General features: G+C 36.8%; 20 protein-coding genes, 3 long non-coding RNA genes, 1 other non-coding gene and 1 pseudogene across 44 annotated transcripts; 16 read left to right on the top strand and 9 right to left on the bottom strand.

Moving 5' to 3' along the window:
• Window positions 1–5211: 5211 nt before the first annotated feature.
• On the bottom strand, window positions 5212–53427 carry LOC114240770 (uncharacterized). Of its 9 annotated transcripts, XR_016325006.1 has the most exons (6): window positions 53222–53427; window positions 50690–50922; window positions 49903–50604; window positions 43373–49223; window positions 23627–39331; window positions 6438–13939 (listed from the first exon to the last, which is right to left on the bottom strand). It is a non-coding gene; the product is annotated as an uncharacterized LOC114240770 (long non-coding RNA). The 9 variants fall into 9 exon arrangements; XR_016325003.1 differs by having other exon boundaries at window positions 23627–38613; window positions 49903–50922; XR_016325004.1 differs by having other exon boundaries at window positions 23627–39586; window positions 44130–49223; window positions 49903–50922.
• Window positions 16646–23112, bottom strand: LOC114252338 (uncharacterized). Its single transcript, XR_016325009.1, has 2 exons — window positions 22609–23112; window positions 16646–17488 (listed from the first exon to the last, which is right to left on the bottom strand). It is a non-coding gene; the product is annotated as an uncharacterized LOC114252338 (long non-coding RNA).
• Window positions 53428–57836: 4409 nt separating the features above from the next.
• On the top strand, window positions 57837–60260 carry LOC114252521 (heat shock protein 68). The gene has a single exon (XM_089736785.1). It carries the CDS (start codon window positions 58207–58209, stop codon window positions 60091–60093), a length of 1887 nt encoding a protein of 628 aa, XP_089592911.1. The 5' UTR covers window positions 57837–58206; the 3' UTR covers window positions 60094–60260.
• A 3637-nt stretch (window positions 60261–63897) lies between these two features.
• Window positions 63898–96972, top strand: Pmp70 (ATP binding cassette subfamily D member Pmp70). The gene is made up of 15 exons (XM_089736784.1): window positions 63898–64159; window positions 65250–65504; window positions 67694–67763; window positions 74292–74389; window positions 83770–83950; window positions 84642–84711; window positions 85929–86023; window positions 86752–86869; window positions 87603–87700; window positions 88356–88548; window positions 89291–89420; window positions 90285–90459; window positions 92029–92202; window positions 92532–92636; window positions 93900–96972. The coding sequence occupies exons 1-15, from the start codon at window positions 64053–64055 to the stop codon at window positions 94032–94034; spliced, it is 2004 nt and encodes a 667-aa protein (XP_089592910.1). The 5' UTR covers window positions 63898–64052; the 3' UTR covers window positions 94035–96972.
• A 2476-nt stretch (window positions 96973–99448) lies between these two features.
• stx (ubiquitin-like domain-containing protein stuxnet) lies at window positions 99449–103968 on the top strand. The gene is made up of 5 exons (XM_089736783.1): window positions 99449–99876; window positions 99996–100083; window positions 100232–101733; window positions 102441–102528; window positions 102721–103968. The coding sequence occupies exons 1-5, from the start codon at window positions 99677–99679 to the stop codon at window positions 103144–103146; spliced, it is 2304 nt and encodes a 767-aa protein (XP_089592909.1). The 5' UTR covers window positions 99449–99676; the 3' UTR covers window positions 103147–103968.
• Window positions 103969–107465: 3497 nt separating this feature from the next.
• On the bottom strand, window positions 107466–112978 carry Sec61alpha (SEC61 translocon subunit alpha). Its single transcript, XM_028170277.2, has 10 exons — window positions 112890–112978; window positions 112686–112753; window positions 112391–112456; window positions 111783–111993; window positions 111197–111358; window positions 110665–110760; window positions 110405–110571; window positions 109985–110125; window positions 109067–109315; window positions 107466–108009 (listed from the first exon to the last, which is right to left on the bottom strand). The coding sequence occupies exons 1-10, from the start codon at window positions 112894–112896 to the stop codon at window positions 107746–107748; spliced, it is 1431 nt and encodes a 476-aa protein (XP_028026078.1). The 5' UTR covers window positions 112897–112978; the 3' UTR covers window positions 107466–107745.
• A 2139-nt stretch (window positions 112979–115117) lies between these two features.
• Window positions 115118–120794, top strand: Tsr1 (Tsr1 ribosome assembly factor). Its single transcript, XM_028169683.2, has 9 exons — window positions 115118–115676; window positions 115745–116015; window positions 116101–116839; window positions 116973–117482; window positions 117591–117857; window positions 118558–118647; window positions 118854–118961; window positions 119351–119471; window positions 120622–120794. The coding sequence occupies exons 1-9, from the start codon at window positions 115580–115582 to the stop codon at window positions 120768–120770; spliced, it is 2352 nt and encodes a 783-aa protein (XP_028025484.2). The 5' UTR covers window positions 115118–115579; the 3' UTR covers window positions 120771–120794.
• Window positions 120795–121327: 533 nt separating this feature from the next.
• Window positions 121328–140275, bottom strand: LOC114247652 (uncharacterized). The gene is made up of 9 exons (XM_028180696.2): window positions 138071–140275; window positions 137332–137498; window positions 135493–135610; window positions 133552–133705; window positions 132827–132951; window positions 131741–131843; window positions 130198–130299; window positions 124866–124963; window positions 121328–123588 (listed from the first exon to the last, which is right to left on the bottom strand). The coding sequence occupies exons 1-9, from the start codon at window positions 139609–139611 to the stop codon at window positions 123456–123458; spliced, it is 2541 nt and encodes an 846-aa protein (XP_028036497.2). The 5' UTR covers window positions 139612–140275; the 3' UTR covers window positions 121328–123455.
• A 3771-nt stretch (window positions 140276–144046) lies between these two features.
• On the top strand, window positions 144047–147204 carry LOC114253483 (catalase-like). Its single transcript, XM_028188377.2, has 2 exons — window positions 144047–144582; window positions 145326–147204. The coding sequence occupies exons 1-2, from the start codon at window positions 144475–144477 to the stop codon at window positions 146763–146765; spliced, it is 1548 nt and encodes a 515-aa protein (XP_028044178.2). The 5' UTR covers window positions 144047–144474; the 3' UTR covers window positions 146766–147204.
• A 15576-nt stretch (window positions 147205–162780) lies between these two features.
• On the top strand, window positions 162781–164818 carry LOC114252678 (catalase-like). Its single transcript, XM_028187260.2, has 2 exons — window positions 162781–162985; window positions 163224–164818. Exons 1-2 carry the CDS (start codon window positions 162878–162880, stop codon window positions 164676–164678), a joined length of 1563 nt encoding a protein of 520 aa, XP_028043061.2. The 5' UTR covers window positions 162781–162877; the 3' UTR covers window positions 164679–164818.
• Window positions 164819–169107: 4289 nt separating this feature from the next.
• LOC114240820 (catalase-like) lies at window positions 169108–171184 on the top strand. The gene is made up of 2 exons (XM_089737089.1): window positions 169108–169330; window positions 169572–171184. The coding sequence occupies exons 1-2, from the start codon at window positions 169223–169225 to the stop codon at window positions 171009–171011; spliced, it is 1548 nt and encodes a 515-aa protein (XP_089593215.1). The 5' UTR covers window positions 169108–169222; the 3' UTR covers window positions 171012–171184.
• A 1170-nt stretch (window positions 171185–172354) lies between these two features.
• LOC149500290 (uncharacterized) lies at window positions 172355–174764 on the top strand (annotated as a pseudogene).
• A 75495-nt stretch (window positions 174765–250259) lies between these two features.
• knockout (Stork-head domain-containing protein knockout) lies at window positions 250260–468212 on the top strand. Of its 2 annotated transcripts, XM_028186933.2 has the most exons (10): window positions 250260–250667; window positions 310945–311100; window positions 374206–374401; window positions 423935–424032; window positions 434019–434179; window positions 439007–439200; window positions 462250–462477; window positions 463076–463099; window positions 463984–464138; window positions 465446–468212. In XM_028186933.2, exons 2-10 carry the CDS (start codon window positions 310969–310971, stop codon window positions 467321–467323), a joined length of 3066 nt encoding a protein of 1021 aa, XP_028042734.2. In that variant the 5' UTR covers window positions 250260–250667; window positions 310945–310968; the 3' UTR covers window positions 467324–468212. The 2 variants fall into 2 exon arrangements, with proteins under 2 accessions (XP_028042734.2, XP_028042742.2); XM_028186941.2 differs by lacking the exon at window positions 463076–463099.
• Window positions 468209–470405, bottom strand: LOC114252498 (uncharacterized). Its single transcript, XM_028186974.2, has 2 exons — window positions 470104–470405; window positions 468209–470030 (listed from the first exon to the last, which is right to left on the bottom strand). Exons 1-2 carry the CDS (start codon window positions 470143–470145, stop codon window positions 469302–469304), a joined length of 771 nt encoding a protein of 256 aa, XP_028042775.2. The 5' UTR covers window positions 470146–470405; the 3' UTR covers window positions 468209–469301.
• A 2725-nt stretch (window positions 470406–473130) lies between these two features.
• Window positions 473131–495173, top strand: Cds (CDP-diacylglycerol synthase). Its single transcript, XM_028186961.2, has 10 exons — window positions 473131–473343; window positions 473441–473565; window positions 474529–474625; window positions 475547–475723; window positions 482087–482279; window positions 490066–490232; window positions 490721–490873; window positions 491640–491768; window positions 492409–492543; window positions 493056–495173. The coding sequence occupies exons 1-10, from the start codon at window positions 473269–473271 to the stop codon at window positions 493146–493148; spliced, it is 1344 nt and encodes a 447-aa protein (XP_028042762.1). The 5' UTR covers window positions 473131–473268; the 3' UTR covers window positions 493149–495173.
• An 8519-nt stretch (window positions 495174–503692) lies between these two features.
• spz5 (spatzle 5 Toll-1 receptor) lies at window positions 503693–543439 on the top strand. The gene is made up of 8 exons (XM_028187707.2): window positions 503693–503892; window positions 509740–509804; window positions 538481–538626; window positions 539497–539705; window positions 540422–540734; window positions 541858–542031; window positions 542549–542722; window positions 542901–543439. Exons 2-8 carry the CDS (start codon window positions 509754–509756, stop codon window positions 543070–543072), a joined length of 1239 nt encoding a protein of 412 aa, XP_028043508.2. The 5' UTR covers window positions 503693–503892; window positions 509740–509753; the 3' UTR covers window positions 543073–543439.
• On the bottom strand, window positions 523714–523820 carry LOC114241096 (U6 spliceosomal RNA). The gene has a single exon (XR_003624557.2). It is a non-coding gene; the product is annotated as a U6 spliceosomal RNA (small nuclear RNA).
• Window positions 543440–548586: 5147 nt separating the features above from the next.
• Tet (Ten-Eleven Translocation (TET) family protein) lies at window positions 548587–701597 on the top strand. 4 transcript variants are annotated; one of them, XM_089736700.1, is made up of 13 exons: window positions 548587–548793; window positions 568439–570296; window positions 574854–574994; window positions 623655–623741; window positions 663703–663720; window positions 680739–680918; window positions 689945–690014; window positions 690214–692907; window positions 692991–693130; window positions 693753–693981; window positions 695311–695589; window positions 696577–696805; window positions 697155–701597. In XM_089736700.1, exons 2-13 carry the CDS (start codon window positions 569154–569156, stop codon window positions 699340–699342), a joined length of 7398 nt encoding a protein of 2465 aa, XP_089592826.1. In that variant the 5' UTR covers window positions 548587–548793; window positions 568439–569153; the 3' UTR covers window positions 699343–701597. The 4 variants fall into 4 exon arrangements, with proteins under 4 accessions (XP_089592826.1, XP_089592828.1, XP_089592827.1 ...); XM_089736702.1 differs by lacking the exon at window positions 623655–623741; XM_089736701.1 differs by lacking the exon at window positions 663703–663720.
• A 2382-nt stretch (window positions 701598–703979) lies between these two features.
• On the bottom strand, window positions 703980–724012 carry Pdss2 (Decaprenyl diphosphate synthase subunit 2). The gene is made up of 7 exons (XM_028187228.2): window positions 723414–724012; window positions 722997–723128; window positions 719227–719421; window positions 713732–713868; window positions 708392–708552; window positions 707375–707566; window positions 703980–705805 (listed from the first exon to the last, which is right to left on the bottom strand). The coding sequence occupies exons 1-7, from the start codon at window positions 723731–723733 to the stop codon at window positions 705644–705646; spliced, it is 1299 nt and encodes a 432-aa protein (XP_028043029.2). The 5' UTR covers window positions 723734–724012; the 3' UTR covers window positions 703980–705643.
• A 4385-nt stretch (window positions 724013–728397) lies between these two features.
• Gogat (glutamate synthase) lies at window positions 728398–808688 on the top strand. Of its 2 annotated transcripts, XM_089736705.1 has the most exons (44): window positions 728398–728622; window positions 740201–740310; window positions 742132–742262; window positions 769310–769479; window positions 770432–770517; window positions 770652–770703; window positions 770800–770922; window positions 770993–771102; window positions 771604–771701; window positions 771939–772190; window positions 773625–773746; window positions 774719–774841; window positions 777368–777534; window positions 778259–778387; window positions 779031–779187; window positions 779856–780033; window positions 780704–780808; window positions 781860–782123; window positions 782364–782451; window positions 782999–783118; window positions 783913–784040; window positions 784470–784594; window positions 785574–785718; window positions 786671–786879; window positions 787269–787414; window positions 787938–788047; window positions 789083–789216; window positions 791296–791481; window positions 791662–791810; window positions 792803–792939; window positions 793059–793185; window positions 794274–794422; window positions 795476–795617; window positions 795986–796216; window positions 796365–796630; window positions 797621–797757; window positions 798614–798697; window positions 800750–800940; window positions 801116–801325; window positions 801954–802079; window positions 803098–803186; window positions 803705–803875; window positions 804325–804411; window positions 804744–808688. In XM_089736705.1, the coding sequence occupies exons 9-44, from the start codon at window positions 771656–771658 to the stop codon at window positions 804872–804874; spliced, it is 5361 nt and encodes a 1786-aa protein (XP_089592831.1). In that variant the 5' UTR covers window positions 728398–728622; window positions 740201–740310; window positions 742132–742262; window positions 769310–769479; window positions 770432–770517; window positions 770652–770703; window positions 770800–770922; window positions 770993–771102; window positions 771604–771655; the 3' UTR covers window positions 804875–808688. The 2 variants fall into 2 exon arrangements, with proteins under 2 accessions (XP_089592831.1, XP_089592830.1); XM_089736704.1 differs by lacking the exon at window positions 770652–770703.
• A 1011-nt stretch (window positions 808689–809699) lies between these two features.
• On the top strand, window positions 809700–857604 carry Baldspot (elongation of very long chain fatty acids protein baldspot). Its single transcript, XM_028175208.2, has 4 exons — window positions 809700–810302; window positions 823674–823811; window positions 850507–850728; window positions 852861–857604. Exons 1-4 carry the CDS (start codon window positions 810103–810105, stop codon window positions 853225–853227), a joined length of 927 nt encoding a protein of 308 aa, XP_028031009.2. The 5' UTR covers window positions 809700–810102; the 3' UTR covers window positions 853228–857604.
• A 1179-nt stretch (window positions 857605–858783) lies between these two features.
• kri (uracil phosphoribosyltransferase krishah) lies at window positions 858784–862032 on the top strand. 2 transcript variants are annotated; one of them, XM_028175505.2, is made up of 4 exons: window positions 858784–858994; window positions 859294–859486; window positions 859877–860044; window positions 861293–862032. In XM_028175505.2, the coding sequence occupies exons 1-4, from the start codon at window positions 858867–858869 to the stop codon at window positions 861473–861475; spliced, it is 672 nt and encodes a 223-aa protein (XP_028031306.1). In that variant the 5' UTR covers window positions 858784–858866; the 3' UTR covers window positions 861476–862032. The 2 variants fall into 2 exon arrangements, with proteins under 2 accessions (XP_028031306.1, XP_089592835.1); XM_089736709.1 differs by having other exon boundaries at window positions 858905–859043.
• On the bottom strand, window positions 862023–1064776 carry Lmpt (four and a half LIM domains protein limpet). 7 transcript variants are annotated; one of them, XM_028174743.2, is made up of 11 exons: window positions 1064460–1064776; window positions 1001322–1001407; window positions 929758–929905; window positions 929404–929620; window positions 929219–929322; window positions 928948–929091; window positions 895414–895614; window positions 891154–891328; window positions 865157–865326; window positions 863928–864114; window positions 862023–863544 (listed from the first exon to the last, which is right to left on the bottom strand). In XM_028174743.2, the coding sequence occupies exons 1-11, from the start codon at window positions 1064505–1064507 to the stop codon at window positions 863387–863389; spliced, it is 1638 nt and encodes a 545-aa protein (XP_028030544.1). In that variant the 5' UTR covers window positions 1064508–1064776; the 3' UTR covers window positions 862023–863386. The 7 variants fall into 7 exon arrangements, with proteins under 7 accessions (XP_028030544.1, XP_089592833.1, XP_089592832.1 ...); XM_089736707.1 differs by lacking the exons at window positions 1001322–1001407; window positions 1064460–1064776 and adding exons at window positions 948488–948724; window positions 984183–984427; XM_089736706.1 differs by lacking the exons at window positions 1001322–1001407; window positions 1064460–1064776 and adding exons at window positions 948488–948713; window positions 984183–984425.
• LOC149500289 (uncharacterized) lies at window positions 994409–996286 on the top strand. The gene is made up of 2 exons (XR_016324984.1): window positions 994409–994605; window positions 995127–996286. It is a non-coding gene; the product is annotated as an uncharacterized LOC149500289 (long non-coding RNA).
• Window positions 1002311–1004588, bottom strand: LOC149500288 (uncharacterized). The gene has a single exon (XM_089737033.1). It carries the CDS (start codon window positions 1003022–1003024, stop codon window positions 1002311–1002313), a length of 714 nt encoding a protein of 237 aa, XP_089593159.1. The 5' UTR covers window positions 1003025–1004588.
• Window positions 1064777–1092302: the final 27526 nt, after the last annotated feature.

Genomic DNA, 1092302 nt, shown 5'->3' with positions numbered 1-1092302 from the left:
TGTGTGATTTGTTTTATTTTGTCTATTTAGTGTTTCTTCAGGTTTAAATGTGTAATAACAGTGGTTTATTAACTGCTTAATATCTGTGAAAGTGCACAAATGTGGGAAAATGAAACAAAACCGCTGAACATAGCTTCTCGGGATCCTCCAAAAAGTCCACTGAAAAAATCTCAGTAAATGACCACCGTTTTACTGAAATTATATTTCATCCCATATGATCTCATGTCATTTAGTTTCATCCCAGTTGTCTTAAATTAATCATATTCATTTCATATCACTGCATTTTATCATTTTTCATAAAAATAAGAATATAAATTAAAATAAGACATGACTTAAAAGTTTTAGTTACCAGGTCATAAAATCCCTTAAAAAAAAATATCCTGCATGTATACTGTGGCTTAGAACTTACTGGCAGGAGCGTGAGATGTCGAATTGTGTGAATTTATTTATTTTGTCTACCTACTTTGTTTTTCCAGTTTAAAAGTGTAATATTGAAAACTTATTATTGTAACTATTGAATTGTCAGGATATTCCCGCCATTTGCCCTCATAGCTAGGTACTTAAACTGTTTGATTTTGTTCTCTTTCACCTTTTACGTAACAAACATGGCTTAGATTTTTGTTAGAAAAGATTTGGCTGTATGGACCACGTTCCCTTTGCCGATACAAAATATAAGCCTACAGTTTTTTTTTTAATAACAATAATTTTAACTTTATGCCACTTTCAAGTAAAATACTTACCGCACAACAAGTACAAAGTCCACCTGTTCCAGCGGAACTATTGAGACATATTGAGATCGAAAATTGAAACTATTGACAGACGATCTATCCAAATTACGGAAAGGGGATGGCCCATTTTCGGCCCAAAGCGGACAATAGATTATAGAAAAAATACTTTGTGCATTAATTTTGTCATAAATAAATATGCATTTACTTTCTTGCAAATAAGCGCCACTATAGTTTACAATAAGTAGTTTAAAAAAAGTAACTCTATTGAAAAAACAAGGATTTTTATTTTTGCGGGAAAAATATTGCCAGCTTCAAATCCTTTTACGTATGAAGTAAATATTTTGAGTATATAAATAAAACATATAAATAAATCATTTTAAGTATTATCATTAATCAAACGATTTTAATGGATTTTATGCACATAAAATAACATCGAAGACATACCCATTGGACTTTAACTTGTAACTATACTTGAGACCTTAGAACTTATATCTCAAGGTGGGTGGCGCATTTACGTTGTAGATGTATGTGGGCTCGAGTAACCACTTAGCAACACCAGGGTGGCTGTGAGCTCGCCCACCCATCTAAGCAATAAAAAAAACTTTACTAGTATTGTTATTTAAATATGTACAACTAAAACAAAAACATAAAAAATAATGTGTACTCGTAAAAAAAAGATTAAGATATAAATCAATTATCGGTTATTTAAAAAAATAATCGATATATGAATTTCATGTAATTATTTTTCTTTATACTGACAACACTGAATTTAATCTCACTGACTGACACTTCGCTTGCTGCTTGTGGTGTTGTGCTTGCGTACAAAATGGATGTGTTCTGATTTTTCTTCGATTTATTTTACTTTTATCAATAACGTTTCATACTACGACTAAAAAACATTGTGTGAATTGTGGTTTTACCCTGACCGAGATTTAAAACCGTGTATATGCTCTCCTTTGCTATTTTTAGATGATACTAATTGTGTATGAAGATGAAGAAAATATAGATATTTAAAGAATTAAGTGTGTTTTTATACCCTATTGGATAAAAATACATTAGGAACATCTTAAACATTAAGAAAAGAAAAGTTCTTGAAGTATCTCACAATCCGACACTTATTTATATAGAAAATTAACCTCAAAACGAGTTTTTATTTTTATTATATTTTTTATAATAGTGGCGTCAATTTCAATATATTTTTTAGATATCCAATACATTTAAGAATTTGAATCAGTACATTTTTATAGTAATAATTGATGTCCATCTTGGGCCTAGCACACTATGGAGAGTGGGCAATCCCCTTTTCATCGTATTTATGGTCTTCTAAGACATTAACTTGAAAATTATGACATATCAAGGATCGAGAACATACTTCTCACTGTGGTTAGATACTGGTGGTAGGACCTCTTGTGAGTCCGGTAGGTACTACCGCCCTGCCTATTTCTGCCGTGAAGCAGTAATGCGTTTCGGTTTGAAGGGTGGGGCAGCCGTTGTAACTTTACTGAGACCTTAGAACTTATATCTCAAGGTGGGTGGTGCATCTACGTCTACGTTGTAGATGTCTATGGGCTCCAGTAACAACTTAACACCAGGTGAGCTATGAGCTCGTCCCTTCATCTAAGCAATAAAAAAAAACACCTGGGGGGCTGTGAGCTCATCCACCCATCTTGGTAATAAAAAAAAATCCTGACTAGGTTCATCAAAATTAAAAAAACATACTTTATCATTTTTATTTCGGGTTAGGTACTGTGCGTCTTTTTGGTTCTTAAGCTAAGTTAATATTGTTACCAATTTCATGGAGGGTGTCATGGCATCTCAGGAGTGTACCTAGTATACAAAATATGATTAATAGAGTTAATTTGGAATTAAAGTGGATAAGAAAAAATACATCACGAATCTCATCAACGAATCTCACAACCCAGATTGTGATTAGACAACATTTCTATCACCTCCTTAATAGGTATAGGGTATAGTACTTATCTCTAGTGCCCAGTAAGGACCATGAGTTAGTCGGCCGGCCCACTTCTAATAAAATGCCATTGAAAGGTGTATTAATAGGTAAATCAGATAATTCACAGGATTTATTCAATGTAAATAAAAAAGAATAGGACCGTCAAATTTTAATACAATGGCAATGGCTATTTACGCTATAGTGCATAAAACGTAATATCTTACAGATCTGGCTTTTTTGTTTTTGTAAGTGGTTAATAACTAAGGTGAGTGACACAAAACTTCCCACCGGTCTCTCCCAAGCTCTCCGGTCATCTTTCTCGTCGAACCCGTCGCTTGCGACGAAGGGCTCGGCGAGTAAATAATAGTAAGTAGCCCACAGACACAGCCCACTGAGTTTCTCCTCGAATCTTCTCAGTGAGTCGCGTTTCTGATCCGGTGGTAGATTCTGCGAAGCACTGCTCTTGCTAGGGATAGTGTTAGCGAAGTCGTCAGGTTTGAACCCCGTGATGTCACCTACCTATTAGGTTACGCTGACATAGCCTCTCATGGGTATCCAGCTTAATAATAATCCTAGCTCTTGTAGTTTAGAGGCCGCCTATTGTGCCGTATGGGGTTGAGCGTTGTAGTGTAAGAGCTGCGGGGACGAGCGATTAACCAAGGCTGGCCGGAGACTCGTGAGCTTCTCCATTATTGTGCCCCGTTCCCCACAGTACACATCCGTAGTAATGCTGGTACCATTTGGTAGGAAACTGTGGTAATTAATCTGGCACTAAACCAGCAAACACTGACAATGAGGTTTTAGTGGTAAGTTTTCGTTTGAGACATCGAGGCTAGGTACTGTACCAGAGTCTAACCAATATGATGACCGTTTACAATTATTAAAGTTAATCAATTTTTCATCGCAAGTGACAGTGCGGTTCCAAGCTCCTTCGTTTCTGTGACTACTAAGCAGCGTCTGTTAAGGCACACCTTCGTTCGTCGCCCTAACGACCTTGCCAATTTCACGAAAATTTAGCTTTTTTCCCCTAACTATTCGCTGGTAGCCTAAAGAACTATTCTAGCTACGCTGACTGGTAACTGAGCTCACGGGGCTCAATCTGAAATATTGGGCAAACACTGGCCCTAGAAAAAGCAGTGCTTCACATAATCTACCACCGGAACGGAATCGCGACCCACTGAGAAGATCCTGTGAGAAACTCAGTAGGCTGTGTCCATGGGTTAGTTCGCTAACGTAGATAAGGACGGTGCTTGAAGAGCTTAAAATCCACCGAAAGTGGATCTGGGGGATTTGACAAGACAGTCATGTTTCAGGTCACGGCGGATTTACGTCGTCCCGTCGCGTGAATCGGATATGTAATTAGCGGCGCCCAAGATAAGAGAGTTAAGTAGACCAATATTGTTTTGATGCTAACCTTGAAATCTGCTGCTGAGTCAGTACTAAAATGAGTATCGTCAGCTTCCACTATAGCCTTTAATTGGTTGTTTATGACCACATTTTCGGATAATTTAAAATAACATGAATTTGAGTTTATAATTAATTATTATCAATACAATAAAATACGTTTCAAATCGCCAGTATTGTAAAAAGGCTTCGTGGGTTACGTCCTATTTCACTGCATTGTGTAAATTGCACAACGTGTCGCCATCTGTCGTTGCCAATTAGAACTATTTTATTTGATAGCAATTACACTAGATGTCAGTGTAGCTATTTGCTAAAGTTTCCACTTGAGAGCATTGATGTATTAAAAAACCCTTGATAGCCACAGACATAAAAGGAATGCCATTTTGAAACATAATATGGTCGAAGCTTCAAATATAATATTTATTGTATTTATTGCTCCTGCAATTTTAATCATAACAAATACTTATTTGCGGTAAAATTAGTCAGAACGGCAGTAGGTATTTGGGTAAATAAGCGTGCGCAACCTACTTTCATTGTCACTAGACCAATTAAGTACATTAATTTAGTGGAATAGTTTCAAGATCCATCGAATGGCATACCTACTTTTCTTCCTGTCTCTTAGATTAGACCCAGATATAATCAAGATACTTAGTTTTGTAAATGAGAATACTTAAATTCGTCGACTGGCTTCCCGCACGCAGCTTTGTCCGCTTGGAGACGCATCGCGTTACACCTGTACTCAGCAGTGGGATGAAAGGTAGCCTGTAATATTTCTCAGGGCTCAGAACTATTTCCATACTGTCAAAATCAGTTCAGTGGCTTCTAACATCTAACTATATAAAAGTAAATTCCAATAATAATGCTGGTGGTAGGTAGGACCTCTTGAGTCGACACGGATAGGTACCACCACCCTGCCTATTTCTGCCGTGAAGCAGTAATGCGTTTCGGTTTGAAGGGTGGGGCAGCCGTTGTAACTATACTTGAGACCTTAGAACTTATATCTCAAGGTGGGTGGCGCATTTACGTTGTAGATGTCTATGGGCTCCAATAACCACTTAACACCAGGTGGGCTGTGAGCTCGCCCACCCATCTAAGCAATAAAAAAAAACTTTTTTTTTTTTTAATTTTATTCCTATGAAATAAAGCCTGTATTCTGCCGTACAATATATATGGCTCTTTCTTTCGGTTTGAATTTTTTTCAGGAGTTTTATGATATACGTTCTTATTGCTTATATGGGTGGATGAGCTCATAGTCCCATAGCATAACTCATAAACTGGTCACCGGAGCCCACAGAATACGACAACGTAGATATCGCCACCCACCTCGAGACAAGAATTCAATCTCAGCTTTAAAGTACAGACTCCCCCACTCTTCAAACCGAAACGAGTTACTGCTTCACAGCAGAAATAGGCCGATATATTTACTTAGTATTTAATTTGTTTAGAGTGTAGGTAGCTAAATCTTGACAAGAGAGCGACACTACCAGGTAAATATTATCGTTAAATTAGAATAAAAACACATCACTGCGCGTACCTACGTACCTACCTCTTATTTATTAAATATTTAATCTGTGCGCGTACCCAGCCATATTAACGCTATGAAGTCGTCGTGGTCTAGAGGATAAGACGTCCGGTGCATTCGTATTGAGCGATGCAACGGTGTTCGAATCCCAGGCGGGTACCAATTTTTCTAATGAAATACGAACTCGACAAATGTTCACGATTGATTTCCACGGTGAAGGAATAACATCGTGTAATAAAAATCAAACCCGCAAAATTATAATTTGCATAATTACTGGTGGTAGGACCTCTTGTGAGTTCACGCGAGTAGGTACCACCTGCCTATTTCTGCCGTGAAGCAGTAACGCGTTTCGGTTTGAGTGGGGCAGCCATTGTAACTATACTCGAGACCTTAGAAAGGTGGGTGGCGCATTTACGTTGTATAATAATATGTCTATCTATGGACTCCAGTAACCACAACACCTGTGGGCTCGAGACCTTAGAACTTCATCTGAAGGTGGGTGGCGCATTTACGTTGTAGATGTCTATGGACTCCAGTAACCACAACACCTGTGGGCTGTGAGCTCGTCCACCCACCTTAGCAATAAAAAAAAATACCTAATTGGTGCAGGGAGTTCATGTCCGGGCAATGGGGTTTGCCCGGAAACCTGCTCCGTACCCCCGTAAGGGGTACAATGACCCTTCTTACTTACTTAATTGGTGTAGCGTTTTGAAACCTATTTCACCTTCATTTCACTATAATTACGATTATTTTATTATGTATGGTAATTTCTATTTTATCCATCAGGTGAAATAAGTTCCGTGTTTTATGGAAAGGAAATAAAACAATGTAATAGGTTTTAAGGAAAGTTTATTTATTTATTTTATTGGGTGTGCGTTTTCGAGTCGTTATCGCTTTAACTATATTTTACATTTATTTACGAATTATTTTAAATTTTTTACATTATTTTTACTTTAAGAATTTGAAGATCGTAATGATTTAACGAGGCAACGATGGAAACCATTTTAAAAACAAAATACCTAAGTAGAGAGAAAACTAACATCTCATAGCCACAAAACTATTCAATAACTATGTATGTGTATTATACACCACATATGTTATACACCAAAACATACAAATAAAACCTTTTTAATTCATAACAATGCACTTGCGGGATAACAAAATACATTAATGCAGGTTTCACAATTTTATCTGCTGATATTGAATACAAACTGAAAAATGTTAATGATAAACAAACGAAGAAGGTTTTAATAAAAAAAAATAGTGCAGAACTCTCTATACATATTCTTGAACAATTTGAAATAAATGAAAGCTTTTACAGAGACCAGCCGACAAACAAGCCCAGCAGATTAGACCACCACAACTAGATTTAAATATATTTTTTTCAAGAAATTAGCAAACAAGGGACATAATTACAACATAAGACACATTTAACAATTTTTCCAAAAAATCTATATATAGATAGTCGACAGCTAAATGAAGCCGAAAAAATTATAGATAAAATTTTGGAATCCGGTGCAGATAGAAAAATAATTTTGGATTTTCATGTTAGTATTTTTTTTTACTTTGTATATTTTTGTTTTTTCTTAAAGACAAATGACGCGTTTAATTTTTGAATGTTAATCGTGTGAAATAAATTAATTTACTTTTATTTATTTATTATTTTATTCTTGATTATTTTGGCTTGATTAAGTTAATATTGAAGAAATCCCATTGACAACCACCTCTAAAAAATACTGTTCATAAATTAATATTTGTAACATTTACAACATACCTTTTTTTGCTCGTTGAGGCAAATTCTATGTGTATTGTGAATAATAAAAATACTCTTCAATTTCTTTGAGATTGGGCTTGTTGTAATGGTACACAAATCTCTCGTACAAAACTACATAATATCATCTTTTCGCATTAAAAGTGTACAATATCCAAAAATATTCGAAATTGAGTTAATATGCGGAATCATTTGGTATCACCAGTATCACCAGTACCATTTGGTATCTCATAAATACTGTCAAAAGAGCGTAGTTTAGTTTTAGTTTTTTTTTTGTTTACCTATGTTTTGACTACTATGAACAAAATTAATACATAATATTATCTTACTTTAAAATACAGATAATGTAGCTATTAAAAAATTAAAAAATAAATGTTGCAAACATGGTTAATATTAAAAATATCACATCTTAAACCTTTAAAACACTCTCCTGTAAAATTAGTAAGTTTTGAGATTATACAGTTTTAATGCGAGAAGACGATATGTGGTTAATTATGTATTATATTTTCAGACCATGTAGTACTGAGTATGAGTAGGATGTTCTTCAAAATGCAGCGTCGTATAAATTCAGTTTAATAAACTTTTTTCTGGAAGTCGCGGCCATCTACAGACAGGCTCAGGATAAATACCCGCAGTCTCCTAGTAGCAATTTCTTCCTGTTTTCACGATGGCAATTGCAAATGCCATAATTTCCAGAGTCAAAATCTATAATCGTACTTTTGAATACGAAAAAATACATTCTATCAACAGATAATACAAATTAAGACATAGTTACTTTGAAATATTTATTTATGAATGATATTTTTGGTTGTACTTGCGGATTTCTGTACCTTTAAAATCTTGCAATTTTTATTTATTTTTAAGAGCAAAATATTTCTTAGACGAAATCAAAATTTAGTGTGGAATTAGTACTTCTTGTAAATGTTTGGTTTAATCTTCTGTTAACTTGTCCATAAAATTAATAAAATGCATTTGGCGTTGATTATCCTGTTTATAAAAAAAAAAAAAAAACATAACTATGCTTTATATTGCAGAAATGGGAACAATATAAAACACTTTCGTTAGTTTGTTTAAATTCCTTTCTCAATAAAATAGGTAGACGATATATTTTTGGAATCGTATGGCTCTTTCTTTACCTTTTACAGCACCCAACTTCATTGACTTTTGTGGATAATAAAACCAGCATCACAAATTATGTATTTTGAATTTTTATGCGTATAACGTACAAATTTTGTGAATTGTTATTTAATTATTTTGCACGTATTTTAGTTTTCTAAAATATGTCTTAATATTAAAATTTCATGTTCATATTATTTTTTTTTTTTTTTTAAAAAAAAAAAAAAAATGTTAATAATGTTTTTAATCTATTTTGCACGATTTTTTTACTGTTTTTTAAATTAAATTTGTTTTTTTGTATTATTTTTACATTATTATTTATATTGTACTGTTTTCGAACAAGATTCAATTTTTATTAGTACCAAATATTTTTAACTGATTTTATTATTATTTAAATTTAATTTAATTTGTTTTTTTAAATTTAATTTGTTTTTTTTTTGGATTATCTTTATATGATTATTTATATTGTACTGTTTTCGAACAAAATTCAATTTTTATGAGTACCAAATATTTTTAACTGATTTTTATTATTATCAGATTTTACGCGAACCGATGCACACCATTTTTTAAACACTACCGCCGGTTCGGAACCTAACATCCACTGAGAAGAACCGGCAAGAAACTCAGTAGATATCTGCCGCATGACACTTATATTACATTTAAGCGAACTTAATTATAATATAAGCTTTGAAGTTTAAAGCAGGTTATTAAAAATTAAGTTTTATTTGTTGAACGACTATCTAACCTAATCTGTAATCCTCCTAATCTGTAAGCACTCATAACAGCGATAGATACTTAATTTTCAATAACCTTATTCCCTAGACACTAACCTAACCTCCTGCTTCTTTAGAAGTTAAATACATATTCTGTAATATTTGTTCTTTGTAGCAAGCATCTTATGTATTCTTCTGTGATGTTTAATTATGAATGAGATAAGCTAGATGAGTGTGATTTTAACGTAATATTTGACATACCTAGTCTATCTAATATGTATGTATGTGTTCCATTATATGTAGTCATAATATTGTTAATCAATCATATTTTATTGTTTTTTAAAACAATGTTCCACAGTTACCAAATAAAATACAGAAGAATGAGATATAGATTTATCTGAAGTTTGTTAAAAAAATTCTAATAGATTTTCCCAAGTTTGTTATCGTTAAATTACAGCCTCATCAAGGTAACTATAACAGTAGATCACTGTATGTGTAGTGTTTTATTAACTTATGAATAACTTAAAAAAACCTGTTGCTTTAAACCACAACTTTAGCTGCATACATCTAATTAAATATTTAACTAATCTTTTTATAATAATTTCAACCTAATCCTATGTTTATTCACCAAATTAAGCATACAGTTTTTTGTTTAGCAACCACTTTGCAGCTTAGTTTTCTGTACACACCTCCAAAATATTTCCTAGTCATATACCTGTCCCTATTACCCTGTGCTAACCAAGCTTGGGCTCTCTTCGCTTATCAAATATTAAGCAACTAATTTTATTTTAAAAACCATTAAAAAACTATTCCTAAAGGATCGACCTAAGCTGGGAGATACCTTTTAAATACCTTTTATTAATCTATTTTCCATCTAAAGAATATTATGAAAGCTTTGTAATTAAAAAAATGACTTATAATTTACCTGACTTATTAGATCTTTTAAAAAAAAACCTATTTAGTCATCGCCCGGTATATACTGCATTTAGTTTCAAATCCTGAAAATAGTACTAAAATCATATTTTTTTACTACGCAATATATGCATAGTGAACCTGAAAATCATTTGTTTTAATTGAATAAAAGATATGCTACTACTATTAGATCTTTATTTAGGTAATTTGGTTTGGTGATTTTAAAATTTACACAATATTTTATGCATCACAAAGACAAGTTTTTTAGCGGAATAAGATTTTAAACATTATATAAAAAAAAGAGGATTTACAAAAAAAAAACATTGTTTAAAACTAAAACTGTTTTCACGCCTGCCTATTTCCACTATAAGTCGGCTCCTGAACGCAAGGTATTTGAAATATCGCTGCCTATCGTATCCGTGCCACGAAAACCCTGCCTGCCGACTCCGAGATAAAAAAATACATCTGAAAATCAAACATTGTAAACAATTATTGTATCTCCTAAATCTAGCTTTCGTTTTCTTTTTTGTTTTCTGATTTGGTTAGTTCCACTTAACTATTGCTCTTTGAATCTAACACACCGGAACCGGATTTACCGAATTGTTTTATTCAAATTAGGTGGTGTTATGTACTAATTACCCGGGTTAATTTTGTATGTAGTAGTATAGTAAAATTTATCCTTGCTAAAGTTGCTTTTAACTTCATTTAATGTCGAGTTATTCACGGTGTTTAGATTTTTAGAGACGCCAAATTAGTTAACGTCGTATTAATTTTAGCGTAAAACGTTATTGGTTTTGTTTTTAATTAGCAGTCCCAGAGTACTATAATATTTATATTATTTTTGGTAAACTATAATATACCTTGAAATGTTTAGATAACTTTTCGAAAAGTTACGATGAAACATTAACGCTGATCACTATTTAAGGAGCCCCCCGCGTCCTCAACTCGTCTCGAGATCTTTAAGTTTTGTTTGCCGGTAAACGGGATACGAGATGCAACCAACCATCCGCCGGTTGAACGATGAAACGATGCAATCATAACGGGCTCTGCAGAACAAGCGTTGGCAAATAATTACATTAAATTATAATGTTATTTGTTAACGTTTACAGCTTCTGAAATATAAATACTTGGAAGGATATATTTAATATTATGTTTTAAATGATTTTAAAGCAGTCGAATCAAACATGATAATGTTCGGAACACCATGACAGATAGGTACCTAATAGTTTGCATGCGACGCGTGGTTATTGTACTCTAGGTTATGTTAAAAGCCAGGGCCGTTGGAAATATTTTTTACAATAATAGGTACTTTGTTTTATACATCCCGATTTAGGTTTTTTTTCGGTTTTGCTCTGTAAATAAATCGCATGGATTCAGCTGTTGAGATAATCGAACGAAACTTTGAAATTAAAGAATTTAGCTTTCGCGAGAGAGCTAGCTAGCTACCTAAGGGTGCTAAATCTGAAAAAACTTTGAATATTCATGCCATTTAAATAACCAGTGCAACGTGATGTTCGTTCATAACAGTTAACTCAATTAACAATCCGACAATCAAACAAAGTAATGCAAAGCCCAAAAACCAATATGTTCACATAACATACACACGACAAGTGCCCATTGTGTTAAGTGCACTGGATGCATTGTTAACGCAAACCACTAATTGATATGTGCAATTTAATTTCACATCGGATGAATCTGCAAGCAAGAATTCATTTAAATCCAAGAACTATAGATTGATTCTAGTTATAAAATTTAATTGGACTAGGTAACAAATATTTTCGGTCGAAACTTGTTATAACCTTATATGTACTAAGCAATTAGGCCAAACACTCGCTAGAAGTCAAAATTGTATAAGTTTACGCAGCGGTGCACTGATGGCTTATTTAAAAGGTATTTATGTCGATTTATCGTTTGTATGAATTCCCCAAGGAAAGTCAATATCAATCACGTTCACTTCAATAAAACTCAATAATGACGCACATATAAATTTTATCTCTTTCTTAAGTTATTATCCCGACTCAATGCATTCATGAGTCATAAATAACGATAAACCTACCAAGAATACCACAACGTCACATCTTTACAGAAATACCATAAACCAGTACATACATATCTGTACACTTATATAATTACATATATATCCAATATACATTAAAATAAATATGTATAAACAACCAAACATATTATTATGTAGCTATTCATTAATATACGATTGATAGAACTATCCAATGGAATTATGCACAAGTATATTGAATGGTCCTACAAGGCTATATCAGCTGAATTTTTTTTTTTATATTTTATGTTTACCTGTCAATAAAGTCAGGATTTATTTGTAAAGATGATTACAACAATAAAGATCAATAGATGGAAATTTATTGTTTTATCACCATTAGTTTTTATCTTTAATTTTTAGCCAATAATTCGCTATCAACTACTTTTAGATTAGCTAATACCAAATTTCTGAACAAAGTAAATAATTTCGAAGAAGACTTATTTTAATATAGAAGCTAAATAGCAATGACCTTTGGTAATTGAACCTATTCGCGTCCTATTGTAGTTTTTTAGTTCCGTAATTTTATTGATAGTTTGATAACATATTATTATTTGTAAACATACTAATTAGTATTTTTTAACTAGAAATCATATTCATGCCGGTCAATCGCAACGTTTTTTAAATAAATTCGTTATCAATACTTTTAGATTAGTTAATGCCTGATTTCCGATCAAAATAAATAATTTCGTAAAAAATATACATAACTTGTTATAGTTCCTTGTTGTATAGTTCCTTGAATTTTTTGGTAGTTTGATAACATAATTGTAAACATAGTTATTAGTACCTTTTAACTAGAAACAATATTCACACGGATCAATCGCAATGTTTATCAAATAATTTGTTATCAACTAAGTTTATATTATCTAACGCCAGATTTATGAACAAAGTAAATAATTTCGAAAAAGAATTAAATTTATATAGAAGCTAAATAACAATTATATTTTGGTAAGTGAACCTATCCCGTCCTATTGCAGTTTTTTAGTTCCTTAAACCTTTTGATAGTTTGATAACATATTATTATTTGTAAATATACTACTTAGTATTTTTTAACTAGAAATCATTTTCATACCGATCAATCGCAACGTTTTTTAAATAATTCGTTATCAATACTTTTAGATTATCTAACGCCAGATTTCTGAACAAAGTAAATAATTTCGAAAAAAAAACTAAATTTATGTAGAATCTAAATAACAACTATCCGTAGGTAAGTGAACCTATTCGCGTCCTATTGCAGATTTTTAGTTCCTTAAATAGTTTGATAGTTTGATAATCTATTTTGTAAACATAGTTATTAAGTACCTTTTAACTAGAAACAATATTCACACCGATCAATCGCAATGTTTATCAAATAATTCGTTATCAACCAATTTTAGATTAGCTAATGCCAGATTTCCGATCAAAATAAATAATTTCGTAAAAAAAAAAGAAATATATGGAAGCTCAATAATAACTATATTTTGGTAAATGAACCTAATCGTGTCCTATTGCAGTTTCTTAGTTCCTTAAACCTTTTGATAGTTTGATAACATATTATTATTTGTAAAGATACTAATTAGTATTTTTAAACTAGAAATCATTTTCATACCGATCAATCGCAACGTTTTTTAAATAATTCGTTATCAATACTTTTATAAGAGTTAATGCCTGATTTCCGATCAAAATAAATAATTTCGTAAAAAGTATACATAACTTCTTATAGTTCCTTGTTGTATAGTTCCTTGAATTTTTTGGTAGTTTGATAACATAATTGTAAACATAGTTATTAGTACCTTTTAACTAAAAACAATATTCACACCGATCAATCGCAATGTTTATCAAATAATTCGTTATCAATACTTTTAGATTATCTAACGCCAGATTTCTGAACAAAGTAAATAATTTCGAAAAAAAAACTAAATTTATGTAGAATCTAAATAACAACTATCCGTAGGTAAGTGAACCTATTCCCATCCTATTGCAGATTTTTAGTTCCTTAAATGTTTTGATAGTTTGATAATCTATTTTGTAAACACAGTTATTAGTACTTTTTAACTAAAAATAATATTCATACCGATCAACCGCAATTTTTCTCAAATAATTTGTTGTCGACTAATTTTATATTATCTAACGCCAGATTTCTGAACAAAGTAAATAATTTCGAAAACATATAAATTTATATAGAAGCGAAATAATAACTATCCGTTGGTAAGTGAACCTATTCCCATTCTTTTGCAGTTTTTTAGTTCCTTAAATGTTTTGATAGTTTGATAACATATTTGTAAACATAGTTATTAGTACCTTTCAACTAGAAACAATATTCACACGGATCAATTGCAATGTTTATCAAATAATTTGTTATCAACTAAGTTTAGATTATCTAACGCCAGATTTCTGAACAAAGTAAATAATTTCGAAAACATACAAATTTATATAGAAGCTAAATAACAATTATATTTTGGTAAATGATTCTATTCCCGTCCTATTGAAGTTTTTTAGTTCCTTAAAATTGTTTGATAGTTTCATAGCATATTTGTAAACATAGTTATTAGAACCTTTAAAATAGAAATATTATTCACGCCGATCAATCGCAATGTTTATCAAATAATTAGTTATCAATACTTTTAGATTGGCTAATACCAGGTTTCTGAACAAAGTAAATAATTACGAAAAAGAACTAAATTTACATAGAAGCTATTAATTAATAACTATCCGTAGGTAAGTGAACCTATTTACGTCCTAGTGCAGTTTTTTAGTTCCTTAAATATTTTGATAGTTTGATAACATATTTGCAAACATAGTTGTTAGTACCGTTTTACTCGAAATAATATTCATACCGATCAACCGCGATGTTTATCAAATAATTTGTTATCAACTAAGTTTATATTATCTAACGCCAGATTTCTGAACAAAGTAAATAATTTCGAAAAAAAACTAAATTTATATAGAAGCGAAATAATAACTATCCGTTGGTAAGCGAACCTATTCCCATTCTTTTGCAGTTTTTTAGTTCCTTAAATGTTTTGATAGTTTGATAACATATTTGTAAACATAGTTATTAGTACCTTTTAACTAGAAACAATATTCACACGGATCAATTGCAATGTTTATCAAATAATTTGTTATCAACTAAATTTAGATTATCTAACGCCAGATTTCTGAACAAAGTAAATAATTTCGAAAACATACAAATTTATATAGAAGCTAAATAACAATTATATTTTGGTAAATGATTCTATTCCAGTCTTATTGAAGTTTTTTAGTTCCTATTATTTTTTGATAGTTTCATAGCATATTTGTAAACATAGTTATTAGAACCTTTAAAATAGAAATATTATTCACGCCGATCAATCGCAATGTTTATCAAATAATTAGTTATCAATACTTTTAGATTGGCTAATACCAGGTTTCTGAACAAAGTAAATAATTACGAAAAAGAACTAAATTTACATAGAAGCTACTAATTAATAACTACCCGTAGGTAAGTGAACCTATTTACGTTCTAGTGCAGTTTTTTAGTTCCTTAAATATTTTGATAGTTTGATAACATATTTGTAAACATAGTTATTAGTACCGTTTTACTCGAAATAATATTCATACCGATCAACCGCGATGTTTATCAAATAATTTGTTATCAACTAAGTTTATATTATCTAACGCCAGATTTTTGAACAAAGTAAATAATTTCGAAAAAGAACTAAATTTATATAGAAACTAAATAACAATTATATTTTGGTAAGTGAACCTATTCGCATCCTATTGCAGTTTTTTAGTTCCTTAAATGTTTTGATAGTTTGATAACATATTTGTAAACATAGTTATTAGTACTTTTTAACTAGAAACAATATTCACACGGATCAATTGCAATGTTTATCAAATAATTTGTTATCTACTAAGTTTATATTATCTAACGCCAGGTTTCTGAACAAAGTAAATAATTTCGAAAAAGAACTAAATTTATATAGAAACTAAGTAACAATTATATTTTGGTAAGTGAACCTATTCGCATCCTATTGCAGTTTTTTAGTTCCTTAAATGTTTTGATAGTTTGATAACAAATTTGTAAACATAGTTATTAGTACCTTTTAACTAGAAACAATATTCACACGGATCAATTGCAACGTTTATCAAATAATTTGTTATCAACTAAGTTTATATTATCTAACGCCAGATATCTGAACAAAGTAAATAATTTCGAAAACATGTAAATTTATATAGAAGCGAAATAATAAATATCCGTTGGTAGGTGAACCTATACGCGTCCTATTGCAATTATTTAGTTCCTTAAGCGTTTGGACAGTTTGATAACATATTTGTTAACATACTAATTAGTACCTTTTAAGTAGAAATAATATTCACGCCAATCAACCGCAATGTTTATCAAATAATTCGTTATCAACTAATTTTAGATTATCTAACGCTCAATTTCTGAACAAAGTAAATAATTTCGAAAACATGTAAATTTATATAGAAGCGAAATAATAACTATCCGTTGGTAAGTGAACCTATTCGCGTCCTATTGCAGATTTTTAGTTCCTTAAATTTTCGATGACTTGATAACATATTTGTAAACATAGTTATTAGTACTTTTTAACTAAAAATAATATTCATACCGATCAACCGCAATTTTTCTCAAATAATTTGTTATTAACTAATTTTATATTATCTAACGCCAGATTTCTGATTAAAGTAAATAATTTCGAAAAAGAAAAATTATACGGAAGCTCAATAATAATTATATTTTGATAAGTGGATCTAATCGTGTCCTATTGTGATTTTTCAGTTCCTTAAGCTCTTTAGTAGTTTGATAACATATTTGTAAACATAGTTATTAGTACTTTTTAACTAAAAATAATATTCATACCGATCAACCGCAATTTTTCTCAAATAATTTGTCATTAACTAATTTTATATTATCTAATGCCAGATTTCTGAACAAAGTAAATAATTTCAATAACAAAGTAAATCTATATAGAAGTCTATTATCAATTATATTTTGGTAAGTGAACCTAACCGTGTCCTACGGTAGTTTTTTAGTTCCTTAAAATTTTGGTAGTTTGGTAACATATTTGTAAACATAGGAATTATTACTCTTATACTAGAAATACTATTCACACCGATCAACCGTAATGTTTATCAAATAATTCGTTATCAACTAAGTTTAGATTATCTAACGCCAGATTTCTGAACAAAGTAAATAATTTCGAAAAAGAAAAATTATACGGAAGCTCAATAATAATTATATTTTGATAAGTGAACCTAATCGTGTCCTATTGCAATTATTTAGTTCCTTACATATTTTGATAGTTTGATAACATATTTGTAAACATAGTTATTAGTACCTTTAAACTAGAAACAATATTCACACCGACCAATCGCAATGTTTATCAAATAATTCGTTAGCAATACTTTTAGATTAGCTAATGCCAGGTTTCTGAACAAAGTAAATAATTACGAAAAAGAACAAAATTTACATAGAAGCTGCTAATTAATAACTATCCGTAGGTAAGTGAACCTATTCCCATCCTTTTGCAGTTTTTTAGTTCCTTAAAATTTTTGGTAGTTTGATAACATAACTAGACACAATATTCACACCGATCAACCGCAATGTTTATCAAATAATTTTACATTATCTAACGCCAGATTTCTAAACAAAGTAAATAATTTCGAAAACATGTAAATTTATATAGAAGCGAAATAAAAACTATTCGTTGGTAGGTGAACCTATACGCGTCCTATTGCAATTATTTAGTTCTTCTGTTAACTTTTCCATAAAATTAATAAAATGCATTTGAGGTTGATTATTCTGTTTATATATAAAAAACATAACTATGCTTTATATTGCAGAAATGGGAACAATATAAAACACTTTCGTTAGTTTGTTTAAATTCCTTTCTCAATAAAATAGGTAGACGTTATATTTTTGGAATCGTAGGGCTCTTCCTTTACCTTTTACAGCACTTCATTGCCTTTTGTGGATAGTAAAACCAACAATTCAAATTATGTATTTTGAATTTTTATGTGTATAACGTACAAATTTTGGGAATTGTTATTTAATTATTTTGCACGTATTTTAGTTTTCTAAAATATGTCTTGATATTAAAATTTCATGTTCATATTAATAATGTTTTTAATCTATTTTGCACGATTTTTTTTAGTTTTTTAAATTTAATTTGTTTTTTTTTGTATTATTTTTATATTATTATTAATATTGTACTGTTTTCGAACAAAATTCAATTTCTATTAGTACCAAATATTTTTAACTAATTTTTATTATTATCAGATTTTACGCGAACCGATGCACACCATTTTTAAACACTACCGCCGGTTCGGAACCTAACATCCACTGAGAAGAACCGGCAAGAAACTCAGTAGATATCTGCCGCATGACACATATATTACATTTAAGCGAACTTAATTATCATATAAGCTTTGAAGTTTAAAGCAGGTTATTAAAGATTAAGTTTTATTTGTTGAGCGACTATCTAGCCTAATCTGTAAGCACTCATAACAGCGATAGATACTTAATTTTCAATAACCTTATTCCCTATTACCTAACCTCCTGCTTGTTTAGAAGTTAAATATTCTGTAATATAAATATTTGCTCTTTGTAGCAAACATTTTGTGTATTCTTCTGTGATGTTTAATTATGAATGAGATAAGCTAGATGAGTGTGATTTTAATGTAATATTTGACATACCTAGTCTATCTAATATGTATGTAGGTGTTCTATTATACGTAGTCATAATATTGTCCATCAACCATATTTTATTGTTTTTTAAAACAATGTTCCACAATTACCAAATAACAATACAGAAGAATGAGATACAGATTTATCTGAAGTTTGTCCAAAAAAATCCAATAGATTTTCCAATAGTAACTATAACAGCAGATCAGTGTATGTGTAGTGTTTTATTAACCTATGAATAACTTAAAAAAACGCGTTGCTTTAAACCACAACTTTAGCTGCATACATCTAACTAAATATATATCTAATCTTTTTATAATAATTTAAACCTAAACCTATGTTTATTCACCAAATTAAGAATACAGTTTTTTTGTTTAGCAACCACTTTGCAGTTTAGTTTTCTGTACACACCTTCAAAATATTTCCTAGTCATATACCTGTCCCTATTACCCTGTGCTAACCAAGCATGGGCTCTCTTCGCTTATCAAATATTAAGCAACTAATTTTATTTTAAAAACCATTAAAAAAGTATTCCTAAAGGATCGACCTAAGCTGGAGATACCTTTTAAATACCTTTTCTTAATTTTTTATTAATCTATTTTCCATCTAAAGAACATTGTGAAAGCTTCGTAATAAAAAAAATGACTTATAATTTACCTGACTTATTTGATCTTTTTTTTAAAAAAAATCCTATTTAGTCATCGCCCGGTATATATTGCATTTAGTTTCAAATCCTGAAAATAGTACTAAAATCATATTTTTTACTACGCAATATATGCATAGTGAACCTGAAAATCATTTGTTTTAATTGAATAAAAGATATGCTACTACTATTAGATCTTTATTTAGGTAATTTGGTTTGGTGATTTTAAAATTTACACAATATTTTATGCATCACAAAGACAAGTTTTTTTAGCGGAATAAGATTTTAAACATTATATAAAAAAAAGTGGATTTACAAAAAAAAAACATTGTTTAAAACTAAAACTGTTTTCACGCCTGCCTATTTCCACTATAAGTCGGCTCCTGAACGCAAGGTATTTGAAATATCGCTGCCTATCGTATCCGTGCCACGAAAACCCTGCCTGCCGACTCCGAGATAAAAAAATACATCTGAAAATCAAACATTGTAAACAATTATTGTATCTCCTAAATCTAGCTTTTGTTTTCTTTTTTGTTTTTTGATTTGGTTAGTTCCACTTAACTATTGCTCTTTGAATCTAACACACCGGAACCGGATTTACCGAATTGTTTTATTCAAATTAGGTGGTGTTATGTACTAATTACCCGGGTTAATTTTGTATGTAGTAGTATAGTAAAATTTATCCTTGCTAAAGTTGCTTTTAACTTCATTTAATGTCGAGTTATTCACGGTGTTTAGATTTTTAGAGACGCCAAATTAGTTAGCGTCGTATTAATTTTAGCGTAAAACGTTATTGGTTTTGTTTTTAATTAGCAGTCCCAGAGTACTATAATATTTATATTATTTTTGGTAAACTATAATATACCTTTATATGTTTAGATAACTTTTCGAAAAGTTACGATGAAACATTAACGCTGATCAATATTTAAGGAGCCCCCCGCGTCCTCAACTCGTCTCGAGATCTTTAAGTTTTGTTTGCCGGTAAACGGGATACGAGATGCAACCAACCATCTGCCGTTTGAACGATGAAACGATGCAATCATAACGGGCTCTGCAGAACAAGCGTTGGCAAATAATTACATTAAGTTATAATGTTATTTGTTAACGTTTACAGCTTCTGAAATATAAATACTTGGAAGGATACATTTAATATTATGTTTTAAATGATTTTAAAGCAGTCGAATCAAACATGATAATGTTCGGAACACCATGACAGATCGGTACCTAATAGTTTGCATGCGACGCGTGGTTATTGTACTCTAGGTTATGTTAAAAGCCAGAGCCGTTGGAAATAATTTTTACACTAATAGGTACTTTGTTTTATACATCCCGATTTAGGTTTTTTTTCGGTTTTGCTCTGTAAATAAATCGCATGGATTCAGCTGTTGAGATAATCGAACGAAACTTTGAAATTAAAGAATTTAGCTTTCGCGAGAGAGCTAGCTAGCTACCTAAGGGTGCTAAATCTGAAAAAACTTTGAATATTCATGCCATTTAAATAACCAGTGCAACGTGATGTTCGTTCATAACAGTTAACTCAATTAACAATCCGACAATCAAACAAAGTAATGCAAAGCCCAAAAACCAATATGTTCACATAACATACACACGACAAGTGCCCATTGTGTTAAGTGCACTGGATGCATTGTTAACGCAAACCACTAATTGATATGTGCAATTTAATTTCACATCGGATGAATCTGCAAGCAAGAATTCATTTAAATCCAAGAACTATAGATTGATTCTAGTTATAAAATTTAATTGGACTAGGTAACAAATATTTTCGGTCGAAACTTGTTATAACCTTATATGTACTAAGCAATTAGGCCAAACACTCGCTAGAAGTCAAAATTGTATAAGTTTACGCAGCGGTGCACTGATGGCTTATTTAAAAGGTATTTATGTCGATTTATCGTTTGTATGAATTCCCCAAGGAAAGTAAATATCAATCACGTTCACTTCAATAAAACTCAATAATGACGCACATGTAAATTTTATCTCTTTCTTAACTTATTATCCCGAATCAATGCATTCATGAGTCATAAATAACGATAAACCTACCAAGAATACCACAACGTCACATCTTTACAGAAATACCATAAACCAGTACATACATATCTGTACACTTATATAATTACATATATATACAATATACATTAAAATAAACAACCAAACATATTATTATATAGCTATTCATTAATATACGATTGATAGAACTATCCAATGGAATTATGCACAAGTATATTGAATGGTCCTACAAGGCTATATCAGCTGAATTTTTTTTTTTATATTTTATGTTTACCTGTCAATAAAGTCAGGATTTATTTGTAAAGATGATTACAACAATAAAGATCAATAGATGGAAATTTATTGTTTTATCACCATTAGTTTTTATCTTTAATTTTTAGCCAATAATTCGCTATCAACTACTTTTAGATTAGCTAATACCAAATTTCTGAACAAAGTAAATAATTTCGAAGAAGACTTATTTTAATATAGAAGCTAAATAGCAATGACCTTTGGTAATTGAACCTATTCGCGTCCTATTGTAGTTTTTTAGTTCCGTAATTTTATTGATAGTTTGATAACATATTATTATTTGTAAACATACTAATTAGTATTTTTTAACCAGAAATCATATTCATGCCGGTCAATCGCAACGTTTTTTAAATAAATTCGTTATCAATACTTTTAGACTAGATAATGCCAGATTTCTGAACAAAGTAAATAATTTCGAAAAATAAAAAATTTATATAGAAGCTACTATATAACTATCCGTAGACAAGTGAACCTATTCCCATCCTATTCCAGTTTTTCAGTTCCTTAAATGTTTTGATAGTTTGATAACATCTTTGTAAACATAGTTATTAAGTACCTTTTAACTAGAAACAATATTCACACCGATCAATCGCAATGTTTATCAAATAATTCGTAATCAATACTTTTAGATTAGCTAATACCAGGTTTCTGAACAAAGTAAATAATTACGAAAAAGAACTAAATTTACATAGAAGCTATTAATTAATAACTATCCGTAGGTAAGTGAACCTATTTACGTCCTAGTGCAGTTTTTTAGTTCCTTAAATGTTTTGATAGTTTGATAACATATTTGTAAACATAGTTATTAGAACCTTTTAACTAGAAACAATATTCACACGGATCAATTGCAATGTTTATCAAATAATTTGTTATCAACTAAGTTTAGATTATCTAACGCCAGATTTCTGAACAAAGTAAATAATTTCGAAAACATACAAATTTATAAAGAAGCTAAAGAACAATTATATTTTGGTAAATGATTCTATTCCCGTCCTATTGAAGTTTTTTAGTTCCTTAAAATTTTTTGATAGTTTCATAGCATATTTGTAAACATAGTTATTAGAACCTTTAAAATAGAAATATTATTCACGCCGATCAATCGCAATGTTTATCAAATAATTCATTATCAATACTTTTAGATTAGGTAATACCAGGTTTCTGAACAAAGTAAATAATTAAGAAAAAGAACTAAATTTACATAGAAGCTACTAATTAATAACTATCCGTAGGTAAGTGAACCTATTCCCATCCTATTCCAGTTTTTCAGTTCCTTAAATGTTTTGATAGTTTGATAACATATTTGTAAACTTGGTTTTAAGTACCTTTTAACTAGAAACAATATTCACACCGATCAATCGCAATGTTTATCAAATAATTCGTTATCAATACTTTTAGATTATCTAACGCCAGATTTCTGAACAAAGTAAATTATTTCGAAAAAAAAACTAAATTTATGTAGAATCTAAATAACAACTATCCGTAGGTAAGTGAACCTATTCCCATCCTATTGCAGTTTTTTAGTTCCTTAAATGTTTTGATAGTTTTATAACATATTTGTAAACATAGTTATTAGTACCTTTTAACTAAAAATAATATTCATACCGATCAACCGCAATTTTTCTCAAATAATTTGTTGTCGACTAAGTTTAGATTATCTAACGCCAGATTTCTGAACAAATTAAATAATTTCGAAAACACCCAAATTTATATAGAAGCTAAATAACAATTATATTTTGGTAAATGATTCTGTTCCCGTCCTATTGAAGTTTTTTAGTTCCTTAAAATTTTTTGATAGTTTGATAACATATTTGTAAACATAGTTATTAGAACCTTTTAACTAGAAACAATATTCACACGGATCAATTGCAATGTTTATCAAATAATTTGTTATCAACTAAGTTTATATTATCTAACGCCAGATTTCTGAACAAAGTAAATAATTTCGAAAAAGAACTAAATTTATATAAAAACTAAATAACAATTATATTTTGGTAAGTGAACCTATTCACATCCTATTGCAGTTTTTTAGTTCCTTAAATGTTTTGATAGTTTGATAACATATTTGTAAACATAGTTATTAGAACCTTTTAACTAGAAACAATATTCACACGGATCAATTGCAATGTTTATCAAATAATTTGTTATCAACTAAGTTTAGATTATCTAACGCCAGATTTCTGAACAAAGTAATTAATTTCGAAAACATACAAATTTATAAAGAAGCTAAAGAACAATTATATTTTGGTAAATGATTCTATTCCCGTCCTATTGAAGTTTTTTAGTTCCTTAAAATTTTTTGATAGTTTCATAGCATATTTGTAAACATAGTTATTAGAACCTTTAAAATAGAAATATTATTCACGCCGATCAATCGCAATGTTTATCAAATAATTCGTTATCAACTAAGTTTAGATTATCTAACGCCAGATTTCTGAACAAAGTAAATTATTTCGAAAAAAAAATTAAATTTATGTAGAATCTAAATAACAACTATCCGTAGGTAAGTGAACCTATTTACGTCCTAGTGCAGTTTTTTAGTTCCTTAAATGTTTTGATAGTTTGATAACATATTTGTAAACATAGTTATTAGAACCTTTTAACTAGAAACAATATTCACACGGATCAATTGCAATGTTTATCAAATAATTTGTTATCAACTAAGTTTAGATTATCTAACGCCAGATTTCTGAACAAAGTAAATTATTTCGAAAAAAAAATTAAATTTATGTAGAATCTAAATAACAACTATCCGTAGGTAAGTGAACCTATTCCCATCCTATTGCAGTTTTTTAGTTCCTTAAATGTTTTGATAGTTTGATAACATATTTGTAAACATAGTTATTAGTACCTTTTAACTAAAAATAATATTCATACCGATCAACCGCAATTTTTCTCAAATAATTTGTTATCAATTAAGTTTATATTATCTAACGCCAGATTTTTTAACAAAGTAAATAATTTCGAAAAAGAACTAAATTTATATAGAAACTAAATAACAATTATATTTTGCTAACTGAACCCTTCGCATCCTATTGCAGTATTTTAGTTCCTTAAATGTTTTGATAGTTTGATAACATATTTGTAAACATAGTTATTAGTACCTTTTAACTAGAAACAATATTCACACGGATCATTTGCAATGTTTATCAAATAATTTGTTATCAACTGAGTTTATATTATCTAACGCCAGATTTCTGAACAAAGTAAATAATTTCGAAAAAGAACTAAATTTATATAGAAACTAAATAACAATTATATTTTGGTAAGTGAACCTATTCGCATCCTATTGCAGTTTTTTAGTTCCTTAAATGTTTTGATAGTTTGATAACAAATTTGTAAACATAGTTATTAGTACCTTTTAACTAGAAACAATATTCACACGGATCAATTGCAATATTTATCAAATAATTTGTTATCAACTAAGTTTATATTATCTAACGCCAGATTTCTGAACACAGTAAATAATTTCGAAAACATGTAAATTTATATAGAAGCGAAATAATAAATATCCGTTGGTAGGTGAACCTATACGCGTCCTATTGCAATTATTTAGTTCCTTACGCGTTTGGACAGTTTGATAACATATTTGTAAACATACTAATTAGTACCTTTTAAGTAGAAATAATATTCACGCCAATCAACCGCAATGTTTATCAAATAATTCGTTATCAACTAATTTTAGATTATCTAACGCTCAATTTCTGAACAAAGTAAATAATTTCGAAACCATACAAATTTATATAGAAGCGAAATAATAACTATCCGTTGGTAGGTGAACCTATACACGTCCTATTGCAATTATTTAGTTCCTCAAATGTTTTGATAGTTTGATAACATAATTGTAAACATAGTTATTAGTACCTTTAAACTAGAAACAATATTCACACCGATCAATCGCAATGTTTATCAAATAATTCGTTATCAAAACTTTTAGGTTAGCTAATGCCAGGTTTCTGAACAAAGTAAATAATTACAAAAAAGAACAAAATTTACATAGAAGCTACTAATTAATAACTATCCGTAGGTAAGTGAACCTATTTACGTCCTAGTGCAGTTTTTTAGTTCCTTAAATATTTTGATAGTTTGATAACATATTTGCAAACATAGTTGTTAGTACCGTTTTACTCGAAATAATATTCATACCGATCAACCGCGATGTTTATCAAATAATTTGTTATCAACTAAGTTTATATTATCTAACGCCAGATTTTTGAACAAAGTAAATAATTTCGAAAAAGAACTAAATTTATATAGAAACTAAATAACAATTATATTTTGGTAAGTGAACCTATTCGCATCCTATTGCAGTTTTTTAGTTCCTTAAATGTTTTGATAGTTTGATAACATATTTGTAAACATAGTTATTAGTACTTTTTAACTAAAAACAATATTCATACCGATCAATCGCAATGTTTATCAAATAATTCGTTATCAAAACTTTTAGGTTAGCTAATGCCAGGTTTCTGAACAAAGTAAATAATTACAAAAAAGAACAAAATTTACATAGAAGCTACTAATTAATAACTATCCGTAGGTAAGTGAACCTATTTACGTCCTAGTGCAGTTTTTTAGTTCCTTAAATATTTTGATAGTTTTTTAACGTATTTGTAAACATAGTTATTAGTACTTTTTAAATAAAAATAATTTTCATATCGATCAATCGCAGTGTTTATCAAATAACTCGTTATCAATACTTTTAGATTAGCTAGTACCAGATTTCTGAAAAAAGTAAATCATTTCGAAAAGTATCTAAATTTATATAGAAGCTACTAATTAATAACTATCCGTAGGTAAGTGAACCTATTCCCATCCTTTTGCCGTTTTTTTGTTCCTTAAAATTTTTGGTAGTTTGATAACATAACTAGACACAATATTCACACCGATCAACCGCAATGTTTATCAAATAATTTTATATTATCTAACGCCAGATTTCTGAACAAAGTAAATAATTTCGAAAAAGAACTAAATTTATATAGAAACTAAATAACAATTATATTTTGGTAAGTGAACCTATTCGCATCCTATTGCAGTTTTTTAGTTCCTTAAATGTTTTGATAGTTTGATAACATATTTGTAAACATAGTTATTAGTACCTTTTAAGTAGAAATAATATTCACGCCGATCAACCGTAATGTTTATCAAATAATTCGTTATCAATACTTTTAGATTAGCTAGTACCAGATTTCTGAAAAAAGTAAATCATTTCCAAAAATTATCTAAAGGACAATGCCCATTTTGTATGGGCGTTTGGGCCCCTAAAAAAAGTTGTACTGTCATGATGGTTTTAACTTAATTTGATAGACAAAGAAATATCGTTTCATATTCAGAAAACGATTTTTATATTCTCACCCAGGTTTAAGAATAATATCTGTTTTTTTCTGCAGCTAAAATTAAGTTGTTAAGTGTTTTCTTCGAAATCAATAATCGCTCTCATCATTATTTACAGTATTAAATAAGTTTATTGTGGTTAATGTTGCTAGAAATAAGCCCTTACGTACATTTTATTATTATTATATCCTCATATTAATAATAAAATGAAATGAAAATCCGGAAGCCGGCAACAATATTGTTGTTGTTGTTTTTAAATTCACCAATAAGCAGGCAAAGATCGTAGCCTATACAGCCTAGTCTGTCGAAGTTATATATTTTTTATGTCAATAAAAAGCCGGTGTATCTATTTTTATTGCTTTTTGGGAGTTTTGACGTCAACTCGACGAATACCACATTGACTGAGCATGAGTTTACGCAGACCTTTTATACACAATATTACAAATACAAATAATACAAATTACAAAATAAACTATTAAAAAAACATTAAAATAAAACTTCAAGTGACGCTTCACTCGGGTTGCTGCCAAAACTCTCTGATCATATTATATATAATAAGAATAGAGTAATGGTAGGCCATTGAGATTTTTACTAATGGAATCATTAATATCTAAAAATATTAAATAAAATAACTCATGGTTTTAAGTAATAATTATCATTACAATATATAAATATTGAATTGAACAAAAATAAACTAAAAAGTCTGTGAATTATAACCATTAGCTTTTTATTTGTTGCTCAAGTCACAGACAACTCTTTCGTTTGGCAGCATATAGGTTTACTATAAGGCTGTATGGACTGACAAGCCCTTTGCCTATTGAGGAATTTAAAAACTATGGCACTAAGTTTTGGGATGTTATCAAATAAGTAATTAATTTTTTTGTTAAACAGTACCTGGGCGAAAGAAATGTTGATGCATAAACTAAACAACGTAAAAAAAAAAGGCATAGTTTTTCAAGTACAAATAGTTTAGACATAAAGTTGGCCCACTTTTGGGCATTGTCCTTTATATAGAAGCTACTAATTAATAACTATCCGTAGGTAAGTGAACCTATTGCCATCCTTTTGCAGTTTTTTAGTTCCTTAAAATTTTTGGTAGTTTGATAACATAACTAGACACAATATTCACACCGATCAACCGCAATGTTTATCAAATAATTTTATATTATCTTACGCCAGATTTCTGAACAAAGTAAATAATTTCGAAAACATGTAAATTTATATAGAAGCTTAATACCTAATAACTATCCGTTGGTAGGTGAACCTATACGCGTCCTATTGCAATTATTTAGTTCCTTACATGTTTTGATAGTTTGATAACATATTTGTAAACATAGTTATTAGTACCTTTTAACTAGAAACAATATTCACACCGATCAATCGCAATGTTTATCAAATAATTCGTTATCAACACTTTTAGATTAGCTAGTACCAGATTTCTGAACAAAGTCAATAATTTCGAAAAATAACTTAATTTATATAGAAGCTACTAATTAATAACTATCCGTAGGTAAGTGAACCTATTCCCATGCTTTTGCAGTTTTTTAGTTCCTTAAAATTTTTGGCAGTTTGACAACATAACTAGACACGATATTCACACCAATCAACCGCAATGTTTATCAAATAATTTTACATTATCTAACGCCAGATTTCTAAACAAAGTAAATAATTTCGAAAACATGTAAATTTATATAGAAGCGAAATAAAAACTATCCGTTGGTAGGTGAACCTATACGCGTCCTATTGCAATTATTTAGTTCTTCTGTTAACTTTTCCATAAAATTAATAAAATGCATTTGAAGTTGATTATCCTGTTTATATATAAAAAAACATAACTATGCTTTATATTGCAGAAATGGGAACAATATAAAACACTTTCGTTAGTTTGTTTAAATTCGTATCTCAATAAAATAGGTAGACGATATATTTTTGGAATCGTAGGGCTCTTCCTTTACCTTTTACAGCACTTCATTGACTTTTTGTGGATAGTAAAACCAACAATTCAAATTATGTATTTTGAATTTTTATGTGTATAACGTACAAATTTTGGGAATTGTTATTTAATTATTTTGCACGTATTTTAGTTTTCTAAAATATGTCTTGATATTAAAATTTCATGTTCATATTAATAATGTTTTTAATCTATTTTGCACGATTTTTTTTAGTTTTTTAAATTTAATTTGTTTTTTTTTTGTATTATTTTTATATTATTATTAATATTGTACTGTTTTCGAACAAAATTCAATTTCTATTAGTACCAAATATTTTTAACTCATTTTTATTATTATCAGATTTTACGCGAACCGATGCACACCATTTTTAAACACTACCGCCGGTTCGGAACCTAACATCCACTGAGAAGAACCGGCAAGAAACTCAGTAGATATCTGCCGCATGACACATATATTACATTTAAGCGAACTTAATTATCATATAAGCTTTGAAGTTTAAAGCAGGTTATTAAAGATTAAGTTTTATTTGTTGAGCGACTATCTAGCCTAATCTGTAAGCACTCATAACAGCGATAGATACTTAATTTTCAATAACCTTATTCCCTATTACCTAACCTCCTGCTTGTTTAGAAGTTAAATATTCTGTAATATAAATATTTGCTCTTTGTAGCAAACATTTTGTGTATTCTTCTGTGATGAGTGTGATTTTAATGTAATATTTGACATACCTAGTCTATCTAATATGTATGTAGGTGTTCTATTATACGTAGTCATAATATTGTCCATCAACCATATTTTATTGTTTTTTAAAACAATGTTCCACAATTACCAAACAACAATACAGAAGAATGAGATATAAATTTATCTGAAGTTCGTCCAAAAAATTTTCCAAAGTTTATTATCGTCAAGTTACAGCCTCATCAAAGTAATTATAGCAGTAGACTAGTGTATGTGTAGTGTTTTATTAACCTATGAATAACTTAAAAAAACCTGTTGCTTTAAACCACAACTTTAGCTGCATACATCTAATTAAATATTTAACTAATCTTTTTATAATAATTTCAACCTAAGCCTATGTTTATTTACCAAATTAAGCATACAGTTTTATTGTTTAGCAACCACTCTGCAGCTTAGTTTTCTGTACACACCTTCAAAATATTTCCTGTCATATACATGTCCCTATTACCCTGTGCTAACCAAGCAAGGGCTCTCTTCGCTTATCAAATATTAAGCAACTAATTTTATTTTAAAAACCATTAAAAATCTATTTCTAAAGGATCGACCTAAGCTGGGAGATACCTTTTAAATACCTTTTCTTAATGTTTTATTAATCTATTTTCCATCTAAAGAATATTGTGAAAGCTTCGTAATAAAAAAAATGACTTATAATTTACCTGACTTATTTGATCTTTTTTTAAAAAAAAATCCTATTTAGTCATCGCCCGGTATATACTGCATTTAGTTTCAAATCCTGAAAATAGTACTAAAATCATATTTTTTACTACGCAATATATGCATAGTGAACCTGAAAATCATTTGTTTTAATTGAATAAAAGATATGCTACTACTATTAGATCTTTATATAGGTAATTTGGTTTGGTGATTTTAAAATTTACACAATATTTTATGCATCACAAAGACAAGTTTTTTTAGCGGAATAAGATTTTAAATATTATATAAAAAAAGTGGATTTACAAAAAAAAACATTGTTTAAAACTAAAACTGTTTTCACGCCTGCCTATTTCCACTATAAGTCGGCTCCTGAACGCAAGGTATTTGAAATATCGCTGCCTATCGTATCCGTGCCACGAAAACCCTGCCTGCCGACTCCGAGATAAAAAAATACATCTGAAAATCAAACATTGTAAACAATTATTGTATCTCCTAAATCTAGCTTTTGTTTTCTTTTTTGTTTTTTGATTTGGTTAGTTCCACTTAACTATTGCTCTTTGAATCTAACACACCGGAACCGGATTTACCGAATTGTTTTATTCAAATTAGGTGGTGTTATGTACTAATTACCCGGGTTAATTTTGTATGTAGTAGTATAGTAAAATTTATCCTTGCTAAAGTTGCTTTTAACTTCATTTAATGTCGAGTTATTCACGGTGTTTAGATTTTTAGAGACGCCAAATTAGTTAGCGTCGTATTAATTTTAGCGTAAAACGTTATTGGTTTTGTTTTTAATTAGCAGTCCCAGAGTACTATAATATTTATATTATTTTTGGTAAACTATAATATACCTTGAAATGTTTAGATAACTTTTCGAAAAGTTACGATGAAACATTAACGCTGATCAATATTTAAGGAGCCCCCCGCGTCCTCAACTCGTCTCGAGATCTTTAAGTTTTGTTTGCCGGTAAACGGGATACGAGATGCAACCAACCATCCGCCGTTTGAACGATGAAACGATGCAATCATAACGGGCTCTGCAGAACAAGCGTTGGCAAATAATTACATTAAATTATAATGTTATTTGTTAACGTTTACAGCTTCTGAAATATAAATACTTGGAAGGATATATTTAATATTATGTTTTAAATGATTTTAAAGCAGTCGAATCAAACATGATAATGTTCGGAACACCATGACAGATAGGTACCTAATAGTTTGCATGCGACGCGTGGTTATTGTACTCTAGGTTATGTTAAAAGCCAGGGCCGTTGGAAATAATTTTTACACTAATAGGTACTTAGTTTTATACATCCCGATTTAGGTTTTTTTTCGGTTTTACTCTGTAAATAAATCGCATGGATTCAGCTGTTGAGATAATCGAACGAAACTTTGAAATTAAAGAATTTAGCTTTCGCGAAGAGGGCTAGCTAGCTAGGGGTGCTAAATCTGAAAAAACTTTGAATATTCATGCCATTTAAATAACCAGTGCAACGTGATGTTCGTTCATAACAGTTAACTCAATTAACAATCCGACAATCAAACAAAGTAATGCAAAGCCCAAAAACCAATATGTTCACATAACATACACACGACAAGTGCCCATTATGTTAAGTGTACTGGATGCATTGTTAACGCAAACCACTAATTGATATGTGCAATTTAATTTCACATCGGATGAATCTGCAATCAAGAATTCATTTAAACCCAAGAACTATAGATTGATTCTAGTTATAAAATTTAATTGGACTAGGTAACAAATATTTTCGGTCGAAACTTGTTATAACCTAATATGTACTAAGCAATTAGGCCAAATACTCGCTAGAAGTCAAAATTGTATAAGTTTACGCAGCGGTGCACTGATGGCTTATTAAAAAAGGTATTTATGTCGATTTATCGTTTGTATGAATTCCCCAAGGAAAGTCAATATCAATCACGTTCACTTCAATAAAACTCAATAATGACGCACAATTTTATCTCTTTCTTAACTTATTAGCCCGAATCAATGCATTCATGAGTCATAAATAACGATAAACCTACCAAAAATACCACAACATCACATCTTTAGAGAAATACCATGAAGTTCATGTATTCATATGTTCATGTTCATATGTATGTACTGGTTCATGGCATGAACCAGTACATACATATCTGTACACTTATATAATTACATATATATACATTAAAATAAATATGTATAAACAACCGAAATATTATTATGTAGGTATTCATTAATATACGATTGATAGAACTATCCAATGGAATGATGCACAAGTATATTGAATGGTCCTACAAGGCTATATCAGCTGAATAATTTTTTTAATATTTTATGTATACCTATCAAAAATATATAGGTCAGGATTTATTTGTAAAGATGATTACAACAATAAAGATCAATAGATGGAAATTTATTGTTTTATCACCATTAGGTTTTATCTTTAATTTTTAGCAAATAATTCGCTATCAACTACTTTTAGATTAGCTAATACCAAATTTCGGAACAAAGTAAATAATTTCGAAGAAGAATTATTTTAATATAGGAGCTAAATAGCAATGACCTTTGGTAATTGAACCTATTCGCGTCCTATTGTCGTTTTTTAGTTCTGTAATTTTATTGATAGTTTGATAACATATTATTATTTGTAAACATACTAATTAGTATTTTTTAACTAGAAATCATATTCATGCCGGTCAATCGCAACGTTTTTTAAATAAATTCGTTATCAATACTTTTAGACTAGATAATGCCAGATTTCTGAACAAAGTAAATAATTTCGAAGAAGAATTATTTTAATATAGAAGCTAAATAGCAATGACCTTTGGTAATTGAACCTATTCGCGTCCTATTGTAGTTTTTTAGTTCCGTAATTTTATTGATAGTTTGATAACATATTATTATTTGTAAACATACTAATTAGTATTTTTTAACTAGAAATCATATTCATGCCGGTCAATCGCAACGTTTTTTAAATAAATTCGTTATCAATACTTTTAGACTAGATAATGCCAGATTTCTGAACAAAGTAAATAATTTCGTAAAATAACTAAATTTATATAGCAGCTACTAAATAACTATCCGTAGGCAAGTGAACCTATTCCCATCCTATTCCAGTTTTTCAGTTCCTTAAATGTTTTGATAGTTTGATAACATATTTGTAAACATAGTTATTAAGTACCTTTTAACTAGAAATCATATTCACACCGATCAATCGCAACTTTTTTTAATAAATTCGTTATCAATACTTTTAGACTAGATAATGCCAGATTTCTGAACAAAGTAAATAATTTCGAAGAAGAATTATTTTAATATAGAAGCTAAATAGCAATGACCTTTGGTAATTGAACCTATTCGCGTCCTATTGTAGTTTTTTAGTTCCGTAATTTTATTGATAGTTTGATAACATATTATTATTTGTAAACATACTAATTAGTATTTTTTAACTAGAAATCATATTCATGCCGGTCAATCGCAACGTTTTTTAAATAAATTCGTTATCAATACTTTTAGACTAGATAATGCCAGATTTCTGAACAAAGTAAATAATTTCGTAAAATAACTAAATTTATATAGCAGCTACTAAATAACTATCCGTAGGCAAGTGAACCTATTCCCATCCTATTCCAGTTTTTCAGTTCCTTAAATGTTTTGATAGTTTGATAACATATTTGTAAACATAGTTATTAAGTACCTTTTAACTAGAAACAATATTCACTACGATCAATCGCAACGTTTTTTAAATAAATTCGTTATCAATACTTTTAGACTAGATAATGCCAGATTTCTGAACAAAGTAAATAATTTCGAAGAAGAATTATTTTAATATAGAAGCTAAATAGCAATGACCTTTGGTAATTGAACCTATTCGCGTCCTATTGTAGTTTTTTAGTTCCGTAATTTTATTGATAGTTTGATAACATATTATTATTTGTAAACATACTATTTAGTATTTTTTAACTAGAAATCATATTCACACCGATCAATCGCAACTTTTTTTAATAAATTCGTTATCAATACTTTTAGACTAGATAATGCCAGATTTCTGAACAAAGTAAATAATTTCGAAGAAGAATTATTTTAATATAGAAGCTAAATAGCAATGACCTTTGGTAATTGAACCTATTCGCGTCCTATTGTAGTTTTTTAGTTCCGTAATTTTATTGATAGTTTGATAACATATTATTATTTGTAAACATACTAATTAGTATTTTTTAACTAGAAATCATATTCATGCCGGTCAATCGCAACGTTTTTTAAATAAATTCGTTATCAATACTTTTAGACTAGATAATGCCAGATTTCTGAACAAAGTAAATAATTTCGTAAAATAACTAAATTTATATAGCAGCTACTAAATAACTATCCGTAGGCAAGTGAACCTATTCCCATCCTATTCCAGTTTTTCAGTTCCTTAAATGTTTTGATAGTTTGATAACATATTTGTAAACATAGTTATTAAGTACCTTTTAACTAGAAACAATATTCACACCGATCAATCGCAACGTTTTTTAAATAAATTCGTTATCAATACTTTTAGACTAGATAATGCCAGATTTCTGAACAAAGTAAATAATTTCGAAGAAGAATTATTTTAATATAGAAGCTCAATACTAACTATATTTTGGTAAATGAACCTAATCGTGTCCTATTGCAGTTTCTTAGTTCCTTAAATCTTTTGATAGTTTGATAACATATTATTATTTGTAAACATACTAATTAGTATTTTTTAACCAGAAATCATATTCATGCCGGTCAATCGCAACGTTTTTTTAATAAATTCGTTATCAATACTTTTAGACTAGATAATGCCAGATTTCTGAACAAAGTAAATAATTTCGAAGAAGAATTATTTTAATATAGAAGCTAAATAGCAATGACCTTTGGTAATTGAACCTATTCGCGTCCTATTGTAGTTTTTTAGTTCCGTAATTTTATTGATAGTTTGATAACATATTATTATTTGTAAACATACTAATTAGTATTTTTTAACTAGAAATCATATTCATGCCGGTCAATCGCAACGTTTTTTAAATAAATTCGTTATCAATACTTTTAGACTAGATAATGCCAGATTTCTGAACAAAGTAAATAATTTCGTAAAATAACTAAATTTATATAGCAGCTACTAAATAACTATCCGTAGGCAAGTGAACCTATTCCCATCCTATTCCAGTTTTTCAGTTCCTTAAATGTTTTGATAGTTTGATAACATATTTGTAAACATAGTTATTAAGTACCTTTTAACTAGAAACAATATTCACACCGATCAATCGCAACGTTTTTTAAATAAATTCGTTATCAATACTTTTAGACTAGATAATGCCAGATTTCTGAACAAAGTAAATAATTTCGAAGAAGAATTATTTTAATATAGAAGCTCAATACTAACTATATTTTGGTAAATGAACCTAATCGTGTCCTATTGCAGTTTCTTAGTTCCTTAAATCTTTTGATAGTTTGATAACATATTATTATTTGTAAACATACTAATTAGTATTTTTTAACCAGAAATCATATTCATGCCGGTCAATCGCAACGTTTTTTAAATAAATTCGTTATCAATACTTTTAGACTAGATAATGCCAGATTTCTGAACAAAGTAAATAATTTCGAAGAAGAATTATTTTAATATAGAAGCTAAATAGCAAAGACCTTTTGTAATTGAACCTATTCGCGTCCTATTGTAGTTTTTCAGTTCCGTAATTTTATTGATAGTTTGATAACATATTAATTATTTGTAAACATACTAATTAGTATTTTTTAACTAGAAATCATATTCATGCCGGTCAATCGCAACGTTTTTTAAATAAATTCGTTATCAATACTTTTAGACTAGATAATGCCAGATTTCTGAACAAAGTAAATAATTTCGTAAAATAACTAAATTTATATAGCAGCTACTAAATAACTATCCGTAGGCAAGTGAACCTATTCCCATCCTATTCCAGTTTTTCAGTTCCTTAAATGTTTTGATAGTTTGATAACATATTTGTAAACATAGTTATTAAGTACCTTTTAACTAGAAATCATATTCACACCGATCAATCGCAACTTTTTTTAATAAATTCGTTATCAATACTTTTAGACTAGATAATGCCAGATTTCTGAACAAAGTAAATAATTTCGAAGAAGAATTATTTTAATATAGAAGCTAAATAGCAATGACCTTTGGTAATTGAACCTATTCGCGTCCTATTGTAGTTTTTTAGTTCCGTAATTTTATTGATAGTTTGATAACATATTATTATTTGTAAACATACTAATTAGTATTTTTTAACTAGAAATCATATTCATGCCGGTCAATCGCAACGTTTTTTAAATAAATTCGTTATCAATACTTTTAGACTAGATAATGCCAGATTTCTGAACAAAGTAAATAATTTCGTAAAATAACTAAATTTATATAGCAGCTACTAAATAACTATCCGTAGGCAAGTGAACCTATTCCCATCCTATTCCAGTTTTTCAGTTCCTTAAATGTTTTGATAGTTTGATAACATATTTGTAAACATAGTTATTAAGTACCTTTTAACTAGAAACAATATTCACACCGATCAATCGCAACGTTTTTTAAATAAATTCGTTATCAATACTTTTAGACTAGATAATGCCAGATTTCTGAACAAAGTAAATAATTTCGAAGAAGAATTATTTTAATATAGAAGCTCAATACTAACTATATTTTGGTAAATGAACCTAATCGTGTCCTATTGCAGTTTCTTAGTTCCTTAAATCTTTTGATAGTTTGATAACATATTATTATTTGTAAACATACTAATTAGTATTTTTTAACCAGAAATCATATTCATGCCGGTCAATCGCAACGTTTTTTAAATAAATTCGTTATCAATACTTTTAGACTAGATAATGCCAGATTTCTGAACAAAGTAAATAATTTCGAAGAAGAATTATTTTAATATAGAAGCTAAATAGCAAAGACCTTTTGTAATTGAACCTATTCGCGTCCTATTGTAGTTTTTCAGTTCCGTAATTTTATTGATAGTTTGATAACATATTATTATTTGTAAACATACTAATTAGTATTTTTTAACTAGAAATCATATTCACGCCGGTCAATTACAACGTTTTTTAAGTAAATTCGTTATCAATACTTTTAGACTAGATAATGCCAGATTTCTGAACAAAGTAAATAATTTCGTAAAATAACTAAATTTATATAGAAGCTACTAAATAACTATCCGTAGGCAAGTGAACCTATTCCCATCCTATTCCAGTTTTTCAGTTCCTTAAATGTTTTGATAGTTTGATAACATATTTGTAAACATAGTTATTAGTACCTTTTAACTAGAAACAATATTCACACCGATCAATCGCAATGTTTATCAAATAATTCGTTATCAACTAATTTTAGATTAGCTCATGCCAGATTTCCGATCAAAATAAATAATTTCGTAAAAAAAAAAAAAAAATATGGAAGCTCAATAATAACTAATTTTGGTAAATGAACCTAATCGTGTCCTATTGCAGTTTCTTAGTTCCTTAAATCTTTTGATAGTTTGATAACATATTATTATTTGTAAACATATTAATTAGTATTTTTTAACTAGAAATCATATTCATGCCGGTCAATCGCAACGTTTTTTAAATAAATTCGTTATCAATACTTTTAGACTAGATAATGCCAGATTTCTGAATCAGATTTCTGATCAATCGCAATGTTAATCAAGTAATTCGTTATCAATATTTTTAGATCAGCTAATGCCAGATTTCTGAACAAAGTAAATAATTAGAAAAAGAACTAAATTTACATAGAAGCTACTAATTAATAACTATCCGTAGGTAAGTGAACCTATTTACGTCCTAGTGCAGTTTTTTAGTTCCTTAAATGTTTTGATAGTTTGATAACATATTTGTAAACATAGTTATTAGTACCTTTTAACCAGAAACAATATTCACACCGATCAATCGCAATGTTTATCAAATAATTTGTTATCAACTAAGTTTAGATTATCTAACGCCAGATTTCAGAACAAAGTAAATAATTTCGAAAGATAACTAAATTTATATAGAAACTAAATAACAGTTATATTTTGGTAAGTGAACCAATTCGCATCCTATTGCAGTTTTTTAGTTCCTTAAATGTTTTGATAGTTTGATAACATATTTGTAAACATAGTTATTAGTACCTTTTAACCAGAAACAATATTCACACCGATTAATCGCAATGTTTATCAAATAATTCGTTATCAATACTTTTAGATTAGCTAGTACCAGATTTCTGAACAATGTAAATAATTTCGAAAAGGATCTAAATTTATATAGAAGCTACTAATTAATAACTATCCGTAGGTAAGTGGACCTATTCCCATGCTTTTGCAGTTTTCTAGTTCCTTAAAATGTTTGGTAGTTTGATAACATAAATAGACACAATATTCACACCGATCAACCGCAATGTTTATCAAATGATTTTTTGATCATCTTACGCCAGATTTCTAAACAAAGTAAATAATTTCGAAAACATGTAAATTTATATAGAAGCGAAATAATAACTATCCGTTGGTAAGTGAACCTATTCGCGTCCTATTGCAGTTTTTTAGTTCTTTAAATATTTCGATGATTTGATAACATATTTGTAAACATAGTTATTAGTACTTTTCAACTAAAAATAATATTCGTACTGATCAACCGCAATTTTTCGCAAATAATTTGTTATTAACTAATTTTATATTATCTAACGCCAGATTTCTGAACAAAGTAAATAATTTCGAAAAAGAACTAAGTTTATATAAAAACTTAATAACAATTATATTTGGTAAGTGAACCTATTCGCATCCTATTGCAGTTTTTAGTTCCTTAAATGTTTTGATAGTTTGATAACATATTTGTAAACATAGTTATTAGTACCTATTAACTAGAAACAATATTCACACGGATCAATTGCAATGTTTATCAAATAATTTGTTATCAACTAAGTTTAGATTATCTAACGCCAGATTTCTGAACAAAGTAAATAATTTCGAAAAAGAACTAAATTTATATAGAATGTAAATAATAACTATCCGTAGGTACGTGAACCTATTCCCATCCTATTGCAGTTTTTTAGTTACTTAAAATGTTTCGATGATTTGATAACATATTTGTAAACATAGTTATTAGAACCTTTAAAATAGAAATATTATTCACGCCGATCAATTGCAATGCTTATCAAATAATTTGTTATCAACTAAGTTTAGATTATCTAACGCCAGATTTCTGAACAAAGTAAATAATTTCGAAAAAGAACTAAATTTATATAGAATCTAAATAATAACTATCCGTAGGTACGTGAACCTATTCCCATCCTATTGCAGTTTTTTAGTTACTTAAAATGTTTCGATGATTTGATAACATATTTGTAAACATAGTTATTAGTACCTTTTAACTAGAAACAATATTCACACCGATCAATCGCATTGTTTATCAAATAATTCGTTAAGAATACTTTTAGATTAGCTAATGCCAGGTTTCTGAACAAAGTAAATAATTACGAAAAAGAACTAAATTTACATAGAAGCTACTAATTAATAACTATCCGTAGATAAGTGAACCTATTTACGTCCTAGTGCAGTTTTTTAGTTCCTTAAATATTTTGATAGTTTTTTAACGTATTTGTAAACATAGTTATTAGTACTTTTTAACTAAAAATAATTTTCATATCGATCCATCTTACTTTTTATCAAATAACTCGTTATCAATACTTTTAGATTAGCTAGTACCAGATTTCTGAACAAAGTCAATAATTTCGAAAAGGATCTAAATTTATATAGAAGCTACTAATTAATAATTGTCCGTAGGTAAGTGAACCCTATTTCCATGCTTTTGCAGTTTTTTAGTTCCTTAAAATTTTTGGTAGTTTGATAACATAACTAGACACAATATTCACACCGATCAACCGCAATGTTTATCAAATAATTTTTGATCATCTTACGCCAGATTTCTAAACAAAGTAAATAATTTCGAAAACGTGTAAATTTATATAGAAGCGAAATAATAACTCTCCGTTGGTAGGTGAACCTATTGCCATCCTATTGCAGTTTTTTAGTTCCTTAAATGTTTTGATAGTTTGTTAACGTATATGTAAACATAGTTATTAGTGCCTTTTAACTAGAAACAATATTCACGCCGATCAACCGCAATGTTTATCAAATAATTCGTTATCAACTAATTTTAGATTATCTAACGCTCAATTTCTGAACAAAGTAAATAATTTCGAAAACATATAAATTTATATAAAAGCGAAATAATAACTATCCGTAGGTAAGTGAACCTATTGCCATCCTATTGCAGTTTTTTAGTTCCTTAAATGTTTTGATAGTTTGTTAACGTATTTGTAAACATAATTATTAGTACTTTTTAACTAGAAACAATATTCACACCGATCAATCGCAATGTTTATCAAATAATTCGTTATCAATTCTTTTAGATTAGCTAGTACCAGATTTCTGAACAAAGTAAATAATTTCGAAAAGGTTCTAAATTTATATAGAAGCTACTAATTAATAACTATCCGTAGGTAAGTGAAGCTATTCCCATTCTTTTGCAGTTTTTTAGTTCCTAAAATGTTTTGATAGTTTGATAACATATTTGTAAGCATAGTTATTAGTACCTTTTAACTAGAAACAATATTCACACCGATCAATCGCAATGTTTATCAAATAATGCGTTATCAACTACTTTAAGATTATCTTACGCCAGAACAAAGTAAATAATTTAGAAAAAAAAAAACTGAATTTATGTAGAAGCTAAATAACAATTATCTTTTGGCAAGTGAACCTATTTACATCTTATTGCAGTTTTTTTAGTTCCTTAAATGTTTTGATAGTTTGATAACATTTGTAAACATAGTTATTAGTACCTTTTAACTAGAAACAATATTCACACCGATCAATCGCAATGTTTATCAAATAATTCGTTATCAACTAACTACTTTTAGATTATCTAACGCCCGATTTCTGATCAAAGTAAATAATTTCAATAACAAAGTAAATTTATATAGAAGTCCATTATCAATTACCGTCAAACGGGGTTAATAGGAATCGAGGGGTGAATGGGGATAAAAATGGGATTGAAATGTTCGTATTAATAACTATGAAAATCTACTAGCCATAGCCTATAAAATGGGAAAAATGTATAGAAGAATAGTTATTTGTTGAACCGGCAACACTTATTTGACATGAAACTAAAAATAAATTGTCAAAACATCATTCTGAAATTGCCTGTTTGAAAGTACCGTTGGAGCTCATCATTTTACCGATCGATTTAAACTATGTTTTTGTGATTTTTGTATTGAAACAACTATAGCAGCGAGGAGGTTATTTATTCTGGAGTCTGGATATCATAATTTAATTAGAATTGAAAGGCTTTTTAAGTCATAAAATTATATTTTATTAAGACTCATATTTTTTAACATAATCAGAGGTTTTTCGGTACGTCTCGGGGGTCCTTAGGTACGACTGAGGGGTAAATTGGGATGAGGTATTTAATAAAGAGGGACGACGCAGTACGTCAAGAGACGGTAAAGGGACTATAGGGACAGGGTTGTCACTTTATGTATGAAGTACCTAATTACCTATTGGTGAAGTAATTATGAACATTTTGAATTTATAGTCCCAGACGCAAATAGTAGTGTGTTATAATTTTACAGCTTTTGGCTATTTATTCGTGTTTATGTAGGCATTGTAGCTCCTAAGTAGATGAATCGATTTCGATACTTTACCATCGGCCGTTTTGAAGATCGATCGCAACTTTTTTTTCGTAATGGATGAAAGGATTTAATAATGTGTCGGGAGATTTTTAAAATTACGTTTATCTATTTTATTTTATGAAGATTATTTTCTTTCAGATTCCTAACTTCCAATAATACCGCGAACATAAAAACCAAACCGAGAAAAAAATTATGAAAGATATGATGAGCTAGTCATAGAACAGGCACTAAATGAGTACAACAGTACTAATCAATCGTTAATAGATATTGCACAAAAATATAAAATCGCCAAATCAGTCCTTCATAATTGTGACAGCCCTAGCAGTTTTTCCCTATAATTCCAATTATCGTACCTAATAGCCCCATTTCGTGTTTAAATAGGGAAGGCCTATAATTTGAAGAAAATTTTAAAACTGGATGCTTTACATGGTTCCGTGTAAAGTCCTTAAGAATCTTCAGGATGCGACTCAAATATTGATACCAATATCAATATAATATTTTCAGCCATTACTAGTGATAAATGAACTCAAAGTTCAATTCCGTATCCATTCACCCCGTTTGACTGTATATTTTGGTAAGTGAACCTGACCGTGTCCTACGGTAGTTTTTTAGTTCCTTAAAATTTTGGTAGTTTGGTAACATATTTGTAAACATAGGAATTATTACTCTTATACTAGAAATACTATTCACACCGATCAACCGTAATGTTTATCAAATAATTCGTTATCAACTGATTATAGATTATCTAACGCCAAATTTCTGAACAAAGCAAACAATATCGAAAAAAAAAATTATATGGAAGCTCAATAATAATTATATTTTGATAAGTGAACCTAATCGTGTCCTATTGTAGTTTTTCAGTTCCTTAAGCTTTTTGGTAGTTTTTTTTTTTTTTTTTTTTTTTTTTTTTTATTGCTTAGATGGATGGACGAGCTCACAGCCCACCTGGTGTTAAGTGGCTACTGGAGCCCACAGACATCCACAACGCAAATGCGCCACCCACCCCGAGACATAAGTTCTAAAGTCTCAGTATAGTTACAGCGGCTACCCCACCCTTCAAACCGAAACGCATTACTGCTTCACGGCAGAAATAGGCGGGGTGGTGGTACCTACCCGTGCGGACTCACAAGAGGTCCTACCACCAGTGTATAGTAGTTTGATATGTAGTTTGATAACATATTTGTAAACATAGTTATTAGTACAGTTTTACTCGAAATAATATTCATACCGATCAACCGCGATGTTTATCAAATAATTAATTATCAACTAATTTTAGATCATCTAATGCCAAATTTCTGAACCAAGTAAATAATTTTGAAAAAGAACTAAATTCATATACAAGCTAAATAGTAACTATCCGTTGGTAGGTGAACCTATTCGCGTCCTATTGCAGTTGTTTAGTTCATTAAATTGGTTGATAGTTTGATAACATATTTGTAAACATAGGAATTACATAGTACCATTTAACTCGAAATAATATTCATACCGATCAATTTCAATGTTTATCAAATAATTCGTTATCAATACTTTTAGATTAACTAGTGCCAGATTTCTGAACAAAGTAAATAATATCGAAAACAAAGTAAATTTATATAGAAGATAAATAACAATAACACTTTGGTAAGTGAACCTAGTCGTGTCCTATTGCAGTATAATAGTTCCTTAAATTTTTTGAAAGCTTGATAAAAATATTTGATAAATAGTACCTTATAACTCGAATTAATATTCGCACCGATCATCCGATACGATTATCAAATAATTCGTTATCTACTTACTACGTTTAGATTGTCTAACACCAGATTTCTGAACAAAGTAAATAATTTCTAAAACAAACTAAATGTGAAAGTTAAATACTAACTATCCTTCGGTAAGTGAACCTATTCGCGTCTTATTGCAGTTTTTATTCGCTTTAACTTTTTGATAGTTGGATAAAATATTTGTAAACATAGGATTTAGTACCTTTTAACTAGAAATAATATTCACACCGATCGACCGCAATGTTTATCACATTTGCTGATTTGCTGAATTAAATATCACTTTGTCATTAAGGCAGTACAATCCAGGCGTATCATAGCTTGACATATTTTCTCCTTAATTTGTATACAATATAAATATCGGATCGCACCATAGACCAGGTTTCCTACTTCAGTGGAACGCACGCATAGATATTTGACAACCAATATATCAATCCCTTTCCATTAATTAAGTAAGTGAGCAGGTAGGTAGATAGATAGGTGCCTATTTAAAAAAATCTAAAATACGCTATTAACATAATATTGTGGATGTATCTTGTCGATCCGAAACCGTTATTTAAATACGTTCTTTAATTTGAGGGGAGAGTTTACCGTATCAACGGGATGAACAGTAGTTGTTTGGCAGTTACGAAACCCTTGGAACATTGTTATAGAAAAAGGTCTTTCCTTCTATTTTTTTCGTAAAATTTCCAATGTTTTAATCGATATTTTCCAATTCGGGACGGAGACAAATATAACGAATCAAAAACCATGAAAATCGGTCCAGCCCTTCTCGAGTTGTAAATGTTCGAACAAACCCGACCTTGTTTTAAAAATTAAGATTGCTTAATTGAATATGCTTAAGTTAGAATTCCCGTATGTAAGTTGAAGTTTTCCTAATTACAAAACGAAAACGAATGAATAAATGATAGATATATATTGCCTACTCATATTTTACTCTGTTATAGTCAGAATTGTTTTTATAAGAAATTAGCTACCTACCTATATCATTTAAAAGTAATTAGCAAAGTGATGTGCACTTTCGAACTAAATATAATGTAAGTAATATCTTTCATAATTTAAATTTTACGAACCACATAATAAAGTCCATTTCATGTAATCTGTAGAATATCTTTGGATTGTCTTAGATGCACAGAAACATTTATGAAATATTTTGTCATCATTATTGTTGTACTAATTTGTTAAAGCACTTACATGTACTGGCTTTATTCATCATAGATTTTTTAAACTAGTTATAATTTATGAAAACAAAAAGTTACTCAGGCAATACAGATGTGTATGCCTTTTACAATTGGCCTTATTTCCTGATTCTATGTTTTCTTAAGATTGTATACAGAACTTAGTAATTATCTTTATCTTATTTAAACTTAATGATGTTTTTTCTTGCTTTAATGTTTCGGTCAAGCCAACAAAGACTAAAATTATAATTTTAAAGAAAACAATGAAGCACTTATTATAATATAAATTTTAATTTCCCTCAAACTACAATGATACCTACTGTTATGAGTTTTTTAATAAAAAGATTTTTAAGTATACTATGCGTAATAAATAAAATTTCATACTACGATAATTTTGGTTATAAACATGGATATACATATGAAAACAAATATTATATTGTACAATTATATTCAAAACATTATATTCATCATCAGTAAATGGTTAGTATTTAAAAAGGATAAACATAAAATTAATTAAAAAATCTTTGATATTCTGTCCTATTAATTGTTTCAATATTGTTTAAATATTAATTTCTAACCCTCACTCACTGTTGTTCCAGCATCAGTAAACTACTACTATGGGTTGGAATGCAAATCATATTGTAATCCACGGGATTTCACTGTAAACATTACAATACCAATCTTTAATTTTGTCAAATTCAGTTTGAGTACTCTATCAAAAAATAAATGACAGTTATAACAGAACACCATATAAGTACTAATATACATATACTGTATACAATAGTTTTCAAAATTTATGGTAATCCCCTCATTCTTATACAAAGTTATATATAGGCATAGTATGTCTACTTATAAAATAGATTTATGTAATAGCTTATAAAGATCATGATTTAACGAAAATATATTAATTCTATATGGAAGGATAATGCTTTTTTTAAACTCAATTTTTAGAAAGTTTTGTTTGTGTAGACATTGTTTTCTAAACTGTTATTGGTACTTTTCTCTAAATATAATAAAAATAAATTATTATAGGCAACAAACCGACAACTAAACATGCTAATCAATAAAATTTTCTTTTTTTGTTCTGCTTCTGCTTTTGCTTAAAATGGCAATCTTGAATGTAACTTAAAATTTTAAATGTTTTTGAGTACCTTTTGAAAATTCATATCTTTATTATAGCCCACTCCATAAGTACATAACTGCTGAACATTTCATAAAGATTCATTTATATTTTCCTGTTCCTTGTTTGTCTTTTCAGAATTTGAATTCAATGATCTGCATCTTCTGTCTCAATGCCAGTCGGAAAATACATTAGGTGTCAACAAAAATAGTTTTACTAAATTTTCGTAATTTTACTCAAATTTACTGGTTATTTCAATTTCATAATATTTTATTGCACACATCACATTATAATCCCACTATTCTGCACTTTTCAAACATTAACTAGACATATTTTTTCACTCCATCAGTATCAATTCTAGACAGATTCATTGTATGGCACCAGAATTTTGAACTATTTTAACGCTTTTAATAAAAACGCACGCACTTATTCAAATATTAAGAATGGATTTGCATTTCACTGACAACTTTTATTTCAGAACACGAATTCCTACTACCTACACATTTTAATATATTGCAGCAACAATTACTTTCATATTAAACGATAACACACATTCAACAGACATCCAATATATCATTTATAAATTATAAAGAATAACTGCAATAAAACCACATCACAAACACGCACTTGTGTTATTAGGTATATTTCCGATAATCCGTTATTCAGACTGTACCTACGTCTGTACGACATAAAAATTTCTTTAAGCGATTAAAACTCTAATATTTTATTAACAACAAATTTCCTCGTGCACGAAGTTCTTCATTTATAATTTAGTTATATTCTGCAGGAACAATACAATACTTCCAAATAAATGTGGGTTATAAGCAATGAAGATTAAATGTGTTTTAATTTTCATAAACCTTTAAAATGTCGAAACCTCCTTGTTTTAAAATCATTTCCATTTTATTATCCAGTTTAACCGTGCATTATGCGATTTACTCAGGTATTTAAAACTTTTTCAAATTCGCTTCTGAACTACCCGATACCCACGAATGGTCAACTTGTTAGAGCTACCCAGCTTGTTGAGAATTAGTTATGGTATAAAGTAACCGGCAAACATCGTGAGCAAATGACCTTGGCTGCGCAGAACCGAATTTTAGATCACTTTGGTGGTGAGGGTGAGGCGCGACGGCAGGGGAAATCGTATCGAGCGCGTTATTGGTAGATCAGTCGAACCTTGCGTAAAGTACGCTTGCGTACAGTGAAAAATCTATCGTTATTAATCGTTAAGTTATATTTTATTATAATTGCTTGTTGACTTTGTTGCCATTGCTATTTGTTGAGTGTTTGTTGATTTTTTATAAAAAATACACTATGCCGCGACAAACTGGTGGAGTATTCAAAAGAAAGGGTAGAAAAATTGTGTACGACGTATATTGCTTCATTATAAAACAGGGGAAGAATGATATTATGGAAAAAGTAAAACAGACTTCGGAAGCAACAAAAACATCAGTGAGTACTGTTAGGTGCATTATTAACGAAGCTAAAGGCTCTGGCTTGCTCATCGTGCTTGGGACTCCGGGTAAGAAAAGATCAGGGAAGAAGAAAGTTACCGGAATGGATAGTTTCGTTCAATCTGTAATAAAAAGGCTTCGAAAATTTTAACGAATTACATTTTAATGGCTCGGAATGAAGTTTACGACGAATTATGAAAGAGCTAGGCTTCAGATGGAAAAAAAAAACAGAAAATAATCGGAAGCTGGTAATTGAAAAAAGTAACATTCGATTACTACGAATCGAATATCTTCAAAAAATAATTAATTATAGACAAAAAAAGAAGATCGAACCGACCGAGTCGTAAACTACACCGATGAGCCCTATGTCGACTTAACACGATGATGGCGACTCGGGTGATGAAAACAGTGATGATGATAATGGTCAAGATTATGATAACGAAAAAAAAATTACAAATACCAGCTTCGCTTCAACTGAACGAAGACCTGGCAACAGCTCTAGTTTTGACTTAATAGAAGGAATATCTATTTTACCCCAAGATTAAATTGTTACAATTATTAACCTATATTTTTTGTTGATGTTCTAATAAATATATAAATAAATACATATGTTGATTTTAATAATTTAATTGCATTATGACGCAGAGTAAATAATATTTTTGCACGTGAGTGTACCAATGCGCAAACTTACCCCCACTACGTCAACAAATGCTCAAGAAGTTTGCCGGCTATTATACCGAATTACCATTCATTCTAACGATGACGATAATGATCTTGATTGTAAAAAAAAAGAAACCAATTAATTTTTATTGCTGTTTTGTGTTTATAAAGTTTTCATAATATATGTCATGGTTTAAATTAGGCTAGGGATATACGGGTTTAAACATCTGTATTACGTATTCGTTTTCTTCAACGAATAAGACTAATGGATAAAATGTTTTGTCTTTCATTTCTGGCATTTTCTAATTGTAAATTTATGGAATTCTCGTATTAATTCTGTTTCGTTCCATTTTAAACTTCATCTACAGGGAAAATTATGAAAAATCTTTAGCCTTCTGAATTTATTTAGTCTCTTTAATGTTATTAATTTGTTTTAGATTTTTATTTTACTATTTACTCACAATTGTGTTTGTTAGAATTATATTCGTTTTACATTACATTTTTTTTCAGTTATACGGATTTCCACAAAATCTGCAGTTGTTAAAACATTTCTTTTAAAAATATTGACTATTCCAGACAGGTTTAAAATGTTTTTTCTACTTTGAAGTTATTCCATATCCAGTCCAAAACGCTCTATATTTTCATCAGACATCTATGTTTTGTCAAAACATTGTTTTGTAATTTCCACACCTTTTTAAAACTTATTACAAATCAACACATTCGTTTTAATTAATCCTTCTTTCGATGATTCTCTTATTGGGTCAGCACTTCGAATCTCGAGTAGTAAATGAGCCAAACGATATTGGTATTACATAAATTTAATAATAATTCGCGAATAAATATTTGATATTGTCACGTAGAGCTGAAATACCGGAGATCTGTAAGATCTGTAATGAATTATTAATTATTAATCTATTAATCTTAATTCTGCTGTTCTTCTTTTCATATTATTATTGAAATTTAATAATAGTAACATTTTTTGGTTTTTAATATTTCCTCACTTCAATACGTGATATACAACTTAAATCTGTATTTACCTATCTAGAAACTAGTTTGTTTCATAATTGGACATTTTAATGAATTTGTTAAGTTATTTAAGTATCGATTGGGAAAAAAAGTTCCGTTATTCCTTTTATTTAGATCCGAAAGTATCAACAAATTAAAGCTGCTGCAACTACGCTTTTATCATAACGTATATCCGATATTTAGCATCTTTCATTTTGGATTTTTTCAAGCATTTTGTTCAACATTATTAACGATTTTTATATTTCGTTTCATATTTATTCAACTGGCTTGTGCTACATATGCTTTATTACTTGTGCTATGCTAACATTTTTTTTTGTATTAAAGTATTAGATATACTTTGGACTGTTAGATATTTTTGTTTCGTTCGTTCACCTAAAAACATAAAAAACATTTGACTGTCCAGAAATTTTTAAATTGTTTTGCAAATTCGTCTAAGACGCGTATTAATCGATTAGATTTCTATTATTACATAATATGAAATAGATTAGACCTAATAAGATTATGATGTCGGGAATTACAAGACTATGAGAAATTACTAACGCTTTTTTCCTAACAATGGCTTGTCACTTTGAAAATGATCTGCTACATTAATTTATTGAAAATTATACTTGAATTAAAATTTGGATGTATCAGTCTGTGGCTTGTGTTCTTCTTATCTGATCTGATATGCAGCCTAAATTTTTCCAAAAATATACGAGTCAAAATAAGTCCTTCCTTGAGAATCCTAAAATCTAAAATCCTTGAAAGGTTTTGTTCAGTTGGGTCCTATTAAACTGGTCAAATTCAGGTGTATTCTCAATCCAAACCATAAAATTGTCTATTAGTAAAATTTCTCCCCACGAGTATTTGTATGTACTCAAAAATGCAATTTTTTCCAGTAACGTCCTGTAGTTTTATTATTTCTTCTAATTATATTTGTAAATCCCAACAGAATAATACTACTGTAACTTTATCCATGTGAAAGCATCTTAGGTTTGAAATCAAGTTTTCATTTTAAGTTTTCTATTCATACTTTCTAATAATATGAGATAATTTTTTTAATCTAATAAATGTTTTTTTCGACTTAGTACGGCAACATTTTAACTTATTTAGTCACTTTCCTATGCTCCATGATCCATATCTTCACTTTATTTCTCATTTTAACAAATTCTGACACCGTATCTTCAGAGCAATGGTGATTGTAATCATACAGATTTAATTTTAATTACCTTGTTGTTAGTTCAATTAGAAACTGCATTTAACCTAAAAAAAATATGTTTATTTTTGGGTTTTCAAGTTTCAATATCCACTGCAACTTAATATATTTGTAGATTGTTCAGTAACATACCTATTACAATTTAGATGTTTCTCTGTTTTTAAATATTTTTCAACGTCTTTTCCACTCTTAAACTGCTTTAGCTCTTATAAAGTGCATAGTATTTTAAAATGCATAAGAAATGGTTCATTTCAGTTTTTTCTTTCGTAGTTTTCAATTATGTTCACTAATTTATTCATTAATTTATTGTTATGTTATTTTCATCCATATAACTTGACAGTTTTTGTGCATAGGCCTGCTTAGACCTGTTACAAATATATTCTTCTCGTTTTTCAAGTTATTATTGTAACATACACATATATTGCATCACGTATGTTTACAGTCTAGTTAGTATTCTGTGTGTCCATTGTATTCTGTTTATATTTCGATGAATGATTTAGCCAATATAATTGTGAATGAAAACCTTAGATGCAACTAAAATATTCTCAGAAAACATATTATATACTCGGAGTTATGCTGAGTGTATTAGTAAAAATATGTATAACTACCTTAGGTAATTAGGTAGTAATATTGTTTTGAAATATTAGTTAACATCAATACAATTTGAAGCACTTGTGGCTGATGAAGTGTATTAGAATCTCATACAAATCATGTGCGATAAGTAAATTTTAATCTGTTTTGAATCTAAAATTCTTATTCTAAGTTCTAACAAGTTTAGTCCCTGAGTTGAAAAATATATTAGATTTCATTTTTACTGCGACGCGGCTCCGAATTTCGGAAATCTATATAAATGAATGAATATATAAATGAATTGCTGTTCGTTAGTCTCGCTAAAATTCGAGAACGGCTGGACCGATTTGGCTAATTTTGGTCTTAAATTATTTGTGGAAGTCCAGAAAATGTTAAAAAAGTAGAAAACTATGAAAATGCTCGGAATTAAATAAAAATAACAATTTTGTTTTTCCTTTGATGTGTCCCCCGTCGGACGGATTCCTTTTGTTTGTGTTAAGTTCATTTTATACAAAAGTTTAGGTATTTTATTTATCAATTGAGGCACTACGAAGTCTGCCGTGTCAGCTAGTTATTTGATAAAATTTTCGATATTTGGATAAAATTTCCAGGTTTCGAGGACTGTTTTTTGTACAATCTAGAGTCATCTTGTTAATGAATTAGAATTAAAATTTCTAAAAATATTTTAAATGTTGTACGTCATACATGTGTAAATATATTATATACGAACATAAACCATAATAAAATAATAATGGAATCTTAATTAAATAGGTAAACAGAAACAGTGGTTCTGGCAATCCTGCAAGGAATGACGCTGTGGTAATTTTGTTTATCGTTAGCACTCCATGTCTAGTTAGCACACTTAACATGCGTATACCTTAATTATGTGTTCCTTTAAAACACCACGTGTATAAAACCGATAACATCTCACTATTTCTATGTACACTCTTAAGCAAAGAGCTACCTACCAAACACCAAGCGTTTTACATTAGTAGAAAAATGCTTATAAATAAAAGTTGCCTACAAAAATCTATTTCTAGAAACGTTTCGATTTGTACAATAACGTAAAAGGTTTTGCGATTGATGGTAATTACAAATTATTTAAACCAGGTGAAAAAGCAGCTGTTTAGGAAAAATAATATTAATTAGTTAAATGTATCCATGGCTATTGCAGGTATTTTGAATTCAAGAAAAGTGATTAGTAGTAGTAATTTAAAAGGTTTTAACTTCACCGACCCTTTCAAATAACTGAATGTCATTTTAATTGATTTAGATGAAGTCAACGGTAGCGTTTTTAACAATCATAATGTTCTCAATTTCGTTTACATATTCAGACTGATAATTTGAAATATTTCGTAGATTTTTTGGCATATTTTACAACTTAGATTAGACTACCTTTTGTCTTCAGAACCGTATTCCAAACAATTTTAAAAGATTGCGATTTGTAATATAGAATTATAATCCTAACATGTAAATTCATCAGACTCGTGTAAGATCTTTGTTTTCATAATAACGATATACTTTTACGATATAGAAAATAATTAATTACCTTTGCTTAAGCACAACTGCCGTATAAATTTATTATTATTATTATCATATACTTTAAAAGTACTCTTTTTTTAGGCGATTCCAGATTTAGTTTTGATTTTGGTCTTTGGTCTATTTTTTTCTTCTCAATTTGTAATTTGTATTAACCTCTACAAATTTCCTAGGCTTTTTCTTTTTTTAAATGTACTTAGGTTATTTGTTAGTCAGAATCATTTTTGAAAACGTTTGGAATTCTACAATAAAATCTAAAAGTATGTAACGTACTATGGACCTCTATTAAATTTTACTTTGGAACTAATGAAACTTGCAATATTCATAAAATCTAAACTAGCATTTGCGCTTGAAGTGTTCGAATTTTCTAACAATTGTGTTAGTGCATATTAAAATTTAATGACATTAATCAATGAAATGCGAAACGGCAATAACAAATAAAATCTGAATAAAGTTAATATGTCGTACCTACCTACCTATAAATGAATAAGCTCATAAGGGAATTAGAACTCTTTAAATTTGAATTTACAGAAATACGATTATGTATTTACCTACCTTCATTTATTTTCCAACCTTTTTTCTGTCCCAGGTTTCTACGATATCGCGAAAGGTTCTACGCAGTAATCGTCAACCGGGCGATGACTCCGCCATTTTGATTTACGGGATTCTCGGCTTGTTGAAATCTACGCTATTATCGTTTCATTATCAAGAAAAAGAGCAAGGGGTGTTCTTTTCAAATGCCTACATTTTAGATTAAGCTCCTACCAGCTACAATTAGCCAGTCTAGAACTACCCAGACCTCACCACTACACCGTGAAAAGGTATCTCAACTGAGGATCAAGCTACAAGGGGTATTTATACGCTTTGTTTGCCGCAACGCCCCGCGCATCTGCGTTATTATTACGCGACTATATAAAGACGGCAATATTTGCGTTCAGAAGAACGATAGCGAGTACTGTTCCAATTTTACTGATTAATAATTCTAGAGCATTCTATACTTTGATCGATTGTTAGACTGAAATAACGCTATAGGTATAAAGAGTACGAACGATCTGTTATCGATCGTTATGTTATAACCCGACTTTATAACACCGAACTCAATTCCCCATAAGATGAAAGGTATAGAGGCCTTCTCAAATTTGATTCGTAATAATTCTAGAACATTCTCCAATTAGTTAGACTGCAACAGATATACGAGTAAGACGAGGATGCCAAATATTGATGTGATTTGGAAAATTCCATGCCGATGTTGTCAGTGACAAAATAAAGATTTCTTTTTGAAATTTCCAAATATGTTCGGTACAATTTTACAACACAAATGTATTACAATCGAGTCATTTGGAAAAATATTAGAAGCTATAAATAGGAAAGCCAGTTTTAGCAAAAATAATTACACTCAACTATCACTATAAGTTAATATTTTTTACATTATAGGATTTATGTCAAATACCAAGAAACATTGAGACGTAGACAAACAAATTTTAAACTTCAATTTCAACAACAATCATAGACCTATAAAGTAGGGACACGACATATTGTTCTATACGTACAATTGCTTATATAAATAGCACCCATTTTGAAGGCACATACATAAACATATATCTATCTCGTTCTTACTCAGCACTTTAACTCGCAGGAAAACAATATAACAGTATTTCAGTGCGTACATAAAATGAAACATGAATATACGTAAATATCTCCGTCTCCGTCTAATGAGGCCGAAAATCCGCCATGTTTAGCGCGCCAAATGTCATTGTCACGTCAGTTCGGCCGTCTGTTTTGGGTTGTACATTATTTATTGACTTTGATATCGATTTAATATGATTGATTATTTAAAATTTCATAATTTATCATGCTTAAAACATACAAAAATAATAATTAAAACGTATTTTATAGGATCTCAAGAAAGTCAATGCCCTAAAACTATTATCTATATGTATTTAAATTCATTATGGAGCCCTCATCCGAAAAATCCATTTTTCGGTCGGAATCTATTGATCATGACACTAATCATAAATACCACTTTAAAATATGTCATCAAAACATATTTAGACATTCTGTTTAGATATTTCGGGAAAAAGGCTACCGACAAAATCTCTACGGAACTATTTAAATAAAATAGTTTTATTCCGCAGTGAGTAAAACACTATTGTAAATTCGTTAAATATTTAATAATTAAGTGATTTTAGAGAGGAAGTCACAAGGAATGACGTTTGTAATTAATGAATAAATGTTCTGTAGGTGTTTTTTTTTCACGCGGTCCCTTGATAAGTTTAAAATTTTAATCACTCTCAAGCGAAAGTGATTCAAATGTTGCGGCGCACCTTCCTTGGGGTGCGCTGCGGTAGTATGTTACGGACTTTAGAGTCAGCAAAACAATTAAAATAGATTGTTACAGTCTAAGAAAAACACGTACTCAAAATACGATAACATTTAGCATGCTAGAAATGGGCTGATGGCTTTGAACTACGCCATATCTTTATGTTTTGCGACAAACGACAACTTTATAAAATCAGTGTAGCAACTTTTAAAAATCATCATATCGTTTACTTGGCAAATTCGAAGAACGAACTAGTCTTAGATTTCACCCATCTAAATCATATCATATTTGCACATAACAATATACCTACTTACTTCCCATTAAAGTATAAATTCTACAAATAAATAATACTCAACAATATTTAAAATAAAATGAGCCAAGAACGTTTATCGATAAAACCTGATAACATTGAAATCTTTTGTACAGCACTAAAGCCGCCATGTTTTGTGGCCAGATGACGTCACAGCATAGACCTATATAGTAGGGACACGACATATTGTTCTATACGTACAATTGCTTATATAAATAGCACCCATTTTGAAGGCACACACATAAACATATATTTATCTCGTTCTTACTCAGCACTTTAACTCGCAGGAAAACAATATAACAGTATTTCAGTGCGTACATAAAATGAAACATGAATATACGTAAATGTCTCCGTCTCCGTCTAATGAGGCCGAAAATCCGCCATGTTTAGCGCACCAAATGTCATTGTCACGTCAGTTCGGCCGTCTGTTTTGGGTTTTACATTATTTATTGACTTTGATATCGATTTAATATGATTGATTATATAAAATTTCTTATTTTATCATGCTTGAAACATACAAAAATTATAATTAAAACATATTTTATAGGATCTCAAGAAAGTCGATGCCCCAAAACTATTATCTATATATATTTAAATTCATTATGGAGCCCTTGTCCGAAAAATCAATTTTTCGGTCGAAATCTATTGATCATGACACTAATCATAAATACCTCTTTAAAATATGTCATCAAAACATATTTAGACATTCTGTTTAGATATTTCGGGAAAAAGGCTACCGACAAAATCTCTTCGGAACTATTTAAATAAAATAGTTTTATTCCGCAGTGAGTAAAACACTATTGTAAATTCGTTAAATATTTAATAATTAAGTGATTTTAGAGAGGAAGTCACAAGGAATGACGTTTGTAATTTTACTAACGAATAAAATATGTTCTGTAGGTGTTTTTTTTTATCAGGCGGTCCCTTGATAAGTTTAAAATTTGAATCACTCAAGTGAGAGTGATTCAAATGGTGCGGCGCACCTTCCTTGAGGTGCGCTGCGGTAGTGTGTTACGGACGTTAGGTCAGCAAAACAATTAAAATAGATTGTAATAGTCTAAGAAAAACACGTACTCAAAATACGATAACATTCAGCATACTAGAAATGGGCAGATGGCACTGTACTACGCCATATCTTTATGTTTTGCGGCAAACGACAACTTTATAAAATCAGTGTAGCAAATTTTAAAAATCGTTTTATCGTTTACTTGGCAAATTTGAAGCACGAACTCGTCTTAGATTTCACATAATATCTAAATCACATCATCTTTGCACATAACAATATATTTACTTCCTATTAAAGTATAAATTCTACAAATACATTCATACTCAACAATATTTAAAATAAAATGAGCCAATGACGTTTATCGATAAAACCTACTAACATTAAAATCTTCTGGGCAGCACTAAAACCGCCATGTTTTGTGGCCAGATGACGTCACAGTGGCACGAATTTTTTGTTGACGTTTCATTTCCATAGGTTTCCTACTTCAGTGACAACAATGCACTTAACCGAAGGTGAAAGTTAACCCAGATAATAAAGCCGCATATTGTACTTTGCTGTTAGAATTTTTTCTTGTTTTTCCGTAATTTTTTATGATGCAAAATAAGACTTACTTTACTTTAATCCTGAAAAAAAAGTGGAAAAATAGGTCAATGCTCGTTACAAAATATAGGTAGTATTTTATTTTCTTTTTAACTATACATTTCATGAAGATTTTTGGTTTGGTGCGAAACGAGTGATTTACTAATTAATTTACAAACGAATTTAATGTTGCGCTAAAATCATATGTCAAATAATTTTTGTGTCTAGATATATTTAAAATAAAATAAAAACAAAACACATCGTCAAAATCACGTTCATTATATGACAACACTGCAAACTACGCAGTTATCAAATTACACGAGATGGAGATATAAGGTAAAAAGAGATAGCATATAAAGAACATTCTAGAGCATACAAAATCTGATCAGGGATACCATACCAAAGAACAATAATCACAGAATGGATAGGATTTTTTTACTTTGATTTATAACACGATGGAGCTAGGTGATTCTTACGTAGTGTTCTTCTAGTGGTGGATAGCGATAAAACTTGACTCGGGATTCGCCGTGTGCCAAATCAACAATGAATTATGGCGGACCGACTTCTAAAAAAGGTTTTTCGCGGCTAAGGCATGTAAAACCACGATAGCGAAACCAGGTAAAATCATGTCTTAGGGTAGCAAGCGCCTCAGATATTTAGGGTGTGACTGGATAAAAATAAATAGCCTATTCGCTTGCCCGGATTTTATGAGAGATAAATATTAATTCAACGTTTTGAAATTTTGGATCTTGTTGTTGCCTAAAGAACAAGACCTACTGTTCTAGTTAACTGGCTTACTGGTTTCAAAGGATGTAACAATGTCGATGTTCAAATTCCACGCACAGATGCCAAGAATTAACAAATAAAAAAATAAAAGAAAGTTACGTGTACGTGCAAGCATCGCACATTAACAGTATTTTGTTTCTTTATATGCGTACAAAAAATCCGTCAGAAATTAAGTAAAATAAAACTTATTTCAGTTATTTTTACTGCATGATATCCCTAAAAGACTTCCTATCTCTGTTACTCATTAACATCTAGTTCTGTCTTACAAGGAGGAAAACTATTGGTGTAAATTATAGAATTTCTAGAACACACCTCTACACACCGAAGTTTGATAGGCGTTTTGAGAATTTTCTACAATGTGCTCGAACGTGATTGGCTAGCTGGTAAGAGTATATAAGCATGCCGCGAGCGCGGGAAAACATTCAGTACTTGAAAACATAACTGAGAGAGCAAAAGTAAAACGGTGTAACCACCGAAGAATTTAGACAAGTGATTTTTTCTACAAATTAATTTGAGATCATTGAGTGAATTCTACAGATATGCCTGCTATAGGGATAGATCTTGGAACTACATATTCATGTGTTGGAGTTTGGCAACATGGAAACGTGGAGATCATCGCTAACGACCAAGGAAACCGGACTACACCCTCATACGTTGCATTCACGGACACAGAGAGACTCATTGGTGATGCTGCTAAAAATCAAGTAGCACTCAACCCTAGTAATACGGTGTTCGATGCGAAAAGACTAATCGGTCGCAAGTTTGATGATGCCAAGATACAACAAGACATGAAACATTGGCCATTCAAAGTGATAAGTGATTGTGGAAAGCCCAAAATCCAGATAGAATTCAAAGGCGAAACAAAACGTTTTGCACCTGAGGAAATCAGCAGTATGGTGTTAATAAAAATGAGAGAGACCGCTGAAGCATATCTTGGAACAGCAATACGAGATGCAGTTATCACCGTTCCTGCTTATTTTAACGATTCACAGCGCCAGGCCACAAAAGACGCTGGAGCTATCGCTGGTCTGAATGTGCTTCGTATTATAAATGAACCGACAGCAGCAGCACTCGCTTATGGATTGAATAAAAATTTAAAAGGCGAACGAAACGTTCTTATTTTCGACCTCGGTGGTGGAACATTCGATGTTTCCATACTGACCATTGATGAAGGTTCATTATTTGAGGTAAAAGCCACTGCAGGCGATACTCATCTAGGCGGTGAAGATTTTGATAATAGATTGGTGAACCACCTAGCTGAAGAGTTTAAACGGAAATACAAGAGAGATATAACCAGCAATCCTCGCGCTCTTCGCCGGCTTCGGACTGCAGCTGAACGGGCGAAACGAACATTATCATCGAGCACGGAAGCTACCATTGAAATAGATGCTTTGTACGAAGGCATTGATTTCTACACTAGAGTATCTCGTGCACGTTTTGAAGAATTAAATGTTGATCTGTTCCGAGGAACACTGGAACCTGTCGAGAAAGCTCTGAAAGATGCGAAACTAGATAAAAGCTCTATTCACGACGTAGTTCTCGTTGGAGGATCGACACGCATTCCAAAAATACAGAGCATGTTACAAAACTTCTTCTGTGGAAAGAAACTAAATCTTTCAATCAATCCGGATGAAGCGGTAGCATACGGAGCTGCTGTACAAGCAGCAATTTTGAGTGGAGAGCAACACAGTAAAATTCAAGATGTTCTTTTGGTTGACGTCGCTCCCTTATCTTTGGGCATTGAAACTGCCGGTGGTGTAATGACAAAGATCATTGAACGCAACGCTAAAATTCCATGCAAGCAATCACAGACATTCACGACATATTCTGACAGCCAACCAGCAGTCACAATACAAGTGTACGAGGGCGAACGGGCCATGACCAAGGACAACAATATGTTGGGTCGCTTCGATCTAACTGGAATTCCACCTGCACCACGGGGGGTCCCAAAGATCGACGTGACATTCGATATCGACGCCAACGGGATCTTAAATGTCTCCGCTAAAGAAAACGGCACTGGCCGCAGTAAAAACATCGTTATTAAAAATGATAAGGGACGATTATCTCAAGCTGAAATCGACCGTATGGTAGCAGAAGCCGAACGCTATAAGGAAGAAGATGATCGACAAAGAGAAAGGGTAGCAGCACGCAATCAATTGGAAACTTACATTTTCAACGTTAAACAAGCCGTTGATGATGCCGGTGACAAACTGAGCGCACAAGACAAAGAGAGCGTGAGAAACGATTGCGAGGCCGCCCTACGATGGTTGGACAATAACACGCTAGCTGAAAAAGATGAATTTCAGCAGAAACTAAAGGATCTTCAGCAAGTTTGTTCACCAGTCATGAGCAAGATCCACGCTACGGGTAGTCAACAGTATTCACAGCCCAATCGTTCAGGGCCAACGGTTGAAGAAGTTGATTAAATATTAAAATGACGAATGAAGTTCAGACTGATTTCAGTATTATATGCTTTAAGTTCCTAGTCAATGATTTAAGTTAATTGTAAATATTAGAATTTATGTTATGTTTTTACTTTCAAACATTGTGTTTATGGACTGCAACAAAAAATAAATAGATTTTAACTTTTGAAGTTGTTTTTTATTGATAATTTTGTATATTAAAATAGTTCTAAATTGTACAATGAAAATAATTTATTTGCCATAAAACAGTTGTATATCAAAGGGTAGTTACATAGAGCCGAATGCAACTTTATACGATAGGTAAATTAAAGATAATAAACTAATCGTTTACTAAAAATTACATCCTCTCAAAATCAATAGACTTCCCTATTAAAAATCGAACTTAGTTTAAATGCCGTCTTGGGACAAATGAAAAATTACGCCATCTCTTAAATCGTACATAAATTGAATAAATAGAAGTAATGAGATTTTCTATTGCAAATGTAGACAGTTAATATAAGGCCCCACCATAGACCTATATAGTAGGGACACGACATATTGTTCTATACGTACAATTGCTTATATAAATAGCACCCATTTTGAAGGCACATACATAAACATATATCTATCTCGTTCTTACTCAGCACTTTAACTCGCAGGAAAACAATATAACAGTATTTCAGTGCGTACATAAAATGAAACATGAATATACGTAAATATCTCCGTCTCAGTCTAATGAGGCCGAAAATCCGCCATGTTTAGCGCGCCAAATGTCATTGTCACGTCAGTTCGGCCGTCTGTTTTGGGCATAGACCTATATAGTAGGGACACGACATATTGTTCTATACGTACAATTGCTTATATAAATAGCACCCATTTTGAAGGCACACACATAAACATATATCTATCTCGTTCTTACTCAGCACTTTAACTCGCAAGAAAACAATATAACAGTATTTCAGTGCGTACATAAAATGAAACATGAATATACGTAAATGTCTCCGTCTCCGTCTAATGAGGCCGAAAATCCGCCATGTTTAGCGCGCCAAATGTCATTGTCACGTCAGTTCGGCCGTCTGTTTTGGGTTGTACATTATTTATTGACTTTGATATCGATTTAATATGATTGCTTATATAAAATTTCTAATTTTATCATGCTTAAAACATACAAAAATAATAATTAAAACATATTTTATAGGATCTCAAGAAAGTCGATGCCCCAAAACTATATATATATATTTAAATTCATTATGGAGCCCTCATCCGAAACATAGATTATACACTTAATATATTTGAATCCGAAATATCGGACACCATTTTTCGGTCGGAATCTATTCATCATGACACTAATCATAAATACCTCTTTAAAATATGTCATCAAAACATATTTAGACATTCTTTTTAGATATTTCGGGAAAAAGGCTACCGACAAATTCTCATCGGAACTATTTAAATAAAACAGTTTTATTCCGCAGTGAGTAAAACACTATTGTAAATTCGTTAAATATTTATTAATTAAGTGATTTTAGAGAGGAAGTCACAAGGAATGACGTTTGTAATTTCATTAACGAATAAATGTTCTGTAGGTGTTTTGTTTTATCAGGCGGTCCCTTGATAAGTTCAAAATTTGCGTGCGGTGCGGTAGTGCGGTGCACCTTCCTTGAGGTGCGCTGCGGTAGTGTGTTACGGACTTTAGAGTCAGCAAAACAATTAAAATAGATTGTAATAATCTAAGAAAAACACGTACTCAAAATACGATAACATTCAGCATGCTAGAAATGGGCTGATGGCACTGTACTATGCCATATCTTTATGTTTTGCGGCAAACGACAACTTTATAAAATCAGTGTAGCAAATTTTAAAAATCGTCATAACGTTTACTTGGAAAATTTGAAGCACGAACTCGTCTTAGATTTCACATAATATCTAAATCACATCATCTTTGCACATAACAATATACTTACTTCCTATTAAAGTATAAATTCTACAAATACATTCATACTCAACAATATTTAAAATAAAATAAGCCAAGAACGTTTATCGATAAAACCTACTAACATTAAAATCTTCTGGGCAGCACTAAAACCGCCATGTTTTGTGGCCAGATGACGTCACAGTGGCACGAATTTTTTGTTGACGTTTCATTTCCATAGGTTTCCTACTTCAGTGGTTTTGGGTTGTACATTATTTATTGACTATGATATCGATTTAATATGATTGATTATATAAAATTTCATAATTTATCATGCTTAAAACATACAAAAATAATAATTAAAACGTATTTTATAGGATCTCAAGAAAGTCGATGTCCTAAAACTATTATCTATATGTATTTAAATTCATTATGGAGCCTTCATCCGAAAAATCCATTTTTCGGTCGGAATCTATTGATCATGACACTAATCATAAATACCACTTTAAAATATGTCATCAAAACATATTTAGACATTCTGTTTAGATATTTCGGGAAAAAGGCTACCGACAAAATCTCTTCGGAACTATTTAAATAAAATAGTTTTATTCCGCAGTGAGGAAAACACTATTGTAAATTTGTTAAATATTTAATAATTAAGTGATTTTAGAGAGGAAGTCACAAGGAATGACGTTTGTAATTAATGAATAAATGTTCTGTAGGTGTTTTTTTTTCACGCGGTCCCTTGATAAATTTAAAATTTGAATCACTCTCAAGCGAAAGTGATTCAAATGGTGCGGCGCACCTTCCTTGGGGTGCGCTGCGGTAGTATGTTACGGACTTTAGAGTCAGCAAAACAATTAAAATAGATTGTAATAGTCTAAGAAAAACACGTACTCAAAATACGATAACATTTAGCATGCTAGAAATGGGCTGATGGCTTTGAATTACGCCATATCTTTATGTTTTGCGACAAACGACAACTTTATAAAATCAGTGTAGCAACTTTTAAAAATCATCATATCGTTTACTTGGCAAATTCGAAGGACGAACTTGTCTTAGATTTCACCCATCTAAATCATATCATATTTGCACATAACAATATACCTACTTACTTCCCATTAAAGTATAAATTCTACAAATAAATAATACTCAACAATATTTAAAATAAAATGAGCCAAGAACGTTTATCGATAAAACCTGATAACATTGAAATCTTTTGTACAGCACTAAAGCCGCCATGTTTTGTGGCCAGATGACGTCACAGTGGCACGAAATTTTGGTTGACGTTTCATTTCCATAGGTTTCCTACTTCATTGGGCCCCACTAATGGTGAGTTTTTAATTTTTTTTTATTGGAGTTTATGGCCTGGTATCTAGACCTTTAGGCCAACTAATGGTGAATGGTCACCGCCGCTCATGGACGTCAGCAACGCCAGGGACACAGCCAAGTTGCTGTTTATCTAACCAAGTGGCGGGAACGCAAGGAGTGAAGTTGTGTGAATTGTTTTATTTTGTCTATTTAGTGCTTCTTCAGGTTTAAATGTGTAATAACGGTGCTTTATTAACTGCTTAGAATCTGTGAAAGTGCATAACTGTGGGAAAATGAAACAAAGCCGCTGGACGTAACTTCTCGGGATCCTCCAAAAAGTACACTGATAATGTCTTAATAAATAACCATCATTTTACTGAGATTATATTTCATCACATATCATCTCATTTGTAAATTTAATTCGTTTTTAATCATTTATGTTATGTTGCGATTACTTTCCTTCGTTTTATTATTATTCATAAACTGTAATTAATTGAAACGGCGAATTTTAAATATTTTATTACTTGACACTGGCTAATGCACAAACCGTGCCGGAGCCAAAAAATAAAGTACAAGAAGCTAAGGTTGACATTAGGACTTAGGACATTAAATATGGAGCATAGATTATACACATAATATATGATTTAGTTTATGTGCTAGATTGTTGCATAGTGCGTGTGTTGTCTTTCCATTTTCAAGAATAAAAGTTTAGTTAATGTTGTGCTGTGTGTTAATCAATGTATTTATTTAACTAATAATTATGGCACCGAATTTAAGTAAATTAACGCAACGGACAGACGTTAAAGTCGGTATTGCTGTCTCCGCAGCTCTTGGTGCTTGGATTATCCGGAACTCCTTTAAGTCAAGGTGAGTTTACTGGCCTCTTGAACAATTTTCCATTGCTTTAGTTGTTTATACTATACCTGAAACTCTGAGCCCCAATTAAGCGTGTAAAATCTTCAGATTTATATGTTGAATTTCCTTTTGACCAATTAAAACGTTTTGCGCTAATCATGATAAAATTGGAATTTGACCTAGAAGTGAGATAAAAATTAAAACGTGGTAAAAAAGACTAAGTTTACTAATATGTTTAAATCTATTAATATCTTATTATCACCCAAATAACTTTACAATAGTCATAATACAATAGTGTGGTCAGTACAATAATTTTACAATATAGATTTTTGTATTTTCTGAAATAATTCAATTCTTGAATATACATCTGGTGTAGAATCCGCATTATAGAGAGAATTTTAGTATATTTATGAGATGATACAGGAAAAATAAAAAAGAAACCTTGGTTAGCAGTGTGCATTTAATTGTTATACTCTCTCTGTATCAGTTTTATTATATGATAGAATTATTATAGGTAATTGATTTTTCCCCTGCTTAATCACTGGTATGAGCCTATGAGGCTATTCCAGTTACACTCTGAGCAAGTGAGTTGACAGAGTCAACCTCAAAGAATAGCTAACATTAGCCTTAACAAGAGCAATGCTTCACAGTGTTTTTACTGATGGTAGGAAAACTTGTTAGCCTGCACAGGTAGGTATCACCACCCTTCCTATTTCTGCTGTGAAGCAGTAATGCATTTCAGTTTGAAGGGTGGTGCAGCTGTTGTACTGCAAAAACGACCTTATAACTCGTCTTAAGACTGGTGCAGCATTGACATTGTAGATGTCTATGAACTCTGGTAACCACTTAACACCCCATGGGGTGCAAGCTTGTCCAATAAGCAATAAGAAAAAAGAAACTGAGAAACAACATTCCTTTATCTATAAATACCTCATTCACATAAAATAAAACAGGCATATGTTTGGAAATTATGTTAGGACTATTTGAATAAAAACAAGTACATTCTCACAGTTGTAGAATATTTAAGAGTTTATAATTCATATAAAGCATGCTTGGAAACAAAACTTAACTTACTTATTAACTTAAAATAAATATTTTTTAGAAAATCAAGAAATGACAAACCCGGCCGTCTTTCACCCGAAGAGCAGATTCAGTACATGATCAAAGAAAAAGACAAAAAGGGGCCAAAAGCACAAGTTGATGCTAGATTTTTAGCAGAATTTAAAACACTATGGAAGATTATGATGCCAGGCTGGTGGACCAAAGAAAGTGCCTTCATGGCGTTGATAGCCATCTCTCTAATATCCAGATCCATGTGTGATCTGTGGCTAATACAGCAGACTACTTTGATTGAAGGGTGAGTTGAAACTATAGTCTTATTATTTATTATGAATTAAATCATTTTAAAATAAACACTGAATATGACTAGCATTTTTGACAAACTTCCTTTACAACTAAGTCCAGTGCAACCTTAATAAAACAAACCTGAATATAATGATGTCCTCGATTTAACAAATTTTTATTAACCTGCTGAATTGTCCATAAGAGTTGATGTAAAATATACCTTCACATTGCGAAGATTTCTTGCGAACAACCTCTTTACTCAACTAAATTTTCAAAAATTTTCAATAATAAAAAAAGATGTAAATACCTCTAATTAATGAATTTTCTCAACCCAAAAACTATATAACGGTCCCACCAATATGACCCTAAATCCCATAGTACTATGTCAATCAGTCTCATTGGGTTTGAGAAAAGTTGTTACCTACCTAATTGTTTTTAAATATAAAATATATATAGTAATTTCATAAAAATGTGTTTTCATTTATTAGTAGAAGTTTTTTGCTATAACAAGATGAGTTTAATGATGAGGTGAATAAAACTTTTTTACCTCATTATAACAAATGGTAGACCAACCTAACCTAAATCGCGAACCAGTTATGAGGACCATGGTGGGTTGGAAGAAGCCGGGCACGTGCTTAGCTGATGCCGCTCCACTAATCCTCCCCTGCGGCCCGGATTCAACTCCATCCCCCGAGGACATAAAACAAACCTCAGTTTACCGAATTACTTGATATAACGAGTATTCACTTGTTCCCTTCCGGTTTGTTATGTATTGTATTGTTAGGTTGCACTGTATTTATATTTTAAATTCTAATAAGGCAGTTCATCCACTCTAGATTTCTTAATTAATTTTAAATAAAAATCTAGTTTTATCACGATTTGTTGTACGTTGATGATAATTACTGCTTTATATTAGTATGCATTATACTGACACTTTAAACTGTATAGTTTGAAGTAAATACAACAAAAAATAATGTAAATTAACTTGAAAACCCTGTAAAACAAAGAATTTTAATTATTGTTGCTTTTGTTGACTAGTTTAAATTATTTTTAAGTATTTAATGTACTTTGACCTTCTTAATGGTTAGTGTGTACATTTAAAAAGAGGTTTGATTCCTTTTCACATAAATAATTCATGAGTCATGACTAGTTTTTCGAAATGCATGCAAAACTCTTGGTTTATTTTAAAATAAATTATAACTTCAAGGATATCTATTTTATATGTCAGCTACATTAAATACTAAATATCAGCATATATTATACATCAAATGCTGTTTGAAAATAAACCCAATGGCCAGCAGTATGTTGACTGAGTCCTTAGCATGACCTGGAAGCGGAGGCGCTCGCTGCGGATTACGCGTGGCCATACGGCCTCCGCTCCAGGGGGGAGACGCGGCCCGGCATCGCGGAAGTTCAAGCGCGGAAGCTGCAATCTCGGCGTGCCGTGCTCGAGGCGTGGTCTCGCTGCTGGCGGACCCTGCCTACGGGCGACAGCCCTCGAGGCGATCCGCCCTGTCCTCTCGAACTGGATGAATCGCGACCGAGGAAGTCTCACCTTCCGAGCGACGCAGATTCTTATGGGACACGGCTGTTTCGGTCGCTACCCGCACCTCGTCGCCCGGAGGGAGCCGACGCCAAAGTGCTGCAGTGGCTGTAACGAAGTCACGGCGGCGCACACGCTCGCGTACTACCCTATTTTCGCGGAGCAGCGCCGCGTCCTCGTTGCAAAAATAGGACCGGACTTGTCGCTTCCGAACGTCGTGGCTACAATGCTCGGCAGCGAAGAGTCCTGGCAGGCGATGCTCGACTTCTGCGAGTTCACCATCTCGCAGAAGGAGGCGGCGGAACCAGAGAGGGAGAGCTCTTATTCTTTCTCGGCGCCATGCCCCCGCCGCCGAGCCGGGGGTCGGAGGAGGGCGTTCGTCCAGTTCTGACCCCTGTGAGGAAGCAGTGTCCTCCAGGTGATGGTCACGGGGCGACTGAGGAGGTTGAGGCTGCGCCGCACGCTACCGTCACTCTAGCGCGCTGGCATCAGGAGGATGGGACGACAATAATGGCAATAAAAATATGTTTAGTCAATTGTTTTATGCTAACCCTATTGTCATGAAATTTTGTAAAATCACAAAAAATATCCTTTTTGCTAATTTTAGTGTTTCACAATTTTGATACTTACAGATAGAAAATAAATTATTCATTGTACAGGTCAATTATCACAATGAACCACAAGGAGTTCAAGAGGCTATTAATCCAGTTCTTCGGATCAATGCCACTGGTAAGCAATTTTTTCTATAAAAATAATAACCGGGAACAAGTCACACACAGTCGTCTAGGTCCAAACTAGGACTCCTTATGGGAATCAGAGACTGATATACCTACGCATGTATATTGTACTGTTAGGATTGAATCACACCGGAATGGCAGCGACCAGCAGCGTTGCGGCTAGCACTTAATTTTAAACTGTATCTACTTAAAAGATCAGTATCGCTTGAAAAGCTTGAAAAGGACACAGCCGCCGCCCGCCCGCGGTGAAGCGAACAGCCGCGCGCCACGTGCGTCTTGTCGGTGGTTATGCCGTATATAATAATAATAATAAGCCCATTTTATTTCCAAAAACAAAGAAAGAAAAAAAAGAAAAACACCTTATCAAATAAAAATTACAAAATTAAATATAAACTTGTGTTTGGAACCCCATTCGGGTATAGGCCTCCTCCAGCTTGCTCCACCCTTCCCTATCCTTGGCTTTGTTTCTCCATTCTTTTCCAGTTCTGCCGTATATAATAACGTATAAACGTATAAAATATTTAACGTACGTACGTAACGTATAAAATATTTAATATGATTGTAATATTCGAATCGTAATTTTGCTATTAGCATTAGCAGTTCTATAATAAAATTAAGCCTACGATCTCATGTATCAAGGTTAGTTGCCCGATGGCTGCCTTTTTTTGTAACCAACTTGGTAACAACACAGGCTGTGAGATGATTCTACATAAAAAATTATGTCGACGGAAAATAATTGCGGCGCAATAGTTGTTTACATTATGCGGCAAATTAACTAAGTGGCGGTATTTACATTGTTGATGTGTTTGGGCTCCGAAAAACACTTAACTCCAGGTAGGGCGTGAGCTCGTTCAACCATTTTTTTTTCCCCTACCTAAACTGGTAGCCTGGAGCGGCTATTCCAGCGTAACCGAACACGAACCCTAGCAAGAGTCGTGCTTCGCAGAATCTACCACCGGATCGGAAACGCGACCCCACTGAGAAGATCCGGCGAGAAACTCAGTGGGCTGTGTCTGAGAGTTAATTTACTCGTCGAGCCCTTCATCGCAAGCGACGGGTTCGACGAGAACGGTGACCGGTGCTTGAAGTACCTAGAAGTACCGTTAGGGATGGATCGGGAGGATCTGAGATGACGTGTTTTGGGCGACGTCGACTGCTTTACAGTCTGTCCGCAGGATCGGGAATGTAGTTACCGGCGGCCACGATGAGAGGGTTCTCGTGTCGTGCCGCTTTATCGAAGTGGCGCAACCATTTAAGCAATAAAAAAGTTCGATTTGACTGCGGCGCGGCACATTTCTGTACGGACGGACCGACAATACGCTCTGCACAATAGTATTTACGTAAATTTCTTAAAAGTATTCTTTAAAGAAATTAATAGCCTCTATCGTTCTAATGACTTGAAATATAGTAAATATAATACAAAATTCTAATAAAAAGGAAAATCGACTTCAACAAAACAAAATAAGAATATCATAAATGAAGTCGAAGTCAATTAAATATGCATTATTTAGGAGAACTCCCAAAACTTGTCAGGTCTTTATAAAATTTTAATTGGGACAAAATGAGCAGCACAGCTTTCTAATTAAAAAATTTTTAGAATCGGGCCACCAAACAAAAATTTAAGTTAACATAGTAAAAAAAATATAAATAACCTTTTTTTTTTAAAGTTATGTAAAATGGTACTGGATAAAAAAAAATCAATTCTCTATTGCTAATTTCTTCTTTAACGACGAAACTGTTTCTGCAAGTGGGTGGGTACTGTTTGCTCTAGATAAAAAAAAAATATTATGGCGAGTATATTTTGGTGAAGGCGATGCTCAACTTTGGTGAAGCATATTTTTTCACTAACAATTACACAAGAGCATTTCTCGTTGACCTGGATTCATGGAAGTTATACGGTTGAGTATAGCACATGTAAAGGGTCTGAAAATATAATAGTATATTTGCATCTTTCACATAGTAAAAAAAACATATTTGTATACAACAATACTTTTTTTTTATTGCTTAGATAGTTGGACGAGCTCACAGCCCGCCCGGTGTTAGGTGGTTACTGGAGCCCATAGACATCCACGACGTAAATGCGCCACCCACCTTGAGATATAAGTTCTAAGGTCTCAAGTATAATTACAACGGCTGCCCCACCCTTCAAACCGAAACGCATTACTGCTTCACGGCAGAAATAGTTAGGGAGGTGGTACCTACCCGCGCAGACTCACAAGAGGTACCACCACCAGTAAAACAAACCTACTTAAAAAAAGTTAAACGTCATTAATATATGTCAAATAAAACATCGGTCGTTGCTAAGAAAACGTACCGAGGGGCAGTAGGTAAATCTTTTTCGACTGCAAATCTAAGTTTGTCTTTGTAACACGAAAAATTAAAATGTTCAAATATCTTATTATCGCATTTTTATATTAAAAACTAGCTGACCCGGCAGACTTCGTAGTGCCTCAATCGATAAATAAAAGACACATCAAGGGGACATATCAAAGGAAAAACAACATTGTTTGTTTTTATATAATTCCGAGCTTTTTTATATTTTTTCACCTTTTAAACCTTCCCTGGACTTCCACGAATAATTCAAGACCAAAATTAGCCAAATCGGTCCAGCCGTTCTCGAGTTTTAACGAGACTAACGAACAGCAATTCATTTTCAAAGACAGTGATTATTAATTTGACTGACTCGGTGGTGCTGTAGTTGGCGGCCTTGATTGGTGCACCGAAGGTCATGGGTTCGATTCCCACATCGGGCAAACATTATGTGATGAACAGGCTGGTTTGCTCTTTGTCTGAGTGATTATTATCCACTATACTGTGTGTATATATGTTAACGTAACTGTGTTGATCAGTCAGTGTTTGATACCCATAACACAGGGGATCCTAAATTAGGGCCGGATAACCGTACGTGAATTGTTCCCACTTATTATTTATTTATTTATTGGTTTTTATTTATTTTTTATTTTTATTTATTTATTTATTTAATACAAGGAGAACCAACAGCCAACTAACAAAGTATAATAATATAACAAATAATAGAAACAAAAAGCCAATTAAAGGTTCTCACCAATATAAACAAATTAAAAACACTAGAGAAACAAAAGCATAGAAACAAAAGAAAATTAAAGAAAATTTAGTTTTAGCTGTCACGTTCCTCTGTAAATTGTTTTTACTTCTGGTTGCGAATCTATCATTACATTTTATGAAAGAAGCAATCAAAAAATTAATTATTCAATGAATAATAATTAATGATAACTAAGTAATTAAATGTATAATGTATTCGTGACAAAAACAAAAAGTGTAATTTATAGAAATAGCCTGTCTTCTATTCGAATTAATTTCGTTCTTTTCTGTGCGACGTACATAATCTATACATATAAATAAAATTGCAGTGTCTGTTTGTAATATTGAAATAACCCGCTTTTTACTACATGCATATATGAATATATATACGGTACATACACCAAAATCACATTTTTTACAATTTTTGTCTGTCTGTTTGTTCCGAGATTACTCTGGAACGGCTGGACCGATTTTGACGGGACTTTCACTGATAGGTAGCTGATGATGCAAGGAGTAACTTAGACTAGCTTCGCCCCGTGGCGTCACCCGCTATACGACGATAACCGCGCGTAACATCGCGGGACTCAACTATTCAATAATAAAATTTAATGTTTTCGAGGCAAAGCGAGAGCGGGTCGCTAGTTACAATATAAAAATGCAACGCGAGGTATCCTTGGATTCATACCTATTATCTTAAATAATCTGTTACCTACTCGTTTCATCACAAAAAAATGTTCATTTTATTTATTGAAGACAAGGTCATGTGATACATAATTATGAGTGTAGTTATAATTGTATTGTTTAAAACATCGAGCTATAAAGTGGTGCGGCGGTAGCTGTAATAGAACAAACGATATTTGAACATTCTCTGAACCAAAATGTTTGTGATAAGTTAGCGTATCGAGGGGTAAACAGCTATTGGGTTTAAGCAACGTTTTTGTAACTTTACAGGAGAGCCATTTAAAGTTTAAAATTTGGAAAAACTAACAATAAAAAAACTGCTTCAGAATTATAATGGGGTATAAAATTAATTGAAGTTCTATTAAAAAGATCAAACTGTTGATACTAATACCAAATAAAACGCACACAATTACTTACAAAGATAAATGTCGTGTGTTAAACGAAATGTAGCTTAAACCAACTAGCTTTTCATCCCTCTCTTTTTCCTCTACTTAATCGCTGGTAGCCTTAGAGGCTATTCCAGCTACCCGCGGACGCGTAGGAGAACTCCCGGGCTAACCTTAGAGAATTTGCTAACACTAGCCCTAACACTAGCAAGAGCAAGAGCTTCGCAAAATCTAATACCGGATCGGAATCGCGACTCCCTAAGAAGATCCGACGAGAAACTCAGTGGGCTGTGTCTATGGGCTAGTTCGCTCGTCGAACTCTTTGTCGTAATCAACGAGTTTGATGAGGACGGTGACCGGTGCTTGAGAGGCCTAAAAGCACCGAGAGCTAATCCGGGCGATCCGATAAGACATGTATCGGGCGACGACGACTTTGCGTTGCCCCGTCGCGGTCGGATAAGACACCCCTCGATAAAAGTCTCGAACAATAATTCTCGATTTGTCGTTATCTCTAAAAGTGATTATTGCGTTCCTTGCTGACTTCAACGACGGGTACTCACTATCGCATGGTTGCACTATTCGGTTACATCTGAGAGGTTATATTGAGCGATCCATGAATAGGTTGTTCCTTTTAATGGGCCAGATCACGTCTGGTTCTTCGTTATTAAGTTCTTACACTTAGATTTACGCAGTTGTCTTTAACCTCAGCTACTGATAACTTCTCTCCCTTACGAATGTAGATGTACAGCCAAACGTGGATCAATAATTAAATGCACGCTGTTCTAAAATTATCCCCCATATTATCAAGCAGTGGATTCTAGAGCAATAATTTTGGTTATCAAAAGAACGGCAGGCAGTATACGGGTAATGTCGGACTACTATGACGGTGATGATCACTTATTGTTTAATAGTTAGTCAGGAAGAAAAGACTAATTAAATCACCATTTAATCCTCCATCAAATTAATCTTTTCGAGCTTTTTCTTTCCTAATATATCTTTTGATGTTCGAGGCGAGATGTAGACGCGAATATGCTCTAATTTTTTTAACAAATTAACAACAAATAATATTCCCTCGACGAGCAGATGTAAATAGAAAATAACAATAATGTAAATGATTTTGATGTCTTTTCACTTTAGTTGAAGCTAGCATAACCCACCAAGGTTACTAGTAACAGTTAGGAAAAAAATATCTCGTCTGTCTCATGAATTTTAGCTATTTCAAACATACACATTTTGAAGTCAATTTAAAAAGAAAAATACAGATATTAATCTTACTCGATTACATACACATAATTTTATTGTGATCTAAATTTTAAATATAATTAAGATATATAAACAGTGTGTGCAACCATCCTGCATACCTCGAAACAGTTTTTTATTTATTGCTTAGATGGGTGGACCAGCTCCCGACCCCCTTGGTGTTAAGTGGTTATCGGAGCCCATTGACAACTACAACGTAAAAGCCACCACTCACCTTGAGATATAAGTTCCAAGTTCTAGTTCTAACAGTACAACGGCTGCCCCACCCTTCAAACCGAAGCGCATTACTGCTTCACGGCAGAAATAGGCAGGCAATGTTTCAGTTGTACACACGATAGACCCTAGGTGTATGCAAAGAAAATGCAAAAAAAAACAACAGGTCTTAGGGAAGTCGTCGTGGCCTAACGGATAAGACGTCCGGTGCATTCGTATTGAGCGCGATGCACTGGTGTTCGAATCTCAGGCGGGTACCAATTTTTCTAATGAAATACGTACTCAACAAATGTTCACGATTGACTTCCACGGCGAAGGAATAACATCGTGTAATAAAAATCAAACCCCCAAAATTATAATTTGCGTAATCACTGGTGGTAGGACCTTTTGGGAGTCCGCACGGGTAGGTACCACCACCCCGCCTATTTCCGCCGTGAAGCAGTAATGCGTTTCGGTTTGAAGGGCGGGGTAGCCGTTGTAACTATACTGAGACCTTAGAACTTATATCTCGAGGTGGGTGGCGCATTTACGTTGTAGATGTCTATGGGCTCCAGTAACCACTTAACACCAGGTGAGCTGTGGGCTCGTCCATCCATCTAAATAATAAAAAAATAAAAAATACACTGTGTTTATTTTAATTAATTATAATACCTAAGCATGTGTGTGAAGATCTGTAATTGACTTTGTGAAGTACTAAGATTTTTCAAACAATAAAATAATTGGCATTGTTCTTTCTTCTCTTCATTTTGCAGAAAAATAGAGGACAATTTCAGGGCTCATCTCAAATAGTTACGCTAACCCATAGTGAATGCGTAATCCAACTTGAAGCATGAGGCTGAAATCGAAATCGCGATTAAATAAAAGTAAAAAGGGAAAATTAATAGATTTTGTGACTAAAAATAAAATTAATTTTGTTACAGATTTCACTGGTGAACAACGTCTTGAAGTGGAGCATAGGTGAACTAAAGTTGAGGATAAGGACCAATTTATCATTGCACCTTTACAACGAATATATGAAGTGAGTAAATTTAGTTACACGTAAAACTGCACCGCGGAGTTCTTAAGCTACTTAAGCTACTCTGTTTCTAGACAGAATTTAACCCTCTATTTTTTCTATGTAAGGTTTCAAAAAGGCCCTAGTTTTTCCATTTTCATTAAAATGGGTTCATTTTTGCTTATATTATGATTCAACTGTAACAAATACAACGTAAAATTTAAGTTATTTTGATGTCGAAGGTTTCATATATTGAAACAACGTCGCTTAATGAGTTATGTTTTTCTTCTCACAGAAAATTTCCTCGTAGCATTTCAGTAACTTTTTATGCTCCTTTTGTAGTAGAAAAGCGATCTTCATTGGGTACTATTGTTCTGTTCTCTATTTCTGTTAGGTTTGCAATCGTCATTTGATTTTCTGATTCAGCTGGATCTAACGAATCAATTTATTCAATGTCTTGCTCATGGTGACCCATTTCTGTAAGCTCGTCAATTGTTACCTCTTGATTGGGTGAATCCAGCAATTCTTGAACGTCATTAGGCTCCTCTTTTAAATTGAACTGTTTGGCAATATCGACCACTTCTTCAATTATGCTATGAATGGATCTGAAACTGCCCTACGATATATTTGAACCGATCGTAAACGGAACACTTAGAGGGAGGAAAGCGGATTCGCATAGCCATCAAAAAGAAAAACCGTGTATCTTCGAATTCGCGAAAAACGGGGTAGCGTAAGTCGGCGTATTACTACTTCACTTTGAAGACTTACTATAACCGGTTACTGTGCGAGGATTCTTGATTATACGTAAACTACACGTAACTACGCGTAATCACGAATAGTGTACTGTGGAGTTAACTGACCTTATCATCCACAAAATTATCATCCATTAAATTAAACGAACAATTCTAATGTACTAGAGGTCCCGCAGTAGTCGAAATTCGATTATAATTAATTGGAATTGTAAGTTTGTACACTATTATGATTGTATTTTATACTTCTATAATCACAAATTTCGCCAAGACTACTCTATAAAAAATATTAACAAAGACAAATAATATTTCTCAATTTGACAACAGATGTCAAGAACAAAAGTTTGACAATAAATAGTATGCATGCGTGTGTGCGTCAGATACATGGTATGTAATGTGTATAATGTTTTCTTTATTGATGTAATGTATCTTTTATGCATTATTTTAAAGAAATATTAGCATTGTGCACTTCTTCTCTATATTCTCTATAAGTGTGGAAAATTTCATACCCCTCCGTCCGCGCAATTTTCGTGAAAAGGGATACAAAGTTTTTGTTTCACGTATTAATATATAGATGCTTATATGAAATGCTTGGCTAATTGGAAGTTCTTTGTCTGCGTAATTTTTTTTCTATAATGGCAATACAATATTTTGAACAGCAACACATCTTTCGCATTCATCATTCAAATAACAATATTGTTCATTGCTAACCCCAAAATGTGATTTTTTTTCAAAGCAACACATTATTTAAATAATATTTAACGTTGACAAATACACACACATCAAAGATTATTATCATAGTAAATTTAATCTTTCGATAATACGTCGTATTATAAATGGTGAAGATTGTTTTTGCCTTTGACTCATCAATGCTCGATAAACAAAAGCCGTTTAGATTAATTTTACACTTTGTACGTAGTATTAGAATACAGAGGATTTTACACGGGGAATCCAACAACTTGAAAATGTACTGATATTTAAATTGTCGTCATAAATCGTAATTGACAGAACGTAGGTACTCAATCAAGGATATCTATTGATAATACAAAACTAGAACAAAAGTTAACAGATTAATATTGCGATCAGTTCAAAGTACATTTTAATATCATATCGATTCAATTATTTAAAAAAAGTTAGACATTCGCATAGTATTATTGAATCGATTGTACATTGCCACTGGACTTCGTAATGTGTGCACGGTAAACTTGCCGCAAATTTCGTCATATTATGTATTATGCAAATAATATCGTACTCTAGAGTCATAATTCAGCAACGAATTTCCTCTGTTATTGCTGTCATTTTTTAATTTTTTGTTTCATTTTATAACAACCAATACGATTTGTTCTTCTTAGAAGTAGGTATATTTTTAATCCTCCATAAAGGCAGATGGGCTAATGGTTCATATTTATTTTTTGTTAACGTAGACAGATGAACGAGCCGTCCCACCTGCTGTTGAGTAGTTACGGGTTTACATGGACGTTGCAACGTGAATACCGCCGTCCAAGTTGAGACTTGAGGCCTTGAGGTCTCAGTTGTTTAGTAATTACGCATACTAGAAGTTTTGCAAATTAGATTTTTGTAACACCATCTCTTTCGTCGTGAAAGTAATTAATGAACATCTTTTATGTAAAATACGTATTTCATTAAAAATAGTGTTACCGGTATTTGAACACCGGCTTTGCGAAATGTCATCTCGTATTACGTGTTTAACGGATTGGCCCATAGAAATCGCAAAATTAAAGCCGTCTACAAACTTAAAACGTGAGGTCGAACTATCAGTTGTATCGTGATTGTGGCAGTCTTATCAATTAAGCCTTAATACATGGCTGTAACTCATCAGATTTTTTTATTTTTATTGCTTAGATGGGTGGACGAGCTCACAGCCCATCTGGTGTTAAGTGGTTACTGGGGCCCATAGACATCTACAACGTAAATGCGCCACCCAACTTGAGATGTAAGTTCTAAGGCCTCAAGTATAGTTACAACGGCTGCCCCACCCTTCAAACCGAAACGCATTACTGCTTCACGGCAGAAATAGGCAGGGTGGTGATACCTACCCGCGCGGACTCACAAGAGGTCCTACCACCAGTAAAAAGTAGACAAAATAGGCAATAATGGCGGTGCTGGCGCTTACAACACGTTCTACCAGCACTAGATACACTAGAACATGACAATCACTATACTCTATTCCAATTATAAAGTCCCTTTTGACACTTCTCAGAACGTAACTCTTCACATTACGCATCATTTAAAATAATAATCATATTTTGTTCATGGTCGTCAACATCATTTAAAAAATACACAATCAATCTAAATCATTATACAATTAATTCACACACACAATAACATAATAATAACATCTGTCTCATGGGACTTCGTAATTGGAATAAAGTATAACAGCTATTTTTATTTACTGGGACGCTAACAGACCTGTAATATAGAGACTTGTTGCCTACCCGAGATCCCCTTTAACCTTTTTCATTGATTGTTTTATTCACGTTGTAAATGCCCGAGCATTTTATAATTAACATTATGAAATTTCTAATTTCTCTTTCTTTTTCTTGAATTTTCTTAAAGTTGCTTTATTTTTTTTTTCATCTTTGAAAAACTACGTTTGCGTCACGGAATAGATAATTAAGGTATCACCTTATTACGGAATAGATAACTAAATTTTTTTTTTTATTGCTTAGGTAATATCTTGATTATCTATTCCGTGGCTTGCTTTAACGATCTTACAAGTAAAACGTACTGCTACAGACAGTCGATTCGTGATCGTTGAAGACACGCATCAATTATTTTTCATATGTACTTTATTGTATTATGAAAAAAAATGCAGCTCACCCCGAGAACATTCTAGAACGTATTAGAATCGCAAGCCGAGACCAACTACAATTTTTCTTTTGTAGCCTTTGTAGGCAGACCTGTACGGCTCCCCTGATGGTCGTCACCGTTACTCATGCTAATGCAGTGGGACAGACATGCCCCTGCCTACCCACATGTCACAAAATAGGCAGGTCTACTTCAAATCAAATACTCATCTAGTCTTATTAATTAACTAACTTCTTCTTCTCACTCTCACTCTTGTCAGAGTGTCGTGGTTGCGCTGACGCTGTATGTGCAGTAGGACCTGTTAGGTCGCCCATGCTCCCAACGCCCGCCCTCCAGGCAATGCGCTTGTAGGACTAACTAACTAGTCTAATTCAAGTACACTCTGTCAAAAGACCTAGAAAAATCAGTAGTGCGATTGAACTTTGATAATAAGCCAATAATAGAATTGACTAACCCGGCCTTCAATACAAAAGTTTACACCCGAAATAGACGGCACGGTGATATCAAAAAGTGTCATATCATATAGTCCAGTTAGTGATACTACAAAATGTTAATTCCATTTTACGATTCATTCCACCTTAATATTCATTATGGTTGAAAGCAATGACCTATGTTGGCTTGCAATTACATATTCTGACTTATACGCTTTGAATTGAAAACCTATGAAATCATTTAACTGTAATACACTGGTGCAATGGTCGTTCGATATGGACAATATCCCTGATGTTCGATTCTAATTCATGCGCAAATCTTATCGCTTAATCCGTGTTGAACCTGTGACGTCATTTTACATAGGAAAATGAATAAGAAAAATCAGAGATTAAACCCAAAGCTTCTCTTCTTCAACCCGTGTCCACCCAATGCTGAGTGTAGGTCTCTTCGAATGCATCCCATTCTCTTCGGTCTCTTGCCTTTCTCATCCAATCTCTACCAACCACTTTGACGACCAGGTTATCTGACCACCTCGTTGGCTGTCTGCCCACGTTACGACTTCCAGTACGAGGTCTCTACTCCAGTACTTTTGTTCCCCACCGATTGTCAGTGCGATGGCTGGCGATGTCAGTGCGATGGATGATATGTGGCTGGCGTACTTCTACTTTTTCCAAGCAATCATTTTGGCTATGTCAGTCAAACCAGTTCTTCTGCGGATTTCGGTATTGCGCATTTTATCTCGTAGAGAAGTGCCTAACATAGCCCGTTTCATAGCTCTTTGCGTGACTTACATTTTGGTCATAATTTGCTTTGTGAGCGTCCATGTCTCGGCCCCATACACCATCACAGTCATAACACATTGCTCGAATGTCCGACGCTTCAATTTCATAGGTATATTCCCATTTAGTTGTAATGTATAATTTAGTATGTAATGTAATGTTAGGTTGGGGAAAAAATCTTTTCGCATTATAGTATGTATGAACTTGTAATAAAATCTCTTTGACTATACTATTTGTATCTGGTTGATTTTGGTATCATTAAAAGTTAAAATTTTAAAGAAGATAATTCCAAATTCAAATTAGGAAAATGTGTGAATTTTATTTATTTTTCGTACTGTCAAGGTGAGTGAATGAAGAAATTCCATACACTTTAAAATTAGGTTAACCTACTACAAAAAAGGTAAAAATTCAACGCACTAAAAATTTACGGTGTTTATGGACCTAGTGCAGTGTCTGTGAGAGTAGCACAAATTTTGTTTAAGCGTTTTAAATCCGGAAATTTTGATGTCAAAGATGCACGTCGCTCTGGTCGCCCTATTACGGATAAAATGGATGCCATTTTTGAAAAAGTGGAGCAAAATCGGCATATCAGTAATTAAGACGTAGCTGAAGAACTGGGAATTGACCACAGACCAGTTTTGGCGCATTTGAAAAAAACTGGGTACACAAAAAAGCTCGATATTTGGGTACCTCACGAGCTCACTGAAAGAAACCTAATGAACCGTGTACTCATTTGTGATTCTTTATTACGACGTAATGAAACCGAAGCATTTTTGAAGAAGCTGATAACTGGTAATGAAAAGTGGATCACGTACTACAAGAAGATGCGAAAAAGGTCTTGGTCAAAGACCGGTCAGGCTTCACAGACTGGCGAAACCAGGGTTAACTCGCAACAAGGTGATGCTGTGTGTGAGGTGGGATTGGAAGGGCATTATTCATTATGAGATACTACCACTAGGCAGGACCATCGATTCTGAACTCTACTGTGAACAAATGATGAGATTAAAGCAAGAAGTTGAGAGAAAGCGGCCAGAATTAATCAACAGAAGGGGTGTGGTTTTCCATCATGATAACGCTAGACCTCACACATCTTTAGCCACTCAGCAAAAATTAAGAGAGCTTGACTGGGAGGTGTTAATGCATCCGACGTATTGTCCTGACCTTGCACCTTCAGATTTCCACCTGTTTCGGTCTCTTCAGAATTCTTTAGGCAGTGTCAGGTTAACATCACGAGACGACTGCCAAAACCAATTGTCGCGGTATTTTGATCAGAAGCCGCAAAATTTCTATAGTAATGGGACAAGATGGCAAAAAGTGATCGAACAAAATGGTACCTACATACTTTAGTTAAATGTAAATAAACAACATTAAAAAAAGTTGTGAATTTTCTTAAAAAATACGAAGAAACTTTTTCCCCAACCTATTACTACTATTTATTGTTCCAATTTCTATCTAGTCAGGCGTTTTTAGTATCTCTACACGTTCTTGGATAAGTTTTTCAATATCACTAAAGAGAGGTCTATTGTTTGCCTTAGGTGTTTTAGTTCTAACTTGTTTAATTGCATTTTGTATAGAGACTACGAAGTGCTCATTTATGATAATTACGTCTGCAGACTTCAGGTCGTTTTTAAGGTTTTGCGTAAGTTGCTTTTTAAAATAATCTGACTGCCTTTTTTTTTTTTTTTTTTTTCTCGGGCCGGGGGCCGAACCTCCTACGAGGTCCCCGCGCCTAGGGGGCGCGCGGGGTATGTGAGACTCAACGATCTGCAGGTGTTGAGAGCAGATCGCGGGCCCAAGGATTTTAGGGCCCACCCACTAAACGACTCCCCTGCACTCTTACACCCGACGTCCGATCTCCGTCCGGGGTCAGAACCCGTTCAGAGTAGGGGGGTTCCCGCGGTCAACACTACAACCAGACACGCGGCGCCACCCCGAGGACGCCCGACCGACGGGTCGTCGAGGCGATAGTCGACGACCAACGACGTCGGTCTCCGCGGTACGGCGGCCCTACCAGGCCGCCCGAATCTGACTGCCTTACCCTAACCCTAGCCTAATATTATCCAAAAAAATTATCAGTTCAATAGATTATTTCTCTAGGTAATAATACCTTTTGTTTGGATCGGGCGCAAACACTAGTTTCGTAATAGTACGTGTTAATGTGCATGTTTGTATAATAATTTGTATGGCACTGAACAAACATTACGCGTAAATGTGTAATTATAAACCTGTTGTTTTCATTAAACAACGATTTGAATGGAAATTTATTTTTCTATAGACTAGTTGGGTAATTTTGAAGAGACCTATATACCTATATACCTATATACCTATATACCTATAATTATATCCACATATTGACGAATAATTCTTTATTTTAGATTATAATGTACCTCGAGCTTATATTAAAAGGTTATCTATTAAAAAAAGCTGAAAAATAAGTTTTAGTGTACTTTTAATCTGTATTAAACTTTAAAATCGCATCGGGAATCATATGTTGTGAAATATAAACGAACCATCTGTTTGTAACGGCACTCGACTTGCAGTGACAAAATTAATGAACAACGTTATCGAAGTCACAATTTTGAAAGGGAAGTACAAAGGCTTGTAAAGGAAGAAGTTTTAATTCCACGGATTTCTTTGATTCCGAACCAGCCAGTTGTAACAAATCTAATGGTATCTAATAGGCAGCGGCTTAGCCTCGGTACGCAGCGGCTTAGCCTCGGTATGCAGTGGTTTAGCTCTGCCCCTATCGTTGCTGACGTCCATGGGCGACAGTAGCCACTCACCATCAGGTGGGCCTGGTCGTATCCTAGTCTGACTATAATGGCAATGAAACAAAAATAAATATAAAAAACACAACATACGCACCATAAAATGAAACTAAGAATATTGTGTATGATAGAGCACTATAATAATGAACACTATGTTTTGAATAATATATGTTTAAATAATTATACCAATTCGAATTCAGTATTCATAGTTAAGACTATCGGTTCAGGTAGTTTGTATATAAATTAGACGGTTTAATAAACGTGCCAAATAACGTCATTCAATATATTATCATGACGTTTATCACGACGCATTATCACTCTTGCGTTTAGTATTCCATGAACAGCAAAATGAACCAACCTGGCAATACTGCAAGGATTAAAAATTAATAAACCCTGTTGACCACCGTAGTCGTTTAGAAAATCGTTGTCATAATGTCGAACCACTTTCACATCGGGTGACCCTTAAAGAGAAAATAAGCCTAATAGGCTTAAAAAATCATTAGGGTCCCCAATAGTGAGTATTTAGTTCACGCTGAACCAAAGGCTTACTTTTCGAAGTGGAGGTCAGTATGCTCAGTGCGAGTTTCTTAACGTTCTCGATAGCGTAAAAGTTAACCCAATTTTGTATGCAGTTGGATCAGCGCCCCTAGCGGCAAATGTAGGCAAACGGATCACATTCCATACAAATATGAGCTAACTTTTACGCTATCGAGAATGTTACAAAACTCGCACTGAGCACACAGGTTGTCTTATCAATGGGTTCCGGTAACCGCTCAAGTGGACCATGAACTCGTTCATCCATCTACACATTTAAAAAAAAGTACCGATAAAATTTCGCCTTTTGTTCATGGAACCACTTTCTTCGAAAAATTATAAAGGTCGTGGTTCTGTTTAAAAAGACAAAAAATCTGCAGACGGCTCATTAACATATGAGAATTATGACGTCATTATGAATTCGTTTGATTATGGAATCGTAAAAATGGGCTGGGACAACTGTGTCGTACTTTGCTTACTGTTTTGGTACTGTATTTTGACCAGGCACTGCCCCTGGTTTTAAGTGATTATCATTTTACTGGTGGTAGGACCTCTTGTGAGTCCGCACGGGTAGGTACCACCACCCTGCCTATTTCTGCCGTGAAGCAGCAATGCGTTTCGGTGTGATGGGTGGGGCAGCCGTTGTAACTATACTTGAGACCTTAGAACTTATATCTCAAGGTGGGTGGCGCATTTACGTTATTGATGTGTATGGGCTCTAGTAAACACTTAACACAAGGTTGGGTGTGAGCTCGTCCACCCATCTAAGCAATAAAAAAAAAAGCGTATAACATCATAACATAACATAATAACATCAATTCCTGCCCTATCGACTATAGATAAAAATTATATAAATTGGCAAAAATCTTATTTTCCAAATTGAATAATGGGAAAATCTTATCAAATTAGTGTATTGTCATCGGTCCTTGATAAATCTACAAAGTTTGTATGAAATCTGGCCGTTTAAAGTGGGTCAAAGTCGCGTCTAAAGGAGTCAGTTACAAACATATGTACAAGTGAAGCTAATATAAAGCGTGTAAAAACACCGATCTTCTGATGCTATTTTGGTACGATGGACCTTTAATTACAAAAATAAATGTCGCTTAATAACCATACAGCCTTTCACCCCCCGATATAATAAGCTCCGCCGATAATAATGGCTCAAATTCATGAATATTGCGGTCTTGGTTTTTTTTCATCACTGTTATTTCTAAGTCGTGGAGGCTGTTCTTGAAAACAATTTAACTACATATTTCGTTATCTGCTGCTGATTTAATAATCGGATCGCTTTAATGCTTATAATTTGTTTACAGAGGCTTCACGTACTACCAAGTGACGAACTTAGACAATCGGATATCAAACGCTGATCAGCTCTTGACAACTGACATCGACAGGTTCTGTGAAACCGTCGTCGATCTATACAGCAACATCAGCAAACCGCTCTTGGATATCTCAATATATTTGTACAGGCTCACTGTGAACTTGGGTGCATCTGTGAGTAACGAAATATATTTCGAAAGGTTGCGAAACTTGTTTAAAATGTCGATTCTATATTGGTATTTACGATCTCATTGCGACCTTGAATTATAAAATTGTAAATTGCAATGAATTTTTCGTTAGAAAATAGATCGCAAATAGGGACCTGAGCTAAGATTTTCCCCTGTGTTACAGGCTCCGGAAAAACATATGTATTAACCGGTGTATTACTTTAGTTACGTTGCACGATTTTCATTTTTATATCCTCTATTAGCACGTTGTAGCGTAGGCCATCGCATTCAAAATTAATTATTTTCAGAAGCTACTCTCCATACAGGTTCCAATTCCAACCTTAAGTCGCCGTCCCACCTTCTTATCTAATGCTTATGCTTTTGGTGACATTACCCTTCAGACTTTTGCGATAGCGAAGAATTTAGCCAGTCGTATCTGACACCTCTGTCGAGATTCTAATTTTATATACCACCATCATTACGAATACGTATTACACTACTAATGAAAACTAGTAGAAATCTACTAGTGGAAATCTTCCACAAACAAATAAATACATATGTTGAAAATACTGATAAAATGATTAGAATTCGTTAATTAACAGACTTCATATAAAGAAGGAGATTCTAAATTCGGAGTGCTTATCGTTTTAATATCAGACTTAATTCGTAATTGATCTATTATTATATTTATGTTTCAGACGCCCGGAATTATGGTGGCCTACCTTCTGGTATCGGGGGTGTTGCTAACACACTTGCGGAAACCAACAGGTACACTGTACATACTGCTATATATTTGTTTATTTCATTGGATCATTTCAGTCCACTGAGTTTCTCGCCGGATCTTCTCAGTAGGTCGCATTTCCGATCCGGTGGTAGATTCTGCGAAGCACTGCTCTTGCTAGTGTTAGCAAACTCTTGGTTTGAGCCCCGTGAGCTCACCTACACGTTAAAACGAAGCTGAAATAGCCTCAAGGCTATCGCATGGGTAGGGAGAAAAAACGAAATTTTAATACGAAACGGTAATAATTATCAATTGAACCACACGTTACGTGCCCCATTGGGGTGATCAAATTTTGACATAGTTTTATGGTATGTCGTTCTGACAATCATGTGATTTACTAGTCGTTGTGCGAGACCGTATAGACATTTACCATGTATAAACACAGCCATGGGTTTTGTCGCAAAGTTGTCATGGCTTACTGCTCGATGAATAGAACAGCCGTGCCTCAATTTTTTTTTCCTACCTAGCTTAGAGCCTTGAGAGGTTATTTCAGCGTAACCTTAACTAGTAGGTGAGCTCACGGGGCTCAAACCTGACAACGTTGCTAACACGAACCCTAGCAAGAGCCGTGCTTCGCAGAATCTACCACCAGATCGGAAACGCGACCCACTGAGAAGATCCGACGAGAAACTCAGTGGGCTGTATCTGAGGGTTAATTTACTCGTCGAGCCCTTCGTCGCAAGCGACGGGTTCGACGAGAACGATGACCGGATGCCAATACGAGTGAGACCGCGCACTTAGATAGGTAGTGAAACTCGCGTTGTGACCTCAAACGACTCCAATAACCATTTTAAACGAAGCTGGTCGAGAGTCTATATTGAGGGGTGAAAGGCTATTTGGTTGAAGCGACATTTTTGTAAATTGTAAAGTTACCCATTTAAATTTTAAAATTTGGAAAAAATATCATAATAAAAAAACTTCTTCGGCTATTTAAATGGAGTAAACTTGGTTGAAGTTTAATTAAAAACATGGAGCTGTTGATGCTAATGCAAAAAAAAACGCACCTTTAATTAAAAAGACAAATGTTGCTTTAAACAAATAGCCTTTCACCCCTCGATATGCTCTTCTGAAATATTAAATAAAAAACCTCCACCTGAAAAAAAACAACTGTATTGTTACAATAAATAATGACAATTCTAATTTATTGACAACTTTTATATTTATTTATGCTTTGTTTATCGATAGTTACCTCATTTGTTTACAGCAAAAATGACAGTTCAAGAACAGAAACTCGAAGGAGAATATAGATACGTCAACTCCAGACTCATCACGAATTCAGAAGAAATTGCTTTCTATCAGGTTAGACAATGTGGCTTCCTATTGACATTATATTGTTATTATAGTTCCATAGAGCTAACATTTCATCAAAATTAATATTAAATTTTAAATATTCATTAATAAATTAACTGAATTTAACTTTTTTTTTCATTGCACATGTAAAAATTAGAACTGATCTGATAGTTCAGGCATTATGGATAAAGATATGGCAAAACACATGGAGTAATTTTATCATTTGACACAGTTTTGTTATAATGCGAAGTTAAAATGATTGACTCTCCCAGTTTTAAAAAAAATCGTACAAAATATATGAAATGTGTCTAAAAACAAAAACAGTTGTGAATGGGACATCTGATAAGTTTCCGTAAACAACTCCATATATGTATTTCTCTAAAGTTTCCATACTGTGCAATCTCATAATTATGTTCTAACTATGAATAATATTACTTACCAACTGAATCGTTATTTTAAATGAATTTAACTATCATTAACAGGGTTTATTTGTTTTTAATTACTACACTTATTTAAAATTATAATATTCAATTCAATGCAAGTTATTGTGACGTCATCCGAGGCCAACGAGCTAACCATAGACACGACTATCATGAATATAATGGACATATTTTAGTTTATGAAAATATAATTATGAATATTTTACAAAAACAGTGCACGGAATTAAGATTTTTTAAATTGTTTTTCCATTGGTGTACGCTTCTTCATTTATTTCAATAGATTTTGTTCGCTAACAGGGTAACCACAGAGAGCGCTTAACAGTACTGGCCAGTTTCTACAAGCTGACCAGACATTTGAGAAACTTCTTAAACTTCAGAGTGTGCATGGGCTTTCTCGACAACATCATTGCTAAATGTAAGTATTAAATCTCATTTTATTAATTCATTAGGTTTTGTCCGCGTCACCGTCCGCATGGAATAGTTACTTTGGGATAACGCTAAATTTTACCCGCAACTTCATTGACATAGCAGTTGAAAATATTTTTTAATAATAGAATGTTAAGGGGCTATTTAAGGTACCAAAATCACCCTTTTTAGCCGACTTCAAAACAGTATTAATTCGTTACATTTAATTTGCATACTGTTGAATTTAATGTAAAAAACTTAATAATTAGAATTTTGTGTTTGAGATTTAAAATTGATTGCCAGACTGTCTATCTAATATTACTACCAAAAAAGTATGATTGTAAGCTTGCATGTGTACAATATTGAAAAAGTTTCTGGTTTAATTTTTTATTTAAAGAAATAAGAGAATTAAAGACATCTTACAGCACAAATTAATAAATATTCAATATAAATTTGATTAGGAAATTTGAAGTTCAAAATGTTTTTTTAAAATGTTACGATACAACTACTTACGAACATTATCAAAATCAAACAGAAAATGAAAAATTGAAAATAACAACTTTATGAATTGAAATAAAAATGACAGGATAATAAAAGTAACAACTTTATTAATTAATTTTTTTTTAAATTTAAATGTCAGGACTCTAATAATATACAACAAATAACCCTAGCATAATATATTTTCTTGAAATCTTTTGTTAATAAAGACTCACAGTAAATTTAATTATTATTTTTATTCCCAGACATCGCCATCACAGTAGGTTTCTATGCTGTGTCTAGGCCGTTCTTCGTCAAGGACCACAACTTATTGACTACGAGTACAGAAAACGATAGGTTTAAGGTATGTTACTTCTAACATGAAGTTGGTATAGCTATAGCCCACATTTTTTTATGAATACATTCTTTATGGATTTTGTTCAAATAAACAATCAAATATTGGCCTAAGTTCAATTCAATATATGACTACGAATGTAATGCGAGCATATTTGAGTCTCCCGCCTCATGTGTCGTTACAAGTGCTTTGTGTGAAAGCGTAGTGCTAGTTCCGCGCGCACTATAAGCTGCTTTCAGACTACGCTATGCTATAGTGCCATATAGTATAGCAAACTATACTTAGCCAATAATATATATAGTACAAGTACAGTGTTTTTTTTAAAAGAGATTTTATGACCTGGTAACTATGACCCTTAAGTCATGTCTTATTTTAATTTATATTATTTTTATGAAAAATGATAACATGAAGTGAAATGAAATGAAGATGGTTAATCTTGCCATATAGTATGGCAGCCTATACTTAGCTAATAATATATAGTACAGTACAGTGTGAACGTGTCCATAACAATGTATGGCGTGCGATATTGTTGTGCTATGAGCTATATACTATATGCTATTATATTATAGTTTAGTCTGAAAGCGGCTATAACCGTTCGCCGTAAAGTCCAATTTTAAACTGACACGTGAATAGGTGTGTTAACCTGAATTGGTTTGTGTTCCAGCACTACTACACGTACGGTCGGATGTTGGTTAAAATGGCCGAGGGGATCGGACGGATCGTGCTGTCTGGTCGCGAGCTGAGCAAGCTGGCCGGCCTCACGTCCCGGGTCACGCAGCTGCGCGTCGTGCTGGACGACATCAACAAGGGCAACTACTCGAGGACCATGGTCGACAAAACGTCACATAGTGCCAACGGTAATGTATCTCTGTTATCATATGACCAAATCCGACTCAACCAACCCTGAAAATGGATGACGCTGAAGCGTTTTGCCTATACACTACGGACCGTATGGCTTAGATGGGTGGACGAGCTCACAGCCCACCTGGTTATTGGAGCCGATAGACATCTACAACGTAAATGCGCCACCCACCTTGAGATACAAGTTCTAAGGTCTCAAGTATAATTACAACGGCTGCCCTCAAACCGAAACGTATTACTGGTTCACGGCAGAAATAGGGAGGGCGGTGGTACCTACCCGTGCGGATTCACAAGAGGTCCTACCATCAATAATGACATGCTCTATATCTATATATATAGTATCAGTAAGCCGTAACGAGTAGGTCGTGCGCGATGGAGAGCGCAGAAGGCTCTGAGCATGAGCCCGCTTGGAGCCTCCGTCGGTGCTATATGACGATATCCGGGTAGAATCAAAACAGAATTTCGAGTTCGACTTTCGAATTTCGACTATTATATAGTCAAATACACAAACCTACCAACGATTCTAAAATGTATTTAGATTTAAATAAAAAATACTACCAGTTGGTAGATTTCCAATTTGAAGACTGCCAATCGCCAGTTGGTTTGGTTAGTTCTAGTTTAAAGAAGCCCCGCCCCGCCTAGCTTGATACCTCTCCTATCTCCGTGAACTGAAGACGGCGGTCATCTGGTCTTGTACAAGAAAATACTAGATAATTTATTTCATGGTTCTTTTTCCAGGCCCGCCCAGGCTGTTGGCTCCGGGCGCCGGTCGGATTATATACCAGGATAAGATCATAAAGTTCGATAAAGTGCCGCTCGTCACTCCTAACGGTGATATCCTCATTGATGAGCTGTCCTTCGAAGTAAAGTAAGTTAAAACATTTTTATTTTTTTATTGTAGCAATAACGTCGTGCCTTGCTTTTGTTGCCAGTGTCAAGTTTATAAAAACCCTTAATTATTAAATACTGTTAAATAAAAAACGAAATGATTCGAAATGACATGAAGCTGATTAATTTGAGACTGTGATCAATTGGGATCAAACTAAATGCAGTGAGATAAGATCCGAGAGATGAAAAAAGAGATAAGATCAGTAAGAACGGAACCACCATTTTGCTGAGAGCTTAAATCTTTTGGAATAACCTGAGAAGCCACGTCAAGCGGCTTTTTTTCATTTCCCGAAATTTGTGCACTTTTATAATTTGCTAAATAATTAATAAACCACCGCTATTACACGTTTGACACTTAGCGCCTCGTTGGCTCCACTAGAGAGCAAAGGGTTTTTAGCATGATGACGCTAAGGTGCGATGGAAACGTCGGCGTTGGCAATCGTTATCTATGGTTGAACTACTGAGACGATAAAGCTATTTTTTACATTTTTATTTATTATGATGAGAGCTTAGAGTTGATTAATAGTGTATGAGTGAATTTAAGTATTAAAAGATATAGTAAAAGAATACGTATTAATATAACTACCAATGTCATTGAACGAGAAGTTCCTACAAATACTTTTACGATTTTAATTTCTAATATATGTACTCGTATATTGTTTTCGTAGTCACGGAACACTGGACTAAATTTTTTGTAATTTTTTAAACCATAATCCACTTACTCAGAATGAATTTTATTAAAAAATAATTTTATACAAGACTTTCATGACTAAAATTTTTTTTTACAATTAACTATCAGTTTCACTAAGCCCGCATAAATATTGATATTTAACTACATCCGCAGGTCGGGTATCAACGTGCTGGTGTGCGGACCGAACGGCTGCGGCAAGTCGTCCATGTTCCGCCAGCTGGGCGAGCTGTGGCCGATATTCGGCGGCACCCTCACCAAGCCCCCCAAGGGGAAGCTCTTCTACGTCCCTCAACGACCGTACATGACTCTGGGGACCTTGAGAGATCAGGTGGGGAGTACTGTGTATTACGTCAGGCATCGGCCGCCGAAACTATGTTTTTTTTATTTTTTTTATTGCTTACATGGGTGGACGAGCTCACAGTCCACCTGGTGTTAAGTGGTTACAGGAGCCCATAGACATCTACAACGTAAATGCGCCATCCACCTTGAGATATGAGTTCTTAGGTCTCAAGTATGATTACGACAGCTGTCCCACTGTGGTGGCTGTGGTGGTACCTACCCGCGCGGACTCACAAGAGGTCGGTCCTACCACCATTAAAGTATGTTGCGTTCTGATTTTAAGTATATCACAGAAGTTATTTCAGTGTGCTTAGTGCGAGTTTTTTAACGTTCTCGATCGCGTAAAAGTTAACTCAAATTTGTATGCAGTTGGAACAGCGCGCCTAGCGGCAAACGTAGGAAAACATTCCAACTCCATAAAAATATGAGTTAACTTTTACGCTATCGAGAACGTTACAAACTCGCACTAAGCACACTGAACACGCGTTGAATACTTCACTCCCACATGGAGCAGGGATCCCAAAAAATACCAACATCTTCCATTCGACTCCTCTCAGAGACAAGACGTTCACATTACAGGGAGCCCAGTCTCTTTGGAAAATTGTAGTCTCTATACATACTCTAGCACATATTAGTTTTTTTAAACTATTATTCTCTTTAAGGGTCACCCGATGTGAAAGTGGTTCGACATTTATGACTACGATTTTCTAAACGAGTACGGTGGTCAACAGGGTTTATTAACGCTAACCATACCAACACTTACTGGTTCTCTTTTTCTGCCATAGCGGGTAGATAACAGCTTACGACAACTCAAAATAAACAAAACAAAAGGAAATAGTTATAATACCTGTAGATCAAGTGGTCAGAAAAAGTCATGAAGTCAAATGCGCAAAAGCAATAAGATGATACGTGCATTTTCATTGCGAAAGTTCAAAATGGGTCATTTGACCCATTATGGTATGTTTAATGTTAATACAGAACAACCTAAGTATAATCGTATCAAAATTCAAACTCAAAATCATTTATTTCAACTTAGATGTCAGTACAACACACTTGTTTAATGTCAAAATATAAATAACAATGTTAACTCTACCACTGGTTCCAAAAAAAGCCACAGTCCTGAGAAGAACCGGCGAAACAAACTCAGCGGGCTTTTTTTTTGCTTTTTCTCAAATATTGACTTTTTTTTTTAAAGAAGTATATTTACAATAAACTAAAAAATACAATCAAAAAAATCATAATAATAATATTGAAAAATGAAAAGGCCAGGAGCGAACGCCTCATTCCCACATAGTGCCATCTAGTAAATAATCTTTAACTTTATAATATGCCTTGTTGCACAAACGTTCCTTGACAGTTTTCTTAAATCTATGAACTGGTAGTAATTGAACATTTTGTGGGATCTTGTTGAAAAGTTGTACACCCAGCCCCCTAAAAGAGTTGCTTATTTTCTTAATTCGAGCCGCCGGCATCGCAAGCCTATGTTTGTTCCTAGTGTTCACATTATGCAAATCGCATATACTGTATACGTATAGTGATGCGCGTTTGTCTCGAGCAGGTGATATACCCGCAAACGCGCGAGGAGATGGTGCGGCGCGGGCGCTCCGACGAGCAGCTGGGCCGCTTCCTGCGCATCGTGCAGCTGGAGTACCTGGCGGCGCGCGACGGCGGCTGGGACGCCGTGGAGGACTGGATGGACGTGCTCTCCGGCGGCGAGAAGCAGAGGATCGCTGTCAGTACACACGCGCACTGCTATAGATGGGTGGACGAGCTCACAGCCCGCCTGGTATTAAGTGGTTACTGGAGCCCATAGACATCTACAGCGTAATTGCTCCACCCACCTTGAGATATAAGTTCTAAAGTCTCAGTATAGTCACAACGGCTGCCCCACCCTTCAAACCGAAACGCATTACTGCTTCACGGCAGAAATAGGGAGGGCGGTGGTACCTACCCGCGCGGACTCACAAGAGGTCCTACCACCAGTAAAAAAGTTTTGAGATTATACAGTTTTAATGCGAGAAGACGATGTGCTGTGTGTTACAAAGCGTCGTGTGTCCGCAGATGGCGCGCCTGTTCTACCACGAGCCGCAGTTCGCCATACTGGACGAGTGCACCAGCGCCGTGTCCGTGGACGTCGAGGGACAGATGTACCAGTACTGCAGAGAGGTGTGTCTCCCAAATCAACTCCTAAATGAGCTGTTATCTATATATTAATACGTGAAGGAAAAACTTTGTACCTATCCCTTTTTACGAAAATTGCGCGGAAGGAGGAGTATGAAATTTCCCACACTTATAGGGAATATAGAGAAGGAGTGCAGAATATTAATATTTTTTTAAATTATGCCTAAAAAATACATGAAATCAATAAAAAAAACATGACACACACTACCATGTATTTGACGCACACACGCATGCATACTATTTGTTTATTGTCAAACTTTTCTTTGCAGTCCGTCAGTTATAGTCTATCAAATTGAGAATAGATTAAATATTGTTTTCTCTTTATTAATAAATATTAATCTAAAGTGTAGTTTGGACGATATCTGTGATTAAAGAAGTATTTAATAGTCTTTGAGAATAGAACCATAATAGTGTACAAACTTATAATTTCCATTAGTTATAGTCGAATTTCGACTACCAGGAGACCACTAGTCTATACTAATATATAAATCTACAGTGGTTTTTACAGATGTTCCGTTATAACTACTGAACCATGCATCCGATTGACCTGAAACTTGGTATCCATGTAGAAAATACATGCACTTAATGGATAGGCTAATATTTATATGAGTGTTGGACTTCCTAATAGTATAGACAATAAATAATAATGTTAATTTTAGTTTATTAGTATAATTTAACGGTAATTAATTAGTAGTTTATAAAAAAAAAAATTAAGCATCTTTGGCCTTCTAACTTGCTCAGAATGACTTAACAAAAATATTAACAGAATCATTCTTCATAAAAAAAAATCTACTTCTGATGTTGATACAAATATAGGAATTAGCAGGAGAATTATTAGGAGCGGTAGGCAGCGGCTTGGCTAGCGGTAGGCAGCGGCTTGGCTCTGCCCCTGGCATTGCTGAAGTCGACGGGCGACGGTAACCACTCACCATCAGGTGGGCCGTATGCCCGTCTGCCTACAAAGGCAATAAAAAAAAATTAAAAAAAAAATTACTAAATATACTCGAAAACACGAATCAATTTATTGAGTAAAACATTAATATTATTTACACTATGAATATAATTATTGAGAATTGCATATAAGGTGTTTTATAAATCAACACCTTTGAATATATCCCAGTAAAATAAATTTCCTCCTGATGATTTCTTGGATATTCTAATGTTTTCAGATTCCGACATTCGCTTTTAAAATTTCGTATGTACTGTAAATAAAATGAATATTTTTTATTTTCATTATTTTGAACACAGATGGGCATATCGTTGTTCACCGTCTCGCACCGCAAGTCGCTGTGGAAGCACCACGACCACTACCTGCAGATGGACGGCCGCGGCGGATACGTCTTCGAAGAGATCGACGCCGAGACGCAAGAGTTCGGATCGTGATCGAACGGAATCGTAATTATCATATTTAGATTTAACATTCATTCATTCATTCTTATTCATAAACTATGCCAAGGTGTTAACGGTTGATAGGAACTGAGCACGCTGCCCTACGCCAGGGTTGCCATTGTAAAAATATATCGATGCTCCAGTGTCAGTGGCAGTATTCGCATCGTCCATTGATACCTGCTCAACACAATGAACACGCCATCTGCGCCACACTAAATATAAAACAACTTGAACCATCACTTACTGTATTGAAGACAACATCACACATGATCACAACGAAACTATCACGAGCGGATCGCGTCCACCGGCGGTCGGGCAGAGATCGTCGATCAATCGTTTCACGATTAATCGTAACGAGAAATCGTTCGGCCTATGACCTGTTCTAGTTTATGAATAAGGTAGTAACATGACCAGAACATTTTAATTATATGACATTAATATGATATGACATCTTTGTGATGGAAGGAAAATATAGAATGTTTATTTATCTTTTGTTGTTAAGGTTTATCATGTTAATTTTTTATTTATTTTATAATAAAATATTATGGACTCAAGAATTGAGCGCTGTAACAATTTTTAATTAACTTTATATCCAAAAATGGTGGCGTTTCTCTTATACATATAAGCATATATATTTGTATCCTAGAACTTAATTTTTTATTTACACTTGTTTTGACTTGAGTCCAGTTAAGTAGGTCACAATACTCGTCGATAATATAGACATATAGTATGATTACATACAAGCCAAGTTGTTTAATATAAAACATTTGTGGAAATGCTAAAAAAAACACATGACAGTCTGTTATGAATAAAATAATACTACATTATAATCTTTACTATGTAACTGCAAGATTTTCTTGTATTTTTTAAAAATGTCATTTAGGGAATTTGGTATTGAGGAAAAATAATCATATTGAGTCATAGACATGTATCTTTTCTATATCTCATTTGCGGTTCTTATTTAAAAGAAAAACATTTTGTGACTAATCACACCCTTACAGTTCAGCTGTGTCAAGACAAATGTTCGAGGTTGCACACTGTATAGTACAACTATGTGTTCAGTTCTCACTGAGACATGTTCGATATGTACAAGTATTAAAGTAGCTTGTTTACTTACATTCATTAATGTCTTGTGTAGTTGTGTTCAAACCGCAAACAAATTTCTCAGTGCATAATATTTAAACAAAAGTAAATGAGTACCTCTAAATAGTTATGCTGCCTGTTTGACAGGAAGGTCGTGGCGATGCACTAGCTATAAAAAAAAATGTAACTGCACTGTGTCGCAATAAAAAAAAACTTTTGTTTCCATAATCACACACGCCTTATGTTTATGATACTACCACAGTTTATGATACGTTAGCTGAATCATTTCGATTAGCAAATATTTAAAACCTAAAATATAAGCCGTCTGAAACCAGAACCGGACTTGATGGTAGGAACAGCATTTTAAGCTCACACTTAATTGTAGAGTTTATTTTTTCAAAACACATCAAATTTACTTCTAAATTAAATAAAAAATAATCCACAATTATTTAGATGGTTTGTAGTAATTTGTTGTGGTTAGTGTGAGCTTAAAATCACATCCCTATCAATTCGGGTTCCAGACTCAGGCAGCTTAACTGTATAGTTGTAAAAGTCTAATAAATTGAATGAAATGTTTCAGTAACTGAAATAATGTTACTTTATTTACAATTATTGTATATTGATTTATTATACATTTTATTTGTGATTTGTTATGTGATATATTCAATCATGATAATAACATATTTTATCAACTTTACTTTGTTACATTTATAGACTATTTAAGAGATAAACAAACATTTAATTGTGTATATCCAAAAATATATAATATAATTAATAACATTTCTAATCTTGAAAATTATATTTAAATACATAAAAGGACTCATTATGTGCATAATTCAATTGAAATAGTTATGAAATTGATTAGGTTATAACCATTTTACAGTACAATCTCAGTGCTAATTTTTTTAAGTGACAGAATTTTTTTTAGAATAAGACCTAGTACTTTCAGCGCATGCGTGCGACGCTCGTCACCTACGTACGTACTCGTGCGTACTCACACGCAACGAGTGATGTAACATATTTGCTCTTTTTTTTAAATGATATACTCAGGACCCTCATATGTCCATGTCCAATGTCACTGTTACGAATAGTTGAATTTGATTTGAGATACGAATAAAAAAGTTTATTGTCCATTTCCGCCACCTGTGTACAATTACATTAATACGCGTTTAAGTATAAAATTAGATAAAGGTAGTTTAAAAATAATAATAAAACCTTTTAAATAGCAAACCGAACTAAGAATTAAGTAAGTTCATCTTTTTTTTTATCCTGTTGATATTGTTCAGAATGTATTTTTTGTTTTTTTATTATATTGTCATCGTGACGCGTTCTTGATGCGTCTGCATAATTTTTAGTTTACTTAAACAGTTTTACTCCCTAGGACGTCTTGAAGTAGTTTATGAAAATGACTTACAAAGATTCCGTTATATATATACCAAGCTAATAAAAGCCTGTTAGAGACATGTTATGAAACATATATTCAGTTGTAAAGACGTGTGAAAATGTTAATGTTACATTAATATTATAATTTATTTTAATAAAAATTACATGACCTATTAAATATCTCAAACTCATGTATTGTACTCTTAAAAATGTAATAACTAGATTATCCTTTTACGTTATACTTGTTGATTAATTTTGGATTTATTTCTATTAAAGTAATAAATTTGGACACAAATAATATTTAAAAACAGTTTGAATAGAGTCGATCGTATGATACTAACCTCATGTACCAAATCACTAAAAGTGTTTGTTGCAACAGTTTGCTGTGATAGTCGTTAAGTTTTATGTTGGTTTTTATTCGATATGCGGGTGCTGGGGTGAATAAAACCGGTTGAGGGAAGATCAATATTTGTTTTATTTTACGAAAATGTATGTAACCAAACGTCATTAAGAATGACTTCAAACCACTAAATCGTATCGTAATCGATGAGCGGCATTTGGTGTCCATGGACCAAAGCTTCTTCTTAGTGGAATATTTCATTGCTAAAGGTCGTGTCCCTGAAAGCCTTTCGTGGCTCTTTGTACCATCAGCTTCCATTTGCTTCGGTTTTCGGCTTCTCTCAGGGCGGTCGCAACAGAGAGTCCAGTGAGCGCAGTCATCTGATCTGACCAACGGTTTGGTTGCCGGCCGGCGGGTGTTTTCCCTTCTACCTTGCCCACCACAGTCAATCTTTCAAGGTTGTCTGGTGGCCGCCGAGCAATGTGACCAAAGTAACCAAGAACCTCCTGGTAGCAAATCGTCGACAGTCTCGTTTCTATACGAAGTTTTTCGAGGACCAGAGCAAGCGGTTGATAACCAGGGTACAGCGTGCTTACCGGTCTACGCCAGTACATAAACTTCTTGTGTGTAATGGACGTCAGCAATGCCAGGGGCACAGCTACGCCCCGGCATACTACTAAGAGCTCTCCGCAAACATCGTTTAAAGGACGTATTATAGCGATTGAGAATCTCAGTGGAGATTCATTCATTCTAAAGCCGGATCGTACGTGGCAAACACGTTCTCCGGAAACGCTCTGTTGATGAACACAGAGGTTCCAGGTGGTATGGATGAGCTCTGCTCCGCTGGCGGAAGGTGCGCTGGTAAAAACGGTTTAAAGGGGTCATCTCGAACGATACTCCTCATAGAACATACAGTATAAAACACAGACAGAACCGAAGTCTCTCCGTGGATCCAGATATTTCAAAGGATCTGTGTGCTTAGTGCGAGTTTTCTAACGTTCTCGGTAGCGTAAAAGTTAGCTCATATTTGTATGGAATGGGATCGTTTGCGTTCGTTTACCGCTAGGGGCGCTGTTCCAACTGCATACAAATAGCAAAATTAGCAAATCCCTCCGGCTCCGGGCTGAGCCTTTGCTGGCGCACCTCTCCTGGTGAAGTTGGAAAGGCCTCCGGGCCACCAGTAATCCTTCAATCATAAAAAAAAGATTTCTTTGATTCAACAAAAAAATTTAGGAGTGCTTAATCTTTGTGGTCTGACGTTGTCTTTGGTTCAGTACATAGTTAATACACTTGTTCAATATAAACGTAGACAGTGTTGCACTCTATAGAAAACCAACGTCACCTCTTTTTTTCGTACCTATGCTGATAGCCTTGAGAGGTTATTTCAGCTTTTCCTTGATGTGTGGGTGAGCTCACGGGGCTGAAGCCGGAGTTTTGCTAATACTGGTCCTAGCAAGAGCGGTGCTTCGCAGAATCTACCACCGTATCGGAAACGCGACCCACTGAGAAGATCCGGCGAGAAACTCAGTGGGCTATTTCTATGGGTGAACATCACCACAATTTCAACAATGAACACGCAAATATCGACATCATCAATTAAGTGGTGTACATAATAATGAAATTTCTAAAGCCAAATTTTGTGAAGTTCAAAAAATACAGTAAATTGTCCAATTAGCTAGGCGTCTTTAAATAGGCAAGCGTTCGAGTTAAATTTACTATCCGATTCTCATAAATCTCAGAGCTTAAAGACAAAAGTCCGGAACTAATTAATATTTTGGAGTTTACCTCTTAAGATTCGATTACATTTAAAGATTTAATACGACAATTTCATTTTTCGTTAAAATTTAATAATATGATATCTATACTTAATATTATAAAGAGGAAAGATTTGTTTGTTTGTTTGTTTCGAATAGGCTCCGAAACTACTGGACCGATTTGAAAAATTATTTTTCCATTAGAAGCCGACATTGTCCCTGATGAACATAGGCTACTTTTTTTTATTTTTTATTTTTTTGTTTCATGTGTGTTTTAATGTTTCCGAAGCGAAGCGAGGTCGGGTCGCTTGTATCTTATAAACACTGAAACAAAATACCTACTTGATATATCACATTTAACTACATATTAAGTTGGTGTCTATACCAAAATTTGGTACCAATGGATTTGGCATTATTGCTTAAATAAGTCTTTAAGTATTATTGTTTAAGTCTATAGGAAGCCTACGTGACTATTTAAAAGCTGGTTTTGTTTTTGTATGACATACCTAGTACAGTTGATAAATATATTATTTAAAAAATCTTAAGGCATACCTATGTATCATTTAAGAGAGTAAGCCTCACGTGAAAGAAACTTCAATAATCATTAGTCATTTATTTGTATTTCCCGCCAAATATGAACGATGGGCGTCGTGTGACGTCAATGGATCGTAGATACCGTTTCTATTTTCACAGATTTCCAAAAAAATCATAAAAATAACTTAAGCTCCACTTTTTTAAATTTTTTATTAATTAAATATTATATTTATAACTATCTTTTTTTCCAAATACTTTTATAATCGTAACACTTAAGCCATATAACAAACATAAAATCCCTCTTGTTTTAATTGAAGACAGTGTAAAGGATCGTAGAATATCGTATCAGCTGTTATGAAAAAAAATTAACGGGATATCGCGATAAAATTGGTCACACCGACGACGGCCACATCAAAAAACTGGGGGTCTGGCGTGACCCTGTTATTTCTATTCTGCAATAAAATAGCTGTGTAATCTTAGTTATCTAGTGTGTGGTTTTTTGTTGATTTATTATAATTTGTAGTGTAATACATGTGTAAAATATGGAACGTGCTACTGGAACCGAAGTGTACGGGTGTGGCTCTACCCAAAGCACGGACATAACTTTGAATATACATACCACCACGGGTGGTAATTTTTCCGTGAGTTTGAACGGCAAAAGCACCGTCGAGCATCTAAAGAAACTAGTTTCAAAGAAACTAAAGGTGTCAAAGGATCGAATATGCTTACTACATCGCGAGAGGTGAGCCCTAGAGAGTAGACGCCAAACATCTATTGTCAAACATATCACGGAAATATGTCGATACGATGACGCATCAGCGTCAGTCTGATGGTGTATTGACTTGCGTTTTATCTTCGCAGACAATTGAGGGACGGCACGTTGGAAGAAAATGGACTGATGGACGGGTCGCGGGTCATCCTACTACCAAGCGTCGAGACCGGATTGCTGGTGAGACATTTCGTCACAATAACTTGCCATTATCACGTGTTTCAAAACAACGTGAACCTAATCAGTGTTCATTTATCTATGAACAAAAGCTTGTTTCATTACTAACTAATGAGATTCATCAACTAAATTATAGAAATGTTATTTTCAGAGTCAAAGACCCGAGAATACAGTGATGCAAGCATTAGAGTCCTTGAATGACACCCAAGTCAATGATTTCTTGAGTGGTAAATCACCATTAAATTTGACAATGCGCTTGGGAGATCACATGATGTTGATACAACTTCAGCTATCTACCCTACACTCCAGTTCTTGTCCTAGATCTTTAAGGAATTCTGCAGCTGCAAAAACCTCTTCAACTTCTCAGCAGGCAGCAAGTGATAATAAGGATAGTAAGGATTCTAACCATCAAAATAACACACAAAAATCTGAGCCAGAGACCAACAGTCCTGAAAAAGAAAAAAGTAATTCTGATCTACAAACACATGTGTTCCAAAAACATGATTTAGAGTTATTACAGAATGCCTTTGATCTATATCGCTCTATGGCTGAAGAGAAATATGCAAATGCTACAAAAACAGAAGCAAAAAATGACAAAACTGAATCATTAGACGGAACTAACTGTACTATACCAGATTTGTCGAACATAACTGTAGAAAATGACCAATCACCAATTAAATCACTCTCCAACATGGTGTCTAGTCCTATTGATACTTCTGCTACACCTACAACAGAAACTAGAGATATGTCAATTGTTAATTCTGTTAAAAGTAATTTACTGGAGTTACTATCACAAAACAAATCAAATAGTGAACCTGTCCCATCAACAAGTGGTATGACTGATAAAGCATGTCCTTCAACATCATCACATGCATCTGATAGTTCATTTAGTGATGACAATGACAATTTCACTGACCAAAGCTCGTTTCTTGCTGAGAGTACAATAGATGAATATCCTATGGAAAATCTCTTCAACAGTGCCGTAGACAAAGGCTTGTTTGGAGACCAAGATGAATGTATGCTGGATAGGGAGATATCAAATTTGGCAACTACTAGTCATGGACAGGCATCAAACACAGGCACACTACCTTCCTTTCAGAGTTTAAATGAGCCATTGAAAAATAAGAGATTCCAATATTTACTTCATAAAACTTCCAAATTTAAACATCCCATAGGACAAAATAAACAAAGAGCCTTCATGCAGTCTGTTGTAAACAAACACAAGAAGAGAATGCAATCTAGACAAGATAATATAGCAGCTCAACCTTCAACATCTCGAACAGAACCATATATAACAAACCCAAGGAAACTTATACTACAGCCAAGCAACAGCAATGCCGACGATCAAGCCACTCCTTCTACGTCTAAACAAATATCCTTCAGACCCCCTGATGCGCCAAAGAAGCCTGCTAGAGTGTTGCCCACACCCACAGTAGACACTAAAGCACTAATAGAGGCCTCAAAGAATTTGACTCAGAAACTGAAAAAGTTGTCAAAGGAAGTGTTAACAAACAAAATTGATCTCAGAACTGCCGAAGAGACTATGCGGTCCAAGATTGGCCCTGGTGCTGTGATAGAGTCCATGAAACATCATGGCAAAGGAATATATTCAGGAACTTTCTCAGGAACGCTCAATCCTGCACTTCAGGACAGGTGAATATTACTTATATAGCTATATTTTAAATTATAGGTTGATAGTTTATGATATCAGAATCTGGGCATATGTTTATGGCCGTTTGATAGATAACAGGATTATGTATCAATTGTATAAAATAATGGCTATCCTTCAAACTAGCAACTATGTATACTGTGTGGAAGAAACAGACAAGTTGATGGTACCTATCTGTACAGGTTCACTAGTACAAACCTGTTATCATATTAGATTTGTTCAATCTTGCAAACTCATTTCAAACAATGACTGCAGAGTTCAACTCTGCAGATAAGTAACAATTTTTTAAATGAAAGTTATGCTAATTCACTCAAGTTCATAATTACTTCCACAATGGATAACATCATGTAATAAAAATCAAATCTGTAAAAATTATAATTAGCAGATTACTATATCTAATTAAACCTTAAAGATTTCCAACTTTCAAGCACAGTGACGGCTTTCAAGTTTTGATGCCTATGGGCTCCGTTAAACACTTAGCAGAGAGGTTGTCTTGATAGAATAACTGTCTATGCCAAAAGAATTTAAATAAACTAATGTATCTGTGCTGATGTAATATTAAAAATGAAATCTTGCTTGAGTATTTAATAAATTTTTGTTCTTATTTTCTCAAGGTATCAACGATTGCAAAGCAATTTATGCTTGTTCAGCATATTGTGCCGTGATTCATCAATAATTTTGTTTGTTCTAGATATGGACGACCAAAGAGAGATATATCTACAATTATACATATTCTGAATGATTTATTATGTGCAACTCCACCTATTGCTTTAGCTCAGGTAACTAAATTTACATATTTGAAGTTTAAAATATTAATAAAAATTATAAATCCAGAGGAAATTAAAAATTGAAACACTGAAAATAAATTGGTTTAGTTACATCAAATTTTAACTGCTTTGTGGGGTATAGATATGAAATGAATAATATTTGAAGGAGTATTTATAATATTGTTTCTATAATTATGTTTACAGAAGGATCCCAGTCACTCCTGTGCTAGTACTGAAGAACAAACCAAATGTGTAGGGTGCAGTCAACCTTCATGCCTATATGGACAATGCGACGGTCACCTACCTTCCACATCCACCGACAAAAAAGACTGTTCATGCAAACTGACACACTGTCAGTGCATTAGACTCGCTCCTGTCACCTGCGCCAGTTGCGTCACTAAGCCCCCCGATGAAATATGCAAGAAATGCGACACAGCTAAAGCTCTAGCCATTGAAAACTCAAAGACAAAGTGCAAACTAGAACAATTAAGGCTCGTAATGCAACAGAAGAAACAGAGACGAGAGGCGAGAAAGTTAAAGACGATGCCTTATGCAAATACAGCCCCCAAAGCAATCTCTTCCCCGGAACAGCCACCTGTTATAAAAGAAGAAATCGAAACAGTTGCCTAACCCGCGATTTGGCCGCAAGCACGTGTGAGGCTGATGAAAATGTTGCTTGCGTTTTTCACACTTATGAATAAGAAACAAAAGGCCCCGGGAAAAACTGAAAAATTACAAATCTAAAGTGTTGAAAACATACATGAAATTGACAATATGTTTGGATTCAGCTTATCTCATGTAAATAGTTTTTGTGCCTAAATTTTACAGAATGAATTTACGTAAACGTATTCTACATAGACGCCTGTGTAAACAATGTGCGTTGCCGAACACAAGAGCGTCCTAAATACGCTAAATGTGAATTCATGCTAATATCATTGTTCTCTGCACATGAATAAACGAAAAGTGCTTTCTTTGTGTAAAAATAGAGAGTTGAAATGGAGCCTCGATGCTGTTTCATAATGGTTAAACTAACATTGAGTTTACGATTCTAAATTACCATTTTAATCATAAGTTGAAGTAGTAGATTTAAAATAATTAAGTGCTATTATATGCATGTACAAATTGATTAACCTAGCGAGTTCTGAAGTGATAGTTAAACTTAGTTTTAACCAGTCAATGTTATCTTGCGCAGTTGGTGTGTGCCGTCTAAATTTTTTGTTATCTTTGTTAAATTTTAATTTTTTTTTGTTTGTTCGAGAACACGCACTATTTATTATTATAATATGATGCATTAACAAAATCTGAATAGTTTGTGAGAATATTAATTTCTATCCCTGTTTTAAATTGTTTTTCAGGCAATTAAGACTGTCCCATGATTGGCAATGTTTTTATACTTTGTTTCTTTTATCACGGGTATAATATTGTTGAATATAATAAATGTTTTCTCCATTATAATTTTGTTTAGTTCCTTTTATATTACCATTTTTATTTGTAAAAATCAATGCGTGATGTATAAACACCAATTATTATAAAAAGCATATGACAGCCTTTCGAAATTGATTCCTTAGAACTAGCTTTGTAAATACATAAGTTAGCTAAGTATTCAGCTATGAAGTGCTTTTCACATTTGTATATCATTTAAAATTTTGATGTTGAATTGCTTAGAAATAATTTAGCATTTTAATGTGAATAATAGAAGATAAAAATACAGATAGAGTTATTTAAGTCAATGCAAGGAGTTGAAATTAAAAATAATAACACCGACGCGGAATGTTATTATTTCCTAAAAATCTGTTAATATTGTTTTTTTTTTTCATGAAGTATTTATTGATAGAATTATATATCACACTCGCGTACGTTAAAAATTTGAAATTTCGATTACTCGCGGTCTAATTTTGTATCTGTGCACCAAATTCTCGCACAAATTTATTTCAAAAAACACGTACGAATCTATAATAATATTATTCAAAAAAGAATATAGGAATGCATTAAAACATATAATATAATAGGTTTTGTTTCTAGATAGTTTCCTAGTTTATATTGCAGGAAATTATTGATAAATCTTATGTTAATAAAATATCTAATGAATCTCCGATATAAATAGGACGTACCTTGTGTAGCTGACAATTCTATAGGCTGCTTGCAAACTGGATGTTAGTGACGGACAAACTTTTTCATTTCGAACTATTCAACTTGGACCCAACGTAGCAATGTGAAAGGATAATTTAAAGTGTAATGGGATTAATAATGCGTTTTGTCGCCATTATGTGTAAAAGTATTCATAATCATATTATTGTATCAGTACGATATATGTTAAATTCTACTAATTTAGGGACGTTATATTTTCAGTAAAGTTATATAGACTCAAAGGGTATGCCGTTGAGTCTATATAACTTTCTTCATAAGGTCGAAATGAATTTAGTTTTGATTTGTATTTTTAAATCACTAGCCGACGTCCGTTATAATCTCGTGCTTTAGATTAAATTTCAACAATTCATCTTACTAAACAACATTTAGGTACATTAATACATTAAAATAATTACCAATAAAATCGTAGTCCCTGATTTTTCATTCCAATTTACAGTGTACACAGGTAAATGAATTTACGTAATTTTAGTACTGTTTTACCAACGAAAAGTAAAAAGCAAATACGAGCCATAAAACTATTAAGTAGGTAAATTAAAGTACCTATTGAACGTAACGCCGCGCCATTAGGAATTGATAAACGAAAGATAGTTTTCCACCTATCGTAGGAAACCTAGATTTCCCCAGGAACAAGGAATCAAATAGCAAGAAAACATTTCGTTCAAGGTAAACAATGCAACACGAATTTGCACTTTTTTAAATTCCAGCAGATAAGTTTAAATAAGTAGTTGTTGAAGTACTATAGATACACGTTTCCTTTTGGATTTTTGTATTGTGATATTTTTACTGTTTTTGTTATAATAGCCGGCAAACTTCTTGAGCATTTGTTGACGTAGTGGGGGTAAGTTTGCGCATGGTACACTCACGTGCAAAAATATAATTTACTCTGCGTCATAATGCAATTAAATTATTAAAATCAACATATGTATTTATTTATATATTTATTAGAACATCAACAAAAAATATAGATTAATAATTGTAATAATTTAATCTTGGGGTAAAATAGATATTCCTTCTATTAAGTCAAAACTAGAGCTGTTGCCAGGTCTTCGTTCAGTTGAAGCGAAGCTGGTATTTGTAATTTTTTTTTCGTTATCATAATCTTGACCATTATCATCATCACTGTTTTCATCACCCGAGTCGCCATCATCGTGTTAAGTCGACATAGGGCTCATCGGTGTAGTTTACGACTCGGTCGGTTCGATCTTCTTTTTTGTCTATAATTAATTATTTTTTGAAGATATTCGGTTCGTAGTAATGGAATGTTACTTTTTTAAATTACCAGTTTCCGATTATTTTCTGTTTTTTTTTTCCATCTGAAGCCTAGCTCTTTCATAATTCGTCGTAAACTTCATTCCGAGCCATTAAAATGTATATCTTCTTTAAAATTTTCGAAGCCTTTTTATTACAGATTGAACGAAACTATCCATTCCGGTAACTTTCTTCTTCCCTGATCTTTTCTTACCCGGAGTCCCAAGCACGATGAGCAAGCCAAAGCCTTTAGCTTCGTTAATAATGCACCTAACAGTACTCACTGATGTTTTTGTTGCTTCCGAAGTCTGTTTTACTTTTTCCATAATATCATTCTTCCCCTGTTTTATAATGAAGCAATATACGTCGTACACAATTTTTCTACCCTTTCTTTTGAATACTCCACCAGTTTGTCGCGGCATAGTGTATTTTTTATAAAAAATCAACAAACACAACAAATAGCAATGGCAACAAAGTCAACAAGCAATTATAATAAAATATAACTTAACGATTAATAACGATAGATTTTTCACTGTACGCAAGCGTACTTTACGCAAGGTTCGACTGATCTACCAATAACGCGCTCGATACGATTTCCCCTGCCGTCGCGCCTCACCCTCACCACCAAAGTGATCTAAAATTCGGTTCTGCGCAGCCAAGGTCATTTGCTCACGATGTTTGCCGGTTACTATACTAAGTGAAAGTTGGGGTTCCAATGGAACCGTTTCTTATAAATGTGCCATATAAGTATGTTTTTCAGGCACACAAATCGGTTTAGATTCTTATCTTAATTATGTACTGATACTTTATTTTATCAACTTCAAAAACAATTTGTTGTACAAAATGTTTCTACATTAAAATTTTTTGCTCTGTCATGGCGAAATAAATTTGTAAAATCATAAAATATATATCTTTGCTGAGATCTCATTACAACTTACCTTGGGATATGTAACTTGCATTTGAGAATTTGGTTTCTATTATTTTGTATTAAACATAAATTTTGTTACCATGGTATTTTAGTTGTGAAAGTGAAATGTTTTGTTAAGATTTGGTGGGAAATCATATTTTTTTTCCTTATATTTGAGTGTTTAGTGAGGGGAATAAAGTTATATAACACAACTATTTCGTTTCATTTATTTTAAAGAATATCATAAAAGAAATGAAAAATGCTGCAGCAACGAATCTTCTAATTCCAATCTAACATGTTTATAGTATAATTAGGTATTATTATTCAGACTAATGTTGCCGAGTCATCTTTAAAGCAAAACATTGACTGGCAATAACAAAAATTCAAAACAAAACAACACATGTTCATTCAACACAAATAAAATACATGTGTAGACTAAGTTTGTTAAGACATATTAATATAGTAACAAGTATTGTCTATGATAAAGTTTTATCACTGTAATTTATATAGGTACCATATTACAGTTCTACGATTCAAAAAGTTTACTTCTTTATGCCTATGTATAAGCTATGATAAAATGCTTAATTTAAGTTGGTGGTAAATTTCAAAATACTGAGAGTATAAATATATAGAAACAAAAAACATATTTGTAAAGTATTTTTTATTATAAAGTTCATCTCATATAAATTAGCACATCATCCACGCACGCGCCGCCACGCACACAACACTACGCCGGTAGGAGCGCTGCCTTCAACTCAACAAATATTAAATCTTAAATCTAATTTTTTCGATAAAGTACAACGATGCTTTCACATCCAACACTACCAGATATGAAAACGTACACCTAATGATGTCGATTCAGAGCAGAAACGACAATAAAAACGGAGCTGAACGCAGCGGTCCGACTGCCGCTATCGTTACGAGACTTAGAAGAGCAGTGTGCTCATGCCGCCCATCTCCGCTTGTTCCTTGACAAAGATCTCGAAGTACTGGTAAATGATGGTGACGGCGAGCAGTATCCCAGTTCCGGAGCCGATGGCCCCGAGGAAGTCGGCCAGCACTGACAGAGCCCCGATGCACAGTCCTCCGAACGCGGCCGCCGTCGGGATGTAGCGGTTCAGTTCGTGGATCATGGAGTTGTCGCGGTGACCGCGCATCACCATCTGCTGTTCCTTCAGTTGTTTCGCCACCTAAACGACATTTCGTAATTATTCAAATAGTCATTTTAATGCAGTTTGGCATAAATAAACTAAAAAGTGTCATTTAAAACATATATATAATAATAGGTTGGGGAAAAAGTTTCTTCGCATTTTTTAAGAAAATTCACATTTTTTAATATACTACATTTAATTAAAGTATATACGTACCATTTTGTTCGATAACTTTTTGCCATCTTGTAGGTAGGGACATGATCCCATTGCTATAGAAATTTTGGGGCTTCTGATCAAAATCATATCTGAATTATCTTCTTTAAAATTTAAACTTTTAATGATACCTAAAGCAGTAGATACAAACCGTATAGCCCAAGAGATTGTGTTACAAGTTCATACATACTATAGTGCGAAAAGACTTTTTCCCCAACCTGTTATTATAAATATAATATTTATCGCTTGTGACGATAGCTGCAGCGGTCGTTATTATATTGGTTAGATCTTAGTCTTAAAATTATTGGTTTAAAGACATCTGTTAGCTCTCGTCATTTTTCATTCATTTCATTATTCACACTGAACCTTGAAGCCCGAATCAAATAATCAGAGGTTCCTTGATGTAAAACTATATGTATTAACATTTTCCATTACATAATTACATATAGGTAACTAAAAACTTTAAAATATTTATATTTTTGATGTATCTAAGTCTTACTGTAAATAAGCGAAGTTTGAATTCAGATAATGCAATATCATGAGCAGTATTTGAATTGCTTATAAGTCAGTATTTTTAAACTATTATATAACTTCCAGCTTCCAACTTTTCATAATATTTGTTATAATTAATAAATAATTAGGTAAATAGAGATATTATGTCGTCTTTGATTGTGTACATTATTTTGATTATTCTAATACTATATTAATAAGTTTCAATTAATAGGTAAGAATTTATTTCACATTTTTAAGAATGGGCAGTGTACGAGGTTTGCTGTTATTAGAATATTGATTGCAGTAATTGATAATTTGATAATTTTAAGCAATTGACACAGTCCTATTGATTGCCTAGCAAAGACAGGTCAAGTGACAATTGGGAACTCACATCTTTGGCTGAGGAGCCAGACACATCGATCCAGGTCTTTGAAAAGAAGGCGCAAGAGCCTAGCATGAAGAGCACGTAGAGCAGGGCGTGCACGGGGTCGTGTGCGATGTGTGCGAGGGACTCCGGCGGGGACAGGTAGTAGCACAACCCGCCCACCGGGGCAGCTCGCGCCGGGCCGCCGCCGCCCACGTCAGCCCAAACACCCAAAACGTTCACTAGGAAGTTGCCGCTGAATTTTACTGCCAACATCTATATTAAAAAATAACGGTATTATAATTTCTCTGCATAAAATAACGTTCTTAGTCTCATTAACTGACTCAACACTTATTTGTACTAACTACATTTGATTGAATTGATGTTTTCAATATTTCATTTAAACATTTACCGTAGTTATATAATTTCTTTTGTTTAAATAGGCCCTTCAGACTTTTCTTAATTGTCATGAATTAACTAGAGATTTGGAAAGTATTTTCCCCACAGAAAATGCATGGTTTGCATAGTATAAAGAATGATAGAAATAATTAATATCACATTAATGAATAAATGATTTTTTTCCACATTATTGTAATTGTAATGACTTACAGCCGGACAGGTTATAGTAAGTTATACACTAATTGTAGACAAATAGACAGGAACGAAGTCAAATCCATTGTCATATTTGACATTAAGTTAAATTAAAAATTAATTGAAATGTTGAGAAGAACTTAAATAGACATATTTCAAAAGAACAACATTTACAAGATTTAAAAGTGAAGTGAATAAAAATATAAGTGCTTAAGAATAAAATAAACAAATAAAAGTAAAGAAAATACATTAGTATATCTATTCTAGTAATGGTTTGTGATGACTGCAATATCAAATTTAATATGTTGTGAGTGTTGTAACAACAAATATATTTATGGTATTTCAAATTTTTACCTGTGAGATGACATAAAGATTGGAGACAAGAGCAGACTGCAGAATGATGGGTATATTAGAAGTGTAGAATAGTTTGATTGGGTATGAAGAATACTGTCCACGATAACGAGCAGACTTGATGGGCAAATCTACACGGAAGCCCTGTGTACAATGAAACATATTTTTTTTATTAACTGTAGATATAGCTCTTTAAAAGTTAGATAAAATTATTAATTTCAATCTTAAATTCATAAAATATAGCTTTTTTTTGTATTGGTGATTTGGTATTTGATAAACATTTAATAATTTAAATGTCATTATTAGTTATTTGAAAGGAAAATTTTAACTTTTTTTAAATAATTTTTAAGGACTATTTAATTTATAATATAATTTATCATAAGTTGCCAGCAAATCTAGGTTTTAGAGTCATCAAATTCTCACCTGGAAGTATATCACTATAGCAAAGACAAGAACAGTGGCTAGTAGATTCATCAGGTTGGGTAGATTTTGTCGATAGAAGGCTTCACGGAGAGCTCGCACTTTGTCTGGACGTGTTGCCAACAGATGGAACAATGCTATCACAGCACCCTCGAATTCTGTGCCGCGACCTGTATTTACAAAATTATTATTATTTTCTTATTTCCTTTTTTAAGAGTGGTAAAGGGTAATTTCAATGATATGTATTTAAAATTACAACTTACCAGTGTTAACAGTGGCTGGTGAAAATGCCTTCCATACAATGGTTTCACAGATGTTTGTAGCAATAAACAGAGAGATACCAGAACCCAAGCCATATCCTGAAACATAAATAAATCATAAATTATTTAAATTTACTACCAAAGTAATGCATGTACTAAAATACATTTGATTTTTTTTTAAAAGCTATGAGATTTCAATTCAAATTCGAGTTCTAAGTGAACTTGGTTGGTTGGAACGAATTTGGTTTTTATCATAGTATACTCAATGTATATGCAATAGTGATGAGCTTTGAACTAACTGGATAAACTGACTGTTGATCTGCCAACATACCATAACTGTTTACGAATTTTTATTCGTTCTACCTTCATAAGTTTTTTATTAAATTTGATGCATTTACCTTCCTCATCAGAGTTTATGGTTAGATGAGTGAAGTGGATAAATGACAATGTTAATGATAATGTTAGCAGAAAAATTGTCAACAATTCTCCGGTCTATGGAAGGAAAAAACAAATGAGCAAAGATATTTTTACAAACCTTTCTGGAGCAATTCATCGAGCAACAACACAATAAGACCGGCCACAAACAGTTGTATGATAATGAGGAGGCACACTCCGGCACCAATTTCACTGGGTTCGCCATACATTCCAGTCATTACATAAACAATAGCCTGACCAACAGTAATCACCATACCAAATACTGAAAATACATATTTCGTTATTTATTTAGAATCAAGCCGAAAGTATATGTGTATTCACTTATGATGATTGTTTAAATATATTTCTTTTCCAATATTTAATACTGTTGCTGTAACCAAAGGCTAATAGTAGTAATAGTAATACATAAAACTAAATTTAAAAAATACTTCATTATGCTATATGTAGTTAAATAGTTCTTGCACACACACGAACAAGGATCTGTCAGCTGTTTTTGCTTTAGATGGTGGGAAAATTATTTATTTTTATTCTATCAAATTAACATTTTTGCCAGTTTCAAGACTCGTAAGACCTCATTTAAATAAGTCATTTAAAAATAATAGCTATCAATAGTATGTTTTACTTGAAGCACCAATCAGATCAATATGAATATTTTGTAAATTTGATTATAATGAACCAACACTTACATTTCTGTGCACCATTAAACAAAGCCCTGTCTTTCGGAGTGTCACCAACTTCAATGATTTTAGCACCAGCAAGCAACTGCATGATAAGTCCTGATGTTACAATAGGTGAGATACCAAGCTCCATCAATGTCCCTCTATTTGATGCAAGAATTACACGGATCCAATAGAAGGGATCGGCACTGTCTGATGACATTATACCAAATAAGGGAATCTGAAATTGAACATATTATTGAAATAATACCTAATGAAATACATATCCAATGTTTTAATGCTAAAAATCCTAAAACTTTATCATTTATTGTCACTTAATAGTAATGTACTTAAAAAGTTGTGTATGTGGCATTTTATAGAAGGTCAAAAAGAAATCTGGAAAATATATTGAACAAAGTGGTTTTTTTCTGCTATTTTTATGCCATTTAAGCATTAATTTTATACCTAGTTTTAATCTACTTCTTCTGTAGTCTAATAATGTACTAATGTTTTAAATTGAAAGTTCTGTATAACAATATTTAGGTATAATTTTGATAAACATAACTTAATTAATAATATACTTATATGATGCTTCATAAAATATAGACATATGGTACATATAAGTGCAAATTAATTACCTGGCAGCATACTAAGAAAATAAATAATGTGATTGCTGTCCATAATACTTTCTCTCGGAATTGAATCTGGAAAATAATACATTCATTCAGAAATTGAACACACTATACAAAATGTTGGCACCATTTACAGTTACATTTAGAAGAATAAGGTTAGAAAACTTTCACTCGATAACTTACGTGGAAGATTGGTGAAATGATTGTAAAATACGGAAATTTCGTCTAGCACTGTACTTCAAAGTAAAGGAGATGCTGAGCTAGGGTTCAATCTAACAAAATAGATTAAAGACTAAATTACCTTACGTTCTGGTTTCGCTATTTCTGGCAATATACTGCAGAACGGCTTAATTACTTCCAAAAATTTTACTGCAAATACATCAAACGCAACATTAAAACATAAGTTTAATACACAGTCTAATCCGTAAAATCACGCTAATGATTTTAGGAGTCACAGATTCGAATTCATACACAATATTCAATGAAAACTTTAAACGATACTCACTTCCCATTTTGATTTATTGCGATTTAACTATCCTAACTAAAATATTAACTGATCAATCCGTTAATAACCATTCAACTTTTGTTCATTAATAACACTCCAATAGGACTTTTTCACCGAAAAGAGTCTGCGCAACGCCGCCAACGAGCTGTCCGCAAATGACACGTCCACAATGTCACGTCACGTGACCTGTGATGTTGGCGTGGATAATGTTGACATCCTTACCCCAGACAACATGCTACCAAGTAAAAATATCGTGTGGGAAATTCATTAAGTTGCATACATTCGTCAACATCAAAAATATAAGAAGTACAGTACTAAAAAAAAAGCCATTAAAAAAATATATCAACGTCTAGAACGTGTTTATTCATTGGTATCCCACAAACTCGAGAATTGAAATGAGTTGGTTACACATTATCATTTTATGCCGTCTTTCATATTAATCAACATCATTTCATTTCACTTCATATTATCATTTTTCATGGAAAAAAATTAATAATTATATTATATAAAAGATTAGGCTGTATAGTATGATATATTTGCCTGTTCAGTTGGAAAAATAAAACTACTATTACTGGAACTAAACATAAATTCATTTTTATTTATATACATATTTAGAAACAAATCACGACATTTCCGGTCACCGTCTTCGTCGAACCCGTGGCTTGCGACGAAGGGCTCGACGAGTGATTTAACCCATAGACACAGCGCACTGAGTTTCTCGCCGGATCTTCTGAGTGGGTCGCGTTTCCGATATGGTGGTGGATTCTGCGAAGCACTTCTCTTGCTAGGGCCAGTGATAGCAACACTTCCAGTTTGAGCCCCGTGAGCTCATCTACACTTGAATGAGAAGCTGAAATAGCCTCTCAAGGCTATCAGCATAAGTAAGGAAAAAACGACATTTTGCTGAACGAATCAAATTCCATTTTTCATCAAATTTCGTCCATCCCTTTCTAATAAAACACAATGTTTGAATGGTTCTTTGATACTTTTTATACTTTTAATTACTCTGAATTAATTAAAATAGCCTTTTTACAGTAAAATTTAAGTTCATGGATTAAATATTTTATATTCTGCAGTCCTTGTTCGTATATGAGTAATTCTGACCTGTAGGACAAACTCAATAAAGGGGGAGAACAAAATAAATGGTTTATGCATATGAAACATCTCTAGAAAACTCAGCAAGATTTCAACAACAAGATTCATCACTAACAAATCCATCTTTTTTTTATTGTTTAGATGGGTGGACGAACTCACAGCCTACCTGATATTAAGTGGTTACTGGAGCCCATAGACATCTACAACGTGAATGCGCCACCCACCTTGAGATATAAGTTCTAAGATCTCAGTATAGTTACAACGGCTGCCCCACCCTTCAAACCGAAACGCATTACTGCTTCACGGCAGTAATAGGAAGGGCGGTGGTACCTACCCGTGCGGTCTCACAAAAGGTCCACCAGTAAGTACCACCAGTAATTACGCAAATTATAATTTTGCGGGTTTGATTTTTATTACACGATGTTAATTCTTCACCGTGGAAGTCAATCGTGAACAATTGTTAAGTACGTATTTCATAAGAAAAATTGGTACCCGCCTGCGGGATTCTAACATCGGTGCATCGCTAGATCCGAATGCACCGGACGTCTTATCCTTTAGGCCACGACGACTTCAAAATTCGACATCTTCTGAAACTGCCGTTTTTGAACCAGAAATAGTTTATAGTTCCAGTAATCACGCTATAAAACCCGATCGTGTACAAATGAATAGACAATAACAATAGTTAAATTAAAAAAATATATATGTTTTTTAAACTGGCGGAAAGCAACGTTCAGCAATTTTGTTTCATTTCCCTGCTTAAGAGACTTTTGCTAAAATTATATGATTACCTAATAACTTGTAACCATTAAAAACTGTATAAAGAGGAAGAATTTCTAAACTGAGAAAATGAAATCGCTTAAATAATAATCGTCCTAAAATTAAGTCAAAAGGTCCCTAATTAAACTGAAATGCGCCGCTGTCTAAAACTGTTTTAAATTAATTTAAATATGTAATTCCTTTTCCAGTCATTTTGTTTAAATTTCATGGAAAAGACATGGCTAACCTTTATTACAAAATTAATTATTATTTAAGTTATTTTTCTTTTGCCTTTTCAATGCAGGAAAAGGGAAAAAAACGGATGTAACAGTTTTGTATTATCTATGACCGGTATATTATCTATGACCAGATTGGGACTTTTTGGCGGGAACGCGAGGAGTGAAGTGTGATTTGTTTTATTTTGTCTATTTAATGTTTCTTCAGGTTTACATGTGTTATACACATAATAACGGTGGTTTAATAGCTGTTTAATATCTGTGAAAGTGTATAAAGTTGCTGGACGTAACTTCTTGGTATCCTCCAAAAAGTTCACTGAATAAATCTCAGTAAATGATTACATTACACTTAGATTATATTTCATCCCATATCATCTCATTTCATTTCATTTCATTTCAGTCGATTAATGTCTCAAATTAATCATCTTGATTTCACGCCATATTATCATTTTTCATAAAAATAAGAGACGTGACTTAAAGGTATTAGTTACCAAGTCATAAAGTACCTTATCAAAAAGACTGTCAACATGTGCTTTTTTTATTAGTAAATAAATTCAAATTGAAATTCGCTAGCTTGCATTTAAGTTTTGAAAAATAGTCAAAATGCAACAACCACATCGACCCGGCCATTTCAAGCAGAGCAATAAAACTCACAAATCACGCCATCGCTCAAAACGAGGCATCGCCGCTGCTGTAAAAGGTTAGGATGTTTTCACTAAACCTATAAAATCGCTATTATAACTTTATTTACCTAAAGCTGTGTTTCAGGAAAAGTCAACTTGAAAGAAATTGTTCGACGTAATCGTCGTGAGCTTAGAAAAGACGATCGCCGTCATCAGGCTTCACAAATTCGCAAAAATAAAAGGGAAGAGGTTCTAGCTGCGAAACGTGCTTTAGGAGGCACTAGGAATCCGCCGTTTCTAGTTTGTGTCGTTCCGCTTAATGCGCAACTCGATGTAGGATCGGCACTCGCCATTCTGAAGACCTGTTCTGATGGGGCTGTCGTAAACGAGTCTGAAAACGGAATTGTACACATCGGGTATGTTTATGTTTGTACTATGAACATAAAGCTAGACCTCAAAATTGACAGTAATTTTGCTGAAAATAATTATTTATCATTCTAGGTTGCCAAATTTCAAACAGCGGTTTTCGTTTATTTGTCCTGAAGTAGGTGACGACTTTGCACTTCTTGATGTTTTAAAAATAGCTGACACTGCCCTCTATGTAAGCTCAGCTTTAGAGGAACCAGTTGATGAATGGGGAGAAAAAGTTTTAGCACTCTCTATGGCCCAAGGAATGCCTACCCCTGTAGTAGTAGCAATGGATATAGAGGGAGTCCATCCAAAGAAACGCACTACAGAAAAACAGAATGTTCAGAAATTGGTCTCAAAATGGCTTCCAGAAGAAAAGGTAATGCAATTAGATAAAAAATCAGATGGTTTGAACTTGTTAAGGAAAATAGGAAATCAGAAACGTAACATAATACATCATAGAGAGAAAAGACCCTATATGCTGGCTGAGGAAGTTGAATATGTACCGGATTTAGAAGGTAACAGTGGTACTTTAAGAGTATCAGGGTATTTACGAGGAATGGCACTTAATGTCAATGGACTTGTTCATATTACTGGACTTGGTGACTTTCAAATGACTAGAATAGAGGGTTTTGAGGACCCCCACCCATTTCATTTGGGGAAAGAAAATACTAATGATGATGGTATGTATGCTGAAGTCACAAAAATGTCAGTTCTCACAGTAGCTGATCCTGCGAAGCAAGAGAGTCTTCAATCAGAGAATATGCCAGACCCTATGGATGCAGAGCAGACCTGGCCAACTGAAGAAGAAATTGAACAAGCTAATTTAGAGGTAATGTAAAAATAATTGTAAAAATATTGTCAAGTATATTTTGCTGGAGAGTAGTACATCTTGATTCAAAACATAAAGCGTTGATGTATGTAATACAAATAAATAATTACAAAATTGTCTAAACTGTTTACAGACACAAAAGAAAAAAATCAAGAAAGTACCCAAAGGTTGGTCTGAGTACCAAGCTGCTTGGATTGTCGAATCTGATGCCGAGGAAGATGGTGATGAGTCTGATAGTGGAGATGAAAAAGAAAACGATGAGTTTATGTCTTGTGAAGATGATAATTCTGATCCAGAGGACGATAAACAGTTCAATGATATTGAATCTGTTACCGAATCAGAGGTTGGACCCACAGATGAGAAGTATGATGCCACAATAGACACTCAGGAAGAACATGAGATGTTGCAGAAGTTAGCAGCTGCAAAAGAAGATCAGCAATTCCCTGATGAAGTTGATACCCCGCAAGATATCCCAGCTAGAGAGCGTTTTATGAGATACAGAGGACTAGAGTCTTTCAGGACATCAGCATGGGATGTAAAGGAAAATTTGCCTCAGGATTATTCTAGAATATTTCAGTTTGAAAACTATGAGCGCACCAGGAAGAGGGTTTTTAAGGAACTCGAAGACAGTTTAGTTAATATGGTAAGTAGAGTATAGAAAACATTTTTTTTCAATATTCATGTTGTGTTCGTTAACAGTTTAATTTATGTATGGTATTGATTTAATACAAAACCAAACATTTTATTACAGTATGGCTTTTATATAAGAATACATGTAAAAGGTGTTCATCAAGATTTATGGAAAGCCTTTAGTACAGCAAATCCGAATGCTCCATTGGCTGTTTTCGGACTTTTACCACACGAACACAAAATGTCTCTGATGAATGTAGTATTAAAACGCACTGGTGCCTGCAATGAACCTATCAAGAGCAAGGAAAGACTTATATTCCAAGTTGGTTATAGAAGGTTCATTGTGAATCCTATATTCAGTCAGCACACCAATGGCAGTAAGCATAAGGTGAGCTTTATTAAAATGTAATGTACAGTAATATATCTGGCAAACAAGTGTTAAACAGGCCTATTCGCTCCTTAAACATGTGTATAAAGCAGGGGCTCCCAAACTTATTTTGTCTACTGCCCAATTTGAGAATAAATTATGTTTTAACCCATAGAGACGCAGCCCACTGAGTTTCTCGTTGGATCTTCTCAGTGGGTCGCAATTCCGATCTGGTGGTAGATTCCTAGAAGCACTGCTCTTGATAGGGCTAGTGTTAGCAAATTCTCTCAGGTTGACCCCGTGAGCTCACCTACCTACCTACCTACGTAGCTGGAATAGCCTCTTAGGCTACCAGCGAATAGGTGGGGAAAATCAGAATCTACCACCGGATCGGAAACGCGACCCACTGAGAAACTCAGTGAGCTGTGTCTGTGGGTTAATTTTTCTCGCCGGATCATTCGTCACAGGCGACGGTTTCGACGAGAATGGTGACCAGTGCTTGAGGTACTTAAAAGCACCTTTAATGGATCGGGAAGATCCAAAATGTCCACATCATTTTGGATCACTTAAGGAGCAGTTGATTAGCTGGGACAGGTGAAGTTAAGGGGGCTAATCAAATAACTATGCAGACTGAAGCCCTGGCTTCATTAGTATCAATCATTGGTCTAATTGTTTATGTAATTAATAAAATAAGAAAAATAAATATCATATTATGTTGCAGTACGAGAGATTCTTTCAACCAGCATCAACTTGTGTTGCATCTTTCTTTGCACCTATACAGTTCAGTCCATCTACAGTGCTATGCTTTAAGGTTTGTTAATATGTATAATTATTAATATTTAGATATAATTTTTTTTTTTTTTATTGAAATTCATTATGGCCTTTGTTAATATATTAGCACCAGTTTTTTTTCATTGGATCCATTTATATTTTTCACTATTTTCGTCCAAAGATAGTTACAGTCTACTAAATTCACCTTAAATTATATTATTTAATCATATCATATTGTGATTGCAGGAAAAAAAGAACACAAAGCTGCAGCTTGTAGCAACTGGCGTACTACTCTCATGCAGCCCTGATAGATTAGTTATAAAAAGAATTGTACTCTCTGGACATCCGTATAAGGTACTGAATTCAACAGTAATATCAAACGCAGGGCTGTTTTAAATGTCTCATTCACACTATCCGTCCTGATAGGAATGTCGAGGAAATCAAAAAAGCCTCTCAATACTAGAGGCAGCTAACTTGTTTCTCCCGCGGATCTTATAACGTAAGATAGGAGACTTAGAATATATCTCCCATGCCCATTAATGTCACCCGTATTAATGATTATGATGAAGTCTGTGTAACTTCGGGCGTAATGCCTACGATCTTTTTACAATGGGCATTCACGTTCCGCTTGCATAGCAAACGGTAGTACAATATTAATCTTAAAGTATTTTCTATCTGTCTGTGAACCGCCCAAATAAACACCGTAATAATTTGTTCTCTAATAAAATTAATTTGTTTTGCAGGTTCATAAAAAGTCAGCCGTCATAAGATTTATGTTCTTTAACAGAGAAGATATAGTTTACTTCAAGCCCTGTAAACTAAGATCGAAGTATGGGCGTACTGGACACATCAAAGAACCTTTGGGTACGTTTTATATTGTGTATAATTGAAGACATGAGTGGACAAATTATCTTTACTTAAGAACTATTTTTAAGATTTTTGGGTTTTTACATTGAATGGTGTTATGTGCCTATACACCATATTATACCTTAAAACGCCGGGTTTAAAGGGTATTTTTAGAAATTGCATGTGTTGAATGAGTTGTGTACGATAAAAAGTATAAGTAACAAAAGGTTGTTGCCTGTTTTCTCAAAATAAAAAAATTGTATCATATTCCTGTCATCCCCTCATGTCTTCGATTAAAATGTGTAAAAATATACTAGTACGATAGAAGTTGCGTTTATATTGTATAATTGTTGTCCCTTCAAATAACGTATGTTTCACACCATTAGCAGCCATGATGAATATTCAACACGTTCTGGTTTTTTTATATACCTTCTGATATAAGATTATCCCTTCATTGTTCTTATCTAATGGACAACCAGCCTGATGAACTGTGAGGACGGGATTTAATTTCTTCTTAGTGTCAGTAGCTGGGATTAAGATGAATGGTATACTATACAGATAAGACATAAAGCAAGAGGTAGCGCTTCCAGCATTCTGAATTCTCTTCCCACTAAGACGACCAATCCATTCCACTAAAAAAACCACTAACTCGCTCTGGTGGATTCTATTAAAAATATTATTTAAGAACTAAATTACCATCACTATTTATTATAAAATGAACATTTTTTATTAGCAATACAATAAGTAAATATTTTCATATTTATGATAAAATAATAACATCGATTTAAAACCTATTATTAATAATTACTACACACGTTAAAATATTTAAATTTGTAGATTAATTTTAACATTCATGAGAAAAATAACTAAAGTATTTAACTTTTTATGCTGACATGTGATAGTTAAGAAATAATTTTTTTTATATACTGATGACCAACCATGCTACTAACAAAATAAACTTTTTCTAACTACTAAAAACTACTAAACACTACTAAAAACTACTAAAAATAAACTTTTTCTATTGTTCAAAAAAAAAAAAAAACTACTAAATTTAGTGGTAAAACTACTGAGTTGGCAACGCCAGCAAGAGGTATTCCTTACGATCCATAACAGTGCAGTCTTGTGCCATAACAATATTACAAATAATATCATCTTACATTCATTTTAGGTACTCACGGTCACATGAAATGCGTTTTCGACGGGCAACTGAAATCACAAGATACCGTACTATTAAACTTATACAAACGAATCTTCCCGAAATGGTCCTACGAGAACTGTATAGTTACAAGTAAAGACAATGATGTTGTAATGGAGTAAACTAATATATTTATGTACTGTTAATACTTGTTTTATTTTCACCAAGGCTAGAACAATGATTTGTAATTGTAAAAATTCAAGATACAAGATTCACTGTGGTTTAAGAGCTTTTGATATAGCCACATCGCAGGATGTGAACATAAGTGAATAACGACGCTTGAAAGGCAAACGTGACTAAGCGACAATGCGTTAACTTTACAGTAGACTAATTTAAAGTTGAAATACCTGAAAAAATTCTATTTTAAGGAATCTAGCTGTAGGATTGAAATAATTTTAATAGACCTAGAAATATATATTTTTTGCGCATCGAATATGGTTATTGCCTATCATTTATGTACAAAGCAGTTATTGTCGCTTAGTCACGTTTGCCTTTCAAGCGTCGATAAGATCTACCATCCAATTTAATGTTTCAAATATCTTGGGACGGCCAACCTTTATTTTTATTACAAGTTTATTCTCACGTCGATCTTAACTTCAATAAGGATATCGGTATTCATCTTGTGGGCTCCAGGTTGGAACAAGAATTGTTTTTATATCTCATGAATAAAACAATAAAAGCATTTCCACATCGTTTATTGACACACGAAGCGCGAAGAGCAACACACAGCGGAACATTCGTCGTAACTAGTCGTTAATCTCATTCGAAGGCAGTGTGATGGTGACACTTTAGACTTTACAAAAAAAAGAAATATTGTTCTGTATTCAAATATCGAATGTATTCACATAAAAATCTTTTATTCATTTCACTCAGTTTTTTAAACACATACATTATTTTACATAATAAATTTAAGGCCTTTTTTTTGGAACGAAGTTCCTTATCGCGCGTTGTGAAAGGGGGCTAGACGGAAAAAATTCTTACGAAAAGTTGTCACGACACTTTTTAGATCCGTCATTCTGACCAATCAACGTGTAGGCGCTTATCGCGTAAGATTGCTCGTATCCGATTGGTGCGCGTAATGAGTACAGTTTCTCGAGATAGCGTTTCAACAATAGTAATTTAGTTCATAGTATTGTTTTTTTCTTCTTCATAATGCCGTAATTTATTATTATAACTTTAATAATTAATCGAAAGGAACTTCGTTCCATCCGGGTGTCCCTTGACACCTCTGAAGTTTTTTTATTCATCTATTGATCGGTGCTATTAAGATTTTTAATAAATATATACGTATCTTCTTGGATAGACAGAAAGAAAGTTTTAAATAAAGTATTTGCAACAAAATATATTATTTGATATATTAATACGATTGAGATGTTCGATCAAGTTATTTACTTTATTCTATTTAATTTCATTTTATTAATAGCGTATTTTTGTTTTCAACTAAAAACGTTAATATTTCTTAAAATAAAATATTAGGATGTAAAAGAAAAACACCTGCTGGGTTTGTATAGCAGGTTATAGTCAGGACGTCACTGATCATACTCGACATCTTCTCAATGTGTCGCGATTCTTATCAAATCAAATCAAATCAAAAAAGTTTTATTCAACATAAATGAAAGTACATACTTGTTGAACGTCAAAAGAACTACTATCCATTGGTAGATTGAGCGAAGCACTACTCTTGCAGGAACCAGTGTCAGCAGATTCTCTCAGGTTGAGCCCGTGAGCTCACTTACTTATCCGCGCGTAGTCGGAAAGCCTTAGGTTACTACTAAAAAACTGATATTATCACACTGGGTTATTGTAACATTTAAGTAGGTATGTAAATAAAATTTCGTTTCATTTCTACGGAGTCAATGAACACCGCACATCCTTTTATCTATCTATCTATCTTGTGCTATCGTGGGGTTGCTAGCTTTAACTACCTACAAAAGAGTTGGGAAATAACGAGTAGTAAGAGATGTTTAAGAGACTTTAAAAACAAAATATCAAATATATAGGATAAATAAAATTGGAAGGTAGTTTGTTAATGAATGTTGTAAAAATATTTCTAATAGATTTAGTTCTTTTTTTTTAATATGCCTCAAATTATAATAAAAGAGGAAACTCATTTCCAATTGAACAAAAACAATGACAAGAAAAAGTTCAGTGAGTGATTTGCATAAAAGATTAATATGTGATCTGAATTCATTATATTTAAAATTGAACATGTTAACGACAAAGAATTATCAGTGAAAAAGCAAGCATGTTTTTGTACACCATTTTGGTGACATTAATTAGGACATTGTTACGAGAGAGATTATTCTAATGACTTCATTATTTAAGGCAAATTTGCACGCGTTAAAATTAAGATAATTCATTTCTACCAGAACTTACTAGTTCCGTAGTAATTGATTCGAAATTCAATTCTTAGCCCATTAACCTAAATTTTGTTAGCGTATCGCTATCAAAATGTTATAATGTGTATTCTATTAAATAATACTAAAGTTATTCGCGAATTTCTGCACAGACAAGAAATAAGAACTTTTTAGTATTAAAAGAAAGAAAAAAAAAACACAAATTGATTTAGGCATTAGTTCTGCCAGCAACATAGCTAGTTCCAATGTCAATCTCACATAGAAATCTCTTAAATCTGCAATCTCAATGATAAACTGCCAACAAGGCATTCTAATCCTAAACGTCCTGAATTATTTTGTTTTTTAAATATTTTTTATCATAAATCCCAAAATATAATAATTTATGTATCTGGCCAGTGTCAATGGAGGTTTTACTTTAATATTGTGGAGGGCACTCAAATTTGTTCGGGGTTAGATTTTAGGTTTTTTATTGCGTCGTTTCTTGGCGTCGGCGGAGTCGGCGGGCGGGCGGGCCCCGGCGGGGGGCGGCGCGCCGGACTTGCCGTACAAGCTGTTCAGGAACTCTTCTAGATTCGGTTCGTGGCTGTACATTTAAAACATATTTGTTTTGAATCTATATATATAAAAATGAATTGCTGTTCGTTAGTCTCGCTAAAACTCGAGAACGGCTGGACCGATTTGGCTAATTTTGGTCTTGATTGTGGAAGTAAGTAAATTTGTGGAAGTCCAGAGAAGGTTTAAAAGGTAGATAAATATGAAAATGCTCGAAATTAAATAAAAATTACAATTTAGTTTTCCCTTTGATGTGTCCCCCGTCGGACGGATTCCTTTTGTTTGTTTTAAGTTTATTTTATACAAAAGTTTAGGCCTTTTATTTATCGATTGAGGCACTACGAAGTCTGCCGGGTCAGCTAGTTTTTTATATGTTTGGGACTGAGAAAAGGATAAGTTTTAGGACTCACTCCGTAGTTCGTTGATGCACTATTCAATTTTCTCACTGGCGAGAGTTATATGTGCTCATTGATCAACAAATTACAATTTTATTGTTTTTGCACCGGCACCATGTTTTTGTTTTTTTTTACACACACTCTTCGCGCCGTTTTCATACGCGTAGTTTTTATTGTAGTGTCAACATGTGGCGTGGATAGGGGATTGAGGAAGGAATAAGGAAAAGGAAGTCCCAAAAATTAATTAAATGTCCTTCTTCAAACGAGGCTTGCGGAGAGTACTTAACGGTAGGCAGCGGCTTAGCTCTACCTCTGGCATTGCTGACGGTAACCACTCATCATCAAGCGGGCCGCATGCTAGTCTGCCTAAAAAGGCAATAAAAAAATCCTAAGCTTATCCGTACCTAATATCACCTTATAATACCGCAATATCTTATATACATATGTAACCTATCTTAAAAGAGGTTAATTTGTTACAAAGATGACATAATTGAAAATTTGAATATTGAGAGATTAGAAAGAACATAAGAAATATAAAAAATATTTTTTGAATTGTAAAATATAAAAAACATAAAAAAGTGGTGATGCAATAGTTTTAAATGTTGGTTCTCTTTATAAGAGCAACTCAATTAGTGCTATAGTTTTACTAAGATAAACTGTATTTTGATGTAAATAAAATAATACATTATTCAAAACATATAACTGTATGTGTGTGTTACTGAACTCCTACTGGACCGATTTGAATGAATTTTTTATATGCGTTTAGGTGGCACCCTGAATGGTTTAGATTCACAAATCAGCCTAGCAGATGGCGCTGCAGTCGGTATCTAGTTACGTATATATTTGTTTTTACTTTACCACCGAAATTTATGAAATACCCCCCCTTTGACTAAGTGACAAGTCGCGTACGTACTTGTCGGCGGTGGCGGCGGCGGCGGCGGCCTTGTTCCCGAGCACGATGCGGTACTGCACCACGTGGCAGTCCGGACGCAGCTGCCTCAGGTTCTTCTTCTGTACATACAAGTTTATTAATAAACTAGCTGTACCCGTCCGCTTCGCTGGGCATTTCAAATTAACATTATTATTTGTCACCCCCACAAATATTCTCATCATTAACGCCCCCGCAACTGGTGTATGGAGTCCAACACTCATATAAATATTAGCCTATCCATTAAGTAAATGTATTTTCTATATGGATACTGTTGTGTTAGCGTGTATGGGGACAAGTGATACTCAAGACGGCCAGTGACACACTAACATTTATTTCAAACATAACATATCCTCCCTTAACAATTCAAGACGTATAGGTAACAATAAACTAAACTAAACTAAAATAAAAACATAATAACTAAACAATTATATCCTATAACAATTTTAGTAAAACTGTCTATAATTAACTTTAGGACGGTTACGTTTAGGAAACCTGGGCTCCCTAATAATTTGAGGCTCCAAGCTCGCCTCCTCAGCCTCGAAGAACAGATCTCCCTCTTCAGACTCTTCAGACTGTGCGGGTCGACGCACTCCTCGCGTGACAGTCACGTGGCTCGGTTCCGGCGGCTCCCGATTCGGCTGATAGTCACATGCACTAGAGAGCGCTGTACGGCGGCTCTCCTCACTCGCACTCTCTCCGTCGTGTGTGTGAAGTTCGATGCCGCTTCTATCTTCACAAGGCGACGACATCGACTCCGGCGCCGGACTAGCAGCGGTTGGAGCAATCGAACTGCTCAAGTCAAAATCCCAGGGTTGAGTGGCACCATGCTTAGTTTTGCACGAAAAGAGCTGCTCAGAGTGCCTCTTCAACTGTATTGAAGATTTAAAGTCTTTTACAATATATACGTTTTTACCGATTCTCTTTACTATCACACCTTTACACCACGTATATTTATTATTACCAAGATATTTTTTGTACATAATTACTTGACCTTGCACGAAATTCCTAACTTCCCCTCCTTTCGTTTTACTTTGCGTACACTGTTTAGATGCAACATAATCAGTTAATGAAGCAGATGAAGGTGACGGCGGCGAACGCGGGTTCATTAAATCTAAGCGTGATCTTAATTTGCGACCAAACACTAACTGTGCCGGAGACATTCCTGTTGTCGAGTGAATTGAGTTTCTATAATCGAAAACGTATTTGTATAGTCGCAGTTTATTTTCCCTAGCATTTGTACTACTCAACAAACAAGTTTTGATTCCCTTTTTTGCAATTTTTACATAAGCTTCGGCTTGTCCGTTGCTTGCCGGATGGTATGCTGGCGAAGTTATGTGAGATATACCGTTTAGTGTACAAAAACTAAGAAACTCCTGAGAACAAAAATTAGTACCGTTATCCGTAACTACCGTATGAGGTAGTCCGTATCTGGACATGTACTCATACATTCTTTCAATGACTGCACTAGTAGTTGTGGAAGCCATCTCGTAGACCTCAAGCCACTTGGAGTACGCGTCTACTAGGACGAGGTACATCCGACCATTCAGCGGACCTAGAAAGTCTAGGTGTACACGGTAAAAGGGTTGCGGGGGGTATTCCCACGGGCACACCGGAGTGCGCGGCGGAGTCGGTCGTAGCTGCATACACACCTCACATGAGCTAATCATATTTTGTAGGGCGTCGTCTAAGCCTGGAAACCAACATCGAGATCGAGCTTCAGCCTTTGTTTTAACTATGCCCATGTGTGAGGTATGTAACTCTGTTAAAACGCGGTGACGCAAACTCCCTGGTATCACCACTTTATGACCCCTCATAACGCAACCATTTTCAACGGACAGTTGCAATCTACATAAGTAGTAAGGCTTAATTTCTGCACTAATAATTTTTTTAGGCCACCCGTTTTCAATATACTTAATGACTTCACGTAATATGCTATCATTGCCAGTTGCGTTACGTAATTCAGTCACCGATATCGGGAGTGCGCCTTGCACTACGAAGCAAACATAGGAGGCGCTGTCGAACATATCGACATCGACCGCTCCCGCTCCGCACCTGGTCCCCCCGCCTCGACCACCGCACGCGCCCGCGCCGCCCGGTAGACTCGCACGAGACAGATAGTCCGCACTATTATCTGCACTCTTCACGTACTCGAATACATAATTATAACCACTTAGAAAAATTGCATATCTTTGAAGTCTGTTTGCCGAGACTTCTGGGATGCCTCGTTGTGGGCCAAATATCGAGAGAAGCGGTTTGTGGTCCGTCCTTAGTATAAATGGATTTGACCTGCCGTACAAATATTGATGAAATCGACGAACACCGAATATAATCGCAGTTGCTTCCTTTTGGATTTGTGAGTACCTTTTCTCGGCGTCGTTAAGCGTGCGCGAAGCGAAAGAGATAGGTTTTTCTTGGCCATCGGAACTCACCTGTGATAGGATAGCACCCAATCCATTGGGTGACGCGTCTACAGTTAGAATTATAGTTGCATTATGATTAAAATGGGCCAATACATTATCGGATGCTAACAATTTCTTGATTTCATTAAACGCCTTATTATGTAACTTAGACCAACGCCACTTTGTTTCTTTTTTTAAAAGTTCGTACAATGGCCCGAGAATACAAGATGCATTCGGTACAAAATTCCTATAATAATTAACTAAGCCTAAGAAAGATCGCAGTTGGCTAACATTCGTAGGCGCCGGGGCCTTTAATATTGCTTCCACTTTATCGGGTGATTTCCTTAGCCCCTCTTTATTAATGGTAGACCCTAAATAATTAATCGCATCTTGAAAGAACTGACATTTAGACTTCTGTAAAACAAATCCTGCGTCTTGCAACCGTTGTAGGACCTGATGCAGTCTCTCAAGATGTTCAGAGTCATTGCGACCCGTTATAAGCACATCGTCCAATAAACACAGCGTGCCGTCCAGGCCCGCTAGCACTGTATCCATAGCTCGCTGGAAAATTGATGGCCCACTAGCTAACCCGAACACCAAACGCGTATACGCGAAGATCCCTTTATGTGTATTGATACAAGTTAATTTTTGGGATTCTTCATCCAGACAAAACTGTCCGTAGGCCATAGACAAATCTAATTTAGTAAATTTCTGGCCTCCGTATAGTTTAGAAAACAACTCGTTTACGGTAGGCAACGGATACTGTTCTACAACTAACTGCTTGTTTATAGTAACAGAGTAGTCCGCGCAGATACGGACCGAACCGTCACGTTTCAGTACCGGGACTATTGGTGACGCGTAGTCGGAATGTTCGACTGGTCGGAGTACTCCCAGTCCCACCAAACGGTTTATCTCTTTTTCTACTTTTTCACGCAGAGCAAATGCGACCGGCCGTGGTTTAAAAAATATAGGATGAGCACTTTCTTTTAATCTCAAATTAACTTTATATTTGTTAAATTGACCTAGCTTGTCCGAGAACACAGCGGGATATTGTTCCTGAATTAATTTCAACGTGTCTCGGGTAGTGGCACATTTATATACGGGCGTTAGCTGCAGTTGAAATTGCGCGATGAAGTCGCGGCCCAGTAAAGGCGGTCCACCGTCGCGCACCACGTACACGTCGAGCTGGCGCGCGCGACCCCGCCACTCCACTAACAACTGAGCGCGACCGGCGCAACCTAACACGTCACCCGAGTAACTTAATAACTTCTTATTTGTGCTTAATAAGGGAATGTTTTTAAAATGTTCGTTATATGTATCTACGGACATAACGGTAACAGCTGACCCACTATCAATCTCAAAGTTCATTCTGATACCATTGACACACACGGCTTCGATTAATGGTTCACCTCGCAAAGATCGAATGTTATAAATTTTACCGTCGTCATCGTCACCTTCATCGTTCTCCTCCGTTACAACATAATTGACTCTTTTGCACATTCTACGCAAATGCCCTTTTTCGTTGCACTTCCTACAAGTGTAACTCGCAAAACGACACTCCGCGGCTTTGTGATTCGAATAACCACACACGGAACACTTCACTTTTGCACTTTGAGGTACACTAGTCGGAGAACGTTTGCCTATTTTGTACAGCTCTGTAACGACAGCCTCGGTAGCAGCGCTTGCAGCAGCAGCCGCGCGGGCGCTGCGCAAGCTCTCGGTCAGCTCCACAGCCATGGCGAAGGTCAGCCCGGCCAGCTCCTGCACGTACATTTTTTCTTTTTCCACGCCCGGCAGCATACCCATAATGAATCGATCTCTTAATGCCTCTTCTACATTGCTGAAGTCACATTGAGCAGTGAGACCTCGTAACCTCGCAGCCCACTGTGATGGTGTCTCCTGGGGTAGTTGTGTGGCGGCATAAAAACGATGACGCTCGCCAAAACCCACTGATTTTGGAGTGAAATGGTTGTCCAAAGCACTAACTATATCTTCGTATGGTACTTCTTGAACTTCTTTAGGCAACACGAGATCAGCTGCCAGTTTGTAGGTAGATTCGCTGAGTGTGCTAAACAATATGGCCCGTCTTTTGACTCCTGCTGGATCTTTCACCACGTTAATATCGTTCGCGATGAACCACTGTGTGAGTCTGCATCTCCAAGTCTTCCAAGTTTGCGTATTATGGTCGAAATTACTTAAATTTCCGAAAGACATTTTTTATATTTTTTTTAGTGTGGGTACCTCGTCGCCAATGTTGTGTTAGCGTGTATGGGGACAAGTGATACTCAAGACGGCCAGTGACACACTAACATTTATTTCAAACATAACAAACAAGTTTCAAGTCAATCGGATGCATGGTTCAGTAGTTATAACGGAACATCAGTAAAAACCGCGGTAGATTTATATATTGGTATAGATATAGGATACGCTTTTATTAGCTTCAGGCGTATGTATGTTTGTAACGGAATCTTTGAACATGATTTTGACCCCCTTCAAAACTTCGGATTATCGAAATTCGGTACACTTATTAAGGACCGATGACAATTCAATATTAAAAAAAAAATGAAAAAATCTAACAAAATACGCTTTTATAGAAAATCCAACTGAAAAATAGAAAATAAATTTTAATAAATTTGAATTAAAAATAGCGCAAGAAAAAATGTTTTTTTTGGTAAAAAAAAGCGTGGGTTGCTTTTCAGGATATTATCAAAATAACCCTTCTACTCATATTTGTTCATAGAATAGTTTAACTACTGATCCCATGCACCCCGCGCTTTTTTTAAAAATAATATCATTTTTTAAAAATGATAATTCAAATTTATTAAAATTTTTAGACCAAGACTTTAGAACGACTTGGCCGTCCTGACCTCGGACACATTATATATATATATATATATATATGAAAAGTTTGTTACCTGACAGCTAGCCCACTGGGTTATCTGGTAAACGGCTCCGTCCATGCAAGCGTAGTACATCACCAGGAGACCCATCAGACTAGACTCCGCCCAGATATCACCCTGAAAACACAGAGACATGTTCTTCAAAACGGGTTCACAGCGATTGTAACAAAGATATCATACATGATGTTTTGGCATTTTTAAATTATGTTTTTTATTGTTATTATGTTCGAATTGTGAAATGTGTTCAGGAGTGGTCACAGAAAAATTAGCATTAGGATTACATTCGTTTTAACATATTATATACTCCTAAAGGATATTTATTACTTGTCATCTATTGATCATACAACATAGTACCATTGAGAGCGGAGTTGAGGTTGTTGGGAGGAGTAAGAACTGAAGTAGGCTTGTGTGAGTTCGCAGGGGTAGGTACTTATACCTAGTACCTTGCCTATTTCTGCCGTGAAGCAGTAATTCGTTGTAAGTATACTGAAACCTTAGAACTCATATCTCAAAGTAGGTGGCGGCATTTACGCTGTAGATGTCTACGGGCTCCGGTAATCACTTAACACCAGGTGAGCCGTGAGCTCGTATAACCATTTAAGCAAGAAGAAAAAAAATTACTCAAAATAATGAAGGTATCGGTCCTATTTTTCGAGTTTGTCGTCGCCGGTTTGTGCTTTCTGGCCTTCTATTAGATCAATTATTCTTAAGAGATATTGTCATATCTAGTATAATAGCCGGCAAACTTCTTGAGCATTTGTTGACGTAGTGGGGATAAGTTTGCGCATGGTACACTCACGTGCAAAAACATTATTTACTCTGCGTCATAATGCAATTAAATTATTAAAATCAACATATGTATTTATGTATATATTTATGAGAACATCAACAAAAAATATAGATTAATAATTGTAATAATTTAATCTTGGGGTAAAATAGATATTCCTTCTATTAAGTCAAAACTAGAGCTGTTGCCAGGTCTTGGTTCAGTTGAAGCGAAGCTGGTATTTGTAATTTTTATTTTCGTTATCATAATCTTGACCATCATCATCACTGTTTTTATCACCCGAGTTGCTATCATCGTGATGAGTCGACATAGGGATCATCGGTGTAGTTTACAACTCGGTCGGTTCGGTCTACTTTTTTGTCTATAATTAATTATTTTTTGAAGATATTCGATTCGTAGTAATCGAATGTAACTTTTTTCAATTACCAGCTTCCGATTATTTTCTGGTTTTTTCCACACAACAAAACACTCAACAAATAGCAATGGCAACAAAGTCAACAAGCAATTATAACAAATAACTTGACGATTAATAACGATAGACTTTTCACTGTACGCAAGCGTACTTTTGGGAGCAAGCGGAATGAGGGCGCAGTGCGGGACGCAGGGTTCGACTGATCTACCAATAACGCGCTCGATACGATTTCCCCTGCCGTCGCGCCTCACCCTCACCACCAAAGTGATCTAAAATTCGGTTCTGCGCAGTCAAGGTCATTTGCTCAAGAAGTTTGCCGGTTACTATACAATCAATATACAGTAGAGTGTAGGCCTGACCTCTTTGGCGGAGTGTCGTATCTTGCACTGTGCGCAGTATCGCGCCGCGTAGCACGGCCGCTCCGTCTGCACGCGCTTGTGGCGCCGCCCGCAGTTCGTGCAGCTGAACAACACTTCATGATTACTTAATGATCGCCTTGGCCTAAAGGTATACCAGGCCATAAACTCAAAAAAAAAAATGATCGCCATCCACAACCTGTTGGCAACTCCAACATTATATATTGTATGGAAAATAAAATTATATGACTGGCAACATGGTTGATGTCAGACGTCAATCTCTTCCTTTTTTACTTTTCACCGTAAGCGGACGTGTTTATCGTATTAACAAAATATCAAGTGTATAAAAATACAAATAAACCGTATTGCAACACAAAGCACAAGTTTTCTTTATCATCAGCAACCGGCCCATACAGCCCTTACCAAAACACAACCCTCAGTGTATTGACTGCAACTGAATCATTAAACATGAAAATTTAATCACGTTACTCTAGTGTTCGTGGCCTAATGAGCGCACGCACGGATGCGTCCCGGTTTGAAGGGTGGAAATTGAATTACTGGTGATAGGATCTCTTGTGAGTTCGCACGGGTATGTACCACCACCCCGCCTATTTCTGCCGTGAAGCAGTAATGCGTTTCGGTTTGAAGAGTGGGGTAGCCGTTGTAGATGTCTATGGGCTCCAGTAACCACTTAACATCAGGTGGGCTGTGAGCTCGTCCACCCATCTAAGCAATAAAAAAAAAAAAAAAAAAATTTGAATTGTGAAAAGCATTCATATACAAAAAAAATTATTTCATTTACAAAAAAAAAAAAGAAAATATTTTGGAGCGATCTTTAATAATTACATGTTATGTGTTCAGTTAAGATTTTCCACCGTGTTGTAAACACTTCAAACACACAAACTAGGCAAGAACAATCACGTCCAGGGCAAAAGGACCAGAAAAAATTTAAAAGATTGTTGCTTATTGTTGGGATGACGTCACGATTCGGTATGTCGTATGATTGCGACGTAGTGCATTAAATAGGCTTGCTTTTCGGTATTTTTTAAAGTTGCCGTATAGTGGATGCCGTATGATGAATGTGGTTACCGTATAGTGTTGGCCGCGAACTCCATCTTGTGGTGCAGCTGTGCGAGCAGCGCGTTGAGCTCGGCCCAGGCGGCCTCCGCGTGCAGCGACTCCGCGGCGCGCCGCCCGTACGCCTCCCGACGCTCCTGCGCATGCGCACTGTCACCACCCCACCACCCCACTCACTACACCGGAGCCGAGCGTGTGGATGTTAGACCGTAGCTTTTGTCTACGGCATTAACCGAGATAGCCTTTATGCTGTGTGGAATCTATATATTAATATGTGAAGCAAAAACTTTGTAACCCTTTTTACGAAAATTGCGCGGACGGAGAGGTATGAAAATTTCCACACTTATAGAGAATATAGAGAAGAAGTGCACAATGCTAATATTTTATTAAAATAATGCATAAAATATACATTAAATCAATAAAAAAACATTACACACACTACCATGTATTTGACGCACACGCATGCATACTATTTATTGTCAAACTTTTGTTGTTGACGTCTGTGGTCAAATTGAGAATAGATTAAATATTGTTTATCTTTAATCATATTTTTCTATAGTGCAGTCTTGGCGAAATTTGTGATTTATGAAATAGTCTTTGGAAATAGAATCATAATAGTGTACAAGCTTACAATTTCAATTAAATATAGTCGAATTTCGACTACTGCGGGACCGCTAGTAACAGCAAATGGACAAAGCAAACAAGTTACCGATATAGTAATTTGTGTGATCACTAACCGGTTCTCCGATGAGATCAAAGGCATGCTGCAGTATTTTGAAGGCCTCTTCAGCCCCCGGTTGCTGGTTTTTGTCCGGATGAACAAGGAACGCCTGACGTCGATAGTAACGTTTTATATCTTCATCCGAACAGTCCACGCTTACGCCGAGAATACTGCAAAGAGTGACATCATTTATGCAATACTTGATGTAAATGTCCAACTTGTTTCGTAATTACGCAAATTATAATTATACTAGCGACCCGTCATCGCTTCGTTTCGGGGTCTATAATTTATTATTGATTTTATTGAATTTTGTGAAATACAAATCTGAACATAACTCTTTTTGCGGCGTCCGCCAGAATAGCAGTTTTTTTCCTATTTACCTAACACTGAAGTGTTCTATTTTGGGTAATTCACACTACATCTTTATAAATTATAGCCTATGTGTTATTCTGATATGTAAGCTATATTATAGTAAAGTTTCAGCAAAATCCATCCAGTACTTTTTACGTGAAAGAGTAACTCCATACATTCTTACAAACTTTCCCATTTATAATATTAGTAGGATAAGGAGTTCTTTCATCTTTATGAGACGATGTTATTCCTTTATTGTAAAAGTCACCCATTAACATTGGTTCAGTATTATAATACTACTAGCGGCCCGCCCCGGCTTCGCTTGGGAAGTAGCGCACGCGATGTAAAGAATTTAGATAATTTTTTTATACATTTTTTTCTTATTTATTTATTTATTACAAAAACATACAATTTTAATCATATTAACAAATATTGAAACGATGTTATCTGCTGTAGTCATAGACTGTGTTGCAGATAACAACGCCAACCCCTACACACAACGAACAATAACATATAAATTTAAATATTTCATAAACACATTATAATAATTAATTTTAGATACAATTATCAAATTAAAACAATATTATTTCAAAATCTAGAAGTACAATTAGTGTATGTGTGTGTGTGTGTGTGTGTGTGTGTGTGTGTGTGTGTGTGTGTGTCGTGTGTGTGTGTGTGTGTGTGTGTGTGTGTGTGTGTATGTCTGAGTAGATAGATCTGTGTAGATGCGTGTTAATACCTAATATATAAATTGCTCATTACCAAAAATGTGTAAAAATGTGTAATCTACTCCAGTAATTCTTCTATATCTTCGTATGTAAGGGAGAAAAGCCATCTATCAATGATAATTTTAACTTCTTTAGAAATAAGTGGGTAAATATTTAGTAATTTATTTATCTTGTTGTACAGAATAGAGCTTAAATACCTATAGTGAGACCTGACTACATTACAATTTGCTACATAGATTTTGCACACTCTGCCCTGACGACGAGTTTGCGAACAGATATTAGGGTCAAAAACGAGTTCCAAATGTTTACGTAACAATGTGCTCCTAATAAAAGATTGTCTAACTCGAGGCACTTTGCAGATATCATACAATTCCTCCGTTGGAAACCTTATTGGTTTTTTAGATATTACTTTAAGCACGGCTCTCTGTGCTCTTTCCAATCTAAGTAATAATCCTTTCTTACAGCCTCCCCAGACGACAATGCAATAGGTTATGACAGAGTGTGCCAAAGCATAATAAACCATTTTCAGTATGTGGAGATCGCATGATGTTCTTAGCTTCCGAAAGACAAAGATAAGCTTTCGTACTTTTCCAACCAAATCATTTATATGCTCTTGCCAAGAGACATTGGGTTACATTATTGGAGTTTCAGTAAGGATCCCTAATTTTTTTAAAAATATAATAAATATCGCCTATGTCACCCGGGGATAGCGTAGCTTTCCAACAGTGATAGAATTTTTTAAATCGGTTCCGTAGCTTTGGAGCCTATTCAGTACAAACAAACAAACAAATTTTTCCTCTTTATAATATTAGTATAGATGATTACTTAAGATGAAAAAATTAACATTCATATTTATATATTAGAGAGCCTGTAATTACCTGTAAGGATCTTTCCCTTTGCATGCGAGCAGTCGTTTCATGGCTTCCTCACCAGTGGCGGGCAATGGTATGTTGGCATTTAACTTTGTTGAGTCATTTCCATTTTCCGCTTCTGTTTCTGTAAGATATTATTATTTTATGTAGGTCGACTGACAAATAATTGATTTCAGATATTCAAATTGTTGTTATTCCATATTTCAAACAATTATCTAATATATAAAATTCTCGTGTCACAATGTTCGTTCCCATACTCCTCCGAAACCGCTTGACCGATTCTCATGAAATTTTTTATGCATATTCAGTAAGCCTGAGAATCGGCTACTATCTATTTTTCATACCCTTAAGTGATAAGGGTTGTCCACCCCTAAGATTAATTTTTTATTTTTTTGGACAATTTTTTTTTGTTATAATGAGACATTATGTGGTTGAATGAGGTATTGCTATTTTTATATTCCTTCATCGTTACATGCCTCTTTCACTCATCTACCACATCCTTACACACTTACAATAAGTTAGTTTTTTTTTCTACACTAGAAATTCCCTAGAAATCTTATATATGGCAAAACAACATTTGCCGGGTCAGCTAGTTCTTGCATAAATAGTCATGAACATTGTGTAACTTTTCTGTTTTAAACAAATATATATAAATTTAGCTTTATTCACAAAAAAGCATGACAAGGCTTCACTAGTGTTGCACACATATTTTTTTTATTGCCCTTGTAGGCAGACGAGCCCACCTGATGGTGAGTGGTTACCGTCGCCCATGGACTTCAGCAATGCTAGGGGCAGAACCAAGCCGCTGCCTACCGATATTTAACTAAGACCTTTAGATCAAGAGAGTACGTGGCAAAAAAGATCTCAGGAAACGCACTGTGGATGACCGCAGTGGCTCCAGGTAGTATGGATGAACTCTGCTCCAGGTAGTAGGGATGAACTCTACTCCGGAGTAGTATGGATGAACTCTACTATTAAGATGTCTTTAACGTATGATGATTTCAGTTAAGTTCATGTAAAAAATTATTATATTTTAAATCTTTCTTATATTTGGTAGCATAACACTATATGAGTCGTCTATTATCAAAGGTGGCAATCTGTGCATTTGGACAAAAAAAAGTTATTGATATGTCAATACAGATTGATTTGAATATAATTGTCTCCTTCAAAGAATACGGTTCAAAACCTGCATTAAATAAAGGTTAAAACTTAACCTGTTATTTATCTAAGATGTCGTTCAGAAGAGTTTTGTGACTGCCAATGGAATACAAAGTCAATAATTCGTTTTTCTGATTTACCAGTGATTATCCAAAAGTCACATTGCCGGCTTTGATACTAGTCGACTCATATGTGGATTTTATTATAATTCATACAGATATGAAGAGGTTAGTCTACAGCTACTAACAAAACAGTAAATACGACTGTACGACAACCATTGATAGCTAATAACTATCAATCGATATGCATTGGTAATAGAAATAATATATGTAATTCAAACTTAACTAACAATTAATTAAATTTTATTTATCTAATCGAAGCTTTTACAGTAAAATTATAAAATTTATCTATTGTCCTTAGTTCTTGAGGTGTATGCATTTTTTTTAAACTAAATTGGACATCTTTAATTCAGTTAAAATGAAGTTGAAAAATTCTATCACACACATCAAGCTAAAAAATATTTTTCAACGGCTAGCTTGATAAAGTTAATGTTACTGTAAATATTAGCTATGCGAGTAACAATTTCAATACATTATATGCAATAAACTGTCTTTATTCATATGCATATCCAGCAATTAGTACAAATTATACTGTATGAACATAAAAAAATATCAGGATCTAGCATACCTTTTTTGAACCATTTCATTTTTCTCCAAAAACCAAACCATGTGTGTCCTAGTTTTCTGTCTATATACGATAGGTATTTATTGTCTCCAATCTTCGAAAGCCATTCCTTGCTGCTGCGCCATACTGCTTGGGAGCTCACATATGTTTGTGTGAATACAGAAGTACATCTGGAGATAATAAGACAATTTACATAGTAATATACGAGATCATTTAAATTTGTAGATAATTGCAGATTTAAAATCTATGGCAATAATAGCATGTAGGGTGTCTTGTGATCTCGTACATACAACTGACACGTAAAATTTGGTTTTTAAAGGTGGGTGGTGGCTTTTAAATTGTTGATATTTCAGGGCTCCTGTAAGTACTTAACACCAGGTGGACCTCGAGCTTGTTTAACTGTCTATGTAATAAAAAAGTAATGATTAAGTGTATTGTTGCATTACTGAGCTTTTTCTACATATATCCAGAGTAAGTGCAAGTATTTGATGATCACTTTGTTGGTGCAACTTAATAAATAAATAAATTTCTCAATCTCACACAACTAACGTTAGTACAACTTTTTGCTAATATGGATGGATGGATGATTGGATTCCTTCTTTTTCCTGGGTACATTTTCACTAAATATATTCTTTAAAGAAAAATGATCCTATAAATATTCACATATTATTTACAAGACCTTAAAATAAATTATTATACAATTTCCAGAGAAGTATGAGTTAATTGTATCTAGTATACTTACAAGTCAAAGGACAAATGAAGACTCATGCGACAAATATCGGAGAGCAAATAGATAAACCATATGAGAGCCTTCCATGTTGCTTCACCCCAATGTTCTAAATAATTTTGAGCCAGTCCTAAATATGCTGGTTTATTCCTCCTGGACTTACATTGATTCCCCTTCTTTTTGTCCTGGGTGGGCTTAGGGATTTTATGATAGCTACGGTCTTTTTTTTTCTTTGTCTTGACAGCTTCATTCATTTGTTCCTCCTGGAGAATAAATTCTGAACTTTCAAAATCATCATCAAGATTCAAATCATCATCCAGAAAGTTAAGTTTGTTTTGTTTGATTTTGGTATGATCACTTTTTTTTTCTTTTTTCATTGGCTTATCTTGATCTTCTATGAACACAAACTGGCTCTCATTGTTACAAGTGTAGCTAATTTCTTCTTCATTTGTAAAGTCTTCAAGTGAAGACCATTTTCGGGATAGTGAATTGCGTTTATTTTTAGTTTTTTTGTTGGAGCGTTGTTGCTTTTCATTGTCATCAGTGTTGTGGTCACCAGACTCACTGCCTGAAGATAATGTTGTCGTTTGTTTTTTGTCTGTTTTTGGCTTATTATCTTCATATTGTTTACCACTATACACTGGCTTCTCATGTTTTGCATTTGTTTTGATGTTAGTTGGTTTTGTTTCAGGAGTTTGAGATTTAATTTTACGGTTTGTATCAATGGTGTTGACATTTTTGGTGTTCTTAGCCAGCACATCAGAATATGAAGGTCGCATTGGCTTTACTTCAGCAATAATTCGTTTTTTGTTACTTGTGTCAGCTAGGGGACTGTTCTCATTCCTTTTTGGAGACTCGGGTTTTATAATTGTGCTTTTAGATTCAATAATAGGATTAGATGGTATATTTAAATGGGAAGCATCTGGGTGATTCAAAGGATAGTTCTGGCCAAAAGGGGAGTATGTGCCTGTAGAGTTTGGCTCTAAATTACCCAATAAATCTTTTAAGAAATTAGATGTAGGCTGGGCATTTATATTTTCTTGAAATGCTATGTTTTGGTTTAATGTTGTAGGTGTTCCTTGCATATTGTTGCGGACCGAATAATCTTGATTAAGTGTAAAAAGGTGCGGCTGCGACTGTTGTGTGTCACAGATACCTTGATTGTGGTTGAACAACTCATACTGACCGGATACAGGAAATATCAACTGTTTGTTGTTTTCATCATAATACACTCTAACCATTTGACCGTTACCCAAATTCAACATTGCATTTCCGTAGTTTTGGTTGCGAGGTATATTAGGTATATTGTTGAAAATCTTGTCTTCTACCGGAGCCGCAGCGGCTGTCTGCGGGCTGTAAGCGTGCTTATTCAAATAAACATCATTAGCGAAACTAGCATTCACATACATGTCGTCATTCATTACATGTGGATTTGGAACGATTGTTGGTTGGTTTAAACCAGGCGTGGAACGATTTGCAGAGTTTTCAGCATGATAATTCCATGCGTTATGCTGCATTTCAGTGTATCTTGGATCATCCTTTGGCGACCTTGCCATTTTTGGTTAACAACGAACACAATAAGCTTTAAATGTACTGGCGATAAAGCTAACTTGGTGTCATTTAACTCAAGAATTTAACATTTTATTATGATAAACTGTAATGATGGTAATAACTGTATTTTATTAACGTGTATTAGATTTTACAAATAAATTGACACTTTTTAGTTAGGAGACCATAACTTTTTTGTTTTGCTTTGTCCGTTACACAGGCAAAGGGAATATATCTCATACTATATAATCTTTTACAATTAAAACTGAAACGACTTTTATATATTGTATGAAAAGTGAACATGAAAAATAAAACTAAAATAAATTGAAAAAAAAAATGTAGAGTAAACTTAATCTAAACTGCTTTTACAATTTAATCTCTCATTCGAATACTTAATAGTTTTTGTGGTCACAGACAGCAGTCGTCGTAACAACAAAGTCGAAGTAATTTTTTAATCTCGTAATTCGATTAGTTTTAGTCGAATGGTTATATAACGGGCCGTTGATAGTAAAATATCATCTGTTTCTGAATTATAATAGTCTAAGTAGTAAGTATTCATACTACAAAGGCTACAGAGCTGTGAAAGAAGAAAATGAAGAAATCCTCTCCGTATGGAAAAAAAATGGTCTAGAGGAAATTAATCTCGAACCTAGATTTCTTCTTATGAATAGGATGCTAAATCAAAACAATTTTTACTGGTGGTAGGACCTCCTGTGAGTCCGCGCGGGTAGGTACTTGTCGAACCGTTCGTTCCGATATCGAGTCGAGGGAACGCGTTTCCGCCCCCGTCACTTCACACCCGGAGTCCCACAAGGCTCCGCCCTCTCCCCGTTACTATTTAGTTTGTTTATCAACGATATACCCCGGTCTCCGGAGACCCATCTGGCGCTCTTCGCTGATGACACCGCCATCTACTACTCGTGTAGGAAGAAGGCGTTGCTTCATCGACGACTCCAAACCGCAGCTACTACCATGGGACAGTGGTTCCGGAAGTGGCGCATCGACATCAACCCCACGAAAAGCACAGCGGTGCTCTTCAGAAGGGGTCGCCCTCCGAACACCACGTTGAGCATCCCTCTCCCGTCTATGCGCGTCGACACCTCCGCCTCCGCCATTCGCCCAATCACGATGTTCGACCAGCTCGTACCGTGGGCCCCGAAGGTCAAATATTTAGGCGTCACCCTCGACAGAAGGATGACATTCCGCCCTCATATTAAGGCGGTACGCGACCGTGCCGCCTTCATTCTAGGACGTCTCTACCCGATGATATGCAGGCGAAGTAAAATGTCCCTTAGAAATAAGGTGCTTTTAGGTACTTCAAGCACCGGTCACCGTTCTCGTCGAACCCGTCGCTTGCGAAGAAGGGCTCGACGAGTAAATTAACTCTCAGACACAGCCCACTGAGTTTCTCGCCGGATCTTCTCAGTGGGTCGCGTTTCCGATCCGGTGGTAGATTCTGCGAAGCACGGCTCTTGCTAGGGTTCGTGTTAGCATCGTCGTCAGGTTTGAGCCCCGTGAGCTCACCTACTAGCCACGGTTACGCTGAAATAGCCTCTCAAGGCTATCAGCTTAGGTAGGAAAAAAAAAAGGTACCACCACCCTACCTACTTCTGCTGTGAAACAGTAATACGTTTCGGTTTAAAAAGTGGGGCAGCCGTCGAAACTATACTTGAGACCTTAGAACTTAAATCTCAAGATGGGTGGCGCATTTACGTTGTAGATGTGTATGGGCTCCAGTAACCACTTAACACCAGGTGGACTGCGAGCTCGTCCAGCTATCAAAGCAATAAAAAAACTGCCCCCACATTACACCCCGCCTATTTCTGCTTCACGGCAGAAATAGGCAGGGTGGTGGTAACTACCCGTGTGGACTTACAAGAGGTCTTACCACCAGTAATTACGCGAATTATAATCTGTGCGGGTTTGATTTTTAATGCACGATGTTATTCCTTTACCGTGGAAGTCAATCGTGAACATTCGTCAAATAGGTACGTATTTCATTAGAAACATTGGCACCCGCCTGCGGGATTCGAACACCGTTGCATCGCTAGATACAAATGCATCGGGCGTCTTAGCCTTTAAGGCCACGACGACGACGACCATTCGTTGCAAATTGCTTACAGGTTCTGTGGACAGGAGGAAGAAACCCTTTTTCATGTATTATGTGTTTTACGCAATGTCTTAAGCATGAAAAGATGTTCACTGCTCAGAGAGCACATTGTCTGTCCCGAAAAGGCAAGAATATCTATCCAAAGAGAGTTGTCGAGTTCAAGCTGGGTTTGTGGCTGTATGAATACTTTGGGGGAGTCGTATCAGAGCCGTGTGAGCCGTAGTGACAGTTTTTTTTTTTTATTGCCCTTTTAGGTAGGCGAGCATACGGTCCACCTGATGGTGAGTGGTTACCGTCACCCATGGACTTCAGTAATGCCAGTGGCAGAGCCAAGCCGCTGCCTAGTTACACAAGATAGTTCACAGTTCCATCTCCGTTAGATGCCAGTAATAATATTATTGAGATGACTTTTAAAAGAAGCGATTATAAAAATTTAACCTAAGCTGCAGTAACAGAAATTATCGTAGCCGCCGCTGACTACTCCCGGAATCCTGATCACGCAAAAGCCAGTTACCGTCAACGCCCTAGACACGTCCGTTAGGATCCATCAGATCCAATAACTCTTGCATTAGACGCCTTCAGTTCTAACGCTAAGAACAGATTTGGGGACCCCGGCAACCGTACTCGTCGATCTCGACAAAGAGTTCGATGTGAAACCTAGCCCATGCAAACGTCTGCTGAGTTTCTCGGCGGATCTTCTCAGGTTCTCGATTCCAATCTGGTAGTAGATTCATCCGCGAAGCATCTGCTTTCGAGTTGTTAGGTCTCTTCTGAGGCGCTCGGGTAGCTGTTAGCAAATCCCACCCCTCCTGGCTGAACCTTTGCTCGCCCACCTCTCCTGGTGAAACAGGAAAGGCCTCCGGGACACTAGTAATCATTCAATCGTGCAAAAGTAAAATAAATGTGTCATGTAATGAAAAACAAAACGAGTTTTTCATGTGATAGTATTGTATGCAATAATATTTTTACATCAACATGTTTTCGAATGATAAGGGCTAATAAGTCGTGACAGTAATTAACTGAAATGTGATTAATTTGAAATGCCTTACTAAATATTTATATTTATGTAAATTAATGCAAATTTAATTAAACTTATAAATAAAGTTTCTTTTACCTTTTTGGTGTGTAGTTTCACCATGATGGGTGAACATAATAAAATAAGGCTTACTTATTTAATATACCTACTTAACCGGGAGGCAGTGACTGGGTTTTTAGCAACTACCTGACTGCCACAGCTGCTTTTCCAGTCGATCTATCACTGCATTGACTGCAATGAAAGACTGAACAAACAGGCTGTTGCTGTGGGCTATATGTCACATTGAACTTTTCGATGAGTTCGTCGATCTGCGCTTTAGTTGGTAGCGTAAAACAGCCCTGAAATTGTATCAGGAATCCAGATCATCGAGCTATGAAGAATAAGTTACGAGTACTTGAATTTCCTTGATTAGGGTATTGACTGGCCAAAGAGGGCGTTAAGGAGGAGCTGTGACTTTACTTCGACCTCCTTTAATGCGTCACCTTTAGAAATATTGGACAGTACGGTAGGTTTTTACTAATCTACACTGCGTGAATAGAGTCTTAAATGCCACGAAGGGGAACTAAATAAACAGCAGCCAACCGCAAAGATATACTATAAAAAAACTGAAAACATAATATGTGTGAGTTCTGTCTTCGATTTTTTTTCTTTCTCTACCTATGTTGAGAGCCTTGAGAGGCTATATAAGCGTTACCCTAGCGTGTAGATGAGCTTTCGGGGCTCAAACCAGAGGTGTTGCTAACACTAGCCCTAGTAAGAGCAGTAACTACTTCGCAGAATTTACCACCGGATCGGAAACGCGATCCACTGAGAAGATTCGGCGAAAAAATCAGTGGGCCGTGTCTATGTGTTAATTTACTCGCCGAGCCCTTCGTCGCAAGCGACGGGTTCGGCGGGACGGTGACCGTGCTTGAAGTACCTAAAAGTACCGTTAATGGATCGAGAGGATCCGTATTGACGTTGATTGTTTACCATTCGGTCCACAGGATTGAGTATGTAATGTCTTCGAGCTATTGTTACCTAAACTATAATAAATATTAAGCCTCATTGTAGGCAGCATCCTTCAGTTTGCCTTTGAGATCGTCCGCCCATTGTAGTTAAAAAAAAATGTATTTTTTATCGTACTATTTAAGTTATAAGAAGTTACATAAGCTATACGAAGTCCAGCTTTGTTTAAAAATGAGAAAACCACAATACTAATTAAACAAAAAATGAATACAGCAACAATTACTTTATTTATTAGAGAATAAAATTAAGTACAGAAACATAAATAGTGTTTTGTTTTTATTACATTTTCAGTTTTAACTGAAACGAATATCCATACAATTGTAAACATTTATATAAAGTGCTCAAAACAAAACGGAAGATATTCATTACAACGATATCGCAATGGTTAGACAAAGTTGTCTACTTATAAAGATCAGATAGACCGTTCACCTTGATTCGAACAGTTAGCTGTCTCCGGAGAAGTGGTTTCGATCACTTAAAAAACTATAAGAGCTGTTTTGTCACTTTTACATAATAATGTTCATAATAGGTTCTTGTACACTGCGTGTATTAAATTTGTAACAATTGCCGCTTGAGAAATTTCATTGCGCTCATAAATCAGTCTTGGCCATTCAACGACAAGGTCGCAATACTGCAGTATAAAGTCTGATCGTTAGACGTCGGACAGATTGTTCCAGTTTTCGTAAAATGCACTGTCGTGGTGCTTAGTGAGAGATAATGTTGCGTTTGACGATAGCGTTGCTTGCGATGGCCACGGTGGCAAAAACTGGGAACGAGCCAGCGCCGGCAGCCCAGCAGATAGTCGCGTTCAAACAGAGAACATCGGTAAGTTAGAAGGTTTTAACATAAATTTACTATTTTTTTGAAATAGGTTATTCCATACGGGACTGTGTTAGATGGGTACTTGTAACTGTATTTTGGTATTCTAAGCCAAGAGATTTTGTATTAATTTTAAATTTGTTTCATTTATAGTAAAAAGGTATAAATGTCTACAGAATGCAGAACTGTTTTATAATATACCTAATAGGTTGGGGAAAAAGTTTCTTCGCATTGTTTAAACTGTTTTGTGGTCAATTCCCAGTTCTTCAGCTACGTCGTAACTATTGATATGCCGATCTTGCTCCACTTTTTCAAAAATGGCATCCATTTTATCCGTAAGACCAGAGCGACGTGCATCGTTTCCGGATTGAAAACGCTTAAACAAAATTTGCGCTACTCTCACAGACACTGCACTAGGTCCATAAGAATCGCAAATTTTTTTCGCGGCTTGCGTTGCATTTTTACCTTATTTGTAGTAAAATTTTAAAATGTATCGAATTTCTTCATTAGATTCACTCATCTTGACAGTACGAAAAATAAATAAAAATCACACATTTTCCTAACTTAAATTTGGGATTATCTTTTTTAAAATTTAAACTTTTAATGATATCAAACCAGCTAGATACAATACAATAGCCAAAGAGATTTTATTACAAGTTCATACATACTATAATGCGAAAAGACTTTTTTCCCAATCTATAATATTTGATTTCAGCTATTGATAAAATATTATGTGTGGCTTATTCCAGGGACCCATCGGTATTATGACAACGAGTGCTGGATCGCCGATCGAACTCAAAGATGCGAGTAACACATTGAATTCAAATCTCATATTCAATGAATATTTTATGGATTCATTAACTCATTTAGTACGAGAGAGGATTCCCGAGAGGTTGGTGCATGCAAAAGCGGGTGGAGCATTCGGTTATTTTGAAGTTACGCATGATATTACGAACATTTGTAAAGCCAAATTATTTAGTAAAATCGGAAAGAAAACCCCAGTGGCAGCAAGATTTTCTCCAGTGGTAGTCGAAAGGGGAGGTACTGACACTTCAAGAGATGCGCGCGGGTTCGCCATTAAATTTTACACTGAAGACGGTAATTTTGATATCGTGGGATTCAATACCCCCATGTACGTTTACAAAGATCCACTGCTTTTTCCGACATTTGTACGAGCTCAAAAACGAAATCCAGCTACTAATTTAATAGACGGTAATACGCTGTGGGATTTTTTGACGTTACAACCGGAAAGCTTGCATATGTTTTTGCTTGTATTTGGGGATAGAGGCATACCAGATGGGTACAGGCATATGCCAGGGTTTGGCATTCACACTTATCAAGTTGTCAATGAGAGTGGAGAGAAGCACTTTGTTAGATTTCATTTTATTCCTGACGCTGGTATTAAAAATCTAAACTCTAAACAAGCACAGAAAATATCCGGCATTGATCCTGATTACGCCACCAGAGATTTGTATAATGCGATAGGAAAGGGTAAATTTCCGAGCTGGTCTGTCAGTATCCAGATATTGACATTAGACGATGTCAAAAATGCACAATTCGATGTTTTTGACGTGACAAAAATATTACCCCAAGATGAATTTCCCCTAAAGCCACTCGGTCGTTTTGTTTTGAACAAAAATCCGACGAACTATTTCGCGGAAATAGAACAGTTGGCGTATAGCCCAGCAAATCTTGTGCCGGGCATTTTGGGTGGACCGGACAAAGTATTCGAAGCTAGACGCTTAGCTTACAGAGACGCTCAATATTACCGGTTAGGTGCTAACTTTAATAAAATACCGGTAAATTGTCCGATTCAAAATCACGTACTTGCTTACAATCGCGATGGTCGACCTCCCGTTAAGGATAATGGTAAAGATACCCCCAATTATTATCCTAACACGTTCAATGGACCGGTGCCTTACAAAGATGAGAATAGAGTTGACCTTATCGAGATATACCAAGATGATCCTAACAACTTCGATCAGGCTAGAGAGCTGTATATGAACGAAATGACGAAAGAGGAACGAAGCACACTTGTCGAAAACATTCTGTATAGTCTTGGTGGTGCTATCGAAGAATTGCAGGATAGAGCAGTGAAATTTTTCACAATCATACACCCAGATCTTGGTTACAGAATATCTCAAGGTCTAAAAGTGAACCGAACGTCGTACTACTGGGATGATGAATAGCTTAATAATAATTAGATAAATTATCAAGATCAAAACACACACGGTCATCTGGACCTAGATCTGTATTTAGGAGGTAGACACTTATAAAACATACTTATATATACGTTTACATCATGCATATATGTGTATGTACATACAAAGGTCTAAATGTCGCTAATGAACATCCAGATACAGAGCGAACAAATCTCTCGTCACCGGAACGTTTGCCCGAAGGGGGAATCGAACGCACAACCCCAATTCATAATACTGGTTAATTAATATTTTACCAAAAAAATTGTTAATTGTGGAAAGCACGCTTCAACGTCATAACGTTCAATGTCTTTTTAGCAATGCAGTTAACAAACCTTGATTAAAATCTGGGTCAGAAAGTTTTAAATGACCAATAACTAAAATATTTTTTGTATAGTTTATGAATAAATAATATGTTAATAGTGTGGAATTGTTTTTGTTTTATTACTGACTAGCTGACCCGGCAGACTTCGTAGTGCCTCAATCGATAAATAAAAGACCTAAACTTTTGTTTAAGATAAACTTAAAACAAACAAAAGGAATCCGTCCGACGGGGGACACATCAAAGGAAAAACAAAATTGTTATTTTTATTTAATTCCGAAAATTTTATATTTATCTAACCTTTTAAACCTTCTGTGGACCTCAACAAATAATTCAAGACCAAAATTAGCCAAATCGGTCAAGCCGTTTTCATGTTATGTCGTGACAACGGAAAACGGGTTTCATTTTTATATATATAGATTAATAGTAGTGTTAGGTTTTTTGGCTCTTCAGCGAAGAAGGCGGAGTGGGTGGCGCGGTCATGTGGCTTCCATTGATCTCCGTAGGGGCCGTCGTGTACCGGGTGCGGGGGCACCCGGTGTTCGGCTGTTGGACGACGTCCCGCGGGATCTTCCCGGATCTTTCGGGAATTAAATCCCGTCCTATTATCAGGGCGGGTACCGACGAACGCGGACTTTCGGCCCGCACTATGCGGTACGGTACCATGGGTTTCGTGGAGTCGGAGTCGAGGAGCTCGATGGGGTTCCGGTAGTCGGTTTTGCGGGGCGGGTCTTTCGTGGTTGAGTAGTCTCCCGGAAGGAATTGGAAAATCTTTTTTAATGGAGACTTCGGAGTCCGACATATACCGGTCTGTTACCCACCTCGACCGGGTATCCTTGAACAGATATCCCAACGTTAAAAAAAAAGATTAATTATAATCTTATTTTTGACACATTTAGTACAATACACCCATTAAATTATAAACATTATACAAATGTAGGTACAGTAAAAACGAAACAAGCTACGAACGCTGACAAAGCTCCCGACCAGAGATTAATAGATGATAAAGATGATGATAATAGATAATAGATAAAGTTATATTTAATATAGAGCCGAAAACTAAAATTATATATCACCGGCAAAGTGGAAGAAAAGAGGCGAAGGAGCCGTAGTCCCATGTGCTGGTCTGGTCAAATTAAGACGACATTGGACTCCAGTATCATTGTCACTATCTACTGCTCAGAGGATAGGAAAGTATGGAACAACATAGTCTGAACAAAAATGCTCCGTAAAGGTCACGACCCTTAACACTGAGGAATACGATGCAAGGAGAAGGAGGAGAGCAGAAAAGTCATTTAAAAATAACGAAACATCTTGAGTTAATCTAAAATTCTATTAGAAAATTCTCATAGAAATTCTAAAAGGACCTTTCAATATTTCTTGTTAGTAAAACTTTTTTTTTTTTGATCACGTTTCGCTTTGACTACTGCTAATTTGAACTCCATAATTAGAACTTCACTTATCTACGCTTATCCTTCTATTTGATAGCCTATTTTCTACTCTGACGTACAAGCTATTACACTGTGAAGTTACAGCTTAAGAAACCGTTTGGTACTTTTTGCATTAGAAGAGGAAGAAAACTTCGGCCTCCGTCACAAACTTTCGCATTTGCAAACTTACTGGGAAGTGATAAATAAAGGATGTTAACATCAGAGAAGGCGGCGGTATCCAGTGGGAATGTATCAAAGCGAAAAATGTTTAAGAACATAGCTGGTTTTCAATATGGTTATTTTTATTTTAGTCCCTCATCGTAATGACCTACGATCGACTAGGGAGAGAAATGATGTTCAAATTTTTTTTGCCTTGTCTTGTTTTTATTTGTGTTTTCCTTGTAGTCCTTGTAAGCAGACAGCACACGGTCGACCTGAAGTTGAGTGGTTACCGTCGCCCATGGACATCAGCAATGCCACGGACTAACCCAGGCCGTTGTCTACCGCTGAGCACTCTCCGTAAGCCTTGTTTGGAAAAAGACACGTCACAGCGCTTGGAAAGCCCCGTGGAGGGCAGTTCATTCCAAAGCCGCATGGTACGTGACAAAAATATCTTTGGAAACGCATGATTGACTTTAAATAAAAACTATCAGAAACACAGACATGACATGTAGCGCCTGACAAAGCTACAAAACCACCTCTCAACAAATTGCGATGACTTTTAAAGTGCGCATCCTTTTGTATGGCGGTTTTGTTATCAGCAGTATTTGGAGAACATTTGAAAAGTTAATAACGAATTAATTGTGTACTTGTTTTAATAAGGCATTATGATGTGTTTGTGATATATTATTGCATTATGATGTGTTTGTGATAATATATTATGATTATAAGTTCCAAAAATACTTTTTTTTTTAGGATTGAAGGATACTGGTGGCCCTGAGGCCTTTCCAGTTTCACCAGGACAGGTGGGCGAGCAAAGGCTCAGCCAGGAGGGGTGGGATTTGCTAACAGTTGTCCGAGCGCCTCCGAAGGAGACCTAACAACTCAAGAGCAACTGCTTCGCGAATGAATCTACTACCGGATCGGAATCGCAAACGGCTGAGAAGTTCCGGCGAGAAACTCAGCGAGCTGATGCATGGGTTAGGTTGCACGTCGAACTCTTTGTCGAGTTCGACAAGTACGGTTACCGGAGTCCCTAACCCTGCTCCTAGTGTTAGAGCTGAAGGCATCTAATGCAAAGGTTATTGGATCTGATGCATCCGTAAAGACGTGTCTAGGGCGTCGACGGTGACTGGCTCCTGCGTGATCAGGATTCGGGCAGTAGTCAGCAGCGGCAACGATAAGGCGATTATCATGACGCATAACCTTATCGACGTACCGTATGGTACGACGAGTACCGTTCCGACGCTGACTTCATGTATTTCTGGATTGATTCGAGGCCCAGGTCGTCCTGTAGGTCAACGTTCCTCACGAACCACGGAGCCCCGACGGCTAACCTGCAAAAGCGGGATTGTGGGGGTTGGAGGGTGTCTATATGTGTGCGGGCCGCGTGAGCGAACACTACACTCGCGTAAGTCATGACGGGCCTTATGCAAGTTTTGTAAAGTGTCACCTTGTTCTGATGGCACATTGTACTCCGCTTACAGATCATGGGGTAGAGAGTACCGAGAATAAACGCAGCACGGTCGCGAACTGATTTTATATGCGGGCGGAATGTCATCGATGCATCCAGGTAACGCCCAGGTACTTGACCTTCCTGGGCCAGGGTATGGGTTGTCTAAAGAGAGTAGTCGGGGGTGTGACATTGCTCGTATCCGATTGGTCCGCGTAATGAGTACAGTTTCTCGAGATAGCGTTTCAACAATAGTAATTTAGTTCATAGTATTGTTTTTTTCTTCTTCATAATGCCGTAATTTATTATTATAACTTAAAAAAAAAAATTACAATTCGTTCACTAATTAATTGAAAGGAACTTCGTTCCATCCGGGTGTCCCTTGACACCTCTGAAGTTTTTTTTTATTGCTTGATGGGTGGACGAGCTCACAGCCCACCTGGTGTTAAGTGGTTACTGGAGCCCATAGACATCTACAACGTAAATGCGCCACGCACCTTGAGATATCAGTTCTAAGGTCTCAAGTATAGTTACAACGGCTGCCCCACCCTTCAAACCGAAACGCATTTCTGCTTCACGGTAGAAATAGGCACGGTGGCGGTACCCACCCGCGCGGACTCACAAGAGGTCCTACCACCAGTGATTAAGGTAACTAGGTACCTATCTTTACTAACTCCGTTGATGTAGCGATTGGATGTGGATCTTGTTCTCTGATCAAGGACTGCCACTTGTTTGAACAACGCTCTTATGCGGGGCGACGACTTGGCGATCGCGTGGTTTCGAATTCCATGGCATGAATTGTAAAAAACAAAAACGGAAATACAATGGTTTTCTTATGGATATCCGTGTTATCAATAGCATAGCCATGAAGGTGTTTTTTTTTATTGTCCTTGTAGGCAGACGAGCATACGGCCCACCTGATGGTGAGTGGTTACCGTCGCCCATGGACTTCAGCAATGCCAGGGGTAGAGCCAAGCCGCTGCCTAGCGTTGAGTACTCTCCACAAGCCTCGTTTGAAGAAGGACACATTATAGCGCTCGGAAAACACCGTGGAGGGGAGTTCATTCCAAAGCCGGATGGTACGTGGCAAAAAAGATCTCTGGAAACGCACTGTGGATGAACGCAGTGGCTCCAGGTAGTATGGATGAACTCTACTCCGGTGGCGGGCGGTGCGATAGTAAAAGCGAGATGATGGAATCATCTTAAATAATTCCTCAGAACACTCCCCATGGAATATGTGGTACAAAATGCAAAGAGAAGCGAAGTCCCTCCGCAGACCCAGAGGTTCCAAATGATCCTTGAGAACGGGATTATCGACAATCCGAACGGCCCTCTACTGTATGGAGTCAAATGGAAGTAGTTGGTATTTGGGAGCCCCAGCCCAGAGGTGGGAACAGTACTCCACGCGAGGCCAGACTTGTGCTTTATAAAGCAAAAGTCTTGGACAGGCGTGAAGTACCGCTTCGCTCTGTTCAGGACTCCCAGCATTTTGGACGCCAATTTGGCTTTGCCCTCCAAATGACTCCGAAACTGGACATCGCTTGAAATGTCGACCCCAAGTATCCCGATACTCGTGGAAGGTTGCAGGAGTACTCTTTGGAATTGTGGCACCATGACAAAGGGGTCCTTCTTCGCAGTGAACGCGCAAACTTGTGTCTTCAACGGGTTGAATTGGACTAAGTTCGATTCACCCCACTCTGAGATTCGCCCCAGAGAATTCTCCACTTCAGACACTAGCTTAGATCGTCTCTTTTGCACTACGCTCCGAGAAAGACTCTGATGGCCAATATATCACGCATCCCCCGTGTTGTCATCTACATAGCAATGCATGCTATCAATAGATAGCATGTCATTGATATACAGGATGAAAAGCGTGGGGGAGAGCACCGAACCTTGTGGAACGCCAGCGCTAATGGTCATGATATCGGAGCAGTTACCGTCTAGAACGACCGTGATGCTCCGTCCATCCAAAAAGCTAGCGATCCACTTGCAGAGTCCCTCAGGGATTCCGTATGATGGTAGCTTCGACAGAAGTACCCTATGCTAGACCCTGTCGAAGGCCTTCGCGATATCAAGGCTCAGAGCAAGTGCCTCGCCCTTGCTCTCCAAGGCTCCAGCCCACCTGTGAGTAAGGTATACAAGAAGATCGCCGGCTGAGCGACCGTGACGGAAACCGTATTGTCTGTCACTAATCAGCTGGCGATCCTCAAGATACTTCAGGAGTTGTATATTTAATATTCGCTCCATCACCTTGGAAAGCAAGGAAGTTATCGCGATAGGCCTATAGCTCGATGGGTCCGACTGGTCACACTTCTTGGGGATAGGGTGGACGTGGGCGGTCTTCCATGAAGACGGAACTCTGTTAGCACTATACAAGAGGCGATACAAACGCGTTAGCGCAGGTGTCAACTCAGGGGCGCACGTTTCCAAAGCCACTGCAGGAATGCAATCTGGCCCACTCGACTTATGGACGTCCAGAGCCTGGAGGTCTCGCCTGACTGCATACTGCTTAAAGCAGATGTCAGACAGAGAGCTATCACACCAGGGGATGTTGGGTGGTGTAGCACCCCCCTCATCCATAGTGAAGTTCAAGGCGAAGAGCTTGACCAGAAGGTCAGCCTTCTCTTTCTCACTATGGGCCAGACTGTCATCGGACTTACGTAGTGGTGGGCGACAAGACTCGCAGAAGTTGCCTTCTGTAGCCTTAGCCAGCGACCAGAAAGTAGGGCTCCCAGAGGGATATCCTTTCAGTCGCTTACCAATTCTGGCAACTTGCTCCGACTTCGCCTTTGCAATAGTCCTCTTATAGGATCTAGAGGTGGCGTTAAATTTCCTCTTCTCCGAAATGTCGGGGTCCTGGTGTCTCTTAGCATCATTCCATGCCGCGTATGCGGACCATTTGAGGTGTGCAGCATCTCTACTGGCTTTATTATACCAGGGCTTGCTGCGATCCCCAACGGGCACCTCAGAAGAAGGAACGAATAATTCCATCCCCTGAAGCACTAGCCACAAGAGGGACAGGTCCCGTTGCTCGAGGCTCCGAAGCCGACGACAGCAGACATCCCCCCGGATAAACATGCACACCCCCGCCTTACGCAGGAAGGTGTGCTCCAATGTGTAGCCGGAGTATTCGAGGTACAAAGTGTCATCCGGGGCAGATATCTGCGTCTCTGTCAGGAAAAAGAGGGCAGGCTGCGCCGTCTCAAGGTGGTGATGTACGGCGTCAAGGTTGCTGTGTACGCCCTTGTCATGGCTGAAATCCACATTCCATCCACATCCGCCGAAAAAACTTGAACACGTTTGCTCTGCATGCTCCAAGCATCACAAAGACTCACCTCCATCTAGGAGTAGGAAAGGAAAGGAATAGAACTGACTCTCCAACCCACATGCCGCAACACAGCTAGGCTATTTGGCGGCGGATTCCAGTTGGAGGGTGGTCGCCAGCCAGTCGAACAAGGTCCTACCACCGGTCGTGTAATCGACTCCCGTTTAGCACCACCAAGGGGTGTCTCGCGCCCTATCTATCAGATCCAATAAGTCTTGCATTAGACGCCTTCAGATCTAATGATGAGAGCAGGCTTGGGGATCCCGGCAACTGTACTCGTCGATCTCGGCAAAAAGTTCGACGTGAAACCTAATTCATGCATCAGTCTGCTGAGCTTCTCGGCGGATCTTCTCAACGTTTCGCTATTGTAATCCGGTAGTACATTCATTCGGAAAGCAGCTGCTCACGAGTTGTTAGGTCTCCTTCGGAGGCGCTCGGGTTGCTGGCTGAGCCTTTGCTCGCCCACCTGTCCTGGTGAAACTGGAAAGGCCTCCGGGCTACCAGTAGGTAATCATTCAATCATAAAAAAGTAAAATAAATGTGTCATTAAAAACAAAACGTTTTTCATGTGATAGTATTGTATGCAATAGTGTTTTTACATCAACATGTTTTCGAATGATAAGGGCTATTAAGTCGAGACAGTAATTAACTAAAATGTGACTAATGTGAAATGTCTCACTAAATATTTGTATGTAAATTAATGCAAATTTAATGAAACTATAATTAAAGTTTATTTTACTTTTTTGGTGTGTAGTTTCACCATGATGGATGGGTAGAACATAATAAAATAAGGCTTGCTTAGTTAATATACCTAACCGGGAGGCAGTGACTGGGTTTTTAGCCACTACCTAAATGCCACTTTTCCAGTCGATCTATCACTGCATTGGAATTTATATCTGCTGAGAAGTGCGGGCAAAAGACCGAACGAGTTGTTACTGTGGGCAAAAAAATGTCACATTGAACTTTTCGATGAGTTTGTCGATCTGCGCTTTAGTTGATATTAGCACTTGCACTGGCAAAATAACACTGAAGTTGTATCAGCTATCCAGGTCACCGAGTTATCCAGGATGAGTTCCAAGTACTTGACTTTCCTTGACTAGGGTCAGGCCTACGTCACTCCGTGTACTTACACGCTATAATTACCTACCGCCCGGCCAAGCGGTCTCGGTTTATACCGCTCGAGTAGTCTCTGCGTGTGACCATCTCTAGTCTCGGGCCGCTTGCGGACCATATTCAGTGAGGTTTTCATAAGCGAAGCGAACGCACGTTGTTCAATTTTATTCGTACGCGTACCTAAGATGCCGTCTGGTGCCTTATGTGCAGTAGATAGGTGCAAGTCAAGTAAAAGAAGGGATAAACTCCTAACATTTTTCCATTTACCTGTCAATGAAGAAAGGTAAGTGATAAACTATTACTATTTTTTGTCGTTTCGACACAGATTTACATATTTTTGTTACATAGAAACGTCGTATTTACCTTAAACACTATTTGAACAACGTTTAAAAAAGCTATTTTTACTAGAATAAAACTGTGATGGTATTTGAAGGACAGTCGCGCAAATACCTACCTACCTACGAAACTTCCAACACAAGTCGCGCGGCGCAGTGACCTGTCTTAGCTTGTCCTGCTGTTAGCGTAAACAAACAAACACGGATGATTCGGTTTTATGCGATTTGTAAAAAACATATGTTTTTTTCTTTTTTTTTTATGATTGAAGAATTACTGGTGGCCCGGAGGCCTTTCCAGTTTCACCAGGACAGGTGGGCGAGCAAAGGCTCAGCCAGGAGGGGTGGGATTTGCTAACAGCTACCCGAGCGCCTCCGAAGGAGACCTAACAGCTCAAGAGCAGCTGCTTCGCGAATGAATCTACTACCGGATCGGAATCGCGACCCGCTGAGAAGATCCGGCGAGAAACTCAGCGAGCTGATTCATGGGTTAGGTTGCACGGCGAACTCTTTGTCGAGTTCGACGAGTACGGTTACCGGGGTCCCTAAGCCTGCTCCTAGTGTTAGAGCTGAAGGCGTCTAATGCAAAGGTTATTGGATCTGATGGATCCGTAAGGACGTGTCTAGGGCGTCGACGGTGCCTGGCTCCTGCGTGATCAGGATTCGGGGAGTAGTCAGCGGCGGCAACGATAAGGCGATTATCATGACGCATATCCTTATCGAAGTACCGTTCCGACGCTGACTTCATGTATTTCTGGATAGATTCGAGGCCCAGGTCGTCGTGTAGGTCAACGTTCCTCACGAACCACGGAGCTCCAACGGCTAACCTGCAAAAGCGGGATTGTAGAGATTGGAGGGTGTCTATGTGTGTGCGGGCCGCGTGAGCGAACACCACACTCGCGTAAGTCATGACGGGCCTTATACAAGTTTTGTAAAGTGTCACCTTGTTCCGAAGGGACATTTTACTCCGTTTACAGATCATGGGGTAGAGTCTACCGAGAATAAACGCGGCACGGTCACGGACTGATTTTATATGCGGGCGGAATGTCATCGATGCATCCAGGGTAACGCCCAGGTACTTGACCTTTCTGGCCCAGGGTATGGGTTGTCTAAAGAGAGTAATCGGGGGTGTGAGATTCCTCCTCCTAATCCGGGAGGAAATCCGTGTGGAGCTTCCCCTCTGAAATAGCACCGCAGTACTTTTCGCTGGGTTGATGTCTATGCGTCATTTTCGGAACCACTGTCGTAGGGATAGGGCTGCGCTCTGAAGCTTCTTCGCGATTAGGGACTTGTTTCTACTGGAATAGTAAACAGTCGTGTCGTCGGCGAATAAAGCTAAATGGGTCGGCGGCGACCGGGGAATATCGTTAACGAATAAGCTAAATAGGAGGACAGAGCCTTGCGGGACTCCAGCTGTGAGAGGTCGTGGGGAGGAGCGGGTTCCCTCGACTCGATATCGAAAAGAGCGGTTCGACAAGAAGTCCCGTATGATGAGCACGAGACTATCCGGCACGCCCATGTTGAATAGTTTGAAAATCAAACCGTTGTGCCAGACTTTGTCGAACGCTTTTGCGACGTCGAAGAAGAGAGCTCCCGTGTATAACGGTTTTGGTCGATTAAGCCCCACAAGAATGTGCTCCGTGAGGCGGTGCACCTGTTGAACGCATGAGTGATTTGTACGGAATCCGAATTGTTCATCGATGAGAATGCCCTTGGATGAGACGAAGTCTCTGAAGCGTTTGTAGAGCAGACGCTCATACAGTTTGCCTAGAGACATGAGGAGGCTAATCGGGCGGTAGCTCGTCGGATGATTTTTTGGTTTACCGGGTTTATGTATGCCGATAACGTCCGCTTCTTTCCACACCGCGGGAAAGATACAGTTCGCCATAGCGGCATTGAAAATAGATGCCAACATCACGATGAGTTGGACGGGTAGAAGTTTAATAACGCGGTTGGATATACCGTCGGAACCGGGAGCCTTGCGAGGACGTAGGTCTTTGATCAAGTCTTTAACTTCCATCGGGGTGACGGGTGGTAACGCATCCGCGGGTGGCAAGGAGACTCTGCGTTCTACCTCACTGTCTACTAATTCTACATGAACAGGGTCCACGGATTGAGTGCTGGGCGTGCACTGGGTTTGCAATGTATCGGCCAGCAGCTCTGCTTTTTCGTCATCATCAAACGCCGCGAGTCGGCCTGAGGGGCCTACGAGGGGAGGCATAGTTACTACCGTATCCGATTTGAGAGTACGAGCTAAGCGGTAGTAAGACCTTTGGGAGGGCGCGAGTCCTTCTAAGAAATCAGACCATCTGGCATCTCGGACTTCGGCGATGCGAGACTTTACGTCGCGTTGTAGGGCACGCATTCGAATACGATTTTCCGCGGTAGGATACCTGTCGTAGGCGCGTATCGAGGCGTTCTTAGCTCTAAGGAGTTCCCTAATATCGTCGGACAATTTGAAGCGGTGAAGGAAGTCCTCCGCTACAACTTGTTTCGATGATCTATTTAATGTCGAGGTGATGTGTGACGTTAAGATGTCTATGGCTTCAGCGGTAACCTGAGGAGACGGGGTAGAGTCCGGGTTAAACGGGAGCGATGGTGGATCAGATTCAGCCAGGCTGATGCCCAGCGTGTGCCAATCCACCACAGTCCTCGTGACGGGAACGGAATCGGGAGCGGGACCGAGCTTCGTAACGACGGGACGGTGGTCTGAATCTAACTCTGAAACTACTTCGATCGAGTGTGAGCGCAGAGTTACGTTTTTTAATAACGCTATGTCGAGTATATCCGGGCGATGCGCGATATTTAGCGGGTAGTGAGTCGGGGTTAGCGGAGCGACGATATCGAAGGCGAGATCATCGACTAACGCGTCAAGCCGCCTGCCATTCGGGGTTGTGGTGTGTGAGTTCCACCTGATGTGTTTACAATTTAGGTCGCCCGCCAGAATGACAGAGCTCCCCATGCCGAGCAGCGCCTCGATATCACTGCTTAGAACGATCTTATCCGGTGGAAGATAAACGGACGCGATAACGATCGGCGCGTGTCCCGTCAGTGAGATTCGGCACACTGATGCTTCGATATTAGCGAGCGCGGGAGGATCGAGCGGGACGCAATGCAGGGCTCTTCTATAGTAAATGACGGTACCACCACCACGAGCAGAGAGCCTGTCGTTCCTGACCATGTTATAGTTCGCGATTTTAGGGTCACGGCGCGCGGGCTTAAGTAGGGTCTCCTGCACTAAAAATATATCAATTTGATAGTCACGCAAAAAGTCAGAAACCTGATCACGTTGATTTGCGAGACCGTAAGCGTTAAAAAATCCTATCGTTACGGATAGGGGCTTTATTCTACTTATATACGCCATTGATTACCGGCGGAGTGAGGGGAGGACGTACGTATTTAATGACGCGTATACGTCGGCGTATTCTTGCACAACGGCGATAAAGTGTTGTGCAGTGGAGGCAGCGCGAATGGCGTCGCCCAAAGCGTTAACGCGTTCAAAGTTGATCGACTGAAAGAAGTCGATCGCTAAAGCGAGATTGTCGGACGCGGTCGGAGGGCAAGTCGCGGGAGAGGGACGAGTTGCGGGGGCGGGACGAATCGCGGAGGAGGGAGTTGTAACCGTGTTCGTGTACGGCAGCGGTTTCGCCCAAGCCGAGACACTGGGCACCGGCGCCGGAACGAACGCTGGCTTAGCCTGCGACACAGAGGGTGCCGAGGCTTTGATGTCTGGGCCGGAAGCTCGGAGGCGGTTTTGGCGGGCGACGCGGCGATTTATTTTCGGGGCTCGGGGGCATCCGCGGTAATTTGCGGGGTGACCCTGTGTTTGACACAGGACGCAGCTAGGCGGTTCCGTCGCGGTTTTTTGATCGCGAGTGCATAGGGCCGTGGCGTGATCGCCTAAACACTTGACGCATCGGGGGCGCGCGTGACAGTTACGGGAAGAATGCCCGTATAATTGGCAGTTATGGCACTGGCTAGGTGTGCCTTTCTTGTGTGGGGTTTCGACGGCGATTCCGGAAAGGCTACAGACCGTTCGGATGTTGAATATTTGCTTACCCTCGGGGGTAGGCTGGAGGGCGACGAGAACCATGTTATATGGCTCCCTTCCGCGACCTGTGTGCATGCGGTGTACAGAGTTAACCGGTAGGCCTTGTTCGAGAAGGTCGGCCTTGACGAGCTCGGCATCCAACTCTTTAGGGATGCCACGTATGACGGCACGGAGTTCGCGCTCCTCCTGGAGCGTATACGTGTGGAAACTTATACGCTCCTTACGGAGGTAAGAAGAGAGGGCCCTATGGTCGTCGGGTGTTCGAACCTTTATTTGGATGCCGTTCGCGAGGTTACGGGCATTCGTGAAGTTGATATTTTTGGCCTTAAGGGCCAGGGAAACTCGATCCCAAGCTGCCTTCTCTTGGAGGATTACCGGGGGAGGGGTCTGGGTTTTATTTAGTGCCACCGGACGCGGCGACGGAGTGGCTCGGGCTGGAGGCGCAACGGGAGTCTGAGGGCGGGGGCGCGACGCGTTCGCGGCTTTGCTAATTTTAGCGGCCGCGGGAGCTCGAGACTCCGCGGCACGCTTCTTACCCTTTTGTACCAGGGTGAATCCATCCGTCGATGAGGCGGGGGCGAGGTCGACCTCCATCTCCGAGTCAGAGTCGGAGGACGAGGAGGCGGGCGCAGGTGACCTACGAGCAGGTGTTTTGGAGGGCGCGACGGAGGCCGCGGATGATCGCGCTGCTGGAACGGTGGCCACGGCGGACGACGCAGCAGTTTTACTCGCCAGTATAGGCGACGCGGGAACGGCAGGCACGACGGAGGCTGCGGTGCTCGATGTAGAAGCTTTGCACGCAGGTACAGGCGACGCAGGAGCAGCGAGCACGGCGGAGTCTTCGAGAGAGCTCGCAGTGTGATTGGCCTTAACATATATGTAAGTAGGTACCTAAGTCTTTATGTAAATTAAAATTAATTAAAAGATGTTTGAAATTATAAAAAAATTATTATATTGCAAAGGGTTAATTTTCCATGATATCTTCAAAGAATTCTTGAGCTCGCCCAGTGTTATAGTTAATAGTAAATTGATAAATGTTAATAACCATTGAATGTATTTATTAGTAAGTATTGTTTAATCATAATTATACATTTTTGGGATTGTCTAGTTTGCGAACTATTATAAATTCGTCATATCTGTTTATCTGTCCGTCTGCCTTATCTAGGTACCGGTCTCTTTCCTTAGACCTGTCCTATGTTTAAAATTTTTTTTTCAGGCGGAAAACCTGGGTTGAATTGATTACCATGCCCGATTTAGCAAGGCCAAATACCAAGCCAAGAAGTCATTAAGTGTGTTGTCTTTATTTTGAAAAGTCCGTGATTATTTATAAACCTCAATTACGACCTGACTGACGCTTTGCCTACAAAACTGCTGTCATCTCTACCAACTACTTCAAGTGCCAGTACTGAACCAGAATCTAAGGAAATATCGACACAAACCAAATATTCAAATATTCGCGAATTCTCGCATCGCCGAAGTCCGAGATGCGAGATGGTCGGTTTGCTTAGAAGGACTCGCGCCCTCTCAAAGATCTTACTACCGCTTAGCTCGTACTCTCAAATCGAATACGGTAGTAACTATGCCCCTCCTCGTAGGCTCTTCAGGCCGACTCGCGGCGTTCGATGATGATGAAAAAGCAGAGCTTCTGGCCGATACATTACAAACCCAGTGCACGCCCAGCACTCAATCCGCGGACCCTGTTCATGCAGAAATAGTAGACAGTGAGGTAAAACACGGAGCCTCCTTGCCATCCTCGGATGCATTACCACCTGTCACCTCGGTTCCGACGGTATATCTAACCGCGTTATTAAACTTTTACCCGTCCAACTCATCGTGATGTTGGTACCTATCTGTTTTCAGTGCCGCTATGGCGAACTGCAACTTACCCGCGGTGTGGAAAGAAGCGGACGTTATCGGCATACATAAACCCGGTAAACCAAAAATAATCCTATGAGTTATCGCCCGAATTGCATCCTCATGTCTCTAGGCAAACTGTATAAGCGTCTGCTCTACAAACGCCTCAGAGACTTCGTCTCATCCAGCAGTATTCTCATCGATGAACAATTCGGATTCCGCGCTAACCACTCATACGTACAACAGATGCACCGCCTCACGGAGTACATTCTGGTAGGGCTTAATAGACCAAAACCGTTATACACGGGAGCCCTCTTCTTCGACGTCGCACCGGACAGTCTCGTGCTCATCATACGAGACTTCTTGTCGAACCGCTCTTTTCGATATCGAGTAGGAACCCACTCGTCCCCGCGACCACTCACGGCTGGAATCCCGCAAGGCTCCGTACTCTCTCCGCTCCTAATTAGTTTATTTATTAACGACATTCCCCGTTCGCCGCCGACCCAGTTAGGCTTATTCGCTGACGACACAACCGTTTACTATTCGAGTAGAAACAAGTCCCGAATCGCGAGGGGCGCATAGACATCAACCCAGCGTAAAGCACGGCAGTGTTATTTAAAAGGGGAAACTCACCGCTTATTTCCTCCCGCATTAGGAGGAGAAATATCACACCCCCGATCACCCTTTTCGGCCAACCCATACCCTGGGCCAGGAAGGTCAAGTACCTGGGAGTCACCCTGGATGCATCCATGACATTCCGCCCGCATATAAAAACAGTCCGTGATCGTGCCGCATTTATTCTTAACAGACTCTGCCCCATGATCTGTAAGCGGAGTAAAATGTCCCTTCGGAACAAGGTGACACTTTATAAAGCTTGCATAAGGCCCATCATGACTTACGCGAGTGTGGTGTTCGTTCACGCGGCCCGCACACACATAAGACACCATCCAATCCCTACAGTCCCGCTTTTGCAGGTTAGCTGTCGGAGCTCCGTGGTTGGTGAGGAACGTTGACCTACGCGATGACCTGGACCTCGATTCAATCCGCAAATACATGAAGTCAGCATCGGAACGGTACTTCGATAAGCCACCGCTGACCACTCTCCGAATCCTGATCACGCAGGAGCCAGTCACCGTCGACGCTCTAGACACGTCCTTACGGATCGATGAGATCCAATAAATAACCTTTGCATTGGACACCTTCAGCTCTAACACTAGGAGCAGGCTTAGGAACCCCGGTAACCGTACTCGTCGAACTCGAAAAAGAGGTCAACGTGCAACCTAACCCATGCATGAGTTCGCTGAGTTTCTCACCGGATCTTCTCAGCGGGTCGCGATTCCGATCCGGTACCTAGTAAATTCATTCGCGAAGCAGTTGCTCTTGAGTTGTTTGGTCTTCTTCGGAGGCGCTCGGGCAGATGTTAGCAAACCCCACCCCTTCTGGTTGAGCTTTTGCTCGCCCACCTGTCTTGGAAAGGCCTCCGGGCTACCAGTAATCCTTCAATCATAAAAAAAACTACGAAGGAGAACACAATAAACAGCAGCAAACAGCAAAAATATTCTACGCTATAATGTACATACGCATTATGTTACTATAAAAAAATTGAAAATATAATGTTTGAGTTCTACGATTCCTACCTATATCGAATTTTTTTTTAAATGACTTCAAACTATAATAAATATTAAGCCTCATTATGGGCAGGGGCCTTCAATTAGCCCTTGATCGTCCGCCCATTGTAGTTTAAAAAAATCTATTTTTTATCGTACTATTTAGATTATACGAAGTCCTGCTTTGTTCAAAAATGAGAAAGCCACAATACTAATTAGACAAAAAACGATTACAGCCACAATTACTTTATTTATTAGAGAATAATACTAAGTGCGGAAACATAAACAGTGTTTTGTTTTTATTACATTTTCAGTTTTAATTGAAACAAATATCTATACCATTGCAAAAACGTTATAAAGTGTTCGTAATACTGCAATATAAAGTCTGATCGGTAGACGTCGGACATATTGTTCCAGTTTTCGTAAAATGCACTGTCGTGGTGCTTAGTGAGAGAAAATGTTGCGTTTGGCGATATCGTTGCTTGCGATGGCCGCGGTGGCAAAAACTGGGAACAAGCCAGCGCCGGCAGCTCAGCAGATAGTCGCGTTCAAACAGAGAACATCGGTAAGTTAGAATGTTTTAACATATATATTTTTTTTTGATATAGGTTATTCAATATGGCACTGTATAGATGGGAATTTGTAATAGTATTTTGGTATTCTAGGCCAATAGATTTTTTATTAATTTCAATATGTTTTTTTTGGCGTACAAAGGGTTTAAAAAGTATCTACAGATTATATATTTTTTGTAAAATATGTTTTATTTCAGCTATTGATAAAATATTATGTGTGATTTATTTCAGGGGCCCATCGGTATTATGACAACGAGTGCTGGATCGCCGATCGAACTCAAAGATGCGAGTAGCACATTGAACTCAAATCTCATAATCAATGAATATTTTATGGATTCATTAACTCATATAGTACGAGAGAGGATTCCCGAGAGGTTGGTGCATGCAAAAGCGGCTGGAGCATTCGGTTATTTTGAGGTTACGCATGATATTACGAATATTTGTAAAGCCAAATTATTTAGTAAAATAGGAAAGAAAACTCCAGTGGCAGCAAGATTTTCTCCGGTGATAGTCGAAAGAGGAGGTACTGATACTTCAAGAGATGCGCGCGGGTTCGCTATTAAATTTTACACTGAAGACGGTAATTTTGATATCGTGGGATTCAATACGCCCATGTACGCGTACAAAGATCCACTGCTTTTTTCATCATTTGTGCGAGCTCAAAAACGAAATCCAGCTACTAATTTAGTAGACGGTAATACGCTATGGGACTTTTTGACGTTGCAACCGGAGAACCTACATATGTTTTTGCTCGTATTTGGGGATAGAGGTGTGCCAGATGGTTACAGGCATATGCCAGGGTTTAGCATTCAAACCTATCAAGTTGTGAATGAGAGTGGAGAGAAGCACTTTGTTAGATTTCATTTTATTCCTGACGCTGGCATAAAAAATCTAAACTCTAAACAAGCACAGAAAATATCCGGTATCGATCCAGATTACGCCACCAGAGATTTGTATAATGCCATAGGAAAGGGTAAATTTCCGAGCTGGTCTGTGAGTATCCAGATATTGACATTAGACGATGTCAAAAATGCAAAATTCGATGTTTTTGACGTGACAAAAATATTACCCCAAGATGAATTTCCCCTAAAGCCACTCGGTCGTTTGGTTTTGAACAAAAATCCGACGAACTATTTTGCAGAAGTAGAACAGTTGGCGTTTAACCCAGCAAATCTTGTGCCGGGCATTTTGGGAGGACCGACCAAAATTTTCGAAGCAAGACGTTTAGCTTACAGAGACGCTCAATATTACCGGTTAGGTGCTAACTTTAATAAAATACCGGTAAATTGTCCGATTCAAAATCACGTAGTTGCTTACAATCGCGATGGTCGACCTCCCGTTAAGGATAATGGTAAAGATACCCCCAATTATTATCCTAACACGTTCAATGGACCGGTGCCTTACAAAGATGAGAATAGAGTTGACCTTATCGAGATATACCAAGATGATCCTAACAACTTCGATCAGGCTAGAGAGCTGTATATGAACGAAATGACGAAAGGGGAACGAAGCAGACTAGTCGAAAACATTCTGTATAGTCTTGGTGGTGCTATCGAAGAATTGCAGGATAGAGCAGTGAAAATTTTCACAATCATACACCCAGATCTTGGTTACAGAATATCTCAAGGTCTAAAAGTGAACCGAACGTCGTACTACCGGGATGATGAATGGCTTAATAATAAATAATTAGATAAATATATCAAAACACACACGGTCACCTGGACCTTAATCTGTATTTAGGAGTTAGAGACTTATAAACATACTTATATACCTTTACATCATGCATATACATGTGTGTGTATAAATGTCGATTATGAATATCCAGATATAGAGCGAATACATCTCTTCGTCGCCAGAACGTTTACCCTAAGAGGAAATCGAACGCACAACCCTAATATAAAATACTGGTTAATTAATATTTTACCAAAAAAAATGTTAATTGAGCACGCTTTCGCTCGTCCGCCCGGTTCTCGCGGACTGGGTGGGCCGCGACCGCGGATGCCTCACCTTCCGGCTGACGCAGATGTTGACCGGCCATGGGTGTTTTGGCCGGTACCTCTTTAAGATAGCCGGAAGGGAACCGACGGCGCAGTGCCACCACTGCGCGGACCGCGACGAGGAAGACACAGCGGAACACACGCTGGCGCGTTGCTCTGGATTCGACGAGCAACGCGCCGCCCTCGTCGCGGTCATAGGAGAGGACCTCTCGCTGCCGCGCGTCGTGGCTACGATGCTCGGCAGCGACGCGTCCTGGAAGGCGATGCTCGACTTCTGCGAGTCCACCATATCGCAGAAGGAGGCGGCGGAGCGAGAGAGGGAGAGCTCTTCCCTTTCCGCACCGATCCGTTGCCGTCGAGCCGGGGGCCGGAGGCGGGAATACGCCCGTACGTCCCGGCCTCTGTAGGTGGCGGCTCCCCCCGGTGAAGGTCAAGGGGCGACCTGAGGGGGTGAGGCCGCGCGGCGCGCTACCAGCACTCTAGCGCGCTGCCGTGGAGTGAATAGAGCGACCGGTCGACGGTGTATCGCGTCCCGACCCGGCAGGCTGGTTCTGGTCCAGCGGGGTATTCCGGGACACCAGCGGCACAGTCTGGGCGGCCTGACGGGCTGCCGTACCGAGACAGCCGACGTTTCAGAGCCTTCGATTCGCCTCGAAGGCTCCGTCGGCTGGGCGTCCTTGGGGTGAGCCGCACCGTCTGGTTGTAGTGTTGACCGCGGTAACTCCCCTACCTCATCAGGGTTCTGGCTCGGAGGGGATCGGACGTCGGGTGCAAGGGAGTCGTTTAGTGGCTGGGTCCTAAAATCCTTGGGCCCGCGGTTTGCTCACAACACCATGCAGATCGTTGAGTCTCACATACCCCGCGCGCCCCTTATGCGCGGGGACCTCGTAGGAGGTTCGGCCCCGGCCCGAAAAAAAAAAGGAGAGCTCGCTTTAACGTCATAACGATCAATGTCTTTTTAGCAATGCAGTTAACAAACCTTGATTAAAATCTTGGTCAGAATGTTCTAAATAATCGATAGCTAAAATATTTTATAATATACAATAAAATCTATACTTATACCTAGTCAGGTCATAAATTCTGTCACATGTTTAATGTAAAATAATTGAAACAAGTTTATTCATTATGTAACCATTCATATACCAAAATGAACTTAACAAAACATAGATTCTTATGATACTAAAGTTTATTCAAAATCACCTCCGTGATTTTGAATACAGGCCTTCAATCTGCGCGGCCAGTCGTCTTGTCATTGAACATGGTATGAGAAACAGGTTCCACAAGGTTCGTCAGGACTGTATTTTGATACACAACTGCATTCGTTTTTACACCTTTCTCACAAAAATGTACCTCTGTTAAGCCCCAATAAGAAACTTCCAACCTTACCATGAGCGAGGATGGAAAATGACCTCGTTGGACACGCGGAATACGGTTGCTCGCTTCTTCACTACTGTGTGCGTACACCTTATCATTTTGTTTGTTGTAGCTCTCTTCTACGGTAAAAAATTTTTCATACGAAAAAAGAATTTCCCGATATTTTTTTCCCGCGTACCGCTTCAACAAAGCGCGGCATCTCTTCAGTCTCAGGTCCATTAGACGAGCATTCAAACGATGTCCTGTTTTTCTTCGATATGCCCGAAGCCCTAAGTCTTCATTTAACACCCTTTTCACCGTGGTTCTGCTTAACCCCATCTGAAGGGCCAACAGTTTCTGCTTACGTTTGGGATTTCTTTGAATTCGCGCCTTCACAGCTTTTATCACTGCTGGAGTCCTAACAGACCGAGGGCGACCACTTCTTGACCTGTCATCTACACTAGAGTCTTCATTGTATCGTTTGATGGTACGATAAACGAATCTTTTGGTTATATTCAAATTTTTCAGTATGTTAAAAATTTGGATTGGCGCGTAACCGCAACGATGCAACGCAATAACTGCAACACGGTCTTCTTTAAGCGTCCACTCCATATTTAAAAATGAGTAAAATTCTAAAAGTATACATTTTTATTTTATGAACAATTCGAAATTCGAATTCAATAAACTTTTTTGTGGCCAGCATTCTAAAAGAAATTTTTTTACTGTGTGACAATACTTATGAACTGACTAGGTATAATATAATATTATAAAGAGGGAAGATTTATTTGTTTGTTTGTTTTGAATAGGCTCCGAAACTACTGAACCGATTTGAAAAATTCTTTCACTATTTGGAAACTACACTATTCCCGAGTGACATAGGCTATAAACTTTTTTGCAAAAAATTAGGGATCCTTACTAAAACTCCAATAATGTAACCCAAGGTGTAAAAAAATTACCTAAAATATTCTTTACACCGCGTGCCCTGCGAAAACTATTGATGATAGAATAAAATAATGTACTACGACTTTGTAGAACACGTTATTATTTACAAAAAGTGTCGCGACAGCATATGTCTAACTATTATAGTTATGCCGCAATAAGTGTTCTTTTATTTTTTTAAATAAAACAATGTCGTTGAAATTTTTATTAAAGACCCGAGCGGAGCCGGAGCGTGCCGCTAGTATCTTATAATTCGCATAGTTTATGAATAAATGATATGTTAATAGTGTGCAATTGTTTTTGTTTTATTACTGATTCATAGTAGTGTTAGGTTTTTCGGCTCCTCAGCGAAGAAGGCGGGGTGGGCGGCGCGGATACGTGGCTTCCATTTATCTACCGTCGCGTGCGGGTGCGGGGGCGCCCGGTGTTCGGCTGTCGAACGAAGTCCCGCGGGAACATCCCGGGAATGAAATCCCGTCCTATTATCAGGACGGATACCGACGAACGCGGACTTTCGGCCCGCACTATGCGGTACGCTACCATGGGTTTCGTGGAGTCGGAGTCAAGGAGCCAGATCTTCTCAGTGGGTTGCGTTTCCGATCCGGTGGTAGAGTCTGCAAAACACTGCTCTTGCTAGGGCCGTTGTTAGCATCGCTCAGGTTTGAGCTCCGTGAGCTCACCTACTAGTTAAGGTTACGCTGAAATAGCTTCTCAACATCAGCATGTTTTCAAATGATAAGAGCTATTAAGTCGTGACAGTAATTAACTGAAATGTGCCTAATTTGGAATGCCTCACTAAATATTTATGTGTAAATTAATGCAAATTTAATGAAACTATAATAAAAGTTTTTTTTTCTTTTTTGGTGTGTAGTTTCACCATGATGGGTGGGTAGAACATAATAAAATAAGGCTTACTTATATAATATATACTTAATATACGTAACCGCAAGGCAGTGACTGGGTTTTTAACAACTACCTAAATGCCACAGCTGCTTTTCCAGTCGATCTGCTGAGAAGTGCGGGCGAAAGACTGAACGGCCTGTTGCTGTGGGCTATATGTCACGTTGGACTTTTCGATGAGTTCGTCGATCTGCGCTTTAGTTGGTATTAGCACTTGTACTGGCAAAACAACACTGAAGCTGTATCAGCTATCCAGGTCATCGAGTTATCCAGGATGAGTTTCGCGTACTTGATCTTCCTTAACTAAGGTGTTGACTGACCAAAGAGAGTGTTTAGGAGGAGCTGTGGTGTTACTTTGGTGCGGGAGTAGATTCACGTCTACCCTCCTCTTATAAGGGTTAACTCCAATGCGTCACCTTCAGAAATACGGGACAGTGCGGTAGGTTTTTACTACTATACACTGCGTGAATAGGACCTTAAATACCACGAAGGAGAACACAATAAACAGCAGCAAACAGCAAAAATATTCTACGCTATAATGTACATACGCATTATGTTACTATAAAAAAAGTTGAAAATATAATATTTGAGTTCTGTCTTCGAACTATTCCTACCTATATCGAATTTTTTTAAATTACTTCTAACTATAATAAATATTAAGCCTCATTATGGGCAGCGGCCTTCAGTTAGCCCTTGATCGTCCGCCCATTGTAGTTTAAAAAAATCTATTTTTTATCGTACTATTTTTAAGTTATAGGAAGTCTTGCTTTGTTCAAAAATGAGAAAGCCACAATACTAATTAGACAAAAAACGATTACAGCCACAATTACTTTATTTATTAGAGAATAAAACTAAGTGCGGAAACATAAATAGTGTTTTGTTTTTATTACATTTTTAGTTTTAACTGAAACGAATACCCATACAATTGCAAAACGTATATAAAGTGTTCGCAATACTGCAGTATAAAGTCTGATCGGTAGACGTCGCACAGATTGTTCCAGTTTTCTTAAAATGCACTGTAGTGGTGCTTAGTGAGAGATAATGTTGCGTTTGACGATAGCGTTGCTTGCGATGGTCGCGGTGGCAAAAACTGGGAACGAGCCAGCGCCGGCAGCCCAGCAGATAGTCGCGTTCAAACAGAGAACATCGGTAAGTTAGAATGTTTTAACATAAATTTACTATTTTTTTTAAATAGGTTATTCAATATGGGACTGTGTTAGATGGGGATTTGTAATAGTATTTTCGTATTCTAGGCCAACAGAATTTTTATTAATTTCAATTTGTTTTTTTTTCCATAAAAGGGTTTAATAAGTATCTAAATGATGATTTTTTTTGGAAAAATATGTTTAATTTCAGCTATTGATAAAATATTATGTGTGATTTATTTCAGGGGCCCATCGGTATTATGACAACGAGTGCTGGATCGCCGATCGAACTCAAAGATGCGAGTAGCACATTGAACTCAAATCTCATAATCAATGAATATTTTATGGATTCATTAACTCATATAGTAAGAGAGAGAATTCCCGAGAGGTTGGTGCATGCAAAAGCGGCTGGAGCATTCGGTTATTTTGAAGTTACGCATGATATTACGAATATTTGTAAAGCCAAATTATTTAGTAAAATAGGAAAGAAAACTCCAGTGGCAGCAAGATTGTCTGTAGTGATAGTCGAAAGGGGAGGCTCTGACACTTCAAGAGATGCGCGCGGGTTTGCCATTAAATTTTACACTGAAGACGGTAATTTTGATATCGTGGGATTCAGTACGCCCATGTACGCGTACAAAGATCCACTGCTTTTTTCATCATTTGTGCGAGCTCAAAAACGAAATCCAGCTACTAATTTAGTAGACGGTAATACGCTATGGGACTTTTTGACGTTGCAACCGGAAAACTTGTATATGTTTTTGCTCGTATTTGGGGATAGAGGTGTGCCAGATGGTTACAGGCATATGCCAGGGTTTAGCATTCAAACCTATCAAGTTGTGAATGAGAGTGGAGAGAAGCACTTTGTTAGATTTCATTTTATTCCTGACGCTGGCATAAAAAAACTAAACTCTAAACAAGCACAGAAAATATCCGGTATCGATCCAGATTACGCCACCAGAGATTTGTATAATGCGATAGGAAAGGGTAAATTTCCGAGCTGGTCTGTCAGTATCCAGATATTGACATTAGACGATGTCAAAAATGCAAAATTCGATGTTTTTGACGTGACGAAAGTATTACCCCAAGATGAATTTCCCCTAAAGCCACTCGGTCGTTTGGTTTTGAATAAAAATCCGACGAACTATTTTGCAGAAGTTGAACAGTTGGCGTTTAGCCCAGCAAATCTTGTGCCGGGCATTTTGGGAGGACCGGACAAACTCTTCGAAGCTAGACGCTTAGCTTACAGAGAGGCGCAATATTACCGGTTAGGTGCTAACTTTAATAAAATACCGATAAATTGTCCGATTCAAAATCACGTACTTGCTTACAATCGCGATGGTCGACCTCCCGTTAAGGATAACGGTAAAGATACCCCCAATTATTATCCCAACACGTTCAATGGACCGGTGCCTTACAAAGACGAGAATAGGGTTGAACTTATCGAGATATACCAAGATGCTCCTAACAACTTCGACCAGGCTAGAGAACTGTATATGAATGAAATGACGAAAGGGGAACGAAGCAGACTAGTCGATAACATTCTGTATAGTCTTGGTGGTGCTATCGAAGAATTGCAGGATAGGGCAGTGAAATTTTTCACAATCATACACCCAGATCTTGGTTACAGAATATCTCAAGGTCTAAAAGTGAACCGGACGTCGTACTACCGGGATGATGAATAGCTTAATAATAATTAGATAAATATATCAAAACACGCGCTTCAACGTCATAACGTTCAATGTCTTTTTAGCAACGCAGTTAACAAACCTTGATTAAAATCTGGATCAGGAAGTTCTAAATGATCAATAGCTAAAATATTTTTTGTATAGTTTATGAATAAATAACATGTTAATAGTGTGGAATTGTTTTTGTTTCATTACTGATTAATAGTAGTGTTAGGTTTTTCGGCTCCTCAGGTAATAAGGCGGGGTGGGCGGCGCGGACACGTGGCTTCCATTTATCTCCCGTCGCGTACAGGTGCGGGGGCGCCCGGTGTTCGGCTGTCGGTTCGGTGAGGAGTCCGGTATGACTCCCGAGAAGACGGGATTTCATCCCCGGGATATTCCAAATCCGAATCCCGTCTATCAGGACGGGTACCGGCGAACGCGGCCTTCCAGCGCGCACTATGCGGTACCATGGGTTTCGTGGAGTCGGAGTGGAGGAGCTCGATGGGGTTTATTCTTGCGTTTTCATTGGCGTTCTATTGTTTAGGACGTTTAAATCTTTCACTTTATTCTTGCCCACCTATTTCTAGTAGCCTCTAGGTGTTATGGTAGCTTCACCGGACGTGAAGGCAAGCTCACGGGGCTCAGCCTGGAAGATTTTTACACAGTACAATGTTCAAAATGAGTCGTCCTTAAGCACCTTAGTCATCCACGAAAAATGTAAAACATTCGAATCCTCCGAAATAATATAATAACCATTAAACAGTTAATATTCATTAATAATTATCTATTTAACGTAAATAATTTAATAAAGAGCAGAAAACCAAAAAACTCATCACCAGCAAAGTGGAAGAAAAGAGGGGAAGGAGCCGTAGTCCCATGTGCTGATCTGATCAAATTAAGACATTGGACTCCTGTATCATTGTCACTATCTATTGCCCAGAGGATAGGAAAGTATAAAAGAACATAGTCCGAACAAAAATGCTCCGTAAAGGTCACGACCCTTAACACTGAGGAATACGATGCAAGGAGGAGGAGGAGAGCAGAAAATCATTTAAAAATAAGGAAACATCCTGAGTCAATCGTTTCATAGAAATTCCAAAAAGACCTTTCTATATTTCATGCTAGTAAAACCTGACCATGTTCCGCTTTGACTACTGCTAATTAAAACTCGATAATTAGAACTTCACTTATCTTACGCTTATCCTTCTACTTGATAGCCTATTTTCTACTCTGACGTACAAGCTATTACACTGTGAAGTTACAGTTTAGGAAAACAGTATTGTAACATAAAGAACGCTTTTAGTAGTATTCAGAAACAATACATATTGTGGTTCTGGATAAAACACCTTTGGCTAATGATGGTTGCCATCGACGAAAGCGCCATCTACAAGTTCAATAAACGTCATACGTCAAACCACATTGACAGCAAAAACGTCATTCTATGTCATTTGTGTCACTTCATATTATTCATAACTTTCGAACGTAACGAACTAACAGCTTTTTTTGTAAAATCGAGGGTATACGAAATTATACACCTTTTTTGTAAAATCGAAAATATACGAAATTATACAGTAAAACGAATTCTCTTTTGGATATCCTCCGTTCCTGCGTCTACATTTGAGAGAGATATATCATTTTTAATGAAATCAAGGAAAAGATTCCGTTTTTATACCCATTTTTGTATCAGTGTTATAGTTTTTCCAGCAAGTTATTCTTTCTCTTAAGACTCAGAGGTAGCTGCACTTTTTTTTTATTTTTATTGCCCTTGTAGGCAGACGAGCACACGGCCAACCTGATGGTGAGTGGTTACCGTCGCCCATGGACTTCTGGAATGCCAGGGGCAGAGCCAAGCCGCTGCCTACCGCTTAATACTCTCCATAAGCCTCGTTTGATGAAGGACATGTCATAGCGCTCGGGAAACATAGTGGAGGGGAGCTCATTTCATAGCCGGATGGGACGTGGCAAAAAAGACCTTTGGAAACGCACTGTGGATGATTGCAGTGGTTCCATGTAGTATGGATAAACTCTACTCCGGTGGCGGGTGGTGCGATGGTAAAAACGAGATGATGGTATAATCTCGAACAATTCCTCAGAGCACTCCCCATGGAACATACGGTACAAAATACAGAGGGAACCGAAGTCCGTCCGCAGACCCAGATGTTCGAAACGATCCAGCAGAGAAGGGTACGCCTAGCAGGGTGATCCTCTTGGTCCATTAACTTTTAGTCTTGCTATCCATAGCATTATAAAGACCGTCAAGTCTCCTTTAAACCTATGGTATTGGGATGATCGCAGAATAGATGGTCCCCCAGATTCCGTGCTAGACGACATCAGACTTTTATTTCCGAAGTTGCGAGATGTCGGCTTGGAGGTTAATACTGGGAAATGTGAGGTGTACTTTTCTACTGAAATATCAGCAAGCGTAGTTAAAGATTTTCAGGAGTTGGTTCCAGGTATCAAAGTTTTGAATGAAAGTAATTTCATTTTGTTTGGCTCTCCAATATTTCAGAATGGAGTTCCAAGTTCTCTGGAAATAAAAAGATAGTTAATGTCGTCATTGCACGGCAACCTATTGAGCTTATCATCTCACGTGGCTCTCGTCTTGCTTCATTGTTGCATTTCGATGCCTCGTTTGACATATTTGGTAAGAACTTGTCCAACTTGGCTTTTCACTCAAGATGTAGCTCAGCTTGATTCTTTGATGGATACACTAGAGACTATTTTAAACGTAAGCTTGGATGACAGACAATAGTGCCAGGCTGTTTTACCTATACGTCATGGTGGCCTGGTAGTGTGACAAATGGAGCGTATTGGGCTCGCTGCTTTCCTGGCTTCGTGTTGTAGGATTGTAGACCTTGTTGCTAGCTTACTGGGTACGAATGGTGATGGATCTACGATTCCGTTTGCGAGCGAGGCTTTGGCGGCTTGGGACTTTTTATGTCCGATTGAGGCGCCCCCGGTGAACAGGAGCTCGCAGAGGCGTTGGAATTATGTGTTGTGCAGGCTGACTTTGTGAACTTTGATACCAGACGCCACTGGTGTTGAGTTAGCGCGTCTGAGAGCGGTCTTCAGACCGGAATCTGTTGCTTGGTTACAAGCATTGCCTTCACCACAGTTGGGGATATTTCTTGATAATAACTCATTGAGAGTGGCCACGGCTTTGAGACTCGGTTGTAACATTTGCGAGCCCCATCGATGTGTCTGTGGTAGTATGATGGATGCCACCGGACTGCATGAACTGAGCTGTGTTAGATCGGCTGGCCGCTTCCCGAGACACCATGCACTTAATGATATTATTCGACGTGCTTTGGTCTCCGCAAATATCCCGTGTGTGTTGGAGCCACCTGGCCTCAGCAGGTTGGATGGTAAGAGACCGGATGGTTTGACTCTAATTCCTTGGGAAAAGGGACGTTGTTTGTTATGGGATGCAACCTGTAGCTGTACGTAAGCGGCGTGTCACTTATCCGGGACCCGGCAATGTGCGTTTTTTGCTGCTGAGGCGTCGGCTAAAATGAAACATGCCAAGTATGCTGCTCTGAAATTTACATACCTGTTTATTCCAGTGGCAGTGGAAACGGCAGGTGTGTGGAGTTCAGATGCTAAAAATTTATTGCCGCAATTGGTCACCGCCTCAGAGAGCGAGGCCACGATCCTCGGTCTGGGTCGTACCTGGTCCAGAGATTATCCATTGCTATACAGCGTGGCAATGCTGCTAGCGTAATGGGTACTTTCGGGTCGGGTGCGATCCAGACTGGCTTGTTTGACTAGCCGATGCTATGCGCGCATTGCTGTTTGCGTGGACCTATAGGTCACTCATGACGACGCTTGCAGCTGAAAGTAAGTGTTATACTTTTTGACGAAGCTTGTTGCTGATAACTCTGTTTCTATAATCTGACGAAGCGTGTTGCGGATAATAATATGTTTAAAAAAGTGTTATTTCATTATTGCGAAAAATAAAGGGTAGGTTAATAATAATAAATTAACTTAATCTGTTAAGTTTAAGAAACCGTTTGGTACTTTTTGCCCTAAAATAGGAAGAAAACTTCGGCCTCCGTGACAAGCTTTCGCATTTGCAAGCTTACTAGGAAGTGTTAATAAAGGATTTTAACATCAGAGAAAGCGACGGTATCATTCTCCACTATGAATGTATCTAAGCGAAAAATGTTTAAGAACATAGCTGGTTTTCAATATGGTTATTTTTATTTTAGTCCAAAATTCAAATTCAAATTCAAAATCATTTATTTCAACTTAGATGTCAGTATGGCACACTTGTTGAATGTCAAAATACAACTAACAATGTTAACTCTACCACCGGTTCCAAAAAAAGCCACAGTCCTGAGAAGAACCGGCGAAACAAACTCAGCGGGCTTTTTTTTTTGTTTTTTCTCAAATATTTTCTTTTTTTTAAATAAATAGAAATATTCACAATAAAAGAAAAAACAAGTCAAAAAATACAATTAAAAAAAATATTATAATAATGAAAAATGAAAAGGCCAGGAGCGAGCGCCTCATTCCCACGTAGTGCCATCTAGTAAATAATCCTTAACTTTATAATACGCTTTGTTAGCACAAACGTTCCTTAACAGTTTTCTTAAATCTATGAACAGGTAGTAATTGAACGTTTAGTGGGATCTTGTTGAAAAGCTGTACACCCAGCCCCCTAAAAGAGTTGCTTATTTTCTTAATTCGAGCCGCCGGCAACGCAAGCCTATGTTTGGTCCTAGTGTTCACATTGTGCAAATCGCAGACTCTGGGGAATTCTTCAATGTTTTTACGCACATACAATAAATTTTCAAAAATGTATTGGGACGCTAAAGTTAATATTTTGATTTCCTTAAACTTGTCCCTCAAGGATTCCCTCGGGTGCATATTATAAATAGCACGAATAGCCCTCTTCTGCAGGATGAAAATCGTTTCGACATCGGCAGCATTGCCCCATAGCAAAATGCCATAGGACATAACACTATGAAAATAACAAAAATAAACCAGGCGTGCCGTATCTTTATTAGTATACGTTCGTATTTTTTTTACCGCAAACGCTGCAGAACTAAGTCTTACTTAGTCGCTGCAGAAGTAAGTCGCTAACTTGCATATGTGAGGACCCCACTGCAGCTTGGAATCAACTGTTATACCAAGAAAAACTGTCGAATCCACAAGCTCCAGTGTCTCTCCACTTACAGTAATGTGGTGTGGTCTGGTCTCGATGGATTAGACGAGAGTAAATAATACGTCCATTCAGTTTGAAGGTTCGGTTTATTGTGTAAAATATGTATTTAGTTACAAGACAGTAAGACAGTAGTGCTGAAGAAGCACTTTAAATAAGGCTGTATACACACTTGAATGTTTACACACTACATCACCCCTGTTATTTGAAAAAAAAAAAGATGAAATGTTTTTTTTTTTTTTTTAGTAGTATCTCTGTTATATAATTATTATTACACTTAAAATTAATAAACAACTATGGTTCCGAATACAATTTTGTCCTATTCTTATGAACTATGACATTTTTTCCATTAATATTAATTTTAACATTGGGCGCAAGGTCTTCTATCACAATATATGGGCCAGTGTACAAAGTATCCAATTTATTTCCTATCTCATTTTTCAACAATAGTGTATCACCTGGTTTGTATACAATGGGATTACTTGACTTATCATAATTTAATTTTCTACGTTCTTTACTTATAATTAAATTATTTCTTGCATCTCTTTGAGCTTTTTGTAATCTGTATTTAAATTCCAACATATAATTATCAAAACAATACAGTGGTTCTACAATATTACATAAATTATTAGGTAATCTACATACTTGACCAAACACTAACTCATATGGTGTATATTTAGTCTCTGAATGTACAGTAGTGTTATATGAAAAACACCAATACTGTAACCATGAACTCCAACTTGAAGGATGATTATCTGTTTGGATTCGTAAATAGGCTCCTAACACTTTATGAGTATTTTCTAATGATCCAATACTTTGATGATGGTAAGCAGTCGCAATTGTTTGTTTTATATTTAAAATTTTGCATAAGTCTGACATAACCTTAGAAATAAACTCTGTACCTCTATCACTTGCAATTTCTTTTGGAATTCCGTATCGTAAAATAAAGTTTTCCACAAATGTTTTAGCAACTTCTGTTGTTGTTTTAGTTTTTAAAGGGTATGCTTCAACGTATTTACTGAGTTCGCACTGCAATGTTAAAATATAATTGTAGCCTAAATCATCTCTATCTAATGGACCTACAATATCTAAGAAAATTTTCTCGAAAGATGATGATGCTGTGGATGTAATTTTTAATGGTTCCCTATGCATTTTTGTGTATTTTTGTTTTTGACACTTGCTGCATTTTTCTACATAACATCTAACATCTTTTTCTAATGATGGCCAATAATAATATTTCCTAATTTTACTTATCATTCTCCGAACTCCTATATGACCACTACTAGGTAATAAATGAAAATCGTTAATTATTACTTTTTTATCGTCATCATCATTTATTCTTTGGACGTCCTTTATAACACATATTCGAGGAAATTCACGCGATTTATTTTTAGCAACATATTTGGTTATACTTTCAATGAGCTCTTTATTTTTACGCGTTTTCATAATTATTAATTCTTCAATATTCAATGTTTTGCAAAATAATGCCATCTCTTTCAATAAATCGTCTCGCGAGTTTACTGATAAAGAAGATGAGCTTGCAAATACATTATTTTTACTTTTACAATACACGAAAGTCCTATTCCTTGAAAAAATTAACGAATCGTCATTATTTTGTAAACTAAGTAATCTGAGTAATATGCGCAGATTTCTTTCCGGTAAAATAATTAATTCTACATCCGTATCACATTTCTTGAGTACTTCGGTAACTTTAGGCTGATCAGACCTATTGTCATTCGAAGTCTCAGTACTAGTTGTCAAATCAGTTGATTGTTGATTTTTTCTGAATTGTCCTCTAGTCATTACATTTATGACTTTATTAGTCATTTGTTTTAACTCGTCTGAAGTCAAAATAACTCTAGATAGTGCGTCAGCAACTACATTTTCTTTTCCTCTGACATATTCTACTTTAAAGTCGTATTCCTCCAATAAAAGACGAAATTTTGTTAAACGACTGGATGGATTTGACATGTTAAAAATATAAAGCAAAGGCCTATGGTCAGTTCTTATTACAAATTTTTTTTCATATAAATATGGCCTAAAATATTTTATTGACCAAACTATTGCCAGAAGTTCCTTTTCAATCGTTGCATAATTTAACTCCGCTTTATTTAAACTCCTACTAGCATACGCGACGGGTTTTCCGTTAGAATTACTTAACACGCTGCCAATAGCAAAACCTGAACTATCTGTTTGTAAAATAAATTCATTTTCTTTAGAAAAATTTGGATAATCTAAGACAGGCGGACTAGATAGCAACTTTTTAAGAGTTTCAAAGGCATTCTGACGTTCTGTAGTCCATTCAAACTGAGCCTTCTTTCTACATAATTTGTTTAGTGGCACGACAATAGCTGCAAAGTTTCGAATAAATTTCCTGTAATAGTTACTAATTGCAACAAAACGTTTGACGTCATCCGCACTCGTTGGTGTCGGATAGCTTTCGATTACTCGAATCTTTTCAGGGTCGGGCAAAATACCTGAGGATGATATTACATGTCCTAAGTAAAGAATTTGTCGCTTTAGAAACTCACATTTAGACGGATTTAATTTTAATTTAACTTTTCGTAATCTGTCAAAAACAAACATGAGGTTTTTATTATGTTCCGTCAAATTTCGGTCAAAAATTATTAAATCGTCTAAATAGATAATACATTTTTCGTAATTTAAACCCGACATAGCAACTGTCATTAATCTACTAAAGGCAGATGGACTAATTTTTAGCCCCATCGGTAATCTACACATTTGGTACTGCCCTTTATCTGTCGTGAACGCCGTATATTTTCTAGATTCTTTTGAAAGATTACATTGATAATAACTACGATTTAAATCGCAATGGCTAAAGTACATAGAACCTGATAGAGAATCTAATATATCTGTTATATTTGGGAGAGGAAATTTGTCGTCCTGTACTCTCTCGTTTAACTGTCTGTAGTCCACCACTACTCTCCATTGACGCTTACCGCTCTTATCTAACTTTTTAGGAACTAGCAAAAGAGGGCTAGACCACTCACTGCAAGTTTTTTCTATAATACCTTCTCGTAACATATCATCGATCTGTCTATTAAGTTCTTCCTTCTGCATAAACGGAATTCTGTACTGTTTTCTATACACAGGCGTAGCATGTTCTTTTAAATGAATAGACTGCTCGTAAACGTTCGTAACACTTAATTTGTCACCTGGTAAATGAAATATGTCCGAATATTTGGCACAAATTTGCTCGATTGACAACTTTTCTTCTTTGTTTAAGTATGAGCCTACATTAAGTAATGAAAATAACGTCCGTATTATCTCTACATTAACATCCGAGCTTTCGTAATTACAAAATTCATAGTTTTCTAACCTATCAACTTCAACTTTATTCAAACATAAAGATACTTCTTTGTCAGTAGTATTTAAAAGTCTTACAGGAATCCTACCATTTTTCGGCCTAGCTACCACACTAGCCAAAAAAATACCCTGTCTTATCTCCTTCGGATAAATGACACAGTCATAATTAATACGCGTAGGTATGAACTTAATAACTTCACACCTCGGTCCAATAATAAAATTACAATTATAATAATGTAAAGTCAATGAAACTCTACTCTCTGCGACTTTGAGAGATAAAGTATTTGAGTCATAATCTATAATTCCACTATATCGTTTAATAAAATCTTGACCTAATATACCTATCGACTTACATGGTAAATTCCTAAATACGTAAAACTTATGCTTAAAAATAATATTCCTGAACTGTAATGCTAAATAAACAAATCCTACGGACTTTAAACTTCCACCAATACCATGGATATTTAAATCGCATTTATGTAACTCTAGCTGAAATAAATCTAACATATCATAATTAACACACGATAAAGAGGCCCCTGTATCTACTAAAAATTCTAACTGTATGTTATTTAAACTTAAGTTTACCCAATTAATGCTATCACAAGTAAGAACTTGATTAGGGACGAAAAAATGCTCCCGAATTCTGATCCGAAAAAATATCATTACGACTATTTTCTGAAGTCGGTAAATCATGTCGTTCATTTGCAATAAAATGATTTAAATTTCTATTATTAGAATAATTTGCGTAATTGCCACGATTTCCACGAACATACCTGGCGCCGTAACTTGACGCTCCTCGTCGATATACCTGAGCACCTTGGGTGCCTCGCCACGTATTCCTTGACGCAGCAAAATTTTGTTGCGCATTATGTGGCTGTCTAATACCTCGAAAATATTTAAATGAATTTCGACCACGAAATCCACGATGACCAAAATTATTAGTGCGAGTAGACCGACGGTTATATGACATAATGGTCTGACGCTCCGCAGTTAAGCTAGTTTCATCTTCGGCTACTCTAATGGCATCCTTTAAGGAGGTCAAATTACGTGCTGAAATAATTGTACCTAGCTTTTGACTTCGTAACCCTTCGGAAAAACATCTAATAGCGTTCCTTTCATTAAGAGGACGTAATACCTCATACGCTTTCTCATCACCATTTGCCTGAGAAATAGTCAATTCTACAAACAACTTCTCTATCTCTTGAGCAAACTCTGTAACTGACTTTTCACCTTGCCTAGCCTTCTGTAATCTAGACTGTAAAGCAGTATCGGACTTACGAGTAAGTAAATATTTACGCATATCTTCTAATAGCAACTCAACAGAACTATAAGAAGTAGCTAAACGCATTTTTGCTCCGTTCGTTAATCGGCTCTTTAAAACAAAATTTATTAAAATTGTCTTATCACCATCAGCAAGCATTGAGTCATACAATTCAATCGCAGAAATTAATTCACAAGTTACCTCTTCATCACCGGTCATTTTAGGCAATAGGCTTACAGCCGTCTTTAAATTAAACTTTTCACCCGGCACTGACATTGTGGCAAATTTATTTTAACTCTGACTACCACTCGAACTAAATTCCAATTCAATTTTTAAAATTTTATCATAACATTTGTTTATACATGAACATAAAAATAACAATTCTTTAGACACATCTTTAGGTAAAATACTTAAAATATTTTTAAACGACACATATAAGTTCTTAGCTTCTAAAATCTTATTCTCAAAATTACTACCTACTCTTCTTGAAGGACCTAACTTAGAAATAGAATCCGTACAATGTTTTAATTGTTTATAAATATCTGATAATTTTAATTCTATACTCATAGTCTAGTTCAATAAGTAAGTATTAAGTGCCTTAACAAAAAAAATAAAAATACAACTAGTTAAAACTACTTACTAAAACATATAATATTTAATAAAAGAAATTAAGATGCGCGAAGGTACCGATTACGACTTACTTGTTGGTCACTCTTACACCTTGGTTTCTGGTTCCTCATGCTCTCTGATTTCCCTACGACGTCGGTAGCTGACACGCGCGAGGACTCGTTCCAAAGCGTCACTCCTCAGCTGTTTCTGCATCCAGTTGATGTGGCATCGCTTGTACAGGCAGAAGAATCCGATCAGCACCGCCAGCAGCATACAGGCGCATATTATAGACAAAAGGATATTGTTCGTCTGAAGGTGTTCCGCCGTCGCTTGTGCGTGATTGCTCCCGGCTCCAGACTGCGCAATGACCACTTGTTCTTTACTTTGCGTTGTGCCCATGGTCCGTTCTTGGTTGGTGCTCTATGTAGCTATAGAGTAGCTATCCTGGCATGGTCGCCATGTGGTGTGGTCTGGTCTCGATGGATTAGACGAGAGTAAATAATACGTCCATTCAGTTTGAAGGTTCGGTTTATTGTGTAAAATATGTATTTAGTTACAAGACAGTAAGACAGTAGTGCTGAAGAAGCACTTTAAATAAGGCTGTATACATACTTGAATGTTTACACACTACAGTAATATTAGTGTCTACTTCTAACATTAGGTGTGGTAAATTTTATACATTTTGTTTTTTTGTTATTTAATAACAGATTATTAACACTAAACCAATGTACCACGCGCGAGATAGCATCATTCACATCGTCATAATCTTCCAAATGTCGTTTAATTTTAAACAATAATGATGTATCATCAGCGAATAATACGACCTCGTGACGGGTTTCATTAAACTTAGGTAAATCATTGATATATACAAGAAATAGGAAGGGACCCAATATGGAACCCTGAGGAACACCCATATTAAGTAAGACACCGGAAGATCTCGTTCCTTTAACGTTTACCTTTTGGATTCTACCGGATAAATAAGATTTAATAAGTTCTAATGAAACGCCCCTAATACCATAATGGTGTAATTTCCTCAACAATGAATTATGCTCAACACAATCAAAAGCTTTAGATAAGTCGCAGAAAACCCCAAGGGCATTATGCGACTCTTCCCAAGCCTGAAAAATATTTTTAATGTGAACACCTGCATCAATAGTTGACCGACCTCTAGTGAATCCATATTGTTTATTATGAAGCAGGTTATTGGAATTGAAGTGATTCAAAAGTTGTACCAAAATAATTTTTTCAAAAATTTTACTCATGTATGAAATGTACTGAAATGGGCCTAAAGTTAGAGGGGTCAAAAGTACTACCAGATTTAAATAAAGGTATTATTTTACTATATTTCATTAGATCAGGAAACACACCACCATCAATAAAGTCATTAAATATTGTAGCAAGGTAAGGTGCGATTATATCAATAATGGATTTTATAACTTTAATTGAAATTCCCCATAAATCACCAGTTTTCTTAATATTAATGAGCTTGAAATTATCAATTATGTCCTTTATATCAATATTTGTGAACTTAAAGTTAACACTGCATTTATCAACATGATCTTGCAGTAATGATTCGGCGACGGTAGGAGATGAAATTAAAGATTTTGTAGTAGAAGCTGGGATATCAGCAAAGTAGTGCTCAAAGGCACTGGCCACTTCTTGATGAGAAGTTATTATTCGATCATTGATTTTCAAAGTTAATTCAGCATTGCTGTTTCTGACATTCCCAGTCTCCCTATTAATGATATTCCAAGTCATTTTAATTTTGTCATTTGCATTTTTTATAAGATTGCCTAAGTGCAATGACTTGGCCAATGTACAGACTTTTTTAAACAGCTTGGAATATTTAGAGACATACTCATGAAATGACTTATTATGATTATGTATATGATTTTTCATGATAGAGATCATATAATCTCTGCCTACTTTTGTGAATTCCAACAATCGCCCATTCATTGAATGATCTTTTATTATGTAAGATCAGAGTTTTAGAAGTAAAGATGGCACTAAATTCAGAATTAATAACATTAAATAAATCCATGTAATGAACATTAGGATCTTCACTATAACAAACATTCGGAATTTTTGCCAAAACTTTACCTCTAAGCTTCTCCAAACGTCTAATATTAATAGGAACAAACGGTAGCTTTCTTGTACTATTAACATCTGAAACAGATTTAATTTTAAAAGATAAGAATTGTCCACTGTGGTCTGAACTTAAATGATTAATAACGCATTTATGTAAAGGTTTTACATTTGTGAAAATATTATCTATACAGGTTGCCGATGTGCTAGTTATTCTTGTGGGCTCTGAAAATAGATTGTTAAGGTTATATGTTTTTAACAATGTTCTGAGTCTAATAGTGGCATTTGTATTTTCTAATAAATTTATATTAAAATCACCACAACTTAAAACATGTTTATTAGAAACAGAAAGCTTTAATAAAACACGTTCCATTATATTTTCAAAAAAATCATATAACGAATTCGGGGGCCTATACACACTTACAACAATGAATCGCTCAAGCTCTACACATGCCATTTCAATAATCCGTTCCACAGAGAGGCTCACAACGTCTCTACGTTCCTTACATTTATAATCTTTATTAACAATGATCAGTGAGCCACCTCGTATAGCATTCTCTCTGCAGAAGGAACTCACAACCTGGTGATTTTTAAAATTACAATTTACTTAATTCATATTTTTTAAGCCAATGACACACATAGAACACATAGAACATTGACTTTATTATAATCTAAGAACAAATCAATTTCAAGTTCTTTACCCATCAAACCTTGTAAGTTCTGATGCACCAGGTTGATCACAGTTGTTTTCAAAGAAATATTATTTGTTGATGGGCTGTGTCCAAATAAATCATATTTACTGCAAGAGGTAAACTCTGTTGTCTTAGTATTTAATTTAAATTACTTGGAACGGATTCCAAATTAATAGATGTCATTTTTTTTTTCCTGCTCAAAAGAAGCAGTAGGTTGATTAGCCAAATTCATGGCTAGATAAATGTGTAAAAAATAATGTAGCGAGTTTGCTACTTGTCTAAAATTGTAGCTACCTAAATAGTATTTGTTAGGTTTTGTCATTATAATACATTTATTTTTTATCATGCAATTAATGTCAATAAATCCTCCCTCCCTCAAGTCCCTCATCGTAATGACCTACGATCGGTTAGAGAGAAAAATGATTTTTAAAATTTTTTTGCCTAAAGAATATATTGTCTTGTTCTTATTTGTGTTTTCCTTATTGCTCTTGTAAGCAGACAGCACACGGTCCACCTGGTGTTGAGCGGTTACCGTCGCCCATGGACATCAGCAATGGCTGAACCAAGCCATTGTCTACCGCTGAGCACTCTCCGTAAGCCTTGTTTGAAAAAAGACACATCATTGGAAAGCCTCGTGGAGGGAATGAACTTCCCTGAACTTCCAAAGCCGAATGGTACGTGACAAAAAGATCTTTGGAAACACAAGATATATTTTTTAAATAAAAACTATCAGAAATACAGGTTGTAGGCAAGTCGTGTAGCGCCTGACAAAGCTACAAAACCACCTCTCAAGAAATTGCTATGATTTTTAAGGTGCGCATCCTTTTTTTATGGCGGTTTTGTTATCAGCAGTATTTGGACAACATTTGAAAAGTTAATAACGCATTAATTGTGTACTTATTTTAATAAGGCATTGTGATCTGTTTGTGATATATTATTATAAGTGCCAAACATACTACCTTTACTAACTGCGTTGATGTAGCGATTGGATGTGGATCTTGTTCTATGATCAAGGACTGCCACTTATCTGAACAACGGTCTTATGCGGGGCGACGACTTGGCGATCGCGTGGATTCGAACTCCATGGCATCAATTGTAAAAAAATTATACCACACTGTTCTTTAAAATTCCCAGCATTAGACGCTTTTGTGATCCGATGTTTTTGTTAATATGAATAAAATTGCAAATTACTCGTTAATACAAAAACGAAAATACAATAGCTTTCCTATGGATATCCGTGTTATCAAGAGCAGAACCATGAAAGTGTTTTTTAATTTTTTTATTGCCCTTGGACGCAGACGAGCATGTGACCTACCTGATGGTGAGTATTTGCCGTCGCCCATGCACGTCAGCAATGCCAAGGGCAGAGCCAAGCCACCACCTACCGTTTTTATCATAAATAAAGCCTTAGCTAAGTGAATTATAAAATGAAGATTGTCTATGAAAAGAGCTAGTGAAAAACGAAAAAAAATCCTAATCTATGGTTTCATAATATGTGTGTTGTACGAAGTTAAGCCAATGTAGTTTGTATTTGATAATCTGACCGTAAAAACACTGTAATGTCAAATGTTATTTCTACGCTATTTTTTAAAATAATTTAGTGTACGACTGTTGCCTCACACCGTTTTCCAAAAATACTTATACTATACTACTATATATATTATATAACTATAATTTTACTGGTGGTAGGACCTCTTGTGAGTCCACGCGGGTGGGTACCACCACCCTGCCTATTTCTGCCGTGAAGCAGTAATGCGTTTCGGTTTAAAGGGTGGGGCAGCCGTTGTAACTATACGTGGAGACCTCAGAACTTATATCTCAAGGTGGGTGGCGCATTTACGTTGTGGATGTCTATGGGCTCCAGTAACCACTTAACACCAGGTGGGCTGTGAGCTCGCCCACCTATCTAAGCAATAAATAAAAAATAAATAAAAACTATAGTGTACATTAAAATTGCTCTGCAGAAACACTATATTCTTCCTACGAGCACGAGAACCGACTATCGAATACGTCACGACACTGTAACTATGCACGAGAAAGTCAATCACACACTTTTATTTCGATATCAAATAACAACTAGCGACTATCGAGACGCTCTGTTTGGTATAGAAATAGATTGTAAACAATCTATAGATTATAAGTAATATACACATGTAACAATTTAGAATTTTTAATATTCCACTCTTTTTTTACAAATATAATATCGAGGGATAAAATACTATTTGGTTCGAGCGATATTTTTACAACTTTACAGGAAAAACGTTTGAAGCTTAAAGTTTGGAAAAATATCATAACAAAATAACTTTTTCAGCTATTTCAATGGAGTAAACTTAATTGAAGTTCAATTAAAAACATCGAATTGCTAATGCTAATCTATAGTAATCTATACTTCTATACTAATATTATAAAGATTTGTTTGTTTGTTTGAATTGAATAGGCTCCGAAACTACTGAAACGATTTGAGAAATTGTTTCACTGTTTGAAAGCTGCACTATTCCCGAGTGACATAGGCCATAACCTTTTTTGAAAAAAAATTAGGGATCCTTACTAAAACGCCAATAATGTAACCCAAGGTGTAAAAAAAATACCTAAAATATTCTTTACATCGTGTGCCCTGCGAAAAATATTGATGATAGAATAAAATAATGTACTAATACTTTGTAGAACACATTATTATTTACAAAAAGTGTCACGACAGCATATGTCTAACTATTATTGTTGTGCCGCAATAAGAGTTCTTTTATTTAAAAAAAACGTCAAATATCTTTGAAATTTTTGTTAAAGATCCGTGCGGAGCCGGAGCGGGCCGCTGGTACCAAATAAAACGCACCAATAAATGGCGCGTATAAACGAAAATCAAACTAGATGATGACCGAGCTTTGCGCGGTTTTTTTTTGATAACGCCATCTTGTTGTGTCTTTAAAGAGTTTAGTTGCCCTCAATTAAGAAAAATCGTATTATTATTCGCCAATAGATGTCGGGAAGAGTTGATTATTGAAAACACGAATAAAACAACATTTTCTGAAAATAAATCGTAGCTAGATCGATTTATCGCCCCCGAAATCCCCTGTATACTAAATTTTATGAAAATCGTTGGAGCCGTTTCCGAGATTCAGTTTATATACATATATATTAATATACAAGAATTGCTCGTTTAAAGGTATAGGATAAGATACCCTTTCGCCCCTCTTTCTGTACTTTCTGCATTCAAATAAGTTTTAGTCTACCGATTCCTCAGATGAACCAATTGTTGAATCTGCAATGTATAATTTTATCTTAGTTAAAGGTAACAACAGATTAATTAATTTTTATATTTACATATTTGGATTCCGTGTTTATAGAAGAAAACTTTGGTCAGGTACGTAAAGGAAGTAGGTAACTACAGATATAATAAGGAGTGTATAATAAAGCGATAAAATAAAAATTGTAAGTAACTTAGTTGCATATTAAGCATATCGTCGCTGTCAAACCAAAATCTGTTATGTGCAAAAACTCTATTTTGAATTAACGAGTAAAAACGTTTTCGTATAAAATTTTATATATGAAGGTGAATTTTTAAAACTATATCACATGAAAGCTGTAGATAAATATTAAAGCTATAGACACATAACAGTTTTTTTATACGGTAGATAGGGCTGCAAACTATACGAAAAAGTAAAAAATAAAAAATCTCAAAAACGTGCTCATAGCAGATTTTGGTTTGACAACGACGATATTCAAAAAAACATCCTAAACGAACCATCCAATTAAAGAGTAACAATTTAATATTTTCAATATAATGTGACACTAATTTGAATTTGTCGAAAGACGGCAAAACTTTCAAACTTTAATTGAACGTGGGTCATAATAGCTTTCGATTACTATTTTGATAGGTCTTTAAGCTTAATTCCTCTACACTAGATGGATTATATCATAAGTTTCATAAATCGATCAATAACCATAGGGAAGTGCACTCTATTGGACATTTTCGCAAAACCGCAATCACATTTGGAGGTGTCACCTCTATTCAAGCGGAATAAATACTTAACGACGTATGAGAATTAAAATGTGGCCAGCTTTGGATTCGTTTCCATGTTATTTTGTGGGATTTAGAGGTCTGTATACCTACTATTCAGCCTAACGAAACCATGTGTCATTGTTATTAATTTGTTTTTAAATCAATATGCTATATATGTAGGTAATAGGTAGGTACTTTACTGGTGGTAGGACCTCTTGTGAGTCCGCACGGGTAGGTACTACCGTCCTGCCTATTTCTGCCGTTACGCAGTAATGCGTTTCGGTTTGAAGGGTGGGGCAGCCGTTGTAACTATACTGAGACCTTAGAACTTATATCTCAAGGTGGGTGGCGCATTTACGTCGTAGATGTCTATGGGCTCCAGTAACCTCTTAACGGCAGGTGGGCTGTGAGCTCGTCCACACATGTAAGCAATAAAAAAACACACACACACACACAGACACACAGAAATAGTACCAATAATAATAGGAGCAACCGGAGTAATACACAAAAGTCTATAGAGATACATAGATAAACTAGATGCGAATATCAACACACATCATGCAGAAACAAGCAGCCATACACACAGTCACCATCATCACGAAAGTCTTGGGAGATACGGTCTTCGTAGTAGGGGAAACTGAGCCACCCTTTCCCTGAGGGTCTCGGGGCGGGAGCTCAGTAAACCGAGCCTAGAGCTTGAGCAGAGGAACAAAATAATATTATATCTATATCTATACTAATATTATAAAGAGGAAAGATTTGTTTGTTTGTTTGTTTCGAATAGGCTCCGAAACTACTGGACCGATTTGAAAAATTATTTTTCCATTAGAAGCCGACATTGTCCCTGATGAACATAGGCTATTTTTTTTTTAATTTTTTTTTTTTGGTTTCATGTGTGTTTTAATGTTTCCGAAGCGAAGCGAGGGCGGGTCGCTAGTTTTATTATATTTCTACTGCCACCATGCCTTTATAATTGCAAATAACTACAATAGTTAAATTAATTTCTCTTCATAAGCGTACAACGGTTCTACATTATGTATTATATATATCATGTACATACTAAAAACTTAAAAGTAATTTCACTAACATGACATAACGTATGTCCAAATATCCAGTCGCCTAGTCCGGAGTCGTATTAATTGAAATTGTGAAACTAAATTATGAATCAAAAGTGCCTTGTTTAATGATTAGATGTAATCTGCTTGTATGCAAATAGGCAAACCTTACGAATGCCATTCGTATCCGTTCCTCATCTGATTGGTTTCATATTATATCGTCTATTGTTTATACTCTTACGGTATATGTAATGTTGCGAGTGTTTGACCCGCATAAAACATGATAGTTCGTTTTAATCTCTTATTTTTTATGTAGTATTTCTTATTTAGGTAATTGTAATATGTAATTATTTCTTTACTGTTCTTTTTTTTTTTTATTGCCTTTGTAGACAGACGAGCGTACGGCCCACCTGATGGTAAGTGGTTACCGCCGCCCATGGACTTCAGCAATGCCAGGAGCAGAGCCAAGCCGCTGCCTACTGCTAACCAAGCCGCTGCCTACTGCTAGCCAAGCCGCTGCCTATATGCTGCTGTTCTACATCTTTATACTTATTTGTTGTTTTAATTTAATCAAATGTTTTTTTTTCGTACAGAAATAGTTTTAAGGTATACAATTTTCTGCTAAATCCTTTATCTATACTAATATTATAAAACTGAAGAGTTTGTTTGTTTGAACGCGCTAATCTCAGGAACTACTGGTCCGATTTGAAAAATTCTTTCAGTGTTAGATAGCCCATTTATTGAGGAAGGCTATAGGGTATATAAAATCACGTTAAGACTAATACAAGCCGAGCGCCAATAAAGAATGTTTCAAAATCGTTTTTTTTTCCTTTTGAGAACCTGCGCTGCGTTCGCCGCAAAAACGGTCAAAGTTTCGCTAAAATAATGTATGACAGAATTGTTCCCTTTTAAAAGATCTAAAAAAAAGTCCGCGACAGCATATGTTAATGTTGGCTCACTATAACGTTTTTATGCTTACCAAATTTGTTCTAAAATTAAGCATTATTTGTGAACTATTCTACGCGGACGAAATCGCGGGCAAAAGCTAGTCTGTCAATAAAAGTCCAATCACAATTTGTATGGAATGTAAAATTTTGTAGGTAGGGAACAAAACTTTAACTGAGATATCTCTGTAAAGGGCCTAGTTAGGTAGGGATAAAAAAATTAAATAATATATCATAAGTAAAGTGTGTCTTCGAAATCAAGAGATCATATACGCTTCGTGTCTAGATACTATATTGTGAATAGATACTTTTTATTTAATTTTTTTGTTGCTTAGGTTGGTGGACGAGTTTACGGTCCACCTGGTGTTAAGAGGCTACCGGAGCCCATAGACAACTACGACGTAAATACCGCAACCAACCACGAGACATAAGTTCTAAGGTCTCAGTTTTTACACTAGAACGGCTGCCCCACCCTTCAAACCGAAACGCATTACTGCTTCACGGTAGAAATAGGCAGGGTGGTGGTACCTACCCGTGTGGACTCGCAAGACGTCCTACCACGTTCTAAAGGAGGAAACGAGACCTGTTTCCTACCCCCGTAAGGTAGTACGACGATCCCACGACGATACTATTTAGTTTTTTTTTTTTCTCCTACCTATGCTGATAGCATTGAGAGGCTATTTCAGCTTCGCCCTAACGTTTGTAGGTGAGCTCATGGAGCTCAAACCGGAGAGTTGCTAATACTGACCCTAGCAAGAGCAGTGCTTCACAGAATCTGCGACCGGATAAATACACTACAGTTTTAACTGTTTACGATTCAATTGTTCAGAGTAGACGAACTGCGACTAAAGATCTTGAATAAATTCGAACAAAATTGTTATTTTTTTTAATAACCATATGAAACGGTGTATTTTAATTGTCGAAAGAAACATTCTATTGTTGTTAATTTTATTATTTAGAAGGAGAAATAATCTCTTTACTGAAGACTTTTTTGTGTAAACATGATCTTTTTTAACTGTGCTTTTGGCACTTGTCTTTTATGTTCGAGGTTCTGTATGCTTAGTCTATGGTTTTTTTTTTGTTGGTACAAATCACGCACAATCATCCGGCCCCAACTAATAGGATTCCCTGTGTTATGGGCACAAGAAACTGACAAACTGCAACATTCATTCAACAACTGGAGCATTAACTAAATACCGGGTCGGTCTGATTTCAATTTAACAAATTTTAACCTCTCATAAAAACTCTGCCCCCTTTAAGTCGCTTTCAGACTACGCTATAATATAGCTCATAGCACAACAATATCGCACACTATACATATATTGTTATATACACGTTCACACTGTACTGTACTATATATTATTGGCGAAGTATAGGCTGCTATACTATATGGCACTATAGTATAGCGTAGTCTGAAAGCAGCTTCACTAATTAATGACAGTGGTTATATCATTCAACATCCTCAACATCGTATAAATGTTCATAACGCATTAATGAGTTTTTCTTTTAACTCAACATAATAATATATAGTTTGAATTGAAAACACTGAGACATGTAGTTCCTTATTGGTTTTATGTTCATCTATAAAACGATTGTCAGTCCATTTACTATACTTCTTCTTCTTCTTTGTCGTTTGTTCATTACTGAGGGTTTTGATCACCTTGGTCCAGTTTTTGCACCAGCTTCCTCCAATGTTGCCTGCATTCGGCCTGCTTAATGGCGTCCGGGACGCTGGTGTTTGTGGCATCCTTGACAATGTCCGTCCACCTGGTTGGCAATCTTCCTCTTTCCTTCCACGTGACCTACAAGTATAATTTTTTCCAAATTCTCAGGATTTTGTCGGGCCACGTGTCCGAAGTACTTGAGGAGACGCTGTATACAGATTGTAGATAGACGGGTCTATCTACAATCTGTATACCAAAATTATTTCGAGACATTAAATCGTTAAAACAAATTTTCACACAAAGCCAAGACAATTAGACTCCTATCTTGTGTGTTAAGAAATATTCATTAGACTTATATGGATGAAGATAATCATGGAGCGGAAATCCGTGTAGTTATGCGCTACAGTTAATTATCTTACGTGTCGCTGGTACCTGACACGCTGAGTTCAATTTAGAATAGTGTTAACATAATACCGCGTGACCTGTTGATTGTAAGTCAAACAGTTGTTAAATAACAATCGATTTGACGCAATCATTCGTGGTTAGGTGATGATATGATTGTCTATACGTTAACTTACGGCTCACCTGGTGTTATACCGTTATAGGAGCCATCAACAACGAAAATGGTGCCTTGTGACACGAGTTTTAAGTCTCACTTGTATAGCGTAGCGGCTGTCCCATCCTTCAAGCCGAAATGCATCACTGCTTTGTGGCAGAAATGGGTCACCTAGGAATCTACATAAGCAAGTATTTGCTTAACTAAGCTAAAATGTGAATTGTTAATAAACTGCTATTTTTTCCCTACCTATGCTGATGCTGAGCCTTGAGAGGCTGTATCAGCGTTAGCCTAGCGTTTAGGTGAGCTCTCAGGGCTCAAACCGGAGGTGTTACTAACACTGGCCCTAGCAAGAGCAGTGCTTCGCAGAATCTACCACTGGATCGGAAACGCGACCCACTGAGAAGATCCGGCGAGAAACACAGTAGGCTATGTCTATGGGCTAATTTACTCGTCAAGCCCTTTGTCGCAAGCGACGGGTTCGGCGAGGACGGTAACCGGGAACTACGCTATTTACAAGACAAGTGTTGTATCACTAAATTTTACAAGCTATTTTTCATTCAATTTTAACGTTTGTTATTTGATGAGATATTAGAAAATTATTATTAATTGGTCACTCGCAAATCATAATACGGTAGAATGGATGAATAACGAGTGATTGTAATAAGTTTGTTTATAAATTTTATTGCATTTCGCCCTTTGAATGCTATGTTACACCAAACGTGCATTGCATTCATTCTTTTATAGGCACTCTAATGTAATAATAGTATAATTCTATTAGGCCAAAAAGTTCAATAGAGGGATTAAGTAGATTCGTATTTTGAAAGTCCTTATAGCCTACAGCATAAGACGCCTGGTCCATTCGTATCCAGTAATGCTACGGTGCCGGTGTTCGAATCCCGCAGGCAGGTACTAATTTCTCTAATGAAATACGTACCAAGCATATGTTCACGAGTTGCTTCCACGTTGAAGCAATAACACCGTGAAATAAACATCAAACCTGCAAAAATAATAATTAGTTTAATTATAGATAGGACGTATTGCGAGCCCGCACGGGTAGGTACCACCATCTGCCTGTTTCTGTCGTGAAGCATAATGCATTTCGTTATGAAGGATGGAGCAGCCGTTGTAACTTATATCTCAAGGTGGGTGGCGCATTTACGTTCTTGATGTCTATGGGCTCCAGTAACCGCTTAACGCCAGGTGGGCTGTGAGCTTGTCCACCAATCTAAGAAAAAACAAACAAAAAAAAAACAAAGTGGGTTACGTCATTTTCGTTCATGATGTCTACGTCTTATCACCACTTGGGCCAATCCATGCAAGCTCATCAAACCATGCAAGCGAAAAAAAAGTCGAATTCTTTGAAATATTTTTTGTAGAAAAGGTCATATGTGGACGCTAGTCGCCTGATAATTGAATCTACCACTAATAGACAACGATAATACCCGTAGCGGTAACTTAGCTAAAGAAGTACTTAGCGTTTAACACTGCATAAATTCCGATGGCTTGTGGCTTCGAAATTAAAATTAAAATATCATTCTTTTCACCATCGTGCACGGCCGCCTTCCGGTGCGTTGCACAACGTCTACCGCAAACGCTCTGTTTTCACTAGAAAGCCGTATCAGATATGTGTAACTGTAGATTCCATTGGATTATACCCGGGGCCCTACGACTAGTAATTAATATGCGTATCTGATCAATGAAATCAAGTATTCTGTATTATATTACTCTTGGAATCGTTGTCGATATACATGAATAGCTTTAATTAACTTCAACAATAGGGCAGTTGACTTTGAGAATATAGAAGGATTTCACAGTACATTTGGTTTAAGATATGTATAGAATTAAAAAATCAGTTGTGACGTAAAAGACTATCTTGAAATAAAAGTTTCTTGCATTTGGAAAGGTTAGATGGTAATTTAAATTCATGGTTTAATGAGTAAGGTAGTCTAGTTAGAAGTATATCGAGCTCGTGGTTTCAAAAATCTTCGCCGGTATATAAGTAAGAGCAAGCGATGGACTAGAAAGAAAACCGCGAATGAGCCCGCGGTTATTCTATGGGTTATTGAAATTGAAATTAATTTTGGTATTTAAACTCATATTTATCTTATCGAATTCTGGGATTAATACAGGCTATATCCGACTGATTCTGACCCAATGGGGTATTCCGTAGGATAGACCATTCTAACCGGCGCTATCTAGGCGGGCTCCGGATAGCCTGCCGACCGAGAGGGCTGGCTGGTGGTCGTGGCGCCGACGACCGCCGGTCCGGCGTCCCGAGGGGTAGGGTGATGGGAGAGATGTGCTAAGCTAAGTGTCCGAACTAAGCGCTTCACTTTCGCCCGTCTGCCTTTTCATGAGTTCTGTCTCATGCGAGGTTTGGATGCTGGTTGTTGAACGACAGGAGGTTTTAGTCTGGCGATTCCCTCTTGCCAAAAAAAAGGCTGTATCCGATAATTTTGTACTTATTTCGTCGCCGATTGTATTTCTACTCGGTTTATTATTGTGTAATAAAAATTGAGAAAATCGTCGGAGCTTCAGACGAAATTTTCTCGGCAAATTTTTATGTATACATAAATTGTTTGCATTATCCTTGAAGCGGTACAAATGTAAACATGTTTCTTTATATTTGAGGCCGTCAGCGCAAAGGTGGCCTAAGCTTACCATAGTTAGTATGGAGCAATAAGGCTTAAGTTTTCATGAATTTTAATTTTAGTAGGCAAAAAAACAATACGCGCAAAAATAATGTTTACAAAGCCATCTGTTATCTATGGGTGAAACAATGGATAGGCCGGTTTTGGATTAAAATTTATTGTATCTATAGATATAAAAATGTATTGCTGTTCGTTAGTCTCGCTAAAACTCGAGAACGACTGGACCGATTTGGCTAATTTAGGTCTTGAATTATTTGTGGAAGTCCAGAGAAGGTTTAAAAGGTAGATAAATATGCGAATGCTCGAAATTAAATAAAAATAACAATTTTGTTTTCGCTTTGATGTGTCCCCCGTCGGACGGATTCCTTTTGTTTGTTTCAAGTTTATTTAATACAAACGTTTAGGTCTTTTATTTATCGATTGAGGCACTACGAAGTCTGCCGGGCCAGCTAGTTTTAAATAAATTCCAATATACATATAAGCTTGACTATAAAAAAGTGTGGGCTAGGCCACTTTTGCGTTGACGGCTTCGTTTCAGAATAGGTGCCGTTCGTGTAAATCAGCTTGCGCGTGATTTAATGTTGTTTGTCGCTCGTAGCTCATTACAGTGGCAAGTGAAATATGTTAAGAGTTCGTGTACGCGCTATTCGTATTTACAGTTTTGAATGCAGTGAAGTGAGTTCACAGGCCGTTTACTGGGAGTTTAATTCTCGTAAAAACAATCTCCGAGTCTAATCCACTTGAAATTGGAGCGGAGTATGAAGTAAGGTTGCGGATCACGATGTTAAATCTTTTTAGGTTTTAGTATAGTTCTACTGTACATTATTGGTTGAACTGAAAAACTGAGTTTACTTCGCTGGAAATTGTAGGGGATCGAGTGGTTAGTGTCCTGGTTTGAGACGCTATCTTTCTGAAATATATTATGTATACTAGCGACCCGCCCTCGCTGCGCTTCGGAAACATTAAATTTTATTATTGATAGCTGAGTCCCGCGATGTTACCTGCGGTTATTGTCATACCGTGTGCCGGTGCGTGCCGCAAGACGAAGCTAGTCTAAAAAAGCCTAAAGCCTAAGTTACTCCTTATATCATCAGCTACCTGTCAGTGAAAGTCTCGTCAAAATCGGTCCAGCCGTTCCAGAGATTAGCCGGAACAAACAGACAGACAGACAAACAGACAGACAAACAGACAGACAAAAATAATAAAAAAATGGTATATATACTGTTTTATACATACTTACGCATTTAGTAAAAAGTGGTTATTTTATTATTACAAACAGACAATTCAATTTTATTTATTTGTATAGATTTGCGGTTTCTGGATACTCATTCTTGACACGCGTGTGGGTTTGTTTGTGTTTCCGCAAAATTGAGGAAATGCGTTCGTTGAACTTAGAACAACACCTAAGGATCATGTGTACCGTTTACAAGTGGTAAATGTACGTCTCTCTCATTCTGTCACACGCTAAACTCTATAGTTATCTGTGTGTCTCTTTTTAGTGTTATTTATCCATCGACTGAAATTCCAAGAGCATTATATGAGTTTTTATTTTAACTAGAGGTCCCGCAGTAGTCGAAATTCGACTATAATTAATTGGAATTGTAAGTTTGTACACTATTATGATTGTATTTTATACTTTTATAATCACAAATTTCGCCAAGACTACACTATAAAAAATATTAACAAAGACAAACAATATTTAATCTATTCTCAATTTAACAACAGACGTCAAGAACAAAAGTTTGACAATAAATAGTATGCATACGTGTGTGCGTCAAATACATGGTATGTAGTGTGTGTAATGTTTTCTTGATTGATTTAATGTATCTTTTATGCATTATTTTAAAAAAATATTATCATTGTGCACTTCTTCTCTATATTCTCTATAAGTGTAGAAAATTTCATACTCCTCCGTCCGCGCAATTTTCGTAAAAAGGACACAAAGTTTTTGCTTCACGTATTAATTTAAAGATATTGAGTGAGAAGACGGACTATCTTCTATATACTCGCGGGTTCTGCCGTTCCAAAACGCTAGTATTGATTGAATATTAATAACGACTTTTTGCCAAATTTTGACTTAGGATGAATAATGATTACTGATAATAATTATGTTTCAAATTAACACGATATACCTAGTCAGGTCATAAGTATTGTCACACAGTAAAAACTTTTCTTTTAGAATGCTGGCCACAAAAAAGTTTATTGAATTCGAATTTCGAATTGTTCATGAAAATAAAAATGTATACTTTTAGAATTTTACTCATTTTTAAATATGGAGTGGACGCTTAAAGAAGACCGTGTTGCAGTTATTGCGTTGCATCGTTGCGGTTACGCGCCAATCCAAATTTTTAACATACTGAAAAATTTGAATATAACCAAAAGATTCGTTTATCGTACCATCAAACGATACAATGAAGACTCTAGTGTAGATGACAGGTCAAGAAGTGGTCGCCCTCGGTCTGTTAGGACTCCAGCAGTGATAAAAGCTGTGAAGGCGCGAATTCAAAGAAATCCCAAACGTAAGCAGAAACTGTTGGCCCTTCAGATGGGGTTAAGCAGAACCACAGTGAAAAGGGTGTTAAATGAAGACTTAGGGCTTCGGGCATATCTAAGAAAAACAGGACATCGTTTGAATGCTCGTCTAATGGACCTGAGACTGAAGAGATACCGCGCTTTGTTGAAGCGGTACGCGGGAAAAAATGTCGGGAAATTCTTTTTTCGGATGAAAAAAATTTTACCGTAGAAGAGAGCTACAACAAACAAAATGATAAGGTGTACGCACACAGTAGTGAAGAAGCGAGCAACCGTATTCCGCGTGTCCAACGAGGTCATTTTCCATCCTCGCTCATGGTATGGTTGGAAGTTTCTTATTGGGGCTTAACAGAGGTACATTTTTGTGAGAAAGGTGTAAAAACGAATGCAGTTGTGTATCAAAATACAGTCCTGACGAACCTTGTGGAACCTGTTTCTCATACCATGTTCAATAACAGACACTGGGTATTCCAACAAGATTCGGCGCCAGCTCATAGAGCGAAGAGCACACAAGACTGGCTGGCGGCGCGTGAAATCGACTTCATCCGGCACGAAGACTGGCCCTCCTCCAGTCCAGATTTGAATCCGTTAGATTACAAGATATGGCAGCACTTGGAGGAAAAGGCGTGCTCAAAGCCTCATCCCAATTTGGAGTCACTCAAGACATCCTTGATTAAGGCAGCCGCCGATATTGACATGGACCTCGTTCGTGCTGCGATAGACGACTGGCCGCGCAGATTGAAGGCCTGTATTCAAAATCACGGAGGTTATTTTGAATAAACTTTAGTGTCATAAGAATCTATGTTTTGTTAAGTTCATTTTGGTATATGAATGGTTACATAATGAATAAACTTGTTTCAATTATTTTACATTAAACATGTGACAGAATTTATGACCTGACTAGGTATATTATTTCGTAGCAACACAAGAACTGGTTTACTGGTGGTAGGACTTCTTGTGAGTCCGCACGGGTAGGTACTACCACCCCACCTATTTCTGCCGTGAAGCAGTAATGCGTTTCGGTTTGAAGGTTCGAAGTCGTCGTGGCCTAAAGGATAAGACGTCCGGTGGATTCGTATGTAGCGATGCACCGATGTTCGAATCCCGCAGGCGGGTACCAATTTTTCTAATGAAATACGTACTCAACAAATGTTCACGATTGACTTCCACGGTGAAGGAATAACATCGTGTAATAAAAACCAAACCCGCAAAATTATAATTTGCGTAATCACTGGTGGCAGGACCTCTTGGGAGTCCGCACGGGTAGGTATCACCACCCCGCCTATTTCCGCCGTGAAGCAGTAATGCGTTTCGGTTCGAAGGGTGGCGTAGCCGTTGTAACTATACTGAGACCTTAGAACTTATATCTCGAGGTGGGTGGCGCATTTATGTTGTAGATGTCTATGGGGTCCAGTAACCACTTTACACCAGGTGGGCTGTGAGCTCGTCCATCCATCTAAGCAATAAAAAATAAAAAGGGTGGGGCAGCCATTGTAACTGTACTGAGACCTTAGAACTTATATCTCAAGGAGGGTGGCGCATTTACGTTGTAGATGTCTATGAGTTTCAGTAACCAGTTAACACCAGGTGGGCTGTGAGCTCGTCCACCTATCTAAGCAATAAAAAAAAAGAATCAACACAAGACAAGATCGCGTGAAAATCTCATTCATTGAAGATGTAAATCTTAGTTAGTAGTTCGCATGCGTGCGACCTGCTTTTACTCATAGGTATTCTTAGTCTCTTAGTTCATGACGTGACAATGGTCTCTGAATGTGAACGTACCTTTATCTGGAACGCACAACGTTTTCGACTTGTGCGGAAGTGTCCGTCTTAGGGTCGATGAGAGCCGTGCTTAATTTTGCTTAAATGTTCGGTTTTGACTGGCATTTGTACTAATGTGTCGAAACTTTGAAAGCGGTTGTAATGTATGTTAATTCGACCTCGATTTAAAAGTTTGTATTCTGCTAAAGAAGTGTTTTAGTACTACTTATTTGAAGATACTAGGGGTATTCAATAAAAAGTGATAATGAGTGTGACACAAAATTATCTTTTATTAAATGTTATTATTTTATTTTTCGATATAGTCACTTTTCAGGTGATACTACACTTTGTAGATATTTTTTAAAGCTAAAAAAATTATAACCCATGAGATATTCCTTTAACTGCGAACCTTTGTAGGCCGCGGCTTGACTCTACCCCAGGCATTGCTGAAGTCCATGGACGACGGTAACCACTCACAATCAAGTGGGACGTATGCTCGTCTGCCTACAAGGGCAATGAAAAAAAAAGAAAAATAAAATAGGTAGAAATTACTAGAAACTAGGTGTGAGTATGAGGATGCTCCATCAATTCCAAGCCAGATTCTTGAATGGGAGCTATCACAGCTCTAGACTTGTGCGTTATTGTGGACATTTATGTAGCGAGTTTGTCACGCCGTTGCTTGCGTATTTCCTTTTTTTTTCCGGCAGCGGGCCAAACCTCCTACGAGGTATCCGCGCCTAGGATGGATGCGGGGTTTGTGGGACTTGCTGGTGTGCAGATGCTGGCAGCGGACCGCGGGCCCAAGGATTTCCTAGGGCCTTACCGCACCAAGCGACTCCACCTTGCACTCTCACATCCGACATCCGATCTTCGCCCAGAGTCAAAGCCCGGTCAGAATAACGCGATTTTGTTATTTGTCCTGAGTACAAAGTCCCCGTAATATGTAGTAGCTCCATTACCACCCCTTGGCTGTTCCAGAAGAAACAGTACATAATCTTGCCAATGGAAGTTAAAGTATAGTAATCTATCTATATATAACTAGTCAGGTCATAAGTATTGTCACACAGTAAAAAAATTTCTTTTAGAATCCTGGCCACAAAAAAGTTTATTGAATTCGAATTTCGAATTGTTCATGAAAATAAAAATGTATATTTTTAGAATTTTACTCATTTTTAAATATGGAGTGGACGCTTAAAGAAGACCGTGTTGCAGTTATTGCGTTGCATCGTTGCGGTTACGCGCCAATTTAAATTTTTAACATACTGAAAATTTTGAATATAAGCAAAAGATTCGTTTAGCGTACCATCAAACGATACAATGAAGACTCTAGTGTAGATGACAGGTCAAGAAGTGGTCGCCCTCGGTCTGTTAGGACTCCAGCAGTGATAAAAGCTGTGAAGGCGCGAATTCAAATAAATCCCAAACGTAAGCAGAAACTGTTGGCCCTTCAGATGGGGTTAAACAGAACCACGGTGAAAAGGGTTAAATGAAGACTTAGGGCTTCGGGCATATCGAAGAAAAACAGGACATCGTTTGAATGCTCGTCTAATGGACCTGAGACTGAAGAGATGCCGCGCTTTGTTGAAGCGGTACGCGGGAAAAAAATATCGGGAAATTCTTTTTTCGGATGAAAAAATTTTTACCGTAGAAGAGAGTTAAAACAAACAAAATGATAAGGTGTACGCACACAGTAGTGAAGAAGCGAGCAACCGTATTCCGCGTGTCCAACGAGGTCATTTTCCATCCTCGCTCATGGTATGGTTGGGAGTTTCTTATTGGGGCTTAACAGTGGTACATTTTTGTGAGAAAGGTGTAAAAACGAATGCAGCTGTGTATCAAAATACAGTCCTGACGAACCTTGTGGAACCTGTTTCTCATACCATGTTCAATAACAGGCACTGGGTATTCCAACAAGATTCGGCGCCAGCTCATAGAGCGAAGAGCACACAAGACTGGTTGGCGGCGCGTGAAATCGACTTCATCCGGCACGAAGACTGGCCCTCCTCCAGTCCAGATTTGAATCCGTTAGATTACAAGATATGGCAACACTTGGAGGAAAAGGCGTGCTCAAAGCCTCATCCCAATTTGGAGTCACTCAAGACATCCTTGATTAAGGCAGCCGCCGATATTAACATGGACCTCGTTCGTGCTGCGATAGACGACTGGCCGCGCAGATTGAAGGCCTGTATTCAAAATCACGGAGGTCATTTTGAATAAACTTTAGTGTCATAAGAATCTATGTTTTGTTAAGTTCATTTTGGTATATGAATGGTTACATAATGAATAAACTTGTTTCAATTATTTTACATTAAACATGTGACAGAATTTATGACCTGACTAGGTATATATATAAAAATGAATTCCGGTTCGTTAGTCTCACTAAAACTCGAGAACCGCTGGACCGATTTGGCTAATTTTGGTCTTGAATTATTTGTGGAAGTCCAGAGAGGGTTTAAAAGGTAGATAAATGAAAATGAAAATGCTCGGAATTAAATAAAAATAACAATTTTATTTTCCCTTTAATGTGTCCTCGAAAAGTTTAGGTCTTTTATTTATCGATTGAGGCACTATGAAGTCTGCCGTGTCCGCTAGTTAAAATAAAATCCGATATCGATCGGTTTATTTGTGAAAAACAGAAGTATTCGTGATTTGAATTTCGCAATAGATACATAAACAACAAATTCATTACAGTAATATTACTTATTATTTTGCAACTACGGCTATTAATTATATAAACAAGAAAATATATATACATATTAAATATGTAGTTTTATAATGTAACGAAAATAAGGTCAGAATCGCTAAAAGTTTCAGCTATAATTAATCTTTCCGAAATGGTATGACCGTGCGTGGCCGAGCGGCGTCGTGATTCGCAGTTACGATTTCTGGACCGTATAGATTAATTACCAGATAGCATGTTGTTGTATCTGACACAATACCCCCGTGTTATATAAGAACATGACATAGCTTTAGGTTATAGACGCACCGAGAGGTGAGCGTCAACGTTGTACCGACTACGTGAGCTTTTTTATCTTCTTGTAGCCAATTTTTTTTTTATTGCTTAGATGGGTGGACGAGCTCACAGCCCACCTGGTGTTAAGTGGTTACTGGAACCCATAGACATCTACAACGTAAATGCGTCACCTATCTTGAGATATAAGTTCTAAGATCTCAGTATAGTTACAACGGCTGCCCCACCCTTCAAACCGAAACGCATTACTGCTTCACGGCAGAAATAGGCAGGGTGGTGGTACGTACCCACGCGAACTCTCAAGAGGTCCTACCACCAGTAACCTCAAGGGGTCCTACCACCAGTAATCTCAAGAGGTCCTACCACTAGTAACCTCAATAGGTCCTACCACCAGTAAGGGGTAAGTCTCGGGTTATTCTAGATTCACTGAACTAGTAGGTTTGCTCACGGGGCTTAAACCTAACGACCCTAACCCTAACACTAACCCTAGCAAAAGCAGTGCTTCGCAGAATCTACCACCGGATCGGAGTCGCGACCCACTGAGAAGATCCGGCGAGGGATTCAGTGGGCTGTCTGTGGGTTAATTTACTCGCCGAGCCCTTCGTCGCAAGGGACGGGTTCAACGGGAACGATGATCGCTCCGTGAGCTATGAGTTATGACCGAGCTAAGCCGTTTGCGATTAGTTTAATCTTCTCGTTGTTTGAGATGCTGTACGTGTTGAAGTAATTGGTTGTTTGGAGCAGGATGTTTGTTTGCTCCGTAGTGTTTTGATACTGCCTATAGTTGAGTCACCTTAAGACAGAGGTTATTGCTACACATAAATAGGCGGAATGTTTTAGTACCTACCCGTGCGGCATTACAGTGCCCTTGCAATTGTTACATCTACTTCAAAATTTATTCTTTAGATACTATATACTATTCCATTCTAATTATAGAAGATAAATTATAAAAGTATTGTTCTGAAAACAATGGAATTTCTTTAAAGCACTCATTATGCCCCGAACCTTCCGGTCCATTGTGAAATGACCTCACGATCTTCGGCACATCATTTAAACACACTGTCATCAATATACTTCAGCTTGTATTTGTTATGCTAAGTTGGGGTTAATAACTATATCGTTCCTGTCTCGTTTGCTATGCGACTCCAATTGACCGCATGATTTAGTTCGTGAGAAATTCTGCGATTATAACACGACATGTGGAGAAAACGGATAGATCTTACACGTATTGTTGTTAGATTAAACTAATATGTTTAAATGGTCAGTACATGCTTTCTACGGTCACGAACCTCCGACCTATGTTGATGGGGGCGATGCTTTTGTGTTCTTGCATTGTCAGTCATATTTGTTTTAAACTTTGTATTGGTGTTATGAACGTTGATGTGAAATCGTAAAATTGTATGTTCTTGAATTTGTATTTAAAAAGCTAACACGAAATCACAGTACTTCTGGTGTTATGTAGTAGTAACGTCATAGCGTGAATGGCACTATGCCAATTTGAGACATGGAGTGAATACTTTACTGGTGGTAGGACCTCTTGTGAGTCCGCACAGGAAGGTACCACCACCCCGCCTATTTTTGCCGTGAAGCAGTAATGTGTTTCGGTTTGAAGGGTGGGGCAGCCGTCGTAACTACACTGAGACCTTAGAACTTATATCTCAAGGTGTGTGGCGCATTTACGTTGTAGATGTCTATGGGTTCCAGTAACCACTTAACACCAGGTGGGCTGTGAGCTCGTCCACACATCTAGGTAATAAAAATAAAAAAAAGATCGCTTTTGAAACTTTTTTACGTTGCCAAACGAATATATACTATATAGCAGGAAGTACAAGTAGATTTCGTGGGCCTTCCGCTATCTATGGCCGTGGATAATAAAATTAAGCGGCTCGTTACATCACAATTAAAACTAAGTAACTGGCCTATTGACACAACTCGTTTGTGAGATAGGTCGTTAATTAATGACTTTATAAATTAGTTGTAACTGAAAGACGTTTCATATTCACGAACACACACACACGGAAAGTTTGCGAAATTCGCTTTTAATTACGAACCGTTCATGAAGAAAGGGGGATTAAACGAGACCACAAGAGAAGCGTTAGCTTTCTAATAAAAAATTAAACATCAAAATCGATTCACCCAGTCAAAAGTTATGAGTAACAAACATAAAAAAAACATTGTCGAATTGAGAACCTCCTCCTTTTTTCAAGTCGGTTAAAAAGAAACTTATTTACAAATATCCCTGTCGGGTCACAAGAGGTTTATAGCCCTGACTTATTGTTCAATTTCAATAATGCAGCGCGTGCGCAGTGCACAGTGTATGCGTGCAGTACATGCTTCGATTCTAACTTTATAAATGTTCAGATTCACTGCCCATATTGCCTGTCGGTACTTGGTTTCAGCAACTATTATAACCCAAGCACCCTGAACTGCTGGCAATAGTCCTGTACCCAGAATTCTTTGTCTAAGGTTAACTATAGGGTTAACACTTTTTATATGCTTAATTTTTACATATTTATATCATCAGGCCACAGTCGTCTATTGCTGGACACAGGCCCCTTCCAATTTGCGTCACCGAGTCCGGGTTTTGGCTCTTTTTTTACATCCAACCGACGATATTGATTGTATAAAACGATCCCACTAATTTTATAACGTGTATATAACGGCTGATAATATCTACACACGCAGCACAGATTGGGTTTCATCCGCACTTCCCTCGCGCGCTGATTGTAATTACGCAATTCGGTTCCCATACTATGTTATGTATGATAGTTTAAATTGTGCTTTTTAATTGAATATAAAAAAGCGCAAATTTCGATAACTAAATTACACAATAATGTTTGTTGGGCAAGACTCAGAGCCCTTCGATTTACAGATTTGAATTCGTACTATAGACCAGTAGTATTATTAATCTTTTTTCGTAGCAGCACATTATTAACCATTTCAAAATTTGGCGGCACACAAAGAAAAATATAAGTTGTTTACTAAAATTTTTAAAGGTAATAATTCTTAATCTCAAATAATACTTACCACCAAAATAACAGTATTTTCATTAAGGGATTAATTAAATATAAATAAAAACATTATTTTTAAGGAAAATATTAAAATGAATTTTCAAAGTTTGCCGTTACCTACATAAGAGTGCAACGAAGCGGCGATTGAGAATCACTGTTATTGACAAAATTCAAAGTCATCCTGTGAGTAGATAGATGGTTCATGGCTCCCACGGACTTAAGCGGTCCTTAGAGATTAGCTTAAAGTCTGTGTCAATAGCTTTGGAATATTTTGGACACTTTTTAGTAATATAAAGTTTGGTACGAAAAAATATATGTTATAGCGCAGAAAAATAATTATGAATTTCATTTCAGAGCCGGATAGTATGTGGCGGAAAAGGTCTTTAGAATCGATTTTTGAAATGGACCGTGAAAGAGCGCAAATGCCCAGGTGAAGTGGCGTGTACGGAATCATTCCAAACAATTATTCCTAAAAATGTTCTCTAAAGTGGATTTGGTAAAAAACACAGAGATATATGAAGTCCCTCCAGAACCTCTACAACCCCACGGGGGACTGCGGACGGTCGGCGACGGTGAGAGGAGCGGCAGCGGCTGGGGAAGAAGAAGAAGAAGAAGGAAGAAATCATCTGGGGGGGTCGTCCATCCCTCCCTTATATCATGGGGATAGACCCGCCCGATCACCATCATCACTGCCACAACCAAACTCATCACCTATCGAACAGCATCACCTCATTGTAATCATCGCTTCACTATATCAGTACATCACCTTACAAAAACGGCCAACAGGCAAAATCACCACCCCTGCCTCGTCAGGCAGGGAGTCCAAGCCCGGGTAGAGGGGATTGCCCCGAGGCCCGAACCGTGCCTCCGCAAGGGGACACGAAGACCCAACGAGAGTCTCTCCAGAGACCTGCTATGTTACTATGAAGTCGCTCCTGGAAGATCTACTGGATACACCATGGATACAACTATTAAATTTTACTGAAATTAAATGAAGCTATTTCCATAAATATATGACAATAGGTACCGGAACGAGAAAGCCAAATATCATACTGAAATAATTGTCGATAATAATAACGTTTGAGTGGCAACCGCTTGGCAGGAGAAGACCTGGTCGCCCTGTACACACTTGGCGACGCACCGTAGAGAGTGAGATGAGGACTGCCAACGTGACCTGGAGTGATGTCAAGGAGCAAGCGCAAGACAGGGTAAAGTGGAGACAACTTGTGAGGGCCCTATGTACCAGTGGATACCCTAGGACTACAACAACAACAACAACAACAATAACTAATTATGGAATGGATAATTTGTTTTTTATTATAACGAAAGAAAGATTGGACTCTAATTCTAATACTTGTAACTTAGTTCAACACGATTGAGACACGATTACGTAATAACAAATGATAAGGACGCTGCCTACTAGTATTACAAACAGTTAAAATCAATTGTAAAATTTTAATTATGGTCGGGCACAATATGCGTCTAATTTGAAAAATCAACTGTGAAACCTTCTTGCCTTATTCATTTGTTTTTAACTCAAAATTACGCCAATGTTTGTTCGACTAATTTACTTTTGTGTGTGTGTACAATACAAGTTCGTGAACGGTTTTCCAAAAACGAATTTTATTGGCGCTTTGTGAAATTGTTTGTTCGTTAATTGAATTTAATCTGTGGGTGTATCGCGGTTTCTTCACTATACATTTTTCAATTGCCCAGGTATAAACAAATTCAAGAAGGATTTTTGCAATATGTTTATTGTATATGAATGTGTTAGAAGAAACTGAATGTGACACCTGTGACAGAGAAGTTGAGAATTGTGCGTGGGTAGGACATGTGATGAGACGAAATGATAATGTGGTTGTTAAGAGTGTTTTAACTATGAATGTGAAATGCTTTAAAGAAAGAGGTAGACCTAAGAAAAAATGGATGGATTGCGTGAAAAACGATATGTGTAAGAGGGGAGTGAGCGAATAAATAGTATATGATAGAGGAGTATGGAAGAAGAAAACATGTTCCGCTGATCTCAGGTAACTGGGAGAAGGGCAGGAGAATGATGCTTATTGTTTTGTTAAGGTTGGTACATAATTTTGTTTCTGATCCGAGAAAATCGATCGTTCTACTTTAAGCAGTATGTTAAACAGATGTTTTTATTTAGAGCATTATTTCATTAAAAAAGAGGTAGTTTAAGTAAAATTAACTGTAATATCTTACTAGTAGTTATCATAATTTTGGAACAAAGTTCCTTATGAGACAATGCGGAGGGGTACCTTAACCAGGGAAAAACGTCCGTAACGTAAGATTTTTATTATTTTTATGTATAGTCTTAGTATGATGGCTATACAGTGTCTAATGTATAGTCTACGTGATGACGGTTATTATTATTCATATAAATAGCTGTTTCTTTGTATATTATTATTATATATTTTTTATAGATCATTGTGAATAAAATAAAGTTGATAACTTTGTAAAGTAGTTTTTTTCTTTATCAATAAAAAAATTATAATAAAAATTGTATACCCGAATAATTATTTTCTTTATACCTCGAATACAACTTAAAATTAATATTTTTGTAATAAGCAACTTTGTTTCTATCCGGTGTCCCATGACACCACACATCTTTTCATAATTATATCTATTTCTGTCACGAAACGTTTAAGCATTTAAAGAGTGGGTCTGATTGGATGGAGACTTCAACCTTATGATACAAGGTTGACATACCCGTTTTTAGGTCTGTAGGCACTAATTCGATCCACTCTCAATGCTTCAGTCCACGTTTCTATCCACATAGCCGAGGATAGGTTAGTAATGGTGCAGAATAATACAGGAGAAAGTTATTAGAGGAGGCCACAACCCTCAGCATTGAGGATTATCGAAGCAAGGAAGAGGAGGCACTAATAGGTAATGTAAAGAAATAACACTCGATGCGCTATATTTCAAACCCATCTAGAGAAGTTGTCGTGGCCTAAAGGAAATGCGACTGCGACTGTGAATCTCGCAAGGAGATACCTAATTTTTAAACGAAATACATACTTAATTCATATTTACGAATAACTTCCACTGTGTTTCACGTATCGTATTTCATCAGAAACATTGGTACCTGCATGCGGGATTCGAATACCGGCATAGTTGCATCTTCTGCGAAGCACCACTGCTGCTCTTGTTACCAAATTCTCTCAGGTTGACTCCGTGAGCTCACCTACCCACGCAAAGCTGGAATATCTCTTTAGGTTACCAGCGAATAGGTGGGGGAAAAACAAGCTAGCTATGTTCGTTAAACAGTTTTCTAGTCTTTTCCATTAATAAATCAGCGACATAGATATATAATCGCAAGACCACTCAGCTCAGTCCTATTACAATGACGTCATCGATCAAAACACATTAATTTTCATCAATTTGCGTCAATACGTATCAATTGACCGATAGATAGATGTCTATTATCAAATCTAAAGTTATTTGTGAGCATTAAAAAGTAAAAGTGAAACGTTTATGAACGCGTCCGATACAAATTGGCCTATCATCGAAACTAATAAAAATAATTAATACCGACTGATTGATTATACAGTACGGAAAGAACTGTTTCGTGATTAAACAGATCCGGTAAACTTTTATAAATTCATAAATGTCTTTTATTAAGATTAAAATTCATTTTATAGCATTTTAACAAGGTAAATAATTATTAAAGTATTGTATACGAAATTTCCTAGGGTCTGTTATATAAGAGAGATTTAATAAAGAGAGAAGAGATTTAAGAAGATATATATAAAAAGTGCATAGCTTGACGGCTAAGGCTCTAAAACATCCTAGGGTCTGCGGTCTGTTTACAACATTTGTAGAACATCAAGTCTCACATAGTCCACATGCTCTCTAGACGCGAACTCCTCGTATGAGGTACAAGCTCACTTTCAATTTGGTTTATGTGATTATTAGTGTCAACTTACACCACAACGCGAATGGTGCCACCTATCTCGAGGTATGAGGTTTAAATCTCAATTGTGTAGTTTAACCGCTGTCCCGACCTTCGGACCGAAACGCATTCCTGCTTCACGGCAGAAATAGCCAGGCTACTGGCACCCGCGGTCCTTAATTAAACATACCAGTAAAAAAAGAGGTCTAGTTGTTATACACGTCATTGTCAGAAATAAAAACTGTCAAAAAAGTGTATTAATTGCTGTATTGAAAACTTTTAACTAAGTTGACAGGGTGAGTACATTTCATATTTTTCTTATACGCTCAAGTTTCCATAGATTATACACTTGATATATGAGATCAACTATCCACAATGTTATTATTATGAATTACGTATTTTCACTGAAGTGTATTTGTAGTTTTGACGTCGCATTGATCATTAATTTTAATTTTATGATTTTGAAAGATTTGACAGGTTTTTGCCATTGTCTGTCATTTAATGCAACACGATAACCATCATATAAAACAAATAATGCTTAATTGTCTAGGGCACGTTAAAATCGGTCAAAGTACTATAAACTGTGTACTATACCTAAAATTAGTTAAATCATTTATTATTGGACTTCATAGCGACGTCAATGCAATAATCTTTTAAGATGGCGATTGGCTTTAGGCAATTGACGCCAATATGAAGACAAAAAAGTATAAGTATAAACAAAAGTGTCGTTTTATTAAAGAACAATTCGATTGAATTATATTTTTCTACCGATCACTCGTTAAAAACGAACCGGCTCTAGAACGTCCAATTTCTAACAATTACGGAACCATTATCGAATTATGTTACTCCATGTAATAATAACAGTTAGAAAAAGTAACCGCCACAGACAAATATAATTTAGAGAGGAAGTGATTTTGTCATGATTTGTTCGTTTGTGTCCATTCAAAATTTCGAATCGTTAGCCTTCAAAAATAATGCTACGTGCTATGTTATATGTGCACATATGAAATAGGTTACTTTAATACTTTGATTAATAGCAATTAGGTATTTATGTTTTGCAACCTAACTAAGTATATCATTTAAACATATTTCACTCAAAATTTAGTTTGAATTTACAAAGTGGTAGTCTCCAAGTTACAGATTAACATTCTTTTTTTTAATATAACTTTTAATATAGTAGACACAGTGTCGTGTCTGCGTATATTCTATGTCTCAAGGTTCTTTGACAGGTTGACGAGGCAAATCGATTTCTTGTATCGGCGTCCGATAGCAATTGTTTATTGAATTATTTGCAAGCGAAAGCATGTAGAGTCACATAACATTTATAATAGGTACACGCATGTATGTGAATGTATGAGATAACGGACTCGTTGAGTAATTCGCTGGCCGATACTAATCGGGATTGTATTCGGTACTTTTAAATTGGTGGATTACAGTTTCCGCTTGGATCGTATCATCGATGAAGCGTGCGCTTGTGAATGTAAAACTCCTTAAGAAAGTGTTTTTGCTGTGGTGGTAGGGCGTGTTGTAAGTCCGCACGGGCAGATGCTACTTTCCGGCCAATTTTTCAATAATGAATGTATTTTCAAAACAAAAAGAAAACACATTATGTAAATACAGAAAAACGAATATGACATTTTTATCTTTTGGTACTTCGAAGTCTAAATTATAGTGAAAATTATGATTACAAAATAAAATGCAAATCATAGATACAAAATAAACGATGTAAAAGAAACAGCAAAAGAAAAAAAGCAGAAAAAGTTCCTCCCCGTGGCATGTTTCAATGGATATATGGAGATATAACCCAAGGACGTTTGATGTCAGGCGACCGATCGTAAAACTCATGTCAAAGCTGCGCCGGCTCCAAATAAGATGAGATAAAGACAAGAAGAAGATGAAGAAAGACAAAAATAACAGGGCTAAAGAGCAAACAGAATTAACTACTTATATAATTTTTATCACCCATTTCATACCGGTCAGGATATTATATAGAAGTGATAAAATTATTGTATTATCATTAGGGCTTCACGCGCGTGCAACTTTCCGAGTTAATCTGGCGTCTTCAATACGTTTAAAATTACGTTCAAAGAAACCTTAACATACATACAAACATAAATACGTACGAAACACATAAAACGTGTAAAAACCAGGTACTTGAAAGAAAAACTCATACTTACAAATCAATGTTGAAAAAAGTTCAGGATTTCATAGCATTGACGTAATAGTGACAGTGTATTTTGGAACAAATAATTTTAAAACGGGTTTAATATTGGACACAGTCGGAGTGCTTTGTTAATGTGGGTTATCATTTATAAAAGTAGCTGTTAAATCCATTTAAGACGCTACATTATTTAAAAATTACTCTGGAAAGAAAGTAGGCGTATAAACAGTACGCAGCAGCTTAACTGTATCCCTGGTATTACTGATCTCCGATGAGCGATGGTGACTGCTTACTATGAGAAGCGTCATATGCTCACAAAACCACTAAAAATCCTTAATTGTGATTTATTAATCACCAGCTGACCCGGCAGACTTCGTAGTGCCTCAATCGATAATTAAAAGACACATCAAGGGGACACATCAAAGGAAAAACAAAATTGTTTGTTTTTATATAATTCCGAGCTTTTTTATATTTTCTCACCTTTTAAACCTTCCCTGGACTTCCACGAATAACTCAACACCAAAATTAGCCAAATCGGTCCAGCCGTTCTCGAGTTTTAGCGAGACTAACGAACAGCAATTCATTTTTATATATAGATTTACATTATTACAATTTTAAAATAAATGTGAAATAAACATTTCTCTAGACCTTAAACGGTTTTGATTGAATGGTTTAACATGAATTCCTCCTAAATATGATCACGTTTTATTCGAGATTATCAACACGGTACATTTAGATTTAAATGTGCACGTAAACGTACAAAAATCAAGTAACCTACAATAACTTACAAGTCAATACAGATCCTTAACAACAGAATGAAATTAATGATATTTGTGGAAAAGTAACGTCTGAAAGGCCTTGAAATGTACAAAAACTAGTCCACGGCTATCAATTTGAGTGAGGAAAATTAATATTTCCAATTTGCTTCAGTTTCACCGTGACGGCACCGTAGGCTTTGACCTAAATCATTATCTCCATGGATATTGTTTAAAGATGGTGTTACTCGTAAAACTTAAAATATTTTTGAAATCGATACATTATTTTTTGTCTCTTTCTCGTAAGTCATGATAGATTTTTCTTGGTCTATACGAATAGACGAGTTTATTATTTTGTATTTATTAAATTTTTTGTTTATTGCTTAAATGAGTGGAAGAGATCACCACTCATCTGGTGGTTACTGGAACTCATAGACATCAACAGCAGAAATTCCGACACTCATCTTGAGACGTGACATTTATAGTACAACTGCCCACTCTTCAAAGCACGAATTACTGCTTCGAAACTGAAATAGGCGGAATTGTGGTACCTTCCCGCACGGGTTGGCAAGACGCCTTGTCACCATGAGAATTATTATTTCTGCGGGTTTGATTTATTTTAATTATACGATGTTATTCGTTTATTTTTTTTTATTGGTTTTTTTTATTGCTTAGATGGATGGACGAGCTCACAGCCCACCTAATGTTAAGTGGTTACTGGAGCCCATAGACATCTACAACGTAAATGCGCCACCCATCTTGAGATATAAGTTCTAAGGTCTCAGTATAGTTACAACGGCTACCCCACCCTTCGAACCGAAACGCATTACTGCTTCACGGCGGAAATAGGCGGGGTGGTGGTACCTACCCGTGCGGACTCCCAAGAGGTCCTACCACCAGTGATTACGCAAATTATAATTTTGCGGGTTTGATTTTTATGTTATTCCTTCACCGTGGAAGACAATCGTGAACATTTGTTGAGTACGTATTTCATTAGAAAAATTGGTACCCTCCTGCGGGATTCGAACACCGGTGCATCGCTACATACGAATGCACCGGACGTTTTATCCTTTAGGCCACGACGACTTGGAATATTGGAAGTCATTCGTGAACTTATGCTAAGTACGTATTTCAATTGAAAAAATGGTACTTGTATGCGGGATTCGAACACTGGGACATTAGCATCGTTTGATACGAATGGATCGGGCGTTTAATCCTTTAGACCACGACGACTCCGAATTACAATACTTCCGCATAAGTTTTAAACTCTGTGATGAAAGACTATGAACTTTACTAATCGCATTTGTGTGATAAACTTCACATTCATTACGTAAAAAAAAACTATCACGTCAGTTGATGAGAACAGCTCCTGCTATTATTAAGCGTCTTATCTATATTCACAAACAAATTAGAACTCGCTTCGCTTATTTTATTTAAGGAGCGGTGTTTCGATAGTTTTGAAATTACTCTTAAATTGGGGCATATGTAATTGACATTTTCAATGTACTCATTAAACTGTTTGATATAATCAGTTAGGTCTAATTTGGTAATTTTATATTCGAGTGAAGCTCAGTAGTTGTTTTAAATTGCTTGCCAAATAATATAAAATATTAAAATTTCCACGCGGATTTCGTCACATGTGTTTCGTGGTATGCGGTGATGGGTCGTTTTTAAATTTGGGACCAGAAGCGAGTTATTTGATTTAATTCTCATAACCTTAATGTTACCGTAATTATAAGTACAGTGAATTTGTTGTTATGACAACAGGCACGTGGTGCTATATTTATATATCCTATATATATTAGTAAACAGTGTTAAATTAGTAATTATACATTAAAAACTACCCCAAATCTCAATCACTGGTTCGAAATTCCAATTCTAACTTGTTTGCTATTTTTCCAGTAATGAGTATTGAAATTCGGCAATTTTATTTAATCAGTATATAATACAATAATAAAGACTGGGTATTAGAACATTATTAAAAACAAAAGAAGTACGATTTCTAAGATTTAAAAAAAAGTTCCTATTTAAATTGTCATCCGTGTTGGCGTTATCAAATGCGTAAAATGAAAAATATAAATGAATATTATATAATATTATCAATAAATGAGTAATTGACTTGATTGTGATGAAGAATTTTTTATTCTGAACATGCCTAAATACAAAAAAGATAGCAAATTAGAGAAAGTTTATATTCATGTACCTAATTGTTACCTTTTTGGCGTTAAAATTGAAAAGGACCCTGATATTATCGTAGTTCCTTTATATTTTGATTTTTAAATACATGTTTCTTCAGGTATATAAGATCATAGTTAATGGCTCTGAAATTGGGGCCTTAAGAAGTTAAACTATAACTTACTATGATAAACGCTCATACTATAATATCCACAATGGCTATTTATCGTTTACCTGTCATTAAATGAAAACTCATAGAATGAAAAGATTAGTGTGTGGCATTGCTAACATTATGTGTCAATAGTTGACATTTAATTTTGTCTCAAACGATAAGATAATTTATGATTGATTATGTTATTGAGAGTCTGGCAAGACTTAGGTACTTGCACAACATTTAATTGCACTTTTGTTTCATACGCTTATCACATCCACATCCAAAATTATAGGTGATATTTTGTAGATCTATAGATCTTACTGGTGGTAGGACCTTATATGAGTCCGCACGGGTAGGCACCACCACCCTGCATATTTCGTGAAGCAGTAATGCGTTTCGGTTTGAAGGGCGGAGCAGCCGTTGTAAAACTATCCTTGAGACCTTAGAAGTTATATCTCAAGGTGGGTGGCGCATTTACGTTGTAGATGTCTATCGGCCCCAGAAACCACATAACACCAGGTGGACTGTGAGCTCGTCCAACCATCTAAGCAATAAAATAAAAAATAAATAAAAAAAATATTGTCTATTCCTTAGACGCGGTCCTTTGCGATTTGATTTAATCTGATTTCGTTTCGTCACACTGTCCCAGTAATTATTTACGGGTGTTATTGTTACAGTACAATTTTTGAAAACATTTTGTTCTAGTAAGTAAATACCCTACGGTTTGAAGGGTGGGGCAGCCGTGAAACTACAGAACTCAGACATATAACTCATGTCTCAGGGTGGGTGACGACATTTATTTTGTTGATGTCTACGGGCTCCTGTAACGACATACTACCAGCCGGGCCGAAGATCGTTCAAAAGTCGAGGCAAAAAAGACTTGAAACGAGTTCACATTGCGTTGTATCCTTAAAACTACGAAAACTTCATTGACTATCTAAAATTAATGTTTTTTTAAGTGTGATATCTATACATATAAATAAAATTGGAGTGTCTGTTTGTAATATTGAAATAACTGCTTTTTACTACATGCATATGAATATATATACGGTAGATACAATAACATTTTTTATAATTTTGTCTGTCTCTGTCTGTCTGTCTGAACACCTGGACTGATTTTAACGGGACTTTCACTGACAAGTAGCTGATGATATCAGGAATAACTTAGGCTACTTTTCTAGACTAGCTTCGTCCCGCGGCGTCACCCGCAGTACGACAATAACCGCATGTAACATCGCGGGACTCAACTATCAGTAATAAAATTTAATGTTTCCGAAGCGAAGCGAGGGCGGGTCGCTATTTATAAATAAATAGATAATCGATGCCCTGGTACTAATCTACGTTAAAAAACCGATAATGCTTAATAATTTTAACGAAGCTAAACTATGGTGTGAGCGTCATCCGACATACTATTAAAGTTACAGATTAATGATCAATTGATTGTTTGTTATTCAACATGGGCATCGCGCCGGAAGAACTCCGGGCTCTTTTACTTACTTCTAAATAATGGAAAGTAATGCGTTGCGCCATTACTGTATATTGTTGTGTTTGTTCGTGATTGATTGATTTCTTATGTGTTGTACAGTTTAGAAATTTTGCAGTCAGTTTAATTTTGACACTTACAAAAGTTGTAAAAAAATATCTGTTGACTGATTTCTGAAGGTTTGGTTTTTTATTGTCTTTGTAGGCAGACGAGCATACGGCCCATCTGATATTGAGTGAGTGGTTACCGTCGGTAAATTTCAACACCGTGTTTCTCAGGAACCAAATTATTGAATAGAATGTTGGTGAGTCAATAATATTATAAAGAACATTAGAGATAGCGAAGTATATGATATTTATATTAACGTAATTCATAAAAGATATCTGAAATAATAAATATTGTTAATTACACATAATCGATAAGATGCAAAATAGCAAAATTTTGGTTAAATTGTAATAACAACAACAAATATATTTTAGGATAATTTTGTTATGAAATGGATCCGAATTCAAATGTCACTTTTGTTGACTGAAATTGAAATATACTAGGCGCTCGGTCAGCTCCGAATCAAGCCAAGTGAGCTTACGTTGATTGAGGCGTCATTTTGTAATTTATGCTTCGTTTACCACCTTTTTGTTTGTGGACACAATGATGTAACACGTTAGTTGTATTCAATGTGTTCGACCAAAGATATAAGTGATGTGTTGACCATTACTTGATTTTGATGAGTTAATGTCAGTTTTTTCGTAACTTAACAAATATTTTTTTTATTCTCGCATTCTTCTAACTTCATTATATTATTTCTAATACTGCACAGTTTTTCTAGTCACGGACGACTAAAACGTGGTCGATATTAAACCATAAAACTAGTTTTAGTTATGTTTATGACTCGTGAAAACCAAGAGAGCACTTAAGTACCTTTTTTTTTATTGCTTAGATGGGTGGACAAGCTCACAGCCTACCTGATATTAGTGGCTACTGGAGCCCATAGACATCTACAACGTAAATGCGCCACCCACCTAGAGACATAAGTTCTAAAAGGTCTCAAGTATAGTTACAACGGCTGCCCCACCCTTCAAACCGAAACGCATTGCTGCTTCACGGCAGAATTAGGCAGGGTGGTGGTACCTACCCGCACGGACTCACAAGATGTCCTACCGCCAGTAATAAAACCAACACCAGTAAGTACCTTTTTTAGACATTTTTATATTTTCTGATATTTTGTATTTTGGCGATTTCTTAGCAAAGCTGCTTTAGCTGCCTCCATTTCTGTCTCTCGCGAACGCCTCCTCTGAATGGCCAGCCTCTCTATTTTCTCTCGTTTCTTGTCCATAATGTGCTGAATAATGTGTGGAAATTATAGTTTTCATCGAATTTTCCTGCTCACTAAGTGCTAATATGCTCAATTCTATTTTGTAAGTTTCCAGATATTTGCAGTGTTGTTTTTTTTGATATATCTTTAATATTTTGACTCAAAAGTCATTTTCAAGACTCCTGGCACTGCGATCTGGTAGGTCTCTAATTTCGTTATGTGAATAATTAGTAAGTAAATAAGTAGGCAAAACTCGGCAGCTGCTCAATCAATATTACGTAAATAAGATTAAAGCTACTTTTGATTATCTTAATTAAGCAGCTTCAACAGGCCGTCGACTACAGACAGTAAGATATGAAATGGCTAGTAACTAGTTACTGCACCTTCCTTGCTCTGGGGGTAAGTTGTTAACGTAATAATTGCTATGTCTTGATGTCTCGTCACCAATAACTACATAATTATTAAATAACAAAAGAGTGCAAACAAGAAATATACAAGAATATATTTGAGTGCAGTTATGCTGAGGTAATTCCTATTACTAGTAGTTCCCCGGTAGTCGAAATTCGACTATAATTAATTAAAATTATAAATTATGATTATATTGTCAAAGCCTATTAAACTGCTCTAATCACAGATTTCGCCTACACTTTAGACAAATATTAATAAAGACAATATTTAATACATTCTCAATTTCAACACAGACTATAAGCAATAAGAAAAGTTTGACAATAAACAAAATAGTATGGGTGCGTGTGTGTGACTAATACATGGTAGTGTGTGTAATGTTTTTTTTATTGATTTAATTTTATTTATTTATACTTATTGTACACAAAAAGAAAATACAGTAAAAACAGATTTAAAGAATGTCTAAATACTATGTACAAAGGCGATTTTAACTCATTCATGAGTTTTCTTCCAGCAAACCATTAGCAGAGCATTTAATGTATTTAATGAATTTTTTGTACATAATTATAAAAAAATATTAGCATTCTGCACTCCTTCTCTATATTCTCTATAAATTCTCTCTCTATAAAATCTGTGGGAAATTTCATATTCCCCCGTCCGCGCAATTTTCGTAAAAAGGGGTACAAAGTTTTTGCTTCACGTATTAATATATAGATAAGAAGAACCAAACTACCGATTTCTGAGGAGAAGTATTCATGTCTTTTTGATTGCATTATTGTCGCCATATCGTTTTCGTCTGATCATTGAATGCAATGAAAATTAAAAGAAAAAACTCAGGGCTTATATCCAAATAAAAATGAATGGGCGTTAGTTGGTAATCGCATCAGTTGAGAGCTGTTGGACCGATTTGGATATTTTTGGTCTTCAAATATACGTAATAATGAGAATGATTTGGAAAAGTAGATGGCACTCAGGATCTTTTTGTCAGTTTAAGAGGGAGACGGGACGTATGAAGGTTTCTGCCAGATGGATTTTGATACTTTTTTGTGCTCAAGGGCTTAAATTTGGAATTAAATTTAGCAATGCGATCAGATTTATATTATTTTCCGGCCATGGCAAAACCTGCTGGGCCTGTTAATAAATTTCAGGATTTGATAAAATTAAGATTTTCTCTCACGTCTAATTTAAAAAAGTGGAGGCATATGAAATAAAGAATAGCAAAAGATTTTTGGAGTTAACGATAAAGAGAAAATCTTTCACTGGGGGGTGAAATTGCTCGGTAGACTGACGGTGCAAATGATGTTTTTCATAACTTGTATATGTGCGAGCTTATCTTGAAAATGCTGTAAGCGAGATTTATACATCAGTCAAATATCTTGTGTTCTATGATGATTACCGATACAGCTCTTGAAAGTGACCTCTAAAAAGGAGTAGTAAGTATTTTCTTAACAAACAATAATTTGTAATGCGGGAACGAAAAGAATGTTGCACCCAAACGCGTGAATTGGTGTGTTGAGGAGCCTTTCTTATAAGATGGCATTCACAATTTGAAGTTTAAAGCCTCCGGTTTACGAGAGTGCGCACTCTCAAGAAAAAATATAAAAACAGTAAATCAAGCCTAAGCGTAACCGAAGAAGTGTGCTAGTCCTCTAATCAAACAAAAATAATTGTGAGTTGTACCTAGTGAAAATGTCCAGTTATTAAATATGCTTCCTTGTGCCTCGAGCGAATGTCAACGTTATGATTATGCTGTCGCAAGCCTGTCTGTCCGTCTCACGTTATACTTTACAGTATGACCGAGGTTTATATTATCGAGGTGTTCTACAACATAGCTTGAAAATATGAGGTGCAATATATTACGATACGTTATGCTTTGCCGTCAAAAAATATATAGATAAACTGCACTTTACTGTTAAATGTTTTTTTTTTTATATTTAAAATTCAGAAAATTGTTTTTTTTTTAGTATTTTAGTTGGTCTTTTTCGACTTTTTGGTTACGTTCGAATACGTGCTCGGAGCCTTTCTATTAATTTTGGCTCTATTTTGATGTCTGCTTTTGGATCATCATCAGCCTGTATCTCTCCACTGCTGGATATAGGCCTCTCCCATAGTCCGCCACAATGAACGATCCTCCGCCTTCCGCATCCAATCTTTCCCAGCATATCGCCGCAAATCATCGGTCCAACGGGCAGGGGGACGCCCAACGCTGCGCTTACGCTGCGGCTTTTGGATAATAATGTTATAATATCAAACAACATAAGGAGTTTTTCTTACTGTTTTTAAATATTTAGCATTTCGTAAATTAGTTACCAAGAAATTTTAAACTATATTATTAATCTATACTTTGTTTGTTTTGTATCTTCAAATCAATCATATTGGAATCAAACTTACAATCTTATAATTTCAATATCGATACTAAATTTAGATAAATAACCGACATGCATCAAAAGTGTGTTTCGCTTTTAATTTATTGGTTTCAAATTAAGATTATATGTAAATAAATTAACCCTGTCATTGACTGACCAATGAATCGCTGTAATATGTATGGTCACTTTAGGGGCTGATTAAAGGCTTCGCTCACACCCCCGCGGCGATGTTACACAACGAAAAACACGTTCAAACAAAAAAAATCATTTCAAAATTATACACTAACAACAAACACGGATATTGTAGATAGCTTTTTTGTTCTAAGCAACACGAATTAGTTTCGTTTGGCAATTAATTATGATAAATGTTCAGTTGATGTTGTGTGGAGTGAAATAATAAGTTGTGTTCGTTTTGCTCGTACTCTCATCAGATGTAATTCATCATCATAATACGGCTCGTTTGCCGTTATGTCACTCAGTGACGTTTTGGGCAAATATTTTAATATGGAAAGATAAATGATTTCGTTAGCTATCTTAACCGGTACGAGATTATCTATCTGTTTTCGATTCGTATGTTTGACTTTTGAGGTTCTTTGTTTAATTTATTTAAAAAAAAAAACCGCTTCCATTGATATATATATGAGATTTCGAAGTCACTTGAGGTTGGGCGTCGGTAGGTCCAACAATTTTTCTTTCTCGACCTCATAGTGTGGCGAGGAGAGTCGTTTTATAGTACAATTGAGAATCTGACGGTGTGTGACAGTATTCATGTTGTGTTGCCTATTGCCTCTGGTGCCCAGCACTAGGTGGACCAGAGATCAGCTGCCGATCTGTAAGATAGAAATTAAAAACAATGAATATTTCCACGGCTTCGCACACTGAATTGTGAGTGATCTCAGGAGGAGGTCAATATGAGATTCTTTTTTTTTTCCTTAGATGGGTGGACGATCTCACAGCGCACCTGGTGTTAAATGGTCACTGGAGCCTATAGACATCTACAACGTAAATGCGCCACCCACCTCTTGAGATATAAGTTCTAAAGTCTCAGTATAGTTACAATGGCTACCCTATCCTTCAAACTGAAACGCATTGCTGCTTCACGGTAGCAATAGGCAGGGTGGTGGTACCTACCCGCGCGGACTCACAAGAGGTCCTACCACCAGTAAAAAGGTTCTTGAACTGTTATTGATATATAAAAAAAATCAGAATGTTTAAATTATTGACCATAATGTTACGAAGTTTGTCAGCGCATGCACCGAAATGCACTGCTGCTTCACGGTAGAAAATAGGCATGGTACCTACCCGTGCGGACGCGGAATCACAAGAGGTCCTACCACCAAGTTATTAATATTATTATCATATTTGAAGTCGTCGTGCCCTAAAAGATAAGACAACCGGTGCATTCGTATCAAGCGATCTCATTAAGCCGGTGTTCGAATTCCGCAGGCAGGTACATTTTTTTATACGAAATATGTACTAAGCATATGTTCACGAATGACTTCGACAATGTAGGAATAGCATCATATAATCTAAATGAAACCCGCAAAAGTTATAAATTGCGTAATTACTGGTGGCAGGGGGACTTGTGGGCCCGCATTCTGCTACGAAGCAGTTACATATGCGTATCAGTTTAGTAGTTGGAGCGGAAATTGAAAGGACCGTTACTTTGGTAAGAGTTGACATTCGTACTTGCGTCGATAATCCTCAATGCCTCCTGTAATAACTTTCTTCTGGATTATCCTGCGCCACTCCTGCCTATCCTCGGCTGTGAGGATAGCAACGTGGTCTGAAGTATTGAGAGTAACAGTTGACATTAAATCTGGCCAAAACATTAAGCAGCGCTTAGACAAAAGAAGAAAGTGGATCATCATATCTATACTAATATTATAAAGTTGAAAAGTTTGTTTGTTTGAACGTGCTAATCTCAGGAACTACTGGTCCGATTTGAAAAATTCTTTCAGTGTTAGATAGCCCATTTATTGAGGAAGGCTATAGGGTATATAACATCCAGCTAAGACGAATACCAGGGGAGCACCAATAAAGAATGTTTCAAAATTGGCCTTTTTTTCTTTTTTAGAGTTCCCGTTGCGTGCGCTGCAGAAACGGTTAAAGTTTCGCTAAAATAATGTATGACAGAATTGTTCCCCTTTAAATGATCTAAAAAAGTCCGCGACAGCATATTTCTATATGTTAAGGTTGGCTCAATATAACGTTTTTTTATGCTAACCAAATTTGTTCTAAAGTAAAGCATTATTTGTGAACTATTCCACGTGGACGAAGTCGCGGGCAAAAGCTAGTTCATTAATGAGACAAGCAATCGTTTCATTAATTTTATATGATTGATAAAATGCTCAAAGACTATGCGAGTATGGAGCCCAATAGAAGGAGCGGTCATGCAAGAAAATACAGCAACAGGCAAAATTCCGACACCTCTTCGCCGAAGATCTTACGTCATCGTTTAATTACACAATAATTAATCGTTTTAACATGAGATTATCTTTTAACCACATTTCATTTTTATAACGAGGCAGTTCGTTATAATGCAATAAACACAATAAAATTAGAAGGGGCAGGGCGTTAAACAAGCAACGCTGTATCAAAACCGATTCCGCAATAGGTCAAATGAAATACGGAGGATTTATAACAGAATGCGAAGCTGGCCACGCCGTGCACTGATTCGAACATAGATTATGAACATTTTAATAGTGTTTTGTGTAATAATAGCCGAGATATATTCGTTTTGATTGCTGATAAGGTTTTGTAATTTTGACTTTCACGGCCTTTGACGGTCCACTAGAGTTAAGCTAGTCCGATTGCTTCCAGATATCGGGAGTGTTCGCTACTGCAGTTACGGATTTTCTTCAAACCGCGTTTTACTGGTGGTAAGACCTCTTGTGAGTCCGCACGGGTAGGTACCACCACCCTGCCTATTTCAGCAGTGAAGCAGTTATGCGTTTCGGTTTGAAGGATGGGGCAGCCGTTGTAACTATACTTGAGACCTTAGAACTTATATCTCGAGGTGGGTGGCGCATTTACGTTGTAGATGTCTATGGGCTCCAGTAACCATTTAACACCAGGTGGGCTGTGAGCTCGTTCATCCATCGAAGCAATAAAAATAAAAACCGTCCGGGCGTAGGTGAAATAGCCCCCTAGGTTACCAGCGAATAGGTAGGGATAAATGTATATAGGATTGGTAAGAACGGAACGTTTGAAAAGAGTGTTTTTATTTTTTTTTTTTTTTTTTATTTTTTTTTTTTTTTTTTTTTATGATTGAAAGTTTACTGGTGGCCCGAAGGCCTTTCCAGTTTCACCAGGACAGGTGGGCGAGCAAAGGCTCAGCCAAGAGGGGTGGGATTTGCTAACAACTGCCCGAGCGCCTCCGAAGGAGACCTAACAACTCAAGAGCAATTGTTTCGCGAATGAATCTACTACCGGATCGGAATCGCGACCCGCTGAGAAGATCCGGCGAGAAACTCAGCGGGCTGATGCATGGGTTAGGTTGCACGTCGACCTCTTTGTCGAGTTCGACGAGTACGGTTACCGGGGTCCCTAAGCCTGCCCCTAGTATTAGAGCTGAAGGCATCTAATGCAAAGGTTATTGGATCTGATGGATCCGTAAGGACGTGTCTAGGGCGTCGACGGTGACTGGCTCCTGCATGATCAGGATTCGGGGAGTAGTCAGCGGCGGCAACGATAAGGCGATTATCATGACGCATAGCCTTATCGAAGTATCGTTCCGACGCTGACTTCATGTATTTCCGAATTGATTCGAGGCCCAGGTCGTCGTGTAGGTCAACGTTCCTCACGAACCACGGAGCCCCGACAGCTAACCTGCAAAAGCGGGATTGTAGGGATTGGAGGGTGTCTATGTGTGTGCGGGCCGCGTGAGCGAACACCACACTCGCGTAAGTCATGACGGGCCTTATGCAAGTTTTGTAAAGTGTCACCTTGTTCCGAAGGGACATTTTACTCCGCTTACAGATCATGGGGTAGAGTCTACCGAGAATAAACGCGGCACGGTCACGGACTGATTTTATATGCGGGCGGAATGTCATCGATGCATCCAGGGTAACGCCCAGGTACTTGACCTTCCTGGCCCAGGGTATGGGTTGCCTAAAGAGAGTAATCGGGGGTGTGAGATTCCTCCTCCTAATCCGGGAGGAAATCCGTGTGGAGCTTCCCCTCTGAAATAGCACCGCAGTACTTTTCGCTGGGTTGATGTCTATGCGCCATTTTCGGAACCACTGTCCTAGGGCTAGGGCTGCGCTCTGAAGCTTCTTCGCGATTAGGGACTTATTTCTACTAGAATAGTAGACAGTCGTGTCGTCAGCGAATAAAGCTAAATGGGTCGGCGGCGACCGGGGAATATCGTTGACGAATAAGCTAAATAGGAGGGGTGAGAGGACAGAGCCTTGCGGGACTCCAGCTGTGAGAGGTCGTGGGGAGGAGCGGGTTCCCTCGACTCGATATCGAAAAGAGCGGTTCGACAAGAAGTCCCCTATGATGAGCACGAGACTATCCGGCACGCCCATGTTGAATAGTTTGAAAATCAAACCATTGTGCCAGACTTTGTCGAACGCTTTTGCGACGTCGAAGAAGAGAGCTCCCGTGTATAACGGTTTTGGTCGATTAAGCCCCACAAGAATGTGCTCCGTGAGGCGGTGCACCTGTTGAACGCATGAGTGATTTGTACGGAATCCGAATTGTTCATCGATGAGAATGCCCTTGGATGAGACGAAGTCTCTGAGGCGTTTGTAGAGCAGACGCTCATACAGTTTGCCTAGAGACATGAGGAGGCTAATCGGGCGGTAGCTCGTCGGATGATTTTTTGGTTTATCGGGTTTATGTATGCCGATAACGTCCGCTTCTTTCCACACCGCGGGAAAGATACAGTTCGCCATAGCGGCATTGAAAATAGATGCCAACATCACGATGAGTTGGACGGGTAGAAGTTTAATAACGCGGTTAGATATACCGTCGGAACCGGGAGCCTTGCGAGGACGTAGGTCTTTGATCAAGTCTTTAACTTCTATCGGGGTGACGGGTGGTAACGCATCCGATGGTGGCAAGGAGGCTCTGCGTTCTACCTCACTGTCTACTAATTCTACATGAACAGGGTCCACGGATTGAGTGCTGGGCGTGCACTGGGTTTGCAATGTATCGGCCAGCAGCTCTGCTTTTTCGTCATCATCGAACGCCGCGAGTCGGCCTGAGGGGCCTACGAGGGGGGGCATAGTTACTACCGTATCCGATTTGAGAGTACGAGCTAAGCGGTAGTAAGACCTTTGGGAGGGCGCGAGTCCTTCTAAGAAATCAGACCATCTGGCATCTCGGACTTCGGCGATGCGAGACTTTACGTCACGTTGTAGGGCACGCATTCGAATACGATTTTCCGCGGTAGGATACCTGTCGTAGGCGCGTATCGAGGCGTTCTTAGCTCTAAGGAGTTCCCTAATATCGTCGGACAATTTGAAGCGGTGAAGGAAGTCCTCCGCTACAACTTGTTTCGATGACCTATCTAATGTCGAGGTGATGTGTGACGTTAAGATGTCTATGGCTTCAGCGGTATCCTGAGGAGACGGGATAGAGTCCGGGTTAAACGGGAGCGATGGTGGATCAGATTCAGCCAGGCTGGTGCCCAGCGTGTGCCAATCCACCACAGTCCTCGTGACGGGAACGGAATCGGGAGCGCGACCGAGCTTCATAACGACGGGACGGTGGTCTGAATCTAACTCTGAAACTACTTCGATCGAGTGTAAGCGCAGAGTTACGTTTTTTAATAACGCTATGTCGAGTATATCCGGGCGATGCGCGATATTTAGCGGGTAGTGAGTCGGGGTTAGCGGAGCGACGATATCGAAGGCGAGATCATCGACTAACGCGTCAAGCCGCCTGCCGTTCGGGGTTGTGGTGTGTGAGTTCCACCTGATGTGTTTACAATTTAGGTCGCCCGCCAGAATGACAGAGCTCCCCATACCGAGCAGCGCCTCGATATCACTGCTTAGAACGATCTTATTCGGTGGAAGATAAACGGACGCGATAACGATCGGCGCGTGTCCCGTCAGTGAGATTCGGCACACTGATGCTTCGATATTAGCGAGCGCGGGAGGATCGAGCGGGACGCAATGCAGGGCTCTTCTATAGTAAATGACGGTACCACCACCACGGGCAGAGAGCCTGTCGTTCCTGACCATGTTATAGTTCGCGATTTTAGGGTCACGGCGCGCGGGCTTAAGTAGGGTCTCCTGCACTAAAAAGATATCAATTTGATGGTCACGCAAAAAGTCAGAAACCTGATCACGTTGATTTGCGAGACCGTAAGCATTAAAAAATCCTATCGTTACGGATAGGGGCTTTATTCTACTTATATACGCCATTGATTACCGGCGGAGTGAGGGGAGGACGTACGTATTTAATGACGCGTATACGTCGGCGTATTCTTGCACAACGGCGATAAAGTGTTGTGCGGTGGAGGCAGCGCGAATGGCGTCGCCCAAAGCGTTAACGCGCTCAAAGTTGATCGACTGAAAGAAGTCGATCGCTAAAGCGAGATTGTCGGACGCGGTCGGAGGGCAAGTCGCGGGAGAGGGACGAGTCGCGGGGGCGGGACGAATCGCGGAGGAGGGAGTTGTAGCCGTGTTCGTGTACGGCAGCGGTTTTGCCCAGGCCGAGACACTGGGCACCGCCGCCGGAACGAACGCTGGCTTAGCCTGCGACGCAGAGGGTGCCGAGGCTTTGATGTCTGGGCCGGAAGCTCGGAGGCGGTTTTGGCGGGCGACGCGGCGATTTATTTTAGGGGCTCGGGGGCAACCACGGTAATTCGCGGGGTGACCCTGTGTTCGACACAGGACGCAGCTAGGCGGTTCCGTCGCGGTTTTTTGGTCGCGAGCGCAGAGGGCCGTGGCGTGATCGCCCAAACACTTAACACATCGGGGGCGCGCGTGACAGTTACGGGAAGAGTGCCCGTACAATTGACAGTTATGGCACTGGCTAGGAGTGCCTTTTTTATGGGGGGCTTCGATGGCGATACCGGAGAGCCTACAGACGGTCTGTGTGTTGAAGATTTTCTTACCCTCGGGGGTAGGCTGGAGGGTGACTAGAACCATATTATATGGCTCCCTACCGCGACCGGTGTGCATACGGTGCACAGAATTCACTGGAAAGCCCTGTTCTAACAGATCGGCCTTGACGAGCTCTACATCTAACTCTTTAGGGATTCCGCGTATTACAACGCGGAGTTCGCGCTCCTCCTGGAGCGTATAAGTATGGAAACTTATACGTTCCTTACGGAGGTAAGAAGAGAGGGCCCTATGGTCGTCGGGTGTTTGAACCTTAATTTGAATGCCGTTCGCGAGGTTACGGGCATTCGTGAAATTTATATTTTTGGCCTTAAGGGCCAGGCAAACTCGATCCCAAGCTGCCTTCTCCTGAAGGATAACCGGGGGAGGGGTCTGGGTTTTATTTTGTGCCACCGGACGCGGCGACGGAGTGGCACGGGCTGGGGGCGCAACGGGAGTCTGAGGGCGGGGGCGCGACGCGTTCACGGCTTTGCTAATTTTAGCGGCCGCGGGACCTCGGTACTCCGCGGCACGCTTCTTACCCTTCTGTACCAGGGTGAATCCATCCGTCGATGAGGCGGGGGCGAGGTCGACCTCCATGTCCGAGTCAGAGTCGGAGCACGAGGAGGCGGGTGCAGGTGACCTACGAGCAAGTGTAGGTGTTTTAGAGGGCGCGACGGAGGCCGCGGATGATCGCTCAGCTGAAACGATGGTCACGGCGGACGACGCAGCAGCTTTTCTCGCCAGTATAGGCGACACGGGAGCGGCAGGCACGACGGAGGCTGCGGTGCTCAATGCAGAAGCTCTGCACGCAGGTACAGGCGACGCAGGAGCAGCGAGCGCGGCGGAGTCCTCGAGAGGGCTCGCAGTGTGATTGGCCTTGAAGGCCAGAAACTCTGAGGCGAGCTGTGGGTGGCGAAGTCGGAGGAATTCCGCGAATACAGCGTCCATGATCGCTGAGTACCCAGGTGGGGCGGCCCCGGGTCTTGAAAACACTCGCCTTGCGGCGAGGCCCCAACTTCTCGGACCTGAGCGGTTCTATTGAACACAGGTGGCAATGCGGCGCGATTACTACAGGACAAAGAAAAAGTACAACAAAACAGAAATTACAAAAGAAACAAAACAAATAAATACTTGCAAGAAAACACTTTGTCGGCAAATGTTCCACGAACACAAAAATATCTAAAACAAAACAAATAAAAGCTTCCAGGAAACACACTTGCTCGGCAGATGTATCACGAACACAGGCCGCGCGAACAATGGCCGGGCTAACAAAAGCCGGGCGAACAAAGACCGGGCGATCGAGTGGACGATGAGCACGTCCGCACGTGACGGGTGCCTCTATCGGAATAATGATGAAAAGAGTGTGGAACGGAGCGTAAGACGTGATTGAGAGAAAAGCAAGATGGCGAAGACGATTGAATGAGCAAGGCGTAAAAAAGGTGTCAGTTAATTTTTAATTGTAATAACTCAGAAGATTTAGGAAGAGAATAATACGGGATAACAATAAAAGTGAAATAGTTTTATTTTCTGCTCCAGCATGAAATTTAAAAACGTTAGTAAGCTTACATATTTTCAAATATGGGCATTTTTTTTTTGGCTAATTAAGTAGAATCGCAAAGACATGATTAGTGTTTGTTTTTTTCGGCTTTCGCGAAATATAACTGAAACTACTTTTATAGTTTAATCTCGCTTTAATATTCCTAATTTAGTAATTCCCTCTTTTCGGATTCATTACAAAGCTCGTGGTCACGGACGACTAAGATGGTATTCGACGACATTTAAATATTGTTGTAACTACCGTCTTTTTTTTAAATAAACTTTAATTGCTAATTACACAAGTTTAATTATGGTTACTCATTGCCTTTGTTTTCTGAAACTGTATAATACAGGGTGTGTAATTATGTATAACGAGAAACAAGTGTAGCGTGCGAAAGAATTAAAAAGTACAATATTTTAAACGAAGAAGTCCTGTTAAAGTTTATATTGCTTTAAGAGTAAAGGAATATAGTTAGTTTGATTGATTTTATTTAAATAAGTTATAATAATAACGAGTCACTGATCAGTCTCGTACAGGTAGTACAAAAACACAGATGCATTTTCATCGTAAGCTCTTCACTTTAAGAATTAAGAAAAGTAAACAAAAAAAATATATAGTTATAATTTTTTAAATGATTAATTTTTTATTTTACATATCCATAATATGCAAACGTCACGTTGAAAAAATCGTAAATTCGATTCGTCGATTTAATCTGAATGCCGAAATATATATTTTTACCGGTTTTTATGAATCGTCATAACGGTGTTCCTCGGTATTTGGTTTTCATTATAATAATAATTGCGTTTAATGAGCAATCTCATAAATTATAGTTCCTTTATGGTATTTTTAACGTTAGTTGAGCTCATTTTGGGGTGAATAAAGTGTAATTGGATGGTTTTTCTGTTTACTTTGTTGCTTGCTTTTGTGAAACGTATTTTTTTTTATGTGAATTAATGTAATTGACAACTGGATATTTATTTTATATTTATTATGTAGTAGTAATGATTTGAATCGTTTATTGCGATGCTCGTAAGGAGCAATGTAATTATGCCTGTATTCAAATTCCGGAGGCAGGTGCTCATTTCTTTCAGGAAGTAACTGTGCCTATGTCCTACACGCAGAAGGAACAACATCTTAACATTAAAAAAAAAAAGGTAATTACCGTTCTAAATACTTCTACTGCAAGTGACCCAACATGTTACGTATTTGTATAACATTTACCAAGCCTTTAAAATATGTGGTTTCACTCAAAATGGTTCAATTCGAAATATGTCTTAAACGTTAAAGAATCGTTTCCCCGATAATACACAAACAGTAGAATATATCTTCTATAACTTACTCATTCGTATAATCAAAATACTCAGACTTAACGTAAAATACGAAGTTAGAATCTGACTCAGATCTAAGGAATGAATCACAAAAACCGGAGGGAGATCCAGTTCTGAGTCAGACCGGCCCTGATGTGAATACTAAAACGGTATTTTGGACATTGTCGAAGCGCACGTGAACGTTTTGGCATCGGAATGCAGAACGTGAAATTCAATATTGCAGATAATTGAAGGAGCTATATTTAGCTGCTTTCAAAAGTGGTTTTTATTAATTAACTAGCTGACCCGGCAGACTTCGTAATGCCTCAATCGATAAATAAAAGATCTAAGCTTTTGTATAAAATAAACTTGAAACAAACAAAAGGATTCGTCTGACGTCTGTGTCCCCACATCAAAGGAAAAACAAAATTGTTATTTTTATTTAATTTCGAGCATTTTCATATTTATCTACCTTTTAGACCTTCTCTGGACTTCCACAAATAATTCAAAACCAAAATTAGCCAAATCGGTCAAGCCGTTCTCGAGTTTTAGCGAGACTAACGAACAGCAATTCATTTTTATATTATATAGATATTAATTATTAGCCTTCCGAATGTGGCCTGGCTTCGCGTATACCAACATTGAGCCGCGTAGACGCCCGGACGGGTAGGTGAGCTCACGGACTCAACCTGAGAGTATTAGCTAACACTAGCCCTAGCAAGAGCAGTGCTTCGCAGAGTCTACCACCGAATCAGAATCGCGACCCACTGAGAAGATCCGGCGAGAAACTTGGGTTAGTTTGCCCGTCGAAGGGCGATGATCTGCGCAGCACTAAGATTCCCGGGTTACAAACTATGTATTTCAATACTTAATTCCATCAAATCAGGTCAGTTCGATTTTTTTACAATCTTATGAATACGAATGAGTTAGTGATTGCAGAATTCAGCTCCGGTTTAAAATTTTTGTTTTATTTATAGAGCATGGTTTTATTTAAAGAGGTTTATTTAAAGAGCTAATTTCATTATTTTTTTCAAGTTGAATTAGTCGATAGAACGAACATACGTTCCTAATGGTGAGTGGTCACCGTCGGTCAAGGACGTCTACTCTGATAGGGCACAGCCCTGTCGACCACTCGCAGTTAATCTAGTATAAACGAGAACTGCTCAATATCATCATGTTCGTTACATATTAAAAAAAACATATTGCATCTATTAGGATTTTCAAAAAAGAGACCTCACCTTAAATGCCTTCAAACCTTTTTTTTAGTGTGACACTGCGTGTCGAGCCGTTGGCAGGCTAATAAAAAAACAAATCTGGCATGTTTCCCGTAGTTTGCGGTAAATAATAGAAAAGGTATACGGCATGGTACTTTTAGGCGCGCGTTGGCATCTTACCGGCCGCTGTAGATGAGTATGCTTTGAACTGTCTCAACTTCGAAACAAACACACAAAATGTTTTAAGTGAACTGCACCTTAAAGAACATGTAACATCATCACGCGGAAACCAATTTTAAACGTCAACGTGTCTTGTGGTCGCCCGCGGTGGTCCCGGTAAGTATTAAAACCTAGTTTTCGTATCCTTTGGTTTCATATCTGAGTTGTTGGTCTGTGACGTGGTTGACAAAGGTCAGCTCGGCGCGGTCACGATCTGAACCCCGCCTCATGGGAACAGGACCTTAGGCGCTGTGCAGTGCCGATTTTAAATTGGTATTTTATTGTTGTTGTTTTTTTTTGTGATGTTGATATTGTTATGATGTCTAAAAAAATCGATTAATTCAGTTCATTTTTATAGTTTTCGTTACAGTAATGTTATTTAGAAAGTAATTTACTTTAATTTCATAATCAGAAATAGATAAAAGAGTACATTATACTTTATTGCATATCGAAACATATAAATATATACATATCAATCAAATCAATCAAATGACAACCACATTACTCCCAGAGCTAAGAGAACATAAGCTTACTATAGTAAAATACTACGTAGTTTAAAAAGGAAAAAAAAAACATTTTCTTTATCCTGTTTACTGTCAGGATAATAGAGCGAAGCTATAAAAATGTTGTATTATCATCGGTCCTTGATACGTGTGCTTGACTTCAAGATTGAAGTTGGTGAAGATAACGTTCACAAATTCCGTTACATATAAACTAACATATATATTACGAGCTGATAAAAGCGTGTTAAAAAAATCAAGCCGAATTAATTCTACTTAATTAAAAAAGATATTTAATTTTGGAATCGAATATGTATAAAGGATGTAAATTACCGCTGAAAATTATCGTGCTTGATTGCAGTCTGATACTTTTTTTTGTTATTTAGCTAGGTGGACAAGCTCACGGATCGTCTGGGGTTAAGTGATTGCCGAAGCCCACAGACATCAACAACGTAAATATCATCACCCATATTAGGACATAAGTTAGATGTAAGTATCATTTTTTATAGTACAACGTCCGATCCTTCGAACCGAAACGCATTACTGCTTCACGGCACATTTAGGCACGCCGGTGCTATCCTACCCGTGTGGTCTCGCAATAGGTCTTATCATTATTAATTACGCAAATTATAATTAAATGTCATGACGACTTTACAACGTCGCCACAAACAGTTTCGACGCGACACCGGTCATCGTTTTTGTCGAACCCGTCGCTTGCGACAAAGAGCTCGGTGAGTAAATTAACCTACAGACAGCCCACTGAGTTTCTCGCCGGATCTTCTCAGTGGTTCGCGTTTCCGATCCAGTGGTAGATTCTGCGAAGCACGGCTCTTGCTAGGGTTCATGTTAGCAACGTCGTCAGGTTTGAGCCCCGTGAGCTCACCTACTAGTTCGGCGAATCTCGAATAATCCCTCGAGGTTACTAGAATAGGTAGGAAAAAAAGGTCTGTGGTGTCGTGGGATACCGGATAGGAACGAAGTTCCTTATTATAAAAATATTAATGTTAAGTTCCATTCGAGGTGTAAGGAAATAATTATTCGGTTATACATTTTTTATGATGATTTTTAATTGATAAAAAAAACTACTTTACAAAGTTATCAACTTTATTTTATACACAATGAGTTATAAAAAATATGTAATAATAATATGCAAAGAAACAGCTATTTATATGAATAATAATAATAACCGTCATCACGTAGACTATAAATTAGATACTGTATAGCCGTCATACTAAGACTATACATAAATAATAAAAAATCTTACGTTACGGACGCTTTTTCCCGGTTAGGGTACCGCATCGTCCCATAAGGAACTTCGTTCCAAAAAAGCGACGCGACTCACCGAAGTGAGCGAGCCCTAGGCGCGGCGCCGACCCTGATAGTGATACCGTCTTACTAATGTACCGAGATTAGAACATTGAATTATGATGTACACAGCGGACATTGTATTGAGCTGCGACTCAGGGAAATCTAGCGAAAGTGTTTTGTAATTATAAACAAGGTTTATTACGAAGACTATGCTTAATGATTTCTTTATAGAATTTAGCTTTGAGGAATTGGAATGCTTTTAATAATAATAGTAATATAGAAATTGTATTATAGTTGATTCAGAAGGTTTTTTTGCAGTATTGCATATAAGGATAGTCACGGTCCACTTATGTGCTTAGTGCGAGTTTTTTAACGTTCTCGATAGCGTAAAAGTTAACTCAAATTAGTATAGAGTTGGAACGTTTGCTTACGTTAACCGCTAGAGGCGCAGTTCCAACTGCATACTTTGAGTTAACTTTTACGCTATCGAGAAAGTTAAAAAACTCGCACTAAGCACATTGATGTTAAACTGTTGCTAAAGATCTTAGGAATCACGACTTTAATGCTACCAACGACCTTCAGAAATGAGGCTGAAGTCTAAATTGCATTTCATAAGGGCTGTCCCACTATTTAACTCTTTGAGCGAAAACCGTCGATAGATCGACTCTCTATTAATACGTATAAAGTGCAGAGCGAAAAATAGTGGACGTATTATTGATATGAACGGATGCTACTACGGCAGCAGTCTACTTTAATCAACTATTGAATCTTTTTATTATTACATTTCAAGGTATTCTTAATAAATAATAGCTAAGGTATTAAGAGTAGCCGGGTGATGGTAGACCGCGTTCCCCCGACCGCTCTGGGGGAAGGTGTAACGCGGCGCCACCAAAGCGGGCTCTCGGCCCGCTGAACGAAGGAACCGGTGGTCGTGTCGCTGGCGGCCGCCGGTCCGGCGTCCGTGGGACGGTGGGATGGATAGATGTAATGTGCTCTGCGTCAACCCTGTCCCGCCGTCTCAATAGCCCCGACTGGGCTCCGGCCCGGTCCGAGGTAGGGCGCCGGTTGTGAGCGGCAGGAGTTTTTAGTGAGGTTCGACTCCCACATACCCCGCCGCGCGGGTGGGGATCCGGCGATTTTCTCCTGTGGAAAAAAAAAAGGTATCATAGTACGAATCCAGAGTCAAACAAAATCGCGAAACTTTCGTGTAACTTTATTAGAAAGTGTGTGCTAAAGCCATATTCTGTTTTAACGGTACAGATAAGTAATATGAAACATTTAACAGAATGTTATGAACATGGATATTGAATGTGAATTTACACGGAATACATTAGTTTTACGAGGTTCAAAAGCGATGAAACCGCAATGAAATTCATCCGAGTTATACGCTGTGTGATGTTTGTGTGGTGTGAACAGTGACCACAATAATACATTCCTTCGAGACTTTCTTTATAGGTATCTCGGAAAAACACCGACGTTTATCTCGTGAGGCGAAGTCGAAGAAGGGACGTATGCGGAGAATTAATTTAATTTATAAAATAAATAATAGTTTAAAAATACTAAAAAAATACGCTTTTATAGAAAAATGTATGGTATCAGTAGTTATAAATATTTTATGAACAGATATGAGTAGAAGGGTTATTTTGATAATATCCTGAAAAGCACCCCACATTTTTCTTAATCATTAAATAAAATAATTTTTGCTTACACTGTTTTTAATTCAAATTTATTAAAAAAAAAATTCTATTTTTTAGTTGGATTTTCCATAAAAGCGTATTTTTTTAGTTTTTTTAAACTATTATTTATTTTTCATTTTTTAGTTAAATTTCAAGTTTTTCAATATATTTTTTTAAATATTAAATTGTCTTCGGTCCTTAATAAGTATGCCAAATTTTGAGCTGATCCGACGTTTTGGAGGGGGTCAAAATCATGTTCAAAGATTCCGTTACATACTAACATACATACGTCTGAATCTAATAAAAGCGTATTAAAAAGGTGTATTATTGGATATTAAATTTGAAGCTTCTAAGTAATCGTAGTTTTGTTGTTGTAATTGTTCACCAGTACCACAGCTTAAGTAGCTGCTCAGATTGAGAAATAGTATTGAAGTCTCCATTACAATAGCACAACGGCTGTCGTATACTATAAAATAGAACATGTTTTGAGAGGATTATTTTTTTATTTTATTTCTTATTTCCCTTGTAGGCAGACGAGCATACGGCCCACCTGATGGTGAGTGGTTACCGTCGCCCATGGACTTCAGAAATGCCAGAAGCAGAGCTAAGCCGCTGCCTACCGCTTAATACTCTCCACAAGCTTCGTTTGAAGAAGGACGTGTCAAAGTGCTCGGGAAACACCGTGGAGGGGAGCTAATTCCATAGCCGGATGGTACAAAAAAGACCTCTGGAAACGCACTGTGGATGACCGCAGTGGCTCCAGGTAGTACGGATGAACTCTACTCCGGTGGCGGGCGGTGCGATGGTAAAAACGAGAAGCCGGTATCATCTCTAACAATTCCACAGAGCATTCCCCATGGAACATACGGTACAAAATACAGAGGGAACCGAATTCCCTCCGCAGACCCAGAGGTTCCAAGCGTTTAACGACAAAGGGAAGATCTTCCACAGAGCGCATGGAATTTCTGGCTACGCCAACTGGTAGGTACCGGTAGGTATCACCATTCTGCGTATTTCTACCCCGAGTCATATGTCCCAGCTTAAAGAATGGGCTATCCCATTCTTTACAAAATTCAATTGAGACTTCGAGTTCATGTCTCAATGTAGATTTATGGGATCCAGTAATTATATTACACTAGGCCGACCGTGAGTTCTTTCACACATCAGCTATTTAATAAAAAAATTAAAAATGTCAAGAGCAAAACTCTGAGCAGCAGATATCAGAGAATGTATCATCTCCTTGAATAAAATATATCGGTTTTTTTTATTGCTCTTGTATGCAGACGAGCACACGGCCCACCTGATGGTGAGTGGTTACCGTGGCCCATGGACTTCAGCAATGCCAGGGGCAGAGCCAAGCCGCTGCCTACCACTATCACTATTTTTACCTACCACCATTTTTTTTATTGAAATAAATTTTCAGAGCTCTTTGGTTATTTCTAACTCATCCATTGATGTGTGGTTACACTATGAATTACGTGAACGCGTTATTTGAAATGATCGGTTGTACTATTTAAACGTACGTGGCTGTAACCTATTGTTTACATCCAAATAGAGATATTAAGGTAGCCGCATGGCGTGCCTTAAAATAATTAAATATTATAAAATTACAGCAACGGACAATTGAGTAAAACAATTTACATATGGTCATAAGTTTGTATTTCATTGCATCCATCTCTCGTATAATATTAATTTGCTTGAAGGTATTATTAGTCAAGCTTTCTTTTCATAGTTGAGGTTGCTCATGTTTAAGGACATAATTGTAATCGCTTTCTGTGAAGTTTTTTAAAGAAAAGTTAGAGAAAAAAGACGATAATATTATAATAACGGCCGTCTGGTGTAGTGGTAAGTGACATGGTCACTACACAAGGGGGTCGCGGGTTCGAATCCCGCCAAGGGAAGATATTTGTATGATAAATATAAATGTCTTTTCCAGGGTTATGGATGTCTATTAAATATATGTATGTGTATAATAAAAATCTTATATTTATATCCGTTATCTGGTACCTGTAACACAAGTTCTTTACGAACTTATCACGTGACCAGTTAACGTGGCGTGATTGTTAGTAAATAAATAAAAAAAAATATATATATGACTTTGTCATTGTTCTGTAAATCACTATCTATATTTAAATAGGAAAAGCTAAAACAGTTCAGAAGCATTATTAAAAATACTTTCACGGTTCATCTTGCATTTTTATTGTCATTATTATATTATTACCGAGGTTTGGAGTTTTTGTGGTCACAGACGACCGAGTAAAACTGTAAAGTATTTAGATTAAACCTTAAAACTACTTTTAATTATGTTTATGACTCGCAAAATACAAAAAAAATACTAACTTTAAGGGACTCAAATAACTCTTTTGCTCTTAGAACTGATTAGAATATACTTGTGTTCCGCTCTTATTGTTCTTAGCTTGATATTTTGTGGACTTCTTTAATAAATAGGCTATCTAACACTGAAAGAATTGTTTAAAGCTGACCAGTAGTTCCTGACGTTAGCGCGTTCAACCAAACAAAAAAAAACTCTTCAGCTTTATAATGTTAGTATAGATTTTGAATATTATAAACATCAAAGTGATGTACTGCATACATATAACTGAAGAAACATATATTTATTATACGGGTATACCCTAAAATTCATGAAGAAAAAGAGTTTTATTTACGTCAATTTTTTTTTTAATTGGCCTTTGCTTAATATGTTCAAAGTATTTAAATCTGTCAAGCTTTTAATCACAAGATGGCGTCTTCTACCCGACCCAGCCTCTTCGAGTCAATACTACCATTTAACTATTATACACTCGCAGTCACAGAGGCCACTGAAGAAGGTTTAGCGTTCTCTACTACACCAGCACATTCGGCCACTGGTATTTACTGCTGGTAATTGGGTTCTACTTTGAAGGATTAGATTACCATTATGGGTACTCCAATTGAGATTTATAGCCAGTATCCAAGGGTGGGTAACTGCATGGAGTTGTGATGGTTATGGCTTCCGGTTATTACTTAATAGCGAGTAAGCCCTAAGCGTATAGATTCGTCTGCAGCACTACAAAAAACATCTGTTTTTCTTAATTAATTACTCAGCACTGGTGTTACTGGAGTGATTAGTATTTCTGTTCCGATGTATTATTCAGTTCCATCCGGTAGCATCCGGCTTTGGAATGAGCTCCCCGTCACGGTGTTTCCCGAGCGCTATGACTTATCCTTCTTCAAACGAGGCCTGTGGAGAGTACTCAACGGTAGGCAGCGGCTTGGCTCTGCTCCTGGCATTGCTGAAGTCCTTGGGCGACGGTAACCACTCACCATCAGGTACCGTATGCATGCATACAGAGCCGTATGCTCGTCTGCCTACAAGGGTAATAAAAAAAACAAAGTTTCTAGGGAAACTTTTTCGTTATTTCTTCCTACCTAATCGCTTGTAGCTTAAGGAGATATTTCAGCTACGCTTGCACAACTGAATTCTCAACATGAGAGAATTTGCTAACATTGGCCCTAGCAAGAGCAGTGCTTCGCTGAATCTAGCACCGGATCGGAATCAGGTCCCACTGAGAAGATCCGGCGAGAAACTCAGTGGGCTGTGTTGAGGGTTAAAGGACAGGCTTGTATGTAGCAGCAATGCAATTGACACCTTAATCCTTTGTCGCAATGTTGACAGCGGCATATAGGCTGTGACGTCTATATGATGCAGTGGTCGATAAACCGGACCGTGATCACGTCACCGCATCTAAGCCAATAAAATAATGTAATGTTACAATAATTGTACCAAATTTATTGCTTCTTTGACGCATTCTGCTGTACGAAATAATTTGAATGTGTGATTCGTAAATTACAGTTGTTCAGAGCAAGAATGTCACTTGGAACAGAGTTGGCAACAGCCGCTCCAGATTCCGATGAGGTGCGTGGGTGCGTGGTTCCATTAACCGCCGCCGACAATCGGCCTCCGTCCTCGCTACCGGCCGTAGATTATTCCGATTCTGATAATATGATATTTCGCAACCGCGTGAATTCTGTGAGATCGTAATCCGGCATTATCGTTATCGAAATCAGTGTACTTGGGGCATTACGAAATAATTCTACGTTAATAGGATCGGTCGGGTTAATTTTATATCATGTTTTTATGTTCCTTGACGTTGGATATATCTTTGGAATATCGCCGAGTAAAGAGTTAGTCACGCGATTTCACTCGGGATCTAGGGGGATCATTCATGTATTCACCATTATGTTTTCAGTATCAGAAAAAATGTAGATATGTTAGAATACTTTGTAAAGTCATAGGTTTTTTTATATTTTTTTTATTGCTTAGATGGGGGGACGGATGCACAGCTCACCTGGTGTTAAGTGGTTACCGGAGCCACCTTGAGATTTGAGTTCTAAGGTCTCAGTATGGTTACAACGGCTGCCCCAACCTTCAAACCGAAACGCATTACTGCTTCACGGCAGAAATAGGCAGGGTGGTGGTATATACCCGTGCGGAATCACAAGAGGTCCTACCACCAGTAAACCGCTTTGAGTAATATGTGTTGCTAATGGTGGTAATGGCTTTGTGATTCACCAGTGTAAGGAATGTGTGATGCGTGATAAATCGTTTTGTTTGCAAAGTAAACTCGCACGGATAGATACCACCGTCTTGCTTATTTTTATCTTGCTAGTTCTTGGGTCTGCGAACTCCTGCGGCAAATAAACATCTGTGAGTTCGTTCATCCTTCAAAAGGCTTCCGTTTTGAGAAAACTTAATAACAGAATTTTGATTGCTTAATGCACCGCACAACTATGACATTTAGATTATTTCTATATATATATAACTCAATTAAATATTAACACAATAGGATGTGGCTTTCTATTATAAATCAGTTCAGGATCGTGATCGTATTATGCGAATGTAGCTCTGTAAATGTCCCCCGACAATAAGGAACACGGCACTTAATTGCAATGGCAGATAACCTAAGGCTAATTAGTTTGTTCTGCGGCACGGACCGGACACAGGGGTGGTGTGTTCAGACAAATCCTCTGATAATTAAATTCAGCTTCTTTTTTTTTGATTAGATGGGTGGACGAGCTCACAGGCCACCTGGCGTTAAGTGGTTACCGGAGCCCATAGACATCTACAACGTATATGCGCCATCCACCTTGAGATATAAGTTCTAAGGTCTCAGTATAGTTACAACGGCTGCCCCCCCTTCAAACCGAAACGCATACTGCTTCACGGCAGAAATAGGTAGGGTGGTGGTACCTACCCGTGCGGACTCATAAGAGGTCCTACCACCAGTAATTACTACTACTATTACTACTGCGCTGGTGCTATGATTCCGAAGTGGACCTTGGCCTCTGACAATAAGCCTTGCCATTCATCCCGGCGCTGAGAAACACCTTGCCAGTCCGACACTTGGAGCTCACGCAAATTTCCTTCCACAACGTCAGACCAGCGGTACTTGGGCCTCCCTAGGAGGCGGCGTCCTTCCGGTACACCCGCGAATCGTGCTCCATACGCACTACATGCTCGAGTCATTCGAGACTCCGTGCCTCCATCTCCTCCAGAATATTTGGCTCACCAAAAAGCCTTTCCACATCCTTGTTTTTCCGGACGTGCCAAGAACCGTCATCTTTCTGAACTGGTCCTAGTATTTTTCTCAGTAATTACGCAAATTATAATTTTGCGGGTTTGATTTTTATTACACTTCTTATTAGCTTTAAAGTAGTATCAAAATATATTATATAAATGATGGATTGTGTTCCACCGAAAATTAATGATCACTTGGAAGTGAATTTTAATGTTGAGAAATGTAAAATTATATTTCGATTCAGAAAATTAAAAACACCATCTATCGTGAATTGAAGTAAGCATATTTTCTCTATGAATGCCAATGAAAAAAAAATTTTAAAAGGGTTTTTGAACTAAGAAAAAGTTCGAAATGTGTATAGTACTTTATTTTTTTTAGTTTATATCATTTATTTATGTTTTAATATGCGAATTTGTAAGGTTCTTGAACTGTTATTGATATATAAAAAAAAAACAGAATGTTACTTAATTTATTGACCGTAATGTTACGAAGTTTGTCAGCGAATGCGGTTTCAGCTGTGGTCAAGATTCAAATGAAATCACTTATTTACATAATTGTTTTCAATATTCTTTTCTGAGACGGTCAATATTTCTTACAGCCAAGATTGTCTATTTTAGCTGTTGCAATATGCAATTGAACTTAGAATTTTAGTTTATAGGTAAATTAAAATGACTTGTAATAAGCCCCAGGTGTATTTATCAATATAATACTTTGCTATTTTTTTTTTTAATATGGGACCAAGGGAACCACACACACACATATAGGATATCTTATTTCGAGATATATCGAAACAATACAATATGTCGAAATTTTATACACAGTTACCGCATTTCGTTTACACTAACTAGTAATTCGTTAAAAGAATTGTAAAAATTCCTCTCCGCTTTACAATAAACATTTTACTGTGTCAAACCACAAAAACAATGTGCACGTCCAATTTCCACGCAAAAATCTCAGAACGAAGGTACGATTGTTTGGTAACGAAGCTTGCTTACAAACGGTTTGTTTTTGTTGTAAATTTCACAATACGCTGTACGCGCCATGCGACTGTGTGTAGCAACTTAATTAGCGGAACGAAAATTACGCATTACAGAAATATCGTATTGTTTCAGTGGGCCTTTGAGTGTTAGGAAAAAATATGGAAAACCTGTTGCAACCACCTATGATGTGTTGGGATCTGGAAAGTTTCGTAAACCCACGTTGTGCTCGTTTGTAAGTGTATGGTCTCAACAAAAGGCTAACACATTGACTGCCGTGTAGGTCACCGGTGCCCTACGCGGCGCACTGAAGTAATTATGTCAATTTCTGTTACCAAGCGCGTCTGGATAGCCTAATTTTGCCTTCATGTGTTTTTAATGTACGTTTTAGTCTGTTAGGTCTCTAGAAATAGATTCAGTCTCAGTGTCTTCGGATTCATCTTTGCCAGAGTGTACTAGATATTCTGGCGCCTTAGTAAGAAGATCGAAGAGAGAAATCGACATAATTACTTCAGTAGGCCACGTAGGGCACCGGTTAATGTTAAATAAGCTCTTACGTGCACATCAATGATTTGTTTTTGGTGCAAGTTTTTATTAGAAATATTGTTAGGCGTAGGTAGATATCTTTTATACGAAAAAAGAAAACTTTTAAATGTTACAACATACCAATCATAATACAATAATCGAATTGCTTATGTAATTTTGTCGTGTTTTATTGAAAGTAAACCTATTTACGATCCTGAATTTCACACAGCAGAAGGGAAATGTTAAGGTAAATGTTAAATTTTGTGAAATATTCAATACATAATGGTTACAATTCGTTGTCAGTCATGATAGGTCGCCTCGGCACAAATCGTTAATGTGATTTTTCAAGGTATTGACAAAGTATAAACAGCTGTTTACGCATTCTTATTCAATAAAATATTAGGTATTTACTTACGAAGTTGCCGTTTGGGATACAGTTAAAACCTTTTTTTTTTCCTTTTTTTGTTTCATTGCGTTTCAAAATCCCTTAGTTTCTGTGTCTCTTACTTATCAAGTTTTTTTTACCTTTCCAATATTGTTTTGATGATAACGATGATGTTGATGAACGATAACCAATCGATGTTAATGGTACACCTCTCGAAGTTGTTCAAGAGTATATCTACCTGGGACAGACCCTACAACTAGGTAGAAACAACTTTGAGAAGGAAGTGACCATGAGGATTCAGTTGGGCTGGGCAGCATTCGGGAAGCTTCGTCAGGTCTTTTCGTCGCTCATACCACAATGTCTGAAGACAAAGATTTATAATCAGTGCGTCCTACCCGTGCTTACCTACGGAGCCGAACCGTGGACACTGACTGTGCGACTTGTCCACCAACTAAAAGTTACTCAGCGAGCTATGGAGCGAGCTATGCTTGGTTTGTCATTGCGAGACCGAATACGCAATGAGGTCATTCGGGTGAAAACTAAAGTGATCGATATAGCTCGCAGAGTTAGTAAGCTGAAGTGGCAGTGGGCTGGTCACATATGTCGCAGTTTCCACTATCACCTTTAATTCGTTGTTGTTGACTTTAGTTTTCGCGCGATCACCGTCCTCAATTATGAAAACTAAATTTCCATGTCGAAAGCGTTCAGACCAATAACGAGTTGTGCTTTCTTTTATAGTGTTCACTCCGTACACGTCATCAATGTTCTGAACTATTTGTATGGCATTGCTACTATGACGGTATTCGTGTTCCATAATTACCTACTGTATTTCTATCGTGTTCATATTGATGAAAAAGATACGATTGTGGTGAAAATAAAACACTAATCAATGAAAAAAATGACTGAATTTCAAAATATAGCTCCATATCTATACTTTAATATTGTAAAGCTGAAGAGTTTGTTTGTTTGAACGCGGTAATCTCAGGAATTACTGGTCCGATTTTAAAAATTATTTCAGTGTTAGATAGCCCATTTATCGAGAAAGGCTATAGGCTATATAACATCACGCTAAGATCAATACAAGCGGAGCACCAATAAAGAATGTTTCAAAATCGGGGTTATTTTTACCTTTTGAGAGCTTCCATTGCGTGCGCTGCAGAAACGGTTGAAGTTTCGCTTAAATAATGTATGACATAATTGTTCCCCTTTAAAAAAAATACAAGAGTCCGCGACAGCATATGTCTATATGTTAAGGTTGGCTCACTATAAGGTTTTTTATGCTAACCAAATTTGTTCTAAAATAAAGCATTATTTGTGAACTATTCCATGCGGACGAAGACGCGGGCAAAAGCTAGTTTTTTAAATAAAATTCATATCAATTTAGAATTTATTGCCAGCCATACATTAATTACTCTATATATTTGAAACGCTCAGAATTAGAGTACAATTTTACAGTAAAGACTTATTATATATTTTATTTGGGTGTTTTATAAAATAAATATAAAATTTTATCAAATGTTTATCATGATATATCATTATATTTCAGAACAATTAACTTCCAAAATGTATATTATTATACTGTAATATAAGAAGAAAAAAAATGTTACAGAGATTTAGTTTTTGAGCCGTCTTACAGAAAATAATTACGTATTTCATTCAGTGCGTATGTTTTTACTATCGTTTCCCAGTGAAATTGAATTTTATGTTCAGAAACCCTTTGTGTATTGACTAGAAAAAAATTAAAAATAAATTTTAGCATTTCGAGACAGTGACACATAAAAATAGTTTGAGAACAAACGGACATAAAATCACAAAAACTAATCAATGAAAGTCAAACAAACGAGTTGGAATGTAAAATTGTTTTCGGTTTTCCACTAAGAACACAATGGATTGTAAATCAATAACCTCGTTGGCTTTAGTCCGACTACGAGGGTTAACAAGTTAACTTCTATGACATTTGAACCCGTTTGCTTTAAATAAATACTGTTTCCTGTTAACTCTTTCAAGCTACATCTCTATGTTATTAAAATAAATAAATATTTACTAACAATCACGCCACGTTAACTGGTCCCATGATAAGTTCGTAAAGAACTTGTGTTACAGGTACCAGATAACGCAAATAAATGTAAGATTTTTATTATACACATACATATATTTAATATACATCCATAACCCTGGAAAAGACATTTATATTTATCATACAAATATCTTCCCTTGGTGGGATTGGAACCCGCGACCCCCTTGTGTAGTGACCATGTCACTTACCACTACACCAGACGCTCGTCATTATAACGCTACTAATGAATACGATGCTAAAACAAAGAACGTTGAATATTTTTAAGGTTATTATTTATTACACTCAACCTAAGTCTTTTTCATTACACCTGATTTGCTGTCTATCAAACTGCAAGTTTATATTCAGCTTCAGAAAGGCTTACAAATTTCAAATCCTTGTCATTGCCTCAGGAAATGTAAGTTCAGAGAGATTGTTTGATTTTCTAAAATAAAATCTCGTTTGCATGATCTTTGATTTAGGTCACACTCAACAGATGGCGTTACAGGTTAATTATTTTTTGTAAGATGGCTTTTTTTTAATTGCCTGTGTGTGGACGAGCTCTCAGCTCACCTGGTGTTAAGTGGTTACTGGAACCCATAGACATCTACAACATAAATGCGCCACACACCTTGAGATATAAGTTCTAAGGTCTCAGTATAGTTACAACGGCTGCCCCACCCTTCAAACCGAAACGCATTATTGCTTTACGGCAGAAATAGCCGGGGCGGTGGTACCTACCCGTGCGGACTCACAAGAGGTCCTACCACCAGTAAAAACTTGTTTGCATAATTAACTTTTTTCACGATTTGACGAGTTCGCGGACTATTTTTCGTGAAGTGATTAACAGAGCTCGTAAAAAACACAATATCGCCGTATATATTAAGTCATAATCTAGATGTTTCAATTGTATGGAACAACTTTTGTTTCAAACTTCGAACCGGGATGCCTCACTGTCCGTCGCAAAAATAGGCAGAATATTAGTTACTGTATAACAAAAGCTCATTTTATATTTTAAGGTAGTCGTTCTTACTGATGCTATGATATCTGTTTGAAAGTAGAAAATCCAACAAAAAAATATGTAGAAAATAAATTTTAATAAATTTCAATTAAAAATAGTATAAGAAGCGTAAAAAAAGCGTGGGGTGCTTTTCAGGATGTGATCAAAATATTTATAACTAAATTGTTTTTAAACTATTATTTATTTTTCATTACCTATTTAGTTGAATTTCAATTTTTTCAATTTTATCTTTTTTTTTCAATTTCTCAAAAACTTCATCTGAATCAGTCGGTAACTTATCCGAGAAATAGGTGATCGGCGCGTCTGGTAGTTTTCCTTCTTGGTCTTGACACAGACACTCCGGGACTCAGGAAAACAAAAAATCGCTAATCCTGATTATCCTAGTAAGAATAACGGATCAAACTGTTTACAATATTGAATTGTCATCGATCCTTAATAAGTATGCCAAATTTCGAGTTAATCCGACGTTTTGAAGGGAGCAAAAATCATATTCAAAGATTCCGTTATAATATACTAACATACGTATGAATCTAATAAAAGCGTATTAAAAATATCAATTAATTAAAAATAATTAATAAATGTAATAAAAATAACAATTTTGATTTTCCTTTGATGTGTCCCCCGTCGGACGGATTTCTTTTCTTTGTTTTATGTTTATTTTATACAAAACCTTAGGTCTTTTATTTATCGATTGAGGCACTACGAAGCATGCCGGGTCAGCTAATATTGAATAAAATGTTTGCAAATGATGAATGTAACGGCGCACGACACTCGAATAATTTCTAAAGATTTTCTTCGAAAGCGTCAACGACTCCACTTACCTAATTCTAGTTCATCCGCTAACCAATATATAAACTATATGTATAATAAATACAAAGGGATTAATATTGAAATGTGAACCGTGGGAGAGAAACGATATTTTGCACTACAATACTTACCAGCGTTACCGCGAGGTTTGGTCGTGAGATTTGGTTTTGAATAAATGTTTTTGATGTGGTTCCTAAAGCTTAAAATCCTTTTTAGTTTCCATACGTGTTCTTATTCCTAACTTTTTTAAAGTCTTGCTCAACGCAGAATTAGGTGGTATGATACGCTAAGAAAAATTGTTGAAAATGTATTTATCTGTCTATCTATATATAAAAAACAAAAATTTTATAAATGGCTTGTTCTCTCAGCGTTTCGAAGTCAATTGTGACGTAACTTGGTACAGTTGTTGTTGACATTCTAGAGAGTTCTGTCATAGTACCATCAAACCTACGTAGTGTAGGTGCCGTATGAGTGATTTAAAGAAATTAGTGTTCTTCAGATACTTAATTATTCATAGTCAATACGAAGTTTGACCGAATTTCAACGGTAGATTATTAAACAGATTTCTTTGAATACGTATGTTTTTTACGTTGCTTAGATGGGTGGACGAGCTCACAGCCCTCCTGGTGTTAAGTGGTTACTGAAGCTCATAGACATTTACAACGCAAATGCGCCACCCACCTTGAGATATAAGTTCTAAGGTCTCAGTATAGTTACAATGGCTGCCCCACCCTTCAAGCCGAAACGCATTACTGCTTCACGGCAGAAATAGGCGGGGTGGTGGTACCTACCTGTGCGGACTCACATGAGGTCCTACCACCAGTAATAAGTGCCTTTTCGTATTACGAGTATAATCGCGTTGTTTATCAAAAGTACGTATTGACTATGAGCATGGTACCGCAGGACCCGAGTGTGATGTCCAGCCAATCGCAGTCTGGGCGTAAACATTTGTTCTTGTTGTCTCTTATGCCTATTGTAGCGTGTAGCCATCTTAGAACACATGATATTTGATATATGCCTGAATCTTCCTTACGACATTTTTAACATTTTTAGGCATCGGCTTGGCTCTACCCCTGGCATTGCTGAAGTCCATGGGCGACGGTAATCACACTCAATCAGATGGGTCGTATGCTCGTCTGCCTATACGGGCAATAAAAAAAAGATAAGCTTGCATATAAACAAGTTCCAAACAGCAACATTCGGACCGTCAGTCTACCGAGCAATTTCACCCGCTTGATCGAAGATCTTTCCTTACGTTGTTAATTCCCAAACCTATGATTTTAGCTTATTTAAGACAGGAGAAAATATCAGCCAAGGGTCTTTGATTGTTTTGTTTTGTTGGCGTTATAGGCAGTCAGAAGGATGTATTCAGTGGATTATGATGTCTTCCGCCTGACTTCAACATGTCGTAATTTTGGTTTGAGAGAATTCCTTTATGTTTTCAGTCGGTTTGCAGGCGCGCTAAAATCAGACTAAGAAATCAAAAATTACGCAAAATGCTCGCGTTTCCAGTAAAAGCGTTCGCAGAGAATTATCATTTCATCGTTGAGGGTCACGGCGGCGTGTCACGTCACGTCGCTGATCACGGCTGAGTATTGTGTGATACGTTGGTCGTGCGAATTGCGATGTTATGCAAATCATGAGATTTTCGGCTAAAATTCTTAAATAAACTAACTGTGCTTGCGTGATGCAAAAATAAATATAAAACAGAGTTCGTGATGTAGTATTCTCTTCAGTTTATCGTAGACTTAATTAAAACGGTCACAACGGCAATCGCGATAACTGTAAAGTATTAATATTTATTTATTTTTTATCTAATATGAAAAAAAAAGAAAACAGACAATATGCCCGCTGAGTTTCTTGCCAGTTCTTCTCAGGACGGAGGCTAGTTTTTGTGAATTGGCGGTAGTTCTTTTTGACGTTCAACAAGTATGTACTTTCATTTATGTTGAATAATTTTTTTTTGATTTGAATTGATTTGATTTTCAATGATTAATATAATGGAGCTTAGAATTGTAAATCTGTAAAAAGTACTAATTACGTCAGAAATAATTTAACGAACATCTAAAGCCGCACTGGTAAGTTACCTAATTTGGCTGGACAGACAGAGCAATGCGGAGAACGGAGGTGATCGTAATGCGTTCTGATAGGGGTACATTAAAGCTACACCAGGGTCGTAAGTCCGCTGGCATTCTTCGTATAAATTATTCTTTTTCTGCATGGTCCATCGACTCGGTACCCGCACGGTGAATCCATGGATGGCTAAGAAGTTCGTGTCAAAAAACACGAGATCAAACTGTAAAATTAGTTGTAATTACGATGTTGCGATGTACAGTTTTTTTTTATTGCCTTTGTAGGCAGACGAGCATACAGCCCACCTGATGGCAAGTGGTTACCGTCGCTTATGGACGTCAACAATGCCAGGGGCAGAGCCAAGCCGCTGCCTACCAAAAATTCACCCAGCTTTGAGACTATGGTCTCTAATAACCATTTAACACCAAGTTAGCCCTAAGCTCGTTTGTCTATATATTAAAAATATTCGGTATACCCAAACTCCGAATGCTACAAAACCTGGGAGTACACAAGTGTACAAGGGGCTACCGCTTTCAATACTGCAACCAGACGTGGGGTTCACCCCAAGGACGCCCAGCGGAGTCGTCGAGGGGAGTTGACGATTCTACATCTGTCGTCTCGGTACGACGGCCTGCTAGGCAATCCAGAATTCTGGTGACGCTGGTTTTTTTTACTATTCTGCTGGATCAGAAACGGCCCTGAGCTAGGCAAAATCCCTACTCCGTACCTGGTTGAGCGATGGCGGATCTTAGCGGCAAGAGTAGATATTTCGCTCTCTCACTTTGCTGCTTGCTTGTGCGAGATAGTTGGGTCGCAGAAGTCGATCATCGCCTTCTGGCGGTTATAGGAACATTGACAAAAAAATATACCGATCTCTATATTTAAATTAAGAATCTAACACATGAAAAACCATACTACGTATTAAAGCCTTGTGAGACATATCATTTAGAACCTGCTCAGGAACTTCTATTCTCTTTATCTTGTATCTTATGTTCCACAGGGAGTGCTCCGAGGAATTATTTCAGATGACCCTGTTATTTCCTTTTTACAATCGCATCCTTTCATCCTGAGGTCCATGAGCGACCACCGGATAGGCCGTACGCTCTACAAAAACAATTAAAAAAAACCATTATTATAATGTTCATGTTATTATTTTGTTATTTATTTAGGGATATAAATACAATAAGCATTTTGTGTTATCCATAATATGATCTTATCCTGACTTTTTCAGAGTCTTCTTGTAAGGGGCTTATAAAGCTCCGATAAATCTTTATGAAAATGTTGGAAGTGAAAATCACTGACATGGATTGGACCCCCAGGACAAGCGGAATGTAGGCCATCTCAAGCAGACCTGGATGCACACTGGCAGCGGTGATGAAGATATTCGGGCTAACCTGGAGTGAAGTCAAGCGTCAAACCCAAGATCGATCGCGATGGCGAAATACTGTTGAAGCTCTCTGTCCCACCTGGGGTCTGAGGACCTTAAATAACATTAAACAATATATAAATACTACATTCTAAATAATCATTTTAAATAATACATTCAAAATGTTACTTGATACACTAAGATTGTAGAGCATTTTAAATAAAGTCATTCAAAGTTCATTTTACAAGACAACGAATCATTTTAAAACGATAAAGAAAATTTATAAATATCTGATGATGAGATTACCGTCAAAGTTCAGCGTCCGTGTCTTTACGATGTTCCCTTGGGAGACGCCAGAAAGCAAGAGCAAAAAGCCGATTCCATAAAACCCTGCACCAGACTGCGGGCCCATAACAATAATGAGCAGAGCCTCAGAACTTGAAAAATATACTCAATATCTTTTAAGACTAGAGAGCCCTCAAAGATACAAGAAATTTGCTTTACATTACTTTATTTGAGTCTAAAAACTGTACTACGAAACATTCTGAATCGGTAATGAAGATTTAACTTCATTGTGTATCGCATCGCATCGTTTTCGTGGTAGAGGAATCTGCAAGCCCGCCACACAAACGTAAATCCGTGTACAGACGTGGAGGCTTTAATGGCACACTCGGCTAGTGCTAAGATCTCGAGCCAGTCCGCACCGTGCTGCCGACGGTGATGCATGTGCTGCATGGCGCCGCGACGCCGAACTTCCGAGATCGCGAAAAAAGTTAACTCCCGAAACATTCCTATTAGACTCTCCTTTCAACCCGTATTCTGTTGAATTGGAACAGTCTCGATTAGTCGCGTTCGATTGCGATTAGTGAACTACTCGAACCGGAATTTTGCATCCTCGGAAACGGGTTTAGACTCGGACCCCGTTGAGTAGGGCTTTCGTGAAGTGCTAACTTGATTTTCAAAGTGGTGTGCCTGTGCGATCGACTGGATTTTTCACATTCCCGATATTCGGAAGAAGTCCGAACATTGTCTCTCCGCATATTATATATAGTCCGCATTCTTGTAAAAGTGCTGTTAAAATTTACAGTGAGTATAAATTCATGTTTATAACAATACTTTTTATGTAAGGAACGTAAATTCAAAATATCATCGACTGTAAGGAATTCTGTGTTAACCGTCTAAAATGGTAACAAAAATTGCATTGATATGAGATATTGTCGCCGATTGTCGTAATCGTCCTTGCCCTTGTCTCCGCAAAAAAATGTTCTAATAATAGCAGTAAACGACTTAATTCGCTTTGAACAGCAAAATATAAAGCGGTCAACGACTAAACAATACTACTGTTATCTATTTAGTGTAATCAGCAGAATCATTCATTGTCGAAGTCAGTTTGGAGAAACAACGGGTGTCTTACGAAATACAACTCAAGACACTTCAATTTTTGTAATTATTTTCAGATTTCACCGTTTAATTGTATTCAGTTATGAAATTCAATCGACTTTATGCTTATTATTGTTTTTAAGTTTATTCAATAACCGAATGTAACTTACTGTCATAGAAATTTAATTATTGATATACTATAATTTACATAATTGGTGTTTTGAAAGACCGTTAACTGATTTAGTTTGTGCACTAATATTTCCCCAAAAACGTATATGCTACAATGAACTTTTCCTTACACTACGTTGAGATTGATTGACCTTCCGAAAGAGAAAATTAAATGTCAGCCTCACAAGTGTGTGTGCACATTTGGGTTCAACACGTCCAACGAAAGTGCCATGTGTACGCCGGCCGTCTCAGCTGCACAGATGCGCAAAAACCATCACAAAAACCACTATTGAGTGCTTGGCCTCAAAGAAAATAGACGAGGCGCTGCGTAATTTTATTATTTTTTGTTTTGAAACGAATTCCCTCTCGACACCGAGCGTGAGTAAAACGATTCCATTCTATATAATTTTGTTTGTTGAGAAATTGAAGCACAAACTTCGAATCAGTTTGATGTTCAAGCAAAGTTCAAGACCTCCATATTTTTTTTGTAATGAATCGATTTTATAGATCAAATAAATTTTGTGTTTGTTAAAAAAACTTGTTAGGTAAGTTAGTGTTAGAGAATTTTTTGAATTCGAATAATCGGTTCTGAATCGAATGTCGTTTTTCCCAAAATGAGGATTATTGGAATGTTGTGAGTCCTCACAGCTCGGTATTACTTTGGCCACTCAACGATGTTGCGTTTTGCATACGTGTGCCGGTGCAATTGAGTGCTCGATCTCATATCTAAAGCTGAACGGTGGCTTCTTCGTTGGTGTTCCTAATGGACCCCAGTAAATGCTCAACGTCAGACTGACACCAAGCCCGTACACTTATCTAAATTTTTTTAATAAAAGAATTTATATAGATATTATTCTGAACTTTCTTTCGAAATACTTTTAAGTTCGTGTTTAAGATGTTTATAGTATGTCCGTTATAATTTCTTACTCTCAACAGGATACAGAACGATTGACATTTTAACTTATAAACCAGTTTTTACAGCGGCTAGTGAAGTAATCATTTTCGCAGGTCGTATTGCCAAGGTTATTTAAAAATAAAAGATATTTAGAAATAAAACACTTTGTATTATTACTATTAAACCTAATTGAAATTACGAAACCTTCTGCAATAAATCTAGCCAATTAATTGGTTTGCCTAATTTTTGAGTTATAACAATATTTATATTTACCAATTTCAGTCTAGAATACAATAGTCGTTCGATTTTATCGGTTTGGCTCGTTTAAATCGTTCGAGAGATAAATACAAGTTTCGTAAGTTTTTGATATGAGACCTGTGGTCTGGTGTTAAGTGGTTACGGAGGCCCATAGATATCTACAATGTAAATGCGCCACCCACCTTGAGATATAAGTTCGATGGTCTCAGTATAGTTACAACGGCTGCCCCGTCCTTCAAACCGAAACGCATTACTGCTTCACGGCAGAAATAGGCGGGGTGGTAGTACCTACCCGCGCGGACTCACAAGAGGTTCTGCCACCAGTAAAAAGAAGACTTAAAGTAAGATGGTAGGTATCGAGCGATGTTCCTAATCCGGTGCTAGATTCCTGCAGACAGACACTCATTTTTTTCTAATAAAATACGCACTTCACTCACGAATGACTTCCACGACGAATGAAGGACGATGTGCTAGGACATCTTGAGTCCACACTGGTAGGTACCAACCACCCTGCCTATTTCTACCGTGAAGCAGTAATGCGTTTCGGTTTGAAGGGTGGGGCAGCTGTTGTGCTGTTAAAACTGAGACTTAGAACTTATGTCTCGCGGTAGGAGGCGGCATTTGCGTCGTCGATGTCTATGGGCTCCGGTAATCACTCAATACCGGATTGGCCGTGAGCTCGTCCAACCAACTAAGCAATAAATAAAAAAAAGGAAGGACATCGTCTAATAAAAGTCGAGCCATCAAAAAAATATTATTTGCGTATTGACTATGGTAATCCCGTCACTGATGTCTATGGACTGGGGCAATCATTTACCATCAGATGGTCTGTTAGCTCGTTTCTTTCGTCTGTGCATTAAATAAAAACCGTCACTGACGTTTTATTTACTTTTCACAATAAAATAAACTGCTAACCAAAGATGTACATTTTTAATATGAAGTAAGTAATCCATACTAGTTTTTTTTTTGTCTAAACGTAAGCTTTGAAAATATTTGAGTTTCGATAAAATCTAAATAGCAGCTTTTTCTTATGACACAAAAACATAATAAGAAGTAGCATTTTGGGGCTGGATATATGTATTTAAACACCACCATTAAATATTTGTACTTTTGTGGTAATATTCATCAACAAATTAAACCATATTATATTTATATTGAGGCGGATTCCGTTATTCTTAATATTTGAATATAACGTTTAAAAATAGCTGAATTCAGTCGTGCGTTTCCTTGACGGATAAATCAATGAATCACAAAAAAATATTCGCCGGCACGTTTCCCGGTCTGGATTGAAAATACGACGTCGCGATGCAAAATACGTTTTGCTTCATCAATACGGTGGATATTTCGTGACGGAAATTAAAGTTTTGTTTGGAAATTGAATGGAACGAAAGGAGCTGTTTCACACACGAATCAAATATTACGTGGTTCAATTGTAGAGTTTCAAGACTGAAAATTATTGTTATGTTTTTTGTTTTTTTTTTTTTTATATGCCGTGTGTACAATGCATTTCGTTTCAGGCATAGGATAGATATACGTACAAATTAAATGGTTGTAATTTAAAAAAAAAATTATAATATCTATACTGATTAAAAATAGTTACGAGAAAAGCTGAAGAAAATTATTTTGCTTATGTGAACGTGAACATATTGTGATGTATTTTTTAATTTTTTTTGGGACCAGTCACACACTATTGCCTGGCCCCAAACTTTAAGGAACTAATTATAAAATGAAAAAGGTGCATTGACTTTTTTAAGGAAATTACAATATGGTCGTTATAAATGGCATCATTGTAGAGAGAGAAGAGGAAGTTTGGCGTTCGACTCTACAGAGATTTTTTGTTTGGCTTTGTTGATACTGTGTCTAAATTAAATTGTTGTTTATCTATTTGCAATTTATAAGTTAGCAAGCGGCATGAAAATCACTTATCTATCTTATGAAAAAATAGATTTTAGAAAATTATGTTATAAAATGTTTTGCTTTTCCACCATTTCCCGGGAAGGAACTTAAAGGTTTTTTTTACCTATTGCTTTCACATTATCGTGAAGTGAAATAAACAAATATATTTCAAAGATGTGAGATTATCTCACATCTCACAGCATAGTTGAAGTAGTGACCTGAAATTTTAATATTTAGACTTAGCAACTTGATTATCGGAAAGACTTTCACAACACGTTCAAAAATGTTTACAAGTTCAATGACGATATATTAACATTGCGTCAACCGGTCAGTGAGTGTATTTTAATGCAAATTAGATTAAAAATTAAAAAGCGTGTCGCAAACCAAATTCGGTTTCGTATTTACAATATTAATAATACAGAGAACGCTGTAGATTACCACATATTGGTCTTTTTTTTTCGTCACAATAATTCGTCCACATTACATACTTACTTTTACCTATATACTTTTTTTTGTTTCGAGGGGTGAATTAGCTCACGCCCTTGAGTAAATATTCTATTCTTATTATCTCAAAATATTCTAACTACCCTTGCAGTACCACAAGAAATATAATTTTTACGTGTTTGAATTAGACGATCTATCTAAATTTTTTTTATTGCTTAGATGGGTGGACGAGCTCACAGCCCACCTGGTGTTAATGGTTACTGGAGCCCATAGACATTTACAACGTAAATGCGTCACCCACCTTGAGCTATAAGTTCTAAGGTCTCAGTATAGTTACAACGGCTGCCCCACCCTTCAAACCGAAACCCATTACTGCTTCACGGCAGAAAAGACTTACTTTACAGACGTCCACTACTGGATATAGGTCTCCTCTAGCTTCGCTACAACAATCAATGCTGTACCGCCCGTATTATGCGAATTTCCGTGACTTACATTATAAGTATTAAACCTTAATTATGGAAATATCGATAACCTCTATACACACATCCTAATAATGTCCAATAATAATCTTAATAATTTTTACTTTACTGGTGGTAGGGCGTCTTGTGAGCGTACATGGGTAACTAGAATCACCCCGCCTATTCTTGCCGTGAAGCGGTAATGCGTTTCGGTTTGAAAGGAGGGTAGCGGTTGTACTATAAAAACCGGGACTTAGAACTCATATCTCAAGGTTAGTAATGGCATTTACGTTGTAGATGTCTATAGGCTCCGGTAACCACTTAACCCCAGATGGGCTGTGAACTCGTCCTCCCATCTAAGCCATAAAAAAAACACGTGTGGCACTCGGGGACTGCCGCGGTAAAGCTATTGCATAGCTTTTTTATCAACTTAAGCAATTATAATTAGACAATAATAATTTAATATTAAAACAATAATAAAATAAGACCACGCTATATTTATAAACATTAACAAAAGCAAAACATTAACTGTCTCCTTCACACTCATAAGCTAGACCTCGTGAGAGAGAGATGGGCAGACTTTTCATGATGCGCATGCAGTGCGACGTCACGCCGCGCGCTTATTTACAAACACTACAAAAGCGCAATGTGTATGAATGTGTTAGATTTTTTTCCGTTACGGAATTTCTTGATTCGGTCGCCGCGCTCAAAGCCCGCGATAAAAACTATGCAATAGCTTAAAAATCTATTCTTCAACAAACAATATTTCGTGCTTACTTAATTTGTTTCATAGTTTTTAATGCTTCTTAAAAGCGTCAAAGTAGGCAAAGCTGTACCTGCCTCTGTTTTATTTTGAGGCTGCATAACATGCGTACCTACTGTATTCAGATAACAGTATATCTATCAAGTGGACGAGAGATTGATAGTAAATTTCAAAGTATAATGACATATTAAAATTTTATTCGATTACGTAAAACATTGGCACAGATAATAAAATAAACATTTGCACAGCTCCAAATAACCTAACAACTTAAGGTCAAGTATGTGTATATTAGATAGGTGTCATAGTTGAATTACTAAGCAAATGTTTACACGTTTAAAATTGTTGTCATGCATTTTATAAACTTAGTTCTGTGTGAGCAGATACTAAGTGAAAAACACTTTGTAATATATTGTTTTATCGATGATTATTTATTACTTTTGACGGACACAATAAGTAACACTCATATAAGCAAATTGTTTTAACCAAGCCACAATTTAGAAGAAGTAATTGGCTTTAATTAAATTTAAACATAATGTTTCACTAATTTGATGTATAATCCAGCTGTAGCGGTCAATATAAAGAATAAATTCAATTCTTGATATCTTTGTACATTTGTTCAAATTGTAGGAAAAGCTGTTTTATAGTTTTATCGAAACTTTAAGAACTTACGTATCGACTTAAAAACTGGTATACATTTCATATTAAAACAAAAATTCCGTTACAAACATACACACGTCTGAAGCTAATAAAAGCGTATTGATGAGCTTCTTTGATCAGAAACATCTTTCTATGACAGTTTGTATAGTAATATAAACTAGAGGTCCCGCAGTAGTCGAAATTCGACTATAATTAATTGGAATTGTAAGTTTGTACACTATTATGATTGTATTTTATACTTCTATAATGACAAATTTCGCCAAGACTACACTATAAAAAATATTAACAAAGACAAACAATATTTAATCTATTCTCAATTTGACAACAGACGTCAAGAACAAAAGTTTGACAATAAATAGTATGCATGCGTGTGTGCGTCAAATACATGGTATGTAGTGTGTGTAATGTTTTCTTTATTGATTTAATGTATCTTTTATGCATTATTTAAAAAAATATTAGCATTGTGCACTTCTTCTGTATATTCTCAATAAGTGTGGAAAATTTCATACTCCTCCGTCCGCGCAATTTTCGTAACAAGGGATACAAAGTTTTTGCTTCACGTATTAATATATAGATATGTTACTTCACTGACAATTAAAAGAGTAGTGTCCTTTTTATTTTGATTTCAACTTTGAAGCATAAATAATAAATGTTCTGTGTTAATATAATCGCCACAAATAACGTTAATGTGAAAGTTTGTTTGTTTGGATGTTTGCTACTCAATCATCTTTATTGAAAGAATTTGAGTCAAATTTAGCAGAAAAATTTAATGGAGTAAACTTAATTGAAGTTCAATTAAAAACATCGAACTGTTACTGCTAATAATACTAAATCACTACATAGTATAAAACAAAGTCGCTTTCTCTGTCCCTATATCTGTCTGTCCCTATGTATGCTTAAATATTTAAAACTGCGCAACGGATTTTGATGCGGTTTTTTTTAATAGATAGAGCGATTGAAGAGGAAGGTTTATATGTATAATAACATCCATTAAATAGTGGAGAAATCAATAATAAATTATAGTTTCCGAAGCGAAGCGAGGGCGGGTCGCTAGTAAATACTAAATAAATGCACCTTTAATTAGGAAGATAAATATCGCGTATTAAGCAAAATGTCACTTAAAACAAATAGCCTTTCACCCCTCGATATTATCCTATCTTATTCTCTTGGTGGTGTTGGTGGTAGGAAGATTTTTTTTTTTTTTTTATAATCAAAAGGATGAATTATGTTATGTACGAATACAAGATTCCTATTTCAGCCGCGGTGTAGTCCTGCATCCGGAACACAGGGCGGAAAGTAGGAAGCAGGGTATGCCAATTTAGTTGCTCCGCCTAAAACTCCGCCTCATGTCTCAAAGCGGCTACGGCGTTCACGTTCTGATGTCTGTGAACTTTCTTAACCGTTGAACGCCAAATAGGTCGTGAGACCTTCTATTTTACGCAAAAATCATTGTAATAACAACCATAAAAGTGTGTTAACTGTTCCGACAATACAAGATTTAACAAAAAAAAATCCTGTCAAAGTAACACTAGGCGTTTCTCGTAGGTCAGTGAACCGAGCAACCGGTTCACTCTCCACAAGAAACATATCGTATTAAGACATTTTTGCACATTGTAATAAGAGTTACACAGCATGCGTGACCGTTTTAAATTCAGAGAAAGAAATTGATCACGTATTTTTTTTTTGTACATGCGACATTATGGTCTGTCATAATTATAGTCTGAGCCGTCTAGGTATGTACTCTTTGGCTTAAATTATGACGTCGAATCATGTGTGGTCAACCGAAATGGTACATAACTGTACGTGATGTGTGTATAAAATTCTTGGATTACATGGTATAGAGAGAAGATAATTTAGATATTAATAAATATTTCTCACGATAATTTGACGGATGAATATGAATAGTTAATTTATGTTTTTTTTTTCTATTTAATCGCTGGGAAGTTAAATGGCTATTCTAGCTACTCAAGATCGGTAGGTAAGCTCACGGGCTCAAGCTGAGAGAATTTGCTTGCCCTAGCAAGAGCAGTGATTTACTGATTCTACCATCAGATCCGAATTGCGATTCACTGAGAAGATTCGGCGAGAAGCTCAGTGGGTTGTGTCTTTGGGCTAATTCGCAGGTCGAACTCTTGGCCAATGAGCGGTGTTTCAAGAGCCTAAAAGCAGAGAGAGAGGATTAAGTCAATGATGTATGTGAATTTTTTAAAATTGGTTTTGTTTATATTCCAGTTCGTATTGCGTTTACAATAGTACTTAGTGTACTATTTCATGACGAACGAGAATTATTTGAATTATGTCTTCTAGAATACGATCTGACCCTACTGTCTCATCTCTCCACTAACTCATGTGATATAAAATGCAAAAATATGAGTTTATTCCAAATCCAATTCTCTCCAAATCCAAATTTCTTTTTCGAATATTTTCATGTGACTGGAAATGTCGAATTGTCTAAAATATTATCGGCAATGATTCGTTGAATGAAAACAGAGGTAAAAATAGAATTTACTTCAAGTGAATATAGATAATAAAGTAAAAAAGTAATTCTGGTACGAATTATTGGTGGTGGGATGTCTTGTGAGTCCGCACAGGTAGGTATCACCACCCTGCCTATTTCTGCCATGGCAGTAATGCGTTTCGGTTTGAAGGGTGGGGCAGCCGTTGTACTGTAACAACTGAGACCTTAGAACTCATATCTCAATGGCGGCATTTACGTTGTAGATGTCTATGGGCTCCGGTAACCACTTAAAACCAGGTAGGTCGTGAGTTTGTCCACACACCTGAGCCATAAAAATAAGAAGTCTGTGATTATGAAAAAAATGTTTGTTTATTATATCTGCACTAATACCAATCATTTCACCAAACATTACAATACAGTATTCAGAACGAGTCTTAGATATATTTATTTGAATGCCAATGATTGTATAGTTTATCCTAAATACTGTTTAATACATCTACGCAGTTTTGTTTGATAACAAAAGACTACTGGCACATGTATCAAATGCCTGTGAAATTTAACGTTTATCTACGAAACGAATTTATCGATACATCTTGACACTTACATCACTATCATTGCATCATCGAAGATAAAGAATGACAGCTCTATGACATACATGCAGATAACCTCCATGCTAATACCTCCTGGCAGTTAAATATATGAATGAAATTCGAAAATAAGTAAATTAATACGTGGAGAATAAAAAATTGCGTCCCATTTTTAACCATATTGCGCACGCAGAGAGCTTTCGTATAATTAAAATTCATATCGAAAGAGAATTTGCGTATGAAATGAATTTTAAATGTATGCACTAAATAAAAGAAAACATTCACAGCTTAAGTTCCATACACTGTAAATAATAAATACGGAATAATTCTGAAATATGGCTGAATTCCCAGTATTCGGTGATAGCATTAGTAATAGATATATACTAGAATATAATAAAATAGAAATATACTAAAAATATTGCGTATAAAAGTAGAATTAGTGCTTTGATTTTTTGTTGATTTTGTATATCAAGTTTTCAATCGAAAGTAGGCAGGGTCGGTCTACGTGTATCTATAATACAGATTAGGTAGCCGGAACTTAGCAATAATAAAATTACTTTTATGATTTCATGTCGGGTGTTTAAATGGTATTATTTAATATTATGTCCAACGTTTTCAAAACTTTATAGTTTACAGAAAGAAACAATATTAAACCGTAAAAATAGTTTTAATTATATCTACGACTCGCGAAAACCGATGAAAATATAAAACTAAAATGAAGAAAAGCCATAGTAAACGTATTCTACTTATTGTGCATATACACAATGAACATTATTTTAGTTTATTTATAATTTGGATTCTGGCCCTTGCAAAACACATTTAAAAAAAAGGAAAGATAATAAAAACTGTTTGCTCAGTCACATCACTTACAATTTCAAGGTTTCTCTTAAAAAGTAAAATTCTGTGCAAACGAAGCCTTAAGCTGCAACTAGTATTGAATTACAATACTAATTTTTATTTGTTATTCCGCTTTCACGTTCACGGTAAGTTTTAGATCGAAATCTTATTCGAGTGAAGTCGTTTGTTGCCAGTGTGAAAATTTTACGTCCGTCACTATTGCATGTGAAATTCGCGATACGTGAATAATAAGTGATACTGTGAGTCGGCAAATAATGCGCTCTCGACCCAGCCACGCGGTTCTCACTGAAACAGGGTCGTGAGATTAAATCTAAGCATGCAATTTTTTTAATTTTTTTGTTTTAACACCACGTAAACTCAGTCACAGTTGTCTGTGACTCATTACGTCACTCTACAAGTTTCAATATCAATAAGAATGTTACGCGAATAACCAAAGTGGTACAAAATTTGGATTTTGAAAATTTTGGCGATCAATCGCGACTATTAAAACATAGTCCGGTCACCGTCCTCGCCGAACCCGTTGCTTGCGACGAAGGGCTAGACGAGTAAATTAACCCACAGACACAGCCCACTGAGTTTCTCGCCGGATCTTCTCAGTGGGTCGCGTTTCCGATCCGGTGGTAGATTCTGCGATGCACTGCTCTTGCTAGGGCCAGTGTTAGCAACACTCCCGGCCTGAGCCCCGTGAGCTCACCTACTAACTTGGCGAATCTAGAATAACCCCTTGAGGTTACTAGAATAGGTAGGAAAAAATGTACAATTTTAATGATATTTTACAATTTTCAGCGCTTCAGCAGTGTACGGGAATTGCTGTTTTAATACCAGTTAGCCCTTTTATATGTAGCTAATAATTCAATGCACAAAGGGAAAACATTGCACTTGTGTTCTCCATTAGTTAGTTGAAGTGGCAGTATCCGCAGTCGAGGCATATTGAAATCTCCTGTCGCATTTTAACTGAACATCCGACTCCTAACAAAACAAGCTAAAAGAGCCGGTAGTCTTCTAGAACCCAGAGTAAAAACACTTAAAGTTAAAAAAGATTTGGACGCAAAATATTTTGATTTGATAATAGTTTAAATTTCAAATTTTTAAGCTGTCAAATAATAATTTGACAACAGGAAACCAAATAAAATTTAATGAATGTAATAGCACTCATAAATATGAGAAGTTCTCTAACAATAGAACAAATAAGAGCAGACCAGCAATTTCTATCAAGGACAATGGTATCAAAGTTATTGCAAAATAAAAGTGAAGTAATCTGATGAAGCAAGGAGAGAAGTCGTTACAAAAAGTTATCTTAATTAGGTCTGTGCAGTTCTCGTTTGCTTTAAAACAGATCATAAATGAAAACATGACCAGTCAAATTGGCAACCATAGATAATGCACTTAATATTTAACTGTTGGCAACGCCTTGACACTCAAACAGCCTAGCATTTAGTTCATGTTTACCGATTGTTTAGAGATATTTATGTTTAATGACGACTTAAAATCCTTTTGTTGCTTTCAAATTTGAATCGCTCCTTTTTTATATTCTTGTATATTCACTGTGTTTGCATGTTTTTTTTTAAATATTTGATTTATATTACAGTTGTCGCATTAAACAGATTTTTCTTTACAAATCTATATATTTCATGAATTCTTCATTCTTTTTCTAATTTTGTTTCACTAATTTAAGACAGCTGTATTCATGGGTTACTCGATATGAAATGATCACCGGAGCTCATGGAAAAAGTTTAAAAGTTTGAGAGCCGCCCACAACTTTTAAACAAGAGATTGAAATATCAATTATGTTTATACCGTGACGAATTATCATTTTGTGATAGAAATAGACAGGATGGTGGTACTTATTCGTGTAAGATCACGCATATACTTCTCGAGTAAATTCAGGCTGGTGATCATAGTGATGCTAATGCTACAAGACTCAAGCTTTCTTGAGTAAACAGCCGCCTCCTACGTGATTTCTGCGCCTAAGGGGGTGCTAGAGATATGTGGAACTTGTGGATGAAGATGATAAAGGCTAAACTTAGTCTTCGTTAATCGCCTGTACTTTGGATTTTAGGATCTGGCTAAATAATATGACATTTTGTATTATTTAAGTAATCCATCTAGTGGTTCGTAATCATTATCTAATTACTAGCTTTTGCCCACGACTCCGTCCGCGTGGAATAGTTACTTTGGCATAACGCAAAATTTTACCCCCACTTCATTTACGTAGAAAGTAAAAATATTTTTAAATTATAGAATGTTAAGGAGTTATTTAAGCCCCTATTTTGAAACATTCTTTATTGGTGTTCCGCTTATATTGGTCTTTATATAGCCTATATATAATATACCCTTCCTCAATAAATGGGCTATCTAACACTGAAATATTTTTTTAAATCGGATCAGTAGTTTCTGAGATTAGCGCGTTCAAACAAACAAACTCTTCAGCTTTATAATATTATTACAGATTTATATTATCTAGTTTGCTGACCTTAATTACAGGAAAAAGAAAAAAAAATGTGGGTCTAAAATTGTTTTTAATCAAACTTTTCAAACAGTCTTCTCAAGCGTTCACTATCACGTCATTAAGGCTTAGGCTATTCACTCCGTTTGGCCTTCGCTGGTACATGCAGCTTTGAATAGAGTAAATATTGACTGCCCGACCGACATCTGTTTAAGAGCCATTCAAAGACCTCCATGAATGAGTGTAGAAGTTTTGAAGATTCATGTCGAGGTCTCACTTGTGCAATGAACGGCGCCTTAACACCGATAAGTTACGTAGCCACTTCATTTTCTATTCGATTGGAGAAAGTGTTAAATTGATAATTTATATTGGACATATTTGTTTGGATCGATCGAAACGATTGAATGTTACTCGTTTTTTCGTAAACAAAAAAATACTAGTTGATGTTGATAGCCGAAACGTCAGACCATTAGGTAAATGCCGCGTTTGATGGTACTGTCACCAAAAACATTGAGGAAAACTATTTTGCTAATCATTTTATACATTAAGTACCTACTTGCAAATAACTAGTACTAAAATAATAAGTATTTATTAGTCAAGCAAATATCAGGCAGATATAATTTTCTCTAACTAAATGCAAGGACTTTCAGTATGACGGTATAACGTTGCATGTTAAAAATAAAAACCTCAAAATAAAAAATTTGCGTTATCACTATTAGTTAGTTGTATTGTAACTTCGCGCGAATACTTACCTCCTATCTATTTCTGTAATGAGGCAGTCCGGGATTTGGCCTAGGAAAGTGGTGGTGGATTTCAAGTTGAGGTGTCTATGAGCTTGATTAGCTAATTTTAAACAAAGAGGTCAGAAGTATTTTGGTTTTTTTTTTTAAGGAATCCTTAAGAGGGTAATATAATGAATGAACAGATCTATGGAAGTGTAACATAAGTATCTATTTAAAAGTAGATATTTAAGTAATTTCACATACCCGTTTCTGGTTTATAAATAAATTTATTAATTTTAGCGGTAGGCAGCGGCTTGGCTCTGCCCATGGCATTGCTTTAGTCCATGGGCAACGGTAAGCACTTACCATCAGGTGAGCCGTATGCTCGTCTGCCTAATATGCCTAATATGCCTGCCGGCAATAAAAAAAAAGTTTTTTACCCTTAACTGGGTGATTAAGAGGTTTGGCGAATAAATTTAATGTTCGTTACTCCTGAAGGAATTTGAAACTCAAAAATAAAACTTCCCCTATAAAAAATTTTTCCTATAAAAAATATTAAAAATAACACATAATTACTGTAAAGCATTTTCAGAACAATATCTTAATTCACACGAGCTACGCCGGGGCGGGTCGCTAGTTTTCTCAATAAAATAACTCTACCTATATCCGCCTTTACCTATCATGTTCAATACTTATCAGACGGAATAACCAATACTAATTAACCTACGATTCGAAGGGAACATTGATGTCAATGACGTAAAACAATTACCTATTGACCTTTTTGTTAATCGACGAATCTCACACCTATTCATTCAATTTAGATCAGGGCTGCGATAATGATTTGCAAGCCTTAATTACGAATTCAGTAAACCGCCGCCTATTGTTCAGTTTCAACTGCAGATTTCAGGGCGATACTGTCGGATGCTGAGCTTGAAGTCTCTACAGAGTTTATGTTGTGCTTTCGAGTAAGTCCTTCTTTTGTTTTAAGGGATTTTATGACCTGGTAACTAAGACCTTTAAGTCACATCTTATTTTAATTTATAGTCTTATTTTTATGAAAAATGATAACATGCAGTGAAATGAAATGAAGATGATTAATTGGAGATCAACTGGGATGAAATTAAATGAAATGAGATGAGATGATATGGGATGAAATATAATCTCAGTAAAATGGTGGTAATTAACTGAGATTTTTTCAGTGGACTTTTTGGAAGATCTCGAGAAGTTATGTCCAGCGGCTTTGTTTCATTTTCCCACATTTGTGGGAAATCCAGAATACCACCAGTTTAAAGTGGAAGTCATTTTCCCACTTTAAACTGGTGGTAGGACCTCTTGTGAGTCCGCACGGGTAGGTACCACCGCCCCGCCTATTTCTGCCGTGAAGCAATAATGCGTTTCGGTTTGAAGGGTGGGGCAGCCGTTGTAACTATACTGAGATCTTAGAACTTATATCTCAAGGTGTGTGGCGCATTTACGCTGTAGATGTCTATGGGCTCCAGTAACCACTTAACACCAGGTGGGCTGTGAGCTCGTCCACACATCTAAGCAATAAAAAAAAAAAACATTTGTGCACTTTCATAGATATTAAACAGTTAATAAACCACCGTTATTACACATATAAACCTGAAGAAACACTAAATAAACAAAATAGAACAAATCACACAAATTCACTCTTCGCGCTCCCTCCAAAAAGTCCAGTAATACCTTCTTAAATTCCCGTACCACAGATAATGTCTGTTTAAGTTTTCTGTCTTTTTTGTTAGGCTCACTGATAAGTCATTTATTAAATCTACAATTAATGAAAAAAAAACCGACATTTGGAATGGGATTTGGCAAATTTTTCTTGGTCTTTTGTTTTATTTTGGTGCACCGTGGAAGTACGATTAAGGCGAGATTTTGATGTCAAGTTGGTTAGTAATCCAGGTTTTTTTCACGATATTGGTGAAACCACATACTAAAATGCAGTCGATTTAGTGTATTCTATAGCAGTTAGTGAGATGGTTTTGGCGCTTAACTATCAAAGAACCTTCCATTAACTGGCTCATACGGTTATATGCTTTATGTAAAAAAAAAAACTAAAGACGCTGTCCGTTGCCGCGTCGGTTCTAAAGCATTTTCTGCTTTAGTTGTCTCTCGTTAATTAAATTAGCTGTTGTTAGCACATCTCTGACCGCGATTTTGGGAAGAAGGTCAGTAAAGGGCTGCTATAATTCAGTAGGTAAACACCATTAATGAACTTTGGCTCGCCACAAATAACGCTTTATTTCTATAACAACTACTTCTATCGTTTGTCTGTAAATTTTACAGAACTAAAAAAGGAAGTGTTGTAGCGATATAATATTAGTGTAAATAAGCTCATTCTTTTGTTAATTCCATTGTTGTGTTATAATGTTATAGAAGTATGTATATTCTTTAGTCCGTTATATTTCAGTTCCAGTAACCACTTAACACCAGGTGGGCTGTGAGCTCGTCCACCCATCTAAGCAATAAAAAAAAATATATATTTTTCAACTAAGACCAAAAGAGTGAACCAAAAATGCAATAAAAATTGATAATTTATAAATGCACATTTGGCAGTCACAAATTTATCCTTATATGAAAATAAATACTTTTATTGCATCTGGTGATTAAAGTATACAAACTTTGTCATTTACCTTAGATCATTTGGACAAATATTTCAATAGTTATGACTATAAATAATTTATAATCGAGTGAGCGATATCATGAAAGATGAAGATAGAAAAGACCAATAATAAATTACAGTTCCCGAAGAGAAGCGCGGGCGAGTCGCTAGTAATTATTATAAAATAAATCCTGTTAAAATACGCTTTCAATTTTACAAATTGGGCAGTGCCACACGTGCTTTTATGACAAAGGTTAACAAAGTTCTAGAATCAAACAACATCGATTACTCACGTAATAATTTCAAAAATTGACCTAATAATATTGCAGCAATATTAAACCAATGAGCTAACAAGGTCGCTGTCAATGAAAGCCAATACAATGCTCATTGTTTTCAGTCGATTCACAGGTATTAAGCTCGAACGAATTTACATTGTAGACGCTCACATTGTCAAAGATTAAAGCACCCTGTGTTTTACAAGCAAGAGTGGAAGACTTCATGCCGATATTTGCTGATATTGCTCACTACAAAAATTATTTAAAACCGAATGAAAAATGTGCACGTCAAGTTTTTTTTTTATGATTGAAGGATTACTGGTGGCCCGGAGGCCTTTCCAGTTTCACCAGGACAGGTGGGCGAGCAAAGGCTCAGCCAGGAGGGGTGGGATTTGCTAACAGCTACCCGAGCGCCTCCGAAGGATTCCTAACAACTCAAGAGCAACTGCTTCGCGAATGAATCTACTACCGGATCGGAATCGCGACCCGCTGAGAAGATCCGGCGAGAAACTCAGCGAGCTGATTCATGGGTTAGGTTGCACGGCGAACTGTTTGTCGAGTTCGACGAATACGGTTACCGAGCACGTCAAGTATAGGAACGTCTAATTTACGAGTTTAGTTTCTATTGTAAATGAGATTAGAGTCCAATAGAAGAAGAACAGCCTAAATCAACAACAACCAATAAGAAATAAATAAAACGATTTCTAAATTATAAATAAGTTTATCTATTATATACTATGACCTTCCAAGAAAAAGATTTTGTGACGTAAATATATTTCATCTTGTACGTCAAAAGGCATTGGTACGAATTTCATCATTGCAATATTCTCAATTAATGAATGCAATGCATCTGTAATTGCTATTGTATTCTGTTGTTAACGTCGCATTGTAGACTGTATCTAAATAATTTATTCTATTTGTGTCTACGTTATGGATATTTAGAAAATAATTATTTGCTAAAAATAGTTTATAGCTTTTTTGAGTTTTGTTTCTCTTACTGTTAAGTTCGTGAGGCGGAAACGGTAAAATGGTTTGGATATTAAATATTTTGTCTCATAAAAGAACTTTTTAGTTCATTTAAAAAATAATAATATTTAGTTATAATTAAAACTACTTCCACGGTACATATAATCTCGTGTCGAATATTTTACAATTTTCGTTGGATTTTCAAGAAAAGCATTCAAACCTAAACCTACAGCTGTGAACTATGTATTAATTTTAGCTTTTCATATTTAATCTGCGCTTAGTGAATTCACCCTGGACCTCAAAGATTTAGCTACATAATTCGGAAGGCTATCGAAACGTTTTAGTCAGATAAATGTGATGTGGCTTTAAAGGCAATATTTTAATGCAATTTTATCAGACCAATGGATTTATACCTTATCGCGATTTTGATTAAGTTAATCATAAATACATAACATGTGTAATGACATTAATGCGTGATACCAGTTGCCGAGAATCGTTGATACTATAGGTAAATAAATATAGTTATACCTTTTTATTGTGGTTTAATAAGTGAGATCACTGCACACGGGCTGATATCTTCGTCCTATCTATTTTTGTGCAAAGTCGTCATGTGTTTTGATTAGTTACGCGAAACTGTCTCAAAGTGGAGGGGGCCATTTGGATTGAATATTTATAGACACCGGTAACTGTTCAAAACCAGGCTTTGTGCATAGATATTTAATCTCAATCAGTGGTTATCGAGCATAAAATACGGATGGATACGTAACACGGCTGGACGGCTTGGTTGTGTCGATGGAGTTGCTGATGTCTATGAACAACGATGACTACTTCCCATCAGATGTCACCGTTATCGATGTCAATGTCGAAGTCGTCGTCCCTAAAGGATAAGACATCCGGTGCATTCGTGTTGAGCGATGCACCGGTGTTCGAATCCCGCAAGCGGGTACCAATTTTTCTAATGAAATACGTACTCAACAAATATTCACGATTGACTTCCACGGTGAAGGAATAACATCGTGTAATAAAAATCAAACCCGCAAAATTATGATTTATAATGGTGGTAGGACCTCTTGTGAGACCTGCCTATTTCTGCCGTGAAGCAGTAATGCGTTTCGGTTTGAAGGGTGGGGGCAGCCGTTGTAACTATACTTGAGACCTTAGAACTAATATCTCAAGATGGGTGGTGCATTTACGCTGTAAATGTCTATGGGTTTCAGTAACCACTTAACACCAGGAGGTCTGTGAGCTCGTCCACCCATCTAAGCAATAGAAAAAAAGACGCGGCGTATGTATTGTAATAAAAGTGCACTAACGACGGAAACTTAGAATTTCCGTTTCTAAATTTGTGGCAAATTTTACTGAAAAAGTTTTGTTTAAGTTGCAAAAGTTATGTACTTTCGAATAAATCTACTGCTTAAAATAATTAGTAAAGGGGTGTTTGTTAATTTTCCAAATTTAATAACTACACGATAATTTAGTGGTTTTAGTGTTTTGTTAAGAAATCTAAGGCAATATAAAAATCAACTGATCCACAAACAATCAAACGGGCTCTACATTGATTAGTTTCGCAATTAGAACGCAATACTGTCGCATTCCGCGGAACCAGACGACGAAAAGTAAAATAATTTATAGACGGAATCAGTTAAATCATCGGGCACGTAACGGTTAAAAGTGAAAAGAGATCTGTATCGCTTTCATTTTCAGCCCGTTTTCGTTTTCATTACCAAGGTCGTTAAATAGCATTAGGGCGAAGATTGTTTGCGCTCTCGTCTAAAAGACAGTCAGCAAACAACAGTCGCGGTCTTCGACAACGAAGGAATGATTAGGGAATGACTCTTGGCGGAGAATTCTGTTACTGATATGCTCTTTTTTATTATTGCTTAGATGGGTGCTCGTCCACCTATATATGTTTGGTTTGTTCCCGGGTAATATGAAACAAGGATTTTTCTCACAAAAACTGGCACTTGTTAATAGCGACTATAAGGTTAAAGCGCAGCTAGTACAGCCACTAGACCAGTCCCCAATTTCGACTCCTGTTGCCAAACCAAAAGCCATTTCGACTTTTATTTTATTTTATTGCTTAGATGTGTAGCCGAGCTCACAGCCCACCTGGTGTTAAGTGGATACTGGAGCCAACAGACATCTACAACGTAAATGCGCCGCCCACCTCGAGATATAAGTTCTAAGGTCTCAGTATAGTTACAACGGCTTCCCTCACCCTTCAAACCGAAACGCATTACTGCTTCACGGCAGAAATAGGCAGGGTGGTGGTACCTACCTGTGCGGAATCACAAGAGAGATTATAAAGAGTTTATTCTCGATTTGGTACAAGAGGAACGTAAACCAATAGTTTATGATTAAAGAGTTTCTTGGACGTTTTGTTAGCACAATATTCAATTGCCGACGAATAGAACCTTCGTCATCTATGACCACGAAAACTGTAAAGTATTCAGAACATCCCAAATTATAATCAGTTAAAGCAGTTTCAATTTCATTTACCAAAGGCAATCAAGGCAAGTATAATATGCAGTTTCAGTCAGATACATTTTATGAATGAAGACAGCGGCGTCGTAAAACACGCGTGTTGGTTGATATTTAATTGTCACGTAGCATGCAATTCAAAATGCTATTGCTATTTATGAATCGACTGATGTCGATTTCGGACCAAATGAAAATGATTTTTCTTTGTTCCACCTACGTTTGCTGAAATTTGAGAAGTCATTACGTATTACGTCCGACCTTGATATATTTTTCACAAAAAGTCTCTAAACTAGCTGTCTATTACAAAAGTTTTTAAAACTAATTGTCCATATTACTTTTGGTACAATGTATAAATTTTTTTTCTTCATCACAACCTAATATTGCTTTATCGTAATATTGATTTTAGATATAATATAATAAAAAAATGTGAGCCGTCATGGGACGCCTGGCAGATGTGAAACATCGACATTATTTTGTAAAAGTAATATGCAGAAAACAACAGATTATGATAGGAACTAAATATGTCATAATGAGAAAATAAAATATTACGAAAAAATAATTTATTTTCAAGTAAAACACAGGTTATTTGTACTGTAGTAAACAATACTGTATACACTACGGAGTATACACTATAGGTATCCGAGCTCAGTGTAGCGAGAGAGATGGCTTAACGCCGGATCGAGTGGGAGAGAATCGCACAGTCGATTGCGCATGGCGACGCGTCGCCAAGGCATGCGTCGCCACGCCAGAAATCGGTTTTACGTGTGGCTATAGATGTTTCACATCAATAATAAACAACACGTGACAAAACTGTAAAAGTAATTTTAATTAGATAATTTTCACATTTTTCATAGATTCGCACGCGCGAACGAATCGTCAAACAATGTCTAGTCTCAAACAAAATGAACAGCATGTCTATTGTTTACTTAATAACATTTGCTTTCTCATCCGAATCGTACACGTGTCTCTAGCGCACAGAAACACCATGAAGTAAAACCATGTGTTTACTGACGTAACCATAAACGTTTCAAATTTACAGATCCAAGTACCAGATCCAAGTATTTATTACTGGTGGTAGGACCTCTTGTGAGTCCGCGCGGGTAGGTACACCAACCCTGCCTATTTCTGCCGTGAAGCAGTAATGCGTTTCGATTTGAAGGGCGGGGTAGCCGTCGTAACTATACTTGAGACCTTAGAACTGATATCTCAAGGGGGGTGGCGCATTTACGTCGTAAATGTCTATGGGCTTCAGTAACCACTTAACACCAGGTGGGCTGTGAACTGGTCCACCCATCTAAGCAATAAAAAAAAAGATCCAAATGGTTGTGTGCCTGACATTACGACGAAACTTTCATTCATTAGTATAATGCACATGTCTATACAAATAAAACTGGTCCCCCATATAACACTTGACATTTACAAATGCGTTTGTAACGTCGAAAACCTTGTCTTTTGTTCGTGTTGTCCTCCAATTGTATCTGTAATGCTATCACGAATACATATTACTACTTTAATACGTTATGTGCAGATTACATCTAACGGAAAGTAATAACGACGCATTGTATCGAAATATCGGTATTAGTTCCGCTCGGATTTGCTCCGAGCTATACCGTACCACGACCCTTTCCCTTTCTCCGATCGTCTGCATTTAAATACGATTCATTGCTCGCTTATTAGCAGCTCCGCAATTCCTATTCTCAGTTCATCCGCAGTGTATTATTTTTTGCGTAAATGTAACTGCACGCTCTAGTGTATTATTGGACCGATGTGTAAGTCTAACGAGAGGCCGGGTGTCATTACCGACTGTCATTAGAAGGCCGAGCTGCGTATTTGTAATTGAACGTTAGATGACGAGAAAAGTATTGGTCTACGGAATCTAGATTCGAGTGCCTAGTTTTTGTTTATTGGTAGAAGTTTCCGTGTTCGCGTTTATCTGTGAATCAGCTCGCCGTGTTTACTGTCTATTGTTATGTCATTTGATTGTTTATGCCCGAGTTCGCTTCATGTCCGCTCGGGTATATTTTACGGCAGTTTCCAAAAAAAAAAAAAATTCACTGAAATATTTTCTCAGCTCACAATGGGCTTTAAATTAATCTCTCGGAAACTATGTCCAACTTGCACCGTAGCTTTTGTCTCGGAATAATTATTTACGGCTTTTGTTCTTGCCTTTTTTTTTTAATTAGGAAGGCTTTTGCTGGGACTCTGAAAAGAAACCTGATTTTGAACAGAATTGTTATTTGCAAAATCCGCCTGCAGTAAAGCGGTGATTGGAGCTTGTGGACATCGCAACGCCCTCCCGACTAGGCGCGTCAATACCCCCGCCCCCGCCGTTCGCCCGATCACGATGTTCGACCAGCCCATACCGTGGGCCCCGAAGGTCAAATATTTAGGCGTCACCCTCGACAGTAGGATGACATTCCGCCCCCACATCAAGACGGTACGCGATCGTGCCGCCTTCATTCTAGGACGTCTCTACCCGATGATATGTAGGCAAAGTAAAATGTCCCTTAGAAATAAGGTGACACTCTACAAAACTTGCATACGCCCCGTCATGACCTATGCAAGTGTAGTGTTCGCTCACGCGGCCCGCATACACTTGAAATCATTCCAAGTCATTCAATCCCGTTTTTGCAGGATAGCCGTCGGAGCCCCGTGGTTCGTCAGGAACGTCGACCTCCATGACGACCTGGACTTAGAGTCCATCAGTAAGTATCTTCAGTCGGCGTCCATGCGCCACTTCGATAAAGCGGCACGACACGAGAACCCTCTCATCGTGGCCGCCGGTAACTACATTCCCGATCCTGCGGACAGAATGGAAAGCAGTCGACGTCGCCCAAAACACGTCATCTCGGATCCACCCGATCCACTAACGGTGCTTTTAGGTAATTCAAGCACCGGTCACCGTTCTCGTCGAACCCGTCGCTTGCGACGAAGGGCCCGACGAGTAAATTAACTCTCAGACACAGCCCACTGAGTTTCTCGCCGGATCTTCTCAGTGGGTCGCGTTTCCGATCCGGTGGTAGATTCTGCGAAGCACGACTCTTGCTAGGGTTCGTGTTAGCAACATCGTCAGGTTTGAGCCCCGTGAGCTCACCTACTAAAGTTAGGGTTACGCTGACATAGCCTCTCAAGGCTCTCAGCTTAGGTAGGAAAAAAAAAAAAAAAAAAAAACATCGCAACGTAAATGCTGACACCTGCCTTGACGAATTTAGTCGAAGAATTAATTGCATTGTATAATTGCTGTCTTTCAAACCGAAACATATATCTGCTTCGCGGGATAAATACGCACAATGGTGGCAGCTTCCCGTGTGAGTTTACAATGCACCCCATCACTAGTGAATCAGTTAAATGACGTGCCTAATCGCATTAAAACTCGTATTGCGATCTAATTGGAATCGCAATTATTTTAATTTGATTAAATTTAATGTATGTGTGAATAATTGGTATAGTATAGTTGTATGGTATAGTATTACAATAGTAGTAGTACAATAATTAGTGAACTTTGGTAAGTGGTATGTGTGATATTACTGTTCGCAGGGTGTCTTGTGAGCTTGTACGGGTGGGTACTGCTACCCTGCTTATTGCTGCCGTGAAGCAGTAGTGCGTTTCGGTTTGAAGGGTGGGGCAGCTGTTATACTGTAGGTGGTAAGACCTTACAACTCATATCTCAAGGTGGGTGGCGGCATTTACGTTGTAGATGTCTATGGGTTCCGATAACCAATTAAAACCACTTGGGTTGTGAGCTCGTCCACCCATCTTAGCAATAAATAAAAAGATAACATTTTTGCGTCCATGAAACAAAACGAGCCGTTCGAGACATTGTAACTATATTTCTTAATAATAGGGACTACACATCCATTCACATAATTTAGCGAGTATGCTATAATAAACTAGTAAATTGTAACTTCTATTTATCAATACTAAAAACGCATACCATCAGAAACAACGATTGCGTATCTCGTTTTACTAAGAATATATTATTATCAATGATTTTCAAGAATTATAGTCTCAGCATATCTGGTGTGGTCTTCTAGAAATTGTTTTGCCGTATTGCACTTTCGTATCGCGCTCAACTCGAACTGATCATGAATGATTTAGTAAAATTGATATGCATTATTTATTTCGCTTAGCTTTGATCTCTCGCTGTCTTTAGTCGACTATGATGAAAGGACGATGTTTCTCAAACTACGGGTAGGTGCCATCATTCTGCCCATCTTAACGTGAAGCAGACCGACGTCGCGCCGTTCCAGTTCAGAATGTAGAATTTCAAGGTGGATGGCGCCATATTTAGATGGCCATTGGCTGCAGCAAGCACATCAGGTGAGCTGTGAGCTCTTTCGCCCTACTGAGGTAACTTTTTGGCTGCCTATGCTGATAGCCTTGAGAGGCCATTTCAGCTTCTCCTTGACGTGTTGGTGAGCTCATGGGCTCTAACCGGGAGTGCTGCTAGCACTGGCCCTAGCAAGAGCAGTGGTTCGCAGAATCTACCACCGGGTCGGAAACGCGATCCACTGAGAAGATCCGGCGAGAAATTCAGTAGGTTGTGACTATGGGTTAAGAGATAACAATAAATACAGTATAGTATAGTTTTCGTGCGAAAGTAAAATAATCTCAGGAAACGATTTATACGTACGAAGAAATCTAAGTTAATTTTGCTCCGAAAACCGAAGAAAATAATTGACAGGTCTACCACGTAATAACTCATCGGGGCAGTATTTAGTACAGTTTTTGCTTTTGCTTCGCCATTCTACCATCGCACTGCCCGCCATCGGAGTAGAGTTTGTCCATACTACTTAGAGCCACTGCGTTCATCCACAGTCCGTTTCCAGAGATCTTTTTTGCCACGTACCATCCGGCTTTGGAATGAGCTCCCCTCCACGGTGTTTCCCGAGCGCTATGACATGTCCATGTTCTTCAAACGAGGCTTGTGGAGAGTATTAAACGGTAGGCAGCGGCTTGGCTCTGTCCCTGGCATTGCTGACGTCTATGAGCGACGGTAACCACTCACCATCAGGTGGGCCGTATGCTCATGTGCTTTTACGGCAATAAAAAAAAACATTTATTCCTAGTGTGAGAGTTAATTGTTAAATTTGTTATTTTTCCCCTACTTATTCGATTGTAACCTAAGAAGCTATTTCAGCTACGCCCGAACGGAAATTGAGGTATGAACGTCCAGTGCGTTAGAATTAGTTAAGTATGATGCTATAAAATTGGGTTGATTCGTGGATAGCCTCAAAAGACGAGGATTTCTTCAGACGTGGAATCCGAACTCTGCCTGAGAGATGGGAAAAAGTAGCTGCTAGTGATGGACAATACTTCGATTAAATTTAAATTACCGTTCTTTCATAATAAATAGAATTTTTTCGACAAAAAACGGCGGAAACTTATTTGTACTCCTATAATTAAGTATGTAAAGAATGCGACATTTCGTAAATTTTTCCAACGCAACAAAGATCTTATTCTGGCTTTCTAGATTTATATAGGAATACCGAAATCAACATTATTAATACTTTTCATGGATTACTGCAATTCTTCGAAAATTAAAATGTTGCACGTCATTTGTGAGCATCCAACGTTTCTGTAATAATAAATTTAACTAACTAATAACTAACATAACATTTAACAAAACAAAATACGTAAAAGAAAGAATATTCATTATTAATTGTCATAATTATACACATATAAGAAATCCGAAATGTAACTTCCTCAGCAGTTGGAACTTCCTCATGGCTTTGACCGGTTGTTGACATTTTAGAATTTTGTTCAATTTTATGAGTTTTATTTGCTATTCGACTCTTTAAGTTTACGTAAGATCAATCATGGATTGTTTTTATTAACGCCAGTCGGTCGGTGCGCGTGAAAGAATGTATACTATAGTGGTTTGTGGGCAGAGGCTGTATGGGCTTAGATTCCCTTGCCTTTCCTAATAAGGAAAAATTGAACCAAAAAAAAGGTTTGTGGGCAGTCATATTAACTCATATTGTAGTCGATGTGTAGAATCATAGAAATTAGACGCTTTTATCGTCAGCGTTTAATTTCCTGGCTTTCCCATATTTTCATTGTAAAACACATTAGAAATACCTATAACACTCGCAAATATACAGAATTATTAATTTATTGAACTACATAGACAAGAGAGCTTACCGGAGCTCATTGTAATGTGATTGCTCCCCTTGCACCCTTTGGACGCGTTCCGGATTCTCCATTGTAATCTAAGCGGTCCTCTATTTCGGATCCTCTCGATCCACTCACGGTGCTTTTAGGTACCTCAAGCACCGGTCATGGTCATCGTTCTCGTCAAACCCGTCGCATGCGACGAAGGGCTCGACGAGTAAATTAACCCAAAGACACAACCCACTGAGTTTCTCGCCGGATCTTCTCAGTGGGTTGCTTTTCCGATCCGGTGGTAGATTCTGCGAAGCACGGCTCTTGCTAGGGTTCATGTTCGCAGCGTCGTCAGGTTTGAGCCCCATGAGCTCACCTACTAGTTAAGGTTACGCTGAAATAGCCGCTCAAGGCTAGCATATAGCCTAGGTAGCTTAGGTAGGTAAAAAAAGGAAATGCTTGATGGCACAAATAAGCGTTTTGGTGTATCACTAGTAAACCAATGTTTTATTTAGTCCACTCAGAATCCAATGACGCACAGATTGAAGCGGTAACCAGTAAAGGTTTTACTTTATAGTGCCGCCTAGATAAAGCTTTCCCTCCTTAAGCGCGTAATATCGAGTTTCCTCAATTGTATTCAATTTAATTGACGATTGTTTCTGTTGTTGATTCAACGATAAATAAATTCATTAGAACGAACTTCTGATAAGGCTGGAAATGGAAATAATCACGAGCGTTTGACGATGATTAGGCGAATTTCAATACTGTTGCAAATACTGTTTGAAGTACATTACTCGTTGTAAGTAAATGTTTTAATGAGACGCATTGTTAGAATAGGATTGCAGCAATGATTTAAATTTGATTTTTACATCGTGATGTGTATTTGCTCAGGTAGTTTGACACTAGGTGAGGTATGAACCATCTAGATCGGTAATATTAAAGTAATTAAACTGTAAACTAATCAATGCGTCAGAAATGGTAAAGAAAAAATATGTACTAGAATTCTTGTTTTTAAGTATAATAGAAATGATGATTTTTTTATATAATCGTGTTAATGCTAATTAATAAATAATAAGGTAATCTTGCGTATTATGCAAGTTAACAACATTCAACATTCGGATCTCTGTTGATTAGCAAAGGCGCTCGCTCGGCGAAAAATCTTCCGTTTTGTCATATAAAGTAATAATAATAAAATCATTTATTACACTTCACATTAAATTAAATAAAACGCAAAAAAGAAAAGAAAAAAAAGAGAAAAAGGCAAAAGGAGGTGGCTTAGCTAATGCTGTTCAAGGTCGATAAGTCGAACAGCGCTGATTTTCAGTCACCCCGTTTCCCTTTGGTTCAAGTAATCTTTTTATTTAATTAATTATGTTTCTTATCGTAAAATTTTGCAACTCCTATGCAATCGGGATCTTTCTTTTATCTTCTGGTCTCGTAATGACCAAATTATTGTTGTACAGTCTCTATCGTTTTCCGGAATAGCCATAAACTCGTAAACAAAAATAAATAAGAAGACCTATAACAATATAGTTCACAAATTAAATACACTATTAGTTGTCGAAGCTAATTTTCGAGGAGACACCGTAGTTTGATTTTATTACGTAACTATATAATAAATAAATAAAGGTACTTTCAAATCAATAAATATTAATTTAAAACACACTGGTTATAACATTATTTCTATGTACCTACTTCTATTACTGTTTTCAATATACATAAAGCCTTTTTTATTATTAATTTATTTATTTTATGTAAATATATGATAGTTATATTAAGTCGTTGCATCTTTAATGTCACGAGCAAAGGCGAACGATTCCTAACATGCGTCGCGTAAACCAGATAGCTGAATTTGGTGAGAATCTACAGCAGGATCGACACGCGTCGCCAATAAAGGTGGGAATCGCCATTTCATTTGTTTAAATAGGTATCTTATACACAACTGGTAGAGTTAAAGATGTTGTTAGGAATTTCGGTATAAATACCGGTATTTCTGGTATGGCACATCACAAAAGTCTATTAGAGCAATGTCAATTCTAATCTCTAGAACTCTGTCCAATGGGTGTTGTATGTCCAAACTTCCAAGAATTACTTTTAATATACTTAGGTAATTAAATTACTATGAACTGTTTTCAACGATTTAGAAAATTAATTTTTTTTTATAACCGTATTTATTTTGAGCATTAAATTAATTTAATTAAGGCCTGTACTAGAAAATGTATTTATACTTTGATTGATAATAAGCACAATCTATCATATAATCTGTCCCGAAATCGCATGTACAGTCTAATCAAATAAAATTAATGACCATGTTAATATTCTAAAATCAAAACGATATTCGTATTCAACAAGTTGGCATATAATACCGATAAACTAATACCCGTTATACCCTATTATACCTGTCACAGTACGCCCTTGTATAGACGAAGCGATACGCATCTAGATTTTAATTAACAGTTCTACTTACTTGTATGTCTCAGTGATTTATAGAGTCGCAACATACAATTGAAAGTGTTGATACCGGATTATCTAATAACTTCTTACTTCGTGTTTATAATTTGTATATGTATATTTAACGACCTTGGTTTTTGTTTGTCGTATCCACAATAGTTTGTTTTTGATGTTTGAGCTGTGTGTGAAAATTGGTACGCTTGTCCTAATTGAGGATGTCAAGCAATTTGTATTTACGTAATACTCCTCTTTTGACGAACACTATTCAAGAAATATAATAAGCAGCGTCCACGTGACCGAAAAAATAAACTAATCATAAATGTTTTTTAGATTTTCTTTTCGAAACTTCTCTTTATTGATATGCATATGATGGGTGTACGGAGTTACAAGATAAGTACAATATGAATTGGTACGTATAAGTACTTACTATACATTAGAGACTTTCAAAATTACGCCTACTGCAAAAAGCTGTTCGAAAAGCATATAAAATATTCCGATGAGGAGAAATGACAAACATACATACTGTAAAAAATACTATAGTATTTTCAAAATAGAAGAATGATAAATAAGATACGAAAAAGAGGCGTGGTGTGTGGTGGTGGTGGCATTCTAAAAGATTTGGATAAGTAGTGTGAAAGAGGATATGGATCCTACATCATGGGATAAGGTCAAGTATTGGCTCGTTATAGGTTATAGAAAGATCGGCGTGGGCCCACAATACGACCCTAAGTTAGTGTACAATTCGTTATTGTAGAAGATTGTGTTTAAGCTATGACCCATCTAAATAACACATAAAACTTAAACAATATAATTATGAACTCAAATTTTTATATCTACTAGTGGTTGCCCAGTGGTTGAAAATCGACCATAATTAATTGAAATTATAATTTTGAACATTATTATGGTTCTTGTTTTCAAGGACCGATACTTCTATAATCACAGATTTCGCCAAGGCTACACTATAGACAAACAATATTAATCTATTCTCAATTAGACTACAGATTCATCCGTCTGTGCAATTTTCGTAAAAAGGGGTACAAAGTTTTTACTTCACGTAATTTTTTTTTTATTGCCCTGTAGGCAGACGAGCGTACGGCCCACTTGATGGCGAGTGGTTACCGTCGCCCATGGACTTCAGCAATGCCAGGGGCAGAACCAAGCCGCGGCCTACCGCTTAATACTCTCCACAAGCCTCTTTTAAAGAAGGACATGTCAATTTAAAGATTATCGGTCAAATGTGAAATTCTCGAAGGCTTGTCTAGTACGTACGTACATGTATTTTCGAAACCAGCTAAATTATTCCATTAACAGCACTTCACACGGGCCCACGCTTCAGTCCAGTAATTGTGTAAGTACGTCGATACCAGTCCCGCGACTTGTCACCTCAACATCTCGGAATGACATACAATTATTGCGCTGACATCAAACAGGTGCGTTGTTTGAGTTAGATCCGTGTCGAATGGTCAATAGTCTTTAATAGTGGCAATCGTCACTACCGTTAACAGATAGGCGTTTGAGTAAGATACATCAAAAGTTTTGTAATAGATTAAGTGGTCAAATTGAATTTCGGACACCAACATTTTGTCTACAACATTTTAAAGAACAACATCAATTTATTTGGTTATTTTTATTGCTTAGATGGGTGGACGAGCTCACAGCCCACCTGGTGTTAAGTGGTTACTGGAGCCCATAGACATCTACAGCGTAAATGCCGCCACCCACCTTGAGATACGAGTTCTAAGATCTCAAGTAGGTATAGTTACAACGGCTGCCCCGCCCTTCAAACCGAAACGCATTACCGCTTCACGGCAGAAATAGGCAGGGCGGTGGTACCTACCCGTGCGGACTCACAAGAGGTCCTACCACCAGAAAAAATATCGAGTTATATATTTTTTAAGGGATTTTGTGACCTGGTAACTAAGACCAGGTCAGGTCATGTCTTATTTTAATTGATATTCTTATTTTTATGAAAAATTATAATATGGAGTGAAATGTATTATCATTTCTTCCATCCAATCATTTAATCTTTAAATAGCTCTCATAAACGTGTGAAACCATATCACTCCATCTTGTTGTTGTGTAAGCACTTAATGAATACAGTCTCCTGAGTTGTCATCTCAACTACTGTGACACATAATTATTTTGCTGTCATAGAAAACAGGTGCTTGTTTGAGCGAGGTCCGCGTTAAGCCCTCCAAGACGTGACAACTTGCACCACGATAAATGTATTGCACCTATAATTACGAAAATAGGCCATTAAGACAAGGTTATGAGGGACCCAGATTACTTGAAAATGTACGTGTTTGGTCTGGTGATTGAGCAATTTGTATTTTTTGTTAACTGACTTCAAAAATGCGAAGGTTATCAATTCGATTGTATTTTTTATGTGTACATTAGAATTTCTTTCCAGATGAGCTGGTTTTAACAAGTTAATACTAAGTACCTTTCAATTATGTATTGCATTGAATCTTATTATACTTTAAGTTTTTGAAGAAAAATCGGTTCGAAATTGGTTCCAAAAATATGTTTAGTATCCTAATCTATATATATCAAAATGAATTGCTGTTCGTTAGTCTCGAGAACGGCTGATTTGGCTAATTTTGGAGAAGGAGAAAAAATAAAAAAGCTCGGAATTATATAAAAACAAACAATTTTGTTTTTCTTGAATGTTGAATGTTGTTCTTGTTTTTGATGAATCCCCAGTCGGACGGATTCCTTTTGTTATTTTTAAATTTATTTTATACAAAAATTTTGGTCTTTTATTTATCGATTGAGGCACTACGAAGTCTGCCGGGTCAGCTAGTGATAAATAAAGTTGAGTAAAAGCTCAATGAATGTGATAAAACCGAACTAGTTTGCTTCTCGAACTTCTGTACATTCTCTTAATGAAGCCTAACCAAAACTCGATTCCTTGTCGGAACTGTCATCTTTGAGAAACGGCCTCTTGTTATTCGTATCACATGCACAATGTTTTAACAAGTATCGGTACCGGAATTCTCTTCGTTCTTATTCGCAATCATTCCCGGGGTACTGTTTATGAAATATACATATACAAGTTAGGAGTTGACGGAGTTTGTGGACAATCATTTTAAAAAAAACCATTTTGTTTATTAATTGTTATGAAAGAATTTATTATGACATTTATCTGTACAAAAATCTAAGTTGTTAAGCGTAACGTTACAACAAATTTTTTGAACTAGAGGTCCCGCAGTAGTCGAAATTCGACTATAATTAATTGGAATTGTAAGTTTGTACACTATAATGATTGTATTTTATACTTCTATAATCACAAATAAAATATTAACAAAGACAAACAATATTTCATCTCAATTTGACAACAGACGTCAAGAACAAAAGTTTGACAATAAATAGTATGCATGTATGTGTGCGTCAAATACATGGTATGTAGTGTGTGTAATGTTTTCTTTATTGATTTAAAGTATCTTTTAGGCATTATTTTAAAAAAATATTAGCATTGTGCACTTCTTCTCTATATTCTCTATAAGTGTGGAAAATTTCATACTCCTCCGTCCGCGCAATTTTCGTAAAAAGGGATACAAAGTTTTTGCTTCACGTATTAATATATAGATAAATAATTAAAATAAATAAAGTGTAAAGTCATTTACGCAATGATGTTTGCATGTAAGTAAGTATGTACAAAATAATTACTAAAAACAAATCGGTATTTAATGTATTAGCGTTTTGATAGCGGATTATAAAGGCTTAATGTAATTGCGAACATGGCAGGCAGCATTTTACTTAGGACCCAATTGATGATGCAAATTCTTTAATGACCAAGAGTATTAATGAATATAAAACGCATTGAAATTACATATTGCGATAAACCACGTTGTTTCTTTCTACATGACGCAAAAATGTATTCAGAATCGGAAATTTCAAAACTTATTTAGCAATGAAACTAATTAAGATAAAGTCGAAACATTCGAGAATCATTTTACGAAATAAGCCTAATCTGTCAACGTCTAGCAAGAAATAGTTTTCCGATTCAGCTCTTTTATCTACGAATAAATAATAATCTTTCATTATTTTAGTCCAATCTACTGTCAGATGGATTTTTAAGTTCCACTTCATTCCAAGAACAATATTGACATCTGAGTAAATAAAGAGTTACATAGTTTAGTTTTAGTTACAATCGAATAAAACATTATTTTTCAGAAATAAAAGTCTAATTTAAATTTGAAAATACATTTGAGCAGGTATTAATAACATTGAATTTTCTTTTATTAATTTTACAACATTGACATCTGAGTAAATAAACAGTTACATAGTTTAGTTTTAGTTACAATCGAATAAAACATTATTTTTCAGAAATAAAAGTCTAATTTAAATTTGAAAATACATTTGAGCAGGTATTAATAACATTGAATTTTCTTTTATTAATTTTACAACATTGACATCTGAGTAAATAAACAGTTACATAGTTTAGTTTTAGTTACAAGCGAATAAAACATTATTTTTCATAATTGAAAGTCTAATTTAAATTTGAATATACATTTGAGCAGGTATTAATAAAATTGAATTTTCTTTTATTAATTTCTCTTATTTATCGATTTGGTTCTTTGTAAGTAAAATAAATTGGGTTGTGACAAATACATAAATATTCATGAAGCCAATATCTACTGTGCACTTCATATAATAATTTAGCGCAAATAAAAAAAATGAAAGAGAAACGTGTCGAAATGAAACCATATCTTGTTGAAATCAATAAAACTCTTACTTTATCTAATCTTGTATTTATTACACATATATAGATTGTCTTATCTATCAAGCCCCGCATATAAATATTTTTCAAGGTGCTTCAAACATTTTAATGCAACAACAGGTTCCAATCTATTACGAAATTGTTTTTTTTATTCCCGGCATTACCATATTGGCGGTGGATCGTAATTCCCCCTGGGTCAGACAATGGACAAAGGTACAGCTAAGAGTGCTTAGAGCTCTCTACAGATCTCATTTGAACATAGCTTATTTAATGGTTTCAATCTTTATATACATGTTTCTTCTGTGCGTGTGTTTTTCACGGAACTCCTCCTATACGGCTGGACCGAATTTAATGAATTTTCTGTATACCTTCAGGTGAATTCGATCGTTTAGATTTACAAATCAGCCTGGCAAATGGCGCTGCAGTCTGCATCTAGGTTATTTATCTTTCCTAGAAATAAATCATATGGCAAAACAATTGCCGGGCCAGCTAGTTTAATAATATTTTTGCCTGTAACAGTGTTCATAGTAAGCCTGTAACTTAAATGCGTAGCGGTTTCACGCATAATTTCGTGCTACATAGTCTTACTTGCATTTTGTCTGAGGTAGACCCGAACAACCAATTAGCATATTTGTTTTTACGGCCTCCTCTGTAGCTTAGACCACGTCCAGTGGCTAGGCTCATTTGATGTGCTGTCCTTTTACTTTCACTGGGCATTGCTCGCTATCGCTCAAATCTCAGTAGTTTCGAAGTACGCCGGAAATTCAATTTGTATATTTAAGTTTAAACATATTACCGGCACTAGTATTTAATTACAAGCGGCCCGTTCCGGCTCCGCTCGGGTCTTTAACAAAAAATTCAACGATATTTGACATTGTTTTATTTTTTTAAATAAAAGAACCGTTATTGCGGCATAAATATAATAGTTAGAAATATGAGATCACGACACTTTATGTCAATAATAATGTGTTCGACAAAGTCGTAGTACGTTATTTTATTCTATCATCAATAGTTTTCGCAGGGCACGCGATGTAATGAATATTTTAGGTAATTTTTTAAACCTTGGGTTACATTATTGGGGTTTTAGTAAGGATCCCTAATTTTTTCCAAAAAAGATTATAGCCTATGTCACTCGGGAATGGTGTAGCTTCCAAACAGTGAAAGAATTTTTCAAATCGGTTCAGTAGTTTCGAAGCCTATTCAATGCAAACAAACAAACAAATCTTTCCTCTTTATAATATTAAGTATTAAGTATAGATACATCACTACTGTTATACGTATTACTTACTAAGTAAAGACTATCAGATATCATCGATACTTACATATACGACAATGTGTACGGCAGGAATATCTTAAGCGATACGACTGTTTTTGATTTTCGTCTGTAAATTCTAAAGAAAAGTATGTTGCGTAATTCCAATTTTTTTTCATCCAATTTTTTTTCATCTCAACAGTGTACACATTTAAAAAGGGAAAATTTACTCGTAAATATTGATCCATACTTAACGTTTTGAAAAGAATGCGTTTACCATACCAGAGTTTTAAAGTGCTCTCGTTGTGGAAGGAAAAGTTCAAAGACTTTGTTGATAGTGCAACTACCAAAGGTGGAAATGCTTATATTCATATTTTAGTAATCAGACAAGCGACACATATGATGAAAATATGTTTTAGAGGAATCAGACTTTTAGTATTATATTATTACATTAGCTTTGTTTTAATTATAATAGATTTTATGATAAAATTTATTATATTGTTTCTTATTGTAAACCATTACGGATGTAGTCACGTCTTTTTTTAAGAAATACAAATTTTCAGTTACTGGTTTTAGGATAGTTTCCTCAAAAACAAAAAACAAAACGTGATTTCTTGTAAAGATTATTTTATGAACTTCAGAGAATTATAAAAAAAATTAGTTTTTGTTCGTTCAAGAATGTAAATTCACAAATTAAGCGAATAAGTCACAAAAACGACGCCGCGACGGACGAAACGATTACGTCGCCGACAATTTAGATAAACATCGCTTATTACGAACATAAAAAAAAAATGTCATTTAACTAAACGGCATTACGTATCGAGCGATGTCATTGACGAGATGCAAAATTGACACCTTGACGAGTGCGGAAGCATTAAGACATGTAGCTTCGTGTAGGTCTTTGTATTTTGGTAAATAAAGTGTATGTTTTACTTGTACCGCAATGCTCAAATTGACTAAATGCTGATAGAAGCGTCACCACTACCACCAGTGTCGTAAAAGGTGATTAAAGGGCTCATCGAAGAATAAGCTCAAGCATTCTCTGCGTTCCTAGAGAGGAAATCTGTAAAATATTCTTATTTTGAGTATGCATGAGAAGGTACCACTATCTTACTAATCTATATATATAAAAATGAATTGCTGTTCGTTAGTCTCGCTAAAACTCGAGAACGGCTGGACCGATTTGGCTAATTTTGGTCTTGAATTATTTGTGGAAGTCCAAGGAAGGTTTAAAAGGTAGATAATAATGAAAATGCTCGGAATTAAATAAAAATAACATTTTTGGTTTTTCCTTGATGTGTACCCCGTCGGACGAATTCCTTTTGTTTGTTTTATGTTTATTTTATACTAGCGACCCGCCCTCGCTTCGCTTCGGAAACATTAAAATACACATGAAACAAAAAAAAATAATAAAAAAAAAAAAAAAGTAGCCTATGTTCATCAGGGACAATGTCGGCTTCTAATGGAAAAAGAATTTTTCAAATCGGTCCAGTAGTTTCGGAGCCTATTCGAAACAAACAAACAAACAAATCTTTCCTCTTTATAATATTAGTATAGACAAAACTTTAGGTCTTTTATTTATCGATTGAGGCACTACGAAATCTGCCGGCTCAGCTAGTAGATAATAATAGTATATTCAATTCGACTCATTTCGATTTGAAGAGTTGGTACATTGAGACTTGAACCTCATTCCTATGTGAGTGACGCCATTGATGGTGTGATGTCTCTATGGTAAAGCAGCCACTTTATACCAGGTGGATGGTACGTTCAGGGGAAACAGGTATAGCGTGTAATTGTATTCTCCACTAAGATAAATGGATTCTGTCCATTTCTATGTACTATGAAATTAAAATGTCATTAATTTCCCTATTTCTGAATAGATTTCAATTTAAATTTACGTTGATTAGTCGCGTTTATGATTACCATTACGATGAATTAATAATAAATATCGGACAACTCGTGAATTATTATTGTTATTAATAATAAACAATACGATTCTCTATAACTACAATTGTCGAGTCATAAGGTATATTTACGTCCCGGCTCGTCTATGTTAAGTATACAGAACAATACTTTAAGCAAATATACGGGTAATTACACATCATTGTTCATAATTACATAGTAGTAACCTTTACAATGTTGGACACGTGACAACAGTGCGTGTGACCTTGTCACTTATGTCGACTCTACGTCAAAAATGTCACTTAACACCACTTCAATTGTATGTTTCGTAATATTCTTTATTGGTCTTTAATTTCGACAACGCTGAGACATACTAACTGATGTTTTCTTATCCGCGAGCTAAGATTTTAATTTACCTTTTTTTATGAAAAATTTTTGATTATTGTTTGTAAATAATGTCATAGGATCTTACAGGGATATTAGTCTGTGTGTTTTGCTACTGCTAGCCTGTGGGTGCTATATGTCTAGTCGTTATTTCAACAAAACATTCGTGCTTTCCGGTCCATTTGTAGTCTAACCATATCGGTAGGCAGTGGCTTAACTGTCGCCATAGAATTGCTGATATTCGCGGGCAAAGGTGACTACCAAAGGAGGGCGCTGAATTTAATTGTCTGCCCGTTTAATGCAATAATAAAAGAAAGAAATCGTAGAAAATAAATCACGATCTATGTACAGTGTTTGAACGTTCCGGAATTCTCGGGCAAAAGAAAACAAATATGTAAATTCTTAATAAATATTCCAGAATAGAATCAGTATATTCTATGTCGAAACAAGACGACACTATCAATAAACACGACATAAAGTTGATTTTACTACGTCTACTACGGATTTTGACCTTGACAGTTTCCCTAAGCGAACAGCCCCATCCATGCCAGTCGAGTAGGATTACCGGAACAGAGTGAACGTTATTTATAGCGTACGATATATCGTATTTGTGTACGGGTACGACATGATTTGAATCCATAATTGTTTGCTTCCTGCGTTCCATATATGAACGTGGAAGCGCTAACCGGAGAGTGTCACATTTTTTATTGGTATCTATAAATAAATGAGGATCTTGATGGCCCCAAAACATACCTAACACTTAGATTAGCTTAACTTAGACGTGTTAACGGGAATAATCACAATTATTATTTGGATAGCATATGCATTTCTCGATATAGTCAGACAGTGTTCTTCTGTAACCTATGTGCGAGTGACAACTACTTTTCATTGTTGTAAATCGTAACGTATTAAAAATGATATTCGTTGAAAAAACCAGTATCAAATTTAAAATAATACAAAAAAAAAATAACCGAAAAAAGTATTTGAAATCGGATTTCTGAGATTCCCACTGAGATTCTCGCCAGTTCTTCTCAGTGGGTCGCGATTCTGGTCCAGTAGTAGATTCAGTGAAGCACTGCTTTTTCTAGGTCGGATGTTAGCAAAGTCTACCACGCTGATCCTCTGATGCTCCTAATGCCTGAGCTGGGTGGTGTTAGCATAACTCCTCGAGGTTACTAGCAAAAGCTAGGAACAAAGAGGTTAGATAATTTTTGGTTAGCGTAAACGTGTCATCTTAAAATTGTTTATGCAAATTTTACGTCTTATCAACGAAGGAAATTGTGAAATCAAGAACAAAGGAATACTTAAAAACATGAATGTTGCTGGTTTTATTTTTAGAACAAAGCCTTTAAAAGCCTTCGCGGTTAAACTGTAAACGCAGGTGTGTAATATCATAGTAATTAACTAATAAATATTTGCCTTTAAATAATTATCTTTTAAAGCATTAGTCGTATGATACTCTTTATTTTGCATTTGAGGCGGATGAGCCCCGCTTGCTTAGTGGTTACTGTTTCATTAGAGAAATCTTTAGGATGCTGATATCTACTCTCGTGAACAATGACTCGAAAAATACAATATTTAATCAAAAGAGTGACCGCATAAAAATATATAAAGTAAACAAAGCAAAATATCTTTTTACATTGTTTGAACAAATAAATTTAAGAAAATGTGATAAAAACGTGTTTATAGTTTGATCTCATGTTTGTTCCCTTTATTCAGTAAATCTTATGTTATATTAATGCCTAGTAATAATAACGACCAAATAAAATGAGAAATATCATCAATGTAGTTATATTAAATATGCGTTATTAAAGATGCCTTAAAAATAATCCAGGTCAGATCTTTTAATTCTTAATGAAATTGAAATAAAATCACACGACAAGCACCACTTACTAAATATAGAACAATAAAATAATATAAAAAAGAATCTATCTTGAATCTGGAAGTTCTATAGTGGCACAGTTGAATTAAGAACCTCATATTTTCTTAAGTCGGCTAAAAATCCAAAATCGTCAGTTTTCGATAATCTAGTCATTAATGTCAAAAGTCATTCGTCACGTTAATTATCTAGCACCAATACGTTGATTGCCAGTCAACTATTAACAATTTATTATTTTAAACCAATAAAATAAAGATAAATTTGTCGATAATATAAGAACTGCCATTGACACGTTTTACTTTCGATATCAGTTTATCGGAACTGCTAACGACGATAAATCGCAAATGCAAGTCAGGAATTCGATGAACTCATTTTATATTCAATAACATTGATCTCATTCTTTGTTAAGATAAGCGGTTAGTTATTAGAAACCTGCGAGGTATTCACAATATTGTTTATCAACAGTTTTAGAGGTGTTGGGGAATGTAGATTTAGGCATTTGATTGTGAACTGCGCATTACTTATAGTTAAAAAAAACATATTACATATTGTGACAATCATTATTATTTTAATCGCGAGACGTGTATTGTTCTGTATAACAATATGATACCTCTCAAACTCTCTAGGGACTTTGAAAAACGCAGATTAATAGAAGCCTGTGTGTTTCAAAACGCATTAAGTCTACAATAATATATTTAATGGGATTGCACCGTCTGGGTACTAAAGTCGCAAGCTCTAAAACGGCGCGCCGGCATCTTATTATTTAAACCACGTAACACCCTCCAGTCGGGTCTGTTAGAATCGTAAGTTATAAAGGTCTCTTTACACAGTAGGTGGTGTGCGTGCCACAGACGGGGCTCGGGATGCGATCGATACAGCCCGTCTGCACGTCCGTACTGCACTGCGATTTGACCTTGCATTGTAGTATGGTCTAGCCATATGAGGACTAAATTTCTAAGCATTTTAAAGAGAAAAAAAAGGAAAAAACAGTGGCATAATTTGCGTGTAAACAATTGAAAAAGTTATGTCAATGTTTTTACAATAAATTGCTTGTAAAAATGATTGAAAAATTGAATTGTTTTAGAAGGTTAGAAAACATAATTAGTTTTCATTAAAAATCGTTCGAACAAAATATAAATGAACGACAAACAATAACAATGAATCGACGTGGGGTCTATCAAACGAAGAATCGCGTGCTTCCTCTCATTACGATCTACTATTATATTGGGAATAGGGCCGCTGTAAATGGAAAAATAAAAGAAAAAAGTGCCACAATAGCTGTGATTGATAAAACAATAGTGTGGACGGCTTCGCGCGCTGCTGCCTCCGATCGTACAGCCTTGGCCATCGTTTCCGACGATGGATCGCATGACTCAATAGTTATTTTGCCGTTAAGTTTACTGATTAACCCTTCAGACATCTTTACTAAATTATATTTCCCTTTACTTAATTAAAATGCATAGGTATTCGAGCAGACAATAAAGGGTGCTTAGTTTCAAATATTAAAAGCGACAATTTTCTGTATCTTCATGGACTTGATGACTTGTGCTTCGTACAAATTTTGACTTAGTTATAGGACATTCTCATGAGTATAAGTCCAATGTGTATTGATTGATACGGCTAATAGAGATGACTAAAAATACTTTTTTTTTCCTACCTATGCTGATAGCCTTGAGAGGCTATTTCAGCTTCGCCCTAACGTGTGTAGGTGAGCTCAAGGGGCTTAAACCGGAGTGTTGCTAACACTGACTGTAGCAAGAGCAATGCTTCGCAGAATCTACCACCGGATCGGAAACTCGACCCACTGAGAAGGTCCAGCGAGAAACTCAGTGGGCTGTGTCTATGGGTTAGTTCGTTGCTTGTGGTGCCTAAAAGCACCGTTAATGGATCAGGAAAAATACTTTGATACGAATAGGTAAACAGAGATACATGAGCTTCATTACTTTCGCAAATAATTTATCTATTACTCTATACGGAATTAGAATAGGGCATTATTCACGCAAACGTAAAAGAAATATCATACCGTAAACAAATGTGTTTGCTTGCACACTTTTATGACCGCACCAAAAATTTTCATTCGAAAATAAATTTCAAAAATCCTTGTATTCTTTTGAAATACACATATATTGTATTAAACGTTGGTAAATCAGATAGTCATAAAGCATTGTTCTCGTAAAGAGCAATAGCATTCTTTTTAATACGTTGTCACAAATCGAATTTTGCAACTTTTCATTTATGTACTCCGACAGGCAAACTTGATTTCAGATTGTTGTTTATTGAGACAATCATTGCTTATGTTGTAACTTATTGTATTGTAATAGGATATAACTATTGTTCATATTACTCCATCCAATATCAAATGACTTATAACGTTTGTTAAGTTTAAATTGTAATATAATAACAACTTAAAAAGTCTCATTTTTTTTTATTTTTTTTTATTGATTAGATTTGTGGACGAGCTCACAGCCCACCTGGTGTTAAGTGGTTACTGGAGCCCATAGACGTCTACAGCGTAAATGCGCCACACACCTTGAGATATAAGTTCTAAGATCTCAGTATAGTTACAACGGCTGCCCCACCCTTCAAACCGAAACGCATTATTGCTTCACGGCAGAAATAGGCGGGGCGGTGGTACCTACCCGTGCGGACTCACAAGAGGTCCTACCACCAGTATATTTGGTCTACGGTAATTGATTATGTTTACGTCGTATTGTTTTAAAATCAAATGCAATGTGTATAATAAGAAAGCGGTGATTCAGTGCGTAATAAAATTAAGAGGCGACGCATAATTAATTTACTCATTAATCTATTAAATCTAATGGATTAAGTTGTTTTCAATGTATTTACATTTATTACCGATATCTGCATTCATTACATAAACACATTTAGTTTAGGCAGCGTGGCGTATCTTTTTAATTTTATTCATGTTTAATGTATTTGTGGGAGGTTCGTGATCTCAACTGAATTTCGACTCTATATAACCTTTAACGAAGATCACCGATAAAGATACGTACATTATTAAATGATAATAAAAAGATAAATACATGTTTAATCCATGACAAATCACACATGCACCAAACTATCGGAATTTGATACTAAAACACACACACACTTTTATACGTTCACATATATGCCCACATTAATATATAATAAAGATAAAGAGCGCAAAAACTGGTTTCTTCACACGAATGTTTACCGAAAGTGGGAATCGAACCCACTATCGTATCGCTTCATAAAGGGGCACCAACTTTCTTTTATGATTGAAAAATTACTGGTGGCCCGGAGGCCTTTCCAGTTTCACCAGGACAGGTGGTCGAGAAAAAATTCAGCCAGGAGGGGTGGGATTTGCTAACAGCTGCCCGAGTGCCTCCGAAGCAGACCTAACAACTCAAGAGCAACTGCTTCGCGAATGAATCTACTACGGGATCGGAATCGCGACCCGTTGATCCGGCGAGAAACTCAGAGGGCTGATGCATGGGTTAGGTTGCACGTCAACCTCTTTTGTCCCTAATCCTGCTCCTAGTGTTAGAGCTGAAGACGTCTAATACAAAGGTAATGGGCCCCAGCTATTGTGCTACCGATTCAGTCAAATTGATTGAAGATGTTTCGGTTGAATGGATTGAACACTCCACCTGATTATAAGTGGTTACCATTGCTTATGAACATCCGTAATGCAAGCAAATTGACAAATCACATACAGGAGTGTTTTCAGTTCAATACTTAACATTCTCAAGCACACATTCAAAGCAGCTAGATAAAACAACACATTACATTATTAGCGTCCCAGTTAAGGATTTTGTAATTAATGTGCATGTTGTGTTGCGTGTGGTCACTTAACGTCTTACGTGACGTAAAGAGTGCTTAACAATCGTATTTATTACCGCTGCGATTTCATTATAAACCACTTTATGTTATTTCCGTGCTAGATATATTAAGACGCTTCACGAGTGAATAAAATAACAATTTACTTCGACGATTTATTATGTGATCGCGGCACTTCATATTTGACACCAACTTTTCCTAAATCGGGCTTAACGTTTCAAGTACTTGTACACTAATCTTCTTTAAATATAAAAATGAATTGCTGTTCGTTAGTCTCGCTAAAACTCAAGAACGGTTGGACCGATTTGCCTAATTTTGGTCTTGAATTATTTGTCGAAGGTTTAAAAGGTAGATAAATATGAAAATACTTGGAATTAAATAAAAATAACAATTTTGTTTTTCCTTTGATGTGTCCCCTGTAGGACGGATTCCTTTTGTTTGTTTTAAGTTTATTTTATAGAAAAGTTTGGATCTTTTATTTATAGATTGTGGCACTATGAAATCTGTCGGATCAACTAGTAAATTTATATGAATCTAAAATCAGATGAGAGAAAGTAGTTAGTTAGATATTTTGTACTGTTATTCCAAATGAAAATCAACTCACTGCTCGTTAAGTAATGTAATAAAAACGAATTATTATCCACAGTAATTACTGAAGTCAATCTATAGACATGATGGTGTTACTTACTCGTGTGGGCTTACAATATGCCCTACCTCCAGTATCTAAGTGATAATTGGCGATAACTGCTTATAATATTTAGGACGCGGTGCTACGTGTTTGTTCTCTGATCAATCAATACTCAAGTCGCCTTTTCGGCATTAGCGGGAAGAGATGGGGTGATGCCGTTTTTGGCTTTAGGCTAGACAACAGAGCGCGGATCTCAAAAGGATAGATTAAATCTATTGTTCGCCATATCAGTTTCATATTCCATTAATTTTAATTGATTTAGATGGGTGAACTTAGGTCATATCTCATATTAATCGGTTATCGAAGTCCACAAATCTCTATCTATATACTTTATTACATTTGTTATTTATATAGCTTCACCCCGATGGAAGTTAAAGACTTGATCAAAGACCTACGTCCTCGCAAGGCTCCCGGTTCCGACGGTATATCTAACCGCGTTATTAAACTTCTACCCGTCCAACTCATCGTGATGTTGGCATCTATTTTTAATGCCGCTATGGCGAACTGTATCTTTCCCGCGGTGTGGAAAGAAGCGGACGTTATCGGCATACATAAACCCGGTAAACCAAAAAATCATCCGACGAGCTACCGCCCGATTAGCCTCCTCATGTCTCTAGGCAAACTGTATGAGCGTCTGCTCTACAAGCGCCTCAGAGATTTCGTCTCATCCAAGGGCATTCTCATCGATGAACAATTCGGATTCCGTACAAATCATTCATGCGTTCAACAGGTGCACCGCCTCACGGAGCACATTCTTGTGGGGCTTAATCGACCAAAACCGTTATACACGGGAGCTCTCTTCTTCGACGTCGCAAAAGCGTTCGACAAAGTCTGGCACAATGGTTTGATTTTCAAACTATTCAACATGGGCGTGCCGGATAGCCTCGTGCTCATCATACGGGACTTCTTGTCGAACCGCTCTTTTCGATATCGAGTCGAGGGAACCCGCTCCTCCCCACGACCTCTCACAGCTGGAGTCCCGCAAGGCTCTGTCCTCTCACCCCTCCTATTTAGCTTATTCGTCAACGATATTCCCCGGTCGCCGCCGACCCATTTAGCTTTATTCGCCGACGACACGACTGTTTACTATTCTAGTAGAAATAAGTCCCTAATCGCGAAGAAGCTTCAGAGCGCAGCCCTAGCCCTAGGACAGTGGTTCCGAAAATGGCGCATAGACATCAACCCAGCGAAAAGTACTGCGGTGCTATTTCAGAGGGGAAGCTCCACACGGATTTCCTCCCGGATTAGGAGGAGGAATCTCACACCCCCGATTACTCTCTTTAGACAACCCATACCCTGGGCCAGGAAGGTCAAGTACCTGGGCGTTACCCTGGATGCATCGATGACATTCCGCCCGCATATAAAATCAGTCCGTGACCGTGCCGCGTTTATTCTCGGTAGACTCTACCCCATGATCTGTAAGCGGAGTAAAATGTCCCTTCGGAACAAGGTGACACTTTACAAAACTTGCATAAGGCCCGTCATGACTTACGCGAGTGTGGTGTTCGCTCACGCGGCCCGCACACACATAGACACCCTCCAATCCCTACAATCCCGCTTTTGCAGGTTAGCTGTCGGCGCTCCGTGGTTCGTGAGGAACGTTGACCTACACGACGACCTGGGCCTCGAATCAATTCGGAAATACATGAAGTCAGCGTCGGAACGATACTTCGATAAGGCTATGCGTCATGATAATCGCCTTATCGTTGCCGCCGCTGACTACTCTCCGAATCCTGATCATGCAGGAGCCAGTCACCGTCGACGCCCTAGACACGTCCTTACGGATCCATCAGATCCAATAACCTTTGCATTAGATGCCTTCAGCTCTAATACTAGGGGCAGGCTTAGGGACCCCGGTAACCGTACTCGTCGAACTCGACAAAGAGGTCGACGTGCAACCTAACCCATGCATCAGCCCGCTGAGTTTCTCGCCGGATCTTCTCAGCGGGTCGCGATTCCGATCCGGTAGTAGATTCATTCGCGAAACAATTGCTCTTGAGTTGTTAGGTCTCCTTCGGAGGCGCTCGGGCAGTTGTTAGCAAATCCCACCCCTCTTGGCTGAGCCTTAGCTCGCCCACCTGTCCTGGTGAAACTGGAAAGGCCTTCGGGCCACCAGTAAACTTTCAATCATAAAAAAAAAAAAAAAAAAAAAATATTTATATAGCTGTTACCTTAAAGCATTTGAAATACGCAACCCATATAAACAACCGGGCATTCCACGATTTATAATCGAATTAAACAACAAATTTTCTAGACTCATAATGTCGCACGAACAGTCGTATACATGTTTCGTTTCTATTTTACAATGAGCTTTAAATTGTGCTATGTGAAAATAGCGATAAAACGTATAGCTATAAAACTAGTTGAAACTGCCAAGTCTAAGTTCTAATGTACGCAGACTTAGGTCGGTATTACATAGCTAATGGTAAAAGCATTATGTTATTTAATAGATGCTTCAATAAATAAAAAGAAGACTGGAAATAGTCGGGTTCTTTTAAGAATTTGTTTATATTATTAAATTGCTGAAAAAAATGTAGCGAATAAACTAAGTATCGTAATACTAATAATAATTGTAATATGCAACGTTTTTAAGAAAAGGTTTTATTGACTTTTTATAAACTGAGTTCAACCAAATACGAGTGATGACGGAAACTACCGCTTAGCCATCCCTGGCGCCGCCGCCGACATATAAGTTTTTTTAGTTCCTCGTTTATTAGTAATTTGAATATTCAATGAAACTTTTTGATAACGCGAGACAATTAAAAATTTAGTGTATTTGATGTATTTTAAGTAGATTTGCTATCATTATGACTTAGTCACATTGTAACAAACGAATCTCGACCACGTTTCGTTGTAATTGACGCTAAGGCTTTTTAAATACACCCTTTTATTGGAAGTACTAGTACATTAACAGTCGTATATTGGTGATATTACAACAGAAATTATCATTCTCCTACCCTTGTCCCAGTCTCCCAGTCATCTGGGGTCGGCGCAACACGTTTTCTCCTTACATACATACTTCTTTACCATATACCATTTCTTCGCTCACTCCCCTCTTACACATATCGTCTTTCACGCAATCTATCCAATTTTTCTTAGGTCTACCTCTTCCTCTAAACAGAACAGAATTATTACAAACAGAAATATCTGTTACATTACCAGTTATAGCGGCATTAAGATCCAGCTCTGAAAATCGACGTGCGAACGTATAGAATATGAACGACTAAGTCAAAGTCACTAACTACAATACACACTACAAATATTTATACAACAACAATTTTTATTTTTGGGTATTTCATAATAATGATGTTAGAACATTATGAACACACCTTAAAGTTTATGACTAGACTAACTTTTTGTTAAAAGTAGCGAATGACGAAACTAATTCCTTAGAAAATGTTGTCAGCCGATGTAAATGTTCAATTTTGAACGTAATATATTCGAAATGTGGGTTTTACTGCTAAATGGGTTCACAGTAGCTTTTTTTTTGTTTACTTAGCAATTCAAGCTAGTTATAGTTTATGCTAAATGGATTTTAATAATGTTTTTTTTTGTTTTGTTAGATCTAAAAAACAATTATGTGATAAAATGGCTCTAGTTGTCTTTATTTTGTTAAATCAGTAATTCGTGATTCATTGATTTTTTAATTGACATATATGGGCAATCGGATTCAGAGCAGGCATGATTTTAAACAGATACTGAATATATGAGGGTAAGTTGAGGAATGTGTTCGGATTCCAAATTAAACTGGAATGAAGAGTATTCTACCCTGAAAGCAGGCACGTGCGTGTCTCGGGGAAATAGGAGGGCTAGTACACGGAAATACATAAACTCTAAGCATTTGGGGTCCACGCACCTAGCCAAGTGGACTCGACCCATCAACTCCAATAAATGATTACCCTTTGTTTTATTTTCTTACTTAATATATCATTGGGATAACTGGGAATAAATTACGCACGGTCAGCGGGCCCAAAATTAGGATCCCCTGTGTTATGGGCACCAGACACTTACATACATAACATATAAATTATATACGTTTTAACTAAAAACATATATAGATAATAAACACTCAGATAAATGGCAAACAAACCTGTTCATCACACGAATGTTAGTCCTAATTTTTCCTTCAGTTTACCTAAGTAATTAGATGATACTTTTCATATTTAATTCCAGTTGTAAAATAGAGGACATTCTCATAAATATGCTAATAAGCGTCTAGTCAATCTAAATTCAGTCAACAAAAAGGGCAGAGCTTAGACTGCGAAAAGAATTCAAATGTGAGGGATAAAAGCTCTATAAAGTTCCATGGAACGCGTCACTCCCAGTAAAAGTTTTATTAAATTCCTATCATAATAAAAATATTGTGGCGCTAGTGTGTTTCGGAGGACAGAATTCAGAATTTGAAATTCAAATGTAATCGAAAAGTTTCTATGTCCTTACTACTATATATATGTATATTATTTTTTTGTAACTGTTGTATTATTGTAACTGTTGTAGTATTTAGAACAGAGTTGAGTATCTCTATGATTTTGATGTGAAAATTAGCATAATCTCTTTAACTTAACTAGTAGCCCCCAGTAGTCGAAATTCGACTATAAATAATTGAAATTATAAGTTTGAACATAATTATGGTTCTATTGTCAAAGACTACTTACTAATCACAGATTTCGCCAAGACTACACTATAGACAAATTATATTAAAGACAAACAATATTAATCTATTTTCAAATAGACTACAGACTTTAAACAATGACATAATTTTGATAATAGACAAAAGAGTATATATGAGTGTGTGTGTCAAATACATGGTGTGTGTAATGTTTTTTTTTATTGATTTAATGTATAATTTAAAAAATTATTAGCTTTCTGCAATCCTTCTCTATATTTTCTCTATAAGTGTGGGGGGAAATTTCACACTGCTCCGTCCGCACAATTTCCGTAAAAAGGCGTACAAAGTTTTTGCTTCACGTATTAATATACTAAGAATAGATGTGGGATTTTATTCAATAAAAATGCGTCAATGCAAACTAAACGAACTTCTTTTAATAACAATAACTGTAACAAATACCGTAAGATAATTAACGTAATGTCCGTACAAAGTGTCAAGCAATCCGTTTATATTCTAAGTCGCTAATCCCTTTGGGTGACCGGACGCAAGCCGCTACCTTAAACTGTGCGCTGAATTAAAAGAAAGGTTTTGTTATTAACTAGCGACTCGCTCTCGCTTCGCTTCGGAAACTGTAATTTATTATTGATTTCTCCACTATTTAATGGATTTTATTATACATATAAACCTTCCTCTTCAATCACTCTATCTATTAAAAAAAACCGCATCCAAATCCGTTGCGTAGTTTTAAAGATTTAAGCATACAAAGGGACATACAGATATAGGGACAGAGAAAGCGACTTTGTTTTATACTATGTAGTGATATTACAATTCAGTCGGGGTTATCTTCACACTGCATTTTCGGAATCTATTTGGTACGAAAAACATTAATGCTTGGTAGCGGAACATAATGTTGAATGTAATATTTAAATGATACGATAATATTGTTAATCTAAACATATAGATTGAGATATCAATGATAAATTATATCTAAGTGACCTCATTCGTCATGAACATATTTTTAGTACGTTTTTACTTAAAAAAAATATCGTATCGTCTAAGGCGTATAATCTCTGGCAGAGTCTCATCTGGTGAGCTAAAAATTTTAAGCAATTTTTGTAAGTGTCACAGAACGCACTAAATGTGAGTAGTGTTTGTAGTACTCGATATATGTACTGAGTTTGAACACAATCATTTCTGCCTATACGTATATCGACCCTCAAACGTAAAATTTCTTTTTGGGATTATAAATTCGCACTGCCATATCGTACAAGAATACAGAACTTTTATCTAAGTAACAAACAACTTGACGCACAATGGAAAGGAAAAGCGTAACAAATATCAAGACAGATCGCCTCTGTGATTGCTGGTACGGTAAATCGGCACAATTATGTGCTTTTTATTTATGAATGGCAACACCCACGTCATTCATTCACACCGTGATGGTCCGGTGTGGCCAGAGCCTAAAAGCTACAGATTTCCATTAGAACGAACGACATTTTAAACGTAGAACGTGAATTGTTTCTTTTGCGCTCACCATCGATTTGTTGAGGAGAAAACTTTAGATATTATATTCATACTGATACAGCTGATGTTTAAGTTACAGAAGAATAATAATTGTAACTCTCTTTTATTAGCTTCAGACGTATGTATGTTAGTATGTAACGGAATCTTTGAACACGATTTTGACCCTCTTCAAAACGTCGTGTTAACTCGAAATTTGGCATACTGCTTAAGGATCGATGACAATTCAATATTTAAAAAAATATATTGAAAAAATTAAATTCAACTAAAAAATGAAAAATAAATATTAGTTTAAAAAAACAATAAACAATACGCTTTTATAGAAAATCCAATAAAAAAATAGAAAATAAATTTTAATAAATTTGAATTAAAAATAGCGTAAGAAAAAATGATTATAATGTAAAAAAGCGTGAGGCGCTTTTCAGGATATTATCAAAATAACCCTTCTACTCATATCTGATCATAAAACATTTATAACTACTGATAACATGCACCCCACGCTTTTTTACACTAAATAATTTTTTCACTATTTTTAATTCAAATTTATTAAATTTTCTATTTTTTTATTAGATTTTCTATAAAAGCGTATTTTTTTACAATGTAGTTCTAAACGCGTTTTTTTAAACTATTCTTTATTTACAATGTAGTTCCATAATTTTGTGTATCGAAGCTAATATTGATTAATCTAAAGATGATTTTAAAATTAAAATCGACTGTTGTTCGTTTGTTACCTAATATTTAAAACCAAAATCGTGATCGGTATGAAATGGAAACGTATTTCGTGCGAAATGTAGGTACAGCTATCGTGTCAAAGATATTTGTCGCCCACAAGACTGATTTACTACATCGAATAACTCGATCTAAGTAGTTCTTTGATAAAACCGGTTTTCGCAACACAGTGTGAATGGGATAGTAGTGCAAAAGAGGGATTACGAAGTAGGTATTTCATTTCATTTTTCTTTGACCTGGATTATTAATATAATATTAAAACTAAATTCATTATAAGTTAATTCGATACAAATGGCAATCTATTTTAAATTACGACCTTGTAATTAAAATAAAATAAAAACATTAATGCAAAATAAATAAAAATCATCAGAAATTGAAATAGAAGCGCTGCACATCTCATAAATGGTTCACTCTTATTTGTGTGGTCGTCATTGCGAAAATTATGCACATATTCAATTCTACTTTTTAACATTTCAAAAGTATAGGAATATTCTGGATTGAGTAGGCCCCAATGACGTTGGTGCACGGGAGTCGTAGACCAACGACTTTTAACCCGGTGTTTCCCAACGTGGGGCCCTCGCCCCACAAGTTGGCAATTTGATAATGAAGCGGAGCAATCGCGCTAAATATAGAAAATCTGTATTAAAATTATTTTGAATTTGAATTTCAATTTTTTATTATATATTTTCAAATAATACTTACTGTGTTTTTGATAACAATTTCATAGTGATTTCTTCCTAAGCCCTGTCGTTTGTGTTTCTTAACTGAACAAATAAATTTTTTAATACAAAAGGGCACAAAAAGGCTGGGAAACACTCTGTTCTAACCAGTCCATAATTTCCTCAAAATTCTTATTTGAAAATACCCCGCACTGTTTTCGTAGAAGCTTCGCCGAATAAGATTTCCAACCACTGATTACAAAGCAGGTACCATGATTCATTAAGAGTTTTATTAGATTGTATGATACAGTAGAGGTTTTATGTCGGAATCATAATAATTCGTTTGATATTCCTGCAAACGATCTACAATAGAAGCGATGTACTCTAAAAGCGATCGTGCGCTATGACCCAATCTTTTGATTTTTAGATTTCGAACCATAAATTTTTAATACGTTATTAATATTCGAAGAGAAAGCTATCGTCTAACGATGAAATCTCAACAAACTTTTACGATAAGCTTTTCGTCAATGAATCACAGAGTAAGCCTATAAACAGGATGCTATTTTCAGATTGAATTGATCTTTTACAATGTGTGAGATTGCCCATAGAAAAGAACCGTGGTAATTTTTATTTTTATTTATTAAAAGTTTGATCGATTATGATCTACGACCGCTTACGATGAGGTAGCCTTAAAGCGGCTCGTTTGATTATTTATTTTTTGCTTACATGTGTGGACGAGCTCACAGCCCGCCTGGTGTTAAGTGGTTACTGAAGCCCATATATATTTTACAACGTAAATGCACCACCCACCTTGAGATATAAGTTCTAAGGTCTCAAGTATAGTTACAAGCTTGAGGAAGATTCTTTCAGTAATTCGATTGTGGAGCTTGAGGAAAAAGTCAGACGAATATATTGTTGAGTCTTGAAAACACTGAATACAGAACCAATTGATTATTACAGTGAATACCTTTCCTATTCAACTATTACAACAATTAGATACAACTATTTATTTTGCTTTAAACCCTCGCAGCTTCTATGGATTAACGTAATTATAATTCTGACTTCCTGTATTTTTTCTATAGTGAGAGTATTTTTTGTATATACCTATATAATTAGTATTATTATATTATAACTACTATATATCGACGCTTGAAAGGCAATCCTGACTAAGCGACAAAAGTAGGTAAAATGAGTTATATACACCATTGGAATCGTCTGATTTTTCTGCGTCGTTTAGTATAGGTTTCATCACTCTGTGACATATTTTGTGTCGCTTAGATATGGTGTGATTTGCATAAAAATGCAGAGTTTTTTCCTACCAAACGACAAAAAAAAAGTTATTTTAGAGACATCCTGCAGTTAGGACATTTTAATAATAAGGTATTATTCACTTAGTCAGTTATTCATGTTTTTAAATTTTCATTTGTTTGTATTTATTTATTTTTACTTGTTATGAAATTATTCTTTGAAACCACTTAGTAGATTGTACCTATACAAAGTAGTCGTAATTGGTACAGCTATACAATTTAACCTGAAACAAAATGGAATAATATTGAATCTTAGATAGTTTTACTTGTTTAACATAATATCCCTTTCCATCCGTAAATATTTTTACATGACAACATTTCTAATAACTACGTCGCCTAGATAATTTTACTTGATTAATTTCAATGGTTACTTTTGGCGCTTAGTTATGTTTACCCGTAAACAAAATATATTTTTTTGTCGCTAAGGAATTGCGCGAGTTTAAATACGTCGTGTGGGTATGCGCAACTAGTCGCGTACCACGTTTTGGCGGGCTGGTAAAATGTGACATTCGTAAGCTGGGCGTCGCTTAGTAAAGTCGTTTGTCACATTATTTGCATTTTGTTCCCATGAGGGAGATGTGAACCACCAAATAAGACCAAAGAAACGACTATAGATTCCGTAAAAAGATTTATCAAAAGTTTACAGAGTCGTCGTGACCTAAAGGATAAGGCGTCCGGTGCATTCGTATGTAGCGATGCACCGGTGTTCGAATCCCGCAGACGGGTACCAATTTTTGGAATGAAATACGTACTTAACAAATGTTCACGATTGACTTCCCCGATGATCGTTCTCGTCGAACCCGTTGCTCGCGACGAAGGGTTCGGCGAGTAAATTAACCCACAGACACAGCCCACTGAGTTTCTCGCCGGATCTTCTCAGTGGGTCGCGTTTCCGATCCGGTGGTAGATTCTGCGAAGCACTGCTCTTGCTAGGGCCAGTGTTAGCAACATCATCAGGTTTGAGTCCCGTGAGCTCACCTACTAGTTAAAGTTACGCTGATACATCTTGTGAGTCTGCACGGGTAGGTACCATCACCCTACCTATTTCTGCCGTGAAGCAGTAATGGGTTTCGGTTTGAAGGGTGGGGCAGCCGTTGTAACTATACTGAAAACTTAAAACTCATATCTCAAGGTGGGTGGTGACATTTACGTTGTAGATGTCTATGGGCTCCAGTAACTACTTAACACCAGCTAGGCTGTGAGCTCGTCCACCCAACTGAGCACTAAAAATAAAAAAAATACCAGCGGTACTTTCGCATTACTATCGTCAAAATTCGAGCAAAGTTTATCTTTCTGAAGAAATTAGAAATATCTCCAACCTATACAAACTATACAAAAAGCACAACACAATATTGTAAGCGAGAGAATTTTTCGTAAAATATTCTTAGATAATTTCAACATCGGATTTCATGTACCTATAAAAGTCAAGTGTTTAAAGCGTCTTTCTTCACTACGAAAAAAATGAAAAATCTCGAAAAACAAAGAGAAAAGCAATAACATGAAACAGAAAAAGAAGAAATCTATACCCGTTTTAGAGCCCAAAAAAAATATACACCGAGATGATCCGTCATCTCATATGCTAGTTTTGGAAAAAGTACTCAACACGCCTTTTGCACAATCTATGCTTTTGTATTATGCTCGTAGTAGGAAACTAGCCGTATATAATTTTTGTGTTTATGAAACGGAACTCGTAATGTTTTTGGTTACTACTGGGATGAGAGTAATGGCTAGCGTGGCGCCAATGAGATTGCAACTATTTTACATAAATATATTCAGTCCATTGATGCTAGAAGAAACGTTACGCGATAACTTCTCTATTGCGACTGTTGTCCAAGCCAAAACCGTAACCATACGGTATTAGCAATGTTGCATTATTCAAATAAACTTTCTTTTGACGGGACACACTTACATGTCGATACCATGCCATTGTAGAGAATCGATCAAAAAATACAACTGTTTACGCATCATCACAATGGTTTACAATATTTTCAACAGCTAGGCAAGATTCATCGCCTTTTCAGGTTTAAAGACTGAGCTATGAAGATTTTTATAAATGGGATAGTATTAGTGATAAGTACTTCAAAGGCAACCAAACCGGGAAAATAAGCAAGATCCGTGTTATGACTTTCAAAAAATACAAGCAAAGCGTTAAATACAAAACATCTATGAATGCTTCTGCATCATCTTTTGATGTCGAAGTTCAGCCTAAAATCAAGTTATCACTGACATCTTGTTATAGGTCTCAGTTACCCATATCAAATGCCAAATATGATGATTTGCTCAAACTTTGCACTGACAAAGTCATTCCTAATTGTCTTAAACAAGAGTTTCTGAGCATTCCACGTGCACGACATTGCACAATATTGAAGATTGTGATTGATTAACAAAAAATAACAAGATCTCATGTCGCATATATATCGTATGCCTTTAGAGACTGATTATATTAGGTACAATAGTGTTGTTAGGTTTGGTTATGTTCAATAGCAGAATACAATTTATTATTGCTTTTGTTGTTGATTTACTCTGAAAACTAGAGCTTTTATGAGTTTTAATAATTCTCTATTGTTTTTAAGACTGATGAGGCAATAACTAGATTTTGGTATTATATTGGAATACACTACAATGTGTTATGGTTTCTTTATTTAATATTGGCAAAATATTGTATAAAATATAATAGTAATAGCGTGATTTTGTTACAAAAAAAAATATCCCTATTGTTTTTTACAATAAATGTTTATTCATAAACGTCTCGCTCTTTTGGTTTCGCTCTTTTGCATGATTTACCATAGTAATTTATTACATTTTAGTTCAATTCTTTACAATTTCTACATGCATAAAATAATGGAATAGTATTTAGATACATTTACTCGATTTGTTGTGAACTATGGGATCACTTTAGTCCAATATACCCAAAACGAAACTGTAAGCTGTGCGAATTTGTCTAACTTTACATGTTACTGAAAATCTTTCAACGATAGCTCATATTGTTTTACATGTTACTCCAAATCTTTCAATGCTGGCTTAGATAATTTTACTTGTGACGAGAAACCTTTTATATAAAATTCAGATAATTTTACCTGTTTATCAAATTATGGGCTATATATATAAGCGACAATAACTGCTATATACACAAATGATAGGCAATAGCCTTTAAGTATATTCGATGGGCAAAAAAAAACTATTTCTAGGTCTATTAAAATAATTTCGATCCTACAGTTAGATTCGTTAAAATAATTTTTTTTTCAGAAATTTCATCTTTAAATTGCTCTACTGTAAAGTTCACGCATTATCGCTTAGTCACGTTTGCCTTTCAAGCGTCGATATATAGAATCTATATATCGACTAGTATCTATATATCGACGCTTGAAAGGCAAACATGACTAAGCGACAATGCGTGAACTTTACAGTAGACTAATTTAAAGTTGAAATACCTGAAAAAATTCTATTTTATGGAATCTAGCTGTAGGATTGAAATGATTTTAATAGACCTAGAAATATATATTTTTTTGCGCATCGAATATGGTTATTGCTTATCATTTATATATAAAGCAGTTATTGTCGCTTAGTCATGTTTGCCTTTCAAGCGTCGATATATAGATACTAGTAGATTCGATTCCGGCGGCTTAAATTGCTTGACTGCTACATATTTTGAGTAGAATGAGTTCTTGTGAAACGCATATGTAAGTATTTATATTTGTTGGCCTATTCGTAACGGGAGTATGTTTTGCTGAATATCTGTGTACTCGTAAAAATATAGCATGATTACCTTATCTTTACTATTTTACTTTTTTCAATGTAAATATACATGAAACGCACTTGTTTTTATAAGTACTTACGGCCGTTAGGATTGGGATTGTTGATTTGTACGTACTCTTTATACACTGCCGGTTCGTAAATGTGATTATAAAAAAAAAACATCCTTTTTTTATTGCCTTTGTAGGCAGACGAGCGTACGGCCCACCTGATGGTAAGTGGTTACCGTCGCCCATGGACTTCAGCAATGCCAGGAGCAGAGCCAAGCCGCTGCCTACTGCTTAATACTCTCACAAGCCTCGTTTGAAGAAGGCCTGTGGATTTATCGTGTGGGTTGTTAGCAAATTTAATTCTGTGTCCGAAAATCACAAATTCGTATTAACCTACACATGTAAGTTCACTTGTAAGAGACAGTTTCGTTCAACTAAATGGAACTGGTTTTTTTTCGTAACATTTCAATGGAAAATTTTAAAAATAGTTATAATGATTTTGTGCAATTCGAATATGGTTTGAGTTGATTTATTTAGGTGAGCCAGTCACATAAACGTGTTTGTTTTAGGATTGAACTTTTGCTAATACAGGATTTTTGTATTTTTGTATTACAATTAATTGGTTGAAAATATATTTTTTATTGCAAGTTCTTTTTCTTTATTCTTTATTACATCTTACATTATTTCAATTGCTACTTATCAGGCTGGACCGTTTTATCAAAGAACATTAAAGATTGTTGACAGATAAACGAGTCTTTTCTTAGATTTTCGAGTATTCTAATTATTAGCATGTATCATACCACAAGATTATTGAGAATCACAGCAAAAGCTAAAGTAGTATTCGAAAAATTCAATTTTAAATCAAAAATTTTTTAAAGTTAAGTATTAAACTTAAAATTTTGAATGCGAATATTGCGAATATGTAAAAAAAAACTCCCGAAATTAAAGTAAAAACTGGTATTATTTCCACTTAAATATATCCGCAAACATTTATTTATTTCGTTGTAAAAATTGAAAAATTATAATTTCTAAAGATAGTTCAACGTGACTTGTGATTTGATACTGAATTTTTTCATTAAAATGTATTAACAGACGAGGAACATCAGAATGACGTAAATTACGCTGGTAATACAAGGCGTGTTACACAACACTAGAATTGACGCTGATGCCGTTATAATAGGCGACTGTGCAGCCAATGTAGCACGACCTTAATACTAAATCTAAATGGAATACCGAGTTGTTTTTTGTTAAGACGAAATTGCTCACGCGATGCCTTATTCGTATAACGCGTTTGTGTTTGTGCAAATTTCCCGTTAAAATTTGTAGACAAACAAGACAAATTTGTGGTTCCAGTTTTTAAGCCGTATTTTTGGAACGAAGTTCCTTATGGAACGATGCGGAGGGGTACCCTAACCGGGAAAAAACGTCCGTAACGTAAGTATTTATTAGTAATGCACACAGTGTACGACTTAGCTTTGTAATAACGTACAAAGTAGTAATGCACACAGTGTACGACTTAATTTTGTAATAACGTACAAAAAATAACATATTTTTTTATCATTCATTGACCACGATCTCAGAGCGTTCGTTTGCGCAATACACTAACTCTTATGCAAACAACCGTGAATGAAGTGTACCACAAGAAGTTCGCACGTTACCGAATGACCGTGGGTTGTTGCGAACCTCCAGTTTTCTTTTCTTTATACCTCGAATAGAACTTAAAATTAATATTTTTATAATAAGGAACTTCGTTCCTATCCGGTGTTCCACGACACCACACATTTTTTTTGGAGTTAAAGTAATCAGCAACGATAAGTGAATAATATATGTAGAAATAAGTGTAAAAAACGGTAGTCAATGGTGTTTACAAGTGAGATAGTTATCGCTCCCTCTACGTCGGCGGGCAATTAAAAGAAACAGTGGTTGGGGACAGACGCGCGTTTGTCAGGTTCCAGCCCTAGGTAGGCAATCGTTTCCGTGCGACGCATTGATTTGCTCAAATGCACTTCTCTCATCTTCTTCAAATACCTATAAGAAGCAGTCCCGAATATTCTCTTACTTGGATTAATGAAAAATCTCAAACCATCAGCGCTTTTTTACATTCCAATTCCTATGTATTGTTTGAGGTAGGAATAAAAATGTATGTCGCTTCCGTACTTAACTAAGAGTTTGAATAAAAACGATACTTATGTAATCGCTCGAAAAGCAAGTGAGTTTTTGAAGAAAACAGAAACAACTGATCTCTTTGTAAAATATCGAAGTCTAAAATGAATATGCATACTTCATAAAAAAAAAACACTAAGCCCCTAGTCACATCACAAACAGTTGCTAGATCCAAAACATTACGGACATTTATAATTCAAACATTAAAATAACCCACTTCTGTCTGTTACATAAAATTTTAATCACAATTCGAAATACCTAGTATGTTTGACTTGGAACATTATTATTTCACTTTATGTGTATTCTTAATCAAAATCCATTAGAATGTGTAACGGATTAACTTACAATATTAGTGCAAGAATGAGTATCTCTTCCCGTCCAACTAAATCAAATGAAATTATGTAAACACTGAACTAACTTTAAGTTATCTTGTCTGTGATTTTAGATACCAGAAAAGCCTTATGCTGTAGCAGTAAGGATCGTTTTCGAGTGAGCATCATTGAGAATAATGGTCGTATTAAATTTGTGGTTATGGAAATTCTCCAACTAAAAGCCCTAGTTGTTGAAGCTCTGTAAAATTATGCAGCTCTTACGTAATTACTTTGCCAACGTTTTAGTACTCTTATAATGGTTATTTAACACTACATTTATATGTTGTTTCAATGATTCTGTTTAAATTATATTTTGGACTACACAATCTCAGACAATTCGAAAATTTTTGGTGTCTATTATACACGGAACCGAAGTATGCATGTAAATGGGTGGTTCTTATCCTCTGAAATAAGATTCCTAAATTTGTGCGATCGTGCTAGTTGTTAAATTGGACTCCAAACTCCTGCGTAAGCTCCTCCAAACTTTGGAGCTTATGCAGATCAGCATGCATAGAATTATCAACAATATAGATCGACTCACCGGGTGGTGTTCAGTTGGTCGGGCTGAATCAAATACATATATGAACTTCTCGATTCACCCACTTCGAAGACATCTTCAGTCGGACAAAGTGCAGACTTCTCAACTTGACTTTTATCGGGATTAGCCACGAGCACCCATATTTTAAGAATCTGCCCATCTTCTCACATTAAAATTTTGTAGAGAAGGGATTAGGAATCTTTTGTTTTCCAACACGATATTAAATATAATACTGATGAGTATACTGATTCTCCTTCGCTTGTGGTAGCTAAATTCATGATTAGGTTCGATAGGTGCTTACCAATTAGCAAATTTAAATCATATATTTCAAATAAATTTTCATGAAAACATACTTATTGGATGTCGAAATACTTTATCGCTATCAGCACTATTATTAACGGCTGCTTTTAAGGTTTATTTAGGGGCCACTTAATTTTAATGAGATTCCTTATAAATACTTAGATAACAATTTAAGCTAGAACCTTATTCTACGATTTTTTTTATTTAAAACCGATAAAGCGCAAGTTAGCTTAGTTAGTTATATCGATTGAGTTACGAAAGCATATCAGGATTTTTGTGACTTTAAAAGCTGCTCTATCGATTTATTCGTTCATCCTTCAGTGTACTTAGTACGAGTTTTTTAACGTTCTCGATAGCGTGAAAGTTAACTCAGTTTTGTATGCATTTGGAACAGCGCCCCTAGCGGCAAACGTAGGCAAACGATCCCATTCCATACAAATATGAGCTAACTTTAACGCTATCGAGAACGTTAAAAAACTCGCACTAAGCACACTGTAAGCTGATTGGTTAAACGCATCGTTGATTCTGATATCAAATAGTGTAACCGCAAACTTAAAGGACGCTGTAAACAATACCGGTCGCCTTGCCCTCAAACTCATGTGTCAAGGGTCCTTACAAGCCATTTCGAGCATTATTCGTTCCATTGTTCTGGCGCGTATTCTTATTCTATTTCCGTCAGAATCGCCAAATATTAGACATGGTCACTGAAGATAGGAAGCGGCTTATGAGTTTTTGTTACTATTAGGTATATTTTTATTGTAAAGACTAGCTGACCCGGCAGACTTCGTAGTACCTCAATCGATAAATAAAAGACCTAAACTTTTGTATAAAATAAACTTAAGCAGCGCACCAGACCGGTCGTTGTGGAGAGGCTTGGGTTGCCTGTACTGGACGCGTGTTGACTATAAGATAAGAAGACGAACGGTATATCATCTTTGAATGCGTATGCCACATTTAATGTCTGTGCTGGTGACCATTAAAGAGTTACTTAGTCACGACCCAATCCTAACTACAAACTATGACATGGTAGAATAGTAAAATCGATACAAGTTTTCGGTGATTTAAACTTTTCTTTTTTGAATTTAAATCGATTTATTGAATTCGTTTAGTCTGTAAAATTAATACTATATTAACATAATATTTCATTTATACTCAAAATTAATACCATACACAGACCCGATCCATAATTAAATGTGAGATTTTCATCTCTGTGAAAGCCCGAGAATGTGTGTAAACAGATTTGAAGTCGCGATCAGACAGCGTCTTCACTTGTTTTTAAGACGCTTGTATTAGCTCGGTATATAGGTATTTTTGTTTGTATCCAACCACCAGTAAATTAATTGTGAGTTCGGTTCGATATTTGTGCGTGTTTTTTTTTTTGTTTTAAATCTACATATCTTCGTTGTCAAACCATAATCTGCTATGTGCACTTTTTGAGATTTTTACTTTTTGACCTTTTCGTATAGTTCACAGCCCTATTTACCGCATAAAAAAAACTGTTATATGTCTATAGCTTTAATATTTATCTATAGCTTTCATTTGATATACATAATTCTTAAAAATTCACCTTCATATAAAATTTTATACGAAAATGTTTTTACTCGTTAATTCAAAATAGAGTTTTTGCACATAGCAGATTTTGCTTTGACAACGACCTTTTTTTTGTCTTGAGAGATAGACTTGAGAGGCTATTTCAGCTTCACCCTAACGTGTGTGGGTGAGCTCACGGGACTCAAACCGGAGTGTTGCTAACACTGACCCTAGCGAGAGCAGTGCTTCGCAGAATCTGCCACCGGATCGGAAACGAGATCCACTGAGAAGATCCGACCAGAAACGCAGTGGGCTAGACAACGACGATATATTATTTATTGTATTGTTCCAGAGCATGCCGCCGCCGGCGTGAGGCATGAGCGGCCGCGGAGGTGGCGGGCAGCGCTGTCAGCTCATCCTGCAGCGTTGCCTCGCTATACAACTCACCAAGCCCGGCAACGCGCCCGACGACTTTTGGATGTACGATTCCGGATATCTGTTATTCCAGGTGAGCCCTCTAAAGTCCTATTTACATTTGAAATCATGTAGATATTTTATGTTTACTACTTTCCAATAAGTTCCGTTCAGTGTGCTTAGTGCAAGTTTTATAATTTCTCGATCGCTTAAAAGTTAGCTCAAATTTGTATGGAGTTGGAACAACTCCACTAAGTCTGACGCTAGAGGCGTTGTTCCAACTCCATACAAAATTAAGTTAACTTTTACGCGATCGAGAACGTTAAAAAAACTCGCACTAAGCATACTGTTTGATATATCGTAAATCTAAACTACTTTTAAGACTTAATCTCGAATTTTTTTTATTGTCATTATATTATTATTTCTAACGTTTTCATCACAGGAATAATTTGAATATTGTGCTAATATGATAAATATAGCACAATCAGAATGCGAAACTTCGCAATTAAATATGAACGATACAAAAACGCGAGATTAAGCCGTAAAAGCAGTTATAATATCATTCTTCGGATGTCATGTTGCAAAGCGAGCATGCATCGACGCGGGCGGTCATAGCCCAGCGTGTACACATGTTTAGATATGATGGGAATCATCACATATGGTGTTACATACACATCACACACGAAGCTGAATGATCCGTTTTTATGTAAATATGAAAACTGAGACGACCAGCCGGTGAAATCTATTTCATTACAATTTTTAGTCTGTCTGGTACACATTCTTTGAACAAACATAAACAGAACGTAAAGAAAATCACAATGTATTTACGCATCTGGTTTTGTGAGTAAGCCACGAAATGTAGAAAGACTATAAATCTCTGATGCCCATAAATAACGATTAATTACTATTATATCGGTCAAAATGCTTGTAAGACGCTTCCTTATCTCGTTTAGATCAAAGGCCACCAAAATAAGTCTTCAGTTCACCGAAAATAATGCTCTAGTCCATACATGGCCTACATACATGCACTGAAGCGTCGTGCGTTATGTGAATGGCGTCCATTTAAATCAAGTGGACGGAATAAGTAATTTAAATTCTGCTGCCTTATGTTGATGTGTGTGTGGTCCAATTTACGAGCGGAATGTATGTACTCACTAGAGTTTCGAGGTGCTGTACAACCTGAATAGGTTATAGAGTTATGCCAACAAAACTGTTAGTAACACCTCCCATAGACACAGCTCACTGAGTTTCTCGCCGGATCTTCTCAGTGGGTCGCGTTTTTCGATCCGGTGGTAGATTCTGCGAAGAACTGCTCTTGCTAGGGCCAGTGTTAGCAACACTACCGGTTTGAGCCCCTTAAGCTCACCTACTAGTTCGGTGAATCCAGAATAACTCCTATAAGCTATTAGAATAGGTAGGAAAAAGTTAGTAGCTTAGAACTAGTGAGTATAATGGAAATAGATTTTCGCAGTGAAATACTATTACTGGTGGTAAGACGTCTTCTGGATGGTTAGGTTGCACGGACTGACCAATTTTTGCTGCGAAGCATTAATGGGTCTCGGTTTGAGGGATGTGATGGATTTTTAATGTGAGGGATTTTTAATCGAGACCTGAACCTCATGTATCAATGTATATTATGTTGCGGCATTAATGCAGTGATATCTGTAGGCCTTTGTAATAATTTAACACTAAGTGGGCTGTCAAGTCGTTTACTTATCCACTGCCCATTCAAAAATTTTATGAAGAGAATTAAGTTTAGATTTAAATGAATTTAAAATAATTACAAGCTTTCATTAATTTGGATTCGAATCTCAGTTATGATTATAAGCAACTGGAACATATCAGCTAATCAATTAATAGAATTGCTTTCAACTTCTAAGAATGAAAGAACTTCAAAGGAAATTGTACTCGAACAGAAATAGCGCAGTCACTTCCACTGCAAGATTTATTTTATGAACCATTAAATTTAACATCTCGCACGGAAACGGAACAATTCATTACAATAATTACTTATTTAGTCTGACGCTCCCGCCTACGCTTATCACTTAAGCTCGTGTAATTATATCCGACGTTTGTAAAACGATACTGTTCACCTACAAAGTTCTCTTAGAAACAGTTATTTAATATATTTGTTCTTTCTCTTCATTTATTTAAAGTTCAATTTCGTTTGCATTAACTTCGACATAATTTTGATGTGATATAACTTAGATGGAGTGCGTGTCTCCGCTTTTTTTCTGTGCGGTTATATTTTTATATCTCTGGCAACTTCCTTATAATGAGCGCGTTAGGATATGGAGTGCAATTTTAATTTGTTATGTAACCTTTCCTGTAACGAAATTGTATATTTTTTAAATTTAGATGGACCGAATGAAAACTTAAGTGGTAGGTATTTGTAATTTGGTGACGTAATGTGTTTTAGTAATGTTCACTTATGCTAATGCCACTTCGATAAAGCGACACGACACGAGAATCCTCTCATCGTGGCCGCCGGAAACTACATAGCCTTTCCTGCGGACCAAATGGTAAATAGTCGACGTCGCCCAAAACACGTCATTTCGGATCCTTCCGATCCACTAACAGTGCTTTTAAGTACCCCAAGCACCGATCGGCGAGTAAATTAACCCACAGACACAGCCCACTGAGTTTCTCGCCAGATCTTCTCATTGGGTCGCGTTTCCGATCCGGTGGTAGATTCTGCGAAGCACGGCTCTTGCTAGGGTTTCTGTTAGCAGATGGGTGGCACATTTACGTTGTAGATGTCTATGGACTCCAGTAACCACTTAACACCAGTTGGGCTGTGAACTAATCCACCGATCTAAGCAATAAACAAATAGCAAAAGATATCAAAAAGGTTTGGGCCCCGTAAGCTCACCTACTAGTTAAGGTTACGCTGATATGATCTCTCTAGACCATCAGCTTAGATAGGAAAAAACAAAATGCTAATGTGTAATAAGCATGACAATAAGAAAATTATGGTAAACCGCTATCTCGAAGAGAATTTCTTGAAATAGACTCCAGCAACAATCTAATACTGTGGACAAAAACTATATTATATTTTATGTTACTATACCGGCTTAAGTAGATTAACCTCTTCAGGACCATTGGTACATATGCGTATTTTTATTTATATATATTTTTATAGGTATCTAGTTATACCCTAAAGAACCACACATGCAGAGGTATTTAAAAAAAAGTGAATATTCACTATTTTTGTTTTTTTTTACTCATTGGATTTGTTTTTAATATAAAATGAACAAATGGCAATAAAGAATTAGCTCATTTCAGGTTTATTGTACTATTAAAAAATTCTTCCTTGAACAGGTTTGGAGATCGTTTTTTTTTATTTTATAAGTTGAAGAGTATACCGTGTACGGCTCATATGTAGTTGGAACAGCGTCCCTAGCGGCAAACGTAGACATACATACAAATTTGAGTTAACTTTTACGCTATCGATAACGTTAAAAAACTCGCACTAAGCACACAGGTGTGCCGTGGGCATTCACGAGTCTATGTCAAAACAAAATTTATTTAACAAAAAAGTATTACAGCCATTTTGACCTAAATAAAGCAAAACTAGCGTAGAGAAAATCGATCAAAAATCAATAAACAGTCTAAATGAGTAAAATAAGCAGTAGGAGACCTACCTACGGAACTCCACTCATATCCCCAGCTCACTGCCATTTCAAGCTTCTCATATTGTTGTTTCTTTTTTATGTCCATTGCATCTTTAGTTTTATTGATAGAAGAAAAGCGATCTTGTAAAGCTTGATGCCAAATGTTTACGGAAACCGTGTACCAGTATTCGTTGTTTTAACGCGCCACTGCTACCATAAGTGGCTAATGGACACGTGTCTAACTAAAACACATTTATATTTCCATTGAGATTCGGCGCGGCTGTAAAAGAAACAGCTGTTTACACAAAGAATTTGGGCCGTTAAAAATGCCTTCTACTTCTCAGAATTGGCCAGCATACTTCATCAGGAGTGATAGCTCAGTATTGTTACAATATGTGAAATATTGATTCTAGTAGGCAGCGGCTTGGCTCTGCCCCTGGTATTGCTGAGGTCCATGGGCGACGGTAACTACTCACCAGCAGGTGGGCCGTAAGCTTGTCTGCCTAAAAGGCAAAAAAAAACAATTCGAACGCCAAAACGATTATATTTAGTCGTTTCTTCGAATTTTGTGAGTTGCAGAAAGGTTTGAAATTTGTAATTTTTTTTGGAAAAAACCAACATTGTAAATCATAGTTATAATATTTTAAATATAGGTACACAATAACCAAACAAGTTTCCACCATTAACATTAGACAGGTGTAGAAAGTGAGCCATTACTTTTATAGCTTTTATAATTCGATTTCAGTTTTATTTTAATTGTTTTATTATCTTCCAAAATTTTCCAAAAATTAAACTTTACAAACGAGAAAAAAATTATAGTTCTATTGCAAGTTTAATTAAATGATGAGTGTCTCTCTGACTACTGTGCTGATCTAAGATCGATAGCTTTTTTTAAAGATATTCGATGCTTGTTGTTTGTACTTCTTGTATCTGAAGTGTTTTGTGAATTCATTAAACAGAAAATTTGAATGTTGAATATTTGTTTATGTAATGTAATGAGTAGTCACTACCTATTAAATAATTTCTTAATTATTACTATTACTTAATTATTATTATTAAAGTCAATTTTTTTTAAGAGATTTTATGGCCTGGTAATTAAGACCTTTAAGTCAAGTCTTATTTTAATGTATATTCTTCTTTTTATGAAAATGATAATATGGAGTGAAATGAAATGATATTAAATGAAATGAAGATGATTAATTTGAGGCCTTAATTAACTGGGATGAAATTAAATGAGATGAGATGAAATGATATGGGATGAAATATACCTAATCTCAGTAAAATGGTGGTCATTTACTAAGATTTTTTCAGTGGACTTTTTGGAGGATTCCGAGAAGCTACGTCCAGCGGCTTTGTTTAATTTCCCATATTTGTGCACTTTCGCAGATACTAAACAGTTAATAAACCACCGTTATTGCACATTTAAACCTGAAGAAACACTAAATAGACAAAATAAAACAAATCACACAACTTCACTCCTCGCGTTCCCGCCAAAAAGTCCTCAAAATTTATACATACGTTGGAATGGTTATCAATCACGGAAAAAATTATTAACACACGATCCTTTTAGTGACGTAAATGACATGACCCGGGCAACACTGGGTGTATCTATTTTAATTAAATGCGACAGTGTGCTGACTAGCTGCTGATTTTACGTACTAACAAGTCGACTATATAGTAAGCAAGAAACTCTTTGTAATGAGCAACAATGTAACATGTTTCATTATTTTCGGATTACAAACTCAACGCGAGCGAAACTGTGGAGCACATTTAAATTATTATATAATTTCACCATTGAAGTTGGATATATTTTATGTATACACTGATATTAACAGCATTTCTATTACAGTTTGTTTGTGAAATACTGAAGTGATGAAATGTCGAAAAGAAAAAATAATCTTAAGCGTATTCTGGCATTGCTGAAGTCCATGGGCGACGGTAACCCATCACCATCAGGTGGGCCGTGTGATCGTATGCCTACAAGGGCAATAAAAAAAAGTAAGCCTTTTGTAAATTGGTTAAGAATTGTAATTGTGTTAGGTAAAGCGTAAATTAGGACAAAAATCAATCTCTACTTGACGTCACGTAATTTTTATTATGATCGCTCTCAAGTCTCAAGGACAAGGTGACCGGTCTGTTCTCCATTTCACTTCTTAATTGTTTTTGTATAATTATTGAATAACTTTACGTTACCGAGAACGAAACTTTTTTGTTTTTTATTGTGGAAATTTTTATCAAAATTCATACAAGGTCGTGTCGAAATCGAGTTTCATAAATCGAAACGTGATAATGTTCTCTTTACATTGCTCGTATTACACGTCATTTCGGATCCTCCCGATCCACTAACGGTGCTTTTAGGTACCTCAAGCACCGGTCATCGTTCTCGTCGACCCCTCGCTTGCGACGAAGGGCTCGACGAGTAAATTAACCCTCAGACACAGCCCACTGAGTTTCTCATTGGATCTTCTCAGTGGGTTGCGTTTCCGATCCGGTGATAGATTCTGCGTAGCACGGCTCTTGCTAGGGTTCGTGTTAGCAACGTTGTCAGGTTTGAGCCCCGTGAGCTCACCTACTAGTTAAGGCTACGCTAATATAGCCTCTCAAGGCTATCAGCTTAGGTAGGAAAAAAAAGGTCGTGTTAAATCGATTGTTATGATTATGCTACTGAAGTAGATACCGAAATTTTCTGAACACACAATTTTAGCTTTAACGCGAGACAACACGAAATTTCGGTTTTCTATCGTTCGGTACTTCATTCAAACTTATGATCATACTTGTTGGAGAGTTTACAGAATTAAAACTAAAAAGTCATTTGTAAGTTTCTGAGGTATTCCAAATACTGATTTATTTCTAATGATTCCTTTTTAAATCCATCCTTTTTGAATCAGTGGCCAAAAATTATGAGTTTTAAAAATTATTTAATTTCAAGCAGCCCTATTATTCATGGTTGTGAGATAAAATAAAATTTTAAATAATTATAATAACATAATATTTTATACTACTAAATTCTGAAGCTGAAAAATTATACTGAAATATTTCCTTTAGCTTTGGCGCAATAATTTATTTCGTTAGACTTAAATGACATTGAGTAAGTGTGTTAGTAATAAAGAAGTCGTCGTGGCTTAAAGAATAAGACACACTGTATATTCCGCGACCAAATTCCACAGACGTCTACATTTTCTAAGAGTGTGTCCTCGAATTTATTCACGAACAATTTCTTTATTATCTTCTACAACGTTACAACTTTTACAACGTTAAATTTGTAACGTTTCAAACATATATGTACATGTGGATGACAGACTTCACTTTGTTAATGGGTTGTGATAGCTACTTAATATCCGGTGGGACATGAGATTGTTCTCCAATCTAAACCAATAAAAAAAAAGTGCGTGCGTACAAAGTACACATGTCAGAAGTGAAATTTTTTTGGCGAACTAATTTATGAGTCTTGCTTATATTTATACAAATCTAAAACTTTAGATTTCCGAGACTTAAAGGAAGGGAAAAAGGAAGATATGTTCTCGCCAAAAGTCTGTCAAATGTCAATCTCAAACCCCAGTGTTGACAGTCACATTATGTTTAGATTTCTAAATTGTAAATGACTAATATTTTGCCAATTGAATTGACCAATTTAATTTCATTAATGTTCCAAATTCTTTTCATTTCATTTCAATTCCTATTAACATTTTTCACAAAAAACATTATAAAATAATAGGCTGTATGGTATGATACATTTGCCTTTCCAGTTGGAAAAACACAACAACTACTACTACTGACATTTGACAAGTACTTAATTTCAATAGTAGTTTGACGTCACTTCCGTTGCATACCTGCGTGACGTTCTGTAAAAATTTTACCCTCATGCGCCTAAAGAAGTTTCACTTCAAAAAACCGCATATTCGTTGAATTATTTCAAGCACAATAGAAATAATAATGGTTTTTTATAGTGTAGTTAAAATAGTTATACCTACTAGGCAAAATAACAACGTAAGTCAACTTGAACGAATAAAAAAACCAACTAAACAATCGAAATTATCATTCGAATACAGACTCGATTTTATCAAAATCAAAGGTCAAATCGAGTTATTGTTGCGGTGTTAGGTTTAATTTGTCATAGTTTCCGTTAAATCAAGCGTGTTTAATGTCGTATTGTGAACATAATTTTTATCGAGATAAAACGTATAGAGTTGTACGGTTACACGTTCCTTATAATAATATTAGTGTGGGAATCGAAGGTTTCGTAATGAAGAATGAATTTGTAAGCTAATCGATAAATATCCCTCTGTATTTTTCCCTTTCACCTTTAAATTTTATTTTTCGTAAATCGAATTACTAATTTATTTTGTTGCTGGAAAAAGTTTTTACGCGTCGGATTATTATATTGCGGGTTAAGTAGGTCACAGATGTTTATGAGACAAACAATTCCAACACTTGTTTAAATACAAAACGCGGCTTATGAAATGAATGCCAATATCTTAATATGTTTTTTAAACGAAATATTTTCAAATGAAATTTTGAAATCAGAATTGAATTTAAAGAAACAGAAAGAATATCGTTGGTTAATTTATGGAAGACTAGTATACTGTGTAAATTTAATAAGTTCTCTATTTTTTTGTTGTTGTTGTCACGTATATAAATGATGCGAGTCATTAGACAACTTAAGTTAATGTGAACGCGTCGAAGTCGAGTGAATGAAGTCGAGAATATTCATACAATGGAAATAAACCATGATGAAGAGGTAGACCTAAGAAAAAATGGATGGATTGCGTGAAACATATGTGTATGAAGGGAGTGAGCGAAGAAATGGTTTTTGATAGAGGAGTATGGAAGGAGAAAACATGTTGCGCCGACCCCAGGTGACTGGGAGAAGGGCAGGAGAATGATGATGATGATGATGGAAATAAACCTTGATCAAATATAATCGTTCAGTAAAAGTCTCAAAACCGAACTTTTGTAATTTTCGTAACTCTCCATAATAACTCTATAAATGCATAAATTACGTACGTGTGAATACATAAATATTTATGCCTTATAAAATCGAACATAAAATTTAATACAGCAGAGCTTATTCTTGGACATATTCATTATAATGTTACGTTAATTATTAATAAACCAGATCATGAACTCTAAGATTTTATCGATTGCAAGAAAACCTATACCGTGAACAGGTTAACGCAAATTTTACATACCTTCTTACGAAAATAGCTAAGCCAGCCCTTTCTAATATTAATTAATACTCTTTCGTATTAATTAATTAGAGGTAAAACTTTCAATTAACTATCCAGTTTTGACGATATCACGCGGGAAGGCTTATTTTCACGAAATGTCAAATCGTATCGATGAACGATTTCCCACGATATTTTCATTTCCAGTTGATAAATGTTCTTGTTAATAATGTTGATTTTAGCGTTTCCTAGAAAGTGTATTTTAAAAGTTAGCTTTATTCAATAGGTGTCAATTGAGTTTCTTTATTTTGTGATGATCACGCGACTTAAATGATGTTTAATGGATATTAGAGTCCACAAACGACTTATCTTAGTTCGAAAAAAAATTCAAGAAAATAAAAGTCGCCCAGAATTATAAACGGAATCTTTTCAAGTAGGATACTGTTTCTGACCTGGAATAGAATCCGGAAACAGTTGTTCAGAAGTCAAGGTCAGTGGTCAAGGTTAACTGTTCACGGCGTTCGTCTAAAAAACCATGTTTTAACTGTCATGAAAAAATCTGCCTCGCTGATATTATTAATAACTCTCACATAATCAAAAGACACAAGTGTGAAAGGTATTGATAAAATTCAAGTGGGCCATGCCTCAATAATTAGGGCAAAGGCACGCCAAGCACTTGTTAGAATCGAACACAGAAATAAAAATACACTTTACATAACCGGGGCGTATTATCGAATACATTGTTTATTGTAATGATACAACATATTGTTATATGACACGTCTGGAATTGAGCAATGGTTCGTAGACCGGAAGGCTCTCAATGGACTAATGCTTTTAATGTTTTTTTTTTCTTACGAGTACAATTAAAACCGTTTACATGTACAATTAAACGCGTTAAGTAACAATACGCATAACTGAAATGACCAATTACGGGCAGGCGTGTATTCGGTACGCGTTTTGGGGGTCAAATTTTCGGATCTAAGCTCTTCATAAGCTTTACAAAGCATCGTTTTCATGATGACATTTAAATACTTAAAGCTTAGTTATTAAAAAAAGTAAGGCATACTGTTATTTAGTTTAAAATAGTGAAACGCTTGATACCCAGAATAAATAATAAATCGGCTCAATTTGTCCAAAAAATAAACAACTATATTGAAAGAATCATAGTCGTAATAGAACAAGGACCTGTGTTACGACAACGGAATACATATTTTCAAGCAAATTTTGATAGAAAGTATTTAATATAATCTATTTACAGATTTATCACTTTGTGTTATTAATAAAAATAGCTGACCCAAAAAAATTAGTTGTTTTAAATTTCGATTTTGTAAAATTGACTTCAGAATTCGTACCTGTTTCCCAAAGATGCATGATTGAATAGAAAGCATTTAGTCACGATCCAAAAGAACATAATTACTAATATGCTCGTAATTATCGAACGAGTTACAAATCTATTAAGTTTTATCTATCTTTTGATAAGTTTCACAAACTGGTTTGAAGAGGAAAGTGAAAACTGACTTATTTAAAACGTTATCTGTGATTTAAAAGCTTACTTCATTATGAGTTTATAGGAAACAACGATGTGGCCATCCGCATATTAGCATCCCAAACAGTGTTGGTTAAATTTCTAATTTTACTACTAACTTAACTAAATTTTTACTGGTGGTAGGCCCTCTTGTGAGTCCGCGCGGGTAGGTACCACCACCCTGCCTATTTCTGCCGTGAAGCAGTAATGCGTTTCGGTTTGATGGGCGGGGCAGTCGTTGTAACTATACTGAGACCCTTAGAACTTATATCTCAAGGTGGGTGGCGCATTTACGTTGTAGATGTCTATGGGCTCCAGTAACCACTTAACACCAGGTGGGCTGTGAGCTCGTCCACCAATCTAAGCAATAAAAAAAAAAATTTGTAAGTATACGTACAAGTTATTTTATAAACCTTTGAATGTGAACTATCCTTTTGCTATACAACCTTTGTTCTAGATGAATAAACGATTTCATGGTCTACCCGGTGTTCAGTGGTAATAGTCAAGGTGAATGTCACTACCTTGACGCCTGAGTTTGACGTATGGGAACTGTTCGTCCGCTTTTAAAATTATAACCCAAAAGTAGTTCGCGATAGAGATAGATACATGTAAAAACGCAAATTCAGAAACTGCGGAATTAATTTTAATGAAAACTATGGTACTTTTTTGTTTCGTGAAAGCGTTTTTTTTTTTAATTTTTTTATTGCTTAGATGATTGGACGAACTCACGGCCCACCTGATGTTAAGAGATTACCGGAACCCATAGACGTCTACGACGTAAATGCCGCCACCTAACTTGAGATATGTGTTCTAGGCTCTCAGTATAGTTACAACGACTGCCCCACCCATTACTGCTTCATGGCAGAAATCGGCAGGGTGGTTGTACCTACCCGTGCGGACTCCAAAGACGTCCTACCACCAGTAAATAAAGTTTTATTGGTGAGCATTCACTATAAACGATTCGGACATTGTATTTATTGGATTTGACTCCGATATAGATACATCATTAGATACGGGTACATCTCCTATAGCGTTCTCATTTGGCCAAAATCGAACCTTTTCATAGATTTTTTCCACGTAACAATCTTACTGCCTAATATTTTATAATTTTCTAATACACACATTTGCTCTGATGAATTCACAGATATTAAAATTTCTGAGCATATTTACAAATACATAATTGTAATAAAATTTGGAACAAAAAATCGTCAACCCAATTTATCTTCAATTGTGAATTAATGATCCGGCTTTAAATGTTTCCGCGCAAGAAATTTCATCAAACAGATTAATTAATCTTCACAAGTGATTTCTCATTTTATTTATGTGTCTCGGTATGTCAGCTCGGCATGTGTCCTATATTACCCGCAGAATGATTTGCCTGACAAAAAACGAAATATATATTATTAAAACCTATTTTTAGTAGTATTTGAGGGCAGTAGCTTTTAGTGTATACAGGGGAGCACGAGCCAAGTTCGTAAAATCATTTAATATTTAATAGAACGTCGGCAGATCAATCATTTCATCGCTCAGAAGATTCCGCCGTCATCCGATCCGCTTTCAATCAGAGAAAGGTGTTATGCAACACTATTTAGTAATTATATATTATTTTTTTCAATTAGTTGTTCGTTCGTAGGTCAAATTATTAAAGTTCTTGTTTTATTATATTGGAAGTAATTATTACAGTATTATTAATTACTACACACAATTAGAAAGATTGCGTATGGCGAAAATTAATTAGATACGAATAGAATTCGGATTGCATGAATCATTTCGGCTCTTTGATTTTATAGTGACAGAAAGATACATGCATAGTTGCGTTTTAAAATCGCAGCTACATTAATTCATATTGAAAAAAATATGTATATGTACGTAGGCTTAATTATAAATTATCAATCAATTACGGTTGAGTGCTTTGAAATGTATTTAAGCTGCAAGCTTTGTGTACAAAAGGTCATAATGTCAAGAGGTTTCGTTAGTGAAATGGTAAATAATTTATTTTGTTCGATAGATTAAATCATGCTTAGGAAATTTTTAGTGATTTGTCAACAAAATCGACAATGTTGATACTTTGAGAGTGGTTAGTAAAATAATTATTATTACTTAATTATTTATTATTATTATTACCTAATTAATTATTAGTGATCACATTTCAGGCTCTTTACATGTTAACAGTAATTTAACACACTTCCAGATTTGACAGAGATATTATATTATTTATAGTGTGAAGAAATAAATATCATACAATATAGTTATTCAAAAACTTTATTGTAAATTGAATTTTTGCTGCGAAAATTTTTTTCTTTACGTTTTACTCTTGCCATTTTCATGATTCTAGATCATCTAGGAAGTTAGTTGCTTGTAGGTTTTTAGTGATAAAATATGGTTGTGTGTTTTGACTGAGAGCCTTGAGGTTTTTGTGACTTTATTTTATTTTATTGCTTAGATGGATGGACGATTTCACGGCGCACCTGGTGTTAAGTGGCTACCGGACCCATAGACGCCTACACCCATAGACATCTACAACATAAATGCCGCCTCCCACCTTGAGACATGACTTTTAAAGATTCAGATTTTACAGTATAACGGCTGCCCCGCCCTTCAAACCGAAACGCATTACTGCTTCATGGTAGAAATAGGCAGGGCGGTGGCTTTTTTTTTGTCCGGAGGAAATCGCCGGATTTCCATCCTCCAACGCCAGTGGAGGCGCTAGGAGGGACATGTCGGATTCTAGCTGGCTAAAACCTTCTGTCGCTTAACAACCTACGTCCGAGCCCCGCATGAGACAGAACTCATGGAAAGGCAAAGGGGGGAATGTGAAGCGATTAGTGCGGAGCACATCTCACCCGTCACCCTGCCCCTTGGAATGCCGGACGACCTCCCGCCTGGGGGATACCCCGCTGGGTCAGAACCAGCGTGGGTCGAGGATAACCGGCCTTCCATCACCCGAATGCTCTTGCGTAAAACGCGCGCAGAGCAGCTTGCACGTCGTCTTCTTAGACCCCCTCGCGGGTGGTACCTACCCGTGCGGACTCATAACACGTCCTACCACCAGTAAACTTGACTTACTTTCGCCGTAGATTTTAGTATTTGCTACTAATTTAAAAACTCATACATCTAGAGACAGAAGAATAACACAGTAATTCTATAATTTTTCAGTTTTTTTCTTTCATGAAGATTAAAAGGATTGAACAATTAATCCATATCGAAAATACTTCTCTGTCTTAGCCGCTTATTACAAAACATTTGTTTAGTCACATTTGTTTAGTCAACTATATCGCTAAAGATCTCTGATCGAACACAGTGACCTGTTAAAAATGCATTACATTTAAATTACAAGGTCGACGCTTTGAGTCCGATGGTCGTAAAAGTAAGTTTCGTGAGTTCAGATGCCCATATGTAGGTAGGTCTGCGTTGGTTCTCAAACCTTCGTCGCTCGACGAGGTCACTGAATTAGTATATGAATTGGCTGCATTATAGTATAAGACGTTTCCGTTAAAAAGCTTTACTTGTCTTGTGAACTGTGGTGTATGCGTTAGAAGGGGACGGACGATTTTTTTTTTCATTTTCTTTTGTGGTTTGTAGCGGTGGTGTGGTTGTAGTGCTAAATGTATGTGCAGTGTGCTTAGTGCGACTTATTATATTTTTGAATTCTTGATCGAGAATATTCCAACTCCATAGAAATTTGAGTTAGCTTTACGCGATCGAGAAGTTAAGAAATTCACACCAACAGGCTTACTTCCAATTAACGCCAGGCATTTTTCTGACAGACATTTCGTGCAGTATGCGGCCGAGGTAAAACTCCGTGTGTGGTCAGGCGACCGTGTACGAGGTCAACTGATGACTCATGCGAATTACAAAAGCTATGTAGGCGCATGGTATTACTGTTATTAATAATTTTAATAATACTTATTTGTGTTTGAGCTTATTTAAGTATAAAGCTGCACAAACCTGTTTATGATTCGATCGGAATACGTAGTTTTTCAATGGATAGTATTTTTTTGTTAATCGATGGTAAGTTAGGATTGTCGACAGAATTGCTTGCTTCTTTTTTTTTCTAGCTATACTGATAGCCTTGAGAGACTATTTCAGCGTAACCTTAACAAGTAGGTGAGCTCACGGGGCTCAAACCGGAGTCATGCTAACACTGGCCCTAGCAAGAGCAGTGCTTCGCAGAATCTACCACCGAATCGGAAACGGGACCCACTGAGAAGATCCGGCGAGAAACTCAGTGGGCTGTGTCTATGGGTTAATTCGCTCATCGAGCCCTTCGTCGCAAACGACGGGTTCGACGACGACGGTGACTGGTGCTTGGGCTACCTAAAAGCGCCGCTAATGAATCGGGAGGATCCGTAATGACGTGTTTTGGGCGACGTCGACTGTTTACCATTCGGTCTACCGGATCGAGTATGTAGTTTCCAGCGGCCACGACAAGAGGGTTCTCATGTCATGCCGCCTTCTCAAAGTGAGGCTTGATAATGTTTTGAATTTTTATACCAACTGACATCAACAAATAATCATTATTACGGATGAAAAGTAACTTCACAGTCACGTGTTTGGAGTTACGAAACCATTGTAGCTGCGTATTTCGTTATTAAATGATAAAAGCGCTCACTATGTTCCGTCAGATGAACCGCACACACATCAGTAATCGCATTCACGTAAAAAACACGGACAAAAGTTCACATATTATGTGCCTATTGTGATCTTATGCATACTTTAAACTTGACCGCGATGTTTTTCGTGAATTTCGTCAGATGTATGCGCTCTCGATGTCCGCTTTTACGTAACAACGTGAATATTAAAAGCATTAAGAGGCAAAATTTGTATTCGACACGCAACTCTGTTCGTCTGAAAGACGGTTTGTATGTAATTTGTGTACAAAAAGGTACGATATCAGTAGTATATTGGATAAAACACATATGTAAGTATGTATATTAGTATATATTATATTATGTAAACGGTATATATCTGTTTATTATATGTATATCTTTTCTACAATAATGTATTGTATATGGTACACCGCAACATACCTGCTATATTTTTTATATTTTACAGAATTTCTGTAAATTAAACGGTTGTCTGGAAGAGATCGCTTTTAGCGATAAGACCGCCTATTGTACATATGTGCTTTTTGACTGTTTTGTTTTTGAATGTAAATTGTGTTGGTGTGCAATAAAGTGTATTCTCTCTCTCTCTCTAAAACACAAAAAAAAATCCAAAAGTATATTTTTCTGTATCGAATATTTTTTTTTTTTTTTTTTATTGCCTTTGTAGGCAGACGGGCATACGGCCCACCTGATGGTGAGTGGTTACCGTCGCCCATGGACTTCAGCAATGCCAGGGGCAGAGCCAAGCCGCTGCCTACCGCTTAATACTCTCCATAAGCCTCGTTTGAAGAAGGACATGTCATAGCGCTCGGGAAACACCGTGGAGGGGAGCTCATTCCATAGCCGGATGGTACGTGGCAAAAAAGATCTCTGGAAACGCACTGTGGATGACCGCAGTGGCTCCAGGTAGTATGGATGAACTCTACTCCGGTGGCGGGCGGTGCGATGGTAAAAACGAGATGCTGGTATCATCTCGAACAATTCCTCAGAGCACTCCCCATGGAACATACGGTACAAAATACAGAGGGAACCGAAGTCCCTCCGCAGACCCAGAGGCTCCAAACGATCCGAGAGAATGGGATTATCGACAATCCGAACGGCCCTCCTCTGTATGGAGTCAAATGGAAGAAGCTGGTATTTGGGAGCCCCGGCCCAGAGATGGGAGCAGTACTCCACGCGAGGCCGGACTTGTGCTTTATAAAGCAAAAGTCTTTGTCCAGGCGTGAAGTACCGCTTCGCTCTGTTGAGGACTCCCAGCATTTTGGACGCCAACTTGGCTTTGCCTTCCAAATGACTCCGAAACTGGACATCGCTCTAAATGTCGACCCCAAGTATCCCGATACTCTCGGAAGGTTGCAAGGATACTCCTTGGAATTGCGGCGCCATGACAAAGGGGTCCTTCTTCGCAGTGAACGCGCAAACCTGTGTCTTCAACGGGTTGAATTGAACTAAGTTCGATTCACCCCATTTGGAGACTCGCCCCAGAGAGTTCTCTACTTCAGACACAAGTTTTGATCGTCTCTCTTGCACCACGCTCCGAGAGAGACTCTGATGGCCGATATATCGCGCATCCCCCGTGCTATCATCTGCATAGCAATGCATGCCATCAATAGACAGCATGTCATTGATATACAGGATGAAAAGCGTGGGGGAGAGCACCGAACCTTGTGGAACGCCAGCGTTAATGGTCATGGTATCAGAACAGTCACCGTCTACAACGACCGTGATGCTCCGCCCATCCAAAAAGCTAGCGATCCACTTGCAGAGACCCTCGGGGATTCCGTAAGATGGTAACTTCGATAGAAGTGCCCTATGCCAGACCCTGTCGAAGGCCTTCGCGATATCAAGGCTCACAGCAAGAGCCTCGCCCTTGCTCTCCAAGGCTTCAGCCCACCTGTGAGTAAGGTATACAAGAAGATCGCCAGCTGAGCGACCGTGACGGAAACCGTACTGTCGGTCACTGATCAGCTGGCGATCTTCAAGATACTTCAGGAGTTGTGTATTTATAATTCGCTCCATCACCTTGGAAAGCAAGGAAGTTATCGCGATAGGCCTGTAGCTCGATGGGTCCGACCGGTCACCCTTCTTGGGGATAGGGTGGACGTGGGCGGTCTTCCATGAAGACGGAACCCTGTTAGTGCAATAAGAGAGGCGATACAAACGCGTTAGCGCAGGTGTCAGCTCAGGGGCGCACGTTTTCAAAACCACTGCGGGGATGCCGTCTGGCCCACTCGACTTATGGACGTCCAGGAGTCTGAGCTCCCGCTTGACTGCACACTGTGTGAAGCAGATTTCCGGCAGGGAGCTATCACACCGGGGGATGTTCGGTGGTGTGGCACCCCCGTCGTCCACAGTCGAGTTCGAGGCGAAGAGTTTGACCAGAAGGTCAGCCTTCTCTTTCGCGCTGTGGGCCAGATTGTCATCGGACTTGCGCAGTGGTGGGAGACTAGACCTGCAGAAGTTTCCTTCTGCAGCTTTGGCGAGCGACCAAAAAGCACGGCTCCCGGAGGGATAGCTCTTCAATCGCTCGCCAACTCTAGCGACGTGCTCCGACTTCGCCTTGGCAATTACCTTCTTGTAGGACCTGGAAGCGGCGTTATATTTCCGCCTTTCCCCTGAGATGTTAGGATCCCGACGTCTCCTGGCATTATCCCATGCCACGTATGCGGACCGCTTGAGGTGTGCAGCATCCCTGCTGGCATTGTTATACCAGGGTCTGCTGCGACCCCCAACGGGCACTTCAGAGGAGGGAATAAACAATTCCATCCCCTGGAGCACCACGTCTTTAAGACGGTCCGCACAGACGTCAGGATCAGCAGAGGAAAAGCAGAACCGCCCCCATGGGTAGGATGCGTAAAATTCACGCAATCCATCCCAGTCTGCTGACATATACCGCCAAACTCTTCGATACCCGGTCGTCGTTCGACGATCAGGACGAGAGAGTGGTACGGCAGCACGAATAAGGCAGTGATCAGACGATCCAAGTGGAGCGTCGACCACCACACTGTATCCGGCCGGATCTGTGGTCAGCAGAAGGTCCAACAAAGAAGGCTCGTGCCCCTCGATATCTGGGACACGGGTGGGCTGTGTCACCAGCTGGGAGAAGCCGTAGGCCAAGGCGAAATCGTAGGCAGTCCGACCCGGGAGGTCAGTGGTTCTGGATCCCAACCACTCTTGGTGGTGAGCGTTAAAGTCTCCAAGAACCACCACCTCCGCAGATGGGTACTGCTCAAGCACGCGGTTAGTCCCCTCTTGCACATGCTCAAACAGAGCTGAACCTGCATCACTGCTGTGGGACCTGTACAGGCACGCGTAGATTCGGCTACGGCCCCCGTGATCTACGCGCAGCCACAAGAGGGACAGGTCCCGTTGTTCGAGGCCCCGAAGACGGCGACAACAGACATCAGCCCGGACGAATACGCACACCCCGGCTTTACGCAGGAAGTTGTGCTCCAATACGTAGCCGGGGTATTCAAGGTATGAGGTATCATCCGGAGCAGATATCTGCGTCTCCGTTAAAAAAAGCAGGGCAGGCTGCGCCGTCTCAAGGTGGTGGTGTACGGCGTCAAGGTTGCTATGTAGGCCCCTGACATTGCTGAAATCCACATTAAATGTGGAATGGGGGACCGCCTGTGAAACCCTTTTCTTTTTTTTTGTCGTCTTCATGATGTTTAAGTTTTCGGAGAGTAGGATTAGGAGAGGTAGGATGTTGGAGGTGAGATCGAGGCAACACCTGAATGAAGCGCGGAACATAGTACGTGCTCGACCACGGGTTGCGTGAGAGACTGACGTAGGGCATGGAAGGGCCCCCAGTCCACTCTGCGTGCGATCGCCGGGATCCACTCCGGTCTCCGACTCCGGCACGACGACCGCACGGCAGGATTTTACACCGGTTGGCGGGACAGCTTCCCGGGGCGGAGTTTAGTAGAGACACCCGGGTTCAGGTCCCCTACTGACCGGCGGGCGGCAGCGGGTACCGTTTCACTGGGTCTCCCTATACCCCCGTCAAACAATCACGCCCCGTGAGTTCGCACGCACGTCTGCTCCGCAAGTTCCAGGCGTCACCAAGACTCAACCCCAACAAGGAAGGGGAAAGGGAAGGGATAGAACTGGCTCTCCAACCCACACGCCGGAACACAGCTAGGCTATTTGGCGGCGGACTCTAGTTGGAGGGTGGTCGCCAGCCAGTCGGACTAGGTCCTACCACCGGTTATGTTTTCGGCTCCCGTTTAGCACCACCCAGGGGTCACTTGTAGGGAATCGCGGGTTAAACCTACGGAAGCGGGAAGCACCAACCCCCCAATAGAATAAATAATTAACCATTTCATTAATGAAACTTCTTGACATTATGACTTTTCGGATTCTAAGCTTGTGAATAGTTTGCATTGTGATTCTGAAATAAGTAGATTGTTGCACTGATCCGTGCGAGTTCGCGTTTTCCCCGAACACTTTTTTCTCCTACCTATTTCCTGATAGTCTAAGGGGCTTCCAGCGACGCCTGGACGGGTGAGTGAGCTCAGGGGCACAACCTGATAGAATTTGTTAGCACTAGCTCTAGCAAGAGCAGTGCTTCGCTGAATCTACAGCTGGATCGGAATCGCGATTCGCGACCCACTGAGAAGATCCGGCGAGAAACTCAGTAGGCTGTGTCTATGGCTTAGTTCTCTCGTCGATTACGACGAAGAGTTCAAAGAGGACCACTACCCTGCCTATTTCTGCCGCAAACCAGTTTTGCGTACCGCTTTGAAGGGTGGGAGAAATAAGACAATTTGCAATTTTGACTTAGATCTCATTCCTCTGGGTTGGCTGTATTCAATAGCTGTATCCAGCTTGTAACCACAGCCTATATAGCTATGTCTGTAGAGCTCCCCCTAATACTAACTTCATTATGAGTAAAAAAAATTATAATGAACCTTAAATAAAAAGGTGATAAACTCCAGAAGATAATTACAATATAAAACACTTTATTTCTCTATACAGCATAGCGGTAATTTTATTCAGCACTTAAATTTTATCATTCCGAGACAGTGCTAACGTAACGGAGAAGTCTTTAATTGTATGAAGAAGAAAAAAAATTGGCAACAACCGGCTTCGATGTGCGGGCACCGTTACACTGTAATTCCGATTTTATGTTTACCTCGATAAAAGGAATTCCTTTAAAACGAAATTGCTTAACACGTTGACTGCCATGTAGGTCATCAGTTGTCGTGGCCTAAAGCATAAGACGTCCGGTGCATTCGTATCTAGCGATGCACCTGTGTTCGAATCCCCCAGGCGGGTACCAATTTTTCTAATGAAATACGTACTTAACAAATGTTCACGATTGACTTCTACGGTGAAGGAACAATAACACCGTGTAATAAAAATCAAACCCGCAAAATTAATTTGCGTAATTACTCGTGGTAGGATCTCTTGTGAGTCCGCACGGGTAGGTACCACCGCCCCGCCTATTTCTGCCGTGAAGCAGTAATGCGTTTCGGTTTGAAGGGTGGGGCAGCCGTTGTAGCTATACTGAGACCTTAGAGCTTATATCTCAAGGTGTGTGGCGCATTTACGTTGTAGATGTCTATGGGCTCCAGTAACCACTTAACAATCAGCTGGTGGGCTGTGAGCTCGTCCACACAACTAAGCAATAAAAAAAAGGTCACCGGTGTCCTACGCGGCGCACTAAAGTAATTATGTCGTATGCACTCTTCGATCTTCTTATTAAGGCGCCTGAATATCTAATAGACTCCGGGAAAGACGAATTCGAAGATACCGAGAATGAATCAATTTCGAGAGACCTAAAAGACTAAAACATACATTAACAAACAAAAGATGGTAGAGTTGGGCGACCCAGACGCGCTTCGTAACAGAATTCTATATATTAATACGTGAAGCAAAAATTTTGTATCCCTTTTTACGCAAATTGCGCGGACGGAGAAATATGAAATTTCCCACACTTATAGAGAATATAGAGAAGGAGTGCAGAATACTATTATTATTTTTTTAATTATTCGTTAAACATACATTAAATCCATAAAAAAACATTACACACACTACCATGTATTTGACACAGACGCATAATTATATATTCTTCGTTTATTGTCAAACTTTTGTTATTGCTTAAAGACTGTGGTCAAATTGAGAATAGGTTAACATTGTTAATCTTTAATATTATTTGGTGTGTTTTTGTCTATGATGTGGTTTTGGTGAAATCTGTAACTAGAACCATAATAATGATCAAATTTATAATTTCTATTATATTAATTATAGTCGAATTCCGACTACCGGGGGACCACTAATCGATTTAATTACTTCAGTGCGCCACGTAGGGCACCGGTGACCTCCATGGCAGTCAACGTGTTAAGAAGTGAGTGACCAAGGGTAATTCGAAGAGCCGCTTCGGTCAGAAGAATTATTGTTCACAAACGGGAATGTTACGAGTGCAATGTATATTTGTTGAACCAGTAAGCAATGTTAATTTTTTTACGAATTCTTTTACGGTTAATGGTAATCGTTCAATGCAATTTTTATTAATAAATCCCATACCTGACTCATATCTTAGCGGGTTTAGAAATCGAAGAAAAATCCTTAATAGATTTGCTTGATTTATACAGAGACAAATTTTCATCAATGATCTTGAGTGGATAGAGGAACTTAATTAACATCCTAGTTAATTTTTTTCCTGCATATATTCTCTTAGGCATTAATAATCCCGCTGGTGTCCACATTTCACCGAGCAAAAGAATATATATTGCCACATCTGTCAAGCATAGTAAATAGCTTCTGTCCTTAAACTTCGTGCCTTAATGTGTATCGTCTCATACATAGTTAGGTTTCGGGCTTAATGGTGAAACACCCGTGTTTTATATAAAATTCATGTCTTATGGTGGATCGTGGCGTTTACCTAATGATATCTGTGAGCATGGATAGGCCCCTTCAGGTGTGCCATGAGTACGCTCATCTTTCCAAAGCAAAAAAGTACAGTTGCTTTGAGCAATTATAACCTATGTTGGATCCAGCGAGAGATATCAATTGTTCGAAATGATTATGTAGTGGTAATTGAAGTGTATTCATATCATGAATGAGTTCTCGATGATGGAGCAACAGTACTCTTAATAAATCGGGAAAACTCAGACGATATTGTGCAATTATTAGTTACACAGCATGCTGAGAGCTCGGACGGGACTGTATCAATATGTTATTTCTAGTGCTAAACTAGACATGTTGCTCTTCGAAGGGTAGGGTGTTTTTGGGTTGAAAAGGGGTCGTTGGTATTCGGCCTCCGGTCATCGCTCTCGTCGAACCCGTCGCTTGCGACGAAAGGCTCGACGAGTAAATTAACCCGCAGATACAGCCCGCTGAGTTTCTCGCCGGATCTTCTCAGTGGGTCACGTTTCCGATCCGGTAGTAGATTCTGCGAAGCACAGCTCTTGCTAGGGCTAGTGTTAACAACGTCGTCAGGTTTGAGTCCCGTGAGCTAACCTTGAGGTTACGCTGAAATGGTCTCTCAAGACCATCAACTTAGGTAGGAAAAAAAATTCGGCCTACGCGTTGGGGCGTAGGGTAACGTCGAAATTGAACCAATTAAACCATCTTCTGCTCAATAATCACGTCCAACTGTAGAAGGGGTAAGAGCTCACCCGAGGCACGCTGGGAACAAGGTGTGAAGGGTAAGATTTTAATGGTAGGTAGCGGCTTGGATCTGGAAAGAAGAGAAGGAAGAAGAAGAATCCCACCAACCATCAGCTCAGACCTACATCAGCGCAATCCCGCAGCTCATCACCCCTGCCTCGATTGACAGGGAGTCACATGCCCCGGCAGAGGGGTTTCCGGAGGCCCGTCCAGCGCCCCCGTAAGGGGATGCGACGACCCGATAGTGGCTCTGGAATTTCTGAAGTCCATGGGAGACAGTAACCAATCACCACTACGATGGGCCGTATGCTTGTCTGCCTACAAGAGAAATAAAAAAAATATATATATTTTACCATACCGAATATTTTATGGAGCCGGTAAGTATTTACAATCAAACGGACACAAGGTTTGTCGGTCTTTGATGGCTGCAGGGCAATAAAAAACTCTTTAATACGAATAGTCTTTAATCGTCTTTATTATGAATCACGAAGAGATTGCTCCCTCGTAATTCCGACATAATTACCGTAATACTTTATTACCGCACGTTACGTATGTTACAGCATAATTGAGTAAATCCAGATTTTAAGCCACTAAAGGTCATCACTAACGATGCGGGCCGAATAAAAAAGGTTACACTTGAATTTAATTCATTTAAAAGGCCTCGTTTGTGGAAGATTTACAGCTAAGCCTAATGCCTTTTCATGCTCACGTATTGTAAGGTCTAATTCGCTTATAATTTATAAGACTATAATAAGTCTAGTGGTGACATAAAATGGAATTGTGCTCATTTCGTAAATGAACTTAAGCTTTCGAAGTTTATGACTATTATAAAGTTAATTTCATATTCTGATGTTTTTAAAGTAAATTATAGTTACTGTATTTGTCTTATAACTGAAAAGTTTTGTTTTCAAAAGTATAAAAAAACATGTCTGTAAAAATGTGTTTTTTTTTCAATAGGTATGGAATAAAACCAACGTGTCTATTCTGAGAGAGCTTGATATCAAAGCCAGACTTTCCACTATATGCCTTCGTAGGGTGCTGGAATTCTTCGGACATATTGCTCGTAAAGAGGGTCACAATCTTGAACACCTGATGGTGACAGGAAAGGTCGATGGCAAACGTCCCAGAGGACGCAGTCCCACGAGATGGTCGGACCAAATACGATCTTCTCTGAGCATCAATTTCCATAATGCCCTTCATGAAGCAAAGGATCGCGGCAGATGGAGGGAAGTCGTATGGGAGAAACTGATGCAGCGGGGGAGTCTCGACCCTCAGTAATGAGGAAAACGACGCGAGGAGGATGGAATAAAAAAATTGGAAAATATACATATTTAAATGGCCTCTTTCTCCACGCGTCGTATTCCACAATTCTGAGGGTCATGACTTGATCCTTCTGTATCATTTTCTCTCGCACGATTTAAATTTAAATAAACATAAAATCGATGATAATAATAATCGATTTAAATTGCCTATATAAACACAAAAAATAACAGACGCACAATGATGTGGCAAATATGGCAATTTATATATCCTACATGGTTTTAAATTTTTTGTTACAGTTTTGTTTTAGTATAGATCAGTAGCATAAATATAAATACCTATGGTAGGGTGAGTTCGCGTGTGTTGCTACAGCTATCCTGGCTATATCTGCCACGAAGTAGTCACCTATTCCAGTTTAAAGGGTGGGACAGTCGTTATATAGCAGTTGAGACATCGACCTCATGTCTCAAGGGTTCATATGGATGGGCTTGGTAGATACTTAACACTAAATGGGCCGTGAGTTTAAAAGGGCTTTGATAAATAAATTGATAAAGATAAAGCCATTAGTGTGATTTAATATAATTTATTTAGCACACACAGTACTTATTAGAGCGCTTATCGTGATATTACAAACCTTGGTATTAGGCAGTCGCTTTGTAACAATAAATTGTATCGATATAAATTAAATAAAAATCATAGGCTAGAAATCTTATCTAGTCTATCGATTGAGAGTATCGATAAAACGCTGCACTCGGATAAAAGGGCCGTTATTTTTTATTTGAAATTCACGAGTCAAAAGTTTAAAGCATTAATTCCAAAACATGATTTCTTTATCGTTTCTAAATGATAAGATACGTTTGAATTTGTCACTTTCGAGGCGATGTCACGCGTCTCTTAATCAGGGATGAACTTTTTTCTTACTAGATATTAAAATGCGAACTGAACATCTGTGCCTAATTTAAAGCAAACGAAAACCATAATAAAAACATCCGATTACCCAAATATTTAGCAAACTAATTTGTTCTGATCCACAGTTTACCTTTGGAAATGTAGTGAAATTAAAAATTAATTATCTTTGACGAAGCCTTAGAAAAGCTCGTTCTGCAAACTCTATGTCTGTTTGTGTATGTTATCATAGTGTTAGACTATTCCATGAGCTAGGGACCACGTTATACACGCAAAGCCACCGTCGCCCAAAACCGCCCTGCCTATTTCTGCCGTGAAGCAGTAATGCGTTTCGGCCTGAAGGGTGGGGTAGCCGTTGTAACTTATACTGAGACCTTAGAACTTATATCTCAAGGTGGGTGGCGCATTTACGTTGTAGATGTCTGTGGGCTCCAGTAACCACTTAACATCAGGTGGGCTGTGAGCTCGTCCACACATCTAAGCGATCAAAAAAAAACATGTCTAGTCGGATTCTCTAGATTCACTCTCGGTGCTTTAAAGCCTCTTAAGCACTGGCCACTGTCCTCGTCGTACTCGTCGATTACGACGAAGAATTCGACTAACCAACTAACCCATAGACATATACCACTGAGTTTCTCGCCGAATCTTCTCTGTGGGTCGCGATTCCGGTCCGGTGGCAGATTCTGCGAAGCACTGCTGTTGCTAGGGCTAGTGTTAGCAAATTCTCTCAGGTTGAGCCCGTGAGCTCACCTACCCGTCTGGGCGTAGCTGGAATAGCCTCATAGGCTCGTAGTACGTACCGTAGCGTACAGATGTAGCGATATCTAAAAGAAAAAACTATGAACTGGTGATTGAGCGCTTTCTGATACCACACGACACCATTCAGTCTATTTTTGTCGTGAGCAACATTACCGATAATAAGGCGGGGCAGCAGTTGCAATATAAAACAAAGACTAAGAAGTCGTAACCACTTAATACCAGGTGGAATATAAGCTCGCCTAAGAAATAGAAAATAATATTAATATGGCTATTTTTGATGAGGAATAGGCAGCCCCAATTTTCCTCTCGTATCGGTTTGTTTCACCTTTGACTTAGGTTCGTAGAAAAAATACAAGTGCTTATTATGAAATGACTATATCTAATTGCCTGTAAAACATTACGTAGTTGCGGTCCGGAGATTCTATTTCTGGCACCACAATTTTCCTCACGTGAACGGCTGGCTCATCAATCAAACTTTCTGAATTTGCGTGCAAACCCAGTACATTTGTACGCCATTTTCAAACGCCCTATATTAATCACTGTCTTCAAATGATTATATCCCCAATTTCTTTTCAACGGAAGCCTCATAATCGCGTAGCTGGTTTTGAGCTCAGCGTGACTTATGGTTACGGACGCCATTATAAAAATTGTGAGATTTAAACGAATATGTTGTTATTATGACGGTTTCATTTCGGTACGTTGACGAGACAAAAACGTATGATAATGATGTTTTTTTTTAATTTTATTTTCTGATTTTGTTTATGTTTTATACAAGAATCAACACGTACGGTAGTAGTTGTCAAGTATTATTAGACCAACTTAGAACTTTCTAGAAACTAAAAACTCTGTTAATATTATTAATTATTAATACGTGAAGCAAAAACTTTGTATCCCTTTTTACGAAAATTGTGCGGACGGAGAAGTGTGAAATTTTCCACACTTATAGAGAATATAGAGAAGATGTGCACAATGCTAATATTTTTTAAAAATAATGCATATAAGATACATTAAATCAATAAAGAAAACATTACACACACTACCATGTATTTGACACACACACGCATGCATACTATTTATTTATTGTCAAACTTTTGTTCTTGACGTCTGTGGTCAAATCGAGAATAGATTAAATATTGTTTGTCTTTATTAATATTTTTCTATAGTGTAGTCTTGGCGTTGAAAATACAATCATAATAGTGTACAAACTTACAATTCCAATTAATTATAGTCGAATTTCGACTACTTTGGGACCTCTAGTTATTAATTAATTTGAAATTCTTTCAAAGAAATTAAAATACTATAACAGGTGAAATCCCTCTATAACGCCGACGACGCGACGGCATGCAATAAACTTGTAAGTTCACATCGGGCGTGGGGTCCTTACAATGGGGTTCACACGGGGTTCAACATGGGTGCATGAGAAACAACTTGAACAATACTATATTACACCGTAATATGCTTCCCATTCGTGAACGTAACTATTGTTTTTACGTTTCGGTACATGTTATACAGATCCTAATCGGCTTCCTTGTTGCTAATTTCGTAATCCAATGAAGGTATTCACTTATGTAGAATTAATTCCGTTCATATGTAGTTCAAAAGGCGGTAATCCGTAGAGATAATCCGATATGATAACCATAATGGAAATAGTTTAAAAAAAAGTTAAAACTCTCTTTACAGGTTTCTCTTGGAATTTTTGAATTGGATCCTTCCAGATTTTTTTTATTGCCTTTGTAGGCAGACGAGTATACGGCCCACCTGATGGTGGGTGGTTACCGTCGCCCATCGACTCCAGCAATGCCAGGAGCAGAGCCAAGCCGCTGCCTACCGCTGCCTACCTTCCATTATACTAATGGAGGTTGTCCTTTTTTCCTATCTATTCGCTACGGGACTAGTCTAGCTACACCCAGGTAGGTGGGTGAGCTCACGGGCTCAACACGAGAGAAATTGCTAACACTAGCCCCCCAAGAGAAGTACTTCGCAGAAACTACCACCGGATCGGAATTGCGACCCACGGAGAAGATCCGGCGGGATAGTCAGTGGGCTGAAGTTGTCTCTACAAGACTTTGAGCAACATATTCGATTTGAGTTACAATATTAGCTAAAAATATCCGCCCTGACTCACCTTTAACAAAAATTCAACCGTATATTGCTTTTACTTAATGTGAATTTGTGTAACAAACTTAGATATTCCAGTAAGATCTAAGCGTAATTGTTTCTTCTTCTTCTTCTTGCTCTAATCCCACGTAATGTGGGTTTTTTTTGCCTTTGTAAGCAGCCGAGAATACGGCTCACCTGATGATAAGTGGTCATCGTCGCTCATGGACGTCAGCAATGCCAGGGGCAGAGCCAAGCCGCTGCCTACCATTAAGTACTCTCCGCAAGCCTCGTTTGAAGAAGGACATGTCATAGCACTCGGAAAACACCGTGGAGGGGAGTTCATTCCAAAGCCGGATGGTACGTGGCAAAAAAAATCTTTGGAAATGCACGACGCAGCTAGCCCTCCCCTCTTATCATGTAGGGCTTGAGTTTATTGTTACTATTTCATTTTAATTCGAATTTTAAAACGTCCTCTTATAATTGAATGTTAACGACAGCCTAAAGAACTGTATTGATCAATTAAATTAAACTGGTCCGCTTTCCGTTTCCGTAAAACATAATCCAATAAATAAATCGACCAAAACAGTAAATTACGTTAATTAATTCGTACCATTTTCACCTTCGACGGCTATTTATCATAGTTCATAACGAGATGGCTTGCGTGTGACAAGTTCGTCCGACAGACGCCGGTATCGGCTGTCATAAGGGCTTATTAGAAAATACGACGACAACGTTATGTCTTTATCGTCCGTTTAATATAATTCTTGTTAAATGTAATTTATTAGTCTAGAAATATCGGACGAAATTACTACTTCTTGTGTAATTTTCATTTTCACTAGTAGTAGGACCTCTTGGGAGTCCGCACGGGTAGGTACCACCACCCCGCCTATTTCCGCCGTGAAGCAGTAATGCGTTTCGGTTCGAAGGGTGGGGCAGCCGTTGTAACTATACTGAGATCTTAGAACTTATATCTCGAGGTGGGTGGCGCACTTACGTTGTAGATGTCTATGGGCTCCAGTAACCACTTAACAACAGGTGGGCTGTGAGCTCGTCCATCCATCTAAGCAATAAAAAAATGAAAAAAAAACGGAATTAAGTGGGATTAAATTATTAGATTTTTTTTCAGTTCATTCGATTTTTTTTCGATCTATTTTGTACTACCTATTATATGTATTCTAGATTTTATCAATATAGTGGTCCCCAGAATAAGCTTATTTAAAGAAACTCACAAGATTCTTACGGATTTTTGCATTTTGGTCTCTACATGTTTTGAATAATTAAATTTAATTAATTTGAAATTAAGATTAATTTAGTTTATTAAAAATACCTAGTATTTTAGGTCACTTTTCGTGGAGGTGTCGTGAAAGGTGACTAAGAGATTCACTAAGAATGGGCCGTAGCATAGCAGTAGCAACATAGTATGACTAAGCTCGAAAAATAGGTATCAACGTTATATCTGTTTCTGCCACCAAACAATGATACTGTTTGAAGAGCGTCTTATGTCTCAAGATGGTAGCATTCACGTTTTTATGCCTATGTTCTTTGACAATTGTCATAACGCCCATTTTCGACAATAATAAAAAAAAAAACACAATAAATTAAAAGTTTTTTTAAAAATACTGTTATTAATTATCTTCCATATGTTCTGTTCGATATAAATAATGACAAATACAGCTTCTATTGCTATAAGTTACATACAAAATAAAGTTATACAAACGGAAATAGTATCAATAAATCACGAACGTCTGTCAGCCATAAGTTTTAGCTCAGCGAGTTGTACACAAATTGCGATGACAATATCCGATTGCTATCCATCAACAGATATCCCCTAAGAAAGTTAAATAGAATTCAATAATTTAACGCCATATAAGAAAGAAACATTTATATTATATCTTATACCTTTAAACGAGCAAGTCTTGTATATTAATTATATGTATATAATCTGAATCTCGGAAACGGCTCCAACGATATTCATAAAATTTAGTATACAGGGATTTCGGGGGCGATAAATCAATCTAGCTACGATTTATTTTCAGAAAATGGTGTTTTATTCGTGTTTTCAATAATCAACTCTTCCCGACATCTATTGGCGAATAAGAATACTATTTTTCTTAATTGAGGGCAACTAACCGCTTTAAAGACACAACAAGATGGCGTTATAAAAAAAAAACGAGCAAAGCTCGGTCATCATCTATTAATTTGATAATACTTAATAAATAGTGATTACTATCACGATTAAATCTATTGCTCGGATTCATTACAAGCAAAGTGTGTACTTTATTACAAAGCTATAGATAAAGACATAGATTAATTTCAATGCAATTAGTGAGGCTCTATTTTACTTAGATCAATGAAAATGATAATAATGATACTTTTTTTTTCAGGTAAGACATGTTTTCCCTCTGCTTGGGTGCCTCTGGTAAGCTTAATTGTCGATAAGTCGACTCGCTTCCCACTCCATCGGTCAACGATCGATTAAAATGCTCGAAATATCAATTTAAATCGAATAAGTATCCGAGATAATTGCGCAGATAATTGTGTAAACGTGACTTCAAGTTTTTTTTTAATTTAAATCTAAACACTAACTTTATTGAGTTCACGTATTAAGCGAGTGGTGTGAAATCTTACATGGCGGATTGAGGCTGATAAGCTTCGTCGTTCAGTCAATGACCGACTGGAACTGACCGAGGCTTCAAGGACGAACCTTTCTACATATTATTATCATTGCGACGTTCATGCGGGCTTACGTAATGAGATCATTCGGGTTCGTGCGTTAAGTTATTGAATTTTAGGGTTGATACACGTTTTCAGAGATGTTCGTTTTATAATTCGTGTAAAGATTTTACGTTTGCCCTCATTAGCTACGTTAGTATTCTATGTTTTTAATGTTGAATTCGTTATTTCAATATACATTGATATACAAACATATTTTTTTAGGGTAATAATAAGCACTGAATTATATGAAGTGCTTAAAAGTTTTTGGATACAATCACATATACATATTCGGTTTTTATACCATAATAATATACTTTATAAGGGCTATCATCACTAATATTCAATACGCTTAGTATTTTAATTACGATTTATATAATTTGGATTTTGTTGTTTTCTGATGTGATGCCTGTTTGTTAGGGCTAGTGTTAGTGAAGTTGGAATAGCCCCTTAGGCTACCGACGATTAGGTAGGAAAAAATTCCCTTTAATATGAGCTAAGAGCATAAAGTTCTAATATAATAAACCGATATAATATAATAAACCGATATAATTTTGAGCCTTGATATCGCGAAGGCCTTCGACAGGGTCTGGCATAGGGCACTTCTGTCGAAGCTACCATCTTACGGAATCCCCGAGGGTCTCTGCAAGTGGATCGCTAGCTTTTTGGATGGGCGGAGCATCACGGTCGTTGTAGACGGTGACTGTTCTGATACCATGACCATCAAAGCTGGCGTTCCACAAGGTTCGGTGCTCTCCCCCACGCTTTTCATCCTGTATATCAATGACATGCTGTCTATTGATGGCATGCATTGCTATGCGGATGACAGCACGGGGGATGCGCGATATATCGGCCATCAGAGTCTCTCTCGTAGCGTAGTGCAAGAGAGACGATCAAAACTTGTGTCTGAAGTGGAAAACTCTCTGGAACGAGTCTCCAAATGGGGTGAATTGAACTTGGTTCAATTCAACCCGTTAAAGACACAAGTTTGCGCGTTCACTGCGAAGAAGGACCCCTTTGTCATGGCGCCGCAATTCCAAGGAGTATCCCTGCAACCTTCCGAGAGTATTGGGATACTTGGGGTCGACATTTCGAGCGATGTCCAGTTTCGGAGTCATTTGGAAGGCAAAGCCAAGTTGGCGTCCAAAATGCTGGGAGTCCTCAACAGAGCGAAGCGGTACTTCACGCCTGGACAAAGGCTTTTGCTTTATAAAGCACAAGTCCGGCCTCGCGTGGAGTACTGCTCCCATCTCTGGGCCGGGGCTCCCAAATACCAGCTTCTTCCATTTGACTCCATACACAGGAGGGCCGTTCGGATTGTCGATAATCCCATTCTCACGGATTGTTTGGAGCCTCTGGGTCTGCGGAGGGACTTCGGTTCCCTCTGTATTTTGTACCGTATGTTCCATGGGGAGTGCTCTGAGGAATTGTTTGAGATGATACCGGCATCTCGTTTTTACCATCGCACCGCCCGCCACCGGAGTAGAGTTCATCCATACTACCTGGAGCCACTGCGGTCATCCACAGTGCGTTTCCAGAGGTCTTTTTTGCCACGTACCATCCGGCTATGGAATGAGCTCCCCTCCACGGTGTTTCCGGAGCGCTATGACATGTCCTTCTTCAAACGAGGCTTGTGGAGAGTATTAAGTGGTAGGCAGCGGCTTGGCTCTGCCCCTGGCATTGCTGAAGTCCATGGGCGACGGTAACCACTCACCATCAGGTGGACCATATGCTCGTCTGCCTACAGAGGCAATAAAAAAAAATAAAAAAAAATATAAATCATAATTGTTTCAAAGTTTAACACCCTGACTGCGGGATAATTTTTGAGGGACTTTCAGGTGGCGCGTATGAGGTATTTTTGAGGCAAGATTGGACTTCTTTATAGTGTGCCTGAGACATTATAGGCCTCACAAATTTTAGCTTACAAATTATTTTACTATATTATCTATATAGATAAAAATGAATTGCTGTTCGTTAGTCTCGCTAAAACTCGAGAACGGCTGGACCGATTTGGCTAATTTTGGTCTTAAATTATTTGTGGAAGTCCAGAGAAGGTTTAAAAGGTAGATAAATATGAAAATGCTCGGAATTAAATAAACATAACAATTTTGTTTTTCCTTCGATGTGTCCCCCATCGGACGGATTCCTTTTGTTTCTTTTAAGTTTATTTTATACAAAAGCTTAGGTCTTTTGTTTATCGATTGAGGCACTACGAAGTCTGCCGGGTCAGCTAGTTTGATTATATTTTATGTTTCACAAAGTTTATGAATACACCCATAGTATAGCATAGCATAGGAGGTCATAATCACCCATGGGCCTTAAAAAGCCGAATAAGCAGTAAGCGTGTTAAAAAAATACACTCTTCAATAACGCCGCAATGCGCCTAGGACATGCCCCGTGATAGAAAGCCGAGAGCTAGTCACGACAAGCCGCGGGAAAATCTTACAATAAATTGCCCACTGTGCACATAATTGCACACGTTTCATAATTGCACAAAGGCCGGGTGCAGTGCGACTCGACTAATGTGCATTTCGGTCCCGTAATTTGCGCACTAAGACGTTTACCGCGTCACGGCTTTGTGTCTTCTCGCGTGTCGTGGGAAATTTACCACTTTTCTAAACAGTTTAGGGTTTGATTTTCGACGACACGACCAAATTTGTTTTTGTGTGTTCTAGAATAAGTGCAATCATTATAACTGTGCGCTATCATAGTAACTTCTTTGTATTTCGTAATAATATTCGATTTTCACGAACAATAAGCCATGTTTGTTCGTTATTCTCTTGCTATGTAAAAGAAACATAAGGAAAGATACACTTTTGTGTTTTATTGTCAGAATTAAAGTTTTATTCTATACGGCCACACGGCCCACCTGATGGTAAGTGGTTACCGTCGCTTATAGACGTCATCAGAACCAAGCCGCTGCCCACCGTTGTTAATTACGTTGAGTATTACTCAAGTTAGGCAGGCTTCGGTAGGTAGCGGCCTAGCTCTGCCCCTGGCATTGCTGAAGATCTGGGCGACGTAACTACTCACCATCAGGTGGGACGTATGCTCGTCTGCCTATAAGGACAATAAAAAAAAATATTTTATTTCGATTTTTGTTTAACTGGGGATACGTAATTTTCTATTATATACCTACAAGACCGATTGTTTGTTATTGAAACTTGATTTTTCTAGACAAATAACATTGACAAGAAAACAAAACGTCCATATATGTGTATTATCTGAATATACTACGTTGGGTAGTAAAGTTAAATTGTCGAAATTTACACAGAATTCGCCATAAACACAGGTTATTGGACTTTATTTATTCGGACGCCGCTATCATCGTTGGATCGCGTGTTTCACAGTAAAACGCAGATGTTTTTGTTTTTGACTTGTTTTATTGCGACGGTAACACGCTAGAAACATGCAGTCCGAATTTTTAAAAGGTTTCGTATGAATTCATTTCAATTCAAAACCAAACCTGATTTGCAAAATTACCCGCAAAATTATAATTTGCGTAATTACTGGCGGTAGGACTTGACTCTTGAGTCCGCGCGGGTGGGTACCACCACCCTGCCTATTTCTGCCGTGAAGCAGTAATGCGTTTCGGTTTGAAGGCTGGGGCAGCCGTTGTAACTATACTTGAGACCTTAGAACTTATATCTCAACGTGGGTGGCGCATTTACGTTGTGGATGTCTATGGGCTTGAGTACTCACTTAACACTAGGTGGGCTGTGAGCTTGTCCACCCGTCTAAGTAATAAAAAAAAGTATATGAAAAATAATAATATTATCAAAAGGCAAGCTTCGATCACCGGTTCTTTACAGGCGTTCAAGCCTACTAGAGCGGGACCTATCGTCTTCCACCAATTCCTATTTCTACCGTGACGGAATACTTCCCCAACTCGAAGAGTAGAATGGACGTTGTGCCAATTGACCTAATGCTGGAATATATAAAACTCATCTAGTATGAAGCGGTGCTTATAACATTGTGGTTCGCCCATAATAAAGGAAAATGAAATGAGTTAAAGTTACATAAAGAACATTGAGTTGTTATGTATCTACGCTTATGGTGCTTGTATATCGTTCAAGGATACCGTAGTTTTTGACCGAACTCGTGAAATAATAATTAATATTTTTAATGCCAGTTTGGATTATATCAAACTAGCGACCCGCCTTCGCTTCGCTTCGGAAACTGTATTTTGTTATTAATTTCTCCGCTATTTAATGGAAGTTATTATGCATATAAACCTTCCTCTTCAATCACTCTATCTATTAAAAAAAACCGCATCAAAATCCGTTGCGTAGTTTTAAAGGTTTAAGCATACATAGGGACAGACAGATAGGGACAGAGAAAGCGACTTTGTTTTATACTATGTAGTGATTATATGATACTTCGTCTTAAAGTTAAGATAGGAGGCAGTGTTCGAGCTATTGTCTATATACACTGTATCTATACTAACTAAGAAAGTCATGCGTGTAGCGAATGCTGTGCTCATGGGTGCTCGCGGTCTGCCACAACATTACAATCGGCAATTTGGCAAAAAAACGCATAGCTTTTAATAGAGCACTGAACTTTTTCGAAGAAACGACCAGTCCTCCTAATGCAATCTTTCCGCAAGACAGTACGCCTTTCTAAAACTTTATCCTCTTTCAACATGTTCACTAAAACCTTCGAAGATTTTCTGCAATTCCAAACTATCTATGGTCTTGTATATAAAACTGGACATTTTTTTACCAAATAGAGTTTTAGTAATGTACTAAATGGCGACTAAATAGAGAATTAGTACGGAGGAAGCCCGATAAGATAAATGTTGTTAAGATTTATTTTTATGCATTATCATGCTATGAGATAAACCAGCGAAAAAGTCAAATTTTAAAAAGGCTTTTAAAGTAATATATAAAGAACGAAACTTAATAATTAGTTGAGTTTATACCGAATTCAAAAGTCATGAAGATAAAAAGGGAACCATACAAATAGTGTAAATTTTAATATTTTATCTATTTGCTTCTCTTGGTGATTCCCCAGCGCTATGGCATATCCTGATTTACGTTTGAGGGGAATCTTCAGCTACTGCTACAGCGGCTTGGCTGCGCATCTGATAAAGATACGCGACGGTGACCTCTAGCCCTCAGGTTGATCATTTCCTAGCTTGAGGTACTGTAGCGATGTGTTTGGGCAAGATCGTGCAGCCGATACGATGCACTGATCAAATAAAGGCAGCCTTAAACGGTCCCGTCTATAAGTGAACAAGAAAGGCTGTGGTACGCGAGGAATGGCGACGTCTTGTGAAGTGCACCACTACCCGAACTGATGATCACGACCACTCTGCCAGCAGTGCAAGCGATTTTTACTGGTGGTAGGACCTCTTGTGACCTGCCTATTTCTGCCGTGAAGCAGTAATGCGTTTCGGTTTGAAGCGTGGGGCAGCCGTTGTAGCTATACTTGAGAACTTAGAACTTATATCTCAAGGCGGGTGGCGCATTTACGTTGTGAATGTCTATGGGCTCCAGTAACCACTTAACACCAGGTGGGCTGTGAGCTCGTCCACCCATCTAAACAATAAAAAAAGAAGAAGAAGCAATGTGTTTGGGATACACAGCTTGAACGCAGCCATAGTGCAAACTGCGATCTTAACATCACACTGAAGATAGACGCTTCAGTCCTAATGGAAGAGTCACGCATGTAACGTCATGTCCGTGTATCATTACGAGACAACCGCAGGGCACCGCTCAAAAGGTTAATGATGAAAGTTAGTTCCGTTAGTGTGACATGACATTGCGATCTCGTATGTAATCTTTTGTTGCACGATTTTTACGGGCCTGTGGTTTTGTTTGTCTTTAACAATCAGTGGACTAGTGTTGTAGACACGGCGTGATCTTATTGATCGATACGGATTGATGCCCGCTGGTTTTTGCTGTAGTTTCGAATCCGAACACGACGATGAAGTTAGACTTCATCAACACAACCCGGTCAGTTCCATAACTTCATCAATAATACAGGACATGTGACAGGAAAAGATACTGAATATAATTAAACCTACTTTTATTTTATTAAAAATGTAAATGTGTAAGTATTATCGAAAATAATAACAAGAAAATAGTCAAGGCTAAATCAAACTGTAAAGGTAGATTTGATTTTTCCAAGTAATCCGCGAAAACCGAAGAAATTACTAAGAAATTGAGTCTTTTTTTATGTTTCGAGAAAGATTATCTATCTACTTCCAGCCAACCGAGTCCTGATTCAGACTCTGTCTATCCTTTTGTTAACTTAAGGCGACGTTGCATTGTGAATGAAATTCCTAGATGTTACCGAATTCACTTGATATGTTAGAGTAATTAATTTAATAGCCTTTTATCTAAAAATATGAAAAAGTACCTACATTTTTTCAAAGTAAAGCTTTAAACTCAAAAGACGTTATATAGGTTTTGTTTTTACAAATAAACAACAAACGGATGATCTTGCAAAAAAAAAAGTTTTCATTGATATAGATACATCTCAATTGTGGTTTATCAACGCAGCCTGAACTGATTTTCTTTGCCGGGGTATTTTGTATTAGCATTATATTCTTTTTCATCTCCCATCTAAAAATTCCCATCACAAATTTTAATCATGACACGATCATTGGTACACAAAGCATATCAGTATCATCAATCCTTGAATCTATAATGATAAAGCTGTTTAGGAGTTCTAAAGTACGTTTGAGTCAGTTCAATTTAGATTCTGTTTTCAAATTATCTCAAACCGCGAGATTCTGCGACAGCGTATAAGCCGTAAATTAAATTATAAGTACCTATAGATTAGATATTAGATATAGTATATAGCGGAATCCGAAGTGTGATGAATTCTTGTTCATTGGAAATTTGAAATAAATAAAACACCAAATCAAAAAAACAGATAATACAGTCAATAAATCGGTTTTTCATTTACCACTATAAAAAAATTATAGTGTTGATAGAAAAGTGAGTTATAGTTAAATTCTTTTTTGCTTAGACGGATGAATGTAGGCAGCGGCTTGGCTCTGCTCCAGGCATTGCTGAAGTCCATGGGCGACGGTAACCACTCACCATCAGGTGGGCCGTATGCTCGTCTGCCTACAAAGGCAATAAAAAAAATGTATTCGTGATTCGCCCGGTGTCCTGGTGTGCGAGTGAAAAATTCATTTCAAATCGCTGCTAGACCACACTTTAACCACGACTTGCTTAAAGATAAGTGTAGTGCAGTATCAAAGGCATAATAATTGGTCAAGTACGGCCCTGCACCAGACTATTTAATGGAGGCAATATATCCTGAGTCGCCGCCCACGAGCCGCGCCAGGGTGGCCCGACACCCGACCACTGATAGCTTTCATGTAAATTAACCTGTTTTTGGCATTTTTATAGGCATCTCAACTTCGTCGGATAGCAGCGCTATCGAAGCATTGTGAGGTTGATTTTTTTTTAAGTAAGCGTATCAATTGTAGCATCGGTGTGAGAATCAAGATTTAATGCAGTGTTTTTAGGTTTCATTCGTTTAAAATGTTGCGAGTCAATACGTTATTTTTTTCTGAAATCTTGAACCTACACCACGTTTACTGCGGAATAAGGCTGAATTTAAGAAATGTACTTTATAAAGATTTGTGCTTCAACTATCATATAGCAATAGTACTAAGCCAAAAACCGTAACTCGTGTGCCAAAATTCACTACATAAATCTTTAGCTTAATTGTACAAAGGACGCAGTGTACGAACACGAAGAAATAAACGGAAAAAATATAATATTTTTATAAATTGGATAATAACTGGTATGGGCAATTATTTGGGGTAATTTCCAGTAAGAGATATAAAAAAAAAATTCGTGTTAAAGTAGACCAAAATAAATAAATAAATATTTACTAACAATCACGCCACGTTAACTGGTCCCGTGATAAGTTCATAAAGAACTTGTGTTACAGGTACCAGATTACGGATATAAATGTAAGATTTTTATTATACACATACATATATTTAATATACATCCATAACCCTGGAAAAGACATTTATATTTATCATACAAATATCTTCCCTTGGCGGGATTCGAACCCGCGACCCCCTTGTGTAGTGACCATGTCACTTACCACCACACCAGACGGCCGTTTAAATGTTAAATGTTAATTAAAAAAGGACAACATATTTTCTTTGTTTATTCTTTTCTATTTCTGACGATATCACTATAGATTGTTTCTCGTTTACAGATCTAGTTTGATCACCACCGCATGTGGATGGTTATAGGGATTAATTGATCTAGAATGTAAAAAAAACAACGCATATTAGTGAATTTAAAAACTGTTTTGTTATGTATTGTGTTTTACTAGCTTTTGCCTGCGACTTAGTTCGCGTGGAATAGTTCACAAATAATGCTTTATTTTAGAACAAATTTTGGTTAGCATAAAAAAAGTTATACTGAGCCAATCTTAGCATATATACATATGCTGTTGTGGACTTTTTTTTAGATATTTTAAAGGGGAACAATTCTGTCATACATTCTTGTAGCGAAACTTTAACCGTTTCTGCAGCACACGCAGCGGAAGTTCTCAAAAGGTAAAAATAACCCCGATTTTGAAACATTATTTATTGGTGCTCTGCTTGTATTGGTCTTAGCGTGATGTTATAGCTTATAGCCTTCCTCGATAAATGGGCTATCTAACACTGAAAGTTTTTTTTAAATCGGACCAGTAATTCCTAAGATTAGCGCGTTCAAACAAACAAACTCTTCAGCTTTATAATATTAGTATAGATTGTAATGAACTTTACTGAATTCTCAAAAAAGCGTAGTTCTATGGCACGTACCAAAATGATTTTATTTAGAAACACTTCCAACTAAATGACATGAAAGTTAACGCTAATTACATGCTAAGTTAAAACTAAGTTACGGCTAAGTAAACGCCGCAGTCTATATTTTATCGGCCCGACAGGCTCGCGTGTTAACTCGCACTAATTCATAAACGTTTGTTAGCTAACAACGAAATTATAAATCTAACTATGTATAAGGTAATAATTAAATTTTGCTTGGAATTTTGAATACATTGAGACCATGGAATGAATGAATGCGATGCGTTTTTTTTTCCTTATATTTATTGAAAATATTGAAATCCATTATAAGGAAAGTGTATCGTGATTTTCTTTTTGGTTTTTAATAAAGAAATATAGGTTGTTTTATTGCTTATACGGGTGGACGAGCTTACAGCCCCCCTGGTGTTAAGTGGTTACTGGAGCCCATAGACGTCTACGACGTAAATGCGCCACCCACCTTGAGATATCAGTTCTAAGGTCTCAGTATAGTTACAGCGGCTGCCCCACCCTTCAAACCGAAACACATTACAGCTTCACGGCAGAAATAGGCGGGCTGGTGGTACCTACCCGTGCGGACTCACAAGAGGTCTTACCACCAGTTTTTTCGTCATACTGTAATCAAATTGTAATTGAAACATGATATGCGTTTGGTTTCGGTACAACGTATTGAAAAGGGACAGGCAGTGACTGTGTTCATATGAAATGGTAATCACTTACCGTCATGTGAAAATTCTGTTTTTAATGGGAAAATAATCTTTATTAATGCCATAGGCTCAAAAACAATGAAATTTGTTTTCATGTCCTTTATTTACCAAACTTTGGGCTCGCAATAAATTTTAACAAAAGAATATTACTATGTTATAATCATTACTATTTAAATCCTCAACAAGAGCTTAGTGAGTTCTTGACATATATAATATTTATGTCTCTATATGGTTTCCCTTAAAAGAACCTATAAATATAATAAGAATTATCTACATTTTTTGTTTTTTTTTTTAATATTACCTCTTTTTTTTAGAAAGTTTCTTACTTCATTATTTAATGATTAGTAAATTATTAAAGATTTGTATTTATGTAAGCTTCTATATCTACGTTATGTTGTATATTTTTTTATATGTAAGATTTTAATATTACCGTTATATTATTGATCTATATCTTTTCTTCTGGTTTTCACTCGATAAGTGTACTGCTGATAAGTATATATAGATGACTCTTGTCTACCCAGTAGTGGTCTGGAAGAAACCGCTCTTAGCGATAAGACTTCCCATTGTAGTTTTTGTGTTTGTTGTTTTATTTTAAGATTGGATTGTTTAATAAAGCATACGTTGTACACTCTAAACTGGCCTGACTTCCATGATTTCCACTTTAGCGGAGATTTATTGAACATTGAATAAATAAACACCAGATTTCTCAACGAAGCAAGTACGTGCACCAAGAATTTAATGATCGATCTCGAAACTGGAACAATTAAATTGTTTTCTGGACGCATTAATCCGTTTCCCGTCAAGATTCGGTTATCGCTTAACAACTAAATTTCTCTCAAGAAGTTTTATCATTTCGATTGAGAAATTTCCAGTTGGTCAACCTATTGAATCAACACCGGCTTATCTCCTTCGTAGTGTTAAACGTTGTATAAAGTGACGTTAAGCACAAAGTGTAAAGTAATTATCGTCATTTAAGGAACTGTTGACTGTGCAAGCCGACTCTGTTTAGGGCGTGGTCTAAGTAATGAGTTCGGTTATGAAATAGATAAACGCGTTCTAAAAACTTCATGAAAATTTATCGGGCTTATATAATTGAGGCTAAGAATTCGAATTTTAAAACAACCTACTGTTCGATTATTAATCACACGAATTTCATAAAACCGCTTAAGCTTGTAACTTGCTTCAAACATTTTTGCAGATTTAGGCCCCTTAGTACTGCAGCCCCCGTTAAGCGGGCATGCCTGGCTGACTCGTCAGTTTCATACAATGGCCTGCCGAATTTGGGGCCAACGCCCTCCATCATCAGTTTCTCCTATATAGCACGTAACAGATTTATTGATACTTTTTATGTATTGTTCTCTTTTATTATGATTTTAAGGTAATTAATAGATAGAAAATGATGGTCATGTTTCGTTAGCACTATGACGTTTTCTTCTTGAAAGCATTTCTCAGTGGCAGCCCAGTTGAAACTTAGTTGCGGTCTGAGCTCATACTAAGACACGAGATATATTTTGTGATATCCGTTACCACTCATTATCAGGTGGACCGTGTACTCATCTGCCTTTGAAGCACTGTTGTGTAGATGAACTTAAAGCTTGGTAACTCGAGAAAGTTAGAGTTAAGAAAAAGTTTGATATTGCAAAAGAAGTAACGAAGAGTAAAGGTACATATCAATAATTATAATTTAAGTACCTATATAGGTATATATTGATATATATATTGATATATATCAATTTAAGAAATCCGCTATACTAAAAGTTTAGCTTAAATGTTTTATTTATTGTTCTAACGCGATTTACTTCCGATTATAATTCATAGTACATGCATACAGTTATGGTTATTTGACAGTTGTTTGCAGAATTATTAGCAACTAGCGACCCGCCCTCGCTTCGCTTCGGAAACATTAAAACACACATGAAACCAAAAAAATAAAATATATTTTTTTTTTTTTAAAAGTAGCCTATGTTCATCAGGGACAATGTCGGCTTCTAATGGAAAAAGAATTTTTCAAATCGGTCCAGTAGTTTCGGAGCCTATTCGAAACAAACAAACAAACAAATCTTTCCTCTTTATAATATTATATTATAGTATAGATTGATTGCGAATCCGCTGTTATGGTTTTTTCTCGGCCAGAAGCCAGTTCTCCCTTCATGATACTCATTACTTGTGGTAGGCAAATAGTTTCGTGCACTGGTCAACAGCAATAAAAATGTGACAGTCGTATCTGCAAACAAGGAATTAAACTTATTTGCCCTGGCGAAAATACTATTTCGATCGTGACCACAACTGAATAAATACGCACAGCTATGCGACGTAACTATATGCAAACAGGAAAACGCGTACTACAAATATAGTAAATTTAGTTAAATATCGAAAGGGCCTGGATTGAAAGTGTTAACATCGATTCTGAGGTACGTCGGTAGCTTTCATGTTCCGAGCTGCTTCGACTTGTTTTGACAGGGGCTCGCCTTCAAAGGCAAACTGCAGTTAGTGTCTGGTTTTGTAAGGCCAAAGCAAATGTATCGGTCATAGGATTTTGAGCCACAGCGCCCTCGACGTAGAGTCTGATTTCAAAATTCAATTATTGCGGTTAAAGCGTTTCGTTTTTGAACATTTGAAATCGTGCGTATTACCGTTTTGTTTAAAACGAAGTGAGCCCGTATTGCACTTGACTGTAATGTATGTTTTTGTATTGAGTAAGAAAGTGCTTCTACAGTAGGTAATTTATACTGTACGCTATATATTTACTTACACCTTACGAATAACAATACTAAATGGAGACCAGAAATAGTGTTAAATGAAAATGCAAATAGCGTATCTGTGTTTTAGTTTGTTTGTGATTCAAGGCAAAAAAATCTTAACGGTATCGAGATTATATGATTTACTGATAGTAGGACCTCTTGTGAGTCCGCGCGGGTGGGTACCACCACCCTGCCTATTTCTACCGTGAAGCAGTAATGCGTTTCGGTTTCAAGGGTGGGGCAGCCGTTGTAACTATACTTGAGACCTTAGAACTTATATCTCAAGGTGGGTGGCGGATTAACGTTGTGGATGTCTATGGGTTCCAGTAACCACTTAACACCAAGTGGGCTGTGAGCTCGTACACCAACCTAAGCAATAAAAAAATATGATGTTATAAGCATGCATCTAAATATATTTTTACTGCAAAACATGGAATCTTTATGGCCCAAAAACGCCCTATACATTCGTATTGACCGCTAAGACGATGTCGTAATCCAAATTCCGCTAGGTTCAAACAGTAAGTTAATGATGAATCAATAAAATTTTCTAATAAAAAATTGTACAAAATGCCTTTTTTGCCGTGATGCAGTAATGCGTTTCGATTTGAAAAGTGGGGCAGCCGTTGTTCTTTAAAAAGTGAGACCTTAGAACAGCTCATGTCTCAAGGTGGGTGGCGGCATTTCCGTGGTAGATGTCTATGGGCCCCGTTAACTACTTAACACCAGGTCCACCCACCTAAAGGAATGAAAAAAAGGGAAAATAATAATGTTTTACTCGTGTTGTTTTTTTGTTTAATAAAAATATATGTTGTTACTAAAGATAAGCGGTTTTGTGAGCTCGCACAGGTCGGTACCCGCAGCCTATATTAACTGCTATTGCTACGAAGTTGCGTTTCGTTTGAAGGCTTTATGAACCTTGGATGGCATTCACGTTATACCGACAGTTCGAGTAACCACTTAACAACAGATAGGTCGTGAATGCTGGCTAGTTACTAACAAGTTAACTTTTAGAGAGCAACTGATTCTGTTATGACTTACCAGAGCGGTATTAGATCCGCAATTGCCTCACGTACTATTATTATGAGCAATGTTCATAGTTCTCTATTGTCGACATAAATACAGAAAATTCGAAGAGCCAGCAGTGATAATGAAGGCTATTGATTGAAAGCACACGCTAATGCCGTCACTCAGGGCTGTCCACAGAAGCGCCTAATGACATTACTCCAACCCCTCGTTTCTTGAACGCGCCGAAGCGGGAATAGGTAAACATGGATGTGCCTTTATTATTTTTTTCTTTATATTACGTTCAATAAAACGTGCTAATTCTAGGAATATCTGTATAGTTTGTAGTAAATCGTTTGTTACCTAAGTTTATTCCCCACAATTAGAAACCTACATCAATAAAAATCTGTTATTAACATAATACACAAACTACAGCGCAAATGCTCAAACTTTCGGTCCCTGTGCCAGCCAATGTGTTTTTAAATTAATTGATGCTTCGCTAATTTTAGAAGTGAGAACCTCCTTTTTTCTCGTTTGAAGTCGGTCAACAAATGTGCGCTACGTCAATGCTATCGCTAAATTTACCAGCATGTTAAAATAACTTTAATTTTTATTTAAGATGCTATACTATGTATAAAATATTGGTAAATGCATTAGAATCTCTAAAGCCAAATACTAGTTTAATTAGCAAGCTTGATATTTTAATGTATGTATAGCTCCGTTGAATCGGTAAATATATAAATAAATAAAGTAAAATAACAAATTTAATACCAGATTTATCCTTTTTAAATATTTACTGTCGCATCAAATATTTCTCACGTTCCATTCGAGTCAGGCACAGATATGTTATGCCCAATTTATTTTGACCTGCACCGCCTCTGTTTTCACGTACCTCTGCCATACCCAGAGACGCAAAGAACAGCATATTGCGGGGTCTTCCAAAATGGGATTCTTGTTTGTAGGGGTTCACTTGGTCTGTCAAACTCAGACCCATCTAAGTGAGTAATGTAGGGAGCCCTCGGATTTTTGTTTTCCTCTAACCATACCTATAACTACTTATGTTTTAAAAGTGATATGTACTGATTTGAGAGAGGCAAAGTCATTTAGTATTTAAATGAAATTTGTAAGAAATTGAATGATCCATAACTGTGAGAAGTATTTTGGCGTATGGATGAGTTACACGATCCGGTGATCTAAGTGATGAATTTATTACGATTACCTAATTTATTTTATAATTTCATCTAAAGGATTGATTGTAGGGTATGTTACAAACCGCTTCCAGTAGATTCCGAAATTTGGCAGTTGAGGCTTTGTTAACTATGTTTGAAACATCTCTGTATGAATAGGAATGATTGTGACCGGTCTGTGTTGGAATTACTAATCGTATCAATATTATTAAATTATTTTTACAAATCTTAGGGTTGTCGTCGCCACGTTTGAAATAATTTCTTTAAGATTACACCACCGTCCCATATTTCCAGGGAAATACAGCAAATCACACGTAGAAGTGTCCACTGTGGTACAGGTCTAACCGAACTAATACCCAATGCATTTCATCCTATATTTTTATTAGCAAAATCAAATATTTGTAGTTCTTAAAGTATACAATTAAAGACTGGGGCAGTATTGATTGTGAGTTCTGTTGGCAATAACACGTTATCAAGCCAATCGACAGTTTCATTCCGGACGAATGGAAGCGAAAACACTTACTAATGGAACTAGAATCTTGTTGAAAATGGGTGAACTGTCTTCAGTTCACTAGGGCTCAGGATGCTTAAAAAGAATATGGTCAAACGTATCAAAATAAAACGCACGGCGTTTAATATTTTTCAATTAGTGGTTTCTGCTGTTTTGGTTTGTGTGGGAAACAACACATTTGTAATTTTGTTCATAGTAATATTCAGCCAATTCGGATGTTCATGTCAGTTGATGGCATCCAACTTATTTTTGTCGTACAAGAACGAAAATCGATTCGAGTTTTCATAGTAATGTATTGGCAATAGACGAGTCGATCCAATTGCCTTTTTCGCCTACGTTGATGTAGGACTATTGGGCTGAATTGGACGATTTATTGAACTGAAACGTTTTGTACTATTTACGAACGACTTCATTTGTTGTCCACAAATGAGGGTGTGCACGTATGTGGTACAAATTAGATGAAAGGTTTATGGCGTAGATTTATCGGGTTAAGTAAAATTATTTCGAGCGATTATTATTAGTTTAATAATATTCTGATTAATTATATAAAATTAACGTTTTTCTGTTTATCCATTTGGGTTGTGAGGGTGTGTAGTTAAGGAAGACTTACTTAACGGTAGACAGCGGCTTGGCTCTATCCCTGGTATTGCTGAAACCCATGGGCGACGGTAAAAGCTCAGCATCAGGTAGGCCGTATGCTCGTCTGCCTACAAGGGTAAAAAATAAAAAGTCACTGTTCGATCCGAACCCAGCCCCCTCGTGGCAGCCTAGGGCTCCGGAAATCAGCACGGAACCGATGACGGGTAAGGAAGATTATGGATGTCGAAACCGTAGCGAGACTGACACGCATGTATTCCGTCCGTGAAGAAGAAGAAGTGACAGATGTCAAGTCGTGAAGGCACCGTCAAATCGCGACCAGTGTTGCGGTGGTAAAAACTCAAACCCCCACAGATTGGTTTCGAACAGTCACTTTGTATGTTCTTATCTAATTTGCTATATTGTATATTGTTATTTTAAAGTGGTTTTAATGTCATAGTATCCTAATCGAGTGGCATACAAGTAGCCATAACAAATGGTTGTTTTTGACGTCATCAAAACCATTTTATTTATACAGAATAAAACCTCTTACCTTTAACGTAAGTTAAATGAACCAAAAAATTAGTACCATCATAATATATTGCTTACGAAAAATATTGTAATGATTCTGAAACGTAATGCCTGGTCATCACCTGACTGATGTACATGAGTATATCTATCTAATTTAAGTACTAAAAGAAACTCTTCATTTCGCAATCCAGACAACAATTTGCCAATTTGATTTGCTGTGAATATTTCATTTTGATTGGTCCGTTCACCGCATCACCAATCAAGGCACGGACAATTGATATAATATAATGATAAACTCATACATCATTTAAGTTGATAACTGTTACAATGAAACAACGAATAGTAATCTATGCAATGCCCATCTATTACGTTCCGTGTTCTATATATTGCGTGAATTGAACTTAATTTCGAATAATTGCTTTATTCGAGAATCAAACTGTTTATGGCTAAATGAACAATGTCTATCTAGGGACGTTTCTCTGTATGATTTGTATTAGTTGGCAATAAAAAACCAATTATAAAACATAAGTTAATAAAAACGATCGGGCGTTCACAGTTTTTGAGAAAAAATAATGATTTATATTCAAAATCACTAAAGAATCGATTGATTTTCACAGTTATTTCCGACGCTTGTCGACTTGAAGGCAATTGTTGTGACTACTCGTAATGTATGATTTAATATTAGATCGTCATTTTAGCGTCAAAAGCTGTCACACAATGCAGTGGCGCCTGAGTATAAAATTCGCGATATTTTTTGAAATAAGAACTCTTGTCTTTTTTTATTTTCCTTGCATATAGGGTGTGTCGTGTGTATAACTGAAACATTGTTTGCCTATTTCTGTCGTGAAGCAGTAAGCAGCGTTTCGGTTTGAAGGGTGGGGCAGCCGTTGTACTGTTAGAATTGAAAACTTAGAACTCTTGTCTCAAGGTGAGTGGTGGCTTTTACGTTGTAGTTGTCAATGGGCTCCGATAACCACTTAACACCAGGGGGGTCGGGAGCTGGTCCACCCATCTAAGCAATAAATAAAAAACTGTTTCGAGGTATGCAGGATGGTTGCACACACTGTTTATATATCTTAATTATATTTAAAATTTAGATCACAATAAAATTATGTGTATGTAATCGAGTAAGATTAATATTTGTATTTTTCTTTTTAAATTACGTTGTTATTAAAATATTTTCAGATTTAAATTCAGATTTTGGCAAAATATTAGTTACTAGCGGACCGCACTGGCTTCGCTTCGGTCTTTAACAAAAATTTCATCGATATTTGACGTTGTTTTATTTTTTTAAATAAAACAACACTTATTGCGGCATAACTATAACAGATATATGTTGTCGCGATACTTTTTGTAATTAATAATGTTTTCTACAAAGTCGCAGTACATTATTTTATTCTATCATCAATAGTTTTCGCAGGGCACGCGATGTAAACAATATTTTAGGAAATTTTTTACACCTTGGGTTACATTATTGGAGTTTTAGTAAGGATCATTAATTTTTTTCAAAAAAGTTTATAGCCTATGTCACTCGGGAATAGTGTAGGTTCCAAACGGTGAAAGAATTTTTCAAATCGGTTCAGCAGTCTCGGAGCCTATTCAATACAAACAAACAAACAAATCTTTCCTCTTTATAATATTAAGTATTAAGTATAATATTAGTATAGATCCTTTCATTAACGGCTAGGAAATTTGTCCAATAGTTAAAAATACGTCTATTAAACGGTCTACAAATAAATTACAGTTCTCGGGAGCTATCGACGAATTATCGAATAATACGATCGAGATTAGTAATTGTACATATTAAGTTATCGATTCGACGCGAATCTGTACCGTTCGATCATTTAAATTTACACTCGTAACGTTTGTCTGTGGATCATCAAGTGTGCATCAGCTTTATGGTCGTTACAAAATAGTTTCAACACACGGATGTAGTAACGAATGATTGAATTATGTCAAACGATATACTACGTCGAACATTTAAATGATGAGGTCTGTATTACGTTGTGACGGGTTGGTACCACATTACTTTTCTGACGCGGAGCAATCTTGCTTTCCGTTTTGATTGAAGCCGGTTAAATGTTCTTCTAATCATATTTACTCTAAATATGGGAACGAAGCTCACGTTCCCACTAATATTAAGCGTCTGACGGACCCTACAATTATCACAATGTGAACACTATCTGTCATGTAACTTGGTATCTTGTTACCTAACATGGTATTATTATTACTTACTGGTGGTAGGACGTCTTGTGTGTCCGCATGGGTAGGTACCACCACCCAGCCTGTTTCTGCCGTGAAGCAGTAATGCGTTTCGGTTCGTAGGGTGGGACAGCCGTTGTAACCATATTGATACCTTAGAACTTATATCTCAAGATGGTTGGCGCATTTACGTTGTAGTTGTCTATGGGCTCCAGTAACCACTTAACACCAGGTGGGCTGTGAGCTCGTCCACCCATCTAAGCAATAAAAAAAAACTTAAATTGTGTTGTTTAACTTTTTAAGTTTAAATCAGTATGCATATTTGTTTTGCGTGATCAATAAGTAAATGACAGTTGATGTGGTGAGTAAATAGCTACACCATTTTGTAGAAAGTTCTAGTGTGATACGATAGAGGTGAGGCTTAATATGAAGAAGCGGGAATGTGAACGGGGCGTGATTGAGTTCCAAATTTAAAATTAAGTTCTTTGATGATCGATTTTTTAAATTCCTACGCCATGAAAGAGGATTCATTGGATCCTAAAGAGGAGGCGTCACAAGCGAGTAAGCTTTAAATTCAAAACTGTGTTGAAAATAAAGAGGCGCCCATCCAACAGTATTACTACTACAATCTATTCATAAAATACTTCTTCTTCTTCTTCTCGCTTCGGTTTCCTCAATACTGAGGGTCGTGACCACCGAAAGTGAATTAAATACATGCAAGATTCGCAAGATTCGTATAACGTTTGTACGTAAAAGATTGCATCTTTTATCTGTAATAATATCTCTATTCTATTCACATTCGTTTCCAAACGACATCGTACCTCACAATTCTCCAGCTAATCTAACTGAAATTATCCGTGTTTTAACATTTATTTATATATATATAAATAATAATAGTCACATTTTTATATATTTATTATAGGAAAATAAGGTTACGCCCCGCGGTGACTATCACCGATTGTGTGTAGATTCTCTTGTGTGATAATTTAAATTAATGTCTAATTCTAATGATATTTTTGTAAGTATTTTCTTCTGTTTTCACGAGACATAGATATAATTAAACTATTACGGTTTAAAGCTCGCGTTTTTTTAAGTCATAATTATAGTCATCATCAAGGGCGGATCCAGCTTTGGCGCCAGGAGGGGGTCACATAGTCAAAATTAGATGCGTTCGTTCCCAAACGTTTGCCATTATACAAAGTTATTATATTATATTAAATTAATTAAATATTGAAGGTATGTAGTTACATAAAATCTGTATGGTGACAAAATATATAAATAAAATCATTATATTCAATTAGTGGTCCACCTAAGTCCTGGAACCAGCTCAGGGGGTGGTCATGACCCCCATGACCCCCCCCCCCCTGGATCCGCCATTGGTCATCATAGCCAGAGTTAATAGTCTAAATAGCAAAGAGGTAAAAAACCCTAATAGAAAAAAGAACCACAACTAGAATCCGTGCAAAAAACTATCCAAAAAGTTATAGGCCATACGACTTTGTGTTTCAGATGTCAATAATCATTCACAGAGAAGCTTATATTTCAATGTGTAAATATGAAAACATTACATAATAATCTCTAACCTCCAACCTTAACTTAGCTACCAAGCAACATAATCGTATCAATTATCCGCAGTAGGAAATACTTTCATTAAACGATCTCATTACGTCGATATCGATAAAATGTTTCGATAAATATTGATAGGTCAGTCGGGTTACGTAGTGAGTGATGTTTTGTTTCGACTCGTGTGTTCTTTATTAATTCCAAATACTTTTGAATTTCGATGAAATGAGAAAGCGACATTAAAAAGAGACAGGTATATACGTCTATGTGCTTTAGCTTGCGAGATAATTAGATCAGATAGAGCTTGAAATAATAAGACAGAGCTGAATGATGGTAGGTGAATTGTAAGCCCGTATTGATAGATACCACCGTTCTTCCAATTTCTGCCTCGAATCGGTCGTGCATTTTGGTTTTCAAAGTAGGACTGACATTATATAATATAATTGAAAAATTTACTTCGAAATGTGGTATCAAGGTGGTTTACGGTATTACAAACTGGAATGCCTAATTTCTCCTCTTATTTTTCACCCATTTCTAATGTTAATGCCATAACATAATCTCAATGTAAACAATAAAATTATCTATATATATAAAAATGAATTGCTGTTCGTTAGTCTCGCTAAAACTCGAGAACAGCTGAACCGATTTGGCTAATTTTGGTCTTGAATTATTTGTGGTAGCTCAGAGAAGGTTTAAAAGGTAGATATGCTCGGAATTAAATAAAAATAACAATTTTGTTTTTGCTTTGATGTGTCCCCCTTCGGACGGATTCCTTTTGTTTGTTTTATGTTTATTTTATACGAAAGTTTAGGTATTTTAATTATCGATTAAGGCACTACGAAGTCTCCCGGGTCAGCTAGTTTTAAATAATTTTCACGCTGTTCATTTTCAAACTATGCCTAAACAGACTCTTTACGTTTACTGAATGTAATGGAATATGTTATGGTGTGTATCCGGGCGATATTTCTCCTTGTAAAGTTGGACATATATTTTTTTCTTTATACTCGAAGTGGGGAGAAAATATCAAACCCACTTGGTAATCATTGGGTAACGACCACAACATTCTCAAAACTGGAAACCATGGTTGCTTCATGGCAGAAATAGACTAGAAACCTGACCATTCTACATTACAGTTATAGCTTAAGTTAGAGCTCATATCAACCTGAGAACTGGATAAACTAATACTGTTAATAGCAGCTAGACGGTTAGTAGTTAAAAATTATACTGTCAATAGCAGATCGCCACATTCGATAGTGTGTTTACGAGTGCAATAAAACCTTTACATAGTCAATTGCTGCCTGTATAGGCGAGCTGCAGTACTGCTGATTACAATCGACCGGTTCAACAATCACGGTATGATTGTTTACTGCTATTTACTAAGTATTGCTTCATGACCTGTTGTGATATGGACGTGTTACGGGCTTATGGGGTTCACTCTTATTACGGCGTACTAGAGTTGTGTTTTGGTAAAAATAAAATCGTGCCTCATAGACACGTGAATCAGAGGTCAACGACATTTTATCAACGCAGCGAAAGTCGCTTCAATGAAAGTACGTGATTCGTGGTCAATGAAATCAAAACTTGATCAAATAACTCGGCCATAATAACGTGAATATTAGAAATATCATATTTTAACGGATGTTCTTTTCACCGCTTATATGGATGTCATATTTATATCGATCAATGATACCGTAAAAAAGTTTAATTTAAAAAACAAGTCCGTCAATGCTTGATTGGGATTGCTCTAAGAATATACTGATAAATAACCAAGGAATTGAATTAAATATAATATTTGAAGATTACATTATAATTGCGCAGCGTAGGTAGACGACAAGGACAATGCTTAGCAAGTGTTAATTGCTTACTGAAGTCCGGGGACATCACAACATGAATACCGCCCACTTTCTTATGTATACATATTAGTATAAATATATAATATTTGACGTCACCCAATTCGTTCTGTGCGTAGCATAATTAAGTCTTGTTACGAACTTAGAAAACTAATATATATATATTGCTTAGTTGAGTGGACGACCTTACAGCCCACCTGGTGTTAAGCGGTTACTGGAGCCCATAGACATTTACAACGTAAATGCGCCACCCACCTTGAGATACAAATTCTAAGGTCTCAGTACAGTTATATGAGCAACACGAATAGAAGCTATTTGTAACTTAGTGGTAGTACGTTCCAGCTTGCAAGGCGGGGCAGCCGCTGCAGTATAGAACTGAGACTCATGTCTGAAGGTGGGTGGCGACATTTACGTTGTTGATGTCCATGGGCTCCGACAGTCACTGAATAGAAGGTGAGCCGTAAGCTCGTTTCACAGGTCTCAACAATAACAAAAAAAACAAAAGTCTAATTACAAGTTACTAGTCATACCACTACTACTGAAATACGCTTGTCATCTTAATAAATTTTAATATTATTATTATCATTAGGTATTTATTTGACAGGGAGGTAATACAAAAAACTGGGAAGTCACCCTCTCGACAACTTCTGTTATCTGCGCATTAATAATTATCCGTAAAAACACATGAAATCGTAAAGTTATTTTTTTTGAAGTCTTACCCACTACCTTTCCCATGAATACAATGATAGATAAGTGCAGCCTATATCAAATTACGTTTAAGTGCGTAATGAAGTGGTTTCACCATGAATCCTCACACGGGAAACATCGGTAGACCGTGACGTCATACTAAGGTTACCCACGACACGAATCAGGTTTGTACGAAGTTAGTTTTAGTTTAAAATAATAATAATAAAATAATTATTTGTCTGTAAAGTCGGTTTACGGACAATAATTTTAGTAGAACACTGAATTATCATTAATTCGTATAGCACGAAGAAGGAGTTAATTGAAAATTAATTATTAAGTTGACGGAATCGTACGGAGTCACGATCCTCAGCAATGAGCGACCGATTGAAGAGAGAGAGAGAAAGAGAGTGCTCTATCTTTATGCTCTCTATCGCTTGTTTCTCGTTCTCGCTTGCACGCTGTGGCTCAGGCGGAACGTGACACTTTTTCGTGCGTGCAGCCGGTGTTCATCGACTTATCGTTATCACTTTTTCAAACTCGACTTCAGACTATTTAAAGGGTTCAATTCTGTATAAATGACAGTAGATTTACTTAAAAACTGAATAAAAATGACAATAGCTACTTTAAATCTGGGAACCCTATTACCAAATGAATCATAACAAGATCCTTCCATTTTCATTTTTCTGTACGCACGTCAGATTTCTCACAGTTTTGTTGTCTTCATTACGAGTATTGTATGTTAATAGTCAGGATGTTTATAATCTGTGAAAATGTATGTAACGGGATGTTGATTTGTGATTGCGAATGTACGTTTGTATGTTAATAAGTAGTACTGGCCAATCAACCTTGCTAATCGAAAGGAGTTTTCGATTTAATTGTAATGAATATTATTTTCAAAGGCTCAGGGGGCCATACAGCCAATCTGGTGATAAGAAAGAACTTTTGTGCAATTACCATCGATCCGTGGTTGCTCCAAGCCATTTTTTTCCTCCGTGAGTCACTTGTTAGTCCACCCAGAAACATACTTTATAATATTATTATTTTATCTACCGTATGACATCACACGTAAGGTCAGGAAATTAAACATGACCGTGTATGACGGTACCAAATTATTATAAGCTCCGTGCTACCGTACCAAATAATACGATGACGACACCAAAAAATGTATAGTTTTGAATTATAAAATGTTACTTAAGTTTACTGTATTAATATTTGCGTAGGTAAAAAATACAGGCAAAGGATGCTTAATGCTAAATGATAGTCATCGGGGGTAAAGAGAACGGTACTAAGCCTTCTTGTTAAAACTTGTAAAACGGCTTGTATCCAGCAATACATGCCGAAGCTCACTTACAAGTGAAATATTGAGGCATCTCTCATATGAGTGTTCATAAAAGTTTTCTTCTGAAAACGATGCTATTCGTAGTAAAAAATAAGCCGGAAAATTATAAATTAATTGTAATTACTGGATTGACACGAAGCGGTCACACATTTGAGTTTTGAAGATGGAATGGAACAGCAATTATGAAGTACATTGGTTTTACAGAGGTGGTGGGGTATCTTGTGAATCCCACGGGCAGGTACCATCACCCTGTCTATTTCTGCCGAGAAGCAGTAATACATATCGGTTTGAAGCGTTGGCAGCCATTTTACTATTAATGATTGCATTCACGTTGTTGATATCTATGGGCCCCGGTGACCTTTCAACACCAGGTGCATCGTGAGCTCGTATATCAATCTAAGCAATAAGAAAATACAATTGAGAAATCGATCTCATGTTTTCGTATGGCCGTCAGCTAGCCTGAGAACATGACCTATCTAGTCTGTCTATACGTTTCAAAACGTCAACGACGTCACCCAAATACACGTGTCATTTATGAGTCATGAGTTAGAGGCCTCATTTTTATTACACAACGGGTATCCTACCCTCAAAACCGAATTTCGTGTCTGCTTTTCGGCAAAAACAGGCGAGATAGTGGTAACTATCAATGCGGCCTTCCATAATTTCTCACTGCGACTTGTTACGCAAAAAATGTTACTTGTTACTAATTACTTTATAACTAATAACTAATAAATTTTTTACTGGTGGTAGGACCTCTTGTAAGTCCACGCGGGTGGGTACCACCACTCTACCTTTTTCTGCAGTGAAGCAGTAATGCGTTTCGGTTTGAAGGGTGGGGCAGTCGTTGTAACTATACTTGAGACCTTAGAACTTATATCTCAAGGTGGGTGGCGCATTTGCGTGATGTCTATGGGCTCAAGTAACCACTTAATACCAGGTGGGCTGTGAGCTCGTCCACCCATCCAACCAATAAAAAAATAAAATTTTTTTTTATTACACTATGTGATTCTCTGGTCTTGGAAGTGGTTCGCGAACGTTATGCATATTAAGTATTAATTCTTTGAAATGTTGTATACCTACATGTTGGATTTCAACATCCTTATAGTCCTCTTACAGACCACGGTTCGACCACATTCGCTAGTTCTAATAACTATTGTAACATCTAAGTGAAATATATTATAACACCAAACTTCGTCTACTTTCACAAGTGTCTAATTCTCCCTCTCTGGAAAACTGTAATCTGCATAATTCTAAAGCTGTGGCTTCATTGTTGTAAAAGCGATAAAAGGGTGTTGTTATACGTTAAGAAGAAAGATAATTCAAAAATTTTGTTTGCATTTCAAATTCAATTAGCCTATTTCATGATTGCTTCAACAGATAGATAACATACGTACAATTAATATGTGATAGAAGTGACAGCTTTAGACGTATTTCATTTCTTTCTCTCGCAGGATCTAATTGTACGTATATGTTTCTTTATAGTGTCGCTTTATTGATTTCATCGAAGTATTAATCACAACCATTCTTTAACTTTAGAAGAAGAAGAGAAGCTTTAACTTATAAAAACCCGAAAAATAAATTTGGAGATTTTTTTTGCCTCGCACCGCAGAAAGGCAACCGGCAACCATTTAATTGTTGAATTAATTGGAGTAACTTAGATGTTGCAATAGTTCGTTCCCAAGTAGTTTAGCCCAGGTATATTTTGTTATGCAGTTCCTAAAAGCTCGCTAGCACAAGAATTATCCTGAGTTTCTATTAAAAACTGATCACTCTCGCAAAAACCTTAGGAAAACTGTATATTAAATTCTTGTGAATGATACTCTATAATATATAAAAGAACATGCGAAAACACATGACATACAAAAGCTAGACTTGTAACTGACTCAGTCTACAGGCTCTGGAAGGAGAACTCTCTAGAAGCACTCCCTACATTTATACATAAATATATTATTATATGAAGTGGATTTCGTGCTTTTGACAGTAAAACACTTCTCTTAGAGTACGTAGATCTAAGTAGATATATATATGTTTGTGCCCAAAGAAGATTAATCTTCATTATAAATGTAGATCGGTTTATGTTGGGTTTGAATTAAATCAACAAAAATAGAGACATTTAATACTTTTGGGCAGTCAAAATAGATCCTAACAATAAAGAGTTTTCGAAAATAACTATAACAATGTTTAGTTATGTATAAAATCGAATAGCCCTATCGCAATATCAAAATTATTTAATCTAAATCTATCGTTAAATTTACATAATACCAGAATATCAATAATCGATTTACCGGTACAAGATCTGGTATTCGCCTCACAGTGGGTGCTCCGCCTAATACGGTAACCAAAGTAGTAATTTACTCTTTATAGAATGCACTAGTTTTCACCTTCGAGACACAATCTAGTTGAATTTAATGATAGTGTCTATCATTCGATGTTCGTAACATAAAGCTTGTGAATTAGAAAATGTTCGAGCATTGATTTGTTTCAAAGCTTAGTCTTTAAAGCTCCCTTCTGTAAACGTTCTAGATATTACTGGGACGTGAGTTCAAACACAGCTTCCTGCTATCAGGGTAGGTTGCAGCCATCCTGCCTATTTTTATCACACAGCAATTATCCTTATCGGTTAGACGGGTAGCGCAGTTATTGTACCAAGGCGGAAACCTCATTCTTAAATTACAAGGAGGGCAACGGTTTTGATGTTGTGATGTCTATGTGATGTCTGAACTTGGACTTCGTTTGTTTTATAGAAACGGATTTCTCATTTTCTCCCTAAATAAGGACATTATATCAAACATTTTGGGTAAAAGGTAAAAAACACAAGTTTTTCTTTCATAAATAATTGTTGAATAAAGTTTTAAAATTAATTTAGTTTCGGGTGGGAATGCAGGAAGACAAAATGTCGATTCTCTCATTTTAAGTAGGTATTTTCAGAATCAAATTAAAGTTAGATTTTATTCAATGGGCGACAGACATGGATTCGAATTTTTCTAAAAGTAACACGGTCATTAGTTCCCCTAAGAACCAGTCTAAATTATGTGTCTATCGGTGCAAATCCACATATTCTCAAATATCTATTGATTGAAATATTTAATTGTACATTTTCCCACACACAAAACTAATTGTACATGAGTATATGTAGCTTAAAAATGTTTTTACCATCCAAAACATTCTACTGAAATTTGCAAGAAATTCTATCGTTTAGTAAATATTGAGTTCTGAGTCAAAACCAGACCCTGATGTATACATGTATACGTTTAAGTAAATGTATATGTAAAATATATATATATATATATTATGGATATTGAACACTCAGACAAAAGGCCAACAAATTTGTTTATCATTCGAATGTTAGTTCGGTTTGAAAAACAAATCCGCGACCCGCGAATTAGGGGTGCTAATTACTATTACGAGTATATGTCATCGAGTCAGTCATTGTAACATCATAAAAGTTGACGAGGCATTGACGTTAGGCGGGAAATAATAATAGCATCAACTACTTGAAATCATTACGACACAATCAACACGTCAAGAGTGGCTGCCAATTAAATCATATATCACGCAAACAAATTTGCATCTAGATATTATAATCTCCGCCCAACTCTTAATTTCGTGCAACGTATTATTACTTTGAATTAAATCAACACCTCGTTGCCGACCTTGACTCCCGTGGTATTGTGAAATAGCAGTTAGGTTCCTTCCCGAAGATTGAAAGTGTAATGTTGCCAAACTCACGAAATGCCAGATTGTGAGCTGTGACCGGTCAAGGATAACAGATGTGTTTCAGGTCAAAATATAGATTAATTTCTTAATTCGTGTGAGAGCGTTTATTCAATTTGACGTGGTAGGACGTATTTTGAGGCCGCACGAGTAACGCCGTCCTGGCGTTTCGGCCACAAAACAGTCATGCGTTTAGTTAATACAGTTGAGACTTCAACTTAATGTCTCAAAGTGAATGAACGCATTCACATTGTTATATCTATGTCCTTCCCTTCTGGTTGATCCTCTTGTCGCCTACCTGTCCTGATGAAACTGGAAAGATCTTCGGGCCACCAAAAAAACCTTTCTTCATAAAAATCTGTGGCCTTCGGTGGCTACGGAGTGGTTACTCAGAATAAGGTGGGCTGTAGCTATGAGGATTTGACAAAAACAATCGTAAATGAAAATACACACATTGCAGGCATCTGTATCAAATAGATTAAGCACTTTACTAAGTAGTAACTATGCTGAGACCTTAGAACTTATATCTCAAGGTTAATGGCGCATTTACGTTATAGATGTCTATGGGCCCCAGTAACCACTTAACACCAGGTGGTCTGAGAGCTCGTCCACCTATCTAAGCAATAAAAAAAAAGTTTCTTTTTATCAGAGTAGCAAAATAATTTCAAGTTCAAGTGTAAAAAAAATGTTAATATTTATAACTAGTCAGGTCATAAGTATTGTCACACAGTAAAAACTTTTCTTTTAGAATGCTGGCCACAAAGTTTATTGAATTCGAATTTCGAATTGTTCATGAAAATAAAAATGTATACTTTTAGAATTTTACTCATTTTTAACTATGGAGTGGACGCTTAAAGAAGACCGTGTTGCAGTTATTGCGTTGCATCGTTGCGGTTACGCGCCAATTCAAATTTTTAACATACTGAAAAATTTGAATATAACCAAAAGATTCGGTTATCGTACTATCAAACAATACAATGAAGACTCTAGTGTAGATGACAGGTCAAGAAGTGGTCACCCTCGGTCTGTTAGGACTCCAGCAGTGATAAAAGCTGTGAAGGCGCGAATTCAAAGAAATCCCAAACGTAAGCAGAAACTGTTGGCCCTTCAGATGGGGTTAAGCAGAACCACGGTGAAAAGGGTGTTAAATGAAGACTTAGGGCTTCGGGCATATCGAAGAAAAACAGGACATCGTTTGAATGCTCGTCTAATGGACCTGAGACTGAAGAGATGCCGCGCTTTGTTGAAGCGGTACGCGGGAAAAAAATATCGGGAAATTCTTTTTTCGGATAAAAAAAATTTTACCGTAGAAGAGAGCTACAACAAACAAAATGATAAGGTGTACGCACACAGTAGTGAAGAAGCGAGCAACCGTATTCCGCGTGTCCAACGAGGTCATTTTCCATCCTCGCTCATGGTATGGTTGGGAGTTTCTTATTGGGGCTTAACAGAGGTACATTTTTGTGAGAAAGGTGTAAAAACGAATGCAGTTGTGTATCAAAATACAGTCCTGACGAACCTTGTGGAACCTGTTTCTCATACCATGTTCAATAACAGGCACTGGGTATTCCAACAAGATTCGGCGCCAGCTCATAGAGCGAAGAGCACCCAAGACTGGCTGGCGGCGCGTGAAATCGACTTCATCCGGCACGAAGACTGGCCCTCCTCCAGTCCAGATTTGAATCCGTTAGATTACAAGATATAGCAACACTTGGAGGAAAAGGCATGCTCAAAGCCTCATCCCAATTTGGAGTCACTCAAGACATCCTTGATTAAGGCAGCCGCCGATATTGAAATGGACCTCGTTCGTGCTGCGATAGACGACTGGCCGCGCAGATTGAAGGCCTGTATTCAAAATCACGGAGGTCATTTTGAATAAACTTTAGTGTCATAAGAATCTATGTTTTGTTAAGTTAATTTTGGTATATGAATGGTTACATAATGAATAAACTTGTTTCAATTATTTTACATTAAACATGTGACAGAATTTATGACCTGACTAGGTATTTATTTACATCGTTCTGACTACATTGTGGAAAGCCGTTTATAAAATTTATAGTATGAATCATCCTCCTGTTTAATTTACCATTTTTTCTATTTGTAGTTCCCTATCCTTGACCTTCTTTGTATTGCATTCGCTAATGTGACCTTAGTTAGATTTTTTATTACAAATTTATTCTAATGACCTTTTATGGCCACTCCTGCTCGTGGCCAACAGGTAAATTAAGAGTTATGTCATCGGATGGAATACTTCTCAAAATATTGTGGACTGCATATTGACTGACGTGATCTAATTAAGTATTCTTAATTATTATTTTCTAAATTGTATCTATCTAGTTTATTTTAGTGTTAAAGGGGATCAGTGTGTTTAGTGCGAGTATTTTAATGTTCTCGATAGCGTAAAAGTTAACTTAAATTTGTATGGAGTTGGAACAGCGCCCCTAGTGGCAAAATAAGCAAACGTTCCAACTCCATACAAATTTGAGTTAACTTTTACGCGATCGAGTACGTTAAAAACTCTCACTAAGCACACTGAATGTGAAAGAGGATATGATATACGTAAAAGGAAAGTAAGAGATTCTCTGGTGAATGGGTAGAACCGATCCCTGACTGCTATTATAACCGCGTACAGCCTTCGTCATCCAGCATACACTGGTGGCACGGAATGTTGTAAGCCAGCACGGATAGGTGTCACCATTCTGCCTGTTTCTGCCTCAAACCAATCCCAGTTTGAAGGCAAGGACAATTGATTACAATAAAATTGAATATGCGGCCTTATGACTCCAGTAGACACTTATTATCAAAGTAGGTTTTAACCGATTTATCTATTTTAAAAAAATACTAACTAATAGTCGAAAAGCAACCTATTTTTAAAAACTTCAAAAATTCGATAGACCCTTTTTTCAAATGTTTTGTAAATATCAATAATAAAACAAAAGAGAACATGTAATATATAAAATTATTCATCTTGGCGTATCATTTGACTATGGTATTAGACGCTTATATTGGCATTAATTTGCATTGCAAATAGCTTTCATATGCGCCTAATAAATTTCTACAGCTCCACATGTTTGTTTAATTCGACGCCGTCTGTGCGATTGAGATACGTTTTCATAACATGCGCTTCTCAGCTATTGCAATGATCGACAAACTAGATAAGAGATGAGCACATAATTGAACGTTTAAAGCACTTATCTGTTCACACATTACGTGTAATTAGATGAAAAAGTTCGAAGTTCTTTCGAAAAGTGCTGGACGAGGTTTTGACTTTCACATCGTATCATAAATGTAATTGATGCTGGGGGCGATTCCGAGACGGAACTCGCCTTCGTGTGAACGAATAGATTTGACGGACGACCTGTTGTTCAGAAAAAATAGGCGTGGAATTAAAATGTACGACGTCACGGTTAATCACTCCTGCAAATAGATGAATTTTCTAGAAAGTCTAGAATATACTGTTTTGTTTTAGTATTGTTTATTATTATTATATAGGTAGTATATCGAGGGGTGAAATACTATTTGGTTTAAACGACATTTCGCCTAATACGCGACATTTAGATTTATTAATTAAAATTGCGTTTTATTTGGTACTAGCTGACCCGGCAGACTTCGTAGTGCCTCAATCGAGAAATAAAAGACCTAAAATTTTGTATAAAATAAACTTAAAACAAACAAAAGGAATCCGTCCGACGGGGGACACAGCAAAGGAAAAACAAAATTGTTATTTTTATTTAACTCCGAGCATTTTCATTCATTTATCTACCTTTTAAACCTTCTCTGGACTTCCACAAATAATTCAAGACCAAAATTAAACGAAATAGCTTTTCACACGTTGATATGTATAATAAAAATAAAACTAAGTTTTTCTTGTGTTAACTGAGCTATTCACTCTTACCGAGAATCAAACTTGGACACAGTACCGTTGGATAGTCATAACGGGGCTAGTTATAACCGGACGACCAAAAAGTAAATGACACAGGGTGAAGCCAAAGATGGTCAAACGCTAATACCAATATATAAAATGATTGAAAGTCTCGTGCAGAGGCCATAACGATTTTTCGTTACGTGATGATTTCCTCCAGTCAACTTCAACGCAAGCCAATGTTTCCCGCAGATGCATTTGCTATTGATCTCTATATTTCATTACGGATTTACGAAATATTAACACATTTAGGTACTTTAACGACAAATTTTATACTTAACCGAGTTAATGAATGTTGTTTCGTGAAATTTTACTCTGTTATCGGTTTCGGGAATTATTTCTTCACACCTTGTATTTTTGACATCATTGTCGTAAGTTAAAATACTCGGTACCGATACACAACAAGAAAGTATGATATAAAAACGGTTATTTTTACCATATTAATGATAGAATAGCCGTAGTTATAATATGCTGTCCTATTTATTTATTTATTAAATTTAATTACAGGGACTTGTACAAAGATCCAAATCACCGAAATGCCATACACATAAATAAGTCGTATAACAACAATAAAACAACGTCTGGCAAAATAAATAATTAACAGTATCAAATTAAAAAGTTAAATTATACCATCATACGGAAGAATAAAGTGAACAATCCGCGAAATCAGTATTACATTATTACACCATCAAATTATGTGCCATATAAAAATATATTATTAACATAATATCTATGTATCATTAACAACAAAATAATAAATTTCAGATAAAAAAAATACAGAACAGAAATATAAACAGTATGTCAATTGTTACAGTAAAATTATATTTTTAGCTTCTCACAGTCATGCACAGACGCTCATAGAATAAATTGATTGGTAATTGTGAGTCAGGCGCTAATAACAATAGCCGGTGTAGCAAATCAAGATGCTTTGCCATTGTTGATAACAAAACCTGAACCGGTTGCTTTAATCAAAATAAGCTCATTAAGAAATAACTGTTGTTTTTACATCATCCTATCTAAAATTATAATTGCCGTTTTTATTACACAAAAAACACAAAAACAAACAATTTTAATTACTAAAGGAATAGGATTTTTAATAATGATTTCGCAAATATTTAAAATGTTGATATATTCATAAACATGATTTGAACTATTATGTGAATTAAACAAAATTACAGTGTAATTGACAAATCACGTAACATTAGTATTATTCTATATGAAATATATGCAATTTACGAATTTAATAGCTTCTATTTGATTGGTATCATTTGATTACATTAAATGCAAGGAGTAGTAACATTTTTTTTGTTAATAAAAATTATTGTCTTGATAATTTCCACAAAACTTTAGATAATATGGAAGCTTGTCATGATATTATGTAACGAATGTATCGCTATGTTCTAAGAATACCGTTTTTTTTTTCTAAGTACGTGATTCATCCCTTTTTAATTCATTTCACAATTTCCATTATTTCTCTCGGAAGACAAGCAAAGTTCTAAAAGAATACTTATTTATTCACCGCCCAAATAATTTTAGTATCCCTGACATTGTCGGCGATAAAACAAATCACAGAAAAGACTTATCGTAATGTTGGTAATTAATTGTCCACAGAGTTTCTTAGCAGCGAACGCAAAATGCTGGTGGGCTGGCGCCTTGGCCGCGGCCACAGCGGAGCTTCGGTACGCCGGGTACGTGTCTCCAGGAGTTCTTCTCGTGGCAGGGGCTCCTCGGGCGCTGGAGACGGTGCGAGGGGCTTACTCGAGGTCCGTTCTGAAACCTCCGCCTACTTACCTCATATGTGGACTTGGTGAGTACACTTAAACTCATTGTTATTGTTTTCATTTTTTTTTTATTGCATATATGGGTGGACGAGGTCTCAGCCCACCTGGTGTTAAGTGGTTACTGGAGCCCATAGACATCTACAACGTAAATGCGCCACACACCTTGACATATAAGTTCTAAGGTCTCAGTATAGTTACAACGGCTGCCACGCCCTTCAAACCGAAACGCATTACTGCTTCACGGCAGAAATAGGAAGGGTGATGGTACCTGCCCGTGCGGACTCACAAGAGGTCCTACCACCAGCTAAAAATACTTTAAAGTGTAATAATCATCATTTTCCTGCCCTTCTCTCAGTCACCCGACCCCAGGTGACTGGGAGATAAATAATCCATAAAATTTCATCAACCAAAGAAGTTATTGCAAATAAGTGAGCGGCAAATTTGTTTGTGCAAAACATTTTAGTGCCAACCTTGTTTCATAAATAAAGATTAAAAATGAGATAATTTTAAGGACCAACGTAATTTCCTAGTCATTTAAATAAGGAAACTTTTTGTGTGTAAAGCTTGTTCTTAGGTACATTATTTCATACAACGATTGCGTGTTAAGAATACAAGCGATTACTACATTTTTAGACTACGCACTACATAAGACGGTGTTTTTCAGAGAAGTTGTATTTTCATAATATTTTTTCGGGTGGCACGCAATGAATGCCAATTAAAAAGCAGCTGACACCCAATTTACTGTCACGCGAGATTGTCAGGTGACATCCGCTAGCTATCTTCGCGAGTACGTTGCGTGTTCACGACATATAAACACTCCAAAATCAGTATGTATGGCCTAATCTTAGCATAGTAATTTTCTAACACGTTTTTAATAGTTTATTTCTAAGTTAGTTAGGGCGAATTTACATTACGAAATTAGTGGCATGAAATTAATTTCGTGACATTAGTTTTGCCAAAAGTTTCACGTGTAATTTAACATTTTCGTAATGCATGCATTAATTTCATGAATGCAAATAAGTTTCGTGCCCTGCACGATTTTTTGGTGAAATTAGTGTCTTGCAACTAATTTCTTAATGTAGACGCAACGTGAACTAGTGTCGCGAAAGCTGCCTGCGCTTTCATATCAGTGACAAGATTGTCTCTGGGACCCGAAACACCTACAGTAAAAAGCAGCTACTCTTGAGCTGTTAGGTCTCCTTCGGAGGCGCTCGGGTAGCTGTTAGCAAATCCCAGCCCTCCTGGCTGAGCCTTTGCTCGCCCACCTGTCCTGGTGAAACTGGAAAGGCCTCCGGGTCACCAGTAATCCTTCAATCATAAAAAAAAACCTTTTTATTGTTCTCTGTGCGATTCGGTCGTCTTTTTGAAGGTTTCCGGTGTTCTCTAAAATACGTAAAACTGGATATTAACTAGTGTACGAGTCATATTATTCTTGTTCTCACGGCACGACAAAGGCGGCTTGTTCTGTATGCGCATCGACAAGTGATCTCAGATGCGCGGGCGCAATTGCCTCCATACAGGAAGTGCACAGTATGACGTGTTCACATCGTTTGATCGTTTTGATTACACATAAATGGAGGTTTTATTTTTATTTTAATGAAGTAACGTCCAACTTTTGATTTGATAGATAAGATTTTCTTGTACAACATTGTTATGATATTTTTATTCATAGATTTGTAATGTTTTTTCATTTGTTTTCAATCGTTAGACAATTGAAACGGGTTTGTAAGCCAGAGGCGACTTTTAAAAATTATAAGCGTTATAAACCACTCAGCACGAGACAATGCAAATCATTTATTGTATTCAATTATTAATGACAAACATTTTAGGTAACCTTATCTCGACTGGTTCTTGCATTTTAATGTATACATTTAATCAATTGTATTTGTCTTGCCTTTATTATTATGTGATAGGTGTCACGTACACAAGCTCCATAATATAGTTGAAGGTACTTTGAATAAGTAATTCGGTAATTTAATTCATATTACGGGTGGTAGGATCTTTAGTGAGTCCACACGTGTAGGTACTACCACCCCGCTTATTTCTGCCGTGAAGCAGTAATGCGTTTCGCTTTGAAGGGTGGGGCAGCCATTGTAACTATACTTGAGACCTTAGAACTTATATCTCAAGGTGGGTGGCGCATTTACGTTGTACATGTCTATGGGCTCTAGTAACCACTTAAGGCCAGGTGGCTGTGAGCTCGTCCACCCAACTAAGCAATAAAAAATAATCGTGAATATAATATTCGTTTTTGTTCTAAAGATAATAACGATTAAAGTTAGAAATTTTACTCTGTGAAATTATTTTAAATACAAATCAGAGTCCCAGTAACTTTTTCTTTCTTTTTTTTATATTTATTAGGCAAAATATACACATTATCAGCTAAAAAATAATAATTAAATATAATAAACGTTATTGGCGGCATCAGCACCAAAAGGGGGTAGCTGCTAGATTACCGACCAGATTATTAAAATGAATATATACATACAAATATCTCGTCGTTATTGTCTATGTCATTAAACGATTGAATAACACAGAGACACACTTTCGCATTCACACTTTAATTGTATAATAGAGTGACTTACTGATTCTTTGTTATGTAATGGTCAAATTGTATTTATGACAGACCTACGCTGTATGTTGGCCTCCACAGATCATAGAATTCTATGATCTGTGTTGGCCTCGCAAGGACAGCTCTGAGCTCTGTATGTAATTTTTTAATTAACGCCTGCAAAATCGCATGTATTCTTATTAAGCATAATTAAATTTAAATAATTTTATGATATATGCGTATAAAACCAACGTAAATATATTCAGTTTTCACAGCTGCATTAAGTTCTTGTTTGAAATGAAGAATACTCGTGCACAGCCTTTTGTTATGAAATTAAAAAATATTACATTTCTTAATTTTTATGATGCGAACACACGAAGAAACTCAAAATATATCTACACTCTTCTTAATAAAAAACTAGATATTCCTTAATTTTCTCGTAACACTTATCTGAACGGGTTGAAAGTTGGAACACTAGTCTTTTTTTTTATTCCAAAGAAATTTCTACTACAGAACTATTCACTGATCATAAGTGGCGCGCGAGTTGTTTTGATAAATTTGTACATATACTTAGCGACATTCACAATTAACTACTTGTTCAGTAAAACAATGGTACCTTAGCATTAAACATACTTAGGCATACATATAAAATATCACTTTGAAAGTGACATACTGTTTGCTTGTTACTGATTGCACTTTCCGCTTACGCCCACGGAGCGGCCTTGCAAGGACGCCTCGGTATTATGTAATTATAAACCGCTCATCGCGTATTGTTATTGTAATGCTCTTCCATCAATGTCGCATAGCTTACTACCGTGTTTTGTGATAGCAAATTATAATTCACATTCAACGAAACGACACCTGTTTTTGGTTTGCTAATCGGACATGTTATTGGCTGGTCAATATATTCAATTCCGGGTTTCAATCAGACGGAAAATATTCTACCTACTATATTTTTCTGCGGCAAAATAAACTGGCTTTCTAGTTTTAAGAATCGGATAATCGTTATTCCAATTAAATAGACGGTTTAGACTAATGCCTATGCAAGAGTCACGACCTTCATTATGTATGCCTATTAACTTTGATCTGCGCCAAAATGAATAAAAACAAGTACAAAAACTGACTGAGACCAACTCGGGTGATACTAACCACTCATCCAACGAACCAATGTCGATTACGCTTTACCAAAACCGAAAGATATGATTTACTATCTACCTAGAGTGAATCTGCTACCGGATCGGGACCGAATTGGAAGATCCGGCGAGAAAGTCAGCGGGCTGATGTTATTAACTAAGTGTGATCCGATTTTCTACATTAAAACTATGCAGTAGCATAAAATATCACCGAAATTGAATCCGTTAGATGACTGATGCGCAAGATAAGTCGAGTTATCCTGTTGCAAAAGCTGCATAGTGAACTATTAGCCTATATATGAAGACAGTAACTAAACATTTCTAGCAAGAAGATTAATTCGTATTCACACTAATATCATCGTGATATAGGTTCACACGGATATAGTGGCAGCGTCCATAGGAAATGACACCGGAAACACGTAATTAGAAAAACGGAAAGATCAAATGATTTAAGGAGAATTAATCAAAGCGAACGATATACTGAACCTATTTCAATTTTTACAGTTGTGTTTGAGAACTGTCTTCAAGTTTTCAAGGTATTTGCTTACAATTAGCACTTGCTAAATTATTGACGGTATTCATATCGTCATGATCGAGAAATCATTTTCTTTATTACTCAATTAAAGTTACGTGGACAGTAGTACCAATCCGTGTAGGTATAAGACGCCGTCATGATAGAAATAAGTGGGGGAGTATTGGTTATGCGATGAGAGTTGATGGTGAAAATAGGGCTACTAAGACCGATGTTGAGGAAGATCTGTAGATCCTTGTGGAATTTACTGGTGGTAGAACCTCTTGCGAGTCCGCGCGGGCAGGTACCACCATCCTACCTATTTCTGCCGTGAAGCAGTAGTGCGTTTCGGTTTGAAGGGTGGGGCAGTCGTTGTAACTATACTGAGGTCTTAGAACTTATAAGGTGGGTGGTGCATTTACGTTGTAGATATCTATGGGCTCCAGTAACCACTTAACACCAGGCGGGCTGTGAGCTCGTCCACCCGTCTAAGCAATAAAAAAACTCTCAAGGTCGCATGAAAGGAACGCGCTAATCTCAGGAACTACTGGTCCGATTTGAAAAATTCTTTCAGTGTTAGATAGCCCATTTATTGAGGAAGGCTATAGGCTATATAACATCACACTAAGATTAATACAAGCGGAGCACTAATAAAGAATGTTTCAAAATCGGGTTTCTTTCCCTTTGGAGAACTTCCGCTGCGTGCGCTGCAGAAACGGTTCAAGTTTCACTAAAATAATGTATGACTGAATTGTTCCCTTTTAAAAGATCTAAACAAAGTCCGCGACAGCATATGTCTATATATTAAGGTTGGCTCACTATAACGTTCTATGCTAACAAATTTTGTTCTAAAATAAAGCATTATTTGTGAACTATTCGACACGGACGAAGTCGTGGGCAAAAACTAGTCTGTTATATATAGATGCCTCGAAACGCGAATCTTCGCTCGCATTGTATAAATGTATGGACTTGACCATTTCAAACTGAAACTACGTCAAACAACTTATGTAAATCTTAGCTTAGTTCCGTAGCGAGAATAGTTAGCACTCATTGTGCGGTGTGCGTGACTAGAAACAGAAATGTGTGACATTGAAATACGCGATGGCGTTTATAGGTAACGTTTGTAATGTGGGATTAAAGTCAATATTTTTTTTTTTTATTGATAATATTTTTAGTGATAAGACACTTAATTGTACAGATTATACGTATCGATCAATTTTCAATGTAGTTTATGTTTTTGGTATGCAGCACATTCGATAATATAAACAACAACAAAAAAAAGATTTTAACTCATGTATGTGAGGTATGTCAAAATTGCAACTTTTGTCACAATTTCTCAAATTCTAAAATTCTCTAAATAAAAAAAACACTTTACACCATAACCCAATATTTACATATTTTTGACTACCTCCTTTATTACATAACATTGACACACTGCATTGACAGCTCTAATCATTGACAGCAAGCGACAAGCATAAATTATGTTACTTTAAAAAAATCTTTTTATTTAGACACTAAAATAGTAAGAAATCATTCCACATAAATTTAACATAATTATATATTTATAACACTCTAAAAAAGCGTATTTATCAATAAAAAAACAGAAGTTAAGGAAGTACTTGACTTCTTATTAATAATACTAAATACATATTTACATACATACATTTTTATACCATCGTTACATTTAAATAATGAGCAACGAACTCGATAACAACCGACCTACATATTTTAAATTAAGAGTAAGTACTTAATTACAAAACGCACTTATGATTTCAAAAGAATACCTACATAATAAACGGGTAACCTTTAAATTTGCAAAGTTTTGTCATCATTTGAAAACGTAATAAAAACAGTAAATTGCACAATTACTGATATAAATAAAACCATTTACTTGCTTACACAAAGTAATATTAATAATTTTAATTTGTTTGCAATCAGAGCTCAAAGATACTTGGAGAAGCTTGTTACTATAACGTTACTGTGATCGTAATAATAGCAATAAAATTTATTTGTAAATATTATTACCCACAGTAACGATATTTAATATGATTAAGAAGCTCTCTTTTGGAACCCGAATGAGTCCAAAAAACCTTTTAGTTAAAATGCTATTTCCGTCCAAATGCGCGTGCAATTGATGTGCCAAAACTAAGTGTAATAAAAACCACATTTCTCTTTCAATTGTAATGAAATTGTAAACTTTTTGTATATTGACGTGTACGTGAATGCACGGAAACGTCTCCATTATGGCTGATCTAATTTGGATGTGGTTTTCAGTACTGTATTGAGAAAAGCTAATACTGTTACAATTATTGTTAGATTCATCTATATATTAATACGTGAAGCAAAAACTTTGTATCCCTTTTTACGAAAATTGCGCGGACGGAGGAGTATGAAATATTCCATACTTATAGAGAATATAGAGAAGAAGTGCACAATGCTAATTTTTTTTTTAAATAATGCGTAAAAAATACATTAAATCGATAAAGAAAACATTACACACACTACATACCATGTATTTGACGCACACACGCATGCATACTATTTATTGTCAACCTTTTGTTCTTGACGTCGGTTGTCAAATTGAGAATATTGTTTGTCTTTGCTAATATTTTTTATAGTGTAGTCTTGGCAAAATTTGTGATTATAGAAGTATAAAATACAATCATAATAGTGTACAAACTTACAATTCCAATTAATTACAGTCGAATTTCGACTACTGCGGGACCTCTAGTTTGAATTAGTTTGCCAATTTTGACATAATAGCCGATATATAATTGACAAGTGACTGCTTCTGAACTATTTAAATGAAAATATAACTTGTACTATCGGTACCGCATCACTTGAGAGCCGCTGGACTGATCTGGCTGTTTTGGTTTTGAAAATGGCTAGTTAGTTCATGTTAAATTTAAATCCAGACAAATTTAGGCTGAGTTTTCTTTAAATCTTTTTAATGACTATTAAGTGATTATTGCAAAAAGTACTTCTGACCTTTTTTTTATTGCTTAGATTGGTGGACGGGCTCACAGCCCCGCTGGTGTTAAATGGTTACTGGAGCCCATAGACATCTACAAGTAAATGCGCCATCCACCTAGAGATATAAGTTCTAAGGTCTCAGTATTGTTACAACGGCTGCCCCACCCTTCAAACCCAAACGCATTAGCGCTTTACAGCAGAAATAGGCAATGACCTTTTTGTAGAATACACAAACGTGTTAAATTTGAAACTCAGTCTACTCGAATAGCTAATCAATTCCAAGAAATCCTAATAATTTTCAAAGCACACGGCGTATAAGTAAAAAGCGTTGAATATCTTTAACGTGACGATAACCTCAAATTAGGTCAGTATTTTTCGAAGGTACTTCCGTCCGAATACGTCCCTACTCCAATTTACGTTTTAACTGCAAAATGAATTATTAATATAAGTTATTGTTTATAGTTAGACAATGGACCTAAATAGCTGTCGCTACTGTTTATTAACCGTTAACTTTCTTCACATGGAATATTTATAGGGTTGTTGTTATTTTTTAATGCAGTGTCAATTTATGTTTTCATTAACTGTTCTAATTTTTGTTTTTTTTTAAGTGATGTTACACTAAAGTTTTTGATATCGATATTCAAAAATCAATGTCTGTATCGATTAATCGGAAATCGTTTTCATAATATCCGAGGTCTTTTTTGTAACCGAATTTTTTTCTTCTTACTTGAACTAATAAAAAAAAATTTTTTTTGTTGCATATATGGTTGGACGTGCTCACAGCTCACTTGGTGTTAAGTGACTACCGGAGCCCATAGACATCTATAACGTAAATGCCGCCACCCACCTTGAAATATGAGTTCTAAGGTCTCAGTATAGTTACAACGGCTGCCCCACCTTCAAACCGAAACGCATTACTACTTCACGGCCGAAATAGGCGGGGCGGTGGAACCTACCCGTGCGGACTCACAAGAGATCCTACTACCAGAAAACAAGAGATCGTACCACCCGTTCATTAAATTTTCAATTTTATTATTTTTTTTACTTTTAACTGATGGCGACACCACTTAAAGTTTTTGATATCGATATTCAAAAATCAATGTCGGTATCGATTAATCGTTATATCCGATTATATTGTTCCCAGCTTCGAATTAATTAGTGATTCAGTAACTTTGATTCTTAAATTTGAGACTTGAAGATTTCGCCTTTTTTATGAATGAAATCGACAAAGATACGATGGTGGCCAAATAAAAATTGTAGCAGCACCTCCCACGCGTTTAATGTAATAATCGACCGGCAACTTTTCACACAGCGTTTTCCTTTGTCGTGCAATAGAAATTCTGGTTGCTTACGTAATTTGAAGAATTATAAACGTTATTGGAAACGTTTGGTGTTCGACGAGCTTTCTATTTTCATACATTGTCCGCAGTACCGGCATCTTGTACTTTTGACAAGCTAAAATTTATCGTCGGAAAGATCGAAATGTATGGACGCGGGTAAATTAAAATTTTCAAAAAGTATTGACAATACATTACGTGCCAAAACATTTATATCAGAAGCTACAATGGTCCTGATATTGTTGATGTCTCAAAGCATCTGTGATCACTCAGCTTCTGTTGGGCCTTTTTTTTAACGCTGGGGAATCAGAATTCATTTGCGGATACCCGATCGAGATTTTTTTTATTGCTAGATGGGTGGACGAGCTCACAGCCCACCTGGTGTTAAGTGGTTACTGGAGCCCATACACATTTACGACGTAAATGCGCCACCCACCTTGAGATATAAGTTCTAAGGTCTCAAGTATACTTGCAACGGCTGCCTCAGCCTTCAAACCGAAACGCATTACTGCTTCACGGCAGAAATAGGCAGGGTGGTGATACTCCGCGCGCGGAATCACAAGAAGTCCTACCACCAGTGATTGGTAACGGACCGAGTTATGTCGGACTCTGACGCCTCCAGAGAGGAAGAGGGAGACGAGGAGGGCCAAGGTCCTCACCTCCCCCAATTCCTCGCAGGAGAGTACGATTGAAAAAGGCGCGCGTGGCGTTCGCCCCGCCCCGCATTACTACCTACTAAACCCCAGCTTCTGTTGGGCCTAAGGCTAGTCTACCTGTTAAGGTAATTTAACAAATATCAATAAGTAATAATAATAATAATAATTTCTCTCCCAATAGTCCCTAACGCTCCGTCCGATTGTGGCCCACCTCGCCGAAGTGTATCCTGCCGTCTTCCCAGGCGAGGCAGTGTTTAATACATTCATAATAATAATAATAATAATAAACATTTATTCCAAACATAGGTTTACTAAAAATTAAACAAAAATTAAAAGAAAAATAACGACTCTTGGAAACGGTTACCGGCTCAGCAATGCCTAACAGTACCGAGACAATCGGTACTGGGGTGCTGATCGTCCGCCTAAAGTCTAGCAAATAAATTTATTTCGAAGCTGTTGTGTATATTGTGTAGCCGAGGCTACCGTATATTCTTCGTTTGAAAAGAAGAACTAAAACTTTTTTAATTCACTGTAAAAAAATAGCTGTATAAATGTAGAGATGGCTTAAATTAGATAATTAACTAAATATTTATAGATGTATAGATTCACATCATCAGATCCCAGGCACGAACAGCCTTAAGTCAAATTTTCATAACCATAAAGATAAACTTCATCAGATATCACATACTGGCTTCGGTGTGAAATTTGAAAAGATACACCCGTGAACCGGCCAGTTGCAATAAAACGACCCCGGTACTCAAACTTTCTTTAAAGCAAGAATTTAGTAAAAAAAAACTCGTATGGCTCATTTAAAAATGTAGCTGCATAAATTTCGTAGGAACAACAAGGTTCGGTAGGCGTACAATTTACATATTCCGAGGTTTGGGGGCCAGCGAAAGTATGTGGGCCTGTCGGTCAAAAACTAGAACTTCATGAGCACGCAAACATAGTGTAAATATCTTGTAAATAATTTCATATATCCTCGCTATGCTCAGGTTCTAAGCGAGTTAGTAATGGAATCGTGTTTTAATGATAAATATTTTAGAAATTTATTTCATCAAAATAGTTTGTGTAAGCTTTCGCAGGATTCATAATTTTATATTTACTTTTGAAATAAACCTAAGTGTAATTTAAGTGTAGCTGTTTCTTCTACAATATAAACAAAGATACTTAAATTAACGAGGAATATTATTTATTATTTTTGTATCTAAGTAGACACTATAGAGTTGTCTTCTCTGGTTTTACTACGAACACGTGATTCATGGTAATACGTGTGGGGACAGCTTAATGAACTCGCTAACGGCTATAGTGACCCCTGTTTGAAAGCAGAGGTCAAGCGATTGTCTTTGGCTGCTACGCTTTCCCGCTCTCAAACGGCCGCGGCCGTACCACAGTGTAGAATTATACAAAACAATTCACTATACTGAAATCAAACTTTGACAGGTATTTAAAAATTATAGTGACCCCTCTGTAATCGAAATTGGACAATAATTAATTGAAATTATAAGTTTGGACATTATTATGGTTCTATTGTCAAAGACTATTTATTATACTTCCATAATTACAGATTCCTCCAAGACTACACTATAGACAAATAATATTAAAGACAAACAATATTAATCTATTTTCAATTTAACTAAAGACTTTCAACAATAACAAAAGTTTGACAATAAACAAAGAGTGTATGTTTATGAATATATGTTTTGTCAAATACATGGTAGTGTGTGTAATATTTTTTTTAGTGATTTAATGAATTTTTAAGCATAATTAAAAAAAATTAACATTCTGCACTCCATATCAATAATCTCTATAAGTATGAGTAAACTCAAACTTCTCCGTGCTCGCAATTTTCGTAAAAAGGGGTACAAGCTTTCTGCTTTACGTATTAATATACTTAAGATAGCTTGTAGAAGAGGAAATACGTTTGTGTAACAACGAACAGCTTTGTTTACTCTGTGTCTGGATGTTCTATATCTATATATGCATTTATATAGTACAGGAGATTTTTTTTTCGGGCTAGACTTATTTGATTTCTAGTGTTTAACGTTTTAAAGTATGGCCTTTACATGGAATTATTTTGATTTTATTTATTATTATTATCTTATCAGGCAAATGAGCATAGTTACTGTCGCTCATAGACATCTAAGTGCCAGGGGCATAGCCATTTTAGGTCTCTTTAGGCTACTTCAATAAACACATTCCACAATACTGCCAATTTAATACACGGTAATCTCTACGAATCCCATCATGCATATAACTGCAATAATAAATAACCCGAGCCGCCCAAAGCATGTTTCATACTACATACCGACCCGACTATAGATAACTTTATGCAAATATCAAGCTTTTCCTCGTGAAATCATATTTATATCATTGTTGGTTAACGTCCATCGTAATTTATGAAAGCGGGTTGGTTAACTTGTCTCTGTGTTGTTTGCTTTAACTCAGAATGTCAACACCGGGTAGGCCATTCAAATTATTTTGTTAGAACAGGAGGCTTGCTCAACCACTGCGTGTTAACATGGTAAATTAATGTCATAATAAAATAATGTTTAGGTTACATAGTAATATCACGTGTTTCAAATTTAGAATTTTGTTTTTATTTTTTAAATGGGCGGAGTTCTTTCGATGCGATCAATGATATTTTATATGTAAAAAGAAGCAGATATGTATCAAGCGCACGTCAAGTGAAGACTCGGAAACAGGCCAATTGGGACGTTTCGTCTTTAGTCGCGTCTAAACAAATGCAATAATAATATAACAAGTGCAATCGTTCCAATTATAGCTATCTTTTTTACTCACGCGCTTATCCCATCTTTTGTACTTTTCATTAATGCTACTTGTCAACATGTGTGTGCACTATATCGGTAGGTATGTAGATATATATGGCGCGATCAGGTTTGAAGAGTCAGTTACTATGAAGATAACATATCTGTTGTATAAAAAATCATTGGATGCAATTTGAAAATAAACATGTTGTAATAAGTAAAATTCTGTAAATACCTTGACATAACGGTTTTTTATATGTTTCTTTATGTATGATGTTTTGATATTTTTTTTGGTCATAAACAGAACATATGAAGAATCTCGGTGATTCAAAAAAAAAAACATTCAGTTACTTTTAGATTGTAATACATTTTTGCTTAGTTATGCAGTATAACATCCGGATCTAGACGGCATGTAATCGTTTTGTTGGTTTTCTCGTATTATATAAATTTTATAAATATAAATATGTATTACCGATAAAGAAGTATGTATAACGTTTATATTTTGTGTAGTTTATTTTTCAATTAACAATAATGCAAACTTCGTAATGCCATAAGCATAAAGTAACTTGTAAGAATATTGTTAAAGTGAAATTTGCGCAAATATAGAATAAATTGAGCTTAATCAAAAAATTTCGAATAAAAGTTTAAATATTCACGAAAGAAAATATGAATTTGTGAAGCAAGTAAGTGGATGGCCATAAAAATCAAATTAACCCAAAAAGAAATTGCAATGAAAAGTGTAAGAAGCATTTCATAATACATTAAATTACTTGTTTAAGGAATACGCAGGTGTTTATTTTATTTAACTTTTTAATTTTTTAAACTTATTTTAATTTTAAAAAGACTGTTCCAAATTCAAAATTTCCCTATATCTCACGAGAATAATATTAATGTAATGATGCAAATTGCATGCGTGTAATTTTAAAAAAATTATCGGTTCTTAAAAATCCTTTTCAATTCGTTTACATCGATGCTTAAAGAACCGTTATAAATTAAAAACTTTTTGTGTTTTGTAACGGAATCACTTAGATAATTTTCAGCAATATGAAAATATGCAAACATATCAAGGAACGATGACAATACAATTATTTTGTTATTTTGGCCCAATATCCTGGACCAGGACTCTTGGAATTAAAAAAAAAATGTTTTTTTTTGCGACTTGTTATTCAAGCGCCATTGTGATTTGTAAACTAGGTTTATTCATTTTTAATCTAAAATACATTTTTTTGTCTTATTCTGACTCATTTGCATAGCCCGGAAGCAGTATTTAGACGATTTGATTTATAAAATTTGTTAGTAAGAAATCATTGCAAAGTTTTCTTGTGACATTTTAGATTACATAACATGCATTCAAGAGTCGAAAACTGTCGCTGAAAACGAGTGATCGAAATGTGACCATATCGATTTTATGTAAGTAAGGACAACGCGTAACTCGACTACGTAATCATCTCGTGAGAAATGCGACTCGATGGGATATATAATTATGAATTATGTGCGTCTGTCGTTTGTGCATGAATAAATAAATCTTTGTCACAATGAATTCAGAAGCGGATAGATAAAAGATAATAATATTCTATGATTTCTTACGAAACATCTGAAATAAGCCTTTTCACGTCACAAAAGCAAATTCGATAAGAGGAAAATGAATTGCTTTTTCTTTTACTCTTTAGGATATTTCATAATTATATCGCACAGATTTTCTTAACTTAATATTGCTACGTTTTGCTAAAATAGCTTTAAACATTTTTCAACTGCAGTCATTAAAAAATATGACGATAGATAGGTACACGATTTTGGAAAAAATACGAAGGGCATTTATACTACATATTCCTATGAATGTATAATATATTAGAAGCTTACAGCATACCTTACCTACTACACAACAAAAAACGATAATTTGTACATAATAACTGACACTAACGAGTTAAGCAGACAAAATACTACTGTCACATTTGACATTTATATTATTATACAACTTTCATTGTATGAATCATGACAACGTTTTAAATGATAGTTTTACGGCCAACAAGATGACCGGAGGCATCAATCACACGTCACATGATAGGCAACTACTGGAAGCGATTTTTCAGCTTCCGTGTGACACACATGTTACTAAATTAAAATTTTAATAATCTTGACCGTGACATGTGACCGTATAGGGAAAGAGAGAGAGATTCTTTATTGTGCACCAAAAAATAATTAAGCAATGCGATACATTAAATACAAAAAAAGTACAATTGGCAGTCTTATCGCTAAGAGCGATCTCTTCCAGACAACCAGGCGACAAGAATCATTTGAAATTACGCGTGGTGTACCTATCCAGTGAAATATATATACACAATGTAATATAATAATAATTAATAAAAATGAATATCGATATAAAATATAGATAAAAAATAAAATTAAATTCACCAATTTGTTTTGAATTCGTACATACTTAAATGAAAGTTATATAATTTTCATTTCTCTTGCTTTATTTGAATACTTAATAAATTTTTTGTTCCAAAAAGTTTTGTTGGCTATATTAGCTATTTATTGCTGGATGTAATTTTTATTAACAATAGGACGCTGAGTTTCACCCTGATCTTCTCAGCGGGTCGCAATTCAGATCCGGTGATCCACACTCGCGCAGTAGCTGCTCTTTAGTGGTTAGACCTCCTCTGGGAGCGCTTGGGCATTTGTTACCAAACCTACCGCTCATGACTGTAATCTGACTTTATGTACGCTATCAACAGTTACGGCTATGGGAGCGTGGTATGGACATGTGATGCGTAGAGAGAAGATGCTTGTGACTAGGAGATGTATGGAAATGGTAGTGCAAGGTAGAGGGGGAAGAGGTCGACCGAAGAAGACATGGATGGAGTGTGAATGACGATATAAAAGAGAGGGAGGAGTGAGTGTCGAGATGATGGCTGATAGAAGAGAATGAAAGAGAAAAATCAGCTGTGCCGACCCCATCTAGTAGGATAAGGTGAAGAAAAAGAAAATCAACAGTTACGGCTAAAGTTTATGGCGAACAAGATTGAATTTATTTAATATTTTTTCTTTAAGTGACTAAAACATTTTTAAGCAATTACGAGTTATTGTAAAATTTTAGCGGTTAATTTATGACAGTAACAGAACAAATCGTGCATGAATTATTCTTTGGTAGCTATATGTCTTGTGACTTTAACAGTTGGCAATCAAACTATACACAGCTTTCGTGAGTACTACAAATCAAGCAGGGAATGTTCGAGATGCATTCGATACTAATACTCGTATATCTAACCTTTTCAGTACGGGTAATTAAACAAACTAGAGGTCCCGCAGTAGTCGAAATTCGACTATAATTAATTGGAATTGTAAGTTTGTGCACTATTATGATTGTATTTTATACTTCTATAATCACAAATCTCGCCAAAACTACACTATAAACAATATTAACAAAGACAAACAATATTTAATCTCAATTTGACAGCAGACGTCAAGACAAAAGTTTGACAATAAATAGTATGCATGCGCGTGTGCGTCAAATTCATGGTATGTAGTGTGTGTAATGTTTTCTTTATTGATTTGATGTATCTTTTATGCATTATTTAAAATAAAATTTAGCACTGTGCACTTCTTCTCTATATTCTCTATAAATGTGGAAAATTTCATACTCCTCTGTCTGCGCAATTTTCGTAAAAAGGTATACAAAGTTTTTGCTTCACGTATTAATATATTAAAAAAATCTAATGAACGCAAATTTATAATTTCTACTAGTAGGTATAGGTATTGTCATATATGTACATACATTTGACCCCATAAAGACTTAGCAAGGATTGCAGACAGTTCTGATAACATGGGTCGTTTGTAGCTCCTGTATTTGCGGAGAAACTTTAAAGCTCGTAGTGCTTTGTTTGGTTTGTTCTATGGGGAGGGCTCTGAGGAATTGTTTGGAAAGATCCGTCATCGGACCTGTCACAATAGTAGAGTTGGTCGCTAGAGTTTCGAATGATCATGTGCTGTATATTGTTATGTTTGTGTAGCCGTCCAAATATGGTGAGCGAATATTGTTAATTAAACAAGTGATAGTGTTCTGTGGACACGTCCTTTTATTAGAATGATGCAGACAATACTGGTGTGTTGTAGGCACAGTACATCTCCCTTAATGAGTATACAATATTATTCTAAACAATGAAAATAAACATATTATTTTTATAACTAATAGTTTCCTTTAACACTAAACATAATAATATATTGCTACACACACTTTTTTACTGAGTTCTTGTACTATATGATAACTGTAGGCGCAATCACACCCGCAGTGTTGATATCATTTACAATGCATACCATTTGGTTCTGAAACGAACTGTTCTCCTCAGCGGTAGGAAGCAGCTTGGCTATGACCCTGACATTACCGATGATGACTGACCGTGCCTATTTAGTATCAGTACGGTCCCATACTCGTCAATCTACAATGATTGCCTGGTAGTAGGACCTCTTGTGAGTCCGCGCGGGTTGGTCCCACCACCCTGCTTATTTCTGCCGTGAAGCAGTAATGCGGTTCGGTTTGAAGGGTGGGGCAGCCGTTGTAACTATACTGAGATCTTAGAACTTGTATCTCAAGGTAGGTGGCGCAGTTACGTTGTAGATGTCTATGGGCTCCAGTAACCATAACCACTTAACACCAGGTGGGCTGTGAGCTCGTCCACATATCTAAGCATAAAAAAAAACATGCAGCATTTTGTTTTTAATAATTTTTAAACTTTCAAATTTTAAAACGGCTCAGCCCAGACAAACGTTTGTAATAGACATTAATAAATACAAAGCGTCCCCCTTTCACGGTCCCTTAAAAGGCGACTATTTTATCATTCAACTTAGAAATTCGTTTAAAACTGTCAAAAGTGAAAGTTAAATGAACGAATAGAAGTTCACATATGATTAACAGACTTTGTTTAAATCCATAATGAATTTGCGTAGTACACAAATGTAAATTTTGTCTTTGTTCAAGTTTTTTTTTGGATAATTTTTATTACTAGTGGTCCCGCAGTAGTCGAAATTCGACTATTTAATTGAAATTATAAGTTTGTACACTATTATGATTCTATTTTCAAAGACTTATACTTCTATAATCACAAATTTCGCCAAGACTACACTATAGAAAAATATTAACAAAGACAAACAATATTTAATTTTAATCTATTCTCAATTTGACAACAGACGCCAAGAACAAAAGTTTGACAATAAATAGTATGCATGCGTGTGTGCGTCAAATACATGGTATGTAGTGTGTGTAATGCTTTCTTTATTGATTTAATGTATCTTTTATGCATTATTTTTAAAAAATATTAGCATTGTGCAATTCTCCTCTATGTTCTCTATAAGTGTAGAAAATTTCATACTCCTCCGTCCGCGTAATTTTCGAAAAAAGGGATAAAAAGTTTTTGCTTCATGTATTTTTATTATAAGTTAATATTTTGTATAATGTCAGTATCTTTGAGACTTTATTTCATTTGAGAGCTATAACGAAAAGAAGAATAAATTATGCCTAAATGATGTATCTGTATTTGTTACTAAATATCTCCTTTTTATGGTTTTGATGCTATCAAAAATCGGTCAACACATCAGGTACTTTCTTTCTAATCGAGACAATAAGTAAAAACTATAAAAAATAAAGATATATTAAATAAATATGATGTGACTATAATAAAGATTGATAGTAAATAGCACTGTTAGAGGCGTCCGTGACCTAATTAGAAAGTGTAGGTGGACTAACAAGCAAGACGGTGCTCATATCGACCGATGTAATTGTACTGTAGTTCCGACATAAAACAAAACAATCTAACGCGATCTTTCAAATAATATCCGAGGACGGACTAGCTTGTATACTTGAATATGTAACATTTGGGCAGTCTTAGTTATCGTACAATATTGAGACTTCGATCTTAGCGACTAGCGGTACTTGGCAGAAGTAGGTGATCATTTAAATTAAAAAAAAATTGAATTATTCCGGTTATCATAATGTAAATAATACATGTACTTTAAAAAATACACGCTTAAATAGAAAACTTTATTAACAATTAAACATTTTTTTTAAAAATGTTCAAGATATTAGAGCGAAGTTATAAAATTATTGTATTGTCATCGGTCCTTGATGCGTGTGCAAATTTATATTTTAATCGGATGTCTTGAAGTCGTTAAATTGAAGTTCAAAGATTTCATTACTTATACATACGAAGCTAAGAAAGGGGTTAAAAACCAACATAGCTCAAACATCTCATAGAAAAATAAACTTTAATGTTATTTTGTACGCGCGCACGTAAGTAAAATTTACCATCGTCGATCGTAATAGAACTCTTTTCACAGACGCGAAGTGACAAAGACTTCACTTTTAGATAATACACGGATAATTAGAAAAAAAAATTGAACAAAGCGCCAATAGATTACTTAACTAGTCGTAGAGTTATTAATGTGAATTCACTTCACATCATAAATTATGTATTCAAAGTCGTTTTCAATAAAGACGAGCTGTACACAGATGTAGTGCCTGTCAGCGAACACTCGTGCCGCGCCGTGCCTCATCCATCAAAATCGAGACGCCAAGATAACTTCCCACTAAATTACACACGGAGTCGGTAATATGTAGTTGCCAGTACAAATTATTTTGACATTTTTCGGTGGTCTTTAAAAGTAGTAGTAGTTTTATTTTTCCAATTGGAAAGGCAAAGGTATCATACCCATACAGCCCAATCTTTTATATATTTTTTTCATATGAAAAATGCTATTATGGAATGAAATGAAATGGAATCATGTGAAATGAGATGAGATGTTATGGGATGAATGGTGGTCATTTACTAAGACTTTTTCAGTGGAGTTTTTGGAAGATCCCGAGAAGTTACGTCCAGCGGCTTTATTTCATTTTCCCACATTTGTGCACTTTCACAGATATTAAATAGTTAATAAACCACCATTATTACACATTTAAACCTGAAGAAACATTAAATAGACAAAATAAAACGAATCACACAACTTCACTCCTCGCGTTCCCGCCCCCCCTGTCCGTAGTCCGTAGTCCCCTGATCTATATTAATTTAAAGCATTCTGTGCAGTAGATTCTGTCAAAAGTCACATCAAAGTCGGCAATGTCGTGACTTCTGCTCACAGTTCGATGCTTCTTTGATCTCCGTGGAAGCTGATTGGCCGATTTGTTGCTGGCGTGTATTACGGTCATTAACATAAAATAGCAATTCTACCATATCAAAGTTCAAAGCTTTTTGAGGTTTATTGACCGCCCATCTTTTATTAGTTATTCACGTAAGACGAACTTCATTAATCGGGACAAGGATTTTTGTTAAAAGTCAAAGTCACGAATTAGTTCTTTGTAAATGTTTTTATTAAGTTACAATCAAACAAATTAAGAAATATAATTATTTAGACATTCACAGATTAACTTTTTTTATTGCCTTTGTAGGCAGACGAGCATACGGCCCACCACACACGGTGATGGTAAGTGGTTACCGTTGCTCATTGACGTCAGCAATGCCAGGGGCAGAGCCAAGCCGCTGCCTACCATTAAGTACTCTGCTACTAGCTGCTACTAAAACCAACTATTATAGTATTTACCTGTATGTATAGTATTACGAAATTTCAATTTTTGAACAGGAAATTACTACTGAATTACACTTCACGAGAACTCATTTCCCAATCGGAGCTAGATCTAAGATAGGGGTCGGTTATAAAAGAACAAGTATCGCACTTCACAAGAATAGCGAAAGTATTCTTAATGAGTTGCACCTCGGGCTATGCGGCATGCACTGACTTCTACCACGAAATTGACTATCTTTTGATACACTCTTCCCACTACAAGAAGCTCAATTTGACGGTCATCGAAATAAAAAACTTATCACTTCACAATCAAGGCGGAAATTTCTTTGTAGTCCGTTTCGAAGTATCATTATCACTCGTCGATCAGTTTTGAAGCAAATGTCTCGGTGGTAAAGTCTGGTATATGAAAGCAGAAACCGATTCTTTGTACACACACAACCGTCTATAGATCAAACGTTGATTATTTTGTACTGACAAGCAAATTAGTTGATGCCTTTTGTCTCGTTTAGACGTATTAACTGTGATAGGTGATTGAAAGAGCCCAGATAAGAGGACCAGCCGCGGTGTCCAATTAAACAGTTCATTTCGTCTTGTATGAGCGGAATTACATAGGAGATATGACTGGATTGCGAGTTAGTTAGTGAAACTTTCTTTAATCGAGTTTATATTGGTGCGACACAAAAACTTTGGTTACCACTTTCACATTGCAAGGTAAAAACGAGAGTCAAGTGCACTTTATCTTATATCCAAATCAAATTACAAATTTTAGTAATATTGTAATTTAACATATATTAAGATTCATTTATTTAGAACTTTTGGTTTTGGCAACACTGAAGTCTATTCGGTTATTATTAGGCTATAAGGTCTTGTAACCATCGACCGTAAATAAATTAATTCGGTTAGGTACTACTTTTCTTTCTCGATTTTTCGCATAGACAGCTTGAAGTGAACATTCGTGTCATCAACTCGTTAGAGTAGGTTCCTGTACCAAGAAAGTATGACGGACATCATAAAAAAAGCGAGTTCCGTGTAAATTGTATCAACAAGACGTTCTAGACTAGCAGGCGTTTGATAAGAAAGAGTGATTACATTTTACATTTTTTCCCGTTAGCTTAGATTGTTAGTAGAACTTTTCATTTGTCGTTTTTATGTCATGATCAAATTCTATTGGGATTCACGAATGTGATGTGCATAAATCAGCCTTCATTTTTATTAGAGACTAACGACCCGCCTTCGCCTCACTTCGGAAACATTAAATTTTATTATTGATGATAGCCGAGTCCCGCGATGTTACCCGCGGTTATTGTCCTATCGCGGGCGACGCCGCGGGGCCAATATTGTCGAAAAAAGTGGCCTAAGTTACTCCTTATATCATCAGCTACCTATTAGTGAAAATCTCGCCAAAATCGGTCCAGCCGCAGATTAAAATTATTTTGATGTATGTACCGTTTATATATTCATATGAATGTAGTAAAAAGCGGTTATTTCAATATTACAAATAGACACTCTAATTTTATTTATATGTATAGATTGTTCGGTACTGTAGTCTAGATTCCGTCAGCTAAAGTCAACGATTATTCATTGTGAGCTCAATAAATGTTGGGGACTGTCACGACATGATCACATATGACCCTTGCTTTTACCCGAGCCTAATGAAAGCTATCCGTGTACACGAGAAAGTCACAGCTATTGTATAGAATTCACTTAAAGCCGTATTAAGATGCTAGGAATCCGATTATTGTGGGAAAATGTCACCGCGTATACACTTCTGCAAGATTATGTTCTATTCATTGTATAAATAATTACCGACGTCGGGAAACATTTAAATTCAATGCGCTTTTGATGAAACACAAACCAATGCACTGACTGAACTAAATAAGATTCTGTTTAGTGGCACGCTTTCCCCGAGACCATGGACTTTTCCTGTCCCGATGCTAACCGACATTTAAATGATGCGAATCGAGAAAACATGTAGATATCCACAAATCAGATCGTCGAGATACGGTAACTTCGTGTTGTGACAGGATGTCGGACACGTATGCTGACGCTTACGATCGGATTATAATTGCTGATGAGCTTTCAACGAACAAGAACCTTAACGCGGTGACCTTAAATGCTAATGAAGGCGATCATCAACGTACATACATGAATGCGTAGAGGAAATCAGCTGATGAGATGTTAAATGCCGTTGATAGATTTCAAACGCGGCACATGCTGTGATCGCTATTAGACATATAACTAATGAAAGTGAATGTGAACGAACCCAAAGGAAAGCAAAAGTTTTTTTTAGTAAGTGATCAGTATGCATACGTATCTGATGTTTGAATATCTTGACAAACGTTATTTGTTTCATTACAGGGGCGATGTGTTTGTCTGGTCTGTTTGTTAATGGCCGGTGGATCGGTAAATTGATTTTGACTTTCACTGTTCGTTAGTCAGTTTCAGTACAAACATGGTAGCGAGAACCCGGAGATAGCATTTGTTGTTTGACTTTACAATGGCAACAAATTTACGTGTCGCAATTGATTTAGAACTATAAACAATTCTCTCGATTAAGTAAGTTAAACAGGATTTTTTTTATTCGTCAGTAATAAGTTTACAAGGTCGGTCATTTATAAATAAATACTTAAACTCACTCAGACTTAATTTGCTTCTTTAGATATTTTAGGGTGACCATAAAAATTCATAAAAAGAATTAGTAGCAAAGATAGTTTTAGGTTATGTTTTGATATTTAAGTTATACAAGATGTAATTAATATATCTATTCATCCGAGTCCGGATCTGTACTCAAAGGTTAGTAAGCAATGTCAACTATTAGTAAATAGGTGGAGATTAATTGATAAGCACTTAAAACAAATTACAGTAATGTCCAAATATTATATAACATACTTGTTTGGATATGTAGTTCAAATATGTTCATGATAGATGTATTATTTCGAAGAAAAAAAACTGGACACGTAACAATATGTTTTAAATTATTTGTGGTAAAATATTATGCTCTATTGAATTATAATAGATTAAAATCGCGTCTTAACTAAAACCTAGCTCTTATAAAATTATCATGCCCTATCAAACGCATTCGATGTTTCTTAAAGATAATCTAATGTTATATTACCTAATTAGTGTTCAATTGATAGCAATAATAATGTTTCCCCGGAATGAATACCTAAGAAACTATTTTTATTACATCTAAACAAACTAAATTAAGTCATAACTTAAAGCTTTCGCGAGCAATTACAAATTGACTCAAAAATAATACTAAAACAAAATTCAAATTCATAGCATGTTCACTACAGTCTAATCATAATATTACGTCACAGTGTTCCACACATGCATGTCTCAGAAAGAGAAACATTACTTTTTGTTATCTGACAATATGGCATAGTCAGTGTCAAAATGTCGAAACACTAACGCTGTATGAACGTGCGTAGTGTCATAAAGATATCTTATTGTCCCAGTTTGTCATCGCTATATGGTAGCTGTGGTCTGGAACTGGTTCCGAGCTTGCCATCCACCGTTAGACGGCTGATTCGATGACCCGTACTTTTCTTTGTCTAGTTACATGTGCTGATCAATTAGGTGAACGTGTTTAAGTATCTGTGAACTAACTACCTGAATTTAAATGTCTGTTTTAATAGTCGTTTAGTATTTATTGAAAATATTGAAATTCATTGTAAGAAAAGTATATCGTTATTTCCTTTTTGGTTGTTAATAAAGAAATATGGCTTATTTTTTTATTGCTTGTGCGGGTGGACGAGCTCACAGCCCGCATGGTGTTAAGTGGTCACTGGAGCCCATAGACATCTACAATACGTCACCCACCTTGATATATAAGTTCTAAGGTGTCAGTATAGTTACAACGGCTGCCCCACCCTTCAAACCGAAACGCATTATTGCTTCACGGCAGAAATAGGCAGGGTGGTGGTACCTACCCGCACAGACTTACAGGAGGTCCTACCACCAGTAAATTACGGATATATGTAAATAATTGAGTGTTCGTACTTTTTTTCCAAGAGATTAAAATCTAATACACTGAAGTGTGCTTTCGGGAGATCTCATTTGTTTACATACCATAAATTACGCTATGAAAAAGCATTACCCTGCTATTACTAGAGCCATAGAATAATACATTCAGGATAATAAAGATAGCTGGTTTTACTAAATCGATGCTATAGTTGATCAACAAAGTTTTTTCAACAAAATTTTATATAATGAAATCGAATAAAATAGACGCCTTTTTTGTTTGTGTTATTTATCTGTTTATATATAAAGGTTTTTTTTTATTTTATTTGTTCCAAATATACTTCAAAACGGCTTGACCGATTACTGAAAAATTTTGGTGATGAAGTTTGGCAGTGTACTAATATTCAGTTGGAAGAGTATGTAATCAAATTCTTATATTCATGCTTGTGTAGCGCGGGAATATATTTCGTGGGAGAGTATATTTATATTAAGGTGCATGTAAGATTTAATGAATATAATATAAATTGACTTTTTGCAAAAATAAATTCACTTGTTATGAAAATAAAGTACAATCCACTTCAAAACAATATGTTTATAAAGAACTTCAAAAGTGATGGTTGAGGTTGTCTACTTGGTCGAGGCTTATTCAAAGTCAGACTTGCACCAGGTAATACTTTGTTACATTTATACGTTGATGACGTATTTCTCTTTTAAATATCAAATAAATTTTATAGCAAAGGGACCAATGTAAATTAAAAAATCACCCAACAAGCCGGCCGTTTTTGACTAGTCTATAATTTATTATCAATTTTATAAACGGAACATGTGTTTGTTTGTCCTTAATTCATGTCGAAATGAAGCAACGGATTGACATTTTTTTTAATTATTAATTTTAGGTCAGGCTACCTTTTATTCCGATAAAACGCCTCATTCTCACGAAAAATTATTTTCTTATCTTTAGAAAAAAATAATTGACACTTCGTTGACCACGCCGGCAAATCGCGCGTAATAGCTAAAGTATGAAAAAAACATTGGAATATTACGCATCTTTCAAGTTATAATAGTCGATCGCTCACAATTAAAATAATAAATAAATATACCTATAAAAAGTTACGTAACTCAATCAAGAAGCAACTCAACTAATCTGTTTGCATTTAATATTAAACTCTAGTTAAAGATAGTTGCGTCAATTCGACTGGTATACTATAAAGCTAAATTACCACGTTCGAAACTAGATTGTGATGGGCTAATAGTTTTGTGTATTGAAATCAAAATGCGTTTATATTTTGAAACTTTTTCGAAGGCCACTGTTTGATGGTAGAAGTATTATTTCAGCAATTGTTTTTTTTTTTCGCTTGAAGCGTAAACATTGAGTCAAGTGGTGACCGAAGATTTTGTACGTCGTAACGCAATGTGGTCTATCACCTTTTGACATAGGGATAAGCTCATATCTAATCTTCAAACTCCAATGCGAAATGGCTTCGCAGCAGAAACATGCGAAGCATTAATAAAACCCAAATGCCCTTATCGTTAGTTTTAATTTCAGTTGGGTTGAAGGTAGGAGATTGGCTAGGTAGGAAGATAGTGTCAAATATTCACGTAAAAATAAAGAAAAGAGATTTTATAGATTAGCGGTAATCGATCGGTTCGAAATGATATTACCTAAGCTATATCGAACATGATCGAAAGAGACAAATAACGTTTTAAATTAATATTGATTACAACCCTTTAAAAACGTATGGCTTGCACTATCGTTTGCTTATACTTAACATAAAAATGCAGTTGCTTCTTCGACGTTCTGTCATAAACTGCCGTCTTCGGTGTTTCCTAAGCAATACTTTTTTCAGCCCATGCCGGAAGATTGTGTTTTATGCTCCTGGAAATAATGTTCATACTGGGAACCAAACATCACTTTATGTACCGCTTCAAGGAGACCGCTCGACGCTTGTATGACCTCGTGTCGGTTTCGTAACTAACTACCACCAGCTCAGAAGATGTGTTAATTTTTCAAACAGCATCTGTATTGAACAGAAACGAATTACGTCGAGTCGTGTGCTAGGTTAATCCGTTACAACATTAATTAATATTATGTAGTTTCGTGATACGATTATTTAGAACGCGCTGCGGATTCATTAATTTTATCTCGCAATATTGTTTTAGTGAAACTTCTTTAGGCGCATGAGGGTAAAATTTTTACAGAACCTCACGCAGGTATGCAACGGAAGTGACATCAAACTACTATTGAAATTAAGTACTTGTCAAATGTCAGTAGTAGTAGTTGTTGTGTTTTTCCAACTGGAAAGGCAAATGTATCATACCATACAGCCTAATATTTTATAATTTTTTTTAGAAAAATGTTAATAGGAACTGAAATGAAATGAAAAGAATTTGGAACATTAATCAAATAGCATGAAATTAAATTAGTCAATTCAATTGGCAAAATATTAGTCATTTACAATTTAGAAATCTAAACATAATGTGACTGTCAACACTGAAGTTTGAGATTGACATTTGACAGACTTTTGGCGGGAAAATATCTTCCTTTTTTCCTTCCTCTAAGTCTCGGAAATCTAAAGTTTTAGATTTGTATAAATATAAGAAATACTTATAAATTAATACACCAAAAAAGTTTCACTTCTGACATGTGTACTTTGTACGCACGCACTTTTTTTAGTGATGATTTTAAAAATGTATTTAAATTACATTGAAATGATGATGGCATGTGAGCGGACTCACTTTACGCTTCTAGTACCTACATACATATGTCTGCCACGGCAAAGACTTCCTTTGTGAACAGTATGACTTCTACTAAGCAATACAAATAAGATTTCAATTTCAAGGAAAGTATCAGAGATTATATTAGATGAGATCTTCTGCTTATCTGTAGTCAAATAATAATATTGCATGGCGTTTCCAAGTTTATAAACTAAGAGCATTTTGCTCAATGCAAGGAGTTTTGGGATCTGTTATTACCCAGTACGTCGTACCCATCACAACAATTCCTACAACGGACAGTTGATAAAAATAATATACAAAATACCCTAAATAAGTTTAGTTAAGTCCTAAATAAACTAATCTCAATTTTCCGTCAGACACTGACATACTTTATAACCAATTCCACGAACAATATTTAGTTTTCGAAAAACCACCAACGAGCCATTAATGAAAGAGTCAGACGCTCATTGTCACGGTTCTATTCAAATACCGATTTAATAAGGCAACAATTATTTTCATTGAAATTGAACGCACATCACTGATTTTTTGAGAGTCAACAATGTATTGTTATTTTCTAGTTTGGAGAAAGTAGCAATAAGTATGGTGACCGTTGTTGATAAGAATATAACAATAACCGAACATCTCGCTCTAGTTCCCAGTGTGAAATATAGTTTCTAATCCTTGATGATGTACGGACTCAGTGTACACGGGGGGTCAGATGCTCTTCATATTCAGTAATAAAATTTATTAACGATGCTTATTGCGACCATTGACAACTCTCTGACAAAATTTTGTTGACCCGTCCAAAATCTACTAATAAATGTCAATCAAATGTAAATATTCATTAGAGAAAATAAACAAATAAAAAACTAAATTTAAACAAGTATTTAAAAGGTAAAATTTTAAATGATATCATTAAAATTTTAATATTCCATAAATAATTATGTTCTAATGACTTTTAGTGTTATACGAAAAATAAATTGCTATTTAATTTTATTATCTGAATACGTCCCCCGATGAAGATCCAATATTAATTAGCGAGCCGTATTCACACAGCCCAGTTTACAAAGAGGTGTTATTTTAAAATGACTCTAGATTTCAAATACGCCCCTGGGAGAATGTGAGCTTTCATTTCTTTTTGTTTTACGTTTTATTAGTTGAGAATTTTCAGGGTTTTACTTTCTTTAACCAATTGTTCTACATTCAATCTTCTACTTTTTTTTTTTAAAGTGTGTGGGTGAGTTAAGAACATCACGTTTAATTTAGTGAGATTGTCAGAATCATAAAATTACGAACAAATTATACAGTTACATTAATATTATAATTCAATCAATTTTAAACAGTCTTTAAAAAACTAAGAAACATAAGGCAATTTATTCCCACGGTGTTCTATTCGTTCTAAGATAAATACACCGTGCCCTTCACAATGTGATAATATCGGTTAAAACACCAAATTAAGCCATCACCAATTGTATCGAAATCTCGCACTCTAAACATCTCCCACGATACAAATTCGGCCTTCGACCGATACAAAACGATGATTCAGCATTCAAAAACATTCCATATTCCACGGCCGGAATCTAATTTGCTAAGCGAGTGAATTTCGGAAAGTTCTTTTGTTCGAAGCGATGCACAGATATGTCTTTCGCACAGTTCAACGGAAAAGAACAGTTCGGCTCCCAAGGAGCGTTGACCTTGTTGTTATCGGCCGAAACGAAAGTAAAGCCATTGTTGTGCCGACCCAGAGGTCAAAGATCTGTCGCAGGACGCCGGTACGTTTTAATAAGCCGATGTCGCGTCACGAAATTGAATCACGATGATAATTTCACGATCATCACGTGCACACTAATCGGAACCGAATCGCCATGAATCCGCCGGATTCGGTCCGACTCGGTCTTCTGAACAATAAGATCCTGTACTGTGATTCGCGTGTTCGTATTGAACGACTCTTCGGAACTGTCAAGTTCGCGTCAAGGATGTGAAGTGTGATTTAAATCGATTCTATTTCAATTTCGATAACACGTATTGATTTTTGCAGTTAGAAATTTTTATATTACGTAACTGAAACTTTATATCTTCACTTTTTCAACAGTACAGAAACAGCATAATAATTTAGCTTACCTCTATTCGTGTGACAATGTATTTGGATAATTAATAAAACTACAGCGAAAATAAATTAAATAAATAATAGTTTAAAAAAACTAACAAAAAACGCTTTTATAGAAATTCCAAGTAAAAAATAAAAAATAAATTTTAATAAATTTGAATTAAGAATAGTGTAAGAAAAAATGATTTTATGGTAAAAAAGCGTGAGGTGCTTTTCAGGATATTATCAAAATAACCCTTCTACTCATATCTGTTCATAAAACATTTATAACTACTGATACCATGCACTCCACGCTTTTTTTTACAATAAAAACATTTTTTACATACAATGTATTACCCAATTACATACAAACATACATACTTCTGAAGCTAATAAAAGTGTATTAAAAAGCCGTACTTAGTAAGCAGTGCGTCACCAATTAAGTTCCCATAGGTTACGCCTAATGAGTCATGAGTGTGAACCGAATCAATTTCTCTACCGCGGGCGAGTTGTGGGCACATTTCGCCCATTGATCGGTCATCGACATTGTGAACTCATGTGTGAAAACATAAACAAATCTGCCTCGGAGCCATGAAATGTGTGAAATACTATCGACGCCGACTTTTGTTGTGGTTGTTCGATTAAATTTTGGAAACGTTCACTTGTATCTGTTTCATGGGAACGTTAAATGTTATTTTGTTGATTTAACATGGAAAATAGTTTAATAAGTTCACTGTGAAACCATATATGTACATATATATCGGATATCGGATAGATCGGATTTTTTTTTATTGCTTAGATGGTTGGGTTAGGTTAGCCCACCTGTTGTTAAGTGGTTACTGGAGCCCATAGACATCCACAACGTAAATGCGCCACCCACCTTGAGATATAAGTTCTAAGGTCTCAAGTATAGTTACAACGGCTGCCCCACCCTTCAAACCGAAACACATTACTACTTCACGGCAGAAATAGGCAGGGTGATGGTACCCACCCGTGCGGACTCACAATGGTCCTACCACCAGTAATATACAAAATAACAAAATTCAGCGAACGATGCCGATCGTTAACCAAATTGACGTTATAAGTCGTGATGGTATAACAAAAAGAATATGATATGTGATTTGTGGATATTGTTTTGTAAATATGCGTGTTTCGTGTTATATTTCGGGAGCATAAGGAAACATGAACTATATAAATTTTTACGGACATATCACGGATCAAAATACAACTTACGATTTAGAATATCAACAACCGATTCTCGTGAAATTGAGGCAATCCCAAACAAATCATTTTAGCAAGGCATAGCATACGCACAAATGGCAACATAGTTCCGCAAAATCTAATGATTTGCCGTCGCAAATTTATTTTACGGAACGCCCAATCGGCTATAACTGTTCGTGAAGTCAATGTCAAGTGCACAATAAAAGCCGTTTGATTGCAGGATGAAGATAATTTGCCCGTGTTCTTAATAATGGTTTTCTTGTTCGCATTGTTGTCATGTTAGTACGGAACGGAAAATTAGTTGCTGCCTTTGATCTAAATACGTATGTGACTAGTGAAGGGCAATCGTTTCATTAGCCGATTACTGAAATTTGCAGTATATTTATTGTTAATTGTAAAAAGAAGAACACACACTTTTTTCCAATGAACGAATTTTTCCAATTAACATTTTCATATAATATGTATGATATATGTACATATGTATCTCAATCCTGAACATTTAAATGACTGCGCAACTAGAATGTCTATAGTGAATGTCTGGAAAATGCATAGTGTTGTCCTTCCACTTCCTTACTTCAGCGCATCGACTATATGAACCTTCGAGCGAGAATGCTTCGCGATAAAAATATGACCGAAAATGGTATCACTTTTGAAGGCTCGAAAAAATGTCTCACTACCTATACTTTATATAGGGATCAGGAGATTAGGAATTGGGGTATTAACTTGGATAGTATGGACAGATACCGCTTCTACGATTGAATTGAAAACGTCTTCATTAGTAGCTGGAGATCATATCATCGATTTCACCGAGCAGGTACTGTTTGGAGCTTTTATTATTAGTATTAGGGCGCTTTATGAGCTTGCACGGATATGTACTACCACTTTCCCTTACAACGACGCAGTAATGCGTTTCGTTTGGAAGGGTGGAATAACCTTTATAAAGTATGTATTTGAGACTCAGGCCTCACGCCCTGATGTCTGTGTACTCCCAATACTTAGCACCAAATGGGCCTTAAGCTCGTCCCGGAAAAAAAAAACATGTTGCGAAATAAAAAAATAACATGCATACAATATGCATAATTATTTTGAAAATATCATAAGTACGATTCAGGTTTTTGTATGATGTTTACATTTTTTTTTTCACTTTAAGTTTTTAGGAAAACCAGTTAAGGCTAATTATTAGTTTTCGGGCTAATTCAAGTTAAAGCTAATTGCTAAGTTATCATGATCTCTTCATTGGTCCTTAAATCTGCATTTTATTCATCATTAACATTCTTGTTTTGTATTAAGATGAAACAAGTACTCTATTTATAATTTTTATCTACTCTTAGATTTTTTTAAAGTTCGTTTTTTAAATGAACCTTTGTCTAAATAAGACTCATTTAAAATAATGACGCTATTTATAATATGGTTCTTAAGAAAAATGTATCTTTTCAAATCCACTCAGCATATGCATATATAGAAAGCGTTACATTTTTACTGCTGTGACATAAGTTATTTTAATTTCATTATTTCCTTGTGATAGTAAGGAAATCCGGTGTAGGGCTCTCAAGAAATGACGTTTACATGTCAGTATAATGTTAAAAAAGTTTTTTATATGAGTTCATTTTATCTCCAATTACTGAGTCGATATCGAACATAATAAAATATGAAGGTAGTCTAAAATTTAAAGTACTTTTACTGTTTTACTGATTTTTAATCTGTTTTGAAAATCGTTTTACGAGTTTTGACGGGCTAAAGCAGTGATTCCCAAAGTGGTCTATATCTACCCCTAGGGGTCTATGACAACCTGCAAGGGGTCTACGTAAGCGAAAAAAAATATGGGGGTCCACGATAGTGGATCTCAACACATACACTGATAGTACCTATTTACTTACATCATACTATCTTATAATATCAAGACATATACATTATTTATAAAAGTACCTATGAAGTAAAAAAATTATTATTTAAGTTTAAGTCAAGTCGTCGTGGCCTAAAGGATAAGACGTCCGGTGCATTCGTGTTGAAGCGATGCAACGGTGTTCGAATCCCGCAGGCGGGTACCAATTTTTCTAATGAAATATGTACTCAACAAATGTTCACGATTGACTTCCACGGTGAAGGAATAACATCGTGTAATAAAAATCAAACCCGCAAAATTATAATTTGCGTAATTACTGGTGGTAGGACCTCTTGTGAGTCCGCGCGGATAGGTACCACCGCCCTGCTTATTTCTACCGTGAAGCAGTAATGCGTTTCGGTTTGAAGGGTGGGGTAGCCGTTGTAACTATACTGAGACTTTAGAACTTGTATCTCAAGGTGGGTGGCGCGTCTACGTTGTAGATGTCTATGGGCTCCAGTAACCACTTAACATCAGGTGGGCTGTGAGCTCGTCCACCCATCTAAGCAATAAAAAAAAAAAAAAAAAATTATAAAATTTTGTAAGTTGTTAATAAATGTATAAATTAACATGTGTTTTTACTTTAAGTTTTTAACACTAAACTTTACTACAGTTAGAAATTTACAGGAAATCAATATCCTTACAGGGGGTCTACCCAACAAGGAGAAACATGGCAAGGGGTCTACGACACAAAAAAGTTTGGGGAACTCTGGGCTAAAGTCTCATCTATTATTCCTAGGGTTTTTTTTGCCCTTGTAGGCAGACGAGCATACGGCCCACGTGAGTGGTTACCGTCGCCCATGGACTTCAGCAATGCCGGGGCAGAGCCAAGCCGCTGCCTACCGCAAAAGTGTAAATGAGTAAATAAGTGTAAAGGTTCTAAATTATTATTAGTAACTAGTTGAAAATCTGATTTTAAAAATTCAAAGTTAATAATAATAAAAACAGCAGTATAATAATTTAGATTTTGTGCTATTACTACAATATGATGTTAAGTAAATTTAATGGTAATGGAAGTAAGAAGTCTTTTGTTTTGTTTTGATTGCTTTTACTTTATAATTGATTTTACCCCATGATAATCTAGGTTACGTTACAACTGGCCCTTCGACTTTACGTATTACAAACTACGAATGAAGCTCATTCAATTAATAATGATTTCCATGAAAATGATTCGGTACAGCCGAATTCGTTGACCTTTCCCATGGAATAACGAAATGTCAAAGCATCAAATCAGACATGGTTTTCGGCCAAACGTTTAGCTGAAGAAAGCCGATCTACGTGACCATACAAACCAACATTTCAAACATCTGTGTAAAATAAAACATGAACCATGTTACTGACCTACATAGTTCATTTTCGATTATCAAATTTAAACCTTATTTCAATGTGATAAATTGCATTAGAGCCATGAATTGTTCCGCGGATTTAGAGCGAACAATTGATTTAAAAAAATGCCCAACAGTGATTGAGGTACGTTTTTTGAAAGTTATCAATTTTTCATACGTTTGCTGTCGCGAGCGAAGTGTGATAGTTGGTCTGTTTACTGGAGGTAGAACTGTATTGCGTTTATCAAACAGATAAATAGTTGATAAATATTTAGTGTTATTTATGAGCGAAGGTAATTGCCTCTGACGGTATGACAGTTTTTTTTTTATTGCTTATATAGGTGGACGAGCTCACAGCCCACCTGGTGTTAAGTGGTTACTGGAGCCCGTAGACATCTACGACGTAAATGCGCCACCCACCTTGAGATATAAGTTCTAAGGTATCAAGTATAGTTACAACGGCTGCAAGGTATCAAGTATAGTTACAACGCATTACTGCTTCACGGCAGAAATAGGCAGGGTGGTGGTACCTATCCGTGCGGACTCACAAGAGGTCCTTGCACCAGTAAAAATTTGCCAACAGGACAATCACGCACCTAAAAGCTGCTGTTAACTTCTCTAAGAAAAATAAAATTACAATTGCTTTGTTCTTTTGCGGGGTATATGCATCACTAAAAAAAAAAGCTAAATGAATTCTTTTATGATGAAGAAAGTCTTGTCGGCACATTTCTGTTTTTATAATAAACAATTCCACAACAATTTAAACTTGTGCACAATATTAGTATATCAAACGTAAAAACAAGGAATTACGAAGTGAAACCAATTAACGTACACGTTAAAATTCAAATTAATCAGGAATTAAAACGAAACATATTTGGCATACGTGATATCGTCAATTCGTTTTTCAGAGATCATGGCTATAGTGTTAAATGGTTACCTACCGGAAGTCATACTAACAATGTGATATCTAGCCATTTTGATGCTAATTCTAAGTTTTATTGCTTAGATGAGTGGACGTGCTCACAGCCCACCTGGTGTTAAGTGGTTACTGGAGCCCATAGACATACGTACAACGTAAATGAAATTAAAAATGGATTTAAATATATAAAATAATGAAAAATTAGTTGAGATATGGGCTAACGCCAATGATTGCTTTTAATGAAATGTGGGTTAGTTGCAAATTAGTTATATCTTCGATTCCCGCTATTATAAAATGTTATCTAATCCATTTTTTATTTTGTTTCGTCATGTGCTGAAACGGTATACGACGGAATACTAAAATAGTTAGGCCAGTAGTCTCCAGCTCATTCACACTCCAACGCGTGTCTAATCTGTTTCCACGCAAGCTTGCACAGGAACCTGTAACGTAGATGTTAACTTATAGGTTTGTTAAAATAACGGCGGTCAGTAAGAGAATCTACTAGCTGTGACTATACTGAGACCTTACAACTTATATCTCAAGGTGGGTGGCGCATTTACGTCGTAGATGTGTATGGGCTCCAGTAACCACTCAACACCAGGTGGGCTGTGACCTCGTCCACCTATCTAAGCAATAAAAAAAAAACTAAAAGACTACCATACATGACTTTAAATAGTTAAACATATATATAATAAACCTTAGCGAAGTTTCATAGAGGGGTGAATGACTATGTATTTGGTTTGAGCGAAATTTTGCTTAATACGTGACATTGATTAACGTAATTAAAGATGTGTTTTACTTGGTATTAGAATAAAAAGTTCGATGTTTTGAATTGTTCTTTAACAAATTTTACTAGCTATTTTTTTTTTAAAAATGTCGCTTAATACGCTGACTGCGTTATTAAAAAGCCCCATGCGCGACTGCCCTCTAGTGCGGCAGTCAAAATCGTGACCATTCGCTCGGTGCGAGAGGCGACTACATACACATTTCTATCAGTATATGCATATTCAATAAAGATGCTTAGTGAGGTCTATCATACGCACTGTGAAGAAGTCCAATCTTGCCTCCAAAATGCCTTGTACGTACGGCCTGAAAGTCCCTCAAAAACGATCCTGCAGTCAACGTGTTAAACCAAATACCCTTCACCCCGCGATATAGTGTTGACATGGTATGTCCATAACGCAAAGAAATGTAACTTTTATTTTATCCCTACCTATGCTGATAGCCTTGAGAGGCTATTTCAGCTTCGCCCTAACGTTAGTAGGTGAGCTCGCGGGGCTCAACCGGAGAGTTGCTAACACTGACCCTAGCAAGAGCAGTGCTTCGCAGAATCTACCACCGGATCGGAAACGCGACCCACTGAGAAGATCCGGCGAGAAACTCAGTGGGCTGTGTCTATGGGTTAGTTCGCTCGTCGAACCCTTCGTCGCAAGCGACGGGTTCGACGAGGACGGTGACCGGTGCTTGTGGTGCCTAAAAGCACCGTTAATGGATCAGGAGGATCCGTAATGACGTGCTTTGGGCGACGTCGACGGTTTACCATTCGGTCTACTGGGTCGGGTATGTAATTTCCAGCAGCTACGATGAGAGGGTTCTCATGTCGTGCCGCCTTCTCAAAATGGCGCAGCGATGCCGACTGTAGATACTTACTAAGGGAGTCGAGCTCCAGGTCGTCGTGGAGATCCATATTCCTAAGGAACCAAGGCGCTCTGACGGCTATCCTGCAGAATCGTGATTGAATAACCTGAAGGGATTTCAAGTTGGTGCGGGCTGCGTGAGCGAACACTACGCTTGCATACGTCATGACGGGGCGTATACAAGTTTTGTAGAGAGTTACCTTATTACGGAGGGACAGTTTGCTTCGACTACAAAGCATTGGATAGAGTCGTCCTAGAATAAACGCGGCGCGGTCGCGTACCGTTTTTATATGGGGACGGAATGTCATCCCTCTGTCGAGGGTGACGCCTAGATATTTGACCTTCGAGACCCACGGAATGGGCTGGCCAAAGAGAGTGATGGGACTAACGGCGGAGGTGTTTGCGCGCCTACTACGGAGTGGGATGCTCGAAGTGATGTTCGGAGGGCGACCCCTTTTGAAGAGCACCGCTGCGCTTTTCGTGGGGTTGATGTCTATTCGCCACTTCCGGAACCACTGTCCCATGGTGGCTACTGCGATCTGGAGTCGCCGATGAAGCAGCGACATCTTCCTACACGAGTAGTAGATAGCCGTGTCATCGGCGAAGAGCGCTAGATGGGTCTCCGGAGACCGGGGTATATCATTGATATACAAACTAAATAATAACGGGGAGAGCGCGGAGCCTTGCGGGACTCCGGCGGTCAGTTGACGGGGACGAGAACGAGTTCCCTCTACTCGATATCGAAACGAACGGTTCGACAAGAAGTCTCGTATGATGAGCACGAGTCTGTCTGGCACTCCCATGTTGTACAGTTTATAAATTAAACCGTTGTGCCAGACTTTGTCGAACGCCTTCGTGATGTCGAAGAAGAGGGCGCCGGTCGGGATTTGTTTTCGCCTATTTAGTCCTATCAGAATGTGCTCCGTGAGGCGGTGCACTTGTTGTACGCACGAGTGTTTTGAGCGGAATCCGAACTGTTCGTCTATGAGAATTTTGTTCGCGGTAACAAAATCCCAGAGGCGTTTCCTAAGGAGCCGTTCGTAAATTTTTCCTATCGTCGAGAGGAGACTAATCGGACGGTAACTAGAAGTTTCGTTTGTCGGTTTGCCCGGCTTATGTATACCGATAACGTCCGCTTCTTTCCACACCGCGGGAAAGATGCAGTGCGTCATAGCGGCATTTAAAATTGTAGCCAACATTGCTATCAGTTGGACTGGCAAGAGTTTAAGCGCGCGGTTGTGGATGCCGTCGGAGCCGGGTGCCTTCCTAGGTTGTAGGTTGTGGATCGCGTCTCTAACTTCGTCAGTGGTAATGGGGGGTAACGCGTCCGAGGGCGGCAGGGAAGCTCTGCGCTCGACCTCCCTGTCGACTAACTCGGTGTGTTCGGGGTCCGCGTGTTGAGTGCTGGTGGTGCACTGCTCTTGCAGTGCATCGGCCAGCAGCTCAGCCTTGTCATCGTCATCGAATGCCGGTGGTTGGCCTGAAGGGCGTACGAGGGGAGGCATAGTAGCGGTAGTTTCGGATTTGAGAGTCCTAGCTAGTCGCCAGTATGCTTGGTGGGAGGGCGCGAGTTGTTCTAAATAACTAAGCCAATTATCGTTACGCGCGTCGCTTAAGCGAGAGTGGACTTCGCGTTGTAGACGACGCATCCGAATCCGGTTTGAATGCGTGGGAAGACGATCGTAGGCCCGGATTGCCGCGTTCCTAACTCTTAAGAGATTCCTAAGATCGGGGGACAGTCTGATGCGGTGGAAGCTGTCCTCCACATCGACTTCTTTAGAAGATCTAATGATCGCGGAAGATATGTGATCGGTAATGATGTTTATGGATTCGACGGTGTCCTCGGGGGATAGATTCGAATCCGGGCCGTAAGGGAGGATTGGCGGAGCGGTGTCGGCTAGGCACGTGCCCAGCTTATTCCAATCCACCATGGTCCTCGTAACAGTGACTGGGTTGTGGGGGCGACCGAGCTGCATAACGACAGGTCGGTGGTCTGAGTCGAGCTCTGACATTGCTTCGATGGAACGCAAGCGCAGAGTTACGTTCCTAAGCAATGCCAGGTCTATAGTGCTCGGACGGAGCGCGATGTTATACGGATAACATGTTGGAGTTGGGGGACCGACTATTTCAAAGGTGAGGTCGTCTATAAACGCGTCGAGACGCCTACCGTTAACGTTAGTACGATGGCAGTTCCACCTAGTGTGGTGGCAATTTAAATCGCCTGCCAGGATGACGGAGTCTCCCATGCCGAACAGTGACTCGATGTCACTGCTCAGAAGGGGCTTGTCCGGGGGGAGATAAACGGATGCGATGACGATCGGCTGGTGTCCCGTCAGCGAGATACGGCACACTGACGCCTCGATATGTGAGAGCGAGGGAGTATCGAGAGGGACAACGTGCAGGGCCCGCCTATAGTAAATGGCAGTCCCGCCTTTGGAGGCGGTGAGTCTGTCATTCCTAACCATGACGTAATTCGCGACTTTCGGGTCGCGACGCGAGGGCTTCATACAGGTTTCCTGCACTAATAGAATATCTACAAGATTATCGCGGAGGAATTCGAAAATTTGATCGCGTTGCCGCGCGAGTCCGTTAGCATTGTAGAATGCTAACGTAAGGGAATACGGTTTTTCTCTACCTTTTTGCGCCATTGGTTACCGGTAAAGATTTTATAACGTACGCGACACGGACTCGTAAACGTCCATGTGATCGAAAGCGGCCGCGAGCCGCTGTTCGGGGGTTACCGACCTACGGATAGCGTCAGCGAACGATCGCAGACGGTCGAAGTTGACCGCGGTGACGAAGTCACGCACGAGCGCGAAGTCGTTGGCGGCAGAGGGTTGCGGGGGACGGAACGCGGGCGCGGGGCGAGGTGCGAGCAGGGGCTGGGGCGCGGGGCGTGTCACGAGCGGGGGCGGGGGTGCGGTTTCCGTTCCCGCCTTCGTATACGGCAGCGGTTTTTTCCACGCCGACACCGTGGGAACTGCAGCCGGCACGAAGGCGGGTTTCGGCACTGAAGGCGCCGAAGTCTTTGGGCCGACGGTTCGGGGGGCTGGGTGGGTCGGACGTTTTCGCGGAGCCCTAGGACATCCACGGTAGTTCGCGGGGTGCCCTTGCTTAAGGCATAGGACACAGCTTGGAGGTTCGGTCGCGGTTTCCCTAACACGCGAGCAATCTAGTGTGGCGTGGTCGCCGAGGCACTTTACGCAGCGGGGGCGCGCGTGGCAATTACGAGCCGAGTGGCCGTAAAGCTGACATCGGTAGCACTGCCCGGGAGTGCCACGCTTATGGGGGGCTTCGATCGAGATCCCGGATAGGCCGCAAATTGTCGTGAGACATGCGATCTTCTTTTTGGCCTCCGGGGTGGGTTCTAACGCCACGAGTATCATATTATAGGGCTGTTTGCCCCGCCCGCTGTGCATCCGGTGCACACTAACTATCGGGAGGGCCTGAGCGGTCAGATCCTCCTTAACATAGTCTATGTCCAACTCCTTGGGGACTCCGCGTACTACTACGCGGAGCTCGCGGTCCTCCTGAAGAGCATAGGTGTGGAAACCTATGTTCTCCTTTCGGAGGTATGCTGAGAGGGCCCTATGGTCGCCCGGCGTTGCGACCTTAATCTGAATCCCATGCGCGACGTTACGCGCATGGGTGTAGTTAATTTTATTTGCCTGAAGGGCCTGGGACACGCGATTCCACGCTGTCTTCTCTTGAAGTATCAGCGGGGGCGGGGCAGCTACTTTGGGAGCGGGCGCGGGCTTGGGACGCGGCGGCGGGGTTACGCGGCGAGCGGAGTCCGACTCCGGTGTCACGACTACCTGCGGGCGGGAGGCGGTCGCGGATTTAGTTTGCTTCGTCGTGGAGCTCCGGGACTCCACGGCGCGAGTACGCTTTTTTCCGCGCGTTACGGTTTGGAACCCATCCGAAGTTCCAGGCTGAGGGCTTGACGCGGATTCGAAATCCATCTCCGATTCGGTATCGGAGCCTGAACTCGAAACGATCGAGGTCGCGACGGATGAAGCGCGCGATGACGTAAACGACGCGGGCGCGGGGGTGGGGGTAGCGTTAGGCGCTACGTGAGCCGCATCGTGGGAACGTGCGCTCGAACTTGACGCGGCGGCGGGGGGCGCGCGGCGTGCCTCCGAGGCACGTTTGAGATACGCGGCGACGGACGCGGGGGGGGAGGGATTGCCACGGGCGGCCCTAAACTCTAGGTACTCGGCCCTAATTGACGGGTACCTATCCCGGAGGAACCCGACAATATCACTAACGTCTTCTTTCTCCATTCTTCGGTCTTCTTGCCCGGGGGGGGGCGGCCCCGGGACTTTTGTTGAACTCGCCGAAAGGCGAGGCCCCGGATAGGATTTGTAACCCCCCTGTGCTGCAGGACAGCAAGGAGCAGGGGGGGGGAATGCCTATGCCGTGAAAACGGCAATCGGCGGGGAAAAGGAAAGGAACCCGCTCGGGCTGTATAGTGCTACAGCAGGCAGAATCGCGAGCGGGGGTCTAGTCTTGAAAAAGACTGTTGTTTTTGGGAAGGGTTAGGAAATCGCTAGCCTGTGAGTGCCACAGGAAGCTGAACGTAGCGATTGGTTTTGCCTTGAAAAAGGCAGTTGGTAAGGGTGGGTTCGCGGTTACAAAACTTTAGCGCACAAAAATGGACCTCGATACGCAGATCGCAAGCGACCAACGGATCGGCACGTCCGCACTACTGAATTGTACAATGTAACTTCATAAACCGAAATGTATTTGCATAACGAAGTAAAGTTTCGGTGCTTCTTGTTCGCGTGCACGGCTTTAATTAGTTCCATATTCGTTTGGTATTTTGACAGTTCTCGAAAACTTTTACCGGTTCTATTGTTAATCACGTCTGGAAAAATGAATTTGAATTTCATTTGTACTACTAACTAAGACTTTGTTTTAATGGATTAAGTTTTTGACGTGACAACGTCTTATAGTTCGATGGAGCCGGCTGCACGCACGAAAAAACATGACTCATGCGGCGTTACCTCGCTCTGAGGCGTTCCATTTAAGGCTTGAAGTGCAAGCGCGAGCGTGCAACGAGCGACAAAGAGGCACAATCGGCCAATGCAATTCGACATCTGTCTCTCTTCTACTTGAGTGAGCGATGCATCCGCGTGGACAGCTACTATACAATAATAGATTTACATGTTTTCGTCAAGTATGAAGTTCAGTGAAAAGTGAATGTGGTGTCAATTGTTTATAGCAACGATAATTGCGATAATTGAAAATACTAATGAAACCATTCCATCAGTATTTTCTTATGACGTTGTCACGTTCAACTATCGTCAGTAAACCGACTTCAATGACAACCGATTTTTTTTTACTAATGTACTAATGTAGTTAGTTCGGTCGGTGGTCTCACGGCGCGTCCAGCGTTAAGTGGTTCCCGGATCTCGTTGACGTGACAACGGTAATGCGGTCTTCTTCTCAGTCGTACACTCCTGGCAGATTAGTCGTGGCTACGTATCTCTTAATGCTTGATTGCGGCTTTTGAAAGACTTCTCCATCTCTCTCTATTTGTGGTGGTACGTGTACATTCAGTAAGGGAACACTTCGTAGATGACTTAATCAAGTCTGTCCACCTTGTGGATGATCGGCCGCGAGAGCGTTGACCGTCTACTGTTCTTTGCTCCAATGCGGTCTAAGGAATCAAAAAATGACTCAAATCACTACGCTGCATTTATTCTCGTCTTTTACGTTTTTCTTTTACATTTAAGTCTATCGTCAAGGTCTTTTACGGACAATTAAGCCGTTTAATCAATGGAACATTGCCGAAGCTACTTAATTGTTGACAACACGCAAACATATTTAAAAAGATACAATGTTGTCTTAACGTTTTCAATGTGCATATCTGCATAAAATTATCTGAGGTCTTCACGTTTCGTAGATATGATTAACAACTTAAATATGCTCATCTATAAATCTTACGATTGTAATTTTGAGCAATAAAAATCACAGCTAATTGTGTTTAACCTATCAGGATAAAAACAATCGGTGATTTAGCCTCATCTTTGTTATATTCCAGTTTCAATTTTGCGCAAACATACATACATATTTGTCGTCGTAGGTTTTTCGTTTTGTTATTGTATATGTAACTAGCTGGCCCGGCAAACATTGTTTTGCCGTATAAATTATTGCCAGGAAAGATAAATAACCTAGATACCGACTGCAGCGGCATCTGCCGGGCTGATTTGTAAATCTAAACAATTCTCGAATCCATCTGACGGTACACAGAAAATTTCATTAAAATCGGTCCAGCCGCTTAGGAGGAGTTCTGTGACAAACACACGCACAGAAGAAATATATACATAAAGATGTACGAGTATGTCATTCGAAATAATGATCTTTATTCGAACAGAGCAAAACACGCAGTAACAGTGGTGAATCCACGGAATAGATAAATAATATATTCCGTGGGTGAATCTCTTCAAAGATGAAACGATTCTCAGAAATTTATAACCGATGACAGACTAAAGAAACAAAACGCGTAGGTAATTAAACAAACGATCCTTTAAATCAAGATAGTAGGTATGATCATTGATACCATATGAGACGATTTTCTTTCGGCATTTATTCTGTTAATGATGAAGTATACCTTGAGGGGGGAGGTTGAAATGTTACTTGTATTGTATAACGACTGCCCCACCTATGAAACGGGACGTAAGATTTACGGGATCGCAATATATAGGGCATACGAACCACCGCCATGGCGTTACACGTAATTATTATACGATATTAGTCCTACATCGTTGAAATAATTCGTAGTTATGTGTTTTACTTTATTATTATTAGTTGAGCATACGGTCCACTTGATGGTAAATGGTCATCGTCGCTCGTGGAGATCAGCCAGCCAAGCCGCTGTCTATACCTAATAAAAATATATTTATACTAAGATTAGAACTAGATATAGACAAAACATTCGATACCAGTGTCCCAGACGTGATGCCCATTAGTCATTTCTTAGTTGTCATGTAAAAGTTTAAATAAAATCTTAAAATCAAATCAAGTAATTTAAATATAAAAACTACCACATTAATTTATCAATAGTTCAACTAAATTTAATATGATTTCGCATTAAATTTTGTGGACAATTGTGAAATTCAAAATTAAAGCAATACTAATCGATTCGATCTAAACCTAAAACACTGTCTCATTAAATCTAAACTATTTAGAATTTATGATACTTTGTGCGTGCGGAATTTAAATTTTAATGAAATAAGCCTAGTTTATATTTGCGTCGGTAAATTATTATGCGCGAATATTAGTGGAATGTGATTAAATTAACCCAACGGAACAATGATTGGGCCGATCAGGAAATCTGCACATTTTAGACAAAATTTACATAAGGGCTATAATCTAAGCCCAGATTTTAATACCTAGAAATGCTAACTCAAATAGTGTTGTTACAAGCGTAGACTAATATTTGGTAACCGGACAGCGAGAACTGGGTACAACAGTGGATTAGCTTCAATAGAATTGTACACCTAAGAACAAAATTTTAAGATCCCATATTTTTAAGTCTTGTGAATTTAAACTAAATATTTTTGGTATTCTATTGAAAACCAGCCGCGCTTATAATTATTATCAATATTCTAATAGTTGGTAACCACCACCACCCGAAATGATTACCACGACCACTCTGCCAAGAGTGCAAACGACTAAGAAGAATAATTGGTAAATTCGTATTTCTAATAAAGACATCTGTTGAAGCTTCTCACCAAAAATCTCACGTTGATGGCAAATAACAAACCACACGTTCCATAATGAGAAATGCAAATAACCTCCTAATGAATTTCAATGAAATAAACCTCGTTCATTATTATGTGCTACTTGATAACCAGGAGGATCTTACAGGATTTCTATTCGATTATTAATTGGAAGATCAAAATCTGCGAACCTTAACATCTTAAAGTTATTGTACAATGCTAATTCAACATTGTGTGTATGTTTTATGTATTTAGTAGCATCTTATGTTCCCACACCTAGTACCCTGCATTTCCTTGTCACTCTATTTATTAAAGGCATGCAATAAAGTAACACGGGCAAACAACTAATTTCAGACTTGTATAGAACTAGTACATAGAAGCGACTAGTACATAAAATATCGTGTTTGAAGTAAATAATTTGCACCACAATTTTCTACACATGAGTTATCGTTTCATGCTGTAGTGTTGATGTGCGTCGGTGTCTCTAACCGTCAGGTAAACCGTGAGACCGTCTGTCCAAGTATGCAATTTTTTTTTTTCATTCAAAGATAAGCGCTTAATAAGCGGTTATTGTAAAGTGAAAATAATGGAAGCCAGAGACAATACGCAGGCCTTCACTTGACACCCTTGGCTGTGCCCTCAGCGTCGTATTTAGGTTACCTCCACGCGAGGGGCTTTTGTTTAAGTCACCACTTCCCTTATTTTGTGCTTATTTTTGTACCATTGTGCAATGTGTTTTAGTGGAATGCATCAGTGCTTTTATTGTACATTTATTTTGCAGCTTACCGAGTTCCTAATAAAAGTTACTTTTGGTGTTAGCTCATTGCTGATTCGTCAGCTTAGATAGTCCTGAACAAAAATGTTTGAAGCTTAGTAACAATTTTTCTAGGCCGTAATGATTTTTACAACGGATGTAAAACATTATATCATATTTATTTAAATCACAGAAAAACGGATTTTGTATGTATTTGATTTTGCACTTGGATCTATTAATCGGATACAAAAGTAAGTTATAAATACTTAAAAGTTACAATTTCCGTAGGACCACGCGCGGATCTTTGACAGATAAGTAAGTATTTGTAAGTGTATTATTAGTGAAAACTCAATTTTATGTCGCAGTATACAAAGATAACGTAATATCAATACACAACAATCGGATTCCAATAAAACAATTCGTGACCATTCAACTCGGGAACAAACCACAAAAGGACATTAGAAACGTAATGAGACGCTAAAATCACACTCGCAGTTAAGCGAAAGTATAGATTATCGAATAATACCTATACTGTAATAGGAAATGTTGAAGCTGGGTCGGGTTTCTTATAGCATATCATAGTATTTTTGGACAGTTTATAGATTATTTACTCTAATAAACTTCGCTCACTGAGTTTCTCGTCGGATCTTCTCAGTGGGTCGTGTTTCCGATCCGGTGGTAGATTCTGCGAAGCACTGCTCTAGCTTGGGTTAGTTAGCATCACTCCGGTTTGAGCCCCGTGAGCTCACCTACTAGTTAAGGTTACGCTGAAATAGCCTCTCAAGGCTCTCAAGGCTTAGGTGGGAACAACAAAACAAAAAAAACTAATAAACTTGGACACTTACGGATCTGGCCCGGTTACGCTGAAACGGTCTCTCAAGACCATCAGCTTAGGTAGGAGAAAAAAAAACAGACTAGATTGATTGCGAGAGACCTCAGCTCAGGATACTGGATTCTACAGTACTGAATACTGACTTCTTGAGATACGAGGTGAAAGACTCAATAATATGTAAATGACTCACCCACCATTCAAAATGTATCATTAACGAAACAACATTTATTTGTAAATTATATCTTAAATATAAAATTTTCAATTGACTTAGCATAAGATTTTTTACTGGTGCTAGGACTTCTTGTGAGTCCACACGGGTAAATACCACTACCCTGCTTATTTTTATCGTGAAGCAGTATTGCGCTTCGGTTTGAAGGGTGGGGCAGCCGTTGTACTGTAAAAACTGAGACCTTAGAACTCATATCTCATGGTAGGTGGCGGCATTTACATTGTAGATGTCTATGGGCTTCGGTGACCACTTAACATCAGGTGGGCCGTGAGCTCGTCCACCCTAAGCAAACCTAGGTCACCTATTCAATAAAAAAAAAGGTATGTTGTGCTTGATACGGATAAACATATTTAGGTCTCCAGCCTTATCAACATGACGTGAGCGGGGCTTGAAGATTTGTTGTAGAAACTAGGGTGTAACGCAAAATATGCTTAAAGCTCGAAATTACAGGTAAATATCTACTCAGACTTGTAACCAATAAGATAAAAATATCGAAGAAGAAATTAAGCATCACATATTTTCTCAACGGAGTACTGAATTCCTTGCAAAATACCCACCGGTGCAATAGTATTAACCTTTTGTAGCATTCCGCTAACCATAATCGTTGACAACAAGGAAATCAATTAACTGCAACAAAATAATGTCCATTTGCTATTTAACGAACCCTGTTTAATATTTGTTCATCCATTTGCTTCAACAGTAACTGTTAGAGAGACTTGTACTGAAAAATATTTTCATAATGTAAGGCAGGCTTAATCATGTAAGGCAGGGGCTCCCAAACTTATTTTGTTTACTGCCCTCTTTGAGAATAAATTATCTTTTAGCGCCCCTATTTTTTCCCATACTTAATAACCACTATAACGAGAGTTCTCTAAGAGTCCTCCTAGATGAAATTACAAATCACCTCCCAAGCTTCTACACAAAGCTCCCATTTTTTCTGGGTCTGTTACACCCTCTAGGCCCGGAGCGCCCAAGGGGGGCGTTATCGCCCACTTTGGGAAAAGGTATAAGGGAATTGTTCTCGAAACCCAGGAATAGTGCAGGAGATTCCCGTTATTAAAACTCTTAATAAAAACCTCGATGGAAATAGAAAATATTTGAAAAATGTTTTATTCTATACGCAATAATGTTACATTAAATTCTGTTGATAGTCTAGTAATTTGGCACGTGTGATGAGGGAAATCTGGCTGCCTGACTTTATTGGGGTCTTACTGGGATCTGGGATGTCAGTTGTACATAAACACGTATCAGGTAAATATTTACTTAAAAAAAGTACCTTTGAGCCTTTTGGACTTTGGAAAGGATTTGAGTATCTGAACGGTGGAAAAGCGAAAACACTGGCCGAGAGCTTCACACATAGGTAGGCAGCGGCTTGGTTCTGCTCCTACTATTGCTGAAGTCCATGGGCGACGGTAACCACTTACCATCAGGCGGGCCGTATGCTCGTCTGCCTACAAGGGCAATAAAAAAAAACATTAAGCAAGACTTTGAGCAAGCACTCTTTTTCGATATTTCGAATTAACTAGAAATAAATTGTTAGCTGTTATATTTATTTTTTCCATTCAAAAATTGTATAAGAACGCCTTAATAACATAATCAATTGTGATCACAAATCCGTATGAAATATGTAGATGCAATCTACATTTTTAAAATGTTTTAATAGGCAAATGCTATTTAATAAATTATAATTTGCGTAATTACTGGTGGTAGGATCTCTTGTGAGTCCGCGGGGGTAGGTGCCACCCCCCTGCCTATTTCTGCCGTGAAGCAGTAATGCGTTTCGGTTTGAAGGGTGGGGCAGCCGTTGTAACTATACTGAGATCTTAGAACTTATATCTCAAGGTGGATGGCGCATGTACGTTGTAGATGTCTATGGGCTCCAGTAACCACTTAACACAAGGTAGGCTATGAGCTCGTCCAACCATTTGAGCAATAAAAAAAAAACCTATTCTGGATTCAAATCATTTATTCACATGAGCTTTGTGTGCACAGAAATTATAATAGGCAAAACAACACAATAGTATTCAACAGTCAAAGGTATTGTTTTAATTGAAGCTCAGAGTCCGTACCGCAGTCCTGCATCGCCACTGATAAACTAAAGCACAATGAACATTTGTGTAGTCTTTATAATTGTCAATGTTCACAAATACTTACATCTATATTAGTCTATACTTCTATACTAATATAATATTATAAAGAGGAAAGATGTGTTTGTTTGTTTGTATTGAATAGGCTCCGAAACTACTGTACCGATTTGAAAAATTCTTTCACTGTTTGGAAGTTACACTATTCGCGAGTGACATAGACTTCTTTTTTGAAAAAAATTAGAGATCTTTACTAAAACTCCAATAATGTAACGCAAGGTGTCAAAAAATTTACTAAAATTATTCTTTACAGGGCGTGCCCTGCGAAAACTATTGATGATAGAATAAAATAATGTACTACGACTTTGTAGAACACATTATTAATTACATAAAGTGTCGCGACAGCATATGTCTAACTATTATTCTTATAGTTACGCCGCAATAAGTGTTCTTTTATTTAAAAACTAAAACAACGTCAAATATCGTTGACAATTTTGTTAAAGACCCGAGCGGAGCCGGAGCGGGCCGCTAGTTCGCTTATATTTTTTTGTCTAATAAAGTAATGAATGTAAGTTGGCAAGGATAGGAATCATTATCTGGTCTATTTAAGTTACAAACCAGTCACGTGTTCCGGTTTAATGCGTAGGTCAGACTTTGTACATTATAATTGTAATTTCAACCTCATGCCTTAAGACGGGTGTCGATATTTTCGTTAATATCTATGGAATCCGATAGCCACTTAGAATTAGGAAGAACGTGATTCAACGCATTAAAAATAGCTGAATTGACAGCATTTCCCTTAAAGATGAACTTTTCGTGAATGGACCAATAAAAGAATATTCCGAAACGAAGCCAACATAAGTAAATGGGTATAATAGTGAAATGTTGCGGATATTGCGCCTTGTTTACCGTACTGCAGACGTTTTTATAGACCGCATCCGCATTTATTTATCCGCATAAACGTTGAATGGGCTAATCTTGAAGATTAATGCTGTTAACATTAAGTCTGATGGCACCAGGATATTGCTGGTGAATGACCGTATTTAAACCGATTTTTGAAGTTATACTTCTTTAGGCGCTTTATGAAAAATTTATAAGAGTGAAATTTTTCGGATGCGCGCGCACCGTGACACTAAATTAACAGAATGAAGTTGCCCACTAAATCGCTCATTACAATACGACCGACGTAACTTGGCGAGTCTGAATATAGCCGCAGGTGAACTTTCCGAACCGTACCGAGAATTACCGAATTTATACGATGTCAAGAAAAGGGATGTCCAATATGCGTGTTTGAGGATGTTGTTTAATCAATTTTTTTTTCAAATTGATTAAAATAAAAAAAAAGTAAATTTAATAAAAATAAAGTATAACTTCTTACGCGTGTACATAAGTACACGCACCCTTTTTTTTCCTCTTTTCTTTATGTGCACATCTCAATAGAGTATAGATTCAAAGTCGTTGAACTAATATAACGTACATCGTATATTATAAATGCGAAAGCTTGCAAGGATGTATGTTTGTTACTTTTTGAAGCAAAAAGTACTAAGCTAAGTATACAATGAAACTTCACAGTTCATAAACATCAGAATTGCATCTAGGTTTGTATAAAACGATCGATATAAGATAAGTGGGTAACAAGTAATTTCAAGTATCAAGAATTTTTCAAACAATTGAAATGCCATTTTTCAAACAATTGGCAATAGCTATAGCGGATATTGCCCAGTCTTAACTCGTGTAATAGTGAATATTAAAGTTGCATAACAAAATATTAAAGGAAAAACAAAAAGCCAAATATTTCCGCTTATCACTTGGACATTCTCCCAAAACCCTGCTGGATTCAGTCCAAAGCTCCCCTACTCCCGAGGGGAGTGCAACTGCATTGTGCCGATGTGATTTATAGCTGACTGCAACTCTTCTCATTGGAGTTTAAATTAAATGTCACTTTTATTTTGTCTCGTTCGGGATTGCTGATTTTTTATTAACTTTTAATTTACGACGACAGTACTGATACCATTGATGAAATTAATGAGCTTTTTTTTTTGGAATTGTCCTGTTGAATTATGAGAGAGTTTTATAAATATTATTTGTTCATTGTCCTCATATAGTACATTTGAAAATAGATTTTTCTTGTTCATTCTAATTGTTCCTTCTTTATTCTTTATTGTACACACAGTTAATACAATGCAATAGTTGTGAAAACTTATAAAATGGCGAACTAACCGTCCTTCGCACCTTATTTAATACAAAGTCGAAGTTCCCATTCCAAACGAATAATTGTTATTGTTTTGATTGAAGATTACGAATGGACTTTTACTTATCCAAACATCTACAAGGACCTCACAAAAAGAAAACATTATTCTTTGTGGCAGTAATAGACAGGAGAGTAATATAAGCGGGCGACAACATGACTTACCGGTAAACTGCAACAAAACACTGTTTGATTAAAGTTAAACTGTAATACTGCGTATCTAGACGATATGATAGACTACGTATCTTGTCATTATCTAACAAATGATAGTAGCGGATACTAATTAATCACTTCCGGTCCAACACATTAACAGCCAGTCATAGACAACAAATTATTACATCGATCGTGAGCAGTGATTAAAGGCTTAGGGTTGTCCCCTCAAATATCGATTCGTAACACGCCCGGAATCTGTTGATTAAACCCTAATCTATTGTTGCAGGTGACATAGAAGACTGCATCGTGACGCCGGCATACCAGGGGCAGTTCACGCCGTTACCCGAAGCACTGTGCGATTGTATAATGGATCTTACGTCCCAGGTGAGAAGAATTTTGTTTGGTGCGCAATTCGGAAAACAGGAATGCTTCGATTGAATTCTGACAATGAAAGTGATCTCTTCCGAAAATAAAGCACCTTGATTAGATTTAATTAAAAACAAGCATAGAACCGATGAAAATTAAAAGTTTTTGAACTTATTTTGTCATAATGTTTATATAGAAAAAAAAACTTTATATAAGATAAAATGATAATGCTGAATAAGCCCATATACCTTGTTCATCATAGAAAACTATGACAAGGCAATTTAAAATTTCGAACGCGGGATTATTCAGCAAAATTACCGTGTGCTCTACAACAGAATCATAATTAGGGTCATTGGTCTGAAACCTGACTCGTATTTAATTGTCCGAGGTTCGTTAAAAACAAAAGACTTGTGTGAACTGGGCCAAAAAGAATTGATTCAAAAAACAAGATTTAAAAAACTTTCACTAGCTTGCACTTTTATTAATTATTGTAATATTTCAACGACTGGATTGAGATCACGATCGACCTATTTACCTATTGTGTCTCGTTGAATTTGTTCAAGTGCATAATGTGGTAAAAGTTGAATAAACTAAAGAATTGAGCTGCAAACGAGACAGATATGATAAAGTTGAATAAACTAAAGAATTGAGCTGCAAACGAGACAGATATGATAAGGTGGGGCTCCATATTGGAACCCACGACTGCTTAATGCCCATACGTACATCTTCTTATGAGAAATACCATGCAAGCGGGCACAATGCTTTACCTATGTCTCATTCGCGAAACAGCTACTCTTGAGCCGTTAGGTCTCCTTTGGAGGCGCTCGGGTAGCTGTTAGCAAATTCTACCCCTCCTGGCTGAGCCTTTGCTCACCCAACTAACCTGGTAAAATTGGAAAGGCCTCCAGGTCACCAGTAACTTCTCAAACTTAAAAAAAAAACTACGAAAGTCAATACATAGCTTAAATCAATCAGACACAAATTTGAATTGAGAAAAGAGATGTTTTGCTAAAATACAACTCTTTACAAAATACAACATCAAACGTTGACATTTCAAACATAGATTATAATTATTATTCAATCGAAACTAAGTATAAGTTTAATCAATCGAGATAGCGGAAAATATCTTTGGATGTTAATTGATTCTAAACACTTTGTTTTGAATCATTAAATAAACATCATGGTGTCGGGTCAGTCCAAACGGTTTTTGATACCGGTACGGTGACTCTTGACCATGAAAATAAAATAAAACTGTTATCCGTGTTTCGTGTTCGCGAACCAGTTTTCGGTGTGTGGTACAAATTTATGATAGAAGTTAGCTAATATTGGAATATTGATGACATAATTGTACCATCACAATTCAGGTATAATAAAGTCGATTGATGGATTATGAAAACATATAAGTAAAACTAATTTATGCATTTTTTGTCTTAGTTTGGCAAAAGAAATCACGAACGGCCGAACTCTCAGACTTAAAAATAAAATTTGCTTCGGAGCGGAAATAATTAGGACGTGTGCGTAGGGGTTGGTTCATAAGTACAGCTATTTTAGTTTGCTTTCCTATCTAATATATAATCGCTGGTAGCCTCAAGGGGCTGTTTCATTTACAAGCTTTTAGGTTGGTGAGCTCATAGGGCTTATTCTGAGAGAAATATCAAATTAGTGTTAGGGTTAGTGTCCTAACGACTGCAGTGCTTCGCGGAAGCTACCACTGAATCGAAATCGCTATCCACTGAGAAGATCCGGCGAGGAACTGAGTGAGTTTTGCCTGTGGATTAAGTTGCACGTCGAACTCTCCGTAGTATTTGAGAAATTCGAAATGATCGATGACTGATGCTTGGAATGCCTAAAAGCACCAAAAGTGGATCGGGAGGATCCGAAATGACGTGCCTAGAATGTCGGTGTCTGTGTGTTTCCAGTCCTCTGGGTTGGGTATGTAATTAAAGGGTTCTTTGAGTAACGACCCGTTCTACCCGTGGACGGATTTAGGCAGATTTTGGTTACTTACTATGTATTCACTTACTATAGAGGTTCATAAGGGCATCACTTATCCGCGTCTGGGTGGCATCCAAATTGTGAGGTTTACGAGCTCCGGTAAATAAAGTCATTGAAAAAAAAAGTTACGAATTCAAGATCAAACTGATTATCGGAGTCCATAATCGTTACAAAATAAACGCCACTACGTTGAAGCTTAAGGTGAATGTGTCAATAATATTGGTTCTTTATTTAATAGAAATATTAGTGATATTTACTTTATCACAACACGCTTATCGCCTTCAACTTGTGCCAAACGTCAATGGCTCATCCCAACCTCTTCAAAAATACCAAATTCGTTTTTGACAGTAACACACCTAAAAATAGCAAGCATATGAGCTCATCAAATGGAACTAAGCAATGTTTTAAAAATTATAAGAAGGATTTCCATGTTTTTTTTTTCTTTGTTTTGTAATACAAATTTAAGTTATATATAAGAATTTGGTTACCAACAATCAAATACCGTCTTTCATCTCAATGTCCGTTCGTGATATCTCTCGAAATAGTTCTTCTTTTAAAAAAGCCTGAACAAAACAGCAGGTCATTTACACAAATCAGAACAGGTAGGATAGCCTCAGGCGAACAATTATTCAACTGAATAATTTTAAGCAAGCCTACAAACCTTATTAAGTATTTGTCAACCGCTACGCTTAAGCGGTTTAATTGTCAGTATAGAATTAAGATATTACTTTCAAGGACCATGGGCGTTATTTCGGAAACAGTAATCTGTTTATAAAATATTCATTGGTACAAATAAATCAATTAAGTAAGATCAAAGTGTCTGTTTGTGCTGTCAAAGTATAGCTTATTATTAATTACATATTAAAGTACTTACGGCGTATAACAAAAACGATTATAATTTATTTTGATTGAGTGTTTGTTTTAAACATTAACAAGGAATTCGTTTACTTGGAATATCATCCATGTAATGCTTTGTGAATATGGATTCATAAATATGTCAAAATATTGCTGACTAGTTCGTCGTTTGTCGCTTTGATTAATAAAATTGTCGGATTAAACATTTTTTTAAAAAACACATGTATAAAATTTCATTGCTTTAAATTTTCATTTAATGTTGTTGTTGTAGTCCTAGGGTACCCCGCTGGTATATAGGACCATCACAAGTTGTCTCCACTTTACCCTGTCTTGCGCTTGCTCCTTGACATCACTCCAGGTCCCGTTGGCAGTCCTCATCTCACTCTCCACGGTGCGTCGCCAAGTGTGTGCAGGGCGACCAGGTCTTCTCCTGCCAAGCGGTTGCCACTCAAACGCGATTAATGCTGCGTCGTAGAGTGTGTCCTATCCAACGCCATTTCCGATGAGCAATGTCTTGCGCGATGAAATTTTGGTCACATTTAATCCAAAGGTCTTTAATAGAGATAGTGACTGGCCAGAATATGCGGAGTATCGACTTCATTTAATAGATCAAGAATAAATAGACTATCCCATTATGCATAAATTTAATAAACCACTAAACTAAGTCACGTTAATACCTTGCACATTCCAGATCCGAAGGTTGTGTTACAAAACAATGTTACTGATAGGTTAGATAAAATAACAAGACTGAATTTGCATTGGTATTCGGGGCGTTGGCATGTGGCTGCATTATAGAACAAGACGTGAAAAGAGGATTATGACACTAAATAACTCATACGTTATTAATTTATTAATAGATACAATAAATATTTATCACTAGTTTTCGAAGTCGCACAAAAGCTCGTTTATATGTGAAATTATAATTATAATAGTGAAATAACGGTAATAGAACAGTTAAAAAAACACACCCACACAAAGAAAATCTAGGTGTCAGCTCTGTTACACACATTCAAGTATGATTGACATGAATGTACAATAAGAAAAATTATAAATTCACGCATCTCTCATAATATAAATAATTACACTGAAATTTTTATTTTATTCATAATATTAATTCGATAAAATAGTATATACACACATATATTATATAACATAAATAATACGTTGGCAGCCAAGTTTTATATTGTCAGATTTGTATATATGTGTATTAAAAAAAATTATAATAAATTTTTAAATATGCCGCGTAGATAACGATACCAGATTTTAACATAACATATATAATTGAATCTTAATTAGTATTCTATATGATAATTATATGTACATATAAGCAATGTATCAAATCACATCTATCTATGCCAAATTTTGATACACTAACTCAATATATTGCACAATACAAATATCAAGTAGACATTTCACCAAACTGACGTGGCTCCACAAATTTTAAAAATTAGCATTTTTGATTTTTCAAAAGTATTTTATCATAATCAATGTCCGCGGTACTTAAGCTAAGACTGCATTCAGCAGAATGAACCTGCTTCATTTGAATTAGCTGCAGAGATAAGACGACTTTATCTATCTATATAAAAAATGAATTGCTGTTCGTTAGTCTCGCTAAAACTCGAAAACGGGTGGACCGATTTGGCTAATCTTGGTCTTGAATTATTCGTGGAAGTCCAGAGAAAATTTAAAAGGTGAATAAGTAAGAAAATGCTCGAAATTATATAAAAACAAACAATTTTGTTTTTCCTTTGATGTGTCCTCCGTCGGACGGATTCCTTTTGTTTGATTTAAGTTTATTTTATACAAAAGTTTAGGTCTTTTATTTATCGATTGAGGCACTACGAAGTCTGTCGGGTCAGCTAGTTTTATAATAAATTTAAATGTGAACTTTCTTAAGCCCCAAAAGTAACTTGTTTATTCCTACTATTCTTTAACATGTTTTACGTACATAATCATTTGTTTACGTAATACAAATGATTCCTATCGGCTACCAGATACAAATTACAATTGTCAATGTCAGTTTATAGCATTGAAGGTCGATCCGGAAGAACAAATTTAAATTGAACCCTAAATCTAAGTGACAGTATAGTTGAAATCGGTCTAAATAAATCAGAAACGAAAAGAGCTTAGTGTTGGAGCATTATTCGATTCGGACATTATTGTTAAAATTGTAAAAGGTACAGATTTTGTTAATTATGCTTAGTGCAAGTAAAATATCTATCAATATGTATTAAATATATATTTAAACGTACTTACAAAGGCATGATTTGGGATCTAAATCCTGGTTGGGGGCTAGATGACAGTGTGTCATTTATCCCGGATTATTTATTATTATAATATTGTCATTATTTGATCATTTATATCTGTCAAGATTAATAGTATTACTGGCATCAACAGGCAGTTTACGCCATGATTCTTCTCATATATTGGAACAGACAGATAATTTTGATATTGCCGCGCTTGTGGTGCTAAGTTGAAATTAAATTGTAATGCGTAATAATGCCTGTCTGATTATTCAACCTAAAATACATGATTTTTAATTCAGCTTCTATAGATTATTAAGAGAGAGAGACTCATAAATTCATAAACTTTCAGGTAGAATAGAAATCTAAATACGTATGGTGAAAAGTTTAATAAAATGCGTAGGTCAACTTCACAAAAGTTTCTAAGACTCATAAGTAAAACTGGTGTAAATAAGTATTATAAAAAAATGAGAAAAACCTTATTGTTCTAACATTTGAATTATTCAAACAATCCATAGGTATATTCGGATATTTACAAATTCGATTATCATTTCACATCTCTGATTGAATGAAGACATCCTACCCATTCAGGTAGATTTAGATTACGGTTGATTGATGACCAAATCTTTTTATTCCGTTGGCTAATATTTATTTGCGAATGTGATTGATCGATTTTGTCTCATAGTTCTATAGCTAGGTTAGATTCTTCGATAGTGTAATTACACGGAAAACACATTACTTAATCGAGCAATTAAGAGTTATAAATCATATCAGTGTTCTAAACTCAATGGCGATGTAATGAAATATTAACTTAGATTGTCCTTGGCGTACTGGATCTATTTATTCTTGTTTCGTCAGACCCACCTGTCGTCTTTCAAATAAATCTGTTCACTAGCTAGAACTTGATAGATCTAGAACTTAATCTAGGTCTTTATCCAATCCCTTTGTTTTGAAAGTATCCAAGGTCTCAGCTCGTTCATGTGTCGCCGTCGCTTAGTGAGAACAGATTTAAATTATGTACATTTAACAATCGGTTATCAAATTAACTGATTAGAGAAATAGTAGATTAATTATGTGCTAGCTTCTTAGTAGCTATTGTGTTTGTGTGTGGAGCTCTTGAGATTCTACCAACAGTCAATTTCGCGGCATTGGTTATTTACAGACTTCTACTATCTATCATCCATGACTTGGTGTCAATATCTTTTACGAAATTCCATTCATTCGTGATCGATTAAAAAACGTGCAAACATACTCAATTTCAATATTCTAGTATAGATAATATTATTATATATTAATACTAGCTGACCCGGCAAACGTTGTGTTGCCTTAAATAAGATTTCTAGGGAAATTCTACTGTAGAAAAAAAACCTCATATAACCACATAATACCTCATTATAAACAAAAAAAAATATCCAAAAAATTCAAATAAAAAATAAATGTTTGGGGTGAACAACCCTTTTCACTTAGGGGTATGAAAAATAGATAGTTGCCGATTCTCAGACCTACTGAACATACTATTACACAAATAAAACCAAAAAACATGGTTGAAAAATGTATAGTATTGTATAGCTCTCAAATATATTAAGTGTATAATCTATGATGTATAGTGAGTAAGTAAGACAAAATGTCCCCATTTTGGCGGGAACGCGAGGAGTGAAGTTGTGTGATTTGTTTTATTTTGTCCATTTAGTGTTTCTTCGGGCTTAAATGTGTAATAATGGTCGTTTATTAACTGTTTAATAAAAGCCGCTGGACGTAACTTCTCGGGATCCTCAAAAAAGTTTTGAAAGTCGTCGTGGCCTAAAGGATAAGACGTTCGGTGCATTCGTATGAAGCGATACACCGGTGTTCGAATCCCGCAGGCGGGTACCAAATTTTTCAAATGAAATACGTACTCAACAAATGTTTATGATTGACTTCCATGGTGAAGGAATAACATCGTGTAATAAAAATCAAACCCGTAAAATGATAATTTGCGTAATCACTGGTGGTAGGACCTCTTGGGAGTCTGCACGGGTAGGTACCACCACCTCGCCTATTTCCGCCGTGAAGCAGTAATGCGTTTCGGTTCGAAGGGTGGAGTAGCCGCTGTAACCCTAATTAGAACTTATATCTCGAGGTGGGTGGCGCATTTACGTTGTAGATGTCTATGGGCTCCAGTAACCACTTAACATCAGGTGGGCTGTGAGCTCGTCCATACATCCAAGCAATAAAAAAAATAAAAATGTCCACTTAAAAAATCTTAGTAATGACCACCATTTTACTAAGATTATATTTCATCCCATATCATCTCAATTCATTTCATTTAATTTCGTCCCAGTTGATTAGTGTCTCAAATTAATCATCTTCATTTCATTTCACTCCATAGTATCATCTAATATATAAAATTCTCGTGTCACAGTTTTCGTTGCCATACTCCTCCGAAACGGCTTGACCGATTTTGATGAAATTTTTTGTGCTTATCCGGTATCTATGAGAATCGGCCAACATCTATTTTTCATCCCCCTAAATGTTAGGGGTAGTCCACCCCTAAATTTTATATTTTATTTTTTAGACAAAATTTTTTATTTCTATTTTTTTATGATACAACATACAAAAATACATACAATCCTCAATTTTCACCCTTCTACGATCAACCCTTATTTTTTATTTGCTAATTAAAAACTTTAAATTTTTTTGCGAGAATTTTGTTTTTATTTTGTCATGACGTAGAATAAAAAAAATCATATTACTCTGAAATTTTCACCCCTCTACGATCAACCACTATTTTTTATTTGTTAATTTATAAACTTTAATTTTTTTAGCAAGATTTTTATTTCTATTTTGTCATGAATTAAAATAAAAATCTGATGTTACTCTCAATTTTTCATCCCTCTATGATCAACCCCTATTTTTTGTTAATTATAAACATTAATTTTTTTGGCAAGTTTTTTATTTAGTTTTATCATGACTTAAAATAAAAAAAAACATATTACTCTCAATTTTCACTCTTATACGATCAACCCCTATTTTTCCATCCGCAATAAGGTTGCAAGATGGCAATCAAATATTATAATTGTAGTACGATAAATTCTTATTCAGAGTTTATAATTTCAAGTTCCTTTAATTATGATTTTTTTAAAATTGAATTTGATCTCCCGCGCTCGCCGGTCGACTACTGATCAACTATCAATCGATCAGCTATCCCCACCAGGTGTCACCACTGATCCAGCAAACATCACGTAGTAGGGATGGGGACGAAGCCGGTCTCCTGTCTTACTTACTCACTATACATCATAGATTATACACTTAATATATTTGAGAGCTATACAATACTATACATTTTTCAGCCATGTTTTGTTGGTTTTATTTGTGTATCAATAGTATGTTCAGTAGGTCTGAGAATCGGCTACTATCTATTTTTCATACCCCTAAGTGAAAAGGGTTGTCCACCCCAAACATTTATTTTTTATTTTAATTTTTTTGATATATTTTTTTGTTTATAATGAGGTATTATGTGGTTAAATGAGGTTTTTATTTCTACAGTAGAATTTCCCTAGAAATCTTATTTAAGGCAACACAACGTTTGCCGGGTCAGCTAGTTTTTCATAAAAATATGATTAATATCAATTAAAATAAGACATGACTTAAAGGTCTTAGTTACCAGGTCAAAAAATATCTTAAAAAATAGTAAGACAGGAGACCGGCTTCGTCCTCATCCCCACTACGTGATGTTTGCTGGATGAGTGGTTACACCTGGCGGGGATAGCTGATCGATTGATAGTTGATCAGTAGTCGACCAGCGAGGGTGGGAGATCAAATTCAATTTTAAAAAAAACATAATTAAAGGAACTTGAAATTATAAACTCTGAATAAGAATTTATCGTACTACAATTATAATATTTGATTGCCATCTTGCAACCTTATTGCGGCTTTGTGCATAGAATAAAAAAAATATTAATCGGGATGGAAAAATAGGGGTTGATCGTATAAGAGTGAAAATTGACAGTAATATGATTTTTTTTTATTTTAAGTAATGACAAAACAAAATAAAAAACTTGACAAAAAAATTAAAGTTTATAATTAACAAATAAAAAAAGGGGTTGATCATAGAGGGATGAAAAATTGAGAGTAACATCAGATTTTTTATTTTAATTCATGACAAAATAAAAATAAAAATGAAAATCTTGCCAAAAAAATTAAAGTTAACAAATAAAAAATAGGGGTTGATCGTAGAGGGGTGAAAATTTCAGAGTAATATGAATTTTATTATTCTACGTCATGACAAAATAAAAACAAAATTCTCGCAAAAAATTTTAAAGTTTTTAATTAGCAAATAAAAAATAAGGGTTGATCGTAGAAGGGTGAAAATTGAGGATTGTATGTATTTTTGTATGGTGTATCATAAAAAAATAGAAATTAAAAATTTTGTCAAAAAAATAAAAAAAAAAATTTAGGGTTGGACTACCCCTAACATTTAGGGGGATGAAAAATAGATGTTGGCCGATTCTCATAGATACCGGATAAGCACAAAAAATTTCATCAAAATCGGTCAAGTCGTTTCGGAGGAGTATGGCAACGAAAACTGTGACACGAGAATTTTATATATTAGATCAAACTAATTTATTATTACTGGTGGTAGGAACTCTTGTGAGTCCGCACGGGTAGGTTATTTCTGCCGTGTCACAATAATGCGTTTCGGTTTGAAGGGCGGGGCAGCCGTTGTAACTATACTGAGACCTTAGAACTCATATTTAAAGGTGGTTGGTAGCATTTACGTTGTAGGTGTCTATGGGCTTCAGTAACCACTTACCACCAAGTCGGCTGTGAGCGCATCCACCCATACAAGCAATTAAAAAAAAGGCTAAAGTTTGCTTTACTAGAATATTAATGAAATTTAAAGCGCCTCCTAAGTTTTGAACTATGTTGCAGGGTCAAGCGGCCACGCTGGAGAGTATTAGGACGTCTCTATTGTCGAAGTTCCCATCAATGCAGACACCATCGCAGGAGGTGGTTTACGATACCCTAGCCCAGCTGATGCAGGAGAGGAAGATATACCAAACCTCGAGAGGCTTCTTCATAGTGACACCAGAGTAAGTTATTAAATGTTTTTTTTCTTTTTCTTATGCTACCATGAATGACGATAAAATATGATTAGATCGATATAAATTGATTGGTGAATATTTGGCTTTTTATTAATTGCTATAGTTCAAAGACCAGCTTACTGTTCACGTGGTATTGTGGGGTCACCGGTGCTCATATAAGTTACAACGTAATAACGTATATAATTGTCGCCACTGACTTTGAGAGATGAGTTCAAAGTCTCAATTTAATTGTATAATGGTTGTTTTATGACTGAAAACAAAACGAATTTTAATCAATCAGTCAGTTTTAATAAATCCTTAATTTTATACTGTTTCCAAAATATAACATTACAATAAATTAAGTGACAAATTATATCAGATAATTATTGAATGGTAATAATATATATGCCATCATCGTATTTTGAACATGGATGATGTAATTTATTGATAGCAATTCTGTATTAATAAACCAACAATTCTGTTTGTCTGCAACATTAACTATTGGTCCGACAAGTCGCACTTCACGTGTTCAATATTAATAAAATCGCTGTGAGTCAGTATGCGCCGTTCCGAGATGTCGCCAATCGCCTATTGAGGGCGTCTTGTGCAAAACGAACATGCCCTGCGTATTTAAGAGCCCGCCATTTTTGGCACTAAACTTGACATTAAAAGTTTTGATTGTGAAGTGTTTCGATTAGGAAACTGTGAGATTTAAATTATTATTTATTTATTCAAGCATTGAACGGCAAGTGAAGCAATTTTTTTAGAGGCTAGCTGACCCGGCAGACTTTGTAGTGCCTAAAATAAACTTAAAACAAACAAAAGGAATCCGTCCGACGGGGGACACATCAAAAGAAAAACAAAATTGTTATTGTTATTAAATTTCGAGAATTTTCATATTTATCTACGTTTTAAACCTTCTCTGGACTTGATTGAGATATCTTTTCCAGCTTTTCTATGTACATTTTTCTAAGCCATCGGAAAACTTTCCGACTGTTACAATAGATACCTACAATCAAATGTTGAATGAATCCACGTATAATTACATTGTAAATTAAATTACGAACATAATGTGCTTTTTATGCCCGAGACTAATTTGGTTTTTTCTCTGCGTAGGCGTAAAATTGTTTTTGGTGCGCAAAAAGGAAATGGGTATTGTTGTAGCCAACGCGTAATATCGTTGGGTGTCAGGAAACTCCGTAATTTAGCAAAAAATCTCCGTAAGCAATTATATACTGTATACAATTTTAAATAAAGTTTTAAATTGCTGTCTTATTTTTAGTTTGGAGTTTTCGTAGTTTATTGGCTGTTATGTTTTAGGCAATTTTTTCACGAACAAATATCCTTGTTGTTTTTTGTTACTCAAAATTACAACGCCATGATAAATGCGAAAAGGTCTTTCTCGTTTTCTTCATATTTCATGCACCTATGATCATAAATGTAGCGACTCCTTCAAGAGACCACGATCGCACTATTAGCTGCAATCTTGATGTCCATGGACTAAATCCGTCTCCGTCACTTGTAGGACATTCTAGCTCCGCTGCAGACCTCAGCAGTAAAAATAATATATAAGAAAGAACACTGATGCCAAGGATTCAAAGAAAAAAAAACATAAATTATGTAATAAGCAGAATGAACACTAAATGGAACATAGAGTTTGCAATCATTTGATATTTAGCGTATCGACCGACATTGGACTAGTTTGTGACACGATATATTTGGGTTTCGAGGGCCTACAAATGTTAGAAGCAGACCGCGGGCTCAAGGATGTTTTTAGACCCTTACCAGACAAACGACTCTACTAGCATTCACTCACCTGACGTCCGATCTCAAAGTAGCAGGGCAGAGTAGGGGGTTCCCGCTGTCCAACCTATAATCAGACTTGCAGTGCCTAATTCGAGGAATTCCAATGCGATCGTCAACTGGCAACGACGCTGGTTTCCGCGGCACTGTGACCTGTCAGGCCGACCGAGCCGGCCCACATGTGTTCCGGGGACGTATGTACCCTGGTCATTGGAATCCTTTCAATCTGAACAAAACCTTGAACCTATCTGGGGTCTCACTGTAATTGCTTTTGTATTTAGATACATTTTCATTACCAATAAGACAAGAGAAAAGTTTATCTTACGGCGTTGAACGTGAATAGTCTTTTTTTTTTCTATTAACCTCAAGATTCATTCGATGAAGTAACGTTACAATCGATCGATGATAACCATTTTGCTAATTTAGCTCATTACGAACATCTCTATAAGATCATTAGTGCGCTTTGTTAGAGAATTTGTTTTTGAAACATACTCATGGTCGATTTTGCGTAATATTACCGATTGAGGTTAATTAATGCTTTAAGACCTGTCAAATAAAATGCGGTTTGAAAATATCGAACACTTGTTGTTAGACACATGCAGTCCCAATTATGATTGCTACGAAGAAATGAACATACCAACACTGTATGGAAGACCGGCTATCCTCGACCCACGCTGGTTCTGGCCCAGCGGGGTATTCCGTAGGGTAACCCTCTCTAACCGGCGCCATCTAGGCGGGCTTCGGACAGTCTGCCGACCGAGAGGGCTGGTGGTCGTGGTGCCGACGACCGCCATTCCGGCGTCCCGAGGGGGAGGGTGATGGGAGAGATGTGCTCCGCACTAAACGCTTCACTTTCCCCCCTTTGCCTTGTCATGAGTTCTGTCTCATGCGAGGTTTGGAAAAAAAAAAACCAAACGTCCTTTGACCGTCCAAGTGAAAGTCCTTTCGTTGATTTTATTATCCACAATGTGGCCATTTCTTTTTGTAAAGCACTCAGTGGTATAGAAACATGCCCGGAAATACATATTGAAAGAGAATATGAGTAGAGCTGTGGGGTGTACATAATCTATGAACTTGAATTGTTTGAAAAGAGCCAAATCCGAAATTTGTGTAAGTATTAAAATTCTGGAGCCACTGCGTTCATCCACAGTGCGTTTCTAGAGATCTTTTATGCAGCGTACCATCCGGCTTAGGGACAAGCCCCCTCCACGGTGTTACCTGAGCGCTATGACATGTCCTTCTTCAAACGAGGCTTGTAGAGAGTTCTTAATAGTAAACAGCGGCTTGGCTCTAGTTCTCTATATGTCACTCATATAATAACTCAGTGATTATATGAGTGACATATAATCACTCACCATCAGGTGGGTCGTATGCTCGTCTGCCTAAAAAGACAATAAATAAAAAAAACAATTTGTCAATTACTGTTTGAATTGGAATAATGTAGAATCGAAACAATTTTAAGAAAGATCGTCAATCATCGTGTCGCCGTGTATCATGTCATCGTGTATTATGCGACTGTTTACTACGAAATATCAATGTGGCTACATTCTGACTCCCTTTCAAAATTCTCTAGAACTTCTTGAACATATAAACAAATCGCTCGTAGGGCTATAGTAGGGTCTAAATAGAGATTATTTTTCGAAATACGTTTTCATTTTCAGTAGTTCCACCAATCTCGTACTGTCGAAATTACTAAATCAATTCAATGCGATCATGCAATATAGTTCAATATAATTATTTATACAACCATTAAAATCTGTTTATCGATAGTTTTCTACACTTACTTATTTCACACTAAATCGTTTTGTGATCGATTATGTTGACATCACTACGAAATATTGTCGTAGCCTGATTGATATCCGTCAAATTGACGTAAACAAAAACTTTGATGATCTAAAGCAAAAAAAATACCTAACCTATCATTCAGTAAAATTGTTGCATTAAAGTAAGCCTTACTGGCATAAATTATGAGCTATAAAAACGTGATGCGGATGTTCTGATGGAAAAGCAAAGGTCGTGTCATTAATGAGAATTCCTATGAGCCTGCAAAAAATCTCATACCTGGTAACACTGGCGTGGAAATACTGTTCTGTCTCTCAATATTGGTTGAATGACAAAAAAGTATGTAATTATAAAATAAATGAAACTTTGTTTTCTGTGTTAAAGGTCAAACTTGTTTAACACAAATCAAGGTTTCTAATCAAGGATATATTATATGGTTCAATACATTTTCTATTAGTACATTTAAATACTGAGTAAATAAATAAATACTTGTAAAGAAAAATCTTTATTATTTAAAACTCATTAATTTTTAAACAGGATTATTCGTCAGTGTCATGAAGTGAATTCTGTAATTCAGTAAAAAGAGAGCTCAATTTTAATACTGTTTAATTTTTAATATTAATTTTAAAAGAGATTAAGGCTTTTAAATATTGTTTTCTTATTATGTAACAGAAAAGGCAATTAAGTCTTTCATTGTTAATTCATTCTGAAGTACTTCATATCATTTTATACTTTTGAAGTATCATTTTAAAATTTATAGCATTATCTGACATTACCAATATTCAATAGCGACCTAGAGATGTCACAAATTTTTACTATAGACGTAGGTAACTAATGGTGAAGTTAGCCTCACTTATCTTCTAATAACAATAATAAATAACAACCTACCTGATGACATCACGGACATTTTTACTGTGTTAAATAATATTGTTCAAGAACTGAGGCGAATTAAAAAAAATCAGAAAAAAATAATGAGTATTTTAATCTTATGATGACGTAGATGCACCATTTTGTGTGATGACGTAATTATTGAATAAATTTATACAGAGTGTAAGCTAAGCCGCTTTGGGGAAAAATAACTGGTGCCCTTTAATATTTTTTTTAATCCTTACCAAAACTTTGCCTAATTCTAAATGCTTCGAAACGCGTATCTGTATTGTAATATCCAATAGGCTTTTTTGGGTAAATAAAACAATTTCTTCATATGAATGAAAATCCAATTCGTTATTACCAATATATGAATGTCCACAGACGTCGTCGATCCAGATCCCGTTCATCATCAAGACACCCCAACAGCCTAGACGAAGAATGTCCATCTCCCCGCACCATTCTCATGTCAGACCAGGAGGCTCTGCATCAGCTTTACGGAGAGATCACCACGGTTAGGGATGGAGCCGTGACACATCAGTGTGTGCAAACGAACCTGGCTGATGTAATTTGTGGAGGTGAGATCATTAATTTTAAATTATAAATACTTTTGTTAATCATCGTAGATGGGGTGCAAGTTCGCTGACCTTATGCTAAACGGGAGTCCATAGAAATAACAATATGAAAATTGCCACATATAATCGATGTCTTTATTCCTTTTCAATAGTGACCCTTTGAATCGAAATTCACTTAAAGTATCTTTTATGACAGATTTTGATTGTATGGAATATAAATTAATTACACTTTTTAAAAAAACTGCACAATCTTAAGCGCCTTGTGGGACGACCGACAAGGACAGATAAAGGTCACAGAAGCACGCTGTGACTCGACCGCTTCAAACCGGTCATTAAAGATATCTCTGGGAGAGCTTTGAATATAATATAATAAGGGACATAACAGCAGGACTACCATTTACGGTCGATATGAGAAGTATTTTGGATAAAATTACCAATGTAATCTAACTAATTTCTTACTTTGACACGCTTTTATGAGCTTGACCTTTGTCTACCTATTTATCTATGTAACGGAATCTTTTAACGATATTTTCAAGAAATTCAAAAGGTATACGTATAATGAAAATTCGCAGGAATGTCAAGGAACAATTTCGATTTAATAATTTTATTAATTTGAACTAATACTTAACCAGCTATGTCAGGCTGTTTTTATTTTATTTCGGTCTGGAAGATACGATAGTAATACGACACTAAGGAGACTCTACCAAAGTCTCAAGTGTCAAGGTAGGCATTACAACCAAAAAACTTATTTTAGCAGATTTTTAAACCATTAGAGTTTGTTACTTTAGTTAAAAGTTATCTATTGCGATTTTGATTTACTTTGAAACATTTTTTCTATTTAAAAATCACTTTGGTAGATTCATATTTTAATGATGCATCAATAACGATTTTTGCTCTTTTTAGTAATTAATTTCATCTTTTAACAGATTTTTAAACCATTACAGCTTAATTCAAAAATTATCTCTTGCGATTTTGATTTACTTTGAAACATTTTGTCTATTTTAAATTTATTTTAGTAGATTCATATTTTAATGATGCATTAATAACGATTTTCGCTCTTTCTAGTAATTAATTTCAGCAGATTTTTCCTAAAAAAGCACTACTTAGTAATGCATTTAACTTGATTAAAAGCTTCAACCTGTTTCTGAAGAGTTGCATAAGGCATTCATTAAGTTGCGGCCCACTTTATGCATCAACTTAATAGCTTAGGTGACCCGTAAGTTATGGGTCAGCTGAAAATTGCCGCAATGCTCTAGTAATACTTGTTTATATATACTAAAACAGAGATCTAATTGGAATTTTTTAAATGTTGGATTCTTGCCTAGTTTTGAAACGTGAAAAGATTACGTAGATTCTTTCAAAATTAAATATGAGCAGTGGTGCTTCTGGAGTATCTGCATTTACTGACGCAAGGAATGTATTGGAAGCTCGTAGGGGCCTTTCACCATTACTAATGGTTACGGAGAGTACCAAGAGTAACTATACTTGAGACCTTAGTACTTACTCATTTATGCATTAAAAAAAATAAAAAAAGCAGTACATTATACAATGTAATATGTAATGTATGTAATGTACATGTACCTAATTGTACTATTTGAATTGTCCGAACAAGTGACGTACATATAACATTTTAATATAATTTCTACCATTTTTGAATCACTGTTAATAAATAATGCATTATAGTTATACCGTTCCTAAAATAAATGGTGACCCATTTGATATTTAAATTCCAGTAAATTTAAACTGTTTTAAGGTCGAAATAAATATATCATCAATGAAATGCCCGTTTTCTTGGCAAACGGACAAATCCGAATTATTCTAACTGCAAGATGATCTAAATTCCTAAACTCAAATTAATCAAGAACTGGAACACACGGTAGGCCATTTTTCAGCGACACCAAAGTACCCTGAATTAAATCAATGAACGTCCATTTGATGAAAAAACTCAATTTAGAAGTAAATTTTGTTATTTATAATTTATTTATTTATGCATAGATAGGTGGACGAGCTCACAGCCCACCTGGTGTTAAGTGGTTAGCAGAGCCCGTAGACATGTACAATGTAAATGCCGCCACCCACCTTGAGATGAGTTCTAAGGTATCAGTACAGTCACAACGGTTGCCCCACACTTAAAACCGAAACGCATTACTGCTTCACGGCAGAAGTAGGCAGGGATGGTGGTACCTACCCGTGCGGAATTACAAAAGGTCCTACCACCACTTCTAATATAAACGTGCTTAAATGGTCCGAAACGCGCATCGGATTAACATAATATCGACGACGCATTGCAGTCGCATTTTCATGCCGCTACACAGTCTATGTACGCCCTATCAGAAAAAGTGAAACAGGTCAGTGGTGACCTAATTCCGCAATGCGCACGAATTGCCGAAGTCCGTCGCGTGGGCGTTTTCGACGATACTTGAGTCGACTATTATCAAAGCCGGCAATCTGACTTTTGGACAATTATTGGTAAATCAGAAAAACGAATTATTGACTTTGTATTCCATTGGCAGTCACAAAACTCTTCGGAACGACATCTTAGATAAATAACAGGTTAACTATTAACCTTTATTTAATGCAGGTTTTGAACCGTATTCTTTGAAGGAGACGATTATATTCAAATCAATCTGTATTGACATATCAATAACATTTTTTTGTCCAAATGCACAGATTGCCACCTTTGATAATAGACGACTCACTTGTGCATACATTTTGATCGTACAAGAAATATATTTCGAAATCCAAAGTTATTGCTTCATTTTTTGTCGACGAAAACTTTTTATTGCTAACGCTGTGTGAGCATTAAGTATCAAGTAGTTTGTTTACAGTTTGAGACATGAATTGGATGTCTCAATTATTTCGTAAATATCTTGAGTTATCCTTGAAACTGGAGCATGACCGCTCCGTGACAGTAATGCGTAGGTGTTAATCGATCGTGCTCACCTCACATTTTATTAAAAAGTAAATAATGAACAGACAAATTTCCCAAATGTCTTTGTGTATTGAGACTAGATGGTCTTGTAAGTAGTGTAAGATACTCAGTGAATTTGTAAATTGAATTATTTTTGTTCTGAGCCGCATTTAAACACTTCTGATTCAAATATTTCATACATTCTCGTAACTGAGAAATCTATTGGTAGCAAAAAACAACAACAAGATGATATGTGTTAAATTGATCTAGGAAAAAGCGATTTAAATTATTTTAGACACTATCCTAGACACTAAATTAACAATCAAAATCTGTAAATGTTAAGATTTTTTTAGGTTTTAGGATACAACTTACTGAGTTTTTCATCTTGTAATTTACGTGGGCCGTAATTTCGATCCATTGGTAGATTCAGCGAAGCACTCCTGTTGCTAGGCCGTTAGCAAATGTTCCCAGGTTGAGCCTCTTGAGCTCACTTATCAGTCCACGTGTAGTTGGAATAGCCCGTTAGACTATTAACGGCTAGCAAAAAAAAGTAAAAAAGCCAGAAGAAAATTGTACTTAACCACTCATCTTTGCCTATGTATACCTAAAATTATGATGATTGTTGCTCCTTTATTTTAGCTTATTAATTTTTTTCCATTTCAAATTGGTTCGGTCGGTTCAAATCGATAAAATCGGTAAATTTTATACTATAATGGTTTATGGCATAAACTAACCATTAAAAAATACTCCATACACTATTCTGGTATCTAGAAAGTTATTATTAAACCATTCATTCCTTTACGCGACTGACATTTAAAACCAAGTACAAGTTAGAAGTTTCCAGTAAAATTTCAGTCCACTGAGTTGCTCGCGGGATCTTCTCAGCGGGTCGCGTTTCCGACCCGGTGGTAGATTCTGCGAAGCACTACTCTTGCTAGGGCCAGTGTTAGCAATACCCCGGTTTGAGCCCCGTGAGCTCACCTACACGTCAAGGAGAAGCTGAAACAGCCTCTCAAGGCTATCAGCATAGGTAGGATAAAAAAAATTGTAAAATAATCACAATAATTACTTATATGACTTTTTTAAATCATAAAACAAGCTTTGCACTTCAATCTTGGGTTTGGTGATTTTTTGCGAGTCGATTTCGGGTTCAATGCTTAATATTTTAGAGCTAATTTTAGAATGATTTTCTTCTTTTTCACTATTAACGTCGACACCGAGTTATTTTTTCTGGGCATGTTCAAGAGATCAATCACTATCAAGTTTCATGATGTTGTTGAGATTTTATATTTGTTTTTTATGACTTATTCTTTATTTTACATAAACATGTTCAAAAGAAAAAAGAAAAAAGTCTAAATAATCATTTTATATCAGGCAACCAAAATCACAACGAAATAGGTGGAAATTTGACAAAACATACTTGATACTTGTTTTATACAACGTGCTTGATTTATAAATAAATATGTAATACAGTTAATTTAACAATAACAAAATTCTGGTTTATATTTCGTATTATTACGCGTTGAAACCATGAGTAACATTCTGTATTATTGATGACTAGCTGAGTCGCGACGTTACCCGCGATTATTGTCGTACCGCGGGTGACGCCGTGGAGCGAAACTAGTCTAAAAAAAGTAGCTTAAGTTACTCCTTATATCATCAACTACCTATCAGTGAAAGTCCCGACAAAATCGGTCCAGCCGTTCCAGAGATTAGCCGAAACAAACAGACAGACAAAAATTGTAAAAAATATTATTTTGATGTAAGTGCCGTATATATTCATATGAATGTAGTAAAAAGCGGTTATTTCAATATTACAAACAAACACTCCAATTTTATTTATAGGTATAGATGTGATGGGAATAAAGCATTAGTGCGGGCTGACACAGCACGCCTACTTAGTTTTGCAAACAAACGGTGTTCGCAATGTTCAATAGTCGAACAAGCTGTATGACTTCACTAAAGCTAGTAAGATAAATGAATAGAAGCGTGAACACAAGAGGCAAACTACAAACAAATTCCCATTAAGATGTAAACGTGTTATGTTCGATGAATTCATTGAGTCCATCCGTAAGGTCGCCTAATGAAGGTGATAAGGAAGCTTCTAAGTCCAAATCAGAGCTGGCTCACCTAAGTTTTAGCTTATAAGGTAACTGGAGAAATTCCGATGTAGGTGCCAGTAGAACTTATGCAAATATATGTGGCATTTCCAATGAAAAAGTGAAGTAAGAAGAGCTTACCAATTACCTACTGTAGAATGAGCAGATCCGTAATATTGTATTTATAATACACAACAGTTATGTTGTTCTATGGTCAGATTAGTGAAAATGTCCTAATACGGGCTTCTGGCTTAGTCAAACTAGAAAATTTCGAAATTTAATACACATAGAGGTCGCAAAGATTAGGCAAGGTGACATGAATTCTTTGATGACTGGGTGAATCGTGGCGAAGGACGTCTCACCTTTCGTCTGGTGCAGGTGCTGACCGGGCACGGATGCTTCGGGAAGTACCTGCGCCGGATAGGGGCTGAGCCGACGACGAGGTGTCACCATTGTGGACACGACCTGGACACGGCGGAGCATACGCTCGCTGTCTGCCCCGCTTGGGAGGTGCAGCGCCGTGTCCTGGTCGCAAAGATAGGACCTGACTTGTCGCTGCCTGGCGTCGTGGCGTCGATGCTTGGCAGCGATGAGTCATGGAAGGCTATGCTCGACTTCTGCTAGTGCACCATCTCGCAGAAGGAGGCGGCGGGGCGAGTGAGGGAAAGCTCTCCTCACTACGCAGAAACCCGCCGCCGCCGAGCAGGGGGTCGGGACCGGGGTCGTATCCGTGACCTGGCCCCCTAAGAGCTAGGGGTCCCACCCGTTTTGTGCGGGGAGGGACCCAGACGTGGGGTGGCGTGCTCTGCACGCTCACCCGCAATAGGAAGCCGGGTGATGGTAGACCGCGTTCCCCCGACCGCTCTGGGGGAAGGTGTAACGCGGCGCCATCAAAGCGGGCTCTCGGCCCGCTGAACGAGGGAACCGGTGGTCGTGTCGCTGGCGGCCACGGGTCCGGCGTCCGTGGGACGGTGGGATGGATGTAATGTGCTCTGCGTCAACCCTGTCCCGCCGTTTCAATAGCCCCGACTGGGCTCCGGCCCGGTCCGAGGTAGGGCGCCGGTTGTGAGCGGCAGGAGTTTTTAGTGAGGTTCAACTCCCACATACCCCACCTGCCGCGCGGGTGGGGATCCGGCGATTATCTCCAGTGGAAAAAAAAAAAAAAAAAAGGTGACATGAATGAAAGTGCTAAGTGAGCACTTTCCATCTCGTGAAAATTCAATAGTAGCACACGACCACGGACAAACACTACCGTTTGCTTTTTTCACTATATCGTTTGTCAGCATATAAAACTTTCCATTTCACTGGGCGAAGAAACGTGTGAAAATCTTACAAGTAATTATTTATATTCAGAAGTAAAGATATTTTCGGATCTCTTATTTACAGATAATAATTTTGTTAAATAGCTGTTACGAAAGAGTAAAAAAGTATTTTTAAGCATAATATCGCAAACAACTAATTGGTATTGAACAAAAATCGTCGCCAAATTTCTAGCTATAATCATTATATGGATACAACGTTTCATTTAAAACTAATGATCTATATGATGTTGCAAATGGCTTTAGACCGCCATCAAACTAACATTTTCCATTGTAACACAACGCCGCGAGTGTTCACAATTTACATAAATTATTTATAGGGTAATATTCGTATTAGTTCTATGAGGAGTAAATTTAAATATTATCCTAATACAGTCGGCGGTATTTTATTTAAAATAAAACCGATTAGTTCCACCACAGCAAACAACATTGAATGCGTTTACTCGTATTTTCTTTTTCAAAACTGAATTGAGCATTGCAACATTCATTCATCATCGTCATAAGCAATCCGCTGTCTTTACCAAAACAGTAGGTAGTCTAGATTTATATACAATCTTAGTGCCGGATTAATAGACGAATTAATAGGCGCTGAAATATCTGGTAGCCTCTGGGTCAGACGAATCTGAAGATATTGAGAATCAATATATTTCTAAGAGATCTAAAAGACTAAAACATACATTAAAAACAAAAATAAAGCAAAGTTATTACTTCAGTGCGCCACGTAAGGCACCGGTGACCTACATGGCAGTCAAAGGGTTAAAAATAAGGTTTGTTTACATTCATCACTAATTATTGCAATAACGATCGATGTCGAATCTACTCGATGTTTTTTTCACTCGTTTATATCATTTTTCATAAAATTATGAATATAAATTAAAATAAGACATGACCTAAAGGTCTTAGTTACCAGGTCATAAAATCCCTTAAAAAAACGATCGCCATGAAAAAATTGACAAACTGACAAAAACAAATTCTATCGTAATGTCATGTTTTGAAACGTCAATTCACAAATTTTTATAAACAAGCTGTCAACGTCAGCTTATTTCTTAAATAACCAAGGACGACAATCAATTTCACACGCCGCCGAACTCGCCGAGTAAATAGTAACACGCTAATTATCAACTAAGATTGATCTAAACAGAGTAATGATACTTAGGATGAATTCTTTTTTATTACATTTATTTTACGTCTTGCTTGTTCACCTCGTTTACTACACAAGTGCGAACAGGATAGTTGCTAACTGAGATATCGATCTAAGACGAATCGATGAATCATTTTGCAAATTCTCGGCTATGGATTTAATTTTTTTGTTCATTGTGCAGTAATGTGCAGCGGCTGCATTCTGTTGTAGAATTTTTTTTCGATTCAGTTTTGTAACTGTATTTAATATTGAAAATTACCTTTTTACATTTTAGAAATTCATTGTCCAAGTAACCAGAACAAACTGTAATTGAAAAAAAAACTATACTGAGATTGAAAAAGATCCTGTCTGAAATGAACTGTTTTAAAATAATTTCTTCTGAAGCATTTAGAGTATTCTGTCTTTTATTTGTTGAATTTATTTATAATCTATGTTCTTGTTCTTGGAACGAACGTTGTTATTGTATTGAAGATTATATAATGATAGCCTAAAATGAGTTTAACTAATTTATAATCATAATTTACATTATATTTCTCTACCTATTCGCTGGTAGCCTAAGGGGCTATTTCAGCTTCTCACAGACTGTTAGGTGAGCTCACGGGCTCAACCTCAGATAATTTGCTACCACTAGCCCTACAACGACCTTCGCAGAATCTACCACCGGATCAGAATGGCGAGACCGCTGAGAAGATCCGGCGCGAAATTCAGTGGGTTTAATTTTGGAACACCCTGTATTTTTATAGCGTAGATGGTTGAACGATCTCATGATCGACCTGGTATGATGGTTATATTACTCTCATGGATATCCACAACGTGAATGCTGCTACTCACCTTGAACGCATAACTGCTTCATGACAAATAGACAGTGGTGACCAGCCCGTGCGGTATTACAATACGCCCCACCACCAATAAACAAATTTTCCGTCTATAAAATCTACCACATGTTCCTTTGGTTGTTACGTCATTTCTATCACTTGCAATGGATCAAACAAACAAATTCTTTTTCTTGGATTCCGTCAGTTAATCAATGAATGTCCTGTTACAGATTAGCTATCTAGAATTAGATATCATTTTCAGACGTATCATAGCTTGATCCACTTTCCTTAATTTACACAGAATAAATTTCTGAATGCACGCATAAATATTTGACAACTAATTTAAAATATGTCAATCCGTTTCCATTACTGAATTTAAAAAATCTAAAATACGCCAATAACCGAATCTACAAGATTTTAGATAAATCTTGTAGATTCGAAACCTTTTATTAAATACATTCTTAATTTGAGGGAAGAGCTTACCGTATCAACGGCATTAAATGTTTGACACTTACGAAACCCATAACGGAACCCAGTTACGAAAAATGAACATTTTGTATAGGAAAATGTTTGGTACTTTATTTTATTTTTTCATAAAATTTTCCAATGCTTTATTTCGTTATTCTGCTATTCGGGATGATGATAAATACAACAAATCAAAAACCATTAAAATCGGTACTACCGTTCTTGTGTTATAAGTGTCCGAACAACCCCGACTTTATCTTCTATGTACAAGAAAATTATTGAAAACTATTTATAGGTATAAAATATATGAAAATATTTTAGTATCACTAAAGCTAAGAAGACAATTACTAAAAATAACTTGTATTTCAAAAAGCACTTTCTAAATATTTTTTGCCTTAATTGGGCTGGATTTTGCTCTTTAATACCTATTATCCCGTCTGCTCCACATTCTCCGTAACCAGGAAGGTGCCAACGTCGTTTCCTAATCCTAGTTCTGGAGACATTTTTCGCATTCCACACGAAAATAAACAAGACGAGAGTTAAATACGTCGACTCTTAATAAGGAAGAGATCGGGGCTTGTAAAATATTAACACTTATATCCGTTTCGCCACGCGCGTCCCATTAAGGATGTCAAACGTTTTGTATCCATTTATAGAAATTATGGGAGCTTCAGCGTTCATTTGTTTGTTAAATAAAAGTTGTCGGTGATATTTTTGAATTTCGTTGGCGTGCTGTGAGATTTTCATGGCGCACTTGGGTTTTTTTTTTCATTAATAATATAAAATGCAGCCATTTTATTAACCGGTATAGTAGTAGCAATTGTTTATCCGACAGCAGGCAGTTATTCAACGTGAATGTCATCATGTATTTTGTGACATAAGATCTAGTTAAGAATAACATTACATTACTTATGATAAAGGCTTAAATTCGAATTTTATAGACATCAATACCGCACTTTTGTTAACACGTTCTTATTAGCTTCATACGTACATATGTACATACATACTAACACACATACAATGCAAGTATGTATTATGTTTGTAACGGAAAATTTGTACTTGATTTTGATCCCCTTAATATATACGTCGGATTAACTCGAAATTTGACATACTTATCAATATGACCGATAAAAATACAATATTTTAAACAGACCCGTTATCCTTACTAGGGTAATCAGGATTATCGATTTTTTGTTGGGACTAGCTGCCAATTTTAACAGATCTTCGACAATAGTAACGTTCATGCTCACGCTCACACTTTTTTTACAATTAATTTATTTTCTATTTCTTAGTTGGATTTTCTATAAAAGCATGTTTTTTTAGTTTTTAAAACTATTATGTATTTATTTCAATACTCTGTTCCTCTACAATCGAAAACAATTGTTTATTAACTCTGAATTTTTAAATAGCTCTATTTAATATTAGATGGATACGTCTATACTATTACTGGTGGTAGGACCTCTTGTGAGTCCGCACGGGTAGGTACCACCACCCTGCCTATTTCTGCCGTGAAGCAGTAATGCGTTTCGGTTTAAAGGGTGGGGCAGCCATTATAACTTTACTTGAAACCTTAGAACTTATATCTTATACTATTATGTAGATGTCTATGGGCTCCAGTACCCTCTTAACACCAGGTGGGTTGTGAGCTCGTCCACCCATCTAAGCAATTTTTTTTTTTTTAAATCATGTAATTTTGTATACATCTAACGAATTCAGTTTTTAGCACCGAATTATTCGGGCATCTTTTAATAGACTATAAAATTTCTCCGCAATAATGCCGGAAATGATGATAAAGCGTACCCATAGAGTTATAAATTCACCAAACTAACCGACCATATCCACTAACAAATTCCACTTAAATCCAAACTTGGCTCGATCAATATCCGCTTATAATTAATGGATGTTTTTTAATGAATACAGACTATTTTTAATGCTGTAGAGCTCAAATGTAGGTCGCTGACTGGCGTCGCTGTTTGAGTGCATCGCGGTACATCAATATGTGAATGTTTCAAATTAAAATATTTTTAAGCAAATGATATTTTAATTCAGTATTTAATTTTATACTGTACGGTAAATATTTTGTAATTCTGTTTTCTTTTTTTTTAATACTGTTGGTTTGCAAACTAGAATATATAGACGGATTCGAATTTGTTTAAATGCAGTTTTGTTTTAATTGAACCTATTTAAGCACAATGAAATACACGACCCGTGAATTTAGTAAAAGTTTTTACTTAAATTTATAATGTTTAATATTACAGTATATGCATAGTATAAAAAATTTAATTGTGAATGCAACATCTGTACGTTAAAAATACTACATACAATATAATATTTTATCTGACTAAGTATCCGAAATTTATAAAGGAAACAGAATCGTCGCTCATAAAAAATAAAAAAATCAAGTGAAATGAAACCAGAAGACAGAAGTTGTTGGTACTTTTTAATTAAAAAAATTTAAGTGTCATCTAAGTCAAGCTAACATATAGCTAAGACGGATGGACGAGCTCACAGCCTACCTATTCTTAAGTGGTCACCGGAGCCCATAGACATCAACCTCATTAATGTCGCTACCCCTATTAAAACATAAGCTCTAAGTCTCAGTTTTTACAGTACGACGGCTACTCCAATCATCGAACGGAAACGCATTACAGCTTCACGATAGAATAATATTTCTTTAATTTTTTTACCTTCCGTCCATAATAAGGCTTATACACACATAACTAATATCATCAAACCATTAAGCGTCCATCATATTTATCTCCTAACCGCGTACATCGGTTAGTTTACACACTTAAAGTATATTTGTGCGTTTAAGTGCAGCTATTTTTATGCATACATCCATAGATGATATCGACGCTTGAAAGGCAAACGTGACTAAGCGACAATGCGTGAACTTTACAGTAGACTAATTTAAAGTTGAAATACCTGAAAACAAAATTTATTTTAATGAATCTAGCTGCAGTAGAATATGTACGTACTCGTTGATTTAATATGTGCCATATGTATATCGACGCTTGAAAGGCAAACGTGATTAAGCGCCAATAACGGCTTTGTACATAAATGATAGGCAATAACCATATTCGATGCGCAAAAAATATATATTTCTAGGTCTATTAAAATTATTTCAATCCTACAGCTACTTACTAGCTAGATTCTACTACAGCTAGATTCATTAAAATAAATTTTGTTTTCAGGTATTTCAACTTTAAATTAGTCTACTGTAAAGTTCACGCATTGTCGCTTAGTCACGTTTGCCTTTCAAGCGTCGATATGCATCACCGAAGCACACATTACATATTTCTTATTATTACGTAGTAAGCATTGAAATTCATTTGGGAATCAACAAATAACACGGTATTTGCTTCTGTATTCATTAAATAAATAAATAAACAAATATACAATCTAGTCATTTTAAAAATAATACATTTCCTAAAAATTAATAGATCTGGCTTAGCTTTGTTCACGACAAGGAGAGGAAAGATGATAAATCATTTTGCGAACCAATGAGTTAACTTTATGGCAGTGAAATAAAAAATGTTTAGCATAAAACCACGGCGTTCTATTAATAAACGGTCAGATAATATTTGCAACGCATCCCATGCAAATGCGCCTGCATTCCGTGCAGCATACTCCGTGACTCGATCGTAATGCCGTACACGAGATATGGGCACTCATCTGCCAACTGCGACCATCATAGATTAAGCACATCTTAATTATAATGAGATTTCAAAACATAAACGGAGCGCGAGCGAGACTTTGAAATTTGCATAAGATGAGTTTCGCTTTAAAAATCTGTAGGAGTTCTAGTTCTAGTTATGTTTAGTGCGAGTTTTTTAACGTTCTCGATAGCGTAAAAGTTAACTCAAATTTGGATGCAGTTGGAACACCGCCCCTAGCGGCAAACGTAGGCAAACGTTCCAACTCCATACAAATTTGAGTTAACTTTTACGCTATCGAGAACGTTAAAAAACTCGCACTAAGCACACTGGTCGATAGGCGAGGTATGTCGTATTTGGAGCGACTAAAATCCCCTGTCACTAAACAATGCACGACAACTTGGCTTTTTCAAGCAAAACGATAACGATAATCGGGATGTTTGGGTATGGTTATTTGGCCTACGTGTTCCAAATAGTCTAAATAGAGCATACTGTGGATTTTGCTTTGCTTGAGAATTCAGGCCGTAAACTAAGACAAATAACGTTCTTACACTCCTACCCTTGTATACATTTGTTTCAAATGGGTCTCTTTTGGTGGAGGTGGTCACGACCCTCGTTATTGAGGAAACCGAAGCGAGAAGAAGAAGAAGGGTCTCTTTTGACCAATTTCCCATTTGTTTTGTCACGTTAATGTAATTGTTTTTTTTAATTTTTATGATTGAGGGTTTACTGGTGACCCGGAGGCCTTTCCAGTTTCACAAGGACAGGTGGGCGAGAAAGGGCTCAGCCAGAAGGGGCGGGATTTGCTAACAGCTACCCGAGCGCCTCCAAGGGAGACCTAACAGCTCAAGAATGTTATTGTTATGTATTCATTAATATTAACTAAGATCTAAAAACAAAAACGAGTCAAATCATATGCTTAAAATTATTTTGGCCCTATTGCAATTTCTTGAAATTACCTATAAGCTGTCAAATAAAGATATTACTTAGAGTTTTATTTAATGACATCATCTGATGATTAAACTTCAATGGGTGCGCGAAAATAGCTTCTTGACGAACGGGGCCGCTCCTACTAAGAATGTTAATGGTCTTTGCACGGCACATTATCTTAATGCGTTCACATTAATTCATAGAATTAAATTATGTTAGAAACTAGATTAAAAACTTTTAGGATATTTTTGCACACAAAATGCGCTCTAGTGTTTGTGTCGTTCTTTCGTTTTCACTTCTTTCACGAAGCACTAAGAGTGTTTACTTCAAAATTAGTTAAATTAATTATTATATTGCAGTTTATTATTTACTAAAACAAAATTAGAATATAGTTTCATGCAACTGAGAGAGAGAGAGAGAATACACTTTATAGCACACCAAAACACAATTTACATTGAAAAACAGTCAAAAAGCAGATACATTTGTACAATACGCAGTCTTATCGCTAAAAGCGATCTCTTCCAGCCAACCGTTTAATTTACAGAAATTCTGGAAAATATTAAAATATAGCAGGTATGTTACGGTGTACCATAGACAATATAACTAGTCAGGTCATAAGTATTGTCACACAGTAAAAACTTTTCTTTTAGAATGCTGGCCACAAAAAAGTTTATTGAATTCCAATAACCAAAAGATTCGTTTATCGTACCATCAAACGATACAATGAAGACTCTAGTGTAGATGACAGGTCAAGAAGTGGTCGCCCTCGGTCTGTTAGGACTCCAGCAGTGATAAAAGCTATGAAGGCGCGAATTCAAAGAAATCCCAAACGTAAGCAGAAACTGTTGGCCCTTCAGATGGGGTTAAGCAGAACCACGGTGAAAAGGATGTTAAATGAAGACTTAGGGCTTCGGGCATATCGAAGAAAAACAGGACATCGTTTGAATGCTCGTCTAATGGACCTGAGACTGAAGAGATGCCGCGCTTTGTTGAAGCGGTACGCGGGAAAAAAATATCGGGAAATTATTTTTTCGGATGAAAAAATTTTTACCGTAGAAGAGAGCTACATCAAACAAAATGATAAGGTGTACGCACACAGTAGTGAAGAAGCAAGCAACCGTATTCCGCGTGTCCAACGAGGTCATTTTCCATCCTCGTTCATGGTATGGTCGGGAGTTTCTTATTGGGGTTTAACAGAGGTACATTTTTGTGAGAAAGGTGTAAAAACGAATGCAGTTGTGTATCAAAATACAGTCCTGACGAACCTTGTGGAACCTGTTTCTCATACCATGTTCAATAACAGGCACTGGGTATTCCAACAAGATTCGGCGCCAGCTCATAGAGCGAAGAGCACACAAGACTGGCTGGCGGCGCGTGAAATCGACTTCATCCGGCACGAAGACTGGCCCTCCTCCAGTCCAGATTTGAATCCGTTAGATTACAAGATATGGCAACACTTGGAGGAAAAGGCGTGCTCAAAGCCTCATCCCAATTTGGAGTCACTCAAGACATCCTTGATTAAGGCAGCCGCCGATATTGACATGGACCTCGTTCGTGCTGCGATAGACGACTGGCCGCGCAGATTGAAGGCCTGTATTCAAAATCACGGAGGTCATTTTGAATAAACTTTAGTGTCATAAGAATCTATGTTTTGTTAAGTTCATTTTGGTATATGAATGGTTACATAATGAATAAACTTGTTTCAATTATTTTACATTAAACATATGACAGAATTTATGACCTGACTAGGTATTATTATAGAAAATCTATACATACAATTGAATTGAATCATAAAATCATTCGTGGCAAAGTATGTAATTATGTATATCAATTGACGTAATTTGATTTCAATGTTTCCAAGCAAAATGGTACATATCGTGAAATACAAAAAAAAAACGCTTTTGAAACATACGAGCATACGGTCCACCTGACGGTAAATATTCACTGTCAATATATGAATAACACCGTCAATATATAATTTGTAACTACAACAAAATTATAACGTGACAATTCGACATCGACCGCTTCTTAAATTACCCAAAACAGTATGGATGACTCACTCATCTGTTTTGATTATCTTCAAAACGCATCAGAAGCACTATCTTGGCAGTAAAGGATTAATAAATATCTTGCGGGATACGGTGTGTTAAAATAACTCGCCAGTATTCATGCTTACTCGTGCGAGATATGCAAATGTCTTGAATTCCACACAGGACTATAGTACGTTCATATTATATTATTAGGTTTGTAATGAAGATTTTATGTGGCTAGTTATTTACCATATTTTTTTGTAAAGACAACGTTATAACTGAACATGCTGATTTTATGTTATTTTTTTCATTAGTATTAGTAGTTACTTAGTTTTTTTTTTTTTTTTTTTTATGATTGAAGGATTACTGGTGGCCCGGAGGTCTTTTCAGTTTCACCAGGACAGGTGGGCGAGAAGGGGCTCACCCATAAGGGACGGGATTTGCTAACAGCTACCCGAGCGCCTCCGAAGGAGACCTAACAACTCAAGAGTAGCTGCTTCGCGAATGAATCTACTACCGGATCGGAATCGCGACCCGCTGAGAAGATCCGGCGAGAAACTCAGCGAGCTGATTCATGGGTTAGGTTGCACGGCGAACTCTTTGTCGAGTTCGACGAGTACGGTTACCGAGGTCCCTAAGCCTGCTCCTAGAGCTGAAGGCGTCTAGTGCAAACGTTATTGGATCTGAGGGATCCGTAAGGACGTGTCTAGGGCGTCGACGGTGACTGGCTCCTGCATGATCAGGATTCGGGGAGTAGTCAGCGGCGGCTACGATAAGGCGATTATCATGACGCATAGCCTTATCGAAGTACCGTTCCGACGCTGACTTCATGTATTTCTGGATAGATTCGAGGCCCAAGTCGTCGTGTAGGTCAACGTTCCTCACGAACCACGGAGCTCCGACGGCTAACCTGCAAAAGCGGGATTGTAGAGATTGAAGGGTGTCTATGTGTGTGCGGGCCGCGTGAGCGAACACCACACTCGCGTAAGTCATGACGGGCCTTATGCAAGTTTTGTAAAGTGTCACCTTGTTCCGAAGGGACATTTTACTCCGCTTACAGATCATGGGGTAGAGTCTACCGAGAATAAACGCGGCACGGTCACGGACTGATTTTATATGCGGGCGGAATGTCATCGATGCATCCAGGGTAACGCCCAGGTACTTGACCTTCCTGGCCCAGGGTATGGATTGACTAAAGAGAGTAATCGGGGGTGTGAGATTCCTCCTCCTAATACGGGAGGAAATCCGTGTGGAGCTTCCCCTCTGAAATAGCACCGCAGTACTTTTCGCTGGGTTGATGTCTATGCGCCATTTTCGGAACCACTGTCCTAGGGCTAGGGCTGCGCTCTGAAGCTTCTTCGCGATTAGGGACTTGTTTCTACTGGAATAGTAAACAGTCGTGTCGTCGGCGAATAAAGCTAAATGGGTCGACGGCGACCGGGGAATATCGTTAACGAATAAGCTAAATAGGAGGGGTGAGAGGACAGAGCCTTGCGGGACTCCAGCTGTGAGAGTTCGTGGGGAGGAGCGGGTTCCCTCGACTCGATATCGAAAAGAGCGGTTCGACAAGAAGTCCCGTATGATGAGCACGAGACTATCTGGCACGCCCATGTTGAATAGTTTGAAAATCAAACCGTTGTGCCAGACTTTGTCGAACGCTTTTGCGACGTCGAAGAAGAGAGCTCCCGTGTATAACGGTTTCGGTCGATTGAGCCCCACAAGAATGTGCTCCGTGAGGCGGTGCACCTGTTGAACGCATGAGTGATTTGTACGGAATCCGAATTGTTCATCGATGAGAATGCCCTTGGATGAGACGAAGTCTCTGAGGCGTTTGTAGAGCAGACGCTCATACAGTTTGCCTAGAGACATGAGGAGGCTAATCGGGCGGTAGCTCGTCGGATGATTTTTTGGTTTACCGGGTTTATGTATGCCGATAACGTCCGCTTCTTTCCACACCGTGGGAAAGATACAGTTCGCCATAGCGGCATTGAAAATAGATGCCAACATCACGATGATTTGGACGGGTAGAAGCTTAATAACGCGGTTGGATATACCATCGGAACCGGGAGCCTTGCGAGGACGTAGGTCTTTGATCAAGTCTTTAACTTCCATCGGGGTGACGGGTGGTAACGCATCCGAGGGTGGCAAGGAGGCTCTGCGTTCTACCTCACTGTCTACTAATTCTACATGAACAGGGTCCACGGATTGAGTGCTGGGCGTACACTGGGTTTGCAATGTATCGGCCAGCAGCTCTGCTTTTTCGTCATCATCGAACGCCGCGACTCCGCCTGAGGGGCCTACGAGGGGGGGCATAGTTACTACCATATCCGATTTGAGAGTACGAGCTAAGCGGTAGTAAGAACTTTGGGAGGGCGCGAGTCCTTCTAAGAAATCAGACCATCTGGCATCTCGGACTTCGGCGATGCGAGACTTTACGTCGCGTTGTAGGGCACGCATTCGAATACGATTTTCCGCGGTAGGATACCTGTCGTAGGCGCGTATTGAGGCGTTCTTAGCTCTTAGGAGCTCCTTAATATCGTCGGACAATTTGAAGCGGTGAAGGAAGTCCTCCGCTACAACTTGTTTCGATGACCTATCTAATGTCGAGGTGATGTGTGACGTTAAGATGTCTATGGCTTCAGCGGTATCCTGAGAAGACGGGGTAGAGTCCGGGCTAAACGGGAGCGATGGTGGATCAGATTCAGCCAGGCTGACGCCCAGCGTGTGCCAATCCACCACAGTCCTCGTGACGGGAACGGAATCGGGAGCGCGACCGAGCTTCATAACGACGGGACGGTGGTCTGAATCTAACTTTGAAACTACTTCGATCGAGTGTAAGCGCAGAGTTACGTTTTTTAATAAGGCTATGTCGAGTATATCCGGGCGATGCGCGATATTTAGCGGGTAGTGAGTCGGGGTTAGCGGAGCGACGATATCGAAGGCGAGATCATCAACTAACGCATCAAGCCGCCTGCCATTCGGGGTTGTGGTGTGTGAGTTCCACCTGATGTGTTTACAATTTAGGTCGCCCGCCAGAATGACAGAGCTTCCCATGCCGAGCAGCGCCTCGATATCACTGCTTAGAACGATCTTATCCGGTGGAAGATAAACGGACGCGATAACGATCGGCGCGTGTCCCGTCAGTGAGATTCGGCATACTGATGCTTCGATATTAGCGAGCGCGGGAGGATCGAGCGGGACGCAATGCAAGGCTCTTCTATAGTAAATGACGGTGCCACCACCACGAGCAGAGAGCCTGTCGTTCCTGACCATGTTATAGTTCGCGATTTTAGGGTCACGGCGCGCGGGCTTAAGTAGGGTCTCCTGCACTAAAAATATATCAATTTGATGGTCACGCAAAAAGTCAGAAACCTGATCACGTTGATTTGCGAGACCGTAAGCGTTAAAAAATCCTATCGTTACGGATAGGGGCTTTATTCTACTTATATACGCCATTGATTACCGGCGGAGTGAGGGGAGGACGTACGTATTTAATGACGCGTATACGTCGGCGTATTCTTGCACAACGGCGATAAAGTGTTGTGCAGTGGAGGCAGCGCGAATGGCGTCGCCCAAAGCGTTAACGCGCTCAAAGTTGATCGACTGAAAGAAGTCGATCGCTAAAGCGAGATTGTCGGACGCGGTCGGAGGGCAAGTCGCGGGAGAAGGACGAGTTGCGGGGGCGGGACGAATCGCGGAGGAGGGAGTTGTAGCCGTGTTCGTGTACGGCAGCGGTTTCGCCCAGGCCGAGACACTGGGCACCGGCGCCGGAACGAACGCTGGCTTAGCCTGCGACACAGAGGGTGCCGAGGCTTTGATGTCTGGGCCGGAAGCTCGGAGGCGGTTTTGGCGGGCGACGCGTCGATTTATTTTAGGGGCTCGGGGGCATCCGCGGTAATTTGCGGGGTGACCCTGTGTTCGACACAGGACGCAGCTAGGCGGTTCCGTCGCGGTTTTTTGATCGCGAGTGCATAGGGCCGTGGCGTGATCGCCTAAGCACTTGACGCATCGGGGGCGCGCGTGACAGTTACGGGAAGAATGCCCGTATAATTGGCAGTTATGGCACTGGCTAGGTGTGCCTTTCTTGTGTGGGGTTTCGACTGCGATTCCGGAAAGGCTACAGACCGTTCGGATGTTGAATATTTGCTTACCCTCGGGGGTAGGCTGGAGGGCGACGAGAACCATATTATATGGCTCCCTTCCGCGGCCTGTATGCATGCGGTGTACGGAGTTAACCGGTAGGCCTTGTTCGAGAAGGTCGGCCTTAACGAGCTCGGCATCCAACTCTTTAGGGATGCCACGTATAACGACACGGAGTTCGCGCTCCTCCTGGAGCGTATACGTGTGGAAACTTATACGCTCCTTACGGAGGTAAGAAGAGAGGGCCCTATGGTCGTCGGGTGTTCGAACCTTAATTTGAATGCCGTTCGCGAGGTTACGGGCATTCGTGAAATTGATATTTTTGGCCTTAAGGGCCAGGGAAACTCGTTCCCAAGCTGCCTTCTCTTGAAGGATTACCGGGGGAGGGGTCTGGGTTTTATTTTGTGCCACCGGACGCGGCGACGGAGTGGCACGGGCTGGAGGCGCAACGGGAGTCTGAGGGCGGGGGCGCGACGCGTTCGCGGCTTTGCTAATTTTAGCGGCCGCGGGAGCTCGAGACTCCGCGGCACGCTTCTTACCCTTTTGCACCAGGGTGAATCCATCCGTCGATGAGGCGGGGGCGAGGTCGACCTCCATCTCCGAGTCAGAGTCGGAGGACGAGGAGGCGGGCGCAGGTGACCTACGAGTAGGTGTTTTGGAGGGCGCGACGGAGGCCGCGGATGATCGCGCTGCTGGAACGGTGACCACGGCGGACGACGCAGCAGTTTTACTCGCCAGTATAGGCGACGCGGGAACGGCAGGCACGACGGAAGCTGCGGTGCTCGATGCAGAAGCTTTGCACGCAGGTACAGGCGACGCAGGAGCAGCGAGCTCGGCGGAGTCCACGAGAGGGCTCGCGGTGTGATCGGCCTTGAAGGCCTGAAACTCGGAAGTGAGCTTTGGGTAGCGAAGCCGGAGAAATTCCGCAAATACAGCGTCCATGATGGCTACGTGCCCAGGTGGGGCTACCCTGGGTCTTAGAAAACACTCGCCTTGCGGCGAGGCCCCAACTTCTCGGACCTGAGCGGTTCTATTGAACACAGGTGGCGATGCGGCACGATTACTACAGGACAAAGAAAAAACACAACAAAACGGATATAACAAAAAGAAACAAAACAATTAAACACTTCCAGGAAGACAGTTTGTCGGCAGATGTACCACGAACACAGAAATAACAAAAGGAAACAAAACAAATAAAAACTTCCAGGAAAAACACTTGGTCGGCAGATGTACCACGAACACAGGCCGCGCGAACAATGGCCGGGCTAACAAAAGCCGGGCGAACAAAGGCCGGGCAATCGAGTGGTCGATGAGCACGTCCGCACGTGACGGGTGCCTCTATCGGAATGCCAGTTACTTAGTAGCAACTTGAGCGGGGGTAACAATAGATTTATCGCAAACTTGTCTAAAGTATAAAAGAAACATTACACAATAACTAAGAAAAACAAAGATATTTCAAAGAATAAATCATAGATATTTTTTAACACGATTTCCTAATGCTGGTACGTAACCATTAATATTTTGTTGCATTCTTATAAGTTTATTCATGAACTTAATTAGATTATAAGTTGAAATACAATTGGTCAGCCTAAGAACGAGCTTTTTTAAGCCCTGTGCTAATAAGGTTGTTAATATGTCGTGGACACTCTTAGCTTTGCGTTGTGAATAGCTACGGCAATATTTCTGCCATCAACTAAGATTGTTTATTCACTGACAGCTTGTGAATTCAAATAAACTCATCCATTAGTAATTTCACAACTGTAGTAAAATAATTTACAGTGAATACTGAAATTTCAACGATTCAATAAACAGCATTGACAGTGAAATGCTAATGGAAGGGCATTTACGCAGCTGGTGTTGCCATCAGATTATAAATTGGAGTAATGAATGCGTAGCATTTGCAGTCTGAGCGCACGTACAAACAAACATCAATCTGTACATTGAACTTGTTACTGATTTAGCTCTGTACGTGATCACGGTGTTCAAGTTTTACATAAAATGTGGTAGGTTTAGAATATCGATGATCTATTGTACTTTTTCCCGATTGCAAAGCTATGAATTAATAGCGAATGGAATATTCTGATTTGATTGTTACAAGAGCGCATTTAAAAAAAACCGCCCGTACTGGTGCTAGGACCTCTTGTGAGTCCGCGCGGGTAGGTACCACCACCCTGCCTGTTTCTGCCATGAAGCAGTAATGCGTTACGGTTTGAAGGGTGGGGCAGCCGTTGTAACTATACTGAGACCTTAGAACTTATATCTCAAGGTGGGTGGCGGCATTTACGTTGTAGATGTCTATGGGCTCCAGTAACCGATTAACACCGGGTGGGCTGTGAGCTCGTCCACGTGTTTACGCAATAAAAAAAAAAAAATAATAATAATAAAAGTACTGGCAACATTGATAATGTGTCGTCGCAATATACAAAATATGGAACCAAACAGATGTCAATGATCTAATTGATTTATTCATGTGTTGATTCAAACAAAGCGACATGTATTCCCCCCACACGCAAAAAACAACAAATGATAACCTGTTTCTTTCGTTATAATGCTTAAATGTAACGAGAACTGGTTCCGTAGTGGAGGTCCAATTACATTGTATTGAAATTACATTGTTGATCAAACCACGAATGGAAAGACGGGTTCATTCAGTAGTTTTATTATTGTACTATATTCGTGTTGAATTTGGTAAAACGGAGCTATTAGCGCGTTGCTTTTGACGAATGCGACTAAGAATACTATGAGATTCTAAGACCAAATTCGTTCGAATAAAGGAAACGGTTTTTTACCTGATTTTGTGTGAATAAGGTGTGAAATCAATAGTCGGATTCCTGGAAAATTTTGTTGTTAGGTTGTGAACCCACACCTGTGGGTACCACGACCCTGCCTATTTCCACCTTAAAGCTGTAATGCGTGTCGGTTGGAATGGTGGGGCAGCCGTTATACTAATAAATAAGCCGTAAAACTGAGACTTATGTTGGGTGGCGGTGTTTAAGTTGTTAATGTCTATGGGCTCCGGTGACCACTTAACACCAGGTGGACCGTGAACTCGTCCACCCATTTCGATAGGTTTGCTTAGATAAAAAATCAATGTGATGATGATTATAATATGTTTTGTTAACATAATATATTATATACCTGGTAGTGCAGGTCCGCTATTGGAGTCCATCGACAGCAATCTAAATGCTTCTGTCTACGGCATGCGACCGAATTTTGATTTTTGTAGCTTACCCTATGAAAACATATCAATAGGTCGGCAAACATAGAATTTAAATTTAAATAAGTATGTAGGATTGGTAAGAACGGAAACTATGAAAAGAGTGTGGAACGGAGCGTTAAGATGCGAGTGAGAGAAAACGGAAAGAAAGGAAGAAGAGAATGACAGACAGAATGACAAAGAAAAGGAAGATGGCGAAAACGGTTAAAAAATGAGCAAGGCGTAATAAAAGTGTTAATTAATTTGTAATTATTATTTTAACAGAAGAGTTTGGAACAGTGTAACTTTTATTCTACATAAACTTATAATATTTTTTTTATTACTTTCAGGCAATCCAAACGACAAAGTTTTATATGGTCGACCGAACAAACGTCGCAGCGCTTCCTTCCCGGCCCCAAGATCTCTGGACCGGCGGCACTCTCTCCGCATCTTCGGCTCTTCCAGCAAGTACCTTCAGCGCTGCGCCTCTACCAGGAGTCTCCATCACAAACACGTTAATACGACTGACAGCTCTTCTTCCACCGATTATCCGCCTAGTGTTGAGTCCGCGTCGCCTAGTAAGTTAATTAAAAACTACATAATACAAACCTCATTGGTTTTTTCTAGGAGTTTCTTCAATCGTCGGCATGATTGTAGAATATTTCCTAATTAGTTTATTGTATTCATTTAAAAAAAATCCGCTTTTCGAAGTGTTAGGAAAGGACGACTGATTATTTATGAATTAAACGCGATATTAACCTATAAAAGTGCCAATGTATTGAATCACTATTGATTCTTAAGAATGCAGCGGCCCATTTGGATAGTCACTTTCGCTAGATAGGTTGGTAATATTGAATAAAAGGTTCATAAAAACACACTGAATTAAATGATCACAAGTCGAGTCGACCTGTCACATTTCTTTCAGTACTTATCTAAAGATATGTTTAGCCTCAACTTGAGTTTGTGCTTTGTTCTTCGACTTCTTAGGTAATATTTAAAAAAATATTTTATATTATGTTCTGAAAAAACTTTATAAGTTAATTTTTTAGTTAAGCAAACGAAGTTCACTTGTTACGTATAAGTTCCTATAACACATTTATGTAGATAGATGTGTTATGTTTATTAACTTTTTTTTATTTACTGATTCACCAAATATCAAATGCACTTTTTGTGTAGGTACGCCCTTGGCTAAAATAGCAGGTAAGTATGCATGACGTGCTTTGAACTGATCTTAACCAGTTATTAATGCGTTGGCTTAAAACGAAGTTTAAGCGGATTTGAAACAAAACTGATTACCCGCCTACGGGTGTGACCTTCGCAAACTACTATACAAATTCTATTCTATTTTTAAGTTATAACAAAATTTCAATAAGAGATTTCTTATTCGTAATTTCGATCCAAATGCCGGTTTAAGTATGTTATTTATTTCATTGTAGCTTTGATTATGACGAATAATGAAAAAAAATTTTTTGAGCTTACATATATCTTCCCTGCCTATTCGCTAGTAGCCTAAGGGGCTATTTCAGTTTGCGCAAACAGACAAATTTCAATTGACAGATCAAACAAATTTATCGATAATTTAAAATCGACACCGAAAATTAAAAAATACAATTCGCACAATTCCCTTTTCATGTAAAATAAAGACATGGCTAGAATTTAATGTGCATTGGTATTTTCACGATTTTACGCAGGGGTTTGAAATATTTTACAAGGCATTTTTATCAGAAAAATAAAATAAAAAAACTAAGGAAAAACGTTTTGTACACTAATAATTGCTGGCTATACCGGTCATTTATTAATTAAAATTTAAATTAACCCACAGACACAGCCCACTGAGTTTCTCTCCGGATCTTCTCAGTGGGTCGCGTTTCCGATCCGGTGGTAGATTCTGCGAAGGACGGCTCTTGCTAGGGTTCGTGTTAGCAACGTCGTCAAGTTTGAGCCCCGTGAGCTCATCTACTAATTAAGGTTACGCTGAAATAGCCTCTCAAGGCTATCAGCTTAGGTAGCGTATAAAAAAAAGTTGGCTATTGTAATTATACCTAATATTTCAATAATAAAAACGTATTTGACGAATTTTCCAGAAAAAGTGTCCCTGCTGTCCCGCTTATTCAGACGAAGCGGCCGCAGCAAGCAGACGCGCGCGATGAGTACCTTCTCCGCCCAATTCCCGCCCACCGAGTGGTTCAACTCTAAGGCGGTTCATCTCCACTGTGTCGCAACGCAGACCAACTCTAAGGTATGATATATATTTCATCAGTATCGTAAAGTTTTACAATTATTTTCAAACCTAATTTACTTGACTGACTTTTATTTATTGCTTAGATGTGTGGACGAGCTGACAGCCCACCTGGTGTTAAGTGGTTACTGGAGCCCATAGACGTCTACAGCGCAAATGCGCCACATACCTTGAGATATAAGTTCTAAGGTCTCAGTATGGTGGTGGTACCTACCAGCGTGGACTCACAAGAGGTCCTACCACCAGTAATTACGCAAATTATAATTTTGCGAGTTTGATTTTTACTACACGATGTTATTCCTTCACCGTGGAAATCAATCGTAAACATTTGTTGAGTACGTATTTCATTAGAATAATTGGTACCCCCCGAGATTCGAACACCGGTGCATCGCTCAAATCGAATGCATCGGACGTCTTATCCGTTAGGCCTCTAAAACTTCATTAATGTATGTACGACTTCATTAAGCTATTACCTATCATTAATGTATGTATTAGGAATCGGGACGACTATATACGCGTCCGCGAGAAGCTGGAATAGCCCTTAGATTACCAGCGAATCTCTCTCTCTCTCTCTCTTCGATCGGTTCCTCACTGCTGAGGATCGTGACTCCGTCCGATTTCGTCAACCAACTGTCTCCATCGATCCCGCCCTGCAGCCCGGTGGAGTGCGTCGCTGATAGGTATTCCCAGTTCCTCCGCTATTTGGTCCGACCATCGTTTGGGACCTCTACCCCTAGGCCTTTTTCCCTCTATTTTACCGGTCACCACAAGGCGTTCCAAATTGCTGGTATCCATACGTGCAATATGACCAAAATACCGCAATATTCTTTGTAGGCAGATTGTGGATAGACGATGAATCTTTTCTATTTTTAACTGCCTGAGAATAGATATGTTGGTGCGGCGGGCCGTCCATGGTATTCGTAGCATACGTCGCCAGCACCACATTTTAAAAGCGTCGATTCTCTGCCTATCTGCGGCTTTGAGTGTCTACGTCTCTGCACTATATAGAGCAATGGAGAAGACAAGGGTGCGGACCAGATGTATTTTAGTTCGGTGGGTAATATTACGGTCTCTCCAGATTTTGCTCAGTTGGGTCAATGCAGATTTTGCCATGAATACCAGCGAATAGGTAGGGGGAAAAAGAAGAGTACCAGTTACCTGTCGTTAGCAGTCCTTGATATTTGTAATATTTAAAGTATGTTTTCTTCTGATTACTCTAATCGTTTTTCTCTCTTTCTCATCCCTTTTTTTCAGATCTAATTAATTGAAATAAAGAGCTATATTACATTTTTGTTTGTGTTTTACAGGAGTCGCTGCAAAGTCAAACATCCTTTGTCTCATCATATTACGACGGTTCAGAGATAAGTAATCGGTCTTCGACGCTGCCTCGTCGTCACAAGAGGCACCTCTCCACTGAATCTGGTATCGCCGGTTCTAATTACGATCACTCGCCGATCAGGCAGTCCAGCCCTAGTTCCGGCAGCCTTCCGAGATCAACCCTCAGCCGAAGTTCCACTAACAAAACAATTTTAGATCATTTCGGATCACCTCAAAGGAGCAGTGATCCGAAACTGCGAGACAGTCCTAGTGGGAGTCTAAGGAGAGCCGATTATTCGAACTCGGATAATGTTATGTCAACTAGTGGCCCTTCCAGCCTGGAGAGTGCGACTCCTCTGCGAACCCCAAGGAAGGATATAATAAGAAACGGCCAGTCGGACCCAAATGTACTAATGAAGAGAAGCTACCACACGAGTGGCAGTAGCGGTCACTCCAGTCTAGAGTCGCACATATCCGACCGCACGTTGAAGCCTTCGCCTAGTCACTCTAATTCCGGAGCACCAGGGCTCAGCAGAGCACAATCACTCGTCAAAGTTCAAAGTCTACAAAGCTCTCCAAAGTCGCTTCACAAATTCAGATCTAAACCACCAATTGTCGGCGGGGAAACGGTAAAGAGTAGTAAAAGTACATCACCTAAGAGCTTACCAAAAAACTGTCCGGATACCCCAAAAAAAACCGCTGCTACGCTACACAAAGCCATAGGATCTAAGATTGAAAATCCCTCTACTACTATGCTGGCGAGTTCCAATTCTAACAATTCAATCACATTAAAAGTTACCACAAACACTATGTCCCAGAACGGTGGGGGTACGAACACAAAGGTTTATGTGCAGAATTCACCGGTAAGGTCTGTGATCACATTTGAAAACGGCAAAGTAACCGAGACGAGTAACGGAAGTAACATTTACATCATTAATGACGACAGACACGTCGTTTCCGTTTCGCAGAACGGTGTGACAACCCAAAACGCCAAAAATCCAAAAGAAACCTCATTCGACGTCTGTGTCGAAAACAAAAAGCAAATGTTTCAAGAACAGGAACCGATTAAAGTACAAGAAAATAAATTTAATAAAAACTCCATAAACGACACGGGTATGAATAATAATCGTAAGCTTTCCCTGCAAATAGGCGGTGCGACAAATAACAATAGTTTCGTTTATAAGAATCAATTGAACAATACTAACGAGGTTGGCTCGAATCCAACGTCACCAGCGATCCACAACAACATAAACAATTTGGAAACGACGGCAAATAGTAATCCATCCACGCCAACTAAAAGTTACGACAACATCATAGGATCTTTAGGAAGTTTGCGATATCAAAAAAACTCCTTTTCACCAACCAACGGTGGCATCCAAAGTAACATCAATTCGAACAGCGAATTGAAAAGCGTTGATCTGTTAAAAAAAGCAGCTGCACTACAGATGCTAAACGGTTTGCCAAACGTGAATAACAGAATGAGTTCTGACTCTATAGCGAATCTATTAACGAAAGGAATCGACCAAAAGCCGACAGTTTTAGGATCGGAGCCAAACTTGGCAGTGAAGAATCAAGAGCTTATAAAAGACATCAATACGTCCACAGACAAAATCAACTGCTTAGATAGCAAACAGAAGAGGTACAGCCTGAGTCAAGAGAGCAAGAAGGAGAATCAGGATTTTTACAATTTTCCGAGTTTGAGCGATTTGAGCTTTAATTTTACTAGTTTAGCCGCTCAGAAGATATTAAAAGGTGTCAGTATAAATAGCGTCGACACTTTGGTCGAGCTAAACATGGCGGCGAACAACTCGGAAAAGCAGAACAACCGTGACGTTGCAGCAGTCTGCACAGACTTTGGCCTTGTATAGCACTTAAATACCTAACTTTTCTGTCAAAAATGTATAATAGTAGTCATAACAAATATATAAGGTAGCTGTATAACTTATTAGTATCAATTTATTTAGTAACATGCTTTATGTAAGCATTACAATTAGTTGTAAACTTACTCTTCTAATATTTTATACTCCCCAATTATGAATTTATCTTTATTAGATACCATTGTATCCCTATGATTATTAAAATTACGTTTGTCTTTACTAACTTATCATCGAAAATATCTATGTAGAATTTATTTAACGAAGTATTTGTTGTAATCAATTAAACATTCTTAGTTTGTAGCTCACTTTGAGCGCAATTTATGTGAGACAATAAAGCGATACTGTCGTAATACTAGGTGGCCTAAATTTGACTCAACATGAAATATTGTGCCTAATGCAGTAGAAATATTTGTACGCCTAGCTATATAATGTATTTGCAGGTAGTAATTTCAAAACTAATAATATATTAGCAACGAGAATAGACAGTACCTATTCATCCTGAGTAAATTCTTAATAGAATCTTCAAAGTAGAATAAAAATAGTAATGTCTTCACAAAAATGTATTATTTTTTGTGCCATCTCAGTATTTTCATTGAAAGTCGAGTACAAACTAGAATATCTACACCACAAGTCCATCCAACAATGGGAATTTATAGTAATTTGTAAAATATACATCATGTATAAGTGCCATAAACCATAGTTTTACGCGTTACACGGAAATGACTAGCAGAAGGAATTGGATATGAAAATTTTGTCATTGTATCTACTGTACGCGTGTGAGGGTATTTAATCATTAGTGAACATAATCGAAGTCAATGCATATTAAATGTTCAGTAATGCCATTTTTAAAAAAATATTAACAATATAAGATGACGCTTTATTGAATTGGTTTTATTTTCCCCATTTAGTTGCTATGAATTTAAATTAGTTACATTCTTAGACAACAACAACAAATACAAGATGTACCCTATAGGTATTAATTTATCAAACTGAATGACAACCTATGACTGTTTGACATGAATATCATTTAAATAATAGAAGGATGTGAACACTTCAATAACATAGACATTTTGCATGAAAGGTTGATATTAATAAATTTAATTAGTTATGTAAGCCTTAAAAGGCTTCATGTTCATTTAATAAAAAAGGAAACTTATACCAATAGACTGTACAGACATTTGATAAAAAGTACACTAATATTTAATAATTTCAGTATAAACATCATTTGTTTATTTGGAGAGCTGATTGCTCAAACATAACAGTCACCCATGCCATCAAAGTAAATACACATAATATATATATAATAGATAGCATGGTTTTTGTACCATCCATGATACATTAGTAATCTACCAGGCATGAGCAGTCATGAATATATAACTCGTAACATAGATAAAGTAGTAGTAGCTTTCTATCTACGCAGTTAGGCACAAATTTGTCACCCATAAGAGTCTAGTCAGCGGCAGCCCAGTGGCTTTGTGCAGTATACACATACTGTTGCACTAGATGCCAGATAGTAAGGGCTGATAACATACATTGATGAGCATGGCAGTGCTAATAAAACATTTCATTTATTTCTATTGATGTCCACATTATTTACCCACTTGTTCCCTTCTTCCTGATTTGATTTAGATTACTGAGCAATCCTATACTAAAGAATTATATATAAATAAATATTAATAATTATTAAAATAAGAAACATAAGACTGTTTTATGGCTTAAAACAGTCTGAGGATAGTAAAAACTAGGTCCCAAAAACTTGTATGAGATAACTCTGGTCAGTGCAGTATTCACTGCATCAAGCATCTGTACTGTTACAGTATTTTAATTAACTTTTATTGTACATAATACTTTTTGATATGGTTTATTATTCAGGTTTTGTAAGTTGCAGACATAATTATAACTACTTTATAGGATACTTAAAAGTCTTGAAGTGTAAAAAACATGATATTAAACTTAACTATTACTTTAGTTATGAATATGTTATATTGCTGTGTTCCATTCCATCTGAAATTTGTGTAGGCTCTGTTTCTGTCTGACCTTTTATCAAATTCAACCAATTTTCAGTGGGATTATTTTTCTTGATTTCCATATCTTTACTTATATCACTATTATTCCCTAAGTTTGTACCAACTTCATTCGCCTTGTTGGCTATTATTTCACTATTTACTTCTAATATCATATCACTACATTCACAAGTACTATCTCCATCATCATTGCAAGTACTATAGTCAATTTTATTACATTTCTCAGATTTTGTAATATCTGTGACATTTTTTTCTGTTTCACAAAATTGTTTGGAAACATCTTTACTAGTTATATTAACGCAGCAATTGCAGTTCTGTGTGCTCGTTATTTTTCTTAAGGCAGCTTCTTTGATGGCGAAGTCTTTCCTTTCGTCTTTTAATCCCTTGTATGAATACATATGGTCGCTTTCAGGACTGATGTATTCTTCTAAGCTAAAAATACTGCTATCCAAACAGAGATTTTCAAAATCTATCGATCCGTATTCATTAATATTTTTTAGTAAGCCTGGCTCATTGTCAAAGCGTATTTTTATATTTTGCAGATAGTTTTTAATTAAGTTTTGGTCATCTCGGCAGTGTTTACTAATGACATCTAATTGTCTTAAGCTTTTCAATTCCCTCGCTTTTAAGCATGCATAGATGCGTTCGAATGATTCTTTTACTTTAGACTTGAGCTGAAATTTAAAAATTATCAGCTAAAATCTTTGTAATTCGCGTTATTAATCACATTTCTCGAAGAATACCTACCGTATCAAAATTTGTGCTACATTGGTGAAGATTTCTCTCCATTTTATTACCTAGAAAATACACAAATTACCTAGGTACGAGCTTTTTTAAAATCCTTGTTGACTAAATTATTTTTTTTTTTTTTAAGAGATTTTATGACCTGGTAACTAAGACCTTTAAGTCATGTCTTATTTTACTTTATATTCTTAATTTTATGAAAAATGATAATATGGAGTGAAATGAAATGAAGATGATTAATTTGAGACATTAATCAACTAGGATGAAATTTAATGAAATAAGATGATATGGGATGAAATATAATCGCAGTAAAATGGTGGTCATTTACTGAGATTTTTTCAGTGGACTTTTTGGAGGAACCCGAGAAGTTACGTCCAGCAGCTTTGTTTCATTTTCCCACATTTGTGCACTTTCACAGATATTAAACAGTTAATAAACCACCGTTATTACACATTTAAACCTGAAGAAACACTAAATAGACAAAATAAAACAAATCACACAACTTCACTGCTCGCGTTCCCGCCAAAAAGTCCTGACTAAATTAATTTGACAGCAGTGTGACCAGATTTCATTTGACGAATCTACTGCATATATTAAGTGTATAATTTAAGTCTACTGCTTGTGGAGGCTAAAATCTACTGTATTCTACCAAAAGAGAACGTGAAATACAAAAAAATTTATAAACTTTTTTTTCTGTCGTGTTACAATGTAAAAACATGAATATTTCCTTGATTAAACAATAAAATAAGAAAAATAACAAAAAAACCACCATTAAATAAAGAAACCAATGTTCTTTTTTTTAAATGATATTCTAAATAAAAATATAATTAAAAAATAAAAATAATAAAATGAACCTTAAACTTAAAATTGTTAGTGTTTATATTGAGTAACATTTTCATAAACTTGTTTTGAATCCATTATCTTGATAATACTTCTGTCAGGATCAAATCTGCGACATCCTCCTTCCAACAGTCGTAGCCTCTCTTTACCATGCATTATTGCAGCAACATTCTTATTATTAAATCGATTTCGATCTTGATTTGTAATCCTATTAATATCAAATATTATTCTTTCTACTTTGGCGTTTGACAAAGGTAGTATCGTCATTTGCTTCACAATTTGGGACAAGTTGCCATACCTTGGTTTGCTATTCGCATCACAGAATTGGCTGACTTTACTCCACAATTTATCCACCATAAAAGTTTCAGACGTCAAACTAGAGGTTGACAATAAATTAGACACGGAAACATCTAATTTTAATTCCCATATTCATGGTGATAATATATCAGTCATTATATTATAAAAAAAAATGTTAAGTATTGCTAAGAAAACTTTATTCCGTGACTGGAGCATAGAATGGGAATCTTTTAAGTATAAATATTCTAAAATCCAACCAACAATACCCCTTTCCCCATGGTTTTTTAAGTACAGAAATCTTAACAAAAATATCACTAGCATTCTTATCAGAATGCGACTGGGTCACGTTTGCTCTCCTGTCCAGCTGTTCAAATTCAAAGTAAGAAATACAGCCATATGCGACTGTGGATCCGAGGAAGGTACTGTGGATCATATATTCTTCAACTGCATTCTTAACAATAATTGCGATTCCCTATATACTTTATTAAAAAACATAATCCCCTTCCCCATCAACATGAACTTCCTATTAACTTTCCCCAGTAAAAAGGTAGTCTACTCGCTTGCATCTTTATAGACACTAATAATATATAATTGTAGTTCCTACTAACTGTTAAATACAAAAATTGTAAACCTAAATAGGTAACTCTATTTTCAGTTCATGCCTGTAAATGTTATGTAAATGTCCTAGCATAATTATGTTGATACCTCCACTACCCGACGTTGGCAAAATTGTACTTTAATCTAAGTAACAAAAGCCAGAAAGAAAGGAAAAAAAAAAAAAACCATATTCATTGTCAAAAATTTGCATGTTTTCTGTTGCAACTACAAGGATATTGTGATGAATGGAACATCGCGATATCTTTGTGTATATTTATGTTTCATTTTAGACTCGATTGTAATAATTCTCAATGAAGGAATTCCCACTAGTCTATCACACTCTATGCTCACGGCACGAATGGTAACGAAAATAATGAAAATTAAATAGTTACAATGCATTCGATGAAAGGGGGAATACCTCGAATTTATCCGATATGCCAAAAAAGTACTAGATTAACTGAAAAGCGTGAATTCAACTAAAATAACCAAATAATTTTCACATATTAAATTGTGTTGCCAGGGCCTCAAAATTTACCAAATAAGTAGAAATCTACTAAATCTGGTCATGCTGTTCGACAGCATTATTATATTATTATACATAGTAAATAGTATCTATATTTATCCAACTGGAAAGTCAAAGATATCATACCATAGCCTAATATTTCATTTATTTTTTATGAAAAATTATAATGCGAAGTGAGTTTGCCTATTCTGACGTGAAGCAATAATGCGTTTCGGTTTGAAGGTTGAGGTAGCCACTTAAATATATATGCGAGCTTAGAAATTATATCTCAAGGTGGGTGGCGCATTTACGTTCTAGATGTCTATGGGCTCCAGTAACCACTAACTAATTTAGAACATTAATCACTTGGCATGAAATTAAATGTTATGAGATGAGATGATAATCTCAGTAAAATGGTGGTTGTATTGGTGGTAGCGGTACTAAGACTTTTTCAGTGGTGTTTTTGGAGGATCCCGAGAAGCTACGTCGTACTTTGTATCATTTTTCCACATTTGTGCACTTTCACTTAAATTATTAAATAAACCACTGTTAATAATACACATTTAAACCTGAAGAAACACTAAATAGACAAGTCCTTGACAACAATTGTTGTGGTAGATTGCTTTTGGAACTTATGTAACTTTTTTGCTTGTTATTAAACAGACAAAAATAATAAATAAATAATTTATTCGTAGACTGCAGTCTCACTATCTTTAGACTGACAAAATAATTGAACCATTCTGAAAAGCTCGGAAGTCAGTGACTGTCAACAAATAAAAAAAAAAACTTATTGATTTTTCATTTGACAGCTCGGTGGAAAACACCGTCTATTTTTTCTTACAATTGAATTGAAATGAAATAATCGGACGCGCGTAAAGCTTGTCCCCGAATTAAATAAGTGCAGTGGTAAAGTGCTTAACTAAGGATTAGAAATGAGTGAAATAAGGCAACGGCGGGGAGACGGCGATGGAAACCAGAAAATAGAAGCTGCTGTCGAGTCGGATCATGTATGAAATTTTAAACTGCATATTCAATTCATAAACAAAATACAGATGTATTTGAAATTCAAAAAATAATGTCGTATACTGATTTATTCATTGATAGGTCGACTCTGAAGAGGAGAAAGTCCTAGAAGAGAAGTATGTGGACGAGCTAGCGAAGTCCTTACCGCAAGGCACTGACAAAACTCCAGAAATCCTTGACTCTGCGCTTTCTGGACTATCTACGAGGTAATGCTCAAAGAAACTTCCGGAATTGCGAATTAGCTATCTATGGTGACTAAATCAGCTATCAATAAATTTCAGTCAGAAAAATAAATGTGTTTAACTTAGTATTTAAATTACTATTGTATTTAAATTAAAAGTTTATTAGGATCAAAAGCGTTGAAATTTAAAATTAGTGAGCATGTTTGTGTAATCTCACATGTAATTTGAATAAATTATTTTATTGACAAGGTCATAGAATATGTTGGCATTTCATGTTTGTAAAATTTTAAATTATGCATTAATTTTTAGACCATGACATTGTATTGAGATAGTTAAAGTTGTTTTAAAATTAATAAAGAAAATTTAAAGTAGTACAAAATAAACTAAAAAAAATGTTAGAACTTCCAGTGTTTACAATTTATTATATATTTTTTTCTGATGTCCAAGTTTGAGTTAATTGATACTGTGCTTAGCATAATTACGTTTACACATTTTAGGTTCGTAATTAATTATCATTCTAGGCAGTCTTATGACATTAACTTAACTCTGTATATACTTTTTACAAAGGTTCCGTTGATAAGAATTTCTTTAATAAAACTTTAGATTCAACTTATTTAAAGAAATGGTATGATAAAAATGTTTGTACAGATGTCTGCTCACTACACTATATATAACTAACTAATAACAATTCTTAATGCTCAGTTTGAATAGCTGGATATCCAATTTCACGTCATTAATATTGATAGTACATTAGTATTGGTAGACTTGATTTTAGTACTGATTTTATAAGTGTTCTATGAAATATGATAAGCATTTTGCTGACATGAGATTTTAAAACAAAAAAACTGATAATTTAAATCTAGATCATTTGTTATTTTTAAAAAGGAGTAGCTTCTTCAAAAACTTAAGTGAACAAAATTAATCACAGATTTTAAATAAAAGATAATATATATATAATGTCTTTATAATATTTATTGTTGCATTTAGATGGAGGAACTGGGTAATTCGTGGAATATTTACATGGTTGATGATCGGAGGTTTCTGTTTGCTGATCTACGGTGGACCTCTCGCTCTCATGATTACGGTATATTAATTCTTAATAATAAAAATAAAAATTACAGGCCATTATATTCTATATAGTTAATTATTTACCCATTCCAAAGTATTTCTTGAATATATGTTTTGTTTTTTTTTTATGTTTAGATGGCTGGATGAGCTCATAGCACACCTGGTGTTTTGGAAATGGTTACTGGAGCCCATAGACATCTACAACGTAAATGCGCCACCCACCTTGAGATATAAGTTCTAAGGTCTCGGTATAGTTACAAAGCTGCCCCACTCTTCAAACCAAAACGCATTACTGCTTCACTGCAGAAATAGGTAAAGTGGTGGTACCTACCCATGCAGACTCACAAGAGGTCCTGCCACTACCACTATGTGCATTGTGTATAAATAGGATCAAGCTATAGGATGACAATCTATATGCTATGGTTGAGAAATGCAGCTGCTTGGCCCCCTTCAGTTCTGAGTCTGTATCCATTCTGATTGGTGGTCTAGCCATTGACATAGTTACCTTAGGGCCAAAATGGTCATCGCTGTGGGTAGACGGTTGTAAGGGACAGTGTAAACCACAACACCTAGCTTTCATTTTTGTTTTGTTCGTGGGCCTTAAGGGTATAGTTAAAAAAAAACATTAAATAAATTTAATTGTTATTAAAAGTTTTAGGTTTTTTCCATTAATTGATAGGGTGGCAAATCTTATACACCTTAGACACTGAATCTTAAAATACGCCACAGAACTTAGCTGTTATCTATACCGTTGCAAATCAGACTATGATACAATTTTTCAATGAAGTATAGTTTGATCAACATATGCTCTCAGTGTGTAGGTCGTCTAAGCTACAGAAAATGTATTAAAATGTACTTTAGCACCCAATGAATATTATGATAATTTTAATAGTCTATTGTTTGTCCACATTTCAAACGTATTTTACTTTTATCCAAGGTCCTCTGCGTTCAAGTGAAGTGTTTTGAAGAGATCATCAACATTGGATATGCAGTCTACCGTGTCCATGGTCTCCCATGGTTCCGTTCCTTGTCTTGGTACTTCCTATTGACTTCCAATTATTTCTTCTATGGGGAAAACTTGATTGACTACTTTGGTGTTGTCATCAACAGAACGGTGAGCATTTATTATTAAGTTGCATTGTTTTATAAAAGTTTTATTACATAGCATCAGCGATACCAGCATTTTTGTCACAAAACCGGACTTAAGCAACTAAAAGGCTAAGATCATATTACTTTTAGCGGATATATATCAATCAAATTCATTTTCATTGATCAGATGACTCATTCAAGATAATATTATGCTGGGAGGTTGAAGCCAAACAAAGTATTTACAGATTGTATGCAATTTAAGATTTTGACAGAAGATTCAAGTCATGGACAATATAATAATAATATAAAACCACTTTTAGGTAAACCAGGGTATGCTTAGTCCATAGTTAATAGATCCTAAGGCAACATGTGACTAGGAAGATAAGGAAGTAACTTTAATGCGCCCTTGACACAGCTTATAAATTTTACTAGTGACGTAAACGGCTTTATTAACAAGGTTCACATGTAGCATTATATTGGAATTTCTCATTCGTATAAAAAAAAGGATAAAATAATGGTATTCTATTTAAAAAAACAATAAATGACTTGAATTATAGGTATTTTAGATGAGAAAAAAACTTTGTCTTCGAAAGTGAAATAGTAAATGCGTTAGTGTTATAAGTTAAAAAATTATATTTTTTTTATTGCTTAGATGGGTGGACGAGCTCACAGCCCACCTGGTGTTAAGTAGTTACTGGAGCCCATAGACATCTACAATGTAAATGCGCCACACGTCTTGAGATATAAGTTCTAAGGTCTCAATATATTTACAACGGCTGCCCCACCCTTCAAACCGAAACGCATTACTGCTTCACGGCAGAAAGAGGCACGGTGGTACCTACCCGTGCGGACTCACAAGAGGTCCTACCAACAGTAATAGATGTAATGTTATATCGAGGTCATTGACCCCTGTGTCAGTGTGTAATTAAAAACATTTGAATCAAATACAACTGGCAAGTGCTATGTGAAATTTAAATTTAAATAGACGAAGACAAAATTCTTCTCTCCTTTTAAACAAATATTAAAATTTATTTGACGAGATTCCTCATCTAAAGTCCTAGTAATTAATTTTGTTTTTTTTTTGCCTTTCGCATTTTTCCCTCACAATGCGTGACCAGCGGAATTTCAGCTGACTTATATTAATAATAATTTGTATTGTTTGCGAAAAGCGGACATGTCCACATGTGAGTCAATGTTACGTGTTTTTAGGTATAACGATATTTTTATAAATTGATCGATAACTTGATATTTCAGTCTTCAATTCAAGAAATAAAATGAAGTAAAACATTCAAAAGCAACTAGTAGAGATGTAATTTTTTAATTCAAATATTGCAGTGGTGCAATAGTTAACGCTCTAGACTGTTGCGCCGAGGGTCGTGGGTTCGATTCCCATTACGGGCAAACTTTCGTGTGATGAACAGGTTTGTTTGCTCTTTCTCTGGGTGTTTATCATATATGTATATATTTAAACGGATATATATCATCGATATAATATATGTATATCAGTTTCGGGCATCCATTACACAAGGAATTCTAATTTGGAACAGGATGACCGTACGTGATTTAAAAAAAAAGAAAAAAAAACAGTTGAGTCCTTTCTTCGGTTTTCGCGAATCGTAGACATAATAAAACTACTTTTACGGTTTAATCTCGTTTAATTTAATTATTATATTTTTATTTTTTATATTTAATATATTTTGTACACACAGCTGTTAGAAGAATCACGACAATAAGGATACAGAGTAAAAGCACCACTACTTTTATCATTATTATAGTATATTATTTCCGACACTTCAAATATTTTACAGTTTTCATGATATTGAAAGAAAATATTGCATTCCGTTATGATGTAGGTATTTATAACACAAAAATTACAAGTAGGTAAGTATCGTCTATTTCTTATCGACGTTAGTGTAGTATTCAGAATTTCATATCGGTTTTATAGAAGACGCGAAATACGTAGCCGCTTAGTATTTATGTTTATTTTGATGTAGATTACGGTCGTCCGGTACGCAACGTGTAATACACTTATCACACGAACACCGATTGCCAAAATGTATGCAGTCAAACAAAATAAATATTGCTCGACCGATAGCGTGACGGGTTATCTATCATAGATTCTATGCGTAATACAAATATTATGCTAAAGTATGAAAGTTACTGTCTCGGTTTTTTTTTTAAATATAATGGGCCAAGGGTTGTAATAAAAAAAAACTACGCGATTATTCCCATACATTTAGTCTGATTTATTTCTTACTAATATTCGAACCAACAAAAATTTCATATATTTTATTGGAAAAATTTTACAGGTACCCGATGTTATCTGTCTAATATCGAGATATGTAAGTTAGTTTAGAGAATGTTACCACTTAAAAAAAATATTTTTTGTTTTCGATTACCGCGAAGAATGCACTATAGAATCGTGTGCATTTGTAACCACAGAAGTATCAGTTGATAACAACGCGTTGGGTTGATTGGATTGTTAATTGACTTATAATTCAAAACGAACGCACGTAAAAGAATGCAGAAGAATGCTTATCCCTAATAGGGTAATTAGTGGTAATAACAGTCACAAACATTACCGATGCCGACTTGTGAATCCACATTAAGAAAATAGCGGACATAATATTTTTGCTGAAAACCTGTCAAGTTGCCTGGAGTAATTGTAATTGTAATAATTTGTAATATTCAGTGTTCTTTAAGTCGGACGTCTTTGTTGACGTTTGGTATCAATAAATAATAGGGAAACAGCTTAAAATTAGACTGATCGACTACATCATAATAATAAACATGTTTAATAATTCTAATATACCTAGTCAGGTCATAAATTCTGTCACATGTTTAATGTAAAATAATTGAAACAAGTTTATTCATTATGTAACCATTCATATATCAAAATGAACTTAACAAAACATAGATTCTTATGACACTAAAGTTTATTCAAAATGTCCTCCGTGATTTTGAATACAGGCCTTCAATCTGCGCGGCCAGTCGTCTATCGCAGCACGAACGAGGTCCATGTCAATATCGGCGGCTGCCTTAATCAAGGATATCTTGAGTGACTCCAAATTGGGATGAGGCTTTGAGCACGCCTTTTCCTCCAAGTGTTGCCATATCTTGTAATCTAACGGATTCAAATCTGGACTGGAGGAGTCTTGTGTGCTCTTCGCTCTATGAGCTGGCGCCGAATCTTGTTGGAATACCCAGTGCCTGTTATTGAACATGGTATGAGAAACAGGTTCCACAAGGTTCGTCAGGACTGTATTTTGATACACAACTGCATTCGTTTTTACACCTTTCTCACAAAAATGTACCTCTATTAAGCCCCAATAAGAAACTCCCAACCATATCATGAACGAGGATGGAAAATTACCTCGTTGGACACGCGGAATACGGTTGCTTGCTTCTTCACTACTGTGTGCGTACACCTTATCATTTTGTTTGATGTAGCTCTCTTCTACGGTAAAAATTTTTTCATCCGAAAAAAGAATTTCCCGATATTTTTTTCCCGCGTACCGCTTCAACAAAGCGCGGCATCTCTTCAGTCTCAGGTCCATTAGACGAGCATTCAAACGATATCCTGTTTTTCTTCGATATGCCCGAAGCCCTAAGTCTTCATTTAACACCCTTTTCACCGTGGTTCTGCTTAACCCCATCTGAAGGGCCAACAGTTTCTGCTTACGTTTGGGATTTCTTTGAATTCGCGCCTTCACAGCTTTTATCACTGCTGGAGTCCTAACAGACCGCGGGCGACCACTTCTTGACCTGTCATCTACACTAGAGTCTTCATTGTATCGTTTGATGTTACCATAAACGAATCTTTTGGTTATATTAAAATTTTTCAGTATGTTAAAAATTTGAATTGGCGCGTAACCGCAACGATGCAACGCTATAACTGCAACACGGTCTTCTTTAAGCGTCCACTCCATATTTAAAAATGAGTAAAATTCTAAATGTATACATTTTTATTTTCATGAACAATTCGAAATTCGAATTCAATAAACTTTTTTGTGGCCAGCATTCTAAAAGAAAAGTTTTTACTGTGTGACAATACTTATGACCTGACTAGTTATAAGTAATATACTTAATAATTAATACGTGAAGCAAAAACTTTGTATCCCTTTTTACAAAAATTGCGAGGACGGAGGAGTATGAAATTTTCCACACTTATAGAGAATATAAAGAAGAAGTGCATAATGCTAATATTTTTTTAAAATAATGCACAAAAGATACATTAAACCAATAAAGAAAACATTACACACACTACCATGTATTTGACACACACACGCATGCATACTATTTATTTATTGTCAAACTGTTGTTCTTGACGTCTGTGGTCAAATTGAGTATAGATTAAATATTGTTTGTCTTTATTAATATTGTACTATAGTATAGTATTGGCGTTGAAAATGCAATCATAATAATGTACAAACTTTCAATTCCAATTAATTATAGTCGAATTTCGACTACCGCGGGACCTCTAGTATACTTAATAATATGATAGTTATTTGAAATATAAACCAATCATGCAAAATCGCCACTATTGAGATGTGCTTTGGTAGCTTATGAATATAACGTTTTGAGTGTCGGTCGGCACTCGTATGCTGACTACCATTGACACTTCGAACTCATGTCGCATGGTGGGTAATTACATCCATCAACTTATACATGTACTTTAAGATTTCCTATCTAGTGCAATAAAAAACATACCAGCCTTGCACAACTTCATTGTCATGATCAGGCAAACCTTACCCAAAAATGGAGATAAGTCCCCCAAAAACATCGTTAAACACCGTACCGTTCACCGCAGTAGGAGTGACACTTTCATCACCTTCTGTCTCATTCTATCGCAGATTGAATCCTATAGATGTTTTTTTTTTATTGCTTAGGTGGGTGGATGAGCTCACAGCCCACCTGGTGTTAAGTGATTACTGGAGCCCATAGACATCTAAAACATAAATGCGCCACCCACCTTGAGATATAAGTTCTAAGGTCTCAGTATAGTTACAACGGCTACCCCAACCTTCAAACCGAAACGCATTACTGCTTCACGGCAGAAATACAGGCAGGGCGGTGGTACCTACCTGTGCGGAATACCTATATCTGTAGCCCGACTTCAGTTGTATATGTACATGTATTTAGGGTTAAGTATATTCGTTTGCATAGTCGGGTGAATGAACTCTCGGCCCAATTGCTGTTAATTATTTCCAGAGTCCATAGATATCGCATTGTGTATGCCGCCATTATTTATGCCATCACCAATAACTGATTGAAATTAGATGCGTGTATATAACGCTAGCACAAACTACAGAGCATATTAGCCTTTATTAGTTTACGAGGTACACGGAAATGTAGGCTAATGTCTTTTGGTTAAAGGTCAAAACGAAATGGAATATGTATGTACATACATTGTCATTGTGTATATATTGTACAGTTCGTTATAATTATAGTTCTGATGCATATTTGATTAAGTTTTTAGTTTCAATGTTATTATATATAACTGAAGTATATCTTTAATGATCGACTCGTCCGTTATCGCGTGGCGCTGCGAGATTCGTTGTTGAGGGTTTACTGGTGGTCCGGAGGCCTTTCCAGTTTCACAAGGACAGGTGGGCGAGCATGGGCTCAGCCAAGAGGAGTGGGTTTTGCTAACAGTTACTCGAGCACCTCCAAGAGAGACTTAACAACTCAAGAGTAGCTGCTTCGCGAATGAGTCTATTACCGGATCGGAATCGCGACCCGCTGAGAATATTGCACGTCGAACTCTTTGCCGAGTTCGACGAGTACGGTTGCCGGCGTCATTACTCCTACTATTAGAACGGAAGGCGTCTAATACAAGGCTTATTGGATATGATGGATCCGTAAGGGAGTATTCAGTATTGACCGCGGGAAAACACCTACTCTGCCTGGGTATACTGATCCCGGGCGGAAATTTGACGTTGGATGAGATAGTGCAACGGAAGTCATTTGGTGGGTAGAACCCTAAAAACATCCTTGGGTCCGCGCCCTGCAAATCTGCGGTCCGTCATACCCCACGCGTACTCAAGTCGCGAAAACTTCATGCAGGTTCGGCACCCTGCCCGAAAAAATGAAGCAAAACACTAATGATATCTCACATACATCATCAGATATGTAAAAGTTCGTATTCAATCGTAAAATAAGGTTGCTGTCGACAAAAACGAGAGCGTTGTTAATGTTTTCAGGATACAAATTGTTTTAAACCACGATTTTCAAATTTTATGAGTTGGGCCGGTATTTCGGCGCTGTTGGGTGGCGTGAGCGCAAATAATAGTTTGTCCTAAATTTTCTTCTCATCAATAAACTCCCTAAAGTCACTAAAGATACAAAATTAATTTGCTTAAACGCAAAAAAAATGTTTTGTTCACAGGACTACCTCAAGTTTCTGGTGACGTACCATCGTTTCATATCGTTCAGCTTGTACTGCGTCGGCTTCGTTTGGTTCGTGCTGTCTCTGGTCAAACGCTACTACATGCGGCAGTTCAGCCTGTTCGCTTGGACCCACGTCGCTCTGCTGATCGTCGTTACGCAGTCGTATCTCATCATCCAGAACATATTTGAGGGTGAGTTGTCAATGTAACGAATGCTTTAGATGCAGACGGCAACGCGTTGCGGCGTATACTATTCAAAGAATTCAAGTCAAGACATGACCGTCTAATACCCCAAGCACCGGTCATCGTTCTCGTTGAACCCGTCGCTGGCGATTAAGGGATCGGCGAGTAAATTAACCCACAGACACAGCCTACTGAATTTCTCGCCGGATCTTCTCAGTGGGTCGCGATTCCGATTCGGTGGTAGATTCTGCGAAGCACTGCTCTTGCTAGGGTTCGTGTTAGCTTACCTACTAGCCCGGTGACGCTGACATGGTCTCTCTAGACCATCAGCTTAGGTAGAAAAAAAAAGGACCGTCTAATATGTGCTACTGCAGAATTCATGAATCCCGGACACATTGTCTAAGAGGATGGAGACCGCTCTGAAAATAACGGAACGAAAAAGCGACACCAAGGATTAAAGTCCCGTGCTCTAGAAAGATCAAACCAGTTCGACTATAGGTAGTATCTGGGGGTCGACGTGCCGTTAAAAGCAAATAAAATTGGAAGACCGTAGTCCATGGATATTCGTAAACAGATGTCACGACTTTGTCCTGAGAACATAGACGCGTGAAGGACGAACAATGTTACCGCGTGACTCAATGGTAGTCTTAAGCAATAATATGACCATAAGATGCGATGTATCGAGACGAAATACAACTGTATTTACAAATACGAAATACAACTTTATTTCGTTCCTTTGAAATTACAAATTCGCCATTTTCGAAGTTGAATTGAATTATGTTCTTTTGTTTATTTAAGCACTAGCGACCCGCCCTAGCTTCGCTTCGGAAACTGTAATTTATTATTGATTTCTCCACTATTTAATGGATGTTTTTATACATATAAACCTTCCTCTTCAATCACTCTATCTATTAAAAAAACCGCATCAAAATCCGTTGCATAGTTTTAAAGATTTAAGCATACATATGGAGATAGGGACAGAGAAAGTGACTTTGTTTTATACTATGTTTAGGCATAAACATCTACCATATCTATTTCGAAGCGAAGGTAACTTTGCTGTTAAATAAGTTTGTTCTAGAAATCGTATGTTGAAAAGAAAAAGAAGTGTAGAATCGCATTAACAATTGAATTGGATTACCTCGTTAAACCAATCGATATGTATGTACTTTGTACGTAAGGACTTATGCACTTGAACCTCGTACCCGGTCGAACGGAAGTGTTAAGGTGACACCATATACGTTCCATTAAATTTATTCACAAAAAGATGAAAGGTCATAATTATGGAGGTATATTTACATTTTCGTTCCAAAAAATAATCTTTTATTTTTTTGTTGTCTGTGACTGGTCTGTTTGACTGATCTGTGACTGGTGACTGGTTTGTATTGTTTTTTTAACTATAAGTGGCACAATAAAAACTTATACAAGTGCATAATAACGTGGACGTTTGACACAGTTTTAACTTACTAATTAATATTTTATAATTGCATTTGAAAAAAAATATATGGAGTTTAAATGGCAAACCGAAAAAATTAACTTTTTTAACTTTATTCTTTTTATAAAAAAAATTGTCAGGTCCTTGGAGCGATTTTATATTTTTTTTGTCAAAATATTGATTGTTTTCACATACAAACATACACACCCAGCTAATGAAAGCGTGTAAAAAATATTTCTCAATATTAAATTACATTATTATTACCGTATCCATCGATAAGTGGACGTATGCGGTTAACCCTTAATTGATAAAATTTATAAACCACAAATGATATTAATTTGAAACGACAATATTGATATTAGTGTTTCTACCAATGTATTGAATTCACGGAAAATACGTCAGCTATATACTGGTCGTGCATATTGTAATTATAAAAAATATATTTGAGGCACGTTTGTAAGGCGTAAATTTTCGGACCGTTTGAGGACTGTAAGCACCATTGAGGACTTTCCCCCGTGAGGCCAAATAGGTTCCTACTCAGATTAAATATACTCGTTTGATGGAGGACAAAGGGAAGATCTTAGAGCGCGTGGTCTGGCTGGTAGATTGACAGTCCAAATATTTGTTATTCGGGACTTGTATGCATTGCATAATAATATTAAGCAAGAGTACTTATCTTAGATTTCTTATCGGTTTTTTTCTATTTGAGCGTAGCTATACCCACCCACTTATTTTTTTATTTCTGTGCATCCGTGACTAAAATATCGGACAGTCAGCCAAATGCGATCAATAATTATTTAAAAATTAAACTGCTGCCCGTTCTCTCCATACTGCTCTTACTTCGCATATAGAGCTAAAAAGACTGCAGTTTTCTCTGTAAATACCAATAATAAAAAGGTGGCATCGACATTTCCACTCCATTCATTTTGGGAACTGCGTAAAACACTGTGAGCTTATCGACTCGATTGTATAAACAACAGCAAAGAAAAGATGTTCTCGTGACGGCGTGGCGGCTGGTGGCAGATACAGGCAAGAATTAACGCTATTACTGTAGTTTTAAAACTGAAAATTAGTCCACATAAATACGTATAACGTCCTCATGTTGGAATTTTCTCTTATGTCATGATTCACCCTAAACACACGAATCAAGAAATGTATATCTAAGCTACATTTAAACACATATTCTGACGAGGAATCTTAGTGGACGAGGCAATCAGTAACTGCACATCTATCTTCTATCTATATATATAAAAATGAATTGCTGTTCATTAGTCTCGCCAAAACTCGAGAACGGCTGGACCGATTTGGCTAGTTTTGGTCTTGAATTATCTGTGGAAGTCCAGAGAAGGTTTAAAATGTAAAAGAAAAAAATGCAAGATAAATAATATGAAAATGCTCGGAATTAAATAAAAATAACAATTTTGTTTTTCCCATGATGTGTCCCCCGTCGGACGGATTCCTTTAAGTTTATTTTATACAAAAGTTTAGGTCTTTTATTTATCGATTGAGGCACTACGAAGTCTGCCGGGTCAGCTAGTTATCTAATAAAAGAATTAACTTGTAATAAATAGAATTGCTATGTCAATTTATTGATGGCGTAAGCAACGGCTTATATATCATAAATCTATTAATATTTTAATTAAATTACGCACGTAACGAATAGCGCAGTTGTGATTAAATCATTCCGTCAGCTTGTATTGTTGTCAACTCTACAATGTCCCCGTCGGGAAACCTTTCAAAGTGCGTATGTAGGTCGACTGGAAATAAGGCCGGGTTTTCACTACACCATATATCTACGTATGTACGCTGTTCATCATTGAATTATATTTACGTAGTAGTAGTATCTCAATGCTGTTTGTACGTTGCCTATATTACGTTGTGGTTTATAGAAAATAGATTTTTAATACGTAATATCTCGACATTAGAAGCTGTGTTTGCAGTTTGAAAGCCGCCTTAATACATATTTCTGATTATACAGTTTTTTTTGTGTGTTTGGTTCTTCATTTCTATAGTATAATTTTTAAATCAATTATTTGAAATTAATCTAATCTATAAACAATTTACATGTCATGTGTAAAGGTCTTATCAGTAATTAATTAGGTATGATTAACATATAGAGCTTAAACAAATACGATTATGAGATATTCTAAGGGAGAAATGTGTCAAAGTTTTTGTTTTTTAAGATAAAACTTTCAGAGCGTAAAGGATAATTACATACTCATGAACGATTTCAAAATCATAAAAAAGGAGAACACTAATCTTAAAGAGGTTTTGTTTCGCGTGCTCCGAAAAGAATATTATAGTTTATCCTAACAACACGAAGTTTCTAGAACAGATTAAAATTAAAATTTAATTGTTAAAATTTCCTCAAAAAACGTACAAACATATTCATGGATCTGCAAATTTTTTGTAGTATATAATAGTCTGTGTCTTTTTGTTTAAATAAACATTTCAATATGTGCACCAATTTCTTTGTTTTCCTTTAGCGAGTTCGCAAATCATTCAACCGATTGATTTGAAATATGGAAAAGTCAAATTTAGGACCTCTTGTGAGTCCGCACGGATAGGTACCACCACCCTGCCTTTTTCTGCCGTGAAGTAGTAATGCGGTTCGGTTTGAAGGGTGTGGCAGCCGTTGTAACTATACTGAGACCTTAGAAATTAAATCTCAATGTGGGTGGCGTTGTAGATGTCTATGGGCTCCAGTAACCACTTAACACCAGGTGGGCTGTGAACTCGTTCACCCGTTTAAGCATTAAAAAAAAAGAATATTGTTGTTAGGTTATTATTAAATTATTATATTTAATAACTCAACTTCTCTGATATAGTACTAAAAATAACAATTTACGATAGGTAATGTGTCAATACATTTTTACGTTAATTTTGTTGAGGCCGGCTAATCTTTTATTTTTTAGGCACAATCCAAATGTTTGACTATCGCTAATTGAGCGAGAAACGACCAAGTCATTATGACGAAGCCGTCTCTAGCTTTATATCTCTAAATTTTATATCATCATCGCTAAGTCAGCGTCATATGTATAACGTTCTATTATAATAATACATTTCGAGCGAACAATGGCTGGTAGGTACGCGTTGTTTCATGGCAAGTTTATTATTAGTAGTCTTTGGCTTCTGGATGTTAAAACAGCTGAACAATTTTGATCCTTTGTTTAGGTTACAAATATTTTAATCTTTTGTAAATTGTGTGTATTCTATGTGTTTGATTTATAATTCGGTCGATTCTCGTGAAGTGTGAGCCCGCAAGAGATGGTACCGATACTGCCGATTTGTAAGCACTCATATGTGCTGATTGGAAGAGTGGAACAGCCGTTTTTAAAACTGATGACGCCCTTATCATTAATAATCATTGGTTCTTGTAACCATTTACTACTGAGTGATCTCTTATGCTCATTCAGAGCAATAAAAACTATATCTTGATCTTACAATTGATACATTGGCCAAAAAGACGTTTTCCAAAGTAATCAACTAAAAAAAATCAACAAAAAAGCGGTTGAATTAATATCTAATATGTTCGCATGTTTGAATGCTCTCTGCTCAAACGATGCTCGTAATAATGTTGATTCGCGTGTTTGGTTCAGTTTTGATTTTACAAAACAATTAATGCATATATAACGTAACAACAGACTGCATTACAAACTAGTGCAAGTTTATTACTGTTGGTAGGACGTATTGTGAGTCCGCACGGATAGATACCACCGCCCTAAATATTTCAGCCCTGAAGCAGTAATGCGTTTCGGTTTGAAAGGTTTGAAAGGCAGCCGTTGTAGCTATACTGAGACGTTAGAACTCATATTTCAAAGGTGGGTGGCGTCATTTACGTTGTAGATGTCTATGGGCTCCTGTAACCATTTAACACCAGGTGGGCTGTGAGCTCGTCCACCTATCTATATATATAAAAATGAATTGCTGTTCGTTAGTCTCGCTAAAACTCGAGTACGGCTGGAGCGGTTTGGCTAATTTTGGTCTCGAATTATTCGTGGAAGTCCAGAGAAGGTTTAAAAGGTGAAAAAATATGAAAATACTCGGAATTAAATAAAAACAAATAATGTTGTTTTTCCTTTCATGTGTCCCCCGTCGGACGGATTCCTTTTGTTTGTTTTAAGTTTATTTTATACAAAAGCTTAAGTGTTTAATTTATCGATCGAGGCACTACGAAGTCTGCCGGGTCAGCTAGTCTATTCAATAAAAAAAAGTGCAACGATGTTGTATCACAAACGTGTACATACATAATTTAGTTAATGTTGAAGTTACGAAACGAAGAGAGCTCGCGGTAATTGCTAGGCGGGCCGCTAGTTATTATATGCACGTTATGCTAATTGAACTATGTTGAAGTATGTATTAGTTAGTAGATATGATAAAAAAAAAATCGACTTATGACTCCCCTCCACGGTGTTTTCCGAGCGCTATGACATTTCTTTTTCCAAACGAGGCTTGCGGAGAGTATTTAAAGGTAGGCAGCGGCTTGGCCCCTGGCATTGCTGAAGTCCATGGGCGACGGTAACCACTCACCATCAGGTGGGTCGTCTGCCTACAAGGGCAATACACAAAAACACAATTTTTTTTTGCTAAATAATAATATGTATTTAATTGCATAGACAGGTAACCAGCGTGGTGGTAAACAACCTAGTGTTAAGGATTGTCGGATCCCATAATCATGACGTGTTTGCGGCCCCCTTGAGACGTCCAAAAAAATCAGATGTAACGATGAGTTTTAAAATTTTCATCTATCATAGCTTTGAAAGTGTCGATGCGATACTTGATATTCGATATGAAAATTTATCGATGTTCCAAAAATAGCAACGCGCACGGGTTAACGCTTTCGACGAAATCAGGTCACGTGAGGTAATTCGAATTTGCGGAATTTATCCGGAAAACGGAGCTTTGTAAAACTAGTGTCCCTACTACTGCTGAAATTTTCATGATATAACGCATGTGTCATGGGTCACGCTAGCCTAATTTCTGGGCGAACGTTAACGGTTCATATCCTGAAGATAAGAATAGTAAAAATTATAAATGATTTTAATTAAAAATATGCTTCACTTTAGCCTCGAAACCGTTTAGGCTATCACATTTTCTATAATACTATTAAATTTGCTTCCCGCGTTCATTCATCCTCTGAACAAAACTCTAAAAGCAGAATGCAGAATTTTTTCATGGCTGAAATAGGTATGACGGCTAATAAATACACCGCAGCTTTAACGCTCGCCATCACTAAACAGAGCGAGAGCTAGCCAAGATAATAAGGTATCTATCTATATATTAATACGTGAAGCAAAAACGTTGTACTCCTTTTTACAAAAATTGCGCGGACGGAGGAGTATGAAATGTCCCACACTTATAGAGAATATAGAGAAGGAGTGCAGAATGTTGATATTCTTTGAATTATGCACAAAAAAATATAATACGTTAAATCAATAAAAACAAAATTACATACACTACCATGTATTTGACACACACACGTTTAAATACTCTTTTGTTTATTGTCGAACTTTTGTTATTGCTTAAAGCCTGTGGTCAAATTGAGAATAGATTAATATTATTTGTCTATAGTGTATAGTCTTGGCGAAATCTGTGATTATAGAAGTATAATAGTCTTTGACAACAGAACCAATAATAATGTTTTAAACTTATAATTTCATTCATTATAGTCGAATTTCGACTACTACGGGACCACTAGTTGCTATTATTACGAAACGTGAACTTTTAGTAAGTAGCTCGGAGTAATTTGGTTGCAATATCTTCGCATAAACATCCGGATAGATTGTTATCGGGTTTGTTTTGTTGTCAGTACATCTGTGAACGAGTTCACTTGGCGTTAAATGTCATCGTCCAAACATTACAATCTCAATGTTGAAGCAAAAGCCCACGACTGCTTCCCAGCAGAAGTAGGGGGGGGGTCTCGGCTTTGAAATACCCACTACTACTTATAGTGATTACTGAAAATAAACATTGCTAATTTCATTTTTATGCCACAACGATCTTAGTAGGAATGCGGTCTCTGCCACTAGACTGGGAAAACGCTAGGTAGAAGAAGAAGAAGAAGAGACGATCTTAGATCTGTTTTTTTTTATTGCTTAGATGGGTGGACGAGCTCACAGCCCACCTGGTGTTAAGTGGTTGCTGGAGCCCATAGACATCTACAACGTAAATGCGTCACCCACCTTGAGATAAGAGTTCTAAGGTATAGTTACAACGGTTGCCCCACCCTTCAAACCGAAACGCAGTACTGCTTCACGGCAGAAATTGGCAGGATGGTGTTACTTACCCGCACGAACTCACAAGAGGTCCTACCACCAGTAAAAGAAGGTTTTTCATATTTCAAGTTATATTTCTTGTTCTCAGGTCTGATCTGGTTCATAGTGCCGGTGTCGATGATCATCTGCAATGACGTCATGGCCTACGTATTCGGCTTCTTCTTCGGCAAGACTCCGCTCATCAAACTGAGTCCCAAGAAGACCTGGGAGGGTTTCATTGGCGGCGGTATATCTACAGTCATATTCGGTCTCGGGGTGAGGAATTTTGCCTTTCTAATCCTCAGTTATTGGAGTTCGATTTGCTGAAGATCTGGAGAGTATTAAACGGTAGGCAGCGGCTTGGCTCTGCCCCTACTGGTCCGATTTGAAAAAATCTTTCCACCTAATAAAGAATGTTTCAAAATAGGGGTTTAAATAGCTCCTTAACATTCTATAATTCAAAAATATTTTCACTTTCTACGTATATGAACGTTATGCCAAAGTAACTATTCCACGTGGACGAAGTCGCGGGCAAATGCTAGTAATTTATGTAAAGACACCGAATTTTGAAAACATGCTTAAGAATGATTACAGATGTATTAGATGTATAATATCATTTACAACGTTGTTTCCCAGTTTTTTTATTTATTACAAGTATTAAAAACAACTCGACAGATGTTCGCATTTATTCTTTATGATTGACATCTTGATTGTTCATCTTTCCTCTTGAAATACAACCAATAACAATAATATGATATTTTCAGCTCTCCTATATAATGTCACAATATCCGTACCTTGTATGTCCCATCGAATACTCCGAGAGCGTGGGCCGCATGACCATGGATTGTGAGCCTTCGCTGCTGTTCAGACTCCAGGAGTACACGCCGCCTCAATTCCTGCAACCCGTAATGAAAGTGGTCAGTAAAGCTCAAAAATGTATAAAGATAAAGTTCATTGACGGACTAGCAACTAATGTGTTAGGGTATTAACTTGAGGCTTTTTGGCGGAAACGCGAGGAGTGAAGTTGTGTGATTTGTTTTATTTTGTCTATTTAATGTTTCTTCAGGTTTATATGTGTAATAACGGTGGTTTATTAACTGTTTAATATCTGTGAAAGTGCACAAATGTGGGAAAATGAAACAAAGCCGCTGGACTTGGCTTCTCGGGATCCTCCAAAAAGTCCACTGAAAAAATTTCAGTAAATGACCAACATTTTACTGAGATTATATGTCACCCCATATCATCTCCATATAATTTCATCCCAGTTAATTAATGTCACAAATTTATCCTCTTCATTTTATTTGATTTCAGTCCATAATCTCATTTTTCATAAAAATAAGAATATAAATTAAAATAAGTTATGACCTAAAGGTCTTAAATACCAGGTCATAAAATCCATAAAAAAAAGCTATTAACTTGATTGATTTAATGATAATGAGAAACTTAGCAACTCTAGAGTGATACGTTCTGTTCTGTTTTATTGGGAAAGTTGTGACAATTTAAAGGCACATGTAGATGTATTTTCAATAGAGTTTATTTTGATTTGGATTGATTGAATTAAAGGCGTGAAAATTTAAGCGGAAAGGATTCTGATTACCACATAAAAGTATTGGGCACAATTTTAAATTTTAGCATAATTAAACCAAAATGTACCTTCAGTCAAATGTATAAATGTCATTTCAGATCGGCATGGACAAGTTCAACATGTACCCTTTCATGATTCACTCGCTGTTCCTGAGCACCTTTAGTTCAGTGATTGGACCGTTCGGTGGTTTCTTCGCTTCCGGATTCAAGAGGGCCTTCAAGATCAAGGTAGCTTAATGAAGATAATTCGCTTCGTCGCAATATTACTGGTGGTAGGACCTCTTGTGAGTCCGCACCGGTAGGTACCACCGCCCTGCGTATTTCTGCCGTGAAGCAGTAACGCGTTTCGGTTTGAAGGGCGGGGTAGCCGTTGTAACTATACTTGAGACCTTAGAACTCATATCTTTTTTTTTTTTTTTTTTTTTTTTTTTTTTTTTTTTTTTTTTTTTTTTTTTTTTTTTTTATTTTTATTGCGTAGATGGGTGGACGAGCTCACAGCCCACCTGATGTTAAGTGGTTACTGGAGCCCATAGACATCTACAACGTAGACGCGCCACCCTCCTTGAGATACAAAGTGGGTGGCGCATTTACGCTGTAGATGTCTATGGGCTCCAGTAACCTCTTAACACCAGGTGGGCTGTGAGCTCGTCCACACATATAAGCAATAAAAAAATAATCCAAAAATCGTTGAGATGTTTTTTGTCAAAAAATAACTCAAAAATAATGGGCGACTTATGTACGAAAACAGTAACTCATTATTTTCCGAAAGATGTCTAATGGCAGATACGCGGCGTCCGTCGCGACAAGCGAGACTAAGCATGGTTCCGGCCTGGCGTTGGACTTGTTAATAATAGTCGTTCTCGCGCAGGACTTCGGAGACGTGATCCCCGGGCACGGCGGCATCATGGACCGCTTCGACTGTCAGTTCCTGATGGCCACCTTCGTCAACGTCTACATCACCAGCTTCATACGCACCGCTACTCCTCAGAAGCTGTTGCAGCAGGTAAACTATTAGCTGTCAAACAAATAATCGTAGCTATTTGTTTTTTTTTATCAACGATACATGTATTGCACATCTATACTAATATATAAATCTACAGTGATTTTTAATGATGTTCCGTTATAACTACTGAACCATGCATCCGATTGACTTGAAACTTGGATCCATGTAGAAAATACATGTACTTAATGGATAGGCTAATATTTATATGAGTGTTGGACTCCCCCTGCACCAGTTGCGGGGGCGTTAATGATGAGAATCTTTGTGGGGGTGAGAAATAATAAAGTTAATTTTAAATGCTCAACGAAGCGGACGGGTAGATGATGGGAATTTATTTATTCTGAAGTTAACTGATAGTAATATATTTATGTATAACGAAGCGCACAAAAAGATAAATGAAAAAGGTTTGTTTACAGAATAGTGACGTCACTATTGTTACTAACCTTAAATATGGTTGATTTTAATTTCGAAATTGCCATCTATTAGCTTTTTAAAAATATCATATCCTTCCTCAGGTGTACAACTTGAAGCCGGAACAGCAGCTCCAAATGTTCTACGCCCTTAAGGAGTCCCTGGAACATCGGAATATTCTGAACGCCATACCCTAGACGGGAACGTATGTACGATCTTTGACGGCGAGGTATATAGTGTCACGTTGATTATAATGTTCCAAACTTTGCGTTTAAATGGAGTATGTTGCCCTTAGTTCGTTTAAATATAATAATATTTCTTATTCAAATTATCTTAAAAATACGTTAATATTGTTGATCATTGGCAGTAGCCATTGGGTCCTTAGATTATTATTATTATTTAATTATATAAAAAAATACCATGACATTTATTTAGTGTTGATATACTAAAACTTATTTACTCTGTAGCGCAGTTCGTTTATGCATTGCGACGTAGGTAGAGTTGTCGCTGTATTTTTTTTTTAATCTGGCAACATTGTAATGTGTATATTCCGGAAACTTCCAAAGGTTGAATATATACGGAGTATCTTGAAAATAACAAACCGTTCTAGTCGATAAACTGATGAGTCTTGTGTTTTGATTCCGATACCTTTATACCCCAAAAATACTCCTTATCTCGTACTACATACGTGCTACTTTTCTTTGACTCCATTCCGATAATTGCCAAAGAAACGAATCTATGTTTTGCATCGATTCGCGGTTTCGGGTCGCCTTCCAGACGAAATTCGACAACGTGTAATTTCAGTCGTGGATGATGACTCGTCTTATCTCAAACACCGTAATTCAAATATTAGATATATATTGATATAAATTGTAAATTATTCTTTAGGTTTTTCTTGTAGTAGGGATGTGGGTAGGCTTTATATGATATCTATAAATTTATTGTCTTTTATACATATATACTTAATTACATATAGAAATTATCTTAGTTCCTTTAAACAAATTATCACCAATTTTTTTTAATAGATAGGCAATGTCTAAAGTACAACAGGCAGCCGGATACCCATTAAATAATATATAAAAAATTGTTGCAAGGTATTTAAATAATATTAAAAGGATCATTTAAAAACATGTTTGATGATATAATTTCATATTATTTAAAATTTAAATACTAAGTGTAAATATTTTACTTTATGTTCAATACTAATCATAACGCTATATGTCTAACTTGTCGTACATTTTGGCCCCAAATGACGTCACACTTAAATCGTTTCGTGACTAAGGTTTTGTGTAGTTAACGCTTCAGTATAAAAGAAATGGTTGTCCGGTTGCCTATTCATTGTCTATCGATTTATGTATTTTAATAACCTACACAACCTTGAGGGGGTAGGATAATAAACAATAATGTTACCACCATATTAGTCTTAAAAACTTTTTTCTATGCTTCATATAATTAATGTTTGTTGGTTGTTATTTGGCCAACAGTACATTCAGTAGTGTTGGCCATTCGCCTGTTGGGCCAACGTCTATGACTGCACTTGAGAACAATCCCATCAGACTATATTTTATTTTTAATCGTATTTTCATTGTAAGGTCAACATAAAACTAATTTTCCTATTAAATTAATGTATTATCATACTCATATTGTATTTATCTACTTAGTATTATAAATTTATTGTACTCTAATGTTTTTTAAAATTATAATAATTCGTTTTAAAACGAACGATTGTCGCTCTTATTTCAATATCTTTGGGACGAAAATGTCTCATTACTGATCACTCGAATTAAATGTCTATTCGACAATTAAATTTAGTTTATAAATTAATGTTTATCAAAATTCTCGAATCATTTTCTTGGCTACGTAAAGGATCGTTTAAGTTCAGAACGAAAATCCATAAGAACGTTAGTATTAATTTGTTTGAATGTGGTTAGACTTGATCGCGTTTATTCTACTCTACACTCTTCTTTCATTGAACAGGGATTTTTGCATTTTAAGTTTCGTGTTTAATATTTAGATTTTCTTTATCTATCGAGAAACGGTAGTAATCTGTGCTAAATTTTTTATTATTATTTACTGTCACAATTCAACATCGCTTTTTTGGACGATTAATAAAAATGACAAAAGTATTATTATAAGGGTATAATTTTGCTTGTAAACAAAAAATAATCGTATTTTCTCTCCGTGCAGTTAGTTTAAAAAAAAAAAGAAAAAAAATATACAAATTGTTTCTTGTCAGTTTTCGCCTTGTTTCGTGTAAGATTCCATTAAAATTAGTGCTAAATATTCTTAAAACAAATACTGATATTTAAAACAAAACCATAAAATGAGCTTTACGTTTTTCTAAATAATGTAAATACACAAGACGAACCAATGTTCACATCTACATAAAAATAGCCTCAATTACGTGACTCTAACTTATATCATAACATTATTTTATTTATTTATTTATTTATTATTATTATCTTAAATATATATTCTTTTAAATACATATATTAGATTAGATTGTCATTTTAAAGAGAAGTAACTACATTACGAAACTGCATTTTGAAATGTGCGTAATAAAAAGCTACAGTAAAAAAAATGCACAACAAAAGGGCTAATTTCTCAGTTTTGATTTTCTCACATTATTCATATGCTAGTACTAATTATATTTATTTAGTTAACTATAAATATATTCAGTTAAATAATTTATCTCAATGGTTCATTTTCAAGATATTTAGCACTAAATTTTAATATTAAAGTTTTATATAGGACATTGTTAAGTTTGGTGATAATTTTTGTGATTTTACGTTACGTTGTATTTTCACGTTGTTTTTTATTTATGTTTTGGCGTGTGACGTTACGTTCGCTAGAGTACCTACCGTGATTCTGTGTAAATATAATAGTATTACATTTTTTTTTTTTCTTTTTTATTGTCTTAGTTGAAACAAAAGGTTGTCTGTGGTTGTTTCGATCCCGATTTACACGTCCGACCAATAGATTGTTTATTTTGAAAAAAAAATTCAAATATAGAAAAAAAAATCGATTTTTTTAAACAGAGTATTACTTCCTTTTAATTGCGTACCGGAACGTAATTTTGTTTGTATTAATCGTGACACTTTTTTAATCTATTTTATGAATTATCTACGCTGATGAAACGTATGAAATAAATAAATTAATCTCTTCCGAAGCGAGTAATATAAATAAATAGTATCATTGTATGATGTATGTAATCGAAATGGAATATGTAGTTCGCGTCATTGATCTGGTGCAATCTGCGGCCAAAAAGTTCCATTAAAAGATATTGTGGACTTTTCGTCGGGAACGCGAGGAGTGCAGTTGTGTGATTTGTTTTATTTTGTCTATATAGTGTTTCTTCGGGTTTAAATCTGTAATAATGGTGGTTTATTAACTGTTTAATATCTGTGAAAGTGCACAAATGTGGGAAAATGAAACAAAGCTGCTGGACGTAACTTCTTGGGTTCCTCCAAAAAGTCCACTGAAAAAATCTCAGTAAATGACCACCATTTTAATGCGATTATATTTCATCCCATATCATCTCATTTCATTAAATTTCATCCCAGTTGATTAATGTCTCAAATTAATCATCTTCATTTCATTTCACTCCATATTATCATTTTTCATAAAATTAAGAATATAAAGTAAAATAAGACATGACTTAAAGGTCTTAGTTACCAGGTCATAAAATCTCTTAAAAAAAAAAAAAAAAATTTGTTATTCGAAAATATGATTTTTTGCAAATGCTCTTTTTAATGGCGTCGTGCGAGAAGACCAGCGCTGCCATCTGTTGTTCGTTTTTGGCAAGTTTACCTGTACACATTGACTATGAACCAATGGTGGTTTTCGCATTTCTTACATTATTTATCACATCGAGACGATTGTAAATCGAATACTCTTTCTAGTATTATATAAAATGAAATAGGTCCAAGTTATGTTTATTTTTCTTGAATTAATTTTACGTATGTAACGGTAGTTTCATAATGTTTATTTTTTAAAATAAAGCGTTTATTTGCCATGGGACAAAATGAAATATGTATAATCCTAGATTTATTATCTGTTAATAAATGTAATGGAAGTTTATTTATCTCCAAAATAATAAGGAAAATTTTAAATCTTATCCCCATAACTCGGTTATTTGGATTTTGCTTAGTCAATTGAAACACTGTATGTCTTCGTAGATATTAGGACTCTGACTTAATATTGTAACTGTATCAAAAATCTCTATATAATAATAATATATTCAAATCTCCTTTTCTCTCGACCTATTCAAATAGTATTAATATAAATGTTTTAATGTATAAGTAGGTAGATGCGTTAGTTATGTGTCGTAACTTCGTTTAATGTGATAGTTGAGTATAATAGTTTTAATTGTCAAACCGATTAAGACGTAAACTTGGCCTAAATGTATTAGCTAAATGAGTTGTTGATGAGTTGATTTGTGAACGAATTTAGGTCTTATTTTTTATTATTATTTAATAATTATAATTCTTAAATAATTATTTAATACTATTTTAAATATTAAAAATTATTATTAAATAATTAATAAATATTTAATATTTTTTTTAATTATTTAATAAAAAATTTAATCCAATATTCTTACGCCACTTGTTAAAAAAATGAGATTTTTACTAAAGAAAATACCGTTCACCAAATAACAGCAATAAAAACAAGTATGTATCAATAATATATTTGCGCATCATCAGAAAGTGGATTTAAAGGGACCTCCACAGGTTCCATTGCCACCATCATTAAGCGTCGTCGACTATGACGCCAATATAACAAACAACACTAAAAAATACAACTGTTTGGTTTTTTACTCTTATTGTGTATCGATATTTTCGGTAGGCATCAGCTTTGCTTTGCCCCTGGCATTGCTGAAGTCCATGGGCGACGGTAACCACTGACCATCAGATGGGCCGTACGCTAGTCTGCATACTAGGGCAATAAATTTTTTTTTTAAGTCTGAATCAGTCCCAACTAAAATGTATCTCGAACTAATGTTTAATACTGTATCATCTGTATCTTGTGGAGTGACGTCATTGTTGCACAGATTATCCGCTTAAATTAAATAGTCTATGTTTGTGCATTTGTGAAGTTTACGTCTTAATAATGTTGAAAATAAACCAACTGGTTTGAGTCGAAAATGTAATATGGAATATAGTTATAGTTAGTATGAATTGAAAGAAAAGTATCTATCGTATATTTACTTATATTAGTTTTTATGTTTTACTGCGAATCAGGAATTCACCTTTTATCCATTTATATCTTCGGTATTTTGGATGCGATGAGTTAATAAATTTTTAACGTAATATTTCTATTTGATATTCCATTGTTGATTTTTATCGAAGTATTGAATATAAATGTTTACTATAAGGCTTATAGATAAGTTTTACCATTAAATTATTGGTGTACCTAAAGAAATATAAATGTGTTGTAGATGGTTAGAAGTTTTATTCTTTAAACTATTTATTGTGACTTGTATAGAGATGAATAAATGAAATCCCAATTAAAAGTAGAGTTTCTTAATTCTCCACCTAGACTGGTTTAATATAGGGTTGTCAGAAATAGTAATAAATTCATATAAGTTATTAATTGCAATTTATGGTACATATTTTTTAAAGTTCAGGCACAGACAAATATGTCTATTAAAAGAATGAAGTTTGAATTTCATTGGTACAGCGACTCTACAAGCATGAAATCAATATTTTCCGATGTAGAGTATCAAGACCTATGTGCAGTATTACCTGTACTTATTTCTTATGGTTAATAGCCCGACAACATTTGTTAGTCGATGGGGCTTAAAGGATGCAATACCTGATGGAGTCGTATCAGGTGATGCGACTATGCTGGAGTTAATAACCGTTAATCTGATACCATTTCGAGAATGTCTATGTAGAGTTTCCCCTTTGAAAGAGCACCGCTGTGCTTTTCGCTGGGTTGAGGTCTATGCGCCATTTCGGAACCACTGTCGGAGTTCCCACCACTGTTTCGGAAGCACTGTCCACTGCGCTCTGAAGTTTACTCGCGATTAGGGACTTGTTTCTACTCAAGTAATAAAGGGTTGTGTCGTCGGCGAATAAGGCTAACTGGGTCGGCGGCGACCGTCGAAGCGAATGTCGTTAATAAATAAGCTAAATAGGAACGACGAGAGGACGGAGCCTTGCGGGACTCCAGCCGTGAGTCGTCGTGTCCTAAAGGATAAGACGTCGGGTGCATTCGTGTTGAGCGATGCACCGGTGCATTTTTGTGACAAAATACGTACTCAACAAATATTCACGATTGACTTTCACGGTGAAGGTATACCATCATGTAATAAAAATGAAATTCGCAAAATTATTGGGTAATTACTGGTGGTAGGACGTGTTGTGAGTTCGCACGTGTAAGTACCACCACCCTGTCTATTTCTGCCCTGAAGCAGTAATGCGTTTCGGTTTGAAGGGTGGGGTAGCCGTTGTGACTATACCGAGACCTTAGACCCCATATCTCAAGGTGGGTGGCGGCATTTACCTTGTAAATGTTACCACTAACCAGTAACCACTTAACACCAGGTGGGCTGTGAGCTCGTCCACCGATCTAAGCAATAAAAAAGTGGTCGCAGTGAGGAGCGGGTTCTTTCGACTCGATATCGAAAAGAAATGTTTTTTAATGAGACTAAAGTCTATACAACACAATTACGACCTTGACCTTGATTGACCTTGTTGTCTTAAGATACCACTAACGTTAGGTGGTCCAAACAATTAAGACATTTCATGGTTGGCAACGGTCGAACAATGACAATAATGGATCGCACCGTAACACATCTAAAATAACAATGAACGTACCATTAACGTTAAACTCATTGTTGTCCTGCTTTCGAAGGATCTCTATTGATCCGAAGGTTCGACATCCGTTTTTAACATTTCGTAAAATTTCACGGTTTTCTTTCCTCCATTGCTAGGGCTTGTCATACTCTTTCAAGTTTACCTTTAACGAAAACTCATGGAAACCCTTGATTTCCCTACATTAACGAGTGCTATTCAATAATAATACAACAATACATAAAATAAAAGAAACAAAATATAATAAAAAAGAAAACGCCCTCAACAAAATGAAATAATATCGATGTAGTGGAAGTCAGTTAAATTGCATTATCAAAGTACTGGTCGGATTTAAAAAAAAGGGGACAACATGTCCCTAAAAAAACCATCAAAATCGATTCACATAGAAAAGAGGCCTGAAATAAAACGCACAAAAGAATGCACTCGAATTAATAACGTTCTCATTTTTTTATTTCGGTTAATAAACAAGTGTTTCTTCTTTTGCCAATTTTTAGTCGTAAAATGAGGTTATATTTAAAGAATGATATTAAAGTTGACTCCGAACTTATGTCTCACCCAGCGGGGTATCCCGGAACACTAGCGGTATCGCCTGGTAGGGCCGCCTTACCGCGGAGACCAGCGTCGCTGGTCGTCGACTATCGCCTCGACGACCCGTCGGTCCTAAGGGCGCCACGAGTCTTTAGGTATAGTGTTGACCACGGGAACCCCGGGCGGAGATCGGACGTCGGTATCAGTGTGCAGGGGTGTCGTTTAGTGCGGTAGGGCCTTAAAACATTCTTCGGCCCGCGGTTCGCAGTCGCCGACCAGTCCCACATAATCCACGCGCCCCCTAGGCGCGGGGATCTCGTAAAATGTACGGTCCTCAGCCCGAAAAAAAAACCGTATGTTTCAGCGGTTGCTGCATTTACCTTGTTGATGTCTATTGGTGGTAATCAAAGTTAGCTAGTGCTTAATACTTCGGATGTGGTACAGCGCCCCTAGCGGCAAACATAGGGGCGCTGTTCGAACTCCATAGAAATTTGAGTTAACTTTTACGCGTTCGAGAAGTTAAAAAACTCGTACTAAGCATACTGTTTTAAAAGGAACCAGAAAACAAATTCATTGCTATGCTGTGGTACTAGTTAGCGCATCAGCTTAATAATTAGACCAGATGAGTAATGTCTAAGTTGAACAGGTCGCGTGTCGTCAAGGAAGTGCGTCTCTGTGGGTAGGGTACTTCTGTGCAAAACTATTGTACCGATGGTTCCCACGAGCGAGTTACATAAAGCTAAATCTTGTTTCATTTGTCGTACGCTTGTGCACGTTTCCATTGAACTAATCTAATTTATGTCATGATTTAATTTATTTTAGGATAGTTAGTACATATCATCCATATGTTAATAAAATATTTAGTGGAATTAAATGAAACATACAAAAATTGTGTAAGGGATTATGAACTTATTTATTTTTTGATAATTACATATTTAATGATTACGTATCGTAAATTACACCAAAATTTAAAATTTATGAAAAACATTTTTGATATATTTTCTTATTTTATTATTTACAATTGTAATATAACAGTATTATATAGACTAAATATTATTAGCACTGTCTTAGCGTAGATAATAATTTCACAAACGGTTTCTACGTCGTGTTTTTAAAATAATGTATATTTATTTACTTATAATATACAGAATAGGACTACAAAAGTTAACTTTTATTTTTATCTATTTAAAACTAAATTCACACAAAAAAAAGTAAAAATCGTTCACATTTGGACACAGACACGACCAAGAGTATTGCAAAGATGACAATTTAGAATTCCGTACGCGTCACTAGCGAATCTGAATAAAAAGGGAAAGCAATTTAATTCCTTTTAAGGCTAGTTTTATTAGCTTCGCTTTAGTCGTCGACATCTGCCATAGAACATCGAACACGATCTGAATACCAACCGCGATTAGTCCGATTAAATCATATGTGAATCATTTTACTTTCACAACGATGCCGAAACATGTTCATGCTTCAAAGTGTACTTTACAACAACGTATTGTTATTGCAATAGACGGAAGCACGGGAGGTCGCTAATGCAGTGGACCCACGAAATAATACTACGATGGAATTACAACGTTCCCGCAACCTCTCCGTCTCATGTGAAGTTGAAATCACGGGTGTTTTATTTTATTGTTATATAACGGTCTATGCTCAATTTTAATCGTGAATCAGGATAATCAAAAACTAACATTGACGTAAGTTGTTTCTACAGGCAATATTGACTAATAAAATAATTAACTGAACTATTGATTTTAACTGGTGGTAGGACCTCTTGTTAGTCTGCACGGGTAGGTACCACCACCCTGCGTATTTCTGCCGTGAAGCAGTAATGCGTTTCGGTTTGAAGGGTGGGGCAGCCGTTGTAACTATACTGAGACCTTAGAACTCATATCTCGAGGAGGTTGGCGGTATTTACGTTATAGATGTCTATGGGCTCCGGTAACTACTTAACATCAGGTGGGCCGTGAGCTCGTCCACCCATCTATGCATAAAAAAAATATATGTCATTAGCAGAAATTAGTGAAGGAACGCGCAGATTGTCTTATAATAACTAATCCCTAGCTAATCCCAAAGAGGCTTTCTAGTCCTAATTAAAAAATTAAATTGAAGCCATTTTGAATTTCCTTATTTCCCAGACCCCTTTTCCAATTTCTTTTAGCCTAAATCGTTATACAAATTTTAAGGAACATTACGCCTAACCACATTCACACTTACTAGCATTTAGTTTTAGTATTTACATGGATTACGTGTCAGTGTTTGAATAGCATGGAAACGTAATCGCAAATCTTAATGTAAATAAAAGTATATATGTGCTCAGTAGCATATTTATGTTACTTATTACTTATACTTATTTGAAAATTTCAATATGTCTTTATTTATGTCGAATGCATTAGTTAAATTATAAGGAAGAACACGTGGACTAGAGGGAAGTTTAAGGATAAAATAAGTATTGCTTTCTTTACCTTTGTAAGTGGGTTGGCTATGTCAGGTGTAGCTTTTGTATTATACAGAGCCGTTTGGTGTGACACAAGCTTATTTTGGTGTGACAAATATTATGTTTTATGAGTGTCGAGTTTTCATATTTTTAATAATATTATTGACTACTTTAAATTCGGCTGAGTGCCTATTGATAGCATTTTTTTATTATTAAAACAATGAACTCAAATTTATATATGTACATGAATTATGTACAAATTAAAAAGATGGCTCTAGTAAATACGTACGCTGCTTTACTAAGTTTCGAATCGGATCTAATCGGAAGAGCTATTTTTTCTCTATTGGACATCTCTATATGTACATTTGGATATAATGGTTATTTATAATAAAAATACAGATATACCAATAAAATGTGACACGCTAATACTCATATTCTTGGGTTCGTTGGTTGGTTCATCAGACAAATATCTTTAGTAATAGAACTCTGTTTAACCTAAAAGTTTAAGTACGATGAGATATATTTTTACCTTTTAGTCACGGAAAATTTGTAATTTATTCCATTACGTATGGAAATATTATGCACCTTATTCAACTTAGACTCTTCGAATTGGTGCTACAAACCGTATTAATATGGAAATTAACATAAGCCAACTCGGAAAACGCTGTATGTGTCTGTATGTGCAACAGGACGACAATGCGGTAGGCAGCGGCTTGGGCGGTAGGCAGCGGCTTGGCTCTGCCCTTGGCATTGCTGAAGTCCATGGGCGACGGTAACCACTCACCATCAGGTGGGCTCGTCTGCCTACAAAGGCAATAAAAAAAAACTAATATTAATTATTATGACACTGATTAATAAATATCTCTGTATATATCTTACTTGATTATGCGAGGTGTGTCTACGATTAGCACACGACTGGCCGGCCAGCTTACTGTGGACTTCAGTAGTCACTAGTCAGTGTCTAACGCAACCTAAAGGCGGTTGCGCGCGTTCTAACACACCGCTGACATGCTCGTTCGTAAGACGTTCCGCCTACGATAATACGATATCTTGTGACCCCTGTTTCGTGGCTTATTTACGAATTTTTGTATATCGATTAGCTGTTTTATTTTTTCTTTCCTTATCTGTGAGTGCCAGTGTCTTTCGGAATTTTCGGTATGTCACCTATTATTTTGAAGTTTCACTTTTGTATACATATTCAATGCGAATTCCATTATAGAGTTTAAATTTTTTTGTTATTGTATAGATGTAGTTTTTATTGTCAAACTTGCATAAGAAAAAAGTTGCAATGCAAGTTATGATACTGATTCGATTGATGTATTTTACATCCATTCTGTTTTCCTCGTAATTAAGTGAAAGCTGAACACCAAACGATACGTTTTTTGTGTATTTTAATAATCTCGAAGCTTTGTTATTGAAGCTAAGTGCAAAGTTAAACTTTTGATAAAGCTCTGTTTTTCCCTTGATCCGAAATTAAAAGATTGGGTATTATCGAAATTAGGAATCAGAATAAAACTGGTTGATATTTTGGGGAGATTTTATATGTTTACTTTAGTTTTACTTTAAGTATATTTAGTTTTTTAATGTTGTATTGTAATGTTTTTTATTTTATTTTATCACTATTCTTTTTACTAGAATTCTCATCTAAATGAAATCTCTTCGCATTTACACGCTTTTTATAAAAAAAAAAGTATATTTCACTAAATATTACGAAGACGCTACACTATGTTTTAAGCTTCAATACACATTCTTGTAATTGTTAATTATTAAAATATAAATCAGACTAAGGTCACATTTCTTGCGAACACCCATAAATTGTTTATGTATAACACATGTTTGTGGAGTCCGTCATTACGGGGTAAGCCGGTGGTGGTGGCGGGCCGGTGTAAGGCACCTTCAATCAGTTTATAATAATAATAATAATAATAATAATAATGTGTTTATTGCAAGTAGCCATGACTCATATAAATTGTTAATAAGACTTAGACCTATGTTAGTAGTTATATTTACATCACAATGAATTACTGTCGTAACATCCCATGGGAGATGGCACCACAGCGACCCATGGATACACAGTCCAGCCTGCTTGCGATCATGCTCAGGATACTGTTGGAGCTAGCCCTCACTCTGCTTACCAGAGATGCACACCTCTTACGCATGGTAGCGTAAAAACAATCCATGTGCGCGTCTGCAAACATCCCTGATGCGCTACAAAAGCGGGTCAGCACCACCAGCACCCTAAACGCGTTATTATAGCGTGGTGAAGCCGAACGCTTATGTACTTGATTTAAATAATGAACAAATGTTTATTTTTGAGCCGACAAAGTAATTAGCAATTTTTATTTGCGTAATTACAACATGAATACGGATTGTAACCAAACGGATGTTAAAGTGTAATTAAAGTGTGATTATCATGTGAATGAGGCAGCGTATATATAAACCTAAACTTTTTTGGAAACAATCGAGTGCCACACTGTATTAAATAAGGTTCATATTGTTGTCACCTTGGTGTTGGTACCTTGGTTTTTATTGTTGTCATAAATAGGATTAATTCACACCTTAATCCTTAATTAATTAAATAATTTTTAATAAACATGTTAATATATTTATGTATTTTTAGTACATCCGTACATTGTATCATTTATTAATTATATAATATAATATTTTAATGTAAATTAACATTTTATGTATATTATCATGTCTAGTAGCTTAAGTTAGGTATTATTTTAAATCATACAGTACACTTTGTATTTTTTTTTCTTTCTTTATTATTATTATACTAGATGATAACCGAGCTTTGCTCGGTTTTTTTTTGATAACGCCATCTTGTTGTGTATTTAAAGCGGTTAGTTGCCCTCAATTAAGAAAAATAGTATTATTATTCGCCAATAGATGGCGGGAAGAGTTGATTATTGAAAACACGAATAAAACAACATTTTCTGAAAATAAATCGTAACTAGATCGATTTATCGCCCCCGAAATCACCTGTATACTAAATTTTATGAAAATCGTTGGAGTCGTTTGCGAGATACAGATTATATATATATACAAGAATTGCTCGTTTAAAGGTATAAGATATTTATTTATTATCGCCTATTTTATTTCTTCAGTTGTTTTCTCAAAGAAAATTCTTGATTTCTTATGTTCCGTTTTGAAACTGTAATTTTAGAAACATGATTATAATAAAAAAAATTAAACGGTATCATTTTGAAGTTAAGCACCTAAATTATATTAAGGCATTCCAGAACTGGGCATTAGGGCATTCTGAATTTAAAAAACCTATGAAATGCGTGATAAATATTTTTGATAAATGAATTAAAAACAATGTAACTAGATATATTTGCTAATTTTGTCACGTTCAACTACATATCTGGAGTCACTTGGATCCTGATTACTTCATCACGGTGTGGCGGCGTTCCGTTTCGATCTCAATATGTAGTGTCTATCAAATCTGCGTTAAGGCTTGTTTTCGTTTTTACGTGAAGAACAAATCCTATAATTTACTCATGTCATTTAATGTAATCCGAGTCATTTACTCATGTCATTTAATGTAATCCGAGTCATTTACTCATGTCACTTGCTTTCGCCAAACTATCGCGTCCTAATTACATGTAAAATTGTGATTAGAGCCCGTTAAATAATAATGTTTATAAAACTGACAGCTGTTTGATGAATTAGCGAAATATGTTATTATATTTTCATTAACTTTAATTTAACTGTTTCCGTGGCGCACGCAGCGGAAGCTCTCAAAAGGGAAAAATACTCCGATTTTGAAACATTCTTTATTGGTGCTCCGCTTGTATTAGTCGTAGCATGATGTTTGTTATATAGCCTGATGTTATATAGTTATATAGCCTTCCTCAATAAATGACCTATCTGACACTAAAATATTTTTTCAAATCGGATCAGTAGTTCCTGAAATTAGCGCGTTCAAACAAACAAACTCTTCAGCTTTATAATATAAGTAAAGATATTATACCGGTAAGGCGAATTCCGAAAATATTAGAATAAGAAGTGATAAAATGTAAAAATAGATAGATTTAGTAAATTTTGTGTTAGAATTAATATAAAAATAAGTTAAATTTTCGCATGCCTAAACAGGCGAAATATATGAAACTATGTCCTATATCCATTATATCTTGTAAACTATATTTCTGGCGAATAAAGATTTTCTTCTTCTTCTTCTTCAAAAGCAGTATGATATTCTCAAATTACAAAGAACGGCTCCTTTTTAATTTAAATAAGAATCCCTTGAAAAAATGGCTAACAAACGAATCCGTATGAAAGCGGTTTTTGAAAAAAATAATACAGACTGTTTGCTTATCATGCCAATTCATACACAATGTGCATATTGACTGGGCAACATACGTACAGTGGTATACGAGAAATGTATGAAGCGTTTTCACATTACGTTATAACGATTGAGTTGAACTTTTTGTTTAATTCTTATACTAGCACTTATTAAATATGCAATTGAAGTGTTAGAAATGCTCATTTAGTTTTAAGACAATCATTGTACACAGAGATACGTCGGGTATCTCTGGTATGAGAGAATAGGAAAAAAATATGTATGGTGTCGTGGGACACCGGATAGGAACGAAGTTCCTTATTATAAAAATATTAATTTTAAGCTCTATTCGAGGTATAAAGAAAATAATTATTCGGGTATACATTTATTATTATGATTTTTTTATTGAAAAAAATAAAAAAAGTTACTTTACAAAGTTATCAACTTTATTTGATTCACAATGATTTATATAACATATATAATAATATACAAAGAAACAGCTATTTTTATGAATAATAATAATTAAGCCTAATTATGTTCTATCATAGAAAACCGTCATCACGTAGACTATACATTAGACACTGTATGGCCATCATACTAAGACTATACATAAATAATAAAAATCTTACGTTACGGACGTTTTTCCCGGTTAAGGTACCCCTCCGCATCGTCCCATAAGGAGCTTCGTTCCAAAAACATTGAAGACATAATATCTATACACTGATACGTTTGGAGTTGTCGTAGCAATATCCACTCATATAACCCTATAGATAGGAGTGGAGACGAATGAGAATGAAGGAACAGCGCTGTGTAACAAAAACGAAAACCTTCAATTGAGTGACGGTAGAGTTTGTTGTAAGTTCTCATGATTCCAATACGTACTACCACCCAGCCTATTCGTGGCGCGATGCAGTCATGTTTCTGGTTTAAAGAGCAGTGTGGAGGTCCCATAATAAAATTCGACCTCATATCTCAAGGAGGACATTAACGTTGCATAGACGTCTATGGACTCCAGATACTGTTTAACACCATAGATCGTTTCTATTTCTACCTGCTCAAATAAAAACTTCGATTACATTCAACGTAATGTGTACATTTACTGGTGGTAGAACCTCTTGTACTGTGGTAGCACCTTTTGTGAGTCCGCGTGGGTGGGTACCACCACCCTGCCTATTTCTGTCGTGAAGCAGTAATGCGGTTCGGTTTGAAAGGTGGGGCAGCCGTTGTAACTATACTTGAGACCTTAGAACTTATATCTCAAGGTGGGCGGCGCATTTACATTTTAGATGTCTATGGGCTCCGGTAATCACTTAACACCAGGCGGGCTGTAAGCTCGTCCGCCCATCAAAGCAATAAAAACATGTACCCATAAGCTCACATCATTTATGTTGTAGTTGTACCAATAAAAATGTGTCTACCAAGCCAAAGTCATGAAGATGTGTTTTTTAAAACACGTATGGTACAATAGATGAGTGCGCGTAACACAACGTGCTCGTCATATTAAATAGCAGATTACAAAACAATCAGCCCTACCAAGGACTGTCGACTATTCTGTAATAACTAGGTCGGGGAGCTGACACTTTATACATATAGTATAATACTATTAAATGCTACTTTTGGTAAATTTACATAATAAATAATACTTAAATAATAAACTTAGATAATAAATAATAAATTTAGATAGAATGATTCGCACAAAAACCCTAAAATATAAAAGCTTACTCAAAAAATATGTTCGTTTATAATATTTTCAACGGTTTTCGCGAGATGCGACAATTTTACGAAATGCGAGATTAAGCCGTAAAAATAATGTAAAAAAAGATATTTAAGTCAATCATTATATCAATCATAATTTTACAATTTATGTTTTGGATGCAAGAAATGTTCCAGAATTTTTGACAGCAGCTAGGTATTTTTTTAATAATTTTCTGAATTACTAAGAACAAATTAAATAACTTATTAATCAATACCGTGTCTGATGTTTAATAATTAGTAATTTATGATAACGATTATTGAAAAGTGTAACTTAGTTAATAATATGCAGTGCGTGGGCGAACACTTGTCTGTATTTAGGGCAAGGCGCATTCATATTTATGAAATTATTTTAATTGAAAAATTTATTATAGCCCTGTGGCTATTTTGTATGTCAGAGCAATGAATATCTGTGGTTTTCAATCTTTTAGTTAATAATCATAGGATGAAAATCTGACAGCCTCACTTAGTGTTGCCAAACTAATGTTACATTAATTTAGTGACATAGGCAAAAAGTTGGTTGTTATCCGCGATGACGCAATATGTTCTTCCATATGATCCATATTGCCAATGTACACAGATGATCATATTTCCGATAAATCTATACTAATATTATAAAGAGAAAAGATTTGTTTGTTTGTTTGTTTGTTTGTTTCGAATAGGCTCCGAAACTACTGGACCGATTTGAAAAATTCTTTTTCCATTAGAAGCCGACATTGTCCCTGATGAACATAGGCTACTTTTTTTAAAAAATAAATAAATTTATTTTTTTGGTTTCATGTGTGTTTTAATGTTTCCGAAGCGAAGCGAGGGCGGGTCGCTAGTAAATCCATAAAAGTGGTTACAAAATGTCATGAATGTCCAATAATGTCCATTAAGCCTTCGCCGAAATAAATTTTCCGTGCCCAAGTATAAAACTGCTTATATTTTTCACATGTTTATAGTTAATATTTAATTTTCAGAACGTGATTCGCGGATGGCCACCAGAATGAGGCGGCTCAGTTTGCATCTGCGGACTGTTTTATTGGTAAGTAAAATAAGTATTAACAAGAGTAAAGACTAAACAAAAAATTGTATTAATGAGGACTTTCATCATCTCATCTCATTTCATTTCATTTCATCCCAGTTTATCAATATCTCAAATTAGCCAAATTTTTTTGGACTTTGAAATTTTACTTTTCTCTCAATTTTCGACAGCAAAAAACACCTGAACAATACCAAAAGAGAATCGTTCAATCTAAAATATCAGCTAAAACCAGTTTAACTTCGGAACCTAAATATAATGGTGACTTTAATTGATTTAGCCTCCGACCTTGGTTCGCAACAGGGGTGCGGAACAAATCGTAACAAATGAACTGACTAACAGTTTCATATGACTCATTGCTGTCTGGTTCTCGTGTTTGTTGGTTTACGAATTGTACTCCTTTGGATTGACTTTATTATTGGATTTCTTCAAGTTTATACATTGTTGTTACAGAATGTGCAATGCTTGCTTGTATTTCAATAAAAGATTACGTAAACAAAATCCACAGGACGATCGGCAATTCTTTAAATACCGAGTATACAAAATCTGAGTGTATTTGCTATAATCTCGTATATCTTTGAAACTTCCATAGCGCAGTTGAGAAACTTAGTATTATACTTATATACTTAAAACCATTAAGGCCAAAGATGGTATGTAAGAAGTGCAAAGAAGTTTAAATGTCATCTTGCTCTCGATCTGGTTTCACAAGAAAACCGTAATATACAAATTTAGGATACTATTTAAATAAATATAGTTTTAAATCAACTTTAGCGTTTAAACTCGCATTTATTTTACGATTTCCCACGTTTTAAACACTTCAGTATCCCTGCTGGAGAATGGTATGGTGTTTTTAATTATAATATGTATGGCTAAATATTTAAATAATTTTTGTACAAAATGTACTATAAAAAAATAAAAACCGTCAACTTTTCTATCCACTTTTTAATCGGTATGTGTCATATCGAGATGGATATAAATCAAAATGCTTTTATACCAGTACCCACTCCTTAAGCACATTCAAATTCTTTTCCACCGATATGGTATGCATTTTTACGACTGAGAAGAATCGGCAGGAAACTTAGAGCTTGTCTTTTCCAAGATACTAGGTATCTATATCGAATATGCTACATTTGTCAAATTAAAAAAAACAAAAGGAATATGTATAACCAAAACAGGTCTCCGCGGTTCACAGCAGCGCGACAAATTAGTTCTGTGTTGTTGCTGTGTGGAGCACAATTTCAAGCCCACGCGATATTATCGTTCAAATAGTCGCTGAACGTATGAATTCTACTCCATTAATCACGAAGCTTTTTTATTTTATTTTTATTGCTTAGATAGGTGGATGAGCTCACAGCCCACCTGGTGTTAAGTGGTTACTGGAGCCCATAGACATCTACAACGTAAATGCCCCACCCATCTTGAGATATAGCTTCTAAGATCTCAGAATAGTTATAACGGCTGCCCCACTCTTCAAGCCGAAACGCATTACTGCTTCACGGCAGAAATAGACAGGGCGGTGGTACCTACCCGCGCGGACTCACAAGAGGTCCTTACTCCACAACTTATATCTCAAGGTGGGTGGCGCATTTACATTGTAGATGTCTATGGACTCCAGTAACCACTTAACGCCAGGTGGGCTGTGAGCTCGTCCACCCATCTAAGCAATAAAAAAATTACTATACTCATCTTCTTATTTGTGTGGTATTGCATTCCATTTAAGCACTTCAGTAGCCACTTCACCTCAATCATAAAAACCACGATGCAACCTTCACAAATAGCTTCTCTAAAACGAAATTTCTCGTATCAGGAAAACTGAGCGTCTGGCGAAGAGAGAATTGATTATAAAAGTTTTAGAAGTGAAATTAATATTTACATTTTTTTAATGTATTCCTTTTCTAAAGATTTATGATGTCGTATTAAACTTTCAACTTAATGCTTACTCGATAACATGAGTAGTTAAAGGAAAATATAAATAATCTAAATTAGTTCACAAGCCCAGAGTGAGTCGTTTAAGTTCACGTATTATGGAATGATTAATCACATTCAGTGTGCATCCTTACTGAATTCTTTCGTATTTGGTACTAATTATGGCTGTGTTGAGAGCGCTTAAGGAAACTTTGGCTCACGTCTCAAGATTTCACGTTTAGACGTCCAAATGCTCCGGTAATCGCTTTAGACCAGCTATGTGGTAAAATTTTCATGATTTTTAATGATAGTATTTGTTGAAATATTTTTTTATTATTAAAATATATATCGACGCTTGAAAGGCAAACGTGACTAAGCGACAATGCGTGAACTTTACAGTAGACTAATTTTAAGTTGAAATACCTGAAAAAAAATAATTTTAACGAATCTAGCTGTAGTAGAACCTAGCTAGTAGCTGTAGGCTTGAAATGATTTAAATATACCTAAAAATGTATTTTTTTTGCGCATCGAATATTGTTATTGCATATCATTTATGTACAAAGCAGGTCTTGTCGCTTAGTCACGTCTGCCTTTCAAGCGTCGATATATAGTACAAGACATCATTTGGTATTTGTTTGTATATAAAATTTAAATTAAATGAGTGTTTGTTCTCTCAGGTTAGTACATGGGTTTCATTGTATATAGATAGTAATAATACGGAAGGGATTAAGAAGATCACATTAAACTTTAAATTTTTAACAATTACTGATCGTCCATTTCTAAATTTAATACGGTCTATAGCACAATACGTTCGGTGGGCAATATCGTTGCGTTTCTGTTGCGTCACGACGGCGACTCGCAGCGACACGCGCACTTGACACCTGCCTCGGTGTCTATTGACAAACAAATTGAACGGACCAATACATATATGATTATTGTTAGATAATATTTTTATATTTGCACCAAGTGGTCTGTTGCTCGCAGTTTTAAGGAGGAAGGGGGAGGGGGGCAGCTTGTAGACAATTCAATATAATTTAGATATCGAATCATACGGGTAAGAAGGCTCTGGTGTGGACCACCTCTCTGCCTATTCCTTTCGCATATAGAATAAGTATCCTTACACATGTTTGTCCGTATGTTTACATATTAGTTTAGTGGCCAGGATACTTGATCTTTTTAGGTCAAATAGTTGGTTTCTGAATCACTGTTGGTGATGCGGTTCATTTGTGTCCTAATAAGCCATAATAGACAACACTTGTCTAAATATTGATTCTTGATCTTGATTTATCTCCAGGCTTACTGTTCAACTTTCAGTTTTACGATCCATTGCTGCCTTAAGGAAACGAAATCCACAATATACTCGCCAAAAAAAAATTACCTCATTCAATTGTTTCGTAATGAAAGTCGGATATGTCATAAAATGTCACAGGTCTCTTTCAAGTTCAGGAGACACCAATGAAAATAAATTTAATAATTTAAAACAATTCTCTTGTTTAACTTCATAGCATCATTCATTTTCGTGCGCGTAAGGTCACGATGTCTGTCACGGTACCAATTTTATTATGACTAGATATAATTTACGTGCCTTCGTTACATTTTTATTTTTCAAATAAAATGAAAGGAAAAATACATTAATGAAAACATATTTCTTACGTGATACCTAGTTGCTAAAAGAATATTAAAATTAAAAAACACGTAGGTGTATCTAACTATGAAATCATATAAATTCCATATACCCTTTAATTGTAAAGAATCCGTAATATGAGGTAAAGAAAAATTCTTGTAACGCACAAGGTCGTTGACCTCGCCTGAATTTGAAATGTATATAACCCAGAATGGATGATTAGTAGAAATGAATAGACAGAACGAGTACCAGGCATATGGACCAAGGTTGTTCAACTTTAGAATACAGGTCCAACGGGCCTTTCAGACCTTTTTTGTGGGCCACTGACTTGAGCTGAACTGACTGAGCCTTCAATTGTGTCGAACGCTTCAAATATCCGAAACGAACCTATTTCCAAGTTCTAACAAAGTCCAATGCGATTGCTATGAAAATTATCATATACGCCCCCGCAAACGACTATTAACCTTGTACCTCCAACTTTAACAAGATTTCGCGAACTTTTAATCTGTAGCGGGTCATTGAACTTTATTTGGGATTAGAATCTAGTGCGCATTAATATTTTTTTAAATGCGAATTGCCTTGAAGTTTGAAGCGTTTTTTTAAATAATAATATTATGTAATAGTTTACTAGTGTACCCGTCAGACATTGGCGGATGTCCTGTATACAAGTCTTAAATCCGATAATTTCACTAACATATTTTTTTTATATAAATAGAAAAATGAAACAAAAATTGTTCCTAGTGGAGACCAAATTGTGAATTAGATTCACATTCTGGAATCTAATTGAACACACAAAAAAAAGAATCAAAATCGATGCGACTTTTTAGGAGTACGTTTTCATATTTAATAAAAAAAAAAACGATATATAACATACTTTATCGACGCGAATATTTGCGATTTAAAAAAAATTAACCCAAGCTTCAAACCACCAAAGTATTTTTATTCCTTTTTTTGAGTACCTTTCCTGGTATTTAAATTCTTTAAATAAAGAGAAATACTCTCTAGTGTGAACCGGCTATGATTCCTCATAAATATTACAACACTAATCAAAGCTAATACTTACAAGAGACATTTTTCACAATTCAAATATCAAATAAAGTTCAGTCGATCTACTCAATATTAGCTGAACCTAATCTCTTTTGTATGTATTTATCATTTAAATTTATAATCCTAAGAAACTCCATAAAATTTTACTATTCTCAAAAGTCAACTTGTTATGACTAAAACTGATCTCATTAAAACTTAATGTTGGCAGATAGCCAATTTTCTTGTTAAAGTTCGTAATGGAAACATGTATTTATTGTCACACTAAATGCATCCAAAAACGATTTCAACAACAAATGAATTAATATTTTAAGACGCTATTTAAACAGCTTTCTTTATAAACAACATCTCAGAGTCTCATAATTATGTTTTAAACAAAGAAGTACACAATATGACGTTTAACGTCTTAGGGTTGTCAAAAATTAAAACTTACTTAATGAAAGGCTATTTTTCTTTTCCAAATATTTGTAGGAGGAAGCTGTCTTTCAGTTTTATGTACGACTTTTAAAAATTGAAAAAAAAAAATTGAATTTTTAACTGTTTTTTCAGCAATTTATTTTGATGATCGATGGTAGACGCCCCTAATATGCACGCGCAAGCATTGACCTTTGTTCATACTCGATCCTGTGGAACGAATGGTAAGCAGTCGACATCATTCTAAACACGTCATTACGGATCCTCCTGATCCATTAACGGTGCTTTTAGGTATCTCAGGCACTGGTCACCGTCCTCGTCGAACCCGTCGCTTGCGACGTAGGGCTTGACGAGTAAATTAAGCCCGTTGAGATTCCCGCCGGATCTTCTAAGTGGGTCGCGTTTCCGATCCAGTGGTAGATTCTGCGAATCACTGCTCTTGCTAAGGCCAATGTTAGCACATCCGGTTTGTGCCCCGAGAGCTCACCTACACGCTATGATAAAGCTGAAATAACCTCTCAAGGCTATCAGCATAGGTAGGAAAAAAAGACCTTTGCATCAGCTGATAAAACGGAACTTCTTTTTCCATTGCTCTTTATTATAAACAAGGGGTCAAGATTTAAATGTTACCATCCTACACCAGAGACACAGACAAAATTCTGCCTGTCACTCACAATCACAACCTTTCTGGTAGTAGCCCTACCCTAATTTACCCTACTTTACAAAATCAGAGCGCTTGATTGGTAATATAAAAAAAAACAATTGTAATTAAGCTATTTATATGTTAACAACTCTTTTTTTTTTGTAGACACGAATTTCACACATTGTAATATCTTTTTTGTTTAACAACCCTGTCGAGGTTTCGACAGTTGGTCGTGATCCCCCAGCGCCCTTGGCTGTGGCCTCAGAGCCAAACCTATGCAAAAGTCACCCGCGAAATTTACTATTTGCATTTAACAACAGAATTTTTTGTTTGTGCCATAATTCTTATTAAATTTCACGTTTAAATCATTCTTCGAATTCACGATTTACTTTATGTTATGACCCAAGAATGTCCTATTAATATCTTCGAAAGCTCACGGGCTTATGGGCAATCTGATGAAGAGTAATGATGCTTTTGGACATCAGCAATTGCACGATCACAACCAAGCCACAATATATCGTTAGAGACGCTTTCCATGCTCATTTAAGGGTTTCCTTTAGTGTACTTCGGGAAACGCATTGTGGATGAGGTAATGGTTTAAACTCTGCTCCAATGCTGAGATGAGATTTATAAAAAAATCTCAGATAATAATGATAAACGTCTATCTAGACAGGAAAGGCGATATCTTCGTGTCACTAATCCTGATTGAAGCTGGTTCTAAAATACTTAATGGCCCTCTCAGGTAATAAGATACTGGAGGCTGTAAACAGCGCAATGTGAACGGCACCACTCATCTTGAAAGATGACATTGAAGTCTCAACTGTATAATAGCTGTGAGACCCTTGAAATCGGAACATGTGACTGCATTGCGGTAGAAATTGGCAAGACTGCCGCATATACCCGTGCGGGCTCACTTTACACCTTTTTATTTTAATGGCTAGTAACAATTTGTGATTGAATCAATATATCGTCTTCTCGAATTAAAACTGTATAATCTCAAAACTTACTAATTTTGCAGGAGAGTGTTTTAAAGGCTTAATATGTGATATTTTTAAATATTAATCATCTTTGCAACGTTTTTTTTTTTTGCCAGTTACATTATCTATCTTTTAAAGTAATATAAAATTATGTATTAATTTTGTTAATAGTAGTCAAAACATAGGTAAACAAAAAAAAGAAAAAAAAAAACTAAACTACGCTCTTTTGACAGTATTTATTAGAAAAATACTGGTGATACCAAATGATTCCGCGTATTAACTCAATTTCGAATATTTTTGGAAATTGTACACTTTTAAGGCGAAAAGACGATATCAATTTTTTTATAGTTGCGTTATGTTTTACGCAAGTATGTGACGTTTAAATCGAAACTACATTGATTGTCACGCAAACCCAATCGGTATTTGCATTCCACTCAATTACATATCATTTTAATTTACTGCTATGCACTTACAGTATGTTTCAAAATACGTAAGCGGACCATTCATTTGAAAATCCGATGTGATTGTCCTTGAGTTACGAAAATGCATACGTATTAGGGACGAACTTAATGCGCCGTGTGGTTAGCAATTGAAATCGGACTATTATTGTCAGATGAGCACCATGCAAGCCGTATGAAGCGGTTATCAGAGTTCACGGATGTCGGCACTAGCTTTGAGACATCCTTGAAACCAAGACGCACGAGTGCTTTGCTGCAAGAAGGGCGGTAACAATTTGTCGCGGACGTTTACAATACGTAAATATTGGTAATTTTCTGGTGGTAGGACCTCTTCTGAGTCCGCGCGGGTAGGTACCACCACCCCGCCTTTTTCTGCGGTGAAGCAGTAATGCGTTTCGGTTTGAAGGGCAGGGCAGCCGTTGTAGCTATACCGAGACCTTAGAACTTATGTCTCAAGGTGGGTGGCGCATTTATGTTGTAGATGTCTATGGGCTCCAGCAACCACTTAACACCAGGTAGGCTGTGAGCTCGTCCACCCATCGAAGCAATAAAAAAAAAAAATTTAAATAAATCAACAAAACTGAATTTTCAATCCAAAAGGTTTTCTGCAGCAACCGAATGTAGACAATCCGACGGCCTGATCTGCCTGTTGTGATCATTCATGAACTACTAGACATACGTAAAGTCAAACCGTTGTCTAGGACTAAGGGTTTTTTTGAACTTTCGTTTGAAGAAAATTCGCAACCCTCTTTTTTATGAAGGAAGTATTTCTGGTGACCCGAAGGCCTTTCCAGTTTCACCAGGATAGGTAGGTGGGCGAGCAAAGACTCAGCCAGGTAATGCACCTTCGTTAAGCCTCATGCAAAGTAGGTACTTCATTAAAGTCTCGAGATATGCATCAAAAATTATCTCGCCATATTGACGCCGAACTTTCAAGTGACGGATTATGCGGAAATAATTAACCCTTTAACTGCTATATAAGTCACTCTTATCCTACGCGGCTCACTGAAGTAATTATGTCGATTTCTTTTACTAAGCGCCTTGAGTGCCTAACTTTGCCCTCTTTTGTTTGTTAATGTCTATTTTGGTGTTTAGTTCTCTTAGAAATAAATTCATTCTCAGTATCTTCGGATTTGTCTTTACCAGAGTCTACTAGATATCCCGGTGAATTACTAAGAAGATCGAAAAGAGAAATCGACATAATTACTTCATGCGCCACGTAGGGCACCGGTGACCTACATGGCAGTCAACGTGTTAAAAGAAGCACACAATAACTACAAATACGATTGAACTCGTAATTGTAACTGTAACTATTTGAGACCTTAGAACTTATATCTCAAGGTGGGAGGCGCATTTACGTTGTAGATGTCTATGGGCTCCAGTAACCACTTAACACCAGGTGGGCTGTGAGCTCGTGAGCTCGTCCACCCATTTAAGCAATAAAAAAAAAATCAGTTTTTATAAAAAAAATAATCGAATACGCTTAAGTCGGGTTAGACCTTAACTGATCGTTGATAAATGTTTGTTTAACTGCGGTTCCTCAAATTGTCATTTAATATAAGGCTTCGGGTGACCTCGAGAGAATATGAAAGCATTTTATGACATCCGTACGATTATTTACTTATCTTGATCGTCACAGTCTCGCCATTTGGCTATATGGCCACTTGCAATGTATGTAGTGATATTATTATATTGTGATGTTACATTACGAAGCTCTCGTCACAATTTTGATTTAGTAATTTAATGACCAAGACGTGTTTCCATTGCTGGGTTGCTGTTTTAATGGAAATTTAGGTATATGCTTTGGGAAGCTTGGTATGTTATGAAGTCGTCGTGGTCTAAAGGATAAGACGTCCGGTGCATTCGTATGTTACGATGCACCAGTATTAGAATTCAATAGGTGGGTACCAATTTTTCTAATGAAATACGTACTTAACAAATGTTCACGATTTACTTCCACGGTGAAGGAATAAAATCGTGTAATAAAAATGAAACTCGCAAAATTATAATTTGCGTAATTACTGGTGGTGGGACTTCTTATAAGTCCGCACGAGTAGGTACCATCACCCTGCCTATTTCTGCCGTGAAGCAGTAATGCGTTTCGATTTGAAGGGTGAGACAGCCGTTGTAAGCATACTGAGACCTTAGAACTTATATCTCAAGGTGGGTGGCGCATTTACGTTGTGGGATGATGTTGATGTCTATGGGCTCCAGTGACAACTAAGCACCAGGTGGACTGTGAGCTCGTCCACTCATATAAGCAGTAAATAAAAAATAAATAAATAAATGTTTGTATACAATGGAATCTTTTGAGCGTCATTTCCACCGAATTGAAAACGTCCCATTAACTTGAAAATTTGCATACGAATAAAGGTCTATGACTAAAATTTCGCTTTATTGATACTGGGTCAATAGAATAAAAAGTGGAATTTAATTGTTAGTTCGGCTTGCTCTTTAAGCGTGTTTTTTTTAGTTTTTAAACTACCTACTTATATATTATTTTGTTATTTTAATTTAAATAGCACCACCATTCTTTACCTCATGAAAACGAAATAGTTTGTCTGTATTAGTATTAAGTTCGGGCAGCATCGTTTAGACATTTTCAAGACCATTTCTTTTTTGCAAATGGTCACTTGGTCTCACGGCCTAACTTTTAAGCAATTAGTGACAGCCTGACCAAGAAGTCTTCGGTTATTGATTAAAGTAAAAAATATATATAATTATAATATAATATGTGATAAAAAAATTAAATTCATAAATAATAATACAAAAAATTCTGATAACGTTGTCAAAAAAAAAAATACTAAAGAGGCAACGATGAAAAACCGCATACTCCAATATCAAATGTGCAATTTTAAACATTGCAACACGACCCAAGGCTACTTTTCAAAAATCATATCCCAGTTACGTAAAACTTTAATTTATGGCAATACTGATGAAACTCTATTTTCAGATTTCATATTCCATGTGTCTTAACAAATAAGAGCGCTTTTCGAACGGCAAGGAAGCATTTGGGCGGTGTGAATGTAGGATAGAGCCTAATCAAGTATTCGCTTATGCAGACTGATTGATTAACTTAAGCTATCAGCATAAATTCGGCGCCGACACCATTAAATGCACATAAAAACATATCTGTTTCTGTCGGACTTTTTTTTTTAATTAAGTAAAAAAATGAAAGCGATGTGAACACTCGAAGGCTTTAAAGACACAAATTTCAAGTACAAAACGTTCTTGAGCGGCGGTACTCAAACTTTTTTAAATTAAATGGCACGCGATTTTATCCTATATTATCTAGGTATATATTAATACGTGAACCAAAAACTTTGTATCCCTTTTTACGAAAATTCCACGGACGGAGGAGTATGAAATTTTCCACACTTATAGAGAATATAGAGAAGAATTGCACAATGCTAATCTTTTTTTTTAAATTATAAATTATTGATACATTAAATTAATAAAAAAAACATCACACACTCTACCATGTATTTGACACACTCGCATATACTCTTACATACTATTTGATTACTGTCAAACTTTTGTTATTGTTTAGAGTCTGTGGTCAAATTGAGAATAAGTTACTTAATATTTTAATTTTATTTGTATAGTGTAGTCTTGGCGAAATCTGTGATTATAGAAATATAATAGTCTTTGTCTCTTTGACAATAGAACCTTAATAATGTTCAAACTTATAATTTCAATTAATTATAGTCGGATTTCGACTACAGCGGGACCACTAGTGTATATTATTATATATTATGTATGTTTAAAGCCTATTATGGACATACGTAAGTTCTTTATAGATTCTGAAACACTTGGACCGAATTCTGTGAAATTTTCGTGAAATCTTCAGATTCTTCCAATTATATAATATAACTATATATAAATAAATAAATTCTCTAGTTTTATGACGATCGGATTAAAGTCACATCAAAGATCGGCCAATAAAGCGGGCCGGGTTTGATTAGTAAATTATACAGCATGAAATTTTTAATCTTTTTAGTGTATTAAGTCATAAACATCGAGTCATTGTCGTTATCACATAAATTGCTTAATTATCTTCGCACTTTTTAGTGAAGCAAATCTTGCCGGCTTTATGAATGCGAAACTATGATCAGATTTAACAAGAACCTCAAATTATGTCGAATTGAAAATATACGAATTGTTTTCGTCAACTATTAAAAAGTTTGAAAATTTCTTAGAACTTATATCTGAAGGTGGGTGGCGCATTTACGTTGCAGATGTCTATGGGCTCCAGTACCCACTTAACACCAGGTGGGCTGTGAGCTCGTCCACCCATCTAAGCAATAAAAATAAAATATCGTAGAAGGTGAACATTAAATATAAAACGTAGCCTATATTGCGATTCACAATCTTTATTTTTTTAAGCAAAATACAGGCCTGACTTCGCATGTGTAATTAAAATAAATATTACACGCCGCCGCCGCTTACTACTTTTGTTTTTGTATAATCATTTTGCTGTGCGTACTGTCCCAACAAAAATCGATCGTGCATTCCGATTTCAAAGGTAGGTATGATATCACATGATCGGTAGGTAGTAGCTTGGCTATGTCACTTGAATTGCTGATACTCATAAACTACGCTAACCACCCACCATCATGTGGTTTATATGCTTATCTGCCTACAAACATCATGAAAAATGTAGAGTGCCTCGTTGATTACTTGAGTGACGGCAATTGTCCCTGTATTCCGATAACAGCTTTCAATAATCTGTAATCATGTGCACATCCAAGCCATGCAGGAGCCAGTCACCGTCGACGCCCTAGACACGTCTTTATCCCTCAAATCCTATAACCTTTGCCTTAGACGCCTTCAGCTCTAATACTAATAGCAAGCTTAGCGACCCCGGAAACCGTGCTTGTCGAACTCGACAAAGAGTTCGCTGTACAACCTAATCCATACATCAGCTCACTGAGTTTCTCGCCGGATCTTCTCAGCGGGTCGCGATTGCGATCCGGTAGTAGATTTATTCGCGAAATAGCTGCTCTTGAGTTGTAAGGTCTCCTTCGGAGGCGCTTAGGCAGCTGTTAGCAAAACGCACTCCTCTTGGCCAAGCCTTCGCTCGCCCACTTGTCCTGGTGAAACTGGAAAGGCCTCCGGGCAACCAGTAATGATTCAATCATTAAAAAAAAACATCCAAGCCAAAACCAAAAATGTCCACTAACCATTATATTTGGAACATAATAAATACTCTAAACTGTATCGCATCGTAAAATAAAATGTCAAAGCTGATCTCGGCAAGTGATACCTTTATGTTGTGAGCTCGTTCTGTTGCATCACGCGATGCGGTGGCGGTCGCGGCGGTGCGCGGTGTGCTAACTCACATGTGAAGAAAGCGCACCTCAAGGTCATTGTCATTTAACATTCCGTATCGGATGCAGTCGGACAAGAGGGATTCAACCCACACAAATTATTATTGATGAATTTTCCGTTTATTTTTTAGGTTAGAAATTTCCAAAAAAATGTTTCCGCTTATTTGTGTTGCCGTAATTGATTGGGTCATTTTCGCTTAAGCCCGTCCCCTGCCACCGACAATGTTCGACAGGTTTCCGATTTTAATTACAACGTTCGAGGATTATCTGTTTACAGTCTAATCTTTTTTTTTTGTATAAACTGTTTTCGTTATAAAATCCGCCGAAAACGATCACAATTTTTTACACATCCTTACGAAACCTCTCGTCAGTTAATTAGGTGATACAATAATTCAAACAATAAATCATGAATTCCAACAAACGGATTTCCTAGAGCTGACCAGCAGTCCACAATCAAACGGACATAAGATCAGATAAGGAATTGTATATGTAATTACAATTAAGACATGTATTCAGATTCAAATCGTCGATACGGGTGTTTCCTATCAAGAATTAATTAGGCGAGGCACACGAATTTTTTATGTACAAAAAAAATAATTTGGTTTGCTAATTATTTCGTAATACCTTTTTTTATTACCTTTGAAGGCGGACAAGTACGCATGCCCCACTGGTGGCTAGTGTCATAGTCACTACCACTCAATAGCCTATTTTTTTATTGCTTAGAATTTCGATTCCGGGCCCATAGACATTTAGAATGTTTATACCGCCACCCACCTCAAAACTAGAGTTCTATGGTCTCAGTTTTAACAGTACAACAGCTGCCGCACCCCCCAAACGCATTACTGGTTCACGGCAGAAATAATCAAGATGGTGGTACCTACCCGTGTGAGCTCAGAAAATGTTCTACAATGAGTAAAATTTTGGCCTGACTCATTTATAATAAGTTTCTTTTACTTTTATATCTCATCGATAATTCTCTACATGACTTGCACTTGAGATAATAATAAGCGCATAGAGAAAAAATGCAACTAACGCTTTCGTTGCGTAAATGAAATGTCTAATGTTAAATAAAAACCCACAAACAACACAATGGGTGTCACAGAGGATATTTTGCAACGAGCCAACGCGACGCTGTTGTGGCAATTTCACCTTTTTGAAATTTAGTTAAACACGCATGAATAAACACGTACGTTGAATGTAAAGTGGCCAAAATTTTCTTTGTTTTTATCTCCGTTAAACAAACTAAGGAGTAAACTAAATTTAGTACGTGTTAACAAATGACTAATCAACAAATCGATTAGCTATTAGCGGGTAAAACGGTATCTTCATCATAATTTTTTTTCTTGCCTTATCACTAAAGGGCTATTCCAGCTTTGTTCCTTACGGGTAGGTGAGCTTATGCGCTCAAGTTGAGAAAAGTGGCTAACACCAGCCATAGTATGAGCAGTGCTTCGCAGAATCTACTGCCGGATCGGAATCGCGAGCCACTAAGATTCGACGAGAAACTCAGTGACCTAAAAAATTTAGAACGCTTCACGATTTTCCGTGTCATATTAGCGTAGGGTCCATGCTAATCTTCTCTGTATCGTTCCAATTCCAGTATACGTCTTACCGAAGCAAGTACCGACATCGTTACATAGGCTTTACAGCCCAAGGTGAGCCTTAGACTGGTCCAATATGTTTCTCGAGATTCCCTCTATTCGTGGTTTCTTTTTCCAGTATTCAATACCAATTCTTTTAAAGTCCAGCTGAACGTCAACCAGTCATCTGAGTTTGGGTCTGCCGCGACTTCTACGGTCAGTCAGTTTACCGTATAGTAATTGTTTCAGCTTTCAGATCTCTCCCATTTTTACTATGTATCTACGTCCTGCCCATCTTAGGCGTTTAATTTTAATAATCATTAAGATAGTGACTACTAATTTGTAAATATAATAATACATCACCAATACCTACACGCAATGCCATTGAGTCTTCAACCTTATATCTCAAGGATCATCTCCTAGAGGTTTCGCTGACCACTTAACATCAGCTCCACCAATCACCAACGCATTCAATTTAAACTGATTTCAAGCACCATCAAAAACCCTTTTTTTTTCCTATATTCAAAAAACTAACTACCACATTGTCCTAGAATGATTAAAATTCCTATTCCTGCTTAGAAGTTATCCTTGTTGTATATGTGTATGAATGGTGGTTACCCTACAATGGCGCGGCAGTCTTGGGCTGCATAAATATTTTTATTAAATAAACAACGATCTATTGTCCACTAAATAAATGCAACTAGAGCGAGGCTGCACATTCAACCACACAAACAAGTGCTGTATGTTTAAGAAAACATAAAATGTTGTTAATATTTTATGTTAGGTTTTTACATTTTCGTAAGAGTGAGATAGAAATATGTTTTTCGCTTATGAGTAGACAAACCCATGTGGAACTGTTAAAATGATATAGAACTGAATTATTTATCGTACGGAAAAAATAGAATTGCAAATCAAATGTGCATGTGAAAATATTCAGTAAGTGTAATTTCATTGAATTTGAAATAAAAAAAAACGATATGGGTAGTTTTTTTTACAGTCACATTACGTGAACTATTTTGTTAAGTTAAATTTTATTTTGTCTAATCTCCTATTATTATTAATTGGCGTTGCTCAATTTGTGTTTGATGAATAGGAAATTATAACGCGGAAAGTTTAAACTTGTTAATGACGACGCGAACGACAAAGGTATCGGAGTATTTTGTTAATCTATGCTCCATACTTATATACTTCCGTCCTGTAGCTGTAGCTGGAAAATAGCCCTTTAGGCTACCAGCAAATAGGGAAGGAAAAAGTACATGCTTCCTCAGAAAAAATTGTACCTTTCTGCGGAACGCCTAACACTGGAATAGTCGCATCACTTGGTACAAGTACTGATACTTACTGGTGGTAGGACCTCTTGTGAGTCCGCACGGGTAGGTACCATCACCCCGGCCTATTTCTACCGTGAAGCAGCAATGCGTCAGTTTGAAGGGTGGGGCAGCCGTTGTAATTATACTGAGACCTTAGAACTATCTACTATAGATATCTCAAGGTGGGTGCTGCATTTACGTTGTAGATGTCTATGGGCTCCAGTAACCACTTAACACCAGGTGGGCTGTGAGCTCGTCTACCCATCTAAGCATTAAAAAAATAAAAAAGTACCCCAGGAGTTTTATCCTTAAGACTACACCGATTTAAATTTCAAATATTTACACTTAAAATTTACGAGTAGGTACTAACATTTATTTTGTCAAATCTCCTAACAGCTATTAATACCTATACAATGGAATCCAAAAAAATCCTGCACAACCCAAAACTAATTTAGATTTCTAATAGATTAATTATTAATGTTTTTGCACAGTCATCGACGCCCAAGTAGCTATATGTTAATATGATAAAAAAAATTAGATATATAGTATATTCATTCTTGTCGCCAATAAACAAAGGCTGTCAATAAATAACAAGGAACCGTCAATTTGTTACGAAGGTCACGTATACTTAATTAATTTGCGTTTCTATCAACAATTGTTTTTACTATCTATGAATTTGTCATGGTGGAATAATCAAAAATACTTTGTGTATTTCCACATCCGAGTTTTTTATGTTTATAAAGTTGTTTTTTTATTTATTTTTTTATTGTTAGGCTTTTATTATTATTAAATGATATTATTATTATTTATTAAATTCCACAATGAAATTTTATATTTGTTTTTACATTTTATTTGAAACAATTTTAACCGCCCACTATTATTTCTTAGAAGACATTTGAAATTATTTTTGTATATTTTTTAGCATATCTTTGTTATTAGTACCATAATTTTTTTGATAAAATATTAATTTACCGTGAGAAATGGTAACGAAACGGTACTGTCATCCAATAAACTACCATGAGAACAACTTACGCGATATTCTGTTATTACTGAAACGTTTATATTCAAACCACTCTGTAGATACAGAGTCGAGTCGGAAGCGTTATTGTTCGTGAGTATCCTTGAGCCTGTCGCGAACTTTCGCTTTGTTTGAGTTATATGTATTAATAGCGTGTCACGATACTTCGCGCGACAAGGCGTGGTTAGATTGTCATTATTTTTGCACGAGCCACGGGCGGTGCCGGAATAATTACTACACGATTGATTGAACCAGTTTGCATTCGGAAGTATTTTTCTCGTGTCGCGTAACTCGAAGCTTAGTTGATATTGGAATATCCACTTCGATAAAGCGGCACGACACGAGAACCCTCTTATCGTGGCCGCCGGTAACTACATACCCGATCTTGCGGACAGAATGGAAAGCAGTCGACGTCGCACCAAACACGTCATTTCGGATCCTCCCGATCCAGTAACGGTGCTTCTAGGCACCTCAAGCATCGCTCATCGTCCTAAATTAACCCTCAGCCCACTGAGTTTCTCGCCGGATCTTCCTAGTGGGTCGCGTTTCCGATCCGGTGGTAGATTCTGCGAAGCACGGCTCTTGCTAGGGTTCGTGTTAGCAACGTCGTCAGGTTTGAGCCCCGTGAGCTCACCTACTAGTTAAGGCGACGCATAGCCTCTCAACGCTATCAGTTTAGGTAGGAAAAAAAAATTGGAATATATACTTTCATTAAGGTGAAGTATGTCATCGAATGGTATAAACTTAAACTGAATTTATGCAGTACTAAATGTACTGTTCTTAACATAAGCTCTCTAAGATAAAGATACACTACTAATGCACATAACAATGTAAGAGTGATAAACAAATTGGGACTTAGGAAGGGAAACTGGAAAAACTAACCAAATTAATTCGCTGATAAGCTGTAAGCTTGAAAATAACTACAGGGGAAAGACCAACTAATATTACAAAAGGAAAAATGCCGTACTTTAAAAGACTTACTTGAGCTTTCCGCCATAATTTTCCTACTGAATTTCTCGCCGGATCTTCTCGGGGGGTTGATTTCGATCCAGTGGCATCCAGTAACCAGGTATCCAGTGGTGCTCTTTCCAGTGGCCAGTGTTAGCAAATTCTCTCAGGTTGAGACCGTGAGCTCACATAACACACAGGATGTTGGGTGCTGGAATGGCCTTTTACGCTACCAGCGAATAGGTACGAGAAAAATCTGTTATGCCTGATAACTTCTCGCCAGGGAAAGAATTGAATACCCGACAGTTTGTACGTTTTCTAGAAGCAAATTTTAGATTCGTAGATTCATTTTTTTGTTTGTAAGTTTAATCGTGCAACAAATCATCTAAGCAAAAAAAATTATGGCTTCCTGTTTTACACAGCGCCTGTTATTTTAGATAGGTTATAGTGTAAAGAAAACGATCCCGCCGCTTCTGTCGTTCTCATTTCAAGGGTTTTAAGGACCAAACTATAAAAAAAATCTAGTTAATTTTATATGTTCCGTGTATTCAGTATATCGTTAAAAATTGATTAGAACGATCCAAAAAAAAAACTAAAAATAATCTTCCAGTTTTAAGTTCCAATCATTATAATTTTTCAGAAGTGAAGAAAGCAACGAAGAATAATTTTCGTTCAATCTACCGAAAGAAATTATTATTATAATAATATTTTGTGTATGAAATTCTGTGTTGAAAACGAACATTTTTTATTTATTTACATTATAAGGAAAAGGTTTTTAGCATCAAGCCTAACAATTGATGCATTCTATTTATTTAGACTAGTGAAGATTCGAGAAAAAAAAACACATTAAAGAATCAAGAAATGTTGCTTAGAAAGCTTCCCTTAAACTATAAAAAGCAGTAACAGCGAGTGAAATCGATGAGATAACATCTTCAACAACACTGGAATACTTAACGAGTCCTTGTATAGTTACGTAAACTAAACGAGGATTGATCTCCTCAAAAGAAGGTCTTCGTATTCAAAGCATAAAGTCATTATTAATGATAAATTCATTCATTATTAATGATACCCGTTTATAATGCATCGATGATTTAAAAGCCGCCGAAGAAAGCCGAATGTAAGAAATCAAATCTTATTTACATTACAGCACGGCTTCATAGATATTTTGTTCGATGTCGAAAAATTTCTGAGACATTTGCGTTAATTTTCTTTTCTTCGTAACTGGCTGCAAATATAATTTTTTTTTTTTGACAAACGGATTGCTATTGTTTTTAAATTAGCCCAAACAGTATACGAAAGGATTCCAAAAAGAACTTTTTTTTTTTAATTCTTCAAATTGAAATAGTATTATACCTCTTTATAATTTTAACGACATCGGTAATATCGATTTGAACTTTAATTGTAGTTACAAACCGCAAATCGATGTGAGATAGAGATTTACAATGTAACTTGAGATTTAGTCAACTCGATTGCGATTGGCCTTCGTTTACTTCCAAGAAACTTGTCAAGTTCACTATTCGACGATGTTTATGCTTAAACTTTCTATTATTAGTCACGATATAACTCCACACTTACATTGATTATCTGGCGTATCGTAAAGTCCGCACTGCGACGGAAAATTTTGACGCGAAGAATTAATGTGCTCTCATTTCCTACGGTACGAATTAAGCAGCCATTGTATAAATAAAACTGAGGCTTAGGGTTCATGTCTCAATATTGGTGACGACATTTACGTGGTTAACTTCCTTCGGGTCCAGTAATCACTTAACATCAAGTGGAACGTCAGCTCGTACGCCCAAGCAATAAAAAAGCGGTAGGCAGCGGCTTGGCGCTGGCCCCTGGCATTGCTGAAGTCCATGGGCGACGGTAACCACTCACCAGCAGGTGGGCTGTGTGCTCGTCTGCCTACAAGGGTAATAAAAAAAAACAGATCAGTGCACGGTTTTAAAATGTATATAGCTAAGTAAATCCTGTTAAAATACGTCTGAACTAAAATCAAGTCTCAATTCCGGTCTTGATGATTTCTCAACGACATTTAGAACCAACAATAAATAGGTATCTAGAGTAATAGCTGCAGCGCTTAGCTTCTTCATGTTGCGTTCAATGTTTCATAAGCAACAAATACTGACGTCACTAGATATCATCTGTTATTGTCATTTGTATCTATGTAGCGTATCTATAATCCTATATATCGTCGTTGTGAAACCAAAATCTGCTATGTGCACAATTTGAGATTTTGACTTTTTGACTTTTTCGTATAGTTCACAGCCCTATTTACCATATAAAAAAAACTGTTATGTGTCTATAGCTTTAATATTTATCTATAGCTTTGATTTGATATAGTTCTTAATAATTCACCTTCATTTAAAATTTTATACGAAAATGTTATTACTCGTTAATTCAAAATAGAGTTTTTGCTTCTTTTTTTTCCCTACCTATGCTGCTAGCCTTGAGAGGCTATTTCAGCTTCGCTCTAACGTGTGTAGGTGAGCTCACGGGGCTCAAACCGGACTGAACTGCTTTTGCACATAGCAGATTTTGGTTTGACAGCGACGATATGCTGCATAACAAGGGTTTTCTTATATGAAAATTCCGACCACAAACTAGGGTTTTTAGTGATAGCTTTGAAATGCTTTTGAATATATTGGAGCATTTAAATATATTCATTTTCTATGTCGATTATTTAATTTAATAAACAAAGCGGTTGCTTTCAAAATTACTCAGCGGGTAAAAAGCGTATGTTAATATCTCGACGTAAGCTTATTATTAAAACCTATTACTATTGGGGAGTAAATTTAAAAACACCACAATGTCATAATAATAACGAAAACATGTTCTTAGAGAAGAATAGCCATTATCGGCGCACGATCAAAAAGCTTTAATTTTTTATGTAAAAATCATCTAGTCTATAATAAAAATATATAATAAAGGATGATAGAATGCTTTGAAGAGATTATCTCAAACCATTTCCTTAGACAATATTTAAGTTTTTTGTTTGTTTTCTGTAACCTGCTGATATATCGTAAAATTGCCTTTTAGAATTCGTAATTCCCCTCTTTTGTGTGTTATTTTGCGACCGTTTGCCATCGCTAGCATAAAAGTAAATAAATGATATTGTATTATAATACCAAAATTGTTTTATCTGTTTACACACACCGATAGAGATTTATATATTTTACTAATTCTACTAACAGATACATTTCGTTCATTTATTCTAAATTTTTATAATATTTTGAAAATGTTGAATTTATGACGATTACGTGTGTTTAGTTGTTACTTTAATATAAACAGCGAGCCTTAATAACGATTTCATTCACATCGATGTATAGGAAACTATGTTACATCTCGATTGTAATCTTATTGTCGGCGAAAAATCGGAAGTTGTAAAACTACGTTTCTTACGATATTGTTACGGCATATCGTAACATACTTTGTATGAAAGGTAAAGAATTTTGTAAGGAAGTTAGCTATTACATTTGTTATAACGATAATACAGTAAGAGAAAAAGATTTTTATAGCTTTATGATCGGAAGCAAACGAGACTTTTTTGTAGTTAAAATGAGGTTTAAACTAGTGGTGAAAACACACGTTTTTAAATAAAAAAGTAAAATTTTCTGATACAGTTCTCTGCTATTCAAAGAAAGAATCTATTGCAACACTGAAGATTGTGAATTACGCGTAAAGACGGCATTGGTATCTATATCCCACAATATGTTTTGAAACACTTCAGTTTACAATATTATTTACACGAATGCTGAATTGACGATAAAGATTCACCAAACGAGATATTGAAAAATATACAAAGTTAATCATAAGTCCATACATCCATGTATGACATATGTTCTTATAGAGACTTTGGCTCCGCATGGTAATGTTATCATAGTCTCACCAGCAACATGTTAGCCTAGCATAACACTATCCCATCGTTTCCCGTGGATGTGGAAAAAGATAACCAAGAGATTCCCCGGAGCGTAGCGTTCTCTATTATACCAGCATACTCAGTCCCCGACTGACACTTTTTTTTTATTGCTTAGATGTGTTAAGTGGTTACTGGAGCCCATAGACATCCACAACGCAAATGCGGCACCCACCTCGAGATATAAATTCTAAGGTCTCAGTATAGTTGCAACGGCTGCCCCACCCTTCAAACCGAAACGCATAACTGCTTCACGGCAGAAATAGCCGGGGTGCTGGTACCTACCCGTGCGGACTCACAAGAGGTCCTACCACCAGCAAAAATTATTGGTTGGAGGGTCTTATCAACTAGTATAGTTGCAAATGGAAAAAAAACGAAAGAGAAATTTTATTTATTTATACAAACTATGCTTGAGATGAAATGTGTTTGTGTTTATCTGGGTCTAGGCCGTGTCTTCTTCCGAGATCATGAGACAATCTAATGTGTCAAATTAGACGTCATTGTGTTATAATGCAGCGTGTTGTCCTCAGGAGTGCCTGAGCGACAATGCGTATTGTGTTTGACGGATTTGTCAAAAACGACCTTGCTCCACTAATGATTCGACACGGCATTGTGTTATTGATGCGGTCCCAATTAGTCGAATTAATGCACTTGTGATGAAATGTTACATTTATTGTGTAAAATCACAAGCAATTTGTTTAAGTGTTAGTTGTAACGATGGGATTATGATGGAACTTTTTTGGTTCGTTTTGTGGGAACGTTTTTCGAAGAACTATTCTTCGTTACACCTGGTGTTGAGTGGTTCCCGGAGTCTGTTGACGTTAATAACACGAACGACGTTAACAGCTTAGCGATATCTACATCTCGCTTGTATTATGTAATAGTCACCCCACCTTTCAAAACACAAGACGGCATGACGGCAAAGATACGCACGGGGCACCTACCAGCGCGAGCTTACGATTTGTACCTTATCACCAGAGTTTACCGATTTAAAAAAATGTAGACGGATTATTATTATATTTTTTTGTCACACGGCGTTATTCGTTCATACCGGAAGTTACTCGTTAAGACATATCGAATATATCTCATATTTATTATGTATAAAGCCTTAGATTTACAACGGCTTCAAAAAAATTGTCCGTCATTCCAAACACTTTCTTAATAAAAAATACGATAATATTCATTCATCATGTTCATTCGGTATTAAGTTTAAACCAGGAAAAAATTGAGATTACTTTCTTTTATACCAAATCTAATCAAAATCTAAAGTCTAACTTAGAAATAGGTAGCGTACAATACAAACAATACAAACTTCTGGGCAATGGGTATGGGTTTCAATGCTCATGACCCGATAATTTGAATAAGGTTTCATAATGAAATAACTGTTCCCCTGGTGTCTTAAAAAACATTCGTTAGATTCAGTAGTACGATGAATTTTGTCCCTACCTATTCGCTGGTAACTAGAAGCTATTCCATCTTAAATTCCATTTTCCATATTCCATCTTCTCGCGGACGGGCAGATGAGCTCGCGGGCTCAATCTGAGAGAATTTGCCAACACTAGCTAAAGCTAGGGCAGTATCTACCACCAGAAAGTAATCGCGACCCGCTGAGAAGATCCGGCGAGAAGATCCGGGTTAGAAGCTCGGTGGGTTAGTAAAATAAATTTCAATTTCATAACCTCTTCCTTTATATTTATCATCGTTTTTAATGGAGAAGTAATCCTCGCCCAGTAATGTTTTGTACGACACAATTCCTTTTCCGTTTAGGGAACTTAAATAGCAAGGAATCGACATTTTCATTAATAAGGCAACCATAGTTACACGACTGTGACGTATTAAGCCAGCCGCCGGATCTAAAATGTCCTAGTTCGGAATACCATTAAAAGGGCAGTATTTGGTATGCGTCAGACGCTAGTAAGCTAAATACATAGTTTCGAAACATTAACGCTACAAATAAATATGAAGTGTTCTTGGTACAGGATTAGATTATCCAGGGTGAATGCTTCTAAAACGGCTATCGACTTTCATCATAACATTAAAAAAAGCAATATTCTTTTAATAATCAACAGCCTAAATATATTATTATGTCAATCAATATGTGAACATATCATGAAACATTAGCTCAAAGGCTCAAAGCAATAATAATGATTGACAGACGTCGCTACCGCTACGAAGTATCAACTCGCGTCATCTGATTTTCATTTAGGTGCGTGAAGTTCTCATGTCTGTTATATCGTCGATAATCGATCAAGCAGTTCTTTCGCTTGGCGCTGCGCAGATATACCTACTTTAACGACTTACCTCCAATATTGTGGCTGGACCCCGCACCTTTTTCCGTATGTGACGTAAAGGCTACTAAGGAATTCTTCGGAGAATAAGCAACGATGCTCTTTGGGTGTTATACTGGCGTATTAAAATCGCCAGCCAATTTCTATTGGTGACTAGTTTTTGTCCGCGACTTCGTCCGCGTGGAATATCTATTTTGGGATAACGCCAAAAATGTACCCGCGACTTCATTTACGTAAAAGGTGAAAATATTTTTGAATAATCGAATGTTAAGGAGCTATTTAAGGTACCAACATCACGCTTTTCAAAAGAGGAGGCTATCATTTCGACCACCATTTTTTATTTACGTCAGTTCACCGATTTCTCGAGAATGCTTGAATCGATTCTGATAATTCTTTTTTTTTTGTTCGAAAGTATAGACTTTCCGAATGGTCCTGTGATAATCAGGATCAGGATCTGGTGATGGGATGGACGTGGACGAGCTCACAGCCCACCTGGTGTTAAGTAGTTATTGGAGCCCATAGACATTTAACGGCCGTCTGGTGTAGTGGTAAGTGACATGGTCACTACACAAGGGGGTCGCGGGTTCGAATCCCGCCAAGGGAAGATATTTGTATGATAAATATAAATGTCTTTTCCAGGGTTATGGATGTATATTAAATATATGTATGTGTATAATAAAAATCTTACATTTATTTCCGTTATCTGGTACCTGTAACACAAGTTCTTTACGAACTTATCACGGGACCAGTTAACGTGGCGTGATTGTTAGTAAATATTTTTTTATTTATTTTTTTATTTACAACGTAAATGTCGCCACCCACCTTGAGATATGAGTTCTAAGGTCTCGATATAGTTATAACGGCGGCCCCACCCTTCAAACCGAACAGCATTACTGCTTAACGGCAGAAATAGGCGGGGTGGTGGTACCTACCCGTGCGGACTCACAAGAGGTCCTACCACCAGTAATTACGCAAATTAAAATTTTACAGGTTTGAAGCTTATTACACGATGCTATTCCTTCACCGTGGAAATCAAACGTGAACATTTGTCAAGTACGTATTTCATTAGAAAAATTGGTAGCCGCCTGTGGGATTCGAACACCGGTGCATCTCTATATACGAATGCACCGGACGTCTTATGCTTTAGGCCACGACGACACTCTCATTCATTCTCTATTAGTGTTCCGCTCGTATTAGTATTCATGTGATGTTATATAGCCTATACCTAACTTAACTGAAAGAATGTCAGCAGCAGAAGAATATCATCAGCTTTATAATATTAAATATAAATGGGATGTATTGTAAGATTTCGGACGCGAAGCAAACGTGCGCTCTAGTTTGAAGGATGGTATAACTCTTATGCAATATACTTGAGACATCTATCTCTTGGTTCGGCCTTAATGTGTACATGTAGTTATAAAAACCTTATTAGAACAAACTTAATGCAGCTACCATTGAAATCGAACGAAGTCAAAATGAACCTTAACGGCCTCACTTAAAGATCAAATTATACTGATTTTTTATTCGCCAATCGGCATAGACCTAGAGACAATAAATTCACGATGCGTAAACGAAAGTTTCTTACGTCTAATCCGATTTGACTGCGGAATTAAGTAACGATTCCCACGATATAGAAAGTTTACATTTGACCCGCTCGTAATATGTTCTATGACTCTAATGTAATAAATTACTAAAATTGGTAACTTAAAGGAGATTGCCCATTTTTGGTTTCGTGTTGTGCTACGATCAAATATATATTAAAAATTAAGTTTTTATTTTTAACAATTTCCTCAAAAATATTAAGTTATAACTTCGCCGGATATAGAAGATTAAAACAATTAGTAATTTAAAAACTTCTATCTAGTAGTAGTTCAATTTTCCCAATGGAAAGGCAAAGAAATTAATTCATACAGCCTAATCTTTTAAAAAAACGATAATGTGGAGTGAAATGAAATGAAGTTGATTAATTTGAGACATTAATCAATTGGCATGAAATTAAATTAGTTAATTCAATTGGCAAAATATTTATATATTTTATATTTTTTTATAATTTTTTTTATAAAAGATTGTGTATGGTATGATACCTTTGCCTTTCCAGTTGGAAAAATACAACTACTACTGCTACTGACATTTGACAAGTACCTACCTAACAATAATATTTTGATTTACTGACGCCGTTTTTCATGTTTCCGATTGAGTTATATCGTGTGTTTCGATCATATTATTCGTTACCTATTTTGTTAGGCAGAAGTTCAGGCATATTGGTTGCAGAATTAATTAATTTATCATACGTACTTATTAATCAATCGTGATGAAAACGTTGCTTATTAGCAATAGTATTCTATTAATGCATGGTTATTACTACAGCTATCTCGTTGGCAATCGAACTGTGGGTCGTTGTGTCTATGTTAGGCTGAGTTAGGTACAATGATACATCTGCACAATATGAGAAAGAAATTATTTTATGTCTATTTTTGTTTTATTTTGAATTTCCGAAATAGTTCCGCAACCTTTACTTCACGAATGGACGCAGTGGCCCTAGCCACACAATACTATGCTAGCTAAATAAGTTTATACTTTATACATGTTTTCATTTAGGAATTCAGCATAATCAAAAAATATCCACTGCTGTCTTGTACAAAAAATAACCTAATTCTAAAAACTTCATTGGTCTTTTACTAGCAAATCCGGCGAACTAGAGATTTAATTTTTTTTATAATTGAATAAACATATTAAACCCTACAAAATGAGGTAAGTTACATGAGAGCACAAACTGAAACCAAATTCCATACTACAATGGGCATTCTCCTTTAAAATAATTTTACATAATAGATAATTGGGAAGAAATCACAGACGGCCCCAAATTAGGATGCCCTATGTTATGGATATCAGAGACTGACATACATACTTATATACAATTACATATATACATTTACCTATAGTTAATAAGCACTCAAACAAAGAGCAAACAGACCTGTTCATCAGAAGATTGTTTGCTCGACGTGGGAATCGAAGCGACTACCCAAACAGCCATGGGCGCAACTACCGCACCACCGAGCTGGTTACAATGAGAATAGTTTATGCGTCACGATGTAGATCAGGGTGTGTAAGCTTTCTTATTGCGTGAATAGGCAGTTTTTTATTTATTTATTGCTTAGTTGGGCACTCGAGCTCACAGCTCACCTGATGTTAAGTGGTTACTGGAGCCCATAGACATCTACACGTAAATGCGCCACCCACGTTGCGATATAAGTTCTAAGGTCTCAGTATAGTTACAACGGCTGCCCCACCTTCTAACCGAAACGCATTTCTGCTTCATGGCGGAAATAGGCAGGGTGGTGGTGGTACCTACCCGTGCGGACCCACAAGAGGTCTTACCACCAGTTTAGTGTGTTTAAGATCTGATTTTCGGACCGGAAAGTGTGACTGTTTTGCGACAGAATGATGGTTTATTCCCGTGTAGACTAGCAATATGCCTTATCGCTAGAAACTACGTGATTGTTAGAAGGAATTCCTTATCGCACGTTATGTTTGCGAGCTGAGGGATGAGGCTGTAAAAGTGTAACAAAAAAAAATGACACCTTTTTTGATGACAAAATGACACTATTTTTAATGCCCTTCCTGACCACATAGGAAACTGAAGCTTTTTTCTATCGCTTCAGTTTTAACTTGAAAAAATACTTCATGTATTTATAATAAATAATAAAATAATGTAGTACATAAGTAAGTAGTAGTAAGTAAAGTAGTAGATTATTTTTTCACTACTAATCCAGAAATGTATCTGCAATACGAACTTTATTCGCATTTAGTCTCTTTTTATGGTTCCTTTAATTATTTTATAATGAAACTTTATATTTTATTTAATCATTATTGAATACAAATCCAAAAAAAATATATCAAAAGAAATTCCGTTTCAATCGGGTGTCCATAAGGCACCTCTCTTTTTTTTTAAACACTTATTTGCCTTTTTCTTCTCACCTTTATTCCACATTATGTGGGGCTGGCGCAACATCTTTTTCTATTTATCTTATCATGTTGAAGTTGGCTTGAAGGGTGGGGCAGCCGTTGTAACTATACTGAAACCTTAAAACTCATGTCTCAAGGTGGGTGGCGGCATTTACGTTGGAGATGTCTATGGGTTTCGGTGACCACCTAACACCAGGCGGGCGGTGAGCTCGTCCACCCTCTAAGCAACAAAAAAAACAACATATGTTTTAGTCTAAATCAGAGAATGGTAATATTAGGCTACAGTTGAAATATCCACCTTAGATTTGATGTCCTTAAACTCCCGTGACCAGTTAATTCCAGGTGGAACGTGAGTTTACGCGAGTCTACTCATTACTGCAATAAGCATAGCGTAGTCTGATGAAGGAATCAAAACAAAAAAAAAATATAATTCAGCCAGCTGTTCGCACGGCCCTTTTGGTAGCTAGGAGCTTTGTAAACTCCCAATATAGGTACCCTACCATCTGTGCTAAAATTGCATATAATGGCATAAAAACTAAATAAAAAAAACTCGCTTAAATAAATACCAAACTAAACTAACAATTCATTTCATTTTTTTGAATGAAGGTCCTTATGGGACGATGCGGAGGGGTACCCTAACCGGGAAAAAACGTCCGTAACGTAAGATTTTTATTAGTAATGCACAAAGTGTACGACTTAGCTTTTTAATAACGTACAAATTAGTAATGCACACAGTGTACGACTTAGCTTTGTAATAACGTACAAAAAATAACATATTTTTTTATCATTCATTGACCACGATCTCAGAGCGTTCGTTTGCGCAATACACTAACTCTTATGCAAACAGCCGTGAATGAGGTGTACCACAATAAGTTCGCACGTTACCGAATGACCGTGGGTTGTTGCGAAACCTCCAGTTTTATTTTCTTTATACCTCGAATAGAACTTAAAATTTGTATTTTTATAATAAGGAAGTTCGTTCCTATCCGGTGTCCCACGACACCACACATATTTTTTTATCCTTTGAGTGTCATCGACCCTTGATGCTATGCAAATTTTTAAGTTGATCGAACGTTTTGAAGTCTCTGAAAACGACGTTCAAAGATTCCCTTACAGGTCAATTAAAGGAACGTACGTACATGCATACCGAGCTAAATGCGTTACATTCACACAAACAAACATACATACATACCAAGCTAATAACAGGATATTAAAAATGTCTAAGATCGAACTTTAGTTGTATTTGTTTTATTTTCAGTTAATATGGACTTTAGCTCGCGGCGGAGACGGATACAGCTGCCCATACGGACAACACTGCGCCTTCGAGCCTGCGCCCCCCGGGCGGAATCCGCCTTGTGCCCAACCAGGCCTCACATACTGTTTACATCCAGAACCATATCCTGAGTATGTTTTTTCTATTCCTACTTTTTTTTTATTGCTTAAATGGGTGGACGAGCTCACAGCCCACCTGGTGTTAAATGGTTACTGGAGCCCATATACATCTACAACGTAAATGCGTCACTCACCTTGAGATATAAGTTCTAAGGTCTCAAGTATAGTTACAACAGCTGCCCCGCCCTTCAAACCGAAACGCATTATTGCTTTACGGCAGAAATAGGCGGGGTGGTGGTACCTACCCGCGCGGATTCACAAGAGGTCCTACCACCAGTAGATTGTAATCTTATTTGTTAAGCTTAAAGGTCTATTTTGATTACGCGTGGACGGGTAGGTGAGCTCACGGGGTTCAGCTTAGGAGGTCTTGCCAGTACTAGCCCTAGCAAGAGCAGCGCTTTGCTGAGTCTACTACCGGACCGGAATCGTAACCCACTGAGGAGATTAATGAATATGTTAATGACTAAAATAATATTATATACATAGTTTAAAAATTAAATAACTTACTGGTGGTAGGACCTCTTGTGAGTCCGCACGGTTAGGTACCACCACTCCGCCTATTTCTGCCGTGAAGCATTAATGCGTTTCGGTTTGAAGGGCGGGGCAGCCGTTTAACTATATTGAGACTTTAGAACTCGTTATAAATGTCTATGGGCTCCAGTACCTACTTAGCACCATGTGGACTGTAAGCTCGTCCAGTCATCTAAGAAAAAAAAAAACAAAAAAAAACATGTCTAAAGCAAAAAATATTTTTTTCTGATTACGAAATACAAACCTCATTCCCTCGTACCATCAATTGAGTAAACATTAAAATTCGAATCTATAAAAAAAACGAACATCGTAAACAAAAAAATATTGAGTGACAACATTTTCGTTTCCCAGGAAAATAATCCGACAGCTAATAGACGCAGGCCAGTACGACATCCGGACGTTATTATCGGACGAGAGTCGCGACGATTTCGCGACGACAAAAAAACCGGACTACCCCTACGAGTATGGACCCAACTCGTTACCGCACGTCGACCACATCTCCCTAGTTAACGAATACCCAAAAAACTACAACACCAAGTTTCACAGCCGATACAACCATGGTGAGTTACGGATTTCTTGTAAAACTATCAACAGCGCCATTGCTAGCCGACTTTAGACGTGACTTTAAAGCTATCGTCACTAAACTGCACAGAATTACCCAGATCCAGCAGTTTCGTAAACCACGGCGAATATACGTAAACACATCGACTTTTGTTGTTTTAATTCCTGTAATAAAGTGAATCAAAGAAAACAACTTTTATGATATTAATGTGTGCGCGTGTGTGCTCTGAGTAGGTATTTTATTCAGCGTTTTAGCTATAATATATAAATGAGTTCACAGTTCATCTGTGCGCTTAGTACGAGTTTTTTAAACGTTTTCGATAGCGTAAAAGTTAACTAAGATTTGTATAAAGTTGGAACGTTTGCCTGTGTTTGCCGCTAGGGGCGCTGTTCCAACTGCATTTTGAGTTAGCTTTTACGCTACATCGTTAAAAATCTCGCACTAAGCACACTGGTGTCAAATGCTTACCTTAGCCTATAAGTACATATTATCACAACGAAAATGTCGCCACCCACCTTCAGACTTGATGGTCAGTGTTTCTATGTTAATGTACAAACGCTATGATCCCCTTTTCTCTCATGGAAAACGCATGATTGGAAGATCTACTCTTCATAATTCCCTATATCACTGAATATAAATTAATGTTGGCAGTCATTACATTTCAAATGCCAATCATAACTCCCTTCTAATTAAAAGCTCACAAATGTCTTACAGATATATTCTCCCAGAAGACACCATTGCAGCCGCCGACTTCCAACGACCCGTCACCGTACAACTTAAACACGTTTCAATCGGCGAACTTCTCCAAGTTCGGTTTCCATGGACATTCTCCGAGCGCACACTGGAGCCACGGTGGGAACATTTACGACGACTACAACAAGAAAATATTCAGACAGAACTCACCCGCGGACCTCGGCTACAATAATTTCTTTGAGGGTCAAAATTTTTATCCAAACTACGAAACGGATGAGTGGTTCAGGCAAGCCTCCGGCGGCGTGACGCGGTATAACCCAAACGAGTGGTGGAAGTAAGCTATTATTGTTAATATCTCTAGTAATTTTGATATTTTTGAGCGCAGGTCAATTTTGTGTGTGATTCAAATATAGATAAGGAGTTTGCATGTCGTCACAGTCGAGAGAAAAGTGTCAAAACCCCACTGAATCTTATTAAAACTCATGGAACTTGAAATCTTTAATAAGCGCGCTATGACATGTTCTTCTTCAAACGAGGCTTGTGGAGTGTATTAAACAGTAGGCAGCGGCTTGCCTCTGCCCCTAGCATTATTGAAGTCCATGGGCGCCGGTAACCACTCACCATCAGGTGGGCCGTACGCTCGTCGGCCTACAAGAGCAATAAACATAAATAATAATAAAAAAGGTTTTTGAAATCTTTCTGCCATCTGAATTCTTTCTTTACCATGTTTAATTCAGATTGTTAAATTAGCGATGAGTTAAATTGCCCACTGAGTTTCTCGCCAGATCTTCTCAGTGGGTCGCGATTCCGTTCGGTGGTAGAATCTGCGAAGCACTGCTCTTGCAAAGTGCTAAGAAAATTCTCTCAGGTTGAGCCCGTGAGCGCCCAGACGGGTAGTGCGGGCGTATCTGGTATAGCTCCTTAGGCTACCAACGGATAGGTAGAAAAAAAAAATTAATTAAAAATATAATTAGGATTCTTTTTACCAGATCGTAGGTGACCGTGATGGATTTAGGCTTGATGCCGGCCCCAATGCTTTTTTTTTATAAAAAATAATCTGAACTCATTATCAAAGGAGACTGTCTTTACTTTTTTCGTCTCTGTAACTTTGGCATTTCAAAAATCTTGCTGCTCTAGGCCCGGGACTCACGAGCCAAGGCATAATTTTTGTTTTTTGTTTTTTTTTTATTGCTTAGATTGGTGGACGAGCTCACAGCCCACCTGGTCTTAAGTGGTTACTGGAGCTCGTAGACATTTACAACGTAAGTGCGCCACCCACCTTGAGATATAAGTTCTAAGATCTCAGTATAGTTACCAGGGCTGCCCCACCCTTCAAACCGAAAAGCATTACTGCTTCACGGCAGAAATAGGCAGGGTGGTGATACCTACCCGCGTGGACTCACAAGAGATCCTACCACCAGTAAATACATCATTGTAGGCGACACTGTCTTTTCTAGATACGTCTCACCGTCGTCTCGTGCTGATGTGACTGTGGAACGCTCCGTGACCTTTCCGACCAGGACCACGACCCTCAAGAAGCGGAAGAAGAGGAACGCTGATCTCGTCAAAGCTGCTGCCAAGAAGTCTCTAACCGGCACTGAAGCATTGAGAATTGCTCTAGGATTAGCTAGGTATGGGACTTGAATGAATGTTTCAACAGTGAAAAACAAAGAAAAGAAAAGTAGAAAAGTAAATCTATTGCGTTTTTATTTTGTTGTGCAGAATTCCGTTCTTTAGACATTTACATATCGCACCTTTAGAATTATAGAGACCCAACGCAACAAAATTAAATGTATTTTTTGGAAAACATCGAATGAAGTTTGGCAATCGTAAAGACGTAGACGAAGGGGACGGAGTGAAAGAGACCAATGGACCCTTTATAAGCTACTTTTGGTCGTATGATTAATATGTCTCTGAAAAGGGTCGTTCTAGGTCCACTTTTTAATTAAAGTCGAAATTAAAAAAAATTGAATTGGGTCTCTATAATTCTCTAGGTGCGATATCTTAATTTTAATTTTCAAAAGGAGAGTTTATATCGCTAATACTAATCATAGATAATAATTTGAAATTTAAAAAAGATGTACTTAGAAGCACCTTGAAATTGAAATAATAGTCAAACTAAGGTATTTTGCTCTATATGTTGAACAGTGCAGAGACATCTGCCGAGCGACCGCGAAGACAGGCTGTAAATGCTCAAGAACTCTGCAGCGTGCGTACAGAGTACATCACACCTCGAGCAGCTCTCAACAACAAAGGGAGCTGGAAATACGTAGTTAACATGCCTGATAATATGACACAGCTAGTACGGGCTGAGATTTGCACGTAGGTTGATTTGATAACATTACATTAAAAACAATCCATTCGAAAGTTGAAATAAGCGCCATCTATTGACAACTTTTGCTAAATATATGACATCTACTGGCGAATAGCTAAATGAAAATAATTTTGAACTAAAATAGGTTTACCAGGGGTAAATTATAAATTATATTCATAATTACAGATCTACAACATGCAGTGGCTTGTGCACGATCCCTTCTGGATACACTTCCCGATGCGAACAAAAATACATTCAAAAACGTCTGGTGGCTCTGCAATCAAGCGGACAGAATTTATACACGGATATATTTTGGATTCCTAGCTGTTGTCAGTGTAGCATTATACCTAATAATTAAATAAACATTCCTACATTACTTGCATTGCTTCAATTGTATAAAGATAGACAACGAAAACAAATTGAAAATAGTATTGCTTCCTGACACTAGATGACGCTATTATTTCAATAATTTCACTGCCTTAAATTTAAGTTCATTTTAACATAATTATTTACAAGAAGTCATGTTTTGTAATAATTTCCTTGGTAAATCACGATAGTACACTAGCATTTCGACACTAACTATTAAAATATCCTATTGTCCTACAGGCAAAGTATTATAATTTGTAAATTTAACAAGTTACTATATGTAAGTAAATTTATTTGTAATTTGCCTTATTCATGTAAATAGTAGCCTAAGTGTTAAAATATATTGCCTACCCTCAAAACAGAAATGTTTCATTTCGATGTTTAAAATCTTATGCATGCATTTTGATGGTAGATTATTTTTTCTTTAAATTGACTGTAATGAAGCAATAACGTCATAGCAACCCGCATAACACGCACACTGAATAGAAGCAGACCTCTTACTTAGTACGGAGCCCGCACTCATCTACGTCATCATCCTGGCTATTATTTCTAAAGCAAAACATTCGCAACTAGTGATCAATCAATAGACTACCCGTTTGCTTACTGCGAGTTTTCTAACGTTCTCGATAGCGTTAAAGTTAACTCAAATCTGTATGAAGTTGGAAAGTTTGCCTACGTTTGCTGCTAGGGGCGTTGTTCGAAAAGCATACAGATTTGAGTTAACTTGTACGCTATCGAGAAAGTTAAAAAACTCGCACTAAGCACACTGGTCTCTAAGCAAATATTACAAGTTGATTAATAAAATATGAATACAAAACTACAACAATGAATACTACAAGCATTACATTGTTTGTTTATTAAAATTGGGAGAAAAACTCATTACAATTCCACTGTAACGAATTTTCTAGGAGCTATTGTTATTTTGATATGTTATTTATTATTATAATATATTATACTATTACTCAACAATGAAATTGTTGCCTACTATTTTTCCCTATCTAGTCGCTGGTAGCCTATAGGTTTATTACAGCTACGAATGGACGGGCAGGCTTACGGGCTTAACCTGGGAGAATTTGCTAACACTTACCCTAGCAAGAGCAGTGCTTCGCAAAATCTACCACAGGATTGGAATCGCGACCCACTGAGAAGACCTGGCGAGAAACTCAGTGAGCTGTGTTTAACGGTGTTACCTTTTTTGAATTTTTTTTTATTGCTTCGATCCACCATCCACCCACGAGCTCACAGCCAACCTGGTGTTAAGTGGTTACTGGAGCCCATAGACATCTACAACGCAAATGCGCCACCCACCTAAATTCGATATCGAAAATCATTTTTAATTCAACTGTAGAAATCAATAAAACCCTCCTTTACTCATTTATTTTATTAATTTCGTAATTTATATATTAATTGATCTGTTACAGGTCCAGTTTTAGTTAAAATAAAAACACCTATTTCTGCCGCAACGCATTGTCTCGTTTCGATCCTATTACAAAATTTTTGAGAGCACTTTTTACTCTACCTTAAAAAGTGGCCGAGCATTCGGCCTACCTAACGCTGAGTGGTTACCAATGCCTGTTAACGTTAGCAATTCCAGGGACATTGCTGACCCGTTGCCTAACACTTAGGAATCTTTAAACCTCGTTTGAAGTAATACTTGTGAAAACGCCCAAGAATAACTTGGAGGAGGAGTTCACTCCAGAAACGGGTGGTACGCGGCAAAAAAAGTTCTCTGAAAGCGCACCGGGTAAGAATGCGGATACTCCTAGTCATTACAGATGAAATCTACTCCACTGATGAGATAATGACGGGAATGAAATAATTCCTGCCATATTATGTCTCAAGACGGACCCTTGGCTTTCTTCTATTCCGCAAATGGGTGAACAGGCTTACAGTCCATTTGGAGATAAGGTTTGTGGTCATGGCTTTGGTAACGGTAAATGGCGCCATGTTGAAACATCGACGAACATCACCTTATATACAATTACTTAAAAACTGTAATATTTTCGAAATGTCGGAAATATCCGACTATATACTTTATTATTATAAATTGAATTTAACAAATAACATACAGATTAAACCGCTTAAAAAAATGTAAACTATTTGTACGTCTTGCAAAAACCGAATAAATTATTTGATAGTTATATTAGGAATTAAAGTTACGTAAATTAATGTTAAGTAAAAATTAAAGCTACGTTACTATTTACTATTTACAGTAGACGACGATCACTCACCATCGGGCGGGCCGTATATCCGTCTACAAAGGCAACAAATCTTGTAATCATCTCAGTATGTTATACATAAAGAGACAACAAATAAGGAACACGAAACTATTTGTTGGTAATATAATATAAATGGCCATGAGTCTATTAATCTACTAACTAATCAACATTTGGCTGCAATGAGTCCTTTTTGATATTTGACCAGAAACCAATCTATGTAAGTACAATGCTCGGCCATTATTTATCTTAATAATAAGAATTAAAGATAAATATTCTCCAGCCAGAATTAATATTTGAGTACTCAAATACTACACATTATTCATGAAGATCTCACAGCTCTGCATCGAACATATTTTCCTTCTATTAAGTTAACGAGAGAGTTAGGGTTGGAAACAGCATCTGTAAGGGATGGCCAACCCTTGGGCTCGCACCCTTGGGGCTTCCGAGCCTACCTTAACAAATTTTCCCTTGAAGCTTTACTTGGTTTTCTTCGTCCAAAAGCTCCTTTGATGTTTTCAAAAGAATTACGATTTGAAATGTTGATTTTAGAGCAATTACTGAATATTGTGCAAAAATTAACTTCGTTTCTTGTAATTATTCTGCTAAAGTAAATGTTGTAGTATAATTACGTAATGTCATTTCTAGAATTTGTAAACTCTTTTTGCGTTTTAAGTCCAACGACACTTAAAATTAAAAATTTTTGAAAACACTCAAAGCAATATATTGTGCACAGGCTTTGTCACATTTATAATTTTATATTTATTAAGCGAACTTTCGGCTGAGGTATATTATTAGTTAATTTTATGTTTTTGTTTTAGTTGTACATTACCACTAAAATTTAACTTTAATTCGAACATTCAAACACCAAGCATTTCATTTGAAATCCAAGTTTGGCTGCCTCGTGTAGGTAAATGAAACTTTTTGAAAATATGTTTACTATAAAGCATAGGTATATGTTAATGATGATAATGTGATAGAAATTCATTTTGGACACTTAAACCATTCACTATATGTAGTTAGGAAGTCGATGACGTCATCAAATTGTTAACATAACAATGAAATAAGTTTATGCTGTACAAAAATCGAATGATCGAAAATAAAACTTCGTCATAGCATTTTCAGTCAATCCAAATCTAAATGATGTTGTTCACTCCAACTATCCTAAAATGAAAGAGAGAGATGCATAACCATAGTTTTTAACGTAACGATACGAACTAAAATAGATTAAGTAATTCATTAATTTAAGACCAGGTACGGATCAAAAAGAGCTAAAGCACATTTAACTGCTTAGTGTAAAAATTCACGCAATGACGCCTTAAAATAATAAAAAAATTAAACTCAAGCAAAAACTCGACACGCGTAAAAGTAAAGAGGAAGCGAGGAAAAAATCAATGCTTGCGTTTTATGTTCTGTGCGTGTGACAGATCGGTCGTCATAGCAACCGCGACGGGGGACAACCGGCACGCGGAAAAACGACCTAAGTCCGCACAGTTTGCGGACTACGGAACACTTCGCCGCGGTAAAGTCGCTGCGGTTGCGCTTAAGCTGTTTTCGTCCTGAGCATTCGGAAGTGCGTCGTGCGAAAGAGACAAAATGCCGGGTAAGGGAGCCGGTAATCGATATTACGCACTTTTATAACGACGAAAATTGGCGCCACGATGCACGGGATAAGTTTGCAAGCGTTGCAATACTTTTTATTTAAAATACCAGAAAGTAAACTAAGAACTCTCTGTTATTAAATACTTCATTTAGCAAACGTATTGATTGGTTGCTCTTTTTTCAGTATTTTAAAGTGTTCGAATTTAAATTACAGTTACATTGTGAGCACTTCGGTTCTTCGCAATTATATTGGACCTAACTACAATACAATTATAACGGCAGATGGTGAGATCGTGACAAATAGATAATGAGTGAACAGAGCTGAGTAATTCGTGTGGGAGGTGAAATTCTGATGACTCACAGCTCGGGGGTGAACTAGCCCCCAGTTTACTACGCGAATACTATTCTATGAGTTTTCTCGGAACCGTGTGACTAAGTATAGTCCTAAAAGTTTTGTAAAAAACATACAACCCTCTGAATTGGATTCTATTTAGCTCCTACAGATATTTAAGCACGAAACCTATCTATTCAGTTCCAAAATTAAATAAATATAATACATTCAAAAGCTCTGAAGATTAATGTAGAGTCAAACCTGTATGTATGTAGAGTAGTGAAATTATTACTTTTTGCTGTAAAATAGACAGACCAGCCAACGCTCACTTTGTGTTATATTACTGGAGGTTGTAAATGTCACTCCGAGAATGCCACCACCCAGCATGAGACATGAGGGCGACGTCTTAATAATATTTAAAAACTTCACTGAAACGGCGGTCTGTGAGACCAAGCCGAACGAGTTCACAATACGCTAATAACACAAATAAAACATTCCTGAGTCTCTATTATATGTAGTTATGTTTTTATGAAAAAATGATATCTACCCGCAAATATTGAAACAGGACTTAGATGTGTCCGTCGATGTGAACCCACCAGGCATCATATGACATAGAGACGTTTAATTACCTCGCACTCTGTTATAATTGATTTCGTGACTTTATGTTTGTAAAATCAATTAATTATCTTGTTCAATAATCGATTATATTTATCCCTATAGATCAGAGTATACTTAGTAGAAAATTGGGACAATATATACGTTCTCGATAGGGCAGTGTTTTACGAGGGTGTCATATGAAAACGAGCGAGTTGAGTGTGGCCGTGGTCGGTGTAGAGCGGGGCTCCTCAGGGCAGGGGCTGGATGTAGCCTGCACGGGGAGCTTACCCTCTTTGCACCTTACGCACTAAACGCAAAACAATCGGAAACACCAACCTGTCGCGAAACGGGGAATATAACGCGCCCCTTTCCGAATACGAACAGAGAAAATAATTCGATTAAGCTTTCCTGGATTTGGGAGTAAATCTTAGGAAAAGGTGTACTTTTTAAAACTTTGAAAGCTTCGCACCGAAGAATGAGTCATTACAAAAACGAAGTGCGTCGCGGTACCGCTGCAAGCACGCACCGATCGATAATAACGCCGACGCGGACGCGAAAGCTTCAAGTAAACAGATCGAAGCTTTGAAGCGAATGTGCTCCGTATCGAATCCCGCCAAATGCAACGACAGCTGTGCGTAGCGGCGACGGCTACGCGCTACGCGGCTCTACACCGGCGTATTATTATTATTTGTAAACAAGCGTGTGCGGGCGCGGGGCGTCACGTGACCGCGCGCCATTGGCCGCCGCGGCAGCTGCGTGCGGCCACACGTTACGCGCCAGTCCGCCGCCGACCCTAGTCGCGTACAGACGCGCGTGTTATACCACAAGCGGGACGCAACAGTCACGCGATCGCGAACTTCGATTCCCTTTTTGTTTATTTTTCACTTGCGTCCTTCGGTCCGTTTTGTTTTCGTGGCGGCCAAGCAAAGAAACAAAAGGAGGCGGATGGATCGAGTGACCGGAGAAGGTACGGAGTTTGTGCAAAAGTTTAGTGTCGAAGTGCAAGTGTGCAACTGTAGTGAAGTAGAAGAGTAGAAGCTTCTGGTTTAGTGGATTGTTTGTTGTAGTATAGAGGTATATAGAGCGACAGCACTAGAGCGTGAAGCGGACTCCTGTGCGCGTTCGCGTGCTTCCGCTCAAGCTTTCGTTGTGTGCTTTCGCGAATCGATCCCCGTTTTCCTGCTACGCATTTTGTCAAGAGTGCTTTTGTATAGAAGAAGTTGGTTATTGCATCACGTCCGTAGGTATTGTCTCCTGCCAATAGACGACCTCGTAGTTCATAGTTAGACCCGTATCCTTGTGTAGAGTCAAACGCACGACAAGCTATTACAAATTAGTTTGTATGTACTAGTAGAAGTTTACAACTCATTCAAACATTCTTCAAAGTTACTTAATTTTGATCGCCGGATAATTCAAAACTACGAATTAGCCTTAATTAAATGAATTTGATAGATTGGAGTTCGCCCTTCTTAAAGCAAAGAGCTTTAATAAGGCAATACGGACAAGTTATGACTATAATAATATTCAGATGTGTACATTGATTTTATTTTGGTTTTGTTGAATAAGCGGTCTCTATTATGTTGTTAGAATTGTTCATAACGAGCTTTAAGCAATAAACCATCATATTATATTACATTTACTGTGAGCTCTATATTTATATTTAATTTAAATTCGAAGACTTTTGATACGAAGTCCAGTCTAGTATCTATTAATCTATTGATTTAAATGAAATGCTTCACATATCCGTTCTTTATCGTAAGCTTAGTAAAATTCTAAAGATATGGACTTTATGTAGAGACACGTTTTCTTTCGTTTCTTGTGGAACCTATAAATGAAATAAAATTTTGAAAAAAACGTTTCTTTTAGTATCTATTGAATTGGCAACAAAGTTAACTGCTGCCAATTTATTTGCGTGGTAGGAAAACGGAAAAAGCACAAAACGCATGGAGTGACGCATGTCCCTTCCTACCATTGTGACCAGTGCATGATGTCACTTAGACCTTAATTGCAGCAAAACGAAAAAAAAAAAACAAATGGTCTTATGTTACAATTTAATTGTGCTTATAATATTGTTTGACTAAAGAGTAATAGTAATGTTATGTTATTAATATATTAGTTAAAATTAAAGTATAATTTAAATCAATACCGCAACATTCCTAGTTCTATTAACATGCTTCGATGCTATGCTTATGCACAGTGGTTGTCTGGAAGTGATCGCTGTCAACACCTATATACAAGTCGTCGTGCTTTATGTTACTTTTGCTTGTCAGAAATAAGGATAGCCTAAAGGCTTTTTAACTTTGATGCTGCAATCCAGTTTGAGACGTGAGATCGGTGTCTAGAAGACGAAGATTTTGCTATAGAAATAGGCTATCTAACGACCAAAAGTGGAAGTAAGCAGTATAGATGGTATTATTAGGATGGATTACTAGGTAATGCCTAGTGAATACTGAAGTAGTCGTAGTTAGCACTAGTAACACAGTTCAGAGTTGGAAATTCTTCTGATTATTAATATAACGAACTATTACTTATTATATATAACTACAACTATATTATTACGTGAGGTCCTTTGTTTCTGTTTTTTTTAAACAGATATTTCTGTCTCAAAACATTTGTGCATCTGGCCTTAATGGAAGGGTAGCCGTGCCACAATTTACAATATCATTAAGTCCTCAGATCTCAAATTTGAAGGACTTCGGATTTTGACTCCCAACTAATAGGCTACTATTAGTTTGAATGCGCTTCTTGTGCAAAATGCAAATCCTATGTAACTCTTTATCTTAATTTGATACCAAAAATGTAGAAATCAGTGAAAAAAGACGAACGAAAGATATTTTGCAGAATTACGTAGATTCATTTTATATATAGGAAATAAAGATGTGTGGTATTGTAGGACACCGGATAGGAATGAAGTTCCTTATTATATAAATATTAATTTTAAGTTCCATTCGAGGTATAAAGAAAATAAAACTGGAGGTTTCGCTACAACCCACGGCATTCGGTAAAGAGCGAACTTATTGTGGTACACCTCATTCACGGTTGTTTGCATAAGAGTTAGTGTATTGCGCAAACGAACGCTCTGAGATCGTGGCCAATGAATGATAAGAAAATATGTAATTTTTTGTACCTTATTACAAAGTTAAGTCTTACACTGTGTGCATTACTAATTTGTACATTATTACAAAGTTAAGTCGTACACTGTGTGCATTACTAATAAAATTACGTTACGGACGTTTTTTCGCTGTTAGGGTACCCCTCCGCATCGTCCCATAAGGAACTTTGTTCCAAAATGTACTAATGTAATTTTTGTGGTATGTACATGTGCAATCGAACAGCTTGTACAAGACAATCCGGTCCCACGGAATAATCGAATTAATGATACGCCTTCCTCCCGTGAATGCGATAATGGGGAGTCAAGTTCAGCGAGGCCAATGAAAACAAATAAACAAATTGGTCAATTTCGCCGCAGCCGCCGCCCGCGGCTGGCGTGCGGATTGTGCAACTTCATATATACATCCTTTTTAGTTGACAAGTTATGTTTCCTTTTCTATTTGGGAGGATACTCTGGATGCTTGTCGGTGCATTCGTTAGGACCGAGCTGGTGGTCGCTTCGGTGACATCTAAAGTATTTTTTTAAATAGGTGCTTTAAGTTGAGGAACTTTGGATACGCTTGATGCTTAGTGGTGACTGGAGTCTCAAATTGTTCAACCGCGACACGAATATTAGATTAGGTAGTGTCAAAAATAGGCACGATGGTGGTCTCTATCCGTACGGGTTTCCAACATGTCCTAGGACGTACAAAAATAGCTGTAGGTCTTCTATCTTTGTTTTAGAGCTATGTTCAGTTAGTTTGATAATAGTCATAGATTTAAAAATATATAGATGTATAAAGGTAATAAAAATAAAAAAAATATTGTTTAGTTGGGTGCTTGAGCTCAGAGCTCACTTGGTTTTAAGTGGTTACTGGAGCCCATAGACATCAACATCAGCCCACAACGTAAATGCGCTACCCACCTTGAGATGTAAGTTCTAAGAATGTGCTAAGGTCTCAGTATAGTTACAACGGTTGCCCCACCCTTCAAACCGAAACGCATTACTGTTTCACAGCCGAAATAGGCGGGGTGGTGGTACCTACCCGTGCGGTTTTGAAAGGGTATGTTTTGAGTAATTCCTTTAAAACTTATATAAAACTACTTTTACGGTTTAATCTTGGGTTTTTATTGCCACTATATTAGGTACTTCCGACGTTTTGAATACTTTATGGTTTACATGGTCACAATGATATGTAATTTTAAAAAAAAGTAGGTTTAATTATGCTTACGACTCACGCAAACCAAAGACATAAATAAATTAAATTTATCATCACACATGCCCACGATTGAGACGTTACTTTGTATGATAGTTGTATAAATGATGTCTATTTCACTTAAGAACTGATAGGCCTTGAATTAATCTGCCACAACCGTACAATAATAATACAGTTTAAAAATAAAAAATAAAAACTTAATTTATTAGCTTAATCATTATCTTTTTACTTAGTAATCGTAGTCAGGATATTGGGCTAACGTAATTAGAGCATTATGGTATCATTGGTCTTTGATAGGTGTGAAGAAAAATTTCAAGTTAATCGGATATCATGAAGTAAAATGTTGAAAAGTTCATTCACGTGCATTGAGAGTTAACTACATATCAAAATATTAAGAATGTGTATTATAAAAGAAAGAGCATGTCGTTTTTCGGGTATAAAAGCCTTTAACGTTTTGGCTCAGTTTCGGCAGGTAAGACAAACAATTTTTTTTTATTTATTGCTTAGATGGGACGAGCTCACAGTCCACCTGGTGTTAAGTGGTTACTGGAGCCCATAGACATTCTACACGTAAATGCGCCACCCACTTTGAGATATAAGTTCTAAGGTCTCAATATGGTTACAACGCCTGCCCCACCCTTCAAACCGAAACACATTACCGCTTCTCGGCAGAAATAGGCAGGGTGGTGGTACCTACCCATACGGACTCACAAGAGGTCTTACCACCAATAATCACGCAAATTATAGCTTTGCGGGTTTGATTTTTATTATACGATGTTATTCCTTTACCGTGGAACTCAATCGTGAAATTTAGTTAAGTACGTATTTCATTAGAACAATTGGTACCCACCCATCTGCGGGAGCCGAACACCGTTGCATCGCTAGATACGAACGCACCGGACGTTTTATCCTTTAGGCCACGACGACTTTAAAACTAACAAGCATGTAAGACAAACTAACTAATTACCAATTACTAATAACGTAATAACTACGGTGTAATTCAACGTCCGTTGTACTAAATTTGTAAGTACATAACAACAATCCTATCGTCCGCGACAACAAAAATTGTAGAGCTTTGGAAACATCGGAAGTATTATATTATATAATATAATATGTAGTTTTAATGATTTCACTGAGAAAATACAAAAAAATATATATCTTTACAAGTATTGTTTTCGTAAAGTCTAAGCCGGCATGAAGCTCCCACGCGGACAACTTTCAATCTCTCGATTATTGCCACAAGTAATATTATAAGTTGATTCGTACATTCTATGTAGGATAATCCGTATCTTATTGCTCCTCGGCAGACGTTCGTTCGCTTTTGGGATCGTTTTTTGGGGCTTCATTGCGAAGAATTTAAATAATCCGCGACTCTGTGTGATGTCAGGTTTTTAAATGTTGCTACTAAGTGTTTGGTGAAAATGTCGAGAGGAAACGTTCACAACACTAAGTCGCTTAGATTTATTTACGGGTTTATTAGAGGTCGAAATGATAAGTGTCATCGTGATGCCTATTTTTGCCGCGAACCAGTCGTATATATTTTTTTAATTACCTTTGTAGGCGGAAGAGTATACGGCCCACCTGATGGTAAGTGGTTACCGTCGGTCATGGACGTCAGCAATGTCAGGGGCACAGCCAAGTCAACAAAGACTATTCTTCCAATTTATTTATTTATTTATAACTTTATATACTAGACAGTATAAAGGCGGACTTAATGCCATAGGCATTCTCTAACAGTCTACCTTAGGGCGGTGCAGAGATGAGCCTTGGTAGGTGTAGTGTGATAGTGATATTACCTAAACATATGTGTATATATGACATACATAATATTTATAGATACAAATACTTAATGAGTAGAACATCCGTTGAGCAATATATTTGAGGATTTCAGCTGGTGTTTTTTTTTTATTGCCCTTGTAGGCAGATGAGCATACGGCCCACCTGATGGTGGACTTCAGCAAAACCAGTGGTAGAGCCAAGCCGTTTCCTACCGCGGCTTGGCTCTTGGCTCGAGTCTCAAGATAAAGACATTTACATTATTAGAATAAGGATTTTACACGTGGCGGACTATAGTCTCATCCCGTCTGAGCTAATAAATAAATAAATAATACGTATTGACAAAATTACAACGATTATATGATGAACAACTAATCGATATTTAGAAGATTTTTCAACAATATAAATCCTCGAGTATTGCCAGCTTTGAAGAATGAAGTTTTATTGGAAATACGAACGTTCACCGGCTAGACTGGGACTTATGAAATATCTTCAAGGGGAATTTCATGAAACTTTTCTATACACAGACCGACCGATCTTTTTGTTGTGCTAGACCGGAGATTCCGACTGCTGGATTTTTAGTTTGCGAAGTTATTTACAGGAAGGTCCGTTGTTGCATGGAATGTTCTACCTTTTAAACCGAAAAAACCTTATTATCTTCCACTGATATTACTTGCCCGTGCATAATTCCGAGATTCACCACCAGTGCCCACAAAATAGAATGTATTCAAAAATGTTCTTCATCAAACGACGTAATAAACAGTCCCTAGACAGATATTATTATGAACACATTTCCATAACCGAGAACTACTCCCATTTAATAAAAAGGAAACAATATTAAATCATTCACTCTACATACACATGCGACTTCCTTCAAACAATTCCATTTCATAGATGTAAAGCATAAAAAACACACAATTTCCTATGTCGCATCCGATAGAGACAGACGTGTGCACAAAAAAATTCTTTACAAAATTGTATCGACCAACTTCGACTCGACACCGTTCGAATCACGTAACGTTCTTATTGCGCACGTATAAGAGTCAAATTCGTAAGTTGATTGTGTTTTAAGTGTAAATGAATGTTTGTGATTGTATTAAGGCATCAGAAAAAGTGGTAGTGTGGGAAAGATGGTTGTAAAAAACGTCACATCTGCGGCGTTATTCAACTGTATTCGAGTGCTTGAATGGGACGAGTCGGTAACTCTATATAGGGAATTTCTCGCGAGACGACCTTATCATTTTTCAATGAGTTTGAATCTCCATATAGTTTTGTTTCTCTTGACACTTTATCACATGATAACAGTGCGTGGTATTAATTATTTTTAAGTAATTTTTTTTGTCTATTTGTATGCATTCACACGGGTGTGTAGGACTGTTTATCCTGATTACTATTAATTAACATTGCTTAAGGTTTATTTGTGTGACCGAGGCTATGAAAATATATTTGATTCATCATTAATTTAATAAACTAATTAGAGATTTCAGTCCTTTACGCTCTTAAATTTTGTACGAAATATTTATAGTTCGTATTATGACACTATAGTTTTCCTTTAAAATTTACAAAGTGCCAAATGCATATTCTTTGAGGTACAATTCTAAAGCTTTGAGATTAGGCTCGAACTTATCCCTCAAGTGCTTAGTACATTGCAACTACAGCGCTATCCACCTCGAGATATGAGGTTGAAGTGTCAATTGTATTGCACAGCCGCTGCCCCAAACTTCAAACCGGACCGCATTGAAGCTGGACTGCATCGCCCTCGATCCTTGTCCTATAGGTACAGTACACATACCAACCCGTGCGAGCTAGGACATCCGAGCACGTCCTAGGGCTCCCAAAGACGTTGGCTTCTAAATCATCATCATTATCATTCTCCTGCCTTTCTCCCATTCACCTGAGGTCGGTGCAACATAATTTCTCCTTTCATACTCCTCTATCATATATCATTTCTTCGCCCACTCCCCTCTTACACATATCGTCTTTCAATCCATTTTTCTTAGGTTTACCTCTTCCTCTACCCTTCCTTACTACTACTACGTTTCCTTACTACGTTACTGTTCCTTACGCTTGCTTCTAAATCGTCTACAACAAAGTAATACCGTGAACGTTACGTGGCCTACGTTGTAACAAGAGAGGAACATATGTCATGAAATAATAGCTTCGGATTGGATCCGCATCGCTTCTACCGGCAATCAGGACTGATGTGTGCATCCTGTACGGTATATGTTATTACGTTCAAATTATACCTATGCCGATGGGATTGTGTGAGAAAACGTTTCGCTGTCAAACGTTCGCTCTTATCGTAGCGTGCTGTTTGAACATCATTTGATGACATTGACGAAGACTAATAGATTACTTTTAGCGCTATCGCGATGTGTGGTTTAATCTGTAACGAGATGAATCTAAGACGGAATTATTCGTACGGAAATAGTGAAGTGGTTATCGGCAACCCCGAGTATCATCAGCGGTAGGCAGCAGCTTGGCTCTGCTCCAGACATTGCTGATGTCCATGGCAGACGGTATCCGCCAGATGGGCCGTATGCTCGTTTATCTGCAAGGGCAACAAAAAATTATAATAAAATAAAAATAACATATCGAGAATATCGTAATGATATAAGGTCTGATTGTCAATCAGCCTGTTCTGCTCATAAATTTTTATATTTCCAACTGACTCGGTAGCGAATTAGTTAGCGCCCTTGACTGCTGCGCGAAGGTCGTAGATTCACTTCCTACATCGAGCAAGCATTCGCGTGACGAACAGGTCTATTGGTTCTTTGGATATGTTTAAACGTATACAAGTACCTATATCGGTATACGGTCCCCGTAGTATTGGGTTGTAGCGATAGCCATCATACAACGCAAGATATTTGACAGATGCCTGAATCTCGCTTACAACATAAGCTTGCATATATACAAGTTCCGAACAACAACATTCGGACCATCGCGACATGAGAACCCTCTCATCGTGGCCGCTGGAAACTACATACCCGATCCTGTAGACCGAATGGTAAACAGCCGACGTCGCCCAAAACACGTCATTACGGATCCTCCCCATCCATTAACGGTGCTTTTAGGCACCACAAGCACCGGTCATCGTCCTCATCGAACCCGTCGCTTGCGACGAGCGAATTAACTCATAAACACAACCCACTGAGTTTCTCGCCGGATCTTCTCAGTGGGTCGCGTTTCCGATCCGGTGGTAGATTCTGCGAGGCACTGCTCTTGCTAGGGTCAGTGTTAGCAACACTTCGGTTTGAGCCCCGTGAGCTCACCTACACACGTTAGGGTGAAGTTGATATAGCCTCTCAAGGTTATCTGCATAGGTAGGGGACAAAAATCGGACTGTCGGTGTACCGAGCAATATCACCTGCTCGGTGGAAGATCTTCCGTCCATCGTATACCTACAGGGTATACTAATGTTGGGCCAAATGTTTGTCTGTGATTGGTCCCCAGTTATTAGAATAATGTTTCTGAGTATTGAACAAGCAAGATCGCGACACTCGTGTTGGCTTACAAAGATTGGCCATTCGTGAATGAAAACAGACGGGATAGTAGTTGGCCAATCTCGGTTGACTAGATAGTGAAGATTTTTCTCTCCAAAACTCATTTTTAAAAGAATCTTCGAAATGAAATATAAAATGTATAGTTAATCTATTTATGAGTTTTACATAAGAAATTTCTGCCGCATTTTGGCTTAAGATACACAATTTCGACATTATCTTTCCAAACTATAAATATTTTTCAACCCATTTACTGTTTTTTTTTGCCTACCTAATCGTTGATAGCCTAAGGGAGTATTCCAACTTCGCGAGAACGGGTTGGTGAGCTCACGAACTCATCCTGAAAGAATTGTTAACACTGGCTCTAGCAAGAGCAGTGCTTCGCTGAATCTACCACCGGATCGGAATCGCGATCCACTGAGAGGATCCGGCGAGAAACTCAATGGATTGTATCTATACACTCTTTTACTATTATCTTTGGTTAGCATCAAATTATCTACATAGGTTACAGTCTATCAGAGGTGAGCAGTAACATCACTTTTTCACACTGAATATATTATCTATGCACAGGATACATTCGAAATACAGTTCAAGTACCGATTTCAGTAGTACAAGTAGCATTATCTATAGATTAGTATCAATAAAATGATGAGTACAAGATATCGACTTCCTGCGCAGGTATTATGCGAGGCGCCGGATGTTACTTCGTACACAGCTGGTCCCGTCAAAAAAACTTGATCAAATAGTAACAACAGCTACGATGGGTATGATGAAATACCTATATCCACGCTCATGTTCACCCTGGATAATATTATTGAGTCAGTAGAGTGAAGCAATGGCTTCTTTAAATCGATATTTTATGCCATTTTTTTAAGTTTCTTAAACAACAAATAAATAATTGTCGATCGTTATCTCATTATAACAAATTTTGCTCTCTTGAAAATATATTTCGGGAACCTATGTCGACTCTTTTAAAATTAGCTCAAAAAAAAAACAAGACTAGTGAAGTGAAAAGTAATCTAATCGATTTTGTACTGGCGTTCCTCTTAAACACCGAGTTAATACGGATCACGGTATCCAGTTCGATATTCGAACGTCATAAAGAACGTTCGCAAAGCGACAGCTTCGCGCGTCTCCACAAAAAAGCGACAACATCCGAATCTAAAAATAAGCCGTATAAATGCAGCACAGGGCTGAAAGCGCAACGCTTTCGCTGCACCAATAGTACGGTTGCCCTTGACAACCGAGACCCAGATACTATCGCGTTCCTCTCGCACACATTCACCTCCTCACTCACACGTCCTCAAATCACACGAATCCTTACACGCACACGTGCTCAAAACGACATATACGAGCGACAGGCCCGAGTTCGAATTTCGAGCTGCGTTTTGAGCGAAGCTTTTTAGTTTTTTTTTTCCCGGTGGAACGTTCTTTGTGCGCATCTACAAAGAGGTTTTGCTGTGTGATTACTGGCCGAAACGCATGTTTGTAAAGCGGTGACGTAATATGGAATAATTTTGAATAGTTGACGCGATATTTGAAATCGGAAGGTCACGCATCACATGTTTTTGAATTTCAAAAATGGTATTCTCGAGTGTGACTGTTCTATTTAAAACAGATAGGTAATGTACCTGTTTCATTTTATCATCTAATTTTCATATGTCGTCTATGGTTCTATGTACTTTCAAGTATGCTTTATGACATAACATATGACCAAACAAAAAGTTTTCTGTTACTACATATAATAAGTTTTTTACCTCTTCTCCGAGGAAAACCTCGCAAAGCACTCGAGAGGAAACGAAAAATTCAAAACGAGCGCGTTGCAATTTACTTTCTCTTTGTGAACCAAACAAAAGAGTTTTCTTTTGATGTTAACGCTTCTATGATGATTTGCACACTATATATTATGGAATTTAAAACTTACTTTACCAATACGGCAGTCATGTGCATATATTAAGAATAACTATCATGCAGTAGATGACTGACATTTATACTCTGAATTATTATATGTTTAGTTTATATAATACTTACAACAAAAAGATAATACAAAGAAGGGCGTTCACTCATGTATGGACGGTTAAGAGGTAGTTGCTCGTCCTTGGCGAAATAATTAACTGTAATTTTAAAAATAAGTTTTAGAAATTAGTTAGAATTATAAAAAAAAATATGTACGGCTAGTAAATTCTTAATTTAATTAAATAGTAGAATTACAAAAAATATGGATTTTTTTAAACAGAAATAAACCATCGTTTATTAATTTAAATAAAAATGCACCTATTCAATTTATATTAAAGTTAATTATTATATATTTTACACGAAAATTTATTTATTAATAATTAAATAAGAGATCTTATCCAACCAGATCTTATATCATACGCGCGCGTAAAATTCACATATGTTGTTCACAAGGTGCCTAACTTTATCCTGTCGATTCATTTGATACCGCACCTAATCATGTCGAATATTTGTTGAACCATGGTCGCCTTTATTGTAAATTTGCTTCCATACTTTGACAAAACGCCTAAATATATATAACTTTAGAACGAAATACATAAATAAAATGAAGAAAATGTTATTTTCGTTGACCAAAATATTGGTAAAGCTATAAGTAAATTGGCAATGACAATTTTTTTTTATTCATAGCCTATTTCGAAGCATAAGCTAGTTGATTACAGAAAACCAGTTTTTTTATTGAAAAGTTATCTTTAGTTACCAACATTGAAATCAAAATATGTTTGACCTTGGTTTGATCGCAAATGACGTCATCATTGGCTTTATTCAAACAGATACTTTAGCCTATATTTTTATAAATAGTGTGCGACTTAAACCTCATTTTTGTTATAATCTTATTGATAACGTCAAAACTCATTACTAATTTAAAAAATGAAGGCAGTCTTAACTTGAACACATTTGAGACTTATTGATCAATGTACTTGGGCAGTAGAGAGAATAGAATTGTTTTTATTCAATAAAAGGAGCGTGAATTTAATAGAAGAATGTTAGGATGAAATGCTTTCTTTATGCAACTAATGATGTCAATATCTTAAAAATCGATAACATTTTCAATTAAGTATAAAAAAATACTACGGTGAATATATAAAATTAATTTCTTAAATTTGTCTATATTTACAAACAAAAAAATATATAATTTTGGCGGTTGCTAAATTTGAAAGCGCGCTATTTTACTGACGGCATGGCGTAATTCGAGCCCACATATGTACGTACCACCAGCATGTTGATTTCTGCGGCAAAGGACTTTTTCGTTCCGGTTAAAGAGTAGTACAGTTATACGATACCATAGGGACTTAAATCGTATGCCTCATTAACATTAACATTACGGGCTTCCGTAACCGTGTAGCGCAAAAAGAGCTATGAGTTGGGTCACATAATATTTAGCTAATTTTTCTTCTGTAAATGAGGCCATCAGCGCAAAAGTGGCCCAGCCCACAATTTTTTAAAATTAGTGCTTCTAAATTGCAATTTATTTGAAACAATAAATTTTGACGCAATACCGGCCTATCCTTAGTTTCGGCGATAGATAACAGATGGCTTTGTAAACATTATTTTCGCGCGTATTGTTTTTGCCTAATCTTCATACTAACTATAGTAAGCTTAGGCCACTTTTGCGCTGACGGCTTCAAATGTAATTTAAGGCACATTTTTAAATTACCTCCAAGGTCCTTCCCTGTATAAACGTCAGTCTGACAAATTATCATAGTTTGATGATTTATTATTATTTCAATAACATATCTGTATAATTCAGACTGTGATAGGGACATTAATATTACTAGTTTAGCTCTTTAATATAAGGAAAGCATATTCAAAGTCTTGTTTCGATCCAGTGCATCTCAAACTTTTTGAGAAGTCCCTGTGCTACCACCGAAGACCTTCAAACTTTATGCGACGTCTTTTTTTTTCCTACCTATGCTGATAGCCTTGACAGGCTATTTCAGCTGACGTCTAATATTTTATGGCGTACGGAAAAAGTAATGCTTCTTCTTGTAAATCTTTGATTAATAAATGCACGATTATGATTGTATCGATGGCTGTGGTGAATCCCATTGGAACCAAAACTAGAAGTTAATATTTTAAATTTTTTTATCGCCTCTGATCTAGTAATTTGTATCCTGTATTATATTTACATTACTTATTAATAAATTTATCTAACCAGCTATGTATCCCACCCGATATTAGTCCCTGCTGTCCATAGACATTGGCAACGTCAAGCCGCGCTGTGGCCTATCATTCACAAAATTACGAAAAGGCAATTGATTACGGCCACTCTATACCAATGAAGGGATGAAAAGTTGAGTACACACATACGGGTACTTCTTTTTTTTTTCCTACCTATGCTGATAGCCTTGAGAGGCTATTTCAGCTTCACGGGGCTCAAACCGGAGTGATGCCATCACTGGCCCTAGCAAGAACAGTGCTTCGCGGAATCTACCACTGGATCGGAAACGCGACCCACTCAGAATATCCGGCGAGAAACTCAGTGGGTTTTGTCTGTGGGTTAATAAATCATGGGTTAATAATTGTGGGTATTTCCCCTAGAATTTCAACTGTCAGATAAAAAAAACCGGTTTTATTTTGAAAATACATTTTCTTAATAAACACGAAATACCTAGTCAGGTCATAAATTCTGTCACATGTTTAATGTAAAATAATTGAAACAATTTTATTCATTATGTAACCATTCATATACCAAAATGAATTTAACAAAACATAGATTCTTATGACACTAAAGTTTATTCAAAATGACCTCCGTGATTTTGAATACAGGCCTTCAATCTGCGCGGCCAGTCGTCTATCGCAGCACGAACGAGGTCCATGTCAATATCGGCGGCTGCCTTAATCAAGAATGTCTTGAGTGACTCCAAATTGGGATGAGGCTTTGAGCACGCCTTTTCCTCCAAGTGTTGCCATATCTTGTAATCTAACGGATTCAAATCTGGACTGGAGGAGGGCCAGTCTTCGGGCCGGATGAAGTCGATTTCACGCGCCGCCAGCCAGTTTTGTGTGCTCTTCGCTCTATGAGCTGGCGCCGAATCTTGTTGGAATACCCAGTGCCTGTTATTGAACATGGTATGAGAAACAGGTTCCACAAGGTTCGTCAGGACTGTATTTTGATACACAACTGCATTCGTTTTTACACCTTTCTCACAAAAATGTACCTCTGTTAAGCTCCAATAAGAAACTCTAAACCATACCATGAGCGAGGATGGAAAATGACCTCGTTGGACACGCGGAATACGGTTGCTCGCTTCTTCACTACTGTGTGCGTACACCTTATCATTTTGTTTGTTGTAGCTCCCTTCTACGGTAAAAATTTTTTCATCCGAAAAAAGAATTTCCCGATATTTTTTTCCCGCGTACCGCTTCAACAAAGCGCGGCATCTCTTCAGTCTCAGGTCCATTAGACGAGCATTCAAACGATGTCCTGTTTTTCTTCGATATGCCCGAAGCCCTAAGTCTTCATTTAACACCCTTTTCACCGTGATTCTGCTTAACCCCATCTGAAGGGCCAACAGTTTCTGCTTACGTTTGGGATTTCTTTGAATTCGCGCCTTCACAGCTTTTATCACTGCTGGAGTCCTAACAGACCGAGGGCGATCACTTCTTGACCTGTCATCTACACTAGAGTCTTCATTGTATCGTTTGATGGTACGATAAACGAATCTTGGTTATATTCAAAATTTTCAGTATGTTAAAAATTTGAATTGGCGCGTAACCGCAACGATGCAACGCAATAACTGCAACACGGTCTTCTTTAAGCGTCCACTCCATATTTAAAAATGAGTAAAATTCTAAAATATACACTTTTATTTTCATGAACAGTTCGAAATTCGAATTCAATAAACTTTTTTGGCCAGCATTCTAAAAGAAAAGTTTTTACTGTGTGACAATACTTATGACCTGACTAGTTATATTATGTTCCTATTTGGAACGTCAACTACTAATATAGAAACCGTCAGAGTACGTTAGTCGGTTGACACTTTTTTATCCCATGTACTAACCTACGACCCGACTGGCCGTAAGCGTTTGTAGTCGTAGGGCACAACGAGCATTACCCACGCAAACCTCTTTAAATTTTGTTCCAACGGGAAAACAGCCGGGCGAATTTTAATCAGGTCATAATTATTCATTATTTTTATATTTTCCAGAATTTCTGTAAATTAAACGGTTGTCTGGAAGAGAACGCTTTTAGCGATAAGATCGCTTATTGTATATATATATTGTATTGTTTTTTTTAAATGTAAATTGTGTTGGTGTGCTATAAAGTATATTGTCTCTCTCTCTCTCTCTCTCTCTCTCATAAAAAAAAACTTGGAAAATATGTAATAAGTGCAATCATATCATAAAAAAGCCTATCGTTATCACAATTCCGAATTTAAGCTGACGAAAATAAAACGGTGTCCTTCCTATACGTCTACTCGGAAAATAGACGAGTTTTAAAATGGAATCTACCGAAAATAGTTTACCCTTAAAATAGTTGCTTCGAAATAGAGCGCAGCATTAAGCATCGCACCCTTCTATTAATAGATTGTTTACACCAATAGTGCTGCAGCGTGAAGATGGTGCGGCTTGTTTTTTTTTTTTTGAGGTCGTTGAGGTAGCGATACTGCAACACTGCAATTCAGTTGGATTTTCGAAGCTTACACTAATAAAAGAACGATTTTTTAGACTTGAATATTTTCAAATTTAAAATACTGATTATTTAAAATACTGATGGCGGGACCACTTGTGAGTTCACACGGGTAGGTTCCACCGCCCTGCCTATTTCTGCCGTGAAGCAGTAATGCGTTTCGGTTTGAAGGGTGGGACAGCCGTTGTGACTATACTGAGACCCTAGAACTTATATCTCAAGATGGGTGACGTATTTACGCTGTAGATGTTTATGGGCTCCAGTAACCACTTAACACCAGGTGGGCTGTGAGCTCGTCCACCCATACAAGAAAAAAAAAATGCAATTAAATGAAGTTCTGTTACATTTTGATTCTGCTGTCCTGTAAGTACTTTAATAGTACTTTAACTCACACAAACCAAATAGGTTTCCCAGATCGGTAATTTTACTATCCCTTCCTTTAAATAACTCTTCACACGCTGAGATACAAGTCACATCTTAATTTTTTTATATTAAAATTAAATGTCACATTCCAAGATGGCGCCGATGTTTATTTACGTATGTAACTTATGTATATACGATAAACGACCAACGCAATCACTGCCGGTATATTTAGGTATATAAAAGAAATTATATAAACTCTTGAACTGTCCGTCAAAGGCTAAGCTCTGAACCTATCGAGGTCAGGTCACCGTGACGTCATTACATTAAGACACTCGTCCATTGACACAAAAACGCTGCGTCTACACATTATAAAAAAGTTACACTACTGTCTTAAAATAGTATAAGTTTTAGGAACGCCCACTTTAAAAGTAATGTCAGGGATAGTGTAGTGTCAGCCCTCAGTATATTGTTAGCTTATCTACTCTACTCTTGATGTGCCAAGTTAATGTCAGACATATGAGGATATATCTAGTTCCCATGTTTAAGTATGTTAATACTATGTCAATCAGACTGAATATCTAGAAGTTACGGGACATTTAACGTCTACCTTTTTTCTTCTTCTTAAATTCTTGGTCTCCCCCTTAATTGCAATCTTCAGTTCTAGTCGTATTTTAAACATCACACGCAACTAGTGCGATAGTTATGACTCCCAATAGAAATCCCATCCGTTGGATATTATTGTGATATTAAATCGTCAATGCTCAAGGAGTCGTAACTAGCCTCGGCTCTTGGACCTGTGACCTCAACACGTGCATTTACTTTTGCTTTTTTTTAAGTAACCTAAAATGTAGAATAGGTTTCTTTAACATAGTATTATTAAGGTATTATTACATTGTTCATATTTGTATGTATATTTATAAATATATATGTGTATGGTATTTGTGTATGTATGTCTATGTATATGTTTATGTGTATGTATGTCGTGTGCGTGCATGACGTGTAATTCGTTTCCAAATAATTCTTATCCACCTGATGGTTGTCTAGAAGAGATCGCTCTTAGCGATAAAACCGCCAATTGTACTTTTTTTGTATTTAATGTTTCGCGTTGTTAATTTTTTTTTTTGTTTACTATAAGGAATACTCTCTCTCTCTCTCTAACTCCCTTATTCATTTAATAGGATATTAAAATGTCTTGTGTATTTTAAGCGTCTTTATTCGTAAAGATTGCAACGTGCGTGTCGTGTTTTCGCGTCAGTAGATAGTGACCTTAAGGGAACATCACTTCACGATTATCGCCAGCGTTCTATCAATGCGATTTAATGGTGCGAACGATTTGCGTGTCTCGTTACGTGTCTTATGTACGTGTTTTGTGATTTACTTGGTTATTGTTAGCTTGTTTTATGTGGCTATGTAACGAAATGGATTTATTTATTTTGTTTATTGCATGTATCAACGACAGGTTTATATATTAAAAATAAACAACAAAAACCTTTTTACTGGTGGTAGGACCCCTTGTGAATCCACGCGGGTAGGTACCACCACCCTGCCTATTTCTGCCGTGAAGTAGTAATGCGTTTCGGGTTGAAGGGCGTGGCAGCCGTTTTAATTATACTGAGATCTTAGAACTGATATCTCAAGGTGGGTGGCGCGTTTACGTTGTAGATGTCTATGGGCTCCAGTAACCACTTAGCACCAGGTGGGCTGTGAGCTCGTCCACCCATATAAGCAATAAAAAAAAAAAACAATACTACCAACAACAAAAACAAGCGGTCGAGCAGCTGCTGCTATACCGCCGCACACATTTCTCTCGCAACAACCTTACGCATAACACCCTACCTGTGCATCGTCATAGCCGTTATTTTAAAATATAATTTGAAAGGAAACAGTAAAACATCCATTTCTTTCGTACACCAATGCTTGCCTCCTCTTCAACGCCAACACTAACTCTTCTTGTGGACGTCGTAAAAGGCGCCTAAAGAATTCACCGGAGAAAGAGCTGTAGCGTTCTCCTAATTTATACAAATACACTTCGATTGCCAAGCTTTTAGTGGTGGTAAAGCGAATTGTAGGCCTGCGCGGGTAGGCACCACTAAACTGTATATTTTAGCCGCGAAACAGTCGTGCGTTCTGATTGGGAGGTTAGCCCGGCATTGCAATGTTAATAGGTTCGAGTAATAAATTAACACTAAGCTTACTTTTTTTTTATTGCTTAGATGGGTGGACTAGATCACAGCCCACCTGGTGTTAAGTGGTTACTGGAGCCCATAGACGTCTACAACGTAAATGCGCCACCCACCTTGAGATATAAGCTCTAAGGTCTCAGTATAGTTACAACGGCTGCCCCGCCCTTCAAACCGAAACGCATTACTGCTTCACGGCAGAAATAGGCAGGGTGGTGGTACCTACCCGTGCGGACACAAAGAGGTCCTACCACCAGTTACTGTTATAGTGTTTACAGTTTATTTACCAATTTTATTTAATAAATAAATAAAAAATCGAGAAATTTTATATTTGAATTTTCCTCGTATACGTTCGCGAGTGCTGGCGTCGGAAAACCAGTTAACAACTAAATATTGACATTGTTAATAGCACGGTCGGCAGTCGTGTTTGTCAGTTTGTCCGGTATGTACTCTTGCTCGTTATTAAATTGTAAATATCAAGTATGATGATTATTCTATCGCTATTCTCGGCACAAGAGTTAAAATATCAGATATGTCGGATGGTATACAGTGACTCATTTCTGATGACCATGAGCATCGGCTATCACTTACCATACATGGACCATACATATACATCTTTGTTTATTAAGCCAACAATCAAAACATCAACTTCTAAAATACAGCATTTCAATTTGCGGTTAATTCTAATGTATCATAGACACATAATAATATGTGGCAATTTCTAGGTAAATTGTGCAAATTACTAATCGAAACATATACTAAATATTCTCGAGACATAGCATCCTATAATATGCATATATAACAAATAATACTATAAATAATATTATATATTATAGGGCGGTTCTTTTCAAATCGAATGCTTCTGATGTTGCAATTCTTTTTATATTCTTAAGGAAATATTCGTAACAAAAACTTTTTTTCAAAACTAAAACTCGCAGCGATTGCATCGATTACGGCAAACAAACACGTTCGGCGCATGCGCGTACTTTCGTAGTAAACATGGCATGGAACGCATTAGATTTCGCGCCTTCTCTATAATGAGAAATAAAAAAGATAATATTGTTTTTGTTTACATTAATTTGTTCATTGAATAATGTTAGATGAATTACAGCACTTTCACTTACCGTCGGCTCGAACGTTTTGAAATAATACGTATTTTAATTATTACTAGTGGTCCCTCTGTAGTCGAAATTCGACTATAATTAATTGAAATTATAAGTTTAAATATTATTAAGGGTCTATTGTCAAAAACTATCACACTTCTATAATCAGAGATTTCGCCAAGACTAGACTGTAGACAAATATTAATAAAGATAAACAATATTAATCTATTCTCAATTTGACCACAGACTTTAAGTAATGACAAAAGTTTGACAGTAAATAAAGGGTATATATATGTATGTGTGTGTGTGTGTGTGTCAAATACATGGCAGTATGTGTAAGGATTTTTTTATTGATTAAATGTATTATTAATGCATAATTTTGGAAAAATATTAGCATTCTGCACTCCTTCTCTATATTCTCTATAAGTGTGGGAAATTTCATACTCCTCCGTCCGCGCAATTTGCGTAAAAAGGGGTACAAAGCTTTTGCTTCGCGTTTTAATATATAGATATTATTGATTGTTTTATTTTTGGACAACATTAAATGTGTTATTAATTAGTTTCTAATTTACAGATAACGTACAAAACAACAAGCATATTAATTGTTTGAGTACATGTTATCTTTAGTCTATAGCTATGTATATTTAAAACGAATCACCAATGATTAACTGTAATTTTAATGTAACTGTAATTTTAATGAAACTGTAACTTTAATGAAACTTGTTTATTGTTCACAGAGTGGTGCGCGCCGCACGGTTAGCTGACACGTTGAGGCCGCACCGAAACGACGAGAAACTACGAAATCATAAAACCAAAGCCTCCAGTCATATCTTTCCTTTCGAGAAAAAAAAAAAAAAACAAATAATAATAATATAAGCACTATTTTTTTAACCTTTTAACGATAAATGTAATCGTAAATAGTATACGCAAAATCCCAAACAGTACAAATTAATTTAAGTCTGAAGCGATTGGTATTTACAATTATAAGGAGGAGCCTTCAAACGAGAAACCACAAGACAAACAACCAACGACCAGTATTTACACGTTCCAAAACTAATAGTAATCGTTAAACGAGTGCACAAGATATTTTATCGATCGTTAATTAACAAAACAAAAAAAAACAAAAAATTTAAATCGATACGAAAACACGAGCGTTTTGTAAAGATCAGCCAAAGATTTTATAAGCCCGTTTAAGTATAAGGTATCGCTTATGTTAAAACAAACATAAAGAACATTTATATATATATAAACGAAGATATTGTGATTAGTTTAAGTGCAAACCGGTGTGCCGTATAACCATTAGTATAGAACCGAGGACCTGAATCCAACGGTGACAGAGTACAAAAAACTAGTTCCAGTTACGAGTGTTCAGTACGAGGATATAGATTAGAGATATATTTTGTAAGAGATATTGAAGAGTAGCGCGATGAGGCAACGCCGCGACAACACGTGATGAGCGAGACTCTTAGGAGCGAGGCGGGCGCGGACGGCGCGCATCTACCGCCCTTCTCCACCTTCGGAGACATGGCCGACAACGAGCAGCGCATCCTCACCGCCGACGCGCGCCTGCTCGACCCCGCCTGGGAGTACTACGAGCGGACCGGCGACACCGTCTCTGTCATCGCCAGCCAGCCACAGTACCGGCCTTGGGAGTCAATGCCGATCACGGTCAACTCAAAGGATGCGATACTCCGCGCAGGATTCTCTTCGCCCCTCGACTACCAGTCCGTCACTTTGCAGCCCATACCTAATAAGCTGCCGTCCTTCCAAAGCCAATTCCAAACGTTTCCAGAAACGACCGTGATACCGGAAACGGGGTTGCCGAGCGTGACTCCGGTGCCGGTGACGGCGAGTCCGACGCCGAGTGCGAGCCCTAGTCATTTAACACAGCTCACGCAACTCACTACCCCGTCGTCTCCGGTTCATCTCACCACCCTGGCTCAAGTGACGCCGTTGTCGACCACGCTGACGACGCTATCGCCGGTAAACGCTACGACATTCCACACTTTGACCGCTGTTAACGCCAGAAGCTATCCCATAGTGCCGGCCCCCTTGCAGGCGAGGGAGCTGGCTCCTGCGGGCCAGGCGTACATCGACGACCGGCACATCCAGCTCTATCAGCCGAATATCGCGACGATTAACGCGTTTCCGGGACAAAATGGAATCTTACATCAGAACGGAGCGCTTTTACATCAAAACGGAAGCTTAATACAAAACATTCAAAGTCCAACGGTCGTTCATGTATTGAAAAACGAGCCTTTCGATGTTAAGTCACTGCAGGACAAATACACGCCGAACGGACTGCACCATAGCAATTTCCAGAACCCGATGCTGATCGATAACGGTTATGATAAGAAATCGAACGGCTTTGGTAGTGGATCGTCACCGACGAGGTCCGACTTCAGGAAAAAAGAAAGACGGAAAATGCGTGCGAATAGTTCAGAATCAGACTGTTCGAACATGGAGGTCGGGTCGGAGAGCAGCGGACAGGTCGCCGCTGTCTCCTCTACGGCGGGATTCAAGTCGCCCATGCATGGAGCTCCGCCGATGAACACAGGCCCGATGGAACTGGACGACATATCCAGTGAGAAACAGGTGAGCACTTTTATTTATTTTCCAAAGACTCACAACTTTTACCTCGTGTACATAGATTTAGATTTAGCGTAAATCCATCCTCAAACAATAAAAGGAACAAAGCAAACGTGGAAAGTTCAAAGGCACACAATAAAATCTTGGAACGTCAACTAATCTCCTTCCTGCGAATTGGCGAATTGCGTAAACAAGCCGCGCGGGAATCGCGTAGAGCCGACTCTACATTCGACGAAAGATATGAGAATTCCCAGAATTTTCATTCGGCTCTGCGCCGCTGAAAGTGGATATTCAAGAGCGCCCGAAAAAGAGAAACTTTCCCCGTAATTCCACCTTTTATTATTCGGGGAGCAGTTTTTATTCCCGGCCTCGAGTTTCGAAATGGCCGAACTCTCTGTCTTCGCGGCTATAAATTTAATAGTTAGCCGATTCTCTTGCTTCGCCAATAAATTAACTTCCTCACTCTCTCTCTCGCTCTCGTTTAAAACACAAATTAAACTCGGTCGATTTACGCGTGTCCTGCTTAGAAAATTTTATGACTACCAAATTTAAGACGAATGCTATTAACTGGTAATTATGTGGAGCTACCGAGCTTCAGAACTTAGAGCGTTATTGAGTTGTCTGAATTACGATGGAAACCTTACGAAGGCTTTCATAGTTATGAATTAAATTATACTAGTGGTCCCGCAGAAGTCGAAATTCGACTTTAATCAATTGTATGTTTAAACATTATTATGGTTCTATTGTCAAATACTATTATACTTATATAATATAATCACAGATTTTGCCAAAACTGCACTATACAGAAATAATAATAAAGACAAACAATGTTCATCTATTCTCAATTTGACTTTAAACACTAACAAAAGTTTGACAATCGACAATAAACAAAGAGTATATTTTTATATATGTGTTGTATCAAATACATGGTAATATGTGTAATGTTTTCTTTATTGATTTAATATATCTTTTATGCATTATTTTACAAAGACAGCATTGTGCACTTCTCCTCTATATTCTCTATAAGTGTGGAAAATGTCATACTCCTCCGTCCGCGCAATTTTCGTAAAAAGGGATACAAAGTTTTTGCTTCACGTATTAATATATAGATTTGTATCGTATTCTGAACGAAATAGACTATTTGCTTGTCTTGTGTTTAAGGTATTTCAAAAGATATATTATCGAGCTATATGGATGCTAAGTCGACAAAAATTTACCATTCTTCTAGACGGTTCGATTGTGAAAATCATTTTGTTCAAATAAATGTCAACACTTTGGAATCTAATAACGAACACCTTTACAACAGCTGCTAATATCGTGAACTAATAGTCTATTCGTTTATGAAGAACCCTTTTATTAGGTCGAAATAAAATTTTAAATTAAAGTTTTCAACAGCTCAATGGTATGAAAATTTAAAAAATGAGAACAGGAAATGAGTTCAATTATTTTAAATATCGAAATTTAAATCTGACTACGCTATTGAAGATGAATAATAAAAAAATTAAAACGTCTCAATATATTCTTCTGTCATAACAATTTCAAATAATAATAAAAAATACATTTAAAATCGCATCGTTAAATACGATCGTAGTAAAATATAACAGATTACATCGCTAGCTCGTTACGTACACGCGATTGCTAATAAAATTGCAAGCTACATCGTACCGTTATATGACATGAGTAGCATGCGGCGAATTTCAGTGGGAAGTAAAGAAAAATTTATGTCCACTAAACTGTACAGTAATCGGAAAATAATAATCTTATTTTGTGTGAGATTACTACTAAAATCAATTTTATTTAGGTCGATATAATATATTCTATAAGTTTTTTTAATTATTTTATACTGACGTACATATGTTAGGTTCTCCGGTAATCGCAAAATAACACTCTTATTTTGTGTGAGATTACTACTAAAATCGATTTTATTTAGGTCGATATAATATATTCTATAAGTTTTTTTAATTATTTTATATTGACGTACATATGTTAGGATCGCCAGTAATCGCAAAATAATAATCTTATTTTGTGTGAGATTATTACTAAAACCGATTTTATTTAGGTCGATATAATTAATATATTCTATAAGTTTTTTTAATTATTTTATACTGACGTACATATGTTAGGATCTCCGGTAATCGCAAAATAATAATCTTATTTTGTGTGAGATTATTACTTAAATCGATTTTATTTAGATCGGTATATTCTCTCAACAGAAGCAGAAACAAAAATTAGTCAGGAACTTGGGTCTTTTCGCTTGAAAGCAGACCTCGGTTTTTTTCATGGCATTTGGCGGTAGTCATCATACAACGATATTTGAGAGATACCTGATTCTCGCTTACGACATTTTCAAGATAAGCTTGCAAGTTTTTTAATTATTTTATACTGACGTACCTACATATGATAGCAGGACCGCCACTCTTTCAAACAAGTTTACCTGTCATGGCATCGTCATTCTTCAGTAGTACAGTAGTCCTTGTTAAATGAAAAAAAAAATTGCAAGGAATACTTTATTAACAAACTTTAAATTAGGTGTGATATAATGTATAAATAACACGTATCGTTCATAGTAAAAGCAAATTTAATATTATATTTTTACTCTTTCATTTATATGGTACATATATTATCCATCTTAGTCCTTAAATGATAGATCACATTTTCCATTGCAACAATACAAGATCCATTACTCATTACTCGAATGAGTCGAACAGGGAAAATCCATTTCGGTCGCTTCCTAGAAAAAAATAACATCGATCTAAGTGAGCCAGAAGTGACAACTAATATTTAGTTTTATTTTTTACAATAATCGATTAAAACATTTTTTTTTTACGTGAAGCTTTGGTAAATTCAGTTATTCTATAATAGTATTTTTTATTAGATATATTTTTTTACTATTATTAACCCAAGCAAGATATTCTCTACGATGAAATTATTCATTTTTTATCCAATACACAGTGAAGTTACATATGACGTGAGCGAAACGTAAAATATCAATAGATACACCTGCTAAGCTTATTTCTTATAACGTGTCTATTAAGGCACATTCCAAAGGTTAAATGCAATAACATAGTAAATGCTGCTTCATACATCTGCTGAGCCCGCATACCAAAACACCGCATAAAATAGTAATGTCTTTAGAAGTATGTGTGTCCATAGGATACTTGTTTCACATAACATACACAATTCTATTCAAATTTGCGTTTCAAACTTATAAGTTCGTACAAGAAAAGACATTAAGCAAAATAATTTATACGTATTTCTATATATTTTTTAATTCTTTGTAAAATGATATGGAAACGAAATTACATTAGAATAAAATAAAAAAAAGCATTTTTAATTTGAATTTTCGTCAGCTGTTTGTCGAGCGACAATCGCCTGGTTCCGATTACAGAAGAAGATAAACGAGTATGCACGAATAAAATTACACCAAATAATTGCGACTCCCTGTCCGTATCCCAGCTGCTGCATTTTTTTTTTCTGTAAATGTTTTCATTTATTCCAAAAGTTGTTTTGCAAACTGTACAATTCTAAACAAATGACCTAACCTATAAATTATGACGTTTTAATCATTCTAAATAAGAACAAATTTCATTTAACTATTGATTAGATGAATCAGAATATTTCGACCAAACAACATAAAATACTAATGTTAAAATGAATTTTATCGCCAAGCATCGCATAAAAGGCAACGGGACTAATCCAGATTGCATCGACTGGATGCCCCGACGGCGCAGAAGCGAGACTCATTATAAATAAACGTTCGCAATCCAACGAAATAATTTGCAGAATTTACTACGTTTGGGCCAATGTTGAACATTGGACCAACTCAACCGCATTGAGTATGTGAATGAAATTGTACACGCAACCAACGGGAATGAATCTGATAACGCGGTACAGTAACGAGTTCGAAAACGAAGGATTTTTTTTTGTTAAAGACAAGCCACACATTAGTATTCAACTTTTACTGCGAAATAACATAAATGTTTTAAAAAGTAACATACGAATTTCGTAAAGGCGATTGAAAATTTACACACTTTTAAAATTGGAATTATTATTAGTTTTTTATTATGAAATAATTGTGTTGTATTACGTCACTAAATTTTAATACTTACAATGTCAAAATTTAAGTTCGAATTAGCAGGACACGCGCTGTAGGATTGTTTTCCAATTCAAGTACACTAAGAAAGCGGTTCCCGTAACTACGTTACGGATACGATTTCCATACTAAATTCGATACATTAGATTACCATACGCTTCCAGATAAACGAGGTCTACATTACGTTAGGCTTTGTCGTAACATTCATACATTTTTTTATGTCTACGTCAGTGAAAATTGGAGAAAATGCCTTTATTTCTTTCTATTCTCCCACAATTTGCACATATTTATACGTAAATTCATAAAAAAGCGTCTACATCCAAAATTATTATGAGAAAATCGTCAGCTCTTTATAATGATAAACAGAAAAATCTCTAACGCCAAATTCGTTAAAACAAAGAATTTATTTCGGGTTTCGAATAAAGAGATTAAAAATTCCAGACGTAAATCAACGGTAATGCATTCCACAGACGAAAAAGAAGAGGAAACGTTGCGGAGAGTGCATCGGCTGTCAGCGCAAGGACAACTGCGGCGACTGCGCGCCCTGTCGCAACGACAAGTCCCATCAAATATGCAAGCAGCGTCGATGCGAGAAGTTGACAGAGAAGAAGGTGAGTGGATTCCGCTTTTGTTTCAAATTTGTTCTTAATTTAAATCTAACATTTGTTGAGTCTCTATATCGGGCAAGGTTTAATAAGACACGTGTTCAGTCTGGCCGTCTGGTGTAGTAGTAAGTGACATGGTCACTACACAAGGGGGTCGCGGGTTCGAATCCCGCCAAGGGAAGATATTTGTATGATAAATATAAATGTCTTTTCCAGGGTTATGGATGTATATTAAACATATGTATGTGTATAATAAAAATCTTACATTTATTTCCGTTATCTGGTATCTGTAACACAAGTTCTTTACGAACTTATCACGGGACCAGTTAACGTGGTGTGATTGTTAGTAAATATTTATTATTATTTATTATTATATTCAGTTAAGTGACGTATATTGGGATTACAACCTAACGTGCTATCGACAGCCCGACAATCCCGAGACTGACGTAGCATCATTGCAATATAATTATCGCCAACACATACATATAACTATTAGTTGCTATGGAGACATTTGTGGTCCCTACACATTCCTTCTTTAGGTAACTAACTACAGCCATGCTTGCTAATAGCATGGATGTTGAAGGATTTTAGAAGCAAACCCGCCAATGATGACCGGTGTAATCGTAACTATGTGAGATAATGCGTAAGGTAATAACGTTGTAATAACGTAAGGTAATGCGACTATAACGGGTCTTAAGTTCTCTGACAAGAACAATAAGAAAATGAACACGTATAAGAACATTCAAATCGTCAAAATGAATTTAAATAATTACCGTCAGTCGCGCGTCTTCTAAGTTTGTTTAAGTAGATACCACTAAAGAAAGCCAGACTCCCCGACCTGCGCTGGTTCTGATCTTGTAGGCATCCCGGGGCTTGAGTGGGGGCGTCGGGCAGTCCACTGACCTAGAGGGCCCATGGGCTTAAAGCTCATGAGGTCCAAGACTCCTTACCATTAAGAGTAACGGATATTCCTTAAAGCTAGAATTTACTATTTGTTATCCTGTAGAAGTAGTCAGGACTTATTTACCAGTAAGGCCGCATCATCATCATCATCATCATCAACAGCCCACAGTCGTCCATTGCTGGACATAGGCCTCTCCCAATCCACACCACTGAGCCCGCATAACGTCCTCGATCGAGGAACTAGGGAAAAAACTACAAATTTCCTTACCTCAGTACTTGTGATCCCAGACAGACCAATAACTCGATAATCTCAAGGATATTTTATGGCCCCTGAAATCAACACTTGCACGAATTTCACTAAAATATTAGATAGCATCTTATGTTTATCTAGGTCTGGTTAGCCAGCACCTAAGATGTCCTCTCTTATCTTTGTTAGGCCCTCATATTAAAAAGTATTTAAAGCATAAATTTTACCTCCTCAATGCAGTCAAATTTTTTATTTACGTTTCCATGTCACCATCAGGATTGTCGCCCCTCTTCGTTACATAAATCTCTCCACTGTATTTTAGCACCATACGTTTTTCAAACAAAGTTCATATACACGTTTTTTTTACCGCAATACCATCGTTTAAATATATTCCACATTAATTTTGGATTTACCATAAAGGAATTTTAAATTTCAAAGATGGCCGCCAGCGACGCAGTTTCATGACTGATGTTTGTTGACCGCGTTTCTTATAATACGTATCATTCACAAAATCTCAATTCACATGGTGGTCGATTCTAAAATGTTTTATACATAGTCTGAATGGTGATCTGTGAGTAAAAACTTGTCGAGCCGACTTTTCTGATGACGCAAATAAGCTCAGCCAGTGACGATATTTGCATGCATGTTTCGTTTTGTTCTGTTGGAAACTTGTTTCCGTTCTGGTAACACTGAAAAACGCTTACTATGATTCTGCCTTGATAATTACATTTAATTTAATTAGTAGAATTTAGGATGTAGATTTAAATTAAGCAAAACCAAAGTTTTCTTTTTATCTCTATTCTCGTAGACAAATTACTTAGATTATTATTATTAGACAATATTTATTAGATAATTATTATTAATTAGACAATATTTGATCAAAATATTGAAATTCCAAAAATAATCTAACTTCGATCAAAATGTATTCTCTTTCTGTTCTATTGCTTCATTAAATATTGATAGACGTTACATGGCTTTGTGCACTAAAAATTATGTAGGTACTTAAGCTAAATGTATAATCAAGATTATGAGTTTTGTTGTTTGTTTTAATTAACCTCCACAAAATTCCACCTTATGTATTTACAAATCATTAAGCCGGTACATCATATGTCACCGTTGGTTAATTCGATCCTGAAATAATATAATTCAAATAACCCGCGGCCGACCGCAGATTCGGAACAAAATCCAACGAAATTCATAGTTTAAGAATCAATTTATAATATTAGAGAATGCGGACTTTTTAAAATGTAACTAGACTAAAAAATGAATTTAAATGATAGCAAATATTGAACACCTCAAACAGGAATATCTTACATATCCGGTCGTGGGTTTCGTTTATTTTATTTATTGAATTAAATAGGTCACGGCCTACTTACAATAGATTGTGTCCTCAAAAATCATATTATAATATATGATGGAGAATGGATCTATAGAATGTTTTTATTCATCTTTATGTATGTACGTGTAGTTTTGCGAAATCTATAAACTTATACGCAAAATCTATTTGTTATTTTTTTTATATAGTTCTACCGATCAAAAAATAGCTTAAGCATTTCGGCAGTAAAATGAGCATTTGTAACTAATAATATTAATATTTATAACATGTTTAAAATGGTTATAGGCTATGAGATAAAACCGTAAAACGTACTCGTAACGAGCGATGCAACTATGCGCTAATGCTCTAACTCCGCAGGTATCAACTTTTCTGCAGAAATACATACCTACCACGGGTTGATTAGGAGAAATTATGTCGTGTCCAAAAAATATAATGCCAATCTACTTCTCAAATTTACCTATTTACCTACTGGTTGTAGGGCGTATCGTAACCTAACCTATTTCGATAGAGAAGTTTTCATATCTTCTTAACACGTTGACTAGCATACAGGTTATCAGTGCCCTACGTGGCGCAGTGAAGTAGTTTTTTTTTATTGCTTAGATGGGTGGACGAGCTCACAGCCTTTACGTTGTAGATGTCTATGGGCTCCAGTAACCACTTAACACCAGGTGGGCTGTGAGCTCGTCCACCCATCTAAGCAATAAAAAATAAAAAATGCCTACCTGGTGTTGAGTGGTCACTGGAGCCCATAGACATCCACAACGTAAAAGCGCGACCCACCTTGAGATATAAGTTCTAAGATCTCAGTATAGTTTCAACAGCTACCCCACCCTTCAAACCGAAACGCATTGTTCCTTCACGGTAGAAAATAGGCGGGATGGTGGTACCTACCCGTGCGGACTCACAAGAGGTCCTACCACCAGTAAAGTAAGTAATGAAGTAATGAAATAATATGGGTGCACTATATGGCAGTCAACGTGTTAAGGACGGTTCAGCTGTCGTAGATTACACTGGACAGAAAAATACTTACCATTTTAATTCTTTTCGTAATGAATGTAGAAACGTCACACAAAACAATGCATTAAAATGTTTTAAAAAAGCTTTTCATCGCCACTTGAATATTTGAGTACGAATTCCAAAAGTAAAAAGACAAAGACGAATGATTACCATAAAATAGCAATAAAAAACATAACAGCAAAATTAATAGCCCGTGAAAAGATGGTTCGCACTGTAGTACTTTTGACTCGGATAGGTAATATAAAGATATCTGCATATAGATTAAGCTGGACTGAAAATATCAAACAGGAAATAAATAAACTGTAAATACTAAAATAAGTATTAATAAATAATCGGTAAAATGTCATTGGTCTCATTTAAACTCAACTAAACCAAATTGTAAGAGTAGATGCAATAAAATATTGGCGAGAAACGCGAAGGAAACTAGACTCGTACTAAGTTACAGAAAAAAGAAAATATAGCTTTTAATTTTATTTTCTACCAAACTAAACTAGACATTAAAATACTGGCAACATTGAACGCACCGGCAACCAAAAAAACTTTATCCAATGAAAGTGCGAGGCGTTTCTCTTTCTCGACTTAATTTACGATTATAAGTTACCGCCTGCGAAGTAACTTGGGCAAATTAGTTTTAAAAGAAGCATCGTAAAGCTTTTCAGGGAGAATGGGCCCTTGTTCGGTCCAGGAATTACGTTTATTTAGGACCCACTTTGAATAAGTACTAAAAATTAGACGCCGGTAATGAGACGCTTAACGTCCCTTTGATGTTTTCACTTAAAAACCTGACATTATCATTTGTCTTACGTATATAAGATCTGAATTGATTTTATTTATCTGCTACTTTATTAATTAACTGAGAAACGTTGTACCCACGTAACCACTAAAAATATTCTTTTAAATCTCAGAACATCAAAACAACAACGTGGCTTTAATAAAAAAAACACACAAAAAAAAGAAACATTATATTTTTATCGAATCAAAGATTCAGCTGTCTTTTCATACTGCACCTTTGTATGTTCACCGGTTACAGTTTTCTTTTTTTTTTGTATATGTACCTCGTGTAAATATTATTTACATTGTTCATGTTCATATGTCGCCCACATTGTCACCGCGCACGAGCTACTTGTGGGTTGTCAGCTACAACAAAAATTCATTCTTATAAAACCAAATATTTTAATAAACTAAATCTTTATTTTTTTCAAATATTTTTTTACTTTAAAGTAAACATAGTATTGGGTGTACGCAAATTGTAACTTACAAGTAACATGTACATTTAAAACCTTATCATAGTTTTATTTTAGATTCGGGTTTGACACTAAACTTACACCTATGTGCTAAATACGAATTTCAATACAATTTGGCCTACTGAGTTTCTCGTCGGATCTTCTCAGTGGGCCGCGTTTCCGATTCGGTGGTAGATTCTGCGAAACACTGCTCTTGCTACGCTCAGTGTTAGCATCACTCCGGTTTGAGCCCCGTGAGCTCACCTACTAGCTAAGGTTACGCTGAAATAGCCTCTCAAGTCTATCAGCTTAGGTAGGATAAAAAAAATACAATTTGTTCTACTACAAAACAAAGCGTATAAATTAAAATTCTTGATCTTGCAACCCTAAGCGCAACGTGCGCGGCAGATGCGCTCGCGCACCTCCAATCATAGCTGCCGATGGCATTCGGCACGCCCTCTGCCTTATCACACATCTGATTGCAGCTATTGTTCAATAAAGGTGTTACTTTCAAGCAGATATCGTTTATCGCGTACAATCGATTTACTAATGTTAAGAAAGTTTGAAGCATTACGAACAATACATTTGGTTTTACTGAGAATTTTTTCATAGTTAATACATAACACATAATACAAGCCATCATAGACAAATCGATCAATATATGATATTATAAATCTGTCATGAATAAAATCAGAAAACATTACGATACTCTTTTTAGATGTAAATAACTTTAAAACCCAAAATTTTGCATTTGTCATTCATATTTTGCTCTACATATTTGTTTGGTCGGATATGAAAAAATATGACTAAACAATTTAAAAAAATTATAGTAACCAACGTAAATAGCATTCACTAACTCAATTTAATATATCACAAAATTTTATATATCATCTACCCTATTTGGAGAACTATTTACAAATCTCATTAACTTCACCAATAAAGTATTCCTCGAATAACCATTGAGATCATTCGCCGCTAATGAAGTAGTTACATGAATCCAGTGTGACCAGTATATCAGAAACGGGACATATCAGTGATATTTAATAGTCATTTTGTTCCAGACAGTCCTTGACGCAAGCTGCAATGAATTCACTATTATTAGAATCATAAAACACGTCATCTTTGTTTTACTATTTGCGTACATTTGCGTCTGTGTTAGTGCGTGTTTTTTTTTTCAAAAATAAGCAGATATTTTATTAGAAAGCCTATAAATAAGACTGAATTTGGAACTGTTAAAAATTTATAGACTGCTTTGCTTGCTCTTTTATAAATAGTATTATTTTGTTGAGTTATTATGATGGTAATAGAAAATAGACATTTTCGTTAGGAGCCCCGTACGATATATCATTAATTTAGTTAGAACAAAATGATGTTTGTTATATCTTTTGCAAATAAAAAATAGTGTTCGTCCTTTACAAATACGCTACAAATAAACATTACAGCGTAACTGCCCTATAAATCTCCATCGCTTATCGTACATTTTAATGGCTTTTTTGTTTTGTCGCAAATTCACATATTTAGTTCAATCGACGTACTTTTTCCCGACGTAGATTAATGGCGGCGAGCGTCGCCATCTTGAAATTAAAACTGAATTTTATTCGGTAGAAAAGCAATTTTGTTTTATCTTTCGTATATCGAATAACAGTCGCTTTAATAAGTTTGAGTTTCGTGATTTGTCATTTTTGTGTGTTTTTACTGTAATTTTGCTCAATTTAGATGTCATGTTTATGACCGTAAATGTGTTACAATCAAAATTTATATGTCTGAGTTTCCAGATTAACATTTCTAAAAATTATTTCACTATCCCGCAGCGGAATCTTCAAAGATATTTTTGTTATTTTATTGGACTAACAATTAACAAACTCAAAAATTATTATTTATGAGGAAATACAATTATGAGTTTTCACGTGTAGCACATTATAAGAGTGCATTTAAAATTTGAGATAAGAAAATTACTTCAGCAAACTTTAAGAAAAATTATTCACTTTCATGTTACAATTAGGTTTACCCGCTTCTATAATTTAAGGCTTTAATTTCAATCAGTGACAACAATAATTGCACCATTTTCTACGGCACGAAATGTCTTGTGAAATTATTTCTCCTTTCGCCTTGAATCGTTTTTTTTCCTTTTTGTAGATTTGTTCCTCTTTTAACGAACTGTAAGTTTTATCACCATAAGGAAAAAGTAGACAACAAAAAAGGCTCGTCATATCTGAACACTTAACACCAGGTGGGCTGTGAGCTCGTTCACCCATCTAAGCAATAAAAAAAAACAAATGAAATCTCAAGTATGTCTAAAATGTCATTAATCCCAAACATAATTGAAAAAATAACGAGGCTTAAAAAGTGTCTAAAATCACATATCACAGTCGCAAAGAAGTCCCTTTTGACTTATGAAGTAAAATTTCATACTACGAGCAGAACAAATCCTATGAAAATTTTGTTGAAGATTAAAAATTCACCCAAGAAATTCTTTCATAAATTCAATAACCTTTTGACATCAGCTGTCAAGTTGCAAAAAAATCGCGTACGATTTCTAACCTTGGTCACGTGAGTCCACCCACACTGAGTGAAGCGATTATAACGGTCGGCAGGAGTTTACACTTCTGATTTTTTTTTCGTTTTTTTTTTCAACGTGGCACGCGCCATGGGCCGGTGATTCACGGGCCTTTCGGCCGGCAGATGTTGGGACGGGGTTTTTGTGCTATCAGCTGATATAACGGACAGACGGATCGACTTATTAACGATACATCTTGCATGCAACAGGCACACACTTAACAGAATGTGTTTTGAAATATAAAAAAAAGAAAACGTTTATTATAAAATTAAAAGGAGGTTCACAAAGAAAATAGTATTTTAAATTGAACAATCATGACTTTGAAAGTTGTGGATTTTTTCAAAATAAATTCTTCCGTCCTCTGTTAACGGTGAGTACTTTAATAAATTAAAAATAAATCCAAAAGTTTTGTTTGAGCTAAAACGAAATTGATCATAAGTCGTAGAAAAAATGAAACATTCAGATTACGAAACATTTTCCTATTGGGAACAAACAATCGAAACGTCAGAGCTTTATTTGATTCATATATTTCGTAAAAAATTCAGAACAGATCACACATCGAAAATGTGGGAAAACCCTTTTTGGAGGAAGGAATGTTATTCTAAAGAAAATATGAACAAATAAAATCAAATGCCACACAGCTTAGCTACTTGAAACCTAAGTACTCGTGAGTCGTCGTGGCCTAAAGGATAACACGTCCGGTGCATTCGTATGTAGCGATGCACCGTCGTTCGAATCCCACGGGTGGGTACCAATTTTTCTCATGAAATACGTACTTAACAATTGTTCACGATTGACTTCCACGGTGAAGCAACAACATCGTGTAATAAAAAAAAAACCCCGCAAAATTACAATTTGCGTAATTACTGGTGGTATTACGTCTTATGAGTCCGCACGAGTAGGTACTACCACCCTGCCTATTTCTGCCGTGAAGCAGTAATGCATTTCGGTTTGAAGGGTGAGGCAGCCAAAGTAACTATACTGAGACCTTAGAACTCTGATCTCAAGGCGGCATTTACGTTGTAGATGTCTATAGACTCCAGTAACCACTTAACACCAGTTGGGCTGAGAGCTCGTCCAACCATCTAAGAAATAAAAAATAAATAAATAAAAAACTTGATGTAAATTTTACACTCGATTTTTTCATACATTTTAGTCGAATTTCTACAGTCGATAGAAACAAACTGTGAAATCGTTTGTGGGTACCCAAAAACAAACAGGATGCGAGTCAGACGCGTGTTTATACACAACATGGCTTTAATTTAAACGTTACAAATGCGAAATAATCGTGAACAAATTGAAATTTTAATTGTGGAAGTTGCATACTATAAAAACATTTAGGTATAGTCTGTGTCAATAAAAAATTTTCAGCAGTAAATGGACTTTTTGGTGCGAACGCGAGGAGTGAAGTTGTGTGATTTGTTTTATTTTGTCTATTTAGTGTTTCTTCGGGTTTAAATTTGTAATAATGGTGGTTTATTAACTATTTAATATCTGTGAAAGTGCACAAATGTGGGAAAATGAAACAAAGCCGCTGGACGTAACTTCTCAGGGTCCTCCAAAAAGTCCACTAAAAAAATCTTAGTAAATGACCACCATTTTACTGAGATTATATTTCATCCCATATCATCTCAATTCATTTCACTTAATTTCATCCCAGTTGATTAGTGTCTCAAATTAATCATCTTCATTTCATTTCACTCCATAATATCATTTTTTATAAAAATATGAATAATATAAATTAAAATAAGACATGACTTAAAGGTCTCAGTTACCAGGTCATAAAATCTCTTAAAAAAAATTCAGCAGTAAATGAGTTCACCTTTATCTTTTCACACAGAAACGACTATTTATATGACGAATATCAGTCTTGTAGTGGTAGAATATACTAAGTTTGACGAGCGACTTTATTATTTTATTACCATTTCCACTGTAATTTTAGGCTTCGTAATTTAAAGTTATGACCGAGGCTCATACAATGTAAAATTGTGTTATTTTTTGTTTTATAATTCTTAGCTACAATATTATTACACATTTTTCTACATGTGAAATACATACATGGGCTTCTGTTCATACCGGTATTTATTCTAGGTACAATCTAGTATATTCAAACAATGGAAAACGTTAAATAAAGCAGTGTTTTGTTCTAATCATACGCAACTCGCATTTTTTTTTTCTAAACTTTTCATTGTCCGTCCCTTTTTATTCGCTTTGATATTTTTATACTCTCTACATTAGAAATAGCGATGCAACATGGCATTGCAAGCTTTTTGCTATGCCGTAGAACAATTTTGGTCCGTATACTGTACATTGGCCAATATTTATGTAGCAGTAACACAATACGTGTCAATTCAAAACACATGCTTACATAAGTTGAGAATTTTCTTTAAAAAATAAGGCTCCTAGTTCTAGACAGATTTTGATTGACATTACTCACATAATATGATGTTTCTACGGGCACCAACAACCATCAAAGGAGCTTTGAACTTGTCTATCAATCCCACAATATTAAGAGTTTTATATAGTACTAACTACAATAATAGTACCTATATATTTATTACAATAGCATGTTTGTACTTTACTATATACTATATTATTTAAAAAAGCATATTATGAATTTTGATAATATGATCTTCATAAGCCTGTTCATTGAAGACGCTTCGTATACATAATACAATAGAGTTTAGTAAATATATTATGAAAACAAAAATATTATAAAGAACAAAAATAATCGGCCTTATACACATTATACATACTATATGTGTTCAGTTTTCAAAGCGCATAAAATCGGGTAGTTGCATGTTGTATTATGACCACAACCGGTTTCATCGCTTTAATGCATGCACCGGGCCCCATTCAATTCAATTTGTACGAGACGCAATAATTCACAGGTCACTTGTAATATCTAACTAAAGCTGTAACGGTTGTCTGTACGATGATCAAAACTGAGGCAATTGAAAGTTGACAAAATTCCAAATGTTTTTTTTTTAATACGCTTTTATTAGCTTCAGACCGAAGCTTCAGACGTATGTATGTTAGTATGTAACGGAATCTTTGAACATCATTTTGACCCCCTTCAAAATATCGGATTAACTCGAACTTTGGTATACTTAAGGACCGATGACAATTCGATATTTAAAAAAATTGAAAAAAATTAATTTAAATTCAACTAAAAATGAAAAATAAATAAAAGTTCGAAAAAAATAATTTTTTATTGATTATTTTTATTATTATTATTACTTTTTAAATGTATTATTTATTTCTGTTTGATCGTCGTGATCATTCGAGGATCACATCAAAACTACTAAGCTGATTATTACTAAGTTTTTTATTTATTTATTGTTTATACGCATTACTGCTTTACGGCAGACATGGGCAGAATGGTGGTGCCTACCCATGCGGACTCACAAAACGTCCTACTACCAATGATTTATTATAAATATTTAAAAGTAGTGATTAGACCATCCATCTTACTTGTTGTTCCAAGTAAAAAGCGCAAATGGAACGCGAGAAAACCAATATGTATACGTAATGCTATCCTTTGCTATGTTAATTCTATATAAATGACGATTAACTTATAAAAATAATAATACTTTTTATGTGAATATTTCACGATTTGACATCATCTATATATTAATACGTGAAGCAAAAACTTTGTATCCCTTTTTACGAAAATTGCGCGGACGGAGGAGTATGAAATTTTCCACACTTATGGAGAATATAGAGAAGAAGTGCACAATGCTAATATTTTTTTTAAATAATGCATAAAAGATACGTTAAATCAATAAAGAAAACATTACACACACTACATATCATATTGACGCACACACGCATGCATACTATTTATTGCAAACTTTTGTTCTTGACGTCTGTTGTCAAATTGAGAATATATTAAATATTGTTTGTCTTTGTTAATATTTTTTATAGTGTAGTCTTGGCGAAAATTGTGATTATAGAAGTATGAAATACAATCTTAATAGAGTAGAAACTTACAATTCCAATTAATTATAGTCGAATTTCGGCTACTGCGGGGCCACTAGTTAAATAAGAAATCTGAAGTAGGGAATTACTGAATTACTGAATTTTTAAATTTTTTCCCCTACTTACTCGATGGTACCCTAAGAGGCTATTCCAGCTACGACCGGACGGGTAACTAGCCCTAGCAAGAGCAGTGCTTCGCAGAATCTACCACCGGATCGAAATCGCGACCCACTGAGAAAATCCGGCGAGAAACTCAGTGGGAACTTTTACAAAACATCCGTTATCAACTAGTCAAATCTTACGTTACATAAGTTTTTATCAAAAATTTTACGTAAGCTTTTAAAGTAATAACAAAACCCGCTCCAAAAAAAAACCGCCATCTTTTTTTTTATACACGCACAAATCATCTACCGTAATCCGGGCTGGCGTGCGTCAAATCAATACTTTTTCCCGGCAAAGACCCCGATGCACGCAACTAATTCATACTGCCTAGAACAGGCCGATGTATAAATAACTATACGACCTCTTTTCTACATTCAAACAGATACGCACACTCGTGCAGCCTTAGGGTTGCTATCGATAAATGTAATGTAATGTGAAATAAAACAAACTGGGGGTTTTAGATATACATATTCTCAAACTTCATCCTAAGTATACAAATAACACCAAGGTTATTAATTTTGTGCCAAAAAGTTTCCTATGATTTTTTCTTATAACATAAAAATAGTTGTGGCTCGAGTATGAAGTTAAAAAATAGACTCGATAAACCAAAATGAAATCTACGAAATCGTACAACAATTTATTAGCGTCCATTTTTAAATGAATATTGAACCAACCCTACGATATCCACCAATCGTAGCCCAGTTTCGAAGCGTGTAAGTGTGCGTGCGAGGGGTGCCTCTATGCACCCTTACCGCGCATACACAAAACTAGATGCATTTTGTTATTACTATTAAAATCCTTATATTTGGCGTTGCGTGCTCGAATAAGATCCCGTTATTTATTGTGGTATTATTGCTATTGAGTCGAGCTACTGGGAATTACGTTAACAAAAGCTTTCACTGATTAAACCAAACATGTATTATTGATATTATAATTTTTTTAATAAGATCACAACTAGGTCATGACTTAATAATTACAACAGATCGATCTTATTAAATTGAAATAATAAATAAGGAAATATAGCGAACCACAAAAAAAAAAGCGCTCTATTAGATTGATCTGTTAAGAATTTATAAGATTTCTAAAAACTCGACTTTTTAATACATAGATGACCATTTAAAAAGAAAACAAATAGGTACTTAAACAGATGCTCATGAGTCACTTCCAACATCAATGAATATAGTCGTGTATTGAAACTCAGGACCAAACAGAAGCAAAAATGTGTTACTTTGCGTAATTGCTGGTGGTGGGACGTAATGTAAGCGTAAAATTTTTTCTAAAACAACCGTTATGGGGAAAAAAACGATTTCCCAATTCGTGCTTACGGCTCGTCTGATATTAAGTCTTATCTGGAGCCACCGCGTCTATCGTAACGAGTATAACGCAACACATTTTGAGATCAAAGGTCGATATCTGAATCGTCTTGTATAATAGCTATCCCACCCTTTAAATCAGAACGCATGATTGCTGTGCGGCAGAAATAAGCAGAATAGTAGTACCCCTCACACACACACACACACACACACACACACACAATACGAATTACCACCAATAAACGCTAGATGGCGTTCGCAGTACGCCACTCTTTCTCCATTGAATCCCTTGCCTTTACGACGCTCGCGGGAACAGATGGGGTGGTGTTATTCTAGTCCGAAGTCGCGCAGCCAATCACATGAACTCGCACGCCCATACGCATGAGAATATAGAAATTATTCTTAAGCTAGCTGACCCGGCACACTTCGTAGTGCCTCAATCGATAAAGAAAAGACCTAAACTTTTGTATAAAATAAACTTAAAACAAGTAAAAGGAATCCGTCCGACGGGGGACACATCAAAGAGAAAACAAAATTGTTATTTTTATTTAATTCCGAGCATTTTCATATTAATCTACCTTTTAAAACTTCTCTGGACTTCCACAAATAATTCAAGACCAAAATTAGCGAAATCGGTCCAGCCGTTCTCGAGTTTTAGCGAGACTAACGAACAGCAATTCATTTACCAGGTCATAAAGGTCTCAGTTACCAGGTCATAAAATCCATTAAAAAAAAGACAAACCATATTATACTTTTTTTTTTAGCTAAGCTAAGACCTTTAAGTCATGTCTTATTTTAATTTATATTCTTATTTTTATGAAAAATGATAAAAACGAGTGAAATAAAATGAAGATGATTAATTTGAGACATTAATCAACTGGGATGAAATTAAATGAAATGAGATGATATGGGATGAAATATAATCGCAGTAAAATGGTGGTCATTTACTGAGATTTTTTCAGTGGACTTTTTAGAGGAACCCGAGAAGTCACGTCCAGCAGCTTTGTTTCATTTTCTCACGTTTGTGCACTTCACAGATATTAAACAGTTAATAAACCACCATTATTACATATTTAAACCTGAAGAAACACGAAATAGACAAAACAAATCACACAACTTCACTCCTCGCTTTCTCGCCAAAAAGTCTCTGGTTTGTCTTTAATATTATTTGTCTATAGTGTAGTTTTAGCGAAATCTGTGATTACAGAAGTATAATAGTCTTTGACAATAGAACCATAATAATGTTCAAACTTATAATTTCAATTAATTATAGTCGAATTTCGACACTGCGGGACTACTAGTAACTATAAAAAATTTACTATAAACACCAGGTGGACCGTGAACTCGTCCACCCATCTATGAAAAAAAAAACTATGTTTGTTTGTACGTAATAGAATCTTTGAACGTGACTTTCACAGAAGTCCAATCAACTTGAAACTTTGCACACACATCGACAATCGATGACATAACAAGAATTTTACAGCTTCGTTCCAATACCTTCACTATTATCACAGGGTAAAAAATATGATATTGATTATTAGTTAGGTTAGGGATTTGTATTATGATCAATTGCATTAAAATACCACATACAATGCCTTATATGCCTAGAACAAAACCACTCGAAAGCGGAGTATATTATAGGTAAGTAAAAGTCACTAAAAATAAAACACGAATAAGGTATGTAGTACATAGACGAAGCGTATAAAAAAACATACACATATTGCATCGACATAAGAGACATGATTTCAACTTTAGGGGCGGTTTTAAAAGGAAATAGCGCGTGGCCACGCATGCCGCATTCAGTTAACACGTCGCCCTAAGAGCTTTTAGCACTGCGCTCGTGAAATCCAACTGCAACATTTTAATTTAGTCAATAACAGTGTAAGGGACACTATCTACAACATGTACCAATGTTTCTGTTCTTTTTTTTTCATTTATGACGATTTGTTATAGAAAAGTTTTTGAATATGGAAAGGTTAAATGCGCTTATGCCACGTCGCTGTTATATTCTCCTCCCTAACATGAGTTCAATAGGTTTTCTCTACGCTACAAATAGTGTCCTGATATATACACTGCTTCGATATATAAAGTCTATAAGGCTACGCGTTTTGTGTTCATTGACATTCAATAGTTCGTGAACACGTTCTAAGCTTTATTATAACTTGCGTACACAAGTTAAATCTCAAGAAACCTAATAATATAGTAACATAGTGACATTTCATAACACTATATAACATAATAATATAGTATAATATAGTAACATTTCGGTAGGCAGCGGCTTGGCTCTGCCCCTGGCATTGCTGAAGTCCATGGGCGACGAGGTAACCACTCACCATCAGGTGGGCCGTATGCTCGTCTGCATACAAGGGCAATAAAAAAAAAAAAACTGCATGCAAACAGTGTTCGCGTTTAGAACGCGTTTAGAATGAAGTTTACTAAGCTCATCCCTCTACATAGACTAGCAAAGGTAGTATAACATATCCCTATGTATGTCAGTTACGCGTCTAGTCATCTAGGGCCTAGTTCATACAGTTCATTAGAGTCTTCCCCAACGATCGGTGTCGTGCAGCGTAAACTCCCCACCCCTTACATCCCTCCACTCTGAGAGATCTAATTCTGCACGATCCGACGTATCGTATTTAAAATACAATCATGAATATTTATGTTTTTTTTTGTTTGTTTCGTCATTATAATTCTAGTAATATGTACGTATTAATATGTATACTTTTTCATTTTATATCTGTAATTTGTCTACCTACAATAGCTTACTAATTTTAATGAAGAGAGACCACGGAATCGCTTAATGTACGGATTATTTTGGAAATGTTTTGTTTGAATACATGGGCTTACCGTTAAAAATGGTTAAAAAATTTAATTAAAAATAGAAAAAAACTTCTAGCTTCGATTAATAAAACTTTGTTTAGAACGTTATAATTCAAATGATGTAACACATTTACAGGGTGTTTAGCAATCAAAACATATCTACTTATATATAAAACATGTCTCTATATATCCATAATGCCCTAAACACGTCATTACGGATCCTCAAGCACCGGTCACGGTCCTCGCCGAACCCGTTGCTTGCGACGAAGGGCTCGAAGAGTAAGTTAACCCATAGACACAGGCCACTGAGTTTCTCGTCGGATCTTCTCAGTGGGTCGCGTTTCCGATCCGGTGGTAGAGTCTGAGAAGCTCTGCTCTTGCTAGGGCCAGTGTTAGCAACACTCCCAATTTGAGCCCCGTGAGCTCACCTATTAGCTCGGTGAATCTAGAATAACCACTCGAAGTTACTAGAATATGTAGGAACAAAATATCCATAACCTAATAAGTAAAACCATTAATCTTATCTAGTTATTAAATACCTACTGTACTGTATGAACGTTATATTCACATGTCATTAATAATGACTTGTTCAACCTTAACAAGTCGGCATCCAGTTGCCCCGTGCCCCTCTAAAGGCATAACGTAGATTAAATACGATGTTTTCCGCTCCAGTTCGCAGCGCAGATTATCATAATGACAACCGACGTAAAAACTGACTCAAAGAAACAAAGTTTTCGTCGCGTAACACACGCGATTTATTTACACGAAACGCTAATGAAAGAAAATCGTCTTCGATGACATTTTTCAGCCAATTTTTAGTCAATCTAATCACGAGAATTAATGTCAAAGATATTTAAGATTGAAGAAACAAATAAATCACGCGACAATATAATCTGATGACTGTCGACTGACAAATCACACTGTGAAATGAAATATTTAATTTAATACAAAAAAAACACGTGTAGCACTCGGAGACTGCCGCGGTAAAGCTATTGCATAGCATTTTTTATCAACTTATGCAATTATAAATCGGCAATAATAATTTAATATTAAAACAACAATAAAATAAGACCACGCTATATTTATAAACATTAACAAAAGCAAAACATTAACTGTCTCCTTCACACTCATAACCTAGACCGCGCGAGGGAGAGATGTGCAGACTTTTCATGATGCACAGATGCGGCACTGCGACGTCACGCCGCGCGCGTATTCACAAACACTACACAAGCGCAACGTGTGAATGTGTTGAACGCGAGCTACATAGTAGGCGTAGTGGGGGTGTCAGGTGATTTTCGTTACAGAATTTCTTAATTCAGTCGCCGCACTCAAGGCCCGCGATAAAAGCTATGCAATAGCTTAAAATGAATGACTAAAAGAGTGTTAAAAGTCATCTCCGATCCGAAACAGCTAAGGTCTAAGCCGTATACACAAGTACTTACTTTCAATTCGACGAAGATTGAAATCTTATAGATTAGGGGTGCTCGCAATGATCCATTGCGTCTCACAGTTTTTGACAAGAAGTAATAAATTCAGGCATAAGTTAATCCTGTCTATGTTGATTCACACCATGGCATTGTGATAATCTATGGTGTATACATACATACACCTAGAACAATTTTAAAGCATATCTATATTGATGTTATAAACCTGAGTTTGTTTGTTTGGTTGAACGCAGTAATCTTAGAAACTACCGATCCGATTTGAAAAAATCTTTCAGTGTTTAATAGCCTATTTATTGAGGTAGATTATAAGATATATAACATCACGCGAACAATACGAGCGGAGCACTAATAAATAATGTCTCAAAATCGGGTTTTTTCGTTTGAGAGCTTCCGTTGCGTGCGCTCCGGAAACAGTTAAAGTTTCGCTAAAATAATGTATGACAGAATTGTTCCCTCTTAAAAGTTCTTAAAAAAAAGTCCGCGGAAGCATATTTTAAGCTTGGTTCACTATAACCTTTTTTATGCTAACCAAATTTATTCTAAAATCAAACATTTTCAAAGCATATCAAGAATATTTTCACCTCTGACGTAAATGAAGTCGCGGGTAAGCGTTATTCCAAAGTAACTATTCCACGCGGTCAAAGTCGCTGGCAAAAACTAGTTAGCTTATATTTTCGGTTAACAGGAAACCAGGTCTTCACATTACATCCGTTCCTGCCTACCGGGGAGAACTTGTAACCTACTAGTAACAGTAACCTACTAATCTACAGTCATCGGCCACTGCGGTTACGCAATTATATAAAGAAGAACAGTATCATCTATAACTTTCAGTATCAACAGTATAATTTTTATGGCTCATAATAATATCTACGTTTTTTATAATAAACGCAATTACCGCAGAATAGTTTTAATTTTACAACAAACACGAAAAAAACACATTAAATATATAGCAATATTTTATTGATGTCCAAAATTACGCTGACGTCACTTCACCCATAATTACCATACCATGAAAATTTATCTCCAATCTTCTATCTGGCAATGTGCCTAATTAAAATAGTCGGAACATTCCCTCATCGGTGCGCATTATTGTTTATATAACACAAGCACATAGAGCTACAGCCCCTCTGGTGGGAGGCACAGTTAACCCAGTGAACGCACTACGCAGTTCAAAGCCAGCGCGCGCTTAATGGGGAAAATGCTGGAAATATCTAGGTATAAACAGGGGTGGATAGGGTTCCGTCGATGCGTCGATAAATAAATCTGCTAATGTTCAAAAGTTATTTTTAGATGTTTATTATAGTGCCACTAGCGACCTGTCAGAAAGCGATGGAAAAAAGTATATCGAAAATAAGATAAATACAAAACATAAGAAGCGAACACATTAGAAAAAAAAACAAAGTTGATAGATACTCTTAGATATGCTTTCACACAAAAGTGGCGTTGGTCAGGACATCTTGCGAGATACACGGAAAAAAGATGGACATTAGAAACCACAACATGGGAATGACCAGTGGGTAAAAGAAGAAGAGACCGACCGACCAGATAGATGGATCGACGAAATAATAGCAACAACTGGAAAAGAATGGAGAAACAAAGCCAAGAATAGGGAAGAGTGGATAAAGCTGGAGGAGGCCTATACCCGAATGGGGTTTCAATAATAATATAAGTTTATATGTATTTGTAATTTTTATTTGACATTTGTAGATTTGTAGTTTTTTTTTCTGCATAACATTTGTAGTTTTTTTTTTGGAAATAAAATGGGCTTATTATTATTATTATTATAAAGCCAGCGGAAAATGCGATTGAAGATTACTCGATTTCTATTCCACTTAGATCTAAATCTAACATTATTGTCATAGACTTATGAAGCTCTCATATGTTTTTAAGGTGTCTTACATAGTTAATTACTTAAAATAAAAAATAAAAGTACAGTTTTGATTTTTTTGTAAATAAAAATTCGAACTAAGGAAACGTTTCCACAGTTCGTCCAATAAAATTAGGTTCGCTGCGGCTCTTAATGACGGATCCACTTAAAATTCGCTTTAATGAAAAATAATTTTCCACCTCACTACCGACTTACTAGCTTCCGTGCGTACTTCTCTCGTATATTTACACACACAAGTGACTCATTGCTTCTCTCATTGAACAATCAACGTCAGGCTAACGACCTCCCTTCGAAGCTTCAAGCCTTCAGCACAACCATTTCTTCTTGGTCTGACTGATCACAGATTGCGCAAGGCAAGTAGGGCCTAGTAAGAGTGGGAAGGGTTAAAAACAACTTTATTGTATGACCAGCGCAATGATAGGCAAATTGCAGTTTTTTATGGAGAGAGATACAGGGTGAGTAAATTATAGGGTAGGCATACGTGTTATAGGGTAGATACGGACCACATTATGATATTTAATACGCTGCGGTAAGTTTATAGCTTCTTTCGCGGATCTCTAATTTGCATTCAATAAATTTCAACTGAACTTTCGTTGGAGGAAATTAAAAATTCTAGATTTTATTTATTTATTGCTTAGATATATGGACGAGCTCACGGACCATCTGGTGTTAAGTGGTTACCGGACCCCATAGACATCAACAACGTAAATGCCGCCATTCACCTTGAGACATAAGTTTTAAGGTCTCCGTTTTTAACAGTACAACGGCTGCCCCACCTTTTAAGCCGAAACGCATTACTGCTTCACGGCAGAAATAGGCAGGCTGGTAATACCTACCCGTGCGGATTAAGAAAACGTCCTACCACCTGTAATTAAGCAAATTACCGCGAGTTCGATTAAGTTCGACAACATTTCCGTTTATCGTCACATTAAAGTGATGACTGTAACCGGATCCGCAGTAAGTAAGTGTAATTTATGATTTAGCTCCGGTTTTCGAACGTTTCCGGCGCGCCTCGCTCAAATATTGTAACGCTATACGAACGCACCTTTATTTGATTTATGCCCGTTTTTTTTTTTTTTTATAAAACTTTTTCAAGGCATGGGAAACACTTGGCGACGGCGCGTTGTAATACGAGTTTACTTATCGTTTCATTGAAGGCGTCAGTAGCGATGATTTATTCGAGTACTGTTTTTCGGGTTGAGGTTTTTTTTTTTTTCATTTTTTGTCGTCCAACTGTTTCCGTTTAAAACCGTGTTTCATTTCATAAAACTCGATCCTGTTGAATGTAGTCACCCAGTTTGTGTAATAAGACTATAGTTTAAGGCGTTGTCGTAAAGCAGATGTCCTAATCTGAAAAAAATTTAATACGGCAGTAATAAGTAGGAGTTGCATGATGATCAAGCGAGTGGATTCGCAAAACCGTTGACCTCCGTAAAATATTAGGGAGAAATTAAAGAAAAATTGTCGCAGTATATTTCATACGCTGTGGTCACATATCTTAATCTTAAAATAAACAGATTGATATAATTATGGTTAATTATTTAATGTAAATATGGTAAGCAGCGGCTTAACTCTGCTCTGACATTCCTGAAGTGAATGGGCAACGGTAACCTCCCACCATCAGGAGGGCCGTATGCTCGTCCGCCAACAAGGGCAATAAAAAATATTTTCAATACCATGCATAAATTCTACAACTGGTAACTTTTTTTTTGTTATGTATTCAAAAATATCATAACGTATTTTTCATTTTTGTAGTCTGTCATCAAGGCAATCGACCGTGACCTAAAAACGAAAATTAATTATTACTTTAAGAGTACAGTAGCGAACACAATGCTCATCATAACATCGCGTCGCTTTGGTGGCGTATAGAAAAACGACAGATGGCGCGGAACTTGTGCCGGCCATTGTACGTACATGTGTATTTCACATAGGAACATGTAATTCCTACAATTATTACACATATTAGACACACATCTGTTGTTTTCCATAATTTTTAAACCGATATTTTTAATTATTAAATAGACACTCATATATTTTGACAATGACAAAAAAACAGTATTACTAGGTTATGTACTTAAGAGCTTTTTTTTTTCAAAGGAAATAATCACAAAGTAAACGTAGGTTTTTGCTAAATTCATTTTATTATTCAATAAGCAAACCACTATAGATGTCTTAATATCGTATTAGTATTTATGTATAATTTTATTTTTCATCCCTTAGACTTCATTAAATAGCTCAATATTTGAAACGATTCCCACCAAATAATATGTATTACCAAATAAATGCTATAAAAACTTATTATAAATAAAAATCCATCCACAATCCATCAAACAGAAACGTGCATTTATTAATTTTTGACATAACCGCAGCCATATTGAAATTGAGCAGCTGTTAGCAGGAGTTCGTTGACCTGTTTTTTTATGGGCATACCCGGGCGAAGCCAGGTAGCCGACTTTGTTCTATAGGGCTATAGAAGCTTCGAAATCCCTTTTATATTGTAATGTCTTTTGAATTAAACTTAGAGAGCGTTTTTTAAAGCATGCGGTTCAAATTGTTTTCTCAAATTTCTTTGTTTTTGTAATATAAATTTATTACAACAATTTTTGACAAGTTTGCGGCCAGACTGATGGTGAATGATCACTCGGTGACATAATACCAACAACAAAGCCAAACGGCAGCTTGACTGAATTTTTATTCATTTATTAATGACATTTGATGACATTTAGTAATTTACGATGACAATGACTTATGTATATTAAGATAATTAAAAAAAAAATCATTATAAAAATCCATATTTACAATTAAAATAAAGACCATTACCATTTTATTATAATTAAATAACTTTTTTTTATTCACGGAATTGGGTTAAATATTAATTTGAAATACCTTCTATATCTGCCGCTAGATATGAGAACAGGATTAAGTTAGAAGGTTAGGGGCGTTGGTACATTATACCAGAGTACTCAACTTAAAGTCACGCATTGACTTTAGTGGAGGCAAGGCCTGTAGTAAGCTCACGCGATTAGGCCATCACCATCCTGTTTATCTGGGTGACCAAGTAGTCATGCGTTGTGGCTTGAAGAGTGGGATAGCAATATACAATGCAACTGAAACTCTGACTTCATGTCTCAAGTTGGTATTCATATAGTAATGTCTATAGGCTCCAGTAATCTGTATCATATCTGTAAAATAATGTATGTATGTATGTATATGTGATTGTGTATATATATACTTTTTAATATAATTCTTTTTGTATGTATATGTCGTTTAATATAAATTTCATTGCACCTCCCACTATTCACTCTGCACTACCTTTGGTTGACTGGTAGAGAATGCCTTAGGCATTAAGTCCCGCCAATGTAAATTTTACATAAAGTGATTACACTTTATATAAAATTTACAATAAATAAAATAATTCCTTCACAAAATGGTCGTCAGCTTGTTCACCTCTATGCAATAAAAAAGCCATTCACATCGTATCGAAATCTCAGCCGCTTATCATTACCTGGGTGATGAGCTCATGTTTAAGCAAAATAAAAAATTCCAATCAATATAGGTATCACACGAAAACGTCTACTTTTTTGGTTCCTTTATTCTACTATGTAGCTTTATTTTCAATTGCATTAATCAATGTTAATTACAATTACCAAAGACAATCCACATCGAGTCACACCCCACCGGAAGTTTACTTATGAAATTAAACATTATGTTAATATTGTTTGTTCGTTTGATTAACTGAGTGACACTTAATTGGTAATTTATTATTTTTGTGCGTACTTGCTATGTGTCGGTAATCTGGGGTTACTTTTCTGGTTTCACGGTAACTTAAGGGCGAGCTCACGGGGCTACGCATGAGAGAGTTTGCTAACATCAGCTTTAGCAATTTTTTTACCTTATAAACTATCGAGACGACTCCGTACACTATAATAGAATACCGAATGTGTAGAATATTATATCGGCACTAATGAAGATCTCTTCAGTGCTATTTTTTTTTATTGTGTATACCGATGAACGAGCTCGCGTCCCATCCAATGGTAAGCGTTATCGAACCCATAGACAACGGAACGTAAATGTCAACAATTTCTTTAAGATTTGATGTCTATGTCTTGATGTTTGATTTTTATTACACCACATTATAATTTGATCATCGAAATCATTCGTGAACATATATTAAGTAGGTATTTCATTAGAAAAATTGGTAGCTGCCTGCGGGACTATGAACACTGACAAATTCACAACGCCCGATACGAATACACCGGTCGCCTTACCATTAGGTCACAACGACTTTTGCTTCCAATCCGGTGGTACCAATCCGTGCCGGCTCACAAAATGCCCTATTACGATTTAAACAATCCGATAAAGAATAAAACCATCAAATAGTGCATTTCGTTTTCAAATGATGGTATAAAAGTATCATGTTCAATTTCAGTATGTTTTCCAACATGGTCTAAAGTGCATTAATTGAAATACTCACCTTAGCCTGGACAATTAAAGTAATTAAGCCCATAATTAAATAGTTGCTAGAAAAATGGAGGTACATAGTATTTACTCTTGGCAGCTTGTAGATCGAATGTCGAATGTTGAAGCAATAAAGTACATTATAATATTTACTCAACTTTTTTAGTTCCTTCGGGAGTTACTGAGGCTAAAAATTAATCTTCGTCATTAATAGCAAGCGATACGCTATTAAGATTTGGTCAACAACGGTCCAGACTATGAGACCTACGAGAAAAAACTATCGAGATACCTAAATACTGTAAAATTATATGTTTGCCTAATACAATATCATTTAGTTTACGTGTTCAATAAACTAAAAATGTTTCGGATATGTACCGGGTGTACCATGCATGTGTGCCCTTTTCTTCTCTTTTTTTTCCTATCTATGCTGATAGCTTTGAGAGGCTATATCAGCGTTACCCTAGCGTGTAGGTGAGCTCTCGGGGCTCAAACCGGAGGTATTGCTAACACTGGCCCTAGCGAGAGCAGTGCTTCGCAGAATCTACCACCGGATCGGAAACACGACCCACTGAAAAGATCCGGCGAGAAGATCAGTGGGCTGTGTTTGGGTTAATTAACTCGCCGAGCCCTTCGTCGCGAGCGACGGGTTCGGCGAGGAAGGTGACCGGAAGTGTGTACCCATGAATAACGTTAAAAAAAGGAAAAATACCAGATTTTCTAACCACTCAAGAGACAAAATACATTGAAATAAATAACTTTGATTCCATCAATCTTTTATTATTGTTTTTCAAATATTCCAGATTTTTATCTTGATTTGTTAGACATGTGCTGTGTCAAATACATGGTAGCGTGTGTAATGTTTTTTTATTGATTTAATTTATTTTTATAATTAAGCAAAAATATAACATTCTGCACTCTTCTAGATTTTCTATAAGTGTGAGAAATTTCATACTCCTAAAATTTTCCGCGCAGTTTTCTAAAAAGGGATACAAAGTTTTTGCTTCACCTATTAATATATAGATTACAAATTGGAACACAAGTACATCTTAGATAGATGTCCTTGTGTTCCAATTTGGTATTCTTGGTATTCAAAACGCGGCACACCAGAATGTTCCGAATTTTGTCAGTTCATAAATCCGGTAACTGACCTTCCTTCATGTACATACCTCACTTGTTGACGAGCACGCGCCAAGCAGCTGCAGATAACATATCAGGAAACGCCAAATTAAAAAATCTTTTTTCCCTCACCATAAAGTTCAAAATGACGTGCTTAATCCACGCAGATGGTTCGCGCGGAAAGCGCTTACATCTTAAAAATGTTTAAGGTAGTTCACTCGTTATTCCGTTGAAATAGGATCGCGATTTCAGTGTTTGATTTTGACAGATGGTTCCTGTACCATATGCTGGTCGTCAGCTGCGCGACACGTAGACGACAGATTTATCGTATTGTTCCATTATAACCGATTAATCGCAATATATAAAAATAATTCGCTTTACCTGTATTTGAAAAAGGGAACGATATCTAAAACTTACTGTCAAAATTCAGATGACAAAGCAAACATTTCTATAACTTAAGCTATGATTTTTCTGTTTACTCTTTTTGCGCATCTTGACTTTTGTCAAACGGTGAAAAGAGTTACGGAGTACTCTTTCAATAAAAAGTATTCCGTATCTGTCACTAACATTTATCTTATATACATGTAAAGAAAAACCTTTATTATTTAAAAACGCTCTAGTTTTTAAAAAGGATTTTTCTTCAGTGTCATCCAGTGTAATGGAGTGAAGAAGTCTGTCATTCAGTAAAAAGAGAGTTCAGTTTTGTATAGTTTATTAATACTGTTTAATGTTTCATTTTTAATATTAATTTTAAAAGAGATTATGGGCTTTAAATATTGTTTTCTTATTATATAACAGAAAACGCAACTAAGTATTTTATTATTTTTTATTCATTCTGAAGTACTCCATTACATTATACCTATACAGATAGTTCCTTGTACCTTAAATAGCTTTCGCTTGAATTTACTACAAAATAAAGGAATAAAACAGATTGTTTATTAGGATTATAATCACATATGATTTTATTTATTGTACACGTGAGTTCGTGGCTCTTTGTAATAGACGCAGATGCACAAACAGCTCAATATACAGAGCCCATATATCTTAAGACTTGACGTCTAAACCTTGCTTCCTACCACAATATAATATAAGACGAGCTACATACTCTTAAAGTCAATATGAACAAGATTACGACTGTTACGTTCAAATCGGTACGCATGACTGTTTTGTGGCAGATATAGGCAGAATGGTGGTAGCTGTAGCTGCAATACGCCGTAATAGCAGTAAATACCAGTTGGCGATGGTGCGGTGGTCTAATCCTTAGTGAATCAATAGCCTGGCCGTTTTTTGCGATGCTCACGGGATGAGATACGGTGTTTGCTCCTTTAAGCCAATCGCACACAACCAAAACGCGGTTTGATTTTAACCACTTTTCTTTTTCTTTTCTAGGTAAGTTCCACAGTCCTTTCAGAAGCTACGCTAAGGCACAAGGAGGACGGCGAACACCAAAAAGGTAAAAATGTAGACAATTTGTAATTAGTTACCAGTACAATAAATGTTTAATGTAACCTCTTTTGAACCAAAAACAAATAAACCTAATTAAACTGCTACCGAAAACTGTGCCGCGTAATTAGAAAATTGGCGACTTAAAAAAAAAACTATTTACTCATCATTAACAATGCGGTAATTTTAAACACATATCATTCGAAAATCGTGTTTCAATATACGTCCCGAGAAACGGCTTAACACATAAGCTATGTGTTTCAGACACAGATAAACTATTTAACGTAGAGTATACCAATTTTAAGATACCTGCCAATTTATGTTTGTTAAATAACTGTATTTCTTCATAAAAAAATATTCCGAACGAATACGTATAAAAAGAAAACACGATAAAAAAATGCCTGTTCATAACGTTCCTTCACATTAAATGATAATATCAATATGTAGTTATGATGAAAATATTATCACAGATTACTGAGCGGTAGGCAGCGGCTTGGCTCTGCCCCTGGCATTGCTGAAGTGCATGGGCGACGGTAACCGCTCACCATCAAATGGGCCGTATGCTCGTCTGCCTACAAGGGCAATAAAAAAAAGAAGAGCGTAGTTATAAAATACTAATTACAACTTTATGCGTAACATATTAACGCTTATTGATACGCAATATTGACGTAGTTGGTAAACGATAGTAGCATATCAGTTCTTTACTCAATTTAGACAGTTTTTTATTCAGAATAGTTCATAGTATCTTTTATAAAATAGAATACAGTAATAGAAGGGAAAACCGGGTACTATATACATATATGAAGTACTACTTAAATCTCTAAAAATCTATACCACGTCTTTAGAAAAGATCGAATCAAATTTTAAAACTCGCATCAGCTATTATAATTATTTACTCTGACATTATCGTGACAATATATTTAAATACAGACGTCACTAATACATATTTAGTCTACGTAAGCAACATGTACACAGAATAACATAAAATACAAAATATTATAGGTGTAAGTAAAGTATCAATTCTAGATATGAAAAATTAATTCTATTGTTTGTTTATTTTCGATGACAGAGAGAGAGAGAGACAAAGAAGTTTTCTAAAAATACGAAAATGAGTTCGAAAATAGAAAGAGTCCAGTTTTAAAATCGAATATAACTGTTTTATTATCCGCGTTCTATCATCGAGCGGATCTCGAGTTGAAAGGTTGAATGAGTCACCGGTGGTCAGGCCGGGGGAGGGGGGCCAACAACGATTGGGGGATGGAAAAGCGACGTTGCATTCATGCGTCTCTCTCTAACAAAAGGCCCGCTTCTTTTAATTACGACATCTTCGCGATTTTCTTTTCTTTCGACGTAATTAGTTTCCTCTTTGTGCGAATCTTGAGTGTTCGTTTTAATTTTACTGAGACTGTATTACGGATGATTTTCTTTAAATATTTCTTTTGTGTTATTCTGAACTCACCAGGTTTTGTATTGTAAATATTAAAACGGGCGTTGCAGCTATTATATATTTTCATTACAACTTAAACCCTAGTTCGTTCGTTTTTAGTGCTTTATAAAATATTTAAGCGCTTTAGATATTTAATCCAAATTAATTAATTCAACCTAAAAATGCTTAAAAATCAATTAAAACTAGAGTCTAAATTTAACTAAAACAGGCAACTTCAAATTTTGTATATTATACTTTCACTTGAAAAAATCGGTGTTCATTTTCTCAAATTTTACATTTGCGTTGTTACTACACAGACGCATTTAGAATTAAACCAGAACTATTCGGATAATGCAAAAGAGAATTCAAAAGACTTGTTCTATTCGTGACGTAAAAAGCGAATTCAAGACTATAAAATTCGATGTTGCCAGCTGCAATCTCTGCGCGCATTAAATTAGCAAATAATTTATCAGCCATTGTGTGCTTGCGCATCGAACTCTCGCCTTTTGTTGTGCAATCGCGACGCAACCGATGGACTCAACAAAAGGATCTTTACCTGGCTCCTATTCGATATATTTTTTGTGGCAACCCGACAACAATGAGTCTCTATTCGGCATATCTAAGCCGTCAAATGTCAACAAGACGATGCATTGACCGAATGGACGCTTTGCACTCAAGAAGATAAAGTTCAATATCGTATGGTGACGATCGTGCAGATGCACGGACATCTAAAGCGGCAATAACATGAGAATTTATGTTGCCGTAAGAAAATGCTATCAACATCATCAATGTCAATTATTTACGTACCGTTAGGTTCGTTAAATTCATTATCTTAATTATTTTTATACCTCGGTTTCTCTTAATTTATACACTTAAAGCACACTCACGTTTCCTATTAAAAGGAGTTATGGCTTTTCATTTAGTAAAGCTCAGGCAATCGCAGTTATTTAAAAAAAAAAGGTTCGAAAGATTTAGTTTTGCAAATGAATCCTTATTGGTTTACGAATCAGTTTTGTAATAGAATTGTCTATGATTTATGCTTTAGAGATTTGCATTTTTCTTCGTCACTTGTAGCTTTTTATAGACCATGTTTCCGAAGTTTACTGCCGACAGGACTTGGCTTGAAACCGCATCGGGTGCACCACCTTCTTGCCTATTCCTGCCGCGAAATAATCGTTTGATTGAAGAGCGGGACAACAGCTGTGCGACGGAATAGACACTTGGACCTTAAGAGTGAGCTGCGACCATGTTTATGGGCTTTCACAACCACCGAACACCAAGCAAGTGACATTTAACACAACACGATACTTTTAGAGGTCTTTTACTTTCATACCTATCCGCTACTAGTGGTTAGTTTGAAATACTGTTTCGATACTGTTAAATTTAGCTCATATAAGTTTAACATCTTCTAAGACTGCTCTAGCCCACTGAGTTTCTCGTCGGATCTTCTCAGTGGGTCGCGTTTACGATCCGGTGGTAGATTCTGCGAAGCACTGCTCTTGCTAGGGCCAGTGCGAGCACCACTCCGGTTCGAGCCCCGTGAGCTCACCTACATGTTAGGGCGAAGCTGATATAGCCTCTCAAGGCTATCAGCATAGGTAGGATAAAAAAATATAAGACTGCTCTGTTTTTACTGAACCAAATAGATAAGGTAAAAAACGCGTGCAACGTAATTAATTCGTTGATGCGCGTGCGCTGTGGTACGAGCTGTAGTCAAGATGGCGCGCGTCCTGCGCACGCCACTTCCGCAGCCGCGTCCGTTGTAACCCGACTCCGGCGTAGCCTGCGACCGATCGATTCGCGATGCTCTATCAAACTAAAAAATTACTATGACGAAATACGGCCTTCGGTTATACTGCCTTTCGGTGATAAAGGATATCCACTCCGTCACATCCCTTTGCCTAAAAGAAATATCTTCAACTATTCCACTTTCCAACGTTCACGTTTTCTTTTGCGTATGAAGACGACTGTTTCTTAATACATGAGCTGAGGCAGCTAATGTTGATCAGTTTAATTTTAACACTAGAGAATTAATTTAGTAATACGAAACTAAAGTATTTTTTGTGTACATACTTATTTAATAGTAACATTGACTTAATTATTCAAGCAAGTTTTCAAGAAAACTACAACATAACTGTTTTAATTTAATTAAAAAGACCCGTTTAAAACATTTATTATGAGTATATTTTTCTTTTTTCTTTCAAAAATAATTCGCAAAGCAAAAAAAAATTCATAGCTGAACGATTTATATTTAATTTTTACTTCCATTTATTTCCGAACGTTTACTTTCCGCACACGAGGAAGTGTCCTGTCATGTCGCCATCAAACTCGTTCAAGCGGTTAACACGATGTTACCGTATGATAATATTCTATAGATTGTATGTACCTTAAGTAAACATTTGACGTGTGGGCAATCCTTTACGTGAATAAAAGACCCTGACATTATCACAATGAATAACTTCAAGCTTTACGCACAAAACCCGGAAAATGTTGGCAATTATGAATTAAAATAACAAATTTTCCAAACATTTGTTATTTCACGTTACAATTCCAATTTAAACAATTCGCGAACAGAATTGTAAAATCTAAAAGTAAACGAATAATATTCTCCTCACGTTCAGTCGATAGTAGTTAGACAGAGACCGACATGTGTCGCCTTCTCGTTTGCACATGAAGATGACACTTCCGAGAATCGTCTGGGCTTTTTGAGTATTTGTAATACTCCACACACAGTACCGTTACTTTACTCTACTCACTTTTGTATGTTTTTTGCAGTCAGACTCGCTTTTATGATAATCCCCCCCTTTTCGATCCGTGCGAACTTACAGACAAAAAGCCAGCTCAGTTTTTATGTGTATTCAAGCGAAACGTTATTCAAAAAAAAATGTTTACTCATCGCAAAAGTTTCTTGCCTTTGTTGTTATTAAAAAAAAAAAACAAATACGTAAACAGAATTCCAGGCAAACGGTTTTAGATTTCTAATTTCAAAAGTCCATTCCGTTTAACGAAATAGTCGGCTTTATAAAAATAAAATTTGTACAGTTCGAGAGAGTGAACTAGCCGTGCACCCACCCCCTTTCAAATGTCGACGAACGGGGAGGCGCGACGTGCGACGTTGCCAAAACGGAAAGTGAAATTTCGTCACACTCTCCCTCTCATTCACTCACACCAGCACAGTAACAGGATAGTTCACTCCTCGTAACCTGCGAATGTGTGGGTGTAATTCGGCAGACGGGTCCCCTTTGTGTGAGTTTGTTTTGATGAATATTATACGTGGACGTGCGCTTGTGTGTGAGACGAATTTGTATGAACATTGCAATATACGTACAGCGTTTCCGTGTTCGATCGAACTTTGTGGACGCCGTCTTTGGAACGCGATTCTATCCAATTAAAGCTAAAAAAATTATTCGTCTACAGTTTCTTCATTTTCTCAGAATGTTTATTTGTATTATAGATATGTTTTATATTTTTCGTCACTATTGTTTTGTGTCATTTTGTATTTGATTTGGTGGGTTGTTTTGAGATAATTCCCATTAGTAGTAGTAGTTTCCCATTGCAGTGTGACAGTCTGGTGCACAAAAAGAATGATGACCAGCTCTAAATGTTGCTAATCGAATAGTACGCATATTACTCTTACCGAAGAAAAAAGCGTGTACTTATCATGACATTTAAAAAATTCATACACCATTCTGGTTCTGAAAAAATATCAATTGCACAAATATACCCTGGCAACACTGAATAAAGCTGTTAACCTTCGCGGGGCCGCGCGGCCCGAGGCGCGAAAATCCGATAACTTTCGTGTACCCCGTCCCCTCCACCTTCAAACCTCCCCCGCCTTTAATGGCATAAAAAATCAATTTCCCGCCCAAATTACGCCGCGTCGACAAATTGCGAACGCGTCGTCTAGTCTAATCGAGTACTTTTCGGTCGCATGATTCTCTGCAAATGATCCCAATGATCGTGAAGGTCTTTGTATCTTCACAACAACTTTTCATAGTTTTTAAAATATTTCGACATATCGTAAGGTGTAAAAATAATGATACAATTTTAATAAAACATCCTTCTGTTTTACTGTTATATTTTTTTTACATATTGACCACATTTGAGTATAATCGATTTTTTAAATGTTCGAACAGACTGATATGTATTGAGTGTTTTAAAATTAAATACCCCAATATTTCCATAGACAACTACTAATACTAAAAATTATTAACCAGCACGATATAAATAACTCATAACAAAATCATGATTATTACACAACCCCCTATGATCTGGCACGTTTACAAAAGGTATTGATTGGAAAATCGCCTAAACCATCCCTATTTATCGAACCCCTAAATCGATTTTAGTTCCTTCAGCGAAATTACATTGACTCGACCACGTTCCTCGCCTCTGATACCTACAGACCAATATCAAACTTTTTGACAATCATTGTGTGTAATTTCGAAAATTCGCATTTTTTACGCAAAAAAAATTAAAATCCTCCTCATAGATTATCGTCTTGCTTATTACGATTAACGAAATCGTTCACGACATACATAGATGACTGGGCCACAAAACTTGTAAACTTGACTTTTTAAACCATTTAATCTAGTTTCTTGTACCAAAAAAAATCTTACTACGCATAAATGTTATTAGTTTAGGGTTCTCGCAATTTAAATTTACCTCATCTCAAATTTAGCTTGTGTATCCCCACATAACATCGACATCCAATAATTTCTAACGAAATATGAAATAAAATTTACAAGAAACTATCATTCTAGAATCAGAACCACGCGACGCGACACTCATTAATGCCGCACTCACTACACTGTACACACGGTCACTACATACGCACAGCACACATGGAACTCTCATTTGCATGTGTACGTTGCAATGTCCGTGTGACCTTGAAGCGAGGGTGAAAGTGCCCCCCGCCCCCGCCCCTCGCCCTCCACGTGCCTTCCGCGATCTATTTTGGAGGTCCCTGACACGACCTCCTCTTTTCGCCTATAGAAATTCGATACGTGTTTGTTTTTCGTGCTGTATCGCATTTCCACGTTCCATTTACCGCATGAAACTCTTTTCTATTGTTACATGTTATATTTACATGAATGTGTAAGAAAACTAATTAGATTTTGTTTTGTATTTCACGGCTTTAGTGAAGGGATAAATAGGGATGTGACTACAATCGATTCGATTTTAACTTCATCTTATTATTTTGGACAGTTTAATAACAGTTCTTGTGGTGACCAATGTTTGTCGATGTATTTGTAATGTTTAGTTTCCTAACAAATCTACCAATAATATCGTGAAAGGAATTAATGGATCTGAAAGTTCGTTTTACAATATCGTCTTTTATTCCGATGTTGACTTGCCAATAAAGTTTTTATGCACGAACGGAACTATAAAAGCAATGACATAAAAAATAAAACTGTTTCAAAATCTATAAAATTATGGTTGATTTATTATTGTTAGACAAAGTTCCCTTTGTAATTTATTGTTGTATTTATTTAGACTATAGCCAGTGCTTACTGAAGTACAGTATTTGTTTCGATCTCTTTCATTAATGTTTGTACCTAAACAGTGAATTTGGGATGTTTAGTTATAATTTTCCTTTCGTGTTCAATTGTATACAATAAGCCCTTCTTCAAAAGTCTTCGGGTATCCTGCCGGACACACTTTCAGGTTCAAATTGTACGTTATTTTAGAAAACGAGTTAAGTTTTTCCCGTAAGAAGCATTCAGTGTGATATGCATACCTAGAAGTTTAATAATTTAAATTCGCAATATTGCAGTCTGTAACCAAATTATTTTATTTACGAAGAAAAAAAAGACACGTAGGCCTTGCGTAGCCGATGGCTACGAAACTGTTAGCTTATTAGATTACGCAGTCAAAGTTCAGAGAAATATTTCCGTGGGCTCCTATCTAATTAATTGCTTAGGTAAAAAAATAACAAGGATATTTAGAACTTTTATTATAAATATGTATTTGTCCGTTCTAAATTAAAACAAAGGTATTTATTACGATATATACGATGAACCAGAACAACATTTTAATGGGGTCCGAATACCCAAGTTTATATTCAAGAGGTTCCCTTTACGTACAATAACATATATAACGTTATCATAGACAGAACAATGATAGGTATAATTAATTTGGAGTTACGAAAGAATACAGAAAACTTTATTCGCTTAATCAAAAATACAAAATATGCACTTTGCTAAATGGTACATTTTTAAGACGATGTTGTTATTTTTCTATTTCTTATTTACTATGTAAATATGTATTTATATACATTGGCGAACTTAATGCTTAAGACTATATCTACCAAAGGTGCTGCAGAGGAAAAGAGGTTAGGTGCATTGAAACATAAATACATAAAAACATACATATTCCAATAACGTTATATACATGTGTGTTCGTTTTGTAAAATTGTAATGTCATTGTTTTTTTTATATATTGACTGTAATAACGAAACGACACCATGATCCACAAACACAGAACTAGAGGTTCTGTCACAGGTGTACAGGCACTGAACGCATCCCCGACCTTGAGATATAAGGGCGCAAGCATTAATCCGCCAGCAGACGGCGGCCAGACGAGCCCCCGCGGGGACCGAACCATTTCGGGTAGCACGCAGTAATGGACACTTATCGGGGGTCTTGCAGCCGGGACCTTTTCGAGGAAACCGTTTTGATTTCGCTACAAATGTGACGTCATCACTGTGACGTATCATCATCGCATACTTCACTGTGTTAAAACAATTTCATATACACGAATACCTTGAGTATATAGTGTTATAGTTGCTGATAAATGAAGCATAGAAAACTATGATTTTTACTAGCAGTATTTTAATGAACAAGGACGATAATGGTTCATTAGATTGAAACAAAGCTAACTAAAAGAGTACACATGCTATAAAGATACTATTATTCTTTTAAAAATCAAAAATACATTAAAAAAAATTTACATATACAAAAATTATTTTGACCGGTGTTCTCTAAGCACAATGCCACCGACCAACGCGAAAAAAAAACAATAATATAAAAAAAAACTGTACATAATGAGAATTTACGTACGTATTTCTTTTTCCTATGTTTGAACTATAATAATTTACTTAAATATTTTTTAGCATTTTTTATTTATTTTTTAAAATACTCACTGTTTTTTTTAAATAATCACTAACAAAACCCAAGAAAACAAATCATACACAAAAATGAATTTAAATTTTGACGTGTTAAGACCGATTTTCGAATAAGACGCAAGCGCTAATATTAAAGCATACGAGATAGCACTCGTAGCAAAAAGAGTTCCACAAAAACTGAACCTTCACGGTTTCGGGCCAGTATGTTTTAATAGAGGTGGGTTACCCGTCTACCCGGATGTCTAGTCTCGATCCGGGATTACCCCAAAGGCCGGAACAACCCATAACCCCGGGACTTTCGCAACCGGGTCATGAACACAATCCTCGGATGGAACATTTTTTACCTTTTCACTTTGCCGGCCGAGTGAATTTCAGGCTCGCTCACACAACACAGACAATGTCAACAATGCTTATGACACTTCTGAAAGATACGTTATAAGTAAAACAAATGACTGAGGAGTCTACATGTTATGACTTTAATCTTTTCGATCTTAGAAAATAGATATTCTGACGTTCACTCTGAAGACTTTTACTTGGCTGTGGCCCATGTGAACCTCAAGATTGCTGATACTCAAGACAGCTAAAAGATACGTTATAAGTAAAACAAATTACTAAGGAACCTACATATTATGACCTTAATCTTTTTGATCTTAGAAAGTAGATATTCTGTTGTTATCTCTAAAGACTTTGACTTGGCTGTGGCTCCGGTGATCTTTAACGTTGTGGATACTCAAGAGTGGCAGTAACTCGAAAAATCAACTTGCCAAATGGTTCGTTGATGGCTAAAAAGTATCAAGATAATTCATTTGCTGAAAAGAACACAGAACAACTGCCCCATATTCTAAAAACAGACATCGAAAAACGATGCTTACCAAAAGGCTAAAAAGACATAATTGTCGCGATCGTGTCTGATCTGCCCCGCTGACGGCGAATGGGGAGGTAAACAACAAGCGCTCATGTTGGTGTCGGCGGCAATACGAAGGATCACTCGGGTATTTGAAATATACGAAGCTCGTGGTTGTGGGTAATTTTGCTTCTTTTTTTAACAAAATTTTAAATTTCTCTCTGATTATTTCTGTGTAGTTGTGGTAAAAAAAAATCCTACCTATGCTCAAGGGCGGATCCAGGGGGGGGATCATGGGGGTCATGACCCCCCCCCCTGAGCTAGGTGGACCACATATTGAACATAATGATTTTAGGACCACGGTTATGGAATATAAATAAGCTGCCTTATTCCGAGCGTGATAGTGCTTCTCTGGATGTCTTCAAGAGAAGATGACAATATGTACGTGTATATGTACAAGTTATTATGTTTTAAGTTTTTCAAGTGTACAATAAAGAATAAATATTTTTAAGTACAATACTTACGTACATTATTAAAATACCTACTTTTTACTTGTATCTGTTGTTATCAAAATTAAATTATAAGTTCTTGACTTGACCATGACTATGTGACCCCCTCCTGGCACCAAAGCTGGATCCGCCCTTGCCTATGCTGATAGCCTTGAGAGGCTATTTCAGCTTCTCCTTGACGTGTTGGTGATCTCACGGGGCTCAAACCAGAGTGTTGCTAACATAAGCCCTAGCAAGAGTAGTGCTTCGCAGAATCTACCACCGGATCAGAATCGCGACCCGCTGAAAAAATCTGGCCAGAAACTCGGTGGGCTGTGTCTATGGGTTAGTTCGCTCGTCTAACTCTTCGTCGTAATCGACGAAACCGGACGGTGACCAGTACTTGAGAGGCCTAAAAGCACCGAGAGTGAATCCGGGGGATCCGATAAATCATGTTTCGGGCGACGGCGGCTTTGCGTAGCTCCGTCGCGGTCGGATAAGAAGGACTCCCGTTACACTAAACAATTGAGACTTACACTTGCCGAATCTCGGCGGGTGGCAACATTCACGTAATGAATGATGTCTATTGGCACCATTGTGATTTGAAACTTGATGAAACGGAAATGACACTATAAAAGCGACACTAAAAAGAGACAAAAATAAAAGGTACGAGAGAATGAGGTGTCTAGGTGTCACTTCGAGCGACCCACACTCGTGTTTTTATTTATCTAAATATTTGCAATGTTTCTTATCTGTTACATAAGATTTTTAATTTAAAAAAAATCATTTGAAATATGAAAGCTGACGCTTCTGTGGAACACGAATATTTCGTGATAAAAGTAAAAGTTTACAAAGAAGGTCGTAATAACGTTTTTACGAGATCGCACCATCGCTCCGCTTTCATACAAGCCTACCACTCCTGTTTTCATTTACCGAGGAGTGCTCTTAACTACTATTCACACTTTGGCAAGAACATTTTAGATACAGCGTTTACACGTCGCTTTGGCATTCGGATGTTTTGTAATATTCCGCCATCTTTAATCACTGAGGTCTTTTCGTGTGCATTTGGAATATCACTCGAAACTTATCATAGTGGAGCTTTTTTTTTCCTGTTTATTCCACCAGTGTTTCATGAAAGATTTTAAAAACAGACACTCCACATTATTTTATAGTACTTTTTGGTTTACCAAAGACCCGGCATAACCCGCGACTTCGCCGGTTTTGTACTTGTAATTTAGGAAATAAAAAGTTTCATTTTCACTGGATTAAGATTTTTTTTTTTTTATTACTTAGATGTGTGGACGAGCTCACAGCCCACCTGGAGTTAAGTGGTTACTGGAGCCCATAGACATCTACAACGTAAATGCGCCACCCACCTTGAGATATAAGTTGTAAGGTCTCAGTATAGTTATTGCTTGTGTCATCCCTTGATCTATAAAGTACAAGTCGATTTGTAGGTTTGTTGGCACGTATAGTACTATGGCAACACTAAGCGTTACAGCCAGGATCCTGTCACTGACAATGTTAAAAAGTATCTTTGTCAGAAATTTTATCTATGTCAGAAATATCCGCTTAGACCTTTTTTGTGTGATTTATTAATAAACGCTCAAACATAACCTTCAAATTGCAATTATATTTTTTAATTAAAGTCAAATGTAAAGAATCGCCATATTGTAAAATTTCACCGTTCCTTTTGTTTTTTGGCAATGGCAAAAGGATCTTAAACTATACAATGGGAGGGTTTACCCTAGCACATGTTTTATCACTCCGTCTAGACGCTAGAGGGGAATTGATGGATTCGTCTCATTTACATCTCCGTGTACGAATTTACGAATGACACTGTTTCGAGACGTACTATTTTTTAAACAATAGCAGTTTTTGCGAAATCGTTGGAAGATTTATTTTGTACAATGAAAATTATGATATAGTCTTCTCAATATATCTAATCCATACATATAAATACAATTGGAGTATCTGTTTGTAATATTAAAATAACCGCTTTTTACTACATGCATATGTATAATGTTTCCGAAGCGAAGCGAGGGCGGGTCGCTAGTATAGAATATAATTATGTTTGGTGCTTTTTCAAGGTGTATGCGTCCGCAATTAGTACCTTTTGTTTTTTTTTTTACTAACTGAAACCTAACTACATATTGTTTAAAATGCAAGAATGGTTGCTACATTGCCATCAACCTACTACGAATACCCGAATTCCGCAAGTAGTTTTAACCATGTATAATAATATATTCCATATATTTATCGATAGGCTAAGATATCTTTAGCATTTTACTACTGAGTAATGAAATATCAGTTCTATTTTGAAGTATAAAATATTTTCCGGACTTTTCTTCTCTGTATCTCTCATAGCACAAGAGAAAATCTTAGAGAAAACTTTAAGAATCCATAAGCTTTTTTATTGCCTAGATGGGCGGATAAGATCACGGTTCGCCTGGTGTTGAATGGGTACCTGAGCCCATAGACAACTTACTTTTATAAATACTGCCACCCACCTTAAAACATGAATTCTAAGCCTCAGTTTTTACAATACAACACATTACTGCTTCACGGCAGAAATAGGCAAGGTGGTGGTACCTACCCGTAAGGACTCACAAGACGCTCTACCAAGAATAAAGTAGCTATTTAATTCCTATCACGAATTTGTAAGTAAAGAAAATATATTTATCTTCCATACAACGTAACAATTATTAAGTTTTCGTTTATGAATATTTCTATGAAATATATGTCTATAAATAAACACAATAGGCTCATACCGGATAGATAAAAGGAATATCTGTATATAATAAATTGTAAGAGTCCCCTTAATTTTGTCATAAAACGACAAACACAATAACTTATAAACGGACGGAGCAAGACAACTGAATTATAACATCTAGTGGTAGCGTCTCCACTATTGTGCCAAGTTTAGCGAAATTATCGAGCAAAATAATACACAGTTAAATGTTGAATTCGCAACTTCGATGCTCTAACTCCTGAAGTTTTTTATTATTATTTTATTTTATTTTTTATTGCTTATGTGGGTGGACGAGCTGACGGCCCACCTGGTGTTAAGTGGTTACTGGAGCCCATAGACATCCACAACGTAAATGCGCCACCCACTCTAAGATACAATTTCTAAGGTCTCAAGTTTAGTTACAACGGCTGCTCTACCCTTCAAACCGAAACGCATTACTGCTTCACGGCAGAAATAGGCAGGGTGGTGGTACCTACCCGTGCGGTTTGGTTTTTATTACACGATGTTATTCCTTCATTACGGAAGTCAATCCTGAAATTTTATTAAGTACGTATTCCATTAGAATAATTGGTAACCGCCTGCGGGATTCGAAAACCGGTGCATCGCTAGATACGAATGTACCGGACGTCTTATCCTAAGCCACGAAGACTTACCTGCTTGTCATCAATGCGTTATAACCCGCTACTGGACCCTAATTAGATGATATCTCAGCCATACATCTCAACATTTATGTTTCGTCAGGACATTTATCAGTGAAGACACAACTAGTCCATCTTACAGTGAATCTATACAGCTCTTGCGTCAATGGGTTGCCTAAGGGCCATCTCCTCCTTGTATAGTTATATAACATCCAATAAATATTTTAATTAATTTTATTATATTTTTCTTTAAATGACCTCGGAAACCCTGTAACATCGTTTACCCTTAAAAATCGGTTCAGTTAATATCGATACCCTTAAAGAAGGCTTATATCAATTACTATCGATGCATGATAAGTCGCGTGTGAGCACTTCCAACAAATTGTTGTTTTTCATACACTTAGCTCACACACACTCACAGCGTAAAGTACCTATGTTCATGAGTTTTTTATATGTATACAGGCGATTTTGTCCCTAATAGTCATCTCTTGAAGCTAAGAAAAAGTTCATAGGAGTATATGTGTATGTATATATTTATGTAGTATGCATTTCTAACCGTACTATCTTTGTATATATAAATAAACAAAGAAAGTACAGATCAGTGTTTCTTTTCCGTTTTTTCAACCGATTTTCTTGTCTATTTTTGTTCGATAGCTATTTACGAGCTTTACTCTTTGATAGGAACTTTGAAAACAGGTAGGCTCTATTTTGCCCCATCACTACACGAGTGAATGAATATAACAAAATATAAACGAAAATTTAATGTATAATGTTTAGCTATTACTCGTGCCATCGTATTAATATATATCCAATGCTCGAACAATATAGTTTGGATAAAAGACTTTATAAATCTTCAGCTTGGCATTAATTTATATGAAGAGTGATTGATGTTTAGTGCTGAAGACTAGGATGTCCTTTTTGCAATTGCGCGCGGCACTTACCTTGTAATGTCTACAAGCTTGGCCGATGCGTCAATTAGACAATTCATAGACGCTATTTAAAAAAAATATTCAAAAAAAAGCTCTCCTGATACCTATTAATTTTAAGTTCTATTCGAGGTATAAAGAAAATAAAACTGGAGGTTTCGCAACAACCCACGGTTATTCGGTAACGTGCGAACTTATTGTGGTACACCTCATTCACGGTTGTTTGCATAAGAGTTATTGCGCAAACGAACGCTCTGAGATCGTGGTCAATGAATGATAAAAAAATATGTAATTTTTTGCACGTTATTATAAAGTTAAGTCGTACACTGTGTGCATTACTAATTTGTACTTTATTACAAAGTTAAGTCGTACACTGTGTGCATTACTAATAAAAATCTTACGTTACGGACGTTTTTTCCCGGTTAGGGTACCCCTCCGCCTCGTCCCATAAGGAACTTCGTTCCAAAAATTAAAAAAAAACTCTCCTGATACCACCCACCTACAATTAACTATACTTGAGAACTTAGAACTTATATCTCAAGGTGGGTGGCACATTTACGCTGTAGATGTCTATGGGCTTCATTAACCACTTAACACCAGGCTGGCTGTGAGCTCGTCCGCCCACCTAACCATTCACAATTTACTATTTGCGGAGTTAATTCGTCGTAATGTGAACATAATGGTAACTGCCGTGGCTACTGTCAGAGTAAGAACGCACTCGCTACTGATGACCGGCTTCAAAAGCGTAAGCTTTCAAAAACAAAAGCTCCATTAAAAGCTAGGACGTAATTTTATGTGACAGCAAATAGAAAACACGGTAAATGTCATCAATGTATAGTAGCATCCGCTAGATAAATCTATATATTAATACGTGAAGAAAAACTTTGTATCCCTTTTTACGAAAATTGCGCGGACGGAGGAGTATGAAATTTCCCACACTTATAGAGAATATAGAGAAGGAGTGCACAAAGCTAATTTTTTTTTTTAAATAATGCATAAAAGATACATTAAATCAATAAAGAAAACATTACACACACTACATACCATGTATTTGACGCACACACGCATGCATACTATTTATTGTGAAACTTTTGTTCTTGACGTCTGTTGTCAAATTGAGAATATATTAAATATTGTTTGTCTTTGTTAATATTGTTTATAGTGTAGTCTTGGCGAAAATTGTGATTATAGAAGTATGAAATACAATCTTAATAGTGTAGAAACTTACAATTCCAATTAATTATAGTCGAATTTCGACTACTGCGGAACCTCTAGTAATATATGAATTCTTGTGGAAAGGAAAACGTCAAAAAATTCTCCCGCAATCGTTGTTTGGGCTTACTCGAAAAACTGTTTTACATGGGTCGGGAATAGCGCACTCGTAAACGATAAAGGTCGTAGCCTGGACCCTTAGAGGGCGAGGACCCACGAGGATAAACCATGTGACAGTTTAACCGAGGTCAGTTCTGGACCTTGGCCGTGTGTGGAAAGCGTATATATACTGTTTGTATACAGTAAACAATGAACTTTCATTTGTCTGTTGTCTCTATGGCTGATAAGTCGTTGCGTCTATTAATCTAAAACGTATACATAAGGACAATGGCTGTCACATAATCTGAAAGCATTTTAAGCAAGCAAAAATTATAATTTGCGTAATTACTGGTGAGGTAATTAGTGGTGGTAGGGCCTCTTGTGAGTCCGCGCGGGTAGGTACAACCACCCTACCTATTTCTGCCGTGAAGCAGTAATGCGTTTCGGTTTGAAGGGTGTGGCAGCCGTTGTAACTATAATTGAGACTTTAGAACTTATATCTCAAGGTGGGTGGCGCATTTACGTTATAGATGTCTATGGGCTCCAGTAACCACTTAGCACCATGTGGGTTGTGAGCTCGTCCACCCATGTAAGCAATAAAAAAAAAAAGATCTGCGATAAAGAAATCTTAAGCCGCGAATATAGGAATTGGGTCGTATTTTTTAATCCGCGAATAGTGAAAACTAGAATGAAGGAACCACGAATAAGTAGCTTTTTTCTACTGTATATATAATACTAAATTCACTTCGATTTAATGAGTAAAATTTTACGTAAAACCTCCGATATCATTAAAGCGATGACGCACATTTCGGGATTGGACACAACGCATCATGTGCGTGCGTGATTCAGACGCCAATCAAACGAGGAACGCGCGAATTCCGTATTTAAATTTCAAACATTTTGACAGTTCTTTGTGCGTTCCGTTTTACGGTTCTTTTCTTGTGAAGTCTCGAAATCTTGACATCTACTTCGGTGGTCTGAATTATGTTTTTGTTACACTGAATTATATTTGTCGCACGCTCCTCGCTAAGCAAAGTTTATTGTTGTGATGATATTATAAAGACATTCATGAGTCTTTGTATTCCGAATTTAAATACGTCGTCAATACTTCAATAAACGAAAGAAGGTTGCGTGCGTGTTTTAAAAAAAAAACAAATTTGACTTGAAGTCACCGTGACCTGAAGGATAAGACGCCCGGTACATTCGTATGTGACTGTGCCTATGGTCAAATCCCGCCGGCAGGTACTAATTTTTCTAATGTAATAAGTACTTAACAAAATATGTTCACGATTGACTTCCACGGTGAAGGAACAACATCGTGTAATAAAAACCAAATTATAATTTGCGTATAACCAAATTACTGGTGGTAGGACGTCTTTTGAGACCGCACCCTGTCTATTTCTGCCGCGAAGCAGTAATGCACTTCGGTATGAAGGGTTCGGCAGCCGTTGTACTGTTAAACTGAGACTTAGAACTCGTGTCTCAAGGTAGGTGGCGGAATTTACGTTGTAGATGTCTATGGGCTCCGGTAACCAATTAACACCAGGTGGGCAGTGAGCTCGTCCACCCATTTAAACAATAAAAACAAACTGATTACTCTTAAAACCATCTATGATATCAAATATATGAACAAGTGAATTAACACAATAATTTATTTAGAACTTAATTATGCACTATGAATAATAGTTTAATTTCGATCAAACTTATCTAATTTGCACAAGCACTACGTTTAATAGCGACAGGAATATTACGTCATATAAATCCAATACCTTACTGGTGGTAGGGCCCCTTGTGAGTCTGCGCGGGTAGGTACTACCACCCTGCCTATTTCTGCTGTGAAGCAGTAATGCGTTTCGGTTCGAAGGGTGGGGCAGCCGTTGTAACTATACTTGAGACCTTAGAACTTATATCTCAAGGTGGGTGGCGCATTTACGTTGTAGATGTCTATGGGCTCCAGTAACCACTTAACACCAGATGGGCTGTAAGCTCGTCCACTCGTCCACTAAGCAATAAAAAAAATCCAACAGACAAAAGTTTTAGAAATAGAATTAAATCGAAAATCCTTCATTAGCTTCGTCTACTCGACACTGCGGCGCCACTATCGCTACGAATCGTGCAACCAGTGTGCGTCCCGCGTCACAGCGCCGTGATTGCACTAAATTGAGCTTCCGTCGGCGACAGGATAAAAAAATCCGACCGCGTCCTCGCCGACATTAAACAATGGCCAATCGCGGAGCCGACACTGTGAGCCGGGCCGATTTGATTGGACACAAATTGAATTGTCGGACGAAATTCGTATTAGCGGCCGGCGACGCACCCGATGACGCTCCACGACGCGTTTAACGAGACCAAATTATTCCATTCGTATTGTGGATCGAGTCATTCTAAACAATAATCTATACTAATACTAGCTGACCCGGCAAAACGTTGTTTTGCCATATATAAGATTTCTAGGCAATTTCTAGTGTAAAAAAAAAAACTAACTTATTGTAAGTGTGTAAGGATTTGGTAAACGAGTGAAAGAGGCATGTAGCACTGTGAACGATTTTAATTAATTACTAGTGCAAGGACCAGTCGTGTGTCGTATCCCTCTTGTCAGAGCGGTCGTGGTCGTCATCCAGCATCATTGTTGTGTTGTTATGCGCCTCACGAGCAATCGCCACTCCTCCCGGTTTGTGGTGAGCCTGGTACACTCATGCAAACAGCCGCTAACAGCAAAAGGACCAGTACAGATAATTTATGTATTACCTCCTCATTAGTAATGATTTTGCTTTTATTTCGCATTTTATTAACAACAGTTTCAGGTTGTGCACATTCTTGATCTTTAAGGACTCTTTTCTGTGTTAGGAATATAGAATCTGTCTTTTCTGAACGCTCTCTAAGTCTGCAATAAAAACCAACTGAGAGATTAAACAGAGCTGAGAACGACAAATCGCTAACAATTTCCAAAAAAAAATCAATATTCAAAACATCTTGAACATCAACTCTCATAGGCCCCACGTATTATTTACTACATATTTGCCCTCAAGTGATGCGAACATCCAATATTCAAATAATATGATTGGTTCCGGCCTATTGCACCCTATCAGACGGTCTCCCCTTGCGACCCCCACGTGCCGAACTGAACACCTGTAACCTTGAGAAAGATCGATCGCAATAAAACTGTAATTCTCAGTTACATCTAGGAAAAACATGACCGATTCACGAGGGAAGCGCTTGAAACGTTAATTTTAATATCCAATTATTGTGCTTATATAAACTACTAGCGGCCCGCTCCGGCTCCGCTCGGGTCTTTAACAAACATTTCAACGATATTTAACGTTTTATTTTTTAAAATAAAAGAACACTTATTGCGGCGTAACTATAATAGTTAGATAAATGCTGTCGCGACACTTTTTGTAAACAATAATGCGTTCTACAAAGTTGTAGCACATTATTTTATTCTATCATCAATAGTTTTCGCAGGGCACGCGATGTAAAGAATATTTTAGGTATTTTTTTTACACCTTAAGTTACATTATTGAAGTTTTAGTAAGGATCCCATTTTTTTTTTGCAAAAAAGGTTTATAGCCTATGTCACTCGGGAACAGTGTAGCTTCCAAACAGTGAAAGAATTTTTCGAATCGATTCAATAGTTTCGGAGCCTATTCAATATAAACAAACAAACAAATCTTTCCGCTTTTTAATATTAGTATAGAGTATAGATAAGTTCGTCACTGTAGTTTTGAATAATTTAGTAGAAAAGTTGAAGCAGCTATAGCTTCGACTTCTAAACAATAGTCGTGCAAAACTCACTCGAGAGACAAACCGGTGTTATTACAAAAACAGCAATACGTACAGGACCAGGCGTCTCCGTCGAGGCAACGACGCAAGTTTGCCAATAAATTATCTTGGTCACGAACTAATTTTACACGTGAGCAAATCTTTTTAATTTGGTTCAGTTGATTACGCTCAGTTCCATTTGTCTAACTTCGATAGTTTTGTTTTGTTAAATCGAGTCAGTGAAACCGACGCGGGTCACTGGTGATTTTAGAGCAATATCACTGGAAAGTTGCCTACAGATCTAAATAGTGAATAAAATCACCTGCACAATGAAACCAAGAGTAAAAAGTAACAAATGTATGGAGATATTTAAAAGGGTTGGATTTATTTGCAGGGCACATGTTTGTGAGGGTAATGCTGTGTATAATTACAGAATCGCCCATACCACCGACTTTAAGTGATTTAGCAAATTAAAAAAAAACCATTATGCCACTCTAGTTTAAATTAAACATGCAATTTCACTTACAACGTTAGATAACAAGTCGAATCATTTACATTACATAGGGTTTCTTTTTTGAATAATAGCTTTGCGCCATCTGTTGTCGAGTAGCAATAAACGTAATCCATTGTCTGATCATTTACAAATGTTCGTTTTTGCGGCCCGAAACAACGTACATTCCAATTAACCTCGTTATTTTACTGTACAGATTAACGTTCGAGATTATCTTGCGGCTTTTATTATCTGTGCAACGCGGGCACCTGCCGCTAACCAATTTTAAATAACTGCCATTTTCATCCATCATGCTTTTCAAGCTAAACATCCGCCCGTTATAGCGTTTGGCGTTGTAAAAGTATTAATTGACTCGACTCCTGTACTTTCGTGAGGAGAAAAAAATATATCAATTATTTTGTTTCAATCAAACCGAACAACAAACAATTCACGATAAAAACAAATCACGATTCTATTAAGTAAATAAATAAATAAGTAGTAGTGCATTTGTTTGATTCGTGAGCGTCATCCCGACAAATAACATCCACAGCGCGTCTCTTAGTTAAATTTGTTTAACAATGAAGTGGTAAGAGCAGGTATCAATGAAATAATCAGGGAATTGCGTGACAAACCCGACCTACCCTAAGTCAGCCCACGCTCATTGTCGCCCACGCGCTACAATACGCACGCTCGAGTAATCACCACAAAATTTAAGCCACGCTGTTTTGAGGATACTAATAATATAATTATAGAGCAGTAAAATAGGTCAAAAATGTACTGTACAAAAAATAGCATTGTATCTATACTAATATAATGATTGCTTTTTTTTATTGCTTAGATGGTTTACCGAGCTCACAGCCCACCTGGTGTTAAGTGATTACCGGATCCCAAAGACATCTATGACGTAATGCACCACCCACCTTGAGATATAAGTTCTAAGGTCTCAGTATAGTTACAACGGCTGCCCCACCCTTCAAACCGAAACGTATTATTGCTTCACGGCAGAAATAAGCAGGGTGGGAGTACCTACCCGCGCGGACTCACAAGAGGTCCTACCACCAGTAATTACGCAAATTATAATTTTCAGGGTTTGATTTTTATTACACGATGCTATTCCTTCACCGTGGAAGTCAATCGAGACCATTTGTTAAGTACGTATTTCACTATAAAAATTGGTACCAGCCTGAGATTCGAACACCGGTGCATCGCTCAACACGTTTGCACCGGACGTCTTATCCTTTAGGCTACGACGACTTGCTTTTTGTTAATTGATCATGCAAAAATGCCGAAACTTGAATTTCGCGCATAGATCGTTTATAACCTAGATACTTTTTATCATAGCACATAGCTCGGTCAACACAGGATGAATATGCTTTAATAAATACGACAGTGTTCGCGGATTTGTGATTTTACGTACCCACAAAACTTACAGCTTTTGAACGCAACCCTTTATTACGAGAAAATACATATTTCGTTATTTCGGATTTTAACACGAGTGAAAAAGCGTGGCAAGTTATAACGTTGTTTGAATACATTTAATTTTAGTTTTATGTAGTATTATTTTAAATCTATACTTATATTCTATATCAATTTAATGTTGACGACGATGATAAATATTGATATTTATCCACGATAAGGTATTCATAGGACATAAATTTTACAAATACCGTCTAAAATAGCATTAGTGATGTCCAATGACGATTAATACGCGTAGTAAATACACATAGTACTATCGCATAGCTGTTATAATGAATAATAACTATTTTAATTTAAAAAGCCGTTATGACCTAATTCTAACTTTCAATTTTGAAATAAGGAAATGTTCCACGTGTCTTATCTTTACATCAGTATAATATAATTCGAAGTTGAACTACTTACTTAAATTATAAAAGAACAGTTACGCGTCTGTAATTATTTTAATACGTACAACAATAATTCCAGTCGTTTGTAAATGTGAGTTTTATTTTTAAACTTCAACAAATTGATGAATAGTAATCGTTTTAATGTATACTAACTGAAACCAGTTAGAAGCAGATGTTTCTCACACTATTTATTCTTAATACTTAATCAAAATGATCCTTTAACCTGTTCAGGATAATTAGAAATCCTTAAAAATTTGAATGTGAATAGACGACGAGTAAGCGAGACGGCCGTAGGTCAGAAAGAGACCGAGCTATAACAAATGCTGTTCGCATTCTAATAACACAAAAACAGGAGTAACGAACTAAAACGCCAGGTGCGAGTCGCCGCCATGTGCTTAGTAACAGAAACTGTTTATTTATTCGTTGGTACATCATACAACAGCTCGCTGTTTTAATTATTACGTATGAAAAAAATTCTACCAATCAGTGACAGCTGTTGTCCTAAAACTTGAAAGTAATTTGTTTTGTACAGAATTCGCCATTTTAATTTCCAAGGCTCGATTTTCAACGATGGCTTCCAAACGTCAAACAATCTTAATAGACTAAAATGAAAAATGTCCACGATAATAGCTGTAATTTGTGAGTATTTAGTAAAATTGATAAAATACGGCTTAGAAACCAAAATCAAAATTAGAATATTTTTGAATTACATGCTTGAAAAATTAATCATCGTCACTGCGCCATCTCTGTAACACACGAGGAACTTTTGCTCGGCGCGACATCTGCTGTCAAGTAGAAGAACTTTGTGAATCGTAGCATTTCATATTAGTTTAGTTTTGAGTTCACAGATGGCGGTTTAACAAAAAAACATTCAAAATTACTTAATATACATAGTATTTCAAATAGAAACAAATTTAACAGAATTTATTAATATTTTAACTATTTAACTTTCATCGTCATACTAAAAACAATACTTCGACCACTAATACCGCTAATAAGTCGCCACTTAACCCATCCATTGCATGTTTGTCTATTCATTTTTCCTTTTTGTGTTAACGTTCTCCTTTGTTTTTTTACTTACTTTATTTTTGCTTTATGTTAAGTCTGTGGTGTGTCTGTGTTGTTATAGCTTATTTTGGCGCCGGACGGAACATTGCAGACCGTGAAGAGCGAGTCTCGTCGAGGTCGCGGTAGAGGGCGCGCAACGGCCACTCCAGTAAGTACATAAACCCATTTCCTTATTTTTCATTTCTTTTTTATTTCTTTATGTCATGTGAATCCTTAGTGGTGACTAATCTAGTAACTAGCTACACATCTTTAACAAATAACATTTATTAAACTTTATTACTACCATTAATCTTCACTTTCAGAGAATGCAGTTATTTGATCATGGAATATTGTACTCTAAAATATTTGTTGATCAATTAATTATTATTCGTATATGTTTATTTATTTTTAAAAAATTATTCGTGCTCATATCTCATATTAGCTTCACGTTCCCTTTTATTGTTTTCAAGTTGGCAGAACAATTACAGACTAAACCAATCGCCCATAACATAACTAGAATGGAAATGCATGAATTTCATAATTAAAATTAAATAGTCGTGAATACACATTTAATCGCATAGATGTAAGCGGGATAGACAAAAAGAGGTTAAGAGCATTTTCGCTGGCATGGACCATTTTAAACACCAACTATGAACCAATCATAGTGAATGTTAACCAAAATTGTTCATTTATTCGGTCCGATTTAAGACATCCGGCTAACAGATATTATCTGTTAAAAATGTTTTCGATTAATCTATTCATTACTGATCATTTTCTTTTTAAAAAAATTAATTGATCCAGTTTCGGTAGAGAGAACAACTAAATGCGGAACATTGATATCGACTAACAAATTCATACGCGATTTCAGTCCAAATAGCAAAGACCTTTTTCATGCCCTACTCGAAGAGGAACTCGAAAAAATTGTAATCGAATTTTGAAGCACGTTTTCTTCGAATTTTTTTCTCATAAGAACGGTGCCTAAGAAAAAGTAAAAAAGTAAACATTACAATAATCGAATATCGATTACAGACGACGGCCAGCTTAAACAACTAGACTAATACGTACGTGACCGGCGCCGATAGGAGAATTGTAAAATACTACATTGATCGAATTATCTTTATTATTATTTATTCTTTATTTGTACACACAGTTAATATAATACAGTAATTGCGATAAGATATAAAAAATGGCGAGCTTAACTCAACAATTGAGTTATCTACCAGGTAACCGTTCTTAAGGAAGGAAAGCTTTACATCTTTTTTCTTTGTTTTTTTTTCCTACCTATGCGTTGAGAGGCTATGTCAGCGTAACCTAACACTTAGGTTATAGGTAGGTAGGTAGGTAGGTAGGTAGGTAGGTAGGTGGTAACAAAAATGCTTCAGATATGTACCGGCTGCATCATGTGTGCCCGTATTTCTCTTTTATTTTCCTATTTATGCTGATAGCCTTGTGAGGCTATATCAACGTTACCCTAGTGTGTAGGTGAGTTCACGGGGCTCTAGCCTAACGGCGTTGCTAAGACTATCCCTAGCAAAAACAGTACTTCGCAGAATCTACCATTGAATCGGAAACGCGACACACTGAGCGAGAAACTCAGTGGGCTGTGTCTGTGGGTTAATTTACTCACCGAGCCCTTCCTCGCAAGCGACGGGCTCGAAAAGAACGATGACCGGGATTTTCTTTATTGATTAGTAATTTAATATTTATAATGTAGTAATGTAGCCTTGATTGCAGCACGGGGCAGATTTTTCGGGAACCCATATCCTTGACTTGACCTTCGAGATATGGGTTTACTTGCCTATTATAAGTTTTAAGTATCAACAAAAATAAAATACGATCGTATTACTATCATTGTAATAATATACTTAAGATTATAGATAGCTGTATAAACAATTAAACTTAGTAAGTAAAGTGTAATTTGCTTGCATTAATCGCGCTGTAAATACCGCCATTTCGCGAATTGCCAATTAAACTTTTCTAAAATACTGAGGAGTGCTCTGAGAAATTGTTTGAGATGATACCATCCTCTCGTTTACACCATCGCACCGCCTGCCACCAGAGTAGAGCTCATCAATACTACCTCGAGCCACTGCGTTCATCCACAGTGCGTTTCCAGCGATCTTTTTTGCCACGTACCATCCGGCTTTGGAATGAGCTCCCCTCCATGGTGTTTCCCGAGCGCGATGACATATCCTTCTTCAAACGAGGCTTGTGGAGAGTACAAGGGCAATAAAAAAAATACTATAAATCTTAATATACAAGCTCTTTACATATATTTTTTCACTAAATAATAATTTGAGGAATAAAAGCTACCCTCAAATTTTGCAAAATAAACAGAGTTCTATAAAATTTTATCACTTTACATTATGATTGTTTTACTGGTGAAAGTTTATTCTGAATTAAAAGTTAGTTGGTGGCAAAAAAAACAAGTAAGGCTATTCTTTAAGATCTAATTTAAAAACGTGATTCTTTCTGTGCTGTGGAATATAGGAACGACGTCCATGCCAAGTTCATTTAGAGGCGGAACACCAAGAATCTTTAACTAAATTTTGATTTCGAGCCTGATGATTTCGTTGTCTACTAGACCAACTGATCGATTAAGGTTTACAACCATTTAGCGGTGCATTAACAGTGCTAATGACATACGTAACATTGCATCTCTGGTTGTAGATGAGTTGACATATTTGAACAGTTGGTACACTCAATTTCCCTGAAAGATTTTCCTAGGAATGTATGCGTTGGTTTTGAAAACTGAACAACCTCAAGATGCCGCTAGTGTGGAACGAAGAGATGTATTAGAAAGATTCAATTATTTTCAGGCAGCGTTTTGTTTAGACAATATTTTTTAAACTTGTTGTATTGTTGTTGTAGTACTAGGGTACCCCGCTGGTACATAGGGCCCTCACAAGTTGTCTCCACTTTACCCTGTCTTGCGCTTGCTCCTTAACATCACTCCAGGTTACGTTGGCAGTCCTCATCTCACTCTCCACGGTGCGTGGCCAAGTGTGTACATGGCGACCAGGTCTTCTCCTGCTAAGTGGTTGCCACTCAAACGCGATTGATGCTGCGTTGACTCCGCTTAACTTACAAAAGCTTAATTGATTTTTCGTTAAACTCATACTAAAGCGCAGTTGTAATACAGTTATTATCGAGACTAAGCTACATTCAGCTCATGAAGGTTTCACAGGCACCCGGTGTCACAGGTCAAAAGGTCAAACCTGATTACGCAACGAGTGTAAATCAAACGCGTACAAAAACGGGGTCACTCTCGCTTTCGGGCCGAACTGTCCAAATATAGAAATAAAGTGTAAACGCCGAGTTCACGGGCACAACCAACCACCCGAAATAGTGGATACAGCCCGCCGAGATTAATACCGGCTTCCTGTCAAATAGCCGGCGGCGTTTAATTGTAGCTAGTTCATTGCGCACTTGACACTTGGGCATTGTTTTTTTTTTGGAACGAAGTTCCTTATGGGACGATGCGGAGGGGTACCCTAACCGGAAAAAAACGTCCGTAACGTAAGATTTTTTTTAGTAATGCACACAGTTTACGACTTAACTATGTAATAACGTACAAAAAATATAATAACATATTTTTAATCATTCATTGACCACGATCTCAGAGCGTTCGTTTGCGCAATACACTAACTCTTATGCAAACAACCGTGAATGAGGTGTACCACAATAAGTTCGCACGTTACCGAATGACCGTGGGTTGTTGCGAAACCTCCAGTTTTATTTTCTTTATACCTCGAATAGAACTTAAAATTATTTTTTATAATAAGGAACTTCGTTCCTATCCGGTGTCCCACGACACCACACATTTTTTTAATGCATAATACTAAATGTATCTAATAGATTTTTATGTGATAGTGATAGTAGATTGTTATGTTGATGTTATGTGGTAATGTAAAGAAATATCTCGCACACCTATTAGTCGTAAATTGTGTTATTTACACAAAACTCTAATGTATATATTTTATGAGCTATACAGCATTACAAAAGCGATCGTAATAAAGTAAAGAATTATACTAGAATTGACATTTAAATAGTTAATAAAATAGTTTTGTAAAACCTAAGTGGGAAGGCGAAACTTAGTAGCTCCGATAATACAGCATAATCATAAATGATTGATGAAGTCAAGTGTCAAAAAGCGAGTTAGGGTAAATTAGTAAAATAAGAGAGAAAATTCAAAGTTGTTGCTGTGCACTTTAACTTTGCATCAAGAATATTAAGGGGTAGGACGAGGGTTATTGGTTATTATTACACATATAATATTATTGCTGGGCGAGCTATCTCATTGCTCACCGGTGTGCTTATTGCGAGTTTTCTAACGTTCTCGATAGCGTAAAAGTTAACTCAAATTTGTATGAAGTTTGAACGTTCGTCTAAGTTTGCCGCTAGGGGCGCTGTTCCAACTGCATACAAATTTGAGTTAACTTTTACGCTGTCGAGAACGTTAAAAAAATTTAAGTAAACATACTGAGGTTAAGTGATTAACGGACCCAGTAGACAATAATGTCACCATGAGATCTTAAGTCTCATTTCGTAGTACAACGTCTCGTACAGAACGTATGACAGCTTTGTGACAAAAATAAACAGGATTATGTACAAGTAGATGATGGACAATTCAAAATAGCCTAAGCGTAAGAAGCTTACGTTGTCCAAAGATGCAAAACTTCGTGTAGCATAAACATTGTAGCAATGCACGAGAACTAAGCACGCAATGTACGGCACACCGGTCGTTAGGTCGTGACCCGGTCGCGGGTGGTTTTCACAGATTTTTCCGCTCGGGGCGTCGAGTTACCTGTTCATTCACAACTCAGTGGAATTGTAAATTAATTGTAACGCCCAACAAGGTCGTTTTAATGTTATACACGTTCACGTCACGTAACTTTATCGGCGAAGCTCCGTTTTGTGAATTTCCACGTTTCATTGTAAGTGTTTTTTTTTTATTGCTAGATGTGTGGACGAGCTCACAGCCCACCTGGTGTTAGGTGGTTACTGGAGCCCATAGACATCTACGACGTAAATGCGCCACCCACCTTGAGATATAAGTTCTAAGGTCTCAAGAAGTATAGTTACAACGGCTACCCCACCCTTCAAACCGAAACGCATTAGTGCTTCACGGCAGAAATAGGCAGGGCGGTGGTACCTACCCGCGCGAACTCACAAGAGGTCCTACCACCAGTAAACGGTACCTAAAAGCACCGTTAATAAATCGGGAGGATCCGTAATGACGTGCTTAGGACGACGTTGACTATTTACCATTCGGTCCACAGGGACGGGTATGCGAACATGCTTGTTTAGCAAATCGAACTAGCAATGAATTCAAAGCTTTATTATCCTGATCTCTTTTTCTTATTTTTTACTACTGATAATAAGCAACCTCAAGGAGTTATACTAGCTTCACCGAATGTCTATGTGGTTTGGTCGTCTATTCTCACGGGTATTCCATATGACATCAAGATATTAGAGCGAAGATATCAAACTATATTATGTATCGTCATCGCTCCTTGATGCGTGTGCGATTTTCAAGTTAATCGACACCTTGAATTCAGTTAATGCCATAATCAAAGACACCGTCACATACAAACATAGCTAATAGAAGCATCTTAAAAATGATAGATCTGATGTCCATTTATGAATTGTTTGATCAGGTGGGCCGTATGCTCGTCTGCATACAAAGGCAATAAAAGAATAAAAGATTTCTGGACGTCCCGCGCCTCACAAAAGACCATGCATTCACGAAGCAGCTGTCTATGAGCTGTTAAGTCTCTTTCGGAGGCGCTCGGGCAGCTATTAGCAAATCCCACCCCTCCTGGCTGAGCTTTTACTGGCGCGCCTGTCCTGGTGAAACTGGAAAGGCTTCCGGGCCACTAATGCTCTACCATTCATAAAAAAAGGAGCATGAACACTACGTATCAGCTATTTTTGTATTTATTTTTTTAATAAAGCCGTTTAATATAAAAAAGTATATTTTTCTGTTGAGACGCTTTCTGTTTTCGCGTCAACCACCAGCTCTACCAACTCTACCGACTGCGTTTTCAGTTAACATTGCTTCTTTTCATACTCCTTATATCGCACATACGATGCGATAACTTCACTTATGGAAATTATGTGATTTTTCAGGAGACACGTTAGAAAAATTACTGGTGGTAGGACCTTTTGTGAGTCCGCGCGGTTAGGTACCACCGACCTGCTTATGTCTGCCGTGAAGCAGTAATGCGTTTCGATTTGAAGGATGGGGCAGCCGTTATAACTATACTTGAGACCTTAGAACTATATCTCAAGGTAGGTAACGCATTTACGTTGTAGATCTCTATGGGCTCCAGTAACCACTTAACACCAGGTGGGCTGTGAGCTCGTCCACCCATCTAAGCAATAAAAATAATTAAAAAATTATTCAATATCTTATTATATAATTCTTACATAGTTCTGCTAGGCTATAGAAATAAAATAATATTTAAACTACAAACTTAATCAGTAAAAGCAAACATCTCTTTCGTCTCACTATAACTAATAACTAAAAAATGTATTTTCTCATACTCAGTTGAGTGTTAACAAAAATTGTATAAGTTACTTTTATAGCACCGTGTGTTCGATATATTTAAAAAGACCATATTTTTCAATAAATACCGAGCTCAAAACCATAAGATGAAGTCATCATTTCAGTTTTAGTTTTCTGAAGGAAATACGTGTACCTATTGGAATGATTTCCATGGTAACAGAATAACACACAATAACACAAAAATATAAATTGCGAGACGAATTGTGAGACCACACGATTAGGTACCGGCAGATATACAATTTTGACTTCATCAATATGTATCAAGGTGAGTGGTGGCATTAATGTTGGGAAGTCTATGAACTCACTATTTTACATCAAACGTGCCGTCAGCTCGTCCACACTAGTGTATTGCGACAAATAAAAAAAAAAAACTGACAATTACAACCGAAAGTATTTTATGTCTTATTCAAATAAATAAATAAAGCTCCTTAGCTTTAATTAACAGTACATTCGGTACATATATTAACAGAAATAAAGAAAACATTAAGAGTTCCCAAATCCAAAACAATTGTCAATTGTTTTTTTTTTTAAGAAAACAACTCGGAACTAAATCTATTAAAATTAGATTTCTACGAAACAGTTTCCCGCCACGACCAAATAATTTAATTATACACCAAATCTAATTCTAGTCGTTGAGTTTCGAAGTAAATTGAAATCCTATATAATGAAGACGACGTGCATAAAGCCTGCAGACGAACTAATTCCGCGAGCGCCATCTTGCGGTTGCCATGGCAACGAGACGGCCCCCCTTGGCCCCCACACTGCACTTCCTAAAGGCTAGACTAGTCTAAATAGCCTTCCTTTTAATGATTAGACAACTTAGGTAGACCACGAAAATAATTTAGCTTGATTAATTATTTTGTTTTGGAATTCGTAAGCATTAAAATTAATTAAAAAAATATTTTTTGGTAAATTTAAGCATAAAAATAAAATTTGTTATGGGGCTAAAAACATCAGCACCGTAAAGCCCTCAAAAAAGGTTTTCCCTCAAAAAAGGTTTAAATTACATTAAACACATTGCAAGTTGAATGACCAAAAATCTAGCTGCCGGTATTATATTATTCAATGGTATTGTGTTGGATTAATCAACTGGTTAGGAAGATATTCAGCATTAAAATTTATTACAGATGCATGAATGACAAAAAAAACTATATATTTTATTTATAGTCTGAAAAGGTATTACTGTCAAAAATTTAATTGCGTAACAAAAATTCAAAAACCATAAAAGCAATGATGCAAATTAATTTTCTAAATTCGAATATGTATTGTGGTCTCTTTCTTTCGTATCGTATACAACAAGGAAGCGCGTTTCTAGTGCTCAGCGTTCGAATTATAAACTCGACGAAATTTGCACAGAGCACTTTGTAATTGCAAATTTTGCGTTTGCGTTATGCGCATGCGCCGTACGACGATCAATACGACAAGACTTTGTTATTGTTTTTTTTTTCTTTCTAAATACAATAAGCTTTGCGCGCTAAAACATCAAAGAGCGGTATTCGTTGGCCTTTTTCTTTTTTTTTTTAATTTACGAATATTGAAAATTGGAGCCCGCGTTCTAAAATTGAATTCGGTTTCCGCAGGCGGGCGAGGCGGGGCGGCCAGAGGATGAGGCGGCGCCCGGCTCTATTGGATAGTCACTACAAAACTATTGCCCGAAAGTTTCATTAATGCATTCTATTACCCCGCACCAGTGCAATATTTGCGGCCGAACTCAACGTTGCTAATAAAACATACAGCCTTACAACAGTATTTCCTGAGTTCGGTTGAAAACGTAAAAACTTCCCATATTAGAATTTATTATACGCGGCAAGTTTAATATTGAAATATGAACGAGGCCGTGTCCCGACATAACGTACGAGTCGGTAATTTCCGGGAGATATTTGAAAATTTCATAACTTTTCAGACTGTTCCGATGTTATAAAGAGTCGTTAAATATTTTACTCGGCGCGCAGACGTTCCGAAATTGCTTCTTTTGATTACAGCCTTGGGGAAACAACGGCGGGCCCTCCAATTGATTCTCTAAATACGTAAAGGCCCGATTGCTAGGAACGTAAATAAAAAAAAAAACGTAATCGCGTAACCGATTCCTTTAGAATTAACTCGTCTTTGTTCCTTTTCAAGAGCACATGTACGTTTGAGTTTTATTCTTTTTTTTTTATTGCTTAGATGGGTGGACGAGCTCACAGCCCACCTGGTGTTAAGTGATCACTGGAGCCCATAGACATCTACAACGTAAATACGCCACCCACCTTGAGATATAAGTTCTAAGATCTCAGTATAGTTACAGTGGCTGCCCCACCCTTCAAACCGAAACGCATTACTGCTTCACGGCAGAAATAGGCGGGGCGGTGGTACCTAACCGTGCGGACTCACAAGAGGTCCTACCACCAGTAAACTTTCTAAATAGTCACTTTACTAAATAGTATATTCAGTAGTGGTACGATGAAAATTGGATACGGAAGGCGGAGAACCATTTATTATGGTGGATTATGGGAGAGGCCTATATGCAACAGTGGAGAGATACAGGCTGATGACGATACCTTGTATATTAATGATATTTTCTGTGGGTGACTCACGTGTATTTATTTATTTTATAATATTTTATTATAATTACACAAAAATACATACATGCTTGATTTTTTATCAATACATTTATTTATCACACAATGGTGTTGCTTGGACTATCTATTTTTTGTTTACTATCTCCTTCTTTCTATATTTTGTGCTTCGTCTTAAATAAAAACTTTCTTTGTGTCTTTTTGTGTTTGTAACTTGTAACGAATTGCAAAGACATTATTAATGCCAACCAGACGACCACAGTTTCCAAATTAAAAAAAAACGCTGAATTATTTCGGTTAATAACAAAATTATTAATTATTTTTGCCGGAAAACAATGCAATTTGTAATTTTTTTTATTACTTAGGTGGGTGGACTAGCTTACGGCCCACCCCGTGTTAAGTGGTTACCAGAGCCCATAGACATCTATAACGTAAATTTCGCTACCCACTTTGAGATATAAGCTCTCTATCGAATCTCTCTATCGGCACTTCTATCGAAGTTACCATCTTACGGAATCCCCGAGGGTCTCTGCAAGTGGATCACTAGCTTTTTGGATGGGTGGAGCATCACGGTCGTTGTAGACGGTGACTGTTCTGATACCATGACCATTAACGCTGGCGTTCCACATGGTTCGGTGCTCTCCCCCACGCTTTTCATCCTGTATATCAATGACATGCTGTCTATTGATGGCATGTATTGCTATGCAGATGATAGCATGGGGGATGCGCGATATATCGGCCATCAGAGTCTCTCTCGGAGCGTGGTGCAAGAGAGACGATCAAAACTTGTGTCTGAAATGGAGAACTCTCTGGGGCGAGTCTCCGAATGGGATGAATTGAACATGGTTCAATTCAACCCGTTAAAGACACAAGTTTGCGCGTTCACTGCGAAGAAGGACCCCCTAATTCCAAGGAGTATCCCTGCAACCTTCCGAGAGTATCGGGATACTTGGGGTCGACATTTCGAGCGATGTCCAGTTTCGGAGTCATTTGGAAGGCAAAGCCAAGTTGGCGTCCAAAATGCTGGGAGTCCTCAACAGAGCGAAGCGGTACTTCACGCCTGGACAAAGACTTTTGCTTTATAAAGCACAAGTCCGGCCTCGCATGGAGTACTGCTCCCGTCTCTGGGCCGGGGCTCCCAAATACCAGCTTCTTCCATTTGACTCCATACAGAGGAGGGCCGTTCGGATTGTCGATAATCCCATTCTCTCGGATCGTTTGGAGCCTCTGGGTCTGCGGAGGGACTTCGGTTCCCTCTGTATTTTGTACCGTATGTTCCATGGGGAGTGCTCTGAGGAATTGTTCGAGATGATACCAGCATCTCGTTTTTACCATCGCACCGCCCGCCACCGGAGTAGAGTTCATCCATACTACCTGGAGCCACTGCGGTCATCCACAGTGCGTTTCCAGAGATCTTTTTTGCCACGTACCATCCGGCTATGGAATAAGCTCCCCTCCACGGTGTTTCCCGAGCGCTATGACATGTCCTTCTTCAAACGAGGCTTATGGAGAGTATTAAGCGGTAGGCAGTGGCTTGGCTCTGCCCCTGGCATTGCTGAAGTCCATGGGCGACGGTAACCACTCAACATCAGGTGGGCCGTATGCCCGTCTGCCTACAAAGGCAATATAAAAAAAAAAAAAAGCTCCAAGGTCTCAGTATGGTTACAACGACTGCCCCACTTATCAAACCGAAACCCATAACTGCTTCACGGCAGAAATAGGCAGGGCGGTGGTACCTACCCGTGTGGACTCACAAGACGTCCTACCTACTAAGCTTACGTAATAGTTTTATTAAACAGTAATGTATTCATTGCATTATCTCGTCTAAGAATGTGTTAAATCGATAGTTTCCAAATTTAAAATATTATTTCACCTGCAAAAAGAAACATTTAGTTTTCGTAACAATAAAATATGTACATAAAAACGTGCAATTTTCTATGTAGCATCGAAGAGGGAACAGGGAAGCCCTCACAGAGGACATGTTGCTACACGTCTGCACTCACACACGGACAAACGACCGACCTGTCAGTGTATTCGTTTATTTACGTGTACATAAAAGGGAAGGTAGCGGTCAAGTTTGTTCCATAATCGTTAAGCATTAAGGACTGAAATTGAATCTGAAAATGTCATTTCTTTTTTGTTTTTCAATTACTGTTTTCGTAAATGTACAACATGTCGTGGATAGACTTATGAAATATTAAGACATTGTTTTGATTGCTATTGAAATAAGCACCTTGTTTTGGTTAATTAAAAAAAAATGGAGGGTAGACGCCGTGACGTCACACGTGACACGCACGACGGAAAAAAACATTCTATATTTTAATCAAACAAAATATTCCGCAGAGCAGTTTGTGAATAATAACTCTGCGTTATTCTAAACAAATTGAACTGTGAAAATCGAAAAAGTTATGGAAACTCCAGGCTCTACAATCAAATCGTTATTGCAAAAAGATAGTTTCCGGATCAAAATCAATACTAGACCAATAGCCGCACTAGGGCGCTTTCCCAATGAGTTTCTCGCCGGATCTTCTCAGTGGGTCGCGATTCCGATCCGGTGGTAGAATCTGCGAAGCACTGCTCTTACTAGGGCTCTAGCTAGTGTTAGCAACGTCCACAGGTTAGAGCCCCGTGAACTCACCTACTCGCTCGGTGAATGACCCCTCGAGGTCACCAGAATAGTCCTGAATCCTGAAGTCTGTTCACCATATCATTTTCTATTTATACCTATTGCTTAGATGGGTGGATAAGCTCACGGTACACCTGGCGTTAAGTGGTTACTGGATCCCATAAAATTCAAATGTAATATCACTTAAATATCAACACCTGATTAAACAAATATCAGGATTATGAACACGAATTATAGAAACGTAGGGATAGGATCGTAATAGAGAATCAAAATGACTAGTACAAATTATTGAAAAAAAAATTGGTCAGAAAATTTCAGGAATAAAATTACATATCTGTTTATTATATTCCATGTTATAATTCAGATCTGACTGGGGACTCTTTTCAAATATTCCAAAATATCCTTAATGACGTATCTTGATAATGGCGTGATATAGTATAGTCCACTGAGTTTCTGGCCGAATCTTCTCGGTGGGTCGCGTTTCCGATGCGGTGGTAGATTCTGCGAAGCACTGCTCTTGCTAGGGTCAGTGTTAGCATCACTCCGGTTTGAGCCCCGTGAGCTCACCTACTAGTTAACATTACGCTAAAATAGCCTCTAAAGGCTATCAGCTTAGGTAGGAAAAAATTATATAGTATGCAACTTATTCTTGCGCCTTCATTTCTCTAGTTAAAATTAAAAAACTACAAAATATAAATTATTAAATTACAATATTCATAAATTATAATAAAAATACACGTGTCACCACAACACTAAGTAAAGGGTTATTTGGAACATAAAAAAAACATACCAACCGCATTCTTCGCGGTGACATCAGCACCGAGTTCCCGCGGCTCAACGCCTTTACAGTGTCAAACCATAGAGCAACAAGTGAATCGATGTGATTTTTGAACTCGAGCCTAATAAGACAAGGGTGGTAACCCTCAAACGATTAGGGTCCTGTCATCGAAGTTTATGTAGGGATAGACTGCGTGGGGTTGCCGCTTTTATGTACCCGAAGGTTTTGTTGCATTGTACGGAATAAATGTCCTGTAATCTAACACGACTAGTACCGTCTTGTAATTTGCACACGCAATGAAAATCATCCCGATTTGATGGATAAAGTTGCTGGTCAGACTTCAAAGCAATGTATGTCGGCAATGACGTTCACGATATGAAGTCGATGGCTTGCGAATTAACATCAGATAAAAATCCGGACCATGAACGCTGCAGCCAACCGTGAAACTAAAAGTTCAATTCAAATTGTATTTCAAATAATTTATGTTAACTGAAATATCAAACACGTTATTTAGGCTATTGCATCCAAAACAACAGCCACAGTTCTGAAAAAAATATGAAAAAACCCAGTGCCTTAGTTTTTTTTTTTAAATACCATATCTTTAATGATAATTTCATTATTGGAATATTATTTTGAATAACCTCTTACGACCAACACAATAAGGATTTAAAATGGGCAGTGTATTGATATTCACGTTTATTATAGAAATACAAAAATACAGTTTGTAATAAATTTGATAAATAGCGTATGTACACTATGTGATGTCGTGAAAGAATCTAAGCAACAAGTGTCGGGTTAAATTCGGTGATACTATGACGCGTGCGGTGACACTACGAGATAGCAACACATGGGAACTCTTTAAAAGCTTTGAGTGACTTTTTGGCGGGAACGCGAGGAGTGAAGTTGTGTGATTTGTTTTATTTTGTCTATTTAGTGTTTCTTCGGGTGTAATAATAACGCTGTTTTATTAACTGTTTAATATCTGTGAAAGTGCACAAATGTGGGAACATGAAACAAAGCCGCTAGACGTAACTTCTCGTGATCCTCCAAAAAGTCCACTTAAAAAAATCTCAGTAAATGACCACAATTTTACTAAGATTATATTTCATCCCATTTTTTTTTTTATTGCTTGTATGGGTGGACCAGCTCACAGCCCACCTGGTGTTAAGTGGTTACTGGAGCCCATAGACATCTACAACGTAAATACGCCACCCACCTTGAGACATAAGTTCTAAGGTCTCCGGTTGCCCCACCGGCTGCCCCACCCTTCAAACCGAAACGCATTACTGCTTCACGGCAGAAATAGGCAGGGTGGTGGTACCCACCCGCGCGGACTCACAAGAGGTCCTACCATACCACCATATCATATCATCTCATTTCATTTAATTTCATCCCAGTCTATTAATGTTTGAATTAATCGTCTTCATTTCATTTCACTCCATAGTATCATTTTTCATAAAAATAAGAATATAAATTAAAACAAGGCATGACTTAAAAGTTTTAGTTACCAGGTCATAAAATCCTTTAAAAAAAAAAGCTTTGAGTACCGCAGTACGTAAGCTAGTTCTGTAAGCTGATGTAGAACATAAAAGTTAATTCTACCTAATCCTGTATATTACAACGTTTTATAAGTGAAATTATAAAATTATCACAGAAATGATCGACTACCCAGTTTTACATGAACATATTTACAACCATATAAATGAAATTAATTTTTGATTAGCACATTTAAAAGTCGATCGAAGGTAAACGGTAAATTCAAATGAAAATAACTTCATATTTAGAACAACAAAAGGTCCATTGTTCCACATAATAAAACATGCATTATGTATGTGTCTTCTGAATTATTCATGACGAGTCAATTTCCAGAATGTTCCACCCCAACGTTTTGCTTTACACGGATTAGAAAAGTTTGATTATTTTGAGCTGTTACGTCACTTCATAATTGTGGTTAATTATGTGTTCACACGATTATTTATTGCGATATCAATTTTAGAATAGTACATACACGAGGTGAAATGCTAAAAATTCTCATTTTTTTAGATCTAATTACTGCAGAGTTACAGTTTTAATGCTATTCCCATAAACACAAGCCACTGAGTTTCTTGCCGGATTATCTCAGTGAGCTGCCATTCCAATCTGGTGGTAGATCCAGGGAAGCACTGCTCTTGCTAGACAGCGGCTTGGCTCTGCCCCTGGCGTTGCTAAAGTCAATGGGCGACGGTAACCACTCACCATCAGGTGGGCCGTATGCTCGTCTGCCTACAAGGGCAATAAAAAAAGCAAACAGGTTGTGTCACTTACCAATCCAGTGAAATCAGAATAGTTAGGAAAAAATATTATCTTTAAAAGCACCATTTAATCAAAAACTTGTAGAAACAGTACATTATTTAAATGCATAGACGTAATTTACGATAATATTTCTTTACGTTGATGAAAAAAATTATAATTCTAACGGATACGAAAATAAGAATCTTAAGACACTACACCGAAACACTACAGTCGACTCTCATTAATTCCGACTTGCGATAATTAGAACCTCTCTATAATTCAAAGTTATCACGAGTTCCCTACAAAATCTCTTTATATTTCGAACTAAATCAATACATTTTTATGCACTTGGTAATTCGAACGAAAAAATCATTGTTATATAATAAAACGACGCGTTAATTCGAACTCATCGGCGTCCAACGCTCGACAATTCAAAGTTGCAGAGGTCGAATGATTGTAACGAAAGTGATGAAAAAGCATTTCAGGCACTTTTGCTCTTAAAAAAGTTATTGAGCAGTCTGAGCAGCAGCAATGTGTTTTGAAGCAAACCAGTATAACAGAGTTCTTTCGAAACATTAATTAATTTACATTATTAATAGGTTTATGTATGTATACGAATGTAGGTACATGTATGTATGTACACTCTAAACTTTTTTCATTGTTATAGAATAGCAGTTAATAAATAATTATTGATCAATATTTAGTAATTCGAAGTTTTATTTATTTTCTCTCAAAAATTTCGAACCATTTGATATTTCAAACATTCGATAATTCGTAATATTTTAAGAGTCCCTCAAGTTTCTAATTAACGAGAGTCGACTGTATATATATAATAACTAAGGGGACTAAGGGTACACGACCACACGGCAAACCAAATAAAAGCTCTAAGCGGTCCCGTCAATGAGCGCCCAAGAAAGGTCGCAGTACGCGAGAAATGGCGATATCTTCTGAAGCGCATCACCACCTGAACTGATGACCACGACCACTCTGCCAACAGTGCAAACGACTAAGAAAAAATAACTTAAAACACTAAAGTAAAAAAAGCGCATTTACGCTGTAAAAGTAATCTTGATTATGTCTACTTTTGGTGAAGTACAATAAAATACTGGAAAATATTATATTTCATCCTATATCATCACATCTCATTTTATTTCACTCCATATTATAATTTTTTATTTAAAATAAGACTATAAATTACAATATGAGACATGACCTTTGTAACTATTGTTGCCGTTGTAACTATACTTGAGACCTTAGAACTTATATCTCGAGGTGGGTGGCGCATTTACGTTGTAGATGTCTATGGGCTCCAGTAACCACTTAACACCAGGTGGGCTGTGAGCTCGTCCATCCATCTAAGCAATAAAAAAAATAAAAAAAGGTAAATCGTTTTGATTACCCGAACGTGTTTCATGTAACAAAAATAAACATGTTTTATTAAAATTACACATGCTCCACGTAGGTAAGAGGCTTAAAGACGAATTTTAATATATCGCGGATTAGGCGCCGAGATACGTCGCTGAATCTGTTTTATTGCCGGATTATATTTTCGTGTTCCGATAGATCCGTGTTTTCGTTTTACGACCGTTTCCGATGTTTGTTTTATCGAATTGTTGTTCGGATTGAAAAGGTGCTTTTTGAACAAAATATTTCAAGTCTACTCTTATTTTCGTATATGATCCAAACATTACTAACATTATTCTGATTAAAACTTAGAATATTTAGACATAGGAGCCATTATTAGTTTATTTGATTAGTAGCTTTTGGGTTTTATTTGACACATTTATGGTGGTAGGACCACCCGCATACCACCTACCTATCAATCTGCTTAGTTCTGCCGTGAAGCAGTAATGTGTTTCGGTTTGAAGGACGGAGCAGCCGTTACGTTACGTATCTAATAAATATCAAACCCGCAAAATTATAATTTGCGTAATTACTGGTGGTAGGACCTCTTGTGAGTTCGCGCGGGTAGGTCCCACCACCCTGCCTGTTTCTGCCGTGAAGCATTAACGCGTTTCAGTTTGAAGGGTGGGGCAGCCGTTGTAACTATACTTGAGACCTTACAACTTATATCTCAAGGTGAATGACGGCATTTGCGTTGTAGATTTCTATAGGCTCCGGTAACCACTTAATACCAGGTGGGCTCTGAGCTCGTCCATTCATCTAAGCTATAAAAAAAAACACTTAAAAGTTTGAGACCTTACAACTTATGTCTCAAGGTGGGTGGCGGCATTTGCATTGTAGATGTCTATGGGCTCCGGTAACCACTTAACACCAGGTGACATTGAGATCGTCCACTTATATAAAAAAAAAACTACTAGAACCGAAGTACGCTATTAAAATTAATGATTTCATTAAAAGGTATATAAAAATGTTTGGCCTCTCTGTTTCATTAGTTTAAACAATAGCAACTTAATAAACTGATGCTTGGTTGATGATGCCGATGATCATTTAAGTCTTGAAGCCGTTCAATGTTTGTGCTGATGCAGCTACTAGCAGTCTGGTCCATTCTGCGATCACTCGGCTTGGTACAAAGTGTTTCCCATGTGAGGTGTTCTGCTTAGTTTTAGTGGTGCCACCATAGATGTTGTTTCTTATTAAAAGTTAACCGACTTCCAATACCTTGCAATTTACATCTTTTGTTGCAGCTCTGTATTTATTTTCAATTAACTGATATATGTAGAATAAATTTAATTCAAATAAATAAATTGGTATATCAGAAGCTTCCTGTCTCTTTCATTCGATATTGTTTTTAAATTACAAACCTATTTTGGACTATTTATGTGGTCCTAACCTTTTCAACTCTGTATTATTATATTGTAATGTATATTAGATAGATTAATATTCAAGGTATTAATTACTTCGTATGAAACTAACAGAACCTTCCCTTGTTCCCATCATTGCTTTAACAATAGTAAATTTTATTATCAACGTCTTTACTATAGTCGACTACAGACTCATCTTTCGTTCCCCGGGCAGTTTGATTCTATTATTAATCAATCAATCAATTACTCTCATATTACTGACTCCGTGTCGCTGTTGTTAGCGCTCTTGACTGATGGGCCGAGGGTCGTGGGTTCGATTTCCAAATCAGAGAAACATTCGTGTGATGAACAGGTTTGTTTGCTCTATATCTGGGTGTTTTATCTATAAATGTATATATATAAATGTATGTAAGTATGTATGTCAGGCTCTGATATCCATAAAATATGGCATCCAGACCTTAGAACTTATATCTCAAGGTGGGTGGCGCATTTACGCTGTAGATGTCTATGAGCTCCGGTAACCACTTAACACCAGGTGGGCTGTGAGCTCGTCCAACCACCTAAGCAATAAAAAAAAACCAAATTTGGGGCCGTGCGTGATTTGTTGTCTTCTTCTTGTGTCGATTAATCTCTGGTTATATATAATGTATTTTTTACGATCTTGTTAAATGTGCAATACCATACAATTCATCAGTTAAGACTCCAGTGTGAAAGCCCTGTTTATTAACATTATAATACTTATCCCATTATTATCTCGATCACATAAGTAGCCGGGTAATCGATGGTAGGTACTAGTCTAAGCCAAGTGATCATCGACATAGAAAGGTATTCTTGATATTGGTATTTGTTGACTGTGTAGTGAGTGGGCAAGTAACGACAAAACAAAACGCAGCTCTAAATACATCATATGACGCCTACGTCATATCACCTGACGTTTGTACAGGCCAGTATTATTGTCTACTAGTGACCCGCCCTCGCTTCGCTTCGGAAACATTAAATTTTATTATTGATAGGCGAGTCCCGCCATGTTGCGCGCGGTACGACAATAACTGCGTGTGACGCCGCCGGGCGAAGCTAGTCTAAAAAAAGTAGCCTATGTTACTCCTTATATCATCAGCTACCTATTAGTGAAAGTCTCATCAAAATCGGTCCAGTCGTTTCAGAGATTAGCCGGAACAAACAGACAGACAGACAGACAGAAAGACAGACAGACAGACAAAAATTGTAAAAAATGTTATTTTGGTGTAAGTACCGTATATATATTCATATGCAGGTAGTAAAAAGCGGTTATTTCATATTACAAACAGACACTCTAATTTTATTTACATGTATAGATTAGCTTTTGTATATAAGTGCGCGTTGTGATTATTTTCATTCTTTCGGATCCTCCCGATCCACTAACGGTGCTTTTAGGTACCTCAAACACCGGTCATCGTTCTCGTCAAACCCATCGCTTGCGACGTAGGGCTTGGCGAGTAAATTAACCCACAGACACAGCCCACTGAGCTTCTCACCGGATCTTCTCAGGGGGTCGCGCTTCCGATCCGGTGGTAGATTCTACGAAGCACTGCTCTTGCTAGATTTATGTTAGCAACGTCGTCAGGCTTGAGCCCCGTAAGCTCACCTACTAATTCCGTGAATCTAGAATAACCCCTTGAGGTTACTAGAAAAGGTAGGAAAATAATTCAGATTCATTTATTTTAGCAAATAATATAATCCTTCCAGAAACTTAATTTTTTCGCACCGTATACGCCACTAACATTGAATAAACTACTCTTAAGAGACGACATGTCTACGTGAGATATTAAATTAGTTAAGATTTCAATAAACAACATGTATACTGTTATCGTCTTTCAGACTCAAACATTTTCTAGGTGAACGGGAAATTTAATTCTCCCCGGAAATTGGTGTCCCGAGGCACAGCGCGGCTTCCAATTGAATTTACGGAGAAAACTCTAAGACATAAACCTTTTATAGCTCTCAATTTATAATGCTTACGGCATTAAAAATACGTTATAAGCCATATATGTACAGATCAACAATAGTAATTTTTAACCATGGGTTCGATACAATCATTGGACGTCTTGTGAGTCCGCACAAGTAGGTACCACCACCGTGTCTATTTCTGCCGTGAAGCAGTAATGCGTTTCGGTTTGAAGAGTGAGGCAGCCGTTGTACTGTTAAACTGAGACCTAGAAATGATGTCTCAAGGTGGGTGGTGGCATTTGCGTTGTAGATGTCTATGGGCTCCGGTAACCACTTAACACCAAGTAGGCCATGAGCTCGTCCACCCGTCTAGGCAACAAAAAGTCAGCAGTGATTTTTGTTAAATTTACAATTATTTCGGATGCACATGAGCTTCATGTAAATAAGTACAGAGATAAGTTTTTGCCTTATAGATGATATGAATTTATGTAATTGCAGGAGACATATATTAATAGAGTAGAGTCTGATGCCGGGTGAAAATTCCCGAAGCAAACCAAAGCTTTGAGTCGCGGTGACTTGTGGTCTACACAACTCAGAGCTTTTCGTTTCGTTTCGACACAACGCACTGAGTTTCTCGCCGGAACTTCTGAGTGAATCGCGATTCCGATCCGGTGGTAGATTCAACGAAGCAAAGCTCATGCTAGGGAGGATTTCAGCAATATCTCTCAGACTGAGCCCCGTGAGCTATCCTAAAATCCATGGTGAAGCCAGAATGATCCCTCAAGGCTACTAGCTGCTATGCAGGTACTTGTAAAAAAATGCAATAAAAGCAATTCACGCTAAACTGCAACACGCTGTATATAAGTATTTCGAACAAAGCGAATGAATGTCGCAGCGATCCTTGAACCGACATCCCTAAATCACTTAAAGATATTTTAATTAAACATCCTCTATATATGGGCGGGGAGAGACGGGAGCGGGGCAGGGGAAATTAATTTAATTTTAACTCGATAATATATCACGTAGGCGTCTCCGCTAATAAAGGAATTATGTTTGTTCTCGAATCCATTTGCATTATTAGTCTTATTATAATGCTGGTACTAATTAAAGTTCGAGCCGCGTCCTCGGATACCTAAGTAGGATATTGTTTTGACATCCTCTGTCTTATACTGACATTGGTTTTATTCTGTAGGTATTTTCTACATTATTTTATGCTTGTCAATAATAGAATATGATTAAGGGACTTTTTGGCGGGAACGCGAGGAGTGAAGTTATGTGATTTGTTTTATGTTTCTTCGGTTTAAATGTGTAATAACGGTGGTTTATTAACTGTTTAATATCTTAGAAAGAGCACAAATATGGCAAAATGAAACAAAGCCGCTGGACATAACTTCTTGGGATCCTCCAAAAAGTCCACTGAAAAAATCTCAGTAAATGGCCACCATTTTCCTGATACATATTATATTTCATCCCTTATCATCTCATCTCATTTCATTTCAGTTCATTCATCTATCTATCTACTATGTTTTGTAACGACTGTACGAGAATCAAAATCTATTATTTATTCGAGCACCTTCAAAATAGTAGAAGGAAAGTAAAAAAATGATTAGGTCAAAAATAATTTTCTTCTATTGCTCATCACATAGGATATCGGACGAATCGTTTCTATTGACCAGCCTAACCATCCGCAAACTTCGTACTAAGCAGTTTCGGACCAAATTGATAAACGCCTGCCTATTTCGGGGCGGGTGTTTAGCCCGTTAGACATGCAAAACCACGTCTCATCTATTCGGCAATGCATTTTCGTAGGCCGATGCCGGCATCGCTAGATATTTCACTCAACCGCCCAGACTATTCTCCGTAGATTGCTATTTGACCCCCACCACCCACAGCTGGGGAGCGGGCCAGACCGTGCGGGCGCTTAATTTCCGTATCGTGTGGTCATTAATACGTAAATTGATATTTTGTTTTGTCTATCTAAAGAGTAGTTCGGAAATTAATTTCGCGTTCAGTGCGAAAATTTGAGATGTTTTCTAAACTAAAAGTAAGTCACGTTAAAACCATTGTTATGATAAAGTCGCAGCTGCCTTAAAAAACGTTCGGAATAATGGCGCATTGGCGCATGGTAGAGAGGGAAGAGGTCGATCGAAGAAGACATGGGTGGAGTGTGTGAATGACGATATAAGAGAGAGAGAGAGAGGAGTGAGTGCTGAGATGACGGCTGATAGAAGAGAATGAACGCGGTAGGCAGCGGCTTGGCTCTGCCCCTGGCATTGCTGAAGTCCATGGCCGACGGTAACCACTCACCATCAGGTGGGACGTATGCTCGTCTGCCTACAAGGGCAATAAAAAAAAAAGAGAAAAATTAGCTGTGCCGACCCCACCTAGTGGGATAAGGCGGAGAAAAAGAAGAAGATAATGGTGTCAAACACACAACGTCGAAAATTCAATTGAAACGAACCATTATTTGTTTATTTTTATTGCTTATTTTGTTTATTTCTGTAAGCGATCATGTTTTCCTTGAAATGTAGGTATTTAGTTTAGTAGGACAGCTCTTATTAGATCTATCTTGAACGTGAGCTCGAGCGTGAACTCGTGTGGAAACTAAAAAAACTTATCACAACTAAACACCACATCCACATCTGTGATAGATCACTTAGAACGTAGTTTCACGTTATTTGGTCTCCGAAGAAAACACCAGAAAAACACGGATTAATGTCACTTAATTTTATAATATATTAAAACTACAAAAGCTTTAAGATACGTCTTGCCGTGATCTGAATGTTCAAACAGAATTTATCTCACTTCATTGATGACTTGTTATCCGAATCACACATTAGAGACTAATCATTGCATATTCCGTGTCAAAGTGAATGCGCTAAAAAGTACGGGAAGTTATATATCATGCCAAGTTAAGCGCCTTTTTGTCAGCGCCCTCTGGCGGGATTGTGGCGGATTGCCGCTGTCACCGGTCGCATTCCCGCCAACTTTTAATTACGACCATTGTCAGGAAAGTTTTAACTCGACGACAAAAGAAATGTTCCTAATGAAACTTGCTCCAGTGCGGTGAGGTCGTTATGTTCCAAGAACGGTCTTTTTTTTCATTTTTCTATTATTTAGATTTCGGAAAAATATGTAATTGTTACTAAAATTGCATTATCTCTATATTAAACTATACTTTTAAAGAATCCCAACCTATCCATCCTACCAACCTATCCATTTCTACCAATGGTAATTTTTCTTATTTATATCCCAATTTCAATTTCATTGGAGTCATTTTATGAAAGGAATACATGAGTAGCTACGTATCGTCTATCGAAAGATAATCAAATAAAACTTAATGAAACGTAAAATTAACTTCGTTGTTAGTTGCGTATTTCCGAACGTAAATACATAGAACTCGCTCGTTACGTTTATAGAGAAAACTGAGACGTGGCGCTGCATAAATTGCAGAGCTCCACATAATTAAAAATCAACATTTACATTGAATTCAATCTACGCGCCGTCGCTCCGTCTATCTCGTACTGTTTTTAGTGTTTTCTTATCCATTCTCTCTGCGAAATGATCGAAATTCAAATTCGAATATTCATATTCGTACATCAAATCCAAATTCGTACCTGCGTCGTGATAAAAATCATCATATTTAATCTGTGCTATTCAACATTAAAATTATACTGAACTTTTTGGCGGGAACGCAAGATTATATTTTATCCCATATCATTTAATTTCATCCCAGTTGATTAATGTCTGAAATTATCGTCTGCATTTCATTTTACACCATATTATCATTTTTAATATTAAGAAAATAAGACATGACTTAAAGGTCTTAGTTACCAGGTCATAAAATCCCTAATAAAAAAATAATTAAAATTATACTTTATCTGTGTCGGTGAAAAACAAAATCAATTCTCGACTCTAATCTCTACATAAGCTCGGATATCCATAATATCAACTTTTCGAATTGGTTCCAGTTCTAATTAACTGTGGTATGTTATAAATACATATACCTATGCGGTATTTTTAGGATATGATTTCTTTAAGTCGTGCGACAAAAAAGCGACTTATGCAAAAAACAATTTCGAGTTCATACTTCATGTGGTCATGTCGAGAATGATTGATTGATCTAAGACATAATTAAACTTCATGAAAACTTGTGAAACGTTAAGAAAACAAACAGTATTAACAATACAATAGTCTGGGTCGATTTTCTGCGGCCAAGGTTGTACACAAGCTATTCAACCTTGTTGCAGTCTGGGCCTTGAATTTTTGTAGCCCCCACTGATCACGAATTCAAAATGTATAATGAAGCGACGTTCGATCAAAAACATTAACATTTAACAATTTTATGTGTCGACTAGCGACCCGCCCTCGCTTCGCTTCGGAAACATTAAAACACACATGAAAAAAAAAAAAATATTAAAAAAGTAACCTATGTTCATCAGGGACAATGTCGGCTTCTAATGGAAAAAGAATTTTTCAAATCGGTCCAGTAGTTTCGGAGCCTATTCGAAACAAGCAAACAAACAAATCTTTCCTCTTTATAATTTTATGTGTAGATATCATTACCCAATTAATACAACAAAGCTTTCCAAGAGACCATAAACCACAAATGGAACACCACTGCCGTGGATTCGAATCTTTGTTCTCTGATAAATTGAGAAATTTCAATATGCATTAATAACCTGTAACACATTTCCAAAATATTAATTTTGCCACAGAATAAATATTTTTTCCCTTTTTTTTTAAATTCATTCCTCAATAATCTCTTCAATAATCTGCATTTCCGTAACTGAATGTTTTGACGAAAAGCAAATCGATATTGTTATACCGGAACAAATTGTTCAGCTTAACACTTTCGAAGAACAAACATTACTTCCGAACGATAAAGCGAGGAAACTTTAACAAATCTATTTGAAGCAAAAGAAACTAACGGAGCTATAAAAGCGAAATAATAGTTATGGAAATAGTCTTTCATTTTGCACGAAAGAAAACTCAGCGAAACTACGTACAATATGAATGAAACTATAATATTAGAAAAGTTTCGTCTCCGGGAAATGAGAAAACGTTGTACGGACTCGTTCGTCTAATACACGTAGTTATAAACTTGTTCAATATAATATCGAGTGGGTGTTTCTGTCTCGCTCGCACGCGGCGCTGCATCGCGGGAACGGCCCTCGTTTTAATTGCATATTCAGCCGAATAATAATGTATAATATAGTATGTGCAGTCTAGCGTCTGACCGTGTGTACACAGTGATATTAGGGCTGGAGGGAACGTACTCACGATTTTGTGCCCGGCCTTGAACGAAAATAAAACTCGGACGGCTTCAGAACGCGGCCGGTGTTGGCTACAAGAAAAAGTTTAGGTTAGAAAAACCGATCCGATTTTATTGTATTTCAGTTTAAGTTATACAGCTAATATTGGCCAGACAGTATACATTTCATTAAATCTGCACGCGAGAGGCATAATGTCAAATATTTACATTCGAATACAATATTACAAATTTTAACTAATTTAAATTTACTTAGCTAGGTGGACGAGCTCACGGCCCACCTGGTGTTAAGCGGTTACCGGAGCCCATAGACATCTACAACGTAAATGCCGCCACCTACCTTGAGATATAAGTTCTAAGGTCTCAGTAGTTACAACGGCTGCCCCACGCGGCTCAAACCGAAACGCATTACTGCTTCACGGCAGAAAGTGGAAGACAATCGTGAACATTTGTTAAGTACGGTATTTCATTAGAAAAATTGGTCCTAGCCAGCGGAATTCGGACACTGATGCATCGCTGGATACAAACGCAACTGATGTCTTACCCTCCAGGCCACGACGACTTATTAACTATTAACAGTAGGCGGCGGCTTGGCTCTGCCCTGGCATTGCTGATGTCCATGGGCTACGGTAACCACTTGCCATTATGTGGGCCGTAGGCTCGTCTGCCTACTAGGGATTGCCCTAAAAAAATAAAAAAATACTATACGTTTGTTTATGATAAAAGGTTTTGATTGGTTTTACACCTGAAGCTAAGTGATAATAAGTGACCACAGGCTCTGTAAATGCCACCATCCATCATGAGACCTATGTCTTGATTTCATAATAATATCGGCATTCAAACTAGAACACATTACTGCTTCACGGCATAAAGTAGCAATCTGGCGGTACCTACTCGTGTGGGCTCGTGAGACACCAGAGTGGGGGTGTACGCAATTAAGCTAATTGTATTTTTGAACGATTTGATTTTCATTACACAATGTTATTCAATGAAGTCATTTAGTGAGATTGAGTTAAGTATTAATTTTATTCGAAAATTTCTGATAACTGTCTGCGGGATTTGAATATGAATAAACCGGACGTCTAATTTTTACTACACGACGACTTCAAATTCATGAAATTGAAAGATTTCTTTTAGAAATCGACAATCCAAGGAAAAGGCAAAAGAAGCTTTACCATAGCTCATTTATAGACGATTTTGCAAAAAGAAGATACGATCTGACTCTTCTCATGGCGAAACATTTGTTATTATTAACTTAGTAAACTTATTTATTTATTTATGTACACACAGAAAAGAGGACATAATACAGAGTAATAGTAAAATTATGTACAAAGGCACTGCTTATTTCTTTAAGAAATCTCTTCCAGCAGACCTGCGAGAGGATAATGAGAATAATAATAAAAAGTGATGAGTGTGTGTAGAACAAATAACACATAACTAAAATAACAAATACAACATGAGAATTATAGTAATAAATAGTATATAGTATATAGTAATAAACTTAGTTACCTTATTAATTCTGAAATTCATTCGTTATATAAAATGTACTATTAAGTAACAAATTTGCATTGGATGATAAACAAATTACCGGTTAATTTCTTATTTATGTACACATTAAGAAATTGATGATATTTCGGATACTTAACATCGTATACCTGACTTTAGAGAATAATAAACAGTATTCAAAAATTCTAGCATTTGGTAAAAATGATATATCTAATCTTGACTTTATTGCAATCATTACCAGCCCTATTCCACGAGTCAGTTTTGAAAGACCAATAAAAAAACCCTGCCTGCTGCCACAGACTGAACTTCCACCAAAGCTTTCCCATCTAAGTTTCGTATTAATTAAACTAAATGCCATTTACAATATTCTGCACTACATTTTGTGTATTACGATGCACACGAGCGATTGTTATGTTAATACCGCAGTACAGGCAAGACCGCTGATATATGTACTATAGCGTTTCGAAACTTCTGTGGCTGTTAGTACTTTTAAATATTAAGTGTGTTTAGTTATCTATAGTTTAGTTAGGTCCTTTTAGGCGTACAAATCTTAGTAAATGACCACCACTTTACTGAGATTATGTTTCATCCCATATCATCTCATCTCATTTCATTTAATTTCATCCCAGTTGCTTAATGCCTTAAATTCATCATCTTCATTTCATTTCACTCCATATTATCATTTTTCATAAAAATAAGCATATAAATTAAAATAAGACATGACCTACAGGTCGCAGTTATCAGGTCAAAAATCCCTTAAAAATTTTTTTTAGGTATACAGGCAAATGTTAAATGCTAATGACGTGTTTGAGGTTTGATGCATTTTCAAAAGAAAAGTTAAATCCGCAGACTTCAGGTGCATTCACATAAGTTATTGGATTAGATTAAAGATCAATTAATTATGTTTAAGTAGCGTTTCACTCTTTAAATTTGGGAAATATGATAGAATTTTTTGTACGTGCTCTTTAGAAAATAGAGACGTAGAGCTTTTAAGCTAATCGGATACATCCCGAAACATAACGCATTTATGTTTCGGGATGTATCCGGCATTTAATATAAGCTTTCATGAAAAGATTAAAAAGAGCCTATTAAAGCTCAGGCAAGCTCTCTCATATATCTAAAATTTGTAATTTGTTTATCAAACGTCTACGGTACGTATACGTGTACGTGTGTAAGGTGAGGGGCGGCGGGAGGCGGGACGGGGCCGCGGCGCGGTTGCCGCGCTCGTTCCGTCACACGGGCAGCAGTCACGTGCGACGACGCCAGCTCCATCACGCGTTTTATGTAACATATCGATTCCCGCTACATCTATCGATCGCAGATCAGTGCACATCACTATTTCGCACTTTCCCGCGTAAATTCAATTTTCGACTCGCCGTGTGTTTTGTGTTTTTTTTGTTTTTGTTTGTTGTGACAAGACCTTGGATATTTCGTTCGGAAACCGTTTCGACAGCATCCCAAGGTTGGTATAATTTAGACTTAAAGACTTTAGATTTAAATTCTGTTACTCGAAGGTTTGTAATGACCGTAATAGATCAATTTATTATGGGAAAATAAAACCGGTTTGACTGCGCTAAATCACTTTAGATGAAAGGTCAATACTCGGAACGGCACGCGAGGAAGACGCAGCGCGCGATGGATGTAGAGTCAACAGCGATTCTTTGCTTGTACTTCATGAGTTTATCAATTTATTAATGAGCAACTGACGATTTCTTTACAAATATACATAGTATTCGATATTTCGACCAGGAAATGAAAGCAGCAACACTTCTAACTGTGAATGTCTTCGCGTCTTGATTTCCTCAACTATCAGCTGATACATTAATTAAAAAAAAAAGTTCAAGTACGATTTTTTTTAATTATTGTTTTCAAGGTTTGCTCTAAACTTTTAGGTCACAATGCCACAATACACTTTAAATAGTGTTGTGATTATTACAATAAATATTATTTTGTTATGGCATTGAAGTAAGCATAATTTACTATTGTCTTTATTCGTCGACCTTCAATTCAATACTTATACAATTAAATGATTTTTAAACAGCATTTTGTTTTGTTGTTGTTTTAGTGACTGTTAAAGCTTGAGAAATCATAACGTTCTTAAGACAAGCTGGTGTGCCTTGTGTTAGTCGCTTGGTAACCACATCCCCACGTATACGTCTATGTATTATTTCGAACGTCGATAAGGCCACTGACCACCAAAATACCAGTAATTTAATGGCTTATCAAGCTGCTGCGAAAATTAATCCAACAGCTTGGACTACAGCAATCTTAACTAGCCCACCGAAAGATCATCTGATTACAGCGCTAGCACAAAAATATATCACGCAAAAAGCAATGATTTTATAGGTTGCATAAGTTGCGGTTTGACGATACAAAATGCTAATGTTTTAAGAGGCGCCTAAATAGTATTATCTACAGCATTTTTCCTCTACCTATTCGCTGGTAGCCAAAGAGGCTATTCCTAGCTACACTAGGATGGGTAGGTGAGCTCACGGGCTCGACCTGAGAGAATCTGCTAATACTAGCCCTACCAGAGCAGTGCTTCGCAGAATCTACTACCGGATCGGAATCGCGACCTATTGAGAAGATCCGGCGAGAAACTCAGTGGGCTGTGTCTATGGACCAATTCGCTGGTCGAAGTGTTCGTCGTAATCGACGAGTTCGACGAAGATACAGCACATTATACTACCCAAATCTCTATATCCCCTATGTTAAAAATTATGGGATACAAAGTTGACATAGCCTTCATCACGGAGTCCAACCTGAAACATTGGATAACCGTTATTCCAACTCGATTCAAACCAACATCACGAGTCGAGGGCTTGACATTTATTTAGCCTATCTCGACGAAGTTCCTGTTGACACGAGGAAAGCCGCTTATTCGTTTTCCCATCTGCGCAAATAAAAGGTGACAATACCTATTTTTTGGTTGACTGTATAATTTAATTTAAAATTATTACCGGTTATTATGAAGTATTGCGTAACTAGCTCGGAATTCAGCTCTTTCGATGGGTATTTAATCGTAATTTAACTGTCATATGCTGACTGGCGATAGCAGTGTGAAGGTTTATGCCTCTGCCAATTTTCTCTTGTATCCTTTTTCAGTCTGTTACGAAGCCCACCCGAAGTGATAGGTCATAGACAAAGACTGAGGTTTCCAAGTCATCAAGCCTAGAATACGAATTTATTGAAATGTTAAAATCAAAACGTTAATATCAATAATTTCCGCAATCTCACACCGAGGTCACATCCAAGGTCTTTATATACATCCCTCTCGAATATGATTTAGCATTCGCTGAGCCCAAAAAGGCGTAATATATCATAGAGGTTTGATCTAATGCATCAGTAAAATAACCTTGCATCTCTTCTGGACTCTAGCCGTTAAGTCGTCTATGATATTAGCATCGTAAATACAATTAGCAAGCTGTCAATGTTAATCAACCTTTGAAGATACTGTAGTGTCTGTTAGAACTCCTAAGTTTTGATGATTAATATGCCCGCATACATCGTTAGCGATGCTAGCCGAAGGTGTCCGCAACTTTAACAATGCCATTAAAATTTCAATCTTATGTCTCAAGACTTATGTTGCTAAGTCCACGATCTCTTACACCAGTTACGATGAAGACACTACCAAAAAAAATCTGCAGCCTGTAAGCCTTTAAGTGACATTATGTTTATTACGCGACATTTATCTTTGTAATCAAAGGTCCGTTTTATTTGGTATTAGCATCAACAATTCGATGTTTTTAGTTGAACTTTAATTAAGTTTACCCCATTCGAATAGTTTTTTTGTTATGATATTGTTTCAATTTTTTTTTCTTTAAACTGTCTCCTGTATAATGTCAATAATGTCGCTTAAGCCTGGATACACCCCCACCGTTGAACTCCACCTTGACACAGTCCACCTAATGGTAGTTATTAGAAGAATAACATCGGTCAACACAATACAAAATGAACTGCATCGACTACTATTACAGATGAGTCAAGGGAATAAAACTAGATTAATTTAGAAGTAACGCATACCTGTATGAACTAATGAAGAATAAGGTAGGCTATTTTCAGTGTAGTTATCTCTGAGATCTGAAGCAAAGAAACAAATGGCTGATGTTAAAATAAACAGATGACTCGTGAAAATTAATCTTTATTCAAACAAGGCTTGTGGAGTACTCGACTTGGCCATGCCCCTGGCATTACTGACGGACATGAGGGTAGTCGCTCTCCATCAGGTCTACCGTTATTCACGTTGTGGCTCCGGGCTCCGGTGAACATTAACGCCAGTAGGGCCATTGTTGTCCATCGGTCTAGCGCAGTAAAAAAACCCTAGTCAGGATCCATCGCAGAGCCTTTTTTTAGTCCTACCTAAGCTGATAGCCTTGAGGGGCTATTTCAGCGTAACCTTAACTAGTCAAAAAATTAAAATAGGTATATAAATATTGGTATAACTGCTATACTAAGTTTATATGGTATCACAAAACTTTATACAAAATAAATAAATAAATCCTGGTTCCGTTATTAATCCTAAATAAAATAAACAAGGGCTCTGATTATGTCAGAGGAGTATTCGCGGGCCGGGCCTAAAGCGCCCGGACAAAAAAAACCTTACCTAGTCTATTTCTTTTTAGGCTTTAAAATTCCAATACAATATCCGCCATTGTCCCAAATGATCCCAATGGTCACAATTCGATAAGATAATTTGAAGGCCAATAAAAAGCTTTAAGAAAACAGCAAAAAGTACCAAAAACCATCCAATTAAGAAATACAACCTTACTTAATATGCAATAAAGGCTACAGTTGGATGCTCCAATATAATGTAGTAATTTTTTTCAAATGTTTTAGAAATATAAACTATTTTAAAATTCTCTTCTAATTCAGAGTTCCTTTCCGTTATCGTGGTTAAGCCACGCTTTGTTTACTCAACATAGTATATTTAGATTGTGTAGTTACAGATAAGGAAAGTTTTATCTATCGTTCGTCCTCGTTTCAGATACAAAAATGTATTTCCGATGCTATTAGAATGACCTATGACCGTGTCGTAATAATTTTAAATCACTAATCTGTAGCAACATGATATGTTTTTGAGGTTACAGTTCATTTATACTTAATCATACTATATTATTATTGAAATATTCCATCGTAGTGATGACAAACGAACGCTTCGTTTTGCTTAAAGTATCCTTTAAACAATAACATGTCATCTCAAAATAAATTCTTACAATTATACAAAAAAAAAGAACGTGTAGGCTATTCGACCAGTTGTCCAACATTGCCACATGCTAGCGTGACGACATGGCTACCAACATGCGTGGCGAATAAAATTTAGGTCAGACTCGCGTTGGCCGACCTCGATTCATTGAGGATTCGTACGCTGCTTTATCGGTGGTACATTTGTAAATAAAAACACGCGAACCGCACGCCGACTCAATGAAAGTATCATTGATTAGTCGCCGTAGTAATCGATTGTAAATTATCAACACGTTTATAAACGTAAACACACACCGATTCCTGTGAAATCGTACTTTGATTTGACAAGAGTTAAGGAGTTGCCCTTACGTGGCTTGGTTCCGCCCATTTAATAGATACGTGGATGCACGCCGACTTCAGATGTGAGGTTAAAGTCGCACTTGCATAATGAATGACACATCACATCCTTGAAGACTGATTCGTTTCGCATCACTAAATTTACAATACAAACATGAGAAAAATATTTCATTTCAACTAAATGAATAGCTTACACGAAAACTCCCAGACCATAGGAAGTAAGACAAAAGCAAATTTATAAAATTATATTTCTATCTAATATCCATAATTAGTAGCCCCTGATTAAATGAAACAGACTTTCGTTATTATTATCTGTGACATCCCGAACCCGATACGTTGTTCGTGGTCGTGGATTAAATATAAAACAAATGCAAAATTTTATGCGTTTCCATTAAACATTCCACGCACTATCAATCATCGTAAGTGTCTGTTCCAACATGGCGGACGCATCGTTTTAATATAAGGGTTTTATTTTTACAAAGCCGTCTGCGGACAGGACGCCATGTAAAAAGCGAAAATCAATAACGTTCGACGATCGCCGGAGTCTGGATAATTGGAAAATTCCCTGTACACGATGAAAGCAATAAATTTTCACTTTTGTCCACATACCTTCCCGGGAGTTGCATTAACGCCGATAAATTAATATTAAACGCGGTTGATTTTAACTTTAACATTTCAATTCGGCTGTAATTCAATATGCTACGGGCATTAACATCTTTGTTTATGCTAATTCATGTGAAAGCGTTTATTGATGTGATTTTTAAAATAATTATTAAGTTTCGTTTATCATTTCAATTGACATAATTGTTTTTCGCCGAAAGGTAAATAGTTACATAGTAATATTAAAGTTGAACTGAAAAATATCTTCTCAGTGGGTCGCGCTTCCGATCCGGTTCTAGATTCTGCGAAGCACTGCTCTTGCTAGGGTCAGTGTTAACAACACTCCGGTTTGAGCCCCGTGAACTCACCTACACATTAGGGTGAAGCTGAAATAGCCTCTCAAGGCTATCAGCATAGGTAGGAAAAAAAACTGAAAAAGATGGCGGCATGTAGAAGCTGTCATAAGCTATTCTTGAATACATTCACAGATCTTATTACGTTTTAGTAAAACAGCGAATCGTCGATAGCTATGAATCACTCCACATAATCAGACGGCCGTTTTGATTTATGATAATCTGTAACTACTAACCGCGTCACTCATTGCCGAAGCTAAGTCAATTCGCGGAAATATCGTTCGAGAACAGCACTCGTAAAAGCGAAATTTTAACTTATCTGCCCTGTGAATTTTGCAGGGAGTAAATTTAAAATAGTGGACGTTTTCATGAGCGCCGTAATTGGCTTTACGAGTCATATCAACGGCAATTAGTCGACTCTCGACTCTTGCGATGTTTTAATGTGTTTATTTCGCTTGAGAAAAACGAATGGTACGATCTTAAGCGGTCGTTTTGTACACGAAAAAAAAAAACAAGTGATCTTGACGATTTCAATGTTGAAACTTCATTTCGTATGTTCATCTCATTTCGTATGGAGATGTATGGAAATGGTAGTGCAAGGTGGTGCATTACTGGTGGTAGGACCTCTTGTGAGTCCGCACGGGTCCGCACGGACCACCACCCCGTCTATTTCTGCCGTGAAGCAGTAATGCGTTTCGGTTTTAAGGGTTTGAGGGGGAAGAGAACAACCAAAGAAGACATGGATGGAGTGTGTGAAAGACGATATGACAGAGAGAGAGGAGTGAGTGCTGAGATGACGGCTGATAGAAGAGAATGGAAGGGAAAAATTTGCTGGGCCGACCCTAGCTAGTGGGATAAGGTGGAGAAAAAAAAAAGAAGACTGTGAAATAGTTGAAGCTTAAAGAAAAATATTAATTGCTGCAAATAGCGCGAAGACTAAAATTCATAATGAATAGTCGAAAAACCGCTAATTATTATTTTTATTTCACGTGTTGTAAAAAAATTGTTACTAAGAGTCACATTTAGTACTAAGAGATATATTTATTAAGACGTTCTATGCTTTAAACCATCTAGATCTCTTATTATTTGCAATCAATACACATAATTGATATTTTCAAATTGTTTTTTTTTCTAATACACTGTAAAAAACAGTTACTAATCTCGACTAGTGCACGTTTTCAAGCTTTTTAAATTTAATTCATTTTTTCTTCGTGTACAACGTAAATAAAACCAGCAAAGTTGCCATTTCATAATGTATTTTTGAGGACGTCTCTCCCTGAACTTTCACCTGGTGTGTACACTTTCTACAATAAGTGAGGCGAAATTTGCATTTCCGTTGTAACATTAACAATGCGACGCGACACATTGAGCTTTCCAAGATCTTAGTGACGCGAGAACGATTTTCTTAAGCTCCGATACGAAATTGTCGAATGGTTTTTTTTTTATAAAGTATTGCGAACAATTGAATTTGAAAATGGAAAAAAAAACTTATCTAAATGTTGCTCACTTTAAAATTACATTTTAGGTAGAGATTTTATGACTTATAAGTGGAAATCATTTTTATTTTTATTTTCAATTAAAATAAAATAACTCTTGTAAGTACTGAAATAAATACATCGTTATTACATGAACAACAGATATGTACATACAAACTAAAGGCGAGGCGACACCGCATCACACGTCAACTGATATTTGCTTATTACTCATTGCGTGTAGTGAAAGAAGCATTAATGAGTGATTCTAATATCTATCACGACCTTTCTAAGAACTGTTCCCTTGCACTGATTAAGAGTAGTTTTTGCCAAAATATTCATCCGATTAAATTACGTATATATGAATTAAAACACTTAATTAATTAATAATTGTATTATTTAATATGAGCGCACACTTAACCGAACACTTGGGAAAAAGACAAGAAGACGGAAGTAGAGTAAAGAGCGAGATAGATACATTTTAGCATGACAGGTATCGAATGCGTTTACTGGTTTGATATCTCACATATACTAAAACGAAGAGTATACATTATGGATAAAGTGTAGTACACATTTGAATTGAGAATGCAATAAGAAGTCGGGAGGGCGAGACCGCGTGGCGAGTCGACCAGTCACGCATGCAAGGTGCGACATATTCAACTCCATTCATACACTACACACCCACGTGCTCAGGAAATCTGATTCTTGTTTATTACTACAGACTACTATAACGTAAATAAGCACTGTCGCTTTTGTTCAATTTTAAAATGATCATCATTTAGCCGCTCCGTAAATATGCTTGCTTTAGCATACTTGCCAATTTGAAAGTATGTAGTTAGTAGTATTTAAAAAAAAAATTGTTTAAGTCAAGACATATATATGTGAACACCATTACTCACAAAAAAACGAGTTTACATCATAATTATTAAAATTTCCAGCAATTTATATAATTGTTGTTGTAGGTACGTTTTTTTTTTTCTTATCTTTTGCACGCAATTGTAACGTCATGCTATGACGTTTTTATTATGATAATTCTTTGTGAATTTTTTCTATGACGTTTAGGTAAATAATGATAACTAGTGCTTAAAATCACTGACGCCTCAATATTTAGAATTATTATACGCACTTACTACCTACAATTTTTTGTATTTGTGTTCTTAATAGGTAGTTTTTCTTAGGATATTAATTTTTTTTTAAACTCTTCCAATTGTTTTTTATATTGACAACACTGAAGTTTGTTCATAGGCAACAAATGCTGTATTAACTGCATCTTTGCAAAATTACTTTCAATAAATAAAATATATATTTCGAATATCCTAATTAAAACGTGATTCATCATTGAAAGCCGCTCGTAGGTATTTCAATGAAACATCAATACTTAAACACCTGAAAGTTCGAGTCGACTCGATTAGGCCGAAACTTTATCAATCACGAAACTAAATAGCGCAACGGGAATGTTTACAAACAGACGCTGTTCATTCACAGGCCGCACTCTGCTCATATTTCCCTCGAGGCTCCGGATCGAGACAGCCGTAAGACATCCCGCACTCCTGCGATCCCGCCCTTGAACTTGGCAGCGTCACGCGCTCACGACGGGACGCCTACCTCTTTGCAGCCCATTATAGGCCTTTCTAACCTTACGCGCGAAACGAATTTGGCGGGAATCATCCGTGCTATAAAGGATAAAGTTACGTACAACTATATAGATTCATTTTTAAGCATTCAAGGCTTTTCCGCTTCCACAATCTTTCTCGGTGTACAATATTTACGTGTTACACAGACTCATTATCACTGTTTACGAATTGTTTAAGGTCATCGTTTAAGATATAATGTATTTTGCGAAAAAAATAAACTGAAAATCATATAAAAATTCAGGTGGTTCTGAATAATTAGGAGTTCATTGCATGGCGCGGGTTACAACTCTTAAAGCAATAAACCCGCCGTTTAAACCGCGACAAGTTCCTAGCGTGTTTACACCTTGGAGGATTATGTAAAGAACCGGTTTGTGCTAGTCGACGTGAAATATATCCGGCCGCTCGGGGAATACAACTAGACGCACGGCAGACGTCTCTTGAACTTTACCCGGAATATCCGGTTTATTACTGAAACTTGATTTACTAAAACGTGAGAGATAAACCAAGGTACTTTGTAAGTTTTATTCGAACGCTGTCACCTTCAGGGTATATTATTTGTTAAACAAAAGTCAAATTAGTATTCAGTTTATGTTTTTTACAAGGACATTTGAATGTTAAATTGAAAAAAAAAGCATTGTCCGCGGCAGGTCTTGCAACGGACAACACGTTAAAACACGACATTATGTTTCGGAATTAAAATAAATACCTCATAGATGTTATGTAAATGGTACAGGTATTTCGTTTGAGTTTAAACCAAATATTACCAACATTCATGTTAGGGATCGTTATTAAAATTAGATAATGCTTAAAAATAATAAATTAAATTTACGGTAACGAAAAATTTTAAACAACTTGCCTTAGTTTTTATAGAAGTTATGTGTTATTTTCGAACCGGATAAAAAAGTAGATTAATTAAACTAGACTTAATAGTGACAATGAACGTAACCAGCTGTATTAGATAGACAGATTAATTACTAGATTATCCGGGTCGGGTGACGACAACCGGTTTTTACTATAAGCAAGCGATGGTGACTTACTTATAAAGCGTTTTCGTATTTTTGAAACTCAAGGCGACAAATTAATTTCAATTAATTAAACTGCAGCTGTGAAGGTTGTTGTTTACTGAGCTTGAACGTCTGAAAAGACGTGGCAGTGAAATAATATTATAGATACTATTATTTAACGGATTCTTACCACGATTTTTATCATTTCAGGGAATAAGCGGCAAAGGCCATAATTACGGTTAATCTACTCGCTGTAGTACTTAAATAATACCCTTTCTCTTGATAGCGCAAAACAAATGACAGTAAATACTAAAAAAAAAAAAGTGGCAAATTTAGCGCGCATTTTCACGGCTCTTTAATTTTGCAAAAGTCTTTCATTATAAATAATAGTTTACATACGTGTAATCCAAGTTTGACTGTCTACGTTCGGTTATCTGTTTTGAAGGGCCGTTCCTAAACATCTGTAATAACATTTTGTAAAACGTACATACTCGTTGTATCGGTTAGCGAAAAATTTCCAAATAAGCCAGCATAGTCCCGGACCTATCTCAAGGCGTTTATAAACGATTATACCCGGTTTGGGATCCTTCTCTAGGAGACGTTCTCGGGTCACTTCACCCGGTCGCAGGTCGATAACCTCGACCGTCCTTTATCCGGTACACCCGGATATTGCCTTTTAACGTAACATTTACGATTGCTTTATTTCAGCCATTAAATATTAATTGAACGTAAAATAGTCGTGAATTCCTGACTACATTTAACAAGGGAAATACAAAATTAGAACGCTTTGCCATAACTGACTTAACATTTGTAAATAGCGTACACAAATTTCTTCGATAGATACATAAATGAATAACACGAAAGCCGCCGTGGAATTTATTTGCAAAGATTTTACATAATTTATACTAATGCATTGAAAGCTATTCAGCGATTGTGGTTGCCGACCTAGGGCACGACATCGACCGTATGCATAGTATCCGGTTTTTATCTGCTTCAACCCGGGTACATATATATCCGGTCGATAACCCGTTCCTATGCTGCATTGAGCAAGGCTTAACGAAGCTTACATCGAGTAAAAGAGGATTTTAAGGAAATAATTTTAACAATATTTTCATTCATCTTTTATACTGATCGCCAGCATATATATACTCATTTCATTATTCATTCATTTATTACCAAGATAATAAATTATTTAGCGGTTGTCACTTACTATGCCGTAAAGAATTGTAATTCTTATTAAAAAATGCTCGTATTTTAAATTACAGGTAATAAATAGGTAATGGCTTGCATATTATCTGATGACAACGTCTACTCGTCAGTCAAACTGGTCTATTTCTGAAGACAATAAAACAATGCGAATAGTTTCAACGTATAACTGTAGAGTATTTATAAATGTGATATTATCATTTCAATACGAACGCTAAACACATATTTGTTTATTTCTTAAAATATACTTTAAACACAATGATTAGAACTAACTAACCCCTTTTTCTCTCACAGTAACAAATGTTGGTAAAAAATATATCCTTGTTTACTTTTTGCGACAGTAAAAATGCCTTTGAATTGGTGATTAATGTGATGATGCCTTTGATGTTGTGTCGCTGAAAAAGCTCTGAACACCATGGACTGCCATGAGTACTAACGAGTCCTTTTTAATAGAGCTAAACGTCCAAAAAAGGCTCTATGCCATCAGCCAAAAGCGTCTTATGAGATTCTTCGGACACATCATGCGGTCTCCCAGATATGAATTAGAGAAGCTCTTAAATTTGGGTCGCATGGAAGGCAAACGTGCCGTTAGAAGAACACCAGCCAGATGGTCAGATCTGGTTAAGATAGCGATTGGTGATAGTCTATGCCATGCGGTTCATTCTACCCATGACAGAAAACTGTGGAGGAAAGTCACATGTGGTCGCAATCCTCAGCAGTGAGGGAACCATGAAGAAGAGATTTTTTTATTGCTTAGATGGGTGGACGAGCTCACAGCCCACCTGCTGTTAAGTGGTTACTGAAGCCCATAGACATCTACAAAGTAAATGCGCCACCCACCTTGAGATATAAGTTCTATGGTCTCTGTATAGTTACAACGGCTGCCCCGCACTTCGAACCGAAACGCATTACTGCTTCACGGCAGAAATCGGCATATAAATAGGCATGCGATTTTGTGTCTTACGTTCAATTTACTTATTCAGTTTCATCTTTTGTTTTTGAGTGGTTTAATTGATCCTTTGAATTAGCACACATTGAAAGTCGTGTACTGAGGTGGTTATGTGAACGTTTTGGGACTTCAGCCTCATGTATAAAGGTTAACAGTATTAACGTCGCAATGTGTGGCTCTAGTTACCATTAAAGAAGGCCTAAGATCATTTGACCATTTAAACAATAAAAAAAACGATATAGTCTGCCCCTTGGCCAATATTAACAACGTCATCAAAGTTATCATCTTATAACGGCGATACAGTTTTTACTTCATTATTGGATAATAATTAACTCTTCAGATTTTTAATTGAGCTAACACCCCGCTGTTGGCAGTTCTGTTACTAATTCTGCAGCCGTCAAAACTCAGGTGTCACATGCAAACAAACTAGCGCGCGAACCGATCACAAGTTGTAGATTAAATTTTCGAAACTCGTTTAAAAATAAAAACATTTTTGTACTGGTACACAGTGTTTGCAAAAGGAAAAAGCTATTATTTATGTTGGTAGCACTGCTCGAAACCGAGATTTGTATAATCTGTAATGTCAATAACTGAATGTCAAAAAATGTGTATGTTTAAAATTTACTGTTCCATTTTAGCAAGCTGTACAATTTTATTAGATACTTTTTCAGTGAAGATTGGCGTAACTGGTCTAGTGTTAACCTGGTACCGGAAACGATAGACAAATGGTGTGCATCATGGACGGTAATTAACACGCTTTTATTAGCTGTTATGTATGTTTGTTTGTGTGTAATGGAATCTTTGAACGTCACTCCCGACGACATCAAGACTTCCGATTAACTTGATAATTTACGCACGCGTTTCAGGACCGATGACAAAATAATAATATTATAACTTAACTCTAACATCTTGACCAGTACGAACAGAATTGAAAAAAAATAATGGAATCGATTCCTAGTTTGAATCAATATAGATAGTTCGAATCGATTGGTTTCGTGGTTACAAATCGACTAAACCGCAGTACATAAACATGCTGAATAACAACAAAACATACCCCAATCTCATTTAATTGAAAATTAATTCATTTATTAACTTTTACAGGTCTTACAAGACATCAAGGTAAATATTGCTATATTATTATTGCTTCTTAGGAAGTGTAATTAGCATTTGTACATAATATGTTTTGTTGCGATGTTACGTATCAAATTATTTTGCTTCATACAATTTTGATAGATGTTGTACAATCACTTAGCGTAGCGGATAGTACATGTAGTGAGTAGTGTATTGGCATAATGGAGTAATAGTGATTTAAAAACCTTCGCCCTTTTTTGGTAACGGCTTGAGTGTTTTAACTTTTGATTAATACTAAAAAAAAACTAAAAATTTAAATCTAATTTAAATTCATTTTCCAAATGCTCTTTTACTTTTAAGTGGTTGCTAAAAAAAATAATGATCATGATTAAGTTGACAGTGTGGTTATATTACGAAATTGATTTTAAATGTATTTAAAATGATAAAACGTAGATACTAAGACATAGCATCCGCGAAGGTTCGATACGTCGCGGGGGAGGGTTCACACCCAGGGGGCAGAGAGGCGGGCGACGGGTCAACGACCTGGGGCGGATTTCGATGCCACCCCGTACCGCCTTCCACTTATTTATTTATTAAAATTTTCTTCTGTATAATATTTAGTTAATGACGTCTGAGAAAATTATTTCTGCATTAAATTTATTCTGTTCGCTTGTTTTGTTTATAGCTTTTGAACATATTCGTATTACTCACTTTTATAATTAACGAATATGACTTTTTCTTTTATAATTATTGTTTCACTTTATCTGTGAATATATTATTTACGGTCAACAAACAGTAAATATTGTTTCCACGACGTACATTTCAATTAAGTCGTCGTCCTTGAATATAAAAATAACAATAATATGTCGAGCTAAAAGAAACAAGTCACTGTTGTACAAAAACACAAATACCTAAATTACGAGCTACATACTTACTGTTCAATCATAAAATGAATTCAATTTGAAAACGGAAATCGAGTTATAGTTTTTTTTTTTCATTTTTTTTTATCAACTAGGTCGACGATAACTTATCGAAACGCAGGTAGGTATCTAAATATAATTGTACTGGATAATAATCGTATGTTTTAAGACCACTCACTAAGTTGCGTAATTCAATTATGTATTTTAACATTAACTATGCATTTAAATTCGGATAAAAGCCGAAAATTTTTTAATATAAAAATTATATAATTCCATTCGATACCACGTTCCGCTTTTACAACAATGCTTCTGTTTACAAAACATTTCGTGCGACGTTGCCGCTCCGACGCGCGCAGGAGTCGATAACGACGCAAGGACTACGCCGTCCTTGTCTTCGCGTCCCTTTCTATTCAGAAAATCCCGTTTGCCTCAGCTTCGACACATTATTTTAAGTCAAGACTCATTTTTTAAATGTACTTGAATAATTGACTGTTGATATGCTCAGCTTCGGAATTATAATTGCAGAACAGGAAAATTGTGTTTTAATGTTGTAACGATAAAGAACATAATCTCTTAGACAGAGACCAGTGAAAATATGTTTCTGAGGAGCTAGAGAGAGCTTTTAAAAGAAATTTTAATACCGCTCGCAGCAATTCAATAAAAACAGATATTTTAATAAAATAATTACATTCATACATTTCACAACCTAAAAGCTGTGAAATCTACTGAAATTGCATCGGCGTGCTAAGCCTCTGCTTTTAAATTTCATAACACTCACTATGCTATACTCGATTTGCTTACTTAGGCTTATGAAAAAAGAGGATAAAGTCGTATCACAGACATTGAATTTGTAATGAAAACACATGAAATTTTATTCAAATAAATCTAAACCTAAAATAAAGTTGACTGATTTGTTTATAATCAAACTAAAAGTTTGTTTGTTATTTCGAAGATAAAGCAAAAATTGTTGAGTTTAATATTTATAACAGCTTTTAACGAATTATGTAGTAATGTAAATATCAATGACTATATTAGTAACATGGTTTATTCCACAGAAATAATAATCGGTGTGGATTAAATTACAAAAAAAAAAACTACAACCACAACTTTATTATCATTATTAAATATTTCGAAAAAGGTGAAATCATTCGGTACAAGCAATGTTTGGATAAATCGATCGGATGTTATGATAACAAGTATCGATTATCGATTGTTACAGATATCGTATGTTATTTAATAAACAACACTATCGTATTGTTCACATAACAATAGTATGTCATAGAAAGCTACGTATTACTTTTTCACTATGACAACATCTTTTCGTTCTTATAAATAATCGAATTATGGATTTTTTTTTTAAATCATGCAACAGTAAGACTTTTGTCTAGACGATTGTTTTCCCTTGCATTCTTATAGCATACTCTTGCTGAGTAAAAATGCCAGAATACGGATGTAAATTTTGGTGATGGTTAGGTATGACCTTCACTTAAATTTTAATAATATAGGCGTAAATTGACTACGATATACGGTAACGAGGCCATAGAATAGACAATGCTCCTATTTAATGGATATTCTAGAGTCTATGATACGCAAAGGGATACAAAGTTTCCTTCTGTACGGTAAAAAAGGGTTTAACTATAGGGTTTAACTCTCCCTTGACGATGTCCATGAGTGACTTATGATCCAAATCTGGTCTGATGGACTGTAATTCCGTCTGGCCTTCATAGCCCTGAAGAGGCTAACATGTCGAAATGTTTCAAGCAGTTATTGGAGAATGACTAGGTATTTCTTTCGCCAATAATTGTAAATAGACATGCTTGAACAAAAACCGACTTCAAATAGAAAAAAAAACGATATTCCGAAACAAATTAATATACACCAAGAACAATAATCATCGAAATCGGTTGGCGTAATATTGAGTTATTCATCTACATTCGTTTTTTTTTGGTCAATTCTAGTGCTCTCAATACAATTTTTGAACATAACATTGGAGGGCACCACAATGCTTATTATTTATGAATGATTTTAAACAACTGTTGTTTGTATTCACTTTTGTTAGTGACAAACTTTGAAATACTTATATTATGTATCCCGTTACAACAAACACACAAAAACTCAATGTATTTGTTGCGCACGTACTTAATGCAAATTTAAGACTTAGACTTTTTTTCATGTATGCCATTATCAGAACAGGACTAAATTGAATGGGACCACACGGGAAGCGTCAGCTTTCTAATAAATAAATAAATAAATCATCAAAATCGATTCACCCAGTTAAAAGTTATGAGGTAACAAACATAAAAAAAACATACAGTAGAAATGAGAACCTCCTCCTTCTTTGAAGTCGGAAAAATGGGTCACCAGTTTTATCTACTCTTAAAAAGGATAATTTTAGATAGCATAGATCTACGTATTGCAGTAACTATTTCCGATCATATCTATATATTAATACGTGAAGCAAAAATTTTGTATACCTTTTTACGAAAATTGCGCGGACGGAGGAGTATGAAATTTTCCACACTTATAGAGAATATAGAGAAGAAGTGCACAATGCGAATATTTTTTTTAAATAATGCATAAAAGATACCTTAAATCAATAAAGAAAACATTACACACACTACATACCATGTATTTGACGCACACACGCATGCATACTATTTATTGTCAAACTTTTGTTCTTGACGTCTGTGGTCAAATTGTGAATAGATTAAATATTGTTTGTCTTTATTAATATTTTTTATATTGTGGCCTTGACGAAATTTGTGATTATAGAAGTATAAAATACAATCATAATAGTGTACAAACTTACAATTCCAATTAATTATAGTCGAATTTCGACTACTGCGGGACCTCTAGTAGTAATAAAACGTTAAAAAAAACTAAACCACAATTACTAAACATCATTAGGCCAACGTTCGAATGTTTTCCAGTATAATGCATAAATTGGTGTCAATTTACGGTTCTGTTTCAAGGCGAATCCAATTAGTCCTGTACTTACTAACGCATGAGAATCCTTGAAACGGCTTTGTTTAAATTATACACAATTTATATTGAATAATATTTTTCTTGGCACTAAAAATAAAACCACTGTATTATATTATCATAATGCGTCAAACACAAATGTCAGATTTGCATATTTTTGTATGTATTATCTAGTTCTTATTTTGTTTGCATATAAAAAATTACTTTCTAACCGTTCAAAGATAGAAACGTGACATCAAAAGGAAAAAAAAACTCAGTAACTCAATGAAAGGGAGCTTTTCTTCATATTTTAAACGAAGCGAAACTTCTAACTGGCTTAAATACTACCGTATCCTTTTGTGTACATTAGGAATATTCAAGTAGTATAATTGGTAATGTTAAAATAGGTTAAAAATCTTCAATTTATTTATTTAAATACAATATTAATGTCATTATCTGAGGACACAATAATATTATAACAGAAAACGCAAACCCAAAATAATAGACTTTTTCATAAAATAACCATAGACACGGTTTAAGTCGTCGTGGCCTAAAGGATAAGACGTCCGGTGCATTCGTGTTGAGCGATGCACCGGTGTTCGAATCTCAGGCGGGTACCAATTTTTCTAATGAAATATATACTCAATAAATGTTCACGATTGACTTCCACGGTGAAGGAATAACATCGTGTAATAAAAATCAAACCCGCAAAATTATAATTTGTGTAATTACTGGTGGTAGGACCTCTTGAGAGTCCGCGCGGGTAGGTACCACCACCCTGCTTATTTCTGTCGTGAAGCAGTAATGCGTTTCGGTTTGAAGGGTGGGGCAGCCGGTGGGGCAACCGGAGACCTTAGAACTTATGTCTCAAGGTGGGTGGCGCATTTACGTTGTAGATGTCTATGGGCTCCAGTAACCACTTAGCATCAGGTGGGCTGTGAGTTCGTCCTCCCATCGAAGCAATAAAAAAAACGTAAATTCGTTTTCATTTCGTGCACAGATATCTAAAACCAAGAATAGTTGGCTCCCTTCCCTACGATTCTTCTTCTTTTTTCAATATGGCAATTGGCTTCATGACGTGCCATTGTTGCCAGTGTTGAGTTCATGAAAAATTCGAAGCGTGCAGAGCAAAATATAAAAAAAAACTAAGCATCGCTATCTAAGTTTTCATATCTAGAATCACTGTTTCCGTTTTCTGGAACAGTACTTTTAAATGAAGATTCCACTTTTTTTTTTAAATTTAAATAAAATTCTATAATGTTCACGTAAAACACATTGCTACACGAAAGTAAACACAGATGTAAATCTTGATATAAACTCCAGTCAACGTTATGACTTTGATATATGCGTAGTCAGGAAATAATCAATCGTGTTCACAATAAGAGCAATGAAGGAAGGTTAAGGACCAATCTATGCACAATGCTCAGATAACCTTTGCAACGATTTACTCCTGCCATTAAATGCCACAACACTGGCGGATATACTCAAAGACAGGGCTGTATTTTAAAAAAATATATCTTGAGTTTTGTTTTCCTGTTTACGTGATCGAAAATGATTTTTGTTTGGTGTTTTAATATTTTTTGTAGCAGAGGTTATTTGATGGGAGCTTATAATTTTGCATTGACTTTATTTCTCTGTGGATTTTGTTGTTCTCAAAAACAGTCGTCGTAGCCGAAAAGATAAGACGTCTGGTGGATTCGTGTCTTGCGATGCAAGGGTGTACAAATCCTGCAGGCGGGTACCAGGTATTCAGGTTTTTCTGAATGCCTGGTACCTAACCCCTTTTTCTACGTAACGAACGTATTTAATCGTATAGTTTAAACGAGACAATAAAAATACGGCGGGATTTTAAATCTGCAATTCTCGGGAATAAAGTCGAATGTCAAATTTCAAAAATGAGAATTACATCTAATGTGTTTTAATAGATGTAATCTGAATACTGAGACCTTAGAACTCGTATCTCAAGGTGGGTAGCGGCATTTACGTTGTAGACCACTGGTAACCATTTAACACCAGGTGGGCTGTGAGCTCGTCCAACATCTACAAAAAAAAACAATAATTAAGTGTTCGATGTTATTTAAATAAAACAAATGCAATCTAATTTTAATTTGGCAAAAGTTTCTTTTGTCCAAAGACTGTAAGGTTATTTAGACTAACTATTAATTAAAGTTAATATAAACATTAATGGGTCGTATAACAAATTAAACAAACATTAGTGCAAGCATTAAGAAGCTCTGATAAGGCAAATGACGTACGAGCTTTGGGACAGCACAAAGCACAAGATGTAGCGATAAAGTATTCTGTCTTTATTAGTGTAGGTACACTGACTGGAGCACTCTTCCGTTGCCTTTGTCATTAACAATGACAGTACAATGCTGTCAGGTGACTAAATCGGGCACTTGTGAATGTATTTTCATATATTTACGTGTGGTCACGAAGAAACATCTATATCTATACTCATACTCATACTCATACTCAATATTATAAAGAGGAAAGATTTGTTTGTTTGTTTGTTTCGAATAGGCTCCGAAACTACTGGACCGATTTGAAAAATTATTTTTCCATTAGAAGCCGACATTGTCCCTGATGAACATAGGCTACTTTTTTTTTTTTTTTTTTAGTTTCAGTGTGTTTTAATGTTTCCGAAGCGAAGCGAGGGCGGGTCGCTAGTTTTAAATAAATTAATAACATACGCCCATATTTATAGTCTTATACGTAGCATCTGACTCTGGCATGAAGTTCCGTCATCGGAGTTTCCCGTGAGATGGGTGAATGAGTAAAGTGGTCCGCGGAGCTCATAGACATCACAAAATGGAAGCCACCACCTTGAGACATGAGGTTAAAATCTCAATGGTATGACAGCTGTCCTTTCAATCTAAAACGCGAAACCTCTTCGCGGCCGAAATGAGTAGGGTTGTGGTATCAGTACAGACCTAACCGGGCCTGATCCCCCAACGATCAGATATCCATAAATTGAATTCCCCACGGATAATTAAAAAAAGCTTTGCCACTTACCACTCATGCGGATTACAATTTGCCCTACCTACCACAATTTTTTCAAATCCTCAACGGTAGGCAGAAATGCATTATTCATGTCCATGAGCATCAGTGATCACTGACCGTTAGGAGAGCCGTGGACTCACCTTCTCAATTTGGCAAAAAAATAAACTCATTCAGACATATTTTAACAGTTTTACGATATCTTTAGTTTCTTTCATAGAAGAAAAGATTAAGCAATTCTCAGAGTTCCACCTTCACTGATCAATGGGCGAAGATCATTTGGAAAACCTTCTTAACAATTTAACAATGCTTACGAAAATATTTTTTCTTAAATTCGAATATACACTTTTCAATTACATATTCTCAATAATAGCTTGTTCTTAAACAAAGGTATCTCTATCACCCGCCACGCACAAGAATAGCCCGGCCAACGTGGTCCAACATGTGTCCGATGTGTAGTCGTACTCAAAGCGTGTCGCGCCACCGGCTACAACCGGTTCTTGGCTCGTCGAATTGTGCAGTGAAAGTTATTTGAAAAGATTAGTGTCAACTGTCAAACACTTCAGTCAATCTAAGCGAAGGTGTCACTATCAAAATTCCTAAATTTTTTTAAAATATTTATTTAAAACTTACGTACCGTATTGTAGCCCCAAAAAATAGTGCCAGAAGTTTTTGTACAACGATCAAACAAATAAACACAACAACAAGAGACAAGCACAAAAAAATCGGACCTGCTACACCGAAATAGCAAACACTGATCCACAATAACCTCGAAACGAAAGCTAAAAACTCTAATCTTCATTTGCAACAATCTTCAGCGTCTATACGCTTTATTATAGTTATCAAAAATAGTTATAGAATAAGTATTATATTTTGATATGGCAGTAGTATGGTACGAGAGAAAAAAACCAACAATGAATTCTTATTACTTTGACATTAATGTCAATGACCTCTGTCACTGGGCCGAAGGTTAGCGTTGGACCGCAAACGAGTTTTAAAACATCTCTCGTCCAAATTAATTCGTACAAACATTATGATTTTCCGAACAATCCTTTCAAATTTCGTAGCAAGTCATAAAGTTAAAAACAATGTTAATTGTTCATTGATTACAAAAAAAAAGTAGTTCACTAGTAGACATTAAATAAATAAATAATAATAAATATTAACTAACAATCACGCCACGTTAACTGGTCCCGTGATAAGTTCGTAAAGAACTTGTGTTACAGGTACCAGATAACGGAAATAAATGTAACATTTTTTATTATACACATACACATATTTAATATACATCCATAACCCTGGAGAAGACATATTTATCATACAAATATCTTCCCTTGGCGGGATTCGAACCCGCGACCCCCTTGTATAGTGACCATGTCACTTACCACTACACCAGACGGCCGTTAAATTCATTGAACATCAAATGACATTGAAAATCAAATTCAAACGGTTTATTGAAAACTGAGCATAAATTATGTGGTGTAAACTTTTCTTTTAGCAACCAAACATACCGAGCGAACCGTGCCAAATAAAATACGAGCGAATTGTAAAAGTCACGCTCTTATGAAATTTATAGTTATTTAATATCGAAACTATAATAATTGCGTGTAGGTATGTACGCCTCGTAAATGTCCGACGAGATTTTATTTATTTGCATAAATTTTATTGAACTGAGGATTATTTATTTGAAAGATATCAAATAGAATAACGCGCATTAATAAAATGTTTATTTCTTGTATTTTACAGGTAAACAAAAATTGTATTTTTTTTTTCAATAAAAATCGTTTGTAACGATATACCTATTTGTATTAACTAAACACTAATATCCAATCTTGTAGCTTTCAATTCGTTGCCCATTTCTTTTCAGTATTTTTATGAAATTTTAAGGATTCAGGAACGTCTTTCCGAATATTATTTCAAAATTTTTTTTTGTATATTTAAATATTTGTAAAGAAAAACCTTTATCATTTAAAATCTTTAAAACCCCCTTATTTAGTGTTAAAAAAAGTTTTTCTTAGAGGGAATCACTCACCTGTCTATCATTTAGTAAAAAGAGAGTTCAGTTTTGTCTATTATGTATACATAATTATAAATAAAGCTTAAAATATTAATTTAAAAAAAGATTAAGGGCTTTAAATGTTGTTTTCTTGTTATACGTATCACAGAAAATGCAATTAAATCTTTTATTGTTTATTCATACTGAATTATTCCATATTATTAAATGTATATTGTTAATTCATTTAAAAAAAATGCAATATAGAAAAATTCAAGAACGCCTAGAATATAATCGTATATTTTAAACGAGACAATAAAAATACAGCGGGATTTTAAATCTGCAATTCTCGGCATCGGGGATAGAGTCGAATGCTAAATTTCAAAATTGAGAATTGCTTCTAATGTTTTTAATAGATGTTGAAATGTTTTTAATGCGTACGAACATGGCCGCCGGAGAAATAAAAAAATCAAACATCAAAATTTAACTGTCAAATTCGATTTGGTGATTGTTCATCATCTGATTGATGCTAAGCGCAACTAAAGGCGTAACCGCGACCCAATTAGATAGTGTTATCGTAACGGCAGAGACGACGGTTTTTCATACAATTAATCACCCGACCGCCATGGGCCCCGTGGAAATGGGACGCGATAAATATAACTCGCGCACAAAACTTCGACCTGATAAATTGACAAAGCGTAAATTCTTATCAATGACGGAAGCATTAATTAGGTTTTGCTATTGAAACTTCCTATTTCTTTGCCGGTATATCGAGCGTTAGCTAACGGGTACTACCCAGGTTAAAAGAGTGGGACTATCATTATTATAATGAACTTCAGTCGAGAGGAAATCGCCTTTAATGGCTATACGTGGTGTTTATGCTTTTCGTTTACAATCCAAAGTACATTTCAGGCGATTTTGTTCGTCAAAAAGGAAATAGAAATTAATAGTTATGACCTAGTTAGTAACTTGCTTAACCTGAGTGCATTACATTTTTAAATATCTCTCTCCCTCTGTGTCCAGCCAATGCTGAGTGTAAGTCTCTTCTTATGCACTGAATTCTTTTAGGTCTCTTGCCTTCCGCATCCAGTCCTTACCGGCTATTTTTATAAATATCACATGTTCATCAAATCAACATCGCTATTTTGAATTACGTAAATAAAATTCTAAAGCGAAATATTGAGTAAAAATTTTAAACATTCCGTAGATACTATACGAATATGCAACTAAAAACGTAAATTAACAATAAAAAGTTACGTGCGCCGTTAGAGTTTCATTAAAACAACATTCCTGTTTACAAACGTATGGACGGAATCGTAAATTTTGTATAACGACCGTCAAAACCGTAAATTATACCTTTGAAAACAAACAATCTTTGTTTTAAAATGTCGTTTTATAATACGCAAAGTCCACTGGGAATCTACGGGGTTTGGTTTAGTGCCAAAACGATCAAAGATCTCGACGTCCTTGGCCCGGTCGCGTACTGTAAACAATTATTTAATCTTAGATTCTGTGGCCCGGTCCCGGTACGCTCTGTGTACTTGTTATCAATCATTCTCGATGTATGACTTTACTAGTCAGTCAAAGCAATTATGCTGGAAATACACGTATGTAGTGATCCGATCCCAACGGGAACAACGCAAAGCTGACGTCACCAGAAACATGTCTTGTCGGATCACCCGGATCAACTCACGGTGCTTTTAAGCTCTCTCAAGCACCGGTCACCGTCCTCGTCGAATATGACGGAGAATTCGATGAGCAAACTAACCTATTGACGCAGCCCACTGAATTTCTTGCCAGATCTTCTTAGTGAGTCGCGATTCTAATCCGGTGGTAGATTTTGGAAAGCACTGCTCTTGCTAGGGCTGGCATTAGCAAATTCTCTCAAGCTAAACCCGTGAGCTCACCTATCCGACTGCGCGAAGCTGAAATAGCCCCTTAGACTACCAGCGAATAGGCAGGTTAAAAAAAAACACGCAGAATCGATCCTACATAATTTTAAGTCGATATTAGCATAATAACATTGTGCTTTACGTAATAAGGAATTAAAATATTGCATGCTAATTTCAAACAGCTATGAAGGGATCTGTACTATTTTCGAAAACGAAATTAAAAGAAACGTCTATAAATTTCTAAAAAAATCTTTAAAATTTTAAGAATCCAATATAATTTAAAAACATGTTCCTCTCTTGAAAATTACACAACGTCGTGCGCTTGAAAAAAGTCAGAAACAAAAGGAAAATAAATAAATGAAAAAAAACTCAATAATTTTCCGCTAATGAATTTCAAATCTCGGACTTCCGACACTCATTTGTTTGAGGGCTCGAAACAAAATACAGCCTAAAGCCAGCGACACAAAGTTTAACAAAAGCCTGCCTCCAAGGGCCGGCGGTGCCACAAAAGGCGCTTTGTTTGTGCGTAATGTACAGCCTGCTTTGTGAACGAAATGTTTGACTTATTGTCTCAGCGCTCTTATTTAGATGCACCTCAACGTTGCTTGCGAACGACGGATAGTGAATACCGCATATTTTAAATTTTATTTCAATTTTGTACGCTTTCAAGAAGTAAACAAACCTCATTTGAGGTGTGTTTATCAGTAACTGTATTTTTTAATACCATAGGTAAATCGAAGCAGATGTATTTACAATCCATAAATAGATGCACACAAAATATATAGGCATATAATGAAGTCCTATTTAAGCTACGGATAAAATTAATTATATTTAAAAATGAAAACCTTTTTTTTTGTTTCATGTGATGGTAGGATTATAATGAGTCGATACCATTGTTTTTCCTGTTCCTAGCGCGTATTTTATGCATGATAGAGTTGACGTTTTTAAACTTCAACAAGTGTTGGACATTTAAGATTAATTATTTTAAATTATTTCCGTAACAAAAATAATCTTAATAAAATAGTCTAGTATGTTACAACTTGAAAGTGAATTATCAAGTGAAGTCAATTATCTTTATTTTTTCATTAAAATCCTAAATCTTTAAGACCGTATTGCATTTGAAATATCTTTATAATAGAATTACGCAAAAATGTTACACTTCATTGCACTTCGGTTTACTTCTTTATTTTGAATATGTTTTTAATAATGCCCGTATCGTATTTCCAAAAATATTAAAACTCATACAAGCAGAAATAAATCGTCTATTATTAAATAATACAACAGCTGCAAGCAATTTTAGCTGCCTACGAGTTTGCTTGTTAGAATGAATGAGAAATTTTACGGCAAAAAAGATTAAAATTTGAAATTAGGTACGTTTTTTGTTGAAACCTTTGTTCCGAAATTATTTATAGGTACCTCATAGCTGAATAAGCACAGTGATGTGATACTAAATAAAATACTTATATAGTTCTTGAATGGAAACCGCGAATTGGCAAACGTAGTGTAGGAAATTATCACTGGTGGTAGGACCTCTTTGGAGTCCGCACGGGTAGGTACCACCACCCCGCCCGCCTATTTCCGCCGTGAAGCAGTAATGCGTTTCAGTTCGAAGGGTGGGGTAGCCGTTGTAACTATACTGAGACCGTAGAACTTATATCTCGAGGTGGGTGGCGCATTTACGTTGTAGATGTCTATGGGCTCCAGTAACCACTTAACACCAGGTGGGCTGTGAGCTCGTCCACCCAACTAAGCAATAAAAAGAAAAAAAGGAAGCTCTCTGGTTCTTTGGAACGACAATCTATCTAATCTTCTAAAGAATGATTTTATTGTAAAAAGAGCGCGGGGTGCATGGTATCAGTAGTTATAAATATTTTATAAACAGATATGAGTAGAAGGGATATTTTGATAATATCCTGAAAAGCACCAATAAACCTTAAAAAAATATTCTATTTTTTAGTTGGATTTTCTATAAAAGCGTATTTTGTTAGTTTTTTAAATTATTCTTATTTATTTTTAATTTTTTAGTTGAATTTCAATTTTTTCAATTTTTTTTTTTAATATTGAATTGTCATCGGTCCTTAATAAGTATACCACATTACGAGTTAATCCGACGTTTTGAAGGGGGTCAAAATCATGTTCAAAGATTCCGTTACATACATACGTCTGAAATAATATGGTAATAATATGTTACTGCCAACTACAGAAGCAATGAGAAACTAATCGAAGCGAAGCCATCTAGTGGCCGGCGCCCGTAAACATTTTTGTTGAGTGCTGAAGTTGCTTATCTATAACTAGTTTATGTGTATTATCTATGGTGCCTGGCAAGAGCTGGACGAGAGAAGCCCAGAATCGTACTCAGTGGCGTGCAATTCAATACATATAATGTACAAACAAACGCAAACTGCAGTGACAAAAGTTTGAAGTAACAGAAAAATAACAATGTTTTCCTTGTAACAAATATTGTTGTACCTATATGTAAAGCAGATAAGATAGTGTAGGTATAGCAGATTCTTCTTCCTGTTCTTGCTCAGAATATGTGGGGTCAGCGCATGTCCTTTAACCATGCTGCATAGGGATTTGGCATGATTTTACGACCGCATGTTTGACGTCAACCCCACAGCGGCCCCACAACTTGGGAATGCAATCGCTGGCATAAGACAATAGCCAGAAGAAGCCAATGGTCTCACCCTTTACGACAACCGCGGGAAGATATTTGTACTATATATATAAATTATCAGTTCGGAATAAACTGTTGTATTGTACAGTAATTACGATCAACTATCGTTCTGTACTTTAATTTACTTTTTTCGTACCTATTCTAGTGATTGAGAGATGATAGAGTAGATTCTGACGACGTTGCTAACACTAGCCCTAGCGAAAGCAGTGCTTAGCAGAATCTACCACCGGATCGGAATCATAGCCCACTGAGAAGATCCGGCGAGAAACTCAGTGGGCTGTGTCTATGGGTTAATTCACTCGTCGAGCCCTTCGTCGCAAGAACGAAGGCCAGCGCTTGAGGTTAAAAGCACCGTTAGTGGATCGGGAGGAACCGAAATGAAGTGTGAACTTTAAGTTAATAACACATACGCATATACTATATTTAGATCCTTACGAACCAATAGCTTGATACCCTTACTCTATCTCCCCTAATCGTTTTTCGGCTTAGTAAAGACATTGTCACGTTAAAGTGATTTATCAACATCAAATCTATCAAAGCTTGTCAGACTTGGAAAGCAGACTCGGTAACAAATAAGAGGGAAACAATGGAAAGAGTTGGTATGGCGACGAAGATTCGTAATTCGAACAAATCATATGAATCATATGACTCACAGTATTTTAATAGACACGAATAATCCTTTGCAACGTAGTTCATTGTCGTCTTATCTTAAGAACAGACTTCAATGATATATGTATGTATGTATATGAAATTTTGATCGTTATTAATTGTTTTAAAGTTTCACATCTATTTAATTTATAAACAGTATTTGTTTAACGTGTAGTTATTACGGTTTTTAGTTTTAATAAAATTGATTTGAATGAAGAATTTTAATTAAGAATTTTGGGTATTATTTATTTTCTTGAAACGAACTAAGCTAACTTTACTGGTGGTAGGACCTCTTGTGAGTCCGCGCGGGTAGGTACCACCGCCTATGTAACAGCAGCCGTTGTAACTATACTGAGATCTTAGAACTTATATCTCAAGGTGGGTGGTGCATTTACGTTGTAGATATCCATGGGCTCCAGTAACCACTTAACACCAGGTGGGCTGTGAGCTCGTCCATCCATCTAAGAAGCGCAGTCACGGTCTAGAAATACAATGAATGCTTCATAAACACAACTTCGATTGGACACTTACTTTTTTACATTTTTTTTTATTTATTGCTTCGACGGGTAGACGAGATCACGGCCCACCTGGTTGGTGTTAAGTGGTTACCGGAGCCCATAGACATCTACAACGTAAATGCCGCCACCCACATTGAGACATGAGTTCTATGTTTCGATTTTTACAGTATAACTGTTGCCCCACTCTTCAGACCGAAACGCATTACTGCTTCGCGACAGAAATGGGCAGGGCGGTGGTACCTACCCGTGCGGACTCATAAGACGTCTAGTAAAGAAACACTTTCTCAAGCACTTTCGTTAAGTAGTTAGTGTATTCAAAAGAGTTGTTAAAGACTTACAGTCGAAGTAAATATATTTGTGAACAATATGTTTTTCTTTTACACAAGAGAAAGTAACCTAAATTCTGTAGGTTGTTTGAATTGAAGAACTTTTTTTAACGTACCATCCGGCTATGGAATGAGTTCCCCTCCAAGGTGTTTCCCGAGCGCTATGACATGTGCTTCTTCAAACGAGACTTGTGGAGAATATTAAGCGGTAGGCAGCGGCTTGGCTCTGCCCCTGGCATTGCTGAAGTCCATGGGCCACTCACCATTAGGTGGGCCGTGCCTCGTCTGCCTACAAGGGCAATAAAAAATAAACAAAAACACGTAATTTTTCCCGTATTGGTTCACCACAGGAACTGTAATGTGTTTCTTATTATTATAAAATTAGAATAAAATTAAATGGTATAATCAACATTTCTGTTAATTATACTTAAAATATGGATAATCTCAAAGTAAAAATATTTTCAGTACCTTTCAATTATGATACATTTACTTACTAATATAATTTAAGCTACTTGTATATATTTAAATGAAAACACTCAATTTCTATTTGTTACTGTAAAAACTTTCATAAAACAAAACAATCGTCAAGACCTAAATAAAGCTAACTGTAAACTTGAGATATACTATCGCCATCTACCGTGCAGTAGGTGAAGCTTTGTTATTGCGAATGAACAATATTACTTCGGAATATTTATTGTAATGAATTTATATTTGATATCGTTCGTTGTGGCTTAGTCATAATGGTTATTATATACGATAATTATGGTTATGAACGACAAGTAATATAGCAGATTCTGTTTTGTAATTTCATAATCGAACGAACCAATTACGTCACAGGTCTACATTTTATCTTATCGTAATTACCGATTTGATTACTCAAATTTAGAATTGTATTTTTTTTTAAACCAAGCAACAATTTGGAACTTCTTGTTTTTATGAAATTGTATTTAAAACAATCTCTCACACGAAATCTAGATAGTCCGTGGGAAATAATTCGTATAACAGCCAATACATACAATTCACAAATCGTTATCAAGATCCGTGTTACAGTTAGTTCTATTCTCGATAGTAATTGCAACAGTCGTATTATTATTGCTGGTCCGTTATAGAATGACTCATTCGTCATTAGGTAATTCTACGATGCAAATCTTGTATTCATTGCTTTTACTGTTCAATGCATTATTACATTGACTGTTTAAAAAAAAAAAATGATGTTGTTTTATATCTTCTTCTTCAACCTGTGTCCACCCAATGAAGGTCTCTTCATTTGTTATCTACCCATATTACGACGTCTATGAGGTCTTAACTCCAGCATTTTTGTGTCCTACCAGCTCAGATCCACTTTCTCAGGATTATTATAATATCATTTATTTATTTATTTACACCAAACTTGTAAACTCTTGAAGACTAACCAATACATTTAAACAAAATTATACTTTACTCAATCTTTGATTTTACTAAATCATACACACATGCATATATGTGAACATCATTCAATCACTAACGAGGAAAAGCCAATTCAATTTTGAACCATATGTTTTTTTCTAAAGGTTTTTTATTGCACAAGCGCAGGCGCTGTGGGCTCGTCATTTGGTATTAAGTTATAAGAATACATAGATATCACAACATGAACGGCATCTACCTTGTAAAGGGATCGAAATCTCTATTGCATTGCTTATTAACTGTTGCAGCCTTCAAACTAGAACGCATGATTGCTGAGATAGATAGTGGCATGACCAACTTATTATACTTAAAGAATGCTGCCAATGCACATACTGGTGGTGGTAGGACCTCTTGTGAGTCCGCACGGGTAGGTACCACCACCCCGCCTATTTCTGCCGTGAAGCAATAATGCGTTTCGGTTTGAAGGGTGGGAGAGCGGTTGTAACTATACTGAGACCTTAGAACTTATATCTCAAGGTGGGTCGCGCATTTACGTTGTAGATGTCTATGGGCTCCAGTAACCGCTTAACACCAGGTGGGCTGTGAGCTCGTCCACTGATCTAAGAAATAAAAAAAAACTGTAATTCCTTTCCAAATATGTAACTTCAATAATTCCCTATGTCACAAGAATGTGTTTTTTTAAGTTTCGATGTTCGCGTGTTATTGACGTCTATGAATTGGATTACAGAGCTATCGCGGCCGCAAGCCACTTGGCGGCACAGCAGGAGTTCCCGGAGCTCCAGGAGTAGCGGTCCCCGGTGTGGCAACCGCCGCGTCACCAAGTCCTGCGCCACAGACCCCAGCAGCGCCGAGCCCAGCGCCCGCCACCACGCCCGCCATGAAGCAAGAGCACCCCAGCCAACCTATGGTCAGTACCAACTCTCTCATCAATTTAGAGTAACAAAATCACACTGAAGACCACCGTCATCGTAGTCTTTCAATCAAACGGATCTGCTCGCGAGAATAAAGACTCAAAATATCTAGTATTTTAACTAGGTACCATCGTACCACCAATACTGACCGATCCATTTTATATGGTTTTTTTTTTTTTTGCTTAGATGGGTGGATGAGCTCACAGCCCACCTGGTGTTAAGCGGTTACTGGAGCCCATAGACGTCTACAACGTAAATGCGCCACCCACCTTGAAATATAAGTTCTAAGGTCTCAGTATAGTTACAACGGCTGCCCCACCCTTCAAACCGAAACGCATTACTGCTTCACGGCAGAAATAGGCAGGGTGGTGGTACCTACCCGTGCGGACTCACAAGAGGTCCTACCACCAGCTTAAAGCTAAAAGTAAATTTTGATTAGTCTGTATATACCTTTAAAAACTCTAATCGTATAAGATGGAAATTCAATACACAATAATACTATATCGTTAAATGGCAATTGGTCCACTATTTCAAAACTGAACACGTAGGTAAATCCGCTAATTTCGTAAACGGGGAAACTAATTTTGAATTGTTAAATATTGTTTCATTGATATAATTCATGAACTACAAAATAAAAATTCGAGTTTGTTACTAAATTTTCTAACCCGATATCCGTGACCACGACATATTTATTACGAACGTCGGAAATGAATAGCAAAAAAAGATATATCGCAAAAATACTCAGTAACTTTTGCGTCGTGGTTTTAAATCGTGTCAGCGCAAAAACGAATTGTGATCACTTAAATATGAAATAAACGAGTCTTGCTCTAAAAGCGGATTAAATGGAAAAGTATTTAATTAAGAAAAGCGTCTGGGCCTATTAAGTATGACGGCCGGTGTTCGTATATGAGGGGCTGGGCGGACGAACCGCCCTACATAGAATCTTTGAGGGTCGAAGCCTTCAAATATCCTCTGTTTAAATACTTGAATGGTATTATCGTGGGGCATGAATACCAATGCCATTTTTTTCTAAGTTAACCTGAGACGAGTTTGCAAAATACTTCCTTAATTGCATCATTACTAACCTACTTAAATATTGTTTTATGTAATAATTAAATATTATAAGTTTTTATAACTAAGATAAATCAAAAATTAGCATAACAAACAAGCCGTGAATTTAATAGCGCTTTTAAAGTAGCATAATACCGTTCGAATATCGAAATAATTATTACGATAACATTCAAATTTCAAATTAGCATTAAAATAAAGCACACGCTAAATAGCGCTTGCATAAATTATGGTAATTTAAAATATCGACAACTTGGGTTGGCATAGAGATTGAATACAATTAAAACTAAAAATGTTTTGATGTTCAACTCGTAGTAGAGCCCACAGTATTTTACTTAGTCTACGTGTGGTAATGGAAATACAAAAATCATACAAACAAATTAGTACCTATACCTACAACAAACAATTCCCATATAAAATGAAACACACAATCCCGAGCACAAAATACAGTCTCTGAAAAATCTCATTCTTAAAGCAAACCTTTCGCTTCTAATAAAAATACCTCACAAAAATTTCCTCCCAAAAATAAAACAGAAAAGATCTTGGAAAATGTAAATTGAATTCCTTCAATTTTCTCCGCTAAATAAAACACGGTGCTTTAAAAAAGTTAGGCAAAATCTTAATTTGCCTTATCTGTTTCTCATTGTGCTCGCTTTTAAAATCAACAACGTTCTAATCCTGTTTTGATAAGCAAATTGAGTTTGTTTACCATACTTAAGGTTGTTACGTAATTTAAATGTTGCCTTTTTCCCCTACCTATTCTGCTGGCCTATGCGGCTTTTCCATCTTTTCACAGACGGGTAGGTGAGCTCACCAGCTCGAGCTGAGAGAATTTGCTAACACTAGCCCTAGCATGAGCAGTGCCTAGCATAATCTACCACCGGATCGAAATAGCGACCTACTCAGAAGATCCGGCGAGAAACTCAGTGGGCTGGTCTATGGGTTAGTTCGCTCGTCGAACTCTTTGTCCTGATCGACAAGCTCGACGTGGAATCAATATTGCCCAAAATACATTTGCGACGGCTACCGAGTATTTCCAAAAAGCGCTAATTACTTTCTATGTCACAAAATTTGATTTAAAATCAAATAGTTTTTAATTCAAGCATTCAAAGGTGTGTCTAAATCGTCACGAACTTACCATCCGATCCGGAATACAGTTTCACCACTGAGAATAATCGACAGGAAACCTAGAGAGCCCTTTTCCAAATATATGTACTAGACAAGATTCAAAAAACATTTTCCAAGGTAATGTGAAACACTTAATCGAAAACCAGACAAGTGTCTGTATGTAGAGTTCCCACTTGTATTTTTTGTTTCAAACGTTTTGGCTACGTATTTATGTATAAATTATGTCCATTCTATCAAACTAAAACGATTTTAATATGTCAAATTATTTAAATTAAATGCACTGGCTGAGATACGATGCAATAAGAAGTCGGAGTTGAACATTTTTAATTTTCACGGAACGATGCCAACTTTGACAATTCCCGAACTCGTTTGAGCACGCGCTAAATTTATTGTGTTCGCCTCCCTCTCGTGCTTTTACGAAAAGTTCTTAATTTTTTTTATACGTAATTAATAATAGTGTTTTTAGCATATGATAATTAAAGTTTAAATAAGTTTTAATAGACGTATGTCGATCTAAAACTGTCTTTTGTTTGGTGAAACTTCGTTGTCATTCGTCAAACTCGTCACGTGATCTTTTTTTTAGACAAATTCGACTGTATCTCTAAAACCTCATTGTTTATCCATTCACCATCTAAACATATTTATATTTCTTTGCTCGCGACAACTAAACAAATTGAAATGTTCGAACAATAACGCCCTATCAAAGGTTAACAAATGCTCAGCCACTAACACAATAGTAACAACCAGCATAGTTACAAACGTAAGACTATTGTTCCTGTATCTGAATATAATTCATTTGCCGCGACAGAGCAAACAATAAATTATATATTTGTTGTTAGGGCAGATGAAATATTGGCAATTTCAAAATATTTGCTGGGAAACGATGCTATTGACCTTTGCACGTACGATAAATGTATTTTTATTACTTTAGAACGGCAACCGAGCTTATAGCCCACCTGGCTTTAACTGGTCTGAGGGTCCTTCGACATCATATCGTTAATGCGGCCTGCCCAAACTCACCTTGTGTTACGAGGTCAAAATCAAGGTTGCTGGTGACGAATGGCTGGTGGAACAGCAATATAGATAAACGCAATAGCTTAAGGTAGGAGTAAGATTTGCTCCAGTGGCGAGTGCGTTGCTAATAAAAATGTGACGGGATCAAACAATTTCTTAAAGCGCTCATCACGTCACATTTTTTGTTTCTACTACTCCAGCCTTTCACGGACGGGAAGGTGAGTTCACGGGCTCAACTTGTAACTATACTTGAGACCTGAGAACTGATATCTCAAGATGGGTGGCGCATTTACGTCGTAGATATCTATGGGCTCCAGTAACCACTTAACACCAGGTGGGCTGTGAGCTCGTCCACCCATAAAAAAAAAGATGTGTGGTATCGTGGGACACCTGATAGGAACGAAGTTCCTTATTATATAAATATTAATTTTAAGTTCTATTCGAGGTATAAAGAAAATAAAAATGGAGGTTTCGCAACAACCCACGGTCATTCGGTAACGTGCGAACTTATTGTGGTACACTTAATTCACGGTTGTTTGCATAAGAGTTAGTGTATTGCGCAAACGAACGCTCTGAGATCGTGGTCAATGAATGATAAAAAATATGTTATTTTTTGTACGTTATTACAAAGTTTAGTCGTACACTGTGTGCATGACTAATAAAAATCTTACGTTACGGACGTTTTTTCCCGTTTAGGGTACCCCTCCGCATAGTACTGCTTCCAGCAGTATCTACCACGAGGATCTGCTGGATCGAAATCGCGACCCACCGTGAAGATAAGGCGAGAAACTCAGTGGGCTGTGTCTATGGGTTAGCTCACTCGTCGAATCTACGAAGACGGTTGCCGGTGTTTCACGGCACATACGACACCAAACACAGATAGAACAAAAAATGTAAAGTTTTCTAACATATCCGTATGTATGTATTCATACGTATGTATACATACAAAAACGTAACACTTTACGTGAATCGTTATCGCGTTTTATACAATATAATAATTACGTTATAAACAAGACTAATCTCGTTACGGTATCTCATTACGGGGACATAACAAAGTTTTAATTACGAACGCACGTCATGTTAATAAAATATAATATTACCGAGCTCCGCGAGTTTGCGCTGAAAATTAAAATCTTAACAACTTCTTAAGTAACGTGTCAAGGGATGTGCTCTATACGTATTCGGCATTCGGGATTTTTCTAAAATTCCGATTCTAATTGTTTTGAAAAGATGATCAAATCATATTATTATGAATTATAGTTTCATTTCTAAATGATTTGAAAAAGTAAAAGATGGCATTTGTCTTACTCATTACTCTTAGCCCACTGAGTTTCTCGCCGGATCTTCTAAGTGGGTCCGCGTTTCCGATTCGGTGGTAGATTCTGCGAAGCACGGCTAGGGTTCGTGTTAGTAACGTCGTCAGATTTGAGCCCCGTGAGCTCACCTACTAGTTAAGGTTTCGCTGATATAGCCTCTCAAGGCTTAGCCAATAGACATTGATACGTGAACCCTATCCTGGATGAGTCGTTGAGATATTGCGTAGTCCTTATTGCCTTGTAATAACGACTGTTATACTCCTCGGACGGGAACGTAATATTACTTTCCGGCAAAACAGTAGAACGTGAACTGATCTGTAAAAGCATTAAACACCTTCTACTATCAAAATTTTAAATGTCTTAATTGAATTGTTAACGTTATTCTGATTTACATAAAGCACACAATAGATTCATTTTAAATTACCTGATTTGACGTTTTTAATTTTCTCGAATTCGGTACAACGAAACACAAACCGAATCACGTAAACGCGGTGCCAACATCACTATACATAACATTATAATTTGTTCGGAGAATGTTGTCAGCTTCAACTGTATCAACTTTATGCGTACGAGAAAGTTTCGTAATTTAATAATTTAACTTCGCTTTGAAGGAAAAGGAATCGGTTTGTCGGAATATAAAATGTATGTGACGTACATGCTGAAAGAAACAGTCAGTAGAAAGCGTATTATTATGTATATTTAATAAATGATCTTTATTTATTAAGCAGAACTGATAAAGAGTTCGGTCTAATGTTGAGTATCAATGTATTCTTGTAGTTGGTCATAAATGAACTTACTCTTAATCAACAGATAGCAAATCCAAGTTGACTATGATTAGTCGTAGGTTCTTTTTTTTTATTGCTTATATGGGTGAACGAGCTCACAGCCCACCTGGTGTTAAGTGGTTACTGGAGCCCATAGATATTTACGACGTAAATGCGCCACCCACCTTGAGATATAAGTTCTAAGGTGTCAGTATAGTTACAACGGCTGCCCCACCCTTCAAACCGAAACGCGTTACTGCTTCTTGGCAGAAATAGGCAAGGCGGTGGTACCTACCCGTGCGGACTCACATGAGGTCCTACCACCAGTTCGTGTAACTTACGTTTAAACGTCGTTTAAACTGATCTTTACTGGTTTATCAGTACATATATCAGCCAATGACTTTTTGCAGCCGACTTATAATTAAACTCAAGTTGAGTTAAATCACATGACCTTGGGGGCCAATTCATTTGTTTTTTTTTTTACTAGATGAGTAGTTTTTTTCCCCTACCCTATTCGCTGGTAGCTTAAGAGGCTATGCCAGCCATGCCTGAACGGGTAGGTAAGCTCCCGGGCTCAACCTGAGAGAATTTGCTAACACTAACTCTAGCAGAGCAGTGCTTCGCAGAATCTACCACCGGAAACTCAGTGGACTGTGTCTATGGGTTAGTAAGAGTAGTTGAGCCCACAACTTTGCGGCAGAAATAGGTAGGGTAGTGATGCACATCTGTGCCAATAATAAACCCTTAAAACAGCTACTTTTGCTTAGCTATGTCGGTCTTTAAAAAACACTAATTGGTCGAAACACATAGTAAAAAATTAAATTTATTTTTGAAAACTAAGAAAGATTAAATATTCTTCACACGTCTTGCTTACAATAAATATTTTTAGTACATGTTACGTATTCTTAGCGTTTATGTAATATTCAAAATTGAATTTCAACAACTAAATCGCAACTGGCCAAGCGGATCCTTCTCGAACAATGAAATGTAAAAATAAATTGTTTCCACACCACTATCATCTAGTGTAGTACGTTTGTTTATTATTAAAGAGATAAACAGTGAGTCAGATGCGTACGCCGACCTCGGTCAATGTGTGATTACGTTACGTTCACGTCACGTATACGCCCAGCCTCGACACAAATTGTACTCATAACATTAGTGAGAAATTCGTTAACAAAAAAACGTGACCCGTAATTCCTGAGTTAAATATTTTACTCAGAAAGCAAAATCATAAATAGTTGCCCATGTCTGGTCCATAACTACCAGTCTATAAGTTCATTGGTACATGAATACAAGGGAAGACGTAGTTATTATTACTAGTGCTCCCCTGGTAGTCGAATTTTTTTGTTTTTTTTTTATTGCTTACATTGGTGGACGAGCTCACAGCCCACCTGGTATTAAGTGGTTACTGGAGCCCATAGACATCCACAACGTAAATGCGCCACTCACCTTGAGATACAAGTTCTAAGGTCTCAATTGAGTCGACTATTATCAAAGCCGGCAATGTGACATTTGGACAATTATTGGTAAATCAGTAAAACGAATTATTGACTTTGTATTCCATTGGCAGTCACAAAACTCTTCTGAACGACATCTTAGATAAATAACAGGTTAAGTATTAACCTTTATTTAATGCAGTTTTTGAACCGTATTCTTTGAAGGAGATGATTATATTCAAATCAATCTGTATTGACATATCAATAACATTTTTTTGTCCAAATGCACAGATTGCCAACTTTGATAATAGACGACTCATTTATATTAACGTTAGTAACGTAATTAACGTTATAATTATAGTAACGTTAATTATAGTAACAATTATAGTAGTAAGAAATTTGACAATAATTAATTGAAATTATAAGCTTGTACACTATTAGGTATGGTTCTATTGTCAAAGACTAATATACTTCTTTACTCACAAATTTGGCTAAGATTACACTTTAGACAAATATTAATAAAGACAAACAATATTTAATCTTTTTTTTTTTAAGAGATTTTATGACCTGGTAACTAAGACCTTTAAGTCATGTCTTATTTTACTTTATTTTCTTAATTTTATGAAAAATGATAATATGGAGTGAAATGAAATGAAGATGATTAATTTGAGACATTAATCAACTGGGATGAAATTTAATGAAATGAGATGATATGGGATGAAATATAATCGCAGTAAAATGGTGGTCATTTACTGAGATTTTTTCAGTGGACTTTTTGGAGGAACCCGAGAAGTTACGTCCAGCAGCTTTGTTTCATTTTCCCACATTTGTGCACTTTCACAGATATTAAACAGTTAATAAACCACCATTATTACACATTTAAACCTGAAGAAACACTAAATAGACAAAATAAAACAAATCACACAACTTCACTCCTCGCGTTCCCGCCAAAAAGTCCAATATTTAATCTATTCTCAATTTGACCACAGACTATAAGCAATAAGAAAAGTATGACAATAAACAAATAGTATGCATGCGTGTGTGTGTCAAATACATGGTAGTGTGTGTAATGTTTTTTTAATTGATTTAATGTATTTTTTTTGCATAATTTTAAAAAATATTAATATTTTGCACTCCTTCTCTATATTTTCTATAAGTGTGGGAAATTTCATACTCCTCCGTCCGCGCAATTATCGTAAAAAGGAGTACAAAGTTTTTGCTTCACGTATTACGAGCAATATATAGATAGTAAATATAATTTATACAACAAAGTGTTCTTTGATTGGTGAATGTACAGTTAACATGATAGAAAGTATCCTTTTGTTATTACAGGCTATAAAATAATGTGTGCGAAAATCACATTCAAATTCGTTTAGCAATTGTTACTTGTCTGACTAACAAAGATTGAAATTATTCAGAGCATACAAACAATCACATTTCTAATATTACTATAGGTAGATACAGGATGCTCGGAATTGAATGATCAACTAGTTTAAGATTAAGTAGGACCTCTTGTGAGGCCGCACGGGTAGGTACCACCGCCCTGCCTATTTCTGCCGTGAAGCAGTAATGCGTTTCGGTTTGAAGGGTGGGGCAGCCGTTGTAACTATACTTGAGACCTTAGAACTTGTATCTCAAGGTGGGTGGCGCATTTACGTTGTGGATGTCTATGGGCTCCAGTAACCACTTAACACCAGGTGGGCTGTGAGCTCGTCCACAAATCTAAGCAACAAAAAGAAAAAAAAATTATCGATGAACGAATAAGTCTGATATTTTGTTGCCTCTTTCGTCTGGTTATTGGTGGTTCTGATTCCAAAGTTCGATAATCCGGATGTAATATAATTATCTTGCATTAGACCATTGTATTTACACCTTGACACAGTTGAGACTGTTGAAGCCGGAACGTTTGTGTATTATTTAAGTTCTCCCGGTAACCGGTATTCGTCGAACTTGGCAAATAATTCGACCTGCAACCTAACCGATATATCAGCCCGTTGAGTTTTTCACCGGATCTTCTCAACGGATCGCCATTCCGATTCGGTAGTAGATTGATTCGCGAAGCAGCTGCTCTTAGTTTACGTACAATATCAGCTGTTGAAACAATTAATTTAAAACAGTTGAGAAAATACTTTTAATCTAATTAGCATCCATAGTTTTATCAGGTTATGAAATTAGGCTATTTACGAGTGTTGTGTTACTTCAAAGACTTCCTTGACTAACGCTAAGCAAACCAACAATCGGAATCACTATTTAGAGCGTTGGTAAGCTTTTAAAATAGTTTTATGTCTTGTTTCAGGCACCGATGCCGTTCTACGCAGGCGACCCTAACAGATTCCCAACGACGTGGCAGACTGATCCGTCACAAGGTACGTATGAGACTAAAACTAATTATACACGACGAAAGTATGAATTGAAATCTTTTAAATAATTAACTTTTAAATAATAAACTTTGATTAATCAACTAGCGCCAAACGTTTAAGTTGCAAATGAAACCTTGAAAGCTCCAACAAATATAAATATGACCTAAAAACGTTGAATACTCACAAAAGTACTTTGTTTTCTTAGGCTGGCAGAATCAGTTCATACAGCAGCTTCCCACACAGACGGGTCAGACGACTTTGGACTACCAAGGAAACCACACTGCCTACGCAACATCGCCCCACTATCAGGCTAACACCACGTACACCGTCCAGAATGTGGCTACAACGTTTGATGTCACAAACAGCACGTACTATCAAGCGGGCGTGCAGGCTGTTCCCGCGCAACGACCTCCGTCAAACCGGGGCGCCTACACTCCGGTCCCCTCTCCGCGAGCACCTCACTACACCACAGAGTACCAGCAACAATACGCGCAACAAGCATCTACGCCCGGCGCAACTTCAGGCACAGATTCGAGACCAGCCTCGGCCGCTTCTTACCAAAGTAACGCACCGACAGCGGCCACCCCTGTATATTCTGTCGGTCAAAACTATGAACGATCAGAATACAGTACGGAGCATTCAGAAGAATACAATAATTCTGAGAGCGGCACAGGAGATACGAATAATGAAGTGGAAAGACAAGAACAGAACTCGACTAGTGGACAGCAGTCGGGAAACGCCGAGCCTGGATACCTGCAGGGGAGCAACGGTCCGCGAGCTTCACTCGATTGTAGCGGGTATTCGGGCGCTTACAACAGCGGACAGTACAGGGAAAACGGTCAAGTGCAAAATCAAAACGAATGGCAGCAACAGTGGCAACACAACCAAAGACTACAAAATCAACAAATCCAAAATCAACAGCAACAAATTCAGAATCAACAACAGATGCAAAATCAACAACAATTACAAGCTCAGCAACAACTTCAGAGTCAGCAAATGCAAAACCAGCAACAACTTCAGAACCAACAGCACATGCAAAACCAACAACAGATTCAGAACCAGCAACAAATGCAAAGCCAACAACAAATGCAGAACCAGCAACCTATGCAAAATCAACAACAAATGCAGACTCAGCAACAAATGCAGAATCAGCAACAGATGCAGAGTCAGCAACAAATGCAGAATCAGCAACAGATGCAGAATCAGCAACAAATGCAGAATCAGCAACAAATGCAAAATCAACAACAAATGCAGAGTCATCACCAACAATTACAGCTACAAAACCAGCAACTTCAAAATCAACAACTACAGCAGCAGAGACAAGATGAGTCAGAACAGCAAATGTTTTCACAATCAGACAGGGTCAATTTGAACTCGAGACTGAAAACGATGATTTTAAATAAACAAAATCACAGCCGCGATGGCACAAATACGCCGCCGGATAAAGGGGATCCCGGAGAGGGACCACCTCGGGACGATAGGAAGACCGGACCTACTTCCGTCAACGACGATAGAAATACTACCGGTCATTTTTTATCGTATAGCCACCATCTCCGAGATAATTACCGCTTAGGCGAACAGGTTTATCCTGCCGCTGGTAATTATTCACAAAGCACTCATGCTTATAGCGTGTGTGAGTTCGGAGGTGGTGGCCACCAAGTATGGGAGGGAGGAACAGAGGCTCTGAGAGGTTATGATAAGCACGTTCCTAATAAGAACGCATCCAAAACTTCTCAGAAATTACCGTCCTACGCGGACGTCAGAAGCCAATACGGTGCATATACCACCGTATCGTATGAGCCGCATAAATATGCAGAGGCATATAATAGTGATAGCTTAGGTTTAAATCAGCAAGACAGTAAAGATTTCCAGTCGAAAATGCTCATCGGACCTGTATCGGAAATGAACCAACAAAACTGCACCACAACGCAGGACACGAACGCACAAACACGAGCTTATGATAGAGAGGCGTACGATGCAAAATTTAGACACCCATCGGCGCCTTTAATACCAAAATTAGAGATACCTGATAGTTATCAATACCACAAAGACGAAAGATTAATTAAAACTGAAGTGCAACGACCAGCAAATCAAAATACGTATACGAAACAGAATGAAATGTCAATAAACAGTTTGTACAGGGATTATCCTAATGGAATAGTAAGTAGGTCACAACAGAATACAGTTTTACCGCCTATATCTACAATAAAGCAAGAGGGCTTTGCCCAAAGCCCACAGACCTATCAAAACTTTCAAAATTATCCTTACCGGATAGACCAGAGGCCAGACCAAACTGGGTCTTTCGCACAAATACCTCGAACGCAAGAGAATATAGGATTTCAAAAATATAACAGATCTTACAGTGAAAGCAAAGAAAGTAAGTCAACAGAAAACAAAAGTAGTTCAGATAAAAACACTCCATCGGAACCAAGATCTTACTACATTGAACAGATCAAATCTGAACACTCGCCGCCAGGTCACAAAATATATAAGAACATGAACTACAGCCCGCCGAGAGACGAACCTTATTTATTTCCCGGGGACGGAGGGCCGACAGCCATCAAAAACGAAGTGGGCTACTCGTGCTGTCGACAAGGATCTACAAAGAAGCCGCCCCCGGAACACCTAAGAGATGGCGCTTGTCCTGGATATCAAACCAAAGATGAAGTTTTAGAAGACGAACCTGAAACTACAGATAAAAATGATCCCAAAAACCAAAAAGCCACAGCGCCAACACCAGATGTAACGAAACCAAAGGAAAACCAATTCAATTACTCAAAAGAATATTTAGAAAACTTGGAGAGATTACGAACTAATTCTAGGACGGAGGTTCCAGATTGCAACTGTTTTCCTGCTGACAAGAATCCGCCGGAGCCTGGCAGCTATTATACTCATCTAGGTACAGTTATCACACTTTATTAAAACATTTAGGGCTGACTTGCGGACTTGAACACAACAACTGATTAATTCCACACCTTTTAGGTTCAGCTTCTAGTCTGGCAGAATTGAGGAGGGAGCTAGAGGCTCGGACCGGCCTGTCAGGCAAGGAACTTAGAATAGAAAAGATCTGTTACACTGGGAAAGAAGGGAAAACAGCTCAAGGTTGCCCTATGGCAAAGTGGGTGAGTGTATGGATCTCCAAATTTTACATTATATTGATAATGATATTTAGTCTACAGATTTACGGCCATAAATCGCTTAAGTAAGCCATGCTGGTAACGACCTCGATCGAAGACGATGCTTCCTGAGCCGTGACGTAGGGCGTGGTATCTCCGCGGATAATGTTGCAGAAACATACGATGTCCATAAAGAATAATTTTCACTCTAATTTGACAATAGAATAATTTAAAGACATATTTTCTTAGAACACAAAAAACTTAGAGTGCTATAAGGTCTACAGCACGACTATCTTTCCGTATATACTATATGCTTAGAATAATTTAATTGAATGATAGTGAGGACAAATCACGCCCGGTCATGTGCCGCGAAAGTAGCATTCCCTGTACTATGGGAACCAGAGACTGATACACAGATTTAAACACATTTTAATATATACATACATATCATATCAATATTAAACATCGAAAGAACAAACAAATCTGTACACCACACAAATGTTTGGCAAATACAGGAATCGAACGTAGGCTATTTCACCATCGAGTCATTAATTTTTTTATTAACAAAACTGTATTGTATGTAAACCGGTACAAAATCATGAGGGGTAACAATAAAACATGTTTCCAGGTAATCAGACGAGCGAACTACACCGAGAAAGTCCTAGTCGTAGTGAAGTGTCGAAACGGTCACAAATGTCCCACCGCTTGGATCGTTGTGTGTCTGGTCGCCTGGGAAGGCATCCCTCAGTCGGAGGCGGATCTCGACTACACTCTTCTATCGCACAAGCTGAACAGATACGGACTACCTACTACGAGACGTTGCGCCACTAACGAAAACAGGACGTGTGCCTGCCAAGGTAAGTATAAGAGGTTCTCTTAAGTCTTACGAGTGTAACCCCGATTAGGATTGGACAAAAAAACCAAAGATACAGGCTTGCGTAGTTTGGATATTAGTGTTAGTATAGAAAGGAAGACACCGTAAAACTCTTAGAATATTAGCCCATACGTGTTTTCTTTTTATCAGTGAATTTGCTAGATGAAAAAACAGAGGTGTAGAATATCTAAGAAAAAAAAACCGTTTAAGGGGTACACCGGAGAATGACGTTCTCTGAGTATTATACCAGCTGCGAACGCTGGTATGTACTGGTCGTAAGGAATATTACACGCCCACACGGATAGGTTTGCCTATCCTATTTCTGTCTCGAAGCAGTCATGCGTTCAGGTTTTCAAGGCGGGACAGTCGTGTCAAACAATAGCAATAGTCTCAAAACGGATGGTGACACTCATGGGATAATGCCAATGAACTGGTGACACTCATGGGATGATGTCAATGAACTCTAGTAACCACTTTACACCGAGTAGGTCGTGAACTCGTTCATCCAAGCGTTTAAAAAATAAAAATACTTCGCGCTCCGTCATTTTTTCTAGGTATATTAATTTTTCTTTTTAAGCTTATCGAAAATTGTATTTAGGTTCGTTACTCGGTCTATAGTTGTTGCAAAGTACGACTGCGCGCCGCCTTTAGTCGTGTGAGTGACCAATCTGTATACGCGCAACTACAAGTAAAAGCCACGCGCGCTCATACTTTGCAACGACTATAACAGCATTGATTGTAAAACTTTCAAGTTGCCTCGAAGAGCTTTTGATCCCTTTAGTTTGCCAAAAAAATCTTGTGTAATACTGACTCGGTGGTGCAGTAGTTAGCGGCCTTGACTGTTGCACGGAGGGCTGTGGGTTCGATTCCCACATCGGGCAAACATTCATGTCATGAACAGATTTCTTTACTCTTTGTTTGGGTGCTTATTATCTATATATGTACATATTTAAACGGGTATAAGTATGTATGTCAGTCTCTGATACCTATAGCACAGGGAATCCTAATTTGGGGCCCGATGGCCGTGCATGATTTGATCCCAGTTATTTATCATACTCACAATTAGTAGTAAATCTAAGCATACTTGTTTTTCCTACCTATTCTGATAGCCTTGAGAGGCTATATCAGCGTTACCCTAGCGTGTAGGTGAGCTCTCGGGGCTCAAGCCGGAGGTGTTGCTAGCACTGGCCCTAGCAAGAGCAGTGCTTCGCAGAGTCTACCACCGGATTGTAAACGCGACCCACTGAGAAGATCCGGCGAGAAACTCAGTGGCCCGAAGCACACTAAGATTTTTATTAAACCCTAATTCTAGGTCTGGACCCGGAAACGTGCGGTGCCTCTTACTCCTTCGGCTGCTCGTGGTCCATGTACTACAACGGATGCAAATACGCCCGTTCAAAGACAGTTCGGAAGTTTCGGCTCTCGGTGAAGACGGAGGAGAGTGAGATTGAAGAACGCATCCACGTGCTGGCGACTCTGCTCAGCCCGCTGTACATGAACCTGGCGCCGAGGGCGTTCGACAACCAGTGCCAGTTCGAAAAGGAGGCGTCGGACTGCAGACTGGGCTTTAAACCAGGCCGACCTTTTTCTGGTAAGCCTATTTAGGTTTCTGCTCAATGAATTTGAAGATAAGGAAATGGTTGCACGGATTTACGGATTTCATGCCCGCGAATAACTAAATTTACTGTATTTATAATATATACGCACATAGGCAAAGCAAAGTACTAGTCTACTGTTTGTCAACGGACTTTCTGCACTTAAATTTTTATTTATTTATTGCTTCGGTGGGTGGACGACCTCACATCTCATCTGATGTTAAGTGGTTACCGAAGCCCATAGACATCTACAACGTAAATGCCGCCACCCGCCTTGATATATGAGTTCTAAAGTCTCAATATAGTTACAGCGTCGGCCCCACCTTTCAAACTGAAACGCTTCACGGCAGAAATAGGCACGGTGGTGGTACCCACTCGTGCCGACTCACAAGAGGTCCTACCACCAGTAATTACGCAAATTATAATTTTACGGGTTTGATTTTTATTACACGATGTTATTCCTTCAGCGTGGAAGTCAATCGTGAGCACTTGTTAAGTACGTATCTCATTAGAAAAATTGGTACCCGCCTGCGGGACTCGAACACCGGTGCATCGCTCGACACGAATGCACCGGACGTCTTATCCTTTAGGCCACGACGACTTCATAATAATTGTAATTAAGCAGTTGTGAAAATACAAAGTCAAGTTATGTTTTCAGTTGCATTTAGAGTTGATACGTGAACGTTACTGGTTGTAGGACCTCTTGTGAGTCCGCGCGGGGAGGTACCACCGCCTTGCCTATTTCTACCGTGAAGCAGTAATGCGTTTCGGTCTGAAGGGTGGGGCAGCCGTTGTAACTATACTGAGATCTTAGAACTGATCTCTCAAGATGGGTGGCGCATTTACGTTGTAGATGTCTATGGGCTCCAGTAACCACTTAACACCAGGTGGGCTGTGAGCTCGTCCACCCATCAAAGCAATAAAAAAAAAGACTCGGTAGACAGTGTCAATAAGTCTGATAGTAACGAGTTGGAATGTCGCAGGTGTGACTGCGTGCATCGACTTCTGCGCGCATGCGCACCGCGACCTGCACAACATGAACAACGGCTGCACGGCCGTGGTGACGCTCGCCAAGCACCGCGCGCTCAGCCGGGCCGGCGACGAGCAGCTGCACGTGCTGCCGCTCTACGTGCTCGACGACACCGACGAGCTCGGCTCCAAGGAGGGCCAGGACGAGAAGGTCGCGAGCGGCGCGCTGGAGATACTCGACAAGTGAGTGGTGATGTACCTCCGAAATATTTGGGCTATAATTCCTCCTGTCCAGTTGTAATTACATTTACTGACTTGCTGTATTTACAAAGTTCTGAAACGACATTGAAAATATTTTTGGCAAACTTTAACAAATACAAAGCACTTCAGACGTTTTTCTTGGAGCTCCTACACGACGTGAAGGTCTGACTTCCTAGTAACTGTCCTGTACAAGCATACACGCAATATACATACATACACATAACATACAACGGCGTATAATAATCGTTCGTATACCAATACCTCTGATTTTCATTCGAGATTGGTAAAATATTTCTAAGATTTTTAAATAGTGTTAATATTGTGATTTCAGGTATCCCATGGAGGTCCGTGTGCGCTCAGTGCCGTTACAGCCATGCAGGAGGCACGGCAAGAAACGGAAAGAAGAAGACAGCGGGGACTCTGCGAACAACTCTACTAACAACACACCACAACAAAGTCCTGGAAACAATCAGAAAAAGACTCAGTGTTCTACCCCCACGCCTCGAACTCCACAACCTGACGCCAGAAATAACGCGAGTCCACGAAGCCAAAGCAGCTCATCGCCCAGAGCCGGCACCCCCTCTTTCAACCAGTCCAACCCATCCGCGTTTACCAATAACCAACACTACAATTCCGCTTTTATCAACCCTAACATGCACAACCAGAGTCAAGGCGGTCTCATGAATCCGAGCTTGGGCAACCCTGCCTTGTTGGACATGGCAACAATGATTGACAACTTCACCGATGCCCAACTCCAGAGCAATCAGATCTCGAGCACAGTTTTAGACTCTCCGTACAATCCGTACGATCAAAGCTACAATCTCCATCATCAAAACGCCATATACCAAGCAAACTCTATAGCGGAAAATAATTCGTGCCAAAATCAAAATCCCAACCAGCTGCCCAGCTTTGCGACCGGCCTCCCGAAACGGGATCAACAGTTCAATGCCGCTAACACTCAGATCAACGTACAGAATCAATGGCATGACTTTAATAGTGCTCAAATATTCAATAATGTGGTTAAAGAAGACCCTGATTCTACGACGGCTCATTTGAACGTTCCCCCGAATAACTACAGTCCAGATTCGAACAGGAGCGACACCAACTCCGATCAAATGTTACAAAAAAATAACGAAACCGTTAAACAGAGCGCTGTCGGAGAGATAAATCAGAAGTTACCGGAATTCGAGATGCCATGTTCCCCGCGGCTGACCGAATTATCACAGAACTCACAGAGCACACCCCCGTCTCCGGCGTCATCTCAAATATCCGACCTCAGATCACCGAACAACGAATCGCTCAATTCGTCTGACGTTCGTCAGAGCGTTTGGAAGTCGCCGGATTCTAAAAACTGGGATCAGTCGAAACCTAAAGATCAATTGACTCTTGAAAATGAAAATCTGTTGTTTCGAGTGCCAAAAGCCCGGCCACCGTCTAGATCGCAGCACGTAAATCCAGAAAATTTGGAGAATCCCACCTTTCTGAAACCTTACCCGCCCTCTGATAGACCGCACCTCAACCAGGGCTACGAGCACAGGAGCCCCTACGATGCGAGAGTGCAAAATAACACTACCCCACAAACTTCCGCATCGCAAACAAATTACACAATCAACCACGAAGAAATCAATCAAGCGACAGCAAACAAACCTGATTTCACCGGAAACAATTTCCATCCCGTTAACCAAACCTCGTACGGAAACCAAGCTCCCATTCAAGGATATGGAAATTATCCGCAGATGACAAACGCCTATCCGTTTTCAGCCAGTCCGTACGGACATTTCAACCCGTATGAGAATTCTTACAACGACTATAACCTCGCTTACTACAATGCAGAAAAATACAAAAGAGAGGAGTTATTGAGAAACTCGCACTGTTACAATTCATATGGGTATCAGTACAACCCAAATTTCACCTCCAACTTTTATCAAAATCCGAGTCCGAATTGGTGTCAAACGTCGCCAAACTGGTGTCTGTACCCGCCACCGTTCACTATCCCGTACCCACCGGAGCCGCCTAAAGCTGAGCCCATCGGCGAAGTCACAGAATACACCGAGAACCTGGAATGCTTTAAAGACAGCCAAATGGGGGGCGTCGCCATCGCCCTCGGACACGGGAGCGTCCTGTTCGAGTGCGCCAAACACGAGATGCACTCGACAACCGCCGTCAGAGCTCCGAACCGAGTCACTCCGACCAGGATCTCGCTCGTATTCTACCAGCACAGGAACTTGAATCGACCTAAGCACGGGCTCGAGGAGTGGGAGGAAAAGATGAGGTTGAAGAAATTAGGGTTAAATCCGCCGACGCCTGGCACCCCGGCACCGGCCGCGATCGCACCGACGCCGGTCGCTAGGCCAGGGCCGATAGGACCGAGTGCGGGGCCAGGGTCGACGGGTCCAAGGTCTGCGGGCCCGGGGCCGGCGCTGGTGCGTGCCGAGACGCACACGACGACCTCATGGACGACGCTGTTCCCCATGCACGGCTGCACGGTGACGGGCCCCTACCAGGAGTCGGCCACCTGACACAAGCCTCCGCTCGCTGAGCGCCCCCGAACGGACAAAACTCTTCCATAGATGTCTAAGTTCTATGTTGCCTTTCGATATTAGATAGTTAGGTAGCGCGCTTCCTGAGAGAGGCTCGCTGCGGGCGGCGCGCCGAGCCCAGTCCGGTGAGCGATCGTAGTCGGGACCCACGACGCCTCACGACGCCTTCACGACGCGTTAGTAACGCGCACCGAGTGAGTTGCAATCAAAGATGTAATTTTAAGTTACGTAGTAGTGTCTGACAGCATTTCAACTAGTCTTACGTTTCACCGCAATGTCGACGTGACGACGTGTTCCGTAGCGTTTGTTTTTGTATATTATAGTTACGCCGGTGCGCGCACGTCCCCTTGTAGGCAACGGATTTGATGTACGTTTTATTTTTTCCTGCATATTTTGTCGATATTTTTTTGTCTAATTAAGCGCATGAACAGGCTTTATGCGATTCAATGATCTCATAAACTACTAACCCTACATTAATGTTTATTCAGAACAAAAGTACAAGACGCCGGGTCGTGTAGGCCCCGCGGGGCCCGGGACGCAGTCGTTGGAAGTCTTTATTGATATTTTTGTACCTTTGTCTGTGTATTAGTTGTATGTTTTAATGTAACTATTTTATTACCATTCCTAAATACTTTTTATGGTTTGTTTTGGCATATATTTCAAAACCGATCAAAATCATGTCGACTTTACGACATGTCTTTTGTAAACAAAGACGCGAGTGCTTTTCTATTAGGTTTAAGATGTGTGTATTTTTAACTTTTTAGAATTTTTAACTTATTTATATTGTATTACGTGAACCATTATCGAATCATTTTTTCTTTACGATAATTTTAGTGTTATTGTAGCATTTTAATATTTAATATATTTGCTTTATGACTTGTCATTAAATTATTGCGATTGTTTTGTGCATGTTTCTAGAACGCCATCTTTAATTTTCAAAACGAGTGCCTGTATATTCGGCTATAAGTTAATGATTGATATTAATGAAGAATCTAAAATAACGAAAAACTGTTGAAATTGTGACCTTATATTTTTAATCGAATTACGCATTCAATGAAATAATTTGTGTAAAATTAGATACGAAGAGATGTAATAATTTTAAATTATAAAATCCAAACAATAAAAACGATTCGTAATAACGTATGTTGCATAGGGATAGATTTATTGCCAGTACTAAAAAAATGTTCTCAGGCGCTTGGAAAGATTATAAAGTAGGCATATTATTAAATATGAATGAAAACATACTGATTGATAGTTATTAATATATAATTAGCTTGTAAGGAAAGTTTGTTTTAAAGATTAAACTATTGATATAGTTTATATTTTTTACGTGTACGTATTTATTGAATGGTAAATTTATTGGGACGAACGTGAAATTATTTATAGGTAAAAGTTTTGAATGAAACAAAACTTATAAAAAATAAGCAATAATAGACAACGGATTCTATATACGTTGTAATGTTAGGTGTGCAAAAAAATTAAAATTATAATAAACGAATGGTGCGATAATATCGACAGTCTTATGGTGAAAGCTTGTCTATGGTACGTTCGGTCGACACCGACATAGAATCTGCCTAAATGTATTCCGTTATGTATTGTTTGTGTATAAACATTGGTATTTCCCTGAGTTCTTGCCATTAAATTAAGTTAATAACTTATATCTCTTCCAAAATCAATAAATCGACGAGACATATCAACGAACAATCACAATATTAATAAAAAAGTAAATAATCAGAATGAACATCACCAAGAGGCAAAGAATTTCGAGAACAAAATCGTGATTAGTTACAAAAACGTTTTATGTAAGACACTGTATCATTAGGGTTGCATTAGATACCTGTGATATAATCGTAATTTCACGAATGTTTGGCTGTTGCGTGCTTGTTTAATACCAGTGTGATCGTTCATCAAGTAACGTACCTATGTTTTATTGTTTCCAAACCAAAAACAACCAGTATTCGAGAGTTGTAACCAAAAATAATGATATTAGTTTGTGTCTTGGGTATTACCAATGTGAAGCCTTTCGCCAAGTAGCTCGTTTTTTTATTTAGAAAAGAAATGTCGATTGATTGATTGGGTATTTATTTGATTTTTTAAAATTGTGATGAATTGAGAAAATCAACGATTTTTTTTGAGTAGAGTTAATGCCCGAAGTCGGCTCAGTGCTACTCAGTCGTCATTTCCAAGAAAATTTGTGTAACGATATTTTAATCGCATTTTCTGCCAAAACAAAAGAGTAAATCGAATGTGTCATGTAAATAGAACTACCATTATTTATTAATACAATTAATTTAAAAAAATATGCTATTCTTTTATTTATTTTTCCCAAATACCAAACTCCGAATTTTGTAGTGAACTATTTTGTTTGAATTTTGCTACGTTTAATATCACGCACATACAAAGGATGTTTTTAAAGAGGTATAGAAATTTGAAATTGAATAAAACAAAGATGATTTTTTTAAATTAACAATAAATTTTTTTTACACTTTTCCTACTACTTTTCACCTACTTTTCTCCCTTGGTGCACAATATATTATACTTTATTCAAAAGAAAATCTTTTGGTATTATTCGGACGTAGTCTAATGTAAATGAAAAATTGGATTTTCGATGACTTTTTCCAACATTTGTGGCTGTATATTGTGGCAATAATGCGGCGAACGTTGTCTTCCAAGTGATCAACCGTTTCGGGCTCGTCGGAGTAGCGCCTTTACTTATCCCCACAGAAAATAGTATCGCGGCGTTAAATCGCGCGATCTTTGAGGCCAATTCACGGGTCCGAAACGTTAAACTATGCGGTTATAGTAAGCGGCACGTAAGTTGGCAAGGTTTTGGTGTAGTGGGGGTAATGTCGCGCATAGTGCACATTGCAACAAAAAATGGTCACTTTTATTGCCCACATATAATTTTATTTTATTTTATTTTTTATTTGCCATAATTTGTTTTTAAACCTGTGTGCTTAGAAGAAAGTTAAAGAAAAGAGAGGAATTCGTGAAGTGTATTAGGTGTTATAAGTAAAATACAATTAAAAGTTAAGAAGTTTATTTAAAAAAATATACTTAATATTAAAATTATGTGTCGCCGTCGTCACTATCATTTTCTAATAGTGCTACCCCTTGGATTAAATTTATGGTAGCACCTGAGCTGGTGGAAGGAGTTGGCTCCTCATCGTTGACATAACGAAGAGGCACTGTCGTCACTGGCGTAAATAATAACACGCTCAGTGACAGAATCGACTATATGGTCATTGGTATTTGGTCCTGGCATTGCAAACAAATTTAAAAGAATAACACTCGTAACAAAAACTAAATTTAAAACAATAATAACAACTCGTAACAAAAACTCAATATAAACAAAGGGTTCCTACAACGGAACATGGACGCGGTGCGGGAGGGGAGAGTCGACTGACTCACCAATCGCGTGCTCGGAACGGTGCTACGTCTTTCCCCGCGTCCCGCTTGACAACCAAAGATACCTAAAAAACGACTTCTGCGCATCTAACGACTCTTGCCAAGTTACGTGCCTGGGACTATACCAAACGTTTCCTTCACAATTACATTATTATTAATTTATTTACACAATTGATTTATTGAAATCAATTCTGACACGAGCTGAGCTATTCACCGAATCTACGCCTTGCTAGGTGATCGTGTGACTTCAAGTCATGCACGAGTTGGATTTTGTAAGCACGCAAACCAGGATCTTTTACAATATCTTCCATAAAGTGGATGGACACATCCAATTCCTGTGCACGATAGAGCATAGTCTGATTCGGGTCTTCCTGTACGCTACGCTTTACAGCAGAAATTACTTCTTCTGTATCCACTGTACGTCTCTGTGGATGCGTATTATCATTTAAAGTAAACGTGGTGCGAAAATGTTCCATAGTTTATCGAATTAATTGCTCTGATGGGCGATTACATATATTGATCACTTCAGAGCTGACTAGGTTTCATACTTCAGTGAAGCTGACAAAATGGCCCCCAGTTAAAAAAATGTTGCCAACTTAAAGTTGTATGCCTCTATAAAAAACACCATTTGTATTCTGAACTCAGTCACGACAAAACTGAGTTGAAAAGAAAAATCAAATCAACCAATAAATTTGCACAGGAAATTCGTAACTTAAAGATATTCGAAATCTTTAAAACTTGTCCTCTCCCCAGTGCGGTGTCCTCTGAGCGGACTCCACAGATACGTGAAATGTCAAATCACATTTATCTATCAACAGTGACCCGTCCGCTCAAAGGACTTCAAACAGACGCGGCCAGTGGCGGCAACAGTGCCGCGTCCGCTCAGCGGACTTCCTATATTAAGGGCTATTACATTATTTTACTAGAGTTCTCGTTCTAAAGTACTTTCAAAATCGACTAAGCATGAATAGGTTCGCCTTATTACATAAAATTTGTTTGGTCTGTGGTACAAAAATTTTTCAAGATCGTTGATTTAGTTGGTGGCAATTTCAAACAGTGTTTCACAACATGTGCAGTATAAAAAAATGTATTGGAACTTAAGCCATTTGGTTTTTATTTTATCAAACACTTAGTATTGTACAAAAAATATATAATTTTACATCCAGCAAGGTCTTTATTTTTTAATAAATGGAAAACAAAAGATAAGATTTAGGTAACCGATTATATTTCTCATAGAACAGTTGCAATATAATTCAAGGTCAAGTGTAGTCTAACAAATTACATAAAGAAATCTTATTGGAATTATAAATCTAGTTGGAATTTTGAATAATTCCAATTAAATTTTGAGAAAATCACGTTTTTCTAAACCTAGACCGAAAAAACCTAGCCAGCGCAAAGTCCGCTCAGCGGACTCAACACAGCATAGACAAAATTAATTGACATGCACATATGCGCATTACGTGGAAAGTCCGCTGAGCGGACTTTGGACTGGTGGTGCCATAATAAATTTTGATGCGCACTGGGGAGAGGTTATGGAAATCGCTCCCAAATACGAAACCAAATAGGTCGTAATGTCTGTTAGAAAAAAAATATCGCTATTCACTAATATTTTCTGCACCGTGTACGCTAACACAACCGCACCGTGGTGAAGGTAGAAAGGCCCCCGGGCATCAGCAATCCCTCAATACCCGAAAAGTATATTAAAAGATCAACAACTCATGTGACGTAGGCTTGAATAACAAATCCATGTTTAAAAAATGAGTATATTTATTGTACAAAATATAAAAAATATAAAAAAACATTAAAGTTCACAATAAGCACCCAGTATCACAATATTACATTTTTGAACTATACTTTACATTTAAAACAATATCATATGTCTTTTCCATGGAAGTTAAATTCTAATTACAACATCATAAGAGATTCATATATTATATTTTTATTACAATGGAATAAATTATTTTAATTACAAAATTTTATTAAGTATAATTATAAAATTCATGGTCATAATAAGTACATCAGAATAATATAAAAATAAATTCTACAACTTGACCAGTTTTTTCATGTTGGTAACTATGTAATACGCTATGCATTTAAGTATTTTATGTGATCCACATAAAGTTATTTGTAACTATACTTAGCTCAAAATCTGTGAGCTTAATAAAAAGCTAAATACTCTTACAATATTTCTGTACGGTTTAATTGATTAGGACTAAATCATGTCATTCAATCGCCTGCTTGTTTTATTCAATACGAGTATAACGTTATTTGAGACATTTTTCTTATATCGTGTAATCTCTATATATAAAAATGAATTGCTGTTCGTTAGTCTCGCTAAAACTCGAGAACGGCTGGACCGATTTGGCTAAATTTCGTCTTGAATTATTCGTGGAAGTCCAGGGAAGGTTTAAAAGGTGAAAAATATAAAAAAGCAAGGAATTATATAAAAACAAACAATTTTATTTTTCCTTTGATGTGTCCCCTTGATGTGTCTTTTATTTGTCGATTGAGGCACTACGAAGTCTGCCGGGTCAGCTAATCGTGTAATAAAAATGAAACCCGCAAAATTATTATATAATTTACGTAATTGGTAGGATCTCGTGAGTCCGCGCGGGTAGGTACCACCGCCCCGCCTATTTCTGCCGTGAAGCAGTAATGCGTTTCGGTTTGAAGGGTGGGGCAGCCGTTGTAACCATACTGAGACCTTAGAACTTATATCTCAAGGCGGGTGGCGCATTTACGTTGTAATTGTCTATGGGTTCCAGTAACCACTTAACACCAGTTGGGCTGTGAGGTCGTCCACCCATCTAAGCAATAAAAAAAACTTTCTCGATTTACATTCGTGCTCGCCCGTCGGATGTGCAGTGCGCGTTCAGTAGTGGTCCTGGTGCATGGCGACGAGTATGTTGGCGAGCGCGGTGCGCGCGTCCCCGGGCGGCAGGCTGCGCAGCTGCGCGCGCGCCCGCGCGATGTGCTCGTGCTGCACGCGCTTCGTCTGCTCCAGTCCGTCGCCCTCCAGCACCGCTTTGTACAACTGAAATACATTTTGTCTGTTAACATTTCATTCGGCTCTTTAACTTTAGGGCGACTGTTCCTTAGTGACAATAGTATTACGCCGGTAAGAGTAACGCCATCTATCACCGAATAGTCAAACGAATATAGAAGGATCTAGCACCCAGAATGCTCGAGAATTACAACGCCATCTATTATTAGACAGCGGAAACTACTACTAGAGATGTGTGGAATATTCCCCTTAATTTTAGGGGTATCGGCTATAAAAGCGTTCTAAAGATGGCAGTCAGTCAGTAATCGGAACTACTCGAAGTGAAACTGCGAACGGATCATCTGAAGCGAAGCGGAACAAGCGAATTGAGAGTTTTAAAGTGTTTGTGAAGTGTTTAAGTGGTCTAAGTGTTCAATACAGTTTTAAGTTGTACTTTGATGAAATTTTATTTATCCCGAAGCCCAGCGCGTAGCAATAGTATATCGGCGTATTTATATAGGAACGTGTGTATGCGACCCTACTTGGCTTTGGCTCCTAAAGCGGTTGATCGACATCCTATAGGACCTAAGATATTGCTCAATTTTTATTCTTACCTTTTATTAACCTAATTCATAATTGGCAGTAGGGCATGTTGGGAACTCGTTAAAATAAAATGTAGTTTTATAAATGTAGGATTAGTAAGAACGGAACGTACGAAAAGAGTGTAGAATGGAGCGTTAAGATGTGAGTGAGAGAAAACGTTAAGAAAAGGAAAAGAGGATGACAGACAGAATGACGGAGAAAAAGGAAGATAGCGAAGACGATTAAGACGTAAAAAAAGGTCTTAGATATTTTTGAAGTGAAACTTTTTTAGAATCGTTGTGATTTCAAATTCGATGAAACGAAAAAATAAGTCCGTAGTGTTTTTTAATACAGCGCCAACTATGAGATTTTTAATACCAACGTGTGTATGAAACTTCTTGTAGTGAATTTTAATTTAGGATTATACGTGAAGTTAAAATATCAATTCAGAGAGAGCGCTATCTCATACTATAAAAGATGATTTACAATTATTTACTAATGACAAAATTTTACATATACATACTTGAGACCTTTAGGATAATTGTATTTTAATTTTTGAAGGTTTCACTTCTACCACGTGTGAATTGCACACATGATACATGTATATATTTAGTTACTTGTTAGCGAAGTATATAATAAACGGATATTCTTTGACTATCAGTGATTTCTTCCTATGCAAAATCTCAAGCTGTGTACGTCACATTCAGCAGCGCATACAAAGAGAGGATTTTTCTTTTTTTGCTTAGATGGTTGGACGAGCTCACAGCCCAAAGGGCCCATATACATCTACGACGTAAATGCGCCACCCACCTTGAGATATAAGTTCTAGGGTCTTAAATATAGTTACAACGGCTGCCCCGTCCTTCAAACCGAAACGCATTACTGCTTCACGGCAGAAATAGGCAGGGCGGTGGTACCTACCCGCGCGAACTCTCAAGAAGTCCTACCGCCAGTAATTTTGGAACTAGTGGAAGTTTTATTTGCCGTGCTGCTTGTAGCTGCGATCGTTATGGTACAGAGATGGTAGGGATGGCTCACGGCGTGGTAGTCGACGTGGTGCACGCTGGCGCGGCCCGCCTCGATGTAGGAGTAGAGGTGCGGGCGCGCGTCCAGCGTGAAGGCGAGCGGCGCGCCCACGAGCGAGAACGAGCTGGGCTCGGGGCCGCTGAACGCCTCCAGGTCCAGGTACGCCTGCCACGCCAGCGCCAGGTGGCAGCCGAACAGGTAGCCCTGGAACCCACATATCCACTATGTATAACTGATTCGGTGATCGTTGTCTTTTACCTCACTTAAAGAGCATGAGGGACTCAAATGATTTAATAATCAAGAAATTATCGCTAGTCCGCATTATTAGATTAGTGAATTTTACGAATTATGCGATTGGTATTTTTTAGGATATTTTTTTTCCTACCCAAGCTATTCTATACTAATACAAGCTGGGAGACTATTTCAGCGTAACCTTAACTAGTAGGTGCTCACGGTGCTCAAACCTGACGACGTTGCTAACACTAGCCCTAGCTAACCTTAGCAAGAGCAGTGCTTCGCAGAATCTACCACCATATCGAAAACACGACCCACTGAGAAGATCCGGCGAGGAACTCAGTGGGCTGTGTCTGTGGGTTAATTTATTGAACGGTGACCGGTGCTTAGGGTACCTAAAAGCTCCGTTAGTGGATAGGGAAGATCCGAAATGACGAATTCCGAATCCGAATCGGGCGACGTCAACTGTTTACCAATCGGTCCGCAGGATCGGGAATGATGGTGAGACTACATACCGTGTGGAAATATTGAAACCATTCCCGATAACGAAACCAGTAGTAAGATCATTTGAACGCTAATACGGACCGCAACGTCAGCAATAGAAGCAAAAATTACATAATATTTACTGATATTTTTTGCATTCCACGTATAGTTGCATAATAAAATTCAGAGGCAGTGAATGCGTTTTCCAACTGCATCGGTGTTGAGTTGTTGGTTACGTAATTATGACATTAGTCGAAGTTCGTAAATAGAGATTGTTTTGGATTGTTTTCGAGCCGCGGTCGGTGCGGGTACCTGCGTCTGCATGTGCGCGTCGTGGCCGGCCAGCTTGAGCGCGGCGGAGCAGCTCTTGCCGAGCAGCGCGCCGGCCGCCAGCACGTGCCGCGCCGCCCACTCGCGGGCCGCCGTGCCCAGCACGCCGCGCATCGGCAGCGGCTCCAGGATGCAGTCCCACTCTGTCACCAAACAGACACCGAGATAAATACACTATTTATTCTTAAGCTTTTTTTTTATTGCTTAGATGGGTGGACGAGCTCACAGCCCACCTGGTGTTAAGTGATTACTGGAGCCCATAGACATCTACAACGTAAATGCGCCACCCACCTTGAGATATAAGTTGTAGTATAGCAGCCTATACTTATCCAATAATATATAGTACAGTACAGTGTGAACGTGTCCATAACAATTTATGGCGCGCGATATTGTTGTGCTATGAGCTATATACTATTATATTATAGCGTAGTCTGAAAGCGACTTTAAAGATCATTTATGTACGATTAGTATAAACGGAACTTATGAAGGATTGTGGAACGGAGCATTAAGCTGTGAGAAAAAACGAAAAGACATGAAAACAGAATCACTACATAGTATAAAACAAAGTCGCTTTCTCTGTCCCTATATCCCTATGTATGCTTAAATCTTTAAAACTACGCAACGGATTTTGGTGCGGTTTTTTTTAATAGATAGAGTGATTGAAGAGGAAAGCTTATACGTATAATGACATCCATAAAATAGTGGAGAAATCAGTAATAAATTACAGTTCCCTAAGCGAGGCGAGAGCGGGTCGCCAGTGACAGATAAAAGGAAGATGGCCAAAACAGTTATAATGAGTAAGGCTTAATAAAAGTGTTAATTAATTGAATAACGCGCACATCCCTGTTGGTTATATCTCGAAGGTCTTTTTTTTAAAGTCTTTTTTCAGAAGATTTTGGAAAAGGATAGTAAAAGTGCAACAGCAGAATAAATATGTTTTATGTGCCACAATCCCAATTCTACATTAATTATATGGTTACTTTTAATGTTGAATTCGTTCAGACGTAGTATATTTGATGCGGTTAACTTTGTTAAGTGTGAAAGTTTTTATTGACAGTTGTGCCATCGACATACAATAAGTGTGTTAGTCGCTTCAACAAATAAATCTTACAATAACTTTGCAGAAAAATTGAACAATGAGGTCGTTTCGGTACTTTTCAAACCATGTCGCTCATTTGACTCATTGGTATTTAGACTTACGTCAAGTAGACTTCTGCCAAAATTATAAAACAAAACATTGAACTTTATCATAATCTTTGCAATGAAGCTTCCCATATTCCCAGTTTCGAACAGTATTAATATCATTTAGAATCGTGAAATAAATTTACGACGAACAAACTTTTAAACACGCGTCGATATGAAAACCAATAAGGTAACTTATCAGTTTATCAAAGTAACATTTTTATTTTTTTATTGCATTGATGGGTGAACGAGCTCATTGCCCACCTGATGTTAAGCGGTTACCGGAGCCCATAAACATCTGCAACGTAAATGGCGCCCTTGAGATATAAGTTCTAGGTCTCAGTATAGTTACAACGGCTGCCCCACCCTTCCAACCGAAACGCATTACTGCTTCACGGCAGAAATAGACAGGGCGGTGGTACCTACCCGCGCGGACTCACAAGAGGTCCACGCGGGTTACCACCAGTAGGTAAACAATAGAACCAGAAAGTCACACATTACGCGTATTTAAAGACGTTGATATAGAATACCAGTATCACTGAATCTCTATATATAATTTAGATGCGAGTCACATCGGTTCGTCTGCATTCAGGGCGCGGCGGTTCCGTACTCAACCGACGCGGGCGACTGAATTCTAATGTGGCGTTTTATATGGCGACTTGTCTTCGGAATGTGAATACTGTCCTTTTTTTTTGTAAACCAGAAACAAATACGGTTTCACTGTTGTACTTTAAGTACCAGTCAAAAATGTGATTGAGATTCGGTAAAATTTTATCTAGTCTTTTTTTTCCCTATCTATTTGCTGGTAGCCTAAGGTGTTATCCCAACTTCGCGCAGACCGGTAGGTGAGCTCACGAGCTCAACCTGAGAGTATTTGCTAACACTAGCTAGCAAGAGCAGTGCTTAGCAGAATTTACCACCGGATCGAAACCGCGACCTACCGCGAAGATCCGGCGATAAGCACAGTTGGCTGTGTCTATGGGTTAGTTCACTCGTCGAACTCTTGGACAGTGACCGGAGTTATCCAGTACTTTGAACGTATCCATGTGGTTCACGAACTAGTTCCAAGATGTAGGGACAACATCGTATTTAGTAAATAACTTTGTTTTACTATCCTTGATAGGGCGTACCTATTGAGACCGCACGTATAGGTACCAGCGTCTTTTTTATTGCTCAGACGGTTGAAAAAGCTCACGGAAAATTCGGTGTTAAGTGGTCACGGAAACTCAAAGACGCGATGACTTGAATACCGCCACCCAACTTCAAAATAGATCTCTATATTTATATTGTATAGTAATTACGCAGGCTTTTTACAAGATGCTGTTCTTTCGTCGTGGAAGTTATTTGAGACAACAAGGTGTTTTTGGTTAGGAAAATTCTGGAACCTTGTCTAAGGGATTCGAACACGGCTCAGTCACATCGTGTAGAGTTTGTAGGGTAGGATATCTGTAGGAACTCTGTCGTCATGGCCTCAAGATAGGCAGTATTTATGCTGTCCATAGGCTCCTGTGGTTGCTTGACAACGGACGCGCAGTAAGACCGTCCATGTCCAGGCCACGCCCATTCCACAATAAACCAACAAGAGCTCATTTGCTAAATCAATATTTACCCGCTTATGATGCGAGTAAATCGGTTAACCTAACATGTTTGCTTACCATCGAAGCGGATGTTGACGCGCGAACTAATTTACATTGAAGAAATACGCGAGGGCGCGGTTATAAAATTATTTAGTTATCGGAATTGAGTTTTAGCATCACTTCAAAATTTTACATTTGAGAGAAGAGAGAGCGAAAGAATATACTTTAATAGATACCAAAAACAGTCAACAGGCAGGTATAATTGTACAATAGGCGATCATATCCTTAAAAGCATTCTCTTTTTTATTTATTGCTTAGGTGTGTGAACGAGCTCACAGCCCACCTGGTGTTAAGTGGTAACTGGACCCCAGGGACATCTACAACGTAAATGCGCCACCCACCTTCAGATATAAGTTCTAAGGTCTCAGGCATAGCTACAACGGCTACCCCACCCCTCAAACCGAAACGCATCACTGCTTCACGGCAGAAATAGGCGGTATGGTGGTACCTACCCGCGCGGACTCACAAGAGGTCCTATCAACAGAAAACCTTCCGGACAACCGTTTTTATCTATAGAAATTCTAAAAAAGATACAGCAGGTATGTTGCGGTGTACAATATTTAGAGTTATACATCAAGATAGACCAAACCATTACGCAACTTATAGAAGAACATAAATTTAAACGATAAATATACATACATACTTATATCTACAATTTACCTATTGCTGATATTGCGTTGCCGGCGGCTCGAATTAAGAAAATAAGCAACTCTTTTAGGGGGCTGGGTGTACAGCTTTTCAACAAGATCCCACTAAACGTTCAACTACTACCTGTTCATAGATTTAAGAAAACTGTTAAGGAACGTTTGTGCAACAAGGCATATTATAAAGTTAAGGATTATTTACTAGATGGCACTACGTGGGAATGAGGCGCTCGCTCCTGGCCTTTTCATTTTTCATTATTATTATTATTTTTTTAGACTTGTTTTTTCTTTTATTGTGAATATTTCTATTTATTTAAAAAAAAGAAAATATTTGAGAAAAAACAAAAAGAAAAAAAAGCCCGCTGAGTTTGTTTCGCCGGTTCTTCTCCGGACTGTGGCTTTTTTTGGAACCGGTGGTAGAGTTAACATTGTTATTTGTATTTTGACATTCAACAAGTGTGTCATACTGACATCTAAGTTGAAATAAATGATTTTGAATTTGAATTTGAATTTGACATATAATATGAAATCACTATAAGATTTACATACAAATATACTTACATACACATAATAAGCTCTGACTTTAGGTCTCATACAAATTTAATGATTCATTACTTATCATACACATTGTACGTACCTACATTGTTAATATATAATTTGACACTAGTGAACCGAGAATGGGTTTGCTGTATTACATTTTATATCCAGCAACAACTGTACAAAAAATTTACTCAATCGTACCACTTTTTTTTATTGCCTTTGTAGGTAGACGAGCATACGGCCCACCAGATGGTAAGTGGTCGCCGTCACTCATGGAGGTCAGCAATGCCAGGTGCAGAGCCAAGCCGCTGCCTACCATTAAGTACTCTCCGCAAGCCTCGTTTGAAGAAGGACATGTCATAGCGCTCGGAAAACACTTACTAACAGATAGGCTGTCAATCCATAAAGACAAATAAAAAATACAAACAAATGAATCACAAACAAAGATCTTCTAAAATATTCGTTTTTTGATTCTAAAGTTTTTAATATTTATTCCCAGAATTATTATGTTTAATTGATACTGAAGGCAGATGAGCATACTATCCACCCGATGGTATGTATTCACCGTGACTCATGTACATCAATAATTTAAACTATTTAGTTATTAAAACAATCTAATTTAAGCAAAAAATACGTATAATTTCATTAGTTCATTTGAATTACCGCAGATAACATTACGATACATTCTTCGTAATTATGTTGAGTTGTATGCATGTACAAATACATTATCAATGTATTCAAACATATCATTGAATATAATTTCAACGTAATTTTTATTTCTTTTTTTCCCAACCTAATCGTTGGTAGCCTAAAAGGCTGTTCCAACTACTCATAGACCATTAGGTGCACTCACGGGTTCAACCTGAAAAAATTGCTAACACTGGAGCAGTGCTTGGCAGAATCAACCACCGGATCCGAACCACAACCCACTGAGAAGATTCGGCGAGAAACTCGATGGGTGATGCCTATAGGCTAGGGCTCTTAATGTTGCCTCACCATGTTTTTCCTGACTATGCGTAATCTTGAATTGCTAGCTGCTTAGACGTAAGCGTAAGCCTAGCGTGCTTATGGATTTTTTTTTTCCCTAACGCAAGATTAGTCAAGTCTATTTTGAATAGACTAAGAGATGAGTTGATTTCTAACATCTGACTACAAAAATATGAATTAATTTCAGTTCCCTTAAAATGATGATTTTTTGCGATTGAATTCTTGATGTCCAAGAACGCCGGCAGCCACTTAACACTAGATGGTCCGCGAAAACGTCCACCCAACTATTGGGATTAAAAGGAAACATGTAAAAAAACAGTTAACATTTTTACCTGTAGGCTCCTCTCTCTCTTCTTTAGATAAAGGTCTCGAGGGTAGAGGATTGTTTTGATCGTCGCGTTCACCCATGAACTCGGCCTCGGCGAGGTCTCGAACGGCGGAAGACATCAGCTCTACCAACTCTTGATTCCTGGAGGGTACATTGAGTTCGATACTTGAGCAAAGAGAAGCCGACATTTCTTTCGACAGCATCCTTCTACATTTAAGCAATATAACAAATTTGTATCCGCGAAAAGATCTTCAAAATTCATACATAGATATGTTATTCTGAGCTAAATATATTAGTTATGTTTTGTGTTACATTTAGAGGACTGGGAGATTTTGCTGAATTTGCAATTTGCTTTGAAATTCTGAATATACTGAGGTAAACAATGCAGTATTCAATGACATTCAAATTGAATAATATAAACCGCTGGGCGACCGCAACATCAAATCATTTATAGCGGGTCCGACAGACAGACAGTTGTCCCGCCATAAAAATAAAATCCGGAATTTTGATCGCAGCGTCCCCTACTGAATTCAAATATTTGTTTGTTCTTTACCCAGAAGTTCAATGACAATGTATATATGTATTTAAACCTATACGGTCGGCCTGCCGATTTAAACCTATATCGGTCTCTGATTCCCGTACTACAGGGAATCCTAGTTTGAGGCCAGATGATTGTGATTTAAAAATCACTCACGTACAAAAAATATGCACATTTAAGCGCATTTAAAAATATTATAAAGAATAACTTTATATCGAATTTACTCGAAAGACGAAATTCAATATATTTATTTATATATTAGTATGTTTTAATTTAATGTTCGTGCTTTTTAACCTATGCGACGTAAATCACTTTAGTTTCGCATATCAGCAGAAGGCATTCTTAGAATCGATTTGGGGTAAGATTATACGTTGATAAATCTGACATCTACCAAAGAAAAATTAGAGAATATATTTTGTTGGAACAATTTCTTTCCTAAGTAATAATCAGGCTGAATAATATTCATAAAATCTAAAATGTACTAAAAAAAAATTGGTACGTATTACGTATTTTTTTTTATATATTTTTATGCGCATTCCCCTTCGATCAATAATAGTACTAGATTAAGGATCAGGAACAAAAATAAGACGCTCCAGTGGCCACGTTTGCAGACACGAAAACATCTTCATTTCTTAGAAAAAAGTTTAATAATGTTAACGACTTCAGTTTATTATAAACCTTAATACTTAAACATAAAGTTTAATTACTATTGCAAAATATATGTATTTAGGTCCTTTCGTCAGAAAAAGAATATTATGGAATAAATTTAAAATGTCACTTGAACATAAAAAGTCATCAGTACATAAATATTTATTCTAAAATGATACTTAAAGCCTAAGTTATAAGGTTAAAAATATTTGTTTAAAATTACGTGCTTATTGTATTGTGGAACTATATGTAGTTCTTGGTATTACATTTCAATGCTCAGAACACAGTAAGTATTGAAAGACATAGAGTTGCAGAATATACATATTTGTTTTAGGTTTGTTTTGTATGGTCGCAACTATTTTTGACCGATTCAAAAAAGTAGTAGATAATGTTTTACATTGCCGCTATTACAACAAATAGGTGATAAAAAATAAAATTGAATAAAGTAAAAAAAATATGAAAGGAAACACGAAACATGTTTTCCACGTATTCTTTATACAGAAGTAATTAAAACAATAATGTAGGTTTAATTACCTTTAAACAGATTCAGTTTGTTATAAAGCTGTCTTTTAGACGTAATTTTTATATGAGCGGTTTCTTTTTTACAAATATAATGTAATCTTATATCAATGAATTTTTTTATAATCAGTTTAATTTAGGCTTATTTTATGGCTGTGTTCGTTTCCCCCAGAAAATAAATCCTTTTCAGCATATACGCTTAAAATATTTACACATACATATAAAGTTTTTTTAATACTTTTTTGCATTGATTTGCCACCACCATTGAACAATTCTAGAATTTTTATAAGGGTTCTATATTTCTTCTCTTTCTTTCGCGACAATATATATCCATTGTGCACAGCGACAAGGGGCTACTAGGAAATCTACAAACAAAAATAACATTATAAAATAACAAAACTACTCTATGCATTCCCTGTCAAAGAATAGGTGATGTTTGTTACAATAGTTGGTGCCTTGTTGCAAACATTGGCCAAACAATTACAATATTCGTAAATTGTGTTTTATTTACAATATAATTGTGTTTATTATTTTATGAAAAACACTTAATAATATAAAACTTACCAAAAAAAGATATTTCTTCCAAAACCTTGGTGTTACGGTGGTTTTTTACTCTAGTTTTTGAACGCGCATTGCAGCGTTTTGACGTCTTAGTGTTGGCTATGATTGGACCATACTAATTTGAAATAAGACCACAAATTTATTTGTGGTCTTATTTTTCGGGCCGTTTTTGAAGCGCTAATCGCGAATCTAGTAGTATTATTGATCGAAGGCATTCCCCTGACGAGTCATTGTCAGGGACATTTTTTAGGCTTATTTGCTTTTTTGCCAATTTTATTTTTCACTATTTGTATGTTAGATTCGTATTTCGTTCTTTTATAATTTTCGTTTCTCTGCTTATTATTTTACATTTTATTTCCTTGTGTATTACGTAGTTACGGGCATATTGGTGTTACATTTGTCACAATACTAAGTTTATATTATAAAGAAAAATGAACGTAGGATAATAATTAAAACGACTACGTCATTGAACGAATGAACAATAAATATAAATCAGTACTTTACGGTACACTGGGTCAGGAGCGCTCCGTCCGTACAAAATATCATAAGCACACGATTAATAACTAATGGCTATGCATATACTTTGAAGTCATATCTTACCCATATATCGTTGGTTTCAAAAAATGTATATATTTTTAAAAATCGATTGGCGTATGTGTGTAAACTCCCTATAGATTTCGAAACAGCTGGACCGATTTCGATGAAAGTTACAGGGAATCTTAATATTGGCCTAACAGATAATTCTGGGAAATTTGGCAGCAATCAATTCAAAGTAAAACTAAATATCGACCGGCAAAGCGGGCCACGTTTGATTAACTATTCAATCTCTTACACACTTCATTGATTTAGATTACGTTTGAAGAAACTATTTTTACGCAATATCTTGTTTTGATAGACTTGAATGTTTAAAAAGCGAATGTATTATGAAATATATTTTGTTCTATTGCTAAACAGAGAGCTGAGCTGACGGCTCATTAACTTATTTTCGCATTACCAAACTAAGAACACAAAAGAATTTATCTGTGAGACTAATATAGACAGAGTCGAAAATTTTTGTATGTGATATCAACTTGGAGATTTTCTTGGGGCTCTCTCAGGAGACTTCGATACTGGAGAGCGTTTAGATATGAAGGGTAGATAAATATGATAAATGAAAAAACATCCTCTGTTGTAACTCCTGTAATCTATATCAGATTGGATGTGATCTCGTTTGAACCAATGACGTATCTATAACGTCATATCAGCATATTTTTATTTTATTTATTTTGTAGACGCGTGATCGAGCTCAGGGCCCGCCTGGCGTAGACTGGTATCTGAAGCCTATCCTGGAGGATATGGAGCAGCCACCTACATTGAGACTTGAAATCTATGTCTCGATTGTTTAGTCATAATTACGAGAACACAGTAGTGCTCTGCAATAATCCTTATTCAGCTTTCACTGCACATCAGCGCTGTGACGTAACAGTCGGCGATTCTGTTCAGCGGTAGATATATTGCGTAAAAACGAGTTGTTACAACACCAAAGGCGCGGAATCCGTCTGCGTTCGTAGCTCACTATTTTGTTCAGTGGTTTCTAAAGGATTCCTAAAGAACGAATCGTAAAATTTTAAACCATGTACATAAGTTTAAAATGAAAAGATCATTTTTAAATGTTTTGCGGAGGTAATTGAGTTCTATGTTCGTTGCATGTCACGTAGTAAATATAAACACACTCAAATTTCGAATTGAATTAAACAATATAAGATTTTATGAACACTCTAATATATAATAATAAAATAAAATGCAAAAAACCTAGTTGCTGGTAGCGTTTTTAAATGTTTAAATCATAATTTACTTTATGGAACCCACACTTAGTGTTAGATGGTTACAATTTTTTTCTATTTGACGGCCACTCTGTGAAGAGACAACATTGGCTCTTTGAGATTTGTTTGGACGCTGTCTGCTGTGTGCTATGACCATTATCGTGTCGAAGTATCCATGTCACAGACAACAATTGTTTGTATGTCCCTCTTCGTCTAACACGAAAATTCACTTCTTTTCGCTCATCGCCGCTCTTTTTAATTATAAAGGGGAAACCATAAAAACTAATCCGAGATTAATTTATAGAAAACGGCAAAATGCATAATGTTATACTCAAGATATGATATTAAATTTCTATTTTGGAACATTAATCAGATTATTGTTATTAGTTTTCCACTCTGCCAGCTACTGGGTTTTATTTTGTTTTATTAGATTGTTCATAAATAAATTCTTATATTATGTAATTCATCTACAAATTTGAGTGTGTTATACTACGAATTGCAGCTACAATATTGACCTTATATACCTTCTAGTGACTAGCTATCTAGTACAATTATTGTACCTAAGTAAAAGTAATAATAAGTCCACCACTGTATTACTTCATATCAAAATCTTTTTAGTTAAATACCTAAAATCGTATCAAAATATTCACAACGGGTACAAAAACTAACTATGTACATAGATGTGATTCTAGAATTTTCCAAGCATAGATTAAGTTCGAGTACTGAATTTCGCACGTCGAATGAAATAACGGCCAAGTCAATAGCCAATACACTTGCAAGCAAGCAAATTGAGATTGTGAAGGTTACGCGCTGTACGAAGTGAAATCCGAGTGACCCACTATCGACCTCATGTGCACTTACAACGGGTTAGTGACACGACTGAGACTATCTAAATATTTGTCGAACAATTAATGTTTGTCCGTAAATACAGTTGTGTAGATATTGCGAATTCAACTTCTTTTTATTGGTTAGATAGTTGGACGATCTTACCGCCCATCTGGTGGTTAAGTGGCTACCGGTGCCCCTGGGCATCAACAACGTAAATGCCGCCACCAACATTAAAACATGAGATCTAAGTATCTGTTCTGTAGTATAACGTACAACGGCTGCCTTATCCATCAAACCGAACTGTATTACTGCTTCACCGCAGAAATGCTTTGACAATGTCTTGTAATCTCATAGGATTTAGGAACTGTTCACATCAGAATTGCTTCTCCAAACTCAGTCGAGTTGCCTTTGAATTATTTATTGGGACGAGATAAGAGAACGAATCCAGTAACCATTTGTATTTACGTTCCATAAAAGACCTAATTTTATAGGTATTAAGTAATATATTACGAGACTGCTGTAATCTTGTATTTACTATATTACATAAATCTAAACAAAACAAATAAGTACTAGGTAAATGGATAAATATCAATATACACTCACCTTAAATTAGCCAGTTCTGAACAAGAATTGGCCAGTAAATAATCTCCACTGAGTAGAGCAATTTTATTTCCGAACATCATATCATCAGGTTCTTCAGTTATGGAAGCTCGCTGTCTCGCGTTCATGTTGACGAGACCTTTGTGCACCAAATGCGAGGTCCGGATCATCTCGGTGACTTCGGCTAAGGCACGCTGACTGTAAATACTCTTAAAAATTAAATTCACGTAGACGTATAACTAAAGTCACGTAATATTGGCTGTTAAAATAAATCTTCCGGTATTCGGCAACACCGTCTCATTGTGACCCCGGCTTAGGACTCATTTCGATTCTAGAGGTGGTGGATATTATGAATCACGTACTTGGACCGAGATGTCTATCGGTCTTATCTTCAAACGGCATTTGAAAATATGTACTGCGGTTGGTGTTTGAAGGTGAGTTGTAGCGGACAGAGTATGTAATGGCATAAAATACTTCAAGAGTCCAAGGCTCGAGCCTATTATTTGCCCACCAAGTTATATTTTTAAGGTTGGGCCTACATATGAGTCGTCTATTATCAAAGGTGGCAATCTGTGCATTTGGACAAAAAAATGTTATTGATATGTCAATACAGATTGATTTGAATATAATTGTCGCCTTCAAAGAATACGGTTCAAAGCCTGCATTAAATAAAGGTTAATACTTAACCTGTTATTTATCTAAGATGTCGTTCAGAAGAGTTTTGTGACTGCCAATGGAATACAAAGTCAATAATTCGTTTTTCTGATTTAAGAGTCATTGTCCAAAAGTCACATTGCCGGCTTTGATACTAGTCGACTCATATGTAAGTGTTTAGATACTGTATCATACATTACAAAAATATATATATAGGATTGCGAAAATAAATACATAGCTGTAGCACTGGAAAGGGGTGTGATAATTTAGCGATTATTAATTTTATAACATTATCAAAACGAAATACATGGTAGTCATATGGGTATATATTTTAACTGAACTTGAATTTATACATAATATGTTTACTTTTTTCATTTTTTATATATTTTTTTTATTCTTTTACGGTGTAAAGTCGCGTTTTTTACTGCTGTTATTCTAACGTTTTGAATACTTTAGAGTTTTCGTGGTCATAGACGATTATTTTTCTATATTTTCCCTTGACACTTCAACTCCCGCATAATTGGATCATATGATCCGAATGCATCCATTAGACCTAGAGTACTTCGTAAACAATTTTTTTCAATACATAAATTAAGAGTTGCGAGTATCCATTCTTAAATATAATCGATGAAGCAAAATTCCATAAGAAGCAGTAACTTAAGCCCATAAGGGTCAAGTTAATTCAATTTCAGTAGACATCTTATGTTTCCGGGTAGTGTGTGTACACTCGGAAGACAATGCCTCGTAGAATCAGGAAAACGAAAACTTGCAGAACGACTTTCGAAAGTTCGTGACATTTACATAGTGCTCTTTTCTGGCTTGTAAGTACGTTCGACGTCACGAGTGCAATATCGCAGAAGAGAAACTGCTGTTTAATAACACTGTACAGTTTGATGTTTGTGAAGCAATGGACGTAACGAATGGAAGTAATGAATCATTAATTACTATTGTTACTTTTTATCCCAATCTCAGTAGATTAGAAAATATTCAAATAGGCTATAGTGGAACTGAGTAAATTAGCAGACCGACAACAATACAGCTACCACAACTATCCATTTTTGTTTTTTATTGCTTCGATGGGTTTGCAAGCTCATAGCCCACCTGGTATTAAGTGGTTACCGGAGCCCTTATACATCTACAACGTATATGCTGCCATCCACCTGGAGACATGAGTTCCAAGTCTCAGTTTTTACCGGACTGAAACGCATTACTGCTTCACGGCATAAACAGGTAAGTTGGTGGTACCTACCCATGCGGACTCACAAGACGTCCTACTACGAGTAATTGCGCAAATTATAATTTTACGGGTTTGATTTTTATTACACGATGTTATTCCTTCACCTTGGAAGCCAATCGTGAACATTTGTTAAGGACGGTCATTGGGAAAATTGGTACCTGCCAGCGGGATTCGAACATCGATGGATCGTTACATACGAATGCACCGGACGTCTTATGCTTTAGGCCACGACTACCTTATGACGACGTATTTAGGTAAAAATTGCTAGAAATTGCCACTTGAACAGTGCAGTCTGTATCGTGAGAAGCGTTGTCACAATTAATTTCGCATATCTTCCGGGTGACCATGTTTCTGGGAGAAAAATAACGAACTACTCGTGAAGTATTGATTACTCAAGTACTTAAAGATTCTTTCGGATCATAATAAATAAAACAAAATGACGTATTTTTATGTGAAGAAGACATACGAGAATGCACGTTTTGTGTTAGTGGACAGCGAATTTATATTATGTTTTTTTTTAAGTTTCGCTGAGTCGTCATTGCCAAATTATTTTAAAGACTAATCTCGTACTTTACTCATTTTGTCCCTTATCTTCAATGTAAATTCTTAACCCTAGTAGTATTTCATCACGCATATACCGTGACGTATTCGAAATATCGGAAATAACAAATATGATGCAAGTCGTCGTGGCCTAAAGGATAAGACGTCCGGTGCATTCGTATCGAGCGATGCACTGGTGTTCGAATCTCGCTGGCGGGTACCAATTTTTCTAATGAAATACGTACTCAACAAATGTTCACGATTGACTTCCACGGTGAAGGAATAACATCGTGCAATAAAAATCAAACCCGCAAAATTATAATTTGCGTAATTACTGGTGGTAGGACCTCTTGTGAGTCCGCACGGGTAGGTACCACCGCCCCGCCTATTTCTGCCGTGAAGCAGTAATGCGTTTCGGTTTGAAGGGTGGGGCAGCCGCTGTGACTATACTGAGACCTTAGAACTATATCTCAAGGTGTGTGGCGCATTTACGTTATAGATGTCTATGGGCTCCAGTAACCACTTTACACCAGGTGGGCTGTGAGATCGTCCACACATCTCAGCAATAAAAAAAAAAAAAAAAAAAAAATGATCCATAACTTTTCTGTACATTATTTATTACTTGTGGGAGAAACTTTTTTGGATAGGAAGTAGGTTATGAATACAATGACCAGTTTATGTATCATATGTACCAGAAAAGAGGACACCTGGCTGTAAACAAGATCTTGATCCAAAAACAATTTTTTGATCCATTATTCTTACAATATGCTACAATCCAAATAAAATATTTTAACACACAAATAATTACTAGTATCCATTAGTGACTGCCTATATTTTTAATAAAATAACTGCTCTGGAGGTCAAAATACATAGAAGACTAGTTGTAAAATAGCAACAGCAGAAACACAACTTGCTTTAATAATATTCAATAAAGTCCTCAACTTTTCAAGTTCACCAGATTATCCTCAAAACTTCCCACAAGAATAAAATACTACGTTTTAACTTTGTTTACAAATTAAGCCTGTTTTTATGACTATTCATATGAACATTTCATTACTGCTCCTGTCCTGGTGAAACTGGAAAGGCTTTAGGGCAACCAGTAATCATTCAATCATAAAAAAAAACACTGCTCAAACTGATAAATCAATATAGGATCCTATCTAATCTATTATCCTACATAATTCTAGTTACTATAAACTCAGGGAGCAATTTAAACCAAAGAATGTTTATCAATATATGCTTGTAGAGCACACAATCACATAATCCCTATTTTATGCCAAGGTATCCAGAATCAAAATAGTCTCCTGAAAGAGATGATATATTATGAATTAACAGAACTCACCTATGTAATACTCCTGCAGCCTTGTCCTGCTCCATGTCAGGTATCTCTGGACTGTGACCAGCAGCTTTAGACACCAGCAAGACAATGAGACCCCATGCTTGCATATTATTCTTACCATTGTAAATTAGATTTCTGTATGAAAGTAAATAGAAACAATTAGAACAACTCCAAAAAAATGATCATTATCTTGCCTTACTTGATTACTAGTTTTAAAATAATTCAAATTAATTCTTGATGTTTTAAATTAATTGTGCTAAAATTTAAGGGTTCATTTTAATTAATTTATCCCTTTGGAATATTATGAATTATTCATTGGAATTATATTTATTTTACTATAAAAAACATATTATGCAAATTTTTAACAAAAATAGGTTTCGTTTAGATCTGATTGTACTGGAATTACTACGCTGTACTCACTTGGCAGTTTTCAGTAAAGGATGATTACTGCCAACTAGTTTGCGTAGATGAAGCGCAACATTCGCAATCTCATCGCTCAAGATCCACCTTAAGCTCAGGAAGGATGTGGGATAGCCAACAATCTTCTCGGCTTCGCTAACAGCTCTGTTCCAATCCGGCTTGGAGTGATGTTGGGCAACACTACCTCTCTGAGTGCTATTTGTGCTTAGTTCCTTCGCGCAAGGTCCCCCAAGTTTCGCAATTAATGCGCTTGATGAGGAAACTTTCACCAAATCACATCTCACAGCACACTTCAAATGACACAATCTACTGAAACTCATTTTTCTGAATGTTTAAAATTTGATTCTAAGCTTTAGTTTAATTTAAACAAAAAAATATTTTCGAATTATTTCGAAATGTTTAATTTGTTTTAGTTTTACGTATATTAATTTTCAATTAAGATTTCCCGTTTTATTTTACTATTTTTAATAATTAATATCACAAATTTTGTGCAAGACTACACAAATCAGATATTATGTTTCGAAATAAATTTTCAAACTTATTTTACGTGCAAACTTCCCGCGGTAAATTTCACGACTACATAGATAACGAATTTTTTAAGTTTTTAATTCACTTCACTCAACAATAGAGGTGGCGGATGAAATCAACTATTCAAAGAATCGATTCATTCCAGCAAAAATCTCGATATGTAAACCGAAAAAATCAGTGAATCGATCCAGTAAATTAATCTCATATAATGGCGATGGCGATCATTTTTAGTCTGTTTTAATTACAACCGCAAAACAATCTACAACTAAAAATAGATTCATACAATGATAAATACAATAGACGCGACTTATTTCTTTTATTCTTTATTCTTTATTGTACACCCAGTTAATATTACAGTAATTGCGATAAGATATAAAAATGGCGAGCTTAACTCAACAATAGAGTTTTCTACCAGCTAACCGTTGTTATAGAAGAAAAGCTTTACATGAGTGGGTAGAAGAGTACAATCTAATCAATTTACTTATTGATACACTAAACAATAACATACATACACACATAAATAACATAAACATATACATACACGTACATATATAATGAAATACATAAAATAAATACATATAAGTAACACTAAATTGATAAATAGTGCTCCTTTAATGCCTTCCTCAATACTTCAAGTGAGAGACTTGCCCGGATTGAGTGTGGAACTGAGTTCCACAGATGCACAGAGTGTACAGTGAACGAACCGCCACGCCGTAGCGGTGCGTATGCATAAATTTTGTAACCTTTCCAGTTTGTTCCATAGCCCCTCCGCGGCGTCGAGGAAACAGACATCCGCATAGTCAAGGAGAGGAAGCATAAGGGATTGGGGCAGGGTGACTTTAGCTTCAAAGGGCAAGAAACGCTGAAGACGCTTGAGAGACTGAAACGTGCAATACACTTTCCTGCTAACTAAATTTAGCTGACTGGACCAAGAGAGATGACAATCAAGAACGATACCTAGGTTTTTTGCTGTTTTAGAATAAGCGATTGGAATTCCATCTAGCGTCACAGGGGGCAAATTAATGTGGTCAATTGTGTTGTATCTATAGGAACTACCAATTACTATGACCTGTGATTTTGGTGGATTCACAAGAAGTCCAAAAGATTTAGCCCAAGCACTAATTCTACCGAGATCTCCATTGATTTCACCAATAGCTAGAGCAACAACATCAGCTTTATAATGTCTATAAATCTGAAAATCGTCAGCGTAGAGATGGTAGTGAGAAGTCAGCACCTGAGTGATTTCATTAATGAAAATAGAGAAAAGGAAAGGAGATAGTACGCCACCTTGAGGTACACCCGCAGCTAAATCACACCATTTCGAAGTAGCATCATCAGAGCGGACACATTGCGAGCGTCCCCGAAGATAAGATTCAAACCAGGTTAGAGAAAGTGGAGATACATTAAGACATCCAAGGATACTTAGAAGGATGTCAAAGTCTACTGAGTTAAAAGCACTGCTGAAGTCCAATAAGGTCAACACGGTTAGCTGCCCCACAACAATCGCGTGGCGAATGTTGTCAGTGACCTTGAGCAATGCAGTGACCGTGCTGTGGCCTTGGCCGAAACCAGACTGAAAAGAGTTGAGGAGATTGTTTTTATTAAGCTAGATAGTGAGTCTGTCTTTGGACTAAACCCTCCAAGACTTTAGAGAGAATGGGAAGTATTGAGATTGGACGAAACTGAGAAAAAGAGGAAGTATTAGGGACCTTAGGAAGTGGGAGAACATGAGCCTTTCTCCAGCTACTTGGGAATGAGCCTTTTGAGAGAGAGAAGTTAAGAATATATGTAATGATAGGGACAAGCTCATCCACAAGCAGAAGGATCATCTGAAGTTGAATCCCATTCTCACCCACAGCCCTAGTGGAAATAGAAAGGATGGATCTCTTAACGTCACACTCTGTAACCGGAGTGAAAGTAAAACGAGTGCACATGGGTAAAGGCCTTTTGGAAAGTTGCAAAAGTGTAGATGACTTTATACTGTCACTAAGAATAATGGGAGCTTGAGAGAAATGCTTATTTAAAGTGTCGAGGTTAATAGTAAAGGAAATTTCGTTTAAGTGTTTGCCAATTCCTAGTGAATTCAGGAATTTCCAGATTTGGCATGTGTTCAGACCTTCTAGGGAGCTATGAATATGGCGTCTTTTGGCATCTGTTCACATCCGATTGCAACGATTACGAAGTTTCTTGTAAGTTGTAAGATTGTCTTCCGTTGGGAGCTTTCTGTATCTGCGTTTAGCCTTATCTCTCCTAGCCATCATCCGCCTAATTGAGTCGGATAACCATGGTGAGGGTAACTGTTTAACTCTGACACGTCTGATGGGAGCATGTTTATCATAAAGAAGCGAGATATTGATGTGAAACATCTATAGCCGCACGTAAAACCGATTTCTGGCGTGGCGACACATGCCGTGGCGACGCGTCGCCATGCGCAATCGACTGTGCGATTCTCTCCCACTCGATCCGGCGTTAAGCCATCTCTCTCGCTACACTGAGCTCGGATACCTATAGTGTATACTCCGTAGTGTATACAGTGTTGTTTACTACAGTACACATAACCTGTGTTTTACTTGAAAACAAATAATTTTTTCGTATTATTTTATTTTATCATTAGGACATAATATTTAGTTCCTATCACAATCTGTTCTTTTCTGCATATTACTTTTACAAAATAATGTCGATGTTTCACATCTGCCAGGCGTCCCGTGACGGCTCACATTTTTTTTTTATCTTACAAAAAGCTAAAAAAAAGCTCATAAGCAGTTTGATGTGAGAAAAGTAATATGATCTGTGGTGGGTTAAGTTGGTAACGGTTGGTTAGTATTGCATATAAAAATTGGCGTCCTTATTATTTAACTCTTGTGAGACGTGATTAATTGATTTCAATTTATTTTGCATCCTAATCAAACAACATAGCAAACAAAATGAAATGCTGTATAGTGGCCTTAAATAGCAGGATTAAATTCCGTCCCGTAAATAAAACTAAAATTATCTAAACAATAAAAAAAATGGTGCGCGTGCAGCTTGGTACTCGCGAAAGAAGTTGAACTTCTTTTGCGGTGTGCAGTATTGTGATTTTCTTCATTTTTCATCCTTAAATCATATTTGTCTTTTAATAGGCAATATTTGTATAAGAGAAACGACCTAGCTCGCGTTGTTCTTTCTCTCTCTCCACGGTCGAGTGGTTCGCGAGACATTCTGTCTATTTTCTCACTCTCGCTTCTGCTAAATTTTATCTTTTCTATCTAGCGGTAATAAATCTGTTGCGAGCTAAGTTTTACTCTCAACGCGCTTACAGAAATTTACACTTTAAAATTCAAAATTCAAATCCAACATGATGATGGTACTTACATTAAAGTGTGTGTTACAAATGTTGATCAGTATTTTCACAACACATATAGAATTCCGAACGAGTCCTTAAATTTTACTAAATAATATTTTTAAAACAAAAAAACATAAAATAAATTTACATTCTGCCAGAGAAGTATGGTGAGAAACATCTTGAAAATAAAAAAAATTCAAAAGATCTGCCACACTGATTTAAGATTAAAAACTAAAGCCATCGACGCTTTCAGCTATTTCCAAAAACTTAAATGGCGATGGGCTGGACATGTTGCGAGACTTAGCGATAATCGCTGGACTAAAAAGACAACAACACCGGTAGATCCACTAGAACAGAGAAAAAGAGGAAGACCAAACGCACGCTCAGTAGACATCATAAAAGTAGCAGGCATTGAATGACCGCAAGCGGCACAGAAAGGAGAATACTGGTCATCTCTGGAGGCCTAAACCTTCCATTGAGAGGGTTTTTGCTAACAAAACTATAATTATATATATTGAATTGTACCATGACGTACAAGCAAGATATAAAAGGCTTTTTTATATTTATTTATTTATGTATTCTTATATATAATATAATATCATAAATATAACTTGTCAGTAACTATGAAAATGCATAATGCATTGCAAAACGAAAAAGAGCCAGGAAGTGTCTTCTCGGTTTCATCCAAAATATACATTGACATTTCAGTAAAATCCTTCCAGCTAATTAATACGATTTCTCATTTTAGTTTATCTCATCGCGTTTCACTCTTTTCAATTTTATTTTATTTCATCCAATTATCATTTTCACATAAATCAATTTAAGTTCATTCCGCATTTTTCACATTTTATAGAACAAATTACTATAACAAGTACATTGTAGTAAAATAATAAACGAAGATATGTGTAAAATCAACGTTAAGAATACTGGTTTTGTAAAATCTGACTGCTAAAATGAAAACCAGTTGGAAAAGCAACGTGATATTATTTTCAAATCGATTTTTTAAAGATGGAACGACAAAGACTCGATCTCACAATATGAAAATTTAGTATCATAGTCTGTGGCCACTGGCATATTATCTATGCTGTGTTGACAACTTTGACAGGAATAAAGACAGGGTTCACATTTCATCAAAAATACTGTAACAGTAAATCGCGCAGCGCTGGTCAGTGTAGTCGTCTGTAGAAAGGTCACTACATGTAACCGGTGGATTGTGGTTTTAGTGTCTTCATTTCACAACTTAATACTTACTCTGCAAATCTAGTATTAAAATACAAAAAACCTTACCTGTGAAAGTGAAAACGTTGCTTAGTGCTATTTTCGAGTTACGCTTTATTATTTTATCGAACTTACTTTGAGGTGAGGTTTTTTTACATTTTTGTGTAATTGATATTACCCGATAAATCTGACAAGACAACTATTTTGGAAAATAATTTGTAATTTGCGCACATGTAATGCTTAAAACCATAGCCCAAGAGCATGTCCTTCAATAAATGATAATTAAGCTTTTGGAAAACAATTCTCAATAGTTCACCTCAACAAACATTTAAATAAAATGTTGTGTATAATCTTAATTATATTTTAACTAAATTAAACACAACCGGTAAATGATCAGGATACCCCAGCCTAATTTTCCTGCCCCAAAATTTCCCAATGATTTCATTGCACGTTTTTGTGGTAAGCAAGTAGTTCACATTATATAGGCACATTAAATTTTTACACATTACAAACACTTACATTAAATTTCGATAGCATTACGTTATTCAATTTCAGTTTTTTTTATCATAAAACAATTTGAAACAACTACCTACTTAAAATAAATGAAAATAAAATGTTATTTTCCACTTACTGAATTTTAGTTGTAGTCTAAGAGGTAAAAATGTCTAAAATTGTAACATTATTCACAGATTAGATGTAAAAACGGCATGGTTTTACTGTTATACCCTTTTTACTGTACCACAGTTGAGAGAGTGTTCATTTTCTCAAAAATATTTGATGTCTAGAGTTTATTTATACTTGTCAATAAAATAATTGGGGACTTTTTAATTAGAACCATTTGAAAGTGGAACATAACTGTGTCCAGACGAAATCAAAAACACCTAATCCTGTTCTTAAATGATAAGCTCATAAAATAGATTTACAACATGTCCTCAATCATTCTGGTACTAAACAAACTAATTGGGTTAACAAGCAATAATGACAGTGATAAATTAATGTAGTATGGTTGGTGAAAAAATTTCTGCAATTCTTTTTATAAATTCAATGTTCTAGAGATAATCTTCAAATTGAAATGTGAAGTGAAAGAAATATAATACATACTTGGTTCATGAGAAAAAATTTACATATTTAATTTTTAAATTAGTTATAGATAGTAATATCATTTAAAATCTTAGTTTATTGTATGTACTTTCTGTTGATGGAGCATAAAAATTACAATACCTATATACATTCAACATAATAAGGAAAAAAATAGTTGATAGTAATTATAAAAATAAATTTCTACAATTTTTATTCCATTTAGATTTGAACTCAGCAAGCTGCCACTTACAATATTGTATTTCCACATTCTTAAAACTAGTATGTATGACATTTTTGAATCAGTTAACGGCAGTTTAATGGTACCTGTCTGATTTTTATTTTCCATCCCATAAATGAAAGATTGAACTCATGGACCATCTGGTGTTGTTTTTACTGAAATCTACAGACATCATAATGTTGATGCTGCTTCACACAGTAAGACTTCAGGAGAAAGTGTTTCTTTTTCTCCCCTACCTAATTGTTGGTAGACTAAGAGGCTATTCCGACTTCGCAAGGGCCGGTATGAATGAACCGAAATAAGAGAATTTCTAATACTAGACCGAGCAGGCTTTGCAGAATCGGAAACACGACCCACTGAAAAGTTCCGGCAAGAAACTCAGTGGGTTGTCTATTGTGCAAGTTCACACGTCAAACACTTCATTGTAGTCAACAAGTTCGATAACAATGTCAACCAGGGCTTAAAGAGCCTAAAAATTTGTTAATATATTCCTCTAAATATTTGTCGGCTGATGCTGGAGGGTAGTCATTATCCGCCGATACGGTTATCTGGTCACCAGGTTGTTGCTGAGCGGAGGCGGCGTGTGATCCCACTTCTGATGACGGAGAAGGGACCGCCGTAGTGTTTTTAAAAAGTGTGACGTCAGCCTTGCGACGTCACGGTCATTAATTTGTTGACGAATGACTCATGTTTGGGTTTCCGAAACAAAACTTCACGAGAACTTCACGAAAACTTCGTATATTGCACGAGAAGCATAACAACGTTACAGAGATATCCGTACAGTACAACGGCTCGGACACGAATCAATCAGTGCTAGACAGCACGGCCGTATTTATGGGGCTTCGTACCCGTGAGCGTGTTGACACGTTTTAAACACGTGAGCGTGTTTACACGTTTTTCAAACACGTGAGCGGGTTTACACGTTTTTCAAACACGTGAGCGGGTTTACACGTTTTTCAAACACGTTTTAAAGTATTGAAATTACAATAAAAGGAACTGTTTAACATCAATTTCTTATCACAGAGTAATTAGTTGATGATCAGTAGGTAAATAGTCATATTTGCGCCGACACGGCCATACTGACAGGCGGTGCGCGCTCTGCACCAGCCGCCCATGTATGGTGTATCACCAGAGAGTTCTTGGAGTCCATCTGAAACAATGGAATGTCTGTTTCTGAGATTGGTATCTGTGTACCTTTTTATGTTACTTTGAAAGTAACTTATTTTGTGTAGTTTTATATTGTGACGTACACTGTGGTACTATGTAGTGGACGTACACTGTGGTACTTATGTAGTGGACGTACACTGTGGTACTTATGTAGTGGACGTACACTGTGGTACTTATGTAGTGGACGTACACTGTGGTACTTATGTAGTGGACGTACACTGTGGTACTTATGTAGTGGACGTACACTGTGGTACTTATGTAGTGGACGTACACTGTGGTACTTATGTAGTGGACGTACACTGTGGTACTTATGTAGTGGACGTATACTGTGGTACTTATGTAGTGAGCGTAATTTTATTAATCAAAAATAAAAACTTATCCTTATGCCGATTGTTGATTTTGTTGTTCGACCATCCTGGTTTGTGAAGTAGATGGTAGAGGTTCATCGGCTGATGTCAGGATGGCCGTGTCGGCTGATGCTGGAGGGTAGTCATTATCCGCCGATACGGTTATCTGGTCACCAGGTTGTTGCTGAGCGGAGGCGGCGTGTGATCCCACTTCTGATGACGAGGGGTTTGGTCCAGAGGAACTTTTAAAAGCAGTGACGTCAGCATTGCTAACTTCACTGCCTTCACTATTCAGCGCACTCATCGCAAACAATAAAACACAACCAGAAAACACTAAACAATTTATTTTACAAGACACCAGAGGGTTCTCAAAATAATAGTTTTATAATCACAATTATAATAAAACAATAGGTAGGTACTCACAAGATATAATACACCAGCTCACCACGTCTTCACCGCCCGGCGCTCGAACAAAAAGTGTTTTAACATTCGTCTATCGTAGTTTCGTGCGCCAGCGAAATTAAACACTAAAAGATGGCGTAGGGCGGCAAAACGTCAACGCACTATTTAAATTGCAACTTCTCTAAATGATTAATTTTAATTACAAAAATAATTCGTAAACTAATTAAACATTTCGAAAGTAATTATGAACAATTGAATTAATTTTTAAATCTTAATCAAAGTTGAAACATCCGGTCTACAAATGGCGACGAATGTTTCAACTGTTAAACAACTCAATAATTTCATCAATTCATTTTAGGTTTTATTCTAACGCAAAACACATTCCAAAAATCATAAAACTAATTAATAACTAAAAACAACCAATTTATTCGACACAATGATTGATTTCATAATCAGAACAATTACATTTGTTAATTATCATGGACTTGCGTCGACATATTCTATAAACTATATATTTATATATGTGTTTACGTATTTGTGTATATGTGTACATACATATATTTACATTTGTGGTTTGTATGTAGTTTTGTGTACGTATTTGTATTTTAATTTATATTTTAATGCACCTACCATTATTTACCTTTGCTTGACTGGTGGAGAATGCCTTAGGCAGTAAGTCCACCATTGTAAATATTACATGAAGTGTAAAATAAATAAATTGTAAAAGCACTAATCTGCAAGATCCGACCAGACATGTTTAAGGTGACGTCGGCTTTGCTTTGTACCGTTGTAGCGGACGGTTTCTTATTTAGATATTTATACTTTCTTTGGATTTGTTAGGAGGAAGATTTTTACAATAAAATAAAATAAAATTATAATGCGACTTTCATGGCTGACAGTTTATTCTTACTGACTTTAGAAACAAAATTTAAAAATTATAAAAATATACTTAAATGACAGCTTTGCAACTAAACTTTTTACTGCGGTTCCGAACATGCCCCCGGATGTTGAAAGGTTTCCTTTCAACCCAAAACTAATCCGCAATCAGGGGACAAATCTTATTAAACGACCTCTTGATGACTTCGCTTGAAGTACGAATGTCTGCGACCCGGTTGACTCCGTCGGACCCTGGATAGACAGCTACTATGCGGCCCAGTCTCCATTTAAGTGGCGGGAGATTGTCTTCCTTCACCACAATCAGGCTGTGAAGCTTCAGCGATGACTGATTGGTGCGCCATTTTGTTCTTTGCTGCAGCTCACTAATGTATTCCTTTGACTATCTGGACTAAGCTCTAACCGCTGGAACCTGGTGAGATGGCTTAGCCGGCAGTCCTTGTACTCAGCAGCAGGCATTGCAGTAAGGGGTTGGCCAATGAGAAAATGCCCAGGAGTAAGCGGTATCATGTCATCGGGATCGCTTGATAGTGGAGTCAGCGGCCGAGAATTCAATATTGCTTCGATTTGCGTTAGGACAGTGATCAATTCCTCATAAGTTAAATTACAATTTCCCAATACTCTGTGCATATGGAATTTAATAGATTTAACCCCCACCTCCCAAAGACCCCCAAAATGAGGAGAGTAAGGTAGACACAGGTGGAAGTTAATACCTTCTTCGATCAAAGCATCAGGCAAAGAATTGCAATTGGATTTTAAGAATGTACCGATTTATACGCACCGACGAATGACGTACCATTGTCCGAATATATATGAGTAGGCTTAACTCTCCGTGATACAAACCGGCGTAGCGCAGAGAGAAAACTATTGCTGGTTAAATCACCTACTAATTCTATATGGATCGCCTTTGTTTTGAAACATACAAAAATCGCGATGGAGACCTTAACGATTCTACAACCTTGACCAAGGCGGTTAACGGACGAGATGGGTCCAGCATAGTCGATGCCTACACACTCGAACGGGCGACCAGGAGTGAGGCGGTGCACAGGTAAATTTCCCATAAGAGGAGTAACTGTTTGTGCTCGCATGCGAATACATCTTATACAATTATGGTAAGTGGCCTTGGCCAAATTGCGACCGCCAATAGGCCAGTGGACTTCTCTTATAGAAGCTAATAATAGTTGGGGCCCAGCGTGCATAAGCCTAATATGTTCAGCCTTGAATACGAGTTTTGTGAGAATGTGAGTGGACTGTAGGATTATAGGATATTTTTTCTCATACGAAAACTCCGACGCGTTTCCAAACTTGCCACCAACACGCATAATTTGAGCGTCATCAAGGAAGACATTGAACTTGTTGAGGGGACTTTTAGGAGATAACGAATGTCCCTGAGTTAGGAGCTTGTATTCGACAAACGAATCAGACTGAGCTTCCTAATAATCAAGTTCAAAGCGTTCTGTAACTCTTTAGAGCTTAAATGACTGATTTATGGATATAGCTTTCTGCATACATGTATTGCATGTAATTTACTAGGCAACATTTTAAGCCAGCCTAACACAATCGTCGAGTCAGTCCAAAAAGTAGTATGCCTGACCTGACCCGGAGTGAATCAATAGCCTTCTCATAGAGGCGCACTCCTACCAGAGCCCCGCAGAGCTCCAACCGAGGGATCGTCGTTAGCTTTAATGGAGCCACTTTACTCTTGGCCATAAGTAACGAGACCTTGATTCGTCCATACACGTTCGCGCTTCGTGCATAAAGGCAAGCACCATAGGCGCTTTGTGACGCATCTGTAAAAATGTGGAGATCCGCGTAAGTATAAGCCTCGCAAACAATAAGGCGAGGGATGCGCAAATTATTTAAAAGCGGAAGGCTTTTAATTATATTAGCCCAAATTTTGGCTATTTCAAATGGGAGCTCTTCGTCCCATGATAACTTATGAACCCATAGCCGCTGCAATAGTATTTTAATAGGAACAATGCAGGGAGAAACTAACCCCATGGGATCAAAAATGCGTGCAGTGACCGAAAGCATAGAGCGTTTCGTAGAAGGCGAGGCTTCACACGAATCGACAGAGAAAGAAAGCTCATCTGTGGCTGTCTGCCAATTGAGGCCTAATGTCTTACACGACTCAAGGGATCCGATATTTAAACTGAGGGACGAACTATCGTCGCACGGATCACCGGTAAGACAGAGTAGAGGATCGTTGGACTTCCACTTGCGCAGAGGCATCCTGGCGGAGGCGAGCTCTGCGGCGGCAACTTTTCCTTAATGTCCAACGTCTCCTGAAATGAGTCAGACCCCGTGAGGAGATCATTCACGTAGAAGTCGTGAATGATGATCTCTGAGATCTTCTTGTCACTGCATTTAAGGCCGATCTGCTTAAGACATTACGGCAAGGTAACTAGAGTTGTCTGTTACTTAAGCAGTCCGCAGATCGTTTTAAGGGTACACGCACACGAAAACAACCATCAGCTAGACGTTTCGTATTTTTAACGAAATGTTCTAAACATTTTCGTTCCTCCTCGGAGTATGATGACTTAAGGCCGACTTCCTTCGGCTGCCAGAACCGCGACAGCAAGTTCTGAGTGTCATTAACGCCGAGATCAAGATCTTGAGAAATGTCTGCAAGTTTTGTAAAGTTGCACATTAGGGGAGCATATCCATGACCATCACTTAGATCCCCGGAAACCACCAACCAGCCAAGTCGAGTTTCCCAGAGGATCGAGATGTTATCTCCCAGATTGATCTTTCGTGTCCCGAGCAGATCCCAAAAGACATTAGATCCAATTATCATGTCAATTTCTGACGCCTTATAAAATTGGGGATCGGCTAAAATAATATTAGCGGGAATATTTAAATGCGAAACATCAAATGAATGGCAAGGCACGTCGTCAGTTATGGACGGCAATACATAACAAAGAAGACATTTGGAATAATTTTCAGTGCGTGAACTGAAAGAAACATAACACATTTTTGAAGTGTTCGTTCTAGTCTTATCGATGCCGAAAATAGGTTTATCTATATCAATATACTTGGCATTCAATAAGCGACCCGTTTTCTCACTAATTATGCAAGACGAACTCGCACAATCCAGAAGAGCACGTATGATGTGCTCGTGACCATTACTATCGACAACTTTAACGAGAGCCGTCGCAAATATACCATCTTTACTAATCTCTGAAGGTGCGGCGGCAGAATGCGTGGCTAACGTTAGGCCGTGGTTACCAGGAGGTTCAGGCTGGACGGCGGAGGTGATTGCCGTAGTGTCACGCTTAGGAGCGGGCTGATTAATTCTCTGTTTATTATTAGAATAGGTGTGCAGAAGCGTATTATGCCTACGCTTACATAAAGTACAACCACCTTTTTTGCAGCGATTCGAATAGTGACCACTACGAAAGCAGTTGTAACACACCTTGAACTGAGGAATTAATTCCCATCTCTGCTCATTATTAAGGCTCAGAAATTTATCGCAATTATAAAGATAATGCTCACCCTTACAGTGTGGGCACGATGTTGTACCGGAACCAGAAATAATACTAGCGCCGTCACTCGACGACGGCTGCGTTCCGGAGACAGAAACTAATGTTTTAATTTTCTGACCTTTAGGCGACTGTGGTGGCTGAACTTGTGTGTGAGGAAGGTTAGGGCGAGTAAATTCCATCGTTTCTAATAGATCGGCCCGGTTACGAATGAAATCGAGAAATATGGACAAAGAAATGGGCTTTTCTTTATCAAGACGACCTTTGCACTCTTCCCATTCACGCAGCGTCTTCTGTTCGAATTTACGACTCATCTTTCGGATGAGAAGAGTGTCCCAATGATCAGTCGGTTCACCCAGCGACTCTAAAGCTCTCAGGCTTTTATTCAGCTGATCTATGAAACGTCTTAAATTAAACGAAGATTCACTCTTTATTGCGTCTACATTAAATAAATTATTAACGTGTGTTTGAATTAATAGGCGCTTATTATCGTACCTCTCACATAACAGCTTCCACGCCACAGAATAGTTGCTGGCAGAGAACTGAATCTCCTGAAGTAGTACAGCAGCAGAGCCTTCTAGCGAGGCCCTGAGGTAGTGGAATTTATTAATTTCTCCTATCGCCTCGTTCGAATGTATAAGACTACTGAAGGTGTCATGGAATTCCAGCCAATTGTTATATGAACCATTAAATTTGGGTAGATTAATGGTAGGTAATTTAACCAGGCGATGATTGCTCACATGAGAACAACTCTCAAAACTATGCGCATCGGTTTGTAACAGTTTAGAATTACGAGAAAGAATCTCCTGAGCCTGTGAAAGGGATTTGTAATAAATCGATTCGAAATCTTCTCTCTCTGTGCTTTGCGAGCTGAAATCGTCAGCGAGGCATTCTATTTTAGTTTGTACTACGTCATATTGTTCAAATAATAATTCGATCTTACCGATTCTTAATTGCAATTCATTTACTTGTTGCTGATTCAACGTACCGCTCAATTCCTCGATGTACTTTCTGAATGTAGTCAATCGGCCTTTTAGACTAGCTCGTTTTTTAACTAACTCCTTTTCTTCTTTCTCACTCATTTCGGAATTATTTGGGCAGAAGCGGGCTAGTTAATCTGGCATTGATAGAAGTTACAATTGAAATAATGAACTATAATGACAACTAAAATGAACTATACAGTCACACTATTATGTACGCACCTATAATTAATAAATAAATAATAATTTTACAAGTGTGAGAGACATAGACTATTACCAAAAAAATGCCAACAAAAACACATTAAACAAACCACATAGTTAACCCAGCTTGTAATATGATAAATATAAATAATCTAAACAAAAAACAGAGTAATGGGTTACACATCACTAATTTGTCCTGAATATCAAACTTTGATCACTTCCCTTATTTCCTGGGTATCTCGGCTCGATGGACCATGTAGCGGACGGTTTCTTATTTAGATATTTATACTTTCTTTGGATTTGTTAGGAGGAAGATTTTTACAATAAAATAAAATAAAATTATAATGCGACTTTCATGGCTGACAGTTTATTCTTACTGACTTTAGAAACAAAATTTAAAAATTATAAAAATATAAATGACAGCTTTGCAACTAAACTTTTTACTGCGGTTCCGAACAACCGTCGCGCGACGCCTCAGATATGTAGTTAACAGTGGCCACAATAAGAGTGTTATTGTATTGGGTCGCTTTTTCAAAATAGAGAAAGAGAAATTGTCAATTGTCTAGTGGCAGTCCCACCCTTCAAAGTGGGATGTAGGACTGCTTAGAGACAGAAATAGGCAAGATGGAGCCACCTACCTGTGTGGGTTTACAGGACATCCTGTTACCATTAAGTAATTATGCATTCTTCAAAATGTTGCTTTATCACATGATTATTTTTCTGTCATTGTGGAAGTCCCTGTGTTCATTCATACATTGCTTGACACAAGCACACCAGGCATTATATCCTTTGGGCCACTTTTTGCAGAATTCCATCTAGTATATTAATTAAAAAAATCAATAATGTATATTCACATTCTAAAACAAGTGTTAACATCCAAAATTAGTTAAGATCAAAGTATCTTACATCTCACAGTTTAATAGTCGAGTCATTATTTGTCATACGCTTTTGTTATAAGTACATACAAGTTTGACAAGTTTACAACTAGAATATTTGGTATATTAATGCTGGGTGTCATTGAACTAGTCTTAGTTTTATTAAATAGCTACGCCGAATAAATCATGCACTGCGAGAACAGCAAAACAAAATAACATCTCTATAATCCATTATTTATGTTGATACAACTTTATTCTGTCAAACGTTTCCAAAATTTAATTTTTACGGTAGTAATAGGGTTAAAGTATGAAATTGCCGTTTTATTGTAATAGGTACTTCGAATTGACATAGAACCTTCATGGTTTGAGATTTTCGAGTGAAACTTTTTTCATATGGTACCTATGAGGTTCTTCTTTTAAAAAATGTGCAACATTCGATTATCGACTTTGTTGTTTTTTTTATTCAGCTTATTTAGACAAGTAAGATGGTTAGACAAGAAACTAACGCTGCAGAAACAGCTCGCAATATCAACGTTACCTTAGGATGGGACTGCTAATTAATGCACCGTGCGATTTTGGTTTAAACGCTTTCGTGATGGAAATTTTGATTTGAAGAACGAACCACGTGGAAGACCATGCACACATGAATAACAATGAATTGAAAGAGATGGTGGAAGCCCATCTGAGCCAAACTACCCAGAAATTTGCGGTAATGGTTTAACGTTACCTTATCAACAATATTGACTCATTTGCGTCAAATCAATAAAATAAGAAAATAAGAAAAATGGGTGCCTCATGATTTGACTGCTCTGCAGAAAGAAACGCGTGTTGAAACTTGTGTTGCCTTGTTAAATCGATACAGAAATGAAGGAATATTGGATCGAATTGTGACATGTGATGAAAAGTGGATTTTTTACGATAACCGTAAGCGAAAAATGCAGTGGCTGACCCCAGGCCAAACGCCGCAACAGTGTCCTAAAGCAAACCTTACAAATAAAAAGGTAATGGTAATTGTTTAGTGGTCTCAGCATGGTGTTATTCACTATAGCTTTCTCCGATCTGGTCAAGCAATAACGGCAGATGTCTACTGTGCCGAACTCCGAATGATGATAGCAAAACTTGCAGTGAAACAGCTCCGACTCATGAATCGACCTTCACCATTATTGTTCCATGATAACGCGAGACTTTATATAGCACGAGAAACTATTTTAACTCTACAGGAACTGCAATTAGAAACCATTCGTCACCCTCCGTATTCGCCAGCCCTTACTCCAACCTTTTGTGATTTGAACAATTTTCTACGTGATAAAAAGTTTTCTTCCCAGGAGGCAGTACAAAATGCTTTCACACAGTTTGTAGAATCTAGATCACCAGAGTTCTATCGCAAATGACCTTGCAGCAAGGCAAAGCAGATGGCAGTAATGTATCTATAGATAATAATAGTAGATATTTTGATTAAATATGTTACTTAAATGAAAAAAAAATAAAAAATGTTTCAACAAATCGGCAATTTCATACTTTAACCCCTAATATTTAAAAAACAAGAATATTTTAATATCCACCTGAGTTAAATGACAGTATAAGTATACAAATACCGGTCGGGAAAGGGGTATTCTGGATTCTCGTCCCTTACGTTTCTACCTGTAATGCAGAAGAGCTCTCTACTTTGGGGTCGTTGAATGAAAAACCTTTATTCAGTATTTTGTTCGGTTTTCACAAATCTACTTTCACGATTGATTAATTGATGGTATGGGGCCATTGAGATAAATAAATAAAATAAACCCAAACTTTAATAGCGAAGATAATTAGCGCTTATCTAAAATCTTGGATTCTTTTATGGTGAATATGAAGGAGAGAATGCCTTGTCTCGATAATCCTAATGCTAAGGGTCGTGGCCTCCTAGAAAAATTTTCTCCTGGATTATCCTGCGCCATTCCTGCCTATCTTCGGCTGTTTGAATATGCATACTTGAGACAAATTAAATTAGTAAATTGTGGTTTTGTGATTGATGTGTGATTGTGTGATTTAACGTGTTATTTTCTTTTTCTATTAGGTATGGAGTGGGAAGGGCCGCCCAAGCAAGGCTTGTACGACCCCCAGAACGAGCACGAAGCCTGCGGTGTTGGTTTTGTTGTTGCTATCGACGGGAAACGCAGTCATAAAGTAAGTACATCCAAAATTGCATAGTAATCGGCACGAGTCTTGCACTTTCGACTCTCACAACTGACGGCATGTGACGCGATGTTTTTTTTTTTTTTTTTTTTTTTTTTTTTTTTTTTTTTTTTTTTTTTTTTCCTACCTAAGCTGAGAGCCTTGAGAGGCTATGTCAGCGTAACCCTAACTTTAGTAGGTGAGCTCACGGGGCTCAAACCTGACGATGTTGCTAACACGAACCCTAGCAAGAGTCGTGCTTCGCAGAATCTACCACCGGATCGGAAACGCGACCCACTGAGAAGATCCGGCGAGAAACTCAGTGGGCTGTGTCTGAGAGTTAATTTACTCGTCGAGCCCTTCGTCGCAAGCGACGGGTTCGACGAGAACGGTGACCGGTGCTTGAAGTACCTAAAAGCACCGTTAGTGGATCGGGAGGATCCGAGATAACGTGTTTTGGGCGACGTCGACTGCTTTCCATTCTGTCCGCAGGATCGGGAATGTGACGCGATGCGGGGAGATACAATCACGTAATAATTATGGACGGCGCCACCCCCGTTCTTGCCTCATTCCCCCAAACAGACCTAAAAATGGACTTCTGTGCATGTCAAAGTCAGAGCTCAAGATTCGTGCCGATTACTATATATGTATAAAATAATTACAGTCTTCGTCTTCTCGTCTGTTCGGGATAGTGGTAAACTACCAGCAAATGGGTAAGGAAAACGCAGTATAGAATAAAAACGTGATGTGCGATTTAATTGTCTCCAAATTAAATTCACACTGTCTGACTACACGTTATATTAAATAACAGATCTTAACTATGAATACTGTACTAGTCTGTGCTTAACCTCGTGAGCGATCTGTATCTAACATTGCAAAAGTCCTGTTTGGCTTGCGATTATAAAATTGAGGTCGAAATAGTTTTTCTTTTCTAACTATAGTATCTTGAGCGGCTCTTACATTGCAAAATAAATTTTAAATACTACTATAACGGACGGAAGACGGGTAATATGAGCAGTAGTAGGTCTTGATGGTTGAAATCACATAGCCGGCCTTGTGATAATAGCCGTACAGACTGTTAGTAATTGTAAACAAAAATGTACTTCAAATGAAACGCTTGATGTGTACGCTTATTCAGAAGTCTTGTTCACAAAAACGGTTACACGACTTGACAAGGACGACCATTTATTAAGATTTGTTTTGTGATGCCTACAGCACCAGTTGTGCAAACTGACAATACAACAATATACGAATCGAGCGTTACGTAACATTCCAGAAAAATCTATTTACATTGTACCACGTCCTCCCATACATTGTAACAAGCTTTGATTTTCATTTACTGCACGCGACTGAATTAGCTTATGTAAAGATCACATCTCAAATGAGTCAAGTTTATAAATGAAGCTGTCGGGTAGCCAATCATGTATCAAAAAGCGTAAAATCTGTTTAAAGAGCGGGGAATTTATAATGTCTTTATAATTTTATTTTATATAATTTCGCGACGTAATGTGAAATCTATTGAAGACTTCTTATGGTTTTACCGCCGTCTTTGCCTACTGTTAACAAACCGACCCAGAAAAGGGGTGGATTTTGCTCTAATGATGGATTCGGTTATTGATTTTAAATAGGAGATGATAGGGTCAAACAATTTATCAGAGTGAAACAAATTGTACAAAACATTGTGAAAGACCTTCCTACCAACCTAGACCCACAGGTTGGGAGAGCCTTTAGAATAATTGAAAATAATTGAGATATAATATGTTACTGTGGAACAAATTTTAAGGCAGCTATTTAGCGAAGTTTGCTCTATATTAAATGACATTTTTTAAATAGATTGTCCGAGATGCTGAAGTCCTGGCTAAACGTATGGAGCACCGCGGTGCCTGCGCGTGCGACAATGATACCGGTGATGGCGCCGGTGTACTGACCGCTATCCCTCATCAATTCTACTGCGCTCAACTAAGGTATGTCCTTGAATTTCTTTTCGATATAATTACATATAATAAAAATTACACATGTAATACATATAAGTAACAGTAACATTTAATACATATAATGTATTATTTTATATTAGCCTCTTCGATCATCTCGAAGATTAGCCTAGTAAAACTGTAGCACAAACTGAGTTGTTCTATAAAGAGAAACAACATTTAAAGCTATTGCTTCACCAGTTTTTATGTTTTTTATATTTTAATATTCAAAAATGTTTTTAATATTTCTAATAATCCCGTCTTCTAATGTTTCAATATTCAAATTAACATTTATGTCACCTGTATAACATATTAACCTCTTTTAAGATTTATGTCATAAATCATATAGAGGTTACATACATACAACGTTACAGTTAAAATTAGCATGTTGTACTGTCATTACAATAATGTGTATTATTATATTATTATATTACTAGTGGTTCTCCAGTAGTCGAAAATCGACTATAATTAATTGAAATTATAAGCTTGAACATTATAATGGTTCTATTGTCAAATACTATGTAATAAACCTCTATAATCACAGATTTCGCCAAGGCTACACTATAGACAAACAATATTAATCTATTCTCAATTAGACCATAGACTTTAACAATAAACAAAAGACTATATGCCTGTGTCAAATATATGGTAGTGATTGTAATGTTTTTTAATTGATTTAAAAAAAAAATATGCATAATTTAAAAAGATATATATTAGCATTCTGCACTCCTTCTCTATATAAACTATAATTGTGGGAAATTTCATACTCCTCCGTCCGCGCAATTTTCATAAAAAAGGGTATAAAGTTTTTGCTTCACCTATTAATATTTTATAGATTCTTGACGCTTCGAAAACACTTTTCGAACGACTAAGGGGTTATTCGGTGAGATTTGAATATTGTATTAATTACCGTCGTATTTTTCTATAAAAAATACTTATAATTTTTTACAATGAAATAGTAGTTTTAATTATGTCCCTGCATCTTTCTTTACAAAAACTTCTGCACCAGGAAAATAAATACAAAATACACCTACTCTAGTGGGAATTAATGTAAAAGCTGTTGATTTTTTTTCTTGTCATCAGTCATTCCTTGGGCTAAAATCGATTCATGGCATTCAGTCAAGTTCAACGTCTCACATCGGAAATGTGTGTTGTAAACAAAACCATTATCCATTGTACTGTACAAACAGCGAATTGCTGGAATTCATTGTATTAGATACTGTACTTTGTTATGTATGGGGAAAGAATTCACTTATCAGTATTCACACTCCATCATAATAACATGCTCATGATGATTATGATCTAAAACATCCTGTAAAATTTATTTTATATCATAGAAAATAATGTCTCTTGAAGGCTTAATGACCGACATTTTTTTTTATTTACCAATAATTTAAGTTAATTTATGTTAAAACAAAAGTATATTAAGAGAGAACAGATAAGAGAAATGGTGTTATTTCCTCGTTGTTTTTATATCAAGTCGAGGAAAAAGAAATCGCAGTCGATTTAAATGTTGGTTGAAATTTTATGCAATAGGAAAGTTTTAGTTTAGCTTTAGTTTAGTTCAGCATCATGATTTCATGAAACCGTTTACTTAGTCCTAAAAACGAAATTTGATACTAATTCGAAATTGTATCTAATCGTTCACGTTTTATGATTTATGTCAAAAAATTGTCTCTTGTCTGGCGTGTTGCCAAGTTCGGGTAAAAATGATTCACGCAACCTCGCTTTTGGTACTGTTCCAAAGGGTCGGGGTTAGCTACTGAAAAACAATACATTTTTTTATTTTTCAAATATCAAGGTTTCTTTTGACAAATTTCTCTTTTTTGTTCAAAAGTGTATTCACGAAGAGCTCTAGAATTCATTTAAAAAAAAAGATGGAGCGGAATATCAACTACCGTTCAACTTTGTAAATTGAATTTCATCGAAACACAAAAACAACAACTTTCTAAAAGATTTACTCGAATAATGATGTTTTTATTCTATACTAGCTGACCCGGCTGACTCGTTAGTGCCTCAATCGATAAATAAAAGACCTAAACTTTTGTATAAAATAAACTTAAAACAAATAAAAGGAATCCGTCCGACGGGGGACACATCAAAGGAAAAACAAAATTGTTTTTTTTTTATTTATTTAATTCCGAGAATTTTTATATTTATCTACCTTCTCTGGACTTCCACAAATAATTCAAGACCAAAATTAGCCAAATCGGTCCAGCCGCTCTCGAGTTTTAGCGAGACTGACGAACAGCAATTCATTTATATTATTTTATTTATTATTTATTCAACTTAATGCACATAAGTACAATGGCGGACTTAATGCCTGAGGCATTCTCTACCAGTCAACCAAGGGTGGTGTAGAGAATCTTGTGGTAGGTGCATAACTTAATGTGAAACAACCAAACTACATTATACAATATATAAACACATACACGGTATATATATATATATATATATATAATCACACAAACAACGTACACAATTTTATATCATGATAATAATATAAAATTTACACATATATCTATATATAATCTCTATCATATACTCACATATTCACATACATATTCATATACACACTTAAACACAACTTAAAAATATAACAAAGAAATAGAACCACATATACATATACATACAGTACAAGAAAATAGTATATTGCACAGAACACACATTGCAAGTCAAATTGTTAAGTTTTTAAGTTTCTCCAGAAAAAGTTGGCGTACCTTTATTTTGAAAGTTAGGCGATCAGTGATCATCCTAACATTAAGAGGAAGTGAATTCCAAAGTTGAACAGATTGAACTACGAAAGACGAACGGACTAAACTAGAGTTGTGCGTGGGACAGTGAAGGAGTAAATTATTAGAGGAACGCAAGTCCTTATCGTGCGAAGAATGTAAATATTTAAAGTACTGAGTCAGATAGGAGGGAGGAGTTGGGCATGTTAGTATAGAATGAAGCGCAGTAAGAGCATGTAGATTGCGGCGCTCGCGTATAGGAAGAAAATTTATTTCGGAGCGGTAAGTAGACACGTGGTCATACTTGCGAAGATTAAAAATGAAACGAATGCAGTTGTTGAGAAGGCGGTCGAGTTTGTTCAAAAGGTCTGCATTCAGGTCAAGATAGCATACATCGCCATAGTCAATTATGGGCAGGATTAAAGCTTGAACAAGCATCAACTTTATCTTGAAAGGGAGAAAGTTCTTGAAGCGATAAAGGGCACGCAGAGATCCAGTAACCTTCCGACTAACATTCAACACCTGTACCGCCCAATCAAGTCTAGAATCCATATACAGTCCAAGGTTTTTGACTGATGGGCTCAAAGGTATAATTGCTCCATTATAAGTTACGGGTGGGAGTGAGCTAAAATCTAATCGTCCCAACAAACGGGGACTACCAATAATAATCGCCTGACATTTGGTTGGATTGACCGTCAAACCAAATCTACCAGACCAATCGCATATAGCCTCTAGATCCCCATTCACTCTGCGAACCGCTTCAGACACACAGTCCACAGTAGCCTGCGAGTACAGCTGTAGGTCGTCAGCGTACAGGTGATACGAACACTGAAGGGACTGAGTTATGAGATTGATAAATAGAGAGAAAAGCAAAGGGGAGAGAATTCCGCCTTGAGGGACACCAGTATCTAGATCACGCCATGAAGACGAAGACTCATCAATGCGGACCGATTGCTGGCGCCCTCGAAGATATGATGTAAACCATTTCAGCACCTCAGGCGAAATCATAAGATAGGACAGGATAGATAAAAGGATTTCGTGACTGACGGTATTAAAGGCATTAGAGAAGTCGACCAAAGCCAACAATGTGACTTTAGTATCCTCCATTCCAGCCCTAACATCGCCTGTCACTTTGAGGAGAGCGGAGATGGTGCTGTGGCCTGGTCTGAAGCCAGACTGTAGAGAGTTTATTAAACCATACTTATGAACAAACTGGGACAGTTGGCTATGTACACAGGCCTCCAACACCTTGGACAGAAAAGGGAGAATCGATATGGGACGGAAATGAGTAGGAAGAGTCGGATTAGAGACTTTGGGTAAGGGAATCACAAATGCTTTGCGCCACTGTACAGGAAAAGTACCAGAGGACAAAGATGAATTGATTAAATGTTGTAACGATGGAAGAAGACAATCGAGAATCAGCACTATCATCTGGCGGCTCACTCCGTCGTGACCTACAGCATTGGATCTTATAGAGAGGATTATCTTTTTGATCTCACCCATAGATACCGTGGAAAATTTAAAGGGGTCGATATTTGGAGGGGATAGTCCTTCCAGAAACTCCACAGTACGGCGCGTAGACTGGTGATCCAACGGGATACTTGTAGTAAAGTGCACATTGATATCATCCAGTCCAATTGCCGACTGAAAGCTGTATTGACGTTGTTTGCCAATACCTAGAGTTCCGAGGAACTTCCAGATATTAGCAACTGAAGAAGACGATATATTATGTAGAAAGTAGCGGCGTTTAGCATTTCGTATCACCTGGTTACACCGGTTTCTCGCAATTATATAGATATTATATTATATAGATTTTTTCTTCTTTATAATGAATGGTACTCGATTCATCCGTGACTCAATGATCTAAACGATTGCCGACAAGTAGATAATTGCACCTTTGAAACGGGGGAGCTCCAGACGCAAATACTGCGCAGTTTGATGCGTCTGATATTTGTTTGGCCTTTGGACTGGTACACGAAATATAACTATGGATTTATCTACTTAAACATTTAGATAACTTGTTTCAGAAGCGACTCATGAGTTTGAAACAATAATTTTTTGTTCAATAAAATCTTAGCAGACCCTAATTAAAGCTGTTGCACGCTATATATAGTACTAGACTATTGCGACAATTGACCATGCTTTTTGGATGCTCAAATCGGCGAGCTTATTGAATGGCTATAGAAAAATAAAATACTAAATATGTTAAATGATATTTTGACTGTGTTGTTTTGTGATTTAGTATATTACGTCAAGTCTTGCATGGTAAGAAGCAATTTTGTGGAAATGCCAATTAGGTCGTCAGCTTTACGAGAGTTAGAAACGTAGATTCGCCGTAAACAACAGCAATGAATTTTGCGTTGACAATCAATTATTTGATTAAATATTGCGATGGAAAGTAATCTGTGATTCTGCCTTGCGAAATCTAGTGGTAGGTCGTCTTGTGAGTCCGCACGGGTATGTACCACCATCCTGCCTATTTCTGCCGTGAAGCAGTTATGCGTTTCGGTTTGATGGGTAGGGCAGCCGTTGTACTGTAAAAATTAAGATTTTAGCACTCCTGTCTCGAGGTGGGTGGCGGAATTTACGTTGTTGTGTCTATGGGCTCCGGTAACAACTTAACACCAGGTGGGCCGCGAGCTCGCCCACCCATTTAAAGTTTAAACAATAAATTACAAAATCTGTCTAACATTCAAGTTGGTAATTAACTTTATGGTCTGTGAGGAATATTAATTCATGAATGTAGGGAGAAATGGTAGATCCTTCTTCTAAATATGCAACAAATTGTGTTAGAACATTCTCAAATGGAGTGCATGTGTATGTACGTCCATCGACATGCACCCGAGCTTATAGGCCGTAACGGTGTGTAACTAATTTTCTCGCCCTTGGAAAGTGGCAATAACAGGCTATGATGAAACAAAGGCTATGTTATGATATAAGAGAAAACCTGAAAATAGGCCTATTTGTGGGACAGACCTCATTTGCAAAGATTTAAGAATACTCTATGGTTAATAATGTTGAATCTTTTTTGGTTGGATACATCCGGTGCGCTTAAGTAAAGAAAGAAAAACGGTACCATGGAATTACGAATTTGAATAATAATAATTTCATAAATTCCTAAAATTGGCGACCGTTAATAGACTGATATGCGCGGAATGCTTCTGGCTTAGTCTTTTAAGTTTATAACGCAATTCTTGTTTAATAGAATAATAAATTTGAATATTCGAGAATAATATCTAAAGAATGCAGAATTTTGAAAATTTACTAGTTGAACTCGTCTCTTTCAACACTCTATAAGTCTAAATCGAGTGTAAATCTATGGTTGATTTTATAGCGGCAATCTGTAGCTAGTATGTTTTATGTATCGGATTCGTTCCGTGCGATGAAATGACCTCAAACGATGTCAAGGCTGTTCAATATATTTGTAGTAGAGCATACTGCTTGAATTATTTTAGTCTATACGTCTATACGCTCAATTAGGGTCGTGTCGTTGGTACTGTAATATTATTCTTGTCTAAATTATTTTCGATCGTATTTAGTATTCCATCGGAATTCTTTGTTAGACAAATCCCTTGTCTTATCAAGTCTAATAGACTTTAGTCTTGTTTGCAATACCTATTAAATTAATACTACTTTACTGCCCTATCAGAACGTTAACCGATTTGTGTTTTATTTATTGAAGTGAAAAAAGGAAATTGTTAATAATTTCGAGCAAGACTTCAAGAGTCTTCAGCAGTAGGCAGCGGCTTGGTTTTTTTAGCATTGCCGATGTCTACTATTCTGTATAAACTAAATTATAATTGAATACATATTTATTTTCTACACATGCCAACATATTTTTAAATTATAATATTATTTATTGTAAAAACCGATATTCCATTATTTAATTCAGACTACAATAATTACCTACTTATACATCAGTAACATTCTTCCTGGGGCGAAAATTTTATATAATTCATTTGAAATATGTTCTCGAATTCATACGTTTTATAGTGTGAAGTTCTGTGTTCATTTATTTGACATTTTGTATCCATTTATAACAAAGTAGCTTTTTGTTTCGTTTGTCCCTATTCTACTTCATAATCGTCTTAAAACAGTCTCAGAGTACATAGTTATTTTGAAAGCAGTTCAAGATTGTATTGGTTTTTCGAATACACACTACGGTTCTTAACTGAGGTAATTGATTGATCCTTGAACGTTATAGAAATGAATTGTACCACTAGCCACATTGTATCAGTTCTGGTTCCGGAGTAAATGGTGTATATGCTGTTAAATAATATTGGTATTATTTACTAGTCTATATATATAAAAATGAATTGCTGTTTGTTAGTCTCGCTAAAACTCGAGAACAGCCCGAATGATTTGGCTAATTAAGGTTTTCAATTATTTGTCGAAGTCCAGAGAAAGTTTAAAAGGTAGATAAATATGAAAATTCTCGGAATCAAATATAGTTTAGGTCTTTTATTTATCGATTGAGGCACTATGAAGTCAGCCGGGTCAGCTAGCTGATTATAAAAATTGGTGTTTATAAGCACGTACGTACAGGCTTTGATGGCGTGTAGAATTTGCAATGATTTGATTAAGCATCTCGTTTGATACCTTCAAGTAATAAGTAGTACTTTCAACTAAGCTAGAAAGGGCAAATGAGTTCACGGTCCATCTGATGTTAACCGTTTTCAGAGCTTATATACGTAAAGTGAATGTTCATATTATCGATTTAGTTTCCTTTTAAGATCCTCTCACTTAAGTAATCGAACCAAATAAGAAATGAAATTACATGACGCAACATGTACATATGCATATTACGAAATATCAATAATTGCAAGTTTAGCATTTCGATGTTAATTTTGAGGTTGTTTGTTATTTTAATAATTGACGCATTGTCTGATGAAATTGTCACGGAATTATTTATTCGGAACTTGCTCGTGCTTACGTATCCACATTGATAAGTTAAATATGTTTTTGGTAGCAAATATCACTTCGATTTGTTTATTGTAAAACAAAAAAGTTTGTTCTCATTTAACGATATTTATTATAGGCAAAACGTGATAATTAATATGTTTTACTTTTGTGAATTAACCAGTGCATTTGACCTAAACACTAGACAGAGAAAGGTGACGTCGATATTAAACATAGATTCACGAACTTGAAAAGCATCTACTTAAGAAGTGACTCAGGCTGAGCTCCGTGAGCTTCTCGTAAACATTTATTGAAACAAGAATAGCCCCAGAGGCTAGTGGTAATTAGGTAGGCAAAAAAGTCGTCCAAATAAATAGCTGGTAGTAGAGACCGCACGGGCAGGTACCACAGCCCCGCCTATTTCTGCCGTGTAGCAGTAATGCGTTTCGGTTTGAAGGGTGGGGCAGCCGTTGTAACTATACTGAGACCTTAGAACTTATATCTCAAGGTGGGTGGCGTATTTACGTAGTAAATGTCTATGGGCTCCAGTAACCACTTAATACCAGGTGGGCTGTGAGCACGCCCACCCATCTAAGCAATAAAAAAAAATAGCTACTTAGGCTACCACCGAAAACGTAGGAAAAAACATTATAATTAGATTAATTAATTCGATCAAAATGTGAACATCAAAATAATAGCGTGTGATTCTGATACCGTTTGCAAAAAGAGCCATAGAGACTACGAAAAAATATCAAGCAGACTTGGTTATTTTATATATGACGGAGTAGGGACGTCCGTAATGTTTGTAAAAAGTGTGACGTCAGCCTTGCGACGTCACGGTCATTAATTTGTTGACGAATGACTCATGTTTGGGTTTCCGAAACAAAACTTCACGAGAACTTCACGAAAACTTCGTATATTGCACGAGAAGCATAACAACGTTACAGAGATATCCGTACAGTACAACGGCTCGGACACGAATCAATCAGTGCTAGACAGCACGGCCGTATTTATGGGGCTTCGTACCCGTGAGCGTGTTGACACGTTTTAAACACGTGAGCGTGTTTACACGTTTTTCAAACACGTGAGCGGGTTTACACGTTTTTCAAACACGTTTTAAAGTATTGAAATTACAATAAATGGAAGTGTTTAACATCAATTTCTTATCACAGAGTAATTAGTTGATGATCAGTAGGTAAATAGTCATATTTGCGCCGACATATACATATACACGTATAATTTATGTTTTTGTCGTTTACTTTTTAACAAAACTTTTTCTATACACAAAAACACAATGATAACAAAAATAAAATTACACGCGAACACCACGTTCTCGCGTCGTGCCATCAAAATATCATGAATATGTATCATTAACAACTATGAGGTATTGATAAAAATTTAGGAAGAAAACAAATTTAAGAATACCTACTTCAGCTGTGAACGCAATAAGTGCATCGTACAATTGTGAGTTCTAGAATATAGACTTGGTTGTGCACCTGGTTTCGATTTCCATGACCGACGGTGGATACTCGCTTTTAGATTATTATATTTTTTTTATTGCTTATATGGATGGACGAGCTCACAGCCCACCTGGTGTTAAGTGGTTACTGGAGCCCATAGACACCACAACCTGTAAATGCGCCAACCACCTTGAGATATAAGTTCTAAGGTCTCAAGTATAGTTACAACGGCTGCCCCACCCTTTAAACCGAAACGCATTACTGCTTCACGGCAGAAACAGGCAGGGCGGTGGTACCCACCCGCGCGTACTCACAAGAGGTCCTGCCACCAGTAAAAAGATAAAAGATAAGCCGTATCCTCGTCTACTGGGAAAGGCAAAGATATGATTCAAACTAGCTTACGTCACGTCTCAAAGTGAGTGGCCATATTTACGTTGTGCTGTCTATGGACTTCGGAAAACGTTTAACACTCGGGGGCCTTGTGCGCGTTCATCCAACTGTGCAAGAAATAAATAGTGAATACCGTGACGACATTATTTACTAATTTAAAGTTTGTCATGTATATTTGTGGAGTGTATACTATGATTAGATTCACACGTCCTAATTCAAAATCAAATATACCTAAATGCCTATAGAAAGAAAAACGTATATTTTCTCAAAGCAATGTATGATTTTTCTTATTATCATCTTCTAAATTGTGCTTGAAACTAAATAGAATAATTAAATAAAGAATCAAATAATATCCACAATGCCAGGGGCACAGCCAAGACCCGCTGGCCACTGTTGAGTATTCTCTACAAACTCAGAGTTACTTCAATATAGTGTTCCAGGAATAACCCATAGCAAAATCAAGGGCGTGTAGTATATACGTATTAAATATAGTCTATGTATGCATGCATGTATGTATGTGGGTTCCCTATAGAACTCCGAAACGATCGAATCGATTTCGATGAAATTTTCGAGAAATCTTCAGGTTGGCTTAACGGGTGACTGTTTTTGGAGCTATTTCGCCTGCTCGCTAGGTCGACGGTCGAAACGTTATTTTTTATTTATATTTTCCTACTTATGCTGATAGCTTTGAGAGGCTATTTCAACTTTGCCCTAATGTGTAGGTGAGCTCACGGGGCTCAAACCGGGAGTGTTGTTATCAAGAGCCGTGCTTCGCAGAACCCTACCACCGGATCGGAACGCGACCCACTGAGAAGATCCGGCGAGAAACTCAGTGGGCTGTGTCTGAGGGTTAATTTACTCGAGCCCTACGTCGCAATCGACGGGTTCGACGAGAACGATGATCGGTGCTTGAGGTACCTAAAAATATCGTTAGTGGATCGGGTCTGTCAACGTTATTGTTCGGAACTTGTATTTATACATGTAAATCTTGTATAAATCATAAATAAAAATAATATAAATACATGTAAAAATCTTGAAAATTTTATAAGCGGGATTCAGACATCTGTCAAATGACTTGGGTTTAGCGATAGCTACCCGCTACACAATATTTTAATTTGGTGGCGATCGGACCAAATTACATTAATAGATTTCAATTAACACAAGCAGTTAGTATTGTCTTCGGTTTTCGTGAGCCATAGATATAAGTAAACTATTTTTACGGTTTAATCTCATCGATTTTATAATTAGTTTTTTTTTTTAATGATTGAAGGATTACTGGTGGCCCGGAGGCCTTTCCAGTTTCACCAGGACAGGTGGGCGAGCAAAGGCTCAGCCAGGAGGGGTGAGATTTGCTAACAGCTACCCGAGCGCCTCCGAAGGAGATCTAACAGCTCAAGAGTAGCTGCTTCGCGAATGAATCTACTACCGGATCGGAATCGCGACCCGCTAAGAAGATCCGGCGAGAAACTCAGCGAGCTGATTCATGGGTTAGGTTGCACGGCGAACTCTTTGTCGAGTTCGACGAGTACGGTTACCTAGGTCCCTAAGCCTGCTCCTAGTGTTAGAGCTGAAGGCGTCTAATGCAAAGGTTATTGGATCTGATGGATTCGTAAGGACGTGTTTAGGGCGTCGACGGTGACTGGCTCCTGCGCGATCAGGATTCGGGGAGTAGTCAGCGGCGGCAACGATATCATTGCGATTATCATGACGTTTATAATTAGTTACCTGTCGCCATTGAAGTTTGACAATAACCCAATTTACCTCTAAAGTTTATTTTATTTTATTAGTGAGTAGTAGTAGAAAACGTGACAAATTCATTATTGTGCAATAACGTAATTAGCAGCTATTAGTGCTTTTGCCTAGCCATTGAATATTTACGTATCGAGAACTGCGCAGTACATACAAGGACGCGATTACATCTACATTTTACAGTGTTTTTTTCCTTTAAACGTTTCTACTTTACGAATATTCGTATTAGCCTCGGTTTTCTTTCGAAAAATGAACTGGGGTTGTATAAAACACGAAAACCTAAACGTTTGATAACGGAACTTTTGACACGGGGATTTAAGGGTATTTTGTGGCGTTTTGGGAAAATTAATGCAAATATTATGGTTCACCTGGTTTTAAAAAGAGCCTATTGATACTGCAACACAAGTCGCCATCCACCTCAAGAATTCTGAGCGTAAGAATTTGACAGACACTTAAATACGAAAATAAGATGAAACACTTCTAAAGGGTGATTTTTTAATAGCTATAGGAAATGATTTAAAAAAAAAAAAATTTAGAAAAAATCATGAAATCCTTATTTGAATCGATAGTACGGTCCGTATAATTTAATGTTTGAATATTATTTCATGAAAATGTTGACCACGGCTGCGCCTCAAACGGTCCATCCGCTTAGTCCAATTTTGGCATACTCTTTCCAACATTTCGGCTGGTATCTCACGAATAAATGCTTCAATGTTGTCTTCCCATGCGTTGATCGAAGCGAGCTTGTCAGCATAGACATGAGCCTTAACATAGCCCCACAAAAAATAGTCTAAAGGCGTTAAATCGCATGATCTAGGCGACCAATTGACCGGTTCCAAACGTGAAATAAAAAAGTGGATCTTCCGTCAACTTTTCAAGAGCCCATTCACCAAAAATTCTGCGTTGTGGTAGGTCTTTCGGCTTCAATTCTTGCACCAGCTGTATTTTGAAAAGCTTCACACCTAAATCCTTTCACAAAATTTTCCACGTTGTTGAGTAACAGAGGCCCAATTGCTGCGAACGTCGTCGAATCGATAATTGATGGTCATCGCTAACACTAGCCGATACAGCTGCGGTATTTTCTTCAGTTCGCACTGTATGTAAGCGTGATGGTGGTTTATTAAATTAAATTTACACTGTTGGACATTGTCCAACATGTAAATTTGATGCGAAATTTAGTCACAATAGCCCGAATAGCCGCTTCAGTGGGTCGCTTAAACTGACCATAAAATGGAAGAACCACGCGAGATGAACTTTCTTAACAGAGCACACATTTGGTAATAAAATTTAATGAATTGTAAGCGTTGTTCGTTTGTAAGACGATTCATGGTTAAATTATATATCAAACTGAAGATGTTTGACAATAACACAAAACACGAAACATGCGTTAGCTTTCAAAATCAGTGTTGCCAAAAAGAAAATAGCTAAAAAATCACCCTTTACTATTAACTGGTGATGAGGGCATAGTGAGCCCGCTCGGTACTAGGTACCACCATCCTGCCCATTTCTGTCGTGAAGCAGCAATGCGTTTCGGTTTGAAGGGCGAGTCGTCGTACTGTAAAAACTGCGACTTTAATTCATTTCTCAAGCTACCCACCTTGTTTACGTTGTTCATGTCTATGGGTTCCAGTAATAACTTAATTACAAGTAGGCCGTGAGCTCGTCCACCCATTTGAGCAATAAATAAGAACTAAACTTAAGACCCAATCGGTCTTGGGGAAATAGCTGTACGAAGAGACGAGGATATTCTGAATAATAGTCGGATCGATCAGGATTCACAAACAGCACTCGAGTCTGATAAATTACTATCGGATAGATATGGACCACCTATTAATTTTGTCATTGATAAAATAATAAATATTTATCAGGAGCTTGTAATGGGACAGCCATACGGATATAAAGATTGTGTTACACGATGATCCTTGATATCGGCTTAACGCACCACGTCGCTCCGGTGTCAGTGTACACGCGGATTGAACATGACTTTACTTAATCTGTTTATTCTAACAACAAACGTAGGTAAGTTATAGGCAGTCAATTAGAGTTCTCTCAGGTTGATGCTGAGAACCGACTTAAGTATTCGTCCATTTGCCTATCCTATGGAGGAGCGAGTCGATGTATGACTATACTTTATACTGGTATTTTATTATTTTATACTGGTAGTAGGACCTCTTGTGACTCCGCGCGGGTAGGTACCACCACCCTGCCTATTTCTGCGCCGTGAAGCAGTTATGCGTTTCGGTTTGAAGAGTGGGGCAGCCGCTATAACTATACTTGAGACCTTAATCTTGAACTTAATCTCAAGGTGGGTGGCGCATTTACGTTGTAGATGTCTATGGGTTTCCAGTAACCACTTAACACCAGGTGGGCTGTGAGCTCGTCCACTCATCTAAACAATAAAAAAAAAATAGGCGCGCGACTCTGAAAGTTTTCACAAAAAAAGCATCGAATAATGTTCTAGACAGACAGGTTACAGTGGCGCTGGTATACTACAGGACGACAGTTTAGATGATTTGAATTAAGTGAAATCAGCTGTAATATTTCGCAAAGCAAACAAGATATTGTTATTAAAAAAGCACCCTTATACTAATAGGCAAAGTGCCCGATTTAGTCCATATCGCAAACTTGAGGTTGGACTACCACAATTTAATCGTCAAATCATCCATCATATGTTTTTATCACCAACTTTGATACAAAGTTTCATCTTTTAGTTAAAAGTAATAGATAAAAATTCAAACGCTGTTAATCCATATTTTTTTCCACATGTAATCCAAGTTATCTGCTAAAGTTCACTTTAATAGCTTATCTCTGAGCTTTGCCACTTGTAAACCGGATCTGTTCTTGTTTTTTGGCGAATGATAGCATTAGCCCACCGCTGGGTATGGCCTCTACCAATTTACGGGAAATGAATTAAAAAAAAAACATTGTAATTTCTTTTCTGTTCTTAGCGTATTTGCGAGATGCGATTGCTCCATCACTTCCAACGGCCAATAATGCACATTGAAATTATTTTATGATAAGTCAATCATTCCTGCCCAAAAATCGTTTGAAAATTGACATCGAAGAGAACATTGACAAAGCAATCTGAATCTTTAAAAATCCTAACATTCCTTTTCAGACGTATTTAGAGATCGTTACGCATAGTTGTTACTCGGACACAGTTAGGATGATATCGAACTCTTGAGTTTCAAGGAGAACAAGAATATATACACGAATAGTATTTAATAAACAATTAGTAACTAAGTTATTCAGACTATGAACCTTGTTGGTAAACATATTTAGGATCTCAAAACAACACAATTAGTAAATGATGTAGTAAACAGGACATTACTAATGTGAGAAGAAAGCATATTAACTTTAAAGATTTGATGTAAGATAAACAATATACATATGATTTAGTAACATAAGGAAATAAGTATGTTTATAGCAACAATGAGTTAAACTTAAGAAATAAAAAAGTATATTGTGTGTTTATAAGAATTGATATATGACTAAGTGTGAGGTGCATAACATAACAACAGAAAAACACTGTTAAAAAACTTGTTTTGTTTTTTGTAGCCGTGTCAATAACCTTTTCGATTGCGATGAATTGATAAAATTTCAATAAAATTCGCAAACACGTAACTCGTTCCGTTCGCCATGTGCTCGCCTCGTGGGGAATCCGCTTATCAACCATATTTGCATTTATTTTCAACAAAAGTTCGACGTAGCACGTATTGTTTGCGTGAATTCAGCAAAAAAAAAAATGAGAAAATAAATAATTCGTACGAAATTTCTTAGCGTGATGTTTGTATCGTAAACCTACTTGTCATTCAATAATAAAACGTGTGATTTTATCTTTTAAATGTTACACTTCGATTACTGATTAATAGGGATGTCCCTTATTAATAACATTAGTGAAGAGGTTTGAGTAAAACAGTTATATCTTGCACGAAATGCAATTTAAAATTAAACTTTTCCAGTAAACTAGCATCGATCTTAGTTGTAAAATTACGTGCCCTACCATTGGCCTTTGTTGATTTTTAACGTTATCTAGCATTTGTAATAGTTATTTACATTCATATATATGTTTACAAAAAAAAATTAAATTTATATTTCATCATATTATATAAAAATTGGTATTCCAATACAAAACTAGGAAGCGGAAGTTTATCATGTTCATTATTTGTACGCGACGGCTCTAATCTAATTTGTTGATACTGTGCCCACATTCAATTGATTAATTAATAATGCTAAATTATTAAGTCAGAAAAGTATAGACAATAACCTCGATTTGCAGCAATCCATTGTTAATATCAGTTTTTAAAAAAAATCCTAAACATAAAGTAAGTAATGAAAGTACTCGAAATCCTCACAATCAAGAATCTTAGGAATTTGTATTATACTAGTGAAGTTGATTTTTTAATGAATGGTCGCAGACAGACAGTGAGTTGTTTAAATTAATAATCTCTTAAAACTACTATCGTTACTCGACTTATCAATTAGACTGATAATAGTAAAAACAAAGAAGACAACAGTGTTTTGCAGGAAACGCCTCGGCCACTCGAAATGATTAGATAAAATCTGTTAATACGATTACGAGCTGGGACTCAGGATAAATAAAAAACTCGTCACTGAAATAACAAATAAAATTCGATTTCATTCGATTTCAAGGTATTATTCACCATCGCAATTCACTTTTTGCTTTTGATCTTTGAGGTGATCCGTTAGTCTATCCGCTTCAAATATAACTGTCTCCGTGTCATCTACGCCACGCTTTTATTTCATTTTGATTATGTCTGCAACGTTCCAGAACATTCAAGAGTTGTTCCACTTATTTAGATATCGTATCGATAAATCGGCATTACTCGTACCAGCCTAAAGATACCTAACATTTTCGGGTACTGCGGTACGGTACATATTCAAAAATGTAATTCTTTTAATTTCATCCTGTTCGCGTGGTTCGCGTCTAGGCTGGTTATCATCAGGTCAGGAATAGACTAGGCGGTACCGTGTACACGTACCTTAGAACTAATAAAAATAAAGATTGAGATGTCAGTGAAATTGTCTTACACAAAACGAAACTGATCCGACTGAGTTCGACCCTGTGGTATAGCAGTCAAGTTCAGCAACCACTCGACCAACGAGCCGTCGTTTCTTAAATATATAAACATGTTTGTAAATGCTCAGATTGCATTTTATAGACTTTTGGATTGTTCTTTGGAACTGAGGTATTGAATTGTAATAAGTCACATGAAATGTCTTGTGTATTTTATGATTTAGTTTTTTACGTAAACTGACGATTTTCATTCATACTATGCTTTCTATTTTCCTTATCGTCCATCTGTATTCATAATTGAATTTCTAATTAAGCGTGTTGAATATAATAACATATACTATTAGATTACATTTATTTACATTCACATTGTTAAGACAATCACAACATGCACGACTTCTTTGGGTGGACTAATGTGTCCCAAATTACTGGTACTTCGAGATTTCTGGACTCTTTACTTCTCCGTTTGCAATCTCATATAATTTGTTTATTTAATTCATTCATATAATTATGTTTAATGTATTGCTTCTTGCACCTTGTAAGTTATATGTAAAGAATTTGTTTTTTTTTGTATTGTTTACATGTGTAGACGAACTCATAGCCCACCTGGTGTTAAGTGGTTACCGGAGCCCACAGACATATACAACGTTTATGTCACCACTCACCTTGAGATATGAGTTCTAAGGTCTCAGTATAGTTACAACGGTTACCACACTCTTCAAACCGAAACGCATTGCTGCTTTACGGCTGAAATAGGCGGTAATTGTTACGTGCGATGAAATAGAAATAGACTACAAAGTAATATATGTGTCACACAATGCGAAGGCGCTATGCCGAATTAGATATTTGGGTATTTTATCACAAGACTTTACATCCTAACAATGTTTGTGTATTAACTAACCGTATGTTCTCGAACGAAAAATGAGGTCATTGTTTTCGTAAAAGATTTGTGGGAAAGCGATGTAAGGAAAACTGAACTCTATTGTAAAATATGTGTGGGTGTTCAAAGACACGAAGTAAATAAATAAAGTTTATACGTAAGTCTTGTTGTTGTCGATTAAAACTATTTTTAAATCAACAATAGTTTTCCAAAGAAAAGCTTCGACTTAGTGATGATGGTTACGTCTTGGTTATGTTTGAGAGGTTCTAATTACATTGTAACTTATATTTCTATTTCCTGATCACTAATACGACATAAGCTATGGAGCTTTTCGTTTTATAGCACTAGAAGTTCAGGCAAACTATTACAAAATCCTATTGCCCAACTTCAGGTTTGATCTCCAATTGAACTGCCTTAGTCTTCAAGCTGGCAGAATGGTAGAATTATCCCTGTGGGCTAGTACAGCTCCCAATGACCCGTTAAAGGTCCAACCGAGAACTTTTCCTCAAGTCACATCTTAGCTATTTCAAATACCCACTAGAAGCTGTTGCTAACCAATCTAACTACTAAGCTATACACAAAAATCCATTGAGAACACTGCGTAGTTCAGCAAACGTTTCAGGTAATGTATTTTAGTTACATCATTTTTCAAACATTCATACGAAGGCGCCAGATAATTTTGGCAATAGTTTTGTAATGTTCGAGAGTTTCAGAGTCCGACTATATAGTCGTAGAATGGAATTGTTGTTATGGCAAATAAAACACGCATTAGTGTGGAAGTTTTATTATTTATTACGGAGATGGGTGGACGGGCAAAAGGTATGTCTGGTGGCAAGAGGTTAATGCCGAGCGATTGTCGAAATCTCAATTGGATTCTGTAATATCAAACTCTTCAAACCGGTTCGAATGACTGATTCGCGTCAAAAATAGGCAATACAGTGATACCTATCCGTGCAGGCTTACAATACTCGTTACCATCAGTAATCACTCAGATAATAGCTAAAGGTTGCAAATAATAATATAAGTCTTAGCAAACTTCTGTTCTGTAAAATGGGTCTTATAGATACTGAGTAATGACTCACAACAAAGGTATTCATAGTGTGCCAAGAGAAGATTAAAGTAGATATTATATTTAGGACGCGAATTATAATAATAATTATAATATAGTCGGGATTTATGTACGATATATTATCTATGAAATGCTTTTTAAACAAAAATGATAACTGAATGTTTCACGTTCTTCTTGATTCGGAAAGAATATGCATATACATACTCGTATATGTAATTTTTCTATACGTGCGTTTTTACACTGAGCACCTGATTTTAATATATAATATATCTTATGCTTTTTATGGGTCCCCCAGATGGTTCTGATTTAGAATTGAACCCGCCAGGTGGCGCTGCAATTTTTTTGTAGGTTTTTTTATATTACTTTCAGAGCAGGGCAACGTCTAACATGCTAGTTGCAAATAAATGCTTATACTCACCTTTTTATTTTCAAATATTTTGAAAAGTTTAATTTTTTCCCTTAACAATGTAAGAAGGCAGCAGTTGGTCACATTAGATCATCTTAAGATAACAGCATTATTCTATTTCTTGAATATAATATAACATCTCAATTGTATAGTAGATTTGTAGAGTATAATATTAATATTTATTTGTTTAAAAACGTTTGTTTTTAAACGGAAATTGAACTTCAACCTTTTCCTCGCTGAAACTCGTGCCAAAATCTGAGTGTTGACATTTTGTGGGGCTGGATTGAATTGGAATGCTGAAGGGAAAATTCCCGCCACGTTATGAAGACTCGATTCAAGATAAAATTTACATATAAATAAATCTAATTAATAAACATCATATTATTATGTACTCGGAGTTTTTCAGTTTACTTTCGGCAAACTTTACTATCCTCTATCATTAAAAATATTCAGAAACGAATTCCTTAGAATGAGACCAAAAATAGAATGCATCACATTAAATGCCAGCAGCTTTAGTTATAAAAAAAAATACAGTTCAATTTTCCAAATTCAAACATCTTACTCTAAATGACAATTTTTAACACCTTAATTTGGAATGTTTGTTTCTCGCATACTTATTATGTTGATGAGCTATTGTTTCCATAAATCTGTATTTATTGTAAGCTGTCACGTCGTGATGTGGGTCGGTCGGCGTCCGCCGTTTGTCTGTCGACATTCACCGATAACCTGCGGTTACGATTTGTTTGCATCTGATTCTGCCCGAGGATTGATCTTGTATTACGTCATTTGTTTTTATTTTTACAACTGTTCGAGTAGGTACAGCTGTACGTACATCGTTACCATTGATAATAGATTCCGATACAAATGCTTTTGCAGTAATTATATGAAATTCGTATCCAGTGATCTTCAATACAGAAACCTGGTCTTTCTGCTATTACTGGTATCACCGGCGTACTTGGGCGAAATTGGCCCGCAACACTAAGGCAATCTAGAACTTTTATTAATTTCTATCTAAATTAATAAATGAATGATTACTCTGACATACATACTTCAGTACTAGAATCAACAAATATAGAGATTTGGTATGGTGCTCTTAGAATTATTTTCATCCTCAGGCCTAATATCGATTTGCGAAGAACGAAGCCTTTATCGTTTTTGTTTAATCTGTTTCGACTTCTGTAATAACTGGAAATTATGAGTGTTGAAACGTGAAAGAATTAAAGAAAATAGTTGGTCACCAAACTTTTCAATAGATGTATCATACCCGATCCGGTGGACCCAATGGTAAACAGTCGACGTCGCCCTAAACACGTTGTTACGGATCCTCCCGATCTATTAACGGTACTTTTAGGTACCTCAAGCACCGATCACCGTCCTCGCCGAACCCGTCGCTTGCGACGAAAGGCTCGACGAGTAAATTAACCCATAGACATAGCCCACTGAGTTTCTCGCCGGATCTTCTCAGTGTGTCGCGTTTCCGATCCGGTATTAGATTCTGCGAAGCATTGCTCTTGCTAGGGTTTGTGAGCCCATTGTGGTTGCGACTTGGACACGGCGGAGCACACGCTCGTTGCCTGCCCCGCATGAGAGGGGTGACGCCGTGTCCTCGTCGCAAAAATAGGAAACGACTCGTCGTTGCCGAGTGTTGTGGCATCGATGCTCGGCGACGACGAGTCGTGGAAGGCGATGCTCGACTTCTGCGAGTGCACCATCTCGCAGAAGGAGGCGGCGGGGCGCGTGAGAGACGCACAATCCCGCCGACGTCGAGCGGGGGCCAGGGAGGCGGATCTCGCCCAAGCCCTGGCCCTCCTACGTGTTTCGGGCCCCCTCACATGTCGGTCTGGGGACCGGCGAGGGGGCCTAAGAAGACGATGTGCAAGCTGCTCTGCACGCGTTTTACGCAAGAGCATCCGGGTGATGGAAGGCCGGCTATCCTCGACCCACGCTGGTTCTGGTCCAGCGGGGTATTCCGTAAGATAGCTCACTCTAACCGGCGCCATCTAGGCGGACTTCGGATAGCCTGCCGACCGAGAGGGCTGGTGGTCGTGGCGCCGACGATCGCCAGTCCGGCGTCCCGAGGGGGAGAGTGATGGGAGAGATGTGCTCCGCACTAAACGCTCCACTTTCCTCCCTTTGCCTCTTCATGAGTTCTGTCTCATGCGAGGTTTGGACGTTGGTTGTTGAGCGACAGGAGGTTTTAGTCAGTTCGACTCTGACATGCTCCGCCCTCTATCCCTAGTGGAGGGCGGAAGTCCGGCGATTTCCTCCTGACAAAAAAAAAAGGTAGGAAAAAAATATGTATTAGATTTTGTTAGCATAGTTAAATCGAAGTGCCTATACCGACTTAACAATTCGATAAGCTCTGTTTCTAAATGTTATTTTCAGTAAAATATGGTAATTTAATGAGAATCGACAATCGCTTGACAGTGTTTCAACTAGTTAACGAGTCTGGCAACGATTACCGCGTTTGTAATGGACTTAAGAAAATCGAGAAGTTAAGTTCACCGGCCGTACTAATTGTAAATATCCAGATTTGGCCGAGTGTCTGGCGTGGGGCCAGTTGTTGCATACCGTTTCACCGACCGTCGTCTGCCGTCATGGTATACAATACATAGATCACGCCATGTACCCCGGCGTGTGGGTCGTATACGTGGATAATACAGAATATAATGATTTTTCAATATGGAATTTGAATTTTAAGAGTAACGTTGATATCCCTTGATTTTAGAAATTGCCATCATACATGTGCACGGCCTGATATAAATAATAGAAATACCGCAGTTTGTTATTTGACTGCAAAATCCTATAAAGGTTCACTACGTTACCTCTTAGTGTTGCTTTTATTGGACTAGCTAAGATCCTTTCTTTTGTTAGGCAGCGAAGTCATATCCGATCCAGACGACGGGGCAAAGCAATACCGTCACCCGAAACATGTCTTGAGGAATCCCCAGGATCCACTATCGGTATTTTTAAGCTCTTCAAGCACCACGTCGGTCAGCGTCCTCGTCGAACTTGTCGATTACGACGAAGAGTTCAACGAGCAAACTAACCCATAGACACAGCCCACTGAGTTTCTCGCCGGATCTTCTGAGTGGATCACGATTGCAACCCCGTGGTAGATTCTACGAAGATCTGCTCTTGTTGTTATCACATACTTTTTTTTTAAATTTAAACTTGTACCTGTCGAATCTTTTTTTTTTATTTATTGCCTTTGTAGGCAGAGAAGCATACGGTCCACCTGATGGTGAGTGGTTACCGTCGCCCATGGACTTCAGCAATGCCAGGGGCAGAGCCAAGCCGCTGCCTACCAAAATCGTCAGAATGTCGTGAAAAAATTACTTTAAATTGATTTAATATGAATTTTTGTCGTATACAATATTAGATTATCAATCATAGATTCGATCACGTGACTTAGGATATCTTTCTCTTGAAATTTGGCCAACGTTTAGTACGTCGGCGGGATGGACGTAATATGCTCTGCGTCAACCCTGTCCCGCCGTCTCAATAGCCCCGACTGGCCTCTGGCCCGAGGTTCAACTCCCACATACCCCATCTGCCGCGCGGGTGGGGATCCGGCGATTTTCTCCTGTGGAAAAAAACGTTTAGTACGTAGGCGTACAGTATGTAAGCATACGAAATCAGTTTGTTTGTATTGAGCAAACTTGTCCATAATGTTTACAAATTGAATACTCAAATCTTCCTCGTTTTATCGCTCTTTCTCTTAGTGATAAACGCATGAAAATTTGTTCCATGGCGCAGAACAAGAAGATAATGGTGGCAACTTTATTATATCAATCTAGATATTAACAAACAAACAAACAAAACGAATATACGCACCATCAATATAATCTAACAAAATATTTTGCCGTAAATATAAACATCTTCAAAATTTAAACATAAAAATCTTCTTGAATTAAAAGTTACACATATTACATAAACTTATCTATTTAATATTCTACTCCACTATTTTCAATTGAAAATACTAAATGTATACTAAGTACATATTACAGTTCGGTACTAGACGAATTAATGATTTTGCTGTTAAACGGTCGAAGTTTTAGCACTTAAGAATAATCTTATTAAGGTAATCCCTTGTCAGTCATGGTTGAGCGCTTTTCCTGTAGCTATCTCAGAAGACACAGTGTCAATTCCACCCTTTGCAGACGCCGTCCCGATATTCGAAGTGAGAGAATTTAATAAGATAATCTCCGTTATTGAATTACCTAGATGGGACGCGTAGGTATGCGAATCAACTCAGTTTACCACTATTATTACTTCTCCGTTCTCCCTCGCCTTAATTTCCTATCTGTTCTTTCCCTGTATTTCATAATAATATCTTGAGAATCGGTTGTAGAACTTGTTGGTAGTAACGCCTTTTTGTGCTTATAAATGAAAGAAACATCCATCTTCTTAATGAAAAGGTGACTTCAGAACAAAGCTTGCTTTAAAATCGCCAGGAGCATACATTTTTACTGGTGGTAGGACCTCTTGTGAGTCCGCGCGAGTAGGTACCACCGCCTTACCTATTTCTAAAGTGAAGCAGTAATGCGTTTGGGTTTGAAGGGTAGGGCAGCCGTTGTAACTATACTGAGATCTTAGAACTTATATCTCAAGGTGGGTGGCGCATTTGCGTTGTAGATGTCTATGGGCTCCAGTAACCACTTAACACCAGGTGGGCTGTGAGCTCGTCCACCCATCTAAGCAAAAAAAAAACATTCCTTTTTCAAACGCGGCTGGTGGAGAGAATTAAACTGTAGGCAGTGCTTCGCTCTGCTCTTGGGATTTCTGACGTCCATGAGCGATGGTAACCACTCACCATTAGGTGGGCTATAAGCTCGTCCATACCATATATTCCATATATTCGCCAAAATCCTATCAACGGATAAATTAATGTTCAGAAGAATGATATTTTTTTCAATGAAATATAAAATGTTTTTCAAGCACTACGAATGGAAAATTTATCGACACAGTGTCTGTGTGTTTAGTTGGAAACGGTTTTGTAGGTTTTCAGACAGGGCTCATTTCGGTCAATATCTCGCGTTGGATTCGTGACGTAACAGCTGCGCGCGCAGATTCCGCGTACTCGTTTGACCTTTACACATTGTAAATATATGACACACATTCTTATTACAATACAGTAGTTTTGATTGAAGGGAAATTTTTAGGGTGAAATCTGTTTAGATTTTTTTCCCAAGTTTAAATTTCAAATGAAAATGCTTACGAAAATTTCTGTTAGTGGTCAATCAATCTTAAGGCAAATCGCAAAAGACAAAACGTAATGTGTTTGGCCCTATATAAGTTATACTGTTTCTATTTAATAAATCAATTAGATGAATTTAGTCATATTTGGTCCAATTTGATTTACGTCTTTGTACGATTTAGGGTCTGAAATATGTCTTGAAATCTATTAATTGATTTTAATGTAGTTGAGCAGATTAGAACCCAGAAACATCGTAATAATATTTAAAATAAGTTATAAATTATTTACGTACTGTAATAGGATAACAGCCCTATAAAAAAATAAAAATGTATCCTTTGGAGGCACATGCTCTATTTACTATTTGTTAGTAACCACAAATAATCAAATAATAATAGTAATATATTTATGTAATAAATACAACTTATACACTTATAATATAAATACACTTGTACAACACAAATAATAATAGTATCTGTATATGTATTTATCTGTATAAATAACCTCTAAAAATCATTATTACAGAAATAAAATAACAAGTAAGACTTTAGATCGTTCGCTATGACGTTGACCTAGTATACATATTATAGTGTATTTATCAGTATGTATCATGTTCAAACTTCGTGATAGTTACGTGCTCAGTGTATGTTTACAATAGACGACACGATAACGATGATATTGTCGTGAAAGTGACCTTTCAGAAATAACTAATTACCTTTTAAAGATTACGTAAAGACGGTGCCTGCTATTACCTTCGATTGGGATAGTTGTAATTTCGGATTTTTGTGAAACTATCGCATATTGATAGCGGTTAGCGTGGTATGGACATGTGATGCGTAGAGAGAAGATGCATGTGACTAGGAGATGTATGAAAATGGTAGTGCAAGGTAGAGAGGGAAGAGGTCCACCAAAGAAGACGGATGGAGTGTGTGAATGACGATATGAAAGAGAATCACTCCTCTCTGTGCTGAAATGACGGCTGATAGAAAAGAAAAATTAGCTGTGCCGACCCCACCTAGTGGGATAAGGGGGAGAAAAAGAAGATCGCATACTGATAGGATTACTATGGCGATCAACAACAGTTGATGCTCAATTTAATTAGTAGTCTAATGTGAATTTAAATATTTGGTCATAAGTAATAATGTACCGTTTTTGTTAAATGTTTATTATATGTTTTTATATTTTGTATGATCAGTCGCTTTATTTTTTATCGAAGTCAGGAGAACAGTTAAGTGACATTTTCAAAACAAAAAAAGACATTTTATGTAAATACGTATTTTATTTAAATACGGAATCCAAAAAATATTTTAAATTTAAAATAACTAAATTAAACTGTTAAATTTTTCATCCAACTGTCGTAATAAAAATGACTATAGTCAGTCATACTTGATTAATTTTATGTTGCAATGACTTTTCTCTTTTGTTTTCTTTTTCCTGTTAAGATAAAAAATACAGTTCTTTGTTGATGACGCCAAAGCTCGTGAATAGCTACTAAACAGATCAAATCAAATCAAATCACTTGAGAAACAAAGGAGAAAAAAGTACTGAACTGATTATTTTTGATTTATTCTGCTAAAACATTGTAAAACATTTGGATCCAGTTCATATAGTACCTTACTACGGGAACGTAAGGCACTTCTTAGGATTATCAGAAGTTTTAACTAGACATGCTAGCTACTAGTCGTATCGGTTGATGTAAAATATCAAATATCTTAATTGTAAGTCCTTAAAAGACTATTACACAACATCATGTTATAATATTCTATACACCCGTGTCATTGTTGAAGCTAATTATTTATTTATCGGACAACAGCTACCTTATATGTGCACTAAATTATCCGTAATAATAAGTTTACAGTCCCATATAAAACATTATTGCATTACGTAATTTGGAAAATTGGTCTTACTTGGCATTCAATGCAGTATAATGATCAAAGATTATTTTTATGTAGGTACTGCAATAAGTTGAATGATAAATTGAATAAAAGTGGAAATTAACTAAATGAACTTGGTGACAATCTGACTTGCAGATATACACTGAAACTAAAATTTTCATCTAATTTCTCTGTTTTATTACATTAAATGGTCGAACGACTTCACGATCCAGTATTGTTTGCCCGAGCCCCTAGGACAGCTTAACGTGAATTGCGCCACCTTTGACATTATGCCCTACCACCAATAAGTGCACAACGAATGACAGGTGTCATTTTATGATTATTTTTCCAAAGAAAAATTAGTACCTGTCTGGTAGGCATCGCTCGATATGAATATATTGTTTTATCCTTTGGGCCATTTATCATTTACCCCACGATCTTCGGATTGTTATTTCTTATTTTCTGTAACACGAAAAAAACATTAGTTATCTTTTGATCCTTCAAAGAGGTTCTTCCATTAGCTGTTATTGACTCTATCGTTCTTAAATTCATGATACAAAATACAGAGATTGTTAAGCTGTTTTAATCTATATATTAATACGTGAAGCAAAAATGTTGTACCCCTTTTTACGAAGATTGCGCGGACGGAGGTGTATGAAATTTGCCACGCTTATAGAGAACATAGAGTAGGAGCGCAGATTGTTAAATCTATAATAAAAACACTCTGCCGTGTATTTGACACACACACACACACACACACACACACACACACACACACACTCACACACACACACTCACACACACACACTCACACTCACACACACACACACACACGCACACACACACACACGCACACACACACACACACACATACACCCATACACACACGCGCGCGCACTCTTTCATTTATTGTTAAAGTCTGCGGTCAAATTGAGAATAGATTAATATTGTTTGTCTTTAATATTATTTGTCTATAGAGTACCTACTCTTGGCGAAATCTGTGATTATAGGAGTAAACTTTTGACAATAGAACCACAATAATATTCAAACTTATAAGTTCAATTTATTATAGTCGAATTTCGACTACTGGGGGACCACTAATTTTAATAAAATCACTGTATTTTAAAAATTTTATAATTTTTCCTATTGAGACAAATTCATAAAATTTGTTTTCATCATAATTTATTGTAGCTCGTTTATCCATCCTATCTTTAAATATTCATGGCTTTCCTCGAACTTTGTAAAAAATAAGTATTTTCCGAGAACATTAGCTTAAAAATAACGAAGTGATTGAGGATTGAGATAATAAAATAAAGTCAATTAAAATAAAAACTTCTTGTTGCTCAACAGAGACAGTCACCAGATCGATTTGCCCCCCTTCGGGCGATATGCGACTGGGATCTTCTTCTTAGACAAACTGCATCACCAGGACATAGAAGCCAAGTTTCTAGTACTAGCCGAGAGTCTTGGTCTTAAGGTGCTGTGCTGGCGTACCGTTCCTACAAAAAACAGCAGCATCGGTAAGTAAAAAGTTTCAATTTGTTAAAAAAAATATATAAAATATTTTGACTAAATCATGATTAAGTTTTAAATCGTATATGGAATTTAGAAACGATTCATTTTGTTGTCAATTCGTTCAACATTGGTCCATAAAACGTTGTTATTTTCTATAAACTCTTTGAGTTTCAATTTCAAAACGTATGAAAGTTTTTTTTTTTTAATTTTGTCAATAGAGTCCGTATGGTTTTTACACGTGTGTGCTATTCACAATTCGGGCAGTGTGTTGCGATATGTGTCGTTACGTTTACAGGTCGGTCACGTAGTAGAATCTGTGGGGTTATATCTCACCGATGCGAGGTCATGCCATGATTGACCATATGGTTTGTTCCATTTACCATTACCAGCCATTTTACATACATCACCCAGTTTTGTACATTTATTAATGTAATAATGCTGAGCTTTACGTGTCGTATCATTTAAACAATTCAATATTTTAATGCTGATTTATAAATGTAAAAATTGGGTTGTTCTTGTAAAATACTGCTGTCTCATTTAGTTTATGTTGAAGAATGTTTTAAATAGATATATAAGTGTGAGGTTTCTTTCAAAATTGAAGGAAAATTTTTTGACGACGACTTGATACGCTACAATTTTACCCACTATACAAATTAGAAAAATACATTCTCTAGAATATTATTATAATGGAAATGTTGTGTGTCAAGTCGAATATTTAAAAAGAAAATAACGAAAAATTCAGCTTTTGTTATGTTGTTCTATTGGCTAGCGATTGATGTTTAAAAGTGCATATACGAAACTTAACGTTATAATAAACCGCTCAGCTTATATAACAACAAAAACGTACACGCGTTTCTTGTAGATAAGTACTTTGAAACTCATGACTAGTCTTTTGCGCCCATAATGTTTCCGTTGCCCCTGTAAAGTTAGTAATAGCCTGTTTTGGCTGGCTTTCAGGTCAGGTGGCTCGTAACTCGGAGCCGTATATGCGTCAAGTGTTTGTTACCGGCGATATCGAGGACGAGACCCAGCTGTCGCGGCAGGTGAGATCACGGCGAGCGACCAACCGCACATTGGGCTCAATACGGGTATGAACCCGCAATCGAACGCGTCCATTGCGGATTCAAACTCGTCGCTTCGTTAGGGGGGCAGAGAACTCTTGTAGGTGTTTTTTCAGATCGCGCGTCGAGCGACGGCCGGCCGGACCTTGGGCCCGCATCTTCGTGAACGTAAATTAAACAGTCCATATTATATAATAAAACGATCCCTTAGATATTGGTGTTTGTACGCGTCGGCACGTTGTGGAGGTGTAAATGTGCTTTCAGATATTCGTGCTCCGTAAACGCGCAAGTCACGAGCTGGTGGTGCCGGGCGCCAGGTTCTATATATGCAGCCTGTCGCTCAGGACTATCGTGTACAAAGGACTTCTCACTTCCAATCAGCTATGGGTAAGAAATAACGACAGAGATTACTGTTCATTAAAATGAATGTTGTTCTAATTAATGGGGTTATCTTTAGGAGTACTTCAAGGATCTGAGCAATCCAGCGTTCACAACCTATTTGGCGCTTGTCCACACAAGATTCTCAACGAATACGTTTCCGAGCTGGGAAAGAGCACACCCATTGAGGTACGTAAGTGTATATAGTCGTATATATTCAAATATATTTTTTTTATTGCTTAGATGGGTGGACGAGCTCACAGCCAACCTGGTGTTTTTTTTCTTTTATTGCCCTTGTAGGTAGACGAGCATACGGCCCACCTGATGATGAGTGGACCGTCGCCCATGGACCGTCGCCCATGGACTTCAGCAATGCCAGGGGCAGAGCCAAGCCGCTGCCTACCGCAAAAGTGGTTACTGTAGCCCATAGACGTCTACGACGTAAATGCGCCACCCACCTTGAGATATAAGTTCTAAGATCTCAAGTATAGTAACAACGGCTGCCCCACCCTTCAAACCGAAATGCATTAATGCTTCACGGCGGTAAATAGGCAGGGTGGTGGTACCTAGCCTCGCGGACTCACAAGAGGTCCTACCACCAGTAAAAGTTTATTTACCATCAGTTTATTTAAAGAATGTGATAATAATAAATGTTAATTGAATTAGTTATAATGTTTAATAAAATTTCAGAGTTCTCGCCCACAATGGAGAAATAAATACGTTACGAGGTAACGTCAATCTGATGAAAGCTCGCGAGGGTGTGATGAAGAGCGACATATTTGGAGACGGTAAATATACTTTTACGTTTAGCAACGAAGCGCTTTAGTTCACGTGTACTAACTATTAAGCTGATTTAGGAACGACAACCTCGAATAAATATTATTTCAATTAGAGATGAAACGAATATCCAGTAACTATCCGGTACTTGCCGAATATTCGGTATCCGGTATTCGGCCAAACCACTATCCGTTTCATCTCTAATTTCAATTGTAATTTGTTGAGAAAATGGAACAACTGGCCCGCAGACTTGAAGAAGCTATATCCAGTGGTGGAGCCCAACCTGTCGGACTCTGGGTCGGCGGACTGCGTGCTGGAGTTCCTGGCGCAGGCGGGCGGCAGGTCGCTGCCCGAGGCCGTAATGACCATGGTGCCCGAGGCGTGGCAGAACGACCACACCATGCACCCCGACAAGCGCGACTACTACCAGTGGGCTTCCTCCGCCATGGAGCCGTGGGACGGACCCGCCCTGGTCTCCTTCACGGACGGCCGGTACATCGGTACGTGTCCACGTCTCCTACCATATGGACTTTATAGATATTAAGTTTACAGCTTATTTTTGTGTTTCGACATTAGAGGTGGGACCTCTAATGAAAAATACTAGTGGAGCCCCAGTAGTCGAAATTCGTTGCCGCCGCTGACTACTCCCCGAATCCTGATCACGCAGGAGCCAGTCACCGTCGTCGCCCTAGACACGTCCTTACGGATCCATCAGATCCAATAACCCTAGGAGTAGGGACCCCGGTAACCGTACTCGTCGAATTCGGCAAAAAGTGCGACGTGCAACTTAACCTAAGCATCAGCTCGCTAAATTTCTCGCCGGATCTTAACAGCGGGTCGCGATTCCGATCCGGTAGTAGATTCATTCGCGAAGCAGCTGCTCTTGAGTCGTTAGGTCTCCTTTGGAGGCGCTCGAGTAGCTGTTAGAAAGTTCCACTCCTCCTGAGCTGAACTGGCTCGACCACCTGCCCTGGTAAAACTGGAAAGGAGATTACTGGAGATCTCTCAATCATTAAAAAAATATATTTAAAAAGTCGAAATTCGTCTATAATTAATTGAAATCATAAGTTTAAACATTATTATGGTTCTATTGTCAACTACTATACTTCTATAATCACAGATTTCGCCAAGACTACACTATTAACAAATAACATAAAAGTTTTTGCTTCACGTATTAATATGTAGATAATTGAGACTCAGAACCTCTTATCTACTCGGTACTGTAGAGGCCTGTGAGTGTTACTGCTCGTACCGAGCCTAATTGATGTCTTGTTGTACATGGAACATTCCCCGATCGAATTGCAAATATAATACGAACAAACAAACGAAGCCACATATACGTTTTTTTAAGGGATTTAATAACCCGGTAACTAAGACCTTTAAGCCATGTCTTATTTAATTTATATTCTTATTTTTATGAAAAATGAATATAATGGAGTGAAATAAAATGAAATGAAATGAGATGATATGGGATGAAATATAATCTTAGTAAAATGGTGATCATTTACTGAGATTTTTTCAGTGCACTTTTTGGAGATTTCCGAGAAGTTACGTATAGCGGCTTTGTTTCATTTTCCCACATTTGTGCACTTTCACAGATATTAAACACTAAATAAACCACCGTTATTACACATTTAAACCTGAAGAAACACCAAATAGACAAAATAAAATAAATCACACAATTCACTCCTCGCGTTCCCGCCAGAAAGTCCCACAGATATGTAGTCGTCGTGGTCTAAATGATAAGACTTTGGGTAAATTTCGTATCGAGCGATGTGTCTGCGCCGGTGTTCGAATCCCGCAGGCTGGTACCAATTTTTCTAATAAGATACATATTATGTATTTGATAAATGTTCACGAATAAAGAATTGGGCCGGGGGCAATAAGCAATAAAATAAGAAAAGTGTTATTAAAGATGATATTTCCGTATCCAGGTGCCATACTGGACAGGAACGGTCTGCGGCCGTCTCGTTTCTACGTGACCAGCGAGAACATACTGGTCATGGCCTCCGAAGTCGGAGTGTACGACGTCGAGCCTGAGAAGGTCGTACTCAAGGTAATGAATCATTACAAATTATACGCCATTTTGTTATTTTTTTCCACGTCCAATGTATCTTGGGATTTTTTATACAAATGTAGTGGCAGTTAGTTTACTACCTTTGTAGGAAAATTATTATACGGTCCACTCGATGGCGAGTGGTCACTGTCGCCCATGGTCATCAACAATGCCAGGGTCGCAACCAAATCTTAAGCTAGTTGTTCGATTATGATCTTTCTCGTTCTATGGACTTACGATACGACTAGGAATACGTTTTACGCGAAGTCGCTTAAGACGTGACATTTATCTTTGTAATTAAAGGTGCGTTTTATTTGGTATTAGCATCAACAGTTTTAAATTGAATTTCAATTAAATTTACTCCATTCAAATAGCTAAAGAATTCTTTGTGTTAAGTATGATATTTTTCTAAATTTTAAACATAAAATGGCTCTCCTGTAATGGGTACAAAAATTTCGCTTCAACCAAATAGCCGTTCACATCTTGAATTGTGTTTTTGCTGACAACATTTCTGTAGTACAATTATGATACACAATAGGTACTTACCCGATCCTGTAGACCGAATGGTAAACAGTCGACGTAGCCCAAAGCACGTCATTACGGATCCTCCCGATCCATTAACGGTGCTTTTAGGTACCTCAAGCACCGGTCACCGTCCTCGTCGAACCCGTCGCTTGCGACGAAGGGCTCGACGAGCGAATTAACCCATAGACACAACCCACTGAGTTTTTCGCCGGATCTTCTCAGTGGGTCGCGTTTTCGATCCGGTGGTAGATTCTGCAAAGCACTGCTCTTGCTAGGGTCAGTGTTAACAACACACTGGTTTGGGCCCCGTGAGCTCACCTAAACACGTTAGGGTGAAACTGAAATAGCCTCTCAAGGCTATCAGCATAGGTAGGAAAACAAAAATAGGTACTTGAAGTTTTTGAGTCGGTTCTGTAATGATAAAATAATGATTTGTGTGATCCTCAGAGTCGTCTGAAGCCGGGTCGGATGCTGCTCGTGGACACGGTTCAGAAAAGAATGATTCAAGATGTCGAGTTGAAGATGGAAATAGCGAGGAGCCGACCGCACTCTGAGTGGCTGAGAGATAAGGTGATTCATTTTATACGGTCATTTAGTGGGTAGATTCAGCGAAGCACTGCTCTTGCTAGGGCTAGTGTTAGCAACGTCGTCAGGCTAGACCCCGTAAGCTCACGTATTCGCTCGGATAATCTAGCCATGACCATTTGAGGTCACTAGATTAGGTAGGGAAAAAAAAGGGTGCATTGTAGTAAGTGTAGTATGTACACATATATATATATATATATATATATATAGTAGTAATTAAGACAATATTGACTTTCCCCCCTCGATATGTATAATTAAATGCAATTACTAATTTTTCGTGTCAATGTCAATACAATTAATTAATAAATGCATTTTTTTTACCTTAATAAGTTTCATTTAGAGATTTCAGATTAAGCCCGAATTGTGTGTTTATTCTATATCTATATTCTTATATGTTTACTGTCTGTCTGTCTGTCTGTATATGTCATTGTGATTAGTGGATTTCACTATAACTATTGTCCTTTTTTTATACTAAACTATGTGTATTTTGTATTTCATTTCGCATATTGCATCCGGTGTTGGGAATAAAAATATAAAATCAGATGGTGAGTTTAGTTGTATAAAGTGAAAAGTTTTAATCGCTTTAAAACACAAGCTGACACGTCCCGGCTTCGCTCTAGTAGATAGACTATTTTTTGTTTGTGTTTGTAGAATTCGTAGATCATTCCGATTGTATTAATTATTATACTCTGAAACAAAACTGTTCATATATTTCCTATATGCTGCTTCGAATTATTTCGTTTGCCGAAATTATGAAAATTAGGCCGACAGAACCATTCTGATTTGTGATAATAAAGACAAACAGAAAAATTATATTCATTTAAATCTTAAATCACAATATTTGTTTAAATCTTGTATCGATATTCATTTAAAACTTGTATGTCCATATGACTAAGTACTTTTAGTAATTATTCACGAGTCACTTTGCCTTGTTTTCTCGTGAAAGTATGGTTGAACGCATGCATATATCATTTACAAAAATGACGATGTGATCTTTAGATGCGGTTATTAATGACCTGCAAAACATTATTTTTATATTTAGTCTGTTTGTTTGTGATGAAATCTTTCCTGTTTCAAAAACTTGTGAATGTGTATTGGTCACTCACTAAATTTTGTCTCACAAAGCTAACCAAGACGATATGAAATATCATAATGCATGTTGATTGTTAATTCATTAGTAATGCAAGTACGAAGTGCCTAAACTCCCTCCCTAAACATACCACGTGTTTTGTAACAATTTCTAGCGTAAGATGGTGTATTTAAAGTTGAAAATTGAATGTGGTTACAAATCAGGTTACAGTTCGGTCGGCATCTGAGCCACAAAACTTTGTAATCGTCGCCCATAACATTGATTGTGACCAGTCTCTGTTTAGGGAGCATACGTACAGCTAAAATTCTCCTAGCATGAAGATTCGAGGCTTATATGTATATCATACATAATGAATTTGTTTTGTAAATGTGCGTAGTTTTTCGTAAGTTTTTAGTGTGTGACCTTGATTCAGAAGAATTGGAATGAAAACGACCTTTTTGTTGAGTATTGTAGCTGGGATGCTTAGCTTTTATATCGTGCAGTTTTTTAAGTTAGTTCCGTGGTCTGAACGGGCGTAGTGTGGGCACGCTCGGTAGCCGATCCGAGCTTAAATTAGGTGATCGAGCTTACAGCCCATTTATTCTATCAGCCCACAGACGTCCACTGCTGGACATAGACTTCCCCCAAGCCTCGCCACAAAGATCTTTGTGGCGAGGCTTAGCCACGCTTACGTCTTCCGGTACGCGGTCGCCACTGAAGAACTTTTCGGGGCCCATCTAGTCCTAAGTAATTACTGGAGTCCAGAGACATGACGTTTCGTATAACAACTCTCCTACTCTTCGAACTCACGACTGTTTCGTGGTAAAAACGGGCAGCATATTTGTAACTACCCGTGCGGGCTTATAATACACGCTCCCGCTATTACTACGCAACCTTTTATTACACTATGCTATTCTTTTATCAAGGTAGCAAGGTAGAGGAGGAAGAGGTCGATCGAAAAAGACATAGATGGAATGTGTGAATGACGATATGAAAGAGAGAGAGAGGAGTGAGTGTTGAGATTAAGGCTGATATTTTTTTTGCTTAGATGTGTTGGCGAACTCACAGCCCACCCGGTGTTAAGTGGTTACTGAAGCCCATAGACATCTACAACATAAATGCCGCCACTCACCTTGAGATATAATTTCTAAGGTCTCAGTATAGTTACAACGGCTTTCCCACCCTTCAAACTGAAACGCATTACTGCTTTACGGCAGAAATAGGCGAGATGAGAGTGGAAGAGAAAAATTAGCTGTGTCGACCCCACCTAGTCGGATAAGGTGAAGAAAAAGAACATTTCCCAAGTACTTCATTCGTTAAATAAAATACTAGATACCAGCGATCTGAACCCCGGCACGGTCGCATCGCCCGAGTGCACTGATCGTCTTGTTGTCTAGGCCACGACCCCTCAGCGTCACACAATGAAATACTCTTCTTTGCAGATCACAATGGAGGACATATATAAATCATTGAGTCCAGCCGAGAACGGTTCTACGGTTTCCAACGGCGATTCTCGACCCATTTCGGGCCTTTCTGACAAAAGACTCGGCCTCTTCGGTTACACCATCGAGTCAATCCACATGCTGCTGCTTCCAATGATACAGAACAAGTTAGTAGACGAGAGTTGTGCACGATACTTTAGACCTTATGTCGGAGCTATCCAGAGTTAAAATTCTATTGAATTGAAATAAAACGAGGAAAAAAACAGTAATTTCATTAATAATATATATCGAATTCAAGTGTTTCATCTATTCTATTTAATATTATTCGTTTGACTGGATTCTCGTGATTACACAACTATTACTAAGTTTTACTAAGTTTTTACGGTTAAATATTCCAGATAAATGAATTATCGCATACATACATACATACATACTTATGTGTTAGAGCAGGGGTGAGCAACCTTTTTAATCAATGGGCCAATTTAAGTTATGATTTTTTGACCGGCCGCCCATATATTACCTTTTATTAATAATTTACGAATCTTTATTTCTTTATTAAAAACAAACAAGAAATGAACTGAAAACGATAAATATATTACCTTTTATTAATAATTTACGAATCTTTATTTCTTTATTAAAAACAAACAAGAAATGAACTGAAAACGAATTTATGGGAGAAAATTGTGATAATAATTTGTCGTTACGTTTGTAATTGTGATTCATTCACAATGTGAAGGGAACTCGGAACTAACAACTGGAAAAGGTCAACAATTTATAAAGATATTCTACAATTGTGACAGATCTCATGTCTCAAAGCGACTGGCGATACAGCACGTTCACCCGTTGATGCAATAAAGACAAACTACTAAGCAGTAACGGTGATGTCGACAGGAAGGAAGCCCTCGGCAGCATGGGCAACGACGCTCCGCTGGCGTGCCTGTCCCGCTTCCAGCCGCTGCCCTACGAGTACTTCAAGCAGCTATTCGCGCAGGTCACGAACCCGCCCATCGATCCCTTCAGGTAGAACTCTGCTAATATAAAACAGTAGCTTCGATAGAGCCTTATAGATTTTTTACAGGTGGTAGGACCTCTTGAGAGTCCGCGCGGGTAGGTACCACCACCTTGCCTATTGCTGCCGTGAATCAGTAATGCGTTTCGGTTTGAAGGGTGGAGCAGCCGTTTTAACTATCCTTGAGACCTTAGAACTTATATCTCGAGGTGGGTGGCGCACGTTTACGTCGTAGATGTCTATGGGCTCCAGTAACCACTTAATACTAGGTGGGCTGTGAGCTCGTCCACACATCTAAGCAAGATTGATTGCACGGTCTACCCTAAACACGTCATTACGGATCCTCCCCAACCATTAACTTTGCTTTTAGGTACCTCAAGCACCGGTCACCGACCTCGCCGAACCCGTCGCTTGTGACGAAGGGCTCGACGAGTAAATTAACCCATAGACACAGCACACTGAATTTTTCATCGGATCTTCGCAGTGGGTAGTTTCCGATCCAGTGGTAGATTCTGCGAAGCACTGCTCTTGCTACGACCAGTGTTAGCAACACTCTTGGGTTGAGAGCTCACCTACACGTCAAGTAGAAGCTGAAATAGTCTCTCAAGGCTATCAGCATAGGTAGGAAAATAAATTGCACGATACCTGTCGCAGGGAGAAGATAGTGATGTCCCTGCTGTGTCCGATCGGGCCGGCGCCGAATATCCTGCAGCCCGGCGCGGAGTTCGTGCACCGGCTGTTCCTGCCGCAGCCCGTGCTGTCCCTGCCGGACCTCGACGCGCTCAAGCGGACCAGCTACCGGGGCTGGAAGGTACGCAGACTCCTCTAACTTACTGTGCAAGTAATAAGACTTGTTAAATGCGTGTTTTAAAAATACCGCATTAAAGATTCTTTCTAAATGAGCAGGCTGAGCTCCGTCGGATAAACTTCTTAATTTTTGAAATGAAACTTCGTTAGACGCGTTGAGAGTAATTCTTCTTCTTCTTCTTTGTCGTTTCCTTATTACTGAGGGTCGTGACCACCTTGGTCCAGTTTTTGCACCAGCTTCCTCCAATGTTGCCTGCATTCGGCCTGCTTAATGGCGTCCGGGACGCTGGTGTTTGTGGCCTCCTTGATAATGTCCGTCCACCTGGTTGGCAATCTTCCTCGACTTCTCTTTCCTTCCACGTGACCTACAACTATTATTTTTTCCAAGTTCTCATTTTGTCGGGCCACGTGTAATACATACCTATAAATGCTGTTAGTTTAATTTTTCAACCCAGCATCATGACAACCTAATGACTCTGACTCACCTCATGACTGACATGAATGAGGTTTTCTAAAATTCTGCATCATATATGTATTCATCTAGCTCAAAGTTGCTTTCCGTTTAGCTTTAATACAACGGTCAAGTTTCAATTTTTTTATAGTTCGTGTTACCTTGTTGTTAGTGTTAAGCACTGAAAAGAGCAAAGAAGAATATTGTAATGCGTTCCTCAGACGCAAGTATTGGACTGCACGTACGAAGCGTCGTCGGGCGCGAGCGGGCTGGTGGCGGCCCTGAACGCCGTGTGCGCCGCCGCCGAGAGCGCCGCCCGCGCGCGCTGCCAGCTACTCGTGCTGTCCGACCGCGCCGCCGGACCCAAGCGCGTGCCCGTCAGCTCGCTGCTCGCGCTGGGTAACGCACCCCCTCTCTTTCTCCTACTCTCTCATCCTCTCTCTCTCTCTCTCCCTCCTACTCTCTCATCCTCTCTCTCTCTCTCTCCCTCCTACTCTCTTATCCTCTCTCTCTCTCTCTCCCTCTCTCTCTCTCTCCCTCTCTCTCTCTCTCCCTCTCTCTCTCTCTCCCTCTCTCCCTCTTTCTCTCTCTTTCCCTCTCTCTCTTTCTCTCTCTCTCTCTCTCTCTCTCTCTCTCTCTCTCTCTCTCTCTCTCTCTCTCTCTCTCTCTCTCTCTCTCTCTCTCTCTCTCTCTCTCTCTCTCTCTCTCTTACTCTTTTACACACTAATGTATAATAAAGCTTATGTTTTCACATCTGTAAAATATATTTGATTTTGTAGACTTTTTTATTGCTCAGATGGGTGGACGAGCTCACAGTCCACCTGGTGTTAAGTGGTTACTGAAGCCCTTAGACATTTACAACGTAAATGCGCCACCCATCTTGAGATATAAGTTCTAAGGTCTCAGTATAGTTACAAGGGCTGCCCCACCCTTCAAACCGAAACGCATTACTGCTTCACGGCAGAAATAGGCAATTGTAGAAATTTGTACTATAATGTCAATTAGTTAAAAATGACACATAAACACATGAATATATAAACAAATTCTTAAACAATATTATTTGTAACAGGAGCTGTACATCATCATTTAATTGAAACCCGTCAACGAATGAAAGTTGGACTCATTGTCGAGACGGCCGAAGCGAGAGAGGTTCATCACATGTGCGTTCTGTTAGGTAAAGTAATATTAAATATATAATAATTCTTTCTTCTTATTAAAAAATTAAATTAAAATTAAAAATAAAAAAAATAAAAAAATCATATATAAATCATCTCAAATGTGAAGACAGAAAGTATACCCAGATGAATCACTGTAATCTATATATTAATACGTGAAGCAAAAACTTTGTATCCCTTTTTACGAAAATTGCGTGTACGGAGGAGTATGAAATTTTCCACACTTATACAGAATATAGAGAAGAAGTGCACAATGCTCATATTTTTATAAAATAATGCATAAAAGACACATTAAATCAATAAAGAAAACATTACACACACAATACATGGTATGTAGATACCATGTATTTGACGCACACACGCATGCATACTATTTATTGTCAAACTTTTGTTTTGACGTCTGTTGTCAAATTGAGAATAGAGTAAATATTGTTTGTCTTTATTTATATTTTTTATAGTGTAGTCTTGACGAAATTTGTGATTATAGAAGTATAAAATACAATCATAATAGTGTACAAACTTACAATTCCAATTAATTATTATAGTCGAATTTCGACTACTGTGGGACCTCTAGTTATACTAATTATGTAACCGGGAATCAAAATATAATTGCGTGTGACGTCATTTGGAGCCAAGATTGACGAGCCAGCCATAGATTACATACTAAATATAGAAAGATTGCCACATTATAATATAATACCAACATGTGATGTCGTAGCTGAATACAAGAACGAATAATTTATGATATACTAGTATTTAAAAAATTTTATTAATCACGAAATTAGCGATAGATAATCCTTGTAACTGAAATAACATTGGTTACAAATCATCATGAATCATGGTTCCAAGCCGGTTTCGGCAACGGTGACCAAAACTTTCTGTTCAATAACTTAAAAGCTAATGTCCACGCCTCTCATGCGCTCTAATATGGCTACGGTAGCCTATCTTGTTCTTAAACGTGCACAAACAGAAGCTACACGTAAGAACACCACCCACAATGTTGTAAAAAATGGTGTTACGAATATTACTTAAGTCGGTTTCGTCTCGCAGGCTACGGCGCCGACGCGATCTGTCCGTACTTGGCCTTCGAGCTGGCGTTCGCCCTCCGCAACGACAACATCCTCGACCCGAACCTCACCGACGGCGAGATCTACTCCGCCTACCAGAAGGCCATCGAGACGGGCCTCGCCAAGGTCATGGCCAAGATGGGCATCAGCACCCTCCAGTCTTACAAGAGCGCTCAGATATTCGAAGCCGTCGGCTTGAGCGAGGAAGTCATCGATAAATGTTTTAAAGGAACCCAATCTAGGATTGGTAAGTCTACTTTGTAAAACAAATATCATATTCGGATTCTGTATTTGTTTACAAAAATCACCTCATTAAATAAAATGATTTGGTAAATGGTGCTTACGGACCACCGGCCAAGGGGCAGTTTTACGTTCAACAGATACATTCAGATACGAAGTATGCGATGTACTAGAAAAAAATAATAAACCATAATTTATATTTATATTTTGGGCCCTAAATTTTTACTCATCAAAATCCTTTTTACAGGTGGCGTGAACTTTGAGATCCTGTCGAATGAGACGTTGGATCGACACGCCATGACTTACGGGGACTGCGTAGATAGTCTCGTTTTGAGGTTAGCCGTTACATTTTCTTAATGATTTTTACCAAAAAAGCGTAAGCTAAAAGGTCACATATGTCGCAGAACCGATAACCGTTGGGGTAGACGTGTTCTGGAGTGGAGACCGCGAACCGGCAAACGTAGTGTAGGACGCCCTCCTGCTAGATGGAGCGACGACCTGCGCAGGGCAGCTGGCAGTAACTGGATGCGTAGAACCGAAGATCGGGTTCAGTGGCGAGCTTTGGGGGAGGCCTATGTCCAGCAGTGGACTGCCGCAGGCTACTGATGATGAAGCGAAAAGGAAATCTTGATAATTTATCAGTGTTTTTTGTTACCGTCAATAACATTCAATCAACTTCCATCCAATGAACTTGAGTTCTATTACGAAGGTTAGATTCTGTTAAATTTTCAATACTCTCTCTAAGAGGCAAGACGCTATAAATTGCCGTCATTACTGTCTATGTCATCAATGTCCTTAGACAGTAACCCGTAATTTATTTTACGTTAGATCATGAAGAAATACTTGTTCATTAAACTAATGATGTCTCATGAACGTGGTCAGGAACCCGGGCAACTACCACTGGCGCGCCGGCGGAGAGAAGCACGTCAACGACCCCACGTCCATCGCCAACCTGCAGGAGGCCGCGCTCGGGAACAGCAAGTCCGCCTACGACCGGTTCAGGTGATTGAGGGTCACCAGAATAAAGGTCATGGCACACGGTAACGGCATTGTATGTGTAAGACCACTACGAACGGTTGTTAGGTAGCAGCAAGCGCGCAGACACCCCGCTGTTGTTGGCTTTTTATACTGACGTTATGAAACATATTTTACGACATACGATGATTTAAGGTTCAAATTGAAATCACTGGATTGGAGCGGTGCCGATACCGTGCTTGCATAATGTGCCATGACCCTCAATGTTACACTAGCCGCCGTAGCAGCGTAGACTTGTGTTAATCTATTATTGCGAGCCATAGTAATTGAAACGAGTTTTTTTTATTTTATCTTACCTGGTACCGAGACCAATTCTTATATTTTCATTTTACGCGTTTTAATATGAAAAATGATATAAAACGAAATTAGATAAAGTTGATTGATTTGAGATTTAAATCAATGTGGATGAAACTAAATTAACTGAAATGGGGAATGGGCTGAAATATAGTCTCAGTAAAATGGTGGTTATTTACTGAGAGTTTTTTAAATTGATTTTTTGGAAGAATCCGAGAAGCGATGTCTAACGGCTTTCATTTTCATGTTCTTACACATTTGTGTACTTTCGCAAACGCTAAATAATTAATAAACCATGGTTATTTTATTACTCATTTAAACCTGAAGGAACACTGAGTGAATAACATAAAACCAGTCACAGAACTTTGCCCCGCGCGTTCCCGCCACAGAGTATAAGCGAGCCTGCCCGGTGTGCGGGCGTGTATCCCCCCCCCCCCCACCCCGCTAACGACCAGGTTGTCGCACAGAGAGAGCACGCTGGAGTCGGTCCGCGCCTGCACGCTGCGGGGCCAGCTGGAGCTCGTGCGGCTGGACGAGCCCATCCCTATCAGCGAAGTGGAGCCGGCCTCGGAAATCGTTAAACGTTTCGCTACAGGTCTCGCACTTTATTATCCTTACTAATATTATAAATGTATTTGTTTGCCCTTCCTTCACGTGGAAACAAAGCAAGGGAATGATGTGATTTAAAAAATATATAATTCTAAGTCAGGAGAGTGACGTAGGCAACCTTTTATTCCGATACATCTCGTTCCCACGGGATACTGTTTTATTATCTTCAGAAAAATTACGTAACACTTTAAAACAATTTTCTTAGCACGAAGCCGCGAGTAATAGCTTTATAGTAATATACTAACTAGTGTTATATAAATGTCATTTAACCCTTTGTATGTCCCTTTCCTCACTACTGGCTCTCTCGTATTTACTCCCTTTCTATTCACCTACTAAAGGATTTTGTGAAATAGATTATTAGTGCTGAGGCAATATCGACACGTTGAAGCTAATGCACATAACATTAATCAAACAGGTGCGATGTCATTCGGATCGATATCTTTGGAGGCTCACACGACGCTCGCCATCGCCATGAACCGCATCGGAGGGAAATCCAACACCGGTGAGGGAGGGGAAAACGCTGACCGATACTTGAACCAAGTGAGTCTCTACTAGCTCGGCCAGTGTGCTTACCGAAGTCCATCTACATCACGGCGTAATGTCAGCTACATTAAACTATAACTAGCCCGCGCTTCAGACCCTTGCTGTTGGATGGAGGTGGCTCAATAGTTATTATCGGCCGCTGAAAGAATGTGATCTTGGATGGTCGGGATCGAACGGTGTACCTAGAGATGACGTTGATTTGCAAAGCAGATTTTTTTTATTGCTTAGATGTGTGGACGATCTCACAGCCCACCTGATGTTAATGGTTACTTGAGCCCATAGACATCTACTACGTAAATGCGTCACCCACCTTGAGATATAAGTTCTAAGGTCTCAGTATAGTTACAACAGCTGCCCCATCCTTCAAACCGAAACACATTACTGCTTCACGGCAGAAATAGGCAGGGCGGTGGTACCTACCCGTGCGGACTCACAAAAGGTCTTACCACCAGTAGCAAAGTTTTTTTGCTGGACAAACGTCAATTTGGAATAGCTGCTTTAATCTTGCAGTGAGATCTACGTCAGGTTCGGCTCAAGTGACCCGACCACGTCGCTACTGTCCCAATCCAAAGTCATAAAAAAATACGTGTCGAAGTCGGTCATTAGTTTGGTAGCAATTTCCGATTCCCGAGAGTCGGCAACACCAAAGAAGGCTGATTGATGAGTCGCGTCTATGTACGCCTCCGTCGGCTAGGCTCCGTCGTAGCACGAACTTAGCCGAGTTTCGATAATATTAAGATCGTGTTGTCACCTCTCAGGAATCGTGCTGCGCTTTGTTTTGCTACCAAATTAATGACCTTCTCCGACATACAATCTTATTAGTCGTATGCACTCTTGGCAGAGTGGTCATGGTCATCACTCTAGGTGGTGGTGCGTTTCACCAGCCGCCGCCATTCCTCGCGTATCGCAGCCCTACTCGTGCACCCGACATACATAAACTGATCGTTTTCTAATATTGTATGTACCCATGGTGCAGGACCCCGACTACAGCAAGCGCTCGGCCATCAAACAAGTCGCGTCGGGACGGTTCGGCGTGACGGCCTCGTACCTCGCGCACGCGGACGACCTGCAGATCAAAATGGCGCAGGGGGCCAAACCCGGGGAAGGTGGAGAACTGCCCGGTATGTTTGTATACAACAAACAAATGAATTAGATAACTGTTTTGCAGGCTTTATTAGTTTTTTTAAATTGAAAATACCAGGGTCACTTGTTCTAACTTTCGAACGTCAAACCGCTGAATATTGAGTCTTATAACGATAGCAATAAGGTGTTCGGTATTAATAAGTACATAATATAAGTTGCGATAATATTACATAAATTATAATAAAGTTTGCTGTAAGACTTAGTTGCTACGCATATCCCATGAAGTTGTCGATTGTATTATATTAAATCTCAATAATATGTAAAGTATCTGGCTAAATCGCGCATATGTGTAAAACTAATTTAATTATTCCTGGAAATAGATTTTTTTTTAAATAACGGTTCGGTTGAGTTGAGAGTGTAAAGACGATCACCGTAAATGATTCCGTGAATGAAAAGTGGAAATAAATACAAGTCAGTGTAAAGTTACGTATTATTTAATTCCCGCTGAGCCCATTCAAATTCAAAATCATTTATTTCAACTTAAATGTCAGTATAACACACTTGTTGAATGTCAAAATATAAATAACAATGTTAACTCTACCACCGGTTCCAAAAAAAGCCATAGTCCTGAGAAGAACCGGCGAAACAATCTCAGCGGGCAATTTTTTTGTTTTCCTCAAATATATATATATCTATATATTTTTAAATAATTAAAAATATTTACAATAAACGAAAAAAAAGTCAAAAAATACAATTAAAAAAAAAATTATAATAATAATGAAAAATGAAAAGGCCAGGAGCGAACGCCTCATTCCCACGTAGTGCCGTCTAGTAAATAATCCTTAATTTTATAATAAGCCTTGTTGCACAAACGTTCCTGGACAGTTTTCTTAAATCTATGAACAGGTAGTAATTGAACATTAAAAGTTTAATTAAAATGTGATTCCTGCCGTACATAGTCAAGTAACTGGAAATGTTACTGTTATGCAGGCTACAAGGTGACGGCGGACATAGCGCGCACGCGGTGCTCGGTGCCGGGCGTGGGGCTGATCTCGCCGCCGCCGCACCACGACATCTACTCCATCGAGGACCTCGCCGAGCTCATCTACGACCTCAAGTGCGCCAACCCCAAGGCTCGCATATCCGTCAAACTGGTGTCTGAGGTCGGGGTCGGGGTCGTGGCTTCCGGGGTCGCCAAGGTGAGCGCCTTCAGATCACGATTCCAATGTGACCGTGGATTTTAATAAGGAGATCGATAGGGAATCTTCGGCGTCGAATAAGACTATTGTGCTTCAGTAGCTTCTCCGTCTGGTTAATTTTTCTCTTCTATTCTCTTCTATCAGCCGTTATCTCAACACTCACTCATATCGTCATTCACACACTCCATCCATGTCTTCTTCGGTCGACCTCTTCCTCTCTACCGTTTTTTAACATTTTTGCCTCGTCTCTCTCTCTCTCTTCTCCCTCTGGCTATTTGCAGTTAAACTTTATATTACAATATTTTTATTTCCTAAATAAAAAGTAATAATTATAATCTTAATAATATGAACGTCTTACTGTTTGTTGAAGTAGAGTGATGCGTCCGCAGGGCAAGGCGGAGCACATCGTGATCTCGGGGCACGACGGCGGCACGGGCGCGAGCTCGTGGACCGGCATCAAGTCGGCCGGCCTGCCCTGGGAGCTGGGGGTCGCCGAGACGCACCAGGTGCTCGTGCTCAACGACCTCAGATCCAGGTCTGTACTCATGTGTCCACGAATGGACCAGCTCATCCGTGATAATTGAAACTCACAGATATCACATGATGATCAGTGATGTCATTGACCTTGAAACGTTAAGTCGGAAGTATCAGCTGGTTTCTGTCATGGATGTCCCACTCATCCAACTAGAACGAGAGACTGCTACTCGTTCCTTTAAAAACTTAAATAAATCAATTCTCCGTATACGACGTGCTTAGCCTGTTGCCAAGAACGAATTAAATCTTAAATCTATAAGTATACATGTATAATACATAATATATGTAATCTTATGACAAAATTAATTGATATGAGACTTATTGGTGGTAGGGTGTTTTATGAGCCCACACAAGTAGGTGTCAATGTCTCATGTCTATAGGCTCTGGTAACCGCTCAACCCCAGCATCAGATATAATGAAGCTGTAGAGTATTAAAATGATATAGATTTAAAATAACCTCTTTGTATTAAAAATCATGTAAATCCAATTTGGTATAATAATATAAAAAATTGTTTGCGGTGCAGGGTCGTCGTACAAGCGGACGGTCAGATCCGGACCGGGTTCGACGTGATGGTCGCCGCGCTGCTCGGGGCCGACGAGTTCGGGTTCAGCACCGCGCCGCTCATTGCGCTCGGTCAGTACACTCGCCGGCATCTTGTCGAACTAAATTATCTTTGTCTCTCGTCGGGTCTTCGTGTCCCCCTGCGGAGGCACGGGCCGGGCCTCGGGGCAATCCCATCTGCCCCGGATTGGACGAGTCCCTGCCTGACGAGGCAGGGGTGATGAGGTTGCTGGTACGATTCTTGAGTGTGGGTCGAATTGAGATTTGGCATGTTGTTTTACTCTTTTCTTCTCTCTTCCTTTTTCTTTCATTCTTATTCTCTCTTCTTTTTTCTCGTGGGGTCGTTCTTTGATGTAGTGGTGTGGTGGCCTCTCCTCTCCTCCCTTTTATATATATGTATTTTTTTATTTGTCTCAAAACTGTTACTAATATAAACATACCGAAAACAGTCATTAGTAGCTAAACGAAACGTAGCACGATTCCCGAGAGGTGACAGCACGATCGCGGTATCGTCGGAACTCTGCTAACGTTGTTGTACGGCAGAGCCTAGCCGATGGAGGTGAGTAGACGCCATCACACTTACCAACCAGCCTTCTTAAAGAGCGGTACCTCCGTCCTAAAAACTGTCATACCTTTTCGTTTGCTAACGTCAAGGGAAGATTTTTAAATTGTCTTTGTCCAGACTTTGCCTTTGTCTTGACAACAAAACGTTATTGTTGTACTCAATATTTCTCTTAGTTCGATCACCCTATTCGCCTCTACGATATCTGACGATGGTGTTAATAATTGTGGCTTCTCCGACAAACAAAATAAAAATCATACAAAATAATAAAAGATTTTAAGTGTATATACAATTTTAGAACTTTTAGTTTATTTACAATATTAAGTTTAGTATTTACGAATTTCAAACTAATTACAACAATTTTAACGTAAACCGAAAAAAAAACGACTTGTTTAATTAATTTGATATTTGGCCGACGCGCAATGAATCCAAACGCAAGTTTTGGTCGTTAATTTCAACGTGGCAACGTTAATTTCTAGGCGTTATGATTCTAATAAGGATACATCACGATGAACAATGCGATGTTGTAATGATACACGTTCCAGGCTGCACGATGATGCGCAAGTGTCACTTGAACACGTGCCCGGTCGGCATCGCCACGCAGGACCCGGTGCTCCGGAAGAAATTCGCCGGGAAACCTGAACACGTCGTCAATTATCTCTTCATGCTGGCAGAAGAGGTGCTCAACTCGATTCTATCATTAATCCGAATATAACATTTATATTAACACGTATGATGTGGTTTGTACTACCGGCGACTCTTCGCTGTGACTATCGACAACATACGAAAGGTGTGAATTTGTTTGAACGCCATCTATCGAACTTCAACGGTACTATGCAGCAAGCGTATCCGAAGTGGTATACAACAAGCATGCAACAAATTATGAATTAAAAAAAATTGTTGCTTAGATGGGTGGACGAATTTTTTTTTTTTTGCTCACGAGCTCACGGCCCACCTAATCACTGGAGCCTATAGACATCTACAACGTAAATGCCGCCACCTACCTTGAGACATGAGTTTTAAAATCTCACTTTTAACAATACAACGGCTGCCCCAACTTTCAAACCAAAACACATTACTGTTTCACGGCAGAAATAAGCAGGGTGGTGGTACCTACCCGTGCCGAATCACAAGATCTCCTACCACTAGTAATTGCGCAAATTATAATTTTGCAGTTTTGATTTTTATTACACGATGGTATTCCTTCATTGTGGGAGTCAATAGTGAACATTTGTTAAATACGTATTTCATTATAAAGGGGAATGCCCACTCCCCATAGTGTGCTAGGCTCAAGATGGACATCAAATATTACTATAAAAATGTACTGATTCAAATTCTTAAATGTATTGGATTTCTAAAAAAATTATTGAAATTGACGCCACTATTATAAAAATATAATAAAAATAAAAACTCGTTTTGAGGTTAATTTTCTATATAAATAAGTGTCGGATTGTGAGATACTTCAAGAACTTTTCTTTTCTTAATGTTTAAGATGTTCCTAATGTATTTTTATCCAATAGGGTATAAAAAAACACACATACTTCTTTAAATATCTATATTTTCTTCATCTTCATACACAATTAGTAAATCATCTAAAAATAGCAAAGGAGAGCATATACACGGTTTTAAATCTCGGTCAGGGTAAAACCACAATTCACACAATGTTTTTTAGTCGTAGTATGAAACGTTATTGATAAAAGTAAAATAAATCAAAGAAAAATCAAAACACATCCATTTTGAACGCAAGCACAACACCACAAGCAGCAAGCGAAGTGTCAGTCAGTCAGATTAAATTCAGTGTTGTCAATATAAAGAAAAATAATTACATGAAACTCATATATCGATGATGTTTTTAAATAACCGATAATTGATTTATATCTTAATCTTTTTTTTACGAGTACACATTATTTTTTTTGTTTTTGTTTTAGTTGTACATATTTAAATAACAATACTAGTAAAAAAAATTTTATTGCTTAGATGGGTGGACGAGCTCACAGCCACCCTGGTGTTGTTAAGTGGTTACTCTAGCCCACAGACATCTACAACGTAAATGCGCCACCCACCTTGTGATATAAGTTCTAAGGTCTCAAGTATAGTTACAAGTTAAAGTCCAATGGGTATGTCTTCGATGTTATTTTATGTGCATAAAATCTATTAAAATCGATTGATTAATGATAATACTTAAAATGATTTATTTATATGTTTTATTTATATACTTAAAATATTTACTTCATACGTAAAAGGTTTTGAACCTGGCAATATTTTTCCCGCAAAAATCAAAATCCTTGTTTTTTCAATAGAGTTACTTTTTTTTTAAACTACTTATTGTAAACTGTAGTGGCGCTCATTTGGAAGAAAGTAAATGCATATTTATTAATGACAAAATTAATGCACTAAGTATTTTTTCTATAATCTATTGTCCGCTTTGGGCCTGAAATGGGCATTCCCCTTTGGTACCTGTCAGCGGGATTCGAACGCCGATGCATCGCTAGATACGAATGCAACGAACGTCTTATACTTTAGGTCACGACGACTTATCACCTTTTAGTTATTAATCGGGAATCAATCCGTAGACTATGACACCAGATAAGCCAACGCAAAGGACTAATGTTCAGAGTTACTTGTCCAATGACGGTCTCTAATTTTTATTGTCAAATTTTTGATCCAGTCCAAGTACCACGTGCCTTTTAAGATGTCGTATTTTAGCATAATTAAACTAAATAAATTTAATGTTACTTATGAAGTTATTGCTTAACAGATACGTCAGCACATGGCCGAGGTCGGTGTGCGGCGCTTCCAAGACCTGATCGGTCGCACGGACCTGCTCAAGGTGCGCGAGAACAACGACAACCCCAAGGCGAGGCTGCTCAACCTGAGCCTCATACTAAAGAACGCTCTCCACATGAGGCCCGGGGTCAACATCATCGGGGGCTCCAAAGCGCAGGTCGGCTATCTTAAATAAACGTTAGGTTTTTTTTATTGGCTACCGCAATTTCTGAAGTGTTTACGCTCCAGTTTCCTAGGGTGCTACGACGTGCCCTTCGAAACTAGGTTCGAAAAAGGGACGAATATAGGCTGACCTGAATATATTGAAAATCAATAATATGTTTTGTGAATGTTCCAGGACTTCCAACTGGAGAAACGTCTGGACAATCAGCTGATCGAGCAGTGCTCCGGCATCCTGGACGGGACTCAGGCGCACGCCGACATCAAAATGAAAATAACGAACGAGGACCGCGCGTTTACTTCCACCCTGTCGTATCGGATCGCTATGTGAGTGCTTTTTTTCTTTCCAAACTGAGAGCCTTGAGAGGCAATTTCAGCGTAACCTTAACTGGTAGGTGAGCTCACGGGGCTCAAACCTGACGACGTTGCTAACACTAGCCCTAGCAAGAGCCGTGCTTCGCAGAATGTACCACCGGATCGGACACGCGACCCACTGAGAAGATGTGGTGAGAAACTCAGTGGGCTGTGTCTGTGGGTTAATTTACTCGTCGAGCCCTTCGTCGTAAGCGACGGGTTCGACGAGAACGATGACCGGTGCTTGTGGTATCTAAAAGCACCGTTAGTGGATCGGGAGGATCCGGAATGACGTGTTTGGGGCGACGTCGACTGCTTTCCATTCTGTCCGCAGGATCGGGAATACCCCGTGCCGCTACTCTATGGATGTACTTTTATATTCATTTGACTGTTGACAATAGAAACAACATTTTGAACAGTTGTCCAGGCTGAAGAGGATAAGTAGAGCTGTCAAATTATTTTTAAAGTGAAACTTCTTTAGGTGCGTTGAGAGTAAAATTTAACTCTCCACACATTCGCTACGGCTAAAGAAAAAAAAGATGTAATTTAAGAAGAGCGAGAGTGAGAAAATAGCGTTTCGCGAACCACTCTACCGTACAGAGAGGGAAAGGACAAAGCGAGCTAGGTCGTTTCTCTTATGTATATTATAATATATCTCTTTCTGCTTCCGGGCGTCAGCCACTAGATGGCTAGTTATTAGTTTCTCATTGCTCGTGTAGATGGCAGTAACATATTAAATTAAATTAAATATTTTATTTCGAATGAAGGATTTAAAAAAAAAACTATAGGTATATTTAAAATATATTATATATAAATGGTGAAGAGATAGTTTCTCTACAACGCGAGACTCACTACAACGCGAGATCCCCTACAACGCGAGACCCACTGCAATGCGAGACTTACTGATGGTGTTACAGTAGGTTTCAGAACTATGCCAACTGCCAACCAAACATTTTTTGTTCTAGGGAATATGGCGACGACGGTCTACCGGACGGTAAAACTGTTAACATCTCATTGACCGGTTCAGCGGGACAGAGCTTCTGCGCGTTCCTGTCCAAGGGCATCACTGTAACGCTCGAGGGAGACGCTAACGACTACGTCGGTAAGTCCGCGCGGTTCAGTTAAGTCAGAATATAAAATAAATTTGATAAGTGACGACTTGAACTTCACGTATACTGTACAGCCACGTAGTACGTAGTAATAATGATCGAATTGGCTCAGGCAAGGGTCTGTCGGGCGGCACCGTGGTCATCTACCCGCCGCGCCACTCTCCCTTCGAGTCGCATCTCAACGTCATCGTGGGGAACGTGTGTCTGTACGGAGCCACCTCGGGACGCGCCTACTTCAGGTACATTTTATTATCTATTTGTGAAGCTACAAGTAGTTTCTAGAATATCCGTCGACTGTGCATAATTCAGTACGCACATTAAAGCGTAAATAGTGGTCCCCTGGTAGTCGAAATTAGACTATAATTAATTGAAATTATAAGTTGGACACTATTACGTCTGATTCTATTTTCAAAGACTTCTACAATCACAGATTTCGCCAAGGCCACACTTTAGACAAACATTAATAAAGACAAATAATATTACTCTATTCTCAATTTGACCACAAACTATAAGCAATAAGAAAAGTTTGATAATAAACAAATACTCGTACTATGCATGCATGTTGTGTCAAGTACATGATAGTGTTTGTAATGTTTTATTTATTTATTTAATGTATTTTTTATGCATAATTTAAAAAAAATATCAGCTTTCTGCACTCCTATATTCTCTATAAGCGTGGGGAATTTCATACTCCTCCGTTTGCGCAATTTTTGTAAAAAGGGGTACAATGTTTTTGGTTCACATATTATTAATATATAGATAAGTTTAAAGAAATCCTCGTGGCCTAAAGGATAAGAAGTCCGGTGCATTCGTATCTAGCGATGCACCCGTGTTCGAATCTCGCAGGCGGGTACCAATTTTTCTAATGAAATACGTACTTAGCAAATGTTCACGATTGACTTCTACGGTGAATCAAACCCGCAAAATTATAATTTCCGTAATTACTGGTGGTAGGACTTTTGTGAGTCCGCACGGGTAGGTGCCACCAGTCTGCCTATTTTTGCCGTAAAGCAGTAATGCGTTTCGGTTTGAAGGGTGGGGCAGCCGTTGTAACTATACTGAGACTTTAGAACTTGTATCTCAAGGTGGGTGGCGCGTCTACGTTGTAGATGTCTATGGGCTCCAGTAACCACTTAACATCAGGTGGGCTGTGAGCTCGTCCACCCATCTAAGCAATAAAAAATAAAAAAAAGATTTTAGGTATCTCAAGATGGGTGGCGCATTTACGTTGTAGATGTAGATGATGTAGATGGGCTCCAAGGGATGTGAGCTTGTTCATCCATCTAAGCAATAAATAAATAAACATGGCGGTGCATGGTGCGCGCAGGGGCATCGCGTCGGAGCGGTTCTGCGTGCGCAACTCGGGCTGCACGGCCGTGGTGGAGGGGGTGGGGGACCACGCGTGCGAGTACATGACGGCGGGCGCGGCGCTCGTGCTGGGGCTCACCGGCAGGAACTTCGCGGCCGGCATGAGCGGTAACCCACTCGCGCTCTGCACTTACAGATAATCATTCTAGACACGATACTGTTATATATTCTTAATGTACCTAAAGATGCAACGTAAAGGTGCTGCCACACTACTGTTTAAAAATGTTTACAAACATGTTCTAACACTAATACATTTACTAACAAATGTTAGAAATTGTTAAAAGTTTTAAATGCTCCTACATATCAGTGTACCGGTGTGTTCCATCGGGAAAATGTTTACAAATATTTGTAAAGAAAAATCTTCATAGTCTAAAACTCTTTAGTTTTCTAAAAAGGATTTTTTTGATATTATGTCGTTCAGTGAAGTTTGACATTCAGTAAAAAGAAAGTTCAGTTTGTTTAAAAATATTAATTTTCTCACCATACACACAACATAAAACGCAATTAAGTCTTTTATTGTTTATTTATTCTGGAGTAACCAATATCATTATATATTTATAAAATTTGTTAAATCGACTCGCTTGCAGCTTGGATTTACGTTCCGAGGCGTCTACACGAAAATGGAAAAAGATTTGCTCATTGGATTAGCTTTTATTTTTTGAAATGCTTACACCAACATTACCTAACGTGTAAACATTTTCTAACATTGTGATCGTATGTTTCTTAACAAATGTATACTAATGTTTGTAGCAGTGTGGCAGCGCCTTAAGGTGTACAACGTAATGCATCTTAGTTAGGTTTGCCGATAGATCACGCAGTTCAGTTCCCCTGGTAACACTTGCCCCCATTAAATTCAATTGTCACCTTCAAATGTTTTAATTATTAGAATTAAATGCTTTTTTAAATTAAATACTTTTTTTAAACAGCTTTTCTAATAAATCCTCGTAACAATACGTTTAAAGAATAATAATGATTACAAAAATTACAAGCAATGTGATTCGCTGCCGACCATATTCATTCAAGATCACGGCTTCATGAAATGTATATATTAATACAACAATTACTTTTACTTAACCAATTCTTAATTAACAACCTCATGAATAATCTGAGTGATTTCAAAATACCCGCATTTAATTTTTTTAAACATTATTTTTTGATCAGGTGGCATCGCCTATGTTTACGACATTGATGGTTCATTCAAAGGGAAATGTAATCCTGAAATGGTCGAACTCTTACCTTTGGAACTCGAAGACGATCTCAAATATGTACAGAAACTTCTCGAAGAATTCGTAGAGTACACTGGGTGAGTAGTACTATTTAATGCTACACCTTTAATGTTTACTATAAAATGCTTATATTTCTGTAAAACATTGCGATATTTTAACATCTGATAGAACTTTTCTGAAAGAACTGCATTTATTTTGATTTTTAGGCTTAGATTTTGAGTCTGACCTTTTATATAGAACATTTTGTTTTGTTGTATTTAAGAATGCAGATTGTTCTAAACTGTTTTTTTATTACCGTTGTCTGCCAGAAAACAATTTAAAGCCCGCTTTATTAGCTGACATCAGTCATGGCCATGATAATATCAAGATCGCCAGCACAAAGAGTTTATCGATATAATATTTAAAGGGGCAATGAAAACCTCAATCTCTTTTTCTACCCCTACAGATCACTGATCGCGGTAGAACTATTAAAGACATGGCCCGAACCATCGAAGAAGTTCGTCAAAGTGTTCCCGTACGAGTACCAGCGAGCGCTGAAGCAGATGGCTCTAAAGCAGCCGGCCGCGCAGAAGGGCGACACCAATGGACATCAGAACGGCGTGCTCGACATAGAGGAGACCGTTAAGGATGTCGAGTTCGAGAAGAAGAATCTCGAAAAGATCTTGGACAAGACCAGGTGAGTTCGATCACACGTTAACTGTGAGCGAAAAGTTCTCAAAAAATTACACTAGAATAACACTTAAAATCTCGATAGATATTTTTTTGTTTCTTTAACGTTTGTTGTCCTGCTGCACGCAATGTAATTAAATAGAATCTGTGCGCAGAGGGTTCATGAAGTACGGTCGCGAGACGGCGCTGTACCGCAGCGCCGAGAGCCGGCTGCGCGACTGGGAGGAGATCTACGCGGGGGGCGCGGTGCGGCGCTCCGTGCGCGTGCAGGCGGCGCGCTGCATGGACTGCGGCGTGCCCTTCTGCCAGAGCGCGCACGGCTGCCCGCTCGGCAACCTCATCCCCAAGTGGAACGACCTCATCTACCGCGCCGACTGGGCGCAGGCGCTCGCGCAGCTGCTGCAGACCAACAACTTCCCCGGTAACGCACCCATCTACTCTACAGTGACAAGCTAATCTAATTCATTAGGCAACTTAAGGCCATAAAGTGTCACACATTTTACATAAAATTAAATCAAATGAAATTGAATTAAAAAAAAAACAAAATGTGTGCAATTCACACGTGGTAGAAGTGAAACCTTCCAAAATTAAAATACAATTATCCTAAACGTCTTAAGTATATGTAAAATTTTGTCATTAGTAAATAATTGTAAGGTAGCGCCCTCTGTGAATTGATATTTTAATTTCACGTATAATCCTAAATTAAAATTCACTACAAGAGCTTTCATACACACGTTAGTATTGAAAAATCTCACAGATGGCGCTGTATTAAATAGTATGTATATTTCTGTCTCATTCTTTGCTGGCTTCATCCTACACATTTTTGTATTTGTGTCTCTTACCTGTCGTTTTTTCCGTTGCATCCGGTTTGAAATCACAACGATTCTAAAGAAGTTTTCACTTCAAAAAATATTTGCTTAGATGGGTGGACAAGCTCACTTGGTGTTTAGTGGTTGCTGGAGCCCATAGACATCTACATCGTAAATTCGTCACCCACCTTGAGATATAAGTTCTAAGGTCTCAATATAGTTTCAACGGCTGCCCCACCCTTCGAACCGAAACGCATTACTGCTTCACGGTATAAATAGGCAGGGTGGTGGTACCTATCCGTGCGGACTCACAAGAACTTTTACCACCAGTAAAATTGTCAACTACTAATATAAAATTAAAATTAATAAAATAGTGTTAACTGAGTAACCACCGCTATATCAGTCACTGTGTTACATTATCGAGAGATACATGCTTATTACAACAGTGTCTGATATCCATCACAGTCAACAACGCGCGGTGCGACAGAGAAGGAAGGTGCCGTATGTCCGCACTCTCTCTGGCTTGCAGATGCGAATAGCCACGTAGTACATAGAAAGCTTAGAGACACGTTTAAGGCAGCAGCGGCTGTGTCCTGTTGCAGAGTTCACTGGGCGCGTGTGTCCGGCGCCGTGCGAGGGCGCGTGCGTGCTGGCCATCAGCGAGCCCGCCGTCACCATCAAGAACATCGAGTGCGCCATCATCGACCACGCCTTCGAGGCGGGCTGGCTCAAGCCGGAGGTGCGGCCCACTTTTTTTTCTACCTATGCTGATAGCTTTGAGAGGCTATTTCAGCTTTATCCAAACATGTAGGTGAGCTCACGGGGCCTTTGGAATGCTGAAAGATAGGTCGTAGGTATACGACAAAGGGAAGATCTTTCACCGAGCGGGTGACATTGCTCGGTAGACCGACGGTCCGAATGTTGTTGTTCGGAACTTGTATATATGCGAGCTTATCTTGAAAATGTCATAAGCGAGATTCAGGCATCTGTCAAATATCTTGCGTTCTATGATGGCTACCGCCACAGGGCCCAAATCGGAAGTGTTGCTCCTGAACACTGGCCCTAGCAAGAGCAGTGCTTCGCAGAATCTACCACCGGATCGGAAACGCGACCCACTGAGAAGATCCGACGAGACACTCAGTGGACTCGGCCCACTGCCCTGCCGTTGTATCTGACGTGTGACGTAGCCCGTCGCGGTGCACCAACTAACGAACATCATTACCCCAAGGCCTAATGTCTCTTCTAAAAATCATAACAATCGAAATGAATCGAATTCAACACTAGAATAAGTGTTCTTCGTGAATAGAGCATTCCAAACTTGTTTAAGATAAATTTCATTCTAATTTCCAATCGATAGCCCTCATTTCTTATAGACAAAAATCTATCACCATTCTCTTTAGATAAAGTCAAATCTTTGTAGTGTAAAAAATCTTCATGACAAAAGCGTTTTTAAACAATATTCGAGTACATATTGCTAGAATGCATACACAAAGATGATAAATGACTGGAACATCTACTGCTATGCTACGCTAATATAGTGCTTATGATTTATATTTAACTATTTCCGTCGTTTATTGAATTGTGTGTTGTGCCAGGTGCCGCCGCATCGCAACGGGCACACGGTGGCCGTGGTGGGCTCGGGCCCCGCGGGGCTGGCCTGCGCGCACCAGCTCAACAAGGTACGCGACCCACTGGCCTCATAATGCATTATCGACACTTCATTGTATCAACTAAATCTTCAGTATCATTCTATGTAGCCATTATAATAGACTTTTTTACTGGTGGTAGGACCTCTTGTGAGTCTGCACGGGCAGGTACCACCACTCTACATATTTCTGCCGTGAAGCAGTAATGCGTTTCGGTTTGATGGGTGGGGCAGCCACTGTAATTATACTGAGATCTTAGAACTTATATCTCAAGGTGGGTGGCGCATTTACGTTGTAGATGTCTGTGGGCTCCAGTATCCACTTAACACCAGGTGAACTATGAGCTCGTCCATCCATCTAAGCAACAAAAATAAAATAAAAAGGCGTTTTTATTTCATTATGTAGTTTGTACAATAGACAATAAAGTTCATTATAGAAAGACGGCATCGAGCTGAAAAAACCTAAAAAAAAACAATGCAATCATTGACGAGCATATGGCTGGACGCAGAAATTGCCTCTCAAGGCCATCAGCTTGGGTAGGATAAAAAAAAATTGCTGAGCAAAAACCACATTAACATTCAATGTTACATAACGAACTAATACTACCATACCAACGGTATGTATGTACTGTACGCGAAATATCGACTTGACAATATTCTAGTGATGTGATGTCACGTACCACGTAATCGGTGTCGATATTTTGTTGGTGCGTAACGAAAAAGGAGTTATTGAAGTGAAAACTTCTTTAGAATCGTTGTGATTTCAAACCGGATGCAACGGAAAAAACGACAGGTAAGAGACACAAATACAAAAATGTGTAGGATGAAGCCAGTAAAGAATGAGACAGAAATATACATACTATTTAATACAGCGCCATCTGTGAGATTTTTTAATACTAACGTGTGTATGAAAGCTCTTGTAGTGAATTTTAATTTAGGATTATACGTGAAATTAAAATATCAATTCACAGAGGGCGCTACCTTACAATTATTTACTAATGACAAAATTTTACATATACTTAAGACGTTTAGGATAATTGTATTTTAATTTTGGAAGGTTTCACTTCTACCACGTGTGAATTGCACACATTTTGTTTTTTTTTTTTTAAATACATAACTATAAACTACGACATGAGCGAGGACTAAATCCAACAATATATATATTTCATAACCTACGAAACCATTGCAACTACACACGGACAGCCAGGTTAGCTCACCGGACTCACCTTAGAGGACAAAACTGACCCTCGCAAGATTACTGCTTCGTTAGTATTACCCCTCGATATGGAATCGCAACCCACTGAGAAGATCGCCGAGAAACTCGAATAAATATACGAAAGCAACTCTGTAACATAATAACAATTAAATTAACATGAATTTAACAATGGCGGAGAGTATGTAAAAACAAAACAAAGAAAATGAAGAAGAATATACTTCAGAAAAACTTGGAAGGTCCAAGGCGCGTTGGGTCGTCGAGCGAGCGGAATATGTATGAGTTTAGATATACAATCAAAACAAATAGCAGAGTTCAAAATTACGTATAAAGAAAGAAGTTTTTGTATAAATGTGCCTACATTTTTTTTGGCGGCCAAGACAGAGTATCGTGCTCCCAAGTCGTACGAGGACCACAGCAATGCGCACAGGCACGCCGAGGACTCTGATGTCTTAAGTGCGTCACAGTAAATAAAACAAGTGGGTGGACGAGCTCACAGCCCACCTGGTGTTAAGTGGTTACTGGAGCCACAACATAAATGCACCAACCACCTTAAGATATAAGTTCTAAGGTCTCAAGTATAGTTACAACGGCTGCCTCACCCTTTAAACCGAAACGCATTACTACTTCATGGCCGAAATAGGCAGGGTGGTGATACGGACCCGCGCGGACTCACAAGAGGTCCTACCGCCAGTAATTACGCAAATTATAATTTTGCGGGTTTGATTTTTATTACACGATGTTAGTACGTATTTCATTAGAAAAATTGGTACCCGCTTGCGGGATTCGAACACGGTTGCATCGCTAGATACGAATGCACCGGACGTCTTATCCTTTAGGCCACGACGACTTCATGTCTGGTCCCGCTTGCAGGCCGGCTACACGGTGACGGTGTTCGAGCGGAACGACCGGGCGGGCGGCCTGCTGCAGTACGGGATACCCACTATGAAGCTGAGCAAAGAGGTCGTCGCCAGAAGGATCAAGCTGATGCAGGCCGAGGGGATCGTCTTCAAGTGTAATGTCGACGTCGGGAAGGATATATCCGCTAATGAATTGGCAAGCGAGTAAGTAAATTAACTTTTAGAGATTATTTTCATGATTTAAAAAGGTTTATAAATATACGATGCAAACAATGACGTCAGTCGCATTAATGTGCGAGTGAGATGCGAGATGCTTCGAAGGAAACAACAACCGTAAACATTGCGATGAACGAATGTGTAAATCCCAATATGCGAACAGGTACGACGCGCTGGTGCTGTGCCTGGGCGCGACGTGGCCCCGCGATCTGCCCCTGAAGGGCCGCCAGCTCACCGGCATCCACTACGCCATGGAGTTCCTCGAGACCTGGCAGAAGAAGCAGGCGGGATCCACTCATCCACATATGAAGGACAACCCCGAACTCAACGCCAAAGATAAGGACGTGCTCATCATCGGAGGCGGAGATACCGGGTCAGTGTCGGGTGCACTTCAAAAAAAACTCTATACGCTTTATTATAAGGCTTAATGTTAAATACTGGAGTTCAAATGTTAACTGACGCCATTTGTTGCGATATCGATGTTGTGTTTTTCTAAATTCAAAGTAAATTGGTCAATTAATTATTTATCACTTATTTTTATAAAGTGGAAGCTATTTTATTTTGCTTAAATCCCAATCACTTTCGGACAAAGTAATGACAACATAAAATACAAAACATAAAAATTGCTCTTTGCTGTTGAATGAATCAATTTTACTGACTCGATGGTTCAGTAGTGAGCGCTCCTGACTGTTGCGCCGAGGGTCGTGGATTCGATTCTCGCATCGGGCAAACATTCATGTGCTGAACAGGTTTGTTTGCTGTGTCTGGATGCTGATTAACTATACAATGTTTATATTTAAACGTATATAAGTATTTATGTCAATCTCTGGTACCCATAACACAGGGAATCCTAAATTGGGACCGGATGACCGTGCGTGATTAATTGCTGATCTGTTTCTTTCTTGGAAGTTTTTAAAAAGGTTTTTAATATTTTATCACTTAACTTCATATTCCAAGTACGTATGACATTTATTTAATGTGAAATATTTATTTGTCTACAGATGCGATTGCATAGCCACTTCGCTGCGTCAGGGCGCGAAGACAATAACGACATTCGAAATCTTACCCGAGCCGAAAAAGACCAGAGGACTGGATAACCCTTGGCCTCAGTGGCCTAGAGTTTTCAGGTAAACTTTAATGACTGATTTAGACACTTGTCGAATACAATGTACGTAGGTATACGAGTATGTAAACCTCTTATTCTTAAACGCATATTCGTCTCTAAGTCGTATCTGTTGGCGCGAATCGTGCGTGATGTATATACGTATTTGTCATCGATTATTTGTCTCGTGATCATGGATGTATACGTTTTATAGTTTACTATAAATACGGAAGCAACGTACATCGCCGTGTTCAATTACGATAATTATAAAGTAAATATCGCCACTTCTAAATATCAGTACGATTGAAGTGTAGTCTTGACACGTTAAATGCCAGACTAGAGACCATGTCTAGTGCAGGGTGTCTATCATTTAACATCTCTCCAGAAAAGAATCTGCAGTCTCTGTTTCCGTAAGTCGATCATTATTTTTGAATTATTGAAGTGAAACTTCTTTAGGTGCGTTGAGAGCAAAATTTAACTCGCCACATATTCGTTACGGCTAGAGATAAGGGATACAATTTAAGACGAGCGAGAGTGAGAAAACAGACAGAGCGTCTCGCGAGCCACTCGACCCTGGAGAGAGGGAAAGGACAAAACGAGCTAGGTCGTTTCTCTTATGCACCTATATCCCTATTACAAGAAAAATTTGATTCAAGGATGAAAAATGAAGAAAGCCACTATCCTAAACATCGCAAAAGAAGTTTCACAGCACTAAGCTGCACGCGCACCATTATTTTTTATTTGTGCAATATTTGCGAAAAAAACACCTCAGCTTAGACTTTTGGACGATTCTTGAAATATTAGTGCGATCTTTTGTCTGCTGTTTTTATTGTCATTATTGTCACGTGCAGTCACGTGTCGCACGCGATAATGAAAACCGTTCATTCCAAACCAACCATTGGAACCGTCAAAAAAAATATAATACGTAGTGAAAAACACTAAATGAAATCGTAAAAATAAGTTTTATATTTAATTTTTTAAATTCGTTATTCGCTTTTAAATGATTCTGCGTTGAAACGTGAGACGTATCGTTTTGTTTCTAGAGTGGACTACGGTCACGAAGAGGTGAAGGTCAAGTTCGGTAACGACCCCAGGAGGTTTTCGACGCTCACCAAAGAATTTTTGGACGACGGTGAGTTGCGACTACTCATTGAACTCACTAGTGCTCGCTGATGACTCAAACACCGTTTAATGTATTGCATTTCATATTTTATTGTTTTTTGGAGGAAAAATATAATTTTTCAAAAATGCTTTTTTTGATGACACTGAAAAGTTTAAAAAGAATACAATTAAATAAATTTCAATTGACTAAGATCTGTTAATATATCAACATCTGTTTATATGTAGAAAAAAATTTAAATCATAAATAAGAATAAATACCAGGGTTCAAATCCTACAGCCAGCCACCAAATATTGTTAACTAAACTCGTATTGTTCGCACAATGTACTGGACTCACAAGAGGTCCTACCACTAGTAATTACGCAAATTATAATTTTGCGAGTTTGATTTTTATTAAACGATGTTATTCCTTCACCGTGGAAGTGAATCGTGAACATGACGTCTTATCATTTAGGCCACGACGACTCGTCAGCTTTTTCTTGTTTATTAATCTGGAATCATAAACGACTAGTACATAAGATATTTGTCAGGTGAGGGCAACGTGTGCGGCGTGCTGGCGGTGGAGGTGGAGTGGAGCCGCGGCGCGGGCGGGCGCTGGGACATGCGCGAGGTGGCGGGCTCGCAGCGGGAGTACCGCGCCGACCTCGTGCTGCTCGCCATGGGCTTCCTCGGCCCCGAGAGATACGTCGCCAACCAACTCGGTGAGCGACTGTACTACCGGCACACTACGACATGTCGCCTTTTTGCATTAAAAGTGTACAATTTCCAAAAATATTGTAATGATTGAAATGAAGTTGATTAATATGAAACATGGCATGAAATGAAGTGAAATGAAATGAGATGAGATGAGATGATATGGTATGAAATATAATGTCAGTAAAATGGTGGTCATTTATTGAGACTTTACCAGTGGACTTTTTGGAGGATCCCGAGAAGTTACGTTCAGCGGCTTTGTTTAATTTTCCCACATTTGGGCACTTTCACAGATACTAAACAGTTATTAAACCACCGTTATTACACATTTAAACTTGAAGAACACTAAATAGACAAGATAAAACAAATTACACAATTTCACTTCTCGCGTTCCCGCCAAAAACTCGCTATCGTAGCGAGCCGGTAGTGTAAACAGATCAACTTGTATCTACCACAGATCTCCCGCTGGATGCGCGCAGTAACATCGAAACGCTGAAATCGGATATTTACAAAACGAACGCCAAGAACGTTTTCGCGGCTGGAGGTAACACTACAATCTATTCTTTTCTTATATAATTTTAATTAATAACAAATATAATTAATGCATTAATAATGTTAACAAAAAAAACGAGTAATCATAATGAGATCGCTCTGAATATTATATAAAAGCATTTTAAACCGTCATCGAAATAAAATATGACGCCAAACGGTCGCACGTCCGGGTTGAAGCACGGTACTATTACCATACAATACAAAAAATGCAGCCCCAATTTTTTAGTTGAAATGAAAAACTGAAGTTTCAAGAAGATTATTGTATTTTGTTTGCCTACCAATACTCGTATATTGCAATAGCTAAAGTTACGAGTTATTTAACAGATTGCCGGAGAGGCCAGTCGCTGGTGGTGTGGGCGATATCCGAAGGTCGACAAGCGGCGCGGTCCGTGGACATCTTCCTGTCGGGCCGGTCGTCCCTGCCCGGACCGGGCGGGGTCATACACGAGAACTGAACCGCTGCGTCGTCGCCGTTCGCTTCATGATGTAACGTTAGAGGCCTCGCAGACCGACCGGCACCCCTTTTAAAAAAGGACTTTGTGTTTCGTCCGAACTGCTAGATCCGTGTCTGTTTTCTGACTCGCTCTCCCACAAATCTTAATTTGTCAATCGCAGCCCAAAAAAACTTAAGAGGACAACACAGATGCGGACGTGGTGTGCCAACCCTACATAGCGGCATACAGGCAAGAAGACATATAGAATGTCAATAGAAAAAATACAACTAACGCCATCTATGAATTGGGGAAATATTTTAATTAACACTAGATTTTATTATCTGATATAATTTAAGGACACAAAGTTACGATGGGTGCTCGTCGGCGTAAGATCTCTGTAGATTTGTAGGATAATAGAATAGCACACTTAGCGCTACGCGTAGTCCTAAAGGAATATTATTGTGTAGGGCAAAATGTCAAGGATTGAAACGTTGAGATGTCCCGCTTTTAAAATTACAAAAGGGATCGCTTAGAGAAGTTTAATGATTAAACTATACGCGATAAAGTATTCGTTGAAATATAAAAAAACACGCTAACTATTACATCGAGGGAAATGCTATTTGATCTAAGCGACATTTCGCTAAATACACGACATGTATCTTTGTAATTAAAGGTCTTATTTACTATTAGCGTCAACAGTTCGATGTTTTAATTGAACTTCAATTAAGTTTTCTTCATTGAAATAGCTAAAGAAATTTTGTATGTCAAATTTTTATTCTTTAACTTTAAATCGTTCTGCTGTAAAGTTGCCAAAATGTAGCTTAAATTAAATAGCCTTTCACGACTCGACATTATCGTCAGCGTCACACGGCAGCGCTTGCTAACACTTTTGTAACTTGTTTGATGAAAAACTCCGGCTGCAGATTCTACGTTTCTAAAGGAACTATGGAAAAGATACAGAATACAGTATAGAAAAAAAATGTCGTTTACAATGTTTGAGATTATTAATAATTTATTATTATTATTGACAGTTTTTATATGTGTTTTCATTTTGTATGTATATAATAATTTTGTTGGTTATTGTTGTCGTATTCTCGAGACGCGCACTTTGAATTATAAATACTGATAACAATGTGATCCATTTTAGATGTTAAATTGTATTTTTATTTATCTACAATCTAACGATCTAATAATATTGGTAAAATACTCAACGTGGAAAACTTTTGTGTCACAATCATAATATGATGAAGGCAGAAAATGTTTTTTTCGCAGTTTTCATTATATTTATAAATGGAACCTTAATTTTTCACCAGCAGTCAGGTGCATTAATATCGTTAAAAACGTTCCAATGCTGCTTCGTGTGTTCCATTATTAGAGATTTATATTTAAAAAAAAACTGAAAAGTTGGACGTTTATTCACTTAAAATACCATTTTTTTGTGTGACTTGTTTAAAACGTGATTCTCATTCACGAATATGCAAATATATTACTTCCCAACTCAATTTAACACGATTCATGTACCGTATTAGAAATCTGATTGGATTTTAGAAAAAAAAAGATCTTCACAAAAACATTACGTAAATCTTTTACCTAAGCAAAACTTTAAATTTTGTTTACGGGCTTAAACTGTATAAGCATCGGTTTTATTTTTTGTCTCCGCAATAGAATTTGATCGCAACTATTCAATTATACGTAATTCCTTTTTTTTGTATGTTCAGACCGGTTTCCATAATTCTAAAATTTTACAAGAAAATAAGTATTTAATTAAATATTATTTCATTTTCGGAATAGATATTAAATATTTAATATTAATTTGTAGTTTCTTATAAATATGTATTAAGGAATAAATTTCTTTCATTTGTATTTTTTTAACCATGTCATGGATTACATGAACGGGAAATGAAACCGCTAACTTTAAAAACCTCGTTCATATAAAACATTCTGACTTTATTTTTGTTGTGCTGTTTTATTTTTAAGTGTAATCATTTAGAAGTATGTTTCAATTGTATAAAAAAAAAACAAGAAACTCAAGATTCATTTCCATTTACGATGGGTTATGTTGTTAACTTTGTTTAATAATGCGTAAATAAAATCATGTAATATTTATTTCATCTTTTAATTTTGTCATCGTTTTTTGTGACTCGGTTAATTGCGTTTCGTAAATACGAAGCTGCGAAGCTGTGTGGCAGTTGCAAAAGCAGAGTTGAGTTTATTTATGTAATAGTTTGAAATTGAAAAAACAAAACTTGAATTGACCCTTTGTTTTAGAAGCAGGCTTGTCTTTTTCATTGTTATTTCTGAGCAAGTGTCTATGAAGCGCCCAGTTCCCGCCAAATCAAACGATGAGAGATTATCTTATATAATGCATATATTTTTTTATGTTTGTGTCCCTGTACGTTCCCAAAAGCATTCATCCAACTGTCAAACTGCGCAAATATTGGCATTCCCGCGCTGACTGTGTCAAAGGTGTCGGATCGCCCAGTATCTTAGAATCGATGCCTTTGATACAATTAGCAATGGTCGCATCGCAACCTGACCAAATGTTTGAAAGGCTAATAATGTTACTGAATTATCAGTTAAAAATTTTAGTACGAGTTTGAGAGAGTTATTTTCCTTTCCCCGTGGAACACTTACCTACCCCCGGCATTTGATTTACATCAATCTTCGTCCAGTGACCGAAATTCGACCATAGTCATTGACGATTAAACAACCAAATGCAAACATACAAGACGAAGCGTATTTTCCTCTTACCAAAAAAAAAATTATCCCGCCATTTCCAAAGTCGGCCTTAATTTTTTTTTTAGTTATGTCCTTAACAAAAACCTTGCCATATTAATAATATTTTCATCTAGCGACATCCAAATGTCAATGTTTACTGATTTCAACACCGTATAATTATTTTAATTCGCGTTATACGTTTCCCTCGCTTTGTTGACAAAATGTAAAATACTTGACACTGACCAAATGCACGAATGGTGCCGAGCCAAAATTAAGAAGAAGAAGTGATTTCAACAAATTGTAGTCACCTATTTGTCCTGAATCCATATATAGTGTGGCAGAATGACGCAATTTTGTTGACAACTGCCGAATACTGGACTTTGAAATTTGAAATTGACTTATTCGATCCAATTATTCATCCTAATTATGATCGAGACAGCACTTGAAGAAGAAGAATCTAACACAATATATGAATTTAAAGTTTGCTAAGGGTTTGGGATTTCAAAATGATTGACTCAACCAAACACACAAATCGCCTTCTTTGGGAAGTAATGGCGTGGTTATATTTAATGGCGATTCGTTCATCAAAGACTACTCTGTTATCCCAGTTTCCTTGCCGTTTATGTTTTAAAACTACAAATTTTACCTTTATTAATAAAGGTTCTCAATAATTTCATTTTAAATTACTTTAAACATACCTCTAATAGATAAATTGAGCGCTAAAATTAAAAGGAAATTCGTTTCAGTCTAAATTTAAAATCTGTGTTCCACTTTTTCACCGATTAATGTTTGTTTATTTTAAATTTCTCATAAGGACGCAGACATTAAAATCTTGTCAAAATAAATTTTTCATACATCACAGTGGAATTTCACCATCAATTCGGGGTGTCTTGTGATTGAGGCATATTCGTATTTATACCCTTCAACTATCAAATACCTATGAGGATATTTAAAATAGCCTACAAAATGTAGTACAAGTAATAGATAAAAACCAAAACACAAATAATTTATGTAATTCTAACGTTTCGGTATGATATTATTGACAATAATTAAATGTTTATTCGTAGTCGAAACTTGTACACGATGTTATAGCGAAATAAAAATATATTTCGGCACAGAGTTGCGTTTTATTTAAGCCCTAAATTAGGTGAACGTTGATCGATATCTATATTTATTATTAAAAGCATTTTTCAGTCAGGCGAGCATACAACTCACCTGTTGGTGAATGAATACTGTCGCTCATGGACGTAAGCATTGCCAGGGAAGTCCCACGCCGGTTAACACATGGCAGAAAATGTTCTTGGGACGGTAAAAAGGAGATTATTGACCATCTCTTTGGTCCTTGAAGGTTATAACGCTCGTTCGATGACAATCTGACCCACAGTGCGACAACGACGGTTGGCCTTTATGACCTTGCCAACTTGAATTCGACTTCGAGTGAAGGAGGAGACTCGCCGGCCATATCCCGTGAGATAGCTGCGTGCTTAAGATCTATATCACACAGCGTGCCTTCAGACAGGTGCTTCCTGTTTTTCAACGTCCACAAATCGAGTGGGTCATGTTGCACCCTTTCAGTGGCTCTAAAAATAGGGAAATAGGTAAAATTTTCTGAATTCAGATTTCAGAAAGACTCTTGAAATAGGGTCAAGGAATAAGGTGGATTAAACTTAGTTCAATTCAAGTCACTGAAGACATTGGTTTCACTGCGAAGAAGGACCTTGAAATCTTCCAAAATTATTAGGATTATTGGAGTTGACGTTTTGAGTAGTTTTCAGCATCGGTGTCACTTGGACAGTAAAGCCTAATGCTTTACAAAGCCCAGGCCCAGGCAGGAATACTCGTCTCATTCTCGGAGTTGGCGTTTTTTTCCATAAGCTACATGCCTTTGGAATGAACTTGTCTGCACGGTGTTTCCTGGGCGTTTTCATATCACTTAGGTTGAGAAGTGTACTCAGCTTGGACGTGTACATACTCGGATTGCTGACGTTTACAAACAAGTAAGAAAGTGTTGATTCTAAAATATTAACACTACTTCGAAAAATCTTTCATCTTTGAAAAATGAATGATATTGCGGACAATCGAGACAAATAATTAAAAAAAAAATGCGATCTGGCAACAAAAATTTTTTAGTGGAGGAGGGAGACCGGCCGTGGCCCCGACGGGCGGGGATACCTGTCAAACTCAATTGTCAAATCGAATATGAAGACCAGGGACGGCGTGGCGTGAAACGAGTTCATTCATCTTTTTCACATGCTTGTTACCGTTGACGAGTCAAATAAATTCGGACGCGGGCTGAGGCCTCGTCATCGCAATAAATAGTTAACAGGAGGACATTACGCGATCATTCTCAAATCAGTGACATAAACGGCAGCACGCCTAACCGCCCCGCGAATCTAATTTAGCTCGTCTGTGATAAAAGTACAGTAGTATCCTGTTATTAAATGCTAGGTTAAAATCCTGTGATGAACTGTGCTTAAACTGACTGAAGACTGTGTTAACTAATTCGTGGTGTTTGGAAATAGAAAGGAAAAATGGAGGCATATTCTGCCGCTGTTTCATCCAACCTGGATATCACTCCAAATTATTCATATATTTTTGATTTTGAAAATCATTTTATTCATCACAACTATAGGAAATGGATGACAGAAAACTGGACCGTGGCTTTCTATTACGTTGGAATCTACATGGCTTTCATATTCTTCGGGCAATTGTACATGCAAAACCGACCACGGTGAGTACCGATAAAAAATCTTTAATACTAATAAAATGAATGTGTGAAACGCTACCTACAATTTGAAACGTATTATAGTTTAAAAAGTAGGCAGCCCATCGAAAACATTTTAATTTCGACAAAATTAATTGAAACGATACTTCAATGCACGATTTACGCTATTTACACGTCAAACGCATACCATGCCGGTTCGATTTTAATATATATGTTAGCTTAATTATGCCTATCAACCCAAACAGACGGGTATTCAAATGAACTATTTTGAAAATGTTAGATGTAAAAATAATTTTTTTAATGAAAAATATCTTACACTGGCACTTACTTTAATTGTTTAGGTGAAAGAACTACCTCACAGTCCGACTGATGTATAGTGGTGACTGGAACCCATAGACTTCATAACATGAATACAGCCACACAACTTTTCTGGTCATATGTTGCCCAATTTATATTCCTATTAAAACTGGTTGTTTAATAAATTGCTGTTTCTAATTATATAATAAACTAACGACCCGCCCTCGCTTCGCTTCGGAAACATTAAAACAAACATGAAACCAAAAAAAAAAATTAAAAAAAATTAAAAAAAGTAGCCTATGTTCATCAGGGACAATGTCGGCTTCTAATGGAAAAATAATTTTTCAAATCGGTCCAGTAGTTTCGGAGCCTATTCGAAACAAACAAACAAACAAACAAATCTTTCCTCTTTATAATATTAGTATAGATATATTAATAATTATTGACTCTAAATAGCTAATAAATTATATTTGAATGTGATGTATTGTTGTTGTTGATTTAGAGCTATGGTACCTCGCTGGTACATAGGGCCTGGTACATAAGTTGTCTCCACTCCATCTTGCCTTGCGTCTGCTCTTTAATATCACCCCAGGTCATGTTAAGTATTATTATAGTAAACTAGGAAATAAATAAACCATAAACACTAAGCTCTATTTTAATAGCACTTTGTAGCCAAATGTAAATATTGAATGCAATGTTGTTCTTTCTGTGTGAATGTCTCAGCTATTTATAATGGAAACTTGACATTAGGCAGATTATATTCTTGAAGACTATTATCTACTTTGAACAGCTGTTAATTAACATATCAAAGAACCCTCTTTGACATGTAAAACTCAAAATCATGTATGTTTTTTGGTTTTGCCTAAATTAATAAATCAATATTTGTTAATAAACTGACTTTTTGCATTAAATCATTGTTGTGTCAATTAACAATTCCTTGGATCGTTATGCAGCAACCAACAAGATTTATAGTCGGTACTTTGTTGAGTTGTAATTTTTTTTATAAACGAATGCTCGATCATGATTTTTCATGCTGTCAGACAAGTGCCAGACAACCCTGGAAATGAGGTGGTTACTTTCGCCCCTGGACACTGGTAGTACTTAAAGCAAGGAAAATGTCTGTCATATTATTTAATATTTAAGAAAACTTTCCAATGCCAACCTTACATCTCAAAGTAAATCTGTGGTATTTATGATCTCCAGCAAATGTATACAAAATGTCTTCATACCTAAGACAACCAATGTTTTTGCTACGTAAAGGTCATAACAATTATTGCAGCCAGACCTTAAAAACAAAAAAGATAACCTTAATAATTTCTTAGATTTTCGTAAGTCAAAGACATAATTAAAGCTACTTTAATTATTTAATCTTGGGCTCATTATCTTCATTAGATTATTTAACTATTGAATATTTTACTGTTTGAGCAATCAGGGGACAATCATCTCAAGTGGAAATAGAAAAATATTTATTAAACTATTATTATACTAACAAGATGTGTATATTTTCAAGTTTTCATTTTATTGATTGTTTATTGTATAGGAAGAACAGTGGCATAGTTCTATCAGGCCATATGACTGTGCCGGTGTTTAAATCCCATAGGTAGGTACTGACTTTTCTAAGGAAATACTTACTAAATACATTCAGTACTGTCTTCTAAATAAGAAGTAGACAATGTTTTAATAATGTAGACGTAACCGGCGGTCAAGGTCATCATCATAGAAGCCACCGCTAACAATCAAAATAAATATCATCCGTAAATACTAAATATCTTATTCCTTTAACGTATAAATAATCGAAACCTAATATTTATCTACATAATAGTTTAATTACATAAATGCTTTTCGCGGTTAAAATAAATATCATATAAAAAATCTTATAAAACATTAACACTGAACTGCAGAATTAAAAACGCTATGTACGAATTTAACCCACAAACACAGCCCACTGAGTTTCTTGCCGGATCTTCTCAGTGGGTCGCGTTTTCGATCTGGTGGTAGATTCTGTAAAGCACTGCTCTGGCTAAGGCTAGTGCTAGCAACGCCCTCAGGTTAGAGCCCCGTGAGCTCATTTACTCGCTCGTTTACGGTGGCATATCCACTAAAGCAGGATTTCTGCTTCCTAACCTTTTTGTGCCATGCCCCACTGCAATATTTAAAAAAAAATTATGCCCTCCATACATAATTGTTAACATTAAAAAAAATTTTTGTTCACTTAATAAACATAAATGGTAGGTTTTAGCAAGAAATAACTATGAACTTGTTATCAAAACACTAAGTAATATTTCAAAACCTATAATAAGAAACTGAATTCCAAATTCAAAATAATTTTAATACAGATTTTCTATATTAGTATTATTTAGTGCGATTGCCCCCCTTAATTATCAAATTGCCCCCTTGTTTGGCGTGGGCCCCACCTTGATAAACACCGATCTCAAGGCTTAGGTTGGATTTTTTTTATACGAAAATGTTATTTCTATGAATACGCAAAACGAGACGTTTAGTTGAACGAGCGTGGGGAGCGTCTCTGGGGGCACCCCCTGCGTAGTAGTGTGGGGCGGGGTGGCTCAGATGCCTCTCGTGAATGGACCTCCGCATCCGATCTGCAGTATTACGTAACAAGATTTTGGCATACTTTCATAGAAAGGGTCACTTGCACACGACTTTCGCTGAAGTCATTTACTCAAGCCAAAGGTCGCCTTGACCCACTGGGCGCCAAATAAAATAAACACTCATCATAAAGATCATAAGTGAGTTCCGTATGTACATACAAAGATGAATTCATAAATATTTACGTCTCTTTAATTTTAAAATTTATACACCATGTATAATTTCTAATTCAATTTGTTTCATTGTAATTTCTTAACCTATGTGGGTTACAAAAAGTTCTTTGTTCAATTTGTATTGTTTAGTTAAATTTAAATAATTGTTAATTGTTTGACTTAATGTATGCAGAACATGTCATGTTAATATAATTTGTAGTTAAATTAATAAATTTCATCTATAGTAAGGTGTTTAAATTCTAAATATAAAAATAACTAATGGCTTTCGATTTATGATAATAATTTTGCACTATAGTCGGATTTTTAATTAGACGAAGCCAGCTGACAGTAGCTAATGTCACTTTGTGAAATAATGTTGCTATATTTAAAGTAATAGTGATGCGTCCAGTTCTCGTTCAATCACATAAATGAACAATGAGTGTGAAGAGTTAATCATTAATTTCAAACTATAAAAGAATATTATTTATATTTTACAATAAAATTGTATTAAAGTGATCCAATATAATAATATGTTACTAGTAGTATGTAACTACAATCAGTTTTTTTTATTTTCATTACCTATGTACCTATAATTGTTATATTTTATACATCTATAGTTTCAACTATATGATGCATTGGAAATAGGACAGTCTTACAAGCTTCCTCGCAATGTTTTTCTTAATGTTTAAAACACTCGGTATTCAGTACAGGTAGATACCATAGGAACATAATGTTTCGTCGAAAACTCGTTGGTATGTACAAAGCACGGCTAAAATTCGAACCCCGTGCCCGATATCGGCAGTTCGGCACACTAACTATTCACTAGACAATCGAGGCAATTTCATTAATTCAGGAGTTTTTTCAATCGTTCACTTTGTCACAACACTATTTTTATTTCATCAAAAACTGACAACACAGTAAACGTCAGTTTACTTCGTCTAATAAAAAATCCGACTATATGTATTTATTTGTTTCGTTCGCTTGCGCAATTCAAATTAGCATCGGAGTTTTATCGGCGAGATTATAACAATACAGCGTGAAAACAAAATACTATTAAACCTCGTTTATATTTTTAACACCTAATAAACTTTAAACAGAAAATCTTTTAAAAATAACACGAGGATATCATTTGAATGTGAATATGAGAAAATCTGACGTAATCATAACTTGAAATTATACTGCAATTTTTTTACTTTTTTTTTTTATTGCTTAGACGGGTGGACGAGCTCACAGCCCACCTGGTGTTAAGTGGTTACTGGAGCCCATAGACATTTACAACGCAAATACGCCACCCACCTTGAGATATAAGTTCTAAGGTCTCAGTATAGTTACAACGGCTGCCCCACCCTTCAAGCCGAAATGCATTATTACTGCTTCACGGCAGAAACAGGCGGGGTGGTGGTACCTACCGACTGTTTATAAAATTGAATAACACTACATATTTTAAGGTTCAAAATCACATATAAATAAATATTTGTCTGTCTGAAAAATGATGTGATGACCTGACTAGGTATAGATACCGGCTTCCTTACCCATGAACCTTGAAGGAATGAATGCTCTGGTTTTTTTTAAGTACCGACTGAGGAGCTCCCCTATTATAGGTAAAGTCAAACCAAAATATGTATAAGGCAACCAGCCACATACTGAAATCAAATTTATACCACGCAATAAAAAACGTAATTACATCAAATTCGTACTACCTATACTGATAATATTACAGTTACCGAGTCAGATAACAACAAAATATCGGAAAATACTTTGAAATTTGAGATCCTTAAAATAAGTTTCAGTTTCATATCAAGTGTGCGTCATGTTTCCGCAACACTCATAACTCGCTTAGACCCTCATCATAGATTAAGTTGTGATAATAATTACGTCGATAACCCACAAACATTGCGACATGCCATATCAGAGATTACTTAAAATGTAATTAATTGACAAAAAAAACTAATTGTTCAACAATTTACGCACTGAATGTGAAAATTAAAAGTATGTAGACCGACTAATATTCACAGTCACAACAAGAGCCACCTCTTGACCAATAACTGCTTATCCATATTTAAAGGTCAATACCTATACATTACTAAATATTTGGGAAAATTCTGCACCCGGCGTATATGGTTGCCATACACTAAAATTGAGCTAAAGCAAGAATCGAGACAAGCGATATGACTGACGTGAAACACCGTCGGGTCTTCTCGTCCCCTTAACCCAGAAGATTGCCCCAAGGCATGGATCGGACCTTGGGGCAATCTTCTCTGCCCGGGCTTGAACTCCCTGCCTAACGAGGCAGGGGTGATGTTTGTGCTTGGATAACTTTGATGGATGGCTATTAAATGGACGTGAATGAGGCGATGATGTAAAAATGAGATGAAATAATGTACTGATGATGGTTCGATTTGAGAGTTAGATGGCAATGCTTCTTACTATGGTGGATCCATTCCCAGCAAGCGAAAGAAGTCCTCTTCCTGTTTTTCCTCTTCCTCTTCCTCTGCTTCCCTTTCGCTCCTCCCGCCGATGACACTCCCTTGCAGTCCCGCGTCGGGTTATTGAGTGGAAAGCGATCCAAAGAGTACTTTATAGTGAAACGTAGTGTAGTACTTAGTAGTGTAAGTGAAAGAGAGCGACTACTAATGCGATTTAGATACTAATGAACATGGGTCTATATTATGTGAACTCTTGTGATTTTGGTAATCAGAGACTTTGATTATGAAAACTACCAATTAATAATAATTATAATCTGAAACTTTCATTATAAAAACTACCAATTAATGTAACTATGTTTAAAATCTGTTTATAACGTCATCCGAAACTCCAGTTCGTAACTGGAACTGAACTCGTAAGCATTCTAAGCAAAGATAACATTGTTAGTGTATAGAATGCACCTTACCTACTCATATTATCCAAGCTAATGCCGGGCGTGCTGTGATTCACGATGAGATCACAATGTTCTAAAAACAAATATAACCTATGATTTGGAATATACTAATCACTATTGTGCGAGCTTTACCAATAAGTTTCCATGTGAATTTGTTAGAATGTATATAAATTCTGTTGAAAAGCTGTCGTAATATAAAATTGTAACTGGATGCTCTGATCTGTCATATCTGTCAATTTGCTAGAGTCATATGACCCGCCCACCGCCGCTTGAAAAATTGTTAAGTGATGTACATAATTTCAAACCTTTGTACAAATATATTAAGAGTACTGTAAATAACATTGAAAAGTTAGTGAACAGTCGTGAAGCGTTCTCAAAGCGAAAGCGACCGAAAAAAGACATGGCTTAAATGTCTCGTTACCAGGCCATAAAATCCAAACAAAAAAATAGTCATATGAAGAACGAAGGAAAATCAGCAAAAGCAATATCAAACGTTACATAGGTAAAGAATATGTCAAAATGTTCGTATATGTAGTTAATTCGTGATATCTACCTCACCATCACCGAATGCCGACATTGATAACATTGATAAGGCTTCAAGGGAACTGATTTGTGTGCAGATTTTCACTAGGAAACAAAATAGTCGAATCGTAAGATTTCTTTGTAAAATACGTCTCATTTAGTCTTTTCGCATTAAAAGTGCACAATTTCCAAAAATATTCGAAATTGAGTTAATATGCATTTGTTTGTTAATTTTTTTTTTACTTTAAGTACCTATTTTTTGACGACTATTAACAAAATTAAAACATAATTTTATCTTACTTTAAAAGACAAATAATGTAACTGATAAAAAATAAAAAATAAATATTGCAAAGATGATTAATAATAAAAATATCACATGTTAAACCTTTAAAACACTCTCCTGTAAAATTAGTAAGTTTTGAGATTATACAGTTTTAATGCGAGAAAACGAATTTTGTTGAAAAAGGTTTCAAGATAATAACCCTAAATATCAAGATGGCGGGCAGTACTCAACGCGATGCCGAAGCTGTGTTTTTAAATCCATCTGTTTTGTTGTACAAAGAAGCAAATACATTGCTCTATTTATTTTAACAGAATTATACAAGCTTAGTTACACCTGTATTGGGATATGCTTACCTAATAGATATGAAAACCATATTTTCAAAAGGACATAAGCCTGTGGAAAGAAATTCAAGAGCAGGCAACAAAACTTGAAAGTTTAGAAGAAACTTGAAGAAACTAGGAAGTTTAATTCAGGGATACATGATACTCATATGTCTCCCAAATACTTAATTTAGTTACTAAATCTTTAAAAAAAAATTGTTTTCTGTCTATTAGAGTTTTGAAAATGTTATTTGGCATCTACATTCAACTCTTTCAAGAATCAACTAAACGACAGAAAAAGCTTCTAGTGTGTGTTTATGTATATGAATAAATTTACGCTTCTAGACGTATCAAATGTTACTGAAACTTTTCGTAACCGAGACGACTTATACTTAGAAATTTGGATCAATTTGCAAAACTGAGTTTCCAATTTACTCTGGATTTAATTCTTTTTATTCCATGTCAAAATTGAATTAATCGTAAAAAGTATTTGTACTCTTCTTAATAAATTCTCATAATCGATATACTTTTTTTACTACGCCCAAAACTTATACGAGTATTGTAAAATTCGTTTTACTAGTAAAATAAATCTTATCTGATCTTGTAATCAAGAACTGAGACATTAGTCTACGAACGAAAAACTATATTAATTTCGCTTTGTAATACTGATCTATTCTCGTTTATTGGCTCTGCAGTATGTGAGTTGACATTTAGGTCAGGGACGTGTCCACTACAGTTTTAATATGAACACCCAATAACATTTGACATTACTAGTTCCACATCTTTATAAAAATTGAACTGATTGGATAATATATTTTTATAATACATAAATGCTGTTAACTGCGCAATATGCCTTCCCGGATAATAAATACGAAATATATTTTTTTAGTTATAGTACATGCCATTAATACGGAAAAATATTGTCACTTGATCAGGAAATATGTTTTATTATCACTAGAAAAACTCGTTTGTTTAGCAAGAATGGGTTTTGTATGCTAATTATATTGGTAAGGTCTGATGTAACTAGAATCGTTGTGTCACTGCCGTTGTTAGGAGACGGATGGCGGTATGGATGTGATGGCTTTTTTCTAGGGGTATTTTCTTGACAGTATTGATAATGCAGTCCTTATTGCCTCCAACGGCAGCCCGTAGGCGTTTCGATTATTTTTTGTAAACGTCTTGTTCTGCTAAACACAAAGAATCGTCCTCACTCAACCCAGTGTTGCAGGAAGAGAAGCTTTTCGAACTGACGCAATATATGTGAAACATTCTCCTCTGTATCTTCAGCGTTTTGAACGAGTCCAATAATTTCAACTCACGATTCCTGTTAACAAAATCTTTTAAGGCTTACATTAAAAGATTTTGCTTGAAATTGAAACAATAATTAGACGAATCTTTGTTTGTTTTTTGTTTTTTTTATTAAAACCATCCATAGAGTGTAAATGAAAATATTTATATAGTAACTGGACTTTGAAAGGTTCACCTTCTCATTCGCCTTTACCCAATGTCATTATGAAAAAAACACGTCAACATATCATCGAATTAAAGCTAAGTTAACGAACAAATACTAATTGTAATGCGTAGTAGTACCAACAAAAATTTACATTAATCAGGTATGATATACAATTGAAAATTTCAACTGTACTTGTCATGAAATGGAATGAAATAGAATGTAAATCACCTGAATTAAATAAATACTCTTTATAATAATAATAATAAATTCATTTAATCATCTTATTACTGGTGGTAGGTAGGACCTCTTGTGAGTCCGCACGGGTAGGTACCACCTCCCTGCCTATTTCAGCCGTGAAGCAGTAATGCGTTTCGGTTCGAAGGGTGGGGCAGCCGTTGTAACTATACTGAGATCTTAGAACTTATATCTCAAGGTGCGTGGCGCATTTACGTTGTGGATGTCTATGGGCTCCAGTTACCACTTAACACCAGGTGGGCTGTGAGATCGTCCACTCACCGAAGCAATAAAAAAAAAAAAATCAATAATTAATTATATAATATTTTCATTTCAATTCTAATACTCCATACTAAGCCATAAAAGGGGTTTTGTTGCTGCTAACTGAAACTTTCAAGATTTCCTAAAACGCTCCAGCCCTGTATTTTGATATTTCAGATTTTTGTTTCAATCATATAATAAAAAATCTGAAAAGAAAAGAATAAAAGGCATCAATATTAAAAAGTTCATTTAGAATTTAGCAAATTCCGGGGATTTCCCTATAAGATGAACAACCGCATAAAAATTTAGCACACGAAATTACCACTAAACTTGGGAGTAGTGACATTTATGTGCCACCGATTTAGAAATGTCATGTTTCGCAGTTGACATTAAACAAAAGCTCGATAGAGCGCTGGAAATATCAGCTAATGTCTGCCAAATAAATGACGTCACTTGTCTATTGTCAAGTTCAAGTCCGGTGGACACATTTTATCGTCTGGTTGAACGTAATTAAATGACGTGTGTACGTTAATATCGTATTGTACTCGACGATAAGTGAAGACCCGATTAAATTGATAAAATTAATTCGATCCAACGACCGTGACCACGAAAAAGCGTTAGAAATATCGGACATTACAAAATTACAAGATACATAAACTCCAAATTCGTATCGTATAATTTCGCATATACATAAATATATAAATATTGTATGAGTGCTTTGACTACAGGTTACAAAAACATATAATAATATGTGACTCAAAGACACATCCTTTGTTTTTTTTTTCTCCTACCTATGCTGCTAGCCTTGAGAGGCCATTTCAGCTTCGCCCTAACATGTAGGTGAGCTCACGGGGCTCAAACCTGACGACGTTGCTAACACGAACCCTAGCAAGACCGTGCTTCGCAGAATCTGCCACCGGATCAGAAACGTGACCCCCTGAGGAGATCCGGCGAGAAACTCAGTGGGCTGTGCGTGTGTGTGTGTGGGTTAATTTACTCGTGGAGCCCTTCGTCGCAAGCGACGGGTTCGACGAAAACGATGACCGGTGCTTGAGGTACCTAAAAACACCCATCCTGTGGCTCAGAGCTCTAACCTAATAAATTATTGGCGTTATTTCTGTTTTGTTTAGTAAATAAATACGTAGGTAGCCATGAAAAATGCTACCTAACTGTACACGGTAGTTACAATAACGTGATAATGTTTATTAATAAAATCACTGGTTGATTAAAACTCTGATCAAGAAATGCGAATGTGCCTTAGTCAGGAATGCAGTTTTAAATAAGCATAGTACGATAGCTTACGGCTTGTTATCGTCGCCAGACGTGACACTGTAGAAGTGATACTGCCGTTCGTCTTGAAACTGGACGGCTGTCATTGTAACTTGAAATGTCTCGTGTCTTAAAGAGCCATCTACGTTATGGTGAAACGTCACATGTCTTAAGGAGCTATCTACGTTATGGTGAAATGTCACATGTCTAAAGGAGCTATCTACGTTATGCTCTCCAAGAGCAACTACCATGGAGCGTGTTGAGCGATGCACCGGTGTTCGAATCTTAGGCAGGTACCAATTTTTTAATGAAATACGTACTCAACCAATGTTCACGATTAATTTCCACGGTGAAAGAATAACATCGTGTAATAAAAATGAAACCCGCAAAATTATAATTTGCGTAATTACTGGTGGTAGGACCTCTTGTGAGTCCGCGCGGGTGGGTACCACCGCCCTGCCTATTTCTGCCGTGAAGCAGTAATGCGTTTCGGTTTGAAGGGTGGGGCAGCCGTTGTAACTATACTTGAGACCTTAGAACTGATATCTTACTTAACACCAGGTGGGCTGTGAGCACGTCCACCCATCTAAGCAATACAAAAAAAAAATGGGGTCAGAGTGTTAGACAACAGCAATAAATCTTTAAATGTTTTCAAAATAAATATGTATTTAATAGATAACATTGTTTAAATTGATCCCAAGATGTTGTGTCAAAGTTATAAATCTATAAAGGTTATAATAATAATAATTATTATAGTATGTGTTAATGAATCATTAATATTACATAAACAAATAATTAGTTTACCGATAAAATAATACTAATACTCGTTATCGAAAAAGATCGAGTTCGAAAAACTTAAATAGATTTTTATTTGTTTACGTCTGTATTTTCTTTTCTATACTATCTATACTTAATATTATAAAGAGGAAAGATTTGTTTGTTTGTTTGTTTCGAATAGGCTCCGAAACTACTGGACCGATTTGAAAAATTCTTTTTCCATTAGAAGCCGACATTGTCCCTGATGAACATAGGCTACTTTTTTTAATTATTTATTTATTTATTTATTTTGGTTTCATGTGTGTTTTAATGTTTCCGAAGCGAAGCGAGGGCGGGTCGTTAGTAATCTATACTAATATTATAAAGAGGAAAGATTTGTTTGTTTGTTTGTTTCGAATAGGCTCCGAAACTACTGGACCGATTTGAAAAATTCTTTTTCCATTAGAAGCCGACATTGTCCCTGATGAACATAGGCTACTTTTTTAATTTTTTTTTTATTTTTTTTTTTGTTTTCTTGTGTGTTTTAATGTTTCCGAAGCGAAGCGAGGGCGGGTCGCTAGTAATATTATAAAGAGGAAAGATTTGTTTGTTTGTTTGTTTCGAATAGGCTCCGAAACTACTGGACCGATTTGAAAAATTCTTTTTCCATTAGAAGCCGACATTGTCCCTGATGAACATAGGTTACTTTTTTTTTTATTTTTTTTTTTTGGTTTCATGTGTGTTTTAATGTTTCCGAAGCGAAGCGAGGGCGGGCCGCTAGTCGTAAAATATAGATGATTTTTATTGCAATGACCAAAACGCTTTTTGTAGCGGTTTAAAAGTTATTTATTGTTTTATTTTTAATTGGCAAATAAGTGCGGTCGTATTCATAGATAAAGTGGAAGTCTTCGTTCATGTGGGTAGATAATGGGGATAATCGAAGCACACGGAACAAACTATAAATTAGTTTGAAGTCGTAACTTATGTTTGCTTCTCCGTAATAAACTCTAGTTTATGCTAAGGCTTTAACTTAAGCAATATTCCGCAATTTGGGAATTAGGGATAGAGTTAGGTGACACATAGATACTCGTCCGAGACAGGTAGACTATTATAATGAAAGATACACCGATCATCCGTTAACACGGGCAGATGTCCAATTAAGTTTACGAATGACTTCCATGGTGAAGGCATCTTTCTTTGGATTCGCCTTATCCGTTATAGAGGGTTGATGTTCCCATTCATATGCGTCTTTCTTCGTAACACCTTCTAATATTTTTTTTTTGGACGTTCTTCATCAACTCTACAACTACATTACTCCATGAAAAACCAATTTTCACGAAAGGTAATATGAAACTGCCGGTGAATTCGTATCTAGTTTTCGGACTATACCGCTGTTTGAATCCCGCAGGCAAATACACCAATATTTCCATTGAAATACGTATCTGAGACTTGTTCACGAACGATCCCTATTTCTGCCACGGAGCAGTAATGCGTGCTAGCTTGAAGAGTGTGGCCGCTATTGTACAGTAGAACTGAGACTTAAAACTCAAGCATCATGATTGGTTACGGCATTTAGGTTGTTGATGTCTGTGGGCTTCGTTGTATCACCAGGTAGGCCGTGAGTGAGTATGCTCACCCGTCTGAGCAATAAAAAAGAACATTCATCAAAGAATGACAAAGATGGTAATTATTGAAAAAAATTATTAGCTGTCATGTTTCAACTTCTATTAGGTATTGAGAAAAAAAATCAATAGGCCATTGTTTTCATCGTCTGTGCGTCATTTTAAACTTATCATCTTATTAAAAAATTTCACGCAATATTTGTAATTGCTTATTTATTATATACTATATATTTTACTGGTGGTTGGGCATCTTTGTGAGTCCGCACGGGTAGATACCACCTATTTGCCTATTTCAGCCGTGAAGCGGTAATGCGTTTCGGTTTGAAGGGTAGGGCAGCCGTTGTAACTATACTGAGACCTTAGAACTCATATCTCAAGGTGGGTGGCGGCATTTACGTTGTAGATGTCTATAGGCTCCAGTAACCACTACACCAGTACAACGGCTGACCCACCCTTCAAACCGAAACGCATTGCTGCTTCACGGTATAAATAGGCAGGGTGGTGGTACCTACCCGTGCGGACTCACAAGAGTTCCTACCACCAGTAAAATATGTGCTCATGTGAAACAAGTGATGTTTGGTCGTTCACGTTATATTACACTTTATAAAAATACTCATGTTTTGTCAATAGAAGCGTAGAAATACAGTTATCAACTAATTACGGTTGTGGCACATCTATTAGACGCGTGTATTTTACAAATATGGATGTTTTGATGTTTTACAGATTTGAATTGCGGCGCACGTTGATAGTATGGAACTCCCTTCTGGCCGCTTTCAGCATCATGGGCGCCTGCCGCACGCTTCCAGAGTTCATCCACGTGCTTCGGAACCATGGAATTTACCATTCTGTCTGCGTGCCAAGGTCAGTTTTTATTTGATACACGTCAATTGTATGAAAATATGTAACAAGTAAAATAAAATCGTCTATATAAAATCTTTATATATAAAAATGAATTGTTCTTCGTAAGTCTCGCTCAAAATTCGAGAACGGCTGGACCGATTTGGCTAATTTTGGTCTTGAATTGTTTGTGGAAGTCCAGAGAAGGCTTAAAAGGTAGACAAATATGAAAGTGCTCGGAATTAAATAAAAATAACAATTTTGTTTTTCCTTTGATGTGTCCCTTGTCGGACGCATTCCTTCTGTTTGATTTAAGTTTATTTTATACAAAAGTTTAGGTCTTTTATTTATCGATTGAGGCACTAAGGAGACTGCCGGGTCAGCTAGTATGTAATAAGTAAATCTATGAAGCTGCGTGGTATTGTTTATTGTCTGTTTCAAGGTCGTCTGCCTTGACACCACCAGTTTTAACTGGCTCCTTATTAAAAATAATGTTTATTATTTGCGATTTCAAACGTATTATAATTTTATTTAAATGAATCGTTTTTTTTTTTAAACTTTATGGTCTGGTAATGATACTTAAGGCAGATCTTATATTTTCCTCTTGTATCCTGTTATAATACGAAATAAAATGCGATGGAGTCGTTTAATTAGAAAGTTTAATTAATTGGGATGAAATTAACTCTAACGTGATGAGATGCGGTGAAACAAAGTATTAGATAAATTGTGGTTTATTTAGTGAGATTTTCAGCGGACTTTTTGTAAGAACTCTAGAAGCTACGTCCAGTGGCTTTATTTCATTTTCCCGTATTTGTGCACTTTCACTGATGCTAAACAGTTAATACACCCTAACTAGCTGTAACCGTCCGCTTCGCTGGGCATTTAAAATTAACATTATTATTTCTCACCCCCACAAAGATTCTCATCATTAACGCCCCCGCAACTGGTATAGGGAGTTCAACACTCATATAAATATTAGCCTATCAATTAAGTACATGTATTTTCTACATGAATACCAAATTTCAAGTCAATTGGATGAATGCTTCAGTAGTTATAACTGAACATCCGTAAAAACCGCTGTAGATTTATATATTAGTATAGATTATTACATATTTAAACTTGAAGAACATCTACATTAGCAAAATAAAATAATTCACTCAATTTAGCTCATCGTGTTTCAGCCAAAAGTTCCTGTAACATTGCAATCACGTTGCCTAGAGTTATAGAAAACTGCAATTAATGAAAATTCACTTTTGTTGTATTTAAAGTTAATATTTCGTAAAATTATAATCTGAAGGATAAATATTGTTTCTATACTGACTTTTTGCTTGATTTTGACTCGGGCTACTTTAAATATTACATAACACGTAAAAGCGATACGCGCAGTTTTTTAATAATCTTTACGGATTAAAACGAATTTGAGACATTTTTAACAGTATATGTCTAAATGTCCTTCTAGAACGTGCGAAGGCCCTTAATGGTACTAAATGCTTATACTTATATAATTTGGTTTTATTATTATTATATATTCTCGTACCTTAAAAACATTACGAGCATTTTCTGTAAACTTTAACAAAAATCGCTGGAATAAATATATTAAAATACGGAAATTATATCGCGATAAGTCATCGCGGTTATCCGTCGTCATGATAAGATAGCGTGGAAATGTCTGAATTTCAGTTTATTCAAGATGTTTATTTTAATATTAAATAAAATGGATCGTCTGTAACTGTTGAATAATTAATCGTATTCAAATAGAACTTCATTTGTTGTGGTTTAGCTGTTCAATTATTTGAAACTGCTGTATAATTGGCGAGCATTATAATTTATATTATTAATTTATCTATTTATGTTTATGTAACTATACTTGAGACCTTACAACTTATATCTCAAGGTGGGTGGCGCATTTACGTTGTAGATGTCTATGGGCTCCAGTAACCACTTAACATCAGGTGGGCTGTGAGCTCGTCCACTCATCTAAGCAATAAAAAAAAAAAAAAAAATTAACGAGATTTACCTATTACGCGCTGTGTCTTCATCACTGACAATGCCGATCGTCTAACATGTCGATAATAATTGAATCATCGGACTACCACCTATCGTCCCTCAGCTTAGAACTCAACAAAAGCATTAAATAAAAGTATCTCAGCGGTGCCTACACTGCATGAAGTTTTCTTTAAATTTTTTGTATTGGTTACAAATTCAAAAAAAAAATCGAGTTCAAATTGACACCTTCAATTTGATAAACGAAAATGTCCCGTGCCCTCACGTGGGTCAGTAATGAATACCGCGCGTTAATGTCAGACAACAGGGCTGTCCGAAATTTCTAAAGCAAATATTTTACATTTCATATGTAACGTGTTAAGGATGTGGAACCATCATACCGTGTGATCTGACGTTCTTTGTAATCGCGAGAGTCGAAGACAAAATTGAAATTTTATTAATAGTTAGTTAATAACAATTAAAATTTTATTAGCCGAATAAATAGTCAATTAGCACAAATCTCGACGAATAACATCGTAGTCGGCCGTGATCACGAAAATTATTTGAAACGTTGGAAATAAAAAATGGGATATAAAATCGATTTGTGAAACTAATATAGTATATTTGAGAGCAAATTTGACTTATACATACATGTGGCTCTTGCGCTTTCGGTATGAACACATTCCCGATCCTGCGGACAGAATGGAAAGCAGTCGACGTCGCCCAAAACACGTCATTTCCGATCCTCCCGATCCACTAACGGTGCTTTTAGGTACCTCAAGCACCGGTCATTATTCTCGTCGAACCCGTCGCTTGCAACAAAGAACTCGACGAGTAAATAATTAATCCACAGACAGACTGATTTTCTCGCCGAATCTTCTCAGTGGGTCGCGTTTCCGATCCGGTGGTAGATTCTGCGAAGCACGGCTCTTGCTAGGGTTCGTGTTAGCAACGTTGTCAGGTTTGAGCCTCATGAGCTCACCTACTACTTAAGGTTACGTTGAAATAACCTCTCAAGGCTACCAGCATGGGTAGGAAAACAAAAAAATCAGTATAATAGCCGTTATTGATAACCGTTTAATAACTTGTGGGACGTGAACTCGTTCAACCGTCGATTCAAATACAAATTAATATGAAATCTCGCAATAAAATAGGATAGTGATGACCCTATCCGAATCATTATTCAGAGCATGTCAAGCGCTCGTGCCCTGCCAGTGTAGTAAGTAACGCGCCGTGGTGCCGAGGCGAAAGTTCACGTGCTTACGTTTCAAAATGTCATGTAACAAACAATATAAAGGTGATAAGATTTAAATCTTCACCGACTTAAAAAAAGAGGAGGTTATCAATTTTTATTTTTGATGTGTGTTACTGCAGAGCTTTCTATTTGAAAGCCGGTGCTTCTCATGTGTGGCCAAATTTGAAATTTTATTATAATCTGACCGATAGCTTTTGGGAGTTATTCTTAATAATGAATATTTAATTGATTTAAACTACATTAATAATAATATTCTCGTTTCGTTATACTGAAGTTTGTTTTCTTTTTTGTCACCTACATTTTTTGTCTTATGACGTACACACATACGTCTTAAGATTTTCACGTGCGTATTTTAAATTTCAATCGTTGATATAGTTCAATAGTTGGTACGCTCACTGATATTAAGTACAGTAGATAGTACTCTGGGCATCGATATCCATTTAAAACCTATGCTAATGTGAGGATAAGACAGGTTAAAACATGAGGTCCCACCATGAACCATGAGGTACAGTGGGTCTCTCGTCCTTTGAATCGGAGCATATAACTTCTTCGCTGCAGGAATAAAATAAGACCCACCCATTATGCGGGATCATTACGACCGTTACTATACGCCATACCACCGGTATCTACAATTTTTCATTTAAATTTTGCGCGACATTCATTCGTGGAGCTCGTGGAGGTCGTTCTTGACCATGTGTCAAGTACGTAATCCGTTGGAAAAATTGTTATCTGCAATTTGGGCACAGACATAGTCGCATCTCTCGATACGGCAAGAAATATCCATACAAGACTTCAGAAGTCCTGGGAGTTCCGTTAAGAACACGAGTGTCTCACATCTAGCAAGTTCGACCACGGTCGGCACTGTCACTAATGATATGTATATGCCGAAAACACGTCATTACGGATCCTCCCGATCCATTAATGGTGCTTTTAGGTACCACAAGCACCGGTCACCGTCCTCGTCGAACCCGTCGCTTGCGACGAAGGGCTCGACGAGCGAATTAACCCATAGACACAGCCCACTGAGTTTCTCGCCGGGTCTTTTCAGTGGGTCGCGCTTCCGATCCGGTGGTAGATTCTGCGAAGCACTGCTCTTGCTAGGGTTAGTGTTAGCATCACTCCGTTTTGAGCCCCGTGATCTCACCTACTAGTTAAGGTTATGCTGAAATAGCCTCTCAAGGCTATCAGCTTAGGTAGGAAACAAAAAAAAAGCTAGGTATGAACGCAGGCAACGGCTTGGCTGTGTCGCTTGTTGATGTCCATGAGCCACCGTGTCAACTTACCAACAGGTGTAAACTCGTAAATTGCCGACAATTGTAATGAAAAAAAAGGATTCTAAAGCTGAAAACAAATAGCCATATCATTTTAAAATACGAGAAGCTTTCAAAACTGTCTTGTTTAGTAAGAATAATAAAAAATCTACGAGTAATCTCGTCCGGATATGGTTGTTACGATAATGACAGATAAATTACAATAACTTTGCTGAACAATATAAGTATCTATCTATTAGGTACAACAACAATATATATTAGGTACAGTATAATCATACAACTCAAGTTCACCGCTGTATTATTAGTATGGCAGTTTTGTGACTTGGCGTTTTTTTTAGAAATTCATTCGTGAATTTCAACTTCGTCGGTCTTAAATTTCATTTTAGAATGCATGGCTGCTTCGCTCGGTGTGCCTCTGAGGATTTTTATATTGCCTTTGTAGGGAGACGAGCATAGGGCTCGCTTGATGGTAGGTTGTTACCGCAGCTAGTAGACGTCAGCAATTCCAAAGACACAGTCAAGTCGCTGTCCACTGCTAAATACTCTCCACGAACCTCGTTTGAAGAAAGACATGCAATAGCATAGACATTATTGTACCTATCCAGCCTTCAGCTACGTTTGCCATGGTAGGTCAGGTCAAGGTCAGGCTTTTTAGATTTAATAAAGAGCTGCTAACTCTAATAGTGACAAGTGTCTCTAGTAGTCTAATAGCGGAGGACAGAAGTGAATGGAGGAAGGTGCTCAGTAAAGGTCACGACCCTCAGAACTGAGGAATACGACGCACGGAGGAACTCTAATAGTAGTCAGTATTTATCAACCACTTTCCAACTAGATAAAACTTTCAAAATATATGAGCAAACGTTCATTATAATCCCTTTTTTACAATAAAATAATTTTTTCTTATACTCTTTTTAATTCAAATTTATTAAAATTTATTTTCTATTTTTTAGTTGGATTTTCTATACAAGCATATTTTGTTAGTTTTTTTAAACTATTATTTATTTTTCATTTTTTAGTTGAATTTCATTTTTTTTCAATTATTCTTTTTAATTTTTTTATTAAATATTGAATTGTCATCGGTCCTTAATAAGTATACCAAATTTCGAGTTAATCCGACGTTTTGAAGGGGGTCAAAATCATGTTCAAAGATTCTGTGACATACTAACATACATTCGTCTGAAGCTAATAAAAGCGTATTAATAACGAAAATACAATAGAAATTACATAATAATATTACAAACAAAAGAAACAGGTTTTAACTGATTTCCATACGCAAATATCTGAATACTGAAATATTCTACGTTCACGTGACTATTTCTCTCACCTATGAACGTACAAAGTACAAAATTTCCACTCATTAAAAATCTAACGCGTCAATAACGCAAAAAGCCAACAAAGATCTTCGCACTTGTAAATACAATTACAACGACATCCGGTGTGGCGGGTAGCCATCATACAACGCAAGATAATTGACAGATGCCTGAATCTCGCTTACGACATTTTCAAGATAAAGCGCATATATACAAGTTCCGAACAACAACATTCGGTTCCCGATCCTGCGGATAGAATGGAAAGCAGTCGACGTCGCCCAAAACACGTCATCTCGGATCCTCCCGATCCACTAACGGTGCTTTTAGGTACTTCAAGCACCGGTCACCGTTCTCGTCGAACCCGTCGCTTGCGACGAAGGGCTCGACGAGTAAATTAACTCTCAGACACAGCCCACTGAGTCTCGCCGGATCTTCTCAGTGGGTCGCGTTTCCGATCCGGTGGTAGATTCTGCGAAGCACGGCTCTTGCTAGGGTTCGTGTTAGCAACATCGTCAGGTTTGAGCTCCGTGAGCTCACCTACTAAAGTTAGGGTTACGCTGACATAGCCGCTAGGGCTATCAGCTTAGGTAGGAAAAAAAAAAAAAAAAAACAACATTCGGGTCCACTTCGATAAAGCGGCACGACACGAGAACCCTCTCATCGTGGCCGCCGGTAACTACATTCCCGATCCTGCGGACAGAATGAAAAGCAGTCGACGTCGCCCAAACACGTCATCTCGGATCCTCCACTAACGGTGCTTCTAGGTACTTCAAGCACCAGTCACCGTTCTCGTCGAACCCGTCGCTTGCGACGAAGGGCTCGACGAGTAAATTAACTCTCAGACACAGCCCACTGAGTTTCTCGCACAGTTGCCAGATGGGGGGGATTCCCTGCAAATTCGGGGGGAAAGATTCTTTGGGGGGACATTCGGGGGGAAAAAGTTAGTTGGAAGAAATTTCGGAGGTTTTTGAGTATCAATAATTCATCCACAAACACAATTCGCAGTTATGCTATTAGAATAATAATTTATAATCTACCATACTATTCACAAGTCAATATTATAAAGAACAAATTAAGCAACCAAATGGCAATAGAAACTGCCGAAGCGGTTCTCAGGATTCGATTTTCACTGCCAAATAGATGCATAAATTTTGTTCCCACATCGGACATGTTAAATATCTTTAACTTCGAAAACGTGTATGCTTTAAATAATAATAACGAAAGTGAATATGATTCTAATAATTGTTTAGAGATGGTTGAAGTTATAGGGACAGCTTGATTAAAAAATAAAATAACCCTTTTGGTTTTTTATTTTTTCTTTAAAATAAGTAAAAACTGTTTTGGGGTTTTTTTTCTTCTAAAAGCCTATTTTCGGGGGGTTTTCGAAAAAAGTTGGGAGGAAATTCACACGGTCATCTGGCAACACTGGTTTCTCGCCGGATCTTCTCAGTGGGACGCGTTTCCGATCCGGTGGTAGATTCTGCGAAGCACGGCTCTTGCTAGGGTTCGTGTTAGCATCATCGTCAGGTTTGAGCCCCATGAGTTCACCTACTAGTTAAGGTTACGCTGAAATAGCCTCTCTAGGCTACCAGTTTTCAAAAAAACATTCGGACCGTCGGTCTACCGAGCAATATCACCCGCTCAGTGGAAGATCTTCCTTTCGACGTTTAAGCCTTCCAAACCGGAATAAATAGTTACCGATCGAAGATCGAGCTGCAATAATATTTGCGATCGAAATTAACGCGAACAAAACGAACTTAAGTTCAAACTTACGTAATTTATTCACTTGACTATAATAATAAAACCAGATTATCTTCTTTAATTTTTGTTATTGAGTTTTTAATTGTATTGCGTTTTATTGCAGTATCACAAGTCGGTGTTAATTGGTGACCTTATGCACTATCGATTATCAGTCGTAAATTCGAATAATTGATCCCCGAACTGTAAATATTTTTATGGAAACAATAAGTATTAAATCGTTGCGATACCAGCAATGAGTGTGTGGTCAGGGGCCCAACCTTTTCACTTGCCATGTAAGTCATTTGAGTGAGATTACTCAGGACCACAGATGTGTGTCAGGCAACTGTTTTTAACGCGGGCACACTTGTTCCAGAAGCATCGACGTTGATTCTAATTCATCGATTTTCCTTTTTCTTTCTGTTTGATGATTGATTAAGCATCTCCTAATTTGCATTTCAAAGAATGTGATTACATTTCTAAATTTATTCTAATTTAATTGAATAATAATAATATAACTCTTGATTTAACATCACATGTACAGAGTAAGCATATAAAACAAATAATAGACGGTGACATAAATTGGCGGCCTCATCGCTTAAAGCGATCTCTTCCAGGCAACCTTGCATCAAGAGGAATAAGGAAGCTAGCATGGACGGTGTTATGTCTTAATAAACTTACATAAAATATATACATACTTATATACACATGTGAAAAATAAATACATTATAAGATACATACATTACATTTTCTTTTCTTTTTTTTTATTATTATTGCTTAGATGGGTGGACGAGCTCACAGCCCACCTGGTATTAAGTGGTTACTGGAGCCCATAGACATCCACAACATAAAGCGCCACCCACCTTGAGATACAAGTTCTAAGGTCTCAGTATAGTTACAACGGCTGCCCCACCCTTCAAACCGAAACACATTACTGCTTCACGGCAGAAATAGGCAGGGTGGTGGTACCCACCCGCGCGGACTCACAAGAGGTCCTACCACCAGTGAAGTTACATACGATTAAATACAAATAAATACTAAAAATATGCAAGTAAATACAAAATAAGTAGCAACTTATACAGTTATATCGTAGGAGCCATACTATTGTGCAAGATAGTGCGATTTTAATCTGAACTTGAAAATTTCCAGCGAGGACGATTGTTTGATGCTTAAGGGGGGTAGTGCATTCCATAAACGGACTGCTTCAACCGCAAAGGAATGGTCATAAAATGACGTCCCGTGAGCCGGAAACTTCAGCATTAAATTTTCCTAGTCTTATCTTCAATATCATTTTATTCTAATTTAGGTAATCTAAAAAATTCTTCATACAAGTAAAAATCACGTTCTACAACAACTGAACTGGTGTGAGAAGGCATCATACGAACAGGCTCAGGTAGATACCAAGCCTATTGTTACTAAATAAAAAGATGTATATTTACTAAAATAATATCAAAGGAACTACACAATCACAAATAACTATTTGAACAAAAATACGGAATATTTTTAGATCCGCTTAAATGTTGTTGAAAAGGCACGGAAAAAACCAGTGGGAAAAGAGCAACACGTCCATATTAAATTGGAACTACGGTCATATTTTAATAAGTACCAATAAAAACCGCTCCGATATGATTTTTTACAGAAACCACACAATACATTAGGTATAGTGGCGATGCTCAGTGTGTAGGAAATACATATTTTTTTTAACACATCACACGCGTACAATATCATTAATTTATATGATTATATGTATAAAAAAGATATATGGTTCGTCGAATTTGAAATACTTAAATGTTTTTGTTGTTTTTTGAGATACAGGTTTTATTAGAACGATTACCGCAAAAGGAAGTATAAAGTAAGGTAGATCACTAAAATTCTTCATACTCGTCTAATAGTTTGTTCATTGCTGAGCATGAGAAAAATTTATAAAGTAAAAAATTATATATAAAAATTTACGCTAAAATTATCACATTTTTTAAAATTTATTTTTCACACAACCCTCCCTCAAAGTAACACCAGTAAAGATCAATAGCGTTTATATCAATTGCAATTATATATTATTAATAATATTTTTTTTTTTTTTTATTTCTTAGATGAGTGGACGACGATTAATAATTATTGTATCCACTCTAGCAAAATGCATATATTTTTTTATGTTACTCTAACAATGCACTAATCGAGAAAAATACCTCTTAAACCAATACGCAATGTCTTCACTCGCAATAAACGTTTTGTGTTATAAATTGTTGTTAGTTCCTGTATCGAGACATTCGCGACGTCTTGTTAATAAAATTAAAGTCGAAATCATTGTTTTGTGGTGAATTGATTAGCACTTGTCCACAATTTTTTAAACACACACGATCAGCATTGACGTAGTCAGTAGATTATTTGCTAAAACATTTATCAATACTCATTTTGTACATCTTCAATCTTTAACATTTTTACACATTTATTTGAACTAAAGCTCCGCAGTAGTCGAAATTCGACTATAATTAATTGGAATTGTAAGTTTGTACTAGTGTAGTAGTCTTAGCGTTGAAAATACGATCATAATAGTTTATGATTGTATTTTCAACGCTAAGACTACACTATAGAAAAACATTAATAAAGTCAAACAATATTTAATCTATTTTCAATTTGACCACAGACGTCAAGAACAAAAGTTTGACAATAAATAGTATGCATGCGTGTGTGCGTCAAATACATGGTATGTAGTGTGTGTAATGTTTTCTTTATTGATTTAATGTATCTTTTATGCATTATTTAAAATAAATATTAGCATTGTGCACTTCTTCTCTATATTCTCTATAAGTTTGGAAAATTTCATACTCCTCCGTCCGCGCAATTTTCGTAAAAAGGGATACAAAGTTTTTGCTTCACGTATTAATATTTGAATGAATATGTCTGGAAAACGAAATAGTGATTTACTTTACAAAGTTCTTGTTCGATGGGATGTTTTATCGAAATGTCGAAGGAGGAGAATATAATTTTGAAGAAGAAATTGTATGTATTACAAATATTATTTACCACGCTGTATGGACTTTTACAGTAAGACCCCGGTTAACGCTGCTTCGTTTGGCGCTGTTTTGATTTAACGCTGTTTTATTTCAATTAGATATTCCCCGAAATTACACGGAGGCTTTATTAGGCTTCCCGATATCCGAAGCAGCTTATATGTTTTTTCTTAATTACAGTGTTATACGAACGTATATTTGTCGTTTCAAACATTTGTTGACGTTATTGTAAGTATAAATTTATATAGTACTAGCGACCCGCCCTCGCTTCGCTTCGGAAACAGTAAACACACATGAAACCAAAAAAATAAAATAAAATATTTTTTTAAAAAAGTAGCCTATGTTCATCAGGGACAATGTCGGCTTCTAATGGAAAAATAATTTTTCAAATCGGTCCAGTAGTTTCGGAGCCTATTCGAAACAAACAAACAAACAAATCTTTCCTCTTTATAATATTAGTATAGATATATTATTATAGTTTTTATCATGGGTACATAATAAAGAACACGAAAATAAAGCAACAAGAAAAAAAAATCATTAAAAACTAAAATGCAAGTGATTAGAAGATTCGGTTTGGTAACTTTAACAATGAGTACTATTTAAGGCAGAAAATTGGAAAAAAAAGAACAGGCTGAATGATTTGAAATATAAACATACTGACTATTCAATTACTATGTTTCTATATTTGCAAGAAATAAATTTATGTCATATTGTTTTAAAAACATAAAAACATTAATGGTAAAATACCTGATCGATTTTCTACCAATCTTCCCCCAACCCCATTATTTAGAAGATAGATAACCTCGTTTAACGCTGTTTCATATCACGCTCTATTTTAATGAAAAGTATATATACCCCGCGCTAGCGGATCTTACTGTATTATTATAATAGATTCGATTCACCTGTGCGAGGGACATTTTTACAATATGATAACCACGTATTATATATATAATGTTCTCTTTTAGTGTCGCTGTTTCGAATCAAGGTAAAAGATAATAAATACGCTCACTTAAAAAAAAAAGTTCAAAAAAACGAACAAATACGTTTTTATAGAAAATAAATTTGAATTAAAAATAGTGTAAGAAAAAATGATTTTATTGTAAAAAAAAAGAGTGGGGTGCATGGTATCAGTATCAGTAGTTATAAATATTTTATGAACAGATATGAGTAGAAGGGTTATTTTGATTATATCCTGAAAAGCACCCCACGCTTTTTTACAATAAAATCGCCAAAATAAAATAAAACTAGATATAAAATAAAGTATTATAACGTAAAATAAAGAAATTTTGCACGACACGAAATAGTTTGGTTGAAACTGCGTCTAGATTTTGTGGACGACTAATTTGTTCTAAAAAAATCGTAATGCAAAAAAGCGCTAACGAGCGAGCTTATAATTTATGAAAAACTATTTAACGATGTTCTTGTTTATTTGCACACCGAAGGTCATTACGAAGTTGACTATGTACACTAGCTATAAGCACGTTAGTCGTCAGAATTTTTTATTCACAAAAAAATATGAATTTACACGTTATTATTAATTTTAAACGTATAACGTATAATTTGCATGATACATGTAAAAAAAGGCTTTTCGCTGCGAATTAATTTTTTTCGAGCCGGGAGCCAAACCTCCTACGAGATCCCCGCATCTAAGAGACGCGCGGGGTATGTAAGACTCATCCGCGAGTGCGAACCGCGGCCCTCGGGATATTTTTAGGGCCCTACCGCACTAAGTAACTCCCCTGTAGTCTTTTTTTTATTGCTTAGATGGTGGACGAGCTCACATCCCACCTGGTGTTAAGTGGTTCCTGGAGCCCATAGACATCTACAACGTAAATGCGCCACCCACCTTGAGATATTAGTTCTAAGGTCTCAGTATAGTTACAACGGCTACCCCACCCTTCGAACCGAACCGCATTACTGCTTCACGGCGGAAATAGGCGGGGTGGTGGTACCTAGCCGTACGGACTCCCAAGAGGTCCGAGGTCTCTTACATCTGACGTCCGATCTACGCCCGGGGTCAGAACCCGGTTAAAATAGGGGCAGTCGCGGCATTTACCAGCATTAAGACAGTGCCCTCGAAACTGAATCGGCATTTGAAAATTCAACTCTAGAGATAAAATGATGTGGTGCTGGTTAGCTTGTAAGTTTCTATTGTTAAAGAATATGACGTCATCCGTAGAAAGAGCAGTGTACTCCTACTCGGTATCCCTTTTTTTCTGCCGTGAATCAAGCTTATGAAGGTTGGGACAGTCGCTGTACAGCTGTGACCACAACGTCGCATTTCAAGGTAGACGACACCGTTCATGTTGTAATAGATAACCATTTAATACCAGCTGATCAGTGAGGTCGGTTAATCTATCTAATGCCATATTATTTTTTACTTATTTTGTCTTTGGCAACAATAGTGTACTTCTTATCTGACTTATGTAGGGATATAGAGAAAGCTCTAATGCAAAGTCACGTGATTAGCTTATGTCAGTCCCATGCATCCTCGTACTTTTCGTAACGCTTGTAACGTAACGACATAACGTCTTGAGTTGTCTATCCCCCTCTCGATCGATTCGATCAGGGGCAGCTTCGTGCGTAATATGAAACCTCGCACGTAATTTATTTGCGTACCACCAATTTTGTCGAGTGATTGATAATCATGAAGGGCACATCCAGCTCTTCCAATACGGTACTTTGATATTGTATCTATGTAAAACTTTTGTAATAGATACAGATTAGTTTTTCCTTCCTTTAAGATATAATAATTGTGGTGTGTTTAAAAAAATATATATTCGTTCAAACATTGTTTATACCATTCACTTTGAAAGGTGTTATACGGTAGGAGTCATCGACCTTGTCCATGTTATGCTTTTCGAATCACCATCACGAACACGACGCCGGAATGTTTTTAGTTCGCAAAAAAACATACGAATGGTTTTAGTGCAATTAACTAAATTAAATTTGTTATCGTGATAAAAGTAACAAAAATTACTAGTATCTGTTTACATAAACATTGTGTGGTTTATTTTAATAAAGAAATAGTAGTACATTACCCTTATCTTTTTTTTTTTTATGGCTTAGATGGGTGGACGAGCTCACAGCCCACCTGGTGTTAAGTGATTACTGGTGCCCATAGACATCTACAACGTAAATGCGCCACCCACCTTGAGATATAAGTTCTAAGGTCTCAAGTATAGTTACAACGGCTGCCCCACCCTTCAAACCGAAACACGCGGACTCACAAGAGGTCCTACCACCAGTAGGGTGTAGTATCTCAGGGTTCGTTTCAAACTTCTGCCCATGTTAATAGTTACCGTAGCTCGGGGATGTCAACAATACTAGGAGCACAGTCAAGTTGCTGTCTGCCGCAGAGATGGAGAGGTGCTCTTAGATGAACTCACCCCTCGCCGCCGGATCAAAGTTCACCTTCTAGAACCACGCTCAAGTGCAGTGGGCTTCAAGAGACCATTTTCCCTCGTACAAGTTCTGGAATGAACCGTCCTCTACTGTGTTCCTCGAGCGACGTGACGTGTTCGTCTTCAAACGACCATAGTCCTCGGCGGTAGGGTAAGGTAACCACTCACTATCAAGGGGCCCTACACTTATCGGCCATAGCAACAAAAAAAGCAGATATTGATATCAAAATGAGCATGTTGAAAATGAAATTGCAAATGGTTTTCTTTTATTAGGTTTATTATATTTATGCTGCCCAATCTCATCGATCCATTAATAGCGACCCGCCCTCGCTTCGATTCGGAAACTGTAATTTATTATTGATTTCTCCACTATTTAATGGATGTTACTATACATGTAAATCCTCCTCTTCAATCACTCGTATCTATTTAAAAAAAACGCATTTAAATCCGTTGCGTAGTTTTGAAGATTTAAGCATACTTAGGGATATAGGGACAGAGAAAGATACTTTATTTTATACTATGTAGTGAAGGCTTTAGACGTTCCTAATTATTTCTTCAGCAATTTTTGCTCTAAGTCGCTGATTAGACACTTATTTGGTAGTCTAATTGTGTTAGTGTATAAGTTATATTTTTAATTAATAATTACATGCGTAGAAAATGTTCGTCGTATCTTAGAAACGACCTCTTCACATATCTAATGGCCTTTTTACAAGTAGTTTTTATAAGTACGTTTGTGAAACTTAAAACTTAAAAATAAAACATCTATTGTTGCTGTGCCCCTCAAACACTCGTATGACGCAAACGCCCGACGATATCTCGCAAGAGTGATTGAATTCTAAATTTTTTTTTTTTTTTTTTTTATGTTTGAAGGATTACTGTTGGCCCGGAGGCCTCTCCAGTTTCACCAGGACAGGTGGGCGAGCAAAGGCTCAGCCAGGAGGGAACTAATTATTAATGTGTGCTCTTCGTATTTTTGTATAATAGTCTTGATTATTACATGTTAAGGGATGAGCGTAAGTTAGCTAAAAGGTATTTTATTTTTTATTGCTTAGATGGCGGGATGAGCTCACGGCTTAACCGGTGTTAAGCTGTTACCGTAACTCTAACACATCAACAACGTAAATGCTCCTTGCGCGATGACAAAAAAACCCGCTTAACTAATAGTCAATTCCATTTTGCCCTTTTTTTTATTTAGTATTAAATATTTATCGCTAACCACAGGACTCCTGTAGTTTTTTTTTTTTATTCAAACACAAATAAATTATACAAAATTTGTTATTTGAATAATTTAGGTTGTTTTTCTCGTATTAATAATTAATTCTCATAAAAAAAATGGTTAGCAATTTTAATGTTTACTACCTTTTAAAATTAACATAAAAATGATAGTTTATTTTATAATCCATTCGTAATTTATAACTTGAATTACACTGTTTTATTATTGACACTAAAGTAATTCTGTATTATAAATTATATCTTCATTTTATGATCTCATTCATAGCTTAGTGGTAACACGTCTGTTCCTGTAGCTGTCTATTCTAAAGGAATTTCGTTCATAGTAAAATAGTAGTAGTTAAAGAATAGTTTTAAGTGCTGTATCAATGACGTCATAAACACACAATTAATAAAACATTCAAATAAATGCGAAAGAGAGAGAGAGAAAGAGAAAGAAAGAAAGAGAGAGAGCGAGAGAGAGAGAGAGAGTATTCTTTATTGTACACCAAAAAAACAAATAAACAGTGCGATACATTAAACACAAAAAAGTACAATTGGCGGTTTTATTCCTAAGAGCGATCTCTTCCAGACAACTATCACGTGGACAAGAATCATTTGGAAACGAACTACGCGCGGTGTGCCAATCCAGTGAAATACATATATTATACATGTATATACACATACATACTTATATATTATATATCGAGGGGCGAAAGACAATATTGCTTAAGCGACATTTTTGCAACTTTACAGGAGAGCCATTTAAAGTTTGAAATTTGGTAAAAATATAATAATAAAAAAAACAGCTTCAGCTATTTGAATGAAGTAAACTTAGTTGAAGTTTAATTAAAAACATCGAAAATGTTGATGCAAATACCAAATAAAATGCACCTTTAATTATTACAAATTTAACGGCCGTCTGGTGTAGTGGTAAGTGACATGGTCACTACACAAGGGGGTCGCGGGTTCGAATCCCGCCAAGGAAAGATATTTGTATGATAAATATAAATGTCTTTGCCAGGGTTATGGATGTATATTAAATATATGTATGTGTATAATAAAAATATTACATTTATTTCCGTTATCTGGTACCTGTAACACAAGTTCTTTACGAACTTATCACGGGACCAGTTAACGTGGCGTGATTGTTAGTAAATATTTATATTTATTTATTTATTTTACTTTTTACTGGTGGTAGGACCTCTTGTGAGTCCGCACGGGTAGGTACCAACGCCTTGCCTATTTCTGCCATGAAGCAGTAATGCGTTTCGGTTTGAAGGGTGGGGCAGCCGTTGTAACTATACTGAGACCTTACAACTTATATCTCAAGGTGGGTGGCGCATTTACGTTGTAGATGTCTATGGGCTTCAGTAACCACTTAACAACAGGTGGGCTGTGAGCTCGTCCACCCATCTAAGCAATAAAAAAAAAAAAAAAATTTTTTTTATTAAATATTAAATGTCGCTTAAAACAAATAGCCTTTCACCCCTCGACATATTTTCTTTTTATTTACAATAATTTATTCCGCTTTTTTAACTTCGCTCACTAAATTTAATAAACATTAATAAAAAATATTTGTAATTAATGTTTTTAATTAATGTAAATACTAAAATTAATATTGTAAATAAACTGAGAGTGCTAAAATTGTATATACGAGGGCGGCACTGAAAATTTCGGGAATTAACGAAGTGACACAACATTACTATTTAAAAATGTATTTATTGCTTTTCGAAGCGATATTCTCCGCGAAATTTGACACATTTTTCCATACGATGGAACCAATCATTGAAGCAACCATTCCATTCGGATGTTGGGGTCTCCAAAATGGCCGTTTTGTAGGCGTCCACAGCTTCTTCAGGTGATGAAAATCTCTGTCCACGCAATTTATTCTTTATTTTAGGGAAAGTATAGAAATAATTAGGGCTTAGGTCGGGGCTGTACGGCGAATGGTCTAATAATTCTGTTTTCTTGCTCTAAAAACTCTTTTGTTCTGTGCGCGGTGTGAGAACTCGCATTGTCGTGATGGAGGATGATGCGGCGGTTGCAGTTCTCTTTACGGAGTTCAGAAACGACCTGTGGCAAACAAATGCTAGCATACCATTCTGCATTAAGCGTTCTTTGTGACATTGTATTATACAGTATAACGATGAACGGACTCATCTTTGAGGTCAAAATCTCCATTGTATTGTGTGATGGATATCGCGCCCTTCAAATCAGAATTAATTAGTGCTTCACAGCCTTTAGGTGGATTGTTATTGTAGTCGAAAAAATGTAGTTTTCCACAAAATCTTCACCTGCACAAACACGCTATGTTCATAACAGCGCAAAAACAATAAATTATATTTCAGAAATTTCCGAACATTCAACTGTTATACACATAATATCGTTCATAGTAAGTACTAAACAAAACACTAAAACAATTGTCCCAATGTTAATATTGTTTTTCTTAACTATATTTACCCAAACGAACCCAACATCCATCACGTACTTAAATAAATAACACTTGTATTCTTTTAAAACACACACTCAAGTAAAGGATTATTGTGTGTAGTCTGTCTTGTGTCAATATTAATTAAGTAACTCGTGGAATGACCGACGCGGTTCTCAAAGTTCAAAGTTTAAGTTCAGATAGTGCAAAGACAAACAAACACAAAGACAAACATTAAGATTAGTATAAATGTGAAGTTAATATAATATTTTAATTTTTAAATTCGTAGATCCGAAGTTTTTTTTTTATTACTTAGATGCGTGGACGACCTCACAGCCCACCTGGTGTTAAGTGGTTAACGGAGTCCATAGACATCCACAACATAAATGCGCCACCCACCTTGAGATATAAGTTCTAAGGTCTCAGTATAGTTACAGCGGCTGCCCCACCCTTCAAACCGAAACGTATTACTGCTTCACGGTATAAATAGACGGGGTGGTGGTACCTACCCGTGCGGACTCACAAGAGGCCCTACCACCAGTAATTACGCAAATTATAATTTTGTGGGTTTGATTTTTATTACACGATTATTCCTTCACTGTGGAAGTCAATCGTGAACATTTGTTAAGTACGTATTTCATTAGAAAATTTGGTACCCGCCTGCGGGATTCGAACACCGTTGCATCGCTAGATACAAATGCACCGGACGTCTTATCCTTTAAGCCACGACGACTTCAAATTAGAGGCATTAGAGGTGTATGTAATAAAGTCGTTGTGGATTGAAAGATAAGATTCACTCTGTATGCATATCGCTATTCGCTATGTGAGTATACTGATGCCAAATTCTGCAGACACATCAAAATTTTTCAAATAAAACCGGCCTTAACATGAGCTTACGGACGACTTCCATTATGAAGGAATAACATGTATTTTCGACACACATAACGTCATTATAAATTAGATTGTAAATATAGCGAAGGCCACGACCCTTTTATTAATGAAATTGTTGAGTTATGCTCCTTTATGCTCATTATTTCACCTATACAATAAGACGGTAAAATTTTTTTTTAAAAAAATCCCAAAGTAGTCTATTTGTTTATAAACAATTTCTTAACAAATAGCGTATTTTTTTTTTTAAATGTTAATTAATACCTATGGTAGATGCAAAAACAGCAATATTAAGATATTACGGAAAAAAACTATTTTTCATAACATTTTTTAGAAATTTAATTTTTTGTTAATTAAAAAAAATTATAATTATCAAAATAATAAAGATAAAAAAAAATTTTTTGCATTACTTTATTAAGTACTTATATGATAAGAGCTCCACGAAGGGAAAAATTTATAGATGAATTATTGAAACTTTTATACCGTAATTTATAAAAACAGAGATTGGAAAAAAGTTAGTTAATTAACAATGGTGTAAATTTTTGAAAAATCGATATAAATTTTTTTTTTCACCGAGGTTTTTTTCGTTCAAGTGTTTAGATTACACCATAATTTATTCAAATTTTTAAATTGTTATTTAATACTATAAAAAAATTATTTTAGGTGATATACCGGCTTTTTAGACGGCGCGCCTATGCCGTAAAGACCTCGCGGAGCGCTATTTTCAGCGTTAAATTTTTTTTATAAATAATAGAGATAGAATTCCGGGAGTTGGGACTTTTTTATTGGAAATTTCCTCCTCTTTCAGGATCTTTTTTCAAAATTCCTTAAATATCATTATTTTAGAAATTATTAAGGAAAAACCAAATTCCTTTTTTTTTAAATCTTATTTTGTTTATAACAATCGCAATTTTTTATGTGCTAATAAGCCCTTAAAAAACATTTTTGTAGACATCATTCCGCATCCAATGAGCTATCGTACATATTTTTAGGAGCTTTATGTCTATTTAACACGTTTTTGAACTTGTTGACTAGACTATGAGAGGCTATTTCAGCTTCTCCTTGACGTGTAGGTGAGCTCACGGCGCTCAAACCGGAGTGTTGCTGACATTGACCCTAGCAAAAGCAGTGTTTCGCAGAATCTACGACCGGATCGGAAACGCGATCCACTGAGAAGATCCGGTGAGAAACTCAGTGGGCTGCCTAACAATGTTATATTTAATTAAGCACAAGGATAGTCCATTTTATGTAGGCTATACTCGGATAGCTATATAGGCTACATAGCGGATATACTCATAGAATAAAACCCAGTGTACTGGAAACGCTTCGGACAACCGCCAGATCTAAAAGCGCAACGCCAGGGAAGTAATCCTTGAAAACATCGGGGACCAATGATCAGCACAACCACGACCGCTCTGACAATAGTACCCGACTGAGAAGAACAAGAATAAAAAAGGTCTTTAAACATAGTGATGTTTGGATATGGTAATCCGACGAACCAATATCCGGCATTACGAAATACGGTTCTGACTACATTAATGGCTAAACCCATAAAATTGGCAGATGTAGGTACGTCAGATATGTATTTCTTTGCACCACCTTTGTTATCAAGGTTATTACCAAAAGAGTCATCTGGTTTCTCTTGAGTTACTTATTCTAGTTCTTGTATCGGGAAATGAAGGTCGGATATAGTATATACATATATGTATATTCTAAACCGACATTCGTGCATTACGTAATACGCTGTCCGAGAAAAAAATATTTACGAAAATAAAATTCTTATTTTGCAATCCGCAAATGACTCAGTATTGAAATTGAATCAGCTGTTAAGTTTCAAAGGGGTTCCTAACAATAGCTACCATAAATTCGACTTCTTCTGTTCATTTATTCGATTTCCGAATAATCCGTTATCGATTCAGACTATTTCAAACGATTAAAATTTCGAGACGGTCACGGTCAATGCCAAACTTAGAATCGAATGCATGATTTCGTTTGTAATTTATCTAGGAATAACATTTTTCTCGCGTTCTATTATATGATTTAACTAGCGACCCGCCCTCGCTTCGCTTCGGAAACTAATTTATTATTGATTTCTCCACTATTTAATTGATGTTATTATACATATAAACCTTCCTTTTCAATCACTCTGTCTATTAAAAAAAAAACCGCATCAAAATCCGTTGCGTAGTTTTAAAGATTTAAGCATACATAGGGATATAGGGACAGAGAAAGCGACTTTGTTTTATACTATGTAGTGATATTTAAGTTATAAATTGTGTTATAATATTTATACAAGAATAAGCAAATTTAATGACGCCATCTAGACTGAAAATAGAAGACCAGCTAGCTATCCATACATTACATATAATATCAATTAGTATTTAGATGGTTTTGATTCATTTAATACAACCAATTTTTCGTATTAAAATTGATAAATTATACAAGTTCAATTTGGTGGTGCTACCGGGTACCTGCCCGCGCGGACTCACAAGAGGTCCCACCACCAGTAATTACGCAAATTAGAATTTTGCAGGTTTGATTTTTATTACACGATGTTATTCCTTCACCGTGGAAGTCAATCGTGAACATTTGTTGAGTACATATTTCAGTAGAAAAATTGGTACCCGCCTGCGGGATTCGAACACCGGTGCATCGCTACATACGAATGCACCGGACGTCTTATCCTTTGGGGCACGAGATATCAAATGCATATGAGGTAATAGCAAGCATATTGATATAATAAATATACAGTTTTAAATTATGTATATGGATTGATGTATATAGATTTAGTTACAATGCTTCAATGCAATACATAAAAAGCACGACCAATAATAAATTCAAATTTGATTTGTAAATAAATAAAGACTGGTGTCTACAATAGTCTACATACGCTGTGTAACCTTATATTTCATACGTGTTAAGATCATAAATTATTCAGTTCGAAAGTTGAATACAAAAAACTAATTTGAATGTTTTGCTTATATTGCGCTGTTTTGTCAGGTGGCGGCATTCACATTGTTATGTCATCCACTTAACACCGGATGGGCCGTACTACTGTTAAAAAAAAACTATAAGAAATTAGAAACACAAATTAATATATTTTTCAAGCTTTTCATAAAGCAGTGAAGTTGCTTGGGAATTACCACTTTAAGCTATAAAACTGCGTAATCTAACTTTTACGCATTGTTAACGTTTTTGCTTGAGGTGTTTTAGAAAGAGCTTTCTATTCTGTTCTATTTAACACTAAAGAATACTTTTTTTTTACTTAGCCATTGTCGGCATTTCGAATTACCGAAATATCTCAAGAGAGTTAATTATCGGAATGTCTTTCACAAATATGTAAAGTTTTGTATTGCGTCAGAACCGGCTCGCGGTCACTGGTACAAAACACATTTAGCAATAGAAAGTGTTAAGATTGTGTAACACGAGAAATTATGCGTTCGCCACGACACTTCTCGTACGCGGACCGAGTAATGGTTTCTGATCGACCCATTCAACGATCTGTCTGCCGCAAACGCGTTCTGTTGAAGGCTTTTTCATAACCGGCTCGTGATCTGATAAATACGTCGAAATTAAAAGTGTCGAAATGGAATATTTTTAAGGTGGGATCGTGGTGAACGTGATTTGAAAAGTTTTCCATAGAACTGTCTTGCATCCGCCGATCTTGAGCCATCGGGTGATTAGCGGCCGAAAGTCCCAATTTCATTGGAACGATGATATAATGAATACGAATAAAAGCTAGATTCAGAGCGAAGGATATTTATTTCTTGATGTACAACACTTGCACGTAAGACTAGAATTTTTGTGCAACTATAAGTAACTACTTTAAAATCTTTACGCAAACTGAATTCTCACATGAGCTACGTATATTAAGATTTTTTAGTTTTATGTGTGACAGATTTTAAAATGTTTCTCCCTGAATTCTTATCTCAATCATTGGATGCTTTTTTTATTTATATCGCAACGTAAGAAATTATTTTATTAGATTTTAAAAAAAAAGAGGTATAATATATAAATATAATTTTTTTTTTCCCTACTAATGCAATCATCCACCAATCAACGCAAATTTATAAGTTTTGGGGGTAAATTAAGAGCGTGACCACGCGTCAGGTGCGTTGTTTCAAAATATACCTACCCAATAATTGTTAAAAACAAAATACAAATTGCTTACACGAGTGTTACTATACGCATTGCACACTACTCAGATTCGTTCTCAAATAATTATGACAATCGTACAAAAATTAAATGTGTAGAATAAATATAATATAACATATATTAACATAATTGAATTTATGAATTATAATATTTAAAATGAACAAAAACACATAATAGTAAGATAAAAAAAAAACATACACATGTGTACTAATTAACCACACAATAATATGTAGTAGTGACGAAAAGAAAAAAAATTATTGACGTTTAGATTTCAAGTTCAAGTACTAGTTTATTAACTCGATACAAGTATTAAAACAGCTGTCGTATATCTCATACCCAACTGTTATAAAGAAAATTTGTAAGACTGAAAGAATAGTATTTAAAAGAGTCAAGAAAACTGAGATATTATTTATTATATTACTGAGATTTTATTACTGGTGGTAGGTCCTCTTGTGAGTCCGCACGGGTAGGTACCACCACCCTGCCTATTTCTGCCGTGAAGCAGTAATGCGTTTCGGTTTGAAGGGTGGGGCAGCCGTTGTAACTATAATTGAGACCTTAGAACTTATATCTCAAGGTGGGTGGCGTATTTACGCTGTAGATGTCTATGGGCTCCAGTAACCACTTAACATCAGGTGGGCTGTGAGCTCGTCCACTCATCTAAGCAATAAAAAATAAATAAAAAGATATGTATGTGTTATCTGACCACTCAGTGGACGGTGTCTATGGGTTAGTTCACTCGTCGAAATCTTCGTCGTAATCGACGAGTTCGACGAGGATGCCATCAATATTGTTAGTACGTTGTATCTGTAAGCAAATCCCGATGAAAAGGCCGAGTCTTGGCATATACTACGAGTGATCACCGAGGGGAGGGAGAGGTCGAAAAAATTTAAAAAATAGGTCACGTAGTATGGGTACGTTCCCTAACGTAAATGCTAATTCGATAATTTTCATCCCATTACATATTTATTGCATGACCGTCACATCTTCGGTATAAGGTTGAACACGATCGTACTTAAAGAGCCACTTACGATCATTAACCGCTCGATATAAACTTTAGTTACGGACGTTGGATTCATTGAAAAAATAAATAAGAAAAAATATAATCTAAAGATGTGAATGTCAGAAATTTGAAACGCTTCTTTATAATATTTCCATTGCAAAGCATTTAAATATAATTGTCAAATAGGAGTCGGGCAGTAATTAAAAAATATAATTGATGTATTCTTTTAATATAAGGTTTATGTATGTATTTAAAAAAAATTCTTAGACTCCCGTCTAAAGAGTTCCACGGCTTGTCTGGTAGTGTTAAGTGGTTATCGGAGCCCATAGAAATCACCAATGTAAATGCCGCCAGCCACCTGAACTCCTAAGTCTCAGTTCTAAAGTAGCCGTCTGGTAAGTGACATGGTCACTACACAAGGTGTTCGCGGGTTCGAATCCCGCCAAGGGAAGATATTTGTATGATAAATATAAATGTCTTTTCCAGGGTTATGGATGTATATTAAATATATGTATGTGTATAATAAAAATATTACATTTATTTCCGTTATCTGGTACCTGTAACACAAGTTCTTTACGAATTTACCACGAAACCTGTTAACGTGGCGTGATTGTTAGTAAATATTTATATTTATTAAAAAAAAAAAAAAAATGGCTCTCCAACCTTAAACCGAGAACGTATTACTGCTTCGCCGCAGAAATCAGCAAACTGTGGAAAATACCCGTGCGACCTCAAAGACGCCCACCGGTAAAACCGATTGTTACGTGGTGTTTAATTAACAAAATTGTAAGTCCGTCCCTTCCTAGGCTCGTATGTTTTCTTTATTTTTTTTATTGCCTAAATGGGTGGATGATCTCACAGTCCACCTGATGTTAAGTGGTTACTGGAGCCCATAGACATCTATAGCGTTAATGCGCCACCTACCTTGAGATATAAGGTATCAAGTATAGTTATAACGGCTGCCCCACCCTTCTAACCGAAACGCATTACTGCTTTACGGCAGAAATAGGCAGGGCGGTGGTACCTACCCGCGAGAATCACAAGAGGTCCTACCACCAGTAATACCAGTATGCCAAAACCAGTATGTGTTTTCTGTATCCAATTACACACCCGAAAATTTTGATTGAATGTTAGAAATTTGGTTTATCTAATAATGGTTGTCGAACATAAAACAAAATCTAATCTATCACTTCAATGTATCTTTTAATCTGTTCTAAAAACATGAATCACAGCGAATGATGTCATTTCAACTCTTGGCCTGTCCTGTCGATTATACATTCACGTATGACGTCACGCGTTCGTTTACGTAATAAAATAAAAACGAATAATAAATGTTTTAGGCGTTTACCCAAAAATCGTGTATATAATAAATAAAAATTTCATTAAAACATTTTTATTAAAGCACATGTTAATTTTAGTCACTTTCTGTTGAGAAAGTTATCCCATTAAGATATAGAGATTGGAGTGTTTAAAAAATAATGTTCTTCAATTATGAACTGCTTACAAATCTATATATTAATACGTGAAGCAAAAACTTTGTATCTCTTTTTACGAAAATTGCGCGGACGGAGGAGTATGAAATTTTCCACACTTATAGAGAATATAGAGAAGAAGTGCACAATGCTAATATTTTTTTAAAATAATGCATAAAAGATACATTAAATCAATAAAGAAAACATTACACACACTACATACCATGTATTTGACGCACACACGCATGCATACTATTTATTGTCAAACTTTTGTTCTTGACGTCTGTTGTCAAATTGAGATTAAATATTGTTTGTCTTTGTTAATATTTTTTGTAGTGTAGTCTTGGCGAAATGTGTGATTATAGAAGTATAAAATACAATCATAATAATGTACAAACTTACAATTCCAATTAATTATAGTCGAATTTCGACTACTGCGGGACCTCTAGTACCATACAAATACATTACAATGATAATGACAGTAAACTGTCAGATAACCAACCTCAACCAAAAATGACCTTTGGTCAATGTCGACCAAATGAAAAAGCTATTTCGATTTCTTTCATTAGAAAATTATATAACCAAATCGCTGCCTATAAATAAAGCATTCTCCTTGAACCTCGTTTGAAGAATGATATACCGTAGTGCTGAGAATAATTAACGAAGGACTTTTAGTATTAACAAACTTTTTTTTTATTGCTTAGATGGGTTGACAAGCTCACAGCCCACCTGGTGTTAAGTGGTTACTGGAGCCCATAGACATCTACAGCGTAAATGCGCCACCCACCCTGAGAAAGTTCTAAGGTCTCAGTATAGTTACAACGGCTGCCCACCCTTCAAACCGAAACGCATTACTGCTTCACGGCAGAAATAGGCGGTGTGGTGGTACCTACCCGTGCGGACTCACAAGAGGACCTACCACGAGTAAACAACTCACAAGAGTCCTCCCTGTATTCAAGATAAAGACAGTTAAAGTTTTCCACAAAACGTCACGATAAAGGCATCCATTATTACGCTATACCGAACTGAAAGTTCATATTTTGACATATCTCATATCTCTTCTAGCTCTGGCAGTATGGCAACAATTGAATAAATAATATTAGAAACGTAATTAATAATAATAAAATAATATTTTACTCGATGACTAATTAATTAATTACGTTCGTACTTTTAATTCGTTTTCGGTATCTAATATCATTATTAAAGTACATATATCCATTTCAGTAACCTTTCAGTACAAGTCTATGAAAATGTTCTTGATAGTTGTTAATAACACATATTATGAGCGCAACAAACAAACACATCCATTCTCGCATTTACAAATATTAGAATGGATAGCCAATGCCTAATAAAAATTTGAATTTAATCCCTACGTTGGTGATTTTAATTCATTTTCATTCATGTTTTTGGATTCTAGACAGTAATTAATAGAAAATTACGTAAATTTATACCAAAATAAGACATGAAAAAAAGTGAAATATTTCGAAAATAACTAAAAAAGAAACACGTGACTATATATCGAATTAAAATAATTCATAACCGCTGGTATATTTGTGAGTGTAATGAAAACGATATGTCTTCTTATTACAGTTTCATCGAGCAAGATAAAGTTTCCGGTTTCTGGACATGGATGTTCGTGCTATCGAAGCTTCCAGAACTCGGCGATACGGTGTTCATCGTCCTACGCAAGAAGCCGCTGATCTTCCTCCACTGGTACCACCACATCACGGTCCTGCTGTACACTTGGTATTCGTTCACTGAATACACATCGTCGGCGCGCTGGTTCGTCGTCATGAACTATTGTGTGCACAGGTGTGTGTTATATCAACTATATTTCTGATTTAATTACGTGATTTAGTTAGATTTATTTAATTGTCAATGTTTGTAGAGGTAATTGCGTTCGTAACTCAGCATAGCGTCTCGTGCTTGCTTGAAGGTTGTTTTCGCAATTAATTTGCATATTTCATAAAGTATTATCATGATTAAACACAGAGTTTCAAATCGCCTTTAATTTTCAAAATACATTTGAAAATTAAAGGCGATTGACACAATAAACAAAAAAATATTTGATCAATAAATGATTCGTCCAATTTTATACATAACAAGGAAACACATAATATACGCGTGCTATGTAGAATATTTTGATGTCTCGAATTATTACACTAGTGCAAGTTTTAGCAGTTTCGCACGTGTATATATTAACGGGGATTATGTCATTCGCTTCAATTGGATTGAATGCGTTTTGCAATCATCACGCGAATGTCGTCTTATACTATGATAATATATTAGGTCGAAATCTCCAGTCAACAAAAAACAAAAACAATTAAACGACAAATCAACAAAAAATATATCACATATATATGTATTTTAAATGTAATTTAGCTTGAACGTGTCATACGCGTTTAAATTGATTAATTAAAATATTTGATTGTATCATTAAAAAAAAATCATAAAATACAGGTTTAAAAATATATATATAAGCAAACGTTTCCTACTCTTTCATGCGTATTAACAAAATTGCTTATTTGCATTAATAAATTATGTACAATAATAAATTACATTAAAATGCGGTAATAATACGGTTTTAGGGTTCTGAGCCTCAAAATGAAATAAAAAAAATTATTGTTGTAGAATCACTTTGTCAATACGTCAAATTGAGTCAAATAAACTTACTATATAGCACCTCGTTACCGCTACGGTTTCCTCCCGTAGGGGGAGGGGTGAAATCGACTGGGAACTTCTTGGAAAGCTATAACACTCAAGCGCTGTTGCTTAAGCAAGCAACAAACAACGCTTTGTCAGCAACAAGTCAAGCGACTTTGAGACGCATTAGCATGCGCCATCCGAAGAGCTCCTATGTAATATATACATACTATACTATATAACCAGCTAGCTATATTTTGTTACTCGTGAAATTTGATAAGAGGCAAGGCTTGAAAACAAGTAAGGGGAAAAATTAGTAGGAGGTATAGGTAGTATTAGGTAACTTGCAGCCAGAACTCTCAGGACGATGAGCGTATTTACGTCATAGCGCATGCTCCACCTCATAGCGTTGTTTTGTTTTGACTTTATGAGCATGAATGAGAAATAAAAAAAAAACTACCTAATTTACAAAACTCGTTTTGTCGTAAGATTGATTTCATATTTTAATATATTCAATAATTACCATTATTTCCATAACAGAACACTGCCGTAATTATTTTGCAATTCAAACGTTTTTTATCCATTAAATCTTATAGGCCTAGTGCGCTAAATCTAAGATACACCACTGCTTAGAACGCGAGTCTTACTCGCATTTGTGTCCGGTTTATTTTGCATATTCCATGACGCTATTTCTAATACTCTTAATTGATTTATATCGTACATATTTGATTTAAAATGGACAATCATTTTAATCGAAATGTTTGCATTTGTGAGCGCTCCTAGTCTTTATGTAAAATTTTTTAAATGCGTAAAAGAAAGTTTTCTATTTCGATAATTCAACAGTATAATGGTCTGAAATTGGAATGAATTCAAAACACTTTTCATTGTAAAACATTGTAAAAGACTTCAGAAAAACTAAAATGTAGAACATCTGGAACCAGCTACCTCTACAAACATTCCTGATTAACATATTTATAGGTACATTAATTAACATTTAACAATTTTCGTTTATTTTGGTAACAAACAAGTTTATTTATTATCCACGTATATTAAAGATTCCAATACAGACACGTGCTCACTTAGCAAATTAAGTAACTTAACCTAACCTGCCTATTTCTGCCGTGAAGCAATAATGCGTTTCTATATTTGAGACCCTTAGAACTTATATCTCAAGTTGGGTGGCGCATTTACGTTGTAGATGTCTATGGGCTCCAGTAACCACTTAACACCAGGTGGGCTGTGAGCTCGTCCGCCCATCTATGGAATAAACAAAAAATAAATAAATTGTTATGTGTTTGCAGCGTGATGTACTCGTACTACGCGCTCGTCAGTATGGGTAGGTACCCGCCGAAAGCCCTCGCCATGACCATCACCGTCCTCCAACTGACCCAGATGATCGTCGGCTGCGCGATCAACATCTGGGCGCACAACTACATGACGACCACTCCCTCGCACACGTGCCACATCAGCCAGATAAACATCAAGCTGTCGATGGCGATGTACTTCTCGTATTTCGTGCTGTTCGCTCAGTTCTTCTACAAAGCGTATCTGTCGCCGAAGAAAGGTAAGAAGGCCAAGGTGGAGCCCCCGAGTCCGACAAAGCACGAGCCAATCAAGAACTATAACGGCTACCCGAGACAGAGGAACGGACTCGTGTCCACCCACTAGTCGCCTATAGTTGTGATTGCTAGTTTATTGTACAGGTTATGGCTGTTGTTAAGGTATTTGGCTTCGATTGGGGTCGGGATAAACCGATAAAAGTACCAAAAACATTGAAAACGAACAATTTAATGTAAGATAAAGTTTGAAGCGTCATTTTGAATAACAGAAATACATCGTAACGTCGCTGTCAAACCAAAATCTGCTATGTGCAAAAAACTTTTGAATTAACAAGTAAAAACTTTTTCGTATAAAATTTTATATGAAGGTGAATTTTTAAGAACTATATCTAATGAAAGCTATAGATAAATATTAAAGCTATAGACACAACAGTTTTTTTATACGGTAGATAGGGCTGTGAACTATACGAAAACATCAAAAAGTAAAAATCTCAAAAAATGCACATTGCAGATTTTAGTTTGACAACGAAGATAAGTTAAGTACAAGTAAATCGTATTGGCTTCGATGAAGGCATTTAATAAGTCAGGTGAATAAATCGACCTCAGTCAAGTCAAGGCTCCTGGGGGCGCCGTCTGCAAGATACATTCCATGCTGCTACGTTCAGTTCGGCGGATCCGCAGCTTGTCGCTTTGAGCTGTAGCCCTCGGGCCACAAGCTTTTATATGGTCTCTGTGCCAACCACGATAGCATGTGTGTCACGAATTAATGATTTTACGGCGAACGTGTTAGTTTAAGTGTCGGTTTTGGACAACCCTACATTTCGCCAATCGTAGGGTATTCGTTCGTAATTTTTGATATTGCTTTCCGAATTAATAAGATTTTGAGCGAAACTGACAATTTGTTGTTTATCCATTATACTTTACGAATTCACAATTCATTTAAAAAAATATTTTAGATTTGTTTTGGCAATTAACAGTAATATCAGTCACACACACAAAACTCAATGCCGAAAGAATGAACCTGTATATAATCTACCGATTACTTTGTTGTTATTGTATTTGCTACTTAACCGTAGTTAAAAAATAATAGTGTTTTTTTTTTTTTAATAATTTATTTGTAAAGTTTAATTTTAAACAGCGCTGTTTAAACTTATTCATTACGTTTTATCGAACCGAAGTGCAATTTGAACCGTTTTGATAGTTTACAATTAGTGACTTAAACAAAAAATCAACTAAGTACAATTAATTGTAATTAAGTTTATGGATTAGTATTTTGATTGGAAGAAAATCTTGACTTCACTGTGGATCGATTAAAAAAAATTTAGTTGTAGTTTCTCAAATTATTGTAAACCGTTTGTTTTGTACTTCTATTTGTAATTAATGAATAGGCGTTGTTATTGCTTGTCAAACAAGCGCATATAGTATGTTCGTAGTTGAATAAGCGATCGAATGAAATTGCAGTTTTATTTTTGAATCCTTTAAGCGCAAATTCGAAGAGCTCTCGCATTTACTACAGAACGTGTGTTTAGGACATTTTCATGTACATAAACAAGAGTATACATATAGTAAATAAGTGCGAAGGTGTTTGAAATCAGACTATATCAGGGCTGTAACGAAACTTTGCCGTTTACAAACAAACAAAAAAAAAAGCTTTTCAGTTTATTTATTTTTCGATAAACAGAACTTAGCGAATTGAAATTGTTTAATAGGTACATCGCGCTAATATGGCTCGTTCATTGTTAGGGTAGTGAGCGAAACGAACATTAGCAATTAAAAAGAGGAAAGTTCAAAGTAGACTACGTTGTTGTACAGGCTAGTTGACTGGTACTTCGGTTTTCACGAGTCCGTAGTCTATGTAACGAAAACTAGTTTAATAAGACTCATCGGCCACGAATTATTCGAAACATCAGAATCGATATCATTGTCGACGGGTGAAAGGCTAGAGGTACAGAGGGCTCTCGGCAGTCAGTCAGCTGTGTGCTTAGTGTGAATTTTTTAACGTTCTCGATAGCGTCAAAGTTAACTCAAATTTGTATGGAGTAGGAACAGCTTCCTTTCGTTTGCCGCTAAGGACGTTGTCCCAACTCCATACAAATTTGAGTTAACTTTTACGAAGTGAGATGTAATTAAATAATGTCCCAATAAAAAATGGTGGGAATTTATTAAGACTGCTCGGGGGGGGATTAGGAATAACCCTAGAAGTGAGGTGCAGCGACTTGTTTAATTTCCTCACACTTGTACACTTTCATAGATGCTATCTGACTTAAAACATAACCTACAATTTTTGTATTGCTGCATCATTCTTATATTTGTTGACTACGTATTCGTGAGACAATAAAAAATCAGTCAACTTGCCTATTGTCATAAAATATTAGAATTAAGAGGAATTTATCATAGAGATATTCCTTATTAGAAATAACTTAATACTATGAACGAATAGAATATAAAACTCGATAAAGTTTAAATGATCGTATCGATTTACACGCCTTTACATTACCTCACGTCTCAGATTTAATATAAAATGTACAGTTATTGAAAATGCTTTGAATTAAAGAGTAATAATTTAAGACGTCTACTTTATAAAATTAATATTTCGGGGTGCGAAATGAAAAGTAAGTACAGTGTGCTCTAGAATAGTGATGTAGGACGAATAAAATTAAATCATGTAGCTTCCAACGAAACGCTTCGGAACATCGCCGCTAAGACATGCTAGGGCCGTCTGTGATTATAAGGCGGTTAATACATTGAGTTGTAATGTAATACATAGATACCAATAAATTAAAGACCATCGCCAATAATTCACTTAGCTCGGAGCCAAATTTGAAAAAACAAAATCAGGAAAGCCCCTGTTAAAAACCTTTTATAATAAAGGTTCATGTTGGACGATTGTTACTAAAAACGTTTCAATCGATTTTAAATCGAATACGAGATGATATTCGATTGTCAATACAAATTTCAGATTTCATATTAAAATCGCGTCTTTTCATCGAGTCAATGAAAACCGTTAATTGAAAAATATCGATTATTTTGATCGAAGTTGTATTTAACCGAATACGCGGCAGCACTATAATCGATTTATTTAATAGTTTTAGCAACTAACGAAAGCCCGAGTCGTAAATCAAGAAATGCAGGTACATGTAGTAAAAATAAGATGATGTTGATTTTAGGATCAGTGTGCTTAGTGCGAGTTTTTTAACGTTCTCGATAGCGTAAAAGTTAGCTCGTATTCCTATGGGATGGGATCGTTTGCCTACGTTTGCCGCTAGGGGCTCTGTTCTAACTGCATACAAAATTGGGTTAACTTTTACGCTGTCGAGAACGTTAAAAAACTCGCACTAAGCACACAAGTTACGGAAATTTGAATGGTTATAGAAAAAAAAAACTTGTTTTCATCGTTACTGAACACTAGAAAGAGGACATTTAGATAGTTTTTTGGGGAACGGGATTTTACATTAGATAAAACGGGATAAACTTATATTTTAGCTACAAAAAGCTTTACATTAGAATTCATTGGGAGGTTCGCGTAATAACATCAGAATTGTAGTGGAGAATTCTAGAATATGATAGACGTTTTTTAATAATATTTATTTGATTGTTTTGGTCTATCGTGTATTCATATTTTCTAATACATTTAATTTTCTACGTCATAGCATCGAATGTGTAAAATAACAGATGATTTACATTGGCTCCGTTAATAACAAATAACGTGTTGTTTACACGTGTGCATATCGCAACTTCCTAGCGTTTTTGGTTAGTCACTGGGTTAATGTAAATCTGCACTTATAATTCTATGCTTAGAATGATATTGTTAATTTATTTATTTTTATTTTTTGTAATAATGCGAAGTATTGTGTAACGGCCGTGTTCTATAAAAAATCTTATTTCGCTTCAATAAAATAAATACTTACTTTGTTGGGTAATTTATTTTGTATGTTCATTTCAAGATTATTTCAAACAATATTTTGTATTGATTGTATAACAATCTTTGATTGTTCTGTTGGCTAGCAATTGAGCTATGTCTCTCTGTATTTTGTCAACGAAAAGATGCCAAGAAAAAAAACACGATTGTTTACATATTATTCGTATAGAAAAAGTCCTTTCAATAATGATAATAGGTGCAGTTGCTTGCTTTAGATTAGTGAGCGACTATTACAATACTGCATTTCAAAGATTATATTTTAAAATAAAACTTTTCATAACGGTACTTACACAAAGACAGTGCTACTTAAAATTTCAACCTGCATTTACAGCACGTTCATTGTGATACGCTGCATTAATTAAAATAGAGGTTTGGAGGTTCACAATTCAAGAGTTTAATTAGAACAGTGAGAATGATCAAATATATTTTTTATGAGATATGTGATTTAAATACATGATTTTAGGGGAACTGCTGTGCATTATACTAGTAAATGACGTTAAAATTTGTGAATTATTTTAGCAACAATTGATTTTGTTTTCTGGGCAAATAAAGCGTTAATGTGTCATTTTTTCTTGTTTTATTTATAAACACTAACTATACTGTATTAATATACTATTTCTTAATACTCTACTCATTATTATTTTAAGGTTGAATTTGAATGAAACCTTTCGAGATGAAGAAATATATGCATTAAATTTGATTCTATGAAATTCCACTAGCTACCATGATTGATGATAGTCCATGTGGGACTATGGTTATTTAAATACCTAGCACCATTTGTAACTGTGTTTGAGATAACATTTTATTTAATTTAACTACAAAATTCTTTGCTTTTTAATGATTGACTGACATTTAAAAAAAGGGAAGGATTTGAAAATACCTACGTCCATTTAGTAACAAATGCATTACGTATGTACCGGGAGTAAATAGCAAGTACATACATTAATAATGTGCCATATAGCGCACGTACTGTTACGAAAAAAAAAAAATGACCCGCCGGACACAATTTAGGTTGAGAGCTTATTAAAAAGAAATTACTGCTTTTCGCTTCGACCTTATCTACCAGAAAAATATTTTTTTTATTGCCTTGATATGTGGACGAGCTTACAGCCCACCTGGTGTTAAGTGGTTATCGGAGCACATAGACATCTACAACGAAAATGCCGCCGCCACCCACCTTGAGATATAAGTTCGAAGTATAGTTACAACGGCTGCTCCACCGTTCAAACTGAAACGCATTACTGCTTTACGGCTGAAATAGGCAATTCTGCCTGGCGGTACCTACTACTACGGTAAAACAAGTTCTATCACCACTAATTATGCAAATTATAATTTTGCGAATTTGATTTTTATTACACGATGTTGTTCCTTCACCGTGGAAATCAATCATGAACATATTTGTTAAGTACGTATTTCATTAGAAATAATTGGTACCTAACAGTGGGATTCGAACACGTGTTATCCTTTAAGCCACGACGACTTCATATTTATTACATAAAATTGCTATTAGGTACGGCCTAATCTTGTTTTTCTGTTTTTTTTAATCGTTTGACACTACAAAGAATGAGTAAAATGTGTTGGGTACAAACAATTCCTACTTTAACTATTCACCAATACTGCAAATACCCGTAACATATGCCACATTCAGTGTATATCTGTCTATACATCTATTATATTTGAATTTTGTCTCTGTTAGGCTTAAAACGCAATGCCTTTGCTATTGAGAGACACTTGACAGTATAGTAATTGACATTGACAGCTAGTCATACATTTCATTTTTATGATTTAGTTGTGGTTTAAAATAAAACAACAAATTGTTTTGGATTAAAATGGAAATAATTGATCAAGACATCAGGCAGTGGGACGCAGATGATGTTAAAGAACAGTTCGGGGACAGTCTGACTCTTTTGCCATCTAATGATAACATAAAAGAATTACAAACCATACTACGGGACAAGTGAGTGAGGTTAAGTTTCGTGTCATTCAACTGGCCATCATATGGTTTGGTATGGTTTATAAAATCGTGAATAAAAAAAAAAAATTATATCAGAATTTAAATAAAGAAATGCCATCTGCTGTATTTTGAGGTTGCAGAATTTTTTTTTTTTTTGAATGACCAGCAAAAATAAGAGCCCTTTCTACCATTAAACACATAAGATACATGCTATTACGCACACAATGTATCAACCAACGTGAAAAATCTATAAACAGTCTTGCTATTGCTTAAAATAATTTCTCCATTTTGTTTAATTTCAGGAACACAAGTCGTAGTGATTTCAAGTTCTATGCGGATCGTCTCATTCGTCTGGTAATAGAAGAGAGTTTGAACAAATTACCTTATACTGAGTGCGAGGTTGTTACTCCTACTGGAGCAATATATAAAGGACTTAAATATGGGGCTGGGAACTGTGGTGTGTCTATTGTGCGCTCAGGAGAAGCAATGGAACAGGTGAATTAATATTGCAGTACATTTTTTTCCATTATGATGGAATAACCTAAGTTTTGGAACCTAACAACTCCAAGCAAGCAGTATTCAGTGTTCAATTACTTACACTTACTTACACTACTGTTATTATATCTTATGTTCACAGCCACCCATCAAATATTAGGCATTGACGATAATTCGTAAATATTTGGGACTAACGACAAACGATAATTCGTCAGTCCCAAATATTTGATGGGTGGCTGTTCACCCTACTGTTATCATGTCTTAAGTAATTGAATACTGCAATGGAACTTTAGCTTGAGGATTTGAGTTAAATTTTTCATAGTTCTGGAATATTACAAATTTTACCATTTTAGGCTGTAATACTTTGCAACATCATTAATTATGTTTCAGGGCCTTAGAGACTGTTGTAGATCCATCCGGATTGGTAAAATCTTAGTAGAAAGTGATACTGACACACATGAAGCTCATGTTGTATATGCAAAGTTTCCAGAAGACATTGCAAGACGACAGGTGTTACTCATGTACCCAATAATGTCTACAGGAAATACAGTTAAACAGGTTATTAAATTTATTTAGTGACTTGAGTATTTTAAGCTTTACTTAACTTGAGCTTTTGGGGGTGGGAATACTCACGTCTCTTGTACTCACAGACGTACTCACGGACTAACCAGGGGAAGAGGCAAGCCACAGGGGCGTAAAACCTGGAACCTGGTGGAGGGCAGCGGTATCCATCAGTACCAAAGTGAAACGAAAGAGCCATATGTTCTGAACTGATTCACTCTTGGAATGCTATAGTCACTGAGGTTATAGTACCGCAATGTAGAAAGTAACGGGAACCTACTACATTATTAAGCCCATGAGAGTTGCAATGATGAGTAACACAGAAAATGTCACATACAGCATCAACGCAACCACGACCATCCTGACAAGAGTGTCCGACTGAGAAGAAGAAAAGTATTGTAAACTTGGAGTTTTCGCTGTGAAACAGTGATGCATATAAATTTTAACTATGAGACAGCTGTACAATATAACTGAGGTTAACACCTCATGTTTGAGGATGAATGTGTGCGAGAGTGTGTAATGCAACATCTCTGAGTTCCAATAACCACTTAACACCAAGAAATTAGAAAGTTCTTGTTTTTGCATAATTTTCTAGTTCATAGTGGCTTTTGAGTATAATAGTACTAAGTTTTGTTGTAGATAAGTAAATTCTTTCAGCACAATTGTAAAAGAAAAAGGCATTTTGATTCCTATACAAATTTACCCCAGAGGGGCATTTGAAGCACACTTATTGCTAAAGTATCAAATTTCTTTATAGGATTCCTTCTTTGTTTTCTCCTTTCAAATTCAGGAATAGGATGTAACAATCCTGGTTTGCAAATCAAGAGGCACATCCAATTCAGTACAGTAGGAATCTTATTAATGGTTGAATTTACAGTATATTTATACATTAGATAATATATAGGTGTGATTGTATTTTTTATAATAATGTAATAAAAGTTATTTTTCTGGTGGTAGTATTGTGCACATGGACGTACATGGTTGTTTTGATTGTGTCTGCTGTGGAGCGATTATACTTTATGGTCTGCGGCATCTAAGAGCTACTTACTATACAAGATAACTGAAACTTCAATTTTATGTCCCATGGTTGTTAGCAATATTCGCCTAGTGATGTTTATATGCTGTATTGACAGTGGTGTCAAACGGCTAAGTGGCAACAGGCCTGTATCCATATGCAAGGCCATATTATGACTTTTTGTATCAAATGTATATAATCCTCAAATTTCAACAAATTTTAAATTACAGGCTGTAAATGTATTAAAGCAACATGGAGTCAAAGAAGAAAGAATCATTTTATCGAATTTATTCTGCACACCGGCAGCAGTACAAGCTGTAGTCGATCACGTACCCAAAATGAAAATATTAACTTCGGAGCTGCATCCTGTGGCCCCAAATCATTTCGGACAGAAGTACTTCGGAACTGATTGATATGAAGACGAATTCGAGGTCTAGACAGACCAAAAATATTACTAATGCCGAGAAGCACCTGAACTTGTTCTAAAATGTGTTTTTAATGAGAAATGTATGCTTGTGATTAAATTTCGAAATTATCGTCTTGTTCTTAGTAAGATGTATCCTTGAAAATTCAATGTTAAATGATACCAATGAATATTATAGTTTTAACCTATTGAAGATAATAAAAAAAATCATATTCCTATTGTAGAGTAAGTGAGTATTTATTAATGTTTTAAAAAATGTTTTATGCAACTGAAGATAATACAATACGCACATAATTGTATGTTTCTCTCTATGGTCAAGTAAGAGTGGTCTTAGCCAGACCTGTGCTATTTCCTAACTATCTTCTAGATACTAAGTTCAATGCAAAAGCACAAAATGCCTGTTTTGTATTTATGAAGGATACAATGGAATAGTTACTATATTCTTTTTGGTTAAGAATAGCTTTTTAAATATTAATTTATATTGCAATGCAAATTGGGAGGTTGCTGTAAATGAACGTGAAAAATAAAAAACAATGTTTTATTTTTGATAATTTATTTCAGTTTCACAGTTTACAATCTATGGGTAGATACAAGTATTTAATTAGATCAGATCACACATGTAAGCAGTTATCATTATAAATTAATAGTTCAACATTTCGAATAATTTAAAACCTTATTAAGTAACCTTTATAAAGTGTTCCCCAAACATTTTAGTTGTTGACTCAATCCAGCTAGTGATATTCTTTAACACAGATGTTACTCACTTATTGTAAGATTCTACACCCTAATAATATTATTTAACATTGTAAAAATATTGATAACATTCAATTATATCGTAACAAGTTTATTACTTATTCGAGAACAAAAATATTAAATTTTTTAATTTTATTAGTAAAACTAGATGTCACTTACAATTACTGTGTTAGATGGCGACCTTCCGATGGCGTATATGGCAACATTACATCTAAAATCTCATTTTTTAAATAACATGTGACATAGCAACGCCATCGGCGACTCTTCGGATAAAAAGTGCGTACTCCCGTATATAAATAAATACTTAAAATATAACAAGTATATTAATACTTTGTCAATATATTCCTTACACACTATGTTACAATATGACAAGCACTTACTAAGTTCGATTATAAATGATGAACAATAAAATTTAGATCTGGCAACACCAGCCAAGATGCCTTCTTACATTACAATGTTGTTAAAATCGAATGTCCTTTTCTGTCACTTCGTTTTTCGAATTGATAGAAAGGAAGGCAAGATTTAGAGGCACAACATTCACATTTATTAAGGTGGTACGAATTATATTAAAACATAATAATTTCGAAATTGACTTAGATATGTTATTAAGGCATCGTGTGAATCCAGCGCCGCAATATAGATCTAGGACTAAATACAACAGCCAAAGCGAAATAACGTGGCGGTTAGCACATCGATACATACATAAAATAAATACAGATTATACGTATTAAATTCGACTATTAGTGTCAATATCTGAGTGATAACAGTCTATATAAATATATTATATAGATAATAAATTCAATAGAAAAGCAAATTAAATCAATTTTGTGCATTCACTTTAATTAATTCTTTTTTTGTGATTTTTCGTGTATTTTTTATTTTTATTAAATAAAAAAAATATCGTTATTTGGGCACCGTACTAACGTTGGCCCTGCCCTTGCGAAAGTTAAATTTGTCAGTGATGTCGTAAATCTTTTCGCTCGAGGTGTCCTGCTTTCTGAACGCGCACCAGTCTCGGGCGTTAGCGACTACCGGTAGTATGGTATGTTCGCTGCACATCACAAAAACATTTGTCATATATAAATTGTATTGCGTGTGAGGGATGGAGCGATGCGAGAGCGGAAGCGTTGAAGCGAGACAGGTGTATTTACATGAGCTTCTGCTTGGCGCACTCGGGACAGATGATGTCCTGTCCGTCGGTGATGAAGCCCTTGCCGACGAGCGAGGTCTTGCACTGCGCGCAGATGAAGCAGTCGTTGTGCCAGTGTCTGTCTTCGAACGAGATGAAGCGGGTGCCGCCGATACCTGGAAACGTCACATTTCATTTGGACCGTTCTAATTTAGTTGTTTTTGGAACGAAGTTATGGGACGATGCGGAGGGGTACCCTAACCGGGAAAAACGTCCGTAACGTAAGATTTTTATTAGTAATGCACACAGTGTATGACTTAACTTTGTAATAACGTACAAAAAATAACATATTTTTTATATTATTCATTGACCGCGATCTCAGAGCGTTCGTTTGCGCAATACAATAAATAACTCCTATGCAAACAACCTCCAGTTTTATTTTCTTTATACCTCGAATAGAACTTAAAATTAATATTTTTATAATAAGGAACTTCGTTCCTATCCGGTGTCCCACGACACCACACATCTTTTTTTTTTTTTAATTGCCAGTTCGTCATACCTGTAATGGGCTTGGTGCAAGAAGTGCAGCGCTTGGCGAACAGTTCCCCGAAGCACTCGGCGCAGTAGGGCTTCTCGTCGCGCGAAGTGAACCGCTGGCCGGCGAGCGACGTGTTGCAGTTCGTGCACGTGAAGCACTCGCGGTGCCACGGCTCGTTCTTGTACGTCACGCCGCCTTGTGTGATTATCTGGAAATTAAAATCAGAGTTACACTCTCTAGGTACTCTAAACGCATAAATAAAGTTATGGTGCCCCTATGATGTCTCGTCATGGGCGGTAGGTTTTTTTTCCTGCCTAGCTGAGAGCCCTGAGAGGTTATATTAGCGTAACCTTAACTAGTAACCCTGACGACGTTGCTAATACGAACCCTAGCAAGAGCCGTGCTTCGTAGAATCTACCACCGGATCGGAAACGCGACCCAATGAGAAAATCCGGCGAGAAACTCAGTGGGCTGTATCTGGGGGTTAATTTATGACCGGATGTACCGATGACCGGAGTAAGAATTCGCATATTAGGAAACCTCTTTACTAAAATCCTCCCGATCCTGCGAACCGAATGGTAAAGAGTCGACAACGCTCTACACACGTCATTATAGATCCTTCCGATCGACTAACGGTGCTTTTAGGTACCACAAGCACCGGTCACCGTCCTCGCCGAACCCGTCGCTTGCGACGAAGAGTTCGACGAGCAAAGTAACCCACAGACAAGCCCACCGAGTTTCACGCTTGATCTTCTCAGTGGGTCGCGTTTCTGATCCGGTGGTAGATTCTGCTAAGCACTGCTCTTGCTAGGGCTAGTTTTAGCAACGTCGTCAGGTTTCAGCCCCGTGAGCTCACCTACTACTTCTATGAATCTAGTATAACCCCTCAAGATTACTAGAATAGGTAGGAAAAAAAACTAAAATTCGTAGGCGCTCTCTTGTCCGTCTCTTGTCAGTAGTAAAACAAGCAATATTTGTGTGTTCCATATATTTTAAACTTCAATTTTGTATAGGAGGGTTGGCGCTTCTAGATACCTACATAATGACTGTTTTTTTAATAAAATCGAATAGATAAAAGAAGTTAGAATCAAATAGATAAAATAAGTTAGTTAGTTAAAGCGGCCAATGGTCGGAGGCGCTGGCGGGACATTACAAGGAGTAAAATCATGTCGAAGTACAATGGTCACGACCCTCAGCAGTGCGGAAACGACCCAAGGAGGAGAAAAGAAGTTAATGTACTGTGTAGGTACCTTGTTACACTTGACGCAGCGGGTGGCGAACTTGTCCTCGTAGCAGCCGGCGCAGTAGATCTCCTGCTCGCGCGGGATGAAGCTCTTCGTGCCGATCGGGTTCTTGCAGACAACGCAGCAGAAGCACTTCTCGTGCCACTGCCTGGTCTTGTACTCCATCTTCTTGGTTCCTGAAACCAAGCATAAAGACCTTTTTAATATCATCTATAATTACTTCTGCAAATATAGATTAAGGAGTAACATTTTTTGTTTATGCCCCTAACATACAATCACTTCAATGAATTTAACAACATCTCGTTAACGATAACGACTTCTTTTTAACGATATTGTCTAAAATATACGCAAAAATGAGCTTGGAGAATTTACGTGAGGTAAGTAATGTTTTTATGTACCTTGATTACCTGATTGATACCTAGAAATTTGCTGAGCGAGCTATCAGATAGGCATGCGGTCCTAGTACATACTAACACTATTCAATTGGCCACATTTCGTTACTCAGAAAATACGTGACGTCCTGTGGTCCTGGTATCTCGAGCTAAATAATATTAGTTTGACAGAATACGTGTGCTTACCTATTACTTTAGCGAAATTATAGGGATATAACTAAAAATTTAAGTTGAGGTATTTTTTTTTTTAAATTGCTTTCGCGTGGGGCAAGTTCATTTGTATAATGTTCAATTTGTAGTTTATCGTTTCCAGTCGACCTCGCGATTTCAAGTTCAGCGATCTTCCGGCAAGGTCTCGCAATAAAACTACACGAAAACATTGTGAAAGCGACGTTTTTACGACCGGAAACGGATGCGGAACGGATAAAAACCTTACCATTTATGAATCGAGTTTTTGAAAAGCAATTTGTGGTGCCTCTTGTAGTTGAGGGCAATCAAGTTTCCCAAAAGAAATATTCAAGAGTAAAAAATCATAGTCTATCTGTTGCTTGTTGGTTTTAATTCACCTTTTTGCGAACGAATACTATTTAGCTTTAAAATTAACAATTCTCGTAAACACACCGTTACTCATACGGTGGATGTAAATCTTAATAAAATATGTCTATTTTGTAACAACCTGTCATTATGCTCAATATATAAATCGAACTCAATAATTAATAGTCATAAATTATAATTTGGAAACAAATTAACTTCAAGATTGTCTATTTTTGGTTCAATCAATATTTTTATATTTTTATTTTTTATTGCCCTTGTAGGCAGACGAGCATACGGCCCACCTGATGGTGAGTGGTTACCGTCGCCCATGGACTTCAGCAATGCCAGGGGCAGAGCCAAGCCGCTGCCAACCGTTTAATACTCTCCACAAGCCTCGTTTGAAGAAGGACATGTCATAGCGCTCGGGAAACACCGTGGAGGGGAGCTCATTCCATAGCCGGATGGTACGTGGCAAAAAAGACCTCTGGAAACGCACTGTGGATGACCGCAGTGGCTCCAGGTAGTATGGATGAACTCTACTCCGGTGGCGGGCGGTGCGATGGTAAAAACGAGATGCCGGTATCATCTCGAACAATTCCTCAGAGCACTCCCCATGGAACATACGGTACAAAATACAGAGGGAATGTTAATTAATTACTATACAACTAGCAACTACTATATTCTTAAATGCTTATTTATGTATCATCATTCGTATTGGCTGAGTTTTTTATTCATTTATTTCAATTATCAAAATTATTTTAATTTACTACTTCGCTTCGAAGCGGTTTTGTATTTTACAGAAACAGTAAGGATTTAGTCACTTTTTTATTCAATCTAAATCATTCGTAGGAGTTTGTACTGTCATGATAATCGCCTTATCGTTGCCGCCTCTGGCTACTCCCCGAATCCTGATCATGCAGGAGCAAGTCACCGTCGTCGCCCTAGACACGTCCTTACGGATCCATCAGATCCAATAACCCTTGCATTAGATACCTTCAGCTCTAACACTAGGAGCAGGCTGAGGAACCCCGTAACCGTACTCGTCGAACTCGACAAAGAGGTCGACGTGCAACCTAACCCATGCATCAGCTCGCTGAGTTTTTCGCCGGATCTGCTTAGCGGGTCGCGATTCCGATTCGGTACTAGATTCATTCGCGAAGCAGTTGCTCTTGAGTTGTTATGTTTCCTTCGGAGGTGCTCGGGCAGCTGTTAGCAAATCCCACCCCTCCTGGCTGAGCCTTTGCTCGCCCACCTGTGCTAGTGAAACTGGAAAGGCCTCCGAGCCACCAGTAATACTTCAATCATAAAAAAAGGAGTTTGCACGTATCGATGTAGGTACGTATTCGATAGAATTCATGTCAGAGGTTGCATGCTTGATTATTCCGTCCTTGACAGCTTACATGGGTTACAGGGGGTTATATTTGAGCGATGCACGCAACGTGGCTGATACGGACTGCATTTTACAACGTTTTTCTTATTTCGTTCTTTCGTTTCGTTCAACGTTCTTTTCAACGACGCGGTTTTCAATTTTATTGATGCACTCCTAGTTTTATCGCGAAATGTTTAAAGTACGAAATGTTCAATAAACCTATAAAATGTTTCTCGAATTTCGTTGTATGAATATCGTGAATCGAACCCAAATACGATGGTGTGTTTTGTACCTTATGCCTCATGGTAAGCTAGTTGCATCCAAGTTGTAATGTGCATTTATTTATTTATTTACTTACATGTTCGCATACAGACTACTTCTATTTCATCGTATTTGTTTTGTTTAGTGACTGTTTCGAAGCCTTTTCCCCAGTCATTGTTCTCGTCGAACCCGTCGCTTGCTCGACGAGTGACCCATAGACACAGCCCACTGAGTGGGTTTATTGTAACAAAGTCAATAATGTCTTTTAAAACATAATTATTTCACAATAGTTTACATTTGTAAAAGCAACCCTCAGAGCAACAGAACAAGTCGACGGTTTCGTTCTGAATTTCTGTCCACTTTACCAACTGAGTTTCTCGACGGATCTTCTCAGTGGGTCGGAATTCCGATCCAGCGGTAAATTTTGCGAAGCACTGCTCTTGCTAGGACCAGCATTATCTCAGGTTGAGCCCCGTGAGCTCACCTACCAGTCACAGTCTAGCTAGAATAGCCCCTTAAGCTACCAACGAATAGGTAGGAGCAAAAAGAATTCTCCACTTGCCGCCTCTTTATATTGGAGACTCAGCGCTTACTCTGGAAATTTTATGATTCTAGTCAAAACAATATCTTATCGTTGAACAACAATCAAAACAATATATAGGAAACTTGTTTTTGCCGGAAAAATGTGACTTCTTCTTTGAATGAAATCCAATGTCCGTAAATTTGTAAATCTTAGTCATATATCATTTTATTTTTGCTTCCGTATCTCAAATATAGAGCAAATTGTAAAACTTATGTCGCTTGCTTCGGAGCTTTTAGCAAAAGTTGCGAATCGCAATCGCAATCAGCTTTCGTGTTCTTATTGAAACGAAACTTCAAATGGAAAAAGTTTAGCATCAGAATTAAACTTTAGTTTTGATAGTTTCGTATACACGCCTCTTTATGCGTGTATTTACATAACGTTTACAAAACCAATTGAGCTGTAATTAAAGTGAAGACAAAGGATATTTATTAGAATTGAACCTTTACTGGTGGTAGGCCCTCTTGTGAGTCCGCGCGGGTAGGTACCACCACCCTGCCTATTTCTGCCGTGAAGCAGTAATGCGTTTCGGTTTGAAGGGTGGGGCAGCCGCTGTAACTATACTGAGATCTTAGAACTTATATCTCAAGATGGGTGGCGCATTTACGTTGTAGATGTCTATGGGCTCCACTAACCACTTAACACCAGGTGGGCTGTGAGCTCGTCCACCAATCTATGCAATAAAAAAATAAAAAAATATGGAATTAATTATCGTTAATTGAAATAACTTTCATTTCTAAGCGTATTTTCACGCACCTCACGCACTACATTTGATTTCAGGAAAAAAACATGTCTATTTCTTTTTCACTCTACATTCGTCGAATCCCTCATGAGAAAACTGAGCAAAATCCATCACACTAGTTTACCGTTCGCGTGTTTCCGACATCCGAACTATACATAATAACAGAATGTCGTGACTGGAGTTTAATATCTATGTTGAACTACACTACTATGCACGGATCGCTCTGAACGTACGAATGTATCTTATTCTGAAAGGTCTACGAACTTTAACGTTTCGATCTAGGCGTGTTTTGTTTTAAGACGGTTATGTCGAATTGAGTGTTGAGAATAGATTTTTTTTTATTATTTTACACTTCATAAATTTAGTAAAAAAAACACAAAGAATATTGCTTCCGATTGTGACAGATAGATTGTGGATTCCTGACACTTTCAAGAGTAATATGATAAAAAGAAATTGATTTTATGGTCCGTTATTTGCCATTTGATCGACATACGGACCTTTTGCCTGCAAAGCTCCTTGTGTGGCAACACCGACATTGCAAATGAAGCAGTTCACCTACACGCGAGGCTTACTTAAAACTGTACCGCCTATAACTACGGGTAATTAATATTTATAGTTAGAAACTAAGAGGTACTCAGACTCAGAAGCAATCAATGTTTTATTTAAGGACCAGTTTCAACAAATACATGTATGCTCCAAACAGCAACAGCTACATACGGTGTGTTTTTTGTTAGACCAAAAATGTTCATTGATATATAGGAAAGTCAGTTAAGGCCCCAGATTTTTCAGAAGACTATTGGAACGTCACCGAAACCTTTAGACAATCATGAAATGCCTTGCAAAAGTAGTTCAATAAAAATCCATTAACTAGCTTATCCTGACAGCCTAAAATATTTAGTGTATTTTATGTTTGACAGCTGACGTTACTTGTTTAAAAAAAATTGCTTAAAATAGTGTTTTGTGGCTTAAATTACTTAAAGTGTTAATTAATCTTCGATAACCCTTGATATTCAGCGGCGCTGTAGGTTAAGGTTTAATAAGCATATCTCAAGGGGAAATTGCGCTTTCCATGGGCTATAGACGTAAATGGAGATCCAACATGCCCGGTCTTGTGAAAGCTGCAGGTTGCGATAGCATTGAAAAGGTGATCGTAAATTGTCACGAAATGATATTTTCCAGTGTATCTATTGGCAATTCCATATGTTTATAGTAGGTTAGTATAGTATAGTATAGCTGTTTATAGGTAGTAGTATATTTTCGAGGAAGTATTGTTAATGTTTTGGTAATATTGCGTTTGTATTTTCAACCCGACATTCATAACAAGAATGTCTTGGAAATTACCTACCCATGCGTGGCTACTTTTCAGCCTACCGTCAGTAATTATGCGTAATTTTAAATATTCAGTGAGACTTATCACCAGTAGAATCGTAGAGTTAATTGTTTTAAAGAAGTTGTTTCGAAACATCGAGAGAAAATCGTGAGACATTTTTATTTATTTAGATATTAAGCTTATTTTTTTTAACTTAGCTTAGCTTAGTGTTTCGTGGTACTACATACTAGCGCGTAATGTAATGTGTAATAGCGAAGTATCGAGTTTAGAAATCTGTCGCTGTATATCCGAATTATCGGCAAGTGCCAAAAAAAATCACCAAAACTAAAAACGATAAAAATTTAAAATCGATTTTCGCTCAACTCTTCGAAATTTCGTGATAGTCTACGAAATATTGCATTTGAGTGTAAAAACAGGTGCTCTATAGAAAGTTTCCTACAAACTGCAAACATACATCTTTACTTTGTAACACACCGTTGATGTCAATAATAACTGTAAACATGTTAATGTTACATTTGATGAAATTTACTATTATTATGACTGAAAATAAAATGTCCTATTTTATTGACCACGCCAACCACAGAGCTAGTGAAAGTCAGTGTATAGGGCACAGTTTTGAATATTTGTGTCATTGTCTGCGATCAATTCTGTCCTTACAAAATTTCGAATATAGCTTCCCATACAATAATTGTCTAAATACAAAATTGTGGATATGTTTAGAATTTTCAATTACGTACGGCCAGTGTTTCAAACATTCAATGATTCAGGCAAACAGTCGAAGGCCGGCTTATGGAATGACGTCAGCGGGCGACCGCGTGGGTTGAACATTGAACTACAAACTTTTCTACCTACCTATACCTGCCCGCACTGTCCGATAAGTGTGAACAACTCCATCAAGGATGCTCCTTATTTTAAATCGGCATGGACATATTAGGATAACACTTTTAGAATAACTGTACGAGAATAAAGTATAATTTAATATTGATTTAGAGTTACTATTTTATTTTTGCGTTAACGTTTCATATTCCCTATTTTTTATCTACGATTTAGTTTTACATTGATTTTGTTAATTTTTTGCGCGTACCTTGCAACACCGAACTGCGGACGTCACGTTTGCCTAAAACTAATAAGGTATTAATGTATTTGCCTACAGTTCGACAACTACCACCTATAATTTATCTAAAATTAAGTGGTTTCTTCGTTTTTGCAAATAGCCCACAGTAAACCCATTAATGTACACATTGTAATTTCATTTCGTTCTATAATTAATTGTATTTGTATTAATTAATAAATTGCACATTTTCACTTTTCCTATGTACAACCGTAGCACGGAAACGAAGGATTGACTTACGAAATAGACGGCAGACCATTAAATAATATTCTAAACGCGAACGTAAATCGTTTAGAAAGGTTGTAATCGTTTAGTATCAAGTAAATACAGTTTTATGTGACAATTTGTTCGGAATAGTCTCATTACCATTCGGCATTACAAGCGAGTCGAATGTGAATAAATCTTATGGCCGACTTCAATTTCACTTTGATAATAAACCTTCACGGTAATACTTTGCATGCGAAGTTAAAATGAAAATAATTCTTTTTAAATGTTAGAAGATACTTTTATATCGAATTTCGCTAATCTGTAGATTTTCCTAATACGTGTCACGTTTTTATTTCGTTTACTTTGATTGCTGAATTAACATCATTTCGAGAGGTGAAAGTATTTTCGGCTTAAGCGACATTTTTATTACATTATAGAAGAGCCATTTAAAGATTAAATTTCAAAAAAATATTATAGCAACAAAAAACTTCACCTATTTTCATTAATGTAGTTGAAGTTTTTTTATATATGGTTACTCCATATATATGGTTACTCCATTGAGTAAACTTAATTTCAATTAAAAACCTGAAATTGTTGATGCTAATACCAAATAAAACGCACCGAATTTCGTTCATAATTACATTACAAAGATAAATGTAGTGTATTAAGAGAAATATCACTTAAATCAAATAGCCTTTCACCTTTAGATTTGAATTATTTGGTATTGAATTATTGACAGGCTTTACAAATAACAAGAGTACCTACGAAAATTTCATTGTGAAATTTATGTAATTTTAAAATGTAGATTTTCATGAAAACCGACCTAATAAGTATTCTTTCTCATGATTGATTAGCAACGGTATTACTATTTACATTATTTTTTATTCCGTATTAAATCGCTATCAGGCACGTGCGTTATACGCTAGTGCTTGTGGCACGTGTCGTAAATCTGATAAGGAAATGAAGTTTCTATGATTGGCGTTTTCATGCTGTTGAATTTTAGTGGCCATACACAAGTATTGTATGTTTTATTTTATATCCATGATTAGAAAAAATGTTATTTTTCATAAAAGGATGTTATTTTTCAACCCGAGTTTATTATAAGTAGTAAATAAATTACTATACTAACTATATATACAAAAATTTTATTGTTTAGATGGGTGGACGAGCTCACAGCCCACCTGGTGTTAAGTGGTTACTGAAGCCCATAGACATCTACAACGTAAATGCGCCACCTACCTTGAGATATGAGTTCTAAGGTCTCAAGTATAGTTACGACGGCTGCCCCACCCTTTCAACCAAAACGTATTACTGCTTCACGGCAGAAATAGGCAGAGTGGTGGTATCTACCCACGCGGACTCACAAGAGGGCCTACCACCAGTATCGAAGATAACGAAGATAACGATATCGAAGATAAAGATATTATAAAGTTAAGGATTATTTACTAGATGGCACTACGTGGGAATGAGGCGCTCGCTCCTGGCCTTTTCATTTTTCATTATTATTATTATTTTTTTAGACTTGTTTTTTCTTTTATTGTGAATATTTCTATTTATTAAAAAAAAAGAAAATATTTGAGAAAAAACAAAAAGAAAAAAAAGCCCGCTGAGTTTGTTTCGCCGGTTCTTCTCAGGACTGTGGCTTTTTTTGGAACCGGTGGTAGAGTTAACATTGTTATTTGTATTTTGACATTCAACAAGTGTGTCATACTGACATCTAAGTTGAAATAAATGATTTTGAATTTGAATTTGAATTTGAATAATAGATAAGAATAAGATTCGATTTTTTTATTGAAATACCAAATTTTTTTTGAGATTTGTCGTGTCGTGGTTCGTGTTGCTATTACAATTCTATTTCCTATTGCAATTCTTTCTGTATTTAACCCAACAACAACTGAGATGTGACCCATCATGAAAACCGCTACTTTGAGACATTAATGTGTCTCAATTGCATTTAAGGACCGACTGTACTGTTAGAATCATACTGAAAACCCCATTGAGTTGGTTGAAACAAACACGTTGTCATCTAAAAATGAGATCCGAATAGCATTCTTCATTAGAGCTAATTTAATTGTAACACGGTCATAAAAAAAGCATTAGTCCACTTAATGAATCGTTTCAATAAGTAGCTAGTGATTTTAAATTGATCGTTACGTCATCGCGTATATTACCTAGTTTTTGTTGATGCAAGCTGTGGGGTGCGTCTATGTCTATAGTTAATCTGTGGACGAGTATTCAATGTATCAACTGTTATATATAATGTGAAATGTAGTGATGAAAAACAGAAATACTGATTTGGCTTAAAGGACTTTGTTTCCAAGCCAGTAAAATTTATTAAAAAAAAATGTATCAACTGTCAATCAGAGCGCAGATTGATTTGGTCGTCGTGATCAGGGTCAAATCGCGGCGAACGCAGCCGAGGTTAGCAACGCCAGCTGTTCCCTACACCTTATACAGCAATGCTCCTTACATGTTTGCTTGATTTCCTATATAATAAAGGCGATGCTACATTGATAAGTTTTCCCCCTTATTAAAAAAATATTTTTTATTAATACTAATTTAAAAATATTACCGCCACAATGATTTCTATATTAGAATTGTTTTATGTAAATCAACAAACAAATTGAAAAGCTCACAAAACATTATTTTGTATTCAACTAGATCATTCTTATAAATCGGCCGTCAATATCTTCCATTGCAGGTCTGTCTGACAGATTGTATTTTGAGAATGACGTAACTGTTATAATTGACAAGCCATGAACTATGGCATTGTCTTTATGCAGAGGTCAGAAAAAGTGGGCTAATTATGTAATAAGGCGGGATAACTACTTAAATAATTTTCGAGGTTTATTTATTTATTTGTCAATTAAATATATCATTAAATGCAAAATGTCATCTGTATTTATAATAATAATTTTCATTGAATCCGATTGACCTCGGTCGTAATGTATCGGATTTGTTTACAGAATATAACATGTTGTGGTTTATGGTACAGTACTAGCCTTTCACGCAATAGAGAAAAGCAGCTACGAAAGTAAGGTCTGTGATACGTCGAGATGAAAAAGTTGGCGCGTATTTGTTTTATTCCTTATTCAAATTCAAATTCAAAATCATTTATTTCAACTTAGATGTCAGTATAACACACTTGTTGAATGTCAAAATATAAATAACAATGTTAACTCTACCACCAGTTCCAAACAAAGCCCCAGTCTTGAGAAGAACCGGCGAAACAAACTCAGCGGGCTTTTTTTTTATTTTTTTCTCAAATATTTTCTTCTTTTTTTAAATAAGTAACAATATTTGCAATAAACGAAAAAACAAGTAAAAAAATACAATCACAAAATAATAATAATAATAATAATGAAAAATGAAAACAAAAAATGAAAACTTAGATGAACTAGCTCACGACCATGGTGAACAATGAACCTGGTGTTAAGTGGTTACCGGAGCCCATAGACTTTAACAAAGTAAATGCCGCCACCCACCTTGAGACATGAACCCTATGGTTCGATTCTATAGAACAACGGCTGCCCCACCCTTCAAACCGTAACGCATTACTGCTTCGCGGCAAAAATAGGCGGGGTAGTGATGGGCTCACAAGACTCTACCGCCATTAATTTGTTAGTTTATTTGAGAAATTACGTGCGTTACAAAAAAATGGGAAATTATTTTCAATTGTGGAACATTAAAGATGTATCAGATGGAGAAAAAAAAAGCACAATGATTTGTTACATACTCTAATTTATCAGTAAAAGTGTTACATAGCAATTTTTTTGTTAATAGTTTAAAGATTCTAAGTATATGACAGCCCTAACGTAAATGGTTGTATACTAAGGTCACTACGATTGGATATATTACGATGATACTATGATATTATGATGATTGTTATTGATTCACGATTTATATAAAACATCGATGTAATATAAGTCTGGAACTGTCAATCTAAATGACAAGAACAAAGGTGCCATTATGTTCCAGGCTCTCTGCGATATCTATGTCATAGATAAAATATACGCAGGATAATTAGTAAAATCCTTGCGGAGTAATGGAAGCGGCTCGGTTTTGCCTCGGTTGTGGTTGAAAATTGTGCGCAAATGATTACGACTATTACTTGTGGATAAAATATTACAAACTATTAAAAAAGTAAACTATACCTTTATTTTCCCTACCTATACTATCTTGAGAGGCTATTTCAGCTTCTCATTGACGTGTAGGTGAGTCCATGGGGCTCAAATCGGTAGTACTTTGCAGAATCTACCACCGGATCGGAAACGGGACCCACTGAGAAGATCCGGCGATAAACTCAGTTGGCCGTGTCTATGGGTTAAAAACTATACCATAGAGATCAATAAAGTATTATTGTAATAGAGTATCAATGCCTAATCAAATGTATGGTAATTATCTCTACTTTTTAATCGATTTTTCGGATAAACGAGAATTATGCAAGTTATAAAAATAATAAAAGGTTTTTCCCCACTACTGACAATGTAACAAACGCCGCAGAAAGCTAGTACAACACTGAATGAGAACAACACTACGTCCCGGAAATAAAATTATTTCCCAAGCGGATATTGCAGATTTATGCGGGAAACGAGAATATTTCCGAGTTATTTGAAATAATAACTGGCTGTAATAAGATGATTGTGCGACGATCATTTTTATTTGGGTTTCAAATTGTAGCTAATGCTGCTAAATTCTCAAAACTGATTCGTAGAGGCATCGCGACAATTTCCACCATCCACAATTCCCAATACAGTTTTATGAATAAAAAATCCTTGCTCTATAAATGGTATTTCACAATTCGAATTAGGTGTTTTTAAACTTATACAAAACAAAACTGTTTATACTATGGGCAGATGTAAGGACGTACTGCCTTTCATAACATCGTTATGAAATTAAAACTATTTTTGATTTGTACTCCATAGCTCATGGCGGTATTGATGGTAAAATTAAAATCTCCGTACATGGGACTATCAAAAAACAACTTGCTTAGCATTCGGTGTCTTTAGTGACGTACATTTTATTACATCGAGGGATGAAAGAGATATTTCGCTTAATATGTGACATTTATCTTAGTAATTAAGGGTGCGTCATATTTGGTATTAAGTAGTATCAACAGCTCGATGTTTTTGATTGAACTATAATTAAGTTTAAAGTTCAAATAACTGAGGAAGTTTTTTGTTTTAATGTTTTTTCCAAATTTTAAACTTTAAATGGTTCTCCTGTAAAGTTTAAAAAATGTCGCTTAAACCAAATAGCCTTTCACTTCTAGATATGTTGTATGTCTTCGAGCACGTAATTTAAAAATTAACACTTTAAAATTTTAAAAGCTCATTATAATTATAAGGTTATAACCTCGGAGCGATCTTCGAGCGATACTTGTAACTTCGATTCCACATTGCCACATTGGATTTATTTAAAATATGTGATTACTGTGACACATTTTAACTGTGATTGTATTTTTTATTGGAACGAAGTTCCTTATCGCGCGTTGTGAAAGGGGGCTAGACGGAAAAAATTCTTACGAAAAGTTGTCACGACACTTTTTAGATCCGTCATTCTGACCAATTGACGTGTAGGCGCTTATCGCGTGACATTGCTCGTATCCGATTGGTCCGCGTAATGAGTACAGTTTCTCGAGATAGCGTTTCAACAATAGTAATTTAGTTCATAGTATTGTTTTTTTCTTCTTCATAATGCCGTAATTTATTATTATAACTTTAAAAAAAAATTACAATTCCTTCACTAATTAATCGAAAGGAACTTCGTTCCATCCGGGTGTCCCTTAACACCTCTGAAGTTTTTTTTATTTTGTTTAATGACCTTTTATAGTTTGACTAACCGTATTCGCTCGGATGCATGGTTCAGTAATTATAACGGAACATCTGTAAAAACCACTGTAGATTTATATATTAGTATAGATTATATCATGGCTTATCCGACCCTAAGGGTGACACGAAATTTGAATTGACATTATACTTCATAATGGTAAGTAAGATTGAAAATCCAATTACGCATACTGTAATATAACTATGCTGTTGTCCATAAGTGACGGTGCTATCATCAGGTAATCTGTCGGCGTGTGTTCCTTCGAAGGTAATTAAAAATATATATTTTTTTTGTGAATTGGAAAAAAATAAAATATGCATTTGTAAATAATAATTTTGTAAAAAACTTAACGTTGAAATGTTAATTTCAGAAGAAGACGTGTCGATCAGATTGTCAATAATGAAGCAATGTCTCCATAATAATATTAACTTAAGAACCATCTGTGTACATGTTTGCTTTGCTAATTGTACCAATCGGCCTCCGCATTAAGCCCGACTAATTGAATCTTCATTAATTTAATCAAGAAATGTACAAAATATTATACCTTTTTTAACTCACATCGGCAGACAAACGATATGTTGATAATAAGGTTGAAACCTCTTTGTACAATGCTAAATAACTTAAAATAAGAAGAAGAAATAATAAGAAAAAACATCGCGACTGATCATAAGCATTAGTAGTATTTAATATGTTTGTTGAAGGCGCTAAAATAATACATAGTTTTATTCATTGTGGAGTTTACTCTTTAAGAATCAGTTGAAGATTTTTATGCAAAATATTGAAGAGCGTTTCCAAAAATTATTATATTTTTAAATTATTCATTATATTTTATTGTTTTTTTTTAGTTCGGAGCAGTAAGTACTTCTAATGTAAAAAACCACATAAAGAGTGGCTATTTAAAGTTCGAAACGACTAGTTTTATTATCATATAGTTAAATCTTGTATTGCACGTAATGTATAATCAAGTTTTAAAATTTTTGTAGCCGAATGTTTTGCAAATGATGTAATAGTTAAAACGGCGCATCGCGACTTAAATCGGAATAAATTCTGATTGAGAATTTATGTTTCGTACATAAATGCAATGACAAAAAATGAGTAGGCATTTTAGCGGCAAGTATTTTAAATAAGATAACTCAAAGTAAATTTTCGTGTTTATAAATACATTTTTACCATTTTAAGCACAGATTTAAGGTAGAATGAATAAGAATTATTTTTAAATTAAATCAATATATTTAATACTAACTATTATGTCGTAGTTGCTTGGAAAATAGGCTTTGTACACCATCGATTATACTTTGTTTGAATACCTTGAGATGTATTTTCTATTTTTTAAATAAAAGCATGAAGCATTTAAAGGAAACATATGAGAACTCCTTTGACATATTAATTCAACTATCAGTTTGGGTGTTATAACTAATGGTAATTTAATTTAACCGTCAAATTTTGACAGATAATGAATGTTATCTGTATAGTAGATAAATTGATTTAAGAAAAAGAAAAAAACAAATAGCAACCTGCAACAGTTTTCCTTGGATCTCCTAACAAACATCTCTCCCGTAACGCACAGCAAAACTTCTTGTTTTCTCTCTCCGCGGTCGCGTTGGGAAGAAACATAGATAATATCGCAACGTCTTCATTGTTTTCCCGCGCTCGCCTTATCCTATCTTGTCCGACTGTCTTCATTGTCAAATGAAGGCGGGACTTCAAATCTTCACTCAAGACGTCCGCTGACATTTTGGTTTTTTTTTTTGTCTTTAGACAGCACTGTTGTCGCGTATGGCTTCGCTGCGCGCGGTACGAAAACTGAACGCCGTTTGAGACTCTGAGGGAGTGTGGGCTGTTAAGGTTTCGTTGATTTGAATCTGCATGGCTCGTTTGTGAGGTTTTAGTTAGTGATATCAGATCGTTTTGTGCAGAGAAGCTGTCGTTTGTTTTTATGTCAAATCGAATTAGTTACAATCGCATTAAATCTTCTGTTGTTTGTTTAATGTTTCTGATTAATTTGGAGGCTTTGGATTCGAATTTAATTTGAGTCTATGTTGTATATTTTTACACTTACTTTATTTACTTTAGCATATACATATTATTCTAGACACAGGCTTTTCCTATAATTGGAAAGAGCACAATACATACAAAAAGTAGTGTGATTTTTCCTAGTAAAATTTTGTAGATAGTAAATATATTATTTGTGGGAAATCTAAATGTTCGTTTTTATGTATTTTTTTTTAATTACGAAAAGAAATTCAATTACTCATGAGACTGGATCCCTTTACTTTATATACCGAATAAAAATACACACATAGTTAAATTTATAGTAAAAAAGTAAAAAAGTTATGTGTTTTGGAATTTAAGTTTTTTGTAACCAGAATGCATATACAGCAAAATATTATATTACTAGAAATAGTGGACACACATGATATCAAATGTTTTTTAAGCGACAATAACGTACCGTAGTCCCAACTTGATATTTGAACGGAAGTTTTTTTCCAATAAATCAATGATCAAATGACTCAACACTAAAAAAAACAACAAAAAAAAAAACAATCTGATCCGCTTAAAAACTTGTACGTAGGACGTATTGTAACTTAATTATTGTCGGTATACACGATAAGGATTTAGGATTCCGAAGATTGATGCGACAATGAGGAAGTCATTAGTCTGGATTCTAGCCGATTGGACAATATAGGAGTGAGGTTTTATTTATTGCGTTCGTTAATGTAGGTTTCTTCATTCTTTTTTTTTGTTGAACTGAGACTTGCCTCTGTTCTTGGATATGTGCGGCTAAATATATGCCTATCGTTAGGTAGTTACACCCCAAAAATGCTCAGTTATGTGGGAAGAAATTTTAATGCTGAAAAATGCTTTTGTGCAAATGAAAATCATATTATGTAACTAGTATTATTATAATAAATATAATTCACCTATGCGTATGATGATGATTTATCTACATAATCTCCCATTGATAACCTAATCAGTTAATTTATTGAGTCTAAGAAAATCTATGAAGATATTATCAACATGATATATTGTTAGTTTCGCGCCGGATCTTCTCAGTGGGTCGCGATTTCGGTTGTAGATTCTACGAATCACTACTCTTGCTAGGGCTAGTGTAAGCAATTTCTATCAAGTTGAGCCCGTGAGCTCACCTACCCGTCCTAGAGAAGTTAGAATTGCCGCTTAGGCTACCAGCGAATAGGTGGAGAAAAAATACATATTGTGTTACTCTATTATGATATCGTGTCGGTAGATTCAATACAAAAATCATGTCCCTTCAGTCAGTCTTCAAAAGCGACATTGACGTAAGCGCAGACAAATACCTACTCACATATTTGAAAGATAAATTATTATAAAATAAAATCAACATGACACGTGTTAAGTTAACATCACGTATGCGTTTTGCGCTAAAATATTTATTTAAAAATATGCATCGGCAAATAAATACTATATAATGCTTTTTGTCGGTATGATTGGTGATGCAGTGATACGACGTATGTAGGATATGTAATGTAAAATAAGTAGTTTAGAGGAATTACATTGCGACTTAAGAACGGGAACCCACGTTCGGATTGGTCGTTTTATTGTTAGGCTTTTGTGCATTAAAGCTTATTGGAAAATTAAGGATGTAAGTAGAACGTACTTGCAATTTCGTTTTCTAGAATTTCTTTTATATTTCTTTAGTGTATTTTAAAGAAAAACTACACCATCTTAAGACAGAGACCGGGTCGAAATCTCAACATTGCAGTTTCAACTGAATTTGTGATTCTAAAATACTGTTCTAATACCTCGCAAAAATAATGGGGAACCATGGCTCATTTGCTTTAGTGGCAAACACAAAGAAATACTGTCTCATTTATAAATTTTTTCATAAGACACTATTGATCATAGTAGGGAAAAGGACAGAACGGGTCAGGGTTTTTTTTTAAATTGGAACTTTTCAGCAGAAAGTGTTTTTTTTAAAATCCGCAAATCGATTTACAGTTATACCTCAGGTTTTCAAGTTTAAGTAGCATTGGGTTGTGAAATAAAAATCACAATATATTCATCAAAAATCGTAGAAAACATTTTCAATTCGAAACTATAAGAGGATGTGTAACAATTAAAAAGGTTTTATTGAACTAATACAGTTTTTGATGTAGTTTATGGTATACTACATTACATAATATCAACATCCACTTGTGAACTGCCAGACCTCAACATCATACTCAAAGGTAAAAAACTAGTAATATTTTTTTATCAAAAGACAAACAGTAGTCAGCAAGGTTAGGTAGTTAAATTTTAAAAGTACTATTTAATTTGGTGCGTTTTTATTGGCTTGTTTTGTATAACGAATAATGTACTTAAATGCGATCAGCGCAGATGCATATTGCAAATTACTAACCTAGAAATCCTAGAATACTTGTGATTACATGTACATAATACTATATAGTAGTTTTTTTAACATTCGGGCAAGGATTTCCAATCGACAAACAGATTTTCAGAAATTTTAATTAAAGTCTCAGAACCGTAGTTGAATTGATTCTGAACAATTAAACTCTGTTCTGTTTAAGGAGCGTTTATTCGATTCCGTAGAAACTTTAATTGCTTACTTATCTTTAGCGTACCGCACGTGTTTTTGATTGAAAAGTTCTAAGTAAATTTGATTAGTAGCAAAACAGTATGTTCTGCATTAAGTTGTGTATCTGTGTGTTTGAGGTTTTCTAACTATATTTTAAGTTAATCATTGATGATATAATATACATTTATAAAGTTGTCAAATCTCTAATAGGTACTAGTACTAGAGTTAAGTGAGGTGATTTTAACTGTGTATAGAACGAAAATCAACTGTGTGTTGAAATAAAATATAATAAAACAATATTTTTTTCGAGAAAAGCCTTTGCAGGAAGGTTTTTAATGGTTATTACGAAAGAGAGGAATGAAAATCTAACATAAATAAACATTTAACAAATATCATAAATATGTTGTCGATACTACGAGTAATAATATGTCCAATATTCATTACGGGTTTTTGGTTTCTTACCGGCGCATAAAGTTGAAGCATTCTTTTATGTGTTAGATAAATAATTGGCTATTTACATTCTCAAGTAAATGTCCAAGTTCCAAGTACTAATCTTACATAATTTAAGGCAACATTATGAGTGAAATCTGTCGTTTACTAACAGAAATAGCTCTTAGACTCCACACCTTACGAGTTACTTTTGTAAAACACGTTTTATCATCACTTTATATTATTATAATTATTAATAAGTAAGTGTGATATGGATTTGTATTAGCATGTGTTATGTGATTTTTATTGTTTCTTTGTCACGTTTATATTGGATCAAACATTTTATGATGACTAATGTATTATTATTTATTTTTCTCAAAGCTAAAATTGTTAATAACTAGTTAGACTTGTTTATATCCATTGAAAAGAAAATTGATGAATATATATTAGTTTTTCATATTATATATAAACGGTATAGGTACGGTTTACTGTATGTATATATTTTCTATAATAATGTATTGTCTGTAGTACACCGCAACATACCTGCTATATTTTTATATTTTCCAGAATTTCTGTAAATTAAACCGCTGTCTGGAAGAGATCGCTTTTAGCGATAAGATCGCCTATTGTACAAATGTATATGCTTTTTGACTGTTCTTTGAATGTTAATTGTGTTTTGGTGTGCAATAAAGTGTATTATCTCTCTCTCTTTTTTTTGTTACAAATAATTTTCGCCGTAATTAATTCTCTTACCGTTTATACTAGTAGAACATGTATCGGTGAATAGAAAGTTTTTTCTTACATTATTATGTACTTATTGTTGATTAATGAAAATAAGATAATAATTTGGATGTTACATAAAAAAGATCGGATCCGCGACACGACCCACGCCCGATGATTCAACCCACTTTACTTATTTTCAAAACTACAAATACTGAACTCGAATAAAGGTGCGACCATATTATTAATGGACTAATATTAATTTTAAATGAGTAATATTTAAATATACAAACAAATTAAATTCTGGAAGAACGTGTTTTATCGATTACGTAACTTAGGTTGGTTTTTAGATTAATAACAAACATAACAATCACAAGTATTTACATAGTTTTATAAAACCAATGATTTCTTATGTGAATTATTAGTCTTGGCCAGTTTGGTGTTTCAGGTCGTGTGTTGTGTAAAGGGTGTATGTGCATAATAAATGATGTCGTTTTTAGTAGCAACCATGAGTATCTAGATGTAGGGTAGCTTTTTGTCTGACGGAAATCAGAATAGAATCACAAAGAATAGACAGAATGTAATCTAAACACGAAATTTTATTGCAAAATGATTTTTTATCTGCGATTTGTATTATCTGCAGTTCTGCATTTTTTTTTTTTTTATTGCCAATTCAATTAAGTTCAATTCACCCCATTTGGAGACTCGCCCCAGAGAGCTCTCCACTTCAGACACAAGTTTTGATCGTCTCTCTTGCACCACGCTTCGAGAGAGACTCTGATGGCCGATATATCGCGCATCCCCCGTGCTGTCATCCGCATAGCAATGCATGCCATCAATAGACAGCATGTCATTGATATACAGGATGAAAAGCGTGGGGGAGAGCACCGAACCTTGTGGAACGCCAGCGTTAATGGTCATGGTATCAGAACAGTCACCGTCTACAACGACCGTGATGCTCCGCCCATCCTAAAAGCTAGCGATCCACTTGCAGATACCCTCGGGGATTCCGTAAGATGGTAGCTTCGACAGAAGTGCCCTATGCCAGACCCTGTCGAAGGCCTTCGCGATATCAAGGCTCACAGCAAGAGCCTCGCCCTTGCTCTCCAAGGCTTCAGCCCACCTGTGAGTAAGGTATACAAGAAGATCGCCAGCTGAGCGACCGTGACGGAAACCGTACTGTCGATCACTGATCAGCTGGCGATCTTCAAGATACTTCAGGAGTTGTATATTTATAATTCGCTCCATCACCTTGGAAAGCAAGGAAGTTATCGCGATAGGCCTATAGCTCGATGGGTCCGACCGGTCACCCTTCTTGGGGATAGGGTGGACGTGGGCGTTCTTCCATGAAGACGGAACCCTGTTAGTGCAATAAGAGAGGCGATACAAACGCGTTAGCGCAGGCGTCAGCTCAGGGGCGCACCTTTTCAGAACCACAGCAGGAATGCCGTCCGGCCCACTCGACTTATGGACGTCCAGGAGTCGGAGTTCCCGCCTGACTGCACACTGTGTAAAGCAGATCTCCGGCAGGGAACTATCACACCGGGGGATGTTCGGTGGTGTGGCACCCCCGTCGTCCACAGTCGAGTTCGAGGCGAAGAGTTTGACCAGAAGGTCAGCCTTCTCTTTCGCACTATGGGCCAGACTGTCATCGGACTTGCGTAGTGGTGGGAGACTAGACCTGCAGAAGTTACCTTCTGCAGCCTTAGCGAGCGACCAGAAAGCACGGCTCCCGGTGGGATAGCTCTTCAGCCGCTCGCCAATTCTGGCAACGTGCTCCGACTTCGCCCTGGCAATAGCCCTCTTATAGGACCTAGAAGCGGCGTTAAATTTCCGCCTTTCCTCAGAGGTATTAGGATCCTGGCGTCTCCTGGCATCATTCCATGCCGCGTATGCGGACCGCTTGAGGCGTGCAGCGTCCCGACTGGCATTGTTATACCAGGGTCCACTGCGACCCCCGACGGGCACCTTGGAAGAAGGAATGAACAGTTCCATCCCCCGAAGCACCACGTTTTTAAGTCGGTCCGCACAGACGTCAGGATCACCAGAGGAAAAGCAGAGCCGCCCCCATGGGTAGGATGCGTAAAATTCACGCAACCCATCCCAATCTGCTGACATATACCGCCAAACTCTTCGATACCCGGTCGCCATTCGACGACCAGGACGAGAGATCGGTACCGCAGCACGGATAAGGCAGTGATCAGACGATCCAAGTGGAGCGTCGACCACCACACTGTATCCGGCCGGATCGGTGGTCAGCAGAAGGTCCAACAGAGAGGGTTCGTGCCCCTCCCTGCATCAGGTAATACTAAATTATGTAAAACACACTGCCTTTGAATGATGTTAAATTACCTTAACCGAATTTCTACTGGTATTGTTAGCTAGCAACGATAGATACCACTATCTTGCCTATCTATGCCGCAAAGTGATCATGCGAATCGGATTTCGACCTCAAAATCTATTCGAGATTTATCTTGGACTTGAGATGTCATAATAAAAAGCAACTTTGGAACAATAGCTATAAAGCGCAAGAAACAAAAGAACTTTAATATGAGCCACTGTGGATCAATGACTTCTGCAAGCGAAAACCATATCCACAAAAAAATAATTCATGATTAATGATTTTTTTTGGCACATTATTTGAAAAGGTCATTAATCGAACTGAGTTCCTCGATAAAGTAATTTTATAAAGACAGTGTCGGCACATACCGTTACCCGCACTAGTAAGGATTAATTTTTTTAACGGTGTTATTCGTTTTTTTTTCTCTTTCTTCCAACTGTTATTTCTGTAACGGAGTTTCAACCTAAAGCGTTTTCTTATTAAGCACATTCACAATTAGGTTTCAAATTATATTGTGCTATTCAAGCTTAAATTTTTCATCGATCAATTTATACAGTAATATAATTAGGGTCCGATTTTTTAAATGTTTTATTTTGATTTTGTGTATGTGTGTATGTATGAATAAGCATTGCGCACTTGGTACAATTTAGGAAAGTATAACTTTTAGTTTTAATATCATAAAATGATATAACAAAAGTTTGCGAACCTAAAAAAAGCACGCGGTCAAATAATTCAGCTATTTATATAGTCTCTTGAAGAGTTTCAAATAGTCAAGAATTCTTATTAGTCCTTCGCAACCGGTATGTGGCAGAATACCTATACCTACCTATCGATAACTATTTGTTTTTACATACCAAATAAATCGCCCACACAGAACCCTGATCCAGTTACAACTGTTAGTATCTAATTACGTCTAAGTTATCGTAAAACAACCAACGCAGCTTTAAAAATCTGTCGTAAATCGAGTTACAGTGAAACCATCAAAAACCGTATATGTATGTATGTACATTTATTTAAATCAGAGGTTCCCAAACTTATTTTGTCTACTGCCCACTTTGAGAATAAATTATTTTTTAGCGCCTGCATTTTTTCACCTACTTCAAAAACCACTTTAGCGAGAACTTAGCCGGTGTCTAATGCCCGTATCTTTAGACGTTTCGTAAAATAGTCCCGACTCTTAACTCATCCGATGATGCTCGAGCATTCCCCCAAACTTACTCGAGTTTGGTATTTTTAGTCGACCATTACAATATTCCTCAACTGTCCTCGAGTGAGGTAATAATGATGAAAATTTGATCAAGCTAGCATCAAACCCATAGTGTTCTGTAGTCTATCGTTTAATATCAAAGTCAAGCTGCCGCTGTCTGTTTGACACTAGATGAACTTGTTTAATGTTTTGGTTGCTGAGTTATTCGTCAATATGTGCGCGTGCGGTAAATCTGAAAGTGTATTATTTATTTTCTAACCTATTATTATTTTAGATTTCGGATCCGGCTTTGTATTTTTATTCGCCGCTTTTGTGTGATTTTGGTTGCATCGTGTTGTTGAAGTGCTTTTCCACAACCACCAGTTTATTATTATATAAATAAAACTTATAATCGCATTGACTTTATTTATCAGGTAGTAAGCAAAATATGACTCTTATGTAGGTAAATAAAATAGGTTGTTTCAAATGTCTAACTTCGAACTATTTACTTTATTAATAAATATTATCAAAATTAAATTATCAAAATATGTGGGAATCATGCACAGATCCAGGCCATTGCACAACAATATCATATATTTCAATTTGCGGTCCACATACTATTTGGACATTGATAGAAAACCAGCCTTGAGGAACTTTCAAGGTACGTCGCGACGTACCTTGACTTGACAGTTCGCTCACTTCACTCCGGTTAGGAAATTTTTCCAAGGACGTTTGAGTGGAGTTTATTTTTACGACTAAGCATACCAAAACGCGCGTTGGAGGTTGAGTCGAGTCGAGTTAAGCTCGTGTGAACGACTAAAGATACGGGTGTAAGAGTCCTCCTAGATGAAGTTACAAATCGCCTTCCAAGACTCTACACAACGCCCCTTTTTTTCTGGGTCTCTTACCGCCCCCCTTTGGGCCTACAGAGCCCACAAGGGGGCGTTATCGCCCACTTTGGGAAAGGATGATCTAAATCGAACAATCGCAACATCTATTCGGCTTCATTACTAATGCCAACCAAATAGCTGAGTTTAACATTGGTGACAAACGAAACTACAACGTATCGTCTTTGACTTAAGGTTCTTTTGATATCAACAATAATTCGAGGCAGTGATTGAATATTACGTGGCTTTGGTTTGTATGTTAAGTAGTTCACATACTAATTGCTTGTTTTAAGGGGCTTCTTTTACGTAGCTGTTATGTTTTTATTTCTTTCGTAAGACACACTAACACAGGTAATGAAGGTAAATTCGAGAAATACTAGTATATAGTATTGTACACATTAGAACTGTATGCGTTAAAATACACAATTAACGCTACTGTCATCTCGTTTGTAGCTGGAAAAGTATTTGCTTCTTGTGTTCTATACGCACCTAGTACCTCAATTACTATTATTTAATATACATCCATTACTAAGGAGAGGCTTTAGGTCATTTATATTTTTTATACATTTATTCCCTAAATTATTAATTGAAAGGAAAAGAGAAAGGCTACTTTGTACTTTTAAATATTTAATGTCAAATATTAATTGTTCATTCTATCAATTGCTTTGGCGGCCAAAAACACGTTGCCTATTTTATTCAATGTATATTTTGTTCTACAAGAAGATCTCTTTGTTTCTTTCCATTTTTCATTGACTCGAAAAGCCACTATTGTAATAGCACAATGTTACAAAGCGAGCGAGTTGCCAAAATCCAAAGGGATAATAATAATTAGCCTAAGAAGAAATCACTATTAGCTATAGTAGGCTTCGCATAAATGCTAGTAGTCAAAGTCGTCGAAGCATACAGTTCAAAAAGCTAAGTAAAACTAATTAATTATTGAACTTTTTTTTTAACATCGTATCAAGAAACACAAACCATATCTTCGTTCTTTCACCTTGCGCGTAAAATGACTCATACAACCTTTTTTCGACAGGTTACAAGAATCAATTATCTTATTAAAGCAACGGTTTTACAATATTGTATAGCAATCAATAATAACATCACGAAACTGCAATTTTATGGGCGTTTTTAAAAGGTTTGCTAGTGTGTAGGTAATTTACTTTTCTTTTTGTGCTTACAATGACTCATTGTCTAATTACTTCTCGGTAGCTGTCCTAATTTTGTCAACTTTAAATATACGTAGGATTGAGGGATTTGAAAAATAAGCCAGTCTTCCATTTAAAGATATTCATTTTTAATTGTTGTTTTGCTGTAAGGTAGATACTGATTGAGACCCGAAATCTGCAAGTCTTTTTAGAGTATTTATTAATAGTGGTTGTTTGATGAGGCATTGTGAATGTCATTGGCGTCCTTGAAATTAAATAAGACATATAACAAGTTGCTTTAAATCGGATTTATCATAATTAATTAAAAGTACTTTTTTTTTCTACCTATGCTGATTAGCTTGAGAGGCTATATCAGCGTTACCCTAGCGTGTAGGTGAGCTCTCGGGGCTCAAACCGGAAGTGTTGTTATCACTGGCTCTAGCAAGAGCAGTACTTTGCAGAATCTACCACCGGATCGAAAATGCGACCCACTGAGAAGATCCGGTGAGAAACTACTAAGGTGGGTCATAAAAGTACACTGTACCATGTTGACAATGTTACTTTTGATTTTAAAAGACCGTAAATATCCTAAGTAGCTTTTAGTGATACACAAACCTTTGGATACTAATTATTATATTACAGGGATTAGTTACATGCCTATCAACCTCTATCAGCGCTTGTTTGGACCACCTTTTAAAGCACGTGACACACGACTGACAAGAATGAGTGACGTAACAAATTGATTTTCAACACCAGCGTGCCAAAAATGACGAGTTTTATACAATAGTTTTGTTTACATTCGTATTATAATAATGTGAAATTGTGGTCTATTCGTGTATTAATATCTCGTTTTGGTTTTTACTTTAAACAATCGGGTAGAATGACCGCGAACGTAGTGACAGTATTAAAACCTCTTGTATTCCATATTAAAATTTAATTTATGAGCTTAATTTGAATGCATGAAAATCAATTAAATGCTAGTTTTAGTAGTAGGCAACGATCTATTTGGCCGTGGCTACGAAAACCGAAGTAGGTAGAAATTAAATAGGAATTCTAATCTAAGGAAATTGTAGTTTGAATAAATGAACTAGTAACTAGTAAGTTGATTAGAAAAAGAATGAAAAAATGAGAACTATATCTATTAATGCTATTATCGATATGCCAGACACAAGTTAAGTCAGTTAAGTCACAAGTTTGAAGTCGTCGTGGCCTAAAGAATAAGACGTCCGGTGCATTCGTATCGAGCGATGCAACGGTGTTCGAATCCTGCAGGGGGGTACCAATTTTTCTAATGAAATACGTACTCAACAAATGTTCACGATTGACTTCCACGATGAAGGAATAATATCGTGTAATAAAGATCAAGCCCGCGAAATTATGTTTTGCGTAATTACTGGCGGTAGGACATCTTGAGTCCACACAGGTAGGTATCACCGCCCTGCCTATTTCTGCCGTGAGCAGTAATGCGTTTCGGTTTCAACGGTCGGTGCAGCCGTTTTAATTATACCGAGACCTTAGAACTTAAATCTCAAGGTGGGTGGCGCATTTACGTTGTAGATATCTATGGGCTCCAGTAACTATTTAACACCAGGTTGGCTGTGAGCTCGTCCATGCATTCATCTAAGCAATAAAAAAATAAAAAAAAAGAATTACTCCAACTAGTTGGCAAACTCATTTGTCAATGTGTCGCCGAGTTCACGAATAACAAGTTGATTTCATTCGATGTGTTCAAATAAGGATTCCGATCCACCTCGCTGCATATGGTATCGCAGTGTGCGCTGTACAGCTCAGAAAAACCTAGGAACTGTCATTGCCACAACCTTACCTTTCAATGTACGTGGATCTGAAATAGTTTTTTTTTTTTTGCCTTATGGACATATTACGAACTATTTAAATACGTAATTGGGAGGTACATCTATCGAGTAGATTAGCCACATTTACTTTTTGTAGTCGTTATCATTACGATCACGATTTAGTTTTAGATGGATGCTTATTTTTTGTTGTTTTTAGTACATCGGTGATTGTTTCTAAATATTGTTAATCTATATAATAATATATAAAAATGAATTGCTGTTCGTTAGTCTCGCTAAAACTCGAGAACGACTGGACCGATTTGGCTTATTTTGGTCTTGAATTATTTGTGGAAGTTCAGAGAAAGTTTAAAAGGTAGATAAATATGAAAATGCTTGGAATTAAATGAAAATAACAATATTGTTTTTCCTTTGATGTGTCCCCCGTCGAACGGATTCTTTTGTTTGTTTTAAGTTTATTTTATACAAAAGTTTAGGCCTTTTATTTATCGATTGAGGCACAAAGAAGTCTGCCGGGTCAGTTAGTAAAAGGTATGATGATAAATAAGGAAAATTTAAGGAAATGTTGACTTACCAGCACGGAACACCTCGCCGCATCCATCGCAGCGGCTTGCGAACTGGGCGTCATAGCAGTTACCGCAGTAGATCTTGTCGAGCTTGGAGCCGAACTGCTTGTCGACCAGAGAGACGCGGCACTTGGCGCACAAGAAGCAGGCCTCGTGCCAGTGCTTGTCCTTGTACGACAGATCCTAAACGAAGCAGAAGAAACGGCTTATCAGTTTTACTGGTGGTAGGATCTCTTGTGATTCCCACGGGTAGGTACGACCACCCTGCCTATTTCTGCCGTGAAGCGGTAATGCGTTTCGGTTTGAAGGGTGGGGCAGCCGCTGTAACTATACTGAGACCTTCGAACTTATATCTCAAGATGGGTGGCGCATTTACGTCGTAGATGTCTATGGGCTCCAGTAACCATTTAACAGGTGGGCCGTGAGCTCGTCTACCCATCTAAGCAATAAAAAAAAACTAAGTTTGTCAACATTGACAACGATTTTTTTTTGTTACGTTTAGGTCATATTCCTAAAGTAGCAAACACATTGCATTTATTTTTCATCATTAACATGATTGCATTAAACCATTCCAAATAATGCTATGTTCAGTTGTGGTATAAAAAACAATTAGCCTGTCAGATAATCCCAATAGCATTGCTTAATCTGCGTTATGTTCTACGTAGGCGTTTGCATAGAATTGAAGAGATTAAATCAATTGTTATCTAGACATCTTCGATCATCCATACATACGATCGTTAATTACAAGGTCTTGTTTATTGTTTTTTGTGGCTAGATTAATTAGTCTTAGCGTACCGTTATTGACCTAGAATAGCTGGATGTAGTCAAGCAGGAATTCAGAAGACATATTTCGACGTTGTTTAGTTCGTGGTAAAATTAGCATATTTTCCGTCATACTTTTTAGTGGCCAGTTTTTTCATAATAACGTCCAATTAAAATTTGACTTGATGAAAGGTGTACATTAGGACCTTTTTTGTGTATTCACTCAACAATAAACCATATAGTTATAGTAAGTTTTATCTAGTATCTGTTCTTCAAACGCGATACCTATACGTTTTCTTTAAAATATGTTGATTGGCTAGGTTGCTGTTTCAGAGTACTCATAATTTAGATACCAGCAATCTATACAGAGGGTTTTTGGCCGCCGCGAGCTCCGCGTCACAAGAAAATGGAGATCGTTGACCCCAAGCGTCACGTGATTTTTAAATACATTACGCTGCGTACATAGCTTAATATCGGATTACACAATCGAGACGAAGGCATGATTTCCATGGTTCTTCAAAGTGGAAGAAACTAGAGGGATATAAATTCGGTGCAGTAAGTTATCGTGGCCTAAAGGGTAAGATTCCTGGTGCAATCATATCGAGTCATGCGACTGTGCCGATGTTCGAATCCCGCAGACAGGTATTTTTTGAGTGAACTAGTTTTGGAGCGTCTTGTGAGCCCGTACGGGTAGGTACCTCATTCTGCCAGTTTTGGCCGCAAAGCAGTAAAACGTTCCAGCTTGAAGGGTAGGACAGCCCTTCCGCTATAGAACTGATGTTTTAAGGTGGTTGACGGCATTTACATTGTTCATGTCTATGGGCTCTAGTCATTACTTAACACCAGGTGAGCTGTGAGCTCTTTCAGTCGTCCAAGTAATGAAAAGTTGGGATGTTTTTTTTTAGTTGGTTCCAAACTGATACCAGAGTCGCCGTAGTGGATACCATACGCCGCTAAGCAAAGTTAGATTTTATATAGCGGATGTCTTTATTTTCAAATCACAGCAAGCGATTGCTTCGTAGAGTTAATCAGGTCACTGGTAGCGTCCCTTAGTTTACATAAAAAGTATTGTTGACAGCTTTTGATTTCTAAACATGCTTAACCAACTTTTTTTATAGACTTTTATAAAGTACGCTTTGAATAAAATATCTAAGCACGTCTGTCATCAATACAGTTTTGTTTTTCTATTTCTATAAAACCTTTTTCGAAAATTTACATTTAGGCACCGCAGCACGTTCCATTAATGAATCAATCAATCCGTACTCGCACGTCATAGCTCATAACCTATATTGAACTGATTCATTCTAATTTATTACAAAGATAAGTATATGATTCGATTGGCTATTTCATAAATCATCGGTTCACTGACCAAATAACGACCGAAGCCTAATGTATTTAGGATACATAATACATATTCCTGGTCGTTGTATATTAAAGTGTTAGTTGTACGTGCACGGTATAAATTGAGCAAATTTGTTATAATTTTCTTAATGTAACATTCAATTTGTGACATCAGTGCAATGGTTATTGTTTTAACTTGTTTGTAACAAGGTTGTCTATTGAAATAATACATTAAAATAGCATGGAAAATTTCCTAGGATATTTTTTTCCCTACTTATTTGCTGGTAGCCTAAGAGGGTATTCTAGCAAAGCCCGCACGCAAAAGCACCCTGGGGCAAAACCAGCTTTAACTAATCAAAAGCTTGTCTTTTGCTTAAGCTATATACGCATTCTTGCAAAAGCATTATTTCCCAATTTAGTTGTCCGTTTTCGTCTTTGTCGTTAATTCTGAAATTCCCAATATCCAAAAGTTACAATATAATGTTCTAAGTCAACTTTTTTTTTTGTTTACTGAATGAAAATAAAGATCAAAACATTCTCTCACGTTGCATTTCACGTGGCTCAGTTCAAGTTTCAAAATAAATCTCCCCCGTCGTTGGTCTATTCCTGGCTCCGGTGCGAGGACCGCTAAAACGCACGTATTAAACTCGAATTTCCTAATGTCAATAAAATATGAATGTTTATTTTGGCCGATTACGAAATCCTTAGAGCTTCTCACATCGCATAAATCTGTAAAGAATCGTCTGACGGATCCACCCATTGCGCCCAAGGTTGCCACGAAACGAAAACATCAAAATAATGTTGTTCCCAACACAGAAATAGCCATAGCTTTTAGCGGCGGCCGCAATGTTTTATGTAAACTATCGTCAATTTGTTAAGAGCTCGTCTGCATTGAACAAACATTCGTAAATAGGACTTACATTATTGCAGGTGTTTATTCCTTTGTGTGCAAGTAAACAATCACGTTAAAATGCATTTTATGATGAATTACAAATAACTATCGCTTCTAATGATGATCGTGAGTGGAGTGTCGTATTACAATTCGATTGGTTTCTCATTCTCATTCTAGTGATCTTTCAGTCGGTTCATTTCGCCACAATTCATCGGAAACGGATGCGATAAAATTTAAATCAACACTATTTTCAGTAACGTAAGCAGCATTGACGAAATATGTCGTTCCGCTGTCGAAAACAAACCTAAACCTAAATCCATTATAGAGTTCTATAAATCTCGGGGAACAATTGCGCCACCGTTTGGTGTAATTACAGTTGTTTCATTTGACGGGAAAAGTCATTCATTCGGGCGTGCTGAGACTTGAAATAAATGTATAATGTTTGCCGTAACGTTATGTCGGCTTGGCAGCGAAACTGCCTGGGGCCGTGTGCAGATACGCCTCAAGAATCTGGGCCGGCTGGAGTGACATTACTAAATTTGATCGGCGAAACAAAGCTAACGAATGCCATAGATACTATTGCTGGTCTAATTGTGGAACTAGATACGGATTTAGATGGCAAAGAGCTTAAATATTATGGACAAGCCGCTCAGATTTTTCGGGATCGGTAATAGTTATGAAATAAACAGAAACTTTTTTTGAAGTGAAGAATAGTTTTATGAAGTGTTTCCGTTAAATAATTTGTTAAAAATTTGTTAAATAGTAACAAAACGAAACAAGAAAAGGAAGGCCTGTATAGAATGCGAATAATTTCAAGATTAAGACATGACATGAGCCAAGAGCAAAATAAAAAGATTTGAAGTTGATGTTTCTAGTGAACTACCTGTCATCTCGTCCGGGCGTAGCTGAAATAGCCCTATAAGGGCGATCCCTGAATAGGTAGGGATGAAAAGTTCTGACAAGTTCACACTGACCGGCCAAATTAATGATTTATCGATGTGTAGATAACAAAATCGTTTGCTGCAAATTTGATTTAGTGATCAAATATTTGCGAGGACAGGCCAATTAATTATTTGTGACTGTGTGTGTGTGAATTAGTTGTGAAAAGAAAAGCGAAAAAGTTAAACTGAAAAAAAAAACGAGCTTTTGCGATAATAACGTTAACGTAAATGTCTTGCGATAAAACAACTTTTCTAAATTTCCATATACGGCCATTGATTAAGTTCATCTTAAAATAATATTGGAACCTTAAATATACGGTATTGTACAATACCTTAGAGTCAATGCCGATGATCTTGTTGCACTCTTCGCAGCCGTTGGCGAAGACGCTTTCATAGCACTTGATGCAGTAGGGGTGTTCATCCCTAAGAACATAGCGCTGGCCAGTTAGCGACTCGTCGCACTGCCAGCAGCAGAAGTGACCGCTATGCCAGTCCTTGTTCATGGCCTTGGTGTATTCACCGCTGAAAATAAGCTGTGAACAAACATAAATGGATATTAAAACATTGATTACACAAATTACAGTGTGACTGATCTATACGATCGGTTAATGTATTTCAGTAAAATAATTATTGTGAAATTCTCAAAAAATTGTAATTTGTGTGTTAATTCAAAATATAGACTTAAAACTTGGATTCGTTTAGGTACTAATTATGAAGGATATGAATTGCCATATGATTCGGTTATGTATTTGTCATTTTAAGATACAGTCTGTCGTACTCATAGCGATATATACCTTAGGTTAGGTCGGGTATGTGAGGGTGGCCAAATTGCACCTCATATTCATAGATAAGCATATCACTGAAACGGATTCGAACGCGGCCCGATATCGGCACTTGGCTGACACGTACGAACACACTTCACCCGCGGTCAAGGTTTGGCCACCGCAACACATACCCATCGTCGTTATTGGTGGTGTTGGTCTGTTCTACTTCGGTGACGGTCACCTCGCCGTCCTTGGACTCCCTACGCTTGGAGGTCTTCTTGACCTTCCTAGTTTTGCGTTCCGTGGTGGTGTACTGGACTTGAACGTCAACGTCGGCCATGGTGCGATTTGTTTTTTTTTTTCAATAAGCTAGTATACGATAACACCGGACGCGATCGCGACCCGAATTCGAATGGCGAGCAACACTAGCCGAAACGCAAGAATTATTCCAGAATGTTTGGCCGGGACGGTGGGGGGAGTTTGGGTTTTAAATTTGGAAGAGTGACGGCGAGGGCAGGTGCGCGGGCGGCGTTTCCGAGCAGCCCGGAGGATCGCTCGTTTACCGAGATCGCCACCCCAGCGCCGCTTGAAATGTAACCGATCCCACGCTTAACTATCATTGTGAAATCACATACTATATGCATCCCCTCGAAAATTAAACTAAGCTTTACAAGTAAATCGGAAGCAATTGTAATGGACACACACCTTTTTGAGTAAAACGAGCCTACGAAGCCTGCGTAGTGTTATATGATTATTGGACGCAAAAACATCACAATGCGAACGCCGTCATTCACCCAATCCGATATGACTTCGCGGCAGTAATAGGCAGGATAGTAGTACTTATCCTTGCGAGCTTGGAGTATGCCAGACCACCAGTAAAATATTTTAATCCAATTTACTTTACATAAAAGTAAGATATAAAAGCAATTTGAAATTAGAGTATAGTGAGAATTGTCATAGTACATAATAAGTACTAATATATTATTGTTTTTATTCTATACTCTATATTATATATAGTAAGAAATACTCTTTTCATTCTTTGTCTAATGCGAATAAATCAAAATTCAGATTCTTTGAAATTAGTTTTATCAGACTATAACTATTTCAAAGTCAACCAATCTGCTCGGCATTATTCCCTATTTATCTAGTTGCTAAGCCTGTCTTCTAATTGTATTCGGAATATGTATAGAGAGTGAAAGCTATTCTCGTTATTTCTAGAAATCGATCTAGCCAAAAAAACAACTTTAGAACGTACAATTCATAGAGACATGAAACATGCGCGTTTCACTAAAACGACTACTGAAAAATTGCGTAGGTACCTCAAGATCTTTAGTAATATTTTCTTTTGAAGATGTTTTTTCGTATTTAAATAATTAATTTGTTATTTTTGTGCTCCCTACTTAACATAGAAAAGACGTGCATTTGTGTGATCGCGTTTTTATTCCAGTAGAAAGCGATGTAGGAAGATTAAAAATCCTATACGAGTATGGTCACAATCGTTCATTTTACGTGTTAATATTGTCACGGTATAGGAATCGGAGTTCTCAGTTCGTCTGGTATTAGTGATTTACACAAACACTTGCAGATAAGAGCTGGAAATCTCAGTTATGTTCGAATGAGCAGGTAGATAGAACATTGGCATACTGGAAAGGAAACGGCACTACTATGCGGCAGAAAGAGGTAGGAGAGTAGTACTGACTTAAAAGAAGTGAAATATTCGAAATAATACAATACGAAATAACAAAAACGCGAAAATCAATATTATATAAGAATTTAAAATTATAAATAAAATAGAAAAGAAGAAAGAGTATGATGTGAGATATTTATCGAATAGAAACGAAATTTTAAGGCTACATCGATATTTTTTAGCGAAACGGTCAGACGGTTTTCAACTTTTATCCAATATTATTTTATTTGCGAGCAAGCTTTGACAGTGCCAACTGTAAATTTCAAACGATTAGTAAAAGTACGCAAGTGTTGTGTTCGTCACATCATTTTCAAATGCAGCTCTCGATGTCTAGACACATCGGTTGACGACTGTTGAGTGCAAGGTCTGGGTCGGGTCATTCCGGACATACAATTATTTCGAGAATTCATTTGTTTAATTCTATTTACACATATATCATGTATCTTTTGCAAAATAAACCAGCACAGCATCGGAAAACTAAACGTCATTTCTTTAAAAATTACGTGTACACTCTTTGAGTAATCATAAAAAAAAACATTTTAATTTCAAAGAAAAATAAATACTAAAAAAACAGCAACATAATATTAAGATAAACACTCGCAGCTGTCGCCTAGAGTTCATGACGTCATAATCACTTATCCATACTAACCCACGCAAAATTTTGTTACTTTTTTTCAACTTATTTGCTCAGCGGATCATCATGGAATTTGGAATTTTGTCAGGGGTACAGAAAAAGACATAATTCGTCCATAGAAAAATACTATCATCGAGAGGTTTTCCTCTCTATTATCAACCCGAGCGACAACGTCCTTCAATATAACTGTAAGTATAACTTCAATAACTGTAAGTCCTCTGTCCGTCTTAACAGACGTATAACTGTAAGTATAACTTTAATATAACTGTAAGTCCTCTGTCCGTCTGTTAAGACGAGAAGAACTTACAGTTCAACTGGATTTTAGCATTTAGCTCCATGAACTCCGAGTTTGTAGCCGCCACAAAGAGAATGTCAACCGTGTCAAGAATCAACCGTAAGACAACCAACATTAGGTCTCAATTACATCAGTCTGTACAAAGGGCTGTCCGTCAAAAGACGTAACGCAGGACTTTGCGGCAGAAATAAGCAAGATGATACTCGCGAGAGCTTGCAGCATGCCATCATTAAAGAAGCTTCAAGAGAAACAGAACAAACTTACTTAGCTAGAAGTTACTAAGCATTAGGATTTATCTATGAAATATTATTAACAACACCTAAAGATAATAATCGCATATAATAAACAGCAATCGGCCATCAGTTATCGCGATACTGTTATAAAATACATTGTTTACGACAGAACTAACCTTATCTAAAATTAGGAATTGATCACTTAACTAACTCTGCGAACTAATCTAGCAGAGCATGAAGAGAAATCGGTATTCCATCTATGCGAGTGTATTTATTCTGTAACAATATTTGTTTAAATTTTAATTATTATTACGTGAATTTTTCTATAAAACTAGGAAAATAATATTCAACGAATATGCGGTGTCATATTTTGCGGTAGACAGCGGCTTGGCTCTGCCCCTGGCATTGCTGAAGTCCATGGGCAACGGTAACCACTCCCCATCTGGTGGGGGTGGGGTCATGCTCGTCTGCCTACAAGGGCAATAAAATATATATATAGGTTACATACAAACATTCATCCAATCCATAGTCTAGATTTAATGCACCTATTATTCTATATACGTTGAAACATTAATTTCGACCACTACATCGAGCATTGGCATCGCTCGAGTGTATATAGGGGTTAATATTCTAAGAATTATTGACCCAAAAATGTCTATCATAAATACCACTTGTTCTATCTGAAGGTGGGTGTCAGAAATAGAAGCATTATAGTTGTAGTACAATAGGATTTTTTCGAATGCGGTACGAATTTAAATGAATTAAGCCGTTACAATTTATCATCCATGATTGTTGTTTGTATGTGTGTAACATAGTTGCCTGTTGTAGTATGTTATTCTATTTAAGGTAGCTTTTGCCTAATGTTTACTAAGTGAAGTCTAAAATTATCATTACTCATTAGTGTAAAGGTTTCGAGGAAATGCGAATTGCAGTCAGTTCATTAAGAAATATTCCCCGAACATTGTTACTAGAGCATTTATGTACACAGTTTATTCCGAATGGCATGATCATATTGTTTCTTTTCTTCCATATATTATTTATTAGAAGGTTTAAAACCCTTTTAAAATTACAACAGTTGGCCATTTTAATGCCGCCTAATTCTTAATTCATACTACTGTCACTTGTGAGAAATAATTAAAGTATGTATGTGATTAGTGTCTCGTCCAGTTAAATTGAAAGATTGACTAAAGAAGATGGTCGCAAACGGCTAAGAATCGATGGACACTATGTACTAGAAGAAAGGCGGTAGACCACGCAAGATGACATCGTATGAACCGGCCCAAAGCCCGGATTTTTATTTCCCTGCCGATGCTGATAGCCTTGAGACAACACTTAAGCTTCACCCTAGCATGTAGGTGAGCTCACGGGGCTCAAACCGGAAGTGTTGCTAACACTGACCCTAGCAAGAGCAGTGCTTCGCAGAATCTACCACCGAATCGGAAAGGCGACCCACTAAGAAGATCGGCGAGAAACTCAGTGAGCTGTGTCTATGGGTTGATTCGCTCGTCGAGCCCTTCGTCGCAAGCGATGGATTCGACGAGGACGGTGACCGGTGCTTTTGGTACCTAAAAGCACCGTTAATGGATCGGGAGGATCCGTAAGGACGTGTTTTGGGCGACGTCGACCTGGGCTGACAGGCCATATACTTAGTTTGTTTTAGGGAAGGCTTTCATCGCTGAAACCTCACAATAGTTACATAAGTCAGCAAACATCGTATTAAAAGAGAAAATTTTTAAATAAATAAAATAGTGCGCGATCAGTAATTAAACATCTGGTTATTCTTCACACACTAAACGTAATTATGACCGCGAGGCATAAAACTTCCCATGAAAATATTATTTGGCTTCTTATGATAATTTAATTAACTCTGACATCTGTAGTACTATTAGAGTTTTAATATTCGAAACAAATGTTTGAAAACTGCGCGAAATAAGACACTTTTCTTTCTATTTTCATGTTCTAAGAACCGTCTATAAATAATTACAAACAGATGCACAATGCTGGTGTAGAATCAGAATATGACTAACGCATTCAATTATTCAACATCAATGTGAAAGTTACTGAATAAATGTTCAAAAATAACACAATATTCATAGTTTTGGAGTTCGTCTCTAAACAATTATTTTCTCGAAATTTTTAGACTGTTGTTCGATTGACTTTGGCACCGTTTGCGGCCATTTTAGAACTCGCACGTAGAATGTCACTTTTTGTGAAAATAGAATACAGCTGATAGATTATCTATATATTAATACGTGAAGCAAAAACTTTGTATCCCTTTTTACGAAAAATGCGCGGACGGAAGATTATGAAATTTTCCACACTTATAGAGAATATAGAGAAGAAGTGCACAATGCTAATTTTTTTTTAAATAATGCATAAAAGATACATTAAATCAATAAATAAAACATTACCCAGGCTACCATGTATTTGACACACACACGCATATATACTCTTCGTTTATTGTCAAACTTTTGTTATTGTTTAAAATTGAGAATAGATTAATATTGTTTGTCTCTAATATTATTTGTCTATAATGTAGTCTTAGCGAAATCTGTGATTATAGGAAGTAAAACAAATAGTATTTGACAATAGAACCATATTAATGTTCAAACTCATAATTTCAATTATTATATTTCAAGTATTATACCGGGGGACCACTAGTTAGAGTTATACTTTATATTAATTTGACGTTTCGTTTCTCGTAGTTATAGTGTATTTTTAATTCGTCCGTCTTAGCGTACATATGTCTTTCAAGAGAAATGAAACGCGTTGAAATGATTTATGATTTTGGAGTGTTCGTAAAATACTTTGGCAACGTCTAGAACTTTCCGATTCGAATAAAATAAAGAACAGAGCGCACGAGTTAATTGAATGTCAGTCTTCGCGCTAAAATCGAAATCTGAAATATTTTAAGCGTTTTTAATTTTATAATTAACTAGCTGACCCGGCAGACCTCGTCGTGCCTCAATCGATAGTTAAAAGATCTAAGCTTTTGTATAAAATGAAACTTAAAACAGACAAAAGGAATCCGTCCGACGGGGGACACTTGAAAGGGAAAACAAAATTGTTATTTTTATTTAATTCCGAGCAATTCCGCCTATTTCCGCCGTGAAGCAGTAATGCGTTTCGGTTCGAAGGGTGGGGTAGCCGTTGTAACTATACTGAGACCTTAGAACTTATATCTCTAGGTGGGTGGCGCATTTACGTTGTAGACGTCTATGGGCTCCAGTAACCACTTAACACCAGGTGGGCTGTGAGCTCGTCCATCCATCTAAGCAATAAAAAAAAAACATATTTATCTACCTTTTAAACCTTCTCTGGACTTCCACAAGTAATTCAAGACCAAAATTAGCCAAATCGGTCTAGCCGTTCTCGAGTTTTAGCGAGACTAACGAACAGCAATTCATTTTTATATAGTATATAGATAGATAGAAGATAGATTAAATATCAAGAATCTGCAGAGTTACCCTGTAACTTAAATACTTTGAGTCTAGATATAGATAAGAACAAGATAGCTAATAAGAAAAAATGGTAACAAAAATACCGAAAAAATATATGCCGATAGATCTAATGGAATATGTAATATTATTTGTTTTTCGGACAAGAGACCGAGCCTAGTACGAGGTGTCTACGTCTATGGGGCGCGTGAGGTATTTCGAACTTGACGGTCCAATCATGTTTTTATGGTCCTGCTCACAAAACGACTCATCTTGAACGAAAGATACACCTAACACAAACAACTTCCACCAGTCCAACCATTCTGTCTATTTCTGCCGTAAAATAATAGTTTTTTGGAGGTGGTTTCATAAAAAAAAACTCTAAGCGCAATGTGCTGCCAGAATCTATTCTAATTCTACAAAACAGTAAAATTCACGAAACCGCAATTAGAATCAAACCACATTTACTATTTGAAGGGAAACTAAATCGGCTTGTTGACTCAGAAGTATTTTCATAGAAAACAATAGAAACTGCCCGTGAAAATTAACGTTTATTTCAAAGACAACGTTATAAAAGCAAAGTACTTCCCGTCATAAATGTAATGTTGTGGTGTATTTATTTTATTGTTGATGCTAGAAAAACGATAGCGACAGCGTTTTTTTTTTAATTTAAAGATGCATATGTGGATTTGGGATGAAATGGGGGATTTGGGATGGATGAAAGGTACCATGTCACATGTTAAAAATTTTTAGGCAACGGCTCCACTCTCTTAATGCCCCTGATAATACCAATGCCTTGAAAAGCGATGACATTTTCAATTAATTATTAAAAAATAACCACAGTAAATATTTAAATTAGTTTCTTATATTGAACTGCATTTCAAAGAAATCGAAACATTGATAGCATACGCGACTTTAGGCAGTAAAAGTACCTAGTCTTTATTAAAATTAGATATTTTACCTCTTTACCTTGTTTTTTATAATTAGTTGCGTGGTAGATTTTATATTAGATAGATTAGATTAGATATAGATTGAATTAACAATCTTATGAATGCTAAAAATTATATTTCTCTTAATACTACACTTTGACGTAGCTTATTTATTTGGATTTTCGGAACTAATATAATATATGTAGTTATAAATTAAAGTTTTTATTCATTTTTATTTTAAAACAATTTTTCATTTACAAATTATGATATACGAGTATAATCTTTTTGATTTATATAAAAGCATACGAGGTCTAAAGATTGAATCTATTCAAACAAAAATTTAAATCGCTATAATTTCGGCACAGATTACCACAGCGAGCAGAATCTTATTTAAAATAGTAAGGAATGCGGTTTTTCTAAACACTAAAATTTACGATTGTTATTTTTTTTTATATTGAAAAGGAAAGGAAACAAAGGAACCGCATTGACGCTGCAGTAAATCGGTTTTATTGTAAAATATATTTTAAGAAAAACCCTTTTTTATATAATTTTTATATAAAACCGTTCAAGCTTTTTAGTTCTTTAAAAAAAAAGATTTTCCTTAAATAGATTGACTGAACTCTCTGTCATTGAGAAAAAAGAGGAGTTTAGTTTTACTTATTTCAATAATACTGTATAAAATAATAATTTGTGGAAAAAAGGCTTCGAATGTTGTTTTCGTAATATTTACAGTAAACGGAATTAAGTATTTTATTATTGTTGAATCATTTTTAGATTATTCCATATCATTATAAAATGTGATGGACGCCTGCTTACGTCTATGACAATAGATGCCATCGGAAGGAAAATATCTAAATTCATTAAATAGTTTTTGAATGACAACACATAATGGCAAGCCATCATTAAATTTATTCAGCTGGAATATGTTTTTTTCATGTGAAATGGAATTTAATCCATATTATAATTCAATGACCACACAATGGTTCGTTTTAGATCACTCTTTGGCATTAGTTAGTTTAGACATTAGTAACAGATAAAATATATAAATATATTTGTAAAGTAAAATATATATTTGGGATTTAGGGTATTATTTATTTTATATTTGAGTTATTCTAGTCTCATAACAGGCGTACGCAACACGATGCTCAGCAATGAGCGAGCGATTGAAGGATGAGGAAGAGTCTCTTAAATGTTTCCAATAACACCATCTATTTGAGGACGATTGAACGTACAATGTCGATTAACATGATTCTCCACATATCGAGAACCTTAAAACGTTTTTATTACGCCGAACTAAAGTCGTAAAGCGATTTTATTAATATGTTTAGTTCAAAGGAATACCAATTTTACCAAGGCATCATTATAACTGGTTGAAACGTGGCAACGAGAATTGGCAGTCTAGCAACAATAAAATTTAATGCTCTGACATTGTATTTGTTCCGCGAAGAACTTTCGTACCTATCTGTTTTTACTAATAACTAGTGGTCCCGCAGTAGTCGAAATTCGACTATAACTAATTGGAATTGTAAGTTTGTACACTATTATGATTGTGTTTTATACTTCTATAATCACAAATTTCGCCAAGACTACACTATAAAAAATATTAACAAAGACAAACAATATTTAATCTATTCTCAATTTGACAACAGACGTCAAGAACAAAAGTTTGACAATAAATAGTATGCATGCGTGTGTGCGTCAAATACATGGTATGTAGTGTATGTAATGTTTTCTTTATTGATTTCATGTATCTTTTATGCATTATTTTAAAAAAATATTAGTATTATGCACTTCTTCTCTATATTCTTTATAAGTGTGGAAAATTTCATACTCCTCCGTCCGCGCAATTTTCGTAAAAAGGGATACAAAGTTTTTGCTTCACGTATTAATATATAGAAGATTTACGTAATATAGTAATATTGAGCGCAGTAGTAATAATTGGTGAACGTTAACAAGCATATGTAATAGTTCTAAGGTCTTAATCCGGGAGGAGTTAAAAAAACCGGAGTATTCAAATCTGTTGTTTTAAAACTATTAAATTTTACTTATAACGGCTAATGTTTCTGTCACTGAAAAGAAATTGTAATGCAAATGAATACTAACAGAACCGGCCTGCGACCTTTTTTTTATTGCTTAGGTGGGTGGACGAGCTCACAGCCCACCTGGTGTTAAGTGGTTACCGGAGCTCATAGACATCTACAACGTAAATGCGCCACCATTTTGAGATATAAGTTCTAAGGTCTCAGTATAGTTACAACGGTTGCCCCGCCCTTCAAACCAAAACGCATTACTGTTTCACGGAAGAAATAGGCGGGGTGATGGTATCTACCCGCGCGGACTCACAAGAGGTCCTACCACCAGTGAAACTTTTCAGTTGAGTATTTTTTATGAGGTTTGTACACATCATCGCTTCTTGAGCGATTATTTTTTTAGTAGCGTGCGTATTGTGTGTGTGGGCTTGGACGGGTCGACTGTGGCAAGTTCCAGTTTAAAGAGTGGTACTAACATTAGACATTACAATAAATACTTTCTCCTCACGTTTTGAGGTGGGCAGCATTGGTGGGTTTTATCAAGACAAATAAATGTCATACAATTTCCATGAAATTTATAAGACAATTCCGTGGTGTAAACGAAGCGAACAAAATAAGACATATTTACAAGGTTAATCCAGATTGTGTAGCATCTTCGAGTGCTTCTTTTATTTCAGCTCTATATTTATAAAGACAAAATTTGAGTACATTTTTACCATATTTTGTTCTCAATTCCATAAATATTGCAATTTAGAGGAAGAAGCTTGTATTAAGTACAATGAAAAGAATAAATGTAAGGATCAACCGTATAAGTAGTGTTTTTTAATTAGGTCGTAATTACTTAATCAATCAAATACCAGTAAATGAGATATGTATCAAATCTGACTAAAATCATTGGCAGGATGTCAATAGTTACGTTAAGAAAATTTTATTTGTATTCTTAGAAGACATTTTTAATGATCAGTATAGAGCTGTGCCGTAAACTTTTGAATAGATGTATGTATTTTATAGAATTCATGTATGTAATAAATCTTTTCAAGTATTATAAGATTTGTGTATCTTTTCAATTGTTTTTTTTTTTTTTTTTTTATTGCCTTTGTATGCAGACGGGCATACGGCCCACCTGATGATGAGTGGTTACCGTCGCCCATGGACTTCAGCAATGCCAGGGGCAGAGCCAAGCCGCTGCCGTTTTATTTATTATAGATTAATTGTATTTTTTAGTTTCATTTCTTTTTAGTTTCTCAAAAAGTACCTAATATTATTTATTGTTTATTTAAATTGCCAAAATTTTTTACGTATTCAAACTAGTTTGAAGCAAGATTGCTCAGTACAGTTTATAACTTTTGCTTATTTTTATTTGTATGCAATAATAAACAAACACAAGGGAAGTCTCGTCGTCGTTTTGCATTCGTCGTGGTATAAACTAGTATAAAGGATAAGACGTCCGGTGCATTCGTATCTAGCGATGCACTGGTGTTCGAATTCCGCAGGCGGGTACTAATTTTTCTAATGAAATATGTACTTAACAAATGTCCACGATTGACTTCTACGGTGAAGGAATAACATCGTATAATAAAAATCAAACCCGCAAAATTATAATTTGCGTAATTACTGGTGGTAGGACCTTGCGTGAGTCCGCACGGGTAGGTACCACCACCCTGCCTATTTCTGCCGTGAAGCAGTAATGCGTTTTGGTTTGAGGGGTGGGGCAGCCGTTGTAACTATACTGAAAGCTTACAACTTATATCTCAAGGTGGGTGGCGCATTACGTTGTAGATGTCTATGGGCTCCAATAACCACTTAGCACCAGGTGGGCTGTGAACTCGTCCAACCTTCTAAACAATAAAAAAAAAGATCTCCTGATTCTTGAAAATACTATCAACCGTTAAGTTCATAACAATTAATATCACAATTCCGCAGGTAACGCAAGCAAAGCTGTATCCATAGTTTTATTCTCTTCTTATTCTTTTATATTAGTGTAACTTATATTTTAACCGCATGACTCAAGGTCATGTTTCTCTACAGCGAATGATCTCCAACAACCAATTAACCTAGACACTTATACGTGAGCCCATTTATCCATTTATGCAGGTTGTGAAAAAATATTCAATTGGTTGTATAAGATGAAAAAGCATTCCTGGATTGGAATCAACGGCTTCAAATTTGTTATACGAAACGTCACGTGTTGATGTATTTGTACATGTGTCTTCTGTGTATTCAGACCATAATCCCTTTGACACTGTATAGGTGCATCGCGACACACGCCGGCTGGCGCGACACGTCAACTTGACGTATCTGTGTCGAGGTCCGTATAATACACTAGTGTCATGTATTTCGGTAGGTTACGCAACCGTTTTGATCTGTGATATCGTCATAAATCAATCTTTTGTGCTTCACCTCAAAGTCGATGTCATTAGGCCATAGATATTTTAACCGGGAAGACGAAAATTATATGGTAGTTTTCGTCATATAGTGGTCCCCAGGTAGTCAAAATTCGACTATAATTAATCTAAATTATAAGTTTGTTCACTATTATGATTCTATTTTCCAAGACTAATAAACTTCAGTAATCACAGATTTCGCCAAGACTACATACACTGACAAATATTAATAAAGATAAACAATATTGAATCTATTCTCAATTTGACCACAGACTATAAGCAATAAGAAGAGTTTGATAATAAACAAATAATATGCATGCGTGTGTGTGTGTGTCAAATCCATGGTAGTGTTTGTAATTTTTATTTTATTGATTTAGTGTATTTTAATGTATATTTTAAAAAAAATAACATTCTGTACTGCTTCTCTGTATATCTCTATAAGTTTGGGATTCGGATTGGGATTTCATACTCATACGCCCGCGCAATTTTCGTAAAAAGGGGCACAAAGTTTTTGCTTAACCTATTAATATATAGATATTCTCAGCAGTCTCTGGACTTATAGTTCAATTTACGACATTAAAATCTGTTCACGAAATCATGTATGATGTTACTGGGTATTTTGGACATAATGATATGAATGGTATTGGGATGCACTCCTGTCCAAGGTGATAACCATCTAAGTGTAGTGTAGGGTGAATTTAAAGTTATCTGAAATAAATTCTAGTTAAGCCAAACATATTAAAGCCTAATCACAATGTAATTCGGCGCATTTCCTGTCAGATAGGAATACATCCTTAGTCATCTAAGGGATAAAGAAAACTCAAACGAGTCAATAACATTTTAATTCTCAGTCATGCATACAAAAAAGCCATCGAGTGCGGTCACCGTTCATGCGCGACTAATCTCCCATACTACCCCAGAAGTCTATCTCCTCTTCCTCCTCCTCGATTACCTCTTTACATTCCTTGGGCTCTTCCTCAAAAGCTTCAAGCTTTTGGTGTTCTAAAGCTTTAACTTCGTTATCATCTGCAGCAGTCTCGACTGAGGCTTCAACGTTCGTGCTTTCGTTTCTTCTTTCTCTCGAATGACTTCTGGAATGAGAACGCGCTGATAAATTAGGAGCGCTTCCGAACGCGCCGACCTTATCTTCTTTGTTCATACGTCCGAACTCCGCCTCTTCGAGCGACGTGAACATGTTTAGTTCTTCCTCGCGGGACGCACGAGAATCTTTTGACGATGTTGACGAAGACGACCTTCGCTTTTTGAAACTCCTGCGTCTCCCGCTTGGGTCGTGTCGTTGCAAAGGTCGATACTTAATTCCGTCAAGTGATCTTAAACAAAACATGAACATAATACAGTGAGTGATGGCTCTCTGAGAACGTGCATGGCTCGATGGATGTGTACAATGTGGCTACAGCACTACAAGCGCGTGACAAGTGTGTGGCGAACTCATCGGATATTAACCTGAGAAAATCTTCGTTGTACACCCCGCCGTTGTCGTCGTCATATGATTGAAAATGGATCTCTGGTGTCGGAGGCGGACTCTGGGGACTGTACTCCCAGGTCATTTTATCCTTGGTAGTTTCTTCGTCGGTAACATGATTCAAGTTGATAGGAGTTGGCGATCGTCTGCTTTGTCCAACGTTGATAGATTCCGAGCTATTAGATAGGATAGTTTTCGTTCTAGTTGGCGAATACCTTTCAGGTTTGAAATCGCCATTTGGAATCGTGTGGTCTTCGACTGATTCTTGACCAAAGCTAGAGATTCTCGTAGAAAATAACAGGGGAGTAGAATCGGATTTTTCATTATAGTACTTTACTTCGACGGATTGTAGTCTTCCTTTCTTATCTTCCGTCAAACATATGTATCCTTGGCCGTAATCGATCCAGCTGTTTGACGTTTTAGCGGATTTTCTGAGGAGATCTGTGTAGTGCTCAACAAGATCTTCGAAGCCTGGTTGGTTGTCAGGTATGGTACCGCTTAGGATGTGTCTAACACATTCAACAGCTTCATGGACACCAGCGTAGGTGATCACGATAGATACCATAAGTCCCATTGTAATATATCAGCACTTAACTAAAGGAATGTTTAGGGTTTTTTGATTGAACTCAACTAAAAGGGGAGGGATGTCTGTAGCGATATATCGCTGTGGCAAGATTTGAACAACTGAAATTAAAGTGTTATTGTGTGCCAATGAATTCAATCCAGATTTAGACTAGCTTGGCGTTGCCCAAAGTATTATATTTTACACGATCGCTCAAGGCTGAGGTCGCTGTGTTTTCCGAACCGGTAATATATGTGTTCCAATCAATTAATCGATTGGTAACAAATCTTTTTAATAGTCAGTTAATCTTATGTGGCGTAGGTGGACAATTCACAGTAGAATCTCCATTATCTAACAAAAAGACATTATGTTGTCTTGGAAGAATGCTTATCAGAAATTTATTGTACAACATTTTTTTAGAAATTTCTTATTGATATATCGACTGTTTGACTTCGACATATTTATTTATTTATTGCGTACACGACGTAGGGGAATAGTCTTCAAAAAACATTCTGTTTGCTCTACTAATTCACTAAATACTACTCTAATCGTTACGGATTGATTTATGTTGTTGCAAATATATTATGCATATTAAAATTAAGATCCCTCTACATAGTTAGAACTTGGCTTTGACAACAAGGTGATATGATGCGTGTGACATTTGTTAGCCATATGGATGTTATTATCTGTAAATAAATCATTTGTAAATTGAGCCAATGAATGTTTGCTATTATCATAGGCGTCTTGGATTTACGTTTTCTACCTGGTCTTAAACTTTAATTTAAAAATAATAGTTAAAAAAAACTAACAAAACACGTTTTTATAGAAAATTCAACTAAAAAATAGAAAATAAATTTTAAGAAATTTGAAATATCATTTTTTCTTACACATTTTTAATTCCAACATATTAAAATTTATTTTCCATTTATAGTTGGATTTTCTATAAAAACGCGTACTTTGTTAGTTTTTTTAAACTATTATTTATTTTTCATTTTTTAGTTGAATTTCAATATTTTCAATAAAAAAATTTAATATTGAATTTTCGTCGATCCTTAATAAGTAGTATACAAAATTTCGAGTTAATCCGACGTTTTGAAGGGGGTCAAAATCATGTTCAAAGATTTCGTTACATACTAAAATACTAACATACATACGTCTGAAGATAATAAAAGCGTATTAAAAATAGTTAATTTTACGAAAGACTTCATTGGTGGCAGCGTGTAATCATCCTACGTGAGTTTTGTTTTAGTGATATTATGGAATCTTTTGAGACCGCAGGGGTCGGTACTACCTATCTAGGGGTCGGCCTATGTCTATCTAACCTAACAGTTATGCGTTCCAGTTTAAGGGATGCAACAATTACGGTTTGAGTCCATAGACATCACACCGTGATTACCGCTATCCACGTTGACACTAGAAATCCAAGACTCCAGCTTTAAAGATTACGCGAATTATAATTTTGCGGGTTTGATTTTCGTTACACTTCCACTGAGTTTCTGGCCGTATCTTCTCAGTGGGTCGCGTTTCCGATCCGGCGGTAGAAGCACTGCTCTTGCTAGAGTCAGTGTTAGCATCACTCCGTTTTGAGTCCCGTGAGCTCACCTACTAGTTAAGGTTACGCTGAAATAGCCTCTAAAGGCTATCAGCTTACGTAGGAAAAAAAAATCGTTGTTATTCTTTCATGGCGCAAGTCCTTCGTGCACATGTGTTAAGTACGTAGTTCATTAGCTAATTTGGTACCCGCCAGCGGGATTCCTTATCGTTTAGGCCACGATAACTTCTCTTTTTCTTTTTTATTTCTAGTTTCTTAGTTGAGTTTAGTGAAGGAATATAAATAAAGGAAATTTAGCAGAAAAGCGGCAATAAATTTTAATTTTAATTCATTACTTTTTTTTTTATAAATTATACACGTGTCAATGACCTTTAAAAAACCCGTTGCACACGTAACTATCATGTACTATAATATCTGTCGCTCATAAAACGCGCGCCGTATAAAATTCGCAGATTGTTTTGAAATAATGCCAGACCGAATAGAACTCAATGGCCGCGACGGTTCGCTTTAAAAAAATAGTATCAATCCCGATGTTTTTTTTTTTTTAAATGAAAAACAATCTATTTTCATAAACAGCGGTGGAAAATTGTTTTAATGTTGTTTTCTTAGCTAGAATAGGCTTATATTAAAACTGATGACGCCTTATTTATTATTGTTCAAATCAATTACATGTATAGCGGAAAATTCCACACACAAAATCGGATTTAATACTTGGTGTTAGTCGAAGAGATATTAAGATTTTATTGAATCTCAAATCTCAGGGTGGTGGTGTCCTCGTTGATGTCTATAAGTTCCAATAACCACTTATTACTAGCCTGTTTGCTCATCTGATTAAGTAAGGCGAAAGTAAGGCTTCGGTAACCATGATCAATGCCATAAGATTTTTTTTTATCTTAAATTAATTTAGCCGTAAAAGTTTTATTAAGCATTTACTTTATTACTCGTTATGTTTAAAATAGCATCAGCCATGAATATTTGATTTTAATAAAATTAAAATAAAACTTAAATTATAGACCTCCTCATATCTGTATAATAACGGTAAATTTTAGAATGCCTATAACGTGCTTATAACTATTTAATTTAAAACATGAAAAAAAGTTCATTTTAATAATAATGTACCAATTAATTTTATAAATTACAGATTCCGTTCCAGATTCCATTCCAGAGTCCGTTTGTTTGAACAACAAATAATTTCAAAAATATATTAATCTATATATATAAAAGAAAGTCGTGTTAGTTACACTATTTATAACTCAAGAACGGCTGAACTGATTTGGCTGAAAATTGGTGGGGAGGTAGCTTAGAAAGAGGAGACGGACATAGGATATTTTTTATCACGTTCCCGTGGGACTCGACATAAAACGTGATGTAACAAAACGCAACTGATATGGAATAACAAAATGCAGCTGACAGCTAAACGTAATGTAGTCTATGGTTAATTATAGTAGAATTTTGAAATTCACCGGTTGATGTGTTTGTTTCGAATTTCTATTTATTGTGTCGAGATAGGTAATCATTAAGAAAGTAATGTCGCGACCGGCACGATCAAATCTTTCCCGACGAAGCCGTAATGCAGCTAGGATTCGAAACATTGCGAGTGAAAGGACTGAAGAAGAACAAGAAAATACAATAACAATAATAAACAAATACATGGCCAATAAAGTATCATTAAAATACTTGCTATTTTAATTTATATTAATTATCCAAATAAAAAATTGACCATGATAAAATCGAAAATCCGCTCATTTATTGCCTCTATAAGTAAGGCGGAACAAAGTTCGCCGGGTCATCTAGTTTATTTTAAATCTAATATTTCTGTACGGAATGTTAATGTTTTTGTCTGCAATCTACTTCCTCGCGCGTCTTATCCAGTTGTATTGAAAAATTTTATATAAATATTTATATTTAAATTTACTTTTATATTGTGAAATTTGGGTCGTTCTTTTCATAGTACCATTAATTTACGACAGTTGGCGCCCGCGTACTTTTAATAATTGGGGGTTATTTATATATTTGGCGATAGCAACGATGTGTGCTGATCTATGCTTCCAAAGGGATAACATACGTAAATAATAATTGAAAATGGTTTTTTTATTGCTTAGATGGCTGGACGAGCTCACGGCCCACCTGGTGTTAAGTGGTTAGCGAAGCCCATAGACATAATGAAACACACCTTGAGATATGAGTTCTACCGTATCAGTATGTTTTCTAATGAAATACGTACTTAACAAATGTTCACGATTGACTTCCACGGTTAATAACATCGTGTAATAAAAATTAAACCCGCAAAAATATTATTTGCGTAATTACTGGTGGTACGACCTCTTGTGAGTCCGCACGGGTAGGTACCACTACCCTGCCTATTTCTGCCGTGAAGCAGTAATGCGTTTCGGTTTGAAGGGTGGTGCAGCCGTTGTAACTCTACTGAGACCTTAGAACTCTTATCTCAAGGTGGGAGACGGCATTTACGTTGTAGATGTCTATGGGCTCCGGTAACCACTTAACACTAGGTGGGCCGTGAACTCGTCCACCCAACTAAGCAATAAAATTAAAAATAAAAAAACTAAGCTACAACGGCTACCCCGCACTTCGAACCCATTAATGCTTCACGGCAGAAATGGTGGTACCTACTTCTGCGGACTCACAAGACTTCCTACCACCAGTAATAAGATGTATATCCAAACGACAATCTCGCATTTAAGCTCATCGACCACGTTACATTTGATTACGGGTACAATGTGCCCGTCTAATTACAGCACTGTGACGCGTATGCGACGTCAGAGTCCCACGCAGGAACGTGTGAAACCAACGCGTTGTTCATGAAATGCGCTTCTGTAAGCGCGATCATCTAACTACGGCACTAGAAGTAATAGAAAGAAAAAGGAAAGATTATTTAAAATTTAAATTTTAAACAGATTCCTTGATCTTGAAAATTTAAAATTTTCCTTTTCGGAACGTTCTCTGTCTTTTCTTTTCGTGTAAAATCTTTAATCGTAATTTATCCTGTTTTTTTTTGTTTTCTGCTAAATTTAAGATCGATAAATATTTACGGTACGGAACAACCCCATTTTAGGGTGAGTCCGTTTTGCAGAGATCCAGGCCGTCGGAAGCGGGTCAAAGGCAAGGTCGGCAGGGAAAGCGGCCGCGGTGCCCGCTTGTAACCCGATACCGCGTTACGTCACAGCCGTGCCGTGCGCACCGTGCGGACGTGGTCCACAGAAGTGAACCAGTAATCAATATTGTGTTGATACGTAAAGGAACTACGGAATACAGGATTAGAGTTAAGTAGCATACATCGATATCCAACAATGGCATTTTATTGTAACTAGTAGTCCCCGGTAGTCGAAATTCGACTATAATGAATTGAAATTATAAGTTTGTACATTATTATGATTCTATTGTCAAAGACTAATAATTTTCTTTAATCACGGATTTCGCCAAGACTACGTACACTTTAGACAAATATTAATAAAGACAAAACAATATTTAATCTATTCTCAATTTGACCACAGACTATAACTGACAGACTGCAATAAGAAAAGTTTGACAATAAACAAATAGTATGCATGCGTATGTGGTCAAATACATGGTTGTCTGTGTAATGTTTTCTTTATTGATTTAATGGTTTTTATATACATAATTTAAAAAAAAATACTATCATTCTGCACTCCTTCTCTATATTATTATTCTCTATAAGTGTGGTAAATTTCATATTCCTCCGTCCGCGCAATTTTCGTAAAAAGGAGTAGAAAGTTTTTGCTTCACGTATTAATATATATTGTAATTACAATCCATCAATCAACACGAACAGCAAGTATTTTCAATTTAACAATCGATATTATTTTTTTCGGTTTTAGCGTGTTGCAAACATCACGAAACCTACTTTTGCAGTTAAATCGCGGGATTTTATTGTCATTATAACTATTATTGGACCAATACGTTGGTCAGACCAGATCCGCGCTCTTGATTCCACATTTCACAACGCCCTCTCTACCACCAGAGAGAAAAAGAGATGGAAAAATCATGCGAGAGAAAGTATACAAAAAGGTGATCACGACCCTCAGCATTGAGGAATACGACGCAATAACGAGGATAAACATTATTTCTACCGTTTGCTATACTTTACAGTTTTACTGGTCAATATATGACATATGAAACATGTGTGAAACAATGTAATGACAATAAAACACGCGAGATAATGCCGTAAAAGTACGTCTCATTAAAAAGTATTGTCTTCATAAAGCGGCTTTTTTATCAAAACTTGCAAGGTATATAGGAATCTGTACTTCAGTTTGTTTAGCGATGTGTTTTTCTGTTTAGCTAATTCGACTTGAAATTTTTTATCTTTCCCCTTTCCGTTCTAATAAAAAAAGTAATATGTAACATCAGAAGGGCAATATCTGTCTCTCTTTCGCTCACATAATTCGTGGAAAGCTTGCTTCAGAATTAATCTAAATGTTTTAAGGAACTTTGTCAGTGAGAAATACGTTTTTTCTAGAACAATTTTCAAATATAATATCTAGAATTCATCAGGCTTATATGGTATTAATTTAATGACGAAATGCTACTTTTCGGGTTTTATTTTTTAGGTAAATTAAATTAACCTCTTCGAATCTAAATAGGGCTTTAATTGTACAGCAATAGGTTGGACCTTTTTTTTTTTAAATTACTTTATTCTATATTTACCTCACATTATATTTTATTCTAATATCGGTCATTAAAATGACTCCCAATGTCTAAAAAGATTTTAAAAGCTTCATTCACGATTTTTATTACTGTTTATTTTTCAATGAAGCCTCGTTCGCGAGCCAACTTCTCGCTACTAACGACCAACGACTAACGAATAACGGCGCGAAATGTTTGCGAAATCTATTTTTTTATTTATTTCGAAGGCTACTAGACAGAACATTAAAATAAAACTATTACAAGTTCAAGTTTACGTTTTCCGCTAAAATATGTACTACGTTCATTCAAGTTCCGCGTTCAGTGGGTGTGCGAAATGAATGATAAAAAGCATTTCAGCGTTGTATGAAATCGTTCTTGTGTTTTTTTTTTTTCTAATTTCGTGTCGGCGTCGGCACGCGCTCTTCGCACACACCGCCTAACGCTGTTGTAATTCACGGTTTCACAATTCGCCGCTAATGTTTACATTTTTGAGATTATTTAAAAGTTTTGAAGTTCACGGAGATTATATATTGTATGTTGTTAACGTTAACATGATCGATTTTTTGTTGAGATTCGTCGATTTATTAATTACATGTTTGTTGTGTTTGATGAAGTTTAAGCGCGTTCTGGTGTGGGATTAATGATAATACAAGTTACAACTCTGAATATAGTTTTTAACTATCAAAATATTGTAAAAAAAGCATGGAGTATGTTTCCTTATACATAATAATTTTCGTAACTTGTTTTCTTTATATTTTCGTGAGTAATGTGAAATCTTATCTCCGTTTTAATTTGTCGCGTGGCATTGAAGTTAAATGTAAATAAAATTATTATATGAAACAGTGTTTTTGTTGAAAACTTTTATACTGTTGGTAAGACGTGTTGATACCATCGATTTTAAGTTTTTTTTTTAAATTGCACCAGATATATGAGATCACGGCCTACATGTTTAGAAGCCGATAAGTATCATAATGTGAATACCGGCACCATTCTTGGAACGGTGGTCTGGTGGCTTCAAACCGGTTTGCCTAATTGCAACTTGGCTGATGGTGGTGGATTTTAATATTTTCTTTAGGTTTTTTGGTCAACTAAATTATCTGTATAAATTTGAGAAACATTCGATGAGTCGAGAGTTAAAAATAAAAACAGAAAATTGTTATAATCAACGCGAGAACAAATCATAAAAATAGTCTTTATATCGTCTACGAATATACGAATATCGAAAATACCGGCGGAAATACTATGTATATAAAAATTACTAGATTAGTGTTTGAAAATTTATAATATTTTATTAAATTATTGCCCAGAAATAGTGATGAGAATAAACGTTTGAATTTAAGTAAAATCTATTTGGAACACTTTTGATATACGCTTTATAGAACCCAGAAGTGTAGTCAATGTTTAACAGATTTAAAAGAAAAACAGTTACGACAATTTATATGATGCTAAAAATGTTCTGGGCAGACTACATACGGGTTATTTATTGTATTTAACTATAAATTCTTTTTGAGAAATAGCTGACGCGGTGGAGTAACGATCTAAATTCGCGGCCGGGGCACAATACCTTCTTAGCGACACTCACACTTTTTTTCCTTTTTATTTACGAACAAGTTGAGTCCCGCGATGTTACCCGCGGTTATTGTTGTACCGCGGATGACGTCGCGGGACGAAGCTAGTCTAAAAAAGTAGCCTAAGTATCATCTGGTATCCTCGGCTAGTAGCTAGTATCATCGGCTACTTATCAGTGAAAGTCTCGTCAAAATCGGTCCAGCCGTTCCAGAGATTAGCCGGAACAAACTACAGACAGACAAAAATTGTAAAAATGTTATTTTGGTGTATGTACCGTAGGTACATATATTTACATGCATGTAGTAAAAAGTGGTTATTTCAATATTACAAACAGACACCCCAATTTTATTTAGATGTATAGATAAAAAATATTTTCTAGAAGTCAATTGTATAAAAAAAAATAGTTTTGCAGACCATTTGGCACTCTTTTGTAAGTAGCGCCCGGGGAATGATGAGCCCCTCCCTCGCTACACTTTTTTTTTTTGTTCCTACCTATGCTGATAGCCTTGAGAGGCTATATCAGCTTCACCCTAACATGTAAGTGAGCTCACGGGGCTCAAACCTGGCGACGTTGCTAACACGAACCCTAGCAAGAGCCGTGCTTCGCAGAATCTACCACCGGATCGGAAACGCGACCCACTGGGAAGATCCGGCGAGAAACTCAGTGGGCTGTGTCAGAGGGTTAATTTACTCGTCGAGCCTTTCGTCGCAAGCGACGGGCTCGACCAGAACGATGACCGGTGCTTGAGGTACCTAAAAGCACCGTTAGTGGATCGGGAGGATCCGAAATGACGTGTTTGGGGCGACGTCGACTGCTTTCCATTCTATCCGCAGGATCGGGAATGTAGTTACCGGCGGCCACGATGAGGGGGTTCTCGTGTCGTGCCGCTTTATCGAAGTGGGACAGCGCTACGCCATTGGGCTGACGACGACATTACCCGGCGCGATCAGCCGTTGTTGAATAAAATTAACTCTTCGACTTCACGTCTCACGTAACTTAACTTATTAAATAAAATTGAACTCAATTATTTCATTTTGATGATTGTTTTTTTAAATTATTTGCCATTTAATTTAGATACAAATGTTGTAGTTCAAATAATTTCCGTCACTTTAGGTAGATTAAACGACAGTCTGTAGTCGATTTATCTATGATAAAGTTCATTATATTCTTAAATATATTGTTACTATTGCATTTCTGTACAAATTTATGTATTAATAATAATTGTACAAGCAAGGCCAACAGAGACATCTAGAGTGAAATAGAAATAATTATTTACTAGTGCCACCTATTGGTGAGTAGATTAAATCAATAAAGTTTAATGTATGTTGTAATTAGATTTTAAACGTGTCCAAAATCAAGTTTTTTTTTAATAAAAAGTTTTATGTTTGACATTTTTATGGTTTCGTTTTCGATCTGATGGTAGGCAGTGGCTTGACTGTGCCCCTGCCATTGCTGACATCTATGAATCACGGTAACCACTAACCATCAGATGGGCTGTATTACGCTCATTTGCCTACAAGGGCAATAAAAGAAAAAGAAAAAGGGGTCACATTTATTTCTTAATTTAATATTTGTGTTATTTTTAAATATTGAATCATAACTATAATGTCAAAAGCAGATTCGACGAGATTCGTAAATGCGCTTTCTGAAGTAACGTAAGATCTAATAACATTTTAGGATTACTTTCTGTTCATATCAATTTAAAAATGTGTATTTTGAGATTAATATTAATGGTTTTTAAAATGTGGTTAAAAATGAAATCAGCAATATTTTTCAGCCAGTACTCACACTCACTACTTAAATTCCACCTTCTGCAATCAGAGCACACAAATCCACAAGCGCGGAAAATTCGAAATTCAAGCTTCCCGCGTAAATTCGAAAATCCTTTAGACAAAATATTTTAAAAACAAAATTCGCGCCTAAATTCGAAAATCGTTCGACGATCACACTACTACTTTTTTTTTTTATTCCAGGAGGCAGCTGGATAGAGAAACGTCTCCGATAAATGTCGAAGGAGTATTGAGTTCAGAGTTGGCCGACGCTGTCGACTTCGATGTTCCATGTCGCTATGCGTTATATTTATTACTAACTAGTAGGCTATAAAGAAACATGGACGACAGGTACTTCAAAGCGATCGATCAGTATTTAGAGGACCGATAGTCGCATGCCTTTGCTGAACTATGAGTAGGCGCTAAATGTAGCAGCGGGAAAAAAATAAGAATTTTGCAGACGGCACAATAACGGCCATGTTATTTTTGAACTAAGTAGGTGTATTTTATTTTTGATATACACTTGGGCGTTTCAGAATAAGGGCATTGGTAGCGCGTTGTCGTAATATCGGAGTTGCTCATTAGTACGCAAAGTATGTACCTAGTACGCGCAGATATTACGTACTTTATAATTACGTTAAAGCTTGTCGACATTTAAACAATAATTGTCAGAAATTCATTTAAAATTAGGTTATGAATACGAATTACACAAGATACGATTAGTAGTAAGTAACATTTGCAATAATTCGTTGTGTAGAATTTAGAACGCCACTTCAGATCTGGCATCCATTACCCTTTATATTCAATTTAATCATTACTATTATAATTTGAACGTCTGTTATGATAAAAAAGGATAATAGTAAACATTGATTTTTCTTTTTAAAACTTTTCGTTTTAAAAACTGTTAAAAACAATTTTGATATATTTTTTTTAATGACTGAATAAAAACTTGTTTTATTTTAATATAAAAATCAGTATGAATTTATCAAAAAAGTTTATATAGATGTAAATATTCGAATTTTGAATACAGCACACGTAATTCAAATTATGACTTACCAGTTTTTTTTTTCTAACACTTCTATTTTTACAGGCGAAGGGATCACATGTACAAAAGCGGCTTAAGAGTACGATACGCGTTCATGTACTGGGCAAGGTGGCAAGGTGTTAACAAACGCACGCAGGCTACATACTTCTCTTTGGTTAAACAAAATTTTATTTTTGTAACAACACGCCGTTACATATTTCATTTAATCTAAGTTTATAGAAGCACTGAAGGATTCTATGCAACGCGGGAAAAGGAATTCCCAATTGATATTATTAATTAACGAAATATTCTTTACTTGTTTTTACATAATCTGTATGTCTTATTTTGATACGATTAATCATTTTTATCGTAATAAATGCAGATAATTATAACTATTTGCAGTATTATACAAAATTACACTTTCAAACGACGAATAAATAAAGCAGCAATAGAGTCCTTGTATGGTAATTAGCTATTTAAGAAGTTAATGTCTCGATTGTCTTGTACCAACACATAGCGAGTTATTTTATGTATCAACTAAGAATAACTCGTTTATGGTTCCCTCTTATTGACCAACGTTAAATTGTTTCAATATTGCTACCTATGTTTTGTTAGCCGACTTAAAAAAAATAAGGTTTTCAATTCGACTGTTTTTTTTTTTGTTTCGTACCCATTTCTTTTTTGTCAATGAATCGATTTTGACGAGTGTTTGATTGTTTGAAAGCTGTTGCTTCCCATGTGGTCCCATTTAATTTTATAGAGTACTGACGAGCAGTTTTTGGGTTACCCTTGATAATGCATATTTAATCGACTTCAATTATTATAATTATGATATAAATAACTAATAATAATAAATAACTGGAAACAAATCACGCACGATCCCCTGTTTTGGGTACTAGAAACTGACATACTTACTTACATATATACATAGATACGTTTAAATATATACGTACATATATAGATAATAAACACCCGGACAAAGACACAAACAAAACTGTTCATCACACAATGTTAGGCCGATGTGGGAATCGAACCCACGACCTTCGGCGCAAAAGTTAGGCGCGCTAACTACTGCACCACTGAGTTATTAATTTTTTTTCTTTTTTTTTGTTGAAGTCAGTTATCGTTCATGTTACTTTTTTTTTGAATGCTTACGCTAAAGGAAATATGCAGATGCGAATTACTTACATACTGTATATGTATATATAAAATATACACGAAAAACGATTTTTATTGAGTTAAATTACGAAAAATCAAATATACAACATTTTTTATTTGTAGAATCACTATTGGTAAGGTCATACATACCATATTGAGGGATGAAGGCTATTTGGTTTAAGCGACTATTCGCTTTTTTTTTTCTTTCTCCTACCTATGCTGATTGATAGCCTTGAGAGGTTATTTCAGCTTCTCCTTGACATGTAGGTGAGCTCACGGGGCTCAAATCGGGAGTGCTGCTAGCACTGGCCCTAGCAAGAGTAGTACTTCGCAGAATCTACCACCGAATCGGAAACGCGATCCACTGAGAAGATCCGGCGAGAAACTCAGTGGGCTGTGTCTATGAGTCAATTTACTCATCGAGCCCTTCGTCGCAAGCGACGGGTTCGGCGAGGACGGTGACCGTTGCTTGAGGTACCTAAAAGCACCGTTAATGGATCGGAAGGATCCGTAATGACGTGTTTAGGGCGACGTCAATTGTTTACCATTGGGTATGAATTTTTGCTTAATACGTGAAATTTATCTTCGTAATTAAAGGTTTCGCATTAGCATCAACAGTTCGATGGCTATTTCATCACTCGATATATTTATGATTATGATTAGTTATAATTGTAACGTGATGTCTCAACCTATTCACAGTACGTTAAAGTAACCGCTTAACATTAGTTAGGTTGTGAGCTCGTTCGCCCATCGAAACTGATAAGAGTTTGAAATATTTAATCTCACGCTTTGTCGTTACGATTATGACTTATCACATGTTGAATCTTCATATTCAGGATCAAAACGAATTAACTGCTATACAATCCACACTAATATTGTAAATGCGAAAATGTATTTGGTTTTGTCTGTCCGTCTTTCACGTTGAAGCGAAACAACGGATTTTCATGATTTTGTTTATAGTTATAGTTTTAGGTAGAGTAACACAGGCTACCTTGTATTCCGCAAAAAAACATCTCATTCCCAAACTACACTGATACTTTCAACTAGTGGTAGGACGGCTTGTGAGTACGCGCGGGTAGGTATCACTACCCTGCCTATTTCTGCCGTGAAGCAGTAATGCGTTTCGGTTTGAAGGGTCGGGCAGCCGTTGTACTGTAAAATCTGAGACCTTAGAACTCATATCTCAAGGTGGGTGGCGGCATTTACGTTGTAGATGTCTGTGGGGCTCGGCAACCACTTAACACCAGGTGGGCCGTGAGCTCGTCCACCCCTAAAAAATAAAAATACTTTTCCTTAGACGACGCGGGCGCAATCGAGGTTAACAGTTAGTATGTATGATGTATGTAGTATGTATGATTTAGATGGTCTATGTCTTATATATTCAATGCCTATTGAATAGTATATAAAATATATAGCGGCTTTAAATTTAAAAACAAACACGTTAAAATTAACTAACTGTGAAGTAATACGATGAGTTGACATTGAAAACGTATTTTGTGATTGGTGAACATTTTTTTATTATCCTATAAATAAATTTTAAAAAACTAAATTCATAAATAAATAAGATTATACCGTGATTCAAGCGCAACATTTTTCTAAAATGGAACGTCAATGACTTTGTTACTTATTTTTAACGTGGTGGTAGCGTTGAAAATAATATTAGTTTATTTATGAAATTGTTTTCTATATCATTTTAGATGGTCTTCTAGATTTACGTTCTTAAGTTCCTTGATAAATATATATTTTTTTAAAGTTGTTTGTCGTTAGCATTGCGACATACGTTACACGAAATGTGGAAATTCTCGTGTGACATCCGGTTAATGAAATCATAGTATATAAGTTGGGTAACAAAAAATTAATCACTACCCTACCTTTTAATCAATAAGCAACGTTGAGTGTTTTCAACAGAAATGACACAGTGTAAATAACAATTATAATTACGAAGAATTAAGTCAGATAATTTTTAGTGGTGTATTGTTAGGGCGTCTTGTGAGTCCACGCAGGTAGGTACCATCACTCTGCGTATTGCTACCGTGACGTACTATAAGTACTAAGGAACTGGTGGTAGGACCTCTTGTGAGTCCACGCGGGTAGGTACCATCGCTCTGCGTATTGCTACCGTGACGCAGTAATGCGTTTCGGTTTGAAGGGCGGGGCAGCCGTTGTACTGTAAAAACTGAGATCTTAGAACTCATGTCTCAAGGTGGGTGGCGCGATATTTACGTTGTGGATGTCTAGGGGCTCATGTAACCACTTAACACCAGTTGGCCCGTGATATCGTTCACCCATAAAAGTAACCAAAAAAAGTAGTTTGTGTCGTAAAGATATTCATGTACAAAAATATTATAGTTTTTAATTCTGAATTTAGGCGTGGCAGCGCCGCGGCGTCCAGTAGCAAAACTATTTTAGGTTTTTTTTTCGTTAATATTTCAAAAATGAAACTAGAAATATTATTTAATAAATTAATAATAACTAAACATGTTTAAAATATTTATTTTTATAGTAGTAGTAATATATCACGTCCAAAAGAAATGTGTCCATTGAAGTTTAATAGAAACTAGAGGTCCCGCAGTAGTCGAAATTCGACTTAAATTAGTAATTGGAATTGTAAGTTTGTACACTATTATCATTGTATTTTATACTTCTACACTATAAAAAAATATTAATAAAGACAAACAATGTTTAATCTATTCTCAATTTTACCACAGACGTCAAGAACAAAAGTTTGACAATAAATAGTAGGTATGCATGCGTGTGTGCGTCAAATATATAGTATGTAGTGTGTGTAATGTTTTCTTTATTGATTTAATGTATCTTTTATGCAATATTTAAAAAAAATATTAGCATTGTGCACTTCTTTTCTATATTCTCTATAAGTGTAGAAAATTTCATACTCCGCGTCCGCGCAATTTTCGTAAAAAGGGATACAAAGTTTTTGCTTCACGTATTAATATATAGATATGAAAAGAAAATTTATTTCTATATGTATATGTTAACGGAAATGTATGTAATCCGTCATTGTATACAATTCCTAGGAAATGTATGTAATTCCTAAAATCGCACGGAAATGTGTGAAATAAATTATATTATACTTACACATTACACATTTCCTAGGAAATCTATACATTTCCTAAATAGCAATCGGAAATGTAAAACATTTAAGATATTGGTAGGTACACGGGGACAGCGGGACGAGTCTTGCATTACGGTCAGTTGCCAACTTGCAATCCACTGGAACCGGCCAGGGATTTAAGAAGTGCCTTTGCAAGAAAAACTGTGCTACATCAAGATGTCTGTGTTTTAAAAATAAAGTATTATGTACTTCCAAATGCCATTCGAGCTTACCCTGCAAAAATAAATAGCTATATGGACTGACAAAGTATTATAATATAAAGATTTACTTTTATACTTTGACATTTATAATTATTTAATTATCAGACTGATTACTTGCCAAATGAAAATTTTATTTTATAAAAATAAATACAATATTTTGTGATACGTTAAAAGTTAATAGATAGTTGATTTTAGAAGTTTTAATTAGTAAGATAATATGAATATATTATTATTATTTTACGGTATGACTGTTACCCGATTGTCTCAATAAGTGTTATATTAAAAAAATATTATTAACAACGTGTTTTATTACAGAAAGCATTTACTTTATACATTTCCTAATACGATATTGGAATTGTATACAATTCCGAGGAATTTTATACATTTCCTAGGATATCTATGCATTAAATAGTTTTTCAAACAATATTTTATACATTTCCTAAATAGTATCGGAATTGTACACATTTCCTAGGATTTGTATACAATTCCTTGATTTCATACATTTCCGGTAACATATACACTAGGTGGCAGCACTTTTTATAAAATGGTTGTATGTAGTTGTAATTGAGTGTTCTTGCTGTGTAATCGAAGAGAATAAATGAGTTTATACCGTTTCTAATAAAATTATTTTTCAACCAAGAACCAATAAACCCATTGAAGTAGCTAAAATAAAATTAGTACTGTAAGTCATTTCACTTAACGGGTTTAGCCTTGTTTTTGAAATTTCCGGCGTCCATTAACGGTTTGATTAGATCATCCACAATACGTATTCATACACAGCTTTCCTTGTAAATGAACGTGCTAATATTGCGAACTAGTTGAAGTAAACCAAGTTTTTCTGTGGGTATTCATTTGCAAATAATTAGTAAATTATATTTTTTAAGAATATTAAGAACTAAGCAAACTCATTCTACTTCCGGCTTTGTATTACTTTTATTACGAGTTCGATTTTATTGAAAGAACTTTTAAGGTATGACGTCAGATTATTTTTAAATATTATTTTTCGGGGTTTAGTAAAACGTATATATGTTTCTTCATAATGACCGAAGAGTACACGGAAAATGAATTTTATAAATCTAGAGTTGTTAATTTCGCATTATTCGTTTTCTAAAGCTTTATTTCATGTTTATACAGGGTGTGATTTTTTATACATTATGCAGGGTTTATACAGGAAGATCGGGTTCAGTGGCGAGCTTTGGGGGAGGCCTATGTCCAGCAATGGACTGCCGCAGGCTGATGATGACAGGGTGTGAAATAATCGTTACATTAATGCAAAAGAAAAACTGAAAATATGATAGAACATAGTATATTGACCCCAGAAAAGTGCCTTCCAGTTATTATGGAGATAATAAAAAAGGTCCATCGATTCGTAACCGTTTTTTTAGGCAGACGAGTATACGGCCCACCTGATGGTGAGTGGTTACGGTCGCCCATGGGCTTCAGCAATGCCAGGGGCAGAGCCAAGCCGCTGCCTACGTGAACCGCTGTTTACGTGAGCGTATACCTATTTCGAACTGCAATATTTACTGAATAGTAAACGCGTCGGCTAAAACTTACTTATCCTATGTAAAGATTGATCGTATGCTATTATTATGTAAATTTGTATCAGGCAGCCGTCGCTGGACTCGGGCTGGCAAATGTCAAACCGTGTCACTCACTGGTCGAGAATAAACGGACTTATTACACGTGCATTGCGACGTATGATCATTACGATTTCTATTAGAATTTACATCGCATAATAATACTGGAAGTTTTATTTGATCGCGAGAAAATCTCTGGATGTGATTCACTGTATCGCGATGTCACTTCTTCAGGGTTATGGGTTTCAAAGGAAACGATTTGTTCATTTCATACTAGCGACCCGCCCTCGCTTCGCTTCGGAAACATTAAATTTTATTATTGATAGCCGAGTCCCGCGATGTTACCCGCGGTTATTGTTGTACCGCGGGTGACGCCGCGGGGCGAAGCTAGTCTAAAAAAAGTAGCCTAAGTTACTCCTTATATCATCAGCTACCTATCAGTGAAAGTCTCGTCAAAATCGGTCCAGCCGTTCCAGAGTCCATACATAGATCTACTTTTTATAAATAGATACCTTGATCTTCGATTGACTAAAAATCAAGGAGATACTCTGTGACTATCATTTGCAATGCATTCTAGGGTCCTCCGGTATTATATACTCCATTGAAAGACATCTAGGCTAGGCTAGGCTAGGCTGAGGGAATGGGCGGCGATATAGAGGATGTAGCTGCGTATGCTCCAGACTGACCAAAGACGCTCAAGGATAACGTCCGTCAGGATAACGTCGGTGGAGACGGATCGTAAAAATTCAGCTAGTCGTGGCTGAACGTGATCACGACTGATGCTGTCAATACCATTACAGCGAATGAGACAAGAGGATTTTTCGAGCAGACTTTGAGATTGATTGAACGTTTGACATGTGATTAATGACGCAGGATGGTTACCAGTGTGGAAGATATGGCACGAATGCATGTCCATTTTTTCCAAATAAATTTATATAATCTATTTTAGAATTTTCTGAGAGATATAATTCCTAAATACTTTCAAAAATATGTTTTTTTTTTGTTTATTGCTTAGATGGGTGGACGAACTCACAGCCTACTTGGTGTTATGTGGTTACTGGAGCCCATAGACGTCTACAACGTAAATGCGCCACCCATCTTGAGATATAAGTTCTAAGGTCTCAGTATAGTTACAACAGCTGCCCCACCCTTCAAACCGAAACGCATTACTGCTTCACGGCAGAAATAGACAGAGCGGTGGTGCCTACCCGTGCGGACTAACAAGAGATCCTACCACCAGTAAAAAAGAATACTCTATATTACGTTAAAAATGTTAATATAATTAACCCACACACCTAATATAATAATTAGTCGCTCAATCTAGAAGCTTATGGTTATTAATTGGAATCGTTCCAAAACTAGTGAAATATCTCGCAGCGACACGGTTATTAACTACCTTCACTGTTCACTCTCCTATTTGCGTGGTCGAAATAATCTATTTTATTGCAGGTCTTCAAGCTTAAAGACAGAGACAAGACCTATCTCGATAATAATATTAAAAACGTTTTTGTGAGTGGTTGCATTTACGAAGGTTTTATCTATAATAAATATATGTATGAACCGCCTGGTCTAAAGTGATTGACGAAGCATATAGACATCGCAACATCAATTCCGGGATCTAAATCTAAATTGTATTGTATAGCAGGTGATTTTTTTCCCTACCTAACTACTGTTAGCCAAAAGTAGCTATTCATCTAATTGCTGGGCTCGAGCTTAGAGACTTTGCCAACACTAGTCCTAACAAGAGTAGTCCTTTCCTTAGTCTTTCCTCATCGAACTCGTCGATTACGACGAAGAGTTCGACGAGTGAACTAACCCAAAGACACAGCCCACTGAGTTTCACGCCGGATCTTTTCAGTGGGTCGCGTTTCCGATCCGGTGGTAGATTCCGCGAAGCATCGCTCTTGCTAGGGCTAGTGTTAGCAATTTCTCTCAGGTTGAGCCCGTGAGCTCACTGACCCGTCCGGGCGTATCTGAAATTGCACCTTATGCTACCAACGAATAGGTAGGGAAAAATAGCTGAATCTACTACCGGATCGGAATCGCGACAGTTTAAGAAGATCCGGCGAGAAACTCAGTGGGTTATAACAGGTGTCCTATCCTGCAAACGCGTGAATGTTTCGCGATCGAAATAAACAGGATTATCTTAACTAAAACTTTGAGTCTACAATTGGCCGCTTAAGCGGGCTCGCTTGTATGCAGTTCCTAAATGAACTGTTTAAATAAACCACTGTTCGTATAATCACTAAAACTGTATTACTGATTTAGTATCTGTTTGCTTCTGACTTACAAGTGAAAAAACTATTTAAAAAAAAAAGGTAACATTAAAGCTAGTCAATCAGATACCAAAAAAGGAAAAACTGTTGACAAACAGGAGAAAGTAGTTAGTAATTGTAATGTCTTTACATATTTATTCATAGAATGCTAGTATTATAATAATGGCGGCATGTATGAAATACATAAATAAATTTATTAAACACTATCTTTTAACGTTGAGGTCGGTCATAATCTTTTGGCTCAAGTTTCGTGTGTGTACTTTTCGAAAATAAGATTTTAACTACATATGTAGGAGTACATTAGTGCAGTTATATTAAGTGATTACTAATATATAGACAACACAAACATGAGGTCGGAGTCTCGATTCTGTTGACTCTCCTTGCAAAATACATGACTAATTTGAGGCAGAATCAGCAGGTGCCTATCTATGTTGGTTGACAATACCACTTTAACTACAATAAGTGCGCGACATGCGACCTCATCTAGCGGTCTCGACTTACCTCATCGCAAGCATGACACCGGGGCTTCAACTTCTCGGAGTAGTGTCGAACGCAGTACAACCGTCCGTCTAAATTGCAATAAGCTAGTTCGACTAGCAATTCATCGCATTCCGAGCAAGAAAAGCACGCCGGGTGGAAAAACGCCTGCAACAAAACCCAGAAAATAATTTTGAAATTCGCGCCATCTAGCGGCGATAGTGAAAAACACGATTTGATTTAGGTTTGTAATGCATTTTTAATTTTGATTACATGAAAGTTTGAATTTACTTACGTCTTCTCCTATTCTAGGTGCAAGAATAGTAATGCTGCCGCTTCTGATCGACTTATTGCAGCCAATGCATTCCAGCGGAGATCCATGATGTTGACTAGCGATACCTAAAAACGTAATTCAATATTTTAGAATAGTAAGTAGACTACTTGACAATAGATGGAGATGCTTAAATGATATTTTGGTACCGATATCAAGAGCAATTTCATTCCTGGCGGCGACGAAATCTTCATATTGCTTGCGGTGGCCTTCGTCGATGTGCTTGCAATGATCCAATGTAAGATCCTGCTTTGGTAATTGGGAAGCTAAGGCCCTAGTACGCCAAGCACGCCACGCCGCCTGACCAGTAGCGCCACCTGTACTAGTAGGAGTACGCTCAGCGAGCGACTGCCAGTACAGCTCGGTCTAAGATACGAAAAAAAAAATTGATTAGGTATTCCGAATTCATAATCGTCGTCAATGTTGAGAATTTAGGTCTAACCTATTTTTGGTTCTACTACTTGTCACAAGATGTCGCTGTACAGTATTTGGTGTTCATTTACCTGCTTAGCGGTGAGTCCGGGCGGACTGTCATAGGAGTGATGGTTGACTCTAGAGTCGCGGAGTCCGAGTCGGTCTCGAACCGAGCCCAGTTCTTCATGATACACCGAATGCTTCAATCGATCACACCCGCATGACTTGCAGGTCTTTCTGTTAACAACAGAAACACTTTATGTTAATAATGTAATTAATTTAACATTATCTAGGCAGGCAGTGTTTTAGCTGCCGCTAAATACTTCAGTTAATACTTATACAAAACGGATGTAATATTTAAAAACACATTTAAATAAGGATTTTATTTATTTATTTTATTAGGCTCACAATACACATCACAAGCTAAAGATACATAAAAAACACAAAGAAAAAGAAACAAAATCTGGCTTGCAACATAGGTTATGTGCGCACGACAAAACAAGACATATAGTGCTGAATTTGTATAACAATGTTCCTTACAATTATGACAAAACAACACAATAACAAAAACTAATCTAACTAATAATGTAAGGAAAAAATTTATTCACAATATAATACATTAAACAATTACATTAACCTACCTATTAATAAAGTGGAGGATGCCCTTGAACATTTTTCTAAACGTAACTAACCTACAAGTAAAAATATCTAACTCAGGTGATCAAATACATTCAACTATGATCCAATTCTGGTGTGGATAAAATTTTGCTTTGCAAAAACCTTCTTAATACATATGTAGCAGGCGACCATCATACAATAGAAGATATTTGACAGATGCCTGAATCTCGCTTACGACATTTTCAACATAAGCGCGCACATAAGCATATGCATACAAGTTCCGAACAACAACATTCGGACCGTCGGTCTACCGAGCAATATCACCCGCCCGGTGGAAGATCTACCCTTTGTCATTTATATCTCTCCGCACTTAATATGCATTCAACGATGTAAAAACATTACTTTTAATCAAAAAAGAAAAAAAAATTAGGAATCGTGTGGAAAGATTGAAGGCTACCGATTAGGCAGTTTAAGAACAATTTCTAAGCCGAAGAAATTAGAATATGCATATTAAAATAGAACTAACTACCAGGGCGAACACCTCGAGTGAGAAGCGACTAATGAAGTTTTATCGTCGACAAGAATGATAAAATATTGGTGATTGCGTGCATGTCGTTGACTGAGTTTTTTTTGGATTTTCCTGAACGAATCCCGAGTTTTAACGAGAATGAGAGGATAATCATTATTTTAAAGACTCGTAGATGTGTTTTGTTTCAGGGTTGGACGTCTTGTTAATTTTTTTTAACTTATTCTAGTGACGTCGAGGTGTTATTCTAGATTCACCGAATTTGTAGGTGAGCTCACGGGGCTCAAATCGAGGGGTGAAAGGCTATTTGGTTTAAGCGACACTTATACAATTTTACAGGAGAGCCATTTAAAATTTGAAAAAAATCTAATTACAGTAAAGCTTCTTCACCTTTTTAAATGGGGTAAATTTAATTGAAGTTCAATTAAAAACATCGAATTGTTGATGCTAATACCAAATAAAGCGGACCATTAATTACAAAGATAAATACACCGGTCACCGTTCTAGTCGAACCTGTCGCTTGCGACGAAGGGCTCGACGAGTAAATTAACCCTCAGACACAGCCCACTGAGTTTCTCACCGGATCTTCTCAGTGGGTCGCGTTTCCGATCCGGTGGTAGATTCTGCGAAGCACAGCTCTTGCTAGGGTTCGTGTTAGCAACGTCGTCAGGTTTGAGCCCCGTGAGCTCAGCTACTAGTTATGGTTCCGCTGAAATAGCCTCTCAAGGACATCATAGGTATGGATCTAGGATATAGGATAGCTTAGGTAGGAAAAAAAAAGATAACTGTCGCGTATTAAATGAAATGTCGCTTAAACCCAATAGTATTTCACCCCTCGATATGAGCGGCTAAAACAAATACATCCGACATATGTTGGTACAACAATTAATCGAGTTTTTAAATTGTCGTGGCCTCAAGGATCGGATCGACGACCCGAGACGATACAGATGCGTCTTATTAAAATGCTAAATGGATGCAACGTAATTGCATTAATAACGATCATTTCAGAACACAAAGCGAATTGAATGCTTAAACAATCACTTTCGGGTACATCACACACGAAATTAATGATTGGCAAAATAATATTTCTCACTCCTTATCATATGCGAAGAAAACACTAATAATTGAAGTTTTTTTTTCACACACACAGAGTACTGTGTACACACACACACACACAGAGGAAGTGTGGAAGTAGCCCCGGTAATTAACAAATGAAAGAGCGGACGGTTAGCGTGGCATGGACATGTGATGCGTAGAGAGAAGATGTATGTGACTAGGAAATGTATGGAAATGGTGGTGCAAGGTAGAGCGGGAAGAAGTCGACCGAAGAAGACATGGACGGAGTGTGTGAATGACGAGATGAGAGAGAGAGGAGTGAGTGTTTAGCTGACGGCTGATAGAAAAGAAAGGAATAGAAAAATTTACTGTGCCGACCCCATTTAGTGGGATAAGGTGAAGAAAACGAAGAAGACACAGAGTACAATGTACAGAGCAGACTTTTTTATTATTTTTTATTAGCCCGCGCCAGAGCGAGACAGACGTCGTCACACTCCTCGCGATTTTTTCACACACACACACACACACACAGAAATCATTTGCCACACATTAGGGTTGCAGATTACCATTTATTATAACAATCTCCTGTCCTCCCTACCTCATTTTTTGTTATTTCAGACGTATAACACGCTTCGTAAGTTATTTATGATACATCCTCATTACGTTTCATTACCAAATCAATCTTCTGTATTTCAATTACTCAGACACACAACTGATGACACATTTCCTATTGAATAAACTGTTTTATGGTTAACAGTATATTGACGTTTGAGTCTGGCTCTGGAATGCATTCCTTTCCATTTCGCAGCGCTGTGTGATGGCTTTTTTAATGATCTTTTTCAAGGGGTTGCAAGAGCAAGGATGGCGGTAGCGACTTAACCTTACTCTTAGCATTGCTGTTATCCACGACTGATTACAGTTACGAGACATTTTCGTCATTCGTTTTATGAAGCAGCAATAAATAATACTGAAATCGTCGTGGCTTAAAGAATAAGTCGCGTTATGTCGGTATTCGAATCTCGCAGGCATATACCAATGTTTTTAATGAAATACATACCTCACGATAGTTCACAAATTACTTCCGCAATGGAGTAATATCGTGCAATAAAAATCAAACCCGCAAAAGTTATGATTTGCGTAAGTATTGGTGGTAGCGGGTATGGTCAGACCGCATTGATAAATACTACCACCCCGCCTACTTCTGCCACGAAGAAGTAATGCATTCGGGTTTGAGGTCGAGGGCAGCCGTTGTACTACAGAATTGAAACACATGCTTCAATCTGGATGGCGGTATTTATATTGTGTCTATGTCTATGGCTCCGGTAATTATCACCAGGTGGACCGTTAGCTCGATCACTCGTCTGAGTAATAAAAAAAGTTGTTTAAATAAAAAAAAGATGCCGGATGACGATCACGACCGCTCTGACCAGAGTGATACAACAAAGAAATTCATGTAGATTTTGTGACTTTTTTTATTGCTTAGATGGGTGGTCGAGCTCACAGCCCACCTGGTGTTAAGTGGTTACTGGAGCCCATAGACATCTACAACGTAAATGCGCCACCCACCTTGAGATATCAGTTTTAAGGTCTCAAGTATAGTTGCAACGGCTACCCCACCCTTCAAGCCGAATCGCATTACTGCTACACGTCTGAAATAGGAGGGGTGGTGGTACCTACCCGTGCGGACTCATAAGAGGTCCTACCACCAGTGATTACGCAAATTTTAATTTTCCGGGTTTGATTGTGTTAATAAATAGAAGAAGATATTCAATCAATATACCCAATTACACATAAATATGTACATTGGGTCGCAGTTTCGCCAACGCATTCATTATGTGAAAATTTCGGTTCCCAGAACGACAAGTGTATTACGAATTTGCGGTGATGCGTTAACCGTATTACTCTTTAAACGAATTACTCATCTCAATCTGAATTTTCTTCGAAGAAAATTTCGTCATTGTTCTAATCAACACGGAAAACCAATTGAAGATAACGTCAATTCAATTTTATGGCTGCAAAGATTAAAGTATTTGAAGGATTGCAATGAATCTTATAAAGTTGTTAACGAAAAAGAAAGCGAATGACACAAATGATTAATTCAAAACTATTGAACAAAAAATAGAAAATATTCAACAAAAAGGAAAACCTGCTTCAAATAAAATAGGAATACGATCAATGTATAGTCGAAGTCAATGGAATATGCATCAGTAGGCGTAATTCATAAACTACTCGATAAATCTTGATAGAATTTAAATGGGATTTAACATGAGAAGCATCTGATTTGAACTTTTAAAAAAAATCATCATTAAAATCAGTTCACATAGAAAAAACACACTAAACAAACAGTCGAATTCAGAATAAAAAAAGAGGTTCTATATTCATACGAGGTCATAAAAATACCAAAATGATTTCATTAGATATCATTTTTTACTAAGATTCGAACACTAAGGTGACGTAAAAACATATAAAAACATAATATAAAATCGAATTAGTTCGATTTAGTTACAAAAAATATTACTTATTTAGTCTCCATAAGCCGCTTAGCTATCTCTCTCACATGACCTGGAACTTCTGACCTTCACCACGACCGATCCTAATAATAAACGTTTGATCTGAACGATCCTTCCGTTAGCCAAATGAAGACAGCTTCCAGAACTTACTGATGAAACATTCGCACGGTTTTTGATGTCTTATTTAGGTTGATTGTTTTTAGTTAACTCTACCAATAGTTTGTTTGACCATAGTTTCATCTCACGATAATTTTAAGCAGAAGACTTGAACGTTGACATCGTGCGTTAAATCTTATACCTTTAAACGAGCAATTCTTGTATATTAATATACACTTATATAATCTGAATCTCGAAAACAGCTCCAACGATTTTCATAAAATTTAGTATACAGGAGATTTCGGGGGCGATAAATCGATCTAGCTACGATTTATTTTCAGAAAATGTTGTTTTATTCGTGTTTTTAATAATCAACTCTTCCCGACATCTATTGGCGAATAATAATACTATTTTTCTTAATTGAGGGCAACTAACCGCTTTAAAGACACAACAAGATGGCTTATAAAAAAAAACAGAGCAAAGCTCAGTCATCAGTCATACTTCTGTACTAATACGTGAAAGTTGGTTTGTTTGTTGGGTGTTTGTTTGTGTCCTTCTTTCCCGTCGAAACGGAAAAACGGGTTGACCTGATTGGTTTAAAGAGATAGGTCCAAGATCAGGAGAGTAACATAGGAGTAAATTTATCCCGAAAAATCATCCCATTCCCACGAGTTTACTAGGTTTTACTATCTTTAGAAAAATTACGTGACAATTTAGAAAAAAATATTATCGTTTTTCCTTAACTACGCGAGCGAAGTCGCAGCTAGTGTCTCTATAATCGTGAAAATCCTGGAAAATTGTAATGACGGTTTCTATAATTTCAAATATACAAAATCAAGATAACATGTTCTTGGATGTAATTGTACGCGGATGCATTTCGAGCCCTCCCAGGTAAGTACTAGCGTCATGCCTATTTATGTCATGAAGCAGCCAAGGGCTACGTTTTGAAGCCTGGAAGAGATTTAAGGAGATTAAGACATAGATCTCGTATCATGGCGGTGGCGGTGTTCACGCTGTATTGACTCTCCCGTAGAAGGGAGATCTTTGACGTTTCCGCTGCATTAAAAGCACGGAAAAACATCTTTAATAGCTATGTGGATCTGTATTATTTCGAGAAGCAAAACGTGTTCCGATATTACGTACGTATGTAAATCTACTACACCGAGGGGCAAGATGTTTTTGTTTGTCAAACTCGCCTGTGCGTCGAGATGAGCTTACTTCCGAATACTTCCTATTTTTATATCTATTTAATACAATATTTGTGTTCCAGATAGATTTTGCGGTAGGCAGCGGCTTGGCTCTGCCCAATTGCTGAAGTCCATGGGCGACGGTAACCACTCACCATCAGGTGGGCCGTGTGCTCGTCTGCCTACAAGGGTAATAAAAAAAAAGAACCGGAGTTGGTATAATTGTAAAAACAAAAACATGTTAGTCAAACCCGACCCGCTTTGCTGGGCGATATTTGATTTGACTTTGACCCGTTGGCTATCAAATTTCACAGGATCACCAGTTAAGCCAATCTGAAGAATTCATAGAAATCGTCCCAGTCGTTTCGGAATCTATACGGAACATACATAGATACACTCGTCGTCTTTTATATATATGGATTACGGTAGTAAAAGGGCAACATCTTAATGTTTTTTTGATTATTACTGTGATTCGGTTGCTGAACAAACGCTAAAAATTTGAAGTGCTCAAAGATAAAAATAAAAAGAAAGGAAGACAGAATACTTTACATCACACCAGTACGCAAATTTAAACTCAACAGGTACGTACAGGGTCATAGACGGAGGGTCGTAGACAGGGTCTCATCGCCATAAGCCCTACCCTTCAGTTTGAAGGGTGGGGCAGCCGTTGTAACTATACTTGAGACCTTAGAACTTATATCTCAAGGTGGGTGGCGCATTTACGTTGTAGATGTCTATGGGCTCCAGTAACCACTAAAAACCAGGTGGGCTGTAAGCTCGTCTACCCAGATAAGCAATAAATAAATAAAAACGAATCCTCTTCCAGAAAACAAACAAATTTTGAAAACGATACAGCAGTTATTGCAATGTACTATCATTAACAATATTTAGAATAAACTTTTAAAAATACACAATACTTTAGACTTTAATTTATTTCATTACCAATCCGGAGTAAGATGGTCCTAGTATGAGGTCGAAATAACATTTGTATTGTGTAACTCACGGAATAGATAAATAAGGTAAATAACCTTAATAGGTAAATAACCTTATTTATCTATTCCATGGTGTAACTGCTGTACCACATTTTAAAACAGAACGCACAACCGCTTTGCGGAAGAAATAGGTAGTATGGTAATGTATCCTTAGAATACGTCACATCAGCAGCAAACATGTCGTGTTTTTGTAAGAAATGTCGAAACCACAATAACGGTAATCTATTTTAATTCAATTTATTTACAGCACAAAAGGTGCCACAAGAAAGATCACGCGCAGCAGGCTTACCCTGCATCATCCAACCAAAACACATATAAATCTATTCGCTATTTACAATCGTCATTTATCGCGCAAATCCGTTTTATGTTCTACAATAAACTGTAAATCTCGTAGATTCCTTATTTCAGAACCAAAAGGTCAGATGTCTTGCTTATTCGTTTGAGTAAAAGGCTTTTAACATATTGTCGAAAAGGTTGAGTTTCTGATTTCGTCAATTATTTATTTCACTGTCCGTTCGATTTATTTTCAGACTTATTACAGTTTTAAAGGTAATCCAGCGAAATAACGAGACGATTAGCGACGTTTATATTGATATAGAAATTTTGCAGACCTTAACATCAAAAGCAGAACATTTCTTAACAATTCGCGTTCCGTTCGTACAATCCAAGTGCAAGTATGTAGAATCTCGAAGCTCGTAAGCTAATAGTTTATTTAATAATATCATGCTGTAGATAAGCTTACGGTCCACGTGGTTTCCTGCGATCAACAGAGCCCCTAGGCGTCCCGATTCGCTATCAGTGCTTCTAGGTACCTCAAGCATTGGTCACCGTTCTCGTCGAACCTGACGCTTGCGACGAAGGGTTCGGCGAGTAATTTAACCCACAGACACAGCCCACTGAGTTTCTCGCCGGATCTTCCCAATGGGTCGCGTTTCCGATCCAGTGATAGATTCTGCGAAGCACTGCTCTTGCTATAGCTAGTGTTAGGATAGAGCCCCGTGAGCTCACCTTCTCACATTTTTTTGAATGAAAACATTTTGAATGAATTGAATGCAATGAAGTAAATGAAATTTCGTGCTTCTTACTTTTAAAATGACGGACTTCCATAAAGCCCTCTATATCTCGTTATAGCCCTTAGATATGAGATATCCAAAAATCCTTAACTATTGGATGCTTATACATATGTAGACTATATACGGCATCCCCTGCCAAAGTTTCGTGTTTGTAGCCCCAGTTGGCTTGGGCTCTGCGTTGATGATTCAGTTATGACAAGTTATTATTAATAATAGATATTATAATAGTTATATTTTAGAGACGGTTAGTGCGGACTTCTAGTATCTTGTCTTACACGTATTACAAATTGAATCTAGTCGATGGCGCTCGGTTATAATCGCGCACATTCGGGATCCTGGCTAACCCATCCTCGCCCACCGCTCTTTAAGTCTTAGTTTCACCAGTGATCCGCCCTTTCTTAAAAAGGCTTACTCAGTCGGAACCCCCTCCTTTTCTACGTGGTCTATTGAAGCTGCAACGTCTGTTGAAGCTACTGTTGTACTACTACCACCGAGTGTACTTGTAAGCCCAGCGGCGGACACGAACAAAGAAATGTTCCTTTTTGTATGCTAGATAATCGCCATAGTTTTCATATCAACAGCGGATGACGATAGATGCACTAATGTCATCGACCTCGGTTGCAACATGCTTCTCTGCTTACCAATTAAGTACGTTTACAACTTCCATGAGAACATTCTGTATTAAAATTTATACTATGCAATAAATTAATATTCTTGGTGTAACTTTCAGAATGCGAATTTCTTCGTGTAGTTTAGTTGACTGCTTTATTTAAGTGGATAGCTTTTGGGTACTTACTACCTTTAGGATTTTAGGTGGTATTTAGCTTATTTCTATCGCAGAATCGAATTTTAAATTCCGGTTTTTAGGGAGTGATTGACGTTTTATCGATATAAGTTACAAGCGACACCGGCATTCCGTCCATTTAATGTAATTACGTACTTAATACGTATAGAGTATTTGAGTCGTTTTAAAAGTTGGGGCCAAAAGCGAGTTATTTAATCTAATTCTGATAGTCTTAATGTTACCGTAATTATGAGTATAAAATACAATAATAAAGGAAAACATTATTAAAAATAAAAGAAGTCAGATTTCTAAGTTTTTAAAAAAAAGTTCCTATTTAAATTATCATCCGTGTTGACGTTATGAAAAGCGTAAAATGAAAAATATAAATGAATATTATATAATATTATCAATAAACGATTGATTGACTTGATTGTGATGAAGTATTTTTTATTCTGAATATGCCTAAATACAAAAAAAATGGAAAATTAGAGAAATTCATGAAATCGTTATTTTTTTGGCCGCAAAACTGAAAACGACCCATGTGAGCATGGTACTCATACGATGTAATATATGCTTTCCAGTCGAACGAATATACTTCCTACAAAGTATTAATTATTCACCCCTCGACATCTTTCTGGCTACTACAGTCAAAACACACATTTATCATACAATTTTCCATCCAATTTGACTCGATATCAGTCGTAACCGACACTCGATGTTTATATTTGTATGTTAATCTTAATTGAAGACCATGAAGACTACAGCAGTCCGTTCGGAATATTCAAAGGAAGTACTTTGACGCTATTGTTTAGATTCGATCAACCATCAATATTGTTTCTTGATGGAGTAAAAATGTACAGATTGATTTTTAAGGTTTTTATATGTTTTTTTTATAGCTTAGATGGGTGGACGAGCTCACAGCCCACCTGGTGTTAGGTGGTTACTGGACCCCATAGACATCCACAACGTAAATGCGCCACCCACCTTGAGATATAAGTTCTAAGATCTCAGTATAGTTACAACGGCTGCCCCACCCTTCAAACCGAAACGCATTACTGCTTCACGGCGGAAATAGATGGGGTGGTGGTACCTACCCGTGCGGACTCCCAAGAGGTCCTACCACCAGTGATTACGCAAATAATAATTTTGCGGGTTTGATTTTTATTACACGATGTTATGCCTTCACCGTGGAAGTCAATCGTGAACAATTGTTAAGTACGTATTTCATTAGAAAAATTGGTACCCGCCTGCGGGATTCGAACACCGTTACATCGCTCTATACGAATGCACCAGACGTCTTATCCGTTAGGCCACGACGACTTCCAAAAAGTCAAGTGAGGCACCTTTTTTGGTAATCGCAGTCATAAAATAATGATTTTTTTTTATGTGGACCATATTAGTACTATACTTAATGCTGCAGATAAATAGATTATTTACAATAAATAATGTTACTGTAAAACTACGTATGTAAGCCGCTATACTTGTGACGAGCGATGAGACCAGGTTAATGCATCCCGCAGGCAGGTAATATTCCTTAGTAATATATAATAGTATATAGTATATTATTATAGTAATATACTATATTATTAATAATATTTTGTGTTTTTGTACATAGTTAATGGAGGTATTGTGAATCGGACGTGTAGGTCTGCTATCCTGTATATTTTTGCCGCAAATCAGTCCTAAGTTCTACTTTGAAGAGTGAGAGAGCCGTCATTTCAAACACAGAGCATGATCTCATGACCCAAAGTAGATATAGCATTATATTTTATTACCAGCGGACTAGTCTACACATCGCATATAACAATCTTCTTTTTCTCCACCTTATCCCACTAGGTGGGGTCGGCACAGATAATTTTTCTCTTCCATTCTCTTCTATCAGCCGTCATCTCAACACTCACTCCTCTCTCTCTCTCATATCGTCATTCACACACTCCATCCATGTCTTCTTCGGTCGACCTCTTCCCCCTCCACCTTGCACTACCATTTCCATACATCTCCTAGTCACATGCATCTTCTCTCTACGCATATAAAACTGCGTATCGCATATAACAATAAGAAATAATTTGTATCGAATGTTGTCATTACCGTGAATTCTTCACATTTACTTAATTTAATTCTTCTAGTCTGAGATATTAACATGATATATCATTGTAATGCTCGGACGCGAGCATTTGGCTGCGCTCCAAACATACGCTACTTCCCATCTATGTCGTGTACATTCGATGCTTTACTTTATTATGATATGCTTGAAAGTTTTGTGTTTTTTTTTGCAAACATTCGATTAACGTGCCAGTGATAATGTTGTTTGCTTTCGACATGGTTCGCGGAAATCGCTTCGTAGAAATAAGAATGATAGCGCCGAGTTTGAAACTTTATTCGTTAGCAATAGGAACAGAGACCGTGAGAAGATCATAGAGTTTTATAAACAGTAAAAGATAAATGCCTCCTCACCTTGAGACATGAGGTCGTGTCGCAATTGTATTCTGGACCTACCCCGCCCTTCAAACTGGAACGCATGAATGATTCAGAACACATCCTAACTCAAATATCATCATTATTCTCCTGTCCTTCTCCCAGTCACCTGGGGTCGGCGCAACATGTTTTCTCCTTCCATACTCCTCTATCATACACCATTTGTTCGCTCAGTCCCCACTTACACATATCGTCTTTCAGGTAATCCATTCATTTTCTCTTAAGTCTATATCTTCCTCTTTGCACACTACCTTCAATACTCTGTACATATTTCAGACAATACATTCCTGAGCAGCATGAGCGTACCCAATTATAAATAATTGCGGTCGAATCGCCGCAGAACAGTGATAAAGTTGCAATGCGTAAGAACAACATGATCCGCGTTGGATGTCATTAATAATAATATGAAGTATGTATTAATTTAGATAAACCAAAGCTTCGTCTATGTGTCTGGCTTGCGTTTGTTGTAAGCCTTGAGAGGCTTTTTTTTATTGCTTAGATGGGTGGACGAGCTCACGGCCCAGCTGATGTTATGTGGTTACCGGAGCCCATAGACATCTACAACGTAAATGCGCCACCCACCTTGAGATATAAGTTCTAAGATCTCAGTATAGTTACAACGGCTGCCCTACCCTTCAGACCGAAACACATTACTGCTTCACGGCAAAAATAGGTAAGGCGGTGGTACCTACCCGTGCTGACTCACAAGAGGCCCTACCACCAGTAATTACGCAAATAATAATTTTGCGGGTTTGATTTTTATGACACGATGTTATTCCTTCACCGTGGAAGTCAATTGTGAACATTTGTTAAGTTTGTATTTCATTAGAAATATTAGTACCCGCCTGCGGGATTCGAACACCAGTGCATCGCAAGATATGAATGCACCGGACGCCTTATCCTTTAGGGCACGATAACTTCATTCACGACTTTTTCAATCATATTACAGTACTATTGAATTTCTGGCTCATGTCTCAAGGTGAGCTGCACCGTCCATTTTGTAATGTCCATGAGGAACCTGACATCAAGTGGACAGCGACTTAAGTCTCCTTGACCTATTCAGATGCCTGCAATTTTTGTTTTTTTCTCCTACCTATTTGCTGGTAGCCTAAGGGGAAGCTTCGTCCGGACGGGTAGGTGAGTTTACGGGCTCATCCTGAGAGAATTTGCTAACACTAGTTATAGGTCACGTGGAAGGAAAGAGAAGTCGAGGATGATTGCCAACCAGGTGGATGGAATTTTTTCAAGGAGGCCACAACCACCAGCGTCCCTGGCGCCATTAAGCAGGCCGAATGCAGGCAACATTGGAGGAAGCTGGTGCAAAAACTGGACTAAGGTGGTCACGACCCTCAGTAATGAGGAAGCGACGAAGAAGAAGAAGAAGTTCTAGCGAGAGAGAAGATCCGGCGAGAAACTCAGTGAGCTGACAATTTTCGTAACGATTATACCTTACTACAAATTTAAACGATCAAATACATTGTGACCGTAGTGTTGATATCTATGGACTCAGAAAAAAAAACATATTTTACGGCAATACTGAAGCAATGAAATATATTCTTGAAAGAAATATAATCCAGAAAGAATATATATCATGGATACTCCGAAAGCAGTTTCTAAAAGCTGCATAAATATATCAGTGAGGTCAGATGCAATATTAATATTTACATTTGCGAGTAGCGTCATCGCATTATTCTGCACTAAACTTGATAACACAAAGGTGCAATAAAACACCAAAAATACACAACAATTCTGTTTATAGCCAGTTATAAAAACTGCATTTTTTCTGGCCGTATTTTAATCTAAGATTATGTTTATATACTTGCAGTTTATTCGGGTAACGTTATGTAATTTTCATTTTTTATCACCAGCAATAGTCGAGTTTTAAACTCCTTTTCGATGGAATGTGGATATTGTCATTCATGAACATCAACTACTAGGCATAACGCTGACTATCAAAAAAATCTAATTTTTTTAATTATTAGTGTTTTCAAATTCTTATTTTCCCAATTAATTATTTATTTCTTTACAGTTATCAATACTATAACTTACTTCGAAGCTATCAACCGCATTCTTGAGTGCTTTTCGTAATAAAAAAAATTCAAACACTATTTTTATTATGAAAAACAGTATATGTATAATATTTTGAAACGTAAATATATTTGAATCAATTTAGATTAGTCTAAAGCAATATTAGTTTAATGATACAATCACGTGAATACAGATTTGTTTACATTTGAAGACTAATTTAAATATAAAATTTAAAAAAGAAAAATTCCTCTTAAAATTGCCCGCGTTGCTCAGGATGATACCACTTTTTTTTTTTGTGGGATTAATAGTCTTTTGTGTCAGTCAATATATCCTCTTTAGATAATTACGGACACAATTTCCTTCCTGTATACTGCTAGGTTACACTTTAATTAAAATATTTAAATGTAAGCTACGTCATAATTTCATCTATAGCCAATTAATTGGCATTATTCCCTTTTTGATGGTATCTAAAACTGCTTGGTACTATTTTATATTCAGGTGCCAGCACTTTAGCTTCGCATTTCACCAAATCTACATCAATTCCTTTGTCGTATGACTCTTGTCAGAACGGTCGTGGTCGTCATTCCGTATTATTGCTGTGGGCAGATGTTATGCGCCTTACGAGCAATCGCCACTTCTCCCAGTTTGTAATCAATACTAATTTAATAAATACAAAAGTAACTCTGTGTACCTATCAATTACGTTTTAACATAAAAACCACTGAACCGATTTTGACGAAGTTCCGTACGGAAATAGTTCTAATCCTAGGGAATATTTTAGATGCATATTTCACTGGCGACCCGCCCTCGCTTCGCTTCGGAAACTGTAATTTATTATTGCTTTCTCCACTATTTAATGGATGTTATTATACAAGTAATCCTTCCTCTTCAATCACTCTATCTAATAAATAAAACCGCATATAAGCATACATAGGGATATAGGGACAGAGAAAGCGACTTTGTTTTATACTATGTAGTGATTCCACAGCAGTGCAATCAGTCCAAGTTAGCGAAGGTGCGGGCGGAAAGCTAGCGAAAAGTAGTGTCACATCAACCCTGAAATAGCTCTTAGGAGTCACCCTTAGTCTAATGGCGGGCCCACCCTTCCCATTTAGATAGCATCGTTTGCAAAATGAACTAAGCGTAACATTCAGGGTGTGTTAAAGGAGGGTGCACATTATTCGCATTTTAATACATTTATAACTGAAGTAACACACCCCGTGGCATAAAAGTGAAGAAATATTTTTCTTTTTTAAGTAAGGTTCTTTGAAATATTAGGAGGATCATACAATTTTTCATTCAAGAAAACGTATAAAAATATATCGTAGCCGGATTATGAAATATATTTTAAATCGGAAAATTTTCCATCAATTTCCGAATAAAGTTTACATTACTTAATTTCCTCGATATATATTTTTCTGTAACGATTTATTACACTTTAAAGTTTTCGTCGGCTCGAATGAAACGGAAAGAGGTGACCCTGTTTACCGAAATGCACGTGACAGTGGACATAAGACAACAAATGGTACAGGAATAGAATTTTAAGACTGGAAAATTCGGGAACGAATCTTTAGCGAACGCTTCTCGTTACTCAAACTTTGGGAGCCGTTAAAATAAACATAAAATTTGTTGCAGTTGCCTAAAACTTGAATTTCGTCGAGCAGGAGATTACATAAAGGTCGGTGATATGATGTTTTTGTTTAGTCTGGTGTTTTCATAAACGAATACGAGAAAAGTAGCAATTCGAAAACAATTAAGAACGTTATTGCTAGTTGTTAAATGAGAACAGCCAAGTGTAACGGCCATCTTTAAACAAGTACGTCAAAACAATATTTTTGCATAGAGCGTTTATTATAGTGGTCTCTGAATGCAAAACAAAAACCAACTTCCATGTGTCACAATCAGTGCTTTATATTTGTGATTTAAAATATTCTGGCCAAATTTTCAATTTGTGGGTACTATGAAAATGTTGTACTGACTCAAACTGTCTTGCATTAACGTCTCTTGCCTCAGACCCTCCCACCCACGTGGAGACTATTGCACCTTTCTATGTCACATCCACGATTTGTGTTTTGAATCAGGTTAGAATTTGTACATCGCGTACCTACTATATACTGCGTGAATTTCAGGTAAAATATAGATAAGAGGAAAGATATGGCTTTCAATTCCATTAAAATTTACTTCTTTTATTCACAGCATTTATAATTTAATTACTATTAAAGAAATATGCGATAGAAACGAAACGCCATTATTTTATGAGTTCGTTGCCGGGTCTAATTCGAGACACTGTTGGTCAGGTTTACGTCTGTCTCGACGTCTGTCTGTCATAATGTTATATTCTATAATAGTAGTAATATACTCGGGAACCAGAATGAGTCAAGTCTTAAAGCTCATCAAGTCATCATCATCACATGGTCAGTAGTTACTGTCACTTATGGACTAGGATTTTTTTTTTTTTTTTTTTATTGCCTTTGTAGGCAGACGGGCATACGGCCCACCTGATGGTGAGTGGTTACCGTCGCCCATGGACTTCAGCAATGCCAGGGGCAGAGCCAAGCCGCTGCCTACCGCTTAATACTCTCCATAAGCCTCGTTTGAAGAAGGACATGTCATAGCGCTCGGGAAACACCGTGGAGGGGAGCTCATTCCATAGCCGGATGGTACGTGGCAAAAAAGATCTCTGGAAACGCACTGTGGATGACCGCAGTGGCTCCAGGTAGTATGGATGAACTCTACTCCGGTGGCGGGCGGTGCGATGGTAAAAACGAGATGCTGGTATCATCTCGAACAATTCCTCAGAGCACTCCCCATGGAACATACGGTACAAAATACAGAGGGAACCGAAGTCCCTCCGCAGACCCAGAGGCTCCAAACGATCCGAGAGAATGGGATTATCGACAATCCGAACGGCCCTCCTCTGTATGGAGTCAAATGGAAGAAGCTGGTATTTGGGAGCCCCGGCCCAGAGATGGGAGCAGTACTCCACGCGAGGCCGGACTTGTGCTTTATAAAGCAAAAGTCTTTGTCCAGGCGTGAAGTACCGCTTCGCTCTGTTGAGGACTCCCAGCATTTTGGACGCCAACTTGGCTTTGCCTTTCAAATGACTCCGAAACTGGACATCGCTCGAAATGTCGACCCCAAGTATCCCGATACTCTCGAAAGGTTGCAGGGATACTCCTTGGAATTGCGGCGCCATGACAAAGGGGTCCTTCTTCGCAGTGAACGCGCAAACCTGTGTCTTCAACGGGTTGAATTGAACTAAGTTCGATTCACCCCATTTGGAGACTCGCCCCAGAGAGTTCTCTACTTCAGACACAAGTTTTGATCGTCTCTCTTGCACCACGCTCCGAGAGAGACTCTGATGGCCGATATATCGCGCATCCCCCGTGCTATCATCTGCATAGCAATGCATGCCATCAATAGACAGCATGTCATTGATATACAGGATGAAAAGCGTGGGGGAGAGCACCGAACCTTGTGGAACGCCAGCGTTAATGGTCATGGTATCAGAACAGTCACCGTCTACAACGACCGTGATGCTCCGCCCATCCAAAAAGCTAGCGATCCACTTGCAGAGACCCTCGGGGATTCCGTAAGATGGTAACTTCGATAGAAGTGCCCTATGCCAGACCCTGTCGAAGGCCTTCGCGATATCAAGGCTCACAGCAAGAGCCTCGCCCTTGCTCTCCAAGGCTTCAGCCCACCTGTGAGTAAGGTATACAAGAAGATCGCCAGCTGAGCGACCGTGACGGAAACCGTACTGTCGGCATAGTCAAGCCGTTTTCTTATATGCTAGTATGCAGACGAGTATACGGCCCACCAAATGGTGAGAGGTTACCGTCGCCCATTGAGCTCAACAATCCCAGGGGCACAGCCAAGCCGCTGTCTACCGTAAACTATTAAGGTACTCTGCAGTTTCTCGAAACGTAATTAAATAAAGGACATGGAAGGAAATTCATCCCGAAGCCGGACGGTGCGTGGCAAAAAGACCGGCAGTCAGAGACACTAACTACAGTGCCACCGAGTTAGTCATTATTAATTGTATGTAAATCTGCGTCATCGGTGATTTGTTTCACCAGTGGCGATGTCCTAGTTTAATGTTTGTTATTGGTACAATCTAATTAAACACGAAATTACTATTATTTGAAGATTTTATTATCGTGCTAAACAAAATCTAATATTTTTATACGTTTGGTGTTTGAAAATCTAAATGTTAGTGTAAATGTTAATGACTTATTAATATACAAATCATAGAACCAAAAACGGATGAAGTAAAGAAACACCAAAAGAACAAACAGGAAAACTATGCTATGACTAAACTACTCTATGCCCCGTAGCAATGGATATACCATCGGAGGTATAGCCCAATTAGGACTGACGTCAGACAGGCGGCCGGTAGCAAACCTCATGCGAAATCCCTATGCAACATGATATTATATGCTGCGCCCATCCCAGATACTGTGGGATAAGGACAAAAAGAAGATTATCACAGTGATAATTTACAGAGCGGTGAGACTAATAAATACTGATAGATGTGTAAATCTTTTTAATATCCATGAGCTCGTAACAATCTTAATGGTTTTTTTGGTTAAGAAAATGGGGTTTAGGGCGATTCCGGCCATCAAAAGAATTCGTCAATTTAAATAGTATAATAACGATAAAAAAATTGCGAGATTTAACCTTAAGAGCAGCTTTAGTTAGGAACTCGTCAAAGTTTGGTTTTTATTATCACAGTCACAGTCAGACGTTATATCATCAGACTATCTGCATGTATGTATGTTGAGGGTAATAAACATCGATCACATTTATAGGCTAGTGGTTAGTGACCTTCACTATAATACGATGGGTTGGGGTGGAATATCGGTCTTAGCCAATACTTTTAGCAGAGACACTAGACGTGGCCCGCGGTTTATAGATCCGTTGATACGTCACCAGCTAGCGTGCACTCTAACATGTGTAAGTGAAACAATTAATATATTCAACTGTAATCAAAGGTAATGTTGGCTACAAGATAAGATTTTCTTTCGTGTCACATGCGGTACAAGAACACATTTACGAGACAAGAACAAGTGCACTGCGACTGCGAATACAAATTCTATGCTATATTATATAATGCTTAATATTGTAAGATAGTATTGTAAGATAGAGTATGTATATAATAAATAACTAACTAATCTAACTACTAAAACATTACCGAATATCGAAATTAATAGCTTTTTTTCTTGATAGGTAGTTACCGAAGCCCATAGACATCGATAACGCAAATACCCCACACGAAAAGCACTTTTTAAGTACGTATTACATTAGAAAAATTGGTACCTGCCTACGGGATTCGAACACAAGTATAGTCGTACCGCTCGATACGAGTAAGCGGCCTTCTTATCTTTTAGGCCACGAAGACTTCATTGTAGTTTATAATAATTCGGTAATCTTCGATACAGGATGAGCTCTTATGAAAATTTATACTTAACTTACCTAATAACCATTTCCAGTACATCTTCCTGATCGAAAACTTTGCAATACAGATGCAATATCTTCAGGCAGGTATACTTGAGGCCGGTCCATGTGACCTCCGCTGACTTGAGGGCTTCGTCCCAGGGGCAGTTCTCGTGTCTCGACAGGCACAGCATGCCGTCTTGCGATATCTCCGTTGGAGGCATTTAAGTTTCACTTCACTTTGTTTCGTTCAAGAATGTTCATGCTATTTATAGGCTGTTAATGTTTGTCAGGTTGTTCTTGAAGGAAATTTAATTTGTTCGCGGTGAATATCACTACATAGTATAAAACAAAGTCGCTTTCTCTGTCCCTATGTATGCTTAAATCTTTAAAACTACGCAACGGATTTTGATGCGGTTTTTTTTAATAGATAGAGTGATTGAAGAGGAAGGTTTATATGTATAATAACATCCATTAATTAGTGGAGAAATCAATAATAAATTACAGTTTCTGAAGCGAAGCGAGGGCGGGTCGCTAGTTTATTATAATTTCGAAATGACACGAGTGATTTTTAAAGAATTAAAAGTAAATTTTAACACTTTGTTCCATAAAAGACAGTCGATATTAGGATATTTATGTCGGAAGTGCCTTTGTACAAACAATAATCAACTTTAACTGGATGGTAGCAAAGGTTATGAGTTTCAAATCTCATTCCGATAACAAATGACGTGTAATGTAAAAGTAACTAAAAATTTACCGCAGAAATCAAAGACTCCAATATGAATTTAAAACCGCGACAGGCGTTCTATTACGTACGTTCCCGACTGGTGGCAAATTCGAACTAGAATTCAATAGAATGAAACATAAACAGGAAAAATATATAATGGTATAAATCGTCGAGTGGCCCGTGTTGAGTCGACGAGAGCAAAACATGAGGGTTACAAGAATAATTGTTTCATGATAGGACATAACCTTTCATTAGTTTTTTCAAATACGGTCCTACGTCATTATGTTTATTTCGATTTAGAAGTGATAGGGGTTTTGAGTTCACACGGATATGCGACTACTTTTGCCATGCCCCATGTCTCAAGGTGGGTGATGGCATTCATGCTCTAATCTTCATGGGCTCAAGTAAATGAACACCACGTGGCTCGCGAACACATCAACCCTTTTACAGCGATAAATCTTTATACGTTGATTTAGAAAAATGAGCCTAGATTGTAAGAGCGTATTTATATTATTTTTTACAAAAATAACATATTGAGATAAATTTTTTTTTGTTTTATGATTGAAATATTACTGGTGGCCCGGAGGCATTTCCAGTTTCACCAGGACATGTGGGCAAGCAAAGGCTCAGCCAGGAGGGGTGGGATTTGCTAACAACTGCCCGAGCGCCTCCAGAGGAGACCTAACAACTCAAGAGCAATTGCTTCGCGAATGAATCTACTACCCAATCGCGGACCAACAGAGAAGACTCGGAATCGCGACCCACTGAGAAGATCCGGCGAGAAACTCAGCGGGCTGATGCATGGGTTAGGTTGCACGTCGACCTCTTTGTCGAGTTCGACGAGTACGGTTACCGGGGTTCCTAAGCCTACTCCTAGTGTTAGCGCTGAAGACGTCTAATGCAAAGGTTATTGGATCTGATGGATCCGTAAGGACGTGTCTAGGGCGTCGACGGTAACTGGCTCCTATATTTTTTTAGTCAAAACTAGACGATTAGTACAATATTCAAATGTAGACAAATAAAACCTTATTTGTCCGTGACGAATAACGGACATATAATACAAATAACTATAAAGGATTTCAAAGATCGGAAATTATTCAATGACATATTCAATAAACACGAGATTAAAACGTTAAAGTAACAGGACTCTCAGAAACCGTAGAAGATACTAAAATTATTACATTTTCTGGAAAAGAGTGTAGCATAACCATATTCAGTTTTTATCCTGCAAAAATGACATGTAATCCATTGTATTACCATTAAAAATTGAACGCAGCCAAAACTGCAGGGTCCAGCTAGTGTACACAAAATGGGAACAACAGAATCAACTGAAATCGAACGTAGTAAGCGGTGTAATATTTCAAGGTCACACAAAATAAATCATTCAAATATACTCAACATTTTAGTAATAGGACCGAATTTTTTAAATCTTGATCTTACAAATACTGTTTGTTTCCACGAGCAATTCCGTCTTTACCATAAGGGCACACGGGGCCCGTGCCCAGGGCCCCCATTCTCAGGGGGGCCCTAAGGACCGACAATTTCTCTCACACATTTATTCTCAAAACATTTTTGTCGGGCGCATTACACTTTTTTCACAAATCAGTAATTTTATCAGAAGGTATTTACAAGGCATATACTACGCCATTATATCGATGACTGCGCCTATTCCTACTGTACTAATTAATAATATTTCCGAACGCATCTAAAAACCAGCAGCATTTTAATATCATTAATGACATATTATATGATACTTTATTTGATTACCTACCTATAATAAATTTTCATACTCAGTAAAAAAATGTTATTATAATTCGCTTTTTTTACTTTCCAAAAGGGTCTCAAATTCTTGTGTGCCCAAGGGCCCCAGCCTAATTTAAGACGTCCCTGTCCACGAGGTCGTTGACCTAATTTTTATTTATTAACTTAACTATCACAATTATCAGTGTTTATTAGTAAATAAAAGCGATGTTTTCATTGAAGGCGATACTATCATCTCCACTGACATCGAGCGCATATCACCATTATAAATGTACAGTATAATAAGATCGCAGTTCAAGTACTCATTCATCAGGAAGTGTCTAATTTAAACAATTCCCCGACCTTCTCCATTGTCTCACATCCAAAATAAGGACAGTCGCACGCTTATCGCTTCACATATTTCGTAAACTGGTTTAATAGATATAGCGTATATGGGCTTTAATAATTCTAATGAAGCTTTGTATGGATTAAATGCGCCTTGAGTATGTTGAAAGGTTATTGCGTGTTCACATCAAAAATGAATTTACGATACAAATTAGATGTACTGTTTGCCGTCAAGACCAGCTATACTATATATATAATATATTTTATTATTTATTATATATTATTATATATATATTATTAAATATATAATAGTATATTATATTTTTACTGGTGGTAGGACCTCTTGTGAGTCCGCACGGAGAGGTACCACCACCCTTCCTATTTCTGTCGTGAAGCAGTAATGCGTTTCGGGTTGAAGGGTGGGACAGCCGTTGTAACTATACTGAGACCTTAGAACTTAAATCTCAAGGTGGATGGCGCATTTACGTTGTAGATGTCTATGGGCTCCAGTGACTACTTAACACCAGGTGGGCTGTGAGCTCGTCCACCCATCTAAGCAATAAATAAATATAAAATTACAAAGAAAGACTTATAAAACTGATGGCAAATTATATTTATTGATGTTAGCAAATAGTTTGAGCCCTTGACCGGCTTGACCTAATGAGAGTTGGTGAACGTAAGAAATATCAGTTATCAAGCCCTTTCAATGTTGTGACTCATTCATACCATTAACGAATACTAGATAATATTAAACTTAAGATATATTCTAGAACGGTCATTTGCTTTGCTAGAGACCTGTTTATTGGTGGCGGCCTTTTGGGAAAACGTCGTGTTTGCTTTTAATGGTGATTCGTCTGTAGTTTAGTTTTTTAATATTGATTTAGAACGGAGCGATTCATTTTAGGAATTGTAAGTAATGTTTGTTGGATCGAGATCTTTCGCTCGTGTCTTTAAAATTCGGCTATAGTAAATTGTTTTTTACCCTATTAAATTACTTTTGTATTGAAATTTATTGTTAGTTGTGTACCTAGTTTATTATTTTGTTTCATAATTTTATGGATGATAAACTTCAGTATATTATTGGATGGAATACCAATGTCATATAATAATATAAGACGTCAAATTAACACATTACAAATGACACGTCGCCGCGTCGTTATTATGTTGGCAACACATAACGGAGCTTGTTTAAAATTCGAACATGAAAGAATATAATGTGATTTCTGATGAAATATAACGTTAGGAGTTATAATATTAAATTCCAAGTAAAAAAGTGATACATTAACAGTGTACCCTGCTATTCTGTCCACATAAGTACGGAGTTCCCACTATCACTTATCACTATTGGTTGGTTGTGAAAAAATGTGATTTTAGTCCAACATATTCGGCTCCTGCTATCTTATCGAGATTGAATATACCTACATACAGCGGCTTTTATAGCTTTGCTTTTTTTTACGAAAAATAATAATTGGTAAACACTAAATATCGATAAATTTTAATATTGATGAATAGTTTGCTGATTTTTGAACTGGTGTACTTTCCGATGGTCACTGGCAAAAACACCTCGGCAGTCCGCGGTGGAATATGCACTATGGTCGAGTACAGCGTTAGCGATGCTCGTACACCCACCCTCGTGAAGAAAGACGTGGTAGTCACGACCATGACATGGTAGAGGTGATCACGGACCTCGCCAAAGTTCTCCTCCCATTGCTTACGGAGGTAGCTCATTCTATATTTAATGTTTCGGAAATTCGAGGCGACGTGTATTTTTGTCCTGAAGGACGCGCTCATAGCCGGCATTAAGACCTCTCAGGGCATATGATCTTCAGTTCTGAGCATATCGTGTTCAAGCTAGCATTACTAACTTTCGTTCACTTCGCATTCATAATATGGCGGCCATCTTTCTTACATGAAAAACTTTACCGATCAACGGTATTTCATAACCTCAAAAAACTCTTAACAATATTTATCGATCCGTCAACAATCTCCGCAGATCCTGTTCCCGTCAATCGAAATAATGTTAGTCTCTGTTTAATTTTAGCGTTGCAGCTGACTGTTGCAATTCGTTATAAATCACATTTCATTCTTTACATCATTAAACGTATATGCCGACTTTTAAAAGTTATCTGCAACAGTTTTATAAATTTACGTGATACAAACTGCATTTTAATGTAAACTCTCTTTATACTTTTGTAACAGCTGCTCGAAGTCTGTATTTCTGTTTAGATCCGGAATACGAAACGAGCTAATCAATCTGAGAGATCGAAGAATAAGATTGATCTGAATAATAGTACTGTCATAACATTTGGCTGTTTGATGTTTGATCTGCGTGCAAAGGAACGCTGTAAATTTATAGATACACAATGTAAGCATTTCATAACGCGAGAAAAATATTTGATAAAGCTTTGTCCTTTCATAACTTAATGGGAGAATTTAAGAACACTGACTTCCTTCAAATTTTTTTATTCTGAATTCAAGCATTCAAATCTGCTACTAGTGAAAGAAAGTGTCTGGCGTTATAATAGGTACGTTCAAATTTATCGTTTCCTGTATTCGCAACAACAAAGAGGGCTGCTGTAATTTAAACTATTGACGTCTTTCCAATGAACGTGTCGAAATTTCATTCATAATTTTAAAATAAGCTGTGTAAATAAATACGATTTAGAAAATTTAGAAAGCGAATTTTAAAATTTTATAAGTTATATTCCAGTGACAGGTACGCGATAAAACACATTCCTTTATAACTTATGAAGGTTTTATGCTTAATTTGAAAATGAATGCTAGTCACTGTCAACTAATTAATCATTCTATGCATAGGTGATTCTATGTAGCCGTAAAGGGACTTTTTGGCGGGAACGCGAGGAGTGAAGTTGTGTGATTTCTTTTATTTTGTCTATTTAGTGTTTCTTCGGGTTTAAATGTGTAATAATGGTGGTTTATTAACTGTTTAATATCTGTGAAAGTGCACAAATGTGGGAAAATGAAATAAAGCCGCTGGACGTAACTTCTCGGGATCCTCCAAAAAGTCCACTGAAAAAATCTTAGTAAATGACCACCATTTTACTGAGATTATATTTCATCCCGTATCATCTCATTTAATTTCATCCCAGTTGATTAATGGCTCAAATTAATCATCTTCATTTCATTTCACTTCATAATATCATTTTTCATAAAAATATGAATATAAATTAAAATAAGACATGACTTAAAGGCCTCAGTTACCAGGTCATAAAATCCCTTAAAAAAAATGTAACCGTAAAGATTTTTCGTCAGCTGTCAAATCTCCCGCCAAATTTAGTGTAACTAAAGCAGATAACCTAAAAGGTTAATATAATCCTATTTATTCGAAATCAATCTCAATTTTATGCTTGTGTATTTATGTAAATTGTAAAAATCAATTTTTTTTTGCATCGAGCGTTTCAAGTGTTAAGACTGATTTCCGAACGTATTTTTATATTTGAAGCATCTACAGTAGGTCAAGACGTTCTAAGCGATCGTTTGTTATGTAAGGTTTCTAACTGCAATAAAACTAGGTCGTAACCTGTAATAATGCTAGCGTTGACATGCACCGTAAAATATAACAGGAACAATCCTAAAACTTTAAAATAGCACGTAGTTTTTTTTGTGGCTTTTAAAAATTGAAAATTCGAAAATACGTTATTATCACGTGTTTACTAACAATGGATATCAGATCATTGGAATTACTTTTAAATGCATAGTCAAATTAACTCGATGCCGTAGTAAATAATACGTGAAAAGAAACAAAACAAAAATTATAATATATAAAACTACACAGGTCATGTCAATGGGTCAGTATTTACGCTTAATACGATCTCTCTCAGAAAATCTTAAAATAGACAATAACGAATATATTTTCTATACTAATATTATAAAGAGGAAAGATTTGTTTGTTTGTTTGTTTCGAATAGGCTCTGAAACTACTGGACCGATTTGAAAAATTCTTTTTCCATTAGAAGCCGACATTGTCCCTGATGAACATAGGCTACTTTTTAAAAAAAATTTTTTTTTTTTTTTTTTGGTTTCATGTGTGTTTTAATGTTTCCGAAGCGAAGCGAGGGCGGTCGCTAGTTTTAAATATAAATAAACGGTGTGTGTGTTCATTTTTTATTTATTTTCAAATAAAGATATGAGATAATTTAAAGTTATTATTGAACACACTGACATAAAGAGGTATTCAATGAAACCCAAATGTTATTCTAAAATATTTACAAACAACACATCCTATCTTAACCTCGAAAGTGTTTGTAGTAGACAGTAGTACTAAGGGAGACTTCTAACGTGTTATTGTGTTGGACGGTGGATGGAATATGTCAATTTTGTAAATAGTACATAGTATATGTACATAGTTACAGATAAACAAGTATTTCGATATGTCGAATAAAATTTTGAAGTTATACTTCTTTAGGCGCGTTATGAAAAATTGATGAGAGTGAAATTTTACGATGCGCGCGCACCGTGACACAAAATTAACAGAATGAAGTTGCTTACTAAATCGCTCATTACAATACGACCGACGCCGCGACGTAACTTGGCGAGTCTGAATATAGCCGCAGGTGAACTTTCCGAACCGTACCGAGAATTACCGAATTTATACGATGTCAAGAAAAGGGATGTCCAATATGCATGTGTGAGGATGTTGTTTAATCGATTTTTTTCAAATTGATTAAAATTTAAATAAAAAAAAAATACATTTAATAAAAATAAAGTATAACTTCTTACGCGCGTACATAAGTATACGCACCCTTTTTTTTTAGTCTTATATATAAAGTACCTTAATGTGTGTAACTTAAATACTTACGTCTACAAAAGGCCATCACAAATTTGCGTGTGACCTCAGTACTCTGTATGTACGTTTCCGCCGATTGACAACGATGCTACGTTACAAGGTTAAGTGACTGCAAGAGTTTGCTCGGCATCACAATTCATAAACAAAAGAATGAATGAATGTAACTATTTTTGAAGTTTTTATAAATATTTGCGGAGTCGAGTGAGACGCAAGACGGATTCGATTGAGTTAAAATTTTGTTGAGAAATCGTTCTAATTATAGACGTGTGCCGTTCCATTAGACTTGTTTATTTATGTTTATCTTTAATCTTTTTTTATTTTAAAGTATTGTTTTTTTTTGGTTTCGTAAAAAAAATATTGGCTTTGTCGGCAGAAGTATACGGCCCACCGGGAGTTGAATGGTCACTATTGCTCACAGACGTCAACAATGTAAGAAGACACTTTTCCAAACCTCAAGATGGATATATCATAGCGTTCCCAGTGAGAAAAAAGCCTTTTAAGTTACAGGCACTTTATCGGCTATTGCTAACAATCATTCGTAAGATGAGATTCCGTTAGGATAATGGGTTACTTATTATTTATTTATTTATTCATTTATTTATTTATTTAGGCGCATATTCACTCGCTTTAAGGTAACGAGAATAATTTTTCTCGGGAATCGTAATTTTTTTGCATATACTCGAAGTAACTAATAAGTAGGTGTATCTAAAATTTCATGATGATCGATAAGTAGTTAAAATTCGAAAGAGTAACAAAAAAACAAACTTACTTTTGCATTTGTAGTATTAAGTATGGATTGATCTTATAGTTACATTGTAAATCGAAGATATGCCTCATAAAAGCGTCTAGACTGTTTAACTGCAGGCCGCTGGGTCTCTTTAGATAATTTACAACAATTTACATAATTCACACTGAGATAAGTGTACGCTTGTACGATTGTACGATGGTACGCTCGCCCTAATTGAAGAGAGACGTCGAAAGAAAGCTCAAGGCATAGACACGAACAAACTGAATGTATTGTCTGCCAATATTCAGGCCAGCTGCAGACGAGATCATAACTCTCATCTTCGTAACATTTGTGAAGAGGTCGAAAAACATGCTATGAAGCATGAATCTAGAGATCTCTACCACAAAATACGGTTCATTACCAAATCACTGCCATCTAAGACCTGGGCTATTGTAAATGATAAAAACGAACTGATAACAGAGTTGGATCAAATCTCTGAAACATGGAAGAGTTACTGTCAATCGTTATTCCAGGATCCACAGTCACGGCAATTTACAAGTACAGATCCAAACGATGAGGACTTGGAGCCAAGCATTCTCCTGTCTGAGGTTAGGGCTGCTATAAAACACCTCAAAAACAGGAAAGCGACTGGTAGAGATGCAATTCCTATTGAAACAATAAAAGCCTTAGGAGAACGCGGTGACCACATATTTCATAAGATATGCAACAGGGTATGGCAGATGGGAGTTTGGCCGTCGGAATGGACACATACCGTGTTTACTCCCCTGCATAAAAAGGGCTCTACGAAGAAATGTAACAACTATCGTCTAATTGCTCTTACATCACATTCTAGCAAAATTATGTTACATATTCTGAATGAGCGATTAAAAACCTATCTGTCCAAAGAGATTGCTCCGGAACAGGCCGGTTTCGTGAGGGGGAAAGGCACTCGGGAACAAATTTTCATCGTACGTCAGATAATTGAGAAAGCAAGAGAATTCAACAGGCCGACATACATTTGTTTTGTTGACTTCTCCAAAGCGTTTGACTCGGTGAAATGGCCTGTTTTGTGGAAGACCTTACTGGATCTGGGGACACCGAAACATCTTGTGCACCTACTGAGACGCTTATATGAGAATGGTACGGCCTCGGTGCGCGCGGATGACGTTCTCTCTGATAACTTCCATCCAAGTGCTGGGGTTCGCCAAGGTTGCATTGTATCGCCGCTCTTATTTAATGCGTACACAGAAATCATAATGCGCATCACTTTGGAGAACTGGACAGATGGTGTAGCAATTGGGGGGTATAGGATTGCAAACTTGCGATACGCGGATGATACCACCTTGTTTGCAACTGATGCGCAATGCTTGGGGGAGTTACTGTCGAGGATGGAACGTGTGAGCCTTGAGTTTGGATTAAAGATTAACCGCAGTAAGACCAAGGTGATGATTGTCGATCGCGCTATGAATAACTCGCCGGACGTGACTCAAATAGCGGGTTGCGACGTGGTCCAGTCCTACATATACCTTGGGGCGTTAATCTCAAATAATGGCGGATGCATGGACGAAATCAGAAGGCGCATGGCTGTCACGAGGTCGGCGATGGACGGGCTGAGGAAAGTATGGAGAAATAGAAATATAACCAAAACCACAAAGATCAGGCTCGTTAGAACACTAATATTCTCTATATTTCTATACGCTGCTGAGACGTGGACTGTGCGAGACGTGGAAAGGAAGAAAATAGACGCTCTGGAAATGTGGTGCTGGAGAAGAATGCTTGGAGTTTCGTGGACCGACTTTCGTACAAATGTCTCGATACTTCAGGAACTCGGCATCAAGCAGCGTCTATTTGGTATAGTACAGTCTCGAATGGTGAATTTCTTCGGACACGTTTCGCGACGAGATGGTCGGTCCATAGAACGCCTCGTTGTACAGGGAAGCGTTGATGGTACAAGACCGCGCGGGAGGCCACCAATGCGGTGGACCGACCAAATTAAAACTGCAGTGGGAGGTCCCTTAAATGAGTGCAGTAGAATGGCTTCGAGCAGGGAGAGATGGCGCGACATCGTGAGACGCATCAAGTCTGCCCCTTCCAACACTACATGACGATCACGACCACTCTGTCAAGAGTGACACGACTGAGAAGAAGAAGTGAGAAAACGAACTCAAGGTCTATTTGATATTAAGCGATTACCGTAGGCCATAAACACCATGATGTTAGTTCCGACATTCACCAGAAATGAAGTTCAAGTCTCAACGAAACTGATTACCCTTCAAACCACGATTCCTTCACCGCAGAAATATGCAGCATGGTATTACGAACCCATGAGAGTTTATAAAACATTTCTTCTTCTTGTCTATATCCCACTATGTGGGGTCGGCGCAGTAAGTTCTCTTTTCCATTCAGGCGTACCACACTCTCTCGCCATCTCTGGACTGACAGCTTTCTCGCATCTTCTCTTTCATAAGGTCTTTTTAGGACGCCCCATATTACCGTCTAGTTTCATATAACACACGCTACCATCAATATTAGTGTGAGATTCAGAGGTTCAGAAGTTTTGCTGGAATATAAAATAGAGATGTTCCTAAATCTTACTGCGATAAAGTCGGGGTGGCTTAAACATACAGTCCGTTTAAGAACCGAATTGACTTATGACCTAGTTAACAAATTCGTAAATTTAAAATTTAGATCTAATATACAATTTTAAGTATGGAGCTTTAGAGGTCGTTTACCGCAACGAGGATTCTCTCTTCAAAAACAAATTAACTGTTTACCCTCTATAAATAAGCATTACGAAGTTTCAATTACAATATTGTGAATGCTTCACTAATTACCAGGAGCACTCTTCCACCGAACCGTTACGATAACATTATTTAACTCTTATCACTTATCCGTTTTTACGATGTTTCCTGTTATCTGCACTTGATAAATTATCACATGGGCGCCGTAACGTGGGTCGCCCGCGCTTTACCACTTCGGTTCTAATTTCCCGATGCATAATTGTTTTACACTTATCGTTTCATCGGGTATCTGTAGGGGAAATGTTTTTAATTGCACACGTCGTCAATTAATTGTCGTTGGTCGAAATCGTTCAGCCGACGACGGCCCATCTGGAGATATGGGGACGGAACCTCGATGGTATTAAATAGAAAACAACGCTCAAAGGCATGATTGGTTTGCGGTAGAAATAGAAAAAAAAACATGTGTGCAATTCAAACGTGGTAGAAGTGAAACCTTAAAAAATTTTGACTTCAAAATAATAAGACGAATGTAAATTTTCGGGAAGATGATAATTGTAGGTTTTAGTAATGATCATAGTAATAAAAAGTTTGATAATTATTTTACATTTTATTCGTATATATTACATAGATTTATTCAGAATGTTAAGTACGAATATTAGGTACGAAGCAGACCACAAAGAGAACCATGAATATAAGAAAGACTATATAATGCTTCCTATCTCATTTTCTCTCACGTTAAATCTTATGAATTTATTTGTCTGTCTCTTTTTACTGTCGCTTTTTCGTTTCATCGACTTTCGAATACTAAAGAAGTTTTCACTTCAAAAAATCTACACCTGATGAGCAAGGTAGTCAGGTCAGGTCAAGGTCAGTTAGTCTAGCACCCCCAATCTATTTGTACGCGAAATCGCGAAACAGCGTATAAACAATAGTATTTATTATAGTCGATATAGCTCTACTCCGATAGTGTCATTCACAATGATAAAAAGTATCCTATGTGTTAGTTAATCTAGGTCATAAACTGGCTTTGGGCGAAATTTTGACTAATTAAAACTCATCTAAATAAACAACATTTGTCATATTTTATTTTTTATTGCTTAGATGGGTGGACGAGCTCACAGCCCACCTGGTGTTAAGTGGTTACTGGAGCCCATAGACATTTACAACGTAAATGCACCACCCACCTAGAGATATAACTTGTAAGGTCTCAGTATAGTTACAACGGCTGCCCCACCCTTCAAGCCGAAACGCATTACTGCTTCACGGCAGAAATAGGCAGGGCGGTGGTACCTACCCGCGCGTACTCACATGAGGTCCTACCACCAGTAAGTATTGTTATGTAATATAGACATGAATATAAGCTACAAATTGTTTCATAGAAATACTGCACTGAAAGAACTGATCACGAATGGAATCTTCGATAATTTTAGAACTAGCCATTTGCTGTAGGTTTAATTACAAAAGTATAGCCATCATAACTAATGAGCGCCGAGTGCTGCCAAAATCATCGGAAACTTCACCATCTGTTCTGTTACGACTCAGTTTTAATGAAAAGTAATAATTAAAAACGATCAAAGGCCGAAAAGCGTTTGAATAACCAACTTTATTTACATACATTAATATTTGGCACTGGATTTTATTAGCGGCTTGTGTCGGAAAATGGTTTTATTTATCTGTGCATTACCCACTCCCACTCGGAAGCTAAGGCACTTCGCAGATAACTTCCTGTCTATTCGTTGATTTTATTCTAAATTTAAAATTTTCGATCACAAGTAATTTGCTATTGATTTTTCAAGTTTTTTTTGTGAAAGACCGCGTGTGAAGGCTTATTGGAGGTTTTTGACTATTAGTGATTTTAATGTTATTTTATCATATTCATTATCTATTATTCTGGAAAGTAAATTTTTTGACATCGGACCCTCCTGCTTGCGTCGTTTTCCTCATTACTGAAGGTCGTGACTCCCCTGATGTGTCAAATCTCGTGACATCGGATAAATAACATATTTTTGGTAATTAACAAATAAACAAAATGTTAATTTGATTTTCAGTTATATTTATTTTCATTTTGATTGTATCGATTTGCACTATTTTCAACATAAATATACTATGATATTTGCACAGCTGTGAGTCTTCAATATAAAATGCTCGAATCAAGATGTAGGTTACCCTTTTAAAATGGGGTGACAATATCTTTGGGTAGTTTATGAATATTTAATGTCGCTCAAACATCATAATACGGCTTTATTCATAAAGTTTAGAGTAAATGGCAAGTATTCACATTAAACTTATACAATAATAACTCTTAATTTAAAAATCTTTCATATGAAATTAATTATTTGCCGTTATGGGTGAAATAAATGAAAAAAATAAAAAGAAAAAGAAAATTTATAAGCAGCAAAATAAACTTTATTATACATAAAAAAAAACGTATATATGTTTGTATGTATGTTTGATTGTTTTTCTATTGCCATTTAGCTAGAACTTCAAGTTAAAATAACGAATATCCTACTTTTGAAAACGAAATGTGTTGTTGCTTTATGAAAAGAAAGGCAAGGGTCCTATTAAAAAAAAAATCTTACGCGCCCTGCCGCGATACTGTACTATTATTATCTTATACGCTATCACGACATTCCTTACAATGAGCAATTAAGCAGAAATGTGCTTAAAACAGCCAGGATCAAAAAAAAACATCATCACAACATGGTCACCCTACAATAAATTTTGTTAGAAGCCGCAACATATCCAACCGTTCAGCGCTGCTGTGTGTTGTCACCTTGAAGTCTCCGCGTTACGATTTATCACACGCTTAATCATATTTCACGTCTATATTATTTTTTCAAGTATTTCTATATAAAAATAAACAGCTGTTATGTTGCCGATGTTTGTATGTCATTTTTATATGAGCACACGCATGATGAAAACTGGAAAGCTTCGGAAATGTCAGAGATTAACTCCTACTATAATTTCATTGTAAATCGTAGGTAATTTTATAAGCGAGTATAAGCAAACCCGGCTTTGTTGGCGGTTTTAATTTGATCAGATCACTACTAAGCTTCATCGACCAGGTCACCGTTAGGCCAGTCTAAATATTTCCTGAAAATTTCATGGGAATCGGTTCAGTCGTTTCGAAGTCAAAGGCATATATGTATGTACATACAACTACGTGACTTTTATTTATATATTAATACGTGAAGCAAAAACTTTGTACCCCTTTTTACGAAAGTTGCACGAACGGAGGAGTATGAAATTACCTAACTTGTAGAGAATATAGAGAAGAAGTGCAGAATGCTAATTATTTTTTCCAATAATGCATAAAAATACATTAAATCAATAAAAAAAGAATTACACACACTACCATGTATTTGACAAACACATATATAAACATATAGGTACTCTTTGTTTACTATCAATTGTCAAAATTTTATAATATTTTTTGTCTTTAATATTATTATTTATCTATTGTGCAGTTTTGGCGAAATATGTAATTATATTATCGAATTATAATAGTGTTTGACAATATAACCATAATAATGTTCAAACTTATAATTTCAATTAATTATAGTCGAATTTCGACTACTGCGGGATCACTAGATTTATAGACAAATCAAATCGTATACTTAGAGCTAAACGGTCGCCTGCGCACCTGTTTGCGTACGTTAGTCACTGATTAGGCTCGGCTATTTTTGACATTAGGTCATTTACACTCCAGCGGCGCTCAGAAAAAAGTTCACGTGAATTCGGGACATTATTTTGTATTTGAAAGTTACTTTTTAGTTTCGTAGATTTTTTGTTTTTAAGATGGATGGACGAGTTCAGGGCTCGCCTGAGCCCATAGACATCAACAACGTAAGTGCCGTCGCCCACCTTACGACATGAGTTCTAAGGTCTCCGTTTTTAATGTACAACAGCTGCCTCAACCTTCAGACCGAAACGCATTACTGCTTCACAGCAGAAATTGGCAGGGTGGTGGTACCTACCCGCCCGGACTCATAAGACGTCCTACCAGTAATTACGCAAATTATTATTTTTGCCGGTTTGATTTTTATTACACGCTGTTATTCCTTTACCGTGAAAGTCATTCGTGGACATTTGTTAAGTACGTATTTCGTAAGAAAAATTGGTACATGCCTGCGGGATTCGAACACTGGCACTGTCGCATTACTTATGTACCGGGCACCTTTAGGCCACGATGACTTCATTAGTTTACAGAGCTGTAGTTATGCATGACTGCCCTTGATTTAAAACATTATATCGCAAACAATAGTAGTCTTAAGTTGTGTTTAAAATTTCATTAATACAGCACCACAAAATAAGGCTAATTTTCGGCATAGGTCCAAGTTTGCTTCATTATTCGTTTGCAACAATATTTGACATTCCACGGCGACGAAGATTTATGTTAACTCAGAAATAGCTTCAACGAAATTGTAAGACTTCCGTAGATATTTATACACTTCATTAAAAATAAACTTGGCAGTAACTAATTCCTAATTAATAAATTGTTTTCTGAGCATCATTATTGGTTAACGAAGTAAGTTTAAATGTATTTATGTGTGTAAATAAACAGTATTTATTGACGAATACTGCCGATCTCATAGTTGGGTCGATAATGTTAGTCAAAGCTACAGGCTATCCTTACGAAATATGTTCCAATATATATATATATATATAAATGAATTGCTGTTCGTTAGTCTCGCTAAAACTCGAGAACGGCTGGACCGATTTGGCTAATTTTGGTCTTGACTTATTTGTGAAAGTCCAGAGAAGGTTTAAAAGGTAGATAATTAAGAAAACGCTCGGAATGAAATAAAAATAACAATTTTGTTTTCCCTTTGATGTGGCCCCCGTCAGACGGATTCCTTGTGTTTGTTTTAAGTTTATTTTATACAAAAGTTTAGGTCTTTTATTTATCGATTGAGGCACTACGAAGTTTTCTGGGTCAGCTAGTATTATTTAAAGGGCAATTTTATCAAAAGGCAGCGTTGCGGAAGGAAAAGAGTTCGCGGCCTACTTAGGTGGATCAACAAAAATTACTTTGGAAAAAGCACAGAAAGATATCATTAAAAAATTGTTTTCTTACTTACTAATGTCACTGTAACTTAATAACGATCATCAGATATAATAATACATTAGGTTTTTAAGGCATGCATATCATACCATCGCGTCGGACTCGCTAAGTCCAAATAGTTTAATTCATACTCGTCAAAATGTCCCTTTGAAGTCGAAGGCACACGAATAAACTAAGTGACATTTACAAAAAAAATATAGCACCTCAAAATTTTTCTTTGCACGCAAACGCTTTCGGCTCGTTATGTACTTAAATATTTTCGTTTTATTTCGGCCAAGTGCGTATCCAGCCCACGTTTCCTTTAACACTTTTCTGGCTCTTTGATGTACGTAACGTTATGACCAACACACATATATATATAAAATTTCAGCAACAAGTACCTACTGGATACGCACGTTCCCGCCGGAAGAGATAAAAATCTATTTACGAGCTTTTGATTAGTGATAAAATTCGAACGTTGTAACGTTACGATAATGAAAATGCAACGTTTTATTGTTGAAGTTGAATGATCGCTTTACTTTAGTGCGTTATGTTTTAATGAAATGATTTTTTTTTTCTGCGTTAACGAAGCTATGGTACGTCTGTTGTTAGCGGTGATTGCAATCCATAAATGCCACAGCGCCGGCTATCATTTTGGGCGTAATTCGAAAACTCATTTGCATAGAAAAAACGTCTATGATCGCCCTTCCCCCAGGCTAGAGCCCCGTGAGCTCACCTACTCGCTCGGTTGCGCTGGCATAGCCTCTCAAGGCTACCAACTTAGGTTGAAAAAAATAGCCCTTCTAACTTAGGATACGTAGTTAGTTCGCGACATTTATATTTTGCGTTTGTAAGTATGACCGAAACAAATCAATTTGCGTAATTACATTTCTGGGGCAAAGCATATGCATTCCGGCTTGACGGATGGTATAGCTATTACACAATACAGTGGTTAAAGGCATTTGCTTTGGGATATCTGTGGACCCCCAGTAGTGTTGAAGTTTGAAGTCTTCGTGGCCTAAAGGATAAGACGTCCGGTGCATTCGAGCGATGCACCGGTGTTCGAATCCCGCTGGCGGGTACCAATTTTTCTAATGAAATATGTACTCAGCAAATGTTCACGATTGACTTCCACGGTGAAGGAATACATCGTGCAATAAAAATCAAACCCGCAAAATTATAATTTGCGTAATTACTGGTGGTAGGACCTCTTGTGAGTCCGCACGGGTAGGTACCACCGCCCCGCCTATTTCTGCCGTGAAGCAGTAATGCGTTTCGGTTTGAAGGGTGGGGCAGCCGTTGTGACTATACTGAGACCTTAGAACTATATCTCAAGGTGTGTGGCGCATTTACGTTGTAGATGTCTATGGGCTCCAGTAACCACTTAACACCAGGTGGGCTAGGAGCTCGTCCCCACATCTAAGCAATAAAAAATAAATAAATAAAAAACTTAAGCATGGACCGCCCTCCGAAAAAATATATCCAGTATTTAATGTCGCAATGAACTAATCCGTCTCCATGATAAGTCCTACTCTGTTGAAACGCCTTATATATGCTTATAAATATTATATGCTTAGAAATAGGGATAAATGTGGTGTGAAGATGAATATATAATTTAATACCGAAGCACGTCTCCCTAAAACCTAAAACATAAAAAGATTCACGCATTTTCATCGCATATCAAACCGCTATAAAGTGCCATTAACGACCTATGACATATAAAAAACAATCGTAAAATATAAAGCCGGTATCGTAACATAAATTTTATGTCCGGGGCATAGGGTCGAAGGTGCGGCTAGCCTTGACCCAGAATTATGCAAATAAAATGAACAGTGCATTCACTCTGCTTTACTTTTATTGCTACGTTATTATAATAAAGATATTTGTGGGAATAAAATCTACCTCTGGAACGCAGATTCGGCATTATCTTAACAAAAACGATTCAAATGATAGTATTAAAGAAAATCTTTCAAAAACGTTGAAAAACATTACACATTATAATATTATCACATATCTTCAATATGAATGACTTTAAGTGGTTTTCGTAGATAAGCACATACCTACATCCCTTGAGAAATTTTTGACGCAATATATATTTTTTTTCGTGTTCATTATATTCCCAAGAGGATTTCTGCAAGTGAATGAAAATTATAAAATCGTAAATCCTTTACAACAAATAAAAAAAAAGTCGTATTATTCAAAAAAAAGTGATTGCTTTGCACCTATGAATGGATTATCGCAAACAAACTAATGGAATTAAACTAAAATCCTGTCATTTGTTAGCAGCAAGGTCGGTTTTTGGGAAAATTTAATTATGTAATTGATAATAACAGATGCTTTTATTTATGAAGTTACCATATTATTTCTACTACACAAGTGTTCAAATTCAGACAGAGCTTCTTCTGATCAACTACTTATGTACATAACACATGTTACGTCATAAAATACATTTACGGGAAGATGTAATGAAATCGTTAATTAAAAATCAACCCAAAATATCAAATAGTTATACATAATTTGGGTATTAACTGGAAATGTTCCGAGAGATGAGACTGTGTCGGTGTTCGAATCTCGCTTGCAAGAAAAGACAAGGCAAAGGAATCGTATAATATAATAAATAAATAATAAATGCTATAATAAAAATTAAACCCATAAAAAATATGATTTGCCTAACCACTCCTGGTAGGACGTATTGTGAGTCCCCACGGGTAGGTACCACATATTTCTGCAATGAAGCAAAAATGCATTTCGGTTTGAAGGGTAGGGCAGTCGCTGTAGTGAAAAAACCTGAGACTTAGAACTAGCGGGATTCATTCATTCGGTATTGGACTATAGACTCCGGAACAATTTTTTTTTTTTTTTTATTGCCCTTGTAGGCAGACGAGTATACGGCCCACCTGATGGTGAGTGGTTACCGTCGCCCATAGACTTCAGCAATGCCAGGGGCAGAGCCAAGACGCTGCCTACCGTTAAGTGCTCTCCACAAACCTCATTTGGAGAAGGACATGTCATAGCGCTCTGAAAACACCGCGGAGGGAGCTCATTCCATAGCTGGATGGTACGTGGCAAAAAAGATCTCTGAAAACGCACTGTGGATGAACGCAGTGGCTCCAGGTAGTATGGATGAGCTCTACTCCGGCGGCGGGCGGTGCGATGGTGCGAGATTATATAACGCCAGGGGTCCGCGAACTGGGTTACACGTCTATACAACAACAATTTAGAAAAATATATAGGAGGTTCATTCTAATAGAACACATCATCACACTGCATTATATTTAGAATGAACCGACCACAGCTAAGATTTTTAAACAAAGGCCAACTAATTACATGCGTCACGGGTATTGATTGATTTAACGTCAGTCAGAACTGTCAAACTTAATAACAGTAATTTGATCTTTTAGAGTATAACAAAGTCGAGCTGATGGACAACGTACAGACGCGTAGATCTTGTTATCTTAATGGTGTATTTCGTATACCGTGTTATATTAAGAAGATTTACATTTATATGTTTAATATCATCAAATACTGTGTGTATGTTTGTATGTCATTAGCGATTTATAACTCTCAGACACAGCCCACTGAGTTTCTCGCCGGATCTTCTCAGTGGGTCGCGTTTCCGATCCGGTGGTAGATTCTGCGAAGCACGGCTCTTGCTAGGGTTCGTGTTAGCAACGTCATCAGGTTTGAGCCCCGTGAGCTCACCTACAAAAGTTAGGGTTACGCTGAAATAGCCTCTCAAGGCTCTCAGCTTAGGTAGGAAAAAAAAAAAAAAGCGATTTATTTTTTCTGTTATAATAATAACGATAATTGAGCACCCAGAGCTTTAACATGTTCGACTCCATGACAGACACCATATTTCCACAGCATACTTTCCCCTTTTTTTCCCCTACCTATGCTGATTGGCTTGAGAGGCTATATCAGCGTTACCCTAGCGTGTAGGTGAGCTCTCGGGGCTCAAGCCGGCGGTATTGCTAACACTGGCCCTAGCAAGAGCAGTGCTTCACAGAATCTACCATCGGATCGTAAACGCGACCCACTGAGAAGCTAGGGCCCTTTCCCATAGAGCCGCAGCTATATATCAAGGACCAAAAATCGTTGTAATGTTTTTTCACAAAATTATCAAGAAATAATTTAAAAAATAATGGGCGACTTATGGAAACAGCGACTGCTCATTGTTTTCCGAGAAATGTGAAATAAAATTGCAGACACGCGTTGTCTAGTCTCACGTTCAGCGTGTTAATATATAAATTAGTTGATTAGCACGAGTGTGTAACAAAACCCTGATATTTTTTTTTTGCTCAACTATTAATACGTTACAAGGGGTAGGGCAGCCCTGTGGCTGAAACCATCGAAATCCACGATAAGTGTATTCGAAACTTTATATATATCTAATAAATACTAGAAACGAGCTGTGAGTTCTTAATAATCCGAATTAAGCGTTAAAAAAAATTCGTTGCAACAAAATCATTCCGACCACCTTACATGAAATTGTTCAGGCTAATTAAGTTTCTACGTCTGTAAATATAAAGCACATAGTCCGTTGTACCGCGGACATTACTTATGCTAATCAGTTAACTGTTAAAGGCTTTTAAAGTTGTACATAGGTTCTAAAACGGTTTTCGTCCATTGTGCTGTCAAATTAAATGTAGTTTAGCGTAGGTGTCGGCGAACGTTTGTAGAAAAGTCGGTGACGTCGTACCGCGATGTTAATGATTCGTCTTTGCAAAAAATATTATAATTTAACGAGGAGACGCACTCTCGATCTATTGTTCCTGCATAAGCTTGTTAACGGAGAATATGATGCCTTTGATCTTTCTTTTTTCCTACCTATGCTGATAGCCTTGAGAGGCTATTTCAGCTTCGCCCTAACGTTAGTAGGTGAGCTCGCGGGGCTCAACCGGAGAGTTGTTAACACTGACCCTAGCAAGAGCAGTGCTTCGCAGAATCTACCACCGGATCGGAAACGCGACCCACTGAGAAGATCCGGCGAGAAACTCAGTGGGCTGTGTCTATGGGTTAGTTCGCTCGTCGAACCCTTCGTCGCAAGCGACGGGTTCGACGAGGACGGTGACCGGTGCTTGTGGTGCCTAAAAGCACCGTTAATGGATCAGGAGGATCCGTAATGACGTGCTTTGGGCGACGTCGACGGTTTACCATTCGGTCTACTGGGTCGGGTATGTAATTTCCAGCGGCTACGATGAGAGGGTTCTCATGTCGTGCCGCCTTCTCAAAATGGCGCAGCGATGCCGACTGTAGATACTTAGCCTTTGATCTCTTATCTCTTTTGAACTTTAACGTGCCGCTGACGTCGACAAGGGCTTCGAAGTTGATGGTGTTCAGGGTTCCCAGATACTACACAAACCTTGGTAAGAGCGCGCCTCTCAGCAGACTAGTTGGGGAATTAAATAATTTGCATAACAAGTATTCTCTTGACGTTTTTGCTGGCACTGTTGACAGTTTTAGACGAGAAGTCTACAGCCTTGCTCAATGAGTTTTTCAATGAAGTAATAGCGTATTTGGTAGTAAATGTGTAATAATGTAAGGTCTTCATGTAATGTTATATATAGATTTTTTTGGTGTTTTATTTATTTATATAATGAACCGCTTTTTTTTATGCATACAGTCGGTACCTGTAATTGTGTTAGCATTTAGTGTGAAATCAATGTATATGATACCTGTAATGTTCTGTGCTGATGTATAAAATGTTGGTACCCATTAAATAAAATAAAATAACATAAAGATCTTAAAGCTGAAAACAAAAAAAAAATGCTGACATCCATGGGCGACGGTAACCATTCACCATCAGATGGGCCGTATGCTCGTCACCCTGCAAAGGCAATAAAAAAATTATTACACCTTTTTTATGATAGGAGGATTAATGGTGGCCCGGAGGCCTTGCCAGTTTCACCAGGACAAGTGGGCGAGCAAAGCCTCAGTCAGGAGGGGTGGGATTTGCTAACAGCTGCCCGAGCACCTCCAAAGGAGACCTAACAACTCAAGAGCAGCTGCTTCGCGAATGAATCTACTACCGGATCGGAATCGCGACCCGCTGGGAAGATCCGGTGAGAAACTCAGCGAGCTGATAAATGGGTTAGGTTGCACGTCGAACTCTTTGTCGAGTTCTACGAGTACGGTTACCGGGGTCCCTAAGCCGGCTCCTAGTGTTAGAGCTGAAGGCGTCAATAATTACACCTCTGCAAACTGGAACGCAGGTAAAACCGCGAGGCATTTCCAGTCAACAATAAGTAGGTACATATAGTTAGTCATGAACTAGCACCATAAAGAACAGAAGAATGCTTTCGCCGACAATATTCATAATAATTTGAAAACGTAAACATTTACCGGCGCCAGCCGTGTTTCGTAAACAAATATGTAATTTATAGAACATTTTCTTTAGTATATTAAGTTAATAAACATCAATGGTTTGGTCCGCTATGTATAAGAATATTCGGTTTATAACTTTATCACACATTTAAAAAAAAACACATCTGGTGTAGAATAGAAGTCTAATTTTTTTATTAATTTTTTTATTGCTTAGTTGGATGGACGAGCTCACAGCCCACCTGATGTTAAGTGGTTACTGGAGCCCATAGACATCTACAACGTAAATGCGCCACCCATCTTGAGATATAAGTTCTAAGGTCTCAGTATAGTTACAACGGCTACCCCATCCTTCGAACCGAAACGCATTACTGCTTCACGGCGGAAATAGGCAGGGCGGTGGTACCTACCCGTGCGGACTCCCAAGAGGTCCTACCACCAGTGATTACGCAAATTATAATTTTGCGGGTTTGATTTTTATTACACGATGTTATTCCTTCACCGTGGAAAACAATCGTGAACAATTGTTGAGCACGTATTTCATTAGCAAAATTGGTACCCGCTTGCGGGATTCGAACACTGGTGCATCGCTATATACGAATGCACCAGACGTTTTGTCCTTTAGGCCACGACGACTTCGAAAAGAGAAAAGTCTTAGAAAGAGTCTTCGAGTCTTAGAAAAAAACGTAAATGTTACCTAGATAATATGATTTTTTGGCTTCCGAATGCAACCAAAATAAACGGTCCACCTCATATTAAGTGATTGCAGTAGATCATGACATCAGCAAATACCGGAGCTACAGTCAAGTAGTTTCTTTTTTCCTACCTATGCTGATAGCCTTGAGAGGCTATTTTAGCTTCACCCTAACATGTAGCTGAGCTCACGGGGCTCAAACCGGAAATATGGTAACACTGGCCGTAGCAAGAGCAGTGCTTCGCAGAATCTACCTCCAGATCGGAAACGCGACCCACTGAGAAGATCCGGCGAGAAACTCAGTGGGCTGTGTCTATGGGTTAATTCGCTCGTCAAGCCCTTCGTCGCAAGCGACGGGTTCGACGAGGACGGTGATCGGTGCTTGTGGTACCTAAAAGCACCGTCAAGTAGCTGTCCATCGTTGGTGATGCATTTGTATAGGGACACCTTCTAGCGTTCAGGAAATACCGAAGGACACAATATGACGTCAAAAACTCATTTGGTTTGCTAATATGTAATAAATAATACTAAGAGGAATAAAATAATCTCATTAATTTACTTCACTACTGCAGCTTTTAAATCTTACTATTCATTTCTAATTTGGTAGAGAATTTTGGCCACGTCTTTAAGATTAGTTAAATTAGCGGTAGTGTTCCGATATAATAAAATATTGCGTGTAACACCCACAACTCAATTTGAGTTAATTTTTAAACACACGACCCACATGAACATGAATCGTATTTATGTAAGTTCGTGCGTAAAACGGAAACGTTTATCAGGTAAGTTTGAAATTATTTTATTTCGCTTTTATGAATATAAATGGAAGATTTTTGTCGAAGATATTTTTCGTTGTTCATAGGCGCAATAGCCACTATTAGCAATAATTAAATGATATATTATAGTTTAGTTTATTCTATTTTATTATTTATTTATTATTAGCAAGATGAAACTGTTATTCTACCATATTTAATATTTAGTAGACACTGTTTTGATGTGAAAATGTTCAGAATATGTTTAATGTTTATATTATTGTTTAAAAACACAAATGACTATATAAATAATTAAATTTTATTAAGTATAAATATTATGTTATAATTAACATTAATAATTTAATTAAGTATTGTGATTGTTATGCAAATCATGTTGTTAGCGCCATCTATTATTAGGCTGGATAATAACAATGTTAGTTTATATTAATTTATGTACAATAAATTAATGTCAGTCATGTAAAAATCACTAAAATATATTATTGTGAATATTAAGTCATATGTTGTGAATTGTTTCGCAGTATTATAATAGATCTTATGTGTGAAAACCTTGGAATAACACCGACATACACGTGGACGTTACTGACAGTATATATTGCGTGCCCGACACAAACGTATGCATTATACTTCATCGAGATTACATTCAATGGAAGCCATTTTCTATTTTTGACGGTGGATAATGCATGAAATCTGAGCAGGGAAAATAATAATAGTTAATTTACAATTTACACATTTACAGTTTTGTGAATATTTGTCGTAAATATTGCCTGCTTCCCATGGCACTATCACGCCATGGCATTGTTTTGCGACAGCAAACATTTTTTATTATATCGTCAACCAAAATTGCCACAAAAACTTAAATTTTCATGAAATTTCACCATTTTGAATTTTGTGAAGTGTTTCGAATAATAATAATTACGTTCTAAACTAAAGCAGTTTCAACTAAATACTCGAAATATGTTTGTTTTGTAAATGAATTGTTTCATTGTGCAATTCGCTCTGATGCCAATGACTAAAGAAACAAAACAAAGCCAGTGTTTACTTTTAAGATGAATTGTTAGGCCCGGACTGCTCACAAACAATATTATGTCATAATGAGCAATAATCGAAGCTGTGTTTCTGAGTTTTGCGTTTGAAAAGAAGTGGCGAACAATATTTTCTTTTTTGCGTTGCCCCGTCGCCTGGGTGGGATATAGCGAAGAATTATGATTGTATTCATTTGATATCGATCACGTACGATAAATTATGTATATTATATGATTGGACAGAAGGTGCCATTTAAGCTTGCCCGCTGAGTTTCTCGCCGGAACTTCTCAGCGTGCCGCGATTCCGATCCGGTAGTAGATTCATTCGCAAAGCAGCTGCTCTTGAGTTGTTAGGTCTCCTTCGGTGGCGCTCGGGCAGCTGTTAGCAAATCCCACCCCTCCTGGCTGAGCCTTTGCTCGCCCACCTGTCTTGGTGAAACTGGAAAGGCCTCCGGGTCACCAGTAATCTTACAATCATAAAAAAAAACATTTAAGCTTTTTTTCTTATGGAAATATATGTGTACTACTGGGGAGCATGAACGTTAATGTCATAATTTTCGCTAAGCACGTTATTAATTCTGCATATTATCACGAGAAAATATTTAAGCATCTTAACCTGTATAGAATCTATGTAATTTTCTAACATTATTTTCCCCAACTTCAAGACGTCCGATTAACTTAAAATTTTGCAAACGACTGATGACAATAACAATAATTTCGCCCGATATTAACAGGGGAAAGTAATACCACTTCAATTTTTATTCGGTCTTATGCGTCTTAAGCGACTTTTTTTTGTTTTTCAAACTATATTTATTTACTAAAGCAACTGTTGACTTAACCATTTATGTAGTTCAAGCCTTGCAGCTGTACCTTTAGAATTGTATGTGGCCTTGGACACTTTCTATCAAGCAAATCGCTTGAGACGCGTAATGAAGCAATAACAAAATCCTTTAAGAAATCTAAATCATAATTTTAATCGAAAGTTTTTTTTTATAATCCTATTAATTGCATTGAGTGCAAATGCTTTCATATGTAAAATATGATAGTGCAATGCCATAGTTACATATGTATGTCTAATAATGTCAGATGAACAAAATTAAATGGCTTTATAACTTTATACAGATCAAAACTAAATTAACAAAATAAATAAATAAATAAATATAACATGTCCTTCTTCAAGCGAGACTTGCGGAGAGTACTTAATGGTAGGCAGCGGCTTGGCTCTGCCCCTGGGATTGCAGACGTACCTACATGAGCGTCGGTAACCACTTACCATCAGGTGGGCCGTATGCTCGTCTGCCTACAAAGGCAATAAAAAGAATAAAAAGAAAAAAAAGAAAAGAAAGAAATGGGTAAGAAATACGCTCAAAAAGAAATTTAAATTACGCGGACTACACGACGTTAAATGATTACCGTAGCCCACACACGCCACAACGTGAATGCCGCTATGCACCTTCACTATTGAGATCGAGTATCAATTATAGTTTCTGACCGAAACTGGTTTTTAAAACCGAAACCGAATTTCGGCATCAGACTCAGTTTCGGCCGAAACCGAAACTTTCGGTCGGACCATAATCAATTATATTGCTGTCCCACCCTTCAAATCAGAACACACACCTGTTACGCGGCAAATATGGATAGGTTGGTGGCTCTTATTCATGGCGCCGTAACATAGATCAGATTTTAGTTGAATAATAGTAAAGTAGATTTAAGGTAGATACAAATACTGCCACGGTATGATTAATAATCGTTCGATAATCGCTTACATACTCTTTTACGGTCCTTTAAATAGCCCGGACCCTATTATAAGCGCTCGACAAACAGACTTCAGTCAGGCATTCGATCATTGACGTTAATATTCCCGTTTGACTTTTATTACCTCATTCATAATCATAGCGCATTCCCTTTAAAATTATTTTTAGGTGAAAAGTCAATATTTTTTTACTGTTCTGTGTGCTTCGTTCGAGTTTTTTAACGTTCTCGATAGCGTAAAAGTTAGCTCATATTTGTATGGAATGGGATCGTTTGTGTACGTTTGCCGCTAGGGGCGCTGTTCCAACTGCATACAAAATTGGGTTAACTTTTACGCTATCGAGCACGTTAAGAAACTCGCACTAAGCACTCAGATGGTTGTACGATCCACGGAATAGATACCTTATTTATCTATTCCGTGGTACGATCTCACGGCTCACACGTTGTGAAGTGGTTACCGGAGCCCATAGACATTAAGAACGAAAATGCCGCCACTCTTCTTTTTTTTTATTGCTTTGACGAATGGACGAGCTCACGGCCCACCTGATGTTAAGTGGTTACCTGAGCCCATAGACATCTACAACGTAAATGCCGCCACCCAACTTGAGACATGAGTTGTAAGGTCTCACTTTTAATAATACAACGGCTACCCCGCCCTTCAAACCGAAACCCATTACCGCTTCACGGCAGAAATAGATGGTACCTACCCGTGCGGACTCACAAGACGTGGTAGCACCAGTAAAAAAGATATGAGTTGAGATATGAGTTCTAAATCTCCATTTTTGTAGTACCACCACTTTTTTTTTTTTTTTTTTTCCGGGCCGAGGGCCGAACCTCCTACGAGGTCCCCGCGCCTAGGGGGCGCGCGGGGTATGTGAGACTCTACGATCTGCAGGTGTTGAGAGCAGACCGCGGGCCCAAGGAATTTAGGGCCCACCCACTAAACGACTCCCCTGCACTCTTACACCCGGCGTCCGATCTCCGTCCGGGGTCAAAACCCGGTCAGAGTAGGGGGGTTCCCGCGGTCAACACTACAACCAGACACGCGGCGCCACCCCGAGGACGCCCGACCGACGGGTCGTCGAGGCGATAATCGACGACCAACGACGTCAGTCTCCGCGGTATGTAGTACCACCACTGCCCCAACCTTCAAACCCAAATGCATTACTGCTTTGCCGTATCACAAGACACCCTATAACCAGTAAAAATGTCTACCAGCAAGCCTGGTCAGCTTTGTGATGATTTCATTTGCGTATGAAAGTGATTAGATCCTTCAAATGTCAAAACCTAAGGTAACGTGATCGATGTTCGAATTAATACGACCTCGGGCTCATTGTGTTTTGGACAACAAGACTTGAGTTATTATGCATCAAAATGAATAGGTACTTAATTTGAGGATTGAAGATTAATTTAGTTTAACGTGCATATGGTCGTATATTATACATATCATGTCCCATATTATTATAATTGTATTATATTATGTCATGTAATATGTAATCTGGCCTGTTATCCAGATCTGCAGTCTGTTTTACTGTTGCCACAATTTTTTCATTGGCGAAACTCACACGAATTAACTTGTATAATAGGCAGTTCCCTACCCTATTGTGAGTGCCGCGGTCCATTTTGACCACTGAGAACGGACTCCTCATCCTAAGAACAGGAAAACCTGATTGCTTCACGCCAAGAGGAGGCCTGGTCTGACCCATAAGGGCTTACAATAATACCCTTACCACCATTAAGATAACAATATTACTCATAGCCATTTCCTCTGCTTATTTTACAACCCAATGATAGCCGGAAGATGCAAATGTAAATAAAGTTCAACAACATTAATCTGTTGTACGAACTCCTAATTTACAACGATATATTGTAATATCTTCCATCTTTCTTCTTATTAGAAGATAGAGATTAGCAGAAGTTGTATTACTAACATACGATTATACTTAAAATCTGGCATGTATATTATAAGACGTAAACTATTAAACCGAACAAACATACATACAGACACTTATGATTTCGAGAGAATTGAAATGTTTGAGAACATTTCAGTAATCTTTTATCTTGACAAGCGCGCGTTTGAATCACTTCAAAATATAACCTCAAAATTTGACGTTTGAGTGAAAAGAAACGCCGCCGCCATTAAAAAAAAAGTATCACAAATACACCTGTCAAGCGAACGTCAATATAACCGAAGAAAGGAATTCCTTTCGTGACGAAGACAAACAACGTACGATAACAATTCAAGCCGTAGATATTCCAACAATTTCCAATGCGATCACGGAATGCCTTAACGTTCATCTGAAGCAAAACATACGGCTGAGTCAGCTGAGAAAGTCTGACTCATTTCAATGTCACATAGCTGGGAGTTATAACTTGTTATTGATATGTATTTGCTTTACGGTAGGGTTAAAATTATGTTAGTTTAATTTAGACTCCCAATGTTTGCTTATTGGCTTACTTGTGCAAAGAGAATGGACATCAAAGACGCAATTATTATACGCATTACGCATTTTAGGTCGTGACGGAAAAAGGAATAATGGTGAAAAGACCTAATCAAGCATTAGAAAAGCTACGATGATAAATTCAAACGTTTTCTATTTAGTACAAGTAATAATAAAAGTTGAACAATTTATTAATGGGGTACAAGCAATACAGTTAGTATTTTCTATTGTAACAGAAATATTATCTATGCAGTTAAAACTTTTACGGTTTAGTCTGTTGTTTGTAATTTTCATTTAATTTTTTCGACGTTTTATTATTTTTAGTTTTCGTGCTCACAGACAACTAAAGAGTAACGCGTCGCCATGAATATTGTACAGTCTAATAAAAACGTTATTTGTTGTCTATGGTGGTACCGTTAATTTCAAAATAGGTTAAAAATATTCTACTATCAATAATTAATTGCAACTACATCCCAATACATTTAAGCGATATAATTATAATAAATTTATGGTCGATCTTGACCAGATTTTTCATTGTCTAGACAACGATGCGCGTTCTTTGGATTCGTTTGAGAGAACGCAGCTGTTTGATTACGGCAGTATCCAACTGGCAAGGTTGTGGCGTAAAACGAGATTTCCGGGGTCTCATATATGTTTTCACTGACGTAAATAAATATAGGATTTGTTCTAATTAATTTAAATGCACGGCTTAAAGGACATGTTTCCTTTTTTTATTAAACATGAGTTATTGTATATATTGGTTTAGATTCTCGTCTTTAATCTACATATTGGGAAGGCTCTTTATTATAATAGGCTATATATTATAGGCTATATAGAAGGCTTTTTATTATTATAGACGAAAAATAAAACCTGTTAAAAACATGCGACAATTTACTTCTATTAATTTACAATCAAATAAATCAATATGAAATATTTTTTTGCTTGTATCTTCAATCGAACAATTGGATGGTCTGTGACGGAAGTAGGTGTGTATTATGCTATTAACTTTTAAGCTGTTGCTAAAATATCTAATTTATTTAATGATTATATTATATGTTACAATTATAAATTTCACCAATTAAATTACAGTTCACTGTATGTAACTAATGTAGACATAATATAGAATACATTGCTTTTGTATTTTGATGTAATCTTATGAATTACTTTTACGCATTTTAAAATTAACTCCAATTTGTTTGGTTACACGCCACGCTAATCCAGGTCTGTCCGTCTGTTGTTTCGATCTCATCAGCTTATCTTTCGGGCGAAGTAAATTCGTGTTAACTACCATCAAAATTATACATAACAACTGGGCACTTATTATTGCAATATTTTAATTAGAAGGAATCCCTGCACGGATTCGGACTTCCTAATTTACAACTCGTAAAGCAGCGATGAGGTCACGGCTTTCTTTAACGTGCACTACACAACTAATTAATGATATCGTTAAACTTTATTGCACTGGTTTATTATGCTTTACACAACAAAATGGGTGCTATAGAATATTTTCGGGTGGTTTAAGTATCGTTGTTTCTTTCTAGATTTTTTACTATACGGATAATTAGGTGTTTCTAATAATAATCGATTTTTATGATTGGGAATATACGTAGAATATAGCGAAGCAAAAATCTACGTGAAGAGATCGTGTTTCGCTATGAGGGACCGAAAGAAAATGATAGAGATTTTTTAATATATATGAGAGTGAGTAAACAGGAATGGCAACACTATTAAATTTTTAATAAGGTCTAAATTCGTGCGACAACAGAGTTTAATGTAAAAAACGTATTCAGAGAAAATCTTCAACTTAATAATGCATTTACAACAACTAATAAAAAAAAACGCTTAAATAGCAAACCGAACTGGCGATTAATTTTATTTATTTTTATCCTATCGATACAGGAAATTGTAAAATTATTGTATTGTCATCAATACTTTACGCGTGTTAAAATTTTGCAAGTTAATGAAAAGTCTTGAAGTGAAAATGACGTTTAAAGATTCCGTTACACGCGAACTTACATAAGCTCATAGAAGCGTGTTACAAAGATGGTAAGGTTTGGCGAATACATTTTTCGCTTATACAGAACAACGAACAAATATTTAATGCGGATAACATCAAAGCAGTGCTCGATTAGCAAACTCCTTCGAGAGCAGAATATATCGTCTTCTTTTTCTTCACCTTATCCCACTAGATGGGGTCGGCACAGCTAATTTTTCTCTTCCATTCTCTTTTATCAGTCGTCAGCTCAACACTCACTCCATGTCTTCTTCGGTCGACCTCTTCCCCCTCTACCTTGCACTACCATTTCCATACGTCTTCTCTCTCACATCACATATTCATTCATCATATATCCATACCACGCTAACCAGAGCAGGATATATACCGCGAATAATAGCTGCATTGACTCCGTGGAATAGCATATTCAGGCATAAATTGTTGCGAATTTTTCGTTTTATTGCCACGGAGGCCTGAAGAATGGAACGCGAAATCAATCTGTCAACAAACTTGTGTTTGAACTTTGGATTTTAAATTGTGTGCACGCAGCAATCCTAGATCATTAGTAATTAGTGCTCAGCAAAACCGTTTCTACTAATTATAGTCTTATTGTATTTATGCATAATAATTTGTAAACGCCAAAATGGCAACCTATGAGTTTCTTGTCGATTCTTCTTAATGATCAAACGGCATCCGGAATTGATAACGAAGCTATTGCGATTTTAATGCCTTTTTATAGCGTTTCAAATTGCTAAACTGAGGCATATTTTTAAATAAATTAACTGTCCGACCCTTTTGATTTTGTTTTGTGTCAGCTGTGGATACATTCTTTGCCGATTCTGCATGTTCTAGATTATTCGACGCATCGCTACAAGATTAAACCGTTTTTAATGAAAACAAAACTATGTTCTTGGATTTCCTCATCGACCACCATCACGCGCTGTAACTGTTTCGTTAGCAGTATACCGCGTTACCCTACTTCGTGGATTGAGCAAGATTAAAAGATTACATTCGTATCAATTAGAATGATAAGTTCGTTTTATTTTTAAGTTGTAGTAACTTGTTGTTGTAATTTGTAAAATTTTTGTTTGGTTTTCGCGAATAGTACACAAAATTAATAACGAAATATGATATGATATAATTAGATTAAAAAACGGGAGATAAAAACGTAAAACTAATTATAAAATTATGTATTGATTTTTTTTAAGTTAATAATTTTTAGAATTTACTTCGAGTTTCGCGAATAGTAGAGAAAATAAAAGTATTACTTACATATTAATCACAAGTTTAAAAAAATATATTGATATAATGTAATTAGAGTAAAAAACCGGGAGATCAAAACGTTAAACTAATTATAAGATTATCTTTGTATTTGAAATACACGTATGTTTTTAGTAATGGTGATTTTTATTGTCTTTTTTATAATTTAATGAGTAGGATCGGGTCGCCTGGCGTACCTTGAGAAGCCTATAATATATAAGGTTTTTATTTTATCTAACGGTTTTTTTTAGTTATGTTAAAATTTAAAATTTTTAGATATTCCGATTACTAAGCTCATGGTCAACTTACTATTCGACTTTTTTTACTGCTTAGATGGGTGGACGACCTCACAGCCCACCTGGTGTTAAGTGGTTACTGGAGCCCATAGACATCAACAAGGTAAATGCGCCACCTACCTTGAGATATAAGTTCTAAGGTCTCAGTATAGTTACAGCGGCTGCCCCACCCTTCAAACCGAAACGTATTACTGCTTCACGGCAGAAATAGGCTGGGTGGTGGTACCTACCCGTGCGGACTCACAAGAGGTCCTACCACCAGTAACCAGTACCAGAGTTTGAAAGAATTCGTCAGTATTTGACAATTTAAGTGTTAATAAGTGCAGAGGCTTGCAAAGCGTGAGCATTTAGACTCAGACCGGTAATCAATTATCCTAGAAAAACGTAATACCGCAACTTTTGGATAATAAAGTAATTTATGTTTTTGCTGACATAAAAAATTAAAGGCATTTCTTTAATTATTTTATAATGATGAAATATATATAGATTTTTCCGAATTTCTTTGAAAGATGTAAAACAAGAAATGTTTTTTTTTCTTCGTTGTCTGAGATGTTACGATTTCTTTCTTTCGTTTCTTTGTGTTTTTCTATTTGTCCTCAACGCTCCGGTGCTATTATAGTTGTTTACTATCGTAAAACTGAAAGTAGACAAATAAAAATGTTTTTAACTAAACCAGAGTAGCCTTATAATTCCGGAATTTATAGGCAGAGGGGTTCTGGGTGAGTTCCGTTTATAGTGGTTTATCGGAAGCGTCCCCACTATTTGCGTCGCTTTGAATTTGAGGGGTAGGTCAGCCAGTCTTGAGAGAACTCTAGACGAATGACTCAAGGGAATATAATATGAATACCAAGAAAATTGGCATAGCTATACTCTGTGTCCACGGCAATGTAATAAAAAATATATTTAAAACGCGATAAATCTATTGGTTTTATGATAAGATTTGAGTCTCGCAAAAACAATGCTTTTATTACAATCCGTTCGGTGGGTAGACGAGCTTACCTGGTGTTAGTTAATGCAGTCCATGGACATCAGAATGTGGACATCAGAATGGGAATTTTTGATTTGATTTTGAGGTATCCGGATGCAGTTAAAACCCCGATCTTGGGATTCAAACTCATCAATTGGTTTTTTTTTGCGAAGTTAAGAGTTTTAATTTTTTTTCCCTACCTAAGCTGATGGTCTAGAGACCATATCAGCGTCACTGGGCTATTAGGTGAGCTCACGAACGCTAGCAAGAGCCGTGCTTCGCAGAATCTACCACCGGATCGGAAACTCGACCCACTGAGAAGATCCGGCGAGAAACTCAGTGGGATGTGTCTATGGGTTAATTTACTCGCCGAGCCCTTCGTCGCAAGCGACGGGTTCGACGAGAACGATGACCGGAGAGTTTTAAATTTAAAAAAATAAAATATATGTATATTCATTTTTGTGTCTTTTACTAAAACGTACTTAACTAGATTCATGTAGGGCGAAGAACCATTATTATTAAGTTTTATTACCAAATTATCCTTAGCTGTAGATAGCATAGTAAATTTCACATAAGTTTCTGCTAATAATTATCCTCTCCGGTTTATCCTTTTGCAAGACTAGTGTTAGCAAATTCTCTCAGATTGAACCCGTGGGCTCATCCACCCGTCCAAGAGAAGTTGGAATAGCCCCTTAGGCTACTAGCGAATAGGCAAAAAAAGGAAAACTTTCAATTCGTAAATAAGTTTTTCGAATTCACTACCAATCCCAAACTTTTTTTTATTGCTTAGATGGGTGGACGAGCTTACTGCCCACCTGATAATAAGTGGTTATCGGAGCCCATACACATCTACAACATAAATGCGGCAACTTATCTTGAGATATGAGTTCTAAGGTCTCAGTTTTTACAGTACAACGACTGCCTCACCCATCAAACCGAAACCCATTACTGCTTCACGGCAGAAATAAGCAGGGTGCTGGCACCTACCCGTGCAGACTCACAAGACGTCCTACCACCAGTAATTACGCAAATTATAATTTTGCGGGTTTGATTTTTATTACACGATGTTATTCCTTCACTGTGGAAGTCAATCGTAAACATTTGTGAAGTACGTATTTCATCAGAAAAATTGGTACCCGCCTGCGGGATTCGAACACCAGTGCATCGCTAGATACGAATGCATCCGACGTCATATCCTTTAGGCCTTTATCGTTTATTAGGATAGGCTTGGGTTCGCAAAGTTATTTTGATAAGTTCGCCAAAAAATATATTTTAAAGGTTTGAGGCGGGCAAAAAATATGCGAGACACGTAATTATGTAGAAAGGTATTTATTTCTTCTATTCATACATCTACTCTGCTAACGACGGTAAGCACGAGTTCAACAATAATCTTCCGACATACCTAAATAGTAGTGTCGTGGATTTGCGTCAAATCGGTGAATAATTAATTACAAATATCACTAAAATTAAAATAAATAAATTGCAATAAAGTTTAAGTAGTCAAAATATTAAGTAATCTATATTATATATTGTTGTACATTTATTTGGCATAGGCGAATTTACAAGTTTTTCAAAATTATTTTCGTGTCATTTAAGAACGATTAAAACAAACTTGAATCTGTATTATATCTGTATATAATTAAATACTGTTCACTGGTAATCGCATTACTTCAAAACGTCGGAACCGATTTGGTTATCTTCGGTCTAATATTATTATAATCGTAATGACTAAAATCCGGTTCATAGGGAACACAAAAATAAGAAATTTTATGAGGCAACGTATTTCGGATTATCTAGTTAAAAATAGTTTGGAAAGACTTTTACGTTATGCAAGACAAAATAAAAACAAATATGCTAAGCACTTGATAATACCCCATACTCGTCATTCAAAATTAGCACATAGTTGTGAATCGTCTTAAAAAACATATTTCTCGTAAAAAAAGTTTGTAACTTAATTCATATATTCGATAAAAATAAAATTGAAGAGAGATTACCAAATAAAATCAATACAACTCCATAATGTTATTAACGTTTGAATTTTTGTATTCACGATCTAGATACGAAATACTTATCGGTCATAATATCACCTTATTTCCTTCATGAACAACCATACAAAAAATAACACTGACTTTAACGTAGATCACTTAAAACTCACTGCTAATTAACACTGAATGTAAAATAAATGTTTATTGAAAAACAATAACAATTCCACATTTAATACGGCACGCTCTCAAATGTTTGTTTTCATTTGTATTTTTTTTTTTGCAAACTGTCATCTGTATACTTTCGAAAACACGGAGCGCGTGCGACTGAATCGCGTGCGTTCGAAATGACAAATGCGCGTCAACGGATTTACAGATTGCTCGAACGTTTGTTTACCTCCGTTCCGCACACTCAAGTTCAAGGGATTAGGTTTTGGAACGCACACTATCCATTCGAGCGTGACCTTTCTTTGCATTGTATTTATGGCAATTACGGTGTCTTGATATGATGGTATTATTGTTTCTGCAAACTATGATTTTACTCGGTATTAAAAGGTGATGTCATTAGTATTTGATAAGAGATAAGTTACCTGCGGTTGATAACTGGGCAAACAGTTTATGATCTATTAATGTAGAAAATACGGAATTATTTTTAAATTTACCGGCTCAAATTCACTAATAAATAGGTACATTGAAATAAATGAGAAACATTCAAAAGCGAATTAAAATTTTTAGAATATTATTATTTGGAAATGTACGGACTTTTTTAATAAAAAAGGGTAACTTGATGACTTCCGTATCAGTTAGAGGTTAAACTGGAGCGCCCGTCGGCCTGTTCGTTCTGGTCCAGCAATTGGCAAGTTTCTATAGGTACTTCTCTATACCTCCCCTATTGGACGATAATAAACGGTCCTAATTATCCGGGTGGTCTACCAGAGATCGAGATAGAAGATGTCTACAGAAGCCTATGGTGATCACATCGTGAACGTTATTTTAATTAGATAAAATATTGTGGAGCTATTTAATGTTACATCAGTGAGACGGAAAAAGAGAGAAGGCTTCATAAAATTCGTAAAATACTTGCAGTTAATTAAGAAATTAATCCTTCTTTGAATATTCTATTTAACAAACCGTCAGTGATAAAACATCATATCCACGCCTATCGTGACGATAAGAAAACAGTTGATTTAATTGTTATTTTGTGAGTCATACAGACTCAATCTAGTTTACAAATAAATTAGTTCGCTTCTAACAATGAAATAAGGCCATAGCTATCTTATCAGAACATAACGTATCGATACTATTAACAGTTGCAATTACGGGCTCTATGTTTTTTTTTTTTTTTTTATAGGAATATATAAGCGCACGGCTCATATTTAGTGGTTAACACATAACAGTCGAGATTGTTATTTAATACGAGTATGTGTATTAATTACCACTACTATAGTTAGCTTTGGTGGAAATATCACATGTATTGTTCATCGAACAGTTTTTTGGAACGTTATTTCTACCCTTAGCTGATCATTAAGGTAGTTGTCGAAAAAATATATAAGATAAAAGTAAAAAAATAAATTTAAATATTATTAATAATAAAGAAACTACAATTCTATCAAAAAATCCGATGGCACTACCACCTACCGTCAATATTAAAAACGAAGATTCTGAACGTTTACTCTACTCAACGATAGATGGCGCTGTAATAAGTTTTTACTAAAAGTTGCTTTAACTAAGTACCTACCTAATAGGTTTTTTGTTTCACTACAAAACGTTGACAGCATTCCAAGAATGATCAAACAAAGAGCCGTGTGTATAAAACAGTCTTTTGTTTTCGTTGCAATCTGAGTGAGTCATACCTTTCTATGCGACAAATTCACTAACACCTCGAAGTTCAGTCAAACATTATTGTGAATTCAAAAGCAGCGTGTTCACTCTCAGAATACTTACATAACATTAAAATTTATAAGTTATGTTTTGTAAACAAATGAAAAAGGCTCTGACTTTAATATTTATCCCATTTCTTTGATTTAGAGGTCGTTAAAAATGTCAGAAAAAAACGAAAGTGGCTTTAAATTCAAACATAAAACACATTTTGCTACTGACACTCAAGTTTCATTCTTAATAATTCTTAAAGAGACCGTTTTCTCATATTTATTATTTCTTAAATTGGTCGATACTTTTAATACCCTTTTAAGAATAAAAATACAAATGCTCTGATTTACATCTCTGTTAAGTAATTTTCTTTTTTTTCTACATATTTTAGTAACCTCGTTAGATTATTCTAGCTTCACTAGACGTAAATTAGGCAGGGAAAAAGTAACACATATACCTATATTGTAATATATTTTAGTGTAGTTTGGGCGATTCAAGTATCTGTCAGATACCTTCTGTTCTATGATTAGCTACCGCCACAAGGGCACGCCAAATATTTTTTATTAGTTTTAATAATCTGATTAAATCTTAGTATTCTCTCATAACTGAATTTTTGTTCGTGTTCAATTAACGAACTTATGTTTAAATATATAACAGCTACCGATAAGAGAGGTCCGGGTCGCTTATCGCATTGTGTCTGTTCGTTCAACTGTCCATATTTGACTATAGATTATTATGTACATTTGTAATTTATGACCACTTACAACTGTTAAGATTTATTTCACTTTAGTTATGCGTCAAATTCTCTAGACCAGTGATTCTCAACCACTGTTCCGCGGCACTTTTGTGTGCCGCCAAATTTCAAAAGTGTGCCGCCAAATTTTGCGAATATGTATATAATAATGTTAATATTATTAAATTATATCACTTTAAAAGAAAAATATTTTAAACATGAATATATATTAAATCCACAAAAAAATAATAATAGTATATTTTAGTTTATTTCGTATATTAAAATTTTTTTATAAACTATTTATGCAGTGTGTTGGAGTAAGTAAATATTTTTTATCTTTTTTTTTGTGTGCCGCCAAATTTTGAAATCGTTAAATATGTGCCGCAACAAAAAAAAGGTTGAGAATCACTGCTCTAGATCATTCAAGTCCGTTTGTCAGTTGCCTTTTTTTTTTAATTGCTTAGATTGGTGGACGAGCTCACAGTCCACCTGGTGTTAAGCGGTTACTGGAGCCCATAGACATCTACAACATAAATGCGCCACCCACCTTTAGATATAAGTTCTAAGGTCTGCCTTGCCTGGAGAAGACCGTCATTAGTGTTACGACCGCTTAAGGTAGTTTTGTTTCGGATCCTCACGATCCACTAACGGTGCTTTTAGGTATCTCAAGCACCGGTCACCGTTCTCGTCGAACACGTGGTTCGCGACGAAGGATTCGGCGAGTAAATTAACCCACAGACACAGCCCACTGAGTTTCTCGCCGGAACTTCTCAGCGGGTCGCGTTTCCGATCCGGTGGTAGATTCTACGAAGCACTGTTCTTGCTAGGGCTAGTGTTAACAACGTCACCAGGTTGGAGCCCCGTGAGCTCACCTACTCGCTCGGTCAGTATAACCCCTCGAGGTTACTAGTATAGGCAGGAAAAAAAAAGTAGTTTTGTAAAAGTTTGGTACTTTTTATCTATTATTCGATCAATTAAATTGAATATAAAATGAATATAATCTAATATAAGTATGTAAGTAGTAAGTAGTGGTAAGTAAGTAGTAAATAGGCCACCTTTTTCATTTTGATTAAATTCAATTCACCTAAATCGCGAAATATGAAATCAAGATAATTAAATTAAACACACGAATAATGTTTTTTTTTCGTTAGTCTGTGCATTACAAATACGTAAATAAATGATTAAATAATAAAGTGAAAATGTAACTAGTAATACCTATTAAATACCTAAATAAATAAATAATAGTAAAAAATAATAAGTATGTAGTAACAATGAAAAGTTAGTCATTTAAATCCATAGTATAATAAAAAAATATATACAAATGATCAAGCGACTCGTTTGGTAAAGCTGTTTAAAAATGTTTTACAATTTTTGTGAACAGGTTTCCATATAAACTATTTTAATTTTAAATATAATTTAAAATTTTCTACATATCATATTGTGTTTTATGTCCCTAAAACGAATACATCTTGTAAGGCGGATAAACTTTGGCAGTGACAAAGTTCTTTGTCGAGATAATTATTGTTCGAAATAGAAATTATTTTTAGAACAAAGAAGCTATTACCATTCATATCCAAGCGCAACCAAGAGCTTTGTTTCGTTGCGCGCTTTTGATTTCTATTTAATTCCTGCTTAATTATAACGTATCATAGTTTGACTTATAGCATTGTAAGATAATAATTTTAAGGCCTTAGTAAATTGTTATGTCGCCTTTGCATGGCGCCACAACATCTGTCCTCGTGTGCTGTTAAAGGCGAATAGTTACCATTGCTTATGAGCCTCAGCAATGCCAGGATCAAAACCAAGCCACTTACTGTTAGGCATAGGGATTAATACTTATACTCAGGCCTTACGACAGAAATAGGTGTCTAACAATACTGTTATATCAGGGTACTGCGATTGCCGACCCAGTATCATGATGATAGGACGTATTATAATATAAGTACCCCGGTTATCACCATCCCGCGAATTTCTACCGAGAAGGAATGATGCGTTTGAGGAGCATCAACAGTTTTTTTTTGTATTGCATAGGTCGTGGATCAGCTCACGACCTACTTGATATAAAGTGGAAACTGGAAAACAAATATATCACAACGTGAATGCCCACTTTGTTAATGGAGGTCGGAGTCTGAATTGTTTGTATACTGAATTGTTACTACAATTCGCACTTGTACTCCAGTGCGATTGCTCAGCTCGTTAGTAAAATGCATTGGTAACATGGTCTTTTTTTATGATTGAAGGATTACTGGTGGCCCGGAGGCCTTTCCAGTTTTACCAGGACAGGTGGGCGAGCAAAGGCTCAGTCAGGAGGGGTGGGATTTGGTAACAGCTGCCCGAGCGCCTCCGAAGGAGACCTAACAACTCAAGAGCAACTTTGCGAATGAATCTAATCTAAAATGGTCTCCAACTCATGCTCACACTACATTTAAAAAAAATGTGTTTACCGCGTTCTACGTGAACCCAAAATTCCTGATTTCCGGTGAATTACGTTAACAGCTACATAAAGTACCAAACATTGATTAATACGAACATTAATCCAATTTTACGGCTACTTAAGCGAACATTTAGAGGTTGTTTCAGATCACTATTGTACATAGAGATATATATTCGTAGAAACGCTAGGAAGTAATTGAGTTTTCATTACGATATTTTATAGTAGAAACGTGTTTCATGTTTGTTTTGTCGTTAACTTCGTGACTGCTTTAATGTCATATGAGAAATTTGCAGTAGTGGTCCGGAGGTTAAAACTAAGGGGCCAGTGGCGTAGCGGGATGGGCGTGTGTATTACGTCCCGGGCGCTACTCACAAAAGGGCGCCAAATGGCCAGCATAACAAAAAAATGCTGGGTTTTCTTATCAGCCCACAGACGTCCACTGCTGGACATAGGCCTCCCCCAAGCCTCGCCACAAAGACCGGTCCTGCGCTGCCTGCATCCAGCGAATCCCCGCGAACCTCGATAGATCGTCGGTCTTTTCGATATCGAGTCGAGGGAACCCGCTCTTCCCCGCGACTTCTCACAGCTGGAGTCCCGCAAGGCTCTGTCCTCTCACCCCTCCTATTTAGCTTATTCGTTAACGATATTCCCCGGTCGCCGCCGACCCAGTTAGCTTTATTCGCCGACGACACGACTGTTTACTATTCCAGTAGAAACAAGTCCCTAATCGCGAAGAAGCTTCAGAGCGCAGCCCTAGCCCTAGGACAGTGGTTCTAAAAATGGCGCATAGAAATCAACCCAGCGAAAAGTACGGCGCCGCGGCGGTGCTATTTCAGAGGGGAAGCTCCACACGGATTTCCTTCCGGATTAGTAGGACGAATCTCACACCCCCGCTTACTCTCTTTAGACAACCCATACCCTGGGCCAAGAAGGTCAAGTACCTGGGCGTTACCCTGGATGCATCGATGACATTCCGCCCACATATAAAATCAGTCCGTGACCGTGCCGCGTTTATTCTCGGTAGACTCTACCCCATGATCTGTAAGCGGAGTAAAATGTCCCTTCGGAACAAGGTGACACTTTACAAAACTTGCATAAGGCCCGTCATGACTTACGCGAGTGTGGTGTTCGCTCACGCCGCCCGCACACACATAGACACCCTCCAATCTCTACAATTCCGCTTTTGCAGGTTAGCTGTCGGGGCTCCGTGGTTCGTGAGGAACGTTGACCAACACGACGACCTGGGCCTCGAATCAATTCGGAAATAAATGAAGTCAGCGTCGGAACGGTACTTCGATAAGGCTATTTGTCATGATAATCGCCTTATCGTTGCCGCCGCTAACTACTCCCCGAATCCTGATCATGCAGGAGCCAGTCACCGTCGACGCCCCAGACACGTCCTTACGGATCCATCAGATCCAATAACCTTTGCATTAGACGCCTTCAACTCTAACACTAGGAGCAGGCTCAGGGACCCCGGTAACCGTACTCGTCGAACTCGACAAAGAGTTCACCGTGCAACCTAACCCATGAATCAGCTCGCTGAGTTTCTCGCCGGATCTTCTCAGCGGGTCGCGATTCCGATCCGGTAGTAGATTCATTCGCGAGGCTGCTGCTCTTGAGCTGTTAGGTCTCCTTCGGAGGCGCTCGGGTAGCTATTAGCAAATCCCACCCCTCCTGGCTAAGCCTTTGCTCGCCCACCTGTCCTGGCGAAACTGGAAAGGCCTCCGGGCCACCAGTAATCCTTCAATCATAAACAAAAAAAATCTTCGGTCTATCTTGTGAGAGGCCTACCCACGCTACGTCTGCCGGTACGCTAATTAATTGCTGGTTAATCTTTATTAATATTATTTTACTATAATTGATTTCCGGAAAATTATGATAAATTTAGTACCAGTGTAATTAATATAATAAATTTTAATTCGTAAATAAAAAGGAGAAAAGGAACACTAATAGCCTAAATAGGGGCCCTAATGATATTGTGCCCGGGGCGCGAGTTAAACTCGCTACGCCACTGTAAGAGCCCCCCTATTCTGTGAGGCGACTTTCAAATACGAACTGGAATTTAAATCTCAAGTGAATGCTTCCCCAATTAAAATACTTATATAGGACCTCGTTTATTGAATAGTTTAAACACTTAAATAGTTTAGGCAGGCGGTATTTGAAGAAGTGCCTTGGTTTGAGGATCGGGAGATTGACGCAAATTATATTACATATTTTAGGATCGAAGCAGTTAAAGGCAGCAGAAGCTACTGAACTTGCTGAACAGGGAAATACAAAAGCATATGGAAGCAAGTTTTTGCGAATAAAAATTCAAGACGATTCTTGATAAACATTTAATTTTCTAGAAATTATATAGGTACAACACAAACGTAATCTATGATTTACATTAATGCATTTTAGAGTAGGTAACATTGTTTATTATTAATTTACATCGTCGTGTTGAGTCAACATCGGTAAAGAAACTAATGTCTGTCTTAGCTAGGTTTCCTACTTCAGTGGTCTTAGCCAGATACATAAATCATATTTTATTGTGTCACAAAAAATAATTTAAATCGTGTTTTAAAAAAGGAATTAAAAACAAATGCTATTTCATTAACTGTCGCAAAAAAGGTCCCAGGTAAGACTTTTGATGAAAAACCACCGCTGACAACACTGACGTGAACTTTTGAGAGTCGCTAAATTTTGGTATCGTCAAATAAATGTGCCGTGATGAAAAAAGTTTCAGAGCCACTGTAATTCGATATTGTGACCAACAGGGAACGGCAATGGAACCCCTGAATAATTATTAAAACACTAGCTGACCTGGCACACTTCGTAGTGCCTCAATCGATAAATAAAAGACCTAAACTTTTGTATAAAATAAACTTAAAACAAACAAAAGGAATCCGTCCGATGGGCGACCAATCAAATGAAAAACAAAATTGTTATTTTTATTTAATTCCGACATTTTCATATTTATCTAAACCTTTTAAGCCTTCTCTGGACTTCCACAAATAGTTCAAGACCAAAATTAGCCAAATCGGTCCAGCCATTCTCGAGTTTTAGCAAGACTAACGAACAGCAATTCATTTTTATAAATAGAGATATAGATAATATTCGTCTAATGATCGAATTTCAACCATAATTTCAGAAAACTAAAGATTTAGATTCCTTTTATGCTTTACATTGTCATTATTAATTGAATACGGCACAGGCAACCCAAGTTAAAACATAAAATCGAATTATAATCGTTATTGTGACGTCTCTAGAACGTATTCAGACAATTGTAATGTGAAATATTAATTATACTCATAATTATAGTAGAATACACATTGCTGCATTCAAAAAATTCTTAGTACATCTGCCGTAAACTTGAGCAAGATTATTGAGCAATTCATTTTAGTAATGAGTTTTTAATACCAACGATAATGGATTCTCGTATGAAACTACAATTTTTATAGATTAATAATTATACTGACTTGTACTATAGCTACCTTTTACAGCTATGTAATGAAAAAATAGTGTATGACATCCAGAATGTGTTTAGGAATGTTCAAAATTGCTTGGAGTGCATAATGCATAATGGGAGAAAAATGAAAAATTTAATGTCTAAAATATGTCTCAGAATTAAAGAAAAAGTTCATAGGAAAAAGTTGTAGTTAACTATATTAATATACCACAATATCCTAATAATAGTTACATATTGTCATTTTCATGCTTGTATTTTTGAATTCCTTGACCACAGATATTTGATGTAAAAAAAAACTACACCAAGTGTAGAAATAGCTTATATTAAAAATAAAACTCTGCAACCGCTTAATTAACAAAAACCAGATTTGTAAGGACGCTTCAAAAAAAAAACAGTGAGTTCAACCAGTTTTAGTTCTTAATTTTATTTGGCCCTGAGAATATAACATCTGATCTCTGTTGCACGAAACACAATCCATATTATATTTGAATAACATTTTTTGTATTATTCAAATTACAAAAATTGAGAAAAACAAAAAATACTATGTCGTTAATAATGATACAATTTAATCATCCCAGTATCTGGCATTCTCTTGCTTCAAATCGATCATTTAGCACAGAAACTTTTGCCTACAAAAGTGTAGTTTAATAGCAAAGATCTTACTTTTAATTTCTTAAGCTTCAAATTTCAGTGAAAGTAATTCTAGATTAATAGATGTTTATACATTTTTACTGAGTTGTGACGATAAGCTGTGTCTTAAGCCTTTAATAATTTAATATAAAAAGGATTTTTTCGAGTGCACTGATAACGACAGTGGTACCAAAATTGAAAACAAATAAGTATTGGGTACGTACAAAAAGTACAAAGCACACAGTAAGCCTAAACATCTACAGAATAGGGTTTAAAACAGCATTTTACACACTGACAAACAGACTTCTATAGTTACATAAAATTCGTATGCTTATTGGTACTAGCTTACATAATACATCGTGCAATAAACATGACCTCCTAAATATACTGTCAGGCAATTTTAGACTTTATCATCGTAGTACTGAAATGTATTAAGGTGGAAATTTCGATTTGAAGTTGGTATCGTTTGATAATAACATATTTTTATTAGTAACATTTGTTTCAATATTGATTGTGATAGAACACTCGTTATCTGGCATGCTTCAAAACGAGTTTTTAAGTTGTTGCGTTGTAAAATAAAATAAATAATTTGTGTTCACGTTACATTTTTGTTGACAAATTTTTCCAAATTTGTATTTTATTTGATATTGAGGTTATGCACTATTATGTCAACCATATAATCCGTAGTATTTATGGTACACTAAAATTCAGAATCCATCCACTTTACTTCAGATTGAAACAATAGCATTTGATAGCTTCACTAATTTTTATTTTTACAATTTACTTTTTCTAAAAAAATCCTCGGACATCACCATCACTTGATATAAATAATATTGTTGATACAATTAGCTGCAGATTAATCCTTTACACTTTAGTTTCATCTGTTCTCCTTCTCGGCAATTTTGGCACAAGCCACACAATTCGCGTGTGAACGATAATTGTTATTCTTCCTTCTAACGGCGAAATTCCTTTCTCTTGAAGGGAACTTCTGTATCTTCCTTGGCTGTTCCTTTACGTCGGTCACGTGTTTATACATGTTTATTTGTTTAAGATTCAAGCACATAATGCGCGTGCGTACTGTACAACAGTTGCGGTGTCACTGACCATAGATTATACACTTAATATGTCACTGACTGACAGAAAAATTAAGTGAAGTGACTTGAATAGTGTTGTATGCGGGCGCATGCACTGACCTCTTTTGAAGGTTGCAATCGTCTCGCGAGTCGATAGCTTATCTAAGTTGTTAAGTAAAAAAGTATATATTATGTGGAGTTTCTGGACATTTATGTTTTCAAGTTTTCAATTTATAATCAATTAGGTTTCGTTAAAATTTCAAATCGACCGAAATTACGACCCACTCCGAAGATCTGATTAGAAGCTCAGCTGGCTAAGTTTCAAGTCGAACTCTTCGGTAAGCTCGACGAGTACGTTGACCTATGTTTAGCTACTGCTACCAGTAGCGTCATAGACATAATATTATAATAAGTGATTACCTGCACTCATAGACATTACAACGTAAATGCCGTGAGACACGTGGTCATAGTTTGAATCGAATAGTATTTTATCTGTCCCACTCTTCAAACGGAAACATATTACTGCTTCGCGGCAAAAATAGGTGGGAAGATGGCCTACCCACACGATCATACAAGCCCTATCGCAAGTTATAGTAGTGATAGTTTATTTATTGTGGTCCGTGTATTACTGGTAGTAACAAAATGTATGTTAACACGAACAATTCTATGCTAAATATTGTGTAACTTTTTATATTGTAGCGTGACACAAAATTGAACTAAACACGTAAAGCGTGCAGCATATGTTTATCACATAATCAAATTTCGAAAAGAAACGAAAACATAATAAAAAATTATAAAATCCAATTCTTTTTTTATGAATTTTATTCTTTTTTTATGAATTTTGAAATCTATATTACAGGTGGCCCAAAGGCTTTTCCAGCTTCACCAGGACAGGTGGGCGAGCAAGAGCTCAGCCAGGAGGGGTGGGATTTTCTAACGGCTGTCCGAGCGCCTCCGAAGGAGACCTAACAGCTCAAGATACATAATTACTACCGGATCGGAACCGCGACATGATGAGAAAATCCGGCGAGAAACTCAGCGGGTTAGTGCACAGGTTGGGTTGCACGTCGAACTCTTTGCCGAGTTCGACGAGTACGGTTACCGGGGTCCCTAAGCCTGCTTCTAGCATTAGAGCTGAAGCCATCTAATGCAAGAGTTATTGAATCTGACGGATGCGTAAGGGCGTGTCTAGGACGTGTCTAGGGCGTCGACGGTGACTGGCTCCTGTGTGATCAGGATTCGGGGAATAGTCAGCGGTGGCAACGATAAGGTGATCATCATGACAATCCAATTCTAACGTTATGTAATCGGCTTGTATCGATTTTACGCAAGAACGCATCAAAATCGATTTTAATTTTTAATTAGCATATCCTATGGAACGATGTTCTTGATGTGTGAAACGGACTTTTTGGCGGGAACGCGAGGAGTGAAGTTGTGTGATTTGTTTTATTTTGTCTATTTAGTGTTTCTTCGGGTTTAAATGTGTAATAATAGTGGTTTATTAACTGTTTAATATCTGTGAAAGTGCACAAATGTAGGAAAATGAAACAAAGCCGCTGGACGTAACTTCTCGGGATCCTCCAAAAAGTCCACTGAAATAATCTTAGTAAATGACTACTATTTTACTGAGATTATATTTCATCCCATATCATCTTATTTCATTTCATTTAATTTCATCCCAGTTGATTAATGTCTCAAATTAATCATCTTCATTTCATTTCACTCCATAATATCATTTTTCGTAAAAATATGAATAAAAATTAAAATAAGACATGACTTAGAGGTCTCAGTTACCAGGTCATAAAATCCCTTAATAAAAGATGTGTGAGACGACCGTGCTTATGTTCATTTACGGCAGTCAGGTGTAGGTAACTTTAAAATATTTCGTGATTTTGTGCATAATATTCAGGGTATTGCTTTTAGATTGAGTGTACGAAAACATATTTCGCTGCAAATCTTTTTTTTTATTAAATCATATTTTCTACTTTTATTTAAGAATAAAGAAGTTATTTTCTCTTGTAGTTAAGGACTTTTATTCAAGTATGCTCTGAAACTACCTAATACCTAATCTCTATCGTAATATTATCATAAATTTCAGTAACTGCAAGACAATCGCTTTGAGTATAATTGTCATTAAATTTCCGACGTAATATCATTATTCTGCTGACATTATACGTTAATTCGTAAAAGCATTTTATGTTATGTCTACAACTATAGAGATACTATAGAGCTGAACTTATATTGAGGAGGGAAGTGCATTTCAAATCCGGATGGCACGCGGCAAAAAAGATCAGTGGAAACGCAATGTGGATGAACTCAGCATTTTAGTTATTATGGATTTTATTGTAGTAGAATAGCCTAAGAATATCAAGATTTTTGTTGCACATCGCAAATTTGTAATAGGTAGGTAAGCATGAGACATAATATATTCATTTAATATCATGCTCTATTTGTATGTAAATAGCATATAGCATTGAATCGATACATGAATATACATAGCGTGCAGTGTCACCTTAGGTCCAATGAAGCAATGAAGGTTCCTCCATCAAAGGACTTCCTAGGCGGAAGGAAACGAAACGTGACGCGTGAAGAACTGTATCATTATCCCGAGATGAATCTTCAATATCTATAACAAAGGCTTGAGACCGACTGATGTCCCAGGGAGACGACTGGGGTGATATTTGTCGACATCTAAATACCGTCGTGTTAACAGCCGTCTAATCTTAATATATTGGTATATTTCATCTGTGCGTGTGTTTGTCACTGAACTCCTCCTAAACTCGCCTGGATCGATTTGAATTAATTTTTGCAGGACAACGTCTGTCGGGTACGCTAGTTTCCCATATTATTTTAAAGATATTCTAATTAGACGATAACTTTTATATATTCTAATTAACGAGTGATTAAAGTTGTTTTAAATTCTTGCAAAAAACGATTAAAATACTAAAATGCTTAAGGTTCAAATTGGCTTATACAGGCTCTATTTAAACAGTCATTTACCAGTAAATCGGAATGCAGTTTAACCGCTTTTTTTTTTTTTTTTTTTTTTGGTCAGGAGGAAATCGCCGGACTTCCGCCCTCCCCTGGGGATGAAGGACGGGGCATGTCGGAGTCGAACTGACTAAAACCTCCTGTCGCTCAACAACCCGCGTCCGAACCTCGCATGAGACAGAACCCATGAAAAGGCAAAGGGGGGAAAGTGAAGCGTTTAGTGCGGAGCACATCTCTCCCATCACCCTCCCCCTCGGGACGCCGGACTGGCGGTCGTCGGCGCCACGACCACCAGCCCTCTCGGTCGGCAGGCTATCCGGAGCCCGCCTAGATGGCGCCGGTTAGAATGGGTTATCCTACGGAATACCCCGCTGGGTCAGAGCCAGCGTGGGTCGAGGATAGTCGGCCTTCCATCACCCGGATGCTCTTGCGTAAAACGCGTGCAGAGCAGCTTGCACGTCGTCTTCTTAGGCCCCCTTCGCCGGTCCCCAGACCGACATGTGAAGGGGACCCGAAACCCTTAGAGGGCCAGGGCTTGGGCGAGATCCGCCTCCCTGGCCCCCGCCCGACGGCGGCGGGCTTGCGCGTCTCTCACGCGCCCCGCCGCCTCCTTCTGCGAGATGGTGCACTCGCAGAAGTCGAGCATCGCCTTCCACGACTCGTCGTCGCCGAGCATCGATGCCACAACACTCGGCAACGACAAGTCGTTTCCTATTTTTGCGACGAGGACACGGCGCCACCCCTCCCATGCGGGGCAGGCGACGAGCGTATGCTCTGCCGTGTCCAAGTCGCAACCACAATGGAGTTTAACCGCTTAGAAGAATCAGCAAGAAACTAATAGCTTGCTTATTTTCCACACGATAGAACATTGCAACACAGGGCTTGTATAATTTTGAAATCAGTACATTTTACTAGAACTAAAAGAGACTGGTTCACATTACTGGGCGTAGACTGAAGTTATGTACCGTGACTGCGTAAAATTGCCAACTACAATTTCGAGTCATGCATTTAACTAATTAACAATGTCATATCACTACATAGTATAAAACAAAGTCGCTTTCTCTGTCCCTATATGTACCTATCTGTCCCTATGTATGCTTAAATCTTTAAAACTACGCAACGGATTTTGATACGGTTTTTTTTTAATAGATAGTGTGATAGAAGAGGAAGGTTTATATGTATAATAACATCCATTAAATAGTGGAGAAATCAATAATAAATTACAGTTTCCGAAGCGAAGCTAGGGCGGGTCGCTAGTTCACACATAATTTCAAACTAGAGGATGACCGAGCTTTGCTTTTTTTTGATAAATTGTGTTTTTTAGAAATTATGTTTAAACACGAATCACATATTGATATTATATCATATTATTTGTTATTTTCTGTCAATAAAAAAAATGTTTATGTTTAAGTTAATTATCGATAAAGTTGATTGTTTAAAACAAGAATAAAACAACATTTCTGAAAATAAATCGTAGCTAGATCGATTTATCGCCCCCGAAATCGAGTACCCTGTATACGAAATTTTATGTAAATCGTTGGCGCCGTTTCCGAGATTCAGATTATATATACATTTATATACAAGAATTTCTCGTTTAAAGATGTTAGATTCAAACATAAATTCTAGAGAAAGAGTAATATGAAAACGGACCGTTTGCTACTTCACCATCATTGACCCTCAACTTCCTCGACTCCTCCTAATTAATTTACGAGTGCTGGTGATAGAACTTCTTGTGAGTCCGCACGTATTTGGTACATGCCTCCCTGTCAAGCATCAATCCAATTGAACCGAAAGCAAGTTATTGGCAAAATTACTTTTTGCATATCGGACAACTGTTAGCAAATCTCAACCAAACCTGGCTGATCCTTTGTTCGCCCACCTGTCCCGGTGAAACTGGAAAGGCCTCTCTTTGGGCCCCCATTAATCCTTCCTTCATGAATAAAATACATCTCACATCATAGATCGACTGAGATATTTTATTTCAGCCGAAGTAACAAGATTTCGTTAGCTTCACCACTATATATGTAACGAATCCTTTCACTGTGATTTCTAACAACATAAATACTTCCGATTGAATTGAATGAATATTTTGTTTTTAAAAACGATGACAGTACAACAATGACTATATTTATTAAAACGCTTTGAAAGACGAACAATAAAAAGTCTAAAGACGTTTAAAGAATTCAAAACAATTGGACCAAGAATGTATGTATATAAGAGTGCATAATAATAATTACTAGTGGTCCCCCGGTAGTCGAAATTCTACGATAATTAATTGAAATTATAAGTTTGAACATTATTATGGTTCTATAGTTAAACACTATTATGTTACTTCCTATAATCACAGATTTCGCCAAGACTACACTATAGACAAATAATATTAAAGCAAACAATATTAACCTATTCTCAATTTGACCAAAGATTATAAACAATAAGAAAAGTTTGACGATAAACCATTTGCGTGTGTATGTGTCAAATACATGGTAGTGTGTGTTACGTTTCTTTTATTGATTTAATGTATTTTTTGGACATAATTAAAAAAAAAAAAAAAAAAAAAAAAAAATAATAATAGCTTTCTGCACTCCCTATCTATATTGGGAAATTTCATATTCCTCCATCCGCGCAATTTTCGTAAAAAGGGGTACAAAGTTTTTGCTTCACGTACCTATTAATATGTAGATTTTGTAAAGGCGCGTTTGAGTTACATACAATACTATATTACAATACCTAGTCAGGTCATAAATTCTGTCACATGTTTAATGTAAAATAATTGAAACAAGTTTATTCATTATGTAACCATTCATATACCAAAATGAACTTAACAAAACATAGATTCTTATGACACTAAAGTTTATTCAAAATGACCTCCGTGATTTTGAATACAGGCCTTCAATCTGCGCGGCCAGTCGTCTATCGCAGCACGAACGAGGTCCATGTCAATATCGGCGGCTGCCTTAATCAAGGATGTCTTGAGTGACTCCAAATTGGGATGAGGCGTTGAGCACGCCTTTTCCTCCAAGTGTTGCCATATCTTGTAATCTAACGGATTCAAATCTGGACTGGAGGAGGGCCAGTCTTCGTGCCGGATGAAGTCGATTTCACGCGCCGCCAGCCAGTCTTGTGTGCTCTTCGCTCTATGAGCTGGCGCCGAATCTTGTTGGAATACCCAGTGCCTGTTATTGAACATGGTATGAGAAACAGGTTCCACAAGGTTCGTCAGGACTGTATTTTGATACACAACTGCATTCGTTTTTACACCTTTCTCACAAAAATGTACCTCTGTTAAGCCCCAATAAGAAACTCCCAACCATACCATGAGCGAAGATGGAAAATGACCTCGTTGGACACGCGAAATACGGTTGCTCGCTTCTTCACTACTGTGTGCGTAGACCTTATCATTTTGTTTGTTGTAGCTCTCTTCTACGGTAAAAAATTTTTCATCCGAAAAAAGAATTTTCCGATATTTTTTTCCCGCGTACCGCTTCAACAAAGCGCAGCATCTCTTCAGTCTCAGGTCCATTAGACGAGCATTCAAACGATGTCCTGTTTTTCTTCGATATGCCCGAAGCCCTAAGTCTTCATTTAACTCCCTTTTCACCGTGGTTCTGCTTAACCCCATCTGAAGGGCCAACAGTTTCTGCTTACGTTTGGGATTTCTTTGAATTCGCGCCTTCACAGCTTTTATTACTGCTGGAGTCCTAACAGACCGAGGGCGACCACTTCTTGACCTGTCATCTACACTAGAGTCTTCATTGTATCGTTTGATGGTACGATAAACGAATCTTTTGGTTATATTCAAAATTTTCAGTATGCTAAAAATTTGAATTGGCGCGTAACCGCAACGATGCAACGCAATAACTGCAACACGGTCTTCTTTAAGCGTCCTCTTCATATTTAAAAATGAGTAAAATTCTAAAAGTATACCTTTTTTATTTTCATGAACAATTCCAAATTCGAATTCAATAAACTTTTTTGTGGCCAGCATTCTAAAAGAAAAGTTTTTACTGTGTGACAATACTTATGACCTGACTAGGTAAATATGAGAGTACATAGTAGAACTCACCTCCAAGCGTGTGAGACGAATCCGGGGCACAGCTCTGGACAGTTGTCGCAAGGTCTTCCCTCTGATACTTCTTTTATCCGCACACCCTGAAACAAAAGCGAACAGATTATAAATCACATAGTTTAAAACAAAGTCGCTTTCTCTGTCCCTATATCCCTATGTATGCTTAAATCTTTAAAATTAAGCAACGGATTTTGATGCGGTTTTTTTTAATAGATAGAGTGATTGAAGAGGAAGGTTTATATGTATAATAACGTCCGTTAAATAGTGGAGAAATGGTGAATGGAGAAATTACAGTTTTCGCGGGTCAGAAAATACTAACGGGTCGCTAGTATTTTATAATTTGCTTACTGGTGGTAGGACTTTTTGTATGCCCTCGCGAAAAGATACTATCTTCTGTAAGGTACTTCTGTCGTGAAGCAGATAATAATATGCATTCCGGTGTGATGGTTGACTTTTATCACGAATGTATTAACTTGAAAAAATTACTACCTACATACACCGCATAGCATTTAATACACCATTAAGTAACGCACGCTTTTTGTTGAAAATACTTCTGTTTCTTTTTAAAACTCGTCTTAAATGTTTATACTCGTAAAAGACAAAGTAACGTGTAAGTAATCTTAGTCATATATTGAGATAGCTGGTTAATATTTTGGAGTTTTTGATTTAAATACTTACCTAAGTAAATAATTTGGAAGTTCCTATTTTGCCGGAATTCTTTCGTTAATTCAGTAACCCTATTATGATGTGTCAGGTCAGGCTTGAAATGGTGCTTAGTTAATAATTATTTTGTCATCGTTTAGAATACTAAAATTTATGTAAATATTAGTAATAATATGTATAATAAAGTAGTAATATGGTGAACGTTGGCGACATTTTTTTGTGAGAAGCAAAGATAATTTAGTTTTACATTATGCATTATTATTTTCGCCACGAAAATAGAAACCGAGTAATTGTTAAAATATTTAAGATTATTTTTTTAATTCTTAAAAACAAAACGAAACATTCGATAAGAAAGTTTGAACAATGAAATTTTTAATAAGCTGAATTTCATTAACCTCATTCAAATTTTCCGTGTGGCTCCCATTAACGCCGACATCTTTAGTCTCAATTTCGTTGTCTTTGTCACCTTTATTACTGAATTTATCGTCATAAATTAATTCATCTGAATCGCACTCGCTATAACTATCCGAAGTGGAATATTCGCTGTCCCGTCTGTAGGCGAAGAGCTTAAAAAATCCAGCCATGTCTTTCCACGAGTCATCTTTCAAATCATTCTTTTTCTTCTTGTGTATTTTAAAAGGCACCTGTTTTAATCTAGGTTCGACAACTGAAGATGTTTTCGTTACGGTTTTTTTGTGATACTTATTGAAATCATGTTCTGAAACCCCACAATGATAAAGTAAATAGTCTTTTACGATTTGTTCTGTTCTTTCAGGATCTCTCCAATAGGTTTCCTTTTTTTTAACTCCTAAATAGTAATCAAGGTCTCTTTCTCCGAGATCATCATCTTCAGTTTCTGAATCGTCTTTGTTGATGATAGACATTGTTTTTAATTCTTCTGCGTTTGATTGCGAGGGCGATCTAATTTTCTTGGTGTTAGGCATCTTCTTCAAAAGATTGGCCGTGTTGGAGCTTATAAATTTTGTGGTCTTCCTGTAGACTGAAGCAACCGATTCCCTTCTACGCCTCATGTTCATTTTGTTTGGTCTAAGTCGGAATCAAATAACGATAGTCTAGTAATTTGAAGTACTGAAATTTTATTACTTAACTCTTTGTAATAAGTATTTGCTGTTTCATTCATTCATCAGGACCAAATATTCTTGTTTTATTTATGATTGCTTTGTGAGATACTTCTTAATTTACAAATATTATATGAAACTTTTTTTCATGGCCGCTAATATCCGAGAATGATGGTAGTTCACCGTAACAGTGTCCGCGGAATACTAGTTAACTTTTACGGTAACGATTCAATTGCTTTGATGACGTGATAGCTGTCACCTGGCTATGGATGGACGAGGTATCTCTCAGCCAAGACAGCTTGGCCTCCATTTTCCTTCTAATGAACTCCGTTTTCAATAGTAAGCTTCGTAGGCGGAGTTCAAGGTAAAATAGCCTTGAATGGGTAGTTGGAGCTAAGGGTGTGGACTCTTTACGTCCATGCAAACAAAATAAATGTGACTACGACCAATGACACGACAAATTGCACGTAACCTCTTGCGTTATTGGGTACAAAGTGGCTCGTTATCCACGAGACCGATGCCCTTTGGTGTTTAATGTAAGCGGTGTTAGCTGACAATCTTTTAAGTTTCAGCGAAGGAAAATTATACTAATGAGGAAATTGCTATACCTATTTATTCATTGATATCAGCTTATTTGCCCTGCGGTACATTTATTTCTCATTTCATAAAAAATAATCATAATGATAGCATTATCAAAATAAAGTGATAGTGAATAAAGATAAACCAATAAGTTCTTATAAGGAAAATTTATTTGTAAAGAATAAAAGAGGGCATTAGCACTAAGGTAATAATATTTTTGATACCTGTGCCATCTATTAGTTAGAAATGGAGGTTTTTACTGCCATCTATTGTCAGGTAGCAAAAGTGTTTCTGAAACTTATTTTAAAATAAAATTTTGCAATGAAAAGTCAATAATCGTTTCGCAGCAGACTTACTTTCAAGCTTAATTGTTTTTGATTTTTAATGACATTGTTAGTTAGTATTGGCTAGTTCGGTTAAAGCTATAGTTCAAAAAGTTTTGCTTAGTAAAGCGCCATCTATTGATGACTTAAGCGACTAACAACTATGAAAAAGGGAAATATTATTAAATTAGCTATTTGAGGTTTTAGGCTTCGCTTATTTGTTGATTAACAAATTTAAAATTTCGCTTATGTGTTTATGTAGTATTTTTGTACTTGTCGGACCTAGTTGAAAGGATTAGGAGTTGAAATAATGTTTTTTTCTCCATTAAACAGTTTATTACAACAGTGTTCATGAATGGTGATCGTGTGCCGGAAGATGCCAGGCCCCTATTACCGAAAACTTTTTTCCCCCTACCTAATCTGAGAGCCTTGAGAGGCAATTTCAGCGTAACATTAACTAGTAGGTGAGCTCACGGGGCTCAAACCTGACGACGTTGCTAACACGAACCCTAGCAAGAGCCGTGCTTCGCAGAATCTACCACCGGATCGGAAACGCGACCCACTGAGAAGATCCGACGTGAAACTCAGTGGGCTGTTTCTGAGGTTTACTCGTCGAGCCCTTCGTCGCAAGCGACGGGTTTGACGAGATCGATGACCGGTACCAAAAGCTATAACTGGTGATTGTCACGGAAATCTGCGTGATGGAGGAAATGCAGGACTAATAATTGCGAACCTAGGTTAAGTCTATATCCCCTAGTGGACTTACTTTCATGACAAAAGTATTTACTTATCATTTTAGGATATTCTAAGAAACTGCTTTACTCTCGTATTTGTTGTACACAAATTATCTATGCAATAAATTTAGATGCTAGAAAATTTTAAATTAAAAAATTGCATAAATAGGTAAATTAAATAATATTGGTAATAATGTAAATAATCTTATTTAGGAAAGATAAAATATTTGTTGTAGTACAAAGAAAAGTTTACATGAATAACAAAAAATCAATATAATTTCCGCGATGTTTCCTTATAAAACTGAGGTATGACGCGATGGTTACCTTCAGAAACAGCTGTCATCGGTAATGACCATCAGATCATTGCTCGAAATATTCGATTACGCAACTACAATTGGCCTTGCGAATGTGAACCATATTTGGAGTTGAGACGAATTTCAAGTCAAGAGTGCGCGACAGTTTCGTTACAAAACTTAAAAAAAAATACATTTTGGTAATAAAGTCGTCGTAACCCAAAGAATAAGACGCCCGGTGCATTTGTATCAAGCGATGCAACGTTGTTCGAATCCCGCAGGCAGGTACCAATTTTTCTAATGAAATACGTAGGTACTTTAACAAATATTCATGATTGACTTTCACGGTGAAGTAATAACTTCGTGTCATAAAAATCAAACCCGCGAAACTATAAATGGCGTAATTACTGGTGGTAGGACGTCTTGTGAGTCCGCATGGATAGGTAGATATCGCCACCCTGCCTATTTTTGCCGCGAAGCACTAATGCGTTTCGGTCTGAAGGGTGGAACAGCCGTTGTACTGTAAAAACTGAGGCCTTAGAACTCATGGTGTCGGCTTTTACGTTCTAATTGTCTATGGGCTCTCTGGTAAGCAATAAAAAAATATAAGTTAAAAAATTACAATTTTAACATAATTAAAACTAACTTTACGGCTTAATCGCGCGTTTAATATTATCATTACATATACTTTATAGTTTTCGTCGTAAAATTGAGTTTACTGATGTCCCCGACTCGTGAGAATCGACGAAAGTATTATGATGTACTACTACTAAACTAGCTTTCAAGCTTTTTGTTCAACTTTCACCTTACTGTCAAATTAATTTATAATCATTATGTTTTAATGATACATAATGGGCGGGTGGGGTGACCAGGATGGACAGAGTTCGGAATGAATATATACGGGGGAGCTTTAAAGTCGCATCAATCACAGACAAAATGACGGAATATCGCCTTAGATGGTATGGCCATATCATGAGACGGGACGAAGATCATGTGGTGAAGGTCGCATTGGGCTTGCCAGAATAAAAGAAAGATAGAGGCCGCCCGTCATCGACCTGGTGGTCAAACATCGAAAGAGAACTTAAGAAAGCCCAATTTCCAAAACCGACAACCCAGGACTGACCAGCCTGGCGCCGTAGAGTGAGGGACCCGACCTCATATAACGGGAACAGGGACGGATACAAATAAAATTTAAGTAATTTCTTGGTGTTTATGAGCCTTAGTGAGTTTATGAGCTTGGTGTTTAGAATTTAAAGTGTTACTTTAAATTTCACGAATATTGAACGTACTTCAGTGTGCTTAAAGCTTAATGCGAGTTCTTTAATGTTTCCTACGTTAACGTTTGCCTACGTTTGCCGCTAGGGGCGCTGTTCCAACTCCATAATAAATTAAGTTAACTTTCACGCTATCGAGAACGTTAACAAACTAGCACTAAGCCCACAGAATAGTTTTCAGTCAGGATTGTTATTCTATTATCGTTCTTCACAAAATTTAATTCGTCATCGCTCGTAGCTTAGACTCAAGTTGTTAAATTACACATCGAATGAATCAGTAGTTTTTTGTTTACAAAGACGTAACCGAACCGGAGTGTACATGTTTTCAGTACCGAACCAACTTGCGGCTTCAATTATTAAGACAGTTGGAGCGTTCTGACTCATTTCGTGAATTTATTACCTATATTTTTTTATACAGACGATGTTTTTATTTTTTATTTTTTTATTGCATAGATTGGTGGACGAGCTCACAGCCCACCTGATGTTAAGTGATTACTGGAGCCCATAGACATCTACAACGTAAATGCGCCACCCACCTCGAGACATAAGTTCTAAGGTCTCAGTATAGTTACAACGGCTGCCCCACTCTTCAAACCGAAACGCATTACTGCTTCACGGCAGAAATAGGCAAGACGGTGGTACCTACCCGTCCGGACTCACAAGAGGTCCATCCACCAGTAAGTAATGAATGAATGATGTAATGAATTCGTGTATCGTTAATCATACCCGATCCTGTAGACCGAATGGTGAACAGTCGACGTCGCCCTAAACACGTCATTATGGGTCCTCCCATTCCATTAACCGTGCTTTTAGGTACCACAAGCGCCGGTAACCGTCCTTATCGAACCCGTCGCTTACGACGAAGGGCTCGACGAGTGAATTAACCCATAGACACAGCCCACTGAGTTTCTCACCGGATCTTCTCAGTGGGTCACGTTTCCGATCCGGTGGTAGATTCTGCGAAGCACTGCTCTTGCTAGGGCCAGTGTTAGAAACACTCCCTGTTATGCCTCGTGAGCTCACCTACACGTCAAAGAGAAGCTGAAATACCCTCTCAAGGCTATCAGCATAGGTAGGAAAAAAAATGAATCGTTAATAATTGTTTTTTTTTAAAGATACACCATAAAAAGGTTGTTGGTACCATAAGAGGTTCATCCCTATGACACGTTGCAATGCATTTACTACTGAAGGCAGGGTTGACGTCGGGGAGGTGGCCGATCGTAAAACTCATCCCAAATCCCTATACTTCATGCTAGGAGGACGTACTGCAGCGACCCTAAATATTGGGGGAAAGAAGAATTAAAGGAAAGAAGAAGAACAAGAAGAAGAAAAAATATTATTGTAACGTTTAATTCGAAATATAAATTCTAAGAAGTTGATTTTTAAATTCAGAAGGATTTTAAAATTTTAGTTATGTTTTTACAATTTAATTTTTAAATCATATACATTGAATAGACTAATCACTCAGGCTGGAGTCGCATAAATTGGCTTTACTCTAAGAACTCTCCATTTAACTTGTACTTTAAGTCGCGCATGAGTAGGTACATTTAAAAGTATATGTACTTACATACATACTTAAAATATGGATTTAGTGTGGTGGTTTGTTTCAGTATTATTGAAGTTTACTTTAGAAAAACGAACGAAGACAAACAAAACGAAGCCGCGTATATCTAGAGAATACGTGACTCCATTTTTAAAAATTTGATTGATTTCGAATTTCAGAACGTTTCTTTCTCACTAATTTATCTTATATTAGATTGAAATAAATTAGACATTAAATTAATTAGATCTGTCGATCCATCAGTCCGTCAGTCCTTTAAAAAGCTTTCGGGTCAAGAAGGAAGCACATTATTTATATCATTTCTTCACCTCTAGAAAGCTGGCATGCGAAAGCTATATTTTTTTATTTTTTTTATTTTATTGCATCGATATTCCACCAGATATTCAAATATTCTTCTTTATTGTCAAGTAAGAGAATCCTGCAAGGTTAAAAGTCTATCTGGCTATTCCTAACACGATACGCAACCGCGGCTACTTCTTGCTTCTGCTAGTGTGGTCACTAAAGTCAACATCAGTTACGATATTCCTTCTCAGTCTTAATTTCTTCCTTAGTTTTACTAGTGGTAAGGCACAATAACCAGCATGGATCTTAACCATTCTGTCAACTTTCCCACTCGAAACATTACCGCGTACCATTGCAACTTCCACTTTTTTGCAGCTTCTTCTAATTTTCTGTTCTAACTTCAAATTTCACACCGCCTGGAGGATCTTAGTGTTTTCATCTCGTTATAATGAGCATTTTATACCTTACGATACGATTTTAATATAATGCAAATGTGACTTTTTTTTTTCGGGCCGGGGGCCGAACCTCCTACGAGGTCCCCGCGCCTAGTGGGTGCGCGGGGGTGTGTGAGACTCAACGATCTGCAAGGTATTGGGAGCAGACCGCGGGCCCAAGGAATTTTAGAGCCCACCCACTAAACGACTCCCCTGCACTCTTATAACCGACGTCCGATCTCCGTCTGGGGTCAAAACCCGGTCAGAGTAGAGGGGTTCCCGCGGTAAACACTACAACCAGACACGCAGCGGCACCCCGAGGACGCCCGACCGACGGGGCGTCGAGGCGATAGTCGACGACCAAAGACGTCGGTCTCCGCGACCGCGGCCCTACCAGGCCGCCCGGGCGATGCCGCTGGTGTTCCGGGATTCCCCGCTGGGCCAGAACCAGCCTACCGGGTCAGAACGCGATACACCGCCGACCGGGTTGCTCTTCCACAGTATGTTCGGCGACGACAGTGACGACGAAAATGCGGACCGCATCGCAGTACGCAGCCGCCGACGCGCCGTCTTGTCCTCCTGGTGCCAGCGCGCTAGAGTGACGGTAGCGTGCGGTGCAGCCTCAGCCCCCTTAGGTCGCCCCGTGACCATCACCGGAAGAATACTGCCTCCTCATAGGGGCCGGAGCTGGACAAACGCTCTCCTCCGGCTCCCGAAATGTGTACTTATTACCTTAACTTCATATATCAGTGTGCATATAATCAAATATATATAATTATGTATATATGCTAACGATATGTTTTATGATTAAAGCAAGATTGACTTTGTAAAGTCTATGGGATTCATTAGCCATTTAACATCCGGTGGTTCGTAAAGTTGTTAATCTCTTTACAACAATAAGTAAAACTACTTTAAAATCGTCGGCTGTAAAGATCTTTTATTGTTTCATATTAAACCGGTATTACTGGACTCGTTGTAGTTCCAACATTATTTCGTATTAAAGCTCTAACAGATACTGAAAGAATTCAACAAAATGATACTATTCGTAAGTATATTTTCGAACAGTAGTGATTATTATCTATAATCGCATTCAACTTGCATCTATTATCTGTCCATGGGTTAGATCAATTCAAACAAATATCCTAGGTACCTAAAATCTAATCTGTAAATTAAAAATAATAGTTAAAAAAATAGTTTAAGAATTTCATTAATAACAATTCACGTATAGATGATTGTAAGACTAAATAAGTTTATTTAAGTTTTAATTAAAGCTGTGTCATTTAAACGTAAATAATGATATTAAAGTTTGTGAAATTACACCCCTAATTCGCGTTATCCTAGCTCTTAATAACACGGTTTGAGTTTTTGGGACCAGACAAACAATTGCCAGATATATGGATCATTCGTATACATAGATCCTTGGTATCCGATAAAATATATTTATTATTATTATTAGATTATTTATTTCAGATAATAATCCATATAAATGTCAGTAACACTTATTTCATAAAAATAAGTTAGTAAGGACACAGTAATAAAAGAAAACAATAACATACATACTACATACAATTACAATAGCTGCATTACTAGAAAAAATTGTGGACCTCTCTGCAATGATTCAGAAAAGGTCCATCTAACCTAGAGAATATCATGGCCAGGATGCTGTTGGAGCTAGCCCCTACCCTGCAGAGCAAGGACGCGCCTATGGCTAAAAGATTATGTGTTTAACACTTTTGGCGGGAAGGTGAGGTGTAAAACGTCATTGGATTTTTTTATTGCTTAGGTGTGTGGACGAGCTCACGGCTCACCTGGTGTTAAGCGGTTATCGGAGCCCATAGACAACTACAACGTAAATGCCGCCACCTACCTTGAGATATAAGCTCTAAGGTCTCAGTATAGTTACAACGGCTGCCCCACCCTTCAAACCGGAACGCATTACTGCTTCACGGCAGAAATAAGCAGAAAAACGACACAGGACTGTTTTTCAGATATATTGCGGACAATTGTTGTAGTTTAATTAATCGAATAAACCCGAAAAATGGTTTGGATTATGTCCACCACCCGCGAAAACCGAAGAAAATACTCTAAATTAAAAATATTACAGAATATTTAAAAAAAAAAAAATTCTTTTTATACTGTATATTCGATGAAGTCGGCGAAGCAATCAATTCTAATTAATATTGAATTATGCGATCGTTATTCAAGGCTAAGACTATGCACCGGGTATTGCTCCACTTATTAGACTGATACACCTTCTAATGTATGCAACAGACATAGAACAGTTTGAATACATTGAAAAATGAACTGTAACGGCGTTTTTATATGGTATACAATTCTGAATAACTTTGTAGAGTTACGAAATGCAAAGGATTAGTGGTTCATGAATCCAGTCGAGGAATGCAATTTAGGAACCTAGGTTGCTTGAAAAAAAATCGATTTAGTTATTTTTTGGACGTTTGGCTATTCCGACTTCTCGCGGACGAGACGGTGCTTATTACGTGATAGCTATAGACTCTGATTGCGGTCCGATTAGATTCGCAACAGACTTGGTACATCATTGTGCGATGCGTTACCGAGTATAGGGAACGATTGTAGTAGACAATGTATTCGAATTGAAAAGCGGTCAAATTTAGGAGACAATTAATACAAGGATATGAGCTCTCTCTGCTAGTCTGATGTAATAAAAATGTCTCAGCCTATCTTCTGTTAAGATATTGTCACAGCACATTTGAGACATTACCGCAAAACGATCAATGAATTAGGATAAGTACAAAAATAGAAAACCCGTAATGGTTCAAAACACGCTCCCAGTATTCCCCCGCCTAAATAAATTAAAAAGTCCAAATGTAGTCATACGGTGTTGCCATACCGAAGAGAATTAACCGCACCTTTTGATAATTAATTAAGTTACCTCCACGAGTCTATGGCGTGACCAAACACTTCATTTCAGACATGACTTGTCATTTAAGCACGATGGTGATTAGCTTTGAGTGTTATAATATTTATAAAAAAAACAAAAGAACAATAAAATAACTAGATTCGAATCACCCCAAAATATGTAAGACTAGCGACCCGCCCTCGCTTCGCTTAGGAAACTGTAATTTATTATTGATTATTACTTACTTGAAACTTATCGTTTTATTTTGGGTAATTCACACTATATCTTTATAAATTATAGTCTATGCTTTTTTTATTGCCCGTGTAGGCAGACGAACATACGGCCCACCTGATGGTGAGTGGCAACCGTCGCTCATGGACTTCAACTGTACCAGGGGCAGAGCTCAGCCGCTTCCCACCTTAAGTAGGCATTCTACACAATGTGTTCATCTGATGTGTCAGCCACATTATTGTAGAGTTTCATCAAAAACAATTCAGTAGTTTTAGCGTGAAAGAGTAACAAACATACGTCCAAACATTACTGGTGGTAGGACCTCTTGTGAGTCCGCGCGGGTGGGTACCACCGCCCTGCCTATTTCTGCCGTGAAGCAGTAATGCGTTTCGGTCTGAAGGGTAGTGCAGCCGTTGTAACTATACTGACATCTTAGAACTTATATCTCAAGTTGGGTGGGTGGCGCATTTACGTTGTAGATGTCTATGGTCACCAGTAACCACTTAACACCAGGTGGGCTGTGAGCTCTTCCATCCATCTAAGCAAAAAACAAAAAAAATAAAAAAAAAATCTTACAAACTTTCGCGATTATAACATTAGTAGGATTAGTAGGATTTCCCAAATCGCTTGTTTGTATTGTCAAAATAATCGCGCGCCAAAATTAGCAATTAACGTAATTCGGCCGCGTCGCAGCTCACGTGGTCGCATGACCTTGTCGTGCGTAACTTCATAATTAATTTTACGTGTGACTGATTTAATTTTCAAGTATGTGGATACTTTTATCACTAAAAAAGAAATAACTGAACAAAAGACGGAAGTTAGCACAATAGTCAAATTTCGCTACTTAACAATTTAGTTGAAACTTGTGTTCGGAAATAGTGTAATGACAATAGTTCATTAATATAATTATACACATAAATAAACTCTAAAAGTAGTTTTAATTAGAAATTTATGAAGTTTACTAGTATCACTAATAACCACTAGTACTAGTATCATCAAAAAAAATTCTACTAATACTATTTTTATTAACTTATCACTAATAACCACTATGTACGGAGTCAGTCAACGTCAATTTTAACAACTTGAAAATTTGCACACGTGTGAAGGACTGATTCAGATGCCAATCTTCTTCTTCTCTTGCCGCTACCAGTCTTGACAGAGTAGTCGTGATCATCACTTCAGGTGTTTGTTGGTGACGGCAATACGATAGTTTTATAATAGCTGTTATGAGTTCCTGTTTTAAGGGCGGTTGTATTACAATTCAAACTTATATAATATGTAAAGAAAAAAACCTTTATTATTTAAAACTTTTAGTTTTTCACGTCGAAAACTAAAAGTTTTAATTAACGTCTTATAATTCGATGGAGCCGGCTGCACGCACGAAAAAACATGACCCATGCGGCGTTACCTCGATCTGAGGCGTTCCATTTAAGGTTTGAAGTGCTAGCGAGAGCGCGCAACGAGCGACAAAGAGGCACAATCGGCCTCCGCGTTTCGCAGCGTTCGACATCTGTCTCTCTCCTACTTGAGTGAGCGATGCATTTTTTGAAAAATGCAACCATTCCATCAGTATTTTCTTATGACGTTGTCACGTTCAACTATCGTCAGTATACCGACTTTACAGACAACCGATTTTTTACAAATGATTTTTCTTCAGATCTTTCAGTGTCATTAAGTGAAGTCTGTCAATCAGCAAAAACGAAGTTCAGATTTCTTTAATACATATATTAATACTGTTTAAAAAATTAATTTTAACAGAGATTGAAGGCTTTAAATGTTGTTTTATAATGATATGGAGTACTTCAGAATGAATAAACAATAAAAGACTTAATTGTGTTTTCTGTGACATAATAAGAAAACAATGACACAGAATGACACGGAAGAAAAATACTTTTTAATAACTAAAGATTTTTAAATAATAAAGGTTTTTCTTTCCGTATATATGCACAGGATAGAGACGCCTGGGCATCCTTGGAGGAGGCCTTTACCCAATCCGGGGTTCTTGCTAACTAAATCTTACAAAAACTTTTTTAATTACAAAATATCTTTTATTTTGCATCTTAAATATTAATACATTCATTTATATATATATTTTAAAAACTTTGTCAAAGCAAGAAATAAATGGCTTATTTATTTATTTATTTATTTTATTTATATATGTGCTGCGGAAACCACTTAATACTAGACGCACCTTGAGATTGTCTGGCCTTATGATCACAAAAAAAATTGTTAGTATAAAGATTAAAATTTCAGAATTTCTGTTGTTATGGTCATCACTTGAAATGTATTTATTACTTTAAATGTAAAAACATTACATCATACTAATATTATTATTTTTCAAAACACCATCTAGATTACTTATAAAATGACGTAATTAATAATGATTTGAAAAGCGGCTTAAGAGTGAGTGGGATTATCTAACTATCTCTTTCTAACGCCCGCCTCCTTAATGACAATGACATCATGAACCATTATTTGCATCCTTTTTGTTGTTTCACAACTGCGCCCACTATAAGATGAATAAATTCTAGCTTAGTAACTTTTGAAACGTTTTTTTTTAAATATTATCTGTGTATTAAGATCATAGACAACATCGTTTTTAGATAAAAAGATACATCCATGGACTTTTTGGCGGGAACGCGAGGAGTGAAGTTGTGTGATTGTTTTATTTTGTCTATTTAGTGTTTCTTCAGGTTTAAATGTGTGGTTTATCAATAACGGTGGTTTATTAACTGTTTAGTATCTGTAAAAGTGCACAAATGTGGGAAAATGAAACAAAGCCGCTGGACGTATATTCTCGGGAACCTCCAAGAAGCTCACTGAAAAAATCTCAGTAAATGACCACCATTTTACTAAGACTATATTTCATCCCATATCATCTCATCTCATTTCATTTAATTTCATCCCAGTTGATTAATGTCTCAAATTAATCATCTTCATTTCATTTCATTTCACTCCATATTATAATTTTTCATAAAAATAAGACATGATATAATAAAAATAAGACATGACTTAAAAGTCTTAGTTACCATATCATAAAATCCGTTAAAAAAACACCTCCAGACTATTAAAAAAAAACAATTAAAAAAAATAAACATCAAATTACTAGTTGTCATTTGAATTCGTATTTCGGCCTATAAATCGTTCAGAAATAAGAGATATAATCGTTAGAAAATGTTTAAAGCATTTGAACTGTAAACTGTTTGTAGATAAGATTTAAAATTAATGAACCGAATTGTATTTTCTGATATTCTGGTATCAGTAAAAAACATTCATTGTTTTTTTAATTTTATATATTATATATAACTAAACAAATATTCAAGTAATTTAGGATTTAATTTTTTATTGCATATATGATAAGCTTACGGCTCAGCTAGTGTTACCATCATAGATATTACAACGTATGAATGTCGCCTCCGATCTTATATTTTAAGGTATCCAACTTTGAGACATGAGACAAGGTTTCCACCTTGAGACGCGAGATTTGAGTCGCAATTGTACACTGTACAGTGGCTTTCATATCCGATTGCTTCGCAGCAGAAAAGGCACTTTCCCAAAAACCATTTTACCATTCATAATTAAAATTCACTTCGGTACAAGTTCAAGAGGATTTTTAATAAGTGACTTTTAAATGATGTAACATTATATTACTGCAATTAGAACTCAAAGGGCGTAACGAAGCGTCGTCTGAAGTTGGCAACCCTAGCCTTCGGGAGTTCTTTGTAAAGTTGCCGATCCTCAAACCGGTCACTGTTGTATAATTAAAAAGCAACACTTTTTTATAATTAAAAAAAGGAGTTGCTCAATTTGCCTGTAATTAAAATAACCTATATATTTTACGACTTTTTTGAGTTATTTTAGTTTTCTTAAATGATAAGTAATGGCTCTGGAAGGATACTTTATGTTGGTGTCATATTATGATGTTTTTATGAAGTCATTACAGTGCCGATATCAACGAGCAACGCTTTCAATGTTAAAAAATTACATTTTATATATAGCATACAGAAAATTAAAACAAAGTTCCAAACAAGCTGGCATGGATCAAAAATTTTTCTATCTATACTAATATTATAAAGCTAAAGGGTTTGTTTGTTTGAGCGCGCTAATCTCAGGAACTATTGGTCCGATTTGAAAAATTATTTCAGTGGAGATAGCCCATTTATCGAGGAAGGCTATAGGCTATATACCATCACGCTAAGACCAATACAAGCGGAGCACTAATAAAGAATGTTTCAAAATCCTGGTATTTTTCCCTTTTGAGAGATTCCGCTGCGTGCGCTGCAGAAATGGTTAAAGTTTCGCTGAAATAATGTATGACAGAATTGTTCCTCTTTAAAAGATTTAAAAAAAAGTCCGCGACAACATATGTTGGCTCACTATAACGTTTTTAATGCTAACCAAATTTGTTCTAAAATAAAGCTTTTTTTGTGAACTATTCCACATGGACGAAGTCGCGGGAAAAAGCTAGTTAGTTTATAAACTAATTAGTTGCAAACAAATGCACAATAGATTATTTGTTTGCAAAATAAAGTCGTTACTAAAATTAAGGTGGAATAAAAATGATGAAATACATATAATTATATAATGTTTATTTAGGTAACTAAATCGAACGTAACTTTAGTAACGTAAAGAAGCATTTAAATAAAAGCAGCGGCTGCTTTTCCCGACCTATCCCTACGTTTTTTGTATTAAGACACGTTTCATGTTTTTTAGTGACCTCGGTGTGCTAGCTGAAGTCTCTGAGCTGGCAATACAACATAAACCACTTAGCTCCTTGGATGATTTTGCGGTAAAAATAATCTTGACACATGCTCCTTTTTAATCTTGCAACATAGTGTCTCACGGGTTGGTAACAACATTTATTAACGAAAAAAAAAACAAATTTGTAACAAACGGATGTTTTCGAGTGAAAGTAAAAAATATGCGTCGTTAGCTGGTTAATAAGATGAAATGAAATTGTTTGCTGTTTGCTACATTAAGCGCCCAGTTCGTTTGGAAAAACATGAAACCTAAAAAAATACTTAATTTATTTAATAAAATGTTTACTTTTCGTTTTTCATAATATGACAGTTTTTTTTCCAATTACAATGATTTTCATTAATGATTACTTTGGTTTCGTGCGAAAATATTTAGCGACTTTTCTTCTTTTTTTTTTCTACATAAGCTGATAGCCTTGAGAGGGTATCTCAGCGTAACCTAAGAAGTGGGTGAGCTCACGGGGTTCAAGCCTGACGACGTTGCTAACACTAACCTTAGCAAAAGCAGTGCTTCGCAGAATCTACCACCAGATCGTAAACGCGACCTACTGAGAAGATCCGGCGAGAAACTCAGTGGGATGTGTCTGTGGGTTAATTTTCTCGCCGAGTTCTTCGTCGGAAGCGACGGGTTCGACAAGAACGATGACCGGTGCTTGAGGGATCTAAAAGCACCGTTAGTGGACTGGGAGGATCCGAAATGACATGTTTAGGGTGACGTCGACTGTTTACCATTCGGTTTGCAGAATCGGAAGTTTTAGCGACCTTAGAGGTCTTTATTTCGAAAGTTTTAGTGTAGTTTTAAAATCTATATGTTTCATATAGCATTACGATCTTCAAGATTATCTAGAAGAAAATTATTTTAGCAAAAACGTCCCAATAAGAAACTCATCAATTTAAGAATACTGCCAGTATGGTGGTACACTACTAATGCTTAACACTACTACTAGGGGATTAGGAATTAGAGAGGTCAATGGAAAGACAGATGTTAACACTGTTACGACTGGATGAGGGAAAATGAAGGTGGTACCAGGAGTTTGTATAGCATCGTGTATTTTTTAATCAATAGATGATATGTTTTTTTTTAATGCTTAGATGGCTGGACGAGCTCACAGCTCACCTGGTGTTAAGTGGTTACTAGAGCCCATAGACATCTACAACGTAAATGCTGCCGCCCACCTTGAGATATGAGTTCTAAGGTTTCAGTATAGCTACAACGGCTGCCCTACCCTGCAAACCGAAACGCGTCACTGCTTCACGGCAGAAGTAGACAGAGTGTTGGTACCTACCGGTGCGGACTCACAACAGGTCCTACTACCAGTAAAGTCCATATTTGAAGCATGTAAGTACATTATTATATTTTTAAATGTACGCATGCGCGACTTAAAGTACGAGTTAAATGGAGAGTTCTTAGATTTTGCATCAAAAGACTATCACGCTCCTAGAGGACTTACCGTAGGAGTTACTGAGGTAAGTTGATGATACTCCTGCCGAGGAGACGTAACGGAGAGGTGGGCAGTATTCTCGTCTCGAAGGCGGGCAATAAAAGAGGCCGTATAAGTTACATATTGACTTTCTGTTAGGTTTATATTCTTCAAAATTGTCACATCCACTTACGGACGACTTTGAACTAAGAATCTAGTTTGTACAGTATTGGTAAAGTTTGACTGAGGTAAGAAGTTATACTCTACTACCACATGAGACTTCTGTTGTTGCACTTCTCGCAGAGCATCTTCATGATGACGCAATTACTTGAAAAAGTCAGGAATTTTATAGATTTCGCGTCGTCTCAAAGTGAATATGTAGAGTTATACGTGACTTAACTTTTTACTAAATTTTTCCCTTCGCCTCTAATTCCACATATGACTAATACTGGTACATTATGCCTATATTGTACAAGTCGTTCGTACGTATGTCCAACAGTCATTAGCCAGCTAATGACCCGTGTGATAGCAGCTATCGACTTCCACACTAATTTGATTTGCCATTGTACATTAACTCGGTCAATATCGTGGTTTTCTTGTGTAGTTCACTTGACGCAAAAGCGTTTATATTAAAACTTACTAAGCTGTATGGGAAATAAAAAAAATTCTACTCTTTGAATGAATGTAACATGTTTACGACGCATTTGTGATTCATTGTTGAAGTAAACAAGATGTTACTCAGTATAAAAGACTGTGTGCTTAGATCGAGTTTTTTAATCTCTCGATAGTGTAAAAGTTAACTCAAATTTGTATGGAGTTGGAACAGCGCCCCTAGCGGCAAATGTAGGGACAACTTTTACGCGATCGAGAAGTTAAAAAAGTCGCTCTATAGATTTGTACACTGTAGATTTACAATTAGTAGTTGTTACCAACAAATGTCCAGGTGAAGCTACTACTGAGCATTGATTTTATACATGGTTTGCTATTTTATTATTTGTTTTTTTTTGGTTTGATCTGTACTAGAAGAACTTTTAAATATTGTTAAAATTAGAAGTTTTCCTCATTTTGGTAATTAATAAATTTTTGTTTTATTTTCTCCCGCCATTCGTCCATAATTTCATTGTAGTTACTTGCAGTTGTAATTTATAATATAGAGAGTCATATGATGCAAATAAAGTCCTAGACCATGAGGTCAATGAACTCTTGGGAACATCGCGCCGTCGCCGCGTCGCGCCGTCAGCTCTTCTGCCCTTTTACCCCAAATATAATAAAGCATTTTACGAGTATTCATCAAGTATTTTACAAAAAAAATATCTCATTTATTATTATTTTCGAATAAGGCCAAATCTATAGTATTGAAATTTTATATAAATATAATTATACCTAAGTTTTACATTCTACAGTTGACTACACAGACACTGAGTCAAGTATATGTATGTGTATCTAAGATGATGCAGTCTGTGACTGGACTTAATGTTTCCTCGAATTCTTCCGCTGATGTGGTGTCAGACGCATTCGCAAATCGTTAGCGAGCAATCGAATTGTTTGGTGACTGGCCCTCGGTACTTAATTTGAATTTAAGGAAAAACTATAAAGAGATTTTATTTCCTTGAGTCATACGTTCCAATGAGTTCGGTTGACTGAATTCAGAATATAACGCTTTTATTATTATGTATTTCAATTCGGAAAAAAACATCCAAAAATGTTTTAAGTAAAAAGAGAACAAGTTATTGAAACACATTTTATCTAATTACAAAATTAACTTCATTGGTTTCACTGGTTTGTGAAAAAAAGGTGATAAAGACTGATAGCTCATACCGTGTCTTAATAATCTATTCTATCTTATTGTAATATTTTTAATAAACCGATAATTAACAATAACTGTAACAGATAGTAGTAGCATGAAAATATAATAGTTATAAAAAAATTCAAGAAGCTATTATTGGTATGTTTATTTAGTTTATTTGCAAAATTTGTGATATTACACACTATATATATGAAATTTAAAAAAGATAAATAAATACTTCTCTAGCCCTCTAATCCTTTGCGTTTCGTTCTAAATCACAGAGAAACAGTTCATTATTTGAGCCATACGTCAGATGTCAGTAGACACTTGGAGACGTTTGCACCGTGAGTGACAAGCCTACAGAGCACGTGCCACGAATAACTTAACTGTACGATAGCATCAGTTGTACGTATCTGCATAATAAGTATCACGAGAGAGAGAATAGCGATGTATCTTGGACGAAGGCGAATTATAGAATTTTTGAGGTTAACGGGAATTTCAAGGTAATGAAGGATTTGAGTAACAAACATATTCTAATTTAGGAATTGTTTAAGTTTTCAAAAAACATAACAATTATAAGATTTAATTGAAGCATACTTTGAAGTTTTTATCTATTTAAATGAAGCGTATTGTCAGATAGCACGAGCTGCCAAAACTATATTCTGCTTCTCACCAATTTCTGCCTCAAAGCATTACTTAGCTCTGAAGGGCAGTTGTAAGTCCGCAAGGGTAGGGACTTCCGCATCGTCTGTTTCTGCCGTGATTAAGTCATATGTTCCGGTTTGAATGGCAGGACACGTGATATTCTATAGACTTAAGATTTAGACTTCATGTCAATAGGTGCTGGTAAGCAACAACACCTGGTTGGCCGTAAAGCTTGTGAGCGACAAGTGGATGACAATCTGTACAATAAAAAAGCCATATCAGTGTGCTTAGTGCGAGTTTTTTGACGTTCTCGATAGCGTAAAAGTTAACTCAAATTTGTATGGAGTTGGAAAGTTTGCGTTTACCGCTAGGGGCGCTGTCCCATCTGCATACAAATTAGAGTTAACTTTTACGCTATCGAGAAAGTTAAAAACACACACTAAGTACACAGACTCTTCCTCATATCTCAAAAGAGGGCGGTATTATAACCTTTGTGATATCTGTACATTATGTGTTAGTATATGAGTATATTCTATTGGTACTTAATTGGTAACTCCGCCGTTGTCGGTCCCAAGCCCGAATGAGAAAGGAGGAGGGTTGGTGTGGACGAAACCTACCCATGCCGCAAAACAGCCAACGCCGAATATCGGGCGGCGGTAACTAACCCGACATCCCTGAGCGGCCCTAGCGTCCCGGGGTGGTAATCAGTAACCGTGAGGACCTAAATACCCTCTAAAAGTCTGACGCGGAAGGACGTGGGAACCCACCGCGATTACCTTCCCAAGAAAACCCCCTTATGGAATCAGTAACAACGAGAGTGAATTTGTTGGGCGACCCGACTAACCATCGGCGCCACCCAGTATCCGGGCTGGATGGTGTGAAATTGGCAACCGAAGCTTCCCCTGGGGTAAATCGACAGGCCTCAGAAGGAGGAGATACTACTGTCGGTACTGCAGCTTCTAAAAGCGAGAAGACCTCTATACGATCGAGTCATCGTATTGGCGCTTGGAACGTCCGAGGTCTGCTGGAGGCGGGTAAGCTGACAATCGTCGAAAAGGAAATGGAATCTCATGACATCTCCATACTAGGCATCAGTGAAACTCACATGCGTGGTAATGGCCACTTCACCACTGCGACAGGGAACACCATGTACTTCTCAGGCTGTGAAGATTCAAGTTTGAGTGGAGTCGGAATCATATTGCCGCCACACTTAAACAAATATGTCCTCGGTTATAATCCGGTGTCTGATAGAATCCTGACAATGAAACTGAATACCAATCCATGTGTGCTGAATGTTATACAGATATACGCACCGACGGCACAAGCTCAGGATGAGTTAATTGTGGACTTCTATGGAAAACTGGAGGAAATACTGAATTCTATACCTAGTCGGGAAATTAAGATAATTCTTGGTGATTGGAATGCCAAAGTTGGCAGTACACTGGATGATAATCTTTTCAGGAGCACAGTTGGAAAATTTGGACTTGGCATTAGGAATGAACGGGGTGAAAAACTGATCGAGTTCTGCATTGAAAGAAATCTCAGTATTATGAACACGTACTTCCAACATCATCCAAGACGCTTGTACACGTGGAGATCTCCAGGTGACAGGTACAGAAATCAAATCGACTACATCATTCTAGATGGCCGCTGGAGATCCTCAGTATCTAACGTGAAGACCTTTCCCGGTGCAGAGTGCGGCTCCGACCACAACCTGCTCGTAGCTAACTTCTCGCTGCGTTTAAAGGCGCCCAGACGTCAACCACCAAAACCCAATAGTTTGGATCCTTCCGAACAACCAATCTTCCGAGAGGCATTAGAGGCGATCTTGAAGGATTCTCCAACGCACATTCATGCTAACGCTGATACACAGTGGAAACACTTGAAAGGTCATATCAACGATGCGCTGGACCAGATCGCTAAAAAAAAAAGCCAGAACCGAAGAAAAAATGCTGGATCTCCGATCATTCGTGGGAGCTTGTTCAACGCAGGAAAGACTTAAAAACTAGCGGTTTGCAAGATGGTGCAAAGGTTAAATACTCCGAACTTAGCAGAGCTATTCGGGTCAGTTGTCGCCTTGACAAGAACCACTTTGTTGAGGGTATTTGCCGTGACATTGAGCGCTTCTCGAACAAGTTGCAGACTGCAGACCTTTTTAAGAAAGTTAGAGTCCTTTCCAGGCAGTTCAAGGCTAAATCGTGGGTCATAAGAGATGCCGACGGAACTGTACTACACGAGTTCGACCGCATTGCCGAGAGATGGCGGGCGTACTGTGAGCAATTGTATACAGATTCCCACTCGACATCCGGGATTAACCCTGAATGGAAGGATCTAGAACTGGAACCCATGATTTTACCTTCCGAAATATCCACCGCACTGGAATCTCTTAAGAAGAATAAGGCTCCTGGAAGCGATCGGATTACAGCGGAGGTGCTTTATGCTATGGGTGACTTGGGTGTTATGACTCTATATAAGCTCTGCTCACATATATGGCAACACGGTGATTGGCCGCGGGATTGGTTGGAATCCATTATTCTTCCGCTACACAAGAAAGGATCAACCAAGAATTGCGACAATTATCGAACCTTGTCTCTCATCTCACATGCAAGCAAAATCTTGCTTCACATCCTCAACAACCGCATCCGTTTCTACCTTGATTGGCAAATTCCGCAAGAGCAAGCGGGTTTCGTGAAGGGCAAGGGTACTCGTGCACAGATTCTCAACATCAGGCAGATTGTTGAGAAAGCATATGAGTTTGATACGCCAGTGATAATGTGTTTCGTCGACTATAGCAAGGCGTTCGACTGTGTCAACTGGAGTTGTTTATGGAAGGTTCTACAAGAACTTGGGGTACCAAATCATCTCATCGCCTTACTTCGCAACTTGTATGGCTCAAGTCAGGCAGTCGTAAGAGTCGATAGAACAACCTCGAAACCTTTTAAATTTCACAAAGGAGTACGCCAAGGTTGTATTTTATCGCCCATTCTTTTCAACGCCTATGGGGAGCACATAATGAGACGGACCTGCGAGAATTGGGATGGTGGCATTACAGTTGGTGGCGTGAAAATCACCAACCTCCGATACGCCGATGATACTACTCTTCTTGCAGCGAATGAGTCGGAAATGGTTGCGCTTCTGGACCGAATGGAGCGGATAAGCAAGGAGATGGGACTTTCCATAAACAGGTCCAAAACCAAAGTCATGGTGGTGGATAGGTCTGGAAAATTGGAACTCACTGGCGCATTAGACCTAGAAATAGTGGACAATTTTAACTACCTGGGTTCCAACATTAGTAACAATGGCTCGTGCGAGAAGGAAGTGCGCTGGAGAATTGGTATGGCTAAGAGTGCCATGACTCAGCTCGGAAAAATCTGGAGAGATCGCAACATATCCGTAAAGACCAAAACCAAACTGGTACGGACTCTAGTTTTCTCGATTTTTTCGTATGGCGCTGAGACCTGGTCACTGAAATCTGCAGACCGCAGACGCATTGACGCCTTTGAGATGTGGTGCTGGAGAAAGATGCTGCGTATTCCGTGGACAGCATTTCGGACCAACGTATCAATCTTGCAAGAACTCAAAATCTCCTCGCGGCTGTCATCCGAGTGTCTTCGCAGAGTCCTTGAATACTTTGGTCACATCGCACGGAAGGATGGTAGCAATCTCGAGAGGCTCATCGTGACTGGTAAGGTAGATGGGAAAAGACCTCGGGGGCGCAGCCCAATACGTTGGTCCGACCAGATCCGCATCGCTCTTGATTCCACGTTTCACAACGCCCTCCACACCGCCAGAGACAAGAATGGATGGAGAAAAATCGTGCGTGCGAAGGTGATACAAAAGGGTGGTCACGACCCTCAGCAATGAGGAATACGACGCAAGGAGGAGGACTTAATTGGTACAAAAAGATAGGCCGTGAGTGGTGACGCAAAAGGAATTGAAATTTTATATTTTAAATTTTTTAGATTATCAGCCATAGAAAGCATTGCGAACATATTGCTATCTCGTGAAAAAAATGTCCACGACACGTAATTTACGGCTTCAGAAAAAAAAACTCATCATACAATTTTGAATCCGCAAAGCCACGACCCAAGGATCACGTATTCTCACCCTTGGGTAATGTAAGCTTAGCGGTTTCATTAAATTCCTTATGCGACTGAAATTGGATTTAAGTCTTATGAGAAATAGCCGTAGGTAGATCTTTTAATAGAGACGGTGAGTGACCCGACATTGCTTCGTGGTTTTGTTCTTTGTCTTCAGTCGCGTGATATATTAAAACTTCTACCAGCCGTGAACTTGAAGAATGGGTTTTCAGTTGGATGCATGTTTTAGTGCTTATATTTAGGTCTTATTCTGTCAGGGATCTCCTTCTATTTTGTGTTCTGATTTGGTATGAACAATCGTGTAATAAAATTGATTCCTAACTTTTCATTGTCAGTGTCTTGTGTCAAGATGGGGATTGAAAATTTTGATTTCAGTTTCAAGGTGAGTGGTGGAAATGTGAGTTGAGATTCAAGGTGGATCATAATGAAAATGTGAATTGAGCTTATTTTTATCGTTAAGGGCCTCCGTGTTTTATGTTTTTATTTCCCTAGCAGGCATACAAGCATACGGCCCACCTGATGTAAGGTATGGTTCGTAAACTATGCGTTCTCGGTTAATTAAAAATTTTGCACCCGTAACTTAGTATAATATTTTGGGCGATTTAACGACTAAGGGAAGATCTTCTATCGAGTGGGTGTAATTGCTCGGTGGACCGACTGTCCAAATATTGTTGTTCGGAATTTGTCTATATGCAAGCTTATCTTGAAAATGTCGTAAGCGAGATTCAGGCATCTGTCAAATATCTTGTGTTGTATGATAGTTGTTAGCCCACTGAGTTTCTCGCCGGATCTTCTCAGTGGGTCGCGTTTCCGATCCGGTGGTAGATTTTGCGAAGTTAGGTTTCGTGTTAGCAACGTCGTCAGGTTTGAGCCTCGTGAGCTCAGCTACTAGTTAAGGTTACGCTGATATAGCCTCTCAAGGCTTCTTAGCTTAGGTAGGAAAAAAAAACCGCCACAATATAGTAACAAAAACAACGATGATGGCGCCTTATTTTTTTTTACATATTATTTATATTTCATAAAATTAGCGACCGCCACTTTCTCATTATAGAACACAGCGTTCTTAATTATGAGTTTGTTTTCATGTAAAATATCCAAAACTTTGAGATCGAAAAAAACATTTCTTCAAATAACTGTATGGTATTCGTTACAAACCGTTCTAAATTCACAACTCCATACCATACGTTTCCAGCTCACTCCTTATGCTTAGTCACGTAGAAAATATTAAAAATAGCCCTACAAAGCGTGAACTTTAAAATGTCACTCTCACGGACCGACCCTACTGTAGACATGGCTTTAAAGGGCAGTTTATTTACATAGCGATGCTGCGAGCTACTTAAGGTTGTCAGAATATAGACAAACTGGACACTGGCCTTATATTGTATTAGCTGACCCGGCAGACTTCGTAGTGCCTCAATCGATAAAAGACCGAAACTTTTGTATAAAATAAACTTAAAACAAACAAAATGAATCCGTCCGACGAAGGACACATCAAAGGAAAAACAAAATTGTTATTTTTATTTCATTCCGAGCATTTTATTACGTACCTAATCCTTTTAAACCTTCTCTGGACTTCCACAAATAATTCAAGACCAAAATTAGCCAAATCGGTCCAGCCGTTCTCGAATTTTAGCGAGACTAACGCAATTCATTTTTATTTAGATAGATTAGTTAAATATCAGGATACGAAGCTTGTGATCTTTTTTTTTCTAAATATAAGAGCATCTTTCATTTGTAGTGAATTATTTGTCAATTGGGCTGCGAATGTTATGCGGTTTGTTTCTTTGTAAATAAATACTGGTGGTAGGACCCCTTGTCAGCACGGGTAGGCACCACTACCTTGCCTATTTCAGCCGTGAAGCAGTAATACGTTTCGGTTTGAAGGGCGGGGCAGCTGCTGTAGCTATATTGAGGCCTTAGAACTAATATCCAAAGGTGGGTGGCGGCATATACGTTGTAGATGTCTATGGGCTCTAGTAACCACTTAACACTAGGAGGGCTGTGAGCTCGTCCACCTATCTATGCAATAAAAATAAATAAATAAAGGTATAAAAATATAATTGTTGTCCTAGTAGATAGATCGAGCGTGTAACTCGTGCGAAAGATCAAAAGTTTTTTTTAATTACCGAATATCAATAAAACTTTGGAGTTTAATATGATAATTTTGTCACATAATGTATTCAGTCAATATATGTAATGTAATTTACATATTTTTTTAGTACATTAACAACCCTAACTTATCTGGTCGAGATGAGTCAACACTGTGTACGCTGTGCGTCCACGTGGAGACGCGTTTGTTCACCGCCCAGGGTCGTATCAAGGTAAAGATATATTGTGGGCTAAAAAATATTATCTGCCTATCTTCGTCGTATAAATGTGATTTCAAAATGAAATACGATTTATGTATTTGAAATAAATAGAAAAATTGTATTTTACATCCTTTCAAAATGTTTATTTAAATAAAACCAGTATTGTTTTAAAGTTTATATTAAATAATTAGCTTCTAAGGTTACTAACTAGGTAGTACATATTCATGAATGTTCGTTGGTGGCAAACGTGTACTTTTATTACGATTGAAAGGCAGTAATTCCCTTATTCTTAATGATTATGCCTGAGATGAACGAAACAAAAATATTCACCATTTAAATAGCTTCTAAATATTCCGATCCGGTAGTAGATGCATTCGCGAAGGGACGATAGGTAGGCAGCGGTTTGCTCTGCCCCTGGCATTGCTGAAGTCCATGGGTGACGGTAACCACTCATCATCAGGTGGGCCGTACGCTCGTCTGCCTACTAGGGCAAAAAAAGCAGCTGCCTTAGAACTGTTAGGTTTCTGTCGGAGGCGCTCGGCAAGCTGTTAGCAAATCCCATTCCTCCTTGCTGAGCCTTTACTCGCCCATCTGTCTTAGTGAAACTGGAACTGGTGGTTCCATTGGTAGAGCCAGTAGTCCTTGCTTCATAAAAAAAACTTCTAAATCCGTATCTGGGATGCTAACATTAAAACTAACGAGAAATTAATTTTGTGCATTTATCGCTACGCTAGCTTTGTTTACAAATATGTACTACGTTTGAATATACTCGTAGTATAATTTACATAATCGATTGCGAAATTTTCAAGCAAAATTTTCATTCGATTTTCAGTTTTCGTCTTTAGAATAAGTTTATTTTAATGAATTTGTATTGGTCTTAAAAAAAAAAACATGCGACTAGCGAAAACCGAAGACACCATTCCAATTTTAATTTTTTAGGTATTGTATTTTATAGTTTGGCTCAACAGATACTAACCGCTTCTGGTCCTAAGACTGGACTCTTTGACACTAACTATTTCTTTTATCATTTACCTGTTCTCTATTGCTCATCCCCAATACAATTTACTAAAAAAGGTCACAGGCGGGCGCATCACGATGCTCAGCAATGAGCGATCGACTGAAGGAGGAGGAGGAAAAAAAAAAAAAAAAAAAAATGGAGTCTATATAGAGTCTATGAACTCTGATCACTTAACACCATTCAGACCGTGAGTTTGTCAACTTATTTAGCATTAAAAAAATCTATGAGCTTAAAGTATGAGGTCGACCAAGACTCATTTCATTGGCTTCACATTTCTATATGATGTGAGGTATTTAATGATTACGTCATTTACATTTTACATGACAACCACAATTGTCGTGATTCCTCGTCTAGATGTCCATACCATCTATATTCAGATTGGTTTACTCAAAATGGTTGGTCTCAGATACAGGACCAGTACTTTAGTAGTAAAATGCAGATTCTTTTGCAAATATATATTCATATTATATACAGATGCTTTGAAAGTTGGCTCGAATTCAGACGTATTCGGTCGACAAGCTGCTTTTTGTTTCGTCCCATATTTTGGATCATTCTTTTTCTTGTTAATATTTCTAAGTATATTATTTCCATTGTAATGGAAAAATCTTTCATCTCCCAGTTTACGGTCCGTATATAATATCTTCTTTGATCCATAAGTATCCGCTGTAGCTTTTTAGAAATTAATCAAAATGAATTGAGGTTAGAGTCAGTACACTAGTAATAGTTTGTTCAGCTGTTTAGCATGGGATAGGAGCAGGCTTTCATCACTGGTTCCTGCTACATCCGTTCAACTTAGAACAACTGTGTGTTCTCCTCAATAACCTTCTTCCTGTCATTCTTTTCCTCCCTGTCCCTAATTTAGGTTATAATGTGTGTATTGCCCTCTGAGTTTCTCGTCGGATCTTCTGAGTGGGTCGCGTTTCCGATCCGGTGGTAGATTCTGCGAAGCACTGTTCTTAGTTGGGCCAGTGTTAGCAAAAACTCCGGTTTGAGCCCCGTGAGCTCACCTACACGCTAGGGTAAAGCTGAAATAGCCTCTCAAGGCTATCAGCATAGGTAGGAAAAAAATGTAGTCTTACAACGATACAACTACTATGTAATCCAACTGAGAGCTCAAGCACATATGGACGCGAAAGTCACGTTGGCTCCATTTAGGGCATTGAAATATAAAATAAATTATGGAATGAAACAAAAAAAACCCGACTGCATTAAAATGGACGGGGAACTTTTAATTTACACACAAGTTTTATTTCTTTGTTTGCCCCTGGCTTTATATATCTTTATATATTATCTTTTATATTATTCAGGTTATATTTATATTATATAGCATAGGGATATTGTAGAGCAGGGGTGGGCAAATATTTTGATAGTCGGGCCACATTGCAGATGAAAATTTGACCTCGGGCCAAACAGTTTTTTTTTCTAATTTTAAGTATAGTGTTTGCTAATGTCAATTAATGAATATTTTATAACTTTTGAGAAAATTAGTTTCCCCCGTCGGACGGATTCCTTTTTTTGTTTTAAGTTTATTTTATACAGAAGCTTAAGTCTTTTATTTATCGATTGAAGCACTACGAAGTCTGCCGGGTCAGCTTGTAATAGTTCAGAAAGTTAGGGTTGTAGAATGTCTCTAATAGTTCATTTTTCCATTCATTTTTCATCAGATTTCATTTTAAATGCTATCGTATGTATCAAATCATAATCTTTGCTACCTTGCCTTCGGGAATAGTTACCCCTAGCACCGCACCCTTGGAATATTTACTTCTCGGGCGCTAACCATCTCGGTCGTCGTTGTAATGTAGTACAGTGGTGCAGCAGTATCATTAAAAATTCCGTCCGGGCGTAGCTGCTAGGCTAGCAGCGAATAGGTAGGGGAAAAATCATTATATTAAATATAGCTCTAGAATAATTAAAATTGGTTTTACAGTTTAATCTAGCGTTTTTCATTGTCATCACATTATTTCCGATGTTTCGATTAATTTACAGTTTTTATTGTCTCACGAACGACATTCGACCGATGCGAGGAGAGACGGGATTAAGCCGTAAAAGAAATTTTAATTATTAGATTTATTCTATCTCATTTAATGATACCAGACGTTTTGTAACTATGATATTGTCGTCATTAGTAATATTGGCAATATTAATAATTAATGGACGATTCAAATTTAATTGTTATTTTTATTTATCTATTAGCAAAATAAGCAAAAAAAAACTTGAAGTGAAATGGAGATCTATTATCGTGAACCTATAATTTTTTTTCAAATAACTTAGATTTATTGAAGTCGTCGTGGCCTAAAGGATAAGACGTCCGGTGCATTCGTATGAAGCGATGCACCGGTGTTCGAATCCGGCAGGCGGGTACCAATTTTTCTAATGAAATACGTACTCAACAAATGTTCACGATTGATTTCCACGGTGAAGGAATAACATCGTGTAATAAAAACCAAACCCGCAAAATTATAATTTGCGTAATCACTGGTGGTAGGACCTCTTGGGAGTCCGCACGGGTAGGTACCACCACCCTGCTTATTTCTGCCGTGAAGCAGTAATGCGTTTCGGTTTGAAGGGTGGGGCAGCCGTTGTAACTATACCTGAGACCTTAGAGCTTATGTCTCAAGGTGGGTGGCGCATTTACGTTGTAGATGTCTATGGGCTCCAGTAACCACTTAACAGCAGGTGGGCTGTGAGCTCGTCTACATATCTAGGCAATGAAAAATAAATAAAAAAACGTGCGAGTATTATTGTTCCACATCAATACGAACGCTATTAGAGAGAGTTTTACGAGTGTCTTCGTTCTATAAATTAATACATATTATTATAATTAATTGAGTTTATATGCAGAGTGGGACGAAGCGAGATCGTTCGATTTCTTTAGAGAGTCCGCGAAAGTTGTAAACATAAAAGTATGTATTAACCGACTGAGTAGACTGACGAGGTGGCCCATCAGTTGACAGCAGTCAAAGGAAAGGAAAGCGTATGACCTATGGATGCCAAACATGGGGATTGACAAATAAGAACATAAAATCTTTAGAAATTTGTCAACACCGAATGAAAAGAAGTACGTTACACATTAAATTAAAAGATAAAATACGGTTAACAAAAAAAAAACAAACAAAGATCATATATAAAATACCAAATACAACAACTGAAATGGAAATGGATTGGACATTTAATTCGAGATCAAACAGAAAAATGGGGCAAAGGAGTGACAGAATGGTGTCCAAGATATAAAAAGCGAAATAGAGGAAGACAGCAACGTAGATGGGACGATGACATCAAAAATGCGGCAGGAACTACTTGGATGAGAAAAACGCAGGATAGAATATTATGGAGAACCCTTGGGGAGGCCCATGCAGTACAGCAAGACAATCAAGAAACCGGTGTCGAATAATAAAACTAGAGAATAAGTGTATTAAAAAATTTACTTAGATTGTTAATAAAGGCTTATCTTAATCTTAATCTTAAAGGAAAGCGATTTGTGCAGGCCGATTTCATATGACGGTTTCAGTGTGAGAGAAGGACCCTATGTATTGGTTGTATTACTTAAAGCCTACACATATGTACATCGGACAGCGGAGCCTATTTCCCACCTGTGGGCTTAGCGCGAATTTTTTAACGTTCTCGATAGCGTAAAAGTCAACTCAGATTTGTATGTAGCTGCAACGTTTGCCTACGTTTGCCGCTAACGTTACCATTTACGTTAATCTTAACTTTTACGCTATCGAGAACGTTAAAAAACTCGCACTAAGCACACTAATGTAAACCCATAGACGTCACAATCTTAATGACGTCACTTACCTTAAAACATGAGGTCGAAGTGTTCTTTATTATTGTTATTTAATAATCAGAGTGCTAGTCCATATTCGTTATCCCCGACAGAGACTTCGTTATGATGGAATTTAATAAATGGAATTGTTTTTAAAGTGTATTACACAGGCATTTTTGTAGTTCCTTACGTTCCTTACATAATAGTAATATAACCGCTGTGGAAATCGGTAGAATAGCAGTACCTACGCGTGAAGACATATCCAAGGTCAAATCACCAGATACAATCACCAAATCAGGTACATATTTATGTATTTCGAATATGACACCAGACGGTCACGATCTATGTCTATTTCTTGTTACAAACTAATCCTACGTTCAACTCTTATTGTTTGTTTGAAATTCTACTGCATATTTTTTTATTGCTTAGATGGGTGGACGAGCTCACGGCCCACCTGATGTTAAGTTGTTACCGGAGCCTATAGACACCTATAACGTAAATGCCGCCACAACTAGAGATATGAGTTCTAAGGTCTTAGTAAAGTTACAACGGCTACCCCACCCTTCAAACCGAAACGCATTACTGCTTCACGGCTAATATAGGTAGGGTGGTGTACCACCACCCTACCTATATTGCGAACTACCTGTGCGAACTCACAAGAGGTCCTACCACCAGTAAGGCATGTTTATAAGGCAAGCGCATATTTGGGATTCATGTCTCAAGTCCTTTGGTGGCATACACAGTGTGTATATCAGAGAAACAATAAGATAACTGTGTCAGAAGAAGAATAATCAGAAGTGAACTTACTGAAAGTCGATACACTGCCGAAGGACAAGGGAACCGCAATATCATGAATACGATATGGGATGGAATGTTTGTGGAGGCACCAAGGTCTAGATCTAAGCATCCGTAACACAAGATAGACAATGTTATTGAATAATTTCTATTAGCACCCAACATACGCATGTACATTTAATGTTTCTAACATTTGGTATAGTACATGCAATTACTCTTGTCTTTTTTAAGAAGATTGTGCTTTTGAAATATGCCTTGATTAATAAAAGATTAATCCGCTATAATTAGTTTAAATCTTTATACTTATCACTCCCTAATGTACAATAGATAATTTTAATTGAAAGGAAATGAATGATGGTGATGAAACGAAATCTAAACTTGAATTAGACTATAGAAAGTGATTAGGCGAAAGTTTTAACTTCAGTCCAAGACCCAACTATGTCAAAGAATTTGTGATACAGAAGTCCAGGCTACTAAACGCCAGAGCGTCCAGGCCAGGAAATTGAAAGAAAGAATTCGCAATGTATAATACATTCAGACAAATCTTACTCATAAGCAGTTACACTAATATTTCAGTTAATCACGAAAAAGTCAAACTTATATTTATAATTATATTTGTTTTCATAACAAAATGTCGAGGTCCGTACCTCTAATTACACCATTCATAATTTACGCTACAATTAGCCTTTCCGTGTGGTTAAAGCTTCAATTTTCAACAGGTTAATCGGCAAACGAAAATTCGGTGTATGCACAATACGAAAATAATTTTGATTACATCACAATTTGTAAGCAATTAAATTTACCTACCTCGAAGCGTGTAGTTTGAGATTAAGGAGTAGGTTTTACGTACGTAATTTACTAATATAGCTAAACGTCCAAAAAAGGCTCTATGCTATTTGCCAAGAACGTGTTATGAGCTTCTTCGAATACATGCGGTCTCCCAGACATGAATTAGAGAAGCTCTTAATTTTGGATCGCATAGAAGGCAAGCGCGGCGTGGGCAGAACACCAGCCATATGGTCAGATCTGGTTAAGAAAGCGGTTGGTGGTAGTCAATACCGTGCGGTCCATGCTACCCATGACTGAACACTATGGAGGAAAGTCACATATGATCGCGATCCTCAGCAGTGAGGGAACGATGAAGAAGAGAAGAGAGATTTTACTAAATTTCAATTTACCGAAGGTAGTAGACTAAAGTCGTCAGACAGCTGTTGTGGTTTCGTCGTCTTCAGTTGACGTCATATGATGTTGCCGTTTGGAACATATTAATACAGAAATTGCCCGTGGAGGAAAGAACGTTCATTTGTACCGAGCATTGCGGCTATTCCGGAATTTACATCCTGGCAGATACCAATTTTTCTAAGGAAATATGTACCTTGGTAGTTTAGGACTCAATCTTAATGGCATATCGTGGTCTACAGAAAAACCACTGAGTTTCTTGCTTGATCTTCTCAGTAATCGCGGTTTCGACCTTGTGGTAGATTCTGCAAATCACTGCTCTTGCTAGGGCCAGTGCTATCAAACACTCTGAGGTGAGCGCACCTACCAGCCAATGCGTAGTTGGAATAACCCTTTAGGCTACCGGCGAATAGGTAGGAACAAAAAAACTACAGATACTTTGTATAAAATAATGAGCGCTCATTTAAGCAGAGAAAAAAAGTCTCTTCTTATTTCTATATGAATAAAGTTCATTTTAGACCTCATGTCTCAAAATTGGACGGCGGTCATCTCATTTCTGGTCTGTATACAATAAATAAAATAAAAAATTGACAAAACACTAAAAAATATATTGTTCGTAATCAAATAAATTTACATTCAAGTTTCTTTAATTTGAAAGCAATTTTTAATCTTACTTCGTCTCTCGCTTTGATGGTTTGCAATACGCGGGTCGTGTTTACGTCTAATAGAGCATTAAAATTTGATGGTTTTGATAAACATCAAATGATTTTTTTCATATTAAAATGTAAAAGAAGATTTTATTATTTCGTTCAATTTACCTATATGTAGCAGTTGAGTGACTCAACCAAAAAAAATTCTAGACAATTCCTTAAGGATCCATTACATCCAATAACTCTTGCATTAGACGCCTTGAGCTCTAACACTAAGAGCAGGCTTATGGATTCTAGTAACAGTACTCGTCGAACTTGGCAAAGAGTTCAACGTGGAACATAACCCATAAGTCAGTTCGCTGAGTTTTTCACTGGATTTTCTCAGAGCTTCCGATCCGGGAGTAGATTCATTCGCGGAGCAGCTGCCCTTAAATTGTTAGGTCTGCTCCGGAGGCGCTCGGGCACCAGTTAGCAAAACTCTTAAAAAATAGAAAATAAATTTTAATAAATTTGAATTCAAAATAGTGTAAGAAAAAATTATTTTATTGTAAAAAAAAGCGTGGAGTGCATGGTATCAGTAGTTATAAATATTTTATGAACAGATATGAGTAGAAGGGTTATTTTGATAATATCCTGAAAAGCACCCCACCATTTTTTCTTACACTATTATTAATTCAAATTTATTAAAATTTATTTTCAATTTTTTAGTTGGATTTTCTATAAGAGCGTATTTTTTTAGTTTTTTTAAACTACATATTATTTATTTTTCATTTTTTAGTTGAATTTAAATTTTTTCAATTGCTTTTTAAATATTGAGTTGTCATCGGTCCTTAATAAGTATGCCAAATTTCGAGTTCATCCGATTTTTTGAAGGGGGTCAAAATCATGTTCAAAGATTCCGTTACATACTAACATACATACGTCTGAAGCTAATAAAAGCGTATTAAAAACAACAAAATGACCTTGTTAATTAATATTGTTATACTATATCGATTCTATAACGTTTTAGTTGTCCGTTTCCGATACACTCTTAATGTCGGAATGGATGTAAACATAACATGGATGTAAACATAATGCTATAAATAGCATTCTATCATTCGAAGATACATTAGAAAAAGAAGAAGCAGAAGTTTAATTGTAAGTACACAACGGATTATGTAATTATGTTATTTTGAATATTGTACCAGCCTATAGATAATATGAGGAAAAATAGATTCAACAAATAAAAATGTAATTTCTGATCGTAGTTTGCTATTTTACTGATTCGCTGTCCAAAAATGATGGCCTATATTAAAGTTGAGTACGGGATTAAATGAATATGGACCACAGAAACTATATGTCTACGTTGATAATGACTTCATAATTGTGCGTTATCACGTACCCTCGCTTGTCAATAAGTGATTTCACACTTGAATTTATCGACTGACATATTCATTTAGGAGCGTATGTAGTTAGTTGATATCGTGCCTTTGATAAATGTGTTGTCTGGTTCGTACCGATCGCATTTCGAACAAGGACAATAATGAGGAAACTACATATTTCTGAATACAAATACTTTGATGGCGTTATAATACTTTTTGACGAGAATCATTCAAATTTATATCTGAATATTCTTGTAAAAAATAAATAAATACTCAATAAAAAAATTAAGCTCGTGATAACCATGATTTTTTTTATTTAATGTACTTCTTGAGGTCGGGAGTTTTCTCAACGATCCTATTAACTCTTTCAGTGCACATCGGTTTCAATTATACACATACAGTATTCCTGATGAAAGTATTTATCGCGAAACATTTTATAACTTGCGAACAGAGAAATTATCTTAACAGAATAGTAGATTACAAAAAAGAATATCTTATCTATATACAAATACACAATATTTAAACATATTGGACATATATATACATATTGGAACAGCGTCCATCTTGAATTTTAAATTTTGACATAATCATCGTGTTTTACTAGTGTAGCCCTTTCATTTGATACCCATATTGAGGGGGTTAAGGAAAAATATGTAATCCGCCATTTTGTATCGGCAGCCATCTTAGATTTATAATGTTATTGATTTTATTATATTGTATTGTCATCTAAATTAAATGTGTGTACCAAATTTCAGATCAATCTGACAACAGGAAGGTGCTTAAATTTCAATTTCTAATTTTTTATGCATGTGTATATTATGCCGCAGACCAAAAATACCTATGGGAATATTTTAATAAATTGAAATTGTGTAGTTTAAATAGTAAACAATGCATATTTATACTTGGTCATAAAATGCATCCGGTACAAATTCGACTGTGACATTGTTGTTTACTATAAATCTATTTTGGTCTCGTGTGGACTACACTTTAAATCATGTGGGCGAAGATCTGTATGCAGCAATGGAATAAAAGGTAGCTTATATTCTTTCACAGGGCTTAAACAATTTTCATAATAATAAAATTAAATTGTATAATAAAAACCGTGTAATAAAAACAAAACCCGCAAAATTATAATTTGCGTAATCACTGGTGGTAGGACCTCTTGGGAGTCCGCATGGGTATGTACCACCACCCCGCCTATTTCCGCCGTGAAGCAGTAATGCGTTTCGGTTCGAAGGGTGGGGTAGCCGTTGTAACTATACTGAGACCTTATAACTTATATCTCGAGGTGGGTGGCGCATTTACGTTGTAGATGTCTATGGGCTCCAGTAACCACTTAACACCAGGTGGGCTGTGAGCTCGTCCATCCATCTAAGCATAAAAAAAAAACCTAATTTAGTCAAAATCGGCCTGGTGGTTCGGGAGTGATATCGTAACAAACAGAGAAAGCTGCTTTCGTATTTCTAACATTATATTTGAGTATGTATTTTTTTTTGTTTTTTTTTTTTATTTAGTATAAAGCGGCAAAGCCTCATCCTCAACCGTACTATAGGATAGATACCTCACGGGTACTTACTGTTGTATCACTTTAGACTCAAGTTTCGGTTGATATGAAATAAATTTAAATCTTGAGGCATTGGTAATTAAGGTTTAATTTCACTCATTGGGTGATTACTAGTATAACCTATAACTTAAACTCAAAGATACTTCAAAGGACAGTACTTCTCGAGTCGCAATCTCCGTTGAACTGAAATAACTGGGAGGGAAGCTTAGTTTGCAATAGCTTGTCAGTGTTCGATACAATAAAACTCCAGATAATAAGCTTTCAAGGTCTAAAAGACCTCTCCTCGAGGACCTGATGCTATTTCCGTACGTATTTCAGTCGATAAATATAAAATACGTTATAATATATTATTTATAATGAGTTGTTTTGATCTAGAATTGATATGATATTCAATAGATTGGTATAGTTAACTTTGGCTTTTCAAGTACAATGTATGTTCACGTCCCACTTAATACCAGCTCGGATGTTCGTTGTACAACGAAAATAAACTAAGATAAAAACGAAATTAGGCTTCATTTTAAAATGTTTAAACGTGCCTACCTTTCTGGTATTCCAGTTATAAAGACTTCGTAAAAATTATGAAGCTGAAGCATGAAGCGTGAAGAAATTTTACCTTTGCCGCTTAGCTCCGTTTTAATTACTAGTTGCAATTGGCAATCGACGCAGCCGAGTTATGACTAGTTAAAATATTATGATTACTGAGTAAATTGGGTACAAATTAATATAAAGTGGCAATAGGAAACGGATTCGTTACTTCGAAATCAAATTTGTTAGTCGAAATCATTCCGCCATAAGTATCGATATTCTTTTCAATAATTTAAAACAATATTTTAAATTAATTTATTGGAAAATGGTGATTTATGTAAAAAATTGTCGATAGAATGTTTTCGAAAAATAACCCTTTAATATGCAAAGCATATGTTTTTTCTTTTATTACAACGGAAAATGAGAAATTACACCTTAATTTCTTATTAGATTAACTTGGTAGACTGTAATTTCTTGGTAGACAGTTGATTATGAGTGGCGATCATAGTTCATTGACATAACACGTAAATATCGCGAAATTTTATTAAGGTATGTACTGTCGCCCCTCTATGACTGAGCGTCTCCAGCCCCAGCAGCTGCGGGACATCGTTTCGGCGTTGTTCCCGCAGGAGCGGGAGGGTTTTGTCCCTCCCGCTATGGGCGGGCCGTCTGACACCGACGACGAGGTGTCACCATTGTGGACACGACCTGGACACGGCGGAGCATACGCTCGCTGTCTGCCCCGCGTGGGAGGTGCAGCGCCGTGTCCTGGTCGCAAAGATAGGACCTGACTTGTCGCTGCCTGGCGTCGTGGCGTCGATGCTTGGCAGCGATGAGTCATGGAAGGCTATGCTCGACTTCTGCGAGTGCACCATCTCGCAGAAGGAGGCGGCGGGGCGAGTGAGGGAAAGCTCTCCTCACTACGCAGAAACCCGCCGCCGCCGAGCAGGGGGTCGGGACCGGGGTCGTATCCGTGAGCTGGCCCCCTAAGAGCTAGGGGTCCCACCCGTTTTGTGCGGGGAGAGACCCAGACATGGGGTGGCGTGCTTTGCACGCCCACCCGCAATAGGAAGCCGGGTGATGGTAGACCGCGTTCCCCCGACCGCTCTGGGGGAAGGTGTAACGCGGCGCCATCAAAGCGGGCTCTCGGCCCGCTGAACGAGGGAACCGGTGGTCGTGTCGCTGGCGGCCACCGGTCCGGCGTCCGTGGGACGGTGGGATGGATGTAATGTGCTCTGCGTTAACCCTGTCCCGCCGTTTCAATAGCCCCGACTGGGCTCCGGCCCGGTCCGAGGTAGGGCGCCGGTTGTGAGCGGCAGGAGTTTTTAGTGAGGTTCAACTCCCACATACCCCACCTGCCGCGCGGGTGGGGATCCGGCGATTTCCTCCTGTGGAAAAAAAAAAAAAGAAAAAAAAGGTATGTACTGTCGTATATCCTTCAAGAATGCGCCACTTGGATAAAGCGTCACGACATGACAGTCCTCTCATCGTGGCCGCCGGAAACTATAAAGCCGATCCTGCGGACCAAATGGTAAGCAGTCGAAGTCGCCTAAAACACGTCTTTTCGGATCCTCTCGATCGACTAACGGTGCTTTTAGGTACCCCAAGCTCGACGAAGGGCTCGACGAGTAAACGAACCCACAGACACAGCCCACTGAGTTTCTCGCCGGATCTTCTCAGTGGGTCGCGTTTCTGATCCGGTGGTAGATTCTGCGAAGCACGGCTCTTGCTAGGGTCCGTGTTAGCAACATCGTCAGTTTTGAGCCTCGTGAGCTCACCTACTAGTTAAGTTACTAAGCTGATATGGTCTCTCTAGACCATCAGCGTAGGAGAAAAAAAAACTTCGTGATTGTATAAAAGATTCGTTCGAGGCAGAAACACGCACATAACAATATTAAAAAAAACGTTCATTGCCATCGCTTCTTATTTAGAGTCAAGCTAATGAATCACTTACCTTCATTGAAAGTCAATTCATTAACAGTATCGCTTGTTTGCAAATTAGTCTTTGTAATGAACAGGTCCGACCCATAGTCGCCTACGTGTGTCTTTTGCATATTTAGGGAGCACGACACGACGATATATTAGGTCCCACAAATAGCGTTCGAGTTTGTAGCAGCTATCACAGAACATAAGATATTTGAATATATATTTAAATATAGAAGACAGCGAAACGTGAATCAGACTAACGACGTTTTCAAGACAACCTAGCATTTATATACAAGTTCTGAACAATAAACATTTGGACCGTCGGTCTACCGAGCAATTCAACTCACTCAATGACGGATCTTTGCTTTATCGATCCCCCCAAAAGTTTAATGTTCATTTTTAGATCGGAGCTAGTTACTATAATTTGTTTTTTTTTTGTATAGATTTAAATATTTTAACGAGCTCGCACCGCATCTGATCATAATTGGTTACCAGAGCCCATATATGTACATCGCTAGATCGAATTAAAAATTACATTACCTAACTTCTGTCTACATATTTCGAATCAGAAACCATTACTGCTTTGTGTGGAACCTTGTCTTTTTAAGTGCCGTCAATGGCGGTTAAGCTGACGATTAAAGGTTACCGTCGCCCATGGAAGCTGACAACACGAAGGGCACAGTCACTGCTTTGAGATATAAGTTCTAACTCAGTTTTTACAGTGCAACGGCTGCCCCACCCTTCAAACCGAAACGCATTACTGCTTCACGGCAGAAATAGGCGGGGTGGTGGTACCTACCCATGCACTCACAGGAGGTCGTACCACCAGTAAAATCCTCTGATAATGGTGTGTGTATACTATGCACATATCTAAATCTACCATAAAATTTGTGTAAATAACATAACTTATGACACATAAAATGTAGATTACCCAATAATGTAACTTAAATCGTGATAATTAATAATTCACAAACAATCACAGATTTATGATACAATAATTCAATACAAATGACTTCAAAATTAATAAACATATCAGTGTCATTATAATTGAATGAGTATTATAAGATAAAATCGAATTATTTCACTGTTCAAATGTAATCATAAATTCAATTAACTTCTAATGTTGATCGATGTTATAGTTACAAAATGTATGCATTGGCCTAATATTGTGGTTTGATAAATATAAGTAGGTTTTTATAAGCATTTATCGTAAGCTTTCGATGATGAAGGAACAATAAATGCCATTGCGGTTTTTTCCACTTAAATTAACTAATACCATATATAAGTATATGTATAATGTATATATTTTTGAATACATAAAAGTTTTTCTGTACGTTTAGATATGAGTAACTCCGATTGATTTTTTGGAAATTTATAAATATTTAAATTCGTGCTGACAAAGAGATGACAATGTCCGTGAGAACGTGACTCAGCTTAAAAAGAGGAATGCGTTAATTGTGTATGCACATTCCACTTTTAATTCTGTAAGCTACATTTTAAAGGACTTCTTTGTATTTACAAGTTACTGTGTAGCGTCGTAGAGGAGATTCTTAAAAGTGTACGAGATTAAGTTAGATATATTCAGAATTGCTGTAATATGTTTCGTCCGTGTATCATAAGACATTTTATTTATTTATTTATTTAGCTGCATCAACAAATCGATCATCAATATAAAACATTGACAAATTGACAGGAAGCACATGATAAATGTCACCTCAATTATAAGTGAAATCGACAGTGCAATAAATAGACGACATCTTGAAATTAGAAAATCAATAATAATTGAATAAAAATACAATGCATTATTTTAAGAGATATGAAATCCAGAATCATACATTTTCACTGAGTAACAAAAGTTTTAAAAACTAGTAGTAGTAGTTAATTAGAAAGAATATATAAATAAAACTTGATTACGTTTGATCCGATTAGATTACATGACGAGATTAAATGACATGACACCAAAGTCCCAGTTTTATTGCAGTTTCAAATCGAAGTGCATTAGTCCTACACGGAAAAGATGAAATGATGAAAGTGATATTATGATGCTTAGTAATTATTATTTTTCATTATTGGCAGACGAGCATACAGCCCATCTGATCTGAAAGACGTCATAGCATACATACATAATTGTTTTTTTTATTTTATTGCTTCGATAGGTGGACGAGCTTACAGCCCACCTGGTGTTAAGTGATTACTGGAGCCCATAGACATTCACAACATAAATGCGCCACCCATCTTGAGATATAAGTTCTAAGGTCTCAAGTATAGTTACAACGGCTACCCCACCCTTCAAATCGAAACGCTTTACTGCTTTACGGTAGAAATAGGCAGGGTGGTGGTACCTACCCGTGCGGACTCACAAGAGGTCCTACCACCAGTAATCACGCAAATTATAATTTTACGGGTTTTAATTTTTATTACACGATGTTATTCATTCACCGTGGAAGTCAATCGATCATCTTGGGAATCAATTTAGGATGTTTAAACGACGGAAGGGAAGATCTTCCACCGAGCGGGTGATATTGCTCGGTAGACCGACGGTCCGAGTTTTTGACACTAACATAGGTTTAAGAGATGTACTAATATAATAAGTCCTGGTTACTATAATAAATAAACATATTGTTATTATTATAAGTCACAGGAAACTGAGGAAGGAAGTGCATTCTAAAGCCGGACGGTAAGTGGCAAAAAAGATAACGCAATGTGGATCACTGTGGTTCCTGGTAATATGGATGAATTCTGATGCGGTATCTATCTGTATACATATGTATCTTTATACATTCAATATGCCGTATCACCGGTACAATTAAATTTTCGAGTTTTGCTCATGACTATTTTTAATCATCGAGAAAGTCACTTCTGCCGTGAAGCAGTAATGCTTTTCGGTTTGAAGGGTGGGGCAGCCGTTGTAACTATACTGAGACTTTACAACTTATATCTCAAGGTGGGTGGCGCGTTTACGTTGTAGATGTCTATGGACTCCAGTAATAACTTAAGACCAGATGAGCTGTGACCTCGTCCACCCATCTAAGCAATAAAAAAAAAAGTTGTGAAGGTATGTGCCATTGGGTTTTTAATACCAGTGAAGTTGCATCACTTGATACGAACATATTAGGCTCCTTATCTTTTAGTTCGCGGATGCTTCGAGATTGTGTAATTGCAGGAACCCACGAAATTCTTCACGATATAAAACCCACACCCAACCGTGAAACGTTTTCATTAGAAAATTACTAGGTAGGTGCACAGCAGAATGCACTAATGCCAAAATTATTTCCTAACTTGCGAATGTCATATTAATATTCGACACCCACCTGCGTCGCTCGATGGCGCTGTGGGTGTCAAGAATTTCTAGAATTGAACCGAAATAGGTGTTAAATATACATTAAGCTTCATCTAAAACACGTTCTGACAAATTAATTTTTATCCTTCTATTACTTCTAAGAAAACAGGATAACATATACATTCCTGACACTCCCACGCTGACGTGCGGTTTCTAAACGCAAGCGTCATCCGTCCTGAACAATGTCAATGTCATCGCTATTAGACTGCCTACCGTGACTTGGGAGAGATAAATTATAAATCTTGTCTTTTCTTTAAGATACTTTTGAAAATTAATGAAAAATAAGTGTTTCAGTATATACAGAAAACACGTAAAAAGTTTTTTATCGGCTCTCAAATTTTTTATTTATTTTTATTTTTCTATTGCCCTTGTAGGCAGACGAGCATACGGCCCACCTGATGGTGAGTGGTTACCGTCGCCCATGGACTTCAGCAATTTCAGAAGCAGAGCCAAGCTGCTATCTACCGCTTAATACTGTCCACAAGCCTCGTTTGACACGATTGATAAACGACGTTAATTTGTATCCAATAAGTATTTAAAATGACGTCAAAGGTGAATTAAATTTATTTTTTCGTTAATTAAAACTATTTTTACGGTTCAATCTAACGTTTTTTACTATCGTCAATATATTTCCGACGTTTCTAACACAGTTTACAGTCGTCCGTGACCACGGAAATTGTTAAATATAAATGAGAAGTAGTTTTGATTTTTGAGTTTAAGAATCGCGAAAACCGAAGAAAATACTTTATTCTTTCGTTGTTCTCTTGATACAGGGTTATCTATACGTATTTATTATCAAGCATGACGGGATTTGAACTAAGTGTATATTTACACAAATCAAATTATTTTCGTGTTTGATTTTTATTTTGCGCTGAAGTCAGTCACATTTGAAGACGATTGTGAAGCGTTTTCGATAGTGATAATTATTTGGATTATTTAACTTGCCACTTGCAACTTATCTTCGCATCACTTTGTACGAATATATGTGGAGTTTTGTCCATTACGTGCCAATGATTATGATTTTTCTATTTTTTTATTTATTGCTTAGTTGGGTAGACGAACTCACGATCCACCCGATGTTAAGTGGTTACCGGAGCCCATAGACATCAACAACATAAATGCCGCCACCTACCTTGAGATATGAGATTTAAGGTCACATCTTCCAATCGCTTATTACCTGTCCGATCGTTTTTTGGAGGATTTTTCGAAATTCGATTATTCGCTTCACCGATACTGGCAAAACTTTCAGAAGCAGTGATTGATTAGTCTCGATATTGCCATATCTATATATAGCACACAGTAGACTTAAGGAACATTCAGTTGCAGCAAAAAACATTATGCGCTGTCATAAAATTGTAACATCTTCTAGATCATAAATCGTTTAGTTAAATCTGAAGTTACGACACAAACGTACAAAAATGCGCTTAATAGAAACATAAAAAACCATAAATTTGTCATTTAAATGGCTAACAACTAAATTTAGAAATACTTTAGAAACACGAACCGTTTCAACTTAGCCTCCATAATACTAGTTTCCAAATACGTAGTGTTTTACGAGGAACACATAATAAGTGTGTGTGTAAATATTAATAAGCGGCGGATTACATGTGAAGAAACGTTTTTATAATGATGTCCACCTTCAGACATCAGGCAAAAGTGTATTTTTATTTAATTTTTTTTTCCTACCAAGCTGAGAGCCTTGAGAGGCTATTTCAGCGTAACCTTAACTAGTAGGTGAGCTCTCGGGGCTCAAACCTGACGACGTTGCTAACACGAACCCTAGTAAGAGAAACGCGACCCACTGAGAAGATGGCTGGGCTGGGCTGCGATGGATGGGCTGTGTCTGTGGGTTAATTTACTCGTCGAGCCCTTCATCGCAAGCGACGGGTTCGACGTGAACGATGACCGGAAAAGTGTCGGTTGGCTACTGTTACAAAACGAACTGCATGACGGCCAGAAATAATTAAGATAATGGTACCTAACCATGCTGACATAACATGCTATCAGTACGATCAAGAGTACTGGTGGTAGGATGTCTTGTGAGTCCGCGCGGGTAGCTACCACCACCCTGCGTATTTCTGCCGTGAAGCAGTAATGCGTTTCGGTTTGAAGGGTGGGGCAGCCGTTGTAACTATACTAAGACCTTAGAACTCATATCTCAAGTTGTGGCGGCATTTACGTTATAGGTGTATGGGCTTCGGTAACCACTTAATATCAGGTGGACTATAAGCTCGTCCACCCATCGAAGCAATGAAAAAAATAAAAAAATATACTAGCATTTACCCGTGACTTCGTCTGCTTGATCGAGGGAAGGGTTCAGTGAGTTTTTTTTGGCGTAAAAGGTTGTTTATGCCAGTTTCCTGAGCTAAAATTATAGGACGCGAAGGAAGGACAAACAAACACACTTTCATATTTATGACATTCGTATGGATTGTTGTAATCAAATATGTTTTAAGGAATTTGATAATTGTATGCACATAAAATCTTTATCCGATTTGTAAATTCGCAATAAATATCTAAAACACGATTTCTTATTTATTGTCATCGTTTTATCCTCGTTTTATAGGATTGTCAAATAAGTATTCAGGAAGTAATGTCGAGACTTCGTACAAATAATGTTCAGTGATTAAGTGACGTGTTGTGTTGACGATGAATGAAGCCGGATGATTTCACAGCCTCAAATTGTCACACAAAAAGCTTTAGGTGGGTGTAGTTACCTGTTCAAGAGTTAAATGCGCCTTGTTCGAATCTAAAATGTTACTTATGTATCTTTTGATATGTAGGATATCATTCACAATCCAACTTCATTAGCATACCCGATCCTGTGGACCGAATGGTAAACAGTCGACGTCGCCCTAAACACGTCATTACGGATCCTCCCGATCCATTAACGAAGCTTCAAGCACCTGTCACCGTCCACGCCGAACCCTTCGCTTGCTCGACGAGTAAATTAACCCATAGACATAGCCCACTAAAATTCTCGCCGAATCTTCTCAGTGGGTCGCGTTTCCGATCCGTTGGTAAATTCTGCGAGGCACTGCTCTTGCTAGGGCTAGTGTTAGCAACACACCCGGTTTGAGCCCCGTGAGTTCACTTACACGTCAAGGAGAAGCTGAAATAACCTCTCAAGGCTATCAGCATAGGTAGGAAAAAAAAACTTCTTTTTCTTTCACAATACAGGTAAAGTTTATTGTTGTGTTAATGAGAATGTTTCGAATTCCCGATTAAAACAACACGTAATCTACTAAATAAATTATCCGTATTGATTATTATTTTGTAGTCGACCAAAAGTTTTCTCAGTTCTAAAACTCGCTCAATTAAAACAATTTTAACTTATTCCCTAAACATCAATATTGTTAAGCTATTGCATAGCTTTTATTACCGAATCAAGAAATTCTGTAACGAAAATAAAACCTAACACCCCTCGCTCCACCTACCATGTAGCTCGCGTTCAACACATTCTCACGTTGCGCTTATGTAGTCTTAATGCATAAGCGCGCGGCGTGACGTAGCAGTACATGCGCATCATGAAAAGTCTGCCCATCTCTCTCTCGCGCAGTCTAACTTATGAGTGTGAAGGGGACAGTTAATGTTTATAAATATAGCGTGGTCTTATTTTATTATTGTTTTAATATTAAATTATTATTGACTCATTATAATTACATACGTTGATAAAAAATGCTATGCAATAGCTTTACCGCGGCAGTCTCCGAGTGCCACACGTTTTTTTGTTAGTTACAATGTTATCTACTCTAGTTATAATGTTATCTAAGTAATCTAATATTGATGTCGTTCACGGACCTCAGTAATTTCAAAGACACAGTCAAGCAGCAATAGCTTCTCAGCTGTTACAGTGCATTAAAAGGTTAATGACCCCACGTCTCATGTAAGAACCTCCTTTTTTACGAATTCGGTTAAAATATAGCCCATAAATTTATACTTACTACAAGCAAATAAAATTTAACTAAATCAAGAGCCACCATCCATTGGCTACAAATACCCATTTTATAATATCTACTATAGCAATTCAATAAGCTATTATTCTAAACAGATATGGTAGCGTGTTCCTTTTCATTGTTAGCAGTTCATAAAAGGCGTTCACGTAATGTGGCATTTGTCCAAGGCTAGATTATAAAAATGGGTCGCTATTCTGTGATTTAAGGAACGAGCGGAATATAAGCGGAAGCGATAGCGGACGTTAAAGGACTGCCATCTTAGCCATTCTAAGTAAGAATTCAAATTTGTCAACAATTTTATTTTGATATGATGATATTCAATTTAATTTCTTACTGGTGGCAGGACATCTTGAGTCCGCACGGGTAGTAGCACCACGCTTCCTATTTCTACCGCGAAGCAGTAATGCGTTTCGGTTTGAAGGGTGGGGCAGCCGTTGTAACTATACTTGAGAGCTTAGAACTTATATCTCAAGGTGGGTGGCGCATTTACGTTGTAGATGTCTATGGGCTCAGTAACCACTTAACACCAGTTGGGCTGTGAGCTCGTCCACCCATATAAGCAATAAAAAAAAATACATAGGGTTAGTGCGTCTTGCGTAAATTCGGAAATAAGGAATATAATAATTAATTAAACTATACTAACTTAATCATTGGAATTAAAGAAATAGTAATTACGTTTGTTTTACATTTCGCGGCAGAATTAATGATGTGTAAAACTATGAGACGTGAGGCTTATCTTTCATTTGAATAGTGATTATGTAAAATTTAATATTTTTGCCGGTTTGATTTTTACCACACTATGTTATTCATTCATTTTGGAACTCATTCGTGAACATGTGTTAAGTAAATATTATACATATACATATCATACGATGTATTCCATTAAAAAAAATCATTTTTGCAGAATTTTAACGCCTGGCCACAACGACTTGGGACGTTAATTATAAGTACTAGTATTAATAAGTATTTAATGTTTCTCAAATAACTTTACATAAAAATTCTGAATACTATAGTTTTTTCTGAGATTTATCTATACTCTATACTAATATTATAAAGAGGAAAGATTTGTTTGTTTGTTTGTTTCGAATAGGCTCCGAAACTACTGGACCGATTTGAAAAATTCTTTTTCCATTAGAAGCCGACATTGTCCCTGATGAACATAGGCTACTTTTTTTTATAATTTTTTTTATTTTATTTTTTGGTTTCATGTGTGTTTTAATGTTTCCGAAGCGAAGCGAGGGCGGGTCGCTAGTTATAGATATATCTAATTGAATTCTTATACTATTTTATATTCTATATTCTCAATTGAAGTTCCAGGATTCTTTAATCCGCTTCCTCACCCGCTAGCGCCTCTGACGCTGCTCGACCTCTTAATGTCATGGTTACCATACCGCGGGACTGTCGATTTATTTTTATTGATAACAGTGCGATCTATATTTCTCGGCAGAAGTATAATGTCGGATCTACTTAATCATAAAGCAAGACATCTGAAGTATATTTTCAAAATACATTTTGAGATGCTTAACTAAACATTAACATTAACTATTAACTGGTTGGCTGTGAGCCCGATCTCTCTCCACGCCTGTTCATTCAAGCTAGAACAAATTATTGGTTCGCAGAATTATAAAACACCTGCCCCATTAATATAAAATAATAACTGGGTGAATTAGAATTAAGAAGATATGCAAATGAATAAGCTAGGCAGTCAGGAAGTAGGTTTGAGTTTGGAAACAAAATAATAAAATAACAAACACACAAAAGACAAATAAATAATATATATTAATTCCAAATAATATTTTTATTTATAAAAAAAAAAAGAATTTCAAATAGACTTCTTTTCTGGTAAATTAAATTTTTGTCACGTCGAGATTACCCTAGACAAATACCTTTATATAATGAAACAAAACATATCGTAATATCAACGCTATAATTTACTTTCAGCTCTCCATAATGTTTATTCTGAGACATGACTGTACAAGTAATGAGTCAGTATGAAAAATGTAAACTTGACGTACTGGCTCTCCCATACCGTACACACATTAAAAGTGCGAGAGGGATATAATTACAATGAAATCAAATTATTACTCACAGCTAACCCGAATTGTAAACAAACATGAATATTCTTGGAATTTAATTAACGAGGAAAAATTAATATGAAGTCCATGTAATTAATTAATTTCTGTAGCCGTAAATAGATAAATTCGTAGGAAAATTGAGTAATAAGCAATCTATTTATTATTAGAACAAATTTCCATACGTAAGAGGATAAATATTTTTTAATTTAAATTGAAAATTTTAATCGAAGTACATAAACAATACATAATACATAAAAATACCATACATATTGTTATAATTCAATATTATGACTCAAACTAGTTGAGTTAGTTATAGTTGCTAGAGTAAGAAAGATTATAGATGAAAGAATGAAGTCGCTAATAAACGATTTTTTTTGGCTTTGCATTCAAAAACAATGAAGAGAAACAAAAACTTATGGCCTCCAATATCTATTTTACTTTTTCTAATAACTATTTTGAGCCTGTAATTTATTGATTTTTTTTTGTTAAATCTTGATGAATAGGATGATCTAATAAAATCAAAGACACTCCTTATGTGTTTTTTTATTTTTTTTTATTGCTTAGATGGGTGGACGTGCTCGCAGCCCACCTGGTATTAAGTGGTTACTGGAGCCCATGGACATCTACAACGTAAATGCGCCACCCACCTTGAGATATAAGTTCTAAGATCTCAGTATAGTTACAACGGCTGCCCCACCCTTCAAGCCGAAACGCATTATTGCTTCACGGCAGAAATAGGCAGGGCCACAGATCATTGTGGGCAGGGCGGTGGTACCTACCCGCGCGGACTCACAAGAGGTCCTACCACCAGTAAAATGGTACGCGGTAAAATATCACAGATTCTTTTAATTCACTAATGCGACTGTTTTGATATCACTTTTTAATTAGCAGAATAACGAGTCTATTTTCAAAGATCCGCAGAAGCTTTCCAATTAGTCAGTAGAATAAAAAGCGGCTACAATTAACACTTACCAATCTATGCGATTAAATAAAAACGAATACAAAAAAACAAGCCAGTTGAATTTGCTTTGCTAGTTCTTCTCGTCATGATGACATTTAGTTTGATAAAAATCCATTCAAATAATTCAAATTACTACTTTGCTAACCTTTCTATCAGCCATGTTTTATGTCAATCACTTGAATTGTTTCTCAAAGATTATCTCATTAACGTGGACATTACAGACGCAAGAATAAACAGATCAATCTAGCTTAAATATTAATGACGTAGTCTATTCATCAGTTTTAAATCGATGATATTATTTTGCAATCAACCAGAAAATTGACCCTCATATAAATGTCAAAGACTTAATATAACTGTATCGGATATTGATCGATTTTTGTATTCTTCGGACTTGGTATTTATTATAGATATTTTAGAATTATTGTCATTCGATTACATTTGATAGTAATAAAAAAAATTAAAAAAAAAAAAGTCGTGCCCGCTGAGTTTCAGTTCTTCTTAGGGCGGAGGCTACTTTTGTGAATTGGCGGCAGTACTTTTGACGTTCAACGAGTATGTACTTTCATTTATGTTGAACAATTTTTTTTTGATTTGATTTGATTGTACTCTATTAGCTCTAAGTTTTGCTCACGGTATGAAGTCGAGCCCTTTTCCATAACATAACGTCATAACTGTAATGGAATCGAATCTCGAACCACGACTACCACTTGGAATACCTGATATAGAAATTTATTTATTTATTTGGGAAACAAACAGTACAATACAAACATATCATATTTTAAAAAAATATAGCTAAAACAATAACCAAATATGTTTCCACAATCAAAATCACATATAAGTAGAAAGTGAACAAGAGAAATTTAGAAATTTCAATTATAAAAAAACAAAAAGCAACGCAAGAAATGATAGATATAGAATAAAACATGATAGATATAGGAGAACCTGGAATAGTAATAATAATAATAAATAAAGTTATCAATTTTACAACTGAAGATCACATAGAATGTTAACCCAAAGCAGTTGGAGTTGCACACACATATCTTTTAATTAATCATAAACTTCAGGATTTGATGTATGCTTGCTATGCTTACATGGATTTCTCATTATTGAAGTTAAATTATGCCGTGTAAACTGTTTATGTATTATTTACACTTGTCATAAAACATGCTACTGAGGCTGCAATCTATTTGCTTAGAACAGGACAGAGAGTTAATAATGCTCAAATTACATCTCACTGATTGATGATGCAACGTTATCTTATCGACTGTCTTCAAATTATCGCGAAATTTATCTTAGTATAGGTTTTTTTCATTTTCAATATATTATCAACATTTTACTCTTATTTGATTTTTTTTCTTGTGTAAAAATATCTATTTAATCTGTTCATTAGGATAAACATCGAATAGTATTGTATTATCAATGCAACCGGATACCGAAAACACAGTAATGTAGTTAGTTAAAAGGGGCATTAATTAAATAAAAATTTTAAAAACGTTATTTCGACTAATGCTAAAAAATTATGATTAAATTTCAAATAATAAAACTTAATTTACTGGTTTCTAACATTGTATATCCATTCTTAAAATTAACTTAAGAACTAACCCATATTATTTATGTATATAATATGTAGTATGTGTGATAAACAGTGAATAATCTATGGTAAATAAGTTGTATATTTAGAGTCAAATGACACATTGTTTGGCTGAATTCAGTTCAGACCTTACATGAATTTGAAAATTCTAATTCTGTTCAGTCCAGTAATTTTCTTTATAAGCGTATATACATATGTAGCTTATCTGTGCAGTAGAATTTCACTCCATTTACGGAACCAACCAAATCTTGGAGATTTTCCAGCGAACTTCACTCAGATAGTTGATATATAGGTGAAATTTTTATGAATTATTTCAACCGATCGGGTTCCGAGAATTGGCAACGTTTGGTAATATTTTCAAGTTTTCTATCTAAAACACATTTATGGTTTAGTAGGTAACACGTCTAATAGTACGAGATTTAATATAGATCATTGCAGTTTTCATCGGAGAATAAAAACCCTATTTTACAAAATTAAATAAATTAAGAGCGAAATATATTATGTATATACTTTAATCGGAATTTATTTTCAACAGAAGCCTGTTTCATATGTTTATAAATTAATGTTGTATTAGTATAACTAGACGATGACCGTTCGTATAAAAATTTCATGCATTATCAAGTTCCAGTAATTCGGAATGGTCTTGTGGAATGCTTAATGATGAAGGGAAAATCTTCCACCGAGTGGGTGATATTGCTCCGTAGACCGACGGTCTTGTTGTTGTTGTTCGGAACTTGAATATATGCAAGCTTATTTTGAAAATGTCGCAAGCGAGATTCAGGCGTCCCTCAAATATCTTGTATTGTATGATGGCTACCGCCACAGTCTATAATCCTATTACGTAAACGCATGAAAGATTTTATGTCACGGGTTCTGTTTATAGCGTACACATGCAGGATTGGAAAATTCTCAGATTTATATTTTCGCGGAAGTCGGAATTACGCGAAAACACAAGCGGAGGCGAGTCCAAGCCGATTGCGGGCATTCAAGGCTTTTGTAAATCGATTCGATATTCTGAAGAATATGCTTGTAAACCGCTTTTGTAATTTAATGTTTATTTGGCGATAATAAGGCTATTACACGTCACATTCACAAATGGAACAGGCCACCAACTGTACACGAATCTAGAGGGACGTAAGAATCAAATAACTTTTTCTCCTTGATTTGATAGTTTTGTTGAAATACAAATTTGAGCAGGTCGAACAAAAATAATTATTATTTGAATTTCAATGGATATGTGATGATTGAGAATTCAGCTCTTTAATAAAACTATTATTGTTCAAACGTCACAGAATCCGTTGTGTCTATCTGCACTTTTCTGTTCCGCTCTGTCTATTACAATTTATTGCAGCTCTGTCGAAATTTATGTTTGTTTGTTTCAGGAATGGTTGTTGAGTTCTGATAATATTACCTGCATTTGAGCTATGTTTTAAATAGTACTGTTTTATGCCTATCTTTTTTATATGTAGCGATTTTTTTAACGTAACTTTGATCAAACGTACTATTAAGTTCAAAATTTCTACACGTGTCAGGGACCGATGTTGACGCAATATTGTTCGGACTGATATTGTGACTAGGATAATGCTGATAAGGAAATTATTATTATGTCTTTTGAGAGTTATATCGAGCAAAATCGAGGGAGAGCTAGCCAACAAACAGCTTTTGCAGCATATACAATACATAGAGTCAAATAATTAACGTGTTATGTTTTAAGTTATTAACATACATTATGAGTAATACTAACTAAATGTGTGGTTTTTACTGAAATCAAAATCTATTATTATTGTTATCATACCTAATTATTTTTAGTTCAATTGATTAATAAAAAGTGTTTAGTTTTAAATTTTATATTTATTACTTATTCCCGTTGATGACAGTTGTGCTCACAGCTGTGCTGTTAAGCAATCACTGGAATATTTGAGCAGCACAACGTGAATATCGGTCACTGAACTAGAGGCATGACAGAATTGGGTAGAATGGTGGTACCTGCTCTTACGGAATCAGCAAAAACATTCCCTGAAATGTCAACTACAGATGTATCAAGTCTATTGAATTCCGTAAAGTCTGAGCGCGTAAAACAAACAATGAGAAACGCATAGATTTTAATGCTAAGTTATTTTAGTAAATTGTAATTCAAAAATGCATTCACTTTAATAACAGATGATTGGACATTTCATTTTGCAAGCTAACGAGCAAAAAAAAAAAAACACAAATTATAAAATAAGTTTAAAATAACCCGTGGAAGTTTCTCGAATTTCTGAAAATCATAATGAGTAAACGATAATAATCTCAAATGTCGGATACGAAAAAGTAAAAAAAAAATAATTATACCTTTCTCAGAATTTCGGCCTCAGATCTCACGACCAAGTTTATCTTCGATCAATATTTAACGCTTTGAAAAATTTACGATCGATATGAATTTATACTGTCTAATTATACATGTATTTTTGATGGAACGCATCGCCAACACTGTACGTGTCATACACAAATTATGAATATTTTAATTTTGTAATAAAAAAAAAAAGTTTTTCATCTTCATCCCTTCACAGATGTATCACTTAAATACGTGCTACAAGTTGACTACATCATATTTTTTTTTCCCTTACATATTCTGATAGCCTTGAGAGGCTTTATCAGCGTTACCCTAGCGTGTAAGTGAGCTCACGGGGCTTAAACCGAATGTGTTGCTAACACTGGCTTTAGCAAGAGCAGTGCTTCGCAGAATCTACCACCGTATCGGAAACGCGACCCACTAAGAAGATCCGGCGAGAAATTCAGTGGGCTGCGTTTGTGGGTTAAATCTTGTATTGTGAGTGCGAAGCTTTTTTTTTGGTCAGGAGAAAAACGCCGTACTTCCGCCCTTCACTGGGGTTGGTGGGCGGAGTATGTCGGAGTCTAACCGACTAAAACCTCCTGTCGCTCAATAACCAGCACCCAAGCCTCGCATGAGACAGAACTCATGAAAAGGCAAAGGGGGGAAAGTGAAGCGTTTAGTGCGGAGCACCCATGGAGGTCTCTCCCATCACCCTCCCCCTCGGGACGCCGGACCGGCGGTCGTCGACGCCACGACCACCAGTCCTCTCGGTCGGCAGGCTGTGCGAAGCCCGCCTAGATGGTGTAGTGGACTGTATGATTAGGATGGGCAAGGAAATTGATAAATAAACTCGCGAGGATTGTACGTATAAAATTTGAATATTTTAGAAATTTTATAATTCGCGTACAATAGCACGGAAAAAAGAGAATGACAAAACTAAGACCTTCCAAAATTCAAAATTCAAATGTATTGTCACAAACCACAACGACAACAATAAAAAAGGTTTTATACCAATTTATTGGGTTTCCAACAGATGGCACCGGTTACAGTGACTGAGTGCGAACCTTATATATATTTTTGTTTGAAGGCGGGACCTTAGCCTGTTGGTACGATTGTGGACTGACTTTACGTGAGGTTGGAAGATCGTGGACCTATTCGGATCTCATGTAATTTCGAAATCAAATATTTCAAGTTTCGAACTCTAGGTTGTTTTACTAAAATACGCTTAGGCTCTACACTACACAGTACAGCTACTTTCCCGACTGGCTAGCTGAGGAGGTTTATATTCGGTTCCTATCGTCTTTCATTATAATCCTTGTTCAGTCCTCGTTCTATTGTGCATACCAACAGTGTGTATCGACGACTCAAAAGCTATTTGGTTTAAGCGACATTTCACTTAAATACGCGACATTTATTTTTATAATTAAACGTGCGTTTTTGGTATTGGTATGAAAATTAGATATTTTTAATTAAACTTCAATTAACTTTACTAAGTTTTCTGAAGAAGTTTTTTGTTTTGATATTTTTTCCAAATTTTAAACTTTAAGTGGCTCTCCTGGAAAGTTGCAAAATTGTCGCTTAAAGCAAATAGCCTTTCTATTAAGCAATTAAGGATTCACCGTGAGAGCTTGAACAATAAAACTGTTTTAAAACAGAAATGCAATACATAATTACTATCAGATAGAACATATCACATACATTTTCGATCAACTATCATAAAACGGATATAGCACCCAATTAAAAGTCTTTGATGGTTATAAAACATTATTATTAGTCAATCGCTACGGAACACAGCCAATCTACGCTAATAACATTCATCCCCAGATAGATACAAAACATTGTTAACAATTCCTGAACATATGTATGTAGTAATCGTATCAGAGATAGATGGTTTTTTTTTATTACTAATTTTACGATTGAACAGAGAAATTATGCATTAATATTGAAAAACAGAAACAGGCAGGTAAATATGATTGTAGAATAGGTAGGTGGATTTTTACGCTAAAATTGTCTCTTTCAGGCGACCATTTTTAATAAAGAATTTATGAAAAAGATTCAGCAGGTATTTTGCGGTGTTATCATCATTAGTTGAATTACAAAATTTTAATGAATTGAAAAATTTTGGTCACATGAAGTTCTGAAATCGTATGTGTGGGTTCATTCTGCTTATATCTACAGGAAAGCAGTGGTGTGTTCTGCTTTGAAGAGTGGGACTTTGATCAGGAAGCCCATGAAGTCAGCGTCGGAACGATACTGGCGCTCGGGCAGCTGTTAGCAAACCCCACCCTTATTAGCGGAGCCCGTGCTTGCCCACCTGTTCTAGGGAAAGTGGAAAGACCTCCGAGCCACCAGTAATACGTCCTTCATAAAAAAAACAAGAGTGTGGCAGTCCTTATACAATGCCATTGTAATTTCTACTTTAAATCTTAAAGTGGCAACGTTCAATTTGTGATGTCAAACAAAAAAACTAGACGAAAACGTCTATAGAATTTCTATAATTTAAAAACTCTATAATAGAAAAGAATATTGCACAACGATGAACAGCCATCTTTGTTTGTTTGTACGATGTTCTATAATATAAATAGTAATAACAGGATTAATCTCTTTTTTTCAACTACAACAGAAGCTCAGTATCGGATTAGATGGATAATAATGTGATTAGTGAGATAAGTGCCTTTTATAACAGTGAGTAATCTAATTAAAAACTAATATTTGCATTGTACCAGGTGCTCACGTATATAAAAAGATTCATTTATAAAAGAAAATAATCTAAAGCATACACGTAATCTTACACAAATGCTCATGTTCTTGAATTCGATTTGAAATATTAAACATGTAATTATCAAATTGAAGTAGTTTTGTTTCTGGTGCTAATTTCACAAACAATGTGGGTATTTAGTAAAAATAATAATCGACTAGTCCCGAACTACGAATCCCTGTACAATTACATATTTTATATACAATTTTTATATACTACTAAAGTTTAAATAGCTACCAAACACATAGAGCTAACCAACATCACACAAAAGTTTGGCCAGGGTGGAAATCGAATCCACTACACCTAGCAGCCATCAGGGGCGCTAGCTACTGCTCCATCGAGTCAGTTCGAGGTTTGAAGGGTGGGGCAGCCGTTCTAACTATACTGAGACTTAAGAACTCATATCTCAAGTTGGGTGGCGGCATTTATGTTATAAATGTCTAAGGGCTCTAGTAACCACTTAACACCAGATGGGCTGTGATCTCGTCCACACATCTAAGAAATAAATGAATAAAAGTCCGAATTGGTTTTATTTATTCTGTAATAAGCTATGTAGGTTACCTAAATTGTCACTTTTATATGAAGCTTTAGCCTTAAGGAGTATTTTATAGGAGTCTCAGCACGAAAGTATCATCATTAGGCCCATTTGCAAATGCAACCTAAAAACCTTCCAGCGACATTCTTTACGCGACGTCCAGTCTAGTTTTCAGCCGTAAACGAATAATTTAGCTTAACAACCTAACATTACCTGCAACGCTACCTCCGGTCGATGACCCGAGAGCCTTCTGGTCGTGGTCAAATCACTTCGATCATTTTGTTTCGTGATTTTCTCGAGGGCTTTTAGAGAATTATGTATCTAATCCGTTGATATATGTTATACAATTTAAATAATGTGTTTTGTAGTTAGTTTTATATACATAACGTAGGTTAAAAAACATCTTCTCATAAGTAAAACTTTAAAGAAAAATAAACCTTGAAACATTTATCGATTGGGTAGCATTTCTGCAAAACAGTAGGTGTGTAGCTTAAATATAGTGATTTTTTTAGGTATTGGCAGACAAAGGTCTCGGTCGCAATACTCACCTATGCTCCATGTGAATAGTCGTGAACATAAAAAGGTAAATTTGCATAATTATAATTTCATTCATAATTTTTACGTTTAAATGCAATATGGTTGTTTTAATAAAAATTCTTTAGACTTGAATAATAATAAGAAGATTCTCGACGGATTGGTGCTTTTTGCTATAACAAGACAAATAAGCGAAATTTGTTTTTTATTTATTTGTTGCATTGGTGGATGACCACCAAGTGCAAAGCCACAGACAGCGTGAATGTCATTTGCGGGTCGCGGCATATAATTGTTGTGTTATGATTTCACCCAACAACTTAATAAAATTATTTAATTTTTCAACTTTTTTTTAGCGATAGGCAGCGGCTTGGCTCTGCCCCTGGCATTGCTGAAGTCCATGGGCGACGGTAACCACTAGCCATCAGGTGGGCCGTATGCTCGTCTGCCTACAACGGCAACAAAAAAAAAAAACTACTGAAGAATTTGATATTATCGCTTACAATTTATAATTATCTGTATCTAGACTAACAGATTTCCAAAAAAAAAAAAACTAATTTCGAGCATATTTTTATTTATTTATACTTTATTACAGTTTTCTTTTTTTTTTAAAACCATAACATTCTGTTAGTAAGAATTACTTATAATCTATGTTAGTAACTTAAAAAAATCTAACACATAACTATCATTATATACATTTTATGTCATTACATTTTTTTTTTCTCTTTCCAAGTGCCTGCTGCAAAGGCTATTAATCAGCAGTCTCTCGATCTTGAATCTCGCTTGATCATAGACGCACTTGCATTAATTAACGCAGATATCAAAATCTAAGGGGCAAACGTGACCTTTTCACACTCAATTCACTCGCATTGTGGTACAATCAATCATAAAAAAAAAGTAACAATTTTAGTAGGCTAAATTTTTCTACAGTTCACGCGTATCACATATATTAATTGAAATTAGTTAAACGGCTTCATCAAATTTTCATTATTTGAATTTTATTGTCTCGAACAGTACGAATACAGTTTTTGTTTTGCATGGAAACGTAGATGTCAATGGGCTCCAGTAACCACTTAACACCAGGTGGGCTGTGATCTCGTCCACACATCTAAGCAATAAATAAAAAAAAACCCGAACGACCAAAGGTTCTCATTCGTCGAATGATTTGCTGCTGATTATAGAAAAATTAACGGCAGATTAGCCGTAAAATTTGGTTATAATTTAGCAGGTTTTTCACGCCCACATACATACCTTTAAAACTCAAGCCCGAGAAGTTTGACAATCGATGTTCGTTTGTTGATGTTGACCAAAGAGACTGTTCCCAAGCGGATTTCGGGCCTGAACTAAAAGTGGACGGTTAACCGAATTGTTCAAGTAGATTTGCCCTTGACTGAGTACAGAAAGCCACGTGACATGCACGAGTCCTTTGAACTTTGAGTGTTTGAATCTAAGACCGTACGCAACTTCCGACTTTATTTAGTTGGACCATTGACAACACAGTTTACGGCGATTATTTTTGTTATGTATAATTTGTAAAAAAAACGGACATTTTAATTTTTTTTTAAATCCGTACTCTACATAGGTACTATCTGTTTTAGGGATGTAATTTAATATGAATATCTTTGTTACAGTATTCATCATAATCGGTTGCTCTTGGCAGAGCAGTCGTGGTCATGTGGAATTGTTGCTCATTAAAGCCTTAACAGATGTTTTCCACAGTTTGCGAACCGAGGCCCGGCGCACACACTCGTTAAGTGGGGTTTCAGTAAGGTCTTTCACCTGATCAGTCCAACGCATGGGGATTCGTCCACGAGATCTCTTACCATTGACCCTACCCTGAACAACAAGTTTCTCGATAGACTCTGCCGACGCGATACGTGTCCAAAATATCGAAGAATCCTGGATTGCACTGTTGACGATAACCTGTGAGAGATATTTAGTTCTTTTAGGATCGAGGCGTTGGTGCGGTGCTCAGTCCAAGATATACGGAGCATCCTTCTCCAGCACCACATTTCTAATGCATCGATCCTTCTCCTTACAGTATTAGGTTTGTGAAATTGCTTACTTAATAACATGAAATTTGAAGCCAATTAGCTCATCGAGAAACTATTACCATATTATCGATAAATCATAGATCGCTTCGTGTCGTCGGAACACAAAAAGCAAGCTAACAAACTACTTTTGTACGATGAAAAAACATCGCAATTCACCTTAAGTAATTCCACTAAACAAGCCAGAGATTATGATTTATAATTCACTCATTAATAACTTTAGACCACCAAAGTGATATAACAATGCAATCGATTCAATTCAGATTTCGCGAGACAAAAACTCTCGTTAAAATATTTATGTGTTATTGACGAAGATAAATAATGATATCTCGTAACGTTGAGGTGGCGATGACTCAGTGCACACTTCGATTTCAAAGAACGACCACCTGCCGTGTTGTATTACCTTTTAAACACTGAAATTAAAATTGATATAGAATTTTTGATTGTTTATTTCCTTTTAGAATTATATATACATATAAATAAAATTGGAGTGTCTGTTTGTAATATTGAAATAACCACTTTTTACTACATGCATATGAATATATATATACGGTACACACACCAAAATAGCATTTTTTACAATTTTTGTCTGTCTGTTTGTTCCGGCTAATCTCTGGAACGGCTGAACCGATTTTGACGGACTTTCACTGATAGTTAGCTGATGATATAAGTAGTAACTTAGGCTACTATTTTTAGACTAGCTTTGCCCCGCAGCTTCACCCGCGGTACGACAATAACCACGGATAACATCGTGGGACTCAGCTATCAATAATAAAATTTAATGTTTCCGAAGCGAAGCGAGGGCGGGTCGCTAGTTTAGAATAAAATAAAATATTACCAATAAACGAACTCAACTGCGGCATGTTTCAAGTGACGTTTGAGGTTCATTGAAATACAAGGTCATTTTTATTGTTACATATTTACTTTAAGGTTAATAATCCTAATACTCCTAGTACAGACTTGCACGTTTAAAAGGAGACTCCAATCATTGTATTATTTTAATTCGCTTTTGAAAATAATGCATTTTGTATTTTTTGTATTTTATAATATGCTCCTTGGTATTTTGTAATATGCTCCTCAGTAATTGCCGGATTATCTCAGCGGGTTGCGATTCCGATTCGGTGGTAGTTTCTGCGAAGCTCTGCTCTTGCTAGGGTTAGTGTTATCAAATTCTCTCAGGTTGAACCCGTGACCTCACCTACCCGTTCGGACGTAGCTGGAATAACTATAGGTAGGGAAATAACAGTAAATATAGGCATAGTTTGTTAAAAAAATAATGAAGCCCACATAAAGTTAGCGTTATCGCTGGCGGTAGGGAGTATTGTAAGTCCACACGATGGACAGCCACGAGGCAGTCATGCGTTACAATTTGAAGGGTGGAACATCTGTTGTAAAATATAACTATGACTCATGTCTCACGGTGGTGATATTCGAGTTACGTTAATTAAGGACACAGGTAACCATTTATCAACAGGTGTACCCTAATTTCAATCACGAATTTATGACACAAAATTAAGAACAATATCATCGTATTATGACACAATATCATCGTACCCAAAATCCAATGGCTACGTTATACAAATCCGTGTTATGTGTTCTTAGAAAAATGATACTCTACATACAACATAATATACGGTATTATCAATATACTAGCTTATTCTGGGATGGTATGGTAAACTTAAAAAATAATAAATTAAGGCACACACAACAAGACAATTTAAATATCCTGGTGAACAAATTACTATTAGTCGTAGTACAATTAGTGTTTTCTTTTAATTTATTTTACAACATGCTGTCACTCAATCAACAAGATAGGTATCATCAAATACCTAATAGTTATATATTTCTCACAAAACATTTTATTTCCATTAACTAAGATTCTCACAATAATACTTACTAGTGATCGCCCAATCATCAAAATACTACCATAATTGATTTATCTATATCTATACTAATATTATAAAGAGGAAAGATTTGTTTGTTTGTTTCGAATAGGCTCCGAAACTACTGGACCGATTTGAAAAAATATTTTTCCATTAGAAGCCGACATTGTCCCTGATGAACATAGGCTACTTTTTTATATTTTTTTTATTTTTATATTTTTGGTTTCATGTGTGTTTTAATGTTTCCGAAGCGAAGCGAGGGCGGGTCGCTAGTAAATTATAAGTTTGAGCACTATGATGATTCTATTGTCCAAGATTATACTTCTTAAATATTAAGTGTATTATCTATGCTATACTTCTATAATATATTCACAGATTTCGCCAAGGCTACACTATCGACAAATAATATTAAAAACAAACAATATTAATCTATTCTCAATTTGACCATATACTTTAACAATAAACAAAATCCGTGTGTGTGCCAAATACACATATGGTAGTGTGTGTGTAATGTTTTTTTAATTGATTTAATGTATTTTTATGCATAATAAAAAATATATATTAGCATTCTGAACTCCTGAATATTCTCTATAAATATGGGAAATTTCATATTCCTCCGGCCGCGCCATTTTCGTAAAAAGGGGTACAAAGTTTTTACTTCACTTATTAATATATAGATTTCTGTTGAATATAACTCACACTCAAAACTATCTAATTCATAATTACTAGTTTCGCTATCAACAAGTCGTTCCGGAGACGGCACGCCGTTCCTCATTTCTATCGTCTTTATAAAACATGATTGATATTTTACGATGCAACAACTCATGCGATGCAGCAGTCAGTAAACAAAACAATAAATCATCTAGATTCATGATAGGTCAAATGACTGTGCGAATGTAAACGGTTTGCTGCCTGCCTTTATTGCAAGTCGACAACGGAATGCTGTGACAAAAATGAGATTCCAAAATGATTCCTAGCAACACCTATATATAACGATTACTATTAAAAACCCACTGAGTTTCTCTCCGCATCTTCCGAGTAGGTCGCGGTTCCGACCCGATGGTACATTCAGAGAAGTGTAGGTGTAGACGACAAAGGGAAGATTTTCCACCGAGCGGGTGATATTGCTCGGTAGACCGACGGTCCGAATGTTGTTGTTCGGAACTTGTATATATGCAAGCTTATCTTGAAAATTTCGTAAGCGAGATTCAGGAATTTGTCAAATATCTTGTATTGTTTAATGGCTACCGCCACAGAAGCATTGCTCTTTGCTAGGGCAGATGCTTCGATCAATAATACTATTATTGATCAATAATACTATTATTGATCGAAGGGTAGATGTTAGCAGTATCTCAGCCTGAGCCCGTGAACTCGCTTATCAGTCAGAGCTTAGTCTTACACTACAGCGAATAATTGGAAAAAAAAATCAAACAGATCTCATATAACGCGCTACGATAATAAGTTTTTACAATCACTTAACTGTAAATACCAGCCACCATTGATTAATTACGAATGAGGAATTTGCTCATTTATTATGATTAATGACAGCCCAATTGAGATATTTACGCAATTGTAGGCGCAGCTAAAAACATCCCTAATTGAAATAGTATAAAGTTTAAATTATATGCTACACTATCGCGCAACTTGAATATTATTATTATCTTAAAGTGAACAACTTACGTATGTATGTTATCTTTACGAATACGCTTCCCGCTTTCTTCACTTTCCACAAGTCAACTTTAACACCCACACAGGAGTTTTTAGTTATATACTATGTACAGCAAATGTTATAGTATGTGGATATAATTTTTTATCACATGAACACAAGAAAAAGTTTAATACAAACGGTGATCTTTACAGTCATATCCCGATCCTGTAGACCGAATGGTAAACCGTCGACGTCGCCCGAAGCACGTCATTACGGATATTCCTGATCCATTAACGGTGCTTTTAGAATTAACCCATAGACACAGCCCACTGAGTTTCTCGCCGGATCTTCTCAGTGGGTCGCGTTCCGCAATCCGGTGGTAGATGCTGCGAAGCACTGCTCTTGCTAGGGCCAGTGTTAACAACACTCCGGCTTGAGCCCCGTGAGCTCACCTACACACGTTAGGGTGAAGCTGAAATAGCCTCTCAAGGCCTCAGCATAGGTAGGGAAAAAAAAGACCAGTCGTACATTTTTTATTACAAGCTAATCTGAAGTCATGCGATTACCGAAACCAATAAACACCACGACGCGAACAGGGCTGCCCACCTTAATTCAAATTTAAGATTGAAGTAACTATTACTTTAGTACAAGTTAATTGAGTGTGGGGTATTCATTCATTCTCCTTTAAACGTTTTTCATAAAACTAATAGTTGTGTTTATAGACAATATAACATTAATTAAGTTATACAAGAGATTTATGTTACTATTATAACGCGAAATGAATTATAGTTGTTTGTTTATAATTAATTTCTGTTATCAGACGATGTCTTTCACCTTTTATAATAATTTGTCTTTTTTATTTTATTCAAATCAACGATATTTCTATCGAAGGAACTTCTGCGATTTCTTTAGTATCTATTAATTTTGAACTTTTGTAGATCAAAGCATTCGCGGTTGTATAAGTTTACGTACTCTACAAAATTCTAGCTTTGTAAGCTATCGGAGAACGCAAGCTTAACTCGTATCCTTTTAGCCTTGCAAGTCGCTTTACTCAATCCTCGTGGAAGGAAAGCATCCGGTCATCAAGGTGAACAAGTTTTTGGAAGTGTTCGAGCCAGTATTGCCCCCACTTAAATACTATGTGTAGTTCTCGAGCTTAGTTTAATTTATGTAAGTTTTTGTACATAAAATTCGGACTTATCGATATAGATAGAGTTTATCAATTGTATAATGATATGAGATTATCGAGTCATTATGTAGAGATATCAACACTCAATTAAATATAAAGTTATTTTTTTATGTCATAAGAAAAATAATATTTAAGAAGTTTTGTGTTACGAATTTTTTTTTCTTTCTTACCGTCTCAGAAAATGCACCTTTCGGCCTTCTGGTTGGAGTTCCATTCATCCTGTCTCCCGTGATCAACAATCAAACAAAACGACCGACCAATCGGATGCCACAAAACTTTTTCACGGACACTTGTGGAATACACTGTCGAACTCGAACATCGGCGGCCAAACAGCGAACGTATTTTGTAAACGAGAAACGAAACGTACCGGTACACTTAATTTAATCGATGACTTCATGCAATTATTTGCTGATAAGTTATCGTATGGAAAGTTTAAACGGCCGAGAGCCGGAGAGGCGGCGGTCTCGGGCTGCGATGCGAATGAGACTGGCGATGTCCCGCGCTTAGCCGGTCCCGCTGTGCGTGCCGTGCACTACGCGGCTGCCCCTTCGGAACGATATACATTTTTACACGCGGCGTGCAATGGGTTAACGTTAATTTTGGAGGTTATATTTTGTAATTTGTATGCGTGCGAAGGGTTGCTGGAACCGGGCTGCGGTCCGTCACGCAAAGTATCCGGCAATTGCTTTTGTTATGTTTCCTGTAGTTTTTAATTAACTAAATATTTTGTCGTAAATCAAGTGTTTACTTACCGCATCTAAAGTACGTGATTCATTTGAAGAATGTTTACCATCTATATTTAGTTGGTTAATCTTGGGTTGCGTTCGCGGCGATGACGTCACGAAGACGACGATGAAAGATAAGAGAGCAGTTTTTGCGAAACTTTGACACTAAAAAAATCTAAATTTATTTTTGGTGTTAAAATGTATAGCTATGAAAAAATACTAATATAAAGTTAATTAATTAACCTGATAAATTAATTCGGAATGTTTTGTCATTATAGAGACTGACTCTATTTTGGACATTTGTAGAGACCAACTCTACTTTTTTTTTACTATGATTAATAACGTAAAAATTTGGTAACAAAATACAAGACCATTTTTTTAAAACACTTAATAGTTTTTTAAGCTCTCAATAAATTAGATAATGATTAAAATTGAACTTTACATGTAATTTTTTTATTCATATTATGTATTTATTTATTGTTTTTATTACTTTTTTCTATGATTACGTTTATAACCTATTATTTCTATGTAAGTTTTTTATGAAGTTATCTAAGCAATAAAAAAAAAAAAAAAAAAATAATTATTTTGCTTAGATGAGCGGGTGAGCTTAAATCGTTGAGGCCTAAAGGATAAAACGCCCAGTGAATCGTATGCAACGGTTTTCGAATCCCGCAGGCAAGTCCCAATGTTTCTAAAGGAAAAACGTCCTTAACATGTTCACGACTGACTTTCGCGGTAAAGGAATAACATCATGTAATAAAAATAAAACAAGCAAAATTAAAATTTGCATTTTTACGTAATAAAATAAAAAAAGGTGAAATCGTCTAAAAAAATGGCTATTTCATCTCTTTAGCTAGTCACACTGCATCACCTTCTGGTTGGAAAAAAGAAAAAGAAAAAAAAAGGAATAATAAAAGAAACCCGAATGAAATGGTTGTTGAAATAGTGGGAGTAAAACATTTATTGCATTCCATGACATCTCCTTCTTCAAACGAGCTTTAAGAGACTTTGACATTATATGATATGCAGTCAAAAGCACGGAGAAAACTAGCATTTAAAATACCCAAGAGAAAAATACATTTTTTTATTTTTTTTTATTGCCCTTGTAGGCAGACGAGCATATACGGCCCACCTGATGGTCAGTGGTTACCGTTGCCCACGGACTTCAGCAATGCCAGGGGCAGAGCCAAGCCGCTGCCTACCGCATATCTCAAGTTAATGCAAACGGCGCTCTGCAAAGACCCAGTAATAGCATCGATACTCCACGTGAGGCTTAAGCTGCTTAGTATAGCATAAGCCAGAGCAGCCGTCTCAAATGCAGTTTTTCTCTATAAGGCACATAAACATCTATCTGGTCCCAAGAATATGTCAAAATCTTATGTAGGAAATATTGTATTTCGAACTTCCATAGCGTGTTTTCAGAGATTTATATTGTTTTATATGATCTCCAATGGGCTCCAGAAGACCGCGTTTTTCTTTGATGTTTTTCTTTTTCAAAATTTAGTGAAGACAAATTTGTATCGAGTTCAAAGCCTCTCTAACAGTATGTGGTAGCAACAGGATCAAAGATATTAGATACTAGCGACCCGCCCTCGCTTCGCTTCGGAAACATTAAAATACACATGAAACAAAAAAAAAAAAAATAAAAAAAAAATAAAAAAAAGTAGCCTATGTTCATCAGAGACAATGTCGCCTTCTAATGGAAAAAGAATTTTTCAAATCGGTCCAGTAGTTTCGGAGCCTATTCGAAACAAACAAACAAACAAATCTTTCCTCTTTATAATATTAGTATAGAAGTACCAAAGTTAAGAATAATTCTACGAAGCAATTTTTTTTTTATCCTAGAGAATTCATGTTAAACCATACACAATATATGTTATATATTTGTGTATATATTATTGATGGATTGAGCTAGTCTAGATATAAGTACAGGCTGTGTTCGCGACGACTTGAAACTGGTTCGACTGGTGAAAGTTCGGAGCTTTCTATCCGAGCACTAGTCGAAATTGACGGTAATGCTTTGATAGTTTCAAAACGCTTTCAAGCTCACCGTTTGCGTACCTGTACTTTACTGGTCTAGTGCTTAAACTTTGTCGATACAGTAGCTTTATCAATGATGAGAGTCTAAAAGACAATGCTTTTCTTATTGGATGAGCTTTTAAAAGGATGTGAAAATAAAGTGCATTTCAAGTGCGCTTTTTTTTTATTGCTTAGATGGGTGGACGAGACCTTAGAACTTATATCTCAGGTTGGGTGGCGCATTTACGTTGTGGATGTTTATGGGCACCAGTAACCGCTTAACACCAGGTGGGCTGTGAGCTCGTCAACCCATCTAAGCAATAAAAAAAAAGCGATGTTCGACTATGCCGTGTTTGAAAATCAGTATGCGGGTACCATTTTTTTTCTAAAAAATATGTACTCATGTGTTCATACACGAGTTCCATGATAAACGTATGATAAACGTATTTACTGGTGGTAAGACTTCTTGAGAGTCCGCACGGGTAGGTACCACCACCCTGCCTATTTCTGCCGTGAAGCAGTAATGCGTTTCGGTTTGAAGGGTGGGGCAGCCGTTGTAACTATACTTGAGACCTTAGAACTTGTATCTCAAGGTGGGTGGCGCATTTACGTTGTGGATGTCTATGGGTTCCAGTAACCACTTAACACCAGGTGAGCTATGAGCTCGTCCAACCAACTAAGGAATAAAAAAAAACCTATAAGATCGTATAATCAAAATGAACTTGCAGAATTGCGTAATTATTCGAAGTGGAGCCGTATTGTAAGTCCACACGGATATGTATCGCTTTCCTGCCTATTTGTGCAACGAAGCAGTAATGTGTGCCTGTGTATTGGTAGGGAAAGAAGGGGAGAGAGAGATAAAAAATAAGGGGGTGACATTTCGATCTCGTGTCCTAAGGAGATCGTGACGTTAATTTTATAATATTTGTGGACTCCGGTAACCGATTAGCACCAGGCGAGCCGTGAACTCATTCAGCTTGCATGCATTGCAAAGGTCTGTGGGTCTTGGAATAACTTACGTTGTAAAAAATTTTTATAAGAAAAGTTAAGTTTTCCACTTGACTGGTCGTGGCTGTTCAGCCATGGATGGTTCTTTGTATTCGAGTAATAGATTTATTTTTGTTTTTCTACTTGCTTATCATGAAAGTGATTCAGTGTGACTAGCTAAAGAGATGAAATACCCATTTTTTTAGACGCTTCCACCTTTTTTTTATTTTATTGCGTAAAATTGCAATTTTTTTATTTTTATTGCTTAGATGGATGGACGAGCTCACAGCCCACCTGGTGTTAAGTGGTTACTAGAGCCCATAGACATCTACAACGTAAATGCGCCACCCACCTCGAGATATAAGTTGTAAGGTCTCAGTATAGTTACAACGGCTACCCCACCCTTCTAACCGAAACGCATTACTGCTTCACGGCGGAAATAGGCGGGGTGGTGGTACCTACCCGTGCGGACTCCCAAGAGGTCCTACCACCAGTGATTACGCAAATTATAATTTTGCGGGTTTGGTTTTTATTACACGATGTTATTCCTTCACCGTGGAAGTCAATCGTGAGAAAATCGCCGGATCCCCATCCACGCAGCGGGTGGGGTAGGTGGGAGTTGAACCTTACTAAAAACTCCTGCCGCTCACAGCCGGCGCCCTACCCCGGACCGGGCCGGAGCCCAGTCGGAGTTATTGAGACGGCGGGACAGGGTTTATGCAGAACATATTACATCCATCCCGCCGTCCCCCAGACGCTGGACCGACGGCCGCCGGCGACACGACCACCGGTTCCGACGGCCGCCGGCGACACGACCACCGGTTCCCACGGTCGACGGGCCGGGAGCCCACCTCAATGACGCCACGCTACACCTTCCCCCAGAGCCGTCGGGGGAACGCGGTCTACAATCCTTAGTTTGAATGGCAATAGTGGGAAAAAACTAAATTTTTCAAAATTTTCACCACGGCGGTGCGCTCTTTCTATATTTTTGGAGGTTTCTGCGAGGGTGAGTATCGCCAAAAGGTGAACCGAAAAGAGGGGCAGGCCGAGGCTAGGTAATGAGAAGTAGACGTACCTGCCAGCCCGTCGCTGGCTTCTTGCAGCTTGTAGAATCAAAGGAAAGTGGTCGGTGGACGATGCGTAATGGCGGCGGCCGGCCTGACTGCTTGACAGCACTCCTCTACATTATTTGTGGCGGTCTGCGTAAGTGACCTTACCCACTATTTTTCATATGCGTGCTTATATATAATATATTGCAATTTATTTAAAACCTTATAATTTATCAAAGCAATACCGGCCTATCCCTATTTTGACCTCTTTTGACTATTTTGCGCGTATAGTTTTTGCCTACGAAGCAGTGTTAAAGTAAATTCGAACCTCATTATCTCCATACTGTGGTAAGATTAGGCCACTTTTGCGCTGACAGCCTCATTTGTGTTCACAAAACGGGTATAACACTCGCGCAACGACGAGGATGGTCGTGCGTAAGAGTTCGTAATAGAAAGGTAGTAAAAGTCCATAGATGAAAAACAAGCGGCGGATGCGTGTACAATACGCGCCGTGCAGTCGGCGATAGTGTTCTTTTTGTTCTTCTTTTTCTTTTTTTCATAACTGGCCAGCGATAGGTTTTATGTCTACTCTCATCAAAAAAAGAACCAGGTACAATGGTTGGAGTGGTACAGTAGTACAGATTAATCGCTATCTAACGTAAGACATGATATCGAATGGTAAACATGGATGTATTTCTACAACACGATGATTTCCATGAGTAACGATGATGACTAACCAATACGAGATAAATACGATTGTCTGTCATCCAAGGTACAAAAAAGAACTTTTACTACAAGTCACAGTACAGAGTAGGTATATATGTACATAGACACAGAACACATGCTGCATTCGCAAACCCGAGACTAGTATTGGCCGCTATTATTGCTCATTCCACAGTTAGCCTAATTAACAAGGTATTTCGCATATGTATAGCTATTATAGAACACAGTATACAGCCGCGTGGTTCTTTAGTACGATTTTTATTAGATTTTGGAACGAAATTCCTTTTTTTTTTAAACCTAACCTAACCTAACCTACTATTCGTCATCAGAAATCGGTTTGGATAAATGGTTACATGTTATTTATACTATTTAAATGAGCTTTCTTTTTCGTTGTAGTCTAGTAGTTCCAAAATCGACACGATTTGTGTCTCAACTATACGACAATAGCAGTGTCATTTTAGCATAACCTAAAAACGTATGATAGCATATTGGCTGTATCTCTGTCATTACTGATATCTATGAGCGGTAGTAACAACTCACGTTCAGATGGGCGGTATACTTGTCGTTTATCTTTTAATTCGTGCCAAAATTAACATTATATAATAAGCATTTTTATGAGGACACTGTTATTACATCAATGTCGTTAGCCTTTCACAGATAGCTCTACAATAAATACCACACACTCTATTATAACATCAGATATTCTTTTCATTTTTCTATGCAAATGGAACAATAAGATTGTTTCATCATAGAATCCATTTGTAAGTTTGTAACAAAGCACTATATCGTTACTCAGTCGACCTCCTCATCACTATGCTGTTCGCTTTGAATATTTCACGGCGCGACAGAGACGATACAGTTAAAGTTAGAAAGAGCACAGTTGCGCAATATATCACCCAATGAAATCAAAAAAAAGAGAGAAAGAGATAATGCATTCGGGCCTATTTAAGTGAATACCTGTTTTGCTGGTGCTACGGCAATCCTGCCCATTCCTGTTTGAGGAATTCGACGTCCGTTATACAACTTTGATGTCATGTCTCAAGCTATGTGGTGACTTTTACATTACGACTTCTATGGGCTCTGTTAACTACTTAGCAAAAGGTGGACCATGAGCTTGTTGACCTGAGCAATAAAAAAATAAATATTTCTTCGTTTATTTATTTTGTATGCCTTTCATAATGATTTATTTGATGGTTCAATCAGTCTTGTTCGGTTGTTGTTGACGATTCAAGGAATCATCATCGCATCTCCCACCAACAGAGTAGAGTTCAGCCATACTACCTGGAGCCACTGCGGTCATCCATAGTGCGTCTCCAGAGATCTTTTTTACCACGTAGCATCCGGCTTTGAAATGAACTCCCCTCCACAGTGTTTCCCTAGCGCTATGACATGTCCTTCTTCAAACGATGCTTGTGGAGAGTAATAAATGGTAGGCAGCGGCTTGGCTCTGCTCCTGGCATTGCTGACATCCATGAGCAACAGCAACCACTCATCATCAGGTGGGCCGTATGCTCGTCTGCATACACGGACAATAATAAAAAGGGCCCTCAAGGACCTCAAGGCAAGATGTCAAAGTCTCAGTTGCATTGGATGACAGCTGTCCCATACTTTCAAACTGGAACGCATTACTTCACCCTACCCAGGAAAAGGTATTTTCGATTTGCGTCATTCCTTGTGCATATTTCATTACACAGTTTAAGAAACCGATATAGTTTCACCTCAATTAGCTGTACTGAAAGACTGGAATAAGATACAGTATTCCACACAATAGATTCTAGAATGAGTCATTTCTCGTCTATTGTGTTTTATGTAGCGTAACGCCTACCTTTCGTGTGACACGTCATTCTATTCGAATAAAATGCTGAATTTAGAATTATGTTTAAGTTATGCCAAAAAAAATTTATGAAAATTTAAAGTCCGGCTTACTCAACGCCATATGAAGGGCAGTACGCTTCGGTTTGAAGGGCGATAAAACCTTAATGCAATCGTTTCTTCCATATCCACTAACCAACTAATACTAAGTGAAATATGCGCTTATGTATGCAAAAAAACAACAAGTTAAACAACCATCTGGAGCTGAAAGTTATAATATTGTTACGCGCTAGGGTTCGGGGTAAATAAAAGTCCACCGAAGTATAAATTAAAAACTGTATTCAACACTTAAAACACTAAAACACTTTAAAATTCTCAATTCGCTTCTTCCGCTTCGCTTCAGGTGATCCGTTCGCTATTTCGCTTCGAGTAGTTCCAACTACTGACTGACTGCGTGCCGTCTTTGCAACGCTTTTATAGCTAAATTCAAATTAAAAATACCACATCCCTAGAATGATCGAGAATATTCAACACATCTCTAGTATTGTGTTTCCACTATTTGACAATAGATCGCGTTGTACTTCTCGAGCGTTCTAGGTGCTACTAGATTCTTCGATATTCATTCGTCTATTCGGCGATAGATGGCGTTACTCTTACCGGCGTAACAATATGTTAAGACACACACGATCGATATAAATAAATGCCCTCCTCCTCCTTGCGTAGTATTGCTCAACGCTGATGATCGCGACCACTCTTCTGTATCGCTTTCTCTCGCACCATTTTTCTGCATCTGTTCCTGTTTCTGGTGGTGTCGAGGGCGTTGTTAAATATAGAATAAAGAGCGGTGCAGATCTAGTCGAACCAAAGTATTGGGCCGCTCCCTCGAGGCCTTTTTCCATCCATTTTACATTTTACATAATACGCATCAAATATCAAAACCGCAGGGAATGTTAATAATTTCTTTATTGGTACAGTGCCGTGAACTCCAACCCCGACCGGGTTTCCAATGTTAAAAGTGGCTTAAATAATGCAGGAAGGTAATCAACGTGATCCTCTAAGCTTTATCAAATTTGCACAAAAATCCCTACATACTAAATACTTGAACATCTGAAAGGTCGGTTCGTTTATCCATTGTATTGTCTTATTATACTAGTATATATTAGTTTGACTAGATCGGTGATGCAATAATCAGCATCTCTGACTGTTGGGCCAAGGATCGTGGGTTCGATTCCCACATAGGGTAAAAATTCGTGTGTTGAACAGGTTTGCTCTTTGTCTGGGTCTTTATATCTATATAGATAAATATTAAGCGTATATAAGTATGTACATAATATATGTATGTCAGTCTCTGGTATCCATAACACAAGAACATAATCCTAATTTGGGGCGTGATGACCGTGCGTGCTCTGTTCCCAGTTGTAACCCCATTTCAACTTTGGGCACAGGTGTTTTTTCTTCAGAGGTGTTGCCTCTTGCTGTGGTCTTTTACTTTACTTTCATTAACCACCATCTTAATTAACCCAAGGCACTCTTCGCTGCCACACCGGTGAATATTGTACTCCATGCTATTTCTGTGGCAAAGCAGTTGTACATTCCATCTTGAAAATTACGGCAGACATTATAATATACTTTCCAGTTGAATTTTCAATCTCATATCTCAAGATATGGATATCCGTGTTGTAATATCCACAGGTCCCAAGAACAACTGAACCGATCGGCTGGTCTATCCAACGACGAGACTTAAAAAGTACAACAGTCAATCTTTGGCTACATAAATAGCATTAAACCGCGACAACAGGGATCTGTGAAACCATTAAAGTGAACAATCATACTAAAGAATCAATAATAACTTTTGGAAGGTTAAATTGCTTTTTTTCATCTTTAAACGTCACCGGCCCAACAATGAAAGCTATGAATAAAAAAATACAAAGATAATTTTAAAGTAATTGACTAAAACAATATATCTCGATATCGTAAATTATATTAAATGCATTTCAATCGTTTTCAACGAATGCATTGAGGGGTGAAGGACATCGCTTCCATTCAAATCGGTTCAAACTTTTCTGTTTGCTCATTTACGTATAGTTTGATGAACTTTCTATAGCATAAGGTGAGACAGGACAAATATTTAATGACGTGCATAACGAGACAATTTTGGTATTATAAATAAATCACTGGATGAACCTTTTGAAAGTTTGGTGTCGCATTTCTTGATAGGGGTTGTCTCATGTGACCCCTAGTCCTTCGGAAAGTATTCGATGGACATGGATAGCTGGGCTATTTGTTTTATTTGGCTCGCTGGGTCATCACCATCCATGCGGTGACTGTACGTAGATTTGTGAGAATCGGACCTGCTAATTGAAAGGTAACTGTGGCCGTAGATGTTGAATAGAGCTGCCTTCATTTATTTAAAGTTGATGATTTTTTTATTCTCTGTTAACGTTCCCTGCTAACGTGAAAGAGGTATAGAAAAACTTGCTGGATCCCTGTTGTTCCGGTTCATCTATACGGTTTATTAATATAAGCAATTTTATAAGGTCAGAGCAATAACTCAAGGCAGACGACAGGCAGACGATCCGGTCAACAGGGATCCAGCAAGTTTTTCTATTTCTTTTTTTTTTATTGCTTAAATGGGTGGACGAGCTCACAGCCCTCCTCGTGTTAAGTGGTTACTGAAGCCCATAGACATCCACAACGTAAATGCGCCACCCACCTTGAGATATAAGTTCTAAGGTCTCAAGTATAGTTACAACGGCTGCCCCACCCTTCAAACCGAAACGTATTATTGCTTCACGGCAGAAATAGGCAGAGTGGTGGTACCCACCCGCGCGGACCCACAAATGGTCCTACCACCAGTAATTACGCAAATTATAATTTTGCGGGTTTCATTTTTATTACACGATGTTATTCCTTCACCGTGGAAGTCAATCGTGAACATTTGTTGAGTACGTATTTCATTAGAAAAATTGGAACCCGCCTGAGATTCGAACACCGGTGCATCGCTCAACACAAATGCATCGGACGTCTTATCCGTTAGGCCACGACGACTTATACCAGATTCTATCTAGAACAGTTATGCGCTCGGCCTCATTTGGAAAATGGAAGGTTCTGCATTGCATTCGTGGCATTTGGTACAGCCCTCGAAAGGTTTGATAAGTGAATGAATCGTAGATATCCCAAGGCGCTTCTTCAGTCCTTTTAGTACATTTACTTAATTAGACAACAGGTGACAGGTGAATGTACGATCATTGAACGCTCGCCCCGAGGTTCAATACTTTCGGAAATATTAGACTTAGTCACAGATCATACTTTTTAGATCTAATGTTTTAAAAAAAACTCTTTTAATAGTCTTATATTATGTATAATAACATATAATAATAATAATAACCGGGAACAAATCACGCACGGTCATCCAGCCACAATTTGGGATTACTTGTATTATTGGTACCGGAGACTGATAAACATACTCACATATGCTTAAATGTATACATAAACAGATAATAAACACCTAAACAGCAAACAGAGCAAGTGAACCTCTTCATCATACAGTGTTTTTCCGATGTGGGAATCGAACCCACGTCTCTCGGCGTAGTAGTCAGGGCCGCTAATTACTGTACCACCGAGTCCTAGGGGTGGAGCCGCGAGTCTGGTTGTGGTGTTGACCGTGGGAAATACTCTGAACGGGTTTTGACCCCGGACGGAGATCGGACTTCGGGTGTGAGAGTGCGGGGGAGTCGTTTAGTGCGATAGGACCCTAAAAATATCCTTGGGCCCGCGGTCTGCTCCCAAAATCCGCAGATCCTAGGAGGTTCGGCTCCAGGCTGGTGATAGGACCTCTTATAGTAGTATCTCCAGTAGCACATTCATTGGAACGTGCCATCAGGGAACATATTTCTGTTTCTTCTTTTTGTGTTTATTTAACTTCAACCGTAATTACTTTTATCATTATCATCATTTACCAAAGAAATAAAAGAAATTTCATTCGGCTTTTTTCGACTGTAACACTAAAAACAGATTGCATCTTTGTTTTTTTTATTTTCTTATTCGGTTGATAATTTCAAAGAGCTCATAACTTTCTGTTCAGTAGTTAAAAGAGCCCATAGTCATCATAAAGCCCACCTTGTATCATGAGGTCGAAATCTCAATTGTATAACAGTGGTCCCAAGTTTTAAAGAGGAAAGCGTGAAAGCTTCTGCAGAAACAGGGACAATAGCGTTTGTAGTAGCTATCTACGAGTGCGAGCTTACAATAGGTATAGGTTGAAAGTTTTATCTGGTAAACTTACTATCTCTATGTTTATTACGTAAGTACGATGTGTATTAACGGAAGCTCGTATCTCAAAAGCAGTGTTTACTCAGCCAAGCGTATTTCGCTTAATGACTCGTGGAAAATTAGAATTTAATCTAAGGCCGGCATAGCCATCGTCACTCGAATCTATGGTAACCATATTACACGCGCTGCCGCCTGGCGACCCTAACGAACTTATATCTAAGCTACGGTTAGTTGTTTATTTACATTGCTTTATAATCTATTACTATTAGCTAGCTGACCCGGCAGACTTCGTAGTGCCTCAATCGATAAATAAAAGAGCTAAACTTTTGTATAAAGTAAACTTAAAACAAACAAAAGGAATCTGTCCGACGGGGGACACATCAAAGGAAAAACAAAATTGTTATTTTTATTGAATTCCGAACATTTTTATATTTACCTACCTTTTAAACCTTCTCTGGACTTCCACAAATAATTCAAGGCCAAAATTAGCCAAATCGGTCCAGCCGTTCTCGAGTTTTAGCAAGACTAACGAACAGCAATTCATTTTTATATATAGAGATAGAAGATAGATTGTTTTTATTGCCATCGATGGCAAAATGCTTATGCTACCGTAGTTGGCACTTGGTTTTCGCAGTGCTGTATTAATTATTGAATTTGGATGACATCAGCAGAGCTAGTGCTGTTGCTTCCTCGTCACCCAACGCTGGCGATTCTCACTAACATAAAGCTTACAAACTTAACTTTAACGGTAGGCAGTCGCTTGGATCTGCCCCTGGCATTGCTGACGTCCATGAGTGACGGTAACCACTTACCATCTGGTGAACCGTAAGCTCTTTTGCCTACAAGGGCAATAAAAAAACTCACTGTATGCTCGTTATACCTTTACAGGAGTCAATGGACATAATGACGTGAATGGTAGAACGGATTTTGAGACGAAAACTGAGATTTCGATTCTATCAGCCCACTGAGGTCCACTGCTGGGCATAGGCCTCCCTCAAGCCTCGCCACAAAGATCGGCGAGTGAGATTACTTTAATGTTATTTTAATAATCGGTATCTATCTAAGAACGGATGGGCCGTAAGTTGGTCTGCTCATCGGCCCACCAAGGTCCATTCGCTCGAGATATTTTCGATTGAACATTAATCATGTTTTAAGTAATTAACATTTAATAAAACACAAGTTCTCGAAATGACGAATAACATATATGAAATTCACAAAGCTCTTTCACCTTAGAATTATATTAAAATCGATGCATTTAATTTAAGTGCTAGTTCGTTATCTCCCACAAGGATTACGTCGCGATGGATTTAATAAATTGATGCTTTTAAAATTCATTGCAAAGGTATTTTCGTAGTTCATTAAACTTTTAGTGAAAGTGGAAAACTTGTTTAAAATGTTTTAAAAAAAAACATATGTTTTCTATTAGTCTCGGTGGGGCAGAGAAACTCACAGTCCATCTTGTTTAAAGTTTATTGATATTTTAGAATTATTATTATTTATAGAATAGTTGGATGAACAAAGCTATGGCCCATAAGTGGTTACCGGAGCCTGTAGACAGATTTTGGAATGTGAATGTCGACAATTACTTCGAGACGTGAACTCTAAGTCTTAATTATATAATATGAAGGCGGTCCCACTTCTAAAACTGGAAATTTTTCGGCTAAGCTAAACAGAAGTACCTACTTATATTAAAGATTTAAGAAGATCATTTTTTCCCTACCTATTTGTTGATAGCACGCGGCGTGCAATGGGTTAACGTTAATTTTGGAGGTTATATTTTGAATGCGTTTTTCTCATTTTTATTTTTTATTGCCTGCCTAAGCTGCAAGGGCGGATCCAGCTTTGGCACCAGGAGGGGGTCACATAGTCAAATTTAGATGCGTTCGTTCCCAAACGTTTGCCATTATACAAAGTTATTATATTATATCAAATTAATTGAATATTAAAGGTATGTAGTTACATAAAATCTGTATGGTGACAAAATATATAAATAAAATCATTATATTCAATTAGTGGTCCACCTAAGTCCTGGACCCAGCTCAGGGGGTGGTCATGACCCCCATGACCCTCCCCCTGGATCCGCCATTGCTAAGCTGAGAGCCTTGAGAGGCTATTTCAACTACGCGGGGACGGCTAGGTGAGCTCACGGGCTCAACCAGAGAGAATTTGCTAATACTAGCCCTAGCAAGAGCAGTGCTTTGCAGAATCTACCACCGGAGCGGAATCGCGACCCACTAAGAAGATCAAGCGAGAACTCAGTGGTTCTGGTCATATTTCGCGAGCGAGAGAGCAATAGTACCCGAAGAACCTCATCCCCAGGTATCTGGAGACCGTCAACATTGCGCATCAGTACTATTTTATTTGAGTTAAGCTGGGTACATATAGATTTTAACTAACTGTTGCTCGCGGATTTGCCCGCGCAGTCGAGAAAAAATCTCAGTGCAGTTTCCCGTGTGGATAAGATAAAATGTAGCCTATATCACTTTAGACTGTAATTAAAAAAAACTATTTTAATAATAATAATAATTTAATATAAGCTCTATCTTGTCGGGAATTATTAACAGTATAATTTGCTATGCAATAACGAGATCTCTTGGTTTTTTTTATTGCTTAGATAGGTGGACGAGCTCACAGCCCACCTGGTGTTAAGTCGTTACTGGAACCCCTAGACATCTACAACGCAAATGCCACCATCCACCCTGAGACATGAATTCTAAGATCTCAGTATAGTTACAACGGCTGCCCCACCCTTCAAACCGATGCGCATTACTGCTTCACGGCAGAAATAGGCGGGATGGAGGTACGTACCCGTGCAGACTCACAAGAGGTCCTACCACCAGTAATTAAATCCTACCACAAGTACCGTCACCGAGATCTCAAAAACTTGCATTACGTAATTTAAGTGCAAAAACGTGCATTAAGAAAATTAAATATGTGTTTTTTTTAATCGATTGACTACGACTTATATTTATTTCCCTGTACCCTGTTTTTAATACAGATATGGAATGTTACGCAACAAACGCTATATTTCAGGAGAATAGCAACCTTCACCTTTAGGTCGTCGTCTGCCTTGACTTATCGACAGGTTCTGACCTTATAAAATTGCTTATATTAATAGACCGTATAGATGCGAAACTTGAACGAGCAGAGAAATCGGGATTGAGTGTCTGTGACATCCCCACAGATACATAACACCTACGTAATGCTAATAATAGAATTGTAATTGTTGTAAAATGCGCAATTTGAAAGAATTTAAAAAATAAATTAATTGAATTAAGAGAGAGAGAGAGAGTATTCTTTATTGTACACCAAAATACAAATAAACAGTGCGATACATTAAAAACAAAAAAGTACAATTGGCGGTCTTATCGCTAAGAGCGATATCTTCCAGACAACCATCAGGTGGACAAGAATCATTTGGAAACGAACTACGCGCGGTGTACCAATCCAGTAAAATACATATACATATATGTACACATACATATACACATACATATCTCCGTACATATACATACAATTAATACAAAGTATTATAATATAATAATAATTATTAAAAATAAAAATAAAAATAAAATTAAGCAATCTGTTACAAGGAAATAATTACAGTAAATTACAGTTAGCTTACAGTAAATACTTGTGAACCATCACTGATCTGACTAATGATCTCACTGATATCATAAACATATAAACGCACGTATGCTTAAACAAATGTAAGCAACGTATAGGCAGGTAGGCAGCGGCTTGGCTCTGTACCTGGCATTGCTGAAGTCCATGGGCGACGGTAACCACTCACCATCAGGTGGGCCGTGCGCTCGTCTGCCTACAAGGGCAATTTTTTTTTTTATTTTTTTATTTCTTAGATCGGTGGGCGAAGACGTGCTGGGCGAAGAAAGAAATCATGGCTCCGGAATATCCGGCAGTGGACCGGTATTGCCTCCGTCGAACAGCTGTTCCGGCTGGCTGCAGATAAAAACGAATATAGAAAGCTAACGGCCAACCTTCAGGATTGAAGAGGCACTGGAAGAAGAAGAAGAAGAAGATCGGTGGACGATCTCACAGCCCACGTGGTGTTAAGTGGTTACTGGAGCCCATGGACATCTACAACGTAAATGCGCCACCCACCTTGAGATATAAGTTCTAAGATCTCAGTATAGTTACAACGGCTGCCTCACCCTTCAAACCGAAACGCATTACTGCCTCACGGCAGAAATAGGCAGGGCGGTGGTACCTACCCGCGCGGACTCACAAGAGGTCCTACCACCAGTAAAATTGTAAAAAAAAAACTTATGTAATTACTACCTATAAGTCTAGTGAGATTGTTTCGTTGGTTCATCTCAGGTTTTTGTTTTTTTTATTGCTCCGACGGGTAAAGAGTTCACGACCTATCTGGTGTTAAGTTGCCACCGGAACCTATAGACATAAATAACGTAATTACCAGCACTTTGAGGCATGAGTTCTAAGTCTTAGTTCTACAGTACAACGGCTGCCCAAACCTTTAAACTACAATGCACTCCAAAAAAAATAGGAAGCTCTCTGCCTATTTCTGCCGTGAATCAGTAATGCATTTCGGTTTGAAGGGCGGGGCTGCCATTGTGCTGTTAAAAGTGAAAAATTTTGTAGTCGTCGTGGCCTAAGGGATAAGACGTCCGGTGCATTCGTGTTGAGCGATGCAACGGTGTTCGAATCTCAGGCGGGTACCAATTTTTCTAATGAAATACGTACTCATCAAATGTTCACGATTGACTTCCACGGTGAAGGAATAACATCGTGTAGTAAAAATGAAACCCGCAAAATTATAATTTGCGTAATTACTGGTGGTAGGACCTCTTGTGAGTCCGCGCGGGTAGGTACCACTGCCCTGCCTATTTTTGCCATGAAGCAGTAATGCGTTTCGGTTTGAAAGGTGGGGCAGCCGTTGTAACTATACTTGAGACCTTAGAACTTATATCTCAAGGTGGGTGGCGCATTTACGTCGTAGATGTCTATGGGCTACAGTAACCACTTAACACCAGGTGGGCTGTGAGCTCGTCCACCCATCTAGCTATAAAAAAAAAAAACTTACAACTCATGTCTCAAGGAGGGTGGCGTCATTTACGTTGTAGATGTCTGTGGGCTCCTGGTGGTGGTAACCACATAACATCGAGTGGGCCCTGAGCTCATCCACCCAACTAAGCTATAAAAAAAATCCCGCTGTCCGAACCGCGTGAGATCTCGAATTTATCACTCAAAATGGAGCGGTGGCTGGATATTCGCAGAAAAGTTGAAGTTGGCTTGCAGAAACCGATCTGTTCTGAAGACTCAAGTGACGAAATAGATACATATCTACATACCTTTTTTATATTTATATCTGGCCTGTCAGATGTGTAATTAAAAAAAAATGCACTTGGATTCGAACGATTCTTAATTGCGTGTCTCAATGCGAGTACACCAGATAGACCATGAATGTTTCTCAGACTCATTATTTGTGGTAGTTCATTTCTAATAAGTTATTCGGACTGTGCTTGTTTAGATTATTACTCTCAACTAATGTTAAGATGGTGATCAAACTTTTTTGCAAACGAAAACTTTTTCATTCAATTTAACCTCCTATGAATGATTCAGCAGAGTTACACAAAAGCAAAAAAAAGGTCCAGCTTACATGTAGAATTCATGCCATTTGGCCTATTAACCAATAATTGTAGCATCGAAACAAAAGTTTTGACAACGTTTCTTCTTCTTCTTATCAGCCCATGGACGTCTACTGCTGGACATAGGCCTCCCCCAAGCCTCGCCGCAAAGACCGGTCCTGCGCTGCCTGCATCCAGCGGATCCCCGCGAACCTCAATAGATCGTCGGCCCATTTTGTGGGAGGCCTACACACGCTACGTCTTCCAGTACACACTGTCCAGCTAGGTAAGTCCAACTTCGAAAAAGTGGTCAACCGTCGAATCCAGTTCGAATGGGCAGCGTTCGGAAAGCTACGTAAAATCTTCTCATCACAAATATCACAGTGTCTCAAGACGAAAGTCTTTAACAACGTTTAACAATAAGTAAAGTAAATGCGTTGCGGAAATTTATTAGCCTTAACACACTTGTCTAATTGAATCATTAACATTTGAGAAGCACTGTCTATCCAATAAGCCATGTTATTCGACGTACCGTTACACTGACCGCGCGCTCGCGACGATGGGCGCCGGAGCGTGAAACTAATGAGATTTTTTTTCGCCATAGCTACATTTCAAACAATTAGGTCGTACAATAAACTCTAAATGCACGTGGGCGTTCATCTTTGAGAGATGAAAGAAAGCCCAACATCGAAATGAAAGAAGCTACCGATACTATACGATACGACGCCAGAGTATTAAAATTATTGTTGACCTTGATGACGTTTAGAAGTAAATAGAAGTAAACAGAAGTAAATAAGAGTGAGATTTTTAATTTGGTTTTCGGCTGGTTGGCGAAAGGTTGTGACGGGGAGAGAAGAGCGCTCGATCTCAAGCTCGGACGCCTGCTTTAGCAAGATGCTGCAATTGCCAAAGTCGCGCAGTGAAAAAACTCAATACCTGAGAGTCAGTAAAAATGCCTATTTTGTATGATAGAAATAAAAAAAATATTTATAAAAAAAGACGTGTGGCACTCGGGAACTGCCACGGTAAAGCTATTGCAAAGCATTTTTTATCAACGTGTGCAATTACAATTAGTCAATAATAATTTAATATTAAAACAATAATAAAAATAAGGACACGCTATATTTATAAACATTAACAAAAGCAAAACATTAACTGTCCCCTTCACACTCATAAACTAGACCGCGTGAGAGAGAGATGGGCAGATTTTTCATGATGCTCATGCACTGCGACGTCACGCCACGCGCTTAATCACAAACACTACACCAGCGCAACGTGTGAATGTGTTGAACGCGAGCTACATAGTAGGCGTAGTGGGGGTGTCAGGTTATTTTCATTACGGAATTTCTTGATTCAGTCGCCGCGCTCAAGGCCCGCGATAGAAGCTATGCAATAGCTTAAAAACACGCATCACATCACAACCTCAACAGACACTTATAACATTATAATCCTGCATAGGAAGTACCATTGTTGGTAACACGTTAGACGAAACCAGAAGTGTTTAATAGATTACATATAATAATTATAGAACTTAATGCTGAAGTTTCCGGCTCACGGGACGTCATTCTATGACCATTCCTTTACGGTTGAAGCAGTCCGCTTATGGAATACACTACCCTTAAGTATCAAAATAATTTAGTAACAATCGTCCTCGCCGGAAATTTTCAAATTCAGATTAAAATCGCACTACCTTGCACAATAATATGGCTCCTACAGTATAACTGTACAAGTTGCTACTTATTTTGTATTTACTTGCATATTTTTTGTATTTATTTGTATTTAATCGTATGTAAGTCTAATCTTATATTGTATTTATTTTTCACATGTGTATATAAGTATATATTTTTATGTAAGCTTATTATGATATAGCACCGTCCAGTTCGCTTATTCCTCTCCCTGCAAGGTTGCCTGGAAGAGATCGCTTTCAGCGATAAGGCCGCCAATTTATGTCACCGACTATTATTTGTTTTATTTGCTCACTCTGTACATATGGTGTTAAATAAAGTGTAATTATATAATATATAAATTATTATATAATAATAATAATAATTCGTGTAAATAGAGCCTCGATGCCAGTAACAAATAACTTTAATAACGCTTCAAATAAATAAGTACATAAAATTTTAGTGCCAACAACCTTCGTCAAAGCGAATCAAGCTGAACTAGCTACACTGGTCTTTTGATGAAATTACGAATGAAAATTGAAGTGAAAGCTTTTTGAACGATACTCTTAAAAGGATTATCCCTCCGAATATGGATTCAGCTTGCTCGAAACATACGATTCAGATTCCGAAGAAAGGCTGTATCTTTTTTACTTTTAATTCGCGTACATCTGTACTTCTTGTACAGATAAAAATAACAGTGTTATTGGATTGGATGGATGGGTAAGGACGCGTCAAGGGCGTCGATGGTGACTGGCTCCTGCGTGAGCCGGAGTTGGGAAGCGGCGGCCACGATGAGAGATATATATATGAATATATATATATATATATATATATATATATATGATACGCCATCGAAGAATTCCGAAAGTGATTTCAGGTTTCTATATTTTCTGATGGATTCAAGGTTCGGATCGCCGTGCAGATCGACGTTCCTCCCGAACCACGGTGCTCCGACAGTTACCCTGAAAAATCGGGTATCTTTTTGGGGGCGAGTCGCGTGAGCAAACTCCACACATAGATCAGTATGCAATTTTGTAAACTGTCACCTAGTTGAGATCGTAAATTATACTCCGCTTACAGATTACGGGGCAAAATATGCCGAGAATTGATGCGGCACAATCGTGAACCCATTTGATGAGTGGTCATCGCAGTATCCAATATTTATAAAATCGAAATGTCAGAGAAATGCGTTTAAAATTTAAAGTTTTAATTAAGAGTAATTTGCATTAGTTATAACAGATGACTTCAAGATTTATAGGCGTATCCGAATCAGAGTTGATGGCAGGTTTTCTAAAGAAACTGAAACTTTGATTTAATGTCTTTGGAAATGATAGTTTTTTTGTGTGTAAGCACAGATAAGTGCTTGATACAAGGTGAGAAACATGATGCTATCTGCCTTTCGTCTATTAAAAGAAACATATGTACTTAACGAATGTTCACGATTGACTTCCACGGTGAAGGAATAACATCGTGTAATAAAAATCAAACCCGCAAAATTATAATTTGCGTAAATACTGGTGGTAGGACCTCTTGTGAGTCCGCGCGGGCAGGTACCACCACCCCGTCTATTTCTGCCGTGAAGCAGTAATGCGTTTCGGTTTGAAAGGTGGGGCAGCCCTTGTAACTATGTATACTGAGACCTTATTATATCTCAAGGTGTGTGGCGCATTTACGTTGTAGATGTCTATGGGCTCCAGTAACCATTTAACACCAGGTGGGCTGTGAGCTCGTCCACAAATATAAACAATAAAAAAAAAACATATTGCAATATTACGTTTAGGCATACTGTATAATATCTAGGTTTCTGGGTTAAGAAGAACAGCGCACTAAGCTTAACAGCCCGCTGCGAGCGGTAACGACGGAGTGATTCCATCATCACACATCCATCAATGTTGAGGACGCTTTCCATTCGCGCGTGGAGCACTATGTTGCGACTCAACTGTTTTGTTTATTGACTGAAGTTTCAATGAAATTTAAGCCATATCACGATCTTAGTTAATGTCACGATAGTTCTTGAGATGATGGCTGATTTCGTTTCTTACTATGCAGTTTTATGTGTAGCTAACCTTTTCTAAATTAGGTTCGAAGAGAGTCTTCTAGTGGCAACTTTACTGTCCTCTTAGCTTTGATAATGATCGCGAGCGACAGTAACCATCGCCGGCTAACCCGGTTGCTAGTCAACTTGTAATAAAATACTTTATTGTTTTCTTCTTCTTTTTATTGTTTAGATGGATCGACGAGTTCACGGCTCACCTAGTGTTAAGTGGTTATCTACAACGTAAATGTCGCCACCCACCTTGAGATATGAGCTCTAAGGTCTCAGTATAAGTACAACGGCTGCTCCACCCTTCAAACCGAAACGCATTACTGGTTCACGGCAGAAATAGGGAGGAGGGTGGTGGTACCTATCCGTGCGGACTCACAAGACGTCCTACCACCAAAAATTGAGGTATTGAATTTCCAGAATTATAAATTAAACACAACAACTGTTTTCAATTATTCATTACGCTTAAGTTTTTGAATATTAATTTTCAGTGTTTTCTATTTTTGTTGTTTAGATACACTTCCAGATGGTATAAGATTTGGACGATTGTTACTTTCAACATCTTACGGAATTTTGACGAATTTGTTTTAGGCGTTAATATTATTATTGAAAGCTTGAATTGATAATGAAACCTTTATTAAGAATCCTTATATTAGCGAGCTTTCTATTAAATTTCTGTCATTCTTTCAAAATCATTTTTATAATCAAACCTATATGCAGCGTATAAATCAATCGTTCAAGATGTTAAAGTATAAATACCTGTTGCTTTAAGAAGTTAATCTGTACCTCACGAGCCCGCAATCTAAAGCAAATTAATGTTGCATGATTTTAATTATGTAATCCATTGCGTGTTGTAACGAGGACGTTATAAATATATAATTCTTGTAAATAATTGTTTAGTCATATCATGTCAGAACAGCACATTCCTCTAAACCAAATTATTTCATTAATCCAATGCTCATCATCAGGAATAGCCGGCGTACTCACTCCTTAACAGCTACCGTCAAAGCCGACCAGTCCACTTAACTTATTAAAAGAGCCGATACGAAAATAGTCGGCCATTAGCAACAAGTCTCGATTCTGGAATAAATAAGTCGTCGAGCGACCGTTTGCAGCCGATTTGCATTCATATTACGTCCCTAACTAGACGGCTACGAGATTGCTTCGGCCACAACTTTTCTAGGAAACTTCACATTCTTGAAAAATTAACTCACTTTAATTTGATTTTCATGTCCACTGAAACGACGGAATAATTTTGTTTGTTCGCATTAATCAAAAGCAGATTTTCTGTTGTTATTCTCAAACTTATAATTGTTCTTGTGCGATACATTCAGACAGGAATATGCGTATTTTCGGTGACGACGAGAAAACGTAATACTTTTTTGGGTGGACGAGCTCACAGCCCACCTGGTGTTAAGTGGTTACTGGAGCCCATACACATGTACAACGTAAATGCGCCACCCACATTGAGATAAAGTTCTAAGGTCTCAGTTTAGTTACAACGGCTTTTTTTTTATTTCCGGGCCGGGGGCCGAACCTCCTACGAGGTCCCCGCGCATAAGGGGCGCGCGGGGTATATGAGACTCAACGATCTGCAGGTGTTGAGAGCAGATCGCGGGCCCAAGGATTTTAGGGCCCACCCACTAAACGACTCCCCTTACAACGCTAAAAAAATTGAATTTAATTTTTTTTAGAAATTAACGCCCTCTAGCGTATACGTGGCGCAGTGTGGGGAAATAATATAATTGTGAAACACTGCTTAGTTCTCTTACTCGACACAGCATGGCGTGACTGTGCTATCTTGTCTGTGGTTCGAAGGTGAGATTAGCACAGCACTATAGGCGGAATATTCGAGAACCGTAAGACTATTCATATAAAAGGACAAGTCACTTTGTCTGAAGCCTTCACTTCGATAAAGCCGCACGACACGAGAACCCTCTCATCGTGGCCGCCGGTAACTACATTCCCGATCCTGCGGACAGAATGGAAAGCAGTCGACGTCGCCCAAAACACGTCATCTCGGATCCTCCCGATCCACTAACGGTGCTTTTAGGTACTTCAAGCACCGGTCACCGTTCTCGTCGAACCCGTCGCTTGCGACGAAGGGCTCGACGAGTAAATTAACTCTCAGACACAGCCCACTGAGTTTCTCGCCGGATCTTCTCAGTGGGTCGCGTTTCCGATCCGGTGGTAGATTCTGCGAAGCACGGCTCTTGCTAGGGTTCGTGTTAGCAAAGTCACCAGGTTTGAGCCCCATGAGCTCACCTACTAAAGTTAGGGTTACGCTGACATAGCCTCTCAAGGCTCTCAGCTTAGGTAGGAAAAAAAAAAAACTGAAGCCTATTTCAATCAACATCTCTCGAGCTGCAGTGAAAGTTTTCTTACGTATTTACCAGAGTCAATTTAACAGTTCCTTGGTGTTTTTTATTCAACCAAGGTAAGTGTTTCATAATTTATTCTCCACACTGTGTCCACAACCTTTAACTAAATAGAAGTTAACACCACTTTGTCTTATCGTGTAGGTCCTAATAACTGGTACATTATATGTACATCAGTTAGGGTGCGGAGTGTGACTTTAATATCACCTTCGAGATCCCGCAGTACCTTTCTGCGTGGACGCTGCCGGAAGCGAGGTGCTCTGGCAAGGCGATCCAAGAAAGTACTTGACTACAGTAGACCAAGGACACACCTGCATACACAACCTAGCTCGGATCCAGCAACCCCAGTTGCGGGGAAGCAATCCGGTGAACTTTCATCGTCCGTTTGTGAACTAAACTGGTGAAACCGTCTTTGTTTATAGTATTGTAATTTTAATCTCACTTTCATTGAATACTTTCTCGTGTGTTCGGTATACCTACCGACACACATTTAACAAAGATACCTTACCACTAAATTAATCTTTGTGAACAATTATAACCATTGAATCTGTATTATTTGTAGTGAATAAACACAAGTGTTATATATTGTAATTGTTTTATTTATTAGCGTGAGTCTCCCAGAGCGGTAAGTGGTGGCGCCCTGAGATCCTCCTCACCAAGTCTCCTGTTCACCGGTTGTCTACCGGTGGTGACGTGTCTAGAAGTGGTGCGACTCGGCCCCGTGTCCCTCGACCCATAGACCACCTTTTGGGGAGTGACGCAACTGGGCCTCATGTAACATCAGCATACCAGGGACACCCTTAGACACAGACACGTTATACCCTGCACTCTTACACCCGACGTCCGATCTCCGTCCGGGGTCAGAACCCGGTCAGAGTAGGGGGGTTCCCGCGGTCAACACTACAACCAGACACGCGGCGCCACCCCGAGGACGCCCGACCGACGGGTCGTCGAGGCGATAGTCGACGACCAACGACGTCGGTCTCCGCGGTACGGCGGCCCTACCAGGCCGCCCGGGCGGTGCCGCTGGTGTTCCGGGATACCCCGCTGCCAGCCTGCCGGGTCGGAACGCGATACACCGCCGACCGGGTTTAGTTACAACGGCTGCCCCAACCTTCAAGCCGAAACGCATTACTGCTTCACGGCAGAAATAGGCAGGGTGGTGGTACCTACGCGCCCGGACTTACAAATACCAGTAAAATAGTAGGTACCACCACCCTGTCCATTACAACTATACTGAAACCTTAGAACTTATATCTCAAGGTGAGTAGCGCATTTGCATTGTAGATGTTTATGAGCTCCAGTAACCACTCAACAGCAGGTGGACTGTGAGCTCGTCCGCCCATATAAGCAATAAAAATTTAAAAAGAAAAGCCGGGTAGTTCACGAGCGTGTGTTCCGCCGTGTCCTCGTCGCAGCCACTGCAGAGGTGGCCCTCCAGCATTGGCTCCCTCCGGGTGACGAGGTGCAGGTAGCCGAAGAAATAGTCGTGTCCTGTAAGTGAGCCTCAATCCTGCTTCTTTCCTTTTTTTAAATATGGCTCTTGGCTTCTTACAATGCTATTGTTGATTTTAAATGAAACAAAAGGATATGGGATTAACTAAAGTCTTCGTAAAATGGTGGTTATATACTTCAGTGGGTCTTCCGGAAGTATCTACGATGCCATATCTTTGAGCATTTCTCCAATAGCGTTCTAGCCAAAAAATATGCATCAAAGCTTCATTCCAGTGTAAGAGCTAACCATCGATTGCACCATAGACTATTGACATATTTCACCGATTGTGCACAGTATAGACGAGGGAGCCAGGCTCCTCGCTCGCCACTAATCATCTAATTATTATGAATGGATAGTTCTGGTCTACATGTGTGTATTTTATTTATTTATTTATTTATTTATTTATGTACACACAAAAAAGAAGACATAGTACAGAGTAATAGGAAAATTATGTAAAAAGGCACTGCTTATTTCTTTAAGAAATCTCTTCCAGCAGACCTGCGAGAGGATTATGAGAATAATAATTAAAAGTGATGAGTGTGTGTAGTATATCTGAATATCGATAATTCAATTTGAAAAACATGGAATGAACAATGTTTTTTTTTATTGCTTAGTTGGGTGGACGAGCTCAAAGCTCACCTGGTGTTAAGTGGTTACTGGAGCCCATAGACAACTACAACGTAAATGCGCTACCCACCTTGCGATATCACTTCTAAGATCTCAGTATAGTTACGACTGCCTCGTCCTTCAAACCGAAACGCATTACTGCTTCAAGGCAGAAATAGGCAGGGTAGTGGTACTTACCCATGCGGACTCACGAGAGGTCCTACCACCAGTTTCTTACGTTTTATCGATATATCATAAATCTAATACATTATACCTTATAAATTGTATAAGGATTGGATAGCAGCAGCGATAAAGTGTTCTAAAAACATTGAGCTTTTCATTAGTATCTTAAACAGAAACATTAGACACTTATGAAAACATTTCCAGAGCACCGTGCAATAAAAACATGTGCAATAAAAATTTTGACAAACGACTTGCACTGGCACATTGTGTGCTAATCTGCGACGAAGTTCGCTCTCCTGACCGCTAAATACTCTCGCATAGCAGTCGAGAAAAAATTGCTTAGCTAGTGATGCATCATGTCAAATTTAACTCGATATCGATGCTGAGTCTTTTTTTTTGCTTATATGAGTGGACGAGCCCACCTGGTGTTAAGTGGTTACTGGAGCCCATACACATGTACAACGTAAATGCGCCACACACCTTGAGATATAAGTTCTAAGGTCTCAGTATAGTTACAAGGGCTGCCCCACCCTACAAGCCGAAACGCATTACTGCTTCACGGCGGAAATAGGCAGGGTGGTGGTACCTACACGCGCGGACACGTGTTAAACATTATAAATACTTGTTACATATTGTATTGTAAGCAAATTTTAAATCTAGTATCCACACGTCTACTCCGCGAAAGCCGGGTAGTACACGAGCGTGTGTTCCGCCGTGTCCTCATCGCAGCCACTGCAAAGGTAGCCCTCCAGCATTGGCTCCCTTCGGGTGACGAGGTACAGGTAGCGGAAGAAACAGTCGTGTCCTGTAAGTGAGCCTCAATTCTGCTTATTTTCTTTTTTGGAACGAAGTTCCTTATGGGACGATGCGGAGGGGTACCCTTACCGGGAAAAAACGTCCGTAACGTAAGATTTTTATTAGTAATGCACACAGTGTACGACTTAACTTTGTAATAACGTTCTTTTTTATTTTATTTGTTTGATGGGTGAACCAGCTCACAGCCCACCTGTTGTTAAGTGGTTACTGGAGCCCATAGACATCTACAACTTAAATGCGCCACCCACCTTGAGATATAAGTTCTAAGGTCTCAGTATAGTTACAACGGCTGCCCCACCCTTCAAACCGAAACGCATTATTGCTTCACTTCAGAAATAGGTGGGGTGGTGGTACCTACCCGCGCGGACTCACAAGAGGTCCTACCACCAGTAAAAAATTCTAAAATAGAGCAGCTCTCAATTACCGACTACCTTTTCTAGCCTCCTAAAGGTCTATGTTCACAATTACCTAATTAAATATTCGCCGAACGCACTTACAGTGACTTTAAAAAAAGTAAATTAGTATTATTCTAGTGTCAAATCAGTGAACTTCTTCATTACGAATAAAAAAGTTACATTATTCTTCTACTAGCTTTTGCCCGCGACTCCGTCCCCGTGGAATAGTTACTTTTGCATAACGCTAAAATTTACCCCCAATTTATTTACGTAGAAAGTGAAAATATTTTTGAATTATAGAATGTTAAGGAGCTATTTAAATCCCTATTTTGAAACATTATTTATTGGTGCTCCACTTGTATTGGCCATACCATGATGTTATATAGCCTATAGCCTCCTATTATATTCCTCAACAAATTAGCTATCTAAAACTGAAAGAATTTTTCAAATCGGACCCGTGGTTCCTGAGATTAGCGCGTTCAAACAAACAAACTCTTCAGCTTTATAATATTAAGTATAGATTTTATATATTACACGGCCCCGAGCTTTTTCATGTGATCTGAGCTTCAAAAAGTTCACATACACCTGATACCAGGACGACACTCGCACCCTAAATTCAGAATATTCTTAAACAAAATACCGACTCCGGCTGGAATCAATTTCTTGGCTATTCCTATTGTGAAACAAACTTTATTATTCTATTTTAATTGTATTCAAAACCAACCGATAATTAATGGTAAGTGAAAAAAAGGAATCGTTTGAAAAAATACGTGTTACAGTAGGCAGGAAACAGGATGGACGTATAAACAGCAGGACATTATGAGCAATAATAACGAGGGTAAGGCAATGTTCAGTGCGCATCGTTCCCGGTTGGCACGGATGTGCTCTGTTCTAGAGGCGGACAGTGCGATGGTAAAAGTCTGACTGCGAAGAAATCTCAAACAATCCTTTCAAGCACGGAAGGAACAGAAAAACTAAAGTCAGGGCCAAAAAGAGTTATTATTTTAAGGGTAGGATCTCCGTTCTACCATTACAGATGTGACTTCGAATAGATTTTTCAGGTGGGTTAAGAACACGTCTCTTTATCTACATTATCAAATTTAAAAAAGCTACGCTATATAATATTGAGACAAAGCATTTGTTTAGTTTTTATCGATATAATGAATTTCCGACACTAACACCTATCGGAGTTTTTGTCATAGTCCCGAAGGAGAAATGACAGTTAGGTGCTCCGCATTC

The sequence above is a fragment of the Bombyx mandarina genome, chromosome 22, assembly GCF_030267445.1.
Source record: "Bombyx mandarina strain Sakado chromosome 22, ASM3026744v2".
In the NCBI taxonomy this organism is placed as follows: Eukaryota; Metazoa; Arthropoda; class Insecta; order Lepidoptera; family Bombycidae; genus Bombyx; species Bombyx mandarina.
The sequence above is the reverse complement of the archived record's forward strand: the minus strand, read 5'-3'. Positions and strand labels throughout refer to the sequence as shown.

Excerpts from the sequence above, each read along its gene's own strand:
- LOC114252521 (XM_089736785.1), top strand. The coding sequence starts at position 58,207 with ATGCCTGCTATAGGGATAGATCTTGGAACTACATATTCATGTGTTGGA.
- Pmp70 (XM_089736784.1), top strand. The coding sequence starts at position 64,053 with ATGGCACCGAATTTAAGTAAATTAACGCAACGGACAGACGTTAAAGTC. Across the intron at positions 84,712-85,928 it reads ACACTTGCGGAAACCAACAG|CAAAAATGACAGTTCAAGAA; the intron begins GTACACTGTACA and ends ATTTGTTTACAG. Across the intron at positions 88,549-89,290 it reads AACGTCACATAGTGCCAACG|GCCCGCCCAGGCTGTTGGCT; the intron begins GTAATGTATCTC and ends TTCTTTTTCCAG.
- stx (XM_089736783.1), top strand. The coding sequence starts at position 99,677 with ATGGAACGTGCTACTGGAACCGAAGTGTACGGGTGTGGCTCTACCCAA. Across the intron at positions 99,877-99,995 it reads TGCTTACTACATCGCGAGAG|ACAATTGAGGGACGGCACGT; the intron begins GTGAGCCCTAGA and ends TTATCTTCGCAG. Across the intron at positions 100,084-100,231 it reads GCGTCGAGACCGGATTGCTG|AGTCAAAGACCCGAGAATAC; the intron begins GTGAGACATTTC and ends TGTTATTTTCAG.
- Sec61alpha (XM_028170277.2), bottom strand. Across the intron at positions 111,359-111,782 it reads GTTTAATGGTGCACAGAAAT|TATTTGGTATGGTGATTACT; the intron begins GTAAGTGTTGGT and ends ATGTATTTTCAG. Across the intron at positions 110,126-110,404 it reads CTATAGTGATATACTTCCAG|GGCTTCCGTGTAGATTTGCC; the intron begins GTGAGAATTTGA and ends CATTGTACACAG.
- Tsr1 (XM_028169683.2), top strand. The coding sequence starts at position 115,580 with ATGCAACAACCACATCGACCCGGCCATTTCAAGCAGAGCAATAAAACT. Across the intron at positions 115,677-115,744 it reads CATCGCCGCTGCTGTAAAAG|GAAAAGTCAACTTGAAAGAA; the intron begins GTTAGGATGTTT and ends GCTGTGTTTCAG. Across the intron at positions 117,483-117,590 it reads AAGACAGTTTAGTTAATATG|TATGGCTTTTATATAAGAAT; the intron begins GTAAGTAGAGTA and ends ATTTTATTACAG.
- LOC114247652 (XM_028180696.2), bottom strand. The coding sequence starts at position 139,611 with ATGGCAAGGTCGCCAAAGGATGATCCAAGATACACTGAAATGCAGCAT. Across the intron at positions 132,952-133,551 it reads TTGATCTCATCGGAGAACCG|GAGCGTCGGGAGGCGTACGG; the intron begins GTTAGTGATCAC and ends GCGCATGCGCAG. Across the intron at positions 130,300-131,740 it reads TACGACACTCCGCCAAAGAG|GGTGATATCTGGGCGGAGTC; the intron begins GTCAGGCCTACA and ends CTGTGTTTTCAG.
- LOC114253483 (XM_028188377.2), top strand. The coding sequence starts at position 144,475 with ATGTTGCGTTTGACGATAGCGTTGCTTGCGATGGCCACGGTGGCAAAA. Across the intron at positions 144,583-145,325 it reads CGTTCAAACAGAGAACATCG|GGACCCATCGGTATTATGAC; the intron begins GTAAGTTAGAAG and ends GGCTTATTCCAG.
- LOC114252678 (XM_028187260.2), top strand. The coding sequence starts at position 162,878 with ATGTTGCGTTTGGCGATATCGTTGCTTGCGATGGCCGCGGTGGCAAAA. Across the intron at positions 162,986-163,223 it reads CGTTCAAACAGAGAACATCG|GGGCCCATCGGTATTATGAC; the intron begins GTAAGTTAGAAT and ends GATTTATTTCAG.
- LOC114240820 (XM_089737089.1), top strand. The coding sequence starts at position 169,223 with ATGTTGCGTTTGACGATAGCGTTGCTTGCGATGGTCGCGGTGGCAAAA. Across the intron at positions 169,331-169,571 it reads CGTTCAAACAGAGAACATCG|GGGCCCATCGGTATTATGAC; the intron begins GTAAGTTAGAAT and ends GATTTATTTCAG.
- knockout (XM_028186933.2), top strand. The coding sequence starts at position 310,969 with ATGAGCGGCCGCGGAGGTGGCGGGCAGCGCTGTCAGCTCATCCTGCAG. Across the intron at positions 434,180-439,006 it reads TTCTTCATAGTGACACCAGA|ACGTCGTCGATCCAGATCCC; the intron begins GTAAGTTATTAA and ends GAATGTCCACAG. Across the intron at positions 463,100-463,983 it reads GCCCTTGGCTAAAATAGCAG|AAAAAGTGTCCCTGCTGTCC; the intron begins GTAAGTATGCAT and ends CGAATTTTCCAG.
- LOC114252498 (XM_028186974.2), bottom strand. The coding sequence starts at position 470,145 with ATGGAGAGAAATCTTCACCAATGTAGCACAAATTTTGATACG. Across the intron at positions 470,031-470,103 it reads GTAGCACAAATTTTGATACG|CTCAAGTCTAAAGTAAAAGA; the intron begins GTAGGTATTCTT and ends TTTAAATTTCAG.
- Cds (XM_028186961.2), top strand. The coding sequence starts at position 473,269 with ATGAGTGAAATAAGGCAACGGCGGGGAGACGGCGATGGAAACCAGAAA. Across the intron at positions 473,344-473,440 it reads CTGCTGTCGAGTCGGATCAT|GTCGACTCTGAAGAGGAGAA; the intron begins GTATGAAATTTT and ends ATTCATTGATAG. Across the intron at positions 491,769-492,408 it reads AGAGGGCCTTCAAGATCAAG|GACTTCGGAGACGTGATCCC; the intron begins GTAGCTTAATGA and ends GTTCTCGCGCAG.
- spz5 (XM_028187707.2), top strand. The coding sequence starts at position 509,754 with ATGGCCACCAGAATGAGGCGGCTCAGTTTGCATCTGCGGACTGTTTTA. Across the intron at positions 542,032-542,548 it reads ATTGCTCTAGGATTAGCTAG|TGCAGAGACATCTGCCGAGC; the intron begins GTATGGGACTTG and ends TATGTTGAACAG. Across the intron at positions 542,723-542,900 it reads GTACGGGCTGAGATTTGCAC|ATCTACAACATGCAGTGGCT; the intron begins GTAGGTTGATTT and ends TCATAATTACAG.
- Tet (XM_089736700.1), top strand. The coding sequence starts at position 569,154 with ATGAGCGAGACTCTTAGGAGCGAGGCGGGCGCGGACGGCGCGCATCTA. Across the intron at positions 693,131-693,752 it reads GTTGCCCTATGGCAAAGTGG|GTAATCAGACGAGCGAACTA; the intron begins GTGAGTGTATGG and ends ACATGTTTCCAG. Across the intron at positions 693,982-695,310 it reads CAGGACGTGTGCCTGCCAAG|GTCTGGACCCGGAAACGTGC; the intron begins GTAAGTATAAGA and ends CCCTAATTCTAG.
- Pdss2 (XM_028187228.2), bottom strand. The coding sequence starts at position 723,733 with ATGAGTTTCAGTAGATTGTGTCATTTGAAGTGTGCTGTGAGATGTGAT. Across the intron at positions 719,422-722,996 it reads GCTGCAGGAGTATTACATAG|TCAGCGTGCCTTAGCCGAAG; the intron begins GTGAGTTCTGTT and ends GAGTATTTACAG. Across the intron at positions 713,869-719,226 it reads TCAGAACTGGCTAATTTAAG|GAATCAAGAGTTGGTAGAGC; the intron begins GTGAGTGTATAT and ends TGTACCCTCCAG.
- Gogat (XM_089736704.1), top strand. The coding sequence starts at position 740,203 with ATGGAGTGGGAAGGGCCGCCCAAGCAAGGCTTGTACGACCCCCAGAAC. Across the intron at positions 740,311-742,131 it reads ACGGGAAACGCAGTCATAAA|ATTGTCCGAGATGCTGAAGT; the intron begins GTAAGTACATCC and ends TTTTTTAAATAG. Across the intron at positions 778,388-779,030 it reads CCGCCCATCGATCCCTTCAG|GGAGAAGATAGTGATGTCCC; the intron begins GTAGAACTCTGC and ends TACCTGTCGCAG.
- Baldspot (XM_028175208.2), top strand. The coding sequence starts at position 810,103 with ATGGAGGCATATTCTGCCGCTGTTTCATCCAACCTGGATATCACTCCA. Across the intron at positions 823,812-850,506 it reads CATTCTGTCTGCGTGCCAAG|TTTCATCGAGCAAGATAAAG; the intron begins GTCAGTTTTTAT and ends TTCTTATTACAG. Across the intron at positions 850,729-852,860 it reads ATGAACTATTGTGTGCACAG|CGTGATGTACTCGTACTACG; the intron begins GTGTGTGTTATA and ends ATGTGTTTGCAG.
- kri (XM_028175505.2), top strand. The coding sequence starts at position 858,867 with ATGGAAATAATTGATCAAGACATCAGGCAGTGGGACGCAGATGATGTT. Across the intron at positions 858,995-859,293 it reads CAAACCATACTACGGGACAA|GAACACAAGTCGTAGTGATT; the intron begins GTGAGTGAGGTT and ends GTTTAATTTCAG. Across the intron at positions 859,487-859,876 it reads CAGGAGAAGCAATGGAACAG|GGCCTTAGAGACTGTTGTAG; the intron begins GTGAATTAATAT and ends ATTATGTTTCAG.
- Lmpt (XM_028174588.2), bottom strand. The coding sequence starts at position 909,531 with ATGGGACTTATGGTATCTATCGTGATCACCTACGCTGGTGTCCATGAA. Across the intron at positions 908,806-908,938 it reads TACAACGAAGATTTTCTCAG|ATCACTTGACGGAATTAAGT; the intron begins GTTAATATCCGA and ends GTTTTGTTTAAG. Across the intron at positions 864,115-865,156 it reads GCTGCGTCAAGTGTAACAAG|ATAATCACACAAGGCGGCGT; the intron begins GTACCTACACAG and ends TTTAATTTCCAG.
- LOC149500288 (XM_089737033.1), bottom strand. The coding sequence starts at position 1,003,024 with ATGAACATGAGGCGTAGAAGGGAATCGGTTGCTTCAGTCTACAGGAAG.